Source organism: Typopeltis vanoorti, chromosome 8 (genome assembly GCF_054136105.1).
Source record: "Typopeltis vanoorti isolate ZY-2024b chromosome 8, IOZ_Tvanoo_1.0, whole genome shotgun sequence".
Lineage (NCBI taxonomy): Eukaryota > Metazoa > Arthropoda > Arachnida > Uropygi > Thelyphonidae > Typopeltis > Typopeltis vanoorti.
The window spans coordinates 113,598,753-114,591,886 of NC_143556.1; the positions used below are offsets into that span (position 1 = coordinate 113,598,753).

The 993,134-nt window shown below is 35.9% G+C and overlaps 2 protein-coding genes across 3 annotated transcripts; both read left to right on the forward strand.

The window, feature by feature from the left end:
• The first annotated feature begins 742 nt into the window (after positions 1-742).
• On the forward strand, positions 743-67,982 carry LOC150104293 (protein NDNF-like). 2 transcript variants are annotated; one of them, XM_090396898.1, is made up of 5 exons: positions 743-923; positions 29,168-29,493; positions 34,884-35,095; positions 42,948-43,072; positions 65,569-67,982. In XM_090396898.1, the coding sequence occupies exons 3-5, from the start codon at positions 34,893-34,895 to the stop codon at positions 66,948-66,950; spliced, it is 1,710 nt and encodes a 569-aa protein (XP_090253024.1). In that variant the 5' UTR covers positions 743-923; positions 29,168-29,493; positions 34,884-34,892; the 3' UTR covers positions 66,951-67,982. The 2 variants fall into 2 exon arrangements, with proteins under 2 accessions (XP_090253024.1, XP_090253025.1); XM_090396899.1 differs by lacking the exon at positions 29,168-29,493.
• Positions 67,983-178,615: 110,633 nt separating this feature from the next.
• On the forward strand, positions 178,616-814,853 carry LOC150104294 (uncharacterized). Its single transcript, XM_090396452.1, has 54 exons — positions 178,616-178,680; positions 180,917-181,015; positions 221,536-221,642; positions 222,117-222,332; positions 223,079-223,177; positions 225,197-225,327; positions 226,072-226,282; positions 233,277-233,419; positions 245,937-246,141; positions 260,415-260,584; positions 286,569-286,737; positions 290,865-291,044; positions 304,815-305,180; positions 327,750-327,926; positions 342,904-343,011; positions 375,220-375,314; positions 379,700-379,921; positions 393,635-393,797; positions 414,130-414,321; positions 427,590-427,769; positions 444,613-444,837; positions 444,977-445,168; positions 452,926-453,066; positions 468,863-468,963; positions 477,325-477,525; positions 480,131-480,335; positions 480,622-480,873; positions 490,844-491,308; positions 501,575-501,786; positions 511,314-511,581; positions 525,872-526,030; positions 535,981-536,151; positions 548,881-549,045; positions 557,956-558,150; positions 567,676-567,951; positions 579,736-580,298; positions 596,171-596,364; positions 601,572-601,951; positions 623,459-623,624; positions 650,353-650,604; positions 669,951-670,151; positions 678,677-678,921; positions 688,423-688,518; positions 712,395-712,604; positions 725,846-726,116; positions 740,568-740,758; positions 753,384-753,557; positions 768,305-768,466; positions 772,228-772,386; positions 772,568-772,867; positions 782,533-782,734; positions 790,780-790,985; positions 804,793-804,909; positions 814,728-814,853. The coding sequence occupies exons 1-54, from the start codon at positions 178,616-178,618 to the stop codon at positions 814,763-814,765; spliced, it is 10,653 nt and encodes a 3,550-aa protein (XP_090252578.1). The 3' UTR covers positions 814,766-814,853.
• The last annotated feature ends 178,281 nt before the right edge of the window (positions 814,854-993,134 follow it).

The window sequence follows — 993,134 nt, forward strand, 5'->3', positions numbered from 1 at the left end:
TTCGAGCTGGTTTGTCTTTTTTTTTGGAAACAGTTAACTATTATATAAAAAAGAACCTCATAAAGGTACCTAGAGTCCTAGACAGGATCTAAACGTTGGTCTTCCCGAAACGAAGTGCAAACGTTGCGACTTTCTCCAAGTGGCTGCGAAGGCGCTACCCTGAAAGCATTTCCACAGTCTTTTAGTCGTATACAAATTGACTTGGTGGAAGTTACACCGTCTCCACCTGGCTATTGCAAATCATTAGCTGGTTAATAAATCTGAAGATATTTTCTCCAGACAGAATGGCTTCCGATAACCTACAATGTAGGGAAAATCGCATTCACGTCGGCACCACCACTCGACAAAGGTCTCGAACGTCGTCATTCTAATATTCAATGACAAGAACTAATGAAGAACTGCTAAAAGTGTGCACCACATGCTCTGTGCACGGCGAATGAGTTGCATTCCCGCTCGATAGGAAGTGGTACCAATTGTTTCCGTTGGCAGAACTCCTGTATTATTCTCCGAGTGAGTTTGCGTCTTTCGTTTTCTCCATTCATCATCTCATTCCGCATCACCCCTTCATCCCCGGGACGGTTCTCTCACATCGGGTAGCCCTCTCTCTCTCTCTCTCTCTCTCTCTCTCGGTGAATGAGCTAAAGCTTAATTGGATCCAATTGCCGCTCGTGTCAGCGCGAGGGCTTTGTCACGTGACACCACGAGTCGTGCACTGAAAACGAGCTGTGTACCGTCTTGCCTGCTGTACCTTACGACTGTCCCTGTTTACAAAGACGACGACGGATGCTGCGACAGTAGCAACAACTTAGAGACGCAGCACGAAACAGGGTTAGGGTGAGGAAATGCAAGGCGGGAATATTTAGTCGTTGTTGAGAAGTCGTGCCATTTGGAGTGCTTACAAGGAAGAAGACAAGACTTGTAACGTAAGTTGCTGCTGAGCCTGTTATGTTGCTCTAATTACTGTTATGTATACAACTAGACAGTAATTTACTTATAAAAGTGTCTGGTTAAGAATGACAGCATTCGGGGTCAATGCACACTTAGTATTTATTCTCTTTAAATATTTTTTTATGTGTTGCATTCTCTATATTTTTATCACTCTTCTATGTACTTTTAAGTGCTTCTTTCTTAGAAAATTATTTTTTAGGAAGAGAAATTTATAATTGTTAACTTCAGATTATCTTATGCTTTCTAAATGTATACGCACGTGTATGATATTTAATTATTGATAACTCAGCAGATAAAATTGAGTTCTCAACAATTAACATAATCCATCATAATCGATAATTGGCAACATCACGTTCGCTATTGTTGAGATAGCTAATTGTTGTTCGCTTTCAGCTAGACTTGTGATCCATCTTTTAGTAGATAGAGATCAACAATTGTAGTCTTTAATCTATTTTTAATCTGTCGGTTCAATCAGAGGCAGGTATTTAACGGAGTGTAACGCCTTACGTAAGTCTCATGATAGCAAGGCTTCGGCAACTGCACATATGGACACATGTTCTTATGATAAAGAGTGCTGGTAATTTAAATTTTTATTGTATGCGCGTATTTTATCATGTTTATGATTAACACACGGCTTAGCGATGTATTTGCTTAATCATCAATATTTATCTGAATCCTTAGTTCTGCTCTCTTGGGACTTACTAAGATCCACGGAGAGATGTATTATATAGTAATAACTGAAAATTAATTGCATTAGAACTCCTAAATTATTAAATTGTAATAAATTCAGAGTTCTAGTAATAAATTTATTACTAGAACTTTGAATTTAATACAATTTAATAATTTAGGAGTTCTAATGCAATTAAGTTTCCGGTTTTCTCGAAATGACCGAGGCAAAGCACATGATTAAAGCAATCGAATGTAACTAATTGCTAAACATATGATTAATTGAATTGAATTGAGATAATTTCAAAATACTTATAATACTTTATGCTCCTGAAAAGGTAATTATGATAATATGTGCAATTTCACTACTAATTTTTAGCAATAAATTAACCTCAGACGCCTGAGTTTAGGGCTGAAGGTGTGACACAATTGTTAAGCACGCGTCTTAACAATTGCATCACGCTGCATGCTTTTGGCTATTGATATTAAGCAAGTTTGATTGTTGACGACAGTAAATAATTGACATGGAAGGAACTAAGCTCACTGAATGTTAAAGCTAGTAGTGAAATGGTTAGTACAAGTAGGGAACGATGTGTTACAGTTTATGTCATCTGAGTGAGCAAAGGTTGATGCAGAGTACGTGGTAATTAGGGAAAAAAAAAAGCTGAATAGACACATTTCTAGTAAGAGTTACACACAAAAACGTTTTAAATGCTAAATATAAAATAAAATCTTATATTTTGTGTCTCCAACTGTTGAAGATATCGTAGCCAGAAACATTTTTTTAATTCTTCATATATGACGATGCGCTTAAGCGTTTCTGGAAGAAATTCGAAGAAAACTTACTTCGATATACGAGTGTGTGCGAATCTTACTTTATGTCAGATTCTAAGGATTTTCCGAATTTATCCTTCCAGCAGCTGAAGGTGGAGTCTGTAAAAATATGGACAGATTTTCCAGGTATGGGCAGAGTCCTCTTATTCTTCTGGTGGGCAGAATAATGAGAAACCATGACCTCGAAGACCTAACCAATCACGTCCACCCAGAGTTACAGCATTTCTTTTAAGCTAGTAATTATAGACTAACAGCCTTAAACAGTTGACATTAAAAGTATGTATACGATTCAGCCAAGTAAAACAAATTAATATTTGAGCAATGGAAGCTTCTAAAGAAATATCTAGAAGTAGATAATATAGAATTTATATGAGCCTCGATTTGAGTTGCCTTTGCATTTGTAGATTCTGTACTTTTAGGAAAAATCATATCGCGTTCGTTTATTAGCTCTTTGATTTAGAGTTCCACTTATAAAAGCAATAATTCCAATTATTTCTTCTCCCCTATAGGCCAGGTAAATGGTTAGAATAGCTGAGTCGCGTGTCTGAAAGTAACGCAGCGTGTACATGTCAACTATCGATTGCTGCGAAGGCAGAAATAGAAAATCTGTCGAGAGACGCCTTTTACGTCTCTTTAACACTAAAAGATCTCGTGTGGAAAGTTACAAAGGTTCCGTACAGTGTCAATTCTTTTTCGAAAGGGACTGACACATTAATCACATTACCTGGCTTCTTACTCAAAGAGAATTAGCAGGTTTTGCTACTAAGGAGAGAGTCGAAAACTAGACCGGCCTTTCTTCCATTATTCATCTTCCCATCTCTTCCGTATCATGCAGTCATTCGTCAATCAGTGGAAAGAAATGTAATAGAGATCAATTCTAATCTCGTCACACAAGAAACCTCTAATTTTTTAAAAGCCCAAAGATGAAACTTAAGATATTTTTTTTTCCAGAAAATTCCGATTTTGCTTCTCACCAACAAGAAAAGCAGTCCGTCCAAAATGTACTATTTGTAAGCAGATGACACGTTCCCAGAGACGTAGTTGCCTCGGTACGCAATTAAAATAATTCAGTCATCCTCGTTGGCTGAATATGGACTTCACTGTTCAACGAACAAGCAGTGGATTAAAATCCCATCGTAGACGTTTTGCTTGGTTGTTTGGAATTACAGCTGATGCAGCTAAGGCAATTATGTGTAGTATAAGCTACTGTATTATGTGTGTGAACGGCGTGTATCCTTCTGGGAGGTTTGTCTGTTTTGTTGGAATGAAAGTTCCCGAGTTTCCTGGGGGAAAAAAAAATCTTTTCACGTCCGAATAAGACTAACTCACCTTTCGATTTGCGTTTTAGATGGGATTCAAATTCCCACCCCCGGCGCAATAGGTATTTATGTCTTCTATATATCTCATCTCGATTTAGACAACCATCTTGCTTATTGGAAGTCTGAGTCTCCTGAAAAACGCTTCATGTTTAGTCTCTAAAGAAGGGTTTTCTGATTATCTGACCCTTACTCCATAATAAAAGAAAGCGATAGTACAAGGCTTACACCCTTCATGGGTAGGATTTATATGGAAAAAATATTCGTATGTCGTTTCTGTAGCAGAGTATAAACTAAAACATCGCTTACTTTCTTCGTCAGGATAATGATCAATTTCTAATCAGTTAACTAATGTTCACCTTAAAAAAGAATCGCTGCACATAACGAATAATCATTTTGTAGCTGGTTATCGCTAATATACATACGACAGATTAACATGAACATCTTTCATAATGGAACAGGAAGAAACGCATGCATTTCAGATGCAGCCCAATGACAACCACACACAGAGAAAGATTTGATTGATGTAGAACTTGAACCAGAGAATCCAGTCCCAATTGTGCAAAGCCTCATTTACACATCCTAAGTGCTACTTAAATTTGCATCACTCCTTACGTAACAGAATGGTAACCACCTTGGCAGTTGTTGTTCGAGATCCTACAGAAATAAGCGGGAAGCTTTGTACGGATTATAGTACGCCGTTTGCTGCTTCCGGAATATCAACTCCGCCAAGCTAAACACCGACAACGATTCATTTATCAAGCAAAGATTAATGAGACCGGTACCCACGCCAAAAAAAAAAAAAAAATGATAACTGTGACAGCAGTAAGAACAACTTCCGCAGAAACATAATGATAATTTATTACGTAATTTATCCTGTTTAACTTCACGCACAGTCTGATCGTCCAATAGCATCGGGCAAATGGGATTAATATAATTGAAGTGGCGTATGCACTTTAATACTTGAATAGGTCAGTTCGAGTTTCAAAACATTTAAAGGGTACAACGGTTTGAAGTTCCAGTTCTCAGCCATGTAATTATCTTCCGATGGTTTATTTCCATTTGGACAGGTCACTTAAAACAGACTCGGGTAAGCACATCAACGAATATTTACAAGTTACTGAGCAAGTTAAATTATGAAAAATATTCTGCCAAACTAGGTCACAGTCAGGGTCATGTGTATGACCAGAAAATAAGCCCTTGCCGCATTATTTAGAGGGCGAACAAAGGCCAAATGACAGCCGAAGAGGTGTTGAATTTCCAAGAGTTTCGAGGAGCTGCAAAAATCTCTAAACACAGAAAACAAGATGGCTTTGCTTTGTATCTAGTAGTTGTTAGTAATGGCTAATGGAAGCCCGGTCGAATTTCCGATAAGCGACCTCTTGTTTTACGTATACAAACAGTGATGAGTAGACTAGCGAGGAGAGGCTTTATCACCTATTTCAAGTTTCCTTTAATGCCAACATCTGTTAGCTGTCGGCAGCTTGGGCCAAGTGACACTGTCAGCATGTCAATGACGTATAAGTGCGTGCCACTTTAGTCTCGAAGATGATTCAGCGATACGAGCATTTTAAGGAGTTGAGAATTCGCTTCGAGGATTCCTGGAAAAAGCAAAGACACTCTGTAGTCGATGTAAAGGGATAAAAGAAACGTCTGTTTCCTTCTAAGAAACATATAAACATTCCGTTCCCGAGGAGAATGACCTGATTTTTCTGGAGCCAGAAAATGTAAAAACCCGTATTATATAACGCGATGTTTAGTCGATCTCGTAAGAGCCTTCTTGTGCTCCCCAAGGGATCTTACACTTGTCGAATCGAATTGTCCAGGGATAAGAAACTCCAAAGACCAAGTAAAAGTGAGATCTTCTGTCTGTTAACGGCTTCAACTTAAGTGTTTCTTTCTTTCTTTCTTTTTTTAAACAGCAATAGTAAGAGAGCACGCAGAGTCCGTTAAAGTCTACACAGTGGACAGTTTATTAGGAAATCCCGTGATCTTAACGTTTCCTCATTATCACAACTTATGCAAGGCAAGAGTTATCGAGATATTTTCAGATGAAAACTGGTTGAAAACCTCAAATTAATTGTATGTGGTGGATGTCGGCATTAGCAGAGTAAGCGACGGTTAACAGCCGTTCTTAGTTTAATGATGAGTGATGGTTTGCAATTAACAGTAACGATTCATCTGTCCAAAAAATATCACTTGATCTTCGGAGATAGAACGAAAATGACGAATATTTTAATAACGTCAAAAAACATGCTTTGATAAATGTAAACCATTGATAGACCATCTGGATTAATCTGAATCCAGATTCCAATTTCAACAAGTATGAAACGCGATGCCTTTAAAAAATGGCTTATAGCCATTTTTACCCATCACGAAGAGTCTACTAATGTCTAGACTCCGGTAAAGGTGAAAGCACATTCACGTATTCAGTGTACAGGATATCCGTAGCCTCCTTATTCCAAAGGCAAGAAGTTGTCACTGACATCTACAACAGTAGCTTTAAGTACTAGCAGAACGAATTTACGGACTCATCGTGCAGTGAGAATATTACAGATTGGGAGTTATATAGTCCTTATTACGTTTTTCTAGAGAACTTTCTTACCGGTCGAGGTACCCCTCACTGCAACATCTTCCGTATCATTACTACACAATTGCATGATATATCACGTCGTCAAATGACGAAGCGAATTTTCAGGAAAGTGCTTCTGTATCTGCCTTGATATTTGCTGTGTATCATCTCAAAAACAATCAAATCCTTCGATTGCTCGTTCAGATGAAAGATATCCGGAAGTTAGATAGTGATTGGGAAGGGCATCATATTGGTTCAAATGCACTTATCTATATCATGTCCATTTCTGCTATCTACACTCCGGTTATTCTGAATTGATGTCATGGCTAATCCTAGCAGTTTTTATAGGCTAAATCCTTACCGTCCGTGCGGTTAGCCTAGTGGCTTTGCGCTTCGCAACCATATGCCTGGGGAAGGAGTGTACTAGGTTCCATTCCCGTCGACGATGTGAGGAGCTTAAGGATCTTTCTCAGCCATAGCCAACCGGGCGTGGGCAGCAGGTTCCCCCCCCCCCCCAGTTTATCTGCGGTTTTTCATCCCGCAAGCAGGAAAATCGGCCCCATGAACATACAGGCTACAGTCATAGGATACCTCCAGGAATAAGGAGTAACCAACCTATTCCGTAGGATTTCGGTTCTGAATGCCTACACGGCAAAAAGTGTAGGTCTACGCGTGAGCGTCAATTGGGATGAAAATTAGGAAAATCCGTACCTCACGATATTAGGCGGATTTCCTGAAGTAATTACTTGATAAATTTGATTCCATGATTTATGACTCTGTCTTCGGTAAAGTATCCTGAATTATCCAATATTTTAACTAGCTATTTATATTCTGTAGTGCATAATGCTGTTCAGGAAGTGTTAATGAAATCCATAAAGTCTCCTTGGATCTGCAAACAGTTCTCTCTCTCTCTTTGTGTGTATGTGTGTGTGTGAGTGGGTGGGTGGGTGTGGGTGGGTGGGTGTGTTCATTTCAGTTGTGTATTTTCCACTAATAAATTAGTGGAAAATACACATAAAAAGTGCAAAATAAGGTTACTTTTATGCAAATACCTAATGACAGTTATGTTCATTTCTCTCGAAGATAATACTTAATACAAAAAGGAATCCTGTTATATTTTAAATTAAGGGGATTTTAAAATATTACTTTAAAATATTGTTTATATCGCCGAAACTCTTTGTGTGTATGTGTGTGTGTGAGTGGGTGGGTGGGTGTGGGTGGGTGGGTGTGTTCATTTCAGTTGTGTATTTTCCACTAATAAATTAGTGGAAAATATATCCTAGGGAATGTATGCTGTTATTACATTATGGAGAGAGGTCACTACCCAGACCGGTTTCAGCCTTTTTTGAGGCTTCATCAGTGAGTAGCTAGATCATAATACCAAAGTGTATAGCGAAAAGAACTTATATACTCTGCTATACGAGTTTCAAACGAGGTGCAACCATTTATATCCCCTTACTTTAAAATATTGTTTATATCGCCGAAACTCTTTGTGTGTATGTGTGTGTGTGAGTGGGTGGGTGGGTGTGGGTGGGTGGGTGTGTTCATTTCAGTTTGTGTATTTTCCACTAATAAATTAGTGGAAAATACACATAAAAAGTGCAAAATAAGGTTACTTTTATGCAAATACCTAATGACAGTTATGTTCATTTCTCTCGAAGATAATACTTAATACAAAAAGGAATCCTGTTATATTTTAAATTAAGGGGATATAAAATCCACATTGTTTCAAAACCGAATAAGAAACTCAAAGATTGGAATCAGAGAGTTTCATGCCGAATATAGTAAACTATAAAGTATCGGCGACACTAGCGTGAGCTAATGCAAGTGACCCTAGTACGTAGTACTATACCGGACAACTCGTTGCAAAGGTGGGGAAAGTTCAGATCGCTATTCTTAGGTATTTTCCATAATGTAAAAACACATTTCCTAGGGAATGTATGCTGTTATTACATTATGGAGAGAGGTCACTACCCAGACCGGTTTCAGCCTTTTTTGAGGCTTCATCAGTGAGTAGCTAGATCATAATACCAAAGTGTATAGCGAAAAGAACTTATATACTCTGCTATACGAGTTTCAAAAGAGGTGCAACCATTTATATCCCCTTACTTTAAAATATTGTTTATATCGCCGAAATGAAGCTTATTAGCTCTTTATATTTAAGTAACTTAATGGTTGCACCTCTTTGGAAACTCGTATAGCAGAGTATATAAGTTCTTTTCGCTATACACTTTGGTATTGTCGTGACGTTGTTCTCTTCATGTTCGAATCCGCCATCTTGTTTAAGTCACTTTCATAAAATAAAACACAACTAATTGTAAATTGATCACCAATCCAAGGGTAGAGAAATTTCTATTATACTGCGCCACTCTATCCTTAGGTAAGTCCATATAAAATAGTAGGATCAATTCAAAGCTATTTAACAGTCTCCTCATTCATTCTGGCCGAAGTATTTGTTTTCTACCTGGGATTCCCGCAAGATTCGACTTTTTGTGAACGGTGCAATAAAAAGGAATTCAGGCAAACACAATAATTAGATTAACAAAATGAACATTTAATATAAGCTATATAACACATACATAAATTTTACTTCTAATTTTAAATAATATAATCAAGTTAAACATTAGGTCAATTCAATCACATTAATTCAATCTTCCAGACTTTCACATACACTTTCTCAGTTTCTGAGTCACAAAGTTCCTACACTTAATTAAACATAATAGAACTTCCTATCTAATCAGTTTCCACACATTTCTCAGCCATGCTATAAGCACAAAATATCGCAGGCACTAATAGCTGTAAATATCTCTCAAGCAATTCTTATCTTCAATTCTCAATTTCGAAGAATTTCCACAGTTAAAGTTAGGTTAAACGTAGCGCAATTAACACTCAATTCTTCATGCATTGAAATAATTCAATATGATAGTCCTTACCAGAAATAGTTCCTAGTACATCAATTACGTTGTGAGTATACTTTTAAAATATATTTATTTCACTTAAGAACACATCTATAAGACTTATCCACAGTTATAACTAAAACACTATTAATCGCGCTTCAGAACTCTAGACATCAACTGTAGGGTATTTTAGTTATCCTTGTTATCACTCATTAAACAATTAAACACTGTAGTTCTCCTTAGGGCAAATTAGAAATAAGTCGTAATTCTAGACCAACTGGGTTTATTCAGAATCCTTCACTGAACGTCCAGCATTTTATATTATCCGATTACGGCATTAATTTCTTTTTATTATTACTGCTGACTTCACCTTCAGCTAACTATAAGATTCACTTCGTCTTTGCTCGCATATAAATATTATCCCTTTTAACTTCTGCCATTGAGAACCTTTCATTTACTTCCACTTCTCTAGTTTATACCCTTGCTTCCTTCACTTCAAAAATTCCATCCCAACTCTCCTGTTACTCTTTTATTATTATTATTATTATTATTATTATTATTCTCCCAGCTCACGCTGCTCTGTTCCACTCGCGCTCGTTTATTTCATGCGTTTCCATGACAACAAATGAACGTAAACATTTTCGTTAATGTTACATAAGGCTATACCACTACATTGAGTTAATAAAAACACAATAAATAGAATATATTAGAGCTACTTAATCAACTCTTTCATTTCGTATACAGATAACTATAATAATATTCACGTTATAATATATATATAAGTTATAATAAATTATACACATATTATTGTTTAATAAATTAATAGCTGATTAAGTTCAGAATAAATACTTAAATAATAATTCTTAAATAAGGAGTAATAAATAACTTTTATACAAGTCATGATTAACATATAACAAGCAATGTTAAATGTGAATAAAAAAAGCAAAATACACAACATAGTTTCATTCACAGTTTAACAGTATTATGGTCTAGCTACTCACTGATGAAACCTCAAAAAAGGCTGAAACCGGTCTGGGTGGTGACCTCCCGCCATAATGTAATAACAGCATACATTTCCTAGGAAATGTGTTTTTACATTATGGAAATACCTAAGAATAGCAATCTGAACTTTCCCCACCTTTGCAACGAGTTGTCCGGTATAGTACTACGTACTAGGGTCACTTGCATTAGCTCACGCTAGTGTCGCCGATACTTTATAGTTTACTATATTCGGCATGAAACTCTCTGATTCCAATCTTTGAGTTTCTTATTCGGTTTTGAAACAATGTGGATTTTATATCCCCTTAATTTAAAATATTGTTTATATCGCCGAAATGAAGCTTATTAGCTCTTTATATTTAAGGAATCCTGTTATATGTTAAATAAAAATTAAAATGAAAAAAAGTAATTGAATGATCTGATAAATGTGCAGTTAAGGAAAATTCTGAAAAGATATAAGTAAGAAAAGGAAATCGAAAATAACATATTGTGGACGGTAATTATTCCAGGAGGAAATCGTCTGCGTATCAGCTGTTGTTCCAAAAAAAAAAAGAAAATCACAAGGTTACGGAGCAGAAGAATGAGATTAACTAAAGAATAGCCAGGGGAGTGGCCGAGTTGTTGTAAGTTATTCTTAGAAAAGTTATGAGATGGTAGTTGATGCTGACTAAAATAAATTCCTTTTGCAGCAAGACACGGTTATGGATGCCAAGATTACTTAATAAGTTATTGTTGAGGAAAATAAAGCCGTCTAAGAAAGGTTTGCCTAATTCAGAATTTAATAAAGAATATGAAGCTTTTTTTTTTTGTTGTGCGGGAGAAATAGTTTCCAAACATAGTAACTTAAAGATCCGACTTACATACGCTTAAATCGAACTGTAAAAGTAGAAAAATAGAACATCGACACGCCGTGTGGCTAAAAAACACCTGCGTGGGTTTCCCCATTTAGGATACTGGAAAAAAAACTGTAATGCCATAATCCTCTGATATGAAAAATATTTATGAATGTGGAAACTACATTCATAAGTAGTGATTTATTAGTTATTTATGTAGCAAATCATAAATTAGCACTCATCCATTCCTTAACCGTGTAATGGACTTAATCGCCTGTCTTGGCTTCATGGAAATCTAAATAATGTCCTGATGGTTGGGTAATTATATCTTAGAGAAAATTCGGACTCATGTTGCTAGCTTAGTTGATCCAGTGGACAGTACCGTTATATTGGTGGAGAGCTGAACGATCATAACTATCCATGAGTCTATTGGTGGACGATTTTTTCGTTCAGCTCTCCACCAATAGACTCATGGATAGTTATGAATGTATTTAGGGTGTCGAGATTATCTATTTCTTAGCTTGGCACCATGTTTGCAATTTATCCTAGGTGGAATTCACATAAAAAGAATCGTTCCGATGTTCATCGACGTTATTGACTTAGCTACGGAGTCGCTGATGGATTCACAAAAAATCTCAGCGATTGTAAAAAGGACATGAAAGAAAATCTAAATGTGATTATTTGGTGATTGAAACGTTTAATGTGCACATAATTCTATAAATCGTCATTTATTTTCGGAAATAGCAATGATTCGTAATATACCGACTCGGTTACCTGATTTAGCTTAGCGACTCTTTCCAGTGGAAATTATTATCGGACATCCACTCGGATTAGTCATCAATACAACAATTGGCATATAGCAAACTCTGACGATTTTATGCATGAAAGACTTTTCACTCAAGTTGAGATTTACTTTCCCAGAAGTGCTTAATTAATCCTATTGCAGTTGCATGTATACACAGTGTGCCCGTTCAGTAATGAGATTCATTTTTTACAGGACAGCCCTTTGAATAAAAGCAACAAATCTGTTTATAGTTTTGATCGCTATATTGCGTTGTAATCGTAGGTGCAACTTTCGAGTGGGGTGACGCAGCAGTTTTCGTGTGGCAATTGTTAAAGTAAGAGTGTGTATGTGTGTGAGTGGAGCTTGTCAGAAGTTGCGTCATGAAGCAAAGAGATGTGATAAAAATTTTACTCTAAATTAGGAAAAACTGCTACAAGTTTGTGGCAATGACTGTTTGAGCCGTGCACAGGTGTTCCGTTGGATTTTAACGTTTCAAGAGGAGAAGGAGTCCCTGGAGGATGAACCACCAAGCTGTGGACCTCCTGTTTCTGCACAGACAAATGAAAATGTGGCGAAAGTTAGGGAAACTGTTGCCCATGACAGGCGAATAACCACTAGGCTACTCACTCTACAGCATGGTGTCGGTAAGGAAACTGCCAGATTAATCTTAGAAAGAGATTTGCACAAGAGGAAGATTTGTTCGAAGTTTGTGCCACACAGGTTGACACACGAACAGAGAGAGAGAGGGGGGGGGAGCGAGCACCGTATTGCAATTTGTCAAAATTTTATCGATACAGTTGATCAAGATCGTGATGCGTTGCAAAGAATTGTCACCGGTGATGAAAGTTGATGTGTTCACTTTGATCCGAAAACGAAACGTCAGAGCATGGAATGGTGTGAATGTCTTCTCCCCGGCAGAAGAAAACAAAGTTGCAAAAATCACATGTCTAGACAATGTTTTTTCGATGCTGCTGGAATAATCCACCTCGAATGTTCCTGAGGGCACCACAGTGAACGGTCAGTATTATTTAGGAGTAATGCAATATCTGTACGTCCTCATGTGTCAGTTCTTTCCTGACACATCTCATGCAACAGAAACCAGAAAGAACTGGTTTTTGTTGCGTGGCAACACGTCCGCGCATTGTGAGCTGCCTCTGAAGCTGCTTCTAGCTTCGAAGTCTATCTGTGCGATTGAACATCCCACCTATTCGCCAGATTTGGCACGCAGCCTTTTTCCACTTCTCAAAGATGAAGTATGCCTTGAAAGGGGGGAGCTTCAGAGACATTGAGAACATTCATCCCGGTGTGACTCAGAGACTAAAGGAGGTTCCCGTTCAGGACTTCCACCGTGCTTTCGAACACTCGAACGACAGATGTAAACGTTGCGTGAAGTTGGAGAGAGATTATTTTGAATCTGTGTAATTTACAATTCCAAATATAGTTCTTCGTTTTGATATAATAATTGTTGTCTCATTACCTAACGAGCACACTGTATATATTTACATTTCATTTTAATATAATTATTGGACATATATTTTACTATTTGACTTCAGTGTAAGGAGATCGAAATATATAAGGATCACAATTCATCCAGGATAGCTGTTTCACCTTCGACTTCTACAAAACCCCAATCCTCAGCATTTATTAATCTTCTTAAGCTCTAATAGTTACTTAACAGGGGCTGTTAATGCAACGTCAGTGTTCTGGAGTTAGGATTGCTCATAAAAACGTGCTCAGTAAAAGGGTTATGGTGACAGTAGGTGGGAAGCTTGTCCTAAAAATCCACATGCGGAATTAGTGTCTCACTGGAAAGTGTATATGTGTTAGCAAGGACACGACCTATGGCATTCTAGGACACGAACGGAACAAAGAAACACAGAATAAGGGCAACCCGCGGTAAAGGTCGTGCGAACTGCTCCCTGCACAAGATGGTGTACGCATACAGTTGCAGGTTAACACCTTGGAAACTGGATTATAAAGGGAAGTCGAACAGTCGTTGTGTGTCCCTCTCCCCAGTACACACACCGCCATGCATGTTTAAGACAGAGATATTTTTACTTTGGTTCAAAGGTGAGATTTCCCTGCATGCAATATGAGAACAGATTTTAAGAAGGTGTGCAGTTTCATTGGGAAGACCTCCGTTTTCTCCTGGTACATCATAAGAGGAACACTTATAAGAACTTTTTTTCGACTAATTTCGAGTTTTCTAGTCTCAAACGGGATGCTGGCCGGGGTTTCCTAAGAAACATTCAAGTCAGAATTGCAAAATTTAAAAAAAAAAAAAACATGGTTAGAAAAAACACATTAGGTGCAATTAACAGAACAAAAACTTGTCTTCCAGCTTTAGTGATCCTGGAGTATTCCTAAACAAAGACTTTTTAGTTTAAACAATTATTAAGATTGGCGAATTTATACAGAAGTGGAAATCTATACGATGCAGCTCAATTCCCTTAACCTTTCATGTAGACCATGACACACAAGCAAGGCTAAACAGAGTTACAAGGAAAACACAGAACAGTGTGTAGGCCCAAGGCCACCTGACATTTTTGTCCAAGAGGTTTTAGTCAATTGGAAAGCAATAAATTTATTCAACCTTTTGTACTGTATTAATTGAACACTACCGTCTTCGCCCACATGCACCGTCTGGTGACAGTGGCATTAATATTTCTCTTCGGTACTTACGCTGATCAATGCCAAAGATGAATATTCTTTGTGCGCAATACAATAAATGTTGCGCAATATTTTGTGCAAACATCTTCTTAAAGGAACTGTAACTGACCTTCTTCGTCAAATAAACCAGTCCATAAATGTTACATGAACACATTACACAGCTCAACACTTATGATAACGTGCTGTAATTAATTTATAGCCCGTTAGTATATCACGTATTTTTCATGTATCACATGCATATTATAAGTAACATTATTTCATTTTATTTACTATTTCCTCTTTATCATACAACCTCATCGAGCTATCATTTGAAATTCACACACATACGCACTCACAAAGCGTCACTGCCATCATAATCTTGCAACGTTTTCTCCTTGAAATTTACTTCAATTTAGTTCCTTTAAGGTATAATATTTTCCCGATATAACTATTTCTCTAGACACTACTGCTTGATTCTCTTTGAATAAGGAAACCAGGAACGAGAAAAATTTAACGAGCGAAGAAAATAAAAACAGGTCATAAACGAAACGTGATCTCATTTTCAAAAGCGCTCTTGCTTCCAGTGAAATGCTACTTATCAGGAAATGCGCTTTTTTTTTTTTTTTTTGTCTTCCCAATGTGTCTTTTCTAAATGTAAAAATAAATTCTTACAGGAAACAAACGTGACGAATGGTATTAGATAGCAGCACATGATATAGGGTAATGCATGAACCAGCAATATTTAATGAGAAATCTCCACAACGCTTCCCACACCTCACAATACGAAGAATGCCATATGAAAACAACACGTGCGCGCCATTGTTAAAAGATAATTCATTGTTGGAAATCGTAACAAAGGTTTTCAGACAGCATTTTGGGTATGTTACTTAATGCGCTTGGAGCATATTTTAAATGCTTCTGATGTATCGTTAACCTCATGATCTAAAAGCACGTGGCTGGAGTAATCTAGTCTTGTGGGTAGATGGCGTTAGATAATACAATGGAGCGGCTTTAAATTCATGCACATCGTAGCAAATGAAAACGCCCAAAATACAATGCAAACTCATCTGACTTAGTTAAAAATAAGATCATTCATGGAGTAACACGGAAATTAAAATTAACCGCTTTTAACCTTATTTAAACCGTTCAACCAATGGCTTCTTTTGAAATATATTTCATATTTAAGTTAATTTGTCCTAATCCCCATATAACCTAAATCCACTGCCTTAGAATGTACTAAAAAGCAAAAATTCTACAACACGCACCTCGGTGTAATTTTATTTATAGTTTTCCTTTCGGAAGTTCAGCAGACACACAAAAATATTTATGGTGTGTGTGCTAATAATTTTGCGCCTTCGTAAACGACAAGGATCTTAGCAGTTGGCACGAGTGATCTGCCTGGTTAAGACGTCACAGCCCACATGTGCTCAGTGGGTGGAGGTGAACAATCCGATGCTCATACCTACGAGTCTAGGAGTGTAAGATTCAGCAATACCGATGCCAATGCATGTGGGAGTGAGGGATGGGTAGGCTAGCGAATACAAGACGTTAGTCACTAAGTTACTGGTTTGTATCTTTTTTAGCAAAGTCCACTTGCAGAATATAACAAATCCTATTAATTATTTCTGGTGTGACCCTGGATCTCGCAGCATCTGTTGGATGGGTTGAAATAGTTATTCACAGTTATTTCTTTTAAATAGTTCATGAAGCTGTTCGTATTTTTGTGTAAATGGCGTTCTCTTCCTCCCTCTCTGCCTTACCCCCTCCTCTAGTCATTCAATTTTATCTTCTGACCTGCGATGGAATTCTTTTCCTTCTAATTTCTCCGTCTTGGTATAAAATATAACAGATAAATACAACAGATATAAACGATCCGACCCAACGGTAATATATATACACACACACACGACAATCTTCACCGTCTTCGTTTAGTTTCTTCATGAAAATATAAAGGCAATCATCTATTCGTGATTTTTTTGTATGCCTCAATGATTCAGACCGCCAGGAGGCTATTCATGTCCTATTTTTCAGACAATTAATAGAATACCTTTTAAAAGCCAACTGTTTGGGGGGTCTCCGAGACATGATAGAGTTACCATAATTATAGCATGTCTGGATATGATTTCAATGACATTAATTTACTAAAATAATAATTCCGTTTGTCTATTGCAGCGTCTTAAGACGGTTAGAAGGCCAATTATCTACGAGAGAAATAAATAAATAAAACGCGACCTTCGTTATGTGTTTTTCAGTTCTCTGATATGCGAGTTCTAGTTTCTGAATTTGATCGATGGAGATAGGTGCTGGCACGATTGGAAAATCAACTCACGTGCATGTTGTAAACCACCCTAGATAGCTCCGTCAGGAAAATGTCAAAAGTGCAGTCATGCGATATGATTTACGTCTTATCAATGTGTGCGACTCCAACTTGTCCTTATAACATTTATTGAAAAAAAAATGAGGAAATACATCTGAATACTCAATGCGTCATCTATCGGCCCATAATGAATTCAAATGAAACCAGGAAAGGACTCGTTCTGATTAACCACATAAACGAACCTATTAGCGTAAAAGAGAATTTCGTCAACAATTTAGGGGTTTCTTTCTTGATCTGTGGATGGCTTTCCTCTTTCAACAGACATGACATGTTAGACGGATGAAACAACCCCACCCACCCCCATTCGCGCATTACGACATGTTAAATATTACGACATTTTATGACATGTACTGACATTTACTCCCCCCATCCCTCCAAAGATCCACGTGCTACAAATACGCTGGCCATTTCCCAATTTATTCTTGTTAATGTCGCGATAACATCACTATTTTTCGTCGGAGTTTAGCCCAACGAAAACATCACACGGAATGTAATGCGGCTAACCTTCAATCCAGCCACACTACTCGGTACCCAGACGATCGTCTTGAGGATTTATTTTTGTCTCCGCGGGAGAAGACACGTCTAAAGCACTTTCTGAATACAGTACGTCTCCCTGTCTGTGTTACTCGATCTTCACAGCGAGCTTTGTGTATATAAAAACGGAGGCCGACAGTCGTTAGCGACCCTCGCCCTAGCAAATGGAAAGATCTATTTGTAGCCTTGAATTCTATACGCACGTGAGGGTCATTCCTTAGTAGATGATCAATAATTTAGTTTATGGAGGTCATTATATGCGCTGGTGATTATCATTAAAAACGTATTTAACATGGAAGAAGCAACACAGAAAATTACATCCTTGTTATTAGTTCTCAAAAGTATTCCGCTCTTCGTAGGACTGGATAACACTCTCATAAAAGTAGGATAATCAGTTACAAATGAAACAACTGCTTTTACACCTAAGCATTTATTTGAAAATGTGTATTTATACATTCTCTTATTTTCATAAGATGTGCTCAAGTTATGACTACATTTGTTCTAATTACAGTAACTACTATCGTTCCAAAGTTTATTTAATTGAAATAGTTCAGTTATATTTATATAAACTATTTATCACACTATCAATATTCGGTTTAAAATGAAGAGCAGAGCTTGCAATAAATGTAAACAGTTTGAAGCAAGTATTTTAAAATCACAAGGAAAGTTTCAAGAATCGTCGAAGGAACATTCGACAAAAAAAGGCAATGAGAAAACGTCTTATAAAAAAAGTGAAAATATTTGAATAAAGACCCCAATTTGGCACCCTCTTTCACTCCTGGTCGCTAGTGAACTTCACAAAATAATGTCCCCCAAAGCCTCTCCTCTTCATCATTGAAGCAGGCAGACGAATATTTAGATTTTGCATTTCCTGTAAAATACAGAGTTAGATAATCAGAGATCCCTGCTCTATAGAAAATATGATACTTTTTATCCCTAAGCTCCTTTAGGGTCGCAATAAGCATGGAGGTCTTAAAGCAAGTTATGACGTTTTCTTTCAATCACCTACACAGCCTGAAGACATTCCCAGACATCCATGCAACAGTGGAACTCGAATCCAGAGCCTGTTTGTTGTTAAATATCAACAATCAAGCTGGCAAACGCAGATTGCTTATCTCTGAAGGATATATCAATATTATAAGTAAACAATGATTACTAAATTATTCATATGTTTTAGAGAATCATCGCTACCAAGTTCAAAATTCAACGTCATCATCATAATAATTCATTATAGCTTTTCATATTAACTAAATGAATTTAAATTTACTTCTAATTCTACACATAGTTTTATTAATTATTATGAAATATGCGCAGTCAATTAAATAAGGAATTCTGAACATTTATAAACTGAACATTTCTTGACGGTTTTCATGAACAGGATGCACGAAAAATGAGACTTTTGTTAAGGTCGGCGAAATGAATAGAATTCCAGAAGAGTGTAAGTTTTCGAAAGACACTTTTTTTTTTTTTCGGAATTTCGACGTCACTATTGACGGGGCAACATGCCTGCGCAGAAATGTCGCTAAGTAGGCATATACCGTTTTACGTCTGAAGAAGAAATATTTGCGATTACACGCTTTTTTACGTCATGTCTGAAAGGGAGTAAGAATAAATACGTTAAAAAGAGCTTTGACTGTCGCAGAAAATGTGGCCCCCCTCGAAGGAGATTTTCACGCATTACCTACAATTTTCTTTAAAGTAAGTTCAGAGAACTTTTTTTTAAGCTGTTCCGAGGAGTTCTGAAAACATTAAAGCTATATACTACTTTAGGTACCCTTGAAAATAATGAAGATGAAGTCTCAAAACCATATCGAAATGTATACCAGCGAAATATTATGTAATTTACCCAATTAGGTTAAAGTCAAAACAGGTAAGGAGCCTCGGAACTCGAAAATATGTGAGAGGCGCATTCTCATTGTTTCATTGGAGCATCGGCCATCATCAACGCATATCCACAGAACTTAAAGACGTATCTAAGATTTATTTGGAGGTTGGTGATTTAAAAGCATTAAAATCTAAATATATTTGAAGGTTCAGAATCAAGTAAGCTCTGCTGAAAATCTCTTTAGAAGATTAAGCTTGTGAGAGATCTGCAGAATGACCAGTGAAAGACAAGCAGAGAATTCTCTTTTCATCATGCAGTTATCAAAGGCGTGTGGCACCTGTGAAACAACTACTGAAGTTGATTTCTCAAGCATCTTCCTTCTTTCTATTCTTTCACTGTAGGCCAAAAATCTTCTCTTACCGTAGTTCATTCAGGACATTCCTTGAGTTTCCACAAGATTCGTCTCCCGCGTCCTGACCACCTTTCACTAGTTGTCCTCTAAACCTACAGTTAATAATTCCCTCAATTTCTCTTTCTTATATTCTTCTATCCAAGATTTGCATCATTATCACCATAAAACGTCGCCTTAAATGTAAAATGTGAGATGATTAATCGGATGATCATCAATTGCTTTCATTCAGTAATATTCGGTTGAATAAATTTGGAAGAATTAACAATAACAATTGTTTAACGTTGAGGTGAAAGATTCGCAGGTGGTGAAATTAACGAATCCTGGGTTCGCATCTCGCCTAGGAGACGAAGTACCATTATCGGAGATTTTGTAATGAAGGTGATTTAGCCGATCTCATAGTTGCAAGGTAGGTTTTTCTCTCAAAAATCTCAGATTTTTCATCCCGAAAAGCAAGCACACCACTATTGCTTCCGGTTTCGCAGATGCATGTTTGGGGTCTCGATATTGCCATCTGTAAGTGTCTTAAGGACGCTGTTACAATAATCTTTTCATAGCTTTCCCTAAACCTATCTAAGACATTCTTTAATTGACCACAAATTCCAATCATAGTGCTTTGCTGATAGCAATATCAATTATTCTTTTTTTTTTTTTAATTCGTATACCTTTCAATACCTAAAGAAACTGTACAGAATATGATGCTCTCTTTATGCGAGGTTATTTTGGTAACGATGGATTCCTTACATAATAATCTCCGTTTCCATCTTTAATAGACTAGTAGTAGTGTAGTAGTGACGTCAGTTTCACGAATATTCATTGATAATCGCATCTCTTGTATAAATACTTTTCTACTCTTGGTCTTAATTTTTATAATACTAATATCTCAGATCTTTAGAAAAGACCAAACACAATTTCTTATTGTGACAGTTGCTTCTTTCCTATTATTCTCAGCTCCACCCAACTAAAATATAATGTCTCAGATTTCAGAAACTGTGAGGGAATGAACACCGGAACACGGATAAACAAATAAGTTTTAACATAATTAGTTAAATTATATTAACTTAATTTAATTAAATTATATTAACTTAATTTAATTAAATTATATTTAATTTAATTTAATTTAATTAAAACATAATAAATTTTAATAAGTTAAAACATAAGTTTTAACAAGTGTTGTAACTGCATGTTTTAAGTGGAGGTATTTCAATTAGTCTGTTTATGGAACTGGTTTAGTTATAAAAAAATAAAATAATTCTAATTAACGATCGTTTCAGTCTTCAAAAAAGAAAACAAACAAACAAAACAGAATCAGGTGTTAATATTTATTGTATGGAAGGCACAAGTGCTTCGCTCAGGTAGTAAAACCATTTATATGAAACGTGATTTTGAAGACATGACGAGCAGTGAACTAATCCTATCAGTTGTCATTAAAAAGGAGTTGCTTCAGGAAACTGCGACACCTCAAAGGAACACGCACTCAAAAACACGAAATAGCGGACACCCCTACGAGTTTCAATCATCACTTCTGGTTTAATAATGATAACTCTACCATTTCTACCTGTTGATAAACCTGGCCTTGTGCTAGCAGCTATCACCACCCGACCTTTCCTAACTACACACTTGCTGATCAGGTCGTGGTATCCTTAAGGTCAATGACTGTTATCATCGTAATATAAATAATCACCGTGTCGTTCACAGTTCCACAAGAAACATTCTGTGCCCTTCCTTTAAAGATGTCCCCCAAAACAAATATTCTTGTACTGAAGATGATGGAAGTATTCAAATCTCAATATAAATTTTTATTTCTAATTTACAAATCCATTCAGAAAATATGAATTTTTCTGAAAAGATTTCTTCTGTGATCAGTAGAAGTTATTGCAAAAATAATTTCAAGAGCTCTTATTTGAACTGAAGAAGAGTTCTTCTTTTCATCTTACAGAAGTATAAATGGCCAGAATCGGTAAAAAACTTCATAAAGCGTTATACTCCAGAACATTTGACTCATTTAATTTAACCGTCATCTCTTGCTAGAAGTACATTTTCAAACTGAAAGCCCTTCACTCTGCTCCAGATGCATCGAGGAACGTACTCTATTTTAGCATGACAAATATTATTGTGTGGGTGTCAATATTCCGCGCGCTTTACCTGCACAGATGTGTTTACGCACTTATTGCTACACAGAAGTCAAGTAACTCAGATGTCTCCGCCACCAGAATGCAGGAGAAACGCCGTCTCTCGACAACGCCATCCATTTCTCTCCGTCATTTTCTCGACAGATCGTTACAGTGTAATAATAATTTGTCATTCTCCGATCTCTCTCTCTCTCAGCCAGATATCGCAGCTGCTTACCTCAGTCGAATCGCCAAGACGAATACGTCTGTGCCATTAGGAAACACTCCATCACGTGCAGAAGGCAAAACAGGCGTTCGACTCAAGGAAAAAGAGTGAGGGAAGGAATTATAGGCAATGTCACGTGTTCATGCAAGTGGAACAATGAAAGGTGTACGTGATGTCTCGTGGCGGGTTCTGCTGACAACGCGACACGGCCCTAACAGAAGAAAAAAAAAGTAGGCCGCTAAATGCTCCACTTGTTTTCTTGGCCGTTATGTTTAGGTGAAGATCATGTCACTTGTCCTTAGCTGTATTTTTAGATCCTCCTTTCTCTAGTCTCGCGAATATGCAAGGGTCGTAGGGAAGAACACTGAAACTATACCTCGTCCCAGTTTAAAGATAGTTTTGAAAGATATTCCAAATGTTTTTTGTATTTCATACCTTTCTCATCTTTTGCTGGTGAACAAGTTCCGCTAAAGACATTTGACAATTTTCAATAATTCCACTGAAGATAGTCATCATGGGAAAACTTGCTCACACAAGAATCTCAATCTGAATAATGCTATTTAAAAGTAATTTCATTATAAGTCAGATGCATATAATTCGAATCCGCTACTATTTTACTTTAACTTCTTACTTTCCCCTCCATCCGATAAACTATTTAATCTCTCTCTCTAATCACAACTAATTAGAGATTCGTAACACATCATCAAAAGCAGTTGATGTTTATTTCACCGAAAACACTTTGAATAGTGTTGGAAATATTCCTGATTTCTGTCTCTTATCTATTATAATTATCAACGAGGATTATCCTTTGAACGATGATCGAAACAGACAAAGGAGAAAATACAGTACATATAACCCAATCCACTAAATAGCTCAATCATAGATTCTGATCAAATCCACGAAACAATTAAAGGCATTTGCACTGTTCAGAGAGAGAGAGAGAGAGAGAGAAAGTTGAGAGGTGTCAGGAATCTCTCATGTACCAGATCAATTCTGAGTTGACATAAGAATCTTTGGTCTTCGTGTAGCTATTTAGAATCTGATATACTCTTTTTCCCAATTAAGAAGAAGTGAAGTAGAATGCAACTGAGGTGAATGATGTTATGTCTGTTCACAGTGAATTTAAAGTATTGATATAATTATATTAGAAAAATAGAAATTTACTAGTTTTCGGGAAGGAACCTTGCTGCCCAAGTGGCTGACCTATTTCCAGTCAGTATGTGTTTGAAAGTTTTCATAAATGTTCTTTACGCCTTTTAGGGCTCTTTGGTTCTTTTCAAATTAAAAGGTACATATCCTTCTTCCATTTGTTCTAAGGAGGCGTTCCCGTTTGTAAATTCTCTCTCTCTCTCTCTCTCTCTCTCTCTGTGTGTGTGTGTGTGTGTGTGTGTGTGTGTGTGTGTGTGTGTGTGTGTGTGTGTGTGTGTGTGTGTGTGTGTGTGTGTGTGTGTGTGTGTATCAAACAGAGACATTATGATAATTACAACGAGGAAGCTGCCTAAATAATCAAATGAATGGATTACCTGGAGTATATATACGAGATGTTTCCCAATTTAAATAAAAGCTCTATACACGAACTATGTCTTGGTATAATTAGTTGTTTACCTCAAAGCATATCCGAAAAAGAGATTTTCTAATAACGTTTCCCTTTCTCGGCCTTCATTGTCTTTTTGAGAAACTACAAAGTGATGTCTGTCTTTTTGATTTCATTGCAAAACTAAACTTTAAACTGACACAGGGTTTATAGAAAGTAACCTTTCCCACACTTCCTTCTCTGTCGTCCCTCATAAATTGCACATCACCACATAAACTCACAGCGGGTAGGAAGAATCGTTTTTAAAACGATTCAGACTTCCTGGTCGAATGGTGGTTCATCAAGGCCACCACGATCCCTAGCCGCGCCATTCTTTCTATGTTGTATCATAAATAAACGTCTCTTGTTAGTATGCCACGACACTGTTGGGGAGTTAAATGGAAGAACATACCGCCTTTTCCTATAGGAAATACAAAGTGAAAGACAAATTGAGGTGTCAGGAATTGTGCTCAAACTGTTTGGTGTAATGAAGTAAACAAAAGATCTCTTGGCCACCTTGACCCTTTCCTGCATTTGTGAGCAGAATTCATTGCTTATACACAAAACATTTTCTTACATCGGGTTATACTAAACGTTAAGTTATCTGAGTTACGATAATAGAAAATGTATCCCATATCTCATTCGTACGCTCATTACTGTTTACATTATAAACGGTTTATTAATAACGAAGCGAAAATTGCACTTGAAATTATTTCAAATTAATTCGTAAGTTGCAATGGAAACAATTCAAAGGCTTTGTTTTTGTTCTAGAGAACTTATAATCAGGGGTGCGCCGGCCATATGTGCAATGTGTACGAAGCACACAGGTACCAGAATAGTAAAGGCGCCAAGGAGGAGGAAATACTTAAAAAAAAAACGTTTTTTAAAAGTGCTTTTTTTATTGGAGGGGGGAGATAGGGGCGCCAACTAAAGTTTTGCACACAGGCGCCAGACACTACTGGCGCGCCCCTGCTTATAATACATGTTTTATCATATTTTCTGTAATGAAAATAGCTCGTATTATTGAGTCTGTCTACTGGTATGTCTATTCCTTCTCTAATAATATTTAATCCCTAAGACAATATTTTTTCTCTACCCTCGTATCACTAGGATCCTCCAGACGTTATTTTCAGAAATCCATCCTTCAACAGAACCAAGATCGAGATAAAGGAACTGATAAAGCTATAAACAACAGTAGTATGCTTTATGAAAATGCCCTCCGCATTTCTTAATTTACCTCGGTGTTTGTGATTCTTGATTCATTCAGGAAAATTCTTAAGTATATCGATATTCTGTATATCATCATCAGTGGCTCCTTATGAGAGGCACTTAGATCTACGTCCATTGGCCTTCCAAGTAGTATCCTTGGATATTGTAACCATAACTCCAGGATAAGGTGGCTAAGCCTTATCCTGGAGTTATGTTTTTTTTTAATCACTTGCTTAGACTATTTTGCTGTAGATTATTGTGTTCTGCTGGAGGGGTTGCCTAGTTGCCGGACAAAAAACCCGAGTTTCCGAGAGGGAAACTCGGGTTTTTCGTCCGTATGCGACCGGCTAACTCATCTCCAGTTGAAAGGTCTTGATCTGGATTCTTCGCGTTCTACACGTCATTCGAACCCAATTCTTTCCAACCAAAGGGGACAAATTTAATTAAAATGCATCATTACGAATGTGTATGATATTAGCATTCTCATTATTTTAGAGACGTATGCCCCCGTATTTCCAGAAGTACGCAAGTTAAAATGCATGCAGATTTTTTTTTTCTTCTAAGGAATCATCTTGGGAATGAAGGTATGTGAATTTTGTAGGTAGTAAAAGATACTCGAGTATTATAGCACATCCCACCAATGAAAAATTCGCTATGCTGTCATTAGGTCAGTGTAACCCGTTATATAAGTCAGCTGTATGTAAAAATGTGGCATTTGTCTGTAGAATCTAGTGACCATTTCTCCGGATATTCCAGTATGTCACTGCCGATGCAGAAGTGTATTTGCAACTCTTTTACACACTTGAAATAGTTCATTCATTTAAACTAACCGAAAGTAAACACGGGAAAATATCGTGCAGCAGCAACTAGAATAAAGGTAGTGATTTAGAAATTCAGGTGGGGGAAACTAAGGCTATGAAGCGATTGTCATGCAACTTAATTACGTCTGTTCTTTCTCAGGTTTGTCTTCGGAGGGATGAAAGTCCAACTAAGAAAACCAGGTCACATTCATATGAGACTACCACCTCAGAAGAAAAGCCCGTAAAAAGGTTCTCTCGCCTCCGGGATGATATTCGAACTGACATGTTTCCAACCGACGAGTTAATGAAGAATATCCTCGAGATTGAGTTACGAACATATAAATTACTGGACAATCTGTAGTTGATGATTGTCTGAAAATTATTAACCACAACAACAAAAGAAGAATGCATGACCATTTACCAGTACACAATTTTACATAGTAGAGAGGGCTCCTGAGATCGGTTTGGCTGATATATTAATTTTCATCACCTTGCTTTCTTGAAATAGTTTGAAAACATACCGTGGTCTACAAAGAAGGGTGAGCAGATTATCTAACCCTTAACTTCGACTGATCTAAATGTACTTCAAGTTTAAACCTGAAGGACCTTCTTTGGATAGACTATTACAAAAGATAACCAAAAGGAACGAGCCATAGATGTTGGAAGTTTTTTTTTTTCACTTGCTTATACTATAAATTATATATTTAGTTTAATCCTTTATCCAAGTGTAAGCAAACAAAGTTTGCGCCTGAATTATCTTCAGGACTGGGGGCAACTCGTCGTAAAGGTGGTATAAGTTCTCATCACTTGCCTTAGTATTTCCCATAATGCAAAGCACATCTTCTTGCGAACATATACAATGCGATGCATTAAGGGAAGGGCCACTATCCAGACCGGTTTCGACCTCTATTGAGGTCTCATCAATGGGAGCCAGACCCAGTGGTGGTGAGTGGAAGTAATGGAGAAGTTATATTTACCTATACGAGTTGACAAAACTCATATAGGTAAATATACTCCACCACTGAGTCTGGCTCCCATTGATGAGACCTAAATAAAGGACGAACCTGGTCTGGGTAGTGTTCCTTCGCTTTTCCCTTATACATGTCCCCAAGGAGATGCTTTGCATTATGACAAGTGATGAGAACTTATACCACCTTTACCACGAGTTGTCCCCAGTCCTGAAGATAATTCAGGCACAAACTTTGCTTACACTTGGATAAAGGATTAAACTAAATATATAGTATAAGCCATTGATGTTCTATTACTGTCGAAATCTAACCGGAATACACGTTTAGTATCCTGGTTAGCATGTCCGAAAATAAAGCTCAAGTGGACTACTGAATGCAGAAAATATCTTTTTGAAAGGAATAGGGTCAGTTGATAAATTTCACCTTCAAATACAATAAATTCATACAAACGAAAGTAAGGTGATGATTTGCGATGTTTCATCTCCATGACTTCAGCACGTCTTTGATCCGCACAACAGCCACCTGAAAAGGAAAAAAAAGACATAGCACTGGAAAGCAGCCTGAAGATGTTCTTTATCTATCATCAATCCCACTAACAGCAATGGGCATTTTATTATGTGCATCATCAAATCTCCCTTCGGTAGTGGCAACCAGGAAATCTGAAGCATGACTCGAGAGAAAAAAATTAAGAAACTTGAAGGTATAAAAAGGCAGAAATAAATCTCCACAGAGGGGAATAGCAAAAGTTGAAAATTAGGATTGCGGAAAGAGATTTAAAGGACGTCGTTAGATGTAATCAATGGGCCCACCCATTTGCAACAGGCATACTGAACCATTTCACGAAATTCTCCTTTTGACTCTTAATTGGACGTAGGCTGAGAAGACAAACACTGTGACACGTCTTGCATGCATGCATGCACGTGTCACTAGTTCCAGACCTGTTCATGTGATGTCGTCTTGGCAACTGTAAGAGTCATAATTAGCTCAGGTAGATGTTTGTTTTCCGTAAGCTATTTTCTGTCTCTGTGACTTTCGCCCATTTTGTTTCTGATGTAAAAAAAAAAAAAAATTTAAATATAAAAAATATATTCATAAAGCTTCCGGAACAAGCCACTTTTTTTTTTTTTTTGGCCATATTATATGACGATCTACACTGCGAACTGTTTTTAGTCTTCTGTAGTTCTTATAAAAATGGTAGGATTAGGATTAGATAATACTGTTATTGAAATAGTTTTATTTTCATTCATACATGAATCTCCGAGATTCAGGAGTTTTGACTACATGCAAATTGCATGTATACTGCCTCTGTATAAATCAGATGGCTGCGTTGAATTGTTCGGGAATTATGACCGAAAAGACTAAGGCTATGAACCAATGAACTTTACATCATGGTCTGTTAATTGCTCTTCTGGTCTGTTTTGCGAGATGACAACTGAGTTTCAGGGGGGGGGGGAACCGTTACCTCAATATGAGACAGGCTACCACAACCTCTATGAAAGGTCTTTATATTATCAGCAGTATTTTATTTCATTATTTTACTTCAGTGGTTTTGAAATGAAGCATGGAACAGAGTTAACAGTTAAGTAGACACGTTTTGATAATTTTGTTTTCTGAAAACGCTTCCTTTACAATCGGTAGATATGACGAGATGTGCAATTGGATGGAAATACCATGGATCGAATTTCTTCTAAGATCTTAAAAGCTTTTATAAGAACTTTTCAGCTGAAGTTATTTCATAGCGATAGGGTAATTCTTCCCATAAAGTGTGGATATCATTGAAAAACAAAGAAAGTAGACGTGAAATAAGCGCAGTCAATAGAATGAATGAACGCATCTCAAAGCTCTAGTTGCCTATACAAATTAATCAACCGATCAGACTATCTGTTAAGAAAATGGAATTCTGACACGTAAAGTTGGCTTAATCTGATCCTTATGGAAGTAATCTAAAGCTATCACCTGTGAAACCTTCCTAAAACAGACCATGTTCAATGTAGTTACCAATTCTGAAAGCTTTATCAGTGTCCCCTGGGAATTTTCTGTCCCATAAATCGGAAGATTTCAATCCACGATTCAACATACATCTTCAGTTCAGAAAAAAAGTCCATAAAACCTTTTTTTTTTTTTTTTTTTTTTTTTTTTTTTGTAGCTGTGACCATCTGGTTATTTTTAGCGGTTGTCAATGAACCGACTAAAAGACAGAAAAAGAGTCAGTAAAAATTGGAAGCAAATTAAATTTCCTCAATACCGCAAAGATATCACATTAAGAGTGATCTTCCGTTTCATAGTGTGCGAGATCTTCTCCCCGCCAGAAACTGGATAAGCAACAGAACTTGACTCCGGCTGCACCTAAGCGTACAGAACTTTTTTTTATCTTCCTCCCACCTGAACCGGTATCCACCTTCTCTATCGAACGCTGCACGCGTTAGCCAGCATGAAGAACGACTTCTATTATAAGTAAGGTGTAACGTTACACAACGCCATCCCTCCTCATAATTGCGGCGGCACATTCCTAGCTTTTAACCTGCCCGTGATATTTCCGAGTTGACACAATGTGACAAGCCATCCCACGTGGTTTCATCAGGACTGGATTCTTCGTGCTTTTTTTTTTTTTTAATTATTGTTTTCTTTCTTTCCTAGCCGCGCGAAACTGGTGACCCACACGGATCATCATTTACTTGCGTGTGTCCTCCGAGGAAACAGGGTCAGAGCTAGTCTGTAATGCACCGTAGAGGCGCGAGATACTACCGTAGCTTTTTGCACGTGGGGACGTCATGTGCCAAGAGAGCTGTTGAAACTGCCAAGGCGTTCTGGAGACCAGGCGTAAGGCCAAGACGGCGGGGCCAAGCAGTCTTGGTTAGAACAGTTTGATTCATACGGAGATTCTGAGGGCTAGAAGTGAAGTGAACGCACTTGGTGAAGAGCATTTCCTCCGTTGGACAGCTGAATACTGAAGTCAAACCAAGGTAAGACGTTACTATCTAACGGAGAACGAGGAATTAATGTGGAAATCTAAATAGTGCTGCTCGTGTTTTCTTCCTGTTACATGCTTCATGTAACAGGAAGAAAACTGAGTTGTGTTTTCTTCCTGTTATTAAGCGTAGATTATATATTTCGCCCTTCGCTAACTCTCATAGTTTGTAATAGGAAATATTTTAGCAAGCAACACTTTATTCTCTGATTAATCAATAAAGAATTTTTATTGTCTTCACAATATCCAAGGGTGTATCTTTGTCGTAACAATACGATGCCAGAAAATTTAAGAATCGGTAATCCGTGTACATCATTAGTGCCAAATGTATGACAGGTTTTTAAGACTTTTCGAGGGTGAAGTTAACATGGAAAATAAGCATGAAGTTAATGCAATTTTCATGCAAATCCGCATAACAATAATTCTCACTAAGTGATAAACACCTCCCGTATTTATCATTTCAGATAATAGAATTAATCCAAAATGGACTTCAAATGTGTTTCTCTTAGTTAATTTATGGAAGAGTAATTTATGACAGTGATCTGCAGTCAGAAATATTTACAGAAGGGACAATCCTTCTGTAGCCTGGCATGAAACTGATAGTTCAATATTTTCTCCTTTTTCTAATTTTTTATCTTGTCCTTATTTACACAGTGAGAAAAAGTACTGTAATCCTATATTTTTTTTTCAAATTTTATTTTACAGCTAAAAATTACTTATTATTCTCACTTTTGAAAATGTGTCACACAATCGATTGGTGTTTCAAACTTTTAAGAGCAATCTTAAGAGCATCTTAGTTCTCATGATCTTATTCTTCAATGAAAACGCTGAATTCGGTGGAAAGAAGCTATCCGATCTCCTTGAAAATCTAGTAATATAAACTAAAACAGCAGCGCTTTCAGAGGGGAAAACCTTACGGGGTACACTACTGTGTGTACTTTGTTCGAAATACTTAGATTTGAATCCCATCAAAGAGACTGAAACCTTGATAAAAGTTTTTAGCTGAAGGAGAGTTAGCCGAATCACACGGCGGTTGCAGTAATTCTAATTCGGTTTCGAAATTAACAAACTGGCCAGAGTACGAAGGACAGACACTCCTAAACTATGCAGATAAAATTAACCCTTTTATCATTATTAAAATTCTAGTTTCAAAAAATTATGTTACTTGATCATGACATGTTAATGTTAATGAGGGGGGGGTGAGATAAAAGTGCCCAAAATAGTCAAATTGATGATTATAGAACAGCATCCAGTTATTATTTTATAATTTCATAATACAGCAGTATTTTGCATTTCACTTTTTAACTTTCGTTTTTTAAAATTTTGACGTTAATGGAACAAGTTTTAAAGATCTCTCTCATATAACTCAGGATTGATTTCAAAAGTGACATCACAAAACGTCGCCAGAAATCCGTAAGGCTAACTACAACTGAAGTAAGCGTTGATAGTTAATGTGGACTGGTAATGTGGTAATTTTAACAAATGAATGACATACTACGCTATGAGGCCAGCGTAGTATATAAGTAAACTAAGTTTTTCTCTGATCTGTTTCTTGAAATCGGTGGCAGACTGCTGGTTAGAAACAGCCAGTTCGGTTTCCATCTTGAAATTCCATAGAAAACCCGTGCCTTCGTGTTAGACCAGTCAACTAGCCATAAGTCAAAGTCATTATAAATATTTCTAGGTCCCAGAAGTGATTCCAACCAAAAGAAACGTCACCGCGCCAGTCGAGAAAGAGAGAGAGAGAAACAGGTTAGGTGAATAAATATGGAATTTGGATTAACCTTCAGAAAATAGAACACCATATAGAACTGCGCGATTGAAAACTCAAAGTTTTGAAATCAGAAATAATTGTGACTGGTTTGAAACGATCTTGATAAGAAGGAATTATCCTCTGGCTTAACTTTGCTTAGTTAATGATGATTATTTTATAAAACAAAAGTTATAAGCATAACATTCGGGTTGAATTTAAAAATCCAATGAGACTTTCAGAAATGTTCATCAGTAAACAGTTTCTACTCTATTTACTAACGTAATCACTTTAACTGTTTAATTATTAGATTGAAATTTCGCTCCTTCCAGATCCAGTGAGTTAAAATAAGGTTTGTTCTCGAACTCTATTGTAACTCGCATTTCAGTTCTAATCATGTGACCTAATTCTAATACTTAAATATATACAATATTTAAATTGAAACACGTTGACTAGACAAACTTTATTAAAGGTCGGAATATAATTTTCAATAAATTCTGTCCATCCAGACACAAAGTGTTATATGCATGCATACAGAATAAAGGACCAACAAAAGCTAAGAGTGTTTGTGAGACTCATAACTGGTGATATATTTTCTCTTGTATTATAAGCTGCGTTAATCCTATGCAAACTTGTAAAATCATTTCAAATTAATTCATTAATTCATCAAAGATCTGCTTTTATTTTATCATATATTCTACCACAATCGTGAGAATCGAAACGTATGCAAAAACAAATAGAGGATGCATCGCTTTGCTTGTGAACGTACTACCCTGTTCTTCATGGGCTGGCTAGTTCTCTTACGGCTCATCGGATGGACGCATAGGATAAATGTTTAATAATGAACATCTTTAAAAATAATCAAAACTAAAGTTGAAACAGCAGTTTATTTACATTTTGAGTCTGACGAATTACAACCGAAGAAACTAAACTTATAAAGCCAGTATATTTTGCTTAAACCATGTGTGTTCTCTGGCCGGTTTGTCTGTTCTCGTGAAGAAAAACTTTGCGATCATCCTATAAAGCCAGCTAACTCGTCGTAATTTTGAAAGGCTTTTTAAAGGTTTGCAGCGTTCGAGACTGAATTTGAACTAAGATATTATCAACTCAAGAAAAAAATCCGCCTTGCAAACCAAAGTGAATGGGGATGCTATCCACTCTGCTAGTCAAGCTGTTGACTGAATGGTTTGGGTTACTAACCTTTCGTGAGTTCTCACTCACGAGAGGTTGCTAACCTATACCACTGACACAAAAATGTGACCTCGTCCTCGCAACTACAATGAGGAGGCGTATTTAACACTCACAGAAAACTAGCTTGAAATACGAAAAACATCGTTAATAACAGACAAAAATTAAGTCCTTTAAGTTTTTGCTTTCTTTAAGCAGTGCAAGACCAGTTATGAAAACAAAGAATTAGCTTGCCTAGTTGAATAGAAGTGTGTGTTTATGCGATTAATAAAGGAATAAGCATTCATATTTCGATACAAACCAAAGGAAACTGAACTGAACTGTTTACAGTAGGAGCAAGCGTCACCTTTTTCAAAGAGCTACTTCTATACGCACTGTTCTGATGCACAACACATGATCAACTAGCGGCAAAGGTGGCATTTTTGCAATAATGACAGAGATTACAAAGTATTTTCTGCCATGCTAAGAAAAACAAAAATGAAAATTGCTAATACTATTAGAAAATATTCAATTTTTATTAATTTAGCTTTTACAGAGTACTGCACTCAACATAAATGTTATTTGCTATATATATATATATATATTCAAATAATGATATAATGATCCAAATAAACTCTGGATCCCGATGTAGAATTACCTCTGAAGGTACGATTAAAGAAAATTAAAAGCTTATACTAGATAATACAATAGAAAAGAAAGCTTGTAGCAAATATATAATTCATTTACCACACTATTCTGAAGAAAAAAGCTCTCCTTAGCCTAGCCCGTTCCTATATCTTTTTTTCCTTTCTGTTTAAACTAGTAAGCGAAAAGAACGCGTTATAAATTTCAGGATTGGAATTGAGTCACAAAAATAGGATTGATTTCGGAATAATTTAGCTAATTTTCAACTGGCAATTTTAACTGCATTAAACTATATTTTGAGAATTCTTATTCTAATGAATCCTCTGTTATTTCAAAGTTTCGCGAACATCATTACTTATCAGATGCGCTACTTATAATGCTACACTCATCACCATCTCGCTGCTTCTACAGCCAATCAGATAGCAACGTTTGCTGACCTTCATTCACTGCCATGTAACACATTGCCCCTCCTACAGTTAAAAACTGCTGGCGATCAGCTGCTTTCATGCTCAACTCCATAAAAAAAAAAAAGGACTAATGAGCATGCGTCAAAACATATACATGAGTAATATATGTTATTTAATAAATTAAATATATGTTCTCAAAGAAGTGATGCATGCTCTCTCCATAATTTAGCATTTTTAAAGGAGAAAATTTTTCACAAATGTTGTTAATGCGCTTTATCATAATATTGCAGCAGTCAAAATACAATAGGGATCGGGAAAATGTGCAATAGTTTGTCAAACATGGCGCTGGTGTGCTATAAAGGTTTTTCAGTCTTCCATATTTGGGATTGATATACTTAAAAAAATATAACTGCTCACGAGTATGGCTTAGTTCATAAAAGAAGAGTAGTGAGCTCTTCATTAATAAATGAGTGTGCTTTTATGGCACTTGCAAACAATTAGAGTTCAGAGCATCATAGTGAAAGCATGCGAAGCTGCAAAAAAAAAAAAAATCGAAATTATTATATGGAAAGTATCCAAATTTCACCCTATCGCAATTTAGATACACCATCTTTTGACAGGTTTTGTAAAGACGAAGTACCGTCGACAGAGTGTAGCATAGAGGCAGCCTGCCTCACAAATAAGGGCGCTCTTAATAAGGGCGCTCGTTCAGCCATATTGTGGTAGGCGCTGTCGCTACGCTAAAAATTCCTGTTAGCGTAGCAAGTGCAGAAAGAAGTTTTCCAAGCTTAAACTGATTAAAAATTATTGAACAGCAATGACCCAAGAAAGATTGGTTGGTTTAGCAGCTATAACGATAGAGGCGACGTAGCTTATAATTTACATTTAGAAGAGCTTATAAAGTTTTATTGTGCGATATTCCCGTAGAGCAAACATTTAATTAATATTATTATGTAATCGTTTTGCATTAATGTTTCTCTTGTAATAAAAACAAAATATCAATTGGAGATTTTCTTATATTTTTGTCTTATAATCCATCAGCGGCGATATTTAATTTTTGCCTCAGGGCGCGAACTAATCTGGCGATGGCCCCTGCCTATTAATAACACTTTCGTTTCTCTGTAGACTTTAGAAAATACCTACATAAGGACAAATAAGTTGCTACCCGGATGTAGGTGTGTATGCTTAGAGTGTCAACAAGGAAACTACTCTCGGGAAAGTTATACCGAAGAGGAAATACACTTTCACTGGATGAAAGAAATTAACACTAGAACAATGTGCGTTTCAGGAAGGGAAGAATGGATGGGAAGGCGGGAGATAAGACATGTTCCTCTATTATCACTGTGAGTGTATCAGACTTAATGTAGAGAATCACGTTAATAACATGATGTCATTATTTCCTTCTTTTATTTTCAGAAAAAAGACATGGATGGAACCAGTTTAATCTTGATTGCTTTCTCTCTCCTTACACAAATTGCTACTCACTGTTGTCACGAGACTCCTGCTTCCACTCGCGAACGCGGATCCTTTTACTTCCCAAAATTTCGCCCAGAGATATTCTACGACAACAAAGTACTGCCTGAAGACATTGAAGTTGACGTTTTCGTATTTAGAGAACAACCACAAAGGTAAGTTAGGAATCATTTCCTTGTGACAGTGCTGTTTGTTTTGTCAATGTCATTGCCGTAGTGGAATAAATATCACCCACGACACTCTCGTTGGAAGTGTCGAGGGTGGAAGTAACATTAAAATATAAAAATAAATAAACGAAAACTTATCCAAAAGATATGCACGCGCTCTCTTCTTCCTCTGGCATTCATTCTACTTGATTTGGTAGCCCATCTACTTGCAGCTGGCCGATTTCAAAGAAGGAGTGACCGCTTGGTGATTAAGACATTAACACCTTTAAAGGAAGTGATCAGAGGAAGGAATCTAACATGCACCAGATATGTTCTAAAATATCCGGACTGATGTGACTGGACTAAGAATTTTGGAAGTTTATTCTTCTTCAACGTAAGTTCTTTGTGAAGAGAAACGCACTTTTGTCTGTTATTTCTTCTACTGTTGACATCATTTGTAGCAATTGGTTTTCAGAGTTTCCCGAAGTTTATGCGCCAAATTTCTTTCAATGTCTTAACGCCATCAAGTCTATATTTTTTCTGACTCCAAAAGAAGAGAAATAATAATAAAAAAAATTAAAAAAAAAACCCTCATGGAACCCATTTCAGCGAATATGGAGAATGATGCACATGAGGTAGTCCAATTTGTCACAAAAATGTAAGCGACTGCTACATTTTTGTTACAAATTGGACTACCTCATGTGCATCATTCTCCATATTCGCTGAAATGGGTTCCATGAGGTTTTTTAAAATATACACATTTCTATACAAAAGCAACATCAACATATCTCTAAGCTATTTTTTAAAAAAGTATGTTTGCTAAATATTTTGCCAGTTTTATAACAAAATTTAATACAAACTATTCTGTTCGAATTCCCAAAGAATTTGTTGTTGTTATTTTAAAAAAATGTTAATTGTTATAAATTAAAAAAGTGACCCTAGAACTCGCACTATTTCAGACACTGATAGGAGTGCTAGAGTTTAAGACTAGAGTTTAAAAGGAGATGGAGAGAGATTTGCCGCACGCTTTCTAGAATGCCTTGGTTCACTGGTAGCTTGAGCTCATTATCAGTGCACGCTGAAGGATGGAGACGAATTGGCCATTTGTCTTCAGATCAGTGTGTACTAAAAGTGCCTTCTCTCTTTTTTGTAATAAAAGACGTTAGAAAATTTATTATTATTTTTATTAAGTTTTATGACTATTTAGCCTATTTTTCTTTAGGAGTATCCCTTTAAGGACACATGAAGAATATAAGGAATAACTTTGGACATAACTTTGTAGGATGTTTCTGGTTGTCTTCTTATTGAGCTGCATCCGGCGTATGGCGATAAACATTTATTTACTACTGAAGTATGACCGAAAGGAACGGGGGCGGGGGTTGGAAATGTGTAGATAGAGAGATGTGGGAGAATATGGATAAGACAAAAGGTATGTGAATTTAAAACCCGGTTTTAAGGGTGGCTGTGAACTCTTTGGGAAGAAGGTGAAAGATAGAAATTTTTGGGTATAGGAAAATAATAGAATATGATGAAACAAGATTAGGGGTGGGAGTCGTTTTGACTGGCATTATTTATTTTGTCGTGTTATCAGTTTGTCATGTTATTATTTTTTACTATAAATCATATAATTATTGATTATTAATTGTTATATTTTAAGATGAGAAAAATTCGTTCACTTCAGATTATTTGTATACCTAACAATGAATGTAAAAGTACTATCGCTAGCATACTTTACTAAATATTTCAATCGTTACAAAGTATACTGCTCACTGACATATAGAATATGATAATTTTCCCTTTGCTAAACGAAGCAAAAATCTTAAATGTTCGATGGTTTGAAGTCGACTATATTATCAGCTTAGAGACGCCATAGCTCGGTTTAGACGATGCTCTTCCTTTCGAAAGACCTGGATTGAATCCCGTCTAAGACAAAACCTTTTATCAGAGCTTTTCGAGTGAAGGCGAGTTATCTGGTGTGATACGGTAGTGGAAGGGCTTTTCTCTCGGAAATTCAGGTTTTTCATACCGGCAAGAGAACACATGTAATTTACATGAAAAAGTATAGGCATAGGCCTAGCCACTTTACGAAACCAAGGATACCTTGGACGGCTATGAGTGCTTAAGAACCGTTAAGAACCTTTGAAGAAGAATAATAAGTAGATCAGTTTACGAAAAACTACAGTTTGGGGACTGATATGCAATTGATCATAAACTACAGTTTATGTTCTATTTCATATCAGCGATTCCCGTTTAAAATCATACTTCATGAATCAATTGCCCGATGTTCAAAAGAGTATGAAGAGGGGGGGGGGGTGTTGAAATGTTTAGAATGAAGTTGGGGACGAAGGAGATTTTATCAAGAAGACAATATGTATGAGTGACTCGTAGTCGTTTTCTAAGTTTATGCTTCTAATAAAAATCTATTTAAACATATGTGTAAATGGTCCACTTAAACCATTTACCATTCAGGACATAGACACATGAAGAATATAAGGAAGGAATAACTTAGGCATATTTGGAAACCACGAAAAGGCAATAATCTGGAGATCATAATGCAGTCCTGAATTTGCTTTGCTTCACGCTGACAAAACCGTATTTGCATTTCAACAATATCTTTAAATGTTATTTGAAAAACCGGTATGTTCATCCATAAGCAAATGAAGCAATAGCAGCCTTGAGACAGAGGGAACACTCGAAGAGGGATGTGTGTGTGTGTTGTATTATTGATGGCTTAGGAGTGGGTAGATAGGATACTGTTTCAGAAAATACGGAAGATTATGCAGCAATAAACGAATCAACGTATCACGATCTTAATGTCAAAACAAATCGAAACTACATGACCTTTTATAGAGCCGCTCGAATCTAATGTTCTCTAACAACACCATTAACAAAGGGCTTTATTTACTCCACTGCACACATTAGTTATAAGATAAGAAATGCGGCACTTTCCTTAATCTCAAAATCGTTCTCTTAAAGGCTACCAAACCTGCTGAATGTCACTTTTATCACGAAAGGCGTTAGAAACGTAGAATCATTTAAATATGTGTCTTCTACACGGCACCTTCTATGCGATGCCAAGTGTGAACTCTGCCTTACCTTTGTCAACAGGTTTCACTCAACACGAGGAAATAACAAAGAATAAATTTTCCGAATACTACTTAAGACTTCCTCAATCTCAGTCAATCTTCCTTGACGGCGAGCGTGGTCTAGAATTGCTGCATTTTCTCGCCTCGGCATCAAGTATACACGTGAGATAAGTAGGTCGTGCACGCATCTGTTCGTGCCACTGCTACATTGGTAGATAATGGTCATCTTCCATGAGATCAAGCTGTACCCAAGAAAACACCGTACGACCGCGAATACCAAACCTTATAATTTCGCAAGAAACTATCCGCCTCACACCAATCCCTAGCCATCATTGAAAGCATTTCCACAAACGAACGTAATAACAATAATCTCCAACACAATTGAAGTGATTAAGAGATAACTGTTGTGGTATCAGTCCGTTTAATAGCCATCCGGGAACTGAATAGCTATAACAATGGAGGCTATCAGTGAAATACAATATTGTGGGCGTGTCCTGAACTGGAAAAATGGCATCCACTAAATACATGCCGCTTTAGTGGTTTTTCACCATATAATTAATCTGAAATAAAAATCATAAATCTTAAAAAAAAAAAAAGTTGCTGACATTACGAAGTGAAGATACTGGTTAATTCTAAACAAATATTTTGTAAACAAACAAGTTTTTTTAAACCAAATAGCATAATTATTTTCGCAAAGATAATCAAACAGCTTGGCCAGATTTAATTAAAAGATTATTTTGAAATCTTTCACTCTTAATATATATATATATATATATATATATATATATATATATATATATATATATATATATATATATATATATATATATATATATATATATATATAGCTTCTCCAATGTGTATTGTTATACGCTGAATGCAAGGAATAGAACCCCCCCCCCTCCACACATTCACACTGATTCGTTAAGATGAAATATAAGAATACTACTTCTCATTTAAAATATCAGTATGGAAAAAAGTGAAGATTTGAACGGTGTTTCGGCTGATATAATACGCTTTCCACTATTTCTCCAGTGCCTTACTTATTACATTGTGGCAGGAGTATGATTTCGGATTCCCGAGAAACAAGTCAAAGACAAATATGACAATTTGTCGGCCATGATTTATGTGATGTAGACAGACAAATAGCAGCATGAAGCATAACTGAAGCTAGTACTTCGAAACCAAACATGGTGGAATGCTATTGAGATTACTACACTATCGTGTAACAGCGGGTGACATTTCTGCTACGAATATTCGTCATTGTCATTGAGCCTCTGTCCCCTGATAGCTCAATGACGATGAAAACGAATGCCAACATAGTTGGCATGGAGCCATCGGAGTTACAACGACTTAACCCAGATGCAAAGAAACGTATAGCAAATTTTCGAATTAAAGGTGTAATAAATCACAAATACAGGTGCGGGTTAGGCTACTGTCCACCCACGAAAAGTAATAGTTCAAGGTGTCTGGACGATATGCTTTTTTTTTTTTTTTTACGCATTTTACGCAAAATGAAACACATACGGTTTTCCACTGAGACAATTTACTCGTCTATATATAGTGACGGAAGTAAAGGAAGGCTTGCCAAGTTGCTTCGGCACAGATGAATTATCCCAGTATTTTGAAGCAAAATTGACCCCTTGTAACACCATTTCATGCTTTATCACTTTAAGGGAAATTGCTTGTCAACAAAGATCTTTATGATAGATCCCATTTCACGCGCGTGAAGACCTTCAAATAGGAACTACCTGTGGCATCAATTCTGTGGGGAATAAATTTTATGCTGTCACCACTACTGCTTACTTGCAAGAAATGATTTCCTGCTGCATCCAATTGCTGCATTGCGTCAGAGATTTATGCGTTCAGGATTTCCTTATTTGTTTTTGATGAGAATGTACATTCTTCAAGGATATTCTGCTTTTTAGGTATGTTTATCAAAATGCGTAATACCTGTTAGATTAGTTTTGCTCGTAGGTACTCAAAGCATATCTACACTGGTTGGATGAAATTTAAGTAAATTTGATATTTAATCTTTACTGAGCAGTGAAGTCTTAGTAAACAGACCTTTACTTAACAGTTATGGAGTCATTTCAATTTGATTTAATCGAACTACTACTTTTAATGGCAAATTTGACAAAATGATGCAAAATCATATGTCGTTAATAGCACTAAATAAACTATCTACAATACCTGCGCAAAAAAAAAAAAAAAAAAAAAAAATCAGTTTTAGGTTCAATTGTTCTGCGAAGGAAGCGCTACTACAAAACAATACTATTGCAAAATAAAAAAATAAAAAACCTCTCCTTTTTATAATTGATTGAGATCATGGCCTTACTTTTTCCCGTGTGAATTAATGCGCACACAACGAAACGATCAAAGGGATGCAAAGATATTTTGAATTTTTTAACAATCTACTGTCCTCTTTCATATAAAAAACTGGCTCATAATTACGTATGCTTCCGTTCAGCAAACTTTCTCTTTGATCCATCTTTCTTATCAGAAAGTAAACTTTTATCAACGCTTAAGTACGAGTATGTGGCTTACCTTTAATAATAGCTGCTCTACACAACATTATAGTTACTTGAATTATTTATTATATTCATTCACTATTTCTGTACCAAATGTTTTCGATTCTTGACGCTTCGAACCATTTCGTGCATCTTTTCCCTTTATTTATTCTTTACAACTATTCTCCATTTTATAAAAATATTCCCTTTATATACTTTCCTACACTTGCACTACAATTGACACTTTCGCACATGCCGCGCATATTCAATACTACTTTTAAAAAGTTCATGCGTTCTAACAGTAATCATTTAAGTATTTACATTTGTATGAAATGTCTCATTTATGTAAAGAAGATTCATCAGATGGTTGGCATGCTTTCATTTTCTCAATAAAAAATTTACTTTTAATTTTTTAAATTAAAATATAAAGTTCAAAACGCAAGTTACAGCTATGAATAATAATACCGTAGTATTAGGGGTATAAATTACTACATATAATAATGCAAGTTGATGGACGTGTGCACGTCCATCAACTTGCATTAGACTTCTAATGTACATTCTAGTTGATTGTACATTAGAATTGCCTGTTGGTTGTACATTCTAGACTTCTAATGTACAACCAACAGGCTGTACTTTGAAATCATAGCGTTGCATGGGTATGGATAGGATGTTTGTAAATGTGCTTAGGTGGCAAGCGATTTTGTCGACCATCGTGCTATTGGATACGTTGCAGTGTCAAGAAACACGCCAAATTTTATCTCTGGAATATCCGAATTATCTAACAAGGAGCCATCATATAATTTCAAGCAATGTAATAGTTGTGTAATACGTTTACAACATTTCATGAATGGTATTCACGTAAAAATAAAATAATATCCAATTTATATTCTAATATCGAACAGCATGGTATTATTCTTTGCAAACCTTTCTAAAGCGTATGTGTCATCTGACAAAATCTACGCCTGATACTAAAACAAAGCTACTAAAGAAAGTGTCAATATTTGCTTACCAATAGAAAAATCTAAATGAGCATTTAGCATTTTTATCACAACAGCAAAATTATGAAGGTAACTTCCGGCGGTGTTTGTCTTTATAGTAGAATAACAGTAGCTAGTCACTCCCAAAATAAGTAGCCCGTATTAAATTCCATTAACTATGAACTAACTTTTATCTCTATTCGGCTCTGTCTACTTTCGTTTCTGAAAAACGTTTATGTCCTTTATAAAAATTCCAACCTACAGATATTCGAATCCAATATTCTTATTTTGTTTTCAATCCTATACAGTTCTACATAGCCGGTCCCGTTGAAGATAGCGTGTCACTTCAACTATCAGGCTGTAGGTTCCGATCCCATTGTGGCATGAATATTTCTGAAAGTCTTGAGGGTCTTTAGGTGGCATTATAAGATCATTTTAGTTGCCCACTGTAAGAATACTACTATCTCTATAAGAAGTCTGCGGTATTTTTGAGAAAAAAATACCATGTTAGGGTGATTATAGTAGGAGCCCTCAGAGGAGATCCTGAGATATACGTGAAAATTGTACATTTTTATTAGCTATATGTGATGCTAAAAGTAGAATCGTGGACCCACCAAAGGCAATCTTCTTTCACGATTATCTTCACATCTGAAAAAAACAGCACAACTAAAAGACCAACACACATCTGCCTCTCGAATTCTCTTTTAGGTACAAAAAGAATATTTTATTCCTTGTCCAGAATTTTCAGTGGAATACGTGTTGGCCTGTCTTGTATGGAGGCGACAAACTTTTCCTCCGCAAAACAGTCAAACCGGCCACCAAACACACAGATTTAATAGCTGCACTCATGCACTCACTTAACAGCTTTAGTTGCATAAGCTTAATAATAAACGACATCAAAATCTTTTCTTTCCACCAGAAATTGAAGATAATCAGTGATGAAGATGCAATCGAAGGGAAAATATTCTTTATGTTGATAAACACAATTCTATGCGTTTAATGAATTAACAAATTATTAATTGTTAACTAGTAACTATTTATTTTTCCTGAGATGTACAAACGTGCTGTTCTCCTTAACATAGAAAAGAATCGTTCATTCATTACCGCATTCTTTTGAATTACTCTTCCTTGTTACCGACCGTCCTCTACCTGGGTTACATATTTCAGAGTTCACTGACTTCAGCCTCAAACTTGCAACGTAAGACACTAGTTTATGTAATTAATCTTACATCTTAGATGTCCTTCTTAGTACTGTTTGAACCAACATTTCTGTTTGTTATCTCAACAGAGTTTTCTTTTTGCTGGAGGGGAATCGACGGTCCCTGTCTCTAACTGTCACTCCGTGCTCGGCTGCAGTAGAGTGGAGATTGTCTTTCCAAACCTACTCGGACATCTCATCCATGGGAGAAAAAGGCAAGTATTTACATGACTTCTTTTCGTCTATCATCCTCTTTATCTTGGCATGTTGACAGCAAGTCTAACGAGGAGAAAAGCCCAAATTTAATAGACGTTGCCAAGAAAAATACAAAAACCTCAAACTAACAGAATATAGTTCATTAAACGTAGTTATTACTTTTTAAATCTGTTTAAAATTCCCAGACCTCGCTGACCCAGTTAGTAAATCCCCTTACGGCTATTTTGCAACAAGACAAAATAAAAGATAAACATGTTCTTCAAGTCCTTCTTCGCGTTTTATTTCCTATACTGAAATGTCGAAATAATTTTTGCAATATCTGCAGTTCCGTGCTGTTTCTGGTGAGGCGGTTTTAATGCATCGATTATTTCTTGCAAGAGAAAACCAGGTGGATTGTTGTTCACGTGGAAAGGTTGAGAGGTGCGAAGACAGAAGCATCTGATCAAGGAGGTTCTGGATCACGAAAAATACTTTTCCATAATAAATTTAATGCAGGTGAAGGAAGCTCAACCAAAATTTCATTGAAAATATTTAGAATTGACTTAGAAAAGATAAACGCGACTCGTCTTCTATAAACACTCTTAGGAGAGAGAGAGAGGGGGGGGATGATGTCTATCTCGGACTATCCTAAGATCACTTAAAGGAAACGAATAAAGAAACTTTACTTTTATTTTACAGGAGGTTTATAGAGAGGTGATAAAAGGCGATTTGATGTCGGTATCTGGCAAAGAGGAAACCTTATCCACATCTTTTTTTCTTTTAAAGAAAGGCACTTCGGTATTTGGAGAGAAAATAATATTGGAAAAATAGATGACCGATTCTCAGAAAGAAAATTTTGAGATTTTAACAAGCTTACCGTTATTGACATTCTCTCTTGAATCTTGTCAACGATATCGTACCTGACTAACACTCTACTGGCCAATGCCAGTAGAATTGAGTTAGAACGGAGAAAATAAAAAGGTAAAAAAAAATATGGAAAATATTTTATCCTTTTTATAGACTCGACTACTCTGTAGAAAAACCTAAATAATTCAACATAAATTGAAATTTCAATATTAAATGATCCACTGAGAATCTTAACTTATTCCTATTGATGAAATATACACGAAACATCTTCAGAAAGTATTTGGATTTATGTGATTATACAAATAACATCATTCCAAAACATGAGATGTGATTTCTGCAGTCAGAATAGGCGTCCTATAAGATTTCGAGTTTAGTCTCGTTTAAAATAATTTCAAATAAATAAATAATAATAATAATTTCCTCACGCCCTTGCGCGCGCACATATCTTTGCTCGGTCACATGATTTTGAACATTTTGAGATGTTCAAAATCATCTTTTAAATTTCTCTTTAATGATCTTAACTTTAATAAATCTATATTTAAAATTCCTTGAGCCTGCGGAACAAAAACAAAATGATTTAAGAGCGAATTCGAAGAATATGGAAATGTTCGTGTTTGTACCCTGTACTTGTCTCCTAAAATTTCACGATGAATTTAACAGACAGCATCCGCAGTGCTGAAAGGTAGAAAACTTCAAGGAAATGTCATCATTCGATATTTTGCGCATATATAGATGTAGCGAGACCTAGAAGAAATCTTGTTTTGAATCCCATAACTCACAAAAGTAGGTCGTATAAATACACAAGTAAATATTTATTAGGATTAGAAGATATTACTTCTTATCTAGCACGTCATGGTAATGCACTCAACATGGCGAAAGTTAGAGATAATGACCAGCTGCCTACCGATTGAAGAAAACAGTTTTTTTTTTTTGGGGGGGGGGATAAACTTCTGAAATGACTGGAAAGTCATTTCAGAAGTTTACGAGATTGTTAAAAGCTTCGTTCACTGGATGTGTGCATGTACATCCAGTAAATGAGTATCCGTTGGCCTGTTTTATCTTACTTCGTATCATGTCAAGACAGCATCATCACATTCACTCATCACAAATGTCAGTTTAGATAAGATATGCAGAAAGGCGAACAAGAGAGAAAGAGATAGATAGCGAGTCAGGGAGTTATGCTTGTCTACGATATGTAAAAGCGATGACGGAGAATGTGCAAGAAAACCGTGATAAGAACATAATTGGACCGCTGAATGAATGAGCTGAATTAGGCATTCGTTTGAAGTGAATGAGCACATTTCAAATGAATACCAATCTCATTTCACTTTTTTTTTTACTTTTTTATCTCTGCTGTTCTTTATTGAAAGTGCAGGTATTGAACTTTTGTATGACGTTGACTTATAAGGACGTGATCACAACGTTCACATTTTTAAATCGAAGAATTTTTTAAACTCTTTCTCTTCTTTCCCTCTCTTATCTCTCTTCACTTAATATCCTTCAACCGAAATGCGGTTGGTGATACTACATTGCGTGGATCCTAGTTAAATTAAATTTAGTTCTCCAAGCTGTCGGCTCTGGAGGGCTTTTTTTTTTTTTTTTTAAATAATTTGCAAAATAAAGGGTTAAATTAAACCCTAACTAATGATTTAGATTTTTGTGATTGAGTTCAGCTAACAGGATGAATACGCCAAAGTTCACTCTCAAAAGAGAGAATTAAAAGATTCTGTAGAGCTGTTAAATAACCCAGCAAATCTTAAATGTGTGAGCATTAAATCAAAAATATCCACAAGATACAAAAATACCGAGCGTGACCAAGAGCCAAGTACTGTAAGCGACAGACACTGCTTTAGCCAGGTATTACACTACTCTTACTGCAGGAATCACAAGGAAGAAAAATTCAATCTGATGTATTCAAGCTGAACATTATCAGTCTACTTCAGTTTTATTTTACGCAATTGGTCACATTGATAAGCCGTTCTGTCGAATGGTCTACCAAATCTGACGCATTAAGTTCAGTTTAATGAAACTACTACAGCACTTAAAAATAGAGAAAAGAGTACAAAAAGTCTATTTTCTCCATATTCTCCTCCTCCTCAAATACCTTTACAGGAGTCTATGAATGGGAAGGATTTTTGTTCGAGAATGTTCTAAACTGGTTTGACAATTTGAACCAAATTTGGAATATACGCTGTGCTGTTGCTGAAGGTTCTCTAAAAATTCAGCCAAATCTAAAAAAATCAAGGAGAGTTATGTGGACACATTCGCAGGTAACTATCCTGGTTATTACATGGTGAAAGTCGGTTAAACAAAATTTGAAATATAGTTTTCTTGAGTGCTAAAACTATCCTTAACTATCCTGGGAAATTCAATCCTATCACATTAAGCGAAAGGAGAAATTGAAAAGGGACTCGCTTCCTTGTGTATTCAATTATGTAAGTCGCATTATGCAATTGTTTTCGACCGTATTTGGAAAACAGAGTTCTATCTTTATTTATTTATTTATTTTATATTATGTCGGGTACCATAACGATTGTTATACAGTATGACCGAATGTAAGACTGGATTGTTAAAGGAAGAAGCAAGCAAAATGCCACCGATATTGCTGCTGGTTGCATTATTTAAGTGACAAGTTGTTCCTCAATTGTTTATTTATTGTTCATTGCTTATTGTTTTACTTCCATCATCTAAAAGTGATATGTCATAAGTGCTTCGCAGGATCTCCTGCTTCCTCAGTAGCTCAGTTGGTATAGACGACCCCTTTGGTTGTAAAGATCAGTGTTCATATCTTGTCTGACTCTAACAAAGAGTTATCAGGTAGTTTTAATCAAATATTGAGTTAGCCGGTCTTATACGGAAGTGGAGGATTTTCTTCCGGAAATTGTTTTTTTTTTTTTAATTTATTTTTTAATTGTTATATATATTCGAACACACGCAGGCATTCGTGCCTGTGAAGTAACTACTTTTAAATAACACCCCCTACTTCCTCCGTATGTTTAGCTTTACATTTTATTACATGAAATGTTCTTATGAGATAATATATTCACTGAGTAGGTAGTTATTGGTTGGAATTTTGGCCAAAGTAATCAAGGTTATGAGATAGTGTAGTGTGCCAATTAATTGCATAGTTTCTTCTGGTCAGTTGTCTGTTTTGCAATATAACCCTGGAGGAAAAACCTTGCCACATCCATATGAGATCTGCCCTGCTAACTATTTCAGGTAAACAGCCCGTTATAAACGCTGTTTTGTGTCCCAGATGGTATTTGAATCTACGTCTCATCAACCAAAGGACGTCGCCAATACCTACTGGTCTACGATAGCACTAAAGAACATTTTAAAGAATATTATTTCTCATTTTGTGTTGTAATTTCAATTTAATTTCCTAAGGGTTAAATTTTCGACGGTTTTTCATGCATGGTGAACACTATTTTATAATAAGCATCGAAACCATTAATGAATTCAGTTAATAAACTTTATTACTTATGCTACTTGATTGGCCGATTGCATAGCGTCACTTTACTCCAGCAAGCTCTTGTATTAAAAGTTGACTATAGAATGGACGTTGGCAAAGGTTTTTGGTTGCTAAATGAGTTTCATCTCCTGTTCAGAGGCCTGAAGTGACTTGAAAATGTTCCTGTTTTTTAAGAGATTCTGATTAACCCTCACCCCACCTACGGTACGATAGTACACATATACCCTTTCATAGATAAGATTCACATAATATTAAAAATTATTTTAATTGTCTTGTATTCGGAATCACAATAATCATACCCTTTTTATACTATTTGGTACTAGTAACCGTTTTGTTAATCTTGAAACTTAAATCTATTTTGATTTAAGATTAAATCAAAATACAAAATTTTTAATAAGCGTCTGTAATTCAAGTACAGTTTTTATGGTTTATCGTTTTTGCCAAGATCTTACATTTTTTTTTTTTTTGTATCTTCACTTATTTTTTTGAAAAAAACATATTTCTGCTGCCTCTTCTATGGCAATTAGTTCTACTTCGTTTACCCTCTAACCTTTCAAGTGTTTTCCAAAAGCACAACAATCTCAGGGATGTTGGATGCAAATTATCACTTCGATAAAAACTAACTCTTTTTACCAAGTTCTGGGAATTCGCCTTCGGCCACTGAAAACGATATATCAATGTAGTATAACCGAGATATTTTAATGTTAAGCGTAACATATAAAAAATCCCGATGTTATGTAATAAGTTTTTTTACAAAACGCTCATAAAGATGTCGCTAAAAGTTTTAAGGATATATGTCAATTTGGTTTTCATCATTAATGTTTTCTTAGGTAACTTCACCCACCGGTTTCATACGCAATTAGATCGTCAGTCTAATGTAATGGCTCATAAACAAGGGGAAATGCTACTAAAAGAAAGTGTGCTTTTCGAGTTTCCTGGAGTACGACATTCGGAAACGAGACTTGAATCAATCAACACCCTGGAAACTTGACCACATCCTTCATCATAAATGACTTTTCATGTCAACTGCTGTGTGTGTCAACGAGTCTAATGGCACGACCCGAACACAAAAACTTAAAAATAAACCCTCTAGTTATTTATATTCTTCGAATCATTACCCCGCCAAATTCTCTCAGGAAACTGTACTCTGTAGTTCATGTTTTTTTTAGAAAGCAAGTTCAGCACAAATAAGAGAACAACCGGAGCACATTCCTTTAAAAATATGAGAGAATTGCTGCTCAGGGATTTTAGCAACTCCCCTCCCACCCCTAGGGTAATAATATGAGTAATAGTTATTGCCTGCGAGTCGACAAGAGGACGAATAGACCCTGGTGTAGCATTAATATCTCATTTCAGAGATACTTTTTCCAATGGACGCGTGTGGTCGACTAATACATCGAGTGGTCCATTTAGGCGCACAATTTGCACGGGTAGTGAATGGCACAGATATTCCCGGCACGAACTGCAGATACAGAACAGACCCAGTGAATAACCTTAGAGTTCAGTAGGTTTTCAACTTGGATAAAGCGATCTTTGTGCAATCGTCAGCGTGATGTAATGAAGTGCATTAGCCGTCCTGATTTGTGTGTTTGCATTACACTTAATTCTTACGACGGGCGATCGTTCAAATATGACATAAAACCAGAAGCTGGAGGCAGCAAATTCCAGTGGAGAAAAGTTTAGAGTTAAATCGAAATTAATTTTTGGTATGATTTTGAGAAAGTGAATTGCAATTCTATGGAAGTACTTCACTGATACCAAAACATGAACTTAAGAAAAAATATTTCTAATTTTCTTTTTAGATGTTTTTTTTAGAACTTATTGATGACTCAGTAACTCAGTAAGTGTTACAGCATGCAGGTCTAATGCTATTCCTATATTGTGCTTCTAACTCTTAAAGTTGAAAGTACTATAGTAAGAAATCCATCTTAAAACCCGAACCAACTTCATTGCCTTCTCCACTCTGCCTTCCCCAAAGATTACAATCCTCTGTTCAAGAAAAATGTGAATGGATTCCTCCTTCTATTCGTGTATTACCAAAACTTATAGTACACGAATGTACTATAAGTCTTGTGATCTTTTGTGTGTGGACCAGATATAAAAACAAAGAAGTACGACAAAAGCTTAATTCCTCAACAACATTATTAATTAGGCCTTCTCGATATGCTGCTTTCGCCGATTTAAAATAACAGATTCACATAGCTAAGACGTCATTCTTTGTGAACATTTCTGTATATGAATAATTTCTATTTGCATAATATCTCCATAAGGTTACTAATAAAGTAATTTCATTTGAATACTAGAAGTAGGTATTATTACTTAGACATAATGTGAATACTGTGGTACTGTTCTGTAGTAGTGTTACACAAGTGGTATATTGTATTTAAGGCGCTGCGTTGCTCACAATAGATTCAATATACACATACAAAAGATCTAATAGTAGTCAAATTACTGAAATTTCACAAGCATCCTCTTTTTCTAATTCTGGATTTTTTCAGTCACTCGTATAACGTTCATTCAAGACTGAAGGCTTGTGCTGCCTATTTGGGATACAAGTTGAATGCATATACAAAATGTTAAGAAGTAATAGTTAGCATCTTCCTACTCAGTAAATAGGGCTCGTCTATTTCATTCTTGACAACCCAACTTATGGACGCAAACAGAACATTGTTGCCATGGGATTTCGCCAACAATAGTATGTTCCCGTACTGAAGAGGCCATTATTCCATATCTACCTTAATCAACACTTGTATTATATAGAGGGAGACTGCCAAAAGAATTATATAATCTGAAAACTGTATTTCTTTCGTTATGTAAGCTCACAGTGTCCTTCCTACAGTGTTGAATGATATATTTGATAGAAAGAGCAGAAAGAGTTTCTAAAGAATTGAAAATTGTTTTAAGACTCTCTAACGATATTTTTACATAAAATACCGTATACATATCTTGTCTGTTCTGTTTCCTGGCGCTGATTACTTAATTTCGAAACCCATTAACAGCCCCCCCCTCAAAAAAAAAAACCCTGCCAACATTTTCTTTGAGAACATATAATTATTAAAATCTTAACAGGGTAGATAAAAATGCAGACATGACGTCAGTTTTTCTCAAGACGAGCGTCCTATTAACAACACCGAGGGAGTCAGGGGCTTGTTAGTCTGACACTTGGCCTGTCGCTACTGTTATATCTTATGCCTTAGGATGACTCCGCATATTCTGCCAAATGTCTGCGTGGTATGTGGTCCGCTTCCATTTGTCACTAACCTACCTACCTACCCTCGTCTACCAGAGGTTATTTCAGGCGCTCTTGCACGCCCTTTAAAATGCAATAACACTGTTCAGGGACGCAGAAATATTGTACAAGAGCAACGATAACTCACCTCTTAGTTACATTAAGTAGAAGTAATGAAACTGATTCACTACAGTCCAGCTATGACTGCATAATTTTAATTAAGGGAGCTGTTTAATAATAAAGTGTCTTTATTAGTGCGCATTCGACAGTTATTTATTAAAACTCGGGTATGCCACCAATCATTTTATAATTGATTATTCAATTATTTTTTTAAAACATATTACAAAATGGAAAGCACAGTTTTAAGAACACTTCACAAAAACAACAAAAGACAAGTTTCTGGTGCATTACTGTGGATTTTATTCTGAAAAGCTCCACAATAAAAATAAGCTGTTGAATGGAACGGTTTTCTTGTAAGTTTTTCAGCCTTGAGATTTTGTCACAGTAATTCGTGTCCACGGTCTTATTGTGGTACTCAAGGGTAGCCTGCAGGATGTCATTGTCCTTGTTGCTCTATCCCCAATCCCCCACCGTCAGTAATGAATGACGTCACTATGCAGCACTTAACAGCAGTGGAACCTCCACAGGTTTCCAGCAACCCTGGCAAATATCCAATTACACATAACTGTCACACACCAGACGCCATTTCATTATTTTTATTCTAATTAAATATCGCAATGTGCCATTATTATAACATTCTTCTTCGGTCTGAAATTTTAAACCACTGCAAGTACTATTTTTACGATATTTTATTTTAACAGAAAATATGTTTCGAATTCTTCGATTTGAGATTTTTTAGAACCATGGAAATGCTCGCCCTAAAGTTGGAAATGGAGTAATTTCATATTATAAGAGTGGGTTTTCTGCATATTTCAATTTCTTCTAGGCTAGAGTTCCTTGAAATGGAAAGAGAGAGAGAGAAAAAAAAATGGCGGTCAAAATACAATTTATTGTGTCTCAAGATTTAAAGATCATTTAAAACAACTTTTATGAGCGTGTCAAGACAAGAATAAACTAATGGATAATATTTCCGACAGCTTTATTGTGACAATATCACTTGGTGTTAACAGTCACTCGGTTTAACGAGGTACGCTAAAAACAGGCCAAAGAGAAAAAAAAAATCAAGGCTAAAATCATTCTATTTATACACTGCCTTTCTTTACAGTGCTTTTTTATTGTGCGTCGTTGCCAGGATGTATCATATATGCCAGCTTTTGTGTTGTCCAACTTTCCTAACCGCTTTATTTATTCAAAAACCGAAGTGTTTCTCTTGATAATGAAATTCCAGTTGAATAACAAACGGGATTCAACTGCTCTTAAAAATATTGCAGCTTCAATTTCAACACATTCATTATAAAGAATAATTTTTCCTAGACTCAAGAATTACTGTTAGATACAACTATACGGATTTCGTGCAAAAAGCGCGTTCTTGAATCTTAAATATAGCACCTAATTAAATTAAAGCATACACAGCCGAAGTGAGGTAATTAAGGATACGTGGCATGCATCATCCCATGACATAAGCAACTAGTTGATCAAAAACACGTCATTCTCTTAACTGAATAATAGATTATCTGTATTATCCAACACAAATTATACCCTGATACGGCCGTAACGGGGGGGGGGGCATAATTTCAACCTAAATGCTATACATTGCTAACGCGTGTACTGCTCAGAAAAAAAAAAAACAATTACGCTGAACATATGCATAAAGACCCTTTCACCAGTACAGTGCGGATAAGGGACTTCTAGGGGAAAATAAAAAAAAAAGTAGCGGCAGTTTGTGTGTAATAATAATCTAGAATGTCAGGGGTATTCACATCGTCAAAGTCACCACAATGTGTTGTTAAAGAACCTCAAATGTATCGTGCTAGTTGCTGTGTTCACTATATTTCCGATAGTTGAGGCATGAAATATCGTGAATCAAACCCACTGGTACCTCCTGAAGAGTGTCAACAGAGTATGCGAAAGTTCATAAGTCAAAGAAAACAACTGTATGAATATGATTATATAGAAAGGTTCTAAAACAGAAATTGAAAAAAGCCAATTCAACCTAGGTCTCGAGTGATTGTTAGCTAAAAAAAACAGCCAAGCAAGATGAAGCAGTTAAGTAAGCTCATGTTTAATTTTATAAACATGGTTAAAGACGTCTGATTGGAGTAATTGCAGTCCTGGAGAACAAAACGCGACCAAAGTGCAAACGCTTCCAGATTATCACAAGCAATTTGAATGTTATCACAGACAAGACATGACGTTCAGGAATGAGTACCGCAATGAATGAATAATTTTATGTTTAAATTAAGCAATCTTAACAGTACAGGAAATAACTTTTATAAAGACTTTTCAAGTAATGATGAGTTATTCGGTGTCATAAGTAAGCAGAAGCCATTTCTTCCTTAAACAATTAAATCTTCTATGTGAACACACATCTACAGACCTGTAGAGAACCTGTCATTGTAAGCCATGCTATCGAGTAGATAGGATTAACACGGGCACCAGAATTTAGCTAATACGTCAAAGAGTACTGAGTAAGGTAAAAGAAAATCAACATAAGTAAGGTAAAGTTAATCAGCCTTTATCGCAGGTAAGTAGAGATTTCCTCTCCACAAGACACTGAAGTTTTTATTCCTATGACTACTCAGAAACGTTGATTGACACTCAATATTTACGCAACAATGACAGTTAGGATGAGGAACAGGAGATGATGGAGCAGTAATCTGTTGGGCCACAGATTTTTTTTTTTAAATCACTTTCGAAGTACAGTATAAGGGAGGAAAGAAGAGAGAACTGGGAACTGTTTTGCTATATAATATGACTAATAAGCTGGTTCATAAATGAGCATGGTTCAAAGCTGAGCTGATCTGCTTGCTCAACATTACTGTATGATCATCCATTCTATAAGAAAATCGATGATGCAAAAAGGTTCGCTGTATAAGAAATTCTGAAACAAATCTTGTTCTTCCGCTTAAACGTTTCTCTGGAAAATAAGAACCACATTAAAACTTGCTACACTGAGCTTATGCTGGGGATGGGGCGGTGCTGGTCTTGGGATGAAGACATTGCATACAGTCGTCAGACAACCAACAGTTATCATTTGTTTCCTTGTCTTATTAATAGCGCTCACACATTTACGCCAGAGAATACTCTTATCAAATTTAAATGTTTGTAGTTGGTCATCAAAATGTGAATCGCTAGGACAATAAACGCAACCGAATAGTCAACAAATATAGCAGACATTACTTATTTATTTGTAGTTTATTTATTTTTTATTCCTATTATGATTTTCTCCGACGAACAAGTGTATATCGCCTGTGTTGCGTTAACTTAAAATAACACAACTCAGGTCGTGCATACAACTTAGCGATTTCCCCGAATAGCGAATAACCTAAACAAAACCTTCTAAATACAATGTTAGGTGTATTTAGGAGTAGAAAGCCTCCGTAGCTCAGTTGGTACAGACGAGCCCTTTGGCTGGAAAGAGCAAGGTTTGAATCCACTGCGAGGTAAGGAACTTTTATTAAGTGTTTTCAATCAAATGATGACATAGCGGGCCTCATACTTAGATGGGGGGGTTTTCACTCGGAAACTCGGGTTTTTCGTCCTTCTAAACAGGCCCCTTGAACACACAGATTTACAACCATAAATATTGTAATTAACGGATTCAACCAGTCTGGTATGGACAAGAACTCGATGGAGAGTATCAGATCACCAGTATTCTATTACATATGATGCATTTCAGATTTAAAATTAGACAGATATAACACCACGTTATGGACAGAGAGACATTTATTCTTGAACGTGATGCATTTACATCCAATAGACCAGCAGTGATTCGAACGGAGACCTAAAACATTTTCGGTGCTAATGGAAGCATTTTTTGTTGACGGCCAGTACCAAAATGACAGTTCTGGAGGATTTTTTGATACACTGAGAGATGAGTCTTTATATATTCTTATAACAAAGCCCGACAGTCGCTCTTTCCGATCGGTCTGTTCCACCTGTTATGCTTCAGGTCTCGTTTGTCACATTCGCTTCAGGTACTTTCTCTTGTCATGCGCGACCGAAACTGGACTGTCATTGCTTACGGAGGGTCAAATGCCAACTAGAAGTCTTTTTAAGGGAAGGTCTCTTTTTTCCTGTCAGATTATTTTCTTCTTACCCCACTTCGATCAAACTTAATGAGTTCTTTCCACTTCCCCTTCCTCCCAGAAACGCCATCGCCAAGGTTTTAATACACCTTACAAGCAAGAAACAGAATCGACAAATTTTAAAACCTAAGATCCCGTTCGGTTGATAATTATTGTGAACACGCATATTCGAATTAAGGAACTGCATTTAACTTTCTGCTGTACCCTGTTTTTGAATAATACTAAAGGAGAAATAGACGTGATCGAGTTTCGAAATGTAATAATCAGTTATATGTCACATGATTCTTTTATTGTTAATGTGGCTGGCAGCAGGTTAAAAAGAAAAACGCCCAACAATGTCATTTCTATCGTTTGTCAGAATTCTATCAGCAGGTTACTGATGAAACAACAAAAAAAAAATAAAATTGTATGAGGGGGAAATGGAGCATTTTTTAAATTCTTTTTAACCTTCTTATCGTAAAGCCTGCTGCTATGTAACAATTTTTTACTAGTAAAATATTTTAAGGCACTTCCTTCAAATAAGATGCATAAGGTTTTGCTTGAAAGATTTTTGTAAATATTTTTTGCTAAGCACACAAAACAGAAAGAGCAGTTAAATGGTTTATACTCAGCATTCCGAAGGTTTAATTTATTCTTCGTTTATTTTCCACAGCAGAAAACAAAGCCTTCCAAATAAGTCCTTGCGCGCTGAAAGTTCTGAATTGCACTCAAGAAAGAGTGACTATTCAAGTCATTTGATTAGATGATTAATGGATGCAAGGAATAGAAATCAAATGAGTGACTTCACAGAAATTACAAGGCATTACTATAACAGCTTCGTTAAGGTACTTTCTCAGGCCAAGATTGTTAATTTGTCCAAGATCTGTTTGCTCTGAGCGATTATAACACACTTTCACAATTGCTCACACTGCAAATTACGGGGACACACTCCATGTCTTACCAGTTCCGTGAAAATCTTCTCTCATTCGCTTGAGTTAATTAAAGTGGCTAAAACCCCTACTCAATCATGTTTTCGTGTATTAATAAAATTACCTACCTTGGCTAATACAAGCCAACATCATGACAGACACTCCTCAATAGATTACGAACTTTACTTAAATAGATAGTGTAACATAATCGTGCGTGTCCACTAAAAGATAATTAAGTGTTGTATCCATGGAAATGGTTATTTGCATTTTCTCAAACTAAACAATAAAACTAAAGGAATTAAAAAAAAAAACGTAACACAATGGTGGTAATTGTTATTTTTGTCTCACTATTAGATTCCACATAGATTATGGTTCTCAGTAGGTGAAGACAGTAAGAATGTCCTCCATGTCCAAAACATGCCTACCAACAATGATATCACTTGTGCAGTACACAATACCTAAATGTGTTGATTCTTTACCGTTCCCAACAATAGTGTGATATGCACGTGTGGAAAGTACTCGCGTGGAAATGCACATTAGCACTCTGAAGAGATATTCTTGTGTTCTGTGTTGTCAGCTAGCAGCGAAATCTTTCATGCGTATTTGAGCGGAAAAGAAGTGCGGGAAGCAAGCAGAGGTAGGGGGAAACACGAAGTCGGCGAAGCGATCAAGTTGCAGCGTCTGGTGTTTCCGAACATGTAAGACAACGCCGTATTATCATTCCCTCTGCAGCTGTGTTTTCCTTCAGTTTTTTTTTTTTTTTTTTCCACAGACCAAGTCTGTCAAAACATTCGATTATTGCGGTTATCTTATTTCCAAGCGCGCACGCACACACCTGGATAAATGTGTGGCTTCAGTAATGTCCTCTGCTTGCTTGATATCCACATTGTTTACATGAATCTCTTTTCGGCTATCGTATGTGTTACAAATTTAATTTTTTTAAATTTGTAATAAATAATATTAAATAATTTTGTATTAAATAATAATTTAATACAAAGACTGTATTAAATTATCTGCACTCATTTCACACTCTCCTTCTGCAGTTACTTTGTTGGACCTATTTTCCGTGACCCACAGAGCATACAGTTTCAGAATTAGTACGTGGATCTCCCTGGTGACAAAAAACGAAACCACTTCTCTTCTATCATTAAAGTGACGAGTACCATTTGGCAGATTGAGGACAAATTAATTCCTGTTGTTGATGTTTCCTGTCAGAAGACTTAGTGGTTTAGTGTAGACACTCATTGATACGCTTTCAGTGAAATTCCTTATCGTTCTTGCTCTCACCCCCCCCCCATCTGGTCCTTACAACCCCCCAGAACAGCGGGATTCACAAACTAAGCTTGTCAATGACAATTTACTTTGAAGTTATCAATGCATTTCTACCATCCGAGACTAACGAATTAGTAGAACTAAATTGCGTAGGATATTATTATCAGGATCTACGATAACTAACAGACTAAATTTGAAAAATACGCTCGGCTTGCACATATAATGTATTGATGCACTACAGTCTTAATTTTTGTTAATCAACCAAAGATAAACGAAAACCACGGACTGTGCACTATTTCTTTGTCTATTTCATGCTCTACTTTCGTAAATATATTAAAGAAACCGGTTCTTCATGGCAGTCTTACGGTTTACGTTGTCTCAATGAAACACTAAGCCCTGACAGCTGTGGAGTTCTCAGAATAAGCTGTTGTAAACTATTGACTTACTTCAAATGTGTCTTTTTATGTGAATCCCACTCACGACAGATTTCATTGTTCTTCTAACAAATATAGCCGGGAAATTGTTTTGTGAATAAACCTCCTCTATAGGAGTCCAAGAAGATAAAATGCAGAGGCAATGAAGTCATTCAATTTTTTCGAAGTCAACAAGAATTTCGATAATCTTTAATTAGTTGAAGTTCCATTAAGCAGAACGATCAACATGTAAGAAAAAACATTGAAGCAAACCGTTAAAAATAACATAAAATGACATTATTGTGTACAGAAATGTTTGGCTAAACAAAACAAAAAACAAGTTTTTTATTCGAGACGAATGGAAATTTTCTTTTTTTTGTATACAAAGTAAAGTTATTTTAATAAGTTTCGACACACTTGCATCGTATTATGCATGGTTCTGAGCGTGCTACTGAAATATCTTTTCGATCATTTGATGTACCATTAATAAGGAAATATGATAACTACGATGAAAACTTTTAGAAGGTAAGAATAAATTCTCGGGTTATCTTACACGGAATGGTTTCTCAGATCAGCAGCGTTTAGAATAACTCAGAACTGCAAGACTTACTCTGACTGGCTAATCAGGTTAATCTTGAAAGCAGGCCAACCTATTATTAGAATTTCGTAATTGTGGATTTGAAAGTGTTGTCATCATAATATTAGTTTTTCGTGGTAGGAAATATATTGACACAATGCTACATTTATCGTGTTATTCTAGACAGTGGCATTAAGCTCTTCCTAAATCGCTATTAATTAATTTTATTTATTTGTTTTGCTTCTGAAATTATATATCTCCACGGCAAAAGCTAAAAAAAAAAAAGAAAAAAAAAAGAAGAAGAAAAAAAAAAACGAAAGCCGTGGGCTATGACCCCTGACCTAGGATTTCCATGTCAGGAGAAAGAAACTGACATCCCCGGGTGCAAAAGAAGAAGGAGAAACGCAAAAAGAAAACAAACGACCGAAAAGAGTGACATCATCTTGAATGCACATGACCAGCTCTCCTCTACATATCGACTCTCGCAATTAAACTGGGAAGGAAGGCCACTACTAACGCATTTATTTAATTACAGAAAGTATTTCACATCACAGAAAGTATACTACTTCATTCAAAGACCGCTTTGAATGCGCAAGAATGGATATACTCAAACATCACGGTTCCAATTAAAACAGACCGAAGCAATCTTAATAGGGACACGATAGCTCGCGCAGAAATAACAGATTTATTCTCTATGTAGACTCACTACATAGAGAATTTATGTAACTGAACACCATAATAATTATCTGTCAGCATTCTGGCAAACATTTTATCATCCACTAATGAGCAAATAGGATTTATTTACAGTAAGAACAAATTAAAAAAATTCCTGCGAAGTATAGTAAAATTTGTGTAATTCTATAATCGCCGCTATTAATGAAAATGTGCGCATTTTCATGGAGACAGTTGACTGCCATCCATATAACTTCCGCCTATTGCGTTTTATTTTATTCTTTTGAATTCAAGGATATTTGTGCCTTAAGTCATCCAACATAAACCTTTGCTAAAATACATGCTAAATATTCACACGACAAATATTTTGCCATAAATGGTGAATAACACCACCCATAGTACGACAGATAAAATTGGAGAAAGAAAAGAAAAGGATTCTGAGATGACGAAACATTTTTTTTTCGGGTTTAATTTCAGTATTAGCCTGTGTAACTCAGTCGGTTTCGACGATACCCTCTGGTCGGAAAAACCTGGGTTCGAATCCCATCTAGGACGCTAAGAACTTTTACCAAGACTTTCAGATGAAAGTGAGTTAGCCGGTATCATACGAAACTGGAAGAGTTTTACAACCGGGGTTTCATCCCGCCCGCAAAACAGGCAATCTTGCCAGAACACACGCAACATATAGACATGGAAATATGACCGCCTTATTACGTTTCGAAATCTAGTTTCTAAAGCCTGATTGCTACGGTTTGGTCTACGTGAAAGCGTAAGAAGGAATTTCAGTAATGATGATAAAAAGCAGCTTCCTGATAACAGAAGCTGCTTTTTAACTTGCGTGAACAGCACTTTGATATTCTTGAGAGTTGCCAAGACTGCATTTTTGTGTATTAAAGGCACAGTAACGAACATATTATATAATAAGGAACATTAAAATAAATAAAATATTTCGATGTTAAAAAGTGGTTAAAACCATGCTTTTTATCGAATTTTGTTTTCGGAAATCCCCCCCCCCCCTCATTACTCAAAAGTGAGTGTACTTAAAATCGTCATAATTAAAGTTTATAGAATTAAAGTGGTGTTGCAATATTTTCCCTCCAAGATGAGAAAATAATATTTTACTCGCAAACAAGCTAAGATTACTTGAGAATTATACAGCACTCTTGGTGTATATGCCAGAATTCTAGTTTACTGACATCATCTTTAAAAGTCGTAAACTACGAAAATGAATAAATGTTGAGGCCAATACACGCGTTGCCTTTCTCAAGGAGTTCAATGAACGCGAGGTTGCTCTCAGTCAAACCCGCCCTCATTCAGACCTTTTGATCTCCAATGTTTAACGCGGATACTTAAGCTCTCATGAACGAGTATGAGATTCGCCTGTTTCGCGATGCGCGTCCTCTGAAAGCATCCTAGTAAAGATGTGTTTAAGCGGACGTGCTGACAAGTCACTCCAGTCCGGATCGTCATCAACAAAAGAACATTTTTTAAAAAATCCTGTAAACCTGCAACGCGTCTTTCGAGGCACCTAAGTGTCATCAGTTGTTACACTGTTATCCATTTTCCACGCTGTCACCCTACGGAAATCGCCCGTGAAGGAAGCCACCTTACCCTATTACAACTGCATAAAATTGAAAAAAGATATTCCTCATACGCTGGAGCACGAGAGGAAAAATACGCAGTTTTATGTTGATGGGAGTCGCTTTTACACTTCCGCTGAAATCAAAAGACCTTCCTGTTTAAAATTTTATAGCTCAGGGTTTTCTGATTTTAATGGACTCCTTCAGCTGACCTTCCATGTCTCTTGTTGCATTAGCATTATATCTTTAGTTTATTTCATATTTATACTCGCACTTAATCTCTCTCTCTCTCTCTCTCTCTCTCTCTCTCTCTCTCTCTATCTGTCTTTATTATTGTTTTGTTCCATTGCTGTTATTCATGTCGAAGATTCTGGAACATAAAACGAATTCAACTGGAATGTAAACAACTAATTTACTACCGTAAATTAATTATTTACAGCCGAGGTTTCTCTAGCTTAAGCAAGCATTATCATGGGCAATTTAACACTACACAAACTAAAACGACCTGGATAACAAGGACAGTCACGTGTATAGAATGCTACAGTGGCGCTCTTCCTGGTGATTCCTGTTGTTAATGCTGATCAGTAGATAGGACAGTGTGACAAAATATGTTTAAAAATCATACCGTCTTTTCTCATGAAAAGCACATAAAACAGGCCATTAGAACACATGTAATTAATATATATATAATACACTGGGCTCATAGCCTGAGTTACTTCTGCCATAAATCTAAATAAACTAAACCTGACCAAAGTAGTTCATCCTGTCTGTCAAACATATTGAGTTTCACTTTGGCAGAGGATGCTGTAGACACGAAGGAAGAAGAGAGGATCTAGGAGATCCTTGATTTGTCTTAAGAGTAGAAATTTTGTTTAGAGGTTTGTGTACAGTTCTGATTGTTTGTAGTTTCAGGAGGGAGCCCAGTTTATCTGTTGTGCCTTTGATGTAGGGTAAAGATATAGTGTATGTGTATTCTGGTTTGGAAGATGGGGATTTGCTGTTCTTTTTAAGGAGTTTGACCAGAATTTTTATGGTGTATCCATTTTATTGGCATTGTGTGAGTAGAGCCTGTTCCAGGTACAGTGCTTGTCCTAAGGGCGAAATTCGCTGTGCCCTGGGCGCTAAGGTTTTGAAAATTCCAAGGTTCTGGACAGGATGGTGGTGTGAATTGGCATGCAGGTATCCTCTCTCTCTCTCTCTCTCTGTGTGTGTGTGTGTGTGTGTGTGTGTGTGTGTGTGTGTGTGTGTGTGTGTGTGTGTGTGTGTGTGTGTGTGTGTTGTGTGTGTGTGTGTGTGTGTGTGTGTCGGCTTACGGCAAACTGCATATATGATGAACCCGGCAAACTGCCTTCTTGCCATCCAAGAAGGCAAGAAGTCCTTTTCTTTTACATCGTCTATATACCTCAACTGTACCTTGAGCTTGATAGGGGGGGGGCAGAATTAAGTGCCAAAGATTCAAATGATGCCATGTATAAGTGTGGAGAGGAGGAGGAGGAGGGTGAAAGCGGGGAACCCATTTCTACATCTTCAATTTGTTTAAAGATTCGGTTGTTCCAGCTAAAATACATTGATTTAAGGCAGTGCTTAAAGAGCACCAAATATGTAGGGGATAAATTTTGGACAGGAGAACTAATGTATCGCCTCTGAAACATTTGTAAAAGATACGACACACCAAAGCTTACTGAACGATCGTTCTACTCTAACTTAAGGTTTTGTATAGTGTTTTTAAAATGTATGGAGTTTTTTTTTATATATATGTAAGAATGTTTTGCCGATGTGTTTGGTGATTTCGGATGCCAAATGTTTGCTAGTTTATAGGTGGGACAATTTATAGCATCCACGATGGGGCACAACAGGGATTCAGGTTTATGAACCTTAGGCAGCTCGTATAATTTTGGTGTATGCATATAAAAAAATTTCGTCTGGGCACATTTTCAGTAAGCAATTTGTAATGTTTTTTAGCAGGCTTAAAGTTTCGTTTTTAATTAATACTGCAGGGTTTTTTTGCAATATGCAAGTAAGTTGCTGTATCGGATAACAATGCTTTCAGTTTATTATTGTAATCGTCAGTGTTCATGACAACCGTAGCATTGCCCTTGTGTGATTTCACTATTAATATGTTTTAATTCGGTTTTAAATTTTTCAGAGCTGCGTTTTGTCCTTTGAAGATGAGGAGGACTTACGATTTTAAGTACGGTAGCGGCTTCTAATCTAATGACGGCTGATTCAACGAAAGTTTTTTGGTGGCGAATTAGATGTTTGCCATTATCTGTGCACACAGAATTTTTGCTAGAGCAATAGTAAATTTAAACAGCCTACTTAGGATTTTTGACTCCATATTTCGAACCTACAGGAAGAACTACTTTGGTCCGGAGAAAAGAACACAAAAAACACATCTGGCATGGAGAACCAAAAAGCGGACCATCTCAACATGCTATAGTGGTCTTTTTCTATGGAAAAGGACCACTTCATAAGATGAAAGAAAGCCAGGCTACTTTACAAATCCCAGTTCAAATCGGAGAGACTGTTTCTGGAATCTGCACAAGTTCTAAATTAACTTCATCAGAACGGACAGTATGATTTTAGACAGATTTTGGCGCACTGCCCTATCAACCCATCAGCATTAACAACAGGAATCACCATGAAGAGCGACACTGTCGCCCTTCAAGCACGTGACTGTCCTTGTTATCCAGGTCATTTTAGTTTTTTTCATTGACTGTGTGGTGTTAAGTTGCCTCTGATAATGCGTGCTTAAGCTAGCGAAACGTCAGCTGTAAATAATTAATTTAACTAGTAAATCATTTGTTTACATTCCAGTTTTCTGTTCCAGAAATTTCGACATGAATAATTATGTTTTGTTGTTTTATGGTTTTATGTAACATGTTTTTAATATGCATTTTAAAATATAAATATTCGCTGTTTCCAGCTAATAAAACGTATATTTTAACCAACGTTTGATTAAAAAATCTATCCATCTCTTCTCTCTTTCCCTGAGTTAAAAATTGCTTGCTGAATTCCTTTTGTCCCTTTTTGCTTCTGCTAAGACGCTGGATTTATTAACATTGATGATTTAATCGATTGTATTTATTCATATAAAGTTTCCTCCGTTTTCTCCCCCGTCCCTATTGGGATGAGTTGAGCCCCCTCATTGGGGGGGGGGGGGTTAAGTATTTATGGATGTAGATCCGTGTGTGTTCACGGGGCCGGTTTGCGGGATGAAAAACCCTGCTGTCCACGCCCAAGACCGGCTAACTTGGCTATGGCTGAGGAAGATCCTTAAGCTCCTCACTTCGGCGACGGGAATCGAACCCAGGACACTCCTTCCCCAGGCATATGGTTGCGAAGTGCAAAGCCACTAAGCTAACCGCGTGAACATTTAATCGATAATCTATCAGAACGAGATGGTTGTGTTTATATCAAGGCACAAAATTTGTTATGTCTAATAAGTGGGCGTCTCCTACAGGTACTATTTTTTTAATTTGTTTTTATTTTATTTTATTTTTTTATTTTTCAGGCGGAGAATTCCAACTAGTGGCACAAAAATGCTGATTACTTATAAGCTATATCAATTTCAAAGGGAAATGTAATGCTATGGGTGAAATGTAATTGTTATAGATAAGAATGAGAAATATGTTTTAGCTTCACAGCTTAATGTGCCGTTTGAAGAATTGTATTAAAACTGTCGACGACTGAGCACCTTACTTTCGGAAAGGCCAGCACTTCAGCCTACGCCTTTAAATACTGCGTCACGACAAACGATTTGTTTCACTCGAAAAAAAAATTTCCCGTCAATGCGACGATAATTTTCGTGCTTTGGTGGATAATTCCGTATCATTTTAGCATTTAACTTATATACTAAAGCAGCACTTTATAAACCAAGATTTAATCGGTCTTGAGGAATTTAGTAACGATTCATAGATCCTTAACTTCATAAAAATCAGTCCAGGAAGGGCGTTGTGGTGGTGACCTAAAACGGGATGAACATCACGATTCGAACTCAACATGTTCATTGTCAATCACGCGATATCACGTGATGCGAGTTCTCACCTGACGGCCGATCACGCGTTATCGCGTTGGCGTCGCTAACTAAATAAAAAAATGAAAAAAATTTGGCCATCACATGAAATTCCAATTTTCCGCTTGGCAATGAAAGTGTTAAAAATTGGTGCAAAAAAATCTGATGTTATTATTGACTCTTAACTTTAATCATATTTTTTCTACTTAAAGCTTTATTTAAGTAGAAACATTACGCAAATGAGTTTAATAACATACCGAAATTCATTTAAAATCGTTTCGGAATCAATTAGCAAACCGCAATCATTAATTAAAAAATTAGCAATAAGCACAGCTCTCATTGAAGAACAGTCAGCAGAGTTGGTGATACATTTCAGCTGACTAACGAAGAACCTTTTTAATTTAATTAATTCGACTCATTTTCACAACACATAATATACAGGTTAAAGTGTCATTTCTGAAATCTGTCTTAATAATATTATCAGAAGGAAGAAATGCAATATGAATAAAACAGAGATCACTTTCTTAGATGCAAACAATTTAAACTTCCGAATCAAGCAACTTAGAGAGGAATCATAACAGTTATTATAATTGAACTTCCGTATTGTTGAAAAGCAAACTGAATAGCTTCCTTTAACGAACAATAATGAATTATGAGGAGTCGCTTATCACGATCCTAAAAACGCATGCGCGCCAGCATGAACAATGTATTAAAAAAGGGTCGTTAATTAATTAGGACAATTATTTCTTTGTATATTTACATCAAGCTGAATGGAAAGACTGGGTTTGAGTCTTGTCTAGCAGAGAAGTATCGGGGATTTACAAGTGAAGGTGAATTGGCGAGTCTCACAATGAGGTCGAAGTTTTTCCCTCCGGAAAACTTGGGTTTTTATTCTCACCAAATCGTCCCAGAACACAGGCGTAGAAATGTGCGGTCATCGCTGATCTTATAAATGCTCTTCCTTTAAAGAACGAGTGCAGCCAACATGATTCTAAACGTGCTTTTATGCAGCCACTTCATAAAATCGTGTCTAGAAAAGCTGCTTTCCTAGAAAGAAGAAATCAACAGTAAAACTGAGTCCTGGAGAAACGTTTGAAATCAGGTTTCACCCGAGTTAAAATATATAAAAAATATTCCTTGCTGATAATATAATTTAGCTTATTGTAACGAGTAATGAAAATTTATTTGTTTAGAGGGAGAGAACTGTTCTTGATATTCCTACCCTTCAATTTCCTGATCTTTTTATTTATGTTTACTTACTCTTTATAATTACTTTGCATTCATTTTAATCTTCCATTTTCAGGTGCCTGGCACAACCAAGTATTTCGACTACAACCAGTCGACAGTCCGGCTATGATAGCTTCGTACTTCGGTCGCGAAAGGAGAACTTATTCCAACCCTAAATCACTTCCTGGACTTTACACTGTTGATATTGAGTCCCCAACAAGAGACGTTACAGTAAAAGTCTATGTATCCACGAAGCCAGATGCCAATGCTCTTTATTATCCTGAGCTTCCATCAGATCCTAAAGTGGAACTCGTGAAAGTTCGGAGAAACAGAATCCTCATCAAGTGGAAGGCAAGTCCTACTTCCGAGAAGGGAACTCCTATTGAATACTGTGCCGCTGCCAACCCAAGAGAAAATTATTCCACATTTTGTGCCGTCTCTTCCGACCTTAGAGGAGACGTTCCAACAACTCCTCCTTCATCGGCAGGCTTCGGATTTTCATGGGAAAGGACAACCAGGAGAAGCTTCACTTCTAAGGTGACTGATTTAAGAAAGAATGCGGAGATGAAGTCTGATGTAATATTAGCTTGCGTGGGACAAAAAACATGGCACAGATTTTCACGTCTGAAGAAAGGAACCACCTACTATTTTGACGTATTCGTCATCAACCCGAAAACTAACGCTAGCTCCTCCTATATAGGTACCAGCGTCGCCACAAAGAATGTCACCACTCCAAGTAAGCTACGAGACAATTCTATCACCTCAGTTGCTCTTGTAGAGTCTAATAAATTTACTGTTACCCACAAATACTTCTTAAACTCCCAAGTAGACGGCGTATGGTTCTTCATTCAGTCGTGCATTGGTCCTGGTCCTGTCCACGTTTCCGTATCAAGAGAGAACAAAGAACTTCTCTCTGCAGAGGTCATGGATATAAAGCTGTTGACGCTGTCCAATCCTCCTAATGGAACCTACGTCATTACCCTTCATACGAAGCTTCGTAAAGTAAGAAAAGCAAGAATCTGGGTAAGCAAGAAATATCAGTCTTTTCCTTTCCCTACTCTTCCAGTTGACCGTAGTGTCAAAGTATTTGATACTTTAACTACGTGCGATTCGGTGACACTTGGATGGCCAACGGCACTTGACGAAAAAGTGAAGTATTGCATTTATAAAAGAAGAGTCACTGCTGGTTTAATGAAAATGTTTGCAAAACCTCAGAACGTCTGTGATGAACCCCGAGAGGGCAGCACCAGTCGCGAGAGTGTTCTGTGTCGCCGCTATCATCGTTTCAGTAGACAACGATTTAATAATATTATAATGCAGAGAATACAAGGATTGGAACCGTCAACCACCTATTTGTTTGAAGTTCAGGTCACCAAATCCAAAGGAAAGATGTTACCCTACGAACAAGTGTGGGTGACAACCAGGAAGACATGCACATATCCCCGAACAAAACGGTGACTGTTGGTTCAAAGGATTGAATGAAAAAAATGCGTTATGCAATGAAGTACAAAGTCTGCAACAGTTGAAAACAGAAATAATTTCCTAAACCAAATAGTCTTTATTCAATTAGTTCCTCTGAAAGTTATTTATTCAGCTTAGTTTCCCTATTTAAGTTCGATTCTAGACAACTATCCTTAAAAACATTTCTAAGAAGGGTATTTTAAAGGTGATTAATCGCTCTTTCCTCTAGAACTGGAAATAGTAAGATATAAAAAAAACATCCCAAGACGTGTAATGAACTTGGTTTTTCTGCAGTGAGTGTGACCTGAAGAATGTGATGAGTCTTAAGGTTGTGTGTCCAAAAACTAAACTGTGGGACCCAATGAGACAATGAACCGTTATGCCAGAAGTTGTGCTTCTTCACTGAACTTTGGCGAACACACAATAGGGTTCTCTGTGGCAATTCTCGGTCTTGAACTATTAAGAGTAGCGCACGTTTCTACTGCGCGAGTGTATGTGAGTGGGTTGTTATGGAAACCACCAAGTACCATATTCTGAAAAAGATGTGATTGTGAAGGTGTCACTCCGGTGTTGCTATTAACTAAATTTGTTTCTAACCTGCAAGTGGGGACACGCGCTGTTAATTCTGAAACGCACTGCTAAACAAGTCTTGACAAAATGTCAATTCTCGTAGCGAGGCAAACTGCTTCTTTTTGTATGAACCATTCTCTTTCACAAAAAGTTTGATTTTCAGTAGACAGCTGTGTTTTATAAGAAATCAGGGCTTACACAATGTGACCAGAACTCCGGAAAAGTACAAAATAATTTGAATAATTAGAGCTAGCCTTACATTCTGATTTATGTTTTTTAGACATCACCGAATCTACGTTTTTAACTCTACAGTTATCTCCAAAATATAACTGAAACACAATGATTATCTATTGACAATGTATGCCGTGCTTGATCAGTGATAATTCATCGCTTATATGACATTATTTCTGAGATTGAACCTGCTAAAGGAACGTGTAAAATAAAGATCTATTTAATTAATTTGAGAGAATGGTTTAATATCTTCCCAATATGAATAGAAATCCATTTTAACGATGTTATGCACAAAAATATACATTTTACAAGCAAAATGTGTTCTACCTGCCCTAAATCCTCTAAACTGACTTACAAAATAAGAAATATTATTTCTGTATTTTTTACAATTTATTATTTTGATTATTATTTATTTAAGTTTAATTTTTAAACAGCTTGATTGTTATAATATTTTTGCGCGAATAATGCTTCAAAGTGTAAAAATTGATCATGTTTCAACAGAATGCAAAAGAATGCTCGTTTCAACGTTTTATACGTTGAAACCGTAAAGGAAAGTCTCTCTATTATTTTTCTATCAAAAGCCCTGATACTAGCTAAGTTATACTCAGACTCCACAGAAGAGTACTGTCCTTGTTTCCTAAATAAATTCGAACCCAAATCTTTTTCCGCCCATAAGGCGCTTTGTGAGCCATGAGCGGGTAATTCCAGAAATTGCTCTTTTATTCTCAGCTCTTTAAACAATTAAGTTTAAAGGTTAAGTTTCTTAACCTTTTCTTCTGGTTATCCCCAGTCCCGTTTTTAGAAAAAAGATTTATTCAGTTATTCACGATCCCCTACTTCAAATAAAAGTAAAACTGTCTTTACATTTGATCACACTGTACAAGCTCTTTACATGTAACACTCAATTTAAAAATTAATAATATTGAAGTTAAGAGTGTTTAATTGGACGCCCTTCAGTTGGACTCGCATTTAATTGATCTCCCTTAGAATAAAGTAATTTTAGTTCTTATTTCTCGATTTTTCTGACACCCTCATTATTAATTAGGATAATCCGATTTTTAAGGATAAATGGCTTCATTACACTGTCTGAGCAGGTAATGTTAAAATTAAGTGTGATGTAAAGAAAAGATACCTATGATCATATTATAAATGACTAGCGTTTTTATCCTACAAAGACATATTCACATTTCAAGTGAGGGATCATAGCTAAGAAACCTTCGTAAAAGTAATAAACAGTGCAGAATTCGCTACAAGCTGAGCAGATCATCCACACCAAGTTTCATTGTGATGATTGTGGGCAACCGTATTGGCCCCTATTCTTTACCCAAAGTGTTGCAACTTTGCTTTCCATTTATTTATATGTAATTGTAATTCTTGGAGAATTACAATTGTTTCCTATCACGTAGATTTTTATTTTAATCACTTCAACCCTCAGATTAGATTTTTATTTTTATTTTTTTTACTTTTAAACATTCATAACATGTACAGAGTGATTTCAATCCGGTGCTCCTTTCACATACTGAAACGAATAAAACCTAGAATCGAAAAAACAGAAGGAAAGAAATTTACTCTTAATTCTAAACTCTAATGATGGACCTCAAAAAGAAAAGAAAAGAAAAAAAAACCTTGTTTGAAGAAGGAGTGATTATCAAGAAGAGGAAAAGGTTGTTGGCAATCTTCAAGCATACAAAAAAATAAAGTAAAAGAAATCTGCGCTAAAAAATAAAAACAGCCTTTCTTTGAAACAATGCTGTTCTTTCTAACATCTGGTTCACACCTACTCGGAAGCTTTGTTAAAATGATTCAAATTACCTCCGTTTACAAAACGCTCTTTATAAAACACTTTATATTTAAAGAATAATTAGAAAACTCTCTAAACGTTTTCAATAAAAACGGTAATTTACTAGTCTTAAGTAATTGAAATTAAGTTCTGATCACACACACATATTGTGTTTCTGATGAAAAAAAAAAAGGTAGAGTACGACAGTTCAAAGTTGTGATTGTGGTAAATGTTGTTTCATTTAAATCTTCAGAATGATCCTCCTAGTCGTCTGTAGGGTTCAACTGTACCCTACAACATTAATGTTGTACGGTACAGTTAATAATAATCAACTTCGCTATATTTTATTCCTCTAATTCAGCATTCTACTCGTTTTTGAGATTCTTCGCCCAAAAGACATTATCAGGATTTGTACACGCACCAAATAATGACCATCATCCTACCACTTACGACAAGTCAATGTTGTCGCCTGTTTGCATTTTAAACAGAAAAAAAGCATTGTAAGTTTTCTCGCTGAATACATCGATTTAGTTAACTGCATTCATGTTTAGTTTAAAGCTGATTTTGGTCCCAACGTACCTAGTTATATGGTTTCACAAATATAAATAGAAACTGTGCTTTAGTAAGAGAGGTAATGCTATTCGCTTTTGTATAAATTATGAATAGTTGGATCTTTGAAGGAAGTCGTTATAAAAGTAAGTGTACATATTAATACTGTCGCAACATTGTAAAATTTATTTAATTACAAAAATTCATCAACAGAGTTGCGAGTTTGCCATCCCTTTTTCACAAGAAAAAGGATTGGATTAAAAGAGAAATTTCAACGAAATATGGTGAGTTCCACAATAGCGATCATGACTGGTTACTAGAACTTCATTCCGTGTTTGTAGTTATGTTTTGAGTTTCAAGAAAAATAAACTTAAGACTCATTCTTCTTTGGCCGCAAACCATCCATTGGAGATTTATCATGTAGTAAAGTAATAATCAACTGTGTTCTTTAAAAATTTAAATAAAAAAAAATAGTGGTACTAGAGAAGTTGTAATTACAGTCATCCCTCGACTTACGTCTGGGTTCCGTTCCATCAGGCAGGACGTAAATAGATAGATGAAATCAACAGAGTTATAGGTGTTAGGGACATAACTGTAACAAGTATACTGTCATAATTTTTAAACCTTATTATAAAACTGTACTGTGACTGCCACTATAAAACAGGAGAATAATCACCCAAATCTTCCTCTACAATCACATCTTCATTACCTTCCCTACGTGAAGAACCAGGCTGCGGCACTTCTCGTGTAACCTTTGTTTTTTAATGAAAATGTCCGATGTTCTTTGCTTATTCCTCTTCTTCTTGTCATCATAAATTTGTTTATAGCAAGCAAACGCATCATGTACTTTCCTTTCTACTAAATCAGTAGCATTCAACATTGTGGTCCATGTCTTCAACCATTTTGAGAACATCGCTAACTGCAGAGAACATTTCTGCAACACTCTTCCCTGTAAATTGCTTAACTATCTCTTCTTGTTTCTCGTTTCCTTGTTCATTTTCTTGTTCTTCCTCTTCTGCAACACGATGCTCCTCCAGTTCGACCAATTCTTCGTTGGCCAACTCTTCAGGGACACTTTCTGAGTTGAACTATGTCATCATTCACTTCAAGATTCAGGTTGTTTGCTAGGCCCACTATTTCTTCACTCAATTTACAAAGGTCTTCATTTTTTTCAAAACTTCCAAAGTCGTGCACAAACCTTTTTAATGTCTTTTTCCATATGCCACTCACACATTGAGAGATCACTTCGTCCCAAACTACACCAATATTTTTAATAGCGTGAAAAAAAACATTGAATGCTTTTCAGAATTACTTGAATCTGGTCGTTTCCTTCATTAGCAGAAATGGCTTGTGAAAAAATTTTCCGTAGATAATAAACCTTAAACACCACTAGAACTTCATGATCCAGCGGGTTGTATCAATGAAGTAGTGTTTGGAGGAAGAAACATGACCTTGAACTTGGTGAGGATCACCGATATAAGACGGATGACCTGGAGCGTTATCTAGAATTAATAAAACTTTTAAATTCTACATTTTCTTTCACATAATAGCTTTCTATTTCACTCGCATAATAGCTGATTAAGGCATCCCCTAACAATTTTTGAATAATCCACGACTTCTTATCTCTCTGCTATTGAACTGGAAGAATATGCTTGCTAATGATTTTGAAGGCTCGTGAATTCTCACTGTGCCATCTCACAAATGGTTTCAGTTTTGATCCGGCCACATTACCCCCTAAGAGAATCGTAGCATGGTCTTTAAGAGCTTTGAAACCGGGTATAGATTTTAGCTTTTTTGTAAATGAATTGTCCGCTAGTGAATTTTTTCCGAAATAAGGAGATCTCATCCATATTAAATATTTGCTGTGGCAAATAATTTCCCTTTGTAATCACTTTATCCAATTTCTCCACAAACTCCTCGGCAGTCTTCTCATCGGTACTTGCAGATTCACCATACATTTTCATATTATGCAGAGCAAAACGCTGTTCGAATCTCATGAAGCAACCGGAAGAAGCGTTGAATTCGTAGTCGTAATCGGGCCCTGCTTTCTCCTTCAACATGCTGAAGAGACTTAGTGCCTTAGTGGTTATGGTCATAGTGCTAAGAGATATGCGCTTTTGGTTCGGGTCTTCTGTGCATGATGAAAATAGCTTTTCCAATCACTGATAGGACCTTGACATTGAACTTGCAACTTCGTTTCAAGATCAATTGCTCCTCTTTTTCTGCGATTCTTAACTAGGTTTTTTAATTGGATGTGTAGGGGCCATGTTGCACAAAATGTCGCGAAATATTTAACGATAAATAGACAAATAACATATTTTTCAAACACAAAATCAAAATAGTAACTACAAGATTAACCGAGAGAGGTTGCCACTGAATGCGCTGTTGCCTCTGCATTGTTGCTAAATAAAAACCTTTTTATTTTACGCTCGCTTGCGTCTTGTTCGAAAGTACAGTATAGTCAAAAATGTTATTTATTCCATTATGGGATCACGGACGTATTTTCAAAAGGACGTAACTCGAACGGACGTTAATCGAGAGATGACTGTACTTTTCTTCTGCTTGTGCCAAAACGTACTGCAGTGAACCGAGGGTAGATAATAACCTCAATGAATAGCGGCGATATGGGTAGATGGTACTATAATCATTAGAGCACTATCAGCTCTGATGTTATATCTCTCTCTTATGAGAGAGAACATCAATCATTTTACCAAATTAAGAGTATTTTAGACCTGTCCAGACACATGTATATTATATACAATCATTTTAAATGACCCAATCTATTAGAATCTTTTTATTTTTACCCTAAGAAGGATTATGGCTAAAATTAATAATACTAATATTTTAAAATGTAGGATAAGGTATGTTTTGGGGGTGGTTTACTGGCGATCGCTACTCTTCATACTATCCTATCATCAGCCTAATTATAACGGATAAAATTATTTAAATTCATAATATTCTAAGCTTCCTTATCACCTAAAATTCAAGAAGAGTTGCGGAAGACGTGTTATATCTTAAAATGCAAAATATTATCACCAACATTATTCACAACACGTTGTGCTTCCACAGTTATATTTTCGACAGTAGCAACAAATTCAAATCCACATATGGAGCCGTATCATGTACTACAAGACATGAAAAATCCAACAAGTCTCTCAATTTCTCTCTAATGGGGTGCCTACCTTGATAAACTTCTGTTGCTACTGAGTAACAGTGAAAAATCTAATACAATTACAGAAAAATCTTAAGAGAGAAAAAAGGATGAACAGCTGAACTGCGCTAAATACTACGATGTATCTCCTAATGAAGACATGAAATTGAAGTATTGCCGTCATACAAGTACTTAGCTATGAAGAAAAACTTAAGGAATCAATGAAACCGATCGAAAGGATTCCATATAGTGTTATAAAAAAGTAACTTTATTTCTGTACGTATAAGATCATAACATAATCTTAAGTCATTAGTGGACGATTACAGAAAACAGCAGGAAAGGTTTGGAAGAGGATAACAATTACGGCTACCATAACAGACCCCAACTGCATACTCTAGTGCGTTGCGATAAACCTTAACAGTTTCAATCGACAGCATCGTCGTATAAAACCACATTCTGTAAGTTTAAGTTATGAAAAAATTAATTAAAAAATGTCAATTAGATTTTGTGTGTGTGTGTGTGTGAGAGAGAGAGAGAGAGAGAGAGAGAGAGAGAGAGAGAGATTTTCTACTACAAACCACTCTTATATAATTTCAGCATAGACCCTCAGTTTATTATTGATCTACATTTGATCCTCAGTTTATTATGGAAAATGAAGTGCTTGGTTTCACAGTGCGATGCTGTAATTCATAACTTTTTGGTCCGCGTCGGTCAGTCTTTATCTGTGGTTATCGAAAGAGCAATGAATAAATAGCTCCACTCCATCCATAAAAATAAAGACGCCACTAACCAAGCTTGTCAGTTCACTGTCGCACTCATTGAAAACCCTCTATCTGCAGAAGGTGTTAATGAAAACAAAATGTGGTTCCACATAGTTAGACAGATGTCTATTTAAAGACGTCTTTAACTTCAAAATTAAGTACCTTGAACAGCTATTGCAAAATCTTCATGATAATTTGTTGATGACACTAAAATAAAACGCGAGTTTTCATGATAAATAGTCTTTTGCTCATTTTCTCAATTTAGTGTTAACATAATGAATTTAGGAGTGGATGGTGGTGATATCGAGTTTTATCGCACGGAAATGGAGTGAAGATGCATCATCTGAGGTCTGATCGGCTGGGTGATTAGTTTGCCTTATCTGCTCTAAAATAAGCCGAGGATTCGATTGCCATCATTGGAGTGCAGGTTTCGTGCCTCCGTGTGAGAAATAAATTTCAGACGGAGGCACTAGCCTAGCATGAGGCAGCCCACTGATTGGAGGCCTGAAAGTGGCTTTAAAGACTTCCATGTTTGGTCTCTTGAGTAGGGTTTTAGATTATGTAACCACCCACAGCACTGATACCGGGTGCTGCTGTATGATAAGTTGTGGTATGCATAAGAGGATGGCTGACATTTATCACAATTCCACCCATACTCTAAACCAGTAGACCATTAGTACCATGGGCTCATTCGTTAATGGTTAGATAATAGAAACTTTAGAGACTAAACATGGTCTACTTGAGACTTCCAAATAAACGGCGATAGTCTCACATGAGGGACTTCAAGTTATCTGTCACTTAACATAATTCACAAACAACGTTACGGCAGCCTGTAGATCGAATCAAGCTGAGGTTGCGAACACTAATCATATTAAAGAAATGTGTATATTGTAGATCATTTGAGAGTAGAGGATGTGCAGTTGTTTTATGTGAATTTCACCAACAAAGATTATAAATTCATAGAATATTGTGGCAAATGAGTTAATTAGACAATGTTAGTTGAATAAGACAATTAGATAATCCAGAACCTCTGTTATATAGACCAAACTTGGTGCTTTTCAAGCCACTTCAAGCCTTCATTAAACAAGTGTGGCAGTTTCATACTTGGTGATAAAATCGTCTACGGTCTAGAAAAATGTTGAAATATCCATACCACGTTAAGACCGTAACCTTGATCAGTGTTTACTGATTATATAAAACTGTGAAGAATGACAAGGAATGACTAATATGCTATTCCTTCATGAAGACATGAATATTGTGCTACTGTGTAAGGAAAAGAAGATACATCACTTTTGTTGCCATATGTAAATAGTTTTTTCTTTATGGATTCCTTCCAAGAGATTAATTTGGCTAAGAGCTGGTAAATATTGAAAAGGTGGTAAAGATAAACGGGAGATGAGACTGACAAGTAGAGATCAGGAAGTTATCGTTTCTCTTTATCCAGCATCTTAATTACTTCACAGTGATAAATTGGATTTCCTATAGACATGGAAATGGCGCAAAAAAATGAAGAAACAGACAACTGAAATGTTAACAGGACTCTCGGATGCTACGGATAGATAAAAGGAGCGTGAATTACAGAGTTTGGTAAACAGAAAAAAAGAAGAAGAGGATATTACTGAAAGGAATAATGAAAATTGGTGAGGGAATAGGAAAGATACAGTGGATATTTTTTCAGTGTGTGTGTATATGTATGTGCTATGCGCGTCGCAACCATATGTCTGGGGAAGGAGTGTCCTAGGTTCGATTCCCGTCGACGACGTGAGGAGCTTAAAGGTCTTTCTCAGCCAGTCAAGATAGCCTGTCTTGGGCTTGGATAGCAGGGTTTTGCCCCAGTTTATCTGGGGTTTTTCATCCCGCAAGCAGGCAAACCGGCCCCGTGAACACACGCTGCTACAGTCAAAATACATTTTCCCCTCGGCGGCAGATTCGGCGACAGGCCGGCTGGGGGTTGCACTAACAAAAGTTGTATCTACCTAACACGCGGACCCTGCAATGGAAGCAGGAAAAACGTACAGAGGAAGAAGAGAGGTGTGTGTGTGTGTGTGTGTGTGTGTGTGTGTGAGAGAGAGAGAGAGAGAGAGAGAGAGGTAGGATGGGAAAAATCTGACTGGGCATTGTTATGGCTAAAAATTTAAAAAAAATGCGTTAGCAAGTGGAAAAAAGTACGAAATTTCATAAAAATAATATAAAGTTCGGATTTGATTAATAATGACGTTTTAATACTTAAAACAATAGTCCATATCCTTACTTTTTATACAAAAAAATTCTGAGCATGGATTTTTTTAAAATCTCTTCCTCTGTTTATTTAATAAACAAATACTTATACACTTGAGGATTAGTGCTAAATATTTAATATTAAATTTGAACTTTTGAATATATTCTTTTTAAATTACAAGTCAAAAGAACAAAACTTCACAGGGGCCGTCTTTCTTGTTCCATTCACTCAATAATATGCTCACCGTTTAAAAGCGTAGTCTACACATTTGTTGGGAAAGGTGACCTATGGAAAGAGAAACTATGAAAGCAGAAGAGAACATAGTGCCACTTGGCAACAGATGAACTCTGGATTTGAGAACAGCGACCACGGTTGGTGGTTGGCTGTGAATCATACCTCATCCTTCGCTAGTGTGTCTTGCAATTTTGCCTTCCTTCCACAATCTCGGCAAGTCAGTAACATTGTACTGTTGGTTTCTGAAAGAAAATATAGTTCGTAATTTCTATTTTTCTGGTCATAATTAGGTGAAATCCTAATTAATCGAAGGGACAACTACCCGGCGAGTGCCAAAGGAATCGACGACATGGCGACTTACTCGCTCGAATAGTCGGTATTGATGTTCTTTCTGTCTGAGCACTTCTAATTCTTTCTTTGATATTTCCTAACATCATCTTTAGTTTCACATTATAGTTTCACATTATATTTTGATAGTTTTTAAATAATAGCCAGTTATGAGACGATTTTGTTTCCTTTCAAGAAATTGCACATTTAATAACTGAAACGTAATAATAAAGTAACATGGAAAGAAACAAATTAAAAACTATCCGCTAAATATACCGTTAATATGATCATTCACGTAGCAGGTAGCAGCAAAGGCACATCTGGAACAAAACAGGAAACTGTTATTCTGGATGCAGAGCAGCCAATTTCAAATTGGAAAACTTTATATTAACGCATCCCGTTTGCAACAGATTTGAAATTTATTAATTTCATCAAAGTGCAGCCAGCCAGACTATCACATGCTCAAAAACGTACCGACAAGTTGACTCAAATGGATCATTTCGTATTGTTTCCAGATAACATATCTAAATGAAAATAAGTATGGAAACGAACTGTCACAGAGAAGGCGCACTTAATAATAATTTTATTTGTCGAAAGTGCCTCGTGGTCTAAACATCAAGATATCAAGGCGTGATTTTTAATGGATTAGATAGAAAACACAGAGCAGACTGAAATAACACAGTGACGTGAAATAATCCATTAACGTAAAACCCCATAAGTAATCATCGTGTTGCTGTGATTATAATAAATATATTATTAACTGAATATATATTAGTATGGACTGAACAGGGCTGGAAATGAGATATAAAATGAAAATAAATAAACGTTCAAAAGACAAAAGCGATGAAGATTTCAAGGAAAGGAAATAATGGGATGGAAATCACTTTGAATGGACAAAGAATACAGAATATAATAAGTTTTGAATGCCTTCGGAGCTGGATATTAGATGACAACAGATCTAATTATGAAATTAAGAACAGAATTAAAAAAGCAAAAGCAGCATTTTTCCAAACATACCTCATATTAGGAAACAGAAATCTGAACAAGTTAAAAGTAAGAATCCTAAAGACAATGATCTGGGGCGTGAGAACGTAGGGATGTGAGTCCTGGACGATCAATAAAAGGAGATGACTGACCGATTGAAAACGTTTGAAATGTGGTGCTTGAGAAAAATGGATCGTATCATCTGGACTGAAAGAGTGAGCAATGAAAAGAGACTATATGGCCTAGTATTCAAAGAAGAAAAATAGCGTTTGCAAGACATTTGATGAGGGTTCTTCTGGAAAGCTCCCTAGAATAGTATTGCAGGGGAAGGTGGAGGGAAGGAGAGGACGACTCCGACTGCAATGGAAAGACAACAACATCAAAGGATGGGTGGCCAAGAGTCTTACAGAAGCAAGAGATAAAGAGGACTGTTCATCAGCTGCAATCCTCTCAAAAGAGGAGGCTACAGGAGTAGATTAGATTATCAGACTGTTGTCCACTCAACTGCGGTAATTTTGAATAAAATGAAAAAAAATCCCATTTTATGCCATTCATGACCACATCAATTTGCGCGGCGTATATTTTAAGGAAAGAGAGAACTCGGGTAATGTTGAAGCTTATCATACCTGCTAGTTTTGCAAATTTGTTTAGATACCAACACTGTCCGATTTCAGAAAGGAGTGGAAGAATCGCAAAGATTTTAGTAAATATTCTAAATAGAAAATCTGTGCAACCAGAGTCTGTCTTAGGCGCACTAATGAACCTCTAATGGGTGTTTAACCACCTTACCGGCCGTTATGGATCAAATACGCATCTGCATATGCTTCGTATCCATCATATATTTCATTGTTATAACAATGGTATTACAATTTTAATAAGCACTTCGCATCCATGACAACGTGAACGTCTATAGACGTCTTGGCCGGTAGCGTGGTTAAGCATTGTTGAGAAACGAGCCTGAAACATTTGTTAATTCTTTATCTAATAATGCTTTCGAACTAATTGAACTATTAATTTCCACTTCTTCCATTTTGTTTCGTATCGTGATTTTCTAATTAACATTCGGAATATCAGTTACTTATATTATTTGAAACCTGAACTGCGTTTATTTCTCTGCATTCATCGCTTCTTTTTTCGAAACATGGGAATGATCTTTTCTGCCGCCTCATTTAACATTCTAAACTTTTTCTTGCGAACTTCATAAACATATTAAAAATTTATTTCATTTACAAAACTTGAGGCTTCTCATGTCGTTCTTGGTAAGAGAAATGTTGTTTCGCTGTTTTTAAAGAAACTCTGTGCAGATTAAATCAAATATTTTATTTTCAATCAATCAGTGAAAGTACTCTAAATTACAGATTAAATTAAAACTTTTTGAAGACTCATTCCCGTTACTGTTTAAAGGTAGAAAATATATAAAATTGGTATAAAGTATATATTTGAAGAAATCACATTATATGTATACCGGGTGATCCAAAAGTAAGAGAAAAAGTAAAAATTCAATAATTCGAAAAGTACAGACAGTAGAACGATGCGGTTTTCACAGAAATGCACAGAAAGACATGAGATTGTTTTTAATAACGAAAAAGTTTATTACCAGAATAGTTACATTTTCCACAGACTATTGTGTCAGTAATTTGTGCAGTGGCGCAGCACAGTTCGCAACGCAGCTAGGATTACAAATGTTCAATGTGACGGCCGTCATTCATGAGAATGGACGTCAGACGTGGCACGACACCCTGCACAGCATCAAAGAGGGTTTCAGCTGTAATTCCTGTCAAATGATGGCGAATAGCTTCTTTCAACATGGCCAATGACATCGGCCGACCTCTGTACACCTGTGACTTCAAGTAGCCCCATAACCAAAAATCACAAGGTGTATGGTCTGGAGGTCTTGGTGGCCATTCGTGTGGGAAAGAGCGACTGAGGACACGGTCAACGCCAAATATCGATCGCAGCAGGTGCTGGACAGGTATATATATATATATATATATATGTGATTCCTCAATAATATATGCAATCTAGAGAAGCAACAACTCAGCCCGGTTATTACAAAATGCATACTGTTTCAGACATCTTCCTTATATCCAGAAAGGAAACTCTGGATATAAAGAAGGGTATATGGTTTCTCTCTGCAATTACGGTTTGTGTATTTCATACATTGTTGTCTGCTAAAGAAAATATCTTGTTTAACATTCATATATTCATTACCGTTTTAATTAATAGTAATAAGTTTAGGAATACTTTGGAAATATCAAAGTATTATGTTGAATATATTTATTGTATATTGCTATATACATACATCTGTTTATTGATAGATAAAATCTAAATTACTTTCAGCATAGACTACAGATTTCAGTACAGTGGTGTAAATTTCTCCTCAAGTTAGAATTCTATATTTTCGAGTGGTTTGAGTCAATTTAAAATGAAATATTTTAACATTTTTAATTTATGGATATAATCATTGCATACATTAAGTCATTTTTAACATAATTCTACCAGCCAGGTTAGTCGAATGGTTAAGATATCCGCTCTCCAAATAACTGTCGTGTTAGAATCCTACCGCGAGCATGAATGTTTGTGATTGTTCTTATGTAGAAGATGAATTTTATCTCCTAGTGTTAAGACCACCACCACACTTATTATGTGATTCCCAGATTAAATGACAACCAGTTTTAATCTTAAGTTATGTCATTTACTTTTTTTTTCTGTTTCCAGGTAATTACGATTTCCATTTGCTCCACAATTTCAGTCATTTCAAAATATTTGAATGTAAAACTCTTTTACCATCGCCAGGTGAAGAACAGCTTTAAGCTGAAAATCTTATAATTTTAGAAAATCAGCTTTCACCACAATTTGCATTTTTTTTTATGTCCAAATAGAAGATTAAGGCAGTTTCAGCCGCGAAAACTTTAATTTTATCATAAATTAAACTTACGATACGTTAGTACCTGATACATGAACTAGTAGACAATCCGTAAGCCTTATAGTGCAGACAAAGAACTTTTTCAAGCCACTTCAGGCTTCCAATAAGCAAGGAGATAGCGGTCTCAAAAAGAACGGTGAAATCGATGTACCATGGAATTCACCTTCTCTTTCAGATCTCTGCATACTCATTAAAAGAAATGCAAACCATGGTGTTTCTAAATACAACTTCTTAATAATTACACATAATGAGTAAATTTTGTCCTAAAACACATCCCTGTGGAATATTTCTAAGACCAATTTTTTATCGTGGTCGAAAGTTAGAAATATATTGTGGTTATTGTTAATGTTTAGTGTCTCCGATATAGAACTGAAACAATAACCTGCAAGCAATTGTGCTGTCCTAAGACAGTATCTGCATCGTTCTGTCACATTCAATTCCTTATTTAAATTTGTCAAAGTCAATGCAAACCTAGACCAACTGACAGATTAAACTCTAAAGTACAAATATGCATGAATGGTGTTATTTAAATTCCTTCTAAATCCCAGCGGATTCACTGAAGCTTGGTTACTTTTTCTCACAAATTTCAGGTCTTTGTTTTTTAATGATAACTTCATGTTTTCTAAAATCCTACGTGATCAATAATATAAATTCATAGATCATGGAATCACAAGAAATCGCTTGCTTCACTCGTTCGCTGAGAAGGAGTGAAGGTTATTTATGAAAGACAATGTCTTGGATAAACCGTTAGTTTGTTTACTTATTTTTCTTTCATTTTAAAGCATTAAATTTTAGAGGTTTTGAAAGCAACAGAAATACATTTTGTGTGATTTATAGCGATATCTAAGATTTCATTAGGAGTTTTGTATTTTACCCAAGTTTAGAAAAAAAAATGCCTAAATTCAGACGAAGCTATCTTCCATTGGGCGGACAATAGGTTAGACTACTTTTTGCATGCCTTAGCTTTCGAAGAAATATTCTGAATTTCTCTTCAAACAAAGCCATCCGAAAATGTTTTATATTGTTATGCTACCAATACAGTTGATCCTCCATAGCTAAGTAGGTATCGGCGAAGTCCTTTTCGTTGGAAGAACCCGAGTTCGAATTTCATCTAGGAAGTATAGAAAACCTTTATCTGCGTTTTTCAGTTGAAAGTGAGGTAGGCAGTGGAAGGAGTTCTCCTCCCAGATACTGGGGATTTTTAACGCATACAAATCAGACAGGAAAATACATATACAAAAAATATATATTTAGGCATAAGACTAAAATTATGGTTACGAAAATCAAAGATTCTTTGTCCTTAAGGTCCACGAAAACTCATGCCACATGAGTTTTAGTGGCCCTTAAGGATTTTTTTTTTTTTTTGGACTACATCGCCAACATGTTCTTTTTTTCTCAATTCAAAACTTAGGCTTTTCTGGGCTATGTAAGATAGACTACAGGAAGATAGCGTTCTACAAAAAGGGACCACTTCATGCTAAACAATGAAGAAGAATTTAAAGAACTTCAAACCCATCTCCGCTTTTGTATATTTATTGGATATCCCAAAAATACAATCAATATGGCATTATAATCGAATAATTCTCCTCCCTAAAATCGGATTATCTCGTATAGGGATTCGATTTTCATTCTATATTAATAACATGTCCCTAGACAGAAACCAAGGCTAATCCTAAACAATGTTTAGTTATCGCTACTCAGATCTCATAACGCGTCAGAATTTAACTCCTCCAACAATTACCTCAGCGTTGGCAAAAAAAGACAGCTGACTCGTGCCACGTGATACTTTAGCCTCATGATTTGAGTTGGATTATTTCTCTTCTAACGTTTATTTATGTTTTAATATCATCAACCACTTTTTTCTTTCTCCCATTTTAAAAAAAAACCCTAAAGAATCCTTGAGATTATACATTTTATGAAATCGGTCAGCTTTTTTCTCGTTCTTCTCATTCGTACCAATAATGAGTAATTAAAAGTTCATATTACTTTTATGAAATCACAAATATTCATGATGCTTGTTAAAGAGAAATGATGTTGAGCGTTTTCAATATACGGACGTTGCTTTTTCTTTACTTAACATCGAAGAGGATCAGTCGTGTGTGAGTTTTGTACTGTGTGTCAGAGAGAGAGCACTTCTTTCATGCAAAAAAACTTCTTTCTATCCACGTAAGTAAATTAGTGTGGTATGGCAGAAGCTTGGCTGGTCGGCAGTTAATACTGTTTAAAGCCGAGCGAACATTAACTTAACATCCAAGAAAAAGTTACTGAGTTTATCGTAATTTGAAACACAAATAGGGAAAGTGTGGAACATTTTGTAACTCTTTGGGTAGGCAATTACGCATCACATCAGAAAATGCCATTTTTCTATTGTTCTTTTACTATTCATAACACAGATTAAATGCGCTTGATGGAAAGAGAATATTTGAAATATTTAATGTGTGTTACCAGTTATAACTACAAGATATCGACGGATTCTCGTGAATTAATATATATATATATATATATATATATATATATATATATATATATATATATATATATATATATATATCTACTAAACTTACGTCAGGATTTATGCTAATCGTTACTGCACAACTAGAAAATCACTCCCTAGGAAAACTTTTCTCGTCACTGTTAGTACCAAGAAAATAAATAAAATATCAACTACAGTGATGGTAAATAATTTGAGACAGCATAGAAAATGCTTCTTCTTTGAGAATACAATTCTCTGAAATAAAAATCCACAGTTTGTAGAATCAGCGGAGTACTAGATAAAATATCCTTTAGACGATTACGAATGCTGCAAAATTCTTATAAATTTTGATCTTAGTTTGTAAGAATGTGTTAACCACTTAAGATATGGAAACAATCGCTGGCATCTTAGAATTAGTTCTCCAAGACTTTGTGGTGCTGCCATCTGCCGACATAAAACAATATTCCTCATTGGCAAAAATCACAACAGGATTATAATTTCATCATTCGGTTTTGTTTAATAAGGAATATAAGTAACATAATAAACATTTTTGCATTGGTATAGTAAGAATAAAACATAATTTTAAATTTATAAACCTATACCGGTTAATATGTGAATTTGAAGTACTGTAATTAAACTACTCACAGGTACTTTTTAAATAAATTCTTTTAGTTCGGATATTTCCTCGATGTGTTAGTACGATTAGGGAAATTTCATCATATCAGCTATTTATAATTTTAATAACTTTTAATGATAGTTTGCGAAATACCTTGCAATTTCCTACAACGTGGGATTTCCTTTGTTATTTTTTCTTTTAGGAATCCATTTAACGGTAAGATGCCCAGCATGTTACGATTAGAGAAAAACAGTAAAAAAATCTCTAAATTCTGTTATTTTATTCCTTACCTGAAACTTCACTTCAATGTCAAGATGACTTATCAGTTTATTCGGTATCTTCTTTGTCTTGAACACATCACTGATTATTTATTGCAGTATTTGCTTTATTCTGCCTCGCATGTTTATGTGCGAATAATGAGAAGAATAAATTTTGCAGTTCTTGAGTCAAAGAAATGAACAAGACGTTCGTCTTAAGATATTCATTAAACATAAATAAAAACTCCGAATCGTGAATATTAAAATTTTAAACTTTTTGACGCAATAAAATTTACACTTAAATTAAAATCATTTCAATGAGAGAAAGATGATCGAGAATACATATCTGTGAAATAGGAGACACTGACAAAGTGGACGCGAACCTTTCATTTTACTAGTGGAGTCTCTTGTGGGAAAGTGTAAAATAACAAGACATCTAAAGTAGACTAGTTCATTGCGTGTAAGGTAGGTAAGGAAGGCGAAGGTTACTTAATTTACAAAATGAAGCTTTGTTTATTCTGCTAGTCCATACATCGAACAAGCTGCGCGGATATCTAACATTTATATCATTTTATTCAGTGGCGCACCGGGAGGGGGCCAAGGGGCCCCTGGTCCCCCCAAAAGAAAAAGTTAAAAAAAGACTACAAAAATTTCCAAAATACTTTTCCTAATTAAAATTCATTTTTTATTTATGTTGCGTCATGTCTTCTATTTCTATACTACTTATGAATTAGGGGTCACATAAGGTGAGAGAACTCTATAGCAGTGTTTCTCAACCTATGGTCAGCGACGATGGAACAGGTGGTCCACATGCAGACTTAAATTAACAAAATAAATCTATATATTTTAATTATCCAAACAAAACAAATTAAAATTGAATAAGTAAGTAAAAATTATTAAAATAAAATGAATACTTGAAAAAAAAAATAGCGGCAGATCTGCCACTATTTTAATTTGTAGCGGCAGAATGACGAGTAATAAAAGAGGGGTGAAGTGAAAACAATATGGTTTTATTGCTTCCACCTTCCCTTGCTGTTTTGTCAGATTTGAAGTGAACATGTGTTGTCCACATGACCACATTTCAACCAATTGCTTGTTGTTTATTGATTTTTATTGTTGAAGGTTTTCCTCCTTCAACCAAGGCTCAGTATATCTTCAGAAGTGCTAAGTAATACTTAGACAAAAGATGTGTTATGAGTTAACTCCAGTATTTATATATTGTTTGGAAATCGCGCGAAAAGCAAGCTGACTATTGAGGTGAAATACTAACTCTCTTCAACCGAATTCCAATGATATGTGAAACTGCCATAACATATATATATATATATATATATATAGCCATAATATAATATTAGTTTTAACACCTTTACGAATTTTAACACTTTCGGTTGAATTTTATTGCTGCCGAGCGAACTCACGCAATCTAATTAATAACAATACTTTTTAGTTAGATACTGTGTTTGCCGGTGCAACATATTGTTTTGCTGGAGTCTATATATACAGCATAGTTTCTGTATGAGGAGACATGTGATTTATTAATTACTGTCGTTTTTATCGCAGTTGTTTCTAATTGCACTATTTGTTGAGAAATATATTACACAGACTGCTTATACCTTATTCCAGGGTTTCTTAAACTGTGTTCCGCGGAAGGTGAATGGGTGTTCCGCGAGAAGTCCTGGAATTTGTCATTTTAGTTTTCTAAGCATTTTTCATGATAAATATTTTATAGTAGAAATATTCGGAGGAGAACAATATTCGTGAATATGATGAATAGCTCACACCCAGAACGCATATAACATATGTGCATCATATGTTATTAGATTTTCTCACATCTAAACTTTTCAACATTTGGGAAAGGGAATACCGCTGTTTATGATGGGTCATAAAAATTGCCTGCAAGCGGATTATAACAATGGGTGGCATATCCTCTGTTCTCAAAACTGAAGGAAATGACATCTGTGTAGCAAATGTCAGTGATCAAGCGGCATATTTTTAAACATGGAAATATTCATGAATTATCATTAATTTTCACACATAGAAATCTTTCAACAATCGGGAAAGAGAATACCGCCGTTTATGACCGATCATAAAAATTGCCTGCAAGCCGATTACAACAATGGGCACCATGTTCTCAAAACTGAACGAAATAACATCTGTGTTGCAAATGTCAGTGACCAATCAGCGAGGAAGTATAAAGAAAATTTTTCCACTGAAATTGAAGATCAAGGTAGTCTGTACCGGTTCTCAAATCTAGTAAAACTGAATACTTTCTTCGCAAGTTCGTATTGTAGGGTGAAAATTTCGAAACCGTAGTGCCGTGATTTTTTAAAAGTAATAGGCCTGCAGATTTAAATTTTAATATGAATAAGAGACAAGGGACTTTGATTAATTTTGGTATTAAGAAATCTCTTATTGAAGGTGTTTATGACACAACAGATAATGAGTCATCCGCTACTAGCCTACAAAGCCTACAAATCTCCAGGACGTACAAAAGTAGGGGAAAACTATCAGCATACAGGAGAAAAAGTCTGCTCGTAAGTACTTATAGTATAAATGTTTGGTGATCAGAATAGGATATGTCAATGAAATTCAGCACAAATTAATTTAATGATTTAATACATTATTAATTAATTAATAATTAATTATCAATCAATAATTAATTATCAAACAATAATTATATTGATTGATAATAAAAATGAGCTAAATTACCAATTAATTATTAATTAATACATTACAAAATAACCAAGGTGTTCCATGAAAATTTCTAGATTTGTGAAGTGTTCTGCGGTAGAAAAAGTTTGAGAAACCCTGCGGCTTATTCACTGACATAATAAAAGTACTTGTTTTTCTTGCCTCTGCAATATAGTGGCTATTGGGGGAGGGCGTGTTGTTTACCGCTGGAGCAAGTTACTATCGTGTTGCTCTGAAGTGTTTCAGCTTTTCTCATTTGCGAGGTATATGCGAAACGTTTTAATTTCTTTTTTTTTTTTTTTCGAAAAGTAAAATCAAGGATGAGAGTTATATGCGAGTAAGCACGGTATTTCAATTATGGATTAGTACATTGATACCTTCTTTAAACGGAAAAATATCTCGGATGACTGTGATAATAAAAAACTAGTTTATAATGACAGTTTGTGTGTAGTTTCTGAAGAGAAAGAGGTCTGTAACGAATCCACAGAAACACAGAATTCCCATCAGTTGCAATGCGATAATATTAATACGCTTAACGAAAGGAAAGATTTGCTGACTTGCTGGACACTCGCCCAGTGGATCGCATTCAAAGGTAAATACAATTGGTTATTTTGTAGGAACATTTTTCTGTTTTGTTACTTTTCTCCCTTTACGGTAATTATGCCTACATTATTGTGTTATTATTCAACAATTGTTTACAGGTTTGAATGTGTATATAAAGTCAATATCAACAGTAGCCTGATTACGAACGCTTGATGAAAGGGATGGGGAGGTTTGGAGCTTCCCCGGATAGTATTCAAAAGGTAAATACAATTGGTTATTTTGTATAGGGCCCCGAAACTCATTAGTTTAGAATTTAACCACTGGGAAAGGGCTTGTGTCCACCTCAAAACTCTGAAACAGAATTTGAAAACATTTTCCGAATAACTTTTTATAAGAAATTTCTGTGATTTCACGATCCATTTCGGGCTTGCAGTCACGAGAACGACCTTTCGTTATCGAAAAAAGAGCAGCTAATTGAGCTTTCAAGTGACAGTGGGCTTAAAATGCAATTCCGTGATCGCAATTTGGCTCGATTCTGGATCTCGCCTTCAGTGACAAGTGAATTTCCCGAATTATTTAAGGAAGTCGAAAATCGTCATGCAGTTTTCTACAACCTATCTTTGCGAGAAACGATTTTAATCGCTCCTTCAAATAAAAACAAAATACAGAATTCGTCTTAGTGTGTGTGCCGATCTTCGACTGAAATTGACCAATATTGAGCCAGATATCCACCAACTCTGCATGCCGAGAAGCTATCCATCTCATTAAAAGTAAATAGTAATATAATTCTATCATATTATTTATTTGTTTAATGAAAATTAAAACTTTGTTTTAATTTTTATCCACAAAATTTAATTTTTTTATCTATATATCCGGCCTGGTTGGCTGACTCTCCAGCCAAAAGGCTTCGAGTTCGAATCCCGCCGTGGGCATGGATGTTTGTGATTTTCTGTGAAAATACTACTGGTAGTGGTCGGCGGTAGACAGCGTTGGTGTAGATGATGATGATTGGTAGTTGTGGTTGGTGAAGACGGAGTTGTAGAGTAGGTGCCCTTCCTCGATATGTCTTTGGATTACGTGGAGATGTTATGTAATAATAATATCGACAAGCTTTATTATATGTTTATTGTGCATCACATAGTTTGAATTTGGCACTTGGAAATGCTATATCTGTGACAAATAAGAAATTGCATTGGCATAATTGAAAAGGTACACAATTTCTTCGATACCCCTAAAAGACAGGACGTCATTGTTGTTTATAATATTAATATCTTTTAAGATTTATAATATCTTTATTTAGCTTGCAAAAAATTGTCTAAAATAATGCAAAAATCTGAGAGTGACCTCTTAATTGCCCTAAATTTTGTTGATGTTGTGGTTCAATTAAATACCGTTCGCGAAACACCAGATTCTTCATTTAAAGATATTTACGATGAAGCATGTATAAAAGCCAATAATTTTAATATTGACATTAAAAAGCCAAGGACTACATCAAAACAAACATTAAGGTCCAATGTGCCAGCCGATTCTGTAGAAGAATATTTCAGGAGAACTATTTCATTCCATTTATTGACCAAATATTGACTCAACTTCATGAACATTTCACTCGGCACCCGCAACATTTTGAAATATATTTTTTTCTCTTTTACCAAATGGAAAAGATGCTCCAACAGCAAGTGCAATGGAAGATTTTCGTCAGTTGTGTGAATTTTATGCCAGTGATTTGCCTTATACAAATCCAGCAGTTTTGAACGCCGAATTCAAGTTGTGGTATAAGAAATTTGAAAAACCGTTTGCAATAACTCCATGCAAAAATGCCGTTGATGCAGTTTCAAAGTGTGACAAAATGATATATCCTAACATCTAGAACTTATTAAAAATATTTGCAACACTTCCGGTAACATGCGTCAGTGAAAAGTCATTTTCTAACTTAAGCCTTTTAAAAACCTATTTAAGATCTACCGTGACACAATCACGATTGAACGGACTGGCTTTGCTATATATATACAGAGAGAGAGAGATTAATGTAATCACGACTGAAATAATTCAAGAGCTTTGTAAAAAGAAAACTGAATTTTATTCTTTAAATAAATTTTTATAATCACCTAATGAATTTTATTGAATGAATGAAATTTAAATAAATCTTAGTTGAACGGATAAAAATATTTTTAATGCAAAATCATTGTATTAAAAATATTTTTATCGGTCCAACTCCTCCCCCCCCCCAAGATTAAATCCTGGTTGCGCCACTGATTTTATTCTATTTTTATCGAAATGCTTTCAGTTGGAAACTTTTTACTTTGATGTTTTTCGTGTGTATTATTCAATGCTTTTAAATTTGAGTGCTTAAGGGGCGGGGGGAGCTGCTTCTGTACGTATGTTACTTCGAAAGTCTTTGAAAAGAAGTAAGTAACCATTAGTTCTCAACTTTTTTCATTAAATTCCTGTTGCTATAAATCAGCATATAATTGCCTGGATAATCAATAAAATATGTGTAATTAAGAATTTTTATTAATACGAAGAATCGCTTCATAAAGTAAAGAAAGCTTTCGTGTGATTAAACACTATTTCTTTATTTACACTGGGATTTTTTTGAAAATAGGTCAACATAAGGAAGCCGAATACAGAAAAATAACGCCATATTTAGAAAAGCAGAAAGTTGTGAGCACGTATTTTAATTCCTTTACGGTGAACACCAAAAACGAAGAGCTCGAATTTTACAAACTCGACAAAACAGAATTCGCGTTACAAGAATGAAAATTATTGATTTTATTGAGTGAATTACAAAGATTCTATGGAAACAAACTAATTACCTTTAAAGAAGCTCTTCACATTTTAATTTGGCTTAAGTTAAATGTTTCCGTTTTTTTTTTTCTTTTATTCGTTGTTTGCTGGATTATTGACACATTATTTATCTTATTTTATTTTATTTGCAGCTGTACTTGTTTCATCGTTTAATATAATAAAAATATTGGAAGTGAAACAACATTAGCAGAATATCATTTATGTTCTTTAAATGTAAAAGGCAAACCACTTGTGAACCACAGTGAAGTTAAGTTAAGGGGTGGGGGGGTGTCTATGCGTACAAGTTGTGAAATTATTTTTGGATTTAAATTATTTTTAGCATTACTGTACTGACTAATTTATCCCTGTGTTAAATGTAAACTTGAAAGTAATGATTGTAAAATCATCTAAGAAATTATTTCTATTAATTTTACATTTCTATAAAATCGGATTACTGCTCATTTACCCGTCGATAACAATGTCTTTTGGTTGGTAAAACGGATTCAAATCCCGTCTAAGAGGACGCGAAGAAATTTTATAAAGGGATTTTCAACTGGAGGTAATTTAGCCGACCGCATATGAGGTCGCATGCCTTGTCCTTTCAATGAAATCTGAGTTTTCATTTCACAAAGTCAGTGCTGTGGGCTATTATTTCAAAATCAGGCCATCAATTAATGACTGAAATTCAGAATTTCAGTACCTCTCATTAAAAGAAAAAAAAATCTCGCTCAAATATATATTTGTTTAATGGTCCCAAATAAGAAACCGGACACCCCTCTTTCGGTAGCGATCGAAGTATTGGATTAGAAGATCTGTCCAATACGCACGAGCTCTGATTTCAATTTATAATTAATTAATTTATTAATAACTTAATGAATGCATAAATTCTCCAAAGAAAGATGCCTCGGTACTGTCAATGAAAAGGTTGCACGCCTGGCGGTTAAAATACGAGATAGTAGTAATAATGATAATAATAATTTTATAATGAAGAAGCAAGTTATTTAATTGCTCAGAATAAAATATACTAGAATGTTTCATCTGGATTTTAGTCATTGAATTTACAAAAAGCTGTTAAATAATGGTGGATGTTTATCATCCTTTCACTTAATACTCTTCAATGCTATTCACTCACCGAGGTGTTCACATATAAAAAAAAATACAATTTCGTACGTGGCATACGGAAGCGAGTCTTTTTTTCTCTCTCTCTCTCTCTCTGTGTGTGTGTGTGTGTGTGTGCGCGCGCGCGCGTGCGTGCGTGCGTGTGTGTGTGTCATTGGATCTCTTTCTGCAAGTTTCTGAAACTGTTAGTATTAAATCTTGAAGGAGCCGTCAAGTGAGAATTCTGTTACTAGTGTAAGTTTTGTTATTCTTATAGCAGTTTTAAAATCTATGGGTAACATTTACAAGCTCTGTTGGATATAAAAGAAAATTAAACATTACTTGCATTAGTTTAGTTTTAAGATATTTAAACTTTATTTATGGTGCCGACAATCTGATGTTTAATTTTCAGATATAAATTTCTTGATTCAGATATAAATCAAGAAATGGAGAGAAACCATTAAATGCTTTATAATTAAGGCAGGAGGTCATGAACGTAACCGAAATGGGGAGGAGAAAATCATCCAAAAGATAATAATCATTCATCGACCTCCAGCAGAATTAAAAATATTAACGTACAGTTCCATGTTTAGGGAAATCTATCAGGATAATTGGATTAAGAAAAAATGCATTCAGATTTTCCACATATAAGTATCGAGTTGTACGACGATCATTTTCGTTTTGTGTCATCTAGCGATATGGCACAGAATTGTGCTCACACACCTTTCAAACTCAAAATATAAAATAATCATAAATATGGCGAATGTTGTATCAAATACTACCTTCCATTGATTTCTGTTAATTACACGGGAGTGCGAAAATCCTTGTTAAGTGTGGAGGAGATTATAAAACGAACTTAGCATTAAATGCTTGAGAGTCGTATTATTGTATGTCCAATTATTAAGCAAATATATGAAAAAAAAATACGCTAAAAGCATCGTTTAAACATGAAGTGAGCATAAAAGAAAAACAATTGACTTTACAATTTTCGAGAGAACCAGAAACAAGAAGTATAAGAATGTGTGTGTGTGCGTGTGTGTGTGTGTGTGTGTGTGAGAGAGAGAGAGAGAGAGAGAGAGAGATCAGGGAAAGAATGTTAAAAAGGAAAAAAATTGAATGGAAGATATAATATGCAATATGGATGGGCAGCACGTCCTTTTTAAATATGCATATTATAACAACGAAGGAAGCTTTATATTCAGATGCGAAAACTTAACTAAAAGTTTTCGCATCTTATTATAAAATTTTATAATAATTAAACGCTAGGAAAAAATCCCAGAAAAATAAATCTAAATTACTAGAATGGGTAGAAGGAGGCTGTTTAGGTATTGAGAAGACTGGAAGTGGCACTTACTTAATCCACTCGATTGGGCAGATAAATCTGCAAAAACCGTGGCAGATTTGTGTGTGCGCGTGCGTGCGTGCGTGCACGATTTGGTAAAAAGACTATTGTAGCTCAGGAGATGTGTTAGTTACGTTGATGTATTCAAACACGGATAGTTTGTGACAGATTTATAACCAAGAACGCTGATTTCAGCATTCTTGGTTATAAACGTAACTGTATCGTTTGAATCCTATTAGAGGAAATCATTTTTCCCGATAGTTGATTTGTTTTTTGTGATCTATCAGATATCTAGCAATACCTGGTAGATGATGACTAGTTTGTTTAGTCACTTTTATTATATCGTTGATAGATTAGAGGAAAGGGCGCCTGAAATTTGTTTCACACTTCCGAGGCAGAGAAACAGGAAGTTGAAAATATTTTACACATTTCGTTAAAAAAAAAAAAAAACGAACATCTTAGAAACATCAGAAGCTAAGAATCGTTTATGATTCTTAGTTTCTGAGAATCATATGTTAAGTTATGCAAAAATTAGAGCACAAAATAACTGGAAAAACGACGACTTGTTGACAACATTAAGGATCATGAGAAGAAATGAAAGAAAGAATGATTGAAAATGATATTTTTTAAATGAAAAGACTGTATTAGTGAAAGTATAAATTTGTGGTGTGAGATTCCGATGTGTCTTCAGAAGCTTTATCTTGACCTGTCTTTCTGTTTTTCATCGAGTCCTAAATGAATTAACGTTATTTTATGGGGGGCGAAAAGGAATGAAATTCTGGACAGAAGTAAATTAAAGACCCGTTCAAGAAAAAATAGGTGTTTTGACGTAAGCTGTTAATTCATTTAGGACTGGGGAGTGACAATGACACAGACTGCAAACTGAATGCCAAATTACGCGCACTAAATAATGACTATGAATTATTAACAAGAATGATAAATGGTAGAATACTGAAAAATAAGTAATTCCATTATCCCATACAATTTACGTCTATTATTTTAAGAGATATTCTATTGATGGAAAAGGTAAAACGTTTTAATAATTGCCCCAGTCGATTTTTTACAGTTTTTAACATACTATCACATAATTATCTTTTTAAGAGATTGCAGGAATATATTCTTGGATAAAGGATGCAAAACAGAAGTCAAAACATATTCCATATTCAGGAGGTCATCAACACAATTCTAAATAAACGGAATGCTGTTATATAGATTTAAGCAAAGATGTCCCATGAGTGCGTCTTGTAAGTGATTGGAACTATATTTGACAGTAGAATTAAAGAAAGCAGTCAATACATGCATTTCAGTCCCGGGAATCGATGATTGTAAACTAATTATTTATGAGAATTACACTAATAGTAGAATCAAAAATCCATAGAAACGTTTCCTCGGCTAAGTGAAAAATTAAAAATTCGGAACGTAGTCCGGATAATCGGCGAATAAAGAGAAATTCCAGATTAGCAATTATTTATAGAGATGATGGAAGTAGAAGATAGGATAAGACTGCAGGAGTTAAAAACTTCATCAGTTTTTAACTCCTGCAGTTTTTGGACGTAGAACTGCTGTCGTAACAGCAATAGCCATGTCCACTGTTAAGTAAATTGCTGTAATACTAGGAATAAGTAAGAAAACAAGTGGAAACTTTCTTGTACTTTTTTTTTTCAAAGTTCTTAGAAACCAACTCTTTAAATAAAGAATAAGTTTTCCAAATTCCCCAAATTCAAGAAGTTAGAAATGTGAAATCAATTGGTTAATATCATGAAATTAAAACGCTTAAATGAGAATGATCTCAATGGCAAATGTCTTATAGAAATCAAACTGATCCCAACAGAGTATGGTAAGGAATACAGCAACAAATGTTTATTATTCTATACTTAAGGAGGAGTGGGTTTCATGATTGGAGATTAAACTGGAAATAATCATGGAGAAGATGTCACACAATAATGTTATATACTTTTTAAAAAGTATAGCTAGTGGGCATTGTAAGTATTATCCCGTATATTCTGGGAAAGTAAACTTGCAATAAGATTAGAGAAAATGTTTTAACAGTCATTTATGTAACTACCAACAGAACACGGGTTATACTTACAGATACCAAAACCGGAGGGAAAAATTAATAGCTATATTTAATAGAAGGAAAGTAAGAACTTTAGAAGTTACGGAATCCAAATAAATAAATAAAATAAATAAAAAAACCATGCTGTTTATATAACCAGATATAATTTGTTAAACCTCAGTTAGATCTCTACTAAACATGATTATAGTAGAAAAAGCTGAGAACTATCTGGTGTACTGTGCTCGTCGATTACCAATATTAACAATCCCTTAATGCACTTCAACTTTTTTCAGTAAATAAATGAATTAGGCTTTTTACATTTATCCGAGATTGGATATGAGAAACTTTATATGAGCAAAATAGTTCTGTAAGAACCCTGGTGGTGAGAGCATACCCTACGTGAATTTCCGTGCTAGTCTTGTGAGGCAAGACTTCACGTTGGATAATTAGCTGCCTGAGGTGTTCAGGGTCATGTGATCTTGACCACACTCCGTGCTTTGATAAGATCTCGGAATAACAAGTAAATTTAAATTTCTCTTGGAAAAATGACGCATTTGTAAAGGTGACTGACGTCGTTCGAATTGACCTGACAAATCAAATCGACATAGAGATTCGATTTTAGTGCATTGTAATCAAATATGAGTTCCACGAGATTTACTAAATCTCATTTCGGATGGCGACAGTTTAGAATAAGTTGTGATAGTGTTGTTTCGCAATAATTGTTATGAATTTTTATTACTTTTATGTCTTACAAAAAATCTGGAATGTCTTTACCTATCCTAAACCCACAGTTCAAAAAAAAAGTATTAGGCTATCGAAACCTTAATCAAGTTTGTCTTTCAAAGGTAAATTATGTATTGATACTTGACTATTAAACCAAAAGGATACTTATTATTTCTTTTAATAGTTATTATTTGTAAAGTGCTGCCATCTACTGGCCATATGTAGATTAGAATACAACAGCATCTGGATTTAATAAAAGTTGTTATCACCTGGTGTTAACAACTTTTTATTATATAAAACAACACTATCACAACTGGATTACAGTTGCCAGTTAAAGGATATTTACAACCCTCTATTTTTACCAATCTGAACAACACACTATTAGATTTCTATCTGAAGTCTGTTAATTCCAACTTTGACATCAGACTATTTGCAATCAGTGCACTTCTCGAATAAGCTGGACCTTCACTCGAATCTAATGAAACTAAAAGTTCATTCTGCTTCCAGAAGAGCCACTTCGCTGATGCTTACAACACATGACTGAATATATCCTGTTTACTTCCGAAGCCAACATTTTTTTTTTTTGAATTTATTTTCACTTCTTTAAATATCGTTTAATCCACTGAATTTGTGCAACGAATTATTAATCAGTCATTTCTCATGTGACTGTAGATTGATTTGTCTTATTAGATATCTCATTAGATTCTTTAGCAAAATAGATTTACAGTTTCTTTCGTAAATAAAAAAAATGTTGTTTCTTCATTAACTGATGATGAAGACTGAACTGATAACTGATAAAAATATTAGACGAAATATAAGTATTTCGTCTAATATTTTACCACTCAATGTAATTAAAGTGATAATGTTATCCTTCTGTTTATTACCTCTATCTGGAAAGATGATATTTATTTTTTAAGTACACGTAAAAATCTTTCTTGCCGAAATACTTTTTTTATTTAAAGAGTTTTACTTATTAACGATTCGTTCCCTTATTCAAAATGCTTCCTTCAATGTTTTGCTATTTTGATTGAAATTTATCTATTAATTCATCTACAGAGATAGATTTATAGGATGTCTCAAATTCCCATTTTTGAATAAGATCAACGAGAGGATACACTTCTTTAATTGCATAAAAAAAAGACATTTTAATGCAATTATGTGTATAATTTTGCCTACGTCTTCACATTTTTTATTTAATCATTTTTTTAAAAATAGTTCTTTGGGCACAACGGTTGCCCTTTATAAAAACGCTCCGCTCTTACAGAGTCGTCGTATTTTATAAATTTGCAGCCCATAAATTTGTATGCATTGTAACTTGCTGCGGTATTTGAATTTTAATTCCTTCTGAATAATTTTGAAACAATATGTAGAATATCATTAATTCTTGAGTGTTTGCTTTTTCCCCCTACTCTGACATGGTTTGGAATAATATTCGATATTAAACAGGATATGAAAATTTTGATATGCTTGTTGTATGTGAAAAATTTTTAAAAAATGAAAAAATAGCAATTTTTTAAAAATTAGGGTAAGGTTAATGCTTGAATATAGTATCTACAGTTTTTCGGAAAGAAATGCTAAGAAAAAAAAAGCTGAACTATTCTTTGCAATATGTAAACCTACAATTGAGCAAAGCATAAAAATCACTGACCTGTTTTGAGTTGCGTTGTCATGCATCCTTGGTTTAAAAGATAAAAAATTGCATTTGTAAGTCAGCTGGAGGTTCTGTCCGAAAAGTAAGTGAACTCGTTGTATTATTGCGTAAACTGCTGGCTCATTTTTATGACATCGAGCTTTACGGTGTAGATGTAGACAATTCTAAGCCATAGTCCGTTAGTCTCTGCGTTGCGCGGTAGTTTGCTGTGGTGACCCAAGTTAAACGGGTTTTTGTTGAATACATATTTTTACAATGCCCTGAAAATACAAAACATTGTATCTGATCTAACTTTTGTTTTAAAATTGGCAATGCTTATGACTAATGTATCCTGCAAAAATCAGTTCGCTACAGAAACTCATCGGCTGGGCCTTGTGAACGGACAGAAAATTAATGGTACATTTTAGAGAACTACAGAATAAATTCTACAATAAATGCAAACATCTTTGTTGTACGTTGAATGATCATCACTTTCTCTTTATGCGAGGCATATTTATCTCTGAATTATATCTTTCATGAATAGTGATTATTCATACAAGTGAAGATCCATATCGACGACTGAACAGAAAAGATGACATTCAGTCCTGCATGTGGCCTTTATGAGAACCATAAAAGTAGAAATCACTTGAACAAACGAACGAGGTGATTTGTTTAGATAAATTGTCTGGTAGTTACTGTTCTTCCTCATTTTCTAGCTCAATGCCAAAGCTTAATTGTTAGATAGATGAAGAGACTATGATGATAATAATGTGTCATTTGATTGTGAAAAGGCAATGAATGAGAAAGTGAGGGGGGGATAGTATTTATTTTTCATTGATTATGAACACTGCTATGCAGATTGTCAGGAGAATCCGTGAAGAAACTGCAGTTTTTCCTTTTGCAATAACACCTTAAACACAAATATTTACAAATTTATACCTTCCCCTCCCATTAAGGGGATGCATCAAGAGAGTCAACTTAAGGGAATCAATCCATCGTAAGCTGGAAGAGACTAAGAAGAAGAATAAATATCCATTACTTTTACTTTTACTAATTATATATTTGGTTTAATCCTTTATCCAAGTGTAAGCAAACGGAGTTTGCGCCTGAAGTATTTTCAGGACTGGGGCAACTCGTGATAAAGGTGGTATTACATACCCAAAAGGATATGTGCTTTGCATTATGGGATACTTAGGCAAGTGATCAGAACTTATACCACCTTTACCACGAGTTGCCCCAGTCCTGAACATAATTAAGGCGCAAACCCTGTTTGCTTACACTTGGATAAAGGATTAAACCAAATATATAATTGGCAGCATAGCCAAGTGAAAAAACTTCCATCCATTACTTTTGTTTACCAAGTTTAACAATTACAACTTTTAGGTAGCAGATGATTTTTCTCACCTGGTGTGTCACCATCACCTTACTTACTAGAGACCGGAAGTAGCTTGAAAAGGTTTCTGCTAAGTCTCTAGATCATGGTCCACCGGTCCATAATCTCTGATCCATAATCCACCGGTGGGAGTAAAATGTGCTACAAGTTTTCTAAGATTAGTGGGTGAGATTTACGAAATGTTATAATAAGTTATTTTGTTTTATTTATTTTGGCTCGAACGGTTTAAGCAGAAATTTGCATGTTCGATTCTTTTCATTTTTTTAATTCAAGAAATTATGATTATCATGTTATTCTCACAAAACTATGAAAATACAAAAAAGAAATGAATACAATAAGTCTTTGAATGAGTAAACTTATTGCAATTATACTTTCTTAGTGCAGCAAGGGATCCTCCGTAGTCCAGTTGGTTTCGACGATGCTCCTTAGTCGGAAAAATTTAGACTCGAATCCCGTCTAAGACTCAAAGAATCTTCATCGGGACTTTTCATTTGAAGGTAAGTTAACAGGTCTCATATGGAGGTAACAGGATTTTTCATCCCACAGGACACTGCAGGACGATAGATGCGATAAACTCGCATCTATCGTCCTGCAGCCAGGCAAACCGATCAAGAGAAAACATGCAATTAAAGACAAAAATGCAACAAAAATCCATTGTAACCAATAGCTTGGTATCAATTTCATAAGAAGGTCCTGCACCTTCACGTAGGCCATTGTACTCGTATCATCACACGCTAACTAGTACAGCAATCAATTATTAGAGTGCTATATACTCGAGTTACGTATTTCACCGTAAAACTTAATCTTATCGAAAGTTTTCAAACAAGCGTAACATCCGATTGTCAATAACTTTAGTTTCTTGTATATAAAGGAATCTACGAGTACCTATAAACAGTGTTGATGTATTTATAATGCTGAAGACTGTATCGTAAACAATTATCGTAAAGGCGTAGATCGTAAATAAGCAATGTAGAGAAAACGAAGTATCACTGCTTAACATATTACTCAAGTAAAAGCAATTGCATAATAAACCACGCTAATGAAAAAGTGGCCCCACTTACAGGAGTACGAGATAGTTTAATTCAAATGGATAATGTGCCAGAAAAATATTCACCCTAGATAAGAGAACATTGAAACAAAATTTAATAAAATCCCATTCTTACATATTTTATAAATGCTACTTGTTTAAAACACATTTCTTACAATTGACAGTTTTAAAATAAAAACAATAAAAATAATATATATATACAGGGTGTTCGGGATAAATTTGACATATTTATAATTAATTATATTTTTCCGTAAGTTACATGTATTAACACACACTTCTCTTCATTTAAAAGTTTGGACCCTTCTTCATTCATATACAAGATGTCAGAAAGGATGGATAGCTGGAACCCACCTGAATCATGGAAGAGAATAACTTGTATCATGATGATTCGTGCCCGCCATCAAAATAAGGATATTACGACTGCTGCCCAATGCTCCCTGAATACAGTAAAAACAATCAGGCATGAACTAGAGACTTGCAATGGTGAGTACGAGGATGTAGCAAGAAGAAAGATCCCTAGCAGACGATCTGATTGCGTTCGTACAGCAGAATTCCTCGCAAATCTGCAGGAACAGGTGTTGAAGAACCCTGGCATTGGAATTCGGGCTTTGTTCGTGGAGTTGCTTACTGTAGTCAAGCCCTGGATAACAAGGGTAGCCAATGGTAGGCCGTATGTATGGCAGCAGGATTCGGCCCCTTGCCACACCTCTGGGAAAAGTCAAAAATGGTTGTCTGAAAATTTCTACGACTTCACCAGTCCAAATGTTTGGCCTCCAAACTCCCCAGACCTTAACCCCATGGATTATTTTGTATGGGGCGCAGTTGAAAAAGACACCAATCGCACTTCCAGTAATACAAAAGCCCAGTTAATGGCTAAAATTAAAACAGTTTTTGCGGCCCTTCCCAGGGAGACTGTAGCATCAGCTTGTTCGAGGTTCCGAAGCAGAATTGAAGCTGTGATCGATGCTAATCGTGGTTATTTTGAGTAAATCTTGTTGATAGTATTGTAATTAACTCTGCCTGTAATGTTTTTTTGTCAATTCATTAAATTTAATAGATACAAAGAAGATTTTCTTTTTCCTTACGAAACTGTCAAATTTATCCCGAACACCCTGTATATATAAACATGTTCCGGTTGGTTGGTTGCCGGGTCGCTTGTGTAATATCTGAGAATGCGGATATTTTCCAGAACAAAATTAACCGAATCGAAGTCATGATCACGGATGGCTACTTGATTCATACACGCTTTGATATTAATCTGAAAATTGCGTCTTCAACAACTGAACTCTTTCTAAGACATGCTGATTACATAAATTCAGATTCTGGTATATAGCAGTAGTGTTTTCTTTTCTTTTCTTTTTTTAAGAAAGAGTTCGTGAGTTCATTATTTCATTTAACAACAAATTTTTATGTAATTTTTGTAATCCGTAACTTTTTTGAATTATCTTTAATTCAAAAATTTTAATTTTCTTTAATCTATGTTATAATTGTTTAAATTTATTTTGAATATTCATTTCTTATATGACAAACAGAAATTTCTCCTTCCTTTCTTTTATTGTTACACGGTGATCAGCATTCATTTTTGAGATTATGGATTCTACAACCGTGTTAGAATAACTCTTTTTATTATCCCAACGTTTCGATCTTCATATCAAGATCATCATCTGGAGCATACATAAATATACAAGACAAGTTGCGTTACATTTCAAACCGTAAGCAAGAGAAACAATGATTTGATCACATGCTACTCACTGGCATGACCTCTAGTGAAAAAAAAATTACATCAAGCTAGATTTAATTTATGATTACATGAATAAACATTCTTGCTTACAGATGGTTTTCCTTCCACTAACAGAGGTGAAATTCATAATTGTTTAATTCATATTACAGAACAAATTTCCTCCAGATATCACTGCGCTCTTTGCGCATGTATGTATTACGTTCTGATTATTTTTATGGCAAAACGCTTTCTACCTACAAAAAAAAAGGCACAGCCATGGGCTCGTCATTATCATCCCCCCCCCCCCCGATTGCTAACTTTTATATGGAACATTTTGAACAACTTGCTCTAGGTTCCTCCCCTTTAAAACCCAAACACTAGACACATTCCTTAGCCACCTAAACAAGCAACACAAACGCATACAGTTCACAATTCAGGTTGAAAAACATAAAAGACTACCGTTTCTAGATACACTTGTCACACGTCTTCCCTCGGGCAATCTTTACTTCACTGTTTACCGGAAACCGACACATACTGGCCAATATCTACACATAAACTTCTACCACCACCCAACACAAAAACTAGGTGTCATCATTACCCTAAAAAACAGGGCTCTGAAGATCTGCTCCAATGAACAGGCACTGAAAAACGAATTTAAAGTGATCAGCAATACTTTTCAAAAAAATGGACGCAGCCAAAACACTATTAACAAAATTTTCTACAAGACCTCAATAAAAAACAAAGACAAACCAGACTACAGTAAAACTATAACCATTCCCAACATTAAAGGGACATCAGACAAAATAAACAGAGTACTACAAAAATACAACCTCAAAGCCACCTTTAAACCTCCTGCAAAATTAAAAAGCTTACTCAATTCATCCAAAGGCCCACTCCCTCCTCTGGCCCACCCTGGAGTATACCGTATTTACTGCACCTGCAACACACCATACATAGGAGAAACAGGACGCACAATTCCGATCAGACAAAAAGAACATAAACGACACATCAAATATAATAATTATGGTGAAGCTGGCCTTTCTGATCATGCCCTGAACACCTTACATAAAATTGACTGGAAAAGCACTAGTTGTCTACATCACACCAAAACATGGTATGAACGCAAATTTAAGGAAGTTTGTGAGATCGTTATCAACCACCCCAACTAAACAATAATGATGGTCTAAAATCCCATACATATGGAAGGCATATATTCGTCCCACGAATCCTTCCTCTCTAAGAACAACTATAAACAAGACTGTAGAAAATCCAAGATCCTAAATCTAAAATAACAACTTTAATAATAAAAAATAGGACAGCAGTTAAAGAAAAAATGAAAGAAAGAAAGAAAGAATATTTATTCATATTGTAATTTATAAATATTTTTTTTATTTTATATATTTTAATCAAAAATAAAAATTGTAATAATAGAAATAGGACATCACTGTTACTGGAAGGAAAACCATCTGTAAGCAAGAATGTCTATTCATGTAATCATAAATTAAATCTAGCTTGATGTAATTTTTTTCATGTCATGCCAGTGAGTAGCATGTGATCAAATCATTGTTTCTCTAGCTTACGGTTTGAAATGTAACGCAGCTTGTCTTGTATATTTATGTATGCTCCAGATGATGATCTTGATATGAAGATCGAAACGTCGGGATATTAAAAAGAGTGATTTTAACACGGTTGTAGAATCCATAATTTCAAAAAGAATTTTCTCCTTGTTTATCAGTGCGGAAACATATCACGTGTAGAGGAGCTTTCTGTTGTAAAGTTTATAATCTGGCTTCGAGAGTATAACTCATTTATCCGCTTTGCTACGAATGACTGCAAAACTGAAGGTAAACAGTTCAGAAGAGTACCCACGATGAAGAATAACAGCAATCATTAGAATTCTAATCTAGTTTATCCTAATGTTAAGATTAAGGTTTTTCCTAAATATTCAATCAAAAAAAAACAATTCTTAAAATCTAAAATACTTCAAATACCTAAAATTCTCAGTGCGATGTTTCTGCGTTATTTTCTACGGATTTAGAAATTTTAGAAGCTCAACATTACCGAATTCTACTATGAACTTGCGAACTTATTAATACGGAAGATATTTTATTAGATCACCACTGAAATAATCCCTGTGGACCAAATGACATTCCATTAATGAAAAAGAAGCCGTTAACAGATAAAACTTGCGAGAACTTCTTTTAGAATACTTAAGAAGCGATCTGTGTCAATAATAAATAAATAAATAAATAAATAACATTATGCACGTTCGTTTGAATGCATTTCTATAGCATCTTGTTCGTAAGATTGGCTTATCGAGTTATTTAGGATATATATAATTGAAGCTCTTACAGCTAAGATCTGGAAACAACGCAAACTATAACTATTTCTTTTATGTTCTGTGAGATGAAAATCTTGGATTTCCATAATCCCTTCTATTTTCTTCCAAGACCGATTATCGTAGCGTGTTGAAAATCTCCTAATAAAATTTTACTGGCCTCCCTAACAGGATTTGAATCATCTGTGTAATAAAAGAGCCTGTATTGTTCTAGGGACAGATTTCTGGTGGCTGATTTGAAAAATAAGGAAATCTTGAAAGAATTCATAGAATGTTACTGTCATAGAAGTTTCGACGAATTCTTTGATTATTGAAGAAGGGAACGACGTTACCCGAATTAGGATATTAGACTCTAGTTTTGTTTTGTGTTATCATGTTTGGTGTTTTAATGAGAAGCAAACACTTCATAATACAAATTTGGTATGTCGGCTGACACGTCCCAACGTCTTTAGATGGGATGTCCCATCGGCATTAGTATTGTTTGAGAAAGTATTCAGGTACTGCGCCGCTCTGTCTCATTTGAAAATGCAAATAGTCAAATGGCCTAAAATAGGAAAATGTCTAAGACATTTGGAAGCCCTGAAAGTCTCTTAGAAAAGAACATTTTTGCTAAAAATTCTGCAACAGACAAATTGTGTTTATTCGGTCTCTCAAACACGGATGAGTTTGTGAGGTAATGAGCTGTCTATACAACCCAAAGCCTAGTTTCCCATCTGGAAATAAAATAGTTTAATTAAAAATCAACAAAACAACAACAAAATTGTTTCATTTTCATAATCAGCCATTTTTTTTTTGTTTATTTGTTTCTAAATACTCTCTGTCTTCATACGAGAACGCTAATAGAAAATGGTGGTCTTAATTGTCAGTGGATCGCTTGCATTTTCTAAACAGTAATGAATTCTTTCTAATCACGGAAACCTACTTTATTCTACTCATTAAATCTGTTAATATGTCTTAGTTTGCTAATTCGTTCTCCATCCAGATTTGCATGAGAAAAATCCGAGTTACCGAACGGAAACATTTTATCGTCTAGGCAAGAGACCTAATAAATCAGTCTAGGTGTTAAAATAACCCTTATAAAGATTCCTCATTAATACCTTTTTTCTCTTTTTTCGAGATTTTATATATATATATATATATATATATATATATATATCCATTTTTATAGAAAACTTTAGACAATGACTCACAACCTTCGTTTCTATTTGTTTTGTTTTTGTTGTATAAACAACAATAATAAATCGAAAATTATATGTTTTTTCCTTATTATTAAGATAAAAAAAAACCCCTAAGCGCTTTCGATATTTGATATTTGTATGTTTGGCCATTCTAACATAACTGTTCATTCATTTTGGCGAAAATATAGCAAAACGACATGGAAAAATAAACTAATATGATTTATACCTATATTATTTCTAAAGGTAAATAGTGGGCAGTTTCTCTCTGCCCATTGAAATGAAAGGTGTAGGTAGAAAACGTTAAAATAGGTTATTTAAAGCCTTGCAGTGCAACGAGAAGTCTCACCCTGGGTGGAGTGACAGAGTCCTTTAGCATAGCCTACCCAACAATCATCAAGACACCAATTTCATAAAATTGTCTATGTCTATTCCATGCAAAGATGACCTCTAAGGCATCCCACCTAACGTGGGCATGCAGTAGCCTTTCTTCTAGGCTTACAGTGAAACGAGTGTTGCCGAAGGTTTTCTTCTGGAGGTTATGGGTGAACTTTTCATCTTCCCACACTCTGACGTATCCACCCCTTGGAGTAGAAGCCGTATCTAATTCTTTGCTTCTCATTGCAATTTTCACACATTAATTGTAAATCATCTTTGCTGCATCTGCAATTACTATTACTTGTATATTTTCAAGCAGCTCGATGCTTGCTTATTTGGATTCTCTTGTACGGCAGATATTTTATCATCCATTCTACATAATGTTTATTATTTCAGTATACGTAGAAAAGAAGGAAGTCACTCCCATTGTCTCTTCTACGTCATTTGCTTTCCTCAGTAAGACACTAAGAAGCGGGTAATAACTGATGCATGTCAGGGTCACTGGAATGTCACAGATACTCCTTTAAGTTAAAAGGCGTCGTTCGTGTGATTTAATGAAATAAGAGGAACTTCGTGACATGTTTCGTCAATACGCTCCTGATCTTATCATCTCGTGTATACCTTGAGAAGTACCAAATGATATAGTCTTATCAAATAAAAAGTTAGTATTCTAATTGGGTTTATTTGAAAAATATTCTTCTCTTATATTAAAGCACGTATCACTAGCCAGAAGTGCATACATCTGTTTTTCATTACCACAAGAAGAGTAATGAAACTTCGAGTGCATAAATCCACAGGGAAATATCCTAAAATTGAAAAGGTTTATTATTTGAATATTCTGAGCAAAAAATTAAAGTTAAAATGAAAGTCTGGTTGACCAAGAGATTAGAGTATCAGCTCTTCAATCTCCGGTTGAGAGTTTGAATCCCGCCTTAGACACATATATTTTTAATTGTGTTTGAATGGGATTTCATCCCTAGTGTATGCGAGAACACTGGTGCATAATGGAGGTATGAAGCTTGAATTAAAAATTAGAGTTCGATGTTTGATCTCAAGAGTAGGATTCTGGGATTATATAAAAAAATAAAATGTAAACATAAAAGTAGTCAAAAATTACAAAAATACAGAAAAAGTCTTTAGCTACCCACGGTACTAATGTACTAAAGATTTAAAACTTTCTTTGGTACGAAACAAAATTAAATAAAGACTTATACTATAGTTATGGAGTATGTTTTTCTCTGCATAATTTTTTTTGACCGTATTACGCTAGAAATACTAAAAATATTATCAACATTGAATAAGATGAGGTTTCAAGATGTGCATTCATATCGGGAAATCGTAGTGGCCATTAGCTGGCCCACCTTTATTTACTCCAACTGCCGTGATAGGCACGATCAATATGTTCCTCAACAGGTCGACGAAAACGAGCTGGCGTATCTTTATGCACGAATCACATGCACCGACGTCTTTCTAATGACACGTCGGCCAACGCCGCAGGTATTTCGGTCTTCCAAGAAGCGCTGAGGAATAATCATGAGGTCTCCAATGATGTCGATCAGAACATTCACATGGAATCTTTCTGGACCGGGACCGCCCGATTTAATGCGGAATGACAGGCACTCAGTAATGAATGTTGCGAGAATTCACAATGCCATCGCGGGTAGATTGAGATTTGTAGGTGAAAAGTACACCATGGAGAAAACCAATACAACCTTGCAGAATCATTGAGCAGAGCTGACTCGAGTGCGAAAATCCACTGGTGAGAGTGCCTGTACCTGTCACACGTGATAAGGGAACAGTTGTGACGATTGATTTTTCGTCGACCTGTTGAGGAACATATTGATCGTGCCTATCACGGCAGTTGGCTAGGTAAATAAAGCTGGGCCAGCTAATGGCCACTACGATTTCCCGATATGAATGCACATCTTGAAACCTCATCTTATTCAATGTTGATAATATTTTTAGTATTTCTAGCATAATTGTCAAAATTATGCAGAGAAAAACATACTCCATAACTATAGTATAAGTCTTTATATAATTTTGTTTCGTACCAAAGAAAGTTTTAAATCTTTTTATATCTCTTCCTGCCCTATATTAATATTACCTTTCGTCATCAGAAAAGCCGGTAGAACAAGAGCTCGGAGTTTGGCCAAATATTTTGGAAGCACCCTGTCTATAAATGCAGGAATTTAGAAATGTTGCAATTTTGGTGTAGAAGCCGTGATAGATTTTGAAGCTGATTCTCGTTTTAAAGATTAATATGCTGGGAAAGTTAAAATCATTTTCAAGACGCATTTTTTTGTATGTCACTAAGTTTGTATGTCACTTTGATGATTGAGTTGGACTGGGTTGTTTTGTAACGGCCGAAGCAACTAAGGCTATAAGGCTGTGTATTATTTGTGCTGAGTGATTTTCTGAACGTTTGCTTGTTATGTAGAATGAAACACACCGTCGTTTCTGGAAGGAAAAATTCTGATAACTCCGTTATGAAACCGGCTAATTTAAGTTCAGTTGAAAATCTCTTGAATGCTGAGTGCTGGATACGCGAATAAAATTACCAAATGTTTTTGAAACTGAAGACGAATAGATGAAAAAAAAACGACATGTAACACTTTAATGCTGTAAATTAGCTGCAAATTTATGGATTCAATTATAATCTCCAAAATCTTTCTTGATTAGTTACCGGATCCCGAAACGACACTCACAATGATGACCAAGGCAGAAAAATTGATTTTTTTTTTGAGGGTTGGGGGGGGGGGGGGAAGAAAGAAACAAACAATGTTTTTTTGGTCGAAAGATTCGTTACATTTCTAATGAATCTGAAAATAATACCCAGTGAGGAACATCATCCACCTATCCATTCTTGGCATTTACCTTCAAAGGGTGTAGAGAATACCATGATGGTATTGCACAATTGTTATATCATTCAGGAGCATATCATATTTAATTTGATTAATCTTTAATACTCATATTTTAATAAACACATATTAATTTACTATTTTAATAATATATGAGTGATAATTTTATTAACGCTCATATTTTATTAAGCACAGCGATATTTTAAGTAGATTTCATGATAGTGATTGGTATTAGGAATATAGATAAGTGGGGGGCTCCACTTTTCCAGCTTGCAGCCACCAACCTCACTGAGTATGCGTGCCATGAAGACGCATGCATATCTTTGGTTCCACTAACTCGATATATGAATAATTTTTAATTCTTCTTGCTCAATAAAGAATGCGAAATCTACATATTCATTTTAATGTGTATACTACCAATAGGAGAATCTGCAATATTTTTAAAAACTAAAAAGAAAAAAACGAGACTGTTCTTTTCTTTTTAATTGAAATTTCTCCATAACACGAAAGCTAGAAGGAATGACCGGAATCATTTATTTATTTTATTTGTTTTGAGTTCTACAAAAAGGAAAAGCACTATATTTATATTTGGATCAATTCTAGTTAAAGTGGGAAATGTCGTTTTGGAAAATTTAAAAACATTTGACCATTTAAATTACAAACTTTCTAATTTCTTTATTTTTTTTGTCCGTTGTACATTTTGATGTACAACTGACAGCTAACTTGATGAAAGATTTCAGATTGCTAGCACCATGGAGGTTGTAACCATTTTTATCTGTCGGTCAGTTACTTAGCAGCGCTCACATGTACTGTATGTTCGGGAAACTCCCACTGGAATAGAGAATGATCTAAATCTTTCTCTTTATATATGAAAAAGGGGAAATTAGCATTAAGTTAGTCAGATATTTTGAGGAAGGAAGCAAAACCCTCCTCGTAGAGCCTTCGTAGCTCAGTTGATATAGACGAGCCCTTTGGTTGAAATGACCCGTCAAATCCTGTCTACGACGTCAGGTCCCTATATCAGGTCTTTTCAATCAAATGATAAGTTAGCTGGTCTCATACGGAGGTAGAGGGTTTTTCTTCCTCAAAACAGACAAACCGGCCTCGAGAACACGTACACACATAAAATACTTACCCTTAGAGGGATACAGCAAAGAAATGGCATTACGGCTGCATTAAATTGCCTAATGTCCCTAATCAGGAGACGCAAGCTATCTTGTATGGATAAGAACTGGATGGTCGAAACCATAAAAGAAAAATGTTAACAATATAAACCTTTAAAAACATTTTATTTCATGAGTGTTTTGCATTGAATGATGAAGGAATTCGATCAGGATGAGGTGAAATCATGTTGCACCTCTAAAAATGTGGGTTGGAGGGGGAGGGTCCTTTCTTTAAACACGTAATAAGGTCGAGAACGTTGCAGGTTGTCCGCTCTCTCTCTCTCTCTATCTCTCACACACATGCTTACTTACTTACTTACTAAGAGAACAATTCTTGATGAGCAGTGAAAATATTTTAGCTAACTTAGAGTGATTCGGCATCGGACTCACTTTGGGAATCCCCTTTTCAGACCGCTAATTTTCAGAAAAAAAAAAAATTGCATTCCAAATTAATAAGTTTTAAGAGGTTTGAAATTAGAATTACTAAATGCTTTAGAATTTCGCAGAAACTTTTATACATAAAAACTTTTTAAGCTGTTTTTGAAGTTGGTATTTATCACAAGAAGTATCTAACTGGCTATGCAGCCAAGAATAGCGATTTCAGAAGGGTTTTGGCTGTTTTGAATTTACATCCGAAGCAATTTGGGCTATGAGGCCATTGTATTATGTCTGTTCATTGCGTGTGTTTTTTGGGTCTGTTTTCCGGGATTAAAAATAGCTTTTATGGGGAGGGAAAACCCTGCCACTGTCGTATAAGAACGGCTAATTTCGGTCTTATACGACGGTGGCAGGTGAGCCTCTGATTTCTCTTATTAATGAAGAAGGCATCTTATTAATGAGGGATCTCTGGATCTACTTTTTTCCATAGTGATCCAGTCCATCTTGGCAAATGCACTTTTGTATTTAGAGCATGTTTCATTGCAGAAATGAATTCATGCCTATTCGTGCTCACTCAATATGGTCCCCTCCCCCCACACATTACACCATTTCAGAATTATTTATGTTGGTAACTGCTCCTGTCTTCTTGCGATGATTCTGAAGAGAACGATCATCCCCAATATTAATTATTCTCCAAAGTTGCAATAAGGCATCATTTCTTAGCCTGTAGGCTGCTGACCTCTAGTTGTCCATAACATCTACTTAGGGATCTGTGACTATTTAGAAAATTAAATATTCTTCCCAGCAGATTAATAAAATTTATATAAGAGGTGAATATCTGATTTATCTTATTAATGAAGAAGGCCTCTTGGTAACGAGGAAACGTCCATACCAAGGCGGGATTCGAACCAGTAGCTTGAGAGCAGATACGTTAACCCCCCCCCCGGCCAACCAGGCCTGCAATGTTTATATATAAGTAAAATAATATCAAATTGTAAATTTTTAAAACGACCTGTAAAAGTGAAAGAATTTGAAACTAATTTGTACTCAGTTTGATTATAGCAACGAAGCACTTTTATTTGTGATGAAAGTGACTAAGAGGTTTCGAAATATTAGGTAGCCAAATGTCTTGCTCCTTTTCAGGATGAAATTATCTTAGGAGAAAAAAAAAAGTCTAAAAAGGCTATAATTTTTTAAATTACAGTTTAAAGAATGAAAGTCTCTAAGTACCTTATCAAAAGTATCTTTCGTTTGAACACGATTCCATAACAGCACGCCAATAAATAAGTTGCGAGTAATCGGGAAAAAAAAAGAGGGGGGGGGGGTGAATATCTCTGGCTTAAGCTTAAATTGAGAAAACATTCAAAACATCAGTAAAGGTGGATCATTCCCAACAAAACTTGAATTCATTGAAAACTAGAGTAAATGCCATAAGTACGATGTCGAATATTATTAGTGAGTTTTGTGCAAGCTCATAACAGCAGCAATGCGCCGGGCTTTTATTTATTTTATTATAAATAAAAGAAATTTTATTTATAAAATAAATAAAATTTATTTTATCGAATAAGAAAAAATACATTTTTAGTTACACGACATCACGTTACTATGCATGCGTCGACGATCTTTAGCCACCAAGAAGAACTGAAAAAACTTCTTCAATGTATCAGTCAAAAATAACTTCTTCAATGTATCAGTAAACTTATCAAAGTTAGGTTACCAAATTTAATCCTTTTTCAGCAGCTTTTTTTGCATACAGTTCCGATGGCAAACATGAAATCATCGCATTTTCCAATGATCTGGAAGCTCTGTTCGCTCTCATTGAGCATTTAAATGGATATTATATGAAAAGGTTTGTTTGTGGATCTTATGTACCTAAAAATAAAGACAGAACCCATCTAAGAAATGTTGAACCTGATCTCAGAATTCAGCTCTTTGTTGAACTAATCGATGATGAACATCAATCTTCGTATGAAAATTAAGATTCTGATTTTTGTATATTTATTTATTTGGGAATTAAATAAAATATTTCATAAGTTGTGTTTTCGTTGTGCATTGCTTGTGCACTTTTTTATTGGTTTGAAGTTCAAATTATAGATGGCTTGAGGGTGCACGGCAACCGCAGTTCCTGTATTCACTGGGGTCGGCACCGACTATCCGCAGAAGTCAAAAGGTTAAGGACCACTGCTAAAAGCATTAACATTTCATTTCCGCTCATTAAATGGCGTACTCATGAAAATAAACTTACTTTGACATTACTGTGCACATTTTTAATTTTACAGAAATAATTACAGTTAGAACTGTGTGCGTGAATTCAACATTATAAACTTGTGCTGCTTTGTATTTGAAGAAAGCTAGCAACGCTGCGCATAAAGTTATGTCTCTTGATCCAGTTTAGTTTGATAGACAAATTGCTTGCTGAGAGTACAAATGTATCTTTCTCTCGATGCAGTAAATTGGGTGGGGAGGATGTCAGTTCGAAAGGGAGCGAGCGAGCAGGGCAGATATCACACTCCTTATATTGTGAATGCGGAAGGGTGACCTCCTAAGTTTCAGGTTTAATTGACGCCCGTTCTTTGCCAATGAAGTAGTCGCTTTCGTCATGAGGGGTGGATTACATAGTCCAGGTTATCCAAATGGGTGTTACTCTGTAAGACTTTGCCGATTTTTTTTTTTTTTTTTACATTCAAGTTATACTTAGCTTTTGTGTCTATTTTATTCCAGCATTACGTTATTCAATTATATTTATAGTTTTATATATCTCCCACCCATAAAATGTTGTGAAGCTATAGTATTAGTACTCAGTACTGTAGGCGGCTAAGGATTTGTTTATGATTATTTTACTTATTTTTGTGTTTTTTGTATTTTATTTATGTTTGTACTTTTCATTTTATTTTTTTCAAGTACACAGTTTTAATTTTGATTTCCTAGATATAAATATACATGGTGTTTTATTGCTTAAAACGGGAAAGAATGAAAAAATGGTAGTTAAAAGTATCTACTTTCAATCAAAATGAAAGATGGATAAACTGTTCCCAGTCTAATTTCTTCAGTACTTAGGAGTACTTATTACTTAAGTATCATGTGATCGTCGATTCATACAAAATACATTTTTAGTATCATAATTGCAAGATAACAGAAGAAAGAAAGAAGGGAACAAATATGAAGGCAGCACTTTATCAAGAACATGATGAGAATATTCAAAGTGATTTTCAAGTTGTGATGGAGTCAGGTCGGTCTGATTCTTAAATAAAAACAGCTGATTAAATTTACTCCGATTTCCTGTTAAATTCAGTTGGAATAGTTAACTTCCCAACTTGATTTCGATATGAGATCGACCAAAAATTCATTTAAGATTTTTAAGTATTTTTTAAGACTTTTTGTATTTAAAGAAACTACAAACTTGCTAGAAAATGAACGTCAACTCATCAAAAATCTAAACAGGCAAAAAATATACATCCCCAAATATTAAGGTCTTTTTTTAAATTTTTAAAAAATTTTAAATCTTGTTTTTTTTTTTCTGAAGAAAAAGAGAGAGAGAGAGAGAGATGTTAATAGCATTAATCGACATTTGGAAATTCTATTAACTTTCCACAAGACGTTAGTTCCCTTTGTATTTAAAATACAAAGTTTCTTAATCAGTTGGATTCTCTGGCCAGTATATTTTAGCGAAATTGAAGACCACACTTTCTAGACAGAAAAAAGAAAGAAAGAAAGAAAGAAATACCTCTGAATTAAACCTGCTCACTAGTCTTCATTTGAAGGAAGACCAAAGAAGGCTTCAGTTTGTCAGCATAAAGCTGCTGAACGAAGGCATATTAAAAGTCTATTCTTTCATTGAAAAATGTTTCGAAACGTAAAAGTTTTGAAACTGGTTTTCGAAGTATTTGGCTGTGAAAGAATAATGAATTTTAATATCCTTTTATTCAACAGCCATAATAAAGGTTCGCCATATTCTGAACAGAATTCTGATTTGTTTTTCCAGACGAAAGGTACGCCTTACACCTTCTGAAGTACTGGTAAGTTTTCTACTAAGACCCTGAGTAGCTTAGCCGAAGTACTTAATATATCGAAAGAGAAGGTTTCTACTATTCATTTTTTGAGGGAGGAGGAGGTTGCTTGAGGCAGTAGGACGAGCAGATATAGAAGTGATGCTGGAAATCTGTAAAGAAAGTGGAAGGTACAAGTTTTCTGATATTCGAATGCTTAAGCATGCAGTTGGAACAGTTAATTTCAATGTATCAAACCTAAACTTCTTGGTTTTTTCTAATCTGTAAATCTGAAAAAATCACACACACACACACACACACACACACAGTTACCAATTGTGAGAAACAAGGGAATCTATTACTCTGATAGATAGATGGTTAGACTGATAAAGGATGTATTCAGTTAATGTTGTTTATGTTTGAATGCTTCCTGATGAACAATTTATGTTCCCTAGGGATAGTCTGTAATAATAATAATAAGTGGGCATAGGTACCATGTCTTAATGGTGAGGTGGATACTTCATGTCCTGTGTGGGTGGACGAAGAGCTCACCCACAACTCATTGGAAAACCTTGGAAACTCAATATCAATATGCTGTGAGATGAAAGGCGACTCGAAGTGTGGGATGCACTAGACAGGTTGAGCTCTTAGGTCATCATTGCATGGAATGAAGTGGGCTAGTTTTATATAACTGGTGTCCTTTGGTGATGGCTGAATATTTTAAAGAAGATTTTTACCACTTATATTTGCAATACCCGTTTTTGTAATGATTTTCTGTTGGCATTTTTCACATGACACCGCATCTCTACGCAATACTACCTTTTGCTCTCTGTAAAATCTACATTAAATTTATTTATTTATTTGTTAATTTTGAAAAGTATATTTTTAAGAACATTAAAACAAACAGAGGTCAATACTTATCAAACATGTACCGCTCGTGAATCACGACATCTCTAAGTTGACTCTGTTTAATCAACAAAATCATAATATCATTTTGCTGTTATATATCAACAACAACGAATAAATATCATTTAATTCAATAAATAAAATCCTACTTGTTTGATTTGTTTCCTGTTTCTACGATCCTCCATAACTCGTCAATAATGACGATGCCCTTTCGTTGCCGTCAGATAGAATTTCGTTTAGATTCGAGTTTCTTCTGTGAAGATGAGCCGGCAGTCTCATATGGAGATGGCAGTGTTACCTGTCCTTCAAATTCGGGTTTTTCATCTTGAAAACCGGTAAGCAGAACGCGTTCTGCTTACAGCTGTATTATATACACCGGTATACAATGTATTAAATATGCTTTGGTGTAATTCCAAACGACCTCAATCATCTTGTTAATAGAACAAACACAATGTGAAGGCACAAAATGATGGAATTTTCGTTTATTTTTGATGTATTTCTATTAAATGCATAAAAGAAGATAAACAATAATTTTGATTTGACCGGATACTGAATATATTATTAACATATTTGGTTTTATAAAAACGACTAAACAGAAAAATGGAGTAAAAATGGATTTATTTATTGAAACGGGTATCTGAAATTGGAAGCGAAATGAAGGTGAGTAAAATTTAATTCCTTCTTGAGTGAGCATTGAGGAATAATTTTCAATCTTAGTAGATATGTTAAGGAGTGACTGGGTATGAGAATCCACAAAAAAAAAAAAAGAATGTAAAGCAGAATTCGAACATCGAGGATCAGCTCGCATGCATCTTATATTCCAATAGTAAACAACCCAACATTATAGTTCGTTAACACGTTTTCATGTGTCACAAATCGGCAGTCAAGACAAGCGAATGTTTGTAATTCTTCTCATATAAACTCTTTGTCAAACTTTGAAATCGCTTGTTGAGTGATTTGGCTGCAATTCTTGTTGCTTTTATGAGAATTTCAATAAAAATGTGTTAAGTTGTTATCTTAGTTGGCAGAATGATCACTGAGTCTCCATTTCACGAATCAATGCATTTGGAACTCGCTAAAAACAGAATCGTTTTCAATTATCGATGTGAACGTAACAAGACGTTACTTGAGTTCCATTCGCCCAATTCATCCACAGTCGAACAACAGCTGGTAGCTAGTTTACGGTAGTAAACGGAACCACAACCAAAGTTTAAATGCAAAGGGAAAAGCTGAATGGCGAGCGCTGTTTGTATAGAAAGGTAGCGCATATTTGATATACGACCTACCTCAAATCGAACTCTTATCAAATATGAATAGAAGATAACTTTTTCTATATGATTTCAAGTGATGAATCTTGTTATTACGTGTATTTTGAGGTACATATCGCAACAAGCATGGCGAACTTATATACAGAAATGGACTGTTCCTTCCTTTCATTCCTACCTGAAAAAATAAATCACAATTACGATCTAGTAGGAAAATTTTGGCATAATGCTACCATATTTAAAGAAATATTAGCATGCACATATCCCTTATAAATATCAAAAATTTATTTAAGCTCATGTCTCCAAGAATTCTTTTTTTTCTGATATTTTTATTTAATTTTTTTATTTAAATTAAGGGGAAATGTCCTAGGAAATGTGTTTTTACATTATGGAAAATACCAAGAATAGCGATCAATACTTTGCCACTTTTGCTACGAGCTGCCAGTGTTTGTTACTACGTGCATTTGCTCACGCTAGTAGTCGCCGATACTTTTATAGTTTAGTATACTATATTCGGCATAAAACTCTCTGATTCCAATCTTTGAGTTTATAATTCGATTTTAAAACTATGTGGGATTTAATATCCCCTTAATTTAAATAATGTTTATATCGCCGAAATGAAGCCGATTGGCTCTTTATATTTAAGTAATTTTTTTATTTTTAACTTGGTCATTAGAATTCAGTACTGTTTTATATATCCTGTCATGCAGAAAAATATTTAAAGAACGTTCTTTTTTATTAAAATAAATCGCTTGTAAATATCTTAAAGATGCTTTATAGAAACACTTTTAAGATATTTAAAAGGGATTTATTTATATGGTATTATTTGTATAATAGATTTCAAATTTCAAATTTGTTCCGCGGGAGAAGTCGCGTATTACTAAATAGCCGCTTTGATAGCTGAGAATGTTTATGCCCAGTTTTGAAGCTAGAAGTAAGTAGACGTTATATTGCCTCTCCCTTGTTTCTGGAATTATTCTCCTTTCAAACTTCTCTCATAAGCAGAGTGATACAAAAAAAATTACATTTATTTCCTGATCTTGTCTACAGTGATGTCAGAAAGAACATTCACTGCATGACTCCAGTCCAATCATTGTTGGCAGACGCAAGACATTTCTCAGGATGAATAGCTGGGAAGGAGTGACAGTCTTTGCTTAGTAATATCTGAAAGAATGTTCTGATGAAGCTAACGACGTTTAGGTTCATCTTTTGCCGTTATCTCTGATCTACTGTGACCTCCGAAACAGTTGTTTATCCAGTTTTTCCGAAGGGCACACACAACAGCAGCAACACCCATTGCGTATGTCAGTGAGGGCCACCTACCCAACACATTATCAAAACCCGCAGATGTGACTGTTACCGGATCTGAAATATGCATGCATTTGTTGCTATGGCAGTGCATGCAGCTTATTATTGGCATTCGACATGCTTCTTAATGTTGTTCGCTTCCTTTAGTGTCCTCTGTAAGATGCATAGAGAGAGAGAGAGAGAGAGAGAGAGAGAGAGACGGGGGGTGGTCTTCCTTCACATCCAAGGTGGGACCCAATTACCTCAATTTTTTCAAACTTTTGCTTCCCTACTGTACAGTTCGTGCACAATAACCAAGTTTTTTTTTTTTTTTTTTTTTTTTTTTTTTTTTTTTTTTTTCCTCCCTCGAACAAGTTATCAACGAGCGTTGCGACATCTGTTCATTCGCTAGATAACTGCTAAAATAAAAGCTTGGGTAGGTTATTTGAATGTAAATCATGTATATGACAAAGTGATCAATAATACTAATTTTACTTGATTTATGTAATTTTAATTTAATTTAAAACAAGTGAAAGTAATAATGTAATTTATATTTTACTTAGAACCAAGAGTTTAATATATTTCATGATATTCTTAAAACAGAATTTTTTTAACCGACGTTCAGTATGATGACATTACAATTACGTTATGGCAATGAGCTCATCATAGTCATTTAGTCCACGAGTTCTCTATGCATGCCAAGGGATTCCAGATAAATAAATTATATCTGATGTGCAAAATGAGTGGAAAAACTCAGACAGATAACCTCTTTGGATCTTGTGGTTCATAGACTTTATTCAAAACATATTTACTTTGTAGAAGGATCGCGTTATCTCTTGATGATGTAATCTTTTTACAAAGTAAAAAAGGATTACATTATCCGTATCAATCAGTAATGTAATCCAAAAATCTTAGTTTCAAAGAAAACACAGTTTGGGTGCCTTGACGTTCCATGAATAATGTCAGAAACTAGCTTTAACTAACTGCATCACTTAATTTTTTTTTTACTAAAAAATTATATTGTTAGTTGTTTCATCATGTACTCAGAACTATACGTCATGGAGCATTACTGCTTATGTAAAAAATCCAATGAGCTAATATCAAATCATTTACAAATATTTTAGTTATGCTGAAATCAATTGGTTCGAATCGTGTCCAGATATTAGAATTAATAAGGAGAAAAACCAGTATGACTTGTGGAGACCTAACCTTAACTTAATATTACAGTTAACTATTTATCTAGTTAACCAGTGTATACAAAAAATATATCAACTCTAACAAAGTTCTGTTTTAAAGAACTCTTAGTCTCATAAGCGTTCTTTAAAATATGATGTCAACATAAAGTATTCATGAATTATAATTCCATTTTTCGGGGATGGAGAACAATGAATTAACCGCGGGCGCGGGCGTGTGTGTGTATTATAACATTTCTGCTTTAACATTGCTGTATTAACATAGCAGCCTGATTCTGTTCATCTCCTCAGTTGATTCCACTTTCGCATAATACACTTGGTTCTTTTATGAAGTCCCACAAAAAGAAGTCCAGTAGAGTATTGTTCTAATCATCGAGGCCATAAGATTCAACCGTTTCGCACAATCAGCATCTGAAGATTATATCTGTTAGGACATGCATGCATGGCGCTGTGCGGACAAGCGCTATCTTGTTGGAAAAAAACATGAAGGGGATGATAGTTTTTCTGTTGTGGGAATTCGAACTGTTCTTAGACATCCTGATAGATATTAAACATCATTATTTGTCTTATAGTGATGAAGAATGAGCCAAGAGTACTAATTAAAAATGGATTAATCAAAACATATTTCTTTTAAGTTCGTGGACAAAACATGGCTCTTCCTAGCTTACAAATTCTCACATGGCGGTGCGATTAATCTTACCCTATACTTGAAATGTTGATTCGTCAGAAAGTATCACGTGTTGCATTATTGTTGCTTATTATTTAGGAATTTGAGTTTATTTACAGCAATGGCTCGAGTTTTCGATTATTTGCTGGCTCTAAACGCGTGCACAAATTGTATCGTAGGCTTGGTCATAGTCTTTTAAACAAAATTTTATGAACTTGCGTCTTTCAAGATTGACTGAGGCATATGTTCAACCTCAGCAATCGGGGATCCTAGGACTTCCAGAATGTGACTTTTTCTATAAGTTACCAGTCTTTCCCATGCATTTTCCTTTTCGAAGCATTCTTATGAAGTTTCGCTAAACTTGCTTGTCCGATTTAGTTTCGCTAAACCAGATTTAGCGAAACACACACACACACACACACACACACACACACACACACACACACACACACACACACACACACACACACACACACACACACACACACACACACACACACAGCAGTTTTCTTGAGAAATTCATCATTTCCATTTACTAGAAAATATCTGTGACAAAAAGAAAAAAAAAGTAATTTCGTATTCAGGAATCTGTAAGAGATGTAATTGGTGGTGCGATGCATTAAGCATGCTATCGAAGCTATTATAGGTGTTTTTTTTTTCGATTTCACAGCTCGCGAAAAGCCTTGGGTTCCATTACATTAGATTATGAATTATTTTTATTTTCAAAGGAAAAAATAATCGGACAATCGACATGTTTTGATTTCAAACCTAAAGTTTAACTAGAACGTTAGTTATTTATTATCTTCGTATATTCACTTTTTTAACAAAAAAAAAAAATGACAAATAACAAAAAATAACAAAAAAACTTCATGAATAAACAGCCTTAAATCCAAACAGAACTAGAACTCATTTTCTAAAAATAATCACATCAAAATAAGCCTCTTCAGGTACATTTAAAAAATAAAACTACACCGAAAGCATCTGCGACAAGAGTATAAAAAGCTTTTGTTTTTGATTCTCACGGTTTCGACCAGACGCAGGGTCTCGGCAGGCCCCTCTCCTGTTCTCAATCTACGTAGCGGACATCCCTCTGAACCCAAGAACAACCTCCACTGCATTATATGCAGATGATACTGCACTGATGGCAAGATCTCTGAGCCCAAAACTGGCAACTAGTAGACTTCAAACCAGCATACACATTTTAGAAAAGTGGATGGCAGACTGGAGGATCCAAGTCAACCCCCAGAAAAGCTCAGCCATACTGTTTACTAGAAAGAAAATCCATAGCATGGAGGACATTATTTATTGGAAGTAAAGATTCCATGGCAGACTGAAGTTAAATATCTTGGAGTGATTCTTGATAGTAAACTTCTATTCAGCAAACATGTAAGTTACATTACCTCGAAGACATCTAAAGTCTTAGCACAGCTCTACCCTATGATCAACAGACAACGTAAACTGGACATACAAACAAAATTAACAATTTACAAGATGGTAATTCGACCGGTCATCACTTATGCATCCCCCGCATGGAGAAACACCGCGAATACAAACATTCTGAAACTTCAGAGATTGCAGAATAAGTGCTTGAGGATGATTCTGGATGCCCCTTGGTTTATTAGAAACTCCCAGATCCATAGAGAAGTTAATATCCCTTATATCTCTTCCCTTCTAATAGATCTAGCTGAGAAGTTCTTTACCAAGACAAGCAACCATCCAAACCCGTTAATCAAGGAAGCTTCGGAATATAATGAAGCGGAAAGTTACAAATATAAAAGACCAAAGTCTATCTTAAGTTCAGCCGAACACAACCAACTTCACTGCGCTCAATGAGCGAGCATATACCTCACAAGCACTCCATTCAAAGTTCTTTCATTATAGACAAAGGGGAATATGAAAAGCAATTTTGCTTCACCCATCTAGCCAGAAATGTTATTCGTTATTCATCTCTCCGCACAATTTTCGATAATTGTTTCAAAAACTGTATGAAATTTTTTGAGCATTTGTTCTTTAACTTCGTTTTTCCTTTTTCACTTTTTTTTTTGTTATCATCGTGGATCTGATAATCAAATGAGGGTCGTGCGAAGAGTTTGTGTGTGTGTGTGTGCGTGCGTGTGCGTGTGCGTGTGTGTGTGTGTGTGTGTGTGTGTGTGCACTCATAATGAAAGATGGACGATAAAAGTGATTGTTACAGAATATGACTTTTTTTTTTTTTACCCGACTTCTATCTTCCCTTAGTTCGCACTTCAGACGTCTCTCGCAGTACACTTCCCGGTTGATCATCAAAAAAAAAAAAAAAAAGTCTTCAAATAGAGAAGTTAAGTTAAATAAGGAAGTTATCCAATTCTTTGTCATCTTAGCCAGCAAGAAACAGTTTTGCACCTGGAATAGATTTATAATAATGAACATCTTTATTATTATAAATAAATAAATAAATATAGTTATTAACAAACGATAAGATCGTCTCTTCCTCGTAACGCGAGTTCTTTTAATAAGGTGTTGTGTCCTATATTTGTCCAGGTCAATTTCCAACTATAATTCAAGAAATGAGTATTTCCTTTAATGTCCGTCATTGTTTTAAAGTATTAAGATATGCATCTATTCTCTTCGAATAAAAGGACAATAACTTCTTTCCACAATACCTATAGGTTCAACAACCTAAGTTTTGACTATTATAAAAAATCAAATTCGAAAATTAAAATGACCCATTAATAGACGGCGTTGCTCTTTAAACTGCACATAAAAGGTTTCTATGTGCAGTCTACAGTCTTCAGAAATGAGTTCTGTAAGCGGGATTGTGAAAATGACGTCATTTATATAAAGTGCGAAGAGCAAAATGTAGGAATTATGTCATGCTGCTTATCTGTTAAAGAACTATATATGATAACAGATAATCATATGTACTCATCACTTTAATTATATATGTTTTCCATTGATCTATTGATCGCATATTACACAATCTTCCTTGAAAGAATCTTTGGATGTCTTTTTATTTATTATTTTATTTTATTTATATTTCTATGATCTTGCATTTGACCTCTTGCGCTAACAATCTACCACTGCACACGCATTCCTAAAGCCGTCAACTAAAATGAAATAACTCGAAATCTTCAATGTCAGACGTTCAAAGACTGAGCCTGAAGCTGAGGATCATCGGATTCCTGCTAGCAACAAGCATCTCATCTCATTACTATGGACGTTACCTTCGGCAGTTAATTAGGCAGGCAATGAATGAGGAAACTTTTTATATTTTTACTGTCAGTCTAATAAAGCGCAACAAGGTAACACCTCCCAATCAAATCCCGCCATCCGTGAATCGCTGTTCGTTAGGTGAGCGATAATTTCTCTCTCTCTCTCTCTCTCTCTCTAACCACCTTTCTGGACTACTGATGGATATGCATGAAGGGGTTACGTGCGGCCATGGAGATTTCTCTCCTACGTCAGGTCATGGAAATCAAACTTGTGGAAGTCTGCTTTTCGCTGGGATGATAAGGGATCAGATCATGGGGTTCCTATCACGCGCATTTTTCCTACCCACCTTCTGTAAATCACTAAATCTAAACAATTACATTTTTCACATGGAAGGCAACCCAGAGCAAGTGTTAACCGCTCTACTTGTTGTTTTCGCGTTTTCTGTTATATCGAAATGTTTACGAATGCGGTTTGTTTTAAACGGTATATTCTTAGTGCATCAAGAAGGATTACATGTAAGTCTTTGGTTAAAAAAATCAGATAGATATTCATAACATAGACTTAGTAGCTACATTCTAATCTAAACCAACAGGAACTTGCTTTTAAAGAAAACATTAAAAAAATTCACAAATAAATCATGAATTAAAATTTGACATATAATGAACATCGCTTATCTCGGCATTTTATGCTTACTTACTGAAAAATCAACTATCAATTATTATGCGTACTGAACATGATAAAGTCGCTATTCGCATAAGCCTTAGAATTCTCGGATAACAGAAAATGTCAGTTACTGAGGGATATTGAAAGAAAAACAGTTTGTGTGTGTGTCGCTGGCGCGAGCGAGGAAGAGAGGGAGAAAAAGGGAGAATCTATCAAATATCTCTAGTTAATTAAGTGTTCAACTTTTCGTTATGATCACATGTTTCTTTCCTAATTAAAGAAAAACTCACTGTTAGTGTAATATATATATTATAGCTAAAGAAGCGCTTATACTAGTGACTATTGATAGGTATTAATATGCTTAATAACTTATGAAATGAGCGTAAAGGAAATCCTTTGCTGCTTGGAAAAGATGACTCAAGTGTGCAGGACCACCAAGGTAAACAACCTCAAGGTGGCAAAGGTGTGTAAAAACTCTTTCTTCTAATGCTTTAGCTAGCAACACCCGCGGCGGCTATTTATGCCACATTTATATGAGTGACGCCCATTTGCATGCCAAGAAAACATTCACGCACTAACACACACAAACACTTGCTTGAGCAGTTTCTTAGCATCTGCACTCAAGTTAATTCTCTTTGTAACATATTCATTGGAAATCTCCGCAATTATTTCCTTCCCTGTTCATGTGATTGCGAACAATACCAAATTATTTTCTAACATTTTTTTTTAATTCATCCACATATAATCCTTATTCCAAATTGTTGATATCCGATATCATGTTTTTAACTCTTTTTCATTTCATTAACAATCGCCGATATTTTAACGCGTTCGTTTTTTGTAATTATGAATAAATTAAGTCATTTGTTCTCAATAATGAATGAATTAATAAGGAGATCAGTATCTAAATTCTTTATAGAAATGGGGGGAAAATCAAACATCGGTATTACCTACTAGACAGGACAATAATAAACTGTTAGACAACACTAGGAATATGGTATTGTTTTAATTTAATTTAATTTTATTTTATTTAAGCATCTTAAGATGAATATTAGTCTTCTGAACTTCCTGAGAATAAATTGCAGTGTGCTTGCTTATTAGAAACGTAATTACGCGTTATTTTCGCAAGAAAAGCAGAAACTGAAAGGCAGTGTAGCAGGCTATTTTCTTCTCATGAGAAATGCGAACAAGTCTGCACTTTGATGGAATTCTCATTCCTGGAGAACTCCACTACATACATTCTCAAAGAATGTACTCGTATCCTTCCGCTTATTTAGGACCATCTTGGAAGAAAAAAACTCCACTGGACTCTTTGCAGCTTCCCCATGTCAAACTATTAGCAATTCCCGCTCTGGCAAACACCTGAAACATGTCGACTCTTCAATAAGGTTATTGAATTTTGCCTGAAAAATTCCTTTAGTTTGCTGAGAAAGGTCGCTTCTTTTTTGTTTTTCTTTCTTTTTTTTTTTCGGTTTCTCTTTTATCAGAACATCGCCTTTTAAACCGAGCAATTATCCACACCAATGACCGAGACCGATAACCCGCCAGCGTGTTGCTCCTGTCAATGATGCGTCTTAGTGATAAAGTCTCTGCGTGTGGTGATTTTTTACTCCCGCTGTGAGTTGGCAAATATCTCCCATGTTGGTTGGATCCGCTTTTCCCTCTGCGGGCGAAATTCTTAAACGATGAGAATATGTTTCATCCACGGAACTGCATCATCTCTTTGGAACACCCACGAATATCATTTTCTACTCTTTTAGTTCAACATTTGCGGTGAAAGAAAAGAGTTTGGAAGATAAGTGAGCCCACAGCAAGCAAGGAAATACCTTATTTTCTCAGTGTTTGATTAATCAAATGGAATCCTGCTAAGTAATCTAATTGGAAAAGTGGAAAATAAAACGTCCCCTTCATTTAGGGGAAAGATTACATTTCTTATTACATTAGATGTGTTGGAGAAGAAAGATAAAACATTAATTTCTTTTAAGTGTAACTGATTAGTTAATTTGTTTCTATTAAAGCTTTCATACACTCTAAAGTATATGAAAGCTTTAATATGCTTCTAAAGTCAAATTTTGCAGTAAGAAAATATGTAATGACGCGTAACGAGGTTCTGCAAGAAGCTGTTAAAGCGTAAATGCTGAAGTGCAAAGCGCATTAATTACAACAAGGTAATGAACTAAACAGCATCGCTGTATGCTTTCATTTCTAATATTTAATTTTCCAAGTTGGTATGGTGGACAAATAATCAAGATGTGTTTTTCTTTAATGAGAAACATTAATTATGAATCATGCAAGTGCTGCCATCTAGTGTAGGTTTGTTCATATTTCATAATCTCAGTGCCTTAAGAAACTGAGTTGAGAGTGATAAAAAAAAAAAAGAAAGAAAGAGCTAGTTGGCTATTTATATGACACCTCCAAGAAGCCCAAGTACTCATCGCATGAAGGCACGCTATACCACACATTCTATGCCATTGATCCTCCATCTTACACGCTATACCATCCTACTGCCTCTATAGTATCTTTGTCTGTTATCTGTGTGGGTGTGTTATCTTGCCGATTTGCCTGTACTGCATGCAGAATGAAAAGTCCGAGTTTCCGACAGAAAAAAAAATCTACCTGGCCTCAGTATAAGAACAGCGATTAGCTAACTCACTTTCCATTGAAAAAGAGAATCTTATATTCTCGTCATGACAAGAATCGAAGACAGATCTTTTCCAGTCGGAAGGTGCATTTTCCGTCGTACTCTAATTGAACAGGTGGCTAGTTTGTGGCATTTGGCCCATTCAAAATGTGATTTGGATTTCTTGATAGTTCTTTTGCAGTTTTTGCGAGCCACAGTGCAGGCTAAGGGTGATGCTGGAGTTTTTACTCTTGAGTCAGTCATAGCATAATGAGTATGTTTTCTTGGACTGCATTCGTATATTTATTGGAAAACCAAGGCTTGAGGCTAAGATTAGAAGAACGAAGCAGTGGCCAGACCATGAAAAGGAAGAGTAGAACTCATGTAGATCATACCATTTGGCATGAAACTACTATTTGGCATTTTTGTAATGCCAAACGCTGCGAATTGTTGAATGAAGGATCTTCCATAGAGAAGGAAATTTGAATAAGATTTTGTAGTCTGAGTTACCAAGAGTATAAATCACATCTACAATGTTTTTGAAAGGGAACTTAAGAAGATCGTCTGGAGTGTAGGAAAGATGATGAGGATTACCTGGTAATCTAGTATTTAGACAGATTATCTGGGTAATGTCAATGGTAATGTCAAATACCTCGACATGTTCGCCTACTTGATCAGTGGAACTGGAGAAGGGAAGTCAAATTTGAGTTGCGGACATTGAAGTCCCCAGGAAAAATGACCCTACTATTTGAGAAATTTGCCTCTATAAAATCGTTCTTTAAAAATAGATAGTTAAAGAGATCTGAGTGGCCTTGTAATTTTGAGAGCGATAGAGGCAGCAACCGAATGTGACATGATTTAGTAAAGAAACTTTGAGCCAAAGCATATCAAGAGATTGTGGTTCATTCTCTAACATGGGATAGCATTTTGGATAAATGACCAAGTGCCACCTTGTAGCAGAGGAAATTATGTGAGGTGAAGTTTGGTACCTGAGATAGTGGTTGTTGAGGTTGCCAGCTGCGTTTCTGTTAGAAATAATAGGTCTGGTTTGGATGACTGCAGGTGATATTGCATGTCATTTATATTGCTGTTCAGGCCGCGAATCTTGGTAAAGTAAATATGGAACTTTTTATAAGGATTATTAATTATGAATTTTTGGTTGAGGATTTTCCTTTTTATTTATTACTATTATTATTATTCTTATTTAATTTATTTTTATTTTTTGGAATTGTTTTTGTGGGAAATTTTTATGATATGCAGGAAAAACTGTATTTCAGTTGAGTTTATCTTCGTTGTATGTTAGGGAAAAGAAATAATAAAGAATAGGAACATACAGTGGGAAACTAGAGATTTACAAACATACTGACCATAGAGAGGGAAATCCCAATCCTCTCCGCGCGTGGCTTTGTCAGTTGTCCCTGCATATAATATAGTTGGACTTCACAGAGGCTCAAACTAGCAGAGTAAGTGGCAGTAGGATTTATCACTAGCTGTTCGGGGATCTTTGGATTTATTAGTATGAGAATCCGTTCCATGCACTACCTGATAGCAGGACTACAGAATCGTTTTACTGCTGTGTTCTCGAAGACGAGAAGATACGGGTTGGTACAATATGGTTAGCATGTCCTTGAAGAGTATCACTGACAGTGCATATGAGAAAAGGAGATTATTTATGCAAAAAAAAAAAAAATTATTTAAAAAAAAAACTGTTAATTGGTAAAGTATTTGATGAAGCAAAAAAATACACTAATACAGAATAAAGGACAAAACTTTTTTTCCTCCAAAGACTACATGACTCAGGCCGCGTCCTGAGTTTCATGGCTTTCATGGAATGCTGGTCCTGATGTGTCACAGGTTGGCCAACCAAGTCTTTCTGGCCGCCTTCCTTCCCACTATCAAGCTTCCTTCATCCAGTTTCCGATTTACTTACCCACCCAGAATCAGGTGTCCGATATTATTGATATTATTAGCCTCTAATTCCGGGTACCATTTAGGGAAGATTCATGTCATCTAAACTCTTAGATTACTTCTAAGTAGCAGTCTGCATTCAGACCACGTTATACGCCTTGATGGTGATCATCATCATCATCATCATCATCCTCGTCGTATTCTCAGAAAGGCCCTGTCTGTTTACGAGATGAAAAACTTTATCACCTCTGTTGAGAGAAAGAGAGAGAGAGAGAGAGAGAGAGAGAGAGAGAGAGAGATCTTATCATCAGTTCAAAAACGCATTTTTTTTCCCTTCTCCGAGAATCCAGTTTACTCATGTTTTTCTTTTAAATAAAAAGACGCACGACCCATCATTCATCCTACAACACCACTATGGCAGTAATCAATAGCAAATGAAACGCTTGTTGAATATAAGTAATTAAGATTAGTTGCTAAACGATTGTGATGCGTCATCTGCTTTTAAATGTCTGTTGAGCACTTCAAATATCACCGTTACACTCAACGTGGTGGTGCTTTTAGTAATAACATATTAACCTGTGAAAGTTTTATTTTTTAGATTTTGCGCAGCAGTAAATATTTTTCCGGTGTCGAGAACTAAATCGGACAGCAGAAAATGCATTTTTCCCAAGAACCTTCTTTGTTAAAAAAAAAGATTCAAGTGGAATATAAAAAAAAAGATTCAAGTGGAATATAAAAAAAAAAGATTCAAGTGGAATATATCAATTTTATATGATTTTTAATCTTCTTAAAAAAAGGCTTCTAGAAAATCCTTACCCTTGTTACACTTTATAGAACTGTACTGTCTTGAATGCACATGAAATATGAAACAAACTACCGGCGGCAGTAATTTGTTCCATTTTCCTAAGAATGTTTCTGCGACCCCCCACCACCATACGATACTCCTAATTTGAATAACTAATAACTTTTTTTTCCTACTTTCCGAGAACAAACCTCCCGCTTATCAGTTAAAGTTTCGGTCAGTTCCCAGAATTCCTTAATTATATTTAACGGTTGCGATTTAAAAAGATCAATTGTCATGGCCAAAATGTCCGATTAACAAGTACTCGCAATGACAAGTGTTACTGCTGCTGCTGCTTGTTTCACGAGAAAAAAGCTGAGTTTTTCAAGCTGAGTCATTCTTCATTTGAATTCATGGAAGCGAACACACAAATCAGATTATAAAAATACAGAGCAGACAAACAAATTGTCAGTGAGGTTACTCGAGAACGTTAAATGCCGATGTGTGATCCAATACTCAAATGCAAGATGAAGAATTTTAAAACACTTCTACAACTTTCAAAAGACCTTGATGAATTCATGCGAATAATGGAAGATCGCTTTTTTTTGGCAAATACTGATATTGTTATAATTTCAATTTATATGAAGAATAGCCTGTCGCATTTTATTGCTACTGTATGAAAATTGGTATACCATTCTAGATTGGTAATCGACAATAATCTTAGAGGGATTCCCTTATTCAGTGCACTTCGATTTCTAAAACCGTCTTTGGTTAAGTAAGGACACTGTGTGCATTGCTGAATATCTATGACTTTTGGGAAAAGTGTATCAATGAAAGAAATCCGATATGGCAATTTTTGAAAATATAATTTTAGCATATGCATATAAAGAAAATGTCAGTTCAGATCACAGTGTAGCTTATTAACATGCACTTCATCTCCTCTCCTCCCCAAACAGTTTTCCACACTTTTTTTAGGAAAAGACTCGAGGAATTTTTAAAAGAGCTTTTATAGTTGCAGGCGACTTAGTCTCTTATAGAGATAACTGGGTTTTCTTCGTCCATAAAACAGACAAAACGACCAAAACGTATGCCAATAAGATACAAAAATATTTACGTTTCTCAAATAGATTTTAGAGAATTGCATAGGGTGGCCTTTCACAATGAATCCTTGTACTCAGTGGGATATCATGTAATAATAAAATAATAATAATAATAATAATAATAATAATTCATCTCAAAAAAGTGAAAAACATGGTCTAAGTTAGTTTCTCTTCTTTGTTAGGCAAAAGAAGAGAAGTCACAAATCAAAAATACGATCTCGTATATGTATGAATTTGTTACATATATAAAAGGAGGTGAACTTATTTTCTAAAATACTAAAATCCTGAAAAGCGATATGGCTAGTGTTTTAGAAAACAGTGGAGAAAATAAGCTTCATGTTATAGTCACATACACTGCTTGGCCTTAAAATAAATAAATAAATAATAATAATTAAAAAAAAAACTCTACTTCGTAGCTCACTGCGCCCTGCTAGAATTTAGGTTTCCTTTTAACACGAGCTCGAATGTCTGAAAGACGTCGGAAGTAATTTGAAGCTGTTACTATGCAATCATCCCTAAAGCCTTCTCCAGTGAGGGCGCTCTGTACGCTGCATTATCACCGATTCTCAACTCAAAAATAGAAAACTGTAAATGGAAAAATTATAATTTCCTTATCTTATTTCATCGAACTCTAACGGTGGCTAGATGGAAATGTATATTAACATCATGAAAATAATTAGAAATGGCAGAAAAGTTATATGAAAATGATTTAAAACACTATTGAAGTGAATGTCTGAATCTTGCTGTCACTTCAGAGATAACAGCGAGTGAAATTCATGTTGTAAGAAAATTCTCCGCGCTATCATTCCTTCTGCAATTTGCAGAGTAGAGATGTCACATAAAAGTTCCCTCGATTCTAGTTTTATTCTCTAGCCTTTTTGTTTCTATGAAAAAGGTCTAAGTCCGGATTCATCTAATTGAAGTATCGTTTTTTCCCCCATAAAACTCAATAACGCAATAACATCATTACAAATGAGGCTATAGGATAACGAGATTTATGTCATCTCGCATTTGCTAATTTTGAGCATTATTCTTTCCAATGTCTGTTGATCTTGAATTACAATTGTTGAATGATAAGTCAGTTGATCGATAGCTGAACAAAATTAAGGTATAACTTGAAAGTTTCCTTTACGTCATGCGTTTCCCACAGTTACTCTTACCGGAAATGGATGTCTTATCTAACCGGTTCACTGTTGCCATCTCGTTTTTTTACAATCCAATTATTTCTGTTTTTTGTATGGCCACTCTTGCTTGTCAGTAAACAATAATAAGACCCATCTAGATGTCCAGTTACATCACACGTTTCTATTCATCTCAAAGCGAAAGATTTTTGTTTATACACTGATTAAAGATGTCAAGACTAACATGTAATTTAGGCTATTTCTTAATAAACGAGTTCCTCCGAAACATAATGATATGCATGGGAAAATAACCAACCTGGCTGTAAATTCTAATCGGGTTCGTATCCCATTTAGAATGCGTGGAACCGATGTAGAGGTTTCATTATTATTATTATTATTATTATTATTATTATTATTATTATAGCGATATCCAAATATAAAGCGATATCCAAATAACACAACTTTAAAAACTGAATATAAGATAACAAGGAATCGCCTTACAACACAAATCAGAAATGCAAAAAGAAGCTACTACAGAGACAAACTAACCTCCGCACAAAACAACATGAAACAAACCTGGCATCTGATTAATGAGATGCTAGATTCTGTTCCCAACACCACTGCCTCCGAAACCATAAAACACAGCTTCATGAAAGACGCAAAACCTATCCAACAACTAGCAAATGACTTTAACCAATACTTTGCAGACTCCATCCAAGAACTTCACAGAAATATTCCCCCAATCACAAAACGAGACCCTCCACTTGGACCGCGATCAAAACAGACATTATGGTTCCCAACCATAAAAGAAGCAGAACTTCTCTCAGCAATACATCAAATCAAACCAAACAAAGGCCCAGGAATAGATGGTATCAGACCTGAAGATATAAAGCAACATGCAACTAGTTTAAGTCCTATCCTACTAAAACTAATAAATAAAATATTTAAAACAGGACAGATACCAAGTATGCTAAAGACCGCCATAATTACACCCATATACAAACAAGGAAAAAGAAATTTAATCAGCAATTACAGACCCATAGCAACATTACCAATTATCAATCAAATTATGGAGCGGATCATACTGAAGAAACTCACAGCATACACTGAGATCTTTAATATTATCCCCAAAACACAATATGGTTTTCAGAAAAATAAGGGAACAACATCTCTCTTGGAAGACTTTACAGACGTAATTAATACCGCCTTAGACAAAAACAAAATAGCCATGGTAGTCTTTATAGATCTAACCAAAGCATTCGATACACTTACACATCAAACCTTGTTAGCAAAGCTGAGGCATGTTGAAATAGACGGGCCTCTTCACAGGTGGTTTACAAACTACCTTCAAAATAGAAAGCATATCACACGTATCGGATCAAACCGAAGCAGAGAGCTACCAGTAACCTGTGGAGTGCCACAGGGAGCTGTACTCTCCCCAACTCTATTCAACATTTACACGCACGATATTAATCAGTTACCACTCAAAGGTAAGATATTCCAGTACGCAGATGATACAGCAATAATATCCATCCATAATAACGCAAGCATAGCCCAAACAAATATGCAACATGATATAAATCTGATCATAGACTGGCTCACGAAAAACTCCATACACCTAAACTCAGAAAAGACAAAATTAATGATATTCAGAAATCCACTGACTCGACCAGTTGATAACAAATGTATAACCATCCAACATCCACTTTCCAACACAAAAAACACACAGAACAGCAAAACCACTACAATCACTCAGGTTGAAACAATACGATACCTTGGAATTTACCTCGATGCAGATATGAACTGGAATAGCCATATAAAACATCTACACAACAAACTCCGAACAATAAGTGGCAAACTCTACAGATTAAAAGACATAGTTCCCATGCGCCTAAAAACACTAATATACAAAGCACTATGCCAAAATATATACTAAGATACGCTATAACAACGTATGCTTTCTGTGCACCCTACAAATTAAATAGATTAATGTCGCTCCAGTACAAAATGACAAAACTGATCTTTTGGGAACAAAGAGAAAATCACGACCTTATAAACATTGCAATGGCAGAACACAAAATACTGACAGCAAAACATTTATGTCACTATGCAGCCTTGCTAAAACATTATTTCGATGCCAACTACAGGACAGTTAGAAATACATACCGTATAACAAGACCTCAGACTACTAATTATATCACATATAAATACAATAATCACTACGGAAAGGCCACGCGAAACTTCTACATCCCAGACATGATAAACAAATTACCTTTTGAATACAGAAACCTTACAAACTACAATAGCCTGAAAAGAGCTCTAAGGACATACTACGAACAAGAAACACGTACCCAAAATACCATACAAACTTAATGAAACACAATATATTCGCTCAGGCTTCCAGTTCAGCGACGCATCAGTACATTCCAATTTATTGTGTGTGTGGGGGGGGGTGCGCGCGCGTGTATGTGTGCGTGCGTGCGTGTGAGTGCGCGCGCGCGCGTGCGCGAATTTCTCAATCATAGATTCCGTAGCATCCTAACACAGCAAAAAAAAAAAAAAATACATAATAACCAACTAGTGTCATCCTCATATAAGCTTACATTTAAGCTTCGAGGATGAAAGGAAAAAAAAATTAGTTCTCATCCAAGTTGTATCATATGTAACCAAATGCATGTAATTACGTATCACATGAAAACCAATGTATGTATTATATGTAAACCAATGTACGTAATGTAAATATCACATGTAAACAAATGTAAGTAATGTATCATATGTAAACAAATGAATGTAATGTATATAATAATTGTAACAAATGTATGTAATGTATATAATAACTGTAACAAATGTATGCAATGTAAAAAAAAAAAATATTTTAAAAGTAAATCATGAGTTTACACCGTATGTTTGTGAAAATAAGGACACATAATATTCAGATTGCATATGTGTAAATACTGTTGTATAATCACACCTTTTCAAACTTGAAAAAAAAAAATAGTAAACCACAACATATAATATTATACAACTTATGTAACTGAACAATATAATTGTAAATTATTATTATGATTGTTATATAAACAAAAAAAATTATTATTATTATTATTATTGCAATGGTGAGTTGGCCATTCTCACATGGAGTTTTGGATTTTCTTCATTCTTCATAGAAACACGAGTTTTTTTATTACCCGAAGAATGGACAATTCATCCTTGGTTGTCATAATTCCAATGTGAAGAGTGACCATCTTATTATTATTTTTTTTTTTTACTTCTCTGGTAGAAAATTAACTTTTTTTATTATTATTTTGGATCTCTGTCTAGACAAAAACTTACTAATCTTTTCAGAATCATTGAACGCTTCAAGTGACTTGAAAAGTTCAATGTTTGTTCCGTATAGTAGGGTTTGCGGATTACATAGCCTTTAAGCCTACCCATCGTACTAATATTAATGTACAGTAAATTTAAATTATTTCTTGACTGGTACTAAAATGAAAAAAAAAAAAAAACGTTTCCAGGATGCAGTCATTCCGTATATTGCTTATATCAACTGAATTCATACCTTAATTTAATGTCTCACCATTTTCTCGCCAAAGCATTAAGTGCCGAGCTGTCTGTTTGTTATCTACAGCAGTGCTTCCCAAACTTCTGGATGTCAGGGCCCCCTTTGCAAAAATTAAAATATTTCACTGCCCCGCTCGAAAAAAAATCGTAATAGAGAGATATATTATTATAATATTTATTGTAATTAAAATATGAAATACTGTCCTTTTTTTTTAGTCTGTTTCTGCTTCTTCTGATTGTTCGCGGAATTTTTTATTTTTATTTTTTATCAGCCACTTATCCATCTCAGGGTTAAAGTTTTTAACGTAGAATAGATCAAATAATATCACCACTTACCGATACTGGCACACCACAGACTGATAACATGAAATTAGTGAATATTACCTGAATAAGGGAATCCCCGGACTAGGAACATTTTTCTCTTTTGTGACTTTTCTCCTTTTACGGTAATTAAGCCTAACGCGAAACAGACAGCAAAGGCAAGTTATTAAAACGTGCATATGATTGGTGCGGTATTAACAAAAGATCGCGCAACCGAAAGATAACAGAATAGCTGACAATTGAGTTGAAATGCTAACTCTCTTCAACCGAATTCCATATGTGAAACTGCCATAACATTCATTATATATATATATATATATATATATATATATATATATATATATATATATTACTTAGTTTTAATACTTTTACGAATTTTAACACGTTCGGTTGAATTTTATTGTTGCCTTGGGAAATCGAACTCACACACATCTAATTAATAACAATAGTTTTTAGTTAGATACTGTGTTTGCCCATGCAACATATGGTTTTGTTTCAGTCTACACAACATAATTTCTGCATGAGGGGACATGTGATTCATTAATTAGTGTGTTTTTATCCCAGTTGTCTCTAATTGCACTATTTGTTGAGAAATATATTACACAGACTCCTCATACCTTATTCACTGGCATAATGAAAGTACTTGTTTTTATTGCCTCTGCAGTATAGTGGCTGTTAGGCAGGGGTGTTGTTTACCACTGCAAGAGAGTTACTATCTCCCCACATGAACTTGTTTAAGCTTTTTTTCATGTGTGATGTATATGCGAAACTTTTATTGGTAACAGAAAACTAGCTCGGATGACAGTGATAATATAAAACGAGTTTTGATATGTATATAAAGTCAATATCAACAGTCCCTGATTACGAACGCGTGATGAAAGGGACAGGAAGATTTGGAGCTTCCCTGGAGAGCATTCGAAGTAAAAAGTAAATACAATTAACCACTGCTTTGAAATGAAATATATGAATAAGCAATATTTACTAATATTCATTAAGCGCCGAAATACGCAGGAAGCAAAGTCTGTGAACTAACACCAATGTGTGAATTTTTCCATTAAAATATAAAAAATAATAAAAAAGAAATAATAAAAGTTAAATACGTTTCTTTTAAAATAAAAAAATCTACTTAGTCTTAAAACATTTAAAATTTGTTTTCATTATTTCACGGCCCCCTCAACAAAACCTACGGCCCCCAAGGGGGTCGCTGCCCACAGTTTGGGAAGCGCTGATCTACAGGATGGCCATAAATTAGCTTTCCCTCTATGGAGGTATCTGTAGCTAAAACTAATACACGGAATGAGACCATATTTTATATTGAGACTTTCGAAGGCATGGGGAGAGATAAATTCCGCGAAAAAAAAAAAGATTTAGTAGCAAAAGTCACCGATAGGGGATATTTTAGCGCTGGCGGAGCAGAAAGCAGTCAGATATTTGTAGTAAACGCAGGTAAAAAGGATTATGCAAATTTTACTGTGCGTACGTGACAGCAGCACCACCAATTCCATTTAAAATTGGTGGCGCTGCTAACATTGGGAACGTTCAGGCAGTTATTCGAATGACTGACGAAATACTTTTTTTGAGCGTATTACCCTTACAGGTCCTGTAACCTGCTCCATTACTAGAGAGATTTATCGACGAATGCTGGAAAATTCTGTCATTCCTGCATTGCAGCAAAGACCATGTTTGGACTCCATAATTTTTATGCAGGATAGAGCACGGCAACACATTGAACGTTCAGTACAGCGCCTCTTACGGCAGCATTTCAGTAATGAGAGGGTTATCAGTCAGTTCTTTCCGACGGCATGGCTGCCTCGATCCCCGGACATCACTCCATGTGACTTTTGACTGTGGGGGTATTTGATAAAATCCGTTGTGTATGTTGGTGGTGTTCCCAACTTATATAGAGAACATAAAACGGGCTGTTATGAACATCCAATCCGACTCCTTACGCTCAGCTGTAGAGCATGTCGCACACCGAATGCAATTTGTTGTACACAAGAAAGGTCAGCACATTGAAAATCGTGTGTGTGGTCGAGGGGACCCTGATTCTGATGAAAAGACATTATTTCCTGTGAGTTCAATCAGTACATTAATTTCTGTGTCTCTCGCAAGTTGTTGTTTTAGTTGAATTATTATTATTATTATCATTGTAACGCGCCAAATATCCAGCTGGAATGAGTGACGTAGCTGTCGCTTACACCGTCGAAATGTTACTATTCCATTTTATCTGCCTTTAATGTAATTATCCGCTTGTTTCGGCTCCGCCAGCGCCAAAATTTCCCCTATCGGCGACTTTTGGTACTAAATTTTGTTTTCACGGAAATCATCTTTCCATGCCTTCAAAAGTCTCAATATAAAATTTGATCTCATTCCGTTTATTGGTTTTGGCTACAGATGCCTCCAAAGAGGGAAGAAGTTATTTTATGGCCACCCTGTATTTCAAATAAATGAGGGCTTAGCTAGTTTTTTTTGTTTTTTTTAACAGTTTGCAGGAGAGTAACCTATAGAATTTCTTTGACGAAAAAAAAAATACTGTCACTTTTCTCCAAATTTGCTAATCGGATTGGCTGTCAATTTCTTCTAGTCTGGTACGTCTTTCTTTGAATTTGCATGCTTAGAAAGTTTTCATTATAGTAAAGAGGGTCATCAATGAACTTCGGCTGCATAAAAAAAAATAAAATGTTCTGCTAAAAGTTGGTAAACTACTTTTTAACGACTTCCTTGAAAGAAATTATTTTCATCAAACATAAACCGGCAATTAAGTATTAAAATGGACTCAATGTTGAGACGTGCGATTTTATTTTCTTTTTTATTTTCTGGATTCAAATATATTCATGGTAAATGAATTATGTCAAATCACGCTACTTAGTGATATCAAAAGCCCTTTGAATTCTGCAGCAAAAAAATATTAACACCTTTGTTTCGTTTTTTTTTTCTTCCCCCAAATATGTTTGGGGACAGTTGAAGTTTTAGAAGTATTTCAAATATCAAGTACTCTGACTCTCAGTAAGGCATTGACTTGGCTATCAACGAAAGCCTGTCAAAGAAATTCTACCTCCACTCTTATGTAATTGCAAATACTTTCTTCATACTTTTATTTTCCATATTTTTATCCGTTTCAGCAGCATAAGAAATGTTGATCTGTCTGTTATCGAGGAAGAAAAAAATGTGAAAGATATTGTTTATTATGATTATAAATTGGACCATTGACATATTGTCAGTTTTTGTATCATCAAAATAAAAAAAAAAAAGCAATCAGTCCTTCTGATGGGTCCGCTTTTGATCCTCACAAGAATTATCAAAGAAACTGCCTGTCAAAATACTCAAAAGGAATGTTTTGACAGGCAGTAAAAATAATAACAGTGGTTCTGCTCTAGGTGCCATCGATTTGTTTATTATTTTAAATTTATTTTTATACGTATCTAACAATTGATCGACAGTTGACATGGGGTAATGCACCTTTTGCTAATATCATGAACAGATATTTCGCTGATATGGTATTGGTATCCTATGGTCAAACTTCTTTCTAACTCCGTAAGTTTTTCTCCACATACCAATGAGTATGCAGATGAATAGTTAAATTTAGGGTATTTCTGAATTATATCTCAGTTCAGGCCACATATGACAACAGAATATACATAATTTTGCCTCATTTTAAAACTTTTTTCTTTTTCAATACATTGAACACACTAGATTTTTTTATTCCATATATAACAAAAGACTTTCGGCGGAATAAATGAGATGATAAGAGAACTCTGCTTGAAACTAGTACTAGATTTCTTTGGCGTTCAGTTTTACGCTGTTGGTAGGAAATGGTAGCTATCCTTTGATTACTGTCATTAAAATTACTGTTTGAGAACTGTCATAAAAATGCGTTCTCATTGAAATAATAATAACAGTAAATTACGGTTGCAGCTCACTCAAGATATTCGTGAACGATGTATGATAAGGAATGCTATTTTTGTAACACCGTGAATACCTGAAATAGCTTATTCCATGGATGATATTGTAAATTGATGAATTGCAAATCATTGTCAGTAGACATTAGACATATGTATGTTCTGTAGTGATGAAAATGCAATTAGAAAAATATTTTAAACAAAATATCAATGAAAGTATTTATTTTATTTATATATAGAAATGATTTTATATAATAGCATTACACCTGTTAAAATTGAAAAAAAAAGGTTTTAAAATAAACAAATTTGAATGTGGTTCGTTTGTTTAATATTTATTCATGTATTTTATCATTTATTCTGAAAACAAGGGTCTTCTAGAATACTGCATATTCAAGTTTAAAATGCGCCCTCTTTCAGAGAATTTGCGAAGTTTTCAACTTCGTATCCATCCGGTGACGAAATCACAGGTGTTGAAGAACGTGTATGGAGTTGTCTGTTCTCGGTTTGCGACGGGAAACCACTTCACGGAAGCCACGCCATATATTACGCGTGGGTTTACGAAGGTCGTCTTGTCTTTGTCTTCCGGGTCCTTAGGCGATATGATTTAATAGCTTTCGTGACCGTGTCATGCCCTTCCTGCCAAAGGCAAGTTACTAAGCTCTAAACCTGATTTTTTTATAATATTTTTTTCCGCCGTGTCATCGTCATTTGTGTAGCCCGGTTTCTTTTCGTTTAGATACAACACGTGATCGAAATAAAGATGGAGTCATTTCATAACTTACCATAGAAACGGAAAGAATAATGAATTTGATTTTTAGATTCTCATGATTTTACTGTTGTTGGTAATAAAATAAATTGGAAGAAAAAGAAAAGGCAAAAATAAAAATAAATATAAATATAAATAAAATAAAATCAGTCGCCTTCCACCTTCAATACCAGACACTGCTTTTTGAAATGGAAGGCCTAACACTTCGTATTATGCCTTCCATTTCAAAGCCTGTCCCGCATCTCATCAGACATGCAGGCAAAACAGTTCGCTGAGGGTATTCTTTAATTTAGGCTGTTAATTGTTTAATTAGTGACCGAGGGTTGGTTGAAATGCTACAAAGTGTGGGTGTGTCGAAAATTCGGGGAATGCGAGGTGAAACCTAAAATGTTCCACCCCACTAAACTTTTAGAATGCAAATTATACGGCATCAGAGTGTTCACTCGATGTTCAACCCGATAAGGTCTCAGATCATCGGACCAGTAACTAGAGAAAATTCTCCGAAAGTATGTAAGTATGTAACTAAAGCAGAAGGTAATGGCATCGCAGCAATTTTATTAATTATCCTTCGCCGCATGTCTGACTGTTGGAGTTGGTCATTATGTTCATTTTACTTGTTGTTTTGCTGATTGCGTCTCATTATTAACAGCAGAGAATCAAATGGGGTTCTTTAACGAAATAAATGTTCTGGAACACTACTCCTTGCTTCTGTCAGATACTTTTTAACACCCAGGATCCGCCTGCAATTTGTACTTTCTCTTTTAGAAATAGTTCCGGCATACGGAGGTCAATGTCTGTGTTGATCGGAGCGATAAAACATCAGTGGCTCGCGCTCTCTTTCTTTTTTTCTCTTCCGTCCCCCCCCCCTCCTTCCAGGAGAAGATGCTATCCTGCACTTCATTTCCTAGCACTTAACCAAGCTGTGCTCTTAATGATTGTTGTGCTTTCTGATTCGCACGATCTTATTGTCAACATTGTTTGTTGACATTAAGATCCAAGTAGCCAGTTATGTTATCAATTTTATGCAAATAGTTTCGATCCATATACTTTTTATTTGTTATTCTCGAACTCCTGTAACCCAATTGATTTTATTGGCAGTTACTTCGCAGTAAATCTACATTCATTAGTGTCATCGCAATGTCCGTAGTTCAGTAAATATAGACGAAGTCCTTCGGTTGGAACCATTTGAGTTCGAATCCCATCTATGACGCGAAGAATCTTTATTAGGACTTTTATGTTTTTCTTCAGCATTAATTATATATTCTCGCATCCTCTTAATTATTATCATGTCATCTATTCCAAACTCTTCCTATGTCGGCGTGCATCTTTGTGCATCATTCAAAATGTAATTGTCCTATGTAATTTGGATTTTATTTTCATATACGGAAGAGCGAGAGAAAGAGAGAGAGAGAGAGAGAGAGAGAGAGAGAGATGTCGTAAATGAAAAGGATTCCTATCACTCTTTATTTTCATATTCACATCCATCGCCTCCTGCCTTCTTCTCCTACGCATTTCGCTTTTTTTAATGTTTGTTTGTTTGTTTGTTTTTCTTCTATTATTATACATTATTACTAATTTTCCACTTCTCATTTTAGATTTCATCATTCCACATCATCTCCATACATTTTCATTTCTGCACCCTCTGTTAAATCCTCATGTATGCGATCCTTAGAATATTTCTTTCATCGATCTAGCTCTAAGCATATCAGTTCTAATAATGTATAAAAATCGAGAATGCTAATCTCTGGTTTGATCCCATCAGAAGTGCATTTCGTTATTTCAATTATCATTCGCGCTGCCGTTTACATCTTTCTTTACAACAACATTTCCAACTATCCGATTACTTCAACAATTGACTTTCCTTGGTATCTTATCTAAATACGAGAGTCACTTCCAAAGATTTACAAATTTATTCCTGTCGTTAAACTAAACATTTCATTAACAAACTGCAATTACAGGCTTCAGCAAAATCCTCAGACCTCCTTATCACTAAGACCTATTAATCGTTGGGTAAGTCTTGTATTCTGGTCAGTAAAATTTGTTGTTCTTGTGTTTGATAAGTCGGATTACTTCAGTAGAACGCAATGCAGTGAAGTGTTTCCCTATGGAGTGATTCTTTCAACTTGGGGAACAGATCGAAGGCTGAAGGCTGATGTTAGGAATGTACAAGCATTTGACAGTAAATATGTCCTTTTTCATAAGATCAGATACTTCACGGGAAACATGTGTCCTGGTATTGTCATGCGATATGCACGAAGTCCGACTCGGGACAGATTCTTACTACATTTTGAAGTTTTATTTCGCGGAACAAAAATATCAGAAAGAGAAAACGAGCATATGGCGTTTCCATTCAGCTTTGAATTATAACTCACGTGAAAGTGAAACACTTACTTACTCCTCCACATACCTGCCACTGAATTAGAAACTTTCATTTAATGCCTTTGGACCTCCTTCAGCCCGAATTACAGCAAATATACAGTTTGACATAGTTCCACGAGTCTTGGATATACGTCTACAACATACCAGGAGTTCACCAGACAGCTTTAACTCAGATTTGATGGAATAGGGCTTTGCTCCAGGATCTGTTTTTTATAACATGTCCCATACATTCTCAATGGGCTTCAGATCCGGGCTTTGCGGTAATGATGGAAATCGCTCTAATGCTTTGAAGAACCAATGCTGAACAAATCTTGAGCGATGAACAGTAGTATTGTCGTTCATGAAACAATCGTTACTTGCTGGATAAAAAAAGTCAACATTGCACGATGGACTTGATCGACAACAACGTTCAGATATTCGTTGAAGGACACCCGACCTTCCAGCAATATCAGGGTACCCGTTTCATGCCAACAGATCATGCCGCATGCCATACAGAATCTTGATTATGTTTACAAGGCAAGCGGCAAAGAAACATTTATGTTTCATTGGGGCTCCGCCAAACTCTTTGCTACCGTCGGTACAGAACAAAACGTACTGTGACTCATACGACTACATAACTTTTTTCCAGTTGTAAGTAACGTTTACATCTGCATAAAGGTTTCTATTCACTGGCCGGTATGTGTACATCATTTGAGGTTTTCTTCAAAATGATGAAACTCAACTCAAGCCTCAGTCTACTCCCTGTGCTTTTGCAAAACACTGAAGTTACTCATTAGATTCCTTTGTCCGGACATAACATATGCAAGTTATGTTCGGGCTCTCCTTGGACGATTTATTGAAATTCGTTATTTGGAATCCATGCACAGATTATCAAACAATCGCAATTTCTGTTTAATCGGATCATTTTCATGGACAAAATTTCTAAATAATATACAGTCGAGTTCCATCTAATATAATATAATTTAATCAATTTTAGGTTAAATTGGGTAATATTTAGGTTTGGAATATACACAAGACGCTTCATGAAATTCGAATTTTGATTTCAATTGGATCATTTTTATTACGGACAACAATTAGTATGTCTGTTAACTGCGTCAAAAGGCTTGTGGAATGACAAACTCTCCTACTTCTGGGTGAAACCTTAAATTCGAAAATCTCTTATAAAATATTTCGCGTGTTATACGGGATTCGAATTCAAGGGTTTCCAATCGAAGTGAAAAATGCTACGTCATCTTTGAGACTGCATAGAGGCTCTAACTCATTTGATTTCTCCAAAAGCGCCACTATTCAATAACGCTCTTTCAGTGCAGTAAACTTAACAAAAACATCGTGATAGTTCTCGCGCAACGATGAAAATTTCGATTGACAATCGAAACAAAGTCTGAGCAATTCTAGACTTGTAAGAATTATAAGAATATAATTCATTGTATATTTAGAAGTACACACACACACACGCACGCAGCAGGGGTTATGCACCATCACTGGTGACGTGATTTACATAATAAGCTATTATTGGACTATTTAGAGTTATGGCCTAAGCTAATAAGGCTACGAGGCCGATGAATTATGTCTGTTAATTACGTGTATTCTTCTGAACCGGTTTGTCTGTTTTGTGGGATGAATCTATAAGCAGCAACTTCTTCATTCATTCTCTGAGAGGTGCAGGATATGCCTGTTCTTCATCTATCTTGCTGCCATAATTGTGTAAGAGGCGATTTCTGTACATCTAAAACCTTTACCATTAACACTCGATATCCTTAACGTGTGCTGTTGTGTTTTATACCAAGAAACATTTGTGTTTTTAATAATTTATGTTATATTAATACGCCTATGTGTTAACTGCATAGAAACAGATGTACATTTGGTTTCTTAATGTAGACTTCTTAACATTAGCGTTGAATTCTTCCCACTCAGCAGGTCACAAACGATATGTCATTTCTGACCTCCTAACAAATAACCTTCGTATTTGAAGGCCGTTCTGTTGTTCGTATCCAGTATTATTCAGCTCTGTTTCCAGGAAGTGAAGTTAATTAACGAGCATATGCCACTTTAATATGTTATTGTTGTTCCTGAGAAGCCCAACCCAAAAGACAACGCAGACCTCTTCCAGAGCCTCGATGTATCCAGCTGAAAAACTGTGTCTGATACCAGGATGTCAGGATGAGATAACATCAGATATTTCCCAAAAACTTTATTTTTCTACTTCATCTGATTATTTAGCTGCTTCTAACTATTTCCTATTCTCCACCAATCGATCCAGTAACAGCTTCATGACACCTTTATTCTGTTTTATTATGCTGTTCTTCAGGAAGTATCTATTCGAATCACATCGACCACCACGATTAATGATCTAGTTTAATCAGAACCATTTTGTTAGAAGTTCATCAGTAATAATGCCGATCTCTTTTGACAAGAAACGATTTATGACAGTGATTGAAGGTATAGTTTAAAGAATAATTTAAGCATATTGGACTTATTCCTGGATTAATTCAAACAATCTGCAGCAGTTGTTGGCTTGTTAGCCGAGTGAAAGGCGCTGCTCTTCCGAACAGCAGGCAATGGGTTTAAATCCCATTGTGGAGATGAATGTTTGTGAATGTTTTTAGATGGTAGATGATTTTCGTTGCCTGGTGTTAGGCTACAACCTTACTGACTGGGGACCTGAAGCGGCTTGAAGGAGACTAACAGGATTATGTAACCTTAATCTTAATCCACCTATAATACTTAAATATGTACTATAAGTTTAAAACCTTTCTTCCAACTGCACTGATAATTGACTGTGTATATATACAAATCAAGACCTTAATGGCTTCGGTCATTGTTTTAAAAGTTCCGTGTAATTCTGAATATATAATGTATTGCATGTTATTATGTAGATCATGTGTTCAATAATCCGACTGTTTTCCAGGATAATAAACTAGTTTCTGTTAACCAAAACTCATACTGGGTGGAAAACGGAGTTCTTCCAGCCACGTGATCGGAATGCCGCCTTTCCATTAGAATAAAGAGAAAATTATTATTATATTCTATGCATTGATTCCTGCTAGCTCAGAAACTGTGTATTTCTGAGAACAGGATAATGCATATTAATTCAAATCCCAGTGCAGCTTGCCTATTACCAATGTTTTTTTAGGTTTTGGAAATATCAAAGCTAGGACTTAGATTCGAATCCTGCTGTGGCATGAATATTTGTGAATATTCTTTGGAGGCCTGAAGTGGTTTGGTCTTTTACAGCCAGAATTATCTAATCTTGAGCCCCACCCATTTATAATGCACTATAAATTTGAAACTTTCCTCGGTGGGATTCGCATGAAAAATTGGACGAGCTAGATATATTTTATTTAGCGTGATTAGCTCAAGATATAAGCTTTATATCCCTATATCGGTGAAAAAAAAAAACTCTGTTTGCATCTCTCTCTCTCTCTCTCTCTCTCTCTCTGATATTTCCTGAGGTTTTGCAGATTTCTTCAGATGGATAAAATAAATGCATCCTGTCTCTACCATTCTGTTAATTCCAGCAAAAAATAATGAAATTAGGGATAAAATTGATGATTTTTATAATATAATATACAGATGCAGAATCTAAATACTTTCAATTCTTAAATGTCAATCAATAATAAACCCAAATTAAAGACTAAAAGTAAAACACTCCTCATATTTATGAATAAGGGTAGAGATTTAACGATTGACAACGTGGATTAAATGTCGATTCGATGGAATCTCTCTCTCTGTGTGTGTGTGTGTGTGTGTGTGTGTGTGTGTGTGTGTGTGTGTGTGTGTGTGTGTGTGTGTGTGTGTGTGTGTGTGTGTGTGTGTGTGTGTGTGTGTGTGTGTGCGTGCAGTGGTCTTAACAATTCTCTCCCACGTACCGTGACGTTTCATCTCTTAATAGCTGACCTAACACAACCAGCATTTCCGTTTACAACGCTCTCCGTGTTCCACCTGCTGCCTATTGGTGAAAAGAAAGGAGAGAAAGAAAAAAGGCTGACATGTGGCAGGTGTGTAAAAGGCGGATTTCATAAAAAATACTCCTACCCTCTGTAATTAAGAGACAAATATGTTGTAACAATATTATTAAACATAGGTGAAATTTCAAAATTCAACACACACACACACACACACACACACACACACACACACACACACACACACACACACACACACACACACACACACACACACACACACACACACAAGCGTCGTCAGAATTACTTCTATAGTTTCTATAGTATGTCATTCATATGAGAGATAGTTGTCTGTTGTCAATTCAATCATTATAACACTTTTGCTATGAGAGGTATTAACTGTTCTCGAGTTCCTTCGTATTCTTCTGATTTAACTGCAGTTTATTTGTAAGCTTGCATCGATAAAAAATAAATATTCGAATTTCTATGTTTCCTAATACATAAAACTGGCTATTCTTTTTAGTCACACACACACACACACACACACACACACACACACACACACACACACACACACACACACACACACACACACACACACACACACACACACACACACACACACACACACACACACACACACACACACACACGTGCGCGCGCGCCGCCATGCAAAAAGCAAATGATCTTCCCATGATTGTTTGTTTATTCTGAGAGTTATATTCTATCTAGAATCTCTACGCCACCTGTACTGTTTCCTTCTAGGAACGATTCACCTGAAGCCATCATTTATATCACTAATATCCTATACAATCCATGGAAATCTATCACAATGACCCAGTCAACAACGGTCACTTACATGGAACATGCTGCTTAGTAGTCCGGACATCTTTTCTTTTCCCTTAGCAAATATAGAGCACATATACGTTAGTACTTGGGTTGCAAACACAGCTTCGAGCTGTTTCATAAATAGAGCGATACATGTGCTGTGAACTTGACAAACCTTCTTATTGTGTTTGTAAATCATTTTTTTATAAAGATGTCGCGTTAAAAAAATAGGAGGAGTGCTGATGAATGAGAATAATTGCTTTGGCATTTTATTGCTGGCAACTTCTCATAACTGAGTACTATTTTCTTGTCATCACTAATAAATGACAATACACTCTCTGTCTACTAAATATATATAAGCGCTTTCTATTTTTTTTTTTTTTTAATTTTCAAACGAAGCACTCTCTCAGCGTTTATAATAGTTTCATACGAGCACACAAAGACAAGGTTTCTTTGCGTGCTTACCAACATCCGCCATGAAACTCTACTTGAGCAGGTGAAGGTATGACAGGTGCCAGCCACTATGAAAACCTTTAGATTTCCCCGAAGTGTTTTTAGCTCTTACAGAGTGTGCTTATAAAGTCATTGCTGTACCCATTCACACTCTAATGGGGTTAACTGCCTCTGTCGAAGTGGATCAAACAGTTGAATAGAGACTGCAATTTCTTTGTTATGCCCTGTTTCCGCCATTTTTTATCAATGTTTTGGCTCTCCGTTCATGGAATTGGTTTTTTAAGTGTAATTTATTCTTTTTATTGTTCAAAAAAATAAGGAAAATCAAAGAAATTATAATAATTTCGAAGTTCAGTGCATGAAACAGTATCAACGTATGTACGTCGGATTCAATACTATTAGCATTGATTTCATGTAAACAAAACTCTAATTTCAATCAAGGCTTACTTTCTCTGAACGCATTCACAAATATTTACCTAAAACAAGAAGTTATTTACTCAGAGAATTCAGACTTACTTCAATTAAAGAGGAGTTGAAATCCGTCAGTGAACTAAGACCTTTCATGTGTAAAAAAATTATCCGTCTGTTTATCTTGAAGGTTGGAATCTCCTACTCCCTTGGATTCAGCTCTAGTTTTATGAAGTGCTTGACAGGAAATGAAACTGTGGCTTTGATTTCCTAACCCATCCATTATTATGTTTCACTTTTTATTAATAATTTTTTTTCAGCCCTAGATACTGTTCTTCAGAATCTGTGGGATGAAATCTCACTGAATATTATGGGATTATTGGATGAATAGATGGAATGTGTTCATAAGTATATGAAGACAATGACCACCTTCATATATTTCTGAGCTAAAATAATTATTTATTTGAATATTTATGAAAACCATAAATATCCGATATGAATGGTTCGTTGTACATTATATTAGACTTCTATTTTAGTAGCATCAACTCTAATGATGTGGAAAACACATCAGATACATGTCGCGTGCAATCTATTTTTGCTCCATAATTAATGATTAGTAAAAATTAACATAGAAAAGTTTTTAACTCCTCTTCTATTAAATCAGTGATGAATTATGCGCAAGGTAAATTAGGGCTTTTTTATTTGAATTAACTTGACTATTTTTTTTTCTTTCCCCTCTTTCTCATTACGTTTAATGAAAACTGACTTCAATATGCATTAACATATTAATTGTCAGCAGTCAAATTTTCGGAAAATTTGGAAGCCTCTCATACTGTGTCAATTTCCTACTAAATTTAAGTATCTATAGACATTTGAGCTGTGATACATAACACTGCGGTATTAGCAAGAAACGTACATCAACAATGTATACATACTAATACCAATTTACTTAATTAAAAACTCCGTTTCAGTCCCAAAAGTTTCACAAATACATTGTCTAGCACAAGTAAATACGTGAAAAGTATATTAGGAATATTTCCAACCAGGAAGTTTACCATCAGTTCTTTAAACGTGTTTGTTTATTGTCCAGAGTAGATTGTCCTGTACTCACAAGGCTTCAGCAAACACACCTGTAATACATGCAGGCGTAATCTGCTCAGAGGCTAAAAGATAGAATTTATCCCAGTGTGCTACATTTAAAATATCAACACGCGCCTCCTCCTGTCTCCAAGTAAAACTAATTAATCCTCAATTTTTCCTTTAAACAACTTCAGTTACGAATATTCACTAAATTTGTTGTAACTAATTTGAAGATAACAGGTAAATCACATTATGCAGAAAATGTTGTGTATTTTCATCTTATATTTTATGTAATGTCCTCCACAAAACGTTTGAAAACCATTAGCTTACCTAGTACCGTAAGCAGGCTAAAGAGACTTGTAAACTGCAGTGTGATATTCTCGCATGAGTACGATGAAATTCTACTTAAAAGAACGTTCGCAACATCCATGCAGAGTGTGATTTGCATCCAAAGCCTGTGGATCAGAATCGTAAACGGAGACGCTATCTACTCATCCAATCATACTAACAACTTTATAAATTGATAGATTAAGTTTTTTAAAAAAATTATATTAATAGTTTTCTGTTTGGGGATTTGATTTATTTGTTCACATTAAAAACATGTTTAAAATTTTCACGTTATGTGATCTTGCAGCTTCATCTTATACTGGAAATCTTTAAGTAAATTGCTATATTTATCAAAGGAATCATCAAAACTATACACATAAAATGCGTTGTTTAGTCCAATGTAATAGCACTAGCTCCGGTTTTTGTTTATTCCTATTTCTGCTTTTGTTAATAAAAATCTGAGGGGGATCACATTCCAGAAGGTCAAGGTTGCATTTCTGGTTTTCTTTCCTTTCCTTTCCTCGTGTTTTCCTTATACATTGTCATCTTTCTTTTTTTTAATCTCAAAATTAAGCCTCGTCTGGTCTCAATGTATAAAATAATTATTAATCGATTAGTGATGTAACCAAATTTATGTGAAATGTGTTCCTTCATTACCTCAATAAATTATCTGGTTAGCCGATGGTACGTTATTTATTTATTTATTTTCTTTCGCGGTTGAAGGAGAAGAAGATATCCCGTTAACTTATTTTATATTGCAAGATGAAGGAAAAGAAAAGAAAAAAAAAACGATCATCTGAACTGAGATATTAAGATATCGAACCTAAAAAGTTTGACGTTTTTGATTCTAATATTTTGATTGTAAGATTGAAGTTTCCATTCAAATTTCGAAATAAATATTTATGAACTGTTGAGAAACAGTGTGGGATTATCTTACTCCTTATAGTAAGTGTTATGTCCTCCAGCACTTTAACAAAGTCTTTATATCAGCGAAAATATTGCTCCACTCTTTCCTTTTTCCTGCTTCCTTCGCCATCTCTGAACGTCTGCGATCTTTCTCAATGAGGAAAGTCTGTACTGAGCCAAGTATTTGTATACCTCAGTTGATTTTCAGATTATGTTTTTTTTATATAAAAACAGTCGATCCTCCGATCCTCTAGCTGAAGAAGAAAAAGAAAAAGAAGAAGAGAAGAAGAAATGGCCAGTCATCAAAGCGGGTTTGCGAGGACGGTGATATTTGTTTTTCCCCTTGAAATCCCTGGGTTCAAATCCCGCTAGGACTCGAGAAACCTCTAACTTACCTCGATGAATATAAGTTAGCCAGTTACCGATATTGAGGTAGAGTGAACTGATAGTTTTCTTCCCTAAAACTCAGATCTTCCTCACGTATTAAAACCACGTTGCCAAAGAATGCAGTCAAGTAGCAGTTAGATGGGATTAACTTTCAGTCTTACGATTCGGTTTAGAAAGTCAAAAGTCATGATTAAATTTCAGCGCTTTTTTTTTTAAATAAAAAAAAACAGTGTTTATTGTGTTTATTCGCAAGGCAGAAGATTTTATTATATTTTCTTCACATCGCAAGAATTTTGGACTCATCATGATCACTATGGAGATGTTTCTTTAACTGTTCACATCGATATGCAGTAATTGCTGTGGAGTGTTTTAAAGAAATGTAATAAAATACAGCAGTCGAAAGAGGTTGAACTACCAGTAGTCCGACTGACAAACAAAGACCAGTTGTAAGTTCATTAACTCTTGATCTTCCAGTTCCGTTTCACCTTTTACCTGATATCTCGCACTTACTCGTTCGAGTAGAGTACTCCAGTGTTAATGCCTGAAAAGTGATGTCATTGGTTTATATGAGAGTTTATTCTTAACAAAGTAACAAAGTTCTCATACAGCGACAGAACTTTAGTGTTCTGTCGCTGTATGAGAACTAATAATCGCAGGCATTGCCAAAAAAAGCTTCCGTGCTCCAAGTCAACTATCGATGACTTATAGAACATAAACGTCGCAGTGCAATGTCACTCTTACTACCCGGATATACTGGCATCGTAAAATACGATTACCTCTATGTAAATATAGCGCCTTGTTTTTCACAACAAGCAACGCTGTTGAAGGGGAAGATTTTCTCCGGTGAATGAACGGCAATTAGAAGCCAGAGGGGACTCGGGAGCCGAAAATGTGAAACAATTAGATGATTATCGAAATTCTTAACATGATTCACTAACACAATAATCCAGAAAATAGTGTTTTCACAGATGAACTGAATTTTGTTTTTAATAACGAAAAATTTCATTAAAAATGGGACTAGAAACATCTTAATTTATGTTAGGGCGAACGCCGGTTAATGGGATGACACGATCTATTGGCTAATTTTCTACGTACTGCTTCAGATTTCTCTCTCTTTTCATTCGTTTTCTGGAAGATTTGTTTCGTTTTCTTTTCGCCAATCGACATGAACCTTGTTGGTAAAATATAAAACGAATATTTAAATTCCTTTGCTTCATACTTCGATTAACGTTTTTACCAATTAATGTCTTGTGAAAAAAATAGTATGCGCTTCTCAGATACTTGCTTTCCTTTTCTTTCTTTTTTTTTCTTTCTTTCTTTTCTTTTTAATTTTAATGTTATTTTGGAATATACTTTGCAGTCAATTTCTTCATGATGTGTGCATGTTAATTACTGATAGTGGTGGCATCCATACTTATTTTGTGTGCTTCTGATGACTTCGGGAGAAACATGTTACCGACTACGGTGTCGAAATTAGATTGAAGCGCTCTTAGCGAAAGCTAATGAAAGAGCCTTTATGCTAATAAACGCATTTCTGTTTAGTGTATTCCTATCTGGTAAAATATTTTAGTGTTATTTTTCTTTAGAATACTTCGAATGATTAATTGCACTCAAACGTGTGAGCGAAAAAAAAACTGTAAAATAAAAAACAAAAAAGAAATAAAATAAAAAAAAATATTAAAATAAAATAAATTAGATTAAAATTCAAAATCAAATTTGGTGAAGTATATATTAGAAAGTAGGTAAATAATTTTGTTTTGTGTTGTTCATAAAGATCTCTTTTTTATTTAAGAAAAAAAAACGGAAAAGGTAACTTCTTTCTTTCAAAAGAGGTAGGTACTAACGTTTTTTTTTTTTTTTTTTTTTTTTTTTTTAATACATACAAACTATAAACTTGAGGGGAGATATACTATCTATATTTTATACTACATTTATTTGTGTAGATTGTTATAAAATACGAATTCTGTTTCATATTACTCTGTTTATTGGAAGATTCATTCCAAGGATGAATTATTATTGTTTTGTATATCCAGTATTAACTTCAGAGTATTAAATTAAAATTAAATATTAAAAAATTTTAAAAAATTAATATAAAAACTTCCAAGTTTTATTTATTTTTATCTTTTATTTTTTATAAATTTATTCATTTTTAAATTGATTCAAATGAATGAATTTAAAAAATTGATTCATTTCTTTCCCTGAGATGGGAAGATTGACTAATGATGCATGATTTTGGTATAAAATTAGCTTCTCAGATAAACAAGATAAAAAAAAAAAATGTCTGTGAACTTGTTCAAGAATTGGATAATATTTTCAGTCAAAGGAAAGTAATCCCCCAGTCTGAATATTTACTAAAGTAAATATTCAGACTTCTCTGATAAGGAAAAAAACCTTCTTTGATAATGAAAATATACTATTACCAGTGCGAAAAGACACAGAATTAGCCAACTTGAATGACAGAAAAGTAGAAACACAAGTCTTCCACTTTGCTATCATTTGATAGCAGATTCAAATCCCAATGTGTATAGTAGGAATATTTGTGAATTCCTCTACTTGGTAAATTTCATCGCATGACTTCACCCCCCCACACACACATCCACGACTTGGAAGCATAGAATAGCATGATAAGCATTATGGTTGTCCTAGAGGACGGAGTTCAGTCTTATCTCACCCCCTCTCCAACCCGCAGTATTAAATTACTAAGGTAACTATTGCAAAATAAAGCTAACATAAGAATTTGCTGACTGCAGATTTAACAGAGAAGAAAATACAGTTTTATGATGTTGGAAAAATGGTTTAAATATATATTGCTTTGAAAATGTTGGTTATATCTTAGATATATTGAACACTGAGTAAATAAACAAATTATTTTATCAAAAGTAGCAAAATGGATCTTGTGGATCTTATCTGATGACTGTCAAATAAAACAGTCGTTCGGGATACTGGAAAGAAAAAAAAATTGAATTCGATTATACTAACACAATATACCGAATAACCAAGTATCGTTGTTTTGGAAATTAAGTTTGCTCTATTCATGCATATATTTCATGTGTGCGTTAATATCACCTAATACTATGAATGATTAGTATCATGTAATTGCTAAATGCAAATCTCGATATCGTTATGTCCTCCCTGAAATATTTGCCGTGCACTACCAGTCATTAAGCATTGTTATTTCTCTCTAAAGTGATCTTTCGCTCCTTCATACATTTAACAAAAATAGTTTTGCAAAATTATTTCTAGAAGAAAAATTCACTCACCTTAAAACCATTTTTATCAGACTTTGAAACATAGCACTGCTGACTTCATTATTTTATTCCTCTTCGCTGCGTTCAAAACGTTCCCACAAATACTGTTTGTTTCAAGTACATGTTACTCAGACTAAATGTCTTACAATCGCTCGAGACCTCAATGTCTCAAATACGTCATCGTTTCCCAACATTTTGCTTGATCGGTATCTTAATTGCTAATGAAAACAATCGAATAAGATAATAAACGGAATGAATTTCAACTGGCGTATATCGTTATGCTATTAGCATTTTTTTAAAAAATTTTTACTAAGTCAATACTTTGTGAACAAACAAAGAAGAAATTTTGATATTAAAATACTATAGAACCATTACTGCGTTTAAAGGAATAAGAAGAAAAAATGTTCTTTTAAGAAAAATCACAAGTCTCAAAGATAATTTTAAGAAATAGTTAATTAATGCTAAATTAAAAGTTCTATATGTCATGTCTAATATGATTTTAGAAATCCTACATTCTCACAAAACACTATTGTTCTTGGTCTGGCCCTTACTCTTAATTCCGAAGCTGCAGTCAGTAACTGTTTCCGAGTATATTTGCAAGTTGCCCAGCTGTTCATTGCCACAGCTGAACAATTTTGTTTCCTTCTCTAATAAATAATATGTGGGCAACACCGATAGGATATTTTCTCCCCCCCCCCCCTCAAAAAAAAAATCTCTGCACAAGATAACTTTCGCATATAACAATGCATATTGGAAAAAGCCACGCTGAAGTTATAAGAAATCCCCACCCAGAAAAATTCCCCTCAGTGAGGCAGGTCTGGAACAAACACTTCCCCTGTAATAACAACATTCTCTGGAACCACTTCTAGATAAGGAAACTTAAATTCCACTCCGGTCATTGCCCTCCCTCTGACAGACCATACATAAACGAAAATGTTGATGGCACCACAGGAAAGATACACCCGAGACACTTAAGAAGAATACCTAAAATCCTGAGTTCTTAAATCGATTCATTAGCGATTTCCTTGTTGTAGTTCTGGTCTCCACACGGCAACATGTTGCGAATCCAGTCATCCGTAAGTATCGAGACCACACGTATGAGTTGTTTACCTAATTCTATGAGTTGCTTACCGCTGAATGCTGAAAATACTGTAAACACTAAACAGCTGCCACTGGTTAAGGGCAGTACACTGGTGTTTTTGGAAAGCAGGATAAAACTGCACACCAGAAATGAATATATTACATTACAATGGATAGTTTTGTGATACGTATTGAATAGAAGCTTAAAATTCAAAATTATGTAACTTTAGAAAAATAGATCATCATTATTGGAGTCATGATATTGAGTCATTTAACAGATTTTTTGAGATTATTGTTTGAGAAACAGAAATATAACTGATTATCATGGCCTGGTGTATGGGACACAGCTCGGATGAAAACACAAAAATAGACCAGGAAATATACTAATCTTAAAATTTGGACATTTTTCAATAAAAAAATAACCCACAGTTTCTTAATCTTCAAGCTTATTACAATATTCATTTATTTTTATTTATTATATTTTATTTTTTATTTTTGGTACATTCCCGAACGAAAGGTTGGTACCGTATGGTGCCTTAGTGCAATGGATATGGTAAAAGTTAGATAATCGTGTTCTCCTTGTCTGGAGACCAAACACGAAATTTTTAAGTCACTTCGAGTCCCCACTAAGGAGAGTGATGAGCGTGGCGGTGGTCTCGGGCGATGAAAAATCGTTTGCTACCGAATATATTCACAGCTTACCTACATTTATTTAAATAATAAATTCGTTAAATGAAATAAGGGCAAAAATTCATCTTTTCTCTATGCTTGCACAGTTGCAAAGATTTGCAATAAAATCAGAGATTCCTCAGAAAAGAAGCATTTTATTACCTTGATCACCTTGCTTTCGCGAACATTAGACACGAGCTCTGGAATACAACAACATAATCTTGTTCAGAAGGAGAACGTGAAGAACTTATTAAGTTCAAGCGTAGTGTCTTCACAATTTTCTTATTCGACAACTAATTTTCAAAATGCAGAAGTCTAAGTAATATAAATCAATAGCTAGAGATTTATACACCCGCACTTTATTTAATCCGAGTGTTTAGTAAGGATAGATAAAGACTGTAGCTAGAAGCGTGACAAGAAAGGAACAAAAGAAAAGTTCTCTCTCTCTCTCTCTATCTATCTATCTATCTATCTTTGCCAGTGATGAAGCAAACGGCGAGAACAACCAAACTGAATATCCCTTTTTGCTTAACCTTGCGGAGGTCGCGGTCGTAAAAACTGTAGCGTAGGTCGCGTTATCTGAGAGATACAGTCATTACTAGAATGTGCTAAAATGCGATAAAACTTACAAAAAAAAACCACTGCAAATATTATACATGCTGGTTTATTTATTTTCAGTTACAATCTAGAAATTACTGGACAAAAAAACAACAACTAAACCGATACTATACTGATATCGGAGTTCGCGGTATCTCTCAGATATAATTTACTATCAAATATCACTTTCGCAGTCGACTCTGTCATTCTCATCATCGAACACGAGTAACAAAATCGCTGAATCTCTTCAACATCTGATGGATTTTCCAATCGATATATTTTTCCAACCATTTTCAACGGTAAATAAAACAACAAAAACAACTAAACCAATACTATACTGACATCGGAGTTCGCGGTATCTCTCAGATACAATTTACTGTCGAATATCACAAACCTTTACATAACATGTGTTAAACCAAACTGATAGCAAAAAAAAAAAAAACAGTGCAGGATATCACTCGTAACATACGCACGCGCAGCTAGCCATGATCTCCGAGCTATACACTGAATATGTGTAAAAATATTTATATTAAACAATTTGCATGTATCTGTCAGATCAGCCACGCCCTCTGCAGGGTTAATTTAATGATTTATTTCTTAAAACAAACACAACGATGATGATGAAGTTAATAGCAATTTTAATAATAAGAAGTTAATAACAAATCGTTCTTTTGAAGCTACTTTCTGATTAAGAAGGTTTAAAAGGTCCTAAAATATATCAGAAATGTGAAATATTCAGTGATACTACTTCCAAAACAGAATCTGCAGACTTCTCTCCTGGTCACGAGGCTAACCCACTGCTCTCAAGAAACAGCACACACCTTTGTATATGTTGTTAGGTTAACCGATATAACAATGCCCCGAATAACAGAATGTATGACATGCCCTAATAAGCACATGTCACATAACACAATGTCGTGGACCAGTCAGTAGTAATATTAACTGATTTCCATAATTATAAACTAGAGCCCTGCAAGATGGATGAAAAGTTATTCGCCGTGTAGTAGCTATTATGATCATTACGCCGCATAATTTTGAGCAGTCATAATATCTCTTAAATGTTATCCTCCTTTTCAGACATTGTACCGGCTTTTCCCTAAATGTTTGGTCCTCTCCCTGACAGAACCAACCTTCTATGCTACTTACTCCATCATTATCAGTTTGTTGTTGATAAATAGAAAAATGCGTGGACCAGTTAACCGCGCAGTGCTTCGTAATGCGACGAATTTGCATTTATAAACCTTTAGTAGCCCTTGGGTGATATTGCCAATGCATTTTACATTGTGTAGCGTATACTTTAAGACACTCAGGTAGTAAAAATTATTTGCTCAGAATATTTGGAGGGAAATTTTTTGCCTATCGATATTGGTTGCTGTCAGTTTCATGTGTTTTCTGGCCATTTTTTGTTTTTCGATAGGCCGCTTTCGAAGGAGGATAAATTCTGCTACGTACAATTAGGCACAGTCGCGAGAACAACGCGATATTTTCAGTTCGTTTTCTTGCATCTCCGAGAGGTTTGAATACCATCTGGGATTAAAAAACGCTTTACAAATTTTAGTTGGTTTCACAGAGAGATAAAAGCTTTGCTACGCTACAGACCGAGGAACACACACGACTTAGAAGCATTTAAAACTGGTGTAAAAACCTGAGCTTCATCGTCCATAATTCCAAATAATCCACACCTGATTTGAATAATTACTCATACATGGCATTTGAAGGTCATATATATATATATGACCTTCATATATATATGGCGCCGTAAGCGCCAGAACCCCCCCCCTTTTGAGGGGGGGTGTTCTGGCGCTTACGGCGTCCCCCCCCCCCCCGAGCTCTACACTGGTAGGCCGGTTCTCATTGAATTCTGATGACTCAAATTTTGAAAACGCGACACTCAGAGTAGCCCCTGAGTTTTAAAATGTTTCAAATAACTTGACAAAAAACGAGACATAAAAACGTTACATAAAAGGCTTATCATTTTATACATATATAGAGTAGATATATATATATATATATATATTTTTTTTTTTTTTTTTTTGAAAAAGTTAGTAAGAGCTCGAATTCAGAATGGGTTGACAGAGAATCTGAACTTCGCAATAAACAACATGGGTTTACTAAGGGAATGGATGTTTCAATAACTTGCCTCTCATTTTATAATAATGTTACGGTTGAGCGAGATAAGGAAAATGGATACACCATTTTTGGACTTTGACAAGGCTTTTGACAGGATATAGTATGGAAGACTGCTATATAAGTTATAGGATATGGGAGTGGATTATAAACTCTAAGCTAGGAAAAGAGGATAGATGACTGACCGATGTCAAAAGTGGTGTGTGGAAGAAGTGAATCTGCAAAATTTAAGTTGAGTAGTGTCGTATCCAGGGGACAGTCCTTGGTTTATTGTTATTCAGTATTTTTAATGTGGCTCCCATCCACGAAAGGTTTATTTGTAAACCTGTAGTATGTTCGTCTTGTAGGTGAGTTAAGGAATTTTTTAATATATTTTTATTGATTTTGTATTTTTTTAAATTAAATTTAATTTTTTTTGTATTTTTCATTTATTTTTTTACCTGGTCCGGTGACTCTGCTCTAGAGAACAAATATGAAAAGTTTTCAAGCAACTTCGGGATGGTGGTTTCACACCGGACGATGAAATTCACCTTCCACCTAAAAATTTATATTAATAACGTTGGAAGAATTTTACAGGAGACACACAGCTGTTTGCTGATAGAGTGCAAATAGACAATCAGGAATGCGACATGCAGTACTTGCAGAATTTAAATAGGCTTGAACTGTGGGTATATGAAATGGCCATTTCAGTTCTATTCAATGTAAAAGTATGCCCTTTGTTATGATGATGTATGCAATGGCACATTTTACTGGTAGAATTATGTTAGAAGAAAGTGATATAAGGATTTTGGAATTTTAGTAAAGAGTAGGTTGAAATTGAGTGGACATGTAGCAAAGATTGCAAATATAACTCAGAATATAACTGCAATACTAAAACAAACATTGACTTGTAGATAATGAGAAATTGAGCTGCAAACACTAGCAAACAGGAAAAAGCGAGGTTGATATGATAGAGACTTACAAATTTTTGAAAAAGTCGCATGGGATACTGGAAGTCAGAACTTTTTCATTTTATGAAGGGTGGAGAGAGGATGATCAAAAATCCATGCAAGTTGAGGATGAATAAAGCAAGAGAAGGGATGAGAGCTAGATTTTGAGAGGATTAGTACAGATATGAACACGAAATATTTTTAATTGAGGTGATTGCACAGATGTGTTATGCTATATGCCACGATGTTCCCGATAGGTGTTCCCCTTAACTTCCCAGTTGCTTCTGTCTTTAGCCAGTGTCCTCCATCTTATTTCAAATCTTTTGTAGATCAATCCCTCAGTCTTGTTCTTTGGAGACCTTTCCTTCTCTTAGTATACACCAAGTGTTTATTTTTGCTTAATTTTGAGAGAATATAAGAGAACAAAAATCTGTAATTGGTTACATTATAAACAACATAGAAATTTTTCTGATATTATATATATAAAGTTAGTTTGAATGACTATATACCGAGGATGAAAAAACAACAAGGGTTTAATATTAAGATACAACTAGTTTCGTTGAATGATTCAACTTCTTCAGGTATCACAGGCAAAGAATTATACAAAAAATGACAGAGACATGATAAAATTACATCAACAGATCTAGTATAAAAGACAATAGTACATTTTAAAAACAGGACTGCGAGCTTGGGTTCTAAATTAAAGTTGACTACGTGCGTGAGCTGCCACGAGTGGGCCAATACTGAACAGAGGCAATGTGTGTGTGTCAGAGAGATTGAAGCTAAGGCCGCTCTTAATATGGAATGAATCTAGTGAAATTTCTCTAGATTCGATTATCTTTCTTTCGAGTTCATCATATCACACATGGATATTAGAAGTTTTTGGCCAGTCTACGAGGTGTTGGTTGCCTTCATCCGAGTTAATAGAGAAGGGAACGTGGCTAGAGAGAGCTCTGGCTCTGTCCTATTGTAGGAAATGTCTCTCTAGTGTTCTTCCATACGCAAAAGGATGGATTTAGCTGTCTGGCCATAATATTGTTTTCCACAGTCATACAAAATCTTGTAGACTCCTGGATACTGAGTAGGGAGATGTTTCACTTTAGGTTTACTTAGTATGGAGCGAAAGTAGTAGTATACCAGGCGCTTTGAACCAGATCAAGATAAGATAAGGAATCGAGATGTGATTGGTGGTTGAGATGATGACGTTTTGTGCGCATGGCGTCTTGAGTTTGGAATGTCTGAAATTTCCTTGTGGGCATATGCGTCAGTGACGTTAGTTCTTGTGTTTTGGTTTGCGTATGGAATTATGGGTGATGGTAGAGATAAGGATTCGTGTCGTGATTGGTGGTGCACTTCTGACCAGATCAAGATCAAGATAAGATAAGGAATCGTGACGTGGGTGTGTCTTGTTATGAGATGTAGATAAGTGACGTAATTTGTTAGTTGTAAATAAGTGAAGACATTTGTTAGTTGTAAATAAGTGACGTCATTTGTTAGTTGTAAATAAGTGACGTCATTTGTTAGTTGTAAATAAGTGACGTCATTTGTTAGTTGTAAATAAGTGACGTTATTGTTTTGAATGGAAAGGAAGATATATTAGTGGATAAGGAATCGTGTCGAGATTGGTGGGACTGTGTGAAGAGTTTTGTCTCATGCTATTTTCCTGAAGAAAGAAAATTTCAATGACTTTTATGGCTCACCCATTATTTTACTTTACTTTACTGGACACAAAACACCACAACAAAATACGATACATGCACTGGATGAAAGAATTGCCGTAACTGCAAAGACACTTGACTCGTTTGTTTTTCCTTATAGTACTGTTTACCTGAACCTTAACCCTGACCATTCCTTCCAAAATGAAACTTCCACACAGAAGATTCACAGACATGTTTCTACATACTGTTGGATATGATGTTCATGTGAGATTATCTTACTTTGTGACATCATTGGGCAAACCTTATCTGTGTGGCTCGAAGGGTATTCTATATTATTTGTCCTTATTATGTTAAGTACTTTATCCTCAAACAGCGTTTTTGATGTTAGCCCATGTGACTAGTTCTCTCATTCATATGTCCAAAATTGTTGGGATGGGAAAAAAAACATTAGGTGGTTGAAGTGAAAGGGTAATCAAGAGGGTGACAGGGGTCTTCCCTGCAATGCTCCCCCGTCGTCCTCCTCTTCTCCGCCCCTCTCCTCCAGTGGAGATGAGTGAGCTCATCATTTACGGATATCTTTTAGCGATGTCACCTCCAACTGATACTGATAACTTTTGAGGAAAAAAAAACGCGTTTTTTTTCCCGACAATGAGAGTCACATTGTCGAAAACCACATGATGGCAATTTTGCAACAATGGGAAGAACCTTTGAACAACAGCGCAAAATTAACAAAAAGCAGATTAAGGACCAAAAAAATAAGATTGTATTTTTCACTTTATTTATTTTCTGTAATATATTGTAAATATAATTTTCACTCAAATAAAATGTGTAAATTAGAATGAACAAATTGGGTATTGTTGATGTGTTATACAAATTTAAGTAAGACCTTTTTTTTTGTGAAATTTCATGCCACAAACTAACCAGAAAGACTTTTTTTTTTTAAATCCACTCAGTGAAATAAAAGTCCTATTTGTTCATGCAAGCCCTCAAATATTTCAAGAAACTGTCAACCCTTGGAAGCAAAAGGAATCAGGTATTAAATTAATAGCCAGAATTTTAGTGGAGAAGATTTCACCTGAAAAGTCACAATTTTGTTATTATAGCTGTAGATACCTCCAACAGATAGAAAAACAGTTAGAATTACAACTGTTAGAATTTGGTTATTTTTCAGAGAGACATTAGATAATTAAAACCAACACGTTACTAAAACTCTTAAAAAGATTGCTGTAGAAAAAGTATCGTAATGTGCAGATAACATCAAGAAGTAAATCAACATGCATATATCAAATAATACTCGTCATTGGAAGAGAAAAATAAAAAAAAAACATTAACGAACTTAATAGCCAGATATGTACGAGCTATGTAAAAAAAAAAGTGTGTGTTTGAGGGACACCAGCATATAATTAAATTATTCAGAAAACATTAATCACTGCCGCCATCACGACACTACTCTAAGAATTCCCACCTTTAACAGGAAAGAAATACCCCAAACTGTATTTGAAAATTAGTACTGCCATCTATAGACATCCGAACATATGAGTGAGAGAACTACTCACATGGTCTAACATCAAAAACGCTGTTTGAGGATAAAATAATTAACATAATAAGGACAAATAATATGGAATACCCAGAACCGGCGCTAGGGTCTTTGCTGCCCGCATGTAATTTCTATCTAAGCACCCCTGTAACTATCTGGGCATGTGTGGTTCTTTTACTATAATAAAAATTAAAAATTTAAATTATTTGAAATTTCTTAAATAAATTTTGACAGAACAGCCACACGTTGGTTCGCTAAATGTAACGAACTGGAGGTGTTGACTAGGCAGGATAATTGTCAAAAACCCAAATATTCAAAAAATTCTCAAAAGTTAAAGGAAATTTTGATAAAGCCACTTCACTTTAATCGTTGAATATAATGATACAGAGATTATAGCCTTCTTGCCAACCCGAATCGCTAACAAAATTAAAATGAATTTTAATTTAAGTTAAAATTTATTTGAACTAAAGTTTAAAAAATTCTTGCATTTTACAAGTTGCTAAATTCTTAGTAACTTGTAAAAATTGTTTAATAATTTTTATAAGTGGCACTATCTTTTAGGAAAATAAAAGAAACTCAAGATAGATGAGAAAATAAGAAAAGAATTCAGAATTCATTAGAACATTTAATATATGTATTCAAAAAATAACATCTTTACAGAATAACAGAAAATAAATTAAATTACATAAATATACTTGAAATTTTTTAAATTAAAATTTTAGGGTTTTTGATTTGATATTCACAAAATTAGAAATAATGGTCTTAACGTCTAATTCCGCACATATATCATTTTCAATAGCTATTAACGCCAAACTAACATGCCTTTTTTTGTGACATACTTGTTCTTAAGTAGGTTTTAATCAATTGCAACTTGGAAAAGGAACGTTCACCGCTCGCTACACTAACAGGTAAGGTTAATAGTATTCTTAAAGCTATCAAAAAGTTAGGGAAAGATAAATTATTGGACACAATAAAATTAAGAATATCGAAAGCGTTTTGAATATTTATATTATCCTTCCGAAAAATATCCCGGAAAGCACATAACTCGTCATATAGTTCTATTGCATTTACATCCTTCAAGAGAATCTCTAAATCGAGATTCTCTTGAAGAATCACAATTTTTTCGTAAATCTTCGTTATTAATTGGTAGTAATCTATACAAGAAATTGAAATTATCATAATATGTTTTTATTGTTCAAAACGTTCTATTAACGAACGCATTGCAACATCTAGAATTGTATAAAACACATTCACTCTAAATTTATTTTCTGGCGATTGTGGCATTTCGTCATGATGCTCGTAGTCAAATTGTCGTGTTTTTTTTCGTCCTCGAACTTCAGTACCAGTTTTAAATTCTTGTTCTCCATCCACCTCTTCTCTCAGTTCTTTTCCCGTTTTTAGAACTTCTTTAAAATTTGTATCTCTTGTAAGAATATTTTTAAGTTTTCGATAGATTCTAAAGCAAGTGTAATGTTTATATTTTTGTCTTGAAGCATTTTACTCACAGGGTAAATTTATTCTGTTAAGTAAATCATGCCAAGTTATAAGAGAGCAAATAAATTTGTAGTCCTTTATTTTAGCATATAATCTTTGTGCTTCATGCTGAGTTTCTTTATTAAAATTTTCATTATTTAAAATTTCAAAAAGTGCATCGTAAATTTCTACTAACTGATATCGTAGAGGGTGGATTGCATTAATTTTACTTTCCTAACACATTTCTGATGGCTGTTTCAATGTTAATTTTTACGAACTTTAAAAGGATTGCCCAACATTTGTAAGAGAATGAAAAGAAGTTGTATATTTCTTGAATAATTGCAAAGAAACTAATTGTATCTGCATTCACTTTGGCTGCATTGTTAATGATTATATTTAGAGTACGAGTAGCACATTGGCACGTAAAAAGCTCGAGGATTTTTGTTCAAAAGCAAATTTTGGAGCCCATATTTTCCCCCCTTTCATATTTACCCCATTGTCATACCCTTGACCTCGCATGACTTCAATGGGAATGTTCCATTTTTCAAGTTGTTCCATTATTGTTGCACATAAACCACGTCCTGTGGAATCTTATATACCTGCAAAACCTAAAACGTTTTCCCTGATCTTAACAATTCCATTGTCACAGGAAACAAAGCGAATAATAATGGTCATTTGTTCTGTTTTACTTGCATCAGGTGTGCAGTTTAAAATTATGAAATAATATTTAGATTTTCGAATTGATAATAAAATTGTATCCCTGATTGCATTACTTAAAGTTTTCAATATTTCATTCTGACTGTCTTTACTCAAATAATGTAACACAACTCTATTGTTTCGTTGTAGGGTCCTTTCAACACGATTTTCTATAACGGGATCAATCTTCGCAAACAGTTTGACTAATTTTAAAAAATTCCGTTATTCCCTTCATATAATTTATCAGATAATCCACTGAAAGCTAAATTTTGGCTACCAAGGAATTCTATAATTTGAATCAAGCGTTCTAAACACTCGTCCAATGTTTCTTTTTCATTTCATATATGCTTTCAGTCTGGCAATCAATAGGAGTTTTGTTTTTTAAACTTTTATGAAGTTCCTTCCATTTTAAGAAATTTTTCATGTCAGTTAAACTAGTCTCATGTCTATGCAAAGTTGTACTTACATTTCTCCAATCGTCATAACCTTCTACAAGACTACTTGATTCAGTAGGTGCGAAAAGTTTGCAACAGAAGCAAAAAACAGGATTTAAAGTTTCGGAATAAATGAGCTATGTTCTTGGCACAAGCCCCCCCCCCCCCGTTTTCCATTTTTCTATTATAATACATGTCGCCAAATTTACGACCATATGTATCTTTGGGATATATTATATTTTTATTTTGAACACGCCCCATTTCAATTAAAACAACTCGTAATATTTCATCATTATTTCCCCATTTACCTGGATCCCCCCCCCCCACCCCCCCCCCCCCCCACCCCCCCCCCCCCCCACCCCCCCCCCCCCCCACCCCCCCCCCCCCCCACCCCCCCCCCCCCCCACCCCCCCCCCCCCCCACCCCCCCCCCCCCCCACCCCCCCCCCCCCCCACCCCCCCCCCCCCCCACCCCCCCCCCCCCCCACCCCCCCCCCCCCCCACCCCCCCCCCCCCCCACCCCCCCCCCCCCCCACCCCCCCCCCCCCCCACCCCCCCCCCCCCCCACCCCCCCCCCCCCCCACCCCCCCCCCCCCCCACCCCCCCCCCCCCCCACCCCCCCCCCCCCCCACCCCCCCCCCCCCCCACCCCCCCCCCCCCCCACCCCCCCCCCCCCCCACCCCCCCCCCCCCCCACCCCCCCCCCCCCCCACCCCCCCCCCCCCCCACCCCCCCCCCCCCCCACCCCCCCCCCCCCCCACCCCCCCCCCCCCCCACCCCCCCCCCCCCCCACCCCCCCCCCCCCCCACCCCCCCCACATAGAAAAATGCATTTTGTTTGTATAACACTCTTCGTGGATTTGTCACATGCGCAAATGACGTAAGCAGGAAATTTAATGAAGTGTTTCAACGTGTAACTTTACAGGTTTGAAAAACCGGAAGTGAACGGTTTCTGTTAGCACATCTCAGCGAAGATTCATAACCATATAAATATTTTTTGAATTATATTAAAAAAAAATAACTTGAAAAGTTTTTACCCGTTCATTTTTAAAACACCGTAATCAGAAACTTAGCAATAAAATTAAGATTTTATTTCATAATGATATGTAATTTTTTTTTTTTTCCTGTCCTCTTGCTGGAGTATTATTCATAAAGAATGTTCGGGATTTAGAAGATATGACAGTATTCTTATAATTAACTGGAGTGTGAAAACTGTGTTATGTGCCAACAACGTGACACAATGAACTAGGCGTGCATATATTAAGTGAAAGGATAAGTGATACCGCTAATACAGAATTGTTTTCTCTCTTTTCGCTCACGTCAATATTAGAAAGAAAAGGTCAGTAAATCGCAATATACACGCGAATATTGAAAGCATTATTAGAGTATTTTTAAGTTAGGAATAAGAATGCCATAATGTCTCCAAAAGAAAATACTACTTTCGACAATTAAATTAATGCGACTTTTCGTAGCCTATAATATATAATATAATAACCAGGGCTAAAATTGAAATAAAATTATAGAAAATAAGTTTCAATAGTAAACCTCAGAAACATTATGCATAGGAAAACTAATTGAAAACTATTATTTTTTTATTAGCTATCCTTTAATAAAAACTCTTTCTAGAAACCAGTTCAAATCAGCAAATACGAGCTTATTATCAAGAATGGACAGCAAAGTGGATATTTCTCACGATGAGTTGATCTAAAAGCGTTCCCCTCCCCATTTCACCTCTGGGTCACATCATCCCCTGCCCTTCTCCCGTTGCTGAATCATTTTGTTTAGATGAGTTTCATAGACCTTGTAAGACTACCATGATTACAAGAGACCTGAGGCGGCTTGAAAAAGTTCCATGTTCAGTCTCTAGAGCAGGGTTTCCATACCAGCTAAAAATGAATAAAAATACATAAAGTTGATAAAAATAATAAAAATAGAAAAAAAAAATTCTTAGCCTATCCACTTTGCTATTAGTGCACTAAACTTATAGTTTACAACGTTTACAAAGTCACATAAAAAAATACCATAATGTACACAACGTCCAGCGGAACTATGCAGCACTAACCAATGAAATTTAGTGTCAACAGTGCCTGATAACAATTAAATTTATTTCGTCTTAATTAGGAAAATGCAATAATGAATCACGTTTATAATGTTATTTTGAAGTTTTTTCTCCCTTTGTTCACCATTTGGCCAATTGGTATATTCCGTTTATTAGCAATAAAACTTTAGTGGTGTGTAAAACATGCACATAATGTGTTTTAAATTAACAGAGCTTGAATGAATTAAACATTTAATATGATAGAATGGACCTTCTGTGATGAAAATTTGAACTCTGTAGTGTGTTGTGATTTTGAGTGCTGTAAGAACTCATCCCTCTACGAGTCTTTGACTCCAGAATAACAATATTAATAATAATACCATCATCAGTGTAACACCGATAAAGCACAAACAATACAATGAAAAAGAGAATTTACGGAATTTGTTTTATCTATAGTAATCAAAACAGCAGGAAACGCAACGTTACCCACATGGAAATGTGTTTCACAAAAACTAGTAATCCTTGTATGTCGAGTGACGAAGACAAGAACAGTGGATATAGATGAAGTAAACCGCTTCATCTTCTTTCACGAGCAAAGAAGTTATGTCGTTGTTCACAAATGCCGTAAATTAGTTTGTTCCGAGTTTAGAACACGCCATTTTGCAACATTTTGCAACTCATAAACGCTGACGTTTAGAAAGAATAACGAATATCAGCAGTGAGGCATAACCGTTTCTAGAGGTCGTCGTTTCATTGGACTGTCTCTAGTGTTTCTGTTTATTCTCAAATATTTTAAGATGCTGTTGCTGTATGATTCGCGTAACAGAGATATGTTCATCGAGGAACGGAGAGAATGTCATTTTTTGCTCCTGGATAAAGATTTATCTATATCTATATATATATATTGCATAAAGAACTGTGTACACACACACACACACACACACACACACACACACACACACACACACACACACACACACACACACACACACACACACAATCCAGAAATTCACTTTGTACAGAGAGACAAAACATGGCTTTCAGGTCTCCATTGGTAAGCAGGATGATGGTCTCCCATCTGGTGATGAAATTCATGTACCACCTAAAAACATTTCACAAGCATCCATGCCATCCGTTTCGAATCCAATGTGTGTGTATATCGGACCAACACACACTTCGGAAAGTGACCCGTGTAGATCGGTTTTTTAAATCGAAAATCCATATCACCTACAAGCTACTTGCTGAATACTAGCGGGATACACAATCCAAGCAGAAATAATTTCTTTCATCGATCAGATGCCAGTAAATGGCAGGGAAGAACTCTGTTTTGTCTGTCAGAATCTACATTGCACATTGCCATTAAGGAAAGGAATTTCGTTTTTCTTTATTCTCTCTCTTTCAAACTTTTGGAGATGATGATCACCAGTAAGTGCACCCGTAAATCAAAAAGGAAATAATAATTTTAATTTCATTACCGACTATGGAATAAAGAGCATCGATTTATGTTGTGTGTGTGTGCGTGTGTGTGTGTGTGTGCGTGCGCGCACGTGCATTCAACGGCGGACAGTGAGTAGTAATGACGCTCTTTGGTTGGAAAGATATGGATACATTTTTCGTTGAAGTACCAAAATAATTTGTTCTTTGTTCTTTGTTATTCTTATTATTATTTTTTTTATTCTTTATATGCTATTCTTTACTCTTTATTATTGTTTATTATTCCTATGAAATCAAAGCCTTTATCTTCCAGTAAAGCATGCACACCAGTCACCTGTTGTTCGCAGATATAATACGCTCTCGCCTTAGTTGTCTTAACATAATCTACATAGTCCTGCTATCAGTTTTTTTTTTTTTTCCCTTCCTGAATGTTTTATAGGGTGTGACTTCTTTCCCCAAATATGTCAAGGCCTTTGTGTAAAAACGTATTCGTTTATCATTCTTTCTTCCTTCCATCCACGAATATTGTGCAACATTTTGAAGAATCTACGTGCTGACATTTAATTACAATTTTGAAGCCAATTTCATTCTTTGTCGTGAGAGGGCCTCCTTCGGCCCAAAGCGATTAGGGTGCACAATGACAATAGTGGTATCATGCAGCTGGTCCTAGAAGTATAACAAGACGTGATAGCAGAAAAATAACCGTGCAGCAATTTTGCTGATTGCTAACTACAATCGAGACTGATATTAATGTACCAGTCAAGACTGGAGTTAGTAATCAAACATTAAATTGCTTCTTGGCAACACTTCCGTTCTTGGAAAGAATAATAAATAAATTTCAAAGAAACATATTCAAAAATATTCGTCTAACTGATTTTTATTATTACATTTGAAATCAGTGTAAATTAGAATGTTAAATGGTGGCTCGTTAAAAGTACTGCAAATTCAGAATTTTTTCATGAACTATTTGAACAATTAAATTATTGGATTTGCTAAATGATAACACTTCATCACCAGCTAAAAATGGCAAAATACAGTATGTAGGAAGACATTTTTTCATTATTATGGAGAATTATATTTTAGTGGGGATGTTTCTCCTAAAACTCTTTTAAAAATTTATAATCCTATTTAGAAAAAAAAATCAAGTTTCAATCGTTCTTTTAACATCTTCCTTAGCAGAAAATAAAATAATGACTGAACGAACCGCAAATCTCTCTCTCTCTCTCTCTCTCTCTCTCTCTCTCACACCCACCCACCCACCCACAATACCTTGAATTGCAGTGGATGTAACTATTCAGCTAAATCATCAAATTCTTCTCTCGTTTCTTTCCTGTTGGACTTTGCTTTTAAAATGATGCGAACTGGGTGCATATTTTGCACACCGCTCCAACGATTCGTCTTACTAAACTGTTAATCGGTGTTTGCAGTTCGCTGCGGTCACTTGTTTTTATTGCTGCGACTACTGAAAAAGAAACTTAGTGCACTGCGATATCGCTTTTTATACATATAAAGAGGCAGTGGGTGCTCCATATTTTATTTTATTTATTTATTTATTTATTTACTTTTTGTGGAAGTGAGGAAGTTTCAAAAACTGAGAGAATATTGAGAAATATTTATTTGTTTGTTAGCATTTCTTGTTTTTTAATGTAATAATAATAACAACAATAATAATAATATAACTAAAGTGTCGAATTTTCGGAATTTATTAAAATTTTTTAGTTACATTTATAAATTTAATTTTCTCTTATCTTTAAATAGCGCTATTCTATAAATCACAAACTAATGGACATTATTAAAACAATTGCTTCTTTTATTCGAATTTTATTAAGACTCACTTCTGGGATATTTGACTTATTTTGTTTATCAAAAATAATCCGGAGAGGAATAGCAAGTTGATTTAATATTATATGCATCTTCAGTCTGTTTCAAGTTCAATTCCTTCGGGATATCTTGGCTCGAACGAGACATAAAAGTTATATTTTAGATTTTCAATAAATGCTTTTTTTTTCTTCCCGAAACGCTTTAATGCATTGTAGATGCACACTACAAAGTCAAAAATATAATGAATATTCAGTTATAAGGCGCAAATAGTGATTAGCCAATCTTCTGTGAAAAGCGACATTTGCTGAAGTCATGGAATTCGAATTCGAAATTGGCTAACTCTTTGGGGCTTAAAAAATGTTACTATTAACTACAGCGTAATAAAAGACAGCTATTGGCGAGACGTGTATCGATTTTTTTTCCACTTTCCTTTCATTATTTTATAAAATTGATTTATTAAATAATGTCATGTTTATTTTTTTAAAAGCAGCATTTTTCAGAGATGTTTTAAATATAATCATCTGTAGCCTTTTATTTCCACTAAATATTATACAAAATAATTTTCATTTATTTATGCTATTTATTCTATCTACAAATTAAATGAATTTGAATTAAATAGGGCAGTTAACCTGTCTGTAATTGAAAAGTGCATGGTTACTTCTGCAGAAGCAAAAGCCTAATTTTTTGATTAACGAACTTCTTAAAATGAAGAAAATAGCATGCCATTTTGCAATTTTATTTAATTATATATAATATGAAGTCAATTTTTTAAATTATTAAAACGATTAGTGATTACCAAAATTACATAATTTTATCCATTTAACAAATTTTTTAACCGAAAAAATTGCTACTTTCGGAGTTTGATTTTTGTGTCACCGGAGCGTTTAAAGAGAATTAAATCGCTGAATATGCAATTTGCAGCTTGTTCTGAAAGACGAGTTTCAGATAATAATGATCGTGTTTTGGACGTGTCAAATTTTACTGCGGAAAATATCCGATTTACAGATAGCTTCATACGGTAATAAATGAGACTGGTATCATACATCATCGATATATATATATATATATATATATATTTTTTTTTTTTTTTTTCCTGTTTCAAATATGAACCAGCTATGTCTAGGAACAATTCGTTTATAATTTTATAAAGGAATTTCATATGAATATTTCGAAAATTTTTATTATTTGGAAAAAATCTTCAAACAAAGAGCCCTGCCAGCTGTAATGTTACTGCACCATTAAGTCTAAGCAGTGTTTACGACCTAAAAAAAGGGAGGGGGGGAAAAGTTAGAATTGCTGACTCATTTATGGCTAAATTTTACTGCCTTAAAAATCAGCTTAGTTTAACGAATCACAATCGAGCAATAACCGCTACACGCTTAACGTATTATAATGATTAATACTGAGATTGCCATTAATTGAAGAAGCGTCCACCTTAAATAAAAAATTTATTTAAGGTGGACGCTAAAATGTAGCTAAAATGCACTAATTACTTAATTATTAAAATGATAACTGTAATAAAAATGACTAGGACCAGCACTAATTATTTCTGTGCTTTACATTCCATATTTAAAAACAACGTCAAGTTTCACACAATTTTAGTTGTTGTTTTTATCAATTAATATAAATCAAATTTACACATTGCAATGCATAGTAAGCCCCGATTAGTCATTTGTATAATAGCCGCAGGATGATTTGGCTGATGTGCTCAATTATCATAGTTGGATTTATATTTATTTATTCCAATAAGTAGTTAAGTAAAGCGAAGAAGGAAAAAAAAAAGATTTTCCCCAGAGGCGTGTTGTATAAACAAGAAAGCCCGTATATAGTTGCATTGTGCAACTATGTATGAGAGTGAATGAGAGTAAAGTGTCTGGTAGAATATCAATGCGAACTAACTGAAAACCGCCTGAAGTTTTGATGAACACTACTTATGGTGTCTTTTATGATTTCAGCACACTGAAGCCAGCTTCAGGTCAGAGAAATGATTAGTCTTCCCTCGCTATCATTAATAAGTTTGAAGACTTTGTTGTTACTGACAAGAATATTGCCATCCATTGTAACACAAACGACCTGTCAAGCAACTTAGTGAAGGCAATTGTCTGACTCCATTTCCGAAAGCTCCCTACAATCGAATAACTTTCTGAATAGCACCACAGTTAAAAGGACATATGACGAAAAATATGGTTATTATTCTAATTAACCGAACAAAAGACGTCTTGCAAAACGTTGCTGGTTACGCAAGAACATATAAATGTTCACTTTTTATTTAATTAATCAGCTCAACTCGCTAATTCAGAACTCACAATGCTTAGGGTTTTGCGCTTTCTATCATCATCTAAAGGTCACGTTAATTAGATAGCAGTAGACTGCGTAGTGTGTACATGGTGGACAATAGTGCACAAGTTCCGTATCTGAGCAGATACCGTGATATAGGAGTTTTTTTATGTTGGGTGGAATAATGTCTTTAACTTGGAAGAGTTTTGCTGCGATGATCCGGAGTTTGGTGTGTAGGTATTCTATATGTTTTGTCCATTTAAGGTGGGAATCTATATAGAGACCAAGGTATTTCGCGTGTGTTACAGGTTTGATTTCGGAACATTGGCAGGTATTTTTGTTGTTAATACAGCGGTATGTGTGACAATGTATCGATAGTGATGCAGGGCGTATGATTCTTGGGTTGTGTATTATCAATATCTGTGTTTTGGTGCCGTTGATTAGAATTGCGTTTTGGTGGAAGTATGTTGTGATTTCGTTTAGGTCTTGTTGTGCTTTGCAGAGAGCTGTGTTAATGTCTGTGTGGATTGCAAGTAGTGCTGTGTCATTTGCGTATTGAAATATTTGACTTCTTATTGATATGTTATGAACATCGTTAAAGTATACGTTGAATAGAGTGGGTGATAATATGGCATCTTGAGGTACACCGTGTTTTACTTGTATACTCCGACTGTGACATGTACCTATTTTTGTTACTTGTGTTCTGTTTGAGAGGTAGTTCTCGAGCCATATATGCAGTGTTCCTCTTATACCTATTGAGTATAGTTTGGTGAGTAGTATGTCATGTTCAAGTGTGTCCCTCTTATACCTATTGAGTATAGTTTGGTGAGTAGTATGTCATGTTCAAGTGTGTCCCTCTTATACCTATTGAGTATAGTTTGGTGAGTAGTATGTCATGTTCAAGTGTGTCCCTCTTATACCTATTGAGTATAGTTTGGTGAGTAATATGTCATGTTCAAGTGTGTCCCTCTTATACCTATTGAGTATAGTTTGGTGAGTAGTATGTCATGTTCAAGTGTGTCCCTCTTATACCTATTGAGTATAGTTTGGTGAGTAGTATGTCATGTTCAAGTGTGTCCCTCTTATACCTATTGAGTATAGTTTGGTGAGTAGTATGTCATGTTCAAGTGTGTCCCTCTTATACCTATTGAGTATAGTTTGGTGAGTAGTATGTCATGTTCAAGTGTGTCCCTCTTATACCTATTGAGTATAGTTTGGTGAGTAGTATGTCATGTTCAAGTGTGTCAAATGCTTTGGTTAGGTCCAGCAGTATAAGGACGGCGTACTTGTTTTTGTCGAGAGCTTTGTTTATTGTGTCGGCGATGTCTTCTAATAAAGTAATGGTGCTTTTTGTTTTCTGAAAGCCATATTGGTTTTGTGAGATGATGTTGTACTTCTGTAAATAGTTCTGTAGTCTGGTGTGTGTTATTTTTTCCAGAATTTTTGAGATGACTGGTAGTGTAGCTATTGGTCTGTAGTTCTGAGTATCGTTTCTTTTGCCGTGTTTGTATATTGGCGTAATTACTGCAGTTTTTAGTTGTTGTGGAATAATGCCTGTGTCGAATATTATGTTCACGAGTTTCAAAAGTATTGGGTTTATTTGTTCAAAGTGTGTTATAAGGTCTGTGAGTCTTATTTTGTCTATTCCTGGAGTGGTCTTTGGTTTTAGTTGTAGGATTGTTTCTTTCAGTTCCTGTTTTGTTATGGATGGAAAATACATCGTTTGTTGTTCACTTTGTGTCGGTAGTTTTTTGTTGATCGTTGGTAGTTTGTCTTTTTTGAGTTTTGTGATGTTGTTTGTGAAAGCATGGTTGAATGAGTCTGCTAGTTCCTCTTGGTTTGTGTCCTGACCGAAGCTTTTTTGCAATAAAATCTTGTGCTGAAGTTTCTTTTTTTCTGATTACTAATTCGTTGAGTGTAGCCCATGTTTGCTTAATGTTGTCGTTATATTCCATGAATATTTGGAAGTAGTAGCGTCTTTTTGCCCTACGAATTTTTGTTGTTAGTTTATTTCTTGTGTTTTTGTATAAGGTTTGTAATGTGTGTTACTGGGTGACTTTTTAAGTTTTTTCCATAGATTTTCTTTAACAGTAATAGTATTTAGTATGTCGACATTTATCCATGGATTGTTGTCTGTTTGTCGCCTCGTTTGTGTAGGTTTTGTTGCTTTTTTGTATATTTCTGTGAACTTTAGTTGAAAATTCTCGTATAATGTTACAGGACGTTTATTTTAAGTAGGGAATTCCAGTCTGTATTTTTTATTTGGTTATCGACAATGCTCTTTAGTATGATCGAGTTTTGTCGACTTTTGTGGTGGTGGGAGGGGGGGGGGTAGGAAACGTAATAAAACGAAATTGAGACAAAGTAGTGATCGGCAAGTTTTACGTTAATTACTGATGATGTATATGTATGGATGGGAGCCCGTATGTTGATATGATCAATGCATGATTGTGTTAGTGAGTTATTGAGTATTTCTTCTCTTGTTGGGGAGTTAATGGTAGGGTTTATGTTGTACTGACTTAGTATATCAAGATATGTGTTAGTGGTTGAAGAAGCGTGGTCAAGAGTATTTATGTTAATAATGTCTCATATTAGGATGAGCCTGTGTGTTGTACGCGGTTCGATGCCGCTTAGCCATGGTTCTAACTCGTGAAGAAAACTGAGTGGATTATTATCTGGGGGTCTGTATATTGTGTTTATTGTGTATTTGATACTATTGTGGCTATTTGTGAATTCCAAAATTAGTGTTTCCGCATGTTCGAAGTGAGTTTGTTTTTCTCTCACATTGTATTTTTCTTTGATAAATGCCAGAATGCTACTTCCCTGGATCTCTAATTTTAGTTCTGGATCTAATTCTGGATCTCTAATAATTCACTGGATCTCTTCTTGCAGTTCATAGTACAGTATGGGAAACGATTACTTTATTTTTCGACAGCCAGTGAACAATTTCAAATATATGTGCATAGTGGTGTTTTCCTAGATGAAGTGTGCAAAGAGTACTACTTAGATAACATTCGTTTCTTATTACGTTGTGATTTGTATGTCTAATCGGATTCTAGTGTCTTTAAATATCCAATACAACTGATGATTTGGAGGTTAATGAATCACTGGAGATAATGTATAAAAATAATGAAACAACTTCCTAGTGTGTCATTAAGCATTTCATTCAATGGTAATCATATCAGTATATGGTCACTAGTTTGATTAACAAATAAAACTAGAAAACTTTGTGCAAAAAAGGAAACGATTCCTCTTTGATCTAGTGTATTTCTACATAAGTATCTATCGAAAAATGGAACAACCAGCTAACTAAGATTTATTCTAAACAAAATAAATATTTATTTTGTTTAGTCAGACATTGCTCAGGTATGTCTGGCTTATTGTCTAAGTGATCATAAGTACTAATGAAATAATTTTAATTTCTTATCTTGTTTGTAAAATTCGCAGAACAAATTATAACCTACAATACACTGCATGTCACTCAAGGAGGAAGCCGAAAATGCTTCCAAAGAACAACCTCCAACGGTGAATTACCCACATCGCTCCACAGTTGTCCTTTATATCAATTTTTACTGTTAGGTGATTTTATCTTGCTTAAAATATTCATTTGCAGATGTTTATAAACTATTCACGGATGAAATTCATCTCTGAGTATCAAATTATTTTTCAATTATACACAGTTATCCATACACGGCGTTCATTTGATATAGGCTTTGTAGGTTCTCTCGTCTGTGGGAACGAAATAAATAGTTTTACTCACTGTAAAATGTTTTTTTAAAAAAATTCACTTTAATTCTGTGAAAAGACTTATAAAATATATTTCTGTAGATCATATGTAATATTTCAACCGAAATAACAATGCAATAACAGTAATCACGATAATTTTTAAATAATCCTGCGGAATGTGTATTTCAAGAAGTCAAGAAAAGAATTCTTCGGTTGGATACTGAATTGGATACACTTCAGTTAACAAATTGCTTCTTTATATATATAATGTTGGAACTGTCTACAGGGAGATTGAAGTAATTTTCTTTAGTTATCTATTACTTTGTTAGGTCATTATTTCCTATATTATTTAGGATTCATTTCAGAGTAAAATGTTTACTTTCTAAACATAGTACCCAATGCGGTGGTACCGCAAGGACATGTAATATTTTAGTGAACATATTTTGCACCTTACTAATTTAACTTGGCTAAATCGAATTTTTGTCAATAAGAAATCAGTAACTTGTCTTATTATTATTATGATTTTAACCAGACAAAGTAAGCTAATGTGTGCGACGAGGAAACTGCTTCTGAAGTAATGGCAGAGCAGTAGTATAATGAGCTCGTTTTGCCTGTGCCATGAATTTTCGGCATGCTACTTTAAATACTCCCAAATCCCTTCTTCTTCAGAATAATTTTTATGATTATTATTTAAAGTTTTCGATAATCTTGAAGTACTGTTTCGAAATTAATTCTCAGAGACAGTTAAACCAAGAATATAGACAATATGTTGATATGTCTTAGATGGCAAAAATTCGGAACACTATTTGTTTTAAAGCAGTGAACTACACCGAACCATTTATTCTCAAAAGCGAAATTTGCAAATTATTACAATGATATCACTTTACTAACAGCATATTTACATGGAATATTTTGAACTCCAAAAATTATGAAGCTTTCAGTTTTCGGCCTGTTGCTTTGGAGCCCGAACTCCACTTAATAAAGCTATAGTATCTACAGGAAGAGGGGGGGGGGGCTTGCTGTCAGCAAGCCAGCCTGGGCCAAGTAAGCTCTAAAAGGCCTTTTGCTTAGCCCTTCACTAACTCCTTAGAATCTGTGTTCCATGGATGCGTTCCAAGAGAGAGAGAGAGAGAGAGAGAGAGAGAGAGAGTTATTGGAGGGGAAGTGGGGGGAAGTTGAGGGCAAATATTTATTTTTTTGTACAGTTAAAGACCTTATTACATGAAAATTTAATAAAAACAGCTTTTTTATTTTGCAAAATGATTAAATTGTTATCATTAGCACACACACACACACACACACACACACACACACACACACACACACACACACACACACACACACACACACACACACACCTATTTAAGTTAAACAGTACTTGGCGATGGAGAATTTTTCTAAGCACAAGGAAAAGAATATTAAAAAAAAAAGCTACGAGTATTACACATAATTCTCTATACATTATTTGTATTCGGTGATTGAGAATCTGCACAGATAATGCTACCTATTTAATTTTGATATGAATTCGTGTTTCACAGTTTGCCATCACCATACACATGCTGTGGCTTTAGTAGTAAGCCTTCAGTATCTTCTAGAAAATTACCTTTATAGATAATCATTTTGCTAATTAAAACATAAAGGTATATTTATCTCAGTACACTCCTAATCATTCTTTCTTTTATTTCTTTAGGGTCCGGCTGTGTTGCAGTGTCCTGAAGGTAAGAGTGTTTTACTTTCCCTCCTTCCACTCTGTTCACTATCATAACATACAATGAGTATTCTCTTCTAGCTCGGCTGCCTCAATAAAATAGACTCGGTATTAGTTCCAGCTGCCGCTTTACTTGCCCTCCGCGGCTTGAGAGCATTGCTCTTGCGAACAACTTATTACAATCACACTGTGCGTTCACAGACGGCAACCGTTCATTGTACGTCTTTCCAAAGAATGGAGAGAATCTTATAACACACGCTACTTCCGGTTAGCCAGTCGAGTTTCGCTTCGGTGACATCCCTTTACCACCACGGCAGTCGTAATTAGAAGATTCCTGCAAGCATAGTGATGAGGAATTGAATGTCTTATGATAGATTATTGTCTATCTTCAAGATGAAAGTGGCTTCCTCGTGTGGCTGCTCTGGAAATTCCTAACTTCCGGTATTTAGTACATATATAGAGAGGTGATGTGTATTTCACTTAACTATTCGTAAGCGATATAAAAAAGAAGATTAAAAAATTCAATGTTTTTGTTAAAATGGAACAGATGAAGGGCTAAAAGTATCCTGAAGCAGACTGCCAAACTTTTGTCAATTCTAAAAATAAAGTAGGAGAGAGAGAGAGAGAGAGAGAGAGAGAGAGAGAGAGAGAGAGAGAGAGAGAGAGAGAGAGAGAGAGAGGGGGGGGGCTTATTATCTTGATATCTATCCATCCAACAGTCTTGTTCTCCTTCTTCTTCTTCCCTCTCCTTGTCATAGGATGGTCTATTTCGGAAGAGATGCCATTCTCATTTTAATTTGTTTTCACCTCTTTTTTTTTTATTAATATTCTACTTCTCATACTTTCCATTACTTAACAAATAAATCTTATTTGTTATTTCTGTCGTCTGTTTTTCATTATTTCTTGCCAACTGCTTTCTTTGTATCTTTACATTGCCCAATTAAAAAAAAAAAAAAAAAAACTCATTTTTTTTTTTTCTGTGCCGCTAGATGAAATATCATTTTCTAGTTCTGGCACTGACACTGTCTTTGATTTAAAAAAAGGCAGCTATTTTCAGGATATTGTTATTTATTACTTACTCATTTAAAATATTTAGTTATAGAAATATGCTACTTGATTCTTGGTCCAAGTTTGCTTAATTATCATTGTTCATGTTTTCTTTTGGGGATGATAGAAATGTCTTCTTGGCAGTACTTTGAAAAATACAGTTCCAATTTCTCTAAGCACAATTCTTTGATAACCTTATTGAAGGAAAATATGAAGGAAAAGCGAACACTTTTCCTTCATATTTCTATTTTAAAAATCTTTGAACGTTCTTCGTGTTTCTTGTCCTATTCTTACACGGATCTTTTATTCTTACAAGAAATTCGTTTTCGTGTCAGAATTCTTGTTGTTTTTAACTGTTCTGTTTTGAATCGCGGTTTCCATTTTCTAGCATTATGATGCATATTTTTCTGCATTAGTTTTGATCAAACATCTGGTTCGACTTTCATGTATTATTAGTTCTAATTATCCAATCCATTATCGTACAACTTCCTCCTATCCTCTGCAGCGTACTTTCTCTTATTATCTAACTTTCCATTCTCTTTGAGCTGTTCAAAAGTATTACAATAAATCCTCACATTACTTATAGCACTTAGTCGTTATTTTTTTATTACAGTCAACCGAAGAATAGCATTTTTAAAATCATATTTCCTATTTCCTCAAAAATGAAATCTGTCTGCTACGGGATACTTTCTCTGGTCTTTCCCACATCGACAGTTTCAAATGTCAACAGACTTCAACTAATTGAATTGCATATATCCTCACTTTTGGTCATATTCACAGCCGTAAAAGGAAAGAACGGAATCGGGAGAGAGTAAAGAAAGAAAAAAAATTACACATGGCCTTCCAGAGAAAACTGAAATCCGGATAAATGCCGTACTTCTATAACATTCAAGCATGGTTACGTGTCTTGCGTTCCGCTAAAATCCCTTCAAGGTATAAAGGTACCTTCGAATATTTTAACCTAAGTTCCAAGCTTAGGCGGAACCAGGTCAGTCAAGTTGAGAATGACCTCTGCAATGAAATGTGCAGTTGCTTACCGACGCCCATAGAACATTAATTAACTTCAGAAAGATATTTCTGTAGGCGATAAAAATAGCTGAATACAACTGCGAATATTATTTTTTACTGTTACTGAGATTACAATAGTTTTTTATGTATTTTGATGCATCAGTATTAACAGGAGTTTAAATAGTAGTTAACAAGCAAGTAGCAAGTTTCCACTATTTCAGGGATAATACTTAATCCCCCAACAGCCAAGTATTATGTTGTTAACCATGAAACCGGTTATGATGTCAGTGTGTTTTTTTGACCGGATTAATTCTTTTGTAGGAGAGGGAAAAATCCAAGTTTTGGGGAGAAAATACTTTTCCATCTCAGGATGAAACCGACTAACTTTTCTTTAGATGAAGAAGAAATGTTATAAAGATTTACTTCCTGGACAGGATTCGAGCTTAGATCTTTTCAATAAAACGGCATCACCGATACACCGCCTTTTTTTTTTTTCATTCATCTAAAGATCTATGAAGCTGTCGTAGTTTAATATTGCGAAAAGGAAAACTAAGGCTATGAGCCACATGTAATCCTGAAAAACAAATTAGCAAGATAGCACATAATAAACAGACATAATGTTACTGGCCTCATAGCCTTAGTTGCTTCGGAAGTAATCTAAATAAACCAAGCCAGCCAAATGTATCATGTTGGACAACTAAGTCCTTGTATTTTCTGGATGGTTGGCCAGTTTTACAAAGAAAAATCAGCGTTTACGAGATGAAAAATTTTGAAATTTCAGGAAGACACCTGTATTTAACCATCAGCTGAAAAGTTCTTATAAAGGTTCATCTACTCCTAGACAGAATTCGAATTAGATCTTTCCAATATAGTATCACACTGGTTCTTCCGATTGCATTACGGAGCTCTAGTATGCAGAACGATTTTCATTTCCACTGGACTGGGAACACCAGAAATGATTTTTGTTCCGTTTCAGGTGACCGCTTGGTCGCTGAATACTGCATGTAGTGTGAAATACCTTATCCTTTTAAAATGAGGATTCGCTAACATCTGTAGGTCCCATTGAAAAATATAACGCCTTTCTGACTCCCCACATATGGTAGGTGTAGGCATTCCAGATAGTGATTAGGCTTCAGCTTAATCTGAAAATGTCAATCTTTACTCATAATCGAGGTATGAGAGAAGGGACAGCAAAACCACCCTGAAACTGTAAGCTTCCAGAGCTCCACAGCTCTAGAGGGGAAAGAGGAAAAAATAAGCAAAATACAAGGAAATTAAGGTTAGGAAACTGTCTCTAAAATCTGTAGCAATTATATTCGTTGTTCATAAGGAATTATATAATCCTGTCATCATTCGGATATGGTGGTCAACTTCTAACCTATTCTTTTGAGCCCATTATCGCAACTCGCCGAAACTCTATCACAATGGCAGCCATGCAATGCACCTACAGACAAAGCCACATAATTTGGGTTCTGTGTCTAGTGATCCGTGAAGGCCGAGATGCTACAGAGATAATATAATAATAAAGAAGCAAGTATCCATAACACACGAAATGCTGTGGGCGATATGACAACAAGCACAGAAAGTAATTTTTAGTGTCACAAACACTGGAATTCGAATGTATTTTAAAGTGGATTGATGTAATAAACGTGAGGATAGTAACAACATATAGTAGAGATTAGTTAACTGGAGCAAGTTTAAATAGCCAGACGATAAACTCACCATTAATGTCAAGGTTGGATTTTGGCATTCCTCAGCATAGAATAGGAATTACCTTGAACTAAAAACAAAAGACCGCAATGCCTTACCTCGGGACGCGTCTACACTTCAGCGATTGCCTTTCTATTAAATGTAAAAATGTGTGAAAATAGAATATCATGATAACCTCATGATATCCTTTGAAGCAAAGAAAATTAACTTAAACACCCACCCGCACAATAATTACACATATTTATGGTCTCAGCTAGCACTTTCAAGTTGCCTCTTATCGTGTAATTAAATTTTTAAAAAAAGAAGAAGGGCGGTAGAGTATTTACACAGCTTAATGATCTACTAAAATTGTGCAGGAACCCTTATAAATTCATAATGAAATGTAGCAAGTCATGTAGATGTATCACAAATGAAATATTACTCATGATTATTGATTATATTGTCTCATTAGCACAAATGTTATTTCAGGATGGGATCAAAATGGTGTCTATTGTTATCGTTTCTTTGACATCAGACACTCGTGGTCACGAGCAGCAGAAGTATGCCGCAGGTAAGTTATAAAGTAGTGAAAATTGTAGACACATTTAATTTTTAAAAAATTTGATTGTGATCATAAGTATAATAAATGAGTGTACGAAATACAAAATCCAGCATCAACATCTGAGGCCATGTCTTTTTATTACTCTTTTAATATATAAAAATGTTACTTAGAAGTAAATTTAGCTTTAGATCGAGAATTTTGATATTTTTTGTCAGTTATTTAAAATAGGAGCTACAGTACATGAAGAGAAAAAAAAATCAGAAACTCATCAGAACTGAAAAAACTGTTACACAAAGTATATACCCTTGTAAGTAGACCACCAGATTGCTACATTAATATCATACTTTGATATTTTTTGTATGATTTGTTTTAGTTTCAATAATTTGGTGTTACTCTGAAAAGTAAGGACTGCAGTTGAATACCTCCAGCAATCTTTCGCACAGAACCGTTAATGTGCTACTTTACGGTAGCTTAGGTTCTGTCTATCTCTTTGTATTTTTCTCCTTCGCTGCCTTTCAGTCATCAGTCACCTTCCAGACAACCACACGAAATGAATACTAAACCGTATGTTAGTAGCAGATTTTTTTCCCCAGTAGGAAACTGTCCTACTTTATAGATTAGCTAAGATTACAACAATATACTTATGTTTCCGGGTAAATGGCCTCCATTCTCAATCGATTTGTAACGAAACAACTAAAATGCATTCCATCGGCCAACCTCCATTTTTATTTGCTTATTTAATGTGCATTATCATAAAATATTGCAATAATTTCAGTTTCTAGTAATTAGAATAGTATTAATTAATCTCCTTCTAATGGAGGAAAACTGAATTGGGACAGATACTTTTCTGTTATCAACTGATATGTGACAGTACTTCCGCTAATAAATAGCTTTACGCTATTAGACTACATTTCTCATAATTAGACAGATATATCTATTTTGTTTCATGAATATTTATCTGTCGAATACAGGCATACAGATGTTTGCCTTGCACTACATTTGTATTATTAAGAACGTTAATTCTTTAGATCAAAAGCAGGGAGTAGAAATGTGTACAGAAAGAAGGGAAAATTTATTATATAAATATCGAAAAAAAAACAGATACCTTTATTATAAAAAAAATCATACTATAGACAGTATTGATAATGGCATTTCAACAAAGTACATAACTAAGTGATTTTTTTCCTCTGATATTTAACATGTACAAAAATCGCTACAAAAGCAGCCATTAATATAAGCTCTTAAGGAGAGTTTACATTCTAGTCCCTGTTTTTCACAGTTAAATTAAAATGAAATCTGTCCACTTTCATTATAACTCTGTTACCGATTCCGTTCTTTCTCTCGTCTGTTAAGCTGTATTCAGAAATTAGCCAAGTAAAACTAAGGTCCTCTTTTTACCTTAAAAAGAACTCTGACTAATAACTCTGTCCTGATTTTCTCTGTCAGTTGAGTTACTTTCTTATCCAGTAATTCTGATTTTCTTCCCCGTTCTCTGCATTTAACAAACAAGTTGAACTGAAATTCTCAAACTAGTTGTTCCACTTCTATCAAGTTTTTTTTTTTTTTTTGGTCTTAACACATAAATTAATTACTTGGTTTAATCCTGATAAAAAGGACATGGCCATGTTTACGATCCCACAAGAATTGTACGTCATGTGTAATTCATGCAGTTTAATGAGTAATGCTATAATTATATTCAAAAAACCAATAGAAGATTCCCAACAAATAATGTTATCGTATTTTGTTTTCTTAAAGAAAAGGAGGGTTGGGAAGCGACATTAGACCCAGAAACCCATGTGTATAATTGTGTCATGATAAAGGGTGAGGTGAGACTTTATTGCTTAGTCCTCAACACACACACACACACACACACACACACACACACAAGACTTGGAAAAAAAATGGAATTCTTATTTGCAGTGGGTAACGTTGAACAGTCTTCGAGCATATTTTACTTGCCAGGCGTATGACCTCGCTAAAAGCTAACTTTCAGATATTAGCATAACCTGTTTCTAAACCAGTTAGTTCACGAGACGCAGCATTAAGTGTTTTCCGCCTCTAGTCACGACCTAATGACTTCAAGATGCGGTCGTAGCTCTAGAAGTACGCATTATTCTTATTTCCTGTGCTGATATTCGCAAGAATTCTAGCATTCTTCTTTCTGAATATCGTTGGGCAAAAACCGGAAATGCTTAATTATTTCTGTTCATTAACTATATTTCGATTTAATGTACTCTTTATATTTCACGGCAATGACGAACATAAAATGGAATGATAATTTTCTACAAAAAACAAACAAACACGGATGTATGAGTTCATATTGTAATTACGGAAATGCACTGTTCCCTGCCTCCACTCCCCCACTCCCCCACACACATTCTATAATGTAATGTTAAATAATACAGTGTAATAAAATATAATGTAATGTTAAATAATAAAAAAAATCGACAAATTCCCTTTTTTTAATCAGCAAAGAATCATGGCTAGGAAGAAATCCATAGAAATTAACCAGCATGAAAATAATATGAGACAATTTCAAAAGAGACTATTTTTAAAGATGAACGCAAAAATGATTGATTCATGAAAAGTTCATCTCCCCCCTGCCGAAGAATGCAATTAAATAACTTCGAAACGAGGCTGTAGATTAATTTATCTTATTCTATATCCTTATAGAATAGTTATGTTACCTTGCAACGATATTTTATTATTATTATTACCAACTCGTTTTACATGTGTGTGCACGCTTTAAAAATTGCTCTTGCATATCACCAAGACACCTTTTTATCTTTGTAGGCTGGATTTGTCTCGGTCTGTTAGAAACTGTTCTTAAAAAGTAAAAGTTTCAGATCTCTAAAAATCAGCTCTGTGACTGGCAAATATCTCAGACACCACTGAGAATTATTGCAGTGCAGTGTTATTTTTTTTTATTCAAGGACTTTAAGTTGAACCGCAGATTCTAGTATTAGTGTGAGTGCAGTGGCGCACCCAGGGAGGGGGCCAAGGGGCCCTGGCCCTCCCCAAAAGCAAAAGGAAAAAAACACTAGAAATTTTTCCAAAAATCTTTTCCTAATTAAAATTCTTTTTTTTTTTAATTTATGTTGTGTCTTCTATTTCTATACACTTATGAATTAGCGACCACATAAGGTGGGAATACCCTATAGCTCTCGGGAATCACGGCCGCTGTGAACGCAAGGCGAACGAAGTAGTGCTCTTGAGGACCGAGCGCTACTTCGTTTGCCCGAGCCGGGCTAGAGGAGATCACGGGTATCATGTATTGGCGATCACTGCAGATGCTCAGTCATAGGTCGTATGCGATGTAGTGTGCATTCTCAAATCGTCTACTCAACCCCCCCCAGATTAAATCATGAGTGCCCCCCCCTCAAGATTAAATATCTTGAGTGCTCGGCCCCCTCCAAAATTAAATCCTGAGTGCGCTACTGTGTGAGTGTGTCAGTTTTTATTGGTTAGTGCAGTTTCAAGATCTTAGAAAATAAAACTACTATTTTATATTTTATCTGTAAGAAACAGGAATCAAGTGTGGATATATTCTAAAGTATCAAGCAAAATATAATGTTAATTAATAAAAAAAATCAACAAATTCCCTTTTTAATCAGCAAAGAAACATGGCTAGGAAGAAATCCATAGAAATTAACGCATGAAAATAATATGAGATAATTTTAATCTGATAAACTCGTGTTTATTTAGTTGAGTAAGCACGAATATAGTTGAATATCACACAGGAACACAATCATAAGCAACAGATAACAATGAAAATATGTTACAATTTTTGACAGATTATAAATGGATGGATCTCTGAATCACTTATACCAATTGAATTTCTGCTGCCTTACTCATAAAACATTTCGGTTTCATTGTGTGCATTATCTTATACGTGTTCCTTTTTATTTTTTACTTGTTATGTTAATTAAATGGTTGATCTTCTTAACATTACAGAAAATTTTCAATGTTTGCGCAGAAAAAGTGGTTACAACTATACTTTATCTAAACTCCTGTAGATAAAAATACGGATATCGAATCAGTAGTTGGGAGTTCAGGCGATCTGAAGATCAATTGCAATTTAAAAAAAAAAGTTTAGCACGTGAAAACAAATAAGTCTCCCAACTCGAAAGAACAATATTATACCGTGAGAAATGGCACGGCATGTTATAAACAAAGATGTATTGCATTGTAGTTTAAGAATATGACGACCTTGCGGAAAATGTGTCTGCTAAAACAAATAAGAGTTGGATTAAGCTTTTACACAATCAGTTTCCTGTATAGATGACCTTTATGTCCACTCTGAATGCCTTGTGTGCTATCAGATAAATAGGCAGTTGTTTCAAGAAGCCTTTTATGAGATTTTGCATTGTGAGTGTAATGGTTTCTACCTTGAGAGGCCGGTTTCTTTAAGACCGTTATTTGAAAAGGCCCAACGTTCTAGCACGTTACTTAGAAACAACCACGTGTTTCACAGGAAATTACGTAATATTACTGTTCCAGCAAAGTAGAGTGATGTACTGTAATTTTTACTTAAGAATATAATTTTTCGCAAAGATATCCGACAACGAATATCAGTTATATATGTAAATGTTTGTTTGAACTGCGCCCTTTCTGCATGCCTTCTAAGTAAAGCGTCTACTGAATAGAAAAGTTCAGAAAACTGTGCGTCTTCAGTATTTCTTGCGCTGAGTAGCCATTTGATGACGCAATATGAGAAAAAAATTCACCGAAAACACTAAAGGAAGAATTTTAGTTAAAGCGTGCAACTATTAATCATCAGTAAAAACTGTCTTTATGTGATTATTTTAGTTAAGACCCGAAACAATTATTTTATGTTTCCGGTCTTAACTATGAAGTGACTTGAGAAGTCTTAATTACTTCATACAAGGTGAATACTTAAAATAGAACTCTTAGCGTGTATGCAGATGTACTGTATTTCTGCACTAAACACATCTTATACACGGTATCCAAATGGACACCTGCTTTCATAAGTAACGATTACTCCCAAGTCACTCATTGTGTGCCATCCCTAGCATTGAAGGTAGAGATTCAATCAATGCAGCCTATCATAAATTCGCAGAGCTTTAATTTATGGTAGTAGAGAATCCTTTGAAGAAATAGAGTATCAATAAAAAAAATCCCATGTCTATTTAATTCCTATAAATAGACGATCACACACACACACACACACACACACAATTTTATCAATTTACAATTGATACCAGCAGGTGAACTCTAATATCGGGTATGTCCATCTTTGGCTTTCATCACCTCCTGCACCCTTTGAGGAAGGCTTACCACCAATGTAGAGCAGAAATCGGGTGGAATTTGTCTCTATTCCTCCATCAAAGCAGCACTGACTTCAGTGACATATCGAAGACGCGCTGCTCCGGACTTCAGTCGCCTCTCCAATTCGTCCCACAGATGTTCGATGGGATTAAGCTCAGGACTCTGCGCAAGCCAGGGTAGTCTTTTAACACCCATCTCTTCATGCCATTCCATAACAGATGCAGCTTTGTGGCATGGGGTATTGTCGTCTTGATAGTAACACGGGTCCGTTCATTAAAAACTCCACAGTGTAGACAGCACCTGATTATTCAGAATATAAATGTACTGAGCTGCCTTCATGGAACCACGGACAACGACCAGTGGTCCCACTCCAAACCAGCTGAATAAACCCACATCATTACTCCCCCACCAAACTTTACTGTGGATACAACACACTGGTAATAAGCGTTCACAAGGCTGCCTCCACATCCGCACCCTGCCATCGGACTAGAAACAGGTGAACCTTGATTCATCGCTCCAGAGTACCGTTGTTTACTGGTCAATTGTCCAGTTTACAACAGGCTAGATGAGCCGCCTTGTTCGTTGTTGTGGTGTTCGGTTTGTATTCCACTGCTCTTCTGTGGAAATCCAGTAAATGAAGTTCTTTTTGTACAGTATTAGTACTCACCACGGTGTTATTACTGGCGTTCTGGAACTCATCACGAATGGTCTGTGCCGATTGTAGCTGGTTTTTGAGTGCCACCCGTTTGAACACCCTGTTGTGGTCCCTGTCAATCATTTTTGGCGGGCTGCCTGGGTGTTTTCCTGCACTACTAATGCCAGAACGTCTCCATTTGTTGATCACATCGCCAACCATTGATTTGGATGCTCCAGTTGAGCGCCAATGGCACGTATGACATGCCACCAATGTGACAGCCCACGATGACACCTGTCTCGAAGTCACTGAGCTCACGTCGTGTTGCCAAACCACCTGTATTGAACTGCTACGATGAATATATATATGTGTGTGTGTGTGTGTGTGTGTGTGTGTGTGTGGATTTTTTATCACTTCATTTAAATCCTTGCACTTGTGTTGCTCTTGCAGTTACATATGCAAACTCATGTTCTTCCACATTCCTTTCTGTAGTGAATTTATTGGATTATTGCTTTTTTACATTACAAAGAAATTTCCTGATGTGTTGAACAATTATGGCAGTTAGAGAGGACAGTGTTCATTTTTTAATTTTTATTATGTATTTTTTTTAAATTATTATTTTTAATCTAATCACTAGGATCCGAAGTTAATTTGCTAGCTTCGTCTGTAGCCAGTCATTATTTAGGATAAATCAGTATCACTAATGAGAAATTATATGTTGCGAATTTCTCATAACGATGAATATGTTATTCATCGTTATATCAGCAAAATTCCCAGTTAATAAACATAACGTATTTGTTACGCGGAGAATTATCACTTGAAAACTACAAAGCTTTTTGTTTGCTTCTCGATTTTTGTTTTATTCTTTAGTGAACCGCCAATATGTAAATCATAATTATTACATGTTTGTCATCCTTTCAACCCTAAAGATTCTTTCTTCCCCTCACTTATGGCTTATAAATATTTCTGTAGTTCAAAAAATTAAAAAGATCGAATTCCCCATACACTCTGAGAATCCCCTTCCTGTTCTATTTTGAATACCCATATTTGCCATGCAGTTTTAGCACGCACTATAATATCAATGCTGTGACTATCCTTGCAATATATCGAGGGTATTCAACTGCTTGACTGCCTTCTGAACACGAATAACCAAATATTTTTCTTCGGACTACGATACCTTGGTTCTTTACTCATCAGTGATCCTGGATGTATTGTGGCGTGTAATTTAGAGGTTAAATCCCCAAAGAATGATTGAAGTGTGTTGCATAACTTTCCGGCAGTTCATTACCACACCATTTGAGGTCTGCCGATGCTGATTGAACACGTGTTTCAGGACAGATAGTTTTGCAGACAAAGAATTTGTCCTTTGACAGTCTGATTCGTTATTTGTGAGCTGCCTTGCAGATATGATCGATAATGTTATATGGAGTGGGGGGGAGGGATTCTGAAAGCACACTTCCTGGTTATTTGTGTTTCAGTTAATATTATTTTTAAAAAAAAGGTCTATCTACATTTACAGATGTGATAAATTCAGTCGTTGACCATCTCTGCATATAATGTCCATCTTAAAATGTTAATTAATATACAAAACATTTTATATTTTTCTGAAATTGAACTCACTTTTCAGCTATTGCAGTATTCTTATCCTCATCTTCAGTTCTTAACGGCTGCGTGTCTTTCGTCTTAGACACAAATTCCATCACTGCTTATACATTTTAATACCATTAGGCTTCCAAGGACTAATATTATCGTTACAAGTCATGTTCAATATTCAAGGACGAAATTGAACTCATTAAGCTTTCGAGGAAATAGGACGCTGTGATGTATAGATCAGGATCATCTAATTCATCCATTACTGCCCATGATCGTGTTCCGAACACGTGAACTGTTTCAATGAGAAGTTATCCTTCCACACTTCTATCAGTGACGAATAACGTCCATGACTTAGTAATTACAATAAAATAAGAACTATGGACTACCCTCTCTTGGGAAATCTTCTGGTAAGAATGGGCCACCATGATAAAATTAAAAGTGCAATTTGATTTTAAAACAAATATCAACGATATAACTTAGATCACTCCAGTTTCGTTTCCTTTGATGTTGTGCAACGAAATCAATGAACTGTTTTTAACTTGTGAGTAATTTTCAACTTCAAAGATAAGATTCTTAAAGTTGACATCACTAACTGTTTTACAGCATGACTTTCTGGTAACACTTTGGCTCTGCAATGCTTGAAAAAAGCCCGTTATAGTTTTCATTGTTATCGCTGACTAGAGGAATAGTTTCAGGTCTTTATTTGTAAAGTTTCAGAGTTAGGTGATCGTTGGCAAATATATATTTTTTCCGGCTGGAAACCCAGTTTTTAATCCTGAAAGTTAGCAAAATCAATCTAGAAATGCTATTTCAGACAATACTATACCAGTTAGAGTATAGAGAATAAGAGTAGCAGCAGTTGTCGGCCATACTCTCGTCTCTCCTGTGTCCAAAATTAAGGATAGAGCTGGCTGCCCACAGATTTCCAAAACTGATTTGAGGTTAAAAGATTTCCCCCTTCTTTCTTTAAGAATAAAAGATGTTAATAAATTTTGATTTAAAAATAAATAAATAAATAATGCTTAAGGCTTTCGACATACGATAAGAGGAACATAAAATAGTGATATATATGAAGTGATTATATATAATCATTACCTCTTTCGGGAATCAGGCCTGTGACATTTTAAATGAGGAAGCAACTTGCCGAGCCTGTGAGTATTACTGGGAGTTTTTTTCATAACACACCACTGAAAGGCTTGTTTTCTATCATCTAGTGAGAAAAATATCTTTCCTCCAAGTCGCTAAACAGCGAAAGCAATTCAATTTCTTATGAGGAAAGGAAGAAATTTCCTCGTAAGTAGTTGTACTTCTTTGAAAGTGCGCAAAAGTCAACTGGAGCTTGAATTTCAAAGATCAAATTTTCATTCCTCTCTAGTTTTCAAATGAAGTCAAGTTGTTAGGCTGGGTACTTTTAATTTATCCAAACATTTTTATTTTCCTCTCCATCCCTATAAAAATATTTTGTCTGTGCTTTAATATGAAATTTTAATTTTTAAGTCGTTTTATTATTTAGATATATGAACTAGATTGTTTATGCACATTTACACTCTTTTTGCATTTAAAATAATTAGCATTCGTATGTCTCTAAATTACGTCGATTAAATTACGTAGTGAATCTATGTTTTTCGGGATTGTGTTTAGGTGGGAGATGAATGTCATCACCCGTCTGAGAAAATGGTCCTCCTTAATGGAGGCCTGAAGTGGCTTGAAAAAGTTCCATGTTCGGTCTCTAGAGCAGGGTATCCTTACTATGTAAAAAATAAATAAAAACATAGAAAATATATAAAATCAATTAAAAAATGCAACAATTCCTAGCCCACCGCCGATGCAAATGTACCATAGGTTTAAAACTTTCATGGGTGAGTGTTAAATAAAAAATCAACTTAATTAAAACTTAAGACAAAAATCATCTACAACCTAAAAACATTCCCATGTTTTCATACAATAGTGGGACTCTAACCCATAGCCTGTTTTCTGAACATCTGAGACGCTGGACTCACTCCGTTTACAGACCTGTACTAGGTTTCTCATTTTCATCATCAAATTCGTTTTCTGTAATTTATCGTTGCACACTTCTTTTGGTCTTGTTTATATTTCCTTTCATTTGAAATTTTAATGCAGCTTTTACTGTTTCTCACAGAAATATGTGACATTAGATTGCACACATTAGACATTAGACAACGATATATATTTTTTAAATTCTGGAAAAAACTGAAATATTGCCAGCTAGAAGTTACTGAAAATGTTGACGAAGAACCCAATTCCAAGAAATAAGGTTTTCAAAGGATTGTTTACTGTTAAACGAATTAAATAAATTACAGGCTGATTCAGAGTACATAACATTTTCTATGAAATGATCATACACCTGTGCAAAATATCAAAAATACATCTGAAAATCCGCAGAAATCACATATGCATAGTTACGTAACAACTATTCATAATATGCAGAATATTCTATCCAATTTGAATGTTTACTATTTGACAGAGGGCGGAGGGGGACCAGAAGCAGACTGATAAAATAAATGGAATTAGCAGGTGTCACGGTCATGCTTTTTTACCAAGCCCATCTTGGACAGTTTACAGATTCCAGACGAGTAGTAAATCATTAGACCATGTCAGTTGCACAACCTTAACCAAAATACTTCACTCCAATGCCGCCAATAAGAACAGAGATTATCGTAACTGTGAAATTTATATATAAACAATATAGTGCTATTGTGCAGTTCTGAACAGGAAATGCTTTCTATCTATGGCTGTTATAGGCACATCAATTCTAGCATTCAGTCTTGTCTATAAATAAAAAGAAAAAAATCTCTACCTAGCTTTAAAAACAGTGATGTGTATTAGTTGATGCCTCTTCTTACATCTCATTACTCGAATCTCACTTCACCTTTAATTAACTTTAGGAGTTTTAAAAGCGTATGCTATCATTTCCTGTTTGTGAAGAGTAGTCATTTTCTGACAATTTCTCATAAAAAAAAGTCAGAAAAACTCATTTCCGTAATTGCAAGATATTCCCCCTAGCCATTACGATATGTGTTGAAATCAATGTATGTATGTGTGTCCTGGAGCCCAATTTAATGTCTATTAAAGTACCCAGGTATTACGTCACAGCCTGCTTTCTTCCTGTATTCCTGGGTCACGCAACATATCCAGTTTCTTTCTAGACAATATGGTGCAGCTGATGATATTGTAGCACGCTAGAGGGTCTGGGATTCAGCGAAATGTGTTGTTAATTTAAGTTCACATTGCAAAATTTATTCGTTGTATTTCGTCAGTCTGTTGTATCAGTTGCATTCACTTATTTACGAGTACTTTACATTCCTATAATTAATAAAGAACGAAAGCAAATTAAGGGGGGAAATGTGTAGTGATTTTAATCTGGAAAGTAGTTGAAATGATAATAAAAATATCACAAAAATATAAATTAAAGCAAAATAAATGAAATTACCAGAAGTTAATGATTAAAAAAATCGAATAATTGCATTAAGTGGATATCTTCAACGAAAAGCATGTTATCTTCAGCAGATAAATATTAGAGGCGAAACAAACAAATATTTAAAATGTCTAACAAACGGTGGCACTATTCACACACGACATTCATGTAGCATTTTGTTTTATTTTTATATCAATAAAACATCGATATATCAATATTTTTTATATCGATCCAACAACTGAAGAGCTGGAAACCTATGTTTTATTGTTATCAATATTTATAACATTTCGTTATAAATATTTATAATATTTATAACAGATCGATATAAAAAATATCAATATTTTTTATATCGATCCAACAACTGAACAGCCTGTCATGAAATGGGGGAATTTATGCTGCTTGAGATGGTAGTATTAAACTGGATGCAGGTAATCATGTACTGCCTGAAGACTTAGACACGCATGTAAGCTATATTAGGATTCGGACTAAGAGCCCGCAGGTAACACGGACACGGCGTTATTTGGCCAATAGAACACGTGAAACATTAGGATTAAGTAGATCACATGGCCTTGCTTATTCCTGGGATTCTTTCCTGAAAGTCGCAAACCTTTTTTGAAATTTAAGTGTGTAGTCAATATCCATACATACCATTCTAATTTCATATTTGCAGGTAACGTATTTAGCGATTAAACATGCAATTTTTGTCATTTTTAATGATAGAATCAATCTATGTCCGAGGTGTATTGAACATTTCGAAAGAAGTCGAAATGTATTGAACATTTCGACTAACCAGTCGAAATATTCAATACATTTCGACTGGTTAGTTAAATATTCCTTCCTCTTAACTACTGTACTTTGATTTTAACACCATTTTTTTTCTTAATCGAAGCAGTGCTCAATTCTTTTTCTTTTTCTTTTTTTCTTTTTTTTTTATTTTCTTCTTACTTTCCTTATCGAGCCTACCTTGCCTACTTTAGCTAAAGTTATCAAGACTAAGAACAAAATATATTTTTTTTTCTAATACCATAAAATTGAGTGTCATAATATATTCTAATCCTTTGACGATTTTTATACTGTATATTAGAAAATTGTATTTGCAAAAATTGGTATTTATTTTTATTTTGGAATAAATATAACATATGCACATAGCAGGATTACTTAGGGAAAAAATGATTTGTTATTACAATATGGTGAAAGTAATGGATCATTAATAACAAGATCTCAGCAAGTTCCTAAATCATAACTTGTTGATTTTTACTTATTATTTCATTTTTAGCTGTCCACTTAATCAACAGTGCTTGTATTTATGTTGTTAATGGTAATGAATAATGTATTTTTATATTTAAATTTCAATTAAATTAAATAAAATTAAAATTTGATTACAATATGGCAAGTTTCAAATCATGGTTAAAAACTGAAGGGACTCAATTTTTTACGATCTGAGTGTAATCACGTCCATCGGAGTCACACTTTTCACTTGTCTGAAATTCTGTCACTTTCATACGACGTTACTTATTGCAATTTGTCACATTCAGTTAATAGTTCAGTGGTTTAATAGTTTATTCTGGTTTTGCTTTCCCGGGAAAGAGTTCTGGATTAAAATTCCGTTTTGGGAAAACTTTTCTATGCCTTTTCTTAGGTAAAGGAGAGAGGGAACGAATGAGTGCTCTTCTATCAACTTACATCCTCATTCTCCTCACCACACACACACACACACACACACACACACACACACACACACACACACACACACACGCACATACAAAGCGGACAGACTGATTGGAACATAAATGCACATGTAAAACAACTGAAAACTGCACGATAAGAATAATCTTATGAACTTAATGTAATGAGTATACAAGTAACTTAATAAATAATTATTCAAGAGACGATGAGTAATGACATTATATATATATATGTAAAAAAAATCAGCTAACTCCTTTTATTCCCTTATAGGGAGTAGGCGAGGCCTTTATACCCTATCTAGCTTTTGGAGACTGAGTAGGCAGTTCAATCTCCACCGGTAGGCAATCAGAGATAGCTAACCCATCTCTATCACTAATTATAGCAGCCACCGATAAAGAGGCTGGTAAACAACTGCGGCCATCTCTTGGTTCCTAATCCTAACAAGATATGGTACTGTCTGAAATAATATGAGTATACTACGGTCGATTTTCTTGCGTTTATGGGACGAAAAATCCCAGTTTCCGGGAGGAAAAACCCGCTTGCCCGTGCCAGAGATCGACTAACTCAGAAACAGGCCGAAGAAAGGCTTAGAAAACGTTTATATATATATATATATAAAAAAAGTAAGAAATCAATGAATAACCACATGAACAAGATGCATCGTGCCAAATAACGAGTCACGTGTTTGTAGCCGGTATAAATTAGAAGAATTTGTTGCTCTGCAGTCAGTGCGCCTGTGTCCAGGTGAAATAGCTGCGAGAAGGAAACTAACAGAATTTGAAAGATGCCTTGTGATAGGATGCAATGTTGCAGGCCTATCTGTTAGGCAAATTGTTGACAAATTCACCCTTCACAGGTCAACAGTCAGTGATACCATACTAAGATGGAAGCGCAGAGAGAGTCAACTGTAAGTGCTACCCGGAGTGGACAATCCACAACACTTACCGAACCTCACCGTAGGATGATACGAAGGATAATATGAAAAAAACCTCTGTTGCCGACACGTTGAACGTCTCTTACTACAGTGCACAACCCCCAACTATGGCGGTGCGATGGTATGGTCCTGTTTTGCCTTCGGACTTCTGTTTGTGTGCCATGAACATCGTACTCCGAGAGGTATCTGAACATTCTGAACCATGAAATGCTTCCTATTTTGTGGCATTTCTACGGAACTGACCGTTGTTTCTTTCAAAAAGATTATTATATATAAAAAAGACATTGCGCCGTGTCACAAGGCTTGACTAGCCTCCACAGAGACCTGATGTCATTCCTATTCAATATCTGTGGGATGAACTGGAGCATCGGGTGAGGTCAAGGGACGTCCGTCTCACAACAGTCCAGGACCACATTATATGTCCACAGGAAGGATGATCAAATATACCCATTGATCACTATCATAGACTTGTGGAAAGTATGCCCCACAGCATTGCTGCAGTCATCGCAGTGAAAGGAGGTCCTACATCTTATTATGATGGGCGCCATGTCTGTTTGTTGTTCCTCACACTAGGTGTCTTAGACTTCTTTCCAAACAGTGTATATATACAGAAAATTATTATTATTATTACGTGACACTTCTAGGGAGTGCAAAGACTCATCGAGGGCGGGCACCTACTCTACAACTCTGTCTCCACCCAATTCTCCAATTGCAATCATCATCTACACCAACGCCATCTACTGCCCACTTCCACCACTAGTATCGACAATCACAAACATCCATGCCCATGGCGGGATTCGAACCTGCAGCCTTTTGGCTGGAGAGCGGATACGCTAACCACTCGGCCAACCAGGCCGGCAAAAATTAACTTTTTAACTCAAAATTAACTTTTTTGTTAATTTTTTGGATGTGCCCTAGATATATGGAATGTGATAGATTTTGAGTAATTTCTGCTTTAAAGGGTAGTGGAGGTTCCTGTTGGGTTTTGAATGAAGAGTAATAACAGTTGAATTTATTCTGGTAATTGATAATTGGGAATCCCAAATTAGTACGAATTACAATCAGTCTTTTGCTAATAGCACTAATTAGCAAACGATTGGCAAAAGACTATATAAGCTTTCCGTTATTTATACAAAAGTGCGTCTGGGAATGGATCTCTTGAATTATAAAAAATATTAATTCTAGACAACCCATAAGCATGTAAATATAAATAAAAAATGTAAATCTTTTATCCTTCTTCCATTGAAGATTAATTTACTCTCTTACCGTATCCAGGAATTGCCTCGATTCCTTTTACTGCAATTTCTCCTATTTCATGCGGAACTTAGCTTACCGTACTACAGATATCTCACGTTTGGTGTCCTTACAGATTCTACAGGATTCTTTGCAGCAACAAAAATATTTTATAAGCTCTTTTGGATACTACGAATATAGCATTTTATGAATAGTTTTATTCATAGAGGGCTATAAGCCCCCCCTTCCGCAATCAACCAAATTTGAATTATTTGAATTTGAATCATTTCTGACACCTAAGAGTCAGAAATGATTCTTCACTTTCTTACATTCATTGTTATTAATTGAAGGACAAAAAAAAATCAGCGCATGCGAAATTCAAAAATTCAAAATTCAGTGTCCCTCATTGTTGAATTTGTCTTAGGACAGTCGATGGAACACAGTCAAGGATGATAGAGTTTCAAACGGCTCAGAAGCTCAAACCAAACTTATTTTTGCGCAAAATCCAAAAAAAAAGAAGAAAAATAGATATGTCCGTTTATTTTAAAATTATACAGATTTGATTTAAATGTGAGAACGTTTTTCATACAATTACGAAACCCTTTGTACAGAATTAAAGTAAATAATTATACTGAATTATACCAAACCTTATTTTAAAAATCTGTATTTATTATATTATATTATATTATATTATATTATATTATATTATATTATTATTTATTATTATTATCTTATGTTATTATTAATTATTATTAGTCCGCGCGGTTAGCCTCATGGCTATTTGCTTCGCAACCATATGCCTGGGAAAGGAGTGTCCTGGGTTTAATTCCCGTCGCCGACATGAGGAGCTTAAGGATCTTTCTCAGTCATAGTCAAGTTAGCCGGTCTTGGGTGTGGACAGCAGTGTTTTTCTCCCCAGTTTATCTGGGATTTTTCCTTCCACAAGCAGGCACACCGGCGCCGTGAACACACGCAGCTACAGCCACAGAATATACCGGGAGGCATAGGGCTAGTCACCTTATCCTCGGGACTGGTACGACTTAGAAGGGCTTAAGATAGCTCTGTAACAGAGTCAGTAGGCCTAACACGTAGAAGGGAAAATAAAAAGATTTATTATTATTATATTATATTGTATTATTATTACCATTGCGAGTTACGTTATTAATGGAAAAGTAAGCAATTTTCGCAGTTCGAAAAAATTCTTTGTAAAGCTGAAATCCACTTTTAACCCTCCTAATAAGATCCTTTCATGTTATGCCGTACTTTTCTTGCAGTTAAGACATTTCATATTTGATTTTGTTGGTTTACGAAATTCTGGGATTTGAGCAGCCAAGATCCCAGTAAACGGTGTTTATTTATTTTTATTGTTATTTTTTTATTCGATAAATTACTTCCACTACGATATGAAAAAGTTTAGCTTTAAATCATGAATTTAAATGAAAATGTTACCATCTGAAATTAATTTTAAAGTTTATTTGAAATATTTACATAAGATAATCAACGTTCCTTATTTGTTCATTGTTATAAAACCGGACAAGATAATATATAAAGATCGAACAGGTTGACCGTTTTAGATTTTTACAAAAAAAAAAAAAAAAAGAAGAAGAAGAAGAACATGCTTAATTTTAAAAACCCAGTAGTTCAGTATACGAAAGTGATCGCGATATTTTGTCCACCGATATTGAATAGACCTAATATTATCTTTGAATGTTAGGTCTATTCAATATTTTTCTTCAGATCGTGTGTATCAACCCTCCCGGTGACAATATTTTAATTCAACTCCTTTAGTTTGTTAAATTTGCATGTAAATTTGGTATGCGGTGGGGAAGTTAAAAAAAAAAAAAAACCTTTGTCTCTGTATTTTTAACAATATTTGTCACAGAAGGAAATGCTCAGGAGGATCTTTCCCCTAGTGCGGTTTCTGCGCAAAATCTCAGTTCTTTATCTAAATTTCCTTCGAAAATTTTATATATCTAGTTGCCATTATTTTAAATATAGCTTGATTTAACGATGGATTAAAATATATCGAAAACCGGATTTTATTTCATGTTAAATACATAAAATAAATCCACTTGTAGACCTATACGTTTTAGAACGTATAGAAATGTGAGAATTTTGTGTCTAAAGCAATCTTAAAATTAGACCATTTTATCCTTCTAGGTAAAATAATAAATCATGAAAACCGTGATAAAATCTATAAAAACTAATTCTGGCTTGATTTGACTTCACGGACATATTCTCAGAGTGTGAAAGCGATGGAAATATTTGTAATAGTGGCATCATTATAAGAAAATCTGTCTATGTTCTCAATACTTGGCATTCTTCCACATTTATAAGCCGAAGGACTATTTCGCAGTGTCTCTAGGACGTGGGACTTGTACTAGTGACCTATTAAACGACGGATATACTTCATTGAAAAAATGTGTTATGCTTGATTATCATCTTGACATCTGTTTAGATTCAGAAAAGATATGCGTGTAATGTATACTGAAACTATGCACTCGTATTAAAAGAGGGGAGGGAAGAAACAGGGGCAAAAAAAACAAACGGTTTCTAAATTTTTGTTAAACTCATCGCTACCATAACAAAACATCTGTGAGAACCAGCTCCATGTTTATATCCAGGAAAGGTGAGGAAAAATCCTTCTTACCTCCGTCATCATCATCATGCCTGTCAAGGATTTAGGCCTAGAGTGGCCTGTTCCGACCTTAGAAGTCATCGTTGAATCTCTTAAGAGGACGTCCTGGTTTTCTTTTTTCTAATGGCTTGTAATTTAAGGCTTGTTTTGGTAATCTTTCTCTTTTCATTCTTTCAACGTGTTCCATCCATTTTTGTTTATATTTTTTAATTTTTTCTATTACTGATTCTTGGTTTAATTCTTTCATAATTTCTCCATTTCTTTTGTGATCAAATAGGGTATACTTTGCAGGTTTTTTTTTTCATAAATTTCAGCTGTTATTAATCTTTGTTTGTCTTTTTGTTTTACTGTCCAGATTTCACTTCCATACAATGGGACTGGTAAGGCTAATGTATTGTATACTTTAAGTTTGTTTTGTTTTTGTACTTGGTTGGTTTAAATATAGAGTTAATTACACCTGTTATTTATAAATATTTTGCAGTTTTTAGGTTTATATCTTTTTCATTTTCATATGTAATCATGCATCTTAGGTAGTTATATTAATTCACCTGTTCTAAAATCTTGTTATCTATTATTATTTTAGTTCTTACTGAATCTTGTCCTTTAGAGGCCATCGTTTTTGATTTTTCTGTTGATATTATCATACCATAATCTTTGGCTATCTCATTTAGATTTAAAATATCTTTCTGTAAGTTATCTTCAGAATTTGCAATTATTATTTGGTCATCGGCAAAAAGGAGAGTGTTTAAGTTTACTGTAGGAGAAAGTTTAATACCTTGACGGAAATTTTTATTCCATTTTATTATTATTTCATTTAGATAAATATTAAAAAGAGTTGCTGAAAGGGGACACCCCTGTCGGACTCCTTGGTTTATCTCTCTCGTATATGATAGCTCGTGATTTGATCTTATTTCTATTTGATTACGAGTATTTTCATAAATACTTATGATACCTTTTAGAATATTATTTGGTATTTGTCTTTCTTTTAATATGTTAAATAAAATGCTTCTTTTTAACTTTGTCGAATGCTTTCTCAAAGTCAATAAATGTAATGTGTGTTTGTAAATTGTATTCTCTTCTTTTCTCTATTATTAATTTTAGGCAAAAGGCCGGACCTATACATGATCGTTGTTTTCTAAATCCATTCTGTACTTCTAAAATAAAGTCTTCAGAATATTTTATTAGTTTGTTATTTAAAATTCTGCTATATGTATTTTGTAAAAGGAGTTTTCTTACCTCCGTGTGAGGTCCAAATAACTATATTAAATTTAAAAGATGTTTAAAGTTCCCTGTATCATTCCCGGGATTCGAATACGGATCATTTAAGTCAAAGGTCACATGTCGTCCTTCATCACTGCTCAACACATGAGTTCTGTCCGTAGGTGGGCTTTGACTGTTCCCAGTTACTTCGTTATAAACAAGTATACCAGACTTTGTTGAAAGTATTTCATGAAAATTAACCGAAAGAGAATTTTTTGCCAACGAAGCCAACACAGTAGTGAAGTTAGAAGAGCTGACTTGTCGATTAATTGGAAAAACCTAGCCTCGACCTAGTAGAGTCTAGGACTGCTAGAAACGTTTACAAAGGCTTTTCAACTGAAGATGAGTTAGTGAATTTATAAGACAGTGCAGCGTTTCTTCTGAGAAATACGAATTGTTATTCTCACAAACCAAACAAATCCTCCAAAGAACAAACATAGTGGACAGATAAATGCTTGGTGGTAACTTTAAAAAAATAATGCTGTAATGCTATCTAAGCTTGAATTCATAATGAATTGACAGGTGTTATTAAAACGAAACGCACTCTCATTTTCTTCATGTTGCTTTCTATGTAGAGTTTATTTCGACTGCACCATCGCATCTTTCGTTTCTAAGTATACTGTCTCTTAAAGGAAAAAAATATAATTTGAACCTAAAGCAAGTTTAATTGCCAAAGATTACTGAACGTTAAAACAAGGAAACTCTTATTTATTTATTTTTCCTTTGTCATGACTGTTTCACCCTCGAGAGGTTGTAACTTATAGTACATTTAGCCCTATGGTTGGTTTAGGATTAAATAATCTGAATACAATATTATAGAGTGCAAACGTCATACTTTTTTAAGCCATTTCAAGTCAGCAAAAAGCAAGAGGTGAGGGGTTTTATACTGGGTGATGAAAACAATCGTTAACATCCACGCATTGGGATTCCCAACCCACGGTCTGTAGAATGGAAATTGGAAAGGCTCTCCAGTCGACAACCAAGCCAGAATCTTAATGAAAAAAAAAAAAAAAAAAACTTCGAAAATAATAAAACCTCGAAAGACTTCGTGGTTGATTAATGCAAATAATTGTATATTAAAGTTTTGACTCATGTTTTGAGCACTCTCAGTACAAGGATTTTTCATTTTAAAGTGCTTTTTTTAATAAACCAACCGTCTCTCTCTCTCTCTCTCTGAGAGAGAGAGAGTAAACGACGTTTTTTTTTTTTAAATCCTGTTGAATAGCAACTGCTTGCGTGTAAATCGTCAATAAAATAATTCTAAGTTTTATAAAGAGTGAGTGTGGCTTACTAGTTATGGAGGCCAATCGGGATTGCCTCTTATATAAAAAGTTCCCAAATTGTAAGCATGTAGGTATATATTTATGAAAGTATATAATAGAGTTAATAGAGGCGAACTTTTTCAATCGATAAATATTATTTTGCGATATTGTAAGATTTTCCTTGCCTTTCCTCAGAAAATGAAATTTTATAAGGAACTAAATGGTTTAATACTTTAAACCAGTTACATCCGATTAATATTTCAACTCTTTCATTTCTTACATATGATATTTGTCTTCCATACCTACTTCCTAATAGTGTAAATTATTACTCATTTGCTACTTGAGATTTTTACTAAAAGCTATCTCATAAACACTAGTATATGTATTCTGATATTCTTTCCTTCTGTTCAAAAGTCGAACGTACCTTTGTTGAATATACTTCATTTCGGCGCAACATGTGATCTGATATCATTATTATTTTTTATTGTGAATTCTTTGACATAATTGAAAGGAAACACTGTAAAAAATGCAGATATAGATATCAAGTGATGGTAGAAAGAGCAAACCGAAACCATGGATATGTGCATGAATCATAATTATTTCTTGACTTCGCAATGTTTATTGATTGGTCATGAAGAATGATCGTATTGTGGGAAGCATTATGTGATCTCCGAAGCAGGAGATTCTGACAAGCTAAATTTATATCAAACAGTCTGAAATTAAAGACAGCATTACCTTTAGTCTTTTTTTTTTAGTTACATCAGATGTTCCATCATAGTCTCTTCTTGAATCATTAGTAGCGTATTATAATTTTAAAAAATTCTTACTTACTCTTCATTTTCATAATTAACTAAGACTAAATACTTTCTTTTTATTAAATTAATTAAATATTAATTTGGATTAAACGTTCTCTAGAAAGTTTAATTATTTTACTTATTATACTTTGTGAATCCCTTATGATAACAGATATTATTCTTGTTCTGTTTGAGTTCGGGGCTTCTATTTTTATAATTGTCATTTATTTTATGTAATTTATCATCATGTAATATATAATTTATTATAAGGACTGTATTTGTTTCCGATGTTTCTCAGTGGACCGCATATTGGTATATTAAAAATAACTCCTGATTAAAAATGATCAACTTTTTTTAAAAAATAATTAAAAGTTAAATGTTACATTTAACTATTTGCAGTAGCGTTCCATTCTCAGTAATAATGATAAACAAGAATTTTTATGCGAAATTATTTTCAGTCATTCCAAGACACAAGACATGATTTCCGGCAAATGACTTTGGTTTCTTAAGAGAAAAAAGTTCAGTGAATATAAATTCGTGACAGTACATTAGAAGGAAAAAAAAATGGATCAAAAGAAAATCCAGTTGTACTTCTGCCACTGTGTTGTCTGACACGATATATTTCATGTTTTTATAAGGTTTCCTGTCACGCCCTCTTTTACCCTTATTTCTTGACAATAATAATGGAACAGATTAAAACAATCAAGTAATAATTACTTCGCAGGAAAGGCATTCTGTCTAATAAACACAGTACGTCGAACTAGCGGGCACAGGGTAGATAGTCACGTCCTATGCAATTTTAAATATGGGAACAAACCCGCAAAATTTAACATACAGAATTCGTGCATTTAATATTTTCAAAACGAATTGTCATCATGCAACTGGTATTCTCTTATCAGATTCATATCTCAAAATACTTAGAGAGATTAATTATCAAATTTTAAGAAAATATCTTTATGTGCATGACAGACGAATAGCCAATTTCTCAGCTATGCAAAGATAACATTATATTTTAAGAAACAGTCTTTACTGTTTCTAACTGGTTTTGTTGTAATTTCTGAATATCACTATCTTAACAAATATCTCAGCAGTTATCTGTGTTTAACCATATACGGATATAGTTAAACCTGAAGAACAGGAATATTTTTTTAGGTCTACCAAAAAAAGTCAATGAAAATTGCAATAATCATCTGTGCTTGGAACGTGTTTCAACTAAGTGGATTCAATAGTGAACATGGAATATAATAGCAGGATCAGATGTCACAGAGAGAAAATTGCTGTACGATAGAGAAAGTGTGTCATGAGTCGAATATGTAATAGATTGGTCAAGGGAATGTGTGCGTTCCACAAAGTTAACCATCGAGCAGCTCTGACCCGAATAATATTCTACACAATAAAAGCCGAAGTGACGTTTTAATTCACTGATTGCAATCTTCGTCTTAGTTTCACGGGCATTGAATATTTGATGTTCCTCACATTCTTCCCTCGAATATTATTTATTTATTTTTGTTGGAGTAATATTCTACCTATGCTCTATAATTCATTTATCTTTCTGTATATTTTTAATATGCCATTTGGTCTAATTATTCTTCCCATTTATTTTTGAATTTTTAATTATTTATACCTGTTTAGTTCTTTTATAGTCTTTATTTTGTGTTTTGTCTAGTCTTGTATAAACGGATGTCTTTCACATGATAGCTGAAAGTAAATTTTTAATAATGTTTATGGCGGCATGTCTAGATGATATATGTACTAGAATAGTCTATATACAGTAAAAAAAGCTGTAAAATATGAATATATATTCTTTGTAGAAATAATATATATACAGAAAATTTTGAAAAATATCATCTGAATTGTGATTATTAGCATCCGCAATTTAAACTTAAACTTCAAAATTTTATGAAATTTATGTGTGCGTGCGTGCGTGCGTGCGTGTGTGTGTGTGTGTGTGAAATGAGAACATCTTGGGTACTCTTTCATATGGCGCATTCTAAATGTTCTTTTCATATACTGTATTCTTTTTATTGTTATTATTATTTCTATTATCGTGACTGGATTAGTTATTTCAGCATGTCTTCATTTCCTATTTTGTCTGGCCTTGTATTACTATTACAACACATCATTATTGTAACAAACTTCTGTTGAGTTTGTTTGATTTTGGTCTCTTATAACTATATTCTGTCGCATTCCATCCTGCAACAAAGAGAGAAGACATAATGCCAAAAAACTGGACATATTTAATAGTGTTTATATATTAATTATATATTAATATTAATATTTCTCATGTTGATTTATTTTCTTCACTAAAAATATGATTGCTTACAAGGATAAATGTCATAGGCTTAACACCTTTTTTCGGAATGATTCACATGAAAAAAAAAAAAAAGAAAGAAAATAAAAAGGTGAGGAGTTTCGCCGCTGTGAAGAGATGAAAATAGTTGTGCAATCTGTGCATTAGAATTTGCATATATCTCATAACTGCTTCAATTTTAACCGTGTAACAAACATGCAAGCAACGAAGTCAGTCATAAACCATCTCATGATATTTGCAACTTGGCCTTCTCTTTGTTAATACATCCTTTATAGTGTACGGAAACAGTGACATCACAAGCCTTATTTTTATATATGTACAATGATTTATAATTTATTTATTAGTAGCATTATTATTTGGAGTAATATTTATTAACAAAATAAAAAATATATGAAAATGTCTTAAGGATTATTGTTTATTTGTATTTTAACAATAGATATAATACTGTAATACGAATAAGAATAATATATTCAGAGTCAGTACACCCAGCGTTTGGGAGGGTGGTTTTTGTAAAGTGCAACTAAATTGAATAAAACCAATCTTAAGTAATCTTAATCAGAACCTTTTCCCTTAGCTTAAAATTAAAAGCTAAGTAAAATGGATTCAAGATACACTGATTAAGGTTACTTGATAATTTAGAAAATTTTAAATGAAACAAAAATATAGCTTTAAAGAAACATAACAGCTCATTTGTGTGATACTTTTTCTTAAATATTGTTCGAATTTTGAGGGAAGAGACATCTGCGTTGTTCTGCATTTGATGCGGTTCTGCTAGAATTCGTATAGTATTGCGGAGAGAGAGAGAGAGAGAGAGAGAGAGAGAGAGAGAGAGAGAGAGAGAGAGAGAGAGAGAGATCAAGCATATTCCACTATTTAAATAGAAAACATTAGTTTTACATTTTTATTTAATTAATAAAAGTTAACTTTTATTTGTGAATAATAAATTTCAAATGCTGTTATTGCATAAGATTACTCAGAATTCAACAATAACAACAAAACTAAAAACTTTCTTCAGAGCGTAACACGAATCCAACATATTGTCTCCAATTTGTGTGGGTGAAGCAAGACGCTGTTTAGTAGAGAGAATAAAATGCTTCATGTTCAACAACGGTCCAAACTATATGCATTTGGCATTTTGCCATGCACTTATATTTTGTTTATAAAATTCATTTAATTTCATTTAGTTCAACTTACTTTTGAAGCTGCTGTTTGAAATGGTGACGTTTCTGTCAAGTATTTTTCGCATCTTCGGGATATGCTGATAAGCACACATCTGACCTGTTCAAAAGCGATTCTAGATATTAATGAAGTGTGAAAAACTGGTTTTAAAGACTTTTTCTTAATTTGCTTGTAAATTCGTGAGTGGTTGCTACCAAGTTTCTAATTCCATCAGAGTTATTTTAAATGCTAAACGTCCACCATATCTGCTATGGATCAGTCACATTTTATACTTCCTCAAGAAAGAATATTGGTGTTTGTTATTCTATTCTACGTTTCCATAGAATGTCAAATTTCTTCCTTTCTTTTAGTTTCCTTTTTTTTTAAAAATATTTTTTAAGAAATCGCACTTAATCAAAGTAACTCTGTATTGTAAAAATGGAATCTAATAATTTATCTGGTTAAATGTAATAAAAGAATTACTGATTTAATGATACGCGAGAGTTGTAAACTTTTTTACTCTTAGGCATTTTTTTATTTTTATTTTATTTTATTTATAATTTTTTATGTTCAGACTCTTATGATTCGTTATGAGGGTTCATTTGTGAATTGCCTCCTTCCGTTATCGCGGTTTCAACATCTTTAACTTCCTATACTGATCTTAACGAACAAGGAGAACAGATTTAGGGTTATCTACCGTCGTTTAAACAGTTGATTAGACTGATGGAAATTACGCCCGAAGCTATTCAGGTTGTATAGGCAGCGCATATCTACTAATTACGTGTAATTTTAAGGACGGCTTACATGCTGGAAACCAAAAGGGAAAAACCTGTATGAGACCTAATAATTCACTTCGATTTGAGAAGCATTTTATAGGGTCTTCACTTCCTAGGCGGAATTGAACCCAAATTTCCCCAGCTATGTGACAAATATCGCCACTGTGCTATTGAAGTAGGCACTCCTTGCTGCAGAGTCATCACTTTTTTGGAATGTGGAATCACTAGAGGAATGTGGTGGTTCCACGGAACATTCCTGTCTTAGTTCTTCCACATTCCAAGAAAGTGATAAATAACTGTTAAAGAGGCGCCATTAGGTCATTTGTCCTTCCGCTGGGAAAACTTGGGTTGGAATTCCGTTTAGGAAGTGAAGAACTTATAAAAGTGTTTCTCAACTGTAATAGTAGCTATTAACAAAAACTTATTAACCTTATTAACAAAAACATTGATATTTCTCAACAGTTTTCATTTTTCAAAATCTTGAATATTATTTCGTCAAAATTAATTTATTCTTGAGTTATTTCATCAGACTAACATCACGAAGTTGATAGGTACTGTTCAGTTGTTAACGTGTCTAAATGTTAGTGACGTCAATGCAACATTAATACTGAAATATCATTAGGACAGTTAGGGAACGTGATGCATAAAATATTTTAGAATATTAATGCACTGAAGAAATTTAATTAACATTGAATAATTTAGAAAAATATGATTTATGACTTCAATTGCTTCATACTGCCAATAAAAAAGGTAATATTGGTTGATACGCGTGGAATATATTCTGTGAGTTACACTTTGCACAAGCACGTATTGAATTAGAGGCCTTTCTTTACATACATTACAGCAGGAATCACGATTAAAAAAAACACGTTTATTATAAATTAATTTTCATTTCCCATATATTTTATTGGATGCTAATAAATAATACATAAATAAATGGATAGAGTAGCTAATTTGTATGAGACCAAATGATTACCATAATAATAAGTGTTTTGCAATTTTCTTTATTTTTACGTAGTCCTGAAACCCTGCTCTCGAGAACAAACTGAATTTTTTAAAGCACTTCAGCCCTCCAATCGCACGCACGCACTCACACACACACACACACACACACACACACACACACACACACACACACACACACACACACACACACACACACACACACACACACACACACACACAAACTTGAAAAGAAGTCAGCGCACACCATAGTGTGAAGAGCAAACAACCACGGCGCCGATCTTTATAAGATGTAGGACCTCCTTCCGCTGCGATGACTGCAGCAATCTTACGGCACATACTTTCCACAAGTCTACTATAGCGATCAATGGGTATTTTGGACCATCTTCTTGCAGGCATGTAATGAGGTCCTGGACTGTTGAGGGACAGACGTCCCTTGACCTCACTCGATGCACTAGTTCATCCTCCCACAAATATTCAATAGGATCGAGATCAGGGCTCTGTGGATGATAGTCAAGTGTGGCAACGTTCATGTCCAAAAACCACGCGGTTACAGCAGCAGCCTTATGACAAGGTGCATTGTATTGCTGAAAGAGAATAGTCAGTTCCGTAAAAACGCCACAAATTAGGAAGCATTGCATTTCCCAGAATGCAATGCTTCTGGGAAATGCAATGAGAGGCTTTAGATGCCTCTCGGAGTTCAATGTGCACTCGGATCTGTTTGCACCACAAAGAGCGATCCGAGGCCAAACTAGGAAAAACAGGAACATATCATCACACCGCCACCTCAGAATTTCATAGTTGGGGTTATGTACTCTGGTAAGAGACGTACACCAGCATACTCGTTCATTTGCTCTGTAGAGAGTGCAACGTGTTTCGTAGCGCCATAACACAGTTTTCCAAGCTTCCACGTCCCACTCTGCATACTCTTTGCACCTGAAAACGAAGCTGCATGTTCATAATGAAGGTTTATTTTCTTGATCATATGAATTAGTGTAATAATATTTGGTTTACAGATCAAGTATTGATAAAATTTATTAACTCTACCAACTAGTTTCGCCACGCTTTAACTGTTGGCATCTTCAGGGCACTGACATATAGGCTTAAAACAATCTCACAATTATGAGTAACTGTAAAACTGACAAGAATAATTGCAAATAAAATAGCATCGAGCGTGAGTGAAACACTTATCGCGTGTACAAGATTAACTAGTTGTTGCTAAGGAACTTCCTGTAGTTTGTGTTGAAGTTCATTTCTTGTATTTTTAGAGATCTAATTAGTGTTTTCCATATCTCTGGGAGTATTAAAACTTGATTTCTGTTAAGGTTAACAGTAGAACGAGCGACTGTGGCTGCTTCTTCGAAAATTCTTGAATGGTAATTTTCCTCTATGTAAGGGGAACAGCATTTGTTCCATTCGATGACATGGTTAGTTGTAGGGAAATGAGACGATAGGCCAGAAATGTCCTGTTGTTGTTTTTTACGTAGCCAATGTGCTCCTTTTGCCTGATTTCGAGGCTTCTTGAAGTCTGTCCGATGTAACTTGAGCCACATGAGCATGGAATATTATAAACTCCAGCATATTTATAGAAAGGATGGTTGTCTTTTGGAGATCTTAATAGTGTACAAATAGTTTCTATTGGTTTAAATGTTACTCTTATTTTGTGCGGTTTGAGGAGGCTGGCGAGCTTGTTGGAGATGCCACTTACATACGGAATTGCAATAGTTTTTATATATTGAATATCTTCTTGTTACTCATAATTGTGAGATTGTTTTAAGTCTATATGTCAGTGCCCTGAAGATGCCAACAGTTAAAGTGTGGTGAAGCTGCATGTTGTTTGGGTATTGTGGGCTTGCATATTGCGGCCCTAACACAGAAACCCCCATGTTGTGAGCCTTGGTTATGGATATTTTTGTGCAGATTTCTTATTCCAGTCGATGCCCGGAACTCTGCATTCAATGTGTCGGCCAACAAATGGCGGTGTTTACATACAGTAATCCCTCGATTAGTGCGCCCCCGATTAGTACGTTTTCGATTAGTGCGTCATTTTTTTTTTCGATGCCCAATTTCGATTAGTGCGCCTATATACATCTTAAAAATAAATGTTACAGATTTAAAAAAAAATTCTATCTATACATTTTGATGGCTAACGATTTTAAAAAATCACTCACCAGAATGAAATAATTTAGTTACCGATTTAAAACATTTTACAGAGTTATTTTTAATGACATACTACACTACTTTCATGTACGATATATATATATATATACTGTGTTCCAAATTTTTATCACCCAAATTTATGTCGTCTGCTAATTACATAGTATTTTCCTGATCATATCTCGTACCTCCTTTGCAATTATTTTCCTTACATTTTTTATTTTTTATTTTAAAGTATTTTCACAATCATTCACCATGAGTAAAAGAATTAGTGAGCAAAACAATGAAAGTGTGAAAATGATTCGAAAAGTAATCTCATTGGAAGAAAAACTTGCAATAATAAAGAAAGTGAGCAAAGCAAGTCCAGAGCAAATATAAGACGAATATTGTAAGGATTGAATTAGAAAGACTTCTTTGTACACGGATCGAAGATTGCAACTAAAAACGGATCTTGCTGAGAACTGACCTTATTAAATAAAAAGCATTAAGTATCTTTACAACCTTGAAAGAAAGGGCTATCAATGATGGAAAAGAAGAATTCCACGTTAGTGCTGGGTGGTTTGAGAAATAGTCTACATAATGTTCTAATCATAGGCGAAGCTGCAAGTGCCGATAAGGAGGTGACCCCAAATTATCCAGAGCTTTGAAGAAAATTGTATAAGAAGGGGGCTATTGTGACCAATAAATATTTAATGTCGATGAAACTGGCCTTTTTTTGGAAGCCAATGCCTTTCAAGACTTTTCTAGCCAAATAAGAGAAATCTCATCCTGCTTATAAAGTATCAAAGTCGAATGAAATTACTACCAGGAATATGCGATCCATTTGGAAGCACATTCTTCACATTGTGCAAATGATTTTAGAGGCTTTTCAAATGAATCTAAGTTAATTAAATCTCATTCTGAGAAGTTGAGTGATTCCGACCTGCTAAATTTAGATGCACAGCGGGAAGATCCTGGAGAATATGAAGAAAATTAAATCACCGACAAGCCCAAAGAGATTTCACAGAAACAAATTTAAAATATTTTTCGTGCAACCGAAACTTTTAAGTAGCCATGCTTAGATACTGGCCCTTGTGAAGAGAGAAGCAGGAAAATTTGCAGAAGAGGCAGTTGTATGAAAAAAGGAAACAGAATGTCCGCCAGAATAATACATTTATATTCTGAATATGTTTTCTTGTCTTTCAGCTTCATGGTTTTACTTTAACTAGTCCCTGAGACATACCCTAATTCTTTTATAAAAAACATTAAGGGTCAAAAACGAAATCTGAGGAACGAATTATACTTTTTTCTATAGATTATTATACTCGATTAGCGCGTTTTCGATTAATGCGCCTGTTTTAAAGAACGCATTAGGCGCACTAATCGAGAGATTGCTGTATATCCTTCATACCACCCTACGTTTACGTTCAGTGAGTGTGGTGAGTCGTCCACTGTGGGTGGCACTTACAGTTGACTTCCTGCGCTTCTATCTCAGCATGGTATCACTGTTGACCTGGAATAAGACAATCTGTCAACAATTTGCCGAACAGGTAAGCCTGCAACATGACATCCTATCACAATGCCTCTTTCGAACTCTGTCAGTTCCCTTATTGCAGCCATTTCACCTGGACATAGTTGCGCTGATACTTGGGAACATCATATTCCTCCAATTTATACTAGCTGCAAACACGTGACTAGTTACATAGCACGATGCACCTAGCCCTTGAGCGTCCATTATATATATATATATATATTGAAAAAAAATGACAGCCTATTTTTCTACCCACTGCAGGGTGAAGGCCTCTCCCACTGCGAGAGGTTTTGGGTCTACTACTCCCATGGTGACCCAGTCCTTATTCAGAGAGGACAATCACAAACATCCATGCCTACGCGGGATTCAAATCCGTAGCCTCTTGGGGGGAGAGCGGATACGCTAACCACTTGGCCAACCAAGCCGGCTATGTATGTATATATATATATATATACTGTATAAACTGAAACTGCATTGGATAAATAAAAAACGAAGAATTTCATGAATTAAAAAAATGCAGCGGTGGTGACTAATGCAGTTGATGGTAGTGAGATACAGCAAACACTTGCGAGAAACAGTCCAAAAAATACGAAACGGTATATTAGTTTTCCTCTATTTTCTTGTCTCTTAGACGGATTTGATTAAAATGTTATTTTTTATTGTTCTTTAAATGGGAAATAAATATGTAAAAAACGTCCTTGTATTTTATCTTGAATGTTCTGTTTAATGATTCGATAGTTAAGTTTGCTTAATAGTGATTGTCAGTACCACCAGATGCCTAAAGTAAAATATAATCAAATTAAGGGGATAAAAATCCCTTATTATTTTACAGCCAATATTCATATACTGGCTGTAATATAATAAGGGATTTTTATCCCCTTAATTTAATTAACTTCTCCAGAAAAAATGGCCGTTTGGCTTTTTATCTTAGTTATAAAATATAATCATTCAACAATTCAGGGCTCCCAATTAAAATAATAAATGTCTCGTTTATAATGTGTATATATATATATATTAAGTATTTTATTTTCCCCTTATTTCAAGAAAAGCTTGGAATTATTGTATTCATGTTAATCTAGGAACTGAGATTGACTTATTGAGTGAACTAGTTATAATTATTTGTGATTTAATGGGCAATCTTCTTATTACAGGCTTCTTGTGAAACTCTAATGTGGTCATCAGTACATGAACATCGTAATTTTCTCTTATCCTCATTATAGTTATCTTGGCATTATAGCATTCATACAAACATATGTAGATGTTAAGATGTTAGATAGAGAATATGTGACGCTACTGTAATAAATGGCTTTGTTCTATATGCGCCTGTCAAAAATAGGACAGCATGTAATTACTTGTATGCAGAACAGTTAATACATTGGTTAAAGGTTTTCGCATTCTTACTCCATTTCTATCTATTACTTGTAACATAATATCCTCACACAGAAATATTAGTACTGAACAGAATATATTCTAAGAGCCTTTTAATTGCAAGTTAACAACACTGTTGTAGAATCCATAATTTGTCTAAAATGAATGCTGACCACCGTGTAACACTAAAGGAAAAGACAAGTAAACCTTACATTTATATTTAATATGAGTTTGCTTTATAATAGAGGAGACCAATTATACTAGATTGCACAGGTATGAATGTTAATTAAATGTAGTGTAGTGATAATTATACGCCAGTTAGTGAATGGCACGCAGCTATCAACTGGTGGCAAGCAAATGTTAATTTAATACCATTAGTGAAAATCATCCTTGAGTTTGCTTTTGATGGCGGTAATCGTCTTTGATTGCCGCCTAGTGAATACTACGGATGAATGAAATGTGTCCGCTGTCCAAAAACTGACTCCTGAATTATTTAGAGACATGACCTGTAGCCGGGATAATAAGAATTGGGACATTTGGGTAAACGTTGAACAAGATATTTTAAGTCATGGAAAAGTTCCTTTTCATAAAATTATTTATAAGCAGACGCTGAGTTGTAATGCATAAGGAAACATTATTATTTTCATTCTTTATGATGCAAAAAGATTGACTGATTGAGAGAGAGAGAGAGAGAGAGAGAGAGAGAGAGATAAAATTATTATCCTAGACAAATACTTTTTTGCAGCATAAAATGCTGAACATAAAAGACTAAAATATCCAGCGCTCTTTTTAAAGAAAAGCTACGATATTTGTTTAAAGGATTCCCTGAGCGTATTTAAAAACTAAGTAATAAAAATAAATGCCAATGTTAAAAGTTGATGACTTTGTTTAAGTGGCTAATACAGATAATATTCTTTATTGATGCATACCGAAATGTAAGTAGCCAAAGATGTTTTCTAGGTAAGTGAAGTTCAATAGATAGATAAGTAAGAGTAAATGGAGAAATCAGCTGCAATTACTGCAATCGATATAAAAGCAAAATTTTCCAGCATGGGGATAATAATAGTAATAATAATGAATATAGAAATGGTCCAAATGAAACAAAAAAAGGGGTTTCATTCTCCACAGGCAGTTGAGAGAAATCAAACACCGATGTTCCATAGACTTTGAACAACCTATTTTCTGATACACCAATAATAGGCCTATGGCAGACTTTGCACACGTTAACTCCTACTAATTCTGCCAACGGATTTCTAACAGGCTATGACGTTTGCAAATTTTATGGCATTGCTATCTACTGATCACCAGAAATTATCTCTTTGGACATCAGCTAAATAGATAAACAGTGCAGTAGCAATGAACAAAGCACCATTCAGCTTGGCAATGATTAAATGAAGGGATACAGTCAGTGGTGTCCCCAGAGGGATTCAAGAGGTCCTGACACCCCCAAAGAAAAAAGGGGGAAAAAAACAGAAAAATTTCCAAAAATCTTTTCCTAATTGAAATTAATTTTTTTTATTTATGTTGCGTCGTGTCTTCTATTTCTATACTACTTATGAATTAGCTGTCACATAAGATGGGAATACCCTATAGCTCTCGGGAATCGCAGCCGCTGTGAATGCGAGGCGAACAGAGCGCTACTTTGTTTGCCCGAGCCGGGCCAGAGGAGATCCCAGGTATCATGTATTGACGATCGATGCAGATGCTCAGTCATAGGTCGTATGCGATGCATTGTGTGTATTCTCAAATCGTCTACTCAACTCGTCCCCCTCCCCTCAAGATTAAATCCTGAGTGCGCCACTGGATACAGTTTTTCATCATTCTTATACAGAAATGTTTCCCTCCGAAAACGAAATGTTTCAAAAGCAAGAACCTCTTTTTATTTCAATCCACGAAAGGTTGTAAACATACCGAACACCAGTACAATAGGCGAGCTTAAAAAATCTTCAGCAGGAGTTGTCTTGTTTTCGTCCTACTTAAAGACTTAGTGCTTTTGATTAATGCTTTCACTGCTTCAAATTGGTCAAGAAGAAACCTGACCAATCCTAAAAATAAACCTAAAATTGAAATATAAATGTATTTCTTAAGTGAACTGTCAATCAGTGTATAAATCTTAATTATCGACTCTGGAGTTCAGTTGTCTCTTAAGTAATAACATACACTCACTAAAACAAGACTATTGTCGCAAGATTTGTATGTTAGTCGTCAATCACTCTCAAACTTTACAAAAAAGTTTTAAGGACAAAACGTTTTATGAAATAAACAATAATTAACCTATGTTTTAATAATTCAATAGAATTCCATTATACTACTATAAAATAATGCTATATAATCCAGTTTATTTATTGTCATTCGTGATATATAATTTTGCATCATTTGGAACCATGGATTCTGTTTAAAAACTAAAGCTATTTCAATTGAAATTTTTATTTTAAACGAAACCTGAAACAACCGTATAAATCAGTACACATTCAATATACCAAATTTCAGGGTCCAGATAGAGAAGAGTTGTTTTGTTCGACAAATGGATTGATGAACGACTAAACGAATCTTAATAGCTGCTAACGCATGCTTACGAAAAATAACTAAAATGGCCAATTGTTGATAAGTTCAAGGGAGAACCTGCTAATGTATAAATTATAAGAAATTATTTCTTATAATTTATAAGAAATTATTTATGTATTATTTATTATTTATTAAATATTTATTCTTAATTAAAGACAAAATTCTACATTTAGCAGCATATTTCTGAAGTTACTGATGTTAAATAAAATGACAGATTGATATGCAAAAGAAGGCAGTCTTACAAATTTCAATAATTAAAAAAAAGAAAATCAACTAACGCCTTTTATTCCCTAATAGGGAGTAGGCGAGGCCTTTATACCCTATCTAGCTTTTGGAGACTGAGTGGGCAGTTCAATCTCCACCGGTAGCCAATCAGAGATAGCTGGCCCATGTCTATCACTAATTATAGCAGCCGCCGATGAAGAGGCTGGCAAACAAGTGCTGCCATCTCTTGGTACCTAACCCTAACAAGATATGTCACTGTCTGAAATAATATGGGTACTACGGTCGATTTTCTTGAGTTTACGGGACGAAAAACCCGAGTTTCCGGGAGGAAAAATCCGCTTGCCTGTGCCAGAGATCGACTAACGCGCGAACCGGTTGAAGATAGGCTTAGAAAAAGTTCCTCTAGTCAGTAAAATGCATTAAAAATAAAAAGTAAACACAGCGCACTTTGAAACTAGAAAAAATATCCAAAATGAAGCACCATTTAAAAAAAAAAAAATTCCGAAGAATCTTCCTTTCGACCGATTTGAACTCATTTTCTTCCGAATGCTTGGACCATAGTTGTTTCTTACTTTATTAAAATTTTCTTCAAAAATTCAGCCTGGTGGAACTAAAATGAATAGAGGAGCTGAATTTTAGGGGATTTATTCTTTCCGCAGACACTTCTTCAGCATCTTTCAGTCTTATTTTTTTAACCAAGTTTGGAACACAGTTGTGTAACAAAATAAGGAACAGAGTTTTGAAGAAGAAGAAGAAGAAGAGAGAGAGAGAGAGAGAGAGAGAAGAAAATGCTGTTTTATCCTGTTTTATCTACTTTTAAAAATAAATAATATCTTATATGTAAGAAAAGTGAGCCCCACAGAAACAAAAGACTGGATGCAGTTTAAAAGTACTGCTTGTGCACATTACTATTTTTTTTTAATCGCTGAGAATGTAAATTCCCCCCATTGAAAGGCGAACCGTATCTCAAAGCACATTAATAATTCGTCAAGAGTATGTTAATAAAGTAGGTGTTTCTAAATAGCAATGTTTCTCTTTGCTTCTTTCGATACTTTGCTTACTTTTTTTACAATATGACATGTTCTGATGGAAGTTTTCGGTATTGAGACTACATTATGACGTAAATAAAGAGTTTAATAAAAATAAGCAATTCAAACCCATCAAATTTCGTAAGTCGTAAGACTTAATTACACATATTAGATGTTTTGACAACTTCACCACTGTTACATATAATTGATAAACCAGAATATAAACGGTAAATTCGTTACTGTATGCGTGTTGGAACTTGCTAGTTGTTGCTATCGAGTTCTGTGTCATCAAGCGTGTTACATCCTAGGTTCGTGGCAGTTACATTTTTGATGAAAGCAGATCATACTCGATGTAAAAGTAAGCCTTGATTTTTATTGCATTGTGTAGAGATCCTAAGCAATCGCGAGGCTTCTTTAAATTTTTTTGTAAAACAGTTACGATCAATATATGACAATTTTTCTTGTTGCCAAAGTACTTGATGGTCTGTAGTAATTGTGTGGAATGACAGGCCTGATTTATGCTTTCTTCTTTTTTCGACTCTTTTACGTGTTTAGACATGATCTTTCCCGACCTTCAAACCTATCCTACATAACAAATGCCACAAGAGCCATGAATCTCATAAACGGCTGGTTTTTTCATGGGTGATGTGGTGAATGTAGGAATCTTGAGATTTTTTGAAAAGATAAAAAAAGCCACTTTTACGTTGTACTCGCATATATTTATCAATGAAAGCAGACCATACTTGATGCAAAATTAAGCCTCGATTTTTATTGATTGTGTAGAAATTCTAAGCAATTGCGAGGCTTCTTTAAATTTTCTTAAAATAGTTATGATCAACATATGACGGTAGTTCTTATTTCATATATCAATATATGACTTTATTACGAAACTTGTATTTTAATTGCTTATTTTTATTAACTTTTTATTTACATCATAATGTGGTCTTATTGCCGAAAACTTCCCACGGAACTGCTAAACCACATAAACTTACGTTTGCAAATATGGCATGTTGTTTATAATATTATTATTTTGTTGTTCAGCTTAATCACAGTTACTGGTAGTTTCCACAAGAGGTATATTTACGAGGAGCGTTCTATAAATATATATTGATATCTGCTTGTTTTTTATTTTGCGTGTTATTTTATCAGGTCCATGTTCACAAATGTCTGTATATATGATGCTCGCAGTGATTACAGCGTTATTCTGCATTAATATGGCGCATAAAAAAATCACCCTCAAAAATGGTAAAAAAATAACAAAAAAAAAACAATTCTAACTCACAAAACAACAAAATCCAAACAAAAAAAGTAAAAAAAGAATAAAACTCACATTCACTTTATCTAGCCAATATTCGTGGCTCAACACATATTTAAATAATGTGCATCGCATGTACAGACATTTAAAGCTAATCAACTATTCTTAACAAAACTTTGTCTACTCTTCATTTCAGTGAATCTGAGTATTTGGGAAACCTAATACCCTCTGCCAGGGAATGAAAAACCTTGAATCCGCTCTTTATGATCTGTTGTGGGCGAAATTTTTTCCCCATTAAGTTAACAACTGCTGTGTCTTGCATTCTCCAAATTATAATAACCATTCTGACTTTTAATGCTATATGTCTAAGAAGATTGAATATTTACAGTTCAAATACCCAAAGAGTGAAGTCGACCTTGGTGGGGTCTTCACCTCTCACTGGAATGGCTTCCCTTTTCCAATTCCACTGATCAGTCAGAGATGCTTTGATATTCGCTGTCCTGAACAGTCTTTCAAATTCCACCAGAATGCCCCAAAACCCACACCACTCTTTCAATACACTTTATCTCTTCTTAACCAGTTATGCTAAAGAATGCACTGTCGATGTTAGTTTTTCTCTTGGTAATTCAGATCATAGCCTTATCCATGTTTCCTTTTGTAGAGTGCCCTTCATCCAGTCGCTCTCAGCCTTATGACTAAGGGTCAACAAATTATACAAAATTCTACTCGAAAAAAGTACTGTCGCAAGACCCCCCCCTCTCCCGCGATTTTTTAACGTATGCCCCAATAAGATTATATAAAATGATTAGAGGAGCTGTATCGTTGTTTGAAGAACATTTCTTTTTTGTGAGAATCATTCCGAGAAAGATTAGTCAATAAAGAATAAAACAGTTCTTCTTCTTATTATTATTATTTACAAAAAAATATGATTTGTTATATTGATTTTTGTTATTTGAATGGCCTTTTATATTATTTTTATATTATGTTTTTTTACAGTTAAAAAAATTGTTTAGAATTTTTTAAATAAAAATATTCTATTTTGTTTGGTTTGCAGCTATTTGCCAGTTGGTAAAATGTATTCGCCACCGGTGAGTGGGCGAGTGTATTTGTCGGACCCTGCTTATGTGATATAATAGTGCCAAATGGAATTACCGAGATCCAGACACATGCTCCAACCAAATAATAATTACTGCAATTAGCCCTTTATTCCCCAAAAATCATTAAGCAAAGGATTTACGAGTAAAGTCCATCCCACCTTTCCTCGACCCCTTAGCTCATTCTGCCGTGGTCGCTTGTCTGATTCAGGCCATTGAATCTAATATTATCATTTAGAACTTCAAAAATTAAACAAAAAATATTGAACATAAGAGAACAGAATATAACGCATTTTAAAATACTGAGCGCCTGTGTTCTTTTCTAATTTAAATATTTTCGTCTGTGGCATCTTCTCATCTCTGGAATGCATGACGTAATTTATTTATTTATTTTCAATTAGAATGTTATCGTTTTTTTAAATTATTTTTTTAATTTAGCAACTGTATTGAAAGAAACTTTGGTTCACATTGATCCTTTTCCACTTTCAAGAAACTTAGTAAAGTTATATGAATATGTTTTCATTTTCCATACAACTGTTAAAATGAGCATCTTTTAGTGAAAACGTGTATCTATCTTCTAATAACATCCCTGCATTAATATTTGATAATGTTGGGAGTAAGATAATCAACGTTTAATGTGATTTGGAAATGTCTTCCATATACATGATTATTTATAAAAAAAAATTTTCAAAGTATATTCGAAAAATTGCATTGCATTTCCGATCCTATTGACCAACAAGACAATCACAAGAAATTTTCTGAACTCTTTGGTTGCATAATTTTTCATTTTATGTTAACACAGAGTGACAAAGCATTTTATCTATAAGTTTCATTTCTTTTGTAAATAACTTTGCGCCTTTATTATTTTTATTTTTTACTTCATTATTTTAGTAGAAGTTGGTACAGTTCATGATTATAAGCATTCGGTGTGATTGTTTGTATTAAAATATTAAATTAAAAGCCAAAGGAATATGGATTACTATATACAAAAAGTATTTTTATTGCGATTTTGTTAACTACTTGACGAAATTGAAGTTCAGCAAAATGGTAGATATTCGCTCTCAGAAATAAACTTACAAATGTAAATTTATTAGCAAATTTTTACATTTGGTTAGCAAATTAGTAAGTTTATTATTATATTTTCTCCTTTTGCGTGTTACATCAATACTTTCTTATTGGGTTTTAACCATTATTCGAGAAAAATTCCTTTGCGTAAGGAGTATTATGTTTTCGAGTATATTTTGAGAGGAGAAAAGAGCAGGAAACGTCATTTCACAATATCACATTGAATTTATAACTGAGAGAGAAAGAGAGAGATGGTGGACCCTTCCCCTCCCCCTATTCCCCCCCCCCTCTCTCAGTTATAAATTCAATGTGATATTGTGAAATGACTTTTCCTACTCTTTTCTCCTCTCAAAATATACTCGAGAACATAATACTCCTTACACAAAGGAATTTTTAACTGTTTTATTGAATGAGAAGTCTGTGCATACAATATTGCTAAGATATTTTAAACGTTTACAGTACCCTTAATATTTCCCATAATCCTAATTTTTTTAATAAATAATTAATTAAATACTCCATCGACAAACCATCATTGAAGCAAGTATACGAGTTTCATGTCTTTCGAATATAATTCTAACGCTATATCAATTTTACGATTATATCTTTTAATATCCTGCTCAGAAATCAGCTATTATTGCTTTTAAAATACTTTTTTTTTTCATAAAATATTTTAACAGTTTCTTCTATATGTCAAACCATCCAATGAATTCAGTAATCAGCTCTCACAATGTAAGCGATAGAACACGAGCAACTCCCAAGATGTAGTAAAGCAACTTGAGGATCTCTCACCATATTTTAGAGCATAAACAGCTTCCAGCTCCTCACAAAAAATTGACTAATTAAATAAAGTAAAAATGAAAAATAAGTCTAGCAATTAGCAACGAATTTATGCCCTTGTGGTACTCTCAGCATATATAGAAGGTGGAACTCCGTACTGCAAACGTGTTCAATTCTAATTCTAATGAAGCACGTATTAGAATTTATGTATCTTCCCCATGTATGATCATGTTTACAGCCATCTTCCGATCTTTGCAAGTGATAGTGTGATTGAACCTGTGTGTGCCATTTATAGCCGTATATGGAAACAGACGATGCAAACGCTCCTTTCGTCTATTCAACTACCCTGAGAAAAAAAAGAAAAAAGAAAAAAGGTTTTCCATGTATGGACCTTATTTTTCGAAACAAAACGCCCTTCATATTATTTAAAATAGCTATATAAAAATTCCTTTTCTGCTTAAAAAGTAACTCATATTTGATATACAGCATAATAGCATCCATTTGAAGCAAACAGCAATGGCTGGTAGTTGTTTTAACATTGCGGAGGTCGGGGTCGAAAAAATTGCAGCTTCGTGTGTATCTGAGAGATACATTCATTATTGTTATGTGCTAAAATGCGATAAAACTTAGGGGGGAAAAACACTGTAAATATAATACATGATGGTTTATTTATTTATTTTCAGTTACAATCTAGAAATTATTGAACAAAGAAAAACAAAAAAACTAAACCAATATTATACTGACATCGGAGGTCGGGATCTCTCAGATACAGTTTACTATGAAATATCACAAATCTTTACATAACACGTGTTAAACCAAAACTGACTGCATAAACAGTGTGGAATATCGCTCGTAATATATGAATGCACAGCTACTCATGACTTCCAAGCTATACACTGGATATGTGTAAGAATATTTATATAAACAATTTGCATGTATCTGTCAGATCAGCTGCGACCTCCGGAGGGTTAATAATAGTTCATGATGTTTACCAGTGGACTGAACTGAACAGTTAACTCACGTTTGTTTAGATTATGCTGCTCTTAATTTGAAACGCTGAACAGGGATGATGCCATTCAGGGACAATTTCTCTTGCTCTTTTTAAGTCAAAAGACAGATTAATCAATCACAAGCGCGCTTCGCTGAATAAATCAAGGAACGTTTTGAAAATTGAAGCATTTGGCAGGCAGAGGCAGATTCATTCTTCGCACCACTCAATTATTTAAGAGATCAAATGAGTATTCTTAAAGAGTGTCTGGAATTCAGCCTGTGGAATTTTTATTTCTATTTCCCAGAAACTTCAGTTTACATTAATATCGGAAAACATTATTTAAAAAAATATTCAGCTACAGTTAACAATTTGCTTATAATGCAAAATAAGATTACATACTAGATGATAATAATCAGAGACAAGAAGTTCATTCTAATTGCAACAAGGTAATTTATTTTCAATAAATTACATTATGCCCTTCTTGTGAAGTTATTAAATTTTACTGAGGATTGTTTTTTATTTTATAGGTACGGCAGTGAACTGGTACTCATTGATGATTACTGGCAGAATAACTTCACTCGTAATCTCGCCTTATCCAGGTTCAGAGATGTGAGAGATAAAACGTACTGGATAGGTAGGATGCTTTCGATAGCATCTCTCTCTCTCTCTCTCTCTCGCGTGTGTGTGCGTGTGCGTGTGTGTGTGTGTGTGTGTGTGTGTGTGTGTGTGTGTGTGTGTGTGTGTGTGTGTGTGTGTGTGTGTGTGTGTGTGTGTGTGTGTGTGTGTGTGTGTGTGTGTGTGTGTGTGTGTGATCATTTATTATATGCTTACGTTAATTCATATTTCCATCTATTTGATTTGATTCAATGTTTACGATTAGAATTCATTTTGAAATATGTGAAAACATTTCCTTTAAAAACTCCGAAGTTACATAAAAGATGCATTTAAAACATAAAAATACAACAAAATATGAAGTTTATATTCTTTTAAGGAACTTTTTTTTTTTTGTTAATGAACCCCATACATATAAAGCCTAGCTATTTTTATATGAATAAGGAATTCTTATTTTTTCTCATACTGAATCGCAATTATCTTTCATATGTCTTAGGTCTTAAATCAGTGGATGACCTTGCCACAAATACTCTAGAATCAGCAAGAGGAACTTACACATCCATGTATATGAGCTTCTGGTCGACGGACGAGCCACAGCCTAAAAATGGGAAGTGTGTGACTGCGTCAGCAGATAAACAAAATCAGAATTGGAGATTAACTACATGTGAATCTCTACTCCCTTTTATGTGCCAAATGGAAGCATGTCCGAATGGTAAGTACACACACACACACACACACACACACACACACACACACACACACACACACACACACACACACACACACACACACACACACACACACACACACACACACACACACACACACACACTTTTATCTTCAATTAATGGCGAAAGCAAAGCATTGATGATAAAAAAGAATAAGCAGTATGAAATTTTTTAGAAACTTCAAGCATCCTTATATTGTATATAGTCAAGTATTATATGAACAGCGTCGGCACTATCTAGTTATACAAAGCGGTCAGACTTTCCTTTAAACTGAAAATAGTACAAATTCGCGAACTACACTTATATGCAGATAACTGTACATATGTTGGATGAAATTAGATGAATACATTCCTTTTTCAATATATTAAATTCCATGGAAGTAATTGATACCTAGGTCGAATAAACAGGAAGTGAATTTATTTAGATGAGTTGGCATCGCTTTAGTTTTAAAAGGCTTGTTTAAGAAAGTGCGAACAAGAAAGTGAATTAAGTATTGCAAAGCAATTCACTTCAGAAAGATGAGAAGAGTGCCATTAAACTCGTACACTGTTATTATAAAAAATATAATTAAAACAGAGGATATAAAGATATAAATAAATTATATCCTAAATTAATTATATAACAGAGGCTTATATAGAGTATATTGAATGGAGATTATTATGCAAACATTATTTTCCTTCATGGATCATTTGAATCATTTCTAATCACAGGCTGATTTATTTTCTTTTAGGTTCATTTTTTTGCAGTAACAGTCACTGTGTGAATAGTAGGTGGCGGTGTGACGGCCAAGATGATTGTGGAGATATGTCCGATGAAATGGACTGTCCAAGTAAGTAATTCTTGAATAAGCAGTGTTAAACACATGCCATGGACTGATCAATGATGCTCTTAAAATAGTATATATTATAGTAAAATACTTACCCAATTAATGTATCGTCTAACTGCTTGTGTGATCACACCTGGAAAGTGAAGAATTAATGCGAAGAATTTCTGTTCAGAAGACGTCAGAGAATGGCTAAAACAACAGTCAGATACCTATCTAAAATCTGGAAGGATGGATCTATCTCCACCGGAACAAAGTTGAAGATTATGGATCGATTTTCTTGATATTTTAAATAACCTGAGCGAATAAAATTTCAAGCCATAATCCAATATTGAACTGACCAGATTTATATAAGAGTATCAACAGTTTTTTTTATGTATATATCCTGTTAGAGAAGCTTCATTTAATTAAGATTGCAGCATTCTAACATGATTCCTGACAATAAATCTGACTATCAAACAAAATGTTCATATTCATATTCATTAGCTCTTTAAACGTCTTTTCGTTCAATTTTTTAATCTTTACTACTTTCTTACCAAATAGCATCTGTTTATATATGACCACGTTAAATTTTAAACTCTGCTTTCCTCCCCTGTTCATGTCAGTACTATTTTAAAATTCAAGTACTCGTGTAAATAAATTTGCATATTTGCAAATCAGACAGCTATTTAAAATAAATAATAATATTAAAGTTGATTTTAAAACAAATGTTACTCACGTAACTAATAATAATAGAAAGCCGGTTTCTGAGGCAGCAGTTTTGCTCTATTCCTTAATTTTCATAAGCAGTTCTCCGAGTATCAGCAATCCCTGCAGTAACTCTTAATCCTCATAGTGTAGCAATTAATTGACTACTGTTGTTAGAAGAATTATTAGGATCAAGATTTATCCTGCTGTAACTCTGTCTCAAGCAGAACACACACACACACACACACACACACACACACACACACACACACACACACTGGTCCGCCATTTTTATACGAGAGAAGTAGTCAAATAAACATAAACTGCCATATTTGGAACTTTCACTCCAATAAAAAAAAATTCAGGAAAGAAACTAGAGCACTTTGAAAACAGAAAGAAACTCTGTGTTTGGCGTTATTCTTTTTCATAATCTTTTTCTCCTTCTTAGCCGACACTTCTCTAGATCGCATCATTCGATCGGTACTGGCTAAATTTGGAATGTTGTTATTTCTTACGTTTTTATGTTCTAAGAATTTCGGTGCGGTCAGACACAAATGAAGATTGGTTTAGGAGATTACAATCCTTTGCAAGATTTAGTCATATGTTGTCGTGATTTTCAGTAAAGAATTTCTTGTTAATCCTTAGCTATTATAGAATAACTAGGATAATCATTATCTCTCCAAGGTTTCTGGAATGCCTCCGTAATTAAATATTTCTCTTTCCATTACTGACAGTGTTTTTGATGAAAGCAGAAATAAATATTTTATAATCGATAGATTTAATAGGTATTGTTAGATACCTTTGGTTTGAAAATGATATTTAATATGGATGCACTTGAAATTTGGTAGCTAACTGTGTCATCTAGAATATATCATGATATTCCTTCTTGCAGAGGTTGCAATCACAAAAAAAAAGAAAGAAGGTAAAAAATTTGTCTTGCAGGGCAACTCGCAGTGTGAGATTTTTACATATTCATTACGATGTTTCGTTTTTACTTCCGAAAACAGTTTGTGTCTCAAAGTATAAAAAAATATTAGAATGAGAATTTCAGGATGAGGTTACTGTTAATTACAATTGTTAATTACATATACGACATTTTATATCGCCATTCCCTTCAAGTAGGGGCTATATAAATATTAAAAAATAGCAATATCGAATTTATTAGACTTCTCTTGAAAAAAAAACACTCAGTCTTCTTTCCTTGGCATCCATCACTTAGACACGATGCAGTTTTTTTTTTTTTTCAATTGCATTCATCTTAAGTTTTTTTACATATCAACCCTTAATTAATAGTATAATGCATTTTTTTAAAAAGTTCGTTAACTTTTTTATTTTCAGAATCTTGCCATTTTCACCTTCGAAGCTCAGGAGATTCGTTTCAGTCACCAAATTATCCAAACAGATACGACTCGAATTCCAACTGTAAATGGACATTAGAGGGAGCTGTCGGAACTGGCATCGTATTACAGGTTAGTAACAGTCGCTAATGTTATTCTTCTTAGTTATCTGTCTTTCCGTTTGCCTTCAAAATCTGACATTTCAAAATTCCACATATCCTCATAGAAAAGTGACTAATATATTATTTTTTCATGAAACAACAAGAATTAACTCATTGTGTATTTATGGAAAAGGACATCCTTTTGAAAATACATCCAATGTAATCTGTGGTATTTTTCTTATCTTGAAAAAGTCCGTTTTCTTTTCCATGTTTAAATTCATAAAGAAAGCTGCTAGTATTTTTTTTTTTGATTCATTAGATAAACGTAATGATAATCTATAATCATACTTAAAAAAAATCAAAAATTCGAAAATTTACTTATATAACTGCAATGCAAAGATGATCATCACAGTTTAAGCAGTAGTTTTTCTGTTCTCCATGATCAAAATGAACATAAATTATAAACTTTCCATGTTATTCTTTCATTCCGGTTTTCTGAAATTATTTCCAAGTGTTGTTTGTTTAGCACACGCTTACAACATTTGCATGATCTTAAGCATATTAATGTCAGATGTGGTAGATGACCTTCATCGCTCGGTGAAACACCACCATCCTGCTTATTGGGTGCCTCAAATAGAAGAAAAAGGTAATAGTAGTACACGACTTTATGCTAATGATAAGGTAACAGGGTAGTGCATTTTAAATTAATGTACAGATGTTATTATCAATAAGGAGAGTCTGTTTTCAATAAATAATTTTCTTCTTTTTATTTCAGATTTCAGATTTTGACACAGAAACTAATTTCGATACATTACAAATCTTGACCGGAGGTCGAACTGAAGAGTCTAGCGTTTCCTTGGTGACTTTGTCAGGTTCACAAGATTTAACATCACGAGCCTTTACTACTGCTTCAAATCTGATGATCGTAAAGTTCCGCTCTGATGCATCAGTGGAGAAAAAAGGGTTCAGAGCTAGTTGGAAAACCGGTAGGTACATACCTCTTTGATAGTTTACGCATTGGACACAAATTATGATACAATCTATACTTCCTTTACTTCTCATAATTCATATTGTGTGATTAGTCCCAGCAACTATTTTATGAATCTTTAATTTAAAAAAATAATGAAAGTAAAAGTATTTGCAAAAGAACCAAAAAGCAATTTTTTGTCCACTATGTCTTTTTTTTTTTTTTTTTTTTCAGGATCATAGTTCTCTTCATTTTGTGGACATTTTTCATATAATTAAGTTAATATTAACTGCATACTGGTTATTTTAAACAAAGCTTTCTGTAGTGATTTTTGTTCTCTTAGTTCGTCAAGAGTCGTAGTGAGGACGAAGGAGATCTGGGAGAGGGCATTATATCTTATCCAAGACATAACAACACATCTATGTATCTCTCCTGAGAGATCACTACAAAAAGCGAGGATTTATCAGTGTTTTGATTGATTTGGCCACTGTATTAAATGTTACTGGTTGATAGGGATACAGTGTGAGATTACTGTGTCTTCCAAGAAAAGAATGTGGAGAGAACAAAATGAGAAATTGAATGTTGTTGTTATTGTTGATGATAGCCGAGAGTTGCAACTAAAAAGTTAGAGGTTTGTCGGAAGGGCAAAGGTATGACTATGAGAGGCAGTATATTTCAATCTATTTGGTGCAAGATAAGAGTCAGCAAGATAAGTTGTCGGTTTCTGCTATATACTTGGGAGTACAAGAATAAGTACAGATGATATGTATCAGCAGATCAGTTCTGCGAGTAAGAAACAGGGTAATTATTATGGAGACTTCAATAATTGGGATATAGACTGGAAGGAGTAAAGGATATGTAGAGGAGAAAAATGGAATTTATATAACTATTAAGAGACATTTCTTAGAGATACGTGATGTAGGGAATTTATGGTTCGAGAATGTCTGATTTGGTGATATATCAGAGAATTTGTCCATATTCAAGGTGGCCTTTTGCCTCCAACTGGAGATAGACAGGGAGGGTGAGAGACTCATTCATTGTTGTTCTGGAAGGTATTCAGACATGCTGAATCAACAAAGGATTTATTTATGTGGAATTTCATATTTGGAGATAATGTCCCACTTAGGAGACAAATCTGCAAGCGAAGTATGCTAGAAGTTCATGGGAAATAATCAAGGATATGCGACAGAAGTATCAGACTGCATTCCTAAGGTTAGGAAAATGAAAGATGTGGGAGAGAAATGGATAAGTAGCGGCATTAATTATGAGCTTCAAAAGAAACCATTGTTGAATGAATATAAGGTGGAGTGCGATCAGCAAGCTCATGAACAGTGCAAGATACAGGCAAGAAAGCTTATCAACGTTGTACGGAAGGCAAGCAAATCATGGGATGAATTAGCTGAGAGACAAAAGGGTGAAATCGTTCTGTCACTTTATGAGCAGTGAGAGTAAAAAGAATTATGGAAAGATATATTTGAGAAATTATGCTGGCACAATATAAGAGTAAGAAACAGTTCAATTACTGAGTGATTATTTTACAAGCAGTGCAGAGCCTGATATGACAGGCATTGATGTAAACCTTGAAGTGGATGAATTCGTGGTGCTTTTGATATTGCAAAATCTCAATGTCATTTATGCCATGTGATTAGATGGAATATCGGAATATTAATTTAAATTGCCGATATCCCATCTAATTTAAGTCTCAACTCCGGCAGAATGGAAGGAGGTTTAGATAGTGTCATTACATAAAGGTGGATCCATAGCAGATGTTGAAAATTACAGACTAGTTACAATCACAGGAATGTTTGTTATGGTAGTGGAAAAGTTAGTTAAGCCAAAATTCATGGGTTGATATGATATACAATATACAGCCACTCCCTGTCAAGTCAACTCCGCCTCCTCGTGGTGTGGCAGGTTTCCGTGAAAGGGGCTCTGGCCTTGCAGCGAGCATTCCCTCTGAAAAAGGATATCCTTCTAGTTGGAGGAAATGCCAACTAAACTACTAGGTGGTAGATGACCTTCATCGCTCGGTGAAACACCACTATCCTGCTTATTGGGTGCCTGAAGCGGCAAATCCTATGTTTGGCCTCCAAAGCAGAGACTCCGGCCTCCACCGCCCCTCTTCTCCATGCAGAGTAGGTGATACTCTTCAAGGGCATACTTAGAGACCAGATCCTCCTCCATTTCGAGGGTACAGGAGTTAAAATGGTGATAACGCAGACCGGCCGTCAGATAGCATACAGACCCGAACCGGTCAGTAATGAGTCTAAAGGCTCCCCTTTGGACTCATTACTGACCACAGAAGGTCAGTAATGAGACTGGTCGCTCTTTTTGTATGGGTGTCATGTTCATGAATCCATCTCCCTCCCTACTACGTGACCCCAATCTTTCCTTTCATCTAATAATAAACAATGACGGCAACACTCGAACAAAGTAAATCTTCCTCAACAATTAGTTCATCCAAACAAGTGAAACCAAACACAATATTCGAAACTTATCAGGCTACTAACAACAACAACAACAACAAAAAATACATAAATAAAATACAAACATTCAGTATAAATTTCAACATAAACAGCGTTCATTTCCACTTACAGACATCCAAATCATACCTTCTTCTAGAAAGTATGATTTTTCTTAATAGAAAAATTTATATTTTTCTTAATAGAAACCCAAGTTGCAGCTACATCAACCACAGTTCACATTCATTGCCCAAATTATACTCTTCATGATTAATTTCGCCACAAAGGTTGCAGCTGTGTCTTTATACGTTCTAACCTTGCCTGCCAGAGAATGCCAAAATATAGAATTCCCTGCTTTGGATCTCTTCTGGATAAACGTTTCATTTCCCCACATAATAACATTCATTTGGTGCATTTACCGGTCTGCAAACTCTGAAAACAACACAGACCTCTTCACCTTCCTCTCCATGAAACTCGACCATCTACAATTCAACTATCCAAACAGCAAAGTCGTCGTCCTAGCTGATCTGAATATCCTCAACTCCAACTGGCTCCTCTTCTCCAACACTATCGATCAAGCTGGACATGATGAGGAAGTTTTCGCTATAAGCAATGATCTAACGCAAATCGTGCAGTTACCAACCTGAATTCCAGATAATCCTTTCCACTTTTCCAATACCCCTGATCTGGTATTAACTAGTTCGCGTTCCAGACCCATTGTAGAGGTTACTTCTACAGTGGTAGCCTGTGCTGTCTGTAGAGGTTACCTCTGCTCTCCTCTCGGCAACTCGACCGCAATCTTGTGCAAGTTTCCAGTCTCAGAATGTCAGTCCTCTAACCTCACCCATCATCGTACTCTCTGAGACAACAAAGATGCAAAGTGGGATGATCTCATGAACGATTCCTTTTCCTTCCCATGGCATAACAATTTCTTCTGCTCTTCTGACCCAGATACGTGCACTGAGCGAGCCACAGAAATCATCCGCAGCGACATGAAGGCATTCATCCCTCATTCCATTCAAAATTCTCATTCACTTTCCAAGCTCTGGTTCAACAGAAAATGTATGAAAGTAGTCAAAGAAAAAACCTAGCTTACCGCAGGTGTTTTGCATGAAGAACCGAAGCTTAATACATAGCATATATGGAAGCACGCAGTAAATGTAAATCAACTATCAGCAAATATAAATTCAACTTCATAAAGGCCAACAGCAGAAAAAAACTTGTGTCTTGTCCAAAGGGTAACCGTGCCTTCTGGCACTGGCAAAAGCCATCGGACGCAACTTCTACTCATCTGCTCTCCTACCTCTCACCCATCCAAATGGCACCACTGTTATAGCACCCAAAGAAAAAGCCGACCTCCTAGAATCACTATTTTTCTCTAACTCTTGAATCGACGACGAAGGCAAATCACCTCCTTCCATACCAGCAACCGAGCACTGTATGCCTCCTATGACCTTTCGCAGAAAGACATAAAAAGAATATTAGACAATCTGAACAATACAAAATCGTCTGGTCCCGATGGCATCTCTCCTACTGCACTTAAATGTTGTGCTCCAGAGCTTACATCTGTCCTCTATTGTGTCTTCAATCTTCCATTCTCAGCTGGCACCTATCCAATCTCATGTAAACTAACATATATCCATCCCATTCCAAAAATGGATACAAAATCCTACTACCCAACAATTGCCATCGCCTCAATCCTCTCAAAAATAATAAATAACGCTATCAATGGTAAACTTTTTCACTACCTTGAAGTTCACCAGTTAATCAGCGACCATCAGTATGGATTCCCCAATCCAGATCCACTGTTGATATCTTAGTCTACATTACTTACCACTGGACACGTGCCATGGAAAGGTTCGAGAAACGTGTGCTGTCGCCCTTGACATTTCCAAGGCTTTCGATATTGTTTGACATCAAGGCCTGCTTTGCAAATCGTCTTCCTTCCGTTCGTCTATCTGCCGCTCTCTGTAACTGAATAGCCAGCTTTCTTTCTGGTCGTTGTTTCGTGTCATGGTGGACAGCACCCTCTCTTCGAGCTTTGCCACCAATGCACCAGCGCCTCAGGGCTCCATTCTCTCTCTCTCTCTCTCTCTCTCTCTCTCTCTCTCTCTCTCTCTCTTTCTCTCTCTTTCTCTCTCTTTCTCTCTCTCACCTCTCACCTTCTTTTTCTTATATATAAATTACCTCTTCTGAATCACTACAAATCCTATACATTGCTTAACCGATGATAGCACTCTCCATTCATCCCACTCCTTTGAAAAACCATGTAATTCTCAGACATCCCTTACATCAAGATCATCTGCAACCATTGTCTTAAACTGATCTTCATACCATGTCCACACTGGGGCAAGGATATCCTAGTCACAACCTAGAGCCTTTACTCTCGCAAAAGGGGATTTCAGTTCACCCTCTCTCATTCTTAGTAATACACATCGCCAGATAGGATGAACTATCTCTCCTTGGATTGATATTTACCTCCAATCTCTCTCTCTCTCTCTCTCTGCACAAGCATATTACATCAATAGCATCCACAGCTTCTAAAAAACTAGGCATTCTTTTCCACTCAAGAAATTATTTTATACCCACCCTATATAAATGCCAAATCGGTCCATCCTTAGAATATTGTACACACATTTGGAGTGGTGCACCTAAAATCTCCTCAAAAATTCTTGATGCTGTCCAGAGGAGACAATTTGGCTCATAGATGATCCCTAACAGGCTCAATTCATCCCCGATGTCACAGATGCAGTGTTTCAACTCTGTATCTCTTCAACAGGTACTTCCAATGTTACTGCTCCAGAAAATTGGCAAACATCATTCCTCCACTTGCTGTTAGGCCTGGTAAAACAAGAGCTGCTGCTTTCCAACTTCCATTTACAGCAGAACTGCAAAACTCATCGTACCTGCTTCTCATATTCTTCATTTATTTCATGTTGACGAGCTTCCCAAAAATTTCAACTTACTACTCTTTAAGAAGAATGTCAATGGATTTCTTCTTTCTCAACCCTTATATGCACCTCGTGCACTGCACTGATGTGCTATAGGATCTTGTACCTCTCGTGTGTAAGTTAAATTAAAAAAAAAAAAAATATATATATATATAAGGATACCTCATAGTGGATATTGCAATAGGATGACCAGTAGTATGCCTCTGGTCTTGGACCATTGCTGTTTAAATCGGTATATCAATGATGTAAGAAGAAAATTAAATAATTTGAATCATGAAATTCGTTTTTTTGGCGATAATGGTAACTTGGGGGAGAGCAATAGTACGAGGGTGGGCTGCAAAGTTCTCGGCCTCGACCATAGATGGCAAAACTATCGGCAAGATTTTTTTTTCTAAGTTGGTACATCTGCCATAAGCATCCATGTGAAATTGCAAATCATTCTATCAAGTAGTTTGTTTTATACAGCTGTCTGAAGCAAAAGTGTTGTCTGAACAATACAATGGGTTTCTTTTTTTTCCCTTGGAATCCCTTGCCTGATGCCATAGCTATAGAACTAGACGCCATCTTTGCGAAGACCAGTGGGCAACCAAACTCCACTTTTATACCATTGACCATCTCTGATATCTGGCCAAAGGATATCAGGCTATCCTATCAATGATTTCATAGGTATGAAATCACGGATAGCCTTGGGGAAGCTATCACTGGCATCACCCCTATCCTGGAGAGTACTACAGACGGTTGCCTCCATTTCATGGTACATGTTCCTAACATATGCATGATTATTTGAAATGATTTGAGTTATCGTCGATTTTCTTGAACTGTTCGTTAAAAAAGTTTCCGAGAGGAAAAAAAACTGCTCAGAGGAAGTTTCTTTCATAAAGCAACTGGAATCGAACTAATAACAATCTTTCTTCTGACGGTTTATTACTAAAGAAGCAAACCATTTCCACAGTGCTACGAAGGCGCAGGTCTTAGTGATACAGAAAATTATTTCAAAGGTCATTCCAGCAAGGAAGGAAAATTAGACAATACGAAGTGAATCTGTCTTCAAGGATATTAATTTCCTAAATTAAACATCGTATTTATTGGATATACCATTTCTCTTGAATAGCACATCCAAACATGAACTGCATTCTCTCTGTATGATTTAATTCTAAGCATCTCCGAAAACTTCATAGGAGGAACCATTCCGCACCCTTGTTGCAATGTGTAATTTACGCAGTAGCAGAATCATCGTTCGCTTTGTTTATTGTACTGTGCGGGGTAAGTTGGGAAATATTATAGCTCTATGTGCTCGTGTCCGATTCATCGGACAGGTGCTTCTGGATACCTTTTGTAGAATAGGATAAAAATAGGACTCTTCTAAAGTGGACATATTGTGTAATTAGATAGTATACGAGCATTTCATAATTTAAAAAAAAGTTTATGTAGAAGTAGCATTCTAAAAATTATATAACAAAAACAATTACACTACTTTCATTTTTTGCAATATATATTTAGCTATAAATCATCTTTCTGAAGCATAACACGCGATTTTCAATGTATGCTGGCTAATATCAAAACTTACAATATAATTCTTATGTGTTAAATTCATTTCTAGAGAGGATGAAATGCGGTGGGCAACTGTTTGCCAAGTCAACAGCTCAAGTCCTGACTTCTCCTTTGTATCCACAACCCTATCCTGGTGGTTTAGAGTGTGTCTACATTATTACAGCACCGAGGAGTAGCATTATTACTCTTGAGGTAGAAATTTCCTCCTCAATTATAATATCTTCAAAATATGCAAACATAATATACTTAATTTTGATAATAATAAAATATAATATTAGAATGATTTAAGAAAGAATGAAAGGTGTTTTGTAATTGAGATCTGAATGACATCGATGGGAGCTGCCATAGCTTAATCGGTTTAGACGATGACGTTGGGTTGAAAAGACCCAGGTTCGAATCCCACATAGGACGCGACAATCGTTTATCAGCGATTTTCAGTTGAAGATGAATTTTCCGGTCTCATATGGAGCTAGAATTTTCCTTCCAGAAACGCAGGTTTTTAATCCCGCAAAAAAAAAATAAAAAAAACCAGAGGAGCACATGTAATAATGAACTATGCATATAGGATTAACTGCGCTATCAGAGTTTTAATTAGATGTGAATGATGCTAGTTTACTTAGCTGTGGGGCAGGCCATTGCACCTAACACACAAGGTGCAATGGGTTCTGAATGAATACTAGCTTTTTATCCTAATACAAAATTCTCATTGTAACAATGCATATGTTTAGTACAAAATCGGCTTTAGTTTTTATTTTATGTTATATTTTTTTAAGTACTAACAATACGTTTCAAGACAGAAACATCCGACAACCCCCCATCCCACCTCAAAAAAAAAAAAAAAAAAAACACTAGAGGCTTTCACCCTATTTTTTGTAAAATATTGAGTGTTTGTGGCAATGTTTCTGATTCCATAAAATTCTAGACCATCAGAAGAAAGAGTGCCTTAGATTCAGTTCTTGTCACGAACCAGAAGACTTTTTTCTAGGCTTTCAGCCTATTCCCAAATTAGTCAACCTTTAACCATGCAAGTAGGAATTTATTCACGAAAATGGGTTTTTAACAAGAGAATCAAACAACAAAGCCAACAAAAAATCTTAGAATTATGCTAATTGAGACAATAATCTCCCTGTTAGCATTGAGGATCATGGTATTTCAGTAGCTCTGCCACATTCTCTCTCTCTCTCTCTCTCTCTCTCTCTCTCTCTCAAATGCTTTTAATATAATTGATAAGGCTAGTGTATTCTCAACCTATTGGTAACGGCTAGTGTGTGTGTGTGTAGACTGGCTGCCAACTGATTTCCAAAAGTTTAAAAATTTCGGTTACTTCCTTTGAGAAATAAAACGGCGTTCCAGGATTTATTATAGTGGAGGATTAATTCTCTTAAGGAGAAGTCCAAATATGAAAACTGAACACGCCTGATGTTAATCTCTGTTCATCTCTTGAGAAGAGACCAAGTGCTTCTGAAATAAGACGAAAGTGCAAGAAAGAAAGAAAGAGAGAGAGAGAGAGAGAGGACATGAGGAATGCATACAAGTTGAAAATGAATTCAGTTAAGAAACGGATGAGAGCAAGATTTTTCTTTATTATTATTATTATTATTTGACACCTCCAGGGAGTCCTAAGACTCATCGAGGGAGGGCACCTACTTCAACTCTCCGTCTCCACCACTCAACCTCATATACACCAACGCCATTTACTGTCCACCATCATCACTATTATTTTCACAGACAATCACAAACATCCATGCCCATGGCGGGATTTGAACCCGCAGCCTTTTGGCTGGAGAGCGGATACGCTAGCCACTCGGCCAGCCAGGCCGAGTGGTTAGCGTATATATACGTGTGTGTGTGTGTGTGTGTGTTTGGCGCTAAATTGGAGCATCCAAAATCAATGGTTGGCGATGTGATCAACAAATGGAGATGTTCTGGCATCTAGGGTGCAGGAGATGATCAAAGCCAAAGATGGACATCAATTGCAAATTGATAACGTGTCCGGACAATTATTGTGTGTGTGTGTGTGTGTGTGTGTGTGTGTGTGTGTGTGTGTGTGTGTGTGTGTGTGTGTGTGTGTGTGTGTGTGTGTGTGTGTGTGTGTGTGTGTGTGTGTGTGTTTTAACTCTACCAGGAGTAATTTATTCCTACATGCTCCATTGCATACAACGCATATATTATATGTAGCTTCCAAGTACTGATTAATATTTGCATTTCCAATTTTGTATCAATATTCATATTTACATTCATATTTTTACTTCTATATGTACATATTCCGACCTTTACATCCATATTTATATTTATATTTTTATATATACATATATTTACACTTTTTTTTTTATATTTACACTATATAATTCACACAATATCAGTCATTTATGGCACTTTACAACGACTGGTAGTTGATCTTATTGGCAAATTTAATTAGTTCTGAGTAACACTTTTCGATAAGTCTCTGTTTTGATACTGGCCACTTGTCTCCAGAAGTAATGACGTGTTGCATTATGGGCATGCGGATGGAGTCCAGAAGCTGACAGTCGTAAAGTATGTGGTCAACAGTCTGTTGAAGGTGTGAACTACAAATACATGATGGTGATTCCAGGATATGGAATCCGTGTAAGTAGTGTCTTAGTTTTCCGTGTCGCGTTAGTAGCGTGGATAAACCTAAAGAAATGGCGTGTTTTTTACAGCCGGAGTCTGCTTCTGATGCTAGGCAAGAATTCTTTTGTTGTTGATCCGTTTTTGATGTTTTCCATTCTTCTTCTTACAAGTCTAGGCTTCTTTCTTCTGCAAGTGTTTCTATCTTTTAATTATACGTATGGCTATTAGGGATTGAACAGAATTCAACCCCTTATAGCCATATTTAGTTTTTGTCGGTTTATATTTGAGTTTAGTGTGTTTTCAGGCAGGTGCAGCAAAAAAAAAAAAAAAACACTCCATTTCTCTAGGTTTATCCACGCTACTAACGCGACACGGAAAACTAAGAGACTACTTACACAGATTCCATATCCTGGAATCACCATCATGTATTTGTAGTTCACACCTTCAACAGACTGTTGACCACATACTTTACGACTGTCAGCTTCTGGACTCCATCCGCATGCCCCTAATGCAACACGTCATTACTTCTGGAGAGTGTTTGTGTCCTTTAATTATACGTATGGCTATAAGGGGTTGAACTATGTTTAGGTTTTTTTCGGTTTATCTTAGATTTTAGTGTATGTTTCCAGGCAGGTGCAGCATAAGATATCGGTGGAAGTATAGCACCAGTTTCTAGGCGCTTCTTTAGCTAGCTGATCCGCTTTCTCGTTTCCTGGTACCCCAGTATGTACGTTCACCCAACAGAACTTGATTTCCCATCCCGATAGAGTGAGATTCCAAACCAGATTTCTTTTATTTTCTATTAACACTATATGGTTGCTCTGGCTTTTTATGCCGTCTATAGTGCTTCCACTATCACTGTAAATTGTTGCTGTCTTTTGATGAGAGGTATTGAGTTCTGATTCCAGGAGATATGTAATTGACTGAATTATAGCAAGTTGTTCTGCTTGCTTGTTGGAACAGAGAGGATGCAGCCTAGAGCAGCGTTCGTGTATAATGGACTGTCTGTTGTATGCAATGAAAGAACAGCCGACATTCCCTCCCGTTTTGCTTCCATCATTGTATATATGGAATTCGTCTCTTTCAGAGCTTTCCTTCTCCTTAATATTTGTTTTCTTTGCTGGGTGAGGCCACTTACTGTAGTGAAACGGATGTTCGTAGCAATTTGGATCAATGTTGGAATTTCCGTTATATCTTCCGGAAGTGACTTCGTATATTAGAGATAATTCTTGTATTTTCAGGCAGATCGGTGTTAGAGCTACAATAACACAAGCCGCCTGGAAAGATATTGTCCTGTATCCTTTAATTATAGTTATGGCTATAAGGGGTTGAACTCTGTTTAGTTTTTGTCGGTTTATCTTTGATTTTAGTGTATGTTTCCAGGCAGGTGCCGCATAAGATATCAGTGGAGGTATAGCACCGGTTTTCAATACTCCTTGGTCTAATCCCCACTTAATCCTTGCCGACTTAGCTAGGAGGTTTATTTCTTGTAAGCTTTTTCGGCAACATATGAGATGTGCTTACTGAAGGTAAATTTTTCATCTGTTATCACTCCTAGATATTTTAACTCACTGGCTTACTCGAGAACGTTTCCGTTTAGGAAGACTGTTACAGGTTGTTTTGATTTTTTGTGTGAGATGTAGAGCACTTTAGACTTGGTGCTATTAAAGATAACTTTTTTTCTCGCGTACCCACTCTGCAATTTTAAAGAGTTCTTCGTTGGACGTTACTTCTAACTGTAAGCTGTCGCGTCCCCGAAACATTATCACCGATGATGCGGTGATAATGATTCGGGCCATGACATTTGTTTGAGTAGTGAAAGGAAGTCTTAAAAGCGAGTTGTACTGGATGTTCCAGAAACCTCGCCCACAGCAGGAACCTTGCGGGCAGCTCCATTTGACTTCTTTGGCTATAGTTGTGGTTTTTAATGTCATGGTTGCTCTTCTGTCTGTAAAATAATTTTTGGTAAGGTAGAGTAAGTTTTTTGGGCATTTTAAATCTATTAACTGATTGCTTATGGCTGGCCACCACGCAGAATCGAAGGTTCCTTGCACATCGAGTGAGATCAGTAGAAAGTCTTTTTCTTTGCTATAGACTGTGTTCTGCGAACTTTTTGGCCTCCATAATTGCGTGTACTATTCTGGACTGAGATCTAAATGCATATTGATTGCTGCTTAATAGGTTTCTTGAGTAGACATAGTGCATTATTCGGTTTATTAGGAATTTTTCAATTTATCTTACCAGCAACGTTTACGAGTCTGATTGGTCTGTATTTGCTAATTTCGTCGGATGTTTCTTTTCCTGGTTTGATTATGGGTGGAATTTTTGAGCGTTTCCATATTGAAGGAAATCGACCTCTTTTTAGTCATTCGCTGTAAACTGTTGTTATGAATTCGGGGAATTCGAGAAACGCTTTTAGGAGTATGTCGCTGGTTATTCCGTCTTCTCCAGGAGTTTTTCTTGAATCCATTGATCTTAATAGTGATTTCATTAGGTGTAAATAAGTCGTCGTCAGGAGTGTCTGTCTGTTTCATTCTTTGTCTGTAACTTTTGTGGATTTCTTCATCTGTTGATTCATTGTCATCGGGAATGAACTTGTTTATCATAATAGCTGCATTTTCTGCTAAGTTTTTAGTGTAGATGCCGTCTGTTTTCTTGATAGTTGATAATATAGGTGTTGTCTTATTCTTGCTTGCTGCTAATTTATATATGCCATTCCAAGGATTCGTTACGGTTGAAACTGTACAGAATTTTTTCCCATGATTCTGTTTTCGCGTTTGTAATTTTGTACTGATAGCTGTATTTGGCTTTATAGTAGTTCTGTCTTCTACTCTCTTTCAAATCTTGGTTATTGTATGTACTTTGGTATAGTCGTCGGCGTGCGTTAGCACGTTTTCTCAGGACTGTTAGTTCGTTGTTCCACCAAAGTATTGATTTTCTTCCATCGATGTTTAGCTTATTGGTTGTTCTGAGTGTTTGTTCGCTGGATTTTATCAGACTTTATGAAAGCGCAGAAGCAAGGAAGTCTGTATCGGTTTGTACTGATGCCCAAATGGCTAGGTTTTTTCTAAGTTGGGGTGTTGTTCGCATTATAGTGATTTTCTGAGATTAAGCGTGAAAATTCTCTTTTTAATGCTTTTATAAATTTCTCTAAGTTGGTTTTATTGGTGAAGTACTTGGTATTAATTCGATGGTTTGTGTTGTGTATTCCGTTTAAATTTTTATTACTGATAATGAAACTTAATATGCGATGGTCAGACCAGCTTTCCTGTTCTTCGCATTTCCATTCAGAAACCTGGGGTAAAATAGCGTTGTTTGCTATTGTCAGATTAATGAAGCTGCTTCCTCTGGTATTTTCAAATGATGGACTGTTACAATCGTCGTTTAGTATGTGTAGGGAATTTGATGTCATGAACTCTTACAAATTTTTTCCTCTATTGTTTGTGTTTTCGTTAAACCATAATACCGAATGGGCGTTGCTATCTATTCCTAAAATTAGGCCTTGGTTGATGGTAAAATTCACGATGTTGCCCATTTTTTCTATGGGCAACATCGTGGATTTTACCATTGTATTTATCATCGTCGTATTTTATGTTAGCGTAATAGTTTAGATACATACTTGCAGCAAAAGTTTTAATTCCTCTGTATGTAATTGCGATAAGTACCCAGTCCTCGTTGCTGTGCTGAGAAATTAATATTGCCTCGACTTCAGGGTTGATCACTAGTATTGCAGCTCTCTTTCTCTCTGATCCCTTTGAAAATATTTTATAATTACTGGGAAAGCCGCATATTTTGATGTTAATGTTGTAGGGTGTGTGTGTGTGTGTGTGTGTGTGTGTGTGTGTGTGTGTGGTGTCAACGACCGGAAGTTGATCTTATTGGTAAATTTAATTAATTCTGTGTAATACTTTTCGATAAATCTCTGTTTTGACACTGGCCACTTGTCTCCGGAAGTGATGACGTGTTATATTAGGGGCATCCGCATGAAGTCCAGTAGCTGACAGTATGTGGTTAACAGTGCGTTGAAGATGTGGACTACAAATGTATGATGATGATTCCAGGATATGGAATCTGTGTAAGTAGTGTCTTAGTTTTCCATGTCCCGTTAGTAGCATGGATAAACCTAGAAAAATGGCGTTTTTTTTTCAGCTAGAGTCTGCTTCTGATGCTTGGTAAGGATTGTTTTGTTGTTGATCCGTTTTTTGATGTTTTCCATTCTTCTTCCTACAACTCTAGGCTTCTTTCTTTTGCAAGTGTTTTTATGGCAGATTTCGAATACTTTTGGTAACTTGCTTCTTTAGCTAGCTGATCCACTCTCTCGTTTCCTGCTACCCCAGTATGTGCGTTCACCCAACAGAACTTGATTTCGCATCCCGATAGAGTGAGATTCTAAACCAGATTTCTTCTATTCTTCTATTTCTTCTATTAACGCTATATGGTTGTTCTGGTTTTTTATGCCGTTTATAGTGCTTTTACTATCACTGTAAATTGTTGCTGTCTTTTGATGAGAGGTGTTGAGTTTTAATTTCTGGAGATATGCAAGTGAATGAACTGTAGCAAGTTATACTGATTGGTTGTTGGAACACAGAAGATGCAGTCTTGAGCGGCATTCTTGTATAATGCACTGCATGTTATATACAATGAAAGAACAACTGACGTTCCTTCTGGTTTTGCTTCCGTCATATATTCCGTATATATGGAATCGTCCCTTTTAGAGCTTTCCTTCTCCTTAATATATGTTCTCTTTCCTGGTGAGGCCGCCTACGTTCGTATCAATTTGGATGGATGTTGTAATTTTCGTTATATTTTCCGGAAGTGACTTCATGCATAAGAGAGAATTCTGGTATTTTCAGACAGATCGGTGTTATCTGCAATAACCCAAGCTGCCTCGAAAGATATTGTCCTGTATCCTTTAATTGTACGTATGGCTATAAGGCGTTGAACTCTGTTTAGCTTTTGTTGATATTTCTTTGATTTTAGTGCCAGGCAAGTGCAGCATAAGATATTAATGGCAGTATAGCTCCGATATATATTGTTTTCATCCCCCGTTGGCCTAATCTCCACTTAATCCTTACCGACTTTGCTAGAAAGTTTACAATCTGTAAGCTTTTTTTTCCCGGCAGCATATGAGATGTGCTTGTTGAAGGTAAATATTTCATCTATTGTTACTCCTAGGTATTTTAGCTCACTGGCTACCTCGAGAACTTCTCCGTTTAGGAACACAGTTACAGGTTGTTTTGATTTTTTACGTGAGATGTGGAGCACTTTAGACTTAGTGCTATCGAAGGTAACTTTCTTCTCGGGTGTCCTCTGTGATTTTAAAGAGTTCTTCGTTTGCCGTTGCTTCTAACTGTAAGCTGTCGCGTCCCCGAATCATTATAATCGGTGAAGGCTATGACTTTTGTTTGAGTGGTGAAAGGAAGTCTTAAAAGCGAGTCGTACTGAATGTTCTAGAAACCTGGCCCACAGCAGGAACCTTGCGGGCAGCCTCGTTTGACTTTTTTGGCTACAGTTGTGGTTTTTAATGTCATGTTTGCTCTTCTGTCTGTAAAATAATTTTTGGTAAGGGAGAGTAAGTTTTTTTGGCATTTTAAATCTATTAACTGATTGCTTATGGCTGGCCACCACGCAGAATCGAAGGTTCCTTGCACATCGAGTGAGATCAGTAGCACATCTTTTTTTTTTATGTAGACTGTTTTCTGTGAACTCTTTAACCACCGTAATTGCGTCTACTGTGCTGGACTGAGGTCTAAATGCATATTGATTGCTGTTTAACAGGTTTCTTGAGTATACATGATGCATTATTCGGTTTATTAGGAGTTTTTCTAGTACCTTACCAGCAACGTTTATGAGACTGATTGGTCTGTATTTGCTAATTTCGTCGGATGTTTCTTTTCCTGGTTTGATTATGGATATAATTTTATAGCGCGTTTCCATACTAAAGGAAGTCACCCTCTTTTTAAGCATTCGTTGTACTGTAAATATTTTTATGAATTCGGGGAATTCGACAAATGGTCGTAGTAGTATATCGCTGGTTATTCCGTCCTCTCCAGGAGTTTTTCTTGGATCCATTGATTCAAGTAAAACTCCTGGATCCAACGAAATCGAGTCAGTATTAGGATTAATGCTGACTCGATTTCGTTAGTTGCAAATAAGTGGTCGTTAGGAGTAGTTCTGTTTTCATTCTTTGTCTGTAAGTTTGGTGGATTTCTTCATCTGTTGATTCATTGTGTGTGTGTGTGTGTGTGTGTGTGTGTGTGTGTGTGTGTGTGTGTGTGTGTGTGTGTGTGTGTGTGTGTGTGTGTGTGTGTGTGTGTGTGTGTGTGTGTGTGTGTGTGTTTTGTAGTTTTGTTTATTTTTTACATAATTCAGGAACCCCTCTAGAGATCAAGCATGGAACTTCTTCAATCCTTTATCCTTTCAGACCTCCAATAAGTAGAATGGTGGTTTCACACAAGGTGATGAAATTCATCTTTCACACAGAAAATAGACGATCACAAAATTCCATACCCACGGTTCGATTCGATTCTATAGCCTGTGGGTTAGAAGGAAGTTACGCTAACCACTCGGCCAATCAAACCAGCAAATATTTGCTGATGATCTAGTGAAGTATTTTTTTTAACACTCTTCGAGCTTGTTTAAGTGAATGAAATCATAAATAAATATGTGAGCCTTATCATGGCTTGAAAATACGAAACTAAATAAAACAGCTAATAATGGAAAAGATTAAAGAAAACAGCCGCACTTTCAAAATTCGTTTTTTTTTTTTTTTTTTTTTTTTGTGGAATGCGATATGAAAAAAAAATTACTAATGAAATAAGTTATTGTCAATATAACATGGCATTCTTATTTTGCTAAGGAGCATCCTTATGAACACCACTATGATTTTTCATATTTCATATTAAATTTTTCATTTTTCATATTAAATCACAAGTAAAAAGTCAGCGCACTGAAACTCTGGGAGTGCTCCTTAGCAAAGTTAATATTATATTGATTTGTAATTTTAATTTTAATGATGTGTTTTAAAAATAAATAAATAAATCTCCGTCCACTATGTCACACACACACACACACACACGCGCGCGCGCGCGCGCGCGCACGCAGCCCTATCTACCACCCATTGAAAGCATTTCTATCTGTTAATTGTGTGTATTCTCTGTTTTGGCTGTATACGATATGCAAAACTCGAATTTCCAGGAGAAAAACATCTGCTACTGTAGTATGAGATCGGCTAAGTCACGTTCAACTGATAAAGTCCATGTGTTTTCCATTCGAACGGTACAGTGTGTGTATGTGTGTGTGTGTGTGTCGTTTTTCCAACTGCTCACGGAGGCTAGTTACGATGCTAGGTCGATCTTTGTGAAGAAATAAAATCAATGAAGAAATCCTCAGTAGAATAGATTGAAAAGTAAACACATATACAGAGAAAAAAGTATTAGCTAGGATTAAGAACAATTATCTACATATACCTGTCGCTGAATTTTTAGCCCGAATTACAGCACATATGCCGTTTGGCACAGATTCCACAAGGTGTTGAATTGCATCTACATCAACATACCAGGTGTTCACCAGACAGTCCTTCAATCTCAGATTTTACGGATGAGGTCTTTGCTCCCAGATCTGTTTATTATTATTATTATCACGTGACACCTCTAGGGAGTCCAAGGACTCATCGTGGGAGGGCACACTACTCTATTTCCCTAAATACATCTCATCCTCTCCATTACTACTTAATTCTCCAACAACGACACTACTACCATCAACGCCATCTATCGCCCATCATCACCAACAACAGTATTTTTTGTCTGTAAATTGCGTCTGTTCTGAAGGCCGATTTGTCTACACGCGGGATGAAAAACCCGAATTTCTGGGAGAAAAAACCCTGCTACCACCATATGAGATCGGTTAACTCTTTCACCTTCAAGTGAAAATGTCCATATAAGGATTCTCCTCGTCAAGACGAGAATCGAAACCAGGTCTTTTCCAATTGAAGGGCGCAATCTTCCTATTCTTTCAATTGCGCTGCGGCGGCTAAAAATGAAACAGTTTTGAAATATGGGCTCGTGCGGGATTTTCTAACGTTTTTCTAACATGTCCCATACATTCTCAGTGTGGTTCAGATCCGGGCTTTGTGGTGATCAGGAAAGATGGTGCAAATCGCTGTAATGCTTGCTGAGCAATTCTTGCGCGACAGCAGCATTGTCGTCCATGAACTGGTAAGCAATTTTTTTTTTTTTCAGAAACTCAGCTTTTTCTTCCTGTAAACTCAAGGAGACAGACTCAGAATTTACACCACTTCCGATTATAATATATAATTTTAGTTAGGACCATGAGATTGCAGAAGTTGTCTGCCATTCTCTCCTTCAATTAATATCATTAATAGTTTTGGAGAAGCTAGGTGAAGGCTTGCTGCCAAATTGTCTTCATAAGCTAGTTAGGGCTAAATAGCCTCCTCCCACTCAATTTGGGAATAATAAGGCTTAATAATAAATTTACTACACCAAACTATAATTTATGTTTAGAATACCGCGTCAGTATCAAACTATCTGGTCTCAAATCGTACAGAAAACAAACGCTACCCACTTACCGCAATTTCTGGATGTGATATTATGATTTCGATCGTGCGAAACTTAACATTTAGTCTGTTTATCAGACTACTCAAATTATTGTTAGTATAGCAAAAATAAAAAATAAAAAATTCTGATTTTTTTGGGGAAAGAATGGTAAAAATACAAATACTATTTTTGAGAAGTTAGTATGCATGTTATTTTCTACTTGACGAAAGCTTTACGAAAACAAATGTAAAAATTTGTGTACTTATTAACGGTTCATATTGTCGTTAGTACTGTTTGTTAGAGGGAAAAAAGTTGCTGCCGTTATTGTAAATAAAATTACAATTACGGTATATAATTTTACCACCCGGTATGCAATATAGTTTGAAACCGTGAAAAAATACTTTGTCTTATCATACTGAGTTTGCGCCCTTCGTATGATGTTATATTTTGCATGATACGAAAGAGTTCACGGTCGATTCATGAATGTGATAACTGGTCTTTAGAATGTATTAGAGGGAATGCAATTTGTAAACTTTCATGAATACAAGGAGGAGCGGGAATATGATTGATACAAATAAGTTCGTCAGGGTTTGTTGCCAGGTTAATGTGGAAGAAATATATCAGAAAAGGGATGTAGAAGAAGAGGCCACCCTTGGAAAATGTATAAGGAATGCATTTCAGGTTCTTTGCATGGAGAGTGAGTATGGATACATTTAATGAGTTGAAGGCATGATGGTGCATACTCCCTTTAATGAGTTTTTGACTCCATGGTGGTCTGGCATTAATAATAATAAATACTATAACCTTTCATTTCATCTCTGCAACTATCATTAGTATATTGCATTAGTAAATGTATATTACATTACCCCCTTCTGCCAACAGCCTTCCTCACACCTCATATTGTCCATTCAATTTCAGGACCATGGGAGCTATGCATTGCATTATTTGATTGTTCTTCCATTTACTTGTCTCAAGGATGCTTGCACAGACATCACCTGCTTCCCCCTAAAATATCTTGATTTTCTGGCTCTCTACTAATGAAATCTAACTTATCAGTACTTTCTCAAGACACCTAACTCCAAATCTATTCAAATGCAAACATCAGCCTCTTAAATGAACCTTCATGGGTTTAGTCTGTCATCTGTTTCTTTCTGGTACAGTGCTGTTTATTTATTTTATTTATTTATTTAGTATATGGTGGCACAATGGCCAATGAGTCCCATACAGGTAGGTATGGCTCCATCATATGAAACCAATATAATTCTGTCGGTTGTAGTGTGATTTTTTTCTGTAAATGTATACAATCTTTCCAGTTTGCCTCTGTGCATAACTGTACATTCATTTAACCATACCTTCAGTCAATTATGGAATATCTTTACAGGTTCCTTTTTCTTTCATTTGACTTTTGCTTATAGGTTATATTATTTGCACAGCATTTTCGTTCACTATATTACTAATTATTATTCAATTTATTTTTATTTCATTTTATTGTTATTTATTTATTATTTTTTAAAGCTTATCTTGAATTCTGACTGTTGTGAAATGCTTATATTTTCCTTCAGGTAGTTGACATGGATTTGGCTCCTGAAAAAGATTATGTCCTTATTCGAGATGGAATATCTCCTTCTGCACCTCTGCTGGCACAGATGACAGGTATAGCTGCAAATAACCCACGTTTTACCATTAGCACAAAGAATCAAATATATCTTTATCTTCAGAGTAGCCTTGGAGATAGTCGTAAAGGTTTTGCAATCAGATTCAGGGCAGGTAAGTTAACAAATATCATTTGGCATTTAGTATGAATTTGATGAATTAGCCCTCCACAGCTCTGAAGCATTTACTTCATGGCCTCTTTATCCAGAACATAGTATACCTATTATCAAGTAAAGTATAACATAAGCAGATTACAATAGCTTTCACAAAGTTGTTATTGTACCCTAGTACAGGATTTTTTCCTTTTGAACTGTTGGGTTCTTTCTCCCACACAACACCAACAAATAAAAATAAAATAATGTTGTAATACCTACATAATTAACAGACATAATACATTTATTCTTAATTATTTGACATGATTCAGACTAACCTCAAGCACACTGGTTATTGTATTTTATTTATTATTATTATTTTTTAATACAAATATCATCATCATCAAATTCCTGACATGTACCCTCAAGGGGTGTACAGGATATGATAGTGCTACATGAAAAATTTACATCATTGCTAACTTCCTATCTATAATTTTCCTCCAAATCAGTCTGTTACTTGGCAAGACTCCAACATTATCCGATCTTATATTTCTATTGTCTAAGGCACTTTGTACCGTATCAATCCACCTATATCTTGGTCTTCCACTGGGTCGTTTTCCTGCCAACCTGGCAGAGAACACTTGTTTTGCTAATCTTTCTTCGCCCATTTTTAAGTGACCATACCACCTGAGATTAGCTTTGCTAACGCATTCCTGGATGCTGAAAATGTCAAGTTCTTTCCTAATATCCTCGTTTTTAATATGATATTGCCATTGATGCTATCTGTTCATGCCTCTAATCTTTCTCAGGACTCATCTGCGGTCTCTAGTCTTTGGTCAAGTGTTTTACTTCTGACACAGCTCTCAGATCCATAAGTTAAAACTGGTTTGAACACTGTCTTGTATACATTTAGTGTTAAGCTAATTTAGTGTTAACACTAATCCTCTTTTAACAACAAAGATGTTTTATTAACGCTTATATTTCGCTGATTTTCAACTCGGCATCATCAGAGCACAACACACATGTAAACGCGACAGTGAGTGAGTGAAACAATATAATTGCAAAAGACAAAAGATCTAAAGTCCTATTTTTTGGTGCCCTCTAACGAGGGAAAAAAAAAAAAAAACAGCAGTTATCCAGGAGTTTTTCTTAGGATAACCGTCTCCCAAATTTTTGGCAAATTAATGCAACCATATTTTTTAAGGTTGGGAGAATTCTTCAAAGCCATTGCTGACTCAAAAAATAATCTTTCAGATCTATAACGACTCCTAAATAGCACATTCGTTTTCCTCCATCTAATCCTGTGTGAAGGAGTGTCTAAAGCATGGTCTGCCAGTCCCGACTTGCCATAGTAATAGTAGCAAATGTATCTTTCATGTTCTTCCAGGCGGATGTTCACTGATCTTCCTGTTTGCCCATAATAGGCCAAATCACAGTCACATGGAACTTCATACACTCCTGGGTGTGCTAAAGGGGGAAGTTTATCCTTAGGCGAGCGGATCAGAGTTGCCAGCTTGACATGAGGTTTGAAAGTGGTGCAAAGGCCATGTTTCAACAATACTTTGGCTATCTTTTCCGTACCTCTGATATAGGGAATAGAAATGGTCATGTTGTATTCTTGTGTATTAGGGGAGGGCAGAGTAATGGGCCTATGTAGTATTTTATCTATTTTGTAGGGATTGTAGCCATTGGCTAAGAACGTATTGCGCAGGTATTGGAGTTCAGTGGTCAGAGCTGTATCGTTAGAACAAATGGCTCTGGCTCTGTGTGTAAGAGTTTTTAAAATGCCGTACAGTTGGACTGGATGATGATGTGATTGTTTATGTAGGTATCTTCCTGTGTGTGTAGGCTTTCTGTAAATAGAAAAAGATAGTGCACCATCTGAAAGCGGGTGACTAATGTGTCAAGAAATGGTAAACAGTTATTTGATTCTTTTTCTACTGTGAAGTGAATTTTGGGGTGTTGGCTGTTTAGGTAGGTGACAGAAGCATCCAAAGTGTCTTGTCCATGGGGCCAGATTGCACACACATCATCTACATAGCGTAACCACACTTGTGGCTTGTATGTAGCTGTGGTAAGTACTTTGTTTTCAAAGTGTTCCATGTAAAAATTTGCTAATGGGGAGAGAGGGGGGGGGACCCATAGCAGTACCATTAATCTGTTTGTAGAATTCCCCCCCATGTAAAGTAACCTGCATTCATGGTAAATTGAAATAATTCAAAAATATCTGGGGAAATTTAGACTTGATTATGCCCCATAGTTGATAGCATACATAGTCCCACGTATAAACTGGCCCGGCATTTAGCCAAGTTGCTTGCCCCCCTTACTGGTAACTCCTCTACTTTTGTACAAAATTCATTCCATTTCAAAACACTGGTTAAAAATCTAATCCTAAAATATTCAGACATAATGGTTAGTTTCGATGTCACCTCCTTATTTACCAATGTACCACTTATAGACACTCTTGATTTAATCAAGTCTAAATTTCCCCCAGATATTTTTGAATTATTTCAATTTACCATGAATGCAGGTTACTTTACATGGGAGGGGGAATTCTACAAACAGATTAATGGTACTGCTAGGGGTCCCCCCCTCTCTCTCTCCCCCGTTAGCAAATTTTTACATGGAACACTTTGAATACCTTGTCATATGCCTTTTCCAGATCGACAAAACTTAAATACAGATCTTTGTTATATTCCCATGCTTTCTCAACTATTTGTCATAGAGTGAAGATCTGATCCTGACAGCCTCTATTTGGCCTGAATCCAACTTGTTCTTCACCAAGCTTTTCTTCCACAATTCTTCTCAACCGTTTCTCAAGTATACTTGCATAGATCTTGCCAGGAACACTCAGTAGGGAAATACCTCTGTAATTCTCACATTCAGTTTTATTTCCCTTTTTATATATGGGTACTATGAGAGCTCTACTCCAATCATCGGGAATTCGTCCCTCTGTCCAGGCCTTCTGAACTATGCAGTGCAGCCGCTGTAAGACTTTTATACCACCATATTTCAGCATTTCTGGTCGAATATCATCTACTCTTACTGCCTTTCCACATTTCAAGCCTTTGATGGCTTTTTCTGCTTCAAGTATGGATATGTATTCCTGACTGTATGCCTGTTGAGTGTTTTTTACCACTGTGCTATCACTGCTTGTTTCATTTAGCAAGTTTTCGAAGTAATTACTCCATACTTCAAGGATATCTTTTTCTCCTGTTTTCATGTCACCTTTATCATCTCTAACTCCTTTTACAGCTCTTTCCTCCATTCCTAAGCTTCTTCAACAACCTCCAGAATATCTTACCACCTTCTTGATATTTATTTTCTATGTTCTTGCCAAAGTCCTCCCATGACTTTTGTTTAGCTAGTTTTACACAGCGTTTCACTTTCTTACATTTGTCTCTGTATTCTCTAAGAGCAAAAGCTGATTTATTTGCCAGGAACTTTTGATATGCTTTCTTCTTTTCCTTCACTGCCTCTTTAACTTCCTGTGTCCACCATGGAGTTCTGATTTTTCTATCCTTGCAGTCAACCTCACCACATGCCTCTCTGGCTGAATCAATCAGGGTTTTCTTCAGGGCTTGCCCCTGAATCTCCAAGGTTTGGTTCCTGTTCTCAAACTCTATCATTTTTTTTTCAATAATCTCTGTGTATTTTAGTCTACAGTTCACATCTGAGAGCTGCTCAACTTTTATTCACTTTAAAACTTTATTACATGTTATTCTTTTCAATATGAAATTCAATTTTATACTGCTCAAGACCAAATAGTGATTACTTCCAATATTTCAAATCCTCTGTACACTCTGGTGTTCTGCACCAGGCAGAAAACATCACTATGAACAATAACATAGTCAATGAGACTTTTCTTATTCCTTGCCTCTTCTCTCCATGTGAATTTGTGCACATTTTTATGTTGGAACATGGTGCTAGTAATAACCAGTCTGTGTCCTGAGCAGAAATCCAACAGTTATTTGCCATTATTATTAGCTTTGCTCGTTTCTCCAATTTTTCCCAAAATCTTTTGGTATGTCTGACAATCATTTCCTACTCTGCTATTTAAATCCCCACCGAGGACCAACTTTTCCTTTTTCATTGTGTCAGTTGCTTTTTCTAAAGCATCAAAAAATTCCTCCACTTCTACTTTAGTAGAACCTTCTGTGGGACCATAGGCACAAATAAGTCTCATTGTCCAATTCCCCATTCTGATATTTGCCCACATCAATCTACTTGAGACTGCCTGCTATTCAAGAAGATTAGCCTCATATTTTGTGTTGAATACTATGGCTACTCCTTCTTTTCCTTGATTTTCATTTCCTGAGTATAAGATTTTGTATTTATTGCTCAGAAAGATCTCACCAGTTTTTGTCTTTTTGTTTCAGTCACCCCTATTATGTCGATCTGGTACTTATCTAATTCTTCAGCTAGCTCCATTTCTTTGCCATTCAGGCTTCTTATGTTGATAGTACCGATCTTTAACTCTGGTGATGTTGAGTTAGGGTGTGCTTTCAGATTTGTTTTAGTAGCTGACTTTTCGCTGTTCGTCCTGGTTCTACGGTGAAAACAACGGGTCCTTGTTTAACTGGGCGACGCTCCAGCCGGCATGAAATTTTGTCATGTTTTGAAAGTTTTATTTTTCACTAGGTTAGACTATAATATATTTAGTTGAATCCTTTATCCTAGTGAGAGGAAGCAAAGTTTGTGCCTGAAAATATCTTCAGGACTGAATGTAGTGTTGTACTATCTTACCTGGGTAAGTAGTGCAACACCAAGGCAACTAGTAGCAAAGGCGGAGCAAGCTACCAACACTCCTAATCCAGTATCTCCCATAATACAAAACACATCTCCTTGTGAATATGTATACTGTTATGCATTAAGGGATTGGTCACTACCCAGACTAGTTTTGTTCTTTATTGAGGTCTCTTCAGTGGGAGCCAGTGGCTTAAACCGATATAGAAAATTATGGTAAAACATGACAAAAATAATAACTTTAGTTTAATCCTTTATCCTAGTGAGCGCAAACAAAGTTTGCGCCTGAAAATATCTTCAGGACTGAATATAGTGTTGTACTATCTTACCTGAGTAAGTAGTGCAACACCAAGCAACTCGTAGCAAAGGTGGAGCAAGCTACCAACACTCCTAACCCAGTATCTCCCATAATGCAAAACACATCTCCTTGTGGATATGTATACTATTATGCATTAAGGGATTGGCCACTACCCAGACTAGTTTCGATCTTTATTGAGGTGTCTTCAGTGGGAGCCAGGCCCAGAGTTGGAGATACCAGGCAGAAGCAGTAGCAGGGTCATCTTTACCCATAGGAGTTACCTAAAGGTTTACCACCTTTTTTTTTTTTTTTTTTAATTACTCTGGATTTAGAGATAGATGTTGAAAGTTTATTTTTCACTTGGTTAGACTATAATAAATTTAGTTTATCTCCAACTCTGGGCCTGGCTCCCACTGAAGAGACCTCAATAAAGAACAAAACTAGTCTGGGTAGTGACCAATCCCTTAATGCATAACAGTATACATATTCACAAGGAGATGTGTTTTGTATTATGGGAGATACTGGATTAGGAGTGTTGGTAGCTTGCTCCACCTTTGCTACGAGTTGCTTGGTGTTGCACTACTTACTCAGGTAAGATAGTACAACACTATATTCAGTCCTGAAGATATTTTCAGGCGCAAACTTTGTTTGCGCTCACTAGGATAAAGGATTAAACTAAAGTTATTATTTTTGTCATGTTTTACCATAATTTTCTATATCGGTTTAAGCCAATAAGAATACACTTTAGTTGGCTAAATCCCAAATTGCCAGCCCATCCTCCTTCGTTCAGTATCCAGTTAGATACCCAACAGGGTACACCACGAGAAAGTGAGGATTGGACATTAGGTCAGAAGCCCTGGTCGGTTCTCCGCATTCCTTTAAAGGCTATGTGGAGGTCTCCTCTCAGTTATACAGCTTTGATCCTTAAGCACCCTCTTTTGAGATCAGTTGTTTCTCACAGCACTCTCTTTTTCTCATTTTAGCTCTTATTAGAGTTGTTGACATTTTACCACTTAGATATTTTCAGGCAAACAGCAACAGCTGTGGTTACTATATTTAAAGCATCTGTCTTTATTTTGGCTAAAGCTCTAGTCTGAATGTGTTAATAATTTCAGTGTTATGCATAGGAAATGGGGAAATTAAAGAAGCATTTGTTGATCTGGAATAGAAAATGTTAGAGATTTTAGATACTCAAGAGTTACTTGAATATCTCCAAGAGGAATTATCTAAAGAATCCTTTGTAGATAGAAGAATGGAGAACTGGAAAATACCATTGTATGAAGAGAAAAAAGTAAGCTTTGATTAATCATAATATACATTCACATTTTTCAGCTGGCAACAATTCTTGACAAACCCTTCCATTTTGTCAACAGTGAAACAGGCCAATAAAATTTTTTATCATCATCATCATCAAATTCCTGCCATGTACCCTCAAGGGGTGTACAGGATATGATAGTATTACATGAAAAAAATTACATCATTATTAATTTCCTATCTACAATTTTCCTCCAAATCAGTCTGTTACTTGTCAAGACTCCAACATTATCAGATCTTATATTTCTATCGTCTAAGGCACATTGTACCGTATCAATCCACCTATATCTTGGTCTTCCTCTGGGTCATTTTGCTGCCAACCTGGCAGTGAACACTTGTTTTGCTAATCTTTCCTTGCCCATTCTGTTTAAATGACCATACCACCCGAGATTAGGTCTGCTAATGCATTCATGGATGATGACAATGTCAAGTTGTTTCCTAATATCCTCATTTTTAATATGATATTGCCATTGATGCCATCTGTTCACACCTATAATCTTTCTCAGGACTCTCATATCTGTGGTCTCTAGTCTTTGTTCAAGTGTTTTACTTCTGACCCAGCTCTCAGATTCATAAGTTAAAACTGGTTTGAACACTGTCTTGTATACAGCTAATTTAGTGTTCCGACTAATTTCTCTCTTATTCCATATGAATTTATTCAGTTGACTTCCCACCATACCAGCTTTGCTGATTTTGTTGTCTATTTCTATATTTAATTTACCATCTTCAGTAAAAATCATGCCTAAATAGCTGAAATGTTTTACTTCTTCGTTCCACAAGTTCGTTCAGCTTCTCAATTCAGAACACAGTTAACATTTTCAGTGATTCTGCCTATATTCATTGTCTTTGTCTTTTTATTGCTGACCTTCATACCATATCTATTACAACAGCTATTCAATTTAGTCAAAGAATCTTCCAGACTTGTAGCAGATTTATTTAGAAGTATAACATCATCCGCATAAAGCAAAGAGCTGACATTAACATCTCCAATTTTGATATCATGTTTAATACCACTTTCCTTCATAATGTGATCCATATAGATAATGAATAACAGAGGAGATAACGTACATCCTTGTTTCACACCAGATTTAACATTAAACCATCTTCCTGTACTTCCTTCAATTCTAACTGCTGACTTACAACTCAAATAAAGACTAAGTATTGCTTGATATAATGCCCCATTGACACCATATAACTGCAACGTATTGAATAGCTTCTCTCTTGGCACCTTGTCATATGCCTTTTCCAAATCGACAAAACTTAAATACAGATCTTTGTTATATTCCCATGCTTTCTCGACTATTTGTCGTAAAGTGAAGAACTGATCCTGACAGCCTCTATTTGGCCTGAATCCAGCTTGTTCTTCACCATTCACCTGAATTCAGCTTTTCTTCCACAATTCTTCTCAACCGTTTCTCAAGTATACTTGCATAGATCTTGCCAGGAACACTCAGTAGGGAAATACCTCTGTAATTCTCACATGCAGTTTTATTTCCCTTTTTATATATGGGTATTATGAGAGCTCTACTCCAATCATTGGGAATTCGTCCCTCTGTCCAGGCTTTCTGAACTATGCAGTGCAGCCACTGTAAGACTTATACCACCATACTTCAGCATTTCTGGTCGAATATCATCTACTCCTGCTGCCTTTCCACATTTCAAGCCTTTGATGGCTTTTTCTACTTCAAGTATTGGATATGTATCCCTGACTGCATGCTTGTTGAGTGTTTTTTACCACTGTGCTGTCATCACTGCGTTATATCTTTTTCTCCAGTTTTCATGTCACCTTTATCATCTCTAACTCCTTTTACAGCACTCTTTCCTCCATTCCTAAGCTTCTTCAACAACCTCCAGAATATCTTACCACCTTCTTGATATTTATTTTCTATGTTCTTGCCAAAGTCCTCCACATCACTTTTGTGTAGCTAATTTTACACAGTGTTTAGCATTCTTGCATTTGTCTCTATATTCTCTAAGAGCACAAGCTGATTTATTTGACAGGAACTTTTGATATGCTTTCTTCTTTTCCTTCACTGCCTCTTTAACTTCCTGTGTCCACCAGGGAGTTCTGATTTTTTTATCCTTACTGACAACCTCACCACATGCCTCTCTGGTAGAATCAATCAATGTTTTCTTCAGAGTTTGCCACTGAATCTCCAAGGTTTGATTCCTGTTCTCAAACTCTTTCATTTTTTCTTCAATAATCTTTGTGTATTTAAGTCTACAGTTCACATCTGAGAGCTGCTCAACTTTTATTTGCTTTACAAATTTCTTACGTTTTTCTTTTCAATATGAAATTCAATTTTATCTTGCTCAAGACTAAATAATGATCACTTCCAATTTCAAATCCTCTGTACACTGGTGTCCTGCACCTGGGAGAAAACATCACTATCAACAATAACATAGTCAATGAGACTTTTCTTATTCCTAGCCTCTTCTCTCCATGTGAATTTGTGCACATTTTTATGTTGGAACATGGCGTTAGTAATAACCAGTCCATATCCTGAGCAGAAATCCAACAGATATTTGCCATTATTATTAGCTTTGCTCTTTTCTCCAAATTTTCCCAAAATATTTTTGTATGTCTGACAATCATTTCCTACTCTGCTATTTAGATCCCCAACAAGGACCAACTTTTCATTTTTCATTGTGTCAGTTGCTTTTTCTAAAGCCTCAAAAAATTCCTCCACTTCTACCTTAGTAGAACCTTCTGTGGGACTATAGGCACAAATAAGTCTCATTGTCCAGTTCCCCATTCTCATATTTGCCCACATCACTCTACTTGAGACTGACTGCCATTCAAGAAGATTAGTCTCGTATTTTATGTTGAATACTACTACTCCTTTTCCTTGATTGTCATTGCCTGAATATAACAGCTAGCTCCATTTCTTTGCCATTCAGGCTTCTTACGTTGATAGTACCGATCTTTAACTCTTATGATGTTGAGTTGGGTTTTTTTTTTTTTTTTTTTTCAGATTTGTTCCAGTAGGTGACTTTTCGCTGTTCGCCTTGGTTCCCTGGCGAAAACAACCGGGACCTTGTTTAACCGGAACGACGCCTCAGCCATATATGAAATTTTGTCGTGTTGTACCATCATTTTTTATTTTGGCTTAACCACTATGAATACAATTTGGTCGGCTAAATCCCAAATTGCCAGCCCATCCTCGTTCGTTTAGTATCCAAGTAGATACCCAACAGGGTGCACCACGAGAAGGTGAGGATTGGACATTAGGTCAGAAGCCCTGGTCGGCTCTCCGCATTCCTTTAAAGGCTATGTGGAGGTCTCCTCTCAGTTATACAGCTTTGACCCTTAAGCACCCCATATAAAAAAAAATTCTCTAATAAAAAAAAAAAAAAAACATAAAATAAAATAAAATTTCTCTAATTATTCTAATCGTGTAATGTGAAAATGAAGTTTCAATCAAATTCAAGTAATCGCATACATTGGATATGCTGAAAGGATATGGATATCTTTTTAATTTTATTGCCTATTTCATTACTTTTTTCTTTTTAGGTGAAATTCATTGTGCTATACGAGGCCATCACTCTGCTTGTTGAAAACCTGAAGTGACTTGAGAAAGCACTATTTGCTCTCTAGTCATTATACGTGGCCTTAACCCATCACAATACTAATGTACAAAAATAAAGATTATTTTACTTTCTAATCTGCGTGAAAATTTCAATTTTTAATTTTATGTTAAAAATTTGTTATATGTATATTGCATGTTACATGTATGTATATTTAGAAGTTACATGATAAATTATGTTACACATAATAAACTTAGTTTAATCCTTTATCCAAGTGTGTGCAAACAAAGTTTTTGCCTGAAAGTATCTTCAGGACTGGTGTGAGGTGGTACAACACCGGGCAACTCATTGCAAAGGTGGAGCAAGCTAACATCACTCCTATCTCAGTATCTCCCATAATGCAGATATGTATAATGTTATGCATTAAGGGAAGGGCCACTACCCAGACTAGTTTCGACCTTTATAGAGGTCTCTTCAGTGGGAGCCAGGCAGAAGCATTAGCAAGGTCATCTCTACTTATAGGTGTTGCCAAACTGTGTGCCACCCTTTTATTAAATTACTCTGAATTTAGAGAAAGATGTTGAAAGTTTATTTTTTGCTTGGTTAGATTATAATAAATTTAGTTTAATCCTTTATCCAAGTGTGAAAATATTTGTGAAAACAATTGTTGCACCTGAAAGTCTCTTCAGGACTGGGGTAAGGTGGTACAACACCGTGCAACTCGTTGCAAAGGTGGAGCAAGATAACATCACTCCTATCTCAGTATCTCCCATAATGCAAAACATATCTCCTTGCAGATATGTATAATGTTATGCATTAAGGGAAGGGCCAGTACCCAGACTAGTTTCAGACTACCCAGCCACTACCCAGACTAGGTGGCACACCGTTTGGCAACTCCTATAGGTAGAGGTGACCTTGCTAATGCTTCTGCCTGGTATCTCCACTTGGGCCCGGCTCCCACTGAAGAGACCTCAATAAAGGTCAAAACTAGTCAGGGTAGTGGCCCTTCCCTTAATGCATAACATTATACATATCTGCAAGGAGATATGTTTTGCATTATGGGAGATACTGAGATAGGAGTGATGTTAGCTTGTTCCACCTTTGCAAAGAGTTGCCTGGTGTTGTACCACCTTACCCCAGTCCTGAAGATACTTTCAGGCACAAACTTTGTTTGCTCACACTTGGATAAAGGATTAAACTAAATTTATTATAGGTCTAACCAAGTGAAAAATAAACTTTCAATATGTTACACATATAACTCTCACTATAGCATTTGCTGACCTTTAAATTAAAGATACCAAGAAATTATATACTTGGTTTAATCCTTTATCCAAGTGTAAGCAAACAAAGTTTGCGCCTTAAGTATTTTCAGGATTGGGGCAACTCGTGGTAAAGGTTGTATGACTTCACATCACTCGCCTTAGTATCCCATAATGCAAAGCACATCTCCTTACAGACATGTATAATGATATGCATTATGAGAAAGATCACTACCCAGACCGGTTTTGACCTTTATTGAGGTCTCATCAGTGGTAGCCAGACCCACCCACTAATATCTTGCTGCTTCTGCAATTTTTTCAGTTTTGTTCTTTGTCCTGTGTTAGATAACATTCAAGCATGCTATTTTTTTTTATTAATGTCCATTTTGTTCTCCTCTATTTTCATGGCTGCACACTCACCATTAATAACATCATTTTCTATCCTACTGTTGGCACTGTCCACTCTACTAACATTTGCTGCATTCTCATCACCTAATAGGCACTAACTTTTGAAACATTTAATACACACTTCTTTCCTTTAGTGTTACACGGTGATCACCATTCATTTTAGATACATTATGGACTCTACAACCATGTTTTATAAATAACTATTTTTATTTCCCGATGTTTCGACCTTCATATTTAGGTCATCATCTGGAGTATATATACACATATACAGAGACAAGCTGAATTGCATTTCCCACAGTATGCTAAAGAGACAATGATTTGATCAACAGTTATTCTACTGGCATGACCTCCAGTGAACATAGAATATATATATAAAAAAAAAAAATTAAAAAAAAATACAAATAAAAAATAAATAAATTAATTAAAAACTACATCAAAGCTATATTCTTTTAAGATAACATCAGAGAAACATTCTTTCATATAGATAGTTTTCTTACAGTAACAATGATGTCCTAATTTAACATGACAATTGTTATATTAGATTTAAGATTCTGGATTACTTACGGTCATATTTATAGTTAACTCTTAGGGAGAAAGGTTTTAAGTGGATAGAATATGTACCTTCCATATGCTTTGGATTTTTAGACGTCATTATTGTTAAGATTAGGGTGGTTGATAAGAATCTCACAGACTTCCTTAAATTTACGTCATACCATGTTTTGGTGTGATGTAAACAACTGCTGCTTTTCCAGTTATTTCTATGTAAAGTATTCAGGGCATGATCAGAAAGGCCAGCTTCACCATAGTTATTATGTTTAATGTGTCGTTTATGTTCCTTTTGTCTGATAGGAATTGTGCGCCCTGTTCCCCCTATATAGGGTAGATTACAGGTGCAATAAATACGGTACTCCAAGGTAGGCCAGCAGAGGGAGTGGGTCTTTAGATGAGTTGAAAGAATGTAAGCTCTTTCATTTTGCAGGAGGCTTGAAGGTGGCTTTAAGGTTGTATTTCTGTAGTATTCTGTTTATTTTATCTGATGTCCCTTGCTTTGACATTATACTAAATATCCTAGTATTTGTTTGCTTAAATAGGATATTCAGTATGACACCAATGCATGGTAGAGAAATGGCAGCAAAGACCTCATTGTTGGGTGATTTGAATTTGCGGGATTTTGTTCAGTGCAGTATGTGAAATGTATTCATCAAGAAAATTAAAGGATATGTGGAAGGAAATTGAAACTGAGAGAGAGTGTGTATTAAATGTTTCAGAAGTTCAGTGCCTATTAGGTGATGAGAATGCATCAAATGTTAGTAGAGTGGACAATACCGATGGTAGAATACAGAATGATGATACTTACAAACTAAATAGCTCGTTCAATTACACACTCATTTAAAACCAGAACTATAATAACTTAACCTAGTATTTTCAACTAAAATAAGAAAAAGAGCAATAGATCATGAGCAATAAATCCACTCTACACACACAATATGCCACCTAATGGTGGATCATATGGCATTAGTGATGACCTAGTCTGTCATGAACAAAAATCCAGCAATCATTTACCATTATTATTAGCCTCATCATTTTCTTTAAATTTTCCCAAAGTATTTCTATATGCTTGGTTTATTTCTTACTCTGTTGTTTATATCTCTAATAAGGACCAGACCAGCTGCCTGCCATCAAGAAATTTATCTTTGTGTTCATTGTTGAATGCTATTGCTACTCTTTCATTTTCGTGATAACTGTTGCACCAATATAACATCCTACATGTATTATTTTGCAGGATCTCACTTGTTTTAGACTTCTTTGTCTGAGTATCATCAGTTATTTCCATGCAGCACTTCTCTAGTTCTTTTGCCAGTTTGATTCCTTTCCACTGATGCTTCTTAAGTTGTTTGTGCCTGTCTTCACTTTTTGTGATTTTTGTTGTTCTGGTACCTGACTTTTCACTGTTTGCTCTGGTTCCCTGATGAAAACAGTGGAGGCCTAAATAGGCAACAATGCAGATAGCATGAAATTCCATAAATTTTGTGCCATCATGTTTGCATTGATTTAAGACGATTCAAATACAATTTGGCTTGCTAAGTCCCAAATTGCCAGTCCATCTTTATTCATACAGTACCTAATGGATGCCTACTTGCATCGCATATGAAGTTGAGGAAAGTTTCAGTCAGTTCTTGGCATTTCGTTAAAGGCTATGTGGATATCTCCTTCCAGTTATCTGGCTTTGACTTTTAAGCAATCCTGTTATTATTACTTTGGTGGCAAGTATTCATATTATAATAATCATATTATTATTACTTTTAAACTACTGGCAGAGACCATTGATTATATTGTTCTGTAAATTGCTTGTCTTTTTATACCAGATTGTCTTCTTTGCAGGATGAGAAAGGAGTGAGAACCAGAATTTCTTCAGTTGAGAACATCCTGGTAAATGTTCCTCCCATGATGAAAAGTTTCACACTCAAGTCTCTGCCAATCAAGAGACACATTTTCTTTGCATGTTCACTTCAGAGACAGCAAAGAAATATTCTTATCTTGCCTATTAAATATGATAGTCTACTATCTTCGGCACTTCTGATTTTGACTTTTGGTTTGACTGGATGAAAACATTTGTCCAAGTTTTAGTTTTATATAATAACTGTTTATAGCTATCTAAGATTTAGTTATGCTAAAATTAAAACTTTTTTTTTTTGTGAGAAACTTACTTTATAATTATAAATAAAATTTATACCATCTCAGGCTGTGAGGTAGAAATGACAAGTGAATCTGGAAATATTTCGTCTCCTGCTTATGGAGTAGTAAACTATCCATCAAATCAAGAATGCTCTTATAAGATTAGTCGTCCAGGAGGAGGACCATTGTCACTCATGTTTAATTCATTTGAAATTGCTGTGGAGGATTTTGTAAGGGTAAGAATATGGATTTTATTTTATTTTTATATTTTATTTCATTTTAATATCATTAAAATTTCTTGAGAATGTGTTGATTGCATCACATTCCATGTGATACATTCAACACATTCTCAAGAAACATATCATCATATTAGAAATATGATGTACATTGTAAGAAACCACACTTCTCAACATCTTACAGTGTGTTTCAGTTCATCATTTTAAATACTCTCAGTTTTATCAAGCTGGCCTGGTTGGCTGAATCGTTTGCATATCTGCTCTCAACAAACTGGCTGTGGGTCCAAATCCCACTACCAGTATTGATGATTGCGATTGTCTTTGGGGGGGGGGTGACAGATTTCATCTCTCAGTGCAAGAACATCCAACTATAGAGACCAAAGATGTTTGATCTCTACAATAGGGCTTTTCTAATCCTTAGTCCACTCACAGGGTTAATACCTACGTGCTTTAGCTTAATACTAGACCATGATCATAAAGTTATTTTCCAGACATCAGATGTCTATATTTTTAAACAATATTTCATTTTTGACATTATCATACTTTTCATCATTAGAGGCACAGATATATTTCAAGGCATCTTATTTACTTAAAGGGCATCATTCTGAGTAAAAGTGATTGGGAGGGGACATATAGGGATGCTACAGTTTCTATATACTAATGCCATAAGTATCAGGAACAAAAGGGAGGAGTTATTGGCATTGGTTAGTGCAACCTCACCAAACATTATAGGCAGCAGTGAGATTTGTCTAACAGCAGATGATGTGGTTACAGGGATAGAATGTGATGGATTTAGTATTTTCAAGGAGGACAGAGTAGATAAAACAGGGGTGGGGTACTGCTGATGATAGCAGATGAACTGCAGCTAACAAAAGTAGGAGTCAGTTGGGCAGATGGCAGTTCTGTTGAGTCAGTCTAGTGCAAGATTGAGGCCAGTAGGATAAAATATAAAATTGGTTGCTGCTATAGGCCTGGGGATACCAAGGATGATGTGGAAGACATGCATCAGCAGATTAGTACAATGATTGCAAGTTGAGTAATTACTATGGGTACTTCAAGTTTGGAGACATAGATTAGGAGGAGGAAAGATCACATGGCAGAAAGGAAATGGAATTTATTTACTGAGAGATAATTACTTGAAGTAGAATGTGATGAAGGAGACTTGGGATTTGAGAGTGCTGGATATCTATGGCATAAAGAAGATTGAGAGTTTGATTGTGGATTGCAAAAATTGGTTGATAGGTGCAAAGATGGGATATGATAAAAACATTTAAGTTACTGGTGAATTAATGGAATGGGTTGCCTGAATCAGTTTTAAGTGCTTTGTCTGTTTCAAGGAGAGGTATGATATACAAGGTGTGTTCAAAAAAAAAAATAAAAAAAATAGACTGAACTTTTTAAATAGCATGGCAACCCACACAGAGAGTACGCTGTGGCTACTGAGTGCACCTAGCAGCAGATTTTGACAACAAACTGCCATTTACCCCATTCTGCTATGAGCATTAGTCGTTGAGCTACATCCACTGAGGTGAGCATGTGCACAAGCTGTCCGTCGGATTAGTGACAATGAAAGAGCTTGAAGAACAACGTGTGTGTGAAATTTTGCTGCAAACTTGGTAAAATTTTTACAGAGACATTTCAGTTGCTTAACCAAGCATACAGGGAGGACTGTATGAGACAAACACAGTGCTGTGAGCGGTTTAAGCATTTTAAAAAGAGCAGAATATCAGTTGGTGAAGATCCCAAGCCTGAACGACCTTCAACATCGACAGATGACAACCATCTCGAGAGAGTTCATGCTGTAATTCGTGGAAATCGTCATTTAAATGTCCAAGAAGTTGCTGACGAAGTGGTCATCAGCATAGGATCTTGCCGATAAATTTTGATTGAAAAACTGCTGATGTGTTGCATCAGTGCAAAATTCGTGCTGCATTTGTTGACTGATGATCAGAAAGAGAACCATGTTGAAATCAGTCAGGAATTGCTTGCCAATGCAAATGGTAATGAAAACTTTCTTAAGAACATCATAACAGGAAATGAGACGTGGGTTTATGATGTTGAAATATGTGGGGAAAGGGTCACCTCAACCAAAAAAAGCACGGATTAGTCAGTCAGAGATCAAGGTGATGTTGGTTGTGTTTTTTGATTGGAAAAGGCATTGTCCATTATGAATTTGTACCATGTGATTGGATGGTAAACAAAGAGTTGTACCAGGAAGTTTTAGCACATTTGAGAGATTCTGTGCACATCATCTCTCACACATTTGGATGTTGCACCACAAAAAAACTGTGCCATCCAAAACATCAGCAGCCATCCATTGTGTCCCATGCAGCCTATTCTGCAGACTTAGCCCCGGCAGACGTTTTTCTGTTTCCTAAACTTAAAACCACTTTGAAAGGACATTGATTTCAAACCATAAAGAAGATTCAGGAAAATGCGATAAGAGAACTGCGTGCCATCACAGAAAGTGCATTCCAACAATGAAAGAAACATTGGGAATGGTGTATCGCCAGTAGAGGGGACTACTTTGAAGGGAACAGTGTTTAAATTGTTGTAAAATGAACAATATAGTCTTTATAGCAAAAGTTTGGTCTTTTTTTGAACATAAACCTTGTATAATTGTGTTCATAGTTTGGGTCTCTCACGATGAGTCTTAGGACTCCATGGAGGTGCCCATGCAATAAGTTAATAATAATAAGAATAATCTCTGATTTTAAACTTCTTTTCCTCAAAGTTTCTATCTCTGGATCTTAATTTCCTACATTTAGCTTCCTACCTTGATAGGAAAATCATCTGAGATGATGACCTCGTTGTCCTTTGCTCCAACTTATATTTCCTTTATCCATGTTTTTTCATCTTTATTCCATCTTTACAACCTCGGATATCATGATCAGTTTCGATATTCATTTCATATTCACTAATGTTCTACTTTCTGAAACTTTTCAACTGTCACAAGCTTTCTCTCCTGATAACATTGATAAAATTAAATTGTTTGATTTCATCATACATTCAGGATAATTTAGTTGTAAGAATAAAATTTACAAGTAGATCAATGGTATTGCTGTGGGGAGCCTGATTCCTTCTCCTCTCCTTAGAAAACTTCTACTTGGAACATCTTTGACCTTTTCTTTGCCTTCATATAGTTGCAACCTTCTTTCTCTGCATTCTATATGGATGACACTTTTGTTAATATGGCCACATCCTGAAGCTTATCTTCCTTCATTCCTAACTAAGATATACAACCTACATCCTTGAAACACATCCACTGTGGAAAAGGACTGAAAATTATTTGAAACAACCGAAACATTCTCCTCTCTGTTCTTCATCTATTGGGTTGACAAATTCACTATATCATAAGCCTACCTTCAGTGGCAATATGTACAAAATGATTCAGATGAGCACCATTAAAATGCTTCTTAATAGAGCACACTTTGTTTGCTCTGACCCCTCTCACCTTAAATTACAACTGGGCGCTATCTGAGGAATAATGCAACAAATGACTTCAACCCAAGAGTGTGAAGATCCAATGCATGATAGACTTATAAGCCTGATCCTAAGAACTCCAGCCCTAGTCCTAGATTTCTTATCCCTTACACCAGTGTAAGGGATAAGAACAAATTCCCAAACTGTGGGCTGTGGCCCCCCTTGGGGGCCGTTAGTTTTGTTGAGGGGGGCCGTGAAATAATGAAAACAAATTTAAAATGTTTCAAGACCATGGCAAATGTGTCTGTGAGATGCTAAAAATGTAATATTTGCATTTTATTTTTGCAATATTTGCTGTGTACATACTGTATTGAATATAAAAACGATAAATATTATAATAACATATATCTGTATTATGAATTTTTTTTTCGATGGAGCCGTGAAATATTTCAATTTTTCGAAAGGGGCCTTTACATCCATGAGTTTGGGAAGCACTGCCTTACACCACTGTAATCTTTGAAATGGTTACATGGATCATGAAGAAAGCATTACTATCTGCCTACTTTTTTTCTGGTTAATAAATCTTCTATGTTACCAATAATGGTGGACAGACAGTCCACCAATGATAAGTATCATACTTGAACATACACACACGTGCATGTTTGTTCATACACACTCACACTATTCCTTCTTTATTTATAAGAAAGAAAGAGTGTGAATTGCATGGATTAGGAATTAACACACCTGAATTTCAGGTAAGATTTAAGTTTATTTATAGATAAAAATAATAATAATAACATTAATCATTGAATGTAAAAATTAAGATTTGAGCACTGCAATAATTATGGTCAGTGACATTAAATACAAAGGAAATTTTACAGTAAAATAAAAAAAGTCAGCAGCTAGAATTAAAGGAAGTACAGGAAGATGGTTTAATGTTAAATCTGATATCAGACAAGGATGTACACTATCCTCTCTGTTATTCATTATCTATATGGATCACATTATGAAGGAAAGTGGTATTAAATCTGATATCAAAATTGGAGATGTTAATGTCAGCTCTTTGCTTTATGCAGATGATGTTATACTTCTAAATAAATCTACTACAAGTCTGCAAGATTCCCTGACTAAATTGAATAACTGTTGTAATGATATGGTATGAAGGTCAACATAACAAGATGAAGACCATGAAAATAGGCAGAAGCATTGAAAATATCAACTGCATTGTGAATGGAGAACCTATAGAACAAGTGAAACGTTTCAGCTACTTAGGCATAATGTTTAGTGAAGATGGTAAATTAAATATGGAAATGGACAACAGAATCAACAAAGCTGGTATGGTAGGAAGTCAACCCTACCAGTCAACCATACTATATAAATAAATTTATATGGAATAAGAGAGAAATTAATCAAAACACTAAATTCAATGTATACAAGACAGTGTTCAAACCAATTTTAACTTATGGAATAGGGTCAGAAGTAAAACACTTGACCAAAGACTAGAGACTACAGATATGAGAGTCCTGAGAAAGATTAGGGGCATGAACAGATGGCAATATATTAAAAATGAGGATATTAGGAAAGAACTTGACATTGTCAGCATCCAGTAATGCGTTAGCAGATCTAATCTTAGGTGATATGGTTACTTGAATAGAATGGGTGAGGAAAGATTAGCAAAACAAGTGTTCTCTGCCAGAATAACATTAAAAAGACCCAGAGGAAGGCCAAGATATAGGTGGACTAATACAGTAAAAAGTGCCTTAGAAGACCAAAATATAAGATCTGATAATGTTGGAGTCTTGAGAGATAACAGACTGATTTGGAGGAAAATTGTAGATAGGAAGTTAGTAATGATGTAAATTTTTCATGTAGTACTATCATATCCTGTACACCCCTTGAGGATACATGGCAGGAATTTGATGATAATGATGATGAAAAAGAAAGAAAAGAGTATCAGAACATGAACAAACATTGGAAACTCATTGGTAGACGTGGAGAAGCTTTGACTGATTCAGTTGGGAGTTTCCCAAAAACTCCTGCAATTTTTTTGCTATGTGGTAAGTAGAAGGAAAAATGATAGTGGATAAGCATGTCAATAGAGATAGGTGGAGGGCAGTTGCATGAGGAATGTAACAATTTAGGAAAATGACTATTATCATAATGAGAGAAAAATCAGAATATGAGAGGAGACTGGCACTGCAATCCCAGGAGAATCCTAAAGAGTTATTTGGCTATGTGGCTATTAGGAGGAAAAATTATAGTGGGTGAATTATCTTGCTGGATGGAGATTGGAATCTGGTGACCAAAGCAGATGAAATAGTTGAGCTATTTAATGATCACCTTATTAGTGTGTTCCATCCTAGTACTGTAGTCTTTATTACTAGAAGGATAATGAGCGATGAAGTGTAGAAGGGAATATTCTCGGTATTCTGAATACTGAGTATGCTAAATGTCAACAAGGCAGGAAACTAGATGGAATTTCACCATGTGTTTTAAGGGAATGTGCTGTGGACCTGACTGTGCCTCTCGTCTTGCAGTGGAGCAGATTCCTAGAGAGAAGGTGGAAAGTCTTCCACCACTGCATAAGGGTGGTGGTAGAATGGAAGCATCAAACTCTAGGCCTGTTTGTATTTGTTAAGATTTTAGAGAAATTGATAAGTACTCATATACAGAGTTGGGCAAATGAAGGTATTATTATTTATGCAGAGCAGCATGGATTTGTCAAAGGGTGCTCTTGGTTTAGTAATCTGGTTACCTTTTAGTAGAGTACAGTAGATCAACAAGAACAGTGGATGAGGATAAGGCACATACTGTCATTTTTTTTTTTCCAAGCTATTTGACAGGGTGTCACATGACAAGTTGATTTTTAAGTTGCATCATATGGGTGTGGATATCACGTTGGTAGATTGGATTGGTGATTGTTCTCTGATAGATATCAGAGAGTTGTATATGGGAGGAGTAGGAAGGTTACAAGTGGAGTTCCACAGGGTTCATTCCTGGTACTTGCTGTTCAATCTTTATGTCAATAATATTGTCACAGGACTATAGGCAGATGTTCAGTTGTTTGCAGATGATGTGAAACTTGGGAAGTTTATTAGTAATAGTGCTGATATTTTGGCTCTTCAAGAGGATTTGAATAAGCTTGAAAGGTGGGCAAATTAATGGATATAACAGTTTAATGCAACTAAATGTAATGTTTTTAAAAATTTGGGATGATTAGTACTCACTTGATGGAGTGGTAGACTGGAAGAACTGGAAAAAGCAAGGGATCTTGGGATGATTGTGGATAGAGATTTGAAGTTCCAAAAACATATTGCAATGGTTGTGAAGACATTTCAGTGAATTGTGGCGGTGTTGAGGAGAACATTGACCACGAGAGATAAAGTGTGCTGGTCCCATAGTATAAAGCTTTCATCAGACCACATCTGCATTTTTGTGCTCAGATCTGGTCACTGGGAATTTAATGGGATGAAGTAACTTTGGAGAAGGTGCAGAGATGGATAACAAAAATAATATCAGGACTATCGTACCCTCCTTCCACTCTCCAGAAAACTGTCCCATTGGAAGACTCATTAAATAGTCAAGTTAATGCAGTCAGTTCATATTTTCATAATAAGCATAGCATAATTTCTTCAAGGTGAAATTCCCTCTAGTGTACCCTTCAGGTGTCTTAAATATAGGAAATAATCAGATGTCTATTGGAGCCAAGCCTGGAATGTATGAAGGATGTTTCACACTTCAGTTGGGCAAAGCGAACAGATTTGTGGAATATCCCACAGCTTGGAATTGGTTGGCTCTGTCCAACTTGTTATTTCCACAATTGAAGACACATCTCAAGAGCATCCTATAGTTTTACTATTGATAGCTTTAAAGACTTGTTATATAGTGAAGATGAGTTATGTTGAGAAATAATGTAAAAAAAATAAAGTAGAGACTCAAGCTATCTTTTGTTCTTTTAATTTCACTGATCGTCCGCACGGTTAGCCTAGTGGCTGTGCACTTTGCAACCATATGACTGGGGAAGAAGTGTCCCAGGTTCGATTTCTGTCGAAGACGTGAGGAATTTGAGGATCTTCCTCAGCCATAGCCAAGTTAGCCGGTCTTGGGCACAGGCAGTAGGGTTTTTTCTGCCAGTTTATTTGGAATTTTTCATCCCGCAAGCAGGCAATCCGGCCCTGTGAACACACATGAATCTACAACCATAAAAATACTTAGTCCACCCCCCATAAGGGGGCTCAACTCGCCTCAATAGGATCAGGGGAGAAAAAGAAAGGAAACTCCATACGAATAAATAAATAAATTTCACTGATCTATTTGTGGGATAGCTTTTAGTGCTCACAGAGGAAGGCATTACTCTTAGAATGTACCCCATAATTGTTTCTGCAGTTATTTAAATTTTGTTGCTTCGTGTTCTGTGACAGATGCTTTTTTGTGTTTTTAGGATGCTGATTTGTAATCCGGTAATAAGCAGTTTAATAAATATTTTCTTCTTGTAATGTTTTGTTGTATTCTATACTATATTGTATATTCTTCACATAATAAATATTCTTCTATGATAAAAATAGTTGTTTTTTTGTTAATTGATAGTAAGCAAAATTTGTCATCTTTCAGATTTTCACAGTTTATCAAATATTACAAATCTTGAAATTTATCAAAAAAAAAAACAACGCTCTCATCAAATTTAGTTATATACATAAATTTGAAATCATGACTCAGGCATAATGAAAAAAAAACTGAATTGATCAGAGGCAGACATAGTAACTGGTATCAGGTGTAAAGGATGCAGTACTTTTAGGAAGGATGGACAGGATAGGAAAAGGGGGCAGGATGGGTGCTGCTAATCATATTGAATGATTTCAGTCCAGCTAGAGATGAGATCTGTGACTGAAACAGTAGTAGCAGTTTTCCATATGACAGTAAGTTTGAATCTGGTGTGAGGTGAAGTTTAGCAAGATCACATACATGGTGGGATGTTATTGTAGGCCTAGTGGATTGATTGCTGATGACAAGAAATGCATTACCAAATAAAGATGATGGGTGCAAAATGAGTAATCATAATGGAGGACTTTCATTATCTGAACATTGATTCATTAGTAGTAAAATCTTGTGAGAAGAATGAAAACTGAATTTATTGTGCTGTTGCAAAGAAACTTCCTAAAGTCATGTGGCAGAAGGAATTCGACATCATATAGTTAGATCTCATTATAGCTTCAGAGGAAATTTTAGTTATATATGTAACTATTCTGCTTCTGGTTGGTGACAGTGATCATGTTATGGTAATGACTAATTACCATATGTTGTTGGATGAGAAGTATATCAACAGTGCACGGAAAGCATTTAAAAATGCTTAAATGATGTAATATCAGAACATGTTCCTTGATTTCGAAGAACAAATAGGGTAGGAGTCAAAAGCATGTGTAATCTTATTAAGCAAGATTAATAGAAGAAGGAATAGTGTCTACATAAGGATGATGTTAATTATGAAATTTATAAGGAGCAAGCAAGAAGAGTTAGTTACAGCTATTGTACGGAAAGCCAAATCTGAACACAAAAAGAAACTGGCACTCCCAGCTAAAGACAAGCCAAAAGAACTCGATTGTCGTGCTGCAGGTAAAAGAAAGAATGAACATGAAAAACTAACTTTACTGAATGCAGATGGTCTGCAGGTGACAAATGCATATGAGATTGTTTAACTGAGTGCCTATTTTGCTAAAAGCTATCAACGTAGAGCAGTGATGGCGAACCTATGACACGCTTGAGGGTTTCAGGTGACACACCTTGGATGTTGAAAAATATTGGTATTCTGATGAAAAAACTGCGATAAATCATGTAAGATCACTCTCAGTTAAGGCTAAGGTAGGTTTGGGTTCTTTGAAAGAATTATATTTTATAGTTAGCCTATTTTATTTTGTAGTTAGCTTATTTTTATTTTATTTTGTAACCAGCCTATAAACAATGAGCGTTTTAAGTTTACGTTTTCTTTCTTAATTATTATAATTTTTGCATGGTCATCATATGATATTATAAAAACTTATAAAAATTATTATCAATATTATACGATACAAACTTATAAATACGTGCTTTATATATTATAAACTTAAAGTTTTCATTTGACGTCTGTGTGAAATTCATTCATGCATGCATTCCAAGTCTCTCGACTGAGTAATACAAGTTCTAAACATATTTAAACCCACTTTAACAGAAAATATAATTCACAGCATTAAATGTTGAATTTATCTGAGTAAATAATGAAAACATTTTTATAGTTGCAATAAATTCAGTAGATTTTGTTAAATAATGCAAATAGTAAACTTACGATGACGTCGCAACAAAACCAACTAAATAGCTGCTATTTAGTAGCATCATAGAGAATAAAACGTAACAAGGTTTCTACGAATGTACTGGTAATAAATCTGGCAACCCTGCTGAAAGAAGTAAAGGTAGTCTTGTATGGTCTGCCACTTAAGTAATTTGAGTTGCTGGTGTACAATTCATTTCCAGTAATTGTTAGTTCTTATTAATTATTACTGCTTAATTACCGCTGTATATAATTGTGCTCCTTTTTAATTTGTGAACCCTTTTACAATGGCAGCTAGACTAATAAAAAACTAAAATTATCACATAAAGGAAGTGGAAGAAATTTCCAAGATGCCTGGGCTGAACAATATGGTGTTATTGATAGAAGCGATAAAGTTATCTGTAAATTGTGTGGCGAGCTATCTGTGAGTAGAATTTGGAATGTAAGAAGACATTTTGAAACTAAGCACAAATGGCTCCTAGAAAAAACTTTTGAAGAAAGAATGCATATCACAACATCTAAAACTTGCAGAATCACAATCTTGTCATCCCTCAAAACAGGCAAACTGGCCAAGTAAAGTGAGCACTGCTACCCCACCAACCATTTTAATTAAATTTGTTTCAGGACCTTCAAATTTAGTAGCCTCGAGTTACAGTATTTCACATACTATTGTTGAACATGGGAAACCACTTAGTGTTGGTGATTATATTAAAGAAGCTTACATAAAGTGTGCACCATTTTTATTTGAGGATATTCATAATAAGGAAGCTATTGTAAAGCACACGAAAGAGTTACCATTAAGTAGGAATACTATTAAAGACAGAGTTATATCAATGAATGCTAATATAGAAAATCAAATACAACAAGACTTGAACTCATGCCATTGTTTGTCCATTTGTCTCGACGAAACTACAGATATTACATCATCAGCTCGATTGGCTATTATTGCAAGGTATGTTCACGGTGATTCTATGCACGAGGAATTGATAAAGTTAGAAAATTTACCTCAAAACACGACAGGTAAAGACATAAGCGACTGTGTTGTTAAAGTGTTCCGTGAGAAACGGATAGATTTATCGAAAATATTTTTGATTGCAACTGATGGCGCACCTAATATGGTTGGCCTCAATGTCGGTTTTATCAAAGAATTTACAGAATATGTTGGTCATCCCCTGGTTTGTTTCCATTGTATTATACATCAGGAGACACTGTGTGCGAAATCAGGCTTAAAGGATTTGGATGATGTGATGAGAATTGTGACAAAGGTAACTAATTTTATTGCTGCTTTAAACAAATGAGAATTTAATTCACTTTTAAGCGAAGTTGAATCAGTGTACAATGGTCTAGTAATATTAATGTACAATAATATTCGATGGTTGAGTCGTGGCCAAGTATGTGAACGGTTTGTTGAATGTTTAAATGAAATTAAATTATATTTAAATGCAAAGGGCATGGAGCACGAATTTTCTCAGTTGAATGATTCTGCTTGGCTCAGTAAGCTGGTGTTTTTCACAGATTTTTCATTGCACCTGAATGAACTTAATATACAATTGCAAGGTTTTGGAAAATCTGTCGTTGTTATGTTTGGCACAATCAAGAGCTTTGAGAATAAACTCAAAATATTTCAACGTGATTTAGAAAGTAACAATTTTAAGTATTTCCCAAAAGTGAAAAATCGTGAACAACATATCAACGAATTTATCAAAGTTCTAAAGTCAGTAACTGAGTAGTTTTCTTCTAGATTTAAGCAATTTCGAATGTTGGAACAAACAATCCAATTCATAAAGCATCCTGATGAAACAGAATTCATGTATCTTAAATTAGATGACTTTGAGTGGTTGGATTTAAAAGATCTAGAAATGCTAGCCGACTTCCAGTGTAATCCTATCTGGAAAAGAAACTTTATTGCTGTTAGAAATGAATTAGAACTTGAGCGGGAACGTCTGCATGATACCGCGTATAAAAATTCAGACTATGAAATTCTAAGCGTGTGGAATAGCCTTCCTGAAAACTTTTATGTTCTTAAAAATCTTTGCTAAAGCTCTTCTAACAATTTTCTCTTCTACATACTCTTGTGAAACTCTGTTTTCTGCCTTAAATAATATCAAATTGAAAGGGAGAAATAGATTAAGGTTTTAAGCACTGCCTGTGTAGCATTAAAATCTACACACTATAGCCCTTCTATAAAGCAACTTTCTACCAGTACTCAGCAACAATTTGATATTAATATAAAATCTATGAATTCATATTATTTCAGTTTATTAAATTAATTGTATAATATGAATTCATAGATTTTATATCAATGTCCTATTAAAAAAAAATAGCCTAATATGATATGTATAGGTCACCATCTATGATTATGTAGTTTAATTTATAATGCATGTATGCAAGTGGCACATCAACAACGTCAATATTTAAAAAAAATGATGTTTGACACACCTGGGTAAAAAGGTTCGCCATCACTGACCTAGAGTATGTTAACATCGTGCTCACTGTTACCTCTTCACTGGATGAAGAAACTCGGTGTATGAGGAGGAAGGTACTAGAGCTGTTGGACAGCTCTAGTACCTTCTAGTACTCAGCTGAACTGGCTATTCCTTTTGCCAGGCTGTATAATTTGAGTCTCAGAACAATGAAGATTCCATAGAAGTGGAAAGAATGTATGGCAGGTAATCCCATTGCACAAAAGTGGTTAAGAATTTGGAAAAATTAGTTAGGGCCCACATACAGAAACGGGTTGACATTTCTGTAATCTGTACTTTTCAGTGAACAGCATTGGTTTACTCAAGGAAGGTTATGTTTGAGCAGTTTGCTCACATTATACAATGTTGAAACCTCACTTTAACTAGTGTGCACAGGTCTGGTCTCCTGGTTTCCATTTGATATCAGGATTGTGGAATAGAGTTTATAATAATAGATTGAGAATTTGTGGACTGTATACACTAGCAAACATTAAATGGAGTGGTGATATGATCGAGACTTACAAACTTCTGAAAGGATCAAACATGATATCAGTAGATGGAATTTTTAATTTTATGGTGGGTGGGGAGAGGACAAGAATAAATGCAGTCAATAAAGCAGTGAGAGCTAGATTTTTCTCACAGAGCAGTGAGTGAGTAGAACAGATTTGTCAGTTGAAGCGATGAGTGAATCTAATGTGAATGAATTCAAGAAAAGTATCAGTTGCAGGTAATTTCTCAGTTAGCCAGCCTAGCTGACCGAGTGGTTAGCGTATCCACTCTCCAGCCAAAAGGCTGCGGGTTCGAATCCTGGCGTAGGCATGGATGTCTGTGATTGTCCTTGGAAATACTAGTGGTGGTTGGCAGTAGATGGCGTTGGTGGATTGATGAGTCTCTCACTTCCTGGAGACCTTTCCCTTAATAATAACCTTGATAAAATGTTGAGGATATCATTAGGTTGATCTTGGATATGTCTTGGATTGCTTGTTTGTCTACCATTTTGTCATAATTTATTTGAGGTTTTTGATATTGTAAATAAACCAAGCTCTTGGCTTTGTGAACATGCCATACTGAAACCCCAAGAACAACCTGGTAGAAATAATCAGTAACACTGTGCTAAGTAGATTTGAAGCACCTAGAAAATGGTATATAATCATGATGAAACAATGTACCACCTAGCATAATTTTAGAATTATGTCTCTGATTCTGGGATACCTGCACATTAAATTAGCCTGAAAATCATGTGGCAGTCATGCAGAAACTTGAGAGTGCCAAATTTATGAAGCTGTGTTCGTCTATGGGCAAGTGTCCTCCACATGAACATTGTAGAAGCATGATACTGATTGGCTGTAGACAGAACAAGTCTGTTTCAGTCTCTCTCTAATTCTGACCATCTATCTCTATAAATTTAAATGCTTCCAGTTTCCCATGGGCATATATTTCGTGATGACTGTTAATAAGTCATAAGACCAAATACTTCAAATTGCAGATGCGTTGATTCCAGATCCTGCTGTTACTACAGCAGGATGATAATTATTACAGAGGTTGCTTAACTGGTAGGAAACCTCCAAGACATTCAAGGAATGCCGAGAACTAACCAGGGCTTCTGACCTAATGCCCAATCCTCACATTTGCTTGGTTTAACCCATTAGTAGCCTGTTTTAAAATTGGAACACTGTGAGTTAGCTTAAAGATGAATAGTTTAATGGAACATGTGAAGTAAACCTATTTATAGAAACCTTCACAGCTTATATGTGTAAAAAAATATAGACTTTTATTCAAGAACTCCAATATGTTATATAATATAATAATGTAATAATGTTATATATATAATAAGTAAACCTATTTATAGAAACCTTCACAGCTTATATGTGTAAAAAAATATAGACTTTTATTCAAGAACTCCAATATGTTTCATCTAATGTAAAATAGACATTATCAGAGAGACAGAACAGTAACTACATTCAAAAATTTCAGACTTAACTACTTCATGACTCATTCTTATAATGAGTCATGAAGCATGTGCCTACTAGCGTATGTCTCAATTGCAGCAGAGATGATATCATTACACTATTAGAGTTCAAAGGAACAATTGTAAAAGTTGCATAGACAAAAAAATAAAATAAAACATTATGATCTATTAATAGTAATCACTTCCCAAAAATTATATGACAATTTCCATGGTCATGAGAGACCCATACTAACTTTTATACACAGAAAATCTATCATACTATCCTTAAACTCATTCACTGTCTGGGCACTCGCAACCAATTCTGGCAATCCGTCCCATTCATTCACTTCTCTCCACACAAAAAATCTAGTCTGCACACTCTTACTAACCGCACACTTACACAACTTTCACAGATGATCCCTAGTTCTATCTCTATTTGCCATATGTTGAAAAATTTCCTTTGTCTCAATCTTATAAAACCCATTTAACATCTTTTAAGTTTCATTTTTCTACCCATCAACTAATGCAAACTCACACACCTTCAGGCTATCCTCATAGGGAGAATCCCACAGACTTTCTCACCAGCTTGGTGACTCATCTCTGAAGCTTCTCTACCGTCTCCTGATCCCCAAGAAATCAAGTGACCAAATCTGTGCTCAGTAGTCAAGATGTGGCTAAATCATAGCCTTATAAATAGGGATAAGAGTGTCCTTAACCTTACTTGTTAGCATGTTTTTCAACATCCAAGTAATCCTTTGTGTTATTTTACTGCTTTTGCAATATGCCTTCTGAACTTCATCTTTTTGTCCACCATTATCCAAAATTCTTGCAATCTGGCACCATCAGTGTGATACAGAGTATTATTATTATTATGTGACCTCCAGGGAGTCCAAAGACTCATTGAGGGAGGGCACCCACTCGACTACTCTGTCTCCACCAACTACAACATTTTGTAACATTATCAAATTGGTAATCGTTACCCTTTGCCCACAATGCCAATTTATTTAACTCATCTCTCAGGATATTTACATCACTTTTATCAACTATTGACCTCCCCAGTTTTCCATCATCAGTAGCAAACAATTGAATATCCCCCTCTCCACTTAAATCTTTACCTGTATCATTGATATACAAATTAAAGAGTAATGGCCCTAGTACAGAACCCTGAGGTACTCTATCCTTATTCTCCTAAATTCCACCCCATCATATATTACTCGCGTGTGTCTTTTAGCCCCCCCCCCCCAATCCATACTACCAGATTCATATCCATTTCCGTTTGCTTAACTTTTGTAATAGTTTTCCATGTGGTATTCTTTCAAATGCCTTTGCAAAGTCCAGCAGTATCATGGTGTAGCCATTTCCCTTATCTAATTCTGGTATCTCTTTATTAAAAAAATCATTAGTAACTTATGAAGACAGAATCTATCTTTTACAAAGCCATGCTTCCCACCATAGAGTATTCTATTCCCATCCATCCATTTCTGGATTTTACCTTTAACCAAATTTTCAAATACTTGAATAGTACTCCTGAGATGTTTATTGGTTTGTAATTTGCTATTTCTCTCTTGAAGCCACCTTAATATAATGGAACTATCTGACTCTTTTTGTACCCTTTTTGTACCTTGCCATAGCTGAGACTTAGAGCGAACAATTTCATTAGTGGTTGTTCAGATGTGGTCAATGATAGATTTGGTCACTGGGTTTTCATGGTGATGAGGATATGTTAGGAAGGGTCCAGAGAAGATTCACAAAGGTGGTTAATGGTGTCTTTGGAGTACGAAGACAGATTGAGAGAAGGTAAATTGCAAAGCTTCGTGAATAGGAGGAGGAGGGTGGGATATGATTGAGACATATAAGTTAGTCAGGGGTTGTTATCAGGTTGGAATGGAAGAGATTTTTCATAGAATGGGAGAAGCCATCCCTGGAAACTGTATAAAAAGGGTGTAAGCAGTAGAGTGAGGAGAAGGTTCTTTACATGGAGAGTGGTTAGTGAGTGGAATGCCTGAGTGTGTTGTGAATGTAGACACAGTGAATCAATTTAAGCTACAGTTGGATGAGATTCGTGTGTGATAGTGTGTACTCCCACCACGAGTCTCTGACTCCATGGAGGTCAGATTTATAATAATTAGTGGCACTGCCAGTTCTCTTGCACATTCATGTAACACACTCGCTGACACACTATCCAGTCCTATTGCTGACATCAGACTCTGTCATATCAGCAACTGTAAAATCTCTGCCTGGATGATGCATCTTTGCAAAATGATCACTCAGCAACTCAACTGTTTCTTTTGCTTCTGTCACCTTTTTACTATCACCATTGATTAAAGTCATCCTACCACAATCCTTCTTCCTGTTACTTGCTGCATAATGAAGAAACTCTTTTGGGTTTATTTCAGCCTTCTTAGCTAATTTTCTCTCATAATCACATTTGGCTTTTCTTACCATACCAGAAGCTCTTCTTTCTTGCACTTTGGACTACCAATGAGTATGTTGATCACCTTTTACTTTATATTCTCTCTACAGTATTATCTTTTTTGTACCTCTTGCTTTACTCATCCACTTAATTTCCACTTGGTTTATCTTCCTGACCTATGGTATGCAGTCTGATACTGCTTCTCTCAAAGTCTCTTGCCACTTCCCATGTGCTACTGACATTCTTTCGTAGTTTCTTAAGCCATGGTACTGTTCCAAGATGTCTCCTAAGTCTGTCATAATTACAAGCTTTATAGTTCAACATAAATCCTTTCTTGACAGAGAATTCCCCATATTTGGGGAATTCTCTGTCAGTTCCCAGAACAATAGTTGAAGTCTTCCATAATAATTTCTCAGCCTGCACTCATTGTGCTAATCTGCTGATACATGGCATCCCAGACCAAATCCTCTTTAACTTCGAATTTTGTTAGATGAAGTTCATATATCATCAGCAGTATCCTATCTTCTGTCTTATTCCTTCTGTTCTCCCTGAACATACAATGCTCATTACATGCTATTCCTGTAATCATTTTCTGTCAACCAAGTTTCACTAATGCCTATAATTTTTGGCCAAGTCAAGCTGACCAATGCCAAAAACTCCTGTCCTTTATTTCTGATACCTCTGGCATTTGTGTACAAACATTTCAACATCTCCTTGGACTTATCAACTCATTCGAAAAATCTGCAAAATTGCATTTACCATTGCATAGTCATTTGTGTGCACACACATATACATACATTCATCATTTGTCTCAGAGGTGGCTGAACTTACTGAATGCATTCTTCCCCCTCTACACAATATGTCTAGCTACCTGGGTTTATACCTCTAACTTCTCACTGAACAACACTCTCTCCAAACATCTAACTTAAAAACTATGTAAATGCAGTCCATCTGGCATATACAAGTCCTTTCATCCATCGAATTCACTCTATAAATCTATAAGATGCACACTGTTTTTCCTGTACAATCTTCCCATTGACTCATTTCCAATCACAGCCCTTCTTCTAAAGTCACTCCTGTCATACACAGATAGCATACTCACAATCCTTCCTTTCTTGTACTTCTTTTTCAATTCTATCAGTAACTCTTCATGTCTTCTTTCACTGCATACCTCTCACCTTTCAGATCATTTGTACCAGCCAAAGCAGTCAATTCTTTTACTTCTCCCCTATGCAAACTAACATCTTCATTAACATCTTTTATCTTCATACCTGAGAAACATGTTTTTGTTACTTAGTTACCAGTATATCTCCCTGATGGTGTCTGTCTTACTTTGAATGAAATAGATTGAAGTTCTTGAATAAACGTTTGTATTTTTTTACATGAGTAAGCTGTGCAAGTTTCTATAAATATGTCTTGTTCACATGTTCCATTAAAACTTATTCACTACAAACCTCTAGGGTGAGGAATATGTTTGAAATCAGTTAGAAAATATGGTAAGCTGCATTTGAAGAAAGCTAATTTACATAATAAACTTGTATTCCTTAGGCATTGTTGCACCACTATATTATTCCTAATTTTAATTAAGGAGAAATATAAAATTAAGGAGACCATCAAATCACATGGAAGATTTATCAAAAAGCTAGCAAGGCTATTACTATTACTATTATTACGGGCAACTCCAGGGAGTCATTAGACTCATCGAGGGAGGCCCCAAATCATATTCATCACAACTATTTGACATTCATACAGTATCTATCATACCTCGCCTTAAACTCATTCACTGTCACAGCATCCACTACAGACTCAGGGAGTGCATTCCACTCATTCACTACTCTAAAAGTAAAGAACCCAGCTTTAACACCTTTACTAACCACACTTTTGCCCAGTTTCCATGGATGTCCCCTAGTCCTCCCACAACCAGCCCTGTTCTCAAAAATATCTTCTGAATTAATTTTATAGAAACCCTTCAGTAATTTGAATGTCTCAATCATATCTCCCCTCCTCTGCCTATCAACCAATTTTTGCAACCCACAAATCCTCAACCTGTTCTCATACGGTTCATTCCACAGACCTGCTATCATCTTGGTCACTCGCCTCTGGATCCTCTCCACCTCCTCCCCATCAAGAAGAAACCTAGGTGACCAAATCTGAGCACAGTAGTCTAGATGGGGTCTTATCAAGGCTCGATAGAGAGGAACAATAACCTGCTTGTCTCTGCTTGTCAACGTATTCTTCAGCAACCAAGTGATTTGATGAGCTGTTTTGGTCACTTTTGCAATGTGTCCCCTAAATTTCAATTCCTTATCCACCAACACTCCTAAATCTCGTGCCTCATCAATTTCCTGGAGCAGAGTTCCGCCAATGCAGTAAACTGCCGCCAATCTTTTCACTCCAAAATGCATAACCTTACATTTTGCCACATTAAACTGACATCCATTCTCCTTAGCCCAGACCTCCAATCTATCCAAATCATCCTGCAAAATTTTGACGTCATCTGCATTCACTATTGCCCTACCCAACTTCGCATCATCCGCAAACAAATGAACTGTTCCTCTCAGATCATTTCCTATATCATTTATGAACAAATTAAACAGCAGTGGTCCAAGAACAGATCCTTGTGGCACACCACTAGTCACAGGCCGTCTTGTGGACTCTACTCCCGAGTAAACCACTCTCTGATATCTCTCCGTCAACCACCCTCCTATCCATCTCACCAACCCTATGTACATTCCCATATGCTGCAATTTACTGATTAGAATTCCATGTGGAATCCTGTCAAAGGCCTTGGCAAGGTCCAGTAGAATCACCGTAAACCCATTACCCTTATCCAGTTCAGCCGTCACTGTGTTATAATACGTGAGCAAGTTACTGAGGCATGACCTACCCTTCACAAAACCATGCTGTCCCCGATACAGTATCCCATTTTCTTCTATCCAATCTTGTATTTTCCTCTTGACTATTTTCTCTAAGACCTTGACAATGATTCCTGATATGCTAATCGCTCGGTAATTTACAACAGCAGTCTTGGAACCACCTTTATGCAGTGGAACTATTTTCCCCTCTTTCCACCCGCTCGGGACTAACCCAGACCCGAGACTCAAATTAAACAAAATGGTCAAGGGTACTGACAATTCTTTAGCTGCTTCTCATACAACACGAGCTGGTATACCATCCAATCCCACAGATGTATTGACATTGAGGTTATGCAATAGACTACTCACCTCCACTTCATTAACCACAATTCCCGTATAATCTACTGGTTTATTCGTTTCTGCAATGTCACCACCTGGATGATATACTTTTGCAAAGTGCTCACTCAGTAACTCAACTATCTCAACTGATTCAGTTACCTCCCTACCATCGGCATTCTTTAAAATCAATCTGCCATGTACATTTTTACTTTTACTTGCTACATATCTAAAAAACTGTTTAGGATTCTCTTTAGCCTGCATGGCCAATGTTCTTTCGTAATCCTTTTTTGCTTTTCTTACCACACTCATCACCCTTCTGGCCTGCGCTTTATACCGTTCATGTGCCTGCCGGTCACCCTTCTCCTTAAATTCCCTCCATAGTTGTTTCTTTTTTTGCAACTCAAGCTTAATGGTGTTATTCATCCATTTAACTCCTACTTGATTTATTATTCGGACTCTAGGTATACAGTCAGCCATTGCTTCATGCAAGCACTTCTTAACTACCTCCCATGCACTATCAACTTCTAGTCCTTGCAGTTGTACATGCCATGGCACTGAACCAATCAAACTCCTAAGCTTGTCATACTTTCCCGCCCGATAATTCCACATGCACCCTGTCTTAATTGAAAATTCTACACCTTTAGCCACCTCCCAAGTTAAGACCCTATGATCACTCTCACCGATTGGTGGCAATGTGGTCATATTTGTTACAGCCAAATCCTCAGATGTAATTACTAGGTCAAGCACTCTCTGACCCCTAGTATTTTCCATTACATGCTGTCGCAGATAGTTATCCCTTAATAACCGCATAAAATCCAGTTCCTTCCTCCCGTGTGTCCTCTCCTCACTCCAATCAATGCGACCATAGTTGAAATCTCCCATAATAATCACCCTCCTTCCACCCATTTCTTCTATTTGCTTGTGCATACTGTCACCACCATCTTTTCCATCACCTGGTCTATAGCAGCACCCAATTGTATATTTAGTTCTGCTAGCCACAATCTCACACCAAATGGCCTCAAATGTGCTCTTTTCTCTATCCTGCAATTCAACTTCTATTCTCCTTGGCTGGAGCTCATCAGCTATCATCAACAATACTCCTCCCCCGATTTTATTCTCTCTGTCATTCCTAAACACACTATACCCATCACATTCAATCCCACTAGTTATATCATCTACAGTCAGCCATGTTTCACTAATACCTATAACCTGTGGTCTGGAAGTGCCAACCATGGCCAAAAACTCTTCCTTCTTGTTCCTAATACTCCTAGTATTAGTGTACATGAATTTAAGACCCCCATTAGCCCCAACCCTACCTTGATGCCTTATATTAACTATCCCACTCTGATTTGTTGTCCTTATTTGCTCTGGCATATTATATTCATTCTTACATTCAACTGCCTCCATAAGGACTGTATCTCTACCCCCCCCCCTAACAAATCTAGTTTCCCTGAATTTGCACATCCACTACATTCAGCAACACTTTCTCAAGTCTTCTTACACCATAACCATTCAAATGCAAGCCATCCATCTTATATAGATCCTTTCGCCCATCAAACTCACTCCACACATCCACAAATTCCACACCACTCGTCATACGTAACCCACGCATAAAGTCATTTGCAATTATAGCCCTCCTTTTAAGCATTTCACTGTCATACCGTGGCAAAAGACTAATCATTCTAACTCTCTCACTCTTTTCTTTTGCTACCTCAAACAATTCATTCAGGTCTTCTATCATTTCCATTTTATCTCCTTTCAAATCATTCGTACCTGCCACAACAATCATTTCTTTCACCCTTTCCTTTTGCTCTCTAATAGACGCAGTTACGTCCTTTATGGTCGCACCAGGTTGGTACGATTTTGTCAAATCCTCTACTAACACACCTTGTACTAACGAGTCTCCATACAGCACTCTATCCTTCATTTTGTTCATGTTCACATTCATACGTCTATTTTTCCTGTCATACCTTCTTTATTGGTTGGTTCATTCAGTCTAATTTTGTTCATGCACTCTAGCTGCTGTTTTGCTCTTTCTATCGCACTATTCAACAACGCGATCTCACTCAATGCATCTATCTCATCTTTTTTGTTCTCTGAGAAACCATTTATACTATCATTCACACTTTCTACATTCACACTCTCACAATTTTCATGTACAACCTTGCCGTTTCTTGTCATATCCCTATTTCCTTCATTCTGAAGGTTGACAAAAATATCACACTCACGATCGGAAATACACTTCAATTCCGCATTCTCTCTACATTTTCTACACACATTCAATCCTTTATCATCATCTAACCACACTCCGACCGCACTCCGCAAAGCGTACATTTCACAGCTAGTACACTGACTCATTTCTTTTATGCTACCGTTCTTTGATAACGATGGCGAACCTTCATTACTGGCCGCCATTTTCCTACGCACAGGTGCCATATTTATCTGTAACGTGTTTTGTCAAATTAAACGTTATAACACACCAAAATTAGACGCACTAAAATAAGCAAGGCAAACAAAACAAAACTACAGAATATTAAGTAATTTGTATCGATAACTGAAAATGATACTTATCTTATCTGGAGCTTGCACGAACACTACTCATTATGAATTCATCTAGCGGCGACTTCCCGACATAGATTATGTTATAAAACACTTTAGTACACTAACCACGTTAATAAAGCTCTAATAATATACCAATATTAAACACTTAAGTCCATTAAATTGAATCCAAAACACCAATAAATCAACAAAAAACACAAATCTCTCAGGAGCTCTCCGACAGTCTATTCAGATAATACTCAGCTTCTCGAGCTCGAAAGTGTTGTAAAAATCATTCTTTCAAGACCATTTTGAATGAATTTCTCATATTTCACTATATCCTCAACCACACAAGAACATTTGGTTCATAAATGTAGATTACTTCATAAGCTTTAAATATTAGAAGGAAGAAACTGCCACAATATTTAACTGATAATTGAGTCTACCCATAACAGGCTGGGTTAGAAATTTAACCATAGATCATTAACAAATGATGAACTAAATGTTCTGTTTAAAGGCCCTGATTTTGTCTTGTCTCTTCAACATTAACCTTACTTAAAAATTATGGTCATTGTAAAAAAAGGCATCAGAGAATTACACACTAATGAAACTAATAAATTACGTTTTGAGTTGCCCAAACACTGTACAAAGCAGAACCACCTCCTTTGAATAAACCCTTCCCAGAAGTACAACCTCTTTGCTCCATATGCCAGAACAACAATATTGTTATCACAAATGCTGACAAAGATAATGCCACCATTGTCATGAATGCCACCGAGTTGAGTCATAAAATTAATATCTTATTGAGAAAATTAATATCTTAACCCACAGTGTGATCAGCAGAGATCTAACACAAAAAAAGTCAAATCAGTAAATGAAATAAATTATGCTGGCCTGGTTGACCAAGTGGTTAGCGTATCCACTCTCCAAAAGGCTGCTGGTTCGAATTCCCGCGCCAGCATGGATGTTTGTGATTGTTAGTGAAAATACTAGTGAAGGTGGATGGCATTGTAGTTTGTGGATTGAGTACTGGAGACACAGAGTTGTAAAGTGGAATCTCACTTGCCATACTAGTTCATATTAAATATAGCCTTGATTTTAAAGAGAAATTAAAGATCTGTGTCTATCTTAAAAGATTATGGTTTAATTTGATGCAGTCTCCCTATCCCACTACAGACAGTTTTTGCAATTTGATTTCCCAGAAGGCATTGTTAGCTTATTTAAATATGCAGTCAATGCAGGTGATTTTACTTGGCAAAATAAGTTATTCAAACTAATTAAAGGTACAGCTATGGGCAGTTCTATCTCACCAACTTTAGCTGACTGGTTTATTGAACATTTAGAAAATCAACTGTATCACACTATTTTTCCTGAATCTTGTATATATGGCTATGTTCTGTTGATATATTTGCAGTGTGATCCCACTCAGAGTCAGAACTACTTCAATTGCTGGAATAAATAAACTCTTTGCACTCCCATATCAAGTTCAAATTGAACATGATATGGGAGTGCAATGGTCATGTTGAATTTTCAGTTTATCGAAAACCAACCTTTACTGGCAATTATATTCACTCATCCTCACATCTTCATTCATCGCAGAAGATAGGTAGTATCAAGAGTCTTGTACATAGAGCTCATATAATCTGCTCTTCTGATTCCCTTTTGTTTGATGAACTGAATAAAATTAAAAGCAATCTGATGTCTAATAGATACAATGAAACTACTATTCAAAAATGTATTGATAATTATCATTTGTCTACCCAACTACAATCCAATGGGAAAAGAATTTCAATACCCTCTTAAAGGAATCTCAGAACAAATAGCATGGATTCTTTGCAAATTCAGTCTACACACTTCTTTCAAACCAGCTTGGAAACTGTTATCCTTCTTACCATCGTCAAAGGAGACATTACCACTTATCTCCTTAACAGGTGTCTATCAGATACTCTGCTCATGTCATCTTTGCTATTTTGGGCAGATTAGCCACTCTGCTTTGATTAGAACAAGAACATCATAACTATATTGCATTTTTGTAATCTGACAAGTCTGGCCTTGCTTCTCACACTATTTACACTAAGCACAGAATTCTTTGGAACCTGTCAAAGATTTTTCATTCCAGCAGGTTCAAATTTGATCGTCTTTTCTCTTGAAACATGTGAAATGCTATGAAATTGTCTGAACCTTAACCACTCTGTGTGCCATTCTCTAAATTTTGGGAAGCGATTACTATTCATTTGTAATGTTTTTTTTTCTCTTTCTCTCGCTTTTTTTTTTTTTTTTTGACCAATGCAAATTTTTCATTTGAACTCTAATAGCATAATCCTATCACCTCAGCTTCAACCAAGATGTGCGCTAGTAGGCACATGCTTTGTGATTCGTTCTTATGATTCAGGTTTCACTTGTAGTTACTGGTCTGACTCCCTGATGATGTCATGTTACGATTGATAAAATATATTGGAATTCTTGAATAAAATAATTCTACATTTTTTTACATGTGTAAGCTGTGAAAGTTTCTGAAAGATGGACAACACACATATAATGTTGTTAAAGGAAATTAGCTATGTAGACTATGATATAACTAACTAAATAAATTTACTTATTATTTGCAATGTTTTTCCAAAGTTAAATTTGGCATCAAGAGAATAACATACTAGTATCAATATATGTGCATGTGGACAGTCATCAGTAACCGAGAATGAACAGGAAAAATACATGGAGCCAGTTGTCCTAAATTATGGCACCTACTCACTTTGAGTGTTCTCACCATGGTTCAACCCCCTCCATGCAGAGAAACCACTCATCACCTTCTTGTTCACAACTTCCTTTCGCAACTTCCAGGGATGGCCACTTGTCCTCACTCCTTCCCTTGTCCCACCAAATGAAAGAATTCCCCAATATCAATCTTCTGTAATTACCTCACAGCAGTTTAAATGTCTCACTGATATCACCTCTCCTTCTGTTTATCAAACTTTGCAGTCCATATTCCCTCAATCTATCCTAACTAACATTATACACTCCTGATATCATTTTTGTTATCTGCCTCTACACTCTTTCCACGGTTAATTTATCCCTTTCAAATCCAATCCTGAGGACCAAATTTCAGCACAATAGTCCATGTGGTCTGATCAGGGCATACAATGGAATCACAATCTTTTATCTCAACTGGACAGAGAGTCCTCAGTATTACAGCAGTCCTCCAGGTTATCTTCACCACCTTTTCAATATTTTTCCTGAATTTCAGGTTTCTATCAATCATCACTCCACGACCCCTTGCCTCCTCCACTCCCTCCAATGCAGTTCCTCCAACCAATGAGTAGCACTGTTATAGTATCCTTTACATCCCTTGAGTGTACATATTAGGAAATGTGATGATGTTGATGCTGTTATTACATGGATCATTCGAAGAATGGGCATTTGAGCTTTTACTGAATAAATGGAATATAATTATATTTTCATAATCTTGTATATACCTTTTGAAGATCAATGGATGTAATCAGAAAAATATAAATGTATAAATATTTGTTAAATTAATATGTTATATAATAAATTAATTATTGTTTGGCTTGATAAAAGGATCAGTAGGTGTGGAGTAAACATGCCTATCACCAAATCTTTCATTTTTTTAAATTAATTATCATTGCCAAGAAATTTAGCTGTAATGTTCTGCTAGCCATCCTCAGAAAACACATTAAAGTTCTTTTGCTGTAGGTGTTTGATGGAAATGATGCATCTGGTGTAAAATTGCATCCAGGAAAAGGTTTCAGTGGATTAACACATCCTGCTATTACTTTGACCGCAAGTGGCGGTCATATGTATGTCACATTTACTACAAATCCAATGCATTCATCCAGAGGATGGTCAGCTAGTTTCAGTGCAGGTAAATATCTGAAATACATATTCTTAGCATATTTTTTTCATAAATTAAACAAGTGTAATGTAAAAGTTTCATTGCATGTAATTTTCTTTTCTGTTACCAATAAAAGTTTATTTTCTTGTTCTTATGATTTCATAGTGAAGAATTTATGGAGATACAACACATGTTAGAATAATTACTTATTATTAAGAAAGTAATATTCGACATTTCAACCTCTATTGAGGTCATTCATCATCAGAAAAACATGCATATGTACAGGATACAAGCTACATGACACTATACAATATAAAAAAAGTAAGATAAATCTAAATGTTTGTTAATCATTTATCTAGCCTGACTTCTGGTGAAAAAAAACAAAAACAGAACTACATTAAATAATTTCTAAAGTCGTCTCATATTAAGATTTTCTTCTCTTTGGGTTGTTCTGGATGCTATTATGGGCTGAAGATGGATCCTCCAAATTCTTGGAATAATTAATCCATCATTCTTGGCTTCAAGTAATGTAAAATTTTAACCTGTGTTGTGTCTCCATAAATTCTTCACTATGAATTCTGACCACCATGTAACCTTAAAAGAAAGAATTGTTCTTATGAAATCATTATGAATTAAAATAACAAATTCCTGAAACATAAGCTTCATATATCTCCTATATTTAATTACTAATAGCAGCTGAGTTGAAATGGAGCTGTCAAAAGTAACTTATCCACAAGGCTAGCAGATCAAACAAGTCAAAATTACTGATTAAACTTTATTTTAGGAAGATCTTCTTCTAAGCCTCTTTTATAATCATATTTGGTTATAGGTTATCCCTCAGTTCATCATGTTTATGAATTGCGTTGGTATAATAAATTGCATATATTTTTAGCATAGAAATCCATTATTGAGATATGGATGATGAAGTAGAACCTCTGCACTTTCCTTGAGAAAATGTTCAGATTTGTAGGTGCTTCATTATTCCAGAGGATTGTAAGGTTAGTTTTTTCAATTCATTTTCTTAAATCTGGCCAGATTTATGATATTTTTTAGTTCAATATATGACTAATGTTCAGAAATAGGTGTTGAGGCAGAGCAGCCTGTTTGTCTGAAATAGGATAAGTTATGGTTACAAGGAATTTGGTAGACTCCTGGTAACAATAGCTATCTGGGGAAGGTAAAAGGAACTTGATTATGGTGATAGGTTCATATTTGACTGAGATTGAATTTTTCAGGATATGTACAACATTAGTGGTTTGTTGAATATGTGGAATTGATATTCAGTCATAGTGATCTCTTCATGTAGAATTTGGAGGAAAACAGTTGATGATTTTGTCTATAATTCTTGGTCTGGAGCCATTTAGAGAAGAGGCTTTCTTGATGGTGGAATTTCCTGTTCTAACAATAGTCCATGTGGTCTGATCAGGGCATACAATCAGGGCTGAAGAACAAATGTATGTGCTCTTTATAATAATAATTTGACAATCATATTTCTGTGAAGGATGGTAAGCTGTCTGACAGATATAACAGCCAGAGAAAGCAGATTTGCAGTCCACAGAAGTTTTGAGTGAACTATGTTCTTCTCGTTTCATAAGCGCCTCAATCAAGAAAGGATAAAGTTTTGTTGGATTCTAGTTCCAATGTGAATTTGATCCTCGAGGAAGATTTTAATAAATTTAGTTTAATCCTTTATCCAAGTGTGAGCAAACTGGGGGCCTGGCTCCCACTGAAGAGACCTCAATAAAGGTCGAAACTAGTCTGGGTTGTGGCCCTTCCCTTAATGCATAACATTAGACATATCCACAAGGAGATATGTTTTGCATTATGGGAGATACTGAGATAGGAGTGTTGGTAGCTTGCTCTACCTTTGCAAGGAGTGTCCTGGTGATGTACCACCTTACCCCCAGTCCTGAAGATACTTTCAGGTGCAAACTTTGTTTGCTCACACTTGGATAAAGGATTAAACTAAATTTATTATACTCTAACCAAGTGAAAAATAAACTTTCAACATCGAGGAAGATTTCTGGATGAAAGTTCTTCCAGATTGCAAAAATATCGTCCATGTATTAAATCCAAAGAGGATGTTTGAGTCTTAAGGTTGATTTTTTAATACAAACAGTGGCTGTAATCTAAAGTCTCCTTGGCATCCCCTTTGTAAAGTGGAATTCTATCTTACTTACACTTTTTGGAACCCACTTTGTTGCAAGGCTCTTGTTAAACAAGTATTCCTGCCAAGATTGTTTTTAACATGTTCGCTGCCAACTACGAGTATACTCGTAGTTCATATATGAGCTACACAAGCCAACTACGAGTATACTCATATGACACTTACCGCCGGCAACAAGATTACCGTACTGACCTTGAAAAAGTGAAAATGCTTGACTTGTGGAGCTAGCAGCAAAACTGTGTATAGTCATAGATGGTATATGTTCTGCACAAGCCAACTACGAGTATACTCGCATGACACTTACCGCCAGCAACGAGATTACCGTACTGACCTTGAAGAAGTGAAATTGCTCAGCATACAGGAACAGACTATGCCAAAGTAGCATGGCAGCGAACGTGTTAATTTTCTGGAACATTCCCTTAAAACATATAGTGATATATCATCAAGTTTTATGATTTTTATTAATTTCAATCAGATACTGCCTCCTTATTCATTGCTTCTGGTCCCGCCTCCACTATTCCTTCCTCACTCATCCTTTACACAGTATTATACTCATAGGGATGAAATATCTTCATGAATTTCTGATTACATAATTCAACTATTTCTGCAGAAGTTTTGTTTGTTATTTCTGTCAACTACTAATCTTCTGATAATCATTCTTTCTTCTTCTGGCTTCATACTGAATAAAACAAACAAACAAAAACTTAAATTTTTCATTGCATGAACGGCTAAGTATTACTCATTCCGCACTTTGGTTTTGCTTACCAGTTATCACTTTCCTTGACCATTCTACACCTCTCATATACTGAATATCTCTTTCCACTTTAGACTAGCTCCGTAATGTCTTCTTCAAGACTGACTGCTTAATTTCAGTATTCTTCCATTTTATACTTACTCTGTTTAACTACTTAACCTTTGGCATTGGCCAGGCTTTGCTGCTGTTCAATACATGCTCGACAGAATTAACAAACACTTAGAAAATGTGGTGTAACTTGTGCAGTTTCAAATGAAACAGGACAAAATTTGGTGTAATATTTGAGGAGAGAGTGGTTTGGTATGGTATGAGGAGACAGCAAGAAAATCAGAGGTATAAGGGACATTAAATGGGGGTGTATAAGAATCACCAAAAAGTGATTACATTTCAGAAATTGACATAGTATGCTCAAAAATATAGTCACATAATATCAGCAGTGGACTATGCTCGATATAAGGGTGTCTAAAACATTCTGTGGCAACAAATTCCATTCTTCCACCCAGAATAGACTTTAGATCACCAAGGCAGTAGCTGTTGGCAGTGCCCAATGACATCCCACAGTCTGATTTGTATCTGTTGATTGTGCTGGCCATAGCACTCATTGGATATCTTCATTTTCAAGATATTCCTCCACCATTTGAGCTCTAATGGGCAGTAGCATCATCATCTGTGTAAACAAAATCTGCACCAACCATACCCTATAAAGTCACACATACGGTTTAAGGATCTGTTTCTCAGTATCTCTGCAGTTATACTGGGTAGAATAATGATCAATGGCTGCACTCCTCTTCATGTTTTTCACAGGCATCCTTGTGAAAAACATGAAGCAGAGTGCAGCCATTGATCATTATTCCACCCCCACATGAGAACACTGTCTCCACCCACCATCTCCCTTTCCTCATTCTTTCCAGATCTGAAAACATTTAGAATCGGTTTATACGGTAAACCAGGACTCAATAGAGAACTGAACCGGGCCTCCAAGTCACATGTTCGTAGCATCAGTTTTGATGAGCTCTGTGATAGTTTGTGGTTAATGGGATACAAACCACTGACTTACTTACCAGGACTGATTCTGCTGAAGGAGAATTAATTGGTTTTATTTAGATGGCAGATTTTCTTCCCCAAAACTCAGATTTTTCACTTAATAAAACAAAACTGCCAAAGAACAATCATCTGGATTTAAAGAAAAAAAGAAAATAAAAACCATACATTGTATTTCATCTTTATTTATTTCAGATTGCCCACAGTTATCTGTGGGTGAACGTGCAATTGCTTCTAGCCGAGAAACTACGTTTGGTGCAACAGTTGTTTATGTGTGTCCACTTGGTCAGGAATTTTTTAGTGGTGGAACAAGAATAATAGCACAGTGTATGCAGGGAGGAAAATGGAATGTCACTCACATTCCTGGATGTCAGGGTATGTTTAACTAAAATTTTGCATAACCTAAAATATACAATAAGAGTAATAAAGATTGTAAAGATAATGTGGTAAATTACTTAGTATTTAGCCACTCATCAGAGACTCATATTCATCTTGTACTACAAATCAATTGAATATTAAGTTGCTAATGATTGCTTGAAAATTGTGTGATTTATACATTAATTTCTTAGAATTTTACTCAGTATTGACAAATGTAGATTTAATTTGATACAATTTGCTATTTTTTTATATAAAATAGAAGGTTTATAACAATTTATGCCTTTAAAACTGTAAATTATGTTTCTTTAGAAAGAAACAAAAACAAAGAAACAAGTTAGAAAAACAGTCTACAAAATGCTAACTAGCTAGACCCCTATCCACTAATAGTTGTGCCTTGTTACTTACTATAGAACTGAATTTTAATTGCTTTGATGTCTTTGATTCAAATTTTCATTAGCTCAAAGTTAATGCATTCTCTTGCTCAAAATATGTATATTTTTTCATGTTACTCTTTTCTTGCCAGCTACGTAAAATTTCTGTATGTTGAAGAATATTATCTTTGTCTTATTGATTTTCTTTGAATGTTGTTTACCAACAAAGTTGAGTGTAATACTGTAGAATATCTTATAAATCCTCTCAGATTTCCTCTCTCAAGCTGCATGACATGCTTGATGAATTTGTATATAACAAATCCTGTATTAATATGAACTACATGTACATTTAAATTTAAGATGTGCTATCTTGTGTCATCAAAAGCAGTTATCCATTGTTAATTTGTGTTGAGCAGAGTTTTGTAAGGTCTGATAAAAATTTTAGATGCAAACTCAAGAGAATAGGGGAAATTGTACTAGCATTCTGTGCTGCACTGAATCATTGTTTAATCTTCTTTTGGTCTTGACACACTGTGGCATTGCCATTTTGATGGCCTCTGTTACCTATGGGATAGTATTGACAGCATAGCGTATACATGATAGGTACTTGCAAGTTTACTAACTGTCATGAGCCAATACAGGAAAACCTCTCTTAACATGAATTTGATATGCGTGATAATCAGCACGATTGAGTGAAATGATACTATTTCCTGCTTTAAGTGAGTGATTAATCAATTAATGCAATTTTTTTATGTTACGCGAAATTTTTTGTCACCAATCTGCAACGAGCAGCGGCACTTGTCAATGTAGTAGATGTAGTAGCCAGTGGGCAGTGCCGGTTACATCGGCAGTTGACTCAAAGCTATCATTGCAAGTGCATGTGTAAACTCTCTTCTCTTGCCCAATCACTTTTCCTTCATTTTGCTTTAATTTGGATACCTAATAAGGCTTTATTATATTCAACCCCTGTAGGAAAAGTGAAAGACTGATAAAGAAAGTGGCAGTATAAAAAGAGAAGAAAAGTAATTGCACTAAAGGAAAAGCTGGAAGTCATTAAGAGACATAAAAGTGGTGCTAGTAATACATTGATTGTGCGAGACCTGGGATACAGCGAGTCTACAGTTCGGACTGTATTAAATAAGAGCAAAGAATATAAAGAACAATGAAAAGTTGCTACTGCTACAAGTACAAGGAATATTGAAGCAAAAAGCTCTCACTATTTTTACATCATTGAAAGAGACCTAATTTGAAGAAAAATGTGAAAGATTTACTGCAAGTTTAAGATGGTTTGACTGTTTTAAAAATTGAGCTGGACCTCATAATGTAAGAATAACTGGGGAATCTGTTAGTGCTGATAAAGATTCTGCAGCCAAGTTTCCTGAAGAATTGCAAAGGATAATTCAGGTCAAATATTCAGTGTCAACGAAACTGGTCTCTTTTGAAAGCATATGACAACAAAAACTTTCCTAGCTAAAACTGTAGCATCTCAACCAGGATACAAAGTATCTGAAGATCATCGTACGCTTTTATTAGGAGGCAGTGCAGAAGGCGACTTTGAACTCAAGCCTAATGTTAGTTTATCATGTGCAAAATCCAAGATCTAACATTATTGAAGAAATCAGCACAGTTTGAAAAGAACTTGGATTTAATGAACTGGATAATAAAGATGTGAAAATCTTGCTCGATTCCCATTCAGAACAGTTAAGCGAGAATGATCTCCTTCAACTAGAATAATAGCGTGCATATGAAGAAGAAGATAAGGAGTGCGAACAAAAAGAGAATGTTATGACTAAAAAACTAACTGTAAAAGAACTTGAGCTAGTTTTCAAACATTGAGCATGATAAGGAAATATTTTTTGATGCTGATCCTGATATTGAACGAAGTTTAAGAGTCCACCGAAATCTTGATAAAGTGATCGCCAACTATTGCAAATTGCATAACAAGATGAAAAAGTCAAGCACTATTCCAACATCTTTTACTTAATTTTTTTGTAAAAAAATTAGCTCAATCAAATGTTTAGACATTAAATAAAAATTTAAGCAATTGATTTTTATTAACTTCGATGATTTTATCCTCAAATAAATTTTTACTGTAAATTGCACTATGATTTTTTTTCAGATTTATGCTAACTGATCGATAAATTATAATTATTCTTATTGTTTATTGCATTCCCTTAATGCGATTTCGATTAGCATGCATTAATTGATGGATTAATTAATCGCATTAAGCAAGGTTTTCCTGTATAGTAAATTGTCTTTCTCTGCAGAAACCTACCAAGATCATGGCAGTATAGCCAGGGCCGGATTTAGACTTGCTGAGGCCCTAAGCTATACAAAACCCAGAGGGGAGCCCCCCTACTGTTTTAAATTACATCAGCTGGTCTTTTTGTTTTTTTATTTGAGGTCCCAGCAGATTGCGAGGCCCTAAGCTATAGCTTTTTTTTAGCTTATACGTAAATCTGGCACTGAAAAACATCAAATAGCATATTGTCTTTCTCAATAGAAACCAACCGAAATCATGACACTACAGCAAATTGTCTTTGTCTTTCTCCAAAAGCTATTCAGAGAATGATAGATCCACTACTAGCATGAGCATGCTAGTAGTGGATCTACTAGAGGCATGCTAGCTACAAACTTTCTATTATAGGCAGTATTCCCTGTTACTGCAAGAGATGGGTGAAGAAGTCCAAAAATGCACATGGCTGTCTGAATCCTTTTTATTAAGCTTTCACTATTTTCATTACAACCCTTGTTGAAATATGTAGACACAGTGTACACAGGAATTTTCATGAGGTAATTAAAAAGGGTAGCGATATAAAAAACAGAAAAAAGTATTTTTTGTTGGAGATATAAACAGAAAAAGTAAGAAGTGAATCCTTATCATCATCATCAAATTCCTGACATGTACCCTCAAGGGGTGTACAGGATATGATAGTACTACATGAAAAATTTACATCATTATTAACTTCCTATCTACAATTTTCCTCCAAATCAGTCTGTTACTTGTCAAGACTCCAACATTATCAGATCTTATATTTCTATCATCTAAGGCACTTTGTACCGTATCAATCCACCTATATCTTGGTCTTCCTCTGGGTCGTTTTCCTGCCAACCTGGCAGAGAACACTTCTTTAGCTGGCTAATCTTTCCTCGCCCATTTTGTTTAAGTGACCATACCACCTGAGATTAGCTCTGCTAATGCATTCCTGGATGTTGACAATGTCAAGTTCTTTCCTAATATCCTCTTTTTAATATGATATTGCCATTGATGCCATCTGTTCACGCCTCTAATCTTTCTCAGGACTCTCATATCTGCAGTCTCTAGTCTTTGGTCAAGTGTTTTACTTCTGATCCAGCTTTCAGATCCATAAGTTAAAACTGGTTTGAACACTGTCTTGTATACAGCTAATTTAGTGTTCTGACTAATTTCTCTCTTATTCCATATGAATTTATTCAGTTGACTTCCTAATATACCAGCTTTGTCGATTCTGTTGTTTATTTCCATATTTAATTTACCATCTTCACTAAAGATTGTGCCTAAGTAGCTGAAATGTTTTACTTGTTCCACAGGTTCTCCATTCAAAACACAGTTGACATCTTTAATGATTCTACCTATTTTCATTGTCTTCGTCTTTATATTGCTGACCTTCATACCATATCTATTACAACAGTTATTCAATTTAGTCAGGGAATCTTGCAAACTTGTAGCGGGTTTATTTAGAAGTATAACAATATCCGCATAAAGCAAAGAGCTGACATTAACATCTCCAATTCTGATATCATGTTTAATACCACTTTCCTTCATAATGTGATCCATTTAGATAATTAATAACAGAAGGTATAATGTACGTCCTTGTCTCACACCAGATTTAATATTAAACCATCTTCCTGTACTTCCTTCAATTCTAACTGCTGACTTGCAACTCAAATAAAGACTTGCTTGATATAATGCCCAATTGACACCATATAAGTGTATTGAATAGCTTCTCTCTCTCTCTCTCTCTCTCTCTTGGCACCTTGTCATATGCCTTTTCCAGATTGACAAAACCTAAATACAGATCTTTGTAATATTCCCATGCTTTCTCAATTATCTATCGTAAAGTGAAGATTTGATCCTGACATCCTCTATTTGACCTGAATCCAGCTTGTTCTTCACCAAGCTTTTCTTCCACAGTTCTTCCCAACTGTTTCTCAAGTATACTGGCATAAATCTTGCCCAAAACACTCAGTGGGGAAATACCTCTGTAATTCTCACATTCAGTTTTATTTCCCTTTTTATATAAGGGTACTATTAGAGCTCTACTCCAATCATCAGGAATTTGTCCCTCTGTCCAAGCCTTCTGTACTATGCAGTGCAGCCACTGTAAGACTTATACCATCATACATCAACATTTCTAGTCGAATATCATCTATTCCTGCTGGAATAGATGATATTGCTTTTCCACATTTCAAGCCTTTGATAGCTTTAGTAAGTTTTCGAAGTAATTACTCCATACTTCAAGGATATCTTTTTCTCCCATTTTCATGTCACCTTTATCATCTCTAAGCTCTTTCTTTTACAGCTCTTTCCTCCATTCTTAAACTTCAACTTCCAGAATATCTTACCGCCTTCTTGATATTTATTTTCTATGTTCTTGCCAAAGTCCTCCCATGACTTTTGTTTAGCTAGTTTTACACAGTGTTTCATTTTCTTACATTTGTCTCTGTATTCTCCAAGAGCAAAAGCTGATTTATTTGCCAGGAACTTTTGATATGCTTTCTTCTTTTCCTTCACTGCCTCTTTAGCTTCCTGTGTCCACCATGGAGTTCTGATTTTTCTATCCTTGTCGACAACCTCACCACATGCCTCTCTGGCTGAATCAATCAGAGTTTTCTTCAGTGTTTGCCACTGAATCTCCAAGGTTTGGTTCTTGTTCTCAAACTCTTTAATTTTTTCTTCAATAATCTTTGTGTATTTTAGTCTACAGTTCACATCTGAGAGTTGCTCAACTTTTATTTGCTTTAAAACTTTCTTACATGTTATTCTTTTCAATATGAAATTCAATTTTATCCTGCTCAAGACTAAATAGTGATTGCTTCCAATTTCAAATTCTCTGTACACCCTGGTGTCCTGCACCAGGGAGAAAACATCACTATCAACAATAACATAGTCAATGAGACTTCTTATTCCTAGCCTCTTCTCTCCATGTGAATTTGTGCACATTTTTATGTTGGAAGAGGAAGTTGGACATTTTATGTGTGCAGGAGACAAGGTGGAAAGGGGGAAAGGCAAAGGAATTGGGAGATGGATATAAATTGTTCTACTCTGGAGCGAATAACGAGGGAAGAAATGGTGTAGGAATTGTGGTGTGTGGCAGAATGAAGGGTGAAGTACTGGACGTGGGTAGAAGGAACGACAGGATCATGCGAATGAAATTGGGTCTTGGAGAAGAGCGGGTGGTCGTATTATGTGTATATGCCCCGCAAGTTGGTTGTACAGCAGAGGAAAAAGATGAGTTCTGGAACGTGTTAGATGAAGAAATGAGGGAATTGGAAGAAAATGAGATGGTGATTGTCGGAGGAGACTTGAACGGGCACATAGGAAGACAGAATAGAGACTGTGAAAGGGTGCATGGTGGCCACGGAGTGGGAATGATGAACCAGGAAGGAGAGAGGGTTGTGGACTTTGCAGTAGCGTTTGATCTGGCAATTGTGAACTCGTTTTTCTTCAAGAGGGAAGAATATTTGATAACATTTAGAAGTGGTAACAACAGCTCACAAATTGACTACATTTTGACTAGAAGAAAACATCTTAAGGTTGTGACAAATTGTAAGGTAATTCCAACAGATCAAGTAGCACAACAACACCGACTGCTGTGCGCAGACTTTAAATTAAGATCGAAGATAAGAACTTCTGGTTGCCATGGGATGAAGACAATTAAGTGGTTTCGCTTAAAAGAAGAGAGTGTGAGGAATCATTTTAGGGAGAGAGTATTAGAGAGGATTTCGGATGGACTGGAAAGTGTACAAGATTGGTGGAAACATAATTCAAAAGTAATCCTGAGCTGTGCAATCGAGGTGCTTGGTGAGACATCTGGAAAGATTAGAGAGCAGAAGGAGGGTTGGTGGTGGAATAATGATGTACAAGTGGCAGTGACAGCTAAGAGGAAAGCAAAGCAGAAGTGGGATGAGTCAAGAGTGGAAGAGGACAGAGAGGTGTACAAAGAGAGAAAGCAAGAAGCCAAGAGAGTTGTGGCACAGGCGAAGGCCATGGCATATCAAGATCTGTATGATCAATTAGAAACAAAGGAAGGACAGAGAAAAATTTACCAACTAGCGAAATGTAGAAATAAAGCAGCTAAGGACATCTTACATGTGAGGCAGATCAAAGATGCTGAAGGAAGAGTATTATGGAGGGATGTGGACATAAGAAACAGATGGAAAATATACTTTGAGGGACTTCTGAATGAGGAAAATGCAAGGACTCACAGAGGAGATGGGCAGCCTTCTGAGGGGATGGTGCAGAACATCAGTAGAATGGAAGTGACGGAGGCCATGAAGAGGATGAGGAATGGAAAAGCGGTGGGTCCCGACAGAATTCCAGTGGAGGCATGGAAGGCACTGGGGGAAGAGGGAATTGACCTGCTGTGGGACCTGTTCATGAAAGTTTGCCAACAGGAAAATATACCCGAGGAATGGAGGGAGAGTACTCTTGTTCCCATCTACAAGGGTAAAGGGGATGCACAAGACTGTAAAAATTACAGAGGAATAAAGTTGATGTCCCACACAATGAAGATCCTAGAAAGGGTTCTTGATGTTAGATTGAGGGAGGAGGTGGAGATTGCAAAGGAACAATTTGGCTTCATGCCTGGTAGATCAACAACAGATGCTATCTTTGGGTTACGACAGATGATGGAAAAATATCGAGAGAAACAAAGGGAGCTACATCTGGTATTTATTGATCTGGAGAAAGCATACGATAGAGTGCCAAGGCAAGAAGTCTGGAGGTGTCTGAGGGAGAAGAAGGTGCCGGAGAAATATGTCAGGTTGGTGCAGGAAATGTACAGAAATGTGAAGACAAGTGTTCGGACCTGTTTGGGACAGACAGAAAGTTTTCAAGTAACAGTTGGCTTGCATCAAGGGTCAGCATTAAGTCCGTTTCTGTTTAATATTGTGATGGAGGTGGTAACAGAGGAGGTGAGAGAAGATGCACCTTGGACAATGCTGTATGCAGATGACATCTTGCTGTGTGTAGATTCAAGAGAAGAAGCGGAAACTAAACTGGAAAGATGGAGAAAAGTACTGGAAGAGAGAGGTATGAGACTGAGCAGAAGTAAGACAGAGTATATGTGTTGCGCAGTGGGCGGTGGCCAGGAGACAGACCTGGAGCTGGAAGGAAATGTCATCAGGAAGGTGAGAGACTTTAGATACTTAGGTTCGACAGTGGAAGAAGATGGAGGAGGTGAGAAGGAAGTGGGATGCAGGATACAAGCAGGTTGGAGGAACTGGAGGAAGTGTTATGTGATAAGAGGGTGCCGATCAATCTGAAAGGCAAAATTTATAGGACAGTAGTGAGGCCAGCTATGACATATGCTATAGAAACTGTGGCCCTGAGGAAAAATAACATTAGCAGGATGGAAGTAGCAGAGATGAGAATGCTTAGGTGGATGTGCGGTGTGACCAGAAAGGATCATCTGAGAAATGACTATGTCAGGGGAACAGTGAAAGTTACGAACTTAGGAGCGAAGATACAGGAGGCAAGGTTGAGATGGTTTGGTCATGTGATGAGGAGGGAGGACGAATATGTGGGAAGAAGGGTCATGCAGATGGATGTGCAAGGAAGGCGGAAGCGTGGGCGGCCAAAGAAGAGATGGAGGGAGCTGGTAGAAGAGGACTTGAAGATGAAGAACTTGGATGTGGTGACAGCCCAAGACAGGAAGGTGTGGAGGAGACTCATAATAAACAGTGACCCCACTTAAGTGGGAGAAGCTGCAGAAGAAGAAGAAGATTTGCCATTATTATTAGCTTTGCTCTTTTCTCCAAATTTTCCCAAAATATTTTTGTATGTCTGACAATCACTTCCTACTCTGCTATTTAGATCCCCAACAAGGACCAACTTTTCCTTTTTTGTTGTGTCAGTAACTTTCTCTAGAGTCTCAAAAAATTCCTCCACTTCTACTTAGTAGAGCCTTCTGTGGGACCATAGGCACAAATAAGTCTCATTATCCAGTTCCCCATTCTGATATTTGCCCACATCATTCTACTTGAGACTGCCTGCCATTCAAGAAGATGAGACCCCTATTTAGTGTTGAATACTATGGCTACCTCTTCTTTTCCTTGATTGTCATTGCCTGAATATAACATTTTGTATTTATTGCTCAGAAAGATCTCACCAGTTTTTGTCTTTTTTGTTTCAGTCACCCCTGTTATGTTGATCTGGTACTTATGTAATTCCTCAGCTGGCTCCATTTCTTTGCCATTCAGGCTTCTTATGTTGATAGTACTGATCTTTAACTCTGGTGATGTTGAGTCGTGGTGTACTTTCAGATTTGTTCCAGTAGCTGACTTTTCGCTGTTCGCCCTGGTTCCCTGGCAAAAATGGAATTTTGTCATGTTGTACCATCATTTTCTATATTGGTTTAAACCAATAAAAATACAATTTTGTCGGCTAAATCCGAAATTGCCAGCCCATCCTTGTTCGTTCAGTATCCAGGGAGATATCCAACAGGGTGTACCACGAGAAGGTGAGGATTGGACATTAGGTCAGAAGTCCTGGTCGGTTCTCCGCATTCCTTTAAAAGCTATGTGGAGGTCTCTCAGTTATACAGCTTTGACCCTTAAGCGCCCCTTGGACATACAAAAATATTTCCAGAAAATTTGGAGAAAATGGCAGGTTTATGATTTTATGTGTGTGTCTGTGTGTGTGACTTGCACCCACAAAAGGTTGAAACCTAGTAGTAAATTGGTACTATGAGTAAGCTAAGGATTTTTTTTTTCTGTTTCTGTTAATTTTATATATTTTTGTATTTTTATTTTATTTTTTTTTGTAATACAGAAATCCTATTCTCAAGACAGAAATTTTTTTCAAGCCACTTCACGTGTCTTGAAAAAAATGTGTGAGACCAGTGCCCAGCTTATCACGTGCCCAGATAAGCTGGGCACTGGTCTCACTCCAGTCAGTGAAATTAATTACCCAGTTCAAGATCACAAATGTCCATTTCTGTTTTGGGATTCAAACATATAACCTGTTGGTTGGAGAGTAGATACACTAACTCCTTGGCCAACCAGACTGTCTGATTTTTACTCAGAACATGAACTAGTAATTACTAACACTATCTTACAACATAGTGTTGTAACTCTTGAAAACCAAAATCATATTGATCATATCATCCCCCCCACCTTAATACTACTACTGTTTAATTTTAATCCCACTACTGTTTAATTTGTACATAAATGACATAGGAAATAACCTAAAAGGAAATATTAAGTTGTTTGCTGATGATGCAAAATTAGGTAGTCATAGTTAATCAGTGGAGAGCTTGCAGCTTAATAGGCTGTCAGTATGGACAAAAGAACACGGGTGTCGGTTTAATGTGTAGAAATGTAAAGTTATGCATTTTGGGATAATTAGATTACAAGCTGTGTACTACATTGATGGAACCTTACTCCAGGAAATATATGAATCTTGAGTTTTAGGAGTGGTGGTGGTAGACAGAGAGTTAACGTTTAAAGGACATATTGCTAAGGTGGTTCATACAGTTACATGGCTATTGAAGAACACACTAACAAGTAGAGATAAGGAAGTTATTATTCCACTTTATAAGGCCTTAGTATATCCACAAGTGTGCTCAGGTGTGGTCTGCTGGGTTTCTCGGGGGATGAGGAAGCTGGTGGAAAAGATTCTGAGGCAAGCATCCAAGATAGTGAGTCATCTGTGGAATGTTCTCTGTGAGAATAGATTGAGGATGTGTGGATTGCAGAAGTTGGTAGATAGGAGAAAAAGAAAGGATACAATAGAAACATTTTGGTTGCTTAAAGGGTTTAACCACGTTGCCGTCAATATGGATAAAATACATCACTCCTTACTTCGTATCCATCATATATTTCAATGTAATATCAATGGTATTACAAATTTAATATGCGCTTCGCAACCATGATAACCTGGACGTATATATACGTCTTGGCCGGTTGGGTGGTTAAAGTATTGATGCAGGGGAAATGTTTCGTCACCTGACTAGGGACTAGAACAAGAGGTCACCCCCCCAGAAGTTGAATAAAGGTGTGGTTAGTAGGGGTGAGAGAACTAGATTTTTTTTGTTTGCAGAGCAGTGAATGAGTGGAATGGGTTGCCAGAGTCAGTTATGAGTGCTTTGTCTGTTAATGGCTTCTAAGAGAGGTATAATAGATTGTGTGGATAGTTTGGGTCTCCGGCAACGAGTCTTTAGACTCCATGGAGGTGCCTGTATAATAATATTAATAGTAGTGTCTTCAGTTGGTACATGATCCAGAGGTAGACTAGGGATTTGACATAGAAAGTGACTACCACGTAGTATTGAATAAGTTAAAAATGATTATCCCATGGAAAAGGGATATAAAAAAAATAGGCACTAAAAAGAAATTAAAAGGAATCAAAATTGAACAACTCAGATGTGAACTATAGATGTAGAAGATTGTAGAAGTTGGCCAAGTAGATAATGTACCCACTTTCCAACCAAAATAAAATACAAAAAATTAAAAAATCATGTAGAAAATGATATTTATTAGTAAAATTTTTGCCTATGTTTCAGAAGTATCTTCAGTTCAAAAATGGAACAGCAATTAATTCAGAAAGTTCGAAAAGCACCACATTAGTAGCTGGCATAAGATTGCAAAAATGGTTAATATTTTCCTAACTAAAAAAAAATTATATATAATTTAAAATGAGTAAAGATAAGCTGATTTTAAACCTCCTATCTCCAATAAAAGAGTTAAACATAGACCATTGAATATACTTAGGTTAGGACAATGAAGTGACATTTCACAAGTTTCTTTATAAAGAAGCTCTGTCAGAAATCAGTTTTATGAAGGATTCTTGTCTTATTCCAGTGAACTCTATATGCTTGGTGGAGATGGCATATTCAATAATGCCATACTGTTCAGGCTCATGATATTTGATATATGACTGATGTTCTTTGCAACAAAGCTTAGGAGGCCTCACCTTTTGCTACAAATAATTCGCTGCATTTTTTTTTTAGTGCCTCACAGTAGACATCTGCATTTATCATCCTTCCCTGAGGAATAAAGTCAACAAAGCAGCTGTCCCTAAACATAGTACACATGATCTACACAAAGGAAAGCCTTTGCTTTAATTTCTTTCTTAAATTTTTGAACCACACTGTCATAGTGTGGTCATGCTATCTTAAATCTTTTCATTCATCTAGTTAAGCAGATCAGCAGTGAATCACAGTAGGCAGCCAGTTCACTCTTCATCATGTACTTTCATCCTCCCTTCACTATACATCCTGCATTATCTTCTCACATTCCCTTGCTTGTGACATTTTCTCCATACAGTTCACCAACTTGCTGATAAATTTCAGCTTGACAAACATTTCTGGCATTCAGAAATTTTATTGCTGACTATTTCTAATCACAACTATTGGGATTTTTGGTTTTCTTACTCACTTTATGATAGAGTGGTGAACTTATAAACGCAGACTGAGAACTGACAACATGTGTGTTGTGCTACTGTTCGTCTCCTGTAGTATTACTGTACTGACACATCCCCACTCCTACCATTTGCTCCACCAGTATGCACAATCAGAACTTAGTTTCTGGATGGTCTCGTATTTTGCTGGAAAAAAAAAAGTATATATTTAATGTCCTTTCTTTAAATAGTATTACTTGACCAGCTGAAGCCTTTAGGCTCTTTGTCAATATTTATGATTTATGCACCGACTGTGATGTCACTTAGGTTAGATACAACTTTCTGATATGGGATTGCTGCCTTGTATCATTTCTGCCTGACCTTGGAGCAGAATTGGATAGTTCAAAACAGCTGTCAGGGTAAATGAAACCTTTGTTAAATGTGTTAATGGAAGATGAATATATCATCTTCTGGACAAGTCCATTGTTTTAAGTAGTGCTATATCTAGTCATATCCAATGCCAAAGGTTGTACTTATATAAGTCCTTTCTTACTTTGTAGCTTCAATACTTTGTAGATTTTGTAGCAAAATCTTTGTAGCTTCAATATATTTGGCTTAAAATATAATGGATATTTAACATCTTTCTGTAAATAGACAGTACATTTTTTGCTCAAGGTAGTATCCTCAGTGCATGTCGTTATGCCCATAGTCAACCATGAGTCGCATCATGTTAGCCAACCTCCTAGGCAGGAGATGACACACAAAGGGATTGTACAAAATGTTGCCAGCATTTGTAATGAGTGCATCAGTATTTTAAGCAAAAGGTGATGGATGTAGCCTGTAAATGTGAGGATTTCCAGCAGTGAATCTTGTGGCTTTTTTATATTCTTCTTCTTCTATCATCTATATGGATGATGATGAGGCCGAATGAACTCTTTCCAATTCTGTCTGTCCCAGGAGAGTCCGAACAAGGCTTTTTGTATAGGTCTAGAAAAATACAACCAAATAAGTTGTTACTAAAATGCCTTAGCATCCAAAAATCAGGACTTTTTCTTCTATTCCAGACATTATTTCTCCTCTAAAATTGTTTACACTCTAGATCTGCCTAGTGATGGAATACTGCTTTGACATTATGGAGGATGCCCAAAAAACTAATTTTAAAAATTCTAGATGCTCTTCTTCAGAGAGCATATAGACTAATTAACAATTCTTCTCTTGCTACTGTGTGCCTTATCTGATTTTATTTCTATGAGCAGTGATTATTATAGCTTTCATTTATTGTTTCATCCTCATTTTGAAAGTTGTGAACATCCATGTTAAAACCAGTCATCATCTTGCAGTCTAACTTTGAAACATCACACAAGCTACTTCCTCCTCATCCATCCCTTTGTGGAATGGACTACTGATGTTGGCCTTTCCCACCAACTATAATCTTAAATCATTCAAAAAAAAAAAAAAAAAAAGTCTTCTAATGCTTTTTCACCATTTGGTGTTTGATAGTCCCTCGCCTTTTATGGGTGGAATTTATACAAAAAAATGCATTGGATAATTTAAAATTTATACAGCAGAATTACCCTCAAGGTAATTCTGCTGTATAAATTTCATATTATTTAAGTGTAGAATTTACATTTTCTATATGTAATATTATTTGAATTTTGCTTTAAAATTATTTAAAAATTAAATGAATTACATAAATAGTCAAATAAATTAAGCGATTTAATTGTTTAAAATTTTCATTATGCTTAAATGTTATAGTGCCATACAATTCTACTTTTTTGTTGCTTTGTTTTTCAGAGAGATACTGTGGACCAGTCCCTCAGATTAATAATGGTTTTGCTGTAGCATCAACGAATGTAACATACCGTGGCCAAGCAACTTATCAGTGCTATGCTGGATTTGGTTTTCCTAGTGGCAGGCCCACAGAAACTATTCGATGTTTGGAGGATGGAAAATGGGAACGTCTTCCGACTTGTTTGGCTTCATCTTGTCCACCACTACCAGACACTCCAAATGCTGTGCGAGTGACTTTGAATGGCGAAGGCAACAGATATGGAACAGTTTTGAGATTTGAATGTGAACCAGGATATCATCGCATAGGTGTTCCTGTTATTGTATGCACTAGTGTTGGACAATGGTCGTATGCACCACCAGTATGTGAACGTAAGCTGAAGTGAAATTATATCTTTAAGAATTTTTGTTATATTAATTTCCCTGTGTATTATATTTTTACTTTGATGGTGGTGATGCCTAGCAGGATGATGACCTCAATCTTGCTAGGCATCACTTCAATCTTTTGTACAGATTAGTCAAGATATCAGGATGGTTTTGTTCTGCAAAAAAAGTTCTCATTCTAAGGGAAACCAAGTAACATTTACAACCAAAACATTCAGCATAATCTTGAGTCCAAAATAATTTTGAGCATAATCATAAAATCAAATATTTTGTGATAAAGCTATAGCTGCATTAAGCTATAGTGTTTATAATCTGCAAGGGAACACCTATTGATTATATTCACAATACATAACATTGAGTGAAATTACCACAGTTTGTTAACTTGAATAATAACACCACACGTTCTGTGAGATGGGTGACAAGTATTACGTATAAGATAGTCAGTTTTACTTGACAAAGGTCAGTTTCGTATTTGATTAGGGAGTCGAAGTTCCTCTACTTTTTTTTTGAAGAGAGAGAAGGTTTGGCAACTTGCCTGCTATCCTGATGTTATTAGTGATCAACTGTTGATCATAGCATATTAAATCAGCTTTCAGTATCTGCCACACATTCACAGCTTTCAGCATATTCAGTGGTGTGAAGTTTTATATTCAAATCTCTTAAATTTTTATATTTAAAATTTAGGAATAAAAATTGTTTGGATGTTCTGAAATCCCCAAACCCACACTTTTGCACTCTGAGTACAAATATATGCATACAGCATGTGGCTATTAAATGCTTTATTGTACTTGTGTATTATTTGATGCTATCTTCATGATATATCTTTTATCATGTGAGACTAGATGAAAAACTGAAGATTTGTTTTTTTCTCTCTAGCTAATAGGAAACAAAAATGAATATCTCTTAAGTAATACCTAAATACACACAGTTTAGTGGTTCAAAATTTGGTTGATATGAAAAAATACGAGTACATTGAATAAAATTTTTATTTAATATTTGTGTTCTGGCATGACATCTTGTGGCTCAGCTTGCTTTCTTCCCAAGTACAGCTGGGTTACTTCAGCATCAATATCACTATCTTTGGTTTTATTGGCAGCGATAATGGGGCAATGAACTTGACATTAGGTAGTGTGACTTTTGGGAGACTAGGAAGGCTAACTGATGTGAGGCGAACAAGAGGAGTTGAGAGCAAAAGTTATGGAATTGAGAAGGAAGGCAAATAAATGGCAAGAGATCTTAGGTTAATGTTAGGAATTGTGCAGCAGAAAAGTGTGGAAGGAAGATAGTGAGCATGTTGCCTAGATATGATAGTGTAGAATTAAGGAGCAGTTCAGCAATTACAATAATGTGATAATGATAATGTATCAAAAGAGAAGTCTGGAATATGTGGATGCTTGGAGTGCATTTGAGAATAGAAGATAACTGTATTCAAGAGACAAACTGCATTTGAACATGGAAGGACATAGACATTTGGAGAAATTATTGTTCTCTGAGCAAGTGAGAGTGTTAGGACTGAGAAACTAGAGTTACCAGAGTGGATAATAGTAGTAGTGGCCTCTTGTGGGAATAGTCACCTGGAAGATGGGAGAATATAGTATATTGCAGAGTGAAACGGACTCTGGAGATAATAATAGGTATAGAAATGCTGATAATGTATTGATGTTTATTTATACAAATGCCAGGAGTATCAGGAATAAAGGAAATTAATTGATATCCTCAACCTGTCCAAAAGATTATCGGAATTAATGAAACATGGTTAACAGAAGATAATTTCAGAAGACGTCCGAAACGGTCCACACCCCGTTAACCCCTGTCCCAGCTTCCACATAAGGATATTCTTCCCCTTCGTTTCCCCCCCCACACACACACACAAAAAATGCGGCCCTAAACAAAATAATATATATATATTTTTTAGTTTGTGACTGCGATATTCCTTATTTCGGGCAGACAGACAAATCTGTTGAAATGCGTATGGAAGAACACATGAGAGACATTACTTACAAGAGACAGCGAGCGAGTGCATTATCAAGTCATATCCTTTTCTCGGCTAATCCTAATGATGATAACCAAAGTCACAAAGTCTGCTGGGAAAAATCTACAAACATCTTCCGTTGCAGTGACGAAATAGAGAGAAAAATTGTGGAATCGAGAGAAATCATCTTCAGTCCTGTTCATCTAAATAACAACTTAAGCTACAACCTCCCAGATAGTCATTCAGCTGTAATCATGTACTGGCGTTCACGTGATGCAGCAAGCATACACTCTCCCAACAATGCAACAAATGAAAGAACAGCTTCAAATACAACTACAATGTTTTCATGCTAATTATGTATAAAGACTGTCTATGTTGTTCATAGTCTTTTAACCCTCAATGTTTAGTGTTTTTTTCTTTTATAATGTCACCTGAAGAAGGCTGTTACAGGCCGAAACTAGTAGTGTGTTTATATTAAAACCTTTTTAATTAAATCTCGGTTCTAGTCATTCAATTTTTTCATAAAACTATGTATGTTAACCAAGTCAATGATCATTCTGTCATATATATATATATATATATATATATATATATTATTAATAGTAACCTGGGTTTCCAATCTTATTTCCCACGTCAAAACGTACCCCCATGTTTTTCCCCCCTCCTTCTCTCTTCTCCCCATTTATAAACAACCTTCAGCAAGATCTTGGAATTGGAAGGCATCATAGAACCATAAACAAGGTATGTACAAAATTTTTTCCACCTCTTTTATTCTGCCATATTGCCTTCTATACTCGCCCATAATGCCCTAAAAAATATATATATATACACACATATATATATATATATATATATATATATATATATATATACACCCCTTTTTTGAGTGGTGTTAGCCAATGTATTAAAATAATAGCCATAATTATATTAATAGAAGATAATGTTCTGACAGGAACAGAAGTACAAGGATGTAGTATATTTCAGCAAGATAGGAAAAGCAAATGGGTGGTGTGAGGTAACCAAGACAATATATTTAGGGATGTTGCTATACACCAGGGAACTGAGATGTCTTGCCCTTAATATTCTCTGTGAAAGTCAGAATGGTTTGTTAAGGGGGGGTACTCTTGTCAATAATTTGCTTTCCTTTTATGATAAAGTCAAGAGCAGTTCATGAGGAAAAAGGCATGTACTGCCTTTTTTTTGCAAAGGTGTTTGATAGGGTACCATATGATATGTTAAGTTGCAACAGTTAGATATCATGTTAGTGAACTGGAGTAGAATTTAGCTGTCTGATGTCAGAGAGTTGTGTACAGGGGAGATATATCAAGGAAAAGGAAGGTTACAAATGGAGTTCCATAGGATCAATCCTGGGACCTTCCATCCATAATACTCAATCATATTATGGATGGAAGGTTGATATTCAGTTATTTACAGATGAAGTGAAGCTTGGAAGGGTTATTAGTAGTAGTGCCACTATGGTAGCCCTTCTGAGTATTTGAATAAGCTAAACAGATTGATAAATGAATGAGAATATCGACATAATGCAACTAAATGTATTCTTAAAATTTGGGATCCACCAATAGGAGGCTGAATACTCTTTATTGATGTAATTATACTGTAGGGATGCAAAGGATCCTGGAGGGCTACTTGAAAAAAAAAAAAATTAAGTTTAGGGACATATTTCAAAGATAATTCCAAGGATTGCTTCAACACTAAGAACTATGACCAGAAGAGAGAGAGAGAGGAGGATGAAAGTGGCTTTTCTGCATGGAAGGTGGTTGAATCATGCAATTCATTACCTGATACGATAGTGAATGGGTTTGAAGAGTGGTATGATAGATTTTGTTTTGCCTAAGATAGACTTCCATGATGAGTCTTGTGACTCCATGGAGGTCATGAATAGTAATAACAACATACATACTTGTTGCTAATGAGCCTCTGTAGCTCAGTCATATAGGCGAAGCCCTTTGGTCAGAAAGACCTGGCTTCAATTTCCGTCCATGACATGAAGAACCTTTATCTGGTCTCTTTCAACTAAAGGTGAGCTAGCTGGTCTCATACAGAAGTAGAGGATTTCTTCACTCAGAAACTCGAGTTTTTCATCCCTCAGAACAGACAAACTGGCCCGTGAACCCACGCACCAGATCTACAGTCATGAATACCTGCCCTTAGGGGATGTAGCAGAGAAGTAACAAGCTGGCTGCATTATTCATTGCAAAATCCACATTAGGGGACTCAACCCATACTAAGGGACAGATGTGAAAGGGAAGGAACTTGTTGCTAATAGGCAGTGTGGAATTGCACTCATATCAACTGGGGGGGGGAACTGTCTTGGAAAATCATGGTAAACTGGATTTGGTGATCTTTTTTTTAGTGCATTCCGAAGGAAAAATCACTATAAATAATGCAAATATTGCAGTTGACATTATCATTTAAGCACACACCCACTGTCTGGAGATAAGTAAACGTCATTGAATTCTCATATATCCACTCTTTTGGATCATAATGGAAGTTTTTTTATGGAGTAGTCATGCCTTTCAGATTTCTTAGTTATAACTTTGTTAATTTGAATTGTAAACCTGTATAAACAATTCTAAAACTTCTCATGCCTTTAATTTGTATAGTATGAGAATGCCAAATGTGCAAGGTCTCACTACTGTGGATTGAAAAGGTCATATTCACATACCAAGTTCTGTATTGCTGATGAAGAAAGTAATGAACTAAACAATATGAGGTAATGTAGATGCAGTAGTGAGAGTGCTAAAGAAAAAAAAAAAAAAAAAAAAATCAGCAAACGCCTTTTTATTCCCGTATACGGGGAGTAGGCGAGGCCATTTAGCCCTATCTAACTTTTGGAGACTGAGTGGGCAGTTCAATCTCCACTGGTACCAATCAGAGATAGATGGCCCTAGGCTATCACTAATTAAGCGGTACACAGTGAAGAGAGACGGCTCAAATGTGCCGCCATCTCGTGGTCCCTAACCCTAACACAATATATTTAATGTCTGAAATAATGTGGGTTCTACGTGTTAAAGAGTGTTAAAGATGATATTGGAAATTTGGAATCTAGATTATGAGAAAAGATTGTGATCAATCTTTTCTCATAATTGTGAACAGGAAGATGGATGATATGACAGAGATGTACAGACTTCTGAAAAAAGTTATATACCAATTGATGTAGTTTAACTATAACTGTATAACTGAGAGGAGACCTCCACATAACCTTCAAAGGAATGCAGAGAACCGACCAGGGCTTCTGACCTAATGTATAATCCTCACCTTCTTGTAGTGCACCCTGTTGGGTATCTACCTGGATACTGAATGAACAAGGATGGGCTGGCAATTTGGGATTTAGCCGACCAACTTGTATTCTTATTGGCTTAAACCAATATACAAAATAATGGTACGACATGACAAAATTTCATGCCGGCTGGGGCGTCGCCCCGGTTAAACATGGCCTCCGTTGTTTTCGCCAGAAAACAAGGGCAAACAGCGAAAAGTCAGCTACTGGAACAAATCTGAAAGCACACCCCAACTCAACATCACCAGAGTTAAAGATCAGTACTATCAACATAAGAAGCCTGAATGGCAAAGAAATGGAGCCAGCTGAGGAATTAGATAAGTTCCAGATCGACATAATAGGGGTGACTGAAACAAAAAAGACAAAAACTGGAGAGATCTTTCTGAGCAATAAATACAAAATGTTATATTCAGGCAATAACAATCAAGGAAAAGGAGGAGTAGCCATAGTATTCAACACAAAATACGAGGCTTATCTTGAATGGCAATCAGTCTCAAGTAGAGTGATGTGGACAAATATCAGAATGGGGAATTGGACAATGAGACTTATTTGTGCTTATGGTCCCACAGAGGGGTTCTACTAAGGTAGAAGTGCAGGAATTTTTTAATGCTTTAGAGAAAGCAACTGACACAGTGAAAGAGGAAAAGTTGGTCCTTGTTAGGAATCTAAATAGCAGAGTAGGAAATGATTGTCAGATATACAAAAATATTTTGGGAAAATTTGGAGAAAAGAGCAAAGATAATAATAATGGCAAATACCTGTTGGATTTCTGCTCAGGACACGGACTGGTTATTACTAGTGGAGAGAAGAGGCAAGGAATAAGAAAAGTCTCATTGACTATGTTATTGTTGACAGTGATGTTTTCTCCCTGGTGCAGGACACTAGAGTGTACAGAGGATTTGAAATTGGAAGTGATCACTATTTAGTCTTGAGCAGCATAAAATTGAATTTCATATTGAAAAGAATAATATGTAAGAAAGTTTTAAAGTGAATAAAAGTTGAGCAGCTCTCAGATATGAACTGTAGACTAAAATACACAAAGGTTATTGAAGAAAAAATGAAAGAGTTTGAGAACAGGAACCAAACCCTGGAGATTCAGTGGCAAGCCTTGAAGAAAACCCTGATTGATTCAGCCAGAGAGTCATGTGGTGAGGTTGTCTCCAATATATTTTCTATCCAAGGATAGAAAAATCAGAACTCCATGGAAGAACACAGGAAGTTAAACAGGCAGTGAAGGAAACATATCAAAAGTTCCTGGCAAATAAGTCAGCTTGTGCTCTTAGAGAATACAGAGACAAATGCAAGAATGCTAAACACTGTGTAAAACTAGCTAAGCAAAAGTCATGGAAGGACTTTGGCAAGAAAATAGAAAATAAATATCAAGAAGGTAGCAAAATATTCTGGAGGTTGTTGAAGAAGCTTAGAAATTGAGGAATGAGTGCTGTAAAAGGAATTAGAGATGATAAAGGTGACATGAAAACGGGAGAAAAAGATATCCTTGAAGTATGGAGTAATTACTTTGAAAAACTGCTAAATGAAACAAGCAGTGATGACAGCACAGTGGTAAAAAACACTGACCAGGCATGCAGTCAGGGATACATATCCATACTTGATGTAGAAAAAGCCATCAAAGGCTTGAAATGTGGAAAGGCAGCTGGAATAGATGAGATTCGACCAGAAATGCTGAAGTATGGTGGTATAAGAGTCTTACAGTGGCTGCACTGCATTGTTCAGAAAGCCTGGACAGAGGGACGAATTCCCGATGATTGGAGTAGAGCTCTAATTGTACCCATATATTAAAAGGGAAATAAAACTGAATGTGAGAATTACAGAGGCATTTCCCTACTGAGTGTTCCTGGCAAGATCTATGCAAGTATACTTGAGAAACGGTTGAGAAGAATTGTGGAAGAAAAGCTTGGTGAAGAACAAGCTGGATTCAGGCTAAACAGAGGCTGTCAGGATCAGATCTTCACTTTACAACAAATAGTCGAGAAAGCATGGGAATATAACAAAGATCTGTATTTAAGTTTTGTCTATCTGGAAAAGGCATATGACAAGGTGCCGAGAGAGAAGCTATTCAATATGCTACAGTTATATGGTGTCAATGGGACATTATATCAAGCAATATTTAGTCTTTATTTGAGTTGCAAGTCAGCAGTTAGAATTGAAGGAAGTACAGAAAGATGGTTTAATGTTAAATCTGGGGAACCTGTGGAACAAGTAAAACATTTCAACTACTTAGGAATGATTTTTAGTGAAGATGGTAAAATAAATATGGAAATAGACAACAGAATCAATAAAGCTGGTATGGTAGGAAGTCAATTGAATAAATTCATATGGAATAAGAGAGAAATTAGTCAGAACACTGAATTAGCTGTACACAAGACAGTGTTCAAACCAGTTTTAACTTATGGACCTGAGAGCTGGGTCAGAAGTAAAACACTTAACCAAAGACTAGAGACTGCAGATATGAGAGTCCTGAGAAAGATTAGAGGCGTGAACAGATAGCATGAAAAATGAGGATATTAGGAAAGAAATTGACATTGTCAGCATCGAGGAATGCATTAGTAGAGCTAATCTCAGGTGGTGTGGTCACTTAAACAGAATGGGCGAGGAAAGATTAGCAAAACAAGTGTTCTCTGCCGGGTTGGCAGGAAAACGACCCAGAGAAAAACCAAGATATAGGTGGATTAATATGGTACAAATTGCCTTAGACGATAGAAATATAAGATCTGATAATGTTGGAGTCTTGACAAGTAACAGACTGATTTGGAGGAAAATTGTAAATAGGAAGTTAGTAATTATGTAAATTTTTCATGTAGTACTATCATATCCTATATACCTATTGAGGATATATTTCAGGAATTTGATGATAATGGTGATTGATGTAGTTTCTCATTTTATGGAGGGCAGGATGAGAATTGATAGCAGACAGGTAGTTGAAGTTCAGAATAGAAGTTCTCAGAATAGGAGAAGGTATGGATATGTCAAAAATGTGATATTCTGTTAGATCGAGTTATCAATAAATGTGAAAGTGACTAATAGAACAAAAGAGAGTATAACCATGGGAGCAAAGACTGTATGAATCCACAGAACGAAAATGAGCAAGACTGTGGAAGTGAAAGAAGGTGCAGCTGATGAAACGAAAGTGAGTGACACTGTGGAATCTTATGAAGGTAGGAATGAGAAAATGAGTGACAGACCCAGAGATAGCAAAGTTGCAGGAGTGACAGATAGTGTGATTGACAGGATGCAAGACTTGAAAAACAAATTGATCAGAATGAGAAATGAGATGAAAAATAGGCACATTGAGATTGAGTGTGAAGTTTGTGGATAGCAGCGAAACAGCGTGCAAAAGGATAGAATGAAGGAAAGCAGTGAAAAAGAGGTGATGAATTACTTTATACTGGCTTTTAATGGCGATTCCATCATTAGATGTATGATAAACGTGAGGATCCATAAGGTTTGTTTTTCCAAAAGAGAGAATTAACAGAGAGAGGCATTGGATATGAGAAGTAGACGAGTAAGTGAGTTACTGGTGGTGGTTGGAACAAATGATTTAGTCGGATAATAAGGGGAATATATGGAGAGATATCAGGTGGTTGAGGAGTGTGAAAGATAGCAGTGTGATAGGAAGGTGGTAAGTGTGTTGGCAAGGAATGATAGAGATGAGTTGACACCGAGAGCAAGAATCATGAATAATATGATGGCAGAACTGTGATATCAGAAGAGAATGGAGATCGTAAATGTATGCAATACATTTGAAGGAAGCATGGATTTGTATAAAAGTGACAGGTGCATTTAAATAGATTTAGTGTGAGTTAGCTGGAGGGATGGTTGCTAGAAAGATGTGTAATGAGTGATGTGAGCAGGAGATCAGAGGAAGTAAGAAGTGAAGTGAAAGATCAGGAGAGAGAGAGAGGAATTAGTGAGACTGAAGTGGTTATAAATGGGAATAGTAGTGGGAGAAATAAAGATGAGAGAAGAATGCAAGATAGACAAGGGAACGGGGGGGTTCTTCGTGGGTAGGGAGACATGGTATAAAGAGAGGGGATGTTGGAAGCTCTAGGAAATGTGTGTGTGTGAGAGAGAGAGAGAGGATGGTCTGAATAGGAAAGGGATAGTTTGGGATGTGAGGAGTGGGTAGTTGAATCTGAGGGGATATATAGGGTAACTGGTGATAATGGCTGTTTGGCATGACTGGGATGGTTATAGAGCAGAAAGTGAATAATTGCTGTGTTTATTGACAAATGCCAGAAATAAGGGAGATGAAATGATTTTGCTGATTGAGTTTATTGCCCCAAAATTATTGAAATAAGTGATGCATGGTTGGATAAGAATCCTGATGGAAATAGAAATGGGAAGATATGATGATTTTTTGTGAGGATAGAAAAGACCAGATGGAAGTGGGGAGGGTGGGTTGCTGGTGATCATAGTGGGGGAATTACATCTGGAAGAGGGAAATAGCAACAGAGGCTTTGAGTCAATATGGTGCAAGGTGGAGATTGACAGGGAGAGATATTTAGTTGGATATTTGCTATATGCCAGAGAGTGTGGATGGTGGTGAGATAAAATGTATAAGTAACGTGGATTAGTGAACAAAGGAAAGGTGATCATTATAGGTGATTTTAATTATGGTAACATAGATTGGAATGAAGAGTTAGCTTTTGACTACAAAAAATAAATTTCTTGAGTTCTTAAGAGATGACTATTTTTGGCAATATGAAGGTGAGTGCATGTAAGGATAGAAACTAATCATTTCATTGGAGACAGTTTGCAACTTGCCTTACCGAAATTTAGCATACTCTGTATTTGTGATACATCCTCTTCATTCACTTCACCACTCCTTATCCCTCTAGGAATAAAGTTTGTTGTACCAAGATGGAATATTTTAATAAAGAAATCATTAAATATGAGGGTGGCCTGAAAAGTTCTCAGCCTAACAATGAAAAAACGAATTTATAATTTCAAAATTATTTTTACTTTTCAACATAATCTTCCTTAAGACTAATACATTTATTCCAGCGATGCTCCAGCACCATTGTCTTGTCCCTGTAGTGGTTCTCAGTAAGATCTGCAAAATACCCCTTTACAGCTGCAATCATCTCTTGATTCGAAGAAAAATGCTGACCAGAGAGGAAGAGTTTTAGTTTTGGGAAGAGATAGAAGTCAGAGGGAGCCAAATTTGGGGAATATGATGGATATTCCAACAATTCATAGTGCAGATCCCTTACTTTTCCCATTGCCAAAACACCTTTGTGGCAGGTGCATCGTCCTGATGAAAGATGATTTTTTTCTTTTGCAAACCGGGTCTTTTATCACGAATTTTTTTGTCTAGTCTGGCTAAAAGATCAGAATAATATTCCACGGTCATTATATTACCCTTTTCAAGATAATTAATAAACAAAATGCTTTTAGCATCCCAAAACACCGATGCCGTGACCTTTCCTACTGATGGAACCAACTTTGTCTTTGACGCTGAACAATTGGCTTCTGTCCACTGTTTTGATTCTGGTGTGTAATGTTGAATCCAAGTCTCATCCATAGTAATCAGTTGATGTAAGAATAAAATCGGTTTTATTCTTACGCTCCAAGCACTGTTCAGAGATTTTAATGCAAGTACATTTTTGATCTGCTGCGAGCAAGCGTGGCACTCATCTTGTGCAAAGCTTTTTCATTTGCAATTCTTCATGCAAAATATATCCTACACATTCTTTTGAAATACCTATAGTCTCAGAAATTTCATGCACTTTGACTTGCTGGGCATCCAATACCATATTGTGCACTTGGTCAATGATTTCTGGTGGTGTTACACTTTTTGGACGTTCTTCACGTGAATCATCTTCAAGGCTGGTACGACCACGTTTAAACTCGGCAGCCCATTTCTTAATTGTCAAAAATGAAGAAGAAGAGTGTCCATAAAGTTTTATGAACTTCGAATGAATTTCTTTTGGCTTTAAACCTTCTTTTACAAAGAATTTTATAACCACATGATACTCAATTTTATCCATTTCAGGGGATATAGACAACACTTTTGCTTCAGACAGCTGTATAAAACAAACTACTTGATAGAACGACTTGCAATTTCACTTGGATGCTTATGACAGATGTACCAACTTAGAAAAAAAAAAAAATCTTGCTGATACTGTTGCCATCTATGGTCGAGGCCGAAAACTTTTCAGACCACCCTCGTAACTTAACTATATCATCATATTTTCCTTCTACTTGCCACATAGGGAAAAAACTCTGGGTTTCTCCTTGGATTGCAGCACTAGTCTCCTTTCATATTCCAGTTTTTCTCTCTTTACAATACTAGTCACTTACCTAGCCTGAAGTTTATGTTCCTCATGCAACTGGTCTCCAAATTTCTCTTTATATGTTTTCCATAATCTCTTTTTTCATCTGCAATTTCTCTGGTCATCCATTTGACTACAAATTGCTTTATCTTCTCCACTTGAGGTATACAATCTGCAATTGGTTGCAACGAGTTTTTTCTTAAGTATCTTCTATGCACTACTAACCTCTCTGTCTTCGAACTCTTTCATCCACAGTACTGCTGCAAGCTGGTTTCTTTGTTTATGATAGTTGCCTGCTTTATAATTCCACATAAATTCTTTCTATGTGTTGATACTTCTACATACCTATTCATCCTCCAAGTCAGGACTAGATGGTAACTCTCCAGAAGTGTGTGTGTGGGGGGGCAAGTATGATGTCTTAGTCACAGTCAAATCCTCTGACGCTATAACCAAATCCAAAACTTTTAATTCTCGTATTTCCTTAATCACATGCCGACTGAGATTTATCCCTCAAGAAATCCAAAAAAAAAAGGTTTCCATAGTTCTGCATTCTGTCTCCTCTGCCCAACTTTATAAATAAGTTTCTGTGGTTTAGCAGTCCTGTAGAAAGTTTTCAGTATCGATATCACATGTTTTTTTTTGACAAATAACATATTTAACACGTTTACCAACTGGTTTACCAACTACGAGTATACTCGTAGTTGGTAAACCAGCCACACAAGCCAGCTACGAGTATACTCGTATGACACTTACCGCTGGCAACGAGATTACTGTACTGACCTTGAAGAAGTGAAAATGCTTGTCTTGTGGAGCTAGCATCAAAACTGTGTATTCTCATAGATGGTATATGCTCTGCACAAGCCAACTATGAGTATACTCATATGACGCTTACCGCCGGCAACGAGATTACCATACTGACCTTGAAGAAGTGAAATTGCTCGGCGTACGGGAACAGACTATGCCGAAGTAGCGTGGCAGCGAACATGTTAATAAAATAAATGAATATAACCCTACAAGTTTCATCACCATGGATACTAGCAAAAGTTATACACAAAAAAAAAAAAAAATTAATTACACATGAGATGTTATCAGAACTTCACAATTGGTACATACAAAAAACTAAGCAGAATAAAAAACATTAAATTAATTACTGTATTCATGTTGGAACAATGATAGTTGTTGCTAGAAACAAAACGATAAACCAATCGTTGTATGTACCTTGTATTCCTGTTTCTTTGATTTACTTGTTTCTATTGCACTGATGATGTACTGTTATTTTCAGTACAAAATATCTGTACTTTCATTTCATTAAAGTTAATTACTGTGGTTACACAGTAATTAACTTTTAGAGTTTAATATTTAAATCTTTAATCTTTAACACGATTAGAGTTTAATCTTAATCTTTAAATCTTTAATCTTTAACACGATTAGAGTTTAATCTTAATCTTTAAATCTTTAATCTTTAACACGATTAGAGTTTAATCTCTAAACTCTATCGTGTTATTTATTGTTTATTAGTCACGCCACAGTTACCTTTAAAGATACTTGTTGCTGTCAGTCATATTATATTACAATAGTTGAAATTCTCCATAATAATCGCTTGCTTTGCACTTGCCAAACTAATTTGCCTCAACATTTCCTGCTCACTACCATCTATATTCCTTAGTCTAAAGCACCATCCCACTAAATATCTTGTCTTATAAATGTCTGTCTCACACCAGATACTCTTAAAGCCATTAGTGTTATTTCCACTGTAATGTATATCCTGAGAGAGCACAGTTCATCTCTTATCATAAGTAACACTCCACTACCACTTCCCTTTCCTGCCTAAATATGCTATATTATTTTATTTCTATCCCTGTTAGAACCATCTCCTCCTCAGTTAACCAAGTTTCACTGATACTGACAATCTTTGGATAGATTGAGTCAGTCAATGCAACAAACTCATTCCCTTTATTCCTAACATCCTAGCATTTCTATACAGAAAAACAGTGCATTGCCAGTATTCTTATAGCCATCATTGCTCTCTTCATATTCCACCTTGCTCTGCAATATAACGTACAACCTCTCATTTCTCAAGCCACTATTCCACACCTGAGGTCATTCCTGCTTCATTCCACCATTGCAGTTCTAGTTTTCCTACCCTGACACACTCACTTGTGCAGAAGATGACATCCTCTGAAATTTCCCATGTCCTTCTGCATTCAAATGTAATCCATTTCTTGCATGCAACTCTCTTCTGTCCACAAATGTAAATGCATCCACATATTCTAGACTTCTCTTTCTACACCTTCCTCTCCTCTTTGCATGATTATACCAGGACAACACACTTGCTATCATCCCTCTGATACATTTCTGCTGCACTGTACCTTCTGCAGTGAGTCTTTGGCTGCATGGTCTGGTATTGATGATGGTAATCGCAACATGTGACCACTGAAATGTTGATCCTTATTTACTTAGGAAAAGTGAATTAGGATTGATTTAAAATGTCATTAATAAATTTTCTTCATTGGAAGAAAAAGCTAGTATACAGGTGCCCCTTCCAATTTGACACTGTTTAATTAATCTTGTGAGGTCCGCTCTAGTTTCACTTTTCAGGGGGATAAAAATGATTGCATGCCTTTATATCTTATGACTGCATGCCTTTATATCTTATGACTGCATGTTGGAATTCTAAGATCTACTTCCCTAATTGGATTATTCATTTTATGTGCTTCAGCATAAACTCGTATATCTATCCCACAGACAACTGGTTTCATGACTTATAACACGACAGTTCCATGTGTGACAAGTGGTTAGAGAGAAGAAAGGAATTATTGTTTCTTGAAGAGCTGGGGATTGAATTCATTGGAAAAAATAGTATGGGGTAGGCTGTTCTGAATGACACAAGAATATGGAATAGAGGAAGAGGATGAGGATGAAAAATGGATTTGGTAAGTTTGGAGCTGAATCTTATATGGATGTTGATCAGCAGCTGCATATATTCATACATAATTTTAAAAAAAAAAAAAATTCATACATGATTATAGGAAAGTGTTGAAATGGGGATCAATCATTTCAGTGGAACATCATTCATGGAAATACCTAAAGAAAAGACATAATGCAGAAACTTAGCCTCTGTGAAAGTGGATAGTCATGTAACAAGCAAATAGCTTTTTACTGGATACAACAAGCATTTCGAGCAAAGTTTGTACAACCTATTATGTGAGAACTTCATTTTACACAAATTATGGACTCTACAACCATGTTAGAAATAACTGTTTTAATTTCCCGACGTTTCGACCTTCATATCAAGGTCATCATCTGGATTACACACACACACACACACACATATATATACACACGCACAGAGAGAAAAGCTATATTACTTTTCACACAGTATGCTAAAGAGACGATGATTCGATAACAGTTATTCTACTGACCTGATCTCTAGTGAAAATAAAATTAAAATAAATAAATGAAATAGAATAAAATAACTACATCAAAGCTATATTATTCTATTTAAGACAACACTAGAGAATTTTTTCTACAGATAGTTTTATTACAGCAAAAATGATGTCCTAATTTAACATGAGAATTGTTATATTAGATTTAAGATCCTGGATTACCTATAGTACTACTTATAATTAATTCTTAGGAAGAAAGGTTATTTGGGTAGAATATGCATCTTCCATATTCTTGAGATTTTTAGACTTTCATTATTGTTAAGATTAGGGTGGTTGATAAGAATTTCACAGGCCTCCTTGAATATACATTCATGCCACGATTTGGTGTGATGTGAACAGCAGGTTCTTTCCAGTCAATTCTATGTAGTGTTCAGAGCATGATCAGAAACATGAGCATGATTAAATAATAAAACTATCCATAGAAAAAATTCTCTGATGTTGTCTTAAATAGAATATAGCTTTGATGTAGTTATTTTATTTTATTTAATTTATTTATTTTAATTTTATTTTATTTTCACTAGTGGTCAGGCCAGTAGAATAACCACTAAGGCAAGTGATGTGAAGTCATTAGCTTATATATACAAATTGCTCCAGTCCTGATTATATTTCAAGCGCAAACTTTGATAAAGGATTAAACCAAGTATATAATTTGTTGGTATGTTTAATTTATAGTAGAATAACCATTAATCAAATCATTGTCTTTTTTAGCATACTGTGTGAAATGTAATAGAGCTTGCCTTTGTATTTTATAAAAGCCATCCAACCTTAGAATACTGTTTTCACATAATGCTTTCCTTTAGTGTTACATGGTGATCAGCATTAATTTTAGACAAATTATGGACTCTAAGACTGTGTTAGAAATAATTATTTTAATTTCCTGATGTTTTGACCTTCGTATTAAAGTCATCATCTGGAGTACACATACATATATATGTATGTATATGTGTGTGTGTGTATACCCCAGATGATGACCTTAATATGAAGGTCGAAACATCAGGAAATTAAAATAATTATTTCGAACATAGTCGTAGATTCCATAATTTGTCTAAAATTAATGCTGATCACCACACTAAAGGAAAGCATTATGTGAAAACAGTATTCTAAGGTTGGATGGCTTCTAGAAAGTGTTATTAGTTGAGCAGAAGAGAAATAATGTTTAGAATGAAAAACAGCACCAAGATGCTTTGAGGCTTAAGAGGTGATGGACACGTGTTTAGGCCATAATTGGCTAGATATTAAAGTCAGTCCAAGAAGAAAAAATTGGCATTGATCAAGAGCTGGCTATTATCAAAATGAGTGAGTGTTGAACATGGTCTTTCTTCCATGAAATAAGACAGGATTGTGCTTTGATAGCATTAAATTTCAGTAGATTATCTACAAGGTTTGGTGAATGAAGAAGAGGAATGAGTACATCTCAGCAAAGCTACGAATTGAAGTGGATGTTAGTGAAAGATCATCGATGTATAGGAAGAAGAGTGTAGGTGAAAATACAATATGCCGTGGTCATCTGATGTTTAGATGACTGTGGCATATCTTCTCTCACTATTCCAAGAACTATCCACAGAACTATTCCTCTGACCTTTTGCCAGAAGGATATCAGAAAAAGACTCAATAGTCTTGATATTAACAAGAGACCACCAGGCCAAGTAGTATCCTTTCTGCTATGCCATGATTTGTGCACTCAAACCCATTTGTGTTGCCTTTATAATCTATTCTACTCACCTGACATCTATCCATCAGCATGGAAGCAGGCTTTTTTATTATTATTAACCAGAGACTTGCAGGCAATCAACAATACATCGCCCACACCTGCTGTCATACCTTTTCTTGAATTCATTCATACTAGCACTCACCACCTCCAAAGGCAGATCATTCTAATCATGCACCACTCAATGAGAGAACAATCTAGCTCTCATCCCTTTCTTGCCTGCATTCATTCTCAACTTCCACAGATGGTCCTTGTCTCCTATTCCTGTCCTCCATAAAATGAAAAACTATATCTACCAGTATCCCGTTCGACATTTTCAGAAGTTTGTAATTCTCTATCATATCACCTTTCTCTTTGAGTATCTGCAGTTCACCCATTCTAAATCTCTAATCATAATCTCCATTCCATGGTCTTGAATCATGTTTAACTTTGCACTCTCATCACTGGATTTGAGACAGATTTGTTAAGGTCATATCCATGCCTTTTTAAAGACGTAAAATGACTTCTTTATCCTTACATGTCAACATTCGTTTCAATATTGCAATTATCCTCTGAATTGTATTTACAGTCTCTGCTATATAGCTCCTGAATTTTAACTTCCTATCTACTAAAACTCAGATTCCAGCCTGATCAGTTTCTTGTAGCATAATCCCATTAACATAATACGCCATTGCATATCTCATTGCACGAGCTTTACATTTACTGAAATTAAACTGATAGCCATTTTCATATATCCTCAAATTCAGCCTATTCAAATTATTTAGTCATCAGCAAACATATGCATGTATCAAATCCTTTCCCAATGTCATTAATGTAAACTGAATAACAATGGATCATAAACTAATCACTGGATACACTGCTCGTCACCTTAAATCTTGCAGACTCTCCCCTTTCCCCATACATCACTGTCAGTCATTGTCTTATCCAAGTTAATAGTTTGTAATAAAATCCCATATCCTTCATCTTAGAAAACTCCAAAAACTATCATAGTGCATCCATCTAATTCAATTGTAAGACTTGTAAAATTTTAATAAGTTACTCAAAACATACTCTTCCCTTAATAAACCCATGCTACTCACTGCAGAGTATAGATTCTCTGTTAACCCATTTCTGTACATAAGATCTTACAATTTTTCCAAAATGTTCATCGCTGTTCCAGAGATACTGACAGACCAATAATTAGACACATCGGTCTTTGTGCACCCTTGTGCAGTGGGATTATCATACATTCTTTCCATTCCTGTGGAATCTTCCTGTTCTTCCTGAATTCATATTCAGTTTATGCAACAGCTCTAATACCCTCGCCTCCTCTTCCTAATTACACCTGAGTTTCTTTCTCCAGTATAGAGTTAGCATTGAAGACTATGTTGTCATCATCATACGTATCAAGGATTTAGGCCTAGTATGGCCTGTTCCAGCCTTAGAAGTTATCGTTGAATCGTTTAAGAGGACGCCCTGGTTTTCTTTTTCCTAATGGCTTGTACTTTAATAAAGTACAAGCCATTAGTCAACAGAAAGATTATCAAAACAATGGCTTGTTTTGGTAATCTTTCTGTTTTCATTCTTTGAATGTGTTCCATCCATCTATGTTTATATTTTTTAATTTTTTTAATTACTGGTTCTTGGTTTAATTCTTTCATAATATCTTCGTTTCTTTTGTGATCAAATAGGGTATACTTTGCAGTTTTTCTCATAAACTTCATTTCTGCTGCTGTTAATCTTTGTTTGTCTTTTTGTTTTATTGTCCAGATTTTGCTTCCATACATTAAGACCAGTAGGGCTAATGTATTGTATACTTTTAGCCTGGTTTGTTTTTGAACTAGGTTTGGTTTAAATATAGAGTTAATTACTCCTGTTATTTTTAAATATTTTGCAATTTTTATGTTTATATCTTTTTCATTTTCATAAGTGATCATACATCCTAGGTAGTTAAATGAATTCACCTGTTCTAAGATCTTGTTATCTAATACTATTTTAGTTCTTGCTGGATCTTGTCCTTTAAAGGCCATAGTTTTTGATTTTTCCGTTGATATTATCATACCATAATCTTTAGATATCTCATTTAGATTGAAAATAGCTTTCTGTAAGTTATCTTCAGAATTTGTAATTATTATTTGGTCGTCTGCAAAGAGGAGAGTGTTTAAGTTAACTGTAGGTGAAAGTTTAATTCCTTGATGTAAATTTTTACTCCATTTTATTATTATTTCATTTAAGTAGATATTAAAAAGAGTTGCTGAGAGGGGACATCCCTGTCGGACCCCTTGGTTTATCTCTCTTGTATATGATAGCTCATGATTTAATCTTATTTGTATTTGATTATTTTCATATATACTCATGACAGCTTTTAGGATATTATTTGGTATTTGTCTTTCTTTTAATATGTTAAATAATATGTTTCTTTTAACTTTGTCAAATGCTTTTTCAAAGTCGATCAATGTAATATGTGTTTCTAAATTATATTCTCTTCTTTTCTCTATTATTAATTTTAGGCAGAAGGCTGGGTATATACATGATCGTCCTTTTCTAAATCCATTTTCTACCTCTAGAATAAAGTTTTCGGAATATTTCATTAGTTTGTTATTTAAGATTCTGCTGTATATTTTGTAACATGAATTTAGTATACTGATACCTCTATAGTTTTTAGGGTCATCTCTATTACCTTTCTTAAAGATAGGAATCACAATTGCTTTTTTCCATTCTATTGGGGGGATACCAGTTGAGTAAATTTTATTTAAAAATAATAAGAGTCTTCCTTTGAATCTTGTTCCTGCGTATTTATATAGTTCTGAACCTAGCTTATCTTCTCCAGGTGATTTTCCGTTTCTTGTTTCTTTCAGGCTGATTTCTAATTCTTCTTCAGTTATTTCCTTTTCATTTTCATTAATTGTTCGCCAGTCGTCTTTTTTAAAATATTTGTCTGTCCACAGTTCTGTGTAGTAATTTAGAAATTCTTCTAATTTCAATTCAGTGTTTAATTTTATGTTTTCTTTGGTATCTGCATTTAGGTGTTTCAAAATCTTATATACATGGGGTCTTATTTTATATAAATCATGTTCTAAATTAGAAACAAATTTATTCCATGATTCTCTGTCTTTTTCTGACTTCTCTTTTAGCTATGGCTCTTATTCTTTTATATTCTATTTCATCTTCTAATCTTTTACTGCTTAACCATTTGTGATAGGCTTCTTTTTTCTTTTTGATTATTTCTTTGATTGTATCATCCCAGATCTTCAGTTTTTTTCTTTTATTGAATTTTTTGGTCTTTCCTAAGCTTTCATTTGCATTTAGTATCATTTTTATATTAAGCCATTCTATTTCTATTTTTTCATTTTGTTTTATTTTATCTAGATACTGGTTAATTCTTTGTTCATATAGCCATTGTACATTTGTGTCATTCAATAGTCTAGTTTTATAAACAAATGTTTCAATTTTTCTTTCTGTTCTTGTTACTTGTAGCCATTTAGGTGGTAATCTTAATTTTATTTTAACAAGGAAGTGGTCACTGCTTATTTCATATCCTCTGTGAACTCTAACATCTAGTGAAAATTTTGATGTCTTTTCATTTAATATGAAGTAATCTAATATTGATTTCCATCCTCTTGCTGCCCAAGTATATTTATGTATGTCTTTATGTTTATAGAAGGAATTCATTATTTTTAGGTTATTATAAACTACAAAGTCAATCAATTTTTTACCATTTCTGTTTAGAGTGTGTTCTCCATGTATTCCTATATTATTATTAATTTTCGTGTTTCCAATTCTTGCATTTAAGTCTCCTGCTAAAATTATGTAATCATTTTTATTTATTTTATTATATATGTTTTGTAGCTGATTATAAAAATCAATATTATCCTGTTCTCTTCCTTCTTCTGGAGCATATAAACCAATTATTGTTAAATAGCCTCTATCTATTTTTATTCTAGCTTCTATTATTCTTTCATTCCATAATTTATAATGTTTTAACTGTTTTGAAAGGGAGTTATGAATCCAAATCATGACTCCTGCTTGTGCTCTTTGGTCTCTGTCGACTCCACTGTATATCACATTAAAATTTTCAGTTTTCATAGTTCCTTTTAATTTCTTTTTTGTTTCAGTGATTACTGCTATTTTAAAATTTCTTTCATTTAATAACTGGTCTAGTTCTATTTCTTTATATGCTATTCCTCTTACATTCCAGTTTGCTATGTGTATTATATTTTGTCGTTTCCATTTTCGTTTTCCCTTTTCCATTCCAGGGTCGTTTCCCATAGATTCAATCCGATTATCTTTTTCTGTCAGCTTACAAGTATGGTTATGTTCTCCATGCCAGGGGACTAGCCTGATGATGGAATAGTTCAGTGGTAGGGCTGCTACCTTAAGGCTTCTGAACTCGCCTTCTTCCGAATTTAAACCCATAGGAGGAATAGGGTATATTGAAGGGGAAAGGGTAGATTATAGAAGAAATATAGTAAGGTTTATAGAGAGGACATAGTTGTAAGGCCAGAAATGAAAAGACCCCATGGCCCTCGAGTACTCTAATAGCACAAGGGTCATAAAGTAAGAAGAGTTGGCTGATAAGGCCTTATAGGAAAGATTAAAGTAAGTGGGTCTTCCTCAAAGTAGAAGAAGGAGAGGGTAGATCCAGCTAGGGGTCCATGGGAGTGCCGCTTCCCTTACAATCAAGATGATTGCCCCTTATGGCCCTGTTGGTCCACGAGTCCTTATTCAGTATATTCGGACCACCCCACCATATATATACACACACATGCACACGCATGTACACACACATACATGGTGGGCTCCCCTATCCGCTACCCAGGGGACGCGCTCTCTAGGGGTTACAGGGTCCCCTGAGAGGACTATGTTGTATAGTCTTCAAAATCAACAGGTGATAGCTTTTAGCAAAATGGTCATTTATTAGCTGAACAATCTCTTCTGCATCTGCCACCTACATGCAGTCCTCATTCAGTAAAGTTATCCTTTCACCTTTATTCTTTCCTATATATCAGCATAACAACAGAATTCTTTTGGGTAGTCATTAGTTTGCAGAGCAAGTTTCTTTTCATACTTAACTTTTCATACAATACCTGTAAATTTTCTAGTCAATGCCTTATAATTTTCTTGACTGACATCATCCTTATGCATGTAGTATTCCTCACTCCTACTCTATTTATTCTTTGAACTCTAGGGACATAGTTTAAGTATTTTTTTAATGTTCTCATCCTTCCCATCTTCCAACTAATATACTGCATGCTTCAACGTAGTATTCTCCTCAGTTGATCATAATTTCCTGATTCATAGTTCATCATGTGACCTTTTCTGAATGGAAATCCATATACTTAGCCATTTCCCAGGTTAGTTCAATAATGACTAGCAAGTATTTTATTTGTAATATTTTTTGCAGGACCATTATGTTATCCATGTTACAAGTGAATATGGTAAATGCAAATCAGTCTGCATGTTATGTTTCATGCTGTCACTATTGCACATAGACTAGTTAAATTACATTCTTTGTTATATTATCTCAAAATATTAAAAAAAAAAGAAGAAAAAAAGGAAGTTTACACACCTTTACTTGCACTTCAAATTCAGTTTACTATGAAATGAAGCTTTTCATACATTTGAGAATGCATCATATGCTGCATTTTTGAGAAACTGTTTGTGGTACTTGAGATTAGCATTTCTCTCTGTGTGTGCGTGCGTGCGCGCGTAGGACTCCATGGAGGTAACATGTAGTAGTAGTGAAAATAATTTTAAAACTGAAATCTATATCTATTTGTGTGTGTGTGTGTGTGTGTATATATATATATATATTTTTTTTTTTTTTTTTTTCTTTTCTCTATCTCTCTCTGTAGGTGCATCTTGTGCAACACTTCCAGATATTCAAGATGGATTTATAGTAGATTCTGATAAGGATTATTTGTTCGGTGATGAAGCTAAAGTACAGTGCCATAAAGGTTATAAATTGGAAGGAAGTTCCATCATTAAATGTGGACCAAACCAAACATTCTATAATGTGCCATTATGTAAAGGTAAATATTCCTCTGTGAAAGTAACAAGATTGATTTTATTACAGCATTCATGCATTCTTAGACCAATGCACAGCAGATTCAGTAGTAAAGTTGTGCACTTCATTAAGAGTATCTGGATTGATTTTTCTTGTGTTGAGGTAGTGTTTCATCTGTTTGTCATAGGAATGAATGACAGGTATCTAGAACAGGAAACCAGTACAGCAATCCCTCGATTAATGCCCCCTGATTAGTGCGTAATTTTTTTTCGATATCCAAATTCGATTAATGTGCATTTATACATCTTAAAAATAAATGTTACAGATTTTAAAAATTTTCGATCTATACATTTTTTATGGCTAACTATTTTAAAAAATCACTCACCAGAATGAAATAATTTAGTTACTGATTTGAAACATTTTACAAAGTTATTTTTTAATGGCATACTACACTATTTCGTGTACAATATGTTCCAAATTTACCGCCAAAATTTATGTCGTGATCTGATCAGCAAAATGCTATGTAAAGCAGATTGCTGATCATATCTCATGCAGTTATTTTCCTTACTTTTTTATTTAAAATTATTTTCCTAACCTTTAATCATGAGTAAAAGAATTAGTGAGCAAAAAATAGAAGAGTTAAAATGATTCGAAAAGTAATCTGATTGGAAGAAAAATGAACAACCCAAGTCTAGAGCAAAGATAGGACAAGAACACAAAAATGGGTAAATCTAAAGGTAAGGCTGCTTCAAGTTCATCATACATGCACTGAAAATCAAAGTATTATAATGATTGAATTAGAGAGACTTCTTTTTACATAGGGAGCGAAGATTGTAACCAAAAACGGATCCTGCTAAACACTGGCCTTATTAAATCAAAAGTCTCTTTGTAACCTGGAAAAAAAGTGCTATCAATGATGGAAAAGAAGAAGAATTCCATGCTAGTGCTGGGTGATTTGAGCATTTCAAAAAGAGAAATAGCCTACATAATGTTCTAATCACAGGCGAAGCTGCAAGTGCAGATAAGGGTAAATGGGTAAATCTAAGATCATATCTCATGCAGATCATCAAGATATCCAGATATTTTGAAGAAAATTGTGTAAGAAAGGGACTATTGTGATCAACACATTTAATGTCGATGAAACCAGCCTTTTTTGGAATCGAATGCCTTGGAAGAATGTGCTTCCAAATGGCTTGTGTGTATATATATATATATACAGGCCATTTGGAAGCACATTCTTCCACATTGTGCAAATGATTTTAGAGACTTTTCAAATGAATCTAAGTTAATTAAATCTCATTCTGAGAAATTGAGTGGTTCTGACCTGCTAAATTTAGATGCACAGCAGGAAGATCCTGAAGAATATGAAGAAAATTTAATCACTGACAAGCCCAAAGAGGTTTCACAGAAACAATTTGAAAATTGTTTTCGTACAAAGTTTTTAAGCAGCAATGCTTAGAGACTGACCCTGGTGAAGTAAAAACCAGTAAAATTTGCAGAAGAGGCAATAGGGCCATACCGTCAGTTGTATGAAAAAAAGAAACATAGTGCCTGCCAAAATACGTTAGCTCAATTCTTTGTTAAGCAGCAGAATAATAAATTTATATTCTGAATATATTTTATTGTCTTTCAGCTTCATGGTTTTCCTTTAACTAGACCCTGAGACATATCCTAATTCTTTTATAAAAAAAAAATTAAGGGTAAAAAAAGAAATCTGAGGAACGAATTATACATTTTTCCATAGGTTATTATATTCAGTTAGTGCGTTTTCGATTAATGTGCCTGTTTTAAAGAACAGGCACATCAATCCCTAAATTAATGCGCATTAGGTGCATTAATTGAGGGATTGCTGTACTGAACTTCAGTCAGACATGAGAAAATAAAGTTTCTGAAAAGATTGAAATGCTGTGTTTATGGAAACAGTGTGATGTCCAGATCTTATATTTTTGAGAGGGTGAAATATGTTTATTAGAACCTAAAAGAAGTTAGCTATGACGAGTAATCTGAACTTCAGCAACATACTTTGTGCAAGAAATGTTGAACTAAAAAGTTTGTTTTGAAATGACATTCAAAAATGATAGCAAAAAAAATAATAGCAAAAAAAAAAAGTCCTAGCAGAATGATTATATCATTAATTTTGAATGGGAATTTATTATTATTATTATATAGGCCTTGGGGAAGACCACACTCCTACCAAGTGCATCCCCCAGGTGGCAGATGGGAGAAACCCAAATGAGTTGCTCTGAATAAAGAATAAAGAGCCATGGACCAAAGGATGTAGCAGAGCCATAGCAAGCTGGCTACATTATTATGCCAGCAACCTCTATGAGCTGGAGAAAGTCTACAAACCGAGATAGTGTTACTGCATAAGGGACAGCTGACGTGCATACTTGAAGACCACATAGAATAGGTGAGAAATCAGCAATGTGGTCAGCCAAGGACGTGAAACACATGGCCATCCTCAACATAAGATCATTATACCGACCTGGAAAATTGCAGTTAGTCCAGGAAAATTTAAAAAGACTGAAATGCAGTATTTTAGGTTTATCAGAGACATATTGGTACACAGATGGATTCATGGATTTACCAGAAGGAAGACTATATAACATACACAGAGGAGTTGCATTATTAATTGAGAAAAAACTTACACACTCAGTAATTGAAATAAAACGAGTGTCTCCTAGAATAATCACAGCCAAACTTCAAGCAAAAGAAAAAGGTCAGACAATTAAAATAATCCAAATATATGAGTGTCTCCTAGAATAATCACAGCCAAACTTCAAGCAAAAGAAAAAGGTCAGACAATTAAAATAATCCAAATATATGCACCAGATAGTAACCATTCAGAGGAAGAAATAGAAATTTTCTATGAAGAACCAACAGGAAATAAATAATTCCAAAAATAGAGAACTCATGATAGTGGTGGGAGATTTTAACGCTAAAATAGGACAGTTCATAGCAGACAAAAAAGATGTGATGGGGAAATTTGGACACGGAGCTTAACGACAGAGGAGAACAATTACTTCACTTCTGTAAAGCAAACGATCTAATGATTGCAAACACATTGTTCTATCAATTGCCCTAATAACAAATATACATGGACATCCCCCAGATGGTAATATAAAGAACTGCATAGACGATATCATCATAAACAAACAATGGAAAAATCAGTAAATAATGTACGAACATTAAGAAGCTTTGATTTCGACACTGACCACGAAATATTAACTGCCAAAGTGAAGATAAAATTCAACAGGAAAAACAATATCAGAAAAGAAGAAAACATCAACTTATCAAAACTAAAAGATAGCTCAAGCAGAAGTCGAGTTTTAGAACAGATGTGCTTGAAATTAAAACCTTCCATCTTCCAGAACAGTGGAAAATACTGGGAAGAAGAAAAAGAAACAGTGTTATCAATTGCAAAAGACACTCTAGGTACCAAACCCAAAATAAACAAACAATGAATAACCCAAGAAATCGTAGCTACAATAGAAGAGAAAAGAGAGGCCAAGATACTTGTAAACCAATAAAATAACGAAGAGACTAGAGAAAAATACAGAGCACTAAAAAATAAAGTTGATAACCTATGCAAAAAAGTCAAAGAAAAATGGTTAGAAGAAAAAGCTAAGAAATGCCAAGAAGCATGCCAACAAAACAACCTAAAAGTCTTCCATGATACTATAAGAGAAATTACAAAGGAATTCTCAGCAAAAGCAGTAACAGTGATAAACAACAAGATGACTGAAACCAGAAATATTGAAGATATAAGAAAATCTGGTCAAACCATTTTAAGACTATCTTTCACCAAGGAGACAAAACTACAATGCCAACAATAGAAGAAAATAACGACCACCCAAAAATTTTACAAGAAGTTAGATATGCAATAAAACAGATGAAAAACAATAAAGCACCAGGCATTGATACTGTCCCTACTGAACTGTGATCATATGGAGGCAGCACATCAATAGAATATTTAACAACCCTATTCAATAAAATACTACAAACAGGAGAGATCCCAGATGAGTAGAGAACTGGAAAGATCATCCCAATGTACAAGAAAGGAGACAAAAGAGACTGCAGAAATTACAGACGAATCAATTTACTCTCCCACACCTATAAAATATTCGTACGAATTATACAAAATAGTTACTTAAGTTTGAGTTTCTTATTCGGTTTTAAAACTATGCGGGATTTGATATCCCCTTAATTTAAGTAATATACAAAATAGATTAAAAAAACACCTATGAAGAACTGATAGGCATAGAACAAGCTGGTTTCCAAGGAAACTATTCAACAATAGACCAGATTTTCACATTGCACCAACTAGTAGAGCTCAGCTAGGAAGACCATAAAGAACTATATTGTTGTTTTGTGGACTTTAAACAAGCTTTCGATAGCATCAACAGAGAAATCCTTCTTAAAGTTCTACTAGAAAAAGCAATAGACAGATATATAATACAGTTTCTGATAAAATATTACTCTAAGACAAATGCAATAAAAAGGACACACTCACAACAGAACCCATAGAGATCCAAAAAGGAGTAATGCAAGGATGCCCATTATCCCCATGCCTATTCAACATATATCTAGACTTAGTTGTAAAGAAGGCAATAGACAATGAGCCTGGAATCAATGTCAATGGTTTAAACATAAATAATATCAAATATGTGGATGATCTCATCCTTATTGCAAGAAACCCCAAATGGAACTACAAAGGTTGATAAACAATCTAAATGAAACCTGTAAAACATATGATATAACAATAAATATCTTCTTCTTTTTGTGCTATCTTCTATCGAAGGTCAGCGACCATCTTGGCGAACAAACTGCGGTCTTGTGCTAATCTGAGCAGTTGTGCACTGCTCTTTCCTGTCCACGTCTTGATGTTGTCAAACCATGATATTCTTTTTCTTCCTCTAGTTCCTTTGCCATCAATTCTTCCTACCAAAATAGTTTGTAGAAGTTGGTATTTGCTGTTTCTCATGATGTGGCCAAGATATGATGTTTTTCGTTTCTTGATTATTTGTACAAGATGTTTAGCTTTGCCAATGGATTTTAAGACCTCTTCATTGGTAATTTTTTCTGTCCATGATATCTTTAGCATTCTTCTGTTTAGCCACATCTCAAAGGCTTCGATTTTCTTGATTTTTGTCGCCTTCAATGTCCATGTTTCAACTCCATAGAGCAGAATAGGCCATATGTAACATTTCAGCATTCGGCATCTGACTTCCATGTTTAGGTCTTTATTGCAGAATAGTGTTCTCATTTTCATGAAGGACTGCCGTGCAACTTCAATCCTTGTCTTTATATCTATTTCTGGATCCCACCGTTCATTAAGCCAACAACCAAGATATTTATATCTTGACACTTGATCAATATTTTTCCCATTGAGTGTCAGTTTCATTGATGGGGCTGGATGTTTGCTGATGATCATGTATTTTGTCTTGTTGATGTTTATATTTATTCCCATTCTTTGGCTTTCTATGTATACTCTGTCAATGAGTTTTTGGAGATCCATAATGTTATCTGCAATTAGCACGGTGTCATCTGCATATCGTAGGTTGTTAACAATCTTTCCATTTATTGTGATTCCCTCTGGACATTAAGACCATAAAGAACTATATTGTTGTTTTGTGGACTTTAAACAAGCTTTCGATAGCATCAACAGAGAAATCCTTCTTAAAGTTCTACTAGAAAAAGCAATAGACAAATATATAATACACTTTCTGATAAAATATTACTCTAAGACAAATGCAATAATTAAAAAGGACACACTCACAACAGAACCCATAGAGATCCAAAAAGGAGTAATGCAAGGATGCCCATTATCCCCATGCCTATTCAACATATATCTAGACTTAGTTGTAAAGAAGGCAATAGACAATGAGCCTGGAATCAATGTCAATGGTTTAAACATAAATAATATCAAATATGTGGATGATCTCATCCTTATTGCAAGAAACCCCAAATGGAACTACAAAGGTTGATAAACAGGCTAAATGAAACCTGTAAAACATATGATATAACAATAAATATACAAAAGACAAAAGTGATGAAAATAGAGAGGAACAGAACTACCATCTCAGCCACCCTAAATGGAGAACAAATAGAACAAGTAGAGAACTTCATATATCTTGGATCAAAACTAACAGAAACAATAGATGAACTCAAAACAATCAAACACAGAATAGCGATAGGCTGGACTACCATGGGAAAATTACAGAAAATCTGGAAAACAAACAAGTTATCTAAGTAAGCCAAAATCAAATTATATGAATCAATTTTTGTAATAGATTTCACAGTTTGATATGAACACAGATGGATAAGAAAATAACTATTTATTAACTTAAAAGCTAATATTTTGCTGGTATTATATCCAGCATCTTCAGAGCACACAACACAAAGTTTGTTACAAATGCAAAACGACCACAATGTGGTGTAACAGTGGGGCTAGTAAAAGTAATTGCAGCGTGTAACACAAGTCCTAATATGGCACTATCTAGGTTTAAAAAAAAAAAAAAATTCAAAGTTTTGAAATAGTAGTCCAAATGATAGTCTTAGAAAGTTTGAAAAAATGAAATAAAATAAAAGTAATAAATATTAATTTGGTCTTAAGATGACTGTCTCCCAAATCTTTGGTAGATTTATACAGCCATACTTGTTAAGGTTTGGAGTATGTTTTAAGGCTTCTGTTGATTCCAGAAACAACCTCTCTGACTTGTAGAAGCTTCTGTGCATTACTTTTGTTTCTTTCCAATTGAGCTTTTTTCAAATTTTTCCAATTTCTTTCCATTTTCGGTTTATAGAAAACCCACACATACAGGGAGATACTTACACAAAAAATCACACCATCATCCTTCTCAACAATATGGTATCTTAAAAACACTAACCCATAGAGCTAGAGCAATCTGTTCCAATGGCATTGCTCTCACTGCTGAACTTTCTCACCTATGACACACCTTCTTAACCAACGGTTATAATCCCCATAAAATAGATAACATACTAAATGCTACCCAGAAATCCCCTCTATCTACCACAGAAGACTACAACAAAACTATCACCATCCCATACATTAAAGGCACATCTGAAAAGATATCTAAGGTGCTTAACAAACACCAGCTACACACAGTATTTAAACCTTATGTAAAATTAGCAACTCTCATCCGTTCACCTAAGGACAAATGCACACTCCTTTATCACATCCAGGAGTCTATGAAGTGCCCTGTTCTTGCCATCAAGCCTACTACGGACAGACAGGAAGACCTGTGGACATCCACCTCAGTGAACACAAAAAATATATCTGACACTTTTGCTATGGCAAGTTGGGTCTGGCAGACGATGCTTTGGATACCCCTGCACACAGGATCAATTGGAAAGAAACAAAAGTAATGCACTAGCTCCACTGTTACCAGATTGTGGTCGTTTTGCATTTGTTACAAACTTTGTGTTATGTGCTCTGAAGATGCTGGATATAATACCAGCGAAATATTAGCTTTTAAGTTAATAAATAGTTATTTTCTTATCCATCTGTGTTCATATCAAACCGTGAAATCTATTACAAAAATGTCTGACGAACACATAAGCCTATCCACGCGTATATATGAATCAATAATTATACCAACAGTCATCTATGGCGCAGAAACATGGACAGTTAAGAAAAGAGAGGAGAAAAAACTGCTGGCATTTGAAATGAATGCTTAAGAAAAATAAATAGAACAAGTTGGATAGAAAAGAAAACAAACAGCACAGTCAGACAAGAATTATTGTATAAAAAGACAATAATAGAAAAAATTAGAAAACAATACTGAGATAGTTGTTGTTTTCTAATCAATACTTTTCCAACTGAAAAAAGAAGACCTGGAAGACCAAGAATTACCTGACTGAAATTAATAAAGAGCATCTCGGGATGCAGAACATATAAGGAACTTTGTAGAAAGTTTTTTTACCTTGGGTATAATATACATTAGAGATAGAAACCTGGTTTTAATCCATTTCCCAAGTAAGCAAACAGACAAGAAAGTCAAGTTTGCACCTGCAAGTAGTGCAAGTGTGGGTGATCCGTACGTAGTGCAAGTCTTAGGCAACTTGTGGTAAAGGTGGAATAAGCTCTGATCACTATTCTTAATATTTACCCTTAATGCAAAGCACATCTCCTTGAAAAGATGTATGATGCTATGTATTAAAGGCAAGGGGCCACTACATAGCATCATACATCTCCTCAAGGAGATGTGCTTTGCATTAAGGGTATTAAGAATAGTGATCAGAGCTTATTCCACCTTTACCACGAGTTATCTAAGACTTGCACTATATGCGGATCACCCAGACTTGTACTACTTGCAGGTGCAAACTTGACTTTCTTGTCTGTTTGCTTACTTGGGAAATGGATTAAAACCAGGTTTAAAATAGCTTGGTATCTTTAACGTATATTTTACCAAAGGTAAAAAAACTTTCTACATCTATCTCTCATCCTGAGATTTTTATTTAATATAAGGAACTTTTTCGAACAGCAAGGAATAGAGAAGACTGGAAGATCCTGCTCAAGAGAAGACTCGATCTGTCTTAGACGGAAAAAAAGAAGAATTCTATAGGCATCTCCATGGAGGCTAAAGACTCATTGTGGAAGGCTTACACCAATCATGCCTGTCATATATATATCTCTCCTTGAAATCATTCACAAAGAAAGAAGTACTTTCTTTGTGAATGAAAAACCACCTCTATCACCCATAACACTTATTTACCACTTCCAAGCAAAAAATCCAGTCTTTTACACTCTTGCACAATTTCTAGAATGATCCTTTGTTCTCTCTATAAAACACCTTTAGTAATTTATGTTTTTATCATATCCTCTCTTTCCCACATATTAAGTAAACTTCATAATTCACTTACTTTCAGCTGTCCTCATAGGGATCACATCGTAAACCAGTTACCATTTTGGTAACTTCCCTCTGAAGCCTCTCCACCACTTCCACATCTCAAGAAACCGATGACCAAATCTATTACGTGTCCAGCTGTAGTCATGTCATAGCATTATCCCGAGATTCCGAGAACCGCCTAATTTTTAGAGAGGTATTTACTTAAACAGCACCTCAAGAAAGGTTGTAAACAGTCTGGGTAGTGATCCTTTCCATAATGCATAACATTATACATACCTATACCAGTCCTTCTGTCATTCGTAGGGAGTGGTCTGGGGGACCGCCTAATTTTTAGAGGTCTTTACTTAAACAGCACCTCAATAAAGGTTGAAACCAGTCTGGGTAGTGACCCTTTCCATAATGCATAGCATTATACATACCCATAAGGATATGTGCTTTGCATTATGGGATACTAAGGCAAGTGATCAGGGATTATTATGTTTATACACAAATGTAAGAGTATTTAAAATAAGATAGATGAGTTTATCGCATTGATTGAGATAGTATTCCCAAAAATAATTGGAAATAAGTGAAATTTGGTTGTCTGAGGAGAGTGTGATGTTGGGAATAGAATTAGAAGGATATATAATTTTCCAGAAGGATAGAAATGTGAAAAGAGTAGGGGGGGGGGGGACTGCTGATAATGATTGCAGAAGAATTGTGTCCACAAAGTGTGGAAGTTGATAGTCCATGCACAGATTTTGAATCTGTGTGGCATGAAGTTGAAATAAACAGCTTAGTATATCTGATAGAATGCTGCTATAAGCCAAGGAATGCAGAGAATACTCATTGTGAAATGTTTAGGCAAATTATTTGAGAAATATAAAAAGATGATCCTGATGGGAGACTTTAATTACTGAAACATAGACTGGAAGGAGGAGATAGTGTATGAGAACAAGGAGAGCGAGTTTGTGGAATTTCTGAAAGATAAGTATCTTAAGCAGCATGTGATTGAAGCAACTAGAGGCTTTAATGGTTTAGATTTGGTGATACCTTCACAAGATGTAGTTGTTAATGAAGTGTTGACACTGTTGCTGGTTGGTGAGAGAGTGATCATCAGGTACTTGTTTGGGAAGTGGTGAAACAAGAAAAGGTTACTGCCAAAAATGGATATATGCATGGAAGAGTATAAAGTGGGTGATTATAGGAAGCTCTGTAGTCAGTTAGCATCAGTACGTTGGGTAGATGAGCTGAGCAGAAAAGATGTTGGCAGTGCATGGAAATTCACAAAGCAGTATCTGATACAAGCATTGTATAACTGCATACCAAGGGTTAAGCAAGTAAATATTTTTTTTTTTTTTTTGAACCCATTCATCACCCTCCAAGCAAAAAAATCTAGTCCCAACACTTTTGCTAACCACACTCTTACACAGCTTCCACTCCTTCTTCTCTCCCTTTTTGCCATGTACTGAAAAAAGTCTTCAGTGGCAATCCCATAAAATCCCTCTGATGTTATCATGTCTCCTCTTTTTTGCCTATCAACTAATTTTTGAAGCTTACAGACCATCAATCTCTTCTCATATGGAGCATTCCATAAACCTGCCACAATTTTTGTCACTCACCTCTGAATTTTTTCCATTTCTTCATCCTTATGGAATCCAGGAGTCCAGATATGTTCACAGTAATCTAGATGTGGCCTTTTCAAAGCTTTATTGTTCCCCTATATAAATGTTGACAAACACACTGCTTGCATAATCTGATGTGCTGTTTTGGTCACCTTCTCAATATGCCCTCTGAACTTCAACTCCCTGTCCACAATCACATCCAAGTCCCTGGCCTCATGTTTCTTGCAGTTCAATTCCATCAGTATAGTACATCTCATACTTGGCAGCCATTTACCTTTCCCCATACTGCTAGTCTGTTTAAGCCTTCATGATCTCTGCATTGCCTTCATTTACCATTGCTCTTCTCAGTTTGGTATCATCAGCAAACAACTGCTATTTCTCGTGAAATCATTTCCAGTATCATTGCTGTATACAAATTAAACAAGCAGACCAAGTACTGAGCCCTGTGGTATACCACTGGTCACTTACCTTCTGGACTCACTCCGCCATAAACCACTCTTTGATATCTGCCCATCAGCCACCTTTTAATCCAAATCACCAGACTTAGTCATCACCATTTGCTCCAATTTATGCAGTAGAGTTCTATGTGGATTCTTGTCAAATTCTTTTGCAAAGTTTAGCAATATCACTGAGTAGCCATTTCCTGTATATTCAGTGGAATATATATTCATCTGAATTTTTAAACTTTTTCAATACTAGCTAGCAATATACCTGCTTATAATTTAGTTTTCAAACGTTGAATCTTCAGTGATACTATTAAGAAATCTTGACTCATCAAATTTTAGGATTTAGCAAAGTTATGTCTTCAGCAACTACATCAAAACATATATTTGAAGTAACTATTTATTTATTTATTTATTTTTGAATGGTAATGGCCAAGTTGCATCGAGAGCAAGAATTCCACTAGCACTAATTGATATTCCATTCTAATTTAAAAGTGTTGCAGTTCAAGGTATTTGTCATGTCCTGTCAATTTAAGTGCAAAGGTAAACATTCAGAGTTTCTCGATATTTGATTGCTTCAGTCAGTCTGTGGTACATCAAGCGTTCAGATGGGAATGAACTTTTGCAAAAGAATAAAAAATATTGATATAAGATAACAATTTATGATCATTCTGGTATTTTTCTTGTATGCTACATTCAAGTGTAGCATACAAGATGAAAGATTAGTTTTCTTTAATCAGCACACAAAGGCCAGAGAGATATAAAGAACAGAAAATAAATTGAAAAATGTTGCTTACTTGATAACATGCAATTAGTTAATAACATGCGAAAAATAGTAAGTTGGAAAATGTTCTTTATTTTATAATATGTGGGTAGTCATTTTTAAAATCTTATTTTATTTATTTATTTTATAATTTGAAAATTGTCTGAAAATGAAAGTTCTAAAAGCAGTTGGGGAAGGGGTGGATTTGACTCTGCATTTCAAAATTTGAAAATTAGGCTGCAATGTCAGAAGTGGAGTTAAAAGAAGAATTTATTCTTCGAGAACTGTGAGATGAAAAGTGTTTATTTAATGCAGAAAGTTCCTGCAACTTAGTTTTATGTCTCCAGAATGAAAACAGTAATGGAAATAACAAAGCTTGTGTGTTGGAGCTACCCTAATCTCCAACCAAAGGAGAATGGGGTAGCTCAAGTTGAGTATTAGATGTATTACATTTAATACAAAATTTTAATTATGTACTTAAAAAGACATTCCTGGCTGTGTAATTTTGAAGCCAAACTTGATTAACTGTAATGTAAAATAAGAGTAAGGTGTTGAGAATGGAGCTTAATTATGAGAGATTTAAATATACATGGATGGTCTGAAAAGTTCTCAGCCTCAACCATAAATGGCAACACTATTGACAAGATTTTTTTTTTTTCTAAGTTGGTACGTCTATCATAAGCATCCATGTGAAATTGCAAATCATTCTATCAAGTAGTTTTTTATACAGCTGTCAGAAGCCAAGCGATACTCAATTTTATCCTTTTCAAGGGTTACTATGTAACCCTTGAAATGGATAAAATTGAGTATCATGCAGTTATAAAATTCTTTGTAAAAGAAGGTTTAATGCCAAAAGAAACTTTTGAAGTTCATAAAAGTTTATGGGCACTCTCCTTCATTTTTGACAGTTGAAAAATAGGCTGCCAAGTTTAAACGTGGCCGTACCAGCCTTGAAAATATTGAAGATGTGAAGGACATCCAAAAAATGTAACAACACCAGAAATCATTGATCAGTGCACGATATGATATTGGATGACTGCCAAGTCAAAGTGCATGAAATTGCTGAGACTATAGGCATTTCAAAAGAATGTGTAGGATACATTTTGCTTGAAGAATTGCAAATGAAAAAGCTTTGTGCAAGTTGGGTGCCATTCAGATCAAAAACGCACTCGCATGAAAATCTCTGAACAGTGCTTGGTGCGTTTTAACAAGAATGAAACTGATTTTGTGCTTCGATTTATTACTATGAATGAGACATGGATTTACTGGTACACACCCGAATCCAAACAGCAGTCACAGTGGACAGAAGCCGGTTGTTCAGCACCAAAGAAGGCAAGGTCATGCCATCGGTGTTTTGTGCTGCTAAAGGCATTTTGTTTATTAATTATCTTGAAAAGGGTAAAACAGTAACTGGGGAATATTATTCCAATCTTTTAACCAGACTAGATGAAAAAATTCATGAGAAAAGACCAGGTTTGCAGAAGAAAAAAATCATCTTTCATCAGAACAATGCACCTGCCTACAAAGGTGTTTTGTAGTGGGAAAATTAAGGGATGTTGGAACATCCCTTAATTTTCATGTTGGAAAATAGGGTGGATGTTGGAACATCCATCATATTCCCCAGATTTGGCTCCCTCTGACTTCTATCTCTTCCCAAAACTAAAACTCTTCCTCGCTGGTCAGTGTTTTTCTTCAAATCAAGGGTGATGCAGCTGTAGAGGAGTATTTTGCAGATCTTACTGAGAACCACTACAGGGATAGGATAATGGCTTTGGAGCATCACTGTAATAAATGTATTAGTGTTAAGGGAGATTATGTTGTAAAATAAAAAGAATTTTTGAAATTATAAATTCGTTTTTTCATTGTTATGCTGAGAACTTTTCACACCACCCCACGCATATGCTTAGTAGCCAAAAATGAAGCACATGAACATAATTGGTGAACAAAGAAGTTGATAAGTGGAATGGACAAAGATTTCAAATTAAAATTATAAAAACAATCTGCTGGCCATTTCATCATTAGTGTTTATTTTAAATTGTACAGAATAGTTTTGTTAGTAATGGATATTAATGAAGAAATTGAAATTATGAGGAATGGTTTTGAATATTATATAAATCAAGTGGATATTAAATCCAGCATTATTTCAAAGCTGAATGTAGAAACTTTGAAAGTTTCATAAACTAAAATGCTGGCCAACTAAAAAAGTTGACCAGAGAGCTTATGGGAATACGCTTACCTGCATTTACGAGTTGCCCTGGTGCAGACCATATAGAAGACATGATCGCTTGCCCAAGCTTTCATACATTTGCCTATTATTGGTCCATTTTGATAAGGTTTCACTGTCCTGACAGCTGTTTCAAACTGTTGGTGCTCCTCAGAAACCTTAAGAGAGCAAAAACTCTTGTTCGCTACTAAGGAACTCGGTGTCTGAGAGGTGTATTTTTTGTAAGCGAACTGTTGGTCAGTGCATAAGGTATTTACTAAAATAAAGAGCCAAGGCTTCATTTCAGAGGTGCAAAATTATATAAATCAAATGTTCTCCCATTTAAAAATAATGTTAAATGCAGCATTATTTCAAAGATGAATGTATAAACTATGAAAGTTTCATAAAAGTTGACCAGAGTGCTTATGGGAATACACTCACCGACATTTACAAGTTGCCCTAGAACCATATAGAAGACACGATCGCTTGCCCAAGCATCCATATATTCGCCTTTTATTGGTCCATTTTAGTGCTTTTTTTCATTTATTTGTGTGGGGTTATTCCCCTCGATCCTCGACCATCCCTTAGGACTGGTTGAGCCCTCCTAGTGAGGAATACATTTTATGACTGTAGATCCGTATGTGTTCACGGGCCGGTTTCCTATTGTGAGGAATGAAAAACCTGAGTTTCCAGGTGAAAAAAACCCTCTACCTCCATATGAGACCGGCTAACTCACCTTTAGTCGAAAGAGAGCAGATAAAGGTTCCTCGCATCATGAACGGGAATCGAGCCCAGGTCTTTCTGACCAAAGGGCTTTGTCTATACTGACTGAGCTATAGCGGCTCTATTTTAATGGTTTATTTTATTAAATGGTTTTGAATAATTTTTAAGAAAAGTACTATGTTTGTGTGGACATAAAAATTTGTTTAAAAAAATACAAACAAACTTAATCAGCATGTATATATATAGCATGTAACGTGTGTATTAATCATAAAAATTAAAAGCATTTCTTATATCTGTTAAATTGACTTTCCTCCAAATAATTCAAACAACTTTTAAATAATAATTCAGTGTTTGCATATGTGTATGCTTCAATTTTGTTTATTTTTATTTCAGATATTGATGAATGTTCTTCATTATCATGTGATGCTGCATCAACAGAGTGTGAAAATACTCCAGGTGGTTTCTTTTGCAACTGCAGAATTGGATTTGAATCAAATTTAGGTAGTATTTATCAAAAACATGATTGAGGACTTGTACTTTGTTGTCCTCTCTTTTTTTTTTCTCTCGTTAACCAGATGACTATATTATTTATTTAATGTATTATTTATTAAATACAACATATTATTATTATCATCATCCTAATACCTCATGGAGTCAAAGACTTATCTAGGAGGTCCCTTTGTCGTATACACAGTTCACCATACCTTGCCTTAAACACATTCGAATTTTCTGCAGACACCACATTCTCAGGCAAGACATTCCATTCATTCACTCTGCATGCAAAAAAACTGCTTCTCACTTTTTTCACACCCTCTTTATACTGCTTCCAGGGATGACCTCTTGTTCTCCCATTTTTCCCACCATTTTATGAAAAACCTCTTCAACACTGATCCTATAACAGTCCCTTAACAACTTGTACATCTCTATCATATCACTTCCTCCTATCCATTATACTAACTAGAATAACTAGACTATATTCATCATCATAATGCTAAATTATGGATATAGACCATATTGATCTATTCAGGTTTCATCCTCTATCTAATATCCTCTTTTGAGGTTTACCTGGCTTTCTTTTTCCATTTGGTTTATGTTTTATTATTTGTTTAGGATTTCAGGTGTTGGCCATTCGGTTTATATGTTCTATCCAATTTTGTTCGTAATTGTTTAGTTTTTCTTCTATTAATTTTATTTTTAGTTCTTTTAAATATCTTCATTCGTTTTTTCGTCTAATAATGTGTATTTTGCAGTATTCTCATGAATCTCATTTCACTTGTTTAGATTCTTTATCTTGTTTGTTTATTGCCAAAATTTCACTGCCATATAATAATGTGGACACTGCTAAAGTATTGTATATTTTCAAGCATGTTTCTTTTTGTACAATATTTGGATTGAGTGTTCTATTTATCAGGCTATAATCGGTAAAAATTTTGAAGTTTTTTAATTTTATTTATTTTTCTCCTTCATGTGATATTTTACATCCACGATTACTGAAAGTATTTATCGGCTCTATTATTTTATTATTAATCACTATTTTACTTCTAACTGGATGTCCACAAAATGCCATTGTTTTAGTTTTATCTATGAATATTTTCATTCCAAACTGTTCTACTATAATGTTTAAATTATATATTGCACATTGTAAATTGTCTTCCTTATCTGATATTATTATTATGTGACATTTCCACTGTATTAATATTTCACTAATATAAATACTGAACAGTGTTGGAGATAGAAGGCATCCCTGTCTCCTTGGTTTGTAGATTGTTTTTCAGACATATTTTCATTTATTTTTATTTTATTATCTTTGTATATATTCAATATTGCATGTAGTAAAATATTAGGTATATTTATTCTTTGTAATATATCAAACATTATATATATTTTTACTTTGTCAAATGCTTTATCATAATCTATAAACAAAAAGCTCCATCCATTGTATAGCATCCTTTTCTAAATCCATTTTGACATTCTAATATTTGTTCACTGTATATTTTCAATTTTTCATTAAGTATTCTATAATGTATTTTGTAGCATGTATTTAATAAACTAATACCTCCAATTAGCAGGTTTTGTTTTATTGTCCTTTTTGAATACAGGTATTATTATACTTGTATTCCATTTTATTAGTATTTGTCCATTTGTATATATTTTATTCAAAAATTTTAATAATCTCTGATGAAATTTTTTGCCAGCAAATTTATACAGTTCAGAGTTTATCCCAACTTCTCCTGCTGATTTACCATTTTATATTTTACTTAAGTTGTACTTTAATTCTTTCATTGTTATTATATTATTATTATTATTATTACTATTACGGGCAACTCCAGGGAGTCATTAGACTCATCGAGGGAGGCCCCAAATCATATTCATCACAACTATTCGACATTCATACAGTATCTATCATACCTCGCCTTAAACTCATTCACTGTCACAGCATCCACCACAGACTCTGGCAGCCCATTCCACTTATTCACCACTCTAAAAGTAAAGAACCCAGCTCTAACACCTTTACTAACCACACTTTTGCCCAGTTTCCATGGATGTCCCCTAGTCCTCCCACAACCAGCCCTGTTCTCAAAAATATCTTCTGAATTAATTTTATAGAAACCCTTCAGTAATTTGAATGTCTCAATCATATCTTCCCTCCTCTGCCTATCAACCAATTTTTGCAACCCACAAATCCTCAACCTGTTCTCATAAGGTTCATTCCACAGACCTGCTATCATCTTGGTCACTCGCCTCTGGATCCTCTCAACCTCCTTCCCATCAAGAAGAAACCTAGGTGACCAAATCTGGGCACAGTAGTCGAGATGGAGTCTTATCAAGGCTCGATACAGAGGAACAATAACCTCTTGTCTCTGCTTGTCAACGTATTCTTCAGCAACCACGATCCTGCAGTTCAACTTCTGTACTCCTTGGCTGCAACTCATCAGCTATCATCAATAACACTCCTCCCCCTTTTTATTCACCCTGTCACTCCTGAACACGCTATACCCGTCACATTCAATCCCACTAGCTTTATCTTCTGTCAGCCATGTTTCACTAATACCAACAACCTGTGGCCTGGAAGTGCCAACCAAGGCCAAAAACCCTTCCTTCTTGTTCCTAATACTCCTGGCATTAGTGTACATGAATTGCAGAAGCCCATTAGTCCCATCCCTACTTTTATGCCTTATACTAGCTATCCCATTGTGATTTGTTGTCCTTCGTACTCGCTCGGGCATATTATACTCATTCATACACTCAACTGCCTCCCTAAAGTCTGCATATCTACTCTCCCACCCCCCCCTTAATAAATCTAGTTTCCCTGAGTCTGTACATCCACTTCCACATCATTCATCAACACTTTTTCAAGTCTCTGTACACCAACTCCATTCAAATGTAACCCATTCATCTTATATAAATCCTTTCGCCCATCAAACTCACTCCACACGTCCACAAATTCCACACCACTCTTCATGCATAACCCACGCATAAAGTCATTGGCAATTATGGCCCTCCTTCTAAACACTTCACTGTCATACTGCGGTAAAATTCTCACCAACCTGACTCTCTCACTCTTCTCTTTTGCTACCTCAAGTAATTCTCTCACATCCTCTATCATTTCCATTTTGTCTTCTTTCAAATCATTTGTTCCTGCCACGATTATCTCTTTCACCCTCTGTTTTTGCACTCGAATAGATTCGCTGACGTCCTTTATGTTCGCACACGGCCGGTACGATTTCGTCAAACTCTCAACTATCACACCTCTTAATAGCGAATCCCCATACAGCACTCGCTCCTTAATTTTATTGATGTTTATGAACATTCTATTATTTGTCGTCACAGACTTTCGCCGTTTATTAGACGGTACGTTCAGCACACATTTTTCCATACGCTCCAGTTGCCTTTTTGCTCTGTGTATCGCTCCGTTCAAACGTGCAATTTCACTACTCGCATTTATCTCACCATATTCATTATCAATGAAATCATCCATTCGTTCTGTATTTCTACTTTCATTTACACTTTCAACAACACTGTCACACCTATCTGGCACTACCATGCAATTCTCTATCACACCGCCATTTTCTACACTTTGACTATCGTTAACGATATCACTCTCGCCACCCGAAACACGCTTGAGATCCTCATTCTCCTTACACTTCCTGCACATATTAACTCCACTATCACCATCTAACCAGATTCCCACCGCTCTTCGCAAAGCATACATCTCACAGACAGCACATTGCATAAATTCGTTTACATCAAAACTCTTAAACGAACATGGTGACCTGGCCGCCATTTTTTTTTTTTTTATCGGTGCCATATGTATGCTATCTTATCTTAAAAATAATAATTAAAATAACACAGAAAACACACAAAAATTGCACAGATACACCAAGAAACAAAAAAAAAGCAAACAATACTACGTAAAATTCTAGTAAAATTTTAGTAAAAATACTACTAATCTTTTCAGGAGCTCTCAAAAAGCCGACGATCTGATATCAGTGTGACATATCATTTAAAGTATTTTGTAAGATTTTGGTGGAATTTTCTTTTTTTTTTTTATGTTAGTATTATCTGTCCAAAGATCTGTAGAATAATCAAGAATTCTTTTTAAATCTATTTTGCAGTTTCTTTTTTATCTACATTCATGTGTTTTAGTATTTTATAGTAAATTGGGTCTTATTTTGTATATGACATTTTCTTGATATGATACAAATTTTCCCCAGCTTTTTCTGTCTCTCTTTCTGGTTTCTCTTTTGGCTATTGCTCATCTTTTGTTTTATAATCAATTTTATCTTGTTTTTTGCTACTTAACCATCTTTTAGAGGCCAACTTTTTATTTTCAATTGTTGTTTTTATTTCATTGTCCTATATATGTAATTTCTTGTTTTTTTTTATATTTTTTGTTGATGTAATAATTTCTGTTATATTATTCCATTCTTTTCCAATGTCTTCATTTTCTTTTTGTATTTTCTAAGTAATTATTAATCCTCTGTTGATATAAATTTCTTATACTTGCATCATTTAGTAGTCTTACTTTGTAATTCGATTTGCTCTGGTTTGTTTATTTATTTTGTATTTTTTGTAACCAGTTTGACAGAAACCTTAATTTTGCCTGCACTAAATAGTGATCTGTGTCTATTTCTAGCTCTTTTCTGACTATAACATCTAGGAAGAGGTTTGCTTCTCTTTTATTTGCTATAAATAGTCTATTATTGATTTTTGCTCTCTTGTACACAATGTATATTGATGTACATTTTTATGTTTGTAGAATTTATTCATTATTTTTATATTATTATATATTATATAACCAGTGAGTCACTTTCCGTTTTTGTTTACTGTTGGTTCTCCAAATTTTTGTATATTATTCTTGTAGATAAACTTATATGTTGGTTACACATGACTTTAAATTTTTCAGGAAATGATGATGTACACTAAAATCCTTATTAAAAAACTTTAATCAATACCTTCCAATATTTCAGCAATGTTACATTGCCATCTTCTGGGAACATAAAACTATGATATGTGCACACAGGCACTAACAACGAGTAAATGAGGCTGAAGAAGGCAACTGGTATTGGTCCTAGAATCCTAAAGGTGTCCCCTATTGGGCTAAATTGGGTTGTCTTGGCTGATGTCCTTAGGATGCAAGCGTCCCAAATTTGGGGCATTTCATGCACCCAAATTTGGTGAGATTTGGGAAGTTTTTTAGAGCTAAGGTTGATTCCAGGAACAATCTTTCATATTTTTATCTGCTACGGGGTAATAAAGTGGCTTTCTTCCAGCATATTCTGTGGTGTGTATCTAGGGGCAGTCTCATGGCATGTTTTGCCAGATTGGAGGTAGGAGAGTCTCTTGCATCCACTTTAGCTAATCTATATATGGAACATTTTGAAAATAATGCTTTAAACAATTATCATAAAAAACCGAAAATCTGGCTATGCAATGTAGACGATATTTTCATCATATGGCCAGGAACAACAGAGGAACTAATTGCTTTCAAAGATTATGAATAATATACACAACAACATAAAATTTACTTTGGAACAAGAACATAAAAAACTTCCCTTTCTTGATATCCTAATAGAAGTCAATGAAAAAGATGATAAATTATCCTTCTCCATCTATAGAAAACCCACCAACACAGGAAGATTTCTTAATGCGGCCTTACACCACCACCCCTCATAAAAGATAGGTTTAATTAAAACTTTGAGGGACAGAGCTTATAATATTTCAAGCACAAAAAAACAAAGAAATGAATAACTTCAACATTTAACACAGATCCTCAAAAAAAAATGGTTATGAACCGAAGACTATCAAAAAAATCCTGAACACACCCCCTACAATCATCTCACAAAAGCAAGATTTCAAGAACGCAAACACACTTCCGTACATCAAGAATGTTACAGACAAAATGGCCAAATTACTGAACAAACATAACATCAAAGTGACTTTTCTACCATTGGAAAAAATTTCAAGATCTCTACATCCCCCAAACCTCCACATCATCTTTTAAAAAAAACCAGGTGTATATAATATTCATTATTCCTGTGGCATCTGCTATGTAGGCCAGACGGGAAGATCAGGGGAAATTCGCATGAATGAACACTACAAAGACATGCAAAAAAGAAGAGAAAACAAATCAGGCTTAGCATACCATACAACTTCCACTGGCCATAATCTACTCTTGCAAAAAACAAACATGTGGGGAAAGCGTGGTGGTGGGGTGCTGCTTATGATAAGTGATGACCTATGTCCTCTAAGAGTGGAGAATTTGGAAGGTAGTGAGACAAATGATTCTGAGAGCGTATGGTGTGAGGTAGAGGTAGGCAAGACAGGATATTTAGTGAGGTGTTGCTACAGACCCAGGAGCACAGAGGATGGAGACCAGGAGATGTTTAGACAGCTAAGTTTGGCAAGTGCAAGAAGAATGATTGTTATGGGAGATTTTAACTTCAGTAGTATAAATTGGAGAGAGGAAGATGCATGTAACAATAGGGGAATGGAATTTCTAGAATTCTTGAGGGACAAATGTCTTAGGCAACATGTAACAGAGGGAACAAGAGGTTCAAAAATTTTGGATTTGGTTATAGCATCAGAAGAGTTGATAATAACTGAGTTGACGTCTCTCCCACCAGTTGGAGAGAGTGACCATATGGTTTTGACTTGGAAAATGAATAGACATGCAGGAGTATCAAAGAGACGGGAACTTATGTGGAATTATAAGGCAGGTGATTATAATAGTCTTAGACGTCAACTTCGGGAAGTTTCATGGAGGGAGGAATTGGAAGGCAGGGATATCACCAGTGCGTGGGAAATTGTGAAAGAATATTTGTTATCAGCAATGTTAAGTTGTATACCACGAGTGAAGAAGAGGGCGCAATTTGGAGTAAAGTGGATGACAAACAATATTAAACAGGAATTGCATGCGAAAAAGAGGCTATGGAAGAGATATAAGGAGACAGGTGAAGAGATGCATGAGGAATATAAGACACAGGCCAGAAGAGTGACTCGTGTGGTAAGGAAAGCAAAACTGGAATATGAGAGGAGATTGGCCCTAAGATCCAAAGAAAATCCTAGGGAATTTTTTAGCTATGTGGCCAGTAGAAGGAGAAATGACTGTGGAAGAATGATATTGTGGGATAAAAATGGGAATAGAGTGACTGATGCAGAGGACATAGTGGAATTGTTCAATGAACACTTTATTGGAGTATTTCATCCTAGAGGAGTCAGTTTTAATGCTAGAGGGATAGGACTGGTACGAGGTCTGGAGGTACAGGAGGAGAGTGTGTTTCAGATACTGAGTACTCTGGATGTCAGTAAAGCTGTGGGACTGGATGGTATTTCGCCACGAGTTTTGAGAGAATGTGCTAGGGAATTGACAATACCTTTAACGTGGCTTTTCAATGAAAGTCTGGCTTTGGCAAAGGTGCCCAGGGAATGGAAGGAAGGTAAGATAGTGCCATTGCATAAGGGTGGTAACAGACTGGAAGTGTCTAATTATAGGCCAGTCTGTGTGTCATCAGTAGTTGTTAAGATCTTGGAGAAAGTAGTCAGGGACCGTGTACAGCATTGGGCAGATGAGGGTAATGTTATCTGTGAGAATCAACATGGATTCGTGAAAGGACGCTCTTGTTTTAGCAATATGCTAGCCTTTTATAATAAAGTTACAAGAGCATTAGATGAGGGAAAGGCATATACTGCAATTTTCTTAGACTTGGCGAAGGCATTTGACAGGGTGCCACATGATAAGCTGATATTTAAGTTGCAGCACATGGGTCTGGATGTCAGATTGGTCAACTGGATTCAGGATTGGCTGTCTGATAGGTATCAGAGAGTTGTGTATGATGGAGCAGTTTCCAGGAGGCAGAGGGTTACAAGTGGGGTCCCACAGGGCTCAGTACTAGGACCTATATTGTTTAACCTTTATATCAATGACATAGCCAGTGGATTGCAAGGGGATATTCAGTTGTTTGCGGATGATGCGAAGCTTGGAAGGATTATTAGTAATAGTGCAGATGTGGTAGCCCTGCAAGAGGATTTAAATAAGCTAGATAGACGGGCAAATGAATGGGGGTGTCAGTTTAATGCAGCAAAATGTAAGGTCTTGAGGTTTGGGAAACATCGAGGGATGCTGCATACTCTATGGGAGGAGTTATACTGGAGGAAGTAGGGGAGACAAGAGATCTGGGGTTGATGATTGATAGAAACCTGAAGTTTAGGGGACATATTGCAAAGGTGGTGAAGGTAACACAGAGGATTGCTGCTATTATGAGAAGGACACTGACCTGCAGAGATAAGAGGGTTATCATTCCATTGTATAAGTCTCTGATCAGACCACATTTGGACTATTGTTCTCAGATTTGGTCCCCAGGATTTGAAGGGGATAAATTAACTGTGGAAAGGATACAAAGACGGATGACAAAGATGGTTTCAGGACTGTACAAGGATAGTTATGAGGATCGGCTGAGAGAATGTGGACTGCAGAGTTTGGTGGATAGAAGAAGGAGAGGTGATATGATTGAGACTTTTAAACTGTTGAGAGGTGGTTACAGGGTTGACACTGGGGAGTTCTTTCGCTTGGTTGATCAGCGGGAAGGAATGATGACAAGAGGCCATCCCTGGAAGTTACGAAAGGAAACTGTGAGCAAGAGGGTAAGGAGTGGTTTCTTTGTGTGGAGGGTGGTTGAGCCGTGGAATGCATTGCCTGATGGAGTGGTGGGAGCGAGAACGGTCAGTGGGGTTTAAGGAGTGGTATGATAAACTTTGTGTTTCTCAGGGGGGGACCTCCCCTCGATGAGTCTTGACAGACTTTGTCTTAGAAAGGACCTCCCTCGATGAGTCTTTTGACTCCTTGGAGGCCTGAATAATAATAATAATAATAATGTCTTATTGAAAAAAATTGTTTCATGAGGAAATTTAAAAAAGCTACAAACATGCTTAGAATTCCAATGCAGTGCAACAAAAACCAGGGCCTAATTCTACACCAAGTTTGGTCAACATTGATAAAAAAATATACCCAAGTCAGACCTCGGACAATGTGAACGTGAACAACACAATGTGACAACATCCAGCATTGTTCAAACTTAGCGCATTGCACTGAATCTACATTCAGATATTCAATTTAATGAACAGTTAGACAGCTGCATAGAATGAACTATTTTGATTAATTTCTCATTTCATGTGTTTTAACTTTTAGTTACCTTTGACCCCTGAAGATGTAAGTCATACGACTTACGAAACTTGTCGGGTTGTTTTTTATTGTTATTTATCGTAATAAACATGTGGTCCAATTTCTGAATCTTTCAGAGATTCAGAAATTGGACTCGGAAATTGGATTCGGAAAAACTCACGTAGAAAAATTATTTAATGGTATAATTTTCGCCCGTGTGTCACAGGCATCTTCAGTACAATTAGGCACAAAAATTAAACATTAACTGACAATTCCAAAAAGCGCCACCTAAGTAGCTGGTGTAAGATAACTAAAAAGGTCAATAACTTTCCTAAAAAAAAAAAAAAAAAAAAAAAAAAAAATTAATACAATAAAAAGTTAGGAAAGATTAGCTGATTTGTAAAGTACTATCTCCCATAAAGGGGATAGACGTAAGCCGTCGGATCTGTTTAAGTTAGGAGAATGAAGTAGAGTTTCACATGCTTCTTTATAAAGGCGTTCCATGAGAAACTGACTTTTGTGAAGAACTCTTGTCTTTTTCCAATGAACTCTGTGTCTAGTGAAGATGGCATGTTCTGCAAGTCCAGACTTTTCAGGTTTAAAGTATTCAATATAAGATTGGTGTTCTTCTAGCCGAATGGAGGCAGATCTTCCCGTTTGTCCGAAATAACATAATCCACAAGAGCACGGAATCTGGTAGACACCTGGATGATTGAGATGTGGAAGCTTGTCCTTTGGAGAAGCGAGAAAGGTGGAGATTTTTCTAAACGGTCGAAAGGCAACAAAAATATTCAGTGGTTTTAAAATTTTTGCTATACGTTCACTGATGCCTTGTATATAAGGGATGGTAATGCGCGTTATTTCCTCTGTGTTTGAAGAGGGAGACATATTAAATCTACTCAAAGTTCTTTTAATGAAGCAATTCTTATAGCCATTAGATAGAAAGGAAGAAGTTATATATCGTATTTCTTTCTGTAAAAGATCGTCTGTAGAACAAAAGGAGTGGGCCCGATGAACCAGTGTTTTAATAGTTCCTGCCTTTTGACTGGGATGGTGATGAGATTCCACATGGATATAATGGCCTGTATGAGTCTTCTTTCTATAAACTGAGAAATGTAGGTTACCATCTGGTTGGCGAAGAATTAGAAGATCTAAAAAGGCTAACTGCTTATTTGATTCTACTTCTAGGGTAAACTTGATCCTAGGATGAAATGCGTTTAACTTATTGAGAAATTGTTGAAGTTCATCAGAAGAGCCATTCCATACAGCAAAAATGTCATCGACATATCTGAACCAATGAGTAGGTCTGGGAGAAATATTGTCAAAGATACGTTGTTCAAAATGTTCCATAAAGAAATTGGAGATAGCAGGAGAGAGAGGATTACCCATTGCTGTTCCTTCAATTTGTTGATATAACTTATTTTTAAAAGAAAAATAACCAGAATTTATTACAAAATCAAATAAGTTTACAATGTCTGAAGGAAATTCCTGTTGTAGTAATTCAATACTTTCCGAAAGAGGCACATTTGTAAATAAAGAAACAACATCTAAACTGATCATGATATCAGAAACGTCCAAATGAAGATCTGAAATTTTATTTTTAAAATCCAAAGTATTTTTTATATAAGTATCAGTTCTTCTAGTTGAAGAGGAGAGTAAATTAGATAAAAATTTTGAGATTTTGTAAGTTGGGCAACCTATACAATCTACGACTGGTCTTAACGGAATGCCTGGTTTATGAACTTTTGGAAGACCATACAATCTAGGTGGACGACCGAAGAAGGTTTTAAGTTTTTTCTTTTGATCTTCATTCCATGTAGATACATTATCTATAAGAGAATTAAGTCTCTTCAATTGACTCCGGGTAGGATCCGATGTAAGAGGCCTATAAGTTGAATAGTCGCGAAGTAAAAGAGACATTTTTCTCTCATATTCCTTCCTATCTTGAATCAGTACAGCCTTCCCCTTATCAGCTTTCGTAATTATTAAATTATTGTTATTCTTCAGTGATTTCAATGCTTTAAATTCAGAGTAAGAAAGATTAGGACGAGGAGGCTTGGCATGAAAAAGAATTTGTGCACATTCAAAACGTAATCTGTTGGCTGTTTTTTGGGATAAGGATCGAATACCCCTGTCTATGTTATGAAAAAAATCCATAATAGGCACCTTATTCGGAGTAACAGCGAAATCATATCCTTTTGATAAAACAAAACGTTCACAGTCTGTTAGTGGACGTCCGGAAACATTTATGACTACTTTATCTATATCAATAGTATTATTACTGGATCTAGGTAAGCTGACTAGTGATTCAAATGTGCGTTTCAGCTTGTCACGAGAATCATTGAAAACCTTTAAGTAAGAACTCAAAGATATGCGCATTACAGTAGTAAAAGTTTCAACAGTTAAAATAGATTCCAGAGCAATTTTATATCCATAATTTCTCTATTTAAGATGGCAAGAGATTTTTTAGCTTCGTGTAGCTGAATATTTAAAAGAGACTTACTAGCTTTGAAGTAGATCCGATGAGCTTTTGGGGACCTAAAAACTTCTTTTATTTTACAACAGGTTGGAATAACCTGGGCCATCTTACATCGTTTAAGGAATATTAATCTGTTAATGCATTTGGCCTTCTTTATCAATACTTTACCGTATCTAGCAGATTGTCTGGAAATAGACTCTCCGTGAAGTCTAGCAATAAGTTTTAAAAGAGGTAAACCGTGAGTAGACATAACTATACATAAAAATATAACGGAAAAACTCACGTAGAAAAATTATTTAATGGTATAATTTTCGCCCGTGTGTCACAGGCATCTTCAGTACAATTAGGCACAAAAATTAAACATTAACTGACAATTCCAAAAAGCGCCACCTAAGTAGCTGGTGTAAGATAACTAAAAAGGTCAATAACTTTCCTAACTTTCCTAGTCAGCTTACCTAGATCCAGTAATAATACTATTGATATAGATAAAGTAGTCATAAATGTTTCCGGACGTCCACTAACAGACTGTGAACGTTTTGTTTTATCAAAAGGATATGATTTCGCTGTTACGCCGAATAAGGTGCCTATTATGGATTTTTTTCATAACATAGACAGGGATATTCGATCCTTATCCCAAAAAACAGCCAACAGATTACGTTTTGAATGTGCACAAATTCTTTTTCATGCCAAGCCTCCTCGTCCTAATCTTTCTTACTCTGAATTTAAAGCATTGAAATCACTGAAGAATAACAATAATTTAATAATTACGAAAGCTGATAAGGGGAAGGCTGTACTGATTCAAGATAGGAAGGAATATGTCTCTTTTACTTCGCGACTATTCAACTTATAGGCCTCTTACATCGGATCCTACCCGGAGTCAATTGAAGAGACTTAATTCTCTTATAGATAATGTATCTACATGGAATGAAGATCAAAAGAAAAAACTTAAAACCTTCTTCGGTCGTCCACCTAGATTGTATGGTCTTCCAAAAGTTCATAAACCAGGCATTCCGTTAAGACCAGTCGTAGATTGTATAGGTTGCCCAACTTACAAAATCTCAAAATTTTTATCTAATTTACTCTCCTCTTCAACTAGAAGAACTGATACTTATATAAAAAATACTTTGGATTTTAAAAATAAAATTTCAGATCTTCATTTGGACGTTTCTGATATCATGATCAGTTTAGATGTTGTTTCTTTATTTACAAATGTGCCTCTTTCGGAAAGTATTGAATTACTACAACAGGAATTTCCTTCAGACATTGTAAACTTATTTGATTTTGTAATAAATTCTGGTTATTTTTCTTTTAAAAATAAGTTATATCAACAAATTGAAGGAACAGCAATGGGTAATCCTCTCTCTCCTGCTATCTCCAATTTCTTTATGGAACATTTTGAACAACGTATCTTTGACAATATTTCTCCCAGACCTACTCATTGGTTCAGATATGTCGATGACATTTTTGCTGTATGGAATGGCTCTTCTGATGAACTTCAACAATTTCTCAATAAGTTAAACGCATTTCATCCTAGGATCAAGTTTACCCTAGAAGTAGAATCAAATAAGCAGTTAGCCTTTTTAGATCTTCTAATTCTTCGCCAACCAGATGGTAACCTACATTTCTCAGTTTATAGAAAGAAGACTCATACAGGCCATTATATCCATGCGGAATCTCATCACCATCCCAGTCAAAAGGCAGGAACTATTAAAACACTGGTTCATCGGGCCCACTCCTTTTGTTCTACAGACGATCTTTTACAGAAAGAAATACGATATATAACTTCTTCCTTTCTATCTAATGGCTATAAGAATTGCTTCATTAAAAGAACTTTGAGTAGATTTAATATGTCTCCCTCTTCAAACACAGAGGAAATAACGCGCATTACCATCCCTTATATACAAGGCATCAGTGAACGTATAGCAAAAATTTTAAAACCACTGAATATTTTTGTTGCCTTTCGACCGTTTAGAAAAATCTCCACCTTTCTCGCTTCTCCAAAGGACAAGCTTCCACATCTCAATCATCCAGGTGTCTACCAGATTCCGTGCTCTTGTGGATTATGTTATTTCGGACAAACGGGAAGATCTGCCTCCATTCGGCTAGAAGAACACCAATCTTATATTGAATACTTTAAACCTGAAAAGTCTGGACTTGCAGAACATGCCATCTTCACTAGACACAGAGTTCATTGGAAAAAGACAAGAGTTCTTCACAAAAGTCAGTTTCTCATGGAACGCCTTTATAAAGAAGCATGTGAAACTCTACTTCATTCTCCTAACTTAAACAGATCCGATGGCTTACGTCTATCCCCTTTATGGGAGATAGTACTTTACAAATCAGCTAATCTTTCCTAACTTTTTATTGTATTAATTTTTTTTTTTTTTTTTTTTTAGGAAAGTTATTGACCTTTTTAGTTATCTTACACCAGCTACTTAGGTGGCGCTTTTTGGAATTGTCAGTTAATGTTTAATTTTTGTGCCTAATTGTACTGAAGATGCCTGTGACACACGGGCGAAAATTATATCATTAAATAATTTTTCTACGTGAGTTTTTCCGTTATATTTTTATGTATAGTTTTTTTTAGAATTTTAGAACAGAGATTATACTAAATCTATCACCATTCTGTATATCCAGGACACGTTTGGAAAGCTCACAAAAATCCTAAAAAAATATCACCTGACTACCTGTTACAAACTCCATAAGAAATTGGCATCCCTTATCTGCTCCACCAAAGACCAGCCACTTCCCCTAGACCTACCTGGGGTATAGGTTAGTTGTAAACTGTCCTACTATGGCAAAACAGGCAGGGCAGGTAATATCAGGATATCCAAACACAAAGACTATATCCGGTTTCACCAATACAACCACTCAGGACTTTCGGACCATGCATAGATACCCACCACAGAATGCACTGGAAGAAAGCCACTTTACTACACCGTAGCAAATATAAATACAAAAGATTGTTCCTAGAATCAGCCTCAGCTCTAAAAAACTTCCCAAATCCCAACAAATTTAGGTGCATGAGACTGCCCCAAATTTGGGAAGCTTGCATCCTAAGAACATCAGCCCAAAAGCCAAGAAAACCCAATTTAGCCTGCTAGGGGACATCTTTAGGATTCTAGGACCAACACCAGTTGCTTTCTTCAGCCTCATTTACTCATTGTTAATGCACTGCATGCACATATCATAGTTTGATGTTCACAGAAGATGGCAATATAACATTGCCAAAATATTGGAAGGTATTGATTACAGTTTTTTAATTAATATTTTAGTATACATTGTCATTTCCTGAAAAGTTTAAAGTCTTTTGTATATTATTATTAATTTTTTCATTCCTGTTCTGGCTTAAGATCTTTAGCTATAATTATATTGTCTATTTTATTTAGTTTTTCATATATTCCTTATAACTGTTTGTAGGAGTCATCATTTTCTTCTTCTTTTCCTTCTTTGGGGGACAACTGTTACATTTGCTTTATTTAATTTTAATTGCACCTCTAATATTCTTTATTTTTATTTTTTTATTCCAGTATGTATAATGAGTTATTTTTGCTTTAATTGATTTATCGAGGGGTACTTAAGGGTCTAAGTTGTATAACTGAGAGGAGACCTCCATATAGCCTTTAAAGGAATGCGGAAATCCAACTAGGGTTTCTGACCCAAAGTCCAGTACTCACCTTCTCGTGGTGTACCTTGTTAGATATCTACCTGGATACTGAACAAAAAAGGATGGGCTGGCAATTTTGGATTTAGCTGACCAAATTGTATTCTTATTGGTTTAAACCACAAATAAAATGATAGTACAACATAACAGAATTTCATGTCTGCTGGGGTGTTGCCCGGTTAAACAAGGCTATCGTTTTTTCACAAGGGAACCAGATGAACAGCAAAAACTAAGCTATTGGAACAAATCCTGAAACACACCCCAACTCAATATCCCAGAGTTTAAGATTGGTGCTATCAACATAAGAAGCTTGAATGGAAAAGAAATAGAGCTTGCTGAGGAATTGGATAAGTACCAGATTGACATAACAGGGGTGACTGATACAATAAAGACAAAAACTGGTGAGATCTTTCTAAACAATAAATACAAAATGTTATATTCAGGCAATAACAAACAAAGAAAAGAAGAAGTAGCTATAGTATTCAACACTAAATAAGACACCAATCTTCTTGAATGGCAGGCAGTATCAAGTAGAGTGATGTGGCAAATATCAGAATGGGGAACTGGACTATGAGACTTATTTGTGCCTGTGATCCCACAGAAAGCTCCACTAAGAAGAAATGAAGGAATATTTCAAGGCATTAGAGAACACAGCTGACACAATGAAGAAAAACTTGGTCCATGTTGGAAATTAAACAACAGAGTTGGAAATGATTGTCAAACATACAGAAATATTTTGGGAAAATTTGGAGAAAAGAGCAAAGAACAGGACATGGACTGTTTATTACTAAGACAATGTTCCAACATAAAAATGTGCATCAATTCACATGGAGAGAAGAGGCAAGGAATAAGAAAAACGTTTCATTGACTATGTTATTGTTGATAGTGATGTTTTCTCGCTGGTGCAAGAGTGTACAGAAGATTTGAAATTGGAATTGATCACTATTTAGTCTTCGGCAGGATAAAACTGAATTTCATATTGAAAAGAAGAACATGTAAGAAAGCTTTAAAGTGAATAAAAGTTGAGCATCAGGGGTGAATTCTCCATGCTTGCTATGCTTGCTGAGCAAGCTTATTACTTGAGAAAGAAGTAATATTTATTTGTTAATAAGTGCATGCATTTAGGCTTTTATAGAAGACATCTTAAGATTGCATGGCAATAATTGAGCTTTGAGTTGTGTATTGAAGGACGATGCTTGCTCGTCTAGTCAAAGCTACCTTGGCTTGCTCGGTTGTGGGAGCTTCTAGGCCCTCGCTGCATTTCTGTGATTTCATACACGCGCATAGCCATTTCCGCTCCTTTCACGTGTCTCACTCTGTTGCTTAAACACGGGCCATACGAAGTCATAGTTGCTCTAGCCAGTGAGCTTCAGCCAGTCTTTACTAGTGTGCATGTTGCTTGGGAAAATTATGTTACAACCAACTTTTTATGACGATGTTATTGACCAGTTCATAAAGAAGAACCGTAGGGTATAATTTGTATTCAAGTAGGAGGTCAGCTAAATTGAAAAAGATAGAATATCATTTGTAAAATAAATGTTGTATTTGTATAATTAAATGTACATACATTTCTAAATATATAGTTTTAAATGGTCAGTAATTCATTATTCTGCTAATCAGACTTCAATCATGCTTCTCACTCCCTGAATGATAACAAGAGCAAGCACGAATTTCAAGACCAGTATTCGCTCCTGTTGAGCAGCTCTCAGATGTGAACTGAGAGAAGAAAAAGACTAAAATACACAAACATTATTTAATAAAAAATGAAAAAGTTTGAGAACAGGAACCATACCTTGGAGATTCAGTGGCAAATCCTGAAGAAAATGATTGATTGATTCAGCCAAAGAGGCATGTTGTGAAGTTGTCTGCAAGGATAGAAAAATCAGAACTCCATGGTGGACACAGGAAGTTAAAGAGGCTGTGAAGGAAAAAAAAGAAAGCATATTGAAAGTTCCTGGTGAATAAGTCGGCTTGTGTTCTTAGAGAATACAGATACAAATGTTAGAAAGATAAATACTGTGTAAAACTAGCTAAACAAAAGTCATGGGAAGACTGGCAAGAAAATGGAAAATAAATATCAGGAAGGTGGCAAAATATTCTGGAGGTTGTTGAAAAAGTTTAGAAATGGTAGAAAGAGTGTTGTGAAAGGAATTAGAGATGATAAAGGTGACATGAAAAGTAGTGACAAAGATATCCTTGATGTATGGACTAAGTACCAAAAAATTGCTAAATGAAACAAGCAGCAATAGCACAGTGGTTAAAAACACTCATGCAATCAGGAATATATATCCATATTTGAAGTAGAAAAAGCCTGAAATGTGGAAAGGCAGCTGGAGCAGATGATATTTGACCAGAAATTCTGAAGTATGGAGGTATAAAAGTCTTCCAGTGGCTGCAATGTATAGTTCAGAAGGCCTGGACAGAGGGACAAATTCCAGATGATTGGTGTGTAGCTCTCATAGTGCCCATATATAAAATGGGAAATAAAACTGAATGTGAAAATTACAGAGGTATTTTCCTACTGAGTGCTCCTGCTAAGATTTATCCAAGTATTACTTGAAAAATGACTAAGAAGGATTGTGGAAGGGAAGGTGAAACACAAGCTGGATTCAGGCCAAATAGCAGCTGGCAGGGTCATATTTTCACTTTACGACAAATAGTTGAGAAAGCATGGGAATATAACAAAGACCTGTAAAAGGCATATGATAAGTGCCAAGAAGAAAGCTATTCAAAACACTACAGTTATATGGTGTTATATGGACCTTTGTCTTTATTTTGGTTTTAAGTCAGCAGTTAGAATTGAAGGAAGTACAGTAAGATGGTTTAATGTTAAATATGGTGTCAGATATTATCCCCTCTGTTATTCATTATTTATATGGATCACATTATGAAGGAAAGTGGTATTAAACCTAATATCAAAATTGGATATGTTAATCTCAGTTCTTTACTTTACACTGATGATGTTATACTTCTAAATAAATCCAGTACAAGTTTGCAAGATTCCCTGACTAAATTGAATAATTGTTGTGATAAATTTGGTATGCAAATCTGCAATAACAAGACAAAGACAATGAAAATAGACAGAAACATTGAAAGTATCAACTGCATTGTGAATAGAGAATCTATAGAACAAGTAAAACATTTTAGCTACTTTGCACAATTTTTAGTGAATATAGTAAATTAAATATGGAAATAGACAACAGAATCAACAAAGCTTGTATGGTAGTAAGCCAATTGAATATATTTATATGGAATAAGAGAGAAATTAGTTAAAACACTGAAGTAGCTGTATACAAGACAGTGTTGAAACCAATTTTAACTTGTGGATCTAAGTAAGAAATAACAAAGAGTAGCAGAAAGAAGAGTAGAAGACTAGTCTACAGATATGATATACCAAGTGTATATTGTAGGAAGTAAGATCAGGTCTAGTTTAGGTATCTCGGGTTTGCCATGCCCGTACTCACCAATGTGAGCCCCTGAGATTGACTACATTATTAAATGTAGTCAATCTAAGGGGCTCACATTGGTGAGTTAATCGTCACCTTACATGGTGAAAGTACTTGCCTGTTTCAAGGATGTATTGAGCTATGCCAGCAGCAGTGTATTTTACCAGCAGGACTTTCCAAGCCTGATAGGTTGATATTGAGGAACAGACTAAGAGAGAGAGAGATTCTGACGGGCATGATCGTACTCCAGAGGAACAACTTCCCAACATTATCTGCTACCCCCCTTGGGATGGAGTCAGCTGCCTATAGAGTTTATTTGGTCATTCGGACATATTCTGAGGCAGAGCAGTGTTGGCTGGAATGGCTAGAGTGATAACATCAGTGATGGCATTCCACAGCTCTAATTAGATGGACTATTGCCAATCCTCTCCCAAGCCAATTCATCATTGCGGGAGAAAAGATGCCCCCCCCCCTCCTCTCCATTAAAACCATGAATACTCTGCATAGAAGAATAAGCTTACAATATCTGGCATTGCTTGGCCTTATAATCCCCAGAGAACTTAGTTCACTAGAGAAACAGAGCTCTCGGACTAGCAAGGCTACTCTGAAGCAAAATAATAAAAGCAAGTGCAAGAAAACAGTTTCATGATTGCTACATACAACATAAGCACATTAGCAGACAAAAAAAAAAAAAAAGGCAGAGAAATTGGAATATGAAATAAACAAATGAGCAGTAATAGGACTTAGTCAAGTAAAAAGAAAATCAGAAGATTGCATAACACTAAAATCAGGATATGTGCTTTAGACGACGACTTCTTCTTTCACTCTGCCTTATCCCATGTTAAACGGGGTCGGCGCACCAATCTTTAACCTTCCTCTTCCAAGTTCTCCGGTCCAGAGCATCCTTCGGACTCCATCCTTTCTCCCTAAGATCCTCTGTCATCTTATCCCTCCACCTGAGCTTGGGCCTGCCTCTTTTCCTCCTTCCCTCCAACTCCATATACTCCACTTGTTTACCAACATACTCCTCACCCTTCCTCTCAACATGTCCAAACCACCTCAGCCTACTTTCTTGTATCTTCTTGCCAATTGGTCCCACCTTAACCGTCCCTCTGATGTAGTCATTCCTTATCCTGTCCTTCTTTGTCACACCACTCATCCATCTCAACATCCGCATCTCCGCTACCTCCATCTTCCTCTCCTGTGCCTTGGTTATAGGCCACGTCTCTGCACCATGGAGCATCGCCGGCCTCACCACCATCTTATAGAGCTTTCCTTTCCTCTTACAACTCACTCTCTTGTCGCACAGGTCCCCGCTCATCTTCCTCCAATTCATCCAACCGCATGTTATTCGGTGCTGTATTTCCTCATCCAGGTCACCATTCCTCTCGACAACCGACCCAAGGTACTTGAATTTCTTCCCTGAAATTAGCCTTTCACCCTGGAGTCGTATGACGATATCCTCGTCACTCCCCATTGACATATATTCAGTCTTCACCCGGTTAATTCTCATGCCGCTCTCCTCCAATGCCTTTCTCCACTCTTCCAGGGTATTTTCAAGCTTCTCTTGGGATGATTCGCATAGAACAATGTCATCGGCAAACAGCATGCTCCATGGTGCCTCCTTCTTGACATCCTCCACTAGTACATCCATGACCAGGTCAAAGAGGTAGGGGCTCAGAGCTGACCCTTGGTGTAGCCCTACGACAACAGGGAACCCTTCTGTCATGCCGACACTAGACCTGACCTGAGTTTCTGTTCCCTCATACATCTCCTTCACCAACCTCACGTACTTCTCCGACACCCCCTTCTTCCTCATACACCTCCATACCTCCTGCCTGGCCACTCTGTCGTATGCCTTTTCTAGGTCTATAAACACCATGTGCAGATCCACCTGCATCTCTCTATATTTCTCCATCAATCACCTTAGCGCAAATATTGCATCCGTTGTCCCTCTTCCTGGCATAAATCCAAACTGCTCCTCACCAATTTTCGTTTCCTGCCATAACCTTGCTTCAATTACTCTTTCCCATATTTTTAATGTGTGTGACATCAGCTTGATTCCTCTATAGTTGCCACAGTCTTGAACATCTCCTCTTCCTTTATAGATTGGGACGAGAATACTTTTCCTCCATTCCTCAAGTATCTTTTCCTGTTGGGCTATTTTACACATCCGATCCCATAACATATCCACGCCCTCACTGCCCAAACTTTTCCACACTTCCCCAGGTATCCTGTCTGCTCCCATATATGCTTTAGACTAGATGATGTCAAACAGAGAGGAATAGGTTTCTTTATAACCAAAAAATAGCAAACAAGGTTATTAAATATGCAGTAATATCAGTAGGGATAGCATATATCATAGTTCAAACATCAGAACAGATAATCGTTAAAATAATACAAATATATGTGCCAACCAGCAGCTATGAAGATGAAGAAGTTGAAGAATTCTATCACACAGTGTCCAATATACAATACAGCTTACACAAATAGTGTTGGGTAATTTTAATGCATGACTAGGATAAAATAAAATTCAGCTTTAAAAGTGTATAGGAAAAATTGGTCCTTACAGGTCATGAATAATAGTGGAAATAGTGTACTCTTGTCTGATGTTACATCACACCTGTACCTTCTTCAGTTCTAACAACTGGCTAGCACTTAAATATAGATGTTACTGTATGTCATTAATGTAGAGATTGAATAACAGTTGACCAAGGATTGATCTTGAGATACATCAATAGTTACCTTAAATCAGTGATTCTTAACCTTTTTTTTGCCTAGCACCCTCTTTCAACTATTTGTATAGCCTGGTGCTCCCTGCTCATTTTTGCACTAGGTTAATGACTCAATAAGATAATTATAATATATTATTAGGCAAACCTAAATTACCATCAACATATTTGAACTGATAGTTAATTAAAAATTAGTGACTTTGATACAAATTAATTTTTACTCAAAAAAATGTAAACTTACTGTATTTAATAAGCCAATCATTAATAGCTACCCTGAGCATAATGAGATCCTGCTAATTTTTCTATGTCAGGTTCAATGTTCGACAAACAAAGTCTCAAATTTTTTAAAATATTTTTTTTTCAAGGTTTATTATTATATTAGTAGTATTATAACACTTACCACCCCCATCAGTGTTCACAGCACTCCCAGGGGGGCACTACCACCCAGGATAAGAACCACTGCCATAAATTTTGAAGACTCACTTCCCTCACATACTACTTTTTGATATGTCAGTCAGCCATCCTCTTATCCACACTATCTTCTTTTTCTTCTTCTGCAGCTTTTCCCACTTAAGTAAGGTCGCTGTTTGTAGTAAGTCTCCTCCACAACCTCCTGTCTTGGGCTGTAGCCACATCCAAGTTCTTCATCCTCAAGTCCTCCACCACCATCTCCCTCCATTTCTTCTTTGGCTGCCCATGCTTCCTCCTCCCCTGCACATCCATCTGCATGACCTTTCTTCCCACATACTCTTCCTCCCTTCTCATCACATGACCAGACCATCTCAACCTTGCCTCCTGTATCTTTCCTCCTAAGTTCGTAACTTTCACCATTCCCCTTACATAGTCATTTCTCAGACGATCCTTTCTGCTCATACCGCACATCCACCTAAGCATTCTCATCTTAGCTACTTCCATCCTGTTGATGTTATTTTTCCTCAGGGACACAGTTTCCATAGCATACGTCATAGCTGGTCTCACTACTGTCCCGTAGATTTTGCTTTTTAGATTGATGCCACCCTCTTATCGCATAGCACTCCAGCCATCTCTCTCCAGTTTCTCCATCCTGCTTGTATCCTGCATCCCACTTCCTTCTCAGCCTCACCATCCTCTTTCATTGTCGAACCTAAGTATCTAAAGTCACTGACCTTCCTGATGACATTTCCTTCCAGCTCCAGATCTGTCTCCTGGCTGCCATCCACTTTACGACACATATACTCTGTCTTACTTCTGCTCAGTCTCATGCCTCTCTCTCTCTTTCAGTACTTTTCTCCAACTTTCCAGTTTAGCTGCCACTTCTTCTCTTGATTCTCTACACAGCACGATGTCATCTGCATACAACATAGTCCAAGGTGCATCTTCTCTCACCTCCTCCATCACCACTTCCATCACAATATTAAACAGGAACAGACTTAATGTGGACCCTTGATGCAAGCCAACTGTCACTGGAAAACTCTCTCTCCCAGGCAGGTCTGAACTCTTGTCTTCACATTTCTGTACATCTTCTGCACCAGCCTGACATATTTCTCCAGTACCTTCTTCTCCCTCAGACACCTCCAGTCTTCTTGCCTTGGCACTCTATCATATGCTTTCTCCAGATCAATAAATACCAGATGTAGCTCTCGTTGCTTCTCTTGGAACTTTTCCATCATCTGCCATAACCCAAAGATAGCATCTGTCATCGATCGACCAGGCATGAAGCCAAATTGCTCCTTTGCAATCTCCACTTCCTTCCTCAGTCTTCCATCAAGAACCCTCTCTAGGATTTTCATTGTGTGGAACATCAACTTTATTTCTCTGTAATTCTTACAGTCTTGTGCATTCCTTTTACTCTTGTAGATGGGGGACAAGAGTACTTTCCGTCCATTCCTTGGGTATATTTTCCTGTTGACAAACTTTTATTAACAGGTCCCACAGCAGGTCAATTCCCTCTTCCCCCAGTGCCTTCCATGCCTCCACTGGGATCCTGTCAGGGCCCACCGATTTTCCATTCTTTATCCTCATTATGGCCTCCTTCACTTCCACTCTACTAATATTCTGCACCATCCCCTCTTAAGGCTCCCCATCTTCTCTGCGAGTCCTTGCATTTTCTTCATTCAAAAGCCCTTCAAAATATATTCTCCATCTGTTTCCACACTATAATTTATTTTATATTTTGGATTATTTTTGGGAATATGGGTTTGGATTATTTTATAATCCAAACCTATATTCTTCAATTTATGCAACAGTCATCCATGCTGTATTCTCTCAAACGCCTTAGTAAAATTCAAAAGTATCATGGTGTATCTATTTCCCTTGTCTAGTTCAGTATCATGGTGTATCTATTTCCCTTGTCTAGTTCAGTGGTAACGTTATTATAGAATGTTAAGAAGTTGCTAAAACATGACCTTTCCTTAGTAAACCTATGCTGTTCATTGCAAAGTACAGACTCACTGTCAACCCATTTCTGAATGTGTGCCCTAACCAATTTTTCAAAATCTTTACCATCAGTCCTTAGATACTGATTGGTTGATAGTTGGATACATTAGTCTTTGCACTACTCTGGTGCAATTGGATTACCATACATTCTTTCCATTCCTGCAGAATCTTCCCTGTTCTGAGACTCAAATTATATAGCCTGATTAAAGGAATAGCTAGTTCAGCTGAACACACTTTTAGCATCCATGATGATATCCCATCATTCCCTATTGCTGAATTTTTGTTCAGTTTATGCAACAGTTCTAATACCTCCTCTTTATACAACTGAGTTTCTTCATTCAGTGAAGAGGTAGCAGCAAACTCAATGTTGAGTACACCAGGTTGATAACTTTTTGCAAAATGGGCACTTATTAGTTGACCTCTTCTGCATCTGTCATCTTCACATTATCTGCATTTACTTGCATTTATTTTTTACTTGCAGCATATTGATAGAATTCATGTGGGTGGTCTTTAGCTTGCAAAACTAGTTTTTTTTTTTTTCCATACTCGGACAGCTTTCTGTAAAACGGTTGTGACTCTTCTAGCCTGCTGTTTATAATTTTCGTAACAGACATCATCCTTATGCACATGGTATTTCTTCCACATCATTCATTTCTTAAGAATCTCTTGCTTAATAAGATTACACATCCATTTGACTCCTACCCTATTTATTCCATGAACTTTCATGACATATTGCTTCATTTAAGTATTTTTTAAAGACTTCCCATGTACTGTTGATATTCTTCCCAGACAGCAACTGATACCATTCTGTTGGACTCAGCTGGACATAATTTCCTGCTTTGTAGTTTAGCATGTAACCTTTTCTGAATGGAACATTCATAAATTTAGTCACTTCCCAAGTGACTAAGTTTATGTGACAGTTTAGGTCACAGTGATCATGCAGTACTGCATGATCACTGTCACGAACCAGAGGCAGAATAGTTCCATCTTTAACTGAAACACCCTCTGAAACTATAATCAAATCTAAAACTCTTTGACCTCAAGTTCCTTCTATCACATGCTGCTTGAGGAAGTTGTCCCACACCAGCTCAATAAATTCAATTTCATTCTTTTCATGAGATTTTACTGCTACCCAATCAATATTTGGATAATTAAACTCTCCCATTATGATTACTCTTTTCATGTTCATCGTCTCTATTTGGTTATGCATTTCTTCATCACTAGCAACTGATCCACCAGGTCTGTAATAACATTCCACTATATAATTGATCTTGTTAGATTCAATCTCACACCAGATGGCTTCAAATTCACTGCCACATGAAATACTGTTACTAGTACTACAATCATAGTTCTCAACACTAACTGGGTTCAAATCATCCAATATCATTAGCAGCATGCCCCCCTCCTCTCCTATTGTGTCTATCCTTCCTAAAAATACTGTACCCTTTACACTTGATACCAGTTAGTATGTCTGATTCTGATAGCCTGGTCTCACTAATGCCTAAAATATGAGGACCCAACATATTGACCAAGGCAATAAACTCTACCTCTTTGTTTCTGATGCTCCTAGAATTCGTATATAGGCATAATATATAGACCATGCTGTTGTCTGCAGTCTGCATGACACGGTTGGGCAACTTGCAGATCTCTATTCTACTCTGGTGCCTTGTACATGTAGACATCTTTGCACACGTTTGATGGGTCCAAACCAGACAAACACATTCCTTTACCAAACATGCTGATATTACATCTATCCCTATTGAAAAATTCTTATCCATTCAAATTCTTGAAAAGCTGTTATACAACAGTTCTTCAAGCTCATTCTCATGCATCTCTATCTCTTCATCCAAAGCAGTGGTAGCAATGCGCACCATGTTACATATAACTGGTTGGTATATCTTAGCAAGGTCATTAATTGAACAATCTCATTAGCTTCTGACACTAGAGTACCATCTGCATTCAGTAATTTTTTTTAAATTAAATATGATTTCAGTAATAATATTTTATGATGCATTCAGTAATTGTGAGTGAAGTTTTGCACTTTTCTCCAATTAGTGAGAGTGATCATGATGCGATCACCTGAGTTGTGGCTAGTCATATGCAGACTTCTTTGACGAAAGGATATATGTGGAATTATAAGGCTGGTGATTATGAAAAACTTAGGAGACTGCTTGGAGCTATATAGAGTGGAATGAGAAATCAAGCAGTAAAGAAATAAATGATGCTTGGGAAAAGAAAATGAAATACCTAACAGCATCAGTGTGTGAATGTATTCCAAAGGTCAAAAGGCTGAATAAGGTGGGTGTAAAATGAATGAATGGGGGCCTTAAGCATAAAACCTGGATGAAGAAGAGTACTTTGGAGACAGTACAGGATAAATAATGGTAATAAACAGTTACGTAAAGAGTATAAAGAACAAACCAGGAGAGAGTGACTCAGTAAGGAAAACAAAAATGCAGTATCAGCAGAAATTGGCAAATTAGGCAAAGAAAAACCCTAGAGAGTTTTTTAAATATGTGGCAAGTAGAAGGAAGAACAATCATGGTAAGATGATGTTAATGAATGAAAATGGTAATTGCTGCAGAAGACATTGTTGAGGTATTCAGTGATCAATTTATAAGGATATTTCATCCTTATCAGGATGAAATCATGAGGAACTTAAGTGAAGAGAACGTAGGAGACGATGGTTTAATTGCGAGTGAGCAGGAGATATTTGAGGAAATAAATAACCCTGATGTCAATAAGGCAATAGGATTTGACATATCACCACATATGTCTTAAGGGAATGTTCCAGGGAATTGGTAGTATCATTGGCATGCCTATTTAATAAGAGTCTTACAACAGCACAGGTTCCAAGGAGTGGAAAGAAGGTAAGATTGTTCTTGCATAGTTTGCATGAATGGGCAGGTAAGTGGAACTATCAGTTCAGTGTTGCAGAGTGTAAGGTTTTGTGATTTGATAAGCAAAGCAACGATGGGATGCAAAGTATATACTTGGTGGGGAAACTTTAAAGGAAATAGAGGAGATGAGAGATCTGAGAGTGGTGGTGGACAAGGACCTGAAATTCAGCAGCCACATTGCACAAGTTGTGAAGATGTCGTATGAGAAATAAAGAGGTTATGATGCCATTGTATAAGACCTTGATCAGGCCTTATATGGATTATTGTGCACACATTTGGTTGTCGGGTTTCATGGTAATGAAGATATGTTGCAAAGGGTCCAGAGAAGATTCACAATGGTGGTCACTGGTCTCTGGAATGTGGAGTACAAGGACAGATTGAGAGAATGTAAATTGCAGAGCTTCATGAATAGGAGGAAGACTGGGGATATAATTGAGACATATAAGCTGGTCAGGGATTGTTATTAGGTTGACATAGAAAAGATTTTTCATAGAATGAGAAAGTGGAAATAGAACAGGAGGCCATTGCTGGAAACTGTATTAGGAGGATGTGAGCAGAAGAGTGAAGAGCATGTCTTTTGCATGGAGAGTCGTTGGTGAGTAGAATGCATTGCCTGAGTGTGTGTGTGTTATGAATGTAGACACATTAAATCAGTTTAAGGCATGGTTGGAGCATTGTGTGCAATAGTGTGTACCTCCCACGGTGAGTCTCTGACTCCATGGAGGTCAGATAATAATAATAATGACAATAATTTGGGTTGCTTTTAGCCTGCATAGCTAATTTCTTTTCATTCTCTGATTTAGCTTTCTGCACAATAGTCATTTTATCAACTGGTGTTATAATAGTCATATTCTTAACAGAGACTCCTTATGATGCTATGAACAAATCTAACACACTTTTCTGGCCTGCACTTTATATATTTCATACCTACTCTTATTCTTACAATATTCTTTCAATGTCATCTTCTTGTGGATCTCTTGCTTAATAATGCTTGAACATCCATTTTTACTCTCACCCTATTTATTCTTCAAACTCTAGGGATACATTCAGCTGCCTCATTTAAGCAATTTTTGAAAGATTTCCATGCATTGCTTACATTTTTCTCATTCTGTAACTGATACCATGGGACCAAAAATAGCATTCTCCTAAGTTGATCATAATTTCCAGCTTTGTAATTCAGCATGTAACCTGTTCTAATTGGAACAGCAATATAATTAGATACTTCCCAAGAAAGTATGGCATGATATGGTCAACAATTGGTGGTTAAATAGTCATATTCTTAACAGAGTCTCCTTATGATGCTATGAACATATCTAACACTCTTTGACCTCGAGTTACTTCTTTCACATGCTACTTAAGAAAGTTGTCTCACAACAATTCAGTAAATTCCTCTTCATTCTTATCATGAGATTTCTCTTCTACCTGATCAATGTTTGGATAATCAAAGTCATCCATAATCATCACTCGTTTATTACCCATAAGGCTAAATTGGTAATGTATTTCATCATCCCTTGCAACTGAGCCACCAGGTCTGTAACAACACCTCAGCATTTATTTCATTCTTTTAGCCTCCACTGAGATAGCCTCAAACTCACTGCTACATGGGACATTATTACCATCATTGTTTTCTTGTGTTTCTACCCTAACTGGACCTAAGTCATTTGATATCATTAGTAGTATCCCCCTTCCCTCTTCTCCTATCTCTTCTGTCATTCCTAAAATTATTATACCCACTACGCTCGACTGCAGTTACCATATCTGATTATGATTGATTGCCAGGTTTCATTAACGGCAACAATCTTAGTCCGCAATGTAATTCAATGAGGCAACAAACTCAACCCCTTTGTTTCTGTGCTCCTGGCATTTATATGTAGACATAATAAATCACCAACTAACTTATTCTTATAATTATATATGCAATCTGTTTGGCCTTGTAGTACTTTCTCTTTTCCCTCCCTAGACATACTCAAAAGGTCCAAACCCAAAGCTTATATTTTCAACCCTTTGCCAGATGCATTTTTAAAGCCATTCATATCTTTATATATTTGAATAGCTGAACTTTCATACACATTTTATCTATTCCTCCCTTGATGATCTAGTTTCTCTGATTCTCTGTATTAGGTCTCATTTCAATAAGTAATTTTTCCAGGCTCCTGATGCCATTTGAATTCAAGTGCAGGCCATCTTTTTTATACAAGTCTTTTCTGCCATCAGACGCACTTCACACATCTAAAAACTTGTATCCATTTCTTTTACACACACCTGTGCATTGAATCATTTGCTATCATTGCCTTCCTTCTTAACTTGTTACTGTTATATCTAGGTAGCAGACCTGCAAGTTTTACTCTCTCACATTTCTTTCTCACTTCTTCCAACAAACCTTTCATATCTTCTCTCATACTATGTTTGTCTCTACTTAAATTATTAGTTCATACAAGAACTACTATCTCTTTTACTTTTCTTTTCTGTTTTTTGATTATGTATGTCATATCTGTAATTTTTGCCCCCAGGAAGCTAGAAGTAGTGACTTCTTAGCAAGCACAAATTTTATGATTGAATCAACATACCATATCACCTATTTTTGCTTCTTTAATTGACTTGTTGTTATTGCTATTATTATTATTATTATTATTATTATTACTATTACGAAGTTTAGTGCTATCCTGCTGCTTCACAATTAAATAAATTGTGAAGAAAATGGATTTTAATGGGATCCTTGAAGTTACATATCATTGACAAGTCATTCGTAGTTGGGAATATAAGATGATGTTGCAGCTCGCAAACAATTGTTGAGATGTTCATCCTTTAGTCGCAATCTGTATTTAGATTTTATGATGTTCATGGTGGAAAAAATGACTTGCACAAGTATGTTGATCCAAAAAAAGATGTTATCTTGTATGCACAACTTTTTAAAACAGGAAATCTTTTCTATCCACTAACCTCCAAAAGTCTTCTTCACCTTTTATGACTTAAATGTGATATCATTCCTGAGATCTAAAATTTCCAGTTCTACTTTTTCTGCTGTTGCATTGTTAAAGTTTGTAATGAGTTCAACAATTTCAATCACACTTAAGTCCGTAAAAGGGTTTTTAAAAAAATGATACCTTAACAAATGATTCTCGGGCAAACTCTCTGTTGTCAATCATTTTCTTCAGATTTGTGAAATGATTGAGAGATTTCCTCTCCAAGTGATATATCCACAATGTCAGCTTCTCTTTGAATGATCTGATCGAACTTATCATCATCATCACAATGTGTTTATCCTTTCCTTGGAGTTTCAAGTGTAGAGAATTTAATTTTTCTACGATATCCATATGGAAACCCAAATTAAACCAAAAAGGATCACTTAACTGCTCATAGTTCTGTCCTTTGGAATCGAGCAATTCTTTTATCTCTTCAATCGAACTCGCAAATCTTGAAAGTACTTCTCCTTTGCTTAGCCAGCGAACTTCAGAATGAAGAATAAGATTTTTTTTAGTTACATTATCAGTACTTTCAATGAAAGACCTTAAAGAGGCAGTGCTGTAGAGGAGAGGCTCTAATTGAGTTTATTATTTTTATAATTGTTTTCATAATGTGACTGAAGGAGAGAACTTTACCTCACTGTGCTTCTTAATGAATAATGCAATGGTATGACATAAAGAAATTCTGTCATACAGAATGGTATGACAGAAATTATTCCTCCCCCCTTGCAATAAATCCTTTGGAAGTACCCACCATTTATTTGCTGGGGCTCCATCAGTGGTGACCGCTGCCAACTTGTTTGGAGGGAAATCTATTCTTTCGATGTATAAATTTCCATTCCTGTTGTTTGACCATTCATGGGCAATAATTTTAACAGCTCCTCCCTAACAGAAAATTCCTCAAATACCATTCTTATTAAAACAGCCAATTCCACTGTATCTGATAACATTCATTGACTCATCAAATTGCAGTGATAAGTATTTTTTTTCTTAAATTATTTTTCAGTTGGAGGCTTGCATGTCAAAGGAAATTGAGCTCAATCGCCTTGTGATTGTTTTATTTGAAAGCTGCAGGTCTGATATCGCTGTCATGATTTCTTGTTTGTTTTAAATCCCTCAAATAAAGAATCTGCTCCTGCAAGAAATGCCTCTTGTATCAATTCTCCATCCTGAAATGGTTTTTTCTTTTTTGCTATTAAGTGAGTAATTTTATAAGAGGCAATGGTGGCATTTTTATGCTTTACTATTGGTCTAATAAAAATTAACTATTGAGATGTAAGTTTTGACTTTAGTTCACATACTTTTTTCTTTCTCTATTCAAAGTTAACGGGGTAGTTATGGTCATACGAGTGAATAGTCTTGAAATGCCACTCCACGTTATGTTTCTTCATAACTGCAACAGAGTTGCCACATACCAAACACACACATTTGTCTTTTATTTTAACAAATCAGTAGGCTTCTTCCCATTCAGATTGATAATTGCATATTCTCTTTATTTTACTATCCACATTCATTTTTGGAAAGATGATAACTGTTTAAAACCCAGGAACTGCTCACAAAGATGCACTCAAACTCACTGACACTGACTTTTAGCAAGAGTAAAATTTGAAGAGAAAGAATAATGCTGTTAACACACTGAAAGCAGGCAACTTTTTATGCAGGATCTTCCCATGCTGATTTCCCACCAATGGATCTCCTGCAATAGAATAATAGAGAATTCGATGTGGCTGAGCAGGCACCTCTGGATACATTGGCAGATACCAAGGCACCTGTGGGCATAGGGTTGGTAGATATTGTATAAGCATCAGGCAGGTGCAAACTTTGTTTGCTTACACTTGGATAAATGATTAAACTAAATATATTATATTCTAACCAAGTGCAAAATAAACTTCCAACATCTTTCTCTAAATCCAGAGTAATTTAATAATAAGGTGGTACACTGGTTGGCAACTTGTATAGGTAAATATGACCTCTCTATTGCTTCTGCCTTAGTATCACCACTCTGGGTCTGCCTCCCACTGACGAGATCTCAATAAAGGTCGAAACCAGTCTGGGTAGTGGCCCTTCCCTTAATGCATAGCAGTATACATGTCTGGAAGGAGATGTGCTTTGCATTATGGGAGATACTGAGACAAGCAGCGATGAGAGCTTGATCCACCTTTGCTATGAGTTGCCTAGGAATGCACCACCTTACCTCAGTCCTGAAGATATTTTCAGGTGCAAACTTTGTTTGCTTACACTTGGATAAAGGATTAAACTAAATTTATTAAAGCAGCTTTATCTTTTAGATGTCTGTGACTCTAGTAAATATTGTTACACGTGAAGAATTTTTGCCACATTCTATTGGACTTCAGATATATAATCTAACTGCAGTGTTACAAATGTACGTGTGTATATATATATATTGCTTAGTTTCACACTGATATTCATCATATATCTTTTTTTGTAGACTGCAGACCAGTGGGTGATCTGGGACTTAACAGTGGTAATATTCCCAATAATGCAATTAAAGCATCAGGTACAGAAGGTGGTTACAAAAAAGATGTAAGTCATTAATATAAATTTATATATAAATATATATTTTGTATAATCTTAAGTTCTTTTTGGTATAATACGATAATGCAATTTATTTTTATTAAAATTTGATATGTATGAGGGTGTGCTGAAAAGTTATGATAATCATCATGAAAGAATTGAAGTAGAACCATATAACTTATACATTATTTTACATATTCCCCATGATATGTTCTTTCTTGTGGTTATATCAGTTGCTTTAATATCATTTTTGTTCTAGGTTTTTAACAGAACTTTTCAGCTCAACCCTCTCGTATTGTTCATTATAATATTGATTATTATAATTATGAGACTACTTTTAAATGAAGGTGTATGTGTGGAAGTATGGTTTGATGTAAAATTACCTGTAAGACAGGATGTATATTATATTATCTCCACTGTTATTTATTGTCTGTGTGATCTACATGAATCATATTATCAAGGAAAGTGCTTTAAACCTGATATCAGTGCTGGAATTATTTAATTCAGATCTTTATTTCATGCAGATGATCAAGTACAAGTCTTCAGGATTCTTTAACTAAATTGAATCAGCTGGAACTTAATTTGATATGAAAGTCAGCAGAAAAGACAAAAAAAAACTGTGAAAATAGGTATGAGATGTGGGAAAACATCAACGGCATCCTCAATGAAGAACCTTTGATATCAGCATTATTTCCTGGCACCTGTGAGATCAGAAAACTCATCACAGTAGATCTCCTCATACAGTGGTGGCAGGGAAATTCATCATCAAAAAATTCAAATGCTTTATATTGCAAGATAGACAAACTGACCAGAGTGTACACAATTGGAAGATATGATATACTGGCCTCTCATAGTCTTAATTGCCTCTGCTGTAATTCCAAATTACCCCAACCACCTTGAAAATTCTCACCATTTAGGCATTTGCCACCCACTCCACCAGTGCATCCCATTACCTGCCATGAAAAAATACATAAATAAAATATATAAATTAATAATAATTTTTGCTTCCTTACTCATATGACATTAATACATTTTCCAGGGATGACCTCCATTCTCCAATTTTCTTATCCTCTATGCTATAACCCCTATATCCATCTGATAACTGACTTTCACCAACTTGTATGCTGTATTTTTATCCCCTCTCCTCCTATCACACTAGCCTCTGCACTCTAATATTTATCAGCAGAAGTGGAAGACCACCATATTCTGATTAGTGAAAACAAAAGTGACTTAAAAATGCCATGTTTTATCTCTTGAGTATATTCTCAGACCATACTATACTATGAATTATGTGCCAAAGTCTTCTATAGAGATAGATAACATAGAACATTAAATATGTATTCATGAAATGGATTGACATAGAAAGAGAAAGATGGTTTTATCATTTTTATAGATTCCAAATTTTCCAATTACCAGCTTTTGCTAATATGAAATGTTACTAAATTTTTAAATTCCAGAATTTAAAGATTTTGAATTTCTTTATGGAATTGAATAGTACATACAAGGGTGGTCTGAAAAGTTCTCAGCCTAACAATGAAAAAATGAATTTATAATTTCAAAATTATTTTTATTTTTCAACATAATCTCCCTCAAGACTGATACATTTATTCCAACAGTGCTCCAGCACCATTATCCCGTACCTGTAGTGGTTCTCAGTAAGATCTGCAAAATACCCCTCTACAGCTGCAATCACCTCTTGATTTGAAGAAAAACACTGACCAGTGAGGATGAGTTTTAGTTTTGGGAAAAGATAGAAGTCAGAGGGAGCCAAATCTGGGGAATAGGGTGGATGTCCCAAAAATTTATAATGCAGATCCCTTAATTTTCCCATTGCCAAACCACCTTTGTAGCCAGGTGCATTGTCCTGTTGAAAGATGATTTTTTCTTCTGCAAACCGGGTCTTTTCCCACAAATTTTTTCATCTAGCCTGGTTAAAAGATTGGAAAAATATTCCCTGGTTATTGTTTTATCCACCTTTTCAAGATAACTAATAAACAAAATGCCTTTAGCATCTCAAAACACTGGTGCCATGACCTTTTTTGCTGATTGAACCGACTTTGTCTTCTTTGGCACTGAACATCCAGCTTCTGTCCACTGTTTTGACTGCTCTTTGGATTCTGGTGTGTAATGGTGAATCCAAGTCTCATCCATACTAATAAATTGATGCACAAAATCAGTTTTATTCTTGTTAAAACACTCCAAGCACTGTTCAGAGATTTTAATGCAAGTGCGTTTTTGATCTGCTGTGAGCAAGCGTGGCACCCATCTTGTGCAAAGCATTTTCATTTGCAATTCTTCATGCAAAATATATCCTACACGTTCATTTGAAATGCCTATAGTCTCAGCAATTTCACGCCCTTTGACTCGCCGGTCATCCAATACCATATCATGCAGTTGATCAATGATTTCTGGTGTTGTTACACTTTTTGGATGTCCTTCACGTGGAGTTAGAGAAATCTCTCTAAGAAATTTCTCTAAATCCAGAGTAATTTAATAAAAAGGTGGCACACCTTTTGACAACTCCCATAGGTAAAGATGACCCTTCTTTATCTCTATCGATATAGTTGCTAGACCAACCAATCTTTCTTGGATCATTGCTGTTTGCAAATAATTTTTAATCAGTTTAAACTTGAAAAAACTTCTTTCTGTACTTACTATGCTAACAGCAGTTGTTAGCGTAACGATGGCGCCTACTGCAATATGCTGAACAAGCACCCTTATTAAGCTGCACCGTGAGCCAGTCTGCCTCTATGCTACACCCTGTTGATGGTACTGCTCTATATACAAGTAGGCTAGTTGTGAAGATATTACTTCACACTTACCCTTACCCTCACATATATATCTTGTTCTATAAAACAAGAATAGAAGTTCATGTCAAGTATAATTTAGCAAACAGAAAAGTATAAAATTATACTCATCTGTTTGCATATTGTATGTAACAGAAAATTATAAAATGCAATTGAAAAGTAATGCTTAAATTTCAAAATGTTATGTTATCTTAGATTAATGCCACATACCTGAAATATTCATAATAAAATAAATATGTATGGAGTATACCGCTAGAATCAAAAATTCTAAATCATAATAGAACTTTTTAATAAGGATATTATAACTATATATTAATTAGATAATTTAATTACTTCTGATTTTCCCCTTCAGTCAAATTGCCATCATCAGGGAACAATGTACAGACTGATATGTGCATGCAGGCATTGCATTAACTACATGAGAATGAAGCTGGGAAACCAAAAGTAGGCCTGAAGTCCTAAATAGTGCCCCATGGCCTACATTGGATGCTCTTGGCCATTGAGTTAATGTTCTAAGGATTGATGCTTCCCGAATTTGAGGCATTTGCATGTATCTAAATTTGTTGAGATTTGCATAGTTTCTAAAGCTGATTCCAGTAGTTTTCCATATATATATTTTGTTGCAGTGGCCTTTTTCCACTATTCTGGGGCAATGTCCAAAGTGTGGTCCACAAGTTCTGAGTGGCCATAGTAGAGGAACAGGATGTAATTCTTGAACTTGGTGATTCTTACGTTAGCTGTCCTGGCTGTTTGACCATAGTAAGACAGCTCGTGACTGTATAGTACCTATTAAATGCCTGACAGATCTATGGATTGTGACTGATGTTTGGTGGAGTAGATAAGGGATGCCAGTTTTGCATTTTCTATATTGATGGTTTACAAGGTTGCATTTTTAAAGGATTTCTGCTAGTTTTTCAGATATGCTCCAGATATATTAGATTGTGATAAATTTGGTGTAATCTTTTTTGGAAACAGGGACGTGTGATTTTGGGGATTTGATTTTTCTTCTGGATTTGGCATTCAGGTGTTTTGAATGCAGTCAAGTTCAGTAGTTATTATTATCAAGTTGTTATTAGAACAAATCAGTTTTGTCCTGTTTTTATAATCCTCCCATACTGTTGGAAAAGAGTAGGTGACTGATGCTGAATGCATTTATCTGTGTGTGTGTGTGTGTGTGTGTGTGTGTGTGTGTGTGTGTGTGTGTGTGTGTGTGTGTGTGTGTGTGTGTGTGTGTGTGTGTTGAGAGAAAGAGTCAGTGAGTGAGTTTTCTGTAAACCAAGAATTCTAAGGATATCATTAAACTGACATGTAATCAAAGGACCGACAGAAAGAAATTGAGAGTCAATATTCATAATCATCGATATTCACAGTAAACTAAAACTTATAAGTCTCAGGCTATTTGCATTAAATTTATTTCTTTATCTCAGTTACCAGTAAAGCTAGTTGGTTTTAATATTGGCTTTTTTTTTTTTTTTTTTGAGATCTTAGTTAATATATTTGGGATATTATGTGTCATTAAGTGGTATTAATATAATCTAAAGTTATTGCATATTCCCATAATTAACTCTACAGGTGCATTATTTTTAGGGAGTTCGTTTGGACAGTTCTGTAGGATGGTGTGGAAATATTCTGCATCCAGGTGACAACTGGATACAGTTTGATCTCCGAGCTCCAACAGTACTCCGTGGTTTTCGTACCCAACCTGTAATCAGGCCAGATGGTTCACAAGCTTTTCCTCTTGGTGTTCAGATACAGCATACTAATGATCTTACTGATATATTCCATGACTACAATGATATGAGTGATAGAGTAAGTTTTTTATATGATTAGTTATTCAACTATTCATGATTTAATTTCAAAAACTCACAGTATTTAAAATTTTCAACAGATGAACTTGAAGCAAAGAGCCAAAAAAAATGATTTTACCAGAAACTATTGAATGAAAGAATTATAAATATGTACTGTGATTATTTGGTCAAGTAAGGATGTTTTTCCTTTAAACTTATACAGTTTTTATTTCAAATGTATTTTTATAAGCTGTCATCTACAGCTTATAAAAATACAAATCCTTTACATGAATTGCCTTGGTATTCACTATTTAAACAACATAGACCCTCCCATTCATATGTTTGCCTTCTGTTAATGCTTTTAATTACAGATTTTGCCTGCCTAACAGCTGTTTTGAATTGTTGGTTATCATCAGAGACCAGGCATCTTATCCGATCCTATTCCCTCAGCCATATGGCTGGTGGGGGTAGCTATATGCTACCATACTAGAAAGATGATTATAAGCAAGGTGATTTTCCATTGCCTGCCTTGCCATAGTATATATTTTTTATGACTGTAGCTGTGTGTGTGTTCACAAGACCAGTTTGCCTTTTGAGGGATGACAAATCCAAGTTACTGGGAGAAAAACCCTCCATTCTGTATGAGACCAATTAACTCACCTTTAGTCAAAAGAGACCAGATAAAGGTTCCTCACATTATAGACAGGAGTCAAATCCAGGTCTTTCTGACCAAAGGGCTTTGTCTGTACCAACTGAGCTACGGAAGCTCCTGGCCTGGAGCCTCTGAAAATCTCTGCATGCAATGGTATCTACAGCTTCTGGAACAAACCCCAACTCAACATCAGCAGAGATCGAGATTGGCACTATCAACATAAGAAGCATCAATGGAAAAGAAATGGAACTAGCAGAAAATTGATATAATAGGTGTTACTGAAACAAAGAAGACAAAAACAGGTGAGATCTTTCTGCACAACAAATAAAAATTTTATATTCAGGCAATAACAATTAGAGAAAAGAAGTAGTTACAGTATTCAGCATTAAATACAAGGATAATCTTCTAGAATGACCGGCAACATCAAGTAGAATGATGTGGGCTAATATCAGAATGGGGAACTGGACAATGAGACTTATTTGTACCTATGATCCCACAGAAAGCTCTACTAGGAAGAAATGGAGGAATTTTTTGAGGCATTAGAGAAGACAGCTGACACAATGAAAAAGGAAATATTGGTCCTTGTTGGAGATCTAAACTGCAGAGTGGGAAATGATTATCAGACATATTAAAATGTTTTGGGAAAATTTGAAGAAAAGAGCAAAACTAATAATAATGGAAAGTGCCTGCTGGATTTTTCTTCAGAACATGGACTGGTTATTACTAACATCATGTTCCAACATAAAAATGCACACAAATTCACATGGAGAGAAGATGCAAGAAATAAGACAAATCTCTTTGACTATGTTATTGTCAACAGTGATGTTTTCCTACTGGTTCAGGACACAAGAGTATACAGAGGATTTGAAATAGTAAGTTATCACCATTTAGTGTTGAGCAGGATAAAATTGAACTTCATATTGAAAAGAAGGGTATATAAGAAAGTTTTGAAATTGATCAAAGTTGAATAGTTATCACATATAAACTGTAGACTGAAATACACAAACATTATTCGAGAAAAACTGAATGCGTTTGAAAACAAGAACCAAACCTTGGCAATTCATTGGCAAACCCTAAAGAAAACCTTGATCGATTCAACCAAAGAGGCACATGGTGAGGTAATCTGCAAGAATAGAAAATTCAGAACTCCATGGTGAACTGAAGAAGTTAAAGAGACAGTCCAGGCAAAGAAGAAAGCATATCGAAAGTTTCTAACAAATAAGACAGTTTGTGCTCTTAGAGAATGTAAAATTAGCTAAACAAAATTCATAGAAAGACTTTGGTTAGAACAGAAAATAAATATCAACAAGGTGGTAAAATATATCTGGAGGCTATTGAAACAGCTCAGAAATGGAGGAAAGAGTGCTGTAAAAGGAATTAGAGAAGATAAAGGGGATATGAAAACTGAGGAGAAAGATATTCATGATGTGTGGAGTAATCATTTTAAAAGATTGCTAAATGAAACACTCAACAGGAATGCCATCTGGAATATATATATATATGTACTTGAAGTAGAAAAAGCTATCACAAACCTGAAATGTGGAAGGGTACCTGGAGCACATGATATTCTATCAAAAAATGCTAAAATATGTAGGTATAAAAGATTTACGGTGACTATACTGCATAATTCAGAAGACCTGATCAGAGGGTCGAATTCCAGATGATTGGAGTAAAGCACTCATAGTACCCATCTATAAAAAAAGGGAATAAAGCAGTTGGTGAGAATTACAGAGGAATTTCTCAACTGAGCATTCCTGGTAAGAGTTATGCAAGTATTCTTGAGAAAACGCTAAGAAAAATTGTGAAGGAGACCCTTGGAGAAGAACAAGCTGGGTTCAGGCCAAACACAGGTTGTCAGGATCCAGTTTTCACTTTAAGACAGATAGTTGTGAAATTATGAGAATATACAATGAACTGTTTTTTTAAGTTGTAGGTCTGGAAAAGGCATATGGCAAGGTGCCAAGAGGAAAGCTGTGTAAAACCCTCAAGTTATAAGGTGTAAATGGGGCATTATATCAAGCAATACATAGTCTTTATTTAAGTTGTAAATCAGCAGTTAAAATTGATGGAGGTTTAGGTAGATGGTTTGATGTTAAGTCAGGTGTGCATCTAAGGTTTACATTATCTCCACTGTTATACATCATCTATATGGATGATGTATAACAGTGGAGATAATGTAAACATTATGAAGGAAAGCAGTATTAAATATATCAATATTTTATTATTCCTGATACTCCCCAAGGAGTCCGAAGACTCATCGCAGGAGGACACCTACAACTGTCTCAACCACTACACCGAATCTCTACTATGAATCATCTCTATCAACACCATCTACCCCTACCTCCGAACTTCATTGGCTACAGCATTGCCATCCATTACCATCCAAGGGTTTTAATCACCGCATCTCACGGTCGATTTCCCCTGGTCTGCAGAAAAAATATTGGCAATGTTAATCTCAGTTCTTTACTTTATGCAGACGATGTTACTGTTATACTCCTCAATAAATCCAGGATAAGTCTGCAGGATTCCCTGACCAAATTGAATAATGACTATAATAAATTTGTTATGAAAATCAGTATTAAAAAGACAAAGACAATGAAACTAGGCAGAAACATTGAACCTACAGAACATATTTAGGTGCACTTTTTAGTGAAGATGAAGTGAAGTGAAGTCATCTGAAAAACATTATATGGAATAATGTTGAAAATTTATTTATCACTAGGTTAGACTATAATAGATTTAGTTTAATCCTTTATCCCAGTGAGAGCAAACAAAGTTTGCGCCTGAAAATATCTTCAGGACTAAATATATAGTGTTGTACTATCTTATCCAGTAAGTAGTGCAACACCAAGGCAACTCGTGGCAAAGGTGGAGCAAGCTACCAGGCACTTCTAACCCAGTATCTCCCATAATGCAAAACACATTTCCTATGTGGATATGTATACTGTTATGCATTAAAGGGATTGGCCATCTACCCAGACTAGTTTCGACCTTTATTGAGGTCTCTTCAGTGGGAGCCAGGCCCAGAGCTGGAGATACCAGGCAGAAGCAGTAGCAAGTCATCTGTGCCTATGGGAGTTGCCAAAAGGTTTATCACCTTTTTTAAAAATTACTCTGGATTTAGAGAAAGATGTTGAAAATTTATTTATCACTAGGTTAGACTATAATAGATTTAGTTTAATCCTTTATCCCAGTGAGAGCAAACATGTATCTCTGCTCTCTGCACTGGTATCTCCAGCTCTGGGCCTGGCTCCCACTGAAGAGACCTCAATAAAGGTCGAAACTAGTCTGGGTAGATGGCCAATCCCTTTAATGCATAACAGTATACATATCCACATAGGAAATGTGTTTTGCATTATGGGAGATACTGGGTTAGAAGTGCCTGGTAGCTTGCTCCACCTTTGCCACGAGTTGCCTTGGTGTTGCACTACTTACTGGATAAGATAGTACAACACTATATATTTAGTCCTGAAGATATTTTCAGGCGCAAACTTTGTTTGCTCTCACTGGGATAAAGGATTAAACTAAATCTATTATAGTCTAACCTAGTGATAAATAAATTTTCAACATCTTTCTCTAAATCCAGAGTAATTTTTAAAAAAGGTGATAAACCTTTTGGCAACTCCCATAGGCACAGATGACTTGCTACTGCTTCTGCCTGGTATCTCCAGCTCTGGGCCTGGCTCCCACTGAAGAGACCTCAATAAAGGTCGAAACTAGTCTGGGTAGATGGCCAATCCCTTTAATGCATAACAGTATACATATCCACATAGGAAATGTGTTTTGCATTATGGGAGATACTGGGTTAGAAGTGCCTGGTAGCTTGCTCCACCTTTGCCACGAGTTGCCTTGGTGTTGCACTACTTACTGGATAAGATAGTACAACACTATATATTTAGTCCTGAAGATATTTTCAGGCGCAAACTTTGTTTGCTCTCACTGGAGGCAAAATGACTTCTTTATCCTTACATGTCAAGGTTTGCTTCAACAGCGCAATTATCCCCTGAGTTGTATTTGCAACTTTTGCTATGTGACCTTTGAACTTTAAATTCTTATCCACCAAGACACCAAGATCCCTTGCCTCTTCAGTTTCTTTAGCATAACCCTGCTAATATAATGTGCCACTGGAACTTGAATCATGCCAAAGTGCATAACTTTGCACTTACTAACATAAATTGACAACAGCCATTTTCGTTTGCCCAAATTTCCAGTCTTTTCAAATCATTTTGTAATTGCTGAATATCAGTAGCATCCTCGATTGCCTTGCCTATCTTTGCATCATCGGCAAACAGTTGTACTTCTGACGTTAGATTCTTCCTGATGTCATTAATGTATAAATTAAACAATAATGGCCCAAGGACTGAACCCCGAGTCTGGCAGATTCACACCCACTGTATACCACTTTTTGATATCTGTCTGTCAACCACCCCTTGATCCAAGTCAATAGATTATGTTCCACTCCCATATTCTCCAGTTTACACAACAGCCTATTGTGTGATATCTTAAGATGCCTTAGAAAATCCAACATTATCATAGTATATCCATTCCCTTTATCCAACTCACCCATAACGTTTTATAAAATATGAGCAAATTGCTAAAACATGACCTTCCTTTAGACCCATGCTGTTCCTTGCAGAGTATAGCATGTTTGTCTACTCATTTCTGTATATGAGTTCTTACCAACTTCTCTAAAATCTTTACTACCACACCAGAGATACTGAGAGGTTGGTAGTTAGACACATCAGTTATTGCACCACCCTTGTACAATGGAACTATCATACATTCCTTCCATTCCTGTGGTATCATTCCTGAGCTGAAACTCAAGTTATACAAACATGTGAAAGGCCTAGCCAATTTGGCTGAACATTCCTTTCGCAAACAAGCTGATATTCCATCTGTCTCTATAGACAAATTCTTATCCAGGTTATGCAACAGCTCTTCAACCTCATTCTTATGAACCTCTAACTCTTCATCCAGTGTATCAGTAGCAAAGTGAGCACTCAAAATTTTCATAAATTTTGAGTGTTCATTAGTTTCTGACACTTGAGTACCATCTGCATTCAATAAAGTTATTCTTCCACGTTCATTCTTTCTTTTACTTGGCATAACGATAAAATTCTTTTGGATTGAATTTTGCTTGAATGGCCAATTTCTTTTCTTACTCTGATGTAGCTTTCCTCACAATACTCATTACTTTTCTAGTCTCTGAGCTTTATATATTTCATAACTCCTCTCACTCTTATTCTCATGATATTCTTTCCACATCATCTTCTTTGGATTTCTTGCTTAACAAGGTTGGACATCCATTTCACTCCAACCTATTTATTCTTCAAACACTAGGGATACATTCAGATACCACCTCATTTAAGCACTTTTTCAAAGATTTCCATGCATTACTGACATTTTTCCCATTCAGTAACTGATACCATGCGACCAAAGATAGTATTCTCTTAAGTTGATCATAATTTCCAGTTTTGTAGTTCAGCATGTAACCTGTTTTAATCAGAGCATCAATAAAATTAGATTCTTCTCAAGAAAGTACAGCATGATCACTGTTGCCATTTGGCAGTAAAATAGCTATATTCTTGACAGAGACCCCCCCCCCCTTCATTAGTAGCACTCCTCCTTCTCTCATATTTCTTCATTCCTAAAAATAGTATACCCATTGCACTCAATCCCACTTACCATATCTGATTCTGCCAACAATCTTAGGCCACATCGTATTCAATAAAGCAACGAACTCAACCCCTTTGTTTCTAATGCTCCTGACATTTGTGTATAAACATAATAATTACTACCTAGCCTATTCTTATGATTAGATATGCAATCTATTGGGTCTTGTTCTAGAATTTTCTCTTTTCCCTCCCCAGACATACTTAAAACATCCGAACCTAAAGTATATTTTTCTACTTAAATTATTTGTACCTATCAGAACTACCATCTGCTTTATTTTTCTTTTTTGGTTTTCAGTTACATTTGTCATATTTTTAATTTTCACTCCTGGGAAACTAGAAGTGGTGACTTCCTTGCCAAGTGCAAATGCTAAAATTTGAGTCATCATACCATATGACCTCTTTTTTTTCTTAGATATTAGCTGATTTAATTTAATATTTTGAGTACAAGTTCAAATTTTGAGTAATAATTGAAAGTACAAGTTGAGTACTTTCCTGCCTGTTCTTGTTCTGATCCTTTTTCTTATGCTGTCTAAGTTTAGTCAAACGTTTTTCCACCTTTTCCAATTCCCTGGTAGATTTCCTAATAATTTCTTTTAATCGAGATATTTCTAATATCATCTTATCCTCCAATAAATTATCATCATCACTGCAGCAGTACTTTTGTTTATCAGGACAAATGCTCTCCTCAGTAGCAACAACTTGAACTTTAGACACTGCCTTGTTACAACGAGTTTTTGGCGCCATTTTTAAGAGTAGTAAAAAATATTAGTCAAAATTAAATTAGTTGAAACACTAAAGTAGCTGTATACAAGACAGTAATCAAACCAATTTTAACTTATGGATATGAGAGTTTGTTAGTAATAAAACTCTTGATCAAAGACTAGAGATCACAGATGTAAGAGTTCTGGAAAGATTTGGGGATTGAACTGATGGCATCAATGACATTGTCATATTGAAAATGAGAATATTAGGAAAGAACTTGACATTGTTAGCATTCAGCAGAGATAATCTCAAGTGATAAAACAGAATGGGAGAGGAAAGATTAGATAAGCAAATGTTCTTTGCCAGAATGGCAGGAAAAAGACCCAGAGGAAGACCAAGATGTGTATTAATACAGTAAAAAGTGCCTTAGAAGACAGAATTATAAGATCTGATAATATTGGAATGTTGACTGATAATAGGCTAATCTGGCAGAGAATTGTGGATAGGAAAGTATGATGTAACTTTTCATGTAGTACTGTTAATTGCAAGAAATTTTTATATAGAGGATATTATCATAATATTAATCTTACCATAAAGATGATCTCTGTTTTTAACAATTATTTTTTTAAAATAACAGCTTTTTAAAATGACCCCTTTTTTTACTATTTCTTTCAGAATCCAAATAAATCACTGACTCAAGACCAAAATACAAAATAAACACATTTAATATAACAAAAACAATATATATACATTTCAAACAAATATTACATTACTAACTACAAATTAATTGGATCCAAGGCCTTTTAAAAATAAACTTACACTTAAGACTAGACTAAACACTTTGTTTTCACAATGACAAAATGTTCATAGCCAGTTTCTTTCTCTGTCAAGGGCATTTTCCGAAGATATATTACTTTATTCTTCATTTTCACAGGATCCTTTTTCTTCACTCATGTAGCACACATTTAATTCTTCCTGACTCAATTCTGTCTCCTTTCCAGTAGAAATAATAGTTAGATCTGGCGTCCTTAATACAGATGAAACTTCCTAATCAGAGTTTTCTCGAACATTCCTTTAGAATGTAAATAGCAATTTCTTCTTTTATTCACTACTAATGCTTATTGACAGTCTTAACTCTTTTATTTTAAAAAAAACTTAGTTTTACTATTCCCTTTTCAGAATCTACTATAAATCTTCCAATTAGCGTTTCCTCCAATAATCCTTTTAAAACGATCTATAGCAATATTTCCCTTTTATTTATTAATACTTATTCCACATTAAAACTTCATAGTTCCATGATTCCTGTTTCGGACTATACTGTTGATTTTCCTCTGACTATCACATAAAAAACTTAAGTTCCTCCAAACCTAAATATCTGCCGGCCTATGTTCTAATTTCTTTTTGAATGCTATCTTGTTTACTCTCTCGTTGCTTCGATACCGAACTTGTCAGCTGTCAATCACACATCAAACTTCTTGGCGAGCATGTGCACTCCATGAAAGAGGTAAGCGAGAAACTAGGTATAATTGCACACGTTGTCTCCGTTAGCGACAAGAGAATGTCTTCATAAAACACAACTTAATATTTTAAATTATAATCAATTTGCTTAAAATAACACAACTATTCAAATTTTTAACTGCTTTACATATCACTTTTGACAAAACAATTTCAATAACGGGCACATTGCAAGTGCCAACAATACGTGTTATGAAACTAAAACTAATAAACATTCTAACATAAACAATATGTAAAAATATTCCGAATTTTAAATTATGATTATTTTTACAGTACTATCATAAGATCCTAACATATACCACTGAGGGTATATGTCAGGAATTTAATGATGATGAATGTACGAGTGTGGTCTGAAAATTTCTCGGCCTCGATAATAGATGGAACACTATCGGCAAGACTTTTTTTTTTGCTAAGTTGGTACATCTGTCATAAGCATCCATGTGAAATTGCAAGTCATTCTATCAAGTAGTTTGTTTTATATAGCTGTCTGAAGCAAAAGTGTTGTCTGTATCCCTTGAAATGGATAAAATTGAGTATCGTGCAGGTATGAAATTCTTTGTAAAAGATGGTTAAATGCCAAAAGAAATTCATTCGAAGTTCATAAAAGTTTATGGGCACTCTTCTCCTTCGTTTTCGACAGTTAAGAAATCGATTTATTACTATGAATGAGACTTGGATTCACCATTACGGACCAGAATCTAAACAGCAGTCAAAACAGTGGACAGAAGCTGGATGTTCAACGCCAAAGAAGACACAAGTCGGTTCCATCAGCAGGAAAGGTCATGGCATCGGTGTTTTGGGATGCTAAAGGCATTTTGTTTATTAGTTATCTTGAAAAGGATAAAACAATAACCAGGGAATATTTTTCCAATCTTTTAACCAGACTAGACGAAAAAATTTGTGAGAAAAGACCCGGTTTGCAGAAGAAAAAATCATCTTTCAACAGGACAATGCACCTGGCTACAAAGGTGGTTTGGCAATGGAAAAATTAAGGGATCTGCATTATAAATTTTTGGGACATCCACCCTATTCCCCAGATTTGGCTCCCTCTGACTTCTATTTTTTCCCAAAACTAAAACTCATCCTTGCTGGTGTTGGATTCTGAATGAAGATAAATTAAAATTATTAATACTCCCTTCAGAATCCAACATAATCCACCATATCAAAGGCTACATCTGTAGATATTATTTAATGTAAATCTCTTATTGTAAACTATTATTCATATATATTTTTTATTTTTTTATTTAATTAATTAATCTAGGATATGTATTAATAATGGAAAGGACTCTGTATAAAAATAATGTTCAGGTTATTTTATTTGTTCCTATATTATAGTAGAAGAATTTGTATTCATCTTGTTTATTTATATATTATTTGAATTGAAAAATATCCTTTTATTTAATTTCTGTATGTAAAGGTAAAAATGTTATGTAATGTTTATGCTTATGTACTGCTCTAATTGTTGTCATGGATTCGGAGTTAAAAATAGAAAGCGCGAGCGTAGTAGTGCGTGAGTTATGGATGTGAGATGGAATTGATATGAGCTAGACGGTGAGAACAAGTTTTGGCGGGAAAACGGAGTGAAAATATATAAACGGAAAGCGAGAGTAAACAAGAGAGTGAAGAGCAGTTGGTCGTCAGTCATAGCACTAGAACTAGGGACTGAGTACAATTGGAGCACTCAGCACAGTAATGGCACTGAGAACAGTGCAACAGAGATGAGGAAATAATTTATTGGCAGCATGGAGTTAAATAAGAGGCTGTAGTACAAAGAATTAAGTGCTGTGATCAGATTACAAAGGATCGAAATGTAAATCGACAACTCAGAATATTGATATGGAATTCTGAAGTTAAAGTTGTATTCCAGAGCTTTCAAGGAAGATTAGTAGAAAGCTGATTCTTTTGTAAAGTAGTATATGAGGAATAAGTGAATTCCAGTAAGAACAGTTGTACTTTATAGCATTTTAGAGTGAAGTTATAAGAGTTACCTCCTTCTGTTAAATCCTAACATTAACTGTGGTGTTTATGCTGAATTTTACCAAAGCTAGAAGATTAATAGTCTCCCCCTCTTAAAGTGATAGCTATCTCTTGACTGAGCTATGTGATTTCTGACTAAGGGATCGATAAAGAATACTATTGTAAAAATATTTGCTGTGAATTTCAGTGGTAAAGAACTTTAGAACTATCTTTGCCTATTAGGGAGAAATTAGATTTTGAAGCTCAGTGTCTAATACCAAAAGTTAAGTGAATGTTATGTGTAGTTGAACTGAGTTAATTTTGCATTATCTTGTACCCAAAGTATGCTTATGTACATATTATATAACTTTGCATTAAATGTTTTGTTTTATTGATTTCAATTTGTTGTTAGCCCGATTCTTTTCCACTACACCGTTCATAAAATTATCGGACCTAGCGGGAACCTCAAATGTTAATGTAAAATTCGGCCTATATATTAGACTGCTAAAGTTAATTAATATTTGATTACACTATTTTGCATAGACTAATCTGAATATAGGGTGGTGCAGTATAATAGAAATTTCCCTACATTTGGATTAGTAATCATCATACAAATTAATTAACCTTAATAAGAACAACGTTAAAGCAAGATGGCGGATCAAAAGACAGGAAGGACGATCCAACACTGGTCAGTGTTTTTCTTCGAAGCAAGAGTTGATTACAGCTGCAGAGAGGTATTTTGCAGATCTTACTGAGAACCACTACAGGGACAGGATAATGGCACTGGAGCATCACTGGAATAAATGTATTAGTCTTGAGGTAGATTGTGTTGAAAAATAAAAAAAAATAATTTCGAAATTATAAATTCGTTTTTTCATTGTTAGGGCAAGAACTTTTCATACCACTCTTGTAATGTGGCCAAGTGTAAGGTAATGCACTTTGGAAAGAAGAGATTATAAGCTGTGTACTGTATTGATAAAACTAAACTACAGACTGATGAGGCCAAGGATTGTGAGCATGGATGATTGGGTATGATTGTTGAAGGACACTAACAAGCACTGATAGAGAAGTTTCTGTTCCACTTTGTAAAACTTTAATAAGGCTACACCTGAACTGCTATGCACAGATTATGGTCACCCAGATTCTGTGGGGATGAAGAAGTGACGAGGATCCACAGGCTAATGACAGAGATTGTGGCAGGTCTATGGAATGCTCACTAAGAGAATAAATCGATGGTCTGTGGATTTTAAAAACTAACTGATAGGCAACAAAAAAAAAAAAAAAAAAAAAAAAAGAGGAAATGTCATAGAAGTATATGAAACTGTATACTGAATATATTTTAGATTCTGACTGCTTACATGTTCTTGCATTGTAGTTCGATATTTCAGTTTCATTTTGTTTTACAAATTCCTTGCTATGTTTGTATTTTTACATGATTAATCATAGATTTACACTTCCTTTTTCCTGTATCACCCAGATATTTTGTTGCATATTTTATATTTTGCAAATTTTGAATCTTTACATAAATCATAAAACTTTGAAATATTGCTTTTTTATTATTATTCATCATCAAAACTACTCTTGTTCACTATTTAAGATAAATTTTAATACTTCATAATCTAAACAACTTTTAAGACTGCATAATATAAACTGACATAAAGTTATTAAATGGGTATAGAATTGACACTGAAGGCTTTTTTTTTTCGGTACAGTGCAAGATGAAAGAGAGAGAGAGAGAGAAAAAAACAAGGGGGGTCACTAATGAAAATTCCGTAAGATTGTGGTTAGTAAGGGTGTTAGGCCTAACTAGATTTTTTGATTAGATGGTAATGAGTGCTTCATCAATGAAAGAATTTTAGGAGAGATATTATAGGTATTGTGTGAATAATGGATCTCCTTTGATGATTCTTCTGACTCCATGGAGATATCTGTATACATCCATCCATATTTTAAAACCAAATGTAGAAAGAAACATAAAAGTTGTAAAAATTTACCAGAACTTATGAAAATCAAAATATCTTATAAGCTCTTTGGTAAATCTTTGAAAATTTTGATTAAGTTCTTTCTATATTTGGCTATAAAACACGAATAAATCTATACTATCCTCCATTTCAGCTTAATAAAATTGTCATTAACTTTTATGGAAACTTTATTTTAAAAAATATAGAGTGAGCATAAATATCATAATAAATTTTCATTTATTTCCTCAAATAGCAAAATAAAAATATTAACAGAACTTTTATTTTAAATTGTGAAATATAAAGAATATTATGGATTTATTAATCAAAATGAATTCACGATAAATCATGACATAGGAAAAGTTTGGTGTTTTTGGAAGAAGTCTGGCCTCTTCATAAATATTTCCGGCTTCTGAAAAAAAAAAACTCTTTCAGCGAATACACTGAAAGAGTTTTTCTGGTACCAAAAGAAACTTTCTAAGTAATTGTACTGTGGAATAAGTTTACTCTTTCTTTGGAAATCCTTTTTTATTTTGAACAATTAGTATGGCTTGTTATCCAATGCAGTTATTTCAACCATAGGGTAATACAATCATTTTGTCTGTTTGTTATCTTCATCTTTTTTTTTATATATATTATTTGTTAACATCAAATAACTGTTGTTTTGCAGAATATATTTTAGATTCTGGCTGCTTACATGTTCTTGCATTGTAGTTCGATATTTCAATTTCATTTTGTCTTACAAATTCCTTGCTATGCTTGTATTTTTACATGATTAATCATAGATTTACACTTCCTTTTTCCTGTATCACCTAGATATTTTGTTGCATATTTTATATTTTGCAAATTTTGAATCTTTACATAAATCATAAAACTTTGAAATATTGCTTTTTTATTATTATTATTCATCAAAACTACTCTTTTTCAATATTTAAGATAAATTTTAATACTTCATAATCTAAACAACTTTTAAGACTGCATAATATAAACTGAAATAAAAACATTAAAGTATCAATAGCAAACACAATGAGGCTTTGTTTGCAGTCGTGCAAGATAACTGGATATTTTTCTGTATTCACTGCATTTGTTATGTTGCATACAACAGGCATTTTTTTTCTGCTTTAGTTAACTGAATCTTTCTACTGATTAAGCCAAATACTGAAGCAAAACTGAATATTCAGTGCAAGTATGAATTCTTCGGTCCTGATTGTTTATATTGATGATTTAAGAATATACTGTAGTAAAATTATATTACTTACAATATCTTTTTTTTGCAGCCTGTTGAATTTCGCCTAACTCACAATGGTGGCTCTGGCTTGTCAGTTGTAAATCTTCCTCTTCCTGTAGAAGCTAGATATATAAGAGTTATAATTATGGAATATGTTGTAGCACCTTGTATACGCCTTGAGCTGATGGGCTGTACTCGTCAAGTTTGCTTAGGTAAGTACTTTAAAGTGGTTTTTCTATTACGCTCTATTTTTATATGATCTTTTCTATATATATGAGGTGTGACAATTTAATTTCTGGAATGCACCTGTAAAAAATCTACATTCAGAACTATACATTAGTGGCTACTGTTGCCTTCAAAGTCGTCCCCTTTTGCATTTATACACTTAGATGGTGTTCCCATTTTTGGAAACAGGCCTGGAACTCTTTTTCCAGAATACTCTTGAGTTCCTTTATCACATTATGTTGGACATCAGCGATGTTAGAAAATCTTCGTCCTTTTGGCGAAGTCTTTAATTTTAAAAACAGCCAGAAATCACAGGGAGCTAAGTTGGGTGAGTAAGCAGGACGACCTAATTCGGTAATCAATTTTTTGCCCAGAAACTCTCTCACAATGAGCGCACTATGACTTGGAGCATTGTCATGATGGATGAGCCACTTGTCAGGCCACAACTTAGGTCTTTTTCACTGAACAGAATCTCGTAATCTTTTCGGCACCTCTAAATAGCATTGTTGGTTGACCATCCCTGTTCATTGAATTCATAGTGGATGATTCTCTTGTAATCGAAGAAACACACCAGCATGGTCTTGAACTGCCAACGTGACATGCACCTTTTTTCGGACGTGGTGATCTTGGCCATTTTCATCAGCCATTTTGTTTCAGGATCATACTGGAAGCACCAGGTTTCATCACCCATAATTACTCTTGGAAACGTGCTTATTTGCAGAAAGATCAGTCACAACTTGAACCTGCCGCTGCTTCTGTTCGTCCCTCAGGATCCAAGGCACAAACTTTGCAGAAATTTTTTGCATATCTAATTCTTCAGTTAAAATTACCCTGATTGTTTCTGAATTCATTTGCAATTCATCAGTCATTAATTGCACACTTAATTGACTGTTAGACCATACCAAACTTGCACTCTGTTCACATTTGTGCCCATCATTTTTGTTTTTGGCTGCCCACTTTTGGGGTCGTCATTCACATTGTCTCGCCCACCTTTGAATCTCTTATGCCACTCAGACACTTGACGTTTTCAGAGCATCCACACCATATGCCACTTTCAACAGCCTCAACATTTCAGTAGCAGTTTTGTCGATTTTCGCACAAAATTTGATTTTTAACACGTTTCTTCAAATTTCGATCACACATTTTTATACCAAAGTTTACACGCAGATCTCTATTGTTTTTGCAATAGCTAACTAGAAAATGGCTCTATCAGCTTGAGGTTTACTCGTATATTAGTAAAATGATGTACACACACACACACTTGATTACTCATGTGACTCCAACTAAATCACCACACGGGCAACACTACGTGGCTCTTCCATGGATTAAATTGTCATACCTTGTGTATATATAGATATGCTGTGTATACATAATACAGTTTGAGTTCTAATGTGATTAGGAAGGTCATTAAGTATCTAAGGGACCTCAGTGTGGATTCTCTTACTTTGTGATCTGTTATGCCTGTAATAGTTGGTTTCTTCTGTCTAGCACCTGTTTTGTTGGGGAGGAAATCCTGATTTTATGGGAGAACTGAAGAGTCTGTTGCTAGAAGAAAGTGCAATGAGTGATGCAAGCAAGAGATAAAGGAAGTGTGAAGTGAGAGATGAAGAGAGTGGAATGGATCAGATTGAAGTGCATGTTATGGTAATAGTAGTGTGAGAGATGATGAGAGAACAGGAATACAAGAGAGAGAGGGAAATGGAGAAGTTGGGGTGGGCAGGGAAACATAGCATAAGGAGAATGAATGTGTGTATATGGGAATGATCAGCATAGGAACAGAATGGCTTGGAATGTGCATATGTGTAAAGGGGGGGGGGGATAGTTGAGTTTGAGAAGATATATGTAACAAGTGGGGGGTAAAGGCAATTGAGTTCTAGAAATAAAAAAGTGTGCTGTCGTATTCATTTATGAATGCCATGAGCACCAAAAATAAGGGAGACAATATTGTGTCACTGATTGAGTTTTATTTTTCCAAAATTTGTTGGAATAAGTGAAACATGGGTGGATGAAGATAATATCCTGATAGAAATGGAAGGGTGCAATGCTTTTGGAAAGATAGAAGTGGGGAGGGATGCTGTTGATAATCACGGGGGAATTATGCCCACATAAGGTGGAGATGCAAGAGGAAAATAGCAGAAATGGTTTTGGGGCAGTGTGATGTGAGGTAAACATTGACAAGTGAAAATATTTAGTTGGATGTTGTTTTAGGCCCAGGAACATGAAGGGGTGGTGATGAAGAAATGTATATGCAACTGTTTAATATACAAGAGAAAGGTGATAATTATGGAGTGATTTTAATTATGGTAATATAGTTGGAATGAAAAGCATTTGGAAATAAGAAAAAATGAATTTCTTTAGTCTTTGAGAAAGAGTACTATCTTAGGTAGTATATAAAAAGGGCATGCAACAATCAAGAGTCTTAGATCTGATCATTAATCTGATCTTAGATCTGACCTTGGCAAGGTTATGTCAGAAACAGGTGAATATCGACCAAGACAGATGAGTAGCGGAATCGAGAGTGAGGAAAACAAGCAGAATGTGAATGAAAAAATAAAAGTTGGGAGTGTAGTAAGTTTGAAACATTGTGAAGTTTTTGAAGATGGTGTTAATTGGGTGGATGAATGACAAGCAAGAGTAGGTTACTTGCAGAGAGAGAGAGAGAGAGATGGATGTGTTTAAAGAAGAAGTGAAATGTATTATTATTATTACGGGTATCTCCATGGATTCAGTATCATTAACAAGTAGAGAAGGATGAAAGAAGAGAATAGGCGACTGGAAACAACAAATGCAAGGTGAACGAGAGGGAATGAGAGAAAGGCAAGACAGTGCTGGAACCATGATGGAGAGATGACAGGACAGCAAGTAAGTGGGGAAACAAAAAATGAACGTGTTAGAAGAGAAAGAGTGAAGGATGCAGGTGAGCAAGGAAAAACAGCATGGTAAAAGGTGTGATGTATAGAGACTTGATGATCCGTGGTGTCCTAAAGAGAATGCATCTGTCAGATGCATTCTATCTTGGAGGATTGTTTGCCTGACAGAACAAAAGATAGCATGGCAAGTAAGCAAAGTAAAAGGGTAGGTGAGATGATTGTGATGGTGTGCACAATGATTGAGAAGCATTGTGAATCGGGTGGCAACTGATCTGAGGTTTGTGCTTGAGATGCCACCAAAGAAAACTGATAGAGGGAAGATAGTGAGTGTGTTGCCCAGGTATGATGATATAGAGAAGAGCTTCAATAATGAATAGTGTATTACCAGAATTTTTCAAAAGAGAAGCTAGGATTATGTGGATGCTTGAAGGGCATTTGAAGATAGAAAAGAACCGTATGGAAGAGAAGATTTGCATTTGAATGAGGAAGGGCGCAGGCACAGGAGGAAGGTGACATTACCTTGATTTTTTAAACTAATGCCAGGAGTAGTAGTGGGAATAAAGGAGACAAATTGGTGGCACTGATAGCATTAGCCTGTGCAAAGATTATTGGGATGCCTGAGATATAGTTGACACAAGATGATATGCTGACAGTAATAGAAGTATGCAGGGTATAGCATTTTTTGACTGGATAGGAAAGGCAGACATGGTGGTAGAGTACTGCTTATAATAAATGATCACTTATGTCCTTTCAAGAGTGGAATATTCAGAGGGCAATGGCACTAATGGTTTAGAAAGCATATAGTGTGAGGTAGAGGTAAGCAGGACAGGATATTTAGTGGGGTGTTGCTATAAGCCAGGGAGCACAGAGCTGGAGATGTTTAGGCAGTTGAGCTTGGCAAGTGCAAAAAGAATGATTGGTATGTGACATTTTAATTACAGTAATATAATAATAAATTTAGTTTAATCCTTTATCCAAGTGTAAGCAAACAAAGTTTGCACCTGAAGTGTCTTCAGGACTCAGGCAACTTGTGGTAAAGGTGGACTAAGCTCTCATCACTTGTCTTAGTATCTCCCATAATGCAATGCACATCTCCTTGCAGACATGTATAATGCTATGCATTAAGGGAAGGGCCACTATCTAGACCGGTTTCAACCTTTATTGAGCTCTCGTCAGTGGGAGCGAGACCCAGAGGCAGTGATACTAAGGTGGAAGTAATGGAGAGGTCATATTTACCTATATGAGTTGCCAAAAGGTGTCTCACCTTATTATTAAATTACTCTGGATTAGAGAGAAAGATGTTGGAAGTTTTTTTTTCATTTGGTTGGACTATATAATAAATTTAGTTTAATCCTTTATCCAAGTGTAAGCAAACAAAGTTTGCACCTGAAGTATCTTCAGGACTGAGGTAACTTGTGGTAAAGGTGGACCAAGCTCTCATCACTTGTCTTAGTATCTCCCATAATGCAAAGCACATCTCCTTGCAGACATGTAGAATGCTATGCATTAAGGGAAGTTTGAAACCCAGACTGGTTTCAAACTTTATTAAGGTCTCATCAGTGGGAGCGAGACCCAGAGGCGGTGAGCCCTTCCCTTAATGCATAGCATTATACATATCTGCAAGGAGATGTGCTTTGCATTATGGGAGATACTAAGAAAAGTGATGAAAGCTTGGTCCACCTTTACCACGAGTTGCCTGTCCTTAAGATACTGCAGGCACAAACTTTGTTTGCTTACACTTGGATAAAGGATTAAACTAAATTTATTATAGTCTAACCAAGTGAAAAAAACTTCTAAGATCTTTCTCTCTAATCCAGAGTAATTTAATAATAAGGTGAGACACCTTTTGGCAACTCATATAGGTAAATATGACCTCTCCATTACTTCCACCTTAGTATCACTGCGTCTGGGTCTAGCTCCTGCTGACGAGACCTCATTAAAGTTCGAAACTGGTCTGGGTTTCGACCCTTCCCTTAATGCATAGCATTATACATGTCTGCAAGGAGATGTGCTTTGCATTATGGGAGATACTAAGACAAGTTATGAGAGCTCGGTCCACCTTTACCAAGAGTTGCCTCAGTCCTGAAGATACTTCAGGGTCAAACTTTGTTTGCTTACACTTGGATAAAGGATTAAACTAAATTTATTATATACAGTAGTATTAATTCTTAAGAGGAAACTGCATGTAGTAGTAGTAAGAAAATGGAATTTCTTGAATTCTTGAGGGACAAATGTTTTAGCCAACATGTAGTAGAAGGAACATAAGGTTCAAGAGTTTTAGATTTTGTCATACATCAGGAGATATTACAACAGAGATGGCATTGCTGCCCACAGTTGGAGAGAGTGACCATGTGGTTTAGACTTGGAAGATGAATAGACATGCAGGAATATTAGAGACAAAGGAATATATATTGAATTATAAGGTAGGTGATTATAATAGTCTTAGATATCAGCTTAGGGCAGTTCTATGGATCGAGGAATTGGAAGGACAAGATATCATCAGTGCTTCGGAACTGTTGAAGGAATATTTATTAGCAGCAGTAGCAAGTCGTATACTGTGAGTGAAGAAGAGGACACAGTTTTATTGTAAAGTAGATAACACACAATATCAAATGGACACTACAAGTAAAAAAGAGGATACAGAAGAGATATAAGGAGAGGGGTGGAGAGCAGATGCATGAAGAATATAAGACTCAGGCCAGAAGAATGACTAGTATGGTAAGGAAGGAAAAATTGGAATATGAGAAGAGATTGGCCCTGCGATCCAAAGAAAATCCTAAAGAAATTCTTTCGTTATGTGTATTATTTTTGCCCATTTTTATCCAAAATTGTTGGATAAAAATGGACAAAGGACATAGTGGAGTTGCTCAGTGAACACTTTATTAGAGTATCGTCCTGGAGAAATATATTTTAATACTACACGGATAGGACAGGTTCAAGGTTTAGAATTACAAGAAGAATAGAGTATGATTGAAATACTGAATAATCTGCATGTCAGTAAAGCAATGGGACTGAATTGGATTTCACCACAGGTTTTGAATGTGTAAAGAACTGACAGCTCTGTTGGCCTGGCTTTTCAGTGAAAGTCTGGCCATGAGAAAAGTACCCAAGGAGTGAAAGGAGGGTAACATAGTGCCATTGCATAAGAGTGGTAGCAGTCAGGAAGTGTCAAACTATAGAACAGTTTGTATTTCTTTAGTAGTTAAGATTTTGGAAAAATTAGTGAGGGATCATTTATAGTATTAGGCAGATGAGGGTAATGTTATATGTGAGAGTCATCATGGATTTGTAAAGGAGTGCTCTTGTTTTAGTAATATGATTGCATTTTATAATAAAGGGACAAGTGTGGTTGATGAGGGTAAGACATATTCTGCCATTTTTTTTGATTTTACAAAGGCATTTGACAGGGTACCATATGATAAGCTGATATTTAAGTTGCAACATATGGGTTTAGATGTTGGATTGGTTATCTGGTAGGTATCAGAGAGTTGTGTATGAGGGAGCAGTTTCAAGGAAGCAGGTTACAAGTAGGGTCTGACAGGGCTCATTACTAGGACCTGTATTGTTTAACCTTTATATCAGTGACACTGTCAGTGGATGTATATTATTACTAATAATTCAGAGTTGCTGGTCAGAGTTATTAGTAATAGTACAGATGTGGTAGCTCTGCAAGAGGATTTGAATATACTGGATAGATGGGCAAATAAATGGGGGTAATCAATTTAATTCAGCTAAATGTAAAGTCTTGAAGTTTGGAATACATTGATAGCAGGCTGCTTACTCTGTTGTAGGATCTGTACTGAAGGAAGTGGTTGAGGCAAGGGATCTTGGAATGATGATTGAAAGAAACTTTCAATTTGGAGAAGATATTGCAAAGGTGATGAAGGTAACCCAGAGGATTGCTGCAGTACTGAGAAGAGTTGTCATTCCATTGTATAAAGCCCTTATCAGACTATATCGGGACTTTTGTGCTCAAATTTGATCCACAGGTTTTGAATGAGATAAATTAATGATGGAAAGAGTACACAGGCAGATAACAAAGATGATATCAAAACTGTGCAATGTTAGTTATGAGGACTGGATGTGAGAATTTCTGCAGAGTTTGGTAGATAGAAAAAATAGAGGCAATATGATTGAAACTTTTAAACTGTTGATAGGTAGTTACAGGTTCGACACTGGGGAGTTCTTTCGTTTGGTGGGGAAATGAGGATAAGGGGCCACACCTTCTTTACATGGAAGGTGGTTGAACCGTGGAATGCATTGCCCTATAGAGTGATAGGATGAACAGTCAATGCATTCACAGAGTGGTATGATAGACTGATAGACTTTGTTTTCTAGGGTGGGCCTTCTTCGATGAATCACAAGACTCCACGGAGGCCTGAATCATAATGATAATAATCACATCTGATTATGGCAATGATGCAGTGGACATTAACATGCGAAATGAAAGAGGTTATGGTTCTATTGTATAAGGCCTTGATCAGGCCTCAAACTTCTTGTGCACACATTTGGTCACTTGGTTTTCATGTTGATGAGGATATATTAGAAAGGATCCAGAGAAGATTGCAAACATCAGTACTACTTTAGTCCATGTGGAATATGAAGGTTAACTGTGGGAATGCAATTTGCAAAGCCTCTTAAATAGGAAAAAGAGATTGGATACAAGATGATTATGTTGGCAAGAGGTTGTTACCAGGTTATAAAAATAAGAAGCCATCACTGGATATATATATATATATATAAGGTGGATGTGAGCAAGAGGGTAAGGATCAGGTTTTTTGCATGGAGAGTGGTGGATGAATGAAATGCATTTTCTGATGGTGTGGTGAATGCAGTCATATTGAGTGAGTTTAAGGTGCAGTTTGGTAAACTTTGTGTGATAATATATATCTCATTCCTAGCATTTCCTGCATAACACTGGTTGACTGAGCCTTACTAGAAAATATATATAAAAAATCCATTTTCATTCTTAACATTATTTGAATCCAATTTGTTCCAGTCTTTCTGTGTTTTACCCTCACTATAAAAGACTTATGAAAGAATCTTTCTTGTTCTAATAATGTTTATTGATGATAATGACTAATGATGATTTCTATGAAACAAAAATGTTTCATGTTTTATGAAACATTTTTGTTTCATAAAACATGAAACAAAATTTCAGTTTTGTTTCATTTCTATGAAACAAAAATGTTTTATGATAAACAAACTGTTTATCAGTTTGTCATAGCACTGATATAAAATTATTGACTTTCTTCATAGAAAAGTGCTGCACAGTGTATAGTTGATATCTGAGCTGACAGATGTGAAAGGATTGCATGGATTAATGATATACATGAATAATCTGAAGATTATATTTTGTTTTACAAATTAAAACAACTTATTCATATATATATTATTTAATCTGTAGTTTTTGCTTCTTTTTGAGAATCATCAATGTGGTGTGCATACATTCGACCAGTCCGTCACTTCATGGCCATCGGACACAGTTAAAAAAACTTATACCCCACTACGCCCGCTCTCCCAGAATATATGGTGTCCCGAAAATACGCAAACAAAATGTGCTGTTTCGACCTATTGTGGAAGGAATAGATAACCCTAATTACCACTTAGCCAAGAAATTAGTGTCAACGCTCAAGGAGTTGGTAGGTCATTCCCTCTCCTACATAAAGAACACACAACACTTTATAAACAAAATTAAAACATAACACTCGACAAAGACGACTTATTAGTCAGTTTTGACATTTCTGCCCTTTTCACAAATGTCCCAGTCAATGACACAATCCTTCTATACACATTCATAAATAATGGCTATAACAAAAATACCATCAATAAAATACTTAATAAAACATCAACAAAAAATAATCTAGATTACAGTAAAACCATAACCATCCCAAACATTAAAGGGTTATCAGAAAAAATCAACAGAATCCTACACCATTATAACCTCAATGCCACCTTCAAACCACCTACTAAACTTAAAAACATATTCAACTCCTCTAAGAACCCTCTCCTCCCATTGGCACATCCTAGAGTTTATTGCATCCACTGCACCTGTAACTTACCATACATTGGTGAAACAGGACGTACAATCTCTATACGTAAGAAAGAATACATAAGACACATTAAATATAACCATTATGGTGAAGCAGGCCTCTCAGATCACGCTCTCAACACCTTACACCAAATCGACTGGAAAAGTACCTGCTTTTTACACCATACAAAAACCTAGTAGGGGTGCTTAAGGGTCAAAGCTGTATAACTGAGAGGAGACCTCCACATAGCCTTTAAAGGAATGCGGAGAACCGACCAGGGCTTCTGACCAAATGTCCAATCCTCACCTTCTCGTGGTGCACCCTGTTGGGTATCTACTTTGATACTGAATGAACGAGGATGGGCTGGCAATTTGGGATTTAGCCGACCAAATTGTATTCTTATTGGTTAAACCAAAATAAAAAATGATGGTACAACATGACAAAATTTCATGCTGGCTGGGGCGTCGCCCAGTTAAACAAGGCCCCCGTTGTTCTCGCCAGGGAACCAGGGCGAACAGCGAAAAGTCAGCTACTGGAACAAATCTGAAAACAAACCCCAACTCAACATAACCAGAGTTAAAGATCGGTACTATCAACGTAAGAAGCCTGAATGGCAAAGAAATGGAGCTAGCTGAGGAATTAGATAAGTACCAGATCGACATAATAGGGGTGACTGAAACAAAAAAGACCAAAACTGGTGAGATCTTTCTGAGCAATAAATACAAAATGTTATATTCAGGCAATAACAATCAAGGAAAAGAAGGAGTAGCCATAGTATTCAACACAAAATACGAGGCTAATCTTCTTGAATGGCAGTCAGTCTCAAGTAGAGTAATGTGGGCAAATATGAGAATGGGGAACTGGACAATGAGACTTATTTGTGCCTATGGTCCCACAGAAGGTTCTACTAAGGTAGAAGTGGAGGAATTTTTTGAGGCTTTAGAAAAAGCAACTGACACAATGAAAAAGGAAAAGTTGGTCCTTGTTGGAGATCTAAATAGTAGAGTAGGAAATGATTGTCAGACATACAAAAATATTTTGGGAAAATTTGGAGAAAAGAGCAAAGCTAATAATAATGGCAAATATCTGTTGGATTTCTGCTCAGGACATGGATTGGTTATTACTAACACCATGTTCCAACATAAAAATGTGCACAAATTCACATGGAGAGAAGAGGCCAGGAATAAGAAAAGTCTCATTGACTATGTTATTGTTGATGGTGATATTTTCTCCCTGGTGCAGGACACCAGAGTGTACAGAGGATTTGAAATTGGAAGTGATCACTATTTAGTCTTGAGCAGGATAAAATTGAATTTCATATTGAAAAGAATAACATGTAAGAAAGTTTTAAAGCGAATAAAAGTTGAGCAGCTCTCAGATGTAAACTGTAGACTAAAATACAGAAATATTATTGAAAAGAAAATGAAAGAGTTTGAGAACAGGAATCAAACCTTGGAGATTCAGTGGCAAACTCTGAAGGAAACATTGATTCTGCCAGAGAGGCATGTGGTGAGGTTGTGTGCAAAGATAAAAAAATCAGAACTCCCTGGTGGACACAGGAAGTTAAAGAGGCAGTGAAGGAAAAGAAGAAAGCATATCAAAAGTTCCTAGCAAATAAGTCAGCTTTTACTCTTACAGAATACAGAGACAAATGTAAGAAAGCTAAACAGTGTGTAAAACTAGCTAAACAAAAGTCATGGGAGGACTTTGGCAAGAATATAGAAAATAAATATCAAGAAGGTGGCAAAATATTCTGGAGGTTGTTGAAGAAGCTTAGGAATGGAGGAAAGAGTGCTGTAAAAGGAATTAGAGATGATAAAGGTGAAATGAAAACAGGAGAAAAAGATATCCTTGAAGTATGGAGTAATTACTTTGAAAAACTGCTAAATGAAACAAGCAGTGATGACAGCACAGTGATAAAAAACACTGACCAGGCATGCAGTCAGGAATACATATCCATACTTGAAGTAGAAAAAGCCATCAAAGGCTTGAAATGTGGAAAGGCAGCAGGAGTAGATGATATTCGACCAGAAATGCTGAAGTATGGTGGTATAAGAGTCTTACAGTGGCTGCACTGCATAGTTCAGAAAGCCTGGAGAGAGGGACGAATTCCCGATGATTGGAGTAGAGCTCTCATAGTAGCCATATATAAAAAGGGAAATAAAACTGAATGTGAGAATTACAGAGGTATTTCCCTACTGAGTGTTCCTGGCAAGATCTATGCAAGTATACTTGAGAAACGGTTGAGAAGAATTGTGGAAGAAAAGCTTGGTGAAGAACAAGCTGGATTCAGGCCAAATAGAGGCTGTCAGGATCAGATCTTCACTTTACGACAAATAGTCGAGAAAGCATGGGAATATAACAAAGATCTGTATTTAAGTTTTGTCGATTTGGAAAAGGCATATGACAAGGTGCCAAGAGAGAAGCTATTCAATACGCTGCAGTTATATGGTGTCAATGGGGCATTATATCAAGCAATACTTAGTCTTTATTTGAGTTGTGAGTCAGCAGTTAGAATTGAAGGAAGTACAGGAAGATGGTTTAATGTTAAATCTGGTGTGAGACAAGGATGTACATTATCCCCTCTGTTATTCATTATCTATATGGATCACATTATGAAGGAATGTGGTATTAAACCTGATATCAAAATTGGAGATGTTAATGTCAGCTCTTTGCTTTATGCGGATGATGTTATACTTCTAAATAAATCCGCTACAAGTCTGCAAGATTCTCTGACTAAATTGAATAGCTGTTGTAATAGATATGGTATGAAGGTCAGCAATAAAAAGACAAAGACAATGAAAATAGGCAGAATCATTGAAAATGTCAACTGTGTTGTGAATGGAGAACCTGTGGAGCAAGTAAAACATTTCAGCTACTTAGGCACAATTTTTACTGAAGATGGTAAACTAAATATAGAAATAGACAACAGAATCAGCAAAGCTGGTATCGTGGGAAGTCAATTGAATAAATTCATATGGAATAAGAAAGAAATTAGTCGGAACACTAAATTAGCTGTATACAAGACTGTGTTCAAACCAATTTTAACTTATGGATCTGAGAGCTGCGTCAGAAGTAAAACACTTGACCAAAGACTAGAGACCACAGATATGAGAGTCCTGAGAAAGATTAGAGGCATGAACAGATGTCATCAATGGCAATATCATATTAAAAATGAGGATATTAGGAAAGAACTTGACATTGTCAGCATCCAGGAATGCGTTAGCAGAGCTAATCTCAGATGGTATGGTCACTTAAATAGAATGGGAGAGGAAAGATTAGCAAAACAAGTGTTCTCTGCCAGGTTGGCAGGAAAACGACCCAGAGGAAGACCAAGATATAGGTGGATTGATATGGTACAAAATGCCTTAGATGATAGAAATATAAGATCTGATAATGTTGGAGTCTTGACAAGTAACAGACTGATTTGGAGGAAAATTGTAGATAGGAAGTTAGTAATGATGTAATTTTTTCATGTAGTTCTGTCATATCCTGTACACCCCTTGAGGGTACATGGCAGGAATTTGATGATGATGATGAAAAACTTAGTATGAAAAAAATTGAAGGAAGCCTGCAAAATTCTGATAAACCACTCAAATATCAACAATAATAGTGGCATGAAAATTCCAAGAATCTGGATGGCACACATTCAACTTACCTAATACTTAGTATCCAGCATATGTCAGGACTCTAGGCAACCTTCAGCCAGTATTGGAATCCATTCCATACCAACAGGTTGGAATGTATATGTATAATTATGGTGTTTATATATATATATATATATATATATATATATATATATACACACACACACACACACATACATATACATAGATTTGTTGTTGCTCCCAATGTAATTTTACAACCAGTAGATAATATTATTGATAAGACTCTAATGTTGATGTATATAATTTTTTTATATTTTTTTTATTTATTTAATAAAAAAATAAAAGTTTGGCTGCGGGAAAGGTACCCAAGGAATGGAAGGAAGGTAAGATAGTGATTAGTGAGGGACTATATACAGCGTTGGACAAATGAGGGTAATGTTTTCTGTGAGAATCAACATGGATTTGTTAAGGGGTGCTCTTGCTTTAGTAATATGATTGCCTTTTATAATAAAGTGACAAGCTGCTATTTTTTTTGGATTTTGTAAAGGTGTTTGACAGGGTGCCACATGATACGCTGATATTTAAGTTGCAGTACATGGGTTTAAATGTCAGGTTAGTCAAATGGATTCAGGATTGGCTGTCTGATAGGTATCAGAGAATTGTGTGTGATGGAGCAATATCAAGGAAGCAGAAGGTTACAAGTGAGGTTCCACAGTGCTCAGTACTGGGGCCTGTATTGTTCAGCCTTTATATCAGTGACATTGATGTCACATTGATTTGATGATAGGAAGGTAACTGAATCAGTTGATATAGTTGAATTACTGAGTGAGCACTTTGCAAGAGTATATCATCCAGGTGATGACATTGCAGAAATGAATGAACCAACAGCTTATACTGGAATTGTGATGAATGAAGTAGAGGTAACTAGTCTATTACAGAACCTCAATGTCAATACATCTGTGGGATTGGATGGTATACCAGCTCGTGTCGTACGTGAAGCGGCTAAAGAATTGTCAGTACCCTTGACTATTCTGTTTAATCTGACTCTTGGGTCTGGGTTAATCCCGAAGGTGTGGATAGAGGGGAAAATAGTTCCACTGCATAAAGAAGGAACCAAGACTACTGTTGCAAATTACTGACCAATCAGCATATCAGGAGTCATTGTCAAGGTCCTGGAGAAAGTAGTCAATGGAAAAATACAGGAATGGATTGATGAAAATGAGATACTGTATGGGGGACAGCATGGCTTTGTGAAGGGTAGATCATACCTCAGTAACTTGCTCAAGTTTTATAACACAGTGACTGCTGAACTGGATAAGGGTAATGGATTTACAGTGATACTGCTGGACCTGGCTAAGGCCTTTTACAGGATACCACATGGAATTCTAATCCGTAAACTGCAACATATGGGAATGGATATAGGGTTGGTGAGATGGATAGGAGGGTGGTTGATGGAGAGATACCAGAGAGTGGTTTATTCAGGAGTGGAGTCCAAAAGATGGCTTGTGACTAGTGGTGTGTCGCAGGGTTCTGTTCTTGGACCACTACTTTTCAATTTGTTCATTAACGATATAGGAAAGGATCTGAGAGGAAGTGTTCACTTGTTTGCTTGTGAGTGCACAGGATGTCAAAATTTTGCAGGATCATTTGAATAGTTTGGAGGACTGGGCTAAGTAAAATGGATGTCAATTTAATGTGGCAGAGTGTAAGGTTATGCATTTTGGAGTGAAAAGATTAGCAGCAGTATATTACATTGGTGGAACCGTACTCCAGGAGATTGATGAAGCCAGGGATTTGGGAGTGTTGGTGGATAAGAAGTTGAAGTTTAGGGGGCACATTGCAAAAGTGACTAAAACAGCTCATCAAATCACTTGGTTACTGAAAATACTTTAACGAGCAGAGACAAACAAGTTATTGTTCCTCCATATCGAGCCCTGATAAGACCCCATCTGGACTACTGTGCCCAGATATGGGCGCCAGGGTTTCTTCTTGATGGGGAGGAGATGGAGAGGATCCAGAGAACAGTGACCAAGATGGTGGCAGGTCTGTGACCTGCCACCATCTTGGTTTATCTTCTTCAAATCCACTGGGATTTGAAGGGGATAAATTAACTGTGGAAAGGGTTCAGAGATAACAAAGATTGTTTCAGGACTCCACAGTGTCAGTTACGAGGATCAGCTGAGGGAATATGAACTACAGATTTGGTAGATAGAAGGAGGAGAGGTGATAAGATTGAGACTTTTAAACTGTTGAGAGGCAGTTACAGGGTAGACATTGGGGAGTTGGTGAGGACGCTTGGTGGAACGGCAGGAAGGAGCGATGACAAGGGGCCATCCCTGGAGGTTACGAAAGGAAGCTGTGAGCAAGAGGGTGAGGAGTGATTTCTTTGCATGGAGGGTGGTTGAACAGTGGGTTGCATTGCCTGAGAGAGTCATTAGAGCAAGAATGGACAATGAGTTCAAGGAGTGGTATGATAGACTTTGTGTTTCCTAAGAAGGACCTCCCACAATGAGTCTCATGACTCCATGGAGGCCTGAATAATAATAATAATAATAATGATTTCTCATGTCCTTTTATTTGACAGGATCCACGCTTCTATCACTATCTGTGAATTTCTATCACTGTCTGAATCGCTGTCACTGTGAATTTCTCAAACTTCCCTTTGCTTTCATTTATGTAATGAACAGTTTGAAACATTCCTCTAACCTTAGCTTTGTTGCATTTATCTAATTTTTCAGCCAAGTGAAGCTTTTGTTTTATGTTGAATTCAACTTTTTCCTGAGTATCTCGTGTCTATACTGAAAAATTATGTATGACAAGCAAATATATTATTTGATTCACAAAAGTGGAAATATCTAGTTTTATGAATCAATATTCTATATATATGTTTATAATGAGTAATTTTACAAATCATCTCCTTCATAAATTAAAGAAAGTATCATGCACAGGTAATCTGCAAGCCAACTATTCTATATCTGTACCCAGATATAGAATAGTGTATAAAAAATACAAAGGATGATATGGGAAAATTTAAGTAATTGATTATTCTTGAATTGGCATTTTGAATAAATAACCTATTGTTACAAACTAAAGAAATATCATAGTTTGAAATAGTATTTTCATTTTGAATCAGATGGGCAGAAAAAATAGGCATCCTAAAACTGAAATTATATTTTTTCCTTACTTTAATATTAAATTAGACTTAATGAAAAAAAAAAAAAAGTAATGGTTTATAAAGAGATAATGTGAAATATAGCAAACTAAGATTTTCTTATAATAAATATATAAATCAAAGATATAGTTATTGGTCATTTAAATAAGAGAACTGATTTAAAAAAGAAAAAAAAAGTTTTGTATAATCAGAAATGTTATTTTAATGCAAAATCATCATTAAAAATTGAAGTAAGTGCATTTTGAAATCATACCTATCTGTTTTGTAGTTTTCTCTGGATCCTTTCCAATATATTCTCATCACCAAGAAACCCAAATGACCAAATCTGTGCACAGTAATCCATACAAGGCCTGATTAAGTTGTGAAGACATCACATCAGGTTATTTCAATGATGCACAGGACCTTAACTTATAGAATAGAACCTCCTTATTTCTACAAGTTAAGGTCCTGTGCATCATTGAAATTAACTGATGTGATGTCTTCACAACTTGCACAGTATGATCTCTGACCTTCAGATCCTTATCCAACAACTCCAATATCTCTTTTCACTTCAACTTTCTCCAACCCCCCCCCCCCATTGTTGCCTACCAAATTTCAGAATCTTACACTTGCAACATTGAATCGACAGTTCCATACTGGTGCCCACTCATATAATCTATTCAAGTCCTCCTTAAGACCACATCTGCTTGATTCCTCATCACTCTCTCCAGTTTTACATCATTTGCAAACAGTTGTATATCACCAGTTAGACCTATCCCAGTATCAAATACCAATATACAAATTAGGTAACAATGGTCCCAAAACAAACCCCTGTGGCACACCACTAGTGACTTTCCTCTTTCAAGATAGTGCCCCAACCCCATACATTGTAACTATGGGATCATCAAATCTCCTGAGAATGTAAGTAGAAATGCAAATAAAGGAGCAGATGAGATGACATGGTAGGTGATGTGTGCTAAGCAGAATGTGAGCAAGAAAGGAGGTGTGAGAATGCAAAATAGATGTAGAAGCATGAAAGAGGTGAGAGAGTGTGTGAGAAAGGAGATAAGAAAGAATTCAGCATGATATTTGAAAGTTCTAAGCTTTAACAAATGCCACACGATATTTCTTGAGAGTTGGAGAGACTAGAAAAGTTCTTAGCAGAAAATGGAAATTAAACACATGAAGGATTAAAAAAAAAAAAAGCAATGGACAAAAAAAGGATATGGAATTATATGGTGATTCCGTGATTACCCTATAACACCATAAGGAATGAAAGCATGTTTCCTGGATGTGAAGATTGATGACATGACTGAAGTAATATGTGAGCAAGTAAAACGTAAGGATGTTATGATTATATTGCTCGGAATGAATGATTTGAAATGAAAAAAGTATGGCATGAGAGAGAGGATATGAAAGAGTTGAATGGGGGGAAAAAAAACAGCAAAAGGATAAAGATTGAGTCTTCTGCCACAGTATGACAGGAATGAGCTGAGAAGAAGAAAAGCTGCATTTGTACATGAGTCACTAAGTGGATTGTTTAGGTAAAATGGTGTGTAGTAATAAGCCTTCTACACTCCATAGGATTGCATTCCAAATTATGTCCAATGCACAAGTCAATTTGATTTCTGTGCTTTCCTAAGGACAATTGCCATTCTTTCTGTTTTGTGCAAATGTTCTTTCTACAAGAACACCAAGGTTATATTTGTTATTAAGAATCAGCCAAGTCTGGTTTTTCTCATAACATTATTTCATTCATCAACTTCATTGGAAACATGATGGCTTTTTGTAGAAGCCATTTCTTACAATTCTACTGTAATGTAGAATTGTACAAAGAAAAAAGTAAAGTATGTGTATATAAATCAAAGTTAAGCAAAAATGATGAAGGCTTTCCCATTTGGGAGAGTTAGTTTGTTTAACTCACCACATCTATGTTTTTTTAATTTGTTTAATCATCCTTTTCTGCAGAGCTTGCCTGAAAATGAGCTTATTTTCTATTTCATTCTTTGCTATAAACTTTCCTGCCTGACTGACACAGCCTGTTAGACTGAAAATGAAATATTCTTCAAGTATGCTCTGTTGATCTTTTATAGTCTGCATATCACATGCAAAATTAATATTTAAAGTAAGAAAATTAGGAATGGATAATGCAGTGGTCGTTTGGATACAAATAATGCTTAGCTGATAATTAATGAGTTGCTAAATAGTACAGTTTTAGAAGAGAGTGATATGTGGAAGTTGTCATACAGCTGTTTAATGTTTAACTTGCATACTTGATGATATCATAAATAGGTTTAAAATTATTCACTTTTTTGCTGATAGTGGAGATTTGGAAAGAATTATAAAAAAATGACAGTAGTGCATTGTCCTTTAAAGAGGATAAAAACTCACACAACGGGCATTTGATTCTCTGGATTCCATAGAGTCCAGCAACTTATTGTGGGAGATACACTAACTTTTTTACCCACAAAACCTATCATACCTCTCCTTAAACTCATTCACTGTCAGCACATTCATAACTAATTCTGGTAATCTATTTCACTCGCTCTCCACAAAAAAAATCTAGTCTGCACACTGCTGCTAACAGCACTCATACACAATTTCCATGCGTAGAGAGAACCTTTAGTTCTCTCTCTCTATTTGTCATGTATTGAAAAATTTCCTTTGTGTCAATCTTATAGAAATCCTTTAATAACTTATAAGTTTCTATCATATCCCTCTTTTCTGCCTATCAGCTAAACTTTGCATCCCACAGGTCTTAAACCTATCATCATAGAGAGAGCATTCCACAGACCTGTTACTAGCTTACACTCGGACCAAATCTGTATGCAATAAAGATGTGAATCTTAGCCTTATAAAGAGGGATAATAACCTCCCTAATCCTTACTTGTTAGCATGTTTTTCAATGTCAAGGTAATCTTTTGAGCTCTTTTACCAACTTTTGCAATATGCTCTCTGAACTTCAACCCTCTTGTCTACCATTACCTCCCAAGTCTCTATCTTCATCTATTTCTTGCAATCCAATACCATCAATGTGGTACATAATATATACCCTTTTCAACCCAACCTTTTCAACACCTTACATTTTGCAACATTAAATTGACAATTATTATCCTTTGCCCACAATACCAGTTTATTTAAATCATCCTGCAGGATTGCTCTCCCCAGTTTTGTATCATCAGCAAACAACTGAATATCTCCCCTTAAATCTTTCTTTAATTGAAAGATTTAAGGGGAGATATTCAGTTGTTTGGCCCACCACTCTTTAATTTGTATTATTAATATACAAATTAAAGAGTGGTGGGCCTAGTATAGAACCCTGAAGCATACTACTAGACACTCTTATTCTCTCACATTCCACTCCACCATATACTACCCTACCTATCTTGTGTCTGTCAGGTACACCCCCCCCCCCCATTCATACCAGTTTTATATTCGTTCTCATTTGCTCCAACTTTTGTAATAGTTTTCTATGTAGTATTCTGTCAGATGCCTTTCAAAGTCTAGTAGTATCATGGTGTAACCATTTTATCTTATTCTGCTTTCACTCTTATAAAATGCGAATAAGTTATCAAGGCAGGACTTATGTTTTATGGAGTATTGTATTCCTTCCTATCCACCCACTGCTGGCTTTTACCTTTAATCAACTTTTCCAACTTTTTAACCACCATTACTGATATATAAATTGGTCTGTAGTTTGCTAGGGAGTCACCTTTATTCAATAGACCTGTCTTATCTCCCCCCCCCCCCCCCCCCCCCGGAACCTTGCCAGAGCTGTGACTTAGATTGCACAACTTCATCAGAGGCAGTGCCAATTCTTTTGCAGTTTCACCTAACAACATGGGCTTGAAGAGATAGGAATGTATTGTATCCTAAACTGAGTGCTGATATCTATCTGGAGGACCACCCTAACTATGCAACATTCATTGACACTGAAGTCAGCTTCCACTGGCATTCTCTTTCACTTGTTCTGCACTCTTCAAGTAAAAATAGTTTCATATCCTTGCTAACCACAGTCTTACTTTCTGTTTGCAGATATAGTGATAGTTTGGCTGGTTTGGTTGACCAAATGGTTAGTGTACCACTCTCCAACTAATAGGTCATGGGTTTGAATCCCACCATGAGCATGGATGTTTGTGATTGTCTTAGGTGGGATATGAATTTCATCACTTGGTGTGAGACCACTACCCTGCTTATTGGAGGACTGAAGTGGCTTGAAAAAGTTTCTTGTTTGTTTTCTAGAACAGTGTTTCTAGACTATAAAAATAAATAAAAAATTAAAAAAATGTATAAAATTGATAAAAAAATGAAAAAAAATCCTTAGCTCACCCTTGGTATAAAATATACTATAGGTTTACTAATAACCCTTCATGAATGGGAATCACATAAAAAAAAAAAAAAGTCGAATGTCTTATAATGACTTTTTTTATTTCTTAGATAATAATTGTAACCATTAGAATTTATTTTATTTTAGTTGTTAAAATCAGAAAGACATCCTAGCAAATTTAATTTTTCTTTTCATTAATACAAACATATTAACCAAAAGCTATTAAGCAGGATCATGTGATAACTATAACTCTGATATCAGTGATTCAATGATATTTAGTTACTGTGCTTAGTATCAGGCATATTAATGCATAAAAATTATTTTTATATAGATATCAGTGAATGTCTGGATAAAAATGGTGGCTGTGATCACAGATGTATTAATAGTCCTGGTAGTTTCAGCTGTCTTTGCAATGTTGGATATGAATTGTTTTCTTCAAATGGTACAAGCAACTTTGTAATTCATGAATCAGAAACTGGACTGAGAGATGGGGATATTTATGAAATTAACAAGACCTGTGTCCGTAAGTATTTTTCAAAGAATTGCCTCTTAATTTATATACTTTGTAAATTGTTACAATTTGAATTATGTGGAATAAATAATCAGTTGATATATGCACATTAATTAGTGATTGTCTGGGAGTGTGTGAGAGGAGGGGTTTAGATGGAATTGCTACTTCAGAATGATGGAAATGAAAACACAAAAGATAACATAAGTTAAACACACAAACGTACAACTGTATATTGGTAAAGAGACGGTTGACGTTAAAGCATCTCTGTAAGAAACACCTTTATAATAAACCCAGTCACTCTAAACAAACTAATGATTATTATTATCATCTGACCTCCATGGAGTCAGAGACTCATTGTGGGAGGTGCACACTATTGCACACAATGCTCATCCAACTGTGCTTTAAACTGATTCAATGTGTCTACATTCACAACACACTCAAGCAGTGCATTCCACTCGCAACCACTCTCCATGCAAAGAAGCTCTCCTCACTCCTCTGCTCACACCCCTCCTTATAAAGTTTCCAGCAATGGCCTCTTGTTCTACCCCCCCCTTCTCCCATTCTATGAAAAATCTCTTCCATGTCAACCTGATAACAACCCCTGACTAGCTTATACGTCTTAATCATTAATCAAATCTTAATCATAATCAAAATATTAATCAAAGTGGCTAAATCAGCTTATCAAATCACTGGTTACTGAAGAATACTTTGATGAGCAAAGACAAGCAAGTTATTGTTCCTCTGTATTCAGCCTTGATAAGACCCCATCTTGACTACTATGCCCAGATTGGGTGCCAGGGTTTCTTCTTGATGGGGAGGAGGTGGAGAAGACCCAGAGGAGAGTGACCAAGACGATAGCAGGTCTATGGAATGAACCTTATGAGAACAGGTTGAAGATTTGTGGGTTGCAGAAATTGGTTGATAGGCAGGATATGATTGAGCCATTCAAATTACTGAAGGGTTTCTATAAGATTAATTCAGAGGATATTTTTCAGAACAGGACTGGTGGTGGGAGGACTAGGGCCATCCATGGAAACTCGACAAGAGTGTGGTTAGCAAGGGTGTTAGAACTAGGTTTTGGAATGGAATAAGCTGTTAGAGTCTGTTGTGGGTGCCATGACTGTGAATGAGTTCAAGGCAAAGTCTGATAGATTCTGTGTGGATGTTGAATAATTGTTCTTGACATGATGTTTAGGGCCTCCCTTGATGAGTCTAAGGACTCCTTGGAGTTGCCCGTAATAATCATCATATCCCCTCCCCTCATCCTCCTATTCACAATGCTTTGCAACTTACATTCTCTCAATCTGTCCTCGTACTCCACATGCCAAAGACCACTGACTACCTTTGTGAATCTTCTCTGTAGTCTTTCCAACATATCGTCATCACCATGAAAACCCAGCAACCAAATCTGTGCCCTATAATTGATATGTGGCCTGAACAAGGCCTTATATAATGACATCATAACCTCCCTATTTCTGCATGTCAGGGTCCTCTGCATCATTGCCATTATCTGATGTATCATCTTCACCACTTGTGCAATGTGGCCCCTGAATTTCAGGTCGTTGTCCATTATCACTTCTAGATCTCTCATCTCGTCTACTTTTTTTAAAGTTTCCTCACCAAGTGTATACTTTGCATCCCAGCGTTGCTTACCAAATCTCAAAACCTTACACTCTGCAACATTGAACTGATAGTTCCACTTGCCTGCCCATTCATGCAATCTATTCAAGTTCTCCTGTAAGGCCATAACATTCACTTGACTGCAATGCTCTCCACAATTTTGCATCATCTGCAAACAGCTGCATATCACCAGTTAAATCCCAATATCATTAATCATTACTGGCCTCATTACAGACTAATTAAATCCAATATCATTAACATACAAATTGATCAAAGGTCTCAGTTAATGTTCCCTTCCCTCCCACACCACTAATGTTATTTTAAAAGAAGTTTTCTAGAACAAAACGGTGGAACAAAATAGTTTTTTTGTTCTTTGAAAGAACTGTTCTTTTATACATCCACGTTTATAATAGTAAGAATTGCCTTTATCTAGTAATCAAAATCTTCACCATTAGAATACAGTCTTCTCTCACTACAGTTAATGCCTCTTTGATAAACCTATTCACTATATTCACTGAAAAGGTCCTACCAAAGGTGCTAAATAAGTATAATGTTTGTGTATTGATTGCTTTTTTATTTGATTTAGGAACTATATATTTTATTCCCTTATGTCTACTAAGATTAATAAGTTTAATCTTGTTTAATATATACATATTCAGTATTGTTTTTTATGAATAGCAACCTCTAAGCATATAGATATATAAGGGGTAGTATATTTAATGTGGTGTATTTATTGCAGATTGTAGATTCTTGTACTTGTTTCTGGTTAATATTTGAATTATTTTATTCAGCCAAAACTAGAGGTTTCAGTGTAGTACGATAGATTCTTACTTTAAAATAAAAATACTATATTGTAGTGTGCTTTGAATCCATGCAGAATATAATATTTTTAACATATTTAAATTTAAGAATCTATTTAAATAATAAAGTATATTTAACATAATCCTAACTCTATTAACAACATTGGTGATGTACAGTTTCCAGCTTAAATTACTATCAAATTTTAATCTCAATTAAGTTATTACATTGACTTTTTCTATTTACATACAGTTGCAATTTGAATTTGTTGTGCATTTTGAATTATGTAAGAATAATTGTACTGCAAAGTTCATTTTACTTATATTTTGCAAGTTAAAATTTGCATATTTAGTTTTTGAGACATTTGATTGGAACAACCAATTTGTTACTTTTAAAAGATCGGCATTCGGTATGGTTTGCATTTGTTCAGCTGTGTCCAAAGAGAAAATTAGGTCTGGATCATTTGCAAAAGTCTTTATTTTACTGTTTAGTTTAAGATTGCAAAAGTCATTGATATAAATACTAAATAAAATTGGTTCCAAGTACTCTGGTACACCTGTTTGGTCACAATTTGTGACCTAGCATTGAAGTAATTTTTGAACCGATTTAGAGCAGTAGTCATATTCCTATGACTTCTATTTTTTTAAATTAAAATTTGTGATATAGTGTCAAACGCTTTGTGTGTAAATCTAATGGTAACTAAGCTTTAATGTTAGTTTATGTTCATCTAAGGAGGTATAAACTATGTTTGTAAAATTCAGCAAAGCATGTTCTCTGCTCAACTTTTTTGAACCCAAATTGATTCTTTGAAAAGAAGTTATTTTTGTCCAAAAATTTCATGAGCCTAATGATTGTGGAAGACCTATGCTCCCAGGTGGAGTGAAGAGGATTAAGTAAGTAACCTGCTTGATCTTTCTTATGGATTTTAAAATTTCTCATCTGACTTGATGCAAAGCTTGCCTTAAGTAAATGGGATCCTATATACCAGTGGTGTTCAACCTTTTTTTACTATGCGAGCTACTTTTCTATAAAAAGTTATTCGGTGATCTACTCTCTTATATAGATCACGTTCCCTCAACCTGATATCTGATTACGCACAAATAAACAGCTAAAAAAAAATACACAACTAAAAACTTTATTTGTGTATTTAAAAATTTATTTATCATTTTTAATTAATTAAATACAACAAAAAAAAAATATTGGAATAAAATATTTATTTCTCTATTTTGGAAAACCAAAGTTAGAAAAAACAACAGATTGATTACAAACTCACAAGTTACAGGAAATGCTGATTAATTAAAAACAAAAAAAAAGTTAATGTGAAATTTGGCATTGTTTGGACCTCGCAATATTTTCATAGTCAAGTTGATATGAAGAAGTGGCCAATCGCAGACAATCATCCAAATAATCATTTGTAATTTGGTTTCTTAATTGATTTTTTATGACGGTCATATTTGAAAAAGTGGATTCTGACAAGTATGTCGATCTGAAACACGGCAGAATTTTTTGTGCAATACCAGTTAATATTGGGAATTTTTCGTGTACATACTTCCAAATGACTTCATTGTTTATTGATTTTAAACGTAAACTATTCTGAATGTTTATTATCTCAAGTTCTACTTCAGCTTGATTTATATCAAACAGCCGACTAATTTTATTTAAAATTTCTGTGATGTTCAAGTTTTCTTGAAATGGATTACTGATAAAAGATACAATCATTTCAGTTTCATTAAAATCCTTAAATCTTCAATTTATTTCTTCCTCAACTAATTCTGTTTCACGAATAAATTCTTTTAAATCATAGCGAAGTATTTCTTGATTTTGTTCAAAAAATTTTAATAAATATGGGAGATTTCTAAATTTGTAGTCATTTATATTTTTCTTTAATAAAAGTAAGTATTGTTGGAAAGTTTTTATTGAACTTAACGTGTCGATTAAATTTTTATCTCTACCTTGTAACTCTAAATTTAAATTGCTTAATTTCGTACAGAAATCTACTAAAAATGATACGTGTAACAATCATCTTTTATCACTCAATTGTGGATAAATATCTCCTTTTTCATGAAGAAAAATTTTTATATCATAAATTAATACAAGAAATCTTTCTAAAAATTGACTTCTGCTGAGCCAGCGAACATTATTATACAACAGAAGTTCCCTATCATCATCTGCCTGTAATTTAAATTACTGCTGTTGCAAGGCTTTTCCTCAAACAGAATTTACAATTTTAAATGTAATATCCAAAACATCTTTTGTGTTTAATCTTTTACTACACAGTACTTGTTGGTGAATAATACAGTGAAAAATCTGGATATTTGTCATCGTTTTTACGTAATGAAATGAAGTCTGATTTATTACCTATCATTGCAGGAGCACCATCAGTAGTAATAGACACAAGTTTAAAAAGCGGAAGTTTGTGTTGTTTCACAAATTCATCAAATGCCGAAAAAATGTCTTCTCCCTTAGTCCTACCCAATAATGGTATAATTTTCAAAAGTTCTTCTTTACTTGAATAATCTTGAAATACCATGCGAATAAATACCATTAACTGAGCAATATCAGTGAAGTCATTTGATTCATCAAATTGTAATGAAAACGCAACACACTGGTGAATATCTGACATTAACCTGGCCTGGAAACTTTTCTCCAACAATTGGAACTCTTCCTTTCGGCAATTTGAAACCTTGTCTGTGGCCTAGAAGTAGTCTCTCTCTAGCGATGTCTCGAACTGAGAAGCTCCTTTCTGTAAGCGGGAAACTCCTCTCTCAAGCAACGTGGATCCGGGCAGTCTCTCTGACGATGACTCTGGACTGGGCAGCCTCCTCTCTGACAGCAATTCTGGAACTTCTGCTTGCTTCAGTCCCTTTTTATTAGGCCTCCTCTGGAACCTTGCATGAAGTTTGGCAACCCCCAAAGAATCGGTATGAGTCTTTCATCTTAAGTTTCAAGTTCGTCATACTTTTTGTTCTCCTCAGCTTTCTTTTGATTGTAAGTTGCTGGCCATTGGAAAGTTGTTTGAACTCTTTCTGACTGACTTTGGAGATGTTTACACTTAGAGCCTGCAAGCCTTTCTCATACATACAAGTTTCAATAACAATCTTTCTAATGCCGTCATGTACAGCTTTGGCGACAAAAACATTGCCTTTATTTTTAACACTCTAATATATTCTTATTAAAGCAGTATATACAGTTAGCTTCAAAAGAGTTATTTACAAAAACATCTAATACAAACTATACTGAGACAAACAAAGTTTATTTTTTTACAATATTCACATGGGACTTAACCTAAGTAAAAAATCAATGTAATGTGCTTTGGAATATTTAATATTTAAGCTACAATCGAGTTTTTACACTTTGCGTATAATCGTATTCACTCGGCGTGCTGTTTGACTTCCACTGATACAAATTAATTCATTTACCTGGACTTTTTAAGAAAATTACTGATTTGACAATTTTAATGAAAAATAAATAAACAATAGCAATACACTTAAAGCAAATTAAAAATAATACAAAATAATGATAAATAAAATATTATGTTTTCAGTTTTAATTAAATTTGTAAGTAAGGAGGAATACACAAGAGCTCGACCAAAAATCGCTCCGCGATTGACAAGTTGAACACCCCTGCTATATACCTTACCTTAGAGTACTTTAAATGAATTGTTTAAATTATACATTTTTGTTCGTTTTATAATAGAAATACAATTTTTATTAATACAGACCAGTTTACAATAAAAACATTATCACAAAATGGATATCCTCAAAACATCATCAAAAAATATCTATACAATGACAACCCCAGACAAGAAGAATCCCACCATCAGCACATTTCTACTGTAGTGATACCTTTCATCAAGTCAATTTCTTATCAAATAGTAAGAATACTAAGGGCCCACAACATCAGAGTGGTCTTCAAACCAACCACCAACATCAGACAAGTTTTAGGATCTCCAAAAGATAAAGTTCCGTTCTACAAATATCCAGGAGTATATTACATTCCCTGCTCCTGTGGTCTTGCCTACATTGGACAAACTTCACGAAGTTTAGAAATTAGACAAAAAGAACATGTTGGTGATGTAAACCACAACAGAAGCAAAGCATCTCTTCTGGCTTAGCACATCATTTCTGCACGTCTAACCACATGATAGATTGGCAAAACAGCTCCATGCCATATCTCGATGATGACTACAGGCATCGTGTATTTAAGGAAGCCACAATAGTACTAATAACCGGCGGAAACCACAACAGAAATCAGGGTGTAATTCTAAACAGTTCGTGGAAAAACTTGATCCTCTCTCTCTCAATCAATCTGAACTTCAGCTAGCCAGTAATCACATTACAAGTCTACAACAAACACGCAAATCATGATAATGAATAAGAACAATAAGTCCTCTCTGTCACGCGAAACGTGTATCCATAGATACTAGTTTGATTTACAACGTTTTTTATGTTCCTTTTAATTTGCATTTACTAACTTCCATATCTCCGTAATGCCTTGAAAAAGCCAGAGAGTTTGCTGGCGAAACTGGTAGGTTTGAATAAATGTTTTTATTGTAAACTGGTCTGTATTAATAAAAATTGTATTTCTAAATGAATTGTTGTTATTGGGCAAATGTAGGAAATTTTGTGAGTTAAGGACAGGTTGGCAGGTTGTTTGAACATTGAATTGTTCTTAAACAGTATGCGATCTTCTTGACATTCCACCTATGTAAGGTACAGAAATGGTGGTCTGGATTAAAGAACGCAGATTCTTGTTCAACCAAGTCTTTCTAAATGGCTGTTCAAGAAGGTTATTAATCTAACTTTTCTTCTCCAATAAATCATCTTGTATTATTTATTATTATTATTATTACATGACACCTCCAAGGAATCCAAGGATTCATTGAGGGAAAGCACCTACTCTACAACTGTCCATTGCTACCAACTACTCAATCCAACACCATCTACTGCACACCACCACTAGTATTTTCACAGACAATCACAAACATCCATTCCCACGACAAGATTCAAATCCGCAGCCTTTTGGCTGGAGAGTTGATATGCCAACCAGGTCCGAATTTATTGTAATTTTTCAGCAAATTTAGAAACTTTTCATGTAATAGGTAGGTTTGCTTGCAGCATATTATAATTTCTAAGTTTATTCCATCACTGTCTGCCATTTTGAAGTTTTCAATACATTTTAAAGTCAGATCTATCATTATCCTTCTTTGTTGGCAATTATTGAAACTTCTGGATCATACCATGAGGAACTATTGTTTTATACACTGATGTTTATTCTTGTCTGCATGGTTAGCCGAGTGGCTATGCACTTTGCAACCATATGCCTGGGAAATGAGTGTCCTGGGTTTGATTCTCGTCACCAATGTGAGGAGCTTGGGCGTGGACTACAGGGTTTTTCTCTCCAGTTTATCTGGGGTTTTCCCTCCCACAAGCAGACAAACCACCCCCGTGAACACACGCATCTATAGACATAGGACACACCAAGAGGCATAGGGCTAGTCACCTTATCCTCAGGATGGATACATCTTAGAAGGGCTAAGGATAGCCCCGTAACATGCAACTAGGCCTAATATGTGAAGGAAAGAAGAAGGAGAAGAATGTTTATTCTTTTATTTCATTTAATTTAGCATTATTCTTTTCTTTATTTTTTAATTTTTTTTTTAAAAAAAAAAAACTTTATAAACTAAAATCCATTGACCTTGACATCATCTTTGATATTACTAATATACTGGTCCTTTGATTACTGATTTGCTTGATGTACTATATTTTTGGCTATATTTATTTCTTTTAGTTTTATAACATTCTTTCTGCCTTCTATATCTTCTGATGTAGGCAATTCTAGTATGCTTGCTTTAGTAAATTGCTTTTAAAACAGTGATTTCATTTGAGATTTTAAACCAGTTTTTCTTGATATTTTAGTTTTCTTAAACCTCTTAATTTGTCTTAAAACTCTTGAATTAATTCACTAATGACATACTTGCCGTTTTGCCATAAGGAACTCACTTAATAATAATAATCTGTGATGCTTACAGGCACTTGAGATTCATGACCTACAAGTGATTTTGCCCTTCAAAACCATATTTTTCAGATAAGGTAGATATGTTTATTTATGCTTAATATATATTTTAGTGTGTAAATTTTGCATGTTTTCCTGGCAGGTAATCCAAGTTACAGAATGAACACTGTCACTGCCATATGAGACTGGCTAACTCACCTTCATTTGAAAAACCCTGATAAAGGCCTAGAAAGTTTTTTTTTTTTTTTGGATTTATTATATGTTAAAAGTGCCAAGGAATTTTATACTTGGTTTTAATCCTTTTCCCAAGGATTAAAACAATTTCTCTGTTTTGCTTCCTTTTCCCAAGGAAGCAAAACAGAGTTTTACACATGAAATATATTCATGTCTGAGCTACTTGTATATAGAGACTAATGACTTCATATCATTTGCCTTAATGCAAAGCACATCCCCTTTTGGGCGTGTATAATGCAATGCATAATGGGAAGGGTCACTACCCAGACTGGTTTCGACTTTTATTGAGATCTCATCAGTGGGAGCCAGATCCAGGAGAGATATCCAGGTTGATGTAATACAGAAGTCATATATCTCATATACAAGTAGATAAAAGGTGCTTGACCTAATTAATAAAAATCTCTGGATGAGAGAGAAAAAAAAATTTCTTGGTATCTTTAACTGATAAAGGCCATCACCTAGACAGGATTTGAACTCAGGTCTTTCCAGTGAAAGTGCTTCATCAAAACCATTCCAGTTATGGAAGCTTGGAGAAAGTCACTACTAGTTCTCATTTCTTATTTAACCACACTCTCACCCAGATGAGTATGAATACTTTTAGCACTTTCAGGAATAGCTCCTATGTTCTCTCTCTCTGTCATTCTATATATTTGCTAGCCTTGATGGCCAAGCAATTCTTGGCTGTGAATTCTAATCTAACTGCAAGCATGATGGATGTTTATGAATCTCTTTAGTGAGTTATAAATTTCATCACCTGATGTGAGCCCCATCCCCTTTGCTGAAGGCCTGAAGTGACTTAAAAAGTGTTCCATGAGAAGTCTCTAGAGCAGTTTCTGGATTATGTAAAAATAGATTAAAATATTTAAAAAATAATAATTAAAAATTGTTAGCCTGCCCACAATACTAACATACTATAGGTTTACAGTTTTTTATGGATTGGAGACACACAAAGAAAAAAAAAAAATATATATATATATATATTATTTTATTATTTTTTTTGAAACATTTCACCTCGTTCCAATTCTATAAAATCCCTTTATCAGCTTTTTTCTCTATTCAGTCTTTCCTTTGGCTAATTGCCAGAAAGTGCCTACATTTTCTTAATTGGTTCTCATACTTAACATTCCAAAGTTCTAATATCTTACATATCTTTATATTGTTGTGTATCTTCTTCACTATTTCTTCCTCTCCTTGAAACCATGAAAATTAGATCTTACTATGGGTTCAGATATGATTATATCAATGCTTGATAAAAAGGCATGGAAACTTACTTATCTTTACATTGTTCTTCTCAGTATCACTATTATCCTACATGTAGTTTTATTTGCAAGCAGCTTTGTCAGAATCACTGCTTTTCACCCTTCCCATCTTAGTAGTTTTTGATTTTTTCATTTAGCAGTATATTGATTTTTAATTGACCAGTGATTTATAAACATACAATGCCAACAAGTTTCTCCAATGGAGCTGTTCAGCTTCCTCAGGGCTTATAACGGTAAGAGAAAACTTAAAGTGCCTAATACAGAGAAAATGGAGTAACACTATCACATAAATTAAAAAATTGAAACAGATGCGTAACATTACATGCATGGAGCGTGTTGTATTAGTCACTGTTGTGTGAGCACATTCTGTAGTTCTGAGCGAAATGAAATTCTGGCAAACTGAGCGATCTTATTAATGTTTTTCATATGTCAGCTATTATCATTCCCTGGTTTCTGTTAAGATTTTCTCTAGAACAGAGGACTACTATGGCTTCCTTGAAGTTTCTACAACAGAAGTCGTCTAGATAAGGCATGGAGCTCCTATCCCACTTGATGGTGTGGTTTGTCATTGCGAAATGATGGGCTAGACCTGAATTGTCTGTTCTGTTGTTATTAACATCACCTATATGTTTTTTTTTTTTTTTTTTTTGGATTTCAAGGCTTCTCACGTCTGTCCTACATGATTTAGGCCACAAGAGCGTGGGATGTTGTACACTCCAGTGTGTTTGAAGAAAGCATTGATTTTTTTTTTTTTTTTGGTGATCTTAAAATGTGGCAGACAGTCTTTACATGTTTGAATGCAACTCTGATGTTGAAAGGCCCAAGAAGGTTTGCGATCTTTTTCAACACTGTATATGCATGAGGAATAACTATGGAAGATCTGTATTGAGTGGTGGTAGGTTGTTGTTGTGGGGGATTGCTATGAAGAATCCTATTGATTAAATTCTTTGGATAGCCATTGTTTATTAATGTCTCTGATATTTGAGTAAGTTCATCATAAAGTTCTTTTTCTTCTGAGATGATGTTGGTGGCTCTATTTTTGAGCATATATATTATGCTGAGCTTCTGGGAAATATGGTGAGTTGATTTGAAATGAAGGTAGCATCCTGTGTGTGTGTTGGTTTGCGGTAGACTTAGTTTGATTTGTCCATCTGCTAGTTTCTTGATTAGGGTGTCCAGAAATGGTAGTTGATTATCTCATTCCAGTTCCAAAGTGAATTGTATTTTTTGATGGAAAGCATTAATTTCTGTTAAAAAAGTTCAAAAGAGCTGTTTTTGTGTCCCTCCAAATTATGAAGACATCATCTACATGCCACCACCATACTAAAGGTTTTGGGTCTGATTTTGAAAGGATGTCTGTTTCTAGCTTTTCCATAAACAGATCTGCACATGGCAGTGAGAGGGGACTGCCCATAGCTAAGCCATTTAGTTGTTCATATATCGTGTCATTCCATTTAAAATAATTAGATTTGAGGCAATGACGAAAAAGGTGAGATGTATCTTCCGGAAAGGGATTGCATAGGATACTGATAACTTCTACTGGGATGTTGATGAATAAAGACACCACGTCCATGCTAGCGAGAATGTCTGTCTTTAAGATCGGGATGTTTTTTAATTTTTCAAAAAAGTGCTTTGAATTCTTAATGTAAGTGTCTGATTTTCTGATATGTCCTTTTAGGCGGCTGGAGAGGTGTTTGGACAATAAATATGTAGGAGAATTTCTTCCATCAATGATCGGGCATAGCGAAACTCTGCTTTTGTGTACTTTCGGGGCACCATACAATCATGGCGTCAATGGGTGTAGTGACTTCAGACTCCGTTGTAAGTCTGTGGACCAACTAGTCATATTCCGTAATAGGTTATTAGTGTCCTTGTAGTTTTTCCATGTTGGGTCCGACTCTAATCTGTGATACGTTGATGAATATGATAGTAACTCTGCATTCTTGGCTATGTAGTCCCTTGTGTTTAAAATGACCGTATCATTCCATTTGTTTTTAAGATTATTTGCTTGTCCTTTTTCAAGTTTGAGAGAGCTATTTTTTCTCAAGGTGTTATGTTTAGTTTCAGAGGTCTTGAAGTTGAAAGGATAATAGCACTTTTTAATCTAAGATCATTTGCCATTGTTTCAGGAAAGGATGAGAGTGCTTTCTCTATGTTACTGATGATGTCAATCTTAAGAATATAATCCAAGGTGATGATGAAATTAAATCCTTTCTTAAGTATGTTGGTTTCCGGTTGTGTCAATATATGGTCTGAAAGGTTAAAAATTACTTTTTTAAGTTAAGGGATATTACATCCCATATCGTTTCTTAGCCGAATAAGAAACTCAAAGAGTTTCATGCCGAATATAGTAGAAACTATATAAAGTTCGGCGATTCCAAGCATAAGCAAATACCTGGATATTGTAGCACCTGACCCTTAAGGTAGTGCAAGCTGAGGCAACTCATGTCTAAGGTGGAGCAAGCTCCAATCACTATTCTTGATATTTACCCATAATGTGAACTTAGCTCCTAGGAGCTGTATTACTGTTCTACATTATGAGAGAAGGTCACTACCCAGACCGGTTTCAACCTTTATTGAGGTCTCATCAGTGAGTAGGTAGACCTAGTTAATATCAAGTTTGTAGCGAACAGAACTTACAATCCTTCTATGAGTAATGCCGAGAGGTGTCCTAATAAATTATTAGATATATGAAGAGCCAAAGGCTTCAATTCAGCGACATATGACTTTTTTAAGTTAAGGGATATTACATAAAAAAGTCATATGTCGCTGAATTTATAGGTAAAATTTTCCAACTGTTATACAAGCAATATAGTTAACTACAATGATCATAAAAGAGAAGTTAATTTTCCGACGTGTAATAATAAACAACTCATCCCACAATATGGACTGATTACCCTATTATTGGAATGGATTCTCCTCTTGTTGACATGCACAGAAGTGTCGAAGGGTCTCAAATCTGTGGGTGTACTATATTATTTGACATCTCCAGGGAGTCCAAAACTCATCAAGGGAGGGCACATACTCTGCAACTCTCAGTCTCCACCACTCAACCTCATCATCTACACCAACGCCATCTACTGTTCACCACCACTACTAATATTTTCACAGACACTCACAAACACCCATGCCCACAGCAGGATTTGAACCCACAGCCTTTTGGCTAGAGATCAGATACACTAACCACTCAGCCAACCAGGCCAGTATGAAACATTGAAATGGGACATTGAATTTTATCTTGGATGATATTAATGATATGCAGAATAGGTAATTGTATATATATGTTACAATATGTAGTACAGTAATCATAATTAATATTATCTTAATTTCCTTATGCAAGTCATTTTATTTCAGCAAAAATGTGCCAGAGCCTTAGCAACCCTGAGAATGGGCTGATTCTCTCTACGAAATCTCTCTATCATTTTGGAGATACAGTTCATTTCCAGTGCAATTTTGGCTATGTTATGGTTGGCAGTGGAACTCTTATGTGTAGCAGTAGTGGGGAATGGAATGGGACATCTCCTACTTGTCAGTGTATGTATACATTAATTTTTTTTATTAATTGCAATAGAGAATTCTAAACTATCAACCAAATTTATTTTCATTGAGTTTCCATTATACATTTTCACAAATGATTTATAAAATTACATCTGCTGAGAAAACCATTGAGATTTTAATTGTAACTGCAGTCTTTTACATGAATTCATTTCCAGTGGAATTCTTTTTTTTATTGAAATTATTATTAGGACATTAATTGTTTCTTGGTAATTATTATTACATGACAATTCTTATTATTTGGAAACCTTCACAGAGTTTCAAAAGTCATGGTGAAAAGTCCATGCAAGTTTGACAAATCAGTTTTAAAATTCTGATTATTCTATGCTGATAATTTTTAAATTCCCTTATTTATTCAAATCTACCCATATATTCATTGTATTCATAAAAACACATAAATTTATCCATTATGGCTTATCTATTATGAACCACGAATGAGGAACATCAGCGAAGAAAGAAATTGTTCAATCAACAAGTTTCCTATCACTTATCATATTCATCTTCAGGATTCATTATACATTATAAAAATAAAAACCCTGTAATTTACAGAGTGACTTCTAAAGTAACAGTTGTCACACATCATGAACTTAAACTAGATGGTGAACGTAGCATTGAGATCTCAGATGAATGGCTTGTTTCTGTGTTGTGTGGCATAACGACTATCATATCCTAATTTACAGTTATTCAGGTCTTTGATGCATGCCAATCACATTTGGTTTAAAAGGAGACCTTGGATTTTGTTAAGCTGGGCTGGACAATGTAGCATATCGTTGGCTTCTTTGAGTCTTTGAATATAGTTGTTAAATTCAATTTGTGGCATTCCTGTGATCTACCAGAGTACCTGATGTTTTTCTTTAGTGACATGAAATGCTAATCCTGATGATTTGTTTGTCCACTGTTTTCCATGTCTTTGACATGTTCTTTCATGTGGATCTCTCCAAATCATCCCATCTGTCCAGCACATGCACAGATAATTTTGCATACTCTGAGAATGCAATATTATGCTGAATGTTCATATCGATACGGGGACTTTTGTATAGGTGTGAAGGCAACTTTTAAGTTGTACTCTTAAAGCATGTCCTTATCTGTGACTTTATTTTTATGCAAGTCAACATAACAGCACCTCTGTAGTTATCTTGTTCCTATATGTTAATTGGATTACATGATTAATGACCACTGTAAAATGTTTTATGACTTTAGAATTGTAGCCATTTTATAGAAATACCTCCCTCAGAGTGTATGTCATTTCCTTTTCCCATGTTATGACTGAATTTGTGTATGCTCTTTCTTTGAGTATTCTAATGATACCTAGCAAATATGACCTGGATGATGATGTGATGTAGCACATGTATTTTTCACTATTGAACTTTTTTCTATATACTTCAAAGGACAGTCGCCATGGTCCACTACTGAGATAGGAATATCCAAAAAAAAAAAAAAAAGTGTTCTATTTTCAGCTTCTACTGTGAATTGGATTTTGTGCTTTAAGCTGTTGAGAAAGTGTTGAAAAATAATGACTATATCATCTACAGCCAGATTCTTCTGAATTTTGTATATACATTAGTATCTATTGAGAGCTGTCTTTTCAAACAATGCTATAAACATATTTTGTTATAACAAAACATTTGTAACACGGCTAGTGATGCCTAAACTGGCCAGGATATTTTTCAGATCCAAATTAATATATTTAACCTTGCTGATGAGGTCCTCAGAATTATTTATATATGGTTTTTTTTTTCTATGTGGAGATAGAGAAGCTAGATATTTGCATAGGTAGTATGCAAATTGGAGAATGCCTAGCATCCACAATAGCTCTAAGTGACACCTTCCTCCTTGTAAATTTTAGGAGCACCTTATATACATGGAATTAATGGATGTTTCAAAGTAATTTGTTTTTTGATCTCCTTACATAGATCAAAATTAAATCATTTGTTTTGTTATGAGTATTAGACTCATATGAAATCATGCATTTAGCTCATCAAACCATGTCTTAAACTCCCTCATTATTTCCAATTCACACATTACTCACTCTCAGGCAATGCATTTCCCTCATACTACTTCCAGTGATGACCTCTTGTCCTACTTCTGTTTCTCTCCTCAGTCCATTAAAATTCCATCCCACATTAATCTGGTAACAGTCCCTTACTAACCAATATGTCTCAGCCATAATTTTCCTCTTCCTCCTATCCATGAGGACCTGCAAATTGCATTTCTTATTCTTTCTTCATACTCAACATTACAGCAACTGGAAACCAGCAAAGTTAAATCATCTGTATATTTTTTACAAGATATCCTTACCCCTTGTGAAGTAAGTGACCAAATCTCTGCATAGTAATCCTGATCATATACAAGGAAATCATAAACTCCTTATTTCTATATGCCATTGCCTTCAGCTTCATTGCTTTAATCTGCTGTGATTTCCTCAGTTTTAGCAGTGTGCCATTAAAATGTCAATATTTGTTCACTATCACTCTCACATTGCTTACCTTCACCACCTCCTGCAAAATATCTCGCCTGTTATATATTCTGCATCTCATCCTTGCTTTCCAAATTTTACAACTTTACATTTTACTGCATTGAACTGGTAATCCTATTTAACTTGCTTATCCACAGTCTATTCAGATCCCCCTTCCCCCTTCAAGGCCAGATGATCAGTCTGCAAATCTCTTATTCAATACATCACTCTCTTAATCAAACCTCATCCATTTCAATTTAACCCCATTACTGACCATGATGTCTATAGACATCCAGCTAAATCTGGATGTCTATAGATATCACCTCGGCTGGTAGGGAGGTTAATAACAAGTTTATCATGTGATAATCTGCCAATAGCTTTTGCAAAATCTATATTTACTATTTTACATACATCTCCTTTGTGCATTAAATTTCCTACATTGTTCTAATATATCAATAGATTGCTGAAACACAATCTGCCCATCAGTATGTGCCAATTATCACATAATAATAATACCATTACCTATGCATTTCTGGATTCTAGTCCTGACTAATATTTCCAATTGACTTATAATTTGAAGCCTCAATCTTATCCCTCCCTTTGTGAAGGGGAACAATCTTGCCCTCCTCCTCTATTCCATTGCAACTCATTGCAAGACAGGTACAAGTTAAATAGGTACAACTGTGCTTTTATTAACTCATATTCTCTTAAAACACTGTATTATGTCATCAAATACTGCCTTATTAATATCAGATTTACTTAATTCCTCATATATCCATTCTGTATGATGTTGCATTAGTATTGTTTAATAAATATATCTCTGCAGTGGTTACCATTCTACTGTTTGTCACCAACAAATATCATCCTCCCATTATCATTTTTTTCTAGTTGCCACATAATGAAAGAATTCTCTGAGATTTTTCTCAGACTCATTGGCTAATTGCTGCTCATACTGCACTTTTGCTATCCTTCCCAAGTGCTCTTTGTGGGAAGGATTTCTATTCCAGTTCTTTCATTATCCTTTCTTGAACCATTTGTGATACATGTAGGGATCCTCACTCACTCCTCCATTTGCAAACACTTTTTTAGTCTCTCTTACTTTATTCTCCTGTGCACTTCCACATCATCTCGTACTTCTTGAGATTTTTTTTTTTTGTTCACTCTTCCCTTCAGCACATCTTCTCCAACTGGCTCACACTACACCCTCTTTCCAAAAAGAAACTGAACTTTTCGAAAAGAGAAGAAACTAGTGGCGCCACCTGTTGTATCTTTTTGTTGTCGAAAGCAGCAACCTTCATTAGTGTTGTGTCAACTGTTTATGACATTTGTGTCATTAGAAGCCGAGTTAAAGTGGCAAGAGTGACAGTTTGTTTTGATGAATGGTCAGAAAATGAGTTTCAAATAGAGAGCTGCAATTGACTTTTGCGTTAAACTTGGTAAAAGTTTTACCGAAATGCTTCAGAAAGCATACAGTAATGAATGCTTATCCTGCTTATTGCTCAAACCACACTTATGAGTGGTTTGAGCGATTTCAAAGTGGTCGTGAGCTGCTTGAGTACGACGAAAAGCCGGGCCATCAAAAAACTGGACTGAGCGAAGTTAACAGCCAAAAAAAAGTGCATGATTTCATCAAAGAAAACCCAAAATCGTCCATGAGATTGATTGAAGATGAACTGGGGATTCCAAAATCAACTCTGCACAACATTTTTTGCATTTTGAGGGCCTTCATAAATTGAAGGCCCTTAGAGTTTGGGCTTTCATAAATTGAATTCGCGATTGGTTCCCCACAAGTTGATCGACAACCAAAAAATGTATCGAATTGAACACTGCAAGGACATCATTAAAACCACTCATAAGGACTCAAACTTCCTTGAAACGATCGTTACTGGTGACAAAACGTGGTGTTTTGAGTATGAGCCCAAAACAAAGTGCCAGAGTGCTGAGTGGAGACCACCAGAAGAGGGGGCATCCGAAAAAAGTCGCTTGGAGAAGTCAAAAGTAAAGACAATGCTGATTTGTTTCTACGATTTCAAGGGCTTATCCACAAAGATCCTTTCTTTTATATAACACTGCCAACACACCATTCCTTGCTTTCTTCACTTCTGCCACACACCTCATTGCTGTCATACTGAGGCAACGCTGTCTACTTTCCTGCCACACTATTATCCTTTACTCTGCTCAATACCCTATTGATGTCCATTCTCATATTCTCCTTCTGTAGAATTAAATCATTTGATCCTACATCCAATGCTTGCAACTATCTTTATTGTTTATTCCTCATATTATCGATTGCTAGAGACAGAAAAGGAGAAGAGTTTGAGAGAGAGAGAGAGAGAGATTTATGAGTATTGTGAAGGTATGATAGCAGAGAGCTAAGGAGAAGGACTTTTAGCTCGATTGTACAGGAAGAGAGTTTGTGGATTTATGGGATGAATTTGAAGGTTGGAGAGCTGTTTCTGCAGACAGTCTGCATTTCAGTGAAAGTGATAGAGGAGAGGAAATAGATAGATGAAAAGAGTACGTAGCCAATCAGGGAAATGAACACTAGATGGTAGGACTGTGAGTGAAAGATGAGTGAAAGATACCAGAATTTGTGTGACATAATGAACAAAGGACGACAAAATAATAAAAAAGTATACGACAGGAAGAATAGTGTCAAAATATTTGAGTGTTGGGGTAAGGAATTGTGGGAAGGAAAGCAGGGAACTAGGTGAAAGCTACTGGGCTTTTACATCAATGCAAGGAGTATTAGGAACAAAGACACAGAGTTTGTTGTGGCCTTGATGCAGCTAGTCAGTCCACAAATCATTGGTGTCAGTGAGGCATGATTAATGGAGGATGACATACTCGAAGGAACACAATGTAATGGTTATAGCATTTTTCAAAAAGACAGAAAAGATAAAATAGGAGGTGTAGTGTTGCTGATAATTTCAGATGAGTTGTGTCCTATGTGTGGAACTTGAAGAAAGCAGTAATGATAATGGCTTTGAGGCCATTTGGTGTGAAGTTCAGGTTAGCACAACTTTTAGATATTTAATGGATAAATACATGTTCAGAGAGATCAGAATAGTAACAGGAGGGTGAATATAATGGGTGACTTTAACTATGCATTGACTGGAAGCAGGAAATATTATGGGCGAGTAAGGAGATCAAATTCCTTGAGCTACTTAGGGACATCTGTCTTATGCAGCATACAGTTGAAGCAACATGTGAAACTCAAGTGTTAGCCATGATAATATCATCTCAAACAGTGACAATAGAAGAGATCACTCAAATGCCACCATTTGAGGAGAGTGATCACGTGGAGTGGCTAAGCAGATAAATGTTTCACAAAGTGAGAGCGAGAATGTGTGAAAGTACAATTTTTGAGTCTGGAGGGGATAATGATAGGTATGAAAGCAATGACATTTTTATGCTCTATACTAATGCCAGCAGTATTCGAAATAAAGGAGATGAATTGGTGGCGTTGATATCATCAGCTTGGCCAAAGATTATTGGGATCTCTGAGACACGGTTGATGGAAAATGATATAATAACAGGAATAGAAGTAGCAGGGTGCAGCATTTTTTGGCAGGATAGGAAGAGAAAACACGGTGGTGGAGTACTGCTTATGGCGATAAGTGATGACATGTCCTCTAAGAATGGAGGATTTGGAAGACACTGACACTAATAGTTTTGAAAGCATAAGGTGTGAAGTAGAGGTGGGCAAGACAGGATATTTAGTGGGATGTTGCTACAAGCCAAGGAGCACAGACGGTGGAGAGCAGGAGATGTTTAGGCAGTCGAGCTTGGCAAGTGCAAGAAGAATGATTGACATGGGAGATTTTAACTACAGCAGTATAAGTTAGAAAGAGGAAAATGCATATAGTAATAAGGGAATGGAATTTATGGAATTCTTGAGGGACAGATGCATTAGGCAACATGTAATAGAGGGAACAAGAGGTTCAAGCGTTTTGGATTTGGTCATAGCATCAGAAAAACTGATAATAACTGAGATGACATCTCTTTCCCTCTCCCCCCCGTTGCAGAGAGCTGACACAATTTGGTGTAAAGCAGATGAAAAACAATACAAACAGGAACAGCAGGTGAAAAAGAGATTATGAAAGAAATATAAGCAGATGCATGAAAAATATAAGACTCAGGCCAGGAGAGTGACTAATATGATAAGGAAGGTGAAACTGGAATATGAGAAGAGACTGGCACTAAGATCCAAAAAAAAAATCCAAGGGAATTTTTTAGCTATGTGGCCTGTAGAAGGAGAAATGATTGTGGATGAATGACATTGTGGGATAAAAATGGGAATAGAGTGACTGATGCCGAGGACATAGTGGAGTTGTTCAATAAACACTTTATTGTAGTATTTCATTTTGGAGAAGTAAGTTTTAATACTGGAGGAACAGGGCAGGTTCGAGGTTTAGAGGAGAGTGTGTTCCAAATACCGAGTACCCTGTAAAGTCAGTAAAGCTGTGGGACTGGATGGTATTTCACTACGGGTTTTGAGAGAATGTGCTAAAGAACTGACAGCTCCATTTACCTGGCTTTTCAAAGAAAGCCTGGCTACGGGAAAGGTGCCCAGGCAATGGAAGGAAGGTAAGATCATTGTATAATGGTGGTAGCAGACTAAATGTGTCTAACTATAGCCCAGTTTGTGTTTCATCGGTAGTTGTAAAGATCTTTTAGAAATTAGTGAGGAACCATATACCCATGGGTAGATGAGGGTAATGTTATCTGTGAGAGTCAACATGGATTTGTTAAGAGTCGCTCTTGCTTTAGTAATATGATTGCCTTTTATAATAAAGTGACAAGAGCAGTTGATGAGGGAAAGGCATATAGTGGCATTTTTTTGGATTTTGCAAAGGCATTTGGCAGGGTGCCACATGATAAGCTGATATTTAAGTGGCACATGGGTTTAGATGTCGGGTTAGTCAACTGGATTCAGGATTGGCTGTCTGCACCACCATACACAACTCTCTGAGCTGTATCAGAGAGTTGTGTATGGTGGGGCAGTGTCAAGGAGGCAGAAGGTTACAAGTGTGATCTCACAGGGCTCAGTACTGGGACCTGTATTGTTTAACCTTTATATCAATGACATTGTTAATGGACTGCAGAGGAATATTTAGTTGTTTGCAGATGATGCTGGGAAGGATTATTAGTAATAGTGCAGTTGTGGCAGCCCTGCAAGAGGATTTGAATAAACTAGACAGTTGGGCAAATGAATGGGGGTGTTGGTTTAATGCAGCAAAATGTAAAGTCTTGAAGTTTGAGATACATCGATGGGGGCTGCATACACGATTGGAGGAGCTGTATTGGAGAAAATAGGAGAGACGAGATCTAGGTGTAATGATTGATAGAAAATTGAAATTCAGGGAACATATTGCAAAGGTGGTGAGGGTAACACAGAGGATTGCTGCAATAATGAGAAGGACGCAGACCTGCAGAGATAAAAAAAAGTTATCATTCCATTGTATAAGACCCTGATCAGACCACACTTAGACTATTGTTCTCAGATTTGGTCCCCAGGATTTGAAGGGATAAATTAACTGTGGAAAGGGTACAAAGGCAGATAACAAAGATGTTTTCAGGACTGTACAATGTTATTTATGAGGATCGGCTGTGGGAATGTGGACTGCAGAGTTTGGTGGATAGAAGAAGGAGAGGTTATGTGATTGAGAGGTGGTTTCAGGGTTGACACTGGGGAGTTCTTTCACTTGGTGGAACAGCAGGAAGGAGTGATGATAAGGGGCCATCCCTGGAAGTTGCAAAAGGAAGCTGTGAGCAAGAGGGTGAAGAGTGGTTTCTTTGCATGGATGGCGGTTGAACCGTGAAATGCCTGATAGACTTTGTGTTTCCTAAGAAGGACCTCCCACAATGAGTCTTTTGACTCCATGGAGACCTGAATTATAATAATAATAATTACAAAGCAGGAACTATATAATAAATTAAGAAAACACATTAGTGATGTACAGTGGTCTTAATCAGTTGAAGAAGAGAGAAATCAGCATTGCCTGTGACTTCATCTGGAATCAGTTACTTATTGCAGTGTCAGATTTTATTCGTAAGGTTAAGAGATAAATAAAGTAGCAGTAAAATGAGTGAATCATGAAAGTATGCAGGGGCTTCTGAGAAACAGGATATTAAGAAGGAGAACAGGTACCCCTTAGCAGCACAAGGAGTAAGATTCAGGCTAGAAAGGTCTAAAAAGTAGTATAGCGAATGAAAAGAGATTGGCTAAAGCAGTAAAGCAAAACCATAGAAAATTATTGTTTGTAGAATAAAGAGTGAGTATGGAAGACTGGCTTTAGTTGCTGGAGATGGAACATGAGTCACATCTGCTGAAGATATATAGTGGAAATGCTCAATGAGTATTTCATGTAGGAGAGTTAAGAGTAGGACAGAACAATCGACAGGAACAGTCAAAGAAGAGTGGAAAGAGGGGAAAATAATGTCACTGTATAAAGGAGAATCCAAGTGATGAATGGGTTACTACAGGTCTGCTCTGGAACCACTGTTGTTTAACTTGCATATCAGTGATATAGTTGGCACTGTTAAAGGAGATATTCAGTTGTTTGCTGATGCTAAATTAGGAAGAGCAATCTTAGGAAGTTTAGACATGTTGTTGTTACAAGAGGGTTTGATCAGGTTGTTGCTTTGGGCTGAAAAATGGTAATGTTTACCATATTAGAGAAATCTGGCTATGGGAGGTGGAGGAGTTGAGAGAGATCTGGGGATCTTGGTGGATAAGGAACCGAAGTTCAGGGGACATATTGCATAAGTTGTAAGGGTTACCCAGAAAATTTCTTCTGTAATGCAAAGAATTCTGACATGTATGGATGAGGAGTGAGAGTTCCACTATATAAGGCACTAATTAGACCTTGTTTGTATTTCTGAGATCTGGTCACCTGCTATATTTGGTGATACAGAAATATTTGAGAGAGTGTAGATTCTCAATATTCCAGAGCCCTGAGACTGTCTCAGGGAGTCCCAAACAACAATCTTAGGACTATCTCAGCAACAGTCCCTAAACAGACCACTGGAAAAAACACTACTAGTGACTTTATTCTTGGATCTCTAATTCTAATTACCAGCTTGTCATCTATCAATATCATAGATCTTTGCAAAACATAAATATGTCACTGTGTACTGTGTATTAATCTTCTTTTTATCACCTTGTCACCTTTTTATAATTAAGTTGATTGCTAAAACATGATCTTCTTTTAGCAAACTCATACTGTCCTTCAAAGTGAAGCTGCTGTTGTCTACCCAAACATGAATCATGGTCTTTATTAATCTCTCTAACACTTTAACTTCAACTCCAGAACACACAGATTGGCTTCTAATTTGAAGTCTTAGTCTTATTACTTCCCTTATAAAATGGAACAGTTTTTCCCTCTTTCCAACCTCTTGGAACTTGGTCTAGTCTACAACTCAGGTTAACAAGGTACCTCCAAAGTTTTGTTAACTCTCTGGAACATTCTTTTCCTAAAACACATGGTGATAAATAAACAAGTCTTACAGCCTTATTAATGTTAGTTTTTCTGAATTTCTCATATACTTCTTTCCTGTCTACCACTTTCCTGTCTGTATTACATAATTATAATCACCTTTTTCTTAGTTGCCAGGTTAATTCGTCTGGGCATCTCCTTACCTCCCCCTCACACTATCTGGCCTATATCAGCATCTGTTTCATCCTGTTCCTCTGTTTCACACCATATTACCTTAATCTGTTTACTTTACTGCTCCTGCAAAGTCAAGAACAGGGTAGTCCATAAGTCAGAAAGGGGTTTAAGCATTTAATAACTTTTTTATTTATTAATCATTTTTATTCTTTTTTTTTTTTTGTTATAATGAAAGACAGAACCTGGATATTTTTTTTGTATTAGTTATGAAAAACCACATCATGTAAATGTCTTTCATTATCGGCCTCACAAATATGGTATACAGCATGTTCCATATCTGTTGTTAATGTTTCTGCCTCAGTGCCCTAATTTCTGCACGAATGTTTTCCTTCAGCTGTTGGATTGTCTGGGGCTTGTTCACATACTTGGTTATGAAAAACATCACAACCCTCCACCTCTCTCTTTATATCAGGATGTCATTCTCATCTAACCATCTCACTTATTCTGACAATTTTGGGGCAAATGAAATTGATCTATGCAGCAATTTCATTCCCCTTATTTGGATACCCCTAGCATTCATAAGCAAACATAGTAGCTCATTTCTGGTTATATAACAAGTCCCACCAATACCACTTGTAAGTGGGGCATTATTGCAGACATACAACAGCCATTCTTTTATGTTGAGCCCATGCACCATACACAAGAAGCTTGTTGAACCTATAGTATGGTCCATAAGTCAGAAAAGGAGAAAGATATTTACATTTGATTTGAAGCCCTTCCTTCCCCAATGTGTTCCTTAGGAAACACATTGGGGAAGGAAGATCGGAACCCCTTTGGCTTATAAGCAGCAACCAACCATTTCTTTTGTCTTATTGTCCTTGATTTCATACCAGCCTGCTTCAAATGAACAGGCACCCTAACACCTATCTACTGTTCTTTTTGGCTGCAATTCATCTGCCATAATCAGCAGTACCCCTCCTTCTATCCTATCTTCTCTGAAAATACTAAACCTTCCACATTCTGTCCCTGTAACTACATCATCTGCTGTTAGACAATTCTCACTAATGCCTATAACTTTTGACAAGGTTACACTAACCGATACCAAAAACTCCTCGTTCCCCTCTGGTAATTAGTATATAGAAACTGCAGCATCCCTTTAGGCCCCAACCACTTTTACTTCTTGAATTGACTACCCTATTCCAAATTTTGGCTTGGGAGACTAGATTCCATACTTGTTGGTCATTCTCAGACTCACTTGCATCATGGGCACGTTTACATACATTCAACCTGCATTCACCCTTAATACAAACTAGTGAATTACATTCATGTAATAAAAAAAGTCACAAAACTTAATACAAACTTGTTCACCTGTTTCACTCTCCTTCAATAAATCCTATCATTTTTGCAATAAATTCTTCTCTCTCTCTCTCTCTCTCTCTCTCACACACACACACACACACTAATTTTACAATTTGTTTGTGAATTCACATTAATTCACAAATTCATGTAAATTCAAATCGCCAACAATTATGTCCATCATTATTCTAAGGGATGCTTAAAGATCAAAGTTATATAACTGAGAGGAGACCTCCACATAGCCTTTAAAGGAATGCAGAGAACCGATCAGGGCTTCTGACCTAATGTCCAGTCCTCACCTTCTCATGGTGCACCCTGTTAGATAGCTACCTGGATACTGAACAAATGAAGATGGGCTGGCAATTTGGGATTTAGCTGACCAAATTGTATTCTAATTGGCTTAAACCAAAATAAAAAATGATGGTACAACATGACAGAATTTCATGTCGGCTAGAGTGTCGTTCCGGTTAAACAAAGTCCCCATTGTTTTTGCCAGAGAACCAGGGCAAACACCGAAAAGTTAGCTAATGGAATAAATCCTGAAACCCACCCCAACTCAATATCACCAGAGTTCAAGATCAGTACTATCAACATAAGAAGCCTGAATGGCAACGTAATGGAGCTAGCTGAGGAATTGGATAAGTACCAGAACGACATAATAGGGGAGACTGAAACAAAAAAGGCAAAAACTGGTGGGATCTTTCTGAGCAATAAATACAAAATGTTATATTCAGGCAATGACAATCAAAGAAATGAAGGAGTAGCCATAGTATTCAACACTAAATACAAGGCTAATCTTCTTGAATGGCAGGCAGTCTCAAGTAGAGTGATGTGGGCAAATATGAGAATGAGGAACTGAACAATGAGACTTATTTGTGCCTATGGTACCACAGAAGGTTCTACTAAGGTAGAAGTGGAGGAATGTTTTGAGGATTTAGAGAAAGCAACTGATACAAAGAAAAAGGAAAAGTTGTTCCTTGTTGGGGATCTAAAAATAGCAGAGTAGGAAATGATTGTCAGACATACAAAAATATTTTGGGAAAATTTGGAGAAAAGAGCAAAGCTAATAATAATGGCAAATACCTTTTGGATTTCTGCTCAGGACATGGACTGGTTATTACTAACACCATGTTCCAACATAAAAATGTGCACAAATTCACATGGAGAGAAGAGGCTAGGAATAAGAAAAGTCTCATTGACTATGTTATTGTTGATGGTGATATTTTCTCCCTGGTGCAGGACACCAGAGTGTACAGAGGATTTGAAATTGGAAGTGATCACTATTTAGTCTTGAGCAGGATAAAATTGAATTTCATATTGAAAAGAATAACATGTAAGAAGTTTTAAAGCAAATAAAAGTTGAGCAGCTCTCAGATGTGAACTGTAGATAAAAATACACAAAGATTATCGAAGAAGAAATGAAAGAATTTGAGAACAGGAACCAATACCTTGGAGATTCAGTGGCAAGCCCTGAAGAAAACTCTCATTGATTCAGCCAGAGAGGCATATGTTGAGGTTGTCTGTAAGGATAGAAAAATCAGAACTCCATGGTTGACACAGGAAGTTAAAGAGGCAGTGAAAGAAAAGAAGAAAGCATATCAATAGTTCCTAGCAAATAAGTCAGCTTGTGCTCTTAGAGAATACAGAGACAAATGTAAGAAAGCTAAACACTCTGTAAAACTAGCTAAACAGAAGTCATGGGAGGACTTTGGTAAGAACAATAGAAAATAAATATCAAGAAGGTGGCAAGATATTCCAGAGGTTGTTGAAGAAGCTCAGAAATGGAGGAAAAAGTGCTGTAAAAGGAATTGGAGACGATAAAGGTGACGTGAAAACAGGAGAAAAAGATATCCTTGAAGTATGGAGTAATTACTTCGAAAAATTGCTAAATGAAACAAGCAGTGATGACAGCACAGTGCGTAAAAAAAAAAAATACTGACCAGGCATGCATCAGAAATACATATCCATACTTGAAGTAAAAAAAGCCATCAAAAGCCTGAAATGTGGAAAGGCAGCAAGAGTAGATGGTATTCGACCAGAAATGCTCAAGTATGGAGGTATAAAAGTCTTACAGTGGCTGCACTGCATAGTTCAGAAGGCTTGGATAGAAGGACTAATTCCAAATGATTGGAGTAGAGCTCTCATGGTGCCCATATATAAAAAAGAGAAATAAAACTGAATATGGGAATTACAGAGGTATTTCTCTACTGAGTGTTCCTGGTGAGATATATGCAAGCATACTTGAGAAACGGTTGAGAATGATTGTGGAAGAAAAGCTTGGTGAAGAACAAGTTGGATTCAGGCCAAATAGAGGTTGTCCGGATCAGATTTTCATTTTATGACAGGTAGTTGTGAAATCATGGGAATATAACAAAGATCTGTATTTAAGTTTTGTAGATTTGGAAAAGGCATATGAAAAGGTTCCATGAGAGAAGCTATTCAAAACGCTACAGTTATATGGTGTCAATGGGACATTATATCAAGCAAAAAGTCTGCAAGATTCCATGACTAAATTGAATAACTGTTGTAGTAGATATGAAGGTCAACATTAAAAAGACAAAGACAACAATGAAAATAGACAGAAACATTGAAAATATCAACTGCATTGTGAATGGAGAACCTATAGAACAAGTAAAATATTTCCGCTACTTAGGCACGATTTTTAGTGAAGATGGTAAATTAAATATGGAAATAGACAACAGAATCAACAAAGCTGGTATGGTATGAAGTCAACTGAATAAATTTATATGGAATAAGAGAGGAATTAGCCAAAACACTAAATTAGCTGTATATAAGACAGTATTCAAGCCAGTTTTAACTTGTGGATCTGAGAACTGGGTCAGAAGTAAAAATACTTGACCAAAGACTAGAGACCGCAGATATGAGAATCCTGAGAAAGATTAGGGGAATGAGCAGATGGCATCAATAGCAATATCATATTAAAAATGAGGATATTAGGATAGAACTTGCCACTGTCAATATCCAGGAATGTGTTAGCAGAGCTTATCTCAGGTGGTATGGTTACTTAAACATAATGGGAGAGGAAAGATTAGTAAAACAAGTGTTCTCTACCACGTTGGCAGGAAAAAGACCCAGAGGAAGATGAAGACCAAGATATAAGTGGATTGATACAGTAAAAAGTGCCTTAGAAGATAAAAATATAAGATCTGATAATGTTGGAGTCTTGGCAGGTAACAGAATGATTTGGAGTAAAATTGTAGTAAGAAGTTAGTAATGATGTAAATTTTTCATGTGGTACTATCATATCCTGTACACCCCTGAAGGTATATATCAGGAATTTGATGATGATAATTATTTTACCATGCATTGGTGTTATACCGACAATATCATAACAAATACATAAAAAAATACAGCATTTACTTACAAACTGAATAACTCAGTCAATCACACACCCGTATAAAACAAAAATTACAAGTTAACATAATACTATTAACTAAAAAATGAAAAAAATGAAATTATTACCTGGTGAAAATCTTTCACCAGGTAATAACACCACATCTCACATACACACAACATGCCCTCTTGCAGCAAAATCATTTTGGAAGCAGTGATTCTGATGTTACTTTCTTTTAGGGTTACACGGTGATCAGCACTCATATTTGTAGATTTAGGGACTCAAAAACACACGTGTTGAACAGATTATTTTATTAATTACAAATAAAATAAAACTTGACGTTTCGACCTCTATATCGAGGTCATCATCGGAAGAATACAACTGTATGCAGAACCAAGCTACATGCTCATGCTTTCTATACCAGTAAACTAAATCTACGTAGTTAATAAATCTTTTTTCTAGCCTGACCTCTAGTGATAGAAAAGAAAAACAAATGGAAAAAAAAATAAAAAAAATAATAATTATATAAAAAAAAAATAAAAAAATAAAAAATAAATATATATATAGTATATATATTATAAATAGATAAATGCAACTACAATAAACTGTTAGAGTCCTCCTGTATTAATATTCTGGATAGTTACAAAATGATTTCTTTCAGTTGCTATTGAATGTTCTAAACACTTCACCAAGTCACCAGGTTGTCTTCTTGTAGTGGGAATTTTTCTAATGCTAGTTTACGATGTTATATAGGTTGTAGATGGGTCCTCCACATTCTTGAAATGGTGAGGCCATCATTTTTGTTGAGATTTGGGTTGTGTTTGAGCATTTCACAAGACTCTTTAAATTTTCTCTCAAACCAGGTTTTGGTGCGGTGTAGGGACTTGGTATTTTTCCAGTCAATTCTATGATGACCTCGATATAGAGGTCGAAACGTCAAGTTTTATTTTATTTGTAATTAATAAAATAATCTGTTCAACACGTGTGTTTTTGAGTCCCTAAATCTACAAATATGAGTGATTCTGATGTGTTTATGACAGGTGAGGCTGGATGTCAGAGTAATTTCAATCAGAGAAATCTCATCTTGTTTTTGAGTATTGCCAAAACTGTCACATTTATACCAGAAGCATCAGGAATAAAGGCAAGCAGCTGTGGGTGTTGGTAGATGTAATAGAAAAAATCAATTATAGACATTAGTTAGACCTGACTGACAGAGAAGGATATTTTTACAGGTATTGAATGTGATCAGCTCAGCTTATTCAGGGAGGACAGACAAGAATGGCTAGCAAGTAATGCCAATGATTGCAGAGGAATTGAACCTAACTGGAGTAAAATCCATGGTGGATGTAGTAATAAAATTGATAAGCACAGCTTTCACATTTTCTTTCTTAACAAATTTAGTCTTGCATTTACTGGAGATACCTGCCATTATACAATTTTTTCTCTCACTCTATAATATTACACTCATAGTTTGAATCCCCCTTATTTAATGTCCATGTCCACATCTTCTGCTCATTCCCAATCACAGCTGTGTCCACTTTACAACCTTGACAACAAATGCACAGTTTTGACTTTTTTTCTCTTTTTTTTTCCTCACTCAACAACTGTTTCATATCTGACATCTCTTTTCATATCATTCTTTCTGAGCATCTTCTTGCTTGTATATTGCTCTAGTTACATCACAAATCTTGGATCTAGAAATGTATCCAAAATATATTCTTCACAATATTTCATCTTGTTGAGTTGCTCTTGATCCATTTGTACTGAGCCTTCCTCAGATAGCCATCTGATGGTAGAAAATTGTAAATACAATTATCCTTGTTACTGTTTTGCTTGTAACATTAATCAAGATGATATTTTAGTCAAGATTTTTTCTTTGTTTTTGAGAGTTGCTACCACTGCCAAGCAAGTTGACAATATTATTTTAATAATTTTTGGTGAAAAAAAACACAAATTTTTAAATTTGATTTTAATTAATTAAATATAAAATAAAACTACTAGAAATATGACCTTTCTTTTTTTTTTTTTTTTTTAACACAGATGCTCATTGTACATCTCCTAGTGATAATCCTAAGCAAGGGTTGATTATAAAAACTCCAGAAGAAAATCAGCATATTCCATATCTACAAAATATTTCTCTCATTTGCACAGAATTAGGACATTCTCTTCGGCCTACGGTGACTGCTTATTTTCGTCAATGTGCATATAATCCTCAAGTTGGTCACCAAGACTACTGGTTTTCTGGAACTACACCTGAATGCCCTCGTAAGTGATGTATTTGATATTCTTTCATAATAAATGTAGTTTGATTTATACCAAAATTTGAAAAGTGTAATAAAAAGTTATCTATATGAAAGCTGACCGAAGTGCATGAAAATATTTATGTGATGTTTTTATTACATAGGAGTGGACTGTGGTTATCCATTAGATACAACAGGTGCTTCTTATGGGCCATTTCTGGATACTAGATATCAATCCAGTTTTTTCTTTAGCTGTGAAGATACATTTACTGTAGCTGGAAGGTCACAAATGAATGACAATGTTGTTAGATGTCAAGATGATGGAACATGGGATTTTGGGGATCTCCGCTGTGAAGGTAATTGGAAAACTTTATAAAAAGAAATTCACTTTAAAATAGTGTCTTTCAACACGCACATGACAGGTTGTAGCTGGTGGTTAGGTTAAAGGGTGTTTAGATTTTACCATGGAAAAATATCATGTGCTCTAGGTTGAAATCATATTTTATTTATTTATTTATTTTTTGAAAGTGAAAAACTGTTTAAGGAATTTTTTTTCATGATAAAATCACTTTGGTAATACTGTATGACATTATATATGAAGACATAACAATATTTAAAGATGTTGATAAATTCTACTATAAATAAAGATTGAAAAATGCCACATGGTATTTTCCATCATGGAAATGAGATATGCTTTTGCGAAAAGCTTATTATTATTATTAAACAAGACCTCATGGAGTCAAAGACTCATCTGGGAGGTCCTTTTATCACACACACACATCTCATCATACTGTGTCTTAAACACACTCAAACTCCTTGCAGACACCACACTCTCAGGCAAGGCATTCCAATCATTCACAACTCTGCACGAAAAAAACCTGCCTCTCACTCCCCTACTCACACCCTCTTTATACAGTTTTCAATGATGACCTCTGGTTCTCCCCTGATCTCCCACTATTCTCTGTAGAACTTCTCCACCATTGATCTTATAACAACCCCTTACCAACTTGTAGGTCTCTATCATATCTCCCCTCTTCCTCCTGTCCACCAGACTCTGCAAATTACATCTTCTCAATCTTTCCTCATACTCAACATTCCAGAGGTCAGAGACTACCTTAGTCAGTCGCCTTTGGACCCTTACCAACCAAGTCACCCTCCTTGCCTGGTCTTTGTAGACCTCATGAAATTGGTTACTTCCGCTTCTCTTATGCTGCCTCCACAATGCCCTTTTTTTCTGTATCGCATGCTTAATCTCTTTATTCATCCATCTCACACCTACCTTATTTAACCTTCTCACCTGTGGTATACGTTTAGACATTGCATCTACAAAATAGTTTTTGAAAATCCCCCAAACTGCATTGATCTCTTTTCCAGCTAACTCCTCATTCCATGCTAAACCTGCAAGCTGTCTCTTGAGCTCTTCATAATCACCCCCCCCTTGTAGTTCCACATATACTCTTTTTTCACAGGGGTCCTTGCACTGCTGGCAACCACCCAGGTAATCACCTCATGGTCACTTTCACCAATTGGTGGATGATTTGATACCTCATTTATAATTACATCCTCCGATGAGATGACCAAATCCAAGACCCTTAATCCTCTTGTGCCCTCTGTTACATACTGTCTGAAGTAGTTATCCCTCAAAAACTCAAGAAACTCATTTTCTTTACTTCCAGTTGCTATCTCTTCATTCCAGTCTATATCGCCATAATTAAAATCACCCATAATGATCACCCTTTTCTTATTTGCTTGGCTTATTTAACTATACATTTCACTATCACCACCATCCACATTACCAGGTCTATAACAACATCCCACCAAGTATTTGATTCTATTCACCTCTATCTCACACCATACTGCCTCAAAACCACTGGCCCTATTTCCCTCTTGCATCTCTACTTTGTATGGACATAACTCTTTCTCTATCATCAATAGCACTCCCCCTCCCTTTTTACCCCTTCTATCCTCACGAAACACATCATACCTTTCCATCTCTATTCCTGTCAGGATGTCGTCCTCCTCTAACCATGTCTCACTTATTCCGACAATCTTTGGGTCCACAGATGCAATTAGTGCAACCATTTCATCCGCTTTGTTTCTTATACTTCTAGCATTGGTATACAAACACAACAGCTCATTTCTGGATCTACAGCTAGTTCCACTGATACCACTCACTCGATGTGATCTCTCCATGCTGGACTGGGGCCATTTCCCTTTCTGCTTCTTCATTTCAGAACCCTTTGCAATTCCATCTGTTTCGTCTTGATCCCTGGTCATCCCATTTCTTTCCTGCCTACACATGCTCTCACCTCCTCTTGGAGCATCCACCTTTCTCATGCTGTGCACCCCTGTCCACCCTGAGCTGCCCCGTTTTCCTGCTCCTCTTGCACACCCATTCAATCATTTTCTATACTCATAGCACTCACTTTCCCATTCATTTCCACTTCTTCAATCTCTCCTGTCTTACTCTCCTGCTCTTCCAAATCACTCCCCTCTCGATCTGATTCATTTTCTCTATTCACTTCTCTACCTTCCAGCAGCAGTCTCTCCAAGCGACTCACACCATAACCACTCAAATGCAGTCCATCACTTCCATACAGCTCACTTTGTCCCTCAAACTCATTCCACACATTAACAAACTGTACTCCCATCTCCTCACACATTTCATCCAGAATATCATTCATAATCCTTGTTCTCTGCCTCATTTCACCACAATCATACCTAGGCAACACACTGACTACCCTTCCTGTCACACTATTCTCTTTTGTCTTTCCAAGCAGTCTCCTGACATTCATTTTGACATGCTCTTTGTTCTCTCTCAAATCATTTGTACCAATTAATACAATTAACTCTTTTGCTCGCTCCTGCCTCATATCCAATGCCTCAATCACTCTACTCATTTTACAGCCTGGAAAACACACCTTGTGCATTTTATCCTCTAGCACACCTTTAATAATGGAGTCGCCATACAATGACACTTGCTCATCTTTCATTAACTCTTTCATGCCATCATGATTTTTTTTAATAGTTTTGACCTGAATTCTCTTAATTTCATTCCGCATTCATTTCATTTCTTGCCTCATCCAATCCAATTCACCTTCCGAATCTCGCAACACATTCTCTCTATCATTAAATCTTTCTAACTCTCGACCCCCTCTTCTCACTTTCCCTCTCATTCATCCTTCTTTGTTTCCCTACTTTCGGTCCAACATACGTCCAACTTTCACTCTCATTCTTCTCACTTTCACTCTCATTTATCTTTCTTTGTTTCCATGCTTTCGGACTAACATGCATCCAACTTTCACTATCATTCTTCTCACTTTTACTGTCATTCATCTTTCTTTGTTTCAGTACTTTCGGTCCAACATGCATCCACCTTTCGCCATCATTCATTCTTTTTTCACTATCATTTATTCTTTAGATTTTTTTCACTTGCGATTTCTGCATCATGCCATTTCTACTTTCATTCGTTCTCTCAATTTCGTTTCTTTCCGCCTCACTTTTGTCCCTTTTAACATCCATTACGGTTTTCAAATCGCTCTTTTTCTTTTTTCTTGATTTTTTAACATTTTTTCGCTTCTCTTCTCACCATCCTTCTCTTTCAAACATGCACTCGCAACACAATCGGTACTAACACTTTCTGTCATCAATTTCATATTTGCATTCATCAGTTCCTCGTTCCGGTCACACTTCGCACACACTCTTCTTCCTTCCGTACTAAACATCCACAAATCATTTATGTAATCGAAGGAATACATATAACAGACTTAAAGAAATGACTGAAATCTAAATTAAAATCATGGAATGACAATGCCGTCGCCATTTTTTTTTTTTTCCCTCTCTGCAGTAGAGTACAACGATTACAGCCGCTCTTACTCAAACAATTATGCATATATACTTAATTATTCCTAGTAATACTTATCTGAATCAGGAGCTTTTCAAATCGTGTCCGCAGCACTTGGCTCACTAGCGCCCTCTCCGGATATCAAAAAGAATATCAAATACATCTAAGTGATGTATTTGATATTCTTTCATAATAAATGTAGTTTGATTTATACCAAAATTTGAAAAGTGTAATAAAAAGTTTTCTATATGAAAGCTGACCGAAGTGCATGAAAATATTTATGTGATGTTTTTATTACATAGGAGTGGACTGTGGTTATCCATTACAAAAATGTTGTACACTTCATATTAGATGCAATGCTAAATTAAAGATATCATCTCTTTAGGATTTTATACAGTTTAATTATTGTATGTTTAGCAGTTGCATACAGAAGGTATTCCAGTTTGTTTGTGTATGTGTGCTGTGGTAAGGTAACATTATTAAACATCATTAAATTTGTATAAAAAAATAACTTTATTAATTAAAAAAACACTTCTATTTATACATCACCTCAATCTCTTCTTTCCAAGATGTAAATGCTACATAAATTTGGAAGAGGCTGACATTTTTTTTAATCATCTTAAGTTTTTAACTTCACCTTGTATTAGTTTAAAAAAGTGTACACAAAATATCTTCAGCACTGTTTCAAGATGTCAAGACGAATAAAAATAAATGTCTGTTAAAAAATAAACAGTTATCTAATAAGAAACCACAAGGAATAATTAACTGCACTTTCCTTCTCAGCTCCAGGTAATATACTGAGTACAACTAAGCTACATGTACTGTTGAGAGCCATCATACATGTTTTAATTCCCATACAAATTAGTCAGCAAGCATGCTGTTTAGTTTCTGCCTGCCATCAGCTGTTAATAACTCACACAGATGCTTTGTCACAGCCTCTGTGTAATGAATCACTATACTCTCTCTCTCTCTTCATATATGACATAGTCAAGGATGCTTCAATGGCAACACTAGCCTTATCTGATTTACGGTCACACCATGAATGTCTTGATATTTTTAGCAGTTCATAACTATTTATTTCAAATAATAACATATAAATTAAAAAATATTTAATTTATATTTAAAATAAATAACTGCTGAAGAATTATTTTTTCATGAATTTTCTGGTGTGCAGCATACACATAGCACACCCAAAATATATATCCCTGATGTTTAGAATATAACATGCTTTCAAATATAATATGCATTCATAGATAAATCCTCTGCTATCCTTTTATTCCCCAAAGTGAGTAGGTGAATTCTTTTTAACTCTAACTTGGGGGTGCCTAGTTAGCCAATGAGGCTACACAGCAATATACAAGGGATGTCCAGAAAGTAAGTTCCGTTTTTAAATATTTTCACTGCAGTGCTGCAATCACAATGGTGCACATGCGTGCTGAGTTTGTTGATTCCTTAGCAAGGCGTTGGTGCCATTTTCAGACATTCTTGCAGTGCGTATGCTTCTTGGTGTGTGGGTTTATAATGTCTTAAGAAAATTGAATCGCCCGCCACGACTTCTTGGGTCAAGGCTCCACAATCAACGTGAGTATGTACTGCCAAACACTTAAGAAACTGTGTTGTGCAATCCAGAATAAACGACTAGGCATGCTTACCAGGGGCATTGTTTTGATTCATGATAACACCCACCCACACATGGCCAGTGTAACACAACAACTTCTCTCCACCTTCGGCTGGGAACAATTCCATCATCCCCCATATAGTCCTGACTTTGTGCCAAGCAACTTTCACCTGTTCGAACATCCAAAATCTTTCCTTGGTGGCCAGTGGGTTCAAGACGATGACAAGGTCAAAGAAGCAGTCAATACATGGTTTGCATCACAGGCGGCAACCTTCTACGATGAAGGTATACAACTCTTGGTGCCCCGTTATTATAAGTGCCTGAACAATGGTGGAAATTATGTAGAAAAGTAGTGAAAGATGTCTATTTTAATTTCTAATAAAGTTTTTTTTGTAAGTGTATTTTTGTTTCTCTGACAGCCCATCGGAACTTACTTTCTGGGCTTATGGAGATACAACATACACACTTTCCTCCACTCTTATGTATTTCTATACATAGAAGAACACACTAATAGTTCACATACAACTCACTCATCAGATCAAGAGAACGTGAAAGGTACGGGAATTCTGTGGACCTCAAATTGAGCCTCCCAGGGAAGTGTTCTGATAAATAGATTCTAGAACCACCATGTGATATGTGATAGGTTACTCCATCCTTTTGGAATATCTTTGCCCAAAATGGAATGTTTTTTGCATGACATCCTATACAAATCCTGGGCGAATGGAACCAGCATATTCTCGATGTAGCATTCACTATTCAAGGTTACAGTCATCTCATCCTCTTCAGTGAAGTAGGGCCCAATTATGCACATGGCTGGAAACTTCACACCATGCAATGACCTTCTTGCTGGGAAGAGGTTTCTCTTGGGCATGTTGAGGTCTTGAGAAACCAAGAAATCTGTAGGTTTGTCTGGTTATGTGATCACTTAGATGGAAATGCGCTTTGTCTGAGAACCAGACATTATGGTGGAAGGATGGATCTTCATAGATTTTGGCAAGCATGCATGCCCAGTATTCCCACCATGCTGCATAATCCGTTACTGTTATACACTGACCCACTGAATGATGGATGAAAAAGCATCCAGCTCCTTAAGAATTCTCTGTAGCAACCACTTCAGTATCCTAAGTTTTATTGCTGTTCAGTGTTAACTACATTTCAGAGACCGCAACACTTGCTCCAGCACACACCTGTGATTCCCATTTGTGTTAGCAGTTTGTGGTCTCCCCGAATGACCTTTGCATTGCAGCAGAACACTCCTGGTACATCAGAACCTCTCGATTAAGGCAATGACGACACTATTGGTTGGGAATTCTTACAGAAATAATGCACAAACTGCTCACAAACTTCTCTTAGGTTTGGACCATTTGCTCTTCCAACTCCATATGAATGAAAATAATGCTCATCAATAAATGTCTTTTCTTCCAGTGTCAACACCATTGCTACAGCTGAATGTAATGCCGTATACTCTACACATGCTCTTCTATTACTGTGCATGCAGTCAAACAGCATATCTCATAGCCATATGAATTCCATTAAAGTGTGATGAATAGTGCCTGTTACCCAAGTCTGCTCACAAGCATTATTATTAGGATTCGATCTCCATGGAGTCAGAGACTCATCGTATATTCCTATTAGGACAAATGCTTGACACTGGAAAATTATGCTCTACACCTTTGAAGAACATCATGTTACTCTACAAAAGTATATATAGCAAAATTGTCTGCAACTTTGCAATCATGGATGCTCAAAACTTTCACCACGTGCCACTAACACTGATGTGACAGAAGACATCCACTAAAGTGACTCTATATTCACTTTTATATGCTAATTCTTTTGTTACTTTACTTTACTTTCTGATTTTGGAACCATAAAAATGAGACAAAGATAAAAATATATAATGCTACTTCAGTGACTGTTTCTTTCTTTAGTTCAGCAAACATGCATGCTTCATTGATTCACAGGGTTATAGAGCTAATATCGTAATTTTGTGTTTAAAGTAAAAGTTGGATATAGTCATTGAAAGTCATAAAATATCAAAATGGAATATATTGTGCTGTTATTCATTTTTGTCATTCCCACCCACAAAAGATAGTAAACAAAAGGTAGTACTATAAGGTGCAATTTACAGAGCCTAGTGGATAGGTGGAAGAGGGATGATATGATAGAGATATACAAGTTGGTAAGTTGTTATAGGATTGTGAGCTGTATAAGGAGGGTATAAACAGGGGAATGAGAAGCAGGTTTTTTGCATGGAGAGTTGTGAGTGACTGGAATGGATTGCCTCGAGTTTGGTGTCTACAGGGAATTTGAATCTATTAAGGCATTATATGACGAGCTGTATGACAAAGTGACCTCCCATGATCAGTCTTTGACTTCATGGGCATCTTAGATGATAATAATAATAATAATACTGTACATGCATATGTAAGGTATTCTTGCTGCCAAAATATGCAGATTTGGTGCCATGGCAAGTTATCCTGCAAATTCTGTTCTAATAATTTCATATTTTATTTAAAAAAAAAGTCACAGTGCAATTAAATATTATGGTCTATGTCTGCATCTTTATTTCTATGCCATACTGCTTTTTTATTCTGTTATTATGCTGTTTTATTTCGTCATACTTTTCTAATAAATTCTTTTTGTAATTACAGGACCAGTATGTGAAGACCCTGGTCATCCCCCTGATGGTAACCAAATTGCATCAAGCTATGAACAGGGTTCTGAAATTAATTTTTCATGTAGTAGGCCAGGTTATGTTCCTTACACAACAGATCCTATAACATGTGTAAAGAGTAAGTGTGTTACTTTTTAGTTAGTAACTAAATTATGATAGTAAAGAAATATTTTCCCATTTATTATTTTTTTTTACACCTTTGAGATCTTCATTAAAATCTTGTGTAATTCAGAATATATAAGAATAACTTTTTATAGAATATGCAGAAGAAAGCAGTTTAAAAAATTTTGGCCTTGCATTTCAGCACTTAGTATTAATTAAAATAATAAAGAACAAATAAAGTTATAACTATATGCTATTTTATCAAATTGAACTAGAGAAGAAGGAGGAGGGTATTGAACTTGCCCATGTTATTTAAATTCCAAATTGATCCTGACTTTTTTCTAGGCCTAATAAAGTTTCCCTCAGTGCCTTAGTTTTTCTCTTCTTGCAGAATGAAGCATAGCAGCTTTTTGCAAGTTTGCTTGTCATTAAATAAGAATTTAGTGAACACACATCGAACAAATATGCTTCCAATATAGAGTTGAGTGTGTTATACACTTAAAATTAGATTCAGTTTTAATGGATACCTTAGTACTTTTAAGTATTATGAGGATTTTAATATGATGGTGATGAACTTGGTATGTCATAGAAAAAATTTAGAGAGAGAGAGAGAGAGAGAGGAGGGGGGGGGGAGTGCAGAGGTGTAAAGTCAAGAAGCCATTATAAGTTCAAGGAAAACTGTCATTAAGGATACTGATGACAATTTTACCTGCACTAGAATAATCTCTACCATCTTTTGACAAACTGAATGGTCATCAAATAATTGTTACATAAATTTAAAAGATAAATCATTTAAATCACATAAAATCTGATGTATCTAAATAATTACTAGTATAAATACCTAGATATATCAAGAAATATGGCATATCAGAGTACTTGTGGTGAGACATTTCTTGTATGGTGCTCCTTTTTCAGTGTAACAAAAGTACAGATATGATGCAGTTGGTGTGTGTGCATGTGGTGGGAAGTATTTTAATTATACCAACTATACTTTTTTAATTATAGAAATTCACTGGCCAGTGTGACTAAGTGGATAGCATCCCCACTTTCCAGCCAACAGGCTCTGGTTTCATATCTCTCTATGACATTGATGCTTGTGAATGCCTTTAAGTGGTAGCTGAATTTCATCACTTAGTATGAGACGACTACCCCACTTGGATATCTGAGGTATTTGGAAAAAAAAGTACCATGACAGCAGGGTTCCTGGATACAGTCCAACAAATATGACTCATTACCCTCTAAGCTAGTCCTCACACCCTTGTCAACAACACTTATAATTCCATATACTGAATTATAATGCCATATAATTCAGTATATAGCAAGGAGTAAGAGAACAACAGTGCCATATACTGAAAAAAGTTGTCTGTGTTTTTAATTGCTTATATATTTCTATCATATTCCCTCTTTACCACCTATTATCTAGCCTTTGTAACCCATAGATGCCTTAATCATAGTTCTGAATTGGGCATATGTATTATACTAGAAGAAACAAAGAATCTTTTCAATTGTGGACAGCGCATCAAGTGCATTCCTCTACTTATCTCTGCTTTTTAATGTTCTCTTCACCATGCAGACATAAAGAAAACACCAAAAATCAGATATAAATAGGAGATTGTTCCCTCACATTATTGTGGCTTGAATTAGACCTCACCATTTGGAATGGTGTTTGATGATGTGTTTACTTAATTTCATAGGTGATATAAAAATCTATGAAGTGTAGAGGCAAATAACTAAGCTGATATTGTACTTAAATGACTTAATGTTCTCTACAAAACTAATAAATGCATAAATCAGTAGCTTAATAGATACTTAAATACTGGTATTTTTTATAAAAAAATGACAATATGAAAATGTTAATTAGAATAATTTAATTAATACTTCTGATATTTCAGCAAAGTGCAAATTGCCATCATCAGGGAAGCACATACCAACTGATATGTACATGGAGGTACTATGTAGGGTAAGTGAAAATAAACAGGAGAATAACAAAGAGCAGACCTATAGTCCTAAATAGTGCCCTTAGTGGGTTAGAGTGGCTTTTGGGCTGCAGATGAGTGCTTCCTAAATATGAGGCAGTTTCATGTATCCAAATTTGTTAAGGTTTGGATTGTTTCTTACTGTTGAAACAGATTCCAGGAAAAGTCTCATTATATTTGCTATAGTGAAGTAAGGTGGCTTTTTTCTAACTTGACAGGCATCCGAAATGTAGTCTGCAAGTCCTAATGGCCATAGTGGCGAAACTGGGTGTAAATCTGATATTGGCTATCCTGCCTGTTTGGTCATGATAGCTTCCAGCTTACAACTGCAAGGCACCTGGTAAACACCTGTCAGATTTAGGACCTTGGTGATCTGTGAGTGAGTAGATAAGGGATGCCAATTTTTATATGGTGTATAAGTGGTTACAAGATTGTATTTTTTTAATAATTTGACTAGTTTTCAGATGTTCCCTGGGTATATGGGATGATGATAGACTTATAGGATATTCTGGAAGCAACCGGGGTGATGGGTTTGGGGTTTTTAATATTTTTTTGTATTTGGTGGGGAATTGTAGACTTTAGCTAAGAAGGTGTTGTGAATGTGGTCAAGTAGTGAGAGAATTATCAGAACAAATCAAATGTGTATCAAATGTAATCTAACTCGGCAGCTTCTTGGCATTCTCAGTTTACAGAACCACATTTATTTATTTATTTATCGTATGGCATATACACATAGTTAAAATGAATAACATGAAATACATATGAATATGGATAAAATACAAATATATAAAATTATAAATATAAAGTAAAAGATAAACAGATAAAATACAGGCATTAAATGTATGACAAACATCAAACAAAAATTTAATCATATTTTTACATTTAGATTTTTAATCCAATTGATCGCTTCTGGGGATAGGTCAGAAATGTCCTTCAGTTTGCCTGGATATGCTGTTAACTCACATTACTGAACTATATGATGGTTGGTTTGGGTCTCGGCTCCACAAAGGCAGTGGAGATTCGGTATCTTTCCCCCACTTTGATAGTAAGTCTCTGCATACGTCATGACCTGTACGGATCCTATTAGTGGTTTTCCATATATTCCTGGGCAGGTCAAATCCAGATGGTTTTTGAAGAATATTTATGTAGCTATGGACTTCAGGTGATACTGTTTCAGTCCACAGTGCATCCCACTTATTCATCAAGCTGACATTCTGCCTGTAATCTTCATCCTGAAGATTACAGGCAGTCCTAATGACAGGTCTTCTGGAGTATAATCTGCCAGATAAAGCATCTGGAATAAACTCATATATTGGGAAGTTTTGGTTATTTAAGATTTTTTTATATTCACGAAGCAAAGCTTCCTGTCGTCACAATTCTGGAGGAGAAATATGGCTCAGAATTGCTTCTGATATTAAACACATAGTGAAAGTAAGTTGAACATGTAATTTGTTGACATGGTGGCTATTAAGCCAAATAGGGGGTGCCATACTCTGCTGCACTGTAAACCAGTCCCAAAGCGGTGCACCGTAGGGTTGTGGCACTTGAGCCCCATGTAGTACTGCAGAGCTTCTGGACTATATTATTTCTAGTACGTACTTTAGCAGTGATATTAATTATATATTGTTTATATGACAGAGTTCTATCCAATTATCCCCAAGTATTTAGGTGGCGGATTAAATGAGAATAATGTTCCATCACCATATATCTCTGTTAAGGATACCAAGCTATTTTAAACCTGGTTTTACTCCATTTCCCAAGTAAGCAAACAGACAAACAAGTCAAGTTTGTGCCTGCAAGTGTTGCAAGTCTAGCTGACCCTGCACGTAGTGCAAGACCAAGGCAACTCATGGTAAAAGTAGAATAAGCTCTGATCACTAATCTTAATATTTACCCTTAATGCAAAGCACATCTCCTGGAGATGTATGATGCTTTGTATTAAAGGCAAGGGGCCACTACCCAGACCAGTTTCGACCTTATGAATAAGTAAAGCCATCTCTAAAAAATTCAGACGATCCCTAGGCCACCAGTAGTGGGCGAAAGACCGTCCATCTCAGCATTGGTTCCACTCAGTGATGGCCTTCCAGCCACCACCACCACCACCGAGCAGAACCACTCATATTCCAGAGAAAAGCATTCACCGATAAAACGCTGGGCCGGACCGGAAAACACTTTCCCCGGAGACTCAAATTGCTCCCTTAAGGCTAAACCTTAAGAGAGCGAACTCATATTAGCAATAGCCAAGCTTCAGTTAAACTTCATTGACTACAGCATTGCTAGACTGGTTTCTCATAATGTAAAATGCAGCTCCTAGGAGATGCATTGCTGTTTCACATTATGAGAGAAGGTCACTACCCAGACCGGTTTCGACCTTTATTGAGGTCTCATCAATGGGAGCCAGGCTAGAAATACCAAGATTTTAGTAATACAGAGCTTATAAGTATTTTACCAGAACAAGTTATCATAAGGTGTTTTAACCTTATTAAATAAAAATCTCAGGAGGGGACATAAATGTAGAAAGTATTTTACCTTGGGTATAACAAATGTTAAAGATACCAGGTTATTTTAAACCTAGTTTTACTCCATTTCCCAAGTAAGCAAACAGGCAAACAAGTCAAGTTTGCGACTGCAAGTGTTGCAAGTCTAGCTGATCCTGCATGTAGTGCAAGACCAAGGCAACTCATGGTAAAAGTAGAATAAGCTCTGATCTTTAATCTTAATATTTACCCTTAATGCAAAGCACATCTCCTGGAGGAGATGTATGATTGCTTTGTATTAAAGACATACAAATAAAGGTCAAAACTGGTCTGGGTAGTGGCACCTTGCCTTTAATACAAAGCTTCATACATCTCCTCCAGGAGATGCGCTTTGCATTAAGGGTAAATATTAAGATTAGTGATCAGAGCTTATTTTACTTTTACCATGAGTTGCCTTGGTCTTGCTACATGTAGGGTCAGCTAGACTTGCAACACTTGCAGGCACAAACTTGACTTGTTTGTCTGTTTGCTTACTTGGGAAATGGAGTAAAACCAGGTTTAAAATAGCTTGGTATCTTTAACATTTATTATACCCAAGGTAAAATACTTTCTACAAACATATATCTCTGGTTTTTGATTTGCAAGTCTATTGTTAAGGTGAAAACAAGAACATTCAGTTTTACCAGTTTTTTCAGTTTTATCCATTTTTTATAAATGTTTGGTTGATGATCTTGTATGCAAGCTCTAAACCAAGAATACAAGATCATCAACTAAACATTTATAAAAAATGGATACAGTAAAAAAACTATTCGCAAGATCATCCATAAAGATACCAGTAAGAACAAAAAAGATTTCAGGAATGCTATTGCCATTCCTTATGTTAGAGGCATTTCTGAAAAAAATAGACAGAACACTATGCAAATACAACATTAAAACCACCTTTAAACCCCCAAATAAGTTAAGACACCTACTCAGTTCTTCTAAAAATCCTCTTCCACACCTAGCCCACCCAGGGGTATACAAAATACAATGCACATTCCGATGATGACCTCAATACAGGGGTCGAAACGTAAAGTTTTATTTTATTAGTAATTAATAAAATAATCCGTTCAACACGTGTGTTTTTGTATCCCTAAATTTATAAATATGAATGCTGATCACCGTGTAACCTAAGAAAGAAACATTCCGTTAATGTTTCCATATATAACCTCACAAACGCACCCCCCCCCTCCACACACACAGGTAGATATAACCACCAACAGTCACACATATCCCTCCTCCTTCCCAGCAGTATAGAATCATAAAAAACTTTATACATCAGTGAAAAATTTATTCATTTTGATAATAATGAACTAACAACTGAACTGAAGTGCATTCACAACACCTTAAACAATGGCTACAATCCCCACAAAATCAAAAAAAGAAAAATAATTAATTAATTAAAAATTAATATTATTAAACTTAACATTAATATTTAATATTTAAAAAATATTAAAACAGTCCCTCCCAAACATAGACAATAACAAGTCTCTCATTATATGTACCCAGAGAATATCTGAAAAACTAGCAATAAAAATACTGCTATGTAATTACTTATACACCATATAAAAATTGGCATTCCTTATCTGCTCCCCTAAAGATCAACTGGGACAGCTCACAACTGTAAGGCACCTGGTAAACACCTAGCAAGTATAGAGATTTACCAGGTGCTTTGCAGTTGTGAGCTGTCCTACTATGTCTAAACATCAGGAATCGGAATTGCTGATCACAAGGACTACATTCGGTTCTGCAGTAAACCACTCAGAACTTGAGATAGTAAAAGAGAGAGAGACTTTTCCTGGAATATGCTGCAATATTAAGACACAGCTTAAACGTTAACAAATTTGAGTGCATTAAACTGCCTCATATTTGAGAAGCACATCTGCAGAACACCAGCCTGATGGTCACAAACAGTTAATATAGCTCACTAAGGGGCACTATTCCAGACTTTAGAATGGCAATAAAGGCCCACCTTTTGTGGCTGTCCTGCTTCATTGTCACTTATCCAATATAGTGCCTGCACGCACATATCAGTTTCTACATTGTTCTCTGTTGATGATAATTTGACTTGGCTAACATATCAGAAGCACTGATTACATTATACACCTGACCTCCATGGAGTCAGAGGACTCATCATGTGGAGGTATGTTAGTTTAGGTTAGATTTAATTATTCTAATTAACACGTTCGCTGCCACGCTACTTTGGCATGATCTGTTCCCCTACGCCGAGCAGTTTTCCTTCTTCAAGGTCAGTACGATAATCTCGTTACCGGAGGTAAACGTCCTACGAGTATACTCGTAGATGGCTTGTACAGAGCATATACGTTCTATGGGAATACACAGTTTTGAAGCTAGCCCCACAAGCCAAGCATTTTCACTTCTTCAAGGTCACTACAATAATCTCGTTCCCGGCGGTAAGCGTCCTACGAGTATACTCGTAGCTGGCTTGTGAAGCAGGTTTACCCACTACGAGTATACTCGTAGTTGGCAGCGAACGTGTTAATATATTTTCTGCATTGTAATTTCCTTATACAAATAAGGAAGTTACAGTGAATAGCCAAAATATTATCCTTATGGCCAGACTGGAATAAATAGCTTAATAAATGACTTAATAAAGTCATTTATTAAGCTACTTATATTTCGTGATCTTTGTAGCTGCCTTTATAGATTTATTACTTGACTCTTTTTTTTTTTTTCAAACAAGAGATCAGAAGTAAAAGGCGAAGCAGAAGATCAGGAGAGTGTAATTGAAGAGACTGAAGTGCTTGGCAGTGGAAATAGTAGTAGTATGTGAGAGATGAAGAGAGAATGGGAATGCAAGAGGAACAGGAAAACAGGGAAGTCTAGGTGGACAAGTAGGCAGGACACAGGGACAGTGAATGTTGGAAATTGTAGTTAAATGTATGTATGTATGGAGATGATCAGAGAGGTTGGTGAGAGATAGGATACAAAAGTGGGTTGATAATGGTAGTATTATTTGTGTATGTACATAACTTTCTTATGTACTATTATTACTATTACTATTATTACTATTATTAACGGGCAACTCCAGGGAGTCATTAGACTCATCGAGGGAGGCCCCAAATCATATTCATCACAACTATTTGACATTCATACAGTATCTATCATACCTCCCCTTAAACTCATTCACTGTCACAGCATCCACTACAGATTCAGGGAGCGCATTCCACTCATTCACTACTCTAAAAGTAAAGAACCCAGCTCTAACACCTTTACTAACCACACTTTTGCCCAGTTTCCATGGATGTCCCCTAGTCCTCCCACAACCAGCCCTGTTCTCAAAAATATCTTCTGAATTAATTTTATAGAAACCCTTCAGTAATTTGAATGTCTCAATCATATCTCCCCTCCTCCGCCTATCAACCAATTTTTGCAACCCACAAATCCTCAACCTGTTCTCATACGGTTCATTCCACAGACCTGCTATCATCTTGGTCACTCGCCTCTGGATCCTCTCCACCTCCTCCCCATCAAGAAGAAACCTAGGTGACCAAATCTGAGCACAGTAGTCTAGATGAGGTCTTATCAAGGCTCGATAGAGAGGAACAATAACCTGCTTGTCTCTGCTTGTCAACGTATTCCTCAGCAACCAAGTGATTTGATGAGCTGTTTTGGTCACTTTTGCAATGTGTCCCCTAAATTTCAATTCCTTATCTACCAACACTCCTAAATCTCGTGCCTCATCAATTTCCTGGAGCAGGGTTCCACCAATGCAGTAATCTGCCGCCAATCTTTTCACCCCAAAGTGCATAACCTTACATTTTGCCACATTAAACTGACATCCATTCTCCTTAGCCCAGACCTCCAATCTATCCAAATCATCCTGCAAAATTTTGACGTCATCTGCATTCACTATTGCCCTACCCAACTTCGCATCATCCGCAAACAAATGAACTGTTCCTCTCAGATCATTTCCTATATAATTTATGAACAAATTAAACAGCAGTGGTCCAAGAACAGATCCTTGTGGCACACCACTAGTCACAGGCCGTCTTGTGGACTCCACTCCCGAGTAAACCACTCTCTGATATCTCTCCATCAACCACCCTCCTATCCATCTCACCAACCCCATGTCCATTCCCATATGCTGCAATTTACTGATTAGAATTCCATGTGGAATCCTGTCAAAGGCCTTGGCAAGGTCCAGCAGAATCACCGTAAACCCATTACCCTTATCCAGTTCAGCCGTCACTGTGTTATAATACGTGAGCAAGTTACTGAGGCATGACCTACCCTTCACAAAACCATGCTGTCCCCGATACAGTATCCCATTTTCTTCTATCCAATCTTGTATTTTCCTCTTGACTATTTTCTCTAAGACCTTGACAATGATTCCTGATATGCTAATCGGTCAGTAATTTACAACAGCAGTCTTGGAACCGCCTTTATGCAGTGGAACTATTTTCCCCTCTTTCCACCCGCTCGGGACTAACCCAGACCCGAGACTCAAATTAAACAAAATGGTCAAGGGTACTGACAATTCTTTAGCTGCTTCTCGTACAACACGAGCTGGTATACCATCCAATCCCACAGATGTATTGACATTGAGTTTATGCAATAGACTACTCACCTCCACTTCATTAACCACAATTCCCGTATAATCTACTGGGTTATTCGTTTCTGCAATGTCACCACCTGGATGATATACTTTTGCAAAGTGCTCACTCAGTAACTCAACTATCTCAACTGATTCAGTTACCTCCCTACCATCTGCATTCTTTAAAATCAATCTGCCATGTACATTTTTCCTTTTACTTGCTACATATCTAAAAAACTGTTTAGGATTCTTTTTTTATCCTGCATGGCCAATGTTCTTTCGTAATCCTTTTTTGCTTTTCTTACCACACTCGTCACCCTTCTGGCCTGCGCTTTATACCGTTCATGTGCCTGCCAGTCACCCTTCTCCTTAAATTCCCTCCATAGTTGTTTCTTTTTTTGCAACTCAAGCTTAATGGTGTTATTCATCCATTTAACCCCTACTTGATTTATTATTCGGACTCTAGGTATACAGTCAGCCATTGCTTCATGCAAGCACTTCTTAACTACCTCCCATGCACTATCAACTTCTAGTCCTTGCAGTTGTACATGCCATGGCACTGAACCAATCAAACTCCTAAGCTTGTCATACTTTCCCGCCCGATAATTCCACATGTACCCTGTCTTAATTGAAAATTCTACACCTTTAGCCACCTCCAAAGTTAAGACCCTATGATCACTCTCACCGATTGGTGGCAATATGGTCATATTTGTTACAGCCAAGTCCTCAGATGTAATTACTAGGTCAAGCACTCTCTGACCCCTAGTATTTTCCATTACATGCTGTCGCAGATAGTTATCTCTTAATAACCGCATAAAATCCAGTTCCTTCCTCCCGTGTGTCCTCTCCTCACTCCAATCAATGCGACCATAGTTGAAATCTCCCATAATAATCACCCTCCTTCCACCCATTTCTTCTATTTGCTTGTGCATACTGTCACCACCATCTTTTCCATCACCTGGTCTATAGCAGCACCCAATTGTATATTTAGTTCTGCTAGCCACAATCTCACACCAAATGGCCTCAAATGTGCTCTTTTCTCTATCCTGCAATTCAACTTCTATTCTCCTTAGCTGGAGCTCATCAGCTATCATCAACAATACTCCTCCCCCCATTTTATTCTCTCTGTCATTCCTGAACACACTATACCCATCACATTCAATCCCACTAGTTATATCATCTACAGTCAGCCATGTTTCACTAATACCTATAACCTGTGGTCTGGAAGTGCCAACCATGGCCAAAAACTCTTCCTTCTTGTTCCTAATACTCCTAGTATTAGTGTACATGAATTTAAGACCCCCATTAGCCCCAACCCTACCTTGATGCCTTATATTAACTGTCCCACTCAGATTTGTTGTCCTTATTTGCTCTGCCATATTATATTCATTCTTACATTCAACTGCCTCCATAAGGACTGTATCTCTGTCCCCCCCTAACAAATCTAGTTTCCCTGAATTTGCACATCCACTACATTCAGCAACACTTTCTCAAGTCTTCTTACACCGTAACCATTCAAATGCAAGCCATCTCATTCAAACTCTATCCATCTTATATAGATCCTTTCGCCCATCAAACTCACTCCACACATCCACAAATTCCACACCACTCGTCATACATAACCCAAGCATAAAGTCATTTGCAATTATAGCCCTCCTTTTAAACATTTCACTGTCATACCTGGCAAAAGACTAATCATTCTAACTCTCTCACTCTTTTCTTTTGCTACCTCAAACAATTCATTCAGGTCTTCTATCATTTCCATTTTATCTCCTTTCAAATCATTCGTACCTGCCACAACACTCATTTCTTTCACCTTTTCCTTTTGCTCTCTAATAGACGCAGTTACGTCCTTTATGGTTGCACCAGGTTGGTACGATTTTGTCAAATCCTCTACTAACACACCTCGTACTAACGAGTCTCCATACAGCACTCTATCCTTCATTTTGTTCATGTTCACATTCATACGTCTATTTTTCCTGTCATACCTTTTATTATTGGTTGGTTCATTCAGTCTACTTTTGTTCATGCACTCTAGCTGCTGTTTTGCTCTTTCTATCGCACTATTCAACAACGCGATCTCACTCAATGCATCTATCTCATCTTTTTTGTTCTCTGAGAAACCATTTATACTATCATTCACACTTTCTACATTCACACTCTCACAATTTTCATGTACAACCTTGCCGTTTCTTGTCATATCCCTATTTCCTTCATTCTGAAGGTTGACAAAAATATCACACTCACGATCTGAAATACACTTCAATTCCGCATTCTCCCTACATTTTCTACACACATTCAATCCTTTATCATCGTCTAACCGCACTCCGACCGCACTCCGCAAAGCGTACATTTCACAGCTAGTACACTGACTCATTTCTTTTATGCTACCGTTCTTTGATAACGATGGCGAACCTTCATTACTGGCCGCCATTTTCCTACGCACAGGTGCCATATTTATCTGTAACGTGTTTTGTCAAATTAAACGTTATAACACACCAAAATTAGACGCACTAAAATAAGCAAGGCAAACAAAACAAAACTACACAATATTAAGTAATTTGTATCGATAACTGAAAATGATACTTATCTTATCCTGAGCTTGCACGAACACTACTCATTACGAATTCATCTAGCGGCGACTTCCCGACATAGATTATGTTATAAAACACTTTAGTACACTAACCACGTTACTAAAGCTCTAATAATATACCAAAATTAAACACTTAAGTCCATTAAATTGAATCCAAAACACTAATAAATCAACAAAAAACACAAATCTCTCAGGAGCTCTCCGATAGCACTTCCGTTCACCAGCTAGCCTCGACACCCAATTTCGACTATAACAAGGTGACAAATGTAGTGGACAAGAGAGATGCATACACAATGGTATACTTGGATTTTGCAAAAGCTTTTGATAAATTGCACGCCACAAATTGGTGACTAAACTGCAACAGATGAGATAGGATGGTAGATCAGTGAGTTGGATAGGCAAATGGCTTTCAAATAAGTATCAGCAAGTCATGTATGGTAGTGCAGTATCCCAGAAGAGGAAAGTTGCTAGTGATATGCCACAGGGGCCTGTTTTGGGACTATTGTTATTTAATTTGTATATTAATCATTTTGGGATTGATTTAAGTGGTGATATACAACTGTTTGCAGATGATGCAAAACTGTGGAGAGTGATCAGGAATCAAATAGATGTTGTGGTCTTACAGGAGAACTTGAATAGATTGCATGAGTGGGCAACAGTATGCAACTGTCAGTTCAGTGTTACAAAGTGTAAGGTTCTGAAATTTGGTAGGCAACAATGGAATGCAAATTACACACTTTGCTGGGAAATTTTGGAGGAAGCTTTAGGAGATAAGAGACCTTGTACAAGGATCTGAATTTTTTTTCTTTTTTGTAAACCAAAAAACTCAATCTGAAGATTGATTTTGGCTGTGAACACACACAGATCTACAGTCATAAAATACATACTTAATCCTTCACTAGGAAGGCTCATCCTGTCCTAAGGGATGGTTGAGGAACGGGGGGGAACCCCACATGAATAAATAACTAAATCACTAATTATAAGTGACAACCAATGAAGAGACTGGCAAACAAGTGCTGAAATCTCTTCGTGCCTAACCCTAAGAGGATATGTTCTTGTCTGAAATAGTGTAGGGTCTACAGTCGATTTTCTTGAGTTTATGGGACAAAAAAAACCTGAGTTTCCAGGAGAAACAACCTGCTTGCTTGTGCCAGAGATCGACTAACTCAGGAACTGGTTGAAGAAAGGGTTAAAAAAGGAGTTCCTCCAGTTGGAGACTAGATTGAACTTAAGTATCTCCAGGTAGCCTAGCACAGAGGATGCAAGCGCCACTTCCACTGAGCTGCTCAGGCCATACAGCAATTCAGAGTGCCCTTTACACTTTGAATTGCTTCTGCAACTTGATTTGAGTTCCTTATGGACAAGTACTTTTAAGCTCTGAAGATGCTAGTTTGTAATCCATAGAACTTTTATTAACAGTTTAATAAATAATTAAACTTATTTTATTCTTTTGAAGTTGTCTTCATGCTGTCAAGTGTAAAATCAATAATCCCCGATACCTTTCCAAAACAATAGTTTTCTATGGTGAATTTCTTTTAGTACAGCATTATGCTTATAGATCTCTTTGGGACGTTTCAGTGTTCATTATAGCATTATTTGCTGTTGCAGAAGTCAACACTAATAACTTCCCATGCAGAGGTCAAAAATTCTGTAGCATATCGGTGCCATTTATGAACAAGTCTAGAAGATAGAGTGAAAAAGAGGGAGAGAATGAACTTATGGATGTTTTTCCTGGAAAGGAAGGCAGGCAGTTTCACCTCCATCTTCATTACATCTACCTTGTTCAGGACATTGGTTCAGTAAGTTTGAAGTGATTGCACATGAATATTGATGAGCGGCAGTGACTCTTTCAACAGGCTTAGACCAGACAAAAATATTTACACAAAATGTATAGGAAAGAATTAGAATAGACCTACGATAAAGAGCCAAGAGGCCATTTTTTTTCCGGCAGTGTAAATTAAGTTAAGGGGATAATAAATCCCTCATTATTTTAAAGCCAGATACGAAACTCGGAGATTGAAATCTTAGAGTTTCATGCTGAAGAACTATCGGCAAGTCCAACCGTAAGTCAACACCTCAACACCTGGGTAGTACAACACTAGGGCAACTCGGAGCAAAGGTGTAGCAAGCTCCATCACTATCCTTAATATTTTCTCATAATGTAAAATGCAGCTCCTAGGAGATGTATTACTGTTTTACATTATGAGGAGAGGTCACTACCCAGACCGGTTTTGACCTTTATTGAGGTCTCATCAGTGAGTAGGTAGACCCGGATAATATCAAGGTTTAAGTGAAACGAACTTGCATACCCCTACTATACGAATTTCAGAATGGTGTATCCATATATTATTACTACGATAAAAAGCCAAGAGGCTATTTTTATCATAATTATATTATGAGGAGAGGTAGTGACCTCTCCTCATAATGTAAAACAGTAATACATCTCCTAGGAGCTGCATTTTACATTATGAGAAAATATTAAGGATAGTGATGGAGCTTGCTACACCTTTGCTCCGAGTTGCCCTAGTGTTATACTACCTAGGTGTTGACTTACGCTTGGACTCGCCAATAATTCTTTGGCATGAAACTCTTAGATTTCGATCTCCGAGTTTCGTATCCGGCTTTAAAATAATGAGGGATTTATTATCCCCTTAACTTAGAATAGACCTGTGAGAAAGTGATTGAAGTGAGTCTGTGAGTCATCAGTCCCTCCACAAAAGGTTTGAAACCTGTATAGCATTTTTTAGTACTTTAATTGAGTTAATGGTTAAATAATTCAAGAACCTTACTCTAAAGACTAAACATGGAATTTTTTTATTTTACTTTGCCTCCTATAACCAGGGTATTTTTAATGAATGGTGGTATCACACTAAGCACTGAAAAGTTACACCATCTAAAGACTATGATATCCATACCACAATAGGATTCAGATCCACTCACTATTCACTCATTAGACTAGACCAGCATCAGTTGAATAGATTGTCCTGTTCTGAATAGCATCAAAATATTTTATGGAGGCTTTTTAGGTCTACTACCCCAAATATGAAAACAGTATTCTTAGGCTGTATGGATTTAGAATTTGCATTGGGTCAACATGAAGTAGCATCAGAAACAGAAAAAGAAACTAAGTTTTTTGGAGTCTTTGGATGCCATGTATCTGTAGGAAAGGTTAGAGTTGTGAATATCAGTCATGAATCATTTCCATTGAAGAAAGGCAAGAAAATTATTTAAAGCATTTTTTAAGTATAATCTTTATGGTTGGAATGATTGAACACTACAAGTTTTGTCAAATGAAGAGAAGGAATAGAGTATATTGTCAACAGCAAAGCTGTGGATGAGATCTGTAATTAGTAAAAGAGGGTCATTTATTTGCAGTGTGGGTAAAAGTACAGTCTTGGAATACTCCAGCATTGGTGAAATCTGAAGAAAGTAAACCATTTGTACATGTCTTGTCACACAATGAACAACAAGAAAAGAAACTGGCTACACCCAATTGTAAAAGATAGAAGGCAATCCTTAAATTGGTAGTTTTGCAGCAAGCATCTTTCTCTCTCAGATCCAATGAAATGTCCTGAAATTATCGAGGCCAATTACATGAGCTCCTCCAAACCTTTCCTTTGCTTTTGCCCAGAGATTGGTAATGCTAGCTAGGAGATCCACTGTGTATTCACAATGGTAGAAACCACGTTGTTAATGACAGCCATTTTGACCACAGGAACTTCCCACAATATCTTTTTATTCTATAGTGGTGATACTAATTCACTCTAACCTCTGATTTAATGTATGTTCTGTGACCTTTCATGCATATGAGACTGATATTAAAAAAAAAGCAAAATATTTTTTGATTATTCTGTAGTATATTGATGGTGATAAAACTTCCAAATTAAACTGCATTTATTCAGCAATTTACATTCTGAGGAATATGTACCTTATGACCCGCAATACATTTTGTCAAACCCTTCTTATTCTAGAGTCGGAGAAGATAATACAATGAGAGAAAAGAGAATTCATAAATATAAATGTAGTTCCTATATTTGAGAAAATAATAAGTGGAAAAGCATTAACTATAAACCAAACACACTGTTTTTACTTACTATTTGTAAACAGAATTTATCTGAAGAACAGCTAAGAAAAATCTGACAAAATATTTCTATTGGTATATTTTATAGATGCAGAGTGCAAAGTCATAAAGCCACTGGGTATCACATCTGGACAGATACCAGATAATGCCATTAATGCTACCTCAGAAAGGATTAACTATGAAGCCAAAGTATGTAGAATTTTCATTGGGTATAATTAATATTTTTTTTTCATTCAAATTAACTTATGGAAACTGTATACTCTTTTTAGTTTTCCCCTGATGTAATGATAACATTATAACTGCAGTCAATTCCATATAATGCTTATTTTATTTTTAATATACAGTGAATACTTTAGCATAATAATTTTCTTTTTTGTTCTTAGAAGCAAGACCAGCTTATTTTACTAAAGTGTTTTCATCTTTTCTAGTCCTCTTTTCTCTCTTTAACAATATTTTTTAACGCAATTTCCACATTCCACAATAAAAGAAATCTATTGTCTATTCCATTCTGTTTTATTTAATATTGATTTTCTGACTTGTGTTCTTTCTTTTCATCTTTTTTTTTTTTTTCTGAAATCAGTTTTAAATTTGGGGTGGGGGAGAAGTGACCTTTTGAATGATGTCTGCTGTCATATAGAAGTAAGTGCATTTCATAAAAAGCATGCTAGGAATCTTTTTTAAAATACTTTACTGGAATTGCTTATGGTTTTTTTTTTATTTACTTCTTTATAAATTCCATTATTATTATTATCATCATCAAAAGACTCATCGCGGAAGGTCCTTCCTAGGAAACACGTCTATCGAGACTCGATGTGGGAGGTCCCTCTTAGGAAACACAAAGTCTCTCATACCACTCCTTAAACTCACTGACTTTTCTTACTCTCTCACCACTCTATCTGTGTCAAGGTTCAACCACCCTCCATGCAAAGAAACCACTCCTCACTTTCTTGCTCACAGTTTCCTTTCGTAACTTCCAAGGATGGTCCCTTCTCATCACTCCTTCCTGCTGTTCAACCAAGCGAAAGAACTCCCCAGTGTCAATCCTGTAACCACCTCCCAACAGTTTAAAAGACTTTTAAACTGTTGGGAGGTGGTTACAGTCATATCATCTCTCAATCATATCATCTCTCCTTCTTCTATACACCACACTCTGCAGTCCACATTCCCTCAGCCAATCCTCATAACTAACATTCTACAGTCCTGAAACCGAAACTGTCTTTGTTATCTGCCTCTATACCTTTTCCACAGTTAATTTATCCCCCTTCAGATCCTGGGACCAAATCTGAGAACAGTAGTCTAAGTGTGGTCTGATCAGGGTCTTATACAATGGAATGATAACTCTTTTATCTCTGCAGGTCAGCATCTCCTTCTCATTATTGCAGCAATCCTCTGTGTTACCTTCACCACCTTTGCAATATCTCCCTTGAATTTCAGGTTTCTATCAATCATCAACCCCAGATCTCTTGTCTCCCCTACTTCCTCCAGTATATCTCCTCCAATAGAGTATACGGCATCCCATTGATGTTTCCCAAACTTCAAGACTTTACATTTTGCTGCATTAAACTGAGACCCCATTCATTTGCCCAGCTTATCTGTCTCATCATCATCATCATCAAATTCCTGCCATGTACCCTCAAGGGGTGTACAGGATATGACAGTACTACATGAAAAAATTACATCATTACTAACTTCCTATCTACAATGTTCCTCCAAATCAGTCTGTTACTTGTCAAGACTCCAACATTATCAGATCTTATATTTCTATCGTCTAAGGCACTTTGTACCGCATCAATCCACCTATATCTTGGTCTTCCTCTGGGTCGTTTTCCTGCCAACCTGGCAGAGAACACTTGTTTTGCTAATCTTTCCTCTCCCATTCTATTTAAGTGACCATACCACCTGAGATTAGCTCTGCTAAAGCATTCCTGGATGCTGACAATGTCAAGTTCTTTTCTAATATCCTCATTTTTAATATGATATTGCCATTGATGCCATCTGTTCACGCCTCTAATCTTTCTCAGGACTCTCATATCTGCAGTCTCTAGTCTTTGGTCAAGTGTTTTACTTCTGACCCAGCTCTCAGATCCATAAGTTAAAATTGGTTTGAACACAGTCTTGTATACAGCTAATTTAGTGTTCCGACTAATTTCTTTCTTATTCCATATGAATTTATTCAATTGACTTCCCACGATACCAGCTTTGCTGATTCTGTTGTCTATTTCTATATTTAGTTTACCATCTTCAGTAAAAATTGTGCCTAAGTAGCTGAAATGTTTTACTTGTTCCACAGGTTCTCCATTCACAACACAGTTGACATTTTCAATGATTCTGCCTATTTTCATTGTCTTTGTCTTTTTATTGCTGACCTTCATACCATATCTATTACAACAGCTATTCAATTTAGTCAGAGAATCTTGCAGACTTGTAGCGGATTTATTTAGAAGTATAACATCATCTGCATAAAGCAAAGAGCTGACATTAACATCTCCAATTTTGATATCAGGTTTAATACCACATTCCTTCATAATATGATCCATATAGATAATGAATAACAGAGGGGATAATGTACATCCTTGTCTCACACCAGATTTAACATTAAACCATCTTCCTGTACTTCCTTCAATTCTAACTGCTGACTCACAACTCAAATAAAGACTAAGTATTGCTTGATATAATGCCCCATTGACACCATATAACTGCATCGTATTGAATAGCTTCTCTCTTGGCACCTTGTCATATGCCTTTTCCAAATCGACAAAACTTAAATACAGATCTTTGTTATATTCCCATGCTTTCTCGACTATTTGTCGTAAAGTGAAGATCTGATCCTGACAGCTTCTATTTGGCCTGAATCCAGCTTGTTCTTCACCAAGCTTTTCTTCCACAATTCTTCTCAACCGTTTCTCAAGTATACTTGCATAGATCTTGCCAGGAACACTCAGTAGGGAAATACCTCTGTAATTCTCACATTCAGTTTTATTTCCCTTTTTATATATGGGTACTATGAGAGCTCTACTCCAATCATCGGGAATTCGTCCCTCTGTCCAGGCTTTCTGAACTATGCAGTGCAGCCACTGAAAGACTCTTATACCACCATACTTTAGCATTTCTGTCGAATATCATCTACTCCTGCTGCCTTTCCACATTTCAAGCCTTTGATGGCTTTTTCTACTTCAAGTATGGATATATATTCCTGACTGCATGCCTGGTCAGTGTTTTTTATCACTGTGCTGTCATCACTGCTTGTTTCATTTAGCAGTTTTTCAAAGTAATTACTCCATACTTCAAGGATATCTTTTTCTCCTGTTTTCATTTCACCTTTATCATCTCTAATTCCTTTTACAGCACTCTTTCCTCCATTCCTAAGCTTCTTCAACAACCTCCAGAATATTTTGCCACCTTCTTGATATTTATTTTCTATATTCTTGCCAAAGTCCTCCCATGACTTTTGTTTAGCTAGTTTTACACACTGTTTAGTGTGTAACTAAACAGTGTGTAAAACTTTTTTTCTTACATTTGTCTCTGTATTCTGTAAGAGTAAAAGCTGACTTATTTGCCAGGAACTTTTGATATGCTTTCTTCTTTTCCTTCACTGCCTCTTTAACTTCCTGTGTCCATCAGGGAGTTCTGATTTTTTTATCCTTGCACACAACCTCACCACATGCCTCTCTGGCAGAATCAATCAATGTTTCCTTCAGAGTTTGCCACTGAATCTCCAAGGTTTGATTCCTGTTCTCAAACTCTTTCATTTTCTTTTCAATAATATTTCTATATTTTAGTCTACAGTTCACATCTGAGAGCTGCTCAACTTTTATTCGCTTTAAAACTTTCTTACATGTTATTCTTTTCAATATGAAATTCAGTTTTATCCTGCTCAAGACTAAATAGTGATCACTTCCAATTTCAAATCCTCTGTACACTCTGGTGTCCTGCACCAGGGAGAAAACATCACTATCAACAATAACATAGTCAATGAGACTTTTCTTATTCCTAGCTTCTTCTCTCCATGTGAATTTGTGCACATTTTTATGTTGGAACATGGTGTTAGTAATAACCAGTCCATGTCCTGAGCAGAAATCCAACAGATATTTGCCATTATTATTAGCTTTGCTCTTTTCTCCAAATTTTCCCAAAATATTTTTGTATGTCTCACAATCATTTCCTACTCTACTATTTAGATCCCCAACAAGGACTAACTTTTCCTTTTTCATTGTGTCAGTTGCTTTTTCTAAAGCCTCAAAAAATTCCTCCACTTCTACCTTAGTAGAACCTTCTGTGGGACCATAGGCACAAATAAGTCTCATTGTCCAGCTCCCCATTCTCATATTTGCCCACATTACTCTACTTGAGACTGACTGCCATTCAAGAAGATTAGCCTCGTATTTTGTGTTGAATACTATGGCTACTCCTTCTTTTCCTTGATTGTCATTGCCTGAATATAACATTTTGTATTTATTGCTCAGAAAGATCTCACCAGTTTTGGTCTTTTTTGTTTCAGTCACCCCTATTATGTCGATCTGGTACTTATCTAATTCCTCAGCTAGCTCTATTTCTTTGCCATTCAGGCTTCTTACGTTGATAGTACCGATCTTTAACTCTGGTGATGTTGAGTTGGGGTTTGTTTTCAGATTTGTTCCAGTAGCTGACTTTTCGCTGTTCGCCCTGGTTCCCTGGCGAAAACAACGGGGGCCTTGTTTAACCGGGCAACGCCCCAGCCGGCATGAAATTTTGTCATGTTGTACCATCATTTTTTATTTTGGTTTAACCAATAAGAATACAATTTGGTCGGCTAAATCCCAAATTGCCAGCCTATCCTCGTTCGTTCAGTATCAAAGTAGATACCCAACAGGGTGCACCACGAGAAGGTGAGGATTGGACATTAGGTCAGAAGCCCTGGTCGGTTCTCCGCATTCCTTTAAAGGCTATGTGGAGGTCTCCTCTCAGTTATACAGCTTTGACCCTTAAGCACCCCGCTTATCTGTCTAGCTTATTCAAATCCTCTTGCATGACTACAACATCTGCACTATTACTAATAACCCTTCCCAGCTTAACATCATCTGCAAACAACTGAACATCCCCCCCCCCTGATATCCACTGACAGTGTCATTGATATAAAGATTAAACAATATAGGTCTCAGTACTGAGCCCTGTGGGACTCTACTTTTAACCCTCTGCCTCCTTGAAACTGCCCCACCATACACAACTCTCTGATACCTATCGGACAGCCAATACTGAATCCATTTGACCAACCTGACATCCAAACCCATGTGCTGCAACTTAAATATCAGCTTATCATGTGGCACCCTGTCAAATGCCTTTGCTAAATCCAAGAAAATGGCAGTATATGCCTTTCCTTCATCTACTGCTCTTGTAACTTTATTATAAAAGGCTAGCATATTACTAAAACAAGAGCAAACCCTCACAAATCCATGTTGACGCTCACAGATAACATTACCCTCATCTTCCCAATGTTGTATATGGTCCCTAACTAATTTCTCCAAGATCTTAACTACTAGTGATGACACACAAACTAGCCTATAATTAGACACTTCCAGTCTGCTACCGCCCTTATGCAATGGCACTATCTTACCTTCCTTCCATTCCCTGGGCACCTTTCCTGTAGCCAGACTTTTACTGGAAAGCCAAGTCAAAGGAGCTGTCAGTTACTTAGCACATTCTCTCAAAACTCGTCGTGAAATTCCATCCAGTCCCACAGCTTTACTGACATCTAGAGTAGTCAGTATTTGGAACACGTTCTCCTCCTGCACCTCTAAACCTCGAACCAGCCCTATCTCTCTAGTATTAAAATTTACTCTTCCAGGATGAAATGCACCAATAAAGTGTTCATTGAACAATTCCACTATGACTGATGCAGAGGACAATGTCATTCTTCCACAATCATTTCTCCTCCTACCGGCCACATAGCTAAAAAATTCCCTAGGATTTTCTTTGGATCGTAGGGCCAATCTCTTCTCATATTCCAGTTTCGCTTTCCTTACCATACTATAAAGTATGGTAAGGAAAGCGAAACTGGAATTTCCTGGCCTGTGTCTTATATTCTTCATGCATCTGCTCTTCACCTGTCTCCTTATATCTCTTCCATAGCCTCTTTTTCACATGAAGCTCCTGTTTAGTATTGTTTGTCATCCACTTTACACCAAATTGTGTCCTCTTCTTCACTTGTGGAATACAACTTACTATTGCTGCTAACAAATATTCCTTCACAATTTCCCAAGCACTAATGATATTCCAGCTTTCCAATTCCTCCCTCCATTAAACTTCCCCAAGTTGATGTCTAATTATAATTCCGCATACATTCCCTTCTCTTTGATACTCCTGCATATTTGTTCATCTTCCAAGTCAAAACCACATAGTCACTCTCTCCAACTGGTGGGAGAGATGTCATCTCAGTTATTATCAGCTCTTCTGATGCTATGACCAAATCCAAAACTCTTGAACCTCTTGTTCCCTCTATTACATGTTGCCTAAGATACTTGTCCCACAAGAATTCTATAAATTCCATTCCCTTATTGCTACATGCATCTTCCTCACCCCAATTTATACTGCTGTAGTTAAAATCTCCCATAACAATCATTCTTCTTGCACTAAGCTCAACTGTCTAAACATCTCCTGGTCCCCGCCCTCTGCGCTCCTTGGTTTGTACCAACACCCCACCAAATATCCTGTCATGCCTATCTCTTCCTCACACCATATGCTTTACAAATCATTAGTATCACTGCCTTCCAAAGCCTCCACTCTTAGAGGACATAAGTCATCACTTATCATAAGCAGTACTCCACCACCACCACACTTTCCCTTTCTATCCTGCCGAAAAATGTTGTAACCTGCTACTTCTATTCCTGTTATTATATCCTCTTCTGTCATCCACGTCTCAGTGATCCCAATAATACGTGTGTAGAGGCTTAAGTGCTGTGAGGACATCATGTTGGAGGCTTAATGGATTTTTTTACAACACTCAAAAAGAATTAAAATAGAATTTAATACTTCCTATATTTCGTCCTAGTCACTAGGACATCTACGGGGATTACAAAAACAATTAATGTAACATATGCACAAATAACAAACAATACTAAGCCCAACCACGTGGGTGACACTAAAGTCCTATCTAGGTAGAGCGCCCTCTAAGGGCAGTAGTAGGTGGCTTGGAATGGCTAAGATATGTAGATGATGTGTTCTTTATTTGGCCTCATGGCCCAGACACGTTAGACTCCTTCCTCAGTCATCTCAATAGTCTACATCCAAGCACAGTCTACAGCCAATGCAGAACTTATTTGTGAGAAGATTTGTGCTATTGAATGAGAGATACTCCCTCATCCTCCATATTCTCCTGATATTTCTCCAAGTGATTATCATCTTTTTTGGCACTAGACAATCACATGTGAAATATACAATTCTGCAATAAAACAGCGATTGAAGTGGAGGTTGCTAGGTTTATTACTTCTAAAAACAAAACGTTTTATAAAAGTGGAATTTACAAACTTTTTGGGAAAGAGTTGTAGATTGTGAAGGTGCTTATTTTAATAAAACTTTTTTTTGAAAATTTTACCACACAAACGTTTCTGGTTACTTAATATGCACATTTAATTAAAGTACACAACGAACCTAGTTGTGCACTTTAATTAAATAAAAAATAGCATTTCTATTTTTATCTCTCGGCTTCCAGTCATTAGCCTACTTCAAATACGTACATACATGTGTGTATATATATATTATTGAGAGCATATTGAGAGGAAATGTAGCTCAGTGAAAGTGGCATTTGTACTTCACCACGAAGGAAAACTTGGTTTCAAATCTAGTTACAGACTAGAGGAACATTTTTTAAGCTTTTTTTTTTTTTTTTTTAACAATTTCTAAGTTAGTCAATCTTGGACACTAAGGTTTTCATCCTATAAACTCAAGAAAATCGATCGTCGAACCTACATTATATTCAGTTATTAAAAAAATGTTGTGTTAGGGTTAGGGATCACGACATGGCAGCACTTGTTAGCCGCCTCTTCACTAGGTGCCGATTAAATTAGTGATAGCCTTACGCCAGCTATCTTTGATTGGCTACCAATAGAGATTGAACTGCCCACTCAGTCTCCAAAAGTTAGATAGGGCTAAAATGGCCTTGTCTACTCCCTGTAAAAGAGAGTAGACAAGACCTTTTTTTTTTCCTGATAATAACTGATATATACTATTTATTGTTTTTATTATTTTTTTTAAATGAAAGTTGTTGATTTCAATTTTTTCATGTTAATTTCAAGTTTGGAAATGGTGTTGCAAAATTGGTTGGCCCATACTCAGAAAAAGCATGTGGTGCTGTGATAATTTTTTACCATATTAAACTTGAGCATTTTTCATGATTACTTTCAACTCTGTCTATGAAATTACTCTCTTTCTTTCTTATTCATAATGTCATTATTTGATTACCAGTGTTATAATCCTTATATACCCGTTCCTTTAAAATTATCAATGTTTCCAGTATTTTTCCTAAATAAATGTTTGCAAATTGTAATGACAAAAATATCTTTCTTTCATTTATTATAGAATATACGGCTGAACAGTGTGACTGGATGGTGTGCACAGTCTGATTCTTTCACTTATGTTACTGTAGATCTTGGAAAAATATATAGAATAAAAACAATACTTGTTAAAGGAGTTGTCACAAATGATGTTGTTGGTCGTCCCACTGAACTCAGATTTTTCTACAGGGCTCATACTAATGAAAGCTTTGTTGTTTATTTTCCTGTAAGTTGTTTTTTTTATTAACATAATTATCACACTTATGATAAATTGTGATGAAAAATTTTAGTGTTCATGATTTTTTTTTCCCTTTAATATCACTTCCACACATGAAAGATCAGAAAAACGTATAACATACTAAGGCCCAGTGTGAGCAAGTAGTTAGAGAAAGAAGAATCTTTTAGCATTTCTTGAATAGCTTAGAAGGAGGGGGTATTCACTGTGGGAAGGCTTTTCCAAAGAATAAAGGTTGATAAAATGAATGAGGAAAGAGGACGAGAAGTTAGTTCATTATTTTTTATTGCGTTATGTACTGCTATAATCACCTGCATCTTTGGGCCATGATGATATAACTAATGATTTTAGGGAGAATATCCAGTTCTTTGCTTTTATTAATAATTAACCTTAAGCTTTGCCATAGCAAAACTTATGACTTTCCTTTGCCCAAACTGCCAGTCTATTTATATCATCCTGCAGAACAGCTATATCACTTTTATTAACTGTTGTGATCACCAGTTTTATATCAACAGCAAAGAACTGGATATTCAACCTAAAATTATTACTTATATCATCATCCTCAACATCATGAAATTCTTGATATGTACTCGCTGGAGATTTACAGGATGTTATGATACTACTACATGAAAAAAGTTACATCATTACAAGTGTGGTCTACAACGTTCTCGGCCTAACAATGAAAAACACGAATTTATAATTTCAAAATTCTTTTTATTTTTTAACATAATCTCCCTTAATACATTTATTCCAGCAATGCTCCAGCACCATTATCCCATCCCTGTAATGGTTCTCAGTAAGATCTGCAAAATACCTCTTGATTCGAAGAAAAACACTGACTAGTGAGGATGAGTTTTAGTTTTGGGAAGAGATAGAGGTCAGAGGGAGCCAAATCTGGGGAATAGCATGAATGTTCCAACAATTCATAATGCAGATCCCTTAATTTTCCCATTGCCAAAACACGTTTGTGGGCAGGTGCATTGTCCTGATGAAAGATGATTTTTTCTTCTGCAAACCGGTTCTTTTCTCACGAATTTTTTCATCTAGTCTGGTTAAAAGATCGGAATAATATTCCCCGGTAATTGTTTTACCCTTTTCAAGATAATTAATAAACAAAATGCCTTTAGCATCTCAAAAACCAATGTCATGACCTTTCCTGCTGATGGAACCAACTTTGTTTTCTTCTTTGGCACTGAACAATCAGCTTCTATCCACTGTTTTTGACTGCTGTTTGGATTCTGGTGTGTAATGGTGAATCCAAGTCTCATCCATAGCAATAAATTGACACACAAAATCAGTTTTATTCTTGTTAAAATGCTCCAAGCACTGTTCAGAGATTTTAATGCAAGTGCATTTTTGATCTGCTGTTTGCAAGCATGGTACCCATCTTACGTAAAGCTTTTTCATATGCAATTTTTCATGCAAAATATATCCTACACGTTCTTTTGAAATACCTATAGTCTCAGCAGTTTCATGCACTTTGACTCGCGGTCATCCAATACCATATCGTGCACTTGATCAATGATTTCTGGTGTTGTTACACTTTCTGGATGTCCTTCACATGGATCATCTTCAAGGCTCTTACGGCTACGTTTACACTCGGCAGCCCATTTCTTAATTGTTGAAAACAAAGGAGGAGAGTTCTCATAAACTTTTATCAACTTCGAATGAATTTCTTTTGGCTTTAAACCTTCTTTTACAATGAATTTTATAGTTGCATGATACTCACTTTTATCCATTTCAAGGGATACAGACAACACTTTTGCTTCAGACAGCTGTATAAAACAAACTACTCGATAGAATGATTTGCAATTTCACATGACATGAATGCTTATGACAGATGTACCGACTTAGAAAAAAAAAAATCTTGCTGATAGTGTTGCCATCTATGGTTGAGACCAAGAACTTTTCAGACCACCCTCGTATTATGGACAATATGGAGTTCTTTGTCTTCTGTCAATGTTTTGTTTGACTGTGATGCAATCACTTCTCAAATGTGAGTTTTCAAGTACACATTATTATTTGGAAACATCTATAACATAATTTCTTTGCCCTGAATTATTTTGGCAGTTATTAGGATCCTTGTGCTTTAATGTGTATTGCTACTTTCTCAAAAGCATTCCTAGTCAATCTGTCTAGTCACTGTCAGCCCAAGAAGCCACATAACATAGTGTCTTTAACAGTACAGATTAAATATATGTTGTTGCTTTTTAATGAAGTAATTGACATCGAATTTATATAATTTATATACTGTATAAAAGAAGAGGTTTGTTCAAACCCCTTCTTTTATACAGATGCCTAATGAAACCCTGAGTTGTGTTTCTTTCTCATCTCATGTCTTGAGCATTAGATAGCAACTGTAATTTATTTATAATTAATACAGGCAATTTATTTGGAAAGGTAGGAATTAACAAGTTTAATTGACATTGGAGTTGTGGTCAATATATCTTTTTTAAAATCGCAGTGTATTCATCTATAATCTTTTTAATAATTTAAAATATTTTCAAGCACTTTTGCTTAGCTCCTTTCATTTAAACATATGTATAACTATTCTGCATTTAATTTAAAGACTTCTTTTTAATTTATTTCATTTTAGAACTTCAATTTAACAGCAAATGAGTTAGGTAATTATGGAGAACTTACAGTAATACCACTACCAATGAGCGTTCGTGCACGGCAAGCAATCTTAGCTATTGTGTCATATTACAAAAATCCTTGCCTTAAATTTGAACTGATGGGATGTGAAGATACTGCGAAAGAAGTGCTTCTGGGATATGATAATGGTTTTCCTGTTTGTGTAGGCAAGTGAGATTCTTAGAATGTTATTTACTGTTTGTATTTGTTGGAAGTAATCTCTTGTTTAACATCTTAAAATACCTATATATAAAGTATACTGTTCACATTAAAATTATTCATTAAGAGTATAGCAAAATATTCATTATAATATTCCTGTGGTCATATGAGTGCCAACTTGTAATAAAAGATGGAATAGTGAAAAATTAAGTAAATTGTATCAGTTTGCTATTTCTTTCAAAACTGTCTTATTAAATGATAAAATTAACTTATTTATTATGTCTTCTGTTTCAGATAAAGAACCTCCTAAATTTATTAACTGTCCTGCAAAACCTTTTATCATAGCAAAATCACCCACAGGCATACAGCCTGTTAATTTCACAGTTCCTGAAGCTGTTGACAATTCAGGGCGTATTGCACGTTTTGAGGTGAGGCCACTTGGGTTCAAACTTCCAGTAATGATATTCGAAGATACGTCAGTTGAGTACTTTGCTTTTGATTCAGATGGAAATGTTGCTGTTTGTAAAATCAATATATCAGTGCCAGGTAAGCACAGTAAATTATTCATGCTCTTATTGAATTTTTATTTTGTATACCTACAAAAAGATGTACTTTCAAATTAATTACTAGATATGAAGAATAAACTATTACAGTAAAAATAAAATAAGTACAGAAGCACATTTTTATAAAAAAACAGATCTTTCCCTAAACATTAAGGCTTGTGACTGGTTGTGTATTACTGTTTAGTTTGGTGTGTTGGTACATATACTGATAGTCTATTTAAATAAGAGATGAGATCAAATTGTATCTCAAAAAAATAAGTGGTGTTGATGTAGTGACACTCTTCAGAAGAATCTGCATAGGTCAGAAAGGTGGACAAAATGTATAGGAATGGCACTTAAATATGACTAAGGTTTTAAATTTTGGTATTCAGAGAAGAAAGTATTCTACTCATGGAATTTTGCTGGAGGAGGTGGAGTGGGCAAAAGGATCTTGGAATGATGGTCAAGAGAGAGAGAGAGAGTTGAAATGCAGGGAACACATTGTAAAGATGGTGAAGACTAAACAGATTGCTATGTTCTATGTAATCTTAAGTGTTCATGTTGAAAGTTGAATAGCAATGAATTAAATAATGATTTAATAACTAATATTTTGTCCCTGTCAGAGAGAGAGCATTAGAATACAGTATAAAATGACAACATGCATGCATTCAAAACAAAATAAAGCCTAAAAGTCATAGAAAGGCCACCTTCAATGGATATACTAGTGGCATTTGTTGTTGTGCAAGAAGGTCTTAGAATTATTATTTCTTTAGGTGGGAGATGAAGTTCATCTCCTGGCATGAGCCTGCTGCCCTGGTTATTGGAGGGCTGAAGTGACTTAAAAACATTCCATATTTAGTCTCTAGAGCCAGGGTTTCCAGACTATGTAAAAAATAAAATAAATAAATGCAAAAATAGAAATAAATATATAAAATTAATAAAGCAGAAAAAAAATTCTTAGCCCACTCACAGTACTAATGAACTCTGTGCTTACAACCTTTTGTGGGTTCACATACATCTTCAGTATTTGGACTTTATACCTATATAATGATAGTTATCTTATAGGTATTTAAGCTTAGGTGCTGGTTTAAAGTCACCTTTAGGTTTAATGGAATGAGAACAGCACAGTGAAATAATTAGAGCATAGCACACATAGCTAAGCAATATAGTAATTGGAAACTGTTTATCCAGGGAACTTAAGTAGCTAGTCTTCCTTAAAAGCGATTTCATTGTGCTGTTTTCATTTCATTAAACCTGAAGAGATTTAATAACTCTCATTCTCTTCAGAGAACGAGAAATGTTTAATGAAGAGAATGCAAGTTATAATTAACACAACAGATATTTGGATTATAAGACCATAGGTTTAATACATATATGTACAAATTCGTCGACTAGTTTCCCTAGCAAAACTGACTAGCTTTGTCAAGACTAAACGGTGAAAAAAAACTAATAAATGCAAAAAAAAAAAAAAAAAAAACCGAAGGAATGCAATAACGGTTTACAACAGTTAGACAACAAAATTGGAAGGCACCGTGTGACATGGTATGCGTGAAGTATATATTTCAGTCATTATTATAAATACGTGTTACTTAGTTTTTGGCGTACTGTAGTTCCGCTAAACTTAATGAGTTAATAAGATTTTTCCATATATCCTTTAATATTACTCCTTGGTTTCTATTAAGGTTGTTTCCTGTTCGTAGGACCACTGCAGCTTCTTTAAATATTCAACATCTGTAATCTTCCTCCATGTATGGCATTGAGCTGTTATCCCAATCCATAGCGTGGTTTGAAGTTGAGAAGTGAAGCGCCAAACCTGAGGTGTCTGTTCTGTTATGATTAACGTCTCTGACATGTTCCTTCTGTCTAATTTCTAAGCTTGCCATTATGTCAGTCTTGGATAGTTTAACGTTCTTAAGCTATCTGACCAGTCCACATACAAAATATTAAATAAAGATCCAACAATGAATAACCATAATGAAACCAATCTTCTGATTCACAATATGAATGGTTGGCCTCAGGAGTTAAAAAGAAAACTAAAATCTTCGCATCCTCCCATAACACCTCGCCTTTACGGTGCACCCAAAGTACATAAAGATGATGTTCCACTCCGTCCTATCATAGATATCAGATTCTTCCCCACATATCTACTATTCAAACACCTTGCACCTATTACAAGGAAAAATATCAGACAATCAGACTCTTACATAAGGAACTCTCAACACGTTTTGGAGAAACTTAAGAACGTTAAGCTATCCAAGACAGACATAATGGCAAGTCTTGATGTTGTATCCTTGTTTACAGACATACCAGTTGAGGAAGTCATAGACATTATAAAAGATCTCTTTCCTAATGATATCACACAACTTTTCAATTAGTCTTAAGTCCGATTTCTTTAAAGTCAACAACATTATATATCAACAATTAGAAGACCTAGCAATGGGCAGTCCCCTGTCCACCATGTGCAGACTTGTTTATGGAGAAATTAGAAAATGATATTCTAGCTAACATTACTCCAAAACCAACAGTCTAGTGAGATACGTTGATGATGTGTTTATTATCTGGAGAGAAAAAGTAGAAAGCTTACATGAGTTCTTAGAAAAATCAACTCTTTTCATGACAAAATAAAATTTACTTTAGAGTTAGAAGCAATCATCAATTACCTTTTTTGAATATACTTGTCAAAAGACTAGAGAATGAAGATATTAAACTTACTATATATAAGAAACCCACTGATACTGGACGGTATCTCCATTATTCTTCAAATCATCATCATACACAAAAATGCAGCATCATCCATATGCTACGAAACAGAGCCCACAACATAGTCACAGACGAAGAAGACGTACATACAGAACTTTCCCACATCTCCAAATCTCTTTCTGAAATTGGGTATCCTCTAAACCTAATCGATAAAATGCTCTATTAAAACAACCTCCAGCAACAACATATAGCAACTCAGTTCGTATCAACCATTGTCATACCATATGTTGGTTTAGTCTCCAATAAAATAGCTAGAATTTTAAAATCTTATAACATCAGAGTGGTGTGTAAACCGACTGCTACCACTAGACAGTTTTTAAGATCCCCTAAAGATAGTGTACCTTTTTTCAAATATGCAGGTGTTTACAGCATACCTTGTACATGTGTACTATCATACATAGGCAAAACTTCGAGAAACTTAGAAATTAGACAGAAGGAACATGTTGGAGATGTTAATCATAACAGAACAGACACCTTTGGCGCTTCACTTCTCAACTTCAAACCACGCTATAGATTGGGATAACAGCTCACTGCCATACATGGAGGAAGATTACAGATGTTGAATATTTAAAGAAGCTGCAGTGGTCCTACGAACAGGAAACAACCTTAATAGAAACCAAGGAGTAATATTAAAGGATATATGAAAAAATCTTATTAACTCATTAAGTTTAGCGGAACTACAGTACGCCAAAAACTATGTAACACGTATTTATAATAATGACTGAAATATATCACTTCACGCATACCATGTCATGTGGTGCCTTCCAATTTTGTTGTCTAACCGTTGTAAACCGTTACTGCATTCCTTCGTTTTTGCCTTTATTAGTTTTTTTCACCGTTTAGTCTTGACAAAGCTAGTCAGTTTTGCTAGGGAAACTAGTCGACGAATTTGTACATGTGTGTATTAAACCTATGGTTTTATAATTCAAATATCCGTTGTATTAATTATAGTTAATAAAGACCAAATATAACTTTCAACAAGAATGCAAGTTATTTCACTAGGAGTTTTGCCTTAGTATCATAGTAGATACTTGTGTTTCAATAAGGAATTACCATGAGTAGGCATATTTAAATAATTATGATTCCAATTTTTTTTCTAACCGTTGTAAGCCGTTACTGCATTCCTTCGTTTTTGCATTTATTAGTTTTTTTCACTGTTTAGTCTTGACAAAGCTAGTCGGTTTTGCTAGGGAAACTAGTCGATGAATTTGTATATGTGTGTATTAAACCTATGGTTTTAGAATTCCAATATCCATTGTATTAATTATAGTTAATAAAGACCAAATATAACTTCAAAGAATGCAAGTTATTTCACTAGGAGTTTTGCCTTAGTATCATAGTATATACTTGTGTTTCAATAAGGAATTACCATGACATATTTAAATAATTATAATACTGGAATTAACTCATGGTTAGAATAATTTTAGCCTGAGAATTGCAGGCATCTTCAGTATAAAGCTGATAGAACAATAACTGACAATTCCAAAAGGTGCCACCTAAGTACCTAATGTCATCATTGTTTTATGTCCGTGCGGTTAGCCTAGTGGCTTTGAGCTTCACAACCATATGCCTGGGGAAGGAGTGTCCTAGGTTCGATTCCCATCAATGACGTGAGGAGCTCAAGGATCTTCCTCAGCCATAGCCAAGTTAGGCGGTCTTGGGCATGGATAGCAGGGTTTTTTCCGCCAGTTTATCTGGTGTTTTTCATCCCGCAAGCAGGCAAACCGGTCCGAGGACACGCATGGATTACAGTCAGGAACACTGACCCAGTCATTGGTCTGATTTGTCAGCCTATGCCGGTTCCGGAGCCTGGATAAAATTTGGGGGGACTAGATGGTACTGTGAGCCCCTGTAAAAAGGGAGAACGCTGTATCACCACACGGAATTTATTTATTTATCATCATTTTATCATTTTATTTATAATTTTACAATTATAAATAGGGAAACCAATTAAAACAAATAAGTAGTCTGTGTACACTAAGATAGGACTTGGAGGTTGTTATGACGTTAAGGAAAACCAGGCTTCTCTATCATATGCTAATTGACAGATCTCTGATGCAGAGAGTTGGGGGAAAACGGGGAGAATATTGTTGCTGTATTTCAAATATGGAGTTTGGGGTCTGCCTCTTTTTCTTTTTCAATCTGTAGGGGCGTAGAGGACCAGAGCATCAAAGGGTGCAGAGGGTAGGTGTCTGACTTGGTGGCTGAGCCATTTTATTTGGTTTCTTTGAACAGTGCTGACTAGAGGATCTTGCTGGGTTTCATCTAATATAGTAGAGATGGGAATGTGGTCTTCCCAGGAATAATTCAAGATATTTCTTAGACAAGTAGTTACAAAGCTATTTATAATATTGGTTGCTGCTTTTGTTGAGATGTTCCAGGTCTGGGAGCCGTACAGAAAGATAGACTGGCTGGTGCACTTGTAAAGACGAATCTTCATCTCCTTTGAGATGAGGCTCGACTTCCATACTTTATTAAGACTTCTGTGGAACTGCAGTACTTTCTACTTTCTTGTTTTAATGTCTGTTAAGGAATCTGAGATGTGTGATCCTAGGTATACAAAGTCCTCTACTTCTTCAAGGTGATCATTTTGATTTATATAGATGTGCCCATCTATCTGATGTTTTAATATCTTTGTTTTTTGGGAGTTTTAGTCCAAATATTTCTGCAGTTCTCCTATGGCTGTTGAAGTGGTTTTGGGCATCAGGTAATGTTGGAGTCAATGAGGACTATATCATCTGCAAAGCTCAGGTCTTCAAGGTGTATCTGTATATATGGGTCTTTGATAAGGATTCCAGATTTAACTTGCATTAATTTAGAAATATAGTCAATCACTATGATGAAGAGATATGGGACCAGAGTATCCCCTGTTTGACATCCTGTGATGATGGGAAAACTGTATGTTTTGTCTCCGTTAGGGTTCCTTGATAGCCCTAATTTAGGTTAGTAAGTTTAGGTGGAATGCCGTAAAGTTTGAGCATTTCCCATAGTCATTCCCCGTCAACAAAATCAAATGCTTTAGTAAAGTCAGTAAAGCTCAAAAGCAATGGTAGATTCTTGTCCTTCACTGCATCAGAAGACCAATAGAAGGTCTTCTGATGCAGCGAATGTGTTCTAAAGTACCACGTTTTTTTGAGGAATCCAGTCTGGTTTGTACGAAGTAATAATTAAATAAAATAACACACACACACACACACACACACACAAGTAAAAAAAAAGTTAGGAAAGATTAGCTGATTACATGTAGACCATCGGATCTGTTTAAGTTAGGAGAGTGAAGTAAAGTTTCACATGTTTCTTTATAAAGCTGTTCCACGAGGAACCGACTTTTGTGAAGGACTCTTGTCTTGTTCCAATGAACTCTGTCTAGTGTTGATGGCATGCTCTGCAAGTCCAGACTGTTCAGGTTCACGGTATTCTATATACGACTTGTGTTTTTCTAGCCGAATAAAAGCAGATCATCCGGTTTGTCCAAAATAAGGTAACCCACAAGAGCAAAGAATCTGGTAGACACCTGGATGATTGAGATGTGGAAGCTTGTCCTTTGGAGAAGTGAGAAAGGTGGAGATTTTTCTGATTGGGCGAAAGGCAACAAAAATATTTAGTGGTTTTAAAACTTTTGCTATGCGTTCACTAATGCCTTGCACATAAGGAATAGGAATACGAGTTATTTCTTCTATATTTGAAGAGATAGAGATATCAAAACTGCTAAAAACTTTTGATGAACGAATTCTTATAACCATTAGATAAAAAAGTTTAAAAAAATGTTGCAATTCTTTCTATAATAACTCATCTGAAGAACATAAGGAGTGGGCCTGATGAACCAGTGATTTAATATTGTTTTGATATGGATAGACTAGTTATCAATATTTCTAGCCGTCCACTAACAGACAGTGAATGTTTTGTTTTATCAAAAGAACATAATTTCGCCATTGCTCTGAATAAGGTACTTCTGATGGATTTTTTTTCATATCATAGATAGAGGTATTCGATCCTTATCCCAAAAAACAGCTAACAGTACACATTTTGAATGTGCAAAAATTATTTTTAATGCCAAGTCTCCTCATCCTAATTGCTCTTACTCTGAATTTAAAGCACTGAAATCACTGAAGAATAATAATAATAATTTAATTATTACGAAAGCTGACAAAGGAAAGGCTGTGGTTATTCAAGATAGAAGAGAATATGAGAGAAAAATGGCTCTATTGCTCTGAGACTATTCAACTTACAGGCACCTCACATCAAATCCTACTAGTAGTCAATTGAAAAGACTTAATTCTCTTATAGATAATGTGTCTACATGGGATGAAGATCAAAAGAAAAAACTTAAAACTTTCTTTGGTTATCCACCTAGATTGTATGGTCTTCCAAAAGTTCATAAACCGGGTATTCCATTAAGACCAGTTGTAGATTGTATAGGCTGTCCCACTTTGGATAGCATTGAATTACTACAATAAGAATTTCCTTCAGACATTGTTAAAATATTTGATTTTGTAATACATTCGGTTTATTTTTCCTTTAAAAACAAGTTGTATCAACAAATCAAAGGAACAGCAAAGGGCAATTCTCTTTCTCCTGCTATCTCCAACTTCTTTATGTAGAAGTTTGAACAACGTATTTTTGTTCAGATACTTTTCTGTTTTTTTTTTGTTCAGAACTCATTGGTAAAAAGATGTAGATGACATTTTTGCTATCTAGAATGGTTTTTCTTATGAATTACAACAGTTTCTCTCTAAATTAAATGAATTCATCCAAGGATCAAATTCACCCTAGAGGAAGAAGTAAATAAACAGCCTTTTTAGATCTTTTAATTCTTCGCCAACCAGATGGTAGCCTACATCTTCTCTAGGAAGAAGACTCATACAGGCCATTATATCCATGCTGAATCTCATCAGCATCCCAGTCAATGGGGTGAAACTATTAAAATGCTGGTTCATCGGGTCCACTCCTTGTGTTCTTCAGATGAGTTATTACAGAAAGAATTGCAACATATTTTTTCAACTTTTTTATCTAATGGTTATAAGAATTCATTCATCAAAAGAGTTTTTAACAGTTTTGTTATCTCTACCTCTTCAAATACAGAAGAAATAACTCGTATTCCTATTCCTATTCACTTCTCCAAAGGACAAGCTTCCACATCTCAATCATCCAGGTGTCTACCAGATTCCTTGCTTTTGTGGGATATCTTATTTTGGACAAACAGGAAGATCTTCTTTTATTCGGCTAGAAGAACACAAGTTTTATATTGAATACCTTGAACCTGAACAGTCTGGATTTGCAGAGCATGCTATCAATACTAGACATAGAGTTCATTGGAACAAGACAAGAGTCCTTCACAAAAGTCAGTTCCTCAGGGAATGGCTTTATAAAGAAACGTGAAACTTGACTTCACTCTCCTAAATTAAACAGATCCAATGGTCTACGTCTATCCCGTTTGTGGAGATAGTACTTTTTAAATCAGCTAATCTTTCCTTACTTTTCTAAATTAAAGTGTTTAATTACCCCATATGTTTAATTGTCACTCATATAAGTATCACAAACTTTTGCACTGCCATAACATTTTTTTTTTCTCTAATGAAACCTGTGGGATAGCAGTCATAGATTCACACATATACCCTAGTAACAAAGTACACCTCACCTAATCTTGCCAAATTTCATCTTGAATACTTGGAAGAAAGAATCTTCTCTCTTTGCCCAACACCATCAGTCTGGCTATGGTATATAGATAATGGCTTTGCAGTCTTCAGTCACACAGAACTAGAACTTCATTTCTACAAGAAATCAACACCCTACATCCTTGTATTTAGTTCACATTAGAAAAAGAATCATCAAAAGAAATCTCCTTTCTAGATGTACACAACCATCGGAAACAAGATGGATCAATTTCTATATCAGTCTGTCAAAAACAACTTTTTACATTTTGCTATATCCACAAGACATCATCCCACCATCCATCTCAAAAATATGGCATCATTAACTAACCTTGCAAAATTTCATCTTGAATGCTTGGAAGAAAAAATCTTCTCTTGACCCAACACCCTAACATAAGATTTGTCTCTCCAAAGGATCTCTTAAACAAGAATTGGAAACTATCAAGCAAACAACTCTACTAAATGGATACAGTCCAAGAATAACATATAAAATAATTAACAACTCTTCTATACAGCAACCTAGACAGAAGCCCACAGGATTCTTATACCATATATTAAAAACATCACTGAATGAGTGACAAAAATTATGAGAAAATATAAACTCCTTGCTACTTACAAACCCATCAATCAAATTCACAATCTGTTCCTTCTCCAAAAGACAAACTTTCACCATTATGCTACCTAGTGTATACAAAGTACCATCATGTAATTGGCTTACTACAGAGAAACAGGAAGATCTGTCAACAAACACATCTCTGAATATCAAGATCACATCTGGTTCATCAAACCTCACAAATCTAGCCTACACAAAACAGGATTGAAAACACCAGCCACAGGATCCAATGGGAAAATGGCAATACATAGATCTATGTATAAATGTGAATGTTTATATAACGAAAGTAATGAAGTCCTACTTCACTGACCTAACCTCATTTCTACTGATTGCTTCACAATTCCTAAAGTCTGGGAAATTGTCATCCTTAACTTTATTAAATAAATTGATTCTCAAGTTTTTTTTTGATATCCAGTTTAATTTTATTTTCAGCCCATTAGTTTGTAACCAATGTACACATGACTGCATATATAGAGGAATTCTAATGTAATTTATGTGCTCTACTCTTTCTTTTATTTAAATTCCTTATTGTTGTTTACTGTTCAGACTGATGATGTCATAATACATCATTAGTGTGGACAGTGATGGTATATGATGAAATATCTGAATACTACAATTTTTTTTTATTGTGGAACATATGTGAATAACTGCCATAACATTATTTATTTTCTTGATGTTTTTTCATATGCAGTCAGCTTTCACTATAGCAAACATTGCTTTTGTGGACTTACTCACCATAACAGATTATCAGAAAATCCTGTTCATAAAGCCAGTTGCATCAGTGTTCTAAAGTGCTGTTCTAAAGGGCATTTCACTATACCAGATCTTCTGCTATAATGATTCTGCTTTTCTTTTCAGCCCTCTGAATTTGTTATAGTGAGAGTTAACTGTAAATATGTCTATTATGGAATACTGTGCATCTCATTTACTTATTATTCGTGCTATTTCAGATGATACACCACCATCCTTGTCGTGTCCAAAATCATATGTTGTTGAATTAGTTGAAAATCAGGAAAGCTATCAAATAAACTTTGAAGAGGTAAGAAGATTAATCAATACCACTGACAAATCAGGAGATGTGACAGTCACTATTTCGCCACAGACTGCCTTCATACCAAAAGGTGGATATCGTAATGTTACTGTGGCTGCAACTGATAAAGTTGGTAATATTGCACTTTGCCACTTTCAAGTTTCTGTACAAGCTGCTGCTTGTGTAGCTTGGTCATTATCTCCTCCAGCCAATGGTATCGTAAACTGCCAGCCTGGATTTGGTAATAGTAAAAGTGGTTTTACCTGTATTTCAAGTTGTAACCAAGGGTTCAAATTCACAGATAGAGAAGAGGAAAAAACTTACACGTGTACTGAAGGACAATCCTGGCTTCCAAGTAGTATTATACCTGATTGTGTTTCAGAAGGTAGGAAATTTAGTTTAATTTCATTAGTTTTTGAGAACAGTAGGTAATGGATATTAAATAAGATGTAATAAAATTTGTTATGCGTTAAGTTGAAAAGTTTATATGCTTTTCTGTATTTGTGATATATAGGTATATTGTATCCATATATCACAGTATCTGCATAATTTTCTTTTTTATTCTTATTTTTTAATAGATCCTTCTTTTCCTTCATTACTTTTTCTTCTTTTTGAATTATTCTTAGTAAGTCAAAAGTAAAACACTTTGATATATAATAGTACCAATTAGGGATGTGCTGAATATTTGGTTTTCCTTTAGTATTCAGCTGGCCAAAGCAGAAAAATTCCTGTTATCTACATCATAACAAACACAAGGAATTGGGAAAAAAAGCTTGCCCTTATCTTATCCCATCACATACAAAAGCTTGTTAATGTTGTCTGTGTTTTTATTTTAGTTTATATACAGTCTTAAGATTTGTTTAATATTATGAAGTCTTAATTAAAATTTGTCTTAGAATATTACAGAAGCGTTTTGCAAAAGTTTTGGTTGTGAAAAATAAAAAAAGCAATGTTTGGAACTTTTATGATTTATGTGAAGATTCAAAATATTTGTAAAATGTAAAATATACAGATAGTAAATAACTTGGGGATGGAAGTAGGAAAAAATGCATGTATAATGTCTATAATTAATCATGTAAAAAGCAAGCATAGCGATGAACAGCAAAACTTCAATTTGAAATCAAACCAGAATTCAAGAACAAGTAAGCATTCAGAATCTAAAGTAAATCCACCAATAGAACAAATGTTATTTGATGTTACAGAAGAATCTAAAAAAACAGTGATATAGGTGAAAAACACACAAAATATTTGCATTACACTATGGCTGAAATGATTGCATTGGATAATATTGTCATTCTTGAGTGTTCAAAATGAAGGCTAATTGGGTAAATTTTCTGCACAGTATACAATTTCCTGGAAATTGTATACTGTACTTTTCTGTAAAAATATTTTACAGAAAAAATAATTCCAGATATTTATGGCTGATTAGTTGTAACTATTAAAAACAAGATTGCAAATGCCATATATATTTTTATTACATTGAAAAGTATGCAGCGTGAGATACTCGGAGACATAAGTATTTTGATCTTGGGATTTAGCAGCAACAGCAGAGATAGTGCTTCAGAAACAGATGAAATTCGATTTCTAGATAACAGTAGTGTATTGGAGGGTGGAGAGAATGTGAAACATGTACATATGAATTAGACCTTTCAGCAGTGTGGCAGAGAGAGAGAGAGAGAGAAAGAGATGGCTTGTCTGATCCATGATTGTGCGTGCGTGCGTGAGTGAGAGAGTGAATGTCAATTGAAAGTAAGATGTGTGGATAGAGAACTAGAACTGCTGAGAAAGGAGATGGAAGGAATGAAGACTTAGTTGAGGAGGGTGAATGAAGATATTAGGAAGCTGGATAGGCTAGGTAATGTGAGAAGAATGAGAGTAGGTGTGAGAGAAGGATGTCAGAAAGGAAGGTGAGAGAATGGAGATGAGAAGAAATTGGAGCAAGTCGAGAAAATGTGGAAGTGAGATATAGAGAGATGAGGGGAAGACGATAAAGTGGGAGAGAGAGATTGGAAACAATAAAAAGTCAGGGATGCCAGTAAAAGGAGAATGAATTAATCTATATAGTGTGTATCATGAATGGAGATTAGGTGATTTAGGATGTGCAGAGTAGAGTGCTAGAGGAGTGCTTGCCAAGTAGAATGATAGTGTGACACTATCAGTGAAGAGGGGTGAAAATGTAGAGGAGATAATAGTAATGATCAACATGGATTTTTAAAAGGTAGGTCTTATTTCAGCAATTTATTTGTATTTTATTATAAGGTAACAAGTGTGTTAGATATGGTGAGAATCATATACAGTGATGTTCTTGAACTTGGCTAATGTGTTTGATAATTAACCATTTGATAAGTTGGTGTAGAAGCTGCAGAAGATGGGAATGGATATTATACTGGTTAGATACAAGGATATTATATTGGTTATGGAATGGATATGATACTGATTAGATACCTCCATAGCACAATTGGAAAACAACAGTACATTGCACACTTCGATTGAAAAAGGCCTAAGTTCGATTCTCATCATGACAAGAGGGAACTTTATATGTTTTTTTTTTTTTTTCCGGGTTTTTCATCCCACATGCAGACAAATTTGGCTTGAAAACACACAATTTACAGAAAAAAAATACTAGTGGTAGTGGGCAGTAGATGGTATTGGTGTAGGTGATGATGTAGTGGTGGTTCACTGTAGTTGGTGGACTATGTGGTGGAGACAGAGTTGTAGAGTAGATACCTTCCCTCAATGAGTCTTTGGATTCCTTAGAATTGTCACGTAATAATAAGTAGATGAATTGGTGACTGGCTCTCTGAACGATATGAGCAAGTTGTGTATGATTGAACAATGTCTCAAAAAAGGAGGGTTTAACTTGTTTATAAATGATATATATCATGTGGACTGACAGTGGATTTTCATTTGTTTGCCAATTATGCAAAGTGGGAGAATTATGAGTAGCACTGCTGATGTTAATTCCCTTCAAGATGATTTGAATAGACTCTTGACTTCAGTAAATGAGTGAGGGGAGTTGATGTTTTAATATTAATAAGTGCACGGTGTTGCATTTGGCTTTTTTCTACATCAAGTGTTGATGTGTACTCCTGTTTGCATTTCACTTGGAAATTTTCTATTACATTTCGCTCACAGCTTGTTTCATTTATAACAGTCTTTCAAAATAATTACTCCCGACATCTAAGATATCTGTTATCTTCTGTCTTCATGCCACCTTTATCATCTTTGATTCCTTTTACTCTTTTCTCCATTTCTGCGCTTTTTCAATAACCTCCAAAACATTTTGCCATCTTCTTGATATTTCCCCTTCTATATTCTTACTGAACTCTTCCCATGACTTTTGTTTAGCTACTTTCACACAGCTTAGTTCTGTTGCATTTTCCTCTGTATTCTTTTAGGGCATCTGCCAACTTATTTTTCTATTCTTTCAAATAATTCCACCATGTGTCTCTAGTGATTGTTTCATTCTTGTTTTCGAACTGTTTCATTCTTTCTTCAATAATGTTTGTATAGTTGAGTCTACAATTTACCTGTAAAAGCTGCTCAACTTTAATTCCTTTTAAAAATTTCTTACATATTGTTCTTTTCAGTGTGCTATTCAGTTTTATCCTACTTAAAACTAAGTGATGGTCAATTTCAAATCCTCTGTACACTCTTGTATCCTGAACCAACATGAAGATATCTCTATCAACAATAACATAGTCATTGAGGTTTTTCTTATTTCTTGTGTCTTTTCTCCATGTGAACTTGTCCACATATTTATGTTGGAACATAGTGGTAGTAATGACTAATCCATATTCTGAGCAAAAATCCAGCAGATACCATTATTTTTAGTCTTGCCCTTTTCTCCAAATTTTCTCTAAACATTTCTATATGCCTTGTGGGATTCACTTCCTACTCTGCTGTTTAGATCTCCAACAAGTACCACTTTTTTCCATTTTCCTTATGTCAGCTGCCTGCTCTAGTGACTCGAAAAATCCTCTACTTCTTCTTGGGCCCCTAGGCATGAATAAGTTTCACTGTCCATTTTCCCATTTTGAAGTTTTCCCACATAACTCTACTTGAAACTGCCTTCCAGTCAAGAAGTTTATCTTCATTTGGTGTTGAATTCTATCGCTACTTCCTCCTTAATAATAATCTAGAGATAAACTTCTCTGTAACTCCATTTCTTGTTCTTGTTTAGTTTCAGTGAATTGTTTTCGTATAAGTTTTCCAATAGACTTCCAGGGTTTGGTGTTCTTATTTCAAAATCTTTCAGTTTATTTTTTGAATAACATTCATATATTTGAGTCATCAGTTCTGCTCTAAAAGCTGCTTGACTTTGATTCTTTTTTAAAATGGTTGTACTTATTTTTCTTTTCAATGTAATATTCATTTTGATCTTGCTCAAAACTAAATGATGATTGCTTTCTATTTGAAATCCCCTGTATGTAGTGAATAAGACCTTCCTTAAATTAAAAAAATTAAATTAAAATTAGTAATTTTTCTTAAATTAATACAAAGACTTATGTTAATACTTTAATAGCATAAAAATGTTATTCAGTTTGTACTTGTGCTGCTCTGCTTTGTCTCTTGTGGTTGATATGTTCTGATTGTCAAGTCTTTATGTTTCTTGTGATTTGTTTAATTTTGAATTCATACTGAAGATGTTCTTAGTATTTAGGCAAAAATTTTATGCTATTAAAAATATTAACATAAGTCTTCCTTTGTGTTAATTTTTTAATACATAAAAGAATTTTTGTAAATTATAGTGCATACATGGATGAGGTAAGTATATTTTTCTATTTTTTTGTAATTTTATATATTTTTTGTATTTATTACTGATTTTTTACATAATCTGGAAACCCTGCTCTAGTGATCAAACAAGGAATTTTTTCAAATCACTTCAGGACTCAAATTAGCAGGCAGTAGTCTCACACTAGGAGATAAAATTCATCTCACCTAATGATAATCACATACATCCATGCCCACAGCAGGATTTGAACTGACAGTCTGTTGATTGAAGAGCAAATACACTAACTACTCACCTAACCAGTCTGGTGACTACTGCATTTCAATTATTCCACATACGAAATGTTCCTTTTTCCTGTCCCTTTATGTGAATTTGTTTACATCTGTGTTGTAACATGGTATAAGTAATAAATCATTATTATTGCACCTTCATGGAGTACTAAGACTTATCGTGGAAGACCAAAACTATCAACACAATATCTATCATAACTCTCCTTGAAACCATTAATAGACAAAGCACTTACAACTGATTACAACTTAGAACTGATTCTATTCATTCACCACTCTCCAAGCAAAAAAAAGGTTTCACCTATTCTAACCACATTCTTACTCAACTTCTAGGGATGACCACTTGTTCTGCTATCTCTAACCAAGTGTTGAAACATTCCCCCTGCATCAAACCTATAAAATCCTTTAAGTAACTTAAATGTTTGTATCATATCCCTCCCCCTTTTTTTTTTGCCTATCAACTAAATTTTGCAGTTCACAAACCCTCAATCTATTCTCATAGGGAGCATTCCACAGACCACACACTATCTTGGTTATTCACCTCTGGATCCTTTCCTTCACTTTCTCATCACCAAGAAACCCAGCTTAGGTGAACAGACCTAAGCATAGTAATCCAGATGTGGTCATATGAAGGCTTTATGAAGAGGAATGATAATTTTCCTTGTCTCTGTTAGTGTGTCCTTCAATAAGCAAATAATCCAGTGAGCTACCCTGGCTGCTTTAGCAATGTGTCCTCTGCATTTCAACTCTCTGTCTATTACTACCTCCAAATACCTGGCTTCATCAATTTCCTGGAGTACAGTTCCCTCAATGTGGTACACAACTTATAATCATTGTAATCAATACTTATAATCATTGTCAAGTTATGCATTTTGGACAAAATGCATAACTTGACACTTTTCCACATTAAATCGACATCCATTGTTTTGCCCATGATGTTCAGCCTATTCAAATCATCCTGCAAGCTCCCTACATTTTATTAACTGTTATCCTACTCAACTTTGTATCATCAGCAAACAACTGAATATCTCCCTTCATATTATTTCCTATATCAGTTATGTACAAATTAAACATCAATGGTCCAAGCACAGAGCCTTGTGCCACATCACTAGTCACCTGATTTCTCCTGGATTCTGCTCCTCCATATACTGCCTCTTGGTATCTCTCTGTGAGCCACCCTTTTATTCATATCACCAGTTTCATATCCATCCTCGTTTGTTAAAGTTTGCGTAATAGAGTTCCATGTGGTATCCTGTCAAACACCTTTGCAAAATGCTGCCCCTCATAGAGTATCTTATTCTTATCTACCCATTTCTGAATTCTCTTTTTGACTAACTTTTCCATACTTTTACCACCACTCCTAAAATACTAATTGGTCTATAATCCACTACCACTGATCTCTCTCTCTCTCTCCCTCTGGACTTGGCAAACCGAGACTTAAATTAAACAGCCTAGTAAAAGGCATTGCCGTTTCCCCTGCATATTCTCTTAAAATGTGAACCAATGTCCCATCCAATCCCACAGCTGTAGGATATTTCAGATTCTGAAATATTCTAAATACCTCTAATTCATCAACTTCTGTTTTCTCACTTCAGTCCTCGTCACCTCTGTCATATAGGTACATTGTACAATGAATAGTGCAATTTCTGAACAAAATCCAGTAAGTAATTAAAACAGCATTTTTAGCTTTGCTCTTTTCTTAAATTTTCCTGAAACATTTTATATATCTGGGATTCATTTCCTACTTTGCTATGTAAATCAACTTTTTCTTTGTCAGCTAAGGCAACTGACATAATGACCAATGACTTAAAAAATTCTTCCACTTCTTCTTTGGTAGAACATAGGGACATATATGTTTCATTATCCAATTTCCCATTTTGATATTTGCTCATACCAATTCAGTTGCAATTGCCTGTCATGCAAGAAGTTTATCTTTATGCTCATGTTGAGTTCTCTGGCTATTCATTCCTTTCCTTGATCACTGTTTGCTAATTATGACTTCTTATATTTATTAGTTAGCACAATCTTGATTATTTTAGTTTTCTTCATCTCATTGACACTAATTTTGCCAGAAGAGTGCTTCTGTTGTTATTCTTATGCCAATTCCACTTCTTACCTAGCAAAAATAGTAAGAGCCCTTTTAACTTTTGGCTACATTGCAAATTGCCAATCCATCCTTATTTGTTCACTATCTATATTGATATGTTTTTATCTTTTAATGGGATGCACTACAAGAAGGTAGGAATTGGTCCTTAGTTTTTTGCATTCCTTAAAAGGACTGTCTTGGGGGAGACCAGACTCCTACCAGGCACGTCTCTTAGGTTGCGGATGAGGGGAGTCCCAACAGGTTGCACCAAATAAAGAATAATGAGCCATGGACCAAAGGGTGTGGCAGAGGAATGGCAAGCCGGCCACACAAAAATGCCAAAAACTTCCATGGATTACACGATTACCTGGAATGCATCTCACGCTACTACGTACGGGGTAGCCAACGTGCCTCACATAGTGTTAGTGAGGAATCTTATATGTGGTCAGCAAAATGTGATCAGTATATAGCTACTGTAAATATCAGATCTCTATAAAAAGCAGGAAAACTCCAAATTCTACAAGAGAATCTGAAAAGGATAAAGTGGGATATTATAGGAATCTCAGAAACTCACTGGACAGGAGAAGGATGTCTAAACATGCCCAAGGGCAAATTATTCTATTTGGGAAGAAGAGACAATGCACATAGAGAAGGAGTTGCAATTCCAATAAAAAAGATCTTACTGCAAGTATAACAGATATCAAGCCTATCTCATCCAGAATAATAGGAATTAGACCAAAAGCCAAAGAAAAAGGTCTACACATAAAGGTTATTCAGATTTAATTATATATTGGGTTTTATCCTTTATCCAAGTGTTAGCAAACAAAGTTTGTGCCTGAAGTACTTTCAAGACTGGAGAAACTCATGGTAAAGATGGTATAAGTTCTCATCACTTGCCTTGTTATCTACCATAATGCAAAGCACATCTCCTTGCAGACATATATAATGCTATATATTAAGGGAATGGGTGGATACAGACCATGAACCTCAATAAAGGTCGCTACCCATACCGGTTTCGACCTTTATTGAGGTCTCATCAGTGGGAGCCAGACCCAGAGGTGGTGATGTTAAGGTGAAAGTAATGGAGAAGTCATATTTACCTATATGATTTGCCAAAGAGTGTCACACCCTATTATTAAAATTCTCTGGATTAGAGATAAGTTTATGGAAGTTTTTTCACTTGGCTATGCTACTAATTATATATTGGGTTTTATCCTTTATCCAAGTGTTAGCAAACAAAGTTTGCACCTGAAGTACTTTCAGGACTGGGGAAACTCATGGTAAAGGTAGTATAAGTTCTTATCACTTGCCTTAGTATCTCCCATAATGAAAAGCACATCTCCTTGCAGACATGTATAATGCATTAAGGAAAGGGGCCACTACCCAGACCAGTTTCAACCTTTATTGAGGTCTCATCAGTGGGAGCCATGCACCAGATGTAAGTCACAACGAAGAAGACATCGAACTCTTCTTCTAACGATCTCCAAAAAGAAATACATATACCAACTCCAGAGACATCTTATTCATAATCGGAGATTTCAACACTAAGATCGATACTTTCAGAGAAGAGCTAAAAGATGTAATGGGGAAATTTGGAATTGGAACCAAAAATGAAAGGGGACAAACTATGCTCAATTTCTGCAAAGATAACAACCTTGTCATCTTAAACACAATGTTTTACCATAGACCTAGTTTTAAATACACCTGGACCTCACCAGAAGCCTTGAGCTGGATACAGACCATGAACTACTCTCTGCAACAATATGGATAAAATTCAAAGTGAACTATAAAAGAAATAGAATTGATAAACTATCTAATAATAAAGCCCCACCTTACTCAAGACATGATGTCTTAATGATCCTTCCATTGGAACTGGAGAATGCTCTAAAGCAAATGAAATCTGACAAAGCACCAGGGATAGACCAAATTCCATCAGAACTCTGGAAAGAAGGAAAGCAAACAACTTTAAAATTCCTTACCACACTTTTCAACAAAATCATTAAATCAGGAGAAATACCAGAAGATTGGAGACAGGAATTATCATACCAATCGCATTACTCAGCCATATTTACAAGAGTATTACAGAACAGAATAAAGAGCACATATGAGATCATTTTTAGTGAAGAACAGGCAGGCTTCAGAAAGAATCACTCCACATTGGATCAGATCTTCATAATACAAAGACTAGCAAAATTATACTGAGAACATAACAAAAATATCTACTACTATTTTATAGATTTTTAAACAGGCATTTGACTCAATAAACAGAGTAACTTTATTAAAAATTTTAAAACAGAAACAAATCAATTAAGATACCCTAGACTTCTTAGAATAATATTATACCCTCACGGAAGCAATAATTAAATTCAACAGTATAACAACAGATATACCGTTGAATTTAAACATCAGTAAAGGAGTAGCCCAAGGAAATCCTATCTCCCCATACCTTTTTAACATCTACCTAGAGGATATGGTTAACCAAGCCTTGGAATGAGAATAAGGGGTCAACTTAAATGGTTATGATCTTAATAACATAAAATATGCAGATGACATTGTAATAATAGCAGGCACAAAAGAGATGGTGAACCTAATAAACAAACTAAATAATACAGCTAAAGAATACAGCATGACCATAAATACAGACAAAACAAAAATCTTGATAATTGGAAAAAATGAAGAAAAAGTAAACTTCTCCTTGAATGGATCAACAATTGAACAAGTAAAACAATTCAACTATTTAGGAACAGTAATAACAGAACTCTTAGTACCATGACCACTATTAAATATAGAATATCGACTGCATGGTCATCATTTAATAAGCTAGGAAAATCTGGAAAAATAATAAAATCTCCAAACCTCTAAAAACAAATTATATAATGCAATTCTAATACCCACTGTGCTATATGCTTCAGAAACTTGGATACTCAAGAAGACAGAGATATGAAAACTGGAGGCTTTCGAGATGAAATGTCTCAGAAAAATAAATAAAACAAAATGGACAGAAAAGAAAACAAATGAAACTGTAAGACAAGATCTAAAATATGCAGACTCATTAATAGAAAAGATCAAAACAAGACAACTTCAATGGTATGGAATGTTGAGAGAATGCCAACAAAAACTCTATGCAAGATTAGAAGAAAAAAGAAAGAAAGGAAGACCAAGAACTAAATGGATAACGTCTATGAAGGTCAGCTCCGGTTACAAACATATAGACAGCTCACCAGCCATGCAAGAAACCAAGACTCCTGGAGGTTGTTGTGGAAACATGGAACACTCAACCCATCCTCGATGGAAGAGGACAGTAAGTAAGTAAGTAAACGGTTGTGACATCAAACTTTAAACCTTAAAAGTTGGACAGGCTGTGAGAAAGGTGACTGTTGGAGTTTTGTGTTAAATAAATGTAATAAAGTTAGAGTGAAAAAAAAAAAAAAAATATATATATATATATATTAATATTATAACTGGATTATAGTTTAAAACAAATTAAAACAATGATTTTTAATAGCATTTGCTTATAAAAGTCTTTTTTGTTTCTTCTCACCCTAGACACCAATCAGGCAACTTATGATGTTGCAGCAGAAATTGAATATCGAGCAGGTGGTGCACTTTCAGTTCCTTGCTTAGAACAATATGTTAGTTACATTAGAACTTTTTATGGACCATTGAATCAAGTATTGTCTGCTCGTTGCTCAGCTATCAATGTGAAAATGGACATTATGTTCCACAATACCACAATTCGAACAAAAGCAGAAAATATGGTAAGCTTTCGTTTACTCATTTGTTTCCATGATTTTAAAAATCATCTAAAGTATATATATAAATAAAAGATTATTCTGATGCTTACATGTTATTTAAGCAGTGGCAAAATAGTACTGTTAATATGGAATTTTTGAGCTAATGACGTCAAAGCCAAGAGGTATTGCATAACCATGTAAGGTAATTTATTTATTGCACAAATAAATTAGACTAGTTTGCTACAGTCATTTCTTCTACAGATTATTTTTGCACAGCTGATGAACATACACCAGCTTTTTGATGTTGAGGGTTTATTTTTCACTTGGTTAGACTATAATAAGTTTAGTTTAATCCTTTATCCAAGTGTGAGCAAACAAAGTTTGCCCCTGAAAGTATCTTCAGGACTGGGGTAATGTAGTGCAACACCGGCAACTCGTTGCAAAGGTGGAGAAAGCTCTCATCTCTCCTATCTCAGTATCTCCCATAATGCAAAGCACATCTCCTTGCAGATATGTGTAATGCTATGCATTAAGGCAAGGGCCACTACCCGTACTGGTTTCGACCTTTATTGAGGTCTCGTCAGTGGGAGCCAGGCCCAGTAGTGGAGATACAAAGGCAGAAACAATGAGAGGTCATCCTAACCTTGAGAGCTTTCTCCGCCTTTGCAACAAGTTGCCTGGTGTTGCACTACCTTACCCCAGTCCTGAAGATACTTTCAGACGCAAACTTTGTTTGGCTCACACTTGGATAAAGGATTAAACTAAACTTATTATACACCAGCTTTGTTGAACTGAGTGAATGACATCTGCTCTCCAACCATAAGTTAACAAGTTCGAATTCTTATTTGGATTATTCATGATTTCAATGCCACTAGTTGGTAGGTTGATCTTCATCACCCAGAGTAAGATAACCATATTGCTTATTTGAGGTCTGAAGTAGCATGAAAAAGTTTCATATTAAATCTCCTGTAACGTTCCATTAGTCAACCCATGATACTGACGTACTTCAAATTTACAACCTTCATTAGGTGAAATTCACATGGTAAAAGAATCCAATGTTTCTGATAAATTATAAAGTTATATATTTGAATAAAAGTTATGTAGGTTGAACACATTTAGCCCTAAATTGGGAAGAAAAGTAAGCATTTAGTCTCTTCTCTTAGCCATCACTGATAGCTGAGCCCAATGCTATTGATAATTCCAGAGGCATAGGAGTAGAGAAAGAGCATGGAAAAAAATGCTGCCATCTCTTTCTCCTAAACCCCAACAGGTATATATTATTGTGTGATTTTCTCGAGTTGTTGATTAAAAACCTGAGTTTTCAGGAGGAAAAAACTCTACCTACCTGTGCCAAGAGAAAAAGTCCTATAAAATAAAAAGTTCCTCTAGCTGGTGAGTAGAATGAACCTATTGAAAGGCCTTTCTTCTGTGGCTTTCTGCTATGGAAAAAAATGCCATTTCCACAAGGCTGCATGGGTACCATGTTATGTATTTTAATACATGAGAACAGACCAGGAAGAGATATACTTTACATCTTAGAGGACTTTAACGAAAATGGGAAGGCATATGAAAGTTAGGCCTGAGTGTGGCATGTTTGGTCTGGTGAATATAACACCCATGGTGAAAGGTCGTTGGAATTTGCCATTTTAACAGATTAGTTATTACCAATATCTGCTTCTAGAAACACCCATATTGGACCTATACTTGGACATTCAACACTGATAGGTCAAGGCACAAGATTGATTACATCCTGGATCTCCAACAGTGGAAGACAAGCATCTCTGATGTGCATACTTGTCCTGAAGCAGACTATGGTACAGTTCATCAGCTAGTAAGAGCCAAAGTAAGACTAAGACTCTGAAACCTTCCAAGTCAGGCACATCCCACTAGACTGGATGTCAGAATAATTCTTAGTGAATTCACAGAAAAAACATCAACTCAGTTGGATGATCTTTTGGAAACTAGCGAGGAGAACTTGCTAGAAATGCTTTGGGAAAGAGTCAAGGTTATAATACAAGATACAGCCTAGAAGTATCTCAGCCCAATAAGAAGACCAAGAGACCCATGGATATCAGATTTGACATTGGATCTAATCAAAAGAAGATCTAATCATCAGACAGGTTCTAAGATCTCCTAAGGACAGTGTTCCATTTTATAAATGTCCAGGTGTGTATAATATTCCATGCACGTGCAGTCTTTGCTACATTGGACAAACTTCGAGAAGCCTGGAAATAAGATAGAAAGAACATGTTGGCGATGCAAATCACAACAGAATGATCATATCCGGTTTAGCACATCACTTTTCGACTTCAAACCACACTATAGACTGGGATAACAGCTCTATGCCCTACGTAGATGATGATTACAGACATCGATTATTCAAAGAAGCAGTAGTGCTACGTACAGACAGCAACCTAAACAGAAATCAAGGTGCCATACTGAACGATACTTGGAAAAATCTAATTAATTCTCTCAGTTCAACAGAACTACAGTATGTGAATAATCATATTACGCGTTTGCATGTAACGCGTGTTCATGATACTTAGTAGAAAGTCATGATTCATACAGACATGTCACGCGAACGTGTTACCTTAGCTACCTAACAGGTACTGACGTTTTTTTGTATTTTTAAACATTTTTTGCATTTATAATTTTTTTTGTACTGTGCAAGCCTTGAAAAAGCTAGTCAGTTACTAGCGAAACCAGTAGGCAATATTATACGAACATACGTACGAATTAAAAATCTATGGTCAGTTTATCAATAAGTCTTATCTTTTTTAACATTTTACGACCAAAAATATGTATAATTCAAAAGAAGGGGTGATTCGAGAAACAAAGAGACATGAGGACTGAAAAATATAAAGGATTACATAGAGAAGTCAGAAGAAAAATCAGGCAGGACAAGGGAAAGTTTTATACTAATAAATGGGAAGAGAGGGTTCCAGATAAGGAGGCACAATAATAAGAGAATATTTTGCTTAGTTTGTGACCTAAAGCCCAAATTGAATGTCATCAAAGATGAGAATGAAGCAGTACTAACACAAGAACTGGAATCAAAAACAGATGGGAAGAATACTGTGAGGAACTGTACAACAGAGAGGATAAATAAAATTTGAAGGTGCCTTATCACCAGTAAAATTTCAATTTGGAACCTCCTCCACTTATGCTTGAGGTTGAAAGAGCAGTTAAACAGCTTAACAGCAATAAGTTCCCAGGTGCAGATGGAATCCCAGCAGAATTAATTACGGCTACAGGAAATATAAGAGTGCTTCATGGATTGTTTAGAAGAATAAGAGAGATAGGATCATGGCCTTGAGACTGGCAGAAGTTGGTTTTCATACCACTACATAAGAAGGAAGATATGAAAGATTGCAAGAACTATAGAATTATTAGTTTAATATCTCATACCAACAAGATTTTATTAAAGATCATTCTAAATAGGATTGAAACCAAAGTTTAGGCAGAGATGCCTGAGGAACATGCAGGTTTTAGGAAAGATAAGGATACTAGAGATCAGATCCTTTGCCTTAGACAAATCATAGAAAAGTATAAAGAATTTATTGTTTCTAAGACTGATCTAAAACTTTTGACTGTTTCAGCATGTGAAACTGTGGAAAGTAATGAAAAGAATGGGGTTTTCTTCAACACACTGTTGGGCTGATAGCTAACTTGTACAGTGAGCAAGAAGCCACAATAAGAACAGGTGTTAGATTAACTGATTGGCTTCAGGTTGGAAAAGGAGTTAGTCAAGGATGTCTACTTTCTCCACACTTGTTTAGTATCTATGCTGAGGTCATCATGCGTGTAACATTGGATGAGCTCAAGATAAGAATAAGGATAGGCAATAGATTGATCAGTAATCTGAGGTATGCTGATGATATAGTACTTCTCTGTATTGACAAGGAATAACTAGGACAGATTGTTGACAAAGTTAATAGATCAATAAGAATAGAGGACTATAGCTCAATCTTAGCAAGACAAAGATTGTGGTTCTCACAGGAAATACAGACAGGAAGGCTCTTGGGAGGGGGAGGGGGGGGGGGAGGCAGCCCTAAATAGAAGGAAAAAGGCACAAGGAGAAGACGACTGTTTCAAATATAAAAAAAGAAAAATAATTAATCAGAGTATTATTTTTTAGCCTTCAGGTTGGAATACAGGGATAGCTACATAAAAATTTCTGGAAATATTAAATGTTCATAAAATTGTTATTTTATTAAGTAGACCTTTGTGTCATACCCAAATATATGCCTTTTAAATGTATCAAGCAACAATTTGGATATTATCCAGCTCTTCTAGTTGGGTGATTTTGCTAAGAAGGTCTGATCTAGATTGAGAGTGTCAGACTCTATACTTGTGGTCATTGATTAAATGGGGCTTCCACATGATGAACTGGTCTCCTAGTGACTCTATTATATATGATAGACCTCAAGTTGAGTGCATTGGAATGATAGACTGATGGCTGGTTCTTGCTACTCCCCCCCCCCCCCCCCCCAAACTCTAGGGTAGATGCCAAATGAATGTTAATGATTGTAAAAATAAAGACTGGGCATGAGTTCTGGAGCACAAGATTTTAGCACAGTTGGGGTGAATAACATTGGGACTTATTAAAACTTGTTGGTATCTATGCTGATTCTGCTAATGTTTTTCAGACAGAAGACTATAGTGAGCATTTCTTGGCAAAGTTGAGATATTTTGCATCGACCATCAGTGAAAGAGAAAGCAATAGAATAATGTCAGTCTTGTCTTTAGGTGATGTCAAAATAGTGCCATCCAGATGTGAGGGAAGTATAAACATGAATTGACAGCAGATGCACCAGTTGCTTTGGCAAGGAATAGAAGGTTCACTTGCCATTTGAGTAGGAGGAGAATTTTCTGCATTTGGCCCTTTCAGATGATTTCCCTGATGGTCCTTTTACAGCTCTTGTGTTTTGTCTTGTAGGATAAGTGGGATGCTGGAGTTTTAGTTTTGAGCTGAATTCTGTTTTTGAACTGCCTTCCTCATACTTGATAGAAAACTATGATTTTGTGGGTTTCGAAGATTCAAAGAAGGCATGAAGAAGTCATATCTAATAAGTGGCATCGGTGAAACTTGTTATAGATCCAGAAATGAACTGTTATATTTGTATATGAATGCTAGAAGTATCAGAAACAAGGAGAACAAAATTGTTGCATTGATTGAGTTTATTCATCAAAAATTTTGGAATAAGTGAGATGTGGATGAGGATGATATACTGACAGGAATAGAGATGAAAAAGTATGATGTTGATGTTTTTTGTGAAGCCAAGAAAAGGTAAAAGAGGGAAGCTGAGTGCTATTGATGATAGAAAAGAGATTAGAGCTATGCAAGTTAGAAATGTAAGAGGGAAATAGTTGTAGTGGTTTTGAGGCAGTATGGTGTAAGATAGAGGTGAATAGAATGAAATAATTAGTCATCTTAGTCAAGTGTGGGTAAATAAGTGTGAAATGGTGAATGAAGAAATTAAGCAAATAAATAGAAGAAAAAGGCATTGTGAAGACAATATGAGTGGTAATAATTAGCTCTAACCAAAGTATAAGGAACAGAAGGCAAGGAGGATGAGTGTTGATGAGGGTAGCAAAAGTGAAGTATGAGCAGCAGTTAGCTAATGAAACAAACAAACAAAAAAAAATCCTGGAGAGATCTTTTGATATGTAGCCAGCATAAAAAAGAATGATTATAAAAGAAAATGGTATAACTACTGTGGAAGATCGAGTTGATATATTAACTGAGCAGTTCATAAAGGTATTTCATCCTTGTGAATATAACATGATACAGAGTTTAATTGCAGTGGAAGAGAAAGTGGAGAGACTGACTGTGAGTGAACAAGAGGCATATGTGGAATTGAGAAAACTTAATGTTAATAAGACTGTCAGACTTATTGATATATCATCACATATTTTGAGGGAATGTGTCAGGGAGATGACATTATTTTCTAATTTTCTAATTTGCCTTGATATACTTGTTTAATATGAGTCTTACATTGGGTAAAGTTCCAAATGAGTGGAATCCTTTCCTTTAGTGTTACACGGTGATCAGCATTCATTTTACACAAATTATGGATTCTACAACCATGTTATAAATAATTATTTTAATTTTTCAATGTTTCGACCTTCATATTAAGGTCATCATCTGGAGTATACACATATGTATACAGAGACAAGGTTACAGTTTTATCGTAGTCTTGTTATTTTTGTTTTAACACAAAACAAAAAACAATAAAACTGTAACCATTTCATACATTAAAGGGATATCAGACAAAATAAACAGAATACTACAAAAATACAACCTTAAAACCACCTTTAAACCTCCTGCAAAATTAAAGAATGTACTCATCCAAGGATCCACTCCCTCTGCTGACCCACCCTGGAGTATACTGTATTTGTTGCACCTGTAATTTTCCCTATATAGGGGAAACAGGATGCACAATTCCTATCAGAAAAAAGGAACATAAATGACGCATTAAATGTAATAACTATGGTCAAGCTGCTCTTTCTGATCATGCCCTGAACACTTTACATAGAATTGACTGGAAAAGCACCTGCTGTTTACATCACAACAAAACATGGTATGAACGTAAATTTAAGGAGGCCTGTGAGATTCTTATCAATCACCCTAATCTTAACAATAATTGATAGTTTAAAAATACCAAGAATATGGAAGGCACATATTCTACCCATATGAGGAAAAATAACATCAGCAGGATGGAGGTAGCAGAGATGAGAATGCTTAGGTGGATGTGCAGTGTGACCAGAAAGGATCATCTGAGAAATGACTATGTAAGGGGAACAATGAAAGTTACAAATTTAGAAGCAAAGATACAGGAAGCAAGGTTGAGATGATTTGATCATGTGATGAGGAGGGAGGAAGAGTATGTGGGAAGAAAGGTCATGTAGATGGATGTTTAGGGAAGGAGGAAGTGCAGGTTGCCAAGGAAGAGATGGAGGGAGATGGTGGAGGAGGACTTGAGGATGAAGAACTTGGATATGGCTACAGCCCGAGACAGGAGGTTGTGGAGGAGACTCACTACAAACAGTGACCCTACTTAAGTGGGAAAAGCTGCAGAAGAAGAAGAATATTCTACCCACGTAACCTTTCTTCCTGAGAGTTAATTATAAATAGGATGATAGGTAATCCAGGATCCTAAATCTAATATAACAATTGTCATGTTAAATTAGGACATATTTACTGTAACAAAACTATCTATATGAAAGAATGTTTCTCTGATGTTGTCTTAAATAGAATATAGCTTTGATGTAGTTAATTTATTTTATTTCATTTATTTATGGTAATTTTATTTTCACTAGAGGTCAGGCCAGTAGAATAACCATTGATTAAATCATTGTCTCTTCATCATACTGTATGAAATGTAATTTAGCTTGTCTTTGTATATATATGTGTATACTCCAGATGATGACCTTAATATGGAGGTCGAAACATTGGGAGATTAAAATAATTACTTATAACATGGCTGTAGAGTCCATAATGGAGTGGAAGGAAGGCAAGATTATGGCACTTCAAAATCCCTCATAGTAAACTCTTTTGAACAAGGACTCCTTGACTGTTATTATCTAAAAAACACTTTTTAAATAATATAGCCACGTAACAAGATTTTCTAAACAAACCCACTTAATTGCAGTCATAATGCAAGAAAAATACTGCCAATAATGATTAGTGATAGTGTGAATGTTTTATTATAAGTTAAAACACTTATTTGTATGACACATTTTTCTAATAACACTCTGTTAACTATCCTTGTATGATCTTTCATTGTGGTGCCATTTCTCAGCTTTAAATATCTAAATATCTTCACAATATTTATTTTCTACATTCGTTCTAAATGTGATTCCCATTAATTTTTATTTTTTACACATAATTTAGCACTTATACGTTTTTTTTTGTATCCTGTCAGAAACATGCTGACTCACCTAACTATGATATCTTTTTTTTTTCACGGACTGCTGTTTTAACTCTTTATGTTTACCATTGAAACAAACAAAAAGACAAACAAAGATTAACAACAGCAGAAATGAAGTTTATGAGAAAAACTGCAAAGTATACCCTATTTGATCACAAAAGAAATGAAGAAATTATGAAAGAATTAAACCAGAACCAGTAATAGAAAAAATTTAAAAAAATAAACATAAATGGATGGAACACGTTCAAAGAATGAAAACAGAAAGATTACCAAAACAAGCCTTAAAGTACAAGCCATTAGGAAAAAGAAAACCAGGGGACGTCCTCTTAAACGATTCAACGATAACTTCTAAGGCTGGAACAGGCCATGCTAGGCCTATATCCTTGATATGCATGATGATGATGTTTACCATTGAGTTTTTAATTTTCTATCATTACCATAACTTCATCATATGCTTTGCTCACTCAGCACTGTTTTCACAGTATCTCTCTTTGTTTTCATCCTCAGTCACCAGTACATCACAATTCATCAGCCATACTTTACACACACACACACACACACACACACACACACACACACACACACACACACACACACACACACACACACTCCTTCCATCAGCCTTAAAATCCATAACTTATCAACATAATCCAACAAATACATGTAGCAGACTTCACATTTCATAAAACAACTAAAATCAAAATTTAACTCATACATACAAAGCCATTGCCATTTTGTTTTCAATTCCCATCAACATATCTCACTCTAAGTTTAAATATTTTATAAGTAAACTCAAACAAACAAGCCTACATGCTACAAACACTGCAAGCGCACAATTTCTACAGCAGATCTTTCATTAGCATATAAAAATCCACAATTATTGGCCCAAAAAAACCTCATCTCACCCATAGTGTTCTTGTGCAAGCCTTCCAGCAAACTGCCACCTGTCATCTGTCAAGTGTCTGTTTTTCATTTCCTCTCTTCTGTTTCCTGTCTTCTGGTCCAAACATTTGCATTGAATACATCACTGAAACAAGTACGGTATGAAAATATTTATTCCCCATTCTGCTTTGAATTCTTTTCTCTTATTGGGGCCTTGGTTCTCGAAGAAGTGTGCCAAGACAGTTAAAGATAACAAACAAAATACTGCAATTGTGTTTCATCAAAATCTTTGTCTTCCTTTTCTGTCTACACTAAAGCTTAAATTCGTTTCAAACAAATTATTAATTTTTTAAAAAATTGATTGTTGAGTAGGTTAAAATAAGGAAACTGGCATGTCTAACTGATATTCAGTTTATGAGAGTGTGTTGAAAAGTTGTGATAATCATCATTAAGAAATTATTGCAATTACAAATTATTACAATTTAATGAAACATGGCAGTTAAAGGGTTTTAAGATATGTTCTTTCTTGTGGTTATATCAGTTGCTTTAATATATCATTTTTGTTCTAGATGTTTATCAGAACTTTTCAGCCCCCCCCCCCATATATCTTTCATTCTTTTATATATATATATTTTTTTTTTTTTTTAAATTGTCCTGAGAAGTTTTATACTAATGTAGCTGCTTATTTTTACAAACACTTGGTAATATCACGATATTTTTGTTTTTTACTTACAGCTAACAGTGAAATACACTTTACGAATTCAGCCAGCTGTGCATCAACTACTACTTTATGATTTGTGTGGATCAACATTAGGTTTAATATTTGATCTCGGAGTACCTAGTACATCAGTAATCATAGAACCAATTCTTAATGTAACATCACAAAATGTTGGGGGACTTTGTCCTGGAATTTTGGCTATCAGATCCAATGTAACAAGAGGCTTCACATGTGGAGAAGGAGAAGTACTCAATTCAGCAAAAGGAGGAGATATTCCAAATTGCTGTATGTAATAATTTTTTAAACAGTACTTGAAATATAATCTTCATTCACAGAGTGTCATGTATATGTTTTGTTATGTATGTGCACATGTGCATATAATCAATAACTCTAATTTTAAAAGTTATAAATGATTAATGAGAATCTTTATTGTAGAAACAAAAGATTGTAGAAATAATTGCATCTAAAATGGGTTAGTTTTAGTTACTTCTGTATTTTTTAAAAAAGAAATATTATTATAAGCCTTTCAGAAAAATATATTCTATTTATATGAAAATAAAGCCCCCCCCCCCTCTTAAACATAGATTATCTTAATGTATTCAATGTGAATTAGACAATAGTCAACATTTCTAAAGTTGTGAACAGCACAAGCTCAGAATCATTTGTTATGCAGTTTGCAGACTTTTTGTAGAGAATGAACTTGATGGCTCTATATTCAAAAATAATTTCAATCAAGTTGTCCCCTGCCCTGCTCCTGTTGAGGAGCAGGGTAGGGGACAACATGATTGAAATTAGTCATCATTGAATAGATAACACAGGAGGAATGGTGTGCACTTTATAGATCTGTTAACTGAATTTTATGGATTGCACTTGAATGGTTTGGAATCAGAAGTCTGGAGAAATTGCTGTTCATTAGAATGGAAAATTGCAAAGTCAAAGAAACAAACTATAAAGAGGATGCAGGAGACTGAGTGTGTGCGGGTACCCATGAGACTAGTGAGAATAACCAGAAAATGCGAATGTGAATGGAGTTGTCAATTAAAAGGATAAAGATTGTTGTGAGCCTGAAGGATACGACAGTTATACTAATACCAGAAGCATCAAGAATAAAGAGAAGATTTGGCATTGATTGGTGCAATGCATTAGAGAGGCTTGGTTGATGGAGGATAATAATTACACAATGTAAGGGGGCTATAGTATTTTCAGAGAAGATAAAGAGAATAGGATGAAAGAAGTACTGCTGATGCATTGGCAAACTAGCTTGAGAAGAGCATGCCTAGTAATTATTCTGGGGGGGGGGGGGGTTCATCTATGAGGACCAAGACTAGAGACTTGAAGAAGAAAAGATGACATGGAGTAAAATGAAATTTATTATTATTATAATCAGTGTTATTGTTATTATTATCTCCCAAGTCCTAGATGAGTCTTTAACTCAATGCAGTCTTGAGTTAAAGATCATCATACCACACCTTAAACACACTCAAACTCTCTGAAGACACCACACTCTCAGGCAAGGCATTCCAATCATTCACAACTCTGCATGCAAAAAATCTACTTCTCACTCTCCTGCTCGCACCCTCCTTATACAGTTTCCAGGGATGACCTCTGGTTCTCTCCTGATCTCTCACCATTTGCTACAAAATCTCTCCAACATTGGTCCTATAATAACCCCTTACTAACTTGTAGGTCTCTATCACATCCCCCCTCCCCTCTTCCTCCTATCCACTAGACTCTGTAAATTGCATTAGCCGTCCCCTCTGGACCCTTTACAACATCTCTTCGTTCTTTTGAAAACCAGGTGACTGTGCACAGTAGTCCACGTGTGGCCTGATCAGTGCCTTATACAATGGAACAAGAATCTCCCTACTTTTACAAGTCAGTGTCCTCTGCATCATTCCTAGAAGTCTTTGTGTTGTCCTCACAATTTTGGCACTGTGTCTCCTAAATTTCAGATCCTTATCCACTATCACTCCAAGATCCCTTATTTCCTCCATTCCTCCACCTCTGACAATATATCCCACCAAGCATAAATTTTTCATCCCATCTTTGTTTCCCAAATTTTAAAACCTTACATTTTGCAATGTTGAACTCTCATCCCCATTCCTGTTCCCATTCACTCAATTTATTCAAGTCTTCTTGTAAGGCCACAACATCTTCTCTACTCTTCATAGTTCATCCCAACTTTGTATCATCTGCAAACAACTGAATGTCTCCATCCAAATCCTTGCCAATATCATTAACATACAAGTTAAACAGTAATGGCCTTTAAACAGATCCCTGAGGTACACCTCTAGTGACTTTCCTCTTCTGGGATATTGCTTTCCCATACACAACTTGCTGATACCTATCAGATAGCCAGTCTCCAATCCAGTGCACTAATCTGATATCCAATGCCATCTGCTTTAGTTTGACTATCAACTTATCATGCAGTAATCTATCAAAAGTGTGCAAAATCTAAGTATACTACCGTGAATCCTTCATCTGTCCAAGGAAGCCATCACCTTATTGTAATAAGTAAGTAGATTATTAAAACATGACCTCCTTTTAGCAAATCCATGCTCCATCAAAGACAATACCATTGTTGTCAACCCAATTCTGAAACCTAGTTTTTTATCAACTGCTCTCAATCTCTCCATGAAGTCACATTCACAAGAATGAAAGACCTTTATAAACTCATTAAGTATCTGCACTATATCTTCTGCAGCAGTTGTCCTTATTCTGTTTTCTCCAATCATTGTCATCCTTTCATAATCATTCTTTCTTTTGCTGACTACATATCGAAAGAACTCCTTAGGATTCTTTTTGGCCTCATCAAAGTGGGTGAGGCCAAAAAGGTCTTTTGGCTGGTCTTTGTAGTTCTCATAGAATTGATTATTTCCACTTCTCTTATACTGCCTCCATAATGTCCTTTTTCTCTGTATCGCATGCTTAATCTCTTTATGCATCCATTTCACACCTACCTTATTTAACCTTCTCAGTCTTGGAATACATTTAGACATTGCATCTACTAGATAGTTTTTATAAATCCCCCAAGCTGCATTGATCTCTTTTCCAGCTAACTCCTCATTCAATGCTACACCTGTAAGCTGTCTCCTGAGTTCCTCATAATCACCTCCCTTGTAGTTCCACATATACCCTTTTCTCACAGAGGTCCTCACACTGCTGGCAATCACCCAGGTAATCACTTCATGGTTACTCTCACCAACTGGAGGGTGATTTGACACTTCATTTATAATTACATCCTCTGATGAGATGATCAAATCCAAGACCCTCAGTCCTCGTGTGCTCTCTGTTACATACATATCTATGTGTCCTATCAAAATCTCTGTATCAATAATGTAAAGATTGAATAACAATGGATCAAGGACTCATCCCTGGGGGTACACCACTGGTCACATTAAATCTTGCAGGCTCCTATCCCCATACACCACTTTCTGATATTTTTCAGGCAGCCATCCTTCAAGCTAATAGTTTGTAATCCAATCCCATATCCTCTAACTTATGTAACAGCCTTCTTGATGTGTTGTCAAAAGCTTTAGCAAAGCCCAAAAGTATCATGTTGTATACATTCCCCTTGTCTAACTCATCCATAACATTATTATAAAATGTTAGCAAATTACTCAAACATAACCTTCCCTTAGCAGACTCATGCTGTACATTGCAAAGTATAAATTCTCTGTCAACTCATTTCTATATGTGATCTCTTATCACCTTTTCCAAAATCTTCATCAGAGATACTGATAAGTCAATAGATGCATCAGTGTTTGTTCCACTCTTGTGTGATAGGATAATCATTCATTCTTTCCACTCATGCAAAATCCTCCCTGTGCTGAGACTCAAATTATATAGCGTAGTTAAAGCCAGTTCAGCTGAACACTCTTAACTTGTTGATATTGAATGAGCTCTTATTGCCGAATACTTATTCAGTTTCTGCAAGAGCTCTGGTGTCATCTCCTCATACACTGAATTTCTTCATCCAGTGCAAAAGGTATCTTTGAGTTCTATGTTACATATAACAGGTGGATGGCTTTTATTATCCACCTGTTGGGCACTTGTTGATTAAACAGTCTCTTCTGCATCTGCCACCTGCATACTATCTACATTCAGAAGAGTTATTCTTTTGCATTCATTCTTTCTTTTACTTGCAACATAATCTTAGAATTCTTATGGGTTGTCTTTAGCTTTGAGAGCCAGTAATCACACCCTACTTTTCATAATCACATTTAACTTTCTGTACAATACTTCTAACTCTTTTGGCCCATGCCTTATAATTTTCTTCACTGACATCATCCTTATGCATACTCTATTCCTTCCACATCATCTGTTTTTCTTCACAGTCTCTTGCTTAATAAGATTTCACATCCATTTCACTCCCACTCTTATTTATTCTTCAAACTGTAGGGATACATTCCAATATTGCATCATTGATGATTTTTTTGTAATACTTCTATGCACTGCCAATGTCCTTCCCATCCAGCAACCGATACCATAAATCAGAACTCGTTTCCCTCTCACTTAGTCATAATTTCATGCTTGATAGTTTAGCATGTAACCTTTTCTGAATGAAATATTCATACATTTAGTCATTTCCCAGATCAGTACAACATGATCACTATCACCAACTAGCGGTCACGTCTTTACTGAAAAACCCCACTAGGACTGCAATAACACCCTACTATGTATTTTATCTTGTTAGGCTCCACCTCACACCAGATGGCTTCAAACTCACTACCTTCTTTAAAATTGTTACTAGTATTGTAGGATCATAGGTTTCTACTTTAACCGGCCTCAAATCATCTAATATCATTAGTAGTGTGTGCATGTGCACACACACATCCCTCCTTTCCTATCCATTCTGTCCTTCCTAAAAATACTGTATCCATACTCAATACCAGTAGTATATCTATCTCTGATAGCCAGGTTTCACTAATGCCTACAATTTGAGGTCCCACTGTATCCACCACCAAGGCAAAAGACTTGACCCCTTTGTTCCTAATACTCCTGGAATTTGTGTACACATAAGTTACTTCAATCCTTTTTTTTTGTATGCACTTCTATAATCTACATATCCCAGTTGGACAATTTTCAGATCCCTCTTCATATCTAATGCCTCACTTATACACATCCTTGCATATACTAAATATGTCCATACTGAACAAGCACACAATCATCCTTTAATCATAACACCTCCATGAGTAATCACATTTGTATCATTAAAATACTTGCATTAGTCTCTTTTACACATAAATTCTCACCATTTCTCCTGTCATAATCTGTTTTTTTTGACTCTACATATTGGTCTCATAACAATAAATAATTTTTGAGACTACTGATACCAAATGCATTCAAGTACAGGTCTTTTCTCTTATATAAATCCATGCTCCCTTCAAATATTCATATTCAAACCCACTTCACACACTGACAAAGCTCCAAGAGAAAATCTGTTCAAAATGCTACAGTTATATGATATAAATGTGATATTATATTGATATTAAATGGAATATTATACTTTTATACTTTTTCAAACCACTTAAGGCAATCAGTAAGCAGGTGATAGTCTCGCACTGGGTAATGTAATTCATCTGTCCCTTAAAAATACAATCATTCACAATCCATGCCAACTGCAAGGTTCAGTTTTGTTATGCTAACCACTCATCCAACCAGGCTGACAATTTTTTTCAAACCAGGAAGGCAAAATAGTTGTATTGTCCAAAAGAAGTTCTTTATTAGTCTATATATATATTGATATATATAGACTAATTAGTATTTGAGGAAGAGTAGTGTGGATATTGGAAAAGTTGATCAAAGGGATCAGCTTTCAGCAAAGCCATGGCAAAAGAATTTGGAGGGGAGAGACGTTGATAGTGCATGGGAGGTAGTCAAGGGGCATTCGAAGAGAGCAGTTTCTGAATATATACTTAGAGTCAGAAGGATAAATCAAGTAAGAGTTAGATGGATGAACAGCTTCATTAAATAGGAGTTGTACACAAAGAAAAGGTTTCGGAGGAATTATAAAAAAAAAAAGGTGACCAGAATGCCCATGAGCAGTATAAGATGCAGGCAAGAAGGGTATCCAGTATGGTAAGGAAGACTAAAACTAATTATGACAGAAAGCTAGCTGATGAGGCCTAAAGTAATCCTAAAGAGTTTTTTCGCTATGTGGCAAGTAAAAGGAGGAATGACTACTGAAGGATGACTTTAAAAGGTGCTGGTGATAGGGAGGTAGCAGAACCAAAACAAATAGTTAAATTACTGAAGAATTTTTTTTTTGGGGGGGGGTCATTGAGGGGGTGACATGGCAATGCCAGATGTGATATTGACTGATAGGAGAATACAGGTTGAAGAAATAGAGGTGTTTAAGATATTGCAGAACCTCAACACAAATACAGCCATGAGACTAGATGCCATATTGGTCTGTGTATTATGAAAATGTACAAGGGAATTATCAGCTCCTCTGACAAAGCTGTTTAATTTAAGCTACAGTACTGGAAGGTGCCAACAACAACCATAGGTTCAACGCCCGTAGGTGTCTGATGCCATCTTGATAAGATTGTTCTACTGCATTCAATTTTGTGTAAAATGACTCAGTTTGTGTACAGAGTTTCTGCACCATTTGACAATGTCATCGCCTCATTCTCTGTTTGGTCTTCCTCTTTTTTTCTTCCCTTCATTCATTCCAAACAGCAATGTTTTTAATTTTCTCTCATTGTTCATTCTAAATATATATGAAGGATGACTTTAAAAGGTTCTGGTGATAGGTAGGAAGGTAGCAGAACCAAAACAAATAGTTAAATTACTGAATAAGAATTTTTTTTGGGCGGGGGGTCATCGAGGTGGTGACATGGCAATGCCATATTTGGTCTTCTTCTTTTTTTCTTCCCTTCATTCATTCCAAACAGCAATGTTTTTAATTTTCTCTCATTGTTCATTCTATGGCCAAATAGTCATAGTTTCCTTTTGGTTATTTTCTATATCAGGTTTTCTTTTGGTTGTATTCATCTATAGATTTCCTCATTGTTCACTTTCTGGATCCAGCTTATCCTCAAGATCTTTCTATAGCACTTCCTCTCGAATGCTAATATTCTCCTTTCAGATTCTCTCAGGAGCACCCAAGCATCACATCCATAAAGCATGCTGCTGAAGATAAAGGTTTCCACAATGTGCAGTTTAGTATGCATCTTTATAGCTTGGCTCTTCCATATTTTGTCCATGGCCTTTAAGATAGCTGTTGCTCTGGCTATTCTAATTTTTACCTCTTTTTTGGGTCCAAGTTATGCATCATGTGTCATCTAAGATATGTGAAGTGTTCCACATTTTTCAGTTGAAATCTTTCAAGGGTAACTTTATTCAATAACTCCTGCTGTGTGAATATCATTGTTTTAGTTTTTTCACAATTGACATTGTGAAAAATCATAAAAATCAAAAGTCCATATCAAAATAGTCCCATTGCATAAAAAGGGCTCCAAGACAGAAGTAGCAAATTATAGGCCAATCAGCGTCTTAGGAGTGATGGTTAAGGTATTGGAGAAATTGGTGAAAGACAAAATTCAGGACTGGGTGGATAGGAGTATGATACTGTATAAGGGATAACATAGTTTTTTTGTGAAGGGAATATCTTGCCTTAGTAATTTGCTTACATTTTATAATCAGGTGACAATGGAGTTGAATAAGGGAAATGGCTACTCCGTGGTATTATTAGAATTTGAAAAAGCATTTGACAAGATTCCACATAGAAATATATTGCATAAATTGGAGCAAATGGGGACAGATATGAATTATGAATCTTGTGATTTCAATTAGAGAGTGGCTGATAGCCAGAAGTCCATCAGCGATCCTCAAATTTAAATTCTAATTTACTTGCCTTCATCACTTCCAGGAGAAGACAAGTGACCAGTGGTGCACCAAAAGGCTCAGTACTTGGTCCTCTGTTGTTTAATTTGCATATCATATCAATGATATAAGAAATGATTTGACAGGAAATATTCACATTTGCTGATAGTGCTAAACTGGGAAGAGCAAAGGTAAATGAAGGTGATGCAGAGGTCCTGCAGAAAGATTTAAACAGACTAGCAGTATGGGCAAAGATAAATAGCTACATGTTAATGTGGCCAAGGGTAAAGTGGTGCACTTTGGGATCAAAAGCTGCATACTGTATTGATGGATTCTCGTGGAAAGGCTTAGACGTTGGCTATGCATTTTCACTATATAATTTAAGGAAATTACAACGTACTAGGATATACATTAAAATTAAATTTTAATATATTTCTATATTTCGGCAACGTCACGTTGCCATTTTCAAGAACAAGTACAAGACACGTGCACGCAGGCACAACAAACAGTAAGTGAGGAAGAAGTAGGAAGCTCATTATTTCTCCTAAAGTCCTAATGGTGCCCTCTAGCGGGCAATGTTGGTATTCTTGGGCGACTGGGCTGAAGGTCTTCAAATGTAGGTTTCCCAAATTTGAGGAAGTCTCATGCAGCCAAATTTGTTGAGGTTTGGATCGTTTCTTAGGGCTGAAGCTGATTCCATGAAAAGCCTTTCATATCTGTATTTGCTACGGTGTATTATCCTGGCTTTCTTCCACTGTATTCTATGGCAGGTATCCAGAGCATGGTCAGCAAGACCCGAGTGGCTGTATTGGTGAAACCGGATGTAGTCCTTGTGTTCTGAAATTCTGATATTTGCTGTCCTGCCTGTTTGGCCAAAGTAGGACAGCTTACAACTGCAAGGGACCTTGTATACACCAGGTAGGTCTAGGGGGGAAGGTTGGTCTTTAGTAGAGCGGATAAGGGATGCCAATTTTTTATATGGTCTGTAACAAGAAGTTAAGTTATGTTTTTTTAGGATTTTTGTGATTTTTTCCGAGGTGCCTCGGATATAGGGTATGGTGATGGATTTAGAGTAATCCTTGTTGTGAGGGGGTGGGGGGTTGTGGTTTACTGGTTTCAATATTTTTTGGATTTTTTTGGGGGGATAGCCATTGGCTAAGAAAGTGTTGAGAATGTGGTTTAGTTCTGTGGTTAGGGCATTGTCATTCGAGCAGATAAGTTTAGCCCTGTTGTGTAGTGTCTTAATGACTCCATATTGTTGAGGAGGGGTGGTGGGATTGTTGGTGAATGTATCTGCCTGTATGGGTGGGTTTTCTATATATTGAGAAAACCAAGGTTCCATCAGGCTGCCGTGTGACTAGTGTGTCTAAGAAAGGAATTCAGTTGTTTTTTTCTTCTTCCAGGGTGAATTTGATTCTGGGGTGTTGGTTGTTTAGGTGGGTTAAGAAGGAGAGGAGTGCATTGGAGCCATGTGGCCAAATAGCAAATACATCATCTACATAGCGAACCAAACGGTTGGTTTTTGTGGGGCAGAGTGTAAGGCTTTCTCTTCAAAAGTCTCCATATAAAAGTTGGCCAATGGTGGGGAGAGTGGAGAACCCATGGCTGTCCCCTCTATTTGTTTGTAGAATTTTCCTTGCCAAACAAAATAGCAAAAACGATCCCACCAACTCACAAATTAGAAAACTCCACAGGCTCCTTAAGAAGGTCACTTCTTGGCCTGTGGAAATCACTAACAAATTAAAACCATATAACTCCTTACTCCCCCACATTTATGGACTCCCGAAAATTCACAAGGAAAATGTGCCATTACGTCCCATAGTGGATGGCATTGATTCCCCCACATATAAACTAGCTAAACATTTGGCCAAAGCTCTCTCACACTATACTGGCAACACACCTTCATACATAAAAAAACTCAGCCCACTTCAAAGCCAGTATAGAAAACCTTACACTCAAACACACTGACATAATGGTCAGTTTTGATGTCTCCTCCCTATTCACAAATGTCCCACTCAAAGAATCTTTAGAGCTAATCCAAGCTAAATTTCCTCCCGATATCTCAGCCCTATTTCAGTTCACAATGAACTCAGGCTATTTTGTTTGGCAAGGAAAATTCTACAAACAAATAGAGGGGATAGCCATGGGTTCTCCACTCTCCCCACCATTGGCCAACTTTTATATGGAGACTTTTGAAGAGAAAGCCTTACACTCTGCCCCACAAAAACCAACCATTTCGCTTCGCTATGTAGATGATGTATTTGCTATTTGGCCACATGGCTCCAATGCACTCCTCTCCTTCTTAACCCACCTAAACAACCAACACCCCAGAATCAAATTCACCCTGGAAGAAGAAAAAAACAACTGAATTCCTTTCTTAGACACACTAGTCACACGGCAGCCTGATGGAACCTTGGTTTTCTCAATATATAGAAAACCCACCCATACAGGCAGATACATTCACCAACAATCCCACCACCCCTCCTCAACAATATGGAGTCATTAAGACACTACACAACAGGGCTAAACTTATCTGCTCGAATGACAATGCCCTAACCACAGAACTAAACCACATTCTCAACACTTTCTTAGCCAATGGCTATCCCCCCAAAAAAATCCAAAAAATATTGAAACCAGTAAACCACAACCCCCCACCCCCTCACAACAAGGATTACTCTAAATCCATCACCATACCCTATATCCGAGGCACCTCGGAAAAAATCACAAAAATCCTAAAAAAACATAACTTAACTTCTTGTTACAGACCATATAAAAAATTGGCATCCCTTATCCGCTCTACTAAAGACCAACCTTCCCCCCTAGACCTACCTGGTGTATACAAGGTCCCTTGCAGTTGTAAGCTGTCCTACTTTGGCCAAACAGGCAGGACAGCAAATATCAGAATTTCAGAACACAAGGACTACATCCGGTTTCACCAATACAGCCACTCGGGTCTTGCTGACCATGCTCTGGATACCTGCCATAGAATACAGTGGAAGAAAGCCAGGATAATACACCGTAGCAAATACAGATATGAAAGGCTTTTCATGGAATCAGCTTCAGCCCTAAGAAACGATCCAAACCTCAACAAATTTGGCTGCATGAGACTTCCTCAAATTTGGGAAACCTACATTTGAAGACCTTCAGCCCAGTCGCCCAAGAATACCAACATTGCCCGCTAGAGGGCACCATTAGGACTTTAGGAGAAATAATGAGCTTCCTACTTCTTCCTCACTTACTGTTTGTTGTGCCTGCGTGCACGTGTCTTGTACTTGTTCTTGAAAATGGCAACGTGACGTTGCCGAAATATAGAAATATATTAAAATTTAATTTTAATGTATATCCTAGTACGTTGTAATTTCCTTAAATTATATAGTGAAAATGCATAACCAACGTCTAAGCCTTTCCACGAGAATCCATCAATACAGTATGCAGCTTTTGATCCCAAAGTGCACCACTTTACCCTTGGCCACATTAACATGTAGCTATTTATCTTTGCCCATACTGCTAGTCTGTTTAAATCTTTCTGCAGGACCTCTGCATCACCTTCATTTACCTTTGCTCTTCCCAGTTTAGCACTATCAGCAAATGTGAATATTTCCTGTCAAATCATTTCTTATATCATTGATATGATATGCAAATTAAACAACAGAGGACCAAGTACTGAGCCTTTTGGTGCACCACTGGTCACTTGTCTTCTCCTGGAAGTGATGAAGGCAAGTAAATTAGAATTTAAATTTGAGGATCGCTGATGGACTTCTGGCTATCAGCCACTCTCTAATTGAAATCACAAGATTCATAATTCATATCTGTCCCCATTTGCTCCAATTTATGCAATATATTTCTATGTGGAATCTTGTCAAATGCTTTTTCAAATTCTAATAATACCACGGAGTAGCCATTTCCCTTATTCAACTCCATTGTCACCTGATTATAAAATGTAAGCAAATTACTAAGGCAAGATATTCCCTTCACAAAAAAAACTATGTTATCCCTTATACAGTATCATACTCCTATCCACCCAGTCCTGAATTTTGTCTTTCACCAATTTCTCCAATACCTTAACCATCACTCCTAAGACGCTGATTGGCCTATAATTTGCTACTTCTGTCTTGGAGCCCTTTTTATGCAATGGGACTATTTTGATATGGACTTTTGATTTTTATGATTTTTCACAATGTCAATTGTGAAAAAACTAAAGCAATGATATTCACACAGCAGGAGTTATTGAATAAAGTTACCCTTGAAAGATTTCAACTGAAAAATGTGGAACACTTCACATATCTTGGATGACACATGATGCATAACTTGGACCCAAAAAAGAGGTAAAAATTAGAATAGCCAGAGCAACAGCTATCTTAAAGGCCATGGACAAAATATGGAAGAGCCAAGCTATAAAGATGCATACTAAACTGCACATTGTGGAAACCTTTATCTTCAGCAGCATGCTTTATGGATGTGATGCTTGGGTGCTCCTGAGAGAATCTGAAAGGAGAATATTAGCATTCGAGAGGAAGTGCTATAGAAAGATCTTGAGGATAAGCTGGATCCAGAAAGTGAACAATGAGAAAATCTATAGATGAATACAACCAAAAGAAAACCTGATATAGAAAATAATCAAAAGGAAACTATGACTATTTGGCCATAGAATGAACGATGAGAGAAAATTAAAAACATTGCTGTTTGGAATGAATGAAGGGAAGAAAAAAAGAGGAAGACCAAACAGAGAATGAGGCGATGACATTGTCAAATGGTGCAGAAACTCTATACACAAACTGAGTCATCTTACGCAAAATTGAATGCAGTGGCAGAATCTTATCAAGATGGCATCAGACACCTACAGGTGTTGATCCTATAGTGGTGGTTGTTGTTGGCACCTTCCAGTACTGTAGCTTAAATTAAACAGCTTTGTCAGAGGAGCTGATAATTCCCTTGTACATTTTCATAATACACAGACCAATATGGCATCTAGTCTCATGGCTGTATTTGTGTTGAGGTTCTGCAATATCTTAATCACCTCTATTTCTTCAACCTGTATTCTCCTATCAGTCAATATCACATCTGGCATTGCCATGTCACCACCTCGATGACCCCCCCCCAAAAAAAAAAAAATTCCTATTCAGTAATTTAACTATTTGTTTTGGTTCTGCTACCTCCCTATCACCAGCACCTTTTAAAGTCATCCTTCAGTAGTCATTCCTCCTTTTACTTGCCACATAGCGAAAAAACTCTTTAGGATTACTTTTGGCCTCATCAGCTAGCTTTCTGTCATAATTAGTTTTAGTCTTCCTTACCATACTGGACATCCTTCTTGCCTGCATCTTATACTACTCATGGGCATTCTGGTCACCTTTTTTTTTTATAATCCCTCCGAAACCTTTTCTTTGTGTACAACTCCTATTTAATGAAGCTGTTCATCCATCTAACTCCTACTTGATTTATCCTTCTGACTCTAGGTATATATTCAGAAACTGCTTTCTTTGAATGCTTCTTGACTACCTCCCATGCACTATCAACGTCTCTCCCCTCCAAATTCTTTTGTCATGGCTTTGCTGAAAGCTGATTCCTCTGCATATCATAATCACCTGCTTTATAATCCCACATATATTCCTTCTTAACAGAAAATTCTGCATGTCTGGCAGTCTCTCGAGTCAAGACTACATGATCACACTCCTGAAGAAGAGGCAGCATAGCTAGATTGTTTACTGTTAAATTCTTTAATGCTATGAGCAGATTCGGTACTCTTCAACATTGCATCTCCTCCATTACATGCTGCCTCACTTATTATCTCTCAGCTGCTGTATAAATTCCATTTTCTTCCCTGCCTGTGACTATTCCTCTTCCCATTCTATGTCCCTATAGTTGAAATCGTCCATAATAATTAATCAACCTGTACTCATCATACTAATTTGAAAGTGTATGTCATCTACATTCTCCCTTGTACTTCCTGGATTATAGCAGCAACCAATTACATATTTAATTCTGTTTGCCTATATCTTACACTAGATAGCTTCAAATAAACTGCCCTCTGAATCCCTGTCCTTGTAATGTATTGTATTTCTACTTTTTCAACTTTAATACCTCTGCTGTCATTAGCAAAACCTGCCACCCCTTGTCCTGTTCCCTCTGTCCTCTCTGAAGATACCGTATCCCTTGCATTCTTTTTCTATGACCATATCATCCCTCAGTCAATCATGCCTCACTAATGCCTGTAATTTTTGGTCAAGTTTTGCTACCCAATGCCCAAAACTCCTCATCCTTATTTTAGATACTTCTGGCATTGATATACATAAACTGTAATATCCTCCAAATGCTATGGCAGTGGCGAGTGGCAAAAAATACATAATATGATAAGTATTATGTATTTTTATGTATTAAAGAGCTAGTGTGGGCCTTCTGTTTGGTGTCTTCATACTCCATGGAGATGTGTTTGCAATAATGATAATAATAAAAATAATAACTATTCCTAATAATAATAACTTCAGACAGCATTACTTGGAACAGTCCATATTTTACGATGCCACTTGACAAACTATTCTTAAATTCTTGGGTAGAATTTAAGAATAGTTTGCTCTGTATCACCAGTCAAATTGTTGTTTAAATGATATCTTATTTTGACTGTGTATCAATTATGTGAATAAAATAATAATAAAAACTATTAAATCTACACATTATTTATCTATTATCGCTTTAGTATTGAACATGCTAGGGGAAAAAAATTCTGAGTTCTGGTTCATATTTATAGTGCATTGCCCAGCTGGAAGCTTTGCTTCGAATGATGAAGCTTGTAAATTCTGTCCTCATGGTTTCTATCAAGATACTACTAGGCAAGGTGCATGTAAATCTTGTCCAGATGGAACCTATACCAAGCAGGAAGGAAGCAAGAGTGTAACAGATTGTATATGTATGTATATGTTTTTATCTTATCATCTTAAAATTATATTTATTAAACTAACTTTCAACTCCATTTTTCAAAATTGTATTGGGCTTCTCAATTTTGAATGTTTTCGTGTTAAGCATTTAATGTGAATCATGTTGAAGATATGAACATTTATTTTATTATTATTATTCTACGTAGGAATTAAAATAGGAAATAAAGAATTAACCAGCCTTTTTTATGCTGATGATCAAGTTATTTTTGCTGAAAATGAAGCAATTACAGAAAAATCTACATGCATTGAACAAAACAATAGAACAAAAAAAAACAGTATGACATGAAAATCTCAATAAATAAAACAAAATCAATATCATTTCAAGGTAAACAAATTAAACGATGCAAACTAATCATCCACAACAAAGTAATAGAACAAGTGAACAAATTTAAATATCTTGGAAATTACATAAGCTCTAATGGAAAAATTGACATTGCATATAAAAAGAACAGATGTCTAGAACAATCCAAATAAAACTATATAAAATAATAGCCAAACCAATTCCCAATTCTTAATATGGTAGTGAAACATGGACTTTGGGAGAATGAGATAAAAGACGAGTAAAAGCTGCATAAATGAAGTTCTTAAGACCACTCACAGGTTATAAAAGAATAGACAAGATAAGAAATAAGGAAACCATTATCCATAATTAACAGAACAGAAGACATCATAAACTGTAGAAAGAATGAATGAGGACAGGTGGCTAAAAATTGCCTGGAAATATAAACTAAAGGGATGCCGATCAAGAGGAAGACCCAGGAGGAGATGGGCAGAAGACTTTTTAAACCCTTGAAAACGTTATAGGCAAACAATTACCTATTACGGGAAGAAGAAGATTATTATTCTATCACCACCATGGAAGTCCAAAGATTCACTGCAGGAGTCCACTCACCATTGTTCACATTGCCTTTCATCATCCTCAATGGTTCTAAGAGGTCCTTAAATACCCACAACTCATCATGGGTGCTAAGAGAGTGTTCAGCTGAACTGGCTATTCCTTTAACCAGGCTATATAATTTGAGTCTCAGAACAGGGATGATTCTGCAGGAATAGAAAGAATTTATGATGATCCAATTGCACAAGGATGATGCCTTTGTATCTTCCCTTTTATCTGCCGCCACCTTTATGCTCGAGATGTGTAAATAATTCACATTATCTATGTGATCAATTTTAATTTTCTCAGCCCCCCCCCTTTTTTTTTCTTGCTGGGAATGGTCGTTTTCTGTGTTGACCTCATCATTAATTTTGCCAGCGCAACGCCTTTTACTACCCCGCATCCAGGCACCCTGACTGGATCCCGATATAGAGATCTCCCCTTTTGAGAAATCACATGTGAACTTATGTTTCTTTAGGAAGTCAATCCCAAGTACTACCTTTGCAGTAGTATGAGAGGATTCCAGGAGAATCAATAACTCTGGTGAAACATTCATTTTAAAGCCTGGTATCCACATGTTTACTTTTAACGTCTTTGAGGCATAGACAGTGGGGTCTGTTATTCCTTTTAACATGACAGTTGGTTTAAGTTTAGTGATGCCTTCGGATACTCAGGATTGCAACTTCCTGACTAGAGATCCGGTTATCACTGAAACTTGTGAACCAGTGTCCAGCAAAACTCTGCATTTTGCCCTTCTTATTTTCCCCTGGAATCATGGAATTTTCCCCCTGACTATTAATGTTTCTTGGCCATCTCTTAGTCCTCCGTGTAGGATGATGGTGAGTCAATACCATATTGGCCTCAAATCTTCTATTTCTGTCATAGTTCCCTCTGTTATTAAAGCAGTTTCTGGCAATGTGCCCAAATTTGTTGCACCTGTAGCACTGGGGTGGTTCCCTCCTATTTTCCTTTTCACTGCGTGTTTGCTCAGAGCATAAGTTTTCCAATGAGGGGTTTTGCCTTGAGCTCCCCCTAATCGAGAATTGAGTTAAGCTTCTCCATCAGGGGCTGCTGTAGTTTTTCTACCTCATTTTTGATAATGGCTTGTAGTTCTTCCCTAAGAAACATTGACAGCCTCTGATCCTGTTAAGGATCAGAGGCTGTCAGTCTTTGTGGTCTACATTGTTTATTTCTTTGATCCTATCTCCCCCTTTTTCTATCTTCTGTTTACTCATTCCCTTTTCTTTATGATTATCACTCTTCTCCTTTTTAGTCTCACTCTTGTGTTCAGACACCTTTGTAATGTTGCATGGTTGACTGGCTCTAGAAGCTGGATGTAGATCACCCAATCTCTCTTCCCTATCCTTTATTACCTGATAGCAGTCTTCTAATTTACTTATCTTCCTCTTATATGCTGTTTCTTTATATTCCTCTCTTACACCTAGTCTGAACTGGTTAAAGACTGCCCAATCTAAGTGGCTCCTTTCCTCATCTGGCACACTGAAGCTATTTGCTAAGGTGAGTAGCCTATTGTAATAGTCTGTGATATTCTCTTTGTTTTCCTGCTTGCACTTTTGCAGCCTCCACAGGTTTGGACCCATGCTTCTAGTCTTGGTAAACTGGGATATCAAGGTATTTTTGAACTGATTGTACTCAAAAGTTTCTCTCAGTATAGGAGAGGAGTACAAAAAGTTCTTCGCCTTGCCAATTAGTTTGTTCCTTAGTATGACTAGAAGTTGAAAATCCGACCAGCTTCCAGCGTTCCTTAGTTCTTCTACGAACTTAAAGAAAGATAAGACATTGTTGTTGTCTTCTCCAGAGAATTGAGGGATTAAAAGGTGAGGATTCACCGTTCTGAAGAATTCTCTATTCCCCATTCTTTTAGTACTGGTAACGCCTGAATTATTCCCTCAGTATTATTCACAATTCATGGTTAAAAAGATTTTCTTTTACACTTTATAAATACTCTCTATAATTATAATTATACACTTTCTTGTTTAATTGCCTGAGATTTTCTTTTACACTTTATAAATATTCTCTATAATTATCCACTTTCTTATTTAATTGCCTGATTTTAATTTTTTGAAACTGTTCCAATCCACTTGTACCTAATTTAATTACTGTGGTGGATTTTATTCTGCCGACGGCTGCGCCATTGTAAATGATGGTCGTGCACACTATTGTAATATCTGTGGGCACTGTTGCTATTATAAATTCTTGTATTAATTTTATATATATATTTTTTCCTTATTCCTACAATATTATCTTTATCCTTATGTCAATTCCTAAATCTTTAATCTTGTCTTGTTCACTTATATATCTCTAATTTTAAACTTATGACCTTCTGTTCCTTATATTTTACCTCTAGTATTCCTATTTTTTTATGCCAAGGATCTCTAGATATTTATTTGAATTATTGACTGCGCCTCAGGATCTCCTTTTGTGGCATTAAATATTACTACTTTTGGTATTATCCTTCCTTTAACTTATATACAGTCGTGGCTACCCCTTTACTTTAATTTTGTATTAATTATCTATCTTCCCCGCTCACAAGCTCAGTTGTTTTTGAGAACAGTGCATCAACAAATTAAAAATCAGGTGACACTCTATTAATATTTAAACAACAAGTTTAATTCACATAAAACAATTTTACACTAAGCTTGCAGTAATAGAATAAATCATCTCAATTCAGATCTATAAAAATCATTTAGTTAAATTCCTGTATTTTAGTCACATAAATTATATCACATATCTAACTAGGTTTCCTATTATAACACAAATCATTTATGCTGAGCATTGGTACACGTTACTTAACTGTTAACTCTTAATTATCGAGCACATAGATCATATCTTTTATGCACAAACACTCATTCCTTTTTATGCTGGGAATATTCTATGGGCAAATTCCACCAATTTGGCAAACAGTTAAACTCTGACGTATTTCACATACAAATTCCTGACAATTATTTAACTTCTAATCTTTAACTGTTAATTATGCCTATTTTGATCAGCCTCTACTTTACAGTCCACTAATAAAAGGTGTCCTTTAAAAACTCAAAGAAAAATTGGAAAAACAGATACACTCACTTTAGTGGTGACTACCCTCTATTGATCTGGCTTCACACTGGAGCTCTGTTCCTTTTTCTTCTGTGTCAGGTTTTCGCTCCCTGCTTGTGCCAGCGATAGACTTGTTGACGGCCTGCGGAGTCAGTATCTTCTCGGGACATGGGCGGAGGTTCTTCAGTTTATGGAGTAGTTGCATGTGCGTAGAAGGCAACGGAGCAATTTCCTTCCGCTTGAAGATTCCTTCTGCTTGAACTATAGCTCCCGATGTAGAGTTTTCATCAGGGGTCTATTTCATTGCCTGGCAGATCGGCTCCTCTCATCCTTCCTTTAAGACTCTGGCATACTTTCTCCAGACATCGCGTTCCCGATGGCATACATCTGACAGATAACTGCCGACGACTTCCTGCCGACTCCCCAATGCCAACGATCTCTGGGTCACCGATGAAAACTTCTGGAACCGAGTCACTGCATAACATCCCGTGATCTTTTCGCCAACGCCTTTTATTCACTCACAAATCCTTGCATGGAGATATGGGACCCCTGAACATTTCGGTGAAAACCCTTGATCCCTTTCTCTGACTGACCCTTCCATTGTTTTTCTCCAACACTCCCCAAATCCTATTCGTTCTGGCAGCGGACACTTGTTTGAAGTTTTTGTCTGTTCACCTAGCACACCTTGAGCATTTCCATGTAGAATACATACACAAAATTTGATGTCCTTATAAGGAGCTAAAAATACACTGTTTACTAGTGGCAAGGTATTGCCTTAATCCTACACCTTCTAGAATATTCCCTTATTTGGTGGAGAGCATATACAATTCCCATAGGGATTGTTTTCATTTAACAAACATCTATGTACAAGTTACAATTCTTACTGGGTTTGACCCTGGTAAAATTTTATGTAAAAATGCCTTGTCTTTATGGAACTACATAAATATTTTTACAGAAACTCATCAAGCTAGGAATCTTGGAGTGCAAGTTGAAGTTCAGCAGCCATGTAGCAAAGATTGCAAATACAATTCAAAAGATAATTGCAATGCTGAAACAAACTTTCACATATAAAGATAAGGATGTTGTTTTGCCTCTATACAAGGCCATGATAAGACCCCCCTCTTGGAGGTCTTATCGTGATGTGTGTTCTCAGATTTGTTCCAGTAGCTGACTTTTTGCTGTTAACCTTGGCAAAAGCAATGGAGGCCTTGTTTTTTTCCAGGTGATGCTGAAGCTAGCATGTTCTCTCATGTTGTACCATCACTTTGCATTATGGTTTAAGCCAATAAGAATACAATTTGGTTGGCTAACTCCCAGATTCCCAGCCTAACCTCATCCATTCAGTATCCAGGTAGATATCATGTCTTGTAATAATAGCTATTGGGATACCTTTTAGCTGAGGATCAAAAATTTCAGCATTTTCTGGCATAAATCACATGAATACAGAATGTATACTAATCACCCTTTCAGTAGAAGGGATCGTGCAGAGCATGATTTGGACTGTCAAGGAGTATAGTGGTTATTGTGGCTGTAATATGAAGTTCAGTTAAAAATTGTGAAGTGTGGATTTGGATGACTAGCTGATCAAGAAGTCCCATGTGGTATCTAATTCAATTACATGCACTATGTTATGGTCAGCCTACAAAATGACTACTGCTGTACAATCAAATGAAGGAATTCTAAATCTTCATGATATGTTTAACCTGCCCTTAATGAGTATCGCTCACAATGGATATATGACGAGATATTCTTCTTACATCCATTACATAAGAATACATTCTTCCTAATTGGAGAAAGTGCTCACTAGGCTACTAGTGAAACACGGTAGCCCAACTGGTTAGCATATCCATTCTCCAGTTAAGAGGCTGCGGGCTTGAATCCCACCTAGGGCATGTTTGTGAGTGTTCCTCCGTCAGGAACAAGCTGGTTGGGGTCTCCCAAAGTCGTGGCATTAACTTCCTCCTCCCCTTCCAGTGGACCCTGCACCAAGTTGGATATAATGCTAGAGGGGAAAAAAATTGTCTAGTGAAGCACATCTACACTAATTAATTACTGGGAACCAAGTTACTGTTGCCATGTTTAGTTTTCAGTTTTTGTCCTCTTTCTTCTTATATGTGGTGTGATGTAACAGCTTCCTGGGCATGCTGAGCACACTGCATCGACACTAAACCTCTTTAAAGGGCAAATCAATAAAATGGTTCCACAAGCAAGTGACTAGATAATACATGGTAGTGTAGATAAAACAGCTAGATAACATTAGTCCAAACTCAATGATGATGAAAATTGTGCCTGATAGTTAGTCTGAATTTATAGTTTTTTGCAGGAGGAATTGTTGAGGCCACACGATGGACTGGAAATGGGGCTCTCTCTCTCTGTGAGAGGTGTGCCTATGAATCTTTCACACTAACTACATGCCTCTGATAACTACTCATTAACATTAAACAACACTGAAAGTCAACCCACATGAATTCTTTTGATATACTGCAAGTAAAAGAAAGAATGAATATGAAAGAATATGAGCTTTCTAGATTAACTCTGCGCACAATCCTTCCACCATAAGGACAGAATCTGTGCATTCATTGAGTCTGACATTCGATGCCAGAGATGGTAACTCTTTTTATGATCTGCTATACAGATCATTAAAGGGTTACCATTTTTCCTCCATCCAGTTATATCCATTTGTTGTTTACATTTTTCCAAATTCTGATAACTACTCTGACTTTCTACTGTTTGTCTCAGAAGCGTGATCATCTACAGTCCAGTTACTAAATAGTGAGACCTTCTTTCTGGGGGACTTCAATGTTCATAACTCAGAATGGCTTCTCTTCTTCATTTTCACTGATCAGGCTGGAAGAAATACAGAAGTATTGACTATCAATAAATATTTCTTTGTGAAATTTGTAAAATCTTTTGCAAAATTTCTATTTACTCATCAGAATATCCAGTAATCCTCTCTAATCTAACACATTGATCTTTTAGTAACCAGTTCTCCAGATAAATGCATTATGGATGTCAGCTCTCTTCTTGGTAATTCAGACCATAACCTCATCCAGACGTATAGAATATCCCTACCCCCAGTCACTCAGCCTAATGTGATTTGGCACTAAAATAGTACTAAATGGGTTAACCAACATGAATTTTTGCTCCTTCTCTCCTTGAGCTGATTGTTGTTTTTGCTCAATTATTATTACTATGCTTATAATGCTTAATAATTACTAAAATGAATTCCTTCATTTTCCATTCCATGTCGATTTTCCAAAAAGCAATTTAAGAAAAGAATCAGCATATCACAAGTAACCTGAAACCAAAATTCCAGCATCCCACTCAGTCTACAATTCAGCATACAGCAGTTACAAAAAGACCTTTGTGCTGGCCAATCCATATTCAACTTTGAAAAGGCCAAATACAAGAATTTTCTTCTCACTCAAATAACAGTCAAAATTTCTATTCTCCCTCACCAAGGCCATTGGGGACAATTTCTGCACATCCATTTTTCCATCTCTCTCACATCAAGATAGTACATTATATTTACATACTTATCCTCTTAACTCCATGGGAAGCATAGGACTTCAATCATTGCTCTCCATTGGGCCCTGTTTATTGCTTCTTTCTTAATCTTGTTCCAGGATTTTCCCAGCTATTTCATCTCTGCTTCTATTTCTCTCCTGCCAATCATCTTGAATAATAACTCTGAGAATAATTATTGAAATATTATGACATACCAGAGAAAATAACAAATATGTTAAGCAGTGTATGACAATTATAAAATCAAGATATTATATGAGAATTTAACTAAAGAAATAAAAACAACAAGAGGTTGTGTTTATTTCTTTAGTATTTCCTTCTTCTTCATCCCTGTGGATTCCATCTCAGGACTGTCTTTGCTACATCCTTATCTGGATTTCTGATTGTATGTCCTATCCACTTCCATTTTCTTTTTATTATTTCTGTTTTGATGTTGGATTGATTTTTTTTGTCCCATAAGGGTTAATCTTTGTTATTTGTTGTTTGAAATTCTATTTGGCCAGTATATTCCTGTTATCTTCCTAAGACATCTGTTGATGTAAATCTGCAGTTTATTTACATTCCTTTTGGTTAGTCTCCAAGTTTCTGATCCATATAGTAAAACAGTCTTTACATTTGTGTTGAAGAGTGTTTTTGTCTTGAGATTTATTTCTTTGCTTATCCATTTTTTCATTGTATTCAAGGCAATTTTAGCTTTTAGTATTCTGTTTATGTCCTTTTCTGTCTCTCCTTCAGTGCTCACTACTGTTCCTAGATAAACCAAGGTGTCTACCTGTTCTGATGATTCTTCTACAGTCGAGTACTACTTTGTTTGGGGTTAATCTTTGTTATTTTGATTTGTTTCTAAGCCACACTTTGAAGCTTCAAAGTTTAAATTATTTATTTTCCTTTGCATATGTCGATGCTTTGATCTAGCAAACATATGTCATCAGCAAAATCTAGATTGGTTAATTTATTTTTCCATCTCCATTGCATATTAATGCTTTCATCTATTGTATTTCTCATCACTCAGTCTATTAGTCTAGTAAATTTATTATACTCAGTCTATTACTGTTAAGATGATTGTAGCGGACAGTATGCATCCCTACCTTACACCTCTTGTTGTTTGTATTTCTTTAGTTAAATTCTCATTATATAATATCTTGATTTTATAATTGTCGTACATTACTTTATTGCTTTACATATTTATTATTTTCTCTGGTATGCCATAATATTTCAATAATTATTCTCAGACTTATTATTTGGTCTATGCATGATCTGTTAGGTCTGAAAGCTGCTTTGTTTCTTCAGTTTACATTATATTTCATGTTTCTAGTGAAGATTTTACTAACTGTACTCAGAAAAGATATTCCTCTTCAAACATAAGTTCATACAATTCCATCAGTGTATAATACTGATAAAACTGTACTCCAGGAAATAGATGAAGCTAGAAATTCTACAGTTCTGTTGTATCCTCTTTCTTTATTTTCACCAATAAATAATCATGTATTCCAGTCATCTGGCCACTCTTCCTTCATCCATCCCACATTTACTGTATTCTCCGGACTTGGCTCCGTGTGACTTCTCGTGCCCAAAAGATTCAACTCGGGAAAAAATTTTCTTCAAGTGAGGATGTCATCAAGGCTGTCAATAACTATTTTGCACAATTTGAAAAATCCTACTTTTTAGATGGGATGAAAAAATTGGAAACTTGCTGGACCAAATGTGTAGACCTCAATGGAGACTAAGTTGAGAAATAAAGGTGATTTTTTTCCAAAAAAGTATGTTTAACTTATTTTTTTTACCAACCTTTTCAAACAGTCCTTGTAACATCACAAATGTAAATTATTTATAATGCAGTAATGAAAGTCTTTCTATTCACAAATGTTCTTTCTCTCTCTTATATTTGTCATTCTCATATGGCTCATTAATGATGGTTCACATATTTACACTTTTTAGTAATTCTAATTCAAATATACCATCCAAATATAGCAGTCTACTTAATTATTTTCTAATATATCTCCTAATACAAACACATTTGTTTCCCCTCACACACACAGATTTGGTTACAATCGGAGAACCTGCCATGATATGTGATGTGTCAGCCAATATGCAAACACGAAATTGTGGTGGCAAAATGTTTTCTCTTACCCTGCTAGAAGATCAAGGTGGTGGCAATTGCCTCAGTATGAACATGTTGAGGTGACTACTTTAGGTTCTTTGTGTTCCCTGTTTGCAGGTTTTTTTTTTTTTTTTTTTTTTTTTTTTTTTTTTTTTTTTTTTTTTTTGAAAGGCGTAGAAAAAAAATGTTTTACCTCCTGGATAGTATTAGGACTTGAGCTAGCATATAGTCACCTTGTTTATAACATAATTTAAAATATTATCTTTACGGTTATTTTTTTTATTGGATATTGGTTGCTTAAAATGGCTTACATTGTAAATTATAATTTCATGGAGTACATTTTCAGATTTTTTTTTTTTTTTTAGCTGTTTGTGGATATGGTACTTATTCACCAACTGGATTAGTGCCCTGTTTGCAGTGTCCAAGCAATACATATACTGGTAGGCCATCAGAAGATGGCTTTAAAGAGTGTTATAGGTGTCCAGCCAACACGTATACATATTCTCCTGGATCAAAGAGTCCTTCTGACTGTAAAGGTACATCTGTAATTTTGAATGTTGCATTGTTGTATTTTTAACTGAATGCTCCAGTTATGTTATTTCTCACATATATCCAACCTATATATTTATAGCCAGTTGTGGAGTAAAATAACAGTGTGTTATATAGAATTTTATTTTAGTTGGTTAGAATGTTTCAGGTTCATATCATGATGCAGTGGCTTCAAAAATTGGCTTCAAAATCAGCATATTCAAAGAATGAAACTATATTATAAAAATGATATCCTTCATAAGTGCAAATATGCTTGTCTACAGTTTATAGGATCATGTGTTCCTATAAACTGTAGGAACACATATCAAGAACTGTAGGAACACATGATTTTCTGAATAGTATCAAGAATTACTATTCAGAAACACAAGCAATAGTGCATTACAAAAACATAGAAACACACCAAATAGCAATTAAAAAAGGAGATATGCAAGGCTGTCCATTGTCACCATATTTATTCAACCTGCATCTAAAAGAAGTAGAAGATGAACGACTACTGATGTGTGAAGGCTTAACTATAAATGGAAGAAATATAACACATTTAGAGTATTAAGCAGATAAAAATCCTATGTTGTTATATAGCCAGTAAGTGAAACTCAAGATCGAGAACTACGATCTATATGAGTTTCAATGCCAAAAAACTATCGGCGGAGGCAATTCAAAGCAAAGGTGGAGCAAGCTCCCTCACTATTCTTGATATTCTCTCATAATGTAAAACACAGCTCCTAAGAGATGTAATACTGTCATTACATTATGAGGAGAGGTCACTACCCAAACCGGTTTCAATCTTTTTTGAGGTCTCATCAGTGAGTAGGTAGACCTGGAAGATATCAAAGCTTAGTGAAAAGAACTTACATACCTTCACTATACGAATGCTATAAAGGTGTGCTTATATTTTGTAATTAAAATGAAAAGCCAAATGGCTAGTTTTCTGGCAACTTAATAGAAATTAAGCAGATAAAAATCCTATGTTGTTATATAGCCAGTAAGTGAAACTCAAAATTGAGAACTACGATCTATATGAGTTTCAATGGCTATATAACAACATAGGATTTTTATCCGCTTAATTTCTATTAAGTTGCCAGAAAACTAGCCGTTTGGCTTTTCATTTTAATTACATTTAGAGTATGCTGATGACATAGTTATTACTACAGACAGCAAAGAAAATTACAAAATATCCTGACCAAGCTGCATCAAACAATTATTATTATTATTATTCAAGCCTCCATGGAGTCAAAAGACACATCCTGTGATGAGTCTTTTGACTCCCCATCTTATTTACAGCTTCCTTTTGTAACTTTCAGGAATGGCGCCTTACATCACTCCTTCCCGCTGTTCAACCAAGCGAAATAACTCCCCAGTGTCAACCCTGTAAACAGCTCTCAACAGTTTAAAAGTCTCAATCATATCACCTCTCCCTCTTCTATCTATAAAACTCTGCAGTCCACATTCCCTCAGCCAATCCTCCTAACTAACATTGTACAGTCCTGAAACCATCTTTTATCTGCCTCTGTACCCTTTCCACAATTAATTTATCCCCTTCCAATCCTGGGGACCAAATCTGAGAACAATAGTCTAAGTGTGGTCTGATCAGGGTCTTATACAACGGAATGATAACCCTTTTATCTCTGCAGGTCAGCATCCTTCTCATTATTGCAGCAATCCTCTGTGTTACCTTCACCACCTTTGCAATATGTCCCCTAAATTTCAGGTTTCTATCAATCATCAACCCCAGATCTCTTGTCTCCCCTACTTCCTTTAGTACAACTCCTCCCATAGAGTATGCAGCATCCCATCGATGTTTCCCAAACCTCAAGACCTTACATTTTGCTGCATTAAACTGAAACCCTCATTCATTTGCCCATCTGTCTAGTTTATTCAAAACCTCTTTCAGGGCTACCACATCTGCACTATCACTCATAACCTTTCCCAGCTTCACATCACTACAAACAACTGAATATCTCCCTGCAATCCACTGACAATGTCACTGATATAAAGGTTAAACAATATAGGTCCCATTGCTGAGCCCTGTGGAACCCCACTTGTAACCTTCTGCCTTCTTGAAACTGCCCAACCATACATAACTCTGATACCAATTGGACAGCCAATCCTGAAACCAGTTGACCAATCTGACATCCAAACCTATGTGCTGTAACATAAATATCAGCTTATGATGTGGCACCCTGTCAAACGCCTTTACAAAATCCAAAAAAACGTCAGTATATGGCGTTTTTTTTTTTTTTTTGCTCCAAATTTCCCTTTCCCTCATTAACTGCTCTTGTCACTTTATTATAAAAGGCAATCATATTACTTAAAAAAGAGCACCCCTTAACAAATCCATGTTGACACTCACAGATAATATTACCCTCATCTGCCCACTGCTGTATATGGTCCCTCACTAATTTCTCCAAGATCTTAACAATTGTTAAGTAATAACAATTACTTAACAATAACAATTTTGACACATAAAACTGGCCTATAATTAGACACTTCCAGTCTGCTAATCCCCTTATGCAATAGCACAATCTTACCTTCCTTCCATTCCCCAGGCTCCTTTCCCTTAGCCAGACTTTTATTGAAAAGCCAGGTCAAAGGCACTGTCAGTTCCCTAGCACATTCTCTCAAAACTCATGGTGAAATACCATCCAGTCCCACAGCTTTACTGAAATCCAGAGTGTGTTTCAAATACTCTGGATTTGAAACACACTCTCCTCCTGTACCTCTAAACCTTGAACCTGCCCAATCCCTCTAGCATTAAAACTGACTTCTCCAGGATGAAATACTCCAATAAAGTGTTCATTGAATAATTCCACTATGTCCTCTGCATCAGTCACTCTATTCCCATTTTTATTCCACAATATCAATCTTCCACAGTCATTTCTCCTCCTATTGGCCACATATCTAAAAACTTCTCTAGGATTTTCTTTGGATTTTAGGGCCAATCTCCTCTCATATTCCAGTTTCGCCTTCCTTACCATACTAGTCACTCTGTTGGCCTGTATCTTATATTCTTCATGCATCTTCTCTTCACCTGTCTCCTTATATCTCTTGCATAGCCCTCTTTTTTGCATGCAATTCTTGTTTAATATTAGTTGTCATCCACTTTATACCAAATTGTGTCCCCTTTTTCACTTGTGGAATACAGCTTAATATTGCTGCTAACAAATATTCCTTCACAATTTCTCAAGCACTAATGATATCCCAGCCTTCCAATTCCTCCCTCCATGAAACTTCCCCAAGTTGATATCTAAGACTACTATAATCACCTGAATTATAATTCCACATACATTCCCATCTCTTTGATACTCCTGCATGTCTATTTATCTTCCAAGTCAAAGCCATATGGTCACTCTCTCCAACTGGTGGGAGAGATGTCATCTCAGTTATTATCTACTCTTCTGATGCTATGACCAAATCCAAGACCCTTACACCTCTTGTTCCCTCTATTACATGTTGCCTAAGACATTTGTCCATCAAGAATTCTAGAAATTCCATTCCCTTATTGCTACATGCATCTTCCTCTCTCCAATTTATACTGCTGTAGTTAAAATCTCCCATAACAATCATTCTTCTTGCACTTGCCAAGCTCAACTGTCTAAACATCTCCTGGTCCCCACCCTCTGTGCTCCTTGTTTTGTAGCAACACCCTACTAAATATCCTGTCTTGCCCACCTATGCCTCACACCATATCCTTTCAAATTCATTAGTGTCACTGCTTTCCAAAAGCCTTCACTCTTAGAGGACATAAGTCATCACTTATCATAAGCAGTACTCCACCACCATGCTTTCCCTTCCTATCCTGCTGAAAAATGCTGTACCCTTCTACTTCTATTCCTGTTATTATTTCCTCTTCTGTCAACCATGTCTCAGTTATCCCAATAATCTTTGGCCAGGCTGATGCTATCAGTGCCACCAATTACTCTCCTTTATTCCGGATACTCCTGGACATTAGTATAAAGCTTAAAATCGGCACTGTTTCTATTATCCCCTCTAGACTTCATTGGGCTCAGCATTACCTGATGTCATCCCTCTTCTCCCATGCACCCATTCCCACAATAGGCCACCCCTGTTACCATCCACCATGGGTATTCTAGTTTCACTGCATTGACACACACCCACTCGTTCAGAAAACAGCAATCTCTCTAGATGCCTATGTCCTTTCCTCATACAAATGTGAGCGGTCTCTCGCATACAATTCCTTTCTGTTCTCAAATGCCCTCCAAGCATCCACATATTCCAATCCTCTCTTCTGACACATTCTAGCTATTATGTTATTCAGTATTACTGCTCTTCTGCTCAGCTTGTCACTATCATACCTAGGCAACACACACACTATCTTTCCTCTCTGTGTTTTCCTTTGTACAACCTCAAGCAAGAATCTCATATCTCTCGCCACCCAATATACATTGCTTCCCAAGTCATTCGTTCCTACCATCACAATCATCTCATCCACCCTTTCACCCCTCTTAATTGTAGCCACTCTTTCTATTGTTCCTCCAAGCAAACACTCCTCACTCATCCTATCTTGTACCACTGATCATTAAGACCCCATACATAACACCTCTTACCACCCTGTTCCTCGAATGCTCACCTGCATCTCTCACTCTCTCTCTCCTCTAACACCTTCTCTCTGTGTTCCCCGTACCTGCCTTCCTGACATCACTCTATCCGTGGTACCACACACTTCCTCGCATTCTTCTCATTCCCTCTCTCCTACTGTTTCCATTCTCTCCTCTTCTATCATTCCCATAACTCTCTCTCTCATTCCCTCTCTTCTACTGTTCCTATTCTCTCCTTTTCTATCATTCCCATAACTCTCTCATTCCGCTCTTCTGCTGTTCATATGCTCTCCTCCTCTACCATTCCCATAACTCTCTCTCATTCCCTCTCTTCTATTGTTCCTATTCTCTCCTCTTCTATCATTCCCATAACGCTCTCTCACTCCTACTCTGATTCACCTTGCATTCTTCTCTTCCATTTGCCTAATCTCATCTTTCACACTTTTCATCTTATTCCCGACACATTCCACCTGCTCTTTCAGCTCATCTATCTCTCTCTGCAAGTCACCACTCTTGTTTGCCATCGATCCTCCCAATTAAAAATATCTCTGAAAATTTCACAATCATTGAACCTTTCCGCACTCCCTACTCTTATTTTTTCATTCGTATTTCTCTTGCTATTCTCACCCCTATCATACCACTTATATCTCTACATGGAGAATCTCCTGCCTCTGACTCAGCGAGGTCAGTTATAGTCATCTCTAACTCGCCAAGTTCCTCCCATTGCCTGCATTTTGCACATATACGTATTTCCCCTTCTCTCACCTGCCACATATACAACTGCCTGGACTCATACATTCCCAGATGTCCCGCATGCCACAAAATCCCTTATTATGTCACACAAAATGGAGTCCTTAAATCGGGAAGGACTTGGTGATATGCCATTTGCAATTGGAGCTGCCACTGCTGCCATTATTCAAAATAGTGTCAAAGAACTATTTTGAATAATGAAAAATTTTGAAAAATTACAACTAAACACTGAATAAGTGTAAGTGAGTATATCTATAAGTTAACTATAAGTATAAAACATATTTAAGTATACTAAATATCTAAACAATGAAAACTTTTTTATCTTCTTCTTTTCTTCCATCGCTATGCATCCGATTCCGACCCCGCCTTCTCTGTAACCAAAAATACACAATATAGAGACAATAACTAACTCCAAAAACAACCAGTTGTATTACAGAAAAACAACGTAGCACAAATCTTGACAGAAGTCACCAAACAAGTAACAAATATGATATGAAAATCAATTTTAGTAAAACAGAACTAATGGTAGTAGGAAGAAAGAGGGAAGCAATCCAAATATAAATAGGAAACAATAACATAGAACAAGTAAAGCAGTTCAATTACTTGGGATCGATGATCACTGAAGTTCTAGACTATTTCGAAACCATCAAACACAGAATCAATAATGGATGGATAACAATGGGCAGACTACAAAAATATGGAACAATAAAAGATTAACCAAAGAACTCAAAGATATATAAAACAACGATAGTTCCCACAGTACTCTATCGTGTGGACAGACTTATGTGTTCGTCGAACATGTTGTTTATTATTTTAACGGTATAATAGAACACAGAAACTAAGTAAATAATTAATTTATTAACTTGATGCTGATATTTCGCTGGTGTTATAACCAGCATCTTCAGAGCACAAAAACACTGTTTGTCACAATACGCGAGACTAAAACAACATGGTGTACTTAAACAAAATTGTAGCAGCAACACAAAGACTAGAGTCCTGAGTTTGACGCCCTCTATCTGGAAAAATTTGCATAATATTCTAATATTCTAAATACGGAAATTGGAAGTTGAAATCTTAGAGAATATCACCGTTGCGTCGGTGATATTCTCTAAGATCTGCCAAAGTTCCGTATTTAGAATATTATGCAGTGATTCTCGTAATGCACTGATGGTTGCATTTGCTTTTGTTAATTCCAGGCGAGTGGTGCTAATCTGTTCGCGTAACAGCGCTACACTTGCTCGTTTGTAGATGCGTTGGGCTTTGGCCGAGTGGAACTTGTTTTTGATTTTAACATAGTTCGGTATTAATTTGGTGTCTCGGCACCTCTTTAAGAAGGCTAACCTGTTTAGTTGCCGCGCCAATTTCAACTTCCACTTACGATATTGTCGTGTCTTGCGTACGATATCGTCTCCGTGAAGAATCCTTAAACGTGTGGACAGACTTATGTGTTCGTTGAACATGTTGTTTATTATTTTAATGGTATAATAGAACACAGAAATTAAGTAAATAATTAATTTATTAACTTGATGCTGATATTTCGCTGGTGTTATAACCAGCATCTTCAGAGCACAAAAACACTGTTTGTCACAATACGCGAGACTAAAACAACATGGTGTACTTAAACAAAATTGTAGCAGCAACACAAAGACTAGAGTCCTGAGTTTGACGCCCTCTATCTGGAAAAATTTGCATAATATTCTAAATACGGAAATGCATAATATTCTAAATACGGAACTTTGGCAGATCTTAGAGAATATCACCGACGCAACGGCAAAAAAAGAATTCGACAGAGTGAAAAACCGGCACCAAAATAAGTTCGAAAACCTCCAACAACGGAACACCATACAACGACCGCAATTACAACAAGACCTCGTCGTCGTGAATCTATCGTCACTCACCTTAAGCAAAGAAGCCACGACTGCTTTAAGTCGAGGGCACAACTTTGCCATAACCCCTAAGCAAGTTCCAAAAGCCGAAATAATGGCATCCATCGAACGAGGCATATACGACCTGCTGCCAACAATAGCTAACAACATACGTTTAGATGTGGCCAACATCCTAAGCAAGTCCAAGCCTCCCAAAAATAATATCCCACATAAGGAATTCATTGCTATAAAAGAGCTACACAACAACAGCCAGATCACCATAACAAAAGCAGACAAAGGAAATGCAACCGTGGTGATGGACACAACTGAATATGAAAACAAAATGCATACACTATTACAAGATCAGTCAATATACAAAATTATAGATCGCAATCCCACCAACACACAAAAGAATAAGGCACGAAAATTATTGAAAAAAGTCACTTCCTGGCACAAAGACACAGTTAACAAACTCAAACCCTTCCATGTTAAAACACCAAGGATCTATGGAGCACCAAAAATTCACAAACAAGGCACACCGCTATGCCCAATTGTGGACAGTATAAATAGTCCCACATACAAACTGGCTAGACATTTAGCTAAGCTACTAGCCACTCTCACAAACAATTCTCCCTCCTTTGTCAAAAATTCAGCACACCTAAAAAGCATCTTACAACACCTTACCCTAAAAAGCTCAGACTTAATAGTAAGCTTTGACATCACTTCACTATTCACAAATGTACCACTAATAGAAACCCTCAATCTACTGAAGTCACACTTCCCCCCTGATATATTTGAACTATTCAAATTCACAATACATGCAGGATATGTCACATGGAAAGGGAAAATATACAAACAAATTGATGGGACAGCCATGGGCTCCCCCCCCCCCCAGCCAACTTTTACATAGAACACCTGGAAAAACAAGCAATCAATACAGCCACTCTCAAACGAACAATTTGGCTACGCTATGTTGATGATGTACTTGCTATTTGGCCACATGGCCCTGAGACATTGAAAACATTCTTAGCACATTTAAATAGCCAACATCCAAAAATCCACTTTACTATGGAACTAGAAACCAACAACTGTCTGCCCTTCCTGGATACACTCATCACACGTCTCCCAGATTGTTCCTTATCATTTTCAGTTTTTAGAAAACCCACACATACAGGCAGATACTTACACAAACAATCACACCATCATCCTTCTCAACAATATGGCATATTAAAAACGCTAACCCATAGAGCTAGAGCAATCTGTTCCAATGACAAGGCTCTGACTGCTGAACTGACTCACTTGCGCCACACCTTCTTGGCCAACGGCTACAATCCACATAAAATAAACAAAATACTAAACACTCCTAAGAAACCCCTCCCACCATCCACCACAGAGAACCACAACAAAACAGTCACCATCCCTTACATTAAAGGCACATCCGAAAAGATCTCAAGAATTCTCAATAAACATAAACTACGCACTACATTCAGACCATGTAGCAAATTAGCCACCCTCATCCGCTCACCCAAGGATAGCATTCCTCCTTTATCACATCCAGGAGTCTACCAAGTACCCTGCTCATGCAATCAAGCTTACTACGGTCAAACAGGAAGAACTGTGAACATCTGCATCAGCGAACATAAAAGATACGTTCAGAATTATCATTATGGGAAGTCGGGCCTAGCAGACCATGCACTGGATACCCCTGCACACAGGATCAACTGGAAAAACACAAAAGTACTATACAGAAACCCGTATAAATCAGAGAGATTGTTCTTAAAGGCGACAGAAGCCCTAAAACACACTCCAAATCTCAACAAATATGGCTGTATTAACTTGCCGAAGATCTGGGAGACAGTCATATTAAGAAAAAACTAGCACATTTCTAGGACTCTAGTAATATAAGATAGCTATTTTTTTTTTTCAGATAGAGGGCGCCAAACTCAGGACTCTAGTCTTTGTGTTGCTGCTACAATTTTGTTTAAGTACACCATGTTGTTTTAGTCTCGCGTATTTTGACAAACAGTGTTTTTGTGCTCTGAAGATGCTGGTTATAACACCAGCAAAATATCAGCATCAAGTTAATAAATTAATTATTTACTTAGTTTCTGTGTTCTATTATACCGTTAAAATAATAAACAACAGTACTCTATCGCTCAGAATGCTGGATCTTAAGGGAAAAAGAAATAGATAAACTCAATGCTTTTGAAATGAAATGCCTAAGAAAAATCAATAGAACAAACTGGACAGAAAGAAAAACAAATGAAAAAGTTAGAGAAGAACTTAACAATAATTACAGCACTAAAAAAGAGCCAACTAAGCTGGTTTGGACATGTTTCTAGAATGAACCCAGAAAGACTACCAAACATACTATTAAATGGTAGAATTGAAGGACAGAGCAGCAGAGGAAGACCAAGAATGAAACGGATTGACATCATTAAAGAAAGCACCCACTTAAACTCCATAATAGAACTTTATAAAAAGACAGCAGACAGAAAGAAATGGCAAAAATTATTCGTCTTTGAAGAACACAACCCGCCATGAGCGGAAGAGAAGAAATTAATTTTTACTATTTTAAATATCTAACTTTTTAATTCATACAGATGATTCTAAGAATTACTCAGTTTGAGCTCAAAGAAAATTCTTTCACCTTGTGATTCACAGTTAAATGCATTTCTGAAAGATATCATCAAATACTTTACAAAACAAACTGAACCTACATTCAGCTGAAAATTCTATTTCAGCTGAATGTAGCAGAATTCTATTTCAGTGGAACTTCATTTGCAGCATTTATTTTATTGTTTTTACTCATTCATTCGCTCTGCCTTATGCCTTATATCCAAAATTCCTTTGAATACAATCATAGTTAAAAGGCCTCACTTAACTATTATACTTGCATATTTCTTCTTTCAGTAAACAAGTTTCTTTAAACACATCTTTGATTTTTCTGAAGTAATCATGAAGTTGGCCTGGTTGGCCGAGTGGATAGCATATCTGCTCTCCAGCCAAAAGGCTGCGGGTTCGAATCCCACTGTGGGCATGGATGTTTGTGATTGTCTGTGGAAATATCAGTGGTCTGCGGTAGATGAGGTCAGTTGGTGATTGAATGGTGGAGACGGAGTTGTATAGCAGGTGCCCTCCTTTGATGAGTCCTTGGACTCCCTGGAGGTGTCAAAGAATAGTAATAATAATAATCTCTCCAATAACAGGCATTTAATTGAGCAGTCCCATTTGCACTTCCAGTAAAAATAATTTTACTACAGATTCTGTTTTTCTTCTTGGAACATATATCACTTTCTTTACATTTAGCACAAAATATTCTCACTAATCTATGAAGGCTTGATACATTATATTGTCCTTCAATGATTAACTTCACAGTTCCTCCTTGGAGAGTAGTTAAAGATGCAAAAAAAATTTTTCCAAGAGAACTTAACTCAGTAGTTTATTAAGCTTTTTCTTATTAAGTTTTTTTATTTAATTTTTTAAAAATTTTATTTAATTAATTTTTTTTTATTAAGCAACAGCTGTTCTAAAAACAACTAATGTGCGTATGACATATGAACACAACTAAACAAACATACAATAATATATATTCCTAAGAATTACACCATACAGTAAGCAACTTGACTACTTTATAACTACATTTAAGTCTCCTATATTATGCTACCACTTTACCACATGGTGGTTCTGATAATAACAATGTATACAATTTCATTAATAAATGATAATAAAGGACTAATTTATCATACAACAAAAACGTAATCCTCATTAATGAAATGTTTGCTCAGTATATATAATACTGTAAAAAATGAACTTTACAAGAAAAACATTTATGTTATATTTTTGTGATATTAATGATTTAAATAAAAACATTAGCCTTATAAGAAATTTAGTTGATCATTTTGTTTGGTGGTGCTTCATGGCTTCAGAATACTTATACTTACACAATTCCTCAGAATAACATTGCAGTATGTATGAATATATTTATATTATGTTTTAGAAGATTAATATTTCTGAGGTGATAATAAACATCCCTCAATTTTTTTTTTTTAAATTGAGGGATGTTTATTATCACCATAATAAATAGTCTGATAACAGCAGAATCCCAAGAAATATGTGAAATATCCATATTATGATTAACTCATGATAAAAGTTTAATGGAGTGAAACAGCATTAGCATCCGATGATCAAAAGTAGTATTTAATGCTTCGAATATTTCATGTCAGTTGCAAAATACAAAATGAGACTTGTTACACACAGACATAGAGGCAGCACAAAACTAACTAAAACACGTGGATGAAAGAGTAGAGACCTAACTAGGTGGGGCACCCTCTATTGACATTTGTTGGTGGCCTAGAATGCAAACTGGGATTTTGAAGTATTATTGTTATTATCATTAACATTATGACCTCCATGGAGTCAGAGACTCATCATGGGAAGTACACACTATTGCACATAATGTTCAACCAACTGTGCTTAAACTGATTCAATGTGTCTACACCCACAACACACTCAGGCAATACATTCTGCTCACCAATCACTCTCCATGCAAAGTACCTGCTCCTCACTCCTCTAAATCTAAGTACACCACTGTATATGCATCTCCCCTATCCAAGGTATTTGTCACCTTGTTATAGTACATAAGTAAGTTAGTGAATGCCATATTTTTGGAAGTTTTATGCAACCATATTTATTTAAATTGGGCTGATTTTTAAGAGCAGCAGTAAATTCTAAAAATAGTCTTTTTTTTTTTTTTTTAATTTACTGTGATGGAACATGATGATCTTTTTCCAATTGATTCTGTGAGCTGTATCCAAAGCATGGTCAGCAATGCCAGATTGACAATAATTATGATTGCAGATGTATTTTTTATACTCTTCCATTCAGATGGTAGCTTATCTTCCTATCCGTCCATAGTAGGTCAACTTGCAGGAACATGGAACTCTATATACACCTGAAACTGAGATGGGAGGAAATTTGTCTTGAAACTGAGATGGGAGGAAATGTGCCTATGCCTGAAGCACATTAGAAAAATATCCAGAATCTTAAAGAAATGCAATCTTTGCATCACTTTCAACCCCCCCCCCCAAAAAAAAAAAACTAGCTACCCTTATCTGCTCCACTAAAAACAAACCCCCTCCCCTCTCATTCAGTATCTTTTTTGTGCTTACCTTGATGTAATCATCTAGATTACATCAAGTGAACAAAGTAAAAAAAGTCTTGGAAATATTTTCTAATGCAGACAAGGTTTAGTTAGTGGTGGTATTTAGTTATTCATAATTAAACCGTGAGACTATACTAGAAACAAATTTTGAAAATAGTAAGGTTAATTGCTTCATAATGTTTATATTCACTGATTTCATGAATATCACTGAATATAAACACTGAATTGTGATCTTTTTAGGAATATTTCATTGAATTCATGTTTGTTATCTAGAAATAATTCAAGTTATTTATTTTGCATAAAAAAAAATTGAACCATGAATAATTTGACTTATTATTAAGTGTCATTACTTCAATATTTGAAAGTATTCTTTCTTTATAGCTCACTGTCCTCCAGGTACATATTCAGAAACAGGCTTAGAGCCTTGTTTTGCATGCCCAGTGAATTTTTACCAACCCTTAGAAGGTCAAACTTCATGCAATGAGTGTGCTTCAAGTCATCGGACTCTTAGGCCTGGGGCTCTTACTCTTGAGGCATGCATACCAGGTTAGTTGATGAATTTTGTTTGTTTACATCACTATTGTTATTATATCATGCAAAATTTTAAATATTATTATCATTTTAATGCAAAAATGAAAGGAATGTGTTATGGTGAAGAATGTTATTAGCTGGTTTGCCAGAAATTTAGATACAGTTTACAATGTACAGTGTAAACAATAAATTACACGATAACCACAGTAATTAACTTTAATGAAATGAAAGTACAGATATTTCGAACTGAAAATAACAGTACATCATCAGTGTGTAGAAACAAGCAAATCAAAGGAACGGGAATACAAGGTACATACAGCAGTTGGTGGTTTACCAATTAAAAACTGTTGCCGCATGCCAGAAATTAATATTAATAAATAATATTATTAAAAACTATTTTTGATGGTTACATAAGATAAAGAATCTCCCAAACTTTTGGGAGAGAGAGAGACAATTGTTCCAATTCAGATTTGGCCAATGTAAAAGGGCTTTGCAACTTTCTTTGAAAAGGTGTTCATATTTAAACCTGCTTCTATGGAGAAGACGAGCTTCATCCAACTGGATACAGTGTTTAGTGTCAATACTATGTTATACCCGACCAGACTTTTGAGGTTTCATGTATTCGATATAATACTGATGTTCATTAATTATTTTTTCCACAGAACGGCCTGTCTGTCCAAAGTATGTTAGATTGTATTCACAAGGTATCTGATAAACACCAGTTAATGATAGAGGTGACAGTTTGTCTTTTGTAGATGGCAACAGTTGAGAAATTTTGTTGATAGGAAAATATGTGGGAATGAGATGATACTTCTTCAAAATTCTACCAATCAGTTCAGAGATGCCAGAAATATAAGGGGTTGGAACCCTACAGTCCTTTGAAGAATCCTAACCTTGTAACCATTAAATTCCATTAACGCTTTGATAGTAAGAAGTTCTTGTTGTATGCTTGAGGGAGAGGAGCACACGTTATGTGCTCTATTAATTAAGGACTTGATAACACCGTTTTTTTTAGAGGTGTGATGAGCAGACGTTTGATGAATGTATCTGCCAGTAAAGGTAAGTTTTCAATAAACACTGGTTGATAAATTACTGGAGGCTGTGCACATAAGGATGTCCAAGAATGGTAAACTACCAGCCTTTTCATTTTCCATGGTGAATTGAATATGTGAGTGAAGGATATTGATCTGTTGTAGGAAAGTGAAAAGTTCATTTTCAGAATGAGGCTAAACAGCAAAGACATCAACATAACAAACCCATTGAGAGTGTTAGGGCTGAATGGATGAGAACAAGGTATCTTCCAGATGGTTCAAAAAATAGTTTGCCAATGGTGGAGACAGAGGGTTATCCATGGCAGTACCTTCAACTTGTCTGTAGATCTTGTTTTTCCAGCTGCAATATCCTGATTCTATAACAAATTCAAAAATCTTTGCAATGTCAGGAGGGTAATCATCATATAGTAAATTAACAGTGTCAGATAATGGAATGTTGTAAAGAGGGGAAACAATGTCAAAGCTGACTAACAAATCTGACTCTTGTATTTGAATATCCTTGATTTTCTCAAGGTAACCTTCTTTAAGGATAACCATCTTTATGAATTTTTGGGAGGCCATATAAATGAGGAGTTTTTCCAAAATTAGTGTGCAATTTGTCCAGAGTATTTTGGTCCCAACTAACAACTTCATCAAGCAGCTTATTTAATTATTTAATATGTGTTTTTGTAGGGTTATAACTAATTTCCTGCACATGGTGTTTATAGACCTGGAAAAGGCATATGACAGAGTGGCCAGGCAGGAGGTATGGAGGTGTATGAGGAAGAAGGGGGTGTCAGAGAAGTACATGAGGTTGGTGAAGGAGATGTATGAGGGGGAACAGAAACTAGGTCAGGTTTAGTGTCGGCATGACAGAAGGGTTCCCTGTTGTCGTAGGGCTACACCAAGGGTCAGCTCTGAGCGCCTACCTCTTTGACCTGGTCATGGATGTACTAGTGGAGGATGTCAAGAAGGAGGCACCATGGAGCATGCGGTTTGCCGATAACATTGTTCTATGCGAATCATCCTGAGAGAAGCTTGAAAATACCCTGGAAGAGTGGAGAAAGGCATTGGAGGAGAGCAGCATGAGAATTAACCGGGTGAAGACTGAATATATGTCAACGGGGAGTGACGATGATATCGTCATACGACTCCAGGGTGAAAGGCTAATTTCAGGGAAGAAATTCAAGTACCTTGGGTCGGTTGTCGAGAGGAATGGTGACCTGGATGAGGAAATACAGCACCGAATAACATGCGGTTGGATGAATTGGAGGAAGATGAGCGGGGTCCTGTGCGACAAGAGAGAGAGTTGTAAGAGGAAAGGAAAGCTCTATAAGATGGTGGTGAGGCCGGCGATGCTCCATGGTGCAGAGACGTGGCCTATAACCAAGGCACAGGAGAGGAAGATGGAGGTAGCGGAGATGCGGATGTTGAGATGGATGAGTGGTGTGACAAAGAAGGACAGGATAAGGAATGACTACATCAGAGGGACGGTTAAGGTGGGACCAATTGGCAAGAAGATACAAGAAAGTAGGCTGAGGTGGTTTGGACATGTTGAGAGGAAGGGTGAGGAGTATGTTGGTAAACGAGTGGAGTATATGGAGTTGGAGGGAAGGAGGAAAAGAGGCAGGCCCAAGCTCAGGTGGAGGGATAAGATGACAGAGGATCTTAGGGAGAAAGAATGGAGTCCGAAGGATGCCCTGGACCAGAGAACTTGGAAGAGGAAGGTTAAAGATTGGTACGCCGACCCCGTTTAACATGGGATAAGGCAGAGTGAAAGAAGAAGAAGAAGATAACTAATTTCCTGATAGGTGGAGGTATCGTGTAAAAGGCAGTCTATTGTCCTCTCATAGTCAGCCTTGTCCATTACCACTACAACTTTTCCTTTATCTGCTTTCTAAATAGATAGATTGCTCTTTTGTCTTAATGAATACAGTGCACAGTATTCTGATAGACTACCTTTTGCAGGATACCTCCACCTCATTTGTATGGTCTCCCAAATTCATAAAAAAGGTAATCCAGTAAGACCCATTGTGATTTTATGTTGAGCCTGTACATGAGCGGTTGGTAGATCAACCTATAGTACCGTGTATGGGTACATTAGTACCCATACACAGTACTAATATTATCTATTAGTATATTAATATTGGTACTAATAATAGTACCGATATTATCAGGTATAGTATCTGATGATAATATTGGAGTCTTGACATTTAACAGACTGATTTGGAGCAAAATTGTAGATAGGAAGTTAGTAATGATGTAAATTTTTCATGTAGTACTATCATATCCTGTACACCCCTTGAGGGTATATATCAGGAATTTGATGATGATGAGCCCTTAATTTAATAGAGCACATAAGGTGTGCTCCTCTCCCTCCAGCTTACAACAACAACTTTCACTATCAAAATGTTAATGGAATTTAATGGTTACAACCCTAATCAAATCCTGCAGATAATTGACTACTATGATCCAACACCTCAAGATTCTTCAACAGACTGCAAGGTTCCAATCCCTTATATTTCTGGCATCTCTGAACTAATTGGTAGAATTTTGAATAAGTATCATCTCATTCTCACATATTTTCCTATCAACAAAATTTCTCATCTGTTGCCATCTACAAAAGACAAACTGTCACCTCTATCATTAGCTTGTGTTTACCAGATACCTTGTGAATGCAGTCTAACATACTTTGGGCAGACAGGCCATTCTGTGGAAAAAAGAATTAATGAACATCAATATTATAGATGAAATAATATTGAAAAATAATGATATGAAAATATGAAATAATATGAAAATAATAGATGAAACCTCAAATGTCTGGTGTGGCACAGTATAGTATTGACACTAAACACAGTATCCAGTGGGATACTTGTTATGGTTACATAAGATTCTTATCTTATGTAACCATCAAAAATAGTTTTAATAATATTATTTATTAATATTCATTTCTAGCATATGGCTACAGTTTTTAATTGGTAAACTATTGACTGCTGTATGTACCTTTTATTCCCTTTCCTTTGATTTGTTTCTTTCTACTCACTGATGTACTGTTATTTTCAGTACGAAATATCTGTGCTTTAATTTCATTAAAGTTAATTACTGTGGTTATTGTGTAATGTATTGTTTATAGTCATGCCACAGGTACCTTTAAAGATTAATGTACAGTGCGGCATTCATATAGTTATTTTTCTGTAGTTCTTGACCTTTGATGTGTGCATATTTTAGAATAATTTTATTCCAGTAAATTATGTGTCTAATCTTTATAATTCCATCCTTTCATACATAATTTGGTTCTTCACTATCTGCATTATTTTCAATATTGTACTATTTTTGGCTCCATCATAAGTTTAGTAATAAAAAAAAAAACTATTGAAGTAATGAAAGTGTGAAGTTTCTTTATGGTGGTAATTATCTTTCCTTTCCTTGAATATTTAGTTTTTTTTTTTTTTATAGGTTTCTTTTTTAAATGAATTTTAATCAATAGTTGTAACTTAATAGATTTATTATCCTTACAGGATAGTTACATTGGGTCAGTCCCATTTCCACTAAACTTTGCTGTGCATATTGATAGTAAGATTCATTTATTGAGAAGGATAAAAGATAAATGTGATAGGAAAGGTAGTCATTGTGTTGCCCAGGTATGACAGTAATGAGATGGAGAGCAAAAATTAGTAGTAGTAGTGGTATTATCTGAGACCTCCAGGGAGTCAAAGACTCATCAAGGGAGGCTGTAAATTACCCAATCCAGCTATCATACCTACCCTTGAATTCATTCACACTAGATGCATTCACTACCCGTAAGGGCAAATTATTCCACTCACTCACTGCTCTCTGGGAGAAAAACCTAGCTCTTACCCCTTTCTTGACTGCAAATAAATTTAACTTCCATGGATGCCCCCATGTTCTCTCTCCACCTTCCATGTAATGAAAAATTTCATCAGTTGAAATGCTATAACACCCATTCAAAAGTTTATAGACCTTTATCATATCACCCCTCTTTCTCCTGTTAACCAGAGCCTGTAATCCACATACTGTCCTCATAATTTAAATCCACAATCTGTCCTCATAATCTAAATCTAATAATACGGATATAATCTTTGTAACACTTCTTTGCACCCTTTCCACAGTTTTTTATCCCCTTGGAATAAAAAATATTTCCGGGAGACCAAATCTGCGCAAAGTAAACCAAGTGTGGTCTTATCAAAGCCTTGTAAAGAGACAAAATTACTTCCTTATCCTTACATGTCAAGATTCGCTTCAACATAGCAATTATCCTCTGAGTTGTATTTGCAACTTTTGCTATGTGACCTTTGAACTTTAAATTCTTATCCACCAATACACCAAGATCCCTTGCCTCTTCAGTTTCTTGTAGCGTAAATCCACTAATATAATATGCCACTGGAACTCTAATCACACCAAAGTGCATAACTTTACACTTACTAACATTAAACATTTTCATTTGCCCAGATTTCCAGTCTATTCAAATCATTATGTAATTGCTGAATATCAGTAGCATCCCTGATTGCTCTGCCTATCTTTGCATCATCAACAAACAATTGCAAATCTGATGATAGACCCTGCTTGATGTCATTAATGTATCGATTGAACAATAATGGCCCAAGGACTGAACCCTGAGGTACACCAGTGGTTACCTTAAATCTGGCAGATTCACACCCACTGTATACCACTTTTTGATATCTGTCTGTCAACCATCCCCTGATCCAAGTCAATAGATTATGTTCCAATCCCAGTTTACACAACAGCCTATTGTGTGGTATCCTATCAAATGCCTTAGAAAAATCCAACATTATCATAGTGTAGCCATTCCCTTTATCCAACTTGGCCCTAACATTGTTATAAAATATGAGCAAATTACTAAAACATGACCTTCCTTTAGTAAACCCATGCTGTTCCCTGCAGAGTATAGAATGCTTGTCTACCCATTTCTGTATGCAAGTTCTTGCCAACTTCTCTAAAATCTTCACTACCACACGAGAGTTACTAATAGGTTGGTAGTTAGACACATCGGTTTTTGCACCACCCTTGCACAATGGAACTGTCATACATTCCTTCCATTCCTGTGGTATCATTCCTGAGCTGAGACTCAAGTTATACAAATGTGTGAAAGGCATAGCCAATTCAGCTGAACATTTCTTTAACAAATGGGCAGATATTCCATCTGTCCCTATTGGCAAATTCTTAACCAGGTTATGCAAGAGTTCTTCAGCCTCATTTTCATGAACCTCTAACTCTTCATCCAACGTAGCAGTAGCACTATGCACCATGCTACATATACCTGGTTGATATATCTTAGCAAAGTGAGCACTCATTAACTGAATGAATGATTATGAATGATATGTTAGCAGAAATGTGTGAAGAAGAATAAGTGCAGTTTGTTAATGTGTGAAATAAGTTTGAAGGAAAAATTGGACTATATAAGAGTGATGGATTGCATTTGAATGTTTTGGGTGAGTCATTTGGAGAGACTGCTGCTGGAAGGAAGAGTAGTGAGTGCAGAGAATGAATCTGAGAAAGTAAGAAGCAATGTGAAAGAGCAGAAGAGTAAGGAAGGAGAGACTGAAGTGGTGCTTATGAATGAAGAAGTGGGTATCATGAGTGTAGAGAATGAAAAAATAAGTTTAGAAATGAGAAGACTCAGGCAGCTGTTTTCCTCAATGTTAATGATATTGGAGAAGATTCTAATGGGGGATATACAGCTGTTTGCAGATGATGCAAAGTTGGGACGAATAATGAGGAGTAGAGCAGATGTTGTGGCCTTAGAAGACTTGATCAGACTGAGTGAATGGACATGGGAGCAGGGATGCCAGTTCAGTATTGCAAAATGTAAGGTTTTAAATTTGGAAAACAAAGATGTTATGTAGAATTTTCTCTTGGTAGGGATATATTGTTGGAGAAGGAAATAAGAGATCTTGGGAGTGATGATAAGGATTGAAATTTAGAGGACATATTGTCAAAATTGTGAGGACAACACAATGAATTCTAGCAATGATGTGGAAGACACTGACTTGTAAAAGTAAGGAGATTCTGGTTCCATTTTATAAGACTGATTAGGTCTCATATGGACTAATGTACACAGATTGGTTTTCAAAAGGATGAAGAGATGTTAGGGAGGATCCAGACGTGATTGACCAAAATAGTTTACGATCTCTGAAATGTTGAATATGAAGAAAGGTTGAGATGATGCAATTTGCAAAGTCTAGTGGATAGAAGGAAGAGGGGTGATATGATAGAGATATACAAGTTAGTAAGGGCTTGTTATGGGATTAATGTTGAAGAGGGTTTTCATAAAATGGTGGGAATTTAGGAGAGAACAAGAGATCATCCCTGGAAGCTGAGTATAAGAACGGTGTAAGCAAGGGAGTGAGATGCAGGTGTTTTGCATTGAGAGTTGTGAATGATTGGAATGCATTTTCTGAGAGCATGGTTTCTGCAGAGAATTTGAATATGTTTAAGGCATGGTATGAGCTGTGTGTATGACAAAAGGGACCTCCTAGGTGAGTCTGTGACTCCATGGGTTGTTAGGATAATAATTATTATTATTAATTATTTACCTAAAATTCTATAATCTCTCTCCCTCTCTCATAGTTGGCGTGATAACCGATATTTAAGTGAAAAATATACCCTATGTCCAAAAAAAACCGAACTTTTCGAAAATAGAAGAAACTGTTGTATCTTTTTTGTTGTCGAAAGCGGCAATCTTCATTAGTGTTGTGTCAACTATTTATGACATTTGTTTCATTCGAAGCCAAGTTATAGTGCCAAGAGCAACAGTGTGTTTTGAGGAACAGTCAGAAATGAGTTTCAAACAGAGAGCTGCGAATGACTTTCGTGTTAAACTTGGTAAAAGTTTTACCGAAACGCATCAAACGCTTCAAAAAGCATACGGTGATGAATGCTTATACCACACTCAAGTTTACGAGTGGTTTAAGCTTTTAAAGTGGTCGAGAGACGCTTGAGGACAACGAAAAGCCAGGCCATCCAAAAACTGGACTGAGTGAAGTTAACATCCAAAAGGGGCATGGATGATTTCATCAAAGAAAACTCGAAATCGTCCATGAGATTGATTGATTGAAGATGAATTAGGGATTCCAAAATCAATTGTGCACAACATTTTGACCGAGAGTTTGGGCCTTTATAAATTGAATTCGCGATTTGTTCCCCACAAGTTGACCGACGACCAAAAAATGTATCGAATTGAACAATGCAAGGACCACATTAAAACCACTTGTTGGACTCGAACTTCCTTGAAACGATTGTTACTGGTGGCAAAACGTGGTGTTTAGAGTACGAGCCCAAAACAAAGCGCCAGAGTGCTGACCACCAGAAGAGAGGCATCCGAAAAAAAGTCGCTTGGAGAAGTCAAAACTAAAGACAATGCTGATGTCTTTCTACAATTCCAAGGGCATTATCCACAAAGAATTCATTCTGCCTGGGCAAACAGTCAATGATGAGTTTTATCTCGAAGTTTTGAAGCAATTGATAGCGAGAATTCATTGCATACAGCATGAATATCGTGATGACCGACCATTCGTCAAAACACACTGTCACTCTTGGCACTATAACTCCGCTTCTAATGAAACAAATGTCATAAACAGTTGACACAACACTAATGAAGATTGCCGCTTTTGACAACAAAAAGATACAACAGGTGGCGCCACTAGTTTCTTCTATATTCGAAAAGTTTGGTTTTTTTTTTTTTTTGGACAGATGGTGTACATTCGTGTATTTTCAACAAATTGCAATTCATTTGAAATTGCTGAGGATATCAAGAATATATATATACCTACCTTTAGGAGTGCATGTGTGTGTGGGGGTTTGTAAATAGAGGATGTAGTTTTTAAATTCATGTTTACCTTTTTTGTAATTCCAGTGCAGTGTACTTCTGACATTTGCCAGCATGGTGGACTTTGTTTGGTCCAGAAACATCAGTTGTCATGTTATTGTCCTGCAGGATTTACAGGGCAGTTTTGTGAAACAGACATGGATGAATGTGCAAGTCATCCATGCTACAGTGGGGGCACTTGTGTCAACCATCTCCAGCATTATGAATGTCACTGTCCAGTTGGTAAGTAAACAATTTTTTTTTAATATTATTTTTGATTGCTAATAATCAATAATCGAATTTCATGTTGTGGTTTCAGTTCAGTATACAATAAACGATGGATTCTTCATATATAGCTTGTCAATTTTGTTTTGTGGTTAATCGCAACAGCTACAATGACCATCGCTACCAGTATTTATTTGTTTTCCTAGACTGAAAATAAAGCATTAAAAATATTTGAAATTTAAAAATGCCAGTTAAATTGTATTTCATTACTGTGAATATCTTGTGATGAAAATCAGACTTTCATGGTCATATAGCCTTTTTAAAAACATATGAGTCTTAGTATTTTGTCTGTTTTTGATTGTTGTTGTTGTTATTAAAAGAAGATAATTGTAATGTTGAAACAAACATTAACTTATAAGAATAAGGAAGTCATTTTGCATCTTTACAAGGTCTTAATCAGGCCACACATGTACTACTATGCACAAATTTGGTTCCCTGGGTTCAGAGGGGATTAAAAAAAAACTGTCAAAAGGGTGCCAAGAAGCATTACAAAGATAATATAGGTAGAGATGACCTGCTAATGCAGGTCATCTCTACCTATATTACCAGGCCCAAGTAGAGATACCAGCTTCTGGCTGGTATCTCTACTTGGGCCTGGCTCCCACTGAAGAGACCTCAATAAAGGTCGAAACTAGTCTGGGTAGTGGCCCTTCCCTTAATGCATAACATTAGACATATCCACAAGGAGATGTGTTTTGCATTATGAGAAATACTGAGACAAGAGTGTTGGTAGCTTGCTCCACCTTTGCAAGGAGTCATCCTGGTGTTGTACCACCTTACCCCCAGTCCTGAAGATACTTTCAGGCACAAACTTTGTTTGCTCACACTTGGATAAAGGATTAAACTAAATTTATTATGTTCTAACCAAGTGAAAAATAAACTTTCAGCATCTTTCTCTAAATCCAGAGTAATTTATTAAAAAGGTGGCACATCAATTGGCAACTCCTATAGGTAGAGATGACCTGCTAATGCTTCTGGCTGGTATCTCACTTGGGCCTGGCTCCCACTGAAGAGACCTCAATAAAGGTCGAAACTAGTCTGGGTTGTGGCCCTTCCCTTAATGCATAACATTAGACATATCCACAAGGAGATGTGTTTTGCATTATGAGAGATACTGAGACAGGAGTGTTGGTAGCTTGCTCCACCTTTGCAAGGAGTCGTCTGGTGTTGTACCACCTTACCCCCAGTCCTGAAGATACTTTCAGGTGCAAACTTTGTTTGCTCACATTTAGATAAAGGATTAAACTAAATTTATTATATTTATAATATCGGGATTAGGGAATGTAAATTGTGAGATAGATTGAGAGTATATGAACTACAGACCCTGGTAAATGGGAGAAAGAGGAATGATATTATATAGGTGTATGAACTGCTGAAAGATATTATAGGATATTGTCTGATGAATTTTGCATTATATGGAAGGTTAGGAGAAAACATGGGAAATTCGTGGAAGTTAAGTTTGTGCATGGTTAAAAATGGGTAAATGCTAGATTTTTTGTCACAGAGCAGTTTGCCTGTTGAAGTGGTTGCTGAGCACATCTAGTGTGAATTAATTTCTGTGAAAGTATGACAGTGTGTGGGTGATGTATGGCCTTGACTCCCTGGAGGTCTTAGATAATAATATACATTCACTTCTTTGTGTCTCACAATTCTCATACTTAACATACAAGTGTGTTCATGCATACATACTGTTTTGAACTCACTTTATGATTGGATCTGAACAGTGGAATAATATTTAATTCTGTCATTAAATATTAAAAATATGTCTAATTTAATTTCTTATTGTAATTCCATTAATCTTCAAAATGGAGTCATTTATACATCTTTTTTCCATCCCAAAATAATTGCCTATCACTTTGAACACAAAATATCTGTTGATTACGTACTGCCTCTCCAAGACTGCATCTATTTCTGCTCTTCAGTAGTACTTTGTAAAAATCCTGCTTTCTTGTGAAATGAATGGGTCAATGCCATAAAGCAAAATGAACCCAGTATCATAATAGATGTTCATAACCTTTGAAAGATGTCCAATTTTTTGGCTTATATCGCACATAAACATCGTAATGCATAACTTATCTAACCACATGATATTCTTTCATTGCTGCATAGTCCTTTGTGCTTCCTCAATGCACTACTATGAATATGGAAAAGCAAGTTGGAATGGTTTAAAGTTGATGGATTGCATCTCAATGAGTTTGGTATGGGGCATTTAGAAAGGCTATTGTTTTCTGAAAAGACACAGAGTCAAGATGTTAATGCAGTAAATGATCGGAGTCTACTTGTGAAGCAGGATAGCACAACAAAATGGGTTGTATGATGGGAGGAAGATGGATACGAGATTGAAGATGTGGTTGCAGCAGCACAAGGTGATGGAATGCAATAAAGGTGAGGACGATGCAGGTAGGAATGAAAATCAGAGACAGGATCAGGGAAACGAGAGTGGTGAGACTGAAGAGAGAGGTGTGTTATAGCAGCTAGAATAGAGAATATTGGTGCTGATAGAATGGCCTCAAAGACCCATGGATAGTTATGTTTCTACAAATGTGAGGAGCATTCAAAACAAGAGAGCTGAGTTTGTTGCATTGATTGAGTCAGTATGCCCAGAGATAATTGGAATAAGTAAAACTTGGTTGTCTGAGGAGGATGTGATGTTGGAAATAAAAATAGAAGGATATATAATTTTCTGGAAGGATCGAAATGCAAAAATAGGAGGGGGAGTGTTGTTAATGATTGCAGAGGAATTGTGTTCACAAAGTGTGGAAGTTGATAGTGCATACACAGATTTTGAATCTGTGTGGCATGAAGTTGAAATAAACAGGTTAGTATATGAGATAGTGTGCTGTTATAGGTGAATCAGGGAATGCAGAGAATGGTGATTGTGAAATGTTTAGGCAAATTAGTTGGGCATGTAAAAAGAAGGTGGTTCTGATGGGAGACTTTAATTATAGAAATACAGAATGGAAGGACATAGTGTATGGGAATGAGGAGAGTGAGTTTGTTGAATTTCTGAGAGATAAATGTCTTAAGCAGCATGAAACTGAAGCAACTAGAGATTTTAATGTTTTGGATTTGGTGATAACTTCACAAGGGGGCCCCTTTTGAGTCTTCAAAATTCGAGTCATCTGAATTCAAGGAGAACCGGCCTTCCAGTCTGAAACGCGGGGGGGGGGGGTCCATAGGCGTCGGGGGGGGGGAGATCCCCCTAGTTATAACTAGGGGGATCCACTATTATATTAACAAATTATATTATATATATATATATATATATTTATTCGGACTGTTCTAATCATGGAAATATGAAATTGTGTCCAATTCTGGTCGGGTATTTTTTACCCAATCAAGGTGTCAAAGTAAAAGTTTTTGATTTAAAGAATCTACCTGGAGAAAACTGTGATATTTTAACAGCTTGCATCAAGCACTCGCTAAACAGATATGAAATTACTGATAAATTACTTTCTTTGTGTGCTGACAACACCAACTGCAAATTTGGTGGTTCCCAGAGAATAGGAGAAAATAATGTTTACTTTAAAATGCAAAATTTATGTGGCAATAAAGTGATTGGTGTTAATTGTGCTGCCCACATATCCAATAACTGCATATGCACTGGTGTCGATTGTCTTCTGTAGATATTGAAGTGATATTAGTAAAAATTTATTCATATTTTTACATCTACACAATCAGAGTGGAAAAATTGAGAGAATTTTGTGATGATGATGTAGATATTCGATATAAAAAACTACTAGGCTGCAGCAAAACGTGATGGCTAACTCTTCTACCAGATATAGAGAGAATATTAAAACTATTTAAGCCACTAAAATTGTATTATTTGGGAAATGGAAAAATGTCCCACGATTCTGAAATACTTTTTTAATGATGTGCTAGCTGAGGCATCGTTATTTTTTGTTCACAGCCAAGCTTCAACATTTCAACAATATATTTTGAAAATTGAATCACAAGAAATCTCCATGTGTAAAGCTTCCATGCATTTAAAAGAATTGAAGCTAAAATTATTAAACAGAAAAATCAAGGATTTTTACCTATAAATACTAAAAAAAATTTTAGAATTAGAAAAAACCCAAAACATTGATGACAATGTATTTATAGATGCAATTCATAAATTTTACCAAACCTGCATTGATTATTTAAATAATTGGAACAGCTCTTTCATGAAAATGGAAGTATTTGAATGGGTCGTACTATGAGAAATCCCTCTGTGGGTGAAGATCGAGGAAAGCGTTTTGTTTATTTCCAGTCACTGGAACTTAAATATAAATGACAGCGAACTATTTGATGAAGTTTCGTGTATTAAAAGTTATGTCACCAGTGAAAAGATCAAAGAATGGTGACAAAATGACAAGTCCTGTCAATATGGATGGGTTGAAATTTTTAAATATTGCACCAATGAACACATATCTTTTAAAAATGTTTTAAAAATCGGTGAATTTAGCTTAGGTACCCTAGATCTAATGCCCTCACTGAACGAGTATTTTCATTAGTGAACAATATGTGGACGACCAGTGAAAAAACCCAATTAAAAATCAAAACATTGAAAGCATGCATTTATACCAAATGCAACTTTGACATGATTGTATATAATTTTATGAATTTTTAAAACATAAACATGATTTATTAAAAAAAAAAGTTCATTCTTGTGAAAAGTATCAAAACTATTCAAGAACTATATAGTGGAGACAATGTCTGAATGTATTCCAAGGAGCAGAAGGTTAATAACGTAGATGTGAAATGGATAAATGCAGAGATTAAGCATGTAATTCAGAACAAGAAGAAGATAGCATTGTTCAAGAAGGGTGGTGACTTGGTAAGGTGGGATCTAAAATTTAACAGTCACATTGCTTTAAATTAATTCTGAGGACAGTACGAGGGTGTTTTGAAAAGTTCTCGCCCTAACAATGAAAAAACAAATTTATAATTTCAAAATTTTTTTTATTTTTCAACATAATCTCCCTTAAGACTAATAGATTTATTCCAGTGATGCTCCAGCCCCATTATCCCATCCCAGTTTTGGTTCTCAGTAAAATCTGCAGAATACCCCTCTACAGCTGCAATCACCTCTTGACTTGAAGAAAAATGCTGACCAGCGAGGAAGAGTTTTAGTTTGGGGAAGAGATAGAAGTTAGAGGAATAGGGTGCATGTTCCAACAATTCATAGTGCAGATACTTTAATTTTCCCATGGTCAAAACACTTTTATGGGCAGAATCATTGTCCTGATGAAAGATGATTTTTTTCTTCTGCAAACCAGGTCTTTTCTCACAAATTTTTTCATCTAGTCTGGTTAAAAGATCGGAATAATATTCCCCAGTTATTGTTTTACCCTTTTTAAGATAATTAATAAACAAAATGCCTTTAGCATCCCAAAACACCGATGCCATGACCTTTCCTGTTGATGGAATTGACTTTGTCTTCTTTGACGCTGAACAACCAGCTTCTGTCCACTGTTTTGATTCTGGTGTGTAATGGTGAATCCAAGTCTCATCCATAGTAATAAATTGATGCACAAAATTAGTTTTATTCTTGTTAAAATGCTCCAAGCAATGTTCAGAGATTTTCATGCGAGTGCGTTTTTGATCTGCTGCGATCAAGCACAGCACCCATCTTGCACAAAGCTTTTTCATTTGCAATTCTTCATGCAAAATATATCCTACACATTCTTTTAAAATCCCTATAGTCTCATCAATTTCATGCACTTTGACTCACCAGTCATCTCATATCATGCACTTGCTCAATGATTTCTGGTGTTGTTACACTTTATGAACATCCTTCATGTGGATCATCTTCAAGGCTAGTACTGCCACATTTAAATTTGGCAGCCCATTTCTTAATTGTTGAAAATGAAGGAGAATAGTGCCCATAAACTTTTATGAACTTCGAATGAATTTCTTTTGGCATTAAACCTTCTTTTACAAAGAATTTTATAACTGCACGATACTCAGTTTTATCCATTTCAAAGGATGCAGACAATACTTTTGCTTCAGACAGCTGTATAAAACAAACTACTTGATAGAATGACTTGCAGTTTTACATGGATGCTTATGACCAACTTAAAAAAAAAAATCTTGCTGATGATAGTGTTGCCATCTATGGTCGAGGCCAAGAACTTTTCAGTCCCTCTCGTATAATGTATCCTGTCAATGATGCGGAGGACACTGACTTGTAAGATTATGGTTTCATTGTATAAGGCCTTGATTAGGCCACATATGGACTACTATGTGCTAATTAAGTCACCTGGTTTTCAAAAGGATAAAATCATGAAGTGATATTGGAAGGGTTCCAGAGACATTTGACTAGAGTGGTGTCTAATCTCTGGAATATTGCGAATGAAGAATGGTTGAGATGATGCAGTTTGCAGTCTAGTGGATAGGGTGCAGAGGATGTGATAGAGACATATAAGTTGGTAAGTTTTTTTTTTCCCTAGATTAATGTTGAAGTGTTTTTTCAAAGCATAGTTGGAGATGAGAGAGAACAAGATGTCATCCCTGGAAGCTGTATAAGGAGAGCATAGCAAAGGAATGAGAAGTAGGTTTATGCATGGAGAATGTGGTGAATGATTGGAATGCATTGCCTGAGAGTTTGGTGTTTGCAGAAAATGTGAATGTATTTAGGGCACAGTATGGTGAGCTGTGTGTGTGTATGACAGAATGACCTCCCACAATGAGTCTTTGACCCCCATGGCCTGAGGATAATAAAAATAATATTAAATCATTTTACCAAATTTAAATTATTTTGTGCACACACACAAAAGTTTGCTCATTAAATGACTTAATTTTTAGTTGACTCCACATGTCACTTCTCTTCCATAATACATCACATATTCGCATTTCAGGCATTTATAGTCGTATGCTTTATGTTAAGTCACTACCTATATGAGTTTCCTGAGATGGAAGCATGCTGCACATTGCAGGATATAAAAAAACAAGCTACATGTAGCTTGGTTGTGAGGAGATATAACATGCAAACTTTTGCTTATGCACACAAGCAAATGTTTGCATGTTATATCTCCTCACAGTCTAAACTAGAATATAATTTCCTGTTAAGTATAAATTGCTTTCCTTCGTAGAATTAAAATTTAAAACCCAGTCTTTCTGTTGGTTGATATCATCCTTCCTTCATATTCTCACATTTACATCACTTTTAAGACTGTTTCTCACAACGTATCTTTAAATATTAAATATGCTACAAATATGCTCCAAGAAATCCTCAGAATCACTTAGGGCTAATAGTAAATCTTCTCATACAGCATAAGAAGACATTACTAATATGGTAACTTGTCATGTGATAGGTGATAAATAGCAGAGAAAACTCTTTCAAGCATGCATAACCCAGAAGCAATACATTGGAAGCATATGTTGTTGTTCTTTCTTTCTTTGTGTTGTTATCATATAATGAATGTATAACATGATTTTAATGTTATGTTTTGAATGATAGTATAAAAATAAATAAATAAATAAATAAGCTAATGCCTTTTTATTCCCGTATACGGGGAGTAGGCGAGGCCATTTAGCCCTATCTAACTTTTGGAGACTGAGTGGGCAGTTCAATCTCCACTGGTACCAATCAGAGATAGATGGCCCAAGGCTATCACTAATTAAGCGGTACACAGTGAAGAGAGGCGGCTCAAATGTGCTGCCATTTGAGCCGAGATTTTGCCTTTCAGATTGATTGGCACCCTCTTATTGCATAACACTCAAGCCATCTCCCTCCAGTTCCTCCAATCCGCTTGTATCCTGCATCCCACTTCCTTCTCAGCTCCTCCATCTTCTTCCACTGTTGAACCTAAGTATCTAAAGTCTCTCACCTTCCTGATGACATATTCTTCCAGCTCCAGATCTGTCTCCTGTCTGCCGCCCACTGTGCAACACATATACTCTGTCTTACTTCTGCTCAGTCTCATACCTCTCTCTCTTCCAGTACTTTTCTCCATCTTTCCAGTTTAGTTCCTGCTTCTTCTCTTGAATTTGCACACAGCAAGATGTCATCTGCATACAACATTGTCCAAGGCGCATCTTCTCTCACCTTCTCTATTACCACCTCCACCACAATATTAAATAGAAACAGACTTAATGCTGACCCTTGATGCAAGCCAACTGATACTTGAAAACTTTCTGTCTGTCCCAGACCGGTCCGAACACTGGTCTTCACATTTCTGTACATTTCCCGCACCAACCTGACATATTTCTCCGGAACCTTCTTCTCCCTCAGACACCTCCAGACTTCTTGCCTTGGCACTCTGTCGTATGCTTTCTCCAGATCAATAAATGCCAGATGTAGCTCCCTTTGTTTCTCTCGATAATTTTCCATCATCTGCCGTAACCCAAAGATAGCATCTGTTGTTGATCTACCAGGCATGAAACCAAATTGTTCCTTTGCAATCTCCACCTCCTTCCTCAATCTACCATCAAGAACCCTTCCTAGGATTTTCATTGTGTGGGACATCAACTTGATTCCTCTGTAATTTTTACAGTCTTGTGCATCCCCTTTACCCTTGTAGATGGGGACAAGAGTACTCTCCCTCCATTCCTATGGTATATTTTCCTGTTGGCAAACTTTCATAAACAGGTCCCACAGCAGGTCAATTCCCTCATCCCCCAGTGCCTTCCATGCCTCCACTGGAATTCTGTCGGGGCCCACCGATTTTCCATTCCTCATCCTCTTCGTGGCCTCCGTCACTTCCACTCTACTGATGTTCTGCACCATCCCCTCAGAACAATTTTTGAAATACTCTATTCAATTCTGAAACCAGTGAGTTTTCTCTCTAAGGCAGTCATCCCAGTTTGTTCCTTTCAGCTTCACCAGTGTTTTGTTTTAACCTTACATATACATTATTTTTCTCCGAATGACATGGTCAGTTATTTTTACTATATTGGCAATATATACAGTTAGCATTAACAGTAGAATTCTAAAAGCAAAAGAGCTTATAAATTCATTTATTGGACTTCTCAGCTTAGATGGTGAGGATTTCTTAGATTTAAAGCCCAGATGGTGAGCATTTCTAACAACAGAACTTTTTTTTTCCCTTTTATGATAGCAGTAAATAAATATTTTGTCCTGGTAATTTAGTTTTGAAATTCAAAGAACAACAGAAAATACAAAGCATATTAAGTCTTGGCAAAGAATTCTTGTTTGAATTTGCTGATGTTCAAACGTTTGTCATTAACAGTTTGTACCCGAGTTTGTCAGAACTGAAATTCTTTGACTTCATTGTCTGTTAATTATCTGCTTATTTTCTGTCATTATTCCACTAATCGGTCATTCATTATAAATACTAAAAATATAATAATAAAATAAAACTATAGCATAATTGATGCTCTCACTTCAAAACAGAAAGAAAATAATTAGGAATGAGATTGCTTTTGAAATGGTATATGTAAATGTACATATACCACAATGTACAAATATTGTATTCAAATAATTTCATGTTGATATCGATATTGGCTATTTTTTTACTTTTTTCCTCTCTTTCTCAGGATTTACTGGCTTGCAGTGTCAAATAGAAATTAGTGATTGTGTGAATTCGACTTGTCCTGATAGAGCTATGTGTCAAGATCTGACTGGTATTGGTAATTTTAAATGCCTTTGTCGCTCGGGCTATGAAGGTCTAGATTGCAACACATCTATTGATCCATGTAAAAGTGGAAGTAATCCTTGTTCTAATGGTGCCAGTTGCATATCCTTGCTTCAAGGAAGATACAAATGTGAATGTGCTCCAGGATGGACTGGAAGAACATGTGAAACTGATATTAGTAAGTCATAAATTCAGAATATAATTAGTAGGTTTTCATATCCAATAATAATTGAAAAAGGTAAGTGTACTCTGAATAACTAATTATAATAATAACTTCTTATCTGTCTAAAACAAAGTACAGTTAATTAGAGGTTAATTACTCTTTATACGATACTGAATAGATGTTTTTAAGAAATACTTTTCTCCAGAAATTCTGTTCAGGTGTTCATTTTCTTGGAAAAAAATGTTCAGCTAAGTTGAAGATAGGAAATGTCTGGGTAAATGCAATAAACAGCTTTCACAAAGTCAGTGTTTAACTGAATGTAATTGATTAAGCTACATTGATTAACAGATCTCTGTGTAATAAGAAGATATAATTGCCCTTTCCCCATCAATAACACGAAGGTCATATTTCATTTGAATTTTATTCATACTCCAAATACTCTCTAGCAATATTCTGCTCAATACTCACCATGCAAATTCATTAATTAAAATTTATTCTTCACATTCTTGCTTGCCAATTTTTCTTATGGTAATGAACTTTCCTTCTTGGTCTATGAATAATTCCATTTGTATTAATCTAGGAAAATCCCCTCATCTACTCACTCATAAACATAATATTCTTACCATCTTACTATTTTTTATATACCTTTACATATTACCTACATTCAAATTGAGTATTGTACATGTCTGAATAACACTGTTTCAGAAACACATTTATTTCCATACTTCCTATTAATAACAAACTCAGAAATTTAAGTTAGAACAGGAACTGTTGAGAACAGAAAACAAACCTTGGAGATTCAGTGGCAAGCCCTGAAGAAAACATTAATTGATTCAGTCAGAGAGGCATGTGGCGAGGATTTTCTGCAAAGATAGAAAAATCAGAACTCCATGGTGGTCACAGAAAGTTAAAGAGGCAGTGAAGGAAAAGAAGAAAGCATATCGAAAGTTCCTAGTGAATATGTCAGCTTGTGCTCTTTGAGAATACAAATGTAAGAAAGCTAAACACTGCGTAAAACTAGCTAAACAAAAGTCATGGGAAGACTTTGGCAAGAACATAGAAAACAAATATCAGGAAGGTGGCAAAATATTCTGGAGGTTGTTGAAAAAACTCAAAAATGGAGGAAAGAGAGCTATAAAAAGAATTAGAGATGATAAAGGGGACATGAACTGTAGAAAAAGATATCCTTGATATATGGAGTAATTACTTGAAAAAATTGCTAATTGAAACAATCAATGACAGCACAAGGGGTAAAAAGCACACAACAGGCATGCAATTAGGATAACATATCCATATTTTAAGTAGAAAAAGCAATCAAAAGCTTGAAATGTGGAAAAGCAGCTGGAGTAGATGATATTCGACCAGAAATGCCCAAGTATGGAAGTATAAAAGTCTTACAGTAGCTGTGCTGCATAGTTCAGAAGGCCTAGACAGAGGGACGAATTCCAGGTGATTGAAGTAGAGCTTTCATAATACCCGTATACAAAAAGGGAAATAAAACTGAATGTGAGAATTATAGAGGTATTTCTCTACTGAGTGTTCCTGGTAAGATTTATGCCAGTATACTTGAAAAAGATTTAGAAGGATTGTGGAAGAGAAGCTTGGTGAAAAACAAGTTGGATTCAAGCCAAATAGAGGCTGTCAGGGTCAGATTTTCACTTTATGACAAATAGTTGAGAAATCGAGGGAATATAACAAAGAACTCTATTTAAATTTTGTAGACCTGCAAAAGGCATATGACAAGATACCAAGAGAAAAGCTATTCAAAATACTACAGTTATATGGTGTCAATGGGGCATTATATTAAGCAATACTTAGTCTTTATTTAAGTTTAAGCCAGCAGTTAGAATTCAAGGAAGTACAGGAAGATGGTTTGATGTTAAGTCTGTTATCAGACAGGAAGTACATTATACCCTCTGTTATTCATTATCTATATGGATCACATTATGAAGGAAAGCAACATTAAACCTGATATCAAAATTGGATAAGATGTTAATCTCAGCTCTTTACTTTATGCAAATGATAATATACTATTAAGTAAATCCAGTATAGGTCTGCAAGATTCCCTGACTAAATTGAATAACTGTTGTAATAAATTGTATGAAAATCAGCAATAACAATACAAAGACAATGAAAATAGGCATAAACATTTAAAATATCAACTGCATCGTGAGCCCTATAGTACAAGTTAAACATTTCAGCTAATTGGCACAATTTTTAGTGAAGACGTTAAATTAAATATGGATATAGACAACAGAATCAACAAATCCGGTATGGTAGGAAGTCAACTGAATAAACTTATATGGAATAAAAGAGAAATTAGTCAAAACACTAAATTAGCTGTATACAAGACAGCGTTCAAACCAGTTTTAACTTATGGATTGGGAGAGCTGGGTTAGAAATAAAATACTTGACCAAAGACTAGAGACTACAGTATATGAGAGTCTTGAGAAAGATAAGGATCATGAACAGATGGCATCAATGGCAATATCATATTAAATATGAGGATATTAGGAAAGAACTTGACATTGTTAGCATCCAGGAATGTGTTAGCAGAGCTAATCTCAGGTGGTATGGTCACTTAAACAGAATGGGAAAGAAAAGATGCAAAACAAGTGTTCTCTGCCTGATTGACAGGGTAAAAATCCAGAGGACGACCAAGATATAGGTGGTTTAATACAGTAAAAAGTGCCTTAGAACAGGATTTCCCCAAACTTCTTGCTCCTGATTTATGCTGACTCATAGACCCACCCTTCACCTTGCAGGCATTCGAAACTAAAAATCCCACGGAATAGGTTGGTTAATCCTTATTCAGCCTAAACTTATTCTATAGTTGCGTGTCATTACAATTTTTAATTTAACATTCCAATAAAAAAAATTTTTTTTTCACAGCCCTCACAATTCATTCTTTAAAATAAACATGAAAAAAGGAAGAAATCAATAAATACTCATCATTTTACAATTTAGTGCTGCGTAAATTTAAAAAATGTAAGTTCATTTTAATGACTACAGTGCAATTGTTGTTTTGAATGGCAGAGTTTTTCAAAGTTTGTATGATGAACGTGACTTGTAGCATCATATAATTTCATCGATTCATTAATTTAGAAAAAATAAACAACATAAGTGAATGTTTGTAAACAAGATTTGGTGAGCCCTGGAATTTCAGTTGCGAAGCATCATTGCTCCACGTATGAAATCCTGCCTTAGAAGACAGAAATATAAGATCTGGTAATGTATCTGCAATTGGTATTTGGTTGAAACAGAATAGGTGATCTATCTGCCTTAAAGACATCAAAACAAGCTGTCAATGTACTGGCAAAATATGAGAGTATCTACAACTAGTTTGAGGTTAAAACTTGATAGGATGTTAGTAATGATGCAAGTTCTTCATGTAGTATTATCATAACATATCATACTGTACACCCCTTGAGGGTACATGTCAGGAATTTGATGATGATGATCAAATTTAAGTTATTTTAATATAATCATGACACCATCAACTGTGTATAGTGAACTTACTATGATGAGTTGACTATAATTGTAAAAAAATTGAAGGAAGAAGTGGAATGTATGAGGAACGAGTTGAGAAGTGTGAAAGAAGAGATTAAGAGACTGGAAACATCGAATGCAAAGAGAATCACAGTAAGAGTGAGAGAAAGTTATGGGAATGATAGAAGGACAACGAGAAGAGAGAGAATAAGCAAAAGACAAGACAGTGCAGGAACCAGGAATGAAGAGATGACAGGAGAACAGGTAATTAGGAGAACAAAAGGAGAGAAATTGTGTGAAGAGAGTGAGGGATGCAGGTGAGCAAGAAAGAAGAAACAGAGTAGTAAGAGGTGTGTGTGATGTATGGAGATTCGATGATTGGTGTGTACAAGATAGAATGCCAGAGGATTGTTTGCCTGGAGGAACAACAGACAGCACGGGTGAATTCTCCATGCTTGCTATGTTTGCTGCACAAGCTCATTACTTGAGAAAGAAGTAATATTTATTTGTTAATAAATGCATGCATTTATAAGCATTCCATTTAGGCTTTTATTTTTATTTATTATTCATTTCATTCAGTAATTCTTTATTTTTATAGACAGAAGACATCTTAATCTTGTGGGCAATAATTGATCTTTGCGTTGTGTATTGAAGGCCGATGCTTGCTCGTCTGGTCAAAGCTACCTTTTGCTCAGTGGTTGGAGCTACCAGGTCCTTGCTAGCACTGTGATTTCATGTGCGCGCATAAAAAGTTGGTTGTAACTTAATTTTCCACTCCCTTTCACATCATCTTAAACACAGGGCATATGCAGTCAAAGTAGCTCTAGCCAGTGAGCTTCAGCCAGCCTTTACAATTGTGTGTGTGTTGCTTGGGAAAATTAAGTTACAACCAACTTTTTATGACAATGTTATTGACCAGTTCATAAAGAACTGTGGGGTAGAATTTGTATTCAAGTAGCTAAATTGAAAAAGATAGAATATCATTTGTAAAATAAATGTTGTATTTGTATGATTAAATGTACATAAATTTCTAAATATATAGTTTTGAATGGTCAGTAATTCATTATTCCGCTAATTAGACTTCAATCACACCTCTCACTCCCTGAATGATAATAAGAGCAAGCGTGAATTTCAAGACCAGCATTCGCCCCTGACAGACAATGTGACTATAGCAATTAAGTGAGGTGAAAGAGTGAATGAGGTGATTGTAATGATGGACACAAATGACTTGAGAGGCAGTGTGAATTGGGTGATGAGAGATCTGAGGTTCATACTTGAGGTTGTATGGAAGAAGACTGAGAGAGGGAAGATAGCGAGTGTGTTGCCCAGGTATAGGGCAACACTCACTATAAGATTGGAGAATTCATCTTGTAATGCTGTGAATCCAATGGAGTCTGGAGGGAATAATGATAGGTATAGAAACAGTGACAATGCATTGATGATTCTTTATACTAATGCCAGGAGAGTCTGGAATAATAGAAAAGAATTGGTAGCGCTGACAGCCTTAGCCTGTCCAAAGATTATTGGTATCACTGAGATATGGTTGTTGGAAAGTAATTTACTGACAGGAATAGAAGTAGCAGGATATAGCATTTTTCTGCAGGACAGGAAGGGCAAACATGGCAGTGGAGCACTCCAAAACCATATGGTTACAGAGGTTACAGAGAACAAGACATGGCTGGAGAGGGCACTTGCTTGGATTCTATTATAAGAAATGTCTATTATAAGAGATAAGAGCTGTCCTGGGTACTGAAGATAGTGATGTTTTTCTCTAGGCTAACTAAGGATAGATCGGAGTTTAGGTAAAGTAGAGAAGCATGTTTTGATGTTGAACTTTTTTAAAATTCTAGCCAGTTTGGGAGCGAGGGAACTAATGTAAGGCAAGGAGATGTAAGCTCTGGGGGGGTAGTAGCATCTTCATTAGTTGTTGACGATGGTGAAAAAGAAGTTTCTCGATACTTTTTGGAGCGAAACCATTATTGATAAAGATCCTTTTGAGGAATTAAGTTCATGCTTTTTTGATTAGGGCATCATTTTTTTTTTGATACCCAAATTCGATTAGTGCACCTATATACATCTTAAAAATAAATGTTACAGATTTAAAAAATTTTCTATCTATACATTTTTATGGCTAACTATTTTAAAAAATCGCTCACCAGGATGAAATAATTTAGTTGTCGTCATCATCATCATCAAATTCCTGTAATGTACCCTCAAGGGGTGTAGAAGATATGATAGTACTACATGAAAAAAATTACATTATTACTAACTTCCTATCTACAATTTTCCTCCAAATCAGTCTGCTATCAGATCTTATATTTCTGTCGTCTAAGGCACTTTGTAACGTATCAATTCACCTATATCTTGGTCTACCTCTGGGTCGTTTTGCTGCAAACCTGGCAGAGAACACTTGTTTTGCTAATCTTTCTTCGCCCATTCTGTTTAGGTGACCATACCACCTGAGATTAGCTCTGCTAATGCATTCCTGGATGCTGACAATGTCAAGTTCTTTCCTAATATCCTCATTTTTAATATGATATTGCCACTGATGCCATCTGTTCACGCCTATAATCTTTCTCAGGACTCTCATATATGCGGTCTCTAGTCTCTGGTCAAGTGTTTTACTTCTGACCCAGCTCTCAGATCCATAAGTTAAAACTGGTTTGAACACTGTCTTGTATACAGCTAATTTAGTGTTCCGACTAATTTCTCTCTTGTTCCATATGAATTTATTCAATTGACTTCCCTCCATACCAGCTTTGCTGATTCTGTTGTCTATTTCTATATTTGATTTACCATCTTCACTAAAAATCGTGCCTAAGTAGCTGAAATGTTTTACAGTTGACATTTTCAATGATTCTGCCTATTTTCATTGCCTTTATCTTTTTATTGCTGACCTTCATACCATATCTATTACAACAACTATTCAGTTTAGTCAGAGAATCTTGCAGACTTGTAGCGGATTTATTTAGAAGCATAACATCATCTGCATAAAGCAAAGAGCTGACATTAACATCTCCAATTTTGATATCATGTTTAATACCACTTTCCTTCATAATGTGATCCATATAGATAATGAATAACAGAGGGGATAATGTACATCCTTGTCTGACACCAGATTTAACATTAAACCATCTTCCTGTACTTCCTTCAATTCTAACTGCTGACTTACAACTCAAATAGAGACTAAGTATTGCTTGATATAATGCCCCATTCACACCATATAACTGCAGCTTATTGAATAGCTCCTCTCTTGGCACCTTGTCATATGCCTTTTCCAAATCGACAAAACTTAAATATAGATCTTTGTTATATTCCCATGCTTTCTCGACTATTTGTCATAAAGTGAAGATCTGATCCTGACAGCCTCTATTTCGCCTGAATCCAGCTTGTTCTTCACCGAGCTTTTCTTCCACAATTCTTCTCAACTGTTTCTCAAGTATACTTGCATAGATCTTGCCAGGAACACTCAGTAGAGAAATACCTCTGTAATTCTCACATTCAGTTTTATTTTCCTTTTTATATATGGGTACTATGAGAGCTCTACTCCAATCATCGGGAATTCGTCCCTCCATCCAGGCTTTCTGAACTATGCAGTGCAGCCACTGTAAGACTCTTATACCACCATACTTCAGCATTTCTGGTCGAATATCATCTACTCCTGCTGCCTTTCCACATTTCAAGCCTTTGATGGCTTTTTCTATTTCAAGTATGGATATATAATCCTGACTGCATGCCTGGGCAGTGTTTTTTTACCACTGTGCTGTCATCACTGCTTGTTTCATTTACCAATTTTTCAAAGTAATTACTTCATACTTCAAGGATATCTTTTTCTCCCGTTTTCATGTCAATTTTATCATCTCTAACTGCTTTTACAGCACTCTTTCCTCCATTCCTAAGCTTCTTCAACAACCTCCAGAATATTTTGCCACCTTCTTGATATTTATTTTCTATATTCTTGCCAAAGTCCTTCCATGACATTTGTTTAGCTAGTTTTACACAGTGTTTAGCATTCTTGCATTTGTCTCTATATTCTCTAAGAGCACAAGCTGACTTCTTTGCCAGGAACTTTTGATATGCTTTCTTCTTTTCCTTCACTGTCTCTTTAACTTCCTGTGTCTACCAGGGAGTTCTGATTTTTTTATCCTTGCAGACAACCTCACCACATGCCTCTCTGGCAGAATCAATCAATGTTTTCTTCAGAGTTTGCCACTGAATCTCCAAGGTTTGATTCCTGTTCTCAAACTCTTTCATTTCTTCTTCGATAATCTTTGTGTATTTTTATCTACAGTTCACATCTGAGAGCTGCTCAACTTTTATTTGCTTTAAAACTTTCTTACATGTTATTCTTTTCGATATGAAATTCAATTTTATCCTGCTCAAGACTAAATAGTGATCACTTCCAATTTCAAATCCTCTATACACTCTGGTGTCCAGCACCAGGGAGAAATCATCACTATGAACAATAACATAGTCAATGAGACGTTTCTTATTCTTTGCCTCTTCTCTTTATGTGAATTTGTGCACATTTTTATGTTGGAACATGGTGTTAGTAATAACCAGTCCATGTCCTGAGCAGAAATCCAAAAGATATTTGCCATTATTATTAGCTTTGCTCTTTTCTCCAAATTTTCCCAAAATATTTTTGTATGTCTGACAATCATTTCCTACTCTGCTAGTTAGATCCCCAACAAGGAACAACTTTTCCTTTTTCTTTGTATCAGTTGCTTTCTCTAAATCCTCAAAAAATTCCTCCACTTCTGCCTTAGTAGAACCTTCTGTGGGACCATAGGCACAAATAAGTCTCATTGTCCAGTTCCCCATTCTCATATTTGCCCACATTACTCTACTTGAGACTGACTGCCATTCAAGAAGATTAGCCTTGTATTTTGTTTTGAATACTATGGCTACTCCTTCTTTTGCTTGATTTTCATTGCCTGAATATAACATTTTGTATTTATTGCTCAGAAAGATCTCACCAGTTTTTGTCTTTTTTGTTTCAGTCACCCCTATTATGTCGATCTGGTACTTATCTAATTCCTCAGCTAACTCCATTTCTTTGCCATTCAGGCCTCTTACGTTGATAGTACCGATCTTTAACTCTGGTGATGTTGAGTTGGGGTTTGTTTTCAGATTTGTTCCAATAGCTGACTTTTCGCTGTTCGCCCTAGTTCCCTGGCAAAAACAACGGGGGCCTTGTTTTACCGGGCGACGCCCCAGCCGGCATGATTTAGTTACCGATTTAAAACATTTTACAAAGTTATTTTTAATGGCATACTACACTACTTCCATGTACACTATGTATACTATGTTCCAAATTTTTACTGCCAAAATTTATGTCATCTGCTATAGTATACCCACAGATTCGAGACCCTTCGACTCTTCTGCGCATGTCACAAAAAGGAGAATCCATTCTGATAATAAGGTAATCAATCCATCTTCTGGGGTGAGTTGTTTATTATTACATGTCGGGAAATTAACTTCTCTTTTATGATCATTGTAGTTTTTAAAGTGGTAACTATTTTGCTTGTATAACAGTTGGGAAATTTTATCTATAAGCATGTGATTTCGCGTGTTGGCGACCAATTCGTACATCCTTCATTTCTTTCTCTCCTTCAATGATAACGTCCAAAAGTTAATTAAAATTCATTCTGAAGAATTGAGCGATTCTGACCTGCTAAATTTAGATGCACAGCGGGAAGATTCTAAAGAATATGAAGAAAATGTAACCACTGATATTCAACCAAAAGTGATTTCACAGAAACGATTGAAAATATTTTTCGTGCAATCGAAGTTTTTAAGCAGCAATGCTTAGAGGCTGACTCTGATGAAGAGAGATAGAAACAGTAAAATTTGCAGAAGAGTAGAAGAGGCAATAGGGCCATACCGTCAGTTGTATGAAAAAAAAGAAACAAAATGCCTGCCAAACTACATTAGTTAATTCTTTGTTAAGAAGTAGAATAATAAAATTTATATTCTGAATATGTTTTATTGTCTTTCAGCTTAATGGTTTTCCTTTAACTAGGCCCTGAGACATACCCTAATTCTTTTGTAAAAAAAATTAAGGGTCAAAAAAGAAATCTGAGGAACGAGTTATACAATTTCCCATAGGTTATTATATTCGGTTAGTGCGTTTTTGATTAATGCGCCTGTTTTAAAGAATGCATTAGGCGCACCAATCGAGTGATTGCTGTAATATAAGTCACTACTAAATCATCTTCAGAATTCATAAACTCTCAAAGTATTTCCCCTCTTCTAAAGATAAACATTCACCCATGTCTCTGTTCAATGTTAATTTCAGATTGAAATATATGGCAGTATATTTAATAAATAATACTTTTACATTGTGTTTTCATGTATATATTGGATAGAAGCAGGTTTTAATACCAAAAGGATGGGACAGGTTTAGAAGTGACAGGCGAGAGTGTTTCAAATACTGAGTACACTGGATGTCAATAAAGCAACAGGACTGGGTAGGATTTCACCACAGGTTTTGAGCAAACGTGCTAAAGAACTGAAGTGTCAAACTATAGACCAGTTTGTATTTCATCAGTAGTTGTTAAGATTTTGTAGAAATTAGTGATAGATCATATACAGCATTGAACAGATGAGGGTAATGTTATTTGAAAGAGTAAGCATTGAGTTGTTTAGAGGCTCTTGTTTTAGTCATCTGATTGCTTTCATAATAAATTGACAAGAGCAGTTGATGAGGAAAGACATATTCTGCCATTGTTTTTGATTTTGCAAAAGCATTTGACAGGGTGCCACATGATGAGCTAATATTTAAGTTGCAGCACATGGATTTGTATTTCAGGTTAGTGAATTGGATTGGCTGTCTGCTAGGTATCAGAGTTGTGTATGAGGGAGCAGTATCAAGAAGTTGAATGTTGCAAGTGGGATCCCACAGAGCTGAATATACTCAGACATGATTGTTTAACCTTTATATCAATGACATTGTCAATGGATTGATGGAGGTATATTCAGTTGTCTGCAGATGATGTGAATCTGGTCAGTGTTATTAGTAATAGTGCAGATGTGGTATCCCTGCAAGAGGATTTGAATAAATTGGAGAGATGAGCAAATAAATAGGAGTGTCAGTTTAATTTAGCTTAATGTAAAGTTTGGGATACCTCGATGGGAGACTGCATACTCTGTTGGAGGAGTGGGGGAGGCAAGGGATCTGAGGGTGATGATTGATAGAAACCTGAAATTCAGGGAACATATTGCAAAATTGATGAAGGTAGCCCAGAGGATTGATGCAATACTGAGAAGGATGCTGACCTGCAGAGATAAAAGGTTATCACTCCATTCTATAAAGCCCTGATCAGACCACACCTAAACTATTGCACTCAAATTTTGTTCCCAGGATTGGAAGAGGATAAATTATCCTTGAAAGGAGTGCAAAGTTGGATAACAAAGATGATATCAGGACTGAAGAAAGTTAGTTATGAGGATAGATTGAGGGATGTGCACTGCAAAGTTTAGTAGATAGAAGAAAGAGAGGTGATATGATTGGGACACTGGGGAGTTCTTTTATTTGGTGGAACAGGAAGAAGAAGAAGCGAGGACTAGTGGAAGTTGTGAGGAAAAGGGTGGGGTGCAGTTTCTTTGCATGAAGGGTTTGAACTGTTGAATAGTTGATAGCTGATAGTTGTTTGAGCATGAATTGTGAATGAGTTCAATGAATGATATGATAGGCTTTTCTAGGGTGGACCTCACACGATGAGTCTTATGACTTCATGGAAGTCTAGTGTTAACAATAATAATAAAAGTTCATAACCCAAATCCTATAGCCTCATTGCTGTACTAAAGGAAATTCACTCTTTAATTAGGTATACCAAAGAAGTCAGATTGTTATATACTAGTGTTAAAAATACTGTGAAGTCTTATTTAAGAAATATTTGTTATAATATTTTTAAATTAATGTTTGATGTGGTATGACTTAATTTAATATATATGTTAATTAAATAATTGTTATAATATTGAAATAAAAAATGCTTAACGACCATATAATACATATTGTCAAATCCCACCATATAGACCATAGGAATAGTTTGTTGGAGCAAATTGTTTTTAGAACAGTATTGTGTGCCTGCAGGCATTTGTTCTAGATTTTTGGTAATTTGTTACAGCAAGTGAGTTTCTTATAACTGTGTTTGCTATAAATGAGTCAGTCTGTTTAAAATTGTTTGTTACCATGACATGCTCTGTCAGTATTTATATAAGTACTATACTTGTGCTTCAATGCTTGTTGAACATAATTGGGAAAGAGTGACACAAATTTATTTGTATTCACTTTTTCTTTTGTAGATGATTGTTCTGAAGAGCCTTGCATGATGGGAGCAAATTGTACAGATTTGATCAATGACTTCTATTGTGAATGTCCCCCTGGATTTACAGGAAAGAGGTGCCACTTGAAAGTTGATCTCTGTGCAGGAAGTCCATGTATGCATGGTGTTTGTGTTGATCGCCTTTTTAATTATGAATGTATATGTAACTCAGGATGGACTGGAATTAACTGTGATGTCAACATTGATGAGTGTTCTAGCAATCCATGCTCTAATGGAGGTCAGTGTATAGATCTTACCGACAGTTTTAAGTGTGCGTGTGATACTGGGTTTACTGGCTCAAGATGCCAGCATGAAATTGATTCTTGCATGTCATCTCCTTGTCAGAATGGGGGTACCTGTTTTGATCGTATTGATGGTTTTGTGTGTCAGTGTCGACCTGGTTTTGTAGGATTGCAATGTGAAGCAGAAATTGATGAGTGTGTGAGTAGCCCTTGTAATCCTTCTGGCACAGAAAAATGCAATGATATGGATAATAGCTTCTTATGTCAGTGTAATCCAGGATTTACAGGAGAATTCTGTGAGGTAAGTGATCAATCATGTACTTCTTTATTTGTTGCAAAAATAGTTAGTATAGCATATTAATATTCTTACAGGATTACTGTGATGATTAACCATGCTACCGGCCAAGACATCTGTAGACATCAAGGTTATCATGGATGCAAAGTGCATATTAAAATTGTAATACCATTGATATTACACTGAAATATATGATGGATATATTTCAATATATACGCATCCTCATATGAAGCATATGAGGATGCGTATTTGATCCATAATGGCCGGTAAGGTGGTTAATATCATCACAGAAGGGCACTCTACTTGACTCCACTATACACATCTAACTGTCTCCCCTACTATGTAATTCTATTACTACACACAACTGCCATCATCGCCATCCATTACCCATCACCACCAACAACAGTATTTTTTTGTCTATAAATTGTGTGTTCTGATGGTGAGTTTGCCTATACATGGGGTGAAGAACTCATGTTTCCAGGAGGAAAAAAACCTGTTATCTCCATATGAGATCAGTTAACTCACCTTCAAATGAAAAAGTCCATATAAAGATTCCACTTGCAATGACAAGAATCGAACTCATGCCTTTTCCAGTCGATAGGCCGAATGTGCCAATGTTCTTCCAATTGTGCTACAGAAGTGTGCATGTGTACAGTTCATTTTTATTTTAAAATAAATGATTTCTTCCCAGATAATACCTCTTTATCAATTGTAAAGCAGTTATACATTGTTCAATATTTCACATACACATTTAACAGCTGTCATGTTTATCTGTGAATGAGAACCTTGAAAGCGGTGAGGGAGAAAAAAAAAGTTTTCATTCTTCAAACATTACTACATAAAATCCTCATTCACAAATATGAATGTTATATACACTGTTTGGAAAAGAGTCAGTGGACCCCCCCCCCCCCTCCGTGGGCAAGGTGCATCGTACCATTTAACAAACCATGTGTTTGTAGCCAGCATAAATTGGAGGAATATGATGCTCTCAAGTTAGTTGAATTGTGTCAGGGTGAAATGGCTGCAAGAAGGGAACTGACAGATTTAGAAAGAGGTGTTGTGATAGGATGCCATGTTGTAGACCTATCTGTTCAGCAAATTGTTGACAAATTGGACCATCCCAGCCAACAATCAGTGATATCATACTGAGACGGAAGCTCAGGAAATCAACTACAGCTGCTACCTGCAGATGGCATACCACACTCACTAAACATGAATGTAAAGTGATACAAAGGATAATATATATAAAACTGCCATTTGTCAGCTGACACATTAAATGTGAAGTTCCAGGCATTGACTGGAACACAAATCTGCACAGAAACATTCAGAACTGAGGCTCACAGCATTAGCTTCCATGGTAGGACTACAATATGCAAATTCCACATTACCCAAACCAACATGCAGCATCATCTTCAGTGGTGCAAAGACCATGTACAGTAAGACATAGAAGCTGGAAAGCTGATATGGAAGAACGAATCATGCTGTGCCCTCTACTGAGCAGATGGACAGGTGTGAGTGTGGCGGATGCTCAGTGAACATCTCTTACTAGAGGGCATAACTCCATTCGTGGCACAACAAGCAGAAGTGCCACGAATGTTGAACTCCAAGAGGTATCTTAACATTCTGGACAATGCAATGCTCCCTACTTTGTGGCATTTCTATGGAATTGACCAGTGTCTCTTTCAGCAAAACAATGCACCGTGTCATAAGGCTGCTGCTCTAACTGCATGGTTTGTTGACATGAACATCACCATACTTGACTGGCCTCCACAGAGCCCTGATCTCAACGCTATTGAACATGTGTGGGATGAACAAGAGCATCATGTGAGGGCAAGAGACAACTGCCTCTCATTACATGCATACAGGAAGAATGATCCAAAATTACAATTGATCGCTTGTGGAAAGTATGCCTCGTATGATTGCTGTAATCATTGCACTAAAAGGAGGGCTTAGATCTTATTAAGGTGGGTGCCATGACTATTTGTTCCTCACACTATGGTGTCCATTGAATTCTTATAGGCGAATGATAAAAGAGAAGATAAGATAACTAATTTATTTTTAAAGGCACTACTAGTTTTATCTTTCTAGAAGATTTCATTGGGTGGAACATGGAAGTGAAAAAATCAGAGATACATAAAAACATTACTGGAGTACATCAACCAAAACTAACTGCATGGTTTGTGGACATGAACATCACCATACTTGACTGGCCTCCACAGAGCCCTGATCTCAACGCAAAATTACAATTGATCGCTTGTGGAAAGTATGCCTCGTATGATTGCTGTAATCATTGCACTAAAAGGAGGGCTTAGATCTTATTAAGGTGGGTGCCATGACTATTTGTTCCTCACACTATGGTGTCCATTGAATTCTTATAGGCGAATGATAAAAGAGAAGATAAGATAACTAATTTATTTTTAAAGGCACTACTAGTTTTATCTTTCTAGAAGATTTCATTGGGTGGAACATGGAAGTGAAAAAATCAGAGATACATAAAAACATTACTGGAGTACATCAACCAAAATTTTAAATTATCAAGGAATCGCTCATGTGTGAATGAATATATATATATATATATATATATATATATATAATCAATTTACAGAACAGACTAAATTTATTTACTGGTCTGTTTTCTTTTAAAAAAATTAATTTTTTTATTTTGGTTTAACCAATAAGAATACAATTTGGTCAGCTAAATCCCAAATTGCCAGCCCATCCTCATTCATTCAGTATCAAAGTAGATACCCAACAGGGTGCACCACGAGAAGGTGAGGATTGGACATTAGGTCAGAAACCCTGGTCGGTTCTCCGCATTCCTTTAAAGGCTATGTGGAGGTCTCCTCTCAGTTATACAGCTCTGACCCTTAAGCACCCCTTTTAAAAAAATACTTCTGAAATTATAATATAAAAGTTAAGAAAGAGGTTTATTTTCTATCGGTTTGTTCATTACAACACACTAAGCAAAGCTGGTTATATACAATAGAAATGTGATGCTTGTTAACTAATTGCTTCAATTATTAAAGAGAAATATACCTGTTTTCCTTCATTTGTTGCAAGAGGAAGTTGTTCAGTGAAGTATCACGTTTCCAAATTAACAATGCTGTGCTAAATTTGATTAACCTTGAAACTTTCATCTTCGAATGATCTGCAACTGATATATAACTGTTTATATGTATGCATTTATATATATATGACTATTTATATGTATGCATTTATATATATATGACTATTTATATGTATGCATTCTATAACAAGTGTTCTTTTAAAAAAAGAGAGAGCTGTAAGCTATCATCTCATATATATTTATATATATATATATATATATATATACACACACACAGGTAACCCTCGTATAACAGCCGCTAGAGGGCTACATGGTGTGTAGTGTTTTCAGAGACCTCCCGAAAGCTAAGTATAATTTTGAGTGAAAAATGGAATACTGGTTTAAATCGTAACGTAGTATTGTTTATTTTTGATAGCTTGTTGTGTCTGTGTGATTTTGGTGTGAATTCCGTTTTTCTTATATTTAACTTAGTATTTTGAAGATACATTTCATAGAATAGCACATGGCACCAATGTGATGAAAAATAATGGCATCCAAAAATACAACACCATAGTGGTGAGAGACTGTGCAGAAAGTATAAGGAAAGTGAGAAATTAAAGTATATGTCAGGTTGTGAGATTGTTGTGGTGGAAGAAAGCCAGAATGTGAGTGAAAATAGTGGCTTGATAGGGAATTGCATGTTGTACAAGATGGCAATGAGAGCGGTGATCAAAGAGAGATTGAAAGCAATTATACAGAGAGAGATAATAGTTATTTGCAAGGAGTGAGATCGAGCGGTTACGCAGAGTGATACGCAGTGCACAGCGGCAGTTGGAGTACCTGCAAAACTCTTTCCAGAATGCCTCGGCTAACGGTAATAAGCAAGTGTTTGAATGGAAAAATAAACGTACGAGTGGGAGAGTTTCAGAAATGAAGAAAAGAGTGTTGTACAGTAACTCGTTATTAAGAGGTGTGATAGATGAAAGTTTAACTAAATTGTACTTACCGGGTGCGAAATTTAAGGATGTAAGTGAGAGTATTACAGCAGAAACAGAGGGTGAAAGAATTGATAGTTGTGACGGGTGCGAATGAATTGAAAGGAGATAAATTTTTTATGAGAGAGGACATGAAAGTATTGTTAAAGGTAGCGAAAGAAACGAGTGACAGAGTTAGGATGGTGAGTCTGTTGCCACAGTATGACAGAGAGGAGTTTAGGAGGGCCATAATCGCGGACTTTATGTGCAGGTTATGCAGACGGTGTGGTGTGGGATTCGTGTGGAATGAGTTTGATGGGCGAAAGGATTTATACAAGATGGATGGCCTGCATTTAAATGGATTTGGTGTGCGGTGACTTGAAAAAGTGTTGCTGAATGAAGCGAAGATGGATGTGCAGAACCAGGGAAACTAGAACCACCAAGGAAGGGGGGGGGTGGATATGTGGACATCGGTGAGACAGTTGAGTGTAAGCATGTATATAATGTACCCGAGCCAGTACTAAGGACAAGAAATCGGAATGGGATAGTTAGAAGAACACATCAAGATAGGGGGTGGGACAAAGGGAGCTTTGCATTTCATGTATACTAATGCCAGGAGTATTAGGAACAAGAAGGAAGAATTTTTGGCCTTGATTGGCTCTTCCTGGCCACAGGTTATTGGCATTAGTGAAACATGGCTGACAGAAGATGATATAGTTAGTGGGATAGAATGTGTAGGTTATACTGTGTTTAGGAGGGACAGAGAGAATAAAATGGGGGGGGAGGAGTGTTATTGATGATAGCTGATGAATTGCAGCAAGGAGAATTGAAGTAGTATTGCAGGAAAGTGAAAAGAGCTCATTTGAGGCTATTTGGTGTGCGATTGAGATTGGCAGAACAAAATACACAGTTGGGTGCTGCTATAGACCAGGTGATAGAATAGATGGTGGGGATAGTATGCATAAACAAATTGATGAAATGAGTGGGAGGAGAGTAATTATTATGGGGGATTTCAACTATGGTAACATTGATTGGAAGGAGGAGAGGACACGTGAGGAAGGAAGTGGATTTTATTCAATTATTAAGGGATAACTATCTGAGACAACATGTAATTGAAAATACTAGGGATTTGAGAGTGCTTGACCTGGTAATAGGCATCTGAGAATTTGACTGTAATGAATATGACCATGTTGCCACCTATTGGTGGGAGTGATCATAAGGTCTTGACCTGGGAGGTGGCTAAAGGAGTGGAATTGTCCATTAAGACAAGGTATATGTGGAATTACCATACTGTCAAGTATGACAAGCTTAGGAGATTGCTTGGTTCAGTGCCATGGCATATAAAACTGCAAGGGCCAGATGTCGATAGAGCATGGGAAGTGGTCAAGGAGCATTTACAGGAGGTTATGGCTGATTGTATACCTAGGGTCCGAATAGTAAAACAAGTAGGAGTTAAATGGATGAATAACACCATTAAGCTTGAACTGCAAAAAAAAAAAACAACTGTGGAGGGAATTTAAAGAGAAAGGTGACCTGCAGGCACACGAACAGTATATAGCGCAGGTCAGAAGGGTAACGAGTGCGGTAAGAAAAACAAAAGCAGATTATGAAAGGAAACTAGCTATGCAAGCTAAAGAGAATCCCAAACAGTTCTTTCAATATGCTGCAAGCAAAAAAAAACTGTACACGGAAGAATGATTTTAAAGAATGCCGATGGTAAGGAGGTCACTGAATTAGTCAATATAGTGCAATTACTTAGTGAGCACTTTGCAAGAGTATATTGTCCAGGTAGTGACAATGAAAGAATGAAGGAACCGTTAGTTTATACAGGAATTGTGATGAATGAAGTGGAGGTGAATAGTCTATTACAGAACCTTAATGTGAATACATCTGTGGGATTGGATGGTATTACCGGCACGGGTCTTACGTGAAGCAGCTAAAGAATTATCGGTGCCTTGACCATGTTATTTTATTATTATTATTATTATTGTTCCGGGAAACTCCAAGGAGTCGACAGACTCATCGAGGGAGGCCCTAACATCATGTCAAGAACAACTATTCAACATTCACACAGTATCTATCATACCTTGCCTTGAACTCATTCACGGTCGTAGCACCCACAACAGACTCTGGAAGCTCATTCCACTCATTTACCACTCTCCAAGTAAAGAACCTAGCTCTAATACCCTTGTCAACCACGCTCTTGCCCAGCTTCCATGCATGGCCCCTAGTCCTCTCACCACCAGTCATATTTTCAAAAATATCTTCTGGATCAATCTTATAAAAACCCTTCAGTAATTTGAATGTCTCAATCATATCACCCCTCCTTCGCCTCTCGTCCAATTTCTACAACCCACAAATCTTCAACCTATTCTCATAAGGTTCATTCCACAGACCTGCTATCATCTTGGTCACTCGTCTCTGGACCCTCTCCACTTCCTCCCCATCACGAAGAAACCCTGGTGCCCATAGCTGGGCACAGAAGTCCAGATGGGGTCTTATCAAGGCTCGATACAGAGGAACAACAACTTGTTCGTCTCTGCATGTAAAAGTATTTTTCAGAAGCCAAGTGATTTGGTGAGCTGTTTTAGTCACTTTTGCAATGTTCCCCCTAAACTTCAACTCCCTATCCACCAACACTCCCAAATCCCTGGCCTCATCAATCTCCTGGAGTATGGTTCCACCAATGCGATATACTGCTGCTATTCTTTTCACCCCAAAGTGCATAACCTTACACTTTGCCACATTAAATTGACATCCATTTTTCCTAGCCTAGTCCTCCAAACTATCCAAATCATCCTGTAAAATTTTGACATCCTGTGCACTCACAATTGCTCCACCCAACTTTGCATCATCAGCAAACAAGTGAACACTTCCTCTCAGATCCTTTCCAATATCATTGATGAACAAATTGAAAAGCAGTGGTCCAAGAACAGAGCCCTGTGACACTCCACTAGTCACAAGACGTCTTTTAGACTCCACTCCTGAATAAACCACTCTTTGATATCTCTCCTTCAACCACCCTCCTATCCATCTCACCAACCCTATATCTATACCCTTCTGCTCCAGTTTACTGATTAGGGTTCCATGTGGTATCCTATCAAAGGCCTTGGCAAGGTCCAGTAGTATCACTGTAAACCCATTACCCGTATCCAGTTCAGCCATCACTGTGTTATAAAACGTGAGCAAGTTACTGAGGCATGATCTACCCTTCACAAAACCATGTTGTCCCCCATACAATATCCCATTTTCATCTATCCAATCCTGTATTCTTTTCTTGACTAATTTCTCTAAGACCTTGACAATGATTCCTGATATGCTAATCGGTCGGTAATTTACAACAGCAGTCTTGGAACCGCCTTTATGCAGTGGAACTATTTGCCCCTCTTTCCTCCCGCTTGGGACTAACCCAGACCCGAGACTAAAATTAAACAAAATGGTCAAGGGTACTGACAATTCTTTAGCTGCTTCTCGTACAACACGAGCTGGTATACCATCCAATCCCACAGATGTATTGACATTGAGGTTATGCAATAGACTACTCACCTCCACTTCATTAACCACAATTCCCGTATAATCTACTGGTTTATTCGTTTCTGCAATGTCACCACCTGGATGATATACTTTTGCAAAGTGCTCACTCAGTAACTCAACTATCTCAACTGATTCAGTTACCTCCCTACCATCGGCATTCTTTAAAATCAATCTGCCATGTACATTTTTCCTTTTACTTGCTACATATCTAAAAAACTGTTTAGGATTCTCTTTAGCCTGCATGGCCAATGTTCTTTCGTAATCTTTTTTGCTTTTCTTACCACACTCGTCACCCTTCTGGCCTGCGCTTTATACCATTCATGTGCCTGCCGGTCACCCTTCTCCTTAAATTTCCTCCATAGTTGTTTCTTTTTTTGCAGCTCAAGCTTAATGGTGTTATTCATCCATTTAACCCCTAATTGATTTATTATTCGGACTCTAGGTATACAGTCAGCCATTGCTTCATGCAAGCACTTCTTAACTACCTCCCATGCACTATCGACTTCTAGTCCTTGCAGTTGTACATGCCATGGCACTGAACCAATCAAACTCCTAAGCTTGTCATACTTTCCAGCCCGATAATTCCACATGTACCCTGTCTTAATTGAAAATTCTACACCTTTAGTCACCTCCCAAGTTAAGACCCTATGATCAATCTCACCGATTGGTGGCAGTGTGGTCATATTTGTTACAGCCAAATCCTCAGATATAATTACTAGGTCAAGCACTCTCTGACCCCTAGTATTTTCCATTACATGCTGTCGCAGATAGTTATCCCTTAATAACCGCATAAGATCCAGTTCCTTCCTCCCGTGTGTCCTCTCCTCACTCCAATCAATGCAACCATAGTTGAAATCTCCCATAATAATCACCCTCCTTCCACCCGTTTCTTCTATTTGCTTGTGCATATTGTCACCACCATCTTTTCCATCACCTGGTCTATAGCAGCACCCAATTGTATATTTAGTTCTGCTAGCCACAATCTCACAGCAAATGTCCTCAAATGTGCTCTTTTCACTATTTTAATCTGAGTCTCGGATCTGGTTTAGTCCACATTGGTGGAGCTGTACTCCAGGAGATCGATGAGGCCAGGGGCTTGGATGTGTTGGTGGATAGGGAGATGAAGTTTAGGGGGCACATTGCAAAAGTGGCTAAATCAGCTCATCAAATCACTTGGTTGTTGAAAAATTCTTTGACGAGCAGAGACAAATAAGTTATTGTTCCTCTGTACCGAGCCATGATAAGACCTCATCTCGACTACTGTGCCCAGATTTGGTCACCTAGGTTTCTTCTGGATGGGGAGGAGAGGATCCAGAGGCGAGTGACCAAGATGATAGCAGGCCTATGGAATGAACCTTATGAGAACAGGTTGAAGATTTGTGGGTTGCAGACACTGGTTGATAGGTGGAAGAGGGGAGATATGATTGAGACATTCAAATTGCTGAAGGGTTTCTATATGATTAAATTAGAGGATATTTTTGAGATCAGGACTGGTGGTGGGAGAACTACGGGACATCTATGAAAGCTGGGAAAGGGTGTTAGAGCTTGGTTCTTTACTTTTAGAGTGGTAAATGAGGAATAAGTAAATGGAATAAGCTGCCAGAGTCTGTTGTGGGTGCTATGACAGTGAATGAGTTCAAGGCAAGGTATGATAGATACTGTGAGAATGCCGGATAGTTGTGTGGACATGATATTTAGGGTCTCCCTTGATGAGTCTAAGTACTCCCTGTAGTCGCCCATATTAATAATAATAATGAGGTACTTATACAATGCGGTATCGATATAATGCAGTCTACAAATTGTAGTAACCCTTGTTCAACGCTGTTTTGTTAAAAACACAGTCTACAAATTGTAATAACCCTTTATCTTTTCATATGTTTTTCACTGTGCGACTTAAAAATCAAATTATATCTTCATTAAATTTGTGTATGCCCATATCACGCATGTAGTTATAAGTAGTGAATTTATATTAGGGGAAATACCCTTAAGCATGCATGTACATCAATTGTATACCATACAAAGTGTTTATTGTTGAAAATTGTCTTCATTTTCTGCCAGGAAAGCACATTAAAAATCATAAGTGTGTTAATCTCAAGCTGAGCACTTTATTTTCTGGTGAGATACATGCATAATTAATATGTAATGTTTTTTTTTATGTAAAAAAAATATTTTTATAGTAATGGCCACAAACTGCATCGCAAGGGAAAAAAACAATATTGAAAGAAAATTTGTCTCAAAGAAAAAAATTAAAATCATTGATCGGTTGAAAAATGGAGAAAAAACAGTTGTTGCAAGGACTCTGAATTCAAACGAATCAACAATTCAAACAATTAAACACAATGAACATAAAATCCGAGAAAGTGTTTATTGCTGGGTCAATGGTAAGTGCAAAGCACGTTGCTCATGTGTGCAATATTCTAATGAGAAAAATGGAGAAATCTCTAATGATTTGGATAGAAGATTGCACTCAAAAGAAAATTCCTTTGGATGGAAATCTTATTAAACAAAAAAACTCTCAAAGTTTATAAACATTTATAATGCAGACCAGGTGTTCAATGCGGATGAATCCAGGTTATATTGGAAAAATATGCCAAAATGCACCTATATTTCGAAAATAAAAGATCAGCTCCTGGATTCAAAGTTTCCAAAGATAGAATTACGCTGTTTTGTAGTAATGCATCAGGTGATTACATGACAAAACCAATGTTTATTAACTGATCTTCAAATCCTCGTGTATGAAAGATTAAAATATGCACTTTATTTTATTTTGCCTAAAACATTTATGCATTATGCAGAGCACAGGGATCTTCAACCAGGAAACCATTTGTTGGACCAGTGTTCTCTCCACATGCCAGGTGTTGATGGTAAGGCAGCTAAACAGATTTCACCCATGGACCAGAAAGGGTTTCTTGATTTTAGGCGAAGACTAGGTGGATTTATGAGAGTCTGGTGCAGTGGCAGAAGTGGATTTCTCATTACTTTATTAAATACTTTAATCGAGGCTTGTCTTCTCTGTATATTTGATGGAGCAATTTTAGATAGGACAGGTAGCCAGGGGAGAGGGATGCTTCTCAGTGTCCTACTAATTGTGCACATGGTAGAGTTTAGCTGGGTGTCTATAATGTTAGTGTGTGCACTTCTCTCCCAGACAGTGTCACAGTATTTTGCTGCAGAGAATGCGAGGGCTAGTGCAGACGACCTTAAGACATCAGCACCACAACCCCAGGTTGTTCCAGCAAGCCGTGAGATGATATTATTTCTCATTTTAATTTTGTTGGACAGGGTTGGTGATGTGTCTTTAATAGGTTAGGCTTCTGTTCAGGTTCACTCCAAGGAATTTTGGGTGAGGCTTATGTTCTACCATTTTATCTGGAAGTGTGGTGACAGGGAATGCATTCAAATCATGGTATGATGGAAGACCTTCCATAATGAATCATTGACTCCATGTAGGTCCAATATTATATACACACACGCACACACACATCTTTGCTATCTTTTATCAAATCATCAAATTATACCCTCGGGGGGGGGGGGGGTACAGGAACTTATGATAGTACTACATGCTATCTTTTAAGGAACGGTATATTGACTACATATCTAATTCCGACAAAAAAAAAAAAAAACTTTATTAGTCCAATTCTCTTTTAGCTTCATATACCGTTTTGTACACTTCTTCAGGAGAGTTTATAAAAATATAAGATGCCAACATTTTAGTATATATATATATATACACACACACACCCATGAGCAGTTGAATTATGAATACCTGCCGTGTTGGCGAAATGGTGCTGTGGTCACCCCGGCGAATGGAATAGTGCCACGTAGCATGTGATGGGGATGTTGTCAGACCTTGTACTGACCGTCTGAGTAATAGTCGAGCACAGAATGAGGAAGATACGAGATCTCAGCAAATTCGATCACGGCCAGAGCCAGGCGTATGGAGCACTCCATCTCCAAAGTCGTGCAGGCACTGGGCTTTTCATGGGCCCCCTGTGTCAATAGTGTACCGTGAGTACATGGAATCGGGTAAAACCACAGCCGCTAGGGAAAACTGCCATGGTTTACAACATGTCGGTGACAGGGGATGCCATCAGCTAGCTCGGATGGTAACAGCGGATAGATGGGCCACAGTGCTGCAGATAACTCGCCAATTTAGTGTTGGACAACAACGGCGTGTGAGCAGCCACACCATCCAGAACCATCTCCTCGCTATGGGGTACAGAAGCCACTGCCCATCTAGGGTACCTCTGCTCACTGCATGTCACAAGGCACAACAATTAGCATGGGCGCAGGAATGCTGCCATTGGACCCTCGATGCATGGAAAAAGGTCACCTGGACCGATGAGTCGAGGTACATGTTGGTACACGCTGATGGCAGAGTACGAGTGCATCGCCAAACACATGAAGCGGATCCTCATGCCAGTAGGGTACAGTTCTGGCCAGTGGTGGTGGTATCCTTGTATAGGGACTGTTTACGTGGGATGAAATGGGTTCCCTGGTACATCTACCATTGTCCCTTACTGGCAAACAATACAGGGACCTGCTGTCAGATCATGTGCACCCATTTCTGCGCTTACAGCAAAACAAAGAACCAGCCCACCGCTCCCAAATTGTGGCCAAGTGGGTGAATGAACACTCGATGAACATGAGGATGCTTGGCTGGCCCCTGAGGTCCCCTGACCTCAATCCTATTGAACACATCTGGGATGCTGTCGAGAGAGAGATATATGCGCCCGGGACCCTGCTCTGACCAATCTGCGTAAATTGTGGGGGGCTGTGCAGTAGTCATGGATCAGTTTGGCTCCCCAACGCTTCTGATGCCTTGTGGAGTCCATGCCACGCCGCATCGCCACCGTCATCAAGGTGAAAGGGGGTGCTACCCGCTACTAGGCAGGTATCTCTAATTCAACTGCTCATGAGTGTATATATATATATATATATATAAAAGCTTTAATGACTGTTACCGAGTCTTTTTTATAATATTCCAACCGAGTAAAAATGAATTTTGAAAAAAAAAAAAAAAAAATATATATATATATATATATACAGGGTGTTCGGGATAAATATGACATATTTATAATTAATTATATTTTTCCGTAAGTTACATGTATTAACACACACTTCTCTTCATTTAAAAGTTTGGACCCTTCTTCATTCATATACAAGATGTCAGAAAGGATGGATAGCTGGAACCCACCTGAATCATGGAAGAGAATAACTTGTATCATGATGATTCGTGCCCGCCATCAAAATAAGGATATTACGACTGCTGCCCAATGCTCCCTGAATACAGTAAAAACAATCAGGCATGAACTAGAGACTTGCAATGGTGACTACGAGGATGTAGCAAGAAGAAAGATCCCTAGCAGATGATCTGATTGCGTTCGTACAGCAGAATTCCTCGCAAATCTGCAGGAACAGGTGTTGAAGAACCCTGGCATTGGAATTCGGGCTTTGTTCGTGGAGTTGCTAACTGTAGTCAAGCCCTGGATAACAAGGGTAGCCAATGGTAGGCCGTATGTATGGCAGCAGGATTCGGCCCCTTGCCACACCTCTGGGAAAAGTCAAAAATGGTTGTCTGAAAATTTCTACGACTTCACCAGTCCAAATGTTTGGCCTCCAAACTCCCCAGACCTTAACCCCATGGATTATTTTGTATGGGGCGCAGTTGAAAAAGACACCAATCGCACTTCCAGTAATACAAAAGCCCAGTTAATGGATAAAATTAAAACAGTTTTTGCGGCCCTTCCCAGGGAGACTGTAGCATCAGCTTGTTCGAGGTTCCGAAGCAGAATTGAAGCTGTGATCGATGCTAATGGTGGTTATTTTGAGTAAATCTTGTTGATAGTATTGTAATTAACTCTGCCTGTAATGTTTTTTTGTCAATTCATTAAATTTAATAGATACAAAGAAGATTTTCTTTTTCCTTACGAAACTGTCAAATTTATCCCGAACACCCTGTATATATATTATTATGTGACCCCTCCAAGGAGTCCAAAGATTCATCAAGGGAATGCACCTACTCTACAACTCTGTCTCCGCCAGCCATCTCAATCCATCAACTACAGCGAACTGCAACTACCATCATCACCAACTACTACTGCCCACTAACACCACTAAAGATTCTCTTTAGCCTGCATGGCCAATGTTCTTTCGTAATCCTTTTTTGCTTTTCTTACCACACTCGTTACCCTTCTGGCCTGCGCTTTATACCGTCTGTCTGCCTGCCGGTCACCTTGCTCCTTAAATTCCCTCCATAGTTGTTTCTTTTTTTGTAGCTCAAGCTTAATGGTGTTATTTATCCATTTAACCCCTAGTCGATTTATTATTCGTACTCTAGGTATACAGTCAGCCATTGCTTCATGCAAACACTTCTTAACTACCTCCCATGCACTATCGACTTCTAGTCCTTGCAGTTGTACATGCCATGGCACCGAACCAATCAAACTCCTAAGCTTGTCATACTTTCCAGCCCGATAATTCCACATGTACCCTGTCTTAATTGAAAATTCTACACCTTTAGCCACCTCCCAAGACTAATTGTTCTTCTTGTAACGAAAATTCACAACTGGATGTATTAACTGTGCCCAATGGATTTCTTTTCCAGTCATAACTGTGTGTATTTAAGGAAGGAAAGTAACTTGAAATATTTTCTTCAAATATTGTTAAATGTTCTGTTATAACAGAAATAATTTCCTCGACATTTTTCTTGTGGCGCGAAGGAAACATATCTACTGTATTTTTTTCTGATATACGGTTTTTCCAAAGAGATACTTTTATATGGAAAGCTGACAATTTGTCAGTGGATGTCAAAATATTTTCATTTTCCCTTGGATATTTGTATTAACGCTATTTAAGTAATTAAGAATATGCCATTTTAGCACACCAAATATCATTTGGAAGACATTAAAAGCATTTGTACCTTCATTTTGAAAAAAGGCCAATAATTCATTCTTAAGTTCTAAAATTCGGAATAGCACTTTACCCCTTGATAACCATCTCATTTTAGTGTGCAAAAAGCAAAGATTCATACTTCGCTTCCATAGATATGCAAAGTTTTTTTTTAAAAAAAGGCCTGCTTTTAAAGGTATTGACTTGATGTAATTTGTCATATTTACAACTTGGTCTAGTTCAGGTTTTGCCAGTGATGTTTTTGAAAAATGTCATGATATCTTTCACCGGCGGAACCCTTGTAACCAGTTCGCGGAACACCGGTTAAGAACCACTGATATAGAGGCTAATGACTTCATCAGTTGCCTTAGTATATATCCTACAGTACAAAGCACATACCCTTTTGGATGTATATAATGCTATGCATAATGGGAAGGGCCACTACCCAGACCGGTTTCAACCTTTATTGAGGTCTCATCAGTGGGAGCCAGACCCAGAAGAAATACGAATATTAATGGAATCAACAGTCAAACATGGCTTAAAAATAGATATGGTCCATTATGTAATCTGTATAATGCATTTCTCTTTTCTTCCATACTACAAGATATCCTACATTGGTTGTATGACAGTCTATTCTAGATTTCTCTTGTTTTCTCTCTTCTTGTTTTCTCTCTTCTTTACAATACTTTAATATGATCCAGCATAGAGATCAATCCTGTTTGTTCTGTATAGAATATGCATTATGAAGAGTAGACCTCATAAACCCCTGGCTTTTTTGAGGAGTGGTTAGGATTAGTTTAGGAGGATGTAAAAAAATCTTGAGATCTTGAATGGAGGGGGGGGGGGGATGAAGACCACTTTTATGCCATGCCGAAGTATTTTGTGTATTTTATCTGTTACTGGTTGGATATAAGGCAGTGCTACTTAGTGTTTTTGATTTTCATGATTATTTGCTTTTACCTGAGGGAGTTTTCAAAAATTATTGATAGATGGCTTGTGTTCTTTTATCAATTTTGAGGTAAGATATGATTGAGGTATTTAAGTTCTTCATTCTTCTTTTCTTTGTTACCAGAGATGTATGCTCCATCCCTGAACAGTTTAATTACTTGGAGCCATTGAGATGCATCATGGAAGTATCTTCAACATAGCTCTAATTTTAATTAGAGATCTTAGGCTAAATATATACAGTATATGTTTTTATATTTCTAGTTTCTCTTTTTTTTTTATACCAAATAAATGTGTTTATCTTCATAGATCTCTAGTAGTATGTTAAGAAATAGTATAGTCTTGTTATTTTCACGTTCAAGAATGAAATTACATGGATGTACATTCTTCAGATAATTTATGAATTTTTCAAATACATATGTTTCTTAAGAATTAATAATTTATTATGGTTATAATTATATAATAATTGTTATGATTTTTTTTTTTAGTTTAACATTAATGAATGTGCATCAAATCCATGCTTGAATGGAGGATTATGTACAGATGGAATAAATGAATTCATATGCCAGTGTCCTTCTGGTTGGAGTGGTAAACGATGTGAAGTAGATGTTAGTACTTGTATCTCTTCGCCTTGTCTTAATGATGCAAATTGTCTTGATCTGTTCCAGGATTATTTTTGTGTGTAAGTATTACTATTATTATATAATGAATATCCAGGGAAATCGAGCAACTTGTTGCATTATATGCAGCATTGCTTTCACTACTCTCCTTTTAACTCATTCTTTTACTGTGAATATTTCTGTTTATTTTATTATTATAAGATTTTTATTTTAATATATTTAATATATGTTTTATGAAGTTTCTGCATCTCTTCCCAGAGAACTAGTAGACTAGTTCAATGATGCAAATTATAGACCAATCAGTATCTCATGTGTGGTGATAAAAGTACTAGAAAAATTGGTCAAAAAGAGAATTCACGAATAGGTAGATTAAAATATGATATTGTATGAAGTTTACTAATTTTTTATAATAGAGTAACAGCTGAGTTGGATAAAGGAAATGGCTGCATGATGATTTTGCTGGATTTTGTAAATTTGACAGAATACCGTGTTGAACTCTGTTACACAAATTAGAACAAATGAGGATGAATATGTTACTGGTTAAGTGGATAAGCAGGTGGCTGTTGGACAGATATCAAAAGTGGTATATAGAGGGGCAGAATTGAGGTGAAAACAGGTAACTAGTGGTATGCTGCAAGGTTCAGTGTTGAGACCATCGCTGCTTAATTTGTACATAAATGATATAGGAAATAACCTGAAAAGAAATATTTTGTCTTTTGCTGATAATGCAAAATTAGGTAGAGTAATAGTTAAAGCAATATGGAGAGGTTGTAGGATGATTTAAATAGGCTGTCAGTATGGACAAAAGATATTGGGTATCAGTTTAATGTGGAGAAATGTAATGTTATGCATTCCGGGATAAATAGATTACAAACCATGTATCACATTGATAACACTGTACTCCAGAAAATAGATGAAGCTAGAGATTTAGGGGTAGTGGTAGACAAAGAGTTAAAGTTTAGAGGACATATTGCTAATGTTGCCCATAAGATTACCTGGATATTGAAGAACATAATTGATTGTTTTCACTTGAATGAAAACTCATGTAGCACAAGTTCTGCCAACATTATGAATGTCCTAAAAGTTTTATCCATGTGGTAAGAAATCTGCACAATTCAATGCACTGTATTTTTCTGACTTTATAAACTGATTTATTTCCTTACCTCCACAAGACCGTGTGTTTTCAAATCCACTAAAACATGAATAAGAAGTGGACATCAGTTATCTCCATTGAGAGATAGGATTACATTAAGAGGTATGTAATGCCTCCATTAAGAGATATTGCAAAATGCAACCAAGAAGGGCGAATAGTATGGTAATATGAAAGAAAATTAGATAAGCAGGCCAAAATAAACCCAAAAGATTTTTTTTTTTATGTAGCAAGTAAGAGGAAAAATGACTGTGGTACAATTATTTAAATAGTGCTCATGGTAGGAAGGTGACAGATGCAAAAGAAATAGCTGAGTTGCTAAGTGATCATTTTGCAAAGGAGTATTATCCAGGTGGAGATTTGGAGATTTTGCAGTTATTGATGTGACAGAGATGCATATCAAAATTGAAGTAGATGAACAGGAGGTGTGTCAGCATGTTGAAAAATATCAATGTGAACACTGCAGTAAGACTGGATGACATTGCCCGTGTAGTACTGTGCGAATGTGCAAGAGAATTGGCACTGCCTCTGAAGTTGTTTAATATAAGTCTCAGCTCTGGCAAGGTTCCAAGGGGGTGGAAAGAGGGTGAGATAGTTCCATCACATAAAGGGTGGCTCCAAGACAGAAGTAGAAAACTACAGACCAATTAATATAACAGGAGTGGTTGTTAAAGTATTTATGGAAAAGTTGGTTAAAGGTGAAATCCAACAGTGGGTGGATAAGGATGTGATATCCTATAGTAGCACAACTTTGAAAAGGGTAACTCCAGTCTTAGTCACTTATTCACATTTTATATTAAAGTGACAGTAGAAATGGCTACACCATGATACTACTGGACTTTATGAAGTCATTTGACAGAATACCACATGGAAAACTATTACAAAAAAAAAAAATGGAGCAAATGTGAATGGATATGAAGCTAGTAGTATGGATGGGGGTGGGACTGACAAACAGATAGACACCAGAGAGTAGTATATAGTGGAGTGGAATCTAGTAGAATGAGGATGACTAGTGGAGGATCTCAGGGTTCTGTACTAGTGACACTGTTTAATGTGTATATCAATGATATAGGGAAAGATTTAACAGGAGATATTCCGCTGTTTGCTGATGATGCAAAACTGGGGATGACAGTATGAAAAGCCAAACGGCTATTTTTTTTTTTTTTTCCTGGCGAAGTTGATAAATTAAGGGGATAAAAATCCCTTATTGTTTTTCAGCCAGTATGCGAAACTCTAAGATCGAAAACTATGATCTAAGCGTTTCATGCCAATGAACTATCGGCGAATCCAAGCGTAAGTGACCACTTGGTAGTACCACACCAAGCAACTCGATGCAAAGGTGGAGCAAGCTCCCTCACTATTCTTGATATTTTCTCATAATGTAAAATAACACAGCTCCTATGAGATGTAATACTGCTTTACATTATGAGGAGAGGTCACTACCCAGACCGGTTTCAACCTTTTTTTTTGAGGGGATGACAGTAGTTGATAAAAGTGATGTAGATATCATGGAGGATGATTTAAATAATGGCATTGTTGGCAAAACATAATTATTGTCATGTTAAGTCAAGTAAAGATAGGAAGTTTTATATCTCTTTTTATAAGGCTATGATTTTTCTGCATCTTGACTACTGTGCACAGATTTGGTCACCTGTATATTTTTGGGAATCAGGAGGTGGTAGAGAGGATTCAGACAAGTGACTAAGCTGGTGACAGGTCTATGCTATCATTTACACCAAATTCTTTTAAAGTGTTTCTTAGAGTTGGAAGTTGTATTTCTTGGAGAAAATGGCAAGATTGTTCCAAAGGACAGAGGTGTGTGTGTGGAACTAAGGAAGAGGATAAGAAGTGGTTCAGTCAGTTTCGAGCTAAACCATATCTGGATGTCGATCACCAGCAAATTAAGCTTCTGTTTTGACACTATCTTTTTATTTTTCTTAGGGTACCTTCCAGTTGCATGAAAATTAAACAACTAGATCAATGTCACTTAGTATGTTAACTTAATGTGCATGGTGAAATGAGATAACATTTCATTCAGAGATGTTCTAAATGCAGGTATATCAATAAACAATGAACCTGAAAAGTACTAAATGCTTTGATTGTAAACTACACATAACCAACCACTGAATTAGATATATTTAATACCATGTCAGACCTCTTTTAGCGACTACTAATACCAATTCTCTTCAATTCCCTTTGCATAGTTCAGTGAGATATGGGTCAGGAACAGCCTTCATTAAATGCTTCAGTCAGTTGTTGCACACAGGATGTTCTATTTGTCCATGCAAGCCTTCTCAGATAACAGCAATCTCTTTCCTAACAGACTGTCTTAGAATCACAGTTACACCTGTTAGACAAGCAATGTGAAAGCAATATCTCAGTATATTATTATTACGGGCAACTCCAAGGAGACCTTAGACTCATCAAGGGAGACCCTAAACATCATATCAAGAACAACTATTCAACATCCACACAGTATCTATCATACTTTGCCTTGAACTCATTCACAGTTATGGCACCCAGAACAGACTCTGGCAACTTATTCCACTCATTCACCACTTTCCAAGTAAAAAACATAGTTCTAACACTATTGCTAACCACACTCTTGCTCAGTTTCCATGGATGTCTCCTAGTCTTCCCACCTCCAGACCTGTTCTGAAAGATATCCTCTGAATTAATCTTATAGAAACCCTTCAGTAATTTGAATGTCTCAATCATATCACCCCTTTTCCACCTATCAACCAATTTCTGCAACCCACAAATCTTCAACCTGTTCTCATAAGGTTCATTGCATAGACCTGCTATCATCTTGATCACTCACCTCTGGATCCTCTCTACCTCCTCCCCATAAAGAAGAAACCCTGGTGCCCAGATCTGGGAACAGTAGTCAAGATGGGTCTTATCAAGGCTCCATACCGAGGAACAATAAATTGCTTGTCAAAGTATTCTTCAGTAAATACTAACAGTATTAGTTATCATCTTTGAAATTGATTCGATATCTGAAATATCGTAATCAAATTCTTGATATATGCCTCAAGGGATATACACGATACTATGATAGAATTACATGATAAGTTTACAATAATATTAACTTCCTATGGATAAATGAACCACCACAGGGCATAGTTATAGTTGGACGTGTTATGAGTCTACAGTGAAAAATATATGTTTCCATTATAATTTATTAATGTTGTTGCTTAAAATTTACAGAATGTCTAAGCTAGGTAGAATGTATAGTCTGAATAATTTACACTTGTTGAATTTGTACTTTAATGTAATATTTTAATATAGTTTATCAGTATTCTTTGTGCACTGTTTGAATAATGGCAGCAAACGCAATTCAGTTTATCAATATATTATCACAGAGTCTGCCACTATTTAAGAACTACATTTTACATACTATGGGATTTTGTGGTATACAGTGCTTGTAGCATGTTCAAATCCTGGCAGATTTGAACAGCACAGATAAGAAACTGAAAAGTGCATGTCTGCTTAAAATTTAGAAAATGGGAAGAATTTGGTGGTATCGAAATTAGCATAACAGACTTTGTCAGTGTCACATCAGAAATGAGTGAATGCCAACCGAGAGAGAGAGAGAGATGAGTAGCATGATCAGGGATGAGCAAGATGACTGGCATGTGAATAAGAATATAAAATTAGGAAATGTAGTAAGGTTGAAACATGGTGTTGATTGGAAGAATGAATGCTGAGGGAAAGTAAGTTGCTTGGAGAGAGAGAGAGAGATGCACTGAAATAAGAAGTGGAACATGTGAGCATTGAGTTAAGAAGCATGAAAGAAGAGATTAGGATACTGGAAACAACAGATGTGAAGCGAATGAGAGAGTTATGAGAATGAAAGAAGGGGAAAGAATAGGAGAGCCAGGGGAAGGAAAGGAATGGGAGAAAGGCAACACAGTGCAGGAACTGGGGATGGAGAGATGAAAGTAAGCGAGAAAGAATGTCAGATGGAAGGGAGAGAGAGATGCAGGTGAGCAAGGAAGGAACAGAGTGGTATCATGTATGTAATTATTTCATACATCAATCCTTTGAAATTAAAATGGCATTGAACATTATATTTATGTTTTCATTCTGTTTTGTTTCATTTTTGTTTTGTTGCAGATGTCCATCTGGAACTGATGGGAAACGCTGCCAGACATCTCCTCAGAGGTGCATTGGTAACCCTTGTATGAATGAAGGTATTTGTCATGATTTTGGTAGTGGACAGAACTGTTCATGTCCCTTTGACTATACAGGAATAGGATGCCAGTATGAATATGATGCCTGCAGCGACAATATTTGTATGAATGGAGCTACGTGTGAAAGTAATGCAGGGAGCTTCAGATGCCTGTGCCCTCCAGGTTTTACAGGAACCTATTGTGAAGAAGATATCCCTGATTGTACTCCTTCTTCATGTCCTTCCATTGCCATGTGCATTGATCTGACCAATGATTTCTATTGCAAATGTCCCTTTAATCTTACAGGGGAAGACTGCAGAAAATGTGAGTTTTATTTTATTTTTATTTAAATTACATATACCCTTTATATGTCTCAAAAGATTTTATTTGTTTTATTGTGGAGCTTGCTTGGGATATTTATAAAAAATATTGTTGCTAAACTTTGATAAATATGATCACCTGAGATATATGATTTGGCAAGATGAAAAAAGAAAAAATCTAGAAAGAGAGTACAAAGATGAGTAGCAAGCAATATCAGCCCTGTGCAAGGCCGACTTAATAGACAGAACTGTGGAATTTCATTGTATTATTAAGAAGTAACTTTTTTTTTTTACAAAGCAAATAAATGCAAAACAATGGGAGTAAGGGCTATTCATTTCCAAAACTCTGATTTTGAAAAGCACTGAAAGACCTCGTTGAAACAATGTCTGACAATAAACTGGAAAATAGAGTCTATATATGAACACGTGGATTTATTTGAATTTATTCTCAGCTTAGTAGTCTGGTATGAACTTGTTAAAAGCAAATATTGTCAATAAATTACCACAAAATTAAAGCATGCATATGGAGATTGCAGTAAAACATATTAGAAAGTTTTGTCATTTGTCAACACCTGTTTTATTATATTGTAGTTATATTGATTAAAAATGAAACAGCTGGAAATTTAAGGACATAATTTGAAAAATGAGTAAGACTAAGCAAAAGAGTTTAACTTGGCTCTTTGTAAGTTGGAACACGTAAAAGATTTAATAAACATATTTTGATGCCAGATACCATATCCAGGAAATTTGGATATGCAGATGATTGGTCTCTGGCAACAAGTAGTGTTTTATAGAAACTACCGAGACAACACTGATGACTGACCTGGACTCCCTTGGTAGATATTTCAGGAATTGGTGCCTTCAACCGAATACCAACAAGTCTGAGACCTGCTACTTCCACCTTAATAACAAACTTGCCAATAGAGAACTTCAGGTTTACCTTAATGGACAACTTCTTCGACACAATAGTACCTCAAAGTACTTGGTAATAACTCTTGACAGGTCTCCGATATTTAAAAAAACACCTCATGAACGCATTGGCTAAAAATCACAACTCGCAACAATATAATTCAGAAACTGACTGGAACATCTTGGGGAGCTTCTGCGATGATGCTTAGATGCTCAGCTCTCAGCCTTGCATTTTCTACATTTTCTAATACGAATATGAAGCTCCAGTGTGGATTAACAGTGCACACACCCATTTGGTTGACAAACAGCTCAATAATACTATGTGTCTTATTTCAGGGACAATCAAGAGTACTCCTATACAATGGCTCTCTATTTTAAGCCATATTCTTCCTCCACCGTTAAGAAGAGCCAATGCCTTATGCAGGGAGTATAGAAAGATCAGGAAAACCTCCATCTTCCAGTGCATAGAAACACTTCAAATTTAATAAATAGATTGAAATCGAGATATCCTCCTGTTAGAAGTGCTATAAGACTGTTAGAGGACAATTTTGACAACAGTCAAGAGTGGAGATGCCAATAGGAGGTGTTTTCAGATCCAGACCTGCAGAACCTTCCCTCCATTGAAAAACAACCACCTGGATATGTACCTCCACGTAAAACTTGGATTACTCTAAATCGGCTAATGACTAACCACAGTCGATGTGCAGACTTTTTTTTTACAAGTGCCAAAAAATTCGTTCCCCACAATGTGACTGTGGAAGTGACAAGCAGACTATCTGCCATATTTGCCAAGAATGCCCACAGAGAGCATATGAAGGAGAGGAACAAGATTTCCTAGTTCCAACACTTGCAACTATTGACTGGATTAATAACTTAGATATAAACTTGTAATATCTGACTGATAGACGAATCTTAATTTTCGTATTTGTAATTTCTACTGGTGTTGTTTGTATATTTAATGTGTTTGTGCTATAAACATATATTTAGAGATGTCGAGTTTAGATTTTTTATACATATATATGTCTATTTATATTTTAATTATATACATATTGTTATAATTGTCACCGACACTGTATATGTTTCTTTTGCTTGCGATGTAATGGCCATACGATAAATAAATAAATAATAAACATATTTTTACATCTATAAATTATTTTTATTTTTTCAATCCAAAATGTGATATAAATATGTGCACACTGAGAAGGAAATATGAGGTTTTTTTTCTCTCCAAGAAATTTGAGTCCCTGCATTTGTATCTTGCACAGGGCCCTAACAAATATGAAGCTGGTGCTGGGCTTATGAACTGGGGTGAGTGAGAATAGTTAAGAGAATGTAATCAGCAGAGCTTCACAGGAAGGAAGAAAGGATATTGTTGAGGCATAAATATATAGGCCTCAATCTTTTTGTATTGAAAAGATACTGGAGTGAAAGAATATCAAAGCAAAGCTGGGCAGTGAAAATCATGTACATAACATCAATGGGATTCATATCACAACATTTTGGTTCTACAGTAGAGAGACTGTCCACTTTGGCAGTCTTGCTAATGATAGCTTCTTGTTTTCTTTTCCTCTCTCCTCTCCCTCATGAAGCTATGCTATGCTATGAAAAAAAATTCCTTTGTATCTTATTTAAATTAAGGGGATATTAACTCTCACATTGTTTTAAAACCGAATAAGAAACTCTAAGATCGGAATCAGAGAGTTTCATGCCGAATATAGTAAACTATAAAAGTATCGGCAATTACTAGCGTGAGCTAATGCAAGTAATCCTAGTGCGTAGTACAAACTCAGGCAACTTGCAGCAAAGGTGGTAAAGTTCTGATCGCTATTCTTGGTATTTTCCATAATGTAAAAACACATTTCCTAGGAAATGTATGCTGTTATTACATTATGGTGGGAGGTCACTACCCAGACTGGTTTCAGCCTTTATTGAGGCTTCATCAGTGAGTAGCTAGACCAAATTAATACCAAAGGGTATAGCGAAAAGAACTTATATATTCTGCTATACGAGTTGTCGAAAAGGTGCAACCCATTAAGTTACTTAAATATAAAGAGCCAACAGGCTTCATTTCAGCGATATAAACATTATTTAAATTAAGGGGATATTAAATCCCACATTGTTTTAAAACCGAATAAGAAACTCAAAGATCGGAATCAGAGAGTTTCATGCCGAATATAGTGAACTATAAAAGTATCGGCGATTACTAGCATGAGCTAATGCAAGTAGTCCTATAGCTCGCCCACTGTTTGTAGGTCCCTGCTTCGCGTCTTTCCAAGAATAGTCGATTCATGCTGAAGGGGAGAAAGAAATGAAGGATGGCCAAATTGGTAGCCAACACGCGAAATCACGTGCTTTATAGGTAAAATTTTCCAACTGTTATACAAGCAACATAGTTAACTACAATAATCATAAAAGAGAAGTTAATAAACAACTCAACTCATCCCACAATACGGACTAATTACCCTATTATCGGAATGGATTCTCCTTTTTCTAACATGCGCAGAAGTGTCGAAGGATCTCTAATCGGTGGGCCAACTATAGCACTTAGTACAAACTCAGGCAACATGCAGCAAAGGTGGTAAAGTTCTGATCGCTATTCTTGGTATTTTCCATAATGCAAAAACACATTTCCTAGGAAATGTATGCTGTTATTACATTATGGTGGGAGGTCACTACCCAGACCGGTTTCAGCCTTTATTGAGGCTTCATCAGTGAGTAGCTCCTTTGTATCTGTTAAATAAACAGATACAAAGGAGCTTCTCTGAAAACAATATATGGTTTACTACCTTTATTTGCAAAAGTTGGAAGTGTAATATTAATATTTATTTTGAATAATAAACTTTTAGGCCCTTAGGTATTTAAAATTTTGTATTTCAGTACTTTATGCTGTTACCCTTAATTAGTATAAAAAATATCCTTCCCAATTTCATATTTAATTGCTATTATTTCCATTATCCTTTTTCCTTCCTGAGAACTAAGTAAAAATTGCATAGACATTGAATATAGAAATTTCATTCATTCATTTCATTTCGTATGGTGATTCAACAGCTGTGAGCCCCTTTTACGGGGAAGTACTGCACCACCTCAATCCTCCCTATTTTTATCTGGGCTCAGGACCAGCATAGCTGACAATTCAGACTATGGCTGAGGGATTATCTTAAGTATTCCTGACTGTATCCGCGTGTGTGTTCACGGGGCAAGTTTGCCTTCTTGTAGGATGAAAAACCTCAGATAAACTGAGAGGGGGGGACCTGTTGTCCACGCCCAAGACCGGCTAACTTGGCTATGGCTGTGGAAGATCTAAGCTCCTCACGTCGTCGACAGGAATCGAACCTAGGACACTCCTTCCCCAGGCATATGGTTGTGAAGCGCATAGCCACTAGGCTAACTGCACAGACAGAAATTTGATTATTTACCTCTTTGTTCACTTAAGAAGAACCAATCCTATGAGTCAAAATTTTATTTTATTTTTTTTGTATCACTCCACACTCATGAAAAGTGAAAATCATGTGCAAACCGTTAAGGAGAATGAAGGGATCATTAACATTTTTCATGAAAAGTTTGGGGTTATGTATTATTTAAAAAAATGAGAACAAAAGTAGATAGAATGAAGGAAGAAGATAAGTTGACCAGTGGCTGATGTTCTTAGTGTTTTTACATAATTAAAAGAAAGCTGAGGAATGGTGGAGCAGCAACCCCATAAAATTATACCTGCAAAAAAAGAGACAATGCAGAAACAGAGCATCTGTGAAATGTGTGGGAAGACTTATGTGTTCATCATACATATTGATTAATTTTAACAGCATAGATAAGAACACAGACTGATAAAAAAAAAAATAAATAAATAAAAAAAAAAACTATTTATTAACTTATTGCTGATATTTCGCTGGTATTCTCTCCAGCATCTTCAGAGCACAAAAACAGTTTGTCACAGTACACGAGACAACCACAATCCAGTATAACAATGGGATCAGTTTCAACAATTGTAACGTACAACACAAAGACTAAAGTACTAATTAGGCACCATCTATGTTGGAAAAAAAAAAAAAAAAAAGAGAGAAAGTAGGTATTAATTTGGCCTTAAGATGACGCTTTCCTAAATCTTTGTCAAATGTTTCAAGGCTTCTGTTGATTCCAGGAACAATCTCTTGGATATTTTTTATGTTCACCAAGGTGGATGTCAACAGTTCTTCCTGTTTGTCTGTAGTAAGCTCAATCACACAAACTGGGCACTTCATAGACTCCTGGATGTGATAAAGGATAGATTCTGTCCTTGGGTGAACGGATGAGAGTTACCATCTGACATAAGGTTTAAATGGGATGCGTAGCTGATATTTATTAAGCACTCTAGATATTTTATCAGATGTGCCTTGAATATATGGAATGGTAACTCTCCATTCAAAGAACCAGCTCCTGATTCCTCTGCTCATACCTTCCTTATATAGTTTCCAGGGATGACCTCTTGTTCTACCTCCCTCTTCCATTCTATGAAAAATTTCTTCCATGTCAACCTACTAACAACCTCTGACTAACTTATATGTCTCAATCATATCCTCCCTCCTGCTCCTATTCACTAGACTTTGCAATTTACATTCCTTCAATCTGTCTTCATACTCCACATTCACAAAAGTTTTCAAGACCATTGACCACCTTTGTTAATCTTTTTCTCTGGACCTATTTCAACATATTCTCATCACTGTGAAAACACAGTGACCAAATGTGTGGAAAATAATCCATATTATGCAATGGCTCCATAACCTCTTTATTTCTCACATCGGGGTCCTCTGCATCATTGCCATTATTGGTTGTGACAAATTCACAACTTGTGCAATATGGCCCCTGAATTTCAGTCCTTGTCCACCACCACTCCCAGATCTCTCATCTCCTCTACTTGCTTTAAAGTTTCCCCACCAAGTGTATACTTTACATCCCATCATTGTGCAACAAATTTCAAACCTTACACTTTGCAACATTGAACTGATAGTTCCACTTACCTTCCCATTCATACAATCTATTTAAGTAAGCCCATAACATCTGCTTAACTTTAGATTGCTCTACCCAATTTTGCATCATCTGCAAACAGCTGCATATCATTAGTTAAGTCCCAGTATCATTAATCATTACTGGCCCCAATACAGACCCTGCAGCACACCACTAGTGACCCTCCTCCTCCTTAGGGACACTGAACTTCCATATACAACTTTCTAATACCTATCTGACAGCCAGTCACTGATGCAACTTACTAGTCTGTTATCCAATCCTATTTCCTTCAGTTTATTTAACAGCTTGTCATGTGCCAGTCTATCAAAAGCTTTTACAAAATCTAAGTATACTATACCACTGTATATGCATCTCTCTTATCCAAAACATTTGTCACCTTGTTATAGCACATAATAAAGTTAGTAAAACATTATCTTCTTTTAACAAACCTATGCTGATAATTACAAAGAATACTACTATTATCAATCCATTTCTGTATCCTAGTTCTCACCAATCTCTCAGTACCTTAACCACAACTCCAGGTATATAGATTGGTCTGTAATTTGGAAAATGTTGAAAGTTTATTTTTCACTTGGTTAGACTATAATATATTTAGTTTAATCCTTTATCCAAGTGTGAGCAAACAAAGTTTGCACCTGAAAGTATCTTCAGGACTGGGGTAAGGTTTAAAGGATTAAACTAAATTTATTATAGTCTAACCAGGTGAAAAATAAACTTTAAACATCTTTCTCTAAATCCAGAGTAATTTAATAAAAAGGTGGCACACCGTTTGGCAACTCCTATAGGTAGAGATGACCTTGTTAATGCTTCTGCCTGGTATCTCCACTTGGGCCTGGCTCCCACTGAAGAGACCTCAATAAAGGTCGAAACTAGTCTGGGTAGTGGCCCTTCCCTTAATGCATAATATTATACTTATCCGCAAGGAGATGTATTTTGCATTATGGGAGATAGGAGTGATGTTAGCTTGCTCCACCTTTGCAACGAGTTGCCCGGTGTTGTACCACCTTACCCAAGTCCTGAAAATACTTTCAGGCACAAACTTTGTTTGCTCACACTCGGATAAAGGATTAAACTAAATTTATTATGGTCTGTAATTTGTAGCCACAGCCTTATCACCACCTTTATGCAGTGGAACAATTTTATTGTCTTTCTACCTTTTGGAACCTGTGCTGTTGTAAAACTCTTATGAAGCAGGCATGTCTGTGCTACTGCCAATTTCCTGGAATATTCCCTTAAGACATGATGTTGTGTTATCAGATCCTACGCCTTATTGATATCAAGCTTATTTATTTTTGCATGTGCCTCCTGCTCACACAAAATTTCAGCCATCCTCTCCTATGTCCTCAACACATGAGTTGTTCATAGTTGTACCATTGCTGTGATACAACAGAAAGAAAAATTGTGAATCTTTGTAATGAGGATGAAACATCCTTATAAATTGTTCACTGAATACCTCAATGATGTTATCTGTAGTATTTTCCATTCTACCATTTTCATCCACTAACATCATCTTACCATAATCATTTTTCCTTCTACTTGCCACATATCCAAAAATTCTGTTTTTTTTTTGTTTTTTTTTCACTGACTTGCTGATTTCTGCTCATACTGTAGCTTTGCTGTTCTTGCCAACTGAGTCTCCTTCCTGGCCTGCTCTTTATACTCCTCATGCAATTTATTGCTACCATTATTCATCTTGTGCAGCTTCCACACTATCCTCCTCTTCCAACTTTCATGCTTAATCCCTTTATTCATCATCTGACACCTACTTTATTCAGTCTTTTGACCTTCAAAATACATTGCACATCTATATTGTTAAATATTTTTTGGTCAATTCCCATGCAGCATTTATCTCTTGCCTGCTTAATGCCTCATTCATTGCTATAGCTCCAAGCTTTTCTCCTAAGTCTCCTAAGCTTTTCATAATCACCAGCCTTGTAATTCCATATATATCCTTTCCTCACAGAAATCTTCATATATCTAGTCATATCCCAGGTGATCACTTTGCAATCACTCTGACCAACTGGAGGGAAGTGCAAAACCTCACTCACAATCAGATCTAAAACTCTGGATCCTCATGCCCTCCTTTACATGCTGCCTGAGATAGTTGTCTCTCAGGAACTCCAAACATTCATTTTCTTTATTCCTAAATCCTATCTCTTCATTCCAATCTATACTGCCATAATTAAAATCACCCTTCCCTTGTTCACTAACCAAAGTTGCTTATAAATTTCTTCATCACCATCCTTACATTCCCTGTCCTATAGTAGCATCCAACTAAATAACTCTTCCTGGCAATCTCCACCTCACACCATACTGACTCAATACCATTGCCACTATTTACATCTCTCATCACCACTTTGCATGGACATAATTTGTCTTCTGTCATCAACAGCTCCTCCTCTCTTCTTCTTGTCTTTTCTATCCTCATGGAAAGCATCATATCTTTCCATTTCTATTCCCATTAAGATATCATCCTACTAAGATCTGCAAAACCTCGATACAGTGCGAAAACAGCCACGATGCGATTGCCAGTCATCTTACTATGGACAGGCTGAAGATTGAAGAACGCGTTCAAGTTATTGAATACCATAGAAATGAAGCCTTGGCTTTGTCATCATACATGCTGTCTTCAGTTGATCCAAAAGACCTTTTGCAAATGAGACATCAAGGTTTATGGGATAAATCAGAACTAGTACACCATTGCTATGATACAGCAGAAAGAAAAATATGGGAATCTTTGTAAATATTGTTAGATCCTAAACATTAAAGTATTAACATGTCTGAATACATCCTAGCCTTCATTAATCAAGAACGTTCACATGAATGCATAAACATGCAGAACATCTGGAACAATTAGAAATAATTTTTAAAAAAATAACATCAGCCACTGACTATCTTTATGAATCTTCTCTGGACTCTTTTTGACATATCCTCATCACCATGAAAATCCGGTGACCGAATCTATGCACAATAATCCATATGAGATCAAGACCTTATACAGTGGCATCACAACCTCTTTATTTCTGTATGTCAGTGTCCTCTGCATCATTGCCATTATTCAATTGACATCTTCACAACTTGTGTAATGTGGCCCCCTGAATTTTAGGTCCTTGTCCACCACCACTCCCAGATCTCTCATCTCCTCTACCTCCTTTAAAGTTTCTCCATCAAGTGTATACTTTGCATCCCATCATTCCTTACTAAATTTCCAAACACTTTGCAATATTGAATTGACAGTTCCACTTACCTGCTCATTCATTCAATTTATTCAAGTCTGCCTGCAAGACCATAACATCTACTCAACTCTGAATTGCTCTCCCCAATTTTGTATCATCTGCAAACATATGCATATCACTAGTTAAACCCATTCCAACATTATTAATATATAAACTAAACAATAATGGTCCCAAAACTGGCCCCTGCAGTACACTAGTGACTTTCCTCTTTCAGGATACTGCACCCCCTATATACAACTTTCTAATATTTGTCTGACAGCCAGATAGGTTGTGATGAAAAGATTCACAGCTTCACTGCATTGATGGAACTGAACTCTAGGAAGTTTATGAGAAGAGATTTAGGGAAGGAGGTGATTGTGGATATGTAGCTGAAGTGTAGGGGGACAGATCAGGATTACTTGGTTATTGAAGAACATGTTAAAAAGCAGAGATAAAAAGTTATTACTGCTCTTTATAAAGAATTAAAACTTTCTTGATATGGCCACATCTCAATTACTGTGAATAGGTCTGGTGACTTGGGTTGCTTGATGATGAGGAAGTAGCAGAGAAGGTTCTGAGTGAGTGACCAAGATGGTGAGTGGTCTGTGAAATGCTCCCTGTGAGGTTAGATCGAAGATTTGTGGGTTACAGGTGTTGGACGAGAGGTGTAAAAGAGGCGATATGATTGAAATGTATAAGTTACTAAAAGACTTCACAAGTGATGTGTGGGAAAATTTTCAGTATTTGATTAGAGGAAGTCAAACAAGGGATCATCCCTTGAAATTGAATAAATGTTGATTAGAAAAGTCATCAAGTCCAGATTTGTGTTTAAGAGTGGTGAATGAATGGGTTATGTTGCCAAAGGCTGTCATGAGTTTAAGGAGATGTCTGATAGGTATTGTTGAATACAATTAGTGTGCATCTCGTGTAATGAGTCTTCATACAATGAACCCCATTGAATAATAATAATAATAATTTTCTCTACCATTTTCCTCCAGAATACTCTGGAAAAATCAGTTTCAGAGCACACTATTCCTTGTCTTATCACTGAAATTAAGAACCTCCAAATCCAGTCATTACTTGGAAGAGTGACCTCCTGGTTGGACTTATGAGGTCCTGCTGACAAGCAATTTCTTTTCTTTTTAAGCAGGAGAATGAGAGGCCATCCCTGGAGGTTATGTAACAGTGTGGTGGGAGGAGTGTGATTTTTACATGGACAGTGATGAGTGATTGGAATTAGGAATGTGAATGAGTTTGACACAATATAATAGATAAGTTACTCACTGAATGAGATCTCCAACAATGAATCTGAAATATATACACGTTAGCACAAGAATAATATTTAATTTGCCAAATATTTTGGTCTGAATATTACAGACCATCTTCAGTGGCTACATAGGAATAGTTTTTAAAAAACAAAGTGGAATACGAACAATTGATCATTCATACATAGAACGAGCCGCGTAATGTCATATCGCTAAGTATTAGGAGAGTAAAAAAAAAAAAAACATAATTAAAGATATTAATTCAGAAATTCATATAATGATCTTAAATAACATTAGACTAAAAATAAAAAATAAATAAAAATAAAAAATAAAATTTAATGTATTATCCTGATTAAACTTCCCCAAATTTTTGATATAGATATACAGTCATTACAATTCAAGTTAGGACGTTGAAGTAAGGCCTCCACACTTTCTTTAAATAAACGTTCAAATTTGAACGTTTATTTAAAGTCATCAGTCATCAATTCAATACAACAAACCTGAGAAATCTGGATTAGTTCAGTGGATTAGAAACAAACCACAACATCCTTTGGTCTAAGACTCTCCTCCTACACAGATGTCACTACAAATTTGAACTTTTATTTAAAGAAAGTGTGGAGGCCTTACTTCAATGTCTTAACTTGAATTGTAATGACTGTATATCTATATCAAAAATTTGGGAAAGTTTAATCAGGATAACACATTAAATTTTATTTTATTTTATTTATTTTTTTTTTCAGTCTAATGTTATTTAAGATCATTATATGAATTTCTGAATTAATATCTTTATGGGTTTTTTTTTTTACTTTTCTAATACTTAGCGATATGACATCATGCGGCTCGTTCTATGTATGAATGATCAATTTTTCGTATTCCACTTTGTTTTTTAAAAACTATTCCTATGTAGCCACTGAAGATGGTCTGTAATATTCAGACCGAAATATTTGGCAAATTAAACATTATTCTTGTGCTAATGTGTATATATTTCTAATCATTATGTCACAAATATCGTTAAAAAATCCAACAATGAATCTGTTGACTTTCCATTGTTACAAAAATTTGCAACTTTTGTTCAGCGTGTTTGCAACACCTTTACATTGATAACATCCACAACTTTCTCATCTGGAAATTGTTAGGAATCAAGTTCCTGTGCAAAGTGCCTGTTGAACTTGAAAAGAAAGAATCTTCAAGAAGTTGTACTGAAGGAATATACAGGAAAACCACAGTGAATGTTTTAATAATATTTAAATAATGACATATTTCTCATTTAGTATCTGAACACATCATTACCATTTCAGTCATTTCTCGATACTTTATCTGATGTCTGCATACAGCCTTTAGACAGTTTATAGAAAGATGTGAAAATCATTGTTTTAACATAAACAAGATTTCTCTCTTGTTCTCTGTTCAGTACCTTTCAGAAAAATATGGCATGGGTAAGATGCTGCTATGCAGAATTCATAAATTCAAGTTCATATAGCGTGTCAACAACAAATGCACAAATCCAAATTCATTTTAAGGATTAGTTTGGTTGGTATGTACTATTAATTAAATGGCATTTCTCACAAATTTTGATTTAATTTATTTATTAGTGTTGGAGGTCAAATATATATAGATATATCTTTTTATTGGCACATGAACTTTTCAACTTACCAAAGAGGATAGAATTCAATATTTTATTCTGTATCTCTGTTCCCATTGATTTTATTAGTGCTTGTCAATTTGACAAATTCTCATATCATAATCCACAAGCTATAAACTGTATCATTTTCATGAAATGTAACAATGTTGAAATGAGAGTTCTAAAATAAATTAGTTGGTCCTGAAATTAATAATAAGAAATTTGATCATTTTGAAAGAATATAAACTTATGGAAAAAAATCAGAAAAACTCAATGTTGGAGCTTAAATGGCCCTGAAAAAAAATTGAGTTTTTCACAAACACAGTTTTCTCAAACTCACTGAATTGATTTTTTTTTCTGTTTCGAGTTAAAATAAAAACTACATAAGTAAAATAAATGCCTTACTTTGAGATCATTAATGAATTTCCTGACCATATGCAAAATATTTTGGAAAAGTGAAATAGTAAAGTTTTTTTTAAGAAAAGTAAAAAATATTTACTTTTGAGAAAAGTAAACAAGTTTTGTTTCAAATAGAATGTTTAATCTTGAGGAAATCATGAATGATGCTTTGCTTCTCTGCTTAATCAGTAGATTTGCATTTATTATGTACTTCAAATAACAAGTTAAAATGGTATGCAACAATCTCACCCATAATTTAGGCTATACAGATTTAAGTAATTTGTGTAGAAAGGCTTATATGCTGGTTAAACATGATAAGTAAATACTTAAGGAATTGACAGCGTACACTAGAAATATAAATTAAATCAACTTTAATATATACTTTCCAATATTTCGGCAACGTCATGTTGCCAATTTTTTTGCTATTATGTAGTACTTGCATGCACGTGTCTTTATCTTAAGTTCCTATGACGATGGCAACGTGACATTGCCGAAATATTGGAACTGTCAATTCCTTAAGTATTTAGTTAACAGATTTAAGTAATAATACCTTTTATACCTGTGCATGAAATAAAAGAGCCATAAAGGTGGCTATTTTCCCCCAATATTGAAGTGACACATTTATGTAAATATTATACGATATTTTTTCTTGGCCACAGAAGCTATGTAAATTGACTATTTGGGAAATGTTGATCAAGTATTTGAGAAAAAACTATTTTAATACTAATTAGAGCTGTTGGCATCTTCAGGGTACAGGACTGATGATAGGAACTAAAGCTAACAAAACATGTTACAGACTAGACAGAATTAACAGAATTCTAATTATAAATTACAAAACAACACTGAACGTGTGCAATACACGTGTTGCGCGTACATGATTTCACTTGTTGTTGTTTAGGAACGTTTTATAGTTGGTACTAAAGTTCATTTCTTGTGTGTTTAGAGATCTAATTAGGGTCTTCCAGATCTCGGATAAGATTAAACCTTGGTTCCTATTAAGATTTTCTACAGAACGGGCGACTGTTGTGGCTTCTTTAAAAATACGGGAGCGGTAATCCTCTTCTATGTAAGGAATACAGCTTTCATCCCACTCAGTGACATGGTTGGTTGCGGAGAAATTGGAAGATAAGTCCGATATATCTTGTCCATTGTTTTTGACATATCCAATGTGTTTTCTCTGTCTTATCTCAAGGCTTCTTGAAGTTTGGTTGATGTAACTTAAACCCGGAGACTTGTTAACAAGATTCTGTTCTCTGATTCACCACAAAGACAACAAGAAGACACTCAATGCATTACCATAATTGTCATTCCATATGTGGGACAGCCTCTAACAAGGTTGCTAACTCCTCAAAACACATAGAATAAGAGTGACCTTTAAACCTAAAGATACAATTTGAAAACTCTTAAGATCTCCAAAAGACTTCCATCCTTTCTTTAAATATGCTGCAGTTTACAATATCCCATGCTCATGCGGTTTAAGTTACATCGGCCGAACTTCAAGAAGCCTTGAGATAAGACAGAGAGAACACATTGGATATGTCAAAAACAACAGACAAGATATATCGGGCTTATCTTCCCATTTCTCCACAACCAACCATGTCATTGAGTGGGATGAAATATGTATTCCTTACGTAGAAGAGGATTACTGCTCCCGTATTTTTAAAGAAGCCACAACAGTCGCCCGTTCTGTATAAAATCTTAATAGCAACCAATGTTTAATCTTATCCGAGATCTGGAAGACCCTAATTAGATCTCTAAACACACAAGAAATGAACTTTAGTACCAACTATAAAACGTTCCTAAACAACAACAACAAGTGAAATCATGTACGCGCCACACGTGTATTGCACACGTTCAGTGTTGTTTTGTAATTTGTAATTAGAATTCTGTTAATGTCTAGTCTGTAACATGTTTTGTTAGCTTTAGTTCCTGTCATCAGCCCTGTACCCTGAAGATGCCAACAGCTCTAGTTGGTGAAACTAGTTGGTATTAAAATAGTTTTTTGTCAGATACTTGATCAACATTTCCCAAATAGTCAATTTACATTTATATAAATATTTATAAGTGACAGATTTCCTATACATATCTAAATATTCCTGTAGAAATATCTTATATGTAGTGCTAATCAAGCCAGTGTAGAGAGAGAGAGAGAGAGAGAGAAAGAGTGAGAGAGATTGCAAGATGATTTAAATAGTATGGGAAAATGATAATGGATTCCAGATTAATGTGGGAATGAGTATATCAAAGGTTATCTTTTCATTTTGCAATGAAAAGATTACAATCTACACCACGTTGATGGAACTATCTCCAGGAAATTGATGAGCTAGGGATTTGAGGATAGTGGTAGAGTGATAGAGAGTTGAAATTTAGATGTCATACTGCTAAGATGGCTAAATTAGCTCATAGGATTACTTTATTATTGCAGAACACACTAACAAACAGTGATAAGGAAGTTGTCATTCCTCTTTATAAAGAATTGATAAGTTCATATCTAGATTATTATGCATAGGTCTAGTTATCTGGATTTTTTGAGGTGGAGAAGATCCAAAGTTGAGGGACCAAGATGATGAGTGGTCTGTGGAATGATCCCTATTATAATAGATTGAGGGTTTGTCAGTTGTAGAAGTTGTTGATAGACAAAAAAGGAGGGGGGTATAAAAAAAAAACATTTAAGTTATTACTAAAAGAGTTTTAAAAGACAAATTGCAAAGAAATTTTTCAGCACTTGACTTGAGTGGCAGAACAAGGAGTCATGGAAATTGAGTAAATGTGTGGTTAGCATGACTGTAAGGACTAGATTTTTCATTTGGAGAGCAAAATAAGTGGAATGATTGATTTGTCACTATCTGTTGTGGATACTTAATGTTTTCAAGGAGAGATACAATATATACTATGTGGATAGTGCAGGTCTTCTGTGATGAGTCTTAAGACTCTATAGAGGTTCCCATCAATAATAATAATAGGACTGAGGGTCTTGGATTTGGTCATCTCATCAGAGGGTGTAATTATAAATGAGGCGTCAAATCACCCACCAATTGGTGAGAGTGACCATGAGGTGGCTGCCAGCAGTGTGAGGACTCTGTAAGAAAAGGGTATATGTGGAACTACAAGGGGGATGATTATGAAGAGGTCAGGAGACAGCTTGCAGGTGTAGCATGGAATAAGGAGTTAGCTGGAAAAGAGATCAATGCAGCTTGGGGGATTTTCAAAAACTATCTAGTAGATGCAATGTCTAAATGTATTCCAAGAGTGAGAAGGTAAATAAGTTAGGTGTGAAATGGACGAATAAAGAGATTAAGCATGCGATAGAGAGAAAAAGGGCATTATGGAGGCAGCATAAGAGAAGTGGAAATAAACAATTCCATGAGGACTACAAAGACCAGGCAAGGCGGGTGACTTGATTGGTGAGTGTAGCTAAAGTGAGGTATGAACAGCAGTTAGCTAATGAGGCCAAAAAGAATCCTAAGGAGTTCTTTTGATATGTAGTCAGCAAAAGAAAGAATGATTAAGGAGTGAATGTGTGTAGAAAATGTAGGGAGAATGAGGAATTGAAATGTATTTCGGATCGTGAGTGTGATAATTTTGTCAAACTTCAGAATGAAGAAAATAGGGATATGACAAGAAACGGCGAGGTTGTACCAGAAAATTGTGAGAGTGTGATAGAAAGTATGAATGATAGTATTAATGGTTTTACAGAGAATTAAAAAAGATGAGATAGATGCAATGAGTGAGATCGCATTGTTGAATGGTGCAATACAAAGGGCAAAACAGCAGCTAGAGCGTATGAGCAAAAGTCGACTGATTGAACCAGCCAATAATAAAAAGTATGACAGGAAAAATAGGCGTATGAGTGTGAACATGAACAAAATGAAGGATAGAGTGCTGTATGGAGACTCATTAGTATGAGGTGTGTTAGTAGAGGATTTGACAAAATCGTACCAACCTGGTGCAACCATAAAGGATGTAACTGAGTCTATTAGAGAGCAAAAGGAAAGGGTAAAGAAATGATTGTTGTGGCAGGTACGAATGATTTGAAAGGAGATAAATGGAAATGATAGAAGACCTGAATGAATTGTTTGAGGTAGCAAAAGAAAAGAGTGAGAGAGTTAGAATGATTAGTCTTTTGCCACGGTATGACAGTGAAATGTTTAAAAGGAGGGCCAAAATTGCGAATGATTTTATGCGTGGGTTATGTATGACGAGTGGTGTGGAATTTGTGGATGTATGGAGTGAGTTCGATGGGCGAAAGGATCTATATAAGATGAATGGCTTGCATTTGAATGGTTATGGTGTAAGGAGACTTGAGAAAGTGTTGCTGAATGTAATGGATGTGCAAATTCAGGGAAACTAGATTTATTAAGGGGGGAGGGTAGATATACAGTCCTTAGGGAGGCAGTTGAATGTATGAATGAATATAATATGCCTGAGCGAATAAGGACAACAAATCAGAGTGGGATAGTTAATATAAGGCATCAAGGTAGGGTTAGGGCTAATGGAGGTCTTAAATTCATGTACACTAATGCTAGGCGTATTAGGAACAAGAAGGAAGAGTTTTTGGCCATGGTTGGCACTTCCAGACCACAGGTTATTGGTATTAGTGAATCATGGCTGACTGTAGATGATATAGCTAGTGGGATTGAATGTGATGGGTATAGTGTGTTCAGGAATGACATGGAGAATAAAATGGGGGAGGGGGAGTATTGTTGAGGATAGCTGATGAGCTACAGCCAAGGAGAATAGAAGTTGAATTGCAGGATAGAGAAAAGAGCAAATTTGAGGCCATTTGGTGTGAGATTGTGGCTAGCAGAACTAAATATACAATTGGGCTGCTATAGACCAGGTGATGGAAAAGATGGTGGCGACAGTATGCCCAAGGAAATAAAAGAAATGAGTGGAAGGAGGGTAATTATTATGGGAGATTTCAACTATGGTCTCATTGATTGGAGTGAGGAGAGGACACACGGGAGGAAGGAATTGGATTTTATGCGGTTATTAAGGGATAACTATCTACAACAGCATGTAATGGAAAATACTAGGGGTCAGAGAGTGCTTGATCTAGTAATTACATCTGAGGATTTGGCTGTAACAAATATGACCACATTGCCACCAATTGGTGAGAGTGATCATAGGGTGTTGACTTGGGAGGTGGCTAAAGGTGTGGAATTTTCAATTAAGACAGGGTACATGTGGAATTATCGGGCTGGAAAGTATGAAAAGCTTAGGAGTTTGATTGGTTCAGTGCCATGGCATGTACAACTGCAAGGACTAGAAGTTGATAGTGCATGGGAGGAAGTTAAGAAGTGTTTGCATGAAGCAATGGCTGACTGTATACCTAGAGTCCGAATAGTAAATCAAGTAGGGATTAAATGGATGAATAACACGATTAAGCTTGAGCTGCAAAAAAAGAAACAACTATGGAGGGAATTTAAGGAGAAAGGTGACCGGCAGGCACATGAACGGTACAAAGCGCAGGCCAGAAGGGTAATGAGTGTGGTAAGAAAAGCAAAAAAGGATTACGAAAGAACATTGGCCATGCAGGCTAAAGAGAATCCTAAACAGTTTTTTAGATATGTAGCAAGTAAAAGGAAAAATGTACATGGCAGATTGATTTTAAAGAATGCCGATGGTAGGGAGGTAACTGAATCAGTTGAGATAGTTGAGTTACTGAGTGAGCACTTTGCAAAAGTATATCATCCAGGTGGTGACATTGCAGAAACGAATAAACCAGTAGATTATACGGGAATTGTGGTTAATGAAGTGGAGGTGAGTAGTCTATTGCATAACCTCAATGTCAATACATCTGTGGGATTGGATGGTATACCAGCTCGTGTTGTACGAGAAGCAGCTAAAGAATTGTCAGTACCCTTGACCATTTTGTTTAATTTGAGTCTCGGGTCTGGGTTAGTCCCAAGCGGGTGGAAAGAGGGGAAAATAGTTCCACTGCATAAAGGTGGTTCCAAGACTGCTGTTGTAAATTACCGACCGATTAGCATATCAGGATTCATTGTCAAGGTCTTAGAGAAATTAGTCAAGATAAGAATACAGGATTGGATAGATGAAAATGGGATATTGTATGGGGGACAACATGGTTTTGTGAAGGGTAGATCATGCCTAAGTAACTTGCTCACGTTTTATAACACAGTGACGGCTGAACTGGATAGGGGTAATTGGTTTACAGTGATACTACTGGACCTTGCCAAGGCCTTTGACAGGATACCAAATGGAACCCTAATCAGTAAACTGGAGCAGATGAGGATAGATATAGGGTTGTGAGATGGATAGGAGGGTGGTTGAAGGAGAGATACCAGAGAGTTGTTTATTCAGGAGTGGAGTCTAAAAGATGGCTTGTGACTAGTGGTGTGCCGCAGGGCTCTGTTCTTGGACCACTGCTTTTCAATTTGTTCATCAATGATATAGGAAAGGATTTGAGAGGAAGTATTCACTTGTTTGCTGATGATGCAAAGTTGGGTAGAGCAATTATGAGTGCACAGGATGTCAAAATTTTACAGGATAATTTGGATAGTTTGGAAGACTGATCCAGGAAAAATGGATGTCAATTTAATGTGCCAAAGTGTAAGGTTATGCACTTTGGGGTGAAAAGAATAGCAGCAGTATATCGCATTGGTGGAACTGTACTCCAGGAGATTGATGAGGCCATGGATTTGGGAGTGTTGGTGGATAGGGAATTGAAGTTTAGGGAGCATATTGCAAAAGTGACTAAAACAGCTCACCAAATCACTTGGCTTCTGAAAAATACTTTAACATGCAGAGACAAACAAGTTGTTCCTCTGTATCGAGCCTTGATAAGACCCCATCTGGACTACTGTGTCCAGTTATGGGCACCAGGGTTTCTTCGTGATGGGGAAGAAACGGAGAGGATCCAGAGACGAGTGACCAAATGATAGCAGGTCGGTGGAATGAACCTTATGAGAATAGGTTGAAGATTTGTGGGTTGCAGAGATTAGACGAAAGGCGAAGGAGGGGTGATGTGATTGAGACATTCAAATTACTGAAGGGTTTCTATAAGATTGATCCAGAAGATATTTTTGAAAATATGACTGGTGGTGGTGGGAGGACTAAGGACTAGGGGCCATGAATGGAAGCTGGGCAAGAGCGTGGTTGACAAGGGTGTTAGAGCTAGGTTTTTTACTTGGAGAGTTGTGAATGAGTGGAATAAGCTTCCAGAGTCTGTTGTGGGTGCTACGACCGTGAATGAGTTCAAGGCAAGGTATGATAGATACTGTGTGAATGTTGAATAGTTGTTCTTGACATGATGTTAGGGCCTCCCTCGATGAGTCTGTCGACTCCTTGGAGTTGCCCGGAAAAATAATAATAATAATAATTATGGAAGGATAACATTGATTGGAGAAAATGGTATTAAGACAACTGTTGCAGAAGGTGTGGTGTAGATGAGCAGTTCATAAAGGTCTTTCAATCTTGTGAATGTGACTTCATGGGGAGATTGATGATGGGGAGGAGAAACTGACTGTTGAGCAAACTAGATGTAAATAAGGCTATGGGACTTGATAATATATCACCACGTATTCTGAAGGAATCTTCCAGGGAGTTAACACCAGCCTTGACATATTTTTTTAATACAAGTCTTGCACCGGGTCAAGTTCCTAAGGAGTGGAAGGAAGACGAGATTGTGTCATTTCATAAAGGAGGTGATAGAACTCAAGCATCAACTACAACACCTGTGTGTCAGGTGTTGTAGTTAAGTTGCTGGAGAAGCTTGTGAGCACTAGGATCCAGAATTGGGTTGACAACAATGGTATTATCTTTGATGGACAGCATGGATTTGCTAAAGGGAGGTCATGTTTTAGTAATCCACTTATTATAATAAGGTAACTGCTTCCTCGAACAGAGGGGAAGGATACACAGTAATATACTTAGATTTTGCAAAGGCTTTTGATAGATTACTGCATGATAAATTGATAGTCAAACAACAGCAGATGGGGTTGGATATTAGATTGGTGCATTGGATTGGAGACTGGCTATCTGATAGGTATCAACAAGTTGTGTATGGGGAAGCGATATCCAGGAAAAGGAAAGTCACTAGTGGTGTGCCTCAGGGGTCTGTTTTAGGGCCACTACTGTTTAACTTGTATATTAATGATATTGGAGAAGATTTGGATGGGGATATTCAGTTGTTTGCAGGTGATGCAAAGTTGGGACGAACCATGAAGAGTAGAGAAGATGTTGTGGCCTTACAAGAAGACTTGAATAAATTGATTGATGGGTACAGGAATGAGGATGTGAGTTCAGTGTTACAAAATGTAAGGTTTTAAAATTTGGAAACAAAGATGGGATGCAGAATTTATACTTGGTGAGGATATATTGTTGGAGGTGGAGGAAAGAATAGATCTAGGGGTGATAGTGGATAAGGATCTGAAATTTAGGGGACACATCGCCAAAATTGTGAAGACAACACAAAGACTTCTGGGAATGAATCGGAGGACACTGACATATAGAAGTAGGGAGATTCTTGTTCCATTGTATAAGGCTTTGATTAGGCCACACATGGACTATTGTGCCCAGATTTGGTCAACTGGTTTTCAGAAGGATGAAGAGATGTTGGAAAGGGTCCAGAGACGACTTACTAAGGTAGTTTCTAACTTCTGGAATGTAGAGTATGAGGAAAGATCGAGAAGATGCAACTTGCAGTCTGGTGGACAGGAGGAAGAGGGAAGATATGATAGAGACCTACATGTTAGTAAGGGGTTGTTATAGGATCAATTCTGGAGAGGTTCTACAGAAACTGAGAAACTGGGATGACCTCTGGTAGGAGAACTAGAAGTCATCCCTGGAAACTGTATAAAGAGGGTGTGAGTAGGGGAGTAAGAAGCAGGTTTTTTTCATGCAGAGTTGTGAATGATTGGAATGCCTTGCCTGAGAGAGTGCAGTGTCTATAGAGAATTTGAGTGTATTTAAAGCAGGGTATGATGAGCTGTGTGTATGATAAAAGGACCTCCCAGATGTGAGGTCCTTACATTGTGTGAAAATAATAACAATAATACTTTTTTCTAATGTATCGTATTGAATTTTAAATCAAATTGCAGTTTTCTAAAGAATGGTTTTCATTTTTTTTTATGATTCAGCTGTGAATATTGATTATGATCTCTACATTAATGATGAAAGCCGATCATCAAGTGTTGCATTAGCTGCTCCATTTTCTCTTGGTACCAGCAGTTTAACAGTGGCCTTGTGGGTGCAATATAACATTCCAGAATCACGGGGAATATTCTTTACCCTTTATAGTGTTGAGTGAGTATAATGATTTAATGAAATATTTTTAACCTGTTTTGCTTAAGAACTTTGGCCAATAACATTTTTAATGTTTCCTTATAGTTTTGGAACAGGCAAATGGTAGGGAACAAAAATGAGCTGTTTTTCATCTATCTTCATAATGTATGTGAACTCCGGGTTGTATAACAACTCATTCATTTGAATGGCTGTCAGTATACAGGGTGTTTGGGATAAATTTGACAGTTTCGTAAGGAAAAAGAAAATCTTCTTTGTATCTATTAAATTTAATGAATTGACAAAAAAACATTACAGGCAGAGTTAATTACAATACTATCAACAAGATTTACTCAAAATAACCACCATTAGCATCGATCACAGCTTCAATTCTGCTTCGGAACCTCGAACAAGCTGATGCTACAGTCTCCCTGGGAAGGGCCGCAAAAACTGTTTTAATTTTATCCATTAACTGGGCTTTTGTATTACTGGAAGTGCGATTGGTGTCTTTTTCAACTGCGCCCCATACAAAATAATCCATGGGGTTAAGGTCTGGGGAGTTTGGAGGCCAAACATTTGGACTGGTGAAGTCGTAGAAATTTTCAGACAACCATTTTTGACTTTTCCCAGAGGTGTGGCAAGGGGCCGAATCCTGCTGCCATACATACGGCCTACCATTGGCTACCCTTGTTATCCAGGGCTTGACTACAGTTAGCAACTCCACGAACAAAGCCCGAATTCCAATGCCAGGGTTCTTCAACACCTGTTCCTGCAGATTTGCGAGGAATTCTGCTGTACGAACGCAATCAGATCATCTGCTAGGGATCTTTCTTCTTGCTACATCCTCGTAGTCACCATTGCAAGTCTCTAGTTCATGCCTGATTGTTTTTACTGTATTCAGGGAGCATTGGGCAGCAGTCGTAATATCCTTATTTTGATGGCGGGCACGAATCATCATGATACAAGTTATTCTCTTCCATGATTCAGGTGGGTTCCAGCTATCCATCCTTTCTGACATCTTGTATATGAATGAAGAAGGGTCCAAACTTTTAAATGAAGAGAAGTGTGTGTTAATACATGTAACTTACGGAAATATATAATTAATTATAAATATGTCAAATTTATCCCGAACACCCTGTATAGTTCAGACTTATGGCATATTTTATAGAATTTCTTTAATGCATGTTTTTACATTGTGTGATTTTTATTAAAACAAAATTAATTTGGTGACTTATAAATGCCATCCATGATCATAGAAAGAAAATATATGGATATGAGGTTAGCCTCATATTTTTTTGCTATCTATTCTTCCCCAAATGGAGAAGTATTCAATGGTAAGATGATTTGTGCGGCCCATAAATAATGTAAGATTTTGCATTATGTTAATTTAATATATAGTAATCTACTTTATGCCATTGAAAAACTTTGATTCTTCGAAGTTTCAAACCTTAAGTCAGCTCTAAAATTGCACTTTTCCACAATACTTAAGTGTTCCTGAGCAGTCAGTGAATCCCATTGTTTTCTTACACTATCCATCACTTATTTATATACGTAAAAGTGTACTAAAGTGCAGTATGATAAAAAGTGGTACTATAGCAGAAAAACAATCGTGACATTGTTGGTTAAAAAATAAATAATAAAAAAAACACTTTTAGCACCTTAAAAAATTGTCACTGTTTATTCTTCCTCAGTTTACTGTTTTTGTGATGTCGGTTCACTCATTTGTCCTTAATTGATTGCAAAATGTGATTGTTTCTTTTAATTTGCTAAAACAAAAGCAAATATTATTAGCATTTATATGTATGGTTTGTTACATAAAAAAATTGTATATTAAAGATCCAACATTATTTCAAAGCTGAATGTTTGTAGAAACTATGAAAGTTTCATAAATTTGATTTCAGACCTTACAAGAATACAGTCAGCATCAGAGTTGCCTTACCTTACAGTACTTAAAAGCACAACTGCTGCCCAAGCATTTGTATGTTTGCCTTTTATTAGTACATTTCATAAAGGTTTCACTGGCCTTGAAATGCAGTAATAAAAGGCGAACATGCAGACACTTAGGCAGCATGCAAGTAGTGCAAGCATAGGCAACTTCGATGGCAATGACTATATGTTAGTAAGCTCTCAGGTCAAAATTATGAAACTTTCATAGTTTCAATGATATAATCACGTAATCACAAGAAAGATATTTATTTAACCAAATATTTCGGTCTGGAAATAGCAGACCATCGTCAGTGGTAATACAAGAACAGTTTAAAAATACAAGCTAGAATTCTAACAATAGATCGTTAAAATTATAACACGCCGCGTGATGTTAAATCACTAAGTATGAAACGGAATATTTTGAAGTACAAACATGATTGAATTTGCTATTTAAAAAAAAAAAAAAAAATTAATTAATTAATGAGTAATCTTGATTAGACTTTCCCAGATTTTTGATATAGATATACAGTCATTACGATTCAGTTTGGGACGATGGAGCAAGGCCTCCGCGCTTTCCTTGAACAAACGTTCCAACCTATAACGGGATCTATGTAAGAGGCGAGTCTTGGACCAAAGGATGCTGTGGTTAGTTTCAATCCCGTGTTGAAAAAACCGCAGCATCCCCTTTGGTCCAAGACTAGCCTCTTACATAGATCCCGTTATAGGTTGAAACGTTTGTTCAAGGAAAGCGTGGAGGCCTTGCTCCATCGCCCCAACCTGAATCGTAATGACTGTATATCTATATCAAATATCTGGGAAAGTCTAATCAAGATTACTCATTAATTAATTTTTTTTTTAATAGCAAATTCAATCATGTTTGTACTTCAAAATATTCTGTTTCATACTTAGTGATTTAACATCACGCGGCGTGTTTTAATTTTAACGATCTATTGTTAGTATTCTAGCTTGTATTTTTAAACTGTTCTTGTATTACCACTGACGATGGTCTGCTATTTCCAGACCGAAATATTTGGTTAAATAAATATCTTTCTTGTGATTACGTGATTATATCATTCATCCTTATGTCGCAAGTATCCTTGAAACAACAGTTTCATAGTTTCTGGAAACATTCAGCTTTTAAATAGTGTTGGATCTTTAATATCCACTTTTCCTATGTAATTTTACATCACTGAAAGAAGTCATAGGACCCTTTCTTTAGTAATGTATGGTTTATAAGTTGTTATTTTTTAAACTAATGATGAATTTTACTTCATATTTTGTTTTACTGATTGAATCAGCACAAATGATTCATCATCATCAAATTCCAGACATGTACCCTCAAGGGGTGTACAGGATATGATAGTACTACATGAAAAATTTACATCATTACTAACTTCCTATCTACAATTTTCATCCAAATCAGTCTGTTACTTGTCAAGACTCCAACATTATCAGATCTTATATTTCTATCATCTAAGGCACTTTATACCGTATCAATCCACCTATATCTTGGTCTTCCTCTGGGTCGTTTTCCTGCCAACTTGGCATAGAACACTTGTTTTGCTAATCTTTCCTCGCCCATTCTGTTTACATGATGACCATAGACCTGAGATTAGCTCTGCTGACGCATTCCTGGATGCTGACAATGTCAAGTTGTTTATTAATATCCTCGGTTTTAATATGATATTGCCATTGATGCCATCTGTTCATGCCTCTAATCTTTCTCAGGACTCTCATATCTGCGGTCTTTAGTCTTTGGTCAAGTGTTTTACTTCTGACTCAGCTCTCAGATCCATAATTTAAAACTGGTTTGAACAGAGTCTTGTATACAGCTAATTAAGTGTATAAATTTCTAATTTCTCTCCGACTGATTTCTCTCTTATTCCATATGAATTTATTCAGTTGACTTCCTACCATACCAACTTTGTTGATTCTGTTGTCTATTTCCATATTTAATTTACTATCTTCACTAAAAATCGTGCCTAAGTAGCTGAAATATTTTACTTGTTCTACAGGTTCCCCGTTCACAACACAGTTGACATTTTCAACAATTCTACCTATTTTGATTGTCTTTGTCTTTTTAATGGTGACCTTCATATCATATCTATTACAACAGTTATTCAATTTAGTCAGGGAATCTTGCAAACTTGTAGTGGATTTATTTAGAAGTATAACATCGTCCGCATAAAGCAAAGAGCCGACATTAACATCTCCAATTCTGATATCATGTTTAATACCACTTTCCTTCATAATGTGATCCATATTGATAATGAATAACAGAGGGGATAATGTACATCCTTGTCTCACACCAGTTTTAACATTAAACAATCTTCCTGTACTTCCTTCAATTCTAACTGCTGATTTACAACTCAAATAAAGACTAAGTATTGCTTGATATAATGCAACATTGACACCATATAACTGTAGCGTATTGAATAGCTTCTTTCTTGGCACCTTGTCATATGCCTTTTCCAAATCGACAAAACTTAAAACAGATCTTTGTTATATTCTCATGCTTTCTCAACTATTTGTCGTAAAGTGAAGATCTGATCCGGACAGCCTCTATTTGGTCTAAATCCAGCTTGTTCTTCACCAAGCTTTTCTTCTGCAATTCTTCTCAACCGTTTCTCAAGTATACTTGCATAGATCTTGCCAGGAACACTCAGTAGGGAGATACTTATGTAATTCTCACGTTCAGTTTTATTTTTCTTTTTATATATGGGTACTATTAGAGTTCTACATTAATCATCTGGAATTCGTCCCTCTGTCCAGGCTTTCTGAACTATGCGGTGTAGCCACTGTAAGACTTTTATACCACCATACTTCAGCATTTCTGGTCGAATATCATCCACTCCTGCTCCTTTTCCACATTTCAAGCCTTTGATGGCTTTTTCTACTTCAAGTATGGATATGTATTCCTGACTGTATGCCTGTGGAGTGTTTTTTACCATTGTGCTATCACTGCTTGTTTTATTTAGCAATTTTTCGAAGTAATTACTCCATACTTCAAGGATATCTTTTTTTCCTGTTTTCATGTCACCTTTATCATCTCTAACTCCTTTTACAGCACTCTTTTCTCCATTTCTAAGCTTCTTCAACAACCTCCAGAATATCTTACCATTTCTTGATATTTATTTTCTATATTCTTGCCAAAGTCCTCCCATGACTTCTGTTTAGCTAGTTTTACACAGTATTTAGCATTCTTGCATTTGTCTCTGTATTCTCTAAGAGCACAAGCTGACTTATTTGCCAGGAACTTTTGATATGCTTTTTTCTTTTCCTTCACTGCCTCTTTAACTTCCTGTGTCCACCATGGAGTTCTGATTTTTCTATGCTTGCAGACAACCTGACTACATGCCTCTCTGGCTGAATCAATCAGGGTTTTCTTCAATGCTTGCCACTGAATCTCCTAGGTTTGGTCCTGTTCTAAAACTCTTTCATTTTTTCTTCAATAATCTTTGTATTTTTGTCTACAGTTCACATCCGAGAGCTGCTCAACTATTCGCTTTAAAACTTTCTTACATGTTATTCTTTTCAATATGAAATTCAATTTTATCCTGCTCAAGACTAAATAGTGATCGCTTCTAATTTCAAATCCTCTGTACACTCTGGTGTCCTGCACCAGGGAGAAAACATCACTCAACAATAACATAGTCAATGAGATGTTTCTTATTCCTTGTCTCTTCTCTCCATGTGAATTTGTGCAAATTTTTATGTTGGAACATGGTGTTAATAATAACCAGTCCATGTCCTGAGCAGATATCCAACAGATATTTGTCATTATTATTAGCTTTGCTCTTTTCTCCAAATTTTCCCAAAATATTTTTGTATGTCTCACAATCATTTCCTACTCTGCTATTTAGATCCCCAACAAGGACCAACTTTTCCTTTTTCATTGTGTCAGTTGCTTTTTCTAAAGCCTCAAAAAATTCCTCCACTTCTACCTTAGTAGAACCTTCTGTGGGACCATAGGCACAAATAAGTCTCATTGTCCAATTCCCCATTCTGATATTAGCCCACATCACTCTACTTGAGAGTGCCTGCCATTCAAGAAGATTAGCCTTGTATTTTGTGTTGAATACTATGGCTACTCCTTCTTTTCTTTGATTGTCATTGCCTGAATATAACATTTTGTATTTATTGCTCAGAAAGATCTCACCAGTTTTTGTCTTTTTTGTTTCAGTCACCATTATTATGTTGATCTGGTACTTATCTAATTCCTCAGCTAGCTCCATTTCTTTGCCATTCAGGCCTCTTACGTTGATTGTACCGATCTTTAACTCTGGTGATGTTGAGTTTGTTTTCAGATTTGTTCTAGTAGCTGACTTTTCGCTGTTCGCCCTGGTTCCCTGGCGAAAACAATGGGGGCCTTGTTTAACCGGGCGACGCCCCAGCCGGCATGAAATTTTGTCATGTTGTACCATCATTTTGTATATTGGTTAAAGCCAATAAGAATACAATTTGGTCGGCTAAATTCCAAATTGCCAGCCCATCCTCGTTCGTTCAATATCCAGGTAGATATCCAAAGGGGTGCACCAGGAGAAGGTGAGGATTGTACATCAGATCAGAAGCCCTGGTCGGTTCTCCACATTCCTTTAAAGGCTATGTGGAGGTGTCTTCTCAGTTATACAGCTTTGACCCTTAAGCACCCTGACTCAAAACGTATTTATTATAAATACATTTGAGATAAATAGACCTGTTCATTTTGCAATGTAATAAAATTATGCTGGAACAGCTTTCTTAATCAGTATAAAATATTCATTTTATCATTCCTCCATGTCACAATCTAATTTATGAAGGAAAGTGGTATTAAACATGATATCAGAATTGGAGATGTTAATGTCAGCTCTTTGCTTTATGCGGACGAGGTTATACTTCTAAATAAATTCGCTACAAATTTTCAAGATTCCATGACTAAATTGAATAACTGATGTAATAGATTCTAGTAGCAAGACTTAAACGTTGGTTAGACATAACTGGTAATTAGTTTACGGAATTAACAACGCATATAAAGTATGTTAATTAAAGGTAACTTTAATGAATAACTTCTATATTTCGGCAACGTCACATTGCCATCTTCAGGAACTAACACAAAGCAAATGAGGAAGAAAGCAAGAAACTAATATTGTTCCTAAAGTCCTAATGGTGCCCTCTTGCAGGCTAATTTGGTAGTCTTGGCAGTTGGGCTGAAGTTTTCATAATGAAAGTCTCCCAAATTTGGGGCAGTTTCATGCACCCAAATTTGTTGAGGTTCGGAACGTTTTTTAGAGCTGCTGAAGATTCTTTGAATAATCTTTCGTATTTAAACTTGCTGCGATGAATTATTTTTGTTTTCTTCCAACGAATTTTATGGTGGGTATCTAAGGCATGGTCTGCCAGCCCAGAGCGGCTGTACTGGTGAAACCGGATGTAGTCTTGGTGTTCTGAAATCCTGATATTTGTTGTTCTGCCTGTTTGGCCAAAGTAGGACAATTTGCAGCTGCAAGGGACCTGGTATACACCAGGTAGGTCTAGGGGAAGTGGTTGGTCTTTGGTAGAGCGGATAAGGGATGCCAACTTTTTATATGGTCTGTAACAGGAAGTAAGGTCATATTTTTTGAGGATATTGATTATTTTCTCAGAGTTGCCCTGGATGTAGGGGATGGTGATAGACTTGGTGTAATCTTTATTGTGGCGGGGGGGGGGGGTTACAGGTTTTAGTATTTTTTGGATTTTTTTGGGGTTATAGCCATTGGCTAAGAAAGTGTTGAGGATGTGGTTTAGTTCAATATTCAGCGCCTTGTCATATCTAGTTATAACTGTTATAACTCTAGACCTCCCCCGATTATATGGACTCCCAAAAATACATAAACAAAATGTGCCATTGCGTCCCATAGTGGATGGCATTGATTCCCCCACATATAAATTAGCCAAACATTTAGCCAAAACGCTCGCACACTACACTGGCAACACACCATCACACATAAAAAACTCAGCCCCCACTTTAAAGCCAGTATAGAAAACCTCACACTCCAACACACTGACATAATGGTCAGTTTTGACGTCTCCTCCCTATTCACTAATGTCCCACTCAAAGAAACACTTGAGCTCATCCAAGCCAAGTTTCCTCCCGATATCTCAGCCCTATTTCAGTTCACAATGAACTCAGGCTATTTTGTTTGGCAAGGAAAGTTCTACAAACAGATAGAGGGGACAGCCATGGGTTCACCACTTTCCCCACCCTTGGCCAATTTCTTTATGGAGACATTTGAAGAGAAAGCCTTAAACTCCGCCCCACAAAAACCCACTATTTGGCTTCATTATGTGGATGATGTGTTTGCTATTTGGCCACATGGCTCAGACTCACTCCACTCCTTCCTAGCACACTTAAACAACCAACACCCCAGTGTCCAGTTCACCTTAGAAAAAGAGGAAAACAACACCCTCCCCTTCCTAGACACTTTAATCACCCGCCAGCTTGATGGATCTTTGGTTTTCTCTGTTTACAGAAAACCTCCCTCTCAACAATATGGGGTGATAAAAACTCTATATAACAGGGCAAAATTAATCTGCTCAGATGACAAGGCCCTGACTATTGAACTAAACCACATCCTCAACACTTTCTTAGCCAATGGCTATAAACCCAAAAAAATCCAAAAAATACTAAAACCTCTAAACCACAACCCCCCCTCCCCCCCCCTCCACAATAAAGATTACACCAAGTCTATCACCATCCCCTACATCCAGGGCACCTCTGAGAAAATAACCAATATCCTCAAAAAATATGACCTTACTTCCTGTTACAGACCATATAAAAAGTTGGCATCCCTTATCCGCTCTACCAAAGACCAACCACTTCCCCTAGACCTACCTGGTGTATACCAGGTCCCTTGCAGCTGCAAATTTTCCTACTTTGGCCAAACAGGCAGAACAACAAATATCAGGATTTCAGAACACCAAGACTACATCCGGTTTCACCAGTACAGCCGCTCTGGGCTGGCAGACCATGCCTTAGATACCCACCATAAAATTCGTTGGAAGAAAACAAAAATAATCCATTGCAGCAAGTTTAAATACGAAAGATTATTCAAAGAATCTTCAGCAGCTCTAAAAAACGTTCCTAACCTCAACAAATTTGGGTGCATGAAACTGCCCCAAATTTGGGAGACTTTCATTATGAGAACTTCAGCCCAACGGCCAAGACTACCAAATTAGCCCGCAAGAGGGCACATTTGGACTTTAGGAACGATATTAATTTCTTGCTTTCTTCCTCATTTGCTTTGTGTTAGTTCCTGAGTGCACATACCATATCTTTATGTTCCTGAAGATGGCAATGTGACGTTGCCGAAATATAGAAGTTATTCATTAAAGTTACCTTTAATTAATATACTTTATATGCGTTGTTAATTCCATAAACTAATTACCAGTTATGATGTAATAGATATGGTATGAAGGTCAGCATTAAAAAGACAAAGACAATGAAAATAGGTAGAATTGTTGAAAATGTCAACTGTGTTGTGAACGGGGAACCTGTGGAACAAGTAAAACATTTCAGCTACTTAGGCATGATTTTTAGTGAAGATGGTAAATTAAATATGGAAATAGACAATAGAATCAGCAAAGCTGGTATGGTGGGAAGTCAATTGAATAAATTCATATGGAATAAGAGAGAAATTAGTCGGAATACTAAATTAGCTGTATACAAGACAGTGTTCAAACCAGTTTTAACTTATGGATCTGAGAGCTGGGTCAGAAGTAAAACACTTGACCAAAAACTAGAGAGCATAGATATGAGAGTCCAGAGAAAGATTAGAGGCGTCAACAGATGGCATCAACGGCAATATCATATTAAAAACGAGGATATTAAGAAAGAACTCGACATTGCCAACATTCAGGAATGCGTTAGCAGAGCTAATCTCAGATGGTATGGTCACTTAAACAGAATGGGCGAGGAAAGATTAGCAAAATAAGTGTTGTCTGCCAGGTTGGCAGGATAATGACCCAGAGGAAGACCAAGATATAGGTGAATTGATACGGTACAAAGTGCCTTAGATGATAGAAATATAAGATCTGATAATGTTGGAGTCTTGACAAGTAACAGACTGATATGGAGGAAAATTGTAGATATGATAGTACTACATGAAAATGTAGTACTATCATATCCTGTACACCCCTTGAGGGTACATGTCAGGAATTTAATGATGATGACGTTTTGAGTCTATAAATTTCTAAATGTCTACATGAATTACTTTGAAAGATTATTTAAGGAAACAAGCAGTGATAGCATGGTGGTAAAAAAACATTCATCAATCAGGAGACATATCAATACATAGAATAAAAGCATCAAAAACCTGAAATTTGGAAGTCAGCTGGAATTTCTGAATGCCATTTGTCAAATGCTCAAATATGAAGGTATAAAAGTTTACAGTGGCTAAGTTGTATAATTCAAAAGCCTCTTCCTAGGGTCAAATTCCAGATGATTTGAGTAGAGTTTTCATAGTACTCATCTATAAAAAGGGAAGTAAAAATGAATTTTTTTCAGAGGAATTTCCCACTTGATGTTTCTAGGAAGATTTATGCAAGTATGCTTGCATAAATCTTACTAGATTTATGAAAGCATAATTCTAGTGGAAAGGAGGCTTGGAGACAAAGGTAGGTACAAGCAAAATAGAGGTTGTCAGTATCAGATTTTCACTTTAAGATAAAGAGTTGAGAAATCATGGGAATATAATAAAGATAAGTGTTTTTAAGTTTTGTAGATCTGGAAAAGGTATGTGACAAGGTTGCAAAAGAAAAGCTGTTCTAAACACTACAGTTATATGTTGTAAATGGGACATTATATCGATCAATACTTAGTCTAGCATAGATAATGAATAACAGTGGATATAATGTACACCTATGTCTCACACCCGATTTAACATCAAGCCATCATCCTGTGCCTGCTCAAATTCTAACTGCTGACTTATATTTGAATTATAATTCAGCAGTTAGAATTGGAGGAGACACAGGAAGATGGCTTGATGTTAAATCAGGTGTGAGACATCAAACAGTTGTATATGGAGGAGCAGAACAGGATTGCTTTATCTAGGATTGATCGATTTGTACATAAATGATTTCGAAAATAAACAGTTGTTTACTGATGATGCAAAAGTAGATAAAGTAATGTTAAATACCTTATAAAGAGGAATAATGCCTTGATATATCCACATCTGGATTACTGTGGTCAGGTCTAGTTCCTGGGTTTCTTGGGAATGAGAAAGTGGTTCAAAGGATTCAAAGGTGAATGACCAAGATAGTGAGTGGTCTGTGGAATGTTCCCTATGAGGATAGTTGAGGATGTGTGGATTGCGGAAGTTGGCTGATAGACAGAAAAAAAGAGGGAACATAATAGAAACATTTAAGTTAGTTAAAGGATTTAATAGGATTGATGCAGGGGAAATGTTTCAGAACTTGGATAGCAGAATAAGAAGTCACCCCTGGAAGATGAGTAAAAACATGGTTAGTAGGGGTGTGAGGATTAGGTTTTTCATTGGAGAGTGGTGAATGAGTGGAATGGGTTGCCAGTCAAGGAGAAGTATGGTAGATTCTGTGGATAGTTTGAGTCTTCAGATTCCATGGAGGTGCCATACAATAATGGTAATAATAATAATAATCTCCATGGATCACATTAGGGGTGCTTAAGGGTCAAAGCTGTGTAACTAATAGGAAACCTCCACATAGCCTTTTAAGGAATGCAGAGAACTGACTTTGGCTTCTGATGTAATGTCCAATCCTCACCTTTTCATGGTGCACCCTGTTAGGTATCTACTTGGATACCGAACGAACAAGGATGGGCTGGCAATTTGGGATTTAGCTGATCAAAGCGTATTTTTATTGGCTTAAACCAATGAACAATGGGTACAACATGACAGAATTTCATGCCAGCTGGGGGTGTCACCAGGTTAAACAAGATCCCCATTGTTTTTGTTTGGGAATCAGGGCGAACAGTGAAAAGTCAGCTACTGGAACAAATCCCAACTCAACATCCATAGAGTTTGAAATTGGTACTATCAATTTTCCTCCAAATCAAACTTAACAGATTGATTTAGAGGAAAGTTGTAAATAGGAAGTTCTTAACGAAAAATGTAAGTTTTTCATGTCTAACCATAATAACATCGTGTACACCTCCTTGCGGTACAGAATTTCATAATGATAATAATGAGGTCATAAATAACTTGATGTATAGGAACATAAAACATTATAATTAAATAACATAAAATGGATTTACCTCACATATATATTTATTATTATTATTATTATTATTATTGCACCTTCCATGGAGTCAGCAGACTCATCATGGAAGGTTCATTCAACTGATAACTTATTTATCATTACGAATTTTAAAATCCTTAACACTCCTTGCATTAACAGCACATTCTGGTAATGCATGCCATTCACTGACAATTCTCCATGTAAAAAAATCTACTCCTCACACATTTTCCCCACACTGTTAGATAACTTCCATTGATGACTTCTGGTTTTCCCCCTCTTGCCTTCTATCGTTTTTATAATCTCTTCTCGATTAATCCGATAAAATCCTCTCACTAACTTAAATGTCTTTATCATATCACCTCTTTTCTTCTTATTCACCAAACTCTGCAATCCACATTTTTTCAATCTCTGTCCATATCCAAAAGTCCTGATATTGTCTTAGTAACTCATCTCTGGACCCTCTCCAATGTTTCTGCATCATATTGAAAACCAGGTGACCAAATCTGAACACAATAGTCCAAGTGTGGTCTGACCAGTGCTTTATACAGTGACACAACCACTTCCTGTCCCTACAGGTTAGAGTACCTCTTATCATAGCAACACTACGATGTGCAGCTTTTGCAGCACTAGCAATGTGTCCTCTAAACTTCAGTCTACTGTCAACCATCACTCCCAAATCTCTAATCTCATCCACTTCTTGCAGTACAGCACCATTGATATAATACACAGCCTTATATTTCTGCACTCCAAAATGCAACACCTTGCACTTATTGATATTAAAACTACAACCCCACTCCTTTGTCCAAGTCAAAAGTCTATTCATATCTTCTTGAAGGGAATTAACATTAGCAGTGCTACTTATAATTCTTCATAACTTTTGCATCATCAGCAAATATCTGATCCCCAGTCAGTTCACATGATATATCATTTACTAACAAGTTAAACAGCAGAGGCCCAGTCTCCAATCCAACTAACCAATGCTATCGATTCCCATCCTTATCTGGTCGGTAAGTGGAATGCATCCTGACAGTGTGATAATTCTGATACATTGAATAAATTTAAAGCATGGTTTGATGGGCTTTGTGTGTACCAGGTTTGACTTCCCTCAATGTGTCTTTTGACTTTGTGGAGGTCTGGTGTTAATAATAATAAAGAAATAACAAAATAAAACTCATAAAGCAAAACATTCTAAATGTTTCTCTAAACAACAACTGGAATATGACTTTTATGGAGCACAGAAACAAGTATGGAGAATGATCCAAACTCAAAGAAAAGAAATTTGTGAATACAGGTATCCCTCATTATATGCGATCTCACTTTACACATTTCCACTATAATGCAATTTTAAAAAGTTATTTTAATAAGTTAATTTAAAAATTCACATCCAGTAGCAATTTTGCAGTCACCCTGTGCATGGTCGTATGACTTTGTGCGCACACTGCTTTGACAAGGCAGCATCATGCTGCATGTCAGTCTCACAGAAGGTGTAGAACTAGTAAGCTCCATTGTTGGAGTCTTCTGCAATGCAAACATTATGAGAAAAAGAGGTAATTGTGATGAAAATATTTCCAAGACTAGAAAAGCTATAACACTAGAGGAAAAATTTGAAGTTATAAAGAGATATGAACGTAATGAGCGCACAGTCGACATAGTCGGAGTTACAGGAATTTTAGAATCAACTTTAAGAACAATATGAAATCAAGCAAAGAAAATAAAAGAAAGTTGTAAAAGTGCGACAAGAATGTTGACAACTAAGATAACACAGATAAGGGCACCAGTTATGGAGAAATTGGAAAGGATGTTGGCCCAATGAATTGAACATGAAAATCAACGTGCTGTTCTGTTACCCACCTTGATTACCCAGGCTAAAGCAAAAAGTTTGTTTGATGATTTGAATGCTATTGATCCTGATCCTAAAGTGCAATCTTTTGCTGCAAGTGCTGGGTGGTTTGAATGTTTCAAGGTGCAACATGAATTCCATAATATCAAGCTGACTGACGAGGCTGTGGGAGCTGATGTTGTTGCTGCTGAGAACTTTCCAGCAAAATTTCTAAGTGTTCAGGAACATGGTTATTTGCCTCAGCAAATGTTCAATCTCAATGAAACAGGGTTGTTCTGGAAGCATATGCTTGGTAGAACATTTCTGTCGGTGCAAGAAAATAGGGCCCCAGGTTTTAAAGCTTCCAAGGACCGTCTCACTTTGCTGTTGGGAGGAAATGCATCTGGAGATCATAAAACTAAACCACTGATGGTTTATCACTCTGAAAACCCACACACACTCAAGGGCTACTCAAAGGAGGATTTGCCTGTTGTATGGTGGTAAAATAAAAAAGCATGGATTACCGGAGCTGTGTTTGAGTCCTACTTTTGCAATGAACTGCATCGTGAATTGAAGGTTTATTGTGACGGGATAAATGTACTCTTCAAAATTCTTCTGCTTCTGGACAATGCACCAGGACATCCTCCAAGCATCACTGAAATTGATGAGAATATCAAAGTTATTTTTCTGCCACCAAACACAACAGCCCTCATTCAACCCATGGATCAGGGTGTTATTGCAACTTTCAAGAGTTGCAATAACACCCTGTGTTATTATCTCCACAGAACATTTTTGGAAGCTAGTTCAAGCTACATGTAGTGACGGTGAAGATAAAATTTCAGCAAAAGAATTTTAGAAGAAATATGATATAAAAATGTCAATTGACAACATTAGAGAGGCATGAGCAGAAGTTAAGCAGTCCTGCATGAAGGGAGTTTGGAAAAAGATTTGGCCTGGAGTTTCTGATTCTAATGATTTTGATCCTGAAAGTGAGTTTGCCAACTCAAGACACGACATAGTTAAAATGGCAAAATCTGTTGGATTTGAGGATGTAGATAAGACAAATATGGATGAACTGCTCTAGTCCCATTCATTAGAGCTCACTAATGAAGATCTTCTGGAAATGGAAAACAACATGAATGATGAAAGTCAGAAGCCCTTTGTTCCTGAGCCCATCAAACAGCTTTCAACAAAACAAATGACTGAATTTTTTAAACACATTGACAGTGCCATCAGAATAATTGATGATCCTAATGAGACTGGAAGTGCCAAAGTTGCGAGAGAAATTCAGAATTCTTTGACTTGCTACAAAGAACTTTATAGAGAGAGGAAGAATGCTGCCCATCAGCTGAGTCTTGACTGTTTCATTAAAAAATTTGAAGATCATCAGCCTATCATCCCAGGGACTTCAAGAGAGTGATGATCCAGATTCACAAGACCCAGTTCATTCATTATCCGATTGAAGACTGTCAGAAGTATGTAGTGTTTAGGTGTTATGACATTGCATTAATTAAATTCATTTATTAAAATTTCTTTTGCTCACAGGTGTAAAGTTTCATTTTTTTATCCTTCTGAAGAAACCCTTATCCCTATATCACCCATGCTAAATTCGACTCGCTTTACCCGATTTCATGTTACACGATTATTTCATAGAACCAATTAATCGCGTAAAGCGAGCGACACATGTACATATCTATACCTGGTAAGTCATAGAAACAGAACAGTGCGAAAACAGTTTTACCAAATTACATGACTATTAAATTATTTAAGGAATTTACAACGTATACTGGAATATTAATTAAAAGAAACTTTAATAAATACCTCTTATATTTTGGCAATGTCACATTGCCATCTTCATGGGAACATGCAATGACATGTGCATGCAGGCACTACAAAAACAAATGAAGCAGAAGAGAGAAAACTACTGTTGTTCCTAGAGTCCTAAAGGTGCCTCCTAGTGGGCTATATTGGGTTGTCTTGGCTGTTGGGATGAAGTTCTCAAGATGCAAGCTTCCCAAATTTGGGCAGTTTCATGCACCCAAATTTGTTCAGATTTGGAAAGTTTTTTTAGAGCTGAGGCTGATTCCATGAACAATCTTTCATATTTAAATTTGCTGCAGTGTATTAACATGGCTTTCTTCCATGGTATTCTGTGGCGGTATCCAGAGCATGGTCTGCAAACCCAGAGTGGCTGTACTGGTGAAACTTGATGTAGTCTTTGTGTTCTGAAATCCTGACAGTTTAAAGCTGCAAGGAACCTGGTATATCCCAGGCCTAGGGGAAGTGGTTGGTCTTTGGTGGAGCAGATAAGGGATGCCAATTTTTTTATATGGTTTGTAACAAGAAGTCAAGTCATATTTTTTTAAGATTTTGGTTAACTTTTCAGAGGTGCTCCAGATAAAGGGAATAGTGATGGATTTAGTGTAATCTTTGTTATGAAGTGGGGGAGAGGGGGGGGTTAACTGGTTTTAATATTTTTCAGGGGTTGTAGCCATTGGCTAAGAAAGTGTTAAGAATGTGGTTTAGTTCAGTGGTTAAGGCATTGTCATCTGAACAAATTAATTTTGCTCTGTTATATAGTGTTTTTATAACCCCATATTGCTGTGAGGTGGGGGGGGGGGGTTTGCTGGTGAATGTATCTGCCTGTATGGGTGGGTTTTCTGTAAACAAAGAAAACCAAGGATCCATCAGGCTGGCCAGTGATTAGAATGTCTAGGAAAGGAAGACTGTTGTTTTCCTCTTTTTCCAAGGTGAACTGGATTCTGGGGGTGTTGGTTGTTTAAGTGTGTTACGACGGAGTGGAGTGTATCTGAGCCATGTGGCCAAATAGCGAACACATCATCAATGTAGCAAAGCCAAACAGTGGGTTTTTGTGGGGCTGAGTTTAAGGCTTTCTCTTCAAAAGTCTCCATAAAGAAGTTGGCCAAGGGTGGGGAGAGTGGTGAACCCATGGCTGTCCCCTCTATCTGTTTGTAGAATTTTCCTTGCCAAACAAAATAGCCCGAGTTCATTGTGAACTGAAATAGGGCTGAGATATCTAGAGGAAATTTAGCTTGGATGAGCTCTAAGGTTTCCTTGAGTGGGACATTTGTGAATAGGGAGGAGATGTCAAAACTGACCATTATGTCAGTATGTTGGGAGTGAGAGGTTTTCTATACTGGCTTTGAAGTGGGCTGAGATTTTTATGTGTGGTGGTGTATTGCCAGTATAGTGTGTGAGCGCTTTAGCTAAATGTTTGGCTAATTTGTATGTGGGGAAATTAATGCCATTGTTATGTCGTTGTTTTTCTTATTTATATCTTCCCTTTCTATCTTTCAATTGCTATTTTGCTTCAGATATCAGGCCTAATATACTTACATCTAGGATTGTTTCCTCTTCGGATACTGGCAAATTTATATTATGCTGCGCCCATTATCCTATAGCAGAAAAGATCCTTACTCAGGGAGATAATACTAGATTCTGAGGCATTCTTACACTATATTTTACTTTAATACGGCTGTATAGATTCAGACTGCAGTCGTGACCTAAATCTATGGTTATATACACTTTCTAATTCCTTCCCAAAAGAGGTTCTATTTTTATAAGTGGTAATTCGGAATTGTAGTCAGGCATAGAACGAATAAATCATTTTTAATGGAATATCAAAGCAAAATACACTAAAGAAATTCAGGCATTCAATTTATCTCAATACTAAATAAGGAAACTCGAGATCAACACACTTTAAATTTAAAACAAAGTTTATAAAGCATGTAAGACACATTGACTGATAATTGGGATAGATAGCAAATGATATGGTGTTAAGCTAAAATTCTCTTCTGCAAGCTATTCATAAGATAATATAACTAACATTCTAATTATTCAGTTACTATAAGTCTACTGTCCTAATCTCGTTATGTCACATAACAACACAAAAAGACCTCTTCCAAACAATTCTTCTTATTCTCAAAAGGAGGCTAACTATCTAATTAGAGTCTGTCCACAAAGTTCTTTAGAATAATGTTCATAATTTACATTCACACGTAATTTTCTCTCTTATAAGGAATTCTAAAACAAAATAGAGTAATTCTACTTTACCGAACTTTTTCCAGCGTCTTTCAGCGGTACGTGTATGTCTGGTTACCTCTTGTCTATTAGCTGTCCTTACGCCAGCATAGGGGCTATGCTATCTTCATAATTACTGCCAATCATGGACTCGATTCTTTGTGTCTCAGGAAATATATCTATTCGTCTCAATGGGACTTTTCAGCGAGGGCTCGATTCTGCTAGTGCTGGAACTTTCACCTTGAGCTCTGCATGGAATCCTACAACATTCTTGGAAAACTCGCCGTCCAACATCGTAGCACTGACGCTTCATCCCCCTTACTCGAACCACCGGCTAACTTCCGAATGAGGAACCAGGAAAACAATAAGACAAGAGAGAGCCGATACGGCGCTCATTCCCTTATATTCTTCGTTCGAGCACCCACCCTTTTTTTCAGAGTCCCTTTGCACATCACCTATATCTTTTCTCCCCTTGGATTTATCTCTTGCTCTCCCCTTTGCTGTTATACTCTTGTATTCACAGAATTCACGTTGATGTACTTTCCGCGTAAGCTACTGCCTCCGGCATTATGCTGGATACGTGTAGTTGTATACCTTCTATGAATTGTTACTTAATATCTATCTGATGACTCACAATCATTCTATACAGCTAAAGTGAGGCTTAAATAATGTTAACAAATTCCTCTTTTAAGACATTCTCTAATTCGATCTTGGTATGATCACAATAGATTAAAATACACGGTACATGTAATAAAATGCAATTTTATACATATGTGAAGAAGTTTCACTTTAATTGCAGAAGATGTGCAGGTATTTCTCTTTGTTTGTGTAGTTTAGTATGTTAGACTCTGAATGAATGATTTCTTTGCAAAATTCCTTCATTCAGGATCTAACACCATCCACTATGGGACGTAATGGCATATTTTGTTTATGGAAGTTCATATATGGAAGTGTTTTTGGAAGTCCATATATTCGGGGGGGGGGGGAGTCTAGAGTTAAAAGGTTTTAGGTTGTTGGTAACTTCCACAGGACAAGAAGTGACCTTCTTAAGGAGCCTTTTGAGTGCTCTAATTTGGGAGCTGGTGGGATTATACTCAATAGGGAGGCAGGTAGCCCGATCTAACAATAAAGCATTAAGCTTACCTGTGTAGTCAGTTTGGTTGAGAACCACAATGGCATTTTCCTTTTCCCCTTTGGTGATTACTATTTCTTTGTTTTTCTTCATTTCTTATAGAGCTTTATATTCTCCTTTGGATAGGTTGCTTTTTGGTGGTCTTGCTTTGGTGAGGACACCGGCTACATCCAGTCTGATATGGCTGGAGGGTTGCAGATACCACATTCAGTCTGAATCATTGTTTCTTCGGCTGGTATTTTCTTAGGAGATATGGCAAAATTGTGGCCACGTGCCCTTGCGTTGAGTGCCTCAGGCTTTAAAGTAACTGAAGAAAGGTTGATTACAGTGTTAAGTGGTTGTTCAGGTTCAGAGGTAGAGATTTGAAAAATTTGAAAACTTGAAAAAGGATTCTACCACTGAATTAAACCACATCCTTAACACTTTCTTAGCCAATGGCTACAACTCCCAAAAAATATTAAAACCAGTTACCCCCCCCCCCCCACTTCATAACAAAGATTACACTAAATCCATCACCATTCCCTATATCCGGAGCAGCTCTGAAAAGTTAACCAAAATCTTTAAAAAAAAATATGACCTGGCTTCTTGTTACAAACCATATAAAATATTGGCATCCCTTATCTGCTCCACCAAAGACCAACCACTTCCCCTAGACCTATCTGGGGTATACCAGGTCCATTGCAGCTGTAAACTGTCCTACTTTGGCCAAACAGGCGGGACACCAAATGTCAGGATTTCAGAACACAAAGACTACATCAAGTTTCACTAGTACAGCCACTCTAGTCTTGCAGACCATTCTCTGGATACCCACCACAGAATACGTTGGAAGAGAGCCACGTTAATACACCACAGCAAATTTACATATGAAAGATTGTTCGTGGAATCAGCCTCAGCTCTAAAAAAAACTTTCCAAACCTGAACAAATTTTTGTGCATGAGACTGCCCAAATTTGGGAAGCTTGCATCTTTAGAACTTCATCCCAACAGCCAAGACAACACAATGCAGCCTGTTAGGGGACCCCCTTTAGGACTCTAGGAACAACAGTAGTTTTCTCTCTTCTGCTTCATTTGCTTTTTGTGGTGCCTGCATGCACATGTCATTGTTGTATGTTCCCATGAAGATGGCAATGTGACATTGCCGAAATATAGGAGGTTTTTATTAAAGTATATTTTAATTAATATTCCTGTAAATATTAATCCAATGTATAAGCCTATCTACAAGAATTACCAAATTACATGAAGGTGAATAATAAATAAAATTGATATAGGCATTTTTTCTGGGAAAACTCCCATGTTACTCCTCTTAAAAACTATTATATTGCATGCTTTTGTTTAGGAGTGCCCCTTTTTAATGTCATTGGCTTTTTACTCAAGAATTTTTAGGGCATTGCAGATGTAATTTTAGAGACAAATATATGTAGCATAATAGAAGAAAATTCACACATACCTTTTCTTTGATGTCGTTGCCTGTCTTCTTTCTGCGGTGTGCATATTTCTACTGTTATGGTGTTGAAAGGGGAGTAGGATGGGGTTGGCAATGTGGGAGAATTAATTTGAAAAACCCATTGTTTTTTTTATATTATATACACATATTATATTTAAGGGTGAGCGGAGTGCTTTTTTGTAGTATGAGAAAAGATGAAAAAGGGGTGTTGAAATTAGAAAGGGGAAGGGTTTATGGGGAAAAGGGGATAGGGTTGATGGGGGTGCAAGCGTTTCGACCGTGTGGGTCATCGTCTGAACTCATGAAGGAAGTGGATACCATGTCATGTCAGCTTGGTGTTTCTGCCTTTGAAGTGTTCATGTTATCGCCTATTGGTCGGGGTTGTGATCTAATTTTATGTTGTGGAGCTTCCAACACTCTGAGATTATGTAGGGTCGGTGGACTTTGATTGAGTTCTTGTCACATTTTATGGCTATCGTTTCTGATATTCTAAGCATTGTTTCGTTGTCTTGTCTATTATGATGGCCTTGTCGATTTGTGGGGTGTTTCTGTTTAAGGGCATGAGCTGCTATTTCTGTTTTCCATGTACTTTGTATTCTATTTTTCTTTTTGATTGCATTTTTTTGTGTTTAAATGTTCTGGAATAAGTATGTTACAGTCACGGAAGTGTTCTTGGTAGTCTTGCCTATAAAGACCTGATGGTAGAACCTGTGTAAGTGATATCACAGTCTTTTTGGCAGAGAAAGTTGTAGACTACGTTGTGGTGTTCTAATATTTCTTTGTGTGTGTGAGATTTAGTGGATTTTAGAAGGTTTGCCAATTTTTGGTTTGTGATGAATACCAGTTTGTAGTATGTATGTTTGAAAATGTATTTGTAGGCTTTGTATGTGTTCTGGATGTATGGCAGTTTGATGATTTTTTGTGTTGGGAAGTTTGTTTTAGTTGTTGGCTTGTTTTGATGGGTTTTTGCTGTCCTGTTTGCATAATTTATTAGTTGTGTGGGATAGTTGCGATTTTTAAAAATCTGTGTTGTTGAGATAATTATGGTTAGTTGAAAACTTGTATTTATGAATTGTGATAGGATGACCGATTTTTTAACAGAAAATGGATGCTATGAGTAGAAATTTATGTAGTTACCAATATGCATGGGTTTGTGGTATATTTTCATGGCTATTTTGTTATTTATTCTGATTAATGTCAAGTTTAAGAAATTGATGGTTTGTTCTGTTCGGTTTCTATTTTGAATTTTAGTTTGTTGCTGTAACTGTTAAGGGATGCTTGTAGGGTGGTGATGTGTGTTTGTTCTCCAATGCACAGAACATCGTCCACATATCTGGCATAAAAGGTGATGCCGGGGGGGGGGGGGGGGGGGAGTAGGAGAGATTCTATGTGTGCAAGAAATAATTCTGCTAGTTGTCCTCTGATGTTTTGGCCCATGGGGAGTGCGAAAATTTGAATATACATGTTGTTGTTGAACTTGAAGAAGTTTGAGATTATTAGCTTGATTAAGTTTATTATATCATTAGGTGTTAATTTTGTTCAAGAGTGTAGTATTCTGTGAGTAGCATATGTACGATGTCTAATGTTCTGGGAACGTCCACTATAAATGACAGATGTAAAAAGAATCATCAAGCATATTCGTATGTTCACAAAACGAAAAACAGATTGAAAACCTTACTGACACCAAACAAATGGGCAGTTTTTTGGAAAGTACCCAACAGCACATCAACAACTACACATAATTAATAGGAGCTCGACACGCAAAAAAAAGGTATGCGCTAACTGACACCCAATACAACAAATATGCAGCTTCCAATCCTTTGGATATTACCACCCCGCAACCCACACAAAACAATTCCATCATCAATCTATCGCATCACAACCTCACACCCGACGAAATCACCATCCTGAACAAAGGATTAAACTTTGCTGTATCCCCAAAATACATACAAAACAAAAACATCATTATCGAAATCCAAGCAAAACTTGAGAATGACCCTAACAAACAAACAATATTCCACAAAATCAACAACATCATAAATAGTAAAATAATAATAAAACCCAACATTACTCAAACTTAAACACATCTACCAAAAAATTCAAATTGACCCCAATCCCGACCTCATAAAACAAATCAACAACACCCTACACGCCCTAAAAATTCAAAACAAGATAGACAAAACCACAATGAAAACAACATCCCGCACCACATGCACCCCTTGTATGTTCGAACAAATCAAAACCCACAAAGACAGTTACCCGATACGGCCAATAGTCTCCTACAAAAACACCACCACAGCACCTTTATTGAAATTTGTAGCAAAACTACTAAAACCATTAATTACAACGTCAAACTCTGTGATACAAAATACGGACGATCTTTTTCCTATCCCAAGATGACATCCTCACTTCGCTGGATGATGCTTCATTATACACTAATGTGGACGTTCCCAGAACATTAGACATCGTACATATGCTACTCACAGAAGACCTCACCCTACACTCTCGAACAAAATGAACACCTAATTATATTATAAACTTAATCAAGCTAATAATCTCGGCAAGCTTCTTCAAATTCAACAACAACAACATGTATATTCAAATTTTCGGACTCCCCTTGGGCCAAAACGTCACTGGACAACTAGCAGAATTATTCCTAACACACACAGAATTTTTCCTACTCCAATTCCCCAAGCATCATCTTTTATGGCAGATATGTGGACGATATTCTGTGCATTGGAGTATATATGTATATATTATATAAAAAAAAAACCTGGGTTTTTCAAATTAACTCTCCCACATTGCCAATCCCCCCTCCCCACTCCCCTTTCAACACCATAACAGAAGTATGCACACCGCAGAAAGAAGACAGGCGACAACATCAAAGGAAAGGTATGTGCGAATTTTCTTCTATTATGCTACATATATTTGTCTCTAAAACTACATCTGCAATGCCCTAAGAATTCTTGAGTAAAAAGCCAATGACATTAAAAAGGGGCACTCCTAAATAAAAGCAGGCAAAATAGCCGTTAAAATAATAAAATTGATATAACTTAATCTGTGAAGTTATTTCAGCTTCACAGATGAAGTTGAAATACTAATAGAATCATTCATCTCAAAATTGAAAAATGGGAAATCAGGCTAGAATCTATAATGAAATACTAAAATATGGAGGCAGAGAAATGACCAAATTCATGAGAAATTTAATTAAACATATCTTTCATAAACATATCTGCAATGCCTTGTGAGTAGTAGGAATAGAGGGGGGATATGATTGAGACATTTAAGTTGACAAAGGGTTGTTATCAGGTTAATGCATTAACCTTCTGCTTTCAGAGAATCAGAGAGGGGGTGGGTAGAACAAGGAGATATTCTGGGAGTCTGTCTAGTCTTAAAATTGGGAATCTCTTTAGTCTTAAAAGACAAGACAGATTCCCAATGAATGGAGAATGAACATTGCAATACCAATATTTAAAAAGTGAACAAAATCTAAACCTGAAAGCTAATGAGGAATAAACTTATCAAGCACTACCCTAAAAATATGTACAATAATTATTAAAGAGGAATTAGAATCAAGACAAAATTATAATAATGAACAACAAGGAATCCATAAAGGAAAGTCATGTACTAACTCTATATTTGTTATAATGCAAATTGTAGAAAAGCAATAGAATATAACATTCCAATATTTATGTCTTTTGTTGACTTAAAGAAGGCTTTTGACAGAATCAAATAACAGAATATCTTGATTTCCAGTGTGAAAACTCGACATGTAGTCGGGTTTTCACACTTTCCTGCAGTAGTGCCTGCAATAACTTTGGGATCTGCAAGAACATATCCGTTATTGTCTAAGGTATACAAATGGTATGTTCTGTATCTACCTTTCATTTTCCTAATTATATCTCATACAATTTTTGCACTGGTTGTTTAATTAATTGATGAGGTGATCCAAGATTTTTTTGACTGACATCTCACATAATGTGTTTTTGCCCTGAGCATGCTTAAAAGCTATTGAATTTAATCTGCTGGGGTATATATGAAATATACCCCATGATCTTTTTTTTTTCTGCCTTGCATTCTGGGTTCCACCAAGTCTTTGGACAGAGCGGAAATCATCGTGACATTTTTTGAATTGAGACTGTTGCTACCTAGACAATGTGGTCTGTTACATGCTTCATTGATAGGTGTTTGGCTGACTGTATCAACAAGTATTCCAGTCAGCCTTTTCCATATAGGCATCCATTGTAGTAGAACATCATTTTGTGAAAACATTGTGCAAATAACAGAAAAATGATCACTTCCGTAGATGTTTTCTTCGACATTCCATGTGAGCAGTGGAAAAATGGCAGGAGAGCAGATTGTAAGATCAATTGCAGAATATGATTGGGTAAGCATGTAGAAAAAAGTAATTGAATCTATTATTCAAAGGAGAGAGGTTGTTATTTTCAAATATTCAGTCAATGATACAAAATCATCCATTTGTGTTCGCACTACCCCACAGGGTGTTGTGCCCATTAAAGTTACTCATAAGAAGTATGGATTCAGGCAGTTGCATGATAAAGTTATCAAGATGGATTTCATTTAACTGACCACTCAGTGGTAAATAAATTGAACATACTGTAATAAGGAATCCTGAATAAGAAATACTTCCAGAGCAGTATTAAGCTTGACATGATGGAAAGAAGTATGACTGCCCACTATGATAGTCACTCCTTCATGAGCAGGACCACCTCCAGTTTTGTCCTTGCATATACAGTACTGAAATTCCTTAAGGTAGGATCCTCATTGGATCTTGCATATGTTTCCTGTAGATAGAAACAGAAAAGTTTGTGTTTCTGCAGTAAAATCTTGATATCATTTATATTCTGGTGAAGCCAACAACAGTTCCATTGTAAAAATTTTACTATGGTTTTGGCTTTGTGGACTTGTCCAGTTTTCTGGAGATTGAGGGTTTACCTATCAACTGATTTTGGGAAGTATGGATGGCCAGTTTCCATCACTTGTGCCTGATGTAGTAGTAAAGAGCATGATAACAAATCCTGCTCTGCAAAGAAAACTAAATGTGTCAACTGTCAGGGAGATCTGCCTGCTCACTTCTGTGCATGTGAGAAGTGGAAAGATGAAAAAGAAATACAAAAAATTAAAATCTATTAAGATGCAAAAAGGAAGTTAGCCACCACTACACCTATTCTGAGATCCTCTTATGCTAAGAAAGTAGACAGCACAGAAAATGTCAAGAACATTTTAAGCACGTTCACTTATTTTATTTATTAATTTTGCCAATTTCTCTACTCCATCTACTCTGACCCATCCCAACTTAATACATTAGTTATTTTTAGCCTGTGCCATGTGAGCTAACTGATGCTGACGTCAGCAAGTTGCAGTGGCACATTTGTTTAGAGTCTGCTGTCTAAACAGTACAGTCACTTGACCTCAAGCGAACAGCGATGATGCTTCAAATGTCAGAAATCTTAGTGGATTAGGGATGTACAATCTAACTGCACTGTGGAGATAAGATACCCTGCTTTTAGAGATGCTCGAGGCTTAAATGTATCAAAAGTAAGGATGATATTCCTGGTCAGAACCAGGATGGTAACCTGGACATTTTCTGGATGTGAGGCACATCCTGGACTTATCAGGATGTGCCTCACAGCCATCACTCCCTGATATTTAAGTTCTGAACATATCTTTTCATCATGAACATCAAGAATGTCCATGATGAACATCAACATTTGTTTTATCATTATGGAAAATACCAAGAATAGCGATCAGAACTTTACCACCTTTGCTGCATATTGCCCGAGTTTGTGCTACATACTAGGACTACTTGCATTAGCTCACACTAGTAATCGCCGATACTTTTATAGTTTACTATATTCGGCATGAAACTCTGATTCTGATCTTTGAGTTTCTTATTCGGTTTTAAAACAATGTGGGATTTAATATCCCCTTATTTTAAATAATGTTTATATTGCCAAAATGAAGTCTGTTGGCTCTTTATATTTAAGTAAGAATAAATCTTGTTCTGTTTAAAAATTATTCTGTTTAAGATTAATTGAATATGTAATTTCTTATCATTATAAGTATTTATGGTATTTTTATATAAATTTTTTTTCCAGTGTTATTAACTAAATATCTGTTCAAAATGTCTTATTTATTAGATCTCCTCATTTACCACTTGGAAAAAAAATTTTGATCCAGGCAGATGATACAGGAGTTTTAGTGTCTCTTTTTCCAAACTGGACTAATACATTATTCTTGCGTTATTTAAACAATATACCAATTAATGATGGTCAGTGGCATCATATTGTTTTGATGTGGGATGGTATTGAAGGCACTATTATCCTTGTCATGGATACAGCTTTGGCAGGATCTGTATCTGGTTATGTGGCAGAAGGAAGCCTTGCAAAGTTGTAAGTATCATCAAATGTCTATATTTTATTATTTATCATCACCATAATCAAATTCCTGATATACTGAGTGTTTTTTTTTTTATATTAGTTAGTGTATCTTTACTATGTTATTGTGGTTTTACTGATTTTATTGTATTTTATAAATTGCTAATATATTTTAACGCACACATTGTTAAATTAAGATAGTTTTTGAAAATGACACCAAAAACCCAGCAGAAAGATAGAGCAGTGTAAAAAGTTAAGGATTATTATAACGTGCAAATGGAAACAACCTTTATATTGATGGCATGAATGAAGAAAAATTAATATATGAAATTTCCAGATTAAAAGGTCATCATGTTGGAGGCTTAATGGATTTTTTACAACACTCAAAAAGAATTAAAATAGAATTTAATACTTCCTATATTTCGTCCTAGTCACTAGGACATCTACGGGATTACAAAACAATTAATGTAACATATACACAAATAACAAACAATACTAAGCCCAACCACGTAGGTGACACTAAAGTCCTATCTAGGTAGAGCGCCCTCTAAGGGCAGTAGTAGGTGGCCTGGAATGTAAGGTGGGAACTCTGGTGATTAGTGTTTCCCAAATCTTCGGAAGCTTAATGCAACCATATTTATTGAGATTTGGTTGGTTTTTGAGAGCTGCTGCTGCTTCTAAGAAAAGTCTCTCTTTCTTGAATTTGCTGTGGTGGAGCATGGTGGTTTTCTTCCATGATACTCTGTGGGTGGTGTCCAAAACATGGTCAGCCAAGCCTGAATGGCCATAGTTGTATTTAACGATGTACGACTTGTGTTCCTCCAGGCGGATGGATGCTGATCTACCTGTCTGTCCAAAGTACGCAAGCTTACAGGAACAGGGTACTTTGTAAACTCCAGGCAGAGAGAGAGGAGGGGGCTGATCTTTCGTAGAACGGATAAGGGTAGCAAGTTTGCAGTAGGGCTTATATGCTGTGTGTAGGTTATACTTTTTTAGTATCTTGGCTATTTTTTCGGATGTGCCACGGATGTAGGGTATGGTGATGGCATTTTTAAAATCTTGTTGACGAGGACGGGGAATGGGGGAGGAGTTGATTAGTTTTTTGATACTGTGATCGCTGTAGCCATTGGAGAGGAAAGTGCTGTGTATGTGGTTAAGCTCAGTAGTGAGGGCGGTTCCACTGGAACAAAGATTGTGGGCTCTCTTGGTAAGAGTTTTAATAATGCCATATTGTTGAGAGGGGTGGTGGTGGGAGAGTTTGTGAATGTGTCTGCCTGTGTGTGTGGGTTTTCTGTATGCAGTGAAGGTAAGTGTATCATTAGGCAGGCGTGTGACTAAGGTGTCTAGGAAGGGTAAACAATTGTTCTTTTCCTTTTCCATAGTGAACTGGATTCTTGGATGTAGACTATTGAGATGACTGAGGAAGGAGTCTAACGTGTCTGGGCCATGAGGCCAAATAGAGAACACATCATCTACATATCTTAGCCAGATAGAAGGTTTGAGTGGGGCTGAGTCTATGGCTCATTTTTAGAAATCTTCCATATAGAAATTGGCAAGGGGGGGGGGGGTGAGATGGGGGAACCCATGGCAGTTCCCTCTATCTGCTTGTAGATTTTGTTGTTCCAAGAGAAATACCCAGAGTTAAAGGCAAAGGAAAAGAGATCTAAGATGTCAGAGGGAAAAACGTTTTCTAAGAGAGATAAGGTGTCAATTAAGGGAATATTGGTAAACAAAGAGGAGATATCAAAGCTTACCAATATGTCTGTATTATTCAAGGTTAAATTTTCTGTGAGGGCTTTAAAGTGGGTCGAGTTATTTATATAGGAAGGGGACCTTCCAGTGAGGGGGGGATCAGAGAGTTGGCCAGCTGTTTAGATAGTCTATAGCAAGATGCATTGGTGGCATCTACTATAGGCCTGAGTGGGGAATTGGGTTTGTGGATTTTTGGTAAACCGTATATTCGGGGGGGATGGGAGTGGAAAGGTTTAAGTTTTTTCGTGACGTCAGGGAGCCAGGAAGATACTTTTTTGAGTAAGATTTTTAGTTTCTTAACTTGTGTTTTTGTGGGGTCCTGTTCTAGCGGGATGTAGGTAGCGCGATCGTGGAGGATAAGGTTCATTTTACGATTGTATTCCCTGGTATTAAGAACGACTGTGGCATTACCCTTATCCGCTCTGGTGATGATGATACTTTTTTCTTTACGTAGTTTCAGGAGAGCCGTGCGTTGGGCATATGATAAATTACTTTTTGGCAGCGATGAATGCGCGAGGATGTTGGCTATGTCGAGTCTGATATTGTTAGCTATCTCTGACGGTAAGTGACCGATTCCCCGTTCGATGTTCACCATTCACACGCAGATTAAAAGGAATTATTCAAAAATTAACCAGGGAGTTAAAGAAAGCAGAGAAACATGAGTTATCAGTGAATAATAATAAAAAGGTAAGTCAGTTAGACTATAAAAAAAAAAGTAATATGGTAGTGATAATTAAATTTGAACTTGATTATAGAGGTCATTACGTCGACCTTCCTAACCGGGCGACGCCCCAGCCGGCATGAAATTTTGTCATGTTGTACCATGATTTTTTATTTTGGTTTAACCAATAAGAATACAATTTGGTCGGCTAAATCCCAAATTGCCAGCCCATCCTCGTTCTTTCAGTATCCAAGTAGATACCCAACAGGGTGCACCACGAGAAGGTGAGGATTGGACATTAGGTCAGAAGCCTTGGTCGGTTCTCCGCATTCCTTTAAAGGCTATGTGGAGGTCTCCTCTCAGTTATACAGCTTTGACCCTTAAGCACCCTTTCAGATATTTTGAGTGTATCTGGGAGCATAAAGGAGATAGTTGCCCAAATGACTGCAGATGTAAGTACAGGAAGGCCTCATTTTACATAGGGATTAGGTTCCCAGTCCACTTCTCATAAAGTTAATCATTTGTAAGATTTTGGAAGTTTTTTTTTTTCAATGCAAAGCACATCTCTCAAGGAGATGTGTTTGAGAGATAAGAGCTGTGCTTTTCATTATGGGAGATACTAAGACAAGTGATGAGAGCTTGGTCCACCTTTACAACAAGTTGCTTCAGTCCTGAAGATACTTCAGGCACAAACTTTGTTTGCTTACATTTGGATAAAGGATTAAACTAAATTTGTCATAATCATTTGTAAATTAAGGTAAAATTATAATGCATTTAAATGAGATTGGTTCCATCAGTACAAAAACTGTTGTGACTTTCATTATGAAAATTGGTCATTTGCAGCCATAATAGCCTTAAAACTAGGACTATACTGGAAAAAAATTCCCAGTAGGGAATATTGTTCCAGTATCCTGTCTTGTCAGGTGTCTTCTCCCTCCAGGAGATTTACTACCGTGTGTCTCCACCATGTCCTATTCTGCGCCTCTCTGCTGCATTACTCATATGAGAGATAGGTTCAGTCTTCTATATTTTTCATCCACTCCAGTCTTTGTCTTTCTCTTTCCCTCAACAGTTCTTTCGATAAGTGTCCTTTGTAGGCAGTTATGTCTCAGAATATGTCCAAAATATCTGACTTTTCTCTTTTTAATTTCTTTCATCAGGCTCCTGTGATGCCTGCCATCTCTAGTACCTCTTCATTTGTCTTTTTTTCTTTCCATGATATTCTCATAATTCTTCGCAGCATCCACATTTCAAAGGCCTCCAGTTTTTACACACTCAGATTGGAGAGTGTCCATGTCTCTACTCCATATAATAATGTAGACCATATGTAGCATTTAGAGATTCTTAGTATTGTTTTCAGATTTAATTCTCTAGATATTAATAGATTTTTCATACTGTTGAAAGTTGACCTTGCGATTTCAATCCTTTTTCTAATTTCATCTTCTGTCCTGCCATTCTCTGTGATTTAGTGTCCAGGGTATATGTATTTTTGCACCTGTTCTAATTTATTTCCTTCTATATCAATGCATATTTTGGGTATTTTCTTTTCTCTTGAAATTATCATGATTTTTGTCTTTTTAAAGTTGAAATTGTGGCCATACTGTTCGCTATACTTGAGGGTTTCATCTATAAAAGTTTTGATGTCGTATTTGTTTTCAGCTAGAAGAACCGTATCATCTGCATATCTTAGGTTATTAATATTTCTCTCCCCTATAGTGATTCCTTTGAGGTTACTAATTTTATTAAATATTTCTTTTGTGTTTAGGTTAAAGAGAATCGGAGAAAAGACACATCCTTGTCTCACACCTTTCTGAACTGGTCTTCTGAGGTCTCTCTATTTATTCTCAAAGATGCAATCTGTTCCCAGTAAAGATTAGTTAATAGCCTAATGTCTTTTCCATCCATGCCTATTTTTGAAAGGATTTCAATTAATTGTTCATATTGGACATTGTCGAATGCCTTTTTGTAATCTATGAAGCAGAGGTACACATCTTTTTGTTTTTCTAGATATCTTTCTATGATGGTTCTGACGTTGAAAATACCTTCTCTTGTACCTACATTTTCCTTGAAGCCACTTTGTGTATCTTTTATTTCTTTCAAGAATAATGTATAGGATGACGTTTAATACTTGACTGACGAGGCTGATTTCCTGAACTCTTCACATCTTGTAGCTTTTGTTTTTTTGGGAATTGGAACAAAAATTGAGTGATTAATATCTTTGGGTAGAAATCCAGTGTCGTATATTTTATTACATAATTTTGTTAGAAATTTCATCGAGAGCCCTCAACCATTCTGCCAAGATGTTATCTATTCCTGCAGCTTTATGTGGTTTTAGTTTTCTGATGGCATTTTCAACTTCACAGAGTAAAATGAATGGTCCTTCTAAATCAGTCTGTTCAGGAATATCATTTCTTTGTTGTTCATATAATTTTCTTGTGTATTCAATCCATCTTTCCATGATTTCTTTTTTATCCATTAGAATATGGTCTCTAATGACACTTGCATGGTTTGCTGTATTTGTCCTGCTTGCCATTTCTCTGATATTTTCATGAATTTCTCTGCTTCTGTGTTTTCTATCAAGGTTTTCTATATCTATACATTTATATTTAATCCATTCCTCTTTGGCTTTCCTGCATTCTTTTTTTATTTCTTTATTCATGCTTTTATATTCAGGTTTGTTCTTTAACTTTTTCTTTGTTCCATCAACGTCAGTATTTTTTCATTCATCCAAGGTGTATTCCTTTTCCTTTTTAATTGGGGGAGTGTATTTTTGGCTGCTTCATTGATGCTATTCTTGAATGTTTGCCAGTTCATGTTAATTTCATCAATTGGCGTTCTATTTTCTGTGTGAGTTGTGTATTTTCTGTGTGAGGTGTCAGACTTGTTAAGGGATTTTGTGAATTCTTTTATAAAGCAGTCTTTAACTTCTTGGTTGTTAAGTGAGTCTGAATTATAAGTTTCCCTTATGAATGGTTGGCTTGGTATCTTTAGTTTTATTTTGATTTTTGCACTCACTGGGTTGTGGTCCGATCCTATGTCTACTCCAGGATATGTTTTTGTTTGTGTTATTGCATTTTGGAATCTTTTGCTTATTATTATATAGTCAATTTGGTTTCTATAGATGTCCCCAAGGCTTGTCCAGGTATATAGTCTTCTGGGAGGATGGATATTCCAGTATGGTCCTGGTTAAAAACCACATTAAAAACCAAGTCAGTGATGTAGCCACCTTTATCCTTTATTTTCTAGAATTCAGTTGGATACTCATTGCTACAGAAACATTAGCACCAGCTGCTTTACCAGAAAGTTTAATATTGTAAATTTTTGTCCAAATTTTGAATTGGAAAATCCAACCCCTGCTTGTCATAAATAACTCTTTTCCACCAATTTCTTCATTTATTTCATTAAACAAGGACTTTTCCTTATCAATGATTACTGCTAGAGTCAAAGGAGTGTTGTTTTGATTTATATCATCAACTCACAGCACTAATAATTTTTTCATTTTTTTCCATTACTTCACTCCTTGAAGGTGATGCTCTTGACACTTTTGCATTCCTGCATGTGAATGCTTTATCTTATCTGCATCGGTTACTGTTGTTGAAACTGTAGTAGGCATTAATTTTAATTCTTTACATGCTTAGAATGATGCTCACATGACTCAATGCATCAGATCTCTTCCAATTTTTCCTCATTGGTGATTTTCTACTTATTTTAGTTGACAAGGACATTGAATTGGCTCTACATTTTATTATTATTATTATTATTATTATTATTATTATTATTACATGACACCTCCAGGGAGTCCAAGGACTCATCGTCGGAGGGCACACTACTCTACTTCATTAAATACATCTCGTCCTCTCCACTACTACTACTTAATTCTCCAAGTACGACACTATTACCATCAATGCCATCTATCACCCATCATCACCAACAACAGCATTTTTTGTCTGTAAATTGCATGTGTTCTGAAGGCCGATTTGTCTGTACACAGGATGATAAACCCTGCTACCACCATATGAGATCGGCTAACTCACCTTCAACTGAAAAAGCCCATATTAAGATTTCCCTCATCACAACGAGGATCGAACCCAGGTCTTTTCCAGTCGAAAGGTGTAGTGTTCCGCTATTCTTACAATTGCGCTACAGTGGCTAATTTAGATGACATTTTAAATTTATTCTTTAAATATTAATATTAGTAAAACTGCACTTTTTTAGCAGTTCTAAATGTAATCCATGGTGGACTAAAATGTAAACAAACTGTTTTGTAATCTCTCCCCACAATGTCATAGAATATAAAATAAAAGGCAATTGCAGATGCTTCCCACATGCTGTGTTTGTCTTTTATTTTGTTGTTTTATATTTTTGATGAGACCTTCCTGTATATGAAGAGTGAAGAAGTAATAATGTTATGTCTGACAGCAGTTTCACTAATGCCAACAAAATTGTTGGCCCTAGTGCAACCTCGGTTTCAGAGTTGGATGTGATAACTGTAATCAAGTGTAAATGGTATAGTGCTCTTAAGAAAGATAGAAGAAAGGGAAGGGGAGTATTACTAATGATATCAGATGACCTGAGTCCAGTTAGGGAAGAAGCCCATAAAGTCATGAAAGCAATAATGGTAATAATGGCTTTTAATAATGGCTAATAGTGAGTATTAGCTTTTACTGGTGTGCAGTAAAAGCTAATAAGATGAAATACATGGTGAAGTGTTGCTAGACCTGATGGTTCAGTTTGCTAGGGATGAAGAAATGCATTGTCAAATTATTCTGATGGGTACTAAATGAGTAATTATTGATTGGGTAGTCCACTCGGTTAGCCTAGTGGCTGTGCGCTTCGCTACCATATGACTGGGGAAGGAGTGTCCCAGGTTCATTTCCCGTCGAAGACGTGAGGAATTTGAGGATCTTCCTCAGCCATAGCCAAGTTAGCTGGTCTTGGGCACGGGCAGTAGGGTTTTTTCCACCAGTTTATCTGGCGTTTTTCATCCCGCAAGCAGGCAAGCTGGCCCCATGGCCCCCATGAACACACACACGGATCTACAGCCATAAATACTTAACCCCCATGAGGGGACTCAACTCACCCCAATAGGGACGGGGGAGAAAAGGGAGGAAAACTCCATACGAATAAATAAATTGATAGAGTAGCAAAGAAAACTCATGATGAGAATGATAGAGAATTTATTGAGTTGCTGTGAAACAACTTAAAGAGTGTTAGATTTGATAGGGCTAGGTGTCTCAGTTAAGGATGTTATTATTTTTCCACCAGTTGCTGACAGTGATCATATACTGACCTGGGAAGTAGCCAGTGATATGGATGTTCCAGTCAGGACTGGTTACATGTTGAACTATAAACCTGGAAATTAGAATAAACTCAGGAGAATATTATCTTTGGTACCATGGTATCGGTTACTGAATGGAAAGGATATCAGCAAAGCATGGGAAGCTTTGAAAAGAAGCTTAAATAATGTAGTATCTGAATATGTCCTTAGAGTTCGAAGAATAAATAGTATGGGAGTGAAATGTGTATGCAACCTTATTAAACATCTTGCTTAATAAAAAAATCCATAAGAAGAAGTAGGTGATGTGGAAAGAATATCATGAGAAAAAGAGTGAGAGGAGTTATGAAATATATAAAGCAAAGGCCAGAAAAGTTATGAGTATTGTACAAAAAGTGTGAAAAGAAATTGGCTGCACAGCTAAAGGCAACCCAAAAAATTTTATCATTAAGCTGCAAGTAAAGGAAAGAAAGAATGTGGAAGAATAACATTAATGAATGCAGACAGTACCCTTGTGTGAGAAGTAGATGCAATAGTAAATGCTTGCTTTGCTAAGATCTGTCGAGTTGGTGTGTGTGTGTGTAACATAGTGCACATTGCTAGATGTGCACTATGTTACAGAGAATTCATCAATTGAGATATATTGGGTATTAGCACATATGCTAAAGGAATATTATACAAATTATAGAAATGGAACAAGGGCCTAGCCAAACTGGCTAGGCCCTTGACATGTTTCGATGATTTGAGTCTTTGCTCAGAAACAATCCCATGGGAATGGAAAGAATGTATGATAATCCCATTACACAAGGGAGGCAAAGACTAATGTGTCTAGCTATCAACCTATTATTATCTCTGGACTGATTGTGAAGAGTTTTCATAAATTGGTTAGAATTCACATACAGAAATCAGTTAACAAAAAAAAGCTATATTTTACAAATGAGAGGTCAAGTCTGAACAGTTTACGCTTATTTTATGATGATGTTATGATTGAATAGGATAAAGGGAGCACTGTAATACTGCTGGATTTTGCTAAAGCATTTCACAGCATACAGCATGAAAGACTGTTGCACAAAAAGATGAACAACATGGAACATGGGTTTGGAAAATAAACTATTGGCTTGGATAAGTGAGTGACTGATGGACAGTGTTGTGTCCCATTTTATGATTTTTATTCTGTCTAGTTATTTCCCCTTTATCTATGTTCTACTATTATCTATGCATGATATATCATCAAAAAATTTACTAATACTTAAGTTATTTCTCCCCTTAGTACCCCTAATATTTGTATTATGCTGCCCCTTTTGGGATATTTAGTTTAAGATATTATATGCAAAAACAAGGAGAAAGAACTAAAATATGTCAGAAAGTGTAACTATGTTGCAGTCGTGACACTTTATCTCGTTTCTTAACACATTAATTTCCCGTGTGATTAGGTTCGTAATTTTTCAAGTGGTGCATTGGACAGCAATTTCAGACAACTGTTTTATCATTGGACAAAAGGTTTATTAAAAACTTTAACATGGTACAATTCAATTTTTGTTATTACTCAATTTAATGCTAAACTAAATACTTGCAAACTAACATTAACTTATTACAAGTTATAAGGCTATGATCCTATAAAGGGTATTACGATCATGCCGCCATAACAATTCAACATATAACTTCATATGACATGGACATATAAGATTAATTCACACTATTTAATTATTCAAACTTAAGTAGATTAACTAAACCTTTTACTGCACTAATACACAACTATGACATTTTAACTTTCCTATACATTACAATAGACATGCAAAATTCTCAGGACGCTTAATTTTTCATATAACATTAACACTAGCCAGCCTACTTTTAATATATTCCGTCAGATACTAAAGTCCTAGTATAAATTTTCCTTGGTCACTTCAACAGTTCCGTATTAGAATAATGATACCTATTACAGACAAATTTTAGTTAACATTAGATATATTTTACAGTACCTTTCTTTCTTGAGTTTTTCATATGGGCCCTTACCTTTTTCTGATTGAACTAGCTTGGTATAACGTCTCCGATAATCTGCTACTCCTACGTTCCTTTTGGAATTGAACTATGCTTACACGGTCTTAAACTTTCGTAATTCAGGACACACTTTGAATCATCTATATGACGGCTGTGCAACTCGCGACGTGGATATCGATATCTTTACAGCTTTCCCTTTCTCGTGGTTGTCACTGAAGTTGAAACACAAAGAATATGTTTCCTTTTCTTTGACTCTATGGCATTCTTCGCTTCCTACATAGGAAATCCGGAATCGAAATCCCACTCACTTTTGTTTCCATGTTGTGACGACGGAGATATAACCCCAATCTCCACTCAGGAAAACCGCGTGAAAACTATGCCCCAGAACTCGTAGAGAACCCCTCGGGAACAGAACCAAAACAAAAACCAAAAAGCCTCCTCGGGGGGGGGGGGTCCAACCCTTTTATACTTGCTCTCCTAACGGGGCACCCTCTTTAACTTCTTTTCTCCGCCCCCTACTTGTTTTTACTTCACCAACCAATTAGGGTGGCATTTTTTTTTTTTTTTTTTTTTTTTGCCAAACATCCTTTGGTCAGCGAGCCAAATAATGTCTCAATCTGGGAATCGGCCCCTGAGTGATAGTCTGTTGTTTTTCTTCCGCTAGCCTCTAACTTAATCCCCTTTCCAAAATTTTTCTATGAATTCATTTAATATTTTAATCTCTAGCCTCTCACATACCATCTCTTATGACTTATCTTTTTCTGTCTTATTTAGTTAAATTTTCTCTTTTATATCATATTACAACATTAATATATTCTTTCCTTTTGTTAGTTAGTTCAACCAAACACCTTTATTTTATATATATTTTATTGGATGCAAGAATATTTCCTTTTTCTTTTAAATAATTCATTTAAATTAGCGATTAGCCTTTATGCAGGTTTTTTTTATTTTTTTTATTTGCTCTTCATGTTACACCATGATAACTGAGAATTCTACATTCTTAAGGTATCAGGGTGTAACAACAGGTATCAGAAAATAATATATATATATATATTATTAGATCAGAGCTTATGCCACCTTTACCATGAGTTGCCTTGGTCTTGCACTACCTGTAGGATCAGCTAGACTGGCGCAAAATACCAAGCAATATATATATATATATTTTTTTAACATATATATATATTTTTTTAACATATATATATATATATATATGTTAAAAATACCAAGCAATATATATATATATATATATATATATATATGTTAAAAATACCAAGCAATTTTAAACCTGGTTTTACTCCATTTCCCAAGTAAGCAAACAGACGAACAAGTCAAGTTTGCGCCTGCAAGTGATGCCAGTCTAGCTGATCCTACAGGTAGTGCAAGACCAAGGCAACTCATGGTAAAGGTGGCATAAGCTCTGATCTAATAATATATATATATATATATATATATGTTAAAAATACCAAGCAATTTTAAACCTGGTTTTACTCCATTTCCCAAGTAAGCAAACAGACAAACAAGTCAAGTTTGTGCCTGCAAGTGATGCCAGTCTACAGGTAGTGCAAGACCAAGGCAACTCATGGTAAAGGTGGCATAAGCTCTGATCACTAATCTTAATATTTACCCTTAATGCCAGAACACATCTCCAAGAAGGGGATGTATGATGTTTTGTATTAAAGGCAAGGGGGGGGGGCCACTACCCAGACCGGTTTCGACCTTTATTGAGGTCTCATCAGCAGGAGCCAGGCTAGAAATACCAAGATTTTAGTAATACAGAGCTTATAAGTATTTTACCAGAACAAGTTACCATAAGATGTTTTAACCTTATTAAATAAAAATCTCAGGAGGAGATATAAATGTAGAAAGAATTTTACCTTGGGTATAATAACATTTATATCTCCTCCTGAGATTTTTATTTAATAAGGTTAAAACATGTAGAAAGTATTTTACCTTGGGTATAATAACATTTATATCTCCTTCTGAGATTTTTATTTAATAAGGTTAAAACATCTTATGGTAACTTGTTCTGGTAAAATACTTATAAGCTCTGTATTACTAAAATCTTGGTATTTCTAGCCTGGATCCCACTGATGAGACCTCAATAAAGGTCGAAACCGGTCTGGGTAGTGGCCCCCTTGCCTTTAATACAAAACATCATACATCCCCTTCTTGGAGATGTGTTTTGGCATTAAGGGTAAATATTAAGATTAGTGATCAGAGCTTATGCCACCTTTACCACGAGTTGCCTTGGTCTTGCACTACCTGTAAGATCAGCTAGACTTGCATCACTTGCAGGCGCAAACTTGACTTGTTTGTCTGTTTGCTTACTTGGGAAATGGAGTAAAACCAGGTTTAAAATTGCTTGGTATTTTTAACATTTATTATACCCAAGGTAAAATACTTTTTACACACACACAGACACACACACACACACACACACACACACACACACACACACACACACACACACACACACACACATTTTAGAGAGCAAAAGGAAAGGGTGAAAGAAATGATTGTTGTGGCAGGTACGAATGATTTGAAAGGAGATAAAATGGAAATGATAGAAGACCTGAATGAATTGTTTGAGGTAGCAAAAGAAAAGAGTGAGAGAGTTAGAATGATTAGTCTTTTGCCACGGTATGACAGTGAAATGTTTAAAAGGAGGGCTATAATTGCAAACGACTTTATGCGTGGGTTATGCATGACGAGTGGTGTGGAATTTGTGGAGTGAGTTTGATGGGCGAAAGGATCTATATAAGATGGATGGCTTGCATTTGAATGGTTACGGTGTAAGAAGACTTGAGAAAGTGTTGCTGAATGTAGTGGATGTGCAAATTCAGGGAAACTAGATTTGTTGGGGGGGGGGGGGGGGGGGGAGTAGAGATACAGTCCTTATGGAGGCAGTTGAATGTAAGAATGAATATAATATGCCAGAGCAAATAAGGACAACAAATCTGAGTGGGATAGTTAATATAAGGCATCAAGGTAGGGTTGGGGCTAATGGGGGTCTTAAATTAATGTACACTAATGCTAGGAGTATTAGGAACAAGAAGGAAGAGTTTTTGGCCATGGTTGGCACTTCCAGACCACAGGTTATAGGTATTAGTGAAACATGGCTGACTGTAGAGATGATATAACTAGTGGGATTGAATGTGATGGGTATAGTGTGTTCAGGAATGACAGAGAGAATAAAATGGGGGGAGGAGTATTGTTGATGATAGCTGATGAGCTCCAGCCAAGGAGAATAGAAGTTGAATTGCAGGATAGAGAAAAGAGCACATTTGAGGCCATTTGGTGTGAGATTGTGGCTAGCAGAACTAAATATACAATTGGGTGCTGCTATAGACCAGGTGATGGAAAAGATGGTGGTGACAGTATGCACAAGGAAATAGAAGAAATGGGTGGAAGGAGGGTGATTATTATGGGAGATTTCAACTATGGTCGCATTGATTGGAGTGAGGAGAGGACACACGGGAGGAAGGAACTGGATTTTATGCGGTTATTAAGGGATAACTATCTGCGACAGCATGTAATGGAAAATACTAGGGGTCAGAGAGTGCTTGACCTAGTAATTACATCTGAGGATTTGGCTGTAACAAATATGACCACATTGCCACCAATCGGTGAGAGTGATCATAGGGTCTTAACTTGGGAGATGGCTAAAGGTGTAGAATTTTCAATTAAGACAGGGTACATGTGGAATTATCGGGCTGGAAAGTATGACAAGCTTAGGAGTTTGATTGGTTCAGTGCCATGGCATGTACAACTGCAAGGACTAGTAGTTGATAGTGCATGGGAGGTAGTTAAGAAGTGCTTGCATGAAGCAATGGCTGACTGTATACCTAGAGTCCGAATAATAAATGAAGTAGGGGTTAAATGGATGAATAACACCATTAAGCTTGAGTTGCAAAAAAAGAAACAACTATGGAGGGAATTTAAGGAGAAGGGTGACCGGCAGGCACATGAACGGTATAAAGCGCAGGCCAGAAGGGTGACGAGTGTGGTAAGAAAAGCAAAAAAGGATTACGAAAGAACATTGGCCATGCAGGCTAAAGAGAATCCTAAACAGTTTTTTAGATATGTAGCAAGTAAAAGGAAAAATGTACATGGCAGATTGATTTTAAAGAATGCCGATGGTAGGGAGGTAACTGAATCAGTTGAGATAGTTGAGTTACTGAGTGAGCACTTTGCAAAAGTATATCATCCAGGTGGTGACATTGCAGAAACGAATAAACCAGTAGATTATACGGGAATTGTGGTTAATGAAGTGGAGGTGAGTAGTCTATTGCATAACCTCAATGTCAATACATCTGTGGGATTGGATGGTATACCAGCTCGTGTTGTACGAGAAGCAGCTAAAGAATTGTCAGTACCCTTGACCATTTTGTTTAATTTGAGTCTCGGGTCTGGGTTAGTCCCAAGCGGGTGGAAAGAGGGGAAAATAGTTCCACTGCATAAAGGTGGTTCCAAGACTGCTGTTGTAAATTACCGACCGATTAGCATATCAGGAATCATTGTCAAGGTCTTAGAGAAAATAGTCAAGAGGAAAATACAAGATTGGATAGAAGAAAATGGGATACTGTATCGGGGACAGCATGGTTTTGTGAAGGGTAGGTCATGCCTCAGTAACCTGCTCACGTATTATAACACAGTGACGGCTGAACTGGATAAGGGTAATGGGTTTACGGTGATTCTACTGGACCTTGCCAAGGCCTTTGACAGGATTCCACATGGAATTCTAATCAGTAAATTGCAGCATATGGGAATGTACATAGGGTTGGTGAGATGGATAGGAGGGTGGTTGACGGAGAGATATCAGAGAGTGGTTTACTCGGGAGTAGAGTCCACAAGACGGCCTGTGACTAGTGGTGTGCCACAAGGATCTGTTCTTGGACCACTGCTGTTTAATTTGTTCATAAATGATATAGGAAATGATCTGAGATTAACAGTTCATTTGTTTGCTGATGATGCGAAGTTGGGTAGGGCAATAGTGAATGCAGATGACGTCAAAATTTTGCAGGATGATTTGGATAGATTGGAGGTCTGGGCTAAGGAGAATGGATGTCAGTTTAATGTGGCAAAATGTAAGGTTATGCATTTTGGGGTGAAAAGATTGGCGGCAGTTTACTGCATTGGTGGAACCCTGCTCCAGGAAATTGATGAGGCACGAGATTTAGGAGTGTTGGTAGATAAGGAATTGAAATTTAGGGGACACATTGCAAAAGTGACCAAAACAGCTCATCAAATCACTTGGTTGCTGAAGAATACGTTGACAAGCAGGTTATTGTTCCTCTCTATCGAGCCTTGATAAGACCCCATCTAGACTACTGTGCTCAGATTTGGTCACCTAGGTTTCTTCTTGATGGGGAGGAGGTGGATAGGATCCAGAGGCGAGTGACCAAGATGATAGCAGGTCTGTGGAATGAACCGTATGAGAACAGGTTGAGGATTTGTGGGTTGCAGAAATTGGTTGATAGGCGGAAGAGGGGAGATATGATTGAGACATTCAAATTACTGAAGGGTTTCTATAAAATTAATTCAGAAGATATTTTTGAGAACAGGGCTGGTTGTGGGAGGACTAGGGGACATCCATGGAAACTGGGCAAAAGTGTGGTTAGTAAAGGTGTTAGAGCTGGGTTCTTTACTTTTAGAGTAGTGAATGAGTGGAATGCGCTCCCTGAGTCTGTGGTGGATGCTGTGACAGTGAATGAGTTTAAGGCGAGGTATGATAGATACTGTATGAATGTCAAATAGTTGTGATGAATATGATTTGGGGCCTCCCTCGATGAGTCTAATGACTCCCTGGAGTTGCCCGTAATAATAGTAATAGTAATATAAGGAGTGGGAATCTGCCAGATTTAAGGTGACACCATTGATATATCCCAGAATCAGTCCTTGCACCATTGTTGTTTATCTAAATATTAATGATACTGGAAAGAGCCTGATAGGCAATATTCAATTGTTTGCTGATAATGCAAAGATAGACAGGACAATTGTGCTACTGATATACAGCATTTATAGGGTGATTTGAATAGTCTAGAAGTACTGACAAATGATAATGGCTATCAATTCAGTGTTAGTAAGTATGAAGCCATGCACTTAGTAGGATCCATATAGCAAAAACGGCAAATACATTTTAGAGGATAATTACAATGTGGAAACACTGGCATATAAGGACATAGAATCATTTTACCTCTTTACAAGGCCTTGATACAACTGCATCTGTACTTCTGTATGCAGATTTGGTCTCCTTGGTTCCTAGGGAATAAAGCTGTGGAAAGAGTGTAAGATGATATTGGGATTGTGGAATATGGATTATGAGGATAGATTAATATTCTGTGGACTTCAGACACTGGTAGATAGGAGAAAGAGGGGTGATATGATAGAAATTTATAAAATTTTGAGAGGACGTTATAGGATATCGGTTTAAAAAATTATTCACTATATGGAAGGTAGGGAGAGGACAAGTGGACTTCCTTGGAAGTTAAGTTTGAGAGTGCAGTTAAAAAGGGATGAGAGCTTTGGCTGCTGAAGTAGTGAGTGCATCCAGTGAATGACTTTAAAAGAAGGTACGACAGCTAAGGTGGGTAAAGCCTCTCTTGATAAGTCCTTAATTCCCTGAAGGTTTGATAATAATCTGTCAAGACTTTAGTGTTAGATCTTGTATTTTGGTCTTCTCAGGTACTAATTCACCTAGTTCTTGGTCTTCCTCCTAGTCTTTTCATATCATTTGGCATCACACACACCTACTTTGCTTTCCTTTCCCTTCCCATTCTGTTTAAGTGACTATACCACACTAGGATTAGCTTTGTGAACACATTTCTGAATGCAGTATCACATTCTTTCCTAATATTTGCAGATGAGATGTAAAATTGGAGAGAGCAATGCAGAGTCAGGCAGATATAATGGCTTAGGCAGGTAAGTGGAATTGTCAGTTCAATATTAAAAAGTTATTCGTCTTAAAATCGAGGCATAAGAGGAAGCATTCATCATAAAATATTATTACCAGAATTACTTACATTTAATTTTACTGTCCTTATTTATAAAATTTTTGGCTAAGTTTCAAAGCCATTGTCAATACAGTTATAGGAAAACACTAAAAATCATGTGCTTTCAATTGAATTGTTGTTCTTTTTAGTGTTTTTCTATAACTGTATTGACAATGGCTTTGAAACTTAGCTGAAAATTTCACAAATAATGATATTATAATTAAACATAAGTGATTCTGGTAATAATATTTTATGATGAATATTACAAAGTGTTTGGAAATTTGGTAAGCAATGATGGGATGCAAAGTATACACTTGGTGGAGAAACTTTAATGGAGGTAGAGGAGATGAGAGATCTGGGAGTGGTGGTGGACAAGGACCTGAACTTCAGGGACCACATTACACAAGTTGTGAAGACATCACATCAGATAATGGCAATGATGCGGAGGATCCTGACACGTAGAAATGAAGAGGTTATGATGCCATTGTATAAGGCCTTATATGGATTATTGTGCACAGATTTGGTCACCGGGTGTTCATGGTGACAAGGATATGTTAGAGAGTCCAGAGAAGATTCACAAAGGTGATCAGTGGTCTTTGGAATGTGGAGTACAAGGACAGATTGAGAGAATGTAAATTGCAAAGCTTCATGAATAGGAGGGAGGGGGGGCACGATTGAGACATATAAGCTAGTCAGAGATTGACATGGAAGAGATTTTTCATAGAATGGGAGAGCAGATATGCTAACCATTCTTGGCCAACCAGGCCGGCTATTACAGAAGGCAGGTGATTTATTATTATTATTAACATCTGATCTCCCATGATGAGTCTCTAACTCCATGGAGGTCAGATGCTAATAACAATAAATCAACTGCCTTTTGTAATAGCAGACCTGATTGGCCGAGTGGTTAGCACATCTGCTGTCCAGCCAAGAAGCTGTGGGTTTGAATCTCACCATGGGAATGGATGTTTGTGATTGTCCTACTAACTCTGTGTGGAAAGGATATCTGCAACACCACTTCTAGCAGAAGGCTTTACCCCCAAAACCTAGTGAGGTACAGGAGTGACCATATGGCATCTACGGACATCAGATTTTAATTTAAAAAAAAATTTTTTTTTGTAATAACTCAAAAAATTCCTTCACTTCTTCCTTAGAAGAACCATCTATGAAACCATAAGCAAGGACAATTAAGTTTCAATTGCATTTCCCATATGTGACTACCTGAAGTTGTCTACCCTGCCAATCAAGAATTTTATCTTTGTGTTTGGTGTTAAATGCTATCGCATCTTCCTTCTGATCACTTTTGCCAAAATAGAACATCTTATATTTATTTTATTTATTGTAATTATAGATATTGGTAGTTTTGAAGTGTCATTAGCTGCAGTCAAAATTTAGTGATGTGTATTATCTAGATTTAAATTTTGGTAATGGGCTTAAAAAGTGCTTTATATTCTTTATTTTTGATATAAGACAATGGCTGGCTTATATGTTTGTTCAGTCAAAATGCCAGGTATTTTTCTATTTTATATGTCAGACTTGTAGTTCAATATCAGACATGATATTGGACCAAGCAGTGCTCCAGGTTTATGGAAAGTAGTTGTGGGACATGTTGATAATTATTTGTAGTTGGTTTGAGTTTCATTTTTAGAATTTAATAGCTTGATCTATCACTTAGGGTAACTAGTATAGCACTATCTCTCTCTGTACTTACACTTAATAGGTATCACTGAAATTTTGCAGTATCAGAATAGTGTTCAATTTCATTTAATAATGAAATTTTGTGCCGTTTTTTCTAATTATTTCAGTCCATACTAATCTGGATAATATGCCCAGAATAGGTGGAAAGTGGGATACTTAGAACACACAGGAAGGAAGGAAGGAATGGTCTTTATTACATGTAGTAAGAAAGAAAAAGATTGGATATGAAAAATCACCAAACTAGCTTAGCCTTTCATCAGATTTGAATAATTGGAAGAAAACAAATCAGCTATATAGATCCCAAAAACTTTTTCTGGAAGCTGTAAAAATCCTCTAAAATTTAAATAACTCAGCTGAGCAAATGACTTACCTTGGAGAAGATTTGATTTGATGCCCACACTTCATAAATCTGAATGGTTAACATAAACAAGGTCACCTCACACATTAGATTTGGTTAGGCACATTGAGCCATTTGTGTACTCCATGTTTCTGATCGCTTGATTATGCCAGCTTAATTCACTAGTGAAACATCAAATGTTAATATTCTCATTTGATAATATTAACATTTGATGTTTCACCAAATGTTAATATTATCTCATCTTCTCCTTAATACATTTGCTCATCCTGATTTGACTTCATATAACCTAATTGTCATCAGTTGTCTGCATCCCTGGCTGTTTTTAAGATGAAAAACTCTGCAACCTAAACTGTCCTTCCAATTCCTGGTCATTATGGCTACCAGTGATCAATGGTGTCTTAATACAATATTAGTTTATTAAAATTAAGTCTTCATATTATATTGTATTTGAAGTGTATTCTAGAAATTATAAAGCACATGAAAACTTTGTACTGCTATAAAAGTTTTTCTACATGAATATATATATATACTGTATATATATATATATATATGTAAGTATTCTAAAAATTAAAATTAAATAACGTATTTTTTTTTTCAATGTTTGCCATATAAATTCTCTTTTAATAGTGGATGGGTAAGTCTCGGAGCTCCTCTTAATGATGAAAATAAAGCATCGCCAAAAGCAGGATTTCATGGACGCATCAGTCGGGTAAACATCTGGGACCGCACATTAGATGTTACATCTGAAATACCCATCCAGTTTCGCAACTGCAAAAGTAGTCCTGTTTTACATAATGGATTGCTTTTGAGATGGACTGGTTATGACAGGTACAGAATTCAAACATACTTTATTATACATTGTTTAAATACAGTTAAAATGTTAATTTCAAGGTTGCAATTTAAAAATTGTATTAAAAATGTTACGATGCAGTTTTATCAGATCATGTTTTTTAAATATTTCTGAATTTAAACGATCTTTTAAATTAAAATAGCACTTGACCATCACTTGGTCTACCAGGTATCATCTTGATTCTGATGATAGTGGGAGAGAACTACTTGTATATTAGTGTTATCAGTCTGAGACATTATTATTATTAAAAGAGATCTCCAGAAAGTCAGCGACTCATCGAGGGAGGCTGCATACTACATGCACCAGCATGTTCGTGTCTCAGGTCTTGCTATGCAGTTCGGTATGCCGATATCAATGATCTGTACAATACTCAAAAATAAAAAGACGATCAAGGGAGCTGATGTTGCAAAAGGAGTGAAAGTTCTTACTAAACAAAGATCTCAGACGATTGAAAAAGTGGAAAAATTGTTGCTGATTTGGATAAACGAGAAACAGTTAGCGCTGGTCATAGTGTTTCTTATGCTGTAATTTGTGAAAAAGCAAGGCAATTACATGATGACCTGTTTAAAAAACCCTATTACGAGTGGTGCTAATAGTGTAATATTTCTTGGAGGTTCTTATCTTTTATTTAATTTATTATATACTTATGTTTCTGTTACTGCGCCTTTGTAATATTTCTATACTGTTTTCTACTCCTCTGTAAAATATCTATGTTTCCTTTTATCTGTCTATCGATTTCTTTAGACTTGTCACTATATTCTCATTCGTTAACTTTATTATACTTTATCCTTATCTGTTACCTTACTATATAGTCAGTCAATCTTAATTCCTTTTTTCTACTTTCAGTGTATTAAACTTATACTTGAGATTTCTAGAAATTTATTTGATTATTCCAGACTGCACCACTAAAAATCTCTAATTGGTATAAGAAATTAATTACACCTCCAGTAAAGCACCTCTATACAGTTAATTACAGTCGTGGCTAACTCCTAACTTAAAATTCGCACCAAGGTTTAATTTCTTTCCCGCTTACAGGATCGGGTTTATTTGGGAACAGTGCAGTTGCTAAAAAGATCAGACGGCACTTCTTATAAATAAAACAAACATGTTTATTCACACTTAGACAGTAATACAATGTATACACTTAAATGATGTTACTATCATTATCTCTCAAGGTTAAGCATCAAGATTAAAACATCATATAGAACAACTCTTAGGCAAGTTATAAACATCAAAGGCGTAAATCATCAAACAATTTATTCTATATATCAAATAACTATCAGCCCATTTACAATCTAGGAATTATCATGCATTGACAAGTAAAAATCTCCAATTCTAACTTTCACAAAAAGAATGTAACACTCACCTAGCAATCAACCTTTCACACCATTACAATTCTAAATTCTATAATTTTCTTATCAGCTCTTTTAAACCATTTCAATGTAATGCAACGCAAGCTTAAACTTTCATTAACATCTTTTCAATTATTCTAAAAGAAGATTTACTTCATATGAATTAGTTTTCAATCTGTTACATCTTTCAATCCTATGAATTCAGTCTATCCGAAACAGTCCCTCACATCATAAATTAAGAGAAAGTTTTCGACTGACATTAATTCTTTCATAGGCACAATTGCACTTTAATCGTATCTTCTCTTTGGGCTTATTCTGGATCTCCCTCTATTGTTATCGCTTCAGACGCATCATGGACACTGTATTCTCCTCTGGAATTACTCATAGGGCTGGAGCGCGATCTTTCGGCATAGTAGGCACTCGGACGTGAGGTCATCTTGGTCCTGGGCTGCTCTACAAGGTTTCACCTCCGATTACCCTCCATGACTTCATCCGGGATCATACTTAGTCCATGGATCGACTCCCCTCTTTTCTCCTGGTGTCGGATCTCTCCAAGTCGATCCACCTTAGTCCATTCCTGACCTTTTTATTTCGCCTCTCTGGACCTTGCACGAAGTTTCTTAGACCCCAAATATTCCCACGCAAACCTTGAACTAAGGTCTGAGATCCCCGTACCTATCACGTGCTAACTCCTTTCCTTCTAGAAAGTTCCGACTTCTATCTCCCTGAAGTGTAGTTTAATCCCTTTTTCAGCATAGCATAACAGCTTCTGATGTATACTGCCCCTTCTACTATCGACCTTGATGGCAGTGTCGGATTGCTTTGGTTACAGTGGGTTTCCATTCTACCCTATACCAAGTGATACATCAAATATATTTCTGAACTCTAAGGTAATTGCCCCTAAACTTCTATTTTTAGATATTGTTTACTTTATTTTAGCATGTTTAATTCCTTGGGATTTCTACAGATGGGCATTTTGTATTACTTATGTAGATAATTCTAACTTACTTCTGATCTCTAAGGGATTTTCTTTTGATTACACACTTATATATCTTCTATCTACAGTATCATGTAAATTTTATATGGGCTGATATTATTGTTTACATCTCTTATATACAATTTTACAATTCTTTGAATTTCGGATGTGACTCCTGTAAAATCGATGCAATTAAACATTCTAAGATTTATGATGTTGCATCAAATTTTACAATAGTAAGGCTTGGGTAACCAGATAATTTTTTTATTCAGTGGATCCATGAAGTCTTTGCCCCAAATGTGAGAAAATATCTTCAAAAAAAAATTGCCATTAAAATGCCTTCTTGTGATGGACAATGCTCCTGCTCACCCTCCAGGCTTGGAGGACGAGTTGGTGGAGGAGTTTGATTTTTATCACAGTGAAGTTCCTGTCCCCTAACACGCCTCCTCTAATCCAGCCCACGGACCAGCAGGTCATTTCGAACTTTAAGAAACTCTACACCAAAGCACTGTTTTGAAGTGACTTCTGACAAAGAATTAACACTCAGAGAATTCTGGAAAAATCACTTCAATATCCTCCATTGCTAATATTCTTGACAAAGCCTGGGTGCAAGTGAATACAGGATCGTAAACTCGCCCTGGAGGAAATTGTAGCCAGATTTTAGCACACGCAGAGATATTGAGGGCTTTGAGGCTGAGTATGTTTCTGTTGTGTCTCTGGGCAAAAGCATGAGCTTGGAAGTTGGCAATGCTGATGTGGAGGACCACAGGAATAAGCTCACCATGGAAGAATTGGAGCACTTTCAGAAGGAACAGCAAAAGATGGTGGTTGAAAAAATGTTTTCAGAGATAGAAGAAGGAAGGGAGAATTCCTAGTTCTTTGATCAAAGAAATGTGTGTCAAATGGGATGAGGTGCAAAGTTTTGTGGAAAGAGATCACCCTTTTTCGTCTATATTTTATCTATTTATTGTGTTTATTCTTTTTATGTAAGATTTGATGCATTTTCATTATTTTTGTATGCGATTTTATGCATGAAGTACTGTGTAAAGGTTTAAATAAGCAATCATCTGGGGTTTGGGAATGGATTATTCCATTTTACATTAAAATGGAATAATCCATTTTAATGTAAAATGTTTGAAAACTGAAAATGTTTCAGTTTTCAAACAAATCGGTTTCCGAACAGCCTTTAGGAACAAATTATGTTCGACAACCGAGGTTCCACTGTACTCTACTAAAATTTCAAGTAATCTCTAAAATTCTAAGTATAAATCTATTATAGGTACATAGAAAAAAAACAAATTAATTTATGTTCCAAACTTCTGAGAATTGATCAATCTTATTTATGAATTCAACTCGCCTATATTATTATTTATAGTCTCCATCGAGTCTGACACTGAGTATAAGAGCTTTAGGTATTCGTTCTAAATATCCAATTGATCTAGTGAAGATTTGGCTTCCTTTTATGACATGACATTGCTTCACCAATCAAAACAAGTTCAAGACTTAATGTGATGTCATAATTGTCTTTTCAGAATTTTATTCACAAAATCAGTGATGTTTTCTGTTGTTTTGAATATATCAAGTGGCAAAGTTTGCAGTAGTATCAACAATGTGGTGGAAGGAAAAAAGATTTGTTTCATTATTAATTATTATATTTATTTACAATGCAGGCAGTCTCTTTTCTGGATTGGTCATTATTGAGTGTGGAGAGTTTATATTTTGAAGTTTTTAGAGTTCTAAATTATTTATATATATATATATATCTTGTCTGTGTGCATTCTACCATACTTTTCAATAATGGCAGCCACTATATTTATGACATGTTAGGCAATAATACAGTTAGCTGATGTATTATTGCCCATCCTGCCACCATTTAGGAATTACATTCTGCACAGTATCCTACAGAATTTTGTAGCATGCTTTGCTTGTGGATCATTGCATCTTAGCAATTAAAAATGTGACCAGTAAGAGATGGAGTGCTTGTGTGCATAAAATGTAGGCATTAAGAAGAGTTGGGTGGTATCGGTAACAGTATATCTGGTTTCAGCAGAAGTGGCAGCATTGTGTCAGAAATGAGTAGGTGGAAGTGTGGCACATTTGGACGGTAGGATGCTTGGGGAGAGAGAGGTATTGAGAGAAGAAGGGAGAGATTAGGAGACTTGGAAGGAGTGAGAGAGTTTGGGAATGATAGAAAGAGAGAAAATGGGGTAACCAGGAAATGGGAGAAAGTTGAGAGTGTCAGAGGAGACAGTGAGAGATGTGATGTATGGAGATTAATGATTTGTGGTGTGTGAATGAGAATGTCAGAGGAATGCTTTCTGGAGAAGTGATGATAGTTTATGTATATTATTCCCACACACAAAAGGCAGAAGAGCCTATAGCAAATAAATGGCCTGTGTGGACAGGAGCTGAGTAATCTGTTTATATTCTTCTTGAACTGCTGGAGGTTGTAGTCCTTTTGGAAATGCTTCATGGGGAAAACCGTTTCATAGAACTGAAGTGGAGGGAAAGAAAAATGACTGGTAGCAGCAGGTTCAGTGAGGATGCAGTTTGACTGTGAAGGATGTTGAGTAGCAGTTGTTCAAGTTCCTGCAGATTGGCAGAAATGGGAAGCATAATGCATGCTAGTTCTGCTGAACAATGGCCATGGAAATATATGTAGAAGAGACAAAATGCCAAAACTGATCTTCTATGGAAAAGTGGATGAAGAGAGTCTGTAAGAAATTAATAATTAATTAATCACCCAAACTGCCCTTTTCTGAACAGCATCAAGAATTTTTAGGGGGATCTTAGGTGTTCCACCCCCAAATGAGAACAGTATTCCAAGGTTGGCCAGATTTAGGATTTATACAGAGTAAGTAACTGTTCAGAAAAGAAGATCTTGAGTGGAAAAAAGATGCCAAGTTTTTTTGGAAGCTGATGATGCTGTGGAAGTGATATGATTATGCCAGGAAAGGTTTGGAGGACAAGTCAGTCTGAGGAGAGAAATTTTGTTTTGACTGTTGAGCTGAGCATTATTCAAAAGTAAATAGAAAAGATCTGAAGTCTCTTTTGCAAGGAAGCAAGCAAAACTGTGTTTTAGAAGCATTGAAGTTAACTAGGTTGTTTTCACCCCAATGAAGGATACTGTGGAGATCACTGTTCAGAGCATGCACTTATTACAGATGATCTTGAAGCTTGTGGTATTTAAGCACTGCGAGGCTTGCCATATGAGTAGAAAGAATGGATAGTGCTATCATTGCTATGAATAGGGTTTGCAGTTGATGATAGCAGGTATTTGTAAAAATCAGGAAGAGGGTGGATGAAATGACTGAGGGACACCTGCATTAACAGGAAAATCTGAAGAGACAACATCAGCCACCATTACACATAGGGATCGATCTGAGAGAAAACTGGCAATCCAGTTACACAAAGACTAAGGCAAACTATGTTATGATAATTTGTTGAGAAACCCTCAATATCTATCAAAGGCCTTGGAGATGTCAAGCACAATGCAAACCTTTCCATAGAATGACTCCAGAGGTGCATGATGTAGGCCAGAAGATGACCTGTGAATCTAGATTAGTGAAATCCATACTTGTGATCTCTAATTAGGTGGCAGTCCTCCAAGTGTTGAAGAAATTGACTGTTGATAGCCGTCTTCATTACTTAGAACAAAATCAGGGTGAGAGCAATAGGTCATTAGCTTGATAATAGACATTTATCACCTTTGGTGTATGGTGTGTGTGGGGGGGGGAGCTGACTATATATTGGCTTGCTTCCATGCTGTAAGGTGGATCCTGGCTGAGTATACTAAACTGTACAGATGATAAAGAACAGGTGTTAGTTTAGGAGCACATCTCTTGAGCACAATGGGTGGGATTCCCTCAAGACTAGCTGCCTTTGTGGTATCCAGGTTATTCAAGATTCTTCTGATGTCTTTCTGGCAAAGGGTCATAGGAGACATGAGATACAATGTTTGAGACAAAGTAGAAAATTTTCCATGTTTATCTGTGGAGGAGTTAGAAGAAAAGAATGAAACTAGGACATTAGCCTTGTCTTTAGGTGAAGATACAATGATACTATTAGAGTGAGGTAGAGGAGAAAGCATAGATGGACAAAAGTTGCACCTGACAGCTTTCGTGAGGGAACCAGAAGTAACAATTGCTAGTGGCACAAGCAGCATATTTTTTGCATTTGCTCTTTTAATGGTAGTCTAACAAGTGTTGTGGGCATCTCTGTTGGCTGTGACAGAAGCTGGTTTTGGTCTCAAGCCACTTGTGATGGGCTGTCTACTTTTCTTGGACAGCCCTGTTACACTTCTTGGAGAACCATGGTTTTAGATATGTGGTGGAAAATTTGAACAGTGTGAGGAATGAAAGCTCCATTCCAACATGTGTCCGGATATGAGGAAAACAGTAGTCTGACCACGGAAAAGAGGAGTAAATGTCACATAAGTCCTCCCACTTGGCATTATTGTAATGTCCGAGTATGTGAGGTTGTGAATGGCTGAAGGAAGGAATTCTGCCAGAGATGAAACTGGATTTGAATAACCAAGAGGAGCAGTTACCTGAACCTGGGATTACTTAGAAAAACTAGTTAGGAGGAGATCCAGAGTGTTGGGTGATTGAAGAGAATTATCAGGGATTCTGGTAGGGAGGTAAATGATCTGCTTTAAATCATTTCTGCTTATAGCAGAAATTTCTGCCTCTCTTCCAGCTTAGTCAGTTAAATTCGAGGAAAAAAAAGGGGGGGGGGGCATTTAGAATTGTGAACATCGAGAAAGATGACTTCACTGTTTGGAAATTTGAACTTATGAAATCGAGCTTCAAAGATAAGAAGTCAAAGAGGTCAGAATGATTTTCAGAATTGGGAGAATGGTATAGGCAGCAGATGAATGAAATGAAATGTGGCAAAGAAATTTTAACCCATAGGAGGTAAAAAAAAAAAAAAGATGAGCTTCTAGCTTAAACATCCTTTGGCAAGAAATGGCAGAATGCACAAAGGCAAATGTATGGTGGAAATAATCATACAGGGTATAATTTGAACAGAAACAGAACATCAGATTTGGATGACAATGTGATGATGTGAATCATTTAAGTTATTGTTAATGCCACGGATGTTGGTTAAGTGAATGTGAAAGGTTTTTGTGAGATTTTGAAGTTTTTGGGGTGGAAATTTTGGATATAGGTTTATTTTTTAATTTAATCACAGAGACACTATACGTATTCAGACTTAGTTTCATATTTAATGTTTCAAAAGGTGATGAGAAAATGAGAAGGTGAACATGCAGTGGGAGAAAAATAATCTTGAACATGATGCCCATACAGAGAGTATCCAGTCTCTAAACCATAACATGACCTTGACAGTGCCCCTGTCCCCACAGCCTCCCTCTGGACACAGTCCAGGAACTATATGCGAGAGATGGGCTGCATTTGAACTTAGAAAGACAGGATACAGTCTTCCAAAGAGATTGTTGTTCTCCAGGAAAGGAAACTAGAATTGCCAGGGTGAATGGTGGCAGAAATGTCCTCGTGTAGGAATAGTCACTTTGGTGGAGGGGAAAATGTTTAGTATGCTATTATTATTATTAACATAAACCTACATGGAGCCAAAATACTCATTGTGAAAGGTACACAACACACCATTACACACAGTGCTCATCAAATTGCTTTAAACTCATTCAACATGTTCACATTTCACATCGTCAGGCAGTGCATTTCACTTACTGCTCCGTTCTATATTCCCCTATTCTTTTTTCTGTAAATATATAAACTTAACCACTTGTGAATGGTCACTATCCATTCACAGTTTAGCTTCTAACCTATCAAACTAATTTCTCATGTCCTCCTCTTTCATTACATATGCAGTGCTTTATTCTCTTAGGAACAGCCTTCTCCATACCATTTTCCCCAAGGAGATTATGACTTTCATCTGTTCATGAAACATAAAAAATTCTTCCTTCTCTCTAATCTCTTGTCCACATTCAGTGTGTTATATTATAGGTTTTTCTATCAATTGTGTGTTTATGAGTTGGAATAATTTATTGTGTGTGGGGTGAGGTTGATATAAAAACAAATATAGATGAAAGATGCAAAATATATGCTGTGCTGTTATATGTGATTTAGTCATAAGATATTTAATGATAAATAGTCATCAATTAAAAGAAGAATTTTTTAAAAAAATTTATTTACAGAGTTGATGGAACAGTAGAGAGGCAAAGTCCTGGTGTATGCGGTGAACGCATATGTCCTGTAGGGTACACAGGAGAAAATTGCCACATTTTACATAAAGATAAAACTCCACCTCAAATCCTGCACTGTCCTGTTGATAAATGGATTATTAGTAATAAAAAGTCTACAAAAATCACATGGGAAGAACCACGATTTACAGATGATTTGAGATCTGTAAGGATTACAGAAAAGAATGGCTTAGTGTCAGGTATTTGTTGTTGTTTTTTCTATTATACAAAAAAATATGAAGTTTTGCTTATAAGTCATATGATTTTTGTATGAAGTTCTGGATTATAACTGTAGTTGACTTTTGCTATAACAAACAGTTATAACAAATCATTTGCTATAATAAACTATTGAAATATTCCAATCAAAGTGCAATGCTGTGCTGTGCAAACTCTCCACTGTAACAAACAACTTTTTTGGTTACTAGGAGTTTTCTATTGTAAAAGTCTAATGTATATTTATATAATTGCTGCACTTTTAAATTTGGAATCATTTAACATAGTAAGTTAGCAGTAAAGAAGAAGGAGGTTATCAAGAATCATGAATAAATAATAAGGTATGACCTTCCATTACTATTCATTATTATCAGACCTCCATGGAGTCAAGAGCTCATCATACCATGACTTAAATACATTCATTGTCTCTGCACTTACCACACTTTCAGGTAGGGCATTCCAATCACCCACCACTCTCCATATAAAAACCTACGCCTCATCCACACACACTTTTCTTATACAGCTTCCAAGGATGACTTCTTGTTTTCTCCCTGTCTCCAGCCATTCTATGAAAAATCTCATTCACATTAATCTGGCAATTACTTCTTACCAATTTATATATATATCAATCCTGTACCCTGTCCTACTTCTCCTATCCCTAGGCTCTGCAGTTTGCATTTTCTCAGTCTGTCCTCATACTCAGTATTCCAGAGACCTCAAACTGACTTGGTCATCTCTGAACCCTCTAAAACAGTAATCCATCCTTTTCAAAAACCAGGGTAACCAAATTTATGCACAATAATCCACAAAAGCAATCTGGTCAAAGCCTTATACAATGAAATCATAATATCTTTATTTCTGTGTGTCAGTGTTCTCTGCATCATTGCCATAATTAGCTTTGCTGCCCTTAAAATTTTAGCAAAATATCCCTGAAATTTCAGCTCCTTATCCACCATTATCCCAAGAGATTTCATCTCCTAAACTTCCTCTAAAATATCCCCACCAGTTGAATACTCTGCATTCTATCTCTGTTTCCCAGATTTTAAAACCTTACATTTTGCTACATTGAACTGATAGCCCACACACTTGCCCATTCACCAAGTGTATTCAAGTCCCCTAGCAAGGCTACAGCATCAATTCTAAACTTCATAGCTCTCTCCAACTTTGCATCATCTGCAAACACTCTGTAAAAATAATCATAATTTAAAATTCTGAATATTTTTACATATTATTTATGTTAGAATGTTTATTAGTTTTGGTTTCATAAAACGCATTGTCGGCACTTGCGATGTGCCCGTTATTGAAATTATTTTGTCAAAGTGATATGTAAAGCATTTAAAAAGTTTATGTATTTACCGGATTTGAATAGTTGTATTACTTTAAAAAATTTTATAGTAGTTTAAAATATTAAGTTGTGTTTTATGAAGACATTCTCTTGTCGCTAATGGAGACAACGTATCAGCCATTATACCTAATTTCTCGCTTGCCACTTTCATGGAGTGTACATGCTCGCCGAGAAGTTTGATGTGTGATTGACAAGGAGAGCATTCGGTATCAGGGTAACTGAGAGTAAACAAAAAGTGTGTTTGGAGAGAAAATTAGAACACAGGTTAACAGATATTTAGATTTGGAGGAAATTGAGTTTCTTTATGTGACAGTCAGAGGAAAATTAATAGTATATTCCGAAAAAGGAATCGTAGTATACTATGAAGTTTCAAAGTGGAATAAGTATTGATAAATAAAAGAAAATATTGCTATAGATCGTTTTAAAAGGAATATTCGAGGAAACGCTAATTAGAAGATTTATAGTAGATTCCGAAAAGGGAATCATAGAACTGTAAATTTTTTTAAAGTGGAAGAGTTAAGGCTGACAATAAGCATTAGTGAATAAAAGAAGAAATTACTATTTACGTTCTAAAGGAATGTTCGAGAAAACTCTGATAGGAAGTTTCATCTGTATTAAGGACACTGGATCTAACTATTATTTCTACTAAATAGAGACAGAATTGAGTCAGGAAGAATGAATGTGTGCTACATGAGTGATGAGAAAGGATCCTGTGAAAATGAAGAATAAAGTCATATATCTTTGGAAAAGGGCCTTGACAGAGAGAGAGAAACTGGCTATGAACATTTTGTCATTGTGAACACAAAGTGTTTAGTCTAAGTCTAAGTTTATTTTTAAAAAGACCTTGGATCCAATTAAATTTGTAGTTAGTTGTGTAATATTGTTTGAAGTGTATATATATATTGTTTTTGTTTTATTAAATGTGTTTATTTTGTATTTTGGTCTTGAGTCAGTGATTTATTTGGATTCTGAAAGAAATAGTAAAAAAAGAGGTCATTGCACCAATCGGAGCGAACCCTTGTGCATATATAGGTACACTCGGAAATAAATTAAAAAAAAATAATTGTTAGAAACAGATATTAAATAAAATAATCTCCTATTTCTATTAAGAACTGTATATCACCATTCAAGCTCTTCTCAATGTCATTTCCATATAAATTAAACAACAAAGGGTCCAAAGCATACCCCTCAGACACACCATCTTCTGGTATATTGCCTCCCCATACAGAACTGATACCTATCACACAGCCTACTAATCTACCATCCAACGCCACATGTTTCAATTTAATTATCAGCTTTTCATGTGGCAATCTATCGAAGGCCTTTGCAAACTTTAAATATTCTACTGAGTATGCATCTATTTTGTCCAATGCATTTGTCACCTAGTTATAAGTAATCAGATTATTAAACACTGTCTTCCTTTAGCAAACATATGCTGTCCATCAAAAATAATGCTGCTGCTGTTAACCTAGTTCTGAAACCTGGTTCCTCACTAGCCTCTCTAATACCTTGACCATAATTCTAGACAAGCAGATTGGCCTATAATTAGTCTTACTTTATAAAGCAGAACAATTTTTCCCTCTTTCTACTCCTTTGGAATATTCTGCTATTCTAAGACCCATGTTCTGCATCATGTTCATTCACAAGGATGGAATATCTGATTGAGATGCTCACTTAGCATCTCCACCATATTCTCCTCGGTGGTTATCATTCTGCCATTGTCACTGTGATGAACATTATCCTGACATAATCATTCCTCCTTTTACTAGCCACATATCGAAAAAACTGTAGGATTTCTTTCACCAACTGCTTCTATACTGCATTTTTGATACCCTTAACCAAGAGAATCACCTTCCTGGCTTGCTCTTTGTACTCCTCATGTAGCTGATTATTGCCACTCATCTTATGCTCCTTCAAAATGCCTTTTACTTTAGAATACATTCTTCTCCTACCTTATTTAATTTCCTTACCTTTGGAATACACTCAGACATAGTCTCTGCCAGATAGTTACTAAATAGGGACCAAGCCACATTGATTTCCTTCCCATCCAATTCCTCATTCCATGATATAGCTGCAAGCCACCTCCTGAGTTTGTCAGAAACATGCACTTTATAATTTCACATATAACTCTTTCTCATAGAAGGTCCTGATATGGCTGGTCACCACCCAAATGGAGGAAGATTTGACACTTCATTTACAATAATATTCTCTGGTGAGATAATCAAATCCAGATCCTCGTGTACTCTCTGTTGCATACTGCCTAAGATGTTTGTCCCTTATTTAAGAAATTCTCTTTTTTTTTGGTTCTGGTGTCTTTTCATTCCAATCTATATTACCATAATTGAAATCACCTATAATGATCACTCTTTTCTTATTAGTAAGATCAATTTGCTTTTATATTTCCTTCTCGCTACCCTCCCAGTTACAAATTCTATAGCAACACCTTACTAGATATTTCATATTGTCCATCTCCACATCACACCATACTTCTTCAGAACCACTGTCACTATTTGCATCTCCACTTTAGATGGGCACATCTCATTTGCTGTCATCAACAGCACTCTTTCTACCCTGTCTTCACAATAAACTACATAACTGTCTATCTCTATTCCTATCAGAATGTTATCTTCCTCCAACCATGTTTCACTTAGTCCTACAATTTTTGAGCAAATCAACTCTTATCAATTCCACAATTTCATTTCCCTTATTTTGAATACGTCTGGCATTCGTAAAGATACACACTAGCTGCTTATTTCTGGTTCTATAACAAGCCCCACTGACCCCACCCCTCAAATACAACTCCACCATACCATCCCGGTCATTCCTCTCTATCATCCTCTCAATAAAGGTCGAAACTAGTCTGGGTAGTGGCCAATCCCTTAATGCATAACAGTATACTTATCCACAAGGAGATGTGTTTTGCATTATGGGAGATACTGGGATAGGAATGTTGGTAGCTTGCTCCACCTTTGCTACGAGTTGCCTGGTGTTGTACTGCTTACCAAAGTAAGATAGTACAACACTATATTCAGTCCTGAAGATATTTTCAGGCGCAAACTTTGTTTGCTCTCACTGGGATAAAGGATTAAACTAAATTTATTATATTCTAACCTAGTGAAAAAAAAAAAAAATAAATAAATAAACTTTCAACATCTCACTCTCTCTTAATTTTCCATTTTTTCACATTGTTTTTTAAGCCAATCTTCTCTACTTCTTTCTGCTTCCCTTCTCAATTTGTCATTCAGGGTTCTATAGTGTATTTTCCCTTCTGGGGTGTCTTTGTGTTGCTATAGGCCACGGAATATACATGGTGATGAACAGAAAAAGTTTAGGCAGATTAGTTTGGCAAGTGCAAAGTGAGTGATCATTGTAGGGGACTTCAACTATAGCAATATAAACTGGGCAGAGGGGCAACATTCACTATTAAGGAAACTAAATTTTTGGATTTCTTGAGGGAAAACTGTCTTAGACAGCATGTGGTGAGGGGAATGCTAGGATCAAGAGTTTTGGATTTGGTCGCAGTATCAGAGTATCTGATTGTGACCGAGATGTCATACTTGCCCCCCAGTTAGTGAGAGTAACCATGTAGTCCTGACTTTGAGGATGAATAAGCATGTAGAAGTAGTTTTCTGGCTTTATCATGCCGGAAAAAATTTAGGTGGAATTATAAGGCAGGCAACTATCATAGACTTAGAAACCAGCTTGCAACAGTACAATGGATGAAAGAATTTGAACACAGAGAGGTCAGTAGCAAATGGGAGATACTTAAGAAAAATTTGTCAGTAGTGTCAGATTATATACCTTGAGTGAAGAAGATAAAGCAATTTGAAGTCAAATGGATGAGAACAGAAATAAAAGAGATTATGGAAGACAGAGTGGAAGAGGTGGAGAACAGTTGTATGAAGAATATATCTCAAGCTAGGAAAGTGACTACTATTGTAAGGAGACTAGCACTGCAATCTAATGAGAATCCCAAGGAGATTTTTTTTGCTTATGGTAAGTAGGAGGTAAAATGATAGTGGACAGATTACCTTGCTAAATGGAACTCAGGTGACCAAAGCAGATGACATAATTGAGCTGTTTAATGATCACTGTTTGACCCTGGTACAGCAGGGTTTATTCCTAGAAGGATAAGTGGTGAAGTGTTGTTAGAAGTGAATGAAATTATGTATTCCAAATACTGAGTACACTAAATGTCAATGAGACAGGGAGACTAGATGGAATTTCACTGTGTGTTTTAAGGGAATGTACTGTGGAACTGACTGTGACCAGGCTAATTAATGCAAGTCTTACAATGGTGCAAGTTCCTGGAGAGTAGAAGGAGGGTAAGACTGCTATTTCTTAAAAGTTGTGGTAGAATGGAGGTATCAAATTCTACATAATACAGAATTGGGTAGGTGAGGGTAATATTATTTATGCTGGCCAGCATGAATTTGTTAAAGGGTATCGTTTTTTAATAATCTGTTTGCCCTTGACAGCATAGCAACATGAGCAGTAGATGAGGATAAGGCAGAGTCTTTTTTTTTTTTTTCCAAAGCATTTGACAGGGTGCCACATGACAAGTTGATTTTTTTAACCCGCCGTTAGTAAGGTGGGGTGTCACAGACCCCAAAGATATAGAAAGAAATAACTGTAACACTGTCAACAGTATCAGGGAGTAGGAAGTTTACAAGTGGAGTTCCACAGTGTACAATCCTGGGACCATTGCTGTTCAATCTTTATGTCAGTGATACTGTTATGGAACTACAGGGAGATGTTTAGATGATTGCAGATGATGTGAAGCTTGTGAAAGTTTTTAGTAATAGTGCTGATGTTTTGGCTCTTCAAGAGGATTTGAATAAGCTGGAAGGATGAGCAAAGGCATGGGGATGCCTTTGCCCACCCTTCCAATTACCAGTTTAATGCAACTAAATGTAAGATTTTGAAAGTTGAGATTCACAGATGGGATGCTTCATCTGGGAGAAGTCAAGGGAGCAAGGAAACTTGAGGTGATTGTAGATAGAAACTTGAAGCTCAGAGGACTTCATAGGTTATGATGACATCTCAGAGAATTTCTGCAATGTTGAGGAGCACATTGATTGTGAGAGATAATAGTGTGGTGGTCCCATTGTACAAAACGTTGATCAGACCTTCTCTGGATTTCTGTCCTCAGATCTAGTCACCAGAATTTGAAGGGAATGAAGTAATCTTGGAGAGGGTGCAGAGATGGATAACAAAAATAACATCAGAACTGTACAATGTTGATTATGAGGTCATACTGAGAGCATGTGGACTGCAGAGTTTGGTGGATAGAAGCCAAAGAGGGTGGGGAGGTATGACTCAGACATTTAAGCTGTCTAAAAATTATAATCACATTACCATATTTACTCTAATATAACTCATCGTCGTGTATATCTCACACCCATGATTTTACTTTATGAAAAAAAAAATGAAAAAATTTCGCATATACCTCACACACGGAAGAAGGTTAAAACTTTAAGAAATAGATAGTGAATGTTGTTATGGCAGAAATGGTAAAAAAAACTTTTTAATGTGAAGACTCGTGGCCATTATTCATGGTGGTCTCACACCTTGCTACAGCTCTTGGATGTATCCTTGACAAACCATTCAAGGACTACATACAAAAATTCTATATGGATGGCAGCAGGCAGCTACGACATGACTCTGGCAAGGAAAAATAAGAGACCATCATTAGAACTATTGTGTAACTGGATTTTGAGAGCTTGGGACATGATTTTGCCGGAAATAATTGCCAAGAGATTTTTTTAAAAACCTGTATTTCTAATGCACTGAATGGGAATAAAGATGATGCTATTTGGGTAGATTGACAGTGCACACAAAGAAACTGCTCTTGAGACTAGAAGTAGCAAATAGGAGATTCTTTGTAAGTTGTACCCATTTTCATTTTTTTTTTAAATCATGGAGATCTTATGATTCTGAAATGATAAAAGGACAAGCAATAATGAAACTGTTTGTTTTCATTTAATTACAGAAGCATTGTCGCTAAAGATTCAAATATTTTGTGTGATTAAGGTGAGTGGCCAATCGCATAAATAACGTTGATAATTAAAATTTAAATGACTTAATTTTATAAATAATGGGAGTAATTTTCTTTCATTTGTATGGGGTTTATTCCCACTTTCTGCCTCTTCTGTTAGGACATGTTGAGCCCACTTAATGAGGGATTAAGTGTATGTATTTTATGACTGTAAATTCATGTGTGTTGATGGGGCTGGTTTCCCCTGTTCTAAGGGAAGAAATACCCAAGTATCTGGGTGAAAAAACCTCTACCTCCGTACGGCTAACTCACCATTAGTTGAAAGAGACCAGGTTCCTCACGTCTTCGATGGAAATTGAATTCAGGTCTTTTCGACTAAACAGCTTTGTCTGTACCGACTGAGCTGTGGAAGCTCCATGTGAGCAATTAAAATTATAATGAATACTGAGGATTTAATTATAAACATAAATTTATTTTTTCCTGAAAAACTGTACTTTCCAAAAAATCCCCTACATATATTTCGCACCACGATTTTTTAACTTTAATTTTGAGGAAAAACGTATGAGTTATGTTCAAGTAAATATGGTAATAAAGATTTTTGCATGGAGAGTGGTGGGAGCATGGAATGCATTACCTGAGAGGGTGGTGAGAGTGCAAACAGGGGATGAGTTTAAGGAGTGATATGATAGAGTGGTAATGTTAATCTCCCTGTGATGAGTCTCGTGACTCCATGTTTCACCGATTATTTCCTTTAAAAAAAGAATGCTTCAAAGTTATACATGATGAGTAGCATATTATCCATGTAATGCCACTCTGTGACTGATTTCAGAATAGCTTTTGATGACTGCCTCATCGGATTTCTCCATGTATATGTTTGCTATCTGTGGAGATGTTGGATACACAATGAGGGCCCGTAGTTGTTGGATACACATCTTGTATATTTGATTATAATTCCATGCAAAGAAGCAAAGGCAGCTCTTAAATTTTGTTGTATCTAGTGAAAACAAATCTTCTGTACAAGAAATGGCTTCTTCATTTGGTACTTCTGTAAACAGAGGCACTGCATCCAAACTAGCTAAACAAAACTTTATATAATTAAATTAAACATCCAAACTCTTCTACTAATCTGTAGTGAATAACAATGCCTAACTATTTATTTCATCCTATTTCCTTCAAACTTCACATAAAATAGTTTTGAACCCCATTACTACCTATTATCACTCTGCACCTTAATCGGCACATTTGTTGGACTAGAGTCCTTTCCTTATCTCATCTTCCTTATACCCTCTTTTACCTTGCGGTGTCGAGGGTCCATTGATCATCGGACCTCACTCCGTTTACAGGATAGGGTGGTCAGCCTTATGCCCCGGTGTTTCCTATGGCCTGTAGTGTTGAGTTCTCAAGGCCAGTTTGCCTGCTTTGCGGGATGAAAAACCCCAGAATAAACTGGGGAAAAAACCCTGCTGTCCACGCCCAAGACTGGCTAACTTGGCTATGGCTGAGGAAGATCATTCAGCTCCTCAAGTCACCGACGGGAATCGAACCAAGGACACTCCTTCCCCAGGCATATGGTTGCGAAGCGCATAGCCACTAGGCTAACCGCATGGACGCGGTTAGCCTAGTGGCTATGTGTCCTTTCCTTATTACTAGCAATATACCCCATTCCCGTTGTATTTGTCTGTCCTATCTGAAAAGTCACTTCCTTCACATTATATTCCTGTGATTATATCCTTATCCATCAACCATTATTATGTCCATCTCACTAATGGTGAGATGGCCATAATGTGTGCCATTTAACATGTGCACCTAAGCTAACTCCTTTCTTTGTAATGAGTGATATGATGGATCTCACAAGCTATTGAGAGGGTCTTAGGAGGGAGAGAAAGAAAGAGGTTATTCTTGGAAGTTGGATGAAAATATTACCAAACAAATAGCAATATAAAATTTTCTTATTGTTGGAGAGTCTAACGAATAAATTTTAGAGTTTGCATGAGTGAAATTCATCTTAGATCATTTGCAAATAAGCTTTGAGACTTTCTAGAAGTCCAATAATAATTACTTAATATTTTAATACATTAATAGATATCTGTTACTGTAATTAATGATGTCAAGTATTAACTCTGGATGTACCACTTTACTATCTAGGACAAATTTTACTGAGAGGAACTCATGAACTGACATACATAGCCAGAGATGATGCTGGAAATACTGCAAAATGTAGTTTCCAGATTCACCTATTGAGTAAGCATATTTTTCCCTTTTTTTCCCCCTTGATGAAACTTAAATGAATAAGGAGAGTTGCATTTTTCTTACAAGAACTTCATTAATAATATATATGAAAGTATTTAAAAATATATTTTGTACTAAATTATTATTGTGACTTTTTTTCAGAGATTTCTCTATCCAAATCAGGATTTGACTTTCCTATAAACCAGATGTTTTGTTTATTGACACTCACAGGTCTGTCTCTGTGTAACATCTCAGTTACCATGGCCATTCTCATCACAGCTGATTTATTTCTTTCCATCAGGAGTAATTTTTACGTTTCTTGGTGTTAAGACAAGTTCACACTACAGCTGCATGTCTTGAACAAAAGGATAATTAAGTGACAGTTTAAAATTTCTGTATTATTACTGAATAATTCATGGTAAAATATTTGAGAACTTTGAAAAGTGTACATATCTGTATAAAAAGAGAGGGCGGAGAAATTCTTACCGAATGGAACTAATTTGTATTCAGCACCTTGAAATGCATTAGAATCATTATATATGAAATTATAATTTCATTGACAAAATAAGTTTAATTTGTTGATTAGTGTTATTATTTAATATTAATCATTAATAATTTATTATTTACAGTTTTGCAATTATTAACTGTCATAACTATGTCAATAAAAAATAAAAATATTCCCATGTCAGATGTTCTCCCACCCTATAAGCATACAGCAAAGTTGTATTATTTGGTATAGTACCCTTTAAAAGAGTCCATTGTTATTTAAAGATAGGAAGTGTTCTTTGGAATGAGACTACAGAAATGACTTTTTTCAAACATTACTCTCAGTATCATGAATTTTAGAATACTAAAAAAAAAAAAGATATGACTGCTAGAAGTTTCAAAGAGAAGTTTTGAGGCATAGCTTCTTACCATGTCACACTGATACTGCTGATACATGTGCTGAGATGGTCATTGGAACATGAAAGACTAAAATGTATTTATTTTTTGGCACCAGGGAAGCACCAAGAGTATATACCATTGTTGTGCTAATGAGAGTAGAAAGTCTGTCCCACAAGAATTCATCGTGGAGTTTGAAACATTCTGCAAAGTAAACAATGGCATCGTTGTCTCCACTGAATAACTTATAGCTACTAGCTGAAATATCATCCAATATACTTAATCTAATTTGTGCTGCAAAATAACCCCAGTCCTGAAGATATTTTCAGGCACAAACTTTGTTTGTTCACACTTGGATAAAGGATTACCGGTAAACTAAATTTATTATAGTCTAACCAAATGAAAAATAAACTTTCAACATCTTTCTCTAAATCCAAAGTAATCTAATAAAAAGATGGCATACCTATTGGCAACTCCTATAGGTAGAGATGACCTTGCTAATGCATCTGCCTGGTATCTCCACTTGGGCCTGGCTCCCACTGAAGAGACCTCAATATAGGTCAAAACTAGTCTGGGTAGTGGCCCTTCCCTTAATGCATAACATTATACATATCCGCAAGGAGATGTGTTTTGCATTTTGGGAGATACTGAGATAGGAGTGATGTTAGCTTGGTCCACCTTTGCTACGAGTTTGCCCAGTGTTGTACTACCTTACCCCAGTTCTGAAGATATTTTCAGGTGCAAACTTTGTTTACTCACACTTGGATAAAGTATTAAACTAAATTTATTAAAGTACTATGGGTTTAAAGAAACAGTTTGGTGAGGTATTTTCTGATAACTTAAATTTGAGAGATTTGTCATAAAATTGATAGAATTAACCTTTCTCTTGAATATAAGATTGATATTAAAAAATATATTCTAATATCACATTTGTTTCATTTACAGTGAAAGGTTAATTATAGCAGTTTTATGACAAATCTCTCAAATTTCACTTATCAGAAAATACCTTACCAAATTATTTCCTTTAGAGCTTATAACACATCAACCTACCATGTGTGGAGTACAGTAGGTGAGGATTGGGAAAGAAGATATTTAATGATATTTTTCCTGAAGAGTTGAATGCTGTTGTTGTTTGTGAACACTTCACGAGGAATATTATTCCAGAGGACAGCATTTGACGGAATAAAGAAAGAATAGGAAAAGAGGGTTTAGTGTTTTTGAAAAACATGTGTTTGCACTGGAAGAGGATGTTAGACAACTTCTGCACTTGTTTAAACAAACCCAACAGAAAGTGGAGGAATGATGGTTGCCAGTTCAGTAGAGTGACTATAGAAGCACCTGTAGAAAAGACACAGAGCTGATTCAATGTGTGTCTGTGAGATAAAGGTTGAAGTGAGTCAGTGCAGTAAGGATAATCCATAAGCCAAATTGCTTTCCTCTGGGTGGCATCAAGAATTTCTAGAGTTTCAAGAATTTTTAAATACACTGCCCCAAACATGTGGGTAGTATTCTAAGGATGGATGGATTTGTATGGAGTGAATAGCTGGATGGGAAAAAATTGGCATCTTGAGCAGTTTTGTAGATGCTGAGGAAGCAAATGATGTGTTATGTGTTTATGCTAAGGGGAAGCTAGAGGTAAATGTCAATCCACAGAGAAAGGGAGAAAAAGATATATATCTGATCCTGTCTAGTGATTTGTGCATTATGGAGAATAATGGTAGGCGAGTTTATTATTATTTTTCGGGAAACTCCAAGGAGTCTTTAGACTCATCGTGGGAGGCAGTAAACATCATGTCAAGAACAACTATTCAGCATTCACACAGTATCTATCATGCTTTGCTTTGAACTAATTTACAGTCATGGCACCCACAACAAACTCAGGCTTATTCACCACTCTCCAAGTAAAAAAACCTAGTTCTAATACCCTTGCTAACTACACTCTTGTTCAGTTTCCGTGGATGGCCCCTAGTTCTCCCACCACCACCAGACCAGCTGTCATCTCGGTCACTCACCTCTGGATTCTCTCTACCTCCTCCCCCTCAAGAAGAAACCCTGGCACCCAGATCTGGGCTCAGTAGTCAAGATGGGGTCTCTCAAGACTCAATAAAGAGGAACAATAACTTGCTTTTCCCAAATCTCTGGTTTCTTCAATCTCCTGGAGTACAGTTCCACCAATGTGGTATACTGCTAATCTTTTCACCCCAAAATGCATAAATTACACTTTGCCATATTAAACTGACATCCATTCTCCTTAGCCCAGTCTTCCAATCTATCCAAATCATCCTGCAAAATTTTAACATCATGTGCATTCACTATTGCTCTATCCAACTTTGCATCATCAGCAAACAAGTGAACACTTCCTCTGAGATCCTTTCCTATATCGTTAATGAACAAATTGAAAAGTAGTTGTCCAAGAACAGAACCTTGCAGCACACTGCTAGTAACAGGCCTTCTTTTGGACTCTACTTCTGAATAAACTACTCTCTGATACTCTCCCTCAACCACCCTCCTATCCATCTCACCAACCCTATATCCATCCCCCATGTGCTGCAGTTTACTGATTAGAATTCCATGTGGTATCCTGTCAAAAGCCTTCGCAAGATCCAGCAGTATCACTGTAAACCCATTACCCATATCCAGTTCAGCCATCACTGTGTTATAAAACATTAGCAAGTTACTGAGGCATAATCTACTCTTCACAAAACCATGCTGTCCCCCATACGGTATCCCATTATCATCTATCCATTTCTGTATTTTGCTCATGACTACTTTCTCCAAAACCTTGACAACGACTCCTGATATGCTGATCGGTTAGTTGGTAATTTGTAACAGCAGTCTTGGAGCCTCCTTTATGCAATTGAACTATTTTCCCCTCTTTCCACCACCCCCCCAGGACTAACCCAGACCTGGGACTCAAATTAAACAAAATGGTCAAGAGCACTGACAATTCTTTTGCCGCTTCACGTAAGACCTGAGCTGGTATACTATCCAATCCCACAGATGTATTCACATTAAGGTTTTGTAATATACTATTCACCTCCATTTCATTCACCTCAATTCCTATATAAGCTATTGGTTCCCTCATTTCTGCAACATCACCACCTTTATGATATATACTCTTGCAAAGTGCTCGCTTACCTCCCTGCCATCGGCATTCCTTAAAATCATTCTGCCATATATTTTATATATTTTTTCTTTTACTTGCAACATATTGAAAGAATTGTTTGGGATTCTTGTAGAAAGTTTTTTACCTTGGGTATAAAATACATTAAAGATACCAAGCTATTTTAAACCTGGTTTTAATCCATTTCCCAAGTAAGCAAACAGACAAGTAAGTCAAGTTTGTCCCTGCAAGTAGTGCAAGTCTTAGACAACTCGTGGTAACGGTGGAATAAGCTCTGATCGCTCTGATCTTTGCATTAAGGGTAAATATTATTTACCCTTAATGCAAAGCACATGTCTTTGAGGAGATGTATGATGCTATGCATTAAAGGCAAGGGGCCACTATCCAGACCGGTTTCGACCTTTATTGAGATCTCATCAGTGGGAGCCAGGCTTAGAAATACCAAGGTTTAAGTAATACAGAGGTTATAAGTATTTTACCAAAACAAGTTACCATAAGATGATTTGACCTTATTAAATAAAAATCTCTGGATGAGAGATAGATGTAGAAAGTTTTTTACTTGGGTGTAAAATATGTTAAAGATACCAAACTATTTTAAACCTGTTTTAATCCATTTCCCAAGTAAGCAAACAGACAAGTAAGTCAAGTTTGCGCCTGCAAGTAGTGCAAGTCTTAGGCAACTCGTGGTAAAGGTGGAATAAGCTGTAAATATTAAGAATAATGATCAGAGCTTATTCCACCTTTACCACGAGTTGCCTAAGACTTGCACTATGTGCGGGTCACCCAGACTTGCACTACTTCCAGGTGCAAACTTGACTTACTTGTCTGTTTGCTTACTTGGGAAATGGATTAAAACCAGGTTTAAAATAGATTGGCATGTTTGGGATTCTCTTTAGCTTGTGTTGCTAGTTTCCTTTCATAATCTGTTTTGCTTTTCTTACCACACTAGTTACCCTTCTGGCCTGCGTTTTATACTGTTTGTGTGCCTGCAGATCACCTTTCTCCTTAAATTCCCTCCACAGTTGTTTCTTGTTTTGCAGTTCAAGCTTAATGGTGTTATTCATCCATTTAACCCCCACTTGATTTACTATCCAGACTCTAGGTATGCAGTCAGCCATTACCTCCTTCAAACACTCCTTTACCACTTCCCCATGCACTATCAACATCCAGCCCTTGCAGTTTAACATGCCATGCCACTGATCCAGGCAATCTCCTAAGCTTACCAGCCTGGTAATTCCACATGTACCCTGTCTTAATTGAAAATTATACACATTTAGCCACCTCCCGGGTCACGCCCTTATGATCACTCTCACCAATCGATGGCAACGTGGTCATGTTCATTAGTCAAATTCTCAGATGCAATTACTAGGTCAAGCACTCTTGAATTCCTAGTATACTCCATTACATGCTGTCTCAGGTAGTTATCCCTTAGTAACTGCATAAAATCCATTTCCTTCCTCCCCTGTGTCCTCTCCTCCTTCCAATCAATGTTACCATAGTTGAAATCCCCTAATAATTACCTGTCCTCCATTCACTGAGTCTATTTTTCCTGTGCATACTATCTCCATCATATATTCCATCGCTTGGTCTATAGCAGCACTCAACTGTATATTTTGCTCTGCTTGCCTCAATCTCACACTAAATAGCCTCAAATGTGCTATTTTCACTATCCTGCAGTTCTGTTCTATTCTCTTTGCTGCAGTTCATCAACTATCATCAATAACACTCCTCCCCCATTCTTTTCTCTCTGTCTTTCCTGAACACACTATACCCTTCACATTCTATCCCACTAACTATATCATCTTCTGTTAGCCATGTCTCACTAATGCCAATAACCTGTGGCCAGGAAGAGCCAACCAAGGCCAAAAATTCCTCCTCCTTGTTCCTAATACTTCTGGCATTGTATACATAAAGTGCAGAAGCCCATTAGTCCCACCCCTATCTTGACTCCTTATACTATTATTATTATTATTATTATTTGACACCTCCAGGGAGTCCAAGGACTCATCGAGGGAGGGCACCTGCTCTACAACTCTGTCTCCACCATTCAATCACCAACTGACTGCAACTACACCAACGCCATCTACTGCTGACTACCACTGGTATTTCCACAGACAATCGCAAACATCCATGCCCACGGTGGGATTCGAACCTGCTTTTAGCTGGAGAGCGGATATGTTATCCACTCTGCCAACTAGACCGGCAATGGGATACTAACTATCCCATTCTGGTTTGTTGTCCTTTGTACTAGCTCAGGCATATTATACACATTCTTACACTCAACTGCCTCACTGATGATGTCTGCATATCCACTCAACAGCTTCCCACCCTCCCTAATAGCTCTAGTTTCCCTGATTCTGCACATCCACTTCATTCAGCAACACTTTTTTCCAATACAAGAAGGATGCAAACCATCCTTCTTGTATAAGTCCTTTTGCCCATCAAACTCACTCCACACATCCACAAACTCCATACCACCTTCTCCTGCATAATCTGCACATAGAGTCATTCACAATTATGGCCCTCCTTCTCAAGTTTACTCTGTTATACTGCAGCAACAGACTCACTATCTTAACTCTCTCACTCTTTTCTTTTGCTATCTCTAGTAATTCCTTCAAGTCCTCTCTCATAGCAAATTTTTCACCTTTTAAAACATTCATTCCTACCACTACTACTATCATTTCTTTCTTTTGTGCTTTTGCGCTCTAATAGCCAAGTAATACTGCATTTTGGGCATTGAAGGTGACCAGATTGTCTTTATTTCCATTAAAGGATGAGTTGGGGACATCTTGTCACAAAGTGATACTATTGACAGATGGTATTTAGATCACTGTTTAAGGCACTGGTTGAAGATGATCTTGAAGCTTGTGATGTCTAATGAGTAAAATAAATAAAGAGTACTGTCATCAGCAAACCTCCAAATAGGATTAGCTTGTACAAGAGAAAGAGAGCAGGTGATAAAATAGAGCCCTGAAAAAGTACTGCATTGGTGGTGACACTGTAAGAAAGGAAGCTATGCACCATGACATGCAGTGAACAACCAGACAGAAAGCAAGCTACCCAATTACAGAGGATGGCAATTTGCTTAGCAGGTCTCAATACCAGATATGATCAAAAGCTCTAGAAATGTCAAGAGTGATAGCATATTTCTCTGATAAATTTTACACTGAAGTCTACTGATGTAGGACAAAAATATTTCTTTCTTTTTAAGAAAAGTGAATTATTGCAGAAGAATGTTAACTTTGAATCAGAGTGAGGTGGCTCTCATTTTAGATCTGATAATTGTATTGAATGTATTGGAAAACCAAAGCTGTTAATTAGAAACTGCTAGAAGATAAAGAATTTGTTTTATTTATTTTGAGTGCATGTATGTGTGTGTGTATCTATTGACATAATATATATATATATTATTATTATTTCCTGAAATTAAGTGTGTGTGTGAGAGAGTGAGAAAGTATCTTTTATGAAATCCCTTTAAAATAATTGTTTTTATATCATTTAATATTATTATTATTACAATTCTCCTATCTTATTTATGAGACTAAGATAAGGGAATGTATTTCATGATATTATTTTGTGGTTTGGGGAAATTATTTCTCTTTTAAAGTAAGGAAATAAATTCAGATATTGAAAGGAAACAACAAAAAAATAAAAAAATTGTGCCACACTTATAGCAATCCCCCCTGCCAGTAGGCTCTCTTTTGCAGTTAAAAAATAAAACATATAAAGTTTCAAGCAAAACTGAATTGAGTGAATGAAAAATATGAACTAAAATGTTCTTTGATTTTATAAAATTATTATTTTATTTCCAAAAAAATTTTCACATCTTATCATGTGTTAAAAAATGGGTTTCACAAAGTAGAATTTAGGTATGAATCTTTTTAGTTAGTTTGTTTGTTTGTTTCCAATATCTAAATTGATTTCCCTACTTTAAAAGAGTACTAGTTTCTCCAAATGCTAAAATAAATCTTGTCTTGCCATGTAATGGCCTCTAAAGTTAGCAGTGAGAATCACAGCTGAGGCAATGAATTTGGGCAGCATGACTGACTGAGTGAGTAAAATGCAGAAGACTATGGATTTTGCGATTAATATGTAATTGAAAATGTAGCATAATAATGATGACAAATGAATTTGACTGAGTGAGTGCAGGATGTTCATGGTGTAGAGAAACATGGACGATGCCAGAAAGGAAACGGAACATTAATTAATATTCCAATTACATCCACTTCAATTATAATCTCTCAATGTGTTACCTTCCTCTAGGAATTCATCCTCATCAATTTCTTGATATGTACCCTCAAGGAGTATTCAGGCTACTATGACAGTATTATCTTGATTACCTTGATGGACCCATGTTTCACTCAGGATTTCTCCATGAGTGCAGGTCACAAAGATGCCTCCAACGATCTCGATCTTGAGCCTCTCTCTTTCATGTTATACCCATAGATTTCACTAGTGGATCTTCCCATCTTGTAGGTGGTCTTCCTGGTTTTCTCTTTATTCTTGGTTGCCAGTTGAGTATTCTATATGTCCATCTGTTATCCCTGAGTCTGGCTATGTGACCTGCCCATCTCATCTTGCTTTCAAATACTGCAGTTACCACATCTTTTATGCCTGATCTCTTTATTAGTTCCATGTTTCTAACATGTTCCATTCTGCTGATGTTACAAATCCTGTGTTCTATTGCATGCTGAGTTATTCTGAGAGTCTCTTCTTTTCTTGTTGTGTTCCATGTTTCTGATCCATATGTGAGTGATGGTAGAATATCACTATTAAATAGTTTTGCCTTCGGAGAGATGTCAAGATTTGGACCAGTAAGTGTTTCTTTTAGTCTGTTGAATGATAGCCATGCAGCTTTCTTTCTTTTTGCTAGTTCTTCAGATAAATCGTTATTCATTTTTATTGTTTGTCCTAAGTACTTGTATGAGTCAACTTGTTCTATAGGGATGTTATCAATACATAGGTGACTGTCACTTGTATAGATGTTTTTGATCCATTTTGTTTTTTCTAGATTCATTTCTAAGCCTATCTTACTGCTGTTTGTGTATCCTTTTTCACCCATTTCTTCTAGGTCTTTTGGGTTGTGGGATATCAGTACTAGATCATCGGCAAACATAAGAATTTGTAGCGTTTCACCATCTATGCTTATTCCTCCATTTAGGTCTATTTTTTTCAGAATATATTCTGAAGTGCTGGTAAATAGATTTGGGGAGATCACATCGCCTTGGCGGACTCCTCTCTTTATATCTATATTTATAGGTTGATCAAATAGGGTTATTTGTGTGGTTTGATTTTTGTTAATTTCTTTTATCATGTGGATATAAGTAGGATCCACATTTATTTCCAGTAAGGCACTGATGACTGCATTGTATTCTATGGTACCAAATGCTTTTTTTAAATCAATAAAGAGGAAACATAGAGGGATTTGGTATTCTCTGCATTTTTCTGTTAGTTGTGAAATGACCTGGATATGATCTGTTGTGGAGAAGCCTCTTCTGAATCCTGCCTGCTCTCTGCTAGAGTTGTCTTCTAGAGTGTTTTGGATTCTGTTCAGTATTACTCTGTTCATGATCTTATATATGTGAGAGAGTAGACAGATTGGACGATAGTTTTTCATGTCTTCCTTGTTCCCTTTTTTGAATAGAAGTATGGTTTTTGAGGTTTTCCATTCCTCTGGAATCTTTCTTTCTTTGAAGTGCCACGTAAATCTGGCAGCCAAGGCTTTGAAAATAATTGGTCCACCTTGTTGGATTTCTTCAGCCTTAACATGATCAAGTCCTGAGGCTTTTCCTTGACTCATTTTCTTAAGGGCATGTTCTATTTCTTCTGGAAGTACATCTGGTATATTGCTTGGTTTTGGAATGATAGGTTCTGAAACTTGGCACTTAGTTGCATAGAGATCATTATAAAATTTCTTCTATCCTTTTTCTGTTAGTATGTTTTTCTCCATTTGATCTTGTAAAGCAGATCGAATTGACTGTTTAAAATTTAGTCTTTCTCTATTTTTTCCAGGCTGGTTTTTGCCTGCACTGCTTCTCTTAATTTTTGTATCCTGAAAGCTTTATAGTCTTCTGGAATTCTTTTCCTTAGTAGTTTACAGATAATTTTGTATTCCAGAAAATTTTCTTCAGATTTCTTCAGTTCTTTTCTCTTTTTCAGTAGTTCTAGAGTTTGAGGTGAGAGTCATTCTCTTTTTTTTTGTTTCACAGGAATTTCTGATTTTTCTTGCGCTCGTTGAATTTATTAATAAAGTCAATGTAGTCATCATTTATGTAACAGTTTTTAATAGTCCAATCGGTCTCTTCTATATACTTCCTGAACTTGTGGTAGTCTATTTGTTTGGGTTATCTTTTATGGTTTGATGTTGCCCTGATATGTTGTTCTTTTTTGTGGTCTATTCTTATAATGGCTCTGAGGAGTCTGTGGTCAGAATCTATGCTGAAGTATGTTTCGCCTATTGTAACATTTTGTATCAGTCTTTTACAGTCTGTTAAAATGTAGTCAATTTCATTTTTTGTGTCTCCATTCGGTGATTGCCAAGTCCATCTTCTTCCTAGCCGTTTGTTGAAAAAAGTGTTCGTGATAAAGAGTTGTTCAGCTGCAGCAAATTCAGCTAATTTCTCTCCTCTTCTATTTCTTTCTCCTAGGCCATGTGGTCCTATAAACTTTTCATCTTCTTTTCCACATCCTATTTTGGCATTAAAGTCACCACCAACGAATGTGTATGTTGACTTATAATTTAGTGCCTGTTCAAGATTCATGTAAAATTTTTCTATTTCTTGATTATCAGCTACAGATGTTGGAGCAGCAGGATATTAATTTTATTGTTATATTGTTTTCTATTCCAATTATGAGTACACCTATTCTTTCAGATATGATGTTACAAGAAAGGATCAACTTGGTGAGCTTAGATTTAACAATGAAACCCACTCCGCCTTGTTTGCCATTGTTTGAGGATGCTCCGAGGAATATCTGTGAGCCATTGTACCATCTTGCTGTCAGTTCTTTTAATCTTTTTGTTTCATTCACTAGCAGGATATCCAAGTTGTTATTAGTTAGTTCTTTGATTAATAAATCTATTCTGTAGTCTCTTGCCAAAGTTCAAGTATTGAGGGTACTGATTGCCATTTTCATAGATTTAAGAGGCAGCCTGTTTTCATCTGCGAGATTCTTAGCACTCCTGGCACTCGGTGCCTTTCCACTGCTGTAGAAAGGTGAGTGTGAGCCGCTCAGGACTCGGGGCCATTTCTGTTGTTGTAGTGGCATCTATGCTGTGGTCGCATATACACTTCTTCTGACCAGGGTTCTGAAGTGTTTGCCACAGCTCTGTTAGTGATGTTGGGTCCAGGTCTGATAGTGGTTAGGATCCCCAAAACCCCAGGGTGCACCACAGGGAGGTAGAGTTGGACTTTGCACCCCATGACAGTATTACATGAATAAATTTACATTATGAATAATCTCCTATCAACAATTTACCTCCAAAGCAATCTATTACTTGTTAGCACTCCTATGTTGTCGTATCTAACATTTCGTGCTTCTATGGCACCTCTGACCAAATCGATCTGCATAGACCTTGGTCTTCTTCTGGGTCGTTTTTCTTGCCATCTTAGCATCAAACACTTATTTTGCTAACCTTTCTCTACTTTTCTTTAAGTGACCATACTGTCTTAGATTAGTGATGTTCTCGCATTCGTGAATGCAAACAATGTCAAGTTCCTTCCTGATGTCTTCATTTTTAATATGATTCTGCCATTGATTCCATCCTAATCTTTATCACAACTCTAATATCTGTGGTCTTTATTCTGCTTTATTTCTATTTCTTTTAAGGTTGCACAGTGATCAGCATTCATATTTACAAATTTAGGGACACAAAACACATGTGTTGAAATGATTATTTTACTTATTAATAAAATAACAGTTGATGTTTTGACCCCTGTATTGAGGTCATCATCAGAAAAATGCATGTGTGTGTGAAAACAAGTTACATGCTCTTGCCCTCTACAAAGGTAAATTGAATCTACGCTGTTAATTGATCTTTTACTTAACCTGACCTCTAGTGGTAAAAAAAACAAACAATAAATCCTGGTAAGGTCCTCCCATACTAAGCTTTTCTTCAGGACTTGTACAGTTCAGATTGCTATACTAAGATTTTCTTCTGGACTTGTACAGTTCAGGTTGCTATTGAATGTTTAAAAAAAAAAAAAAGAAACTTCACCAAGTCTTCTTGTATTGAGATTTTTCTTTGGCTTGTTCTGGTTGCTATAATGGTTGCAAATGGGTCCTCCACATTCTTGGAATGGTTAGACTGTCATTTTTGTTCAGGTTAGGATTGTGTTTGAGCATTTCACATGCTTCTTTAAATTTCCTCTCGAACCAGGTTTTGGTGTAGTGTAGAGACTTGGTACCTTTCCAATCAATTCTGTGGTATGTCTGGAGTGCGTGGTCTGAAAGACCGTTTTTTTCCAAAATGGAGGTATTTAATGCGTCGTTTGTGTTCGTCCTTCCTAATTGGGATGGTTCACCCTGTTTCCGCCTATGTATGGTAAGTTATGTGTGCACTGTATTTTGTAAATCCCTGGGTGGATCTAGGTGTGGAAGAGGATCTTTGGAAGACCTGAGTAGGTGTCTTAATTTTGTCGGGGGTTTAATGGTGGTTTTGATATTGTATTTGTATAGTGTTCTGTCTATTTTTCTGAAATGTCTCTTACATAAGGAATGGCAATGGCATTCTTGAAATCTTTTTTTTTTGTTTGTTTTTAGTGGTATCTCTGTGGAGGATCTTGTGAATAGTTTTTTTTAATGTATCCATTTTTTTATAAATGTATGGTTGATCTCATATTCCTGGTTTAGAGCTTGCTCATTTGAACAAATAGTTTGAGCTCTGTGTTTAAGGGTACTTATGACACCTAGTTTTTGTGTTGGGTGGTGGTAAGAATTTTTGTGTATATACTGGTCTGTGTGTGTAGGTTTGCGGTAGACTGAGAAGGAGAGACAGCCTGAGGGAAGACATGTTACAAGTGTATCTAGGAAAGGAAGAGAGTTGTTTTTTTCTATTTCAATTGTGAATTGGATACATTTGTGTTGTTTGTTCAGGTGGCTAAAGAATGTATTTAGTGCTTACGCAGCTGTGGGGGCCAAATGGCGAAAATATAATCAACGTATCTGAGCCAAAAATACACAAAACAAACACGCCAATATGTCCAATTGTTGATGGAATGGACGGCCTGAATTACCACTTATCCAAAAAATTAGCAGCTACACTCAAGGAATTGGTAGGTCATTCCCCTTCCTACAAAAAAAATACACATTTCATAATCAAAATTAAAAACATTACACTCAGCAACCAAGATTTATTAGTCAGCTTTGACATAACTGCCTTTTTCACCAGTGTCCCCATCAATGATACTATTATGCTCCTACAGAACATATTTCCACAGGACATCATGGCCCTCTTTGTCCATGTAGTCCACTCTGGATATTTTGTGTGGCAAAACAATTTTTACCTTCAAAAAGAAGGTACAGCCATGGGCTCACCACTTTCTCCCCCAATAGCTAACTTTTATATGGAAAACTTTGACCAACAAACTCTAGAGTCAGCATGCCTAAAGCCCAAAGTTTGGCTCAGATACGTTGATGATATTTTCGCCATTTGGCCTCACGACCACGAAGCACTAAATACATTCCTTAGCCACCTAAACAAACAACACAAATGTATCCAATTCACAATTGAAATAGAAAAAAACTCTCTTCCTTTCCTAGATACACTTGTCACGTCTTCCCTGAGGCTGTGTCTTCTCAGTCTACCGCAAACCTACACACACACACACACACTCAGACCAGTATATACACAAAAATTCTTACCACCACCCAACACAAAAACTAGGTGTCATAAACCACTAAACACAGAGCCCAAACTATTTGTTCAAATGAGCAAGCTCTAAACCAGAAATACGAGATCATCAACCATACATTTATAAATAAAAAAAAATGGATACAGTAAAAAAACTATTCACAAGATCCTCCACAGAGACACACTAAAAAAAAAAAAAAAATTTCAAGAATGCCATTGCCATTCCTTATGTTAGAGGCATTTCGGAAAAATAGACAGAACACTACACAAATACAACATCAAAACCACCTTTAAACACCCGACAAAATTAAGACACCTACTCAGTTCTTCCAAAGATCCTCTTCCACACATAACTTACCATACATAGGGGGAAACAGGGCGAACCATCCCAATTAGGAAGGACGAACACAAACGACGCATTAAATACCTCCATTTTGGAAAAAATAGTCTTTCAGACCACGCACTCCAGACATACCACAGAATTGATTGGAAAGGTACCAAGTCCCTATACTGCACCAAAACCTGGTTTGAGAGGAAATTTAAAGAAGCATGTGAAATGCTCAAACACAATCCTAACCTGAACAAAAATGACAGTCTAACCATTCCAAGAATGTGGAGGACCCATTTGCAACCATTATAGCAACCAGAACAAGCCAAAGAAAAATCTCAATACAAGAAGTCTTAAAGGGTTTTTTTTTTTTTTTTTTTTTTTTTTTTTTTTTTTTTTTTTTTAACATTCAATAGCAACCTGAACTGTACAAGTCCTGAAGAAAAGCTTATTACGGGAGGAACTTAGCAGAGTTTTTTTTTTTTTTTTTTTTTACCACTAGAGGTCAGGCTAAGTAAAAGATCAATTAACAGCGTAGATTCAATTTACCTTTGTAGAGCATGTAGCTTGTTTTCATATACACGTATATTTTTCTGATGATGACTTGAATACAGGGGTCAAAACGTCAACTGTTATTTTATTAATAATAAGTAAAATAATCATTTTAACACGTGTGTTTTGTGTCCCTAAATTCATAAATATGAATGCTTTATTTCTATCCCAACTCCATATTGCCCGATCCATAACTTAATGGTTTGACCACCGTCTTGTAGACTGCTAGTTTAGTGTATTGGCTAATTTCTCTCCTATTCCACATAAATTTATTCAACTGGCTGTCAAGCATACCAGCTTTAAAAAAAAATGCTAATGCCTTTGATTCTCTTACAGGGAGTAGGAAAGGCCGTTTTAGCCCCTATCTAACTTTTGGAGATGGGGGGGGGGGGGGCAGTCTCCACAAGAGGCCAATTACAGATAGCTGCCCAAGACTATCACTAACACTATCTGGCATCCCATACCAGCTTTGCTTATTGTTATCTATTTCCAAATTTAATTTGTCATCCTCACTAAAAATTGAGCTATTTAGGCAAAAATATGTTATTTTTTCTATGGGTTCTTCATTCAGAATATATTTCTGAATATTTTCATAGTTTTGGTCTTTTTACTGTTAATTTATATGCAAAATTTGATGCAACTGTTATTCAATTTAATTATAGAATCCTGAAGACTTGCACTGGATGTATTTAAGAGTACAACATTATCTGCATAAAACAAAGAGCTAAGTTTGATATCTCCAATTCCAATATTAGTTTTTGGTGACTTTTTTTCTACCTCAAATATTGATATATATATATATATATATACATACATACATACACACTCCTGTTTGCATTCCTCTTGAAATTTTTCTACTTCTGTTTTGTCACTCAGGTTTAATGCTACTTTTTTTTCATAATGCTATTCATATAAATGATAAATGAGAGCAGAGATAATGTGCATCTTTGTCTTGCACTGGATTTTATATCTAACCATCTTCTGTATTTCCTTAAATTCTAATTGCTGACTTACAACTTAAATATAGACTAAGCTTATGCATAGTCTACATAATGTCCATTTACCACATATAATAGTAATGTTTTGAAAAGCTTTGCTCTGGGTACTTTTTGTATGCCTTTACCATATCTACCAAACCTAAGTACAGAACCTTGTCATATTCTCACAATTTCTCAACTGTTTGCCTAAAAGTGAAAATCCGATCTTGACCTCTATTTGGCCTGAATCCATCTTATTCTTCTCCAGGTTTCTCTTCCATGATTTTTCTTGATTTCTTGTCAAGTATGTTTCCAGGAATTTTACCTGAACATTTAGTTAAGAAATTCCTCTGTAATTTCCACATTCAGCTTTATTCCCTTTTTTTCTATGGATGGGAACATGGAATTCATCTGGAATTCAACCTTCTAACCAGGCCCTCTGAATTATGCACTGTAGCCAAGCCACTGCAAAACTTTTATACCTATATAGTTAATCATTCGTCATCAAATATTATCTACTCCAGCTGCCTTTCCACATTTTAAGTTTTTGGTGGCTTTTTTCCTACCTCAAATATTGATATATATATATATATATACTCCTGTTTGCATTCCTCTTGAAAATTTTCTACTACTGTTTTGTCACTACTTGTATCGTTTAACATTCATTCAAAGTAATCCCTCTAGACCAGCAATTTTCAACCAGTGTGCCACGCCACATTGGTGTGTTGCGAGATTTGTGAAAACAAATTAATTGAAAGAATCTCTCAAAAAGGATAAGTAATTACTATTATTAATATCTCATCATCAAATTCCTGCCATGTACCCTCAAGGGGTGTACAGGATATGATAGTACTACATGAAAAAAATTACATCATTACTAACTTCCTATCTACAATTTTCATCCAAATCAGTCTGTCACTTGTCAAGACTCCAACATTATCAGATCTTATATTTCTATCTTCTAAGGCACTTTGTACCGTATCAATCCACCTATATCTTGGTCTTCCTCTGGGTCGTTTTACTGTCAACCTGGCAGAGAACACTTGTTTTGCTAATCTTTCCTCGCCCATTCTGTTTAAGTGACCATACCACCTGAGATTAGCTCTACTAATGCATTCCTGGATGCTGACAATGTCAAGTTCTTTCCTAATATACTCATTTTTAATATGATGATGCCATCTGTTCACGCCTCTACTCTTTCTCAGGACTCTCATATCTGCGGTCTTAGTCTTTGGTCAAGTGTTTTACTTCTGACCCAGCTTTCAGATCCATAAGTTAAAACTGGTTTGAACACTGTCTTGTATACAGCTAATTTAGTGTTCCGACTAATTTCTCTCTTATTCCATATGAATTTATTCAATTGACTTCCCACCATACCAGCTTTGCTGATTCTGTTGTCTATTTCTATATTTAATTTACCATCTTCAGTAAAAATCATGCCTACGTAGCTGAAATATTTCACTTGTTTCACAGGTTCTCCATTCACAACACAGTTGACATTTTCAATGATTCTGCCTATTTTCATTGTCTTTGTCTTTTTATTGCTGACCTTCATACCATATCTATTACAACAGTTATTCAATTTAGTCAGAGAATCTTGCAGACTTGTAGCGGATTTATTTAGAAGCATAACATCATCCGCATAAAGCAAAGAGCTGACATTAACATCTCCAATTTTGATATCATGTTTAATACCACTTTCCTTCATAATGTGATCCATATAGATAATGAATAACAGAGGGGATAATGTACATCCTTGTCTCATACCAGATTTAACATTAAACTATCTTCCTGTACTTCCTTCAATTCTAACTGCTGACTTACAACTCAAATAAAGACTAAGTATTGCTTGATATAATGCCCCATTGACACCATATAACTGTAGCTTATTGAATAGCTTCTCTCTTGGCACCTTGTCATGTGTCTTTTTCAAATCGACAAAACTTAAATACAGATCTTTGTTATATTCCCATGCTTTCTCGACTATTTGTCGTAAAGTGAAGAGCTGATCCTGACAGCCTCTGTTTGGCCTGAATCCAGCTTATTCTTCACCAAGCTTTTCTTCCACAATTCTTCTCAACCGTTTCTCAAGTATACTTGCATAGATCTTGCCAGGAACACTCAGTAGGGAAATACCTCTGTAATTCTCACATTCAGTTTTATTTCCCTTTTTATATATGGGTACTATTAGAGCTCTACTCCAATCATCAGGAATTCGTCCCTCTGTCCAGGCTTTCTGAACTATGCAGTGCAGCCACTGTAAGACTCTTATACCACCATACTTCAGCATTTCTGGTCGAATATCATCTACTCCTGCTCCTTTTCCACATTTCAAGCCTTTGATGGCTTTTTCTACTTCAAGTATGGATATGTATTCCTGCCTGCATGGCTGGTCAGTGTTTTTTTACCACTGTGCTGTCATCACTGCTTGTTTCATTTAGCAATTTTTCAATGTAATTACTCCATACTTCAATGATATCTTTTTCTCCCGTTTTCATGTCACTTTTATCATCTCTAACTCCTTTTACTGCACTCTTTCCTCCATTCCTAAGCTTCTTCAACAACCTCCAGAATATTTTGCCACCGTCTTGATATTTATTTTCTATATTCTTGCCAAAGTCCTCCCATGACTTCTGTTTAGCTAGTTTTACACAGTATTTAGCATTCCTGCATTTGTCTCTGTATTCTCTCAGAGCACAAGCTGACTTATTTGACAGGAACTTTTGATATGCTTTCTTGTTTTCCTTAACTGCCTCTTTAACTACCCGTGTCCACTAGGGGGTTCTGATTTTTTTATCCTTGCAGACCTCACCACGTGCTTCTCTGGCAGAATCAATCAATGTTTTCTTCAGAGTTTGCCACTGAATCTCCAAGGTTTGATTCCTGTTCTCAAACTCTTTCATTTTTTTCTTCAATAATCTTTGTGTATTTTAGTCTACAGTTCTCATCTGAGAGCTGCTCTACTTTTATTCGCTTTAAAACTTTCTTACGTGTTATTCTTTTCAATATGAAATTCAATTTTATCCTGCTCAAGACTAAATAGTGATCACTTCCAATTTCAAATCCTCTGTACACTCTGGTGTCCTGCACCAAGGAGAAAACATCACTATCAACAATAACATAGTCAATGAGACTTTTCTTATTCCTTGCCTCTTCTCTCCATGTGAATTTGTGCACATTTTTATGTTGGAACATGGTGTTAATAATAACCAGTCCATGTCCTGAGCAGAAATCCAACAGATATTTTCCATTATTATTAGCTTTGTTCTTTTCTCCAAATTTTCCCAAAATATTTTTGTATGTCTCACAATCATTTCCTACTCTATTTAGATCCCCAACAAGTACCAACTTTTCCTTTTTCATTGTGTCAGTTGCTTTTTCTAAAGCCTCAAAAAATTCCTCCACTTCTACTTTAGTAGAACCTTCTGTGGGACCATAGGCACAAATAAGTCTCATTGTCCAGTTCCCCATTCTCATATTTGCCCACATTACTCTACTTGAGACTGACTGCCATTCAAGAAGATTAGCCTCATATTTTGTGTTGAATACTATGGCTACTCCTTTTCCTTGATTGTCATTGCCTGAATATAACATTTTGTATTTATTGCTCAGAAAGATCTCGCCCGTTTTTGTCTTTTTTGTTTCAGTCACCCCTATTATGTCGATCTGGTACTTATTAATATCTTCTGTATGTAAATCAATCAAAATTATACCTATTTTTTGCCAGATCATCAAAAAAAATTAAAAGAATATATTTTTAGTGTGCCATAGAATTTTAATAATCAGTCTAGGTGTGCCATATTATGAAAAAGGTTGAAAATTACTGCTCTAGACATTTAAGATATCCTTAGCTTCAGTTTTCATGTCAGTTTTATCATTTTCAATTCATTTTACCGTACTCTTTCCTCCATTTCTAAGCTTACCAATAACCTCCAGAAGATCTCTAGGAATTAAAACCTAATAAAATGACCATTAAACAGTTCTCTTATGTCATCTGTGCTTTCCTGATCACCTACTTGGGCACATTAAATTGAGAAAAATCCCACTGAATTTTTGATCATGTGACTAGTAGATTAAGAAAGGATTATAAAAAGTGTAGAGTTTGTGATCGGGAAATTAGCATAGATGAAATAAGAGATCTGTTTAATGATTAGGTTTTAATTCCTAAAGGAAGGGAACAGGTTGTTAGATTATATCTGAATGAAGTGGATATAATTAGAATATTAATTACTGTTGATATCAACAAGACATTGCAGAATCATTAATTATATAAAAATTCCTCTCATCATGGTGAAATCTGTGATAGAGACTGATGTGAGAATAATGGTAGATGAATTGGATGCACCCAGCACATCAAGAAGTATTGATGTGAAAACAGCAGTGGGAATGGAGAGAAAAATCAGCCTTTGTGTTACAAGAATGTGCAATAAAATTGGTAGTTCCTCTGACTAAGCTGCATAATCTGTCTCAGATCTGGACAAGGATCTGTGGGAATGGAAAGTGGGCAAGATAGCTGTTACAGATAGAAGTAGAAAATTAGTGTTAAGGTATTGAAAAGGTTTACAAAGGGCAGAATTCAGGAATGGGTGAATAGTAATAGGAGACTCACTGTGTGTATGGGAGGGCGGGACAACATTCTTGTGAAAGCTAGGTCCTACCTAAGAAATATAATCACTTTTTTTTTTTATAATAGTGACAGCTGGATTGGATAAGAATTCCAGGGATATCATGGCTCCACCATGATATCCTTGGAGTTTGCAAAGTCCAGGAAATTAATTGATTGCTTAAAAACAATTACAAACATCTAAACATCCATACCTATAGTGGGATTTATTCTTCACCTTATTAATATTATTATTTCACAGACACCTCCATGGAGTCCTAAGACTGATCGTGGGAGATCCAAACTATCAACACAATGTCTATCGTACCTCTCCTTGAAACATTAACAGACGAAGCACTTACAAGTACTCAGCCATTCCATTCATTCTCTATTCTCCAAGTGAAAAATCTAGTCTGAATGTCCTTGCTAATCATACTATACCCAACTTCCAGGGATGACCTATTGTTCTGTTCCCTCTAGCAAAGCATTGAAACATTTCCCCCTGCATCAATCATATAAAAATCTTTAAGTAACTTAAATACTTCTGTCATATCTCCCTTTTTTTGCCTATCAACCAACTTTTCTAATCTACAGACCCACAATCTATCCTCATAGGGAGCATTCCACAGACTACTCACCATTCTGGTCACTCGCCTCTGTATCCTCTCCACCACTTCCTCATCCATAAGAAACCCAGGTGACCAGACCTGAGCACAGTAATCCAGATGTGATTGTATCAAAGCCTTATAAAATGGAATAACAACTTCCTTATCTCTACTTGTCAGGGTGTTCTTCAATAACCAAGTAATCCCATGACGTTGGCTACTTTAGCAGTGTGCCTCCTAAACTTCAACTCTCCATCTACTACTACCTCCAAATCCCTGACTTCATTAATTTCCAGGAGTAAAGTTCCCTCAATGTGGTACACAGCTTGTAATCTTTGTATCCCAAAATGCAGAACTTTACACTTTTCCATATTAAATTAGCATCCATTATGTTTTTCCTATACTGTCAGCCTATTCAAATCGTCCTGCAAGCTCTCTGCATCACCCTTGATTAACTATTACCCTACTAACCTTGCATCTTCATCAAACAACTGAATATCTCCCTTTAAATTATTTCTTATATCAAATTAAATGTACAAATTAAACAGCGGTGGTTTAAGCACAGAGCCCTGTGACACATCGCTAGTCACCTGCCTTCTCCTGGATTCTACTTCTCCATTTGCTACTTTTTGGTATCTGTTCATGAGCCACCCTTTTATTCATTTCACCAGTTTCATATCCATCCCCTTAGTTGCTGTTGTATAATAGAGTTCCATGTGGTATCCTGTCAAACGTCTTTGCAAAATCTAAGTATCATCACGTTAGCCATTCCCTTTATCACACTCAGCTGTCACCCTATTATAAGAAGTTAATAGATTACTAAGACATGAACTACCTTCATAAAGCCATGCTGCCCCTCATAAAATATCATATTGTTATCCATGTATCCATCCATTCTGAATTCTCTTTTTGACCAATTTGTTTGGTACTCTTACCACCACTCCTGAATTACTGATTGTCTATAATTTGCTACTGCAGTCTTAATTCAAGGGAATTATTTTGCCCTCTTTCCATTTACCTGGAACTCTACCAGAGCTGAGACTTAAATTAAGGAGCCTAGTCAAAGGCATTGCCGTTCCCCTGTACATTCTCTTAAAATGCGAGCTGATATCCCATCTAATCCCACAGCTGTATTTGCATTCAGATTCTGCAATATCCTAAGTTCCTCTAATTCATTAACCTCTGTTCTCACATCAGTCCTCATCACCTCTGCCATAACAATATATTCACTTGGATGTATACCCTTGAAATATGGTCACTCAGTGACTCAACAATTTCATCAGCCTCTGTTACCTCTGTAGTAATTAAAGTTATCCCTCCATGGTTATTCTGCCTACTACTGGCCACATAATGAAAAAACTCTTTCAAATTTCCTTTAGCCTCTCCGGCTAATTTCTTCTCATAATCTGATTTTGCCTTTCTTATAATGCTGGTCACCTTTCTTGCCTGGTCCTTTTACTATTCATGAGTTAGCTGATCATCTCTCTCCTTATATACCCTCCACAACATTTTCTTTTTTGCAGCTCATACTTGATGCTACTCATCCATCTAACACTCCTACCCGATTGACCCTCCTGACCTTGGGTATACAGTGTGATATTGCTTCCTCCAGATATCCCTTGACTATCTCCCATGCACTATGAAGATGCCTTCCCTTGCAGATCTGTGCCACAATACTGCTTCAAGTTGCCTCCTAAGTGTATCATAATTAATCTGCCTTATTAGTTCCATATATATTCCTTCTTAACTGGAATTTCCACATATTTTGCCACCTCCTAAGTCAAGACCACAGAATCACTTTCCCCAATTGGAGGCAGTGTTGCCACTTTAGTCATGGACAGGTCTTCTGACCCCATAATAAGTCCCAACACGCTCATGCCCTCTTCACATTCTGCTTCAAGTAATTATCTCTCAGTAAGTGTATAAATTCCATTTCCTTCCTACCATGTGATCTTTCTTTTTTCCAGTCTATGTCTCTGAAGTTGAAGTCCCCCATAATAATTACTTGACTTACATTCATTGTACTAATCTGCTGATACATGTCTTCCACCATCAACCAATTTTATTTGGTGTGAGATTGAGGTCAATAGGGCCTCAATCTCACACCAAATTGACTCAAAAGAATTACCATCTGCCTGACTGACTGACTCCTAATCTTGTTGGCTAATCTGCTGTCATCAGCAGTACGTCACACCCTGTCTTGTCTACTCTATCCTACCTGAAAATACTAAATCCATCACATTCTATCCCTGTAACAATGTAATCTGCTGTTAGCCAAGTCTCACTAATGCCTATAAATTTTGCCAAAGTTGCACTAACCAATGTCAAAAACTCTTCATTAGTATGTAGAAACTGTAGCATTCTCTTATGCTCCCAACGCCTTTATATTCCGAATTGACTACCCATTCGATATTGTTGGCTGAGAGCAACTAGATTCCTTATTTTTTTGTTTACTCACACACACACACTTCTGCATCTATCCCAATTGCTTTAGTTTTCCATATTACTTATCTTTTCACAGTGTTATTGAATCAACAACATTCACCAAATATACTCGAATTGGAGAGCAGAAGTGCTATCCACTCAAACAAACTTTTAGTGACACAAAGTTCTTCTTCATTAGCAAGTATTTGAAAATCAAAGGTTGAAAAATAACGCCTACTGAAAGTTCTTTATTATTTTTTTAATATAGAAAGATTGAAAAAAAAAATGTAGTTGATAGTTATATTTGATGTTTGATGGTTCATGATAATACGTGCAACTTATTGTGCAGATTTCAAAAGTGTATGTAATCAATTTGATCTCCAAAATATATAACGTGGCTGTCCTTTGCAGAGTAAGGAATATAATTATTATGTTCAAAAATTATTCAAAAAATTATTGTAAAATGGCAATAGGTTAAGAATTTCTAACCAGCATAAATTGTGTGAATATTCAAATACTTAATTTAAACATTTATTTAACTAGGAGAATTTTGTGAAATACCAAAAGCTCCTATAGATGGTCAAGTAAGGTGTTCAGATTGGGGTCCAGGAGGAAATTTTAAAGTATGCACGATATCTTGCAATGAGAACTTAGAATTTTCACAGCCTATTCCAAAGTTTTACACCTGCAGTACTGAAGGTTTTTGGAGGCCATCTGATCCAGGCAGACCTTTTGCATTTCCTGCTTGCGCAGGTAAATTTTAAAAATACATTAAATATATTTATTTAGTATAAACCAAAGTAAACCTATGATGCTACCATCTTGACTATATATCACCCTGTCAGAGTTAATGCAAAATCATTACAATCACTGTGGGTTTTTCTTTCAGTTCTCATAGCTAATTTTTTGGTGGAACATTTTGAAGGAATACCATGAATTTAGCTATGCTATGGATTCAGTTCTTAGCAGTAATCTAAAGAACATTTATCTGAAATAATTTAAAAAAAACTTAAGGTGAGTTAACTGAATCCATATAGAGCCAGCAATTTTTCATCATACACACATAAACTGAGCTGAAAGTATGTCCTTATATTTGAAATTGGCCCTTTTTCATTCTTCCTCTTTATGCTGGTCCTTTTTTATTCTCTATTCATATCCCTTTTTTTCAGTGATGGTGAGTTTACTAGTAAGATACTGGTTTCACTGGTATCCTACAAGTAAACCATCAGATCTGTTTAAGTTAGGCGAGTGACGTAAAGTTTCACATGTTTCTTTATAAAGTCATTCCATGAGGAACCGACTTTTATGAAGGGCTCTTGTCTTTTTCCAATGAACTCTGTCTAGTGATGATGGCATGCTCTGCAAGTCCAGACTATTCAGGTTCAAGGTATTGAACATAAGACTGGTGTTCTTCTAGCCGAATAGAGGCAGATCTTCCTGTTTGTCCGAAATAAGATAATCCACAAGAGCAAGGAATCTGGTAAACACCTGGATAATTAAGATGTGGAAGCTTGTCTTTAGGAGAAGTGAACAAAAATATTCAGTGGTTTTAAAACTTTTGCTATATGTTCACTAATGCCTTGTACATAAGGGATAGGAATGCATGTTATTTCTTCTGTATTTGAAGAGGAAGACATATTAAAACTACTCAAAGCTCTTTTGATGAAGGAATTCTTATATCCATTAGATAGAAAGGAAGAAGTAATATATTGCAGTTCTTTCTATAATAGATCGTCTGAAGAACAAAAGGAGTGGGCATGATGAACCAGTGTTTTAAGAGTTCCTGCCTTTTGACTGAAGGCAGTGATGAAGGATGGTGATGAGATTCAGCATGGATATAATGGCCTGTATGAGTCTTCTTTCTATAGACTGAGAAATGTAGGTTACCATCTGGTTGGCAAAGAATTAGAAGATCTAAAAAGGCTAACTGCTTATTTGATTCTACTTCTAGGGTAAACTGGATCCTTGGATGAAGTGCATTTAACTTAGTGAGAAATTGTTGAAGTTCATCAGAAGAGCCATTCCATATAGCAAAAATGTCATCAACATATCTGAACCAATGAATAGGCCTGAGAGAAATGTTGTCAAAGATACGTTGTTCAAAATGTTCCATAAAGAAGTTGGAGATAGCAGGAGAAAGAGGATTGCCCGTTGCTGTTCCTTTAATTTGTTGATACAACTTATTTTTAAAGGAAAAATAACCAGAATGTATTATAAAATCAAATATTTTTACAATGTGTGAAGGAAATTCCTGTTGCAATAATTCAATGCTGTCAGATAAAGAAACAATATCTAAACTGATCATGATATCCAAAACGTCCAAATGAAGATCTGAAATCCAAAGTATTTTTTATATAAGCATCAGTTCTAGTTGAAGAAGTGAGAAGATTTCATAAAAATTTTGATATTTTGTAAGTGGGACAACCTATGCAATCTACAACTGGCCTCATCGGAATGCCTGGTTTATGAACTTTCGGAAGACCATACAATCTAAGTGGACGACCGAAGAAGATTTAAAGTTTTTTCTTTTGATCTTCATTCCACATAGATACATTATCTGTAAGAGAATTAAGTTTCTTCAATTGATTCCCAGTAGGATCCGGTGTAAGAGGCCTATAAGTTGAATAGTCGCAGAGTAATAGAGACCTTTTTCTCTCATATTCCTTCCTATCTTGAATAACTACAGGCTTCCCCTTTTCAACTTTCGTAATAATTAAATTATTGTTATTCTGAAGTGATTTCAATGCTTTAAATGATGGTTTACGTCTATCGCCTTTATGAGAGATAGTACTTTATAATTCAGCTAATCTTTCCTAATTTTTTATTGTATATATAATTTTTTTTTTTTTTTTGTTAGGAAATTTATTGACCTTTTTAGTTATTTTACACTAGCTACTTAGGTGGCGCTTTTTGGAATTGTCAGTTATTGTTTAATTTGAGCTTAAATTAAAACAAAGATGCCTGTGACACACAGGTGAAAATTATACTATTAAATAATCTTTTTACATGAGTTTTTCCATTATTAATTTTGTATTTATATGTCTGCTCACGGTTTGCCATTATTGCTAGACTTTATGGAGAGTCTATTTCCAAACAATCTGCTAAATACAGCAAAGTATTAGTAAAGAAGGCTAAATGCATTAACAGAATAATTTTTCTAAAGCGATGTATCGATGACATTTTTGCTATATGGAATGGCTCTTCTGATTAATTTCAACATTTTCTCACTAAATTAAATGCATTTCATCCAAGGATTCAGTTTACCCTAGAAGTAGAATCAGATAAGCAGTTAGCCTTTTTAGATCTTTTAATTCTTTGCCAACCAGATGGTAACCTACATTTCTAAGTCTATAGAAAGAAGACTCATACAGGCCATTATATCCATGCTGAATCTCATCACCATCCTTCATCACTGCCTTCAGTCAAAAGGCAGGAACTCTGGTTCATCGTGCATACTCCTTTTGTTCTTCAGATGATCTATTACAGAAAGAACTGCAATATATTACTTCTTCCTTTCTATCTAATGGATATAAGAATTCCTTCATCAAAAGAGCTATGAGTAGTTTGTCTTCCTCTTCAAATACAGAAGAAATAACGCACATTCCAATCCCTTAAGTACAAGGCATTAATGAACGTATAGCAAAAGTTTTAAAACCACTGAAAATTTTGTTGCCTTTCGACCATTCAGAAAAATCTCCACCTTTCTCACTTCTCCTAAGGACAAGCTTCCACATCTTAATTATCCAGGTGTTTACCAGATTCCTTGCTCTTGTGGATTATCTTATTTCGGACAAACAGGAAGATCTGCCTCTATTCGGCTAGAAGAACACCAGTCTTATATTCAATTCCTTGAACCTGAACAGTCTGGACTTGCAGAACATGCCATCATCACTAGACATAGAGTTCATTGGAAAAAGACAAGAGTCCTTCACAAACATCGGTTCCTCATGGAACGACTTTATAAAGAAACATGTGAAACTTTACTTCACTTGCCTAACTTAAACAGATCTGATGGTTTACGTCTATCCCCTTTATGGGAGATAGTACTTTATAATTCAGCTAATCTTTCCTAACATTTTATTGTGTGTGTATATATATATATTTATTTTTTTTTTTTTTTTGTTAGGAAATTTATTGACCTTTTCAGTTATCTTACACTAGCTACTTAGGTGGCGCTTTTTGGAATTGCCAGTTATTGTTCAATTTGAGATTAAAATGTACTGAAGATTATACTATTAAATAATCTTTTTACGTGAGTTTTTCCATTATTAATTTTGTAGTTATGGCTCTGTTTACTCAGTTTGGAAGAAAAATGGTATAAATAAAAGACTGTACAACAAAGAAACCATATCCCAATCATGAGGAGACTTTCTGGTACTTCTGGGCATGTTCAGGACTATTTTCTTTACAGAGCAAAATATCTCATGTCAGTTGGCAGGTAGAAACCATGCTGCAGAAAGCTTTGCTGACAAATCCATCGGTGCCGATAAGTAATTGCAATTCAATCACAATTCATATTGCAAATATTCAGTAGGCACTTAAACTGGAGTTATATCAGACTCCTTTACATTCATCATGCTTATATATTTTCAGCTGTTATTCTGCAGAGCAACTTACCAATAAAATAAAATAACTCTACCAAAGAAGACACTAATAACACTTGAGATGTTCCAAAACAAGAAAGATCTCAAACACTGGGGGGGGGGGGGGGGATACTACAGGGTCAATAGAGGGAACAGAAAAAGAAAATGCACAACTTAGATAGTTGCTCTTAAATGCTTAAACAAAGCTTAAATGGGTTGTCAGAAAAGCAATAAGAATTAAACAGTTAGGTGAAATGACAATTTTAGAATAAATGCACTGGGTGTCCATATTTTCCAAAATCTAAAGATATAATAAAGTCAAGAAGAAAAGGAAATTTGATGAATTCATTGAAACCAAAATAACGATTTTTCATTTCATGGATCCATCAAGTTCCTGTGAATTCTGCCAGAACTAAGATGACATCAAAGTTTCTCCGAAGTATTTTGCTTGCCAAATTACTTAATACCAGATAAATGTTTGTGTTATGACATGGTACTATCATCCATAAGAACTGGCCAAGGAATGAACCTGCCCAAGGAGTATTAGTAAAAGTAGCCATCCATTTTCCAGGTCATTCATGATTTCATGTTGCAATTGCTGCTTACTATACTCCTTGTGTGAGCAATCTCAATGTGCCTAATAATTCCTATCGAAATACAGGAAGTAACCTATGAAATGCTATAATAATTTCCTTTATCCAACTTGAACTGTCACATTATTATAAAATGTAGTAACATTGCATCTGTGAGATAAAGGTTGAAGTGAGTTTGTAAGAGAAGGATCATCTATGAGCATACTTACTCTCCTCCAGATATCGAGATTTTTTAGGGAAGGTTCATGTACACTGCCTCAAATATGTGAGCAGTAATCTAAGGTTTGGTGGATTTGGGATTTATATAGATTTAGTAGCTGTGTGGTTGAAAAATAGCATCTTGAGTAAAAAAAAAAAAAAACTATTTTTTTTTTTTTATGATGCTGAGCAATTGGTATGACGTATTTATGCTAATAAAAGCTAGAGATAAATGTCAGTCCAAGGAGAGAAAGTTCTGACCTCTAGTGATTTGTATGTTACTGAGGATAAGGGTAGGTGAGCTGAGATCCTGCTTGTGATTAAAAAAGATAAAACTGGGCTTTGGTGGCGTTGGAGGTGACCTAATTGTCTTTATTTCATTGAAGGAATGGTATGGTAATCATTGTGTTGAAGATTATCTTGAAGTTTAGAATGTCTAAGCAATGCATGGTTTGTCACATGAGTAGTATGAACAAAGAGTACTGTCCTCAGCAAAAGCTGTAAATAGGATTAGTGGTAATTAAGAATAGATCACTTATGTACAGGAGGCAGAACCTTGAGATACTCCTGCATTGATGGCAGAGCTCAAAGAGAAGGAGTTAACCACCATGACATGCAGTGAAAGACCAGTGACAAAGTTGCCTACCCAATTACAGAGTGGCAGGTAGTTCAAAGATGGCAATTTACTTAGTATGCCACAATGCCAGACACAATTAAAAGCTCTGGAAATGTCAAAAGCAATGACACATTTCTCCAAACTTTCCATATCTCATGTTCAGTGGTGGATGATGTAGACTAAGAGGTCAGCAATGGACCTTGAATGGCAAAAACCCATACCAATGATCAGTAGTTAAGCCCACAAGAGTTAACTTTTCTGCTATCATTTTCAGAATCCTTCTCTTCTATTATTCTAGTTGTCCTCCCAAAAGATTCTATATCCGTTCATCCCTTCTGTCAGGGGTGTCAAACTTGCGGGCCGCATGAGGCCCCCGAAGCAATTTCTTTCTGCCCCCAACGCCTCAAGGAAAGATAAAAAAAAGATGGTTGCTCTTTATAAAATAACAGAAATACCGTATTTATTCGAATATAACTCTCCCTCACATATGACTCGCACCCTGTACCCTGATTTTACTTTATGAAAAAAGAAATTAAAAAGTTTTGCATATACATCGCACATGAAAATAAAGTTTAACCACTTTCACGTCAGGACGATAACTCGCTCCCCACGGTGAACAACACGCCTTCCCCAACTGCGACTATACTGCAGATGCAAGAAAAACAAGTTGTTTTATTGTACCACTGAATAAAGTACAGAGACATTTGCTGTCTGTGTAATACATTTCTTTAGTGTGATTAGAGACAACTAGTATAAAAACGGCACCTAACTAATAAATCACATGTCCCCTGCCACATTAACCATGCTGTTTAGACTCGAACAAAATCATATGTTGCACAGGCAAACACAGTATCTAACTAAAATCTATTGTTTTTAGTTTAGATGTGTGTGAGTGTGCCCGATAACTCAAACACAAAGCTGCAATAAAATTCATAAACATTAAAATTAAAAATAAAAGTTAAAATTAAGACATATAGAGTGAATGTTGTTATGGAATTTGGTTGATGAGAATTAGCGTTTCAGCTCAAAAATGTTGGCTTGACTTTGTGTTTTGGTAAAGCGATCTTTTGTTAATACCGCACCAATGATATCCACATCTTCATAGCTGTTCTATCTCTATTGGCCTATCATTGCTGTCTATTTCACGTTCTGCTTTCATTTCTCAGACATTCGTGAAGGGTGATTATTACGTATTTAAAATCTTGTAAATTATCGGTACTTGTAATTTTACTTGGAATAATGGGAAAGAAGATGCTATTTGTATAGATGACTTTGACAATGCACACAAGGAAACCGCTCTCGAGGCCGGAAGTAGCTATAACAAAGAGGAGATTCTTGGTTAGTTATCCCCATTTTCAGTTTTTTTTTTCTGAAAACTTCATCATCAAATTCCTGCCATGTACCCTCAAGGGGTGTACAGGATATGACAGTACTACATGAAAAAACTACATCATTACTAACTTCCTATCTACAATTTTCCTCCAAATCAGTCTGTTACTTGTCAAGACTCCAACATTATCAGATCTTATATTTCTATCGTCTAAGGCACTTTGTACCGTATCAATCCACCTATATCTTGGTCTTCCTCTGGGTCGTTTTCCTGCCAATCTGGCAGAGAACACTTGTTTTGCTAATCTTTCCTCTCCCATTCTATTTAAGTGACCATACCATCTGAGATTAGCTCTGCTAACGCATTCCTGGATGCTGACAATGTCAAGTTCTTTCCTAATATCCTCATTTTTAATATGATATTGCCATTGATGCCATCTGTTCACGCCTCTAATCTTTCTCAGGACTCTCATATCTGCGGTCTCTAGTCTTTGGTCAAGTGTTTTACTTCTGACCCAGCTCTCAGATCCATAAGTTAAAATTGGTTTGAACACAGTCTTGTATACAGCTAATTTAGTGTTCCGACTAATTTCTTTCTTATTCCATATGAATTTATTCAATTGACTTCCCACGATACCAGCTTTGCTGATTCTGTTGTCTATTTCTATATTTAGTTTACCATCTTCAGTAAAAATTGTGCCTAAGTAGCTGAAATGTTTTATTTGTTCCACAGGTTCTCCATTCACAACACAGTTGACATTTTCAATGATTCTGCCTATTTTCATTGTCTTTGTCTTTTTATTGCTGACCTTCATACCATATCTATTACAACAGCTATTCAATTTAGTCAGAGAATCTTGCAGACTTGTAGCGGATTTATTTAGAAGTATAACATCATCCGCATAAAGCAAAGAGCTGACATTAACATCTCCAATTTTGATATCAGGTTTAATACCACATTCCTTCATAATGTGATCCATATAGATAATGAATAACAGAGGGGATAATGTACATCCTTGTCTCACACCAGATTTAACATTAAACCATCTTCCTGTACTTCCTTCAATTCTAACTGCTGACTCACAACTCAAATAAAGACTAAGTATTGCTTGATATAATGCCCCATTGACACCATATAACTGCAGCGTATTGAATAGCTTCTCTCTTGGCACCTTGTCATATGCCTTTTCCAAATCGACAAAACTTAAATACAGATCTTTGTTATATTCCCATGCTTTCTCCACTATTTGTCGTAAAGTGAAGATCTGATCCTGACAGCCTCTATTTGGCCTGAATCCAGCTTGTTCTTCACCAAGCTTTTCTTCCACAATTCTTCTCAACCATTTCTCAAGTATACTTGCATAGATCTTGCCAGGAACACTCAGTAGGGAAATACCTCTGTAATTCTCACATTCAGTTTTATTTCCCTTTTTATATATGGGTACTATGAGAGCTCTACTCCAATCATCGGGAATTCGTCCCTCTGTCCAGGCTTTCTGAACTATGCAGTGCAGCCACTGTAAGACTTATACCACCATACTTCAGCATTTCTGGTCGAATATCATCTACTCCTGCTGCCTTTCCACATTTCAAGCCTTTGATGGCTTTTTCTACTTCAAGTATGGATATGTATTCCTGACGGCATACCTGGTTAGTGTTTTTTATCACTGTGCTGTCATCACTGCTTGTTTCATTTAGCAGTTTTTCAAAGTAATTACTCCATACTTCAAGGATATCTTTTTCTCCTGTTTTCATTTCACCTTTATCATCTCTAATTCCTTTTACAGCACTCTTTCCTCCATTCCTAAGCTTCTTCAACAACCTCCAGAATATTTTGCCACCTTCTTGATATTTATTTTCTATATTCTTGCCAAAGTCCTCCCATGACTTTTGTTTAGCTAGTTTTACACACTGTTTAGCTTTCTTACATTTGTCTCTGTATTCTGTAAGAGTAAAAGCTGACTTATTTGCCAGGAACTTTTGATATGCTTTCTTCTTTTCCTTCACTGCCTCTTTAACTTCCTGTGTCCACCAGGGAGTTCTGATTTTTTTTATCTTTGCACACAACCTCACCACATGCCTCTCTGGCAGAATCAATCAATGTTTCCTTCAGAGTTTGCCACTGAATCTCCAAGGTTTGATTCCTGTTCTCAAACTCTTTCATTTTCTTTTCAATAATATTTCTGTATTTTAGTCTACAGTTTACATCTGAGAGCTGCTCAACTTTTATTCGCTTTAAAACTTTCTTACATGTTATTCTTTTCAATATGAAATTCAATTTTATCCTGCTCAAGACTAAATAGTGATCACTTCCAATTTCAAATCCTCTGTACACTCTGGTGTCCTGCACCAGGGAGAAAACATCACTATCAACAATAACATAGTCAATGAGACTTTTCTTATTCCTAGCCTCTTCTCTCCATGTGAATTTGTGCACATTTTTATGTTGGAACATGGTGTTAGTAATAACCAGTCCATGTCCTGAGCAGAAATCCAACAGATATTTGCCATTATTATTAGCTTTGCTCTTTTCTCCAAATTTTCCCAAAATATTTTTGTATGTCTCACAATCATTTCCTACTCTACTATTTAGATCCCCAACAAGGACCAACTTTTCCTTTTTCATTGTGTCAGTTGCTTTTTCTAAAGCCTCAAAAAACTCCTCCACTTCTGCCTTAGTAGAACCTTCTGTGGGACCATAGGCACAATTAAGTCTCATTGTCCAGTTCCCCATTCTCATATTTGCCCACATTACTCTACTTGAGACTGACTGCCATTCAAGAAGATTAGCCTCGTATTTGTGTTGAATACTATGGCTACTCCTTCTTTTCCTTGATTGTTATTGCCTGAATATAACATTTTGTATTTATTGCTCAGAAAGATCTCACCAGTTTTTGTCTTTTTTGTTTCAGTCACCCCTATTATGTCGATCTGGTACTTATCTAATTCCTCAGCTAGCTCCATTTCTTTGCCATTCAGGCTTCTTACGTTGATAGTACCGATCTTTAACTCTGGTGATGTTGAGTTGGGGTTTGTTTTCAGATTTGTTCCAGTAGCTGACTTTTCGCTGTTCGCCCTGGTTCCCTGGCGAAAACAACGGGGGCCTTGTTTAACCGGGCGACGCCCCAGCCAGCATGAAATTTTGTCATGTTGTACCATCATTTTTTTATTTTGGTTTAACCAATAAGAATACAATTTGGTCGACTAAATCCCAAATTGCCAGCCCATCCTCGTTCGTTCAGTATCAAAGTAGATACCCAACAGGGTGCACCACGAGAAGGTGAGGATTGGACATTAAGTCAGAAGCCCTGGTCGGTTCTCCGCATTCCTTTAAAGGCTATGTGGAGGTCTCCTCTCAGTTATACAGCTTTAGTTTCTAAAAATCCCAGCATATATCTTGCACCATGATTTTTTTAGCTTTAATTTTGGGGGAAAAAAGTGCGAGTCATATTCAAGTAAATACGGTATCGATTTATTCGTTTTGATACAAAATTTACAGTCACAATATGGATGCAACAATCTGCTATAATATAATTGCAATAATAAAAATTTATGTTGCAATTTCAATGTTAGATCCGATCCTAATCAATCGTAAATTATATTTATGCTTTCATTGTTAATTTATAGCATGCTGCTGATAGCGTGCTGAAAAAGTTGAATTCTATTGGCTACCAGATGCTCACATGACGTGCAGCATATGCACTCATGTGAATCCAGCTATGAGTTTATAATTGCCTGCTACAGTCAATAAGTAATCTTTGAAGTTAGTGCGCCGAACAGGATTCAACAACAACCTAGCAGTGAGAGAATCCCCTTTTATTATTTTTTATTTTTATTTGCAATAGTATCGTGCACTGGTCTACAGTTCTGTACGTTTTTATCCAAACATTTTTATAAAAATTGTTAATAATATTAATAGTATATTTATTCACTGAGGCAATGTCGCATTCCAAGCTAACAAGAAAAAGAAAAATTGCTGATGAGGGGAGAAAATTTCAAGAAAAATGGGAAATGAATTACTTCTGCAATGAAACAAAGGACAAAATTGTGTACATTATTTGTAACGAAAGAATTAGTGTTGCCAAAGAATATAATATAATATAAAAAAGCACTAAGATAAAATTCACAAAGAACAATATTCACACTTTGAGAATAAAGGTAAACTGAGAGAAGAAAAATTAAAAAGTATGAACAATTCTCTTCAAAGTTAACAGCAAGTATTTTCAAAAATTATCAAAGATAATGAATCAGCAGCGAGAGCCAGTTATGAAATCAGCTATTTATTGGCAAAACATTCCACACACTTTTAGTGACGGTCCCTTGATTAAGGAGTGTATGATAAAAGCAGCCGAAAACGTATTTTCCAAAAATGTGCTAGTATTTCACGATATTTCTTTGTCCAGAAATACTGTGATCGAAAGAATAACTGAAATGGCAGATATCTGCATGACCAGTCGCAAGAAATATCCACAAACATAGTGCTTTTCAATTGCACATGATGAAAGTTTCGATATTCATGACGTGGCTCAAGTTGTTTTGTTTCTTCAGGCTTGCGACGACAATTATGAATATTGCTGAAGAGTTCTTGGAAATGCTTCCCATCCATGGAACCACTACAGGGGAACACATTTTTTACGCCATGTTGGGCATTTTGGAAAAATACCAACTTCCTCTGAACAGGCTCGTAGCAGTGATCATTGATGGTGCTCCAGCAATTGCAGGCAAAAATAAAGGTTTTGTGTCAAGGCTTGAGGCAAAGATAAAGGAAATGTATTCAGCCATTCCAAAACTGCAATCTTTCCACTGCGTTATTCATCAGCAGGTCCTGTGCTCCAAAGTATTGGAAATGAGCAGCGTACTCAAGCCTGTGACGAATACTGTGAACTTCATCCGATCCAGAGGCCTCAATCACTGCCAGTTTGCAGAATTTCTAAAAGACTTGGAGAGTGAATTTGAAGGGCTACTTTATTACACAGAGATTCATTGGTTATTTTGTCATAAGGTTCTAAAAAGCTTTTTTTTTTTTTACTTTTAGAGGAGATCAAATTGTTCCTAGAAATGAAAACTCATGATGTTGCATTTCTTAATGATCAGACATGGATACAAGATCTATCATTATTAGTTGATATTACAGGACATTTGAATGATTTAAATGTCAAACTTCAGGAGAAAGATCAGTTAATAACGCACATCTATGATGCACTGGCAAGATTTAGATGTAAGTTTTTTGTTTCAAAATCATTTAAAACAGAATATTCTAAATTACTTTACTATATGTGAACAGTTGAATAATAAGAATCAAATTTTTACCTATTCTCAATATTGTCCCAAACTAGAAAAAAGATAAAAGAAGAATTTGATAGGTGATTTAAAGATTTTAAGGAGCAAGAAGAAGTTTTTTCGCTTTTTACAGATCCTTTTTCCTTTCATTTCGAAAAGCTCTTATTTGTATTCAAATGGAACTTATTGATTTCCAAAGTGATTCCATTCTAAAAGCGAAATACCAAGAAGTTGGTGTACCAAAAATATACAGTTATTTAGGTGAAAAATATCCGGAAATAAAAAAGTTTGCAGCAAATATTCTATGTTATTTTGGAAGCACCAATTTATGTGTACAATTATTCTCATGTATGAAATGTAACAAAACAGCCCACAGATCAAGATTAACCGACGTCAACCTTTCTGCCATAATGAAGGTCGTATGCTCACAATCGTTGAGTCCAAATATTGGCAGGCTGGTTAATGAACATTGTCAAGTGTCGGGAAAGAAATTAAATTAGTATAATTATATTATGCAAGTATATATATAAATATATATATATTTTTTTTTTTTAACCTGAAAATATCATTTTTCCTCAAAATATAGACTCCTCCCAAAAAAAATATATATATGTAATAGAAGTATTTTATTTCAACACAAACAAAAAATTTCAAACTAATAGGAGGCTCTGTAAATTTTTGTGATGGTTATTAATGAGAGTTTATACTTTTTTTTAGAATGTATAAATATATAAATATTTGATTTATTCAAATAAAATTTAATTTTGGTTTCATTTGGATTAAATGCTATCTTTTGTAAATATTAATATAATAAAAATATTCTTTATATTATTATTATTTTTTGTATTGTCATAATCATTATACTATTATTTTATGTCTTGTAATGATAAGAATAAATATAATTTTTGTTATTAATTTTCCAATTTATTTACACTCATTTTTTCACTTCCCTTTGATTCTAATTAGTGCAGGTTTTCTTAGTCGAAATTTTTTGCGGCCCACTTGAGATACTGTTTTATAGCAAATGGCCCGTGGTCTAATTGAGTTTGACACTCCTGCCTTCTGTTATCCATTTGTGAAGACTAGCAGTCAGTTTTGCAAGAACTGTGTTTTCAGTTCTTACTCCTGATTAAGTATACTCTGTGTGTGTGCGTGCGCGCTGCTTATATATTAATATTGGAATTCCAATAAAAAAAAATATAAATTGTAATCCAGTGTGTGTGTGTCACTCACTTAATTTGGACGTTAATTATTTTTCATGTTCAGTTTGAATTTTGATTCATTTAAAACTTAGAATAATCAGTTTAACTTAATGACATTATGTAAATAGCTAACTGTAGACAAAATTTCAATACAAATGTTTCAGATGAATAATAATAATTATTTTTTTAATAGCCAAACAACCTGCCCAGCGCATATTTAAAATCTCTTTAGATTTTCCATCATCAGTAATATGCTCAGATTCTGGAAGAAAAATATTACATGATAGAATTAAAGAAAGTATAGAAAAGATTAACAATGAATGGAGGATTTGCATAGAAGAAAATCCTGAATCATCTTGTTCTGGTATGAAGGTTAATGTTAAGTGCCAAAGACAAGGTCGAGTAGCACGACAAGTAGATATGACTGATGTATATACCGTGGAGATTAGTTTCCCCGCCAAAGAGTAAGTTTTTATTCATATTATTGTTAATGAATACATACATACATGCATCAAGGCCAACCTTTCCTAATTGAGTTGGGGGGGGGGGGGGGGAACAGCTGCAAGAGGAACTTCCAATGGTCACAATCCTCTGCCACCAAACTCAGGTGTTCTGGTGGGATTCCCAAACGTGTCCACCCAAGGTTTTGGATATAATCTATCCAGCGAGTCCTATGCCTTCCACTCTCTGGCTTGACAAAGAGGGCCTGTGAGGGAGCCTCTCTTGTGGCATTCTAACTAGGTGCCCGTATCAACGTAACTGTGATCTCTCAACACGGAGAAGCAGCGGTTGAGTATTGAGGGTTTCCCGAATTGCAGAGCTTCTGACTCTGTCGAGTCTTGTCAGCCCCGCAACCCCTCGAAGGAACCTCATTTCAGCCGCTTGGATTCGTGTCTGCATTCTTTCGGTCATTACCCAACTCTCATGACCATAGGTGAGGATGGGGACAGACTGTATTGAAGACAGCCAGCTTTGCCTTCTGGTTTAACTCCCACTTCAATACTACCGAACGGCCAAGCTCCCGCAATATTGAGCTTGCTAAGCCAATTCGAGTATCTAGCTCTACGTCCCATTTTCCATCATTCGTGAATATGAACCCAAGGTATTTAAACTTCTCCACCTGCCTCATTGGGACTCCACTTACATGTAGAGTGCATTGGGATGGTTGTCTTGAGACCACAAATGTTTCAGTTTTGGCCACACTGATCTTCATTCCAGCATCTGCACAAACAGCTACAAACCTGTCCAGGATCTGCTGGAGGTCATCTGTGGAAGAGTTAAGCAGAACTAGATCATCTGCAAAAAGCAGACATCCAATGCTACATCTTCCAATTCTGACACACTCACTGCCTCGGCTGTGCCTATCAATCCAGTCCATAAATATGAAAAAGAGGGGTGACAGAACACACCCTTGGCGGAGGTCAATGGAGACTGTGAAAGGTTCAGACTTTGTGCTGTTTACCCTGACACAAAACGCTGGGCATTCATACAGGGACTTGATGGCAGCTAATAGTTGGCCATCCACTTCATACTCCTGTACTACTTGCGAAAGCTTATCCCGAGGAACCCAGTCATATGCCTTCTCCAAGTCCACAAAACATGTGTAGACATTCTTGGCATATTCCCAAGATTTCTCAAAGACTTGCCTTAAAGTGAAGATTTGGTCAGTTGTGCTTCTACCAGGACGAAAGCCACATTGTTCTTCCTGGAACTTTGACTCGACTATGCTCCTGCACCGTCTTTCCAAGCACCTAGCATACACTTTCCCAGGCAGGCTGAGCAGAGAGATGCCACGATAGTTACTCCCTTCTTGAAGACTGGTATTATTATGTCTGTCTGCCATTGCTTTGGTGCTCGCCCAGATATCCAAGCAGCCTGACACACTCGAGTCAGCCAGAGAACACCATCTCAATTTAAGGCTTTTAGCATTTTGGACCAAATTTCATCATCGCCAGCAGCCTTGCCCGATTTTAGCGGTTTTATTGCTAAATGGACCTCTTCTGCTGCGAGTCTAGTCATTGCCCCGATCTGCACCTCTTGGATGTACACAACTGCTGGGCCATCCGGGTTAAGAAGGCTCTCAAAGTATTCCCTCTATCTCTGGAGGATATCCTTCTCGGTTGTTAAAAGTGCACCATCAGAGGCCTTAATTGCCCTTGCTGTGCACGATTTCCTCTCTCGAAGGCAGCAGATGGTCTGCCAGAATACTTTGTTTGCATTTGCATTGGATGAGTCTAATCTTTCTCCAAAGGATTCCCAAGACAGCAAAGCAGATGGTAGCATCTGCTTTGCTGTCTTTACTGCCTCAGCATACTGCAAACGCATCTCAGGTGACCTGACCCTAAGCCATGTTAGGTAGGACTCCTTTTTTTGCCCGGACAGTTTTTTGGACTTCTTGGTTCCACCAAGGTGTCCTTTTCTCACTGCCCGTTGCCATGCCGAGCCGCTTTCTGCCACAGCATGAGAGTGCAGAGGCAGTGACAGCTGTTCTGAACAGCTTCCACTCCTCCTCAACATCTCCAGTATGCTTGGGAATCTCTTTGAACCTGGAGGAAGTGTCATCTGCAAAATTCTTCCTCACAGCCTCATTTTCCGATGCCTCCCATTTCACGCGGTATAGCTGCTTAGGCCTTAGGCCTATAGATGCATTGATGGTAGCATCTGGTTTCTGAAGCCGTAGAGTGCACACAACAAGGTGGTGGTCAGTTGACAGTTCTGCCCCTCTTCTCACACGAACATCAAACACTGAGGAAAATAGGGCGGCTGAGACTATAAAGAAGTCAATCAGAGACCTTTGTTCTAGTGTATCCCTATACCAGGCATACTTATGGACTTCTCGGTGCTGGAAGAAGGTATTCATTATGGACAAGCTGTTAGTACAGCAGAAGTCCAATAATTTCAACCCATTCGCATTAAGGTCAGGGGCACCGTTCCTTCCAACCACACCCCTCCATGTCTGGTCATCTGTTCCAACATGTGCATTGAAGTCACCCATTAGCAGGACTGATTCCATGTCTGCCACCCTGTCAAAAGCAGTATCCACTTCCTCTAGGAAGGCAGAGTATTCTGACTCCAGATTAGGTGCATAGGCTTGCACCACAGCCAAATCATGGTTTTTCATCTGAAGTCTTAACACACACATACCCGTTCCCCCCAATGGTATCCATTCAGCAACACAGTCTGACAGCTGGGGGCTTGTGAGTATCCCCACACCTGCCTGAGCAGACATTGTCTGGCTCACACCAGAGTAGTAGAGCTTCTACCCCTTATCCAGGTCAACAGTTCCAGAGCCTCTCCTCTTGGTCGAAGAAAGCCCAACTAAGTCTAGCCGGTAGCACTTGGCTTCCTCGACCAGTTCCAACTCCTTCCCTGTCAAAGAGAAGATGTTCCAGTTGCCTATTGCCATCCTTTTGCAGAACCATTTCTTTGCGCTGCCCCTAAACACCTCCCCAAATGGGTAGCAGGCCCATTGATGAAGTTTCCTCTAGCAGAGTACTGAGGAGCGGTGTCTAAGGGAGACTAACATATTTTTCGAACGGGTCCCTCTGCCTAAAACCCGAAGGCGTCCCTTGGTAACCCACATGACGGACGATGCAGTATGAACGTTTTTTATGGCCTGATCATGTTACAGTTTTTGATAATGTCCTGTTAGCACAAGACGAAATGACACAGCAAAATAGGAAAGATTTCCCTCGAATACTCTAATAGCATTCGGGGGGAAGGAGCAAGAAGAGAAGAAAGAAAGAAGCAAGGGAGGAAGAGGAGGGATCAGTCTACAGATAATATAACAGATGTATATTACATGAAGTAAGGCATGGTCCAGCATCAGGTGCCATGCCCATACTCACTAAAGTGAGCCCCTGAGGCTCATGTTAATGAATAATGAATTTAATTAATGACTGTACATGGTAGATAGCTTCTGAAACATTATTTACATTATATATTAACCACTACTAAACATAACTTGCTTGTAATTTTCTACTGTTAATTTTAACTGATTAAGAAGTCTGAATGCAACATCACAAGAACAAAATAAGCACATTTATTAAACTACTAATATTTTATTATATTTCAAACCAGTTTCTTTGGAGTGCAAAAAATTTGTTACAGTCATCAAGTAATAATGGTAGTAGTTCAAAATTTTAACAAAAATGGACAAATGTGCATTTTTAACAAAATTGGACAAATTCTGTTACAGTTGTAACATTACAATTTTGTTACAATTGGATATCCTTCTAATGCTGAGTAACATTTTATTATTATCATCATCATAACACTAATTATGGGTATAGACCATATTGGTCTTCTGGTCTCATTATCCATCCAATATCCTTTTTTGAGGTCTGTTATTATTATTAACATTTGACCTCCATGGAGTCAGAGACTCATCATGGGAGGTACACACTATTGCACACAATGATCATCCAACCTTGCCTCAATGTCTCTACACCCGCAATACACTCAAGCAATGCATTCCACTCAGTAACCACTCTCCATGCAAAGAACCTACTCCTCTGCTCACACCCTCCTTGTACAGTTTCCAGCGATGACCTCTTGTCCTAGCCCCATCTCCCATTCTATGAAAAATCTCCTCCATGTTGATGCGATAACAACCCCTGACTAACTTATATGTCTCAATCATATCCCCCATCTTCCTCCTATTCACAAAGCTCGGCAACTTACATTCTCTCAATCTGTCCTCATACTCCACATTCCAAAGACCACTGACCACCTTTGTGAACCTTCTCTGGACCTTTTCCAACATATCCTCATCACCATAAAAACCAGGTGAACAAATTTGTGCACAATAATCCATATAAGGCCTCATCAAGGCCTCATATGGATTATTGTGTGCAGATTTTCTATCTTCTAAGGCACTTTTTACTGTATCAATCCACCTATATCTTGGTTTCCTCTGGGTCTTTTTCATGCCAGCGTGGCAGAGAACACTTGTTTTGCTAATCTTTCCTCTCCCATTCTGTTTAAGTGACCATACCACCTGAGATTAGCTCTACTAACACATTCCTGGATGCTGACAGTGGCAAGTTCTTTCCTAATATCCTCGTTTTTAATATGATAGTGCCATTGATGCCATCTGTTTGCTGCCAGAGTCTGTTGTGGGTGCTATGACGGTGAACGAGTTCAAGACAAGGTATGATAGATACTGTGAGAATGTAATCACATAGTTGTGTGGACATGATGTTTAGGGCCTCCCTCGATGAGTCTAAGGACTCCTGGAGTCGCCCGAAATAATAATAATAATAATCTGTTCATTCGTTTAATCTTTCTCAGGACTCTCATATCGTCCGTACTAAGCAAAGAGCTGACATTAACATATCCAATTTTGATACCACTTTCCTTCATAATGTGATCCATATAGATAATGAATAACAGAGGGGATAATGTATATCCTTGTCTGACACCAGATTTAACATTAAACCATCATCCTGTACTTCTTTCAGTTCTAACTGCTGACTTAGAACTCAAATAACGACTAAGTATTGCTCGATATAATGCACCATTGACACCATATAATTGAAGCGTACTGAATAGCTTCTCTCTTGGCCTTTCATATGCCTTTTCCAGATCTACAAAACTTAAATACAGATCTTTGTTATATTCCCATGATTTCTGAATTATTTGTCGTAAAGTGAAGATATGATCCTGACAGCTTCTATTTGGCCTGAATCTGGCTTGTTCTTCACCAAGTTTTTCTTCCACTATCCTTCTCAAACGTTTCTCAAGTATACTTACATTAATCTTACCAGGAACACCGAGTAGAAAAATACCTCTGTAATTCTCAGTTTTATTTCCCTTTTTATATACAAGTACTATGAAAGCTCTACTCTAATCATCTGGAATTCGTCCCTCTGTCCAGGCCTTCTGAACTATGCAGTGATTGACAGTTCAGCCTTCTATGCAGTGATGCATAGAACTGAACATAAATGTCTTACAGTTTTACACTGTAAGACATTTATACCTCCATACATGAGCATTTCTGATCAAATACATCTACTCCTGCTGCTCTTCCATGTTTCAGGCCTTTGATGGCTTTTTCTTCTTCAAGTATGGATATGTATTCCTGACTGCATCCCTGTTGAGTGTTTTTTACCAGTGCTATCACTGCCTGTTTCATTTAGCAATTTTTGAAGTAATTACTCCATACTTCAAGGATATCTGTTTCTCCAGTTTTCATGTCACTTTTATCATCACTCTTTCCTTTATTTCTGAGCTTCTTCAACAACCTCCAGAATATCTTACCACCTTCTTAATATTTTTTTTCTATGTTCTGTCCAGTCTTCCCATGACTTTTGTTTAGCTAGTTTTACATAGTGTTTAGCTTTCTTTCAGAATGAGTCACAAGATTTAGTGAAGATTGTTATTATTAACAACTTCTTTCGATAAACTGCTCATTGAATTCTTCAATTATATGTATCTTCTTTATCTGTTTCCAATCTACCATTGTCATCAACTAACATCATCTTACCACAGTCGTTCTTTCTTTCTTTTACTTGCCACATATTGAAAGAACTCATTACGATTTTTCTTAGCTGAATTGGCTAATTTCTGCTGTCTTTACCAACCGAGTTACCTCTTTGTACTCTTCATGCAACTGATTATTACCAACATTCATCTTCTGTTGCCTTCACAGTGCCTTCTTTTTCCAGATTTCACTGGGGGAAAAAGCTTAATCTTTTCATTCACTCATTTCATTTACTCCTATCTTATTTAGCCTTTCACCTTTAGGATACACTCAAACATTGCTGCTGTTAAATAGTTTTTGATGAATGCCCAAGTAGCATCTTTATCCTTTTCACTCAACTCCTCTTTCCATGCTATAGCTCCAGTTGTCTCCTAAGCTTTTCATAATCACTAGCCTTGTAGTTTCATGTATATCTCTTCTTCTACGCAGAGGTTGTTGTATGACTGGCTACAACCCAGGTGATCACTTTGTGGTCACTCTCACCATCTGGAGAAAGATTAGATATTCCACCAATTCACTTCGTCTGATAGTCCAACCAGATCTAAGACCCTCTCAATCCTCGTGTGCCTTCCATTACATATTAGTTAGTTATTCTCATGTGATGTCAATTTGACGTATGGTCATTCCCATACCTCATTGAGTTTTGGGAGTGAAGCCTTCTACTAGAATAAGTGGTAGGTTTGCAGATGCCCTTTCCACAAAGAGTTAGCAGGACAATCAGAAACATCCATACCTCTTGGTTGAAGAGCAGATATGCTAACTACTCAGCCAACCAGGCTGTCCATTACATATTGCCAAAGATTATTGTTCCTTAAGGACTGATGCTGTATTGTCACAACTGCCATAATCAATATCACCCATAATGTTTACCATTTTGTAGCATTTTTTTGTTGACATTATTAGCATCCAGGAATGCATTAGCAGAGCTAATCTCAAGTGGTGTGGTCACTTAAACAGAATGGGAGAGGAAAGATTAGCAAACAAGTGTTCTCTGCCACGTTGGCAGGAAAAAGACCCAGAGGAAGACCAAGATATAGGTGAATTGATACAGTACAAAGTGCCTTAGATGATAGAAATATAAGATTTGATAATGTTGGAGTCTTGACAGGTAACAGACTGATTTAGAGGAAAATTGTAGATAGGAAGTTAGTAATGATATAAATTTTTCATGTAGTACTTTTATATCCTGTACACCCCTTGAGGGTACATGGCAGGAATTTGATGATGATGACTTATTCTGACCAGGCCTTTTAAATTATGCAGTGAAGTCAATGTAAAGTAAAACTTTAATCTTTCTATATTTGACATTGTCAGCATCCAGGAATGCGTTAAGAGAGCTAATCTCAAGTGGTATGGTCACTTAAACAGAATGGGAGAGGAAAGATTAGCAAAACAAATGTTCTCCTAGGCTGGCAGGAAAAAGACCCAGAGGAAGACCTGTACACTCTCGTGTCCTGAACGAGCATGAAGATATCACTTCCAATCAGTTGCAAACATTCTACATGTGCTAGGTGTACAATGCACATCCACTCTATAGCAATAGAACTGATATATATTTTTGCATTTATTCCCATTAAAGACTTCCCTAATTGTTTCCTCGCTCCATGTGATTCCTAGAATTAAACACAGTACAGGAATGCTTCATAAAGAATACAGTTTTCTACACTGTATTCTTCATGAAACATTGCATCGCATTCGCATTAATAGCACAAGTGTGCAGTCACAAATACACACACCTTTGAACAGAAATGGTGCAGTGGGCCAAATTCATAATATTCTAGTAGTTTTAAACCATCCAGAAGGCAAGGCAGGCTGAGACAATAGCAACTAGTGGCTGTGATTGGTTATCATGTCTGATGCATGCATGCAGATTAGTCTGCGGGAGAGGAGTGTTTTTCTATGAAGTGTGTTGTTTGAGTTGTCTCTAATTAACTAATTGTCCTAAATATAGTACACAATGTTAAATGTCTGCTCACTGTATTTAGTGAGAAACAAAGCTATTTGCTTTTCTTGCTTGTGCATGGCATCTGTTGTGGTTGGAAAGTTTTTTTAACGGTATAGGAACATTTTTATTCTAGTCTTTGGAAACAACAGACGTAGTAAAAATTTATCTATTCCTGAATAAAAATGAATATTTCTGTGTATTATAAGAATTTGTTGATCTACAACAAAATACTAGCATATGAGAGATATCTATTACTGATAAGACAGAAGAGCCGCTGATACTTAAAAAACAAAACAACTAATGAATGTAGGATTTCCGAAAGTGTGGATAATTCCAATAATTATTGGATATTATGTATCCTATTATTGTGTGAAATGTATACCGAGTCTCAGTAAACAAAAGAAAATTCTTAGAAAATTAAGCAAAATATACATAAACCAGAGAAATACATTTAACACACACAACAAAGTTTATGACATGATTTGCTGCTCCATCAAACCACACATATTCCTGCCGTGCCTCAATGAATCACCTGTTCAACATTATTAGTTCATTGGATTAGACTCTCCCTATAGTTTTCAACTGAACTATAAAATGTATATAGTGGCAGTTTATTATTGTTAGGTATTTATACTTTGCAAACAAATCTCTTTCCCTCTCCTTGTAATTTTTTTTTTTTTTTTAATTATGCCATCATAAATTCACTTATTCGTGTCTAGAGACTTTACAGGATCGCATGCTATTCATTCTACCCAGCAATTTATAGGACATGCATATCATAAATGTTAATTATTAATAATTCATTTGCCATTAATGAAAGTATTTCTACTCTCACTTATTTTTTCTTTTACATTTTCCATTCTCACATGACTTATTAATGATGATTCGTATATTTACACCTTTGAGTAATTCGAATATACCATCCAAATATAGCATTCTTCATTATTGTTTTCTAATATATCTTAAAATAAACATTTATCCTCCACTCTATGCAGATTTGGTTACAATTAATTGATAAAGTATTCAAAGTTATCCTACAATTAATTGCATTGGACCAATTACAATGAACGCTGATGTGCTATGCAATCTTAAAACTTTCATACATCAATAAAAATGTAATCATAAATCAATGCGACTTTTGAAGTGCAGCTTGCATAAGCCACATGACAGCACACCCAACTGAAATGGGCATGCGACATCACTGCTACCAATAATAACACAGTCAGTGAGACGTTTCTGATTTTTTTTGTATCTTTTCTCCATGTGAATTTGTGCACATATTTTTCTTGGAACATGGAGTTAGTAATGAACATTCCATGTCCTAAACTAGGGATGGGGAACCCCTCACCCGTGGGCGAAATTTCGCCCGAGTGTCTATTTCAATTTGCCCCTTTGCTGATGTACTCATATGTATATGTAAATAAAATTTTATAATAATTTAAATTTATTATAATTAAATTTATTTAAATTTAAATAATTAAATATACAAAATCAAAAATAACCATATTACATAAAATATGATCATCGTACGCCTGGCAACCATAAAATCGAGACCAGCCATTAAAATAAAAAGAAATCAGGAGCATTTCTCGCGGGCAAAGTTCAGACTTTCTCTGATTGGTTGCTTCCCAATTACCGCCATGACATTTTGCCATGTGTCAAAACATATTGACTTTTGACTTTGTTTTTCTCATGCAGTACTGCGAGTGCCTTGTAATTAACCAGTTGACAACTTTATTCAATTTATTTTTTTAAATAAAAAATATTTTATTTTCCAGTCACCAGCAGATGTTTTTAAATTAGCAATTTTTGCCCTTGATACTAAAAAGGTTCCCCACCCATGTTCTAAATAAAAATCAAGCAAGCACATTGTTATTATTAGTTTTGCTCATTTCTTCAAATTTTCCCAAAGCATTTCTGAAATGTATGGCTGGGTATTTATTTCCTACTACTCCATTGTTTAGATTTTGAACGAGAACCATGCACATGGTTCTCGTTCAATGCATGCACATTTATCATATGGAATCTCAAAATACTTAACACTCCTTGCGTTAACAACACATGCTGGCAATGTATTCCATTCACTGACATTTGTCATTGTAAAAAATCTAATCTTCACACCCCTCTTCACCACACTTTTACATAACTTCCAGGTATGACCTCTGGTTCTTCCCCTCTCACCTTCTACTCTTTTTATAATCCCCTCTGCATGAATCTGATAAAATCGTCTCACTAACTTAAATGTCTCTATCATATCACATCTCTTCTTCCTATCCACCAAACTCTGTAATCCACATCTCTTCAACCTCTCTCCATAGCCAGCATTCTGAAGTATTGACATTGTCTTAGTCACTTGCTTCTGGACCCTCTCCAGTGTCTCCACATCACATTGAAAACCAGGTGACCAGATTTGAGCACAATAGTCCAAGTGTGTTCTGACCAGTGCTTTATACAGTGGCACAACCACTTCTTTATTCCTACATGTTAGAGCACTTCTTATCATAACAGCACTGCGATGTGTAGCCTTTGCAACATTAACAATATGCCCTCTAAACTTCAGTCTACTGTCAACCATCACTCACAGATCTGTAATCCCATCCACTTCCTGCAGTGTGGCACCATCGATATAGTACACAGCCTTATATTTCTGCACTCCAAATGTCTCTATCCTTATTAATCTGCTAATTTCAACTTCACACCACACAGATTCGAAATATGAAAGTGTACTATAAATTTCACTCTGTGGACACAATTCCTCTGCAATCATTAATAGTACTCCTCCATCCTCTTTTCATTTTTCTATCCTTCCATTTCTCTTCCCGACCGTACATCATCCTCAGACAACCAAGTTTCACTTATACTAATTAACTTTGGGCATACTGACTCATGCATTTGCATTATTGGCCTTTGATGCAGTCTTTCCTGGTGAATTATTATTATTACGTGACACCTCCAGCGAGTTCAAAGACTCATCGAGGGAGGGCACCTACTCTACAACTCTTTGTCTCCACTACCCAATCCACCAACTACAATGAACCACAACCACACTAACACCATCTACTACCTACCACCAGTATTTTCACAATCACAAACATCTGTCCCCACAGCAGGATTCAAACCCACAGACCTTTGCCTGGAGAGTGGATACACTAACCACTTGGCCAACCAGGCCAGAATTACATGTTAACAATTCCTGATGCTGGCTTTGAAGATATTCAGGATTTTTTTTATTATTATTATATAGTTTCCATCCACAGAAGATTAATTATCTATAGTCCATTTGTAACTTGACTAAGGATTTTGTTTACTCATTTTTTTTTAAATTTTTACGTAGTCCAGAAATCCTACTCTAGAGACCAAACATGGAACTTTTTGAAGTCACTTCAGGCCTCCACAATGGAACAGTAGTCTCACACTGGGCAATGAAATTCATCTCCCAAGGACAATCACAAACATCCATGCCCACAGCGGAATTCAAACCTGTGACCTGTTGGTTGGTTGGAGAGTGGGTGTGCGTGTGCTATCCACTTTGCCAAACTGGTAGGCTTGGAAACAATTGAAAATTTTCATAATACATATGGTCAAATTATAGAATATAATAAATTGAGTTCCTGAAAGAGCAGAGAATATATAAAATAAGTTTAGGAGAAATAAACATCTGCCTATTGGAGAATTAGTATTAGTAGATGATTAAGTCCAATAGGAAGAAAGTAAGCAAATTAGGAAGGAGTGACTTAGGATTATTTAGAATAGCAGAGAAATTTTCTCCAGTGAATTTTAAGATACAAAACATGTAAACATCCAAATAAACTTGTTAGAGTATATTCTAATAGATTAAAAAAATTACTATATTAGAGAAAAGGGTTTATTCATATAGAGATAGCCTAAAGAAAATATGAATAGATGAAAATGATTCTAATACTGGTTGTATATGCTATCAAGCAAGATGAGGAAAAAGGATTTTTACAAGAACTTAACAAAGGAAAGACCTTTAAAAAATAAGAATGGCACTATTTCCTAATTATATTTGGAAGAGTTATCCAAGCACCTTATCACAATATTATCAAAAAAGGAGCCCATAAGAAAAATTTAGGCCTCATTCTTACGGATAAATGAAGAGCTTGTGAACTTCTTCTGTAGCTTGTCCCACTTAAGTAGGGTTGCTGTTTTTGGTGAGTCTCCTCCACATCCTCCTATCTTGGGCTGTAACCACATCCAAGTCCTCATCCACCAGCTCCCTCCATCTCTTCTTTGACTGCCCACACTTCCTCCTCCCCTGCACATCCATCTGCATGATCTTTCTTCCCAAATATTCGTCCTCCCTCCTCATCACCTAACCAAACCATCTCAACCTTGCCTCCTGTATCTTTGTGCCTAAGTTCATTACTTTCACCATTCCCCTCACATAGTCATTTCTCAGACGATCCTTTCTGGTCACACTGCACATCCACCTAAGCATTCTCATCTCCACTACCTCTATCCCACTGATGTGATTTTTCCTCAGGTCCACAGTTTCCATAGTATATGTCATAGCTGGTCTCACTACTGTCCTATAGATTTTGCCTTTTAGATTGATTGGTACCCTCTTATCGCTTAACACTCCAGCCATCTCTCTCCAGTTCCTCCATCCTGCTTGTATCCTGTATCCCACATCCTTTTCAGCCTCTCCATCTTCTTACATTGTTGAACCTAAGTATCTAAAGTCCCTAACCTTCCTGATGACATTTCCTTCCAGCTACAGATCTATATGAATAAATGAAGAGCTTATGAACAAAATCACACAAATTCAACTCACCTAACAAGGATGCCATTGCTCTACTGTGCATTGGTGCTATGCCAATGATATTACTTTAAAACAAATAGACTCAAATTATCCATATCATCTAGAAAAGGCACAAGATCCTCATTCCTATTTGAAATATCTGATGTTAGAATACCAAAGATTAATGAAATTGACAAATAATCATCACATCAGTGATTGTAGTTGCACTGCATATCAGTTCAACAACAAAAATCAAAATTTCCTGGCTGTCATGAAAATAAAATTAAAGGGACTGACCCAAAGAAAAATTACGAGCTAAAGATAATTCTTTATTGAGCAGTCAAGGTCACCTGGAAAATGTTGCAAGAATTGGTAAATCCTCTGATATTTCTCCCTCATGCCCATATTATTTGAGATGTTGGGAAGTGCAGAAGAAACTTAAAAATATATAGTAAGACGACAAAACTATTGCAATTAGGACTCTTCAATTCCATTCATGCATTCCTATAAAAATGACTCCTAAAAAAAAAAATGAATGAGCTGAAGCAATAATAAATATGGTACTTCTAGTTTTTCAGTTACTTTCATTTTTCCATGGACTGTGCTAGTACATACGTAAATGTAGGCTAGCAGTCTACTTACACTCTCACATGAAGTCATAACATAACATTGTAACTACTGGGACCAAATCTGCTCATCTGCATAAGATTCAGTCTAGCTCAAATTGGTCCTTAAAGATCATAAGATCCAAAGCGCAGGAAATATAATGACAAAAGAACTCAATAGAGGAAGGAGAGAACATAAGAGGATAAAGAAGAAGAGAGTAGACATCAACAGAAGTAGTCAGTGTAGAAAACAACAGACAACAGTAGAGAAGAAAAAATTATTAGAGAACAGATTGTTACATGAAAGTATGCTGCAGTCATGCAAGACTTAAGAACAAAAAGAAGTATTCAAGCAGATGATGCAATGGAAAAAAAGAAAACCCTTGGTAAAACCCACAAACAGATTCAAAATTTCTTTTGTTTTATGAATTCTGGTATCCCTCAACTTTGATAATGTTCAAAAGAACATTCAGTGAGTGCAGGGAATTCAACAAGCATTTGAATGATTAAATTTGTGTCATTATACATTATATATTTTGACAGGACATTTCTTCCATTTTCGTGTGTATTAAAGAGAGAAGAACAGTTTATATTGAATAAAAAACAACAGACTGTATAATATGTGGAACTGAACAGTAACTGCTGTTAAATGAAGATTTAATGTTATTTAGCAAATAACAGTTTGATTTTTTTAACACTCAATTTGTATTAACACTGAGGAGAGGTTTCATATGGCAGAATGAGGGAAAGGAACAAGGACAAGAGACCATTGCTAGAAGTTACAAAAGGAGGTGGTGAGTAAAAGGGTAAGAAGTAAGTTTTTTGCATGGAGAATGGTAGGAGCATGGAATGCATTGCCTGAGAGGGTTGTGAATGTGCAGACTGTGGATGATTTTAAGGAGTGGTATAGTAGACTTTGTGTTCACTAGTGTTCAACTCCTGCAATGAATATTGTGATTCCATAGGTGTCAGGAAAATAATAATAATAAAAAACTTCTTCCACATGCCTCCTAACAGTCCCCCCCCTCCCAAAAAAAAAAATTAAATTATCTAAATCTAAATTATGTCACCTTTTAAATTACTTATATCTGAATGAAATATCATAGTTATTTTACTTAGCGATCCAGTAACTCATCTAAATACTCAAGAACATTCAACAGTACAAAGTGTAGTCCAGTCTGCTGTACTTGAAAGAGCTGCTTTTGATGTAAGAAACATTTTGCCAAATGTCATCCCAGAACTATCTTCTCTACAAATGGTAACTGATTTCTCATGTCCTATAGGACAAGTGGTGGTTGCTCCAAACTGTGGTAAGTGCTGTACTTAAATAATCAGTCATAACTTGATAGTAGAATATATGAGTTGGCTGCAGGGATATGAGAATAGCTATGACTTCTGTTATATGCTAATTTTTAGAGCAGTAAAGCTATTAAAAAAAAAAAAAAAACATTTTAAGCTTTGAAAATGTAATACCACCTTGTACATTCACCTCTTAATTTTTTACCACTGTAATTAAACAAGAATATATTTATGGTTTATTTTCAAGGACAGGTCAAGATAACCAAATCCACATTCCTAATAGCAAATCTAACATTTAAGAGAGAGAGCCTGATTTCAATTTTTTTTTTTTTTTTTTTTTTTTTTTTTTTTGTAAATCCCACCCACAAAAAAAATGCAAAACTATCATACAGCAGCACTGTGAGTCTACATGGAAAAAGCATATGAGAGGAGATTAGAGGTTATGAATTTTAAGACACCTTTATAACCTTTCTCTAGAGGACACACAGTTTTTCATTAAAAACTTTCTATCCATTGAAGCATTATTATTATTATTATTACCCTAAGACCTCATGGAGTGAAAGATTCATCTGGGAGGTCCTTTTATCACACACAGCTCATCATACCATGTCTTAAAGACACTCAAACTCCTTGCAGACACCACACTCTCAGGCAAGGCATTCCAATCATTTACAATTCTGCATGAATAAAACCTCCCTCTCACTCCCCTACTCACACCCTCTTTAAACAGTTTCCAAGGATAACCTCTGGTTCTCCCCCGATCTCCCACTATTTTCTGTAGAACTTCTCCAGCATTGATCCTATAACAACCCCTTACCAACTTATAGGTCTCTAAAAGTTGAGCAGCTCTCAGATGTGAACTGTAGACTAAAATACAGAAGAAAATTATTGAAGAAAAAACGAAAGTTTGAGAACAGGAATCAAACCTTGGAGATTCTGTGGCAAACCTTGAAGAAAACCCTGATTGATTCAGTCATAGAGGCATGTGGTGAGGTTGTCTGCAAGGATAGAAAAATCAGAACTCCATGGTGGACACAGGAAGTAAAAGAGGCAGTGAAGGAAAAGAAGAAAGCATATCAAAAATTCCTGGCAAATAAATTGGCTTGTGCTCTTAGAGAATACAGGGACAAATGTAAGAAAACTAAACACTGTATAAAACTAACTAAACAATAGTCATGGGAGGACTTTGGCAAGAACATAGAAAATAAATGAAATAAATAAAAGAAAGTGGCAAAATATACTAGAGGTTGTTGAAGAAGCTCAGAAATGGAGGAAAGAGTGCTGTAAAAGGAATTAGAGATGATAAAGGTGACATGAAAATAGGAAAAAAAGATATCCTTGAAGTATGGAGTGATTACTTCGAAAACTTGCTAAATGAAACAAGCAGTGATGACAGCACAGCGGTAAAAAAAAACACTCAACAGGCATACAGTCAGGAATACATATCCATACTTGAAATGTGGAAAGGCACCAGGAGTAGATGATATTCGACCGGAAATGCTTAAGTATGGTGGTATAAAAGTCTTACAGTGGCTGCACTGCATAGTTCAGAAAGCATGGGAAGAGGGACGAATTCCCGATGATTGGAGTAGAGCTCTCATAGTACCCATATATAAAAAGGGAAATAAAACTGAATGTGAGAATTACAGAGGTATTTCCCAACTGAGTGTTCCTGGTAGGATTTATACTAGGATACTTGAGAAATGGTTGTGAAGAATTCTAGAAGAAAAGCTAGGTGAAGAACAAGCTGGATTCAGATCAAATAGCTGTCAGGATCAGATCTTTACTTTACAACAAATAATTCAGAAATTAATGGGAATATAACAAAGATCTGTATTTAGGTTTTGTCAATCTGGAAAACGCATATGACAAGGTGCCAAGAGAGAAGCTATTCAATATGCTACAGTTATATGGTGTCGATGGGGCATTATATCAAGCAATACTTAATCTTTATTTGAGTTGTAAATCAGCGGTTAGGATTGAAGGAAATACAGGAAGATGGTTTAATGTTAAATCTGGTCTGGGACAAAGATGTACATTATTCTCTCTGTTATTCAATATCTATATGGATCATATTATGAAGGAAAGTGGTATTGGAGATGTTAATCTCAGCTCTTTGCTTTATGTGGATGATGTTATATTTCTAAATAAATCCGCCACAAGTCTGCAAGATTCTCTGACTAAATTGAATAACTGTTGTAATAGATATGGTATGAAGGTCAGCAATAAAAAGACAAAGACAATGAAAATAGGCAGAATCATTGAAAATGTCAACTGTGTTGTGAATGGAGAACCTGTGGATCAAGGACAACATTTCAGCTACTTAGGCACGATTTTTACTGAAGATCGTAAATTAAATATGGAAATAGACAACAGGATCAGCAAAGCTGGTATGGTAGGAAGTCAATTGAATAAATTCGTATGGAATAAGAGAGAAATTAGTCAGAACACTAAATGAGCTATATACAAGACAGTGTTCAAACCAGTTTTAACTTATGGATCTGAGAGCTGGGTCAGAAGTAAAACACTTGACCAAAGACTAGAAACTGCAGATATGAGAGTCCTGAGAAAGATTAGAGGCGTGACCAGATGGCATCAATGGCAATATCATATTAAAAACGAGGATATTAGGAAAAAACTTGAAATTGTCAGCATCCAGGAATGCGTTAGCAGAGCTAATTAGCAAAACAAGTGTTCTCCACCAGGTTGGCAGGAAAACAACCCAGAGGAAGACCAAGATATAGATGGATTGATACGATACAAGGTGCCTTAGACAATAGAAATATAAGATCTGATAATGTTTGTAGATAGGAAGTTAGTAACGATGTAAATTTTTCATGTAGTACTATCATATCCTGTACACCCCTTGAGGGTACATGGCAGGAATTTGACGATGAGGTCTCTATCATATCTCCATCTCTTGGTTTTATTCCCAGAAGCCCTTTGTGTTGTCTTCACAATTTTGGCTATGTGTCCCCTAAATTTCAGATCCTTATCCACTATCACCCCCAGAACTTTTATTTCCTCCACCTCCAACAATATGTCCTCAAGCATAAATTCTGCATCCCATCTTTGTTTTCCAGATTTTAAAACCTTACATTTTGCAACATGAAACTCGCATCCCCATTTCCGTACCCAATCACTTAATCTATTCAAGTCTTCTTGTAAGGCCACAACATCTTCACTACTCTTCATGGTTCGTCCCAGCTTTGCATCATCTGCAAACAACTGAATATCTCCATCCAAATCTTCACCAATATCATTAATATACAAGTTAAACAGCAATGGCCCTAAAACAGACCCCTGAGGCATTCCACTAGTGACTTTCCTTTTCCTGGATATCGTTCCCCCATACACAACTTGTTGATACCTAGCAGATTGGCTATCTGCTAGGTCTCCAATTCAATGCACTAATCTAATATCCAACCCCATCTGCTCTAGCTTGACTGTCAACTTATCATGAGGTACTCCTTTGCAAAATCCAAGTATATTACTGTGTATCCTTAACTACCCTTTCTTTGATTACTACCAATTACTACAAACTAGTCCAATGAAAAACTGGATTGTTTGCTTTCAGAAGTAATGAATGAGTGAGAAAAATAAAACACAAATACATTGAAAAAGCTATTTAAAAAAAAAATAATAATAAAACTTATACTAAAAAGAGTTGAGAAGAAGCACATAAAACTAAGAGATATATTAGCCAAAAATATAGTATCTCAAGCATATAAGATTTATTAATTTTAAAGACAATATTCATAGCTGATAGATTTTAGATTACATCAAAATTAATGTCATAAATAAATTAGTGAATGGAACACTGAAATTCTTATGGTATATTCCAGCATTTTGATAATAACTACTTAGAAGAAGTGAATCCAATTGATATGGAAATTTTTAAAATGTACTGAAAACTTAAAAATAGAAAGCTCAGGCATTGAGCAAATAAATGCTCAATGTCTGCAACACAAGCAGTTGCTAAATTAGCTGATAACTGTTGGAAAAATGGTATAATTCCAAACCACTGGTTAAGGCCAGAGGAATTTGCTGAAAAAAATAAGCCTTTTGAATAGTGCACATTACATTGTTGAACAATAATTAATAGAAGATTTGCTTATCTCTTGTACTCTTTTATTAGAAGAACAAAGTCAATTCAAGCATAAGCCTTGCATTGATGGTGTATTTATTTTAATAAAAATTATAGAAAAACAAATAGAATTTAATTTAGAAATACATATAGCATTTGACTAGTTATAAGAGAAAAAGTGCTGACAGATTTCGAAGCTAAGAATAAATCATAAATACCTTATACAGGCAATGTCTATACTAAAGACCACAAATCATGTTAAAATTTGGTTGTGAGGATTCTGAAAAAGAAGAAATAATTACAAAGCAGTATTTAAGTAACGCATCCTTTTTTTTTTTTTTTGATTCAAGCATGGCAGAAAACTACAGTCAGTCACATGAAAGCACAGCATACAGGTAGTTCAAAATGGCAACTGTTATAGATATACGTCAAAGAGTGTGGTGATTGAATTCCTTACTATGGAATACAAGTCCAATGGATATTCATACCAATCTGCCAGCCACCAGCAGCAATGGCCACACACCAAGAATTGCACTGCTGTTCCAGTCAAGGAGGAATGGCAACTTGTGAATTGCATGGCTATGCACAAGGCTATGTCAGTATTGGAAAACCAGTAGTGATGATCATCGTTGATCACATTGGCCACATCACGTTTTGTGCACAGTTGATCTCAAAAATGCTGAATGACAAAGTCCAGAAAGTCATCTGTACAGAAATTTCTTCACTACAAGAATGAGTGGGGAAGGCATTCCTATCTTACAGGCACAAGTGATGAAATATGGGTTCACCATTATGGCTAGAAACAAAAAGACAGTGATAGAATGGCATCATCTCAGTTCACTGTGAAAATAAAAAATATTCAACAGACAGTCTGCCATGAATTTTCCATACAGGCAATTCATGGCAGCCGTATTCTCGGACAAAGTGGGATCTTGCTTGTGAACTTTTCTGAAGAGAGATACATTATTATTTCAAAATGGCATGAGGAGACATTGCAGAAATTGAAATACATATTTATAGAGTTTGGCCCACCAGAAATATGAATGCGGTCCTCCTTCTCCATAACTGTGCCTAACCTAATTTGTGCACAAGGGATGCAAGTACAATATCTGGCTGGACTAGTCTTCCTCATTCAACCCATAGTCCATTTCAGAACCACTCTGACTACTACTCATTTGGCTTTCTGAAAGATGTTCTCTGAGGATGACATGCTACAGACAAGCAGCTGTTCATGAAGAGCTCCAATATAGGGAATGTGGACTGCAGAGTTTGGTGGATAGAAGGAGAGGTGATATGATTGAGACTTTTAAACTATTGAGAGGTGGTTACAGGGCTGACACTGGGGAGTTCTTTCGCTTGGTTGAACAGCAGGAAGGAGGTGATGACAAGAGGCCATCCCTGGAAGTTACGAAAGGAAACTGTGCGCAAGAGGATGAGGAGTGGTTTCTTTGCATGGAGGTTGGTTGAACCATGGAATGCATTGCCTGATGGAGTGGTGAGAGCGAGAACGGTCAATGAGTTTAAGGAGTGGTATGATAGACTTTGTGTTTCTTAGGAGGGACCTCCCTCGATGAGTCTTTTGACTCCATGGAGGCCTGAATAATAATAATAAGAGTAAAGTGGTTGGCATCTAACTCACCAATGGCAAAATTGTTTACAGAATAATGGTCACTCTGTTGAAAAAATTACAGAATGCTTGAGAAAGATGGAGAATGCTGGAATTTGCAAAAGCCTTTGACAGGATACTATGTGGAATTCTAGTCAGTAAGCCGCAGCAGATGGGGATGGAGAAATATCAGACAGCAGAGTCTAAAAGAAGGCCTGTGACTAGTGGCGTGCTTCCGGGTTCTGGTCTTGGACCACAACTGTTTAATTTGTTCATTAATGATATAGGAAAGAATCTGAGAGGAACTGTTCAGTTATTGGCTGATGATGCAATGTTGGGTAGAGCAATAGTTAATACAGATTATGTCAAAATTTTGCAGGATGATTTGGATAGATTGGGAGAATGGATGTCAGTTTAATGTGGCAAAGGGTAAGGTTATGCATTTTGGGGTGAAAAGATTACCAGCTGTATACCACATCGGCGGAACTGTACTCCAGGAAATTGAATGAAGCCAGAGAGACTTGGGAGTGTTAGTGGATAGGGAGTTAAAGTTTTGGCGCACATAGCAAAGAATAAAGAATACTTTGACGAGCAGAGACAAGCAGGTTATTGTTCCTCTTTATCGAGCCTTGATAAGACCCCATCTTGACTACTGTGCACAGATCTAGGTGCCAGGGTTTCTTGGTGATGAGGAGGTGGAGAGGATCTAGTGGCAAGTGATCAAGATGGTAGCATGTCTATGGAATGAACCTTACGATAACAAGTTGAAGATTTGTGGTTGAAAAAAAGTATCATATGATTGAGACATACAAATTACTGAGGGATTTTTACAAGATTAATTCAGAAGAAATTTTTCAAAACAGGTGTGTTGGTGGGAGAACTAGGGCCATCCATGGAAACTGAGTAAGAATGTAGTTAGCGAGGGTGTTAGAACTAGATTTTTTTGCTTGGAAAGTAGTGAATGTGTGGAGTAGGTTGCCAGAGTCTGTTGTGGATGCCATGACTCTGAATGAGTTCAAAGCAAAGTATGATAGATACTGCACAAATGTTGGATAGTTCTTGACATCATGTTTAGGGCCTCCCTCAGTAAGTCTAAGGACTCCTTGTAATAATTATATATTATTATTACAATTATTGCAATCATCCAGCAACTGATCTCATTCTGCTGGATGGGAAGAATATCGACTGTGCATGGGAAGCATTTAAACAATACTTAAATGATGTGCTATCAGAATATGTCCCGAAAGTTCAAAGAATAAACAGGGTAGGAGTCAAATGGATGAGTAATCTTATTAAGCAAGAGATTCCTAAGAAAAGGATGATGTGGAAGGAATACCGTGTGCATAAGGATGATGCCCATTATGAAACTTATAAGCAGCATTCTAGAATAGTCACAGTTGTTTTACAGAAAGCAAAGTCTGAGTATGAAAAGCAACTGTTTTTAGACAATCCACAAGAATTCTGTCAATATGCTGTAAGTAAAAGAAAGAATGAATATGAAAGAATAACTATTCTAAATGCAAAGAGCATGAAGATTACAGATGCAGAAGAAGTTGTTCAACTAATTAGTGCCCATTTTGTTAAATGCTATCAACCTGGTGTACACGACATTGAGCTCGCTGCTACCTCTTCACTGGATGAAGAAACTCAGGTACATGAGGTATTAGAGCTGTTGCATAAACTGAATAAGAATTCAGCAATAGGGACTGATGGGATATCAGCACATATGCTAAAAGAATGTTCAGCTGAACTAGCTATTCCTTTGATCAGGATGCTTAATATGAGTCTCAGAACAGGAAGATTTCCACAGGAATAGAAAGAATGTATGGTTATTCCATTGTGCAAGGGTGGTGCAAAGACTGAGGTATCCATTATTGACTAATTAGTATCTCAGGAGTGGTGGTGAAGATTTTGGAAAAATTAGTTAGGGCTCGCATTCAAAAATGGGTTGACAGTGAATCCATACTTTGCAATGAGCAATATGGGTTTACTAAGGGAAGGTCATGTTCTAGCAACTTGCTCACATTCTGTAACAATGTTACCATTGAACTAGACAAGGGGAATGGATACACCATGATACTTTTGGATTTTGCTAAGGATTTTGACAGAATATAGTATGGTAGACTGTTGCAAAAATTGGAAAATATGGGTTTGAATTATAGAATATTAACGTGGATAAGAGGATGGCTGACTGACAGATATCAAAAAGTGGTATATATAGGGGATGTGTCTGCAAGATTTAAGGTAACCAACCAGTGGTGTACCACAAGGATCAGTGCTTGGTCCATTATTATTCAATCTATAAATTAAGATATTAGGAAGGATTTGACAAACAACATACAGCTATTTGCTGATGATGCAAATATAGGTAGGGTAATCAGGAATGCTGCTGATATGCAGTGCTTGCACAATGATTTGAATAGGTTGGAATGTATGGAATGTGGGAATAGGAAAATGGATGTCAGTTCAGTGTCAGTAAATGTAAAGTCATTCACTTTGGTGTGATTAAATATCCAATGTCTTATTATATTGGTGGGATTATGCTTGAAGAAATTGATGAGGCTATGAATCTTGGAGTGTTAGTAGATAGAAAGTTGAAGTTTAGGGGCCATGTAACAAAGATTGCAAATACAACTCAAAAGATAATTACAATGTTGAAACGAATGTTCACATGTAAAGATAAGAATGTCATTAGCCTCTTGACAAGCCCTTGATAAGACCTCACTTGGACTATTGTGTGCAGATCTGGTCTCCTGGTTTTTGTTGCGAGTCTGATTTAGTGGGGAGAGCGTTAAAAATGATATCAGGATTATGGAATACTGATTATGAAGATAGACTAAGAATTTGTAGACTGCAGACACTTGCAAACAGGAGAAAGAGGGATGATATGATTGAGACTTAGAAACTTCTGAAAGGATCATAGAGGATTTTAATTTATGAAGGGTGGGGAAAGTACAAGAGGACATCCTTGGAAGCTGAGAATGAATACTGCTAAGAAGGGGGTGAGGGCTAGCTTCCTACAACATTTCTCTATAGGGTGATGTGTGATTGGAATGGATTACCATTAGATATTGTGAGCGCAAGCAATTTGAATGAATTCAAGAATAAGTATGATAGCTGGTGTGTGGTGTAGTATGTGGCCTTCCTCAATGAGTCCCTGACTCCCTTGAGGTCTCTCTTAATAATAGTAATAATAAAAATAATAAATATCTTTTTTTTGCTTGTGCTATTCTTGTTCCCACATCTCTTCCACTTCTCCTATCTGATATTATTAGGCTTTCTGTGTAGAAGTAAGGATGTTATGATTCCATTGTACAAGACTTTGATCAGGCCACATATAGATTACTATGCACGTTTTTGGTCAGCTGGTTTTCAAAAGGTTGATGATTATTATTATTATTATTATTGTTGGAGAGGGTTCAGAGACGATTGACTAAGTCAGTCATTCCTAGTTTCTTGTGTCTGGAATGTGGAATATGAAAACATACTGAGAGAATGCAAGTTACATTCCTAGGGTTAGAAGGAAGAGGGAAGACATGATATAGATGTATAAAGTGGGAATGATGAGTTTTTTTTGCATGGAGAGTGGTGGGTTATTGCCTGAGAGTGTGGTGAGTTCAGAGGCAGTGAATGCATTTAAGTCAAGGCATGATGAGCTGTGATGTATACTAAATATAATTTTTATCTTGCATCTTTCATTTAGGAGTTTATTTATCTTTTTCATTTTCTGCTATTAAGGCTATGTTGTCTGCAAATCTTATTGTATTATAAAACCTGCCATTGATCTCTATTCCACTATTGATTTTTACTTTGAATTTCTTCAGAGCCTCTTCAATGTAAATATTAAAAAGTATTGGTGAGAGTTCACTCCCTTGTCTAACATTCTTTCTTATTTTTGCTGCTTTCCTGTTACTGCAGTTTGATTTTTATATAGTTGATAAGTTAGTCTTCTGTCATTGTAATTTATCTTCAGATTTTTGAGGACTTTGAACGTTGTATTCCAGTCAATGTTGTCAAAAGCTTTTATATTAGTGAATTCTATGAGTATCAGTGTGTTTATTCTAAGTGCTTTTTTATGGTCATTTGGAGAGGTAGTATAGCTTCTCTTGTCCCTCTATTTCTTCTGAAGCCAAATTGGTTATCAGGTAAATGTTCTGTTTTTTTTTAATATGGTAATAGATACATCTAGTTAGGATTTTAATACTGTTGGGTAATAGTCTTAACATTTGGTGATCTTCACATGTTTCTGCTTGGGCTTTTCTTAGAATTTCTAACATAATGCTTTTCTCAAAATCCATTGGGATTTCTCCAGTTGTGTACATTTGATTAATCATTTTATGTAGTTCACATTTTGCTTCTTCACCTAGTGTTTGCAAAATTTCTTCTGCGATTTGGTATATTCTTGGTGCTTTAGACTGTTACAGTTCTTTAGAGCTTTATCAAATTCTGAAAACAGGTTTGAGGGGGGGGGGGCATATTCTTTGCATGGAGGGTCATTAGTGAGTAGAATTCGTTACCTGAGAGTGTGTGGTAAATGTGGAAAATGGTGAAAGAGTTTAAGCACAGTTCAATGATCTTTTTTGTGTGATGACTTTGGGGACGTCCTACAATGTGTTTTTGACTCCAGGGAAGTCTGTTATTATTATTAACACTAAATAATGGCCACATCCCCGTTAATGTGCTAGTCATAAACATGGGCAGTTCATATTTTAAATCTGTACACTGGATTATCTTGGATGATTGAAATAAAGATATCTGCCAGTAATAATATCAGTATAGCTTGATTCTATATTCTCTCATGCAAGCCATGCACATATTTATGTTATAATGAATAGTCCATATCTTGAAAAGAAACTCAGTATGGGAATTATTAGCTAAAATTTTCTAAAACATTTCTGTAGTAGGTATAGAATTCATTTCCTGTCTGCAATTGCAATCTCCAGCACAAATCAGTTTTTGACCTTTCTGATTCGCTGTATTGGTCAAAAATTATAAGCATCAGTGAGACCTTAGTTGACAGAAAGTGATACAGTTACAGGAATAGAATGTAAAGGACACTGTATTTTTAGGGAGGATAGAGGGAATAGCACAGGAGATGGGGTATTGACAGACAGACAGACACCAGAGAAGTTTTATGGTGGAGTTCCTCAGGGTTCTTTATTAGCACTGCTACTCTTTAATTTGCATATTCATGATATAGGGAAAGATTTAAGGGATGGGGGGGGGTATTCGGTTTGCTGGTGATGCAAAACCGAGTTGGGCAATGGTTGATAAAGATATAGATATCCTACAGGATGAGTTTAAATAAATTGGCATTGTGGGAGAAGGATAATCGTTATCAATTTATGTAATGTTGCAAAATTAAGGTTATGGCACTTTGGATTGAAAAGGTTAAGTACTGTATATCACATTAATGGTACTGGATTACAGGAAACTGATGGGGCTAAGTACTTGGAGGGTAATGGTCGACAGAGTTGTTCAGGAAACAAATTACAAAAGTTACTAAAATAGCTCAAAAGATTACTTGGATGCTGAGAAACACTAATAAGATAGGAATGTGTTTATCCCTCTGTAAGGCTGGGATTTGGCTGCATCTTGACTACTGAGCCCAGATTTAATCACTTGAGTTCTTGAGGATCAGAAACGAGTGTCCAAGCTGTTGATAGGTCTGTGGAATGCTATCTAGGATGATAGGTTGAAGGTATGAGTTGTGAAGTTTAGTTGATGGGCAGAAAAGAGGTGACATGATAGAAACGTTTCAGTTATTAAAAGGATTCTATAATATTATTGACACCAGGGAAATGTCAATACATGATGAATAGAGAGAGAACTAGGGGCCACTCTGGGAGTTGTGTTACAGTATGGTTAGTAAAGGTGTGCAGACTAGATTTTTGCTTGGATAGTTATGAATGGATTGCCAGAATTAGTTGTGAGTTCCCTGACAGTGAATGAGTTTAATGAGAGCTATGATAGGTATTGTATGTATAAAATGTTGGTGTGGGTCTCCTGAGATGAGTCTTCTGACTTCATGGAGATACACATATAATAATAATAAAAACTTAAATTTTCTAGGCTACTTCATCTCTAGCACCCTAACTGGAAATTTAGTTTCCTGTAGGTGTTATGGATCCTTCCTTTCTCATGTTTCTTGAAGGGGAGAAAAATCATGATATGCTCTTTTAGTCAGGTAGTATATAAGCATAGTGTTTCTGTTATTTATCCAGTTTTACCTCTTCCTTTGATCCTTCATACATCCATGGGACCTGTCTTCAGTTGTTCTATTGGATGAGTTTTCACTGTTCTTTGCACTTTTCTGGAAAAAATAGCACACATAATTTGGTTTTTGTTAAAGTGCAGTGTCTGAAATATTTCAGCCACTACAGAATGCAATTTGCTTATATCCCAAATCAAGCCATTCTCATTCATTCATTCATTCAGTATTCACGTAGATAACTACAAAATACCTACAAAAAGGTACCCACTTGGATAACTTTTTGTAGGTGTCCACTTGAATGCAAAAAGAATGTATTGCTAGAACATGAGGATTAGATGTTAGATCAGGAAACTGCAGTACTCTATATTTTTTATAATGCTATAAGAATTTTATGTTAGTAATATTTAAAACTATTGCCATAAGATAGTTGGCTCTTCTATGAAGATGGATAACTTGCAAATCCACTGTTATATCCTAGAATACCTTGTGTGTGTGTAACTAAAGCAACTTTACATACATACATAATTACATGCTATGACAGCTATGGGTCATAAAAGGCATAAGTACTAATGATGAATATTTAAAACTGCTTTAGTCACATTCAAGTTATCATTTTTCATAGAAAAGCCAATTAATCAAGTATAATTTCATGAAATTCAGTTATCTTTTTTTGAGTTCTGCATTATGTAACAAAATGAACATATTCACCTAAATTCTTTTTCATTTTAGTGTACTGTGCTATGGGAACATATTATGATAATGCTACAAAATCATGTATCCCTTGTCCTATTGGCACATATCAAAATGAAAGTGGTCATCTTCATTGTCAGTCATGTCCAGAAATAGGTGGAAGGTATGGTATCACAGCCTCTTCTGGAGCAAGATCCCCTGATGAATGTAAAGGTATTTCATTTTTGTTTAAATATACAATTGCGATAAAAATCAAATTTAATTTGCTTTGCACAGTTGCATAGAGTGCATGTACAGTGTTGCTCACTAAGTTGTTATTTTTTAGTAGATATTAGTGAAATTGTTTTATATATATTTGGTTGTATTTTGTTTATTTTGACTTTGCAGTTAAGTCATGTTGTTTTAATCATCTATCATTAAGTGATATTCTTTTCAGAATCATTTTTCGTTATGGCACCGATGCACGAGAAAAATGGTGACCAAGACATCAGTGTTGGCCGATATTAATGTGCAGGATTTAGTTCAATGTATTGTGTTTTTGATGTACTGTATTTGTTTCCAAGAGTGAATGGTTTGTGGTACGAGAGAGAGAACAAAGAAAATATTTCTTGGAAATGTTTTGTAAATAAATATAAGAAATGTGAGTCACGAAAGAATGAAGTGACTGATAATACGGATATAAGGCATGATTGTCAAGGTTTCATGGAGAATGCGGTAGCTGTGAGTGATAATGCACAAAATATGGCTGAGAGTTTGAAAGAAGTGGTTGAAAGTAATGTGGATGAAGAGATGTTAGCATGGAAAGAAATTGCATGCTTACGTGAACTCCTTCACAGGACAAAACATGGGCTCAAGCGACTGGAGAGACGATTGGCAAGTGGTAAGGAAGGACAGAGCATGAAAGAAAGACTAAATGGGAAAAGCATAAAAGTGCGAGAGACTGGGAGAAAAGAGATAATATTGTATGGGGATTCATTGATAAGAGATGTACTAAATGAGAAAGTGATGAAAGCATGTTTTCCAGGTGCTGTAAGTGTGCAGAAGAATGGAGCGAATGACTTCATTGTATTGACTGGCACAAATGATATGAAAGAGTCGTTAATGGAAGCAAAAATGGAAGCAGGATTTGAAGGGGATAAATTAACTGTGGAAAGGGTGCAAAGGTGGATAACAAAGATGGTGTCAGGACTGTACAATGTTAGTTATGAGGATCAGCTGAGAGAATGTGGACTGCAGAGTTTGGTGGATAAAAGAAGGAGAGGCGATATGATAGAGACTTTTAAACTGTTCAGAGGTGGTTACAGGGTTGACACTGGGGAGTTCCTTCGTTTGGTTGAACAGCAGGAAGAAGTCATGACAAGGGGCCATCCCTGGAAGTTACGAAAGGAAACTGTGAGAAAGAGGATAAGGAGTGGTTTTTTTGAATGGAAGGTGGTTGAACCATGGAATGCATTGCCTGATGGAATGGTGAGATCGAGAACGGTCAATGCATTTAAGGAGTGGTATGATAGACTTTGTGTTTCCTGGGAGGAACCTCCCTCGATGAGTCTTGATAGACTTGTGTTTCTTAGAAAGGACCTCCCACGATGAGTCTTTTGACTCCATGGAGGCCTGAATAATAATAATAAAATGAAGACCATGAAAGTAAAGATTGAGAGTCTACTGACAGAACTAAGAAGAAGGGCCATGATTGTCAATGAGGAGATTTTGCAGGAGGAATGGTGTGCAGTTTATTGATGTATGGGGTGAGTTTGATGGACAAAAAGACTTGGTTCTGTCTGATAGACTGCATTTGAATGGTTTTGGAATTAGAATGTTTGGAGAAAGTGTTGTTTAGTGAGAGAGAGTGACAGTGCAAAACAAGTGAAACTAGAGATATTATGGAGGATAAAATCTAGCATGTGTCTGGCCACTCCTGTGATAAATGAGCATGGGTACAGTAATGATGCAATGCCGAACGGGATTTCACAGGTCTCCAATTTAAATAGGTTGGTAATGACATTACATACCGTTAAGTACGGGTAAAAAGGAACAGTGAAATGCATGTACACAAATGCAAGAAGTATCAGGAATAAGGACAAAGAGTTTTTGGCATTGGCAAGCTCATCTTGGCCAAAAATTATAGGCATCACTGAGATCTAGTTGACTTAAAATGATATAATTACAGGGATAGAATGTAAAGAGTATTGTAGTTTCAGGGAGGATAAAAGGAACAGGACAGGAGGTGGAGTATTGCTGATGATAGCTGCAGAATTACAACCAACAAAATTAGAAGTTAAAGAGGTTTTTAGTCTGAGGGAGATGGTTCATTTGAGACTCTGATGTAAGGGAGGCAATAGGACAAAATACGTTGTTGGGTGCTGCTATAGACCAGGGGATCCACATGAAGATGTAGATGTTATGTACCACCAAATCAATACAATGAATGTAGGCTGAATAATTATTATGGGAGACTAACTATGGGGACATAGATTGGAGAGAGGAAAGGGGGACATATCAAGATGTAAGTGGAAATTATACAGTTGCTAAGGGATAATTACATAAAACAACATGCATGTTATAAAGGGGACAAGAGGTTTGAGGGTGTTGGATCTGATAATAGCATCAGAAGATATACTGTATTTACTCAAATATAACTCACACTTTTTCCCTTAAAATGAAAGTTAAAAAATTGTGGTACAAGATATATGTGGGGATTTTCAGAAAAAATTAAATTGATGTTTATAATTACATTCTGAGTATTCATTGTAATTTATAATTGCTCACCTTTATAAAATGAATGTATTTAAATTTTAATTATGAATGTTATTTACATGATCAGCTGCTCACCTTCATCACATGACATATTTGAATCTTTAGGGACAGTGCTTCTGTAATTAAATTAAAACAAACAGTTTTATTATTGCTTGTCCTTTTATCATTTAGGAATCATAAGATCACCATGATTTAAAAAACTGAAAATGGGTATGACTTACCAAGAATCTGCTATTCGTTATCACTACTACCAGTCTCGCATATGATTGGTGTGGTATTAACAAAAGATCATGTTACTCAACACAAAGGCAAGCTGGCGATTGTCAAGTTGAAATGCCGATTCTCTGAAGAGAATCGGCATTTCAACTGTACAATTCTTCAGCAATCTCTTCAGCATTTCAACTCAACAATTCCACCGAATTCCAAAATATCTGAAACTTCCGTAATAACATTCACTATCTATTTCTTAAAGTTTTAAACTTTTTTCATGTGCTAGGTATATGTGAAACTTTTTAATTTCTTTTTTCATAAAGTAAAATTGGGGGGGGGGGGGGGGGCAAGATATACATGAGGGTGAGTTATATTCAATTAAATACGGTATTATCCATGACCATGGTAGACACTGTGCTTCCACCTGAGGAAAGTAATCATGCAGTCTTGTTCTGGGAAGTTGCCAAACACGTGGAATTCTCTGTCAAGAAGGGGCTTATGATCAATTATAAGGCTGTGATTATGAGAGACTCAGGAGTCATCTTGGAACAGTACAATGGCTTGAGAAGCTACAAGGAAAGAATGGCAAGTGGTCAGAGATTGCCTGAGGGTAATGATATCAGCTATAAACCAAGTTAGAATGTTTTATGGAAAGAATCGGATGTTTGTGATGCGAGTGCCACAGCTTTGGCACTAGATCATTCAGGAGCCTAAGGAGTGAATTAATGCAAATGCATTAAGGACAGGGAAAGAGAGAGACTGGCTGTTAGAAGAGGAAAGATGCCACTAAATGTGAAGTTGAAGGTGATTGATTTTAGTAGAAATTTGGAATGTAGAATAGAGAGAGAATAATGTTGTTTGGGAATTTCATTTGTTAAGAATATAAAATTTGAATTGGTGTTGAAGATTTGTTTGAGAATCATTACAGTTAAAGTGATTGAGGCTGTGGAGAAAGAAGTAAGGGCAAATAAATTGACTGTGCTAGTTTGAACGAATGATTTGCAGGATTAGTGTAAATGAAGCAGTACTCAATTTGAGTGTTATTAGAGACTGAGAAATGTAAATGTGCTAGGGATAGAGTTCTTAGTATATTGCCCAGGTATGATAGTAGGGAGCTGAGAAGAAGGGTGATGATTATGATTCTGATGTGATAGCAAGGATGTGTAGGGAGAGAGAGAGATACCTTGTATATATTGATCTGTGGGATAAATTTTGAGGGTAAGAGAGCTTTTCTTGAATATGGTTTGCATCTGAGTGAGAGCGATATTGAGAAACTGCATCCCCACACACAGACCACTGGAAAATTGCTCTATTGCTGTCGTTGGATAATTACCACATGTCTTACTTTACAGTTAGTGGCTTTTACCTTTTGACATGATGAATTGATGCTGATGCACCATAAAAAAATCAAAACATGTGAATTTTTGTACACAGATTTAGGCATCATGAATATCTATGAGAAGAAAAATTAAACTGACATTTATAATTAAATTCTCAGTATTCATTGTAATTTATAATTGCTCACATTATTTCACATAATTGTTCATGTATCTGCAATATCGAGTACTAGGAGAGATTAAAGAAATGTGCTGCTCTCTGCAGAGCATGGCAGATAGGAACAGAAGTGATTGATTGAAACATGCATGTTGGTGAGAGGAACCTATCAGATAGATATGGGGGTCATACTGCATAGGGTAATGGGAGTGAAAGAATGAGCATTCATCTTCCCTGGAAACTATATGAATCATTTAAGTAAGGAAGATAAACTATTTAATTTGCATGATGAATGAGTAAATGCTGAATGGTTTCAAGGCAAGAATGATGTGTGGTTGTATAAGAAGGTGTCCTCTGATGAATCTTCTGACTTCATGGCCTAGAAATGATACTATTACAATAAATTCTTGGACAAAATGTATGCCAAAACTAAAGATAGTTTAAATATCACAATGACCGTGCCAGGTGTTTACACTGTTCCTATCAATATGGTTCTCATTATTTTGAATGGAGAAGACAAGTTCCCAAGACTGAAAAGAAAGATAATAAATATATATATATGAAGGTGGTCTGAAAAGTTCTCAGCTTCAACCGTAGATGGCAACACTATCGGCAAGATTTTTTTTTTCTTGGTTGGTACATCTGTCATAAGCAACCATGTAAAATTGCAAGTCATTTTATCAAGTAGTTTGTTTTATACAGCTGTCTGAAGCAAAAGTGTTGTCTGTATCCCTTGAAGGACGCTGGCCTGGTTGGCCGAGTGGTTAGCGTATCCACTCTCCAGCCAAAAGGCTGCGGGTTCGAATCCTGCCATGGGCATGGATGTTTGTGATTGTCTGTGGAAATGCTAGTGGTGGGCAGTAGATGGAGTTGGTAGAGTAGATGCCCTCCCTCGATGATTCTTTGGTTTCCCGGGAGGTCTCATATAATAATAATAAATGAATAAAATTGATATCGTGCGGTTATGAAATTCTTTGTAAAAGAAGGCTTAACAGCAAAAGAAATTCATTCGAAGTTCATAAAAGTTTATGGGCACTCTTCTCCTTCATTTTCGACAATTAAGAAATGGGCTGCTGAGTTTAAACATGGCTGTACCAGCCTTGAAGATGATCCACGTGAAAGACGTCCAACAAGAGTAACACCACCAGAAATCATTGAACAAATGCACGATATGGTATTGGATGATTGTCCATCAGCAGGAAAGGTCATAGCATTGGTGTTTTGAGATGCTAAAGGCATTTTGTTTGTTAATTATCTTGAAAATGGTAAAACAATAACCAAGGAATATTATTCCGATAATTTGTGAGAAAAGACCCGGTTTGCAGAAGAAAAAAAATCATCTTTTATCAGGACAATGCACCTGCTCACAAAGGTGTTTTGGTAATGGGAAAATTAAGGGATCTGCACTAAGAATTGTTGGAACATCCATGCTGTTCCTCAGATTTGGCTCCCTCTGACTTCTGTCTCTTCCCAAAATTAAAACTCTTCCTCACTGGTCAGCATTTTTCTTCGAATCAAGAGGCGATTGCAGCTGTAGAGGGGTATTTTACAGATCTTACTGAGAACCACTACAGGAACAGGATAATGGCACTGGAGCATCGCTGGAATAAATGTATTAGTCTTAAGGGAGATTATGTTGAAAAATAAAAATAATTTTGAAGCTATAAATTCATTTTTTCATTGTTAGGCCGAGAACTTGTCAGACCACCCTTGTACATGATTCAGGCAACCTAAAGGTAGATTAGCACATCATACTTCCATGAAGTCAAAAGACACGTTGTACAAGCTCCACACTCTTGTGCAAAAAGATCATAAAACAGTGACTTAAATGCATTCTGCTTAGCAATCCTGTGCAAAGTACCACTACCACTCTCCTACTCTCCATTCCCTTGCACATACCCTCCGTATATAACTTCCAGTAATGGCCTCTTGTTCTATCCTTGTCTCCCTTTACTCTATGAAATATGTTCTCCACATTAATCTAGTAACAGTCTCCCTCACCAACTTATCTCAGGAGACTCACTCTAGTCATTGTTCACACAATAGCTATCATACACCTACTCCTTTAACTCATGCATTAATGAAGCACTCACAACCACCTCTGGCAACCGAATCCACCCATATGCTACCATCCAAAAAAATGCTACCAACAAAAAAAATGCTCTCAACACCTTGCCAACTACACTTCTATACAATTTCCAGGGATGATCTCCTTGTTCTCTCCCTTCCTATCATATATTTGAAAAAAGTATGTGTCATTCCTATTAAAGTCCTTTAATAATTTATGTTTCTATCATGTCCTTTGATTTTTGCCTTTCAGCTAGTTTTTAAGCTTCATAGCCCTCTCACAAACTTGGTAACTTTGTATTTTCTCTACTGTTTCTTCATCCTCCGTGGAATTCAAAGGACCACAGCTGTGTACAGTACTCCAGATGTGACCTTATTAAAGCCTTATAAAGGAGAATAATAACTTCCCTATCCCCATTCATCAGCGTATTCTTCAACTCCCTCAGATAATCATTCCCAACTCCTGCAGTTCATTTCCATCAATATAGTATGCAGCTTGTGATCTCTTTATTATGTAGTATATGACATTACATTTGGCCACATTATTAAGCTAGCAGGGGAACCCTGTATAGTAAGGAACTACTCATGGATTTTTCATCACCTTTTTATTTATATTCCTTCCACACATTTTTTTCTGCTGTAACTCCTGCTAATGATGCTGTTTAGCCATCTGATTCCTACCTGATTTTTCCTTCTCCTTCTGAGTGTACAGTCTGATGCTGCTTTCTTCAAATACCCCTTGACCATCTCCCTTTGGTCTTGGTCATATTCCCCCTCTCCTTCTTTGCACAAGGCTTGACAAATTGCATTCCATTTGTCTTCATATCCCAAATTCCAGAGACTCTACACACACTTAGTAAATCTTCTTTAGGTTCTCTGTTAGATATTCTCATCCTCTTCAAAATCAGACAACCAGATATGTAAATAGTAGGCTGTATGCTGCTATTGAGACCTAAGGGAACCATAACCTCTTTCTTTCTGCATGTTAAAATCCCCATCATCGTCATCATCATCATAAGCCATTGTGATTGTCTCACAATTGTAGTGATGTGACCCCTAAACTTCAAGTCTGTCCACAAATGTCTTGCCTATGAAATTTCAAGACCTTAATAGCATTAAACTGATAGCTTCACTCACTTGCCCACCCACGCAGTCTATTCACTTACTCTTTGTTGAAAGTTTTTTCACTTGCTTATAAATTAAATTATAGATGCCACCAAGAAATTGTATTTGTGTTTAATCTTTAATCCGAGTGCAAGAACGAAGTTTGTATCTACAGTATCTTCACATCTAGGCTACTTGTATATAGAGGCTAGTGACCTCACATTAATCCCACAAATCGAAGCACAAATCCTTTCAGGTGTGTATAAAGCTATTCATTATGGGAAGGGCCACCAAACTAGTTTTGATTTTTTATTGAGACCTCATATTACACTTGGATAAAAGATTAAACAAGAATATAGTTTCTTGGCATTTTTAATTCACTTTCTCCTGTTAGGCCACATCTGCTTTACCCCTTCTTAGTTCTTTCCAACTTTGCATCATCTGCAAGCAGTTGTATATCTCTAGTTAAGCCTCTCCCAATACATAACATGCAAGTTAAACAATAATGTTCCCAAAACAGACCCTGTGCACACTACTAATGACCTTACATATTTGGAATACTACTCCCCAGGATTCATTACTTGGCACATATTTTTAAACCACTTTTGGGCATATCACCCACACTATCATCTCCAAATGGCATGCGTTGGTTGCCTTTGTATCTTTTATGTCCAGTTTATACTAGAATAACTGTAATTGGCATAACTTTTTTTTTCTTTTCATTCACTTTTCTTTGTTTTACCAGCCTTCACTCTTACTAGTATCATCTGATTTATTATCCCCTGCACTAACAGAGAAGCACTGTCTACACATTTTTGTCAAAATATTAACTTTTTAAAAACTACCCAAACTTTTTTCTAGTCATCTTATAGCATTAATTGAGCAGTATTTAATATTTTTATGAATTTTCACCTTGGAACCTTTTTATTGATGTTTAATAATTGTTGAAGCAGTCCAACAAAGCTTGTAGTAAGAAGCTTTACAATACAATATAATAAAAAATTCATTTTAAAATGAATCTCACAATGAGTCCATGGACTCCTTGGAGGTGTCACATAATAATAATAATACTTTTGTTTCTTTATACAAACATATTCTAACATGATATAGTTCCCTTGAGAGAAGATGCAGGACTCAAACAGAATTAGCTCAAATGGCCAGTCAAATTGGGTTGAGGATGAAAAAGAATTATTTTTTGAAGATAGAAAAGTGGAAGAAGATATATTTACATGTTTATCTGGGACAAAGCATAAAAATTAATGATGCACAAAAAGAAGGATACAGTAAGGTTGGATGAAAGATATCTTCAAAGATAACATTCTCATTCGTTTGAAGGAGAAAGCTTTCAGTCAGTGTTTTTATTCAGCCTGTAATTACATATGTCATTGAAACCTGGAACTCAAAATATGATTCACAAATTGAAAGTTACCCAGAGAAGAATGAAAATGAATATGCTCAATGTAACACTTAATACCCTCACATTTGATAAGATCAAGAACAGGTCTATAGGATATCATCAGGTGTATTATGCTTTCAAAATGGAGATGGGCTTGAAACATTGCAGTGCACGATGGCCTAAATTATTAACAGAATGGCATTACACAAAACAGAAGACCAAAGAAGAGATAGAGATGAAATTGTTAGGAATGCAATGAAATAAAGAGAATTGGGAGAGACTGTCATCCATCAGTAGACTGATCCAGGTTGAAGTTTCTTTTTTTAATGAGTTTGTGTAATGAACAGAATAATGAAATTTTGATTAACTGGCACTATTATTTATTTGTTATGTTGGGCCCATATACAGGAGGTTGGCTGGTCAACCTGTAGTACGTTAGTACCATATATGGATGATGGGTTGTGCAAGGAGAAACTTGATTGCATTTGATTTGAACGCCTGCATATTGTATTCCTTGGCAAATACGTCAGGGGAGACTATTCCACAGTACTGCAGTAGCAGGGATGAATGAGGAGGAGAAGAAACTTGTTCTAAGGGTTTCAAGGTATACTGTAAAAGGATGTTGGGTGATAGCTGTATGTGTTCCAATGGGCTTAGTACAGGGTGGGGGAATTATTGATGCTGTTTCTGAACCTTTCCCGTGAAAGTATTTATAGAATATACAGATTGCAGTGACCAAGCATCTATGTGAAAATGGGGGAGCGAGTTGGTGAGGGATGGGTCATTTATTAGTCTAATTGCTCTCCTCTGTAGTGAGTCAAGCATTTTGAGGGAGCTTTTTTGGAGCCCCACTCCAGATGTGAGAGCAGTATTTGAGAGCTGGGCGGATTTGCGAGTTAACAGCTGTTTAGAGGTACAGTAGCATCTTGAGCGAAAAAGAAAACCTAGTTTTTTGGAAGCTGAGGATGCAATGGCTGTGATGTGTTTATGCCAGGAGAGCCTTGATGTCAAGGTAATTCCGAGAAGAGAAATTTCATCTTGTCTGTGAATTTGAGTGTTATCGAAAACAATGCTGGGGGAAAATGGTTCTTTTTTGTGAGAAATAGGACAGAACTAGGTTTTACTAGCGTTGAAGTTGACAAGGTTGTCGAGCCCCATCGGAGGATGGCTTGGAGGTCAGAATTAAGGCATTGGTGGTTGATGTTCTGTGGGTTGAAGTGCGTTGTGTAGGGTAGTGTTGTCAAATGAAAGGGAGGAATGTAGTGTGCTGTCATCTGCAAAACTGTGTATTGAGTTAGAGGTCAACTGAAGTAGGTCATTGATATATAGAAGGAAGAGGGTTGGTGAGAGAACTGAGCCTTGAGGGACCCCGGCATTAGTTGGATGGCGAGAGGATAGGGAGCCATCTACCATTACACACACAGGGTGCGTCCAGACAGGAAGCTGGCAATCCATCTGCAGAAGTCCTGAGGCAGTCCAAATGATGGGTGTTTGCTTAGTAAGCCTTTGTGCCAGACTCGGTCAAAGGCTTTGTAGATATCAAGTGCAACTACTTGGGATTTGCTGAATTTCTCCATAGTGTTTGTCCAGTGATGGGTGATGTATGAGAGTAGATCTCCTGTTGAACAGCTTTGGCGGAATCCGTACTGGTGGTCGGTTAATAGCCGGGTACTTTCAAGGCAGATTACGAGTTGAGTGTTGATGATTTTCTCCATTACTTGAGATAGGGCAGTAGTTAGATGGCAGTGATTTGTCACCCTTTTTAGGAATGGGTTGAATATAGGCAGTGGTGAGCTATGGAAATTTTAACAAAGGGCTCGCATTGTCGAGTAAAAAAAAAAAAAAAAAAAGCCTAACTTAGCCCTTATAAAACTTATATTGCAACTTTGCAGAGCTTCTGATAGTTATGATAATTCCTGTAGGATATCAATCGTTAATGCTAGATCTTTTAAAAATTCTAAATTGAGAAGTCGGTTTAAAAAGCCCTTATATTTATCGTTCGATGCAAAATGCTTGCATAAAGCCGGGTAATTTCTCCACATAGCAAGAGCCCTTTGTAAACTATCAGCTGGCCATCGTGGTCCAAACACATGGCCGATCTTTGAAATTTCGATACCAAGTCTTTTATGATTGTATTTAATTCTCATTGATTTTTTGAGGATTGATGATAAAAAGCATATAATGTATCCATAAATATTTCAAAATGATATTTTTTTAATGTTTTGTATCAAATCATCTAATGCTAAGTGTAAACGATGAGCGCAATGCCAAATCACAACGTTGGGAAATTTTTGTAGAAGTTTGATTGCAACACCTGATTTCTTTCCTAACATTACACTAACTCCATCAGAACAAAATGCAATGAAATGGTTTTTTTATATGGTTATCAGAAAATCCATATGAATTTAAAGTAGCAATTATAGTAGTATGTATACATTCCACAGTGGTATTTTCTAGTTCTACAAGATTATTAAACAAGAACAAGGGGTTCACAAATTTGAGAAAAATTTAACAAAGGGTTCGCGAGAGCCCCTGCTAGCCCCTTATAGCTCACCACTGAATATAGGCCAGTTTCCAGGTTTTGGGACATATATACCAGTGGAGTAAGAGAGTTTGTACCGGTGACATAGGATAGGAGTCAGTTCAGATACACAGACCGTCAAGATAAATGGAGGAATTCCGTCTGGGCCAGGAGACTTTTTCTGTCTAATTTAGATAGCAGGTTTGTGATGTCTTTTTGGCAAAAGGATATAGGGGAAATTGTATGTTGGAATGACTGGAGGGCATTTGCCATTGACTTATGTGTGCATTGTGGAGGCAAAGTGTGACGCCAGGAGGTTAGCTTTTTCTATGGGTGATGTTGCAAATGAGCCATCTGGGTATGATAGAGGTGGGAGTAGTATAGAGCAAAAGTTATGGCCAATTGCCTTGGCAAGGGACCAAAAGGCACGCCTGCTGTTTGGACAGGCTGCAATCTTCCTGCTTTTTTGCCCGTTCAGAATCTGTTTTAGAAGTATGGATAGTTTTCTTGCATTTGTTTCGGGCTTCAGCGTAGGCATTGAACGAGGATGGGGGTTCTTGATTTGAGCCAGTTGTGGTATGCCTGACTTTTCATTTGTACAGCCATGGCACATTTTTTGGAGAACCAGGGTTTAGTTACTGGACGGTAGGTCTGAGTAGTGTGGGGAATATATGCTTTCATGCCAGCGAGGATCACTTTGGTGATGCGTTCGGTGCATATGTCTGGACTGAAGACCGTAAACAATAGTCTAACCATGGGAATGAAGCATAGTAGTCTCGGAGACTGTCCCATTTGGCACTATTATAATGCCAAACTACTCTTGTGTGGGAGTAACTGTGTAGGTATTGTTGCATGGGGGAGGAGATGAGCACTAAATTGTGGTCAGAATTACCCAGGGGGCTTACTACATTCACTGCATATTTGGAGGGGTATTTGGGAAGTGGTTTGGGTTATCTGGTATTCTGGTCAGTTTTTGAACAATTTGAGTGAGGTCATTAGTGACTGCAAATGTTTCAGCATGTCTGCCTGCAGGATCTGTATGACTGGAAGAGGAAAGCCAATTGGTGTTATGGATGTTGAAATCACCCAGGAGGATGATTTCGCTGCTTGGGGAGTGCGGCTGGATATAATCAACTTTTAAGGAGAGGAAATGAAAGAGCTCTGAGTGATTGGTGGTATTAGAGCGATAGAGACAGCAGATGAATTTGACTGAGTGGAGGAGGGATATCTTCAGCCAAAGAAGGTCGAAGTCAGGCGATTCCAAGCTAGTTGTTCTCTGGCAGGGTATGTCAGAGTGGATATATGCATAGACGCCACCCTTGGGTCGAAAGGAGTTAAATAGTGTATAGTTAGGAAGGTTGAGATGAATAGTGCTGGGGGGGGTGAGATTCGAGTTTCGATTAAAAAGAGTAGATGAGGTTTGATGGACTGCAGGTGGTAGTGGATGCTGTTGAGGTTAGAGTTGAGGCCACGGATGTTGGTGTAGTGGATATGCAAGGTTCTGTGAGGAATGGATTTAACCCCAAGGGTCCTGCATGTTTCCTATGCAGTGCCTACGTGCTGGTGTTCTTGATGGCTACTGGCGTCACTTGGTTTTTGTACTAGTTTGGATTGATTGTAGTCTATTACCCAACTGTTGTCTCCATTTTGGTGTTTTTCTTCTAGTTGTTTTCAGAGTTGGCATCTTTGTTCTCTCTGGGCAAAAGTAAATCAGGTTGAGCATGTATGTGCGACTGTGGGCAAGTGTCCTTTAGCTTGTTGTTTATCGCTGTTATAAATTTGGTTGTGTTTATTGGCGAGTCGCAAGTCACTTTCATGAGATGTGGATAGTTCGTTCCGTCCTTTCTTTTGTTTATGGGTCTGATACGATGCAATTTGACGATGTTTCTGGGATCGAAATTGCATTCTCATGCAAGTTTGCCAATGTCTTCTTTTAGGGATTTACCGTTTTCTGTCAGAAAGTTCAGGATAACAGCATGGAGTTTCCTATTTTCGGCCTCGAGTGACTCATGTACCGATGATACGATTAGTTCATGAAGTTCATTAGCAGGCACTGGTGCACTTGCGGTCGGGCACTGATCGTTGAGCGTCTCAAGCTTAGTTTCCAACTTTCTGATTTTGGAGGAGAAGGTATCGATCACGATATTAAGCTGCTGCTTGAGGTTTGCGACTCTTTTGCTAAGGTTTAGTATCTGTTTTACAGAAGGGAGGCACATCATACAGAAGTAAGGCTGGTTTAGATCGGTGAAAAGCTTGTGCGCCGATTCATTTATTTTCGCACAAGAAATATGTATCCAGTTGCAGCAGAAATCGCACAATATACCTTTTTTCCCTTCTTTGACTTCAGTTTCACAGGTGCGGCACTTCGTAATGTCATCCGGTTTGTTGGTGAGCGGTGACGCTACGCTGACGGGACTCAATGTAGTCTTCTGTTGTTGGCTTTTGTTGCTGCCATCTTTATTTCTGACAGTAGGCATAGCACTTTAACCTGGCTGTTTTTTAGTTGTAAAATATAGCAGATTTAATGGACTATGGGTACTTAAGAGTTGTACTGTAGTAATCGGCTGCTTAGTACCTTCTGTTACTTTTTCATTTGCTGCTTATTTTGTTCAAAAAAACATTTGCAATTACGATAAAATGCGGGAGCACAAATTTAACGTTAATTATTCACTGGCCCTATACTAATGTTTTGTAGGATCCACATAAATTTGTTAATTATAGCATCATTGAATTTCTCTATTTATACAAAAAAAAAAACATGACTGGCTGAACATTAATCATCATTAGAATTGGTTAATGCGTGTTCTTACTTCAATGTGCTGTAGTCCTTTTATTTTACACCACTACAGCCATCTCTTGAATATCATCTGAGTTCAGTAGCTTTGCAGTCGTTTAATTCTTGTAGCTCATTCTTTTCACAGTTCTTTTCATGTTGTGGTCATGAATGTATTATGTCATTCTTGAATTGATTTAGTTGCTTTTCTGTTATTTGGCAATAATGATACTTTAATAAAATATTTTCAATGTCACCTCATTCCTCTAACTTCTTGACTACATCTCCTATCGCAGTGAGATTATTTTGCCATTCTTGACAGACTGATAAGTGTTAATTAATTGCCAATGAATGAGATTTAAGAATACGTGTTGATAAGTATTATGTGGACTGACATATACTCCTAGTATGAATCCTTATGTTCCATGCAAGTACTCAATATTGTAAATAATGACTAAAATTACTTTCATCTCCATGATATTGGCATGAGTAATAGTTTTTTTTTCTCTGCTGTATTGATAATAAGCAAGTCTTATTTATTGATTAGATAATATTCAGGTTTTGATTACCTTATTTTCATTGAAAAATTGTTTATAATTAGTATACTCTTTCTTTCTTTCCTTTTATTTTTCCAATTACAGAACATTGTCTTCCGGGATATTTTTATGATAATTCTGCTGGACAGTGCCAGCCTTGTGGCTATGGTTTGTACCAGCCTGATGAAGGCGCATTCAGTTGCATACCTTGTGGACCTGGTCTCACCACTCGCAGTAGCAGTGCCATGTCTGTCCAAGAATGTAGAGGTATATTTTTTTTTTATTCTTATGACAAAATAGGAAGTTAGCAGATGTAATTTGAAAATTATCTTTACCATGTATGCAATCGTATGTTTCAATAAAAATAACAACAGCTTTACCTACTCACATTGATTTTTATGCATAAATAATTTACAAGTGTAAATTATTTATGTGAACATAAACATTGGCTGAAGTGCTTTGCTTAAGGGATGAAGATTTTGTTATTAACTTTTTGACTGTTCCTATGTGATAAATTTTCTCATTTTTTTTCTGGGTTGAGTGTGTAATGCTGGAGAGGAAATAATTTTTGTCTTTATCCATATTTTAAGCTAATATAAGAAAATAAAAGTTTATGCATACAGCAAAGTGGATTTAGTTGCAAGAGTTCAAACAAATCTTAAGTTAATTATACTTACAAAGGAAAGTGAGCACTCATTAAATGAATAATCTCGTCAACTTCTGACACAAGAGCACACCTGCCTTCACTAAAGTTATTCTTCGACATTCATTCTTTCTTTAGTCTGCATAGCCAATTTAGCTTTCTGCATAATATGGGTAACTTTCCTGGCCTGTGCTTTATATATTTCATCACTCCTCTCATTCTTATTCTCGCAACATTCCTTCCACACCATCCCCTTATGGGGATACTATGGAAATTAATGCAAAGTCTTCAGTCTCTATTTACAAGTAGCCTAGTTGTAAAGCTACTTCACATGCAAACTTTGTTTGCTTACACTTAGATAAAAGAGTAAACAAGAATATAATTTCTTGTCCAGTATAATTTACTTTCTACCTTAGTGGAAAAAACTTTATACAACAACCTTAAATTATAAGGAAGTTATTTTGAAATTTGCATGTTAGTCATACATATAGACAGAGTACTAAATATATTTCTATCAACTTTTATAGCTTTCACTGAAGAAAAACTGTACTATAAGGTTCTTAGTTTTTTATAATTTTACCTTTAGTATATCGCATGGCTATATGAGGTAATCATTTCTAATACAAGGTACATTTCTATCAGCTTGAGTTTACTGAAGCTTGTCTAGCAAATTACAATTTACAATGATCTGCACATAATGACTGTTTTCCAATCCCATCTTCTACAGCTTATACACTAATCTCCCTTGTGGTAATCTATCAAATGCCTTTTCAAAGTTAAAGAATATCACTGTATATGAATCTCACTTATCCAACACATTTATCACTTGATCATAAAATGTAAGCCAATTGCTAAAACAAGACCTGGCCTTCACAAACCCATGCTAACCATCATAGAGAATCCTATGTCCATCAACCCAATCCTGTGTTCTATTCCTAACCGATTTCCCAATACTTTGACCAGACCAGTCTAAAACTGGAAACTTCTGTCTTAGAACAATGCTTATGGAGAAGTACTATTTTGTCTTGTTTCCACTCCTTAGAAACTTTCCCTAAACAACCAGTTCAAGGGCATAGCTAACTCTTTCATCTCCCTTAAAAATACAGTGATGGGTCATTCATGTAATCTGATATCTAATCCAATCAACACCTGATATACCTCTGGCTTGTAGTACTGTTTTACATTATGAGGAGAGGTCACTACCCAGACCGGTTTCAACCTTTTTTGAGGTCTCATCAGTGAGTAGCTAGACCTAGAATATCAGAGTTTAAGTGAAAAGAACTTGCATACTTTTGCTATATGATTGCCAGAAAGGTGTGTCACTATATTATATTATAACATGGTATAACTAAGATGAAAAGCCAAACGGCTATTTTTTTCTGGCGAGATTGATCAGTTAAGGGGATAAAAATCCCTTATTGTTTTTCAGCCAGTAAGAGAAACTAAGATCGAAAACTATGATCTGAACATTTCATGCCGACGAACTGTCAGCGTATCCAAGCGTAAGTGACCACTTGGTAGTGCCACACCACAGCAACTCATTGCAAAGGTGGAGCAAGATCCCTCACTGTTCTTGATATTTTCTCATAATGTAAAAACACACAGCTCTTAGGAGATGTAGTACTGTTTTACATTATGAGGAGAGGTCACTACCCAGACCGGTTTCAACCTTTTTTGAGGTCTCATCAGTGAGTAGCTAGACCTAGAATATCAGAGTTTAAGTGAAAAGAACTTACATACTTTTGCTATACCTCTGGCTTTCACCTCTTATTCCCCTAATATCTGCCTCCCTTCTACATGTTGCAATGTATCACTTATCCTAGCATGTGATATATACACTGATAGTGTATATATCACATGCTATATGATAGTGCATATACCCTCATTAAATAGTTGCACTATTTTCCATGCAGTGGTCACACTGCTACCATAATTATTCACTATTATCACCCTTCCATAATTATTCATCCTCTTGCTTGCCATGTAGCAGAATTGCCTGAAGTATCTTTGGCCTGACTGGCCAAATCTCCTTTCATGTTGCACCTCTTTCTTTATCATGTTTATCTTTTCTTTCTGGCCAGAAGTTTATATTCCTCATGCAGCTGCTCTTGTACCTCCTTCATAACTTATTTTCCCACACTGGTTGCTTGATTTCCTGTTCATCCATCTCATTCCTACTTTATTAATTTGCTTAACTCTTGATATGCAGTTATGCATTGCTTGTGTCAGATACTATCTTATCATTTCTTCTTGAATACATCAAATACCTTCTTGAAAACAACCTTTTCCGGTTTGATTGCCTTCCATGCCAGTACCTCATGATCACTCTCACCAACAGGTGGCAGTGTTGATACCACATTCACAACCATATCCTATATGGTTGTGAAGGATTAAACAATAATATAATTTAATGTGAAGTGTAATTTACTTTGTAACCAAGTGAAAAAAACTTTCTATACTATACTTTTGTCATGTTGTCATGTCTTAATACTAGATAGCTTCAAATGTACTTCCTCACCCAAATTCTGCTATTGCAATTCTTCCCTTGTTGATCAAATTCTTCTGTTTTCAACAACATCCTTCCACTCCATCAGTCGAGGCTTGCTAATGCATTGCACTAAATTTAATATGCATGCAAATAACTTATATATTGCATGTGTATCCAAAAATGATTGATCACACAGAATATAACCTCACTATATTGAGAAGAAAAAAAAAATTTACCAGTTGCACATCACTACAACTTTGTACTTTTGTTCAGCTTATTGGAAACCTACATTTATAGGAGTATATTCATCATACATCCCATCATAGAAAGCATTGTTGGAGCTCTAGTGAAAGACATTAAAATTTTCATTTACATTCAAAAAAAAAAAAAGTATAATGTTTTGCACCATTTCAAAGTTTAATCTGCCAGTTGACCTTTTTTTTTTTTTTAATGTGCTATTTACTTTAGCAGAATTGCATCTTTATTTGCACTGTATGGTAGTTACTATCTGCACACCAACTCCAGAATATTCCAAAGTTTTCTATGCTCTTCATCCAATATAAATGAGTCTCTCTCTCTTTCTCTCATTGACTGACTGTAGATCCTATGCATAGTTTTTTTTTTTATGACAGTGCACTTCATTTCGCATACCTTGTGTGCTTAAACATTCTAGTGGAGTGAGAACAAACCTTGTTCTCGCTCTACAAAATTATCCATAATGAAAATATTAGGATTAGTTAGATATCACACGAGTTACTGTATATCATATGATGTGCAGATATGTGGTTATCGTAATATATATATATATATATAGAGAGAGAGAGAGAGAGAGAGAGAGAGAGTGTGTTCCAGAGATTTTAAAATTAATTAGTAAAGCTCAGTTTATTATGTTAATAGCTGAATGTGCATCTGGCTATGAGCTCTCAGACAGTGGAACCTGTGTACCATGTTCCAGGGGATCATTTAGAACACGTGGCATGCCAGCATGTCAACAATGTACAGCTGGAAAAACAACCCGTGGAGTAGCAGCCACAGAAGAAATAGATTGTGCATTAGGTATGATTATATATCAAAATTATATATATTCATAAATAAATTATCTTCAGCAACACTATACTTGACTATATAATAATAAATAACATTAAACCATTTGTTTGTTAATGTGTAATTATAGTACTTTCATAATTGTATGTTGAAGCTATAAATTCCCTTTCACAAACTGTTCACTTATTTGTAGACATCTGTCAACCTGGCCAGCATGTGGACTCTGCTACAGAAGAATGTGTGCCATGTCCCAAAAGTACTTATCAAGATAAACAAGACAGAGTACTTCAATGCCAGAAATGTCCTCAGGATACAACAACAGATGGCATAGGTGCTCTTTCCTTAGAAGAGTGTTCAAACCCATGCTTAGTTAATGGGCAAATGAGAGTATGCCATGCCAATGCCTTCTGTATCTATCATGAAGATACTGATTCATTTGCTTGTGAATGTCAACCGAAATATAGATTTCATAACAGTACTAGTCAATGTTTATGTAAGTATTTTTGTAGGCCATACATTTATATCTAAATTTTGAAGGAAATTAACATGAAGATAGATCACAAAACAGTAAGATTGCAGGAACTTCCTCATTAGGAATATTAAAACCAGTTTACTTCACTGTAAACAAATGTTACAGTAGAGAAAGTCATTTCTTATATTAGATTTCTTTCCAATGACTATTTTAGAACTATTTATGCACTGCCTTTGTTCCTCTTACTTTTTAACTCCATTGTCATACTTGTGCATGAAGAAATTTGAAGAAGCAGCCTTATTATTAACATCTGATCTCCATGGAGTCTTAGAACTCATTGCAGGTCTATACTCTCTCATGCAAAAAAATATCATCGAATCAATTCACAGTTTCCACAATCCCCATACTTTTAACATGAAGTGTGCCATGCATGTGTGCCAGCATTGCATTCTGCTCACCAACCACTCTCCATGCAAAGAACCTGTTTCTCATTCCCCTACTCTCATCCTCATTATACAGCTTCCAGGGATGCCTTCCAGCTCTATCCTTCTTCCCTCTACTCTGTGAAAAATCTCCTCCATATTAATCAGGTAACAGCCCCTCATCAACTTGTATGTCTCAATCGTATCCCCTCTTTTTCTTCTATTCACAAGTCACATTCCCTCAATCTCTCCTCATATCTGACAATCCTTACACCTGACATTGACTGACTTAGTAAATCTTCTCTGGATCCTCTCTAATACATCCCACTAAAAACAAGGCAACTACATCTGTGTACAGTAGTCCATATGTCAAAGCCTTATACAAGGAAACCATAACCTTTGCTTTTGCAAGTCAATCTCCTCCTCATTTTGCTATAATCCACTGTGATGTCTTACAGTTTTAGCAATGTGATCCCTAAACTTTAAGTCTCTTTCCACCATCATTCTCAGATCTCTCATTTCCTCCACCTCCTTCAGAATTTCTCCATTAATTGTATACTCTGCATCTCAACCTTGCCTGCCAAATTTCAAGACCTTGCACTTTGCAACGTTAAACTAATAGCTCCACTCATTTGCCTACTCACATAGTCTACTCAGATCATCCTGCAAGGCCACAACATTTGCTCTTCCTTCTTTATAGAAGGAAGAGCAAATGTTGTTCTCTTATTACAAGCTTGTAATAAGAGAAACTGGTAACATTATACAGATCACATGTTTTTGCAACACACACACACTGGATGAGATGATCAGAAAATGATTTTGTTGAATTTTCTAAATGGTTTCCATCACAAAATAAAATTCAACCAAATACAGAGGAACAATAAACTTCCCTTTTTTAGATGTCATATCACTATGTTTATACAAAGTTCATTCATACTTGTCAATAGCTTCATGCTGGTTTAGTCCATTATTGACAGAAGTTCAGCTTTATTACTATATCAAAGAACAGTTATCCATATCTTAGGAGATTATGATAAGAAGAAAAAGAGTTTTCTTCTTATCATAATCAATTTTTTTCTGTAAAGGTTCTTTACAGAGAAATCACTAAGTGTCATCCCAGTCCTTGAATATAATAACTATATTTCCTTACCATACTTTAGTGAGACATAGTCTCCTTTAAACTATTCAGACAATTCAGAGCCTTTTACAGTCTCCAAATCATAGTATTTCTTTCTGGAAATATTCTTGGAAGGCCTATAAAATCAGCCATTCCTGCATCAAGGATTATATAAGTCAGACTGGAAAAAATTATAAAATTGTGAAGCTAAACACCATAACATCATCCTCAAACTGAGGATTGAGTCAGGCCTTTACTGTCATGTCTTTGCAGAGCACTCTATTAAATGAATTGGTCATCTTACCTCTCATGCCTTATCTTGAAAATAACCTCCTGTTGCATCTCTTCAAAGAAGTAAGTGAAGTTTTTTGCTCACCTGGTAGTCTAAAGAGGAAGTCTCATTTTTGCAAGTGACTTATCTGTTCTTACATACATCAGCTTTTCCCTATATGGCTGATTATAACTAAAGCTATGCAAAGTATATATGACAAATGTGTTACATGAGTGCTCTTCATTCCACATGCATTGTTGTCTTGCCCTTTGAAGAGTCTTAGATGTTTCCATGTGCTCCTTGAACTACTTTGGTGTTGTTCTGATGCTGTTCATATAAAAAAAAAATTAACACTTTGCTTTTGGTAGTGAATCTTCCAAATGAGTTTACAGCTGTATTGAAGGAGTTATTTTTTGACTGTGTTCCTGAGAGGAGTCATGTTTTGTCTTTTTTTTTTCCCCATTTCATTAGAACAATACATTTTTCAGATATGCAGTCAGCTGACATAATGCACTCACTTCATAGCCTTATTTATAATTCCAATGCAGTCTTGGTGGAAGCCTTTGTCAAGCAATTGAATGAAAATAGTTCTGTGTAATATAAATTCCAGTACAACTGAAATGTGACTACTTTGCAGCACAGATGTAGTTGGTCAGTTAATTTAAATTCCACTACATAACTACTCTTTCTTTCTATTCAGTTTACTTTTATACTACTCCACAGAGAAAAATGTACCAGCTTAATCAGCTAGAAATGTATAGCAAGCATTGAACATGCACATTTGTTTTCACTGTTTTTTTTTTATTCTAGTAATAGCCTTCTTTGCCTAGAGAGTATTAAAATTAAATTTAAAATATTGTCTAATATTCACAAGTTAGGTATAATAAATTTCTGACAAAGAGAACTTATTATTATATGACACCTCCAGGAAGTCCAAAGACTTGTAGAGGGAGAGTGCGCCAACAGCATCGAACGATTGGTACCCTTCCAACTACTAACCACACTCAAACTTGCTTAAATTATTGCGTGAGCCATTAGCAGTAGAGGAATTGCAATCGACCAACCTTTGCTGGCAAAGGTTGGTCGATTGCATTTCTTATTAAATAATCTACATTTTCAATCCTTTAATGGGATGTATTTTTCATTTATTTCTATTGCCTTCTTACATCACGTGTGTGTGTGTGTGTGTGTGTGTGTGTGTGTGTGTGTGTGTGTGTGTGTGTGTGTGTGTGTGTGTGTGTGTGTGTGTGTGTGTACACACTTTCTGCTAAGTAATTGACTAGAAAGCTGAATTTACACAAAAATAACTGTATGTCTTCTTTCATTACATGTCAGATGGGTTATTAAGCCAGTCAGTTTTGTTTTCTTTATGAGCAGTTCATATTCTTCATTAAGCTAAGTTTTTTTTTTTTTTTTTTTTAATTTTTTGCTGCTACTTTTATACTGATCTTGATGATTCTAGATGTTAATATTTTCATTCTTATTGAAATGATTTTTCAACATTCATTTTGAATCACTCTCATATATTAATTTTCTCCTATGTTATATCAAGTTTGTTAATACTGTGTCTTAATTGATTCATGCTGAAAAATGTTTGCTATTTGTCTGGACTGATTCTTTAACTGCTTGTATCCTCCACCATGGTGTTCTTATTTTTCTATCCTTGCAGACAACTTCACCACATACCTCCCTAGCTGAATCAATCAATGTCTTCTTCAGAGTTTGCCACTGACACTCCAAGGTTAGGTTCTTGTTTTCAATTTGTTTAATTTTTTTTTCAATAATGTTTGTATAGTTGAGTCTGCAATTTACTTGTAAAAGCTGCTCAACTTTCTTTTTCACACTTTCTTGATATGTATCCCTTGGGGATACATATCAGGAAATTGATGATTGATGATGATGAATAGCACCATTTTAAAAATGATCACTATCACACTCAACTTCTCTGTAGTTCTGAATATTCTAGATGTAATACCTAGGTTTTTTTATTGATTATGATGTGGTCTGTTGAATTAAATGCATAGTCATCAGGGATTTCCATGTCTGTATGTTTTTCCTCATGTACATGTGGCTACATTAAATATTACATTTCTAGATTCAGCCATTCAGAAATTAATATTTGTTTCTTCATGAAAGCTTTGGCTTCCAATAATTTTTTATATATTTTTTACTTCCCAGTTTTTGCAATGAAATCTCCTAAAAGGATAATTATTGTATATATCCTTCTGTGAATTTTTTAAGGATTAGTTCCAGTTTTCATAGAATCACGTTTTATTATTTCTTCTACAGCTTCTGTGGGTGCATGTACAAGATAAGATTAAAAGCAAAATTTTGTCTGTAATCTTATCTTGCTTATTCTTGCATTAAAAGCATCAATTTCAATTACAGATGACCATAATTTTTTGCTGATAATGAAACTTGTTCCAAGTTCGTGTTTATCTGTGTTATTCCCACCATAAGTAGTAAAAGGTTGTCTTTCTTCCAATTACCTTCTCCTATCCATGTTATTGTGATTGAGTATAAGACTAAAACTGAAACAGAAGTACAAAGAAAAGTTCCAAAAAGCTAGAGATGTCTCAAGACTAAATGAAGACAGGTTAAGAACAGCATATCAAGACATACTGGAAACTAAGCTTAAGACCCAAAGTGAAAAACAGAATATGAATACAAAAGCAGAACAACTGACTACAGTACTAAAAAAAAGCAGTAGAGGAAGTAATTTCTGAAAGAGAGATCAACAAGAAATGGTTAACTCAGGAAACCCTGAAATTGGCACAAGAGAAAAGAGAACTGAAACTTAAAAGAGATAATTCAGAGGCAGCAGATGAGTTATGCCATCAAAAATGCAATGAAGTATGGAAAGCAGCAAGATCTGATAAAGCTAAATGGCTGGAGGACCAATGCAAAGACATTGAACAGTACTGTGGAGAACACAAAACTAGAGAGGTCTATAAACTTATAAGAAATGTCGATAGGAGGTGGCAAACAAGATCAGTAACTGTCAAATATGAATGAACAAGGCCAAAATCATACACAGATGAACAAGATATAGCAGCAAATTATATAAAAATCAACTAAATAATACTGCAACAGAAGTAATCAAAGAACTAAAAGCAATCTCTCCACCTGCAGAGATCTTTGAAAATGACATCTTGGCAATAAAGTGAGTAAGGCTATAAAACAGGTGTCTTAAATGCATGGCCTGCCGGCCATTTTGAAAAAATAACTACTTAACATTAAAATGCGATTAAATAAAAAAATTAATTTCAATGATGAAGCTCGCAGGCCAGTAAGCTATACTGCGCTATTTAGAATTGTAAGATGCTTTCCAGGTTCACAAGGAATGCTGTGCATTTGATACTTTACATAAAATCCTATAAAAATAAATATTAAATAGACATGCTTCTTCAGCCATCTACCTGCACCAAGCGATACTTAAGTACTAGTACTAACATCGCAGGTAGATGGCTGAAGCAGTAGTTTGTTCGAGTGTGCTGTCTAGTGCCTTCCAGATACATCTTGAAGGTTCTCCATACTTTGTTATTTTCATATAAATAACAAGAGGATCTCATCCACAGTCAGTCGTGGACAGTGTGATATTCATGTGCAAGTCCATCAGGTTCGTTGTGTCAGCCATAGCCTATTGTGGTTTTATATTGCCAGATTTTTTTCATTAGTGTGAGACATATTCAGTGGATAATAACAGTTACACAGCCATTTTGGGTTTGCCTTCCATCACTATGGCATCTACAAGTAAAAAGCGTAAATTAAGTGATTCTTGTCCGGTTTTTAATGAAAAGTAGACCGATTTGTACTTTTTTGTGCCAATTGACAATAAGCCAGTGTGTTTAATTTGTCGTGAGTCAGTGTCAGTATCAAAAAAATATAATATAAAACGACACTATGAGACAAAGCATGCATCCAATTTCGATCACCTTCAAGGGCAGCTTCGTGTGAATAAAGTGAACTGTCTCCAAATTGATTTAAAATGCCAGCAGGATACGTTTAAAAGGTAGAGGGAAGAGAGCGAAGCTTGCATCAAGTAAGTTATGTAATAGCTGAAAAAATTGCTAAAAAATCAAAAGCCTTCTTGGGGGGAGAGTTTGTGAAAGAGTGTCTCATTGCTGCTGGGGATATTCTGTGTCCAAATAATAAGGAAGTATTTAAAAAACCGAGTTTGTCTGGGGTAACTGTAGCACGATGTGTTGAAGAACTTGTCAATGACATTGAAAGAACTTTAAAAAAATGATCGTACGAATTTACGTCATATCCACTTGCTTTAGATGAGAGCACAGATGTGAAGGATACAGCACAACTGGTTATCTTTGTCCGTGGCATTGATCAACAATTTAATGTGACAGAAGAACTGCTAGCGCTCGTACCTATAAAGGGAACGATGAAAGGCACTGATATTCCTGAAGCCGCCAAGAAAATGCTCCAGCGTTTCGACCTCAGCTTAAACAATCTCGAGGGTGTGGTAACTGATGGTGCCCCTGTTATGGTGGGAAAGAATGAAAGGTTTGTTGCGCTGCTACAGAAAGAATCTGAACTAGAAGGAAAAGATTTCATCCATCATCACTGTTTAATCCACCAGGAGAATTTGTGTACAAAAAATATTGGATTTGAGAATGTCATGAAAGTTATTGCGACTGTCGTCAACATTATTAGGGCAAGAGGATTAAATCATTGTCAATTCCAATAGGTTTTGACTCGAGTGCAAAGTGGATCATGGCGATGTGCATTGGTTGAGCAGAGGGAAGGTTTTTAAAAGAGTCTTTGACTTAAGGAGCGAAAGACAGCAGTTCATGCAAACCAAGGGGAATCCGATTGCGGAATTTAACGATCCAAAGTGGATGACAGACTTTGCCTTTGTGACCGACATCTTGTCGCATATGAATGACCTAAATACGCAGCTACAATCCAAAGATCAACTGGTGCACACTCTGTTTGATTACATCAAAGCTTTTGTAGCCACAACTCGCAAAAAAAGACTTAACTCATTTTCAGCTTCTCACTGAGTCCAACTGTTTGTCTCTTGATGAATATGCTACAAAATTAGCTGTGTTGTGAAGTGAGTTGGAAGAGAGATTTAGTGATTTTCGTAACCAACAGTCTTCTTTAAATTTATTTTCAATGCCATTCAGTGTCAATGCTGCCTGTTGCCAGGCTCAGTACAAATGGAGCTGCTTGAACTCCAAAACAACTCTTCTTTGAGAGAAAAATTATTCAATGTGCCCTTGCTTACATTTCTGAGGATGCATTCCGTAATCTTCGCCGGCATGCTTTGAAGATGTGTGCTTTGTTAGGGAGCACATACTTATGTGAGCAGTTCTTCTCCAGAATGAAGCATGTGAAGTCCAAGACAAGAACTCAAATTATGGACCAACATCTCGAGAATACTCTGCACATAGCAACTTCCAACATGGATGCCAATATTGACAAGCTGATCAAGGAAAAAGATTGCCAAGTTGCCCATTGACGTTGTAAAAAATGAATGTTTTCTTCATTAAATTATCTTTTTTCAAGTATCAATTGTATTTACTTATCATGAACCCGACTCCTACCTACACTCTTAAAGCTGAGTTTGTTTATTTTTATAGGATTTTATGTAAAGTATCAAATGCACAGTGTTCCTTGTGAATCTGGAAAGCATCTTACAATTCTAAATACCGCAGCATAGCTTAATGGCCTGCGGGCTTCATTGAAATGCGGCCTACACTGTCTGAAAGGTTGAAGACCCCCTGCTATAAAACATCTCAAAAACAACAAGAGTTCTGGAAATGACAATGTAATAGGTGAGATGCTAAAATAGGGGAGAATTGGTTGTAAAAGAAATGCATAAGCTATGTAATGAAATATGGAGATCAGGATATGCCCTGAAGAGTGGAAAAAAATCGGTCTTGGTTGTTCTTCATAAGAAAGGCGGTGCTTTAGAATGCACCAATGAGTCTTGGCAAAGTGTTGATGAAAAATACTTACAGAACACCTGAAGGGACATATGGAGGCACATTTTCCTGTGGAGCAAGCTTCAAAAGATTGACGTATAGTGCAACAAATACTCGCACTAAGCTCAAAAAAAGAACAAAAAGATATACTGCTATTTTGTGGACTTACAAAAAGCCTTTGATAATATGGACCAAAATTGCCAGCCTGGCCGAGTAGTTAGTGTATCTGCTCTCCAGCCAAAAGGCTGTGGGTTCGAATCCTGCCGTGGACATTGATGTCTGTGAAAATAGCGGTGGATGGCACTGGTGTAGATGATGAAGGTAGTTGAGAGTGGTGGAGATTCAGAGCTGTAGAGTAGGTGCCCTCCCTCGAGGTGTTATGTAATAATAATAATAAATATAACATGGGCAGTCTTGGATTCCTATGGTGTGGAACAATAAATTGATCCACCTGTTGAAAGATGTAAACAGCCAAGCACAAGCAACAGTCAGGATAGCAGGTGTGACTACAGATTTGTTTGCCACTAGTCACTGCACGAGACAAGGGGACCCAATATCACCAGTCATCTTCATCACACATCTGGAAAGAAAAGTAGATAAGATTAAAGAAGAATGTGGTGGCATTTCAATAAATGGCACGAGAATACATTGCCTCTGCTTTGCAGATGACATTGTCCTGGTTGAAGAAGATGCAGCAAGGCTGGAATGGACACTGCAAACACTATACGCACAAGGAAAAAGATATGGACTAAATGTCAATTTTTAAAAATTTACAAAGTTACAATAGAAGGATTTCAATTGGAAAATGTGGAACACTTCACATATCTTGGATGCCACATGACTTAGAGGTAAAAAATTGAATGGCCAGAGCAATAGCTATCTTAAAAGCTATGAACAAAATATGGATGAGCCAAACTATAAAGATACACACTAAACTGCATATTGTGGAAACCTGTATCTTCAGCAGCATGCTATATGGATGTGAGGTCTGGGTACTCCTGAGAGAATCTGAAAGGAGGATATTAGCATTTGAGAGGAAGGGCTATAGAAAGATCTTCAGAATAAGCTGGATCCAGAACGTGAACGATGAGGAAATCTGTAGACAAATACAACCAAAAGAAAACCTGATCCAGAAAATAATCAAAAGGAAACTACATCTATTTGTGATATATGTAGAATGAATGAAAGTAAAGAAGGAAAGTAAAAACACTGCTGTTTGGGATGATTGAAGGAAAGAACAAAAGAGGAAGACCAAACAGAAAATGATTCAGAAACTATATAAATGAGTCATCTTGCATAAAATAGAATGCAATGGAAGAATCATATCAAGATTGCATCAGACACCTATGGGCATTGACCCCATGGTTGTTGTTGATTGACCCATGTTATATCTATAATTTATGGGCAAGTTCCTAAAATGTTCCTGCTCTATACAAATTTCTCACATTCCATGATTCTATTCAGAATCCATTATCTCTAGGCTTGGTAGATATTTGTTTTAAGTCTCTTCAGTGAAGATTACTTGATACTTGTTTCCTGACCACTAGATCTTTTACAAGATGCTATTGTCAGACTCTATGCTCAGCCTTCAACCTGTTGGACCAAATTGGCTCGTCTCCTACCCCCTCCCTTTTGATCTGTCTGGTTTGAGAGTCATTGTTAGTAGAGCTTACAGGATCGCATGGAGGTATAACCCCATCAAGGTGGATGCAGAGAATCGAGTAAGTTTGATGTATAATAATTTCTTCCAAATTACAGAACTTATTAATTATAAAGTTATGACATGCACTACATCAGAATAATGTTGCATATTAATATACATTCTTACTGTTAAGTGATGACTGAAATTTTACTTGGAAGTAACAGCTAAAAGCTGCATCAGGAGAATTCCTAGTTTACTGTGTTACTGTAGTGTTTTATTCTTTTCATAGATGTATGTGATAACTATTGTGAAAATGCTGGTGTATGTGAAGTTAATCAAGAAACCAATAAGCCAAAATGTTCCTGCCCAGCTAACTTTTATGGAGATAGATGTACCGAAAAATCAGATTTTGTTTATGTTGCTGGAGGAATTGCTGGAGCTGTAATCATTATAATCATTATGGTATTACTAGTTTGGATGATTTGTGTGAGGCAAGTAGCCATTTTGTTTACTTGTTATGTATAAGCATTTTAATAATTTGTTTCATCTCATTTTCTTGATATTGTTTATAAATATATACAAATAATTTTCCAATCTTTGATTGAGTTATATAATGTTTTATTTCTAAATTTCATTGCTATACAAAATTTTACAGTAAATCAGATATGTTCACTTCTTAAATAGTATGCATATTATACATTTTAGGGTTACCAAATAGTCATGATTAAGAATAGGCTATTTATATACAGGAGAAAGAGAGCAGGTGATAAAACAGAGCCCCGAGGCATTCCTGCATTGGTGGCGATGCTCGAATGGAAGTAGCCATTCACCATGATATCCAGTGAATAACACTTTGCAGTTACAAGTTACAGAGAATGGCACTTTGCTTAGCAGGCCTTGATGCAATCAAAAGCTCTGAAAATGTCAAGAGTGACAGCTCATTTTTCTGAACCTCTCTATGGCATGTGCCCAGTGGTGAGCGATTTAGGTTAAGAGGTCAGCCATGGACTTCAAATAGCCAAATCCATACTAATAGTCTCTGATTAACTGATGAGCCTATAGGTGTCATCAGCCTATAGGTCTCATCAGTGGGAGCCAGACCTCTGGGTCTGGCTCCCACTGATGAGACCTCAATAAAGGTCGAACCAGTCTGGGTAGCAACCCTTCCCATAATGCATAGCATTATACATGTCTGCAAGGAGATGTGCTTTGCACTATGGAATACTAAGGCAAGTGATGTGATGCCATTAGCTTCTTTATATGAGTTGACCCAGTCCTGAAAATAGTTCAGGTGCAAACTTGTTTGCTTACACTTGGATAAGGATTAAACCAAGAATATAACTTCTTAGTTATTCCATTGCTAATAACAATTTGTATTGTGATTAGCTTTGCTCTTTTCTCCAAATTTTCCCAAAATATTTTTGTATGTCTGACAGTCATTTCCTACTCTGCTATTTAGATGTCCAACAAGAACCAACTTTTCTTTTTTCATTGTGTCAGTTGCTTTCTCTAAAGCCTCAAAATATTCCTCGACTTCTACCTTAGTAGAACCTTCTGTGGGACCATAGACACAAATTAGTGTCATTGTCCAGTTCCCCATTCTGATATTTGCCCTCATCACTCTACTTGGTATTGTCTGCCATTCAAGAAAATTAGCCTTCTATTTAGTTTTGAATACTATAGTTACTTCTTTTCCCTGAATATTACATTCAGGCAATAACAAAACCTCTTGCCAAGACCATCTTCTAAAACTTCAGAATCATTCAACCTTTTCATACTCCCCACTCTTATTTTATTCATACTTCTCTCGCCCTCTATCATACCAGTCATCTCTCTACATGGATAATCTCTGACTCGACGAGGTCAGTTATGGTCATTTCTAAATCACCAAGTTCCTCCCATTGCCTGCATTTTGCACATATACATTTTCCCCCTTCTCTCTCCTGCCACATATACAACCGCCGTGACGCATACATTCCGCAAGTCCTGCATGCTACCTCACAAAACGGAGTCCTTAAATGGGGGGGGGGGCTTGCCGATACGCCATTTGCAATTTTAACTGCTGTCATTATTCAAAATAGTGTCGCTAATTAGTGTAAAAAAAAAAATGCTAAATAAGTATTAGGGAGTAACTATAAGAACAAGCACAAACAATTACAAACAGAACATTTAAGTACACTAGATATAAATAAATGAAATGAAATAACAAGAAGACAAGACGAAAGATAAGTTTTCATTATTTAATGAAAACTTATCCTTCGTCTTGTCTTCCACCGTTATGCAATCGATTCCGACCCCGTCTTCTCGGTAACCAAAATACACAATATTGCGACAACTAACTTCAAAAAAAACAACTACTGAAGGATACTCGTATTCCAGAAAACACTTAGCACTAGAAAAACGGACTGTTGACCGATTAAAAAGCGCTTTCTTCAGCACAGCTCAAATTCCCCGCTACGTGCTACGGTGGCTCTCTACCATCATCTTATCATAATTTTTTCCCTTCTACTTGCCATATATCAAAAAAATTCTACAATTTTTCTTAGCTTGATTTGCTAATTTCCGCAAAACCTGCATATATGCTGCCTGTACTGAGTCACCTTCCAGCTCTGCTCTTTGTAGTCTTTATGCAACTGAATATTACCATTATTAATCTTGTGTGCCTGCAGATTTCATGCTTAATCTATTTAGTATTTAGCAGGTCCTCATAACTCTTTTTTATTCCTTTGTCCCAGTTTTGTAGTCATCTTTTTACATTCTATTTACTCTTTATTCCTAAGCTTTCTGTTGCTGCTATTGTCAATATTTGTTTCATATTTTCCCATTTCTCTTCACTCCTGTTTAATTCATGTATGGTTTCTGTTTTTAAATCAGTGCATTTCTGATATTATTGCCTTGTATGTGTATCTTGCAATGAAGAAATTTTCTAACTTGGTTGATAGTTATTTTGCACTTTATTTTAGGCATTTTTGTTTAAATTTTTGACTCCAAATGTTTGCCAATATCATATAATGATGAGTTTAATTCAAAACTTCGATATATGATCTTATGTCTAGGAATGCAGAGCATACAGGGAATTTTTGAAAGAGGTGAAAGTGATGAGAGATCTGGGAGTAATGGTGGACAGAGATGTGAAGTTTAGTTGGTTACATTGCTAAAATTGTGAGAACATCACGATGGATTATAGCAGTGATGAGGAGGACCTCGACATTCAGAAGCAAAACAGTTATGTCTTCCTTGTAGGCACTTGATCAGTATGCATATGGACTGTGTTGTGCACATTTGGTTGCTTGGTTTTTGAAGGGATGAGGATATATATCTTGGAGAGTTCAAGATAAGGTTCATTAAGTTTGTGTAAGATCTGTGGAATGTGCAATTTGGAGGATAGACCAAGGGAATGCACCTTGCATAACTTTGTGAATAGAAGAAGGAGAAGGGATATGATTGAGACATGAGTTGGTGAGGAATTGTTATTGGATTAATATAGGAGAAAATTTTAATACAGTAGAGGAAGGGTAAAAAAAGAGGCCATTTTTGGAAACTGTGTAAGGAGCATATAAGAAATATGAAGAGCAAATTCTGTGGTTGCACAGTGGAATACATTGCCTGCCTGAATTGAATTTTAAGGCACAGTTTTATGATCTTTTTTGCATGAGAGTGTGGACCTCCTGCAACGAATCTTTTGACTCCATGGAAGTCAGATAATAATAATAATAATAAAGTTCTGCTACTTCTATGACATTTAGAGGATGACAAGTGGATTTAAATGAAAAGGGAAATCTAAGTTTCTTGGGTTATCTGGATTGAATCCCTAAAATAGTGAAGATGATCGTTATTGTTTATAAATTATATACAGTAAGTTCTCAATTTACTACAGTTTCATTCCTGCAATCTATCGGAATTCACTATATTAACAATTGACATTCTTGAATGCTATCTGGGTTCATTTTTTTATATATATATATTTTTAACTGATTTTACTCTTTGTTCATAATAAAATTACTGTATAGTACTGTACAGTAATAAATAATAAAGCATGAGTGTATAGTGCTTCAAAGCTACTATACACTCATGATTGGTCTAATCTCATCATCTGGGTGAGGTGACAGCAGGAGTCTGCTTCTTTAAAAATTTGTGCATTACTTCCAACCTGGTCTGCACAGTTTGCGTTTTATTTTTTGCGTAAATTTCTCTGTAGCACGAAATTGCAGATTGCATCATTCATTCTGTCTGCATTGCCAAATCTCTCCATGTAGAAGATAACACTGTACTACTAAATCATATGACAGTACGGTATAGAAAGTAATCATATACACTGGAGCAGAAGGGTATGGAAAATAAACTGGTGGCATGATTACAGGTATCAGAAAGTAGCACATGGAGAGATAGAGTAAGAAACTGGGCATGACCAATAGTGTTCCACAGGTCTTTGTCCTCTGACAGCAACTGTTTTCAGTTTTAATATGCCAAAGATATTAAGAAAAGCTTGAAAGGTTTTTAGAGTTGTTTTGAATTATGCTGAAGCAACTAGAGCTATGAAGCTAATATATTCGGGTTGTTAATCGTGTGTCCTAGCTGATTTGCTTTTTTGTAAGATGAAAAAGCTGAGTTTCCAGAAGTAAAACCCTGTCGCTTCAGTTGGAAAGTTCTTATAAAATATTAAAATAAAGATCTAAGGGTAAAACATGAAAGGATATTATGTATCCAATTAGATCTCTTAGCCAGATTAATTTCTTGAGAGCCTATGAAAATATAACCTTCAGCATGATAGTTGCACTCTATTAGTACATTTAAGTTTAACTCTCCTAACAGCTATTTCAAACCATTTTGTTCTCATCAGAGACTATGCAGAAATGCTCTCTCTCTCTCTCTAACTATAGCAATCACCTTATGTTAGAGAGTTATATTTTTCATAAGTGAACAATCAATAGGTACATATATAAATTGCTAAAATAGTTTAAACCAAGGCAAGTCCCATGCGAAGGTTATACAAGGGTTATAAATAAAGTAGTGGCAGCATGTGCACAAAACATAAAATAGTTGATTTGTCAAGTCTACACAATTACATCCCTTCAATGTAATCTCCTGCCATATCCTGCACTTGTTTCTAAAATTTGTGAGAACTGCTGGATATCATTGGTACTGCCTATTGATATCAGCAATAGTACAACCTACTTCTTGAAGAACCTCATTTTTTTAGAACCAGTCAAAGCCACAAGGACTCATATCTGGTGAATATGGAGGATGTTCCAATACAATTGCAACAACCACGAAGTACCTATGACAAAATGTAGTCACTTTCTCCTCAAATCTGGACACAAATGGTGCTCTAGAAATCATCGATATTAACAGTTTGCCCTTGGGGCACAGCAGGATAAAGAATGATACCTTGATACCATAAGTAACTATCAGCATGACTAACTTTACTGGGGTCCTGGTGAAGTTGTCAGATGGAGTGATCCTGAATGCACCATTCATTGGATTGTCTCTTCACAGTTCAGGCTCATAAGCCCTTGCCCCAGTTTCATCAGTGGCTACGATATGATTCAGGAATGCATCCCTTTCATTTTGGTATCATTCCAAATGGAGGCCAGCAGCTGCTTACCTGTGGCATTTCATTTTTGCATCTCAGTCAAGGGATGTCGAACCCAATGAGCTGAAATTTTGCAGATACCGAGCCTCTCATTTAGGATGTGCCAATCAACTGTGAGGAGTCCCTGAACAAGCTCAATGTTTTCATCTGAAATGGCAGGTCATCTTGCATGGCAATTATCATCAGGGTGATCTCATCCCATATGAAATGTGCTGAGCCCTCTTGCAATAGTCTGGCACTACAGGCTTCCCTAAGGCCACAATACCAGTCGTTCGCAGTTTCACCTCATACAACCTGGACCTTGATTCAGGATTGTTGTTCTAATCTTATGAACATACCTTAGAGTGTTGCACACTGAGACACTGACTTTAACCTCTTCTCCACACAAGAACACTTGTTAGAATGGGCTGTGTCATCTTGTGCGTGCTCACACAGTACATACAACTAACTCCTCTGTCATGAGTAACATTTGTGTTACCAACTGTCTCCTGACAGTACTGTCACTACTTTATTTACAACCCTCATATTCCATAAGCTCTCAGAAAAATTTGAATCTAGCTATAAGATTTAAGTTCATATATAATATCCTTTTCATATTTACTTGCTCTTCACATCCTTGAGTGGATTTGAACCTAGGCTTGAAGTGATGAAGTTGTATAGAGTGATGATAATTCTAGTATGAAGTTCCTCTATAGACTGGGCACATGATGATGATGGATGTCAATTCAATGCTACAAAATGTAAAGTGATGCATGTCAGATGGCATATTATATTGATGGGAATTTCTCTAAAAATCTGACAAACTGAAATTATTGCAAAATGAAAGATGAAATTCAAAATCCATGCTATGAAAGTGATAAAAATAACACAGAATATAACAGCCACATTAAGTAAAGTGCTGAATATACATGGATAAGCAAGACATGCTTCTTTATGACCTTTGAATGACTTCATTTGAACAACAACAAACTGGTCTTGTAGAAAGGTCATAAATTACATTAAACTTGCCAAGAAATTTCTTCATGCTTAATCCTTAATTCAAGTGTAAACATACAAAGTTTACAAGTGAAGTAATGAGATGAAACACCTTTTCACTATTTGTATATATGAAATATGATTTCTGCTTTACTTGAACACTGGCTACTACTAAGGAGACCTCAAAAAAGGTCAAAACCAGTCTGGGTAGTGGCTCTTCCCATAATGAATATCATTATATATATGTGAAAGGATGTGTGTTTTGCATTATGGAATACTAAGGCAACAAATGTGAAGCCATTAGCCTTAATATATAAATAGCCAAATCATGAAGATGCTTTGCACACAAACTGTTTGATTATACTTATATAGAGGATTAAACAAGAATAAAATTTCTTGAAAGTTTAATTTGCAAACTGTCTTATTTCTCACAAGAAAAATCTCACTTCACTTTGTCTTTGATAATATACTCATATCTTCTGACAAGATCAGACTGCTCTTCTTGGGCTGACTTACACTTCTAATATTTCTTCTGCCACACCTGTCCTAATCATTTCCTCATGTTTCTGTCTTAGCCATTTCTGTAAGTGCACTTTACTTTAGCCTTAAGTGAACAGCTGCTGAACAGTTGATTTACTGTCCAGCGTCAAACCTATCGAACCAACCTCTTATCCTGCTCCTTCATTTCCTTTACTTTTGTTCCTAGACAGCCATTATTACACAATCCCCCCCCCCCCCCAAAAAAAAACCCCTGGTCTTCACTTGCCAAGAAAATTAGAAAATAGTGGCCAGGAGAAAGAGAGAGAGAGAGAGGTGAGTAATTAAAGATGATACTAAGAGGTGGACGTGTTGAGTAGGATGCCATTTGCAGGAATCTGGTCCCAAACCAGATAAGTGAGGAAAGAATTTTATTATTACTCCATACCTCTCCTGGATTCTCGAGACTTCTCTCAATAGTTTGCTTGTCATATAGAGAGAGAAGAGCCGCCAAAGCTTTTGGGAGCAAAAGGTTCACTAACTCCTTATGAGACTGGCTGACTCACCTTCAATTGAAGGTCACTCAGACATTCTTTGCTTATGTTCTTGTAATTCCTCTAACTGATAGCAACTGGTAAAGAAATTCTGGTAAACCTGGATAGTGGCTATCACATTAGTGCTGGGAATTCTCTTTCAGAAGCCAACATGGTACTTTTCAAGTTACATCAACCCTCCAGTAAGTAGAATGCAGATAGAAAGGCTTATATGTTGGCTATTTATAACCATTATTTTTCAGGACATTACAACACATACTGAATGTTAGTTAATTATAATTTTAAAGTTATTATAATTAATATTCATTATATATTGTAATTTCCTGAAAAATAATAGTTATCAACAAGTAGAATGATGGTCTCAGATCAAGTACTGAATTATCTGCAAGGATAAATGTCTTTTAGTTTGCAAAGCAAAGATGCTATCCACTTATACATCTAGAGCCAGTCCCAGAGTATCCATACTAACATGATATGGCTTATATTATTATTATAATGTGACACCTCCAGGGAGTCTAACAACTCGTCGAGGGAGGGCACCTACTCTACAACTCTGTCTCAACTGCAATGAACCACAACTACACCAATGCCATCTACTGCCCACAGCACCACTAGTATTTTCACAGACAATTACAAACATTCATGCCCATGCTTGGATTTGAATCCACAGCCTTTTGGCTTGAGAGCAGATACGCTAACCACTCAGCCAACCAGGCCGGCATATTTTAATCTTATGAACTACATGGTTCATAAGATTCATCAGTTTGCATTTAGAAATTTAGTTAATATTTCTAAAAAAAATCAGTTTTGTTTTTAAAGTCATTCTTCATCCAGCATTAGAAATAAAAATAAATGTATTTTGACAGAGATGTGATTTATCCTGACTTTAGCAGTTATTATTCAAATATTATTTTAGATTTTTTTTTCTTTGTTATAGATCCACAAGAAAAAGAAAACATCAAAAAATGCATGATCAGCATATGGACATTACAGGTTCACAAGCCAATTTCTTTTATGGTGCACCTGCACCTTATGCAGAAAGCATTGCACCATCTCATCATAGCACCTATGCTCATTATTTTGATGATGAAGATGATGAAGGTTGGGAAATGCCAAATTTCTACAATGAAACATATATGCAAGGTAGTAAATTTATTCCAGTACTTTGCTTCTAATTAAAAAATAAACTAATTCCTTAAAAGTAAGGATGTCATTTTTAAATGCTGTGTGAAATATTGCCAACTCCTCTGTTTACAATAAAAATTTTGAATTTTTCACATTAGAAATATGCTCATTCAATTAGTTCATGTACTATCTCCAAATCCAGAGATTGACAGCTATAGTTTTCCCCTTATTCCTATCTTATACATCTCTAAAGATCTGGGTGGTACTTTTGCCAGAGGACTGACCATGTCCTTCATATAGCGATGTCTTGATCAGTTCTTCCTTTCCTTCTCTGTAGTTTTCCTGTGATGATCACATAGGATATACTCTAAGAGGACTGACCAAAAAGTTTCATTTTCCTCTTTCTAATATCTTTCAGTAAGCTTTTTTTTGGTTTGCCCTTTCAAGAATTTGTAACATTTTCTATCCAGTGAATCCAGATCATTCTTCTTAGTAACTATCTCCAGAGTGATTAGTCTTTTGTTTCCATTTTTTTTTTCCAATAGCCCATATTTTTGATGTGTGCATAAATGTAAAATATGTGTAGCAAGTCATCAGTCGCATTCTTATATTGAATTTTCTGTTAGTATAAGTTTCATGTTAGAAAAGCTGTTTTGTTATTTGCATTGTCCATATTAAGTAGCTGTCATTGTTTTGCTTTCTGTATTCTTCTGAATCTGTAAGTTTATTAAATAGCCTTTTCATTCTTTGTAATTTATGCTGTGCCATATGCATATCTTAGGTTGTTTCTTCCACCAAATGAAATGCCTCTTTATGTTTCAATTTCTTCCATGGCTCTTTCAGGGAAGATTCCAAACAATGTTTTTTTAAAAAAAAAAAAAAAAAAAAATACAGAACCGACAACACACTTTCATAATGGAGATATATAAAAAGAGGAGCCTGACAGGGATGTGTATTATTGTCTGTTGTCTGGAATCTTCCCTGAAAGAGCTATGCAAGAAATTGAAACACAAAGAGGCATCTCATTTGGTGGAAGAAATATAAATAACCTAAGATATGCATATGGCACAGCATAAATCACAGAGAATGAAAAGGCTATCTGTTGAGTCCAGAATCAATGTTTTCTATCATCATCATCAAATTCGTGCCATGTACCCTCAAGGAGTGTACAGGATATGACAGTACTACATGAAAAAATTACATCATTACTAACTTCCTATCTACAATTTTCCTTCAAATCAGTCTGTTACTTGTCAAGACTCCAACGTTATCAGATCTTATATTTCTATCGTCTAAGGCACTTTGTACCATATCAATCCACCTATATCTTGGTTTTCCTGCCAACCTGGCAGAGAACACCTGTTTTGCTAATCTTTCCTCTCCCATTCTATTTAAGTGACCATACCACCTGAGATTAGCTCTGCTAATGCATTCCTGGATGCTGACAATGTCAAGTTCTTTCCTAATATCCTCATTTTTAATATGATATTGCCATTGATGCCATCTGTTCACACCTCTAATCTTTCTCAGGACTCTCATATCTGCGGTCTCTAGTCTTTGGTCAAGTGTTTTACTTCAGACCCAGCTCTCAGATCCATAAGTTAAAACTGGTTTGAACACTGTCTTGTATACAGCTAATTTAGTGTTCTGACTAATTTCTCTCTTATTCCATATGAATTTATTCAATTGACTTCCCACTATACCAGCTTTGCTGATTCTGTTGTCTATTTCTATATTTAATTTACCATCGTCAGTAAAAATTGTGCCTAAGTAGCTGAAATGTTTTACTTGTTCCACAGGTTCTCCATTCACAACACAGTTGACATTTTCAATGATTCTGCCTATTTTCATTGTCTTTGTCTTTTTATTGCTGACCTTCATACCATATCTATTACAACAGCTATTCAATTTAGTCAGAGAATCTTGCAGACTTGTAGCGGATTTATTTAGAAGTATAACATCATCCGCATAAAGCAAAGAGCTGACATTAACATCTCCAATTTTGATATCAGGTTTAATACCACTTTCCTTCATAATGTGATCCATATAGATAATGAATAACAGAGGGGATAATGTACATCCTTGTCTCACACCAGATTTAACATTAAACCATCTTCCTGTACTTCCTTCAATTCTAACTACTGACTTACAACTCAAAGACTAAGTATTGCTTGATATAATGCCCCATTGACACCATATAACTGCAGCGTATTGAATAGCTTCTCTCTTGGCACCTCGTCATATGCCTTTTCCAAATCGACAAAACTTAAATACAGAGCTTTGTTATATTCCCATGCTTTCTCGACTATTTGTCGTAAAGTGAAGATCTGATCCTGACAGTCTCTATTTGGCCTGAATCCAGCTTGTTCTTCACTAAGCTTTTCTTCCACAATTCTTCTCAACCGTTTCTCAAGTATACTTGCATAGATCTTGCCAGGAACACTCAGTAGGGAAATACCTCTGTAATTCTCACATTCAGTTTTATTTCCCTTTTTATATATGGGTACTATGAGAGCTCTACTCCAATCATCGGGAATTCGTCCCTCTGTCCAGGCTTTCTGAACTATGCAGTGCAGCCACTGTAAGACTTTTATACCACCATACTTCAGCATTTCTGGTCGAATATCATCTACTCCTGCTGCCTTTTTCTACTTCAAGTATGGATATGTATTCCTGACTGCATGCCTGGTCAGTGTTTTTTTACCACTATGCTATCATCACTGCTTGTTTCATTTAGCAGTTTTTCAAAGTAATTACTCCATACTTCAAGGATATCTTTTTCTCCTATTTTCATTTCACCTTTATCATCTCTAACTCCTTTTACAGCACTCTTTCCTCCATTCCTAAGCTTCTTCAACAACCTCCAGAATATTTTGCCACCTTCTTGATATTTATTTTCTATATTCTTGCCAAAGTCCTCCCATGACTTTTGTTTAGCTAGTTTTACACACTGTTTAGCTTTCTTACATTTGTCTCTGTATTCTGTAAGAGTAAAAGCTGACTTATTTGCCCTTTCTATAAAATGACCATGAGAAATAGTATTTGTCAAATGCTATCTATGAAGCAAAGGTAAACCTGTTTTTCTATAGCAAATCATCTGTCATGCATCATTCTGAGGTTCAGTATTTCATTATTTTTGCTATTTTCTTCTGAATCCATACTTTTCTTTATCTAATATATCATTTATTCAGTTTTGACATTAGTCTAATATTATTCTAAAAAAAATAATTTAAGGTATTGCCTATTAAGCTGACAGTGAATGTGCAAGATACCATAATCATATAGCTAGATGATACCTTTATCTCCTAAACTTGTTAAACATTTTAACTAACTAAATTTGGAACCAATGGTTTTTTACTGTTTGTTTTTAGATCTTCCCTATTGCCTGAATATAGGTCTTTAATATATTTCTCCTAATATTCCAGGATAATCTGGCTCTTCATGCAGTACATATCATTTTTCATTGTGTATACAAGATGCATTTCGGACATCTGTGATGTTTGTTACTTTTCTTTCCTGTGAAATTCTTGTATTGTGTAAAATCATGGCAACTATTCGAGTCTTTATTTAATTTTTGTATGTAGCTCCCATCCACAAAAGGTTTATTTGTGAACCTATAGTACATTTGTACTATGGATGGGTTAAGGTTCCCCCCCCCCCCATTTTATTTTTAGCAGGTCCAGAAGCCCTGCTCTAGAGACCAAAAATGGATTTTTTTTCATGCCATTTCTGACCTCTAATAAGCAGGGTGGTGGTGGTCTCACATCAGGCAATGAAATTCATCTCCTACCTAAAGGAATTCAAACATTCATGTCTGCAGCCAGTTGGTTGGAAAGTGGATATGCTACCCGCCAGAAAAATTAAAAAGTATTTACTTAGAATTTATTAAAAAAAAGGCAAAGATCTAATTTTGTCAGTCAACTTTCTTTTGTTTTTTCCTTGTTATCTCAAGATATTAGGTCTTATGTTTTGAGCATTGTTTCCTTCAAATCATTCCAAGTCTTCATTATTGTTATGCATCTGCTTTACTACTCTCATTTTTCAGTTTGTTTCTTATTTTTACTATGAAATTCTTTCAATTAATTATCTGCTTCCATTCCAATTTAATCTTAAGTTATTACTACTTTTTTTTTGCCTTATTCAGTTTGATTTCTGTTTTGGCTAATAATGTGTTGTGATCTAAATCGCAATTAACACTAGGATGTTTTAACTTGTCTTGTTGAGTTTTCAAGCATTATAAAATCAAGTTCCCAGGGCTCTTCCACATTCAGTCATCTTGGATGGCTTTTCAACCAGATATTAGTAACTATTAAGTCACTTTTCTTACAAAAGTCAAATAATTTTCATTTATTTATCCATTCCATAATTTCATTGCTCACTTGGCATTCATGTCATGCATTGCTATCAAGAACTCATCTGCTTTTATGTGTTTTAATGTTTTCTTTATTTCTTCCATTTTTCAGTTTTGTTCTGGATGGTCCAAGGTTGGGATATATGTTACTGCTAAAGTGCAGAAATCAGTTATTCTGCAGATTAACTAGGGTGATCCGTTAACGTGCCGAAAATTGTTTCATTTCTCAAATTACCTAGGTAATCTGCACATTACCTACTAGGCACTCGTTAAAGTGAAAATAAGATCTTTGCTGGAACAACAGCAATTAAAAAACTATAATACAAAGAATCAAATGGTTTAAAATATGATTACAATTAAGGAAATGAATTTGCAAAACATGTGATAAAATTATGTTTACTTATTAGTGCAATCTAAAGATTGGCGACACTTTGAATTACATAGCAGTTGGTTTTTGCGACAAGCACACCTATTTGTGGCACATTTATATTTACAGTCACATTTTCTGAAACCCTGCCAGTAACCAAGGGATTGTTTTATTGCTGTTTGACGTAAAGATATTTCTACAGCAGGGACATCTCCTTTCGACGACAAGACACTGGCGAAATCAAACTAAAAGTGGAGGGAGAGGGGGGAAGGAGTAGGAAAAGGAAATGAGAGATACAAACTTTTGAACTTTAATGATACGGAAGCCGTTAATGTGCACATTACCTAGGTAAAATGTGGAAAACTCTTGATTCCGCACGTTAACGGAGCAAATCAGTTAATCTGCAGATTAGCTAGGTAATGTGCACATTAACGGCTTTCGAGCTTTAGCAGTAACATATATAATAAATTGTTAGGTTTGGCTTTCAAGCTTAATCATAATAATAATTCTTTCTGAGATGAACCAAAAGCCTTTATGAAGGTTGGTGTAATTGGCCATATATATATTTCTGCATGCTTGCTTTCACCTGAATAAAAGCAAGTGTAAGAGTTCTGTATCAGCTCACACTTTTTATTTTCATTAAGCATAACTATTGTAGTGCTCTCTGAATAATATATGGTTGGATTCTGTATCCCTTCATAGAGGATTGCATATATCACTAACAAATATTTTGTTTCATAGTCCCAAGGGAATCCTCATCCCTTGCTACACCTCCTTCACTACAATTTCATCCTCCTCATGAACTGGTCTGCCAGCTCCACCATCCATTGGGCCCATGAGACAATCCCAAACTTGTTGTCCATCCCCATGATGTGGATTTACAGAATTAGGCTCAGGGATACAGACACTTCAGAGATTAAAAAGTTTTAAATTCCTGCATATGAATGTAATCAAGTTTACTGATTCAAAAATATGATATTACCAAATGAGATAATTTTAAATAAAATTTATCTAGAAGATAGAGAGAATCCAGTAAAAAAAAAAAAACCGAGCCCCAAGAAACGTAAGATCATCGCATCAATTTAAGAATATGTAACATTATTAGACATGGAGTTCAAATACAGTAATAGTCAAAGCTTTTTAAAATGTGATGATAGAGTTCAGTCATTTTCATGTCAAATTGTTACGGATCCCAATGGAATGAGTTTTCCACAGTCAAATACCACATCTTCATAGGATAAATTTGTTATTGATAAGCCAACAAATCTGTCCTTCTGAAGTTAAAATCATTCATGATAACCATAACCATCCTCTGCTTACCTACTAATCTTTTTTGCCTTACCACAGTCTTCTTCCCTAGTATTTGCAAACGAAATAGCAAATCTTTATTTTATCCACTTCATCTTCACACCATTTACCTAAATGTCTTTGTTGCCAACTTGGATTCTGCTAGGTGCCAGCTCATTGGAAAACAGCTCTGGGAAAGCCAGTTATTTTATGTAGTAATGGATGATAGTGGTTTCATTTTAATATAAAATTTTATTTTTGATACCTTACCATGATTGTTGAGCTTTGTGGGTTTGTAATGACATTCTTTATGAAATTTTTGTAGCTTGCATTGAACAACATGGCAGTATGAACAAGATCTGCACATCATGTTGCATGAAGATCAAATGTAATTGGCAGTGCTGCCTTTTTAAGAATGGTTCATTTCATAAGTGCAGCATGTATGCATGAGAGAATGTGTTTGTAGAGAGCCCGAACAGGAGATGAGAGACGAATCTGTAAAAAGTGTGATATTTTGTTGGATTACAAGTCATCATTAGTGAATGTGAAACAGACTGATGGAACTAAAGCTAAAGTAATTGCAAAAACTAATAATCATGGAATGAAAGGAAGAAAGAAATGACAGCATAAGAGGAAGTGAGACTGAAGGAATAAAAGAGTAATAACTAGGATGCAAGATCTAAAGAATGAAAAAAGAGATGAGGGATATGCACAGTGAGATTAGATATTTGGTGGATAAGAATGAAAGAGTGTAAAAGGATAGAATGAAGAAAAGTAGAGAAAAAGAGATTATGAATGACTCAGGAGTAGCGATGTATGGAGATTCCATTATAAAAGGTGTGATAAATGAGAAGGTCAACAAGGTCTGCTTTGCAGGAGAGGATGAGCAAGATAATTAATGCTTTGGATGTGAGAAGTAAATAAGCAAAAGAATTAGTGATGGTTGGGCATAAGGAGAATGTGAGGAACAGTATCTGGTAGTTATTGAAGAGAGTGAAAGATAACACTGGCAGGATAGGCTATCCATGTTATGACAATGATGAACTGATATACAGAGGTTGACAAAGCTATGTGAGGAGAAAGGAGTGCAGTTTGTAAATATGTGGAATGCATTTGAGGGGAGGATAAATTTGTACAAAAGTAGTGAACTCCATTTTAATGGATTTGGTGCAAGTAAACTGGAGAAACTGTTGATAGATGGAAGTGTGATATGAGCAGGAGATCAGATATGAGGTAAAGGACCATATGACACTGAAGTGCTTGTTAATAGAAATAATAATAGTATAAGAGATGAGGAAACAAGTGCAAAATGGGGGGGGGGGACAATAGACTGGGATACATGGCATTAAGGAATGTGTATGAGCACGATGGACAGTACAAGAATGGGATGGCCTAGGATGTTGGGGCAGGATTGGGTCTGAAGAGATGTATGGGAGTAAGTGGTGATAAAGGTGATTATGGACAGGCAGGTGTTGTGGGATCATGGCCAACAGGTGGCATAGGCAGGACTGGTTATATAGACCTAAAAGTGAACTGCTGCATTATGCCAGGAGCATTAGAAATAAAGTTACTCACTGATTAAGTTTGTTCACCCAGAAATTGTTGTAATCAGTGAAACATGGTTGCATAAGGATGTTATCCTAACCAGAGCAGAAATGAAAGGTTATGTTTTTTTGTTTTTGTGTGTGAAAAAAAGGGGGGGGGGGTGTTGCTGATAATACAAGGGAATTATGTCTGCATAAAGTGGAGATATAAGAGGGAAATAGTGGTGATAGTATTGTGTGAGGTTTGATAGAAAGAGATTGAGTTGGATCTGCTATAGGCCAGATAACATGGAAGGTGATGATGAAGAAATGTATAAGCAACTTAGGCTAGTGAACAAAAGACTGTGATCATTATGGATGATTTTAATTGTGGTAATATAAATTGCAATGAAGAAATGGCATAACAAATGAAGAGATAGCAGAAGGGAATAAGGAAAATGAATTTCTTGAGTTTTTGAGAGTATGTAAAGTATCTTGGTATGTAAAGGATGACATGAGGATCAAGAGTCTTAGATCTAATCATTTCATCAGAAGGTGTGAGAGCGATGGCCAGCCATATGAAGACTTCTGTGTGGAAAGGTTATATGTGTAACTATAAGGCCAGTGATTATGAAAAGCTTGAAGCTAAAGAATGGAATGATATATTGAGGAGTTGAGTGGAAAGGAGGCAGATGGTGCATGGCAGTGATCAGGAGAAATCTAACAGAATGAATAAGATGTGTGTGTCAAGTGGATGAATGGAGATATTAAGCATGAAATCTGGAGGCACACAAGATGAATAATGGTAATATTCAGTTACATAAAGACTACAAAGAGCAGAGCTGGAAGGTGACTCAGTACAGGCAGCATATATTAGCAAATCAAGCTAAGAAAAATTGTAGAATTTTTTTTATATATGGCAAGTAGAAGGGAAAATATTATGATAAGATGGTAGATGGGTAACTGCTCCAGAGTTAAGGTATTCAGTGAGCAATTTCTTAGGGCAGGGCTGTCCAATCTTAGGTAATCCGATGGCCGCATCCAATGCATATCTACTAATTTGGTGCGCAATTAGTGTTGTTTGTTTAGCTTGTGTCACTGCTGCTCACTAATCACACGCTCACGTAACCTGTGGGCGGCAGAGCATGCGCATTAGAACAAAACAGTGCAAGAACGCTTCTCCTGTAATATTTGAAAAACACGTGGGTATATAGTGATGTAAAAACATCCAATAAAATAACCAACATCGAGATTATCGATTAGTGATAGAATTAAAATATCTAATACGCATTCGGTTCAAATTGTTATGTTATTTTTTCGCTTGTGAAAATCAAAACCCACAGGCGGGCTGCACAAAATCGCACTGCTGGCCACATGTGGCCCACAGGCTGTGTTTTGGACAACCCTACCTTAGGATATTTCATCCTCAGAAGCTCAATTGTGTAGAGAGCAGGAGAAGGTGGCTTACTGGTCAGCGAGCAAGAAGTATACGAGGAGTCAATAAGACAATGTTCCAGGGAGTAAGCATCAGCCTTAACATACCTGTTTAAGACAGCACAAGTCTCAAAGGAATGGAAGGAAGGTAAAATCATTCCACTTCACAAAGATGGTGATAAGACTTAAGGCTACAAATTACACACCAGTCTGTATATCTGGCATTATGGTTAAAGTGTGTAGAGCATAGGTTCCCAAAGTGGGCAGTACCGCCTCCCCCCAGTGGGTGCTGAAGCCTTCTGCGGGGGGGGAGCTATAGTGGGACCAGAAGCATTTGGGGCTCTTTATAGAAGAAATTAATAATTTGTGATTTTGTGATTAGATAATCATTTAAAATTTAAATATTGCATTTTAATTCATCTTATGCCCGTCTTACACGATCAAATTTTTTTTTATCAATTTTCTAATCATTTGAAAATTTACCATGTCAAATAGAAATAGATGTCAATTTTCTATGTCTATGAGAAAATAGAGCATGTATATATGTGTGTATAATAGGTTATGTTTACAGTAGCAAATATATTCGTTATATTTCATTTCAAAATATATATAAAACCACTTTTATATATTATACTGTTTTCTGTGGTTATGTTTTGTAGGTTTGTTGCTTATATCTTGTGTAATTATTTTATTTATTAATTATAATTATTCGGACAAAACGCGGAAAACTGTTATATTGGGGGCGTTGTCTTGCAAAGTGGGCGGTGGCCCGAAAAAGTTTGTGAACCTATGGTTTAGAGAGATTGATGAGAGCTAAGATACAGAAGCGGATTAATAGTAACAGTATTCTCTGTGAGTGTCAGCATGAATTCATGTTTTACCTGTGTACTTATCAAGGTGACAGATGCATACACAATAGTATACTGTTATTTGCAAAACCTTGTGACAGATTGCAATGCAAGAAGTTGGTAACTAACTTGGAAGAGGGGATTTGATACCAGATTAGCAAGTTGTGCATGGGGTATAATATCCTGAAAGTGGAAAGTCATTAGTGATGTACTGCAGAGATCTGTTTTGGGGTATTGTTATTTAACTTGTGGATTAATGATATTGAGGCAGGTTTAACTGCAGATATGCAACTGTTTGCAGATGATGCAAAATTGGGTAGAATGATGAGGAGTCAAGCAGACGTTGTGACCTTACATAACTTGAATAGTTCATATATGTTGGTGGGGAAATTTTTAGGAGGTAAAGAAGATGCGAGATCTAGGAGTGGTGGACAAGGAGCTGAAGTCGGGGATCATATTGCACAAGTTGTGAAGTCATCACATCAGATTATGGCAGTAATGCAGAAGCAGAAAAGGCTACGGTTCCACTGTAAAAGGCCTTGATCAGGCCTCATATGAATTACTGTATACAGATTTGGTCACCAGGTATTTCATGGTGATGAGAATACTTTAGAAGAGTCCAAGCTTCAAGAATTTCTACAGTCAGTACATTAAACACAGACCTTTATGCTGTTCTCTGATGGTGTGAGGATAACCTTTTTACATTCATCACTATAAAACACCATCTTTTTTTTTTTTTTTTTCCTTAGCACAAACAGGATCTTTGTCATCTCCCCCTTTCTCTCAATAATTCACCAATCATCAGATATGATTAGACTTCTCAGACTGACATTTTATCTAGTCTTTCACAGCACAGACACAGCACAATTTTCTACTCTTCCATAATAAACTTAACATATTTTTTTTTGCTCAAGATGTTACTGTTCTTTCACCCATTTACTACCTTTGTACAAATCTTAAATCTCCCTAACCTTAGAATACTACTCTTATGTTTAGGGCAGTGCACCATAGATCTCCCTAAAAATTCTTCATGCTATATGCCAGAGGGGTAGGGCAAAGGATCAGCGATTACTCTCGCTCATTGACTCATTTCAATTGCTGTTTTATAGACAGGCTCTTCTACAGATACATCCATCATTCTTTCACTTTACACTAAGCCTGTTAAAACAGAAGTATCAGCCATCCAATATCCTTATACAACCCACTTCAAATTATTCAGGCCTCCATGGAGTCAAAAGACTCATTGCGAGAGGTCCTTCCTTGGAAACACATAGTCTATCATACCATTCCTTAAACTCATTGACTGTTCTCACTCTCACCACTATCATTCCATGGTTCAACCACCCCTCACCCTCTTGTTCACAGTTTCCTTTCATAACTTCCAGGGATGGCCCCTTGTCATCACTCCTTCCCGCTGTTCAACCAAGCAAAATAACTCCCCAGTGTCAACCCTGTAACCACCTCTCAACAGTTTAAAAGTCTCAATCATATCACCTCTCTTTCTTCTATCCACCAAACTCTGCAGTCCACATTCCGTCAGTCGATCCTCATAACTAACATTGTATAGTCCTGAAACCATCTTTGTACCCTTTCCACAGTTAATTTATCCCCTTCAAATTCTGGAGACCAAATCTGAGAATAATAGTCTAAGTGTGGTCTGATCAGGGTCTTATACAACGGAATGATAACCCTTTTATCTCTTCAGGTCAGCATCCTTCTCCTTATTGCAGCAATCCTCTGTGTTATCTTCACCACCTTTGCAATATGTCTCCTAAATTTCAGGTTTCTATCAATCATCAATCCCAGATCTCGTCTCCCCTAATTCAACCAATAGAGTATGCAGCATCCCATAGATGTGTCCCAAACCTCAAGACCTTACATTTTGCTGCATTAAACCGATACCCCCATCTGTCTAGCTTATTCAAATCCTCTTGCAGGGCTACCACATCTGCACTATTACTAATAACCCGCAATCCACTGATAATGTCATTGATATAAAAGTTGAACAGTATAGGTTCCAGTACTGAGCCCTATGGGACCCTCCACCTCTTTAAAACTGCCCTACCATACACAACGCTCTGATACCTATTGGACAGCCAATCCTGAATCCAGACCCATTGTGATGCAACTTAAATATTGGCTTATCATGTGAATCCTGTCAGATGCCTTTGCCAAGTCCAAGAAAATAGCAGTATATGCCTTTCCCTCATCTACTGCTCTTGTAACTTTATTATAAAAGGCTAGCATATTACTAAAACAAGAGCACCCCTTCATAAATCCATGTTGAATCTCACAGATAACATTACCCTCATCTGCCCAGTGCTGTATACAGTCCCTCACTAATTCCTCCAAGATCTTAACTACTGATGACACACAAACTGTCCTATAATTAGACACTTCCAGTCTGCTACTGCCCTTATGCAATGGCAGTATCTTACCTTCCTTCCATTCCCTAGGCACCTTTCCTATAGCCAGACTTTCATTGAAAAAGCCAAGTCAAAGGAGCTGTCAGTTCTTTAGCACATTCTCTCAAAACTCATGGTGAAATACCATCCGGTCCCACAGCTTTACTGATATCCAGAGTACTCAGTATTTGGAACACACACTCCTCCTGCACCTCTAAACCTCGAACCTACCCTATCCCCTCTAGTATTAAAATTTACTCCTCTAGGATGAAATACTCCAATGAAGCGTTCATTGAACAATTCCACTATGTCCTCTGCATCCGTCACTCTATTCCCATTTTTATTCCACAATCATTTCTTCTCCTACTGGCCACATAGCTAAAAAAAAATTGCCTAGGATTTTTTTTGGATCTTAGGACCAATCTCTTCTCATATTCTAGTTTTGCCTTCCTTACTTCACTCTCCTGGCCTGTGTCTTATATCCTTCATGCATCTTCTCTTCACCTGTCTCCTTATCTCTTCCATAGCATTCAGTTCCTGTTTAATATTGTTTGTCATCCACGTTACTCCAAATTGTGTCCTCTTCTTCACTTGTGTAAATACTGCTTACTATTGCTGCTAACAAATATTCCTTCACAATTTCCCAAGCACTAATGATATCCCATCCTTCCAATTCCTCCCTCCATGAAACTTCCCCAAGTTGACATCTAAGACTATTATAATTACCTGCCTTATAATTCCACATATTTCTTCCCATCTCTTTGATACTTCTGCATGTCTATTTATCTTCCAAGTCAAAATTTATCTTCCATATGGTCACTCTCTCCAACTGGTGGGAGAGATGTCATCTCAGTTATTATCAACTCTTCTGATGCTATGACCAAATTCAAAACTCTTAACCTCTTGTTCCCTCTATTACATATTGCCTAAGAGATTTGTCCCTCAAGAATTCCAGAAATTCTATTCCCTTATTGCTACATGCATCTTCCTCTCCCCAATTTATACTGCTGTAGTTAAAATCTCCCATCACAATCATTCTTCTTGCACTTGCCAAGTTCATCTGTCTAAACATCTCCTAGTCCCCACCCTCTGTGCTCCTTGGTCTTTAGCAATGTCCCACTAAATATCCTGTCTTGCCCACCTCTACCTCACACCATATGCTTTCAAAATCATTAGTGTCACTGCCTTCCAAAGCCACCACTCTTAAAAAAAAAAAAAACACTTAAAATGTACTGAACCTGTATTTTTTCTCTTCCTCCTTTATTCTATGAGCAGCCTTCCCCATAAAGTATTGTCTACCAGCATAATCTACTTTTCAAGAAAAAGTCAGCAGGTTTCTCCTCCCTTAATTCTTGCTTATTCACAACACTGTTGTAAATTAACATTGTAGGTTCAGCAACTTCTCATGAGTGGAATTTATATATAAATGTAGGCTAAATTACCATCAGATCAATGATTTCTGTTATCAATTCCAGAATCTCATACCCTTTTCAGCAATTTGGAAGTGGATATCAGAGAAAAGTAAAAGTTAAGGAAAGTTGCATTTTCATAAACCACAAAAATAACTATGCCATTTAAAATATAAACTAATTAAAATATTTTGATTTCAGATGGCCTTCATTCAGCAAAAAATAATACTTTAGGGCATAGTAATCCTAGTCTGTATGGAAACAAAGAAGAACTTTATGACCGGTTACGCAGGCATCAATACCAAGGGAAAAAAGGAGGTACGCTTAAACTTTATGAAATTACTTGAATCTTAAATTATATTAGTATGCCCTGCTGTACTTCTATCCAGGATTAACATACAGACTGAGTAATGAAGTTTATTTTCCATATCCAGTTTACAACGAACATGCTGCAGGTTCAAATCCAATTATAGTAGATGGCTCTTCAAGTGTAAGATTATCCTTCTGCTTTGATGCCAGAAATATCTTAAAAAAAGTATCATGTTTGGTTTATAGACTGTTCTCAGATTAGCCCATCCAAGTTACTAATGTGCTATATTAGTTTCAACATTTTTGTGGGTAGGATTATGAAATCATATTTAAATTAAGAAAAGCTGTTTCCTAATTTATAGTTATTTTTAATGCTAACATTTAGTATCAACAACATCATGGAATCAAAGACAAACTGTGGGACATCCTCACTGTCATACACTGAATTCAAATGGTTCCTTAAAATCTTCACTGTTTCTACACTCACCAAATCCTCCTTACATAGCTTCCATTGAAGGCATCTTGTTCTACTCCTGCCTCCCTCCATTCTACAAAAAATCTCCACATTAATCTGGTAAATGAGTCCTTGGACACCTCCATGGAGTCCAAGGACTCATTTTGGGAGACCTAAACTGTTCACACAGTCTATCATACCTCTGTTTGAACCTATTAACAGAAAAAGCACTCACAACTGACTCTGGCAACCCATTCCACTCATTTATGAGTCTTACCAGCTTATAATTCTAGTAGCAAGGCTTATACATTGGTCATACATAAATGGTAATTAGTTTACGGAATTAACAATGCATATAAAGTATATTAATTAAAGATAACTTCTATATTTCAGCAACGTCACGCTGCCATCTTCAGGAACATAAAGATATGGTATGTGCATACAGGCACTAACAAAAGCAAATGAGGAAGAAAGCAAGAAACTAATATTGTTCCTAATGGCGCCCTCTGGTGGACTAATTCAGTTATCTTGGCAGTTGGGCTGAAGTTCTCAAAATGTAGGTCTCCCAAATTTGTTGAGGTTAGGAACGTTTTTTTAGAGCTGCACCATTAGGACTTTAAGAACAATATTAGTTTCTTGCTTTCTTCCTCATTTGCTTTTGTTAGTGCCTGCGTGCACATACCATATCTTTATGTTCCTGAAGATGGCAGCGTGACATTGCCAAAATATAGAAGTTATCTTTAATTAATATACTTTATGTGTTGTTAATTCCGTAAACTAATTATCAGTTACCAGCTTATATCTCTGTCATGCCATCTCTCTTCCTATTCATTTCATATCCAACACCATTTTACTAACTCTTCTGAACACAATATCATTATGGTATAGCCACCTCCGTGGAGTCCAAGGACTCATTTTGGGAGACCTAAACTGTCCACACAGTCTATCGTACCTCTGTTTGAACCTATTAACAGAAAAAGCACTCACAACTGACTCTGGCAACCCATTCATGACTCTCCAAGCAAAAACTCTAGTTTTTGCACACCAACTAACCACAGTTTTACTCAACTTCCAGGGATGACCTCTTGTTCTGGCCCCTCTAGCCAGGTGCTAAAACATTTTCCCTACATCAATTCTATAAAACTTTAAGCAACTTAATTGTTTTCTATTATATCCCCTCTTTTTCTCTTATCAACCAACTTCTGCAATCCACACACCCTCAATCTCATAGGGAAAATTCCACTCACCATCTTGGTTGCTCACATCAATCTTCTCTACTGCTTCCTCATCCCCAAGAAATCTGGATGTAGACATATGGAGGTCTTATAAAGTGGAATAACTTTCTTACCTCTACATGTTAGTGTGTTCTTTAATAGTTCAAGTAATCTTATGAGCTACTTTAGCAATATGTCCTCTGAACTAACTCTTTAGTTTCATCTATTTCCTGGACTACAGTTCCATCAATGTGGTACACAGCTTGTAATCTATTTATCCCAAGATGCATAACTTTAAACTGATACCATTATCTTTTGTCCATACTGACAGCAGATTTAAATCATCTTGCAAGCTCTCCACATTTCCTTGATTAACTATTTACTTTACCTAATTTCACATCATCCAGCAAACAACTGAATACTTCCTGAAAGGAAATCATTTATGTACATATTAACCACGCTACCGGCCAAGACGTCTATAGATGTCAAGGTTATCGTGGATGCAAATTGCAATACCATTGATATTACATTGAAATATATGATGGATAAGAAGCACATGAGGATGCATATTTGACCCATAACGGCCGGTAAGGTGGTTAAACAATAGTCGTCCCATCAGTGAATCTTTAATATATTCACTCAAAAATCAGATAACTAAATCTACACAGAGTAATCTGTATGCAACCTGATCACAGCTTCATATAACCTCTTTAGTTTTGTATGTTAATATCCTTCTCATCATTACTAGAAATATGAGGATGTTGTAGCAGATTATGGCATTGTGTCCCAAATTTTCAGATCCTGTTTCTGCATCCATTATCTTTTCCAATGTATCTTCCACTTATTGGCAGAATCTCTTGAAGGAAATCCTCCCATTCTCTTGCTCAGTCAGTCAACATCTGCTCTACTCATACATAGTTCTCCTCAGCTTTGCATCATCTACAAACAGCAGCATGTCTATATTTAAACCTTTCCTGGTTATCAGTAACATAAAAGTTAAATGTTAACAGCATACTGCCAGTGACTCTTTTTTGAGTCACTAATTATCAATAATAACCTTTGCAAAATCTACTTGTACATATGCTTCTCCCACTCTAATATGAAATAATTTGATGAAATCATAATATGATTTTCTAAAATTCAACCTCTTTAGCATAGCCATGCTGACCATCACAGAGAATCCTACTTGGGGTTTGGGTATTAGAGAGGCTTATGAAGGCAGAATCTAGAATTAGGTCAGCAACAAAACAAAGTGATAAGATCAAAGCAGGACAAATTTGCCTTCTTTCTGCATCCTTTGGAACATACATCATGGGAAGCTGCTGTTAACTGGAACATTTCTTTAAAACACACACTGATGTATCATCAAGTCCTACTACCTTATTAACATTATTATTATGGGCGACTCCAGGGAGGCCCTAAACATCATGTCCACACAACTGTTCGGCGTTCTCATAGTATCTATCATACCTTGCCTTGAACTCATTCACTGTCATAGCACCCACAACAGACTCTGGCAGCTTATTCCACTCATTTACCACTCTAAAAGTAAAGAACCCAGCTCTAACACCCTTGCTAACCACACTCTTGCCCAGCTTCCATAGATGTTCTCTAGTTCTCCCACCACCAGTCCTGATCTCAAAAATATCCTCTGAATTAATCCTATAGAAACCCTTCAGCAATTTGAATGTCTCAATCATATCTCCCCTCTTCCGCCTATCAACCAATTTCTGCAACCCACAAATCTTCAACCTGTTCTCATAAGGTTCATTCCATAGACCTACTATCATCTTGGTCACTCACCTCTGGATCCTCTCCACCTCCTTCCCATCAAGAAGAAACCTAGGTGACCAAATCTGGGCACAGTAGTCGAGATGGGGTCTTATCAAGGCTCGGTTCCTCAGGTACAGAGGAACAATAACTTGCTTGTCTCTGCTCATCAAAGTATTTTTCAACAACCAAGTGATTTGATGAGCTGATTTAGCCACTTTTGCAATGTGCCCCCTAAATTTCATCTCCCTATCCACCAATATCCTGCTGCTAATCTTTTCACCCCAAAATACATAACCTTACATTTTGTCACATTAAATTGACATCCACTCTCCTTAGCCCAGAACTCCAATCTATCCAAATCATCCTGCAAGATTTTGACATCTGCATTCACTATTGCTCTACCCAACTTTGCATCATCAGCGAACAAATGAACTATCCATCTTAGATCCTTCCCTATATCATTAACGAACAAATTAAACAGCAGTGGTCCAAGAACAGAATCCTGCGGCACACCATTAGTCACAGGCCGTCTTTTGGACTCTACTCTTGAATAAACTACTCTCTGATATCTCTCCATCGACCACCTACCCTATATCCATTCCCATATGTTGCAGTTTACGGATTAGAATTCCATGTGGTATCCTGTCAAAGGCCTTAGCCAGGTCCAGCAGTATCACTGTAAATCCATTACCCTTATCCAGTTCAGCCATCACTGTTATAAAATTTGAGCAAGTTGCTGAGGCATGATCTATCCTTCACAAAGCCATGCTGTCCCCTGTACAGTATCTCATTTTCATCAATCCATTCCTGTATTTTTCTATTGACTGCTTTCTCCAGGACCTTGACAATGACTTCTGATATGCTGATTGGTCAGTAATTTGCAACAGTAGTCTTGGTTCCTCCTTTATGCAGTGGAACTATTTTCCCTCTTTCCACACCTTCGGGACTAAACCAGATCAGAGACTCAGATTAATCAACATGGTTAAGGGCACTGATAATTCTTTAGCCGCTTCACATAAGACCCGTGCCAGTATACCATCATCCCACAGATGTATTCACATTAAGGTTCTGTAATAGACTATTCACCTCCACTTATTCATCACAATTCCCGTATAAACTAATGGTTCTTTCAATGTCACCACCTGGATGATATACTCTTGCAAAATGCTCACTCAGTTAATTCCACTATATCGACTGATTCAGTGACCCCCTTACCATCGGCATTCCTTAAAATCATTCTGCCATGTACAGTTTTTTTTTGTTTGCAGCATAGTGAAAGACCTGTTTGGGATTCTCTTTAGCTTGCATAACTAGTTTCCTTTCATAATCCACTTTTGCTTTTCTTACCACACTCGTTACCCTTCTGGCCTGCACTTTATACCGTTCGTGTGCCTGCAGGTCACCTTTCTCTTTAAATTCCCTCCACAGTTGTTTCTTTTTTTTGCAGCTCAAACTTAATGGTGTTATTCATCCATTTAACTCCTACTTGTTTTACTATTTGGACCCTAGGTATACAATTCAGCCATAACCTCCTGTAAATGCTCCTTGACCACTTCCCATGCTCTATCGACATCCGGCCCTTGCAGTTTTACATGCCATGGCACTGAACCAAGCAATCTCCTAAGCTTGTCATACTTGACAGCACAGTAATTTCACATATACCCTGTCTTAATGGAAAATTCCACTCCTGTAGCCACCTCCCAGGTGGGAGTGATCACCTTATGATCATTCCCACCAATAGGTGGCAACATGGTCATATTCATTACATTCAAATTCTCAGATGCTATTACCAGGTCAAGCACTCTCAAACCCCTAGTATTTTCAATTGCATGCTGTCTCAGATAGTTATCCCTTAATAATTGAATAAAATCCAGTTCCTTCCTCACATTTGTCCTCTCCTCCTTCCAATCAATGTTACCATAATTGAAATTACCCTCCTTCCACTCATTTCATCAATTTGTTTATGCATACTATCCCCACCATTTATTCCATCACCTGGTCTATAGCAGCATCCAACTGCAATACAACTTCAATTCTACTTGGCTGCAGTTCATCAGCTATCCTCAATAACACTCCTCCCCCCATTTTATTCTCTCTGTCCCTCCTAAACACAGTATAACTTACACATTCTATCCCACTAACTATATCATCTTCCATCAGCTATGTTCCACTAATGCCAATAACCTGTGGCCAGGAAGAGCCAACCAAGGCCAAAAATTCTTCCTTCTTGTTCCTAATACTCCTGGTATTACTATATATGAAATGCAGAGGTCCCTTTGTCCCACAAGTAATTAAGTAAACATCAGTTTACTTAATTCCTGATACCTCCTACTCACCAAACACCAGTTTATCTGCACCCAGACTAGGCAATGATTTTTACAAGGATCAAACAACTCTATGAATTATTCATTTTCATTAATTAAACACCTCAACCAGACTAGCAACCTCTTAGCAGTGGTTGCTAGCCTATCATTTTCATCAACTAATATCATTCTTTCTTCTGCCGACTGCATATTATCAAAAATAAAAGATTTACTGGATATTTCTTGGCTTAATTACCTAATTGCTAGCCTTTCTGCTTTTCTTACCAACCAAATGACCTTACAAACTTGGTCATGTAATTGATTATAATCTCTCATACTTTCACTCCACAATGAGTTTAAGACTCCATGGAAATGCCTGTTTAATAATATTCAAACATTAATGCTGTTAAATAATTCTTGACTAGTACAAGAGTGGCACAGATTTCCTCTCTATCCTCATTCTATACTATTGCTCCAAGCTGTCAACTTAAATTTTTGCAATCACCCTTTTAGTTTCACATATATCTTTTGTATGTATCTGTATGTAAGTTCTTACCAACTTCTCTAAAATCTTCACAACCCCACCAGAGATACTGATAGGTCAGTACTTCGATACATCAGTTTTTGCTCTGCCCTTTTACACTGGAACTATCATACATTCCTTCCATTTTTGAGCCAAGACACAAGTTGTATAAACATGTGAAAGGCCTAGCCACTTCGGCTGAACATTCCTTTAGCAAATGGGCTGATATTCCATTTGACCCTATAAATAAATTCTTATCCAAGTTATGCAACAGCTCTTCAACCTCATTTTCATGAACCTCTAACTTTTCTTCCAATGTAGCACTGTGCACCATGTTACAGAGGTTGACATATATCTTAGCAAAGTGAGAACTGATTAGTTTCCTACACTCAAGTACCATCTGCATTCAGTAAAGTTATTCTTTCTTTTGCTTACAGCATAATGAAAAAAGTTCTTTTGGATTGCCTTTACCTTGCATGGCCAATTTCTGTTCATACTCCAATTTAGTTTTCTGCACAATATTCATTATTTTTCTGGTCTGAGCTTTATATATTTCATAACTCCTCTCACTCTTATTTTCATGATATTCTTTCTGCATCTCTTGCTTAATAAGGTTGCACATCCATTTCACTCCCAACCTATTTATTCTTTGAACACTAGGGATACATTCATATACCACCACATTTAAGCACTTTTTCAAAGATTCTTATGCATTGCTGCCATTTCTTCTAAGTTGATCATAATTTTCAGCATGTAACCTGTTGTGATCGGAGCACCAATACAATCATACACTTCCCAAGAAAGCACAGCACGATCGCTTTCACCAAGTGGTGATAAAATAGCCATATTTTTTAACAAAGACCCCTTCTGATGACTTTCTCAAGCAGCATGGGAAAGATGTCTCACAACAATTAAATTCCTCTTCTTTCTTATCATGTGATTTCTCTTCTACCCAATTAATGTTTGGAAAATTAAAGGTACCCATAAGGATAAATTGGCAATGCATTTCTTTGTTCCCTGCAACTGAGCCACCAGGTCTTTAGCAACACCCCACCATATAGGTTCAAACTCACCACTACATGGGATATTGTTACCATAATATTCTTGCATTTCTACCCTAAATGGACTTAAGTCATCTGATATCATTAGTAGTACTCCTCCTCCTATCTCGTCTGTCATTCCTAAAAATAATATACCCATTACACTTGAGCCCAGTTACCATATCTGATTCTAATAGCCAGGTTTCACTAATACCAACAATCTTAGTGGCAAATGAATTCAGGTGCAGGCTGCGCCTCCTATACAAGTCTTTTCTGCCATCAAACTCACATCTAAAAGGGAAAAAAAATTAAATATAACAATTTTAGGCCACATCATATTCAATAAAGTAACAAACTCAACCTCTTTGTTTCCAATGCTCCTGGCATTTGTGTATAGACATAATAAATTACCACCTCTTCTTATAATTAGATAAGAAATCTATTTGGTCTTGTTCTAGAACTTTGTTTTCTGTTCCCAGACATACTGAAAAGGTCCAGACCCAAAGCATATTTTTCCACCCTTTCACACACCTGCATTTTTCCCATTCCTTCTTTGATGATCTAGTTTCCCTGACCCTCTGCATTAGGTCTCATACCAAGAAGTAATTTTTCCAGGCTCCTGATGCCAAATGAATTCAGGTGCAGGCTGTCCTTATACAAATCTTTTCTGCCATCAAACTCACTCCACACATCCATCCATTCATCTCTTCTACACAGCCAGCATGTGAAATCATTTGCTGTCATTGCCCTCCTTAATTCAGTGCTGTCACATCTAGGTAGCATACAATTTTTACTCTCTCCCATTTCTTTTTCGTTTCTTCCAAGAGACCTTTCAATATCTTCTCTCATACTATATTTGTAAATTATTAGTACCTACCAGAACTACCATCTCTTTAAAATTTTCGCCCCTGGGAAACTACAAGTGGCGACTCCCTCGGCAAGCACAAATTTTATGATTGAATCACCATTATCACCTTTTTTTCCCCCAAGTAATTAAAACACTTATTTAATAAAACTTTATAACTTGTTGGCCTGGTTAGTCAATTTTATGCCTAATGTGTGAGCATCACTTTACTGGAGAGACTCTAAATACCATGTTTAGTCTCTAGATCAGAATTCCTGGATTATCTAACGCTTAGCCCTACTGAAGTAGTAATATGTCACACATTTAGAACCTTGCAGAGGTGAGATTCTCATATGCAGGCAATGGCACACTTGATAAAGATGTATATACCAATATTTCTGGATTATCGCATGGGGTATTTCTGAATAAGTAAGAAAAATAGATGACTTTTATCATGAAAAAATATTGTCCCACAAATACTAGTTATCACAGAGTTTTACTGTACGTAGTTGAGAAGAATTATAAAAAAAAAATAATTCAAAGTTTCGGCAGAGGATAGGAATGGACTTAGTATTCTGGAAAGTAAGTAGAGAAGTCAGTTCAGTATTTACTGCAATGTTCTGCATTTTTTGCACACTTTACTACGAAGAGCTGATGGTTGGAAAACTTGAATAAACACACTGTAAATAGTGTGTGTGTGTGTGTGTTTTTTTCGGCATTAAAGTTTTAATCGCTGGGATGAAGAATTCTACAAAAAGGACTACAGATAAGTAATCATCCCACAGTTCAATGAAATAGAACTGCGAGATGATTTATTAGAATAGACTGGGTATATTTTAGAGATCTTAAATATACTCTGTCTATTCTCAATTTCCTTAACTCATATGAGAACCAAACTGTCACTACATACATGACATCTAATAATACTACAGAACCTATATGTAACAGTCGTGATTTTTTTATTTCATAGTAACAAATTTTATCCTAGAAATTTTAATAAAAGTATTTATCTTAAAATTATATTCAATTCATATGTAATTTTATAATTACATATGAATTAAAATTTGCAGACAATAAATATCTTTTTAACTCTTAAATGTAAAAATAATTCCATCACATCAGAATAATTATCCTTTAAGTTCAAATATAAGGAAGAGTCATTCTTATAGATAAGACACCACTTGGTAATGCCTATTTTGGTTTGGGAATGAGTGGGAAAACTATGGTGGATGAAATAATGAGTCGCTGCATTGCGATGTTTGTCCAGTCTGTCACATTAGGTGATAGAGTGGTTGGTGAGTAAATGCATTTCCATACTTGAAAAGGCCTGAAAAGTATGGAAAAACTCAAAACATTTAGTTATAATTTAATAAAATTATATCTGTTCTAAAATGCAAGGCTCTCTGAAGCTCAGAGCTATGTCAAATGGCTTGATTGGTGTTTTTTGATATAAAGTACTACTGGAAGTAGTACTTTATATGGAATAGAAAATGTTTAATAATATTAATTGAAATTAATATTAGCAGTATATTCATTATATTTAATCTTGTCATATTAAGAATGCTATGCATGTTTTAACGTATTCTAAGTTTTCTTGATTGTTAATTTGCAATTTTTTTTTTTCCTTAGTTTAAATCATGAACACAGGCTTCCATACTGGCACATTGTTTTTTCAGATTCGACAAGTGAAAGTGAAGATCAACAGCAGCAATAAGTAATAAAAGAGGGAGAGTGAGAGAGGCAGGAGAAAAAAGTTTTCAGTTATAAAAATGCTGTTTATTAAGCTCAGAAAGGAAGTATCAAAATTCTTCTGGGAACTATGAGCATGTAAGAATGGACTATGAGGTATTAGATGTTTCATGAAAAGTGAGCCATGAGGAGATATCTAATGTACATAATTGTTTTTTTTTTTTTTTTCTCGTGTATACATGTGTCTCACCATAGGTTTTAAACCTGGTCTTCCACTTAATTATGAAGTATGAATGAACGTTCAATGTTTTTAGTTCTTGAAGCTCAAGATTTTCTCCCCGACTTCTGTGCAGCAGTTAGAATCATCTTAAAAAAAACTTAACTTGTCATTATATTCCAATACAAATAACACTATTGTTTTTACCATAAACTATAAGAAGTAGCCCATGTATATGTAAAGGATAAAAATCTGATGTTTTTTTAACTTGATAATATAGAAGTAATGCTAATTATAGTTTAAAAACAAATTACAGTCTTCTCTTCAGAGATATTTAGGTTTATGTAGTGTATAATTTTGCATTCCACATGTGAAAAAAAAAAAAAATTAATACAATTTAGAGCATAACTTTTCCCTTTCTTTGGTCATTATACTGAGAAAAAAATTTACATTTTTGTTTGTTCTTAAGTTCTTTCTTTCTTCTTTTAGTATACACAGGAAACTATATGAATTTTCTTCTGATTCTCTCTTTTTATACCATCAAAATAAGTGTATTCTTACCATGAATCTTGTTCCAAAAGTGTTCAGGTTGCGCTCTCATCATTCTATCAAACCTTATAAAGTGTTCAAAACTTTCAATTGTCCTATCATTTCATTCTTCTTCATACCTCCTTGGGCACATGATCAATAAGATATTCTTAGGGATTCAAATATGGTATAGATGACATGTTTAAGGCATTTCATGTCAAAAGCAAGTAGCTATTCCTTTCATCTCTCAAAAGGATCAATCTTTCACATTCTTACAATAGTTCAGAGTTAGAAATGCATCATTCTTCTCTGCTATAATCTTATCCTTCTACAGTGATTTGTGATTTTGAAGGATCATTGTTGATTTGATCTATTCAAGTGTTTTCCACACTTGAATAGATCAAATGATATGATTGCAGTCATTTAGAGAGAGTAATATGTTGAATCTGGGAGTGGAGGGTAACAGGGATAGTATTTTGTCTGGTAATTGTAGCTTGGACTTGCCTAACAGGAAGTTGTACATCATTCAGAGAAATAATAGAAATACCAGCAATGCACTTCTCTGTCGATATGCAAATGTTTAGGGGTTATTAGAACTACAGCGGACATGTTCATGATCTTGCTAAATTAACTTTGCCCAAATATCACGTCTGTCAGCAAAACATGAGTGAGATTGTTGGGTGTAACACATTTTGGAAGGACAGATGGAGAAAACAGTTAGGGAGTGTTGCTTATCATAGTAGACAAGCTAAGTCCACTCAGAGTGCAGAACTAGAAGAGATATGGTGCCAGTAGAAATGAACTATACAGAATATTCATTTGGGTTGCTGTTGGCTAGGAAATATGAATGGATGGGGAGGGGATAAGGACATGATATTTAAGCCAAATTAGATTTGCATTGGCTAAATGGGTAATTATGGAAAATTTCAACTATAACAACAGATTTGAAAACAAAATTTGCATCATTCATTTGTACAATAGTCATATGAATGAGAAAGTGAAAAGGAGATTTTATGCATGGTGAGTGGCAAGTGTGGCAGTGCTGAATGTTATCAAGGCAAGGTATAATAGATATTGTGGTCTGTGAGAGTATTATTATCTCAAGACCCATCTAGGAGGTCCTTTTGTCATGCACACAGCTCATCATATCGCACCTTAAACACACTCAAATTCTCTGCAGACAACACACTCTCAGGCAAGGCATTCCGATCATTTACAACTCTGCATGCAAAAAACCTGCTTCACACCCTCCTTGTACAGCTTCCAGGGATGACCTCTGGTTCACCCCTCATCTCCCACCATTTTCTGTAAAACCTCTCCAACATTGATCCTATAACAATCTCTTGCTAACTTGTAGTTCTGTCTATCATATCACCCCTCTTCCTCCTATCCACTAGACTCTGTAAATTGCATCTTCTCAACCGTTCCTCATATTCGACATTCCAGAGATCAGAAACTACCTTAGTCACTTCTGAACTCTTTCCAAGATCTCTTTGTTCTTTTGAAAACCAGATGACCTTGTATGATTCTTCTGACTCCATAGATGCTTGGAAAAATAAGTCATAATATAGTGAAAAATTGACTTTCTAAAATTCTAGAGGGATATTTATCTCATCTAGCATGTTTTGGAAAGTATGAAAATAGCAATATAAATGAGATGTTATCCCTGCTTACAACAGAAGAGGGATTATGTGGACTTAATTTGGGAGGTAGAGAGGTGATGTAAAGAAGTGAAATTACAAGACAAATGATTTTGATAAACTTAAGAGACTGCCAGGAGTAGGAAGAGATCAATCATGTTTGGTTAACACATTTCTTAGCAGAAATCTGATAACAGTAGTGACTGAATTTTTTAGAATGAGAAAGGTAAATAATTTAGGAGTGAAATGGATAGTTATGGAGGGGGGGGGTCAAATAGGAATTTCATATTAAGAGAAGATGATGGCAGAGATAATCAAAATGAATAATACCAGTTGCATGAGTAGTAAAGGGTAAGAAAGAGAAAACTAACACTGTGGGCCAAGGAAAATCCCAGAGTTTTTTCCATTAAGTGGCACCAGTAGGTGAAGGAATGATTATGGAAGAGAATAATTTATTTGGGGGGGGGATGGGATGGTAGTCAGATGACCGATACAAATGACATAGAACATGTTAATGATTTTAATATATTTCAAATATTAAGTACTTCTGAATGCTAACTGATAAGACTAGATATTTTGCGATGTCTTAAAGGATGCTAAGAAACTAACACAGCACAGCCATTCAGCTGGTTTAATTACATTTCAAAGTGTAAGGTTATGCATTTTGGGGTAAAAAGATTAGCAGCAGTATCCACTACTACCCACTCTTAGTAATTTGTTTCATTCTCCCTACAAAAAGTTTACTCCCCACCTCCTTATTCACATGACCCCTCATTCTATATCTGAGATATTCTCTTCTCTGATTTGGATGTTAGTTAGCAATCATGGTATGCCATAGTGTCCATTCCTTTTAATCTCATAATAGCTCATTACCCATTCATTTCTTTAAATCATTGACCTCCACCAGGAGATAGTGAGTGGATCAGCAGGGAAAATTAGACTAACATATTTCATATCTCCATCGTTCTCTCTCCAAGCTCTGCACAGTGCATTCTTCCAGTCCTAAAACAACATGCTAAAATCTCAATGATGTTTCCTTATTACACTAATCTTTACAACTTTTGCAATGTGCCTCCTGAAATTTTCCATTCACCAACATCCCCAGATCCTTCACTTCATGGAACAAAGGTCCACTAATATTGTACTATTTCATCTCCTCTGACCAAATTATGATACTACAAGAAGATTTGAATGTTTGGAAGTTATTTCTGTTAATGTGCCCCACGTTATCAAGTGTAAAAAGTGATGTAAATAATTGAATGCTGTAGTTTAGCATTCATTTGTTTGCAGTTGAACTCCTCAGACTTTGAACTATACTCCTTCAATATGTATATATAAATTAAAGAACAGAACACTATGGTATATTGGTTGTTGCTTTGCTCTTTTGAGAATCACTCTTTGCACACAGCTTGCTGGATTGTCATTTAAGCCATCTTGGTATCCAAGACCACTAAATTATTAGTTGTTTTATTCCATCAGATGCCTTTCCAAAATTTAGAAAAATCACTTTATAATTGATATCCTATTATAAAATGAAACTTGCCATATATTCTTGTTTAATCCTTGACATGAAATATGCTTGCACATGAAATATTTTCACAACTAGACTGCTTGTATATAGAATCTGGTGGCTTCACATTAATTGCCTTAGTATCCCATAATGAAAAATAAATAAACATCCTTTCAGACATGTATAGTGCTATGCAATTATAGGAATTTTTTTACTCCCCAGACCAGCTTCAACCTTCAGAGGTCTCATCAGTGGGACCCAGAAGAGATACCAAGGTTGAATTAATGCAGAAGTCATATTTCCCATATACAAGCAGTAAAAAAGGTGCATCACTTTATTAAGATTCTTTGAATTATAGACAGATGTGAACCATTACAAATTAAACTTACCAAGAAATTATATTCTTATTTAATCCTTTATCCAAGTGTAAGAAAAGTCTCTTCATGAATAGGCTACTTATATATAGACGGATAACTTCACATGCAAACTTTGTTTTCTTGTGAAGTTATCAGACATCCTCATGCTGTCCTATTCTTATCAATCCAGTTTTGAATTCTGTTTCTAACCAGTTTCTCCAACATACCTCATACATAAACTTGTCAAAGATTGCCACTTGGCTCCTTTGACATGCATAGTGATATTCTGTTCCAGCCTTATAAACATCAAGTTTATTCAGAATTCCAAACACTTTGCGTTCAGTACTACTCCCAATCCTTTGGCATGAAATAGATTGACAGTGCTATCTTCCATGTCAAAGCCACATGATCACTCTCACCAGTTAGTGGCTCCTCTAGTGACCTCTGTTATCACTAGATATTAAATCTAACACATACTGAGTATAGCTATTGTTCTAAAAAACTCATTCCTACTTACATGTTTTGTGCTGCCATAGTTAAAGTTGCATATTTGTACTGAATTTATGCATGGAATCTAAATCACTGTTATTAAAGATCTCCTACCAGCAAAATAGAATCCAGTTCATCAGAAAATCAAATGTGAATTGTATAATATTTTGAAAATAAATTCTAAAAAAAAAAAGGAGTAGACACATGTTTAGGTTTCACCATTTATTTCTGGATAGGGAATATAATCATAGTAGCATTCAAGCTCACAAAGTCACTAGTGATCAGTTAGTAAGACATTCCTACCCTAGTCATAACTACATATTTATGTAGGAACAACACACTATATTTGCAGCGACCAGTGTTATAAGATTTGTAGAAGCATTTAAATTAAATCCTTTTTTTTCCTAAATAATTATCCACTTCTCTATCTCTCATAATGTAGCATTAATTTTTAGCAATATGACAAAAAAAATATTTTAATAATTACTATACAAAATACAACAGTCATTTTGAGGAATAAGGCATACACAGTTTGTTTCGTGAAACATGATCGCATCAATGAAAAATAAAAGCAATTTAATCATTCAAAACTTTTAATCCCCTACTTAATGTAATGTATTCTCAGGGACATTTTTACCTTCATAGTATGAATTTCTAATCTAGTTGTAAAACTATGGCGAATGCCTTTTGAAAGTATGTATATTAATACAGTTAATTATGTTTACAATTTATAGTCATCTTAATGTACAGCCGTGTATATGTGCATGTTTTTATCAAAATTTTTTCTCATACACTATATAGATTTTATAATGCATTTTTTAAAGAAAAATACACCTTTACTGCAAATGTTTTCTGTATGAGCATTGTGCGACTGTTTCTATATAGAAAGTTTATTAGTGTGAAATGCCCACATTATGACAAAACAAAATATAACCTAATCTAAGTCAGTGGTTATCAACCATAAATGATATGTTCATCATGTATGGGGTGTATGCATAGTTATCTTTTTAGATGATCATAATTAAGGAGTTGCAAAATAGATTACATTTATTGTGTCGAAAATTTTTTAAAAAAAAAGGTGGAAACCTCTGGAGTAAGTCACTTCATTATATGCACTACATGCATGTAGAAATGTGATAATCCTCTTTTTGTTAACAACTCAACAATTTATAAAGTGCAGAATGTGTTTGAAATTTTCTTGAAAGAAAACTAGTTCTTTCTTTAGCATTGATGATGCAATTACTGGTTTATCAAATATATAACACAGTTGTGGTAAATGGGTGACAGTTAACTAGGTGATAGAACAGATGGGCAGAAAAGTTTCTTGCACATAAAAAAAAAAAAAAAAAAGATAAAATAACTAAACTGTCCATGTGAGGTCCAAGTTTAAAAAGTACTAACAACATAAAAGGAAATAAACCTTGTTATGTAGATGGAGAAAAAATTATACACCAAACTCTGGGGTACAAAGAGAATCTGTTCCTTTGGCCAGTTTTAACCTGGAGTATAGTAGCATAATTTCTGTGCTGCTCCTTCCATATGTCATTCAGTACTGAAAACATCAACACTCCTCTAATTTGCAAGTTTTATGAAATCATCACTGTTTTCATCATTTAGCTGGCCCAACATCACAGAGGCACAAAAGTGGTGCTCAGCATCCACTGCTTTACTGCATTGTCACCTTGACTGAGAAGTCATGAGAAGCTTTGATCCAACCGTCCAGTTTGTTGGTTGTCAAGCATTTAAAGACCTGACAACCATATCAGCAGATAATAGGAAACGTATTGGAAGGGATACCTATAGTTGGCTGTGAACCTAATATTTAATATTTGGGAAGTGTGGGGGGGGGAGACCAAAAAAAGATTTTATGCTCCTAGTTTTCTATATTGATCTGGTCTAATCTTAACAAGAAACAGATCAGGCCAGAAAATAAGGTTTCTTAGAAAGAAAATATATTTTATATATAATACACAGAAACATGGCTTAAATAATTAGAAATGTTTCATTATTAAGAATTCAAGAAGTGAGAAATTAGATGGCAGAATGATTAACAGAAAGATTTGCAGTATTTGACACACTGAATTCTTGTATGTATAAATAAATAAATACACACACAGGCAAACCCTTTACTTATGAACACCACACGGCTAATAAATTGCAACCCCAATTCATTTAATGAATACATGCTTATGAACAATTTTACGAAGTCCAAAGTTCACCAAGACATTTTTAGGAATGCATCATGTTTGTAAGTTTGGGTTCGCCTATAGTGGAAAATTCTTTTGTCTTCTTAATGTAAGAGTTGGAAAGTGAAATAGTATTGAAGTAATCTGTAATTATGTTTTGTAAATAAAGGAACATGTATAAACATTGAAAAGTGTTGAATTCAATTATGTATAAAATCTGAAGAGAAAATGCTTCTTTAATCTGTTTTAATAAAAACCTGTACAACAGGAGTTGCTATGCTTATCAACATATTCTGAGCAAATTTTTGTACAGTAATTATATTCTTATGATTTGCGTGTTAATAATATTGTACATGTTTGTTGTATTAAATATTTATATTATTATATTTGTTTGTGATATCAGTTTCCTTCATACAGTAGTATAGTGTACTTCTGCTGCTGTTATGAATACTCATTAAAAAACTGATAAAAAAAAAAGCTTTAGTTTGCAAAACAAACCTCTAAGCATCAGCCAATACTATCTTAAATGAAATTCACTTGAGCAACCACTCACTATTACAAACTGTTCCTTTGATCCCTGTAAGCGCATTATGTGAACAGGTGACTATATAATATAATAAACATCATTGGCCTAAATTGTTAGGTTAAAACATAGCAATTCGAAAAATACAGTATTACTAAAAATCAAATAAAAAAATATTAATCCTTGCAAAAACATAAGCTGTTTTACACCAGTAATTCTTGGAAATAGGATTCATTATTATTATGGGCAACTCCAAGGAGTCCTTAGACTCATCGAGAGAGAGGCCCTAGACATCATATCAAGAATTATCCAACATTTGTGCATTATCTTTCTTACTTTGAATGCATTCACAGTCATGGCACCCACAACAGACTCTGGCAACCTATTCCACTCATTCACTACTCTCCAAGCAAAAAAACCTAGTTCTAACACCCTTGGTAACTACACTCTTACTCAGTTTCTATGGATGGCCCCTAGTTCTCTCACCAACACACCTGTTCTGAAAAATTTCTTCCGAATTAATCTTGTAAAAACCTCTCAGTAATTTGTATGTCTTAATCATATCACCCCGTTTCTGTAACCCACAAATCTTCAACCTGTTCTCATAAGGTTTATTCCATAGATCTGCTACCATCATAGTCACTTGCCTCTGGATCTTCTCCTCCTCATCACCAAGAAACCCTGGCACCCAGATCTGTGCACAGTAGTCAAGATGGAGGTCTTATCAAGGCTTGATGAAGAATAATAACCTGCTTGTCTCTACTCATCAAAATATTCTTTAGTATCCAAGTGATCTGATGAGCTGTTTTAGCCACTTTTGCTATGTGCCCCTAAACTTTAACCCCTATCCACTAACAACTCCCAAGTTTCTGGCTTTGTCAGTTTCCTGGAGCACAGTTCCACCAGTATAGTATGCAGCTAATGTTTTCACCCCAAAATGCATAATCTTACACTTTGCCACATTAAATTGACATCAATTCTCCTTTGCCCAGCTTGCCAATCTATCCAAATCTTCTGTATTAACTATTACTCTACCCAACTTTGCATCATCAGCAAATAACTGAACAGTTCTTCTCAGATCCTTTGTTCATTAATGAACAAATTAAACAGTTGTGCTCTAACAACAGTACCCTGCAGCATGCCATTAGTCACAGGCCTTCTTTTGGACTCTACTCCTGAATAAACTACTCTCTGATATCTCACCAACCCTGTATCCATTCCCCCATGTGCTGCAGTTTACTTATTAGAATTCCATGTGGTTTCCTGTCAAAGACCTTTGCAAAGCCCAGCAGTATCACTGTAAACCCATTACTTTATCCAGCTCAGCTGTAACTGCATTATGTGAGCAAGTTACTGAGGCATAACCTGCCCTTCACAAAACCATGCACCCCCATATAGTACCTCATTTCCATCTATCCTTTCCTGCATTTTTCTCTTGACCAACTTCTCAAACACTTTGACAACAACTCCTGATATGCTGATCAGTCAGTAATTTATTACATCAGTCTTGGAGCCTCTTTTATGCAATGGAACTATTTTCTCCTCTTTCCAAGCAATTGCAATATGATAGTCCACTACATTTAAAATTTTATACTAGTTTCCTGTTAGCAGTCCAGATCTTGGCATCAAAGAGCAATATACCCTCTTGTCCAAGTAATCTATAAATCAGGTTGTAAACACTGTTCTTGCAATTTTATACAAACTGCTTTTTTGTTGTTGTTGTTCCAATGTATATTTTTCTGTTAAAAGAAATCTTTATACATATTTTTGAATTATGCAAATTACTTAAAATTTTTAATGTTATTTAGCATAAAAAGTGAAAAATATATACATAAAATGTTTAACAAGATAATGAATACAAGTCAGCTCTCACTGCAGCAACTTACAAAAAAATTCTAAAAAAGTCTATTCTGATAATCCCATATTTACTTTTTCACAGAATCACAAACTAACAGTTGTAGAAAATTGTTTTTTTTTATTGGTAATGAATTATAAAGAGACAAATTATTTTGTTTTAATTCTGTACCCAAGTGTGACAAAGTTTCTGTGTAAAGTATCTTCATAACTAGGCTATTTGTATATAAAGGCTATTTTACTTCACATGAATTGCTTTAGTATCTCACAATGTGAAGCACAGTACCTGAGACTTGGCCTGGAATCAGTTACTTATGTCAGTGTCAGATTGTATTCCTAAGGTTCAGAGTATAAATAAAGACTTGGATGAGTCATGGAATTATGCAGGAGCTTCTGAGAAAGAGGGCAGTATGGAAAGTTGATTTCATTTGCTGAAAATGGAAACATGGAAGTAGATCACATCTGCTGAAGACTAGTGGAAATGTTCAATGAGTATTTTGTTAATGTATTTATTGTTGGGGGATTAGGAGTAGTATTGAATAACGAAGGAGGACAGAAGACTGATAGTTCAAGAATGGGGAAGTGTTTAGAATATTACATAATCTTGATGTTAATAAAGCTGTGGGAAGAATGAGATATCACCACATATATATAAAAGAGCTGGAAGTGCGCTTGACTTGATTGTTTAACATTCTGGCAACAGGGACAGTCTTGGAAGAATGGAGAGAAGAAAAAAATAGTGCAAATGCATAAAAGAGAATCTAAGTCAGTAGTGTCTAACTATAGGCTAGTGTCTATATCAAATATAGTGGTGAATCTGTTAGAAACAGAATACAAACCTGGATTGATAAGAATGGATATCTTTCAAGAAAGTAGCATAGGTTTCTTAAGGATGATGTTTTGGCAACTTGGTTATATTTTATAATACAGTGATTAGTGTATTGGATAGAGAAGATATCATACATTGATTTATCTGGATTTTGCTACAGCATTTGATTGAACACCATATAAGAAACAACTGATGAAATTGTAGAGGATAGCAATGGATAGTCATTTAGTAGCTTGCTTACAAAGGTGGTTGACTGATACCAGCTAGCAAGTTGTGTGTAGGGTCCCAGAAAATAAAATTGATGAGTGGGTACTGCTGGCTTCTGTTCCGAGACCACTGTTGTTTACTTTATATATCAATGATATAGTTTAGAGTGCGAAAGGAGATATTCTGTTGTTTGCCGATGACATCATTGCCAGGAAGTTCCGACGTGATGTTACAAGAGGATTTGAATAGGTTAGTGCTTTGCGCTAAAGAATGGGGGATATCACGTCCATATTGCTAAGTGTAAAGATATGCAGTTTGGCCGGAGAAGATGGAATGCTTATCATGACTTTGCTTCAGTAGATGCAGAAGGCAGGGGATCTGGAAATTTTGGTAGATAGGGGAAATGAAGTGAAGACATCACAACTGTGGCTTCAATGCAAAGAATGCTGATATGTACAATAAGAAGGAAAGTGATAGTTCCACCGTATAAGGCACTAATCAAACCTCAAGTAGGATTTCTATGCACAGATCTAGTCACCTGGCTACACTGCTGATAAGGAAATGCTGGAAAGAAGTTAATGTAGAGATGAATAACTAACACTGTCTCAGGACTATGCAATGTTAAATATGAAGAGAGATTGAGGGAATGTGGTTTGCAGAACTTCATAGATAGGAGGCAAGGTGATATGATTGAGACATAAGGTAGTGAGAGGAATCTATCAGATAGATACAGGGGAATCATTGCAGAGGATAATGGGTGATGTAAGAATGAGAAATCATTCATCAAAACCATATGAAGGTCATTTAAAGTTTTTTTTTTTTTTTGTGGAAGGCATTGCTAAAGTGGATAGGGAGTGCTCCAACACAATGTATATGAGGTAAGTTATAATAGTTATTGTAACTGTAATCTGTGAGTATTCAACCTCCCACTATGAGTCTTTGGACACCATGGAGACTTGGAAGTAAAACTAATACTATAAAAGTAGCATTCTAAAATATTCAAAAGCCATTTGGTGGGATTGAAAATCAGATCTGTAGCTAACCACAGAGTGTCTCATTTGTATTCTCTTTGAATGAAATAGCAGTTAATGGCATTGTCATGGTAAGTTGCAAGTAAAAACTGTGGTAGTCGATGCCATGAAAGAATAGTCAGATTTTGTTATAGAGAAAAAGTCAGTCTACATGGCTTTTTATTACAAAATCCTCATTATTGCAAAACCAAACCATACAGGCAGCATTTCCTGTTTATTATTACTCGTGTTAAGGTTCTCTAGTCAATTCAGTTTTCTATATTAGCTTTCACTAAATAGAGTGAATGTTGGTAGCAACATGAGACAGAAAGATAACCATACTTCATAACAGGGGATGTAGTATAATAATCATATTCAGAACATTCACTCCAGTGGACAAGGGCAACAAAGAAGTATACACTCTATCAATCACTTGCATTCCTGCTGAAATTTTTTTTCAGAGCCATAATGCTCTGCCAGATGCAAATTCTGATTATGCTGAATATCTACTTGTCAACCTAGCCTTGTCATTAGCTGCAAGTTATCAAATCCTTTATGGTGCTGATACTGAAATTATGTTAATTGCATCTGCTTTTATAAAATAGATAGTACTCTCTACCTGTTGTCTGCAATAACAAAATTAAATCAGATGTGCTGTTCCTCTCAACATTTTTGCAATATAGTGTAATAAGAAGGATTAACTTGGAATGTTTTGTTTTATATATCCTGTTTGGACTGCTAAGCAACTTTAGTATTGGATAGAAATCTAAACAGAATTTCAACAGTTCCAGCTGCATTGCTTGCGTTGTCCATTTTCTGTTTGGTAATATATTCTAATATACTCATGTTATTTCTCCCGATGCACACAATCGGCCAGTTTTTTTTTTTTTTTTTTTTTTTTTTTTTTTTTTAAGTATACAATAGCATCAATATTCAGAGAAAGATGCAAGATGTGATGGACTGAAAGAGTGATGTTAGTAATGAAAACGAGTTTTATTTTATCTTCATATACGTTAAGAAAGTGTTAGAATTGGGATTTTCATATAATTGGCCCCTCCCTTCAGGGCATATGCCACTCCTAGGCAAGCACTATATTGCCACTACTAAATTCAAGGAAATGTGTATAAAAAGGTGTTTTTTTGTTATTTAATTATTAAAAATAGGAACAAACATTTACTTTTCTAGCCGTTTTAAATGCAAAATCAGTAACAAGTTCTTTCAGCAGTGTCATTCTCAGCTGAAACTGTTGTTATACCTGTTGTTTTGTTGACCAAAAAGTCAACAAAAAGATGACACTTAACTATATTCCATGCACTACTAACATCCTTACCCTGCCATGTTTATGCCATGGCACATATTTAAGCTTCTTCCTAAGCTTGTCATAATCACCTGCTTTGTAGTTCCACATGTCTCTTCTTGACAGAAGATTCCTCATGTTTTACAATCTCCCAAATCAAGACCTCATGGTCACTTACAAAGCAGAGGCAATGTGGTCACTTTTTTTTTTTATGGATAGCTCTTTTGATCCTATGACCAGGTCCAATACTCTCCCAACCTTAGTCCCCTTCCTTCATCACATACTGCCGTAAGTAATTATCGTAGTTGGTGTATAAATTCTATTTCCTTCCTTCCGGTCTATATCTCCATAATTGAAAGTCCCAATAATAATCATCACTCAACCTGTACTGATTGTACTAATTTGGCAATGCATACCTTCCAGATCTGTGGAACTCCTTGGCGTATAGCAACAACCAACTGTATATTCTGTCATACTGGCCTTAATCTCACACGAGACTGCTTCAAATGAACAGCCACCCTCCCACCTATCTCCTATTCTTTTTCTCAGCAATTCATCAGCAATACTCCTTCACATTCTATCCCTGTAACTACATCTGCTGTTAGCCAAGTCGCACTATAAATTTTAGCATGGGTGCACTAAACAATGCCAAAAACTTCTCCCTCTTGTTTCTGATACTTCACACAAAATTCAGGAATGGGATATTGTATGGGGGCAGCATGATTTTGTGAAGTGTAGATCATGCTTCAGTAACTTACTTTTTATAATAAAGTGACAATGAGTTGGATAATGGTAATCGCTATACAGCAGTGGCGTAGCTAGGTGGGGTGGGGAGTGGGCGATCTTTTTCCCCGGGCAGCACTTTTCACGTGAGAATTTTATTTTTCGACGATTCTTCTATTTATGTTAACTTAGTCATTTTATTACTTAATTAATAATTAGTTTTCAACAACTATACTTACAACTAAAATCTAATTTAATTTCGTTTCGACTTTTTTTTAATGTTTTTAGTATGTATTGAGAGGGCCGGCAAAAGCTTTAGCTATGCCACTGCTATACAGCAATACTCTTGAACTTCGCACGTGCGTTTGACAGGATATCGCATGGAATCCCGAGTCTTAAATTACATCAAATGGGTATGAAAGATGCCCACATGGATATATTATTATTATGTGACACCTCCAGGGAGTCCAAGAGGCACCTACTTTACAACTCTGTCTCCACTACTCAATCCACCAACTACAACGAACCGCAACTACCATATAAATAAGAGGGTGGTTATTGGAGAGGTATCTGGCAATAATTTATACAGGAGCAGAGTCATGTAGAAGGCCTGTGACTAGTGGTGTGCCACAGGACTGTATGTGGGAAACTGCTATTTAATTTGTTCATTAATGAGATAGAAATGATCTGAGGGAAAATAGATGCTGCAAAATTAGGTATAGCAATAGTCAATAAAGATTGTTGATATTTTACAGGATGATTTAAATAGACTGGCAGTATGGGCAAAGAATGGATGCCAGAGTAATGTGGCAAAGTGCAAGGTTATGCATTTTGGAGTGAAAATGATTACCAGCTGTGTACCATTGCAGAAACTACGGTTGTATATTTTATGGAAGAAAGAACGCTAAGTTTTTTGGTATATAGACTATGGTTTATGCTGTGGCTGGAACAAATGAAATAAAATCTATAACCAGAATATGCTCTCGGAAAAAGATTGAGAGACTTCCTCATGGGACTAAATGTTGACCTTTATTTGAAACGTATATTATAAGAATTATGGAAATAAAGAGCCAAACGTCTTCACTTCGGCGATGCAAAAACAAATTAAGTGGATATTGAATCCAACATTATTTCCAAGCCGAATGAATGAATGAATGAATATATATATATATATATATATATATAACTGAAAGGTTGCTTACGCCTGGATCCGCAGAAACTTATAGTTTCTATATTCGGCTTGGATTCAATATCCACTTAATTTGTATATTATAAGAGATCACTATAACTTACATATCTAATTATGATTCTAATATATTAACAAGTGTGTGTGTGTGTGTGTGTGTGTGTATATATATATATATATATATATATATATATATATATATATATATATATATATATATATATATATATATATATATATATATATATATAGTATTATGATTATTCTGTGACACCTCCAGGAAATCCAAAGACTCACTCATCGAGGGAGAGTGCACCAACAGTATAGCATCGAACGAATTATCCCTTCCAACTACTAACCGCGCTCAAACTTGCTTAACTTTTTGCGAGCCATTAGTAGCAGAGGCTCTACCAATAGACCAACCTTTGCTAGCTTAATATACCATGTTCTTTGAGACTTCATAGATACTACGAAAACTATCTGATAATGTATTCTACTTGTATATATAAGGAAAATATTTTTGTCTATAACAAAATAATCAGCCAAAAATAAATGTAAAAACCAACAGAAAAAAAAATTCGAGTAACTTCCCCCTCAAGCAAAATTTACGTAGATGTTAGTCGACTGTTGCTCGAATACCACCACTATAGAGAACAAGAGACACCGTAACCCAATTCAACGCAGATTGGAACCCAAATAGTGCTATCCTCTGGTCGGGGGGAGAAGATGAACTTTCTTGTATAGGAGGAGCAGCCCCCAAGATCTGCAGTGTGTTCTCCGTATCAAGAGCTTATCCTTCTTTCTTTTATTATGTAATTTAAAACCGATCTTTATCCTCTTTCTATACGTATTTCGTTTCATGTTCTTCGAATATATATATATCACCTTTTTTTTTTTTTTTTTTTAATTAAACAAAGATACTATAGTGGCGCTTTTCAGTTGATGAGTCGTGGTGCGGCAGGCTGTTCAGATTACTGCCGAAGCAGCTAGAATTATGAGGCCAGTGTATTGTCTGTTAATTGCGTGTACTTTTCTGGCGGTTTGTCTATTTTGGATGGAAAACCTTGCCAGCTCGGTATATGAGACAGGTTAACTAATCAGTGGTGGAGTGTTATAGAACAGTTGCGAGCGCTTTCCACCAGAAAAGTGGAAACGTAATGGTAGGAATGCACACACTATAGATGGCAGTTACTCTGGGACTTGCATCCTAATTGTTTTTTCCAGTCAACCTCTCGTTCGAAAATATGGAAAGTAGTATTTTTATTCCTACTCTACGCAATCATCTGCTATTTTTGGAGCTGAATTTGAAATTTTTAAGGGGGTAAAATTCTTTGTAGAAAGAAAGCCGCGCTTACTGTTATGCTTTACATAGCAAAAACGAAATGTATTGGAATTATACTATTTAACTAAAAATGTAGAATATTTCTTCGTTCTGCTTTCTTGGAAGCCATCGTCTCATTGGAACCATCAATATTCGCAGTATATTGATTGCTAATGAAATCAGTGGTTACTCGAATTAGTCACGAGTTTAATAAGTAAAGCACAGAAAAATTAAAACTAAGTTGCTCTATTTTGATTACTTAAGCGAATTGCAATTCAAAATTCATGAAGGTACAACGAATGACCTTTGCTCACAGCTTAGTAAGTAGGTATTATGCACAGAAAATGCAAAATATCAACCTGTTTAGTAAGATATTATTGATAGTATTTTAACCTATTAACAGTTACTTCCAATCAGCAGCTAAAACAGAAATATCTACAATGTAGTGATGCTAAACAATAACGGGGAGTAATAGCCCTTGCCCTGTAACATTCTATAAATGCATCTTTCATCTCAAACCATTCACTTATGTGCATAAAAGAATAAATGGAGAAACTGAAAAGCACGCAGATATTTTACAATATAAGATGATCGTATAAGATACTGTAATTTCTGTTAATAACTATATATCGAGAAGCTTCGCAATTATAGCATTTCGGACGAAGTAATAAGAGAAGGGCTTGTAAGTGAACATACACATATGTTGGTCATAATTCCACAGTACGAGCCAACATTAGCATCACAATGAAAAGAATTTCATCTGATAAAATGGCCATTTTTATCTTCGCTGACGAGTGCAGAGCACACCGACTCGTATCCTCTTCCGGAATATATTAGCTATAAGTCAGAGTGCAATAGTCAATATTCTTAAGGTCCGGTGGTGCGAGAACGTCTGGACGTTGTAGAAGGCATGCATTAACAAAGATAAATGTTGGTCGGCTAAGAAACTACAGGACATATGCTAATATTATTCTGTTCAGCCTTTACGTTGAAATGGAAGAGATGACCGAACGGCAACAAATCATTGCTTCTGACACAAAATAAATTTCATCTATTAATAAAATTCCAAAACTCTTTTCATATTCAAATTTATTCAAGAGAGACGAAATCTCTGTTATGAAAACGCGCCTGGTCTTCCAGTGTGATAGGGTAACACCCGCCTAAGGTGTTACTATCAAAAAGATTCGAAAATATGCGCCGAACATACTTCCAGTTTAATACAGTCGTTTTTATGAACGTTACCAATTTTCCACTTAGAGAAAATTAATTCTTTTAGAAATTTACTGCGAGCGATTGCGGTATGAAAAACAACTAGTGACAAGTAAAAGTATGTACTTAGAAACAATCTATTTGCTGGTGAAAGAGTTGGTCGCTTCCACTTGCTACGGCTTAAAAAAATTAAAAATCAGTTACCATATAAAAAGCTATATCACACACGCAGTATATGATAATCTATATGGTATTATATAAGTTTTATACTGTAACTGATCTCGCTTAATGATTAAAATTCCCAACAACTGAAAATTAGAAGTGAGACTCAGCAGTGCTTCCCAAACTTCTGGATGTCAGGGCCCCCTTTGCAAAATTTAAAATATTTTACGCCCCCCCTCGAAAAAAAATCGCAATAGAGAGATATTATTATAATATTTATTGGATTTATATTCAATACAAAACATACACTACGAATATTGCAAAAATCAAATACATGTATTACATTTTTTGCCTCTTACTGTTTGGTTCTGAAGACGATGTGGGCTGTTCTAGTAAAATATGAAATACTGTCTTTTTTTTTGAGTCTGTTTCTTCTGATTGTTCGCGGGAATTTTTTTTTAAGTTTATTTATTTTTTAATCAGCCACTTATCCATCTCAGGGTTAAATTTTTTTTAACGTAGAATAGATCAAATAATATCACCACTTACCGATACTGGCACACCACAGACTGATAACATGAAATTAATGAATACTACCTGAATAAGGGAGTCACAGACCAGGAGCATTTTTCTCTTTTGTGACTTTTCTCCCTTTACGGTAATTAAGCCTAACGCGAAACAGACAGCAAAGGCAGGTTATTAAAACGTGCATATGATTAGTGCAGCATTAACAAAAGATCGCGCATCCCAAACTGTGGGCCGCGGCCCCCTTGGGAGCCGTAGGTTTTGTTGAGGGGCCAGTGAAATAATGAAAACAAATTTAAAATGTTTTAAGACTAGGTAGATTTGTTTTATTTTAAAAGAAACGTATTTAACTTTTATTTTTCTTTTTGGTTATTTTTTAAGGGAAAAATTCACACATTGGTGTTGGTTCACAAACTTTGCTTCCTGCGTATTTCGGCGCTTAATGAATATTAGTAAATGTATGCTTATTCATATGTTTCATTTCAAAGCAGTGGTTAATTGTATTTACTTTGAATGCTCTCCGGGGAAGCTCCAAATCTTCCTGTCCCTTTTATCACGCGTTCGTAATCAGGGACTGTTGATATTAATTTTATATACATATCAAAACTCGTTTTATATTATCATTGTCATCCGAGCTAGTTTTCTGTTACCAACAAAAGTTTCGCATATACCTCACACATGAAAAAAAGCTTAAACAAGTTCATGTGGGGAGATAGTAACCCGTTTGCAGTGGTAAACAACACGCCCTCCCTAACAGCCACTATACTACAGAGGCAATAAAAACAAGTATTTTTATTATGCCAGTGAATAAGGGATGAGCAGTCTGTGTAATATATTTCTCAACAAATAGTGCAATTAGAGACAACTGGGATAAAAACACTAATTAATGAATCACATATCCCCTCATACAGAAACTATGCTGTATAGACTGAAACAAAACCATATGTTGCATGGGCAAACACAGTATCTAACTAAAAACTATTGTTATTAATTAGATTGTGTGCGAGTTCGATTTCGCAAGGCAGCAATAAAATTCAACCGAACGTGTTAAAACTAAGAAATATATAAATAGTGAATGTTATGGCAGTTTCACATATGGAATTCGGTTGAAGAGAGTTAGCATTTCAACTCAATTGTCAGCTATGCTTTTATCTTTCGGTCGCGCGATCTTTTGTTAATACCGCACCAATTATATTCACGTTTTAATAACCTGCCTTTGCTGTCTGTTTCGCGTTAGGCTTAATTATTGTAAAGGGAGAAAAGTCACAAAAGAGAAAAATGTTCCTGGTCCGGGGATTCCCTTATTCCGGTAATATTCACTAATTTCATGTTGTTAGTCTGTGGTATGCCACTATCGGTAAGTGGCGATATTATTTGATCTATTCTACGTTAAAAATTTAACCCTGAGATGGATAAGTGCTGATAAAAAATAAAAATAAAAAATAAAAAATTCAACAAAACAATCAGAAGAAGCGGAAACAGACTCAAAAAAAATTCAACAAACAATCAGAAGAAACAGACTCAAAAAAAAAAGGACAGTATTTCACCAGAACAGTCCGCTTCAGCACCAAACGGTAAGATGCAAAAAAAATGTCGCATGAAAAAATTCGATCCTTCTTATTTGAAATATGGGTTTGTACATCATATAATAATCCAAACAAACCTGTGTGTGTAATCTGCTGTAAACAGTTATCAAATGATTGCATGCGACCCGGAAAACTTTGTCGCCATTTAGATACTGTTCATGAGGAATATAAGAGTAAGACAATTGAGTTTTTTCAAAGAAAGGCTGAAGAATTAAAACAAACTAAATGTTTTTCAAATCATGCTAAACTGAATGACAAATTAGTAAAAGTATCTTTCGAAATTGCTTTGTTAATTGCAAAAACAAAGAAACTTCATAAATTGGTGAAGACCTCGTCTTACCAGCAGCAATAAAAATTTGCGAAACTATCTATGGTTCCGAAATATCAGAACCTTTAAAAAAAAATTCCGGTGTCTAATAACACAATTAAAAGAAGAATAGATTTCATTGCCGATAATATCATGTCTACATTAATTTCACGAATCAAACAAAGTAATGCATTTGCCATTCAGCTTGATGAATCTACGGATAATACAAAGGACGCTAATTTAATGGTTTTTGTTAGATACCTCTAATTTTCAAATTCATGAAGATCTACTGTTTTGCAGAAATCTTTCCGGTACAACCAAAGCAAAAGATATATTTGAAAAAGTGAATAATTTTTTTTTAAAGAATATGAACTTGATTGGCAAAAGTGCATCAGGATTTGCATTGATGGTGCCGCAGCCATGACGGGGAGAATTTCAGGTTTTATAACAAAAGTAAAAAAAGTTTATCCGAATGCAAGACATATTCATCGCCTTATCCATAGAGAAAACTTAGTATTTCGACAAATGGAAGAATCGCTGAGTAAAGTGTTATCAGAAGTTTCTACTGTAGTTAATTATATAAAAAGTAAATGCTACTAATTCAAGACTGTTTCGTATTTTATGCCAAGAGATGGATTCCAATTATGACTCTTTTATATCACACAGAACTAAGGTGGTTGTCCCGCGGAAAAGTTCTAAAAGTTTTAATATTGAAAGATGAACTACGAATTTTTCTTCTTGATAAGAATCCCATGTTAGCATCTCATTTTTGTGATCAAAATTGGTTGCGTTTCATTTCTTATCTGTCGGATTTTTTCGAAAAAGTTAATGAATTGAATCTTTCTCTGCGTGGTTAAAACGTTTTAAGGATAATAAAACGGAAATGTTTACTTCTATTCATAAATATGTTAAAGAAAATAATATTTTACTATCAACAGAAAATAAAAGGATAATAATTAACCACCTCACAAATTTTATGTTTATTTTCGAAAAATATTTTCCTAATTTGAATGAAGATAAAGAATATGATTGGATAAGAACACCATTTGCTCCTTCTCTACAATTTAGCAATTTTCCATGGTCATCCCAAGAAGAACTAATTGATATGAGACCAGATTCAACCCTCGAATCAGAATTTCTTAACAGTGATTTATCCGAATTTTGGATTCGACGACAAAAAGAATGTTTTTCATTAACAAAAGCAGCCTTAAATATGTTAATTCCTTTCGCATCTACATGCCTTTGTGAAACAGCATTTTCATCGTTATTGATAATTAAAAATAAACGTAGGTCCTGCTTATCAATGGAAGAATTGGAAAGAAATCTAAGAATAGCCATTTCAAATATTTCACCTGATATTGACTATTTGTGTAGCATTATTGAAACACATCCATCACATTAAATTGTTATTAAACTTCTTTTATGTTTTTAATTCTTTCTTTCTTTATTACTAATCGTCTTACGTTTCATGTGCTTGTGTACAATATGCAAATGTACAATAATATATCTATCTATATAAAAATCTGAGATAATGTGCCATGTCAAATGTGTATGTAAGATGCTAAAAATGTAATATTTGCATTGGATTTTTGCAATATTCGCTGCATATGTTTTTGGATATAAATTATAAATTTGTATTGAATATAAATACAATAAATATTATAATAATATATGTCTCGATTACGATTTTTTTCTGGGGGGGGGGGCTGACATCCAGAAGTTTGGGAAGCACTGGACTAGAGCAACTGCACTGATTTCGCATGGCAGCCAGAAATAGTTGTTACGTGACAACTATTTCTATCTGTTGATATATTTAAGAGTATATCAAGCAAGCAAGATCATCGAAATTGAGTTTGTGCCTTAATTATAAGCTCCTCTAACTGAAAAATGCTTCTTAGTTTTTAATTTGAGATTGTTTCTTTGCGAAAAGATAATTTATAATATTATTTATATAAGTGGTGTAGACAGAGTTTTAAGTCCTAACAAACCTTGTGAAGACGGTAGTTACTCAGTCTATTCTTCAGCCTTCACTGACAATGAGCCCAAGCTACAAATGAATCAAAGCTTTTCAGAGAAGAGAGAGTATACAGCAGACAATTATCACCTCTCGGTCCTAAACCCTAACATTCATATTGTCTGTAACAGGGAGTTCTACGGTCAATTATTTTGAGATGAGATGAAACACTCGAGTTCCTGAGTAACAACCCTACTTTCCCCTACCAAAGATAGACTAAGTCGGGACCAGCTGAAGAAAGGCCCAGAAAAAGTTCTGGGCCTTTCTTCAGCCCAGTAGAAATTTACTATTCTCTTGTGCTCTCGATAATTCTTGGATATAAAAACTGTTTCTTACCTGGCTATAAAATAGCAATGGATACTTATCCTTCAGTTTATTAGTTCCTGATGCTAAGATGACGCTCTGTAAGCTCTTTTCTTCAGTAACTACAAGGAAATGCCAGACTAATATATTTCAACACGCATTCTTCCCATTTTCTTAATGTTATTAAATTATTTAAGTTACATTGTAAATTTAAGCAGCGATTGATGATAAATATGCCGCATATTCCACAGTACGTTTTTTCCAAAAGATGAAAGCAGGCTTGTACTTGATTTTGTATTTTTAAATGCAAACTATGTAAAAAAGAACTTTATATGAGTGAATCACGCTGAAATTACACGCGTTCTTCGCGCATAATTTCAGTATGACTTAAACTATATACAGGGTGGTTCAAAATTCCACGTACAAACTTTGAGGGGTAGAGAACATCAAAACCAACCATATTCACACAGGAAAGCACGACCGGAAACGCCCCCCGAAAGTGATAGGTGGCGCTGTTCGCCAGCGCTCCAGGTGAGCAATTAGGGCTTCCTCATTCAAGCTTTCGACGTCAAAGAACATGCGTCGTTTTACGAACGACGAGATGCAGACATGCACCTCGTTTACCATATGTATCCAGTGGTGAGCTATAGAAATTTTAACAAAGAGTTCGCATCGACGAGAGAGGAAAAAAAAAAAAGCCTAACTTAGCCCTTATAATACTTATAAGGAGACTTTGTAGAGCTTTTGACAGATATAATTCCTGTAGGATATCAATCATTAATGCTAGATTTTTTTTTTAAATTCCAAATTGAGAAGTTTAAAAAGCCCTTATATTTATCTTTCGATGCTTGCATAAAGCTGGGTAATTTCTCCACAAAGCAAGAGCCGTTCGTAAACTGCAAGCTGCCCATCGTGGTCCAAACACACGGCCGATCTTTAAAATTTCGATACCAAGGTCTTTTGCAATCGTATTTAATTCTCGTTGATTTTTTGGTGATTGATGATAAAAAGCATATAATTTATCCAGAAATATTTCAAAATGATTTAATTCTTTAATGTTTTTTATCGAATCGTCTAATGCTAAGTGCGGACGATGAGCGCAATGCCAAATCACAACGTTCGGAAATTTTTGTAGAAGTTCGATTGCAACATCTGATTTGTTTCCTAACATTACACTAGCTCCACCAGAACAAAATGCAATGAAATGATTTTTTATATAGTTATCAGAAAATCCATATGAATTTAAAGTAGCAAATATACATTCCACGGTGGTATTTTCTAGTTCTACAAGATTATTAAACAAGAAGAACAAGGGGCTCGCAAATTTGAGAAAACTTTAACAAAGGGCTCGCGCGAGCCCCTTATAGCTCACCACTGTATGTATCCAACTATTATTGAACTGTTCTGTTACGCCTAATAAATTTTTTTTTTTACTCTACTTATTGCGTTGAGTCAGTAAAAGCTAGAGGTAGGCGGTCCGCCCCGGGCGGCACTTTGATCCTTTTCAGTTAATTCTAAAATACAGTCTCGAGAACTCATTTCCAAATATTGTAATACTACTGGAAATTTTCCTCACAATTGCTGTAAGTGTTGCTAGTTGTGAGAGGAGTTTTTCTAAATAAAACTGATTAAGAATTACCTACATTACTATGAAACAGACTTCGCCAATGCCATCGACGATTTTGCTAACAGAAAAGCAAGAAAAATAACATTTTAGAATGTTGAAATTAAAGTTTTACTTCAAAAATAAACATACTGTTTTAATTTATTTTCCTATACGTCGTTTTGACTTTTTGTAGCATTTTTGCTGCGTATTGAGAGGGGTGGCAAACTCTGGCGGCAAAAGCTCTAGCTACACCATTGCGTTGAGTTATTTCTGTATCTTTGTGTCCCTGTTAGTACCTTCCGGTGGCGTTTCTGGTCAGGCTTTCCTATGTGAATATGGTTGATTTTGATGCTCTCTTCCTTCCCTCAAAAGTTTGTAAGGGGAATTTTGAACCACCCTGTATATACAGCGTATTATTATGATTATTATAGCATAATTCTACTGATTTAAGCTCTTAAGACATCTTAGATACCTCACCGAGTAGTGAGGTATCTAAGATGTCTTGAAAGTGTTAAGACAGTATTGAAAAAAATTGTAGTATTGTAAGTGTTTTTAATTGACGAATTATAGAACGTAAGCGACGATGACTAATTAAACACAATACGAATTTTACTTAACATAATTTTTATTAGCATCGAATTTACTTTCAGATTAAACAACTAGAACACAAATCGGTGAATTCAACAATGAAAACGCGTAACTACACGCACGTGATAGTGAGATGATCTAAATACATCAAGGCTCTAATAAAATAACTAACAACAGATAAATTTTTTTAAACAAAAGAAACGGACCAAAAAAAAAAAAAACCCAATTCCGAAATGAAGTTTTAGAATTAATAGTTAGTGGTTCAGTTATTTTATATATAGCGAGTACACATTTTATTTGGGGTTTTGGTTGGTGCTGTTGCTTGAAGTGGTGCCAAATGTCACAACGGTAATTTCGATAGTGGCAAAATAGGAGGAATAGTGCAGTAAAGTTAGGGGCGCAACAGGAACATTTATTAAACAGTTCTTTGCACATTATCATGTATTAATTAGTTTCTACAGGATTAATAGTAATTTTAATTGGTAGTAATTAAAATAAATGTAGAAACTAATAATATTAATTAGCTTCTACATTTCTGTTGAATTTAATTATTGCTTCTGTGAGACTATAATATTTTTCTAAGAAGTTTAGGGTATCTTCATCGATTTGTTTCTGTTTTAATGTTCTTAATAAAGTTACTGTTTATTGAGTCGAATGCCTGTTTAAAATCTATAAAATAGTAATAGATATTTTTGTTATCTTCCCAGTATAATTCTACTAGTCTCTGTATTATGAAAATCTGATTCAATATGGAGCGATTCTTTCTGAAGCCTGCCTGTTCTTCATTAAGAATGATCTCACATGTGCTCTCTATTCTTTTCTGTAAGACTTGTAAATATTTTTGTTCTTACGTTTTTGGCCGAGTAATGTAATTGGTCTGTAGTTTTTACAATTTTTCTTATCACCTTTCTTGTAAATTGGTATGATAATTCCTGTTCTCTAATCTTCTAGTATTTCTCCTGATTTAATGATTTTGTTGAAAAGTGTGGTTAAGGAATTTTAATGTTGTTTGCTTTCCTTCTTTCCAAAGTTCTGATGGAATTTGGTCTATCTCTGTTGCTTTGCCAGATTTCATTTGCTTTAGAGCATTCTCCACTTCCGATGGAAGGATTATTAAGGTGTCATGTCTTGAGTTAGTGTGGAGCTTTGTTATTAATAGTTAAAGGTTTCTTGGTAGTGCTCCATCCATATTGCCTTCATCGCATTTGGATTTCCTGTTTCCTCGCCTTGATGGTTGATCATTGTTAGTAGTGAAAAGTTTTTTAATTTCTTTAATTATGTTATGTAATGTGTTTGAGTTATGGTGTTTATATGCCTCATTGCATTTTTCTGCAGCCAGTTTTCTTTAGCCCGTCTGCTGAGTTTATAAATTTCATTTTGAGTTGTTTGTATTTCTTCTTGTTTTCTTCTGAGGTATATCTGTTTATTTTTGCTTTTAGTTTATTTTTCTTCACATTTTTCTAATATTTCAGATGTTATCCATTTATTATAGGGTCTCTTATAAATTCTTAAAGTTTCCCTTGCCGAGTTAATTAATATTTCTTTTCATGTTTTCCAAAGGTTTTCGGTTTCATCGGTTTGAGTCCTATTTATTTCTTCAATTTTCTTGATGTAGTCTAATCTTATTTGGTTATTTTTTTAACTTTTCCATGTGGAGTTTATCAATTCTATTTCTTTTATAGTTCACTTTGAATTTTATCCGTATTGTTGCAGAAAGTAGCTCATGGTCTGTATCCAGCTCTGGAATTTTGAGTGTTCTTACGTTTTTGATTGAGGTTTTCCATTTATTTCTAATTAGGATATAATCTATACAATTATCACCTTTCTTGTAAATTGGTATTTCGTATTTCTCTATCTAGTGAGTTCCAGGTGTATTTAAAGCTAGGTCTATGGTAAAACCTTGTGTTTGAGATGACAACCTTGTTTTCTTTGCAGAAAATGAGCATAGTTTCTCCCCTTTCATTTTCGGTTCCAATTCCAAATTTCCCCATTACGTCTTTTAGCTCTTCTCTGAAAGTTTTCCGATCTTGGCGTTGAAATCTCCGATTATGAGTAAGATGTCCCTGGAGTTTGCATTATCTATTTCTTTTTGGAGATCGTTGTAGAATAATTCGATGTCTTCTTTATTGCGACTTACGTCCGGTGCCTAAATCTGGATAACCTTTATGTGTAGTCTTTTTTTCTTTGGCTTTTAGTCTAATTCCTATTATTCTGGATGAGATAAGCTTAATATACGTTACACTTGCAGTAAGATTGTTTTATTAGGATTGCAACTCCTTCTCTATGAACATTGTCTCTTTTTCCTGAATAGAATAATTTGCCCTCTGGTATGTTTAAGCATCCTTCTCCTGTCCAGTGAGTTTCTAAGATTCCTATGATATCCCACTCTTCAGATTCTCTTGTAGAATTTGGAGTTTTCCTGCTTTGTATAGAGATCTGATATTTACAGTAGCTATATACTTATCATATTTTGCTGACCACATATAAGATTCTTCACTAACACTATGTGAGGCACGTGTTGGCACGTTGGCTACCCCGTACGTGGTAGCGTGAGATGTATTCCAGGTAATCGTGTAATCTGTGGATGTTTTTGGCATTTTAGTGTGATTGGCTTGCCTTTCCTCTGCCCCACGGTTCCTTATTCGGAGCAACTCGTTGACGCTTCCCTCATCCGCCACCCAAGGGACGCGCCTGGTAGGAGTCCGGTTATATTTCGTAATACCATCTGTTAAAAAAAAATGTGACAACTAGAGAGGAATTTCACTACTAGGTGTTCCAGGTAAGATTTATGCAAGCATACTTGAGACGTTACTAAGAAAAATTGTGGGAGAGAACTAGGAGAGTAACATGTTATATTCAGGCTAATTAGGAATTGTCAGGATCAGATTTTCATTTTAAGACCAACTGAGAAATCATGAGAATAGAACAAGAATCTGTATTTTAATATAATTTTAATCTTAAGTTTTATGGATCTGGGAGACATGTGATCAAGTACCAAGAGAAACGCTGTAAAAACACTACAATCACATAAATAATACATTATGCAGAACAATACGTAAACTTATACTAAAGTTTTGAAGCACAGTTAAAATCGAAGATTTTACAAGATATAAATATATGGAATCAGCTGTAAGGCAACAGTACATGCTATCCCGAGTATTTTTCTTCCCTTGTACGGATTCACAAATGGAGATAAATGTTATTAGTATAATATTGAGATCGAAAACGTTCAGTTCATTCTTCAGTTTATGCAGGTATTGTCATTCTCCTATATGGAATAAGACAGAAATTAGCCAAAACACTAAAATAGTAGTCTACACAAATCAAATTTACCTTACCGATTTGAAAGTTGGCTGAGAAAAAAACAGTTGATCAAATAACATATGCGAGTTCTGGGGATAATTAAGAGAGTGAACAGAGAACACCATTGACAGAATCATATGAAAAATGAAGATATAAAAAGGAACATGGCTCTGTTATTATTGAAGAACGCGTGAATAGAGTTAATCTTAGGTGGTATGGTCACTTAAACAGGAGAGTTAGCAAACTAGGTGTTTATTGCAAAAAGATCTCGGAAGAGTGATGTCATTAAGTGCCTTGAACCACCGAAAAAGTAAGATCGGACAAATAACAGATTAATTTTGAAGAAAACTGTTGACAGGAAGCTAGTAATTAAAACTTATGTAGTAATGTCATAATATTCCTATGCTACTTGAGAGTAGATATCAGGGATTGATGAATGATAAAAATAAGGCCGATGAGTAATATTATATCTGTTAAATGTTTCTTTTCTCGCCATTTATTTTGCATTCAAAGGATAATGTTTTTTGGAGAAAAAATGTTATCCCAGGTCTTTCGAAGAAAAGGGCATTCGAAACTCGCTGAGTTACAGAAGCCTTCAAAAATTAATGCCATTTGGAAATGGGCATTCATTTTAATTTCTACCTATCAGTACAGTAACGAGGGTATGAAGTGTCAGGGGGCGCAAGTGAGACACTTGCCACAAACCCAATAATCACAAAAATTTTAATGTAACAAGTTAAGTTTTACTAATTTGTTAAATACTTACTATTAACCCCATGAAAATGAGTTGCAGTTTGCAGAATTTGTGTGTCTAAAGCGGCGTATTGCCGAAATTTAAAAATACAATAGATATAAAAGTCCGCTATTTAGTATTTATTTATATGTTTTACGTCCCAAACCTGGTTGCGCCCGTGGCGGGAGCCTCTTTCGCCACGCCCTCGTTACGGCACTGCTACCTATGATTTAACGAGTTTAGTTACAACGAATTTTTGATGAATGTATCGATGCAACGGAGGTTGACTTCAGATTTTTTTTGTTTGTTTGTTGGGGTGGACAAATAAGCGTTAGCACTTGAAATATCATTACGACTACGCTACCTGTATATAGAGGAAGTTGATGTCACATCTCATTGTTTCAATATCCCATAAAGCACAGCATACGTCTGGATTAGAGAGAGTTGTTGAAAATTTTCTCGTTTGGTTACAAAGTCATTTATAACAGACAAGAGTTTCGAGTGAGAAAGGTTTTTGCGTCGCATTTGAATAAAGGATTAAAACAAGATCATAATTTCTTGTCGATTGTAATTTATACCACACCTCTTTTCAGGGTAGGTCATGCATTATGTAGGAATCACTATCAAGACTAGACCTATGTTGAGGTTTTCGTATATTCTCCACATATCCTGTAAAACAGGGGTTGACTGGAGAGTTCCCCCCCCCCAGAGATATATACATAGGTGATATAACTTCAACAGATACATGTATCGGCCACATCCGTTATGTACGTATAAAGTGAATGCTAAATCTATTATGTTTGTTCATCGGGCATACTTATTATGAAGTGCCAATTACGTTATGTACCTGTAGATTTCGTAAGAATGGGATCCTACAATAGCGAACCAGTTAATCGAACAAGCCGAATTTTACAAAATCCGTCAAATTCTGGTGTGGTTTTTTGCTTCGTTCACAATAATTTTGGTTTTGGATTACTATTTTTGGGTTTTAGTTCACTATTTTTGTTGAATGCTGTGTGTTTTATCTGTCACTATGATGTTTATTAATAGTGTTGTGCGTTTTTAATAGCGTAAAAAAGTTGATATTCGTAGTGTTTTATTCATTTTCTGCATATCGCTATGAAATGAATACATCTCCAAGAAAAACTTCAGAAATATGTACCCTTTCTCAGCACACATCCATGACACAAAGACACATTGCCAATGAGTGTGGTCTTGGTTGGGGTACTGTTAATGCGATTTTAAAGGGACGGGGATTAAGTAGGCTGACCATACGTACCGTTTTGAACGGGACAGTACCGTTTTTTTTTTTTTTTTTTTCACATTTCCCGGCCATCCCGTCGTTTTAATAAAAATGTCAATTTTGTCCCGTTTTTAACACGCTACCGGCCAAGACATCTATAGACGTCAAGGTTATCATGGATGCGAAGTTCATATTAAAATTGTAATACCATTGATATTACATTGAAATACATGATGGATACGAAGCGTATGAGGATACGTATTTGATCCATAATGGCTGGTAAGGTGGTTAATAAAAACTAACTATACTTTAATATTCGTCAATCATAAATTATTCATAATCTATAATCGTATATCAATATCATAGATATCAGTAATTTGTATGACCATGGAGTCCCATTGTTCGATACTAAATATCGATATCTGCAGTGATTTATTCAGAGAAAATAAAAATGCATGTTGGCAACACTTGCGCGTCTTAGACGCGGAGTCTTCTGCTGTAGCGTTAGTTTTTGTTTTGCCTGTATGCTAACTGATGGCACAGTTTTAATTACGATCTCCAGAAAGAATTCAGATTAATTAAACTGGACAAGAAAAAGTGAACGAAAGTAGTATGCCAACAATGTAATGTCCATTTTTCCGTTGCTCTTGGAAGCAGAAGCGACATCAACTAACATCTACGTAGCCAGAAACATAAGGATGTTGAAAATACTGGCTTCAGTTAAAAACATCAGCTCGTTTATGGTGAGAGGTGATAGTGAAAGCGATAAAATTGCATCAAGTAAAGCTCTTGTTGCTTATCATACTGTGCGTCACGGCCAAAGCCTTTGGGCAAATGACTGCTTGTCGACATTCATAAATAAAATTTATCAATCAAAATTTTCTTCAGCACGTACCAAATTAGAAGCAAAAATTACCAACGTTTTATCACCATACATATTGGGCGAAATAATATAGGATTTGGATAAATCAAAAAGCATTACAGTCAGTTTAGATGCAGCAAACAAACAAAAAAAAAAAAAAAAAGACAAACTTTTTCCAATCGTTATGCTGCACTTTTTGCCAAATCGTGGTATTCAAGACAAAATTATACTTTATTTCCTTACCTGGTGAAACATTCGACCTACAGTGTGCTAAGTTGAAGGAAGTAAGTGACAAATTTGCCTTACAAAACAAAATTATTGCTTTATGTGCAGATAACATGAACGCCAATTTTGGTGGTTGCAAAAGGCTTGGCAAAAACTTGAAACTGAACTGAAGAGACAGATTTTTGGTATTGGTTGTGGGGCACACATTATACACAATTGTCTCCAGTATGCTGTCGAGTGTTTACCGATTGATATTGAATGTTCTGCAGTGAAAGAATGTAGATATAGTACTTCAATATATACATAGAGTTGAACTGAAAAACTTTTATGACTTTGCAAGAAACAATTACGCTAAATTGTTAGAGCATGGAAATACAAGATTTTAATTTCTTGTATTTCCATGTTCCATTAATTGACCGAATTTTAAGCATGTTTGATGGCCTTCATTCTTATTTTCTTTCTCAAGAAAAATGCCCAGTTGTGTTGCAAAAATTGTTTGAATATCGCTATTTGAAATTACGGTTGTCATTTGCAAGAGATCATGCGTCTACGTTCCAAACATGCATTAGCTTAATTGAAAAAGATAATATTTCAGCTACAGAAGTAGCCATGAACAAACACTGAAAATCTCGTAAATAATTTAGAGTCCAGAAGCAGGGAGGACTGCCCACAGACCAAAAAAAAAGATAGCTGTTGACGAAGGCTATGCAGAAAAAGAGGCTATGCAATGAACAGAAGTGCACAAAGATTGGACTATTGCGAAGTGAAAGGTCTTATTCTCAGATAAAAGCAATTTCTTTGTCCAAGGAGAGCGCGTACCCTATGTTCGAAATCATCAACTTCTTCCAGCCACCTTCAACCAGCTAAAAAAATGTTCTGAGGTTGTTTTACACATGACGGTCCAGAATCACTTGTACGATATGATGAAAAGTGACCAATACAGTAAAATATTAGAGAAAAGAGTGGTCCTACAGATCCAGAAAGACAAACAACTTATCCTCCAACAGAATCTCGCTCCATGCCACACTTAAAAAAAAAATAAAATAAAATAAAAAAATAGTGTTCCTCAAAAATTACAACATCCAATTGCTTCAGTGGACAATTAACTATTAACATTGAAAATTTGTGGGCTTCAGTGAAAAAAATTGTGATACAAACGATAACTTAATGCAATCCATTATAAAAGTATGGTTTCGAGATGCAGAAATAATAAAAATGTACTCTACGTTGGTCGAGTCCATCATCATCATCATCATCATCATCAAATTCCTGCCATGTACCCTCAAGGGGTGTACAGGATATGACAGTACTACATGAAAAAATTACATCATTACTAACTAACATTACATTACTAACATGGTCGAGTCCATGCCTAAGCGAATTAACGAGCTTATTAGGAATAGAAGAGCACAAATTAAATTGGCGTTTAATTTTGTATTTATTTTGTTGAAAATTAAATTGTTTTCTTTAAAATGTGAGTGTTCGGGTTAATTTTTTCGCTGCTGTAAATTACGTAGCCAGAACAAACCAGCAGCATTCCTGTGCAATTTATAAAAGTAGGTTGCTAAAAAAAAAGTTCATTTTTCATGAGATGATATCATTAAAAATGTGAAAAACTTCGTTCTTGACTTAATTCGAAAAAGTTTCTTAAATTCTGTGAATTTTTGTAAGGGTTGCAACACAATCCACAGACAGCAAACAGTTTCCGAACACAAGCATTGCTTAACTATTATGTAACATCAGAATGTCGGCATGATAGAAAGAGAATTGATGTATGCAACAGCAAGGAAATGAAAAGAAATTGAAATGTGAAAAAAAAAAAATTAATAGAAGTGATCATTTTGTGTAAGCAACGCATTGTCAACTTTGTTCATCTTATTTCAAGTCTCGCGACCGGTTATAACAGCTCGAGTTACTTAAACAGATGGACGCCACCTTCCTTCCTCCCTCCCTTCCTCTTCAGCCTACCCTGTAAGCCACGTGCACAGACTTTATCCCCACAATCTAAGTACGGAATACCCATCCATTTGTCACTCCGTACGGCGAGGACTAAGCCGCACTCCCGGGAGAAATGCTGAAGGGATGTTGTGGGCCAACGAGGCTAAGCCGACACTTTAGATTGTTCTCGTTATCAATCAAACGACTCCTTGCTTTAAAAGAAAATTACGACCTACAGACTTGCGTACCCTGATGCAGGGCACACAATTGTTTTGTTTTTCTTTAGCAGCGAACGCATCTAAAGAAAATTATAAAAAATGCGGCTGAATTGTTATTTTCGGTACTCTTAATCCTTGTTTCGAGTTGTTTACTTTGTATGCTGTCAGTCATTTGGGCTTCGATTCATAGTTCTTCGCTCAAACTGTGTGCGTATGAGCGGGCGCCTGCTTCTTAATTATAAGGTATAGTAATTTAATTATATGGCGGAAGGTTGTTCAACAAGGGATCCCGTAACTTACCACGACGAATTCATGCTAAGTATGTACTCGTCGTTAGAAAGATACAGCACAGCAACATATGACTTAAAAATTAAGAGACAGATTGTAAATTATTAGTCATCCGTGATAAGTCATTAAGACAACGAATTTTATTTTCGATTTTTACTGCTGAGCAGAATATTTTTATTTAATTTCGTGTCAAAATTGAAAACGCCTAGCAAAACATACAAGAGTCTTTCCGTCGATTTAAAAAGTGAAGAACTTCAGTTGAATATATTGCGCACCCTGGACATCTCATCAACGTCAGAAATGACGAACGTCTAGAGAAAAGAAAGAAAAAACAAATGCCACTTTACTTCGAAACGTCATCAACAGTTAATTTACGTGAAATGTTAGAAGATGTTGAAATTTCCCAAAGCTCGCGAGTGCTGGAAAATACAAATAGGCAGAGCAACCACGTAACAAAGTCGCTGACTTAATATTATTATTATTGTTGTAAATGAAGTATGTATATATACCGGAACCTCCGTAGCTCAGTTAGTTTAGACGATCCCTTTGATTGGAAAGACATAGGTTCGAATCTCCTCTACAACGTGAGGAATCTTTATCAGGTGTTTTCAATCGAATGGTGAAAAGGGGATGAGGCAAACGAGAGGGAGCCGTGCTCCCTAGTCAGAGGACTCTGCCGTCCCGAGGGACGAATTAGTTGAAAAAGAACTGTATGTGCCACGCATATGCTCTGGCAGACTACGATCAGATAAGAAATTTTTCAAAAAACTAAGAAATTTCCATAGAATACTTCGAAGGAAACATCCTAAGAATTGGGAATCTAGAAACTGATGCTTCATTCTGATAAATGTGCCTCGAATCCTCCTCTGGGATTTTTATTATTTTACTTATGGTTTTCGGCTAATCTGGCATCGGACGACTTTTTCCCACGCCACTCAGAAACCCGGTGATTTTGAAATATTCAGATTTCATGACGTTGAAGTCATTTAAAGGAAATTGACGAAAATTTATTTTAACGAAAACATTGTTGCACTTTTTTGCCGGTGTGGTTGTTTTACCGAGTGGGTAGCGTATCCCCCTTCTCTCTCTCACCCACCTACAGGCTGCGGGTTCGAATCCTGCCTTCGGCATGGATGTTTCTGAGTGCTATTAGGTGGGAGACAACTGCCCAGCTTATTGAAGGCATGAAGCGACTTGAAAAAAAACAGTTCCATGTTTGGTCTCTAGAGCAAGGTTGTTTCTAGACTATTATTTCTTATGTGAAAAATACATAATAAATACAAAAAAAATTATAAAATTAATAAAATCATTAGCTCACCCGCGGTACTGAAGTACTACAGGTTTGCACTCTAAATCCTATACATTTCTTACTGTTAATGTAATCACAATCTGGATGCTTTTTGAATAGACTGAATTGAACGAGATGAGAAGGTAGAGGCTCTAAATGACTTTAGTATTTCTCGCAAAGTGGGCGTAACTAGGAAGCAAATAACTCATAGTAAAAAGTCAAGGTCCATAGAGGGACCCTTTAATAAACAAAAGCTAAGAGTGGAAGAATTTGTTGACAATTCACGGATGATCTCAGAACTAACTAATCATAATCTTGGTTGGAAAGCATTCTTCTTATTCCTTGCTGAACACTGACACCAAGACCGCGAATTAACAGTTGCTACATGACTTTAACTACGAGTCCAACATGCTATTCATGACTACTATTCTTATGCAAAGAAGTGTCTAGTTCAACGTTGAAAATCTGGGAGGGAGGAATACGTTTGAGATAGGCAGACTTAACGTTCTCGATCTTAATACTTCAAATCCACAAATATTAGACTACCATTATACCACCAGGGCTGTAATATCTATTACTGCGCTGATGCTATGATCAGTTACTTCCGGAACGAGTGCGAAAATTAGTAGAGTTAATACAAATACAGTAACGGAGAGAGAGACCCGTTCATTCTTAGTGTTGAAACTCGACAACACGGTACTTCAATGTATACGTGCTACAAACTGCAGAGTTGATTGTTGGTCTGGTGTACATCTTATTTTTTTATATCAACTCCATACACAAGAGGTGCAAAAGTACACTTACAGGATGGTTAGTAGTTGAAGGTCTACTAAGTAAACAGTGATTGCAGATATGGATTCTTCTAGTGAAAAAAAGTTAGCTATTCACTTTCTCCAGTTTTCAAGAGAATTCAGATGATGGCAAGTGAGACCCTACTTAATGGTTGCCTTCGGGTGGACGGTGAGCGAGTTAGATAACTTGTACAGAACGATGAGCAGAATGAGTTAAATCTGGAGTGCAAATTTTGAGCATAGGGTTCTGTGTGTGTGTGGGGAGGGGTATGCAATCTAGACCAGAGGAGACCTTTCTGTAGTGTCTTTTGACGTCTTTCTAGAGAAAAAAATCAGAGAAGACATACAATAAGCTGTTCATGGTATAGTGGAAAGTGTATACTCGAACATCTATACAAAAGTTTGAGGAATAGACGGATGCCAGAGATCAGCCTTGTCTATAGGTAACTGGATGTGAGAAAGGAACGGATGAACGTAAAGAAACCATGCCTAATAGCCTACTCGAGAGACTTTTTTTTTTCACCCCTTCTCTGTGGTAAGCTTGATTTTTTGATGTTAGCGATTCAAAATATGAAGCAAATATCAACTGTATATCGTCAACATAATGCCACTCAATTGAGTGGCATTATGTTTCATCATGGCAAATCTCCAAATGGTTGTATATACAGACTTGCTAATGGCTCTTCCACTCGCCTATTAGCAAAATTGTCGCAACGTTATATAAAAAAATATTTCATTAAAAACATTGTCGACCTGATGAATAAAATAAGAAACGTCCGAGTATCGCCTCAGAATATCCTAGCTATACGGTAGTCCATTCATAAATGTAAAGCAGAAGCAGCCATGGACATTAATATTCACACCTGACATCTCAGCCCTTTCCAGGCATTGCTTTAATGCAATGCTTCAATTGGAAGAGTAAAAATGTACAGCAGAGATAAGATTAATAATGGATTTACTCCATCACCTCTACTAGCAACTCTGATTTTTGTGAATCCAATTCACGAAATGTTGTCAGGTTATCGTATGTTTAATAGAGCAGATGGGTTACAGCTTAGATAATCTAGTTCCTCTGTTCAAAAGATCAAATAATTACCAACGCATTCGTGTTCTCACAATTGGTAAAAATCGTCCATCACTTGAAGACCTGCTCAAAAATCCATACCACAATAGGATTCGAACCCGCGATCTGTAGAGGGAAGGCATATTCACTCGGCCACGATGCAATTAATTCAAGAATGGCCTCGGAAATAATATTATTCGTATATTTTTTTTCCAAGGAGTAGCAAACATGCCTAGAATTAAAGGGTTTAAAATGTAAATGATTTCTAACCATAATTTCATACAGCAATATGATTAAAAAAAAAGTAATATGGTTTGTTACAACTGCTTTTTGTATGTATAATGTGAAGTGACCATGCAGTCACAAACAGTCGACATTCATTGGGTCTTTAAAAGTCCTTAAAAACGCTATAATTTTTTTATGCGGCTTTCGCGAAATTTGAGTTGCTCATTCCTGCAGGCCACTTTCTTTTGCACTTCATAAAGTTTTAAAGTCATTCTTATGAAAAGCTATGATGAAGAATTTGTCTTTGTGTGAATCTAAATCTTACTTTGTTTTTCCATGCTAGCAGGCGAATATTTAATGTGAGAATGAAACAGGTCGTAGGATTTCATCAAGGAAGCTAAAAGGTCATGTGACGAGTGTACTATTTCTGTAAACTGCGCATGTTCTATTGCTCGTTTGTCTATTCTCAGGAACGATAGAAACCAGAATTTTATGGAGGAAAATTATTCGGTTAAAAATCCTCAAATACACATTTCTCACCTCCTAGATGATACTGGGATTCAACTCTTACAAACCAAAGGACTCGATTGTTCAAGTGTATTATGGAGGCTTGAGAAATAAGAAGAAAATACAGAAGTAAAAATCAGGGGCATCCAAAGTGTGCGTGTTACTATGCCAAATAATTGAAGGTGTCGCGCAATAATAATAATAATTACACATATGAAATTCATGCGTTAGATGACTTAAAAGATAGGCCATTGAAACCATACATTAAAAACGAAAAAAAAAAAAAGTAGTTTTAAGTTCCATTGCTCCGTGTGCGACCAACCACTTTGCTTGCTGAAGACCCGAAGTAGTTTTAAAAAGTCACTTTTAACTCACCACCTAGGGTACTAAAGTGTTACAGGTTTACCATCTTTTGTAGATGTATTCTTATTAAAAAAAAAAAAAAAAATTCACGACAGAACTTTGTTTACCCAAAAATATTATGATGGCTAGCAACAGACTTCGGATTACGGTCGTTAAGGGGTGTTAGATTTGACTCAGGATATCCATAAAATGGTAAATGTTTAGTTACCTTCCATTTTTCGATTAAAATATTCAATTCATTATTCCCCAAGCAAGACAGATAATTTTTTTTTTTTTAATCATGCGCAACTCGATTTCCGTGAATCTCTTTCGGCAAAAAGGTTGGGTTCTAAAATTAATTGGTTTATGATATGAAAAAACACTAAAACTTTCCGGTGGGAAATCTTCCCTTCCATCTAAAGCATGCCGGCAATACTGGGCGAAGAACCACACTTAAAAATCATTTAACTACAACTCGAAAGAATTTGAAGCGTAACCTTGACAACGGAAGAAAACCATGCTCGTGTTTTCGTTTTTTAATGAGTTTTCATCCAGAGCGTTCCATTCGTAGCAAGTTATAACAAAAAAAAAAAAAAAAAAAAAAGTCAAAGACACTCAGTAATTCCCCTTCAAAAATTTGGGAGAAAAATTAACTTGGTTGAAGTGCAGTAGAGCCACGGGAGAGCAAAGCTGGACGACGTACCTCTCTATTCAGAAGATCAGCGAAAAGTAGCAGCGAAAGTCTCCGCGAGCAGACTCGCTGCTTAAGTAGTCTCCGGATCGGATGTCATCCTCCTTCATACCTGCCCTTCTTTCTACCCACAACACCGACTCCACCTCTTCTCTTATTGATGAGAGAAAAACAAGGCTATGTGGCAGCTTTAAAAGAAAAGCCAAGACTTCCCCGTGCTCATTATCTGTCTTTCAAACCCATCCCGGCAATCGAATGAAACCCAAACCCTCCGGTACTCGTGTTTAACTAGTCTCCGAGATTGGCATTAAAAACTCATTTAGCCGCGTTTCCTCTGGGAAAAGCCCAAGTCCTGATTAATTCCCAGCACCGCTCGTGAAGCTGTTGTTTGTTTGCAGCGCCCCCGACCAGAATATGATGGAAGCAAAAACATCACGTATTATGTCTCTATTAATAGAATCTAGTTAACCTTTTTACTCGACAGCCCCGTAACAGGACCCACACTGTTAGGAGGGACAGAGGAGCTCCTCTGCCTTTAATCCTCTTTCATCACCTTTCGCACTCCCTAATCCGATTTTCGCCTTCGGTAATCCCATTTTTGTTAGGACTGGATGGGAGTATAAGGTTACAAGACGACACGGCCCACGTCTAGTATCGATTGACTCTCTATCGAATCAGCGGCTCTTTACCGTCGCTCACGTTCGCCACTTATATCTGGTTTATGATCGGAAGTCAAGGGCACGATAGAATTAGCCACCAGAACACGTTAACTTTGTTTACCCCCGCCGTCTCACGTAGCCTTTCCAGCGTCTACTTACTCGTCAAAACTGCGCCAGCACCCCCTTGAGACAAGAAATTTCATTATTTTCGGGACACGATGAAGAGGTAGCGGTAATCTTGGTGGTCCTGTGCTGCTGCGGCACGCAGACGGGATAGGGTTTCTTTGCGGGTCGCACTACTTGCAGCCCTCATCATACGGATTGTGTGTGCGTGCTCGCACGGGAGAACACACACGCCTAGTCAGTCGATTGGTGGCTTTTCTGACACTCCCACCTTGCGATGATCGCACAGTAATTATAGCAGCGCCTGCCACTTTTCAAAGTAGTCTCAGTTCGCCACATGGCTTTATATTGAAGATCTAACTTACTGTGCCATTTCTTTATTTCTGTAATTAAGCAATGAGCATACTACAGATCGGTAACATATCCGATTATCGATGCTTGGTTGATAATAACTAGGCATCCCGATCAAGGTTTCGGTCGTTTATAACTTTGGATTATTCTACACTTAGCGACTACTAATTTCAATGTGCAATTACATAAACTTTAAATCGAAATTACCTCCAGTGATGAAAAGCGTTTAAATAATTTCTGCTTTGAATTAATCTCGGATGATCTGGAACAATGAGGGTTTTTGCTGTGATCGATCTAAAGAATATGTCAAAAACTATTTGACACACGCATCATTATCAAATGCCTGATGTGGGTCCTCAGGGGGCGTACAGGATAATTATGGTAATAATTTGACACACAAACACTCGACAGATGAATTGACTGCTATGAAGTGTCTCCGACGTCCACTGCTCAGAAAGCAATCACAGCAGTGATGCGAGTATGCACCCTCTTCAATGACAAATTTAAAGCACTACAAAACACTACTTTTTAACGATCTGTTTCACTCGCAGGGCGTGTGATTTTGAAGCATGAGAATTTCTTAATTTGGAGTATGTCATCGGCATTTATTTCCTCCTTTACTCTTAAGTGAATTTTGGAATGCAACTGCATTTTATATCATTTTGATTATTTCTAGGCATTCATCTTTTTTATTACGAGGGTTTTTAATAGTTCTACACATTGTACTCCTGTTGGTAAATCCAGCATTTAATAAAATGCATTTACAGCCCTCAATGACATTCTGCCATATCACGGTTACCCAACGCTTGGGCAGGTCTTGCATTCCTGTTATCAAACAACTAAAATGTTTCCGAGTCGGATCACTTGAGCAGAAACCTCATTGATAGTAGTGAAGTGTTTCCCGCGGATTGGTTCCATCTTAGGAAAGAGACTAAGATTTGGAGGATTCGTATCAACACTTACGGCAGTAAGGGTAGAAACATTACTTATAAACGGCGACCATTGCGCAATGTCCTAGTTGAGTGAGTTACTTTCTCGATCTTGAAGTCTTATTTTGAGGAACAAGAACATCATTTTTGCTATCTGCCTTACAGCTGATCTTTTGAATGACCCTTGTATTTTATTTTCCTAAATCAAGAAAACTTTGTTAAAATTCCCGTTCCATTCCTGATATAAGAATTCCCCACTGGAATACTCCATTATACTAATACATGCTACTACTATTCACGTATCAGAGCACGAATAGTTGCTCTGATACGTGAATTACAAACAATTTCTGAACAGTGAGAATAATATTCTGAAGGCGTAGACCTTTTACACCTATGCTATTCACCGCAGAATAACAGTGAATTAACATGTATAATCAACAAACAAGTCGAAATTGCTATGAATAATGGATATAATTTGTATGTAGCTGTCTTGGTTAGGAGTAAGGTACAGTTACTCGCTCAAGCCCATTCATATCAATAAGGGGAAAACAATAATGGGCCTATTAACAGTATAGCGATTCCTGACATTATCGTATTAAAACTTCGTTTTTAAAAGACTACGGAGACTCTTTGTATTAGATAAAAAGATTCTTAATGCAAATTTAATACTCTACTAGGAATTAAGTACACAATACTGTTCCAGGCAGAACAGTTTACGCCTAGTCAGTGTTAATGCCCACACAGTCTCCACCGAGAACTGTTTGTGTGTGTGGAGGGAGAGAATTAAATATACTTATGCATATTCTGAAATAAAGAAAAAACACGCTAGGAATATAAAGCACAAAAGATACAGAACATCAAATATTAAAGATCACAAATCATGGTATAACTCCAGCGAAGGGTTATTGCCGTGGGGAGAGAGACAATCTGATTGGAATTATGACCGAAAGGAAATGAGGCTATTTGTGAATGTATTAACTGTGTGCGTGATTTGGTTGTTTTGCGGGACCACAAATGCTGCACGTCACCGTATGAGACAGATTAACTGACCTTCAGTTGAAAATTTTCTTATAAAGATTCCTCGCATCAGAAGAGTAGCACGATCTGTCATTGGGGCAGTTGCAAAGGGCGCCAGTAGCAGATTTTTTTTTTTTTTTTTTACTAATTATCGAAATTGACAAAAGGCTTAGCTAAGAATTTACCTTATAAGGGCACTAAAAATCTAAGCGGTTGCCTCGCATCCTAGACGGAATTTGAAACAAGGGCTTTCCAACCGAGGGAAAAATGTCGCGTCGTTCTTTCGAGGATGGTGTGCCTCGGGGAGGGGAAGAGATTTCGAATCCGTACATACTTATCTTCCCATAGTCAATGCGGAGAGCAGTGCAAATTCCGGTGGTGCTGGGTCCAAATCTGTAAGAAACAGACAGTCGTCTTTACGGGGATGAACGAAAAACCATAGCCTAGAGAGAAAAAACTGCACTGAATGGAATAACCATCTGAAATCGTTCTGTTTTTAGCTCAGCTTTTTATGCGATGCTGCAATGTGCTGATCTCATTGACAAGAAAGCTAGCCTCTTACATATCAAGTGTCTTCCGCAGCAAAGTAGTCATTATGTGAGAAATATCGAGTACCAGCTGCCTTATACGTTTTTAGCTTTGCGTTTTTCTCCCTTCTTAACTTGAAAAGAGATGGAGTCCGATGGAATAAGACAGTCAATAGAGTAGGTTCATGATAACCTTAAATCCACAAACACATACAAGCCTACAACCTATGACTTGCGAAGTGGCGCAATCCCGATGAAACAAAACCAAGAGGACTAAAAATAAAAAGGGCAATTAGCTGTGACAGCATTATTATCTTCTGGACTTTGTCTATAATTTTTGGCAGTTGCAAGTGAATTACGGCTACAGCAGAAATCGGCTGCTCTCTTCAAAGCTGCACGAGGTAACATTAGTTCCCTTAATGCTTGGACCACGCACGAGATACAAGCAGTAAACTCCTTCAACATCTTCTGAATGGCCTTAGGATGTTAAGTTTTCCTTTTCTGGATGAGAATGGGATCCAGACCTTTCATTGTTGAGATTTATTATTAAAAATGATATTGAACGATCATACAGATGTTTTCCATTTTCAGAATATCTGCTCACTATCATTTTCGGGACGGAAAAAAAAAATTGGAATCAACTTTTCTGTGATTATATATACAGTTTGTAGCGACACAGAATTTCGTTCTTTTAATCCACTTCCTTCGAGAAGTGATGAATCAATTAAAGTTCCTTCATATTAAATCTCTCTTTCCCCCTTGACATTCCCATTAACAAAACTCTTCCCTCCATTCTGTCCCGTCTATCCTACCTGAAGATACTGCATCCCTTACATTCTATCCCTATATCATTCTTAATCAACCATTTCTAATTCTTATAATTTTTGGCCAAGTTGTACTAATACCAAAAATTCTTCACATTTATTCCGAATACTTCTGTCATTAAGTATACAAAACCTGCAATATTCCTTTCCTCCCATAAACTCCGTGTGTGTGAATTAGTCCACTCTAATATACAGTTTATTTTCTGAGAGCATTTGATCCCATATTCACAGCGATTATCGACTATTATAGTACTATTAACAGCTGACTATCACCTGTCTCCCTAGCAAATCCTATTTCCCTGATTTTGCCCATTTACTCTATTAATAAATGTTCTTTATCATGCTCCCAATCCGTTTAAGCGCAAATCATTCACGCTTAAAAAATTCCTTTCTTTCATCAAACTCATCCCAGACATTCGTAAGATGAATATTCAGTTTCATTTATTTACAAAAGTTTTTACATAATCTTGACATCATTCCATTTCCTATAATCGCTGTTCTGTTTAATTCATCACTGTCGAATCTTGGTAGCACACTCATGATCTTTCCACTCTCGCTCTTTACATTCATTGCTATCATTAAGTCTTGCAAATCCTGTCTCATAGAAAAATCTTTCGCTATCTAGATCATTCGTTCCCACAACTACAATAATCTCACTCACTATCTCTCTGCAACTTCACAACCTCAGTTACATCCCTAATCTTTGATCCTGGGTAACATACTTTAATGACTTTCACACCTTTAATTATAGAATTCCCATATAGCACAAAAACCTTTTCCCTCTTTTTATTGAACTTCACGGGCCCCCTTACACCCACTGATGCATGTTTTTGTCCCTGTTCTCCTCTCATTCTTTTGTACATCGCTTAGTAATCTGTGTTTCTGCCCTTTACATTCCACGCATACACTCACTTAATCCGTTACTAAATAATCCGTTACTAAATAATCCATCATTCTCAATCTCCCCACACCCCACCCCGTATTCCCTAAAATCATATTGGAATTCTGAACCGAATAATTTTGAATGGACCAAGCTATACAAAAATTGCTCGGTTCAAAATTATAAAATATATTCCAGTCATTTAAAAATGTCAGTTCATTTGTCCCCCCCCCCCCTTACACACACGCATATTGATATTTTTGAAAAGAACCTCATGAGGCTTGAAAGAATGCAGCAAACATTTCAGAAGTAATACAAAAAGTACTGAAGGTGATTTTTTTAACCGATATTTCAGTAACCCACGATTTAAAAATGATAATCGAATGCCTGCCGGTTTGGCAAAATGGATAACGTACCGGCTCTCTCATCCATGGGCTGTGGTTCACTTCCCACCGCCTTGGACACAGAAGTTTTTGAATGACATTTAATGGGTGGATAAATTTCATTGCCTAATTTGAGGGCACAACCCTGCTTAAGGAAGCCCAAAGTCTCGCATAAGTTCGTTTAGTCTCGAGAGCAGGATTCCCAGATTATCTAATCCTTCGTCCACCCACGCTACTAATATACGGCAGGTTTCCACTTTCGTGAGTGGGAGTCACTTAAAAAAATAATAAAAAGAAATGTTAGTTTGATATTTATATCACAAATATGATCTACTTATGATTAAAAAGGAAAGCGAACTGTGTTGCACATTTTCTAAATCCCACTCACGGCATTTAAAAATCGATTTCGATATCAAGGAAAACAAGTTTTGTTAATATTGTATGGTTCTTAAAAGGAGAATAATTTTGCTTAAACACCCTTCACAAATGTTTCAGAAAATCGCATCATCCAAGTAGCCTGTGTCACAGTTGTAATTAATGACGCAATTAGCCAATAGACCAGCGGACTACAGAGATGACATAATCGCATCTCGTCAACATCCTAAACTAACAAGACTGCCTCTGTAATACGGTAGTTAGGCAAATTAGCACTGGACGAATGAAGCGCTGTACCTTTAGTTCCTATAATTGGGCCACTCATACGAAAACCGGTTTAATTATTCGCTTGAATTACGGACAAGAGGCTGGGCTGATGACTGTCATCATGTTATTACAAGGGGATATTGGATATGGGTCTCAGAAAGCCGTCCGCAGATAATTGGGCATGAAATGTGAATAAGCACCGAGAAACAAATATCATAATGCTATTCTAATTAGTTGTACGTGACTTCCGGCGGAGGAAGGCTGCCACATAATGACAGCCTCGCGACTAGCGCGTGTATGTATGTGTGCGTGCATAAAACTACTGTGTTCCGTTTTAGCAGAGGGAGGGAAGAAGAAAAAAAAAACTGAAGTTCTCCTTGAGGTGGACGAGTTAGGTTCGAAATAAGAAATCTTGACAAGAAAAATTCCATTTACTAAAGTAATTAATGGCTAATAAAGTATACAATTAAATGACTTATTAAATTGATGCATTTAAACTTTTATACAAGTTTTCTACTCGTAATAACGTCATATGAATCGCATTTGAAAGCCAACCACTTTCAGCCTCAATATAAAATATTACGCAAGTGATCTGAGTAAAATACTTTTAATTTGTGCGTGTTTTCCACGTCAAAGACAGTTTTCTTTTTAGGATGCAACTCACTAAATACATCAATGCCATCTAGAAACGTTTCTAATTAGCGCAACAATTGGATTACAAAAACAATATGCAAAGAAGTCTCTAGAATGAGTATTGTACAAACAGACTATGAACTAGATGTCAAGGATTTATGTACACTGCCTGCATACAGATGAATAGCACTCAAAATGCCAACTTTCGTTTTTTCAGCAACATTTGATAATCTATCATGTGTCATGTACACGCACTTGTGCCCATCTCTTATGAAATATCGTTTTCTGATATGTATGGTGTAAAGTTTCTCAGAGCAAAGACGTGGTTTGTCATTTTTCATATGCAGAAGTATTGTGAAAGACAGTCGTCCAAATCTCATCTCGTCTTAAATCTTATTTTGACTATTTGCCTGGAATATCCATCTAATATTTATCACTCGATTCATGCAGTTCTATATGTTCGAGTGGGTGTTTGTTGATGCTGCATAGGAGGACTCGAGCTTTCTGAATGCTTGCTGCACGATCAACCCCTGGCAAGAACATCTTATAATTGAAGTGAATAATAACAATAGTAAAAAAGGAGCATAAATTGATCCAAGTGGTTTACAAACAAATTAAACTTTAAAGTTTTGGTGCATTAGACGCGTACATTGCATTTGAGTGTTTATTTTATTTACTGTTTTTCATGGACGCCAAGTGAAGCTATCCATTGAGCCCGTGTAGAACAGTGGAGATGTGTTGTTTTTGCATTGTGCAACGATGCAACAAATACTTTCAGCTTCTACTATTGATTTAGCTCTTCACAGGTCTGGTTCCTCATGAAACCTCAAAGGTCGAAAGCAGTCTAGGTTTCTGGGTTCCCATAATGCATAACAATATACACGTCCGAAAGGAAAATGTTCTGTGTATATTGGAATACTCGGACAATCTGATGCAAAGTTATCTGCCTCCATATACAGGCCTAGTGACGCAAGTTATTTCTTCATGTGCTGACAAGTGTCGTAAACCTACTCGTATTTTAGCACTTTGGGGTGGGCTAATGATTAGATAATTCGGAAATGCTGCTCTAAAAGCCAACAAAATTTTTTCACGAACCAAATTTTGAGTAGATAGGAAAAAAGAACTTTTTTGTGTAGATAGGAAAAAAAAGAACCCTAACTAATCTTAGTTTTTAAAACTTTATTAAACTACAGAAATGAAACTACTAAGATGATTTACTGAAAATGTGTTTTAATGGCGAGAAGAAATTAAATAGCGGGCACAAAGAAAAGCATCGGTTATGAAAAGAACCAAATTTTATCCTCATTTATTTAGTACAGAACTAACGATGGCAGGAAGTAATTTCATTCATTCACCCAGAAAAAAAAAGTAAATATATTCGTTATACTTATGAATGGACAACAAAACTAAACCAAAACTTTTTTTGCATGCCCTCCTTCCCTAACTAATCTTAGTTTTTAACCTTCATTCAAATACAGAAATGAAACTACTAAGATAATTTGTGAAATCCATTTTCATTTAATGTTTATAATAATTCTTCCCCCAAAATGTTGGAAATGTATTGCACATTAATATTACGAATACTAAAGTGCTACACACGTTTCCTTCCAACATTTTATTACCTTTTGTTCTTTGTGAGCCGTTTTCTCGTATGAACTTGGAAAAACATCACGGCAGCCATTTTACACCTGAAAGGCTCACGTATGACATCTGTAGAAACATTATCCATTAGCTAGTTAATTCAGCATACCTCTCCAGCCTGGAGCCACACCTCTAATACTAACATTATCAAGATACAACGAGTGCAGAACAAGTGCTGAGAATGATTCTGAACGCCCCGTGGTATGCTAGAAACAATCAACTTCATAGAGACACAAATATTCCCTATATTTTCTCTTTTCTACAATCCTTAGCATCCAAGTTTTTTCTAAAGACGTCCACACATCAACGATTTGGTTCAGCAAGCTGCAGCATACGAGGCAACGGACATATTCAAATATAGAAGACCAAAAGCTATATTAGCCTCCTATAGCGATACATAATCTCCATGCCCATTCAGGGAGAGCAAATTACTCAAGTTTTACACGCGCTGTAACCACAACAGATAGCGGGGAATATGAAAAGCATCTTGCTTCACTCCTAAAGACAAATGTCAATTAATTCAGCATAGCAAGAAATCAGTTATCAGAATTATTAATGATTTTAATAATTTTCTTGACAATCAAGATGAGAGCATAACTGTTTAGAATGCTCAGAGCAAAGACGTGGTTTGTCATTTCTCATATGTAGAAGTACTGTGAAAGACAGTCGTCCAAATCTTATTTTGACTATTTGCCAAATGTTTCCCGCATGTTAGATCATTAGTAACAGCTAACTGTAGACAAATGTTTTGTACTATATTCTACAGGGAGCCGGGTTCCTCAGCAGTCTGTCCATGGGTAAAATTAAACGTACCATTTCAAACTGAATAGTAACATTTGTTGCAAACATGTTTTCTAATTTAATTATTATTATTTCTTAATCAATAATTGCATACCTATTTACATTTTCTCCCATTTAGTTGTTGCTTATAGATAACTGAACATATTCTTCAATGACAATTTCTCTATTATTCATATAATGTATTTTAAAACGATACACCTGAAAGGCCAGGACATCAGTTATAATTATATTAAATTTAAAGATATACGATGTATTCATTTTATTCATTTGTCTTACTTGTGTGTCTATAAAAACTTTATTTAAATGAATAAACTTGAGGACTAAATAAGATTATAAGGCAACTCCATAGGATCCTAACAGGCGGATATTCTACTTCTCTACTCCAATCCCGCCACAGCGCAATACACTAATCGACTTCGTAAATGTATTTTTTTATCTTATATAGAAATAGTGGACATTAAAAATCCAACATTATTTCAACGCCGAACATAAGTAGAAACTTCGGAAGTTTTGAAATTTTGACCAGAAAGAATACAATACTCGGCATGGGAGTTACCTTAACTTGCCTACTTAAGAGACGAGAGGTGCCCATGCATCCGTCTATTCGCCTTCTATTAGTTCGTTTTGATAAAAGGTTTCACTGGCCTGACAGCCGTTTCGAACTAATTGGTTCTCTTCTGAAACCTTAAGAAAGCAGAACTCCCATTCAATACCAAAGCAATCCGATGTTAGAGAGTTGTATTTTTCATAAGTGAACTCTGCAATTTTATCTGTTTTAATTGTATGTATTCTCTGATCGGTTTACTGGAAGAAACCCTATCTTGGTGAAATCGGTTAACTCGGGTACCGTCGAAAAGCTCCAAGATTATTCGCGTCCTAGACGGATTCAAATCCCGGTGTTTCCAACTGAAAACGTCGCTACTACGATTGGATATATTACTGATCCAGTCGTCGCTGCTACGACTGATCAGTAAAATACTTCCAAGTATTTAAATAGAATTCAAAGGAAAGGTAATTAAAAAAAAATGTTCCCGAGATAACTGAAAGCTTACATGAAGCTTTTCCTACTGGATTAAACCAGTATATTTGTCCTGGAAAATGATTAAGAAGCGTTTTTGAGGAATGCTTAAATTTAACAGATAAGGAAACTATTATGGACACAAATGTGGGTACCAATATTATGCAAATTGCAGTTCTGATTTGGTGTTCACAAATTAGCTCTAATGGATTTATAAGAATGTTCCATATTTACTTAAGCAACCAGCCAATGAACCTTATGTGGCTAAAAAAACATTGAAATAAGTAGGGTGAAACAAGTTATAGAACCGAGCGGGAATATTGTAGTGTTTCAAATAGCCTTTCAGCCAGACTACAGTCGACATGCCATGACATGCTGACAGAATCACACCATAAAGTGATATCAAAAACTACGGTAAAACAAACTGTTCAATCGAACAAATATGCCACAGTAATTCAAAGATTATCCGCCAATTCTATGGCGGGATAAGAAACGCTTCCGTCATCGTGAATCTCGGCTGTTATGAAATCTCAAATAGGACTGGATTGGGTTGTTTAGAATTACATCTAAAAAAGGTACTAAAGCGATGAAATCAGCATATGTTAACTGTGTTTATTCCTTTAGGCGGTTTGCCTATTTTACAAAATGAAAACCCCTTCGTGTCCTAGGAAGGATTCGAACCTAGGTCTTTCCAATCAGCGAGTATTGTTAGGCTAAGCTACTGAGATTCTGCTCAAAATGGATGATATATATATAATACTAGATGTGTATTTACTAATAAAGGGGTTACCGATGAATATCAATGACAATGAAAAGAGGAAAATTTTAATTATTCGGAAGACTTTGTTGGACCAAGTTTTAGAACTGAAAACAGCTGCACTAGATCCCAATATTTTTGCACACGAAGATAGAGATTTAAGAATCCTAAATAAAAGTGCATAATAACATGCGCCACAGTTTGTGGTGATTCTTATTGCCGTTTGGAAGAGCTCGGTTTGGTGGGGGAACATGAATTCTGAAACTGGCGAAATATAAAGACAGGATCTATTTTTAGGTTTTCTGGAGGCATAGTTACGATCTCCCACCTCCTAAAAAAAGCATTCACGAAAAGAATATGCTTGGATGTCGTAAGTAGCGAAAATCATAAATGAACCTGATAAAAAAAATTGCACAAAATGCTGAGAAAGCCAGAAAAATATATTCCACATACATTCAAAATCACGAAGTTTTTTTTTTTACATTAAAAGACAAAAATGGCATTGGTGATAGTAAATTATGATAACTAAACTAAACAGAACTGACTGGATTTTCTAGGAGACAACATTGTAAAGCTTTTAAGTATTTTCCAAAGAGAATCTTAAGTCTGAAAAAAAAAAAAGACCAGGTTGAAAATTTTAGGAAGAAAAGAGAAACTAGTCATCAAAAGACCATGAAATTATGCAGATGAGGTAGCTCAGAGATAATGAATAAAAAAAGTTTGAGATATAAAATAATGTGTTAGCTCTTACTATCGAAAATTTGCAGAACTTATACATAAAGTAGGTATTGCTCTCACCATCCTTCAAAGAATGGAAAAGAAATAAAGCCAAATGACTCCAGTCTTTCTTTGGCGATCCACCCAAAATATACAAAAATTTTGTGAGGAAGTTATTAAAAGAATTTACAAAAGGCTTTATTCATCTAAGAAGCAAATTAATCTACAACTTACAATTATTGACAAGTACTAAAGAATTCTACGAGAAATCACCTTCAACCATATCAGAGACACGCTCCATGCTTCTTGTAGCCTTTCGTCAGAACATAAAACATTTTCGACAGAAAATAAAATAAACTTAAAAATCCAGCTTACAAAAAAAAAAAAAAAGTGTTCCTCGTGATGCCATCCTCCAAACTGCACTTAAAATTTATGCTTTAGAACCTTTGAGGTCTCATCAGTATGATTCAGACCCAGGAAGATACGAAGGTTGAATTGATACAAAAGATACAGTATATTTCTCATATACATGTAGCAAAAAGGTAATTACCTTATTAAAATACTCTCGATTAGAGATGGTTGTAGGAAATTTACCTGGTCAGAAAGTAAATTCCTTCATGCATAGGATTATGTACTTGTGAAAGGAAGTTGCTTTGCATTATGGGATACTAAGACAAGTGATGTGAAGTCAGCCCTATATATAAACAGCGTGATAGTGGAAATACTTCGCTGTCAAACTTTGTTGCTTAGAAGCGTAAGCAACAAGCTTGGATAAAGAATTAAACAAGAATAACATTTCTTGGCAAGTATAATTTACTTTCTAACGAAGTGAAAAAAAAATTGTACAAAAGGTAGCCTTTATAGTCCGTCATTGGCAATGGGTTGCTAGAGATTTGAAAATTATTAATTCAGATATTCGTTAGAATACTAGACACCTCTTTGCCTGCAGTAACTTAAAGCATTCGACATTATGTGGTCATGTAAGTGTTTAAGAAGGATAATGATGAAGCTAACATCCGTTTGATCAAATGATATCCGCACAGCAATCGATCTAAACTTAGAAGTCAGTGGAGATGCGATTTCGTCCGAAGTTTACAGAGCAATTCTCGGAAACATTCCCCAGAAACTACACTAAAAGGATGCATCAACATAAATAAAAAATAAAAATAAAAAAGTTTAATTCTTCAATGTCCCTCAAAATTAAGATCAGTTGCAATTTTAATTTACAAATTAAATTGTTTTCACATGGTAATGATGTGCTACAGATTTTACAACCTAAGCGTACGCTTTGGATTGATATTTAAACAAAAAAAATCGCCAATATTGGAGCGAGAATATATCCAGATAAAACCAAATAGATAAAAAAGTGATGCTGCTGGAATTACATCCCATCAATAAAAGAAATATGATAATGTTGATAACAATATTCACCCTGAAAAATTAATCCAAATGAAAAATATTTCAGCTGAAATGGAAGAATGTAATTCTTTTAAAATGTATGAAAGGTACTGGGATCACACACCAAAAGAAGATTAACTTTTCTGAGAGTTGTATCCTTCCATCGTTAGCTTACAGTTGCGATAACTAGAATAGCCATTATCAGTAAAATTAATAGCATTATTTATTTACAAGAGAAACGAATATATAAATAATATAAGAAAACTACTCGTATATATAACATGTAATCTATGCAAGTACACAGCCAAATGAAAATACGCATGAAAAGAACTACAAAGCTCTTCCCAACACGGTGGTGAATGCGGGATATTCGAGGGCTCTAGCTGGAAAATTTAATCGTGTTACCAATGACTATCAACGAAAATGGATAAAATACTAAATTTCTTATTAACTATTTTCTAATCACAGTTAGATCACAAACAATGCGAAATGAATTTCAGAGGAAATTCTTTCTGTATATATCTACTCTATAATATAAAATGATAAGCTTTTTTTTTGTAACGTTTTTGTGTCAAAGTTTTTTTGTCAAGCTATTTGAAACGTTTTGAAACTCTGGGGCTACCCTGAGTGTCGAGTCTTCAAAATTCGAGTCATCGGAATTCAAGGAGAACCGGCCTACCAGTCCGGAACTCGGGGGGATTGGGCACCATAGGCGTCAGGGGGGGGGGGGTCGGAACACCCTAGTATAAATACACACACATGCATATATTACACACGAAAAAAAAAAAAAAACAACTTCTGAAGTAATGCTATAGATAAAGACTGCCAACGGTTGCAATATGTTACATTCAATTTGATTTGGTTGAAATTATGGTCGAAGCAACTAAAATATTCTTAACAGGAAGTGACAAATATCACCTGCCACAAAAGAAATAACATGCGCACAGCAAATATAAGTAGGGATTCGCATTAGACCAATATTTTAAGCATTAGACTAGAACAGAGGCCATAGTGCAGTGTGTGATTATGCATTTCCTCACTGTGAGCGAAATACTACCATTCGTACCTCGAAATAATTAGGACTGTTTATTTAAATTTTTATTTATATTATTATTATTTTGGCCATGATTTTTATAAGATTGTTGAATCTCTGGTTTTGCTTTCCCCGGTAAGAATGCTAAGCGGTAGATAATAGTACTGGGGTGAATACGATCTACTCCTAAGAAGACAAGTAGTTTCCAACAGACCACATCAGTTGAAACTATCGGAAGGGATAGAGCATGTTTCGGCTAACAGCTCTTATTGAGCTATGTATCATGATCGTTCACAAAAGTCCCAACCAAATTGATCTAAATAATGAAAAATATCATTATTTTTATGTCATTAAATAATGACAAATATCATCATTTAGGTAGATTTCATCCGTGAAAGATAACTGCTCCAACATCCCATTTAGCAGCATTAAATGGAAAAAACTTTACATTCCAAATCAAAAAAATTAAATAAGAAATATGCAAGTCTATTGACAATTATGAAATTTGTTGCTTATGATTTAAGACATTGATCTGAAACTAATATCATAAGGTTCTTGCTTACTACTAAGGAAAAGCATCGAATTTAAAACAGTGTGTTATAGGTACGGGAGATTTTAAAAACGAACTAAGGGTGAGGGGGGGGGGACACTTCACTATTTCAGTCATCGGGGGTTAGTAAATAAGTAACAGGGATTAGTAAATCTCACATCGAGAATGAATGAACTCAGCGCAGATTGTCAAATGAAGAACTTTTAAAGTGAAAAAAAAATCCTGTCGAATAACCATGCAACCACTAGGGAAAAAATGCATATTGTATTAATTCAGCAACTGACTTAATTCACGGGTGAGGGGTGGAAGGTGAATCCTAGACGTGCACTGTCCTAACGCATCTTTCTAAAGCAGCTACAGTCATTTATGCTTAGCTGTTTCGGAATATTGAAAAATACACAACATAAATTCTTAATGAAATTATTATTAAAAAACCTGCTATGAATTTTTACCTTATCAAATGACGTTGATACAGCACTGGACAAGAGAAAAACAAGGAAGGCAACAAACATTTTTGTTACGTGTTATCAGTTAGTTAATTAGTTATTAAATCTGCCTTCCGCTGATTACAACAACCAGACGATTTAATAAACATTGTAGTATCGCTGTAAATAATGAATCACGAAATCATTTTTCTCACCTCCAAATAACACAAGATGCACTTAATACTGTGAGCCATTACATTTTATAAAATAGTAGTTCGAAATATCTTACCTCCATCGACTGGACTGCCTTCAAAACATCGTTGCATCATTTTCTTTCGCTGCAAAAATAACTTCACTACAACTAAATCATCACCCCACCACAACAAACAGAATATCAATTGCCGAACTAGTTACAAACCATTACTCAAGTACAAAGGTTTTATTTCATAGTAACGCCACCTGGTACTATGAAATACAATTCTGTCTTGCTGGTGTAATAGCATTATTTTGTATTTTCAAACATGACGCGATGAATAACTCCAGTTGCACGTCTACAAATATAGTTTTCGATTTCATTGACTTCTGAATTCAAATCTTAATACAGCATATGCCTGTCAGATGAGACATACTCGTGCAAAATTAAGAACTGAAATCAGAAGCCAACAAAATTATATGAAATCGAGAGAATTCTGAAATACATAATTAATTGTAAATATGAGACTTGTCTGAAATTAAAATTCAAAACTGGATATTTAGAAATTCAGATGAAATTTCAGACACAAAATTTAAATTTATTTTGTACATTGACTCATTAATAAATATTCAATAAAAGAAGGGCTTCTTACGAGATAACACATATCTTATCCTAAATACCTAATGATTTTGCGTGGTTTGGGTGAAATTACGGCCGGAGCAACTAGGATTATGAGGCGAGTCTCTTTGTGTCAAATACGTATACTCTCTAACCATTTTGCCTATTTTTGCTAGATGAAAAATCCCAGATTTTGACAGGAGAAAAAAAAAAAAACTTTCGCTCCGTATGGGACTGCTAACCCACCTTCTTTTTGCAAAGTCCCCTTATACGTGAAAGTATAAGTACTCGTAAAAGTACCTCACGCTCTAGACTTCTAGAATGCGAGGAAACGTCCTCTCGACTGCACTATGGAATTGCTACCTTTTAGAAAATTAGCATCTTGCAAGAGGCTGATATCACAAGGTTCTTGCTTATTACTGAGGAAAAGCACCAAATTTAAAACAGTGTGTTCTAGGTACGGGAGGTAGGATATCTTAAAAACGAACTAGGAGTGAGGTAACTAGGAATAAGAGCTGTTAGCCGAAACATACTCTATCCCTTCCGATAGTTCCAACTGATGTGGTCTGTTGGAAACTACGTCTAAGAAGGAGTAGATCGTATTCACCCCAGTACTATTATCTACCGCTTATCATTCTTACCGGGGAAAGCTAGAGATTCAACAAACACTACGCTGTTTGAGTCATCGGTTGGTTCAATGTTACGCCTGTGTAAGTTGGAATCATAAGCGTTCGTGACAGTGAGGCTGTAGAGCTGATATATCCGAATTTTATTCTACGATATATTCACACAAAATTGTAGTGTTCAAATAGTATATATATTTTATTTTATTTTTATTTGAGAGACTATGATCCACCTCTCTGCGAATGCTTTTCTGGGGGGAAATTTTTTCTTATAACATGAAATAATTAAAATTAAGTCATTGTGAAGGAAAGTTCACTGATTAAACAAAATAATAATAACACGTATGTTTTGCGTATATATTGTCCCATATAAGCTATTGCACTGTCAACTCTAGAAACGTAAAAATTGAAATAAATTGAACATTAAGGGAGAGAGTTATGTGCAGAACTCGGTTATGTGTACAAGCTCTGAGAAAACTTGATTCGAAGTTATTTTGATTAATAAAATTCAGACAATTAGGGAGCGGCACTGATTGTAAATTCACTTATTCCATTTTGCAAGGTGAAGATTACGCTTTTATCCACATTTCTTAGAGGTATTGAATCCAATTTTAGCGAAGTGTTACTCGTAACTATTAAATGATGAGTGTAATTTCCTACAACTGTGTTTCAGTGTGAACCTTGAACATTTCAACGTCGCCTCCTCACACACACACGACTTGGTTCATTGCTATGCAAAGTTAAGAAAATATTCAAGAGTTTGTTTTTATTTTAGTTTAAGTCTTGCAGTGTTTTTTAATCAATCGTCGTTCACGTTCTTATATTCTCTACGAGCCTCAATTTTTATTACGCTATTTCAAAATAGCGACTGTATCGCTAACCATTCAAAAGGGGGGGGGGGTAACTAATTGTAAATGCTGCAATCTATCTTTGTCGTTTTTTAATCCACAAATGATAAAGAGCCGAAAAAATCATCTCTTACTATATGGCCTTATTTTTTCTTGGTTTCAAAATCTTATTTGTTTAATAATAATTCCTTCACAATTGAATTATTTAAGAATTCAATTCTCTTTTTTTAAAGAAATTAATGCAGGGATTGTTTTTGTGAAATTTGGAAATTCACAGAAAATATTGAATTTACGTTCAAAAATTAGTCTGGGGTGTAAATGAGCTCAGATGACGCTATTATGGAAAAAATATTTAGATAGGTCTGAAATAAGAGAAGAAATAATCTTCATTTAACAACGAGAATAAAATAAAATCTAATTGAGTTGGGGGGGGGAGAATGCTGGGATTTTTGATTGTTTCATTATAAACAAGTTCATGTGATGCACCATGGAACAGAATATTTTCCCAAAAATTTCTCATGACCAGATCCGAAAAAAAAAAAAAATAAATAAATAAAGTTAAACTTACGAAAAAAGAATATTGAATTTACCCACTAGTATACTTTCTTAGTAGCTTCTCGGAAGATTTGAAGAAACAAGTTGGAAAATTCCTTTGCTTTATGCAAGAATAATGTGGCAAATTTAATAGAAATCTATTGTGGATTAATAAGGAATTACTTATAGACTGTTTAGGAAAATGTGTGCATGCACACTAATAAGCATATAGAACGTCTTTTTTGGTACTGTTTTACTTGAGTTATAGAAGGTAACTACATTTAATAAATAAGAAACAAACATTTATCTTACAGATTAACATTACATAACGCAATATAAGACCAGAAGATGATTTCTTTTTCTTTCTTACTCAACTGTTCATAAGTGAGAAATTTATCCTCTAGCCAGTGTATCACACAGGAGCCACTCAAAACTATTCAGTCGCCCTTCAGGTTCTGGTAGGTTTCACAGCCGAAGATTGCAACAATGCGTGGGAATGTTCCAGAGCTTTTCTTCTCAAATCAGATACACTTGACGTCGTAGTGTCCGATGGAGAAACAATGGTACTTGTTCGTGTAGAGGAAGTCACTGATGTGGGTAGGCAGCAGGTACACACCGAAAGACCTGGGGGGAAAAAATGAAGGGAATAAAAAAATGTGTTTACTCTACTGAGAAGAACAATAGATTATGAAGTGGCTAAAGAACATCACATCGTCCTCTGTATTCACTAAATATAAAGGGGAAAAAAACGAGCAAAAGAAAACTTTAATATATGAAAACATTTTTATAATTACATACGTTTCCTGTTAATTGCATTAAAAAAAAAAAAAAACTCCAGTTATAGCTTTTATTTCATTAATCCATCGAATGAATTTTCTAGAAATCAGATTTCAAAGTGTTAATCAGAGTGCATTACTTTAATTGATTTTGTTCTTTTCTCTTTATTCTTTCCCTTCTTCTTAAGAATCCAGAAAATAATCTCTTGTTTGTATTCTATAATCAAGGACGTGAGCAACTTTTTTTCTTTCCTTTCAACTGAAGAATAAGCTGGTTGGTCTTTGTCAGAAGTGGAGCTCTTTTTTTCTACCGGAAATTGTTATCACGTGACACTTCCAAGGAGCCCACGGATTTATCGCGGGAGGGCACTACACTCCACTCCGCTAAACACATTTAACCGTCTCATCTACTACTTAATTCTCCTACTACACCAGCTAATATCGACGCCATCTACCGCCCATCACCACCACCAAATGTAATTTTTGTCTATAAATTGAGTGTGTTCTGAAGACTGATTTGCCTGTATGCTGGATGAACCTGTATGCGTGATCAAAAACTCTGCAACCCCCGTACTTCCACTCACAATACAGGAATACATTCTCTGAAAAAGAAAATGACGAAACAGAAACACAAAATTTCTTGCCACAACTACCAAGACTCACAGACAAGGAAGCAGAACACATAGACTCACCAATCACGGCAACAGAATACAAGAAAATCATAAAATCCCTATCATTACACAAATCCCCAGGACCCGACGGCCTCACTGCGGAGTTTTACAAAGCCTACTACCCCCTGTTTGAGACACTATTTGTGAAAATGCTATCCGAAATACACAATTCGGAGAGCATCCCAGAACATTTCAACCTCAGCTAACTCACCTTCAAATGAAAAATCCCATATAAAGATTCCTCTCGTCACGACGAGAATCAAACTTAGGCCTTTTCCAATCGAAGGATGCAATATACCGCTGTTCTTCCAATTGCGTTGCAAAGTTATTGTTCTCAGTTAAGCAATTTAATTACGTAACTGAGAGCAATATCTAATTATAATTTGGGATCCAGATTTTATACAACATACAGTTTATGTTTTTGTAATATATATATTGTAATTATATTATATTATTTTATTATATTTACAAGCACAAAAATAGACAATCGCAGTCATATTTCTGATATTTCAGAAATGCCTTCAGGTATACAAAAATGATAATGTTCTAAAAAAACTCTGAAGAGTGATGATGGAAAACAAAGAACTGCGAAATATGAAACTGGCACAGTCTTCTGTTCAGTAGTACTCATTCAAAATTGCAAAGGAAAATAGCACAAATGGCTGAATATGTCGAATATCGCCTCCAACACCCCCCAAGTACACGCGACACGGTACTTCTTTAGTAGAAATGCTTTGTTCGAAAGTGGGCTCAGAGTTTAAAAACAAATAACCAACAAATATATAATATACACGCGTGTCATGTCAAAATGTATGACTAATTTCTTTTTCAAAACACGTGCTTCTGAAGCTTTATATATATATATATATATATATATATATATAAAGGTTGATTTCCTATTACAAGTTCGTATAGATTTATTGTTAACTAAAAAAAAAATCAACTGAAAGCTTACTGAACGGGCAATGTGAAGCATGGTTATACTGTACTTCTCAAATATGAATTACGATCATTTTTATCCCATCTTTAAGGTAAGAGTGTCGAATAAAAATCCAACAGAATCTATATCTCAATAATGACATGCAAATTAGGTCCATGTAAGCCTCCATAAATGACTGCTAAAGCATGACCCCTGAGTTTAGCTTTCATTTCCGTTTTATTCAAGTATTCTTGAATTAAATATTCTCCTAATAAACTCGTTACCTTCACAAAACTTGCGCTGGAATTAATTACAAATATTAAGGATCACTTATCTGTATTATTTATCTAATGCAAACTTAATGGAATGCGGGATTTTCTTATTTTTAGAGTACACGTCCGAAATTATAACTCAGGCAGTTTATTTCGGCTTTCGTTTCAAATACAAGAAGACGTTATCAACATTTATTACATTTATTAATAATTTTTTCCATAACGTATCAGTAACAAATATGAGCAGCGTCTGCACTGTAATTAGCTGGAATATTTAAGGGATTCACCTTGCACAGGAAAAATAGGAGGTCCAACGCTGGATGTTAGATGAGAAGGAAAATATAAATACGGCAAAGGAAATCGAGCATGTGCCGGCGAACTCAGTAAATTCTCTATGCATGGTTGACTTCCCCGTGGCAAACTGAAATGGCAACAAGAATAATAATAATAATCAAGGTCATTTAAAAAGGAACAAAACAGAATAAGTGTGCTAAAATCATTTTTCATTGCACAATATTTATAATTTATTAACTCGGAACTTGCGCCTTCACTTAATTCCCTTTGGTTTCCGCAAATCTCATAATTTGCTAAACAGTTTTAATTAAAAATAATTATTTATTTTCATTTTTTATTATTTTAAATAATTCATAAATAGCTCTGCTATCCCCGTCAGAGACTGTCTAGATTTGAGGGATGTTAAACACAGTAAGATGTCATTCTTACTGCGTTGACAGAATCCATATTTTAACTTTATTAAATTAAAATTAAATGAAGTCAATTTCATTTTAATTCCGAGTGCTCTACATCTATTAGTGGAACAGATTTACTATTATACTATATTATCCCTAAAATATTGTACGTTATGGCGAAAAAAAAAAAAAACAGTACTGAACATTTCCTTCAGTACATGTGCTATGAGATATGCCGTTCGACAGCGTGCACATTAATTGAAGAGCAAACGTGTATAGAGTCGACGCCATTACATTTAGCTGTAGCAATGGTGTTGATGTCGGAAGAAAAGCCATTTATTATTGAGCATTATTTTCGTTCATATGGAGTTGGTAGAGGAAAGGGTCCAAGGAATGGATATTCCACCATAACCCGCCTTCAAACCTTGATGAACTAAGGCCGGCTTGTCCAACCCGCGGCACGCGGGCCGCATGCGGCCCAGGACGGCTATGAATATGGCCCAACAAAAAATCATAAACTTACAAACTTTATGAGATTGCGACTAAAAATACCATTAATAATACTACAAATACAATTTTAACATGCTATTAATTTATAAGCGATGAACTTTTGAATTTAACACGTTCTTTAGCAATGAGAGATTCATAAAATCATTCTCAAATAATTGTATTTATTCAAAATTGCCGCCCATGCGAGTAGTTACTTCTCGACATAATAAATGGTGCGCTAGCGCTCTTGCTTCCTACTTTTACCACGATAGATGTCTCTCTATGTGCGCCATGGGTACGCTAGTACGGATTTCAATGTGCAATTGTAAACAGTCGAGTTGACACCGAAGAAAGGTGCAGACGTCACGTGTGTTTGTGGCGAGTAATTTTTTTAGTGGTAAAAATTTGGCGATTTGGTGATTATTAAACCTTGCTTTCTAATTTTCAATCTTTTTTTTCTTTAATTCCAGCATGGCTTCCACAGCGTCTCCAAAGAAAACCGAAACCAAAAAAAAGAAAAATTATAGAAGGAAGATTGTTCAACGAAAAGTGGACAGATGATTACTTTTTTGTCGAGGCAAATACTAAGGCAATCTGCTTAATTTGTAGGGAATTTGTGCCAGATTTCAAAGACTACAATTTGAAAAGGCATTACACGCAAAAACATGCTGCGAAATTTAGTGCGTATCAAGGAATGTGTCGTAAAGACAAAATAGCTGAACTAAAAAAAAAGTCTATCATCTCAACAAAGTTTTTTTAAAAAAAATAACAACTGAAACGAATTCTATTGTAAAAGCTAGTTATGTGGTTGCAAACCTGATAGCAAAAAAATCAAAACCGTATGCCGATGGTGAGTTTATTAAGCAATGTATGAAAAGCGTGGCAAATATAATTTGCCATGATAAAAAAGGGGATTTTTCTAAAATCAGTTTGTCTCACCAGACTATAGCTAGGCGAATTGATGAAATAGGAAAATCGATCGAAAAAGGTTTGGAGAGTAGAGCTGCTAATTTTAAATTTTATCCTTTGGCGATAGACTAAAGTACTGATGCTACTAATACAGCTCAATTGGCAATTTTTATTAGAGGTATTGATGACGAATATAATATCACTGAAGAAATGGCTTCTTCAGTGCCATTAAAAGATACAACTAAATCAAGAGATTTATACAAAGCAGTGGAAAATACCTTAAAGCGATTTTTTTTGTCCATTGTGAACATATCTGGTATAGCTACTGATGGTGCCCCAACGATGATAGATAAAAGAGATGGACTTGTAAAATTAATAGAAGACGATGCAATTGCCTCCTAAAATTTACGTATGATGAAATATCACTGCATAGTACACCAAGAAAATTTATGCGCAAAAGCTTTAAAGATGGATAATGTCATGCAGATTGTCATCAAGGCTGTAAATTTCATAAGGGTCAAGGGATTGAATCATCGCCAATTCTAGGAATTCCTTAAATTTATGGATGCTGACTATGAGGACATCATTAACTTTTCGGAAGTAAGATGGTTAAGTTGAGGTAAAATGTTGAAAAGATTTTATGATTTGCGAAATGAAATCAAGTCGTTTATGGAATCAAAAACAAAATTTGTGCCAGAACTTGACGATGAAAACTGGCTCACAGATTTGGCATTTTTAGTAGACTTGACCGCTCATTTAAATGAGTTAAATATGTGTCTTCAAGGTGAAAACCAACTGATCAATACAATGTTTCAAACCATAACAGCGTTCGAAATGAAACTGAAACTATGGCAATCTCAAATTAAGGCAAACAATTTTATGCATTTCGACACGTTGGCTAAACATGGTCCTGTGAACAACGAAAAATATGCAGCCTTGCTTTTCGATTTGATACAGGAATTTGAGAACAGGTTTCAAGATTTCCGGAAAAATCATCAATCTTTTGGTATATTTGCGACTCCATTTTCAGTCGCCATAAACATATTACCTGCCAATTTTCAAATGGAATGCATAAAGCTACAATCTGACATTCAACTTAAAGAAAAATTTGATCATGTCTCTTTACTGGACTTCTATAAGATATATTTTCCCAGAGAAAAATATCCCTCGCTTCACAATCATGCCTTTCATGTCATCGCTATTTGGAAGCACCTACATTTATGAGCAACTATTTTCAAGGATGAAGCACACGAAGAATAAAACAAGAACCAAAATATCTGATGAGCACATTGAGAACTCACTGAGAATTGCAACTACTTCCATCGAACCATATATCGAAGGATTAGTGTCTCAAAAACAATGTCAAACATCTCACCAATTTCATGTTACTGTCTTGTCTTTTACTTTCATAATAAAAAATTCATGAATTAATGAAGTTTAAATTACTTAATATGTTAACTATATATTCTACTTTTTTTTTTTTGCTCATCAGCTATCGTTAGTGTATTTTATGTGTGGCCCAAAACAACTCGTCTTCTTCCAATGTGGCCCAGGGAAGCTAAAAGGTTGGACACCCCTGAACTAAGGGATATAATTACACGATGTGCCCTGCAGATGTCCCAATTCTTATTCTCTAAGATGACAGAGAGAAAACCCGTCTTGAAAGACAAGGTGCCCTTTCGAGCACGTAATCTGTCGTTAATGCTTTATTCTACCAAGATTCCACTGATAGATGTGGATGCACGTATCATCATTTGTAAATATATATTTTTTTTTAATTAACCCGTTTATACTCCACAACATATATCGTTGTGGTTATTCAGTACTGTTTTTTCGCCATACTCTATAATAGTTACTATCATTTTTATCAATAATATAGGAATATGCAAAAATACCAGGGGGAAAAAACTTACCATTCTGTAAAGGGCGAAATTAAAGGAGTCTTAAAAGACAATGGCTGCGTAAGGACACTCGGCCTCTGTTTCAGTATTCCCAGATTGGATGAAGACGCGGCGAGTATCGAGGAAGGCGCTATTTCCGGTATGCTGTTGCATTCTGAATTTCTATCTAATGTCGCGTTTGGACTGAACCTTTCTGCTGTTTCTTCATCTTCTGGTTCGTTTTCTCCCGAAGCCGGAGACATCATTGGTATGGATCCTTCCTCAATTACCAGAACATCACCTTTCACCGCTTCCTGATTCTGTTGCTGTGAGCCCTCCTTTTCTTCCCCTTCATCTGCCTCTGATTCTCGATGCTCCCTGCTTTCATCGCCAAGTTTCGTCGAGTCTTCAGGACTATTTTTCTCGTCTTTGTTCTGATCTTTTCCTTCTCTTTCTTTTCTTAACCTCTCTGCTTTTCGCCATTTTGCCCTTCTGTTTTGAAACCAAACCTACCAACGGACATTTATCAATAAACTATTTTTTAAATATTTAAATGTACATCACAAATTACTAAAATACCCACTATTAATGATTACTTAATAACTCCCCCAAAAAACATAAGATGGCATAATTTATTCATAGAGCTGAATGAATAGTTTTGTATAATTATCATTAAAATCCAGAAAACTAGTAACTGCTCACAGAATTATAGCTCCATGTTGTACTGGAAAACAGTTGAATATTCTAGGGAGACGAGTGCAATATACGAACCGCAACGCAGATGTATGGTGAATTGTAGTACAAAAAAAAAAAGGAAAAATTAAACGTATTTAAAACTTTGCACTTTTAAGTTTGTCTCAACCTGCCAACAATTTTCTTATCAATAATAATGTAACGCAATTTACTCGCCTTAAACTGTTCAAAATATTTAATAAAATCTACAATATTAGTGTGCTTCTTTAAATTCTCCATTATAATATTACAATTATATTATAACAACAATTAACGACTTTACAATTTATCGAAAAATTGCGAATACGAAGATACAATAAAATCACAGAATAATCGAACAACAGAACTTCGTTAGTCATTGCACAAAAATAGCCTTTGCCCTATCCCATCTCGGATTCTTTATTTACTCGCAGTCCCATCATTCTATTTTATTGTTGTTGGGATGTTCTAAGTCAGGGTTTCTCAAACTTTTTCTACGACGGGACACTTCACAAATACTGAAATTTTCACGGAACACCTTGGTTATTTGTAATGTATTAATTGGTAATTTAGCTGATTTTTATTATTAATTATTAATTGATAATTAATTATTAATTAATAAGTAACTATTAATTGATAATTAACTATTAATTTATAATTAATTAAACATCAATTAAACCATCGTTAAATTAATTTGTGCTGATTTTCATTGACATATCCTAATCTGATCACCAAAAATTTATATTATAAGTACTTACGGGTGAATGCAGACTTTTTTTCTTCTTCTGTGTGCTGGTAGTTTTCCCCTCCTTTTGTACATTCCGGAGATCTTTGTAGGCTTGAGGTGGATGACTCACTATCTGTTCCGTCAAAAATTTTGGCATTAAAAAATCAATAAGAGATTTCTTAATGCCAAAATTAAACAAAGTGCCTTGTCTCTTATTCATATTAGAATTTAAATCTGTATTTCTATTACTTTAAAAAAAAATCACACCACTCCGGTTTCAGAACTATCACTTACACACTGCAATACGAACTTGCGAAGAAAGTATTCAGTATTAATAGATTTTGAGAACCGGATACAGACTACTTTTGAACTTCAATTTCAGTGGAAAAATTTTCTTTATACTTCCTTGCTGATTGGTCACTAACATTTGCAACACAGATGTTATTTCGTTCAGTTTTGAGAATACGCCGCCCATTGTTGTAATCGGCTTGCAGACAATTTTTATGATCGGTCATAAACGGCGGTATTCTCTTTCCCGATTGTTGAAAGATTTCGATGTGTGAAAATTAATGATAATTCATGAATATTTCCATGTTTATTTTTTCTGACATTTTCTGATCACTGACATTTGCTACACAGATGTCATTTCCTTCAGTTTTGAGAACAGAGGATATGCCACCCATTGTTATAATCCGCTTGCAGGCAATTTTTATGACCCGTCATAAACAGCGGCATTCCCTTTCCCAAATGTTGAAAGGTTTCGATGTGAAAATTAACGATACACAGATGTTATTAGGCGTTCTGGGTCTGAGCTTTTCGACATATTCACGAATATTATTCTCCTAGAATATTTCTACTATAAAATATTTATTCATGAAAAATGCTTAGAGAACTAAAATGACAAATTCCATAACTTCTCACGGAACACAGTTTGAGAAAGCCTGTTCTAAGCCATTCTGAAATATCTCTGCTAAATAGCTCTATGTTCGTTAACTACACACGAACTATAATTTGTTTCGCTATCCCTTAGAGCAGGGGTCGGGAACCGGCGGCTCTTGGCTGAACAAAGTGCGGCTCGTTTATATTGAATTATAAGATACATAATTAATACAAACAACTAAATATTGTTTTTCGATACGGCCTGTTCGTGGAGCTGGATACTATTCATGTGACCTGTGCTACTCATGAAATTTTATGATATGAACAACTACATTACATTTGAAATACCGCTAAATATTAACACTGCCTAAGGTAACTAGCGCCACGGCAAAAATTTGAACTAATTGATCAGCTGTCCTGTCAAACACCACAGTTTTTAGATACATACGGATTTTAACTGTCAAAATAAATATTCTATTAGTTAACTTATTTATTGTGGTACAAAACTGGTGTTTAATTTAGTGTCAGGTAATTTATACACAAATTAATTTTTATTATGTTATTATGTTGAATTTGTGTTTTTACTTGCAGGTAAATTTGTGATAATAACCCTCCTAATATGAGTTCAAGAAAAAGAAAAATAATCGAAGAAAACAGAGGATTCAATAAAATGTGTAAAGAAAAATTTGCATTTATAGAAGTAAATGGAAATCCGCAATGTTTAATTTGCCATCTACGACTTCAAAATAACAAATCAAGTAATGGCGAACGACATTTTCGAGGAAAACATTTAGACCTCAGTAAAAAATATCCTGAGGGTGATAATAGAAAAAAAAAAGCTATTGAAGAATTACAAAAGAAAACAAATTTCTTTGCTTGAGCAAAGAAATTTGTCAACTTGGACGAAATCTTCGTCGAATACTACTGAAGCAAGTTTTTTGTTATCCCTTGAAATAGCAAAAGCGGGAAAACCTTTTACCGATGGTGAATTTCTAAAAAATTGCATGTATAATGTCTCTGAAATTCTATTTAAGGTTATGAAAAATAAGGACGAGATACGTAAAAAAATTAAAGATTTGCCTCTTTCGGCTAGAACTGTCAAGGAACGGATTGTAACAATTTCTGAAGAAGTTTCAAATATGCAATTTATGGATATTAATTCTGCCGATTTGATATCTATTGCGGTTGATGAATCAAATGATATTTCCGATATCGCACAATGCTGCGTAATGGTTAAATATATCACATCTTCCGGTATTCTAGAAGAACTTCTTGATCTGCTAACACTTAAAGGACAACACACTACAGGTCAAAATATTTCAGAAAACTTTCCAACAAGTTTACAGAATAGAAATATAAATATTAATAATATAGTATACTTTGGGACCGATCACCCGCCTTCTATGATTGCGAAAAATAAGAGGTTTGTCAAATTATTCTTCACTCATATTTCACGTGGAGTTATTTCATTTCATTGCATTTTGCATCAAGAAATTTTAGTCGCAAATTATTTGGGATTATTACCACAACTAAAAAGAGTGATGGATGTTGTTGTGCCAATGATCAATTTCATCCGATTTCAGGCGTTGAATCACAAACTTTTTGGCACATTTTTAGAGGAATTAAGTAGTCAACATAAAGATTTAGTGACATTTATAACTGTACGATGGTAATCAAGAGGAAAAGCATTATAATATTTTTTTTTTTTCAGTGCTTAAGAGAAGTATCAGTTTTCTTAACCACTAAAAATTATAACGTAAATCATGTGGAACTTCTCAGTGATCCCGAATGGATAAAATTTTTTTGTTTTTTGCTTGATATGACAGAACATTTTAATAAGTTAAATCTGAAGTTGCAAGGGAAAGGAAACACAGCCTTACAATTACTAGAGGAAGTCCTTACCTTTGAACAGAAACTAAGAGTGTTTTTCGAAGATGTTACTGAAGAAAAATTCATATATTTTGAAAATCTAAACAATTATAGATTGAATGTAAATCAAGAAAAAGTTGATTACGAAATATTCGCTGAAATGATTACTGTAATTTTAGATTCATTTACGAGCAGATTTCAGGATTTTAAAAAACATCAGGAGATAATGAAATTTATATTACATTCGTTATATTGCAATTTAAAATTAATAGATATTGAAGCTTTTCCCGGAATATCAATTGCAGAACTACAAATGGAGCTTCTGGAAATTCAGAATAAAAGCATCTGGGTACAAAAACTTCAGGAAATGGTAGCACAAATTGAAGAAAATGATGAAACTATGGAAGAAACACAACAGGAAATTATATTTAAATGTTGGAATTCTTTCTCAACGAATTATTCAAATACCAGGCGACTTGCTTTTCGGGTTTTGACTCTTTTCCGTACAATTGCGAACAATTTTTCTCTTCAATGAATTACATTAAAAATAAGTATAGGAACAAATTGACTGATGAAAGTTTGAAACTCGAATTACTATTAAAGTGCACGATATACAATCTAAATTTAAGTAAATTGGCTGAGAAGATGCAAAATCAAAAGTCTCATTAGCGAATTTTAAATTAAAACAATCAAATACCTATTAAAATACATAATAGTGTATTTTTGTTATGAATAATTCTTTTTGCAATATAAATTCTGACTTTTTCGCAATATTATTCTTACTTAAACATGTTTTGTGATTAAAAACTTAATGATGTTTTATTTATTGAACATATAAAAAATTTATATGCAAACATAAAAGTGGTATTTGATATCTGGAAGTACTGAATTAAAAACAAATTTACCTAAATTTGAACTAACTGCAACTTTAAATCACCAGGAAAAATCGAATTGAAATTGCGGCTCCCAAATTTTTTTAAAATTAATTTTTTTGGTGGAATGGCTTTTTGGTTCAAAAAGGTTCCCGACCCCTGCCTTAGAGTAAGGTCACTTGGAAAATGCGTCGAGTGACCATCACACGGTTCACTGATATAGTTTTATCAGTGAACCGTGATTTGATTATTAGATTAGATTATTGCTATATGTGATTATTAGATTATTAGATTATTGCTATATGTGAATGTTAAACAACAATAGTTAGATGGGACAAAGCGATATATGATGTACGTTGCATTATAGCTGTTCCATTTGTCAAACGAAATAAAGTGAGCCATGCTAAGACACGTAGCTTACGTAGTAGTCACGTGAACCTATTTTCAACATCCATGTGGTGAAATATTAAATAAAGAGAGAGAGAGAGAGAGAGAGGGAGAGAGAGAGATAAAGCCATCTTGCTCAGCCATGATAAGCCATTCAGCCTGATATGTGTATAGGGGAAGAAAATTGAAATGGATATCCGCCAATCATATAGATACCCCACCCCATAAGAGGAGTGTATGAAACTTCCGAGATCGATTCCGGGGCGATAGTGATCGTAAGGAAAAAATAGTTTACAATAACATGGTCCGATTTCTAACTAGCAGGGAGATATAATAACTGGAAGTAAACTGGAAATTCGATTGAACTCTTGCATAATAATTTTCGCTAGCTCATAAATGCTTATTATATTACTATTGCATCTCAAGTAAACGTGACTTCATCATAAAAATAAAGTGCATCTGCACATACCAGGGTCTGCAAGTATCCAATGACAAAAGTTAACTTGCATTCATAATCTCTCCGCTCAATAGATATTTTTGCAAATGCTATCGCTGTAAACACTATACTTTGCCTCCTCTACCCGGTCCTTTTAAGTACTACTAGGACTGCGTGGTACTGTTGTAAGTAGTACCCCTTATAATAATACAAATAAATAAATAAATAATAAAATAAAATAAAAACTGTAAATGTAGCGAATGTCAGTGTGATCCTTGTTTGAAACTTTCCTGCATCATTTCAGAAGTACACATTAAACATGGTCAGTTGAATAACACATAACTAATGGAACGTTCTTTAACAAGTTCAGAGAACGCTGCGAGACCACGCTACTTATTTTAACTATATACGGACACAACGGACCATGCAATATATATATATATATATATATATATATTTTTTTTTTATTTTTTTATTTTTTTTTTTTTTTAATCGCTGAAGAAACTGACGCCCTGAAATTTCACAGATTTCTTCTGTGGTAATTTGCATATCGATGTATATAATATTTTACTGTTAATAATCATATTAGCATAACTATGAGAATCTCAACTCCGACCACTATTCTGTTTGTTGAGATTTATGGCAGTGCAGCTAAGAAATTTTCATTATTCCAAATCTACAGTTATATCAAGACATTAGAAAAACTCTAGTTAAAGTTATTCAATTAAAATACCGACATGCACTGTATTTATTATTCATTTGTTTATTTTGATAGCATCATCAGAGCTGAATTTGGACAATTAGGAACCACAAAATCTAGAAAATTCATTATTCACTAAAAAGAATGACGGTTATATATATTTTTTTAAAAAAACTTTTTTTTTCTTTTCTTTTTTTTTTATATGAAGCGATTTTTTCAGTATGGCATTGAAACCTTTTCCAACCTTTTCATCGACTTCTGGAGAGACGGTAAATTTTATCTTTAGAAGATCATAAAACGTTTGAAGTTTCTGAATTGATTTGCAAGATGCCCTGATATTATCATCTCCCAGTATATAGACGTGATGCATTTTGAAGTCACACCTACGCACTGGCCACTGAATTAAAAACCTTTATACAGATGCACGTAAACGTCATCTTGGTCACGTGCGTGACACGTGTTCTAAGTAACTATTTAAGAAGGCTGCTGGTCAGTAATCGCCAATAGTCAATTATGGATTCTCGATTGTGAGTTTGATGTGGAGAGACGTGTTTTATTTACTGTGCTAGAAAACCGCGGTCTTTAAGGCTGTATTACACAATTTACGGTGGTATTCCGTGAATCTTGCATTGCACAGGCTCTAACCCTGCCCGAATTCCTACTGTCTCCCCCTCTACACGAAACGTGTACGAGGTCAATGGCCGCGTAGGCCCCACCCGATACGAGGATCAGTGGTGGATGTATGATTTTTAAGGAGGCAGGTAATTTCGAGCCGAGCCAAGTAAGTCTCACGGTTTCTTCCCACAACACTACGCCATTTGTTGCTTTCTTTCTCAATCACTGCTAGTAGACCACCTCAGTCTACAAGATTTTCTGCTGGCAGGTCCCTGGACCTGCGGGATTTTAACAACTGAGAGGAAGATAACACTTATATTGAACCGCTCAAAAAGTAGTCGTCAGCATTCATAAACATTGTAAGCAAATTCGAATACGAATTCCGGCATCCTTAATTTCTATTCCTTGCCAGGAGAAGTTGAGGAGGGTGAAGACACTGCCCAGATGGAGGAGAAGCGGGATTTGGTGGTATCCACTCCCCCAGACTGTGAAGAGGTCCGTGCGCGCAAGAAGCGCAAAACCACTGGCGTAGAACCTCCCATGGATTCCGGTATGGAAGATGACACTCCCAGTCCCGATTCCTCGGCCTCCCCCAAAGAGAGGGTGTCCCCGATTGTCATCTGGGAAAAGAAAAAATGGACACCCTTAGGGTCTACCATGACAAACCTACAAATTAATACATCTCAGTTAATAATATGGATGATGGCATCAAAATCCAGTCTGCTACCGTGACGGACTATAGAAAACTGACCAAAGCGTTAGATTCAAATGACACTCAATACCACACTCTCTCTCTCGGAGAGGAGAGGAATCTGAAGGCGGTCCTCCAAGATGACGTAACTACAGATGAAATAGAAGCCGACCTCCGCTACCAGGACCTGCCACCTATTAAGGTCAGTAGGATGACTAAAGCTGACAAAAGCCCGATGCCTCTGGTTATGGTGGAGATCCATAAAGCTTACAAAAATATTTATGACCTAAGATCAGTCTGTGGGCTCTGGATTACCCCTGAGCCTCTGAGGAAGAAAGCTTTAACTTGACAGTGCCCTAGGTATCAAAGATTTAGCCATGCTCAGAGACTCTGCAAGGCAGAGCATAAATGCCTGAAATGTGCCAAGCGCCACCCCACTAACACCTGCACAAAGCCAAAAACCACTCCGGCTAGTTGCACAAACTGCGATGGCCCTCACCCAGCTAACTATAGAGGATGTATTCAACACCCGAATAATAGACGGTCCGAAACAAACAGACAGTCCTCCTCCTCTATCAGCTCACGAACACCTCCACCTCTGGCTCCACAACTCACAATGTTAACAATATGTGTGACAAAAGTCCCACCGCCGTAGTTTGAGGCCCCCTAAAAGAACAAACTACTAACCGCAGACAAGAAGAAATGCAGACCTAAAACGAAGGAATAGAATCAGAATGAATCAGCAGTGCAGTCAAACCTGACAACTGTCATTACTGTCTCCCTGGTAAATATGCTACAGGATTTCAATAGGTCCAATCCTTCATCAGCTGCTAAAAAAAGATTCCTATATGAAACACGATGAATCCTCCCAGCACTTATTGATGAAAAGCAATAAAGTAACTCCAGACTCTCTACAGATTGTGGCGTGGAATGCCAATGGCATCAAACACAAGATTATGGAGCTCCGAGTGTTCACTCAGAGACTTCAGCCAGACGTTGTTTTGATAAGTGAAACACACCTGAGGCCATCGGACAGCCCCTAAATTAGGGGATATCACCTCTTCAGAACTGACAGGCCAAATTACAAAGGTGGTGGTTGGCACTGCCATCTTCATTAAAAATTATATCCAATATCATACAGTAAACAACCACTAACCTCAAGGTGACTGGCGTGGAGGTTCTTACTAGCTCGGCTGGCAGACTGAAAATTTACGCTGCATACAAACCACCGCAAAAAACACTACTGCACACGGATCTGGATGCCATGCTAGAGCCCATCATCATTGCTGGAGACAAACTCCAAACACCCGGCATGGAATTGTAGAACCACAAACAACAACGGATGCATCTTCGCCAACTACACAGGATTCAATTGCGCTGTCGTTGCAGGCCTCACTGATCCTACTCATCACAGCTCGAATGGCACTGCTGACGTCTTGGATATATCCATCCTGCAAAATGTTAAATTTCAATATAATTTAAGAACATTAAATGAGCTTTCATCAGACCATGATCCAGTGCTATTACAGCTGGGGAACGCAACGCAACCTGTCTCCCCCCCCCCCTCACACTCATTCATATCTTGGGAAAAATTAGTAAAAGCACTCCCAAAATTCATTGGCCCTGTTCCTCCTATGAGGTCAAAACAAGAAATTGAAACAGCAGTCAAAACCTTCACTCAGCAAATTAATGTAGTAGCCATTAATTTACCTCTTAGTTAATGTATTAATGTAGTAGCCATTAAGTTACCTCTTCTTCTACTCGATCCACACCCAATCGGTTACCGAAGGATATTATGAACCTGATCAGAGATAAAAATAAAGCTAGAAAAAAAAAATAAAGCTAGAAAAAGATTTCATAATACTCGCGCGCCTCAAGACAAAAAAATCCTTAACGGGTTAAATGGAGCTGTGAGAGACGCCCTCAAAACCCACAGGGATCGGTTGTGGGAAGATAAGTTGGCTTCCTTACATGTGAATCACTTTATTTGGGGACTCTTGAGGAATCTCAGAAACAAAAACAGTTCTCTTCCCCATCTACAATCGGAACTGGGGAACTTGCAAAAAATGTAAACGGACAGTGTAGACTGCATATGAAAACTTAAACTTTAACCACTTTATAAAATTCATCGTGATGATAGACACCTACTAAAACTTCCTGATACCTGCACTAATGAAATCGTTCCTACTTCACCAGCAGAAATCTACAAGATCATTAAGAACGTCAACAACAAAAAAAGCTCCTGGTCCAGATGTTAAACTACTATCCCGCAGAACCATTGTGCACCTTACCAACATAATCAACGCGATCATTAGATTCCGATATTTCCCTTCCCCGTGGAAAACTGCTTATATAATCCCTGGAGATTACAAGTAATCTTGTAATCTCCAGTTATAAATCCCTTGAAGAGCATAGCCGTGCTCTTCTCCAGAAGAATGGTATCTCCTACAGGAAACATCTCCCTGTTTAACACCAAACTTCCTTGGAAAACAGAAGTCAGATACCTTGGTGTACTGCTGGACAAAAGACTAACCTTAAACCACCACATCAATGACTCGTGTGCAAAGGCATCAAAAGCTATCGCCCAGCTCTATCCCCGAATTAACAGAAATAGTAAATTACATACTAGAATCAAACGGCTCCTCTACAAACTGATGATTCGTCCTATAATCACATATGCTTCACCCGCATGGAGTCATACCGCCGATACTAATATCCTCAAACTGCAGCGAGTGCAAAACAAGTGCCTACGTATGATTCTGAAAGCCCCATGTTTTGGCAGAGATGTTCAACTTCATCGGGACACCGACATCCCTTATATTTACTTTTTCCTTCAGTCTCTTGCAGCAAAGTATTTCTTAAAAATGTCCACACATCCCAATCTACTGGTGCAACAAGCTGCTAACTATGATGAAACGGATCTCTACATACACAAAATACCTAAAGCCATCCTAATTTCAAGAAATGATCTATAATCCCCTTGCTCTCTCAGGGCGAGCATATTGCTCATAAACGTTTTCCTTTACTGTATCCATTTTAGATAGCCGGGAATATGAAAGCATCTTGCTTCATCCTGGAGTCAGTAAAGTTAAAGTTAATCGCCAACAGTGTTGAACACAATGGGGAAAACAAGGGATCTTTGGGAGTTCGATAAAGGGCTTATTGTGGGTGTCCGTCTGGCTGGAGCCACCATTTGGAAAACGGCAGACCTGACTGGTTTCTCAAAAGGTGAGATATCCCGAGTGTTTAATCAATGGGAAAATAACTCACATTGTGAGTTATTCAATTGACCGAAGCATTTGAGAAGGCTGTTCCCGATTCATCCAAATTTCTTAAATCAGTGATGGTGAGTGGATGTTTATTTATGTATAATAAATAAACATGCGAGAGTTTTAGTATGCAAGGACAGTTGTTAATGTCTCAACCAGTCGGACATTTTAGCTAGTCTGATGGTCCTTTCAATTGATAGCCAGGTCTCGTTGGATAACCCTGAAGAGTGATTTGGCTATAAAGAAGGTCAAGCATTCTTACTCTTTTATATAGTCTTCTTTTTTTTTTTCCTTTAGAAAAGATGCGAATAGTTCTATAACGCCGACTTTTGTCGAAAAAGGCGAGAAGAGCCAACAAAAAGATACGACTTTGTAATCTTCATGCTGGCATTACTTGTAAACATCAAATAATATCGCCTGTTTTTCTTTATTTCTTTTTTATTATTAACAATCTTTTGTATGAGAAAAAGCCTTTTCTCATGGAAAAGATCTGTTTTTCCCTGATTCAGCGGAACGTTTTAAGAACTACTTCACTTTTCTTGCTTCAAATGGCAAGGCAGAATTTTAATCAATACCATAGTTCGCAATGGCGTCTCCAATGTCACCGATGATTGCAAACTTGTGCATGGAGAAATTAAAAAAAAAAAAAATGCTATCAGAAGTTATGAGATATTCCGCATGGTGGCGTTATGTAGATGATATTTTATTGCTTTTCAATATATAGCCTGTAAGATCTGGGCAATTTTTTTTTTTTCTTTTGACAGGAATTTTCTTATAGACAATCTTTGAATTTTCGATCGCCATCATAAAAATCAAATTCTTTGTTGAAACGGAAAGGAACAAACACCTTTAAAAACATGTAAGTGTGATTCTTTTCAATGAGTCATAGATATATTTTTCCATGTATTTTGCGCTTCCTATTTGCTGTACAAATAAGAAGTGAAACATATATAGTTTCACAGTGAAACATATGAGTAATTTAGTCTGTATAAATGTCCAAAGTTTTAATACGCGGTTTGTCCTCATGATGTAATTACTTCAAAAACAAAGGGACAAATTGACACTAATTGCAATAATGGCGAAGCTAAATAAAATAAATCAACGGAAATTAAACTCGCTGTTATATGAAACTGTGGATTATAAAAAATGTGTCACTTGTATAACAAATATAAAACTTCAATTTGATTTCATTTTGTATTTCACACACGAGGGACGGATCAGTAGTTGATCAGAAGTGACTAAATACAAGGCGTCAAGTGCTAGGAAAAAGACGACAGCAGTTCCTAAGGAAACATACACCATATTTTCTCACACGTACAGAACTGTATCCAGCAAATGAATGACATTACTCAGCGATCTCAGTACCACTTCTTTGTTTGCTTCTAGACGTCTATCTGCTTTCCTACGATCACTACCTAGTGAACATTATGAATCTTGTGTTCTCCCTTTTACATTGACCATCGCATGACCGTTCAAGGGAGAAAGAAAAAGCTGACAGGAATTAGATTCCCACATGTTAACCAACATGCTGATGATATTGCCATTTTAACTTTCACCAGATGATCTGTCCTTTAAATCGACAGCTAAATGAAAATGAAATGAAATACATAACCAGACTCCAGTTAATTAAGTGTTCACTGCATCATCATTTGCAAAGCATCTTGGAACCCAAATATTTATTACCTTCTCTCTAATTGGCTATACGTTGGATAACTATTAGGAGGACTAAGGGAAACATTGCATCCGAATATCCCTTCGACACACATCTACTGTGTTTATTGTATGTCATCTTTCACGGAGCAGCTTGAATTGTGATATTAACTTGCGCTGATAAAGGACTTTTCCACTTCCAGTTAAATGTCTGACACGCGGAAAAATACTTGGACACTCAGATGAGAAAGAGAAACTTTAAGGGACCTGCTATATGTTGTGCAATAAAAACTTTTCCATCAGAAATATCTTTGCTTGATATTCTGTGATAGTGACGATCCTAAAGCCAACGCAAATCTCTTCGAACGCCTAAAGTAGGGCAGACATACACTTCTGGACCAGAACGAACTTATAAAGTGCAAGTCCAAATCCCCGTGTCCAGTCAAGCCTTACGGCTCCTCTAGTGATTAAGGCAAAGACGGAATCAGAACGGACGCAAGGCGGTCCTTAAGTCAGATTAGTTGGCGAGTTACCGCCTCCCAGTAGACTGGCGTCCATGGTAGGGTGATCACTTCGCTGACAGGGTCATATATCACGGTCCTCTAGAAGGTGTCGACAGTCCGTTGCCGAAAATCATTCACGCGCACTTAGCAGCCCCTGGCGGGTACGTAGACCGCTGTAGTAACTCAAATTTGACATGCGCAGAAGCCCAGCTTAACCAGATCTGTTTGCGGTAGAGTGTCTAATGGGAAAATACGGTCCCATTAGACCCATGAACCCACGGTGTATGATGAACAGTGTGAACACAACTCGCACGACGAGTACCCAGGCTGTAAATAGTTTCAGAAGTGAAGCAGCAAAAATTTCCCCGCTAACTCCAAAAGTAGCCGGCAACGCAGCATCCAATCAATCGTAAATGTGACCACGTCACACGATTTGTAATGGAGCATTTGGACTTTGCTAATAGAACTGTATACCCAGTCTACCAAAACAGGACGTCAATCTCCTGCAGGAGAAAAATATAAAAAATAATAAAAAATAATAATCCGTTTTCAACCAATGCACTGGAACGCTGAACGTTCCCGTACTTGGGTTTTCCTGCGCGTCAATAGCAGAAAACTGTTTATCAGCCTCTTCTCATGGGAAATAGCTTAACTGATACTTTAAAATATTAGTTGAATAATTTTTAGATTGCGTTCTCCTTTTTTTCCTCCCATTTCTTTACCCATTCCTCAGAAGCAATACTTCAGAAGTTTATATGTAGAAATTAACATATCAGAGAAAGCTAAATCAATTTAGAAGTACTGCAAGCAAATTTTACATAAATGAATTTGAGAACCTACAGGCAAGCGTGCTTCAAAGTTGTCACAACATCTATTCTCAGTAACATTATTAATTAGTAGCGTGTTATCAGAAGACACCACTATTGGAACTACGGTCAACTATCTTAGCTATACATACCTCTATTAGGCATTAAAAAAATTAAAATAATCCTGCTCTTTTGACCGCAAAAAACTTCATGAAAGAAAGAAAATAAATATACACATGTAATCCCTATTCCTAGAACAGTTAAGAAAACCTGTCGGAACTAATAGGTTTTAGAAATGGTATTTACATTTTTTTTTTTTTTTTTTTTTTAAACGCTTTATTCGACATACTGAATATCCCAACAATGACCACTCTGGCGAGTGTTTCAGGAGAATGGAAGGAGGAGATCAAATAACACTATCATTAAGTTTATCTTGGGTAGGCTTTTCAACAGACTGATACTGATAAACAATGGACGTTATTCCTTGTTCATGAATATTTATTTGTTTCTTACTTCTTTTTACTTTTTAAAATAGCACAAAGAAACTTTGTCTAGAGTTAGGTCAGATTTAAAAATCTGACAAAAAAGAGTGAGCATTATCACCCCAGCATTTGGCTTTTGCAATGAAATGTTTAACTAAATACAAAATACATGAATTCCTATAAATATGATTCTTTTTAATTATTTATTTGGAATTCCAAAGTGATAGTTTTAAATAAAAAGAATATAGTCAAGGTTAGCTCAATCACAGCATATCTTTATACAGCTCTGACAGGTTCGTTCCTCATTCATTGAAGCAACAGATCTCTCTCTCTCTCTCTCTCTCTCGCTCCAAGAAAATACGTTAATTGATGACTAAATAATTTCGCACATGCCTTTATACAGATGACTAGCCTAATAAATGCGCCTGCAGTCATTTGCACTAATTAAATTGTTGTGTTCTTCAAAAAAAAAAAAAAATCGAAATCCTCCCAAAACTCATTTGTATGTTTCAATTACATTTTATATGAATCTAAGACAACATATAAATGAGAAAAAGTGTACATTTAAAAATACCATAACTGATATATTTTTGAAGTTAACTGTTTCTGATTACTATAACAGTTCTTTAATCTATTTTGCAAATTTTTGCAACTGTTTTTACTAGGTGGATTCGGTCCCCTGATGTTCAACAACAGTATAGCACAACACTAAACTTTTAACGCAAGTTTTTTTTTTAATTATTAAAACAACGGCTGCAAACCTATAGTACCTTAGTTTCGTGGGCGAACTAAGGATTACATAATCCAGACGTGTTTTGACCAAACGCGGAAGTTAGAAGCTACTTCAGACCTACAAATTTGTTTAGTAACTAAAGAAATTGGCAGCCATCGAACGGAGAGAAGGTGAAATTTATCTTCCACCTAAAGACATTCACATACTACAGTGAGATTGAAACCTATGTCCAGTAGATTGGTCAGCAGGGATTCTGTTCACTCGGTCAATCCTGTTCGGCTAAATAACTTCTTAAACTCTTGTTTGTAAAGTGTGAATGTTTTTAGATTATGAAAATTTAAAACAAGAACTCGCGACGAAGAACATGACCCCCCCCCCCTCTTTTTTGCCCAATTCAGCGAGTCTCGGCCTGTGATCCTGCGGACTAGTATTCTGCCAGTCCATGGTATATCTTCCACAAGTTTTTTTGAAATATAATATAAAAATTTAATCCATTAGTTCCAAAACAGGATGCTACAATATTTTCTTAACTAAAATATCTTTCACGTGAGTGAATATACAAAGAAGTTAAAAGGCATTTCTGTTAAAGTCGATTACCAAAGGTGATGAGTGGAAAAAAAAAAGTGCAACTAACCCTAATTAATCCAATTTAAGAATGCAACAGAGTTCTAGCATTTGATTATCCGAGCGAAAGAAATCAAAACGGTTTGTTCGTCCAAAACCAACGCTATCACTAATACTGTAGTTCCAGACAAACTAAGTGAGCGTTCGGATGATGGCAAGTAATTTAAACTATAAAGAAAGTGTGTTACGTCTGTAAATTGCATATGTAAATTGCTGTGACAGTTTGCATACTATGTCGAATGGAAAACCCCAGATTTCTTCCCGAATTAAAATCCTTCTGCTTTGGTATAAGACCGGCTAACTCACTGTTACATGAAAAGACCTTATAAACATTCCTGGTGCACTAAAAGAATCAAACTTTTAGGTCTTTCCAACGAAAGCATTGTCACTATTATCTCTGCTTCAGACAGGCTGACTGTGGACAGACGCTCAAAGTGAGGCTGTTGGAAGTTGCGCATACTTGCGAATTATGTGAAAAGTATCGCATATATTATTTGTGACGACATGGAGATAACTTTTCAAATGTTTAATAAGTGCTATCTATCTATCAAAATAAGATGTGCTGGAGAAATTTGTGAATTACTAATCACAGGGCGAACTATCACTTCAAGAAAGAGAAGGAGAGTGACAGACACGTTTTTAGATTTGCGATTCTAAACATCCCGCTTTCTCGCTTATTATTATAATATAATAATAGGAGAGATTATTATATAATAGTATTATTATTATTATATTATAATATATATATATATATATATATATATATATATATATATATATATGTGTGTGTGTGTGATTTATTGAAAATGTGAATAAATATATATATATATATATATTAATATTTAAGCGTATTTTCTTCAAAATAATTTCGATATTTCTTCTAAAAGCTCTCAGACAACAAATCAAATCTAGAAAGTGTACATGTTTCTGCCAATCATTCTCCTTGAAAAGTGTGATCATACCAAGATGGAAGTTTCCCTCTCAGAAACTCGGGTTCTTCCTCCCACAACCAGGCAAAAACCAGCCAACAAAAACCGCGCAATTTGCACGCAAAAACATTTTATTAATATTTTAATATAAATATAAATTTTAATATAAATAACATATTAATTTTACAAAGTTCAATCCCGGAAGGAAATTGCTATCAAGTGTAATCAGTTTGAGGACAAAGTTTGATAAACAAAGAATAGTGAAGTCCCTGACCTCCTTTTCAATGCCTTCAAATGTAAAAGTAAAATTTTCACGAAAAAAAAAAAAAAAAAATCTTATTATTGATAACCATTATATATTAGATTCGCGTACCGATGAAAGCGTACCGATAAGTAAAAATGTACAACATATTTGCTATTTTCTTTTCAAACTATTACTTCACTTATCTACGTTTGAAACTGGATTATCTGATTTCCTTCGCTTTAATTGAATTGTTGTATTAAAAATTGTATTTGATGTTGCAAATGATTCATAAACAGAAGCAAAGTGAATATAAAAATCATTATTAGTTAATTTAAAATACAAATGATAAGGGATACCTGCACTCTGGCTTCGGTCAAGTTAATCTTCATGGCCAGATCTTCCCTGGTGAACACGTCGGGGTAGTGTGTCTGGGAGAACGCTTTTTCCAGTTCTTCAAGCTATGATAAAGAACAGGCAAAATTAGTTTGCGATTTAAATACTGTATTTGTTTCCCAATAACATTATCATTTTCCGAAATGTATTCCAATATATGAAACACGTTAGCTACATGAGCGACTTCTTCAGCTTAAGATTAAAAAAAAAAAAAGCTCCAATTGTTTCAATCGCATAGGAGCTAAAAAAATGTCACGTGCTTAACTCTGATCCTATTTCAGGTCGGCACATACAGTATATTATCATCATCGAGGCTGAACATGGATCCTAGCGAAACAGTACCTCCGCTCTCTTTTACAAATGAGAGGTCAAGAAGAAAACAGAAGCGCTGCCGACCACAGTACAATTATAATATTTTTACACTTTGATTTTGAATTTGAATTTTTAGTAAGAAGTGTCCTTTGTTTCGAAAGATAGAGCTATTTAACATTTTACAGCATTTCATATAAGCCTCAAATATTTCAATCAATTCTTTAATAATTAGAGAGGTATGATAATATTTCTTTCAAAAGATAACAGGTAATGCGTTTCTCCGCATTTTTATCTCAATTTGACCTACGAGTTGCTTATAATTAATAATGGAAATGTGTTCAAAAGCTGCTTTAATATTATTACCTTCTCAATATAATTTTTCCAATTTGTAACTAGTCCTCATCTTCCTTCTGCTTATCAGTTTCTTTTAAACTCTTGGGCAGGAATGAATATTTGGGTGCGATGGAAACTGAATAAGAACATTTAAAAGGTGGTTTATACAGTATCGAAATGGCGGCGTATCCGTTTTTCTATGTCAAATACTTGAAATGTAGGTCTTGGGATAAATAAATATGTTTATTTATTTATTTAACTCTTATATAGTTGGTGACTTCCAGTGGATAACAAACAGCAGCGATGAAAAATCAATCGCCTGAGGCAATATCGGAGGTGTCTGTGCAAATACTATCTGTAGCACTCCTCTTAAATGTCGAATGGAGTAAAGCACACGATTAAAGCTTGTAAAACTTCCCAACTGGCAGCTGCAGTGCAGCAATTAAGGACTGCCGTCTACAGAGACTGAATTAAATTAATCAGTGATTAATATTTATTAAGTAATCATTTGATGAGAATTACAACTATGCTAAGCGAATATTGAATTAATTCCTATCCCCCCTCCCCCAATGTATTATCTCGAAACAAGTCTGGTCTCAGTGATATTTGTTTGCAACACTCTGACTTCATCATCCCTGCAAATCTTATCAACTCGATCCTCCCCACTCTGATCCCCACGCTTACAAACATCACTTTCAGTAACTAAATGACTGCAACTTCTCTCTCTCTTTAACATATGTCAACATAATTTGATTTGGTTCCTTAATCAATCCCTCCTTTTGTGATGAGGTGGCTTCATACGAAACTATGGTTAATCTGAGCATGTTGTTTACTGCTGAACAGCTAAACACGCATTGAGCAATAGTGTGTGTGTGTGGGGGGGGGGGGGGATGATGACATGTTTTTATGGATATTCGCAAAAATGACATTTTCTTAATTTTTCCCCGTGGATTATCTTATAATAAACCATTACTAAATAAAGAGAAATTTATTAGCAACGAAGAGGCAGACAGCCGGTGAAATATTTGTCACTACCACTTTCGGACAATACGATAAAGAACTGAATATCATGACCTTGTATTGTAAGCTATAATTATTATTTATTAAAATGAAACACAAAAGCATACTCACTTGCTGGACTGTAAAGGTTGTTCTGTTCCTTCGCTGTTTTCTGCGAACAAAGGCTTCATCATGCAGATCACCCTGATAAGCATAGCTGTTATCTGAAACAGTACGTCATTAAGCGCTTCTATTAGATGAATTTCTCTGAGCAATACATCAGAACTCTTTAACAAGCGCGTTAATTATAGGCCTCGTTCGATTCATATCGCGCTATAAAATACTTTTGAGATCTTCATAAAAATTAATTAGAAACCTGCTAATATATTTCATTACGTGAAGAGCGGTAGAATGGCAAAAGATTCAAATAGACAACTCAAAATGCAATATATCAGTCATGCTCTTCAAGGGGAGATGACTTTCTCAAGATATGGATAATCCTGAGTATTCTTTTTCGTGAAGGAAGAAAACCTTCTTGAGAAATGACGTAAATAAATGTTCGAAAACTAATTATTCCACACACGTACGAAAAGATAAACAACAGTTCCGCGAACGTTGATTCGTTTGAGCTATTTGTGATACTTTCTCGTTTCTCGCTTAATTTTTACATTAAATTTATTTCATTCTTCCATTAACTTTTTTTATTTCCCAAAATTAATATCCTTAATGTCTTCGCTCGTGCGCCACCCCCTTTCGCACAGCTGGTAATTGTCGTGAAAGTTTTCTCTCTAAAACCCCCTAGACAATCGACGCATTCGTGGCTATCGAAAGCACCTGTCCCACTTGCGCGCGACTCTGATGACTGATGCTGCAGATAATAATGGGCCAAATTGGATCAAACGCTAACGCTGATAAACGCATCAAATCTTTTTTGTTACCCCAGGTAACGAAGCAGGAGTCTTGCCTCTAATAGGTTTAGGAAAGATGCCGCCCTTTTTCTTCTCGCACTCCTTTTCGATCGACGCTCACGCGACGAAATGGAAAAATCTCTTTTCCTCCCTTTAATCCCAAACAAACTTCTGATAAGGTGGGTGCCTTTTAATGCTTCTCCTTTTCCTAATCCTTTTACCTCAATTGGCATTCTAAAGTACATTTCGTAAAGATTAGATATCGTATAATACAAAATGGAAAACCAACTTTTGTTCCATTTATTTTTTCGCAAACATCCCCCGAAGAAATAAAGTCACCGTACGATATCTTGTTTCTTCCGCCTCGCCCTGGAAAATCAATTTAATCGCTCCGGGGCAAGTCCATTTAGAATGTCACAGGCACTTTCGTTGTATGAATATAATATTAAGGAGGCTGTAAATGATACGGATTGGGTCCACCGTTTAGGATGCAAAGAAGTGTGCTAACAGGCTTCACAGAAAAGCTTTCACCATATCGATTTGCAGTAAATACTGTTTACACATGCCGGCATTGACTCTCTCCTCGTTGTTTGGGAGTATATTATGCCCCTGCTGCGCTGATCATGTAAACTTTAATAGAATCTCTGCCTACCCTTGATGGCTTTCTCTATAACCAATGTTTCTTGTTGTTATGGAAACAAGAAGTCGTATTACTTGGCTCGCACTTCCTAACTTTTCACACACTTTACGGTACAGGGAAAAGAATGCAATAACGCTTTCTCAAGTGTAGCGCACAACATACTTGTAAGTGGGTAGCGAATGCCTTGGTGACAAGTTCTAGGTGAAATCGGAGTTTTAACTAAACCCCTACAGGATAGGAGTGCTGTTATGTGCTTCTATCCTGTAGGGCGAACGAGAAGATGGAGTTAAGCTGACGTTCCCAAAGGTGCACGAAACTAGTTCTTCAATTTTTCCTATTAGCTCCACCATCGCGTATAAGGTACGGTACGTTATGGTTGTATATCTCGCGAACCACCAACCCCCTTCTTTCCGGAACTTCAATGATCCTCTTACATACCTCACTGACATCTAGCCTCCCTGGAGTAAGTCTTTGCCTTATTGCACATTTCTCAGCTCCCGCATATTTTTAGTCCTTCTTGTGTTTTCCTTCAGTTCTCTTTAAATCCTATAGTAAGCAATATGTGATTCCATAGGTGAATTTGAACAAATACTCAATATGTACCCTTCTAAATTTTTTTGATATTCAATGACCGTTACAAATCTAATTTCGGAAAACTATTTTACTTGAAAGAAAACATATGTAAGCAGGCGCTACAAATGTTTTTTTTTCTTTATCTTAATGAGTGCAGTTACACGGTTTGTTTGTCTTCCAAATAACAAAAATAGATTTATCATGAAAAAGCTTTATTAAATATGCCGTCCACAGTAAAAGCACCAAATGACAGAGAAAATGACGACTTCTAAACTCGAATTGTCGTGTTTTAAATATTTTTAGAAGTAGTTAAATTTCTAACAAATTAATCGATTTTAAATATCATTCATGGCTCAAGTATTTATTAAACAAACTTAAAATGGAAATGTATTTCCTCGTAATTTTTTTTCTGAAATAATTGGAGGGTAAAAATGTCTCGTGAATGTTGAATGAAGTGATGGAACGATGCATCCGTTCACTTCATCATGAGTTATCTTACAATGATTTTCCTTGTATCACCCAAGGATACATGTCAATGGAATCTCTCGCAGATTTTTCTCTCAAAGAAACTGAGTTTATACCTCGATAAAAAGAAACATTTATACAGAGAAGTTGACTGCTACAAATGGTATGATGGAGAGCAGTAACAGCAGCAGCAACTATAACTGAAGGCATAATTAACAATGAACTCAGACAATTATTGTAAACGAGAAATCCTGGTATGGGATGTAAGAATCAAAATCAGTAATCATTACTTGGATGAATTTCAAACGTTAAGTTCTTCATTGGTTTCAATAATCATTTGAACGAGGCAGAATGATTGTCTGGATACAGAAAACCCCACAAATTACCCTTTTCACCATAGTTGACTAATATTCAGCTGGAAATCTCAAACAGTTTCACTCCTTACCAGAAAATCATGTCATACTGAGAGTAAACAGTACACTGACAGTACAAAACAAAAGCAGAACTGACATGTTTGCCCTGGACTATGTGAAATGGGATGAGTACTGACAAGTGGAATGACTCGTTATCTGCATAGTGTGAAAGTGAGTTATTCTCATGCGGAGATAGCAGCGTTTTCCTCTATGAAATTCGACTCCCCCCCCCCAGCAAGATAGACAAATCGCCAGAAAAGCAAAAGCATGGGAAGAACCTTTGAACAATAGCGCAAATTTAACAATAAGAAGATTAAGGAACAAAAAAAAAATAGATTGTATTTTTCACTTTATTTTCTGTATGTTAGATTCAGTAAATACAATTTGTAAATAATATTTCATTCAAATAAAATGTGAAAATTTAAATGAACAAATTGGGTGTAGTTGATGTGTTATACAAATTTAAGTAAGACCATAATTTTTTTTTCCTTGTGAAATTTCATGCCACAAACTAACCAGAGACTTTTTGTTTTTGACTCAGTGAATTAAAAGTCTTATTTGTTCATGCAAGCCATCAAATATTTCAAGAAACTGTCAACTCTTGGAAGCAAAAGGAATAATCGGGTATTAAATTAATAGCCAGAATTTGGTGGAGAAGATTTCACCTGAAAAGTCACAATACTGTTAGAATTTGGTTATTTTACAGGGCCATTAGATATTTTAAACCAACACGTTACTCTAAAACTCTTAAAAAGATTGCTGTAGAAAAAAAAGTATCGTAGTGTGCAGATAAAATCAAGTGAATCAACATGCATATATCAAATAATACTCGTCACTGGAAGAGAAAATAAAAAAAAAAAACATTAACAAACTTAATAGCCAGACCCGTTCTTTATTTAAACGATACCAAATGATGAAAACAATATGTGCATGAATTTCAAAACTTTGAAAATGCTGATGAATTTCTTGTTTGCTGTGATCATAAATATTTATTTGAGGGTAAACATTTTTTCTTTCTTTCTTTCTGAGCTAATTTTCATTTGAAATAAGAATAAATAATTATTTATTTGTATTGGAAAGAATATCTAATATAATAATTGTGTTAAAATATATATATATAAATATCCCTACTGTGAAATAAATGTCGGGCTGAGGGGACAACAGTCAATTGGGACTAACGGAAATGAGTTTTACATAGTTGAACTATGTAAAAACCATAGTTCAACTTGTTTTGAAATGTCACATGGAGAAAAATCATGCGAATTATACGTAAGCACCAGTGGGAAATCATACACTATGAACAGTGCAAATGTGAAATCAGAAGAAAAAAATACTGTCTTTTTCACTTTATTTAATTTCTGTATGTTAGATTCAGTAAATACAATTTGTTAATAATATTACAGTCAAATAAAAGGTAACATAGAAATTAACCAAGTATATATATTACAGAGCTAATATTCATTTGAAATAAATTCCAGTTTCCTAGCTACACAAAATGTAATCAAACAAACAAACCATCTACTTGAAAACAATAAGTGTATAAAATCCGTAATCAGGAATGAATAAATTTAGGATATGTGTCATAAGAATTTTACACTAGAAAAACTGACATACTTCCCCGAACTGATAATACCGCGCAAAACATCAAAGGGAGAATATGAGTCATGAAAAAGGATTGTCGGATTGTCGTGTGGGAAGTATTATCAAACCCTCAAGTAAGATTAGGAGAATTCCAATCCCCCAGTCAGAAAAGTTCACAAATAGACACAACAATTACCGATCGCTGGCGGATATATTAGTCAGCAAAAGACAGTTTGAGGTTACACTCACCACCTTGGGAATAAAAGCATAGTATGACCCAATGCTAAGGAATTAACGGTGTACCAAATGGACAGAAAATCTAAGGAACAAAAGTCAAATAGCTTTTCAGGTTATTACAGAAATTTCGTTCTTTCAAGATTGTGTTTTTGTGTGTTGTGGTGTGGATAAACATTCAACTATTTTGGAATAGTTGAATGTTTATCTATTTGCATTAAGAGGAATCATTCTGGAAAGACTGTAAGTAAATTTAAATTATCATTAGAATTTCTAGACTACATACAAAAAGTTATTGTAAGCTTTTTTAAGTCTCCGTTTATTTTTAATTTTTTTTTTTTCAATGCCGTTTGGTTTTTCTCTTCATGTAAACTAAAAAAAACACCAATACCCAAACATTTGTAAACAAGATAACGTTAATTCGAAAAAGAGGTTGTCATTTACCAATAATCTTTTAGTGATGTCACCTCCAACTGATAGTGATAACTTCGGAGCAAAAAATTGTATGTTTGAGGGACACCAGCATATAATTAAATTATTCAGAAAAGCCTAAACACTGCCGCCATCATGACTCTACTCTAAGAATTCCCACCCTTTAACAGGAAAGAAATACCCCAAAATGTATTGGAAAATTAGTACACCCATCTATAGACAACCAAAGAGAAAACATGATGACAATGATGAATGTGTCACCCTGGGAAAATTCCAAGATATCTTATCTCAAAAACATCGCCCACAATTCCATAGGCAAACCAAAACACTATGTGATATCATGCAGAGACATATGTTCCCCAGAAATTTCCAAACACATAATGACATGATTGCTTATCTCTAAATAACAGCCACAATCCATTACGCGAACCCAACACACCACCTGATGTCCCTGACAGAAGGGGGGGCCCCAGCCTTATATTCATCTGAAAACAACACATCCACGTCACGATTCCTTATCTTATCTTGATCTTGATCTGGTCAGAAGTGTCCCACCAATCACGACACGATTCCTTATCCACTAATATATCTTCCTTTCCATTCAAAACAATAACGTCACTTATTTACAACTAACAAATGACGTCACTTATTTACAACTAATAAATGACGTCACTTATCTTCATCTGATAACAACAACCAAACACGTCACGATTCCTTATCTTATCTTGATCTTGATCTGGTCAGAAGTGGCTACCATTCTACTGAAGCTGAAGAGATACGTGAATATCTTTTATTGTTTCACAATCAGAATTGCATTCTCTGAGGTTTAGCAGTTTGTCTGTTTGGTTATTTCTTAATTACGTATATTGACAATCAAGAAAATCAGAAATTTACGTCCCCTCTTTTTCCCTCACAAAATGTTTTAAATTACGTATATTAGATGAAACCCTTCCATGGTTACATGCACCCTACAAAACCCACCCCCACTTGGAAAATAAACGTAATATAGCCGATATTTTTAGAATATATGTGAAGCAAGTTTTTAATCAAAGAAGGAGAGAACATATGTCTAGACTCTAGAGAGATATCTCATCCCCTTGTCATCTTGATGCTCTGTTCATTCGTTCTCATGGCAACATATTGCTAGAAACCGTTTAGTTCGCACATTAAGTATACCGAGCAACCAAAATGTTTGTTTTTCCCTGAAAAGAAAAGGAGGTAGGTCAGCTTAATTTCATCGTACATGTCAATAGAATAGAACAGGCAGTAAAAGAAAAGAAACAGCACATTTGAATTATTGACCGAAAAGAGCATAAGCATCAGATAAATATAAAAAAGATGAAAAATCAATAATTAAAAGAGCTTATGGGGAACATATGAAATGTCAATCGATTTTGAATAAGTACGACTGGGAAGGAATATTGATGTTGAATTTGAGCACTGAAATCAGCTATAGTTTCTAACTAAATAATACACATAATTTTGATAATGAATTACATAAAAAAATTTATCAACAACGTCCTTTGTAAAATTTTTCATTCTTTACTGATTTACAGGAAATGAATTGTTGGTAAACGAACGCCTACGGATGGAAAAATTACATTCGAGTATCATAAGTTCCGGCAACTGAAATCTGCACATGAAATCATTTATTAAATGTTCTATTGCAAAAATGGATGCTTCGCTTTTGCACTTCTGCTAAAAAATTTTAAAATCTTAGCTTTTTTTTTTTTGTAATGAATACATTTAGTCATTCATCCATAAAAATCTCTTTTATTTCATTCTTAAGCAGTTCATTCTAAGCGGATTCCTTTCGTTTTATTTGATAAGACTCAACATGGCCGCAAGGGAAAACACAGATAAATATAGATGGAGCTGCACAACGCAGTAAAATTGAGGATGATGTTCTCGTTTTTCATTATTCTGGCTTTTCAATACTCGCAAAAATTCCTGTGGTGCAGTTAGTCAGAGCTGTACAGGTCGATGAAGATCAGAAGAAGCCGTTAATTTGCTATCAAAGTCAGAACCTGAGCAATTAACCAATCTTAGTTAAGCTAAGCAGCTAACAGTGCGATTTTGATTGGATCGACACAAAATGCATTTTCAGCATGATAAGAATATATCTCATGATATTAATCCTTAACAAATTAAACTATGAATAACTGAATTGTTAAAAGTCACTTTAGATGATTAAAGCTAACTGCTTTAAGTAAATGCATTTATAATATTATAGCATTTATTAAGTAATTTTATGATCGTTTTTGGGTTTGTCGTTGTGATGGAAAAAATAAAAGGCCTCCTTTATTCATAGAAACTTTCCTGATCCTGATTTACTCGTACGCGTTGACCCACCGTGCAGGTATTCGAAACAAAATCTGACGGAATAGAGTGCTTATTTCTTAAGTGACCTATTGTCTGTATACTGTGTGAGTTTTCCGCTGGTTATCTATTTTGAAGTACTAAAAACCCGATTTTCTGAGGGGGGGGGGGAATCCTCTGCTTTGTATGAGATTGGCTAACTCACCAGCTCATTGAAAACACGCGAGAGAGGTTTTCCTCACGTCATAGACGGGGTAGAAACTTTACTGCTACATATCCTACAAGATTCAAACTTCAACGAGCAACAGCATATATAAAGTATAGAACTACATCAAGACAATCATTCAGAAAAAAAAAAAAAAAAAAGAAGAAGAGTTTTTCAATAGTATTCTTGTACGTAACGTCATTCATTATGAAAAAAATCCCATTTTTGTCTACTGCATAGCTGACTGCTTATTAATTGTCATTTCTAATAATATTATTTTATGGCATTTTGCACAAATTTGCCACTGGATACGGCCCGATTTAATGTAAAACTGAGATGACCGCACAAATCAAGTACCTAAACTAATTTAGATACTTAAGCGCTTTCTGAAATTTTTATTTTTTACTTATTTATTACATAAATAAGTAAAAAATAAAAATTTTTACTTCATGTAATATGCATCTGTTATATTATCTGTAGACTGGTCCCTCCCCTTTTTTCTTTCCTTCTTTCTTTTCTTCTTGCTACCTTCCCCCAATGCTATTAGAGTATTCGAGGGCTAGGTGAATAGGTGAATCTTTCCTATTTTGCTATTTCATCTTATGTAGAAAGGGCCTCTGCACCCCTACCACTTTCTTCTTGCAGTGACTTCACTCCAAAATGCTACTATGATTGTGCCTAATAACGCATCTCATGCTGCATCGGCTGTCGCGCAGAATAATCAGAGCCGCGTTCAGGGCTTAGGCAGAGGGTCCTGTTCGAGAAGTATATTACAGTCTCCATCAAAAGTCAGCGATACTGTGAATGAGCAACACAGAATGTATAAGATTAATCTTAGAAAGGAATTTTACATAGGTACATGGAATGTCCGGGGTTTACAGATGGGTACGCTTGAGATTGTCTGTAAAGAGATGGATAGGTATAAAATTAACATCTTGGGAATTACAGAGACGAGATGGAATGGAGAAGGTCACTTCAAAAGACAGGATGGTAAGGTAGTTATTTACTCAGGTGGTAACTCAAAACATCATGGGGGTAGCTGTGATACTGAAGACAGCTCAGGCAAGAAGCCTTCTTGGTTATAACCCCATTAATGATAGGATACTCTCCATTAGACTTAAGGCTCAGCCTACTAATATATTAATTGTGGTAGTTTATGCACCCCACACGGATAGGCCTGAAGAAGAGAGTGAAGAATTCTATGTAAACTTACAAACTGTTTTGGACTGCCTACCAAGGAGAGACATACTGTACATCTTAGAAGACTTAAATGCAAAAGTGGGAAAGAGTATGAGAGTCAGGCCGGAGTGTGGCATGTTTGGTCTGGGTGAACGTAACATCCATGGTGAAAGACTGTTGTAATTGGCCCGTGCTAAGAGATTAGTTATTACCAATACCTGCTTCCAGAAACATCCACGACGAACCTATACTTGGACATCTAACATTGATAGGTCAAGGCATCAGATTGATTACATCCTGGCTCTCCAGTGGTAGAAGACAAGCATCTCTGATGTGCATACTTCTCCTGGAGCAGATTGTGGTACGGACCATCAGCTGGTAAGAGCCAAAGTAAGACTAAGACTCCGAAAACTTCCAGGTAAGGCACATTCCACTAGATTGGATGTTAGAGCAATTCCGAGTGGATTCACAGAAGAAACATCAACTCGGCTGGATGATTTTTTGGAGACCAATGAGGAAATCTCACCAGAAATGCTTTGGGAAGGAGTCAAGATGATAATACAGGATACAGCGAAGACGTATCTCGGCCCAATAAGAAAACCAAGAGACCCATGGATATCAGATTCAACATGGGAACTAATCAAATGAAGGCGGTTGGAAAAACAAAGAGACACAGGGACCGAAGAATACAAGATATTACATAGAGAAATCAGAAGAGCCATCAAGCAGGATAAGGAAAAGTTCTATACTAATAAATGTGAAGAAATAGAGTTCCAGATGAGAAGGCATAATTATAAAATGATGTTTTATTTAGTTCGTGACTTAAAGCACAAGTTTAAGCCTAAATTGAATGTCATCAAAGACAGGAATGGATCATTACTAACAGAAGAGTTGTAAATCAAAAACAGATGGAAAGAATACTGTGAGGAACTGTACAGCAGAGTGGATAAAGAAAATGTGGAGTCCTCCCACCAAGAAAATTTTGATTTGGAACCTCCTCCACTTAGGCATGAAGTTGAAAGAGCAGTTAAGCAGCCCAACAGCAATAAGGCCCCAGGTGGAAATGAAACCCAGCAGAGTTAATTAAGGCCACAGGGGATGGAGGGATAAGAGTGTTTCATGGATTGTTCAAGGATATGGGAGACAGGATCATGGCTTAGAGACTGGAAGAAGTCAGTTTTCATACCACTACACAAGAAAGGTGATATGAAGGCATGCAAGAATTATAGAACTATTAGTTTGATATCTCATGCAAGCAAAATTTTATCAAAGATCATGCTAAATAGGATTGATGCCAAAGTTTCGGCAGAGATGCCCGAGGAACAAGCAGGTTTTAGGAAAGGTAGGAGCACCAGAGATCAGATCCTTTGCCTTAGACAGATCATAGAAAAATATAAAGAATTCAGACTCTCTCTGGTAATGTGTTTCTTAGACTACTCTAAAGCTTTTGACTGTGTTGAGCATGTGAAACTGTGGGAAGTAATGAAAAGAATGGGTTTTCATCAACACACTATCAGGTGATAGCCAACTTGTATAAGGAGCAAGAAGCCACAGTAAGAACAGGTGTTGGATTGACTAACTGGCTTCAAGTTGGAAAAGGAGTTAGACAAGGATGTTTACTTTCTCCTCACTTGTTTAGTATATATGCAGAGGACATCATGCGTGAAATATTGGATGAGCTCCGGACAGGAATTACGATAAGAGGTAGATTGATCAGTAATCTGAGGTATGCTGATGATACAGTACTCCTTTGTAATGATATGGAAGAACTAGGACAAATTCTTGACAAAGTTAACAAGATCAGTAATAACAAAGGACTTCAACTCAATCTAGCAAGACAAATATCATGGTTCTCAAAGGAAAAACAAACAGAGAAGCTCATGAGAAACAAGTGTATCTTAATGGAGAAAGAATTGAGGAAGTCAGCAAATTTGAGTACCTGGGATTCATTATTAATGTGAAGAATTGCTATTCAGAAGATGTCAGAAAAAGGTTAGGAATGGCTAAAACAACAGTCACAGACCTGCCTAAAATCTGGAAGGATGGATCTATCTCCATGAGAACAAAGTTGAGGATTTTAGATGCAGTTGTTTTTCCAACAGCGACTTATGGATGCGAGACTTGGAACCTAAAGAAGCCAGATAAGAAACGGATATCTGCTTTTGAGATGTGGTGTTACAGAAGGCTGTTGAGGATATCATATACTGAAAGGCGTACAAATGAATGGGTGTTAGAAAAGATTAGTAGAACTTTAAGGCTCTTTAAGGATATTGACAGAAGAAAGTTAAAATATTTTGGACACATAGAAAGGATGGAAGAAGGACTTCTCAGAACAGTAATAGAAGGTAAAGTTCCTGGAAAAAGAGACAGGGGTAGACCATCAATGAGATGGATGGATGGCGTGTGTGGAGTGACTGATCTTCAGAGAGTTGAGGCTGCCAGAAGAGCAAACAACAGGACTACATGGCGAGGCCTGATGTGGAACATCACCGAGCATCGGAGTGACCATACGGCATCTGTAGATGCCCAGTGAACATAGACAGATTTATTTATAGAAAAAATGCTTAGTAGGCTATTCTTTGCAAACCCGATATGTGATTAACTAACGTCCTCTTGTAATGCGCTTACCGAAAAATTGAAACTCATACGGTAGGTAAGGTGAACATGCAGATCACCCTCACCTTCGCATAGGGAGATTTCCATAACCACAGCTGGTCACAATCCACAATCCACATAACCACAATCATTCAAAAAAAAAAAAAAATGAGTTTTTCAATAGTATTCTCGTACGTAACGTCATTCATGTGTAGTGCCATTACACAAACATAGTCATGCTTTGCAAAATATCTCGATTGTTGTCCTCGATAGATGACTGTTTGATGATTCGTTGAATTATGGCAAGAAATTTATCGAAAGGAAATTAATTATCTTACCATTTTAATTCTTAACACGTTCATTGCCAAGCTGAAAATTGGAATTTCGTGTGGTGGGCAAATTTTTTTTTATTTTTTTATTTAGTTAGCGGCGTTCACGCGATAACGCGTGATCGGCCGTTTGGTGAGAGCTCGCATCGAGTGATTGGCAATAAACGTTCATTGCTAAGCTGAAAATTGGAATTTCGTGTGGTGGCCACATTTTTTTATTTAGTTAGCGACGTCTACGCGATAGCGATAACGCGTGATCGGCCGTTCGGTGAGAACTCGCAACACGCGATATCGCGTGATTGTCAATGAACGTGTTAAAAAAGGTTGAAAAAGTTGGCTGAAAGAGGAGACGAAAACGGTCTTAAAATATCTAATAACGTAATACATCGAATCACATTTTCTTGTCGGCTCTTATTTCTCTCCATGTTATTACATAGACAGTGTATTCAGTTTAGTATTAAACTTAATTGGCCAAATGAAACGAATAGTTCACTGAATGTAGGCGTTTGTATATTATTTATGAAATTATAATGATGATTAAGTTTAGTCCATCATTGCTAAATTTATCAGGTATTAAGAGCCATTCTAATGATAAGTTCTTTGTGAAGTTAAATTGTTCATATTTGATCTAATGTATTAAAACTGAAAACTTTATAATAAGAGACCATACGATTTAATGAATAAAATACAAATTGCCAACCAGTTTCACTAGCTACTGTCTAGCATTATCAAGGATGTACTGGTGTAAATACAAATGTGCACCAAGTTACATGCGTTAGTACCTATTAGGCCGTTACATTTGATAATTCTCATTTGGAAGTGCGCATGCGTTAGTCAGAATCCGGTACATGACCACGTGTTGTGTGGTTTTTCGCGAATTGTAGTTCTGTTAAGCTGAGAGAATTGATGAGATTTTTCCATGTCTTTAAGAATAGCACCCTGATTTCTATTTAAATTGCTGCCTGTGCGTAGCACCACTGCTGATTTTTTAAAAGTTCTGTGTCTGTAGTCATCCTCGATGTAAGGCATAGAACTGTTTTTCCAGTCTATAATGTGATTGGATGTCGAAAAATGGTGAGCTAAACCTGATGTGATTATTCTGTTGCGATTTACGTCTCCCACATGTTCTTTCTGTCTTATTTCAAGACTTCGAGAGGTCTGTCCAATGTACGATAGACCACACGTGCATGGAATTACATATACTCCAGGATGTTTAAAGAATGGGACTTCATCTTTAGGTGATCTTAAGACCTGTCTGATCGTAGTAGTTGGTTTAAAAACCACTCTGATGTTATGAGCTTTTAATATTCTAGCTAATTTTGTGGATACTGAACTAATATATGGAATCACTGCTGTGGACACATATTGGGAACCTGTTACACGTTGTTCGAGGTTGTCTTTGAATAGAAATTTGTTTAAAATGTTGGTGGCGTATCCATTCAGAGATAGTCTTGGCTATTTGCGACAGTTCTAACCGTACATCATCTTCTTTTGAAATAAACTTTAAGGCTCATTTGCGGAGCATATGAATGATGCTGTGATTTTGTGATTGATGATGGTTTGACGAATAATGTAGATATCTTCCTGTATCTGTGGGTTTCTTGTAAATGGACAGTTGGACATTGTTATATTCTCTCTTCACCAGTATGTCAAGAAAGGGTAGTTCATTGTTCTTCTCTAGTTCCATAGTAAATTTGATCTTATTGTGTAGTGTGTTGATTTTATTAAGAAACATTAGAAGGTTTTCCATGGTATCTTTCTATATGATGAACACGTCATCGACATATCTCCACCATATCGAAGGTATAGGTGAAATGTTGGAAAAAATATCTTTTTCAAGTTTTTCCATAAATAGGTCTGCGCATGGTAGTGACAGGGGGCTACCCATGGCTAGACCTTCTGATTGTTTGTATACAATGTTATTTACTATGAAGAAATTTGATTTCAGCCAATGATGGAACAAATGGGTGATGTCCTGAGGGAAGAGATCCTTTAAAAAATTTAAAAATTAAAGAATTTTAAAATTTTAAAAATTCTCAATAATTTGTTGAAAAAATTAAGACAGTCACAATTTCACAAACTGACATTATGGCAAGTCTAGATGTTGTGTCCCTATTCACCAATGTTCCGGTCGATGAGGTGGTCAACATTCTAAAGTTTTGACAAGTTCTTTGTTTAAATGTTCTCGTGTTATAACGACCTTTGATTAAAATAACTCAAATACAAATGGTTATAATATAATCATAGCACAATACAGACACACTAAGTAAAATATTCACTTAGCAAACCCATCAAGCAAAAGAAACTAGCATTTTTTTTTTTTTAATTGATGATGACTGCAGTCAAACAACGGAAAGGTGCATACGGGACTTGTTCTTCCTATTCATTCGAATACATCATTTTATTCCCCCTAAGTGATTCACAGCACAAATAAATAAAAAGGTTTATAGGAGGTGTTAATGACACATCGGTGCTCCTCCCCTCTTTTCTCAGGTGGGAACTCGAACGAAAGCGTAACTGATTTTTCTTTTTTCTCTAATCCAATTTCACCTTTGCAGATCGCATTGCGCCATCAGTGTGTGGGATTTTACTTAACTTCCACTTTAATACCACTTTGCAGTCCATCTTGCCTTTTAAGATGGAAATTAAATAATTGGATTACGGTTAGGCGGCTTGACTCTCTCGGCTGCTTTAGCAATTTGTAGGTGCAAGCACGCACAGACCAGTTCATTATCATAAATTAATGAAAATATTCCTATTAAACGATCATATTAATTAAGGATCGGAACAGCTAAGTCAGTAAAGATTTCTAATTAGAGAAATTTTTGCATTTCAAATGCACATTTCATAGGGACTGGAGAGGGGGGAGGGGGAATCTAAATACATCACTTAGAATCTTAAAAACATAACTGATACAAACAGGTGATAATATCGCCTGATCCAATTCTCGTTTTTCGCTTGTTAAATGAACAATAGATTGTAAGTTTTTCACAAAAAAAAAAAAAGAAAGACATCCATTTTGAGTTTACAAGCTTTTCACAACTTTTAAAGGAACCTCCGCAACTGAGTTGGTTTCAACGAAGTCCTTTAGTTGGAAAGACCTGGGTTCGAATTCCGTCTATGACGCGAAGAATCTTTCTCAGAGCTTTTCAGTTAAAGGTGAGTTAGCCGGTTTCATACGGAGTTGGGAAGCTTTATCTCCCGAAACTCGGATTTTCACCTCTCAGAACAGCCAAACCGGCCCGGTGAACACAAATTTATCACTCGTCCTTCATTGTCCAAATCTTCTAATCAAGGTGCTCAACTCGTCTTGGACGGACGAGTTGGAGGAATATTCTTAAAGCGCAAGCCGCATACTACAACGAGAAAGAAAAGAATCAGAACAGTTGCAAATATCAGGAAAAAATTAACCATAGGAATAAGTTTTCTTTCCATCTTTACGATGAACTTAAGATATGTCTATTTCCAGTATACTGACGAATTTCTGTTTGTCTATTCAAAATATGCTTGGAGATTCCAATGATCGTGCAATTTGAAAATTGTCTATTTTCTTTCTACCATATTCTTTTATTCATCATCTTCAAGTCCTATCCGCTTTCTTCGTCGTACTTTGCAAATTTACAGCAAGAACTTACAATGATTTCAGTTATGTGGTCATTGTGGTGGAGACAAAAACTACTTTCTTCTTTTGTCTGTCTTTTATTAAATGTTCCATTCTATTTCGCTTGAAAGAAGTTAAGAAATGGTCAAAATGCGACTCATTTTTGGCACATCCGTAGAGTCGGCAACGACTTCGTTTGACTGGAAATATTAAAGTTCGATTCCCATCGGAAAACAAGATGAAAAACTTTTCTGCTAAAGGTGAGTCTTAATCGGGGGCCGCGGAAAATTTATAGAACGTTTCTAATGTTTAAAATTTTGAAAACTCCTAAAATAATTATTTTTTGTTCTCTATTTTACTTTGTTTCAAACTTGTATTGTTTTGTATTAGTAATATGAATTATGTAGTTTAATTCAGTAGTTTCTTTTGTGGAGGCGCCACAAGTCTTTGCTGCTTTTATGTAGTAAATATGTAGAAACAAAAGGCTTTGTTGCCTTTTGTTTCTACATATTTGTATGAAAAGGGATTTTCCACAATGGTAAATATTAAAACGAAAGAATGAAATCGACTCCAAATAGACTTCTGCATGCGAATAGCATTGAGTAACACAACTGAAGCAAGAATAGACAAATTAGTAGAGGATGATCAACAACAGAGTTCTCATTAATATATATTTAAGTGAAGTTGGTTTCTGTTTTCGGATTTTTTTTTTTTTTTTGATTATTATAATAAGTAAAATCAGTAAGTAAAACCACTATTTAAAAAAAGTTTAATTATTATTGTTATGTTACTACAAACTAGGGGGCCGCGACTAATAAAAGATTAAGAACCACTGAGTTAGCGGATCTCAAACCGGGATAGTAGTGTTTTCCTTTCCTGTAATGTAAGGTTTTTCATCTCCATAAACACGCAAATCGGTCAGGGAATATGCGCCATATAGGATATAATACACTCATTCATAGTCCAAGTTGCTTTGGCGTAATCTAAACAAGTAAGCAATGGTCCATCTCCCTCTCTCTCTGCTCTGCTTTTCTGTCATGGAAGACCCTAACGCGTTTTCCCACTGGAATATGTAAGTAAAACAGTTGCAAGGCCAGATAGTACCCCAACCCATTCTATATGAGAAACTACCGAGATACTAGAAATGGGGCGTGTTCTCTGTAAACGCAGCTTATGCCAAAAAAGTTCACCCTTCATATTTTGCGTCCTTTTCCAAACTTTTTTTTTTTACTTAAACTGAGGAGCGACCAATAAACACAAACTATTTGCTGAAACTCTTTACTGATTAAAAAAAAAAAAAGAACTTTCCTACAAAAAAAAAAAAAAAAAAAACTCCCTTCAAAACTCGAAATTCATTTACTAGTATGAATTTACATTTGAATTTCCACAGCCACACTTAACCGTTTCTATGTAAGACAGCTAGAAGTTTGCAACCAGACAGTATGCTGAACCTCCATCTGAGCTTAATGACTTTATCCACTTCCTATTTATGCCACTCAGCAACGCAAGATGTTCGGCAACTAGTATTGCTGAATCTCTTGTTGAATGCCAGAGGCTTATCTGACGGGAGTCCTATTTCTTAAACCAATCAGTCCGATGCTATGCGAGAGGCACAAAGAGTTGCATCGATGGATCCATTGCGATGTAACCCCGATACATCCGCAGTCCAGGTCTGTGGGAGTGCTATCATAGTATGATATGTGTGTTCTAATCAGAATTGGGGTTGCTGTTGCTTGTTGAGAACATATGATCGGTGTGGCCTACCAGCAGCACGTGACTGATAACATGAACTTTTCCACGTTGAACGGTTCCTATAAAGGGACTGAGTCTTTCAAGATGATAACGAGCTATTTGAGGACCACACAGAGGATATGACTCATCTTAAATGGCTTCCTAATGGGCTTCCGTTCATGGACAGAAGGATTTGTAGACATAACAGCTACAGACCTTGGCAGCGCCATTAGATATCTAGTGGAATCAATGTCACTACGACAGGTAGTAAAGCGCTGTATATTAGGTCACTATGTATTCGTCCTTGTTATTCAGGCATGGGAATAACTTCCTTCTTCAATATTCCTAACAAACTACGAGTTCATTACGCACTTGTTTAAAACAAATATCGATAACTTTTACCTGTTCATACAGTTGTTAACCCATTCACTTTATGGTATCTCAACTGTATGTTTTCTGATCCTTTAGTAGATAATTCTGAACAACAAAAGTAAAAAAAGATATTTTTACAATATACAACAGCTGTCAGTTGGAATGTAAAATACGAACTTAACTAAAATCAAAATTAATTTGTTAAAGATATTCTGAAAGGTACATTGAAATATCAAAGCAAACTCAAACAAATTAGAAAAAAAAAAGTTAAGAAAGCCCGATCTCATCCGTACGTAATGTTGAAAAGTATATTAACATCTCACACTTTTGTATGATGTTAAAACAGAACTGTATTCATTTTCTGGGGGGGGGGGGATTACTTGACAAAAGAAGATTTGAAAATTTAAAACATACTTACATGGGGATGGCGGTGAATAGAGAGAAAATGGTACTGTTGGTGGTCGGGGACTAAGGTTTCCAGACGACACGGTCAGCGGACAGTAACAAAACATATCGATTTAACTGAAAAAAAAAAAAAAAATACAAAAACGAATTAAGAGATAACATATTAGTCTATCTTATTAAAATACTCACAATTTGTAGGTAAGAATGTGGAATTAACTGAAGTTAGGATTAAAGTTAATTCCATGGAATTAGGATAACTGAATTAAAAAACGTTTTGTAACGATGATGGCTTACATCATTTGAACAGCGCTCTCTGTCGCTCAAAACAATTTTAAAAGATTACCTTAAACAGAAGGCTTTTAATATTAGCGTATCAGTTTTAATAAAAGAAAGATAACTAATTAATGAACTATATACTAACAAACATATAGAGAGAATATATTTATTTTTTTTGACAAATAAAATGTGAGTAGAGGTCGGTAGCGACCCCCAGGAGTCTTTCAGCAAGTTTGAGGGGATCTTTGGTTCCTAATAAAGATAGTGAGGGCTGGTAAGATTATTTTAGGAATAGTTAAAGAAAATATTTCCTCACAAAGATAATTCTAGAAATCTAGAATTAACATACGGAAACAAGTCGTTAACTCGGGAAGTCAGCAAAGTGGCTTATCCGCGTGCACATGGTACCACATCAACTTTGTATCCTTGAAAACATAAATAAATTGTTTTAGTTAGTGTCCAAGAAGATTTCGTTCCAGTGGTCATGGTCAGTTTCCTTTTACCGCCATTGCTGCCGACAAACTTCAGTGATATTATTATTATTATTATTATTATTATTATTATTATTATTATTATTATTATTATTAAGAGAGATCTCCACGGAGTCAGAGACTCATCGATATCTCTAGTGTCACTAGATATTTTCGTTCTGCAGTGTTTGGGAGTGGATTTTTCATTTTGTTGTAATAGTTTCTTATTAAAATAATAATACAGAAGTAAGATGGTAACTGCTGGCCTCTTTTACCTTTCTGATATATTTTCAAATTTCAGGGAAGCACAAAAAATTGCAAAGCAAAGACATTACAATTAAGTTAAGGGGATAAAAATCCCTTATTGTTTTTCAGCCAGTAAGCGAAACTAAGATCGAAAACTACGATCTGTAACGTTTCATGCCGACGAACTGTCCGCTTGGATACGCTGACAGTTCGTCGGCATGAAACGTTACAGATCGTAGTTTTCGATCTTAGTTTCGCTTACTGGCTGAAAAACAATAAGGGATTTTTATCCCCTTAACTTATATCAACCTCGCCAGAAAAAAATAGCCGCGGACATTACAATTATTTTGGGATTTCGAGAATGACCTTCAAAATTTCATTGGGTCGTAGAAATTTTCACTTATTTCCAAATATGACATTTTTAGAATAAAAAGCTGAAGGAATTTTTTCAGATGCCGACATATTTATTTCTGTTGCTCACCTCGAACGCTTAAAAGAGGATTTTAAAAATAGATTGAAGGATATCGAAGATATGATAGTTCCAGAATGGATTATGTCTCTATTCGATGCAGAAGGTGATAGGGACGATTTGGATCTGCAAGAGAAAATTATTCCGATGAAGAGGAGTCCCAAAGCACTGCACTGAAAAGAAAGTTTCAGGGGATTTTGGAGAAGTAAAAATATTAATGAAAACTACTCCAAAGTGTATAAAATTGTTGAGCCTTTATTATTGGCCTTTACAAGTTTATACATGGTAGAAGCCTGATTTAACCATGCTAACAGTAGTTAAACTAAGCAGGATCTCGAAAATAATGGATATCTAAGATTAGAACTAACAAATTACGAACATAATATTTCCTTTCTTCTAAAAGCATATCAACCTTCATTCATTAATTTTTTTTTTAAATATGCGTTGGAAATCACAATTGAATACATTTTCTAAAAAATTGGTTATAAAATATATTAACTTAAAGCTTATTTCTCTTGGAGTCTTTATTATTACTGAATTTTTGCTTAGGGGGTCTCTGACCAAAAAGTTTGGAAACCCTTGGTATAGACACACTACTAAACTAGTAATCAATAAACAAGTGCTAGTTCAAAGTGAGACACTGGATTTGATAATGGAATGAAACATGCATTTTAAGTAAATTTGAAAAATCAGAGATTCACAGAGTGAGTAGCCACAATTTTTCGGCGGCACTCTCACAATATCTCCTCTCACTTTTCTTGCATTGCTGGATTGCGAGGGATGGTAGTTGCTCTATCGAATTCACATTATTAAGGAACCGAAGTATTTCCATTCACACAAATTGAGATGATCGAAAAGTAAATAAAAAAAAAATGAATAAACAAATAAAATAAAATTTAAGTGTTTTTCAAAATGCCTAAGTACCTATGGATTCGTCCTGCCTGTCAGCACGCAAGTCATTCGAGTCTGGAGGGAGGGAGGAAGGGATTTTGTTGAAATCTGTTATGTCGAATTCTTAAGAAACGTCATCAGTAAACTTCAGTTTTCATTAAAATCGAACCATTTGCTAAGCTCACAACGACATCTGAGGCTCGAAAAGGTAACTTTTTTCCAGTCTTCGGTTGTCCAATGACGTTGATCAGATGCAAACCGCGGATATAATCGTCGACGATTAGGTGTCGTGACTGGAAATCTCAGTCAGGTCATCCAATCTTTATGGGCCAACTATGTTATATATGCTTAGGTAAGTAAAGGATTAGCCAAAATCTTGGGAGAGGAATCATTCCGATATCGTGATCGAGCACAAGCTGGCTGTGGTTCTGTTATAGAGGATATTCTGCTGAAAGCCCTGATATGCACAGACCATACCATGAATGCTGCAAAGCACACCTGCCCAAAGCGACTGATGAGGTATCTTACATCATGGTCAGGCAGTTTTGTCAGGTGTGTTCCAGCAGGATAATACGCCATTCCAGGTGGTATTTCAGGTATCATTCAACAGTAGCTCCAGAAGCACACTAGGTGTTACGACGGTTGTTGAATTTGCTGGATCTAAATCCTATATGATTTTTTTCGATTACATAATCAGGATTGTGTAACTATGAAACAACATTGTAATGTTCAGTGATTTTATAGAGTCCATGCCACGAAGCGCAGCAGTGGGTCTGAGGAGGAATAGACAATACGAACTATTAGGACTGTGGTCAAAATATTTCGACGACTGAACAATGTGACATACACACACATACACACAATAAAAAAATTAAAATAAAAAAAATGGTCATTGTATACGTTGTAGCGTAAATTTTCTTCTTTCAGTCTTACGTTTAAGATTAGTTCATGAAGAAATTTTTTTGTTTGTATTGCCTGAACAATTTGAAATTATAATTATAATGTAGAGCCTCCGTAGCTCAGTCGGTATAGACCAGGGGTGGGCATGTGGATCCCGAGACAATATTCGTTTCATTGTTATTTTTTCTAAACTTTTATTTTATACTCTATAGTAGTATAGTATGCACCAATATTAGAATATTTTATTTCGTAAATGCTTTAAAGATAAGTAAAAAACATATATTTTGAAACTTTACATTTTTAGCTTTTAAATGGTACTGGCCAAAAGGGTTGTTAATGCGGATTTTATTATCATATTTGATTGGTAAACAAATATGATAACAAAAGTGTTTCGACATTTTATGGCCTGTGTCGCTCCTGCCAAAATTAGTTCCAAAAGTGACTACTATGATCGCTGCGTTATCCACCGCCTCTGTTGCCTGGACTATGCGTCAACAACAAGACATCCATCAACGATGGATGTCTTGTTGTTGCACCTTTTACCGCGGATGTTGCTTCAATAGAGGCAGAGCTTATTGAACTGCAAGAAGATGTGGGTTTGAAGCTAGTACATAAAAACTCATCTGTAATTGACTTTTGGAAACAAATCCCAGAAGCAACGTATCCCAATCTTCAGAAAACTGGCTTCCGACTATCTGTTTTTGAGACAACTTACTGCTGTGAATTTCTCTTCTCTGCAATGATGTTTGTCAAGTCAAAACATCGTACTATCTTCACTAACAGCCACCTCACCGAGTTTCTTAGAACAGCTTTGACATCCTACCAGTCAGATTTTAAACTATTAACTGCACAAATGAAGAATCAATCAAAGCCTTCAACGAGTAGAGATTAAATATATTCTTCTTTGGTGAGTAGGACTACTATATAGTTGTATTTTTATTATTTATAAATACAATTTTAAAATAATATTTTCTGCGGCTCTTGAACATTCAAAAATGCATTATATGCGGCTCTTATTACCGAAGAACTTGCCCACCCCTGGTATAGACGAAGCCTTTTGGTTGGTAAGACCTGCGTTCGATTCCGTCCACTCTATCTGGTCTCTTTCGACTAAAGGTGAGTTAGCCGGTCTCATACGGAGGTAGCAGGTTTTTTCACCCGAAAACTCGAGTTTTTCATCCCTCAGAACAGACAAACCATCCCCGTGAACATACACGGAGCTAGTCATTAGTCATGAATACTTGCTCTTAGGGGATGCAGCAGAAGAGTGATGAGCCAGCTGCATTAATTCGTCGTAAACCCCTCATTAGGGACTCTACCCGTCCTAAGGGACAGATGAGAAGGAAAGAATTATAATTTCAAATACATATGCATTAAATGCACTTGCATATAGACAATTCACCACTTTAAGGCATTAAAATAAAAGTGGAATGAATAGACAGTTTGGGACTAGCGAACCGATGTTCTTCGACTACATTCGAAACGGTTAGCAGCATTTTATTTATTCGTGTGAGGTTTCCCCCGTTCCTCGACCGTCCGTTAGGATGGTTGAGTCCTCCTAATGAAGGATTAAGTATGTATTTTATGACTGTAGATCCGTGTGTGTTCATGGGCCGGTTTGAATGTTCTGAGGGACGAAAAACCCGAGTTTACGGGTGAAAAAAAAAACCTACCTCCGTATGAGACCGGCTAACTCACCTTTAGTCGAAAGAGAAAAGTAAAGGTTCCTCACGTCATAGACGGGATCGAATCCAGGTCTTTCAGACCAGAGCGCTTCGTCTATACTGACTGAGCTACGGAGGCTCGTAGCAGCATTAATACAACTCGCATGAAATAATAAAAAGGACAAAATAATAATTTTGCGACAAGTTTTCTCCACGTTTCATTGCGAGCTGGATAGCGAGGTTTTGACAGATCACAGGGCTCAATACACGACCTCTCTGTCGATGCTTGAAATTATTCAAATTTTTCTGTTTATCCCATTCACATTCTGGTGAATAGACAGAATAGAAGACCAAGATGTAGCCTGAGTAAGAATAGCGATTAGACTGTGATTACACATAATAAGGCTTAATGTACGTAATGGATTGTAAAGTCTCATTTTTGGAACAGTTGTTAGTTATTCACATGCGACGCCGTGCATCATCGGGTTTTGGGAGTGATAACGTCTACTAGAGGAAGTGGTAGTAGGACAATCGCAAACACCCATGCCGAGATTTGAACCCGCAGCCTCTTTGCTTGAGAGCGGATACGCTAACCACTCGGTCAGCGAGGCCGGCGGAATAATTGTTGTGTGCTGTAAATTTAGAGGAGCTTTTGTAATGGTGCAGTTGTGATGATGATGGCCAAAACTGCATTTTTTTAATAAAACTGAAAAAAGAAATATGCTAATAACATTAACCAATAAATTAATCGATTTTAATTCGATTTGTTAGTTGCATACTGTCCACTTCCATGGCTATATCGTATCCTTATCCGGTGCGAAAAAGAACAAGGCAATAGTGAAGTTAATAATAAAGTAATCTATATTTTTACCGAAGTATCTCGGTATAATACTGAAGGAAGCTAACTGATCAGCGTGGTGTTATTCTCAAGACGATGACGGGCTTCACAACTTGAGTACTGCAATCAAAACGGCTCACCCGCACCCAATTCAGATGAAGAGTAATTTAAATACGACGGCTGTTTGAAGGTTTAGTGGTATATCTTTTCAGGGAAAAGAAAGAAAAAAAAAAAGATAAAAAGAAACTTACTAACGTATTGACCAACAATTTAAATTCGCGATTATGACTTTTGAAATGAGGATGACAAAACGTGATTTCATGCATGCAAAATACCACACACATATATTTAAGATCTGCGAATCAGCTTGCTTAGTACTGTTTATTTTCAACAAAAGACTATGAACTGGAAACTTTATTGAGCAAGAATACACTATGACTGAGCAAAGTTGTGAATCACTGGCAATAAATGATATTTTGTGGTTAAAAAAAATCGTTCATATTGGTCATTAAGAAAATCCACTGCAAGCTGTTTTTAGAAATTCGAGTGGCATGTTACGGCCAAGTAAGTTCCAATTAATAAATCATTTTAACTACAGGTCTTCAACGTGACCTGTAGTTAAAATGGAGTTTTCAGGTTTGAAGATAACTTGGGTTGTTCGGAACTGTTCATTGGTTGTTTGGTTGAATTAACTAAAGCTAATGAAGTCAATGGATTATGTCTGTTAATTGCTGGATGAAAACTACCTTCTGAAAAGGGGGGAAAAAAAAAGCACTTGAGAGAAACCTGTAAATGGGCCTTGTAATCAGAAGAGATGTTGAACAGCGTCCGGAATCTTGAGTAGTATATCAGCGCTAGTGTTCGTTGTTTCGTTTAAATACACTTTTGTTTACAAAAAAAAAAAAATTTCAATGTTTTATTATTGCAAACAAACAAAAATGATAATGAATCAGACATCTGAAGAAAATGAAATTCATTGATCGATCCGTGTGACACCCACAGGTCATGCTATTCCTGGAACTAATCGCGGCACGAGATCTCTAAATGACTTTTCAACTCAGAAGTGTCCGGAAGAGTCCCGTCAAGGCAGTGTCGTTATTAAAATGTCACGCCTCTTACAGTAATTAAGTTTCCTGCCGGTAGAGGTCCTAAATACATCATGGAGCTGCTTGTCGGGGAACAGACCCCCATGCTAATGAGATAGGCATAATGACAAAATTTATACCACTCACCCGCACCCCCTCGCACTCTCCCTTCCTTGCCTACTCGGTCATTACATTTCACTTTTTCTGCAGTAAAACAACAATACAGCGAAAGTCGCCGAAATGCGTTCTCCTCGGCACTCTTCCGCTTCGAAAGAAACGACCGTACGGCAGCGTCAGATTTCCTTCCTACTGGCTATCACCCGCTATTGAGAAGCACGGTCAGGAGGCCTCAAGCGTCCCTGTGTGGCAACAAAACGTATTTCCCTTCCCTTTACTCCACAACTCGCGAACTGTATTCATCTGGTAATTACGGCCATATTCAATAAGCCCATTTGTCCTGTCGTATGGCACCCTACCCCAGCTATTCGCCTCCCTTGCTCAGCTACTCAAGCAATCCTATTTCCGTTTTGTATTAATGACCAACTAATTCACTCACTGTTCATCTTTTGATAAAACGTTCTATCATATATGTGCGTGCACTTATATATATATATATATATATATATATATATATATATATATATATATATATATATACAGGGTGTTCGGGATAAATTTGACATATTTATAATTAATTATATTTTTCCGTAAGTTATATGTATTAACACACACTTCTCTTCATTTAAAAGTTTGGACCCTTCTTCATTCATATACAAGATGTCAGAAAGGATGGATAGCTGGAACCCACCTGAATCATGGAAGAGAATAACTTGTATCATGATGATTCGTGCCCGCCATCAAAATAAGGATATTACGACTGCTGCCCAATGCTCCCTGAATACAGTAAAAACAATCAGGCATGAACTAGAGACTTGCAATGGTGACTACGAGGATGTAGCAAGAAGAAAGATCCCTAGCAGACGATCTGATTGCGTTCGTACAGCAGAATTCCTCGCAAATCTGCAGGAACAGGTGTTGAAGAACCCTGGCATTGGAATTCGGGCTTTGTTCGTGGAGTTGCTAACTGTAGTCAAGCCCTGGATAACAAGGGTAGCCAATGGTAGGCCGTATGTATGGCAGCAGGATTCGGCCCCTTGCCACACCTCTGGGAAAAGTCAAAAATGGTTGTCTGAAAATTTCTACGACTTCACCAGTCCAAATGTTTGGCCTCCAAACTCCCCAGACCTTAACCCCATGGATTATTTTGTATGGGGCGCAGTTGAAAAAGACACCAATCGCACTTCCAGTAATACAAAAGCCCAGTTAATGGATAAAATTAAAACAGTTTTTGCGGCCCTTCCCAGGGAGACTGTAGCATCAGCTTGTTCGAGGTTCCGAAGCAGAATTGAAGCTGTGATCGATGCTAATGGTGGTTATTTTGAGTAAATCTTGTTGATAGTATTGTAATTAACTCTGCCTGTAATGTTTTTTTGTCAATTCATTAAATTTAATAGATACAAAGAAGATTTTCTTTTTCCTTACGAAACTGTCAAATTTATCCCGAACACCCTGTATATATATATTCGTATGCAGATTTACTCGGTTTAACAACATGCTTATTAATTTAATTTAAATGACTTAAACACCGAGAATAATAAAGAATAAGGTTTAACGAGGACACTGCTAGTTTCGTTGGTAAACCAACGAAATATAATATATATATTATATTTGTTTTTTGGATGTGTCTCATCATGTTTTTTTTTTTTTTTCTTCAACAGATCCGAGCGGTCTATTCATTCGTCCAATCGGAGTCCAGTCTAAGTTTTGCTACAGTTGATTGGTGAAAATGATCTTCTGTCCTATCTTTTGCCTATGGACAACCAACAGCTGACCTGACCTTTCTCAAAAATAAATAAATAAATCAGATGCTCATTGCAAAATTGCGTTAGGTTCACAGAGCGAAGAAATACATATGACATCACACATTCTAATGGTCCTGGCATCATCAATTAATAATATTATTAATCGATGAGACTATTTGATTATGAATATGCAATATTGCATGCTCATAACTAAATTAATTTATATCTCAGCGAGAGATAGTTTTAATGAGTTGAGTATGCACAATCACGAAAGCTACATTGCAATACAATTATTCTACCTGAACTGCAGTTCAATGCTAAAACATTCGGTAGGTGAAAAGATCAAGTTATATGTTATGTATGAAATTATGTGCATGCTCATATGAATTTTAAAGATATGATACAGGAATGAGACAATTCATTCAGATCATAATAATAATTTATTCTGACATTAACGTTTCGCTAAATTTTACAGCGAGTTTACTCCCCTCCAAAAAGAAAACAAACAGAAAACAGACTGGTTAGAACTCTTTAAACACTACAGGTTGCTTGAGTGAATAAATAGCGTCTCCACTCTCCATTCAACAGGCTGACGGTTCAAATCCCCCACCCCGCGATATATATATATATATATATTATACACATACTTTTTACTGGAACGTTAACTGAAAGATTGATGGCAGTTTCTCTCTCTCTCTCTCTCTCACTCATAGCGCACCTGCACACACACACACACACACACACACACACACACACACACACACACACACACACACACACTGTCAGAGTGGAGCTTATCTATCTTCACTTTAAGTCAGTCAGTTTATTTCAATGCTCGATAAATCTTTCTCAAATGAATCTTCGGTATATTCCAGAAATTTCGCAATTGAAAAGTAGTAAATTGGAACACGATTTCTGTGTTGAATTTTAATATTAGAATCACACTAGCATAAACAGTGAAACGCGAATATTCTTCTCTGTGAACTTTATCTCTCATCCAATTTCCCCCATTTCATTAACTTTAATGTCACGTGACTTCACGGTTTATGTGAAACGTGCATGTAATTTGTTACTAGCTTGCCTCCAACTTTGTCGTTCTATTATAATATGACGTGCTTGCACGACAGCGCGCATTATTCCTCTCGTTTTGCTGCTCTGCAAACACATATGCAAACCAAAGAAATCAGTGTGTTTTCTCACGAGATGACTCAGTATAAAAAATCCTTACTAGTTTGTGAGTTGGGTTAAATATACGAAGTAAAATACTTCTACGTTAATGCATTGACAACCAAAATATTCAGTAATTAAATCAAATTTTCGAACAGAACACAACAAAATATCGAACCAACATTCTCTATGGAAAGAAACACCTTTCTTTAAATAATGAATGTTAGTAATTAAAATTCACTAATAACTTGAATGTTAAGGATGAAAAAAACAACTTAAGATGAGTTAGCTAGTCTCACAGAGAAGCAGAAGGAAATTACTTCTCAGATTTTTTTCATGCCAGAAAAGAGACAAACCGTCTGAAAAACACACGTAGTTCATTCATTCAGGTGCCGTCTCCAGTCGGCGACAATGGTTCTTCACTTCTTTCTTGCTTATTTTGTACATCTTTAAATATCTGAGTGGTGCTTTTGGAATTTTAACTTATGCAATTCTCCATGTCTTGGTCGTCCCCTTCATTGTAATTTTCTTGTGATGACAGATTTATTGGTTCTTCTCTTAGTGCATGCATGCATGCACTAAGAATTTCATCTCCTCTTCCTTAATGAATTGATTAATTTGGGACATTTTCTATCCAAATAATCCGAAGTCCATTGTTATTCAATAAATACATTAATCTGGGAGGAACCTCTGCCAGGGCTTTTCAAATGAAGGTGACTTCGCCAGCTTCGTATGAAGGTGGCAGGGTTTTCCTTACCAGAAACTCGGATTTCTTATCCTGCTAAACAGCCAAACTTGTCAGAATAAAGACACAATATACGGACATAGAAGAGTAAAGAATAAAGATTAACCACACGTTCCATCAGATCTGGTTTCTGAAGCCTGCATGGTATGATATGGAACTACACGTAACCGTAACATAGACATGACATTAATGACACTGAGAAGAATTTGATTGTGACAAGCATATTACGCTAGGTATTTTGGAGGAGTTTTTATTATTTTATTTTTTATTTATTTTATTTATTTATTTATTTTTATTTTATTTTTTTTTTTTTGTAGATAGGAAATTGTAGTTCAGGAGTCATATAGCAAAATCTGCGAATACAACTCAGAGGAGAATTGTTATGTTGAAAAGAACATTGACATATAAAGATATGAAAATCATTTTGCCTTGATATACGACTTCACCTGGGTTATTCTGCGCAGATCTGGTCTCCTGGTGTCCGTGGTGTTGCGGATACAGTAGAGAGGATGCAAAGTAGAGGGAACGATGATATCTGATTGTGGAATGTAGATTATGAAGGCAGATATAGAATTTATGGATTACAGACACTTGCAAGCAAGTGAACGTGGAGTGATATGATAGATATCTACAAATTTCTGAAAGGGTCATTCAGGATAGCAGTAGATGGAATTTTTAATTTAATGGAGGGTGGGGAGATTACAAAAGGGCGTCCGTTTAAGTTAAGAATTAATGCAGTCAAGTAAAGAGTGAGAACTCAATTTTTCTCTCATATAGTAGTGGGTGAGCGGAACAGATTGCCAGTGAAAGTTATGAGTGCATCTAGTGGGAATGAGTTTAAGAAAAAGTATGACAGATAATGTGGGTGATGTGTAACCTCCCTCGAAGGTCTTGACTCCTTAGATGTCTCTCGTAATAATAATCTGCATCATTCTTCTTAATAACCAATATCAGGAGTCATTAATTAATCCCTCCATTACTTTTCCAGTGGACCATGTTCATAATGTTTTTTTTGTGTTAGCGTTTTTGTCATGTTAAAAAAGTTGTTTTATCTATTTGCATTTCTTCCTTTTATATCTTATCCATCACAAATTATTAGTTTAGAGATTCAATTAAAAATCTATTTGTTCACTGATGATGGTCTTTTGAAGTTATGCTCAGGATTTTATTCATAATTTTATTTGTTATTATCATTGTTTTTAATAAGTTTGTTTTATAGATGTAATTTGTTTAATTTTATATCACGAACTGTTTGTCAGTTTATTAACTATACCTTGAAGAAAGCCTTCATTCTGATCACTGGGATTGCAGATTCCTTCTTTGTTATGTTTATTACTGCAACTGTGACGTTTCTTTATATTTATTTCACAGGTATTTTAACAGACATAGTATACTTATCGCATAGCTTTAGTTGTTTCTACCGTAATTCCAGTCAAAAGACTTGGTTCTCAGTGCAGAAGATGGATACAAAGTACAAAGCTAAAGAAGTCGGTTTAATTTTTTTACTGGAGGATGCTGTAGGACACCAGTCTATCCATACAGGAAGGGACAGAAACAAGCCCTAAAGAAAATTGTCCCAGAGCTTTAATCTGTGACCAGAAAGCATCACTATCAACTGAATGTTTTTCACTTTGATCTTTTGGAAATAGGATTCTAATTTGTTATTATTCTCATAATTCCAAGATTCAACGCACAGATAAATATTATATTATTTTAACGAGCGTGAAAATCATATTTCATGCAGAGGGATCAAGTTGTGATCTGCACTACCTATGAAAAATATAACACTAGTTCTATTTGGAAGTTAATCTGGAATGGTTATTGGAGAGTAATGAAGAAGTGAATACTTAAGGTTGTCTAGAATTTTGTTGAATACATTTACTCAAATAACCTCATGTTGTCGATAAATGCTCTTCTGCCAAGTTGATGTGATAGAAACGGACAATGAAAAAAAAAAAAAAGAATTGAAGATGTGTGCGCCTGTCTTTATGTAAGATTAAGATTAATGAATCTTCAGTTATTTCTTATGCACTGATCATCTGTTTTCTTTTTGATAAACTGAAAAGAAATACTACAACTCTCAAAACAGTCATAAGCTGCAACAAAGTAGTTGTAAATCAGATAGCTTACATTAAAATTCTCTGATTATGCTAAAGCATCGTCGAAAAGCCCCCTCATACATTTCAAAAACAATTCAATGCATTTCATGCCGCTATATATATGTGATGATTTAGGAGATGCTTCAAATGATCATATATCTAAAAAGACACGACGATCTGAAGTAATAAGCGTTGCCATGTTGAAGGAAAAATTCTACAGAAAAAATTGGTGCACAGAATACTTTCAATTCTATCTAAAAAAACTAAGCATAAAAACGATTACTTATTTAAACCACAAGCATTTCTAGTTTAACTGTACGAGTTTGTTTAAAACTGCTTTCTGTGTTACAGATAAAGCAACTATTAAGCCAACGAAAGTCATTAACCTTCAGGAAGTTCTGTTTATTAAAAAAAAAATTGTAATCGAGTATAAAGATTGTTATTTACTGCAATGGTCATAGATATGCCTTATTTTAAAAAATATTCCCTACCGAACCCCTTCAATATTTAATATTTGTTACTGCATAAACGGACGACTATATTCCACCCAAGTTGATGAACGGAATTTAGCGCAGCATTTGAAATAATTTCAGGTGCTTCGCCGTTCAAGAAACCTAACGTGCAACAACTTAATTTTCATGCCGCTTAAAGGATTAAAACTGAATCAATACTGGATTACCTTTAGTGCCTTCGTGTCGGATACAGTGAGAAAAATGTTTCCGCCAATTCTATAACCTATTCATCTTTAAGCCAGCAGATGCGTTGGTTGTGCGATAACTTGCAATAACTTCGTGATGTGTGTTCGGTGCAAACATTTCGGATCAAATATATTTGAAATCAATTTTGAAGAGCAGTCAGCAGAACGGAAAAAGAAAAAAAACATATTGGATAGATAGGAGTGAACATACCTTCGAAAACTGTGCATTTGTGGCTTAGTATTGACAAGTGCATTAAAAACAAAATAAGATTGGTACCACGGTGGTCTGTAATATCTCTGGCAGAGCAGCACACGCAATGTCGATGTATCAAATCTTTTACTGAAGAAAAATTTTAGCATTAGAGCATCGCTGAAATATGTCGTTATTTCTTTATTAAAACCTTTCTTTGATTAAATGAGTGTAAAGAGATGGAAAACGGCTATTAGCGTTTGTGAAAAAAATAGTTGTTATAAAAAATAATCGCACTGTTAGGATATATACTGTATTCCCTGGATGGCAAAGTATTCATCGTGAATGAATGCATTTGCTTAAATCCTGCGAGTGAGTGAACGTGTGATCTGTTTTGAAGTCAATGGAGAGAAAGTGTCTCCTCTGCTCACTTTCGTCCTTTCCATTCTCCAAAGGGAGATTTATCGTGTACCTATACATGTTCCAGTTTCATCCATCATAAGTTTGAGCTTGCACTCAAGCCATAAATTATCCATACATTTCTTGTTTCCAGCCATCATAAGAGGGAGTGTCAACATGCAATATACTTAGTATTTGGTCTACACAAAGGACACTGTTGCTGTCGATTTTCCTTTCAACAAATGAGTGAACCTTTTCGATTGATTATCCTTTCGATCCTCAAAGGAGATAAAAAGAAAGACGTCAGAAGTTGGATTTTATCTATTTTTCGGGTGTGGGCACTATCTGCAATTCAAAATTTTCAGAACTAATTAGTAAAGTTTCGGAATGGAATCTCTTGAACCTTAATGATGAGGCAACTGCTTTGCTGAAACTTCACCATTTAGTTCATGGTAGCATCAACCACTGTCCCAGTATAAATTACTGGAATAGAAATCATAATTCTCATAGTGACTGAGTTTGCCATTTTTCAGATTTGTTATGTCTGCTGTTATGTCCACATTGCCAATTTGAAGCTCAATATGTACGCGTCTTACAGTGGCATTCGCATTAACTAAACACTAAACCCACTTTCTTCTCTTTTGTTCTTTTATTTCTCTCTCTCTGTCTCTCTCTCTCTCTCTTTCTGATTTGTTTTCTGAACACTAAACATAACTCAGATTTCGGAACATTCTAATTGCTCATTCTATACCATAAATGGAACTTATTCGTTGTGGGGGAAATTGCGAAATGTTCACAAAGAACTAAAAGCACTGTAGGGAGTTGTATGAAATAAGAAGTAAACAAGCAGTACCTCGTTTAGAATACAAAGAAACCAAATAAACTTCTCTTGGATTTGTTACGTTGAAAGATGTGGAAATAAGGAGGATTGCTACGCGAAATTCTTACTGGCTAGCAAGCTGTAATTATCTTGCTTCTGTTTTCATCACTAAGAATCATTTCAAAAAGAAAGAGTGCAATCGTTTTAGAGCTCATTAGCCTGTTCAACGTGTCTTTATATGTATTTTTTGTGCTCTTCTTTCCTTTTTTCCTAATACAATAGTCGCAATCATAAGAAATTAGCAAACCATGTGGAAAGTTCTACCTTCTTTTTTTTAATTTTCAAAAATGATGTCCAATCTGAATACAAAGTTAGTTGAAAGCAATCTGTATAACCAATAACAAATTTAAGCTATGGAAGTGGAGCAATTTGCTCATGGCAACAAAGCTATATCGAACTGCGTCCAATTCAAAATAAATAAATAAAAAGATGGATATTACGATTTTAGATTCTAATGAATAGGGAACTGATGCAAAATAAGATGCTTCTTAATTGTTATCGTTTTATCTCATGCTGTCATTCATAATTTAGGCTGATTAGAATGCGAGTGGCTAGTAAGTGTCACCTTTCCTGCCATAGGCGGTTCTTTCTGCTCTCCAGCTTAAATATGAGAAATTATCAATCGCAAATAGAACTCTTACTAGTTAAAACGAAGTGAAGCAATTTGCGCATAAAACACAGACTTGATCTGGACACGTCAATGGGCAAATTTATCTTCTTGTTGTTGTTTGTAACGATTTAATTTTCAAAATTGAAAAAATGTCCATTAACTGAACGTAAGAATTTAGAATTTTACAAGAATTTACTTCTTGAAAATAAATGCTGTGGAATACGAATGACGACTGCATTCGACTTGCAGTTCAATGGATCAATGGTTCAATGGATTCAATGGACTGTCAACGAATAGCTATGAACATCAGTCCTACATCTCCTGCAAGAAACGTCACAAATCTATGACGAACTGTAAAGATGGAATTCTTTCATTAGTATTATAAAAGACAACCAGTCTTTTAACTTTATGCCCTTTTTAGGGGTATTTTTTTAAAGAAAATAGAAGCATATTTTGCAGAGTTAAAAAAAAAACAGAATATATGCTATTTGCAAATCTGTATTTATTCAGTGCAATACCATGTACAGTAGTATGTTTAACTCCTGATTAACGGGAATAGGCCAGGAAGACCATCTGCCATAATAAATTACCCGGATTCTTACTAAAATACTCTAAATGAAAATCCGCATTTCAGGAAATGTAACTGTGAATTTGCCCAAAACACTCCAAATAAAAATTATGGGAACCGTAAAAAAAGTTATCAATCTATTTTAATGACTGTCATGGAGCATAATTTTTGTCAGGTGAGATCTGCGCGAACTGACAAAAATCGTGCTTCGTGACCACAGACGCTAATCCAGCCAACCAGAAATCCCTGTAGCGAAGAAGGAGAAGAATCCGATTGTTAATGATCGTCACCGCACTGCTTTAATGACTTAACGTCAACACCTCATCGCAGTGGACAATGAGTGGATCAGAGAATTGTGCTCCAGGACTCGTTTCACTCTCTCCAGCCATTCGTATCAAATCAACGTCGCATACGAAGGCAGGGTTTTCCCTTCTGGAAACTGGGATTTTTCATCTGGCAAACCCAACACGTGCAATTTATAGACATAAACATAGGTCTTATAGCTTTCGTTGCTTCCGTCTTTTGATCCTAAACAGATAACAACTAAATCAACAGTGATGAAGATTGCTAGGAATATGAAAGAGGTCATTGAGTTTGGAAATAATTTACTTTTATGCATTGAGTCTCGCTGTGCGACTTGCTTTGTGAAAAGAGACTATATTTGATGCCATTTCCATCTTATTCTCAGATACGGTGTAAGAATCTAGTTCTCGTTCGTAAACTTATCATCGTTGCAGATATGATTTGTAAGATACCACATAATCCATTAAAATGATCACGGAGGAGTTGTAGAAACTGCACTCTTCGCTACTTCTGTATCGCTATAGGATTTGCAAGGAGAAATACGCGAAGAAAGACCTGTTAGTGTTTCTGATTAAGAATAGAAAATGCAAACCAGCGATACAGAAAATTATTCTTAATAGCCGGCGGAATCAACAGAAAGAAACAATCCACAAAACAATTTAAGAAGATAAGTTATAAAAAAAATTAAACAATCAAGTTATGAAACGCTTCATAAATTAGCACAACGGATTAACTCCATCTATACCTGCCAACTTGTTAATCGCATTCTAATTTCAGCTGTTTGATGAACGCCAATGATTATCTTTCAAAAAAAATTTTGCGATTTCCAGTTCGTCCTAATATTTCATACTTGTATCCTCCAATGCTTAACAAAGTCCACAGACGTTTTAGTTGCTGCTCTCTATTCAGTATCTGAAAACAACTGCTAACCTGTTGATCAGATAATAAACATAGAAAATACAATCCGCTGTAATATAAAAAAATCTTTCACACTACTCTGCCTAGAATACCCGACAGAGTTAATAACAAGAATATTATTTAGATTATAACTTAGATGCAGTAATGTCTCACATCTGTGAAGAGATCTTCAGGACCATTATAGTATTATTTCACGGACTCGCAGTTGATATCGTAAGAGAGAAAAAAGTATGTGATTCAGTTTAAAACCTCACTACAAAGAAGATGAAGAGGCTGAGATGAAGAACAGAAGGAAAGAGAAACTGAGGAAGTAAAATGGAAGTAAAACGTTTATTATTATTATTATTATTACATAACATCTCCAGGGTGTCCAAGGACTCCTTGGGAAGGCAATCTACTCTACTTCGCTAAATGCATCTCACTCTCTCCACTACTATTACGACCCTACTACCAGAAGGACAAATACAGATGAGTGCCGTTTATTGTACAATACTCGATGATTTAATACTCAAAACGATATCGAGAGATGTATTATCAACGTGGCCAGATATGAACGTTGGATAACGAAGTTGCTATTTTCTTAGATTTTTTTGAATTGTTACTTTTTCTCATGGACTATTTCGCTGTTTTCCCGTGTTTCATTTCTTATTGTTGAAAAACAGATTCCCGTTTGCAAATTAGCACATCGACAGCCAGTGAGATTATATAAAGAAGCCTCATTCCACCGATTTTAAAATTCTATTTTCATCCTTGTGTGTGTGTGTGTGTGTGTGTGTGTGTGTGTGTGTGTGTGTGTGTGTGTGTGTGTGTGTGTGTGTGTGTGTGTGTGTGTGTGTGTGTGTGTGTGTGTGTGTGTGTGCTATTTTCATCCCATCTGAAGCACCAAATGCAAATAAAAACTGGTATGATGTAGTTTTTTTAAGTGACCTCTATTGAAATTTATTTATTTTGCAACATCCAGAAAATAATGATATCATGCATCTGTTAATCCAACGACATTTTTGAATAAATTAATTTAAAATTTATTCGAATAAATCATCATATTGCAGTATTTTTAAATTAAACTCTGGGCAAGTCGTTCCACTGGCCCATTCTTTTATTTTTAAATTTTACACCCTTAATGTCACACGCTTTCTCGACGTCACTATGCCTTTGAGGCGATTAAAAACTTACGCTGGAAACCTACGTTAGTTTAGCTGAAATGCGCGTTTTGCTCGTAATAGCTGGCAGTTTTACTATTAGACATTAGTTACTGTTAACTATACATGGGTATTATAAACAATATTTACACTATGAAACGTTTATTCGTATTACAGTCTCTTAAAGAAAGTCTCTTACAGAAATAAAACTTACATTATTAAGAACTCTTCAAGGTTAACTGCAATTGGTCATTGTACGCACCATTAATCGATCTGCAGTTGTAACGATAGGTCATTGCTTCTATGTCTGATTCAATGGTTAACGAGATTTTTTTAAGCTTCTCAGCTAACTGGCATTTGTTGTACGAAAACCTAATCTTGAAACGTAACCTTCAGAACCTTTCCCCCTCAAAAATTAATTAAATAAATAAAATAAAATCTAACGGAATATAGTCGGGGGAAATGAAGAATTTCCGAAGAAAGCACTGCAGTTCTCACAACTACGCTATGGAAACTATTCGCTCTGAGACACTTCGTCATAGTAATGAGATGAAGCTCTATTTAGTTGTAACAGAAATTATGTTGTGATTTTCAAGCTGCAGCAACCATAGCCAGAGCATGGACACGTAAAATAATCCATTTTTATTTTCTTTCAGCGATAAAGAACAAGCAAACCTTCTTTACAGACCTCGCATAAAGCACATTAATTTTCGAACTGTCACTGTCGTATTAAATTACAGCTTGAGGGAATTTCAGAGAAGATCCTCATATTATGCTAATTATTCGTTCCTGGTAAATCAAATGCGGTAAATAAAAAAATTACATCCTCATCAACTGTGTATTTCGTCATATTTTCAGGCAAAAGTTCTCTCTGCCTATCTTATCGTTGGGTGTGATTTCTTGCGGGTATTTGCAACTTGTGACTTCATTTTCGGTCACATTCGTAAGATTTTCCAAAACGCTGGCTGCGGCATTCTGAATCCTTGATTTTTGCGCAGTGTGTTTTTAGTGCATCAGCGTAATTTCTGACGAATTCATTCCAGGACTGTTCGGTTGCTTAAGTCGAGCAATTAAGGTAGGTTGCATATACAACTTTCCTCTGTAGATTGATTATACCAGGAAAACGTACAGTCAAGAGGTGGTTTTACAATAAAATGTCTTCGAAATTATTTCTAAACGCTCACTTATTATTAATAAAACTATATGAGATATGTATTTTGTCGTATTGAGAAGATAATATAAGCACTTGGTGTTGGGGATTACATTTCACTTTTGTAAGCTTTCTTTTTGATTGTTATCAGTAATTGTACGTGCAGTTGTGAATAAATGCAGTCTGAGCACGCGTTCTAAAGTGATAAGAAACACAGAAACGCCCATTCAAATGGAAGGATAAGCATCATTTATTTCTACTTTCTTACTTTTAATAATTCGAAAAAAAATGCACTGCTTCGAATGAAAATAACGAACACCATAACGTGAGGAACAAACAGCCATAGCGCCCACCTTAATAAGATTAGGACTTCCTTTCGCTGCAATGACTGCAGCAATCCTAAGGGACATACTTTCCACAAGCGTACGATAGCGATCAATGGGAATTTCGGACCATTTTTCCTGTAGGCATATAATGCGATAATGAACTGTTGTGGGGCAGATGTGTCCCTTGACCTCACCCGGTGCATTGTCTTGCTGAAGAGACAACGGTCGGTTCCATAGAAACACCACAAAGTAGGAAGCATTGCATTGTCCAGAATGTTCAGATACCTCTCGGAGTTTAATGTTCGTGGCACCACAAACAGAGGTCCGAGGCCAAATCAGGAAAAATAGGACCATCCCACCGCCACCTCTGCATTTTATAGTTGGGGTCACGAACTCTAGTAAGAGATGGTCACCGGCCATTCACCACACCCATCCATACGTTCGGTAGAGGGTGTACTGATTCGTCGCTCCATAACACAGATTTCCATGCTTCCACGTCCGACTGCACACGCTCTTTGCAGCACGGAAGACAACGCTGCATGTTAGTTCGGATAATGTGAGCTTGCATATTGTGATCTTGACATGGAAACCCATATTGTGAGCTTCGGTTCTGAATATTTTCGTGCAAGTTTATTCCAGTAGATGACCAGAACTTCATTCAACGTGTGGGTCGACGAATGGCGATTTTTGAATATTATCCTTTGCAGCATTCCTACAGTCACGTTCGGTGAGTGTGGTGGGTCGTCCACTGCCGGTTGCACTTGCAGTTGATTCCCTGCACGTCCATCTCAATATGGTATTCCTGATTGTTGGATTGAAATGGCCGAATTTGTCGACAATTTGCCGAACAGGTAGGCCTGCAATATAGCATCCTATCACAACGCTTCTTTCAACCTCAGGGAGTTCCTTCCCGCAGCTATTTCATTCGGACACAGCTGCTCTGACTTGGGAGCATCATATTCCTCCAGTTTATACCGGCTACGAACAAGTGACTGGTTACATGGCACGATGCACCTTGCCCATTGGGGGGGGGGGGGGGGTCCGTTGACTTCTTTCCAAGCAGTGTATATGCCTACTCGTATTAAATATACAAGATTTATACTTGTGTGGTAATTATGATGGCTTTTTTTTTATCTGAATAACATCCAATGAAAGGTTGTAACGCGGATGTATATCGATGTCATGAATTTGTCTTGATTTTTTTCACTGCTTCTAAAGCAGTGAAAAAAATCAAGACAAATTATTTCTCCTGAATAACAAACATTCAGAGCACAAAAACTAATGAAAGTACCTTATGATATCAATCAGCGAGAATATGATGGAATGCTGTGCGCTAACAGCAGGAATTCGACGACAAAATTCGAAGAGAAGAAGGAAACAAGGAGTTTCCTTTCACTAATTCAAGGAAACTTCTTTCCGGATGTTGCTTTTTAGTTTTAAGAACAGGAAAACAGTAATATCCAAACCAGCGGTAGATGGTTTGCTACCGTAATAGGATCAGCGCTTTTTGATTTAGAGAAAACAATTCGGCATCTTTTCTTTCTTAATTAAATTTATGTAATTTGATTACATTTGAGTTTCTTTTTATTTTTCCGTTTTCATTTATTTTTATTTTATTATTATCATTATTATTATTATTATTATTATTATTATTATTATTTGCATTTTTTAAATCGGAGTCTGGAATACCTTACTTGTTCACCTCTATCAGATTTGACATTCTTAAACAGCGAGTATTGGACGTAATTACTTCAATAAGTACGCGATAGGCAATGCTGGCTGCACCATTATTATTATTATTATTATTATTATTATTATTATTATTATTATTATTATTATTATTATTATAAATCCATCCCACGAAAGGCTTCTGTGATCTATGTTATATTAGCATTAATACAGTCGTGAGTGGGCTAGAGGTTAAATAAGCGGAAATCTGCTCCTGAGACTAAACATGAAATATTTTTCAAACCACTTCAAGACTCCAATGAGAAAAGTGGCGATTTTACACAAGACTGTGGGACACATTTATCTCCGAAAGACTTCCACAAACATCTGTGTTCACGGTGTATTCAAAACTAAGCTGATGACTGCGGACAGCGGATATTCCTGTTCATTGGGCCAAAGAGGAAGGAATTTCTGTCAGTATTTGCAAATTTTCTACAAATATCTTGCTTTAGTAATATCTGTGGGTAAATTAGTCATGAAATGGTCTTTTTGGTCTATACTAATCGACCAAACTAATATGACAAAATAAACCAAATAAACTAGTAGCAGCTATGGAAATCACAACAGACGAAAAAATCTTAACTGCTGATTAAGAGCTTTTCATGTTTAACTGTCTACATCACAAAAACTGTTACAATATTTTCCCGTGTTTTTTTTTTTTTTTGTTTGATATTCCTGGAAAGTTTAAAATTCTGTCTGCCTCCCAACAAGCATCCTATACATTTTAATTAAATGCCCTGAGGGGTTTGGGGGAATTTTAGTAGTTGGAATTACAACGGAAGCAACTAAGATCATGAAGCCAGTACACAGTGAGTTGCCACTTTATTAAGAGCATCATTTAATAACGAATGGAACCACCTTTGTCTTAGGAACGGCCTGTATTCTCTTTAGCAATGATTCATTTAAGTGTCTAAAACGTTCCTCTAGGATGTTTGTCCACGCTGTCACAATGGCATCTCTCAACTGTTGCAGACTGGATGGTATCTCGTCGCTTCTGCGAAATGTTCGTTTCACCTCATTGCAGAGGTGTTCTGTTGGGTTGAGGTCAGGAGACCGAGCTGGCCACTGAAGAAAAAGAAATTCGCTGTCATATTTCTTCGAGCCACTTCAACATACTACGCGCTTTGTGACATTTGCTTTGCTGGATGTACCCCATTTGACAATGGGTAAACTGTAGCCATGAATGGGTGAACATGATCAGCGACGATGCTAAGATACTTCGTGATATTAAAACAATATCAAGGAACCTAATCTACAAATTCCAAACTCCGTATCGCCAAGAAAATATTTCCCACATCATTACCCTCCTCCCGCCAACAGCCTGACTTTGCTTAATTTAAGTGTCCAGGAAAGGTTAATGGTATCATGTTGTTGCTGCCATATTCTGGTTCTGTCATCAGCATGACGAGTCTGGCTAGGTGACATTTTTTTGTCGTGAGGTGTCAAGTGTTAGTGAATCACGTGGCCACTGAAGCTGCATCTTTCTGTTCTCAGTTGACAGCGCTGGGATCTGGGATAGTTGTACCTCATTCATGACAGTGTGCAACGAACTGTGTGCTCCTAGATGATGTTCTGACCACCACCACCACTACCACTGTTCTTCTCAACTGTGATTTGACTGGTTGTGTCCCTTCTGTCACGTTTCACAATCCTTGCCATTTTTCTCTGACTTCGTGCATCGATGAGCTGTTTCCGTCCACAGGACTACGGTGGCTTGAGGTTGTCTGGTTATTACACAGTAAAGTCTGTTGTGCGTGAAAATCTCAGAAGAGTAGACGTTTGTGACATACTGCCACAAAGAATCATACCAAGTTCAAAAAAGTCACGCCTTTTACCCATGCAAATGCATCAGACACATACAAAAAACCGTCGGATGCCAGACTTAATAGCAAACTGCGGTCACGTGACTCAGCGTTTTCAGGAATGGTATATTTTCCTAAATGGGAGAGGTGTTCCTAATAACATGGCCACTCAGTTTCGTTAGATTGAGTCTAGGATAGTGTGTTAAATGTTATCTGGTTGGCTTGCCTGTCTTGAGAGACAAAAAACAAGAATTTTCACCAGTAAATGGGTGCGAACGCTTTCAAACTCTGTATCTGCAATAAAAAGTGTTTAGGGGATGCGAGATCTCGGAGTAACAGTAGCTTACAATCAATCCAGATCTATGAAACAATTTAATTTTGAAATTAAAAAAAAACAACTTTCAAATGTATAATAATTACTACATGCACACTTAAAAGTTATTGTATACAAACCTATTAAAATATCAAACCTATATATATATATAGTCCGCGGGGTGGTTAGCTTAGTGGCTTTGCGCTTTGCAACCATATGCCTGGGGAAGGAGTATCCTAGGTGTTCGATTCTCGTTAGCGACGTGAGGAGCTTAAGGATCCTCCTCAGCCATAGTCAAGTTAGCCGGTCTTGGGCGTGGACAGCAGGGTTTTTTCCACCGGTTTATCTGGGGGTTTTCATCCCGCCAGCAGGCAAACCGGCCCTGCTTATAGTCATTTCCCAAGTATGGTAGCATATAGCTACCCCCACCAGCCATATGGCTGAGGGAATAGAATAGAATATATATATATACACACACACACACACACACACACACACTGAATACAAATGAGTATTCAGTGAAATGAGATGTGAAATGATGTTTAGTAACAGAGTGTAAAAATCAAAACCATTTGATCATCGCCAGCACGAGTTAATGTATCCTAAATACTTTTTTGTTTTGTCCACAAAATATTCATGGCTAACAACATTCTGCTGATACCAATTAGTTTCATGATACTCCCAATAGTTTTGGAGAATTTTTTATTTATAATTATTTGTTTGTTAATAAAATCTAAATTAGACTATACATCTAATGGAGAGCAATACACCAGTATACGACCGAATATATACAAAAATACCACTATGTTCGGATAGGAGTAAAAAATGTTTAATCTTCCCTCAATAGCTTGTAATGGCCAAGTAACATGGCTTCATATTACCTTAATATTGCAACAGGGCGATCTTCCTGTTTGTAAAATCCATGTCTGTCAACTACGTGTATTCTCTGTCCGGTTTGTCTGGTTTGCGGGACGAAAAGCTAAATCCCCAAAGTGGGAGGGGAAAAAAGTCTACCTGCTCCGTGTGAGACAAAGTAAGTCTCATTCAGTTGAAAATCCATTATAAACGTTTATCAAATCCTAGACGAGATTCGAACGGAGGGTTTTCTCGCCAAAGTGCATTGTCATTAACTACTGAGCTACATTGCAATGACTCTCGAGCCATCAATGAATAAACTGGAATACTTATACTCCCGGAGGTTCCAATATAAAACATATTCAAAAAGAAAGAAGGCAGATTGTATTGAAAAATAAACTCTATTAATCTGCATTATTATTATTTGTCATGCGTTAAGTATAAGAATAATATTAAGTATAATACCGTAAAGCAGATATAACATCATTTTATAAAAATATATATATTTCTTCGGCTCAACAAGCTATTGATGTTAAATATTCGGGTACACTGAAATATCCTTGTTTATTTCTAAGAGATGAATAGCCAGACAAATATTTAAAATGTATATTAAAACTAATTTAAATGTTAAGCTGCCACTAATTTGCTTACAATATATAGTATTTTTATTCTTTCTTATTACAGTTTTTTTTTTTTTTTTGCATTACATGATGAATTGCACAAGATACCTTCTAATCGTAGGAATTCCCTTTTCCTCAAAATTAGTTCCCCCCCCCCTACCAAGCAATTTTTTTTGTGAAATAAAAAATACCTGTCTGTAAACAAACAAGCATATATATATAGAGAAGCTTTATAGCCGCAATTTTCTGTAAGATAATTCTAACCAATCTACTGGTGTCTTTCGCTTTTAAAAAATAAATTATATAATATCGATTTTATATTAATTTTTCTTTTTTCACTGAATATGTTTTGCAGTTAATTTAGTTACATCGTCCTGTTAGCAAACCAATCTTCGCATGCCTAGCAATCGATATTACAACATTAGAATTTTTTTTATTTAAAAAAAAAAAATGATCCTGTAATTCTAAAAGCATTACCCTTTTATATTTAGACTAAACCTAGTGTATACTTTTCCAAAGATTTTAAGATATTTTTATTAAATGGATAAGCATTTAAAAGACTTAATTTACTTGCATATGGAATAGCAATTTTTATAAAGTTTGAATATCTTTAAGAAAGGATAAACCTGGTAATAATGAAACAATTGATTGAACTAACTCTAGTTAAGCAAACAGTTTAATAAAACGCGTTATTTTAATAAAAGAGTGCAAAGGAAGCTCAAATGACCTGACATTTTTCATCATTCGAAAAAAAAAAACTGAATAGAGATAACAGAGTCAAGATACGAGTGGAAAATACTAAAAGAAATTAACGTTAAAATTATAAAAGGCGAAATCTTATATAATGTTTATTTTTTCTCCTTTTTTATTGTCTTCAACAATTCCATGCTGATCGGTCCTAGAAATTCAAATTGTAACGTTATCCGCTCAAACTGAGTTTCGGTATTTGCTTAATTTTTTTATTTTATTTTTTTATTTTTAACAATTTGGATTTTCCCATTCTTTCCTTATTGTAGGCTTGCTTTGCATTTCTTAGTTAATAAAAGCAAACTGCAGAATCCAAATGCATTATACACCGCTTTTGACTGCTCGCTATTTTCGAAGAGTTTAGTGAATCGCTACAACCGAATAAAGTCAGTCAGTTGAGAAAGTTATGCTGACAATTAAGCTAAACTGTCATCACTACCTCCCACTGAATTAACTTCACTGAACAAAGATTTCTCGCAATTCCTTCCTAAACATAACAAGTCATGGAAGAAAACAACAACATGCCAAGAATGTCCGAACAGTCTCCTTGATTTCTCGGTTGATCGCGATCAAATAGCAAATAAATTCAGAAATAAACAAACTTCGGAAATGAATTCAGAAATAAACAAACCTAAACTGTAGGGAAAGGGACAGACGGAGATTATAGAATGGAATAAATTTCAATACCATATGTTTGTCACATAATATTTTGATACTTATCCGAATTTTCGCATAATATTGAAACACATGGTTGTGAAACGTACTTTTTCAACGCCAGACCATCCTACCTATCCTTTAAATGATGCTAATCATGATAAATAAATACAGCTTTGCTATTTAAAATAATCCATTGCTTTAGCCTAGTACTTCCTCGGTGCTAATGTGTACTACTTTTCATAGACAAATTGTTCTAAAAAAGCAAATTTTGTATTTGAAACTACTCTGGCAGGCAAAACAAACTTTCCTGCAAGTTTCTCAAGATATTTAGCAACATTGGATAAATTGTTGATACCAGTAAACTTGCTGCCTGATGTTTCCAATAAATTCATAAACACTTCTTTCACTACGCGTTATTCCCGCTTTCTATGTAGGGTCCGCGTGTTACTTAGATGCGACTAGTTGTTAGTACCACTCCCAACCGACCTGTCGCCTAGTCTGCCGCTGGGGGGGGGGGGTATATTTGTTGGCTGTAGAGATGTATGTTCAAGGGGCCGGTTTGCCTGTTTACGGGATGAAAAACGCCAGAAAAAAACCCTACTGCCCGCGCCCAAGACCGGCTAACTTGGCTATGCCTGAGGAAGATCCTCAAGTTCCTCACGTCTTCGACGGGAATCGAACCTGGGACACTCCTTCCCCAGGCATATGGTTGCGAAGCGCAAAATTACTAGGCTAACCGCGTGGACAAACACTTCTTCTCACTGCCAGAACTAAATGATTCTAATTTTATATATCGTAATGAAGGTTTTATTTCTCTACGCTGTCTCTGGAAAATAGTGTTTAATACTTAATTATACTATAATTTACAAATATGCCTATAGTAATTCTAACTTTTTTCTCTCTTTTTATATTTCCTGGCTTTATAAACGAGTACTTTTCTGTAGTTCTTTATATTTGAATCGTTATCTATATTGGCTTGGTATGCTTCCTGAGCCTAACAAGACAAACTTTGTTTTTTCGGTGTGTGCTATGTCATGTCTGGACATGATCGTTTTTTGCCGAATCATGTCGTATTGCTCTGCTCCCGTCCTTTGTGATTAGAGTTCAAAATGTGCTTTTCGATAAGGATCATAAATCAACGTACGTTACCATTTGTGAAGTCTAAGAATCAAGAATCAACACGCATTACGTTTTATATAAAGAATGACAAGTAAAACACAGGAACGCATCCAAATACAGTATTTCTCAATGACAAGGCAATGACTCGCGTAAGTGTCTTAGAGGCGTGACGCAGTTTTAAAATGGACACACACATCAGATGTGTGTGTGTCCATTTTAAATGAATGCTGCCAAAGTAAAGCCAGTGGTTTTCTATGTTTGTATGTAGAAAGTTCTGCAGTCTCTCCTTAATGCAATACACTAGAAACAGTGCAAAAGTGAACATCCGCGAATAGAAAGCGCCATCGCAATGTTCCTGTACAATCTGCACAGTTATTAGCAAAACATAATCCACCACGTGACATCCTCTGTACTACTTTATGCAGATGGCTCCGTCTGTTTTATTTATTTTGAAAATATTAAAAATATTTTGCTGTTGGCAATTCCAAAAATTGAGTTTCCAAGGAGGTTTCAGGAGCGAAACTCTGGAATGATAACGAATATACAGGAGAAGCTACCATGAAGGGAGAAATAACATTTTGGCTTTTAAAGCTTTAGTTTCAATACTTCTCGATGAGAACTAGCATGAAAAGTCACCCCGTATACTATGAAAACTAGCAAACCGGCTCGATTAACTCAACTCACTGCGGTAGATCAGAAGTTTTCGAATGATTACATCTATTACGATCAGTCATTCATTTCATAACCTCAAGTGATTGCATCAGATTCTCTTTTCACAAATTAATAACTAATCTACAAGAAGAAAAAAATGGACTTTGGTGTTTTCAACATTCAAACGTAAAGAAAATGTCAGTGTTGATATTTTGTTCACGTTGTGTTACCAGAGAGAAATTAATATTGCTTATGCTTGAAAAAATATTCTTTAATACCGTTTATCTTTTAAAGATAAAAGGTATTAAAGAAATTTAATAATAAGAGGAAGATGAAGTAAAATGATGACAAGTATTTTGGAACCTGGTTTGCAAAATAGTCTGTGTCATTATGATATAATGCCAAATACTTCACAACTTCAAGTGTACCAAACGACTCTTTATTTTTTTTAAAAATTATTTTCATTATAATTAGTTTGAACAGTTGTTTCTGTATCAAGCTTTCCTTGACACACTCTTCTGTTCTTTTTTTTCCCCTTCTTCTTTTTAAGTATTCATTTAAAACAGAAAATTCTCCAACAACGTTCTATTCGCTTGTATGAATCTCAATAAATTCTCTCCGTTCCCCTTCAGCAAGCAAAAACAAAACGTTTTCCGCGTGTAATCCACTATATTTACATTCTTTCGTTCCTACTTGTTGCATTAGATAATTGCGATGACTACCTGATGTCATTAATGTGAAATGCATTCAGAATAAATAAAAGTTAGGCATTATAATGAAGTATTCAAAATGCCTACAAATGCATGTTGAAACAAGAATCGAAATTAAATATTATGTTTATGATTATGAACATAAAAAAGAATAAATATTCCAAACGTTTGTTCTTCACTTATAAGTTTCGATTTCATCTTTTCTCGCTCAGTAGAAGAACAAGAAAATGAAATAAGAAGTTGCATTTTCAAAACTATGAATACAAAGTACGCAAAACCAATAGAATAAGTACGTTAATTTGTTTACAATTTTTATAATTCTGAATTTTCAACTGCCGTAATCCAATACTGTGGAGATTCATTCCAATAATTTAAGATTGCAGTGAAATAATAAACTGTTTGAGAATCGATTGATTCTTCCACTCCCCTTCCAGAGTGAAAGAAAGACTCTCAAAGACTTCATAAGAAAATAACTAAACAAATCAAGATAACCAAACTCACCCCAACTCAGACGGGATGCAAGTGCTGATGTTGCGGACTCGCTCTGCTGGAGGCGTGAGTTCCTCGTAAAACTCACCTGCAGCGTAGGAGAACGGTATCAACAAAGCGCAAATTGAAACTGTTTCACAGCAGCCCGGCACCTCAACTCAGGACGCACAATCTTGTTACAGTGACGTCATACGCATCCTGGAGAAGATTGGCCTCTTCCATTAGGAGGTGTGGCCTAAGAGGATAGCTGTAGCAAGCATAAAATGATTTGCTACTGTGCCTCGTGCTGTTTCTTTCATTGAAGTAACGATTTGTGTCTTCCTCATCATTAGATAGAAGAACATTAAGAAGGAAACGACAGATAAAATGCAGAAGGTTCGCCGTCCAGGAGTCATTGGCTGGACTATCTAATTCTGCTGGGAAGAAACAAACTTTAACCCCCCCCCCCTCTTTCCCTCAAGTATCGTAATGCACGGCAACTGTCACAAATTAGCTGCTATCGAAGATAAACTACTGTTATGATTTCAAACACAGGAACAGCCAATGGAATTCCAGTTAAGTACAGCGGACACATAAGCCGTCGGTAACACGGCACCGTTTCCTGAGCACGCACAAATGCTCACGAACACACGCACACACTCATAAAAATCGCATTATATGAGAGGATGCGATAACACATCAGGAAACGATTTAGGCATAATTTAGAGAAACCGCGTATAGGCTTTTTTTGTTGCAACTTTGATTCGTTCTTTACGATTACGTAATTGCATATCAGGTGAGGCGTTACAGAGCGCGTGCCAAAAATTCTTTTTTTTTTTTTTGCTCTTCTTTAATACTCATAATTCAGAGAAAGTTTGTATAAAGAAACAGATTTAATAAGATAATTTGTGCAATTTATGTTAAAAGAAATAATTTGACGAATAAAAGTTTGTTTTAAAAGAACAGGACAATTTTACTCTCTCTCTCTCTCTCTCTCTCATGGACATGCGCGCGCATGTATCTATGGTTGATACCTAAACGGCGCCAAAGTTTCCGGAAAAGCTAAAAAATATGAATAATCGTTTGACTGACATCGTGATTTTCTCTTTACAAATTGTGCACTTAGAATAAAATTCTTGACTCCATTTACAACCACCGTAATGTTAATTCAAAGAAATTATGCCGCCCGCTACGACCTACTTACACTGACTTTAATGCTGCGAGTCCAGCTAGTCATGAGAGATGTACTGAGTACTTTAAGCTAGCATCGGTTTTTGTTGTTATTTATGGTAAGTGACCTGCCATAAATAACAACATGCAGATTCACTTTAGAGAACTACAAAAAATCGACTCTAATCGCATTTAAAAACCAATTAAAATTCTCGATTATTAATTTGACAGCAAAAAACAATTCACTAAATTTGAAGCGAATAGCCTTTTGAACTCGATGCAATTGTTGATTCAACTGGGCGTTTATTTTATGTTATTTTATATTAATTACTAATCTAAATCAGGGCTGTCCAACCTTAGGTTGGACAGCGAGGGCCGCATTAAAAAAAAAAAAAAAAAGGATTTATCCGAGGACCGCATCCAGAATAATAAATATTCGATACATATATTATATACGGTGGGACAAAACAGTTCAAGAGCGCCTCTTTGACACATCTAATATTTGAAAAACATGTGGATATACAGCGGTGTTAAAGCACCAAATAAAATTACCAACATAGAGATTAAAAGGCTATTCGGTACTCAGTACACCTCTCATGACTAGCTAGACTCGCAGCATTAAAGTCAGTGTAAGCAGGTCGTAGGGGGTCATAAGTCGATTAGTGATAGAATTAGAATATCTAGTACGCATTCGATTCAAATTGTTATTTTATTTTTTCGCTCGTGAAAATCAAAACCCACAAGCGGGTCGCACAAAATCGCACCGCGGGCCGTGTGGCCGTGTTTTGGACAGCCCCGATCTAAATGATTGCCGCATAACTTGGAAAATACGATAATTAAAAAGAAACATTTACAGGATAATTAAAGTTGTAGTAATAAGTAAACACCACGTTAAAAGTTATTTAATGATGTCATAGTATTAAATATTTTCAATAAATAGCCAATTTACGATAATTACGGCTCGGCAATGAAGCACACGGTTTATCAGCACATTAAACCTGTCACTGAGCATGACGGATGTGGGCGAAGCATTCTGATCGCGAAGCAATTAAGTAGCAAAATCGAGCAATTCAGATTTGGTGTTATTTGGTGGATTGATCTATGCAGTGTCTGATAATTATGTGCTTTCTCTAGTTTATTTTTGTTTGTTTGTTTGTTTGTTTTGTTTATCGCAAAGGAAAAACCCTGTCATCTTCAGTTATTAAAGTGTGTTCTGTCTCTTAACTGCGCTGTTCGCTGGCCGATTTGCTTTTTTAATTTGATTTTTTATTTTTTGCAAAATAAACAACCTTTCAGCTTCCCTATAAGACCGGCTAATTCTTCAGTTAAACAGTCCATTTAAAAATTATTACAATTTTTATAATTTAAAAATTATATTTAAAATTAGCGTTCTAGACGGGATTCATACTAACGAATAGCATCGTCGATACATGTTTTCGTTGTTGCCGGTTTAAAATTACTGCGAGGCAACAAAAGCTATGCCGCTAGTGTGCCAAATCTGTTAATTGTGTGTATTCTTCTGGCTGTTTAGCCTATTGTGCGGTAAAAAATCCGATTTTCCAGGAAGAAACCCTTCTCCCTAAATCCGTATGCATCATCTATACCCGTTGAACTGCGGAAACCATGAGATCAGCTAACTCACATTCAGTTGAAAAGCTCTAAAATGGTTTCTCGCGATGTCCAAGATGTCTATTGAACCAGAAATGTCTATTAAAAAGAGAAAGCTCTTCTTTCGACTGCGCTATTAGGCATCATCAGGAGGTACCAAATAGCTTTCGATGCATTTGGGTGTCAATACTCAGAAAATAATACTAAAATAAATAATAACTCAATGCATCTTCTCCCCTCTTGTGACAACGAAATCAAAAAAGTATTATAGGCAACCTAAAAAAAAGCTAAATCTTCAGGATACCATGTAATTAACCTATCAAATGATAGGATGCCAAATATAAATTATAGAATCCTTATTTGCATTTTTAATTATCATTGATGGTACGCACGTTTCCATCGAATTTTAAGAAGGCCGTAGTAATAGCTTAAAATGATTAAAAAAATTATAGATCGATTTCTCTTCTACCATTCTTCTGGAAAATAGAGATATTGGTAAAAAAAAATTAGGCAAATAAAATTTTTGGATAAAAATAACTTATTTTCCAAAAATCAATTTTGGTTTAGTCAAAAATTTAGCACTGAACATGCTTTGCTGAACTTTACAAACACTGTCTATACTCTAGATGACCACGAACTAACACTAACGTTTTTTTTTGTTTTTTTTAAGATCTTCATTTAATATTGTATCCCATGAAATTTGAACAAGAATGTTGGAATCATAGGAATACGTACGAGGTACTGTCGTAGATTGGTTTAAGAATTGCTTAAATGCTAAAACTCAAACTTTAAAAATAAACAACAGCTATAACAGTTTTGAAACGCTAGGTTATGATGTTCCACATGCTTCTGTCCTTGGACCAAATTTGTTTAGTATTTATATCAAGGATTTTTGGGATCTAAAACTAAGCAGTAAAACAGATGCTTTCGCAGTCGATACACTGTTAATTTTTGTTTCTTTTGATTGATATCGTTATTTTCAATAATATTTTCAATCATTTCCCCCTTTTCTATAAATCGGCACAACTACGGCCTTCTTAAAATCCGATGGAAACGTTCCAGTCATCATCGATAAGTTTAAAATGTACAATAAGGATTCTGCATTTTACATTTGTCATTCTTCGACAATTTTGATATCTATGATATTGCATCCTAAAAATTCAGTTGTTTTTAGGTTAGCTGAATGCATGCAAACAGCCGAATAAATGCAAACAGTAGTTAGTGAATGCGTGTCATTTAGATGTAACAAATTGGTTCCAACTCACTTAGTCTGAATGTTTCAAAAAAAATAAAAAAAAATGTAAATTTTAACTTGCAAATACAGCATGTAAAACGAGCTTCTTCATAGAGTTATTCTTGCATGGTTGGAATCGTAGAGAAATTGTAAATTGAAATTGCACGAAAATAGAAAAAATTAATATAATAACCTATTTGGGATTAAAAATAGACTGTAATTTAAGTTAAAAACAGCGATACCGTGAATAAAGTAAGGATTATGCTAAACAGATTTTATTATTATGTGAATAGATTCTTTAATTTAATATGTTATAAATGGATTGCGCACTACAGTACGGGATTAAAAGTTGGGGAGGAATCTATCATATTACACTGAATCCTCTAGTTTTGAGTGAGAATAAAGTAATTCAGATGTTAACTAATCAGAAACAGACATAGGGATATGGCAATGTGCAAATGTACCATGCTAAACATATTACCACTTAGATATTTACACGTTTATAAGCTAATATTACTCATACAAAAACGATAATAGATATTAAGCAAGTTGTTTTCCTTAGTAGACATCAGGACAGTTTCTAAATCAAATAAAGAAGCAATACACGAACATTAAATTCACTTTAGTGCCAAAATATTCAATACCAATAAAAAGTGAAACCAATCAAAAAGTTAAAAAAACTCTGATCAAAGAATATTTATTTTTCCCAAGAAATGAAGAAACTTGGGTTCAAAGGTTCAAAATAACTACATAAATTATTAGATTTTAGGTAATGGTTTCTGGCATACTGGTTGTAATCAAGGATCCAGTCTCATGTGTAAAACGTAAAATTTAAATAGTGCTGCGTTTAACTACTCTGTTTTAGTTTGTTTCAAAATCAAATTAACGTTCTTCGTACAGTACAATTACACACATTCCCCCTCCCACCCTTTTCTCTCTCTCTCTCTCTCTCTGTGTGTGTGTGTGTGTGTGTGTGTGTGTGTGTGTGTGTGTGTGTGTGTGTGTGTGTGTGTGTGTGTGTGTGTGTGTGTGTGTAAAATCATTCAATATTATCAGATATAGTAACTGGAAATTTTAGTTTTTTTTCTTCTTCCTAGCCACTCTCGGCGAGTCCTTCATACATTAATATGTAATGCAATGAGATGAACTGCAGGAGGAAACGAGAATAAAGTATTCATTGAATAATGTAGAACTGTGAAATCAGATCTCCTTGGGCTCTGTAAGAATATTACAACCTTCCTTCTCTGTTCATGTGTAACATAAATAAATGTTTGGAGGCAAGTTAGACCTGCCTCCAAACATACTGCATCACACTCAATAAGAAAGATTTATAAAACAACTAGGAAGGGACTATCAGTTCACATTTTACTGTCATGTCCTCTCAGCGTTCTATCACATTCAGCTTCAACTGTCGGAAAACTTAACTGGAGAAGCTGATTTGGAACAACTACTCGATGATGATGATGATTAGTGGATAAGAGATCGTCAAAATCGAACTATTACCAAATACTGTCTTGGTTTGAGGACTTCTCAAAACAGCAATAGAAGATAAAGTTCCTGGAAAAAGAGGAGAGGTAGACCCCAATAAGATGGATGAATGATGTGCCTGAAGTGACTGTTCTTCATAGAGTGAAGCTTCCAGAAGGGAAGTATTCAACAGGACCACCTGGCGAAGACTAGTGTGGTACATCACCGAGGAACGGAGTGACCACACAGCATCTGATTATGTTCAATGAATAGATGGATGGACGGATCTTGGCTACGAATTTTTTTGGAACGGCATCAAGCTATAAAACCTGCGAAGACTTTCAAAAGGACAAACACGGCTGTCATTACAGTGAAACTTCGCAATGTTGAAAGGGTTGAAATAGGTTCGGAGACTGAAGCGGGAAGCTTAGGATCCAACGAAAAGTCTCCATAGGCTATTCATTGGATTATATATGTGATTTTTGCTTCTCCACGACAAACTTTTGTTGTGGTGAAGCAAAAATTATAGTTATGCCACCTCATAGCAAATAAACATTCCGTTCTTTGACATTTGTAGTATTCTGTTGAATGATTTTTAATGAATTATCATTTTCAAGTCCAGTCTGTTTTAAAGCTCTACTTATGCTGCTATATTTTTCATTTGAGGTTGGTTCGTTTTTCTATGGCCGTTAATGTTGAATCACCCATCGGTAAATTCTTATTATATGGTTAACTGTTGATGGTTTGTTAGCAAACTGCTCTTGGATGAAAGCATTCCTTTTAATATGCTCAGAAGCAGGAATTACAAAGTTATAAGGTCACATTGTAGACGAAATGGATTATGTCGATGCAGCATTCAGAAGAATCCTGGAAATATCGTTTCATCCAAATGATTCTGCATCATTTGGATGAAACGATATTTCCAGATTAACACAGAAGGTCAATATTTTGGTGATTAAGTAACTTGTAATGAAGTATTTTCCTTCACCATAAGAAGAGCTGTTACGTATATGCAATGAAAAATGTGTAGTGAAGTCAAATTTAATATGCCGTACTACTTTCCGTTCGCAGATATGACTAACCAAGCTGATTCGCAATGATTCGTACGTTGTAACTGACACGTGCGCATATTCCTCTGCTATCACCGCAGTCTATTCAACGACATATCCGCTGATCCACATTCTTCTTCAATTCCCAGGATAACAGTTCACTTGAAAATTCAGTGAACTGTTATCTCGGCTTTTAAAAATCATTTTAAGAGACGATAATGACAAAATGCTTTGTAAACACTGCTGCTCTGACGACAACCTTTCACAACTAATAGCCGTTGTTTGGGAACAGTGACCCAAGGATTGCAAGCTGCAATCTGAATGGTGTGGGGGGGGGGAGATTCTGATCATGTACGTTCCAAGAAAATGTTTTTGTGTGAAAACTACAGCATCTCTGTAGGTCTCACAACGATATCGGCTTAATTATCGCATCTCTCCGTGATATACACTACTTGCAAAAAAAATATGCAGACAGCTGAATGTTTCTCCAAACCTCTGTATCAATATACTTTTGTTGCGTCTTTTACCGCAATTACAGCTGCCATTCTCATCAACATACTCCACTGAATGTTAGTAAATGGATATTCCTTCAGCACAATTGCAACCAGTTAATGTAGTGAAGTTGCGCAATCACTTCAACCGGTTCTAACTCTTCCAAAAGGCACTCTATTGGAGTGCTTTCCAATCGCTGGTCTGCAAATCCACTAAAATTATAGAGGCATAATAACACTTATATAACACAAGTTGGTAGCGCAGTTTGAATTAGAAACTTTGCGCTGCTCTACTGGTTTAAAATAGGAATTCTGTTCTGTCTAGACTAATCCTCGCACCTCACACTCCTATTTCCATAAACCACGTTGCTACCTTTGCAGTATAGTGTGGTGCATTATCATGCTGATGCTCAAATAGAGTGCCTTCACAGAGCTGCCACAGCATAAACAACGTGGAATTGATCAAAATATCAGTATAATTCGGTTCATTTTTCCGATCACTGCAAGAAGTTCAGGACGTCTACAACATACAATCTTTGTCTTTCGGCATGCTTCTTCACTTTCTGTCAATTCATGTGGTCTGTCCATCTGTTCTTGAGCTTCTTTTCATCATCTTGTTTCCATAGTTTAAATGACGCCACAGTTCATTTCGAATGCTCTAACTATGCTGTAGTCACACAAACGGATTAATAACTAATAGCAGCCTAAGATAGCACTTCACTAGAAGTCAGATTAAGCCACGACCGATTTCCGTCATTGTGTATAACTGCGGTGATTTAGTGTGCACTACCTTGACGCCATGTGATTTGTCACTGATACGCAATATTCTAGAAAAACGGGAAGTACCCTGTTAAATTTTGCCCTGAGTGCATTATTGAATTGATAAAAAATTTACTACATACTTTCAGAGCTTTCCATGAACATAGAAATAATGATGAAGCTGTTCGATACCAGCATCTTGTACAATACAATGTTGATACTGAATAATATCTCTTCTCTTAGTGTCATTAAATACGAAGCCGTCTTCTTCTTCTAATGTAAGATAGCATTGAAATCAACACTCTGATAGCTTTGAAAGCATGCTGTGCTGTCACTGCTACAGAATAATTATTGTGAAATTTAGTTAATTTGAAATTTATTGATATTCATTTGTGATGCTTCCTTGCTCCTACTGGAATATAAGTTTTCTTGGGATGTCAGACTAAGTTTTGGACTTTGGATACAAACTGATGATCACCCATAGATTATGCAAGCTCTTCTCATGTCCGTTGTCTGTAAAGAAACAGATTAAAATGAATTTGGTAAGCTCACTAGATCGATGTCTGTTGATGTGATCAAAAAATTAAGCCAAGAACATTATAGGTCATTCGAAAAAAGTTGTTACGAAAGTATTCCACACGCTGTAGTCTTCACTTTCGTACACACCCTCATGATCACTGTATAAGGTGCTTAATATCAAGAACAGCCCACAGATATCTCGCTGGTTTACTGTTTAACGCAAATCAACCGCGAGTACACCGAAACAATCCTTTGTGCCTTCTCTCTCTCTCTCTCTCTCTCTCTCTCAAATCAATCAAGATTCGTACAGCTGGTTCGAAAATGTAGTTTCTAATTTTATCCTCATATTAACCATCAGAAATAAATAGGCACTATAAATCAAATTAATTCATTAGTAACTATTAATTCTTAATTATTATTATTATGATAAATGTTACTTATTTGATGTTCCTTATTTTGCAAATCTTTGTTGAACATCAATATCTATATTTTTATAAAATATACATCACTCATACCTCGCATTTATTTTCCCTTTTTGTACAGTATATGTATATATTATGATGAGTTATTACGCAGTCAATGAAACGATAGAGGATTTACTATTCTCGCTGTACTCATCTTATAATTAATGAAATAAATCGTCATTTGCTATAAATCTCTTCAGAATAACTTCTTTTAGATCACGACTTTTAAATGTACTCTAATAATGCTGTGCAGTGAGAATGCAAAAAGAGTTTGCACTGCACAGTATTGTAGTGTAGAATAGAGCGTGTGCTAGTGTCGATAAGTCTTGGGTATTCGGTCTAGTTATTTAAGAATATAAATTGTATAAAAGTACACGCTTGTTAGATCCAACTACGGAAGGAATAGAGATGATTCTAAAGCTAGTATCTGGCTCACGCTCTCCACAGGCGAGAACACAGCTTGGTCTGAAATGTCTTAGGATCTTTAAGCAATCTTTACAAGCAGCAAAGCAAATTTATTCCAACCAATACTGACATTTAAAACGGAAACCATCAGGAATGAAGCATTGCATGGTAATGTCCTATTGGAAGAGAAGTTATCAATTCTTATCTAATTCTTCATTTAATATGAATATTCCGATGTCCAGCTGAGGTATAAAATAGCTGGAAAACCACGGTGAAGTAGTTACACTTGAGAAAATTCTACAAAGAAAATCCGAATGTCAAGATGCTAGTTAAAATTTGTATAATTCCAGAACAAAACACTGGAAGAAGCTCAGAAAAAGTCTACTCGGGGAGAAAAGAGTTAGAAAGAGGTAAATAGTGAATTTCTATCATGGAACATCATATAAATTTTCTGTCGTCAGATTGAACATTCGTGATGTTCCATTCGATGGAACTAAACTATGTGAGAAAGTAAAAAATATTTCCGAGTGTTTCAAAGCGATATAAATGTAAAGCGTAAAGCTTTACATTTATAGTGAAAAGTGTAAGTGAAAAAATGTAAAACGATACATTTTTTTCACCTCGAAGCAGAGTTGGATAAATAATTATTTATCCCATTTATAACAATAATTATAATTCTTATAAACGAACTTTCAAGAATGGGATTTTAATTTATTTGGAAATTCAAGTGAGGTTCCAGGAATATTTGAACATGAAACTGTTTAAAATGTTATTTACTGTGTGTTTGTGGAATTACTTAAAGAAACTTTCAAGGAGTGAGTTTGGTTAGCTTGTTTCTGTCTTCAAATGAAAATGGAGTCGGGATAGTGACAGTAATTGGTGTCACTTGGAAGGAGTATTTCTTTATCTGTGTATATGTTTGAATATAACACAGTTTTATGAAAATAAATGAGAATAATAAAGGAGTTAACCAAATTCCATTGAGGTGTTATCATAAGCCAAATTAAGCCAAACGCTAGTAGTGCCAAACTTGTTGTGACTTGGTCTCTATAGATGCTAGCGGGGGGGGGAGACTTCCCTGGAAACATGGCTGTTTCCAGAAAAACACTGTTTACTAGTGTGTCATTTCATCTGTTAAATGTCGAAATACATCTTATTTAGACAAGAAGTTCTTTTCTCAATGCAAAAAGGTGACGCTGAACTTTGATCGGTGTTCTTGATAATTCTGTGTTACGTAAGGTCTGTGACGATACTCTGGAAACTTGGTTCAGATGAGGACTCTGCGTTCGCCATTCTTCCATTACAAAAAGAACACCTTTAGGAAGAAATACAACATCGAGAGGAACAGCCCGACTCGTTCGACTTCACTACAGGATCTGAATGCAATTCTGGTGGAGTAATAGGCTAAAATACCTGTGTTCGTTTGTCAACGATTAGTTGAAAGTCTACTTAGGAGAGTGATATTTGTACTCAAGATCTAAGATGGTACATTGGTATTCTGTTTATATAAAGAATGAGTTTGTGAGACGAAAACTTTAAGCTGTACAGCTTATTTTTGAAACATAAATGCACTGTTTACGATTTTAACAAAAAGCCATTGTTCTGTATTTACTGCTTTTCTTTTGTTTTGTTTTTAGCTATGAATATCAGTGCTTACAAGCAAAACTGATGAGAAGGGTTAAAACTCTTTCATTAAGACATAACATTAAAATTATTTTGTCTTACAATCTCATAAAATTTCCATTCAGTTAAACAAAAATTCCGAAAAATAAAACTACTCATCTTATTTGTTATCATTGACAAAAGTAATATTCACTGGCATAAATATTTTCTAGATAATATTTCAACGCTAATACATGTAATAAGCGGTAAAATAAACATGTTTCCGATAGCTTTTAATTAGAAAAGCAGCATCAAACAGTGACATCTGCTACTGTATATACCAGAAAAATGTCAAAAGCATTTTGCAGGAAAATTTTCACATTTTTCAAAAAAAAAAAAAAAAAAAAAACGTGCACTTCGCAGGAAAAAGAGTCGTTACCAGCAGTAGAAGGTGGCCCAATGTCCGCGAGCCTTTCCACTCCTCCTGTGATAGGGATATAGTATGCTCACACTCATCTATCTACTATCCTATTACCGCATGTGTTATCACGCTTCATCCGCTGATAAGAGCCACTGTTGTTGATTGTTCGTACACTTCCACGAGTTTTAAAAATTGACCAACTTCGAAGAAGACAAAAATCTCGCCGTCACAGCAGTAGTAGCCTTGTGTGAGGACTGGACGGGACAGAGAAACGTGACACTCACAGGCAATTATAAAAAAAATAATTCGTTTTAGATCCTTCTCATCCTATTCTTTTTCAAGACGCGTCAACTGAAACTATCGCCATTTAGAAGTTAAACTCAAGATGCATCCGCAGGTCCGGTGGGATACTTTTCTTTGTAAGAAAATTTTGATGTACCTCTTACTTGTTGAAGTAATGGATCAACTAACTTAAAACGTAAATGTATGTTTTTTTTTTTTTTAAACCGTCATATTATACAAATTGCAATTTTGAAAATTGTTCTGCGTTTAAGGTTGACAGTGTAGTGATTAATAAGTCAACAGATCTCAGACAGGTGAATACCAAGAGTTAATTAAACACTCTAATAGGAAGTTTCCCTACACGATATCCATTCAGTACGTGAATTGGATCATTTTTATTATTATTACCTTTTTTTTCCCTTCTGTAGTTCCCTTTAACTTGGGGTCACATGACTTTAATGTCGTGCAGATGAGACAACGCTAAACCAGTCAATACCTTGAGGTCGCTTATGGGCGTTCACCGCTTCTGTCACGCGAACTTGTGGCACGTGCGGAAGTCCTTGCGGTATTACAACAATCGTCTTGCTGTTAGCAACCGTATTAGACTAATTTAGCCTTCCAATTCAAACAACACGCACAGCTTGAGTTTACCCTTACCTGTCGTGTGTACGCTTCCCGCGTTACATAAAGTGATCGATAACTTGCCCCCAGCAGAAGGATAGGGGAGTTAAAAATAGGAAACCATTATACGGCGAAAGAGGGGGAAAAAAATCTTATAATTGATTATGTAAACACGAACGCAAATTCATGCTCAAGTCATTTTTGTATTTTAAAATCGATGTATTTTGAAGCATATTATGCGCGCAGATACTGAAGTATACATTCTGAAACTAAGCGTACGAGCATAAATTCTCAAAGAGTGCCGACGTCTTGAATAACGAAAGTCCAAAGAGAGGTGAAATATCTTATTTACCATTAAGTATTATACTTTAATCCCTTGCGAGAACCTCTTACTTAAATTTAGCGCGAGTATGGAATCCACGTTAATCTGGGATTTGTTTTTCCTTCTTTCTTTAAGACGATGCCCTTCCCCATCGTAGAAATAAACATCTTCATTGCTCTCTTTCAGAATCAAGAAAATTTTAGCAAAAATTATTTTTACGAATAACTGTCATAATGTTATTTTTTATTTAAAATGCATTGATATTATATCTTCGAGGACTAAAAGTGTATTACGATATACGAAGATGAATGCATACACATAAGTATTTCGAGTAATATAATAACGGCAAGATTAATCTCATCTGTTACTTATAACATTCTAAAAATGAGAACAACGATATTAGTTATACAGAGTCATGAGATTAATGAGCATAACTAGAATAGTGATTGTTAGAAAAATTAGCTTTGAAATGGCAAATGCATCCATGTTTCATTCGTTTCTAAAACATTACATATCATACGTCTGGGTTTCGCACTAATTTTTTGTATAAAAGTTTCGGATTGGTTCTTAGGACTCACCCTTCCAAAGTAACAGAGCTCTGGGGAGAGGGAGAGAGAATTTGGAGAGAATATGACTTATAACTGTTATAACTGTATGTTTCACGACATCGTATTCCCCAAAAGAAACCAAACTTCTTAGGCGAAGGAAAAATAGGAAGTTTAGATTGCTTGCATTTTGTACAACAAAGGGCGGTTATATTTCTAGAAATTTAGAGCATTTTAAATTTGGAAAATTTAAGAATGCTCAGCTGTCTTTAAAAAAAGACAGTTTGCCCTCCCGAGTTAAAAGTTCAGGATATTTCCTAGGCTATCATTTGCCACGGGCAATTTAATGGGTTTACAACTCGCAATTTTTGATACTTAATTTATATAGTGTGTGGATTAAGGTTTAGGATTCCTACTCTTGTTTTCTTCTGGCAAACAGAAATTTCAACCTTAATATCGGTTTATTTAATAACATTAATGAATAAAAATCAGAAAGACAATATACATAATGTTGTATATTGTATTGCAGCATTGCACCGTGAATTATGTGATTGATGTTCATTCCAATGAACATCAATCACATAATTCAGGGAAAGCTCTTTTTGAGTGGCAGAGTACAGCTGGAAACACAACTTCTCAACAAAAATGAGTTTGTCTTAAATGGGCGGAATCCTCTGTGGTACTGATATGTGTTCTTAGTAAGTCAATCGTACAAGAGCATCGCCGTGTGTGAGTGAAAAGTTTAAGTATCAAACAATACAGCATAATTGCACATTACAAAAAAAAAAAAAAAAAAAAGTAATACACACACGTTTAACGAAACTTTATGCTAATTACCTGTTTTTGGATCGGGTATCTCCAAACATGCTGAAGAAAAGTTTGGCATTTTTAAAAATCACTTCTTGTAGACCACGAGCACTAAATTTTCTTCAGAAGAAATTGAGAACTAGCTGAGTATTAATGAAAAGTTATGAACTTCGTTCTCTCCATGACTGTTTCAAACGCACCTCATTCAAAAAGATTTAGAAAATTTTCTCTGGATTTTAAACACTTACAATTTGGGACAAAACTTCTCTTCTACGAGCCAATTTATCTTTTGAAAATAAAAATAAAAATAGTTACTTGGGGCGAGGAGTAGTCACGTTCTGTTGTCACCATTCAAAGGGCATTGGAAATTATCTATGGGGGAGGGAGGTCAGAGAGATGTCAAAATTTGGAATCTGATGTGGCTTTTGAAAAAAACAACCTAATATAATTAATAAATAATAAGAAAATATCGTGGGGTAGCTAGGAAAGCCTTTCTTACAAGTCAACACTTTGTTCTACACTTTCGAGGGCCGCCGATCATGGCGCCGAAGCGACAGCAGACGTGTTTCAAATATCAATAGCGCTGTGAGGGCGAACCACAAAAATAACTGGGGCAACTATTAAGAAAGAGGAAAAATTTTGAAATAAATTATACTCATAAAACATTTTAAAAAAATACAATATTGTAAAGATTCAAATGTAACTCATAAAATGAATTCCCTCCGTCCCAGTCTCCCCTCCCTCTCGCAAAGCATTTAAGAAAAAAATCATCATAATGCTAATTACGGGTATAGACCATACTGGTCTGTTCCGGTCTCATTATCCATCCAATATCCTTTTTTGAGGTCTACCCTGCCTTCTCTTTCCAATTGGCTAATATTTTAGTATTTGTTTAAGATGTCGGGTGTTGGCCATTCGGTTTACATGTTCAATTCATTTTTGTTTATACTTGTTTAGTTTTTCTTCTATTGATTTTGTTTTTAGTTCTTTTAAAATGTCTTCGTTTCTTTTTTGATCTAATAATGTGTATTTTGCTGTTCTTCTCATAAATCTAATTTATCTTGTTTGTTTATTGCCCAAATTTCACTGCCATATAACAATGAGGGCACTGCTAAAGTATTGTATATTTTCAAGCGTGTTTCTTTTTTGTACTATATTTGGGTTGGGTTGAGTGTTCTATTTATCAGGCCTATAATCTCTAAAAATTTTGAAGTTTTTAATTTTATGTCTTTTTCTCCTTCATATGATATTTCACATCCAAGATAACTGAAAGTATTTATCTGTTTTATTATTTTATTATTAATAACTATTTTGCTTCTAACTGGAGTTTGTCCACAAAATGCCATTGTTTTAATTTTATCTATGGAAATTTTCATTCCAAACTGTTCTACTATAATGTTTAAATTATATATTGATCTTTGTAAATTGTCTTCCTTATCTGATATTATTACCTGATCATCTGCAAATAACAGCGTATTTATTTTATTATTCCGGCAAATTTCTATGCCTTGATTGTTTAAGGTGTTCCACTGTATTAATATTTCATTAATGTAAATATTGAAAAGTGTTGGAGACAGAGGGCATCCTCTCTTACTCCTTGGTTTATTAGATTGTTTTTCAGATAACTTTTCATTTATTTTTATTTTTGTTTCATTATCTTTGTATATATTCAATATTGCATGAAGTAATATATTAGGTATATTTATTCTTTGTAATATATCAAACAGTATATATCTTTTTACTTTGTCAAATGCTTTATCATAATCTATAAACAAAAGATGAGCTTCCAAATTAAATTCTCTTCTTTTTTCTATAAGTAGTTTTAAACAAAAAGCTGCATCCATTGTAGAGATTCCTTTTCTAAATCCATTTTGACATTCTAATAATATTTTTTCACTGTATATTTTTAGTTTTTCATTAAGTATTCTGCTATATATTTTGTAGCATGTATTCAATAAACTAATACCTCTGTAGTTACCAGGTTTGGTTTTATCCCCTTTTTTAAACATAGGTACTACTATGCTTGTATTTCATTCTATTGGTATTTATCCATTTGTATATATTTTATTTAAAAATTTTAGTAATCTTTGATGAAATTTTTTCCAGAAAATTTATACAGTTCGGAGTTTATCCCATCTTCTCCTGCTGATCTGCCATTTTCTTATTTTGTTTAGGTTGTCCTTTAATTCTTTCATTGGTATCATATCATTTAAAGTATTTTGTAAGTTTTTGTTGTAATTATTTTTGATGCCAGTATTATCCGTCCAAAGATCTGTAAAGTAATTCAAGAATTCTTTTATATCTATTTCACAATCTATATTTGCAGTTTCTTTTATATGTGCATTCATGTGTTTTAGTATTTTGTACGCATTGGGTCTTATTTTGTATATGTTAGTTTCTAGATATGATACAAATTTTTCCCGGCTTTCTCTGTGTCTTTTTCTGGTTTATCTTTTGGCTATTGCTCGTCTTTTTTTATATTCAATTTCATCTTCTTGTTTTTTGCTACTCAACCATCTTTTAAAAGCCAGATTTTTATTTCCAATTATTGTTTTTATTTCATTGTCCCAATTTTTTTTTTATTTTTATGATATTTTTTGTGTGTTCCTAGACTTTCATATGCTGCTGATGCGATAATTTCTTTTATATTATTCCATTCTTTCTCAATGTCTTCATTTTCTTGTATTTTTTCTAAGTAGTTATTAATCCTCTGTTGGTATAAATTTCTTATACTTGAATCATTTAGTAGTCTTACTTTAAAATTAGATTTTGTTTCTCTAGTTTGTTTATTTATTATTATTATTTTTTTTTTTTTGTATTTTTTGTAGCCAGTTTGGTGGAAATCTTAGTTTTGCCTGAACTAAATAGTGATCTGTGAACGTCTAGGAACAGGTTTGCTGCTTTTTCATTTGCTATAAAGTAGTCTATTATTGATTTTTGTCCTCTTATACACCACGTATATTTATGTATATTTTTATGTTTGTAAAATGCATTCATTATTTTTAAATGATTATATATTGTATAATCAACGAGTCGCTTTCCATTTTTGTTTACTGTTGGTTTTCCAAATTTTTGTATATTATTGTTAATTCCTTTTATTCCTATTCTGGCATTAAGATCTCCGGCTATAATTATATGGTCTGTTTTATTCAATTTTTCATATATTCCTTGTAACTCTTTGTAAAAGTAATAATTTTCTTCTTCTTTTCCTTCTTCAGGGGCATACACTCCAATAATTATTAAATTTTCTTTATTTAATTTTAATCGCACTGCTAATATTCTTTCATTCGTATATATAAAATGAGTTATTTTTGCTTTAATTGATTTATGGATCCAAATCATTACACCAGCTTTTGCATGTATTTGTTTGTCCACTCCACTATATATGATATTGTAGTTAGCTGTTTCTTTTGTTCCTTTAAGTTTCTTTTTTGTTTCTGTAAGAACTGCAATTTCTATATTTTCGTCATTTAAAATTTTATCTAATTCTTCTTCTTTATGTGCTATGCTTCTAATGTTCCATGTAGCATATTTCACCACGTTTTTCTTTTTCAAAAGTTTCTTAACCTTATTCAGTTTGCGGTCGTATCCTATGTTTTCTGTCCGGTTTGGATTTCGTTGAGACTTGAAAGTAATATGTGTTTCCCTATGTCAAGTGGCTATGGCTAGCATGACGATAGGTATCCTAGTTTGCCTTTTTTTTTTTAGTAGATAGTGGAAACTACAGTTTGAGAGGAAAGAGTCACCCCCCTCGCCCTTGAATTGCTCTAATAGCACTGGGGGAAGGGGGGGAGAGTAAGAAGTAAGAGAGAGTAGAGGGAAAGAAGAGAAGAAGACCGGTCTCCAGGTATGATATACCAAGTATATATTGTACGAAATAAGATCAGAAAAAATGCAAATTAAAAAGCCCTGTTGATATAAATTTAAGGGCAAAACAATGTGTAAGGGGTTCGCATTTTAAACTTTTGAGTTAGTACGACTTGCACACACACGCACAACAATTTTTATCCGCGTCTTCGGTTATCTAAAAATTATTATTGCTGGCAAGTTATGTAATTTAAATCTACACCCTGAATGAATTTTGTCGACCCCCCCCCCCCTTACTGACACGGGGTACTGAAATTCATCTCGGTATATATATATATATATATATATATATATATATATATTAGGATAACCAAGCAATTTTATATGCTTGGTTATTTTAGTTATATATATATATATATATATATATATATATATATATTTCAGTGTTTTTAACTTGGCTTCACGCAAAGTGTTTATTTTTGTGAAGCTGTCAGATATAAAATACCGAAATAAGCATTTGTGTTTAACGCAGGTCTTCAAATATGCTTAACCTCGCATTTAGTCCGTTTTAAAAATCATTTTCGTAACGACCTGTTTTCGCCATCAGCATGTGCTAAGTAGTATCTCGCATAATATCCCGATGGACAGGCTTGTTTCATAGCCTTATTAGCTCTGCTTATAAAACTTGCAATTTTCTCCAAGCAGTGAATTAATCTATTTCTGTCGTCCCAATGATGGAAACGAAATAGACAACGAAGTGTTTATACCTCGCTATCCGCACCGTCAAGGCTGGATGTTGCTATAAAATTTAGCTAACATTGGATGGCTATAACGCACGGCCATTCTGTGAGCCTGTCTGTATCAAGCCCAGTAGTAATAAAATAAGTCGTACGAACGTAATTACTGTCACAAGGAATCCACGAAATCACCGACCAAAGTACAAAGCTGAGCCTCGCGGGATATCAGCGCAAGACTCACAGAACATTAGTGGACCGCCTGAACGAGGACCTCGGGGAGTTCGTCGGACGTGGAGCGGGACTCCGGGGTAAGCTTTCAGCGGATTCTGAACGGCTGTAACGAAGTAAAGACACAAAATGAATGGATAATAAGCACGAAAACGGCCCGGTTATCTAATTTTGACCTAAGGTGGTTTGTTTGTAGTGGCTCTGCTTCCCTTTAACACTAGGTGGCGTAGCAGGTTGATACCGAAATACTGTTAGAAATGAAACCACAGTCTCTAAACTGTGACAAGAACAGTTCTTCTTCTTCTTCCAGAACAAGGTGAGAAGCGAGAGATAAATAAAATGTTCCTGACAATGTAGAGCAGATGCATACAAACAGTTCAGTCAAGACACGTGACAGCAACGGTGCAAATACTGCACACTCAACACCGCCAAGAAGAGCGAAATGTATACTTTATTAATAATAATACAAGAATAACGAGAATTTCTACAGGTGTTTAACTTTCTTTTAAACGTTTCTGTAATTTCTTTCATCTAGAAATTGCCTTAAGATAAAGACATCGAAAATCGCAAAGACCCCCCCCCTCTCTCTCTCTCTCTCTTTCTCTCTCTCTCATCTCACATAAGTAAACAGGAAAAGCAATGAATCTTGCTTATTTGATGTTTAATATCAGAGTGTTCCTTTTAGAAGGAACATTCCGATATTAAACACACGTTATTATTGCTTCGCAGGAACTGTTTCATCTTCCCCTCCCTTGTTGAATGTATTCTTTCATGACCAAATAACTTCGCTTATTAGAAATCTATTTAATATGGCGAGTTTGTCTTGTGAAATGAAAACCCGAGTTTCTGGAAGGGGTAAACCTTACTACCGCCATATGAGAATGCATATTTGGAATGCCATTAGATGGTACATGATTTTAGTTGTTCGGTGCGAGACTACCATCCTGCTTACTGGAGGCCTGAAGCGGCTCGAAAAAGTTCTGTGTTAGTCTAGAACAGATAACGATGCCGCTATAGTTGGTCTAAGAATTAAATAATGAGGTTTCCTTTCTGTGCAGAATAAATAGGGGACCTCATTATTTAACCTTTAGGCCACTTATAGAGTAAATGTACAAGTCATACATACAACTTTTCGTGGGTAGGGTAGAATTCACATTAAAATTAAAAAAAAAAAAATGCCTTATAAGCTTTTGTTGCGCTGACATATTGGCAAAGAACCAATCATCGTATCTATAACAAATATGAAAACAATCTGAGAATCAAAGTAAAACGCATTTCCGCCTAATTTTGTTAATCGGGATTTTTTGAATCAGGATTTTGTGATCATCATTCAAGTAGTGGCAAGAACTGGCAAGAAGAACGAACGTAAATAGTTTAAATTAAACAAATAATGCTACTCAGAGGATTAGGGAAGACATTTGTTCTTCATATTTCACTTTTCATCCACATAAAACATACCACACACACACACACACACACACACACACACACACACACACACACACACACACACACACACACACACACACACACACACACGCACACACACAATCTTGTAGGCAGATAGAAATTCGCTCAATGCTATGGCAAAAGGTGGACACCTGAAGCCTACTGATTTCCAATTTATGGACAAATGAATGTGCCCCTTTGGGTAATACTGTGTTTAAAATTTATTTATTTTAAATAAATAAAGTTTAAACATAGTATTATAAATTTTAATTTTTTAATTAAGTTTTTAAATTTTAAATATACTTAAATATATTTAAAATATACTGTGTATATTTTAAATTTTATTTATTTAAAATATATACAGTATATTTTAAATAAATAAAATTTAAACACAAAATAAAAAAAAGTATTTATTTATTTATAAAGAACCAAACGTTTAACAGCTTCGCAGTAATATGCATTTTTGTCTTCAAGAATAAAAGACTACAGACAATTTGGCAACAAGTCATTGCCAAATGTCATCGTCTGTTGTTCTGGATTTACTTGACCACAAATAGTCATTGCATATTGCATAGAGCCACCAAACATCTCTATAAAGAACAAATTAATTATGACTATTATTTTATATTATATGACTATCCATTATTACAACGGAAATATATATTCCAATTGTTCAAAATATTAATCTAGACAAGGGCAAACGCAAACTGCCGAAAATGATAGTGAGCCAAAATACGGCTAAGTAGGCTTAAAATGCTGACTGACAGAAGCCGACACTCCAGAGAAGACCGATTACCTCATTTTATAGTCAAAAACCTAGAGAAATGGTGTTTGACGGTGCGAGCACCCACAAGCGATCCCATGTGTCTCCCAAACACGTAGAGCTAGCATGCCACGGGCCTCCACGGAAAAGCTGCAGCCTGCAAAACTTTGTTAATAAATATTGTCAATGCATAAGCCAAGGCACACAGAACCCAAACATTGGAGTAATGGAAACCAGTCCTGTGGACGCTACATGCTCCTCTAGTGTAATATATGCCCTTAGATGTGGAGGATACTTGCAGAGTGCTCTTTATCTGGATGCGTCGTCCCAACGATGAAACTGGGTGAAATATTATACGGATGGCCGTATAATGACAGATTTTATTTCTCGCGGTGTGATTTAGGTCCTCTCGTGTATAGAGAATCATGACTATTAGATGATACACTGATTTTCTGGCCACTGATTTACTTCTGGATTTCGGAGTTTACAAGCGAATAGCATCAGAACATTGCAGTGGCCATTACAAATTCAAATAATTAAAGAGATGCAGGATGAATTGGATCACAAAGTTTGGACAAGGGAGAAACGGTCCTCGCCGTCTTAAAACATGTCGGCAAATGTCTACCAGAAATGAACAGAATTACTTTCACAATGCCTTGAAACAGTTATTACAGTGAAAGGATACAACACTTCATTAATTTCTTTCAATAATGGCATGTTCTATTTTATTTTCATATCCATGACTTTTGGTAGTATGGTGTATTTCTCATTTCTCACAAGGTCATCTAAGATGATGGCATTCAGAAATTCGGCTGCACTGAATTTCAGAGTAGAATAAATTTGACACAACAATATGACCATCAACAAAAAACAAAAAACAAAACAAAACGTATGTGTACATAAGCGTGTACATAGTACAAGGAGAGAATTTGGAAGTGTAGCACTTTCTTATAGACAACAAACTGCTATACTTCCTTACTTCCGATGCACTGTTCACAAAATTTCTGTGGTACTCAAGATAGGCATCAAATCCTCTTCACTCCAAGAGTTTTCTAGGGTCGGTTGGAACACACAATCCAGATAATTAAGTATAGATTGCCAGTGCATTATGTCTGTTGACTGCCTGTTTTACCTGTTTGTGGGATAATATAATAAAATAGAAACCGAGTTCCGTGAATAAAAATCTAATGAAGTAAGAGTTGAAAAACGCTTATAAACATTTCTAGGGGTAATAGATTGGATGCGAACATAGTTTTTCGCTCGAATATCGCGACGTCCTCATGGCTGCTCTAGGAAGGCATTCAACAAACAGAGCATTGAATTATGGAAGTCTTCGTAGTCGCCGACTGTGAAACACATCATCCTATTAAATTTTTCAAAATAGCATGCAGTCTCAAAACTTAAATAAAGACATGACTATCTTGTCATAGAAGCAAATAAAACAGTGTCGTTTTTAATAAAACGGTATAAACCGAGCAAGATCTGACCTAAGGTGATGAGTGGCAGATTAGCTCTGTTTTGCTAAGCCTATGTAGCATAATCTATATCCGTTAAGTGCGCGCGTTTTAAAGTAGTTTTTCTGCTCATGGGAGAGAAACCAATGTTGCTTTCGCCAGGGCGGACAGCGCATTCTAGCTGGAACTATAAAAAATTCGTTGCGCGAATTAGAATCCAATCCAGAGGCGTGGATTCTATAACTGCTCTCTAGGAAGGAGAGTTCGACCTATAGTTCTATACAAAAGAGAAATCTCGCCTAAATCTTTTCTATTTCAAATAATATCATTACATCGACATCTCTGCACCAGTCTACGAACAATGGAATATTAGCAATCTATAACATGCAGTAATAGGAGCCGCCACGTATGGACACCGAAGAGCAGAAAAGTAAAGAGAAAACAAAGAACCAATAACAGATAAAATAAAGAAATATACAGTTATATGGATCGTGTTAAAAGAATGCAAACAGAAAGACTACCCAAATGAGTTTTACATTATAAACTCTCAGGAAAAAGAAGACCATTGAGGAGACTTTTGAGGCCATAAAGAGGCCTAAATCCTTGAAGTGCATGATGATAATGATGATGATTTGAAGCATTGGGATGAACTAATACCCTTAAATTAAATTAATCATTTGCTGTGTAATATCATTAAATGCTAATAAAATTTGTGGAATCGGTACATTATGTAAAATGACAGAAAACGTCCGTGTTTCAACTGAAGTGCATCTAAGAACTGCTTTCAGTTTGGGTTTGTGTGTGTTCGTTTAAGTTTATGTATTAATATTCCATTAGCAATAATAAAAAGTAATGTGTTAAACACATGCCCATGTATCACCATCACAGCAGCATCTTTTCTTTAACTGTTTCCCTGTTTTTTTTTTTTTTAAGATGTGTGTTTCACTGGCTGGTTGAACATTATTCGTACACAATTTAGTTTGCATAAAATATGTTTAAATTTGGAAGAAACCTTTCTTTCCCATCATACTCCACTCTCAATAAATAAAAAAATAAAAAAATCCATTTATATTTAGAAAACAGGTACGCATAATATCACTCAACTAATTTACAGTCTTGCATAAAAATAATATTGTTTCCTACGTGACTAGTTTTTCGTAAATCACAATAAACATACGCTCAGAAAAACGAGGAAAGCGAAATACAAAACTCTCATTGTAAAAGCGTGCTTATTTCCTTTGCTTCATGTAATCTTTTATCTTGGTGTAACTTTGTACTCAAAGATGCTTATGTGTACAAAGTGATATATAAGCAATATCAAATATATTTAATTTCTTTTTACGTTGTTTCTTCCTGTATAATTTTCATAATTAAATATTCGTTTATTTAAATTTTCTTGAACTAAACGAAATGCTTATTGAATGGATTTTGTAATATGGCTCATTCCATGTTCACTTTCTTTACCGATTAGTTCTCTTTTTTTATTTTTTAATTCTTCTTCGCGCTATAGCACCCTAACGCTAAGGCAACAACTAGCACGCGCGCATACACACACACACACACACACACACACACACACACACACACACACACACACACACACACACACACACACACACACACAGTGTGCATACCGTTGACGCATGCTTTACAAAAATATGTCGAAGCCAGACCAACACCTTCCTAGGTATCCTGTTCGTCATTCGCTGATGCATCTCCATGCGACCAATGTTTCTTGAAGGGCTTGGAGGGAAAGTATTTTGATGTCTTGGGCACTAAGACCTGTGCATTCTTATAGAACTTTACACACCACACGCCTTTATTTGAGATTGTTATAGCAAAAAAAAAAAGCTGGTAGTGAGCCATATTCTTCTAAACATGTTTTTTAATACCCGGATTAGAAGCATAATAATCTATCTTATGTTGATTTGCCTAATCACGGTCTCAGTCTCGTCCACAGACTTGGATATCCATGACGACAACACTACCATTTCTTGATGCTAAAATATCAGGCTTTCTTATGCCTACATCAGTCCTGATATTTGGCCCCTTTCTGACTAACAATAATTTCTGTTCTAGTCGGTTCTTCATGATGGCACATGTTGCATCATGTCTTTTAACTCTGATGCTGTGAATGCTGTGGATTCTAAAACAAGATTGAGATATATGCGATGTGTGTCACAGTCACTCTCTCTCTCTCTGAACCCATATCCAGCCCTATATGTAGTATCTATATTATGCCTAGCGCGGACTATATAGAAAGGGCATTTATTCCACCCCTGACTAGATCTATATACTCCCATCTAGGCGACATTCTTGTTCCTTCACGGACCCAAAGATATTGAGACGGAACCCTCTTCGAGCCACTGAAGGGCTTACCGTCGACTGCGAGATATAGGTCTTTCTGATCTCTTCCATTCCACGGAGTTAGAAACAATATGCGTTCCATTATCCAACGTAGTGTTTTAGTTAATTTTTCGTTGAATCAAAGGAGTTATAAAGGCACCTACAGTAAAAGGTGAAGATTAATGTTGGAGTTTATTTAACCTTAGAGATTTTAAGCGAGGAACCATCCATCTCATTTCAGGAATTCCCAATCCACTAGATTTAACGGCAGCATGAAGATAAGCAACTGGAACATCATGCACTAGTCTCAGCCAAGCTCTAACTGCTTGGTGTACTTATTTATCTAGTCTGTTCAGGACAGTCAAAGTGTTGGTTTTCCCAATACTAAAGACTGGAATAATTTAGGTAACACAAATTGGTTTAATAACGTAATGCGTTGCTAAGGCTTCAATGGAGCTTTATGAAGCTTATCCAGCAATATTGAAACCTGACTCGACCAAGGTTGTCGTCCAGCAGCCAAAAACATTAATCCCACTCGTCCAAAATACCGATAGGTTTAAGAGGGCAGTTGAAACATCAAAGATATAATGCTGGACTTTCATTTTCCTGTCATGACCTGATGGTATTAGGGTGATGGCAAGAGACTTGTCTTCATTAATAGCAAGACCTCCTGGAGTAAAATACTGAGCAGCATGGTCTAACAACTCCTGAAGACCCATTTTTAGTTTCAGCAACACGTATCAAATCATCCGCAAAAGCATCCATTCAAATTAAAACCAATATATGGCGGCATAGATTAAAAGAAAGTCATCACCTGACTGACATTTTTCCATTGTGAAAATGATAAAAATAAATCTCGAACGCCTGAAGAAGGCATCGAAATATTTTCTGACATTACCTTACTGTTCATTTCTTTTTATACATTTGAACCGTCTTAAGTAATACAGAGAAGGTTACTTGTGCACAACGTCTGGAAATGCTCAGCATTTTTCCAAAACTCATGAAACGGCGTTCAGTTTTTTGAGGATTGCTCATATCTAGCCCTTCAATCTAATTGAAATTCATCTTCGCTTTAGTGCTTTGTCTCGAAAGGAAAACTGAATGATAGGAAAACTATTGATTCGCAGTTTTGACATGGACACCAACTTACCTTCTGACAAAAATACAAATTTTTAGATAATGAAAACGGAAAGAAAAAAAACAAACAAACATTGAATTCCAGTTGACTCCATTAGATTTTCATATCAAATTAACTGCTCTCTGTTCTTTGTAATATTCAAAAAAAAAAAATAAATAAAATAAAAAGTATTTGACTACACTTATTTAAATTAATTCTTAATAAATCTGTTCTCTAGTTCTCTGATATGGTTTTGATTAATGGTTGCATGTGCTTATTTCCTTTATTTCTTCAGGTGCAAACCGTATTAGTTGTAACAGTCAGTCAGTCAGCAAGTAAACAGTATAATGAACTGCATGTTCTGATGGAAAACTGTGCACGAGTCAATAATTTAAGATTTCGATGTTATACTGTTTACTTGCTGACTGACTGTTACAACTAATAGGGTTTGCACCTGAAGAAATAAAGGAAATAAGCACATGCAACCATTAATACTGTTACAACTAATAGGGTTTGCACCTGAAGAAATAAAGGAAATAAGCACATGCAACCATTAATACTGTTACAACTAATAGGGTTTGCACCTGAAGAAATAAAGGAAATAAGCACATGCAACCATTAATACTGTTACAACTAATAGGGTTTGCACCTGAAGAAATAAAGGAAATAAGCACATGCAACCATTAATCCTGGCACTAAATAATACCGAATCATCAGCGCCAAGTTGTGAGAGGATTTTCATTAGAATTCTTTTTCATTTAGGATAGAGAGCGTCACCTTATCCCTTTAGGAAATGTAACGATATTAGAGCGTTTATTGTTATTACTTTTTAAAATTAAATATTAAATTAAATATTATTGTTATTACTTTTTAAAATTATAATGAATCAGTTTGCGCTAAGAGCCGTTACCATTAATAGTTAAGCCGTCATTAACATTAGCCAGTATAGGAATTAGATTTCTAATGTTTAACTATCACAATTTTAATTAATCGCCATGAATTAAACTCAGAAGCTTAATAAGCAAATCTACCAATGTGTGCCCCCCCACCTTCTCCCGCTTTCCTCCTCCGTTGTCTGCATTATCATCTTATTTAACCCTTGATATAGAGTAGCTCATTATTATCCTGTTCCACCAGCGGATGTAAGTGTGTAGAGGCCACTTAACATGACTAATACGGCAGTCTCAGGACAAAGTACACTGAATCACGAGAAATCAATTACCTGCAGCAGCACGTAAGTCCGTCACGAGAAGGCGCCAAGCTCCGTTGAACAAACGGTTAGCAGGCACGCCCCTTCCAAGCATGTTTCCCTGCAAGTGCCACATGGGTGGGCCGTCTGTATATTTGATTCCATCATAGGTCAGGTTCTCAGTAGAAATGGTCAAGTAATCAAATAATTCAGATAGGAAATTTCCGTTGCTAGATTGGCGACATCTATCTTTTTTTTTTTTAATCTTTGCAACAAAGCAATTAGGTCAAGTTATCCACAACAAATATGCGCGACTAAATTACGTTATGTCACCCACCTAAGAATGAATAATGTCGCTATGGTAACCATGTCACGAAATGGCTTCTGTTTCAGAAATCAGTAAAAAAAAAAAAAAAAAGAGTAATACTAAATTCCTCATAAACGGAATGCTTTGATAGTATACTTTTTTTTTCTTGATTAACCGAATTTCATATTTATCAGTTAGTATTTTATATTATAAAAATTTGTTTATTGTTATATGAGCATCTGTTACGAAGGTTAACACTTTTTTGTAACCTGAAGAAAAAAAAGTAATTTACCCTTTTTTAAGTAAAATTTGTGAATCGGTTTCAGTGCCTTTTTTAATTTTTTGTTCATGAGTATCTTTCTTGTTACAACATGTTATAGCACCCATGCGTACCAATTTTTCCATGTGTGTCTGGATTTTACACACCTCTCTCTTTTTCTCTCTCTCTCTGTCACGTTTTAATGAGATAACAAGATGATCTGTTTTTATATAAATGAATACGATCTGTATTCAAAATCGAATTTTTTTGCCATTAAAATTCTGTGAATCGATAATTTTCTCATTTTATTAATTTGTTCCTTACCGTGTCAAATAATACAACTTATAAGATGTATTGTTTGACAATTTCCATTATTTTATTTTGATATTTTTTTATGTAGGGTGAAGAAATGGCATTTTTGTAGTTGTCTTGCCACTGTATATGCACTGGAATATGTGATAGTCTATTGGGATTGTATCCATTCTTTAGTAGTTATATCTTTAAGATATACTATTTCTTTTTTGTCTTTTGTTGTCATCACTGAATACTGTGAAGGCCCTGTTTTTGAGTATTTTGATGCCTCGTTTTTGGACAGGTTGGTTATGTGACTAGCATGTAAATCGCTTCCGGTGTTGAGCTTTCTTCTGTAGACTTCAAATAAAAGGTTGTCGTGATTTTCTACTGAGATAAAAATATCTAGGAAAGGAAATGATCCATCTTCTTTTCAACTTCTAATGTGAATTGGATTTTTTGGCTTAATAAGTTATTGAGGTTTGCTTTAAAGCCTGGCCAAATGATGAAAATGTCTCCATGCCACAGTCAGGGTTTTATATGATATATATTGAGGACTGGTGTGTGTGTGTGTGTGTGTGTGTGTGTGTGTGTGTTCGCTAAATACGGTTAAATGCCTTCTGTATGTTCATAATAGTTTTTTTTCTGAAACCTGAAGAAAGTGATTTCTAGACAGTGTTGGAAAAGTATCTTCTAAGATCAGTATGGTGTCTTCAATTAGAACGTTGGTAAACAGGCGTGTGACATTCAAACTCGCCATAATGTCTGGACGATTCCGTTTAATGTACTGTATTTTATTTTGTTTATGAAGTCCTTGGCCCTCATATATATATACGATGATGTTTTTCCTACATGTAGAGACAGAAGAGTACATAAACATTTACAAAGGTAATAGGAGGGTGAATGTCTGGCATTGGCAACAACACTCTTTAATGATATCAAAGATTTGTTCTTTGATATCATTAAGCAATGAAACATACGTGCTTTTAAATTGAATAAACTGGAACCAGAAATAAAAGAAAAAAAAAAAAGAAAGACAAAACTCATTGTTTCATTATTAAATGATGATAAACTAAATGCATAAATATTTAGTCGAGCTATACAGCTTTCATCCTTCCTGTTTTACGCTTACGTGTAGGACTTGCAGAATACCATTCAAGTTTTAGAAAGAAGCAGCGGAATAGTTAGTTAATCCTTATTTCCTTAGTGTCCTCTGTCTGTAGTTGTGTGTATTCTATTGCCTGGTTTTTGGGAGAAAAAACGAGTTTCTGAAAGAAAAACCGTATAAGACCAGCTAACTAACCTTCAAATGAAATGTTCTTTACGTCCTGGAGGGGTTCGAACCCAGGCCTTTCCAACCAAAGCATCTTCGAAATCGACTGAACTACGGAGCCTAATAACTTTTCATGCTTCATTTTCCTTAATGAAATCTTTGCATTTTAATTTCAAAGGTTTTATGTGATAAATAATGAAAAATATGAAAAACTGCTTGATAAACAGATGCATTTTAATTTTATCTTTAGAATACATTTAGACCACTAATGCATAGATGAAGCACAATATCCAGTATAGGTAGCCTTGGGCCACCTAAGAGATAAGAATTTTGGAACCCGAAAAGGGGAAAGTTATTCCCATCAAAAAGCTATTGTCATCATCATCATCATCATCACCAATTTTGTTCTGATATGTACCATTAAAGGGTGTTCAGACAACTCTAAGAGCATCACTGATTCAGTTTACATTATTAATCTTTTATCAAAAATTTCCATACAAATTACTTGTCAGCACTCCAATATTGTCATATTTAACATTTAGTGCTTCTAAGGCACTTCTGACTGACTCAATCTATCTAGACCTTGCTTTTCCTCTGGGTCTCTTTCCTGCCACCCTTTCCTTCCGATTCCTGTGGGGAATCGAAAGGAAGGAGCTGCACATTGCCGCCATGTTAAAGGTTCTATAGGGAATTGAATATCGACAATTCGGACAAAGAAGAAATTTAGCTGGAAATAAAGAACGAATCAGCAGACAGAAAGAAAGACAAGAAGAAGCAGTTACCTGTGAACAAAAGATTCATGTAAAAGGCAGTATGCTCAACGAAAATTGTAAGTAATTATATATGTGATAATTCTGAACAAGAATGTATATCAAGTGTGTCTCTTTATGAGATAATGTATATTGATATTGAATTAGGCTTACACAAGGTATGCCTTATCGTTAGTTAATGTATATATGACCGGCAGGTTATTCTAGATTATGAATTAGCTTTAGAGAAAGAAAATTAGAGCTAAGTTTGGATTAGGAAGAATTGAGAATAACAAAAGAATTATAATGAAATTGTATATATACAGTATATATGTTAATGTGAATCATGCTGTAAATATTCCCTTTTGATTTAATTAAATGGTTTGTGAACAACACATTGGACTGATTCTGTCAAAGCACTATCCTGAAAAATTCGAATGTGAATAGAAGTTTATGTGGTTTATAATTAAGCCACGACTCATTTACGGTAAGGACTAATATAAGCGAGGAATACAAGCGATGTCTGCTTTGTCTTTAGTTTAAAATCTTATAATCTCATACTGAGGGGCGAATGCTGGTCTTGAAATTCACGCTTGCTCTTGTTATCGTTCAGGGAGTGAGAGGTGTGATTGAAGTCTAATTGTCGGAATAATGAATTACTGACAATTTAAAACTATACATTTAGAAATTTATGTACATTTAATCATACAAATACAACATTTATTTTACAAATGATATTCTATCTTTTTCAATTTAGCTACTTGAATACAAATTCTACCCTACGGTTCTTCTTTATGAACTGGTTAATAACATCGCCATAAAAACTTGGTTGTAACTTAATTTTCCCAAGCAACACGCACACTTGTAAAGGCTGGCTGAAGCTCACTGGCTAGAGCTACGCTGACTGCTTATGACCTGTGTTTAAGACAACGTGAAGGGATCGGAAATGACTATGCGCGCGCATGAAATCACAGTGCTGTAGCGAGGACATGGAAGCTCACACAACCGAGCAAGCCAAGGAAGCTTTGACGAGACGAGCAAGCATACACAACGCAAAGATCAATTATTGCCGCGCAAGCTTAAGACCTCTGTCTACAAAAATAAAAGCCTAAATGGAATGCTTATAAATGCATGCATTTATTAACAAATAAATATTACTTCTTTCTCAAGTAATGAGCTTGCGCAGCAAGCATGGAGAATTCGCCCCTGCTCACACTCAATATATAGGCCAACTGGCGCAGTCGTAAAAGAAATAAATTTGCTAGACTATAGAGCGTGAGAACGAATATTAAAGAAAACAAAGCGTAACGTGCGCTAGGCAAGCGCTCCAGCGGTAGTATTTCAAATTTTAGGACCTTCTCTTTCACATGTTATGTAGATCATTCACATACGATGTATAGTTCAGGAAATATAGCATTACGAAATTATTATTATTATTATTATTATTCCTGACACCTCCAACGAGTCCGAAGACTCATCGCGGAAGGACACCTACAACTGTCTCAACTGATACAACTGTCTCAAACCACTACATCGAACCTCTACCACGATTCATCTCCATCAAAAAGATTGAGTTCATCTTTTTGAATCACCTTGTATATATAGACTACGTATCGACTTGTATGATGTCCATTTACTCCATATAACTAGCGTTTTGAAAAGCGCTTCCCTGAGCACCTTGTTGTATGCATTTTCCAGATCTTCAAAATTAAATTAAATTACACATACTTCTCATAATCCCATGTTTTCTAAACTATTTGTCAGAAAGTGAAAATCTGATCTTGACAACCTCTATTGGACCTGAACACACCCGGTTTGATCTTCCCCAAGTTTCTTTCTGAATTGTTCAATTACTAATTTTCTATTTTCATGTTTTAACTTCCATAACTGTTATGATAATTCATGAGCAAAACTGCGTGAAACTGAAATGTAAATTTACTGATCAAAATGAATTATTTATAAGCCGACGTTTTGCCAACATTATCAAAAGCACTTTAATAATACACAGTCACTGAAGACAGGAGTAGTAGGAGTGTCACTACTGACAAGATCAAGATCAAGATAAGATAAGGAATCGTGACGTGTTTGGTTGTTGATTTGATGACGTCACTGTGTGTGACGTCATGGGTTTGGAATGTTTGGAATTTCCCTCGGGGCATATGTGTCAGTGACGTGAGTTCTTGTGTTTTGGTTCGCATATGGAATTATGGGTGATGGTAGAGATAAGGATTCGTGTTGTGATTGGTGGGGCACTTCTGACCAGATCAAGATCAAGATAAGATAAGGAATCGTGACATGAATGTTTGAATTTAATTATATGCTGATGTCACTCAAACATACAGTTTTTTTTTTCTTGTATAAATGGCTGTACTAATTTTCCAATACATTTTGGGGTATTTCTTTCCTGTTAAAGGGTGGGAATTCTTGGAGAAATTCGTGATGGCGGCAGTGTTTCGAGCTTTTCTGAATAATTTAATAATATACTGGTGTCCCTTAAACACACACTTTTTTTTTTCATAGCTCATCCGTATTTTCTTCTATGTTCATAGTATAATTCAAGTTCATATTTTATTCATAATTCATCCGAATATTTTGATTTGTCTAAAATTAAGATCTTAAAGTTCAATAAATAAATAAACAAATCGTGTGTGAATTCACTGCGATTTCCAAAGTGATCTTACTTAAACATACATACACTTTTTTTTCCTTCTATAGACGGCTGTACTAATTTTCCAATACATTTAGGAGTATTTGTTTCCTGTTAAAGGGTGGGAATTCTTAGAGAAAGTCGTGATGGCGGCAGTGTTTCGAGCTTTTCTGAATAATTAATTATATACTGTTTTCACTTAAACACACACTTTTCCCCCATAGCTCATCCATATTTTCTTCTATATTCATATTCCAATTCAAGTTCATATTTTATTCATAATTCATTCGAATATTTTGATTTGTCTAAATTAAGATCTTAAAGTTCAATAAATAAATAAATAAATAAACAAATCTTGTGTGAATTCACGGTGATTTCAAAAGCGATCTTACTTAAACATACATAACACATAAACGACACTGTTTGTTCTTTTAAGTTTACACGGCGACAGTATTTCGAGCTTTTCTGAATAATTTAATTATATGCTGGTTTCTCTACGGCATTTTAAAATAAAAAAATTAAAATAAACGGACAGTTAAATGGATTACAAAACCTTTTGTATGTATTCTAGAAATTCTAATGATAATTTAAAATTACTTACAGCTTTCCAGAATGGCTCTTCTAAATACGAATATTCCAAAAAAAAATATTCCAAAATAGTTGAATTTTATATCTACACCACAACACAAACATAAAAACCACAAAGAACGAAATTTCTGTAAATACTGTAACCTGAAATAGTTGAGTACTTCTTCCTATAGATTTCTGCCCGTAGGATCATGCTATGTTATCGTCATGAGCAATATCCCCGCAGCGAGCGGTTACTACAAATCGCAGTTTTCTTCAAAGGGGTCTTTCATGAAGATGGCATGAGTCACATCCATAATTGCGGTATTGTTCAAAAGGTATCATTTTTCCAAGTTTGGATGTTTCTCAAATACTTACATATGACTAAGTGATTAGCATTCACATGATTGTGATGATACATATCCTAAAATTATTCATTCTTATTAAGAAATTATTGCTAGTAAATTAATGCTTACATTTATTTTTTTAAAATATTCATTCTTCGTTCCCGTGAGAAATTATTGCTGTAGTAAATTAATGCTTACATTTATTTTTTTAAAAACCAATATTGCAGGTTTTTCCTCCCGGAAACTCGGGTTTTTCGTCCTGTAAACTCAAGAAAATCGACCGTAGAACCCACATAATTTCAGACATTAAAATATATTGTGTTAGGGTTAGAGACCACGAGATGGCGGCACATTTGAGCCGTCTCTCTTCACTGCGTACCGCTTAATTAGTGATAGCCTTGGGCCATCTGTCTCTGATTGGGTACCAGTGGAGATTGAACTGCCCACTCAGTCTCCAAAAGTTAGATAGGGCTAAATGGCCTCGCCTACTCCCGTATATACGGGAATAAAAAGGCGTTAGCTGATTAGCTGAAAAACCAATATTTACTATTAATTTTACCTGCGATTCCTTGTGCTCTTAACCTATTTCTGTAACTGAAATTTATTTATTTTATTTATTTTTTTCTTTAGCATTAGTAATTTTAAGTAACGGATATGTGACAAAGAAAGTTTTGAACTCGCCGTTGCATTTTCTTTTAGAAATTTCTTTTACCAGCACAACAAATAAATAGTTATTTCTTATTATTTCAAATGAATATTAGCTCTGTAATATATACTTTATTAATTTCTATGTTACATTTTATTTGACTGTAATATTATTAACAAATGGCTCTGTAAAATAGCCAAATTCTTACAGTATTGTAACATTTCAGGTGAAATCTTCTCCACTAAAATTCTGGCTATTAATTTAATACCCGATTATTCCTTTTGCTTCCAAGAGTTGACAGTTTCTTGAAATATTTGAGGGCTTGCATGAACAAATAAGACTTTTAATTCAGTGAGTCAAAAAAAGCAGTTAGTTTGTGGCATGAAATTTCACAAGGAAAAAAATATTATGGTCTTAATTAAATTTGTATAGCACATCAATGACACCCAATTTGTTCATTTAAATTTACATATTTTATTTGAATGAAATATTATTTACAAATTGTATTTACTGAATCTAACATACAGAAATAAATAAAGTGGAAAATACAATCTATTTTTTAAAATTTTTTTTTGTTCTTTAATCTTCTTATTGTTAAATCTGCACTGTTGTTCAAAGCTTCTTCCCATGCTTGTGGAATTGCCATCATGTGGTTTTTGACAATCTGAAAGTTAATTTTCATCTGGTGATCGTTGGGAATTTATTACTGTAGTAAAATTAAGGGTTGCATATTTATTTTTTTTATGCCAATACATATACTTTTGAGAATTATTAAAAGCACAGAATCTTTCGTTATGTTTTCAAAAGCATTTAAAAGTACATGTTATGTTTTCACGTTTTGGGCATCCAATTTCATTTAAATCAAGAACAGGCCTCCCTATTAACCTCGTTAATGTTTTTGATTTCTCTCTTCCTTTGGCAAGTAATATTTGATATTTGCATGTTGATTCTATCATCCAATTTCTTAGTTTTTGTCCAGAGATAATGAACCAATTTCTCACTTCAGCTGATGGTTATATTTTATTAACCAAGAATTCTGTTTTTTAACTCTTTCAGGTAATTCTTTCCAACTACAAGGTGATTTTGTCAATGCATATCTTACAATAATTCCATAAAAAATAAAATTTTCTTTAGGAAATAAATTTGAAGTCTTATTCAAAAAAAAAATTGGCAATCGATTATCCCAATGATAACTGAAAATTCGTATTTTTCACCCACTGTCGATTTTTCATAATCGTTTTCCTTCATTCTTCTTCTTCTTAGATTACTTCATATGGCACCACAAATAAATAATTATTATTATTTCAGTGATTATTAGCTCTGATCACATATTTTATGTTAACTTTCTGTTACAAAATTCTAAACAATTTGAAATTTTCACAAAGAAACTTTCAAAGAATTTTGTGGCTCACCCATTATTTTTACATTACCAAACACAAAACACCACAACACAAAACAGCAGCTGCAGTGGATGAACGATTACCTTATGTCCAAAGTCACTGGACTCTATGGTATTTTCTTATAGTACTGTTTACACTTACCATGCCCTACCCTGACCGTTCCTTCAAAAATGAACCTTTTCCACAGATGACTCAACGACATGTTTTCACATGGTGCTGGATACTGTTTGTGTGTTTTTATCTTGCTTTCTGTGGGGAAAGGTAAAATTTGTATATGTGTTATCTGGAGAGTACAAACATTTTTTCTATACCAAACTTTAAGAGTTAAAGTCACGTTTTGGGTTAATCATCTTCTATCTCTCTGTAAAACAACGAAATTTTAACAGTCCGGATTTTCGATTATGTGAACGAATTGTATTCAGATAATTCAAACAATGTCAATAGGTAGCATTAGACAGTTTCTAAAATAATCAATACATGGATATCAGTTTTCAACACTTTTTTCCTCATTCTTGGCATTAATTTCACAGTTGCGATTTTTTTTAAATAATTAAACAGAATTTCATTAAGATATAAAGTTGTGGATTTAAATATCAAGTTCTACTCAGAATAACTGATTAAAAACTTCACTGTGGAAAAACACAACAAGCACACATCTTTGTTCATTTAAGTTTACAAAAGCAAATTTTATTTTGCTGAAATACTATTTTTCTAAGCCTATCTTCGACTGGTTCCCGAGTTAGTCGATCTTTGGCACAGGTAAGCGGGTTTTTCGTCCCGTAAACTCAAGAAAATCGACCGTAGTACCCACATTATTTCAGACAGTGACATATCTTGTTAGGGTTAGGTACCAAGAGATGGCAGCACTTGTTTGCCAGCTTCTTCATCGGTGGCTGCTATAATTAGTGATAGACATGGGCCAGCTATCTCTGATTGGCTACTGGTGGAGATTGAACTGCCCACTCAGTCTCCAAAAGCTAGATAGGGTATAAAGGCCTCGCCTACTCCCTATTAGGGAATAAAAGGAGTTAGTTAATTTTTTTTATTTGACTATTTACAAGTATATTCACTGAGAAAAATTCGAAACATGTAATTACCTAAAATTTTTTCACAATATTTAGTTTAGATGCTTAACATTTTCCAAAGAGTTCAATGAATAAAATTTTTGTTACTCACTGTTTCTTGGTTACATTACATCAAAATAGCTGGTCATGCAAAAGAGTTTTTAAATCAGCTACCATGGTAACCACACTTCCATACATTTGATATTGTGTCAGTCTGGAAATGACACCATGCCTTTCTAAACATTCTGTGTATTCTTTATTCAGCAAATATACACAAACAGTTTTTGTAAATTGTTCGTAAATGTCCCAAAATAAAGAATCTTTATCGAATTGCATAAAATCTTGAAAGTCTAATTTTACCATTGATGAATTTAAATGATTAGGGATAATTTTCCCCATGATACGAATAGATGGTAATTCAGTTTCCAAAAATAGTAAATGATTATAATCATTAATGTCATACATTTTTGGTGAAAATCTCTCAGCTTCTTCACAACTAATAGAAAAAACTTTACTTCCATCAGCTCCTGTATCATCAAGTATTAGTTCCCCATCTTGGCATTTCAGAATATAACACTCACCAAGGCCCATTTCGTAGTCAATTCTTCTTTGCAAATAGCTGAGGTTATCAGACCACTTGCTGCATAACTTTTCCCAAGTGGTCCTGAATAAATACATCACAATGTACGTGTCTTCTAAAATAATAATCGGTTTCCATCCTTTTAGAGCTAAGTGAAGAGTTTTGTCTCGTGCTATTTTCCTGAAGAAAGAAAATTTCAATGACTTTTGTGGCTCACCCATTATTTTACATTACTTTCCTGGATATCAATCACCACAACACAATATGATAACTGCATGGGATGAACGAATTGCTAACTGCAAAGACACTTGACTCATTTGTTTTTCCTTATAGTTCCATTTACCTGACCCTTAACCCTCACCATTCCTTCCAAAATGAAATTTTCGCTCAGATGATTCACGGACATGTTTCTACATGCTGTTGATGTGAGATTATCTTACTTTGAGTCATCATGGGGCAAATCTTATCTCTGTAGCTTGAAGAGTGTTCTATATTATTTGTACTTATTATGTTAAGTATTTTATCCTCAAAAAGTGTTTTTGATGTTAGACCATGTGACTATATCTCTCACTCATATGTCCGAAATTGTTGGGATGGGGAAAAAATAGCATTAGGTTGTGTAAGTGAAAGGGTGATCAAGAGGGTGACAGAGGTCTTCCCTGCAATGCTCTCCCACCCTACCCCTAACCCCATCACCCCTATTCTCCCCCCTCTCCTCCAGAAGATGTCTGCTCAGCCTAGTGGAGATGAGCAAGCTCATCTTTTGCAGATATCTTTTAGTGATGTCACCTCCAACTGATACTGATAACTTTGGAGGGGAAAAAATAGCATTAGGTGGTGGAAGTGAAAGGGTAGTCAAGAGGGTGACAGAGGTCTTCCCTGCAATACTGCCCCTCACTCCCCTCTCCTCCAGAAGATGTCTGCTTAGGCTAGTGGAGATGAGCGAGCTCATCATTTGCGAATATCTTTTAGTAATCTCACCTCCAACTGATACTGATAACTTTTTTAGGAAAAAAAATAAAAAACAGCGTTTTTTTATTTTTTTTCCTAAATTCCCACCCTTTAACAGGAAAGAAATACCCTAAAATGTATTGGAAAATTAGTACAGCCATCTATAGAAAGAAAAAAAAACTATGTTGAGTGACATCAGCATATAATTAAATTCAAACATTCACATCACAATTCCTTATCTTATCTTGATCTTGATCTGGCAGAAGTGCACCACCAATCACGACACAAATCCTTATCTCTAATATATCTTCCTTTCCATTCAAAACAATAACGTCACTAATTTACAACTAACAAATGGTGTCACTTATTTACATCTCATAACAACAAATATTCACGTCGCGATTCCTTATCTTATCTTGATCTTGATCTGGTAAGAAGTGTCTCACCAATCACAACACGAATCCTTATCTCTACCATCACCCATAATTCCATATGCGAACCAAAACACAAGAACTCACGTCACTGACACATATTCCCCCAGAGAAATTCCAAACATTCCATACCCTATGATGTCACACACAATGACATCATCAAATCAACAACCAATCACGTCACGATTCCTTATCTTATCTTGATCTTGTCAGAAGTGACACCCCTACTACTGACAGGGAATGAAATGACCTCGAGAACAAGAACAATTATATGCACTGGAGGACAACAGTGGCACTCTTTGCAGTAATGTTGTTATTTTTGGTGACAAGAGAGTTCGTTAAAATCTCTGCAGGATCATATCTTCAGTTTTATTGCAGTAGGTTCTACAAAACCATATTCTCAAGGTCATATCATTCGCCGTTTTCATGGACTGTGTAAGAGCCTCCGTAGCTCTGTCTGAAAGACTGAGACTTGATTCCCATCCGTCACGTAAGGAACCTTTATCTGGTCTCTTTCGACTAAAAAGGTGAGGTAGCCGGTTTCATACGGGGTAGAGCATTTTTTTACCTGGAAACTTGGGTTTTTCGTCCCTCAGAGCAGGCAGACCGGCCAATGAACACACACGTATCAACAGTCATAAAATACATACTTAATCCCTCATGTGAAGAGCACAACCATCCTAAGGGAAGGTGAAGAACCCCTCATACGAATAAATAAACTGTGTATTGTTAAAGTGGCTTTGAATGCTAGCATTATCAACGGCGCTTGTGAATACTTAATTTTAGCCATTGTTATTTATTTGCATTCAGATTTCACGTCATTTATGGTCCAAAAACTTCGATATCTGGAAAACTTAAATTTTACATGTGATAAATATCTTTTTATAGCAGGACATTTGATGAATTATCAGAGCATGTCTAGCAGCTCTGGTAGGTTTTAAATATAGAAATGAGTATTTACCCCCACCCCGTTGGCAATTCTTTCTTTACACCTACAAGTATGTTAGTGAGAAATTTGCGTTGTGTATGGATGGGAAAATGCTGAAAACTGCAAGCCATAGTCTGATCTATAGGTATGCAAAACCATCAGTAGGTATGAAATCAGCAACAGGATGAAAACAAGCTGTCCACTGATTTCTAAAATAAACAGAATTAAAAGCTTTATAACAAAAGAGAAATGAATGCTTTCATAAATTATAATACAATTGAAGAATTGAAAAAAAAAAATCTAATGCCTTTTATTCCCTTGGCAATCTGTAGACAACCCATCTATATCCTTAATAACCACTAACGAGATCATTGTTTAATTGCAGGAGCAAAAGTATAGTACAACTGCTACCACCTCGTTTTCCCAAATTCAATACATTGCATGAAATAGTGTATAGTGCGAGTTATATAATCAATTTTTCGAGTCATTGAAAAAAAAAAATAGTTGCATGTGTCACAGATCAACTAAAGCAGAACCAGCCAAAAAAAACCCTATATATTTTTTTTTTTGTCGGCAATGACTAGAATCAATCCTCCAACTTTCTTATATATCTACTCTCTCTCTCTCTCTCTTCCTATATATATATATATATATATATATATATATATAAAGATAAGCCAAAATTCGAAATGTTTTTATGTCACGTTTTTTTGTCTTACTAGGCCGGAATTTGGGAAGTTGGGCGCCGTAGGCGCTAGGGGGACAGAGCCCCCCCTAGTTTATAATGTAACATAATTGTCTTCTGGCCATCTAGCATTACAGAACCAACCATATTGCCACAAGGATCCACATATAAATGTAAACAATTTCATATAAAAATACAAGAAATATATCCTAATAATTGGCAACTGTCAATCCCAAAATCGAAGTCTGGATCTTATGAGAAACAGAGTGGATATTAATATTTTTATCCCAATTCTCTGCACTGGGCTGCCCAAAGAAAGACTAAGTTCTATCTAATCGCTGACCTAGACGACCTTTTTCTAAGCCTTTCTTCGACCGATCCCCAAGTTTGTTGATTTCTGACACGGGCAAGCAGGTTTTTTCCCGGAAATTCGGAGTTTTAGCATAGTGAACTGCAGAAAATCGACGTAGAATTTCAGATAAGTCTTAAGGACGACGAAACGATGACACATATCTGTCATCTCTTCTTCTTCAAATGCTATTAATAATCAGTGATAGTCTTGAGCAGGCTATCTCTGATTGGCTATCAGTGGAGATTAACTGCCCACCCAGTCTCAAAGTTAGATAGGGATAAAACAGCATCGCTTACTCCTTGTATGGAAATGAAAGGCGTTAACTGATTAGACGTTTTTAGCTGGATTTTCACTTTTAGTTCTGTGAATATTTCTGTTATTTGACAGGAAATGAAAAATTACTGATTATCAGTTACGTAAATTTATTCCCAATCTTATCTTCTTTATGTGTACTAAGTGTAAGTACTATCCATTTACGCATAAGCAACTGCCATCTCATTTTGATTTAAAATTACATAATTGAAATTTTGCTTTCACAGTTTCATGGTAATTTCTGTGCCACTTAACCAAAACTTTGGATGTTGAATTTCTAGTTGTTTTTAGATATTTTTCAGCTGGTTTCTGAGATGACTTTTCGTGCAGATAGCCTCTTCATTACCATCCTGAGGAATGTCATCATTTGTTGACATTTTTTGAAAAATAATTGTAATTATTAAAATCATTGTGGACATTGCAATTAGATTGTCAACGGATATTGACAGTTCATATTTTCAATCCTACTCAGTAGATGACAGCACAAAGCTTTTGAGGGAAGCCTGTTCTTTTTCAAACATGGAGAAAAATCTGTCGCTATCTACGTCTGGGCTAACCACGAGTAAGTCCAAATTTCCTTACCTAATCTATTTAAAAGTTATAATATCGAACTTTTAATTTGATTTTTTGACCTGACAGTTTATAATATTATAAGAATCTATAATGCTTATAGTATTATTAAAATAATATTACTTATTTAATTATATGACAACGATTGTTGACTCCAGGTCTTAATACCTAAGTTTGTCAGTTAGTTAGAATTTTAGGCACTTTGCATTCAATTAATTTTATTAGTTTTTATGTTATGTTCTACCAAAAATATGACATATTTGAAGTATGCATTTTTATAATGTATTTTTGCATTATTGTGTATATTTTATTGATATAATTAGGATGTATATTTTTGTTTTTAGGGTCATTTTATGGTTGTGTGCAATGTCCAACCACAAAAAAAAAAAAAAAAAAAGATTATTTGTTGACACAACTTGATGAATCAGATCTCGATCTTTCAGATAACAGTAATGATGAAGTGAATGAAATGTTCAATGATGATGATGATGAAGCAAATGAATCACATTCTTCTGATGAAGAGACAATCTCAGTTGCCTCGCAATTTGTGGAAAATACATTCAAAGTTTGAAAATTCTTTGCCACCCACCATAAGTGTTCTTCCTCTTGAAGTGATAAAATCTAAATGGCTACCTATGCAATTTTTTAGACAGTATATATCTGCTGATAATTATGAAATAATGGCAGACAAAATAAACCAACGAAAGGTGTTGGATAAAGGAGTGCCTGTTGGTACTAGTCCATCAGAATTAAAGACTTTTGCTATTTCCATGATTATCAGTTTGCTTCGCCTCCCACGCCTGTCTACTATAGGCAAAATAATTATTCATTAAATTTGGTACTGATAATTTAATAAAAAATCGATTTTATTCACTCTGCTGTAGATTGAAGCTTGTAGAGAATCGATTAATATTACAAACGTAATCGACTTTGAAAGATTCAACCACTTATAGATAACGTGCTACAAGGCTGTTTGAATTTACTAATTAGTGCTAACATTTGTATTGATGAACAAATGATTCCTTTTACAGGAAGATGTTCTCTTAGGCAGTATGTGAAAGGAAAGCAACAACCCGTTGGATTGAAAATGTTTGTTTTGGCAGGACATGATGGATTGGTACATTCTTTTTTTTTTTTTTTTTTTTTCTATCAAGGAAAAGGTGCTATTCCTGGAAACGTTGAAAATGCTAGAGGTATAGGGCCAGCAGGTGCAGTGGCAAATTCTCCATGCTTGCTGCGCAAGCTCATTAATTGAGAAAGAAGCGATATTTATTTGTTAATAAATGCATGCATTTATAAGCATTCCATTTAGGTTTTTATTTTTGTAGACAGAAGACGTCTTAAGCTTGTGCGGCAATAATTGAGCTTTGCATTGTGTATCGAAGGCCGACGCTAGACAAGCTACCTTGGCTTGCTCGGTTGTGGGAGCATCCAGGTACTCGCTACAGCACTGTGATTTCATGCCCGCGCATAGCCATTTCCGCTCCCTCCACGTCATCTCATTCTGGCCATACGCAGTCAAAGTAGCTCTAGCCTGTGAGTTTCAGCCAGCCTTTACAAGTGTGCGTGTTGCTTGGGAAAATTAAGTTACAACCAAGTTTTTATGACGATGTTATTGACCACTTCATAAAGAAGAACCGTGGGGTAGAATTTGTATTCAAGTAGCTAAATTGAAAAAGATAAAATATCATTTGTAAAATAAATGTTGTATTTGTATGTTAACTGTACATAAATTTCTAAATACAGGTAACCCTCGTATAACGTGGTCTAAAATTGTAGTAACCCTTGTTGAACGCGTACTTATACAAGACGGTTATGATTAAAACACGGTCTACAAATTGTAGTAACCCTTTATCTTTTCATGGTTTTCACCGCGCGACTTAAAAATCAAATTTTATCTTCGTTAAATTTGTGTCTGCCTGTATCTCGCATATAATTATAAAATTTATATTAGGGGAAAATACCCTTTAGCACGCATGTACCCCAATTGTTTACTGCATAAAACGTTTATTGTTGAAAATTGTCCTCGTTTCTGCCAGGAAAGTGCATTAAAAATCAAAATCATAAGTGTGTTCATCTCAATCTGAGCACTTTATTTTCTGATGAGTTACATACAGTATGTAATGCTTGCTTTTTTGTGTAAAAAATTATTTTTATAGTAATGGTCACAAACTGTAACGAAAGGGAAAAACCAACATTGAAAACAAAATTAATTTCTCTTGAAGAAAAAAATTCAAAATCTTGAATCGGTTGAAAAATGGATAAAAACCAGGAGTTTTTGCGGGGACTTTGAATTTAAATGAATCAACAATTCGAACAATCAAACAGAATGAACATAAAATCCGAGAAAATGTTTATTGCTGGGTTAACGATAAGTTCAAAGCGCGTTGCTCGTGTACGCGATATTCTAATGGAAAAATCTCTAATGATTTCGATAGAAGATTGCACCTCAAAAGAAAATTCCTATGGATGGAAATCTTATTAAACAAAAAGCTCTCAAAGTTTATAAACATTTATAGTGCAAACCAGGTGTTCGATGCGGATGAATCCGGGTTATATTGGAAAAAAATACAAAAACGCACCTATATTTCGAAAAATGAAAGATCAGCTCCTGGATTCAAAGTTTCCAAAGATAGAATTATTCTACTGTTTTGTAGTAATGCATCAGGTGATTACATGACAAAACCAGTGTTTATTAACTAATCCTCAAATTCTCGTGTTATGAAAGATTAAAATATGCACTATTTTATTTTGCCTAAAACATTTATGCATTATGTGCAATGAAGTTTAAGTACAATTTGTAATTTTTATACTATGTATTTGTTTCATGGTTTGTTTTCTTAACTTACACGAATTACCAGAATTAAATTTAAAAAAATATTTTTGTTGGATGTCACTGTTGTTTATATAATTAAAAAAAAAAAAAAAAACCTATTTCGGAACATAACCTTACTTTTTCTATGTGATCCGAGGGTCGCATAACGCGGCATTTCTGCGGAACCTAACATCCGCGTTATACGAAGGTTACCTGCATATAGTTTTAAATGGCCAGTAATTCATTATTCCGCTAATCAGACTTCACACCTCTCATTCCTTGAATGATAACAAGAGCAAGCGTGAATTTCAAGACCAGCATTCGCCCATGCGCAAGTGTACTTCATTTGGCAGAACACATTGATAAAGGCCACAGGCTTTACTTTGATCGATATTTTACTACTATTCCTTTATTAGAGAAACTTTACTCTAAGGGTATTGGAGGAACTGGAACTATTATGAATAATAGAATTCCAAAAGAAGTTCGTACCAAATTCCCTTCAGATAAGGTGATGAAAAACCAAGAAAGAGGAGCAATGGTGACGATTATAAATAGAGAATGCTTAGTGGCAGTTACTAAGTGGTTTGACAAAAAGGCTGTAATTTTAGCACAGAATCTGCACAAGAACCAATTGAAAAATGCAGACGCTGGTCAAAAGAAAATAAACAATATATAGAGATTAATAGACCATCTGTTGTTAAGAAGTACAACACATTTATGGGTGGTGTCGATTTAATGGACAGATTGATTTCATGCTACCCCATGAGGCACAGAACAAAGAAATGGACTGTGAGAGCGATTTTCCATCTGTTTGATCTAGCAACAGTTAATAGCTGGTTAGAGTACCGTAAAATTTGCTATCAAAAGAAAATGAAGAAAAAAGAAATTTTAGACCTTTGGAACTTTAAGATGGAGTTTGCAAAGAACCCCATAATAGAAGCAAAAAACTTTGAAGATAGCACAAGCAGTGAATCTTATTATGAAGAAGAGGTAGCAGGCCCATCAAATCAGAAAAGGAGGAAGATTGTTAAAGTTCCCAACAAAATTGTACGAGCCTCAAATATATGCATCTACCAAACCATATTTTAAGTAAGGAAGCCAGTCGCTGTCGAATGGAAAGATGCAAAGGTCATACGCATGTCATGTGCTCAACCTGCCATGTATTTTTATGTTTATCGGCAAAGAGAAACTGTTTTGCTGATTTTCATACAATAAAAGATTTGATTTTCATCAATGATTGCATAAAAATATATGTAGTTTTTGTTTACCATTTCAAAATATGCAACTTCACAAGTTCTTTTTCAAACATGTTACTGTTTTTATAATTAACAATTTATTTTGCTGTTTTAATGAAAATGCTACTGTATTGTAATCAGTGGGTTCAGTAGTAATAATTTTTTTTCCATTTGATAATGTTTACTGTTTAATTTATAAAAAATTAGGAAGTTACATGTCAGATGGCTTTTCTCAGATATACTTCATATACTGTATACTGTACAATATATACCTATATATATCACAAAATGCACAATTAAGCCAAAATTGTCAACAAATTTTGACATACCTCACAGACAAAATGGCCCACCTGGCAGTATTGTGGCAATGGTAAAATTTTCTCATTTTTCAAAGCAGAATATGGTTTTGTAACACTTTCTAAATTTAAATTAATCTTATAATCGCTGGTTGTGAAGAGGGTAGATAGGCTTTACTCTGTTAATTGACTGTATAGATCACATAATATACCTACAAATATTATGTTAAGATTAAGCAGATGAGATGGCTGCAGTTGTCTACCATATTTCATTAAAATATGCCAAGCCAGAGACTGAGCTTGATGTGAAAGGGATAACTGCTCCAAAATAGTTCAGAGTAAATATCACTCCACACTATTTTGGCAATAAAAACTGTTTCTTTAATTAGTTTTGAACCTAGGACCGCTTCAAAAATCAAATTCATTGTATGTACATTCATAGAACAGATTGCAGTTTCCAGCTACTGTGGAAATAGCTGGAAACCCTGCTCTAAAGGCCAAAAGATAAAACTTTTTTTCCAAGCCACTTCAGACCTCTAATAAATAGGGTGATCTTGCACTGGGTGTTGAAACTCGTATACCAAGTATTCTACATTCATTCCTAGAGTGGAATTTGAGCACATAAGAACAGATGTGCAGTCCCCTTGGCTGACTAGGGCATCAAATATGTACCATACTGATTAAAAACCCTCAGAGATGAATTTTTGGTAGTGAATATTTTCATTGCTTTTGGGAGAATTATCACATCCATTCCACATTTACATTATTAAAGTAACTATTGAATGATGGTACTTTTGAAAAATCTGAGCATCAAATTTACTGCAATGTGTTTAATGATTGACATGTCTAGTTTTGACTAATGCACTCTCCACTAAGTTTTGACACTGCAAATAGACTGAAATAATCAAAATTATTCAATTTTTAATAGAGATCTTAAATATCAGATTTCTCTAATTCTATTTAGTGAGTGCAAAGTTATAAATCGAAATGCTTTTATCGATTAAAACTTCTTATTGAAACCAAATTTAAACCACATGAAATAGTCTTGTACATAACTTTTATTTAATTTATTAATATTTTCTTTTCCTTAAGATTTATTAAATTCCATTCAGAATGATTTTAAGGAATGACGATGCGAGAGGTCACTGAATCAGTCGATATAGTGGAATTACTGAGTGAGCACTTTGCAAGAGTATATCATCCAGGTGGTGACACTGAAAGAATGAAGAAACCATTAGTTTATGCAGGAATTGTGGTGAATGAAGTGGAGGTGAATAGACTATTACAGAACCTTAATGTGAAAACATCTGTGGGATTGGATGGTATACCGGCACAGATCTTACGTGAAGCAGCTAAAGAATTATCAGTACCCTTGACCATGTTGTTTAATCTGAGTCTCGGGTCTGGTTTAGTCCCGAAGGTGCGGAAAGAGGGGAAAATAGTTCCACTGTATAAAGGAGGATCCAAGACTACTGTTGCAAATTACCGACAGATCAGCATATCAGGAGTCGTTGTCAAGGTCTTGGAGAAAGTAGTCAAGGGAAAAATACAGGAATGGATTGATGAAAACGAGATACTGTATGGGGGACAGCATGGCTTTGTGAAGGGTAGATCATGCCTCAGTAACTTGCTCAAGTTTTATAACAAGGTGACGGCAGAACTGGATAAGGGTAATGGGTTTACAGTGATACTGCTGGACCTGGCTAAGGCCTTTGACAGGATACCACATGGAATTCTAATCCATAAACTGCAACATATGGGAATGGATATAGAGTTGGTGAGATGGATAGGAGGGTGGTTGATGGAGAGATATCAGAGAGTAGTTTATTTAGGAGTAGAGTCCAAAAGACGGCCTGTGACTAGTGGTGTGCCGCAGGGTTCTGTTCTTGGACCACTGCTGTTTAATTTGTTCATTAACAATATAGGGAAGGATCTAAGAGGAACGGTTCATTTATTCGCTGATGATGCAAAGTTGGGTTGGGCAATAGCGAATGCAGAAGATGTCAAAATCTTGAGGATGATTTGGATAGATTGGAGGTCTGGGCTAAGGAGAATGGATGTCAATTTATTTAATGTGACAAAATGTAAGGTTATGCATTTTGTAGTGAAAAGATTAGCAGCACTATACCACATTGGTGGAACTGTACTCCAGGAGATTGATGAGGCCAGGGACTTGGGAGTGTTGGTGGATAGGGAGATGAAGTTTAGGGGGCACATTGCAAAAGTGGCTAAATCAGCTCATCAAATCACTTGGTTGCTGAAGAATACTCTGACAAGCAGAGATAAGCAAGTTATTGTTCCTCTGTACCAAGCATTGATAAGATCTTGACTACTGTGCACAGATTTGGTCACCTAGGTTTCTTCTTGATGGGGAGAAGGTGGAGAGGATCCAGAGGCAAGTGACCAAGATGATAGCAGGTCTGTGGAATGAACCTTATGAGAACAGGTTGAAGATTTGTGGGTTGCAGAAATTGGTTGATAGGCAGAAAAGAGGAGATATGATTGAGACATTCAAATTGCTGAAGGGTTTCTACAGGATTAATTCAGAGGATATTTTTGAGATTAGGACTGGTGGTGGGAGGACATCTATGGAAGCTGGGCAAGAGTGTGGTTAGCAAGGGTGTTAGAGCTGAGTTCTTTACTTTTAGAGTGGTAAATGAGTGGAATAAGCTGCCAGAGTCTGTTGTGGGTGCTATGATAGTGAACGAGTTCAAGGTAAGGTATGATAGATACTGTGAGAATGTCGAATAGTTGTGTGGACATGATGTTTAGGGCCTCGCTCGATGAGTCTAAGTATTATTATTACTATGGGCAACTTGGAGTTGCCCATAGTAATAATAATAATAATAATGCATATTTTACTTCAGTAAATGGTCAGATGAAACAAACTGGAATGGCTTGACAATTTTAGTAAGGGTTCCAATACCACACTGGATAATATCTGAGCAGTCATTGGCTTGGAATAACTGGCATATAGACAAAGTGAATTTTGAAAGTGCTTATGCATTTTGCGACCTACTTAATAACACCAAAGTGTATAAATAACAACCATTACATTCCAAAATTGGGAGGGGGGGCATTGAAAAAGTCCTCTGCATGCACCAATAATTTCAATTCAGTGCCAGCTATAATTGGGTATTATTTGTAGTGAATGATATTTTTGCACAGTTTAAACCCAAAGCCATTGAAAATTTAATATATATAGTTAGATGGCATGTTGCACCTGCAGAGGCATCTTATTCATAAATTTGTGGGGTGATATTAAGTTATCAAAATAATTCACAATTTTGCTGACAATTATAAAGGTAAACATCATATACTGTTCGTATGTTTCAGAGTGGTATGATTTTGTTTAATGCAGTTATAGTCTTTAAGAGTGGATATTATAATTCGACTTAGTGGGAATTCGTAAATATGTGTTAAAAGTATTTTTGATAAACACATTTCTTTGAATGTAAATGTTCCACTAAAAGGACTTCTGCATTTGCACTAAAAAGGAATTC

Excerpts from the sequence above, each read along its gene's own strand:
- LOC150104293 (XM_090396898.1), top strand. The coding sequence starts at position 34,893 with ATGGATGGAACCAGTTTAATCTTGATTGCTTTCTCTCTCCTTACACAA. Across the intron at positions 35,096-42,947 it reads TTTAGAGAACAACCACAAAG|AGTTTTCTTTTTGCTGGAGG; the intron begins GTAAGTTAGGAA and ends TTATCTCAACAG. Across the intron at positions 43,073-65,568 it reads CTCATCCATGGGAGAAAAAG|GTGCCTGGCACAACCAAGTA; the intron begins GCAAGTATTTAC and ends TTCCATTTTCAG.
- LOC150104294 (XM_090396452.1), top strand. The coding sequence starts at position 178,616 with ATGCCGTACTTCTATAACATTCAAGCATGGTTACGTGTCTTGCGTTCC. Across the intron at positions 223,178-225,196 it reads CGATGAAATGGACTGTCCAA|AATCTTGCCATTTTCACCTT; the intron begins GTAAGTAATTCT and ends TTTTATTTTCAG. Across the intron at positions 688,519-712,394 it reads TTTCCAGATTCACCTATTGA|GAGAATTTTGTGAAATACCA; the intron begins GTAAGCATATTT and ends TTATTTAACTAG.